General features: G+C 35.3%; 16 protein-coding genes and 2 long non-coding RNA genes across 49 annotated transcripts; 11 read left to right on the top strand and 7 right to left on the bottom strand.

Moving 5' to 3' along the window:
- Window positions 1–53,192: 53,192 nt before the first annotated feature.
- On the top strand, window positions 53,193–54,635 carry LOC117601620 (uncharacterized). The gene is made up of 2 exons (XM_034318619.2): window positions 53,193–53,357; window positions 53,752–54,635. Exons 1-2 carry the CDS (start codon window positions 53,205–53,207, stop codon window positions 54,451–54,453), a joined length of 855 nt encoding a protein of 284 aa, XP_034174510.1. The 5' UTR covers window positions 53,193–53,204; the 3' UTR covers window positions 54,454–54,635.
- Window positions 54,636–197,737: 143,102 nt separating this feature from the next.
- Window positions 197,738–225,728, top strand: LOC117601617 (uncharacterized). Its single transcript, XM_034318616.2, has 4 exons — window positions 197,738–197,857; window positions 219,250–220,255; window positions 220,787–220,879; window positions 224,113–225,728. The coding sequence occupies exons 2-4, from the start codon at window positions 219,275–219,277 to the stop codon at window positions 224,704–224,706; spliced, it is 1,668 nt and encodes a 555-aa protein (XP_034174507.2). The 5' UTR covers window positions 197,738–197,857; window positions 219,250–219,274; the 3' UTR covers window positions 224,707–225,728.
- A 1,987-nt stretch (window positions 225,729–227,715) lies between these two features.
- LOC143305405 (uncharacterized) lies at window positions 227,716–268,882 on the top strand. The gene is made up of 2 exons (XM_076688882.1): window positions 227,716–227,858; window positions 261,781–268,882. Exon 2 carries the CDS (start codon window positions 262,126–262,128, stop codon window positions 262,837–262,839), a length of 714 nt encoding a protein of 237 aa, XP_076544997.1. The 5' UTR covers window positions 227,716–227,858; window positions 261,781–262,125; the 3' UTR covers window positions 262,840–268,882.
- A 16,358-nt stretch (window positions 268,883–285,240) lies between these two features.
- Window positions 285,241–290,760, bottom strand: Rassf (Ras association family member). The gene is made up of 10 exons (XM_034318618.2): window positions 290,581–290,760; window positions 290,098–290,192; window positions 289,811–289,941; window positions 289,662–289,737; window positions 289,451–289,591; window positions 289,200–289,373; window positions 288,253–288,738; window positions 287,908–288,190; window positions 287,624–287,843; window positions 285,241–287,543 (listed from the first exon to the last, which is right to left on the bottom strand). Exons 1-10 carry the CDS (start codon window positions 290,618–290,620, stop codon window positions 287,483–287,485), a joined length of 1,707 nt encoding a protein of 568 aa, XP_034174509.1. The 5' UTR covers window positions 290,621–290,760; the 3' UTR covers window positions 285,241–287,482.
- A 119-nt stretch (window positions 290,761–290,879) lies between these two features.
- Ndc1 (Nuclear division cycle 1) lies at window positions 290,880–293,031 on the top strand. The gene has a single exon (XM_034318617.2). It carries the CDS (start codon window positions 291,298–291,300, stop codon window positions 293,029–293,031), a length of 1,734 nt encoding a protein of 577 aa, XP_034174508.2. The 5' UTR covers window positions 290,880–291,297.
- Window positions 293,032–293,433: 402 nt separating this feature from the next.
- On the bottom strand, window positions 293,434–296,379 carry LOC117601615 (WD repeat-containing protein 36). The gene is made up of 3 exons (XM_034318607.2): window positions 294,708–296,379; window positions 294,369–294,646; window positions 293,434–294,288 (listed from the first exon to the last, which is right to left on the bottom strand). Exons 1-3 carry the CDS (start codon window positions 296,239–296,241, stop codon window positions 293,434–293,436), a joined length of 2,667 nt encoding a protein of 888 aa, XP_034174498.1. The 5' UTR covers window positions 296,242–296,379.
- A 1,802-nt stretch (window positions 296,380–298,181) lies between these two features.
- LOC117601307 (protein dissatisfaction) lies at window positions 298,182–313,365 on the bottom strand. The gene is made up of 8 exons (XM_034317918.2): window positions 313,261–313,365; window positions 312,856–313,017; window positions 300,837–300,963; window positions 300,417–300,621; window positions 299,798–299,917; window positions 299,181–299,423; window positions 298,993–299,074; window positions 298,182–298,852 (listed from the first exon to the last, which is right to left on the bottom strand). The coding sequence occupies exons 2-8, from the start codon at window positions 312,947–312,949 to the stop codon at window positions 298,599–298,601; spliced, it is 1,125 nt and encodes a 374-aa protein (XP_034173809.1). The 5' UTR covers window positions 312,950–313,017; window positions 313,261–313,365; the 3' UTR covers window positions 298,182–298,598.
- Window positions 313,366–317,722: 4,357 nt separating this feature from the next.
- LOC117601746 (cytochrome c oxidase assembly protein COX18, mitochondrial) lies at window positions 317,723–319,694 on the top strand. Of its 2 annotated transcripts, XM_076688811.1 has the most exons (7): window positions 317,723–318,357; window positions 318,440–318,577; window positions 318,642–318,789; window positions 318,869–318,993; window positions 319,069–319,179; window positions 319,259–319,441; window positions 319,561–319,694. In XM_076688811.1, exons 1-6 carry the CDS (start codon window positions 317,854–317,856, stop codon window positions 319,427–319,429), a joined length of 1,197 nt encoding a protein of 398 aa, XP_076544926.1. In that variant the 5' UTR covers window positions 317,723–317,853; the 3' UTR covers window positions 319,430–319,441; window positions 319,561–319,694. The 2 variants fall into 2 exon arrangements, with proteins under 2 accessions (XP_076544926.1, XP_034174801.1); XM_034318910.2 differs by having other exon boundaries at window positions 319,259–319,570.
- Window positions 319,695–319,750: 56 nt separating this feature from the next.
- Window positions 319,751–320,402, top strand: LOC117601747 (uncharacterized). Its single transcript, XM_034318912.2, has 2 exons — window positions 319,751–319,892; window positions 320,096–320,402. Exons 1-2 carry the CDS (start codon window positions 319,821–319,823, stop codon window positions 320,255–320,257), a joined length of 234 nt encoding a protein of 77 aa, XP_034174803.1. The 5' UTR covers window positions 319,751–319,820; the 3' UTR covers window positions 320,258–320,402.
- Window positions 320,403–322,199: 1,797 nt separating this feature from the next.
- On the top strand, window positions 322,200–337,612 carry LOC117601744 (uncharacterized). 3 transcript variants are annotated; one of them, XM_076688809.1, is made up of 28 exons: window positions 322,200–322,335; window positions 323,330–323,800; window positions 324,148–324,501; window positions 324,631–324,802; window positions 324,972–325,250; window positions 325,328–326,488; window positions 327,246–327,386; window positions 327,698–328,054; window positions 328,243–328,992; window positions 329,300–329,391; window positions 329,454–329,602; window positions 329,692–329,802; window positions 330,320–330,664; window positions 330,778–330,992; window positions 331,111–331,223; window positions 331,311–331,455; window positions 331,586–331,686; window positions 331,766–331,941; window positions 332,098–332,384; window positions 332,449–332,656; window positions 332,727–332,910; window positions 333,788–334,000; window positions 334,213–334,338; window positions 334,940–335,101; window positions 335,446–335,595; window positions 335,707–335,938; window positions 336,068–336,247; window positions 336,491–337,612. In XM_076688809.1, exons 1-28 carry the CDS (start codon window positions 322,264–322,266, stop codon window positions 336,625–336,627), a joined length of 7,083 nt encoding a protein of 2,360 aa, XP_076544924.1. In that variant the 5' UTR covers window positions 322,200–322,263; the 3' UTR covers window positions 336,628–337,612. The 3 variants fall into 3 exon arrangements, with proteins under 3 accessions (XP_076544924.1, XP_034174800.2, XP_034174799.2); XM_034318909.2 differs by lacking the exons at window positions 327,246–327,386; window positions 327,698–328,054; window positions 328,243–328,992; XM_034318908.2 differs by lacking the exons at window positions 335,446–335,595; window positions 335,707–335,938; window positions 336,068–336,247; window positions 336,491–337,612 and having other exon boundaries at window positions 334,925–335,062.
- A 5,974-nt stretch (window positions 337,613–343,586) lies between these two features.
- On the bottom strand, window positions 343,587–732,101 carry LOC117601723 (uncharacterized). Its single transcript, XM_034318866.2, has 14 exons — window positions 730,757–732,101; window positions 675,243–679,435; window positions 661,295–661,345; window positions 543,971–544,030; window positions 379,725–379,859; window positions 366,764–366,973; window positions 365,866–366,126; window positions 358,467–358,583; window positions 358,171–358,284; window positions 357,835–357,978; window positions 349,266–349,468; window positions 345,127–345,278; window positions 344,931–345,003; window positions 343,587–344,770 (listed from the first exon to the last, which is right to left on the bottom strand). The coding sequence occupies exons 2-14, from the start codon at window positions 678,336–678,338 to the stop codon at window positions 344,749–344,751; spliced, it is 4,638 nt and encodes a 1,545-aa protein (XP_034174757.1). The 5' UTR covers window positions 678,339–679,435; window positions 730,757–732,101; the 3' UTR covers window positions 343,587–344,748.
- On the top strand, window positions 663,433–815,878 carry LOC143305396 (uncharacterized). 2 transcript variants are annotated; one of them, XR_013062296.1, is made up of 7 exons: window positions 663,433–663,555; window positions 664,125–664,187; window positions 701,067–701,119; window positions 726,403–726,454; window positions 759,770–759,980; window positions 798,841–798,908; window positions 815,032–815,876. It is a non-coding gene; the product is annotated as an uncharacterized LOC143305396 (long non-coding RNA). The 2 variants fall into 2 exon arrangements; XR_013062295.1 differs by lacking the exon at window positions 759,770–759,980 and having other exon boundaries at window positions 815,032–815,878.
- Melt (melittin) lies at window positions 743,627–744,768 on the bottom strand. Its single transcript, XM_076688801.1, has 2 exons — window positions 744,378–744,768; window positions 743,627–744,101 (listed from the first exon to the last, which is right to left on the bottom strand). Exons 1-2 carry the CDS (start codon window positions 744,468–744,470, stop codon window positions 744,033–744,035), a joined length of 162 nt encoding a protein of 53 aa, XP_076544916.1. The 5' UTR covers window positions 744,471–744,768; the 3' UTR covers window positions 743,627–744,032.
- An 8,347-nt stretch (window positions 815,879–824,225) lies between the features above and the next one.
- Window positions 824,226–984,205, bottom strand: LOC117601648 (rap guanine nucleotide exchange factor 2). 26 transcript variants are annotated; one of them, XM_034318673.2, is made up of 22 exons: window positions 983,913–984,205; window positions 948,511–948,941; window positions 941,061–941,188; window positions 939,774–939,857; window positions 869,180–869,255; window positions 843,676–843,774; window positions 839,848–840,060; window positions 839,410–839,762; window positions 838,874–839,335; window positions 838,498–838,790; window positions 838,128–838,422; window positions 837,813–838,044; window positions 837,432–837,736; window positions 837,168–837,352; window positions 836,877–837,088; window positions 836,566–836,797; window positions 836,188–836,502; window positions 835,792–836,109; window positions 834,723–834,839; window positions 833,534–833,701; window positions 831,817–832,059; window positions 824,226–829,417 (listed from the first exon to the last, which is right to left on the bottom strand). In XM_034318673.2, exons 2-22 carry the CDS (start codon window positions 948,577–948,579, stop codon window positions 829,386–829,388), a joined length of 4,431 nt encoding a protein of 1,476 aa, XP_034174564.1. In that variant the 5' UTR covers window positions 948,580–948,941; window positions 983,913–984,205; the 3' UTR covers window positions 824,226–829,385. The 26 variants fall into 26 exon arrangements, 23 of the variants coding, with proteins under 23 accessions (XP_034174564.1, XP_034174565.1, XP_076544999.1 ...); XM_034318674.2 differs by having other exon boundaries at window positions 836,188–836,487; XM_076688884.1 differs by lacking the exon at window positions 833,534–833,701 and having other exon boundaries at window positions 836,188–836,487.
- LOC117601651 (uncharacterized) lies at window positions 850,838–851,720 on the top strand. The gene is made up of 2 exons (XR_004580762.2): window positions 850,838–851,177; window positions 851,522–851,720. It is a non-coding gene; the product is annotated as an uncharacterized LOC117601651 (long non-coding RNA).
- Window positions 984,206–984,638: 433 nt separating the features above from the next.
- Usp39 (ubiquitin specific protease 39) lies at window positions 984,639–987,086 on the bottom strand. Its single transcript, XM_034318694.2, has 9 exons — window positions 986,933–987,086; window positions 986,345–986,623; window positions 986,088–986,263; window positions 985,793–986,018; window positions 985,434–985,720; window positions 985,246–985,374; window positions 985,118–985,179; window positions 984,814–985,036; window positions 984,639–984,743 (listed from the first exon to the last, which is right to left on the bottom strand). The coding sequence occupies exons 1-9, from the start codon at window positions 987,009–987,011 to the stop codon at window positions 984,675–984,677; spliced, it is 1,530 nt and encodes a 509-aa protein (XP_034174585.1). The 5' UTR covers window positions 987,012–987,086; the 3' UTR covers window positions 984,639–984,674.
- A 475-nt stretch (window positions 987,087–987,561) lies between these two features.
- Window positions 987,562–991,829, top strand: LOC117601370 (uncharacterized). Of its 3 annotated transcripts, none has more exons than XM_034318041.2 (4): window positions 987,562–988,009; window positions 988,241–988,675; window positions 988,817–989,068; window positions 989,144–991,829. In XM_034318041.2, the coding sequence occupies exons 1-4, from the start codon at window positions 987,845–987,847 to the stop codon at window positions 990,599–990,601; spliced, it is 2,310 nt and encodes a 769-aa protein (XP_034173932.1). In that variant the 5' UTR covers window positions 987,562–987,844; the 3' UTR covers window positions 990,602–991,829. The 3 variants fall into 3 exon arrangements, with proteins under 3 accessions (XP_034173932.1, XP_034173933.1, XP_034173934.1); XM_034318042.2 differs by having other exon boundaries at window positions 987,563–987,985; XM_034318043.2 differs by lacking the exon at window positions 987,562–988,009 and adding an exon at window positions 988,039–988,181.
- Window positions 991,830–994,763: 2,934 nt separating this feature from the next.
- Window positions 994,764–1,096,686, top strand: Task6 (TWIK-related acid-sensitive K[+] channel 6). Its single transcript, XM_034318244.2, has 7 exons — window positions 994,764–995,311; window positions 1,089,915–1,090,045; window positions 1,090,806–1,091,141; window positions 1,092,259–1,092,414; window positions 1,092,615–1,092,790; window positions 1,093,520–1,093,849; window positions 1,094,706–1,096,686. The coding sequence occupies exons 3-7, from the start codon at window positions 1,091,015–1,091,017 to the stop codon at window positions 1,095,018–1,095,020; spliced, it is 1,104 nt and encodes a 367-aa protein (XP_034174135.1). The 5' UTR covers window positions 994,764–995,311; window positions 1,089,915–1,090,045; window positions 1,090,806–1,091,014; the 3' UTR covers window positions 1,095,021–1,096,686.
- The last annotated feature ends 2,319 nt before the right edge of the window (window positions 1,096,687–1,099,005 follow it).

Below are 1,099,005 nucleotides of genomic sequence, written 5' to 3'. Positions count from 1 at the left end.
GAGGAAGTGGAGAATCATGGGTTTGTGTTGGTAGTCGAGCATACATGTGCCGATGCACGCCTCCCATTTGTGGAACTGCATTTCCTATAATCTGCGAGCAATCACTTGATAATTGGCTGGCTCCACTACACACACGTATGATCCTCTGTCGGCGTGCACGTCCTCAGATGGCCATTCGATTCGAAGGATGAAAATTACTCAGTCGTTGAACATCTTGTTATTTCCGTTTCGTTTATTTTCTTGCTGCGTCGGCCGATTGAAATTTTAGGGCTTAATATGCTCTACATTCGGCTCAGGAATATTTGCTATGTAAGATAGAAATTTAATAACAAATATTTAAAGACAATTATTGTCATTATTTTTCACATATTCTTAGCAAGAAAATTAAATTATAATTATTTGTTACGGCAAATTTTTAATTTTTCTCAACTAGAAATAGTTACAAAATTACAAAGAGTTACATGGCAAATTTTAAAACAAAATATTACAAAAACATCTGTTAGTATTAAAACTTTATCGAAGGCTTTCTATTCTAAATTTTTATTCAAATTTTAAAAATATGACCACCTACTAAACACTGGGTATTCTAAATTACACCAACAATAATTACTCCTCTAAAAACAGAGGGTTAAACCAGAGGAAAAAAAAGTGGTTGAAGCGGCAAGTAATCAGACAGGTCTTTACAAATTTATTCTCGTCCACTTATCAAAGGACAAACTCGGTCTCTGTTTCTGGGCGCAATAAAGAGGAAATCTTTCAGGAACAATAAAACGGACGCTTGTTGCGCCGTTCTTGCTTCTCCTCCTCGTAACTATCGTCGACTGCTGGGTGCACTAGGTCGGGGCAGTTCTAGCGGTCGTATTATACACCGAATTTATTGCACTTTCTTTCAGTTCTGATGCCAACCGAAAGGGAATTCTCCGAGTGTCGGGCCGCACTGTAACTCGTATGTACATTTACACGCGCACCGAATAGAAGTTTCACGCGGGTGCATGCACACGGTCTCGCGTAGGCGAAGCTAGCTCCGCGCGACTCGTGCGCGTCGTTAAATTGCTTTTGCGTCGGCCAGAGTTTATTCTAGTAACACAGTTTCGGATGTTCGTGAACGAGTTTGTTTGGGTCCATCTCGCTTAAGAGTGGGTGGTCCTGCGAAGGATGCAAGGGTAGAACCACGGGGTTGGACGATCCACTGGCGCGCAGCACCCCTTTCTCATATTTTCGCCATATTTATGGAGGGTGCTGTAACTCTTCCTCGATAGAGCGCAACGATTCTTTCGAAACTCGCTTACGGATCGCGTTCCATTCATTTTTACGAGCTACGACTGGCTACCTTAGGTGGCTTCAACTTCTTATTTACATTTTAATTGTCGGCTGTGGTTTATTCGGCAGATTTCGTGGAAATATGTCCTTCGCGATAGCAGCGAATAAATTTAAGGACTTTGGATAAAATTGACAGGACATTTTTTTTTATGTCAATTGTGAGATATTGAAAATAGAATAGGAAGACAAAGTTGCTTATGTTTTATTCAAAAATGTAAATTTTTAAGAGAGCTTTGTTAAATTAATCACTTCTGAAATATTCAATACAATATTCATAAATTCATTTTAGTAATATTTTAAGAGTTTTTAAATATTGTAAGAATAATTTTCAGAGAGACTGTAAAATTTATAAATGAAAAATTAAATTAAAAATTAATAACAGCTCAGATGATATGAAGTATGAATAAGGCAGTGGTTGAAATATTTATTAAACCATCAGTTACTTTTCAATTCTCATGTAAGAAATGTGCGTGTAATTGTGTATTCGAGTTGCAGCCGGGAAAGTATTTATCTTTCAAGTTCCCACGAGGCTAGGATTTACAACTATCCATTCTTGCCTCTCCTACATCGCTCTTAATCTTCTTGAATTTTTTAAACTTCTCCTGCCCTCGGTAGCTTCAAAAATAACTTAGTACGCAATTTCACGAGCAATATATATTTCTAGCTATTTCTATCAACTTTCAACTTACGCTTTCAATAATTAGAATTCTAATCATTTGAAAACTTATTTATTTCTCCGTCTATGTTACCCAAGATCATTAAAGCAAATCTTCTTATCTGTAAGCAACGAGAGATGGTATTTCATCAGCTCAAAATACCCAAGAAAAAGAAGTATCCAATCCAATATCAAACAGAGGCAATATCCCCGAGATACTTTAAAGGGACCGTTGAAAGAACAGCATTCGAGTAAAAGTTCCTGAACGACCGAAATCCTAGGTCCTTCTAATTCATCGCAATTCCCTTATCGTCGATTCCGTTGTCGGAGAACGGAGTAGCGTTGGCCGCGTAGCGGCAGGAAACGGGAGAGGGAAAAAGAAAGAAAGAAAGAAAGAAGGGTGGACGAAGGAAAAAAGAGAATAAGAAGAAAAGAGGGTAGCCGAAAGACGAATTTACTTCCCGAGCGTAAGTTACGTTTTCGTAGCGGAGCACCGGCTGATCCTACACCGTTGCTCGCCAAGGGGGTTGTTGGTTCGTCGACAGCTAGGTTAAGGGTTGGAAACGGAAGTGCGGCAAGACGGTGCCGGCGGTGGAAGGCAACGGACGTTGTAGGGGGTGCGGGTGGGCCGAACAGAACAGAACAGAATGGAACGGAACGGAACGGAACGGAACAGAACAGAACGGAACGGAACGGAACGGAACGGCTACGAAGGAAGGCAGAGGCAGGCTCGTCGAGGGGTTGAAACGTAGAGAGCGGCAGGAGGAGGCTGGGATGGTAGGGTGAGTGTGGGTGGAGAGGGTTGAAACCGCCGGTTGAGACGCGGGGGGATGAGAAGGCAAGCAAGACCACCACCGCCTCACCTCGCCTCTTTGCTACGCCACGCCTCGCCTCACAATGCACCGGATTAGCGATTGTATTGATCCGCCCTCGTGCTAGTCCCTAGAACCCCCCTCGTCCTCTTCGTCCTCGTCCTCGTCCTCGTCCTCGTCCTCAGCGTCCTGCGAGAAGGAGCCACATTTTGGACCGCGTTCCACTCACCCTGTCCACCCACTTCTGCTTTGTCACGCCGACACCGACGTTAGGAGAAGAACGTTACGGAACCGGGGGAAGAAAAGGTATGACGCTGACGGTTACACCGCACACCAAAAAGTCCACCAGACCCGTGGAGAAAAGGAGCTTTCCTTTTTTTTTCTTCTTCTTCTTCTTCTCTCTTTCTTTATCGATCCCATCGATCCATTGTTCCGAGTCCTTCCAACTGCTTCTCCTTCTCTGCTCGTCATTATCCTCGTCTTACGTAATTCGATCCAGGATGCGGCATAGGTCTATTGCATTACATCATGCTCTGTTTGAGAAAAAAATAATCCAGAAGTTCCTCTTAAACGTGCTGCCTGAGCAACTGACATGGGGTCAATGATGTTCCCTTTTTCTGGATGTATTATTACTAATGCCAGGCGTTGATGAGATAATTGCATCGAGTTTGATCGAATTGCAGATGCAATCAAACCTTAGGTCGAATCGAATGCAAATCAATTGAATTAAATTATCGTGAATGGTGTAAATATCTTTATAAAGTTTATTTGTTTTCTCAATATTAATCTCGTTTTACATGGTTTCAATTGCAATTACGATTCACAATGTTTCCCGTTGATTCAATTTTAATTATCTACTTATTGTCTTTGCCTTCTATACTAGTTAGTTTAACTAGTGTAAATTATTTGCGTTCGCTGGGTGACAGCAGAATGGGAAGAGAAAAGGGGATAAAGGGCTTATAACATTAAAATGTAGTTGTAGCTGTAGGCAGAGCTTGCTCTAAACCTTAAATCCCTTACCGTCTTTCATCTTTTCGACTTATTGTTCCCGAATTAGATAGAGCTGTTAGGAAAAATTTTGATATTGGTATGACAATGTTTTTCTTCATACGAACAGATATTTGTTTTCTGTTACCAAATGATTCATTAATTGCTTTCTAATCATACAGTTCTCTCTAAATCATTTTGGTATTTTTGGTTTCATATTAAAAAAATAATTCTCTTTATTTTTATCAATTTTTTTCACTTTTTATATTCTTTTTTCCTTCTTTCTTTAAACGCAATTATTACATTATTTCAATAAATGTCTGAGAAGACTTTACACAATAGTGTTACGCGTGCGTTCTTCCGCAAATTATTTACCTTTTTTACAACAGCTGTAGAAAGAAAAATATCTGCTGCGAATATCCAGTTCAGTTTACGCTGCATTTATGCGAACTTCTTCTTTAGACCTTCGTAACGCTGTCTCGAAGAAAACAGCAATACGATAGGAAGAGGAGGAGCTGCGGTTCCTGAAACTGGTACGAAGCGCGAAGAAATATGAAATCTATGAGAATTCTTTTTCTCCACTTGTTTTATTCACTTCGTTCTCTTATGTCTTTACAAACGCCACGGTTCCGGCTGTATTTTATTGGTTATTCAAGCACTCAGGGGGAAGTATGGATCTGTCAGAGGAAACCCTTTTTAAATGTACTACTTCTAAAACGTCACATCTTTAATTCAAATTAAAATATCATCATAATAGGATCTCATTATTCAGACATTTTTATTAAAAGTTTTATAAATTTTTTGATTATTTTTATCGTAGAAGATAACTGGTTCAACTAACAATCTCTATTTTTTATTTCAATTTCTATTTCTATTTCTATTTGTTATTTGATAAAATAATAAGTGTCTTTAAAATATTTCATTATTATTCCTTAATAATTTTTAGATAGACACAACACATAAATTCAAGGTGGTGTCCTCTACTTTATTGTTCTATATAGTTTTTCTTTTCTATGTCACGTAGCATACAAGGACATTACTGGTTCTTTCTTAAAATCATTTTAAAGTAAATTTTACCGTGTTATTTGGTCCGCGACGCGTTCGCGATTTATCCCTTAACGCACCAATTCTTCGGCAAAGATCGAGAGATATAGGAGGGGGAAGGAAGTGGCTGGTGACATTCGTTCGTCGTGCCAAGAAATCCGAAATTCTCCCACAAATTCGTTTTTCACGGCACGTAACCCGCCGCCAGCCCGGCATCCCCATCCAACGGGGCGAAGTCGACGTCGAGGGCGACGATGAGTCGCGAGGAGAATCGAGGTCGCGGGAGAAATCGTCCTCCGCGCGCTTTACAACGCGTTATCCGTGTCGCAAAAGTTCAGCCAAATGGGAAAATCAATTTTTTCGGGCGGGAACGAGCGCGTAAATCCTTCGCTTGATCCATTTCGAAGTTGCGACGAGAGTTCAAGGTTTCTATCGTATTTACAACCCTTAACCCCGATTTATGGCATCGAAAGAAGGATTCTTTTCATGCGCCACGAACCTCAAACTACTTCTATTTTTCATGATTGAAACATTTATAAAAATAACCCCCATAGATCCACCCTTATCTTCCAAATTTCATATCGAAATCCCTTCGTTTAAAAGAAACAAAGAAAAATATCTTTCCGTAGGTTCGAAGGGTTAGAAGAGAAAATTAATGTCACGGTGACGCACGATCAAAGTTAAATGGAGGTAAATTTTTTTCGTTCGTCTTAATCAAGGATTAGATAGATGTAAAGAGGGCAGAAGGTCAGGTGGCCATTTTGCTGCGGAGATACCATGGCAGTATGATTGCCAATGGGGTTCGAGAGAGGGACGACGGAGGCGGTTGAAAGGGTCTAGAAGTAAACGCGGGTGCGGAGCAGGCTGAGAGTGGTAGGGTCCGAGGGGTGGAATCAGAGGAAGAAGGGCTCCTTTGGAGTTGCGAGGCAGTGCCCTTTGAATGTGGGCAGGAGCCTGGAGCAGAGGGTGCAACATGCCTACAGCTGCTGGCGAACCGGTAGGAGAAGTTGAGGGGAAGTTAAAAGGGGGTTGACGTGAGCTCGAAGAGAAGGTAGCTCGTGCAGGTAGTGGAACGGGCTGGGTTGGGTGCTGGTCGATGTACTTACCATCCTTCCTTCGGACGCCATGTCTCCGTGTCTCGTTTAGTCAATGTCGAAAACCGACTTACCGACTCTCCGCCTCTCTTTTGCCACTTCCGTTTGTCCCGCTCTCTTCTTCTCCGTTCAACCTTCCTGGCGCCACCACTTTGGTCCGTGAAACTTTTTGGTCGTGACCGTAGACTCCTGATAAGTTTGCCTCGTTTATCATCTTCCGGGCTGGTATTAACGAGACGCCACTCGACCCACAGAATCCACTGCATTCGCATCCACTGAGACGCTCCAAATATTTTCCGCGAATTTATGCGACGGACTCGGACTGTACATCGCTTTATACGCAAATGAACTTGTTGCCAATGGCTGGATAAAAAAGTGACCTTCGAACGGAATCTTTGATAGAGGGATAATTAAGCGGAACCAGACTGTACGGTTCGTATCGCAGGGGTTCTTTAAATTCCTCTGTTCGTCGAAACTTGTTTTTCCGCGTTCTTCACGCAAATAGCTCTGTTACCCGGTGGCGTACACTTTTTATTAAGAAGTTCCTTTGCCGGTTGCACACTTTTCAAACCATGCACGATGTAATTGAGAGCGTAACTTCTTTTACTTTCATCTCGCGAATGACATTTTTTATAGGAGCGAGGCAAGCGTTGGTAATTAAAAGAATGCCTTTAACGTTCTATTGTTGAGGTTGGACATTCCGCTTCTTTGCTACCATTTCATCCCTTTGTAGTATCCCTTCAGGGCTGGTTCGAGTAACAATAACGTTGCAACTTGATTTATGTTTTATATAAGTAATATCGACCTGAAAGTTACTAGACCTACGGACCTAGAATTTTTTTTTTTATTTAATCATTTACTGTCACCGCTTTTAGCGCGAAGAGCAATCGAAAGACGAAGTTGAACACCGCGAAGAGAATAGCCTTTTGATAAGTTAACTTTAATCTTAAGATGGATAAACGTTACTTAAGGTGGTTAAAACCTTACTTACTTCCGTCTGTCAGCGGACGGCTTTACAGCCGTAACTTTAAGTGCCACGGTAAAACTAAAAATGGGAGCTTAAAAAACGACAGCAGAGAGCCTAGGAAAGTTTTAGTCTTAATGGAGCAGGTCAGCTTCTCTTATCAATTTATAGTTAATTAATGGCCCGCGGCGAGACACCGCTATCCTCGGCCATTTCGCTCGCTTTACTGCCGTCTGGATCTAGTTTATAGCCGCAAAACTAAACTCTGTATTAATTCCATGAAAACACACCTAAAATCCTTTATAAACGTATCTCTCTGTCATTACGAACGAAATTTCGCTCGTTGTTACGTTTTACCGGTAATGAGTTCATTTCGAAGATCAGATATTAAAATCAAAATCCAAAAATAAATGAATATTATAAAGTGGAAAAATTATAATTATTTCTTGTAGATTTTAAGATCAAAACTGCAAGGAACTATTTTTCTTTTTTTAACCTTAATAAAAACTAACGTAAGAATCTTCGGTTTCACCTGAAATCATGGAAAACGAATTTAATCATCATCTAGTTTAGAAAAGCCGCGTTCTTGTTATGGCGTAAAGTTTGCCATCGTTTTCGTAAAACTTCGCGTACCATCCCTCGATGCGAAGGGGACCGTTGGCCAGGAAGTGAGAGGGATTGCCGTTTAACTGGTCGAGCCCCATAATTCTGAACGCGGACTCGAACAATTTCGCCGAAACGAATTCGTGATCCAGCCGCTCACGGGTCTAAAAGCGGCGAAAAGAGAAAGGGGTTCGTTGGTTGGCGCCGTACCACCGCACCTCCCCGGTGTCGATGGAATTACGTCCTTTCCCTCCCCCGTGCCTCTTACGAGAGATCGTATATACACGGGTCGAACACGCGGCACAGGGACACGTTTGTACGGTCTCGCGCACACCTGTGCGATATATATAACACACGTGTGTGATACGTGTCTGTATCCATCGAGCGGTAGCGATGGCGTGCGTGCGTGTCAGACAGACGATGAGAAAGAGCTGGTGTATTCGAGGTATCCGCGCGAGGTTGCAGGGACGCGGGTAGGTAGGGTAGGTGGAGGCAGGCAGGCAGGCAGGCAGGCAGGCAGGCAGGCTGGCAGGCAGGCAGGCAGGCAGGCGAAGCAGGCTCTGGTCGGACGAGAGAAGCGAAGGGTGGAACGAGTCGTGGGACAGAGAGCAAGAGCAAAAGCAAGAGTTGGAGGGAGTTAGATAGGAAGCGAACGAGACAAACAGAGAAGGTAGGCAGTGAGCAGGGTGCAGGTTTACGACTTCGGTGTGTGCTAGTCTGGCCAAAGGGGGTGGAAGGTCGTATAAGCGGGTGGTCCACCCGACGGGAGGATGAAGGGTGGTCGTTGGGTGGGATGGTAGGACCCCGGTACTGCCGGAAAGGAGGTGGATAGCCTGGGGGTGGCTAGACTTCCGAAACAGTAAAACCACGCCGGTGTGTGCGTCCCCGTAACCACCATCCTACTCTAACTCCATCCCATCGTCCACCAACCAACCCCCCCCTTGGCCTCTTCTTTCCTCTTTCCTATCACCGTCTCTCTTTACACCGAACGTTTCTCCTCTTTCGTCGTCTTCCTCTTGCCACTTGTCCGCCCTTTCCTCCTGCCCCTCGTCCCGCCTCTGGCAACCCTATAAACCCTGGTCGTCCGCTGGCGCTAGCTCGTTCACTCGAGCGATGTATCCAGACGTAAGCGAAGGTCGTAATTTCGCGAGTGTCTGCGTGCTTGCTTCTCTCTTCGTCTATCCATCCTACCTTACCACCGCCACCGTCCTTTCCTCTCTCGATTTTCCGTTCTTGCAAGGTCTCGCGGGTGTATGCGCCCGGCTGATGCATGTGCAACGTTACGTGTGTGTTCGGTCCGTGCCACACGTGCGTCGCTCCGTTCCAGCACACGTACGAAGGAAAATTCGGTCTGCCGGGATGTTAGGTGGCTACGTGTCCGAAAGATATCCCTCGATGAAAGTATCCCCCCGATCAATCGAAGCCAACGGATACCTTTTGTCCGTGCTGCAGTGTGAGTTTGTTTGGATTACCGGGCGAGACGGATCGTGCGAAATTCGCTGCTTTCCTTGGCTGTTTTCGCTGTTACGTCTGCGAGACGGAAACGATCTTATGCGTACCCAAGACGATTCTCTTCCGGCTACGGTTTTGTTAGCTTACGTCAGGCTTTTTCAGACGCCAACGTTTCGCAGGAAAATAAAAGAAGGAAATAAAATTCTCTTCTTTACGTTTCGAGCTCTGGCGATAGGTTTATTTTTCAGAAGTTTAAAACTACTTTTATCAAAAATCTTTTATATCCTTTTACATCCTTATTTTTATCTATTTCTTGCAATTGAGAGGTAGTTCTGTAATGTAGGGGGTGAGTTGACGGAATATAAGTAGATGAAAGGGTTTATCGCCGAAATCGCTCGAGCACCCTTTGCCTCATCGAAGCATGAACTGTTTCCCTTCATAGCAGGTATATTCTTTTGTGATTTTATAGCATCGTTCATAGAAGACCAGACGGACACTGTAGACTCGCGATATTTCGCATATCAATAGCGGATGGCAGGCACCGGGCCGCTTCATTTGAATTTCAAAACCTTAAATACAAGGCTGTAGGTATAAGATAAAACAGCCGATATACCGTTTTAATAAAGTCCATAGCTACTGTGTGGATACCGGCTCGATGCGGCAGGAACCACTTCCAGGTGGACGTAAGCAGACTAGCATCGAGGTTGACAATAAAAAATCATTCTCGCCGCCTCGTTTTTTTCCCCCTTCGTTTGCATTAAACTCAGCTCGATGGTTTATCTTCTTTCATAAGCTGTCGTTCGTCCATTAGATAGGATAGTATTTTTGCATAACAGCGAATAAACATTCGTGATTTCAATTTAATAAACCTGCAGCAGGTATTTATCTGTTGAGAGACAATATGTACAATAATTCGAATGCATTCAAATTTTTATGCGCTATTATCTAATAGGTTGATACATTTTAGACAATAAAAATGCAATAAAAATTCAAATAGAAAAAATTCGGATCGAAAGGGTAAAAACAGAATAATTAAATCTTAGCCCTCGGACGACGGACCATGGGGAGAGCCCCGATTTTAATTCCACTTTCGTTTTCTAAACTTTACACTGTTCCCATGGAAATTATTCTTCCAATACGTGAAACCCTTTCACAAATTTAATTTTAAGTCAATATTCTTGAATACGTTTTGCAAGCTTCGATCACGATCGTACATAATTCCGCGAAAGGAAGAATGCAAAAATGGTGAATTTAGTTGGCAAGGTATTTTGAAGAGTTCCATTACTCAGAGACGTACGCGAGGATGGTGTATCATAAACCTGACCCGGGTCAACTCGATAACTCTTGTCGTTATCGCGGTCGCGAGCCGAGCGAACGAAGAAGAAGCAGGTGGAGGAGCGGACCGAAAGTCCGGAAGCCTCTCATCCCCCAATCATCTCGCGTTCTTTCTTGGCCATCCCCGACGAAAGTTTTTAATCTGCTTTTCATTATGCTCGTAGAAGGTATCCTCGGTGGCACTATAGGAGGGTGGTGGTAATCGTTTGGTCGTGTCGGTGAGCAGCTAGCGGGGCGCGCGCACGGTAAAACGCACGTCTTCGCGCTTGTTGGGGTTTACGGGCCGTATCTTTATGCGAGTGTACGTGTTCGAGAGTACGTGGCGCGGCATTAAACGGCGAAAGGAGGGCTGCTGGGGGTGTCAGGGGTACGGGACAGGGCAGTAAATCTTTGGCCGTGTGAGTGAGCCGGAATGACTATGGATGCGTGTCGGTGAGCGCAGACCGAAAGGCTGGCAGAGGGAGAAACAGAGAAAGAGGGAGAGAGAGTGCGTCTAGACTGGGGAGAGACTGCGTCACAACCCGTGGCCCCGTATCGCGGGGGGGGTTCTGTTTAACGACAGACTATCGAGGGATGGGAAATTTACCTGCCTGCACCCTCTACCGCCCCCTTTTACTACGTCTCTTTACGACAGCCACCGTCGACGTCGACGACGCCGTCGTCGCTGTACCGTTAACTGCCTTGTTGCCGCCGATATTTCGCTCCCTTTAAACTCGCCCGGACTCGTGAAAGGGTGGAGGTAAAACCGAAACTGCCCTCCTACCAGAGAGTACCACCCCGAGATTTGACGACCGTCTCTCCTCGGATAATGGCTAACAGTTTACCTGTAACGCTTTTATATCACCTGCCGGGTTAAATGCCTCTGTTTAGCGGAAATTATTCGACCTCGTTCCTGCCCTCCCGCGGATCGACCTTGTCCTATTTTCTCTTTCTTTCCTACCTTCCGGTGTGAGCGGCTGGTTACGCCGTGGCGCGAGAATGGCGGGAAACTTTGACAACGCGTAATAAGGGTGACGAGGCGACGACGTTAGGGCTTCGTTTGACGGTATCGCGATGGCAAACGAAAGTGTACCTGGAGAATTGTTTGCGAGTCCCTTTGTGTCTGCCGGTGGTTTCATTATCTAGGAGATGCACGAGACACTCAGCGCAGCGCCGAGTTAATTGCGAAATAATAACTTTTGATAATTAACGGTTACATTGCATGACAATTCTTCGTTATTATACTTTGAGGTACCACTGATAACTTGAAAAGAAAAATGAATTCAAATTAGAAGAAATATACTATTTCTTAATTTATTTTATTTTATTTTTTTATTTAGATATTTTATTTAGATTTTTTTAATTTACATCATAAGTGTAATGATTCATTCGAGTTAATTTCGTCCCAGAAAATCGCTCGTCCTTTTGATAATACACAATGATTAATAATTTAATATAAACTCCGTTCGAGGCTGAATTATTAACACGAACAACGGAAACAAGGTGATGGGAGGCGCGTGTCTGTACGCGGGATAAAACGGCTGAACAGAGTACAATAGCCATTATATTTGTTCTGCGTCCGCGTAACCGTGCAGTTAAATGCATAACGGTGGCTATAATGTTTGCCCCGCAATTAGCGCGATACTGATTATCTTACATAATGCGGAAAGTGTGTCTAGACCAAGGAGAGTCTGTGTTATGAAGCTGGTCCGGGTATAACGCTGAAAGATACTCATTTAACCGGAGTCTTAAAGGGAGAGATTTATCTGCCCTTCGCTGCTCCCTATTCAGCTCAATTGTCCCTTTTATAATAACCAAATTTAATGTCGGGTATTTTCTCGTCAAAGGCGCATTGTTCCCTCTAATTTTCATCCGAGGACGATCAAGAAAAGAGACGGAAGTTTCAATAAAGCACGATTGCTCTGAATCGTTACGCTTCGACGATTTGCACGTACGTGTCATTACTTGATTGAAATTCGCTTGTAACTATCACGCACCTTGTTATTTGCACGCGCCGAAATGTTTAACCCGGGTCGAAGAGAGCGGTCATTGTTGCTAATGATGTCAATATTTAAATAAAGTTTACGCGCAACTATGATCTACGCTATCATTTGCTTATCGGATGTGCGGCTCTCTGTGACGCGCGTGTCCGCGCAAATGGCCCGGATATTTAATTGCAGGCTGCTTTAGTGACCGCTGCTGATAATATACGGGGTTACAGAGAGCCCAGATATTCGCTAACGATAATTATAGATTCTTTTTATTAATATGTATCTATCACAGGGAAATCACAGATAGTACAAGATTATTTATTCGAATTTTAATACCTTTTTTTTTAAATATACATACGTCAACTAAGGAAATATTTGAATATTTTTATTATAAGTATATTTTTTGGTCAATATCTATTTAAATTATAATTCAATATATCTAATAATTAAAAAATAGATCATTTTGCAAGAAAAGTGATTCTATTTTTGATAATATTTTTTTATTAACATTTGAGTTTTCTCATTATATTTTATAATCAAATATATAACGAAACATGCTTTAGGTCAATGTCCATTTAATTTATAATTCAATACGTCTCACAATTGAAAAGGAAATAATTCTGCAAGAAAAGAATGCGAAGGTTGCAAATTGAATTGCCAGCTCGGTAAATGCTGGAATTAATTCCATTGTGCAAAGATCATCGGAAGAATCATGGCTACCGCGAAACGTTACGGTCTGATAATTTCTGATAGATCGATATCAAGCACGTCGATATTTTCGCACGATGAATACGTAACTGTACGCGAATAGATACACTCGTACACATATGAACGCACTGCTAGTCAGCGTGTAAATACGTTGCGTATGTAAAAGCACGCACCTGTGTGTATGGATCCGCTCGACAACACACGTGTGCAAGTTTCACGTACGCTCTTGATGATACAGTGACGTGCGCACCGTTTCCGGGTATTGTGCAATTATGCAATCAAAACTGACGGCTCAGCAAGATAGAGGTGATTCAGCAAAAAAAAAGAATACGTACGTTGCGAAGAGGAAATTATATCTTGAAACAATGTTATTACTTCTTAACACGTGGGCTGCCGCAGTAAAAACACCGGTTTCTAGGAGAATATACTTTAGTGAGAATTATCGAGGATTATCGTCCTATATTTTTGCTATTTGATATAGTAATTCAATGATTCGTATTGGGAATGAAATGTGAATGAAAGTTAGAAATCTTGTTTATTAATCTAAAGAAAACAAAAATAATATGAAATATCAAATGAAATTAAAATTGGGGCTCTCTCCATCCGCCGTCCGAGGGTTAAATTAAAGCCATTGAGAAATATTTTCAACCCGATACAATTTGGCTAATTATTTAATAACAAAAGATTTATTTTCTCCCACTGTGCAAAACAGATATTCAGTCACAATCAGGAGATTTATTTCGTTTGAAAATGATGTGAATTCGATACAGTTCCTTTTGAATATACCTATAATAATATAATGAGGTTTGATGTAATAATATACATGTAACTGATTATTGATTATTGAGTATTTAAACGAGTTAATTGGCACTGACGGTTCTGATCGGCAACGGTGATTTAGCGCCACCAATTTAATTTAATCGAATAATTTAATAATTAATTTACTCTTCAAAAAGCCATTGACTGAAGAAGCGTATCGCAAGTGTTTACGAAATATTAAATTATTTTAAAATTATCAAACATACATTAGACACTTGATATTTCAGACAAAGTTGAGGAATTTCTTTCTATCCTTCAGACAAAAATTCCAATTACAAAAGTGCAAGGAATGCATCTAAAAAATGATCCAAACTTTCGTTCACCCTGATCACCATCCTCATCAACATACAAAGCACCCTACGTGCACATGTGTGTGGGTGAAACGCTTGTTGAGCGATTTCACATAAGAACGCGTGCAATGCGTTTCTGAGGAAGGTGCGTGAACGGAAGGCAAGACAGTAGAGTGTGGTAGTGGGGCAGCACAGCGGATGGCGGCGGGTGACGATGTGGCGGCGTTAGAGTGTGGCGTGGGGCAGGTCCGGAGCGGTCGATACCACCGTCTGTGCGCGCCTCCTTCCACAGACTTCCACTTCCCTTCCGTTACGCCACCTAGGTCCGGGTCCGGTTCGCGTCATCAGCCTCCCAACCTCCGACCGACGATTCTGTCTTAAACGCGACTCCTAAGACATTCACCGAGTTCTGTCTCTGCTTTCGGACTTTCGGAGATTCAGACTCTTCATCGGGGATGGGAATATGCTGTAGGTTTGCGGGGAGATAAGAAGAGCCGTTTTAACCCTTCACCTTATGAATTTTTCGAGAAATTGATTATGTTAGAAGTGGGTATTTTCTTTTGAAAAATTCTGTAACTTTGATTCTGTAACTTCTGTAGATTGAATAATTTGATAGGATGCAATTTGTTGCGTTTGGATTCTAATTATCATAGGGCAAGGGGTTAAATTACTATTATCTTCTATAGCTAATCAATTCTTCAATTATCACTTCTTCCTCTAATTCTTATGCACAAAGTTAAACATACATTTTTAAATGAAAGGGTTTTATATGTTAGAAAATTAAACGTAAAAGAATAGTATAAAATTTAGAAAATGGAAATAAATTATATTAAAATTGGGACTCTCTCCATGGTCCGCTGTTAGAGAGTCAATTGCTAGGACATTTAAATAATAAATTTTTCAAATTAATGACGTTGAAATTATAATACTTTTTAATATTAGGTTCTAAAATTGTTATTCCTCGAATCTTTTTATAATTAGTTTTCTCAGAATTCTTAATAAATTCTGCAAAGTAAAAACTGTATTACAGTATTATTATCTTGTTGAATAACAAAAGTGTTCTCCGTCCGGTCGTCCATCAAGTTGGTCCTGATGCCATTACACTGATACAGGTTTACCATCTTCCAGTGAAGCGTTCGATCTTTTCTTTTCGATCTTTATGTTTCATCGAACCCTCGCGAACGTGATTTCAGCGAGTAGAGGGGTGATCGAATGTGTGAGACGATTTATCGGGGCGAGCGGTATCTTCTTCGTCTTTTTGAGTTTCTCATGGTTCGACAAGCAGACCGGTACTACGAGGAACGCACAAGATACGCGTGTCGAAATAACCGAACGCACTTGAGCGGATCGGCCGATCACGAGGAGCGCAACCAATCGATTTCTTCATGCAATTCTCGCCGACGTGCAACACGATGTTCTTTATTCGATGGCCTCGAAACGTGCTGAACGATCTCCGGATCCTCCTTTACACCGATCCGTAAGTTTCCATTAGAAAATGCTAATCGATTTTCGATGAACGTTTTACGGACCACATTCACGCGTGAATCATCCGCGTCCGGTAATTAAAACGATAGCAAATTAACAATGTTAAGAGGAGGTTGCTATAATTCTCAATGTCTTAATATTTTCAAAGATAATTGTTAAGGAGCGCATTAATTATAATATGATTACTATTTACACCATCAATCAGGGAGGCTATAATCTTGGGCCCCATTTTCCAAGGAGCCCCCTTCTAAGCCTTCTATTTACAACGTCAAAAAATATTGAATGAAATTTTGTTTACTATTACCTTTTTCTCTTTATGATTAAATGTTATTTTATTTCGAGTGAATTTTAATTTTTAAATTAAATTCATCAACCAAGGGGACTTTCAGAGGTTTAATAGCCCTGTGCTCCAGAAATTTTAATCCAGTCCTGTCATCGCAATAGTGCGAATATATTTATATTTAAAATCATTTTAGAATCATCGAATTCTATTCTCAGCTACTTGCATCGACCAAATAGTAGGATGGTAACAGTTCGCTTTCAGGAAATTGTTCCTTCGGTTTTCGTAAATATTCCCGTTCGTTTCTGAAACACGGTATTCTTAAACCCTCAGCGAGTCGTAGAATGCACAATCGCGGACCATTTATGCGACGAAGACGGTAACTTCTGCTTTTCCACTTTGCGGAACGTGATCCTGCGTGCGTTTCTCGTGCCAGCCGATGTGTAAGTGTGCATCCGCGAACGTGTGCACGCAGACAGTGACGGAAGGAGGAAGGGATAGGGGCGTCCACGGGGGTTGATTGTGGCGTACGAGCAGATTACGCAATTATCTTATGAACGCGGCGCGTACAAGTGCTTACGCTGCTTTACCTAGAAGATGATAGCTCCCGCGCGAGTTATACATAGGTATGTGCCAGACCGTCCACGTACACGCTTGCACAGCTTTGTATCATGCCGTTCACGACACAAAAAGGTTTCTTCAAATTGGCGGCATTACGCAATTATCTCGTCTTGACCAGCCCATGATCTAACCTCCCGTAACCCACGGCCCTTATAAATAGATACCCATTGATTGCGTACCGTACGCATCGATCCCCTTCGATCGTTGAATCGCGATCGACCCTTGTCACGAAATGGAATCGTAATTTTTCCATTCGAAAGGAGCAATTTAATCTATTAGACTCGTCTAATTAAAAAATTATTACCGCTTTACTTAACACTTTTCAAAATCAGAGTCACGTTTTCTTATTTTTAATTTATTTCGAAAATTCAAAGTTGATTATTTTCATAGGTAAATTACAAAAACTCACGAACGTAATTGCAGCACATTTTTTCAACTATGCACCCTAGTTCGCCCAGCTATTTAGATATTCACGCTCCACGCACGGGCTGGACAACAGCCGAGGGGTAGCGCGCGTAGCTGGTAAACATGCCTTCTCCCCTTTTTCGCATTATAATAGAATTGTCTCCATTATTAATGAGGCTAGGCTCGGTTACACTGTCTTTCGCCAACGTTGACACACATACTTATACCCCCGTACGTTTCTGCGTGTACACCGATGGACTGGACACGCAGTCGTGTACCCGCGACGCCGTTGACTTATTCACGTGTGGGAAGAACCGCCAACGACGAAATGGTAGGCGGAAGTTTCCTTCTGTCGCGAGCGAGGTATAAGATACTCGTGTACGGTTCAACGAAATTTTCTTTCAAGTTTCACTGTTTCCTTGCGCGTCCGGGGGTGGAGAGGAAAAATTTATCTCGTTTTTGCGTATTGAATACGCCTTCCAGATACCGCGTGCACGTTCGCGGTTGTAAGAACTGTTTTTCACTTATTCACGGTTGGAACGGTTCCCGCTGTAAAACAGACGAAAATACTCGGGCTCCTTTTTTTTCTCTCTCTCCAGCTGCGTACCGAAAATTGTGTTATACATTCGTAACGTCGTTTTCGCGGGCGAATTTTTCTAGCCAACCTGTGTACGGCTGGTATGGTCCAGTTTAAATTTATAAATACGAAAAGGTATGCCGGTGTCGTTCCGGTAGACCGTGTCCAAAACGCTGTTCATTTATTCACACGCGGAAGAACTTTCAACCTTGAAGTGGCAGATGGAAACGTAGCGACCTAAACGTGGGTGTAGACCGTACGTCTACGACCGTGCTATGCATAATTTTGATCTTCAACCGGCAGAGCTGCGAGACTGTCCATTCCGTTGAATGCTCGCTGTACTTCATCCCGAATAGGTGGGGGAATAGAAAAAAAAAATCCCTTTTGAAACAGTTATTCATAGACGGATACGTAGTTCTAGGAGAATATAAAGTACGATAACTTTCTGCTTATATCTTTCTATCCGTTATCGAGGGCTTTAATAAAACAGGCTCGGTAATTTTCTGGCGACTTTACGTTTTCATGCTATATTAAAGGGTTAAAACTGGGCAATATTTAAATTTTTCATATGTAAAGGCATCCATTTTCAAAATTTCCAAAACAAATTTTTTAATATTATATCTAGAACACAAATGTAAATTTAGAATCTAATTATCAGAACCAAGTACTGAACAGGGATAAAGGAATCTGCGATTTTAGGTTCCAAATTTCAAAAATATAGCCTGAGGAAGAGGAGGGGAGGAGATATAGATTACCTCTGTAGATACCCATAATTGTCTTTAATATCACAGATTGCTTACCCGATATGGTATAATCAAAAATAAACCGACATACCTTGGTGTCTTTTTTCCTTCTTGCTCCGACTCACGGAGGGACATAAACGCGTGCGTGTGTATATACGTTCTTTAGATCTCGAAGAATCGGACGGAAGCGGAATAGAGCGTGTACCTGGTTGCAGCTGTATCCGTCGAGACGGAACAATCGAAGCCGAGACGGTAATGAGAACGACGAACCGGGTTCGCCGACTACCCCTTTGCCCTGCTCGTAATTTCTTCTTCCTCCTTCTTGTTTTCTTTCTTCGAGTTCGAACAGGGCCTCGCCCCTATCGACGAAGATAAAGATGTCCTTTTCGTAAGGAACCGTCGAAAAGTGTAGCCTTACCCTTGTGTAATATACACACCGGCACAATAATCGCTTTTGATTCTGTGTACACTGACGTAACTAGTAGCTGTTTCGCTTTTTCGTGTTTCTGTGTTACACAGTGATGTAACCAGCGGTTGTTTTGGTTATTCGGTGTATGTACTTTGATTTTCAACGCTGGTTCCTTGGAATCATCGTTTGTCATCCGTGAATTTGGAAGACAAAGGGTGAATGTTGCATGCTTGTTTCGATTGAAAATACGCTGTTTTGTTCGCAGGTGTTGTGGGTTGTTAAACGGAAATATATTATGTAAATCAGAGAACATTATGAATGGCAGTTTAGTACTTGTGTTACAATCATTATGAATTCAATATTCGTTGTATAATAGATTATACATGGCTAATTAGAGCAGTCGAGATGAATTTGTCGCCATTTATTTCATCCTAGAATGTTATTTATTTCAATTACAGTAAATTTGCATTGCCATCTCTAGGGTGACATAAAAGTTTTACAGAGAAATTTATAATATCATCTCCAGCATCATATCCGAGTTCAAAAGGTAAAATTATCTTTTTTCCTATTACAACCCTTATTTCTAAAGCAATCTTTCCTTTACAAAATAGTTTCGTCTAAACGAGAGACACCCAAAAATCTAGATACTTGTTACACCACTGGGTAGTTGATGTGACCCGGTGTGCGTACGTGCGTGAGATGGTGTGTGCGCGTAGAGAGCACCGCACAAAACCCTCATCCTCCGTCCCATGAGGTTAGATCCTAGCCACTTCTATGACCCAGCAGTACCGGGTGGCGAGGGCGGAAGAGAGAGCGGGCAAGAGGAAGAATGGTGGACGAAGAAAGATAGAAAGATCGTCAGCCTTCCTCTTCCCTCTTTTCCTTCGTCTCCGCCTCCGTTCTCGGCCCTTTCAACCTCTCTCCTTCCCGCTACCGTCCTACTAGCATCGTCGGCCGCACCACCGAGCAGCAGCTTTGAACTTCCAGCTTTTTGCGGGGGTTCAACCACCTCGCGTCGGAGCGACGCACGCAGAGGCCTCGTCGGCTCTCACGCAACCCTGCCGAAACGCTACCTAACGTGGCCCGCCGTCTCGTCCCCCGCCAACACCCCCACCGCCGGCTTCTATCCTAACCATGCCATTTCAACCCCTTTACCACCCGCCTCTTTCTCTTCGAGTCGACGATAGGACGCGCGGTCGGCACGAAAGACGTTACGAGAGGGCTGCAGCGACCACGCGAGAAAATTGCACCGTTGCGTTTTAAACGTTACGAAAGTAGACGGGAAACGGGCGTAAATCGGCGGATAGTTTTGCCACCGGTTACGTTCCATGCACCGATATGGGTCATGCGATCGAGTTTCGAAACAGCCTACGCGGAAGGGTCGAGCGATCGCGGTAAGGGTGAAACGCGGAGGGTGCGAAGAGGGTGACTGAAAGTATGCGCTCTTTGAACGCGAACAAACGTCAATGGTATTGAATTACCATGTTTTCTGCTTCGGGGGGTTGAATCGAAACGGGTCGGATTCAGAATTTTTCCACAAAGCCTTCAAAATGAAAAATAACAAAAAAAAAATACCCTCGCGACTTAACAACGAACGTTCAACCTTACGAATACAAAAAGAAGGAAAAATATATCTACCCTCCCGTAGATTGTACGTAACATCGGTTACCGGTTTTGCATCGCGACGGGTCATTAACGTACGTTCGTACAAAGTTTGTTTTGGTAAGGTCGATGGAGTAGACGAAGGTGATGGAATCGACACGAAATGAGGGATAATGTGGATGAACCGCAGGCTTGCGGAGGAAGGAAGGGATGTATGCATGGTGCAAACCGGATATGCACACGTGCGTCGGCCCGCTTTCACCGAGAGAGGGTGCCGGTGAAAGAGAAAGAGGAGGAGACAGACAGGGCGGGGGTGGAGGGGAGGGGGAGACAGAGTAAACAGAATTTGCATGGAAACAGTGTGCCAGTGGGTCGCGTCGGGCTGTGGGTATTTAACGCTCTTCTCCCTGCACCTCTTCCCTCGCCTCATCCGCCGTACGTTCTACCCCCATCTTCAACGGCCCTCCTGTACCCTATCTCTCTACTCTCTTCGTCCTTCCCCCGCACTCCCGCCAATGTAGCCAACGGGAGTTGCTCTTTTTTAAACAGTAGCATAATTCTTTCCCACGGCTGACGCGGTAAACGCATTACGGTCCCGGTATTATGCATGTAAACTTGGCATTCACAGGGATGAATGGACGCGTGTCCGACTCGCCCTGCTTTCGAGAATACCGATGCGCGTTCTGAGCTCCCTAAACCTAACCCTTTCTTTTTTTTCGACGAGGGTTCCTGGACTCGTGGAAAGGTTCGGGGGGAGGAAGGAAAGTTTACACAGGAGTACAGTTTCACGGATACCGTCGGTAAGGGAACGCGAAATTGAGACAAATCGACGGCGTGTGTCAGAAATTTCGCGAGAACTCCGCGACGTTCCAACTTTTGCAACATTAATACTGTACACTTAAAACATCTTCTCGCGAGAGACGGCGCGCCGTTCTATCCGTGCTGCGACAGAATGACACAATGGGAGGACGGGTTTACACAGAGATCCACTTTTCCGAATTTAGAAGAAAGGAATGTGGAATTCGGTGTACTATCCTGTCTAAAGATATTCCTGTATATACTGGAATTTTCTGAATTTCCACTGCCAGGATTGCGAAGTAGGTTTCAGTGAATTAAAAAGAATACCGCAGTCTGGGTCAATTGAGACCCGAACTCGCGAAAGATATACAAGGATGTTAACCTAATGTTGAATGTATAATTTTGAAACGAAAGTGTTTCGTATAAAATCTAGAAAATAGAAGTAACACGAAATAGAAGATTCAATTAAAATCGGATCTCTCTCCGTGGTCCGCCGTCCGAAGGTTAACACGCAATCGTCGAAATTGCCTTTGTAAAATGGGGGATGAACGGAACGGAAAGCTTTTACAAGGTAACAGCCGATTACAACGCCTAATAACCTTGCCACTTGACTGATATACACTACTTACTGCAGAGTGGAAAGTTGCGAGTTTGAAAGCTACTTTGACTATAGAGCGCGAGGAGGTAAGGAGAGCAAGTGGCGCTAGGGGTGAAGGGGTGTAACGAAGTTCCTTAACGAGGCTACCCATTTTGTCGACTTAACTTGATCGATAACTACGTGCCTACATCTTGCTTTTCAAGCACGAAGGCCGACACGTCGTTACGTGGATGCGAGGCGTGTATTATTCTCTTCTTCTGTTACGAAACTGCGCTGACAATAAAGATCTCGCATGAAGTGACAGTGAAGGATATGCGCCTTCGCCGGCTTATCCTCCCGGCTAAATTTTTATCGTCCCTTCGAAAATGAAATTGTTAAGAGAAATAATATAAACGACGCATAAATACTTTTGTCAGGTGGTACATTAACCGGGAACTCGTGGCGGTAGAAAATAAGCATTTCGTGTTTATACAAATCTGAAAGTTTTTCGTGATATTACGCGTGCATACATTTCAACCTTCTGAGAAGCAACAGCGTGGAACAAGTGGTGGTTAAGAGGTAACATAGACTAGGAACAGGGAGGGGAAGGCGATCAACTGCACGTGTAATTTGAAGATTCGAATAAATCTTTGTTGCCGGGAACGTTTCCGATGCTAGAACTCGCGTAGCCGGTTAAAAGCTGTACACTGTTGAACGTACGAGGTTGATGTGTTAATCTGAAATAAGTTTGCTCGAGCGGATTTATTAGCAGCTTATCTATCCTGTTTAAGATAGTCTAATAGTTCGAATAAACACACTGCAATACGGTGTTTCGTCTTTAAAGGTATTAAAGTGCATGCGATCATTCACGGTGAGTGCATATCATTGCGTACACGCACCCTGTCTAGCCCCGAGTCTAGACCTTTGTTTCCACTTTCCTAGCCAACCGTGGTGGATTGTTAGCAGGTAACGTCGAAAGGAAACAAGAAAAAATTATGTGTAACATCAAAGCAGCCTTCGATTGCTTCTTTTTTTATCTCTTCTCTCAAAAGAATCCACAGGGATAAACGGGGGATGGAAAAGAATAATATGTAATCGTACGAACAACTCGTTAATAACAAATAAGAAAGGATTAAAAATATGCATCGGAAATGGCCTCCGAACGATTCCATTTTGTAAGCCTTTGATTTTTCCTGTTGGAACGAACAAAAGGTTGGTAAAAGGTAGGCAAACAATTGAATATTCCGGCGCGGAGCTAGGAGCAGAATTTTCAGCGGTTAGTCGCGTGTGTACCGACGAAAAAGTTGTACGCGAAAACGCAACACGCGCCGCGTTATCTCTATTTCCCGCCGGCGCAGTGATTCGCCGCGAAAGCCGCGGCCGGAAATACCAGAAGTTGGTGTGTTTCGCGTGTCGGCGAGGGTGTTGGTGCGTACACATCTATTCAGAGCCGGATGCGTGCACGCACTCTGCCTCGCCCTACGTTCTTCTCCTCCCTCTGTGTAGTACCATCCTGAAGAGCACGTAGGCGGTGGTAGTGGTGGTGGTGGTGGTAGTGGAGGTGGTGGTGGTGGTGGTGGCAGCGACGGCGGCGGACACATCAATAATTACCCATGGCAGCGAGGGGATGGCAAGACGCGAAGCGGGGTTACGTCAGGGGTGGATGAGGCTAGAGGGAAGGAGGGGAGGGAGAGGGAGTTAGGTAGGATGGTGGGAAGAAGAGGAGGTGGAGAAAGAGGAAAGAGGAGTCTCGGGTCAACCGGGGTCAAGTCGCGCTACCAGACGCAACCCGCTCTCCCACCCGCTGCCCCTCTCATCCAGACGACCCTGCCAACCCTCTGCCTCCTCCTCCTCCTCCTCATCCTCTTCCTTCTCCGCGTCCTATCCAAACCTCTGCCCACTTCCACCTTTGCCTCCTTCTAGCCGCAGGGGGTGGCGGTGGTCACCCATCCAGCGAACCTTCCACGCACGCACTGCGAATATGCGTCCCCAACGTCCGTTTCACCGATCAACACTTATCGCCACCTTCTCCTATCCATCTCTTTCGTCTGGTTTTTCGATGATGGTCAGCCAAGATTTATTATTTCGTACTCATCGACGCGGTTAGCCGACCGTGTTATCGATTCGCTTTCGGGGATGAACGGGTTCGATTGCAATCGAAGGATGCGGGGGATGAAGACGCTGTTGCGGTTTGCTATTTTGGAAATGAGATTACAATCTCATTTGTTTATATTACTTTTGGACATTTTTGAAATTCTTTTTATACTAACATTTCTTAAAATTATGTTAGAATCAGATTTAGTCCTGTTAATATTAAAATATTTCTTCTATTTCAAAATAGATAGTAGTGTACACTTATTGCTTTCTATGTTAAAAATATTTTAATAAACATGTGTAAACAGAAAACTATAAAATAGGGCTACTTTGACTCTGCTATGAGCTTATCTAATATTTCCAATTGTAAGTCAAAATGGTTAAGGGTTAAATAAAGAAATTTTGTTCCTCTTCCCTCTATATTAACAGTGAAGTAGCATTTTAAATTTTATTACTACACTCTGTTAAAAAATTTCATTCTACAAATCTTAAAAGAAGAAGTCTAATCCTTTTAAATTTCTTAAGAGATCCAACGCCCTTCTTCTTCCCCAACACCCTTCATTGTGCTAGGTTTTGGAAGGAGCTTAAATATCACGATCTAAATTACATAATTTTTTTTGTTACAATATTCGTTTACTGATTTACATCATTCTTTCTGCACGTGATCGTTCGTTTCATTGCAACCCCGTTACTTCATCATAACAATTATCTCAATAATCGTATTTTCCCAAGAAACAGTTAATGATATTAATTGCTTCCAAGACGTCGTGCCGTAATTTGAAACGCGTTTCCACTACTTTTGATTTTATCAAAATCTTCCCACCCTCGCACCAGTATTCTTTATATTATGGCCGCCGCGTTACCGCTCTTTACACGCGCGCCAAGGGTGCACGACAGACGATTCACGAGTTTTTCATCCCTGTTAACATCGTAGATGACATTTTACCGAAAGGGGTATCATTACGCAAGTAGATTCATTATTTCAATAGTCCATGGTTCTAAACAGTTAGAAAAGATTTAATGTCGTTTTCTTAAATTCTTCTGTCGTTGCAAAGCTTCGAAACTTACCCTCGCGCAAAGTTGAAAACTTACATAAACTGTCGTATAACAGAGTCGAGTATACACTTTTCATTTTACGATAAACGTACATACGTGCCGTTGAGAGATTTTCAATTTTTCCTGGATACCGTGTTTGTTTATGCTCTTCCTCTCCGCCGACTTTTATGCTCCACTTTTATACCGTCTAAATCTCGGTCCATCTCGAGTTCACCGTGTTATTCCCGTCCTTCCTTTCTTTTAACGGGGTGGCTGATAGTCCACCGCCGGGGGTTTGCCGCACGCACCAAGGATACGCGTCCACCAAGGAAGCTCCTCAACTTTGTTCACACGGCACGTTGTCCGTAAACGGAATTTTCTTGGAGCTTTCGCGAAGATCTGAGATCGGACAACACGGTGTGTGCCGGCGGAGAAATAAAACGCGCCACGTTCTTCGGTTTTTATCGTTCGTCCACTATGGCCGCCAGAGCGTGTCCAGAATTCAGTTCCCTAACGTAAGTCTTGAGGCGGTGTCAGGAATCGAGGATGGAATAAGATCGCTCCTCTATTCGAATTATCACCGCGATATTTATCAGATATATGTTTTTATTATTCGATCATTTCGTTAAGATGCGGTGTATCTGATACCGGATAAGATAACCTTACATAACCCAACCTAACTAACCTGTATTTTCTTTAAACTGTTAACCGGGCATTTTTCATTCTAGACATGCAACAAAAACAGAATACAGTTAACTTCTTAATCTGAATATAGTAATGCAATTAAAAACAAAAATGAAGATAAATTTATCTTCTTTAATTAATAGAAAAATTAGTTAATATATTACACACCTCATTTCATAGATCATGTATTAATTCCTAGAATAACACTTTTCTATATTTTTATCTAATTTACTATAATCTTCCGTTTTTTAATTTGGAACTATGTTAACAAATATGTGACTTACTATACATAGCATTCCAAAGAACAAATGCTCCAAAACAGTTATCCTCATACAAGTATTAACAATTATTTTGAACCACTCTGTAAAATAGCACGAAACCCTAAAATGTATCTTTAATAGTTGATTCCAACACTAACACGTTATCAAAGGTATCTTGACGAAAAATATAAAAAGTTGGTTAAAGCAAGGTGAAATGAAATTAGTTGGACGTGTCCGTCGATACTGTTTTCCACTCTCCAGAGGAACGTGCACGTCTCTGGTCAATTACCGTCGGTGGTATCGCGCCGGGTTGAACACAGCATTCGTAGAAGAGAGATGATATAATTACAATAATTAATCCAGAGTGGCCGGCCTTTGTCAGGCTGGTGGAAGAGGTCGAATTCTGTCGACAAACGCAACTCATCCTCGACGACCGTTTCTCTCCTTCCGTCTGTCGTCGTCCCGTCAACCCCTCCTTGGGGACATCGTGCACGCACCAAGCCGAATATCCGTCTGGCTGGCCAACTTTACTACCAGCAGCCGGGGGGATAGCGGTTGCTTTCAAGAGGGACCGGGGAAAAAGGGGCGGAGGGACAAAACCCCCGAACTAGAGTTCGTTCACACCGGCCTCGTCAGACAACGGACGGAGGGACGATAATATTCGGGATCGGGCGTAAAACTTTGCCACAAGAAAAGATATAATTGGCCCCTATGAAATTCTCCTGGACGTTGTCACTGTCGTCGACGTCGTCGTCGTCGTTCTACTATTCGATGTCATACCGGTCGTTGTTTCCGACATCGTCTTCGTGGTTCTTCTTCTTACGTGTCTCACGATCGGACGATTTGCGATTGTCGCTCACGATTCTCTGATGCAACTTTCAGTGTAAGGATAATTCTTTTTGTGGTTTTCACTGTGATGATTCGTTGGAGATTTTATATAATACTTTGGATGATTTTCACGGTTGTGTTGATGCGTTGATTATCTTGGCGAAGTTTCTATATAATAGTTCTGGTAGGTGTAGAATAGTGTAGATGATAGGAGGTTGGGATGAAAGTGGTTCAGTAGGGCATGCGAATTTTGGATTTTCATCTATCTTACTGGTTGGGAAGTGTTTTTTGTATTTTATCGAAGTTGTGAAATTAATTTACAAATATAGAAGGGTTACTCAATGGATGAAACAATTTAAGTACTTTTGACATAACCATCTGCTATAATTACCCAATTGTTATGTTTATTTTCTTATGCAAGTAGCATACAATTTTTTGTTTTCAAGTTTCAGTCAATTTTAGACACTTTCTTTAATTTTTTTAATTATTATATTATGTCATCGTTTTCTTAATTATTAAACAATTTCTATGATTCATAGTATAAAATCTTAATTTGTATATCATAATTTTCAAAATTCATGTCACAAGATAACAAATACATGTAAAAATGTTTACAAGGGCGTGTTTCCCTGAATGCTTAGACGTTCGAGGAATTCTTTAGCTCGATATCTGTCTTGAGATCTTTTATTAGTGTACAAGCTACTGTTATCAGATTTTACACGAGGCGCATGCAAATCCCTCTCATATTATATTTTTAAAAGCGGCACGCGCGAAATAACGGTTTCGGCGTTAATACTTTGACGTTCATCAGAGGGTTGCACCTTAATAAATCACCGGGTGCAACTGCCGATTTTACACCAGTCATGCATATTTTGCCAATGCATTAGCCTGGAAACACGTAACACGCAGAAAGAATGTAGAAGTATTTGCTATCTCGTTGTTCTCGTTTCTTTCAGCCAAAAAATAAAAAATCGTAAAAAAAAGATAGAACTTCGATGCTAGATTAAAAAGCACATAGTTCTTGAATATTCTCATAATAATTTTCATTCCTAATCTATTTTAAATAAACATGCTATTTTTCAATATCCTTCGCTATAATTAGAAATTAACTAAAAATTTCAAAAGTAATAAATTATAATAGTAGATAATATAAATATTTCCACGAGCGTAAGTAAAATGATGGTCTTAATGACTCTAAGGTTCTATTAAATTTTCCCAAATAAAATTAGTCTTTAGAAACTAGGAAACGTTTTGCAATTGGCTCGACGTCAGACAGATAGAAGAGAGTTGCTAAACGAGGAGAGGAAGGGGTAGTTCGAAGGAAAATTAATAATCACGCGACTCTGTCCGTAGATCCTTTCTTAGTCCAGGTTCGTCTGGGGCAAGAATTCGTTAATTTACGTCTTTGTCCCGTTGGTGAGAGGGCCATAATGCCTCGACAAGTGAGGCGTGAGGAGGAAGAACTAAAGAAGAGAAGGAGATGAAGGGGCCAAGGGGTGGATTGCCGGTTGGTTTGGAACACGGAATAAGGGGAGGATGGGAGGTTGAAGGGATGGCGACGGGTCGTTGCCCGAAAACGCGGCTCTGTTATTGTCCCCCTACTACCCTTTTCCGTTGCCCCTAACTCCGACTTCGATACACGCACACCCTTGCATCGGCCAAGAATCACCCATCTACCCCGTACACATAGCCAAACATCGGGCACACGTATACTGGAACGAATTTATGCACGCACGCACGTATGCACGCAAGGGCGCGTATTCACGATTACACGCGAATAGATGTACGTTTTGTCTGACGCAGTGACACGCACACGCAATCTGCACGCAGTCGACGATCGTCGTTTCGACGTACCCCGTTCGGTTGACAACGTATTCGAAATGCCTGGCTGATGGCTTGCTGGATTACCTCGTTAAACCCTTGCGTTCGAATAACATCCCCCAGACGTTGTATTTCTCACGGGACGAGAACATCAAACGTGTCCCACGCACCTGTTCGCTCGACTTTTATTCAATTTTATTGAATTTTATTTTCATATAGTCTTATAGGATTCCAAAGAAAATTACAATACATGCTAGAGCTGTTTAGTTATTTGCTTATCCATTAATGTAAGATCTCAATTTTTAAGTCTTTTAATTTTGGTAATTTTTAACTGTGGCCACTGCATTTTTCACGAAACGAGGGCATCAAACGTGTCCCACGCACCTGTTCGCTCGACTTTTATTCAATTTTTTTGAATTTTATTTTTATATAGTCTTATAGGATTTCAAAGGAAATTACAATACATACTAGAACTGTTGATTTATTATTTGTCTATCCATTAGTCGAGAGCCTGGATTTGGAAGTCTATTAATTTTGATAATTTTCTAATTTTTTCCACATTCCGATGGAACTCAATGCCTTTTCGACACCTCCTCCCTTCGCATTTCCAATGCCTTTTATCGAATCGAAATCTTTTATCTCCCAAAATTGGAGCGACGAACTCGCCTCGAAATAAAACGAAAAATCGAAAACTCGTAAACCAGCCAGCAGACACGACCCGCCGAAGGAAGAGCAATAAACCGTTTCATTAGCCAACATTTCCGCTCGATGCCGTAAAGATAGGGCAAGCGGTTCCAACAGCGTGTGTTGCAGTGTTTCACAGGGTAAAAGGGTGAATAAAGAGGAGACAAGGACCGGTCGTGATAAGATAGAGAAGACGAGTGGAGTGGAAGGGCAAAGGGCGAGTGGTCGGTACCGAAAGGACACGTGGATTCGTCGACGAGAGCAAACCACTGACGGCGGAATTACAGCACGTTGACGTGGCTGGAACCGGCCGATGCAGTTGGTAATGCAGCACTTTGCATTGTTGGCGGGTAGCAAGCGGCAACGTTTACTACCGTCGACGTGTCAATCCGTCCCGGGTTTTACGAGCACTGCGTAAATTCCACGGCTTTGCTACGGGTGCCGTAGTCGCGGACCAACATTGCCCGAGCTCGTGCATCGTCAACGACAACAAATGCATTAGACTTTATGGCGGGCTAGCTCGTTACCTCGTCTCATCCCATTCTGGCAGGCTGGCTGTTACCTATACAAGCCTGAAAACGTCCAGACTTTGGCCAGACGTCCGCACCTGCTTCCAATCGTCCCTACCCCTTCTACTTCTCCACCCTAATTCCCAGCGAGCTTTTCGATGCGACAGAAAGTTGAGGGCTTGAACGTGGATAAATCTGCACCGAAAGCGTTTTACTAACTGGACGCAGTTTTCCTCGTGTTGCATTTACCGGATACTTATTTTAGACTGGTTCAGTAATTAGTTTTTTTTAAATACTATTTTTATATAAAGGTGATGGTATTAATCAGAAATTATGAATTAGATCAATATTGGTATAGTTCTGTTTATTATAAATAAGGGATGGATACTTTAACCCTTTAGGGGCGGAATATTCTTGAGCTTGCATAGAATGTTATTAATTTAAAATAAAAGAAGTAATAATTCCATCCTTCGAAGCATATATTATTAATCTTTACACTTATAGCTGTGTTTAGTATCAAGAATGTAACGCATTATGTTTGGCAATTATGTTTTAAAATTATTTTGGTATTAAATAAAAAATTTCAAAATCATTTTAATATATTTATTCAAGTTTTATTCAAAATATCAATTAATTTCTTATTGCACAAAAGGGTTTAATTTAAAGCTGAAGTGTAGTTTGTTATTGTCGAACAATACCAAATCAGATTCATGCACAATTTAGTATACAATAATTAAAGTATAAAAAATTGTCATCTTCCATTGTGCAACCGTTTGCCTATTAAATCACATCGAGGCGTTTATAGTTTTACGAAGTTCAGATGTTAACCAAAGTCGTTTGCCGGCAATATCGTTTCACTTGTAAACAATATCGCGCAAGAAGATCCAACCTATGGGATCCATAACAGCCGGGTCGTTTGGGCAGCGGGAGCATGTTGAAATCGGCAGGACGGTGGCTTGTAGGAAACTAGCAAAAAGCGTCGCGGCGCCTCAGCCTCTGGCTACGGTCTTAGGAAAAAAGCGAGTCAGAGGAAGGTTCCGTCGCGTCCGGAAATTGTTTGACTCTTTCAAAGTAGAGGAAGCGCCGTGGAAAAACTCGGCAGAAAGAGGGCAGACATAGAGAACACCCTGTGATTAGGCGGCAAGAAAAATGCAGCCGACATTAATAGACCCTCTTTAAGGAGCTTCGAGATACCCGTCGCGTCTCTGTTTTTCCCGGCTTCCTGCCTCCTAACAAATGGCCAGCTATCCCCTTCACTGTTCCCTCTCTGATCGATAGATTATTGTCTCGCTTTTTCTCCACTTTCTAACAATCCTTCGAAAAATCCTTGTCGTTGACTTATCGTTTCTGCTTCGGCCAGCACGTGGAAAACATTGAGAAATGATCGCCAGCGGTTGAATTATTGCGGAGTATCGGGTTTCCGCGGAACTTCTATTATCTCGGACACGTTACCTTTAATTTTACAAGTAATCTTTTTCTTTACTACTTTGTGTAGAGGGTTTCGAAGAAATGATTAAGAGATCTAGAAATTGATTCCATTCGAATGATCTGTAGGATTTCATTTCGGTGAAGAACGGTAGAATTTCTATTATTGGAGGTAATAATGAGATAAATGTACTTTTAGACGTTCATTTAATTATATTAACTCGAATAATTAAATTTAACTCGGTATTTATAATATTTCATCATTTAGGGTTCGAATACTATTTTTACCCTCCAACTCGTCAGGTACTCATTCCGGAAATATAAAGTAAAATTCCCTGATACGAGGCTTTCTTATCAAGAAAATTGATTTTGAAACCATATAATGGAATATAAATTCCACGTTTTTCTGTACCATAGAACATAACATTACTCACGGTACGTAAACACCAGGTACTCGCAACATTGACATCGGAGACATTAAAGTTTCCTATCTCGTCCTCTTCTAAAAGTATCTCTGCACGGCAGAAATTACGGTCAATCAGAGATAACTGTCACACCGCGATATCGACCCGGAAGAAGAGTTCCACATGAGCTGCGTAGCGGGCACATATTTGCCGCAAGTAACTCAGCACCGGTCCGTCTGTATATTTCTTGCAACCATGTACGTAGATGTACGCAGGTAGAGCGTGTGAGATAAGATAGCCCGTGGTAGGAAGGTTGTAAGGGGGTGAAAGGGGGTATATAATTGCAGAGGGCAAATGGAGAGAAAAGCAGAGTATGCGTGTACGTGGACGAACGCAACGTGTGCGAACTCGTTCACGTGGACGCGAGTGTGTGTGTATGTGTGTGTGTGTTGCGAGGGCGAAAGAAAGATGCGCTGAGATGTTCTCGCCAGGTCAGCACGGGGTCACGCTTGGAATCCAGAGCAAACTATCCCCTCCTTCGTTTTCCCTCCCATACCCTCCTTCTCTCTAAGTTCCTCTTGTTTGACCGCCTGCTTGCCTACCTACCCACCTACCTGCTCGCCCTCCACGTCTTTTCCTCTTCTTCTTCTTCTTCTTCTTCTTCTTCGTGATCTTCTTTTTCCTCGATGCCAAGTAAGAAGCCTATATACCATCAGTTCTTCGTATAACCCTTCACCTTCCCTCCCTACCGTTGATCCCTCTCTATCGAAGGATCAGGCAAAACACGTCCATCTCCTTCTGACGATACGGTGGAACATACACGTGAAATTTGCGTCTTCCGCGTCATTGCTAGCCGATCCTTCCGGACGACGAGGATAGGATCGTTCGGACGTAAATTGATCTCTAGGGGGGAGAAACTGATGGTTCTATGGATGTCCTAGGTAAATAGCCGGGTATCGATTCCCTGATTATCCGTTTCGACTCGAGACGGTCCATTCGCTTTTGGAAAATGCTATAGGGGTTGTTAAGATGTTGTTAAACATTGATTAATTGCAAGACTTCAGTGTATTAATTATGTTAAGAGAAAGGAATAGTTTTCTATTTTTAATTAAATTTATACAGATTTTTGTCTTTAACCTTTTATTTTTATCAGGGATGCTTTTTCTGTTCACTAGGTGGCACTTCCACTTAGGGTAGATTTCTTTCCTTATACTTGCCATCATTTTTATTAAATTTTGTGTTCCTTTTATTGTTTTTGGTTTTTAACTTCTCTCGTTAGTTTTTATTTTTTTTTAAATTGTTTTATCACGTGTCCAAAAAACGTAGGATTACTCAATAGAGCATAGGTCAATTTTATTTATTTATGTGTGTTAACAAATTGAGCGTTTAAAATTTTCTAGTTTTAACCTTCCAAAATTAATAATGCTTCCACAAAAATTTATGGTGCCGATCACTGATAACTAACACAATATTAATTAATTGATTATACAAATTTGAGATAGCACTCAATAACCAGCATAGTAGTCAAAGTGCTAAGAATTCCGCTTAATCTTCGTTAACGAACGGTTTAAAATCCTTACGTGAGAATGTCACGGATGCAGGACTAACAAGCGCCATGGGAAAAGGCGAAAGTCCATCCGGGTACGTGCGTCGCAGTTAGTTTTGCGCGCATACGTAATCAGAATTTGCGTGTAGAATCTCAACTTTTGTAGCGTTTAAAGGGGCTGCACGGGACGCACTTAAAAGGTGCCACATTCAGGCACATTCACGTGCTGTCTCTTATAAGGCAAATCGCTTCGTCTCGGCACGAACTTGCCTTTACGGGCGATGCAATTTCTTCGGATGCTCGTCTATGGTACCGAGTAACTAACTATTCCTCCACTCAGACCCGTCGATTCGACGATAATCAGCGAGATAGTTGAACGAATCCGCGAGTCTGTCTCGCGAAGGAATTTCACTCGGTTCGTTTCCGAAAAAGAACTGAATGTTTTACGATCGCGGGGGGTCGAAAGCTGGATCCAGTTTGCAAATATGGTGTTCATTTGCCATTGCAAATTTCCTCATTATTGCATCGTATAAGATTAATTTTCGTGGAAACTGGAGTAGAAATTTTCGAAAAATCCATCTATTTAAAAGTCAAATATTTTTCCTCGACCACTTGAAATTATTGATATTAGAACATATATTATTAAAATTTTGTAATTTTAATTGTATTATTCTTAAATTCAGGACAGGATTAACATTCAAAAATTGAAATTTGTTCTAAATAAAATTAAATAAAATCCAATTCTATAGAAAAAAATTGTATTCAATATTTTTTACATAGTAAATGGAAAAATCAAATACCAGAAACTGTCCCATAAATTATGTATTTTCCCATTCTAAATCCAACCAGAAATTACCATAAAAGCAATGTTGCGTTTCACACCAGCCTCTTTCTTCCCTGTAACAACGATCGAGTACAACATTTGCCTCGTTACGCAGCTAGCACGCCAATTATAAACACAATTACGCGCAAGAGGCGTTCACGGATCAAATTTACTCGTATCGCGTATACAGTGTTACGCGGACGAGGTTTCAAACCCGGTCTCGTTCTCTCCATCGATACAGTTTCTCGTTAATTTCACCTTTCATCTCAAAGAATCTTCTGAAAGTACAGTAACGCTGCAGTCAAAAAAGCAATATCTGCCGTCAGCGAGCCGTTAATTATGCCGTCGGCCGTGTAGTCGTTGCCGGGTTATACGCGTATGAAGTATTTCCATTTCCATGATTGGACCGACGAGGAATTGGCGGCCGGTGTGTACCGCCGCGACAGATGGAGATTCGTGATTCCGCGTGCACTAGAGGAACGCTCGAAAGAAAGAGAAAACACCGAGAGGGATAGAGAAAGAGTGAATAAAAAAAAAAAGGAGAAAAAAAATAGAGGAAGAGAATCACAGTCACCGGATGGGAGGTCGCCGCGTGTTAGGGACGCGCCGCGTGTCAATTAAGTGGCTCAGACCGGTGAGATACGGGAACTCCTTTCCATACGGATATGCATACGCTCGACTCGAATCCGCTTCGGTGAACGTTTACACGTACCTGCACCTATCCTCTTTGCAACAATGTGCATGGACTGATGCTTGACAGAGAACTGTTGATTTGTTTGCGCTGAAAGGATTGTGGACATCTGGGACCACCTACAATTGTACCTGTCTCTCATGTTTGAACGTTACATTTTCGTTATCAAAACGACTCCCAGAACAGGCATTGATAATAATCTGAGCGCAATATATTCGGTAAAAAATTAAATGATAAAGCTCATTTGCAAATGGAAAGGGACAATAATTCAAATTTAATTTGGATGGAAAAATCACACATTTAAAAATGTCAAAAATTCTGTAATATGTATTTGTGAATATGCACAGGACATTTTTTTTAATGCAGTGCAATTTCAGGGGATGGAAAACGCGTTTAAGATTTTAGCCATTTTTGTTCTATAATTAATGATTTTCTTCCTTTTATTTTGCATAATGAATGACATTATATTCGTGAAATCTCCACACTGTTCGTTGATTAAATTATGACAAATTGAGTAATAAGTCACATATACATGGCTCCTTTAATGAAATCCTTTTTTTAGAATAGATAAACTTTTACATTACCAGCGAAATAGATCTTTTTTCTTTTTCTTTGACTTATAAAGTTACAAAGCTAACGCATCTCGTAAACTAAATGTAATACGTATACATTTTGCGTAAATGGGGTCCACTCATTTCGCTGTTCCATCGTTTCCTCATGGGATCCCATTATGAGTTCGTCCTCCTCGACCTCCTTTTATCTTCCTCCTTCTCTTTTCTCTTCGTCCTCAGTCGCTTCTTTTTCACGGTTCCCTTCTCTTTTTCCTTTTTTCCCTGTGTAGTATAGCAAGCGCGTGACACAAGACCTCGTTATGATGACCCCAGCTGGAAATGTTCACGAAGGCCCTATCTATCGCGATCAAGAACCGATCCCTGTTTGCCTTCGGTCTCAATGACCCAGCCATCACGAAAGTATTATCGTTCTTCTTTCCTTTTCTTTTCTTTCCTTTTTGTACTTCGGTTCACCTTTGCCTTTTATTATCCTCTAAATGTAAATTATTTTTATTCAGTAAAAAAAATATATTTGAAAATATATTTTTCAATCAATATTTTAAACCACATTTAGAAGTTTAAAATAATTCTATTTGCAATTTTTTGATTTTTATTCAATACAGTTTTTGATAAAACTGATACAGTTAATGCACACATGGCTTTATCGTAAATCTTGTAATAAAATAAAACAATATTTATTAGACATAATTATGGCTGTACCGCACTATTGCACATGCAACGTTGTTTATATTCTAAGCAGTATGTAAATCTTGCACATTTCTTCATAATATTACTTTCATTACAATCGTTCTACGCTTAATCACGATAATTATGCAAAATTATTTTTAAATGGCTCACGCGATTGTTGTAAAAATATTGTTGTCAACACTTTCTCAGTGGATAATTTCAATCTTTTGAAATTGAAAACCGGATATAATAAACTTAAATCTATACCTCATTATTGTACAATTTGCTCATTAACATAATCAAAGAAAATTACAAAGTTTGCTTTAAAATTTTATGTCTTTAAGGGGGGAAGAAATTTACTTGTTACAAAATAAACATGAAAGTATATTTATAATTACAATTTTGATAAAAATAAAAATTCTTCAAATTTAAATTAAAAAATTGCAAAGGACGTATTTTACATCTTACCTTCGACATCAGTCCAAATACGTTCGTTCACCGGCGAAGGTTCGAACGTACCGGAAGTAGCCACTGTATCGCAGTCGTGTAAACATGGAATCGTACGAGCTAGCAAACCGCTGTCACCGTTCCGCCGCGTTATTACTAAACTTCCAGCTTGAATATTCACGAGGCATTACGGTCCCATGAAAGGAAGAACAAAAGGAAATGAATGAAAGAAAAAAGAGAGAGAAACGAGAAGAGCTCTATGTAATTAAGCACTAATGGAGAGTCCTGTTAGATCCCCGAAAGAAGCTTTACAACGAAGCGTCAAAGTGCAAACATTAAATATGCCACGGACGATTTTTAAGGATGCGTTACGGGCCTGGGCTTACACCGTTAATGGAAGGATAAGAGGGATAGCGGGAGGGACGTCGGTAGGTGGCGAGGGGTGGTGGATTTGAAGGATGCGAGAGGACACGAGTATGAAAAGGGTGAAAGGGTCAAGGACCGGAAGTTCACGAATAGGGTTGATGCGCGGCCAACAGAGAGGATAGGAAGTGGAGGAACAAGGAGCCACAGGGTGAAGAGCGGTTTAACGCGTTTCCGCGGTAGAGCGGTTTAACGCGCACATACCACGTTTTCGTGTGTGCTAACACGAGGGCTCCTCCTCCTATGTCTGTGTGTTAATGCACACGTATGCTGCACATACCGACAGCCACGTGTGTTTCGCCCAGGATGAGCTTCTTAAACACTGCTCTAGCAATTGTGAATTAGATACGTTTCTGTTATCCTTAATCGTTTGGTTGGTTCGTTTATTGTATAATTCATTTCGGTGACTCGAGAAAATATTTAGGTGTGGGATAAATTTCTATTCATTCGATTTTTGAACACAGCTTCGGCTTGCTATGTATTTTTTATTGTTATTTACGGCAATTTTCCACCTATGTAGAAGTTGTATTGTGCCTGTGATGGTTTGTTATTAACACATTGAATTTCCTGTCACTCATATTTGAGTGACACTTGAATTTTCAAAGGAAATCATTATTCATAGGTATTATTAGGAATGATATTTTTATTATGTATTCGAAATGATTTAGTATTCTGAAAATAGTAAATGAGATTTTTTTAAAATAAAAATATTATCTAACGAAATTTTTTAATTGCGTTTGCTTGACTTACATTTTATTGTATTACAACTTGTTCCTTATACAATGAGAATTGGTATGACCCATTATAAGTTTCTTCTCGAAGAACTTCTATCAAACGTTCTACTAAACATTATGAATTAAATACCTTTCTGTTATCTTTCATCGTAGATTAATTAACTCTATTGTATAGGAAGGCAAACTGTTTATGGTACTTGTGAGTGCTATGTATAATTAGTTTGAAGCTTGTCGAGTGAAGTTCCTCATGTAATGGGAATTGGTAAACAGGTGTAATTTATCTAGGAAGTTTTTCATGAATTGCACTTTTAGAAATTACAAGTTAAATGTACATTTATTATCCTCCATAAGAAGATATTAATTGACTAATTACTTGTAGTTCTATTCTGTCGCAATATGAACTTCTTGTTCACTAATTAGGCGAGTGTGTAGGGAAGTTACTTTGGTGTTCTGTTAATATAGTGAAGAAAATATAATATCACTAATTAAACGAAGTACACTCGCGCTTAGATTAGATTTCCTTAATGAAAATGGCGACTTAATTTCGATGATATTAATACTAAAGGTGATTTAAGAATAAAATGATATAATTTTTAATTATTAAATGTTACAAAATTTAGTGTAAACTGAAAAGTACATTCATTCAAATTTACCATAAGTGGTAGTGGGGGGGCACATTCTCCCTCAGGAATGCCTAAAGGGAAAAATGGAAACCCGGAACCATTTTTCCTAAGAAAGCTTGATTTGATCGCAAGTGTACCTATATCCATTATAACATTACAAGTATCCTTTCATAAATTTCATTGTCAATTATTTGGAAACAGTTAATTAATTATGCTCATTATATCCATAAACTTCTATCATAAAATGATAATATCAACTTTTAATTATTAATTAAATATATCTCTGTTACATGCTGTTTGTATAAATCCATCAGTTGCTTTGAAGCTCTATCTTTCTAACTCTACCTAGAGGTGCGTAAGGTGTTCGCTTACTAATTACTCGAATTACGCGTTCATATGCAAACGCGACCGGCGAAGCTCATACGCGTACGTGTGTTCTTGTTTCGTTATCTCTACATTTACCATTACGCTTTTCACGATTGTAAATTCGAATTTCTGGTTTCGTTAATGCGCTGGACACGAGAAGTTTCGAAGCTTTAATTTATCATGCTGTCAAGGGAATTGGAGCCGGGGAATGGAAAATACGGATTCAGCATCGAGTACAAGGAATTAAACAGGACTTACTTCGAGCGATATGAAATTTTCCTTAGATCATCGCGAAAGGATGTACCGGGAAATCGCAAAATTTCATTCGTATTAGTTCGGAATTAAACTGCAGGTGCATGTGCATGGTAAGGATAAAGAGGACGGAACAGCTTTGCCTCTCATAATGAAATGCTAAACGCACGTTCAGGGCAGGGTAAAGAATGGCCGTGTAAAACTTTCGTGACGACTCGTGTCGCGCTGTATTATCAGTGCCATTTGTAATGCTGATTCGACCACCGGTCCGGGAAATTGTCCGTGTTTCAGCCACCATATGAAATTACTTGCAAAGCTATAAAATGCTGCCTCGTATCCTCTGTAAGATCCTCCTTCCGAATCAATTATATAATTTTCCAGCAGTTAGTGTCAATTTTCCAGAAGAATGATTCAATTGAAGAAACACGTATCGTTTAGCACTGATCAAATCAAAAATTAATACTCTTTAGACTTTGCGAATCATGCACTCTGTTCCACAACAAATAGTTATTACTACCGTAATAATCACAGCGTGTCCAATAAAATCAAAGCTAGATGCAATCAGATTCCTCGCATTGACATTTCAAACGACTATCCCCGGCACCGAGTCCACGGTGCATCGTACACATCGGTGAACCTCCGTTTGCCAGCACGCTTCTATCCTTAAGTGATACTCGAGCGGAGCGAAGAAACTTTCGCGGCGCAGAGATCGGGCAACGAATCATTCCCATAATCAGCAGATAAGGAAACGGCAGAGAGGCGTGCAACAAAAGGCTACGTAAACGGTAATCTACATCCTCGTAGAAAAGGTCGGGAACGGGAGAGAAGCAGCAACCGCCCCTGGAGGCGGGTAAGCAAGACGGGGCCGAGGCACACGATCTATCCTCATCCCGTGCGTGTTCGTGACTTGGGTCGGGCCTAGCCGAGTCCACGTTGGGCCCAGCCATCGTCCGTTTCTCTTCATCGTTCTCCCACCGAACGGTAATGCTAACACGGTATACGTATACATCCGATCCTTCTATGCTCCTTCGTCTTCGATCCTGCGGCCCTAAGGAGCAGTCACGGAGCAACCCTTGCTGTAGCGGGCGTTAGAATGCCCAGGGGGGACGGGCGAGGTTGTAAAGGAGGGCTAGGATGGCATCAGAAGGAAAAGGGGAGATGGGGTGAAGGCAAGTGGCGAAGAGGTGGGCAAGAGGGTCGACGGTTTGGTAAGAGGAGGGCCAGGAGGGAGGCAAAGACTCTCCGCAGGTCGATACCATCGCTAAGAGCCACCAGGTTCAGGTCTCCCGCTGCTTCTATGCACCGATAAGAGGGACAGAGTGCACCAGGACGAAAACTAAGAGGGAAAGAGAGAGAGAGAGAGTATGAAGGACATCGAGGTACGTTAGACAGAGATGGTGAAGAAACAGAAAGGTTAAGGTAGTTAGGATGGAAGAGGATGGGAATAGGAGGCTTCCCCGTAATTATTCAGCAAGGAGGACCCGCGGGTCAAGTCGGGTTATCTTAGCGCTAGGATGCAGGGTTATCTACCCTGCCTTACTCTCGTTCCTCCCTGTCGTTGGACCGAGAACCACGCAGCAGGAGCAGGAGGGACCTTCCCTCCTTGCCTCGTAAACATTCCCTGTTTCGCATCTAGTACGCTTTCTGTATGGATATACAGTATGTACATAGGGACGATGCAGGTAGTTGATACTCTTTGATACGGTCGACCGCCGAAGAGACGCGGTTTTCCAGTTAACGGTGACGAAAGCCTGATTGGATCTTCGGGGGATGTTGATTACTGTAAACGAAGATCGTCTTTCGATACAGATCGCTCGTTATAAGGAAATACGGATGCTTTCAGAGTTACGGGGGATGATTAACGTGAGAATTAAACGGAATCGAAAAATTAATCAACATCAATTTTCCTGTATTAATCTTGAAGAATTGAGGAAATAATTTTTTCATGAATCATGAATTAAACACAGTCAAAAAATTAATCAAAATCGCATTTCCAATACTAATCTCGAAGACTTGAATTTTTTAGATATTTGCTAGATGAGAAGAATAACACATTTGCGTAATTTCCAAATGGTAGGCTCCCCTTAATCTTTCCATTTCCAAATCCTATAATCTTAAGATCAGTCCATTTCCACTGGAATGAACTGAACAGCAATGTCAATTAAAACAAAATTAAAATAACATCCCCATTTCTTACAACAAATCCTTGCATTTAAACAAAACTAAATTCAGTTCATTTCTCCCTCCATTCGTCATACAAGAAACATTTGTACGTTTCGGTACGCTCGCTAAATTTGCCATAGGATTGATCAGTCCTCATCCCCTCGAAGGATCTCCAATCCTGTGGTTCCCCAGGATCCTCCCTGTCACGGTGCCTGTCCGCAGAGATACTTTTGCGTGACACGTCCACCACACGCAGAAAACGTGCACGGCCGTGTGTACGTGACGGGCATATGCCGGCAAGTGTGCGAACGCAGTTGGATGCCCGGTACAACCGCGACAATTGCGGGCTACGCGTCCACGAACGTGTCCCATTTGCCCGTTCGGCAGTTCTCGAGGATCCGAAGAGTATTACGTGGCTTTACGACGGGGGTGCGAGGGACAAGGGACGTAAGACGCCGAGGATACCGTGGAACGCATATGCCGGGATAGAAGGCACGTAGAGTCTCTATGCAGAGACTCCAGCTGCGCCGTGTGCGTCGTTTGCCGCAAACGTGACGCTGCTCGTCATACGGCTCAGCTCTGTAGAGATGCAATGCCTTTTTATAAATCCTGCCTTAAGGTGAAACGTCGCGAAACCAGGAGGCAACGCCCTGCATCGACTTCTTCCTTCGTTTCTCGCATGGATCTATGACCACTTGGGTGTCCCTCGTTAGCTGACCACTTTTTTTTATTGGTTCATTTGGAGAACTAGGTCCTTCTTTTCTAATTATGCAGAATAGGGTTCTTATCCTCAATTTCAATGATGACGTATGTTATGAAGACCAATTTATTTGGTGACATGTTTGGTAGTTGGATCATTTAAAAAAATTAAGAGATCAATCATTATTATTGAAAGGTTTATTAATTGGTCCACAATAAAAATCTCTGTTATTCGATTGTAATGAATTTATGAACTTTTTTGCAAACTTATGTTGGATCTTTATTATTTATTAGGGGATTCATAAAGATATATAAAGTACATGAAGAATCCAAAATCTCGCAATTATAAATCAAATTCTCCGAGACAAACGCATTTCTTCGTGCAAGTAAATTTAGCATGGAATTCGGTGTCCCCGAAATTCCTACCATTTGAATGTACAGAATGGCCAGAAGATTTGGCCCCTGAAATACGATTTTCGACCAGGATCACGTTTAGAATCCTCCTTCGTACGGATAATGCCGGTCGTTCTGGGTTTCCAGTGAAAATTAAAGAGGAAGAGAGAGGTAGAAGTCGAGCGAGAAAGAAAGCGAGGCAAAAGAGAAATGGTAGAGAAAGGGTAACGAAGAAGAGAGACGGAGATCACTGGTCTGATTTCACGCTCGGGCTGTTTAGCGATGGACGTAGATACGAGACACCTTCTCGAGCGTGCAACAACAGCGGGATACCAATCCCCTGGTCGGTCGAGATCGTGACCTTCCATCCAGGGCGAGTTTTCTCAAAAAAATGGCTGAGATAGAACCAGCCAAAAAACGTCAAAGACTGTGTATAACTATCCATGTCTGCTTTCAATCAGTGGTTTTCCCAGAAAATTTCCCTATTACAAAAAATATTTGCAAATCATGATATAAATTCTTCTAAATTTTGATAATTTTTTTTCATATTACAGAGGGTGGGAAAGTTACTACATATATTCAGATCAAAAATTTCATATTTAGTATGTTTAAGCGAGTTTATAATATTATTTCTTAATAATAATAAATTTATAAGTATAATTAGACACTTTTACATAGATTGAAGATTATATTTTAGAGAAAAAATGAAATTATCTAATATTTTGTCACTTCGCCTTTAGCTTTTATGAGCTTATTTTCAATTTATATAGAAAGACTCCAAAAGTAAAAAGGACTTTTTGAGTCTTTACATACAGGCCGAAATATACTTACAGGACATACCTTTTTTCAAAAAATGAGATTCATGTATTAATATATTAGTTACAACGCGTAGTTAATAAATATATGGAGTATCAGTAATATTCATACATTGCTAAATTAATTAAAACCACCTCTTTCGCATATATTGCGAACAAATCGTTTGAGTATAATAATTTAGCTACCCCCTGGATTTTTACAAAGTAGCAGATTTCTCCTCGATTCACCGAGTGCATTCTACCGACGAATATATAGGTCAGATCAGTCGTGTGAGGATTTATAACTCGCGTTACGCGACTCACTAAGTTACACCAATTATCCGTCGAATAAATTTCGATCAGCTGCCGGCGTTACCTAGATTCCGCGCGAATCGCAAAGAATAATTCCATCGGATCACGCGCGGCTCTAATCGCATTATCAGAAGTATTCGGTTCCTGGTGCATTGCAAGTGCAATTACTCTCGCAATAACAGAACTTCCTGTTCGGACCAAGTTGTACAATATTTTTGTTATTAAAATAGCTGATGATCTAGCACGCGATATCGCGTGTTCGAGCCTCCAGCAGCTAATGATATTCAATTTTAAAATGACGGAAATGTTGAGAAGGGTTGCTTCTACATAAAAAATAAAATTGATCTGCCGTTTCAGGGCATTTTGCGTTTGAAACTGGGATGCTGTAGATAATTCGCAGCGTCAGTAGAATCAGGACAGAGAAATTACCAGCCGGCCGCGATTTCCCACGCAGCTCGCTTTGCCCGATCGCCGTGGAAGAGTGTTTTTAGAGAACACGAAGGCTCGCGAGGGTGGGAGAGATTTCTGATCGAGATTAAACGGCAATCGTATCGAGGCTCGATACAATGCCACTAACGTGTAAAGTATCTGTAGCAACGGCGATACGAATTACGTTTGATCCCTCCTTTCGTTCCATACCAGATAGCATTGCGATATGTTTTTGATTAGATTGGAGAAAAATATTTGATAAAAGTTGCGGCTATGCAGGTAAAGTTAAGGTAACGCGTTTCAGATTCGACTGTTGCGATACTGTTCTCCAGGCAAATTAAATTAATTTCTGGCAGGGCAGCAGATTGTTAGGTAGATAGGTAACGCTGTCACTTGTGAGTTATTATCACGTGAAAGGAGCGTCTATGCATTCACCGTGAAAGACGTCGCGACGTAACTGCATCTGTGACTGACACCGCGTGTGGAAACCGTGGAAATGCTTCGATGCAGTTAGGCTGATTGCATGACGTTACAGTTATAGGAAAAGGTTACATCGTGTCTAGTAAACTATTTTTCCGTCAATTTATTGCATCGATAATACAACTATTGAATGTAATTATTCAAAAGAATTTTTAAACGTTATTGTTAGTTAAGTCATCGATCTTAAATTTTTATTAATCCTTTTTTAAGCTTGCACAGAGTATTATTAATTTAAAGTAAAAGAAGTAATAATTCCATCATTCAAAGCATATATTATAAATTTTTACCTGTAGCTGTGGTTTGCATCAAGAATATAACGCAATATACATGGAATTATAAATTATTATAACAATTATATTTGATCGTCCGCAAAGGGTTAATATTTAAATTGGTAAATGTTTCAATGATTAAAAATATTGTAAATAATTGAAATAATTAAATATGCTATGTAAGATATCTGAACGATCAAAACCTCGTGTTAAATACAAGTAACTAAGAATTCGTACCTGTTATCTTCGGCCTACTCTGCTTTCTAAGAATCCAAAGGCTTTCGCATTCTCGCCTTACCTGCCGCGTGTGCTGTACACAAACTGTCGACTGCGAAATAATTGAAACAATGAAATCTCGACATCGGAATAATTTAACGAGGACAATATTGTGCCATCGTGTCAGTCGTCAAAAGAATTCACTTTAAAGTACTGTTTATTCATTGTCCATTGCATTCTGTGAATCGCTTGTAAGCAGGATGACCGTTCGGTGAAGACATAGGAATTCAGAGCTTCGAATTTCGTGGACGAGATTAAGTGAATCATAATTGAATACCTTAAATAACTACCTTGTTATTAATATTACAAAAAGAACATTACCGTACTGGCGACAATTGTCACCTGTATTTTATTTTTTCGTGGTGGAAATCTTCAACAAGACACTAAAACCTCCACGGTGGCCTTTAACGAACACGCCGGGACCCTCCACCCCTGGCGCACGGGCGCCCCATCTTAGCTTTGCTGTACCTATAAGAAACCTGATGATAGTAATTACCATAACACGACGTTATGGCACTTATAATCAATATTTTCTATTAAAAGAATTTTACCGAGTATCTAAAAATCCAGAATTAAAAGGGTTAACGGTATCTCTTACATAATATCCAAACAAACGTATCCGTTACATCCAGGGAGCAGATCCGTGCGGTAACGTTTACATTGGCCGCGTTGAAACGTTTAGCAAACAATAAACGCTGAGACTTACGCACTAAAATCGTTCGGTATATCGGTCAGAGTGACAAGTTTTAGCAAACAAACAGCAGGAAGGGTAGCAAGACCAAGGTAGTTCCGTTCGTTCTCTTACCTACGGTGGACACTACAATCGACTATTATTCGCATCAGAGCGAAGGATATCTTCGCGGCGAATCTTCGGTGTAAAAGCGAGGAGTGTTTCAACGGGAAGGGAAGGAAAGGGTCGAGAAGGAGGTCTGGCAGAAGTGTATTTTAATGTGGCAGAAACGGCTGTTTAATCTGTTCACCGAGTACACCGCATACCAGTGATTCACCGTAACCGAAGCCACGCACTTACGGGGGAAACACACGTAGCCGTATACGGATCGACGATTATCGCGATGCGGCTGCGGCCGCGGTCGCGGCTACGGCCACGGCGGCACCGTGTCTCAGTTAAGAAATAAATCAGGCCAACAGTTTGGCATTAATTGAGCTGCATTGTATAACAGCCGCCCCGGTGAAATACGCCGCTCCATCGATTTACGATAGATAAAACGTACTTTATGGGGATGTTTCCGAGGGCGGCCAAGTTGTTTACAGCACTCCTGGCGTGCTGTGATTCCACGAGGATCGAGGTAACGTCGGACGCGCTGAAACGGAGCTAAACGAGGGAGAGAAGGTGGAGGGGAATGGGAAAGAAACGTATCTGTGCCGTGTCAGGGGTTTGATAAAGGTCCTATTCATTTTAAGGCGATTTTGTGATAGTTTCTATTGGTTTTATTAAACATTCTAGTAGGGCCTCTAAAATCATCTATTAGAAAAATTCATCTCATAAGTTTTCAAACAGATATGTATTGGAAATTTTTAGTAAACCCTTATAAACGATGTTTGATCAGAATTTAGAGGTGATATTGTATTATAATAATAGAGGAAGCTTTGGGAGAAATATTTTGAATAATTGATTTATTTTCATTTTGAAATAGATGGTGTAAACTTTCAGATATCTCTAATAAAATGAAATTTGATGAGGATAATGGGATGAAATATACTGAAGTATACTGCACAGCTGACAGTTGTAAATATTTATAAAGTTATAATAATTTAAGTTATAGCCTAGAAAAATGATATAAAGGCAAAGGTTAAATTGCAACGCATTAAATATTAGAGGCAGAAAAGGAAGCAATAAAAAAAGGAAAATAATATGGTAATGTATTCATAGTGTAACGTTGCGTATAATACCACCATTAGAATTTAATATTACATCTTTAAAGAATAATTTAATGTGCAAAAAGCGTTGCAAATAACTATTTATAATCTCCTAATGACATACCATTAGAATAATCTACCATTAAATAATCATTTACTCAAATACTAGTATTTTACAGAAATTTATCTAACATACATTTAGATTTTTTTAAATTTTAAACATATTCTAATTAGATTTGTTCAAACTCATCTATTCAATAAAAACTCGAGAATTATTGTGGCTTCTGAACCTCAGTTCATTTTTCTATCCTCCTTCAAATCATTTGACAAATGATACTCCTGAGTATGTATTTATCATTTGTCTATGATTCGTACTAACACTGTCATCGTTAATGAATTTTCACACCTCGACATTTTTCATCGCGAACAAAAAGGTAGATAATCTGTGTCTGGCTTGTGTTACATACAGATACAAGCAGATATAATGCAAGGCAACGTGTACAAGCAGTTAATGATCAGCACTTTAGGCTTCCTTTTCCCATATGCTAAACTCATATATCACGCAACTAATTAACACCAAGTGTAATTACTGTCTACTACGATTCGAGTAATTTTGCAGGAATACGTGGACACCCTTTGACATGTTGTTACTATTTATTTCAACTCTTACACGTTCAAGTTCATAACACATCTTAAACACAAGAAATTACACTATGCATCGTTTAAACGAGATAGCAAGTACTATAATGATCGATAATCAAACACTGGTAGTTTTGAAACGTGGACGAAATAAATCTTTCAATTTTTATCATATTTATACATCTTTTTAAAATGTGTAGGTAAAATTTATTTAAGATTTGTTGTATTATAGTGTTGTCGTGAGATTTTTAATTGTAACGAGTACTTATTTAAATTAAAAAAAATTGAGGCTGCTGAAGGACTGCAAATGAATAAAATAATAAATAATGAATAAGAATTTTTTTTATAATGAGACACATAAGATGTTTAATATGAATAGAATTGGAAATTCACATGTTCAAAAATTCTTGCTAAAAATTATATTTTTGAACTATGGTATTATGGTACTATAGGAAATTTAAGAAATTTTATTTTGAGCTCATCAATTTTATATTGTGCCATAATAATGAAATTAAAAGATGTCGAAGTTTTTCTAGAAATACAAACCTCGTAATTCTTTTGTAGACATTTCACTTTATCGAATTGTATGAACAGAGACTCGACTTTATCTCATCGCTATTTAGAACTGCTCCTGATAATTTGCAAGCCATCTAGGTACCTCGTAAAGACGGGACTTACGACGTTAGTTCACCGTCGTTACGCCACTCTTATCAATGTTTTATCTTCCCCGCAACGAGTATTCTCAACGTTAAAGATCCATCGTTATCCTGGCCCTTGTCATAGGACCATCGAGAAATTCTCTTAGACGTACCATCACGACAAAGCGATATTCATCCATGTTTTTCTTCTCTTCATACTATTTTACTTGTCGTAAAATTGTAAGCAATATTGGGATTAAATTATAATCCTTTGTGTATTACTCTTACAATTGATTTTAGATGATGAATCATTATGTTAGAATAGATAATTTAGTTAATGTAGGAAAATTAGAATTTTAATTAAGTTAATTTTATTAACTTTGATGCTGAATTTAAATATTATAATAAAAGCTTTAATTTTTATACTAAATTTTATTTTATTCTGATTACAGCATATGGGGTGCCTTGAGATGAAAGTAAAATAATACCTACAGTCTTCATACAATGTAAGTACCACTTAGAAATGATTGTTTTGTAATATTAATATTTTGGAATGCAAGCATTAGAATATTTTTGAGAATAATTGTATATTGAATTTGTGGACATCAATGGCAAGGTAGGTGGCGCCTCCGCAATATTCATAGTGTGAAATGTGCCTTTTTCCAAAAAGAAACAAAAGAATGAAAATTCGATTCAAACTTGACCCAATTTTGGAACAGAACAATACGCACGTGCGTTTCTTGCACGTGCACGTCACAAATGCTTACGGTTTAATGCTTCTCGTCGAGACTCGTTTACGACCCCGTGCAGAGCCGTTGTTCGCCCTCTATTCTGGCGGGTATCAGTTTAAAAGCCGATTCACACTTTGCCACAGCGTAGGGCGGTTTATTGCTTCCATATATCCTTAGGTAACTGTTCATTCATGTTGAGTCGCCGGATTGAAATACAGCCGCTCCTTCTGTCCTAACACGTGCGTTCGCGAGTTGTGAGCTCGAATCAATTTTTCAAATTTATCCTCTCGTTCGCTTTAACTTTCTGTGCAAAGAATCGTTACACAATTGAGATTCTTAAACACGATCTACTATGCGATGACTGAATAACTTTTCGTTATATTTATTGATGATTCATTGTGACTGTCTTATTTATGTGCATGCTGTTAATATACAAAGTGTACCATTAGATTAGAACGCGAATAGAATGGCAAATACTTTGCTTTATTTTCAAATTTTCTACAATGTATTTTTAAGTTATTTGCATTTGGTATTTATTGGTAACTTTGTGTAGAATATTGAAAACAATTTTTACTGAAATGTTCGAAAATTAATATTAAATTTTCTTAGGACTTAATAGAAATAATGTTTATGTAATAATATTTACATCATAAGGCGAAAAAGACTAAGACCCAGTGGCGTAACTAGACAAGAACCTGAGTGGGCCTGACCCCTTCAGAAATTAATAGTGGCCCCCCTCATCATTATAAAACTTAATGTTTTTCAAATTTCAAAATTCTACAGGTCTACAATTTCAAAATTCCAAAATTCTGTAGATTCAGAATTCTACAATTCTGATATTTTACAGTTCTAGAATTTTTAAATTTGCAAAATTTCAAAATTTCTATGGTTCCTATGCTTTCTCTGAAAAAAACCCTAGTTACGCCAATGCCGACACCCTTATCATTTAACATTACAAGATCAACGTGACTGCTATCTGTTTATCTTTCCCGCAGTACCAGACAATTTGTCTGTTTCTTCACCTTCCGTGAGAACATCAAAGATGCTAAGAGAACGAAAAAATCCTTATCGGTCAAACATTTATCCCGTGATCGCATGCCGCGTTAATATTATTCCGGTCCGGCACGCGACCAACTTACAGGAACGGTGAACATCGAATTTTCGATCATAAATTTCAAGCATAAGCGTTTATTCGGTTTCGTATTAGATGTATTCGATAAACGGGAGCTTTTTCGTACCTCTTAATGGATTCTTTAATGCTGTCAAGCCTGAGACTCAAGTTTTCTCGGATCACGAAACCGACTAATGTATTTACTTTAGCCACGCGACACGTTTCACAATCAAATTCGTAATTTGATTTATAACTCTTATCATTTTATGGGCCTCGCATACTGGCCTACCTATTTTCCCTGTTCAAACTCGCGATACCAGCCTCTTACAATATATCCATGTATATACGGAATCTACATAGTATAGTAAGAAAATAAGAGCCACTTATACGTAATACAATTTTGATTTGCGTCTCATTTTTAAGACCACTTTATCGCTGATGCAACTGCACCGTGATTTCTGTACACGTCATTGTTGATGTTCCTTCGTCCATCTCTTATCACCAGGGAATTCCTTCTGATTATTCATATTTTTAGACTTCTATCAGACTAATGATTTCAATAACAAATTACAAATGAATATGATGCTTCGGCTATTTGAGTATCAGAATAAACATTTGAATCTTGAATCAAATAAAATTTACCATTTCATAAATTCATAATTTCTGCTAATAGAAGCTGTACCTATTCTTTATTTTTTATTTTTGCAAAGTTTCATTACCAGTGTTAAATGCACACTGAGTTTTAAATTGAAAATAAATAGTTCTATAATAAATAATTCTTTATTTCAACAAAAGACAACGTACATAAAAAAAAGGAAAATATTTTAATAAATTATATAATTTAAAACAGAAAAGCTGAAACTTATCATTTTGATCCCATTGGTAGTTCCAGTGTTGAGCAATTAATCTATCAGTAGGATCAGAAGAATAAGTTGTAGACGATAGTGAAGGGAGCAGCATCCGTTCTTAAAGGAAGCGCAAACATTTAGACGGCAAATGTGGTCGTTGGAACGCGCGAAACACGCACGAGCAGACTCCTCTTCTGCTTATTCAGTCGCCCTATCTTTGTCCGTCCCGCGTTCCTTCCATCTCCATATCCTCGTCCCCTCGTGCTGCTGGACAACTGTTGCTGCTAGTGCATCCATTATTACAGCATTACGATTTGCCGCCGCACCACGTGCACCCCGCTTATGCATATATGCAGACCTCTCGTATTCTCTTCCGTGCGTGTACAGCATGTTTCAAATGTACATACATATGTTAAAAACTTAAATACAAGCTGAAGAATTTCTCCGACGACGGCGAACGTCGAGGTGGTGGCTCGAGTAGCATGCCTGGTCGTTGGCATCCACAATTTCTGGTTTATCGGTGAGACTGATAAAACCAGCAGGGAGAATATGGTATGTTCGTTCGTAACTCAAGTAATTACGTGCGAACGCGAAATTCATTCTGATAAGGAAATTTTACTCCGTCGATGGATATTCAGAAGTATTTCGAGGGCGTGTCAAGTTCTCTGACGAGTTATCGCCTGTCCGTGTTTCTTTCTTTTAATGTTGACTTTTCTTTTGAATATTTCATAGTCGTTGCGATAAACAGCCATGAGCCGCGAGGCACGCTATAATTGCAATTACACAGAATTAGATCGTTTATTTTTCTTTTTAACATAAGCTCTCTATTTCACGTATTATGTATTAGGTGTGCAAGTTAATTCAGTGCTTTTAGACTTTCTTAATTAATATTTTTAATTTGAATATTTTCCCGCGTTTCTGGAAATTTGATAAGTGGCACGAGAATATATGATTGCGAGAACGATAAATTTAATAATTAGAGTTATTATAACTTCTTAATAAATGAATAAAAATTTTCTTATTTTCATTATATTAAATTGATAGTGCCCGTCGAAAAAGGAGACGCAGCTCCTTATATTTTCAGTTTATCCAAAACCTCTGTTTAACCACCCCTATAAAGTTTCGTAACGTTAAATTCGCGTTTGCTTTCGGTGTTATCCAGAAAGTCTGAGCGTTACGGTAACGTATGGTTAACGCACTTTTACTCCGTTTCGAATCGCTTTGTAGCCCGTCGCTTATCGCGATGTGCATGCCAGATACGTCGCAGCTTTATCGTTCGAGCCTGTTATCATGGTACTCCATCGTTTTATAAGAGTATGCAAACACTTTATTCCCTCGCACGAGAGTGACAAATGCACCGAGGCCGTAGCATCGTCAGGTGGCTTTATTCGGCCGATTACAGCACGATCGAAGAGCAACGCGCTTTATTATTATGTGCCGTGCACACTTTGCATCGGGCTTAATGTCTGTGAAACACGTAGCCTCATATCACGAAAGAGTATCATTCGATATTTCATAGGGTGATGGGAATTTGGTCGATGCCGGACACCCTGTCCAATTCTTTCGGCAATTATACTTCGAACTTTCGAATTGCCATCGCTGTCTTGTTCTGAATAATTCAGAGATAAACGTCTTTCTTGGTTCTTCTTTTTATTGATGCTTCTATAACCACGTCAGAGATTGCTATTCTTAGAAAATCGAGTTTCTGTAATTTCTTTTTTATTTAAAAGTATGAAACCTATAAGGTCATTAGCGATAATTGTAGGAATTAATTATAAATTAAATTCTCGTATTGTCAAATTACAATGCGAACTTATCAGGTTATTTTGCCTCCATATTGGTATCTACCTATAATTCACCCAATGAGAGAAGTCGATATGTTAGGTTAGATTTTTTGACGCCATTGTGGTGCTCGTCTTTGTGGACCAATCAGATTATAAATAGAAATCAATATGGCGTCGAACTAACCTCAAAAGTACACTAAAAACGTTGAATTTTACAGGAGCATAAATCTTGAATTTTCTTTTGTAAAAAAGAATTCCATGCAATAAAAATAGATGCACAATGATCGTCGAACTTTTTGCAATTTATATTTCTGAATTGAAGTGCCATCCAATTAAACTCGAATAGAGAATATTCCATGGTTAAATTTCAAAGAGTTCAATTGAGAAAGGTTTAACGTCAGGGCAAAAAAGTTAATCGACTCCGCCATTATCACCATAAGTCTGAATACTAGCTACTCGATCATCGTTAAACGCAAAATCATACAGTTATTATCCGGAACATTTTAATACGCTTTGCAAGGGTATACCAGGTGACTTAAGGCAATGGGCGTCAAATTGCAGGCATTGCGATCGATTTTGCGTCTGGCGTGCAGAGAAACCGGTTCCCTGCCTCTTACACGACATTAACATCAGTGACACGAGCGGCTAAGAGGGACGAACGAGGAATCCTAATTATTCAATCAGAGTCTCCTTTCGTTCTTGCTGTCTGTCGGTCGTCGAGCGTGAAACTGTTGGAGAAATCGCGTGCGTGGCCCCAATAATCGACGTCTTCGACAACGAGACTGCTTGTTTGTCGGAAAAATTTCTTTACAAGGCAAGCCACAGTCAAAATCTGCACGTGGGCAGGCATTTCGTTATTGCAAATGTTTACGTTGAACATGTCTCATAAGGATGCAATGACGTTCTTGCACTTACATGTGCATACTTGGTGTAGAAAAATAAAAGTATAACTTTTTGAATTTTCATAAGGATCATTGAGCAACTACAAATTTAATTCTATTTAATAATTAACTCTTTGATGATATCACTTTTTAATTTTGCAACTGTAACTTTGCAGTTTATATTCAAAATTATATCAAGAATCATATTTTTATATTGAAAATGTTATTTTGTAATTTATCTTAAATTAAGAATTGTTTATTCTTTTGAATATTTGATGTCTAAAGTGCCAGGCTTTCTTTTTGTACACTCTGTATGTCAGGTCGAGTCGAGTCTGTCCTTTGTCTCGATTCATGTACTTCCCCGTTTAATATTTTCTTTGTCGATGACCGTGACGCTAATGTTGTCGTGAATCGGTATAAAAGGGGAATCTCCAATCGTACGATGATAGTTGCCGCTAAAATTCTGAACAAGATGAGGGACCTCCTCGGGTTTGCGATTTTGGCTACGTGTCTGACTGTCTGTTTGGCGAATTGTAAGCCAGGACTAAATGGGCTTGATAATTGGTATCAATGCGAGGGACTGAACGACTTGAACGTAATTATTTATTCTATTGAATATTTCTCTATATGCACCATGTATGTACATATTTATTTGTTCAAACATTGTATATTGTTACAAATCGAGGTTTTTTCTTTTAAATACTAATATCTTCATCATTTAGAAATATTCATAATTATTCTAATGGACACAAATGCTATTTTCTAGTTTTTAACTTTGCTAATAATTAACTTCCATATCTTTATTTCTAACAATAATTTCCTTACCCTACTTAAATAATCACTCAGTTTTTAAAGTATTCGACTCACTGTACTTAGAACTCATCTAAATTTAAGAAAAACAATTTTAATTCTTTCCTTATAATATTCCACAAAAATGTCTGAACTTGAATACAAACAGAAGAATGAAGAAAAGGAAATATCAAATACAGTTACAGATTCCATCAGGAGCTGCTGGAATCAATATCATCAACTCAAACATCAGTAAAATAAATGCAGATGCTTTTTCCAAATTCTCTGATTCTCTCATAGAGTTAAATATAACCGGATGCGGGGTAGAAGAGATAGAGCCCAATGCATTTAAAGGTCTCTCGAAATTACAAGTGCTCGGTTTGGTCGACAACAAAATTCGAAAAATCGATGCTTCCTGGATCAAGGATCTGCCAAATCTGAGAGAATTGATCCTATGGCGTAATCGCATCACCGATATTGATCCTTCCTTCTACGATCTTCTGCCCGAACTGAAAGTCTGGGATATCGCGTACAATGATTTGAACGCGTGCCTGTCCCCGGATCTGTTGAAGAAGCTGAAGAAACTCCGAAGAATTTTAATCGCCGGCAATCCCTGGTCTTATCGGTGTCGCTCCTCGATGACCTGGTACCTTGGCAGCAACCACATCCGTTTCATCAAGGATTGGAGCATCAGTGATTTATTGATCGAGGAATGCTTGGCTCACGAACCGGGCGCGGACACGAGTGATACAATTTTAAACACATGCGTCGATCGCAAAGTGGGATCCTCCGATACGTTGCCTTATAGCGTAGCTGGATTAAATGAACAAGTTCGTGAATTAACCAAGAAGGTTTCTGATTTGCGAGCTGATGTTGACTTGCTGAAGAAAGCTAAACAGTGATCATACAATTTAATCATTGCTTCTCGCTTTAGCTATTGCAAACTTGCAAATCTATGTATCAGCTTGAGGATGCTATGCTTTTGAAGCTTTACTATACAATTTTGTAATACTTTGAATAATAAACACTATAAACTTATTACCAATTGGGGAAATGGATTATATCAAGGGAGTTATCATTTTATTTTCTATTTTATTTTATAGATTTTTAGAATTTGAAATGTTTTATATTGATTTCTTGTAGCATTCAATTTACCTACATTTTATCTAATATTACTTAATTCAATAACTTTGGTTAACGGACCATGGAGAGAGCTTCAATTTAATTTAATTTTCATTTTCTAAATATTACACTGTGCCTTTAAAAATTATTCTTGCAATATATGAAACCTGTTCTTTTAAAAATTATAGGTACATTTAACTTTAGATTAATATCTTTGTACACGTTTCATAAGTTTGGATCTCGATTGACCCAGTTGCTATTTATAAAAGACCACATTACTATCCCCAAATTAATTAAATTTCAGAAATGTATGATTTAAGCTATCAGAATCCAGTGGTCCGAAAATTTTCCTATCGTTTTCATTCCTGCGCAAACAGCTAGTTTTCTCCTATCAATAAACTGTCTGCGTCACGTGTAAAGATTGTTTCCGCGATACATCGTGGCATCCATTAATATCGCGAATTGACCATGAAGGACACTGCTTGCGACGCACTCTTTCCTCTGATATCAGCTACATATTCCGCTCGGCTAAAAAATCCCCGGCTTCTGGGAAAGCCGGTCGCGTATCGGCGACTGGGACCGTTAATATCTAAACACCTAAATCACAATGGCACGTCATACGCGCTAGCCGCGTTAAATCACGATGCGTCTAGCTGCTTCATCCTCGGGTTCTGGCCGATTCTCGCGCTGGGACAAGAACATTCCGACTCTGGTTAGCCACCATTCATCACGCGGCGGCGGCGGCGGCGGCGGCGTCGTGGTGGTTTAAAAACGCGTATCGTACACGCGGACGGATCACGCTCGCGCACGCTCGTGAGATCTTTGACGCGGTTTCCGCGGTCATTAATAATGCTGCTCGAGGCGGCGAGCAGTGCGAAAAAATAACGGCCCCTTGGGGGTGGGAGGAGAGTAAACGACCGGCTTGAACAGAGAACGTATCGGGGCAACTACGAAACCAGCAGCAGACAGTTCCTCGACACTATGTGTGTGGAACTGTCTGTTGCATCGCTGTTTAACCGTTTACCCTGCACCGCCGACGTGAGCCGATAACCGCCCCGTATCCGATGCGACTCGCTCACCAGACTCGCCACGGGAATCCACTTCAGAATCTTCTCCGAACATTTTATTTTCCCATGTTTCTTAACCATCGTACATGAAAAGTGATCATGTTCTCAATAATTCTTATCGAAGTGGATTACGTATGATTTTCTCTATGACAGTTGATGATCAATTAACTTTAGTTTAATGCAGGATCGAATTAAGATTTCCAGAGCCCGGGGCTATGAAACCTTCGAGAGATCTTTTGGTTGATAAATCCGGTTCAAAAATTGAAATTCGTTCTAAATAGAATTAAATAAAATTGAATCGCAAAGAAAAAGGGTAAGAGAAAAGAAACTCCTATTTAATTTTTTTGTGATATAGTAAATAGAAGGAACCCCCTGCAAAGCTCCTTAGATCTTGTCTTAATTCAGCACTGTAAATTAAAATTAATTTTTTTGTTTTATAATTAAAAGGATTAAAAGATACAACATCAACTTTATAAGTAGGTAATGTGCAACACAATGCTTTTCTTCTTTTTGACAACAGTATCTAATAGTATTACAGCAAAAAACAAAGGTCTCCTTCAGAATTCTAGATCGAAATCAAGACCCAAAGTTAAGTCTAGCAAGCGTTCCCCTTCGTTCTTTCTATTTGTACTTAATCAGACTCTACTCGAGCATCGCGAATCCTTCGCGGATGCTATTGTGGTGGAGGTAGCCGCGTGAGCACGGTAGGCGCACGGTAGGTAAAGACCTTAGGAAAGGATATTGTTCCACCTCCTGCACGGAGAGAAACTGCTCCTCGCTGTGATTTATAGAGAGGATCTCGTGCCTCGTGCTGCACCGCATCGTCCAGGTCCTCCTCTTCGTCGTTGTCTTCGTCGTCTTTAGAGATATGGCGCAGCGAAGCGTTCGCCGTATGCAGAGTGCTCCAGTTCCCACGCGGCGAGGCTATACACTCTCTAAGTGTTCGCCGATGTTAGTCATACGGTGCATTTTGTGTTCTATGCAACGATTCTGTGCCAGATACTTACCACTGCTACGCACTCGTTTCGTTTCGTTGCACTTTAATCCTTGAACAACAGAGCCTGGGCGAATCGTGACTCAAACTTACAAAACATGTACAAGGATATTAACCTTAAGTTAAACGTATCTATAATTTTTAAAGGAAGAAATTTGATATATTGGAAGAATAATTTTTAAAGAAATAGTGTAAAATTAAAAAAATGAAAATGATATGGAAAGAAAGTTAAATTAAAATTAGGGCTCTCTCCATGGTCCGCTGTCTAAGGGTTAAACTGCATGTTACATAAGAAATACCATATTTATTTAAGAAAAATATTTGGAATATGTATTAAAGTGCTCTAGAAACCCTTTCCCATATTTAAAATTAATTGAATAGTAACATAATATATAAAATAGAGTGCACATAAATGAGTACAGTAGACACTAATGAGTTAATGATCGATTGAAAAATAATTCAGTATCATTGTAATCTATATTTCAGTTTTCAATTTCGCAAAATGAAAGCTCATTATTCGAGAAGAATCGTTCCGCAAAGAAATCTTAAATACGGAACAAGGACGTTCGGTGAATCCGACCGAATGTCTTGCACATCCGAGTTGAACGGGGAAAGCGGTCGTATAGAGAAACGGCTGTCGGTATCAGGGAATCGTGGCGGATCCTTTTCCTCGGGCAGCGTTTCGCCGAGCCCTTTATTCCCAGGGCATTCAGCCTTTTCAGCCGTCGGTCCACAATGCACGGACGAAAATGTCAAATCAACGTACGCGGAAAAAATGTAAAATCAAGAGAACAGAACAGAACGGCACGTCATCGATACTCGTCGGCTCACCTGGAGAGAGCACCGTATCCCCCTTTTGTTCAATGTATAAAAAAAAAAAAAAAATTGGAAAGAAAAAAAAAGGAGAAACTATGCCTAAGATGAAAAGCACGAAGTGAGCCTCGCGGCCGGCTGGAGGCCCGCCAAATAATATACCGGCACCCTGTCCAACCCCCGCCCTCCGACGGGTCTTTCCTGACGAGGCAACAGTCGCGTTACTATCAGCTATCCCGCTGGGGTACTTTTATATTTATTACGAAGGCACGAGCGGAGATTACGGGCAGGAACGAGGAGGGGAACAGTATGTAGAAGCAGCCAGAACATTTGGATGATCCAACCCATATTTCGCCTTTTGTCATCGCGTATAGGACGGTCTGTCGTTGTCTCCTCATATGCGGCTACGAATACCGGGAATAGTTTGGAGCTGCAGGCACGAATCTCATGGATACATTCATTGCTACGTCTCGCGTTTTTCTTTGTGGTCCTTCCACCACTTGCCTTGATGGCGGACGCGTGCATATTTCGACTGCCGGATATTCGTGGATTTCTCTGTTAATTGACCGGCTTGGGACTGTCTGGACCGTTGCAAATTTATTGTAGAAATGTAAGATGAATAATACCAGGGTCCAGTTAGAGGTCAATATTAGGGGATACTGTGCATATTTCTGTTAATAACACTAGAACTACCGATGTTCAATGAATATTGACTTATCAATTTAAAATAAAATAAAAAAATATACCGGTATGTACAGTAATTCTTTATGTCAATAAACGCATTTTAATAAATTTTATAATTTAAGGAGATTTGGTATATTTTTCGACTGGTATGCGGTGAGAACTTTTGTATAATACCAACTAATAGAAAATAAATGTTATCATTTTGAAAATTGCAATTCATTCGTAATTCACGAAATTATGAAATTAAACAAATGTCAAGTTCCTGTAACCTTTTTCATTGAAATATCGAACCTCCTTAAAATAAGAAACCTGTGATTTCAAGTGAAACAAGTGATTTCGACCCATTTGAAATATGTGGTATAGAATTTTCAGTTGTTCCTTGGAACAAAAAAACAAAATCCATAAAGTATTGATCGGGTTTGTTTGAAACCCCGTTTCATCGAGAAATCACGTTTCGAAGTCACCGCGAAAACACAGTGACTGCGAGTTTTGCATTTTGACGTTGATCCTCTTCGAGCACGTTGCTCTTCCTTTTCTCCCTTTTTTTCATTTCCGCGTAACCGAGTGTAAAAAAGAAAGTAGATCGGTCGGTGCACGAGCGGGGGCTCTTTTGCGTGTAGCCGAGTTAAACCGACGCGGTAGTGATTGATGATCTTTCGGCGTAACGATCGCCTCTATATCCGTGAACGTGGCGCTTGAGTTAGGGTCTGCCAGCTGACAAAAGGAACGAAAGAAGCGCGGAAAGGTGAGAAAGAGAGACGCGGAACCGACGACGTAGAAACGAACGAAGCTGCTCGTTATCCCTGATTTTACAGGAATTAAAGAGCTGATTACGCGGCTCCGCCACACCCACGATTAAGATGGGTGCGGATTAAAATTCTGCTACCGCTGACTCGCTACCGGATTCCCTTCTTCGGATGAGATTTATTATGCCCGGTGATACCGTTCTCTTGAATTAAACGGTACTTGTAACTTATATAAAAAATGAATTTATCAAAGAAAGTTAAAAATGTTTAAATCATCATAAGACATCGTATCGATGTATAAAAAGAAAAGTAAATTATAATTTATATCGTCTATTAACAAATTTAAAATTCGTGTATTTCGATCAATACGTTCATGACGCACCTGATGAGTCATCAGGGTTTCATATCTCGAACGTCTTAATAGACTTCAGTGAATTATAAAATGAAAATTCAGGAAAGTTGAAAGTTGAAGTTCCTCTAATCCTTTATTAAAGCCATCAAACCTTATACTTTCCCATCCTTAATGGGTCGTTGAAACGCGAAAGAGATATATCCAGAAGAATGATTAAACCACACAGAAAATGAACTGTTAAAATCACGTACCGCGATACGAGACGCGTTACCGAATGGGGCAATAAATTTTCCAGCCACTTTCAGGAACTATTCAAGCAAAACGATCACCGTTCGCGCTATTAACTGGCCGATCGTAATGAGAAACGTCTGGAGACAGTCTAGTAAGGCACGAGAATGACGCGTTCAGAAGGACAGGGCCAGGTCGACAGTAACTAAAGCCATTAATCGCCGGCCATATTGCCTACCTCGTCTAGTCATCCCTTCCTGCCTCTTCCACCATCGCTCTCGCCACCTTGCGTTCGTAGCAACCCCTTCCAAACCTTACCCCCCTTTGCCACCTTCTTTAACGTTCCTCTTTCCGCATCGAGTAGCACGACCATGGGCCTCGAGCTCGTCAAGTCACCAACTTGGAAATTGCTTTCCTCATTTATAACCGGCCCACTGTCTGACCGTCGTTCGTGCTTCCCGTTTTCTGCGATCTCACCCTACCTCTCATCCTCCGATTTCCTTCTTCGATCCTCTACTTCCTACTTTATTCGAGCCTCGAACTCTCTCTCTCTCTCTCTTTCTTTTACCTTCTTTCTTCACCATTGCCTTTCAACGGACGGCTATCGACCCCCGTAATCTATACAGACCCAACCCTCACACCCTTCACGTGAGTCGGCCGATTTTTCCTGACGAATCTCTCCTCTACCTTAAACCCTTCTTCCAAGGTGAGATCGGTGATATATTGCCATAGGTGCAGCGAAATTAGTCGTAGACTTGGTATGCTTTCCAATCACCTACGACAGTCTTTGTTCTTGAAAAGGTGAAATCAAAGATAAATTTAAATCTGGAGGAAAATAGGACGCTTTTTTGTGTATCTTAAAAAATACAAGTGACCCCCTTTCAACAGTTTTGGATTCGAGGGGCAAAAATACATAGAATTTACCTCTTTTCAATTAATTTCTCGTTGGGGCCCTAATTGTAGATATTTATCAAGTGCTTCGATAGTTTTTATGTTTGTATACAACGTCCTAAGGATTTTCCTAAGCATGTGCCTGTTATACCTACCGCTTGTATTTCCTTAATGTTATGTCGCTGAGCCCAAGCATCGCAGTCATTCCATATGAAAACAAATCGAGTCGCACCGAATTCAGCCGAACTTGTTTTGGATTTCAGATTGTAACCGAACGAGCTCAGTTTCGATCCAAGTGCCGGTAAATAAGCAGTGTTCAGTGTTTAACCTCGAAGCCTTATCACTTCAGTGCTCCTCTGTTCTAGTACGTCCTACGTGAAACATCTACGGTGAGTACTATTCCTTCTGTTTTAAACTACATATTGTAACCGCTTTCGAATCTCCATTTTAATTATTTATGTACGACATACGTATAATCTTTAGTCAAAATTGAGTCAATGTTAGTTGGGAGATTACGTCGAGGGTGCTCTATGTGCATCCACGATTATCTAAAACCTCTATGTAATGAACTTAGGTTAACCTGGTAAACAGGATAAGATTCCAGGCGGTACGATATGATCTTTTCTTAAGTACTCAATTACGTCGATCTCTTCTTTCGATAACACCAAGAGTCACAAGATTCTAATTATACGTGACGCAGTATGCAAATTGCGTAGATAGGTATAATATAGGTGAAGAATACCTTCGTCGAATATTATCTACATTTACAGTTCAAAATTGACATTTTGAATTCTGTCATACTAATTTTATTGCATGTTTTGTAAATTATTATTTCGAAGATCATATAAAATTATGGATTTTTTACGCTGCTAATTAACAACGTGTAGAAAATGTTGATTTAATTGAGAAGTAGTTCAGTTTTGTAAATTGTGTGTAATTTAAAACGAAGTTAGTGTAAAGCTACTTGAATCTAAAATAATTTAAATTAGATTAAACAAAAAATAGACATTAGGGATAAAAGTAAGGAGCTTCTGAAATTTCTATAAAAATGAAATCACCTTTCTCAATCTCTAATTTATAATTATTTCAAACCATATTAACTTTAAACAAGAACGACGACAAAATATAAAGTGGCATATAAAATAAAAATAAATCAACCGCAATTAAATCAAACCGACAAATTGTTTGCCTAGCTATTTTTCCAATGAAGTTAAAATGAAAAAAAAGGGAAAAGCGATGTAAAATGAAATGCACAGGTTTGGGGGTAAAGTATAACGAAGCGGAAAAGGCGGAACAGCTTTGGCATGGTCAAATTCTGAAGCATTTCCGCGCGGATCGTAGCACACAGATTAGTCGGATTCACAGAGAAGCTAATTATCCTAGCAGTGGTGTACGAGCTCGGGCTCGCGGGACTTAATTTAGATTTACATGGATTAACTACGGATTTTTGACCCATCCTCCTACCGTTTCCGCCTTACGAGCAGGAATTCCTTTTGCGATGCCTGCTCGTACGCTATTCGCTTTTTCAAGAAGACGATAATTCCGGGGGAATTAATACGCGAAGCGTCGCCGTGATATTAGCGTGGCATGCATTTTCGAGACCTGTGTACCAGGGACACAGAGGCAATCCGCGCACTGACAAGAATGCAGGTTAATCGTGGGTAGCTTGCTTTTCATCCGACCAACTGCGACTATCAAAAATCTTTCTGTGCGTCGTACCAACGGGGTAAAGCCATCGACATGAAAGGTCAGCCGAATGCGAGTGTCAAAGCTGCTTAGAAAATGTCCCCACATGCGAAATACGACCAAGTATATACTGCTGAATGAGTAACGCTGCAAATTCTCAGGGTTGGTTAAATAGAGCGAACCTGGCAAAAGGGTTTTGATAACGTTACGCGGTGGAATTAATAGCTTCTGGGATATTTGATTTTTTAATACCTAAATGGGGTCTTTGAATATGGAACTGTGTCATGGATTATCATTTAGTTGATTACCAGATCTACTTTGTTTTTATTTCGAGTTTTGCTAGGGTTTTATTCTTATACTTTTTTAAAAATTATTTTTAGATGGTAGATCATTTATTTATTTGAATTTTCATATTTTTTTCATAATTAGTTGATTTCAATTAGATTTCAATTTGTTATACTCAAGTCTTCAAATTCCTACCTTACATAATCAATGTTATTATGCTATTCAATGTGCTTCTTCCTTTTCTTTTCTTTGTCATTGTAGTTATTCTGTTAATTTATTAACTTAAAAACCAAGTATGTAGTTATTTTATGAAAACAACAGCTACATTACCTTTCTGTAATTTTGAATGTAGACCATCTCTTAATTAAGTATTAAATATCAAATTATCTAGCTCGAATAGTCATTTAATTTCATTTTCATTAATTTGCAAAGATCCACTACAATAAATTACAATTTTGAACTTTATGTAATTGATACTTCATTAAGAAGAATATTCTGCTGTTTCTATTCATAGATATAGGGAAGATACTTAGATATTAAATTAATTAAAGAAAAGGTAACGATCGAAAGTTATAGTACTTTATCTCCCAATAATTGCAAAGAGTCAATAATTGACTGTACGTACAATGAAATTCTTACTAACGGTACTCGAAACAAAGATCGAAGTCGCGTGAAAAGAAGCGAGCGATGCAAGAAAGGAAGCGTCAAAGTTATCCTGCGTGAACACATGGCTGTGTTGCTCCACGTGTTACGTCTGTACGCGTAAGTGAATGAGAAGGACAGAGAATGTGATTCAGGTAGGTATGAATAGAAATAGAAGAGAAGGCAGTGGAAGATCGAGGAGCGGGCAATTATGCGCGCACCGAGTATTCGCAATTACGCGGATGTTGCACCGCACAGAAATCGGTGATTTGAGCTTGCTCGCTCGATTAAGCGTACCACGATGAAGAAGAAGCGAACACGCGAGCCAGAACGGGAAGATAGATGGGGGAAAGCCTCGTTTTAATTGCAGACCAAAGAGATTGAAGCAAAAGAAGATACCGGAAGCGAGAACATCGGCCGCTGTCCTGCACGCTTGTTCACTGAGTCATGCGGTTCACCGCCATTTTTCACCTCTTAGAGGACTTTCGAAACGCTTTTCTGCCTTCTTTTTCTGCTTACAAAACCTTTCCTGTCGATGATAACAGTAAACATTTTTTAATAAAGAAAACAAGTACATAAATATTTCTATCGTTTTCTTTATATGGTGCTGCAGCTTAAATTAATTAGTTAGGTTAATTTTAATAGCCTGAAATTAAAACTTGTAATAGTCAATGAAAACAGATTTAGAAATTTGATAAATATCAAAAAGAATTTCCTAGCCATTACAAATGATTAATTAAATTATTTATTATTATTTCTTAAGTTTCAATTAGTATAGTCTTTCATTGATTTAATTAATTTAACGTCCTTAATTCTTAATTCAATTAGGTTATTACTTTCATTTCTAACAAATTCCTTCAGAAATCAGTTTGACTATAAAGATAATAGAAAGATAAGTAGATAAATTTAAGAAATATCGAAAGATTGATTGAAGAATCTTGAACGTATTTAAAGAATTTCCTTGTATCATTCTACGGTTCTCTTTGCTTGAAAATCATCCTCCCAGCTCGAAGCTCTTGCAATAAGCAACGAAGGGGAACGGGGACGAGGAATTAATAGAATTGCGCTTTAGCGGTGATTAAAGGAAACAGGGGAAGAAAAGCGAGAAAATCAAGGACCTCGCTATTTAACCTCTTTGGGAATCGCCGATTTAAACCTTGATGGCTTCATTAAGCGTACAGCACAGTCGACGAAAGAAAACGATAAATATGCTGAACGTGTTAGTATAATTAAAAATAAACATCAGATAGAGGAATAAAGACATTTATCCAATTTTTAGAAATTAACTACACTCTCATTTAGCAACTGGTCAATTATTCTAAAAATTCATGCAAATTTCAACCATAGGAGGGGCAAATCTTCTAATACATTCCCTTTTAAATAATATTTTTATCAAACCAAAATCACTACTTCATTGCTGATCTTGAAAGCATAAGCAAAAATAAATAATTTTGTGGAAATTTTTTACTCGAGAAAAATATATTTTCAATATTTCCTAATCGGTGGGCAGATTCTTGGTCTTCTTATGATTAAAAGAACTCTTCAGCAACGATATGAAATCTCCTGCGCCATCTTCTAGAACGCAGCTACCATGAAACCGTTCGATTACTTTAGAAATTTGTTCGATTCAGAACAATTGAAATATCCCCACACGTTCTCCATAAAAAGGCCATTAACACTCGTGGAAAGAAGTGTTCAGCGTGGATATAAAACCTGATGTAACAGCATCGAACGCGAAACAGTTCGATTACTCGGGCGAAGAATGCAGCGAAGAAGCGGCGTCAGAAGAAGACAAGCGGAACCGCAGACTGCCAAAGAACGTGATATCTAACGGGCAAAGTAAGACGACGAGAGGGCGGCGGGGAGGGAGGGACAGAAGGCGAGAAATCGAAGAGTAGCACGCACTCGAGGCTCCTCGATCAGGCTGTGTTGGTTAAGGGAAAAGGAGCAAAAGCTTTGGATGAAACGAAGGAAAAGGGGGGAAGACGGATCAGCAGGATGCGTATACAGGGGAGCGATCAACGTCGCGGACAGAAGTGGAAGCGGTGGAAGCGTGATCGAACGGCGAAGGAGGAAAGACGAAGGAGATTGTGTGCCGGTAACTATCCGCAGGGATACGTAGAGATAGTGGAACGGGCAGCGGTGTGCTGGAAGGCATAGATTGCCGCTTACGGAGAAAGGAAGAAGGGAAAAAAGCAGGGTAGAAGGGTAAAGAAGAAGAGCGATGGAGAATAAGAAGGAAGACAGAGATTCCAGCTGGATAGTACATGCCACGCCGAGGATCTCTTCTCCTCCGCGGTGTACGTTCCCTCGGAATGAACCAGATTATTGGCTGAACCCTGACCGTAGAATTACGTATTCGGTAAAAAATTCCCCTCCTGCTCGTGAGGAAGAGCCCGAGAGCTTTTTTACGAAGGATGCGTGCGGCGTGCACTGCTCGCCTTCCTCCTCGCCACCCTACCATCCTTCGTGAATGTATTCATATAGGTGTGCTCCGCGAGGATCCTGGCGAGTATGTATGCGAAACAGTCGGTACGTTCCTGCTAGCGATGTGGATGTGGGTGAGCGTCCTGAGTTAAGGTGAAACCCGTACTCGGGGTTGGTGAGGTAGGGAGGATCCGGGTCACAGATCAGCGGTCCCGCGTGAGCCGAAGAACCCGCGGCGAGGAGGCCCTGGGTCCCATCGAGAGCGCGTATCGCGAGCAAAACGGGGTACCTGCTTGCTTGCTTGCTTGCTTGCTTGCTTGCTTACTTGCTCACTCGCTCCACTCTGCTTGACCGCCTCGACTCTCGGCTCTTCTCCTTTGCTTCTCTTACCTCTTCTTGCTTTTCTTCTTTTCAACATCTGACCTCCTTTCTTTCGTCATCTATTATACTGATAACTGTTTTCTGATTTGTATTTCACTTGCGAATCGTTCGATGATGATTCTGGTTATTACTTTTGTGTAATCAGGGTGATGTATTAATGAGATTTTAAGTTACGTTGAGTTATATGTTTTGCAGGGAGTGTTTGGGTTATTGAACTGTTCTAAAGATATTTTTATTAATTACTGCATTTAGAATCAGATGATAATTGTTAAATAAATAACTTTCTTATATTTTCTTTTAATGAAATGATTCGTCGTGTTATCGCGTATAGTTTGCATACGTTTAGCATGTTATATGATATGGTCTAGTAATAACTTTACTTTCGTGATAGGGTGTTAATTACGGGAGTAGTCGGACTTGTGATATGGACACAATGCATTTGTTATTCTTGGCATTTAGGATTTCCTTAGTAGTATTGTTTGCGCTGGAAAGCAATTAGATAGTGTAGAGATAATTAGAGAAATTTTAATTACCCCTTATACAGCGGAGCTTAGATCAATGGAGACCTAAATTTACAAAATATTAACCTATAGTTAAATGTATCATTTTTAACGTAAGAGTTTCATATATTAGAAGAATAATTTTTACAGAAACAGTTTAAAATTTGGAAAATGAAAATAAAATGAAACATAAAATTAAATTAAAATTGAGGCTCTCTCCATGGTCCGCTGTCGAAGGATTAAGACCTGAATTTTCTCCTTATCTTTTAACAATATTTCCTAAACCTGAATCCCATAATCCATAAAAAACTATTCTATAACAAGATGAATTTATGTATCTTGCAATTAGATTAACGCAAATCCAATGCTACCATTCGAATCATAATCTTAATTTCTTATCCCCCACCGTTTTCTATTCTTTTACTTTCTACAGCTTCTCCTGTTACATTTTCTCCTAATCCTTTTCTCCTAATCCTTTTCTCCTTTCCATCTGCTTCCCAGCCTGACTACTTGGTTCCTGGTCTCGAGTACCGGGTACTCACACGTACGTTTCACCACCACCATTGCACTAACGCCACCCTGAGGCCACCACGTTAGTTCCTCTTCGTTCCTGTCCGTTGATTCCTTCTCTCTTCCTCCTTCGTCCTCGTCCATCCTCGCGTCTTTTTCTCACCATCGATTCGTCGGGATGCTCGCTGGACCGAGACACGTCGTGAACTCACGCACTCTGATTCTTCCTCGTCCCCTTCCTCCTCCGTCTCATCGTGTAAGCGCTATCGTAGCCTCGTTACGAGAACCCTCCCCTTTGAACTCTCGTGCTCGCGGTCTGCACTTTCGGTTTAGCTCCGTGAAACGGGCACGATTCTTTGTCCGGGTGTCGTGTAATCCTGATCCTTCAATTTCTTTAAGCTAATACCACCTCTTAGACTCACCTGGCAATTTAATGGCGTTAATTTTGCTGCCGGCTAAATTGCCGCGATTATACTTCGCTGTAGAAACCTGAAGTTTCGTGACAGCTAATCCATTGTTTACTTTATTTCAAGAATTTCACCCTGAAATGGGTTTCGAATAGTATATAATCCTAAAATTGTTTCTTTGAAATATTTTGATGAAAAATAAGTGTAAAGTAGATTATTTAAATTATAACATTTTGTATACAATGAAATTTCTATTGACTGTGTAAAGGCTCGGGTTAGAAGGGTTAATTTTAACCCATTGGACATGTGTCGTTGAACACAAGCATGGAATTGAATCACCGGCCACGGTTACGCAACGAATGCATAAATATCCCGTACAAATGCCTGGGAATATTAATTCCTCGGCAAGGCTAGCGCGCGAGTTCCGTTCGCGTACGCTCGCTTCTGAAACGCGAGCGAACCCCTGACCTTTCTTGCTCGGTGCCCGTTATACCATGCCTCCATTACGCATTGCGCTCCTTTTTATTGCCGATCGGTGAACGGTAGTAACGTAAATTCACCGGCTGGCCTGTTGGAAATATGTATAGGAGTCTCGCGTACCAGCATCCGCTTCGACGCTCTATGCCCTGCACCGTGTCTCGGATTCCATCCAGGCCCGTCGTGCATCGATAACGGGAACCCGTCCACCGGCTATCTTCTAACATTGTTCATCGTTTAAATAGCTGATCAAAAAGTTTCAATTAAAGATGCATTTTTTAAATCTTCTATTGAGGGGTTGCTATAGTATGTCTTCTATTTTCAGTTGAGAAGAATTTTTTCAGCTTTGAAATGTTGAAAAACAAAATTTTCTGAGACACTGAAATGATGGTAGGGAATATAGGAAATTGTGGGAATTTAGAGAATTTAGGGAGTATAGGAAATAGAAGGAATATAGAGAGTGTAGGGAGTAAAGGGAGTATAGGGAATATTTTGAAAAAAAAAAATTTCTTATTATAACTATATTTCAATTCTTTTATTTCATAAACTGCTACTTGCATAATTTCAATCTTTCCTCTTGGTCCTTGCAACCCCAAAATATCTAATGTCTGGCCTTTTACAAAAAAGTTTGCCAACCCCTAACATAAGTTATAGGGACTACATAATTTATTTTACACATAAATTTAAAATTAGTAAAAATTTCCATGACTACAGAAAACAACACGCGTTGTCACTGTTTTCATTGAAACAAGGTGATAGATGATCAAAGGGTTTTGAAAATCGGAAGTATATCTCCGTTACAGTGATCGCGATCTAATTATGTGAAATACACGGGAAACAGTTGGGATTCTTACGATAAAGAAGCGGCGATAAAGGAAGATACAGTATACTGCTTCTTGGGGCAAACGCGAGCGTAAATAAATATTTAAATGAAAGCGCCAGGCGAGGCTTCCGGTTGCATTCTTCCAAGCTCGTTGCACTCCGCCATGGTAGCGAGAAAATCTAATTCTTGAAATAAATAACGTTCGAGCAGTGTTCCCCGTTTCTTGGGCTGGCACGAGGTGTACGAGACAAAATAATGGAAACAGTTGTTTGGGGAACAATGTTTGTTTTATTAACAAACAAATGAATGGCTGCGAAACCACGCAATGTGCAAGTTAATTTCTCAAATTGCTAATTTATATTATTTATGTACATAATATTGATAAATTCATGATTTTAATGTATCTCAACGTTATTTCAAAATGCTTTCGCTTTATTTAATTATTATTGTGGATTTATATAAAATTTAGTAAATATCCTAAGATTTTTGAAACGGCACCATATGCATGTATTCACGGAATTATTTCAGCGTGCCAAAATCTCCGGGCCGATATTTCAGTGTTTTATTGACAAAAAGTAGAAGCTTATCAATATTTCAATATCGAGCAACGAAAACAATTTTATTCAATAAAATGGAAATCGCGCGGACCAGGCAGAAGCCTTTGAATATTTACAACGATTAAACAGTTACAACGAACGGTCATTTAAATCTGAAAATCTTTGGCGCGATGTCACGCATCGACGTTACTGATAATATTAAATAATAAATAAGATAAAAGTAGTTTTGATGAAAAGTAGTGAAAGACAATGCAAGAGACGATGTGCATGGAATACACAAAGGTATTTATGTTTTATAAATGTTAGAGATGCAGAAAGTAATTACTTAATGAATTTTTATAAAAATATTACATTTCAATATGTAAAGAAATATTTGTTTAATTAATACGTTTGATAAATCAAGCATGTTCAACACTTGATTCAAAGTTATTTATTATTTTAATCTACGGTGCATCGTTGTAAATTAATTTTTGACGATATTAATTACCATACATCGAGTTACAAATTTATTTATCACCGATGCAATTTATGATTGCTATAAATATAAAGCAATTTCTTATTAAAATTAAGTTAAACCGGTTACATTTTTAGTGTTATTTTTAGGATTCAGTGTAGTTCGGCGCTTGATAGATTCATGTATTTAAATTAAATTCATATATTCATCTGTGAGAAAATAAACGATCTTGAATACCTGTTCTAAATAAAAACTAGCACTTCCTGAAGATAAACATCTAACGCTCACAAAACAGTCTGTTTTCATTTCCTCTAATTAGTTCTGTATAATCAATTACATGATTTATGAATCAAAGTTATCTTCAAGTGTCCGAAGTACACTGATAATGAAAATAATAGAAAATTTGGGGTTGAGTCGACTGAAATAATTTTCGACCCGATCTAATTACATTTCAAGAACCCCATTCGACTCAACGCGATCCAACCCTACTCGATCCGATCAAAGGCCATCCGATCCGAGTATAAGGTACTCAAAATTTTCGAGTTATCACACATTTATACTTTTGAGCACCCCACTCGATTCGACGCGATCCATTTCTACCCGATTCGATCTAAAACAACCCGACTCAAAATTATCGGGATCCTGCACACCTCTAGAAAATAAGGTGTAACCAAGAATTCGCTGTTCGAGATGATACTATAAAACCATCATTAGGTATTACTAAATACAATTTAAAAAGTTTATAAATCAAAATACAAAGCACCTCCTCTAAAAATTTCTTACGGCAATTAAAATAATTTTCATCAGAAGCGACCCGTAGCGAAAGGGTTAAAACTAAAAGCTGTAGAGATTGCCTTAACGGAAGCGATAGGTTGTTAACGCTTCTACATAATATTCATCCACGCAACGCGAATTCCTTACAATGTACATCGACAAGGAGAAGTCGATGGTTATAGGCGTACAAGATCATCGCGAGGGGATCTCGACACGCCCGGAGTTCACGCTCCAGCCAGCGGGGTCATTGGGCAGGCTGCTCGACAACAAATCATGGCTAATGATCTGGCCGTACCTTAGCAGTTACCGTGCCTTATACACTGTCCGGGCTAAGGCATCCGCGAGCTTTCTGTATCCCTCCAGTTAGTCATCCCTATGGTCAGGCCTATGACAAAGCAAAACTCGTCCACTCCCACAGGATAGTCTTTACTCGTTGCTTCTAATTACAACGCGGCACGGTCGGCACGGCAAGGCTCGCTGTTAACCTACTCTCTCGCGTTGGCGATTAACCAGATATATTAGGTGTATACGGAACTCCGCGTACCGAACCGGCCAGATCGCTCCTCATATTAATGGATTCCTCTGGCGGCGAGAGTTGCGTGCGAATTATTTGCAATGCCGGATGATTGATTCGGTCCGCGACTTTTTGATCCCGAGAGATATGTAACTCACAACTGAAGTACCTGCTAACGGAGCTAATGGTCTGTTGCCTCGTGTACTTGATACCCGATACGCTGATTACCATGGAGGTATAGCTAATTTAATATAACGAAATGGGGTAAATGGGACGAAGAAATTAAAGAAAATTTTAAGGGATGAAAATTGTCTAAAGGCAAATGAGAAATGAAAGCTTATTGAATACTAATGTCCTTTAGGCATTTATCTGATGTTACTATAATTAATGCGACAAATTCTGAGATTTGTCACGCGTGTATCGTCCCATTGGTTATTCAACGATCGCAGCAGTTGGACGGAAGTAAACGGTGATGAATTAAGACCTCCAGGAGCCCGGAGCGTATCTGGACGTGCTAAATCTTCGATCCCTCATCTGAATACAATCCTGCATTCGTCCGAGGTTGACGGGACCAGTCGCGTCCCCTTGCGATCGACAGTAAATTTTCACGAGACACCTAATTAAGCAACGACGGATACACTGAGAGAGCGACAATGCGGGGGCGAGGAAGCAGGCAATAATTATGAACGTAGGACGATCTCGTCCAGTTCGTTTCGAGGCGCATCCTGCCATCCTGGGGGCAACAAACAAGCGCGCACAGTCGCTACTATCCTCCACCAGCTTGAAGAGGAAAAGGAGAAGAGGAAGACGACGAGGAGAACGACAACCACCGGCGGTACGACGACGAGCTGGACGCGAACCATAGTGCCGTGTAAATACGTTCGTTTCGATACAGGGTGTTAAGAAAGTTACATATTAAATGGACGAAATTAATTGGAACCCCTTAAATTGAAGATTACATTTATTTTCTTTAATTCTAGGAATTCAGAGGGATTCAGATAATATTCTGATAATTCTGATAATATTAAGTCTGAATTTAAAATTAATTAGAATTCTTTAAATTGAAGACCAAACTTATTTTCTTCAATTCTAAAGGGATTCAGGGGACTTCACAGAATTTTGTTTATACATTATCATCATTTTGTTAATATTAAGTTTAAATTTCTTTATTTTGATTATTCTTAACATTTCTCGAAATTTTTGAAAATATTCCGATGTTTATTAAAGAAAAAAGGAAGGAGATAAACTGACTCTTCTGACACCCCACCTCCAGTTTCGCTATTGGAGAGATTTTCGAATATCTAAAAAAATTAATTTCCTCTTTCGTAATTTGAATATTTGAGCATCTAAAAATGCAACCCTTCTAAATTCCATAGAAGTAGACTAAAAGACGACGAAATAAAAAGCCACGTATAAAGAATTAATTTTATTAGATTCTTTCTTCTAAAAGAAGTCTCGAACACGATGGAAGAAATGATTTCTATAAACTTTGACTATTACTTCCTTAACACCCTGTACACAGAGCGGTCCTCCGGGGTGAACGGAGGTCAAACACAGAACTGTACGGTGTATAAAGGTTGGTTCGCTCTACGTCGTGGGACGCGGTGTTCTCAGGAAAACAGATCGCAAGGGAATCGATGGTGTTCGATTGATGGCAACCAGAACGACTCCGGTTGCCGTGGCGGACAAGAAAACGCTTCGATGCACGGTGGCGGAGGGATGGGTACGAGGGGACACGGCGGTGAAACCACTTAATCGGGAACTTCGCATCGCGTCGATCCGAGATATCGGATCGGCAGCTTCGTTCAGAGGTTACGACAGGTCATGGCGACGTCCGTGCAATTTCCTCCCACGCGCTTACAGATCGTGCTGGAAGCGAAACGGAATCGAAAAATCCCGCTGGTGAACCGTTAATCGCTCGAGAGAGGAGCCGACCGGTCACGCGTGTACGCGTGCACGCGTGGGTGATGGAAACGTATGACTAGAGGATAAGTAATGTCCTTTGTTTGCCGGCGATAACGTTCCTTCTCTTGCCTTTCGTACGCCCGCGTTCAACGAGCTCGCGCTTTCGAATAATTCTGTCGTTCATTAAGCTTACAAAGTTTAGCCTGCTGTTGAGGAACTTCGTTGTTCCAGCACGGCGGTGCAACACTTTTGCTCTTCGCGGTACCAGCCTTGTGGTCGATGCCGGTGGGAATGTAGCTTTTCAGCTGGAACACCAGGGATTGTTGAAATTACAGGATTCTGAGAGGAATTCTCTGTATTCTTTATAGTTATCGAGAGTACGATTCTGAATTTCTTGCAGCCACTGTTCGATCTGTCTTTATTCTCCAGAGATGCACGCGTTCCATGGCTACCTGCTGGTAAATATCAGTCGCGGAATAAGAGATATTTTGTGTTTATCGTGGTATTGTCGGATGGAGGAGTCTCTGACAATATTTGTCGTCAATTTTAACGTCATAATTTCTTCTCTGTTTACACGTTTGGACGATCATGTTATATTTATACATTTACCGAGTTTGTTGTATTAGGTACGATGGTCTGCATTTCTTGTTTACTGATCCAACACGGTGGCTGGTACAGTGAAAACGGTTCTGTGTGGTCAGATGTACTTATATAAGAATTATTAGGAGTACAAATTAATTCAGCGACTTTGTTACCCTTTCTTGATTAGTACTCTAACATGGGTCAATCATAACCCAAACTTGCAAAACATATTACAAGGATATTAATCTAAAGTTAAATTTTTAATTTTTAAATGAAAGGTTTCTTATAATATATTGGAAGAATAGTTCTAAAATAGCAGCAAAAAATTTAGAAAATGAGAATAATGTGATATACAAAATAAAAGTAAAATTGGGGCTCTCTCCATGGTCCGCCGTCTGAGGGTTAAGTTTGAATAATTTCTTCTGCTTCTGTGAATTTTAAAAGTGGCACGAAAATATAATAACAATAAAAATTACTTTGTTAATTGTAGTTACCATGATCTTTTACAAGAAATCTTCAATTAAAAAGAAAAAAGAGGGCATAGAATTAATTTGTACGCCTAATATTAAAGATAGGATTGTTAATGATATTCGAAATGCCTCTTCTTTTTTATATTTTATATTTATTAAATTTAGCTATTTTATTGTACATGGATAAATATCGCATATGAATTTCTTAGCATTTTCAATTACGTTTTCAAGCCTATAGAGCGTTAAATTACGTGCTGTAAGCATTGTTTACATAAATAAATCCCTGGGTGTAAAGGAACAGGAAACCATGCGCGAAGACGATACCACGGAAGCAATTTTGAAGGGAGATGACAAATTATTCGCTATTCTTATCCGACTTCACGCATATGCGTATGCACACAGAGAAGACGAATAATGTAAGTAGTCTTCGAAGAAAGGAAGCGTAGGATGTATTCGATGATTTGATATATGTACGCTTCGTTGTTCCGACTTCTACAGGTATTTCAAGCAATTTACTGTATAAAACAGCTATCTAACGAATAGATATTAAGTAGCATAGTATGCTACGTCATATAATTCATTTAGAAATATACCCTTGAAACGTGTTTCTCGAATACTTCACTCGATTTATAATGAAGCTAGTTAATGATGATGATTCTGCGAATACTTGGTTTTAAACGAAAACAATTGAAAGGATAATGGAATTTCTTAGAAAAGATCCATAATTATATTTTCACAGAAATAAATTTTGGAATATTTTTGAAATCTGAAAAAATATCTATAAGAGTTGCTTGTTTCTTCGAATTTAAGAATATTTATTCGAACCACTTTTATCTTAGAGAAGTAATGTCAAGGAAATTCTATATAACTTAAAGATCAGTTTAGTGGTTGTTTAAAATGCTATTCTTTTATCCACTCTTTCCCTTTGCTATCGCACGATTTTCAGGTACGTAGGCGAAATAGCTCATAAAACGTCTACAAGTATTCATGAACTGTTCGTGAGACAGTCGTTCGTATCAGCATTTATTTCCCTTTGACAAAAGCTGTTTTGTTCCAGCTTTTATCCTCAAGTGAAAACAATTTTTTAATAGATTTCCTTAGGTATGCAAAATATGTGAATACTTCAATTATCTGGCAGGAAAAAATATGTTTGCATAGATATCCATAGTCTATTAATTATAAGGGGTTAAATAACGTTTGTTACATTTCTGAATTTGAGAACATTACCATTATAAAATTTTCTAATATGTATGTAATGATCCAATTTTTTTAATCTCCAAAATTTTAAGTATTTTTACCACAAGGAAGGTTTGGCAACATTTTCATCCCCCATCCCAAAAAACCCCTTAACATTCGACATACTAGAATTATAAATTTTCCCTCAATAATTCAACGAGATTCAACTTTTCTAATCATTTTCTAATTAACTCAAACACGATTATATCACAAGAAACACACCCTGCTCCGATTCAAAGCCGCAATTCCTTGATTGCATTCAAAGGAATAAAAAATCATTGAATCTCGATATATGTAGAATGAAGCAGGGAATCCACTTTCTCTATGCGATCTCCCACACGCGGCTCGGGAAAGGAACACCTATGCGCGCGTTACGTAACGAGATTTCAGGTGACGACGCGGGGGTGTGATAAGCCGTCGAAATGATTTCACTATGCAAGCTCACGCACGTGCGTTCAAAGGTGAGCACAGAAATCTGAGACAAGCTTTAGGTAAAGGACGAGGCGGGAAAAGGGACGAGGGCACAGTGGGCGGTTCGGTGTGCGTGCGTGATCGTGATCAGGATCGCGAAGCAAGATACCTGGGTCGCCATCATAAGCTCCTCGTGTGCTCTACGGGTTGGTCCAAATCTCACGGTCGTTGGTAAAAAAATCAACGATCTCTATACGTCATTGCATTTTGCAATAGATCTAAGAATCGTTCGATGTCTCCACTGGCGTAATTTAGATTTGTTTTGGGGTGGACCCTGGTCTTTTGAAATTTAAGATTCTTAAATTATTTTGAGATTCTGGGATTTAAAGATTCTGAAATTATTCTGAAATTCTGCAATTCTGGAATATTGAAAATTTTAGAATGATCAGAGGGCCAGATCACATTTGGGAAGAGGGGGCAGGTCCACCCTGGCTTCAACCTAGTTATACCTAACTTCCTCTTATGAATCTAATTTGTATTAATTATCAAACTTGAAATCAATTTCACAAAAATTAATATCGTGAAAAGTGCTCAAATGCTGCCATCTCTCAAACAACCAACCCAAATCTGTTGCTGTTGCAATTGGTACCATAGAAAGTAGATAAAATTGAAAAAGAAGGTTACGATATAATTGAGTGCAAACACGATTCAGAATGGAAATGCGATGTGGATTTTTCTCCTCCTTGCCATGAGAAAATCTTGGTAGTACCAAATTAGGACAGACGCAACAGAAGCAACGGAATCCTCTTTACCCAACGTGTATCTATCGTTAATCTCAGAAAAGGACACGGTTAAGCAACGTTCGAAGATTCATAGAACCCTCGTCCGCGTTCCTTTGTTTACGCGTGCATGAATTACGGGTCGTCGCGTAAATCATCGAATAATACCTGACAAATCCACCGGCGATAAATAAAAGGAAACGCGAGCGGGCAAGTAAGCTACCGTGGTCCACGTGAACTCTGTCAGTCGACGTCTGTTAATATCGGCGTGACGGGGAACGTTTTACCCGCCATTTGCCGCCGATTTACAACAGTACGGCCCCGTAGAAATTGGACGTCGCGTTAACAGATTCCGGTTATCCTTGGTTCCTGCCAGGCCGCGAGAAAATGCCTTGGTAAAAGATCAGACCCGCTGGAAGAGAGTAAAGATGGAAGCCGGTATAAGCAACAAGGATGAAGTAGAAAGAACGGATAGAGGTTAAGAGAAGAGGCGGCTGAACGGAAGAGAGAGTCTGCTGACGGTAGAAGAAGAGGAGAAGGAAGAAGCTGTTGGCGAGGGAGAGGAAGAAGCGTGGTTGAAGACGATGGTATTGTTAGGAAGGCGGGCGAAGGGCGGGTTGGTTCTGTCACGTTTCGCATTGCACGCACCAGAACTTTCTGCGGAGGTTGCCGAGGATCTTCTCGTTCGACTCCCTCGCGAACTGATCACAAGCGCGATCTTGCCGTCCCTGGACGCCGCGCCGCGGAAGATCACGACTTCGACGTGATCCGTCGTGACGACTATATCCCCCTCTTCGTCTGCCGATATTATTATTATATCCTCCCCGAGCCACGTACAGAACGAACATTCCACCAACCTATCTGATGCCGCTCTTCTTCTTTTCTTTCCTTCCTTTTTATTTCACCCAGCTCGTGGCGAACACGAGGAAAGCACTCCCCTGCTTTCGATCCGGATCCAATCGCGGATGTTTCGCGCCGTCCAGGTGTCAATATCCGCTGTGCGGGTGACCATGTACGGATATTGGCCAGGATATCGAAATAACAATGACAATCTTTGAATATTAATCTGTTACATTAGAAATGCTAGCCTTCCTTAGGGGATAAGGTGACACAGGAGAAGACTTCACTTACTATCTCTAGGTTAGGTTTAGGTTTGAGGAGGAGTCTTTTTTTCAGAATAGGTTAATTCAGAAATATTGGTAATATTAATAATTGGAAATATCGGAAATCATCATTGCTTCCCCATCACTTTTTCCCCTAGGGAAGATTACCTATCGAACAATTATCTTTCCATAACTTCAAATACTTAAAGCAACGCGAAGAAAAGTTATTTCCCATTGAAGAAACTTTGTCCACAGTGGGGCAAAGTTATATTCGATGCCACGCGTGAGGATCCGGGGCGAGAAAGGGGTGGAGCTCGGTTTACACCGATAATTCAACCTCCTCTCTGTTATTCAGTCTCGATCGGGTTGTTATTAAGAGGACACCAATAACGTTACCGATACAGCTTTATTACTACACTGGCTTAATAGGCCCCCGTAAGTTGAACTATCGATTTGTATCGCTGATTTATGGGGACTCAGTCATTTGCAAGCAGCCAGGCCACATTCGCTGCGTTCGTGTGCGTAAACGGGGATATGTGCGAATCTTCCAAGAAACGTTCTCGTTCTCTCGAACGGCAAAGGGTTAATCAAGGTCAGCCGTTATACGGCTTTAAGGTCGACCATGGCGGATAAAGACGTGACGCGAAACGATCATTCGATCCACTCTGATAATGCACGTGTATTTGCCTGTGTTCCTCCATTATGCAGGCATAGATCAACGAGCTGTCCGTCGATGACTGTACTCCTATTAGAGCCTATAAGTCATCGTATCTTCTGTACGTTCGAATTACTTTGGATACTCGTTTCTTTAACCTTTTACCAGCCACATTCGTTTAATGCATTTGAAATGATCAATAGGATAGGAATATGCAAGAAGTCGAAAATACTGGGTTGGTTCGGATTCTGTATTCTTCGGGTCGATTCAGGGCAGGTCAGCTTGGCTCGGGTGGACCTCTTAAAGTATAGATGAGACGAGAATTAAAAAATTTCGAGTTCCTGACCCGAACATTGTAGACCTGACCCAAATATCGACTACCCAAATTTTTTGAATTCTCCCACACTTCTAATTTTGAAACTAAAAGTGTTTCAATTTAAAGTTTAAGATTTCATCAAATTGATTACATAAAGGTTTTATCAATATTCTTGATACAAAATGGCTGATTCTTGGTTAAGGGAAACAATAAATCAATCAATTTCTATATTTCAAAATGGACCGTCTAGTAATGATACGATCTAACAGCATCGAATCAATGTTTACGATTCAGAATCGCCTATTAGCTGAGCAACAATGAAATAAATTACCAATCCCCCGCTGTGCATCCATTTTCACGCATAATTTCTCACAGACAAGTTTACCGGACCTCCTTCAGCGCGATGGATTTCCGTATTAGAATCATGCCGGTGTTTCGCACGCTGTTACGTACACGTTTTCTTCGAAATGCCGGCACCGAATCGTTCCACAGGCGGAAAGTTCGAATTCCAATGGAACGATCGCGTCGCAGATAATTCGCCTTCAACCCACGCCAATGTGGATCGTGATCGTGAATCAGCTAGCCGTGAGTACGCGTTCGGTTCGCGGGCTCGATCGCGCGGCCGTGGCGCTCAGATCTTCGCTCGATTTTAAATTAACCGACTTTTAATACCGTACCCCATGCTATTGCATGTTCCTTCGGATAAGCTTCGTGCGGGTTTACCTGCCTTTTCTCTTCGGCCTCGATGGCGATTCATTTACCTGCCCTCCCCCTCTTTTTCGCTCGCATTCCCTCCGCGCGGAACTGTACGCCCGTGTGCTCATCTTTACAGGACGATATTTAAACGGGTATTTACCGATCGGCAACAAGCGGGCCGATAATATCGATGGGACGATATTATAAATTCCTTATCGGCCTGGCTACGCTTCGACGCGATGCACGATATCTAACGGCGCTTCGCTTTTTACTGGCCGCAAATTAAATTTCCAATCGATCCGCACCGATCGTCGAACAATCGAATATAGGAAGGTGTATGGAACACAGGATGTCTCAAAAAATATGAACAATTTCGTTCAGGTTGAATTTATCTAGAGGAAAGAATTTATCTAATCCTTTTTTGCATGTAACGAAGGGAGGGTGTACTTACATCAGGTTTTCCCTAGATTCTCCCAAGAACAGAAATAAATGGTGTAAGGCTCCTCCCTTGAGCTTTACTCTCGACCAAAGAAAATCTACGTTGCCCTCGAGTGTACATTAGAGGTGGGTGGCTATGTCGCTGATTACAAATGGCGTAATTTATATTTACTAGCTTTTAGAGTAAATTAGATGTTTAGAAATTATTGTCAGAGTTTAGATTAAATTGGGTATGGGGGATCGACCATTTCTATGAAAGGGGTGGATCAAAGGGGTGAAGTATGTAAAAATATATTTTTAAGTTGTTCTGTGTATGATTTAAATTTAATCATTTTGATCCTAATTCACCACTTAAGATTAAACTTCCAAATTTGCTGATACTTTTAATTATAATATATCCTATTAATAAATGGTATTTTCTATTAGTAATATACATTTTCTCTATTGTCATTAGATAGAAATTCAGGTGAATAAATTTTGGATATTAATTTAATGATTTTCATTTATACGTATATGAAAAGTATTAAGCTCCTTTTCTTTTATTTCATTATTAATTAATTTAAGAATCCAAAAGAGAATTATTGGGATGATTTATTTTTCATTGATCGCTTAATTCATGGTATCATGCGTTGGTTAGATTAGTAAAGCCATCAGCATATTAATGTATAAATATTTACCATGGTATATTGCATCAAAGAGGAAACAGTATCTCAAACACAATTAATTGCAGAATCCACGTTCAACGAAGAATAATCCAATATTTGCTCCATATTATTCTTTGATGATATTCTTACACTCTCAATTAAATTTCAATTTATAATTGAAAAAAGAAATAAGAGTTCCATCCGCAAGAACTCGAGTAAAGCCAATGGTTTCATCGCGGACTCTATTTGCATACTTTCAGTAAATGTAGAATTTCTACGGATGTAACCGGCTGTAAAAAAATTGGGGAGAAGTTTTGCCAATTCGATTCGTCTGCAATTGAGAAATTGAAATGGTAAATGATGTAAGCACCAGAAGTGGAGTTTCTCCATCATTTATCACTTGAAAGTTATGGATTTTTCATATTTACCTTTACAGATTTAAAAGAAACATAATTAATGAAAATATACCGAAGTAAATAGTTCAATTTATTTATTTATATATTATATTCTGAGTATACTATTTGACATCGTTTAGTTTCTTTATATTATTTCCAACATTTTTAATTAAGTGTTTTATTAACTTCTTGGTTGGATGTTAATTTAATTAAATATCAATTTACTTTATTTTCTCCTTTTAAAAAATAAAAAAGGAGAAAATAAAATAAATTGCTTTGTAATTGAACATCTCTTACTCCATAAATCAATCACTATCAATAACTATGCATTAAATTTTTCTTAAAAAAATTGTTTAAATACGTATTTTCCTTATTACATAAAGTACATGTCAAAAGAGTAATTTACTCTTAACACGATGGTAATAACATACCTTTCACATCATCGTTAATGTAACTTATGTATTTCCACTATAACTAGAGGAGTTAAATATCTCATAATGTTTTTATTCAGTTTGTAGGGTTAATGTTTCCTTGAAAAACTAATTCAATTATGCTGAACTAAAATCTCATTCAATCTGAATATTAATGATTCTCGTTCTTTTTTGTTTCAGAATTCCATCAACTTGCAAGAGGAGGTCCAGAAAGTCCAGTTAGCTGCGTTAGCCCGAAGCTGTCGATGAGAAATTAGCATTGCTGCACCGTGACGCATCGTGCATACCTACTAAACAGGTATGAAATAAACATTCTTCGTGTAATGAAGATCTTTACGAGAGTCGCGGAGTAATCAGTCAACCGTGCAATCTCTTCTACTCTTCACTTGTTTGTTCCTTTAACATCAATTTTCTCTGCGCTCTTTCCTTGATTTCATTTTGCAATGAGCGTAGAATTTCGTTTAAATAATTTGCAGTGACTTGATTATTCATCGATATTAATTACTAATCAGTGACGGATCAAGGGGTGGTCTATAGTCGGCTACTATATTCTGTTTACTGTCAAAAAATATTGAATGAAATTTCTTTTTCACTGTCAAAGGGGCCTTCGAAGATTTAATAGCCTCGGGCCTCAGAAATAACCATCTAAAGATGTGATAGTATTTTTAGTAGATTTTTTCTTTTTTATTTCACTTTTTAATTATTTAATAACAGTAGTGACACCAACGGTATAAAATTTCTCAATATAGCATAAATAATTTGTTTTCACAAATAACATAGTTAAATTTAATAAACATCGATCGTGTGATAAAGGAAATTTCGTGTCAATTTCCTGTGCCGATCGAAATCGCGCAATTCGTGTAGCATGCAAATTAATGGTTACGCGTATTTATAATTTCACGTATAAATGGCTGAAAGCTTTCACGCTTTAAACGTTCGTTTAAGCAAAGAGATCGTTGTGCAATCTATTGCCCGACCAAGCGATACACCATCAAGCTTCAACCTTCGATAACACGCATTATCGGTGTTAATTATCACGCTGGTACACGCGAGTTCAGCACAGTTCCCACGATTTATATTTTATATTCCGCAGCATCAGCCACATCTGCGCTTACACACTAGGCAGTTACTTTTTTCAGAAATTCTTAATTGAAAAGTTCAATTAACACGCTAATTGCAATTTTAACGTTAAAAATCCTTGAAATTATTAATCAATTAACTATCTTCAGGATTATTCTTTTTTTTTTATTACAAAATCAAAATTCTATTAATAGGCTACACTATCTTTTAGAAATTTAACACTGGAACTACCGAACCAATCAAAATGACTAGTTTCAAGTATCTTATTTTAATTAATAAATTTTATCGAGGTATTTTTATTGAAATGCATGCTGGCCATTATCGAGATATAAAATGAATGTATATTTGAATTACATTATTTTCAATTAAAAAATCATTGTGCATCAAACATCGGTAGTTCTAATGTTAAACTCGATAATTTTCTAACAAATCCTCCTTTCAATCCAATACACATGGAGTAATGTTTTATTATATTACTGCATTCACCGGGGCAATAAAGCTTTACGTCCAATTATTTCGTACGGGCGATTTAATACGACCAGGCTCGGGGTACATTAACACGTCGACTGGTGTGCTGTAATTGACGTGTCTTACCGCGCCAGTCCTTAACTACTCGAACGTTATGTGACAGGAAATGTGCGTGCCTTAATATAGCATTTTTGCTGTTGATTGGTAAAAAAAGGAAACACGTTTTCAGGTTTCAGTGAAATTGAGCCATATTTTCTGGTTTTTGTAAATTTTATTGGATAGAAACGTTAATCCATTGATTGCCACAGCAAAAATGACAAGGTCCACGTTGAAAAGGATTATTAAAGGTATTAAACATTAATTTTATAATGGGATACTTTAGTTATCTATTTTTTATTATTAATGCAATTCTGCTGTTTTATTTCTTAAAAATTTGACACCCCCATAGCAGTCAAAGTACAATTAAGCTTCAAATTGATGTACAGTGATCTCTAGTTACATCGCCGCAGAGGGGGCTTCCAAGTTCTTATTTAGAAAACGAAAGAGGGGATAGAAGTGTATCAACTTCATAAATTATGATAGTGGGAAGGTGGTATTAGTATGCTTGAAAATTTATGCGAAAATCAAATCGCCTTCGTGGCAATATAACGAGAGTATACCGTACCATAAATACTATTTTGCAATAACAGTCGTCTGATCATTAGAATTTCAATATTCCAAAATAGCCATCTGATATACAAACCCCTAGTATTAGATATTCACCAATTTAATAGAAACATTATTCGCAATAAAATATACCAACGACACCAGTAGCGAATGCCATTCCTCCGCATATAATACATAAAAGTAGCAGTCAGGAAGTGGAAGCCGCTTCGTTTCCGTCCGCGAAAAGGTGGCCGTAAATAAGGAGGCCGGTTAATTCAGGCTTGATAGGGGCCCGGCAGATATAGATACGGCGACAATTTACGGTTTTGAATTACGTTGAAGCGCGGAACATGTCAGAAGGTGCAAGCTAAGAGGACGACACCCACGTATAAATAGTGGATGGGAGCGTGTGGTCCTTTCGAGCGAGCAGAACCGTTGACCTATGACACGTACGCTATAAACAATCCTCTGAAGCAGTAAATGGATATGTGCTGTTATACGGCGTCGAGTTGAAAACTGAGCCCGGCCGGACGAGCCCAGGCCTGCCTGGCCTGCCTGACTGGCTGGTCCCTCGCGAAACGGTTATTGGATGCACGCCATGCTCCTGTGCCAACCCCGGGGCTGTTGGTAAATATTTTTTCTCCTGACGAATAGATTTTCTGCGACAGCGCGCGACAAACGCACACCGATTTCCCCTGACCGCGGACCGGCACAGAAATTCATTCGATACCGCCAGTCATCGATGCTCCTGCGGGACGTCTGATAAATCTTTCCATCGACAATCCAGATCCTGCGAGGATTAATTACCCGTGATCGTTACCCGCTGCGGGCTTTGATCGTTTTTGTTCAATATTTTGGCTGACTGCTAGCCTCGAACCGTCTCTCATTAATGGTTCCGGGTTGGATTTGGATTCGCGGTTACGAGAGGAAAACAAATTTCTTCTTTTCTCTTGAACGTTGTACGGGGGAAATGGAAATTGTTTGATGATTGGAGGGAACGGATGAGGGCTGGTTGTATTGAAATTTTGGGTGATGGAAAATTTTTATTTCTATTTTTATTTTTCGAAGGAATCGGGGATAGTCTACCTCAGAGTTGGGTATTATTTGAAATTATTTTTTGACCCAAATTTCAGCTAAACCATGGATTTTCAAAAATAAGAAATAACCTTTTTATTCGAATAAATTTTCGAATAATTAAAATAATAAATAATTAAAAATTCAATTAGTTATTTGAAAATAACAGGAAAAATCAAATTTCATTTGAAACAAAAGCTTATGTTTAGTTAGAAAATTATTCTCTATATTCAATTCGAGACTTTTATTCAAAGATCTATAAATAAACTTTTATTCAAAGAAAATATTATTTCCGGTTTATAAATATCTTCATTTTATTTACAATATGCATCAGAAGACGTTTGTCTGTATTCTGTTATTTTTGAAAAATATTCGTCGCCTCGACTAATTAACATCCTTCGAAAAATCAAAGTGATCACTTTCGATTCCATCGATCCGCATCAAGATCAACCTTTCGAAATGGGACGGAGTCGGATGAAACGCGTTCGGGTTCCCGCGATCGGAGCGATCCGCTCGCGTTCTCGCGTCGCTGGTATTCACCTTTGGGAAACGAAGAAGAAAGTGCAGAAGTGTACACGGGTTAGCCGGATCGTTGGTAAGGTGGGGGTGGTAGTTGGTTCACAGGAGCGAGTTACAAGCGTTGGATCTTGGCGGGCTGGTAAGATGATACTTCTGGTTGATGAGGCCAGAACGAGGATCGCGGCGGAATGCATCGTGCACGGGGAAACTTTTGTTATTAAGAGTGGTGCTGTTGGATCCCAGCCGGGGAAAAGGAACGAGCACGATCGCGTGTATTAGGAAATGAAGCCACGGGGTTCGTCGTAACTCACTCGCGTGTTATATACCGAGTTAACTAAGCAGTTCGCATTTCAGAAACGTGAAACGATAACGCACGCATAATACAAACCTCGCAGCTCCGCCGCGCCGGAAACGGAACGCCGTAAAATAGTATCTTCGAGCGGGAACACGATAAATTTCCTGCTTTCACGCTTAAATTACTCGCCGCCCGGCCTCGGAGAAGATATCCACCGTTTCGGCTCGATATGCTTGCCCCTCCGCAAATGAGATATCCTCGGATATTAAACGCTTACAGGTTACCTTATCTTCCGAACGGCACACGCACCTTTTTTAAACAGACTTACAACGTATACTCTCCGCTTCGCGCATCGGCATGCCTTTCTACTACGGTTCGCTTCTGGAAAATCATTATTTTTAATTCGAACGACCGCCATGGAACTATCGGCATTCGAACCCGTTGACTTGCAGATTCATCGCCGTGATAAGTATCGTGGAATTGCTTATGTCGGTAATTAAACGAGGGAATTAATTTAACGACAGGGATAACTGTACGTTCGGTTTACACTCGTTCGTTCTGTCTTGTTAAAGGATGCGTTAACGTGTTAATTACTGCAATGAAATTGAGTATGTCTGGTAAGACGTGGGACTATTAAAATGATTAGCCTTTTCAGAAATGGATTTATTAAAGTTGTAAGATAAATTATCATCGATTCTTCAACATTTTACGATTTTGGTTTTGAAACATTTTTGGTTAATTTTTGCTAGAATCTTACAAATTTTTTGATAATAGAAGTATCATCACATCTATTGCCTTTTGACTTCATTTTCAATTTGGAGTAAGTCAACTTTAGCCACTGATTTTGACACAGTTATTATTAACACAATTATAAAAATTAAGCAGAATTTTTAGGAAGCAATTTCATTGAAAATTGCATTTAGTGTAACAAAGTTGGCATCGTTCAATTAAGCTGCGTCCGCAGTCAAACGGTCAATAGCCCAATCAAGACCTACATACACATCATCCACTTGGTTTTCACTCTTTTCTCGAGCACTTAACACACGTCACCGGGAAGATAATTCACGCAAGCGACGCCAATAAACGGGGACGTTCGTGCACGAAACAATGCGACCTCTATTCGAGCTCGTTACTCGCCCTCGTGGTAAGCCGTGTGCCTCAGAAACTTCGGTGGCCCGTTCGTCGTCGTTTTCGCGTCTAATTAGAAAATTGCTTTTCGAAGACGCGACTCGAAGCTCGATAGAATCGTCTCGCTAGTCAGGATCGCGACAAAACTCGTAATCGTATCTGAATCTGCGAGAAGATTACGCGGCGGGTGCCCGCGGAAATCGGCGAGACCGAAAGGAAATTAATAGTTCGTCCCGGATGTTGGTTGTTCCTACCGCAGAGCGTTACCGCAAACGTTAACCCGTTGCCTCTCGCCTTCCCTACAGGAGAATTGAAACGCAACCTGCTGTTTGATGCGCAATCTATGTGTATATAGATTTTATTTTTCAATTTCATTAACTCGGTAATAGCTTCTGTATCTATACAGATTTTTCTATCGATTTCTGTATCTATACAGAATTTTACATTTGGAAGTATTTTAATGATTGAACTTTAGGAATACACAAAGAAAAAAATTTATTTGTCAAAAAAGGCTAATAAATATCGGTTTTAATATACTTTAAAGGTTACTTTGACGCCATATTAATTTTAATTTTTTTGGCATCAAAATAGTGTCAAATAAACTAACCTAAGATAACTTAACACATTCGTATCTGGAAATAAGAATTCTCGATTTTTACCCCGATTTATATAAAAACAAATCTCCCTTATATAATAACAAATAATATTCATTTTTCTATTATAAATCCCATTTTCAAAATTTAATTAAATTTAGTCAATTGTCAGTATTCATTCATGACTTATCATTAATATCCCATAGGAAAGAGGTTTACTCCATTAATAATTGTTAGTTTTATTCATAGAATTTTATTTGCAGTACTTAAGTTATTGTTAGCAAGTGATTGCTGATAGTATCAAGAAATCGTTTCGCTACACGTATTTGTAATCCCATTTAACAGTGGGGCATTCTTTTGTGGTGACTGACCATAACTGTTATTATTCAGAAATCCTGTTACTCCTATTACTTCCATTATTCGAAAATCGTTCCGTTACAAACAACCGGTATCTCTTAGCGTTCAGAAATCGCTTCGCTATGGATGTTCATAGCTGCTCTTGCTAGAATAGAAATTATGGCTGACTTGCTGCTAATATTAGAATCTTTACAGAAATTTTTCAGTTTTCAAGATTTTAAAAATCTTAATAATTTTTCTAAAAAATTACAAATTCACCCGTGTTAAAAACGCGCCAAGAAGAATCTGATCCTGCAAACGTAGATCCTTGGGAACTACCTTCGTCACCTTTCTCCCTTCGTGCGTGGCCGCGTGCGTGCGTGCGTGCGTGCGATGAAGATTTAGTCAGGATGAGTTCTAAGAAATGGCGTGCGGTATCATCCCGTTCCATCCTGCATGCCATCAGTTGCGTAGGTGATGCAGGCACGCACGCTTCCACGCATCCGTTCGCTCACGCATGCTCGCGTGTGCGTGCCCGTCCAGCATTCCCCGAAGAAACGAGCGAACGAACGACGTAAAAAGAAGCTATCGCTAAACCGACGAGAGAGAAGAAGAAGAGGAACAAGTAAAACAGGAAATAAAAATGTGAAACGTAACGAGAAGGAGGAAAAATAGACGAGCCAAAATGGTGACGAGGGAGAGAAGAGTTGGCAACACAGGTAAAGGAGGCCACCAGGTAGGTTCTGCCGTCAGTGGCGATCCAGGCGATGCGAACGAGGAGGGACTCTGGGAACGACGTGGCGAAGGTGGTCGAGGAGGAGGTTGGAGGAAGCGAAGGAAGGAGAACAGTGTGGCAAAGGTGGAGGTGGCGAAGAAGGAAGGCGAGCATCCCGGCTAGGGAGGCCGAGAAGGGGCAGGGGCGAGTAGAAGGGCAGCAATCTCGCGGTAATCTAATTTCAGCGTGCGGAGGGTTCTAGGAACGCGGCGTGACATTAGCGAACCACCTTCAGCATCGTCCGTTCGTACGAGACGTCCTCCTCCCTCTCGCCGCATCCTCTATCTTTCCCTCTAACTCCGACCACTTCTGCCAACCTCTGTCCTCTCTTATTCCACCCACCGCACCGAGCCTCCCACCTCCTCCGACAACTTTGCTGCTCTTACACCGAGGGAGGCTATCTTCTCGTCTAGTTACCGACGCCGAATAAAGTGGTTCGACGTTTACGTCGACCCGGGCTAACGGGTAATCCTTTGCCCACACCCTGCACCCTCTCGTCGTTCTCCTCGTCGTCCTCCACCGTTTCCGGTCGCGACCGCGAGAACTGGAACGCGGACCGGTGGAATTCGTTCTGGCGAACAGGTGCACGCATAGGCGCCGATTTCAGCATCCGTGGATCAGACGGTACGCTCGCCGAGATTAGAGACGGCTCGTTGGCGAACCGTCTACACGCTCGCTGTTTGCCACACGTGATGCTGTCGTCTTTGGGATGAACGATCCCCGCTTTCGAAGCCCGCTACGAAGGATTATGCAACACCGTGGAACTGTACCGTGGGATCACGCCGGAATGGCTATAGAGGTGCTGTTTGCTTGGATTTTAGGATGGTTGATTAGATTCATCTTGAAAATTTGGGGGCTCTGAGGTGGATCTTTTATTTGGAATTTTGTGGATATTTGTTGGTGGACGCAGGTTGATGGAGGCTGTGTATTTATGGGGTTATAGAAGATGATTCAGTTATTATGGATGTTGATGTGTATATTCTTATTTAATCTAATTAGGTACTCTAATTATTTCTAGAAATCCTAACTATAGGTCTCCTACACTTTTTAATAATGTCTTGGATGACCAACTTGGCACCTTATAAAACTTGGAAATAATGTTCTTAAATTCATTATTTTCAGCATTTACGCGAAGTCAATACTTAGTTTACAAACATTCAAAATTTTGCAAAGTAGGCGAAGTTTACGGAGTTCAAGGGTTCCTGAATTCGAAGTTCGAAAGTTAAAGTATTTGAGAGTTAGAAGGTCAAGTTCGTGAAAATTCTAACAAAAATATCTTCTCCTTCTCTTGCGAATCATCTAGAGATAATTGTCTATTAATAAAAAAGTTACTGAATCACCCAAAATCTTTCCATAACTTGAAATTCTCAAAAGAATGTTAAGCTACTCAGCAAATTTGTAAAAATTATTATGCAACAAATTCTTCCTTCTTCTGGTATAAAATAAAAAATTCATGAAACTAGGAAAGCAAATGTACTCATTCCTAACAATCTTTCTTAGCAATCTTAACTATGTACAACAGTTTTGAGAAAAGAATCGTTACATCTAGGATGAATTCCACCGAACTGTTAACACAATCTAATAACGGTTAACGGTTTGCGTTAATGAGCGAAAGCAAAACGGAAGGAAAGACTCGTAAAAGTAGCAAACGATCGCGTAAATCTCTGCCGCGAAGTTAGATAATGCTGATTAGGCGGACACGCTTCGGGACGCTTTGTATGACTCGGTGAAGAGGCGGATTCCGTAAATATAGATACTCTTCGATCCACCGTATCTTTATCTTTAACTACACGTACATTAAAATGTAACATAAATCCAAAGCTCATTTGATTATCAAACAATTTTTAGGTAGAATAATACCCTACATGTATTCAAAGTTTCAAATCGAATATGTGGCAGGATTGAAAAATCAAAGCCTTTTAATTTTATCAATTAGCAGATGAATAATAACCGATTTCAGTAATTTATCTTCAGTTAAGGAATTACACGAAAGGAATTAAATCCTTAATGGAATTACAGGAAGATCCATTAGAAGCCAATTAGAAATATTAGAATTTCTAAGCTGTATGGTAATTTGTCCACCACGTAGAAATGGTAGACACTAGGGCTATTAATTCTGACCGAGTACTCGGAATACCCGGATAGAAAAAATTTCACGGGTACTCGTGATATAGCGACGTAAGCATATTTACCTAGGTACCCGTGAGATACTCGAGAATTCATGAGATACTCGGGTAGGCAAAATTACCCGAATACCCATGATATATCGGTGTAGGCAGTTACCCGGGTACCCTAGATACCCTAGTAGACAAAATTACCCAAGTAAAAAGTATTTTAGCCAGGTATATCATAAATCACTCGAGTACCCGGGTATCTCATAAATTCAAGCCCTAGTAAACACGTCGCGTCGTACGAGCTCCGTTTTCCGTTCTTTTATAACCTTCGAAACATAATAAATTTTTCCATAAAACCGACCGTTTTTTATATTTCTCGAGGCACAGGTGAAAAGTGAACCGATATCGGGCTGGAGGGTTAATACAGAATTAAACGGGTTCGCGACTTATCGTTAGGGACCGCGTGTCTCTTCGGTGGCCGGCCGTTTCTGCCGTACCGGAGGTTCACGATTCTCGCGTGACCCGTGAACTCTCGCACGTAACGAGATCTCTGCCCCGCTCGGCAAGCATCGCCGTCTCGACCACCAACACCATCGTGCACCAACGGCAGCAGGGTTCGTACACGCGAGATCGTACTACGGTGCCATGCAGTGCCGTAACCAGGGAGAATCGGTGCCCGGTACACACGGACTCGTTCCACGCAAGCACGCCTGCGGCCCTAATAAATTACCCCTCTTATATATCTCTCCTTGGACCATAGCCCGACCATTTGAACCGTTGCGCCTCGCGCTACGTGCGACTGACCCTCCGCCTCCGTCTGCCTACCTGACGCGAACCGGCGTATATGCACTATGCACCGACGCCGCCGATTGAATTGCTGCGACGTCCATCGAGCATCCCTTTTCCCCTTGCGACCTTTCGTTTCATCGTTTCCCTGAATTTTTAACCCTTTAAAAGCCATCTACTCGAGCACACGTCTCTCGGTTCAAATTGAAAGCGCCATCTCCATCGGCTTGACAGTAGAAAAGTTATCAGAAGTTTTAATAATTATTCGGTTTTCTTCGAAATTTCCTATTATATCTTAAATCTTTAACTTTCATGGTTTAACATCCTTAACGTCCATATTTAATAAATCCCTGACAGTTGAATAGACTCGGAGATTGAAATACCAAGCGAGAACCTGCCAACTTAAGACTAATACCAGTCTAATCATTAACAACACTCTCATCTCCATCCTTCGCTGAAGGAAGGCAAATGTTTCAATGTAGGTAGGGCCGATCATCCATAACCAGTGTGGCGTGAAAAGTATCGTGTCGATCAGTGATGACTGACAGGACAGAAAATGTGTTAAAATTGCCAGAGGCTCGCAGCCGTAAATCGCGTTCTTTGTGAAAACGCTCGGTAATCTTGCTAGCATTGCGGCTGGCCTCATCAGGAGACTGAAGAGCGTTACTTCTGACAGTACACTCTTCGCTCTTCCCTCCAGCAAGAATATTAAAAACATTTTATACTTTGGAAAAGGAAAACATTCTCCTGTCTGTTTAAAGAGTTAAGAAACACGGGCAATATCAACGTTTTTGATTTCGACCGGTATGAACACACCCGAAGGAAAGTTTCGCTTTGAACTTTCAGTCATGAAAGTCTGAATGAAGCCAAGCTTGATGGTAACAGCGAATATTTGACAACTTTAATCTTGTTTAAGTTGAACGAGTTATGAAATACGTTTGATCGATGATACAGTTCTCTTCTTTGCTATCAGCAAGTTACAAGTTATACCTTTTTAAAGATTTCAAGTTTTTATGCAATTATATGTTTGGGAATAGTTTGAAATTTGTTTAGGGAGTTTAAATTTACTTTCTACAGTTATCCAATGGTGTTATAGTTAGTGAAACTAAATTTATGTTGTTTCCTAGGTATCAGATCACTTTACGATTTGTTGTGTTTTGTGGGAAAAGGGATGCGTATAATTAGCATATAATTAGTTAAAAGTATTAATTGTAAGGGTTATTATAATTAGATTCTTAATTAGTTTAAAGTCTTATATCTTAAAGTCTTTTATTAATAATTTTAATACCAACTGTATTAATATTAAAAATATAAATGAAAGATATGAAAAATATTACTGACATACTTTTGGAAATCATCAATTTTCAGATGTCCTGGAAAATAGTTAAATAAATTCCAAGTTCAAAGTATATATCAAGGAAGTGTCGTCACATTTCCTCGCATAGACGAAGAGTTGTTTGGCTTTCCTGCATTGAAAGCAATTTCTTCTTAAGTATATCTTACGTTTTCATTTTTCTTTCCTTAACGCTCTACTCTCCTCCCTGGTCCTTTTATGCGTGTTGTCTATCTTGAAAGTGGTTTCCCAGCTGTTTATTTCGTTTCTATTCCCGTGCATCCAGCTTACGACTAGTGCGTTTCCCTTAAGACTTATTCACTCGGTGCATTCTCTTTTCTTCCCAAAAAATTTACCCACTCTTCGTATAGCTTTTCTGTCATATTTCTACGGTTCATTTTCCCCGGTTCGTATCCGTTTACTTCTTTTATCTACGCGTCTGGCTTTAGGATCCTCGAGCCAAGTGTATTTCCTTCTGGCAAACGACGCTGATATTTTTGAAATACCCTTGCCAAAAATCGTCGAACGCGTTGGCCGAATTAAACGTCCTCCATAGACAAGCATTTTCAGTTACAGACTTATTCCATTAAATTAAAAAACATCCGGACATAAATTTTTGTCCAAATTAATTTATAATAGACGCAATTACCTACTGAGCAAAGGGATGAAATCTCAAAAGAAGATAAAATTAAATTCACGATCTCCATATTTTTATTCATAGAATTAATTATTAAAATTTAACACATAGGAATTTTACCATATTATAATAATTCTTTTATTACCCTACTGTGGAATTTTTGTGATTCTGAAATAAATGGAATTTATTTTCCTATGTAATAGAATGAAATTTCAGATATTATTAGAAAACAAAATATTTTAATTAAGTAAAAATGAATGAAAATGAATGTTCTATAAATTTTTTAATCTCTGAAATAACCAGTCGATGAAAACTAAATAATTCAACCAGGGAGATCATTGAAATCACGAAAAGGCTAATAAAATTAAGGGATGTTCCCACTTTGATCGTGATCGAGTTTCTAAGAAAAAAAGACCAAGTCAGCCTTTATTAAATCCGAAAGGAGAAGTCCATCGTGAAATCGGTCGGTGCACTGGCTCGTTAACCATCGTGGACGGTTCGGGGAACCGGTAGTTCCTTGCTGGCTGAGTTTACTCAAGAGTCCCTTGTCCCAGAAATGTTCTTAGCAGGGAATTCAAACTTTTCAGTCGCGGCCTTCTTCGGTTGACTTATAATAAGCTGATCGCACGTTCCAGTTTCTCAGCTTGGCGAACAGTTTTTCTCTCCTCCTGTCGGGCCCTCCTCCTCCGCCTCTCGTTTTAAGGAAACTTCTCTATCGAACGAATCAATACGTACTTGTCTAACTTCGCAGGATTGCCTTACTGGGGCTACGCTTATTAAAATTTTAAAGGAAACTGGCGAGTTGCGTTTCCCGGCGACGCGAAAATTAGGACACTCGATGTTGACGAAAGTTTCTTTCAAGGGAAATAGTAAAATGAAATTCATGGATTTAAGAAGAAATATTGTTTTCTTTGATATTTTGCATAATAGTGGAAACATGTGTTAAAAATTGTATCAAAATATTTTATTTTTCAAATTTAAAAAAGAAGAATTATTTCAAAAGCCCCATTTCTCAAATAAAAAAGATGCAATTATTCCATTATTAATCTTGGACGACGAACCACTGAGATAGAAAAATTTAAACTTAATTCTAAACTATCTTTTTGAAATATCAATTTGGCAATATAAGAATATGTTCAAATGAAATTAATTCACTTCTATTTATTATTACTCAACACTTTCCACGCAATGTGTCCATCATAATTCAATAAATTCTTCACTGATTATCCTTCGAACATAAAAATGAAATATAATGTTAGTCGTCCAAGATTAGCCCGATTTACTGATGTATCCAGAGCAAGAAAGACGTTGGAACGAAACAATTGGAAACGTTTGGTGAAGGCGGCGCGTTAAATCATGGATGACCCGGCTCTCGCCGAATTGATTTCCATTCTTGGGATTTTATCGGGCAGAGGGTTCGAGGAAGATCTCTGATCCGTGGTGTTGCGAACGTTCTGCAGCGCAGTACGCCGTATCGAGGAATACGTGTATATAAATGAGACATGTATATCGACGCCATTGTTCTAAAGTCGTGACAGCGTCGGGTCAGGAACGCGTGTTGGTTCTGGCTCCGAGGGACCAGAAGGCTACTCTCGCATTAGCATACCCCCGTCGGCGTACTACCTCCATGATTCTCCTTTCTCTCTATCGGCAACTTAATCTCGCCGCGATAAGATTTCGATAGCCTAACAATGCGAATCTATTATGCGATCGGAAAATCGTTCGACCTTTTTCTTCTTAGGTTTTCATGAAAATTTCATGTTGGAAAGTTTGAGCCGTTCAGAACGTTTGGATCAATTTTCCTTCCCTTAGTACTAGGAATTTTCTTTTTAATCTTTTCTAGAAGCAGTTGACATTAACTTGGACTGAAAATTGTAATTTTTAATTCATATAGCCTTCAAAATTTTAAGAAAATTTTTTATAAAATTCAGTTCCCAAAAGAAGAGAGGAAGGGGTGAAACTCTTTTTCCTTAATTTTCTTGAAAATTTAACTTTCCATTTTCCATATTACCTATGGAACTTTTCTTAATTTTTCAAGAATTTTGATGCTGCATATACTTTGAATTAGAGGTCTAATTTTCACAATGACCAAATTTATCCCTAAAATGGTCCAAAGGAACCCTTTTTCCTAATGGTACCCCTGTTTCACTTCGAAAAGACGATTACTCCGCGTGTTAATGAACGGAGAAGGGACACATCAATTATTCCCAATGCGTTCTGGAATTGGCGCGATGCTGCCATTTCTAAAATGGCGTTTACCAAGGGAAAACCCAAGGGGTGGTTTCTCTGTTGCAACATGCCACATCGGAACTGCCAGTAGAACACGGTGGAAACGAAGGGGAAGCCTTAGACCGCACGGGAGCATTACACTCCGCCTTCCCCTATCGATAATGCGCGCACCACATAAGCCAGGCGTTATACAACTTTTACTTTTGCGTGCCACTTTTCCTGCAACTGCATAAGTTCCCAGCTCTCTGGGAGACGCTGATTCATTTAGAATTTTTCTTTGCGTCTTTCATACCTATATGGAGGTGAAGTACTTAAGATAGAGTTGATTTCTTGAAGACTTTTGTTGATAAATGTAAAAGGAAAAAATGAGGACCATTCGTTTATTTGGATCAATATGCAGCATCTTGATACTTTATTTTTGCAATTTATGAGCTAATTTCAAAATTGATGTACAGTACATACCATGTTGGTAAAAAAATTTATTTCTAAAGAAGATAAAAGAAATGAAAAATATTAAAAATCATTAAAACAATGATTATTCTCTATGATATTCATAGACAAAGAAGAAAAGAATTTTATCAAAGTTTTGCTGGATATCATTATTCTTTATGATCTTATAAAATTATCAACACATTTTTCACATTTCCTTGCACCAAGACCTGAAATTATACAGGAACCTTGTTTTCAACCCTTCCACGTGACGCACCATCAAGAGCGTTTAAACGCGACACCCCTCGACTGGCATGGAAAGTACCCTTCGATCGTTGGCAATTTATCACCGAAAGTTGCCTGGAAAAGTTGGAAATTTGTCGTTGAGCAGCGACTCGGCTGGTGTAGTCTTGGGTTTGAACGCGATCCATCTTCGTCGCGTTAGGGTTGCCACCGAACAAAGAGAGCGGTAAGGGGCGAGATAATGCCCGAATTTCGTGCGACCGCGTCGAAAACGGTGCCGAACAGCCGGCCTACGAAGCGTGTCGGTGTCGTAGATAAGCGGAACCACGGCGGGTTGTATTATCGAGGAGACGGCGCGGTGAAACAGAGGTGGAGAGTGAAAAAGAGGGTCGTCGGAGGGCTAGGATGGAAGTGCAATTTTGCAGCGTAAACCCTGGCGTTGGGCCAGGCCCGTGTATCACTCTGCATCGGAATTCGTTGTTCCACGTCTCGTTACTAGTCGGAGTTTTCTGCCCGCCACGCCAAACTTTTATCCCTCGTCGTCGCCAATTTACCCGTGAAAGCTCGGAAAAGACGTCCGAAAAATTTTTTTTTTCCCTCCTCGCACCAACCGCCACGTTCGTCGACGTTCTTGAAATTCCTCCGGAAGAAACAGGGTCGACAGAGTCGATGCTCGCGCGATTTTTCTTCGTACAAGTTTTGCCCGCGCCGTTAAAGTGGAACACGTCCCGCTGCGGCGACGAAAAGAACGTGATCCACGCACGACGGATTCTTTATGTTTATCTGAAACTGCGAAGACTTTTTCTGCGGTAATTCAAGGAATTAGAGAGTTTAAATCTTTTGCGATGGGATTAGAAATTCTTTGTGTTCGGTTAAAGAAAATACTGGAGCGATGAATCAATCATAGAATCTCAATTTTTAATTAAAAAATATTTTAATAGATTATAGAATATTTTCAATTAATACACTTTGCTATTTCTCGTGTCTTATCAGCTTTTCTTTTCACATGAATTATAAATTATTATTTGTTAATTTTTAGACATATTGGTAGATATTAACATAACATAATTTTACATAGTCGTAATAGAAATTGAGTTTAACAAATTCCCATAATAAAAAGAGGAACCACATTGTAATCGAACTGCTATGCCAATGAAACGAAATCTCTGAACGTCAGCTTGGCCCAATATCCCGATTCCTAAAATCGTATGAAAAATCGTAGGATCGCATCAGCCATAAGCACCGTCATGAGTTCCTCACGGTCTCTCCATTCCTCATGTAATATAATAATGGGGGCAGGAACATGACCTACCCGAATGGAACAGGCGGTGTCGAGGAATAGGGTAGACAGGATGGGGTAGAGGTTTGAGGGGAAAGGGACAAAAGGGTACCCCATCCAGGCCGACGAGTCGAGGGTCGTAAAATCCCCTACACATCGACTGACTCGTCCTACCGCCCTACCAGACAACCCTAACCTGCCTCACGGTCTGGCTGACGTTGGGCGGGTTGAAAGGGGACCGGTGAACGCGAGGCAGCAACAAAACGTCACCCCTCGTGTCACAGAGACACACTTTTAACGGGCCAACCCCTGCGATTCCGCTTCGCCACCCTCCCGCCTTCCGGCTTCGACAACGAGGGCCACATTGCTGCTCATTGTCGACAGACAGAACGGTCAACTCCGCGCTACTCGACCTTTGTGCGTTCCCCTCTCTCATCGTTCCCGCTTACCCACGCTCTGTGTGCGTGCCTTTTCGCTAAGGTGGCCGTACGTACGTCGCCATTAATGGAAACGGCACGAACGCCAGCTTCGTTTCGCTGACACGCGGTGACCTTTCGCCGTGCGGTTCGCGGAAATCGCCTCCGACGGTTCAGTTGCGCCGAAATGGTAATCGCTTCGTTACGTCTGCTTCTTTCGCGAACGGAATCCAATCGATCCATCGCCAAACGACGAGGACCCGCGTTGCAATTTGCGGCATTTTCTTGTTTTCAGGTGGTTGAATAGAAGATGAGTGTCTTTATCAAACATCTAATCTAAAATAACCTTATGTAACCCTCAATGTTAAAGTGGGTAATATGTTGCAAGCTGGGACTTGAAACCGAAATTATGTCGATAAAGTTATACCATAATCGATGTAATACCAAAACCAAGATAATTATCGACATTTTCTGATATACATTGCTCCAAGGATTTAAGCTGATTTACAAAATACTACGAAGTATTACAACAGAATAATTGTAATACTCTCGTCTTAAATAAAAATAATTTATCGAATAATCATAACAGTCCCACCTACGAATATACTCGAATATCTCATAATTGCAATATAAAAAATAACAATTAAATATTTCACCCGTCACTAGCATCAGTTTCTTTACAAATAAACTCACCAGTCCGGATGATAGAATTGTCCTGTAAGGGCAGGCTAGGATCGTTTCGAAAAGCCGTCAGTTCAAACAAAATCCGGGTCCATCCGGTCGAAGTTTCTCTTGCATGGCAGAAACTCTGGCAAGTTGGTCGAACGAGGCACGGGGAAGGAGGTCACGACAGCGCTTTAACCCTTTCGAAGCCATCCGAGGCGATAGGAGCGTCTTGACCCGTTCTATCTCCACTTCGCCGTGCCCTATCCTCCGTGGCACAGCGTGACGTAATTCCAGCACGAACCTAGGAGGTTCGACCTATGAGACCTACGAGACGGATGCACGCGTTCGTGTACGTGTCTCCCTTTGTATGTGTGTGGGTGGGTGTACGCTATCCTCCTTCGTGTCCAACTTCGCCAGCGTAGCGTGTGTATGCGTGTGTTTCTGGAATAGCGCACCCACGTACCCGGACACATGCATGGACCACGCATCCGACGTTCCAAGATTCGAGTGCACAGCCGGTTAGATCGACGGAGAACGATGCATAAGGTAGACGAGAGAGAGAGAGAGAGAGAGAGTGAGTGAGTGAGATGAGGATGGAGGAGAGGACAACCGCTTAGCACAAGCTGGAACGTCGCTCTAGCCGTCAATACACTTTGCCCAAGGTAGAGAAGCGTTCCATCGAGTTGGTTGCTGGGGCTCCTTGCGGAGGATCCTGCGGCCAACGGAGTCTCATATCCTACGGGCCTCTGGGCATTCAGCCCCTCAGGGTGGCTCTACGCTGTCTCTCTCTCCCTCCGTGCTTGCTCATCCAGTAACGTTCGCTAACGACGACGGACATATTGGTATCGCTTGCAGGTATCCTTAAGGAGGATACCGCATTTCACGCTGCCGCACGAATTCGAGGGATCTCTCCCTTACGGGTATAAAGCGTCTCTCTACGACGCGACGGACTCAAAGGTACGGGACGCGGGCTAATGCTGCTGGCCGCCCTCGCACGCGTCTCTGAGCATTTTAATGGCTGCTTGCAAGCGGCTGTATTAAACCGTTTCTCATCCTCTGATACGGTACATTAATTTTCAAGTACTGTGCTTGCTTTTTTATAGTTTCTGGTTAGTTAAATTCTTCGGGGTAATTTAGGTAAATTGATTTATCGTTAATATTATTGAGAAGGTGATAGGAAATTTTTGATTAATTAATTAACTACTCAAGCTAACGACGTGTTTGTCGTTTAAAGCGTTATCCTCTTCTTTACACATTTGACAAGTAGCCAAAAGCTTAGAACGCACTAGTTTACTCGAGTAACTAACTTAAACACAGAACTTATAATTACTTAAATTAACAAGGACGCGAAGTTACGCGAGATAGTAGCAGGTTGAAAATTTCTCTCTGTTCAAACAGATGAACGCAGTAACAAAATATATTTCAGTGAAATTATCCTTTGCCTTGCAGTGATTTGAATAATAAATTTCCGGTTATAAATCAAATTCTATAAACAGCAATTCATCTTCGTGATCGGATCAGATGAGTCTGCTAGTATCGAAAGTGACGACACGCGCGTCAAACTTATCGATTTAATGCCTCTTTTACGGATATTCGATTCAAACTTTCCTCCGCTACTATGTATACCCACGGTGTGCGCCCGTTTCACCCTGTTCATCCCCGCACCCCCGTCGGCCATTGCAGTTACCGGTACACTTGCACCTCAAGAAAGTTTCTTCGGTGTTCTGCATAAACATTACGAGCAAAAGTGAAAGCAGCAGCGTCACTAAAGGAAAGTTTCATCGCGTGGTAGGACAGCAGCACTTGCACCCTCGATATCCTTTCAAATTCTGCCAGAGTTTTGTCGTATATTAATTATCATTTAGTAATTAAACTAAAATTTGTACATTATGATACATTTAGCATTTCAATCAGATATTATTTAATGTTGAATCAATATTCGTATTAATTTGGCAATGTTATATGATTTTTTAATTAAAATTTAACAAATAATTATTTTCATCCATGGTAGATCTTATTTAAATTTTTGAAAATATCTGTGGAAATTTCGAAATTTCTGTGTAATGGAATTCAAGTGGGCTGAAGTTTTTAGTTTAAGATTATGAAATTATCTACTTTTACAGTACGGCCTCTTTAAGTTATGACATGAATAGTACGCGAAGCAGCTTTTAAACTGAAAGTGAAATGGAAACCGGGAACCATTGTATATCTCCTTCAGTCCAACTTTTACTGCTACCACTGACGTTTGACTTATGTATTATAAGTTAAAAATATTTTTATAAATTTCATTATAATTTTGATAGATTGGAGGAATGAAAAAAAGATGTCGTTATAAATTATTATGAAATAACTGGAGATCATTCGAATGGAGTATATAAAGATCGATCGATCGGGATCTACGGTGAAGTTACGGTTTTGTCGGAAAGCCGGCTGCTGGGAGCCGGGCCAGTTGCTCGAGAAGATTTACAACGTTTTTCACCGCGCTCATCTTCCTAATCTTCTTTGAGAGCGTCGCTCGGTCTCGGGAGTCGTCGATACCGTGGTCCGTTGGCGGAATCTGCAATCCGCCATCGGCGATCCAGGCCAGGGTGGTTCGAGTTGGGGCGGGGGGAGGGGGGAGGCGTTCGCAACGGAGCTGACTGCAGTTTTTCCACGGTGAGAAATAGGGTCTTGGGGTGTGTAAACCCGGTTACTTATGGAGGCCATTCCGGTCTGCGGGCTCGCCGGCCTCCGGCTGAGGGGTTTTAAGGACTTAGCTCGACATTAGCGTCCCTGGAGGGTGAGCTAGGAGGTTGGCGGAGGGTGGACGTGGATGCGAAGGTAGCCGGAGACGAAGGTGAAGTTAGTTTGTACCGTGAGAAAGAGAGAGAGAGAGAGAGAGAGAAGGGATAAAGAGAGACGATAGAAAGGGACGAGGATCACGTGTAGGAGATACAGAAAAGAGAGAGAGAGAGACGGTGGAAGGACGTGGTAAAGGGATAGAGGAAGAGTGAGAAAGAGGGAGAGAGTTTCAGGGAGTAAGCTCTGGATAGGGTTGCGAGGACTGAGAGTAAGGGTGGATAGTCGGTGGCCAGGGGATTCTCGGGGGTAGAAGAGAATGAGGGAAGCAGAGGATGGTTCGGAGGCAGGAGGTGGGGGATAGATGTGCGGCGATTTGGTTTCCAATCATGGGACGACGGGACGCGCCTCTATCGAGCGAGCAGAGGCCCGGCCATCCTACCCCATCCTCTCCTTCGCTTGGAGCCATGTCGGTGCTGGTGGTGCTGGTGCAAACCAACCCAACCCAACCCAACCCAACGGACTCTCTCTCCTTCGCCTGCACCTCCGCGTCTCAACCAACCGCCCTCCTCCTTCTACTCCTACTCCGCTTACTACTTCTCCACCTCTTCCTACTTCTCATCCTCTGGCTCCTTTGCCACCCTCCGCTTGCCACCCACTGCTACCTACCGCTCTTCCTCCACCTACTTCTGCCTCCGTCCTTCGGCCCCCTCAAACCACCCTGGTACAACCTTCTCAACCAGCGCAGACACACTTACACGCACTCAGAAACTTGGTCCGCTTGCCATCCTCCTGTTCCATGTCCCCCGTGATTCCAGCAGCCTTTCGCTACCGTAACCTAGCCCAATCCCGAAAAATCTTAATGTTTTCAACCGTCCAACCCCGCAACCGTTCTAAATTGCCTGCCCTTCCCTTTCCCACGACTGTTTGGGAATCTCGCGTTCGCGAATACCCCTATCGTCGATGGGGTGGAATTAGGTTTCAAGTAACCGACTGGTATTACCGCAATTGGCCCAATAATTTACCCTACCGTCCGGATTAATGATCTTCAAATTTTGTTTGCATTGTTCTAATTGCTGCGGATACGATGGCTATAGAAGCTGTTGGATCGATATTCACCCTTCGCGCCGAGCACCTTTTTCTTTTTCTTTTAGCTAGCGTAGTTTTAGAACGCGATGCTGACACGCTGATCGGGCCATTTTAGGTCGACGAACGCGATTCCTTTTCAGGAATTTTTACTTCATTTGTAACACAGTGATTTATGCTATGTTCACCATTACACTAATTATCGACACTCTCAAATTGAATAATATATATTTTCTATCGTGTATTGTAAATTATTGCAACATTGACAAGAAAAACAAATATGCTTTATCCTGTTGTCGTCTACAATGAACAATGTTTCGTATTACCAAAACAAACCAGTTAAATGTCCCGAATTCAACGCGTCGCGTCGCGTATTTCATCGAGGATGTAGCACGGTTGGCGTTTTCCAAAATTGTTAACCGCGTCGCGACGCCTCAGACGCCAAGCATTTTCGCGGGAACATATCGTTGCTAATACCATAACCGTGTTTGCGCTGGGTGACAATGCGATTAGAAGAGGAACGGGAGGTGGGCTGAAGCGCGACAACGAGACGGAGTAGCCTTAGGTCGTCTAGACGTGTTGCGTGGGTGTGACGTATAATGACGTATAACGAGATTAGTAACTTCTAAAACGTCGTAAACATTGTTTGCCAACTTCCGTTTACGGGAAACTTTTAAGACAGTCACACGGTTAAGATAGTGTACCACTCGCGGACGTCTGTGTTCCAACGCCTGACACTACTTGCCGTGCATGAATACTTGAAAACTTTTCGAGCAACTCCTTAACCCCTTGACTGCCAAGGTTAATTCGTTAACACCTCGATAGAAATTTGTATTCAACTGAAACGCTTGCGAAACGAACACGTGGAAAATGTTTTCACCGGAGTTTAACTTACAATGTACACACACTTCTATTCAAAAATTAGAGAATGCCTATTAGAATCTTATAAAGACCTAAGAGAAATATTATAATTATTAAAATTATAATTGTTATAATTAATATTGTGGATGAAAAGCAGAAGGTGCTCCTCAATTCACCTTAGCTCTAATTTTAACTCTCAGACGACGGACCATGAAGAGAGTCCCAATTTTAATTTAATTTTGTGTTTTACATCATTTTCATTTTCTAAATTTTTACACTGTTTGAAAAATTATTCTTCCAATAGATTTAATTTATTTAAATAAAGTTTTGTGTTCACACCTTTGTAACATAATTCATCATTAAAGTTAATTTAGCGAAGTTTAAAGGTGTCCGTTCACCCTTGGAAAATTCACTGATTTACAGTATATCTCTGCCAAACCGAAAGCGTGTAAATTGTAAAACTCGAGTACATTCGGACTGCGGTATTAAAACTCCGTTGTTCGAGGGGGTGGCAAAGGTAGCAGTGGACTCGAAGGGTGGTTTACATCCACCTTTCGCGGTTGAACTCAGGCCAGCCGACTTTCAACCCCTTGTCCTACCTGCTAAGGAATGTTTAATTAACGCACTTTGACCCGTTTCCACTGTTGACATTTTTCTGCAATGAAATGTCGTTTGCAACATCAAAGACTATTCAGTTTCTTTAATAGTCAGGCGAATGACTCTTTAACAGCAAAATTGCAGAAGTGATTTTATTTTCATATAACGAAAGAATTTTAATAATTTCTTTTATGAAAATTGTTAAAATCGAAATAAAATTGCTTTCATTGCATTTCAAAGTGAGAATAGTGACACTTAAGAATTAGTGTAGAACATATTTAATTGTTCATATTTTCTTAATAGAAAATTCAATATTAGAAAAATAGCTACAAAATAATACAATAAAGGTTCACCGTATACATATATATTGTATGTAATATAAGAATGTGGATTGTTTAGAAAATGTTCGAATATTTTTGCCTGTTTTTATGGAAGAATCAAATTGTAGTTAAAATGTGATCAAGGGTACGTTACCTCGGTGCACCGTGTTTCAACCCTCGTCCACTGTCATCGACCTAATGTATTCTCGTATCAAAAGCGATGACCTAAGGAGAAAGCAGGCGTGCATCGTTTCTCCTGGACGAGATGCTCTTAGAAACCTCTCATCCCCTATTGACGTCGTGGTACAACTACCCTGCATTATCGGCAATTCCACTGACCTAAGGAGAAGTCCTCCGCGAGTAAGATGCCCTGAGAACGCGTAGGGCTCGAACAGCTGCTTGAATCACCAATATTGATACTATCGTTACGATGTCACCGAGGTAGACACTTTGTGACATTAAATTCACGATAAAAATGCTTTTCTCTTTAATGATACCCAAACAGGAAGTATAAGAAAGCAAAAGAATTGGTTCACTTTACACCTGTATGTTGTACAAAATTATTATTTTTTATAGCCACTCGTTAATTGTACGTTCAATTTTGTTTAAATCTTTTAAAAATCGGAAGAAAATGGTAGAAAGTTCCACCCAATACTTTCACCCTTAATTAAAGGAGCCTATATTGCAGCCAAACGTATTCCCTGTTCTCACTTCTTGAATCTTAAATGCAAGAAATTATTAAGCTGCTATGCTACGATGAAATCATCGACAAGATAACGTCTACGATTCATTTCTGAAAAGGGTCGAGACCCTTATCCGGGTCGTCATTGTCTTGACCATTCGTCGAAGGAAAGCTGAGAATTCGTTGAACGCATCGGTCTGTCTGAATAGCGTCGCGTCTGGTTCTAGTGGCGGGTATGATCCGGTAGAGTCGTAAAAGCGGAAGCATCGAGGAGGAAGAAGCACGTCGCAGTTGATAGGCAAGACGCCTTTAGAGTGCGTAGGGGTTGAGCACCCGTTTGATGCCCTACATAACGGAGAGTCTCGGTGGCCGTAGAGGGTGGCGGTTGGGATGGTCTGGGCAGGGACGAAAGTGGCGCGAGGGTGGTAGAAAGGGTGGGTGGTTGGGTGGAAGGAGGAAGACGAGGATCGAGGGTGACGGTGAGGAGGAAGGAGGCAGGTAGAAAGAGGTAGAGGACGGTGGGGCTCTTTGGGGCTCTGAAAATGCAGCGTAATTTGTCTTTGTCTGGCGGGGGCGAGCGCGCAGTAACGGTGAGAAGGGTGGCCTCAGGAGAAGAGCGAAGGGTGGCAGAGGGAGTTAGGCGGAGGGTACGGGTGGGTGGGTTGGATGGGTGGCGGAGTTTCGTGGCGAGAAGAGCGGAAAAGGGGTTTCGAGGTAGGAGAGTGATGGGACGAAGGCTGAGGAAGGGGCAAGAGAAAGAGAAAGAGAAAGAAGGAAAGGCAGAGAAGTAGGGAAATAGAAAGAGAGAGAAGGAGACAGATTCCGTGCTTGACCCGCCTGGGATCGATGCGTTCGTCTGCCAGAACGCCGAGACGCCCGCGTCCTTCCTTCCTTCCTTCCTTCCTTCTCTCTACTCTTCTCTTCGACTACCCTCTTCCTACCTATCTTACACGTTCGCCGTCTCTCTTTCTGCCCAGTTTCGTCCTCCGTGCTTTCATTCGTGCTGCTGACGCTGATGCTGATGCTTCTGCTAGCTACCGTCGGAGCTGCCTAACCCGCTCCCCCCTCATCCTCCTCCTCATCCTCTCCTCGCCGAACGTCATCTCCTCCACAGCCACCTCCTCCTATTTCGCTCTTCCCTTTTCGAAAAGCAGCGTCGTTGGCCGTCGGCGCAACGCACACGCCGTTAACCGCACTGCACAACGCGTGCAATCCGCCTCACCACCCATCAACCACCCACCCCCAGCGTCGCCCGCTCTACCTTCCCGCGCCTCTGACTCACGCTTCTCTCGCTGGCCCTCTCTCTCCTCCGGCATGCTCTAGAGCCAGTCTCTCTCACCGCCACCCCGTCGCCTCTTCGACCCTCTTCCACCAGTTACGGCACACGTACACAACCGGGCCAAACACGTGCGTCCGTACGCGAGGGACGTAACCGCACACATTGGCCAGCACGCACGTAGAGTTGCAGTTGCGCTGAGTCACACGCACACACGTGTCCTCTTTCCAACCCGTTGTCTCCTCCTCCTCCTACACCTCCTCCACCTTCGCCTCCTTCCCTTTTCCACGTCCGTCCCTTTTCCGCTTCGACTCACGCTCCTTTGCTCCAACGCTCACGCAAACCCAGGACCTACGGACCTAGGAACCGCACCCCGAATATCGAGCCGCTCTCCCCAACGTCGCCAAATGCTTTTCGGGAATGCGGTCCGTCCCGATATCTCTCTCTCTCTCTCTCCCTCGCTCGTCGCCTGCTTGCTGAGCGAGACCGTCGCATTTTCAGAAGCCAGCACCCGTAACCGAGCCGAGGATCCGTGGCTTTGCCCGGCCGCGAAACACGAATGCCAAATTGAGCGAGCTGCAATTAATTTCCCTTCGCCCCTTTGCTAACGCCGCCTTTTTCTCTCGGTTTCTTCGGATTGTCTGAACCGCGATACGGGAAATTGATAGTTTCGTACGAACCAACGATTAGGGTTATTCCCATCCAGCTTTGACGAAATTGATGATTCCGCGTTGCAGGGACTCCGCTACCTGTTCCCGCAACTGGACGATGCGATGGGTTAATTCGACTTGATTCCACCGATTGATCGGACGGTTATCCGTTTCAAGGGGGAAGTCGATGGAGTGTTATTTTGAACCGCTGGATCGTAGCGAAGAGTAAACGCATTTGCGTAAAGTGTAATCATTGAGATTACTGTTTTTGCGGGGAGGGTGAATGAATAACAGTTTCAAAGAACGAACAGGGAGGATGATTTATTTTCAATGTATTTTCAACATTTTTTAGAAACCTAATTTACTAATTGAGTTACACTCAAGATGGAGTAAATTATATAAATTAGACGCATAAGTCCATTGAACTCACCCCGACCAAATAAGAATTGAAATGTAGAACAAACTGTTCGTAGATAAATGGTATCGACGATCTTAAAATAAAATGGTCATAGGAATCGTCATAGATTCAACGAAACGGAGCCTGTACCGTTGTCAAGATTCCAAAGCGTGTCGTTGAAAAATTCACAGGAATAAACAGTGCTCGACGGGAAAGAGCAGTCGTCGGAAGGGTGGTTGGCTGGAACGTCAGCGTCGTCGTTGACGTAACTTCGCGAAATACGTAATTAAATAGCGAGTCGATCCGTTCCATCGTCGAGTATCCCGCGGGGTACATTCCGATTTCTGCATTCTGTCCGTCCCACACCCCTTATCCGCCGTTTCCACCATTACCCCGGGCCGCGTTGCATATTTCAACCATCCGATTTCCAGCCCTGTCACCGTTTCGCCCGGTTTTATCTCGCCGATAATTGTATTTCCGTTCAGCACCGGTGATCAGACCAGCGACGCGCGGTCAACGTGTGGACCGATATATTTATAATCGAACGTTCCGCCGGGAAACGTAATGCAAAATAATTTGAACCGGACGAAACGATCGTCCTGGCTATATCATCCCCATCCACTGCTCTATCTCCTGGCTTATTTTTAAACGTTGCAAACGTTCGTTTCTCTTCGTGGTTTTCGTGAATTATTTCTTTTCCTTGAAATGTTTACAAGCTGTTTTTATGATTGTAGAAGGGTTAAAAATAGGGGATCGTAATGAAACTTGAAAGGAAGAAAAATTAGCAATAATAAGAGATTTTTTGAAATCATGAATAATAATAAATAAGGAGGGCTGGAATTATGAAATTTAAGTAATAATGAATTAGTGTACAGTACTGATCATAGTAAGCTTACTTAGGGAAATGGCGTCATAGGAAAAAGAGGAGTTCTTAAAATTTTAATTTTTGACGTTATTAATATTAAAGGTGATTTAGAAATAGAATGAAATTATGAATTATGAATAATAATACACGGGACTCTTTCCCCTATATCGTCATTTTTCTCTTACCCCTAATGAGAGAGACTGAAGTCCGGAGAAGGGGTGGCTTACGGCGAGGGCCAGGAACCCGGAACCCCGGAATCTCGGGGCAGCCTAGGGGAGGTAGGGAACCCGGAAATTCGGAACTTGAGGAAGTCTAGGAAAGAGGTCGAGAACCCGGAAATTCGGAAAAGCCTGCTAGAAGGGGACATCGCTATCTTCTCTAAGGAAACCTCCCATGCTCGGTACTGTACATAATAAAAATAAAATAATACTAAATAATAAACTTCGGGGGGCAAAAATAGGAAAAATAGATTTTTTATGTAGAATCACAATAAAAATTAAAATATTTTCATAATTAATTAAAAATAAACCTCTATCATTTAGTAATAATATTAGAAAAGAAGAAACTTTTTTTGTGTTTTATAAATTTACTGTAAAGGAATTCCAATAATTGCAATTTAATCAATTGTATCTTAATAGAACATGTATCGAAACTAAAGATATACTATTTGAAACTGAAACACCGCGTGTTCCATTTCCAACATTCAAGAGTCTATTTAAACGATTAAAGAAAATGCAATTTCCACGGTCAGCCCGCTTCATTATGCGGTTCAGCTTAAATCAAACGTAAAGTGACTGCATCGCAAGTCATCAGGATCAGTTTCCAATATCCATGCATGTCTAAGCGATTCTACGTTTTTCTGTCCGATGATGTGTGCCAGTTGTATCACATCAAATAGTCACGGTTAATAACGAGGTCATTGATTTCTCGTTGAAAAGAGGTTCACACTTTCAATCGATTTTGCGGTGAACAAGATTCTTAAGTATTCTGTATTCTCTCGTTATTCACCCTTCTTTTTCGTTCTGAAAAGAATAACTTTCGAAGGAAAGTTAAGCGACACCATTTAATTCCTGTTACTATTAACTTCCGTAAAGTGTCTTCGACGTACAATTACTTAGGCAAAAGAATTTAACCGATACTATTCCTGTTACTATAAATTTCCATAAAATGTCATTTTCTTATAAACTGCTCTTACTTAAAACTTCTAACGAATGAAATATGAACGTTAGATTACAGTTTCTAATCCAGATTAAGTTTCTATAGTGTTCGGATAGAGGAGGGATTAGACCCGGTATTTGTGAAACGTGTTGTTTTATTAACTCAATGACATCTTAGTAGAAGATAACTTTAAATTAATTGCAAATTAACAAATTAAAATGTATAATATTCGTAGATTTGCACTAATAAGATAAATTTTAAAACTATTTCTTGCGATCAAAGGATCCAAGAGGATAAGCATGGGGTAGCAACTTCCACCCCTAATTTTAGCGTCTATGTATATTAAATAACTCTTTTTACTTATAAAATAACTATGCATAGTTTCAGACCCCTACCCCCTCTGGTAAGAGAAATATGGGGGTTGGGACTCTTAATTTTACCATTTATTTTCTCGAGAACTATTACAGATATTTGAACATGTTAAAATGCAAATAGTAGATGCTCATTAGCTGTACTTCATATACTTTTTTCCAAATTTTTTGCCGATTATTAAGGATGGTTTTTGCAAACAGCCCTTAACTATTAAGGTTGCTGTTTTATAAATTTAAATAATTTTATAGAGAATTAAATATTTTACGATTTATTATGCATAAATTACGTTATTTTGATGCAAGTATTAGGGTAATTTTGTAACGATCCAATTACTGTTAGTCATCCAAGTATCGCGGTAAATCTAACGCGACGAAATATCAGACAGTGCAAACACGATCGCAACAGCCTGTCTCACGTGAAATTCTGCGTTTCAATATTCAATCGAATCGTCGCGATTAATCGACCGCTGATAATTTTCCAATTTCAAGTTGCCGCCGAACGAGCAACGAGATCGCCTTTTTCTACGCTTTTCGAAGTGGAAAAAGGAACGCGGACGGCAGCGTATCACCGACACTCCAATCCTCGATATACGAGCTCGATAACTCTTTCTTTCTTTCCCTCTCTCTCTTCTTTCCTTTTTTCTTCTTCTTCTTTTCATTCCCCTCGAACGAACCACCACGCCGGCCGGAAACGCAATCGAACCGTCTTTCGATTCACTTAACGGACGGTATTAACTCACGTAACGTATTATGCCGGGATGTAAATATACAGTAAAGTATTTTTACGAGCTTTCTCTACAAGTTCGCTCTTATCCGGCCGATAAAATTTACAACGTCTACCTCTACTGTACCTACACGCTGTACGAGTACGTTCGCGTACTTTAGACTCGTGTTTAACATCAACATCATTTCACGTGACGCAGAGGTTATTATTTTTACATTATTTATGTAATTTAATTCAGAGATACTGACGACCTAATCTTTGGCAAGTGTATAATAATTTTAGAATTTTTTTATCAATTATTAAATATTGAACATGTATAATACAAGGATATTAATCTGAAGTTAAATGTACAATTTTTAAACGAAAGATTTTCATATGCTGAAGAAATAATTTTGAAACAACAGTGTAAAATTTAGAAGATTAAAATATGAAGTACAAACTTAAATTAAAATTGGGGCTCTCTCTATGGTCCGCTGTCCAAGGATTAATATTTATTCATATTTTCTAAACTTGAATCGAGGATATAATGATCAGGCATGCTATAAATAAATTAAATTAAAAAATTTTTTAAGCTTAGCTCTCCCCAAGTTCTTTTAAGGCTTTCCCAATTAAAAATAAGTAAAATTTTCAATTTTTTAATGCGCAATACAAAACAGAAAATTTTCATTACAACTTAATTTAAGATGTAATTCTGTTGATACGAAGTTCAGTTGCAGTCGTTTTTTATAACGACCTAACATCTGCGAGATATGCTTACCACCAGACTCACGACATAGGTATTCCCGAGGTAAAGACCTCCACAGTGATCTTATCTCTAGAACAAGCTGCTTCATTTTGCATAGTTTACATCTTCCTTGTTTTATCTTCATAGATGCCTAAACGTTTCCAATTAGATTGGCATCTACCCATCGTGACAGCTGGTTCAAGATATTGAACCATTCGGGACTAATCTTACGTTCATTCAACATTCCATTCGCAATCTTTTTGCAACCGAATTACATTATCAAATCATTCTGCTATCATTTATAAATTTTGCTTAATAATTTTATTATACAAATTTTTGCAATATCTTCTATGATCTAATAATAATAATTAATAATAGGGTAATTACGTGTAACATCATTATGCCAGCGAAGGTGTCAATTACTTGTCCCTAATACACACCTGCAGACACTTTGATACTTTCGGAACTCGTCAGATGTTCTGAAAGTCGTTCAGGGGGCTGGTAAACGGAAACGCGCGTAGAAGGAAGCATCGAAAATCGAGCGTGGCCGTCGTGAGAAAGGATCTGTCGACCAAAGGAACACAGGGTGGACGTTGTCGTGGAAAGAGAAGAGGGGCAGGGATCGCGTTATTAGATACCAGATCTCTGCTCGAGCGTGCTCCCAAGCAAAACGCGCCGCCAGCAGAACGGCGCGGGTTAAGTTCCGGGAAGAGGCGCGAGTTCCGGCTACGCACGGTGTAACAGCACCGCATAACGTGTACAGATACGAGCGCCGTGCATTACCTGAGGATAGGCTCAGGTTGGCCCGCTGACGACAAATGTTCAGTCGCCTTCCTAGAGGCGAATTTATGCTTAGGATTGCTTCGACGTCCGCTTCGTAGAATTCTGCGCGAAGCCGCATGCGAAACAGTCGTGAAAGTTTGTATTAGAAGTTTTTCCGTTTTTTATATGGGATACGAAAATCAGTTCCAAGAATCATGTTGTTCAGTAATTACAAAACTATAATACATTAATAGTAATGAATCAAGAAGTGGTATACATGAAATTCTATGAAACATAACTGCCACGAATTTCAATCATGATACATTAATAATTCTATGGTACAATTACCGACAAGTGTTTATTTCAGCATCATATTCAAATTGTTTCAAGTATTTCCATGCATATAATAATCCGAAGGAATTCATTGCAGAATTGGAATTTGTAATAACAACGTAGGGTTTTGTTTGCAATATCCCTTGACTTGTCAGTCCAAGTATTTGAGCTTGAATTGTACATTTTGTACATCTATTGAAATAGCAAGCATGTCAGATCTAATTGTTAATAACTGGCTATGGTATTTCTATTATTTCTATTATTTCGAAAGAAAAAGTTTCAAAAAAAGCAAACTAATAATTTTTTATATATGTATTTTACTATCCACATGAAAAATTATATTTTTACATAAAAGTTTATAAAAATATATTATTTTTTATTACTATTTCAACATAGATAGAAAGGAAGTGAAATAGAATTATTTTATAATGAAGTATCTTTGAGAAACTTCTAATAGGAAGTTATAGTTTATTAGATCAATAACAATTTAATGTCTTGCTGCACGTGAAAATAATAGTTCAACATTGACGAGTCTTCAATCAATAAGGTATTGTTCGCCTTCATGACCAATTAATACGTTCTTTTGTCTAGGCCGGCTTTCTCCAATTATTATTTTCAGATCTTTACAGCGGTCCCTCGACGGCACCACTTTTCTGCAATTACGCGGAATAAAGATTTTTTCCTTGAAATGATTCACTTTCAAAAGTCGATTTCATCGTTGCAGCGAACGGAGAAAAGTGGATTTTGTTCTATTGAAACCTTTCTTATAGCAATTTCTTTTTTACTTTAAACGTTCCTTTTCCTTTATTACGAATCCCTTTTTCTATCCTTCCTTTTTGAAACTTTTTCGTATGCTGTTACCTTTGAAAGCGTTCAGCTTTGTAGCTGCTTCTTTAATAGCTAAATGCAATTATACGCTTGTACAAGTTAGGTTTCTACTGATTCCTTCTTCAACTTCTTCTTTTCCTTCTTCTTCTTCTTTGCTAGATTGTTACAGTACTTTGAGACTGTTATAATTTAAAAATCGTTAGCATTATCTTTATTATTTTCCTCCAGCAATTTTCTCACTTGACAAATTTTTCTTAAATTAATTTTCCCAATTATTATTAATTAATAACGAATAATGGTATTAAACCGTCAAAGTGCAAAGTAGGCATCAAAGCATCACTACTTAAATTTAATTAATCAAAATCGAAATCATAAAATTATAAATTCTACAAAGAGATAATTTCTAACTTCCAAATGCGTATACAATACCAAACGACGTCTCTTTCAACTGAGATTCGTCCTAATCAAGAAATAAAAAAACTCCTCTGGACCGTTCTCGTTGATTCAGTAACTTCGTCCAAATAGCGTAAAAAGAGGAACGGGGGATGATAGAAAAGAAAGAATCAGGAGGGGTTGTGAAAAAGGAGGAAGAAAGAAATCGTTGGCCGATTAGGTAGCCGAAGGGACGCTGGATGAATTCGCTCTGAAACGGCAATTAAGCCAACCATGCATTTTCTGGAGCGGTTCGTCCAACGGACTTTCAAGAGCCGTGTTCTCCGAAAGCGGGCGTCCGGAGCCACGAGCTGCACAAGCAGAAGGAATTCCTGCAACGTAAGTGGAGACGAGGAATCCGATCGAACCGGTGCGTCTTCGTGGCGCCGTTGCGTCTCTGCGTCTCTGCGTAGTCGAGACGTTAGTCTGGGAACATGCCGTTCCAGGGCGTCCGTTTACTTAACCGGAAAAAAAGGAAGGATAGATGGAACAGATTGATTGCGAGGATGGGGGTATCTTACGAAAATGCGGCTGCGCCCCGTGGGACCAAGATTATCTGCAACGTCACCCTGACGCTTGCTGCACCGCATCGTGGCGGGAAAATCTTCTGGGTCACTTTATACCGATATATACTACTGATTTTCTAGCTTGATTAAAAAAAATTGTAGATTCCTAATCTAAAAATAATTTTTTAATTTTTTTAATGTGATAGAATAATTGCAGAAAAGGAGAAGGAAAAAATTGAGTATCATTACTATTATGTTAATAATATAAGATATTGTTATTTTATAGATGGGAAATATCAGATCGGGTTAAGTTGAGTTAGATCGGCCTGTTTCGGCTCGACTCGGGTCAGGTTTGCATTATTCGGGTATAGTCGGGTCACGTCGCCTCGAGGCGGATCCGGTCGAGTTTGCATTACTCGGGTTAGGTTAAGTCAGATCGGCTTGGTTCGGCTTGACTCGGATCGGGTCTCCATTATTCGGGTCAAATGATTGAAAGTATACATATATAGGGAATTGTTTCGAGATTTCCTAATTAAATTTTCTTAATTTTCATCTATTTTAGCATATCCTAAAACAATTAATCACAGTCTCATATAAAAAATTCCAAACGTCACGTCTATAATTGTCGTTTCCTTACCGTCGAATCAACAAATTCCCTAAACGAATACTAAAATTTCAACCGTTCCAAAGCAATAGAAACGTCTGACACCATAACCGACAGGAGGTATGACAATTTCGCAAGATTCACGAGTTCAGCGGCAAACAAGCGCGGCGAACGAATCAATCCTTTCATTAACGTTTAACCCAGATTCCCGCAAACGAGTAATCAATCCTCATCGATTCCGATCGTCGCGTCGGTAGGAAATCGAACGGGGCACCCCGGCCCCCGGTTCGAAAAGGGGGGTTGCAATTTCGAAATGAATGCGGTCCGCGCGGACGACGCGACGGTTTCAATTCTGCCCGCTCGTAAATCGTGGTGGGTCGAGGCAACGAGAAGTCGAGCTGAAGGCGGATTTGCCGACGAGGCAGGCGACCGTGCAACGCCAGGACCTCGTTGGAAAGGGAGCGGGAAAATCGGGGCTAGGCTCGTTCTTAGAATTCTGCGATGGAGATAATATCGAGCATTCGGGACGCGGATTTCCCGGGAGGAAGGAGCGCGTTCAACGCTAAAAGGTACACGCCGATCGGTCCGTAGATTCGACGTCTTCTCTCCGGGGAATCCGGGAAATCTGGCCAGCAAAACGAGCCAAAGTGAGAGAGAAAGATAGGAAGCGAACGAAGGAGGAACGTACTGTATAAAGGGGATAGGAAACGTGGAGGGAACAATGAAAGGATGATCGGGGAACAAAGAACGGTTGGATAAGTGTAGAAACGAGGGAAAGGAGCAACGGTAGAAGTAGAACGGGTTCGGAAAAACAAAGCGAAACAACGTTGCTGAAGAAAAGAGGCAACCGATCGGTAGCAAGAGTCCGAAAGGAATTAGATTTGCTCGGTGCTAGCCAAGCGCGACGAACAGAATGTAACACGATCCGCCAGTAATTCGAAACGCGTTCCTCGGAAACACGGAGAATTATTCCTTTGCTGCTGTTCCTGCTATTGCCATCGATGCTCTTTTCTACTCCTGCCGTCCCTTTTCGTCCTTGCTTATTCCTTCCTTTATGCCACCAACACGCCGACTTGCATCGTTGAACCTAGACGAGTTTCTTTCTTCGATCTTACGTCCGATCTTGATTTTCGTCCAAGTTACGTGTCTTGGATGTTGATCACTTGGCACCAGGAATTAGTTAACTGTTTCTTTTTTTTTTCGTTAACTCTTTGATATCTATTATTTCTGAAAAATATTTGTAGGGGGTGGTAGAGAAGCTTTGATACTACTAGAAAGTAGAAAGCTTAATTAACCCTATAATTTTAGAAATTTGTTAACATTTGCTTTTATAAAGTTTCTAAATTCCATTGCAAAATTTTTCTGTGTCTGCATTATTTGATTTTATCCTATCCTTCGCACTGATCTAAAAATAAATCCAAAGGGTACAACCCGGTAAGGTAGTCAAAATGGCCCTTAAGTCAAATTAAACTCAAATGGAATCATTCGATACCATATCAAAAGAAAACCTTGCATACCACTTTTCAATCCTTCACCTCAACCAGGGTGAAAAATAAAAATTCCAAGTTTTGCTATATTTTTTCTATTTAATGACATCTGAAAATTCTGACACACTTGGTAGGGCATATTAGGAAATTTTCCCCAATTTTTCCGTTGCAAATGCTAATTATAAAAAATGATAAATATAAAATGGGAAGTGACATTATTTCTTTATTAATTATACATTAATTTTATTAATGATTGCTTCTTTATTGTTACAGATCACTAGGTAGGGAAAGAATGGACTTAAAACGTCATAAACGTCCTCATACGCAACCCTTTGACTTCCAAGACCTTTGGCCTATATCGACAGCTTTATGCTCGATTTTCATGTATATTAGCCACGTGTGTTCAAGGTCTACGCGTGTAATCAGGTACGTTAACGTCTAATTATTCGATGAAATTAAGCTTGACCGTTCGATCGTGAGCTAAACGAGCGAAGCGTGAGATTTATTGTCCGCCTCTATCGTCAGGCTTGAAGAGCTTTTGGGGGCTTGTCCTTTCATCGCTTTGACGGTTTTAATTAATCTCAAAGCCACGTACTCGATTCATTGTCACCCTTACGTGGTGAAGGAACCTTGAAATATTTTGAACATCAACAAATTGACGAATTAATTTAATTAATTAATTAAAATTGAAAGTATACACGATAAGGAATATTATGTTTAAAAAAAAAGTTGCTAAGTTTCATTTAAAGAATTTCAAAGTTTGTTGATGAAAAATTAAAAATTAGTAGTCCTATTAATTAAAAAAATATAATTTGAAAAAATCCTGTCGTTGAATGGCGACAATATCGAAGTTGCAAACATGGAAGATAGCTCGCTCATGTAATCACCGTTAAGAAGGTGAATTTAATTAATTCAAAGAGTAAGTTCGCGCCAGGCTTTATTGCAGTCGTGAACTTGAGAAATACGTAACGGAACAGGCGATTCGAACGATACCAGAGGCTCGTTCACCGAGAAACAGGTTTGACTTGGTTGCCGATCGAAAGACACCCGTGTCGCCTGCTGCACGACGATTAAGTAATTACCGCAAATTGGTCCCGACATTTAGCCGGGCCTAATATTAATCGCTAATTAGCGTCTCTCGAGCTTAATATTAATCGGTAATTAATTGATCGCCAGTATTCGCTCTGTTAATATCTGCCCATTTATCTAAACGATTTCGATCTTTGGCACTGATGGCAACAGCCCACCTCGCTGGATCGTCGATTAAATCTGCAGCAAGAATCTCATGCTCGATTTCTATGAAGATTGTTACACGGCTTGGTAACTGACACCTGCAAGTGATCATTCGAACGTTTAGCTTGTTTCTTGAGTGGTTGCTTCATGGTTCATTCTGTTCGGTATCTTTTATTAATTTCTTTTTTCTGAGGGATGTGTTAATTGTTCTTAGATTGTTAAATGGAGCTTGTGAGTTAATAGAAGGATTGATGAAATTAATTTGATGAAAGGATAACATTCAGTTTAATTGATAAATTTTATTTTATTGATGGAAATAAAATAAATTTACTTGCAATAAAGGTGTAAATAATTTAGTAATTTTTATGTTTCTTCCTCTTAATTTGCATATGAACAAAAGAGAGAGCACTTTATAATTGCTGTAGCATTCATACTAAAATTTACATAAGCGTTACATTTAACACAGAAGAGCAAGCGTGACAAAAAAAATGCGTACACGCCGAAGCAAATGACAAAGTTCTACCATTGCTACGTTGCTTGATTCTCCCTTTTTTTTCTAAAATGCTGGGTAGAATGGAACTTGAAGGGTAGTTTTTCCAAATATTCACGTCACTGAATGTTTCATTTATTTCTTTCCAGACAACTGGTTCCATAGCGTAATCACAAGTTTGGATACACTTTTTTTAGCATGAAATGAAAGAATAGGAACGTTAAAACCACTGTAAAGCTGTATGTTTGCTGTTTCATACCATCCGTGGGAATTGTAATTTTTATTTTTAAGTAAATGTTGCAGTGAGAGTCCACGTGCTATATTTGGGAGACGAGTTCATTTTTAAATAAAAGATTAAATAGTACGCGTTATTATAATAGTAGCAATTTAATTTAATTTTATTATTAAAGAATTGAATACGTAACATAATATATATTTTACATATTTTAATGCTGTTGCAAGTTAATAATAGCAAAGTTAAAAGATTTATAAAAACAACAGAAAATTAATTTAAATTTTCAAAAATTCCATTTTCTCTTTCAAATCATTCCACTTGTTAAAAGAATATTAACCCATGAAATAAAAAGATGATATCTACAATTAATTCAACTACAAAAATTTAGAATTTGCAAATTAATTAAAATTTTAAAAGATCCTAATATTTCTTCTAAATCATTCTACCTTTCAACTCAACGTCAACCCCTCAATTGAGAAACTAGACGTTACAACAACTCCAACCACCCCAAACGATCCAATCAGCCCTTCAAATATCAATCACGAAACGTTTCTCATCCCTCGCACAATACAAATTCAATATCCACCCCATAACATACACTTTAAAACGCAACGAACAATTTGAAAACAACACTGAACCCATCCCAAAGAGCAAAAAGAAAAGAGGAAAAAAAAAAGCAAAAACAGGTTGTCGTAGAATCCTACAGAAGGGTTGTACAGAATAGCGAGTAGTATCCGGTGATCTAGCCTCCCACATTTTGTATATTTTTACACCGTAACCGCGCGTGCTACCGTCCTGTCTCTTCAACCCCCTCGGCTCCCACCCCTCTGGCCAATGTGTGCCAGGTAATTGGGTGTGAAATGAAATCTAACGAAAACCCTTTTAGGCGTGTGCACAGTCGCTCGCTTGTGGACAGAGTAGCCTGGGCCCACCCTCGTACACCTTTTAAACCCCTCCTTCGCTCCCATGGAACGAGCACAACCGCTTTTTCACCTCTATCCTTCTCGTGGTGTCGTGTGTGTATCGCTATCACAGGCAGACGGTAGAAGCGAGCAGGGTGGTTCACGATCAAATAGTTTCCATTTTTTGTCACCGCCATCAGCCGTCCTTTCTCGTCTGCATGGCACAGCGACGGAATATTACGGGACGATGGTTAAACTCCTCGTTCACGCTCTCCACTCTTTTGTTCTTTGTTGCTTCCTTTCCTATCCCCTCTTGTCGCCGTTACGAGTGCCCGAGCTTTTCCTTTTCGCGTGATGGAAAGCATTCCTTTCTCCCTCTTTTATTCCAACGAATTCGGCCGGGACCCCGGAATCGGCCCGTTTACTTCCTTTTATCAGAATGAACCGACTGGATGTAATTTTTCTTTCCTCCTCGTTTACCTCTATTTCGCTTTTCTTCCTTTTGTTTTCGGGATAGTTCGGTGGGGTTCGTCTGTAAATGGGGTGTTGTATCGCAGACTAATGCAGGGTATTTATTATTTATTGATAAGAAATAGATTGTAGATAATTCTGATTATAATGGCTGAGAAAAATTAATTTATAGAAAGGGTGCTAAGAACCGTCAAGCTTAATTATTAAAAAATATTTAAAATAATAATTATTTTTCTCAGCTAGAAAATTTCAGAAAAATTATTTATTTATTACAAATCTTGATTTAGTGAAGATATTATTTTATAAATATATTCCTACACATTTCTGAATTGAATCAAGAAATATGAACAGGTCGAAGTTTATATACTGGCTAAAAATTTGTAAAAATTTCCTCCGAGATACACCGTCGATAAGCTTAACCATTTTTGGCCAGAAGGTAAGCTTCTTAGTAGAGCATGTGTACATAGGGTTCGTGTAAAATGCAAAAAGCTGAGCTCAGCCATACTCTTATTATTATTACGTTATCCAACTGAGGCCGGATTGTGTTTTATGTTCATAAATCGTGCCACCACGTACGGACACGAACGCGAGGACGATTTTCGACGTCGTAGCCGACGCGAAACCAACCCCCGAGATAGCTGCTTTTTCGGAATTCAGCTTCGCTCGATGCCACGCCACTCGTTCCCCGGGTGAAATTATTTCGCGTTCACTCGCCTCGTCTCTCTTGCGGTTATAGAACCGTAAAACATCGGGCAAAATGGAATTAAACGTATTTCGAAGTAAAAAATAAAAAGAAAGAACGAAGAACGTGACGATTCTCTCGTTTTCGCAAACCAAGGATGAAATAGTATAAAACTTTGCCCTTGTCTAAAAAGGTATTAAAATAGTAGCTTGAATGTTTAATTATCGCCCCTAGAGAAAATGACGGTATAAAGAAAGCAGGAATTTTCAAAATCTTAATTTTGATAATATTAATATGATAATATTATTTTTAATTATTATACATTACAGGACATCACCATTTCCTAGGGACATCACCCTAACCTAATATGATCACCAGTGTACAAATTTCTTTTAATTATTCTTTCATATATAATTCTGCTTAGTTCTCGACTTTCATGAATGTCTAAAATTCCACATTTTATCGCAAACGTCGTCTACCTGTTTTTAACGCAGTTGCTTTAAACAGAACCGTAAGAAGACATTCCGGCTAGGTAAAACACGTTTACTTGATTTCACTTTCAGTTTATTTTATTAGCTCGTAAAAGCTAAGCGGAAGTCAGGTGCTCTTCCATCTCTGTGCATCTGCAGGTGTCCTTTCAATTACCTTTCGTTTAAAACATCCAAATGGAAGAAATGGAAATACAGGAGAAGAAAAATAAAAGTTTAATCACCGTGTGTTAACATATTCATGTATGGATAGTATTTTCTTTCGTAGTATAATTAATATATGGTTGATCAAGTTCCTTTAAAGGCGCTTATAAAATATTTGCACCTTAAATATACATTTTAATAACGAAGGTATCCTGTCGGAGATATTAACAGAACCACTTCGTTATCCATCGAGTACTGGCATCAGCTTCTCGATTATCCCAATTATTCCTCGTGTAATTCATTTTTCCCGTTCTCGATTCATCAAAATCTCCTTCGTTCGCTTTTTTTCGGCCCGCGTAACGGGGCAATTAAGAACGAATTAACACATACGCCATTCCAACGTTCCCTTTAATAAACGCGGACTCGGCAGTCTATAAAAGCAAGAAAAATGGCTCTGCGAGAGAATGCGTTTTCTGTGAATAAGACAATGTCTTTTATTGAAATTAACGTTAATAAACTTCGCGATACCTGAACCGTGTTGCTAAAATTGTCGTTAGAAGGTATTTTAGGAAAATTCATGGGTTGTTTTAAAAATTCTTTGGGAACTCTGACTCGTACATTCAACTTATGTTACATACTATTAAAACAGCAAAATGAGTTCACAGTAGCGATTCGAACCATTACAAGTGGTGCGGCGTCGTTATCAGCCGACAGAAACTGCGACTGCCGGTGTATTTAAAACGCATTAAGTAGAATGAGATTCGTTGATTGCTCGGTTTGGCATCGTGGTATTTCGCGTAAGTACGTACGTTGTAAACGACTCCTATGCTGCTCGACGACGAGTGCACGATAAGGGAGAAAGTAGAAACGAACGAGGATGACTGTCAGACCATCGTACTTCAGCATCGAATTTGATGTCTGGCAAAGATGATACGAACAACCATGTTACGTTATTTATTTTGGAAATTGTAGGTAATTGTGACGATCATTAGTGTAATTAGGAATTTGTCCGGAAGGGTCAGGTTCTTTAGTTCAATTTTATTTATACTTTTGCAATTTTGCGAGAAGTACATTTTTTATTTATTTATTTCAAGCACACTTAATCAAAAATAAATCAGAAGGTAATCAAAAATTCAAATAACTTTCCCTTTTCCCTTCACCTCTGCCCTTGTTGCCCTTCCTTCTTGCAAATATGTAAATACCTCGGCTTCCCTTACAAATTCTTTGGCGTATTTGCATAACCCCACCTTTATGTTGCCCTTTATACTTCGAATCAGCTCTTTAATCAACTCTTCTCCCTCATAACTCTTTCACCACTCATCTATTCCTTTGATAATTCTTTATTTTATTACTCCTCTTGCTACCCCACAAACCCAAATAGAGCATTCCTTATTTATTTCAAGATGCAAAGGATCCCAGAATTATTGGGATGATTAGAATTGTAACTCTGAAATTAGGATTTTAACACTGAATAATTTTAAGGAATTGGCAATATAAGGAGAGGAGGCACCAAATTTCTAGAAATTACTAAGATAATAACAAATTATGTAACCTCTTGAATAAAAATTTCTTGAGTAAATGTTTGCTCTAGAGTAATACGGATATCTCTCCCTACATCGCCATTTTGCCTAAGGAAGACTTCGGTGCTCGTTGCTGTACACGTGCTCGACGGGCGGCATATGTGGCCCACTGTACGTAACGTCGTAACGTAATGCCGGGAAACGTTTGTCTTGTAGCAACAGATGCTGCGAGCATGCATAAAGCGTGAGCCTCCTCGCTTACCTCCCAATCGCCACGGCGCCATGTACACAGCGTGTTATATCGCCGGGGTACCGGCGTTCGTACGATGGGCGTGTACGCCCGGCTACCGGTCTTGTCCGCAGGGACGAACAACCGTCTATTACCGGGAATACAGGTGTGAGTCCACCGATCGACGAGCGCCTTTAATCAACCTGATCATTTATCATCGCGATTAAATATTCGCGTTGACCCACCGACGATTGATAACGAATCGGGTCGCGAAGATTTGCGAGCTGCACTTTTCGAATCTGGCACGTGAAAGTACGTAATTGGGTCACAATGCCTTGTGCACCTTGCGTGATGTCGACGATGCTTTCGGGCTACAATGTCCATAATGAATGATTATGGAAATTATAGACTGGTTTTATGTAGGTGGGGTAAATTGCACGTGTGTATCGTTCTTTTGTATCTTATCATTTATGGTACTTGAGATTTTTTTTAATTTATGGGCGATGCGGTGGAGCATGGGTTGTGTACAGGGGCGGAATTCGCCTTTGGGAGTTTAGAAATATTCCTGGCAGGTTAATAGGAATTTGGGACCTAATTAAATAAAATTAATTAAAATTACTCGAGTCACTAACCTTCTTGTGAGAATTTAAGTCACGATTCGTATCTGGTTATGTAGATATAAATTTGTTTTATTTAAAATACATAATTTATTTGGAGAGCCAAGAACATTTTGCTATTTTTTTTATGTAAAAAGTGACATTTTTGTATATGATCATACTTCGATGACCAAGAGTTATAAAAGCGAAGGACTCGTGTGGAAAACCACGCAGCTCGCATTAGTTACGTGATGGGGGATGAAATACACAAATCGGTGGGTAAACATCCCTTTAAATCTGAATCACGACGGCGGCAACAAACAGCGAGCGAGCGAGCGGTATTAACTTTAGCTCGAGTTCGTTTTGTGTCGCGAATCGGTAGATGCGTCTCAACTTTCCCCTTTCCTCTTCACACGGACGCCTTTATCTCTATTCTTCCTGCTCCCGTTCCTCTATTTTTCTCTCCATTTTTGCAACTTCCTTCTGCTGGTGCATTCAACGCGCCTTTGTGAACGTTTATTCTTTCCCTGCCAGGAACGCACTTTCGTGAGCCGAAAATTGGAAATTTTTTATTCATTTTATTAAAAAATTAAACTAATTAAATATGTAAAAAACATATTTGTCCATAAAACAAATTAGAATCAATCTGCAATACTTCCACAATTTCAAGATTCTTGGAAATCAATCAACAATCGTGATAGATTAATCGCACACATAAATATTCATCCCAATGAAAAATTCTGCCAATAGAAAAGCATTTTTATACATCAATAATTGTGACTGTTCTTTACAAGTTGATACAATGCCACTGTTCATTGCAGGTGACAAAGAAATTTTCATTTCATTCATTTTATTCTGAATGCTGCAAGAATTTCATTTTTTTTAAATGAATGAACTGAAATCAGGATTTCATTCGTAGTAATATGGAACGATCGTTTAAGTGGTCACGATGTAATAGTTAAGAAGGGGGCTCGATAGAATTTGTTCCCTTTTGGAATTTCATTTCGCGAACAATAAAAGCTTTCGAAAGAGCAACGCTATTCTTTCTCCGCCGTTTTTTTTTGTTGCTTGTCATTTCACCCCTCGGATATCGATCTCGCCATTCATCCAGCGTGCTGCTTATATGCATATCAATGATAAAAGCTCCAGTCAAACCGATCGTCGAACGAGAAGAATACATTTTCGATTCATCTCGTTTTGACGTGAATTATTGAGAGAAAAAAAAAGTTTAACTACCGTGCGACGAGTTGTCGCGCGACTGCTTGATATTCCTTGGTGAAAAATTTATTTTCCACGGGAATATAGATAATTAACTGGATCAAAGGAGTATATTTAATTTATCTAGATCTTTATTGGAACTTCTTTTGCAAGGTGGAATTAAATAAATTGGTATTAAATAAATTATTGAGTGTCTTTGGATAAATAAAATTGACAAATTACATCTGTGATAATATTTATTAAGGGTGATAGAATTTATTATTATTTTTTATCTTGTGATTTTTCGAAAAAACATTTCCTTCACTTTATTTCATCTTGAAATAAACTTGTCGGTAGACCACAATTTTCAACTCGACAAATTTCACGTTTTCGCTGATCCCTCCCAATCCTTGGTCGAATAGAAGGAACCCTGCTGAAGGAAATAAAAGACAGGCCCGCAATCCCGACGAACCCCATATTTCTGAAATCGCTGTGCCTACGTAATGAGCGCAGACGGTAGCGGGTAAAACGCGTACAGGCGGTGTGCCGTGAAGTTAATACACTGTTCTTCTCTTTCTCTCGCTGTATGAATACAAATCTTGTTTTCTCGCTCACACGTCGCTTACAATAAGGAAGCAGCCGCGCGTCTCGACCTTCGAAGATTGCTGGCGCTGGCCAACGTATGATAATTACTATTGCCAGCGCGTGCACGCTGATGCACTTCGTAATTTCATTCTTTATTCTTCACGATGCAGCGTCTTGGAAGATTGAAGACGAAATTTTGATGAAGTTGGGCTTTCACAAATTCCAACTTATGAGAATATTAGATAAAGCCACTGTCCGTCCGATCCACGCGTGGGGGGAGGCAGGCACGGTAATGCTTACAGTACGTATTAGTGCGCGTCCTATCCTGTCTTGTCGTTTATTGTGACTTATAAACAGTGATAAACTTGCTCCTTTGCTTAAATATTTCACAATTTTCTGATGGTGAGTTATTTAATATTGTACCCTAATACTTTTTAATAATTTAGAATATAATTATATGTAAATGTTCAAACGAAATATGTAATAATACTATTGTGAGGTTATGGTCATGCCACATATTCTGAATGATGTATTACAAAAATACCCGGATTCTAATTTGGATGACATTGAAGAATAGGATAACAGATCAAAGGTTTTTACATTATTCCAGGCTGTAATGCATTTTTAAATGACGTTAAATTTTGTTTTACTGGAAATGGTATAGTCCATTTAGGGCTAGCAATTAGGATTAGGTTAGGTTAGGGTAGAGAACAATACCCTAAATATTAACTGTTTAAGCAGTATATACCTATTACAATTTTTTAATTAGAGTAGGGTAACAGTAATGGTGCTGATCAAAATTACTTTTCTTTGACATTAGTATTTTTTTTTGCTTCTGATAATTTGTGACACTGATTTATCTGATTACTTGCCATTTACTACAATTTAAAATTAAATAAAAAGAGACGAAACGAACGAAAGTTATCGAAATAAAGTGTGCGTGGTTGTTTTGTGTATAAAAAACGGGCCTGTGCATCGAACCTCGTACGAAGAAAGATGGTTACGGTTCGGAACGCATCCGTCCTCGTGTGCAGATGCACGCACGCGTGCATTCGTGGGCGAGATGCAACGGTAGACGGCGTTTGCATCATACTTTTATCGCCTAGGTTCCGTCTTCCTCCAATTTAATAAAAATAACCGGAAGTTGTATCACATCGGTGAACTCGCCGCCGCGAAGCGTCAGCGTTGCCCGTTGCGTCTCCGATTGTTCATCGTGGATATACGAAGCCAGCTTTTGCCACTTTTAATGAAATTACTTCACGTGAGGTTATAAATCGTGTGCTTTTTGAAGAATAAATGAAATATTAACGTTGCGAAGCGAATAATATGTATTTATTTTTATTACAACAGGTACATGATGATTATCTGTTATTATCAGAAACATTCGAAATAATGATATCAATTATGATACGTCAATTCTGATCTTGTTATCAAATTATAGCCGAATAAATTAGGAATTTTTATATGATTTAATCTGAGGTGTATATTATAAATTAATATGTTTTGTGTTAGAGATATGCCTTTTCTATGAAATATGTAAATGTTACAGTTAGAAATTTTCAATACTGTTCAAAAGACTATTTAACTTTATTAATAATTTATTATTTACAAAATATATATTACACGTTTAATACATTCTTTTTCTGTTAGTTATCAATGGTAATAGCATGATTGTTAAAACAGATGAAATACCTCATTTTTTTCAGCTCCAAGTGCTGTTGTAATTAATCATTAACTTGTTTCTATTAAGTACCTGGAGTTCCTAGAAAATTGCAAGCATTGTTGTAACGAAGATAACGTTGTTGGTTTACTAGAAAAATGATACAGCTAACGATAGGAGAAATAAATTTTTCCGCAAATCGTTAGAAAATTAGTTCTTACTTATTGTTAGCCATTTAGCAATGATAGAAGTAATTTTCTTTTACGAGTTAGACAATAGCCTTCAAGTTTCAAGAACCTTTAATAAAATAAATAAAAAAAGGATTATAGGATATTTCAAGTATTATTATATTAATTTCATAAAATAGCAGGTAGAATATTGAAATTTTAAATAATTACAATTACAAGGATTAAATTTGACAAACAGTCAATGAAAAGAAAGAAAAGTATCATTTAAATTAAATGCCACAGAGGAAATGGACATTTCCTCTAATTATTAAAAATACAAATAATTCATTTTCAAATTTCAAGCTTTCTATTTGCTATTTTGCCTTATTTGTACAATAGCAATATTATTGAAAAAAATAATGTTTTTTCTATTGTTTTCTTATAATTGTTCAGAGATGTCAGATTTGCGATGTTAGTCACTGGTGATGGCATTCAACATTAATTACTATTCATAACCAATTCAAAAGTAATCTATACGAACCCTCGACGAAACAAAAGAGAAATTCCCATTAGTTTCGGAATCTTTCATTTCCTGTTCCATCATCCCCAGTAATTCGTCATCAAAGAACATAGAACAATTTGAAAGGTGCCACACGTATCGTCGTAATCTCGAAATTAGAAGGCTCGATACTGGGAAGCTTTAGGCGGGAACCGTGACCAAAATCGAAGTTGAAGTTGGTTCGATTTATCAAGCTGGCTCGATGCTGGCCAGCTGAAAAGCGGAGGCAAACTGGCTAGGTTTCAAGAAGCCCGGCCGAGAGTCCTGGCTGGCAATTTCGTGCGGGATTTACAAGCGGGTCCCGGGAGCTATTGCTTTTCGCGGAGGAAATTCCAGCGAACCTCTCCTAACGCGCGTACCATAATGATCGGGCAAGCTTTTTTGCTCGAGTTCACTCGGAGAAGTATCCGAGTTGTCGATGTTGTACGACAACCACTGAAAGGAGGCCCTCTTTTCCGCTTGTTCCACGCCGCTCGCGATCCTTTGCCAACCGTTAAATCGTTTACAAGCTACCAGGTTGTAAACGAACGTTGGCTGTCGGCTTGGAACGCTCGCTTCTGCCCGCTAATCACGAGGCCTCGCGATTTATGAACCGGAGATCGAAATCCTGACACTCGTGCGAAACGCTTCGCTCATTGTTGCACGATGATCGCTCTGCCTCCGGCTAAGGAACTTTCCTCGGTCTTGCTTGATCGCATTTCCATCTGCTATCTTCGTCGAACGTGAATTTTCCGCTCCTCTTAAGTTGTTACCTTCAAGTTCATGGAAAACTACCCAGACAATGTCTGCTTGATTTTATAAGTGGAATATGTTGCACCACTTTACGCTGTAATTTTCCAGCTGATTTTATTGGTTATTATATTTTCCTTAATTCGCATTGTTTTTAAGAGATTATATGTTAACATAATAATTTTTAAAAATTGCAAAGGATTCTAATTTAACACTTCTGATTATTTTATTCATTATAGAATTCCTGTTCTTTAATTGAAATATTAGCTAATTATAATAACACAATTTTTCAGTAATTGGGGATAGAGATTTTGATAAAAATTTAACAATTTTTAACAATGTCATATTTATTCAATTAAATTCATTACATAAATATTTTATATTTTCAGATGACTGTACTGAGACCATTGCAGCCATGCAGTATGCAGTTGCACCGCGTCCGGTGAGTTTTTACATTATTTCATTTAAATACCATTTTATTAAATTGAAGGGTGCACATGAATATGTTTTGCAACATTTAAAAATCTTGATAAGATAGGTACTAAAAAATTACATAAATTTTCACATAATTGTATCAACACACATCAAAGCATGCTAATTGTTAATTGGAAAATGTTTGAAGTCATTGAGATTTCAGCTTCATCTCTCAGATCTTAGCTTCGAATTAATATGCCATAAATTTTGTTTTATGTCATCAAATCATGTTAGGTTTTCTATATTTCGAGTGACCATCATCCTCCAACGCGTGCATCGCAAATGCAATTTCTAAAACGTTCAACTAATACCCATTAATAACGCGTTCCTGGTGTTCTGTTCCTGGATCGCAAACAGTGTTTCTTACCATCGTTTTCCATCTCTTTCGCCTTTCCTTCGAATGGGAATACTACGTCTGACGCGAGTTTTTACTAACGGTTAAGTCATTTACCGGCTCGTATTCCGTAAACGAAGCCTTCGCTCTGCAACGAGTTTAGAAGCCGCATCGGCCGTTTTCTCGACCCTAATGACAGCGAATGACGGCACGTGTAATCTGTGTCCATTAGGAGGTCGCCAGATGAAAATTGTCCTACGTACGATGTAGTTGTTGCCCTAATGCCGGGTGTTAAGTGATAAATACAACGATCCTACGGTTTCGTGGAACAAGGCGCAATCACGGCACTGACAGCGTGCTTCCCTCGCGTCTGATTATTTCTTCAAACAATCGGGAAATAGGCTACTGGAGGATGTGGAAAGATGTACGGGAAGATCAATTTTCGGTTTAGTTGCAAATTCCTTTAGTTCTTTGTTGTTGCCAGTTGTTACTGACGATTTTCTCTGAAAGAAACTTACAAGAGGTATTTTTGTTACAATACTTTCGTTATGATAGGAGCTTGTATTGATGTCCTTTTGATGCGAAAGGAATCAAATTTGAAACATTTTCAATATTTTCAATTTCTGGCGAATTTTCCTGTTTCTCCATTTTTCTATTTCAATTTTATTAAAATTAAAGAAGATATTCTAAATATTGTTAATATTACACTAATAATACTGACCAGAGATAGGATTTTGCTATCTATTTTTCTACAGCATTATTCTTTATTTTATTTTAATTTATTATACAGTATATTAATTTGTAATTTTGAGGCGTGCATTATAAAAGCTGCCAAACATAATTACATGAGTTATTGATTCCATAAAATATGTAGCAATCAAAATGTTAATAGACGTTGTCAGTAGTTATTGACTGAAAACCAATTAATTAATAATCCACTTATAACTTAATTAAAATATTAAAATTTAAATGCGCTGTAATTTAGAGAATCTTGATAACAATTGTTTCTTCTAATTTTTATTTAACACTAAATTATAAATGATTACTATTTTAAAATCACCTATTATCTATTGACACATTTCTGTTACAATAACAGTTTCTTAATTTTACGTGTAATAAGAAATGGATGAGGAAGAATTTTTAAAGAACGAAGAGAAAATGAATAAAGAATTTACTTCATACGATACATCCTTCCCAATATAAGTGTAACAGTATTATTAACGATAAAAATCTCTCAGTATTTATTAGGTTCCATATCATTCACTTTAATTGACGAGGTAATTTCATTTTTCCGGTTACTACGTTAACTGCCTCGAATATGAGCATTAAATTCTTTAATTTGAATATTAGTGTTTCATTTTTCAATTTAAGTTTCCAATTTGACACCTCGCATTAATAATGCATTTCTGAATTAAAATGTTCTATCTGAAGCATCTAATTGATTACTATATTAATTATACATAAATACGTACGTTTCACAAAATTGTATAAGCTGTTAAGAAATAATGACTGAATTTTTTATCTTCAGTAAAGAAAAATAAATCATAGAAAAAAGTGATACAATATCCTTTTTTAAGGGATATTTTGAAACGTTAATTAGAGCAATTAAACTGAGGAAAGCGGAATAACCTAACATTATTGCTATTCTTTATAAGCAATCTCTACAGAATTCTATTTTTAAATTATTTTCAAACCTTTTTACCTTCACAATACTCTCACAGAAATTAAATATAGTAAAATTACTTGTAGAGCTAATCTATTTCAACTTTTCTACACAATTCAGCCTTCCTCTAAAATAGTTGCTTTCAAATTTGAGTTTTCAGCTCAAAATGACTATAATTCATAATATCCATTTCCTAATGGTCAAAAAATCAAACGATCCTCAAACGATAGAAATTACCTTCAAATATCTATCACCAATCATAGTACCGGAAGTGAGGGCGAGATGTTCGCTTATCGCGTGGAATTAGCCGAAGATGGCAGGACTCGGTTGCTGGGTCGGAGGAATTATGTTCTTCCTGTACTTCGCGAACGATGCGTATCTTCTTCATTCATCTTGTAGTTTCCAGGAAAGATGTTTGCTCACGCACTGTTCGTACCTGTGTGCGCAATTTAAATAGACGAGCAGTCGATTCAAAGAAATAATAAATTTATTCACGGATGCAATATTAATCTTGGTGCAACTTTAAACGTTCCTATAAGACTCGCTCATGCGTTTTAATACTAGAACTACCGACATTTGATGTACATTTATTTTGAAGTTAAAAATAATATAGATTGCGAAATAGATAAAGGATTAATAGATAAGGATAATTTGTAAAATTATGCTTGGCACAAGGGTAAATGCGTGCACAATGTTGCTAATGGGTCTCCCATGCTTGTGTTTCCTACCGTTCTGGGGGTACGATTCGAAGAAACCAAAAATTTATTCACCGATGCAAAATTATACTCGTTGCAACGATGCACCCGAGCACAATGTTCATTGGTATTTTCAAGTAATTAGTAGACGCGTGTACACGTGTATTCTCCGGCTTCGTTAAGAAATGTTGCACCTCTGCACCGTGAGTCTCCGATCGGAAACTTGTTTAATTAGTCTGACGTTGGTGAACGATGTGCGCTTTTTTAACTTCTTGCTGTGGGGTGTAATGTCCATTTATAATTATACCTTTTTCTACAGAGTAGGTAAGTCCGTTTGGTTAAAACATTGTAGGGAATTTACATTAATTTTCTCTGAAGGAAGTACATAGCAGTTCGTTTCATCAATCTTCGTACCTTCAGAAACTTAACCAAATTACATACTTTTTCGAATTTTATAAGGGGAAGTTTCACATACTAATAAGGAATTTTTAATTAAAATAATTACAGTATAAAGTTACTATTTTACATTTATCCAATTAGTACTAGTTTTCAGTTGATTAATTGTGAAAATATGTATTTTATTTCAGAGGAATTCTTTTTCTGAAATACTTCTGCCACATTAATGTTATATATTTACAAATTAAAAAAAAATTATTAAAAAGTATCCAAAGATATTAACAAAATATATAAAATATGAAATTATTCTAGCTGCTTAACAATTTTAAATTTTGAACATAGCAGTGAATAGTACTTTACGTTCTATCGACTAGGTATATTATAATGTACTGTCAATTATTCCATCGTTTGTTAACCATGAAGGCAAGTAATTATCCAAGTATGCCACTAAACGTAGTTTCAAATATTCAAGCGCGTTCAATAACCACACGATTGATTTTCCGCGCCACGTTTCACTATTAGCAAGCTATTAAGAGATTTGTTCTGTCGGGTTTCTGAAGTTCATTGGTTGGTCGATACATTTTAGAACGGTGAGACGTACCACGCCACTTACCCCGTCTTTTATGGAACTTTTACGGTGTGCAAGTTCCACCACATTGAAGTGATTTAACCCTTATGCACCGTTTCAATTTTTACTACTCGTATTCGGTTCAGATGTATTAGAAAAAAGAGGTCAAGTAGTGTTTTTCATTCGATGAATATATTTTTTGAGTACTTTTAATAAAAAGAAATAAAAGTTATTGGATATCCATTTTGGGTCAATTTAACTTGAGTGTTACACTAGAGTTAAGTTTTTCAATTTTTTCATTTTTCATTTTCAAAATATCAATTTCACTGATTTTTTCAGTAAATTACTTTTCAAGTGCCATCTAAATATTTTCTCGAAAATTTTTATTGTATAAAATTTATTGTGTCCTTCTATTTTTATTAATTTTCTGGTACCATTCAACGACAATTTATCCAATTAACAAATTAAGCAGATAATCTTCCGCCATTATTGCCAGTACTATTTTAACGTTACCAGTTTTCCACTCAACCCCATCAGATTTAATTAATTACCTTCCAAATATACAGAAAGAACAATTACGTCAATCAAAGCGTATTAAATGTTTTTCAAAAATGAAGCAGAAATACAACAAGATATTTCGAACGATCCGTGACTCGTCTGAAATTCACCGCTGCTTTACACCTGTGCAATTTATTTTTATACACTTGTGTCAAGTATCCCGTCTACCTTATCCTCGAAGTTAATTTGATCGGTTCCGCTCGAAGGATCGACGTTCTACGATATGAAAACGTCCGACGACCCCGGGTAGAAAAAACGACCGATCGTCGGAGGCAATCGATCGAAAAGCGTTTCATGGCAGATAGAGGCCGAAGCAGAGAAAGAAGAAATAATTATTCCATGACCGAGTACGCGTATCGAACGGGTGGTGAGGTCGCCGAGCGGTTATCAGGCCACAGGTCCAATCAATTACAATGTTGTGCATGTAGCCTACCTGCTGGCGTCCCTGCACATCAGCGCAGCTCCATCGGAAATCAATGAAATCCGCCAAAAACTACTCCGTTATTGATACGTCGCGGTTTAAATAGCACGACCGCCACTTCCCGATCACGGTTACCCGTCGCGACATGCAGCAACACACGTTCTTGCTGTGATCGGTAAGCTCGATGGATTTCCAGTTACTTAGATTGTTCTGTATGAAATAGTGTGCAGATATGAAATAGATGGCTAGTGGATAGAATCTGGGTCTGATTTAAAGAGTAATAGGACCATTTTTTGGAACATAGTTACATAGATAGGGAACATGTAGAAATAAGAACCGGGTACTAGAAATACTCGGGTATCCGAGTGCTCGTGAGATATCGGATAGACAAAATTAGTGGAGTTACCGAGTGTCCCATGAGATAGTTGAGATCATCGATACGAGAACCAAAATAAGAGTTTCAAGTTTCAGTAGATTAGGAAAACCAATCAGAGATGAAAAACGAACGAATTAATTACAATTTCTGAATTTTATTTTACTCTATTCTGATTTATAAGAATTATGTATAATTAATATTTTACATTGAAAAAGGAAATGTCATGTAAAACTGATAATGTAATGACTAAAATTTTAATGTCAGTTGTCTGATGTGTCTCATATATCTCATTAGACAGATGGCTTTTACGAATAACCCGGATACCCGATCACTTATTTTACTTATTTTAGTATTTTTTGAAAATTGTTCTTATTCATACGTGCTCAGTATTTATTCAACTTTGCGTTTCTACATTATATGTTAAGATCAGATCTGCATATCAATTAATGATACCCTGAGTTTGGTATTTAGAAACAAGAATGTGTTTTCACATACGTTCGCAAAGGTTTAAATACAACAGCCATTACTTTAGCATCTACTTAATACGATCCTCAAGTTTCAACAGCCATTTCTAAAACAGCCTGTACAACAGGCTCCTTTTTTTGTCCTCGACGTGGCGAGCCGCAACAAAAATTGCCGGTTACACGCTCTAATACGTTTTTTCGTGTCGTGCTCATTGGAGAACGGCGGTCGCAGCAAAATTTACCAGAAAGCCCCCCGATGCATGCACCGGTCCGCGAGAATTTCCATTTTTTCTTCTTTTTTTCTTTGCTTAGAAAAGGCGCGCACACTCTGGCCACTGAAAATAATCCAAAATAAGTCGCCGGTATCGATCGGTCCGTGCAAAAAGAAGGAAATAGTCGACGCCAGGCACACGCGGCCCGTTTGCCGTGTGTGTTTCAAGCTCACGCTACCACCGCACAGCTTGCCGTACAAGCGTCGGATACACACAAACGTGTTTGCTACCAACCCCCACCACCCCGTTCAACCACCGCCCTTCCGCCCCCCCACAACCCATTCGGCCACCCCCGTGCTGCTTTTATGTTTCGTTTATCAGGCTTAACATGCAACTTTTCCTACCTATTCGACCGGTGTGCCGACGCTGTTCCACGGACCACGATTATCGCGATGGGAATAGACGCCGCGGTGGGCAGCGCTGCGACCACCGCGCCGAGCATCCCAGAAATTAGAGCCGACAGTTAGGAGTTTTGGAGAACGTTAGGTTTTTAGAAGGGGCGGGTCGAAAGGATATACGTAAGGAGTTTGGAAGAATTATATGCTATATTGTAGGTAGTAGATGTAGAGAATGTTAAATTTTTTAATTTTTTAATGGGAAGATTTGAAATTTTATTTTTTATCTTTATTTAGGATTTAATACATTAAGGATCTCTAAAACGGGAAAGTTAAAAAATTAAAAAATTAACGCCTTTTAAAAAGTAGAAATCGTATTCTTCCTTTAGAAGTTTAGTTCGTCGTGGAAGTAATAATAATTGTAATTAGAGCTAAGAAATATGGCTGTTTCGAAAACTGACAAATTTTTAAATCTTGAAGGTGTTGATAATTTTTACATTCTGTGCCTGTTTATTTTCGAATAATTTAATTAATGAACAAATAACACTATCAGATGTCGATTAAAATGCAGGTATAACTTTCTACCTCTAAAAGATAGAAAAAATTCAACAGCTATTCTTTATTTTCAACATTTTTTCGAACGTACCTGGTTCATCATTTTTTAATTCTTCGAAGCATTATAGCCTGGAGCTGTAACCACCGTTTTAGCTCATGATTTCATTTTGCATGCACCGTGGTTTTGCGATTCAACCGCTTACTCGTGATCGCTGGTTACCGTACGTTCACGAGTACGCTCCTTTTTTTGTACGTGGAATTTCAATTCCCCGTTTCGAAGGTGAATGTCTTTTACGTGAAATGTTCATTACGTTTGCTGGAATAACGTTCAAAATTCTAATCCTTTGTGAGTTTCTTTAGGGTCGAAGGTCTGGTTGCTTGGCGGTAAAAATTTATGAATCACCTGCAGATGAATCAGGTTTTCGAAAATGTTAACATTAATAGAACTGGAACAGTTTATTCGTAGGAATTATTTTCTAAAATGTATTTAATTGCTTACGTTATCACCTATTGCTAATGATCAGATTAAATGGTGTAGTCATTAATGATCCACACTTCAAATTTTCTATAATAGAATAATTAATAAAAGAAAAAGGAATATTTTCGAATAGTTTTACTTTCATATTGATATCTAGAAAAAAATTAAATTTAGAAACTGTGCTATTTTAAATAATTGTAATTGCTGCAATATGAATAGGTAATTTTGCAATAATTACAATTATTTAAAATACAATTATTCCATTTTTTTTTTCAGTTTAAGCTCTACTCTTTTTATGTTATGTTAATTAATATGATCTGAAATTATAAACAATTTTCGTAATTATTTTCACTACATATAATGAATTTATGGTACCAACAATCAATAGCATTAATAATTGAAATTTCAATGTATCTTGTTCCATATGTCCTATTTTCAATTCATTAGTCAGTGAACGTGTTAACGATTAATTAGTAAAATTTCAGGGGTTACACGAGCATTAATCTGAACGAACAAACGAAGTTTCGCCAGGAAAATTACCAGTAGCTCTCTGTGTCTTGTAGCCTCGCTTTTGAGGATTTTGTAGAGAAACATGCGCTCGTTAGCATTCTTAATAATACGTTCTAATGATTATCGCGATACAAAGATTTTTTTTTGCGCTTCCAAAGCAAGCGTAAAGGTTTTACAGCTCGTAGATCCGCTTCTCCGACGGGAATCGTTAGTTACTTTCTACTATAAGCATCGTCGGACCTAATCTCATTGCACACGCTACGTTTCATTCGCTGCAACATGGCATTTAACGTAAAAAAAAATGATGTTGCATGCTTTTGGAACGATGGTGTGCTGTTTCTGCTTGAAAAGGTCCGATGAATCTGGATTGAAGATCAAGAGTAACGTGTAATTTCGGTGTGCGTGTAGTTTAAATTAAATTGCGTACCTTTACGCTATTATTTTAATACCACGAGAAGTATTATTAAGATAAGGATGTAAAATAGTTAGCTGTCTTGACCCTTGAACGGTGGAGCCTGGGTCTTCGCTAGCCCTCTATATTTGAATTTCATTTACAATTCTTGTCTATTCTTATATTGCATATTTAATAGGATTTCTTTAGAATGTTTTCCATGGGTCTTTGTTAACCCACTATATACCTTAGAACCTGAACTTCATTTTCAATTCTTTCCTATTCTTTTCCATTCTTATTTTCTAAATTTAACAGTATTCTATTAGAATGTTTTCTATCTAAATATTTAAGTACTTAAAAATTATAGTAACATTTAAAAGAAATTTGTATTTCTGATGGCCAGAAGTTTCAAACACCTTGTATAATAAACAGGAAAGAAAACATCCATAATAGCACAGTAGGTTAGTAACAGATTCTGATCAGGTGTATAATAATTTAATAAGATCGTTTATTCTGCAGAAAGATTAAGTAATACATATGATAATTTGGTGGGAAAAATAGTGGATAAATCGGTAGAAAAATTAGTGTTGTAAATAGAGTAGGTTAATTAGTCATGGATGGTGGTACCATCAAATATCAAGTGTTCAGGAAGTAAAGGCACACGTGCCGGATACCGTTGGTAGCCTTAGAGGAAGCAATGATGGCCGGAAGTGGATCGACCAATAGAGGAAGGAAGAATCTCTGGTTTAACTTGCGGAAGAGGATTTGATTTTATCTGAAGTGTAAAAGAATAAAATGGTACAGTAAACCTGCCAATTAAAAAGTTAATACGACTTTGAATGCTTCATAAGTGTCTTCAGGATTAAATTAAAAAATTTCAAAGATCAGAATAATTGACGTATAATTTTAATTATAATTTTGCTCTAAAAGGAATAGTTGAGAATTTATAAAATAAAAATGAGAAGATTTTAAATTCAATTAAAATTTTCACATATCTTCGTGATCCTTCATTAAAGGGTTAAATTGATACCCAAAGGATTAAGAAACATTTCTGAAAACGTTATTTTTCAACCAAGAGGTTAAAACGTTTTCGGTTACCACTTTACGGGGTTGTTTTTCTTTCCTTCCTCCCCGCAACGAGGAAAACTTTCCCAACGAACGGTCCACGATGCAACGCGTATCTCGCTGACGGGGGGTGCGAAACAGGAAGACGGGAAAGACTGCGTCGACGAAAGAAGGCAAGTTTAAGGGTGAGAGTCGAGGATGTTAGGGTAGGTTGCGGCACGCTGGAATTCGGTCACTATTTTAATATCGATCCGCCCACCACGTTCTCCCACCATCCCTTCGGTCACCCTCGTGTTCCTGCTTTGCAAAGCTGGCGTGCACTGGCTGCGATACACACGTACACTGTGTACCTTTATAGGTGTACACGTGCCCAATGAAATTTGTACGATTAACCCTTGAATGAGCATGGAAGTGCTTGGTTAGGTCATTTCTGATCTATACCGAAATCTTAGATCCTTTTTTGATTAGCTGAATTGCATAGTCAGCTCACAGTCCATTGTTATTTAAATGCAATCTAAAATTTTTATAGTTTGATTGATGATTATGAACTTTTAAATAAATTGATATCCATGCTACTCCGTGCTATATTATTAAGGAACAGCACTCAATTAACTATAATTAATGATAACTTTGGCATAATTTTTATGTGATATAGAAGTAGAAAAAATATTTCGTTTTTATTTATAAATATTCCTGTGAAGATGCAAAGGCAAACTTGAGAGTTAGGGTTAAAAAGGGTATTCTATTTTTTCAATTTTTATATTTAAATATTTTATCATTGAAGTCCTAAAAATATTCGTGAGAAAATTTGGTATCCCTAGGGGGTTGTCTACCCCCTTAGATCTTACGTTTCCAATAACAAAAAATTAAACCGCAACCGAATGGTGCACCATTGGATATGGCAGAAAGGTTACTGTAACAAAATTAATTGTGTCCATTTTAGCAGCAGAATGCTGTTGTAATTGTTACAGTAGCAGGGCTTTGAAACTTCGTTCGATCGGGTTGACGTGGCGGTGACGGTAACAGGAACCGTCGAGAAATACTCAAAACGTGTATTGGGCGCGGAAGTTGCAAATTACATGGCAGTTGCAACATTGTTCTAAGGTGTGCGGGAACTAACGTCCGTTTCAGTTACAAGGGGAGTTACACCCGTGACAATTTGGTATTTTAGTCTTGAGGTCGAGCGAACCGAGCGCCGAAGTTTAAGTCAACTTGACAGGGCATGCTTAAAACCTGAGTCATATTTGTATCGCGGATTGCAACCGTGTTCCTTGATAATGTTGTAAACGTGGTACGAAAGTTTCATACGTTTCGTTACATATGTACAGTTTCGAGCAAAATAGGCTTCCCGGGGGAAAATGGCGTTACAGAGGAAGCAGAAATTCTCAAACTCTTAATTTTAACGATATTAATATTAAAAGTAATTTAGAAACAGAAGAATATAATTTTTAATTATTACGTATTATAAAATTTAGTGTATAATGTACAAGTAACAAAGCAAGTATTAAGTCACATGCCTATATATATGGGGCCTCCTCCCCTATATCGTCAGTCTCCTCTGGAACGCCTAAGGGGAAAGGTGGGAGCTCGGGGAAGGAGAGGCCTACGTAAATTTATAATTACAAATATTTAAGAAATACAAGAATATATTCTTACAGAATTCTTACAGTTAATTATTCACAGAATTGTATTTTAAGTCCATACATGTAATTTTGATATAACTCCATTCATTATAAACAACAATACTTGTCCATCAATTAAAATTCCGCGAATTTCATTCGAAAGAAATTTCTCGAATTCCAATAATTGCCGTACCCTTTTCTATTTTCTATAACGAGTTCGGGATCTTTTGTCCGATAAATTGTAGCGAAAATAAAAGAAAAAAAAAGAGGCAGTAGCGTGCTCGTTATCCCCCGATGAAGGATCCATCGAATTCCATAGCACGGAAGCATTTTTTTCAAAGAATTATTTTTATCGGGTGCTCGCGATGCGTCGATGAATGAAATTTGATAGAAAGGTCGGTGAATGCGTCAAATTCGTTGCACTCGCCCCGATCACGTGTAACTATAAAATATTTTCGCTCTGCTTTTCATGCTTTGCTTTTCGATCGAATTTTCGAATAGCTGTGTGTTTGATATCGAAAAAACGTTCACGCGCGAAAAAAGAGAAAAATATCGAGCCCTCGATTGGCGGTGTTGTTCGTCAGATTTTATTCTTTGTTGATTTTCGTTTCGCGTGCAATATTATTGGAAGTGGGTTGACGTTTACTGAAAGAGAAAAAAGCTTTCCTATACAATTTCTCCTATTACCTTGTAACCAATGAATAAGAGTACTTCGACGAATCTTCGTCATTGATGTAATTAGAACTTTTGTCTAGGATGAATTAGGTTCTCTGACTGCTAAAAATATCAAATGTTTCGAATTGTTCAATTTTAATTATAATTTCACAAATTATTGTATTTTTTCTAATTAATTGGCCGACATTTCTTTTTATAGTAATCCAGATTCTCCCTGTTCTCACCCTAATTGTTCTTTTCTCTAAAAAGCTGTAGCTTGAGAAATACTTTTCTAAAATGTAACTTCACATTCAAGAAACAATTAAAAATGTTGAAACATACAGAGGAATTTAACATTTCGAAAGATAATATTAAGATATTATTCACTGATTCGATATTGTAACTGTTCCTTGTTTCTTTAATTGTAAATAATGGAAATCAGGAAAGTGGATGTTTGGTATTTTCATTTTATTTGGCTCGATGGTAGATAAAGATAAAAAGAAAGCCATACATGGAACGGTTGCGAAAGCAGAGATTAATTAATTTGATGTAGCATGTGCTTTATATCTACTTCGCGAAATTGAATTGATCGCGTTGTGTATTGTTAGTTGAAAACTAAGCTATTGAGAAACTGAAACATTTGAAAGGGGACCATTTCAATTTTAGGAACCAACCTCTGTAAATGAAAGTAGTTTAATGTACAGAAATTACTTGCTGTGAAATAAAATGTAGTTCATTGCAAATTTATTAATTCCAATATATTTGATATATTTTATATAATTTTATGTTGCATTGAGCATAGTATTTCTATTGTGACATTTAATTTGATAAAAAAATTTCAAAAGAAAATATGAAAAAAAACTTAGAAGCTGAGTTAAACTCATACATATGTAAAATTTACAGAAAATTCAGTTTTTCTTTTAAATCAAGCATCCAACAAAGAAATGTTATTCCACATTTTCTTTTCGTCGTAATACAGGGAATTGACCAATGGCTACCGTTTTCATCTCACACAATAGATAAGCTAGATTTTGAATTCCACATCGGAACATCCGTCGCGTGGGAACCGCGAACATGCGACCTGCTTATACCTTGTGAAAGGTTAAACGTCCTGTTTAACGCACACTTGCAATAACCTCCGCCAAAGACCTTTCTATAGACGGGAAAGCACGTCAAACGTTGTCGTTATCGAACGTTTGTGTCCGTTCGATCGATCGATTCGCCAGATATCGCACATTCGCTCTTGTATCGACGTCTTTTCGCGAAAAAAAGAAGGCAAAGATCTGTCGACACTCTTGAAATCAATTATTTTAAGGAAATATAAGAAAAGTGAAAGAAATAAATCAGTTAGTGTACAAATTCTGATCTTGAAACCTGTGTTTTTGATATTGTTAATAAAATTTTATTTGTGAATGGAAAAAAATTTTGTGATTTAAATTTATTTTTATAATTCTTTGATACGTGGGTGGTTTTAGAAAAAATAGTATCGTGTAAGACATCTTTCGTGATATAAAAAAAATTATTGAACAATTAAACGTGAGCAGTATTTAATAACGGGTTATTACAATATTGAATATTGAATTCCAATAAAATATCAGAAAGTCTCATAAAACTGAAGAGAGTAATATACTAAAAGAAAGAATTAATAAAATGCATAGTTAATAGCCTAGTAGATGGCTTACTCAATATATTATTTTAATATTAAAATTCTGCAGCTTATTCGTTTTTATCGTGATTCATGATTATTATATTGCTCAATGATATTATAAAAAATTCAGTATTTCTACTTTGTTAAAGTGGATGCATGGTGGTACCATACTCTGTTGTATCTTTCAACGTGCTCAGTTCTTTCTTGAATAAATTTAACAAACACGCCTGGAAACATGGTGTTATCATTCTTGAATGCAACTAATCAACGTTAAGTGGCTTCATTTGCATACTCAACGAGTAATTTCCTTTGGATACGTGAAAAACAAGAAAAATGAAAAAAATGAGGACAGAGTAAGACATGAGATATGTCTTACACTGTCATCTTGTTAAGAACAGAAAGTAGATAGAGAAGGCAGATTAATGAAAATACTTAGAAAAAAAGGAGCAGAGGAAAGTTTAAGATATCTTTAATAAAAATAGGGCAAGCAGGAATTCGTAGCATCTTTATTTTTACAATATTAATATTAAAAGTAATTAAAAAGACAAAAGATGCAAAATTTCAAAATAAAAAGTTTCTTTTTGTCTTGTCACTACTAATATTGTCCTAATTTTTCAATACCTTTTATTTCTATTTTAAATACTTTTACTCCTCGTGAATTTAATTAACTCTTCGGATTTAAATTGCATAAAGTAATAAAAATAAACCATAGTTGACCATCTTCATATTTCCTTGCATCTTCCATTCCAATAATTAAGATGGTCAACGTCATCGTGTAGCTTCGATGCCATTGAAACGTATACCAGTTAGTGACAGTTAGAGCTAGGAAAATCACGTTTGTCCAGGCAGCAATTAAGACGCCAGTGCAAGACACCCTGTCCCTTCGAGTTCAAAACAGAAACTCTGAGGCGAATTTATGAGCTGACCTGGCCGGAAGTTTGTAAAGTCAGCTACAGTGTTTACGTTTAACTGAAACATTCCAACCTGCGGTCTGTCAATTGAAAATAAAACATAATTGAAATTCGAACAAGATAGAACAGCACTGCTATAGATTTGAGAAGGGCTTCTATGTCGTAAGTCAATTTCGAGAAGAGCATCTTCTTTGTAATTAATTCCAATATTCCATATCATATCTTGCATATAAAATTTTAAAAATTTTCTCTAAAAAATTCAATGTGGATATTGCAAATTTTAATGAATACAAATTATTATTTTAAACTTAGTAGCTATTATTTAAAAATGAAATCAGAGTGCTATGAATGACAAATATTATATGCTTGGATGCACAGGAGTATTATTTATTTTATTTTAAACGCCAAATACTTCATTAGCATAGAGTAATCATCTTCAATAAAAGTGAAAAGCACATACTCACATTCTTTCCTAGGATTTATAGAACATTTTCACGCCTCATTTGTGCTTCTTATCAAGTTTGAAAAAATAGGCATACGTTTCTCCACTCGTTTCATACGCGTCCGACGATATACAGGTAGATAATTGTATCTATTAGTCGCTGTCTTAGTTTGAATAATCGCGAGAGGAAGTGACTGTGTCAAAAGATGAATAGAGATAGTTCGACTTCGAATTGGATGCATCATTTTAACACGCTCTGAAAGTTCTTAATCGCGTGTTTTCGCTAGCTTCTGTACGTTCCTCGGAATCTTTATCTAAGATCTAAAATGGGCAATAATTTTTATATTTTCCTCTTTCGCATATTAACCGCGTGTGTCTAATTATTAATTAACTAGCAATAATAATATATCAAAGTATAATAAATATTTCACTTCAAAAATTATATCCACAAGAATTTGCATAATTTGAAAATTACTTATTATTATTTGATTCTTTTTTACCTTCTTGTTACGTTAGCTCTAAAATTGAGAAAGCCAACATATTGATTTATTTTCAAATTTTATTTTATTTTTTTTAAATTCGTCCCTTGAGTTTTCATCGATTTGACGCAGTAATTAAAAATATAATACCGCATTGTAATGGTGTATTGCATGCTCCGCTTCGTTATTACATGCTTCCCGTTATCACACCTTGAAATTTAATCAATCCACCGGTGGCGAGCTCATTTTGCACTCATTTACATGCACGTGGAACTGGATAGAGCCGCGAACGACAAGTAGAACGAACGAGAGATCCTCGAAGAAAAGGATCCGGTGCGTCTCGTTCAAACGAGCACCTACATATCTTCAGGTTTGATTAATTTCATGCGAGCAACAGAATGGTGTTGGAACTCGTTCGACAAGTCGATCCATTTGTATCCTTGCCGAGGTAAATGACCCCATTATCGGATATACCATGAAAATTGTTCGATACATTATCAAGAATCTATTTATATTAATATAGGTGAAATATTTATTTAAACGTATGAAAGTCGTATCCTGTAAAGTTTTATGTACATCAAATACATTTTGAGGTATTTGAAAAATATAGCTCGCAATTTTAACTTCAAAGGCTGCTTTGACTTGCTGGTGAAAAAGATACATGTCAATATTTTTTTAAAACTTTTTATCATAGAAAAATTGCACAGAAATCGAGGCGTATGGAATTGATGAAAGTTTTACATGTAAAATCGTAAATGGTGTTTCCTTTGACTGATAATAAATAATTTTATTTGAATAAAAACGAAGGCTTTGAATTTAATTGCTTAGCTAATATTTTATTCAATATACTATATTTTGTTTCTTTCAATAATATCAGTAATAGCATTTAACACCAAATTATAAATTATCAATATTTTCGAGGAGGTAGCATGTAATGATCAATACTTCTCGTTTCTTGTAAATAGAAATGAGAAAGTACTGTACCTTCAGAAGTTAGTATCAATGAAGAAATATTATTCCCATCGCAAAGTTCCAGCAAGTTAAGCGCACATAACCATGTACACGTAACATTGACATGGCTAACAAATCGCAAATAGCTAGAAACAGCTATAAAGTCCGCGTTCAAAGTATCCTAAGCTTGCATTTAATTCACGAACATCGTGCCGGCGGAGTTTTTTCGAGGGCGAGAATCGATGCACGATCGAGCACGGGGTCAGATGATAAAGTCGTTGGAAAGGATTTACGATTAATTGATTCCGGACACGCAGAATTATGGAACGGTTATTCGATGATGATCTATGAATGCTGGAAGCATTTCCTGTATGCATTAGCGTCATGATTATCACCTTTTTCATTGAATCACATGGTAAAATAGAGTTTTGATGGTGCTTGAGAGTATGGAGAATAGTGAGACATAATTTTATTTGGAATTTTGAAAAATAAAAGGACTTAGGTAAAATTTGTGGAATGTAAAATTGAAGATTATTGTTAATAGTGATTTTATTTATTCTTAGAGAAATATTTAAAAATTTAAATTAGAAGCAAAAGGATATTTATAAAAATTGTAAATTTATTATTTTTTAAGATTCGTTCTTTTCACAAAAGGAATTAATGATTCAGTTTAAAAGAAACATTTTAAATACTATTTTACATTATTTTCTTTAACAAAATTTTGTAATTATTGCAATGAAAAGCAATTGTAATCTAGAAATTTATTGTTAATTAAGAGAGTATCTACATGTACTAATATTTCAGAACTGATCGACTAAAATTGTTGAAATATCGATGAAAGTAATTAATAATCTAAATTAGTAGAAAATGAGTGTTCTTCAGTGATGCAATATCTCTGGGCACAGACGAAAATTCTGGAAGTACTTGAAAGTAATTTGAAAATTAATTAGCCCATGATTAAACGAGAAATTGATGAAATCTGCACGTTAATTTATTTTTTTGGATGAACTTTGATTTCCTCTAACATGCTAGTGTATAAGAGAATTACTACTTTGCATACATTGCATGCTTGAAAACAGAGAAATTATTCAGCTGAAAGTGCTTCAGCTTCAAAATTTTGGGAATAATGAACATTGAGCATATTACACTTCATCGTACATTACGTACATTAAATTTCAAAGGGTTATAGAGTTATATTACAAAAAAGAAATTTCATCAATCCCTTAAAAATCCGAAATTTATTTTTATTCTTAGAAGCGCGATTATGATCAGTGCCTAAAATAATCCTACCTCTTAAAATATTATGTTTAAGGCGCTATTATGCATATTAATAATTTAAGGTTGCAAATTGAAAGTTTGAAATTTCAATTTTGGAAATTCTGAAATTTAGGAATTGGAAAATCTGGAAATTTACAAACGTGAAAATTTAAGAATTTGGAAATTTTGAAATTTGCAGATTTGAAAATTTAGAAATCTGTAACTTTGGAAATTTTGAAATTTTTTATATTTGCTGTTAATAATAATCACAGTTTCAATATTTGTTATAATAAATGCCCATTTGATTGTAATAGTAAACGTGTTAATTGCACATTTTACGTACATGATCATCATCTAACAATTTTTGTTATCGATGACAATTGTATTAATGGTTACTAAAGAGTGAGGGGTGAATTTTAGATAAAAGCACATCTCAGTCTGTAATCACTTTACTTCGCACGTCACGCAAGAAGTGTTCAGGTCGAATGTAATTTACAGATAGCGCTTATCTATGGAACTTACATAGAAGTGCAGCTGAAAGTTTCGAACCTAGATTCGTTCGTATAGCTACAATCTTGTTCAAACGTCCAAGAAACTCGTCTACGATCACGATCCTCGTGACTATAAGAATAATGCAGAACTCGTGGAACGATCGATAGTTTGATGCTACGCTTTCTTCAACATAGTCGTGTTTCAATTTTATACAACACTACAGATCAGCTTGACTAGAAAATATCTTCCATGTAGCTCGGTTCTGACAAAGTACATAAAACTTTCACAATATCACATTTTTATATTGACTCACATAAAACTAGTCATTTAAAAAAATTTCTTAATTTTATAGAATAATTAATTTACAAAATTTCTATTTCTTGACTATCAATTACGTATACAAATTTACTATATTTTGTATTAATCTCACTTCAAAAATTGGTGATTTTGTGACGTACATTATAAAAGATCCAAAAAATATATTTTTTAACATAGAAAATAGAGAAATCTAAAATTATAATATCTAACGCGTCGAAGTGAAATGATCAACGCAATTTACAAAAGCAAAAATCGAAACAGTCCAGTAATAGAATCACGAGATTCCTGGTACCATCCCCGAAATAGTAAATGGAAGGGGTGGTAACAGTCAGCAAGTTTTCAAAGCTCGCACGGCCGGATTCCTCGCCGCGTATCGGTGATGTGTGCGAAGCGGGCAAAGCCCGGTTGTAAGCGTCGAATCGTCGGCGGGCGCGGGGCCATTATGCACCGACAAAACTGACACCGGTTTCTCGTTAAATTGTAATACGGTTATCAGCCGGAACGTTCGACGCGTTTCGCTTCTATTCCCACGGGATAGGCGCAGGCAGAGGGTCGAGGGTGGGTGAGGGTGGTTAAAGCGGAGGCTCGACGTTTGCAAGTCGTCGTTGCCTGATGGCGGGCGCCATTTTTGTCGAGTGCGTATCATTATCGATTCACTTTTATCCATAGTGAACGAGCGTGTGTATAGCTGGCTCTTTACGCGAACAGGAAGTCGGAGGTTATTACACGGTACGGCACGGATAAAATGGAGTACGCGTACTCGGCTCTTTAAAATATAATATCGCGAGACTGGCCTGTTGTTCCATCGTGTTCTCCTACCTTATCCCTTGTAACGGTGATTAGAGCGGTTTTTATGGTAATGCATTTCACCAACCACCCCGATCGTAAATTGCACCGATGACCCTTTACTTGTTTTGCGGATGATCCCGCGTCGGTTTTACCCTCGACCCAAGAGTAATTAGGAAATTTCCATCGCGGTCCCTTACCGGCCTCTACGGTGTTCCCTCAACTTCGTTATTAATTGCCAGAAAAGTTTTAGACATTCTTTCTTTTTTTGTTTTCTTTTGAAAAACGCTTGTGAGGATATTCTTCTTCTTCTTTGTGGATGAAGAAGGAATGGGCTTTAAGGGTGGATCTGAATTTTTGGTTTATGGGAGGGAATGGGATATTCTTGGAATTGTTGTATTTCACAGATTAATTGGCAGGAAAATTTTCGATTTTTTTTTTTTGGAAAACATTTGAGAGGATATTCTTTTTCTTTGTGAATGAAGGAAGAATAGGCTTTAAGGGGAATTTGGATTTTTTTCATTCATTCTACATTTGTTTCTGATGTTACGAAATATATAATTCAAATTGAGACAAAATTTTTCCACCAGCATTTACAAGCCTTAATTGTACTTCTCGCTAGGTCAGTGCGTGGAGTTGAACATTTGTGTCGCCACGGTCTCTGAAGTGGTTCGGTAATTCTGTTTTCTTGCACGCCGCTTAAGAGGCACGATGAAAAGCCCGATTAGGCACGCGTTTTAGCGAAACGTAACGCAATTATTGTTATTTCAAGCACGCAACCAACGATCGTATCGCTGACGAAAGAAACGTCGGGTTACAACGAGCGTTATCAGTAATTAGAAATTTGCATAACTTTTCGCGCTGCGAAACAAGCAACGATGCTCGTTAAGAGCGTTCTATTCTATCGTTGCCTCGTTGGATTCTGATACGTGCTCCCTCTCTTTTCTCTCTTGTCCGGAAGAAGGGAAAAGTTTGGAGCAATATTTTTACCTTGATTATCGCGCTGGGAAATTGTTACAAAAATGATCAATGACCGCCGATAGCTACATACGATACGCGTGCCGCTTGTTTCGCACGAGACCTTTGTTTCGAGTGCTCTATTTTAGCTTGAAATACGCGGCCGAAACGAAGAAATTGCGTGGAGAAACGATTAAGGTCGTTTTTGAAAAGGTATTTCATTTTGGAACTCTTCGATTTCTTGCTTCAATTTTGACTAACTAATTTGAGAGCTGGTTAGAGTTTGAAAAAATTTTGATTAAATTATTCTATGTACAAGATGTTTTAGAAAAAACAATTAAGAATTTTCAAAATTTATATTCCTCCAAATATCTATTGAAAGAAATTAAGAATTTTCAAAATTTATATTCTTCCAAATATCTATTGAAATATTTAGTGTCAATTGACAATTAAATTTGCAACCTGTATCAATAATATTTTTGCCGTATTTGCAAAAATCTATCGTTCCCCCTGTGATAAAATTCTGACAAGGTTGCTTCTATTAACCACTAAACTAATGTAATAATTTGTAAATATAATATTTAATAATTAAAAATTCTTATTCCTTTTTTTAATTTACTTTTGATATCAATATAGTCGGAATAAAAAGTTTGAGAATTTCTACTTCCTATATATCGCTATTTGCCTTATGTAAGCTTGGTTTGATCGCGAGTGGACGTAAGAAAGCAAAGTCGATCTTGCAACAAATCTATTTCCACGGTATATAAAAACATAAGACACGGCAAGCCGGTAATGAACTAATCTAGCTAGCACGGGTATCCAGGTAGAAGGAAGACGAGCCAGCACGAAGAAAGGACAAGGGACGAAGAAGTACTCTCGTGGTGGCTTAATAACATGAGTTTTTCCCAGCTGGCTCCGGTAAACGTTCCAGAGAAAGGGATGCGCCTGTTAAAAGAGCAAGGAACCATCCTGTGAGTCCGGACCGGCTGAATGTTCCTTTGAATTTTTGCTAATTACCTTCGTTAATCCGCCGTGGTCCCCTTTGCTGCTCCTTTTACGCATGATCAAAGCGTAATTTCGATAAATTATAATGAACGGGGTGTTTATTGAACGGTGACCAACATGGTGGATGAATTGAATTTGATGTTTGTTGGTTGAAGAAATAGCGAAAGTTTCTTTTTAACATTGCAATTTTTTACTGAAGAGTTTAAAATAGCATCCATAATTTTTGTAGTGTATTAGGATTTCAATATTAATTACATTAATTGCATAAAACTATTCAGTACCCCTTTGTTAAGATTGAGATTTCAAAATGACATAATTAAAATTACACGTAATTCCCATTTAAAGCAGTATATCAAAACCATTTTTTAAAATTTTAATTAAAGAAAAGTTTATTTAAATTTTGAATGAGTTATATAAATTAGCTTAGGTGGTGAATTTCAAAAAATCCTGAGATTATTTTTGATAATAATAAAGTGTTTTATCATTCGTATTTAACAATTGAATAAGAAATATAATTAATGTAAAGTGATTATTAAATTCCGATGGTCACGATTTTGGAATCGCTTCATTACTGTTCCGATCCACTGATAGCAGCGTAAATTGTTCCGATGGTATCAATTCGCGTTGCAGTTTCATCATGCTTAATCACTCCTCTGGGTATAACGAATAATAATATGCAAATAAGGTTATCTCGATCTTTATGGATACGATGAAGTTTAATAGCACGAGCTAACGCAAGTGGCAGAGAACGTCAGTAATTAATCAAACTGGTTACGAAAAATCACACTGAACATTTTATTGTAACGTTAATGGAGGATAATGCAGACTACATAATTAATCGGAAATCGTGCCACGAAATGACTGCAATTATCGGATGAATTTCGTTTCTTTATCTTTTCATAATGGCATATTTTATTGCTAGCTACCTGTATTTAACGAATGAAGAACAGAAATCTGGTTTATGATTTACAGTATTTATTCTGTACAAAATCTATTTATCATTCATAATTTTAACTTGTGTTCTTTTAACTTATTTTTTTATAAATTTTTAGAAAATTTGTATTATTTGGAATATAATGATAAGGTATAGAAAATATTGTAGACCTTTATTTTCTTTCTGTATTACTTTATATAAATGTCCAGTAGAAAAAGAATTCTTTTTTTTAAACAATATTGCCATCGAGTATACAGTAACGTTAAATTGTATCCACTAAAACGCAGGAAAAAGCAAATGCAAGCAGACAAAATATCGATCAGTATCGAAAAACGATTCCTTTTAGCCAATTTTCTATAATTTTCTATAATTTTCTTTCCCTCTTTTTCCTCAACTACATTTCAGAAAAAAAACACCTTATTTGATTCAGAAATCAACCTTAATATAAATCAGAGATCTTTTCCTTTTTTCTTTATCTAAAAATTTCTAAAAAAGAATCAATTTCATTAAGTTTTTTTTTCATAGTTTCCAGATAATTTTTCTGAAATAAAATTTAGAAAATGAGAATGAAAACGAATTGAAGATTAAATTTAAATTCCAAATTATACCTTGAGTCAACAAACCCGGCCAAGGGTTAAATAATTGCCAGAGGAAACGCGAATAAGAAAATGATTCGTCCAGTGCCGGCTTCAGAAAGATGACCGCCCTCGCCGTGGAATAAGTTTAATAACAACAGCGAGGCTGTCATTATCCACCATGGAGAATTCGCCCTTTCATAACTTCCTTCTCTTTCGTGTATTTTCCTTCCTTTTCTTGCAATCTTGTCTCTTTGTCCAGGATTTTATCTCAGCTCAAGGTTTATCACTTTTCTCTTTTTTAAGCCTCTCATGTAGCATACAAGTATTTGTTCTAATATCAACCCCTGGCATGTTGACACTTTTTTCTTAAAGATTTGATGAACGTTTTTAAAATTAACTATGAATGACATTTAACCCTTTTGCAAAATTAAGTTATTGAACTTTGCATCCTACTTATTTTCTTATTTTTCCATTTAGCGTTGCATTATACAATGTTTATTTATAAGAATTTCTGACAAGTTTAAATTACATTAGAAAAGTATAATTTAATTTACTAGGCTTTTAAGTTTTGAATGTTATTTTATTCTATGGAAATTAAATGGGTTAGCGATAGATTGTGATATGTATGGCGATCAAACGTTTGACATCTATGACCAGCTAGATTTATGAACAATGGTCGAGGAAGAACTCGGGTTTAGGTGACTACAAAGCTGGCGTTCAGTTTTGTGAGCAGAACCAAAGGGTCATCCAATCAAGCGTAAGCAAAAAAAGCCAGCAATCTCGTTCCAGTCACAGAAAACCTGCACAAAGACGAAATACCAGCAAAAAAGTCGATCAACTTTTTATCTGTTGCGGCAATTTCAAATGTAAAATAATTGAAATTTGGAATATGGACATTAATTGCTTGCTTTTTCTGCTATTACAAGTATCTTTCTATTTAGATGCAAAAAGGACCTCAGTATCAAAAATGTTCAATATTAAATATTACAAAGATCTACAATATTTATACGACAAATTAATTTTAATTTTAGTCTACTCACCTTATTTTTGTAGAATATTGAAATATAAAAAATATTACTTATTATTAATTATTTAAATTTAATTGATAATTTTGTAACGTAAATTACAAAAATTCGCAAACACAATTTTATCAATATAAAGAGGAATGTAAAATTACAAGAGCCATTGTTTTCATGAAATGTCATCAAAGTACAATTTACAAGTGATTTATTTCCTGCTTTTATCAATATATTGTGAAAAGTGTGGAAATGTGATATTGTGGAATTAAGACAGGTTTCATAAAAACTCTAAGGTTTCTTTGTTACCAGGGGCATTTGCGGTAGGATTATCGTTATCTTCTTGGAGAGACCAGCCCTTCATAATTTCTTTTTTCTCTGTTGCCGCTTTTCCTCGGTTTCTTACCGTTCTTTCGTTTCCACCAGAACAACCATTTTACTTTCTCGTTTTTCTCTCTTGCTGATCTTTCTCTTGCCTCGCTTAATGTATCTCCTTGAATAAGACACGAGTAATATATCATTAGTAACTTAATAGTGCTTCTAGTTCAAAACAGAATTATTTTTGGAAACGTGTAACAAAAACAAAATAGTTTTCACGATGATTAAATCCTTCCTAATTAAATAAATAATAATAATTAATAATAATAGAAAAAATATAGTAGGCATAAATGGAATCATAATAAAATTTATATGTACATTATTTGAATTAAACAAAAAGTCTTTTGGGAAATGAAATAGTTTTCTAAAAACTTAATGTTGTTATTGTAAATTAATATTTTTAGCAGTTTATATTAAACAAAATTATTCTAATTATCAAGAAGGAAGCTAATATTAAAATTAAGCAAATATGATGAATTATAACATAAAATAGTGTAATAATAAGTTACACAATTTTGAAGTTGTTTAGAATACCCACAGCCAATTAACAACCCGTTAATTATATCCCTCTTCTATCACAGCCTTCATCAATATCCCTTTATTTTCTTAGCAGAAACCTTTTCCTTACAAACTACCACCGGTAGTCGATCATTAACCGATACCTCAACGTCCAAGGACAATTATTAACTTTCCAGACATTGTACGATCGAAGGAGGCTTAATAACAACCAGGAGACTTCTCGGTTACCAGAAGTGTCCGCACTCAAACTATCATTACCACCCTCTTTCTGCCTCTCCTCTTCTGTTTTTGCTTAATGCTTTGGTATTTTCCATCTTCCTCCGCCATTCTCCTTTTCCCTCCTGCCAGGAGTTTCTACTTCTCTGCCTTATTCCTGGGAATATCTCTGGTACAACGGCAGGATAATGACGGTCGCGAGGGTGGTCAGACAGAAATGCGTACTGCTGCGACTTCCTACGAAGATTGCACGCAATGGAGATTTGTCTGTCACCAGGTCGACAGCCGTGAACAGCCGCGGTGATTGGAGAGTAATCGCGAGAGAGATCGGTGCGAAGACGATCGGTTTCGTAACACCTGGTCTGATGCCGGTTGTCCACCGTCCCAGCCACCAGTGGTAGAGATTACGATCTGAATGAGTGGCACCTTTGTACGGGGTGATTTTAATAACCGAGACGGTGTAAGGCAGGGAAAGAGAAATGTGCGTACTTTTGATGAGCTCTGGCTTCTGGTGTAAATTTCCTTTTCTTTTGCTTTATTTTTTAAAGTGCGTCGATGTATTTATTCTTGAATGACGTAGGGAATTTTTCGGAAGATTGATTGGTTAAATCTGTCCTTTGTATAAAGTGAAATTATTATTTTTTATCGTAATATCGGGGTAGTAAGTAAATCATGGTGTATTTTAATTTATAATATTTTTTTAACTTCATATAATTTCTTTCTTTATTGGCTGTTTATATACTTCGTATCAAGGCCTGATTATTATTAGGTACTACCCCTATTACCCATGCCGTGCAAGTTCCTCATTCAATAATCTCACCTCCAGCACACGACTTCGCGAAAATATTCAAATTACTCCAAATGATTGTTATTTACCAGCAACAATGAACATACTATACTTCACTCTCATTTCTCAAGCTCGAAATAATAAAGGGTCTCGCGAGAACGCTGATTCACGCCGTTGGTAAGAAACATCACGATACCGTAATTAGCTCGCCACGCAGGTGATTTTTTTGCTTATTAACCCTTTTGCCGCGGCAACCGGTGTGCAGAAGTCGCAAATCGATTGCTGAAACTTGATAAGTAATCCATATTATCAAGATCCTCTTAATTGTACTACACCTAAATTTTATCATTATTAGATTCATTGCAAATGAATCATTATTCATATTCATTACTTTAAACTAACGATAAGAATGCTAATTTAAAATCTAAATTAGTATTTCTATGTTTTTATTCATTAACACCTACTAGAACAACTGATGTTAAATGATACTTAAATTAAAACTGAAAATAAATAAATAAAAAACCGGAGATATGGTTACATTAGAAGCAGACGGGTACCTGAAATTATGGGCTCGGAAAGGCTCGGAAAAATTTGGTGGGCCTCGGAAAAATTCGGGTGGGCTCGGACGAACTTTAAAATTTTTAAACTATTCTCGGGCTCGCTCGGAGAAAGTCGGGCACATTCGGTCGAAGGTGTTGAGATGGCGCCTTTTCCAACCCGACTCGACTTCTCGGGTACTTACACACCCCTAGTTAGCACATTTAATTATTAAAATAATAAATAAATTCGAAATTTATTATTCTTGGAGAATTTCTTGTTTTATCGTTAAATGACCTTTGTGTCTGACTACATACTGCCGTTTTCACTGCGTTATTTAACGCGTTAACATATGTTTGATTGTTTTTCCGACCTCGAACGCAGTCCCATCTTAATTGCAAGCGAGTCGCTTGAATATTACAAACACCAGGGGTCTGTAAATCACTCGTATCTCTCGTACCTTCTTTCCGCGACGCGCACTCGTCTTTCTACATTCCTTTTCCACAATCCCTTTCCTTCTGTCCAACGTTTTTTTTCCATCTCCTCTTTTATTTCTTCCCTCGTATTCTCGCGCTGTGGCTACCGTTTAACAGCAGTTACACGATCGTTTAATCGCACACTCGTCGTTTCTTGTTGCACCTTTTCTAATGTTTCTATTCCGGTTCGACACTTCTGCCCGCTCGGTTCCCGCGCGCGGCTGCAAATCGGTCCCGCGCTTTTCTCGCGTACCAGACTCTTACCGAACGTAGCTATACTTAGCTTGCATCGTTTATAAGTAATCGTAGGTTCGCCGCTAATGCTCGCCCTGATACGATTAGAGCTTGAATTATGGATGAATTAGCCGGCTGATTGATGAGGACTTTAAAGAGAATTATACACTTTTACGACTACTCTGTTGCTTGCTTTTCGCGTGTCGAGTAATGGTTCAAGGGTAGGGACAAATGTGTACGCGTGAGCATACGGTTGACAGAAGAAGAAAAACCTTCCTTTTTATCTGATGATAGCTTGATAAATAAGAGTGCCCTGTTCTATCGCGGAGAGAATTAAGAAATGTAGAACGATGCATGTGTATTTTGCAGTGTACAATTGGGTGCATTGTAGTCTAGATTAGGGTCTCTTTGAATTATGAGACATTCCTCCCTCTATACTTACACTTTTAGTTAAAAAAACCTACAATTGCACCCGAGTGTACAGTGCCGTTCATAAATATTAAGACATTTTCAATTTTTTATTAAGTTACCTGAGTTACAAAGTTTTTATATTTCTAGTTATTTATATTATATTAAACACCCCTCCGTTTCATGGTATCAAAATGGCAACAGATCAAATTAAATATCTTTATTTAAACAGCTCTGACACTTTGACCTTTTGTCACAGCTTATACCAGAAGCTTTCCACAATAAATAGCAACGGAAGTAGGTGTCACAGTGAACCGTGAAGATGTCCCTGTATTAAAAGTTATATCTATCAGAGATTATTTTTATGTATCTGTGAGCATTAATGAAATCTTTATTATTTCTTGCTTTAACTTTAGATGAAAGGTCAATTGTCTGAGGATTCGCATAAAATGAAGGTTTCTCTGGTGAGGGAAAATTTTAAGAAATAGAGGAAAAGTAAAAATTTGAAATTTATGAAACGTAAGAGGTGCCTTTATTTAAAGTTATATTTAGCCTCCTCCCCCCTCCCAGGGGCAGGAAGGTTATCAGTGTAGTTTGGGAAAATTCCAGGTGGACTGACAGGGATTTGAAATCTAATTAATTAAATTTAAGAACTGTCATCTCATTAATCTCCCAGTAAAAATTTAAGTCGCACTCCGCTTCTGCCCATATGGGACACTCCTGGGTCCAAAAGACCCAGTTCCACTAATCTCTTAGAATAACTATAACCAAATAAAGCACGAATGAAAAATCGATGGTACTGGGAAGTAGAGAAATGTTTGATATTAAAGATTTAAATAGAGCGTCTCGTGATCGACCATTCATTAATTATTCCCGTTGTTTTCGCGCGGATGAAATAATTTCCTCGCGAAGCACCGGGTAAGATGGAGGGTTACTAATTAATTGATACTCGTTTAAAAGCCGTGCGGCGAAGCGATCGAGGCTGCGATTAAATTTCTACGTGCTACGAGAACAATTAACGCGTCGATGAAAATATTGAGGGGAAATTTATAGGAATTTGATACGCAAAGGTGGATAGGATACGAAATACACGATGTTATGTACATTTTATTAGCTGTTTACTGGGAAAGTTTGCTCGACAGACGAGATATCATGATGTATAATTGTATTAATTAAAATTAATTGACTAAATATCGAGTTGCATCGGTGAACGATGACAGGAAATTCACTGATAAATTGGAGAATCATTTTTAACCGCGTATCGATTCGACTAATTAGATTTCTTGAAATGGTTAATAACATATATTATCTTTTTAATGATAAAATTTAATAATATCAAAAATATCAACCTGTAATTATTAAAATTTAATGAAAATATATTTATTTCTTTGCTATATATCGTTCTACTTCGAAAATTCGTTAAAAATTCTTAAATCTACATTCAAAAATTTACAATAAACTTTATATTTCAATGGCAGGAAACACGTTAACTAAAACATTGTTCACATACAAATGTTTACCTGATAAACATTTGTTCGCATACAAAAACAGGACGACATAAAGAACTAAATATTTGCCCGGAAACGCATCGATACTTGTTTGTTCGTATTCAATACACATGTGTTCCATTCCCAATAAAAAACGAAAAAAAGAAAAAAAGATTCGGAGTCATTTGTTTAAACGTTTTTCGAATGTTCATTAAATAGTTGTATACATCTGTAACTGTAAAATAGGTTTCAGACGTGTCAGTATTATCTTCGACAAACTACCCTCTGTATCAGCATATGGAACAAGATTATGTGCACGAAAGAAAATAGAAAATATCAAGAAAATCCGATTAGAAGGTGCAGATCAACGATTTCTATATAGTCGCTGTTGAATCTCTCACATCGTTCGGATGCAGGCAACGGTTTTATCGAGCCGAATAATCGGCCTGCAAGAGAAGCCGAAATCGGATCAAACTTAATCGAGCATGACGCGTCCATCTCTTAACAAGTTTCCATTGTAACGTTTAATATTTTCCGCCAATATCCAGGGAAATATTTTCTCCCGTCCGCGGCGCTATATTTTATTACCACCGCCCAGCACGGCAATAAACTAGAAACGTAACACCGAATGGACGTCGTTTACAACGGGATGACACATTGCAGGATTTCCCATCTGCTTATTTTGATTTATCCCTTTCAGCCGGTTACGTTAATTCGCCGCGCGCGTGGTTGCCGATCGATCGATCGATGATCCAAGAAATTGATACGATCGAGAACAAGGGTACCGCTTCGTCCATAATTAATAATAACAATACGAAAATTAATATTAGTTAATAATTGTGTTATTAATATTAATAATAATAGTAAAATTATTATTTAATTTATTGGTAGTTATTGATAGTTAATATGGTTAAATTTTACTTTGGGTTAATTAAATTTATCCAGTATTAATTAGAATTTCCAATTTTTACATATAATTCAAATAAAAAATGGATTTGTACAATTTATTCAAATCACATTTCCTTGCAAATTAAAATAGTATCCATAATTGAACACTTTTCAAATGTTTTCATAATTGCAATAGCAATTTCAAATAGTTTCCTTCTTTGTATCCGAGTATTCTTTCATCGTGTTTTCTTGCAAGACATAGTATTACCCAAAATGTGATCAGAATGTGACTGGGATTGGAGGCTGTTGGAAACACGGCTGGTACAAAATTGCCAACTATCCACGGCGGAAGGATCAAACGATCGTTCGTGTTACAAAGGAAAGAAATGAAACGTTAGTAAGGATTCGTGCGTGCACGCGTGAGTGCGTGAGTCGGCCCACTGTCACGCAGCACGCTGAAGAACCGAGGAGAAGCAAAGAAGATCCTATCTGCTCGAACTGGCCTCGCCATTAGTGTCACGAGAATAGGAAGGACTTATGTCCATGATGGAACTACAGTCTTCTTCAAAAGTAACAATTTCTTTATTTCAATCATTTTTGCTCGAGAAATTTTAAAAAATTTGTCATTCACGTGGCTTATAGGGATGATTAAAAATAGGTTGATAAATTAGGAAATTGAATGAGTTAAAATTAATGAGGTACGATTTAGATTATTCCACTTGTGTTAGGTCAAATTTTACAATTTTGGAGGTTTGGAAAAATAGGAAATTTCCATGCATTAAAAATTTTGAATAAAATTTTATTTTGCTAAGTTTCACATCGTTAGTTAATTAGTCGAGGAAAGGGTTTAGGGCGTTGTGAAGGTTTAGTATATTTTCAAGTTAATCACCATTCTTTAAAATTGCAATTTTTAAGAGTTTAATTATTCTTAAATTTAAGAATAATTCATCCGTTAGAATTTTCTCTTCTGTCAAGAGTTAATTAAAACAACGATTTCTAAAATTTACCATTAACTAACATTTCGATGAACTCCTTTAAAATACTAAACACATCGATTGCTGTATTTTCTGAAAATCCTGCGCCTGAAATTCAACGGAGATCTTTGCTCAGACATTAACCTATAAAAATTGCAAACTCGTCCTTGTTTGCTCGACAGACCGGGTAATCAGCATCGATTACGAGAAACACGAGTTCGACATCGGTCTTTCTGAAAATCAAAGATCGTTTCTTAGGAAAATCTAAGAGCCCTCCCATATCCTTAGACATCCTTTATTGGACCATTGGCGCTTTTAAATTGACTTTTATTAATAAATTTCTACGTATCCGTTAATAATTAATAAACAAGAAAATACAAGAGTTAAATGAAAATAAGAAAAGTCTCGCGAAGAACGCATCAGAACACTCGTTGAAATCTCGTAAAGAACGCATCTAGAAGTCGTTAAGACGTTAGAATTCACTGAACTTACAAATGCATTAGAACTGACGGTCAGCTAGGGTGATATAAAGTAAAATACACGTTTGATTTCCAGTCAAATTGGAGAGTACAGCTTTTCTAGTTGCTAAGATGAATAGGTGTAATCTTGTAAATCGACAAGTTTTCTTTTCGAATTAACCACGTGTATACTTACCTTAGTATTCGGTCTAAGTACTATTTCAATTACTCAATTACTTTGATTTAAGTGCTATTTCAATTACCTACTATTAAGTACTATTTCAATCAAAATAACGAATATGCCTACATAAAGAATAATGTATTTAATTTATATCATTTTTTCTATAATTTGGTACAAGTTTTACCGAGTTGTGAAGTTGATTTAATCCTCACAAGACTTTTGCATATCAATCAGGTTACCGTGAGAAATATTCTTAGAATTATTTTATTTTTGAATATGACTACTTATTTTCGAACTTCGTGTGCAGCGCTGCACCGGATAAAAGGGAGGTCTATGGGGGGCTACACCCGCGGGCCCCTTTCTAAATCTTCTATATACTGTGCTAAAAAATATTGCTTTTTTTTTTCTTTATGATTAAATATTACTAGAATAAATTTCCATTTTTGGACCCAGTTTATCAACCAAGGGGGCCCTGAAAGGGGACGATAGCCTCGGGCCCAGAAATCTTAGTCCACTCCTGATGCAGCACTAAACCTGAATTTCGTTTTCAATGCTTTTCATTCATAAAAGGTAACGAGTTTCCAGAAAGGTAGCTTCGAAATACTTTTACAAAGGGGGATCAGTGTCAACGGTACGTCTTTAGCGAACGTAATTAATATCGCAAGAAGATGCAGCCCTCGTTTAAGAACCGCGAGGTGAGCGATGCGAATACCGTCTAGAGAGATATTCGAAAACTGTCCGATTAACGATCCGAAAGTGCCTCGGGCCAAGATTCAAAATACCTCGACGGACGTTATATTCCAGCGTACATTCCTATGGTGTTCGTGTTCGAGGGATAGTCTCTGCGAACGGGCTTCTCACGATAGCCATGGAAAACTTCGGGGCACGTCTGCTGGATTTGCATCATTTATCGAAAATGGTAATTAGGGGACGAAGCGTAAACCTTGATTAGAATTACAATCGTAAACGGGTGTGGACCTCCCCCGAGCAATCAGGGTGCGTGACTACTTAAAAATTTTCAAATCGAGTCGATGAAAACTTTTCAAATTAAAACTTAACGCCGCGATTTGTTGACTCGTGGAGGAATTTCAAATACTTCCGTTGAAGAAAATTGGAAGCGAAAGCTAATATAGTCCCTTCAATCAAATGTAATTTGATGACATAAAAGTATGGTAAAATAATACTTGTGATACATCAATTTGAAGTGTAAGGTTTGAAGAAAATGATCGCATAAAGCCTTCGTTAATATTTTTAGTATAGAATGACTAATTCCAATTATAGTAAACAATTACTGATTTTGAAGTATATTAAATTAAATAGAATTTCATGACAATTCGTATTAGACTTTCTGTGTCGAAATCGACCATTTGATGTTCATTAGTTTCTGCATGCTTTTAATTAAATCGGTGTATTTTCATATTTTCATTAATAATTTTAAAAAATGACACAAGAAACGTTACAATTTTTGTAAATAATCATGACTGACCACGATATTAGAAAAGATTTAGAAAATTTCTAAATCCATAGTCAAATTAGATAGGAATCTAATTTTGAATGTAATTTTGCTTGGGTCACATTTCAAAAGAAAGAAGGTAAATATCGGTCGGTAATTGTCGATTCGAGCGGGTATTTCTGAAGAATTATCCTGCGCTCAGTTTTTCTTCGGCGCTGAATCCGAGTCCATTAAACGCAAAGTCAGCCGGGCAAATTCAATAAGCGAATCGTTTTCGCGCACGGAAATTAATCGTTTCACCCATTAAACACCGCTATTGAGAGTAATTCAACGGCGTTTCTTTTCTTCGCTTACCATTCCACCGTTGGAACGTCGAGGTGACTTGAATTTTCCGACTTTTCGAAATACGCCCGAACGATTGAATAAAACCTGGCCACCGTTGTTTCACGCGTAGTATTTCGAACGCGATATTGAACGCAGATAAAAATGTACTGCCAAACAATTTAATCCCACCTTCACGTCAACCTGAATGATTCGTTTTATTATTGATAGGCTTTTTCTAGACTTCCTTTTTTAAATTCTAATATAATAAAAAGTAATCGTATAAAATTTTTAAATATTTAAAGATTTTATTAGTTAATTACATCTAACGATAAGTTTCTTATGAAAATATGCGTACGTTTCAATTAAATCATCAAAAATCAATATATCAATATACCAATCTATCAAATCAATATATCAGTATACCAATATATCAATATACCAATGCATCAATATATCTATATGTTGACTTTCGCCATGCATCGCAATATTATCAAACAATCCCCCACAGAGCTGTCTGAAATTCAACAAAGCAAATCCAGAAATGCTAAATACCATCGTGATTTAGCTGCCAAAAGAACACAAGATCCACGAACCTTAAAGCAGATCATTTCTCCGTGTTCTCCTTTATTCGAACGACAGATAGTCGTGTGTCACTATTTCCAAAGAAGCACCCATTGTCAACTTGATTCACGTATCAATACGTCTAAATGAAAGATTCATTTTGTCGACTTGTCCAGATACGCGAGTCCCTAATTGTTCCAAGTGGAGATGCGCGGGACATCCAGGTTTCAGAGAAATATTTATCGGGAAGCAGGAACGCCGGTGGCGCGCAATCGTGCGTGTTTCCGATCAATTAACAATCTGTCGGCAAATCCGGCTCGCAGCTGCTGTTAATCCGCTAGAAAATCTAAGCGTGGAAACAATGGAGTCTCAGACTATGAAAATAACCAATGTACCTATACAAAGTAATTTTTACAAAGTGGTTAAATTTTCTACAAAAATAAAACAAAGAATTCGAAGAAATAAAATTGAAGATAGGCCTGGAGGCAAACGTAGAAAAGCTACTATTATTTTTTCTTCTTCCTCCTACAAAACCTACAATTATTTCGAGCGCGGACCTCGCGATTTTTCGCGATGTCGCGAATCGCAATCCGTCCGTTTCGAACGCGTACACGCAGCATGGCGATCGTGTGCAATTCGCTAATCTTGCGTAGACACGCATGTTGCTCGTGCTTGTCGGAAACGCGACATCGACGACGTCGCTCGTCACGGAACGAGAAGGCCTTACGTGGCTGCGCCTCCATGCATCGCGTGCATTTCTCTGTACCCATTGCACCGCACCCTAAGCTAAAACGTATTCAAGGATATTCGGCACTTCTCCGACGATTCTCTAATTAACAATACAATGCTCATTAAGTAGCTCCATAAAATTTACAATTTTCTGCCAGTTTATTATTTCCTTCTTTTTTTACAATATTTCGTTTTATTTCCCGTGTTCCACTATCGAAGGGCAAATAACGAACTCCAGAATTGCTGAAAAAAAATAAAGGGTCAACTGATTGGAATTCAGCAATCGTACGCGTAGAAACGTTCATTGTTTCGATTCGTCGGTGGACAGGCACGTATCCAAGGTTTCTCTGCGCGTTTTAACGAGTCTTGCGAGTAATTTTCTGTAATAACCACGTGCACGCCGATGGAAGTTACGCGGTGCGCGCACAGCAACGACGAGGCGCGTCTTCGAAGATGATACGAACGCAACAGGGACATTTCACTGGAGCATTGCATAATTTTTCGCGCGGTTATGCAATCGGCGAGAGTGTTACGCAATTCTGTCACGCGGACACGCACGCTGAATTCCAAGGATCATTTTTTATTTTTTTAATGTAATTTCATTGTCTATTCGTGATCCTCCATTGTTAGACGCAGAATGGACGATGTATAGTTATTGAAAATTTTGATGAAAATCTGGAATTCTATACGTTCATATATATATACATGCACACAATAGGGGTGGTTACATATATCCGTATTAATAGGATTATGTTGAGAACTATAACGTATACCGCAGAATTACCAATTTCCAAATTATAATTAGTATGTAACGCAGTGGATTACAATTAGAGTGAATGATGGCATCGATGCTTTGAGTATAATTCAATTGAAACAAGAGAAGAAAGAGGATTGTGAATATCATTGGTATTTTACTAATAACATGAGATAGTAACGCGAGTAATTACACTTAATTAAATTGATTTATCAAATTATAGGTTTGTATTTCAATCCAAGGTATTAGGTATACAAATTAATTCGGTGCCTCTGATATTACGCTTTCTTAATTACTATGTTAATTTAAATATTTTCCCGCGCTTCTGGGTATTTAAAAAGGAGCGCGAATTACCATCGTTTTTTAAAAACAAATCTTCAATTAAAAAGATTAAACTATAAACAAAACTATAAATCTTTCAATTCATTAACTTTTAATTAATTCTATAAATATTTTTATCCTTCCTATTATAAATATAAATAAAATCAAAAAAATTTGATTTTAATGAAATACAAAGGAAGGAAACTACCAATTTATTGCCACAAAAAGAGAATAGAATCATTCGAAATTACTGTAGACAAAAGTAATCCAAAGAAATGTTGAGAAAAAATATTCGAGCACAAAAATATGGAACATTTGAATGGTCGAGAACCGAGCAGAGTTCGATCACAAAATCCGCTTCATTCATTTAGAAAGAGGTTACGTTCTATCTGGCCGGGGACTCAATTTACACCGGGCGAGGAATCGAACTTCCCATTACGGCAGGAAATAGAAGCAAATCATTTGACCAAACACAGTTTCCATTCAGCGTTTCATCAATTAAATAAATTCGACAAGAACGAGCCGGAGAGCAGCGGTATTACTTCGAGTTCCCGATTCAATTTTCCTCCCGACACTGCGTCCACGAAATCCCGACGATCGAACGGGAAAAAATTGCGAGCAAAGATTCATCATCGTTTATGGATCCGACGGATCGTCTCTCTCAGACGAGAGCCGCGAGTTATACGACGAAACTCGCTTCCGGCTATGATAAAATCACGATTCGGATGGACGGGAGATCTTGGCAATTAGTAATCACGCATACATTCCGTAACTCGGTTGTGCAACCACGTACACGCGTTTCCTTAGCTCATCTTTTCCGCTCGTCGATGCCGTAGGAAATAAAGAAAACTGAAAAAACGATATTGGTTTTAATTAGAGATCTCTTCAACGAGTTTTTTTTTATTGCTGCTGATTGTTTTTCTAGTGTGGTAATTGAACGTTGATTGGAAAATGTATTGATTAATCATTTTTTAATGAATTTTGTGATTCTGGTGGCAATTTTTCAATTTAATACTATTGAAAATTTGATGGGCTCAATTAAATCGAGACACGTATCACAGTTTTATTATTTTAGAAAAAAGCCAGTTAAAGAACAATTTTTTTTTTCAATTAATAGTACAAAATACAAAAATTTATACTTATGCGGCCTGTTTTCTTCTAATTTCCTCATTTCATTACGTAGTATTTTTATTTTTGACAAATCTGATACATTAATTTTACAAATTATATAATATTTGCTCTCTAATTTATGTTATTTCTAATTATGAAAACCAATAGAATGGGTAATAGATTTCCATGAAAATTCTAGTGTTATTTAAATATAAATGGTGTTAATGAGTTACCAAAATATTTAACTTTTTATAAATGTTAATCCATCAAGTTTATTGAATGAAAAGATTGGTATAAAGAACAATGAGTTAACTAAGATTATTCCTAACAAAAACACGCTAGTATTAGTCACCTGTTTTCATTGAGAAGCGGTAAGATCAAAGGAATTATAGGAACAACAGGTAGCATTCTGTTTTGAAATACATTGTTGTTTGTATCAAGATGTGTTGTCATTTTTATAACTGGAATAAAACTGAAATGTTCTTTAAAATGACTGCTTTTGATGCTGACAAATCGTTTCTACTGATTGCTTTAAATCTTTTCTATCTAACAATAATTGTTAATAAAAAGTTTCTTCATTGTGTTTGAATTTTTGACAGAAACAACATCAAGTTTCAAAATTTAATAATTCTAATATAAAATTTCGATATTAGCTACTTTCCGATTCAATTTTTACTGTGTAATTGTTACTAAATATTTATATTTTTCAATGATTATTTGTTCTTTTTCTTGAAATTAGAATATGAAAAAAATGATACTAAAATAAATTAATAATTTTTGAATAACCTCCTATAAATTTTAAAAACTAGAATGATAATTTACAAAATTATAATTTATGTTCAATGACAGAGCTTAAGCATCTTATCATCATTCATTTATCAAAATCAATATCGTTCCTGCATTTCTTGCAATAGCATGCCATTATTAGTTCTTCGTTTCTACTCTTTCCATTGCTAGTGGTCTACTTCGTGCTTTACACCGTATCACAATCCATCTATCTCTTTCTTCGTTTTTCACCCCCTTTTTTTTCCATGATCGCAACGCCACCGGCACCGACGAATCGTCGAATAAATTTTTTATCGTTCCCACCGACGAACCACCTAACACCACAGCATTTTTTCTTCCTTGTTTTTATCGATTTCTCTATCGAAGCTTCTACTTCCGCCCGCACCCCTTCCTGTTTCACCCCTTTTCAACAGGGCCCGCGATCCTCTTCCGCCGCATTCAACTCGGGCTGATTTTCGAGCGCGTTAAATGCTCCCGTGGGATCTCGCGAATATTAGTGACGATATAGCGAATCGGTGAAATTTTTTTGGTCACTTTTACCCCCTCGTTCTCTGGTTAAAAGTGAAGTGAGAAGGTAGAGGATAACGTTGTTTCGATTTGGACGAATCAAAATTTTTATGGGAGATCGATGGAAGGTACACTCAAATCAGGTTTCCTTAGGGAAAATGGCGATATAGGGAAAGTAGGAGTTCTCAAGATCTTGTAATTATTATATATTATAAAACTTATATATAAGTTTTAAGTATATAACTGAAAAGTGTGAATAACAAATATTAATTCAAATTTTTCCACGCAAGTGGTGGGGCGTGACACACCTAAAATAGAGCATACTCCCCTATATCGTCATTCTTCTCGGAAACGCCTAAAGGAAAAGGCGGGAACCAGGGACACTGTTCACCTAAGTTTAAATGAAACTATTTTTAATACTGAAAATAAATCATATTTGATATTTTATTAATATTCCACCGATAGTTTTATTAGATTTTTGTATTATTGATAAAACGATAGATTGAAAATAAGATTTATAAAGATTAATTAATACATAAGATTGATTTGAATATAACGCAAGAAGAGACGAATGAAAATATATGAAATTGGTCGTAACTGTTTTTTACTGACCAATGCAATTTAATATGCAATGACTCATGTCTATCTTTAAGTCAGACGGTCATTGTTGACAGAAAGTATTTTACGACTATGATGCATCTTCCAAATAAAAAGTAATTTAATATTACAAAGATGAGTAATCGAGTTTACAGTTTAATAAACAATATTTGTAAGCTATATTTTGCTTTATTTATTTAAGTACAAAATATTTCTTAGCTGTGTTATACATTTTTATATCACTAATATCGCTTATTGTTACACATGGTATATACAAATTTACCAGTTGTAACCTTTCATTATTTCACAATTAGGTCTAGAGCACTAAAAATCATTTTTCCAATTATTATTTTATTCCAGGTGTCAAATGAAAATTTAAACTACACTGTGCCATAAAATCTCACAAAATAGATACTTAAAAAAATTATTCAACACACCTAATATTAAGCGTGGCAAAATTGTGTAAGTACACTTGTCTTCTACAATCAAGTAAAGTGATAGTGATTCAATTATTCAAAATTCCGAGCCCCCAGTGACCCCTTCAGCAGTCAGTAGCTCAACAAGTCGCGAACATCAATCCGTTCGAAAGGTACCAGTTACTATACAGTCGAATACAAACTTGCATTAGAACGTATGAGGAGGCCGATGATCGGGAAGAAAATGTTAGCGATCAAGGTGTACCGTGGATTTTGCGGAAGTTGGTGTAGGAATCGGTTCGGGTTCGCACGGTCCACAGGCGCGATAATCTCTGAAAATTGGCTCGACGCGATCGTTGGTCCGCATTCCAGCCGCGTTGGAAGAAAAATGGTGGCGAAGCCGCGTATTACGCCCGCTGCTGGTACATGCATGCACGCGGTGCACACGTAGCCGGATCGGCCCTCCTCCTGGCCGACGTTGTTCCGCAGCCAGGTATTTACAGAGGCGAGCAAATAGTTCCCGGGGCCTCCGCTCGCTCCTCTCGTGACTACTGTTTTCAGTTCGTGGTCGACTTCGATCGACCTTTGATCGATCGTGAATGCACGTTTAATCGAGCGTGCATGAGTCGCGCGGTCATGCACGCCGCTACCTTCTACCCCACGCCTCCTCGCAGCTTTTTCTACCCGCTTCGCTCGCCTACCTTCCGCTCCTTCTTCCACGCTTTTGTCCCTGCGATCGACTTTGTCTCCTTCGTTCAAAACACCGCACCCACGCGATGTGCACGAAGAAATGAAAAATTCGGGAGGGAATCAACCCTCCGTAACTGAAATAACGAAGTTCCTTTTCGGGGGTACTTGTATTTACACAATATTTATTTTATCGCTTTGTATTTTATTTATTAAAGTATGTGTAAATCATGGTGGTATCCAGTGGAAAAAATGAGAAAATTTAATGTACTACTTTGAAGGTAGAGGGGTGTATAGAAGGGGTTAAATGGGGGTGATTTAGGAGAGGGTGTAAGATGATCTTATTTTTTTTTCTAATGACTTGTAATTTTTTCTCTGATCCACTTTAATTTCTTTTATATTAGAAAATAAAAAAAATAAATGGTAGCAAGTATCTCTTTTCCATTTTAAATTATAGCAGGTATTCGTCTGTAAGAAAAAGGAAACCTAGTCAGTTGTAACTCAAATCTATAAAATATAAATATACCACAGTGCTTGGGCGGAAATTAAATTTTCACTGAAGTCTTTAAATGAAGGACAATATCGGATCTAAGTTTAGAGTTTAAATTATAAGTTGGGTTAGCACAGACTCGGGTTAAAATATTTAAATTATGTATATTTTACCCTTTGAGCGCTATATCATTCATATTCGAGCGATGTATAAGTTTTCATAAGAATTTATTATCTAATCTAATGAAGACAATTTTTCTTAATCAGTATTTGTCTTAGATAATTATCTTCCGGCTCTCACACCTTGGGTTATTGTTTTTCTATTAAACAATAATGCTTCTCTAACATTGTAGTTAGCTTTTTCAGATTTAGATTAATTGAGGTAATCAATGAGTCATCTAACCCTGAAGAACATAGCTGTAATGTTAGAAAAATGTAGGTTCCTATTCTAAAAACAGATTATTCACAGTTATTGAGGAAACATTAAGAAATAATTTTTTTCTTAGTGCAGATAACGCAGAGATTTCTTACCTTGAGTGTTCGTATTCTCTTTCCATTTTTTATTTATGTAATCCTTGAATGACTACGTCATTTTCATTTAGATTAGATTTTTCAAAGACCCGAAATATTAATTAGACAATCTCTTCGTCTCGTATATTGACGATTTATTTTTCATCATAACTATATAAATTATTTCATCATAAATATCAAAATGATTCCAGTATATTACTGTACAATTTTCCTTTCAAAGTTATAAAAATTTAAATCAACTTACTTACACTAAACAAAAGTGATCAGATAATCGCTTCAACAATCCATGCCTACTTAAAATCCCATAAAAAATGACCTGTGAAGGTTAAATCAATGATCGACCGCAATTTTGAGACAGTCTGGACATTCAGAATCACCTAAGGGCTCAGGTATATTGGGCCGTATTTTAAAACGAAAAATTCACTTGACTTCGCTCGAAACTGTTCTCGGGGCTGCGTGTGAATAGCTAATGTTGCGTGCGAGATGCAATGGCCCTCCTCATCTCGCTCTTCATGGCCTCTCTTGCAGAAAACAACATGCGTGAATGCGTTTCGTACAGCTTTCTTAAAATGAGATGGACATATTAAATTTCGACTCTGCGAATAAAATATAAAGTTTTAAAACTATGAAATATCAATTCAAAAATTTTAATTGAAAATTTAATAATGTGTAAAGTACCTTTAATGATGTCTCTTTGGAGGTAATTTGTAAGGAGTTTTTTCAGGAATTCTAACTTCTTTTTTAATGAAACTCGAGTTAATTAAAATTAAAATACATCCATTCTAAATAAGTGTAATTCATGTTTTAATTATTATAGAGTGGTAAAAGGAGAATTAATTTAGATCTGATTTTATTGAAACGAAGTCATTATAGAAAATTAATAAATCTGTCAATTTTTAATTACTTTTGCACAAAAGTTATATAATCACAGGAATTTTCTATAAATCAATTCCATATATTAAGAATAAGACTAACAAAATTTATCATTACCGGTACCTTCTTCATCCCAAAGTTTACCTATTTTAACAATAATACAATTACCCAAATTCCTCAGAATAAAATTAATTTTCATACACATTATCTTATTAATCAATTTTATACTTCGAAAATAAGATTTCCCAAAATTTACCTTTCAAGGTGCTTACCTTTTTAATACTAAAATCTACTGACTTTTATAATAACAAACAATTACCTATGAGTTTTTCAAATCATTCTCCTGTAAAATTGAATTTTTCCTTCAAAGGATCATCTTCACGATACTCGTCTCGAAAGTATCAGTAGGAAGGAATCGTGGTGTCCCATACTCGAAAACGTTCGTGTCCTCGCGACGAAAGGGCCACAGCCAGTTGGCTCGTTTTATCCTATCTGCACTGGTTAATACCTAACCTAACGGTCGTGTCCTTCGACCACGCAGGAGCCAGACCGGCTGTTTCGCCCTCGCAGGATCTTGTGTTTGCTCGAACACGCGATCCAATGCAGTCTGCGCCACGCTGATACCCCTTCGAGACCCGCAAATGGGACCCATTCATTTACGTTATTTCGCTGCTTCTACTATCTGGAAAGCCACGATCGATTTTAAACACGGGGGGGTCAAAACGAGAGAGAGCTGTTTTGTTCCAGTTACGAAATGTTCCGCGGAAAAGAGGCGCGCGTTACGCGTCGCGCGTATACGCGTTTATTATAATGTTACAGAGCGTTAGGTGTGTTACGGGCCTGCCGTCGTTATTATACTTATTACCGGTAGACCGTGATCTGGGAGAAATTACCGTCAGGGGAAATCAGTTTCTACCTTTGTTTTTATTGTTATACTTGGCGCGCTTAACGCTCTGGCGTAAAAATTCTAGCAGGAAACAATTTTATTTCTAACTCCTTGACACTCGGATTCTTTCCAAATTTATCTTATGCGACTTTTATAGAGATGGGAAATGATTATATGTACTAATTTATTTACTTTTTCAATTTAGAAGTTAAAATTTTGTTTCTTGATAGTTAAAATTATTGAAAGTTTCAAGGTTTGCATTTGATTTTAAATATTAATATTCATATTATAAGTATTAGGTGTAAAAATTAATTCTGTGCCATTTTTTTTATTAATTGCAGATTTATTTTCAAAAAGTTTAGTAATGTTTATTATCATTCTATTCTCGAAAATATTAAAATTTAAAATAGTAATTAGAAACACTGAATTCATTTCTACACCTAATATTTAAATTTTTAAGTGTAATAGATTGCAAAATTATTTTACAATTATTTTATTGATAGCGTAAATTTGTATAAATACAACATCCTCCCTTTTAACAAAAATATTACATTGAAATTATCTAATTTCTAATTAAAAATATTTTCACCTTCAGCTCCACCCATTAGAATCATCCAAATTAATTACATTCGTTTAAACTTAAACCATACCTTTCTCTTACGTTCACTCGGGTCTTCTGAAAGTTGCCGTTCGAAACTCGTTGAAAATGGAATAAAGAGTAAGAACATGTTCCTACAATGTTCTTCTCTCCGATGCACTGCCCGTGACAAAGTTTTTTTTCCTTCTTCGTTTATGGTGTCGAGGCTTAATTAAAATGTACCGCAACGTGTGTCGTTTTATCTAGATACAAGATAAAAAGTCGTGACAACGGTACCGATGAATTAATTAAGCAATCACTTTGACAGAATACTGATTCAGCTGTATGTTACACGCTGTTACTTGTCTTACAAGTGACAGTCGAATGAAAGGCTGAATCTGTGGTATAGATTAATCTGTAACAGCGTGTTATTAACCCCGTTCGTTGTTAATACAGCCAATTTAATTGATTTTCATTATTCAGGCATCGATCGACCATGGAACTGCGTTAAATTATAATAACCTTGACTGATAATTTAATACCTATACCGAGTATTGTCTTTTATCCTCTTATTTTTTGAGGTATAAATAGTTGTTTTATTAAATGTATGAATCGATAAAAATAGGGAGGAGAAATTGGATATTTTATTAGAAAATTATATCGCCTTTAATGTCAGTTTTTAATAATTATTTATGGAATTCTATAACAAAGTTAAGCTGAAGAATTAATGTGTTGCTAATTTAATTAATTGCAATATTAATTTGTCACTACTGGAAAGCTCAGAAAGATTAACTGTATATTTTCACTAGAATATCTATTTAATTTCTTTTACAAAAATAAAGTTTTATTTATTTTAGTAACCAGTAAATGAAATTGAAGACATAAAATTAATTTCTATGTTACAAAATAACAAGCTAATGTCATATAATTAAAATTGATCAATAAAGTATCCAATTTTAAATCTCTATAAAATTAAATCAGTTTCTATGCTAAATTTTTACTGAAATTTATCGTATGATAAAAATTGTATGTTAAATTAGTGTATAACAACAAATCTAAATTTGTAGAGAGGCATCCAACAAATTTCCCAATATTCTTGGAAGCTGATGGAAAGTTAGAAGTTGAAAATAGCCTTTTAAATAATATCATGAGCATTTCGCGTTGAGAGGAGGGTTTTCTCAAAATTTCCCTGGCTCGAATGAATCTTTTACCGCATTGTTCCACGACGCGTATCGCTTTAACATGCCAGGTCAAACTTCGTGATCGATACCTGGCTGAAAACAGTTGCCAAACTTGTCGAGAATATAACAGCAGATGGGTTTAATGCTCAACGAATGGTTCTATTTAGCGTACCTACAGACACGATATGATTATACTTTCTTCTGATACACGTGTTTTGTTGCTAACCGAATAGGAGAAGAGATTAGGAAAATTTTAATTGATTGATATTCGACAGATTTTCAATTGTTCAATACTTTTCCATAATACAAATTGTATTACATGTTAAAAAAAGATGAAAGGGAATTGATATTGAGAAATTAATTTTTAACGAATTTAAATTAGATAAAAAAATATGTTACAATTTTAAGTATGGATTTTCTTTTTTTAATAAAAATCATACTTCTAACAAATGCATGGAATTAATTTATTTTTATTTATACTTAAATACACAGGTACAAAGATAAAATGGTTATTTTCTAACAGAAAAAAGAATAGTCACTCAATTAATAATTGAACAGTCAATTAAAGAAAATAATGGTAAAAGTTTCGTTCGAAAATGAAATTCTAATAATAAATCATAGCAATCTTAGACCGTTTTTCTAGCAGAACAGTTATTCCGCTGTTCATAATCTTTGTAATGCATCGAATAATTAAGGAAACGAAAAAGCTACGGCCTCTTGTAACAGCCACAATAATTGTTACTTTTGCTCGCGGGAGAACATTTTGCGTGAAGGATTATTAAAGTTTCATACCTGTCGACGAACAGTATTTTCTCGCGAACGAAGAGAAGGCACGGTTCAAGGTTTCACCGACAGCCTTGAACGTAATTCGTGTAATTAACTCAAAGTGCGTCAACATCTTTCGAAAGATTTTTGGTACTTCAAGCTTTCCAAACCCAATCATTTTTGATACGCATTATAAAATAATGTAATTTTGAATATCATGTAATATCTTGTAAAGTAAGACTATAAAACCTAGAATAGTCACACTATTTAAGTAATTAAAATAATTCAATTAGGATAATTTTGATTAAGAATTCTTTATTAAGATTATTTAGATATTTAATGTGTTGAAATTTTTAATTATTAAGAAATTGAAATTTTTGAAATAATCAGGTGCCTCTAGTATTACGCTGTTTTAATTAATATTTTAAATTTGAATATTTTCTCACGCTTTTGTGTATTTAAAAAGTGACGCGAGAATATAATAAAATAAAAATTACTTCAATAATTGGAATTTAGATAATGTAAAAAAAAATAAGTCTTCAATTTGAAAAAAATAGAAAAAGCACCAATAATATACTGTGCCATAAATTAATGAGTGATAGTGATAAACAAATATTAAAAAATACATGTAAGGTTCTTACATGCATTAAGATTGTGAAATATAAAATAATAGAAATTTATGGAAATTATTTTCCAATAAAACTGAAATTTCTGTTTTCATTTATTATACAAATTATGCATTATTTAAGCTAGTTCATTATAAAGTTCCTCCTCCTTATGAATAATGTAACAATTTTCCTAAATTAAGTATTACAAGTATTATTTTAATGGTAGAAAGAAAATGTTCTTTAAAGGGATAATACAAAGTATTCTTTAGTACATTATCGTAAAAGCAAATTTTTTACGCATCAGTAAGACAATTTCCTTTCTTTCTGCATTTATTACGAACACCAATGTTTTGTTACTCTTTGTAAATTACTACAAAAGCAGATTTCTTCGCTCATTCACTGTTCATTGTCCGGTAATTTCAACAAAGCGGCTTACCATTTTGTCTTCTTATGATTTTTTAACAAAGCACCTTTTACGTGCTTTCATCCAAACAATGTAAGTCTTTTTGAAATTTGTTAGAATTTTGAAATTCATACAACGATTATAAACGTAACCTTCAACAAATAATGACAATCTTAATTTGCTCTTTTTCATGGAAAAGATAGATAAATTCCTAAGTGGGTATTAGAAAAAATATAAATGGTAACAAACATTCTATTTATAGATTAAATTAACAAGAAATAGCAGAAATTAATCTTTTCTTTGATATATTATTGAAATTTCAATTACAAAGGATAAGAATAATTAATTTTCATATTTCAGCTTTCAATGATCTCTCTGAGATTATTAATATAATAGCAATATTATTTAAAATAATATATTACTCTAATTATTTGATTAATATTTGATTGTTCAAACTGAACTCTTGCCACAGATAACAAAAATATTTTTATTTATAAATTTTAATAGCTTTCAAAATATTAATAAAGTAAAGAAATCAAATTAACGTTATAAAATGAAAATAATTTAATTGAAATTATTTTTGATCAAAATTGAAATTCCTTCCTGTATTTATTAATAATGCACAGGTGTTCGAGTCGGAAGGGTTAATTTATAATATTACTTGTAATACCAGACATTGAACGTGTTAAATAAATGATTTAATAGTTGAATCTTCTTTTACAGTGGTCTCGGTGAACGAAAGCTGGCATCAAGGATCCCATCTGACGGATACGTTCCGGGCCCCTAAGCGCACCATGAACGATTATAATTATTGCACGCACAAAAAGACCGCGGGCGCTTTCCGTGCATTCTGCGTGCAGGTCAGCGGTAATGGTATTTTTGCGTTCTAAAAGCCGCAAAAACTGGACGCTGTTCGTAGCATGGAAGCTTTCGTCCATTCCGCTTATACTTCGCCTGCTGTTCCTTATTCCTTTTTCTTCCTCTGCTCGTTTCACGCACGCACGACCTTTAATCTGAGAAACGAAAGTCCTTCGACGATGCGGCTCGAATAAATGCCAGCCTGCGTGAATCCAGTGGCACTGATGGTCAGCATACTCATCGAAATTTCACATCAATCGGTAAGTAATTATTCAACATTTATGAAACAGAAGAAATTAATTAAGTAACAATTTATTTTCTTTTCTATTTTCCAATCTTTCGGCCCTTGATGAGGCTCCTCATCATGGTATAATTTTTACGCTTTGTTTAATTTGTAGTGATCCATTGAAATAGTGTCAATTTAAATTTAATTTCAGATTCTTTTCACTATTTGATTTTTTTAATTTTCAATTATCTTCAATTGCGACTCAGATTTTTGAAATGTGTTAACATATTAGGAAAATAATATAAAATACAAAAATATAAAATTTTGGTCAATAGAGACCCGATTCCACCATATTGGGGTTAAATCTCATAACTTTTCTCATAATTAACTGGAAACTTAGAAATTTCTATTATCTTGCAACTATTTCCTTACAAACTCGCGTTACCTTGTAGCAAGTTGATCTCACAATACAGCGTATCCATTATCATAAAATTCGACAGAAAATTCTCTCGGATCGAGGTGTTTCCCGATAAACCGTGACACCCAAGGTGCGTTAAATTCCTCAAGGTTCGCGCAGCAAAAAGCGGAAGCACGGTGAAATCGTTCGTGCAGTTTAGCAGTTGCATAATTCGATTCGTTCGTGGAACACGAACGCGGTGTATCGTGTGTTTCGCAAGAGTTATTCAAAAAGAAACTCTCTGTCTCCGTGCTTTATCCGCGTTTCGATTTTGATTTTATATCCTGTAAATTCTCTTTTAATACCCGTTCATGCTTCCCTCTATTTTATTCCCTCGTTCAAAAGGGTCGCCGCCATTATTCCTCGATCGTTTGAACGTAAAAATTCGACGGTTGGTCGCCCTTTTCCCCCGAGGAATAACAATGTTGCACGAGGGAAAAATTGCAAACGCGAAAGCGAGACAATGGAGATTCAAGAAAACGGGATTACCATCGAAGCCACCGGTTAAAAAACGAACTTATAAATCAGTCTTTTATCTTTAACGTCCGTGTCGAATGAAAAACTGTTGCTGCAACTAAGTAGAAACCGTAGTGAATAACTCACGTCGAGGCTGTGAAAAATATTTAACCGAGTGCCGTGCAACTTGTGTAAATTCTTGAAGCTCGTAAATCCGTTTATTCCTTCGATATTTATCAAATTCGACCAAGAGGAGACAATTTATGGTATTTCCATCGATGCTTTGTCTATTAATTCCGTCCACGGCGTCGGATCCATAGAAACGGAAGGTAAACGGGATAGGTGAAACGAAATTTTGACGAATGGTTGCAATTTTCGACGGCTTCTTTTGTAACCGACTGAGCAGAGATTTTTCCACCCAACAATGTGAAGTTTTATGGCGATGCTACGTTATTCGATTGCACCTCCATGCTTTTCAAGGTGCTGAATTTTAATTTTGGATTAATTATGGCGAGAACAATTTCATGGGTCGTATGTGTAAAATACGAGCTATTGATTTGACTCGAGATAGTATCTCGAGTAATTTTTTCTACCCGGGTATCTCACAGGTAATTCGGGTACTCGGGTAATTTTTATTTACTCGGGAATCTCATAAATTAAAAGCCTAATGTAGAAGTGTCATATTTCTTCTTTTGAATCTTTCTGACTAAACGTTGTTTAGGTCTGCCATTATCAAGTATTAAAATAAATTGATTTTCTTTTTTAAAATAATCATTAATATTTTGTATAGGATTGATTGATAAAAATATATATTTATTCAAGTAATTATAATTACTGATCGAAAAGTATCAGTTGCGAATTACCGCAACCCTTTTGAAAGTGTATCCCACAGTCAAAGACTTATCCCGTTCCTTTAATGAATCGATCCGAACGAGCGGAGCCAAACGAAGAAAAGAAGCGGCAAGGGAAGCTGTCCAAAGGGGGATCCTTTTTTACGCGACAAACAATTTCACGTCGCTGAACCAAAGAGGCGTCTATGACGCGAGGAAGAACCGATTCGAATCGGTTTCCTGGCGTGTCTAGAAAACGGTGCTCCGATCCGTTCAAAGGTTAGTGAATCGTGAACCCGAGACGAATTGATTGCGAAAAACCTGGACGGACTGGTCTCGCGGTTCCGCAAAGTTAAGGAAATTGCAGAACAGATCAGCCACGCGTACGATACCACTACAAAACATGGCTGTCCTTTGCAAATTTTCTTCTCATTGTTAGATTAGGCATTCATTGTATATCACTTCATTTTATACCAGAACAATGGCACAATTATAATCATAGGATCGGGAGGGATCAAGAATTTTTTGCTAACTGTATCTTCAAGTCTAATTTTCTTCATTTTTGTTTCTTCCCAACAATTTTTTTTTTAATTTTCGAAAATATTCCAAGATTCCTAATTTCTTAATTGAGGGTTCAATTTACTCTTCTAATCCCCTCTCCTCTAGTTGCACTTGATATTGGTATTTTTATCCCAAGAAATTATTTACTAAAATTGCAGAAATATAACTTTTTGTTGAAATCAATTTTCCACTATTGATTACAATTTTTCAGTTTTTCTCGAATTGCAACAATTCAAATACGAAATCTTCCATACAAAAATGCAGAATTTGATGCTCCTTCTAAAATTAGTAATATCCCAAATGATGCAGTTATTAATGCACTAACTGAAATTGAGGGACAGCGTAGGAAATAATGTAAAAATAACAAAATTTTATCTAAATTTCACTTGTGTTGTAATTCAATTTTAAAACACAAATTTATGTCCTTATTTTTTTACTTTTTGTGAATATTTTGTCCAATTATTGCCCTAAGTAAGTAACAATGAACCATCTAATGTACAAGTGCACCAGATATGAATCACAAAAGAAATATTGTTGTGGGGTAATTGTGTGAACTACACGATTGTAATTTGCTTCATGATACGTACAAATTGATGTAATTGTTCAATACCTTGAATTGGATCTTATTAACTTCTGATGGACAGTTGTATGTTATCATAGGAAAGAATTAAATCGTTTAATGAGGCTGGAAATAGGTTCAGATTTTAGTCGATGATATAGCTATTTGTATAGTAGAAGCTACGAAACATTTTCAAGTACTCCAGTTTTTTTATTTTCCTCGAGGAGAATTTATTTCCTTATTGATTAAGGATACCTAATCTCAGAGTTTGAATTCCTTACTTAAATAGCTCAATAAACGAATTTTTTTGTATTATAATTAATCAATTTTTATTCTGGAAAATTTTACATTCTTAGTAAACAAAGTTCATCGAGTGGAAGATAGTATAACATTTAAACAGAATGTAACACTTGGACGTTTTTCTGAAGACCTGAAAGTATAATAACAATTCCGATAAAACGTAGCAGTTGAAAAAGAAAAATGAAAAGATTTGAAGTATAATAATAGTATTTCGATCGAGTGTTTTTGTGACCATCGTATACTTCATGTTTACAGTAAACGTGTTATAACTGATGTATGTATCACTTTTCTTCAACTATCGCCAACATTGTCCTGATAGCCGTATCTTATTGTAGCCATAACAATATTCTGACAGTATAACAACATTTATATCACAATTCTTTCTTCATGACTCGGTGTACGCTCGATACCAACCTTTCTCTCCAAATTAATTTTAATCAATCGTCAGCAAAAATAGCAACTGGGGGCAACAAAACTTTTCATTTTCTTTATTAACAATATCCAGAGATTTTCATTCAATTACAATGATAATTATCGCATACGTTAACAGCGGTGAATTAAGGGGATATCTACCATAAGAGGAGCTACAGCCCTCGATTCCTTTGTTCAGGGGGTCCCTTTCTAAACCTTTCAATTATTATGTTAAAAAATATTCACTGAAATCTTTCTTTACTACTTCTCCTTTTCTTTACGGTTAAATGTTATTTAACTTCAGAATAATTTTATTTCAATTTTTGAACTAAGGGGGCCCCCGAAGGTTCGACAGCTCTGAGGCTCTGAAACCTTAATCCGTTCCTATATGTCAATTTATATTGTAGAATTGAAAAAGAAAATTAAATTTTACCTAACATTAGGTAAAATAAGGAAACCTGAAATTTTATAAACAAAAGCAAGATAGTTGTTGGAATTATTCATCCTGTATCAATGAAATAAGGATAAAATTACCTCGTCCGGCAATGTGTACAGAAATGTTTTTGTTATTCATCAGTATCGATCAACTACTGTCGCAAAATAAAGCCAACAAATCGTGTCGCTTATTGTCCATTAAATCGTGTCGTAGTTTACCCGAGAAGCGAAACGCGTAATTAGAAAATGAATTAATTTAATTAACGAAGCGTGCATTAGCGAAATTAACGGTGAACGTATCAGAAATCGATAGAAGCGTGGTCGACTTGCATAACGTCACCAATCAGATAATTGACACTGGGATTATTGTTATCGTGTTCGCTTGTTTATGCGACGGTAATCATTCGGTGACGGTTCAGTGGCGCGGATCGAGGATTTTTACAATGCCCTGCTCGTTTCCCTTCGGCACTTCAAGGACCCACGTTGAAAACCAGGGACGCAATTAAACGCGATTTATTAACACGCCTTCAAATTAACGCGACGTCGAGTACTTAAGTGTTTCTTAATTTCACCCGTGACACGATCGCAATTTCACGATTTCAGATCAAAGTTAACTAAACGGACAGGAAGTACGCTGCGTTAGGGTTTTCGAGTGTATTCTTGGCTTTCAGGTCGATCGTCCTGAAGGGTTGAATTGCAATAATCATGCGAAGAAGAAAGGTTCCATTGGAAATTATGAAAGAGTTTTTATCAAATAGTGCAGTTTAGTAATTAATTAGTTATGTTTTAGCACAGATTTAGTGTTAAATTATAGGTACTTTGAAATGAATCATTAGTAATGATAAATTTTTGCTAGAGTAATATTGCCACCTTTTATTGATCATTCTGCGAAATGATATTTTCGAAACTCCAGAGGATAATGTTTGAAACCTTGCTGATGCAAATTTAATGAACTATTATCCAGGCAAATCCGCGTTTACAAACGTAATTTGAACGAAATGTTACGACCTAATTGACGCTTGAAATTAAACAGGAATTCTGTGGAAAATATAAAATCTCAAAGCTATACTTTTATTAAAAATATTAATAATATCTTTGCATTTTTTATGAATAGGTATCGCGTATCAATTAATGTGCATTTTGCATTTTTATAAATCTTGAATAAAATATCTTCAACGATACTGTATTTTAACCCTTTGATCTTGTATGTTAGGCTGGAGATGACATACGTTTATGTTTTTTTGTATAAAAAAAAAAAACATTAAATTTTACCGTTTTACATTAATTCACTTAATTTGACTTAAAATAAATACAAATTGACGCGCAACAAAATTAAAAACAAATCGAGTTCAAAGGGTTAATGTATTTTGGATAAAGCAATCGTATACATAGTGCAAATTGATATTTACATTTTAATGAATATTTAAAGGACATAAAATTCCAATGAAATATACAACAACCCCTAATATCTGTTACTATTAATAATTACATATTTTGTTGCCATTGATTTTTATAATTAATACTAATTATAGTATTATAATAAAAAAGGGATCAAAACAATATTTATTATAATATAACAATGTGGAAACACGTTAAATACATCATCTAGTTTAATTTATCAACAATATTGAGAAGGCAAACATAAACCAAAAGCGAGCATCAAATCAAGCATAAAATTTCCTTCGTTCAAATGCAAACAAACCCAACCAAATAGTCTTCATCTGCTCCGAGTATTTAACTTTCATTACTCGGTAAGATCATCGTTACAGCTGTTCATATCCTCAAGAAAATTATACATCACACTTTCCAATTTACCAATTAACGTCAGAGAAAAAACTAACGTGTTACTTTGCTGGATCAAGCATCACGGCATTCGACGTCATTTCCAGCGGACGAAGAAATTTCTTCTTCATTTCTCCTCGGTGATTGTATCTCGCGATCTTTCACGCGATGCTGAGCCTTACCCCCGTAACAGGAGCGGTGTAAATCGGTCATTCGAAGAAGTAGTAGTATCACGCAGATGGCAGACAGCGTGACGATGAACCACTTCTTTCCTCTGCGTCAACGAACACCGCCCTGTACCTCTCTTTGTGCCTTTCGTCGTTCGTCCAGGATCACCGTTCTCGCCGGTCGTTCCAATCTTTCCTTTCACTGATTCCATGGAAGTCCGTGAATCGCGTTGTCAGCAGCCGCTGTCGAGCTTTCCTCGAGAAACTTTAGGAAGAACGAAATTCCTGATCCCAGAAAATGTTTGAACCGACTTTGATTATCCTCCGGCAGGAGGGTGAATTTCGGTGATCGATCAGCTCGATGAATCTCAGAAATGTTTGATCAAAAGGAAATTCTAAGAAGAGGTTAATATTTTTTAAATTGTTAAATGTTCCACTCAATTCGTTTTAGAATCTCGTTCATAAAAAATATTATGGTACTTGTAGTTTTTGTTAATTATGTAATAACTGGAGTGAATCATATTTTTATCAATAATTGATAAATTAGTAAATTATGCGGGATTGGTAATTAAGAGTGAACTCGATTTAACGATGATATTGATTTTAATAACAGTATTATGGGATTATTAATTTAACACTGTATTTACGAGTATATTAATGTAATTCCAAATGAGAGATTAACAATGAACAATAAATTAATAAGAGAGAATTAACGAATTAAATGTTAAAAATTGTGGAAATACTTCTATTATACATTCATTTTTCAAGTCATTCTATCATTAATCAATTAAATTACAAACAGAATTAGTTCGAATAAATTAAATTTGTTTGCAATAAATATTATAATAAATCTATTTCACAAATCATTTTAGACTATAACATTTCAAAACTGCAAATCTAACTATAAGTACTTTTCTGTGAAATTTTGAGTTTAGGATGCAAGAATGTTATCTAAAATGAAAGCAAACTAGCAACACTTATCAAACTCATCGAGAAACGAATCACTCCAGCAACGAAAGAAATATTCTTTCACCAAACGGTTTTCCTTTCTCATACTCTACATCCTGATAAACTTTCCTTGAAGCTTTATCATAGCTTCCCCTAGGTGATCTCCATATTCTTCGGATAAATTTTTTCACTAGTCGACAGCGTTTTTCAGCCAAGCCTCGGTACCGTGAAATTCGTTTCGCACGATGATTCACAAGTTTCCTTAACCTACTCATTTACTCTTTTGAGTAACTATACACTATATTGTCTACTTAATTTCCGTGTAAAATCAAAGGCAGAGAATCAATTCCTTTTATGACAAATTCAAAATCTACTAGTTTTACTAATTTCAATTTTATCTCTTTTTTGAATCCAAAAATTATCAATGAAATATTGTTATGCAGTTGTCAAATTCCTATTTCAATTTTGTTAATATGTTTACTGCCATAATTAATAGCGACTGTTATTACGAATTTAACTATTAATTAATAAAATGATGAATTATAATGAAAAAGAAATAAATCAAAGATTAATGAGTATTTCCCAAAAACTTAATTAATTTTCTGCAAAAATAATATTTTTTCAATCTACTTTTAATTATCTCTTTCATCCAATAAATCATTAACCATCATACCTCGAATACAAAAAACGATACAGACTGCAATACTAATTAGAATACTAGAACAATTAATCACGTACAATTTAAAACTCATTAATCCATAAGTCATGCTCCGTATACAATGCACTTCCTCTCTTTGATCCATTTCCCTCTGGGTTCTTAACGATTTATAGAAGCGGAAACTTTAACCGTACAACTTTGTACCTTTACGCAAACTATGCCCGATTACGAGCCTATCTCAAAGAAACAAACCGCCGAACCGATCGATGTTCATTAGTACATTGAACAATTTCACCGGGGCAACGGAATTATTCGCTCGAACGATTTCATTTTCCTCGAAATAAAGAAGCAATTACTTTACAAAATACTTTCAAACTTTCATAAGCCCCCGAGTGAAAAGGTGAATAATTTTCCTAGCTACGAAACACGGGCGTAGAGAAAAGGTGAGGGAGGGGATAGAGGTTTTCGTTTAAACGTGGAAAACACGTGGGTCAAAAGGGGTCTCGTAACTCGAGCACCGTTTTTAACTCGCTAAAACGGATCGCTTTGATCGGTGAACAAAATTGAGCAACAACGCCGATTTAGAAGGATCGCGGGCCCGTAGCGGAGTGAAGCGAGCGAGAAGCGGTGTTACGCGGCGAAAAAGGGCTTGAATTTAAAAAAGGGAAAGAAGAATGTTCATTATATCGGCTTCTAGTCTCAAAGGGAGCACGGTGTTACGGTCTCGCGTGTACGATTATCGACGAGCGCAATCCCTTTTGTGCTTTCTTCCTTCTTTTTTTTTTTTATTCTCTTCTTTCACAAGCCACACGCGTTTACCTTGGCCGTTACGTAGAATCGAGTGCAGATACTGGCTTTTCTTTGTATCTTAGCGGGACATTATTCCGCGAACAATTGCCGTTGCCGGTGGAAGTGTTTGCATTGTAGTCCTCGTCTTTCCACCTCTCGTCGACACGCGTCGATGCAACACTACACGCTCCTTTAATTTTTTAACTCGCAAGGGATGTTACACAAGCTGATATCGATGAAATTTTAGCATGTAACAGACAAGTATGTTCTTTTTCTACAGAGAAAGGATTGAAACAATGATTATTTAATTATTAAGTGATAATAACCAGTGATAAACAAGAATAATTGAAATTTCTGGAATAGTAATAAAGGCAATTCAATTTCAACTAAATGGAACTTCCAATAATAATAATTAATCTTCTACAGATCATTGTTTAAAGGAAGGAAAAACCCTAAGGAAAAAGTCAAACGGGAAATATTTGTAACATCGATTCATTAGAAAGAACTTGCAATGAAAATCTCTGATAATTTCGTTTGTAAATGAACAAACGGAATCGTGAATTTTTTTTCGCCTTCATTCCAGTGTCTTTGTCGGAAGAATATATGATTTTTAATTAAAACCATTCCAAGAAGGAGAGTTAAATGGATTACAATTATTATAAAACATTTAAAAAGATTGGAAATAAATAATACAATTATATACAATTATTGTATATAATTAAACAACATATTAAATTACTGGCAGCTGTATCATACGAATTCGAAGTAAAACTTATACAAAATTAAAGGACAATGGAAGACTATATAAATAACTGCATATAATATTCGAATTTAATTACCTTTTACGTGTTATCGTTTCATTAGGAAAATTATTCTATTAGAAAACGTTTCCTGTCACGTTAACGTCACAGTATTTATAGAAACGAGATTTTTCTCACTTATTCCAGCGACTAATAAATTACATAAGAGATCGTTCACGATATTATCAGATATATTTGCTAAAACCTTCGGGTGATTTCATTAAAAATCCATGCCTGGCTATCCCCGTGAAATGAAATTCCTACCGAAAAAGGGATTCATTTAAAAGGAAAAGGAAAAAAAGTGAAGCAACCAGATATTCAATCAATACCCTCTAATGATGCGCATTAATTGATCCGCTGAAATGTCCACTTAAAACGCACTTCGCTATCCTGATTAACCCTTTTGCTGTGAATGATGAATATACAGGATGGGGATATGAAATACAGGAATAGATTTTTTTATTTAACTTTCAAAATTTGAATTTGATCAATAAAATTTGTAAGGTAGCCCAAGATATTCAAAGCTATTATTTTTATTAATTTGTGTTACTGCATAATTAGAATTATTAGTAACAGTACTTATGAATACATAAAATGGGCCAAAAATTAATATTGCAAAATTTAAAACACAATTTTTCCCAAAATTAAGTCTGAAACAAATATGAATTTTATAAAAAAATTAATTATTAAATTACGAAAACCTCTGTATACACCCACTCACGAAAATGGCAAATTAAGATAATTAAATAAATAGGTTATTTATAAAAATTTAAATAGCACATTTTCTAGAATTATAAAACAAGCGTGGTAAGAGAAGGATTAAGTAAAACACACATACGGCATCCAAGTATAACCAGCCAGGTACATTCTTTCTCACTTCTTTATCCCTCTTCTTTTTTCATACTTTCCTCTGGCTGTTTCTTTTTTCCCCCCTTTTGTTTTAATGACTAAAATTGCACGAGACTCGTGGCGCTTACTATTTAACGGGGCATTTAAAAAAGTAATGTGGAAATATAATGGGAAACAAAGGGAAGAAAGTTTCCGCGCTTGTCGGCCTCCCCAACACCGGGAGCCGCAGTTTTACTCGTCCGCTATTTGGTTTGGATGAAGAGCTACCTGTTTGTTTACGTTTCGCTTTCAGCCGTTTGTACTCTCTCTCGACGGTGCAGCACGCTGCTGCACCGGATGCCCGTGTGTGCATATGCGCCCCCCCCCCTCTCTCTCTCTCCTACGTATACACACGTGTATGCACCGCGAGCGATAAGCAGCCCCGTGTGCATACGACCACCGAAAGCGAATCCGATTCCTAGACCTTGCCACGCGCTCTCTTTTCTCTCCTCTCGATTCTTCGCGATACAATTTGAATGCATTTAATCCGTCGCAAACAGAAAATAAAAATTTCTTCCATTTTTTTTCCTTCCTTCATTTCTTCAATGACTTTTATTAGTGGTTTTATTTTAATTTACCATTTTCATGAGTAGGTGTATACGGAGGTTTTCGTAATTTAACAATTAATTTATTATTATCAAATGGTATCGTGGATTTTCCTGGCCACTGAAAAATACGGTTTTTTGTATAATATTAATGGATTGAAAAAAGGATTTAAATACTTTATAATAAATAGACATTTGTCGTGTAATGTTTTATAGAGTACCTCTTTTGTTTAATCCTCGGATGGCAGACCATGGAGAGAACTCCAATTTTAATCTAATACTGTTTTTCAAATTATCTTCATTTTCTAAGTTTTACATGGTTCCCTTAAAAATGATTCTTTCAGTACATGAAATCGTTCCGTTTAAAAATTGTATATTTAACTTTATGTTAATACCCTTGTATTATATCCTTGTGTATGTTTCAAGGATTAACAAGCTCATTTATCTCTTTTTGCGTCGGTAGCATCAGCAGGGTTAAATCTTTTCAGGCATGTAAAATAATTCAATGCATATTTAATATCTGTTAAGAATTGTGTTTGGTTATATTAATCATACGAAGTTGCATACTGAGTAATCAGACTGAGAAATGAAATGATCGTGTCCTTAACAGTTCTTATAGCATACCGCACTATATACACCTGTTTTTATCGTACCAGTGAACGTGTTCACTCTTTTTACTTCTTTGTTTCAATGAAACATTGCGAGTAAAGAAGGAATTGTAAAGGAATAGATTGCAATATGAATTTTATAGTTTTTGGAAAAATAAGAAAACTCAATCAAAAATTCAATATCACCAAAAGTATCATTTAATCCAATAAAAATGTTAAGTCTATTGGTCAGTTTCATTTTCATCCAACACTAAAGCAAAAAGTTGCTTGCATTTGTATTAGCAAATTGTTTCAAGGTGAAGCTGTCCCGGGATCGTGAAACACGGTGGTTTGAAGAGGTGTAAAATGTTGGATGGAAGAGAAAGAGATATAACCGGAGGATGAAAAGTGGGGAAACCACTGGAGGTTAGAAGGGTTAGGGTAGTCGATGGTGTAAGGTGGTGTGGGTTGACTCCGTTTATCACCAGGAGGCATACATTTTGCAGCATCGCGATATAGAACCCTCCAAGTCTCGACACCGCAACGCAGAACGTCGTTAAGGGACACGACGTCTATCGACGACGACGACGCTGGAACACCGGCGTCGTCGTCCTCGACGCCTAACCACCACTTGAGGCAGAAGCCGCTTGCGTTGTCTCGAAATATCAAGACCATCGTTATCGAAACTAATCGACCGGTATCTGCGGTTCCCCAGGAACGTAAGAAGATACCATGAAAACCTGTGCTTAACCCTTAAATATCATCGTAAGGCCAGACTTACCCTGAGGAAAATTAAACCTCTAATTCTTTTACTCAAAAGTAGATAATGGCATACGTTGTTCAAAGAACTGTTACCAAAGTTCTAAAAATAAAAAAAAGGATTAAGTAATATTACTTAAACATTAAGGATTAACATTATGGGTTAAAGGTAGTTAAGGGTTAATCTTTATCAACCCTTCAATTTCCCAACTTAATTTATCTCTTGATGTCAAATTGACACAATGGTAAAAAATCAATATAGATAGTTAAGATTAAAAATTGTTTTATTGGAAATTGCTAGACATTTCATTTAGGGAAATCCCAAAAGATCTTCCATTTACAAAAAATTATTCCAATAATCTTTTAAATAAAATTTATTCATATTTCTATAAATAACAAAAATATCCAGACGAGTTATTCACAACTCACTCTGTATATTTCTACGAATCTAACAAAAATTTGTAACGCACAGATAAATAAGAAATGATAGGTTCGTCCAAAGGACACCCATTTCTACCGTTGATTTCTTTCGATATTTTTTCCAACCGCGTCTTAGAAAAATGGATCTAAAGGTGGGCCTGAATCGTCGAGCCTGTGAGAGACTGACAAGAATTATTAGTGGGTGAAGGTAGCCAGTAGCTGAGCCGAGGATCAATACTAGGCAGACGTCCGTGCAGTGTGGTGGAGTGCACTTCTCCTACACAGCTCTAGGCTAGGCTAAAGCTAGGAAAGGCTGGGATGGAGGTTGGGTAAGGTTAGATCGTGAGATGTCTACGTAGACTCCGGTCCCCATAAACTAACTCGGCTCGACAATGCAGCCACCATTGGACTCTTGCTTGGAAAAAATGTATACCCTTCCGTTTCACTCTCTTTGAACTACTCTTTATGACTGTAAAATGTCCTTGACATTGCAAATAATCAGAAACATTTCCAATAATTTACTTTTTTTTTTTTTTTTTTAAATATTTTAGATTCATTTTAATAATACTCAACACCTTTGCTGTCAGTCATATTTTAATTGAATCAATGTAAAGAAATATTTGTTATAATTTATCATTTTAATTGGTTATGTTTTTGCATAGCATTTAAATGTCAGTATAATTAGCCTGAATTTTATGGAATATCTAATTCAATTAAAACGAATGAAACTTATTATAAGAATTTTTAGCAAGAAAAACTTTTTAAAGTTACAAAACAAATGCATCTCGATCAGTAATCATCCTTTACGTTAATTCAATTAATCACTGTCACGTAACTCGATACATCTTTGTAAATCTGTAAAAAAGTACGCGTAATCGCGAAACTCAAACGAATGTTTCGCTTTCCAACGACGCTTTCCCCTTTGTTCGGTGTTCTTTCCCAATTAGCGACGCGCGATTTTTTTAATCGTGCCCGGCTAACAAACATGCGCGCAAACTTCGAGCCAGCTCGAAAGCGCAAGCAAATTGGCCTTTCAGCTTTCGACAATACGCCGTGGCACGGCTGGTCGCCCGCATTCAAACATTACGATTTAGCCGTCCGCGTTGCGTCGTCGATCTTCCTTTCAGAATTATATCGTTTATCGTGTCGTGAAAACGTCGATCGATGCGGGGACGAATTGAAAAAGTAAGCAACAAGAGCGACACCGCAAACATGATGAAATCATAGAAAAATTAAGAATATCACTTTTGCTGGTGTCATCATTTTATTAAATCTTCTGTATTCTACATTTATTACATTGAAAGCTATTAAATAGAAAGAATTAAATAAACAAGAGATATGTCGCTTAAAAAGGCATCTTGTAATTCTGAAAAACAAAAGTCTTCTACCCTTGTGCCTTAAGACTCTTTTTAGGTGTTTTAATTTTTCCGAAGTTCAATCGTAACTTTTTTAGAAAATATGTGTTTCTCAGAAGTAAAAATTATTTCAGAATAGTTATTGTAAAGTGCACATTTGAAAATGTAGAATTTAATGATTAAACTGAATAAACCTCAACTCACATGACACACGGAGCTTAAATACGCGGAATACCTTGAAAATGGAAAAAAATGTTGAAAAGGGGTTGGCTTATTTAAACGATCGCGGTCGGATCTACACACGTAGCATGCATACGTACATACATACTTAAAGTAGGAAGTAAAAATAATCTCGCGAAACGTAGCGCAAGAAGTTGTGAAAACTAGTTAAACCGCTCCAAGGTCGAGACCGTGAAACTCGTCCAATTCACGGTGCAATTCTGCGCACACATCCTTCGCTGGTACATGACAGGCCGCGAGAGATACAGCGAGAGTTATGCAATCCACCAACAACTGTATAGAAACTGATATCGAAATCAGCGATATTTTATCGCGATATCGAACTTCTCATTTTCAGATACCAAATGACCTAAACAACGCTTTGGAAAACTATCTGTAAATTACATTTATATTTCTTAAACTATCCTCTCATACGATACAGTCTTGTTCTTACTCGATTATATTTATTTAAAATTCCCCAAAAATACGAATAAATTGAGTTTACAGGAAGAAAAATGTAACTAAATTGCCTGAAACTCTTTAACGATCCAAAATTAAGGATCCTCAAACTTGATTTCTTAAAATATTCGTGGAACATGTTCGAATCCGGTCAGAATCGACGCGGTTCGTTTTCTCCATGCCAGTGGCATAACAAATCGAAAGCAAACGCAAATCGAGCAACTCGAACAATCGATATCCCCGCGAAAGCATGAACGCGCTCGAAACCGTGACATTCCTGTTCCGCTGGATCGGGCTAGGTACACAACAGCTGGCGCGATGAATGTATGCATGTGGAACGGCAGAGAAAAACGCGGGTAAATCAGAAATCATCTGGCGAGCGAGCAGCCGTAGTCGTCGTCGTCGTCGGGTTTTCGCGGACACGCGAGGGTGCGCGTGAAACGGCAAGAGGGTGGAAAGCGGCTGCGTAGTCGGACGCACCTACACGCGCGCAAATACTGATGATCATTCACGCCACTGACCTACTCTGCGCGGCTCGCTTAGCCCTCGAACGTGTGGGAGGGCGAGGGAAGGGGGGAGGGAAGGACGGCGAGAGAATGACAGAGGGTCGAAGGGAGACGGAGGTGGAGAGAAAAGAAGAAAGTACTATGCGGATGAACTCGATGGGGGAAAGAAATGGAAAAGGAAGAAACGAAGAGGTGGAGAGTTGGCGAAGAAAAGAGAAGAGCGAAGAGGGAGAGAGGAGACGAAGAGTCTGTGTCTGGTCGACAGGTCTGGGCCTGCGTAACGACGCGTGCACGTCGGTGCAAGTAGAGGGTTGAGAGTTGCAGCTAGTAGAAGGGTGAAGGGTGGTCGATGGAGTGGGGTTAGGTGGCGGTGAGTTACAGGGGGGGTGCAAGTCGAAGGGGCCAGGGACAGGGACGAGGGGGTGGCAGGGAACACGGAAGGCTACGATTGATCCGTGGTCGCCCTCCGTCCTCCCTATTCCTCTTTCTCCCTTCCACCCTTTCGTCCTCCGGCCCTCTTTGTCTCTGTCGTCGTGGCCTTTCTCTCTTTCTCCTTTGCGTCACGACCTCACGAATTCATTGTGTGCACTTTTGCTCGTCCTTTTTCTCTCGGCAGCCATTAGCTGTCCGTTCGGCTCGCCTCTTATTAGCATAGTTGCAAATTCTGTGCCACGACGCCCGGTGGTCTGCCCTTAACGCTTGATTGGAATCCCGAAGCTTTGTGACGTAACAGGTACATACGTCCCTTCGAAACTACCCCCTTCTGGTACCGTTTAGAAGGTAAACCCTTGCTGCTTTCTATCGGAAACATAAGAGATTTTCTCTTCTACTTGATGAAAGGAAACTAAGGTGGTTCTTTGAATTTATTGAATCTCCAGAACGCGTGTAGGTGGCGGAATTTCTTTTCTTCGATTGGAATAACGCGATACCGGCGAACGTATGCCTATCGTTTATCTGAGAAAAGACCTAACCCAATTAGAACGACCGGGTTCAACTGGTGGAATTCAATGGAAGCGATTGGGCCTGGGCTTAGACCCAACGCATTGTCCTTTTACATTGTTAATTTTAATGGGATAGATAGCTCCACCGTGACTGTCATTTTGGGAGATTTAAAGGGTGAACTGTTGAGAAAGAAAATTATCAGCTTCTTATTTTTTTTATTAACCCATTTAGACCTACCGTTCCATACTCTGTACAGTTTATTAAAAAGAAATATTCAAATTCCAACTAAAGTTTCATTTTGTCTACTGTATCATATATGGGAGAGGTAATTCCTAGCAACTCTTGCATGGATTCTTTTTTCATATTTTTCAGATGATTTTCAAATCTTCTTAATTCGATTAATACTGTAAATTTCATAAAATTTAGACAAAATTAGTTTTAGGCCTGAATGGATTAAAATAGTCAGAGCTGAAATATTGCAAAATTATTATTTTTTGAATATAGTTTGCACAAAGAATTCACTTGTTTTCAAAAGAAACGTGTACTCGTGACACAATTAATCATATTTACTGCAAAAAAAGGAAGCTACTCGTTAAAATTAACACATAACAGAGAAGAGCATTAAACCACTGTAAAAATCTACCCACGCGTGGTGTTACGACACGATAAGCAAGCGTAATTTTACATAATTCAAAGAACCGCTGGGCGAAAAAGAGAAGCCCTGAAAAGAAAGAAATTTCATTTAACGTCATCAACCATCGCGGCTACACGCGTCGGTTCATGCATCTTTGAAATCGTCCGGGAAATTTTAGTATTCCTCCTGGTGTCCCTGATTGATGACATTGCGTTTATCGAGCGGCGTGCAGCAATGCACACAGATTATTCATCATATTAAAAAGCGTTTTCGCCTGTCCCGTATTCATTCGAGTGTTACCGTTCTCCCAATAAATGGAACTTAACAATCAGCCGTAGAAATTGGTGCGCGCATGACGTATGCACCGGGTCGGCCACCACCGTAAACAGAATTATACAATACCGAATCTGCTACCATTAATTAGAGTAACTTTGTTGCCGCGTACAAGAGTTATATTTGTGTGCGTTAGGTGTGTAACCTGGCACGCTTTTATATTAATGACGTGCAAAATGTTTTGACACCTCGCCACATAGACCGTGGATTTTTAATTGAGACGTATCGCGTCGTTCGAACGGACAGTTATAAACTATTTTGTTCTACGATGCGTTAAATTTAACAAGATACTACTCTCGTCTCTATGAGAATTTCATTCTTCTTTGAATTATAGGGCTGCAGTTCCCCTTATAATTTTTAATGCAATGATTGCCACGGAAGACAGTAAATTCAAAGTTAATTTAAATCCAATTAGTAATTTAATAATTATATAGTTCACTATTCTTTTATTAGGATTTTAAATTTTGCACAGGAAATTCGTTTAAACTTAGCCACTTGATAAACTGGCTCCAGTAAACCATTTATAAAACTAAATTTAGAAACTTCGAGACGGTTTAATTGTATCTTTTTTTTCTTCTTTGAATAAGCAATTCGCGCCATTCTATCGAGATTTAGAATAACAAATAGCCACAAGAGGAGCAAGAACGACTCCATGGCTCGAATTTTTGATTATTTATAAAGGTAAGAGCATCGGCTCGGAGAAATTGTGGTAGCAAGTAGTTGAACACCGTCGATATCAGACATAGATCACGCGATACAAGAGGAAAGCGGAGCTAGGGTACTCGCGATAGAATATTAATTGAACGTACCGATAAATGGCCTAGCATAAAAATGAATAATCGACGTAAGGGGTAAAAATACGGGGCAACGATAAAATAATTAGTCTGGGTTCGCACAAATCTCTGAAGACAATTCTAAAGTACCAATTGCTAAGTAATTAACTATAATAAGATAGACGTATACAATTTTCTTAATATTTTCAAATTCTTCACTTATAAGAAATTTATAAACTAAAAATTAGAATCATTAAATAATATTACTTTAGAGAGAAAAATCCTCAGTTCACAGCAATTTAACCAAAAATTGATCAGAATCAGAACTATTCGATAATTTTCTTAATAAAATATATATTTCAATATTAAATTTCAAGGTAAAATTTAGTTACATGTTTGTAGTGAATCTACGTTATTTCAATATTATACAAACGGTGTATGAAAATTTGTTAACGTTTTAGGTATTAATTTATTTTATTCATTAGGTAAGGACTTTTATTATATAAAAAATATGAAAATTTCATTAAATGGATGTAGAGCAAAATGACAGAACGCTGTAAAGATTAACATAGCTAAATTGCAGACATCTACCTTGGAAAAGATCAAACATCAAGTATCAGTCTGATCGACGGAATTAGATTCAATTTAAAAAGATCATCTGTCAGAAGGTTCGAGTTGACAAGAAATTTCCCCGCATCGTCCGGCACAATGGCAACGATGATTGAATTGACCGATGGAAATGTCACGAGGTGGTTATTACACAATCTCGAAATAAGCATTTTGAACAGGTCATCTAAGGTCTGAGATTAACCTTCTTTTCTCCTTTTTATCCGCGTGGTAACTAAATGATTGTGCCTGTCGTGTTCGAAAGTTGTTTATTTGATTCGTCGATAGGGGGGGAAAAAAAGAACAAGCACGCGTAAGTAGATACGTGAACAGATACCTGCTTTAATGAGCATGTAACAGGAATAGGCATGCACATTTTGACCCAAGGATGCTTTCACGAGATTACACTCGACGCTTTACTTGTTTCTGCACTATTTCACGACGCCGACGCCTACCGAGGCATGCTCGCAACCGTGTTACATTGTTCGACAATGTTGCATTCCATTACACGCACATGGCTTTTCACAAGATTTCGTTTTTCGACCTATTATCAAGAATTTTACTGGAAAAATACATCATTTGCGATATCAATGTACGCACGTGCAGGGGGACTGAATTTTATCGTCAACGATGCGAGCAAAACACCGTGTCGAAAGCATTGCAAATGGGTCATCGACGTATCCTTAAGATCTCTTATTAAGATGCAACCACCATTTTTCCGCTGAATCATTATTCTCTTATGCTACCAATGTAGAACACACGCTAAGTATGCCATAAACTAACAACGCCTTTCTATGCAGCTGGGCAGTTTGCTACTTTTTACTTTGTTGCAAGATAACAGCAATTTCAAACTAGAAATGCAGCAAACCAGATTACCTGAAGGAAAATGGCGTTATGAAGAAAGCAGGAATTATCAATATCCTAATAAACTGATTAAGAAAAAACAAAATAATACTATTTGTAATTATTGTATATTATAAAATTCAGTATACAATTGAAAAGTGCGAATGACAAGGTAAATATCAATTCAAATTTTCCCGCGCCAGTATATGTGGAGCATATATATGGAGCCTTCTCCCCTCCATCGTCATTCTCCGCGTGACCGCCTAAGGGAAAGGGTGGAGACCCACGGCACCACCATTTTACCTGGGAAGCGTGACTTGACCGCAAGTGTACTTATTATAAATTTCAGTTTCTATCGTCCCAAACACTCATTAATCAGTTCCAAGTTTTCTATATGGAATCTATCCATTCCTAATTATATCTTCAAACTTTCATGAGAACAATAGATGCAAGTTGAAACGAAAACAAAAATCTTCGAAAGAGTTCAACTTATCCTGTTGAAAATCGAGAGTATGAAACGTTCTTGCGGAAAAACGTAAGCGTTTTATCATCGACGACAGAGCGCAGGAGAGACTTTTGTGCAAGCTCGTCGACACACGAGGGACAATGAAGCGTACTGTAGGCGAGCGTCACGACGGCAAATCCGATTCACGCACTATCGACGCGTTACCTAATAGCGTACTACGTGGACGCAGATACACAAGCAGCGTCACGTGGACGACGACGAAGGCACCTGCGCTCACGCAAAGCAAAAATAAAGCTACGTGAAACGAACTGTGGCAATTGCCACAAGTCGAGGCTGTTGTGTGCCCACACGGACACGAGAGCTTCTGTTCACGCAACGCTCGATGCAATGCGTTCGGTTACCTAAGAACGCGTAGACGCGCAATTTCAGTCGACCGTCCGTGTCTCCTCTGCCCTCCTCTCTCCTTCGTGTACACCGACGCTCTATGAGAAACAACGTGCACGTGGACAAGCATGCAATAACGTTGCATCGAGACAACACGATAGACAATAATCGCTTTTATCGCGTTCGAAAGTGACTAGAGAGCATGCAATGAGAATTGTATCTTGCAAAACTATAGTTATAATTGAATTGAGGAGTTGAAGTAGAGAGCAAGTTGAAAATTGAACATTTTTAAACAATTTTGGAATTAATCATAAAATTTGTGGAATTATAGATTAGGATTAGGAAAAGTACAAAATAAATGCACTATAGTGTTTTAATTAGTCCTTTTATTAAAATAATAAATTCTTCTATAACAAATAATAAAAATAATAATCACAGTATTAAATTATAAATGAAGATTGTTTAGATGGCTTCAAAAATATATCAATTTATGTCACCTATGTAATGAATTAATTAATCGTTGGTGAATAATTGAACCGTAATTGTATAACCGAGTAATGAATTTAGAAATTAATTAAAAGTGGAATTGATCAACGAATCAATTGAAGGAATGAATTTTATTGTTGCACATTATACTGCTCACCTACTTTTGTCGCATACAGTAGATTCTTAGATAATACTAATTGCGCCCGTCTGTCTGCTGGCTGTACATCCGTAAAGTTCGCGATGGTCGCATAGTGTGCGCGCGCGTGTTGGCGCGAGATCACGCGTCCGCGTGTACGCACACGCGGAACTCGCACACAAACGGAACGCCGCGGGGAATAATTTCATTGTAGCTACTTGAATGCGATCGTTGCCGATAAATTATTCCTAGCCTGATAGCTCGTGATCGGGCGGCGTAAGAACCGGAATTTACGAGGAGCCCCGCTAGACTCGAGTCTAAACGCAAATCCATCGTGCAAATTGAATTGCCTCAATGTCAATAGTTTCTTCATCCGACAAAAGAAGGTCGTGCGGTTACACGTTAACGCACGTAATACACCGCCATTCTTAATATGCTCTGTTCCTCGATCGATGTCGAGGAAAATTTTTTTTCTCTTCTTGTCGCTTTTTTTCATTCTCTTCTCTCGTAACGTAAAACCTTTCCAAGGCAATGTCAAACAGGTAATATTTCGTGCTACCGTGTTTTGCGGCTATTGTTGAAGCGTTTAATGAAGTATACACATTGTTTGCGAGCTACGAGGTATGCATGTTTTTCTTGCACTTTTTAATTCATGTTTGAGGAGTTTTTGTGATGCAGATAATGTAAGGTGTTTCTGAAGTATGAATCTTGGAGAGGAATTATTCTAGGTGAAAGAGCTTGTCTGCTTTATGGAATAAGGTTTTATTTTTGAAAATACGATGGCTGTAAAAAATGTGGAATAAAAGCAGATATTATTCTCAAATTATGGTATCAGATAAGAAGTATAATTAAATTTTTAAGAAACATAACATTGTAATTTAATACCTAATGAGATGAACGTAATCTAAATTTAGACCAAATAATAGTTGATACCATAAAGAAAAATTAAATAAAATAGAAAAGAAATAACTTTTTTCATAAAATAAAAGTTTAGATTTTTTTATTGATAATTAATGTAACTGACAATATGAATTTAATTTGGTTCAATAATTAAGAAGTAAAAATGGTCTACTAAGAGTACATTAATAATTTAAGACATTAAATTGAGAAATTATATTAACAAAAAATTAATGTCCAATGACTTGCTAGACGTGGCTAATTCCACTGTGATGGTCAACGTGCAACCGCGTTGGCTGTCGCAGTAGGTAGGGACATCAGTAGTATAAGACGCCTGCCACAGTGAAAATTGGCGTATGAGGTAAGACGTCAATTATACTACAAGTTATTAAGAATATAAATACATAATTATTCAATTTCTTTTAAATATATTATTTCATATTATTGGTCCAATATTAAAAATACTCGAAAGTCTGTCTCTTAGGTATTTTATTTAATTAAATGTGCAGTGCTGGCCACTATGTCTATTTGTGATTCATTTATAATGAATGTCAATTTTTAAATACTACACAAATTTGGTGTATTGATTAGATTATTTTGGGTTTCTAAAATATCACATTGCGTTGTGCGGAACTGTTCGACGTAGCAACGGCATCCGGCGCCACCTGGCCGATCGCGTGTTTACTTTTTCTAATCCAAAAGTCGCGCATGTCGTACTTCCGGAATCTCTAGAACAGTGATAAGTAGACTGCAGATATTTATACATTAAACACTTTGACCCAGTGCACGTTTCATAAAACCCGGCTCCTGTCATTTTACATTCTTTATAAAATGATAAATTATTATTTCCTATAGTATTATTAAATAATGAAGCTATCAAAGTATTAACAACCATATAGTACATCTATAAATCTTTTAATTTTCAATATTTTCAACTTTTATATACTGCTAAAGTATAGAATCGTGAAAATATCTGCAAGTTTTCAAATAAACCATGCTAGGCAGATAATGAATTTATTTGGCAATACGTATCTCTGGCAGCACATGTTTCCAAAAATGAACATTACAAAAAGCGACCAATAAAACTGTCTCGATGACGAATAACTACAAACTTTATGATACGTTATGAGTTGCACTTTCTTCGATAACTGCAAATATTAAATAACTTAGTGGAGAAAAACATCTCATTTGTTATGTATATATGTTATTTTTTATCTTGTCTGTGTACTTAGTGAAAAAGGTTATAAGTCTTCTCCTTTCATACCATGATTCTGTTTTTCTTACTTGCTAATTTATTACTAACAAAATAAAAAGAATTTCACTTTTTCGCTATTAAATAAAAAGGCAATGGAATAATAGATCAGAATTTATTTTAAAATGCAATAGTACAAGAGGATTTTATTGAACAAATACAATTTAAGAGTATCTTCATCTCCACAATAAAAATAAAAAAATGAGCCAGGAAAAGAAAACGAAGAAGGTTTTACATTCACGAAGGCATCGATGTAAACGTGAAAAAAGAAAAGGCAGGATCTAAATTTCAGAAAACCGTCTTGGAAGCGACGTCTCGCAGGCAATGTGACAAAAGGAAGCGTGGAAAGGGAAAATATCAGTGACAAATCGGTGCAGAATTGCACGCGTGTATATCTATTCCGTCGATGCATCCGTGTATCTCCCTCCTCGTCACGCTTAAAACGCTCTCTCTACTCGTCTCTGTCGCGCACGTAAATTCGAGTTACGCCAGTCGTCTCTGTACCGTGTGAAATTTCTAATTTCGAAGTCAGCCGCGCGGCAAAGCACGTCCGAAATAATTACCTTCCGCGCTGCGTAAGACGTCAATGCGTTTGATATTCTTGCACGCTGCTCTCTCTCTCCTCCCACCCTTCTACCGACGAACAAGAGTTTTTTTTTTTTTTTTTTTTTTTTTTTTTTTTTTTTTTTTTTTTGGTCCAACGACGCCTATGGCTCTACGAATCGCGAGATCTGCGAGGGAAACGTGCGCCGTCTCTGTATATGTGCGGCTGTGCGCGTGAGCGTTTCACACCTGACTACTACGCTAGTCAAGCGAGCGACCGTCGCGACATTAGATATTCGTCGAATCGTACGATCGAACTGAGAATCGTACGTAAATTATTTATTGGATCGGATCGGATTTATCGTGGACGAATTGAACCGGTGGGCGGTACCGAATTGATTTATTTTGTCGGTAAAGTGTGCGCGGCGAACACGGTAGGTTAGTTGACCGCGGGGCCGAGCGAGCGCTGAGCTGACAGTAGGCCGGCGACGTCACAGTGGGCCGGTTGAGCCTTCCTTCGTTCGATTCAGGCAGGCTCTCTATTCATTTTACATGTAGCAAGGTAAATATTTCTATGCGAAGTGTCCATTCGAGATTCGTGGCTCCAAGTGCGTGCAATTGTCGACTGGTGATCAATATACATACGTTTTCTTTATTTTTCGTCATCTTCTACTTTTTTTTTCAATTTTTTTTTTTATATCATCATTATTCTTTCTTTGATACATTTCATCACCGGGGGTGTTGAAGAAAGTTTATTTTCTCTCCTCGTTCGTGCCCGTTCCTGTTACGTTTCACGACACTGGCTGCTACTGCTACTGTTGTTGTTGTTGTCGCCGCTGCTGTTTGCTGTCACGACCGATGTCCCGTGGGAAACGGCGAGAATAACCGAGGACCATTACCTGGTACCATGGTCCGAGTCGCGAGAAAATTCGAAGGACGCGGAACACGCACTTTCCATACGTTGACACGATCGAAGATATTTAACCGTCGAGAAAACGTAACCTACGTGTCGGAGGAAGAGCGCGGCCGAGATACACGTGAAATCGCACGGTTTGACAGTTACCGTCCCGCGAGACGTCAGTGGATCGTGAATTCACCGACGATACTCATCGGGACCACGCTCGACGTTGATCGACCTTGTGCTGTTTAACTTTTGGCAAACGCTTTCGTACGCGTGCAGTGTAACCGACGATCGTGTGCAGTTTCTCATCGGATACGATCGTCGTTCGTCGCTGTCATCGTCGCGATACGAAGTGTCAACAATGAAATCTTAATCATCCACGCGTTAGTAGCACGAAAACGCTTCGAAAATCAGCTCGAGAACGTTTTTGGCACGAGCGTTAGCCTGGCGAGGAAAAATTCGATGTACCACGCTCAGCGGTACAGGAAGACACGTGACAAGTGAAAAGTGGCGAACGTAACGAAAATCTTGGTGCAACAATCTGTTGATGATTTATTTATTCGAAAAATAGAAAAATTCTATTCGAAACGTGTAGCCATTACCGCGGATCTGGAAAATCGTATCGCCGTGGAACGCGGAGAAAAGTAAACAAAAGTTAAACGCACTCGTGAAAGCAACGTCGGTCGATCCGTGTCACCGATTAAACCGTCGTTGACGTAAAGGAAGATTCCCGTTGATTTTCGTGCGCTGTCGAATCGATGTGCGAACATCGGGGAAAAACGTGATACACGTTTCAATGGAGCACGCACTTCGAGACTTGGTGACAGACGCGTGTTTGCTATCCCGCATCGACGATTACTAGCGGAGAGAAACGTGCCAGCTGTAACAGTTTCCGAAAAGTTGGCCGAAAGTACGTTAGCGCTAACCAACCTACACGGTAACCTAACCTAACTCAACGGCGCGCTCTGCTTCCTGTCAAGCGCGTGACAAGTGAATCATTCTCTCGTTCGAACGAGCCGAGTGAATAAAAATGAATGAAAAATTTACAAACGAATTTGAATTGAGAAAGAGATAAAAGGGAATGATTTGGTGTCGGATTAGAAACGCGAGGCGAAGAGTGCGTGTTCCGTGAGCCGTCACGGCGGGACGAAAATATCCCATGTGCGTCGAGAGAGTAAGCCGAGATTTTTGGAGGACGACGAGAGTCAAGTGGGCGATCGTTGAGGAGCATTTTCGGTGAGCGAGCAACAATAAAGATTCGATAGCAGTGGAAGAAGTGAAAGGGTGATACAGGAGGATCCTCCTATGATCAGGTAGATCGTTCTACTTTAGACGCGGTTCGTCTCGCGTGTCGCTTTATGTCTCGCGGAGGAAGTTTCGCTTTCGTTGACAGCTAGAAATTCCTCTGACTCGTGCTCGCCCACGATCGTTCAATTTTAACCGACACGCGAGACCGGCCGTCTGCTGATGATAAAGTCGATCAACATCCGTAGCTCGGGCTGTTACTCGGGTACGTGATTTCCTCGACGACACACGACGGACGGATCCGTAGATCGCGAAACACGTATCTCGATGATAGTCTAGTTTCCACGAGGGAGGCGGAGAGGTAATCAGGGCGAGAACGTGGGTAAACCTCTTTCAGTCATACGGCCCTGCATGCTAAACAGCATAGACGTTTGACGTTTCGCGAAGGCCGCGTGGCTCTAGCCTTTTCTCCTTCTCGCGCTCGTCTACCGTACTCTCTATCGGTCTCTCTTCCTGGTACGCGCTCATCTCTGTCGCATATTTTTTTTCTCTTTCCCGTTCCTCTCGTTGCAACTCGGCCCCTCTCTCTTCATCCACGTTTTATACCGTCCCCGTAACTCTTTCGCGCTTCTGTTACCATTTTCTCCTCTCCCCCTACGCACGTTTACGTTGGACACTATTTTAACGATCGTTACGCGTGAAATCCGCGTCACGTCCTTGTTTTTCCGCGAATTTTCCGACAACTTAACGCGGTCGCACGCGCGAATTTTCGCCGCGCTATCGACGCGTACGTGACATTGAAGATCGAAGGAAGCGGATATACAGGGTGACGGAGAATTATTTCATTAAATTTCACCTGTAAAATTAAAAAGGTTCGTTTATTTGAACGATTGTTGCAAGTGAAAAGTTTTCTATGCAATTCAGTAGCACTTGGTGTATTTAATGTCAAGTGTGAAGGTTTACACGTGGACGCGATGCTTTATGTGGAACTGTATTATCGAGCTGAGAAATTTGACGTCGAGGAAGTCGCGTTTCGTATCGGTTCATGGAGTATCGTGGAAACTTATGGCTCGAGGACGCGAGAATCGCGTGAGATCGATTGTATCCTTCTGTAACGTTGCTTTTTTACGAGATAAAGAAGGTAGGAAAATCTGAGTAGTTAGGGATTTACGTGATAGAAAACAGTACGTTTGGTAGAGATTTTGGTGCTAGAAATTCTAGCAATTTTCACATAAAATTCAGGAATGTTTAAGTTTCGCACCTTGATAGATTGCTGACGAAGTTTAACAGAATTATCACTTTTTATTAAAAGTATTACAAAACTAGAAATTTTGTTCTAAAGGATAACTCATTTTGAAGAATGTTACGAATTTGAAACTGTAGCTTTTGAAATTTTACTTTTTACAAAGGAGAGAATGGAATGAAACAGTTTTATATCACATATTTGATAATTATCATAATGCAAACTTAAGGAATTTTTACATTTAGAAAGTTAAAATTTAATACTTCATACCGTACCTTTAATAATAAACCCTAATTATTCGTATTTCTCATTACATAAATTCCGATTGAATTATGGAAGATATTAAAAGCAGTCCTGTCATAAAATTAACGGAAATATTCCTGTGTATCTATATTTCTTTATAAATATATTGCAAAATATATGTTCTTATTTAAACACCAATATTTCATGTTAATTATTTCTATAGGAATAACACTAACAATTTGAAATCAGATTGAAAAACTCTCTATTGGTACTCTTAATACTTCGTATGATTGTGCGCCATGTCAGACATGGCTGTATCTACTGCGGCCGTTGTCTTAACACTTTGGTTGCCATAGTAGAACTCCCCATTTATAATAATTCTCAAATTTAACCCTTTAATTTAGTAGCTTACAATGTTAGAGTAATACTAATCATGTCCAAAGTTTGTCTTCAATGCAATCGCATAATTTAATACTTTATCAGGAGAAAAAATGCAGGGATAATCAACAGAAAATGAAAGTATTAATCTGAAGTACTCACGTGGATAAATAAGATTACCTTTATAAGTACTAAATATCGTAGATAAATGATCAAAAGGAATATTTTTAATATTTGTTAGTAGTTTGATAAAATATGAAATAGAATATCTCAAATATTTTCTTATGTTTATTTTAATTAAGAATTAGAAAAAGTGAAGAAAATAGTGAACATTGTTGACCTACATTAAAAGTTCATTTAAATTAAATATCCAAAAAGAAGGGCAAGAAAAGGAGCTATTATATATTCCTAATATTAAAAAATTAAAAAATAGAACTGTAAAATTTGCTGTATTTTCAATAATTCCTTTTATAATGTGTTTTACTATACAGATTAATTTTCATTGTGGCAGTCACTGTAATAATTAAAAGACTGAATTGCAATTTATAATGAAATTAAATTACATTATAATGCTCTATTTTAAACACAGCCATTTATATTGCAGTAGTCAAAACATTAGATATAACAAACGCTTTGTTCACCTATATTCTTCATATAGCCTTCTATATGCATAAGTAGATACAGACGGATGTCAGACGATCAGCTGTTGGCGTTCCTTTCTAACTTCTCTGAAGAGCACACACGTGGCTTCGGGTTTAGTGGGAACGCAAAAATAACGACGGTTGTACAGTTACGAAAGAGATCGCGGTATTTTGTACATTTACTGAACTGATTAGTCCGTGAAGGCATTCCCTGGCCAGCGGTCAGGTCGTTAACCACTGATAAATCAGAGAAATTAACGGCGAGGTACACTTTTTGAGCGTTCCCCTCGCACGAAATTCATTCTATCACTGTTCTCTCGCTATTTGGCTAGTTACGATGGAAATTGAAAAACGTGAGAGATGCCACAGTTTCGTTGAATATCAGTCGTTTAAATTAAACGCGAAGTCATTGGCGGTAAAAGCAAATGAGTCGATAATTGTTGCTTTTGTTTTTTGTTTTTTTTTTTTTAATGCGGCAATGATATACTCCATTATTTTTTATTTATGTGTGGATCTAGAAAAGGCTGGATATACAAATTTTAGTCATTTGAGATTTGAATACTCAGAGCTTGGTAATTTACTAAGTCAGCAGTTTAGGTTCATTTTCTTATGTTTTTTAATCTCTTAGGTATAAACCATTAGAAATTAGATATTAGTAAAAAGTATCCAATTTTTGTTAAGAATATTTATGAAACGTTTATATAGTCATTTTCATGAAACCTTAAGCTTTAAATTGATTTGCTGTAAGTATCATTTTGTACTACTTTTATCTGATTAAATCGTGTTAGAATTTCTACGTTCCAGAATCACTCATTTGATGAAGAACAATTTTTTAGGATTTATTATTTCGTCCAAAGATTAATAAAAATATAAGTGATCCTTATAGAAATCAAATTAATCAACTTTTCTAACTCATTAGTCGCCACAGTGAAAGTGGTCACCTGTAGTCAGACACACTAAAATACTAATTATTAAGAATAAAGCTATTTCATTTTCAATTTTTAATTTTCAGTTCGATATCTTACATTATTAGTATAATACTAATACTATTCAAAGTTTTTCTTCGTATTTTTACCATTAATTATTACTAATTATTTAATTATAGAAAAATTGTGACACCGACCTCTATATCAGTTTATTAATTTCTTCAGTATTCTTCTTCTATTTCTAATTTTATTAAATCAGTATACCTTAAAATATTCTTCCAAGTAAAATCCATCAATATTCCAAAAAATCATGATTACACACACTTGTATATATCCCACCAATAAACGTTTTTTATTATCGCGATTAAATTCCGTAGAACTATTTTTAGACATTTCTGTTCGATGGATAAGATAAAATCAAAAATTTTCCCGCAACGTGTCCGCAGCGTTCATCGATCAATCGGAAGGAAAAAATTTGCATAGGACACTGAAGCGCCAGCTAGTCTTGTCTTCGAATGAACCTTCGAAAGAAATCATTGCCGGCTGACAAAAAAAAAAAAAAAATCCAGAAGATAAGAGACGTGGAGGGGGTCTGATAAGAATCGTATCACTGTTTCGAGAGTCTGTAGGATCGCGTTCTCACGATTCACATCGCGAGAAATGTATGTACGTACATCTGCTCACATTCTTCCACCGCGGGTTATCGATTTATAATCATCATCGAAAACAGATAAGCGACTCGTCGCGATATCGTTCATTTAAAACGCGGCTATTCGTAATTGAGCGACGTTTCAGCGACGACATGAAACGACGTCTCGACGAGCCGATAGATTATTTAGATGCGAGTACCAGATTGGACGCGACGCTTTGCGACATCCGTCGAACGTAATTATCATTGCAAAATGAAACGAAATCTTCGCTTCCACTGTAAATCGCAAATGACACTCGATGGTATTTCCCGGCTTTTACGAGCGTGATTCGATTAGAGTAGTTTTTTTAACGATAAAACGAACGATGTTGAATGTTTATCTGCTTTTAAATTGAAAATAAATGGAAAAATAAGTAAATGGTAGATTATTTCGATAAAAATCAGTATATTTTGATAGCAATGCGTTAATAATTTCTGTATTTGAAATGAAAGATCTATTTTGACGAATTTAATTGTTCTAATGTTAAAGAAAATTTGATTTTGGTTGTTTGTTTAAAGTGTAAGTCAGTTTTGTTAGGATTAATTGGTAAACTCAAATTAGATTTCTTGGGGAAAGTTGAGTAGTTTGATTATTATCTTTGTTAATGTTGTTTGCGGAACTCCAAGCAAAGTTTCCAAGAGTTTTCGACACTTTAATTGTTACTTATCTTTATTATTATCGTTTGCTTGGCGTAAATAGATTTTCATGAAAAACTAGTTACATCAAATATTTGTGCAAAAATTTTTTAATAAATTCAACAGAAATTATTAAAGAAAACTTATTATATTTGTTAATTTTTTGACAGAAAAGAAAATTTAGAAATACAAAAATTGTGCTTCTCTCCATGGTCCGTCATCCAAACGCATTCTGAACAATTGCAGTTATAGTATTCCTTACTGCATACATCTGTATTTCCTATCACAGTCAACCTAACGAAAAAGACAAACTCCAATCCATCCAACAATCCCCCAAAAAAATATTCCAATAATCATTCTTTTCCATCCAGCAATCTAACAATCGTTTAGACAGACATAAAACAAATCGATGGGTTGTCCATTAGATCGAAAAACTACGGAAACAAAGAAGTTGATCGGAGGTTTACAGGTATTATAACGTGGCTCGCGCGTCTATTGAAATGGTGAAAATAAATCGAGCCGACGGAAGAACAAAACGAAGAGACACGGTAACGGATAGTAGTAGTTCGTCGACGCGGTGGTTGTCGTCGTTTCGCAACGGGGAAGAGACGGGGGCAGGGACTGAAATCAAGTTTCACGTGGAAACGGTTTGATTGGCGGCGTTCCGCGAATGATTTTCGATCCCGAACGCGAGGCGGTTGTCTCTCCCGCTAGGTGCATCGGATACGCGATCATTTTTTTTTTTTCGTTCTTTTTTTTCGTTGCAAATAGAACCGAGACAGACACAGAAGCCTCGACTGCGTGGCAGATAGAGACGTAATGATTGCAATATTCCGTTAGTAATTGCTCCAGTCGGCCGCACTGTTGAAACGTCATTCGCGCGACCCGTAGATTTGTTTTTCCCTCCCCTCGCGACCAGATTTCCCGTCTCCGTCCCTCTGAAATGTCATTCGGTTTGATTTCTCCCCCCTTGTACCTTCTCTGCCCCGAAACGCCACGTCCTCGATGCCATTCATCGTCCTCGAAATCGATACGTGCCATTAAATGTTCGAAACGCGTGCTGCAAGACGAACGTTTAACCCTTATGTAGACACCTATCTTGTATACTTCCTGTCGACAAGTTTTTATATTCTTGTGAAAATGTTATAAAATTGCTCCAGATAACCATTTGAATCTTTTAAATTTTGCAAAATATAATCTTTGGTGTTTCAACCCTTACTGGGCAGTAGGGTAGTCGAGCACCCATTTCTAAGCTTCTAAGCTTAGAAATTCTAAGCTAATTATTTCTAATTATTTTTTACATTCTTGTGAAAGTATCACAAAACTACTTCAGATTCCTATTCTTTACACACTTTCATGTTAATTTACATTGTTAAAATAAGAATTTGAAATATGTTAAGTGTAATGTAGGCAACTGGGTAGTCAGGTATCTATTGAAGCTTTAGCATAGTATTTAAAATTCTTTACATGAGTTAGAAATATTAAATTAGAAAATTCTTACTATTAATACATTTTATAGTATATCGTTTTTTTATTACAGCAGCTGACGTGTTAATTGTATTTAATTTTCGAAATGAAAGAATCAAGATAATATAAATTTGAATTTGCATTATAGTAATTCGAGCTACGATGAATAATCTTGATTTTAACAATGATGTAATCTTACACAAAATATCAAGCGAGTGATACCATCTTCCAAAATAGCATTCACATTGCAACATCTCTTTTAACTAAATTTTTCCTACTTCCTTCTTTGTTTCCAATTCATTATGCATTCTATAGAATTGTGGATAAAAGTCAGGAGACGAGGAAACGTTTACTATATAGAAGAAAAAGAAAAGCTGAAATTGGTCAACAAATAAAAATCTCCTTTATTTAAAAAGAAAATAAAACAATTATTTTACATATATAATTAGTTTGTGAATATTTATACAAATATACCTATGTTGATTATCATAAAATATAAAAAATTATTATTCTGTTTTGTGAATTTTAAATATTTCATGCGTTTCGTTAGATTTCATTATTCGTAGAACACTTGTTGCATATGTTTTCTAGATATATTTCAAAACATCATAAATGCATAAGTATTTGTAGTTTATTTAACCTAACCCAGAGATGCGTGGAATGTCTGATAAAACACTGATTCTTTCCTTATTGATTGAATATTATTTATTGAAAATTAATTGAGTATCTTAAATAGATGCAGTTACATTAGAGATGAGGCTAGAAATCTTATACAAGTATCACTTCACTGATTCATACTTTTATTGAATTACATTTTTAAAATGTCATATAAACTGATAGAAAGTCAAATTTTAAGAAGGTTTATGTCATGAAAAATTTGAGTTAATATAAAATATATTAATCAGCAAATAATCACAGTTTCATATAATGAACTATTCTATTATTTCATTTCAAATTTGACAAAAGTCGTAATTTCAATTTTCAAATTAATTTTTATTGAAAGGGGTGGAAAGGTATCCAAATCTGAAATGGTAATTTGAAATCCTTTAATAATAAAGGCTTCATTTCATTTTATTATATTCATGTCGTAATAAAATTTCATTTTAAAATAAAAAGACAGTAGCATTGCTCAATTGTAATAATAATTACAAAATGAAATAACATGTTATTTCAAATAATATGTGAAAAGTAACCAAGTCCGATCAAAGCAACAAGAAGGCCGAACTAAAAGATCCATTTCTCCGTTCATGGTTTGAGCATGGTTGGAAAAATAATGTTTCCATGGGCATGCTCACGGTGCGGCGTCGCGAGGCTTTTTTCTAGCGTGCAACGGCCGATAAGCACCGGCGATCACGGGCGCGTAAAAGGAAGCCGTTGCAAAAAGCTTACCACGGGGATTAGTCATTGGTAACCGAGCGAGCTTTTTCGCAGCCAGGCGATTCTCGTAGTCGTGACCGTCGCCTTGGCTGATTTATGGCGAGCCATCGTTATTTTCGCCTAGCTTACCCTAGCTCACCCCACTCTACCCTTCTCTTTCACTACCACTGTCTCTGCTATCTCTTTTTCCTTCGCCATCCACCATTTCGTGTTTCGTCTCCTTTCGACCGATTCAGCTTCCTCCTGCTTTCTCTATACGCTCTTCTTTCTTCTTCCATCACCTGGATTTCCTACCTGATTCGCGTTTTAACGTGGGTGGGAGAGAGGCCGGTCGTTACCCACCAGCTAACGACGACCGGGTGCCGGTAGACACCTCTTATCCTCTGGAATCTTATGGTCGTAAGAAAAATATCAAGCGAACCATTAACTGTTCGACCGTCTTGTCAACCGTATCTGGGTGACCCATGAATTTTCACCTGGCTTTTTGTAGATACTTTGAGATGTAGGATCGTAGTTGTTAACAGGTTCATTGAATTGCTGATTACCGACGACGTCTTGTACTTAACCCTTTAACTACATATTAGATTTTTTTAAATTTAGTGGATGAAATATAACAGGTATCATTTGGTATGAAAAATTGAAATTTTATTCATTCAGTTTCTTAAGGAATAATGTTAGAAACTGGCCAAGAAATCAGATTTTTCTAGAGAAAATGGTGATATAGGGAAAGCAGGAATTTTCAAAATTTTAATTTTGACGATGTTAATATTAAAATTAATATAAGTAATTTGTAATCATTAAGTATTATAAAATTTAATGTATAATTACGAAATATGAATGCAAAATTGATTCAAATTTTCCCGCGTAAACGTTTGCACGTAAGAGGTGGGAAGTCATTAGTGAGACCTATATGTGGGGCCTCCTCCCGTCTATCGTCATTCTCCCCGGGGCCGCCCAAGGGGAAGGACGAGAACCCGGGACATCACCATTTTTCCTCGGGGAACCTGATTTGATTGCAAGTGTATCAATTTCTTAGAATTATTATAAGGGGATAATTTATTTGATTAATAATGAAATTAGTGAAAAGAGAGATCTTGAATGATATTAATATTTTAATAATAATGTGAAATAGTACATAATATTAATTATTTTATTATTTTTAATTATTTCAATGAATTATACGATCAATCAGTATTAGGCCAAAATTATTTCGAACGATTTAATAAAATCGATTTAATCTGATTAAATATTATTTGCATTAAATCTAATTTACTTGTTATTCGAAATTCTCAAATGAAAGGGGCTAGTAAATTTTTAGTCATTTATTTTAATAACTTCTTGTTCCTCTTCAGTAATTGTTTAAATAATTAATTTTTAATATCTTTGAAAATTGAAGTATACTTTATCATACTACGACCATAATCAATGTATTAATCATTTGTTTCTGGTTAAGCCATTTGCAAGCCCCACAGATGATAGATCATAAATGTACAAGAACTATAGTTACCATAAATTATATGATCATCAAAGTATTCATAAATCAATACGGCTTCGCAAGATTAAACCGACACCGAGCCCAGTTACACCGAAACAAAGCATAAAATTATTAATGTTACGATTACGAGTCACCAGCACCGCTGTGGTTTTCGATCGTCGCGGATCAGCGACTCGATGATCGCAAGAATTACCATTTAATTATTATTTCCTGCGTTTCGCTATCCCCGTCTCCTCGATATTGCCGTCGTTCGCGCGATTCCATTTTACAATCCGCTTAATCGCTTTTGTTCAGCGACTCGACGTCGCGAATCGAATCGTCATCACATTCGAACGCGTTCTCTAGCGCTCGTATCCGTTTCCGGTCCTCCTCGAATAGTCGACGAAATGCCTAACGATACAACGTAGAAGTTATAACGAAGAAACGTAGTTCAGACGACTGCTCATATTAATTTGAAAGTGTCTTAGCATAGTGAAACGTTAAAGGGTTTTCGAGAGAGTATCATTGGATAACCAAGTGCTTTTATCAATTTCTAAATTCAACTGAATATTTATAATTTTTGTGAATTTTTTATAATAGGACTATTTTTAAAAATAATATTTACCTTCAGTTATAGGGGTGAGAATTCTTAAAAATTCATTATTAGTACCCCCTTTATTCTCTTTTTATTTTAAAACTTTTCTGTAATAGAACTATTTCCAAAAAATATATTTTTTCTTAGTTATTGAGGTGAGAATTTTTCTAAATTCATTACTACCATCCCTTCCATTTTTCTATGACAGTTAGGGACGATTCATTTTAACCCTTTCACTATGAAACTTCGTAAACTGAAAATCTTTTTAAAAAGATTCATATTTTTTTCTGAAAAATTTCTTAAATGAGATAATATGGGTTGTCATAAAATAAATTAATTTATTAGGAAAAATGAATTTTCTGTTATTTATGCATTATAATTACGAAACATGAAATTCTTATTAAAAAACAATAATATGTCTTCCTCCGCTGCACCCTTCATTTGTTATTTTCTAAACAGGCTTTGTGTATGCGATTCGGTTGAACATAAATTGTTGGCAGTTGATGAGATATGTTTTAGAATACGTAGCCAAATCTGCGATTATAACCGCAAGATTTGGAAAGCGCGTGTCGCCAAATTTGAAGACTGACGCTACATAAATTCAAAATGCGTGAAGCTCAAACAAGAAGATATTTTTGGTTACACACAGATTTCATAGCATCTAATACAATTCTTCTTTAGAATGGTACCGAGTCTTCCAGATTCATTAGAAGTATCAGACATCTAACGATGATTAATTCTAACGCTGCTTTCATTTATATCTGCATTAGATTCGAATATTTATTATTCTTAAGATAAAATTTTACAAATTTGTTAATTCAAATTATTTCTAATGGGATGTATAATAAGAGACCAACTTCGCCCTGTTTTCTTTTTAACTACAATGTTGGTAGTTACTGACCCCCATAGCATTCAACACCGCGAAGAATGTGTAGAATTTAATCGTCAAAGTTCTGGTAACGTAACAAGACAACATCCAAGATAAGGTAGACAAATTGAAGTTAAAAGCGAAAGAATTCCGGGAAGTACAGAAACGACGTTGCAGAATATGCCATGCAATCCTTTCCATCAGGCTCTCATTACGTTCGCGAAATCATTTGATTCGCTTCTTGACGCGTTTCGACGAAACGGAATTTCGTGTATCTCACGTCGCGACGTATCCTACTGACATCATCAGAGGATAATTCGAAATGATTGCATCGCAACGGACACGTTACACGTTTTCTTCCACGACAGTTGCATTCTGTCTATCGTTTTATTAATACGCGTCGATGATGGTTTATCGTGGTTCGTTTAAAATAATTGGGAGACGCAATGAATTTGTGTCTATGGATTATCGGTTGAAAGGAACTTTTTTGTTTGATAGAAACACGTAATGTCTGACATAATAGATCACATCTTTTGCATTTCTTTATTTCAGTTAAATATTGTAACAATGAGGTTGGGTGTTGAATTATAATCAGTGGAAAATTTATATTTTTATATTTTTTATAATGGTAGTTTAATTTTTGAATTGTATCGATAAATTAGAATTTGTAAGAGCACTGAAGATTATATGTGCATACTCGAAAATTTAATAATAATATAACCATAATTTTGTTAAAAGTTATTCATCTTACAAAATATGTGGAAAATAAAATTATAGTCATTTATTCTGAGCTACGGGAATTTGAAAATTTAAATCATATTTCGAAGAAAAAAAGGGGGATAATTAAACAAATTCTAATGTTCATTTAGATTATGTTAGACGAAAAAATTATATTTTACTGCACATAATAATTATTATTTCTAACAGCAAAACGATTAATTAGTATTTAATTATAACTAATTAATTATAACTAATAATTTATTATAATTATTTAATTATAACTAGTAATTATTGTTTTTAAGAGCAAAACAAATGAATAAAAACATTTCAACGGACAATTCAGTTAATTAAATGCTAGGCATGGGTGAAACGAAAACATTTTGTAACAGTGATAAAATATGATTAATTGATTTGTAAAATTAGCTTTTAATTGGTTTCTTCTTAATCACAAAAAAATTAGTTATGTGGCTTAAAAACTTGTTAATGATTAATAATTGGCACTCAAATTATATTTTGGCAATCTCTGCTTCATTTTGGTGGTTCCTTTTTATTTCGTACTTTATTTATCTTTTTGCACTGCCATTATCATAGATATGAAACTAATCTTGTTATATCAGAAAAATGTTTTTCTCAGATTCAAATCAGAAACACAAAGTATTAATTGCATTACAGCAAAAACTCGGACTATCATTTAAGAATGAGAAAAAAGACTGTATTACCAAAGAATGACGTAGTCATACATAACAAGTTGATTAATTTATAGTAGAAAGATTTGATGAAAAGATACTCAGGTTCTGTTATCATATTCATTCTTATAAAAATACCTTTATCGTTAAAATAAGAAATTAATGAACACAAAAACAATTGGAAATCACTCTTATCACAATGCACATCTCTTCAAACATGTGCTTTATAATTCACACATTTTTAATTTCAATAGCAACAAAATTTAAGGTATTGAAAATCATTTATATAAAAGATTATTAAAAGAAAAATACTTCAATTTTATTTAAAATATATTATACATTTATATCATTTGATTCTAATTTTTTATTCCAGTGCAATACATTTTAAAAGAGGCTAAATCAATCTTGTCATTAAATGGTTTAATGAAATAAATTTTTTGAGCAAATTCAATATTTTACATCTATCAAACATAACATAAAAATTTTTGTTATCGCCTTCAATGATCAAAGAATAATAAAATTCATTAATCAAAGTGAAAATTTGGAATCAATTAACACGTCTATTCTAAAAAGAATTCTGTAATCATTTCAATACCTTTCCTCTTTTTGTTTGAATTGTCAAACAGCCAAAAAATCGACGGATATCTTTAGTGTTTACTACTGTAAGATTGTGATAGAATATATATATTAAAATTACTCGATTACGTGTTAATCAAGTATAAGGTCATTAAGTAATCACGGCAAACAGCTTACTGTGAAATCAAATTCTCCTGTAACGAATTACACGTGCGAGGAATCTGCCTCGTGCATATAATTTATCGTTATCGTAATTTTATAGTACTGGAAAGCATTAATTCGCCTCATAAATATATTTGCAACCAAATCACCGACACTTTTTCACTTGTCAACGGCAAATTACAAAGTCACGGTAACACTCGATTCGCCAATTAGTATGTTAAATTATGTTGATTTATGTTTCGAGCTACGCGTTAAACGCACTCTTACTAACGCCGTTTCATCGCACGTGCGTTTCCAACAACTTCGATGATTATTAAAAATTTTCAATGATTTTTCTCAAAGCTTATTGCAGTTTCTTGGAAATTTGTTACTCTGTTATTCAAATGTCAATAGCACTTTGAAAGTCCTTTTCTGTAATTAATTGATTAATTCAAATGTTATTTCTATTAACCATCGTGGTAACGAGTTAACAAATTAGAAATTTCGAGTACTATTTTATCATATTTTTAGGGTCAAATGTCGTTTGAAACTCGGGGATTGTTTTTTATGCAATAACAAAATATAATCTTCGTTTTTATTTGCCATTTTCGTATCAATATTATACACGAGCCACGTGTTGTTTATCTCATTGATTATAACCGTAATAACAAATGATGCATGTCGTTTTACATACAATTACTAATGACCAAATGTATTTACGGTTTGTGCATTACTAACCAAAGAGCCAACCAGGCAAAATTTTATATTCAAATGCACGCATAATTGATTATACATGCACCTATGTAATCATGATTTCATATATTCAAAAAGAATAGTACTTTAAAATTTCTTTTTATGATCTTTGACTCTTGTAATCGTAAATGTTTAACAGTTACCAGAAAAAAATATTGTTTAAACTCTCTGCAAAACATTTTCATGAATTTTAACCAATTTCCTTGAACAATCAGTCAACGATAATTTTTTAAGCAATTAATACTTTTATCATTAATCATCTCTTCTTTTTTTTCTCTGGTCCAAAAATAACTTGATAGATTTTAGAAATTGATAAATTTAGTTTCTTGAACGGTGAAGGCATTTTTCATTCTCTTTAATTGAAAAGGGGTAGCAAAAAGAAATTTCACAACTTTATAAACTTCTGGATTTGTAATTTTCTTTTATAAGATTCAAAAGCTTTCCAACCCTTCTTTCGATTAGGGGATGGAGGTAGTAAATCTTCATGAATAGAATAATAGAATAATTGAAAGAAAATTAATTAAAGAAAATTCGAATTAATATGATATTAATTTCGTAAGGTAACGAAGTATCGAAAATTCTGTAAATTTCTTAAACGAAAAGAGTAAGTAAATAAATATTTTTACAGGGTGAAAGTTTCAGCTGGAAAATCGTGGTGAGGGTGCGAATTACATTCGAATGGAAAGTTAAACGGCGTGACGCTTGTAAAAATAACAATGAACTGTAAACGTTTCGATGTTGAGCGAAACATTTTCACAATCGTGCGATATGAAAAGGGGCAATTAAGCTGAGTTTAACTTTCAGTGACGCACAAAAAGCGTGTGCCGAGCAATTTTCCACTGTACATACACTGTCTCGGTCCTTTTCGTTCTGTTGCAAATTTTTGCCATTTTATTTCCTGGAATCTCGCAACCTGTAGGTGTATATTTTTTTTTCAGCTTCAACTGCACACCCTTGCACGGTGTAAATTCCTTCCGGTTGCAATGCGTTGCAACGTATTTTGGGTTAAACATTTATTTGCACGTTAACGTGGTACAGATTTTAAATTAATCACTAGCTGCTTTCATTTACTTCAGCATTATGTCGTTAAACATTTATGGGCTGGTAAAGACTGTAATGTACGCGGTATTTCATTGTTATATGGAGAACTTTCGTGCACGCTATATTTTAAAATTATGGGGATAACCTTTTTATATTCTGAATGTTTTTATATTTAAAAATGTCATAGGTGTTTAAGCATTCATAAGCTGTTCATTTTCATTAATTTGTAAAAATGGAACATTTTTTATTTTATCTGAAGAATTATTAATATTGCACATATGAAGTAACTCTATAATATGAATGGTTTGAAAAGTAGACATTGTCTGATAAAAAAAAATTACTTTAAAGTAATTAATCCTATTGTGAAAATAAAAGAATATTTTATATTATAATAAAAAGAATATTATTTTGATTATTTCAGATATAAAGTTTAATATTTGAAATTTAAATAAGACAAAGCGTTCTTATCCACAAAATCACAATATTTATTTCTTTTTTAAATAAACATTAAGAAACAGTAGATGCTTCTTATCCACAATAATCGATTCAAGGAATATTCTTCTTAGCAATGGTGTATCCAGACGCCATACGTATTGAAAGGGTTAAAAGTGTTCTTTCGTCCCACGTTTTCTCGTTGCTTGGTACCTCTCGTTACATAAGGCGACACGTACACACATGCCTTCGTTATTTATGTCATTTCACAGGTTTTCTTTGGGTCAATCCGTTTAGAACGGTGCACGCACGTGTGTCCCGACGCCGACGCCGACTAAACCGTGGAATCGGTTTAATGTTAAACAGTTCGCCGGCCAGCTACGCAATTAGATTACACTCGTGCAACGATAAACGATCAGGGTACGGTCTTCCTGTTCGCGATCGGCTTGGCTTTCACGAGAAACTCGTGGCTTTTCGTGAAATCGACCACGCGATCGGCTCGTCAACGTTGATTTCTGCTTCAGCCACCAATCAACCGTTTCTACCTCACCCTTTTCCTATCGAATGTGACTGCAGTTTGTTATCGATGAACTTTTTAACGCGCCTCTTTTCTTTCTTTAGACGGAGAATGTAATGTATGTCGTTTTCCTCTTCTTTTTTTATTTTCTCACTAAAAATAGTGTTTCCTATAACAATCGGTGTGGAATATATGTTTATTTCCAAATTGCAAATAAATCAAAATGATTTTTAATACGAGAAATTACTGATTCTGATAGATTTTCAATTACTTTTCACCTGGTGCCATTGCAAGTTGCAATTATGCTTTAATATGTGTGATAAAATGCAGAAAAATGATCTATTTATAATATAAATATCCTCTTTTGTAAGCATTTTTTTTAATCAAAGATGAAAGATTTGCAATCTATCATTTGGTGGGGTTGGTCGTTTAAGTAGTCTATTGATAGGCAAATGCAAATTTCGCCCACGCGCCTAATGGTACGCTTAATTATACGCAGTAATAGATAAGTTGCACCTAACAAACTTTGAGCGATATTTAAACATTACCTCTTGATTTAGCGACATACACATGATATTGTGTATCTCGTTGCTTGAATTGCATCTGTGCACTTTGCACCTGCAAACGCATAATTAAAGTTCGGGAAATTTTGATTAATTCAAATGAAGACAACAATAATAAAAATGCAAGATTAATATAAAATCAGTAATAATATTATGCCAAATTATTAAAAAAATTTAGTTTAATTCTTCTAAAAACTTTTTGCAGACTAATTGAAAACAGTGGTAAATTAATAGCAGAAAAATGTAAATTATTAACTATTATTAACATATTTTCACTCGTGAAACCATATGTGATGGGTTTAAGCATTTCATCGTGAAAAGTTTGTTTGAAATTAGAATGCTACACCTGGGAACCTGTCCCCATAAAATAAGTGTTAGAAGAAGGGAAATGTTTTTGCGGATAAGACAGAAGTGTGCGTTTGAAAGTGCAAAGGGAACGTTACGAAACAAAGCGACCGATGAGAAGCAAAGGTCAGCTGGGCGCATCGTTGCACGCTTAATTTGAAAGAAACTCGTCGCTCCTGTTCTTTTTCTTTCGGATTTTCTTATGCTTCCTTGCTTCACAATTCGCCTATCTTTCATTCGTGGGATGTAACTTTAAATAACTTTTGCAAAGAATAAAAAATAAGGTAGATACTATTTAAAATATTCTTTTAAAAAGATATTCTGAATTTCTTCGTACAGTTAAATTTTGTAAACCTTTTTAAAAATCCTTTCTTTCCTACTTAAATTAGAAAAAATATTGTTTTGAATTTGGTCATTTTTGTCTAATTGAAATGATTCATGTGTTTGTAAAAAATTCCAGATTATAATGCAAAAATGTTTATTTGATTTATATTAATGTTTCATTATTGGTAATGAATTCAAAGATTACGGTAAAAGTGAAAAATGAAATTAGAAAAATAAATTGCTTAGTATCAATTAACTTTTATTCGAATACATACATATGAAGGTACATAACAAAAATCTTTATAATATTTACAGAGTCGTTTATTTTTCTTAATTTGATAGAAAAGATAACATTTTAAATAGAATTCGTGAAGCGCCTTGCTGTGAAAGCTTCGAGTAATTCTGCGATGAATGGGTTGCCATCGATTGGGCGCTGTGTTTCACCGAAATCCAAAATCTGCACTTTTAACAATGAATATCCTACTTTAATTACTTTTTAACGAATAAAACACTGTACAGAACATTTTGGTAATGCATTCGAACAAAGTAATAATTTATTTTTTAATTAGACATTAAAATAAAAGGAACAGTATCAAGAGAATATTAATTGAATCATTAGTAAAAATTTTTACTTCAAATTAACAAATTTATATCAAGCTTTTTTCTGTAAAATTTTATTCAGCTTCTGACGATGAGAAATATATATTAAAAGCGAATTTAATATGCGCAACACGTTTGGAAAAAAACAGAACAAAGTTGGTTGAAACAAAGTTTCTTTTTTTGCTTATTTCCTTGAATGCAAAATTTTTTCAGAATGCAATATTTCTTTAGTGTAAACCGCATCAAATATGATATTCTGTTATAATACAATTTTTGTAGTTCTCTTTATGAGGTATCAGTAGTCTCCGCGTGTTTAATTAATCACTGACTAGATTTTATATGAAATTATAAATTCAAGAGAACTTTCGACTTTCACACATACATGGAGGCACATATGAACACATAAAGTTTACTAAGCATTAGTATCGTGAAATGAACATGACCTAGCTGTAATTTAGAGTTTACAAGTTCTTATGACTGGATAGGTAATTTTTCTTTCTAAATGTGTTTAATAAAGACAGGCTATACTAACAAACTTTTTACGTACAGTTCTATAGACAGCGTTGAAGCTATTTATAGCAGAATAACTTAAATTATTAGAGCGACAATTTTTATTGCTATTCTTCGTATCTAGTTTTTTAAGGAAGAAAACTTATTTTTTTAGAAAAATGGTACTGTTTTAAATTATTCAAAATATCAATCTAATTATCTTTAATTAAATTAAGAAACTTTAATAATTAAGAAACAGTGTCACAAAGTAATTAAAGAGTGTAAAGATTGCACGGTTGATTTTGATATAAACAAATTAATTAATTACATTTTGCTCTAGATGGAATATTGTTTATAATACAGTAGAGAATGTTGCATTTTCTATCAGATATAATACAATTTCATATCAGTTTAAAGGTACTCTAGGAAAATATTGATAAAGTGTTCATTACATTTAAGTAGCGCTAATTATCTACACTTAAGCTTATCCAAAATTAATCAGTATTCATCATAATTACCTATTAGACAGTTAGAGAGTAGAAATTTATCATAGTTAAATAACAAACTCCCTTAAAATGTCCTATACGAAATCCACTACTGTTCTATACAGTATTAATTCATTGAACTTCATAGCCTGAAAATAATCAATGTAATTACAGCTCGTTGCTATATTTAGACGAATAATAGCTACCATAGAAACATGCTTAAAGACATATTCAAGAACATATCGTTTTACAAGGAAATCAATCAGTTCAAATTGTTAAACCCTTTTTTATACTTAAATTTGTAATTTCGTAAATTAATTTATACAATATTATTTTCAATAACGCTCGCAATGTTCAAGGTATCTATTTTATGGCACACCATAAAATTATTTAAACAGCGAGCGACCACTAATAATCTCACGGCAATTTGGTCCACGTGAAAATGTTATTTTCTCTTTATTATTACGATACGTTCCGTGTATTATCACGTACGGTCGCGTTATCACGGAGCCGCAGGTATCACGCGAGCATCGCTTGCCAGCGTCCCTTGTGCACGCCATCGCGCGTATCCGCGAACGTGTCACGCGAACACGCGTCCAAAGCCGCTTCTCGTACGTGGCGTAGATAATTATACGTGTACACGCGTGTGTAATTGTGCGCACATGGCAGCGACACGTGCGCGCGAGAACGCGACGCAATGTTCACGCATTAAACGCGGCAATAAATACGGTATACCCAACGGCAAGGCATAATGGACGATAAGAAAAGGACGTCGGTATCGTCAGCTGATATCGGTCGGGAACCATCGCGGCCACGTGTTCCGTGGCCGGAATTGAACGATGGCCGCGTTAAGAAACGCCGCGAATAAATCGCGCGGAACTGCGCGCGCTTCCGCAGACGCTGATTCGCCGCGCAGGAAGTGCGTCAGCGGTGCTCCAATCTCCGGATCAAAACGGAATGTTAGAAATTATTTTTTTGATCGTCCCTTGAACCATTCTAACTTAATTTTGTAGAATTTTAGAAGTTGGAATTCGAATTTGGAATTTGGAATTTTGCAATTTGAAATTTCGGAATTTGGAGTTTGGAGTTTGGAATTTTTATGTGCTGGAATCTTTGAATTTTGGGGTGATGGGTGGGCCAGTCCACATTTCTGGAGGCAGCTGACATTAGACAAATCTCAGATATCTCAAACTTACGGATGTTGATCGCAACTGAAATAAATCAAGCTCAAAATGATCACCTTCCTCATTGATCGCCCAATCCGCGTTCCCTCCGTGTCTCCGACAATAATCAAGCAAGCCGAGTCTCTGTCTGACGAGTCACAGTTTCTGTCAACAGTCGGAAATTAAAATGTACGGGTGTCGCGGTCGCAACTAACCCCGGGAACTTCAACGGTGAAGCAGTGAGCAGCCGCGACAATAAGCACGAAAGAGTTGTATTAAAAAAAAAAGAGAGAGAGAGAGAGATAAAAAAGAGAGAATGATAAAAAAAGAACGAAAAGAAAAGCAAAAAGAAAAGAAAACAGAGAGACACGTTCGAGATGAACAGGAACCGAGGGAAGATAGTAGCACAGGGACCGGTACAAATGTTTCTTCTGCAGCAGGGTTGCGGGGTGCAGTTCAGACATGGGAAGTGAGCATTACTGCCTGAGGTGGAACAATCATCAGAGCAACTTGCTGGGTGTGTTCAGTCAATTGCTGGAGTCGGAGTCGCTGGTGGACGTGACACTGGCGTGCACGGAGGGACCTTCGATACGTGCCCACAAGGTAGTCCTCTCCGCGTGCTCCAGCTACTTCCAGGCCCTGTTCCTCGACCACCCGAACCGCCACCCCATAGTCATCCTAAAGGACGTACGTTTCGCCGAGCTACGTACCCTCGTCGACTTCATGTACAAAGGCGAGGTAAACGTCGAGTACTGCCAGCTATCGGACCTCCTAAAGACAGCGGAGAGCCTTAAGGTTAAGGGTCTAGCGGATATGACAAACATTAACGCGGCGGTAGCGTCGAGAGACGACCAACAACAACAACAGCACCAACAACAACAGCAGCAACAGCAACAGCAGCAGCAGCAGCAACAACCACAGCAGCAACAGCAGCAACACACGAGCACATCCGAGGGTATACAACGCGGGACATCGCGAGAACATCATCGAGAACGCGAGAGTATAAAGGAATCGAGCAATAAAGAAAGAGACAGGGAAGGAAATACATCCGGTGGCACGGGACTGCCATCCGGCGGGGTGAAAGAATGCGAACAGACCCAACCGAACGTTACCCAACCACCCACCAGCGAGTCCACCGAGGCGGTAGACATGACCGACTGTCCGCCATCGCCTACAGGACCCGGTAGCCCTTGTCCAGGACCTTTAGCCCTTGATCGACCTAGGAGGGACTCCGAAGATGTCGCCAGTCTAGAAGAAACCAGGGGTACCCTTAGTCCGATCTCGGTACACAGTGGACCATCGGATATGAGTCTAAGTAACAATACTGGTGGCACGCCTGGCGTGCTTCCGTTGAACCTACCACAGAGCCGACTTCCGTCCCCGCACAGTACAGAACCTCTCGCGGGCCCGTCGGGGTTACCCCCGGTCCAACAAGTTCCCCTTGTGAGTATAATCTTTAATTTTTATCATTATAAATAATAAATTTAATTAAGTATGTACTGCCCATTGGTCACAAGAAGTCTCGTGGGAGGGCACAGGGGCAAGATGTGATCGCTTTGACCAATCATACGTCACGATCGAAAGTACGCGTGACCTGAGGTGGGGCACGTCCAATCAGATTGCATTATTCTCATGGGACTTCTTCTGATTGGTGGACAGTATATGGTTGCGTGCAACTTAAGTTCTCCCTAGTGCTCCCTAGATTTTCTAGGGTTCCCTAGGATTTTACTTAACCCTTCGTTGCATTGTGTTGTATATATACGTAAAATAATGAAATGCACAAATTTTATTATCAATAAAATTATAAAAAATACAAACTTACATATTTTGCAATATTAAAAATTATTAATTTCTTGTCAAAATTAAGAAAATTATGTAACGGAGGGTTAGTCGTGGGAAGTCTACGTTGCACACTTTTGGCACTACTTTATTATTGTCGATATATGAAGAAAATTTTTTAATGTTCGTTTGCAGTCGTTAAAAAAAGAGATAGACTGGGAAAGGTCGACCGAGGAGCGAAGCGCGAGCAGCGAAATATCCACGGACTACAGACTCCCACCAGAACCGGTGAGTTTTCTCTCTTTCCTCCGCTATATATTCCAATTTATTGACTACTTTTTATTCTCGTACTTTCTCTTTACTCTGCATTTGTATATCGATTACGGTTGTCGTCGTCGTACACGTCGCTCGTCCGCAATCGCGTGTCGCACACGTTGGTGTTCTCGACGGATTGCGAATGAGCCGACGGTGAATCTTGCAAACGAAAATGATAAAAAAAAGAAAAGAAAAGAAACGCCTGCAATTTTGTCGAATTTCAATCGTACTCGTGCAAGATCACGACGAATCGTTCGTTTGCGCGCTGCTCGTTGCGAACGACCGTTGGACAGCGTTAAGATCGTCATCCGGAAGGATGATACGATACTTACGAGGAACATCAACAACACGATCCATTTTATCTATCTATCTATTTATATATCTATCTATTTGTTTGCCTATCTATCCGCGCCGATAGATAGACAGGCATACATATTATATTTCGAGTTCACTTTGCATGTGGGTCTATTGCATGCGTGCCCAAGTGCTTTGCTGTTTGCTGCTCTCCCTGCTAATTTTGAAAGTGATCGTGTCATATATTAACAGTCGTCCTGACAATCGATAGAACAGTGTGATCGGAGGTTCGACGACAGAGATGTGTACTTTACTTAATTCTCAATTTTCGTACACGATGGGAGCTTCATTGATTAACGTTTCGAGAATTAGTCGTTGGACGACCGTCCGCAGACGATGGTCCTTTGAACTCGTGATTTTTTTCACAATACCACGCGATAGGAAGTTGATTTTAAAAATAAAATAAAACGAGGCTCGTCCAAGAGACAAGCGCAATGATCAATTGAACCTAGCCGCTTGCCGATCGTTTTTTAGCTTCAAGCGCCCCGTAAAGAAAAGATCTTCGTCGAGACGCGCTGCGCAGAAGGAGATCGATCAGTGCATGCCGTCTACTTTGACGAACGTATTATCTTCTTTTTTCCAAACTAATTCACTTTTCCGTGCATTAGTCCCGTCTTTTCAATCCTTCGTTCTCCATCATTCTCGCGGGATTATCCAGAGTTTACCATTTTATCCACGTTCCCTTCGCTGTGTCTTCGTGTGTCTATCTGTCTATCAGTTTCCTCGTGCGCTGTTTTTCGTCGATCTGCCCTCCATTTCCTCCGTCCCACTCCGGAAATAGGAAGAAAATTATTCGATTATTCGTCAGTCGATCGGATGGTTCTTCTAAGAATTGTTCTATGCTCACATTACACTTACATATCTTACACCTTGTAATTATTTTCATTCACAGTAGACTCTTGTTATATTGCCACGTGAGCTTGGAAATTTGAAAAATTTTTTTACAGCCCCGTCCACGACAATATAACGAGAGTCTACTGTATAATATCTGCCGATATAAGCGAAAGCCTTGGTGCGGCAGAACAATTATTAACCCTTTGAAGAGGGAAATTCTATTGAAAAAAAAATAAAAATTTGAAGCATAGATATTATATCAAAATTAAAAATACTTCTTCCTCAAAGGGTTAAAGTTCTCAATGCTCATCGACACTCAATGTTCGAAGGTCCCTTGGAAACTACCAATTTCAATATTTTCCCATTTCGGAGCCCAGTATTTCATGGATTCCAAGCAAATAGTATTAAAATCTATGATACTTGAAATATTCATTAATTCTCCACCCTTGCTCCTACAAGGATCGATGGAAAAATCGGCGCGCGACTTCCTGTTCCTCCCATCCTGCCAGCCTGTCTTGCTAGCTCACTGTCAAGAAGTTGACCTTCGTTTTTGGCCATGGTTGTTTTTTACTACATTTTTATATATATATATATGTATATAAATACATAAATATATATATGTATATACATATATATACACATATCATATATATTGTTACATACATGTACTGATATATGCAGTTCACGTTTTTTTACATACATATATATATCGTTATACATATATACAAATTATATTGACATTCATTATTACCATTTGTTACTTACTTTGTAATATTTGTATTTCGATTTGTCGTTTTTTGGTTGAGTGCAATGCCTTTTGCTACGGCGAACAATTTTGCGCCGCGGCGATTTTGGCCGCAGTTTTATTACCTACGTTATGAAAAAAAGAGAAAAGAAAAAAGAAACGAAATTTGAACAAAAAAATAAGAATAAGAAAACAGTGAAAAAAAAAATGGGAGGAGGGACGAGGGGGCGGGTGGGTCGTTGTTGTTGTTGTTGTTCTTGAGCGAGGCTGTGGGGATTTTGCCGTGGGCCCGGTACTACATATGTGTCACTTGTTATCCCAGACCGACACATCTATACACCGTCCGTATATAGGCACGTATAATGACGATCGTTGTTACGTGTGTATATATTGACGCGTTCTATATACACACACTCAGACAGTTCCTTGTCATACATGTTTTAATATAAACCTGGGGGTGCGCGTCGTGCCAAACAAAAATGAGCGTCAACTTCTTGTGCTACCGTCTTACATGCCGTCGAGAGGGATCATTTTCTCGTAAGGCTAGGGACTTCTTTTTCCACAGAGCGATAAACAGCTGATAAATCCGGTGGAGGAAAGATTAAATAAAGATCTATCAAAGAGAGCCTCGTATACTTCCGGTCATGCCAAAAACGCGCTTCTTTACAAGTAGCGGTCTCGAGAAGACGAGCCTTGCCTGTTCTTTCTTTCTTTATTTTAACAAATATTTTTTTTTTTTTATTATTATTATTTCCGCCTACGGTCTAGTGGCGATAGAGAAGTAGTCGAAAGATACGCAAGGCAACGGGAGAAAAGAGAGAAAGAAAGAGAGACGTTATTCGAATGAGCAGCGCGAACGGGCGCCGATTAAAGGCTCGCCGCGACCCGGCTCCTACATACATATTATGTATACATATATGTATATACAAGATATCTGTGAATCGAGTAGTGTCGAAACGAGCGATTTGTCACGGCGAGGTGTAACATCCATGTCATAAGAGACACTACCGAAAGAGAAAGGGAGACGGTATTATATCTTTTCTGCTTGAAACGATCACTTCAAAGTAAAAAAGAAAAACAATAGATAAATAGATAGATAGATAGATGGATAGATAGAAATTTAGATAGATGATAAAAAAGTAAAATGGTGAGAGAAAGGGGGAGTGATAGAGCGAATGAGTGCGAGAGAGAAAGGGAGACGCTACTGTTGGGGGTGTAAGGACGTGCTAAAGAGGAAGACAAGAAGTTGATGTTCTTGTTTGTTTGGTTGCAGGAGTTGATGGGTGTGGATGAGCGGGTGTTTGCGTGCATGTACTGCGGTGCCTCGTTCCTCCACCAGAGCAAGCTGGCGCGGCACATCCTATCGCACAGCCTCGAGTCGCTCAAGTTCCGTGAGCAGGCGGCCCACCTGCAGCTGCAGGCTCAGCTGGGTCTCGAGCCCGGTATGCACCTGCCGCCCGAGGCCCACTACCCCACCGCAGGTACGATCGAGCCGATGGACCTCGAGCTCGCGGCCCACTCGGACCCGACCTCCGGCGTCGTCCTCTGCAAGTTCTGTGGCAAGTCGTTCCCGGACGTTGGCTCGTTGATAGCCCATCTACCTGCCCATACCGGGGACAGACCGTTCAAGTGCGAGTTCTGCGGCAAGGCGTTCAAGTTGCGGCATCACATGAAGGATCATTGTCGGGTACACACCGGGGAACGGCCGTTCCGGTGTACGTTATGCGGCAAGACCTTCTCGAGGTCGACGATACTGAAGGCCCACGAAAAGACACATTATCCGAAGTATGTGCGCAAGTTCCTGTCCCCGAGCCCGGTGGATCCCTCCGAGGAAGAGGCCCCGCCACCGCCGCCGCCGCATCATTGAGTTCGCCTTAGCCACGTTCATCGCCGCCGGAACAACAACAACAACAACAACAACAACAACCGCCGAAGGATGAATCGTCTTCAACGTTTCCGTTCGCCATCCAGCGTGAAGATGAAGACGAGGATAAGGGAAGATACAACGTCGCTTGATCGTAGGATCAACGAGTGTACACGGGGAACACTGTTGGACGAAGAGAAGGGGAACACGGACACGAGAAGTTCTACTAGTGGTGCCTCATTCTCATTCGCTCGTTGTTTCTCGTATTTCTTTCGTTTCTACCGGCTACCGTTTCTCCTGGTCATCATCATCATCATTATCATCATCATTATCATCATCATCATCATCATCATCATCTCTCGTGTCCTTCTTTCGACGCGACTGGTTCCGTTCAGTAGACCGCTGTTTACATTGAAACGTGTTGGTTACTGTTCACCAATGGATGATACTCGACGATCATTCGAGTCTCCTCGGTTTCTCCCTGTTATCGTTCCTGGTCTCTCCTGTCTTTTCGTTCGCCTACGCTGAGGTACGTGTACACCTCGCGTCTAATCGGCTCCCCAATTGAGCGACGAGGCAAAGAAATATACCGGCGGTGTTTCTAGTTAGTCCTGTGATTTTGGTTAGGATGGTTGGTAAACGCGTGTTCAGAGGGAGGGACACGTTAAAAACGAGCTCCCTCGTTTAATCAGTGCTTTAAGACGAAACGTTTAGCTTATATATGTATATATATACACGCATATATATATACATCGATAAATTATTGAAGGTATATATATATACACGTGAGAGAGAAAGATAAAGTGTGATAGAAGAAGCGTAAAAGAAGAAGGGGATGAAAGAAAGGAAAGTGAGAAAGTGATGAGGAGCGAAAGTGTGGGAGAGAAAGGAGACGATGAAGAGAAAGAAGATGAATTAAGAAGAGGACGATGAAGATAATTGAAGAATCGGGTTTTATATCGGGATGATTTACGCGAGATAATTAATTACGAAGAAAAATGATAAAAAAAAAAAAATGAGAAGGGCGAATGGAGAAATTGAGCCGCCACGGTTGGTGCTTTTAAGAGATTTTGATAAAATGCTGTGAATATTATATTGATTACGATTAACTATAAAAACTATTGTAATAATGTAATAACGTTGTACGATGTACGATGTGACTGTTGTTGATACGATTGAGAATATTTTATACAGTTGACAAGGGGGTGGGGAGGGGACGGGGTTGGGGTTCGCGCGCCGATGATTACATGATTACAACCATGAAGCAAAACGAGCGACAGAAGAAGGGTTGTGTGTCGGTTGGGGAGGGTTTAGAGACTGACGACGGGGTGGGAGCACGGGGTTCTAAATGGGAGGGTAGAGAAATGTCCACATGGCAAAATTCGATTCAGTGCGTTCGTGGACGTTCGCGGTTCAAAGACGTAGACGAGAATTATGCGCGACCCGGGGCTGCTAATTAAGTTGTTACGAGTGCGCTGGCATCGGTGGCTTCTCAAACTGTTTCTTTTTCCCCCTCTGTGGATTTCGTTTCCAGTTATATCATGTTTCTAGTTTTCACGAATTTTCGAAAATTATTAGATTCCTCTAGCAAGTTCGTGCGGATTTGCGGTACAACATTGGAATAATTAAAATTTCTTTTTTTCTGAAACAACATAAAATAATTTCATTTCAAACTATGCATATAATTTTATTTTAAATTGTTGCTTCTGTTTTGACAGAAATTATTATAGCTTTTGCAAGCTTAACCCTTGGACAGCGGACCATGAAGAGAGCCCCAATTTCAATTTAATTTTGTGCTTCATATTATTTTCATTTTGTAAGTTTGGATCTCGATTGATCCAGACTCCGCTGGTTCAAGGGTTAATCATAAATTTTCTTTTTCAGATTGAATTTATTTCTAACAGAGAAACCGCACAAACTTTTTCCAAACCCAATGTTCTTCAACAAAATACCTTCTTGTCGTGACGTATGTCCTATTCATTTAAGAGTTACTTGTAACTCTCGTCCGTTCTGTCAAGTACCTTGTTTTAATTGTAGTTATGCTATTGATTATCGAATATTATTCTGAGACGTCTGTCGCGAGAAATATTCCCAGAGCTGCTTCCTGCACGCGTATCTACGATCACCCTCGAGCTTTTACCCAATTTCAGTTTACATAAACATGGTACGGAAAATGCATGTTAACACGTTGACTGCCAAAAGTTAAGGAAAATTTTCATAGGCCATTGGGCAAGGTAGAAAGTGGAAAATTTATTTAAAAAATAAAAAAGAATTATTGCATTTTGCAACCAAAATTACAAGAATTCTATCACAGATATTATTTGTTAAATTTTAATAAGTAATTCTGTGGAGAAAAAATTAGAAGGATTATAAATTTAATTTCCAATCTAATTCAATTCTAAAATGATAATTTTCAAAATCATTAGAATTCTATCATAGTAAAATAAGAAAATTATTATTCGTCAAATTTCAATAAATAATTACATAGGAAAAATGCAAGTGGTAGTGAACATGTTAAATGAATCGTAGAGAAATCGAGTGCAGCATTTGCAATAAATCGAATCGCGACACAATTCCATTCTCCTCTAGCCGAATTCTTCTTTAACCGTTTCCTTTTCGGTAAGGTTCTAAGAGTTCTTCACGATGTTAGTCGATTCCTCGAGGATTCTCCTCTTTATTTATTTCCGTCGTGTATATATGAGCTTGCACACGCAAGAGAGGTAGCCAGTAAAAATAGGAAGTCGATCGATCTTCGCCTTATCGATGCTCGAATTTCCGTTTCCGTTTTCGAAAGGTACACGGGCACTCGTATTCCTGTTTACGAGCTTCATATATTCTTCTTCTAAGTTGAATTTAGTTTCGAATACTCGTACATAATAGGAAACAATTTATCCATACCGAACAAAGTTTGTTTTGGTGTTCGCCCGACCGTGGACCAGAAATGGAACAGGCATTTCGTTTTGTTTACAAGCCGCTTCAGTACGCTACGAACGCTCGTCGGGATATGACGCGTCGTACATTCCTGTAAACGGTCCGCGGAAACAGCTAATTCGAGAAGAGCATACGCGACGTTAAGAATATGGGGTGTGGTGTTGTCCAGTGAACAAGATGTTACGTGTTGTCGTGGACCCACTGGTCGAAGATCTGTCCACCAGGTATGAGATGCAATGATATATAATTATGTAGATTTTTCACCTTTTTTCGTTTGGTAACGTAGAACACCAATTGTTAGAGTTTCTGTGTTAGTAGTTGAAAGCACCTTTTTCACTATACGTGTGTTGAAACAGATAACATATTCATTGGATCGTTAAATTTATCTTTGTTATTGAAAGTTTAATCCTCCAACCATGGAAATTGATACAAATAATTCCTTTCAGTTTTATCGATATTTTGCACTCATTATGTAGGAAGTCTAATTATCATGTTTAACAAACAATGTTTATTAATTATTTATATAATAGTTGTGGGAGGTTCGTGATTCTTATTGGTATTAATGTGTTGAAGTGAACAAGGTGTTAATACTGTACACTTCTTGTAGACATTACGCAATCCATAAACAGGTTTATAATTCGAAACATACAAGATTATCAAGACTCTGAATATTTATAACGGGTAATGTTTAAAAGCAATAATGGAATGAAGCGTTCATGAATTGATAATTTTATTATTTTTATTGAATTTTTGATGTGATAATATTTATAGAATGGAAGTAATTTTCAAATAAATAGTTTCAAAAAATAATGTCACTATTTAATTGAAAATCATTTTCAAACTATAAATTTTGTTATGTAAGAAATTCAACAAAAATAATTATTAAATTCTTCGGTGATTTTTAGTCCACCATGTATTATTATCACTTTAACTGCCATATCATTTAGTATTTATAATTATAAATAATTTCCTCGACCCAAAAGAACTATTACATATGTCACGAAAAATAAAACAACTATATAGAGATTCTTAACTTTACTATGGCAGTCAAATTGTTAATAATAAAAAAATTTTTTAAATCTGCTCAATCTCTGACATTCTACTCAATTTCTAATAATAAGTATTCTCAAAGAAACCATTCAAATTTTTTCTAAAATGAAAAAGAAATTTTCAAATTTCGAACAATATTTTATTCAAATCTTGAGAATAATTATTAATTCGTGATAAAAGGAGAATTTTACCTAATGCAGGAGAATTTTAAACGAAAGTATCTTGATGGCAATATTTCTTTTCTTCTCAATTGAACAAAAAATGTAGAAACTTCAAAATTTATCATAAATTCGTCCACGTATACACGCTCCAACACGTTCCCGCTCGGGTGCACGCGCGTTGCAACGAAGCGAGCGTTGCACATCGTTCGTTGCAACGCACGATGACCTCGCGTTTCTCATGAGCGTTCGGGTGATACGAGAACCAGTATTCGAGCCACACGCTTTTGTTTTCCTATTAGTTTAGATAAGGTAATTAGAGCGTACATGCGTGTTAAAACGCGAGATCGCTAGCAGGACGCGATATTAATTCCGTTAGATTATGAGATCATCGAGGATATTCGCGATGCAACCGGACATCCGCGCGTAAATCGTTGTTTCTGATCGTCTTTACAATTATTCGTTCACTATGTTTCATTTCTTTTTGAAGATATAGAGGAAGCGGTAGTAATATGGAATATCCTGTTTGCGTTGACCTAGAATATCTTGCAATAAGTTTTAGAAAAATAAATAAATAATTTTAGAAAGATTATTTGAAATGTGCTGCAAAAATTTAAGCAATATGAACCTCATCGAAGTTATAAATATTTTACTTTTTCTAAGAAACATTAGGATTAATGATTAGATTAATTTTAATGGTGAATTAGATTACTGATTAATTATGAAATATTACTATGAAATTAACGAATAGTAAAAATGATAAATGTGATACATAAAAGTAATCTTGAATTTCAATTAAATCTTGACTAAAATAAAAAATTGATATTTAGCAATTTTAGACCCATTTCATTTAATTTGTTTTAATTATAAGTATTAATTAACTTGTTTAATCATTCATAATCGTAGCGTTCCATATTACTACCACCTCTTCTATATCATTGGAAAGAAACGCAGACGAGATAACAGGAGTTCCCTGAAAATATCGAAAATATTCAACGCGTTATCTGTCGATTTTACATTTAATTACACTTTACGGGAGGCCACATTATTTCTGTGCCGAGAGAAACCGTTTCCGTGATAAATTTCTGACAGGTTATCGGCTCCGTACTTCACCATTGGTCGAGTGACAGAAATTCAAGATACGAAATGTATTCATGATATTAATTTTTCAACAGTACATAATAGACAATGCAAAAGGAAGAGGTTTTTTCCTTGAAATATATGTCATGCAATCGAAAGGTAAATACAGTTATCTATTCGCAATGTCATTGTTTTTATAAGTATTACAGTGTTACTGCAAAGTGTAAATTATGTATACTTCTTTTTTGCTTCATATAGTTTCTTGATATTTTTTCATTATAAATTAAAATGAGTTTTTTTGGGAAATTAATAGTTTACAGGATATTGTACAAGGTTCAATATCTTGTTATTGATTTAAGCATTATAATTTTTTTTACAAGGTTTCAATTACTCAGTTTCAATTAGACTCATCTCAATGTTCTTCAACTTTAGTAATAAAAAAATACGAAAAACAACATTTTAATAGGGCAAGAAAATATTAAATCAGCTCATGTGTTAGTATAATAAGTTTAATAGAACCAGATTTACTAATTGATCTAAATTAAAGTTTATGTTTCTACTTTTTATCTCTTTATTGTCGACTAGATAGGACACGAAACTTGCCTCCAATCTCATAACTCGTTTCTTATACTGATGCAAAAAGATCTAAATTGTCGTTACTCTTAATTATTACCCTTTTCTAATTTTAAAAGAGATGGAAAAAATTAACCCGTTAGATAAATCTTTAAAGGATAAATCTTCTAATTCCATAAAATAGAAATTATTACAAAAAATTATAATTTTTATTTTACATCCAGCTTATTCAAAACCACCATACAATTTCTCAAATAATAAAAACAGTATCTGCCTCGGTAATTTCACTGCTAGAATTCCAAGTACAATCGCTAGAAAACTTCCAAGACGATCAGAAGGTCTCGAATGAACAGGGTGCCAGTGAAATTCCTCGAAATCGGTATTTCGATCGTTTGACATTTGCAACGCTCAATTGCAGTTGCACGCCTAGCAGGACTAGCTTCTTGTTTTTTTCCTTTCGCGAACATTGTATATTTAGTAGCCGTTCGCTCCCCATCCTCTTCCTCAGAAGGTAGAAAGGGAGGTTCGCGTACCGAGTGGTTGGAAATCGATCGATCCGTGAAATATTCATCGCGTTCCGTGGCTGCAGCGAAGGAATCGGCCTAGGGACCTCCGGTTCGTATCGATTAATCGATACCCGAGCCCATCGTGCACGATTTCGGTCTCGTCTGCGACCAAACACGAATATTAATCTCCCTCTATTCGTCCTTGCCACGACTATTTTTAAAAACTTAATGCATCCCCCTGTTCGTTGCTTCTACACTCTATCCTTCATATATACACCCCCTTTTTTTCGGTTTCTCTACCCCTTTCTGAGCTCTCTTCTTTCGTTTTCTTTCGCGGGCACACTGCCAGCTTGATCCTGGAAAGGATTTCAGAAATTCCAGCCTGTAAACTCCAAGCAATCGTTCCCACTTTTACCGCCACTTTGGCACAGATATTTTCACAGTTTTCGCTTCTTTTTGAAAATCAGCGTTCAAAGTATCAATGATTTTTATTTTGAATATCATTTTGTCGTAGCTGAGATACTTCTTTACTGTCATTCATATGCTCTTCTATAGAGAAATTAAATTTATGATTTTTCCAATGAATAAAATTTTAATTAAAATTGGTATTATAAATCTTGATGAGTTGTAGATACATAATTATTATTCGGGGATCAGTTTGATAATTAAATGTAGTGAGCCAAATTTTAATTAAAATTAGTATTTTTGGGGATCATTTTGAAAATCAACAAGGAAAATTTTAAGAAGTTACAAATTCGTAATTATTTATTGTACAGTGTCAAGAAAAATGTGAGAATCAATTTTAACCAACATTTTGGTCTTTGATTTTTATAGTATTGTCATGGAAACGAGAATGAATGATTTGCTGAATATTTAACTGAAATAACAAGACGATGGATGTCTTTGCAGCTTCATAATTCTTTCAAGCCACCATCGACGTATTCGATTGTACTAAGCGTTCAGAAGGTTGCTTTTCGTATTTGCATCGTCACGTAAGCCTCCGCGTAATAGCGCTGAACGTTTGCTAGCTCTCACCTCGTATTTTCAACGAACTCTGATCGCTCTGATAAGCCGGCTCGACGTTTAAATCGTACGTGATTCTGCGTTTAATCGGGCTTTAATTTTCGTTCCGCTGAAACGAGGAACGCTGCTGAATTCGATCGTTCGGCGAAAAACTAAAGAATTGAAAACAACCCCTTACTTGTTCCATTCCGTTTTTAAGGAGGATCACGTTTCCACGAGTACTTTGTTTTTTATATATAATATAGTATTTCACATTTTTTAGAAATAAATTATTTCAAAATTTGGAAAAAAATAACAAGTTTCAAGTGTCACAAAGGGTTAATAGAAAGGAAAATACTAAAGCAACTAGAAATTTATTTTTCTTTTGAAAATTAGATATTGTAGACAAAGTTTTAACATCTTCCATGCTATACGATATTTCAAATTTTGGAAATTTCGAATTTTTTGAATGACGTATGCATAGTTTATTTTATTATTTGAGCAAAGATTTCTGAAAGTGCATAATATTGAATCACAAGAAGTGCATCATTTGTTCCAAATTTTTTACAAATCTCAAGAGTTAATATTTTGAAAAAGTATGAAAATATAATAGATATTATATTTGTCTTCATTTCTGACGAAAAATTAATCCAACCATACATGCAAGACTATACCACTGAAAGGGTTAAACCACCCCCCTATATCACCCACCCTCCATCACACTAATCTCAAAATATACCAAATCAATCTCTTTTTTCTCATTGAAAAGGACAACCAATTAAATGATCATTTAACGCGAAACAGAAGAAGGTTCCAATTAAACGAGAAACAAGAATAACTCGGTTATTCTTCGAGTGGTTCGATGGGAAACGAAGTCCTCGATTCTTGTACGATGTACGCTTCGTTGATGATCCCCAAGGAATCAGTCGATCTTGCGAAACGAGAGAAAATAAAAAATAGTGAAACGAGATCGATGGGAGGGCGAAACGAACCGAACGATTTCTGCGAGCGGAATCCTTATCCGGTCAGCGGACGATTGCCGCGGAAAAATCGCAATTAACGAGGAGCCGAGCGTTATGAGCGTAACCTTGCAATCGTAAAGGTCTAAAAATATAATGAACGCACGGAAAACTGCATAATGCATCGACCCAACCGCGCTGCGTTATCGTGCTAGCGAGCGAGCACGCATGCATGCATGCATGTATGCAGCGTGTACGTCACGACAGATAAATCGTAAATTGGACAGTGATGCTCAATTTTCCGGAGAACCCGCGAGAATTCTCGACCGTCTGATCGATTTAGTCCATTACGAGTTCTTGATATCACTTTTCATTTAACCCTTTCGCTTCTGATATGATCCTTCAGGTAGCAGATTAGGATTTATGCAACCCTTGGTTACAAATTTTTGATTAAATGTAATAACAGGAAAGTAATTAGGTATGGGACCATCTTATTCAAAATTATATTATTTGACACAGGACGTAATTTATTAAGTTTCTATCAATTTCAAAATTATATTAACAATTTCTCGTTTTTAGTTAATAGTTCATTTTAGTTCAGTTAATAGCTGAAGTGAAAATCTATGATTTCTTTTAAAAGGGCTCGTTTCATTAACTCTGGCGTACATATTCGTGATAAAGAAAAACTTTCATTGCCTCGTGGAAGAGAATATTTGAAACTCGAACGTTGACATAACTTGAGAACTGAAATGAAATTGCTAGCTGGTTTAAACACACGTTGAAACAACTTTTGCTGAGTATAATAGTTGAAATAATGCACGCAATGCCACAATGGTAATTGTTCCGTGCATGTGAATCGCAAGAAACAGGGGAAAAAATTGTGAATTCAAGGGGAAACGGATCGTCTGTGATCAGACGCACTTTACTCGTGAATTTCTATGTGTGTTATTTTAGAAATTAGAGAGTAAAAGTTTCTCGAATGCACCTCGAAAAACCACACAGTCGAACTTTTCTTATTTTCTTGAAGGATCATTCTAATTGCCTATGCTACTAATTTACAATGATATCAATTACTTAATTCTTATCTAGAAATTGGATAATTCAAATTTTCTTCGCCACAATATTTCCATTATTGAAACATCTATCTTATCAATACTTTTACCATATTTCCTAAAACCCAATCACTATATTTTTAATTAACAAATTAGATGAAACACTCAATTTTTAGTCCTATTTAGTGTCAATGAATTATTAGAGTATATAATTCCTCTATCTATAAGAATATAATAACAAAAAAAGAAACGTCAATGACAATGAAAAATTCAAATTTTCCTCGCTAAAAGTCATTACATTTTGAAATTAGTGAAAAAATCTTATGTTCAAGAAGATTATTTTCTCGCCAATCCAAGGGTTGAAGAAGACTAATCCTTATCAAAGTCTCATTAATTGCCCCGTCAGTAAAAAAAGAGATCTTCAGCCCTGTCTGTCAGAAGAAAAACCCTGTTTTTCTTTCTTTTTTCTAACAATTTCAAACGCGTCAGTTGTCATCGACGTTCCATTTACACGCACGCACAAACCAACTGTATTTCCTTTGGTGGGTGCACGGACACGTTCGAGGTCGCAATTACGCCACGAAACGCGGATCAACGATCGCCCAGTAAAGTGCAATCGAGAAGAGAATTAATGAACGGCGTGCACCGCTGACGCAGAGTACAATCAATTAGTAAAGTTCCAATTAACGTAGGTTTTAGGTCATCCCGATGGCTGACTCGCGCAGGCTCCACTGATCACGACATCGACGCGACCATTAAGATCCAAACTTTGAAGGGATTTCGGGTTTTTTACCAGAATTGATTTCTTTTTTTCTTGTTATTCTTTGCTTGGTTATTTTAATAGTCTTAAATTGACTGCCATGAAATGATCGGTGACTCAAATTTTGTCAAATAATTAGTAAAAGAGAAAAGAAGAGAAATTTTGAATAACATTAATTTTGCAAGGTGAAAATTAATCAATTATACCTTTTGTCTACATAGCCTTTTCTACTTTGGCAGTCAATTTGTTAATTATTAAAATTATGAAATTTAAAAATATATTTAACAAGTTGATTGTCATGTTACTGGGTGGGTGATGCTTGAATTAAAAATCTGTTCTTTGAACTTATCGTGGAACATGTTAAAATTTTGTTTGTAAAAGAATTATTGACACTTATTTATTTTATTTTTTATAACTGGAAACCAGTTCTAGCTTCGTCTTTTAAAAATTGGAAAATATGATTTTTCAAATAACACGAAATGGATCAATTAAAAAAATCGTGGCTCCTCTTCCTTTTTCTTATTATTCCTCATATTCTTTTATCTACAATAATAGAAATTAATTTGTTTATGGTAGCTTAGGTAAAAATTATTTTATTATTACATTAAAAAATAAGGGATACTTCCGAAAACTCAGTAATATGTTGAATTATCTACTTATATAATTAACGAGCAGCTTCAGTAATTATTTGAAAAGAAACAGATCTGGGTAGAATAATTAGTGAAACTGATGTTATTCCTTTCGTTGTATTATAAGTTTGTTGGCTATTTATTTTTTAAGAAATTAAACCGAGCTATAATAGTACAAAATCCTTACGAATCCACCAAGAAGTAGGGAAATAAAATATTTAAAAATTGTTTTTTATTTAAAGTATCTAGAAATTAACTCGTTTAAATGTTATCACTATATTGGTTGTATATTTACCTCGAAAACTTCAAAACTTCTTGGTATTTCAGAAAAGTGCAATAATCTGATTCCCAAAATTATTTAATCCATTGTAAATAATTCAGATGAATCTATTGTATGTTAACTTTATTTGAATTTCACTCGTTATCGTGTATATCTAAGTTTCTAACTATTTTTTTTGATGAGATCCTATATTTTTCTTCGTTCTTCTTCTATTTGCCAGCGAATTGTGTTTCTTTTGTCTTTAAGCCACCCCCTCCCAACCCCTGCGTCTTTGAAACTCGCGAACAAAGGTTCGAAATCGATGTGAAATCTCAAGTTTCGTGAGTTTTCATTCGATTTTCGATCTCATTCATCGTCCATCGTGAAAACTGCACGTGCCTCAAACACTATCTCGTTTCTGTATATAGTAAACTATACTGTAGGCATTCTAAGTATTCCTGCTAGGCACTTAGAGCCTCGTGTTAATGTTGTAGCTTGTAATCGTTCGCCAAAAATACTGAGAAAAACTTAACACGTTCGCTACCACGGATCACTATTAATTATTTATTATTTAATCGCCAACTTCTAATTCCTTTGATTAATAGTGTATTACTTAAGGTGTATTACTCGATTGGCTCCAATTTTTTACGTTTATTGAAAGAAATTATAAGAATATCGATAATGTTGTCTAAATTATAAGACAAATTTTAAGTTTTATTTATTTATTACTGTATATTTAAGTTATATATAGATAGAGCTACGAATATAATTTTTATTTAAAGTGAAAAAGGGTATATAGAATGTTAACACTTTGACATCCGCATTTTAGTAGACTGCTCTAACAGATGGAAATTTTTATTTTTAACAAATCTTTTTTGTAGAATCATTTTTACGTAAGATATTACTCCTACAAAAATTCATGTATGTTGACGTGGTCAAGGTGTTAATGCACTGTACGTGAGCATAATCGCACAAATACATTACGTTGAGTGCAAATAATAAGAGTGGTAGTGAACGTGTTAATCGGTGCAATGAATTACGCGATAACCGATTGCATCTTAAAGAACGTTTGATTCATGCAGAGCTAAAACTGTTCTTAAAATTATGATGCATTAGATTGGTACTTAAATTCGCAAAAGGAAGATGGCCATCATAAATATGGCAAATAATTATTTATTCCGATAAAATTTTGATAAATAATTGTAAATTGCGAATTTAATTGCTGATCTAATATTAGGTTGTTGCATATCAAATGACTGGTTTTGAAACGAAATCATCTTGATTTGATTTTATGACAAAACTGTTTTGGAGTAACATTTATGGTATATCAATTTACAGCTTAAGATTTTACAAAAGTTACCGCATAAAGGTTTTATTAACATTTTCAATACAAAATGGCTGATTCTTCGAATGACCCAATTAATTTACAGATATTGATCATTAGTAAATATCTCATTTCCACTTGCTTATACCTCAAAATGTTGCATAAATTTTTTAATCTACAGTTTTCTGTTTATACAAATATTTTTAGAATATTCTATATAAAATGTAAAAATACAAAGTTATGATACCTCACTTACTAAGTTGTGAATTATTTGCTCTATTGAAGGACCAACCATTTTGCATTAAGAGTACTAATAAAACCTTTATATAGTAATTTTTATAAAGCATTAAACTTCAAATTGACATATCAGAAGTGCTATTTTGCAATACTCTTATGTCATGAAATTATATCAGACTGTCTATGATCCAAAATCAATCATTTAATATTCCACAATCTAATAACTCATTGCTTGATTATTTCCAGATTATTTGATTATTGCTTGATTTATTTATAAGTATTTTGTTAAACAAAGAATAATCGGTTCTTTAAGATGCAAAGCTCGAAAGCGATGGTGGAAAGGTTCGATTCAACTGCTGAAGATGTTGGAATCTTTTTTTATTTAAAAAGATCCTATCTTAAGTTAGTTCGACGTTGTAGCTCTCGAGTTTCTGTTCTGAAGTTCCTAAAGATTCGTTTCTAACTCAATTGTATATAATATATAAGCGATAGATTGTACTTACTTAGTATGGTTAATGTTAACGTCCTGTCGTGTGTAGATAGAGCGAGTAAGTAATTGTTCGAGATATCCAAAATCCGACTTGTGTAGCATGAAACGAAATTTATTTATAATTGTGTGCGTTACGTTTCGTTCTCTCGTTTTATTTTTATTTAAACGATTCCCCTCGCGCGTACCCCATTATCTGACCAATGGAATTCTTGCTGGCTGCCTTTTTTACCACGCCTTTTCAAGATAACGTTGCAGCCACAGCGATATTTTATTGACACTATAACGAACGATCCTGCCTTTTCTCGCCGTTCCTCTATGTAATTACCAGTTTATTTATTACAGCTTCTATTTTATTTATATCGCATTGGAATGATTGATATATTGATCATTGAAGTTTGGCGGAAATTTATTCGAGGCACGTCCATCACTAAAGCGTTCGTTCATTTTTCTCGCTTTTTTAGCTTTGGATTTGGTACTTTGAGATCAATGACTAAATTAATATTTTTTATTTTTTAATATTAGAAAATAATATATAAAATTTGGAGAATGCAAATTACATAGAGCTTGAAATCACAGTTAAATTATTTAAATTAATTATTAATTATTATCTCTGCAATTCACTATTCAAGTTTTTACATTTTAAAAGCATACAATGTATTTTGTAACTTTAGATTCATTTTTATACCGAAAAGAGGATATTGAAATAACCATGTTTGAAATTTGTTGTATTGTACTGCACAAAATCGCCAGCTTTCAAATTAAAATTTATTCACTATATTGTTACTATATGTACATCAGATATGTAATATACATTTAATAACAATGTCATTAGAGTTTGTTCTTGGAATGCTTTTAATCTAGAAAATATAAAAACATACCGTGAATACTAACAACACTAAATTATTGAAAAATTTCATTGATTTCAAAGTACTACAAAGAATCAAATAGAAATAATTAAAATTATTCTCACAAGTATAATTCCAATGTATTTATAACTTGTAATTACATTTTCTTATTTTATTCTTCCAAGTGACGCGCGAGGGGGTGCGTCAACCATTTCCGTCCACAAACGTTGTGACACTTTTTATTTAAGTTTACCTCGCTTTAAACAATGATCAGTAAGTTTGGCGAAGGTTTGACTATAGGATAGTCCATTATACTTTTTTTTTTTTTTTTTTTTTTTTTAATTAGTGTCGATTGTAAATAGAACGTACGCGTAGCATATCGTCCGTATCTCTTGCCAGGGGGTATCGCGTTGCAATACACACATATCGGATAGATTTAATTCCTAGTTAGAGTTCCTGTAAGGGCAGTTTATCGTTAATTAACGCCGCGAATTCTCTATCCCCTGTTTTTCCGTGAACCTGCAAGAAGAAAAATGATGGTAGCCGGTGAAAATCCATCTCGCTGGCCACAGTCGAATTCTTTTTTATTATCGATGATCTCATGATGATCAGATATATATATACAAAAATTTTCTTAATTTTCATCGACGATGTTTCCTAATCTCTGATAGGAAATTACAGAAAATGTGACAATTGATACTAGAACAACCAGAATTGAATGTATATCTAATTTTAAATTAAAAATAAATAATTGGAGGGTGGGAAATGAATTAAAATCTTTCTAAATATTTTGATAGCAATATGAAATATCGAAATCCATACATAATTTTAAATTAAAAATAGATAAATAAGTGATGGGAAATAAATTAGAATCATCCCTAATCTTAACAAAAATTTCTCTAATTTAAAATAAAAGATCTAAAATTTATTATTATAACAAATTTGGTTGTACTATTAGTAAATATCGCGACTAATAGCTATCTGGTTTATCTTCAGTACAGGGTGGAAAATTAATATATCTGCAACAAAAATTAAACAGATTTCGAAAAGCACAGTTCCACTTGAATCTTTGAATTGTATTAATTATATACAAGTGTCGCAGAATCATCAGCTCGTATCTACATACGAGTTCTATCACGAGAGATTCTATTTCTCTTGATTATCCTTAACGATTACAGCGGATGGTATTGACAGTATTAAAAGAATTACAAAGAGTTAAGTGATTCTGTCGTAGTTGTTCGATTAAAATGATACACACGACAGTGCGATGAAGAAAACGGATATATTTATAAAACGTATGTGTACACAGATTTATCGCGGGAGGCGCGTAATTGGCAAAAAAAAAGCACTTTTTATGAAGTACAAGACGTTAATAGGATTTTATTAGTAACGACCGGATGTGACGCGAGTGTTTCTTGTATGAAAGATAACCGAGTGTTTGCGTGTGTGTATAAGGAGAAATAACGAAAGAAAAAAGAAAAAAAGAAAAAAAGAAAGAACGTAAAAGATGATTTTATTTAGGGTAAGGGGAGAGACAGGAGTGAGAACAAGGGCGTCGCATGTACAATAATTTTTTTTCTAGGTACCTATACGTATATGTAACGAACCTATGAAACATTATTAGAGCGATTATTAATTTTTTTTTTATTTTTTTTTGTTTTTCTCGGACTAAAGTTCCTTGGGGGTAACGCGTTTGGTACGTGTCTCGAACCGAAACTACCCCGATGTGATGACGGTGCTTTGTTTCTTCTTTTTAATTAGAAACTATTGATTTTTATCATCATCCTTGAGCGGCATAATTATGTTACTTAGGATTTTATTTTGTTATTCTAACAATATTATTATTAATTATTATTATTACTATTATGATTAATTATTATTATTATTAATATTATTATTCACGACATACTATTACGTTTACTTATACATACGTTATTAAAATATACGAATGCCTATTTTCAAACACGATATACCTTCGTATTTATCCTTTCGTTTATTATTTTTTATTTATCAGCTTCCTTCTCCCTTCTGCCTCCTGTTGTCACTAGGGTTGTTGTAAGTTTCTTCTGTGATTGAAATTGAACCACGTTGTTGATCAATAGTTACTTATTGAGTGTTAATAATTGTAGCGATGGTTTAAGAACTTTGTTCATTATTTAATTATCATAAGGGTTGATTAACGATAGGAAAAATGATGGTTTGCAATTAATCGTGGGATTCTAGTTCACAGAATGATTAATAAAAAAGAAAGGAATTCGTGGAATCGATTTTTGTGATTAGAATTGTGTTCTGATGATTCGACAGAAAATGATTCTTGACTTGGTTCTATTCGACTGCGGAGGGTGGTCGCGCAACAGGGGTAAGTCTTGTTTCTTTTATTTTTATAAGAACACATAGGAAAATAATGGAAGTGTAAATGAATTACAAGGTTTTTTTTAATTAAATTGATTACTGTTATTCTTCTATGCATGGAATTATTAAAATATTAAATGATAAATTTGGTGAAAGGGGTTGAAAGAAAATTAATGACTAATTCTGTATCCTATTTTAATTTTCCTATTATTCTAATTTGCTTAATTTTTGAGTATAAAGAAAATAATAAAATCAGATGTATATTTTCAAATATTTTAAATCAAATTCTTAAACAGCTTACTTAACGATTCACCACTTAACTCAGTATCAATGAATCTCGTGAAAAAATTTACAATTGAAATAGGAAAGATCGACGCGATACCGAAAGTGCACATGCGAGCAAAAAATTGATTAAGATATTGTTCGTTGACATAGTAACATATCAAACCAGTCGCGCTATATTGCGTTAGATTTAGCGATTGTGGGTCCTTTCAAACGTTAAAATGATCCATGTCGATGGAATAGAAAAAAAAGAGGAGTGTGAATAAAGAGGGAGAAAAAATCTAACGTGCCGTTCGCGTGCGAAAATGATACGTTCTGATCGAATTAGATAACCGTATAATGATGTCATCAAGCTGATGTTTCTTGCCTCTAGATTATTCGTTCGATGAATAATTAATCAGTAGTCTTGTAAAACTTTACGTACAAAGGTACAAACAAACGATAGACGTTTTTTTTTATCTGTTTTACGACTCCACGTGTTTCCCCCGCATTTGGAAAAAAAAAGAATTTATTACGAGTGTACGATGATGCTTCAGTTATACGTTCATGTATGCTTGTTAAAAATTTTATGACGTCGATAGAGAATAGTTGTTTTATTCATTATAATTTTGAAATGCAAAATACTGGAAAATGAATTTCTGAATAATTTATTGATATATACTTACTGTTATTGTTGGAGTCTTATTTAATTTTTGTTGATCAATTGAATAATTGTAGTATGTGATATGTTAATGAGTGATTAAGTGTTATAATGTTTATATTTATTGTAGTTGTAGAGTAATTGCTTTGAGTATACATTTATCACTTATTAGTGGTTAACGAAGTATTCCTTCGAATTAAATAATTAGTGATTATAGATAGGAGTGATTAGTAATTATCTAACAGACTTTAAATAAATTTTTTATCATTTTATGAAGATTAGGCAATTTACTTAGTATCAGTTAAGTTACTGATTTAAAAAAATGGAATTGGCAAATATTATATTCACTTTATTAAGTAATGATATTTTATTTAATAAAGTGAGAAATTAATTTCATTTATTTCGTTTAAAAACGAATGATATTGTTAATATTCTTAATACGTTTGATAATCTAATATTTGTTAACAAAAATGTGTTTTGAATTCAAAAATACTTTCCTTTGACATCGTTAAGAAATTGAGAAGTTTGGGATACAATTTAGTGAAAATTATAGGATTATCCTAAAAAGGGAACCTTTTAAAAATTTGACACTTAGTTAAGCCATTAATTTATAAAAAAAAGTAGTATAACTTAATTTCGTTTTCAGTATTACAATGTGATCATTATTATTAGTTTACAGACGTATCAGTATTAATATAATTTCGCGTAGAACTTATTCTTAATCTACAATTAACCTAAGTTCGACGTAGATAATTTTTCGATGAAGAAGCTCGTGGAAAATTTTTGGGAAAACTTGGAAGCCTCGGTTGAGAACCACTGATACGCATTGCCGATTAATCGCGTCGTGGCTGGTGCTTGCAGAATTATTGCGAATACGACTTATTACTTTTATTTTCTTGAATGACCGCAAATTTTTATGTAAAACACGCTATGCGTTTTTCTGAATCTTAATGATCTTTCATGATCATTCGTGATAAATATTTATTCAGCGCTGAAAACAGGCTGAAAATTCTGAAAGAACGTCTCACAGTACATTTAAATCTTGAAAATTTGAAAATATCAAATAATTTGTGTTTCAACACTTTGAGTATCTAGAAAATCGTGAAAAGTTTGCCCAATCAGTAATATTACTATTAATCAATTTGATACATTATTTTGGTGATATTCAATTTTCTCTATTGAATACATTTCCAAATATTTAACCCTTCTTTGGATAACTTATAATTTGAATAATAATATAATTATTAAAAAATTTGTATAATTCTCAAATTTATAAATAATGCAAAGAAAATCATTTTGCATTTACAAATTTGATAAAGTGTTACTTAAATCAAATAATATTCCTGAGAAATTAAATTTGGAAAATTTATAAAAATTATAAAAATTTATAAAAATTCATAAGAGATCCACTCAAAGTGTTAACTCAAGAAAGCAAACATTTACTTCTAACAATCATAAACCATCGTTTTCTATTTTACGATCGCCCCAATTCTCCCAGAATCCCCAAAATCGGTCGCAACAATTTCCCAAATCTTGTCCATTATTCGAACGGACAAAGATGGGTCGTTTGGAAGCGGAAAATCCTCGTTTTTCTCGGACTCGATGAAACGTTGAACACGACAACGTGACGAGAGGAAGGGAGGAAAAAAAAAGAGAACACTTTGACGATTGCCGGCGCACTCGACCGACTGTAACATAAAGTAGGCTTTAATGATTAACGGGGAAAACGAGAGGAAGGAAAAAAAGACACGACACGTGCACATACACACACACGCTCACATACACACACACACGCTCACACACACATACGTGCAGACCAAGCGCGTACGGTCGCGCGCATACAGACACAGCCAGGACATAAGTGGCATAAGCATACTTTACGTATAGTACTTTATCGCAAACACATAAGTGAAGCATGTAGTGTTCCGATTACACGTAGGCGAGTTTAGAGAATACACGTGGCCGTGAAAATTTGTGCGCGTCTGCGAGATAGCATGCGCTAAGGGTTTCGCGCCATTTCATTCGAATCGATTTAGACTCCGATTTTCGAAAAATTGATTTTTGCAATATTTTCAAATATTTATTTAGTATTCAATATAGAATATAAGCACGTTTGCTATTAATTTAACGTGGATTTGCATCACACTCAATATTAACCCTCTGATGGTACGGACGGGGTCGAATCTGACCTCAATCATTAAAAATCCACCTTACCATTCAAAAATTAATAATATTATTTTAATTTATTCTGTTCATCCAGCAAACGTCTACGACCGTGTTAATTCATAGCGAACGTGTTAACTAAGAGCAATGATAATTTTTTTTTTTTTTAATTAAGCACTAATCGATGATAATTAGCGAATTGATTTCTTTTGGGTTGTACGAAAATCACGAGCTACAGTTGTATTCAATTCTGAATACCTCTATTTTCGGTTTATTTATTTCATGTTGAATGAAGATGTTACAATTTTTTCTTATGAAAATTGTAATAGAAAGTCGGGGATTAAACGATTCGAGCGACTTCGATCGCGCGAGCAACTCGCGTCACCGTTCCGCGTCTACTCGCCTGGCATTGAATTGCACATTTACACGAAACTGAGATCGACATTTGTGTAAATGGAACATTTCCATATCAGTTCATATCAAATTACGTCAATGGTTGTGACCGTTCGAAGTTGTCATTGAAATTTTGAATTTATTCCCCTGAAAAGTGTCTGTTCTATTTTTCTGTTTCTGATTTTTTGAATTTAATTAATCGTCAAATTGTCCACAGTTTAATTTATCATTTAGAAATACTTCTATATAGTTGAATACTTTCATTTGTCTTTAAAAAAAAATTATCACATTAACGAAGAAAACAAAGATTTCTACCCCTAATTATAATTTAAAAGTCAATCCTATTTCTCCAAACTGTAACATCGATTCTGAAGAACCCAACTCGATTCGCGACCCTTAAACAAGTCAGAGTTCTCTTTGAGCATCGACTTTCAGAATGCTTCTTCTTTTGTTTTCCTTAGTCCTAGCACGATTCCCTTTCTGGGCTTCGGTTCTCGAGGGCTAAGGGCGGTCACGACTCGTTGGCGGCTGCTCCCGCTCTCTTTTGTACGTTTAGAGTGGCACTGCATTGTTCGCGCGAGTACGTACGCAGAGCGGAGACACGAAACCAGGTCAGGGGTTGAGGGTTTGCACGCTTAACGCGTGAAATTGAAATTATCGAACAATTTCGATGGATGATATAATATGCTTCTGCCTGAGAGAGGGCACTTTGTTGTATCAATTGTTGCAATTTCTTAATTAACCCTGAAAAGACCAAAGGGCATCTCGAACTTCCCAGTTACAAAATATTAAAAATATATTATTTATTTCATATGAAAAATTTCCAAGAAACTTTTTATTTTCAAAAATTAATTTGTCTTCAAGATTAGTATTGAAAAAGTGATGTTATTTATTAAAATTTTTAAATTATTCATAAAAGATTCGAACCTGTTTCGTCTAGATTACACTTATATTATAATTGTGTATTTTTATAGTAAATAAAAATATTGCCTTTGTCGAAGTGATCACAGTAATAGCAATGGTTCAATGAATACGAAACTAAAGCAGATATCTGTGTATAATACGATCGACGTTTAAATAACAACTGAAGGGGTTAATGCATTCCGCTATAAATGTCATCTTCGCTGATACATTTTATTACACGTTAATTAATGCTACCTCCGAAATTGAATTGGAAAGCTGCTACAAGAAACTAGGCAGCTAGGAACCGAAAGTGTCCTGGCAACGTTTCAAACTTCTGCCGCAGAGCAGCTCGTTATTCATTAATTACGGAATTGAAAATCTCCATCTCGATACTAATTTTGATAAATTTCACAACGTCACAGTTGACATGTATTTTCACGTTAAAATAACCTCCTGTATTCTGCATTTAATTTCGTTTAATAACTAACCATGATTGTAGTTTAATGATCATTATCAATGTAGCAGTTTCAATTAAAGTTGATTGATGGCATTCATCGATCAATCTGAACCAGTTTAACTTTGCTTTTTAAAAGTGTCCAGATTTAATCTTCGAATTTTTTTTTTTTATTAATTTTAGTAATTATATTATGATTATTTGTAAAAGCTATAAATAATGTTTCAAAATTACAATTATTTTATTATATTAAATTTGAAATATCAGTCATCAATAATCTCCATAGTTAATTAATATATTACCACTATATTAATCAAAAACACCAATTAATGAAAAACACAGCATCCATCATAATTTGCTTTAATATCTCAATTATTAATTTTTGTTAGAAAATTATTTTTAACAATATATTAGGAAATTGTTAATATCTACCCTTTTTATTTTTCTGGTGAACAAGAATTTTCCATTTCACTAACTAATAAAATTCTCGAGGGCAAAGCATACAAGGCGTTCGTCGCATCCTTATTGGCGTGGCAATGTGTTCCTAAGATTAAGCGTCGAGACGAGCGGCGTCTCGCACCCTCAACCCCTTCGGCGGCCAGCAATTATTGCTGTTAAAACGGGGAGAGAAGCGCGTGAGACAGAACAATAGTGAACTAGCGGCTAAGTTTAACGTAATTAAGTTTAAAGGAAGTGAGAAAGTTATGATACACGCTGCTCGACTACAAACGATCGCGATAGAGGGTTGATTCGTCGCGATGAGATGAGTAGTTTGCTCGTCGAAGAGATCAGCTGATCGAATGTACGAAACGATTGATCAGACATCGATGATTCATTTTATCTATTATACTGGCTCGATATATTTTAGACTTTAATAGGAGACTGACTGAGCACAAAGGGGTGGCTGCTCGTATCAGAGTCGTTCGGGGGATGAAATATCGATCGTCGGTGTCTTGATCATCGAACGCTGTCAATTGGCGATTTTTAAACAACTTAGTTGCTCCGTGGTGGATTATCAATGGAAGGGTTAAAATGTTCTCGTGATTTTTTATTTTGGGAATGAAAATGAGTGACATCCTTGATTTCTTAAATTTAAGAAAGAAATACATTATTATTCTATTAAAAAATTTTTTAATAAAAGTTATTAACCCTTTAGCTACTATCTCATTAAGATAATTTATTTAACGCTGTACTTAATGAATCAAATTTGAATATTAATATTTTAATGATTCATGTCACGAATTTTTATATTATTATTTTTTACTCTGTTTAATTTTTAGCTTATCACTATTACTAATAACACAGTGTAAAGCTAAAGGGTTAAAGAATTCATCCCTCAAAAATTATTTAACTACCCAGAATGAATTGTCATTCGAAAAAAAATGTTCTCCATTTAATCGAACCTTTTGAAATTGCAAAGCACTGTTTCGACGCGGAACTTTATTATCGCAAAAGGTAGTCTGCCAATTTCAATTTTGACAGCATTATTTTAGCGTTCGATTAATTATTCTCGAACACACCATGCGTCTATAATAAGGTGATTTACATTAATACCACGAAATCGAACGGCAATCGCGCACAATTTTAAAGCTCAATTCCGTGAAAATTACCAGGACATTTTTAATCCATCAAAGCGAAAGACGGAGCAACAGAATTTTACATATTACATCTCAAAGAAACATTCAAACCGGGGAGTGTAGTTCTTTGAAAGATCCAATGAATGAACGTTCCTGAGATCTTCAAGGAATTACATTCACGAAATGAGATAGCAATACGAGATGAAACGTTAATTGTTACTACTTGGTGCTCAACGGTGTATTATAGATGGTCTGTTTGCTCGCTCAATCCGGAACAACCCTTGCCGCTTTAATTTGACCCTCTTAATGCCATTTCCGTTAATGTTGAATGCATAACGAGACTCGTCACTGAAGAACCCTCGTGTGCCGAACAACTGTTGCTCTCTAATAATTAACCGAAAAGAAAATTTCCATTCTGTCTCTGGGTACCTTAAAAAAAAAAATGAGGGGTTCATCTTTCACGATGATATTTTCGAAAACAGCATTTCCGTGTTGTTTCCAGGGCTTTGAGAGGGTCGAATGTTTCGTTCACGGTCGAATCAGCGATAGAATCCGAAGGAACATCTATTCTATAATAAAAGAGTTGCACTCGCGTACGATCGAAGCGGAGAATGGAAGCGTGGGTGGTTAATCGAGTAAGAGAAGGGGTGGAGAGAAGAGAAAAAAAAAGGCGAGTAATATCAGTTCACACGGGGGAACCTACTATGCAATGAATCCAATAGCAATAAATGTATAAACAAACGGAAAAAAAACAAGCTAATATGAGAGAGAGAGAGATAAAAAGACAGGAAGAAAGAGAGAGACGGGGGTGAAAGAGGGAGGGTGAAGAAGTAAACCTCGCGGAGACGTTGAAATGACATCGCGATGCATATATATCGTTTTGAAGTTAAAAAAAAAAAGAATTGAGAGAATAATAATCCATAAGAAAACTCGAAAACATTTCTTCGGCTCCGCCAATCACGCTACACTATACATATATAAATAAATAAAATAAATAAATGAATAAATTGCATATATATATATGAAAAAAAGTATATATATATATTATATGTCAAGAGATATTTATACTAGTATTTTAATAGTTTAGTATATAATGCATTATATATATATTATAAAGAAAGGAGAGAGCGCGAATGTATTATATTAAACGATAGATAAAAAATGAAAGAAACCGAGGCGCTGTACATACATACACACATAGAAATATTATTCTATGATATATATATATATATATATATATTATATACATACATTGAATATATGAATAGTGATACAGATATTAACATAGAACTATTGTATACACCGGCATATTGATATAGAGAAACATTGTGAATAGAAAAAAACTAATCTAAACTGAAATCTACCTATAGGTAATGAAATATCTAAGTTAAGGAGGAGTTTATTATATTATATATATATGAATCGACATACGTATATATATAATATACATACACAGGTAAAAGATGCATAGGCATTAAACTACGGGGATACCTAATCATAATTAATGACATTATGATAACGTTAGGGCAGAAACGAGAATTAACAAGCTAGCGCAATGGGAAGAACATGTTGACGAAATTTTTAGGTAGATATATTGATATATATTGATATATACGTATATATTGATATATATTGATTGTTTGTATATTGGGCACGAATGCTCTATTATTTTACTGTGATCCGTGTTTTGTACGATTTTCGAAGTCACACCGCACATACAGGGCCGTCGTTAGCTATCATCCGCCAGTTGCATTTTCGTGAATTGATTACATGTTACATTGTTTATTGAATTACTGTGGTAATTTCTTCACATTTTTTTATAATTATTCTTAATGCTTGAAGAACTTGGTAAGCAGAAACTGAAAGAATTTGGCAAGAATTTAATTAGCAGAGGGAAAATTATTTTTGGGAAGAAAGATTATTATCAAAGGAAAAATCTTGATTTTCGCTACTGGAAATTCTTATTTTCCAAGAATTCCTATTTAACCTTAGCAAGACTAGGTAAAAAGTAAAAAGTATTTAAAATATGTTACATTTCCCATCTAGAAAATTTTGAAAAAATCCATGATTCCTTTGATCAGCAATCGATTGGACGGAAATGCAATGCGAAACGGAAATAAAAGATAAGATCCCGAGGTTAACGTCGGCCCTGGGAACACGCGTCTCGACCAAAAATGATCGCATAACCCACATACACGGGAATTCAGAGCTTTTATACTACGCGAATTCCATTACATCGTGTTCATTCTTAAACACCGCGCTTTGCGGGATTATCGTCGCGACGATCGTCAAAATGAAACGATTCGATGATCTGTTTCTCGATCTCGTTGCGACGATAGAACTCGCAAATCGAGCAGCAAAACACGCGAATCGAAAGTGCTGCTTTTCAGGTGCGTGGTAGAAGGAAAAGAAGGAAAAATTGAGAAAAATAAGAGAATACGTATGGAGCAAATCATCTCGCAACGCGACAATGAGAGACGACGTTCGGACACTCGATTAGTGATATCGCGAATTTACGTGTTTCCGCTTTCACGCTTTCGCCCGAAACGCGGCGATAAATGTGCAGGAAAAGAGGCTGGTCGGATATTTAGTCGGAACTTACCCTCGCTTCGAGTATGTTTGCAAGAATCCGTGCGGATCGGTGATCGATATCTCGTGGGAGGATCATTGAGAGATACTTAACTTATTTTCCCTGATCGTACGATACGGGGATGGTTGATCTGATAAGGTGATAAAAGGCGAAAAACCTTCGATCTGATCAGATATTACGTTCTGATTAGACTGTCGAGGTTCGTGCAATTATATATTTTTATAGGATATTTTCTCTCTTGAATTGCTCATTTCATTTTTCATACTTTACACGGGTTACATTAATTATGGGGTTTGCGTGCGTTTTGTGTGATTTTAAACATCATAAATACATCAATATTCGCAGTCTAGTGATAAGAATTGATAAGCTTTCTTTAAAGTACTTTTTTAAATTCTGAAGCAGAGAAATAAATAAGATTTTTCTCTGCGAGTAAATTCAGAATTTCGGATTTTATCTTGCCAGTTGGTTTTATAAATAATTATTTTTTATGACATTAGAGAGTGATTTAATCAGGGTTTTGATAATAACTGCTTTTTCTTGAATTAAGATTTTATGCAGTTTTATATACAATAAAAATTTAATATTTCTGCAACTAAATTAAGTATATAAGCATGAACATTTGTGGACCTATATTATTAGAAATTAGACATTTGAAAAAAATATAAATTAATATATTTAGAAAGAAAGAAGTACAGGGACAAACATATCGTATCATAATGAATAGGCTTCTAAAGTACGTGTCATTCATTTAGAAAATTTTCTGTTATATAGTGATAACATATCAAATTTTATTGAAATATTAATTTTGAGAAATCAGTGCAATTTATGCTTATAGTGTTGAAATAATTTCTCAAGGATCGCAGAGTACTTATTTCATAAACATTATTTAATTAAAATGATTATCTTCAATTTATTTCCCTTTTGATTATCTGAAAATATTTTTTCAAAAGATTGTATAATACAAAATTCAAGCAAAAGGTACAATAATGTTTCCCTTACTAAAATAAAAATTGCAATTAACACTTCGACAGCTATATATTTCATATAATCTTTAATTATTTCTTATACCTAATAAGAAAGTACTAGCCAAATTATATTTCAAATTTTCATTGTTCATTTTCGAAGTTTAATTAGTATTTGTTGGAATAGATGAAGTTGAATCGCAAATACGAAACACCGACTACCAGTGTTAAAGTAAACTCTAAATACCTGCTATTTGTCTCATAGTAAAACAATTCGCATTTGATAACGACTCGAGTAATCGTGAAGTTGCATGAAACAATTTTTTGGTTACGCGAAGAAATAGAATAGTTCCGTGAAAAGGCAAGATTCCGTTGGTAAAGTTGTTGAAGAACTTTGGAAGTATTTCAAACTGGCTTGGTAAAAGTGTATCGGTGAACTGAAAACACCCTTGGAATCGGTGCATAGTTTTCTGTACTTGCTGCGAAAGTGAAACTCCTCGTGCAGTGAGAATCATTGACTTACAAATGATCCATTTATTTCCAAAAAGAAAGGAAAAAATATGACAAAAAATGAAATGAAGATCTATAGTAATAACAGTAATTAACTAAATAAGCATCAAACAGAACTACTTTCACTTATTTTAAATGATGATTCTTACACATTTTACTGATATAATTTGACAGGATTTCAAATTATTTATTTTAATAATTTGCAATGTTCAAAGTAGAATCATATAAAGAATTTCACAGTAGAAAAAGACTGATTTTTACTAATGTGGTGCTGGTAGAATGCAACGCGTAAGAAAAGAAGAGAAATAGAGAGTAAGTGGAAACGGGTTGCCTGTTGTCAGACACACTCGATGACCAATATTGCGGGAATTCAATCTTCTCTTATCCCTTTGTGCACTCTACTTACTTTATTTTAGAAATTTCACAAAACAAAAGTTATTTGAAGTAACAAAAGACTTGTTAAGCCTTTGATTCTTTTGTACAATCAATAAATGAACAAAATAAACTACTTACTTTCAATATCGCTCTTTTATGAACAGTTTCTTTTTTTCTATTTCTAATTAATATTTATGAATTCATAGCAACAATAATCTCTACATATTTAAAAAAATGTGGTTATTTTGTTCTCTTTTTGTTTTAAGCATAAGTGCTCACGTATTTATGTTGTAAAAATTATGTTAGGTCATGAATTTAAGAAAATCGTTAGATTTTAAGGAAAATGTAGTAGTGCACCTTCCCAGGAAAAATTATGATATCCAGATACCCATTCTTTCCCATAGGCTTCCCCAGGGAGAATGACAATGTAGCATAGGAAGTCCCACCACTTAAAAAAGAAAATGGTTACATGGAAAAATTTGAATTAATATTTACTTTGTTATTCGTAATTTTCAATTATAATATATAATAATTAGATATTATATTTTTTCCTTTTAATTATTTTTAATAGTAGTATCATCAGAATTAGAATTTTGATAATTTCTGCTTCTCAAAATCCTAAGTCTGATTTGGTCTCGAATGTACATCTACAATTCCCACACCATATTCGCTTACTCTCATTTTTTCCCAATAATTAATTCAGCCAGTATAATCATAGGTACTAAATACAGTGATTATACTTAATTACTACTTGTACTTACTTCATTCATTTTTCATTTAATTAGTACCAGCTTATTAACTGGTAGCAACAGTACAAAATGTGTGCAAGATTATTATTTAAAAAAAAAGATTGTTTGTTAATAATGTAAAACAGTAGTGTAGAACGGTGATTCTTACCGCACGTTCGGCACAAGGGAATCGGAAGCCGATATATGTTGAAAGACACGCGTGGAGTTGCGGAACCGAGGTCAGGGGTGTATTCACCTGGCGCCGCCCCAAGTCACGCCTACCTGCGCAATTCCAAAGGTAGGCAGGCACGCCTACGCGTACACCGATACACAGTTACGCTCCCACCTACGCGACCTACATACAGTCTCCGACAAAATGCAGTGAAACTTTATTTCCGTCGATCGCTTAACGCTTTGGCTACTGCAGTAAAAACTGACATATGTATAATGATTAATCCTTGAAATATCAAGGGCGAGGGAATATTTTATGCCTGTTTTGGGACTGAAATATGTACTTAAGAAATTTTTAATTTTCATAATTTCTAAAACTCTAGATTTATTATATAAGGGGTTTTTTTAATTTTAGTGCAATATTTTGTTTTAAACCCTTTACTATCCTTTGATAGTTTATATTTTTTTAAACTTGGTATTGTGAGGATTAATATTTTATAATGAATAATATTTTATAGTTGCAGAAAATTTCAATTTCAAGTGTAAGAAGCAATTGAAATTACATGTATTCGATATTTGTAAAATACGCTGATTTTGACATAAATCGGGGATAATTTGGTCATTTCTGTTTACGAGGCTCGCATCATAATTCAATGGCCCTTGAAATGCTAATGAATCGTATCGTATCGATTTCCATGGGGAAAGAATATCTTGATATTCATTTATGCCAAAAATCACGCTCGATGTCTCTTGAATCGAACGATAAAAACGTTTCAATGGAAAGTAATACTAAATCTCTTGGGATGGTGAAGGAATAAAAATCCATCGTGGAAAGCGACAAGTGCACATAATTTATCCAGTGAATCTACTTTTTTCAATTCGCGGAATGAATTTCATATCTAACGATTTATTCGATCCTTATCAGATAGATATGACAATGAATGGATAATAGAACTCTGACGATTTTTCACTATTTTTATTTGATTGATTTCATATTTAAAACATACATAAATCTCATAAGTTACTTTCAAAATTTATCTATTAAAAAATTAGAAAAAAATTAGAAAAATATTTAAAATCTTTTATTACTTTATGTGGTATTTTTACTATTTCTAACCCCCTAAATAATTAACATAAACTAAAATTTTGATTTGAGTTGAACATTTACAGTCGAAGTGTGATGATATAAATTATTTTTTAATATTTTCCACAGGGTACTAAATCACACTGTTAGGAATTAAGAAAATTAATTTAGTTATTAAACCTTTCACTGGATATTTATAATTTAAAGGTGGTGTTACATTTTCGACCAATAGCATATGAATTTTCATAACAAAAAAAATATTTTTCAAATAATTTTTACCATCCCAGTTAGCATCCTTTTCTAAGTTACGTAACTCCAGTTACCTAATAGAACCCTAAAAATTTTGTCGCAGACTGTATCGACAGGTGAACGCTAAGCGTTTCCACCCCACACGTACAGTCCGCTTCAAGGTTGCCTCTGTGTGGGTGGTAGGTGGAAGGCGATAGGCCTACGCCTACCACCCTCTACGACCGATCACGCGGAGACTGCTCCTACTACCCCAGTTAGGGGCGACGCGAGTTCCGCGAGTTTGTCGGAGCGGGTTACCCGGTGACACGTTCCTACGTCTATCCCATACGACGACCCGGTTTATGGACGTATGCAAGCCGCCCTGCTTCGACTTTTACCTAGAGAAAAGTTAGACTAACCTTGAGAAAGTTGCTGAGAAAAGGGGGGGGGGGGATCGCGAGAGCAAGGGGTGGCACGCGGCGCCGCTCTTCAGCATGGGGTTCTTCAAGTATGCGTGCCACTTGGGAGGAAGAGGATACTCGAGTTTGGCCTCTCGGGAATTCGATTATTACGTAACACGCTTAGATGATTGATATTTTAGGAAAAGTTCTTTAAATACTGTTTTTCGTAGTTTAATGATGGGGTGGTTTTTCTTTGGGTTGTATTGATCGGATTGGGATTGTTTAATGTAATATAGCAGTGTTACAAAATTATTTTACATTATTATTTAAAAGTATTTGCCCATTATGAGAAATTTTTCATTAGTATTATTTTTTGCTTCATTAACACTTTGTCTACTTTTTAATTTATGAAATCAATAGTTCTTGTAATTTTATATTAATAATTATACGTGGGAGGTGCAAAGGAAACTATGATTTTTCTTAAATGTTGAAAATAAAAATTTTAAAACCGTTTTTGAAACGCAACTTTTGAAACCGTTTTGAATTAAAAATTTCAATAATTATCATAAAACCCCATGATAGGATTATTTGTTTCTTAAAATGTTCAGTGTGCAAATGTGGTATAATAAATGGGCAAACACTTTATGAAAATTAAACATTTAAACAATACAGAAGGGAAGAAGGATGTAGCTTCTCTGATTTGTTGTTACATGTATGATTTTATTATTAACTGTTAATTGAATTCTGAAACCTATCGGCAGATAAACAGGACAAACTGATTATCAGGACAAACACTAAATCTTTTAATTACAACATCGAAAGCAAGGTACAGTTTATATCTATCCATATAAACTCGTTGAAACGAATCAAATTGCCCTATTAAATGCATCGATTTTCGATATACAAATTAACTGAATTTAAAGCGGGAACAAATGGAAATTAAGTCGGTGAAAAGTTTTCTATTGAATTTGTACCCTTTGCTTGTAATCTACCTTTTTAATTAGTTTTTCGATCGCTAATTCCTGCTAATTATTTCACCAATTGAAACTGTATAGAATTTCACCTCGATTCGCCTTTTCTCTCAATAAACGAGTAACTAATTAGTCAATTATTTCATTGATAAACGATTTCATTTAGAATTTTTCGCGGATGAAGATTTTAATAACTTAATCATGATAGCTGAATAATTAGACAAGGAAATAAGATACTAATTGAATATTAGTTTTCTCGTGTTTCATTGCAATAATTTGTTGCAATTCATTAGATAAATCAATCATAGAAAATAATAAAACAATTGATTAGGTTTATCAAACGATCATTAAACTTAATTAATTTTGCTATGTACTTTTACTTATTTAGTATTAATTATGAATTTTTCGGCTAAACATGTACTTAATAGAAGCACAGAGATATCATAGAAATCAAAACAAATATATTGCTTAATAGGTCCAAACATTAATTTACAATGTAACTCAATTGACATTAAAATTTAACATATCTTTGTTATTTCTAATGATAGAAGAAATAATTTAAAAAGAAAAGTATTTGTTTCAAAGTAGAAAATAGAATGACAAGAACAAATCTCTTACAAGATTATATTTTTTGATATTTCAAAGCCATCAACATTTTTTACAATAGTACAATATATTTTCATTACCACAATGCAATAGCTATACCGCATCATCTTATTTGCTCCTTTGAAACAAATATTTCTTTTTTAAATTATTGTCTTCTGTCATCAGAAAGTACTTGAGATATTCACTTTCTTGCAAAATGCATTAACAAAAAATGATTCCCTATTGAAATATAAAAACGTTTAGCCGTATGGTCTTAAAGTGACATTGATAAACCGGAGTATCTTTTCATTTCCGTAAAAGCGAACGTTGCGAAAAGCTAAGGATACCAAGAATCATCCACGTCGCCGGAAGTCGATCGCTTTTATGCACTCGTCGCACATTTTAGTCATCGGCCATTCGTTTCTGCAATTATCATCGAAAGGAGGTATGCAAGGCCGCACTTTCGAGCACTTAGTAAGCACCTCGTACGAGGTCCACAAATGTTCGTCATAATCATGAATCTCTTTAGAATCCTTTTAAAACGTCTGCCGAATTCATTACCAGACACTTTTATCTACACTTTCCTTGAATAGATTAAAAATATTAAAAGATGTATTACAAATAATTTATGTTGATTATTTCACAATTATATTACGAAATTGTTTAGATAAATGAATAAGTAAGGAAATTATAAAAAGAAACTGATAATTAATTCCCAAATTAATTCCTAATAATTGAAAATATATTATTTTCAACATGACATATTAATATATCAATAATTTATTTGGAATAATATCTCATGAAAATCAAACGCAAAAACACGTATATTAATTTTTCTTTAATTTAATTAACAATCTGAATAAGTATCTTATATCTAAGCCATCTCACCTTATTAGAAAGATACTTATAAAATCTCTTACAAATAGTATATTGAAATAATTGATTAAAAAATTGAATATTCGGACTGATTCCTCCAACGAGACTCAATCTCCTCGTTCACTCCTCAGTTCATTCTTTCTCGTTTGCTCCGGATACCCGCAGAACACAGGTACACGCACTTGTACACTACCACACACACATACACATAAACAATTACACAAGAGACACGAGCAAATGCAGTGTTCAAATACCATGAAAAGCCACCCTGTAGATCGGAATCTCGCATAGTACTAAACAGATTGTAATAACACGTAACTAAAGCTTTCCGTAACGATATTAATAAAAAGAATTGAGCGAAAGGGTAACGAGAGAACAAGAGCGAGAAACCATAGAGAGAGAGAGAGAAAAATCGTGTGCTTGAGAGTGCGAGAAAATGTGAGATAGATAGAAACGAAAAAATATAAAAACGAAAAAAAAAAGAAATGAATTACACACACACAGAAAAGAGAAAGATGAACGAAGAACCTACGAGTTGTTATGTTTTCTACAGTAACGTTTGTACCGACTTACAACAATATTTGTACAATATACGATAAATGAAAATGATACGACGTACCTATACAACATAGGTTACAACCAAATGCAATAACTTTTTTAAACGGTATTACCAAGCCGGGATATTTTTCATACTTGTAACGGGAATCGCGCGGAAGACCGGCGACGACGGTGGACCGTCGCCACGGTCCGCGCCGGATGTCCGCACGATACAACAACGTTTCGTTTTTCTGTGCCAACCAGAGTTTTAGATTTTTTGCTTTGCAGATGTGTGAACTCGACGAGCCGCAACAATCCGTGCGGCTTTATGAAATAAAAAAAGATACCGATTTTACGCCCGTGCCGTTTCCTAAAACTTACATTCCAAGCACACCTCGACACCCAGCACTGACGTCCAATCGCTTGATTATCGAGTTAATTGATAGAGTGTAGAGACGAAAAAGATGAGACATTGTTAACGCTCGTAGCTAGTTTTTGCCTCGATCGCCTTCGTTAGAAATTAATCGAAATCGATCCTGTTTTGGGGTCGCCAGAAGACGAGGCTTCGCGCGGGACGCACTTTCGTTCGCGATTCTTTTTTTCAATTTTGTGATATGTTGGGAAAAGTGGAGGAATCAATGGGAAATTTATTGAGTGTTGTTTTGTATACTGATCAGTAAATTGTGGGTGGTTTTGCAAATATATTTCTTTTTATAGTTTCTCTCTCTCTAAATGATTTAAACCATATTTTGCAAATTTTATATATTCTGAATAATTCAATTTACTTATATATTTTTTATATAATATAAATGCATAAAAATCTGACAATCTACTGATTGGTTATATTATTATGGCAGGTTTTGGATTTTTTTAGAAAATTAACGTGAAGAATTTGGAATATTAGTTTCTTTAATTAATTTTTTTACTTTGGTATTTTTGTAAATTGAAAATTAAGAACTTGTTTTGAACTTAATTGTTGTTGAAGGTATGCAAAAAACTCATCGTTTTGAAGGCAATTTTCTCATTAATATTTTAATTAAAATGTTTTCTATCATTATATATTATTTTTTACCAATTTCCAGATTATTGAAATCATGTTACAATTATTTAATTTTGCATAGATGATTCAAGATTTTGCATACCCTTAATAATAATCTTAAAATTTTTCTCTTATAATTAAACGGCAAAAATATATAACTGAAAGTAATTATATCCTGTATATATAATTTTCTTTAATATCATTCTGTTTTTATGATAACTAAAAAAAGAATTTTGCTTTATTTTATAGTTGAGTGATTAATAGTTCTTAATCATACTTTTCCATCATAACAAGAGTGAGCCTGTAAACTTAGAATCAGTGTAATCTAAGATCATGCAAGTTCTCCGACGCGCACAACGTTTCTCGAAGTAAATTCGAAAAGGTCGCGAAGATGATGGAAGCTAAATGTTTAAAGGATTTATCTGGCTGTACGTGTCCCGGTTCGTTTCTCAGACAGTTGACAAGTTCTTTTCGACGAAACGATTCTCCAGGACGTGAAATGTGATGAGAACAGCATCACGTACGATTTACGTAAATGTTCCGACGGGTCTTATGAATAATCTTCGTTCTGTTAGTCATGATTCAAATTTCATCGAGAAACTTCATTATGATAATGATTTGATTCATTGAAACAAAATTTTTCCATCAAAACATTTCCATTTGAGGATAATTCAGAATTCCTAAAATATTTTGTTTGCATTATGAATGTAACTCAACTAATTTTAATAAGTAGGTAATATTATTCCTTTTTATTTTTTTATTTTTTTAATTAATTAGGATAGGCTAATTTTGCTTAGAAGATAAAAAGAAAATACTAAATTCCAAATATTTTCAAAAGTAGCTTAAAAAATGAAAAATGATAGATATTGAAAAGTAATAGGTAAATACCTATTTTTAAATAGATATTTTTAATATTTTAATATTTTTGGGAAATCCTGTGGGCTCTATCATACTTCCAATGGTACAAAATGACCAGCATACTAATTAAAAATTTATTTTCTCATACTTCGACATAAACGTCAATGACAACCAAGATGAACAAAGATTTTATAATAAAAATTGAATAACAATATCGTCAATTTCACGAACACCCGATGCATACGAAGCATAGGCATGACTCTAGCACGACCTTGCTGATCTTAGATATCACCGGGCTTGATAAGACACGTACATGGATTATCAAGGCACGATCATCATGACACGAATGGGAAACAGTAAACGCGAACGATATTCAGTGCGTCTCGTTTTCGCAATTCGTTCCTGCTGCGAACTGTCGTACCGAAATGACCGATCGATCAATAAGATCGACGGATTCGAGACGGCAGTGTCGACGATGGACGAAAGAAAAATGGTGCTCCGAAAGCTTCTGCGTTATGTCTGTCTGGCGTTCGTTGTATACTCGCGGATTCTATCGTCTCCGGATGTTAAGAACGAGAAGAAAGGAAGCATGGCGAAGGTGAGAAACGTATGTCCACGCGTTGTCAGAAGCGACAGCTCCTCGAGAACAAAGAGGACGTAGGAATATCCCGAAAGCTCTCGTGCACACCAAGTCGCCACTCGAGAACATGTCCCTCGAATACGATTTCTCAAACAACACAAAGAGACAAAAAAATTTGTGCGAGAATGCGTGAATATTTTGCTGTTTGTCGAAGTAAACGAAGTTTCAGAACGTTCGAACAAAACGGTTGGAACACGTTCGATGGAGTGGTTTGGACCTTTCATCGGGATGTTTGTACCATCCGACGTGTTTCAACGTGCAACGGCGTGCGTGTATGAGTGTTTGAGAAGGTTTGTTAAACAATCGTCGTCGGTAGACCGACGATGTTTGAGATGGTTGTACCAGGTGCACGAATACTCCAGGGTCTCGACGCGAAAAATATCCGAGAAAAGACTTTTTGTCCGTAACTGTCACCACGTTGACACGCGTTCTGATCATTATGGGTACTACGCCTTGTTTCGTGTAAAATGACGTTTTTTCTTTCGGTTCTTAGGCGAACGAATGCATATCATAGTTGTAAATTAACGATTTGTGAAATAAAAGCTGCAAACTGTTTGTGTTAACAATAGGTCATTGAACCCTGACGTCTGATTTCTGATGTCTCCTGTCCGATCGTTTGCTGATGGAACTATTATAACGCTTGCTTTTCCAATATTCTGTTAGGTTGTTGCATATCAATCTGATGGTTTAAAATTAAAAAAATTTTAAATGGGTGATTCAGGAAACAAGGATTCACGAATTGTTTTTGAAAAAATTTTCATTAGAATATTGCTCAGCAAATGTGACTGAGAATTTAATAAAAAATTATTAAAATTTTAATCAAATATTATATATTACAGGTCCAATTTAAATAAGCTTTCCTAATAAACTAAAATTGATAATTTTAAATAATTTGTAATTTTATAAAATATAGACCTTTGTAACACGTTTCTATCAATTAATAATATTTTTATAATTATTGAAAATCTTGTGAGTAAGATGCTCATTCCATCTGCAACAACCTAATATTTTGTAATGAATTGCTTTTCTTTCTATAAATTTTTTTTTTTAATATTATTTATTCAACGAAGATGAATTAAAGTTTTTTTTTATTTATACGCTTTTACGTAACATCAGAGTATATTATATCACTATCTCGGTGTTCGTGTTAAGGATGATAAAACGAAGAAATGATTTGCGTACACAATACGCAGAAATATGCGGTAAGTTTTTTCTATTATTGAAACAAAATCTTTTTCTCTATTGTAGCTCTAAAATCGCATGCTGTTTTATAATTTCCCATGCAATTAGAAATTTAAACTATATTTTGAGTATATTTATTCGCTTACTTTTCTATATTTTGTGATTGCCAAAACGGCTATTTATTCAAAGCAGCAATGTTACAAAAAAATTTCACATTATACATATGTTCCTTCAAACATTAAAAAAAAACCACCTTAAAAGTACCTATATTTCCTTGTTCTATAATTCACGTCTAAAACACTTTCAACACATTCGTTGCCATCTAAAAATCATCATGGACGTACTGTATGACACTGATTAACCCTTTGAACTCAATTCGTTTTCAACACTGTCAACATGTATTTATTTTAAATTAAAATAAGTAAATTAATGTACAACGGTAAAGTGTAATACTTTTTATTAAAAAAAGAAAAGAGAAACATTGTAAATTTTGCAACAAAATTTACAATGAGTCATGTTCAATATCGCATACCAATTCAAAGAATTAGACACTAATCAAAATAGTATCAACCTTTCATATTATGACACACAGGATTTTACCCCCATACGTCTGCAATGCTTTGAAGTTGGCAGCAAACGTGTTAAAAACACATCATGAACAAAGTCGATTCGCCCCGTATCTCTCAATCAGATTCCATCTAAGAAACCGCAATCATTTCAGGTGTCCCTGGCCCTCGGTTTGGAGGCAGGTGGTTGGGGTGCCTTGGTGGAGCGTTCCGGTGGTGGCAGCGGCGGAAGCGGTTCGCTGTTAGGTCACGGTGGTTTCGCCGGATTGGCGGGCCTGGCGCGTCGCTGCGGCGTATGTCTGGCTGCGTTTCCTTCCGCCTGGTTGCTGGAACGGCACGCGTTGCTTCAGCATGCCGGCCAAGCGAGCGACGACAAGCCGTTCACCTGCGAGCAGTGCGGCCAGCGTTACCGCTACCGGTCCGCTTACGTGAAGCACCGGGAGCAGAACCATCGGGCACGGCTGCCGGCGGACAAGCTGTTCACCTGCGACGTGTGCGGGATGCAGTTCAGGTATCTCAAGTCCTTCAAGAAGCACAGGTTGAACCACGCTCTGGAGCGACTCCAGCGTGCCCCGGAGCCCCAGAGCAGCGCGATGGTGGTGTCCGCTGCCGCTGAACGGAGCGACCAGGTGTCCAGCACCGGAGAGCCCTCCCAGGTGGAGACGGGCAGCGACACTACCACCAATCCCGGAGAAGAGGAAACTCGTGGACCGTTCGCGGAAAACGCTCGCGAGGAAAGCGTGTCGGAGACAGCCAGCCTGCAGGAGAACCCCGGAGAGGCCGTCGAGGTGCAGATGACCGAGGCGCCAGCTGGACACGGCGGACGTTCGGCCGGCGGTGGTAGCACCAGCGAGGTTGGCGAGGCGGACGACAACGCGATGGACGACGATCGGTCCGAAGCGACCGACCCGGTGATCAGCCTGGCACGCAGCAGCCACGAAGTGGACAGGCGCGAGCGTCGCTTCGCCTGCCCCTTTTGCGGTAAGTGCGTCAGGTCCAAAGAGAACCTGAAGCTTCACGTACGTAAGCACACGGGCGAACGACCGTTCGTCTGTCTCTTCTGCGGCCGCGCTTTCGGCGGTAAAAGCGACCTCACCAGACATCTCCGTATCCACACCGGGGAAAGACCGTACCACTGCGAAATGTGCGGCAAATGCTTCGCCAGGGCGGACTATCTGTCCAAACACCTCACAACTCATATACACCAACGCTAAGTAATGCGGCTCCGTAATGACGTTCTTCGATATTCTTGACGCTTGTTGGCGCGTCCTTCCTCCTCGATGCTCGATTAATTTAGAAGACACAATGCGGTCGGAAATTAGGATAACGTTGAGGCAATAGGCTCTAAAAGGCCAGGGCATTCTTAAACGTGAAAATATGTGTCGTAGTGAATTTATTGAAAGGGCCAAGTCCTTGCCTCCTTGCACGCGATATTCTACCACCGCATTGGTTATTGAAGAAAAGATGTTAATTCTTGAAGAGGATGTTCCAAATTGTTTCCCAGAGCAATGACACAAAGCGAATTAACTTTCTGAAGTATCCTGTCGAAGACACTGCGATTCGTCTTCGAATTAGCTTTACGGAGACACAGATTTTGCAATGTTAACATTTTTAGTTATTATAGGGAGACACCTGATCGTGACCTCTCTTTGACCTGATACTTCAGGATGGTTAACGATGAATTATTTCCATACAACGACGTAGTTATGAATCTTTTCAATCGTTGCTCGATGGAACACTCTTCTGGTGTATCTATGAAAACAAAGTAGACGAAGCATCGCGTGATCGTGATTAAGGGAAGTCATTAAAAGGGACGCGCAAAACAAGTGGAAGAACGTCAATGTATGGAAAGATGACTTTCGAAGACGCATGAATTTTCTCCAGAATCACCAAATTCCTTTTGAAATGATGCTTCGGAAAATCTCAGAATACACTTTGTTCTGGAGAGGATGCAGTCTTCGGATCCATCTTTCCGAGTTTGTTGAACTTTCAATTTCCTGCGAGTTCTTTCCTCTCGTGCAAGAATGAGATGAGAATACATAAAGAGAGGAAGAACGTTCGAAAGGGAAGCTGGAAAGGGGAGAACCGCGTATCCATCCAGCTATTGGCCCACCAAGAAGACGAGTCAATTACGGAGAAAAAGGGAAACGAAGTAATCGTCGACGACGATGCCTGTCGGCGGACCTCGAAGAGAGTCTCACTCGTCTGTTCCCACGAAAACACTCCTGACACACTCGTAAAACGATGAACGAAGAGAAACTATACTAAAGAAAAGAAGATTTCTACATTAGTGAGACTAAGTTGTGATAAGGACTCGATACCAAAGAACGCAACGACGCGATGGACGAAAGTCGCCGGTGACGGCTCCATTTTGTTGTCTTCTTCGTCTTAGTGCGCCGTAGATATACGGTGCATATCGTTAATAGCTGTCAGTGTACTCGATGCGATTTTTATATAGTGCACGCGATAACGATCAGTTTTCTATATGCCATGCAGTCTCGCCGCTTGGGAAGAATGTCTTAGTCGAATTTTAAATTAACACCTTGATTGCCATGGAAGATGATTAAAAAATTCTGAATACTATTAAAATTACGCTAGCAATTCAAAATAACAAGCTGCAGTATTACTATCTTTATTAATCTATATTATCGTGTGCCAAATTAGGCATAGGTGGTTCTCCTATGGCAATCAATGTGTTAATTAATTAATATTTAAATGCCTAATTTATCCCAAATTTATGCAAAATTATTTAGTATTCTGTGAACTGACCAACGATTACCAAATGGTAATTACTATCTTGATTTCGAATTATGAAATTATAAATCAGTTTCTATTATTCCAGCAGGAAATCTTTGCCAGAAGGTGTACAATATGAACACCCCCAGTTACCCAACTTATTTGCATAAATAGAGTTGTGCTATTTTCACCAGTGAAAAACTCAATAGTAAGAAACGTCTGAGAACCCTAATTTCGTGTCAAAAAGACCTTCTCCCAAGCGTTCTAACGACGTGTTGAACGTTGGCATCGAACGAAGGATAGGTTCCTTCCGGGAAGCGTTGCCGGTGCCTTCGAACCCCTCGTATATCCTTTTTAAACGCGACCTAGCAATAAAGCGTATTTCTCGTTCCAATCGTGTGTCCGTCACGTAGAACGAACTAAGGCTCGTCGTTAACCCTTTCGCTCTGAATAATAATAATCGTCCAACATTTGCATTTGAAAATAATATAACAGTTCGAGGTGGAAACGAAATTATTTCATCGAGTTAGATAATTTAATAGGAAAATTATACGAGCACACTCTCCTGAAGGGATGATCGTAGCGAAAGGGTTAAAGAGCCATGAACTAGCGTCTTGTTGCACGGTCCATACAGTCCTTCCAACCTCTTCTTAGCCACTGTCCATTCTGCTATCTACATGTGTATATATTATATATGTATATGTATGTCCCTGATACGTGTACGCATCTTATACATAGATACATCGATAACGATGCACTGTCCAAGTAAATGCGCGAGCGCAAAACGAGAGTGCCGGCTCATTCTCTTCGGTACTGGTCTCCTAAGGAAGGTCCGTTTTCTTTTTCGAGAAATCCAATGTCCATTAGTCGTTTCAAGTATTAGGCTGTTTCTCGTTAGACGTTACACGTTGATCGTGATAGAGCTTGGTCAACAACTTCCGGCCCTCTGGTCAGTGTTCGCGAGCGAACGGCTCTCGTCGTGGTTTAATTATTCGTCGACTGTTAACCCTTTCCCTATTTAACGGTGACTATAGTGATTGGTGTTTAAATACTAAAGGTAATTATAGTCGTTTCAAAAAGTAATAAAGTGATGAATTGAGACATGTAATAGATACATATAATGAATTATTGTCGTTTTGTTAGTTTTTCAAAATTTTATATTTTTTGTGGAAAACAGCAAATAATTACTTTTTTTCTTTTATTTTATGTTTTAATAGAATTCCTTGATTTTGTTATAGAGAAAGGGTTAATTGTTTTCTAACGAAGAATATAGAGATTGATCCCCAGGATCGATGATTAACATTCGACGCGTTATTCCGTCTTTTAAAATAGACATTAAATAAAGATAAGCGATGAGATTTACAGCAACTATTGCAAACGTGCCGTCCCAGTGCCAAGTCTCAAGTTTACTTTCGTGAAAGTTACCGCATAGCTTGCGTCGATTTTTCGTCGCCCTGGTGATCGATCGATCAATTAATTAGATAGCGATCTAAATCTACGAGGAACGATGACACCGTTCGATCACAAACAAATGAATAATTTACTCAACGAAATGTTTTGTGATCGTCGCCGAATTGCGAAAGTTGAGTGAATCAAAGATTATTCTACGTTTTATTTTTGTATACAAACGTTGGTCTCGCTGTGATTTCTTGATCGTTGCTCAAAGTTGAAACCGAGAGTGAGAATTATTGGAAACATTGTTTTTTGCCCTTTGTACTCGATTTGGTGAGGATAGACGTAAAGGAAACAATCTTTCAATTTTCAGTTTAGTATTTTAATATAATATTAATTTGTAACAAAATTTATTTTCATTTTTCTATTAATAATGATTAAATGATACTATGGTAGTTATCATTTTAACATTTGTTTTTCGCATCTTCTATTAATTGCAAAATTATTAATTTATAATATAAATATTAAGGAACATTTTTTTTTACTAAATATTTTATAAATTTATATCATTTTCATTTGGCCTTTAAATTTATATTAATAGAGAATTCTTTGTCAGCTCAGTTATTCAGTAGTATAAAATATAATAAGTCAGACCTCAGAGTCAAGTTAAATATATAATTTTTAAATGAAAAGATTTCATATAATGGAAGAATAATTTTTAAGGGAACAGTGTAAAATGTAGAAGATTATAATAATATGAAACAGAAAATTAAATTAAATTCTTAGTGCAATTATCCTATGGAGTACAAAGGGCCAAAGGTTTCCAATCGTCCATGGTTTCGTGTCGAGTCCGAGTTGACCCATCACCCGCATAAATCCTCAAAGTTCACCGGAACCGTAGCTTCCGGGAACGCGCCACGTTACGTTAGATTGCTCACTTCCGCCAGAAACGAACGATACAAATAACCAAAGAAGAATATCTCCCGAAACGAGAAACAGCAAACGTGACATCGAAACGAGACTAAACCCTTAGGAGTCCAGCTACCCGATGTCCGTCAGAAACGTTTAGTCCTTAGCTAATAATTCGCGATGCACTTGCTGCTCTGTGTACCCGCGTTCGTGAAACGAATTCGAATAACGAAGGTGCTAACTATGAAATTAAGGTTGATTCGCAGTCTGCTGGCCAAAATGAAGAAAAAAAAAAATAATAAAGAAGAAAAGAGGAGAACCGCTCAAGGAAGATAAACGGTGCCAAAGAAAGACTAATTAAAAAAAAATAGAAACTTCCTCGTGATGGTGGTAGCGCAAGAAAAGAAGAAAGGATGAAGAGGATTCACTCAAGCCTGTCAGATGCTGCGATAGGTCAGGTTAGTCTATAATTACTTATATAGTCTTGTCGATTAAAAGTGTAAGTTTTAAACGACGAATGCAGGCGAAATTAAGTTGATTTAAAACAAAGAAAAGAAAAAAAAAAAATTATTAAGCGAACATGTCCAACGAATGTCAACGAGTTTCACACAAGCAAACAAAACGAACAAGCAGACGAAGAGAAATACACACGTAGAGGTGCGTAGTGAAGGAAGGGGTGGGAACAAAAAAAAAAAAAAAGAAAAAAACTATAGAGAAGAGAAGAAACAAACGGCGAGACTTTTAATTTACGCCGGGTTTGTCCAGCGTGTGCTCGAAACGTCGCGTTCGGACAGGATCTCGTTTCGTGTCCGTCTCGCCGTGATCCAGCGCGTGATTAACGATCCAAGGATTAAGGAAAATAGTTCCATGACGCCTGATGCCTCTGTTAGCTTTTATACGGCAACCATGTCCGCCCACTGCCGCTCCATTTCCACTGTACGCCAGATTTACTGCGTTATGGACGGCCAAGGGAAGCTGCAAATCGTTCTGTCACTGAAAGACCGACTGTGCTTGACGTTTCCTGCTACGATGTGTACGCTCGAACGTGCTTCGAGAATCGTTCCACGTTCCCAGAAACAAACCCTGAAACTTGTAGCCGTGATCCTTGCGTTTTTGCCCTCTTCCGTTCACTTATATGTGCCATTGCTCAAAGGTATTTGTCTAGGAATGCTTAGCTTAGAGTCTATATGGGAATTCTTAGAGTGGACTTAAGTTCAAAATTAGTAAGCTTCAAAAAATTTCAAAATTAAATATATAAAATGTGTAGAAATATTTTTTGGAACCAAGAACAGTGTTTTTGTATTTAATATGGAATAGGACTATATAATTTTTTTAAATATCTCAAAATCTGGTTTCTGGACTATTACTTTTATTTAATTTGACGATTTAATTCTAAATAAAGTATTAAAGGTCAAATAAGAAATTTTAGGATGAGGATTTGTTCACTTTAAATAATTTATGGAATCCCACTTCTGGCCTTTGATTTTAAGTCCTAGTTTTCAGTTTTAGATTCTAAGAGGATTCAAGGTCCTCTATAAATTATTTTCTGATACCAGTTTTAACCTGAAAGCCTTAACTTATTAACAGCATCATTGCCACAGTAGAAATATTCGTATTTAGTCAGACACAGTATGGTATGGATTCTTCCAATCCTTCCTTGGATTTGTGAACTTGATTTCGTGGGCGGTTTCCTAAATGGTTCATTATTTAAAGGGTAAAAAATTAATTTATCAAAAGGAAACTAATTTAATAAATTCCATAATGAATTTTCATTAATTTGAAATAAAAGGAGGAAGGCTTAAACTCTAACAATAAGCTTTAAAAAAAGAAATGTTTTTAAAAAGACAAATACTTTTGAGCAATGGTGTACGTCTTGCACCCTATAGATTTTTTAATAAATTTTCTAAGCTTTTTAGTCAAATTTTTAATTGAAGGATTTAGAAGACTAGAAGAAACTATATTCTTCATTGCTAATATAGGAAAGGATAACAGATGTTAAAAATCGCGATCGTTTAAGGATGTTCGTCTGTTTTGCAGTTAACAGTGCTGTGTTAAGAATCTTCATTTTTATCTGTGATATTGATGTTTGAAGGAGGAGGAAGATTCCAATTAATTTGAGTATGACAACTTATGATCGCGATTCTTGTATTCTATCCTTAGTTAGAGTGGTTCAAATGTGATTGTTTCTTGGTTTTAGGAATGGAATAGTTAATAGTTTGCCTAATGATGATTTAATATTAGAATTCTGAAGATTGCAATTAATTGAATAATGCTGTCGGGAATCTTGAATATAATATTAGTGTTTTGAAGGGTGAGGAATGATTCGTTTCTTTTTTAGTAAAATTTTTACTATTCAGTATTAAAAATTTAAATCAATTCATTAGAAATTAATTACTACGCTGTTAGGACTGTAATACGTTTTGGGTTGTGTTGAAAATATTTTATTGTAAAAGGAATAACAAATTTAAAAAATTAGAATTGGTAAATAGAATTCGTTTAATTGTAATTAAATTTCTTTATTTTCTTTTACTTTGTGAGTTTTTAAGCGAGCTCTAGGATCACTCCCAAATACAAAAGCAAAGGAAAAATAGAAAGTTTATTTATCTTTTTTTGAAAATAAGTATTATACTGAGAATCTTTCTTCTATTATTTATGATACTATGAACTACTTATGAGAAAAGAATATTTGATTTAGAATATTCATAATTTTAATTAAAAGAACAACTACTACGGCATAAAACGAAGTTCCTTTATTTACATTTATAACAAAAAAGATACTATAATATTTTTAATCTGTGATATTGCTACTTCGAATAAGAAAGTGTTTTTCAAGATGTCTTAAATTTACATACATCTTACGAATCATAAAACTAACTATTAAGATGGGTAAATGATTTAAAGCAATGTTAAATATCGACTAATTACAATCTTTAATTTGATTAATTACCATTAAAAGAAATTAGTCGTGAAAAATGAGTCGTTAATTGTTAATTACTAATATTCATCGTTAATTATTAATTGTTAGTAGATTTTAGCCAAAATAGTACGGTTTTCTTTTTTTAACATATGATATCAGAAACAGTGTTTGTTTAACGCATTCGTGTATTCTGTTGGAATGATGGATGAATGGTTAGATTCAGCCGTAAAGCTTGAAAAATGAACTTGAAGCTTCTTTTCCAACAGGTATTTATCTTTATTCGTCGTTCGATCATTCCTTGATAGGGAAAGAAAAAGGACACGTTGGTTACGAAAATTGACACGCAAAACGATGTTATATCGGCAAATATTTTCAGGAAACAGTTCGACAAATGTTTGGATAAAGTAGGAATTGACAAGGGGATACACATCGTAATAATAAGCGGAATAAATAAAAGCTCTTCGCGCGTAAAATGGGAAAACAGCTTGAAAATTGTACGATAAAATGAATATCGAGGGAAACGCGTGTTTCTGGTTGCCGGAAACAGGTATTGCGGATCAAATGTTAGCCCGAAAACTGTTCAATCGAAACACTCGATTACCGAGACAAATATAGCTAATAAATATTCAGTGGTCATTGTGTTACTAAATATATACATCATGTGTAATATTATATATTACATCTATCTTCACAGCTGAAAAAGCTTGAAATGAGTATAAAAGCAAATACAACGAATTATTAACTTAATATTTTTTTATTGTAAATTTTAAACGTAACTACAGGGTTTTCCAATAAGGCCTTTAGGTTTGTTTATAATACTTTAATTTAAAGAATTTAAAAATGCTTTTGACTTTTTCTTCATCATTGTAAAATTTTTAAATTTAAAAATTCCAGAATTCCAAAATTTCAGGTTTCAGAATTTCAACTTGTAAAATTCAATTTTTATAAATAGATTTCGTCGACTATAGGATCACATTGTAATGATTTTCTATTATTGTACTATTGGAGAACTCTCTATTTAGTTTACTCTAGAAATACACTGATGTTCCTGAGAAAATGCTTTCTCAGAGACTACTGAAAGCCTCATTCGAATCTCCTGATTATTTCCAAACAGAAAGAAACTGTCTTACCCATTCTCATTCAGCAAATAGTATAATTTTATACAATATACATTTGATGGCCTCGTTAATTTATTACAATAGAAAATGAATAGATTTCTGTAATTAAATTTTTTGGATCAAACGCGAATTGTTGATCTGTACATATATATTTTTTACATACGCAACCAGTGATACTAACAGCCTATAGTGATATTTTATTACAAACACTGACTCGAATATATTAGTTAGACTTCATCACAAGGTGAAAGTTTCATTTACTGTGATAACGCAATAATTAGTACAAGATAGATAATAGAAGAACAAAGGGGTTGTAGTTTCTATAAATTCAATTTATTTCCTTTGCAATAAACAGTAACAATTTTTATTTATTTACCAAGGAAAAAAATATAATTCAAATAGGATAACGTATTTCTATCAGAAAAAAAGCTAGTCCTTTGAACGAGAAAAATATAAAAGACGAGAGTCTGCTCGCACTTTTCCAATTTTCCAAATCACAGAGTTAAAACTACTCTTGTAACCTCTCGAGCTCGCCACGCTCCGAAATCTGGGAAGCAATTTTTTAACCGATCCACACGACCCGGAAAATGAAAACTCACAAAGATTCTTTCGATAACTGCTCTATGATGGTATAGTAAAACCTTCGTATTCGAGAGAGAAATGTATTTTACGATAGCAGGGGTGTGGTAAATAAAAACGTGGGTTTCAAAGATACTGGATGAAAGAGAATCAGTTAAGGTTTTTTAAGGGTGAAAAATTCTAGTTCCTATTGTTAGGCAATTATTATTTTCCTTAATTTTTATTTCTCAATTATTTACACAAAACCATCTGTCACAGATTCTCTTAGTGTGAAGGTTCTCTAAGTATGTTTTTCAAATATTTAACATCAACCTCACCCTTCAACAGTTGATCTCCTCCACTTTTTATTTTATAAAATCAATCAACTTCCAAAGAATTTTCTATAACAATTTCTTCGAATCTTAAGTTCTAGAATGGCTACGAATATCTATAATTTCTATCATAAGAACGGGGAAATAAGGGTGCGTCGATATCGAGAAATAATGCATCGGGTGCTCGTTTTAAGTTCACCCGAATTTACGTCGGATTCCAGGAATCAATTAATTGTGACGAGGCGCACGTATGCACGTGTGCATAAGAGACGATAGAAAGAGAAGGAGGGAGGTAGACAGTGGTAGAGGGGAGAGAAGGAGCGTGTGACTCTGCATCACGTTAGTTCGCGTGATAGCCAGCCGTCTTTCAATCGAAGTCAGTAAAACGTACCTCCGAAATGTGCACGGCATAATATATTCAACGCGATTGTGTCCCGGCACAAAGGGATTACTTTCGCGTTGCACGTGCAACCGGCAAGGGTTTTCCGATCGCGCTCATCGCGGCCTTCGCGAGCGTGTTCAAGAACGTTATTAACACATTGGCTGTCATGGGGTTTACCAATTACGCTATAAAATAAATCTGACACATTTTTTATCCATAAGATTCATTTGGAAATTTAAATCATAAATTTAGGGAAAAGGATTACAGAAAGGGGTGCAATTACAAAGTACAAGTTTCTCAACTTAAATTTATAATGCAATTTGAAAATAGAAAAGAATGAAGCAAGATTGTCAAATATTTAAATTTTGTTTAACACGAGTGATCAAAGCTACGAGTTAAAATTAATCAAAATTGCACCCCTTATTAAAAATTGCAAAGTAATTAAATTAAAATCTTAACACTTGACGCTTTTAATAATTCATATTACAGTGTGGCGCACCAAACATAGGTATTTCTACTGTGACAGTCAACGTATTAAAAGGCTGAAGAAAGGGGTGTAAGCAAATTTTTCCGTCATACGTCCACCAACGAATATATCCGCGTGATATTTTTTTATAGTTTACCTACGAGTGATATATTTATATTTACGGATATATTTATGCCGTGCGATCCGTCTGTTTTATGGCCTAGGAAGAGGAAGGGGTGTAGCCCGGTGAACACGCTCGAGACCGCGAGGCGATTGCATGATGGGCGTTGTTAAGGGTTGAAATTTGGCGTTCGATAAAGGATTTAATATTCAGAGATATATTACTTTATATTCTTTATTATACTAAATTCTAAATAATAACAGTAATAGCAATTTTTTATCTAAAAAGATTATTAAATATCAAAGAGTGCACCCTTTACAAGTAATTATTAAATAAATTAAATTTCATTAAATTTACAGTTATCAAAGTATATTAATAATGAAAATTTCTTTTATTTTGAATATTCTTAATTATTTAAATTAACTGACAAAGGTGAATGCAACCCTCGCCATAAAATCAACCGCCTCGAATCGGCTTCGATGCAAAACGTCAACCCCTAAACGCGAACTCTAATCGTGAGAATTAATTCTAATGCAAAGCGATTCGGAGAATTCTAAGCGGTGGTGGCGGACGATCGTGTTAATCGCATTAGAAACGAGACAGTCTGATTTATCCTCTAAAAGATACCGTACACAGAACTGCAAAAGGATCCTCTTGGCCAGGCGTTATGGAATGGATTGGGCATTTTAAACCACGTTTAAAAAAAATTAGCTACCTATACAACACCAAGTAATATATATAGTATATATAAATATATATATACAGATTCTAATCGTGTATATATATATATGAAAATATATTTAATGAATGTTCCTATATTTATACTATAAGTACATAATAAGTGTATTATATTGATATTCGATGGCGATTTCAGGTTTTTACCAAGCAACAAGGAAAAAAAAAATTAAATGTCTGTTTAGGTAGTAGCCACTATCGGGTTAATTTAATTGAATTCGGAAGAGAGCGAGGAGGGGAGAGAGTGAGATAAAGAGTGATAGATAGAGGAGATAGGAAAAGAATGAGCAAAGTGAATGGCGAAAAGAGAATCAGAGATAAAAGAGTATAAGGTATTACGAAATTAAGGAAATTTCGAAGGATTCGTGAAGGGGTTGAAATTAGGCGAGGGTCGATTCGAAAGGGTTTGCGTGTGTTGGTGACGAGGCGAGGGTCTTCCTATACTGACTGAACGATCAGATGTGATATATGCATAAGGATTAATTAATAATTATTTACTCCAATCGTATATATATATGTAATTAATATTATTAATATGGTTATGATATACAAACATTATATCTATATATATTGTGTATAGGTAGATAGGAACATATACAATGTTTTTAACTGGTTTATCTATGTTCCGAGGATATATGCTAAGTGTATTTAGGTAGAATGTTGTAAGAAGGTCTCTCGCCGTTAATGTTTAATCGATAGAGACCACTGTGAGTGATTTAAGTCGCGATGAAACAGACCCTCGTGACGAAAATGCGATTATCGATCATACATACATTTCTTGTTGGGGTTGTTTTAGCTTCACAAAAAATAGGATCCTTTTGTAGAATATTTCCAATAATTAAAGATCCCTCTTTTCGTTGAAGGCTTTAAATTCGGAATAAAAATGAAGAATACTTATTATGTGGTATTCGTTACTAAGTTTTTAATAAAATTTAGAAAAATAAAATTAATTTTATTCTAATTGAAATGCACTAATGCTAAGTAACATGTTATTCAGTATTAATTGGAAAAATAATTTTCGAAGTTGAAGTTCGAGATTTTAAGCTTAAGAGTAATAAAAGTGATAAGTCTTCATTAATTTCAATATTTTTTTTCACAATAAATGTTTCGAAAAATTTCACAAAATATAAGATTTGTAAAGAAAGGTCTTAGGATGTTTATTGATAATTTACATGTAACAAAACACACTTTAATTTAAAAAATTGAAAATTGTATATAAGCAATTATATTTGAAAAACAATATCAGTTAAATAACCACTACAAATTTTTTAGTAACAAGCTAAAGATGCCATCAGAAAACCTAGTAGTATAAACCAATGATATATGAGACTTATTTGATCTTCAAGCTCCAAATCAATAAAATATAATTGCAGCCTTTCTTCCTTGAAATATAATTTTAATAAAAATAAAAAATGTATAAAATTCAAAGAAGATCAACTCAGAATAGCTTGAAAACATCATAAGCCCTTAAAACGCCGTGTATTAGAAAATCCAGTAGTATAAACCAATAATATATGAAACCTACATGATTTCAATTTTCATTTAGACGTCAAGTGTAACTATGTTCATTTTTCCTAGAATATATTAAACAAATTTCACAGTTTTTTCCCCAAATAAGTTCTGATCCCCAAATTTCAATCACGTTTCCATAAAACTTAAAAAGGATCGGCTCGTTTCAGTTTCGTGACTAGGGTCAGTTGATCGCAGAACCACGACGAAAAACCGTGGTTTTATAGAAAGAGAAGCAGAAACAATTGCGAAGTGTTTCGAGTTTATGCGTTCCGTGCAATAACAGTTTGCTCAATCCTCGGTGTCCGTCGGTCCGTCCGTACGGAACGACTACTCGTAGGTTTAAAAAAAAAATAAAAAAAAAACGAAACACACGTTACACGACACAGATACACTTAAAACGTGCACACAACGATACACACACGTGTGTAGAGAAACAACAGAATTAGTAGTTAACTAAGTAGCCAGAATGTAACTTTCTCGAACATAACTAGCCGAAAGGGAAAAGAAAAATCTTTAATCTCCTATTTCAAAACCTTCCTTCGAGTCTCTCGATGTCTTTTGGTGTCTATTCTTTAAGAAATTTAAGCGAAAAAAAACTATATATACAAAAAAAAAATGCGGACAATTTCAGCGTGTTTAGCTTCGTCTGTGTAATAGCACGATGTTTCCAGCCAAAGATACAAAGAAAAATGTAAAAAAAATTGTGGAACCATACGTGAACATACCTTACAATGCATTCGTACGTGATTGTAAAACATTACCACCTTCACCATTTTTTTTTTTTTCAAGATTTCAGGGTGTTACCTTGAATTATTGAATCGGGTGAAAATTAAAGGGTTTGTACGCGCGATGGTTCCCGAGCTATTTCGGCAAAATTAATCGTAGGTGTGTTTTAGAAATTTTCCTAATCTTCTCTCGACTTCTCTCGTTATCCTAGCAATAATAAACGACAATGGCTAGATCTGTTTTCCCCTCTAAAAAATCTGAAAAAAAAAGAAGAGATCTCTGAAAGAAAATAGAGGGGGCAAACAGATAACCCCAACGAAATTTACTCGCCTCTAACCTTGTACCCACCCCGTTTTCGTCCTGGTAGAAGAAAAGAAAAAACTCACCCCCCTTTTATCGAAGCTTTAAACGAAAGTCGATTTTGCAATCATACTCAGCCGGACATTGAAGAGGGATGAAAGTGATGAATGAAAGGGCGAATAAATTGCACAGATCTCGTTGGTCGTACTATCGTAATTGTTTGTCGTACCTATTGTTAGATATTAATTATTGTAAACGTAAATAATTAGAGTTAATTGAAGAATTAAGGGGGATGGCCGCGCCGGTGCACCACTGTTCCAAATGGCCATTTGATGGAACGATGGTGAACGCGGCGCCGCCTCCGACAACGTGGATGTTAGAGATATTTTTCAACTTATACTAAATGTGATAAACCGATGAATTGACAATGAGCAATCTAATTGTAATATATATATATATACATAAACATTATATTATATATTATATATTATATATATATATTATAAATATATGTCTGTCGTACAAGCCGTGAATAGGTTTTACCGTAACTAGTTACGTGTTAGCTTAATTAATTGTACACGCGATTGTCGCCGTGTACGTACAAGCGAGGGGAGGCTTGGACAAACAAAGAAAATAGGCAAACCAGAAAAACAGTGGTGATAGTATCGCACGCCGTCTCGAAATCTGTCCATGAACTTTTCCATTGACGCTGGTCGCTGATTTTGGGCTAAGCTCGAAAATACGAATTAATTAATTGATTGGTTAATTAATCATCGTCGGGACAGTCTGGCCTTATGGCATTCAAATTTTAGCGCATACTATATTTTTCATTCGCAAGCAGTTTATTATGAATAAAAATATATAAATTTAATTTTGCAAGGGTCGAATCTGACTCTACAATGGTACTCGAGGGTTAAATTTTTAATCACTCGGGATACCCTTTCTTTTAGCAAAATAATATTGTATTTCAGAATTATTTTCTGAAAATACAAATAATATGACTCTTGCAAAATTCTGTATTTTACAATATAATTTTAAAAATTGACAATGATGAAATTTAAATAATTTTCTTCTTGCATATCTACCACTAAACGTAATTTTTCATACGCCGATCAACGTCAAGCAAATATTATAAAAGATAAAGAAAATTGCAAGTTCTTTCTTCCAATATATTGCAATATATTGCTTCCTAAACGAAAACTGCCAGCAAGAATGCCAACAGCCCTGTTCACGACGACCGTGTTCGATCTAGTATAAAATAGCCGTCGATCATTATGGATCGATGATCGATCGATCACCTACGAAGCGGCGTGTAAAAAATTGTAATTCTAACGTCACGGTAACCCGCGTCAATGGCATGCTTTAAAAAGAGAAGAATAAAAAAATTAAAAAAAAAAAAAAAGATACACCACACGAGGGAAAAGTAACGACGGGGATAAAAAAGTACTACTGTGTAAAGAAAGAAAAGTGGTAAGGATACACTATTACCGGTACATTATTATATACATTGTAACCAATTGTTGTCTACGATATAATGTTATTTTTCTAATTCATATTCAATTGTTATCGTTGAGAGCGAGAGGGAGAGAGAGGGTGAGAGAAAGAATGAAAGAGAGACAAAAACACGAGGGCACACACAAGAGAATTTTAGGGACGTGAATTATGTAAGTTGATCTTTCTTTTTATTCTTCTTTCCAACTTTCCTCCTGATGAAACACTTCCGATATGGTCGCCATTTGATTCGATCGTTTGTTCCCTGCACCCTCATGATTCTCATTTTTCTTTATATTAATTATTATATTTTTTTAAATGGGTATTAAGGGGGCTAGTTGATTTAAATTGTAATAATTAGCACAATTGTTATTAACGATTTGAAAATTTCTGAAAAATTCTTTACAAATATAACATAATTTATTAATTTGTTTATCACATCAGATTTTGGTTCAAAATCACATCTTAGATTCGTTAGATTAATTTAGTATTTTTATATTGTGATTGTAATTTATGAAAAATTATAAAGTAGATATACTACAAGTAAAAGTTAATGAGTATTAAATTGAAACATAAATTACTAATTGCTTGGAGGACAACAAATTATTTTAATATGAACTCAATGAATTAAATCCAGCGAGGCAACATATTTATTTAATGCGGAATCGGTGAACATATCATTGACAAATTGACAAGTTATGTTTCGATTGCCACTAATAACTGCAATATCCGTCGTGGAAACGTTCAATAACATCGATAATTATTTCACAGCAAACCGACAAATATGTTATTTTAAAATTGTTTCCACTTCGTTCATGTATTATTAAGCAAAGATAATTTAAAACGTATGTGTATCAAATGTACCATCAAACCTTGGAAGCTCCATAAATTTATTATTTTAAATATGGCTACGATATATTTCAGGACACAAATGCAAAATTAAAGGAAAAGAAATGAAATTAAAAGGACGGCCTGACCAATTATTGATATTACTACTAGCAATCCATATTTATTACAATCACAATACCTGGAAGACTCAAATATCTCATAAATTACTTATAACACACATATTAAATACATATAAAAATACTGATTTGTCTAGTTTTGATATCGAAAGTTTATGAAACTTCGTCTGCTATATTTAATGCTGTACTACTTAAATTCGTGTAACTCAATTCTTTGTATCCAATCTTAAAAGTATAGTACGACTAATTTGGAAATAAATTTATAATAAATTAAGTAATGATTTTGCAACATAATAAATACACATAGGACAAAATATTAGTTTAATATTCTTTATAATACAGCCTGAAGAGGACTAGAATATTGGTCAACACGTTGCTGATATAAAAAGCAGTGTGAAATTGTTTCCAAATTAACTGCACTATATCAGATTGGATACAAAGAATTATAAAATGTAATCAGACACAGGTCATTCAAAATTAGGGCAAGTAGCTTGACATCTGAATATACACTTTGGACCAAAAGTCACAAAACTTTTCATAAAGGCCTAAGAAAATGTTTTTTTGATGGTATTCTATTTTTGTATTTTATAAAATTAGCTACTTGTTGATAACAACCTTTTATCTATCTATCTTAAATACTACTTTTACTATTTTTAGGGATTTTAACAGTTAATTTTGTTATAATTTCATATAAACTAAGTCAAAATAACAAATTATTAAAATTCTTGTGACTTTTAAAAGAAAGTGTTCCATTAAGTCTAAAATTTTAGGGGGTGCAGCGTGAACAACGATCGGCGAATCGATGACCGATCAATACTGATCGATAGATCAGCTCTTTGACCCCTTCTTCTCCCCTAATCCCTCTCCAAACCCTAAGCTTTCGTAGACGGATGACGCATAGCGAAACAAAAGCGTTAGCAACGCGTAATTAGCAGCAAGCGCTAATGTCGGGCGGCGCGCTGGTCTGTGATAAAGAGAAAAAAAAGAAGAAAATGAAAAAAAAAAACATAAAGTCGCGGACGCGTATTGTATTTTTTGTAAGGCTCATTCGTGCCAGATTTGTGATAGCCAAGTCCGCGGCATCCTCGATTAAATGAACGATGATGATGGGCCGGCGTGCCACCTGCGAAGAGAAAATATGAAAATGAACAAAAAATTGACTATGAATGAAGGGTGGCTTGATTTCTTTTAAATGATCTTCGACGATTTTCTATTCCTTAGGAAGAAATCCTTCCATTTTGTGTCCAGGCAATTTTTCTTATTAAAAGTTTTTCGATGTTGAATTCTTTTTTATATATTGAATTTGTTTTTGTAATGTGGATCACAAGAAGCAAGGAATGCAGTAATTATATAGTAATTATCTGAATTACAATGGTTATCAGTGATTAAGTCACTCACTAAGGCAAACTCATTAACTTTGAAAAATGCAAATTACAGAAAATTGATTTTGTTTTTTTAATTTCTTTTTTTACTAATTTTTCTAAAAATGATAATTTGGAAAATTCTATGTAAATTCAAAATTCAATGAAAGTACTAGTATATTCAATATAAAGTTAATTAATTTGGCTACTAAGAGTTTTATTTTTATATACGAAATACAATTCATATTACAAAGGGTGCAGAGTTTGCTTTATATTTTTAAAAATTATTATAATCTTGTTAATTATGTTGATAATCTAAAATTCTTTTATAACAAGTATTTGAATATAATTGATATTAAGGGTCAGTTTAATATTCTGTGACAATAAATATAACGAGTTGAATTATAGTTAATTCAGTAGGGTAAAAGCAAGGAGAATATGAAGTGAATTTGTAAATCTGACACAAACATATTCTTTCTTAATATATCAATTATTATATATTTTAAATATTAGAATATAAAAATTTCTTTTAAAATAATTTGTAATAATTTTGATGCATATTTTAAACTCATCTCACAATTTAGTTGTAATAATTATTTCTAATTAAAAATTTACTGAAATCTGAAAAAGAATAATACTTTTTTTGAAACTATGTTTCATAAATTTTATATTACAAATTATAGAAATGATTTCAGAATTTTATAAATGAAGTGGTAACAAGGGGATAGAGTAATACGAAGTAATGCAATGTAAAGTTGTACAATATAAGCTCAATTTTTACAAAGAATATAAAACAAAGCATAGATTCATTTATATTTATACAATCTACATTTATTGAAAGAATATTTTACACAAATATGTTACAAACACCATATACAATTTTTTCTGTGATATTGCGTTTAGAAGCTAGTCACATTAATTATTATATTAATGATAAAACCAATAATAGGACTGATGCAGATTATCCAAATAAAATAATAAAATGATATTAAGATTTAGGAGTATGTAACATTTGCTGAAAGCCTCACTAGATAACAATTTTATTTTCAATAAAATATCTAAAAGAAATTATTTACACCTAATTAAAATGAATGACAGCTCACTCTAGAAATTAGTAGAGATGATCGTGAAAGTATCTAAACCTTGAAATGTAAATTTTATTTTGTAAAACTTAATTATCACAGTCCATAAATGAAAATACTATGAAAAAATCATAGATAAAGGTACTATTCATATATATAATAAAATACTGAATTGTCCAAAACTCTGCATCTTTCAATACAAAAAGAAATGTCTCTTAAGTTTAATTAACAAAATATTTTTAACGTATCAATTGTATTAGACATAAATGGAAGGAACATTTCTCCATAATAGATAAATAAAGAAAAGAAAATCGTCACAGGTATAATAATTGAAATGTTAATTTCCAGCTAGTGAAACTAGCATGAAGAGGAAGCCTAAGTTTGCTAATTGTAAGTAACACGCCGCGTTTCCGGTTACTTTGAGAAATCCCCGTGAAACGAGATTAAACTAAGAATCGGTGCGGGGGCGTGTACCAACACTCGCTCGCTCGCGTGTGTCTACGTGTGTACGTGAGTGTGTACGAACGTATGTTGTTGTTGAATCTGGTATCCAGGATGCCAAAGATGTATAAGTCATGTAATAAAGTTGTGGCTAAGATATTAATGGTAACGTGAAATGATAACGATGAGCAACGGTGATAATCGTTATTACTATCTTGTAACGTTTAATGTATATCAGTGTCGTGCAAAGAAAAAAGAAAAAAAAAATTTGAGCGGCTGAGCTCCTCGGTGTTGTGGGTATACATACTCGTTCCTAGCAACTCGTATGACAATTACTACTCGATACACTACTCATAACATTGCATTGATCTACTTTACTCTACGTACTTCAAAGATAAATAAATACATTCTGTCCAATCTCATCTGGTGGCATCTTTATTTTCATACACATCCCTGGATACAATCAGGTATGAAATTTAGAACTCTTTTTAATCTTAATTTTTCATACTTAATATTTCATTTTAAGTATTTAGAATTTCTAATACTTAGAACTTTTGATATCTAATTCCTTATATTTAAAATATTTAATATTTAGAATTCTTAATATGTAGAATTTTCAATATTTAATTTTTAATATTTAATTCACAGTATTTAGAACTTTTAATATTTAATTCTTAATATATAGAATGTTAACTGTTAATATTTACTTAGAACTTTTGATACAATTTACTAATGCAATAAATATCAATTCAAATTCTTCTGCGCAACCGTTTATGCGCAAGTGGTGGGGAGCCACAGATCTATATATACGCGGGGCCTCCTTCCCTCAATCGTCATTCTCCTTAGGAACGCCTAAGGAGGAAGGTGGGGAGAGCCCCGAGAGGGGAGCCCTACGATGAGGGCCAGGAACCCCGCAATTCGGGGAATCCTCAAGGGGAGGTTGGTGTCCAGGAACCTGGGAAAGCCTTCCAGGTGAAAGAAAAGCTTTTCCTGAGGAAGCCTACCATGCTCGGTACTGTACAATATAATTGTCTTTATTAATATTTTTATTTTCTTAACTTTTTTTTTTAATTCAAGGGGAAATGAATAACAATCGTACAAAAGAAGCAATCACTTTATTACTTTTTCAACGATTCATACAAATTTCAGTATACCTTCTGTATATTTATTTATCATATTTTTCTTTACAGTTTCACATTTATATTTCGCATTTTGGACTTCGATACGTCTCGATACATCGAGTATCGGTATTCTTGTCAATATTCGCTTCAAATATGTCATGGTACGGAGTATTTTTAAATCTATTTAATCTCTGAACAAACGCTTCCACTTTTATTGTACACACACTCTGTTCCCTTCTCTTTTTATTCTTTTTACTCTCCCTATTTTTGTCAATCTCATATTTATGAAACGCGTTTCTCGTACACGCACTGAATTTTACGTGACATCCGAAAGAACAATAAAAAAATTCAAGAGACAAATGCAATACAACGCTTTCTATATCGAGTACGATTTCTCTTAATTACAATAACTAGCGAAAGCTGCCTAAAAACTAAAGAAAAAGCCTATCGTTACAACTTCTTCGACAGAAGATCAATATTTTTTTATTGTTACGTTGTTAATTGTTGTCTTATGTCGTTAATAAAGTATGCACGATATAGTTTAACGTGGCCCAGTCCACGTTGAATTTTCTTCGTTTTTTTTTCTGTACATATGTATACGTGTATTCTTTTTCTGTTTTAGTTAAAATTTATTTTAAAACGCGATAAAAGTCGATTATTTGTGAGACATATTTTAGACGGACGTTACACGCACTTTTGAAATGTGTTGATTATTATCTTTTCTTAATGGAATGATATGTTTTCTTCTTTTCAAATGTGATAAGAATTTTTTAAGGTGGTACAGAGATTTATTTAACCTATTTACAGAGATCAGTTGTTCATAAAAAAGATTAATTTCTATTGTAAATTAGTGAAATTGATTCAGTTAGTAGTCTGACTATGGAGCAAGTAGTATCGCTCCCTTTATGGTCAGACATCAGCCTGACTGATCATTGTGTCCCTTTTCTCCTTATTAATTCTACATAAACCTTTGAAGATAGAATTGCATCTCAATTTTTAGGAAGTAATTTCTGTGATTCAGTATAAAATACAAAAATACGAAAATCTGTTGTAAATACAAAAATTCTATTCTATATTAAAATGAAACTGCATTCCTATAATTGTAATACTGAACAATTAATCTAAAATTAAAATAATTAAATGTTAATTATATATTTCCCTATTTTTGTTAACACAATAATAATTATTTTGGAAAATTTCAGATCTTTAATAGCATTATCGATCTATTGCACAGGTTCTAGTCCTTAAAATATTATTTCAAAAATAAGCCTCAAAAAAGTGACACCCAGTCTTTGATAAAGACAACAAAGAAGACAGTCAGGATTCTATAGATAGACAAATAACAAAACTGGAAAAAAAAGAATAATATACTTCAATCAACTCATAGATTCACTTGTACCAATTTATTTAAAACTTTGATTACTATACCTCAATCAATTTACAGATTCACTAGTACCAATCTATTGAAAACGTTGATTGCCATAGTAAAAATATCTATATTTGAATAATTTCAAGGATATTAAAGTATATTTTTAAAATCGTGTGCCAGTAAATTTGTTAATAATTCTAAAAATTATTTTTTATTATAAATATGGAAAACTCCATGACAGTCAGTATATTTAAAAAATTAGAAAATAATTTGTTAACCTAATGCTTCTATTTATTATTTAGAATTGTCAGGGTAATTATACTAGTATTCAGATCATTTTAATTAATTTAATTCATAGCACCTTTATATCATTTAGTATTTTAAAATATCTTATTAATTATCGCTGTGTAGCTTTGAAAATCGTACGTGTACCATCCGTCTAAAATACTTACTTGAATCATAAAACTTTACCTCAACCTAGTGTGTGACTATTCAGAAAAGTGACTAGCTTAGAATTATGATTATAGATCAGTATCTATTGTCCTAAACAACGATCTGTACCATTGTATTGCTGTACACCTTTTTTCATTTTTTCAACGAAAGATCAGTTGGAGGGTGAATTATCAAACTCTTTCGTGACTGTACAATCGTAACTGTGTGCGTAAGTACTTCCGGTTGTCTGGACCACGTCTACACACGGAAGTTAAAAAGTCTTTGAGATACATAACAACTGTTCGTAGAAATTCTATGATACACAAAGTGTCCGGAAATAAGAATCGCATGAGAATAAATATGAAACAAATTTCTTCATTGTTTTAGTTTATAAAAGGTTCTTCTACTGTCTTTTAATAATTCTTTCTAATATCTTTTCTAAATTTTTATTAAATTATGAATAAGAAATCAAACGAAAACAATTTTTATTGTGGTAATTAATTTCTTACTATTCCTAAATACCTTCAAATTTTTTAAAATTGATAAAATATTTTTAGTAGTGATATTAAATCAAATTTTACTATAATTGAAATTTATTATACTAGTAAGAAAAAGAAAAAAATGAACTCTGAATAAATTTATCAATATAGATTTTTTTACAATTATCTCATGCAATTCTTATCAAAAAACACTATATAGAAAGGGACCTCTAAAAATTCTTCAAAAAATACATCAGAACAGTTCTTTCTGGGGTAAAATCGGAATGCTGAGAAAATGCCAATGAAATATCGCAAAGTGTATGATTTTTTAAATATCCTTGGAAATTCGTGGAAAATTTATCTTGAAAAATTCTTCATGTAATGTTAGAAAAATTTAGAAAAACTCTCGAGAGTTTGATATCATAGCTCTCCAATGATTTCCTAGAAATTGTAAAATAATGTAAAGCTAAAATATAACTAATAACAGAAAAAGTATCCCTCCAAACAAAGTATGAAAATCAGGCAACAAAAATAAAAAAATTAAAGAATTTTTCAAAATCCATTCCAAGCTCCAAAATTTTCTCTACAATTATTTCTCATCGGCGATATGATATGACGAAACAACTGCCTGACGATAAATCCTTTCTATAAAATTACAATTACTCTTCGATTAAAAAAAAAAAAGAAATTAATAGTAAACTAATTCACGAGTGAATCACGTCAATGAAAATTGTATTTTTTGAAACAAAGCGTGGAAGCCAAGTCATGTTTAAAACAATATTCCTTTCTCTATTTCTATAATTAAAAACCTTCATCGATGGTCTAGTAAATTGCGGCAGTGACACGTGTCGAGTTAATTAACAATGTTATCATCTACGGATACGGAGCTGTCCAACTAAACGACTGTTCTAAGGTACAATTGTTTATAATTATTTTCATCTGGACAGTATATATAATATATATATATACACGTACATATATTTTTAAAACGTTACACTTTCTCTAATATCTCCATTTCAAATTCAACAATTCCATCGTTAAAATTCTATGTTCATTCTTCGTTCAATATACATCTTATTTTTTGGCACCTACGTGAAAAGAAAATTTGAAAGATCCTCACGAGGTATAAAGTTGGACAGCCTTGCGTTTAGATTCTAATGACAGTACATTCTAAACGGGGAATATTATTTTTTTTAATAAAAATTCTGCTCTGTTTCGATCAGAAATTAATTAGAAATTGACTTAATATAGTGACACAGACACCTCAAGCTTAACAATAATTTTGTTCGATTTCGCTGCTTTTATCAATGATACTAATGATACGCTATACTTGCAAAGATAAGCGAATAACAATTTAGAAGACATCATGTTTAATCGATGGCTTGGCTGATCGCGTGACTCTTACTTAATGAACAGTCGACTTAAAAAATATGTATATTAGATAATAGACGAACTTCTAGTTAAATTGCACTAATGTAATTCGATAGTAGCTGCGCGCAAATGACTACGAATAAATGCAACAAAAACATGAAGAAATAATGAATAAAGCTGGATAATGTAACAACTAGACTTTAGGCTATAATGTGTTAGCACGTTATCGCTCGTAGCACGCTCGAACGTAAATCACTTTTCCAATAAAATTAGTGGTTCGGGGTCGAATCGTACGAAATCTCTGCTACAAGTTCTTTCTTTTAAACTTATTGCATTTGTTAGCTTTGAAAAAATAATTCCTGTAACAGATGGTGATAGTTTGTTTCAATTGATTGGAAAAATGAATAACTTATCGAATAATAATAAACTATTCAGTTATTTTGTTTGTAACGTTATATAAAATGTTTTTGATCTAATGGGGTGAATCTACGTGAAAAACTGAATCGAAAGTGTAGAGTAACATCTTTTTGTACAAGGCTGCATTTCTGAATAAACCAATGTTAAATTAATAAAATTTTTAAAAAACCGCCATCGCGGAAAAGATTCAGCGCCATCTACTGTCTGGTGCTAAAAATTAGTTTTTTTATTCTACCAATAGAGAGCGCAAAAAATACACCAATTTATAGTTCTTTTCATCAACACCAGATGGTACTTTTCCCTATAGTGGCGCCACATGTTTTTTCCGCTTTGGTGATTATTTTAAAATATAGAAACATAGAGTCCGCTAACTCTGAAATACCCTGCTGTATATTAAAAATTGTTTAAAACTGAAAAAATGAAAGCTTATAGGAATTAGTTTTCCAATGGTATTGATGAATGCAACAAGTTTGAAAAATATCGACAAAAATAGTAATAAACCTCTAATACGTTCGAACGTTTAGATATATCATAGATTAAAGATTATGTATCGTTATTGCAATACATACCTTTAAGACGATTACAACGATACATTTGGATGAATAATTTATATTGTCGTGCCGGATAGTTTCGAAGAACATAACAAAACACTAATGGATCACAAAAAAAAACTAATGGTTTATTCCCATACGGGTTGTCAGAACTGAACTTGTGGCGCCACTTGCAGTATTTGATGAAGTTTCCCGCCATTTTTATCCGTCGCATAATTATGATATATTAATGATTCACGAGCGCGAGGATGATCAACGCGACTACAAAGCCTAAACCGACAGTTCCAAGAGTGATAAACTCAAACAAGGCCATCTAGACCTGTGGGTTCATGAATAATAATTCTCTTATTGTTGCCCCTATTGACCGCTCAATATTGGGCGAACGACACGACTGTAGGTCAATGACCAATACAATTCCAACGATGCAATAGAACGTTAGAGTTATGGTTATTGAGCCCATGCAATGTGTTAAAGGCGTTCATGATACTAGCCGGCACAACAATATGTATAAACAAAGAAGGAAGGATTTCTCAATAAAAATTAATAAAAAAATAATGATATAGTGGATACTAACTACAATCGAACCTTTAACTCTTCCATTCTTTGCCGTATTCTTCGCCGCATTTCTTTGTATCTGAAAAATAGAAAAAAAACAATACTGTAATATTATAGGATTAATTATTAAAAATTGTATACATTTTTAAGAGGACATACTTTTCTTTTAATAAAAGAATCTGACGCTCTTCCTCGTAATGATAACGCTGCAGAATACCGTGACACTCCGCCAAAGAGAGATTAAGAAACTGCGCAACGTCAGAGCTAATTTCCGGTGTCGAAAGTTTATCTACTAAAAAGAGCCGTGCAACGTTTTCATGTGGACCCAATACGACACGAACCTCCAAAGGATATTCGTCATCTCGCAATCTTCTTTGTTCTATAAAAATAAAACAACCATTTATGAATGGTGCTTCCTGAGTAAAATAATTAATTCAACTCACCGCCGTTATCACGAACTACAAACAAAGCAAAGTTGTCCGGTTTCGCATCCACTTTATATTTATCTAACATTAGATTGATAACTTCTTGAGTATTCACTAAACTGGTAATCCACACGGACATTTGTGACCCATGCGGCGGAGTGAAGAAACTGGTTTCTCGGTTGTAGAAGTGTCCATTGATCGAACAACGACGCCGTAATCGGCTTCGAGATTGTCGTCGACCTCCAGGACGACGTCGGATAGCTGTAGATCCTTGTTTTCGTCGCAAAACAACGCCATCCAACTAAAATATATCACAAATATGTACAATGAAAAGATAAGGTATACAGAATAATTATTGAATACCTCTAAACCACTGTCGGTGGACATCGTCATGTTATCATCTTCCCTGAACTGAAGTGAATTCACAGAATCTGTATCGCTATCAGTTCGATGTCTCTGAAGACAATCAGGCCCGGACATCGAACGATTTAATCCTTTTTCTATCCAACTATCGTCGGTGCTGATAGTTCTATTACCAGACATATTTTTCTCCAGACTATCAAAATATTCTACCCTTCGAAGCGTCCCGTTCCGATTTGGTGTGCCATGGTAAACAGGTGTGTCAGTACTGGATGAGCTACCTATACTATGCGTTGGTGTACTAGTTACGCTGCTGTCGTTGCCACGATGGTTTGGGCTATTCGCCTCTGAATTTTCACGAGAATCAGATCTATCCAAACTGGATTGGGAGGAAAGCGGTGCATCGGAACTAGTCTGTGAACTAATAGATGGTAGATTCTCAGGCATTGTTTGGTATAATTTATTTCCATCTTCAACTTTGCGTTCAACCTGAAAAAATTGAATTTCCAAAATATAAAAAAGTAGCAGACGTGTTTACAGTGGCGGCTTGTAGCTAAAATTAGTAGGGATGCTGCTCCAGAAAATTTGTAGCATTTGTTTTAAAAAATCGGCACTACGGGAGCGACAGTGCTCTCGCTCTCCCGCGCAGCCTCGCGCGCAGCTTCTTATGTGCGCATGCGTACGCAGTCAAACACCACGCCGCTGGAACTGTGAAGCGCACAGTTCCATACAAAGATTTCTGTATCTTTTTCATAAACTGGGGGGATAGCTACTGACATTAAGCTTAAGGATTATATATTGTACAAATATAAAGAAAGAATTAAAGAAAAATGAACTCATTATATTAAATGTTAGCGATAATATCGAGTGGAAATAGGGGGTGCTGCAGTTCCACAGTGCTTATAGGCGAGCCGCCACTGCGTGTTTATGTAAAACAATCGATATACAACCTGAAGAAGCTCATCTAATTCATCCCATTCCATGTTCTTAACATCTAGTTTCATTGGTAAAGTGAGACTCTTAAGATGATCAGGAGAAGTTGGGACAGATTTTGCTTCAGTTTCAACATCTTGCTCAACTGTATCCTTCTCTGAATTCTCCTCTTTTTCTTCATCTTCTATACTCTGTTTTAAGAATTTAGAAAATGTGAGAACTTGCAAAGTTTTTTCAGCAAGTTTGTGAGATAATAATAAATACAAACATCGGAAACACTACGTCTGCATGAATTTCGATTCCGTGCTGTGACTACCGTACGTTGATCATCGTCCTCTTTTAAATGAATTACTCCGCGAACACCCCAATAAATTCGAAGCGCCCCTTCCAGTATCAATCTTCCATTAACCTGTGAAAAATAACTGTCTTATTACTTTGCATTTTCTTTAATACAAACGTGTGATGGAAATTTCATTCACCTCGCGACTTCTTATTCCGCCGCTTTTGCCTTCATAATATTGGTTGAACACTTTCAGTTTGGATTCCAAGTGTGACCTAAATATAATAAAATTCTATTAATGTAAAACATTTAATAAATATTGTTAACATAAAATTTCAAATTTCATACCTAGGTAACGAAGGTCGAGCTTCCTTCTTTCCAAAACTGGTATGTGATTCAACTCTTGTTCCATGACCAAACAATTGTGGTCCAAAAAGAGCTCCATAACATGGTACATGACAGTATGGTACACCTTTGTGCTATGTAATATTATATAAGAAATAACTTAGATTTTGTTATTTAATCAATTAATTATAATAGAAAAACATTTAAAACATATATTGTAACTTTATTTTTAAACATGCTAATGAGCTTTTAATACAGTGTTAATAGTTCTACAAGAAATATTATTGCACCTCTGCATGTTGGCCTGGATTTAAACGTTTCCCACATTCTTCACAGCGTAAACATTCTGGATGCCAATCATATCCCAATGATTGTTTACGTTCAGCTAAAAACACATATTTCTTTAAATGTTTTATTAATAAACAAGTATCTGTATATTTTTACAAATTACATCTGTTCCATCTCTAAAAACTGGTCTAAACTTAAATTTTTTAAAGCATTAGGTACATTAAAGAAACTTTGTTTCAATATAACAAATGCTGATAATAATTGTTTTTTTTTAAATTAGAAAAATAATTTCTCGGTTTGTAATAAACTATTTAATAGATAAATTGAGAAATTGATAACGAAAAAAATAGAGAAATTGATAACGAAATAATATTTGTATGAAAGAAAAACATCACGTAAATGAATAATAAATGAATTTAATTCATAGTAATGACAGGAAACGGTACTTGTCAAAATCAGTACGCCTTTTTAACATTGGAACTAACCGAAGTATACTGGTTTCCCACATTTATGGCACTTCCACATGACGGCGGACACTCGTAAGCTCCATAAAATAATCAGAATTAACTCTTGCAAAATTTTAATCCATTTTGTTTATACTATATAAATAGGCACATTGAAAATGACATGCGGGTTAATTAAAGATGTTAGTAGTAAGGCAACCTTCGCTGAATAATGAATAGTTCCTGTTCGGGTTCGAAAACCTATCAAGCACTTGACTTACATTTTCTTGCTAGAATTATACAGTATATAGTTGAAAGAAAACTATAGAAAACAGTGTACCATTCGTTCATGTCATGTTTTATTAATAACTTTAATAAGATTCAGCACGAAGCAGTAGTTATAATGCCAAACCTGGTTGTTAATGTAATTTATTGAATTCTGTTTCATCAAATATAATACTGGTATTGTGTCCTTTCTGAATATTCGTTCCATGAAAAGAGGCATAAAGGTGCATTTAATAAGTACAACGGAAATTTCGTAGGCAACCGGCTTTTTGAAACTTCAAATGCATGTGCCGACTGTATTTTGATAGTGACAAGTATTTCAAGATTCAAAATGTACAAGATAGATAATCAGTTAGTGTAAATTTTATATTGCCAAAGACACAAGTATTTATGGACTATTTGTAAAATTTTTCAAGGAAGCACATTGTGATACTTTATTAAGAACCTGAAGGTTAACCATTTCAAATAAACAAGATGATGCAGATGAACAAAAAAGGATGCAAAGAATTGTTGATGCAGAGGATGTTCTTAGCTATCATCAGCAGTATAATTATGCAATTCTTCCTCGTGTGTTGTTTACTTTTAATTACAAATATGAACATGGATTATACATCATGGATCCAAAATACATGGGCAACAGTAACCTCATTTAGAATGTGGAGTTATTTTTGTGTTCTTGCCATTGTTACATTTTTTCAAGGAATCATCTGTAGCAAAAATTATTCAAATACTCCACCTTACCTGAAAAGCAGATTTATAAAATTCTATGGAATATTCACATCTCAGAACCTTTTATTAGGTACTCTGTATATTATCATTGGTGGCCTCCTTGTTTGGCTACATTTGTCACTTAAAGGAGGCGCTTACAAATTTTTAACAACAGAATGTAAAATAATCTATGGGACTTGTTTAATAGAAAAACATTACTTTCTCTTTATAAGTGGACTGTGGAGTGGATTATACTTTTTCTTGAAAACTAGTATTTTCCATGTGAAGTACTTAAAATTTCCTATTATATCTCTATCAAAATTCTCTCAGTTTAAGAGAGAAGTATGTTCATTGCTCCCATCATTAATGGCAACCTCTGTATGGCCAACTTTGTATTACTTAATTGGTTATTATTTCTTGGGTCTCTATTGTCGTTCCATGATATTATTCCTGACATCTGCACAATTAGAAAGCGAGCCATTAGATAGCATTCCTGAATTGCTGAATTTATCATTGATTTTTCAGTTGTGGTTGTATCAACTGATATTTGTACTGACAATCGACAGCATGTATCTATTGTTTGAATTATACTTGACAGAATGGGTACCTTTTGAATTTAAACAAAGTAATGCATTTCATAGCGATAACTCTGGTATAACGCTTCCCGAAGCATTGTCTATGGATAAAGTTCCGATAATGCAACATCTAGGCTATTTGGATTTAGTCACTTTGGCGCAAAAAGACAAAATGAGGAGAAGTATATTATTCACTCTGAGCCAACCTGGTGGTCATCCTTACAATTGGAATTGTATTCTTGAAAAATCTATCGGTCTCGTTAAAAAATTTGCCGATGACCTCAGTGCAGCATGCGTGAAAGTTCAGGAACCATTGACCTTCAATGTTTCAAGTACAGCAACAATGACTAGTACTAGTACATTTCAAAAGGAATATGTATATCATATGAGAAGCTTAGTAAGGCAAGAAATGCCAATATCTATGGGAGAAACAGATGTAAAAAAAGATGTTGACAATGAATTGTTTATTCAAAAATTTATAAAAACAAAATGGAACAATTTTCTCACATATTTGCTATCTAAGCCGCTTATTTTTTATGTATTTGGTGAAATAGAAGGCGGTAAAGTGTGTCACATCTTATTCAATGGACAGTCGGCGATTTGGGCTGCAGAAGCAATTTCTTCCTTAGCTGTGTTATCGTTAAGCGAAGATCCTTATGGAATTGTCCAAAAAGATTTACCGCTTATAATACATACTTTATTTGCATTAAAACAAGCTCTTGATAAATTGCAAAAGTCAAATATCATGATTAAAAGACAGGATGAAGATGATCAATTTATTAAACAAATGTTTAATTCATTACGAGCCGCAACGAAACGAAGTATTTACAGAATTATTACAAATTTTGAAGCTTATATCGGAGATCTGTCGCTAGAACCGACAATAAACGATCAACTAAATAGTTTTCTTGCTTATAAAGAATAATTCTTATAGTTAAAAAATGAATTTTTATGTACATAGTACCGTAACTTAAATCGCTTGTTAAGTATATGATATTTCTCGGTATCAAAATATGTTACAAAGATCATAAGATTATTTTTGTAATCACTATATTTATGTACAAACGATACTTGTAATTAATGCAGTGTTTTTGTATATGTATGTTCATATCTCATTAGGAATAATTCTTCATAAAAAAAAAATATACACGTTATAATTGTGATGACTCATTTGAGTTAAAATATGTAAAAAGCAATAAATTTAATATTTTTCAAACATTTGTAACTCTTTTTCACTACGCTGTAACAGATTTCAATGTACATTTGCAGTGGTCGTGTGTAAAAATATGTAAAAGAAAATAATTTATTTTTACTATTATCAAATATATTACATCTTTTTCAAAGCTTGTACAACGCTAAGATTATAAAACAATTTATCTCGTAGCAAGAACCAATTTTTCGATTGTGATTCCTGCAATACACTTAAATAATTTCTTAACGATTCGTTTTCTGTTATTACGTTACCGTGCCACTTTAAGAATACAGCTAAGTAAGCTTGCGACAATTCAAAGTCTACCTTCTTCTCCATCATATAATACATCAATTTCATAAAACGGAGCAATAAAGCATCCGACGCTTTTTCGTCAGCTGAAAGCGACTGAATTTCAAAATCTATAGAACTCGGGCTCATAGATTTTAATTTATCAATTATCTCTTTAAATTCGTTATACTCGACGGCTAACAAAGATCTGCTAAATAATGTAAGATTTTGTAATTCGGGATGTGTAATAAATTTCTGATTCGATTCTGTATTTTGAACATTCGAGAAATCAAATTTCAATTCCAATGATGGGATCGTAGGCAAGAAGAAAGGAGCATTTTCTGGAGCCTTTAGTGCTTCTTTCGGTTTATTCTTCTTTTTTATGATATCTATATTCAATAGATTCTGCCACCTCGAGTGAGCTAAGCCAGACATGGTAATTAGATCGTCATGAAGTTGTTCTGGTGAAACATATTCTGGCTCTGATTCAATAAGTTCATTCTCCTCAACATCATTCAGTTCAATGACCGTACCAGGGAGGCCGATCGTTGGAATCGGATCGTCCTTATGTATTGCTTTTAATGATATATGGGTATAAAGAGTTCGGTTTGACCATAAGTATATGCCAAGATTGCATACGTGTATAGTGGCAAGGAATTCTCCAGTTGGAGAAAAGTCTAATGATGTACATGCTTCTGGAACCTAGGAAACATTTAATTAATTTCTAATTGCGCTAAAATTAATAATAAGGAACATAGAAAGATAATAATAAAGGAACATACTTGAAAGACATCTATTAAATTTGAAGATGGAATATCCCATGTGCGGATTGTACAGTCCATTGATGCTGTTATTAACCATCTAGAGTCAGGATTAAAGCAAGCATCTGTTAATCGTCCTTCGTGTCCTTCGAAACGTCTAATGATTACTCTTGTGTCAAGATCTATTAATACTACGGTAAAATCTTCTAATGCTGCGGCTAAAAGTGAATTTTCATTGTGATGCCGTATCCATTCAATTGGTTCGTCCAATATCATTTTTGCAAGTGGTTCTGTATTTCCTAAAAATTATATTCAAGTGGTTATACCATACAATTCATAAACAAACATATTTCTTTTTACCTTTCATTGGCTTAAAATCCCAGAATTTTATATAAGTATCTTTTCCGGCAGTTACAACAAATTTATTTAAAGAATCCACCATTACTCCTCTTACAGGACCCTGGTGTGCCCCTTTCTCGCTACCATAACTAGCTCTATGAATTGCTGACTGTATATTAAATCTTTCTACATGACCAGTATTGTAACCAATAACAACAAAATTTCCACATTTTGTTAAATACACACTCGTTGCTGTAACATTACGATTGCCCTTAAACTTTTCTGGGAACAGCTTAAATTGGCCCATTTTTGCTTTATCGATAGACCATGCGGTAACTGTTCCTAAACCAGAATGTATTGCTACGACGTTATCCCATTCCTTTTCTCTTGTCGTTTCGGCAGCAAACTGAGTAATTAGTGGCATCAACAGAGGGTCATCAACTGCCCTCCCTTTCTTTTTTGCAGCTTTCCTATTAAACGATGCTCTCCCTAAACTCGAGTTCAATCTTTCAGAAATCATGGAAAATATTCTCAAGGAAGAATCACTTCCAGCTGTTAATATAGTCTTTCCTTCATCTCCATAAAAACGAATGAATGTAGGAGGTTCTGAATGAGCCTCCCTAAGTCTTAATAATCTGCCAGCACCATCAGCCATATCAAATATCCATAATTTCAAAGAATTATCAGGGGATGATGACACCAGCAGTGGTTCATTAGGGAGGTATTTTAAACCTGTTACTGCTCCATAATGAGCTTTATGAAGCTGACTTTCGACTTTACGCTCTTCTAAATTCCAGAATACAATATGACCATTCATGCTTCCTGTTGCCATAATTGGATGCTCATCAGTTCGAAAAGTGATAGATGTTATACAACCCCAGTCTTGCACCAGATCAAATAATGTTTCATCGTATTTCAAATTGTGTAATATAATTCTTCCATCATTCAAGCCTATTGCCACAACATCTACTGCAGGTGCTTGTTCAAGTACAGTTACTGGTTTGTTCCAACCATTAAATGTATAAATTGATTTTACAACTTTTATATTCCATAACTGCAGCTGACCCTGCTCACTTCCAAACAAAATTTTGTTCATGTATGTGTTTGGGTGCATTAATGCTGTTATTTTAAAAAGACTATTGCTGAAGCTAAGCTCTAGTATCAACTCTTCTGATTTAATATCCCATACTTTGACATCACTGTTTTCATCAACAGATATTAAATGTGGCCCGAAAGGTAGCAGGCTGTGTATTGTATGCTCATGACCTTTGTAAATATGCTTCAACTCTGTTCCTCTCCTCCAAGCATAAGCAACATTCTCACATGCAGTATAAATTCGACAAGCATCTGCTGCAAGACATGTAATTTCACCTGGGTGTGTTCCTGACACACTGAGTAATGCAAAATGTGAAGCACTATATGTGAGAAATGCATTACCAATACATGTCACTATAAGATTTTCATGTCGTAAATGAATATATCTTGTTACAAGGGGAATGTGATTACTGACATATCCTACTGCACGGTTTTTTACAAATATTTTACTTTGCACCATGTCTGTATTCTTTATCAAAAGCAGCGTATAAAATTAAAATGTTAGGTTAGTATACACAATCATGCCTTCATCACGGGCCATGGGTGCAGCCATATTAAGAACCATAGATTACTTTTTATTGAATGAAGGCAGTGACTACAGATACAAAAAGACTCATTGTCAGTCTTGTAGCGACCGCCGAGGAGTGCGGATCAATCTGTTAAATATAGATATATCCTTATTTTATTTTCTGCGTTTATTTATTTTGCTGCATTTATCTTCTTAATTTATTGAATAAACTCATAAGGGGGATGACCCCGATGTTTTTATTCCTTCTGTGTGCCTCGCCTATTATTTTTTCCTTTTATTTATTATTTTACCCCCATTTGTGGGTCTTGCAAGGATCAACCCTATATCCCTTATTTCCCTGCATCCCTTACATATCGGTATCCTTTACATTACTGCATTTTTTACATCTCTGCATCCCTTATATCCCTGTACTCCCTACATCCTTGCAACGCTTATATCTTTGCATTCTTTACATCCCTGCATCCCTGTTATCTTTATAATCCTGCAACCTTGCTATCTTTATAATCCTGCATCCCTTACATCTCTACATTCCTCACATTCCTGCTGTCTTTATATACCTGCATCTCTCCCATCCCTGCGTCTTTTCCATCCCGTATGTCTTATGTACCTCAAATAAAGAAAAATCGTGAAAAATGTAGTTCCTTTTTCCACCGCCAGAGGGCGCCGATTCGACATCGAAAATTTAGTTCACATTTTTGCCGCTAGAGGGCCAAAATTCGTGCAAGGTTTAGTTCCTTTTTCCACCGCCAGAGGGCGCTGATTCGACATCGAAAATTTAGTTCCCATTTTTGCCGCTAGAGGGCCAAAATTCGTGCAAGGTTTAGTTCCTTTTTCCACCACCAGAGGGCGCTGATTCGAGATCGAAAATTTACTTCACATTTTTACCGCTAGAGGGCCAAAATTCGTGCAAGGTTTAGTTCCTTTTTCCACCGCCAGAGGGCGCTGATCCGACATCGAAAATTTAGTTCGCATTTTTGCCGCTAGAGGGCCAAAATTTGCGCAAGGTTTAGTTCCTTTTTCCACCGCCAGAGGGCGCTAATTCGACATCGAAAATTTAGTTCACATTTTTGCTGACAGAGGGCGCAGTGATGGGATATCAGGGATTTGGTGTTATGAGGGATGGAGAGATGTAAGGGATGCGGAGATGTAAGGGATGCAGAGATGTAAGGGATGCTGTGATTAATGGGATGCAGAAATGTAAGGGACGCATAGATGTACGGGATCTATAGATGTGAGCGGTGCAGGGATGTTAGGAATGCAGTGATGTAAAGGATGTCGAGATGTAAAGGGTATAGAGGTATAAGGGATGCAGAGATGTTAAGGATGCAAGGATACAATTATCGAAATTATTAAATGCATTTGATGGTTGCGTCAAACGTTACATCATTTAAAAAGTAATTTACTAAATTAAAATATTAATTTTGTACACCGATGAGGGATTAGGTAGAGGAAACACTATTAACACTATGTAATACTTTTTACAATTTTATTTTAGTTATTCGTTATTTTTTACAGTTTCGTATAAATCATTTTCATGCTAACATGTAAAAAATACAGTGTTTTTCATAAAAAGAAAAAGTTTGTAACAAACATATTTAAATCAAATAAACAAATATTCAAATTAATTTATTATAATCAGATATGTTTAAACAAAATCTATATAATGTGCAGTATCGAGCACAGTAGGCTACTAAAAATAGCGTACAACTTTGGAACAATTATACACTCTTATTTATTAGAATTTATAACAAAGGATGTAATTATCAAATTACAATATAATTTTTAAAAATGATCACGTATACTTTTTTGTTTATAAAATCTAGTATTTGATAAAAAATAGAAACTTAAACCTGTAATATTAATCCCTGCATCAATCATTATCTTCTAAACGACGATAACGAACAATATAATAAATAATATATTTACACTTTATAATGGTACAATGTAATTAACAAATAATAACGAAAAATAAATATACTATGTTCACAATTTACAGTTTGCAGAAACTACGAACTCTACTAATTCTTAAATAAACATTTACAAGATACACTGCTGATAAAGCTATGTAACTAAGTGTTTAATACAATCTAATCAAACACGAACCGCAGATATTTCATTATTAAAAAGAATTCTAAAAGCTACTCGTGAAAAGATCAGAAACTTTTCATACAGTCACAGTCTTTGGTTACAGGTCTTTCGAAAACTTTTCTCGTCCCTTGTGATAATTCAAAAGACCTGGAAGAGTTTTGGAAAGCCACGAAGAAATTGTTACCATTTATCAAGAATCTTCAAGTCGTGTGTCCTTCCATTTGGTACATGTTGACGAGCAAACGAGAAATTGGAATTTCACCTACTGTTTCGTGAAAAAACAAACGTTCAACCGTCTTCGACGAGACGGACTTTAAATATCCGACCAGGTACATTAACGTCCCGCTTCTACCTGGTTGTCGTAGATAACGGGATGTTGTGTAATCCCCCAGGATGCACTGTGCTTGATCCTGCAACATTTTGACCGATTCCGTGGCGTGGAGACCCTCCGTTTCTATAAACAAATTCATCGCAACAGCCTTCAATTAATTTCTAAATCAAAATTATTCATTTCTTAAAAATAGTTTCAAATAATTTCAAATATCACTCTTTTATTTATAATATACTTGTCAGAGTTTTGTTAAAAATTTTTACCTGGAGTAAATAATGCTACTGCTTTCATGCATCCACATTCACCGACATCAGGGGAGAGCTGTCTAAAACGGCATACTATAGCCTGGAACAATTTTTTAATAATTTACATTGTATAATCTGTAATAAATCAAACTTGGTTCAATTTATTTTATGTTGAAAAATTGAATGATAATTAATTCTTAATTTACCTGAATGATAATTAATTCTTGATTTATTCCAACTTCATCCTTTGAAAATCTTCCACGTATCTGTTCGTCCTCTAATAGCCCGGTAATGTCCCAGGATATGGACCACTGTGCTAGGTGAAGAAGAAAAAGTTGTGTCCAGGATCCTTCGAGCAATAATAATTGATCGTTTTTTGATAGCGACTGGAAAAGTGGTAGACAACAAACCCATCTTACAGTCATGAACAGTAGACGAGCAGTTGTTTCCTGAAATGTATAATTAAATTCTATCTTCGAGTGAAATCTTATTAACAATTTTTAATATATCAGCACTACGAACTTCATTAAAAGTTATTAAAATATTATTTTTAAAGACATAATTTATATTTGATTCATTTGATTCATAAAAAATGAAATCATTAAAGCTTCAGGTATTTTAATTTAATATTCATGTTAATTATTTTCATTTAAATTAAATTGCAAAATAGTATAATATTAATATTTTTCTAGATAAAGATATATAAAAGCAATTTCATTAGTTATTTCATTTTTATTTATTACACGTTTTAATGAAGTTGAAGTTAGAAGAATTAATAGAAAAATTAATTATATAAACATTGAAACAGACTAACATTTTTTACCTGTAATAGCTCCCGCGTGGGATTGGGATTTTGTGAAGTCCCCGTCGAATTGTGACTAGTTTCCGTCTGTTCCAGGGAATACTCTGTTTCCGGTTGTAGTCGTGCATTCCATACAAGTTCCTTAGAAACAAAAACAAATATGTGAGTGATGTGAAATGAGGAGATTTTAATAATATTAATATGTGACAGACATTGAAGGGAAATATTTTAACAGCCACAGTAGTACAAACAGTATATAGTCAGACACACAATAATATAAATTTTTAAGGACATTAAACAGTCATGTCTTTTTTAATTTCAAAGCTTGTATTTAGTATTTTGCATTATTAGTATAGTGTCAATGACACCAAATTTTTTTCCTTATCTTTTACTTGCTAACCCTAGAATTTTTTAAATAATATCTTTACTAAGTTCCCAATGAGTACTAAGGAAATCTGAATATTGTTTAAAAATGTTCATCCTACAATTATTTTTTCAGAAGCGAACCTCAAACAAAGACACCCAAAGACTGATCACTTTCAGTCGAATGTTTGAAAGAGGGAGGATTTACCGGGTTGCTGTTATAAAGTTTGCAAAAGGGGAAACACCAAGCTCGAGCAAATTGAGCTGAATTACTTACCTGGCACTTCTCGGCGGACATTAGTATCTGAAGAAGGGGTGGTTGTGGTGCCAGGGTGACGGTTGGGGGTGCTGAGTAGAGGGTCGTGGTCGAAGGAGAATGTGGTAGAGCCAATGGTGCAGGGGATGGAGAGTCCTCCGGTGGTTTCTGTACCAGTGCCACTGGTCGTGGATAAGGTGTGAACCTCTGGTCACATCTGAACCTTCTATAAATATTATCAAAAAAATTGTATTGATTTTAATCAAAGAATAAAGTTGTAGAGCATGATTTACAATTAGTCTGTAATTTTGTATTTTATAATAATTTGTATGTATATTTAATTAAGGGATTGTGAGAATTATTTGTATATAGAATGGAAAATATAGAATTATTATATAGTCTAATTTCAAGTATTTTTTTTATTATAAATTTAATATATACCTGTGGGGTGATAGAACGTAAGGGGAGCCAAGACCAGTCCTTAATCGGTCATTGTGTATTGGTGTTGTGATTGGTGACTGTTGTTGGTGTTGTTTTGGCTTCCTTGGTCCACGCTCATGTTGTACTGCTAAACATCAATCATAACGAATTTATATTATCTTTGTGTTCGATTTTAATCTCCCAATGAAATTACATTTTCAATGAAAATTAAAAAAATTTAGAAACCAATAACTATGTCTCTGTGTTTTAATTTATATTACAAAATATTAGTTATAATTAATATTCCATAAATTTGAAGAAATAATTACAAGAATTATTTAATTTTCAATCCAAAGAATTACATTTGTACATGATTTTCTATAAACATCTTTCAAATTAAATCTCCCTTGTTTATCAAGAGCTCGGCAATGATTGATTCCTGAAATACTTTCACAAATGATCTCTTAATGCCAGAATATCTTCTTGAATAACTTCATTGATGTCACTCAAAGTCTTCTCAGGGGGAGAAAATAATCCAATTAAGTCTACTTATTTAGCTTCAAATAAAAAGTACATTCAAGGAAGGAGAACGCGGAATAAAATATTTTTTATACTCTGAGAATTTTATGAATGTCATTAGAATATTTTAATAACCCATTTAGGATCCCAAACTCTTAAGCTTGAGGTATCCAGAACCCCAAGCTGAGTGGTTATAAAATAACCACGAATATTTCAATTATCAATACCAGAAATAATAATAAAAAATTCGAAACAATAAGTACAATATTTTTACCCATTCTCAAGGATTAATCATTTTACCATTAACTCTCCAGATTAATTAATTTCAATATCCTTATATTTTGAAATTAAGCATTGTTTCCTTAATCATTTCATTTATCTCGAAGAATTTCTTTCCTACGATTAAACTATCCACCCTCGTCCCCCTGGAAAGAAAGCGAGAAACTAAAATGAAGAAACCAAATTCATCGAGCAAAGAGCGGGAATCACAAATCATCCCTGTAATAGAAGGTCCCTCGCTCGATCTCTCGGCGGTTTCCTATTAATATCACCTAAGAATTTAACGGTGGGAGCGAAAAAGTCCGCGCAGGTTGCGCGGAATTGAGTTTCGGTGTGGGTAGAAAACGGCCTGTTCGAGATGTACGAGATGTATCTGGGTGGGCAGGAGGCAGAGGAGAGGTGGAACGACGGTAAGGTAGGTAGGTCGACCAGCCTGTAGGAGGGTTGAATCCACCACGAAGAGAAATGGGGAGGGTGAATGCGGTGGCTGGTCGGGCGTCAGCTTCCACGGGGGTCTCCTTGGCGAAGCGGAGCTGAGAGAAAGAGAAGAGGATCCGAATGAGAGGGAGAAAGACCTCCTCTAGACAGAGGCATACACACGTTGAAATATGTAGAGGGTGTGAATGTATGTACATCGAAGAGGGAGAGAGAGATAGAGAGAGGGTGGAACTGCAACTGGATGGCAAGCACATCATCATTAATGAGGCTGAGCGGATAGCAGCCGTGGATTCCCACGTTCGCACTGGCGTCGCAATATCTGCTCTTCATTCTGTTCTACCATTGGCGGAGTAAGTATCTCTTTCTGACGACGGAATCGCGTGATATAATGATTGGTTACGGGTCAGAGTCAGAGGAGAGCTCGTTTTTGTTTTCAGAGCAATTAACCTTCCACCAGAGTAAGTATCTTTTGAAGAATCTCTTACGTTTTGCTTGATGTGATTAGTGAAATTGACGGGGTGAACCTTGAGAGAAACCCTTTGAGAAGGTAGGTCTTCAACTGGCGCAGATAACGTTTGGGAATTCTGACTAATTCATGAATATATGTTGTAAGAAAAAGATATTAGTAGCTATAAAAGGTAATAGTGCTTAGAGTATTATCTATTATTTTGAAATTAAAGTAATCAATATATTAGGGGTGAAAAATGTTTAAATGTTTTATGATCCTAAATATAAAAAAAAGTAGTATTTGTAATATTATTATTATAAAACTGAAATTAGTACAAATGATTCTATATTATAGTAATACATATTTTAATATAATACTATTGGTACTGTTATTATTAATTTTTAAATAACGGAGCGATTGAGCTATGCATGAGTAAAATGTTATTTAAACAAGTATATATTGAATTTAAAAAACAACAGAAGAATAATTAAAAATATTTTTATTATTTTCATACACGTATTATTTTTTTCCTTAATTTTCAGGATTCATTGAAGAGAAATAGAACGGTTTACAAGCACAAATACATGTATGCAATCAGTTCGAAAGTAAGGCGAGGTGAAATCCGCTTCGGGTCTGTTTGTTTTATCGACTAAATTGGCCGTGCATCGGAACAGGTACAAATATTATTATTTTCCGAGAGTAATAATTGTTTTTTCATCGTAGAATTTCCTGCCAGGGGAAAAAACCAGAGAGCTACGTGCTTGTTTGCTTTGTAAGCAAAGCTCCTCGTATGCTGCACGCAGTCGAGATATTAAAATATAAAATTCATTTTTAAAGGCATTCAGTTATCCATTTTTTTGTATCATACACAACATGAATAACTTTTGTGCCAAATTTTTAAATTATCATAATAAAAAGTAGTGAGAAAGTACATGAAGAGGAAAAGACTTCTCTCATTATCAAATTTATATAGAATATTTCAATTTAATTTGTTTATTTATTTTGTTTTAATTATTGTACCATAAAGCATCATATTGAATTTTCTTTTAGAACTAAATTTTAAAAGTATATTGCATAAAATTTTGGAATATTCCTTCTGATATTTCACAGAAGCATTTTAGTTTATTGAATTAACAAAAATTCTTGTTTTTTAATATGCATCGTTGATAAAATATACAAGCTCTTTGATTCTGTAGCTTACGTTTTATTGAAACATAATCGGATATACCTTAAAGAAATATTCCGATAAACAGGAAAGTAAATATTATTGAATAAATTAAATTTGTTAAGCAATTTTATTATTTAAAATATTGTATGGTATTACTGAAATTGTATAATATTATAAATTCAGCGATTATTTGTGAGAAAACGATAATCCATGTTATGAAATGAATAATTCTTACGAATATGAAGGCAAATTTATTTTCATTATTATTGATGGTATAAAATAAATCGTTTTCAATATTTATCATGATTACGATTTTCAAAATGTTTTTTGATTATGTTTATTTAATAACAAACATTCAATTTGCATTTCTGCAAAAGCATTATGAAAGAATAAACGAGAATTATGATTTTTCTTAATAGATTGTGATTATAATTTGAAAATACATTCATCTAATTATTATATTCAATAAAATTCCTATATTCAATAAAAAAAAAAAAGATACACAAAAATTTGCATGTAGAAAGATGTTTTTCGTAGTCTACAAACGAACTCTAAATTTTACCCCGTTCACCCAATGACGACGAATTCCCCGAGTGCACGTTTCTCTTAATTCGTCGAACAATTTTTCGCTCGGTCTAGGGGGGCTTAAGGGGACGATTTTCGAGTACGTGCGTGCTCACGATCCGAACGTCGAATGGACGCGAGGATTAGGATCGCATGCGCTGGAATGGACCGCGCCCTGTTCCCTTTTCATCCACCCACCTATCTCCTTTTCTCTTTCGACTGACTCGAACTTGCTTGCTCGCTCTCTCGCCTCTGTACTACATCCAATGCACACAGAAGCCACGAGCCACCGTAATACTCGCGTGCCACGTGTGATCTACAATACGAGTTCCCACAGTTGAGTGGCATCGGCCTGTGTATTCGCGACATGGCCGGGTTAGGCCTCCTGGGCCACAAGGCTTTGCGTTTTGTCATTCGTCACAGAAAGAAAGAAATTGTTGGTCATAGGCTAATAGAACCCAATAGAAAGCTGGATATTTGTAACGATGATGAAGATAGGGGATGAAGAGGTTGATGAAGAAAAAAGGAGCAACAGGAAGTGTCTTATATATAAGTGAAGAAAAGAAAAAAAGAAAAATATATATATACTGATCGAATTGAGTAACCTCCTCCTTTTTCAAAGTCGGTTAAAAAGAAAGAATTGCACTAATTATTTTGGAAAATAATTAAAAATTTGTGCAAAGAATAAATTGAATAAATGTTATTCTTACAATTGCTAATTATTTCAGGAGTCAAAATAATGAACAGTAACATATTTGAATAAATTATTTTAAAGTAAGTAATTAAAATTGAATCACAGAGAAATCTGAAGCTCTTCGAAGAAATCAATTCCATTTAAGCTCCACTGTGCTCTGAAAAAAAAGAGCTTAACAATAGCTCTAGGAGTAACTAGTAAAGGTAAAATAGCAAAAAAGAGAGCAGTGAAAAATAAAGCGGCACAAGTGTACGATCGTAGAACGTGAACGCGCGATGCACGTATGCGGGAAAGGGAAATTCGAGTGTGTGCCACACTACAGCCATGTGTATGTGACGTTGCATGGGGTCGGTGCTCACACGGGCCATGGATCACGGGGCTCACACTCTCTATCCTGCTAAACGGTAAACCGATCTGTGAACATTTCAGCAGTCAGCGATCTCTAAGGCTAATCCCCGAGTGAGTGGGGTTGATACATCGACTACCACCACCATCAGCCTCGCTTTCATCCACCACCATCAGTATCGCCATCAACGTTTCCGTACCGACGAGTTTAACCGATTGGAGGGGCCAAATTCGCGATTCGTGTGTCGGACTCGGGTGTACGACGCGGCCGAACACGTGTTACCACTCCGGAGAGATTCATATGGAAGTCTATCATGTGTGTGCAAACATGTGATTGTGTGCACGCGTGTTGGACGATGAAAAGGGAGCCGACCCTATGAACCGATTTCCTGTCTTATAGAAAATACTATGACTGTTCCGATACATGTCAAAATAGCGGAAAGTTTGTGGGTGTTTAACGTGTTTCTGTATTGGGTGATTGATGAATGATTTTGCTGTCATTGATGAGTAATTAGTAATTAATTGTTATGATTGTCTGGGTAATTAGTGTTGTGAGATATTGTTTGTAAGATAGTTAGCGGGTAAAGAATTGTAATAATTATTGTGAAATAAATAATAGCGTATAACAATGTAATTGTAAGAGGAATTTATGAGAAATTAATATATATTCAAATTATATGATGAATGGTTACTTCTTTTAAGTAGTAAAAGCAAATTATTGTTCCACGACTGCACTATGATTGACTTATACTACTGCCGTCGGAAAGACAATTTATCATTTATACATTTCCAATAAGAATTGAAATTCAAAGTCATTAAATAGTTAACACCTCTGATCATTATATTATAGCTTTAAAAATTAGTAATTTTAAGTAGTAATAGTCAATCATTACTGTATGTTTCTAAAATAATTTACTTATACTACTGGTTTTTATCCTTTATCCCTTACCAATTAAAAGTACAAGTAGAAATGCAAGATAATTAACTTCCAAATATCTTTAATAATTATAATATAATAAGATGAATATTTGCAAGTAGTAATGGTCAATAATTACTGCATGTTTCTATAATAATTCACTTGTACTACTGCCTCCTGTTGAACATTCCTCATTATTTACATATTTCGACTAAAATTTGAAATCCTACATGATTAATTAGTACTAATACCATTATTTAACCATCATATTAAAGAATCAATGAAATTTGAAAAGGTAACAAAGAATAAGAACTGAAAGTAAAAATTGAATGAAAAATTAGAATTAATTTTTCCTATACGTGATATGGGTCACGTTCAGCACCTGATCCGTTGTCTCTTCCGAAAATGGTCAACTGATTCACGATACAAGTAGGTGTGTATGTTATGCAGATTAACAGGAGGGTTAGCGCGCGACGTTTCACATATGTTTAAATGAGATGACCGACGATTAATGGACTGTCCAACAGGATTATGTGTCCGGCAGGACTATGCACAAGGGATTCACACACAGAGATTCTTAGTTACATTTCACATGCACATTACGTGTAGCTATGTATATTAAAAACAATTATCCACCCTCATTCCAAACATCCTTCACTCAATAATTACCTGATCTATTTTTAGATTTAAATTAAAATTTTCTTATCACAGTAAAATTTTATTCTTCTTCAAATTGCCACTCTCCAGGGGGCCACTTGCTGAACCTTCCATTTACCATACCAAAAAATATTTTTTATTTAAATATAATTTTATTTAGAAGAAATTTCAATTCTTGGACCAAGGGGGTTCTCAAAAGTTTGATAGCCCCAAACCCCAGAATTTTAATCCAGTTCAAATTATAGCCCATGTTAATTACAAAATTCTGAAGAATCTCATCCTCATCAAAACATCCTCATCCTGTAAAAGCTATATTGAATGATTCACAGAACAAAGATTCCTCCCACCCAAATGCATAAACTCACGGATGTATAGCTCGCAGTTATGTGAACCGTGTTCGTGATGCAGCTCCTCGAAGCGTTAGTATGACAGGTGACGATCAAAGCCCAGCTTAGCGCAACGACCCGTTCCGTCCACACACATCGTGTCCTACCGCAAGAGGGAGAGCAACCATCGCGTTGTCTTCCTCTTTTCTCCCGTGTATCGAACCCGTTTCCACGTTTCCGTTTCTATCTGGCTGTCTCCCTTCAGGACCGCTTTACAGTTTACCGTTTATGTGGATGGATTGATGCTGCTGGCCGCGTGTACGGCACGCCTCGCTTCGTTGCGTTACCAGCCGTCCACTCCCACGCAACCCCATTCCATCATTCTCACCGCCCCTCGTTCCATGGTTTTCTCCGCGTCCGTCCGTCTGTCTTTCTTCCCGCCATCGTGACCGAAACGTTTTCGACCAGGATGGACAGCCGATCGGCCAAAACCATGGGCCAGCTTTGTTTCTATCTTTCCCTTTTCGACACTTTTGTTATTCGACGCTCGAGGACATGGGTTTTCTTGTCAGGACTTCTCGGTTTTCGGGGTGTCGTATCATCATGACTTGACGACAGTCTCATTGTCACTGAGCTGATCGTTTCTTGGATTCCGAATTTAGAAAATGAAAATAATATGAAATACAGAATTACATTAAAATTGGGGCTCTCTCCATGGTCCGCTGTCCGAGGGTTAATGGGAAAATTGCTTTTCTTTCACTTCTTGACTGCTCTAAAATAATGAATTTAATCTTTTATAAGTTTCTACTATTTGACATAATTTTAGAAAAAATATAACGCTACAATAGCAACCTAAAACAATGGCGAAAAAGTTAACTCTCGAAGTGAAATTCGAACCGCAGTCTCATCTGACACCGGCGACGAAATGCGAAGTGCGATGAAACGTAAAATCGCGAAGGATTAACGCCGTTCCAATTATTTCCTTCGTCATGAACGCGGAAAGCGTGAAAGTTAGTCGTGGAAACGAAGTATCGGGAAATAATCCCGATTTTCAACCGGCGAAAGTGGCAAACACGGGGTGCCGTCGGTTTAATTCCGGTTCAGAGGATACTTGCTACTTTCAGAAAGGGTGGCGTCGAATTATGAACGGAAACAAAGAGATTTAAACTTCGAACTTGTGAGCCACGATCGATTGGGCATGAAACGAGGCAAAGTTTGCCGATCCAAGGGCCTCCGCCCGATTTCAATGTGTACACTGGAAATGATGTTGACCGTACGGCCAACGAGAACCGAGGCTTTAATTTATTCCATTTTGACAAGTCAAGACTTACTATCTTCTGCTTTATTGTTAATTGAAAAGCTTTGTTTACTATTATCATTGGTCCATATCTTCATGCATTTATAATATTCTTGCAATGAAAGATTTTATACATTGACTGACATAATAGAAATTGACATAAAGAGTGACACAAGTCAAAAAGACAAAGTTATTTAGAAAAAACAATGATTGCATATTTTAAAATGAATCTTTCAATATTAAACACATTAAAAAAGCAATTATTTGCTTCAAACTTTTTAAAAATAACTGACACATTAACCCTTTACATATGAAAACAGAATAAATTAATATGGTAGTCATTCTTATTATCCTGTACTATAGTGTAAGGTCCATAGGATTACACAGAAATATTCAGAAATTCATAAATTATAGAGAAAAGGATTAAAATAGTTCATTTTCTTTGTGGCAATGAATATGTTAAGGACACTGTAATTTTGCAACCTAATAACATTTCTTTTTGCTAATAATTGTTGAATTAAAGTAAATTAACTAGTCACCAATGACTTCTATTATATTTAACATCTTAAATTTAAAGAAAATCAAAATGGTCCTCAGAAACAACCCCTCAACAGAACGAAACCATGGTTCGCTCGAAAAATATCCAATTTACTTGTAAATTTGAAAAAATGTTTAAAATATCTACCTGAGAATAGAAGTGGAGAAAAGGAAATCGTTCACAGGAAGAAACATTCATCGGACCCACCACGAATCCTCTCTTTCCCTTTACAAGTTACAAATCCTACGCGGTAAGCCGCTTGGTAATCTTCTGATATCGTTTAACGCCATATTTCGCAAAATATACGGGCCTGGAACCGCGCAGGGCATTTCGTTGGCAAGGTAGACGGGCAGAGGGAATGACACCGAGAGGGATGAATTTCCAGTGAATGAGGAGGTTGCTGGTACACGATGGTGTGAGGGTTAGAGATCTCCGAGTTGTCAGGCGGCGGATGATTGCATGCCTGCGGCGGCGCTTCGCGAAGAGCCGAGCACCGCATACATAATATATATCACTTACCGAGTGGTCACCTACGTTTTATGGGCTTTTCACAACGTTTCACCACGTTTTTCCATAAAACTAAAGCTATTGACAATAAGTAGATACCACTATTCCATTGAAGATAAAAATGAACCAATACTTATTGCTACTTTTCTCTAACGCTTTTGTGTAGTGCAATTATTATAGATTTTCTATTAGAAATTTGGTTTATGAAATTAATTGAAAAATTTGTGTTAAGTCAAAGACAGTTGAACTTTTGTCCAAGTCCTAAGATACGAACCTTGCCATATTTAACCCTTTAACAGCGGAGTCCAGGTTAATCGAGACCAAAACATTAACTTAATATCAACTTAAAATTAAATATATAATTTTTATCATTTTTAAATGAAAGGGTTTCATAAATTGGAAGAATAATTTTTAGAGCAGTGTGAAATTTAAAATTGGTGCTCTCTCCATGGTCCGCCGTCCGAGGGTTAATAAAATTCATATGTAGATAATAGAATTCAAGTGACTATTGTTTAGTAATTATTAAAAATAAGAAAAATTGAACGAAGATCCCTTACAAACACAACAAAGGGTAAAATGGAGAAGTGTCCTACGACTTCTGAGCAGTAATAATCACCCTCTTCGTGTATAAGGCTCATCTTCGTTGATTACCTTCGTGAACTCCTAATTTCTAAGAAATCAACAGCATCCATGAAGGACGTCCCGCAACAAACACATACTCGCGTCGTTTTCATGGATGATGACCGTGAAGAGGGGAGAACTAGGCTCACCTTAGCCTGTGTGGAGTCTCCTTAACGTTAGGAAGCTCTGCCACTAATTGAATCTCCTCTCTTACTCGCGTCTGGAGCCTCAGCAACCGCTGGGAACCAGAGCACCCGTCCTGCATTAAACGCCCCCGACACCCTGGGCACCCTCATCCCCATCGAGCGGTCTGGTCTGCCCCTGGCTGCCTTTCTCTTTCGATATGTACCTCTATCTCTCTTTGTCATTCTCCTTCACCTTCCTTTGAATATACTACGCCTTTCTTTATCTATTTCGTTGCACCTTTCTCGTTCTTTTCTTATTTTACTTTTGCTCTTCTCTCCATCTCCCTGTGTTTCCTTTTATTTATATGCTTCTACATGATTCTGTGCGCTTTTGAACGAATTTAAAATCTTTTTTTCACGCGTGTAAGATATTGTAACTAAGTTATAAAAAAGAATATTAGGGAGAATCGGAGTTGTAAATTATGTATATTTGAGTAATTGAAAGAAAATAGCAGGGAAATATTACTTTGAACGATATTGCTGTTATATTAGGGGGTGGCAGATGGAAAGCTTGAAATTTGAAATTTGGAAATTAATTATTCCTGTTTTTAATTAAGAATTTAGTATTCTAATATAAATTAGGTCTGCTGGAGTGGCCGCCTTTCTATTCTATAATTTCACAATCCCAAAATTCCAGATTTTCAAAATTCAATAATCCCAGAATTTCAGAATCCCAAAATTCTAAAATTCCAAAATTTCTAAAGAACCTGAACCATCATAAAACAAATCCTAGTTAAGCCAGTGAATATAGACAGGTGTTACTGTTTCATTCCACCTACGAATTTTATTTCCCAGTAAATGCTAAACAAGAATCACCGTGACAGGATATTCAGTTGAAATATCAAACCAGGATTATATAAAGTCGCGCACTTATCGATATGAAATCGGATTTGCCGTAGCACACGAAATACATCTCTGAATCGATACGTGTTCAAATGCTGCTTGAGAGTAACAGAGAAATTGAAAAGCCTCTTAATCTATAGAAATCATCGCCATCGATTACTTTGACCGTAACAAAATTTCATTGAACCATTAAGTGGAACAATGTTCGCGGAATATCGTACAAGAAAAACAATTGAATTTACCAGGAACACACTTGTTAATTGTTGGACAATCTTTCATCAATGACATAATGTAATGCTGCATTGGAAGGAGATTACTCGTTTTCGAGCGATTAATTAATTAAATGGAAATGGTTGACGGTGTTCGTCGAAGAGCATACACATTCGTATCGTGAATTTTGTATATGACAAGGGAAAATATCGAGCTGGATAGTAACGATCAAATGAGAGATCAGGGAAAAGCGAAACGTGGCATGATTCTGCGAAATCAGTATTGAGTCTTCATATTTGTGATACTTCTGTTGAAATCTCTCGTGTCGTCAGTTAATAGAAGCACACATCCTGTTGTGTTACAATAACATTTAATTTAGATTGAAAATGATTCGGATAAATAATTGGAATTTGGCAACAAATTTAGATAATTTGTAATTTTAGAATTGTGATTCTGAATTATTGCATACAGAAAAATTTCAATGGAGTGTAGAATTTTACACAAAAATCCAGATCAATAGAATTTTTATATGAGAAATATTTTAATATACATAATTGTAAGTCTTTTAAAACATTCATTGTAAGTTGTAATTGTAAATTTAAATAATTCTAAGTTAAAAATAAATGCATTAGAAGTTTATACGATTTTTAAATTTCAATAGAACAATAAAAAGCATTTTTAATAAAAATTAAAAATAGATATTATAAATTTTCTGTAAATCACTCAATTAATAATTTAATTTTATAACATAAGATGCAATATTAAATCAAAAGGTGATCACACCTTTTAATAATTTTTATGTGTGATAGAACATACCCTTTGACAAATCAATTGTAACACCACCGACAAATAGATTACTCAGACGTGATTACTGTTTCATTAGGCCCAACGCCACATTTGCTTAGGAGAGTTTGTCTGACCATTCACTGACCAAAGTCACTTTCTTTGCGGTCCGATCTTGATCCGAAAATCTTTGATCCGTGAAATCACATGAGAATCGAAGTGCAAGTGTAATACCCTAATCTACTTTGTTCTTCTCATTCAGAAATTCTTATTTATGTTTAATATTAACATATTTGCTACTAACAATCACATTATATATTTAAAATCAAAATAAAAAACGAACTTGTCATAATCTAAAAAATAGTGTAATATCTAAACGATGTGCATGATTACTATTTTATATTATTTTACAATAAAGAAGAAACATTTTTCATAATGAACGAATTTTCAATTGCAAGTGTTAATAGCTAATGTGTTAATATTTTTAAAAGTATTTAAAAACAAACAATTGTTTTCCTAATGAAGATTCTATTGATAATATTATTTTTAAAAGGCCCTATTTTTGAAAAACAAGCAGATCAATTAATTTTTCCTCTCGCCCTATGACATCATGGAGTATTTTTCTTAATGAAAATCACACCTATGATACTTTATCTTCGATCTCATGCTAATATACACATATACACAAGTTTCATCACTTACCGTCCCTATTCATGTTGGCTTCGAAACACTTAGCAAGACGGCATGCACGGCATTGATTCCTATGCGTCTTGTCAATTGGGCAGCGCCCTTTCATAGAGCCCTCGGCCTTGCAAATGTACTCTCGATTGTGGTGGATGCTCCTCTTGAAGAATCCTGAACAACCTGTTAATCAGACAAGTTCTTATTACGCGATTAGAAGTAAATTGATCGCCTCAAAGTGTACCCGACGGACAGGTCCCGATAAAACGATTGCTTCTCGAAGGAACTAATTGGAAGATTGAATTTATCGAATAACAAAAGCGAACTGTAATCAACGAATCTGTTGTTCATTATTATGGAATGTTTTTTTTTATTTGAAATAATTATTCCGGAAAAGATTAAAGTACAGAAGAGCTTAATAATTACCGTCGCAACTGTAGATGCCGTAGTGTTTTCCAGAGCTACGGTCACCGCATACGTTACACGGTATATCAAGTAATCTGTCCCCTACAACAGAAATTGACTTGATGATTAGTCAATCGAGCAGTGAAAATGAAAAGACTTATGAATTATTGTTTCTGTTTTTTTTAAAAACCAAACATTTCATAAAGTGAGATTTTGTGTGACTAGAAACTCTACTTCTTCTATTTTAATTGAACTATAAGTTTTAGAATTGTGATTTTATAAATTGAATAGCAACTTGGTAATAATATAATATAAATTTGTATAACATCTATGAATATTGTATTTTGTTATGCTATAAAATGAAATTAAAAAATGCTAAATTGAAGAAAAAATCAACGTCATATAATAAATTGCTACTAAATTAATTTATATCTTGTTTCTAAAAAATGGTGGTAATAGGAATTACATTTTCAATAATCAAATAAATAGAGATTTCTCAGTGGGAGAAATTAGAATAACAAAACAGATTCGTTGATTACGTTTGTAGGTAAGATTGCTCTATGCGTCTGACTTTATACGGTTGTTACTACTTAATTACTACGGAATCTTATTAAGGTTCCATTGCGGCCATTTTTAACACGTTAACTGCCACAGTGAAAATGAATATTTGCAATCAGTTTTAACTTATTATTATTTACAGTATGGTGCAATATGGATAATTAAAAATATTAAAAATTAATTTTGCATGTAACATTATTACTCTTTTCACCCTACATTTCCAGTGTAATTCTAATCCTTTTTTATTTGTTAATTGTTACTTGATTTTATAAAATGTGAAGTGCCATTCACCAGTGACCCATATGGCAATTAACGTGTTAATTAATAATGAGTGAAAGAAATTAAAAGTGTCATTGTTCTAACATCATATTCATCATTATTCAAAGTACTCTATTTTTCATAAAACCTAAGGTTCTACTAATTGATGAAATAAAATTTAAATAGAACACTAAATCAGTTATTATAATTACTATAACAAAATTCGTTAAAAATGAAATTTTTAATTTGTCCATAGAACAAAGGGACGAATACCCCATTAATCCACCGTGAAAAGTACCATCGATACGGGAGAATTTAAAACCGTGAAAAGCTGGCGGAAAACGGAGTGCGTTTAAGAAAGCGTGGCGGACCGCAAGGAGAGCTCGGGCGTTAATCTGTTCTCTCCCTTTTCGAAGGAACCCTAATCGTCCTAATGATCCGCGGCAAGAAAAACACGGCCATGCCTAAGCCAACCAAAGCTTCCATTTCTGGCCTGGGGAACCAACCACCTTCTTCTCACACCAGAAACCTACCAAACCTAACCCGATCAGACGAGTTACTTCAACCCCAACAGATTACCTCCTTCGACGTTTACACTTCCACGGTGTCTTATATCTTATACGTCTATTACATATAAATGACTTCAATAGCAAAATCCTTTGAGTTTTATATTTGTGCTTGAAATTAGCCGAATTTGGTCGGATAGGGAGGGTGTAGTTAACCCTTTCATGGTTGAAATTAAATTAAACGATTTTCATTAAGATTTTAAAATAAAGTGGGATATATAGGTAATCTAGATAATTACTAGTATTATAAATACTCTGAATCTAATAATTACTATAACACGAAAAAGTAGATATATTTGCTGAAACAAGAATTATTTCCTCGTTATAATATAATTAAATATAATCATTGCATCAATTAACACTGAAATTTATCCTATTAACCGGAAGCTAAACACTTCGATCATACATAATATCTAATTCCATAAAATTGATCTCACAGGTGGTATCACCAAAAAGAAAAAAATCCATTCCAAACCCGTCACATAACCGACGAACGGATCGCACATAAAAAATAATCAACTTCTTCTAAACATACAAAACGAAAATCCTCTAAAAACAAAGCCATTTAAACGCGCACGGAGAACGAGGCAAGCGTCAACAAGCTAAAACTCGAACCAATAGTGTCACCAGATTTGCAAGCTCCAAAAACCGTCAAAAAACTAAGTCAAATCATGAATACAATTAATAAAAAAAAAAAGAAAAAAAAAAGAAAAGAAAAACAAAAGAAAGATACACGTGTGTCACTGTATACTCAGCACCCCATGCCCAAAGGGGGTTGCAAATCACTCCTATGTACCACTGGCAAGAAAAGCAAGAGGCACGCCTTATCGAACTGACCCATCCTTCGCGACTGACCAAAGTCGACCATCCCCAGATGGGCAACCGGACTGGAGGTCGTTCGGACACAACGCCGAGAGAGTCGCGCGAAGTCTCGAAGCGTTCTCCGTGACGAGGTGGCTTCGAGCCTCGGCGTACCTACTCATCTCGTCGGGAAGGGCGTACCCGCGATCGCATTCGTGTTGGTAGCAATGTCAGTGTTAGCACTGTGCGTCTGCCACCGGTGTACGCACATATACGGGCTGCTGCCCGATTGGCTGTCGGAGTTACCTATCTCCCCCTGACCGTAGCCATACTAGCTGGAATCACGGGTCGTTCTTCAACACGCTCGACGTGCTTCCAAGAGAGGGTGGGTTGACGGGCTGTGGGGGCGATGCCTAACACACGTACAGAACTTCCTAAACGGCCGCGAGTCGGCGTAGATATGACGTCGACCTGTGAATAGTGATGGCTTTGATCCTTTTATGCCACCAGTATTCCTAAACTTATGTAAGATCTAAATTAATTTCAGGAATTATTTTGAAATTTTCTAAGAACCTACTTTTTTTATGGATCATTGAATATGATCTCAAGTTACAGAGGGATAAAAGGGGTACTCTGCTCATTTCACCTGACATGGAACACACTTTCCAAGTATTAATGGTTAATATTTTGAACTAACTTACTTAACCTCCTTTTGTTTTCTTTATCACCCGCTCTCATAATCTGGTGGGCCTAGCGATACCCACATTACTACCCCTAAACAATATTTTATCCCAGCACAGTCTATTTAAAAATGTCAAGACTTCCTTAGAAATAACACTAAATCACTACTATAATGCTTATAAAAATATGTATAAAATGAATAGCCACATAGTAATACCTTGAACAGTCGATTTGTTCCATTTGCTGGATCACGAAGGGAACAGGTTCATAGCCATCGCTAGGTACGGCCTCAGTCAGGCTATTGCACGATGTACACCACTTCTTCGATGTGGCTGGTACGTTGGCCTAAAAGAGTTGGGTAACATAGATGAAGAGGGGTCAGAGGAAGGTGACAGCAGGAGGATAGGTGGGGAATTCCAACGGGCGACTAGACGGCCCGGGGACTTGCTGGCCGAGTGGCTGACGTGACTATAGTGGGGTAGTGCTAGTTAGCCACGGGGGCGGCTCCGAAGGCCACGTTGTCAGATGAACGTTACCACTGTGTCATTGGTCGACTCCACCCCTCAAACGACACAGGGGTGCAGATGTATGTAGCAAGGGGTGATGGGCGTATCCAGCACGCCCATTCGTCGACGGAGAACAGGCAGGATTTCAACGACCAACCGGTGCCTCGAGATTCTGCTGACGTCGTAGGCGGCTACTATGACTGCAATGCTATTTGCCGGTGAGATGTTACGCCGTTTCTTCCCGGAGGTAGGGTGGAAATCGACATGATGGAGCGAGCTGCAGCCTGCAAGAAAGAAGGGATGGTAAATGTCAATGCAAAGATACGAGGCGAGAGACATTCTCTCAATTCCCTGAGCTTTGAGATGAACATTGCTTCGAATTCGGGAAGCAGCTAAGAGAAAGCTGATGTAGACATTTCCATTTTCCCTTTTTCCGTTGTTTCGTAGCTACTCTAAATGTATGACGCTTGGTACATACACCATTTTCACTAATTTTTGTATAATGTAAATGTTAGTAATAAAATTGAACATATTTATCTGATAACTCTGTTTTTATATGGTAGTTAATATTGAAGAGGATGCTTTTGATGTACGTTTTCCCTTATGTATTTCCAAGTTATCCCATTAATTTGATGTACTTAGATAGGATTTTGTTAATTTATTAATAATAAAGATAATAAGTATGGAAGGATATTTATGAACAAGGAGAAAATGTTTAATTAATAATAAATAGTAACTCTGAAGGATACTTTGGTTTCTCATGAAACAACCTTCCTAAGATATAGGAATGTTGTAGATGAGATTATAGCATAAAATTTTGATATTAATTAAATAAATTATTTCAAACTTTAATGAATGCTATAATAATAATTAATTTGCAATAAATGATCATCTGTTGAAAACATTTTATCGTTTTTGTTATCATGGTTACTCTTTTTACACACAGAGGGTGTTAATAGTAAATTCTATTTGTACCGCGATATATTTTACGAAAACTTAATTAATGATATTTGTTTTAATTTAAAATATCAAATAGCAGCAATGTGAAATATTCTAATAAATGTATAAAATTATTTAATTTAAATTGTCTTTATTGCACCCATAAATATTTCCCATTCATTTGAGGTTAGTTCAGAAGCTAACCTTTATGCCACAACAGTTGTATATATTACAAATGTATATTAAAACGTAGAATAAAAATATATTACTTGCAAGTGTTATACTTGTACATCTTTTTCATCAAAATGATTACGCGAATATTTCAAAGAACCATATTAAACATCGAATACAGTAATAGCATTTTCGTTAGATACTTTCATCACTCTCATAATGCCTCAATCCATGAAAGCATTTTTTTGAAAAGTAAAACATTGGGGTATTTTTTAAATGAGGATAATTTTCCCAAAAAACAAAATATTTCTTTACATCAATCTATGTATAACAATGTTTCTAAAGGTCCACTTTTATGTAAAAGCACTCCAATACTAGCCAGTACAATTCCTATGAAACAGAGTTTTATAACAAATAGCGTAAGACATTATTCAAATACAGCCCCTGCAATTATAAATCAAACTATGACATACAACAATGGTATGTGGAAAGCTATTTCTGAAAGTTTACCTGTGGAATGTCTTACCAATGTGTTAAAGATAATGCATGATCAAACTGGTTTACCATGGTGGGCAACTATTGTGCTTACAACAATTATAATGAGAATGTTTATAAATCTACCACTAACTATACATGATGTGAGTATTGCTGTTGCTCTATTAAATTTACTATAATGACCTTAACAAAATACTTATATTTTATAACTGATTATTATTCCAGTATCAAATTAAAGCTAAGATAGAAAACATAAAGAATGAATTAGAAGAAACTGCAAAAAAATTGAAAATGGAAGTACGAATGAATATGATGAATTCTGAATGGACACCAGTACAAGCAAAAGCTGCTTTCATGCGTGCTGTATGTATATTTTGCACATTTATGTTATATTAATAGAAGTACTAAATACTATTTCTTGTAATAGATACATGAGGAGCGTACTTTTTTGTATCAAAGGGACAACTGTCACCCACTTAAGAGTGTTGTGATGATAATACTGCAAGCACCAGTATGGATAAGTTTTTCCTTTGCTTTAAGAAATATATGTTATATGTTACCTGACAGGGATGAAGGTAAGTAAAGTATTTTTTTATTTTGATTCATTTAAATTGAAATCAGTACTACATTAAACTTATCAAATATTTTACATAGCTGCTTATCAGACCTATCTTCAATTTATTAGTGGTGGTTTTGGATGGATAACAGACCTTACGGCCGGAGATCCTACATTTATATTACCTGTAATTTTTGGGATATCTGGTTTAGCCCTTATAGAAGTATGTACAAGAATATTTAATTTTCTCAATTCAAGAGAAGAATATCTTTATGGGAAAATAATATGTATTTTTCAGATGAACCAGATGTTACACAAGGAACATGAGACAAAATTTGCAAGATATTACAGAAACTTCCTAAGGGTACTTACTGTTTTCTTTATGAGTATCGCGGCGTACTTACCATCAGTAAGTTATACATAAATTATAATAAATTTGAAATAATTTATTCATTGTTATTCTCACTTTAATAAAACAAATATTTCAGTGTTTGACTTTGTTCTGGACCACCCACAATTGCCTTGCAGTGCTACAAACTCTTCTTCTAATGTCTCCAAAGATTCGTCGACTAGGAAGAATACCTAAAACCGAATCAGAGTATCCACATCCGTATTCAGAATTGTATAAAAGTCTGAAACTGAAAGTTGGTTTAAAATAAAACTGAATTATGGTAAAATGAAAAATCTATTTCTTATGTTCGATTCAAAAAACAAATAATAACGTTATGAAGAATGATCGATAGAGTAAGCAAATTAATGTACAAAATATCAAATGTGATTTTGTTTTAAGATCTCCTTCCCAGAATTAATATAATGCTGCTTGCACTTTTGATCTTGCTCGTTCTATGGTACTAAGGTCGTAAAAAATGTCACCTTGCACAACATGTCGACGATAAAAACAGGAAGGAGACACCGAAAAAATAATCCGTTTCCAGATAGCAGATTAAATCATGTTCCTTATTTATGCGCAGAACATGCAATATATATTAAATCCATTTCATTAGCAAAGAAGATACTCGAGATACGAGGAACGGATTTGCAGAGGAAGCCATGGCCAGCATGAAGTTCTCTACAATTTTGTTATGTGTGATTATTTGCATCGGTTTCTTCTGTGTAACTCACGTATGTACATTCACCACTCATTTCCATTTAATTTTTCTATAATTTTGATTCATAAAATGTATTATTTTTGAGATAAAATTTTACTTCATTTGGAAAACTATTAGCTGTAATAGTGCTAATGAAAATTGGGCAGGCAATGAAAATTTGATCGAAGCAATCATTATCGAGCGAAGAGATTAAAATTACATTTTTATCATTTTTAGGGAGAGGTCCTTCCTTATCCAGGTGACTGCACGAAGTACCAGCACTGCGACAACAGTGGATGTTTCATTCTAAGTTGTGGCACTGGAACAGAATTTAATCCAAACACCCTCACCTGTGACTATCCCCTGGCAAATCGTGAAAACTGTATGAATCGTGGATAAATCGGCCAATTAAGTCTTCGTACTCTTATAGTGTAAATTTAATCGGTTTTAAGAAGAAAACCATGAACTAAGTACATTTTTTTTCCTTGTACATTTCATTATGGATGATGTGGAGTAATTGAATAAAATTTTTTTTGAACTATTACTCATCTGTTCATTAAGTGTCAAACATTTGTGAAGACTTCTTTTATTAAATTCATATTACGATGAATTTGAAGTCTGCACCATTGCTGTTCCCATAATGATAATTAACAATTAATTTACAATTAATTTACTTAAGCATCACGTCTAATGGTTTAAGTATGCAAAATTCTAAAGACGATCTTTGCCCGGGTGTCAGCCAGATAATCGGTAGCAGTTCATTTGATAGAATTTTAATAAATCGTTTCTGTTCATTCATCGAAGCGTGGCTTCTACGCTGACAATTCGTACCGTGATAATTCGATTACTATTATGGAGCATGATAAAAATACATAAGAACAATGCAAGCCTTTTGTATGCGAGAGGATGAAGAGATTGTTGATCTTTTGCTGTTTGATTGTATTCATTGCTCACAGAGACAAAGTAAGTATAAAGAGATTTTTTTTTTAAATAAGCCCCCAGTTTAATTTATAATTAATTTGGATAAGTTAGAATTTTTGATAATTTACAATTTGTTAAGATATTTAAGAAAATCTATTCATATCTTGTATAATGAGAATCTGTTTAAATTCGAATTATTGTTTAATTATTATTAGAAATTGAATGAAAAAATTTTCATGTCTTTGAATATTTGTATTATTTAACAATGCAACTGCAATCATTAATTAACATTATCTATTCGTTAAGAAGTCAGATCTCAAGGCTCTACGATTTTTCTAATAATCAGAATGAAAATAAAATTATCATTCACAAGAATCCCCTATCGTGTGTGCGTAATATACTGATGCTATTAAGCAATAATCTTCATCTGTTTCCTCTACTATGGACCTTCTGCATCAGCAAGTTTATTTACTTCGTTATAATTCTATTTTCAAAAATGCTATTTTTAAAAGTACTATTTCGAAGAAAATTCCTTTATCGTTGTTTATCTACATTGCATCCTTCAATGTTTACCAAATTAATTTGGAATCGAAGAAAAATTATTTTTCAGCTAATTGCCAAATCCTAATTCCTCCTATACCTAAACAAGGCACAAAAATGCAATAATTACACATTTTATATTATAAACTTATCTTCATAAACCCCAATTCTCCTACCCAGTGCAATCTGTACACCCACCTGGTTCTCACAGGAGTTCCATATCCAGGGGAACCCTCAAAATACCTACTATGGTACCTAATATGGTACCTGAGAAGAAAGAATGTTAAAAAAAGAAACACATATTCCATTATTATTCGATTGCTCCTAAAAAACAAGAAGATTGAAGATGAACCAAACCCAAGGGAACATTAACTGCGATCACCCTTGACCCACCTGTGCACCCACCTGTGCACCCACTTCACGAAAATGTATCCTAACGAGAAAATAAAAATGATTAAATCACCAGTCGGTGTTTGCTTTCCATATTTCCTCTCCTATCCGAAGGCGATGTTTGCAGCCGCGTAGTCGGCCTCTTTATCAGCCCTCGTGCCTCTGATTGTTGTCAACGAGGGCCAATTTGTCCTCCCGGTAGTCAATTGGCAAACAGTTCTGTGTGCACTAGCTCGATTGTTGTGTTGACAAAGCATGCTTCCCTCTCTGTCTTTCTAACGCAATCAAATTCCTACAAGTATCTCGTCATCTTTATTGCACTCATTGAAATACCGATCTTTCAGCTCGCTTCTTCTCGTAATCTTTCTGCTCGACCCTCGACCTCCGCGACTGATAACCCTTTCTTTTCCTCGAAGCAACGCATGTTTTCTTTAAGGAATACCAGCTATCTGGCGTTTCTGGGTAACGTGGAGCCGATCGCGATCGGACTCGGTTTTACAGGGAAAACGAGAACAGTGCGTCGCGATGCTTGCAGTACCGTCGAGGCGTCAAGGATGATGTTGCGACGCGATCGTTTCTTCGTCGTTCTTGCTCTTCTCTGTGCCGTCGCTGGTTTCGTTCACGCGGTACGTGCTCCTATTTGATGTCTGCTTGATCGCTTCATGAATAGGTGGTTCCACGGGTTGGTCCCTGAAATGGATAGAACCTGAATTAGTTATACTATTTCACGAACAAACATTGCTCCAGCAATATTTCCTTTTATTGCTTTTTTTTGACATAAGAATTTTTGTCTATTAAGCTTTTGAAAGGACTGATTTTTTAAAAATTATTTTTAGAAAGGTTGTATTGAAGTTTACTGTTAGAAAAGGTGGTGGAAAAGAAATGCTTTAATTTAAAGTTGTGAATTATATTTTGTGATGCTTAGTTGTTAAATTTTTTCAATTTGAATACAAAGTTTTTAATGTATTACAAATTTGCAAGAAAATAAAATATAATTAACATTTCAACGTTTTATGTAGTTTTTATTTTGACCGAGTGGTACGGTAGGAAAAAAAAATCTTATTAATATGTATCAATGAGATAACAGCTGATAAGATGGATGATAAAGGCGAGGAATGTGTACTGCAACAATTATAAAACATAAGAATGATGTAACGTGGAACGTTTCTAATTGTGCTTTTTAGTGACGATTCAGTTTTAAAATACAGATGTTCGTTTGTTGGTAAATTGTAATAAATTAAATTGAAATATACGTGTAATGAGTTATGTTCTGTAATAATGTTCGATTTCGCGCAATGCTGTTTGCAGTGTCATTGTTCGTTTTAGTATTCGAAATTAGTGTACGAGATGTTTGATACTGTGTTCTTAGAAAATAATAATCAAACCTACCGTACTATTTTATTTAAAGTGCATCTATTTTTAACTACGTGAGATGTAAAATAGTTTAATAATTTAATGACATATGTGTCTGCAGTGAAACATAATTCATAAAAATAGTTAATTCATTCTACCTCAACCATGCATAGCAAATTTTATACCTACTAGAACATTCTAGAAATTGGAATTTAAAATTGATATTTTGTTTTGCTTTTAATTATTTGTTCTTATACTTGCACGTAGATCTACGATCCCAAAGAAGCGACAACAAAGCGACCAAAACGACGAGAACAAGTTCTCCCATGGTATTCTTCAGATAAAGATGACATTGATTCTAACGAAGAATCCGATCCATCGCGTTCTCCAAAATGGCAACTGGATCCAGATGATCCGATACCAAGGGAACCTTTCCTCGTAGATACTGGGACGAAAACCTGGAGTCCCTGGAAAAAGAATCCTGGAAGTGAAATTGAACAGAGAACCGAGCTTAGTAGTGACCGACAAACTCCAACGAATTTCGAACAAAATACAGATTATCCCTTGGAATACAGTCAATTTGAACAACAAGAGAACCAAAGGTTCCCTTCAAAACCGAGTGATTCTCATAAGCAGGAGGAAAAATGGAAAAAGCAGAAAATTCCTGAGGGAAAAGATTCGCAGTCGAAAATAAAGAATGATCAGGAATTTTATGAAGGAATACCTCCAGATAGCACAGTAATATAACTTTCCTTTTTTGTAGAAAATGGAAAATTGTAAAATTTCTTTTTGCTGTAAAGAGTGTAAAAAGTAATATTATTTAATTTAAAATAAGTGTAAATTGAAGCATCGATCATACAAAATTATTAGTTAGAATTTTAAATAAATAAAATAGAAATAGTATCAAAAAAATTATAAGAAAACTTACTTAAATTATTGGGCTCTATCAGTTTTGTATTTTTTCAAAAATAAATTTCTACTATGGAATATTCGTTCACTTGAAATTAGTTGTAGAATATTTAGATTTTTTGTTTATTAAGAAATATGTATTAATATTGCTGTACTTACCACTTTCATTTTTCCAGAAACCTCGAAAAGAAGAAATTCTCCTCGCACCGAAACCAAAATCCATAGTGGCCCGATATGATTCCAAAACTGGTATCCAGTGTCCAGATTTCGACTCGTCTGGCCAATTCGTATATCCTCCAGATTGCAAGTTCTTCGTGAACTGCTGGAAAGGCAGAGCTTTCGTCCAGCCTTGTGCTCCTGGTACCCTTTTCAATCCAGACACTTTGGAATGCGATTTTCCACACAAAGTCAAGTGTTATGGAGGAGAAGTGGCTGATTTTCCATCAAACGACCATTTGGAGTCATCAGGGAAACAGGAACCATTGTCATCAGGTGGTGGACATGGCCATCTGAAAAATGAACGATTACAAGTTAGTTTAAAAATAATTAGGTTTCGTTTCTTTATTTTTCATGTTAGATTATTATAATACGACTTGGTTAATAATAGGTAGATTTAGAGATTTGTATTTTTCTTTAATGATGTTAAGCTTTTATTACAGGAACCACGATGTCCACCTTATTTAACAGGGATGCTTCCCCATCCCTCGAATTGCACGAAATATTTGCAATGTGCCCATGGTGGAACGTATATCAGGGATTGTGGCCCTGGCACTGTCTTTAATCCTGCTATCAGCGTTTGCGATTGGCCTCGCAACGTAAAAGGTTGCGAAGGTAATGAAAATTAAGCATTTAATGAGACTCCATTAATTTAGAATTAAATTATAATAAAAATTTTAATTTATTATTCTATATCATTAACGTAGCATAGGATATAATATCTTAGTATTTCTAAACAGTAAAAAATGTTACATCAGTAATACTAAAATTTCTATTCCACCAGATGCTTTAATACCTAAAGAAGAAAACACAACGCCATGGCATCCTCCCGAATACGAAGATTACGAATATAAAAAACCAGGATACAACCAAAAGTCGCCAATAAATCAGATTAAATGTCCCCCGGGTTATACGGGATATTTGCCTCATCCGGAAACATGCAAGAAGTTCCTCCAATGTGACCATGGAGGAACTTTCATCATGGATTGTGGCCCTGGAACGGCATTCAACCCTGCGATATCCGTTTGTGATTGGCCCTATAATGTACCTAGCTGTAATGAAAGTAATTAACCAACACGTACTTCAATTCAATTAAAATTTATCAAAATATCATAGAAGAACTAATAATATTTTGCATAGATAAACCAATTGGTACAACAACAAATCCACCTTGGGCCTCTCAAAGTCATCCAGGATCAAGACCACCTTGGATGCACCCAGGTACCCCGTCACCTGGACTCCCAACTTATCCCATGTCAACCATAGCTCCTCCAGAAACTGACTGGGAATCATTAAGACCAACCTCGCGACCAAGCTGGAAGCCCAGCACATGGACGACTCCAAAACCTTCAGGAACAGACTGGGATTCTCTGAGACCTACTTGGATACCAAGCTTGAAACCATCTACCTGGACCACTCCCACACCACCTTATTCTCACGGTCGTCATCATGGCACACATGGACACAACGATGGTAGCTTGCACTATGCAGACAATGACGAACATACACACAAGGAACACGATCGTTGGGGTCAATCAACACTTCCAAGTTATCCACAATGGCACCATAATCATGGAACCAATGATCAGAGTGGACACCATCACCATCATCACGAACATCATTATTATTCACACAATCCAACTTATGATCCCAATATAAATACTGAAACTCAGCAACCTTCTCCTCCATATCCCCAAAGACCCAGTCCAGAAACTCCTCAAGGAAACTGGCACCCTACTTCAGGGTATCATCATGATCATCATCATCATCATTATAGACCTTATTACCATGATGGATCTGGAGAAACTGATCAGCAAACTGAAGTTCCTGTTGATTCTAATAGAGGGGATCGAAGAGAAGATTCTGCTTCACAGTATCCCCATGACCATCGTCATCATGGACCTTACTACCATGATGGGTCTGGAGAAACTGATCAGCAGACTCAAGTTCCTTTTGGTCAGAGACAGGATCCTACTGGAAGATTTGATTATTCGAATACTGGAAGTAACGTACCTGGGAATAGGAGAAATGGTCAGGAGTACACTCCTAATAGACAGGAATATGGAAGGACGAATCCTGGGTTCTCGCACCCAGTGCCTCCACCTGGACAGAATATTTATGTGGATAGTAATTACCAGTTGCCTGACAATGAGTCGAATTTAAATACTCAGGTGATGCAAAATGAAACGAATTGGACAAAACCTACTCCGACAGGAAGTAGACTGATTCCTAGCAGCTGGAGCCAGTTGGGTCCAGGACAACCGCAGATGCCTTCGTCATCCAATCGACGATGGGATCAAGGTGATTTTTAACTTTATTTTTCTGTTTATTATATGGATCATAGATTGATTACTAATAATATACATGGTGGTATATTAAAAATGGGTTAATACTTTTAACAAAATTTATTAAAAAAAGGTGGATAGCTTGATAATTGGGTTCAAACCTTTTGTATTAAAAAGAAAAAAAGTTTGAAAACAAAAAATTTTAATTTGATTCCGAAATATTGGAATATTATATTTTTTAAATAATATACACATAGTATTTTTACCATTTTGTAGAATCGTATTTTATTTATTATTATTTCTTTTGTAAGTGAATATATTGAATTTTAGCTATTTTCCTTCCATTTGCATATTTGTTCTGCATTTTGATTTTTGCCTGCAAAGCATGTTGGGTCGATTTAAAATATGTGCTTTGTGCAATTTTTTAAAAAGTGCATGAAGGTTGGTTTGTTGCATTGTGGATTAAAAAGGGACTTTAAATCTTAGAATCGTAAGAAACATCCACAACTATAAGTAAAAGTAATTAGTAAATTGAGTTAATTACTCTAAGAAAAAGCTGATACTTATTTTGGATCAATGAAGATGCAGATATCCTGTTAATTAATTAATTACAAAAAGGTAATACGATTATTTTAATATTTTATAATTTCTGAATGAGACTGTTCAGGTAACATTGTTCTGCTGGATGTTTCCTTAGTTTTTATGAACTTAATAGCTCCAAACTGATAAGTATAATAAATATTAGATATCAGTTATAGTTTGGTCTCTTTTAGGTGTTGCTAACGAAGACGACAAAGGGGGAAATAGAACTAATATTAATCTGAATACGACTGACAGAGCAGTGGATACGAAGTTAAATCTATGGCCTTTAAAACCAAATATGTTGGAACATAATAAGGGACAACACCGACCAGGTGCGTAAACGTGACATACTTTAATAAGTTTAAAGCCTGTGTCAAGCATCTCTTCAATTTCCACTTTTTAAGTGACATTTGTATATATATTTTATAATAACAGTTACTAAAGATACAATTATTTAATATTTCAATTTATTATGTTACCTTATCCAGTCACTAATGACTCTTACGATAATTGACGTGTTAATTACAAAGTGAAATTTTGTAATTTGGTAATCCTGCAGGTACACTGAGTAGCTCAAAATTTAAATCAATTCAATTTGCTTTAAAATATAAACATAACATTTTATTTAATAAATTTTTTGCAGGTGTCAAAGGTGGTACATATAATTCATCAAAGCCTCTGTACCCAAGTAACATATACGTGGATATAAATGGTACAAGAGCTCACTTTATCACAAAAGAAATTGAAGTGAACCAGGGTCACTCAAAAATAAATACCTATAGACCAAACGACATCCCTCGTTCGAATGAATCTCGTAAAATTGATCAGAACATTTATATTGATTCTCAAACACCTATCTTCGATCAGATACCGTCATTGGCTCTTCAACCACCATATTACACGCCTGATAACAAATCGTCAATTTATAGACAGGGTCATAGGACTCCTAAACATTATCCGTTGAATGCATCTTCTGGCTTTGGAGATTTAGATGGTTCTGGTAATATTTATTTTTAATAAATGTTCAGAGAAAAATTTAAGAATTTTAAATTAATATTATTGGAAATCTATTGCTTTTAATTTGTATTGAATTATATAAATAATTTTTGAATATTTATTGATTAGAAAGATAGATTTTCGTTTTCTCTAATTATTTCTTAATTTAATAATTGATAATTAATTTAACAGGTTCTGATTACCACCGTGTGGCCGTACCATCAGTCAATCTTCAGCCTCCACCCTACCCAATCAATCAATCATTAATTTTTCCATTTTTCGCAAATATTTCAAGGGTTGACATTTATTATCCAGCTGTGCCAGCTACAAATTTGCAACCACCGCCCAAGCCTCCTCGTTTAAATTCTACTTTTCCAATTGGATGGCAATATCCAATTTTACCATCGACAGAGTTTCAACCACCCCCTTATTCACCTCCAAGTCGTTCCCTACATTTTCCAAATTTTACCTCACCGAATATTAATCAATACCCATCAATTACTACTTCTAAGCGTCCTGAGCAACCCTTAACAACTCCTGTAACACCAAGCAGGCAATATCCTACAGTTCCAATAAATAATTTCAAACCAACCAGTGGTCGTCCAGATTTGACTGATTCCATCGATAGTACCACTCAGACAAATTTTGAGGATGTAACAGTTCCTCTAAAAAGTGTCTCAAGAACTGGGAATAAAGTTTTTGCAACAATGGATCCAAATGTGCCTACTGTGTCCATCGAAGAGACAACAGATAATCCAAAAGATTTTAATTCTGATTATGATTACGATGTGGATATTTTAGTCGATAAAGAAATATGGAAGCCAGTATTGGTTTTTGATAATAATACTCAGACCACCACTGAATCTTCTGTGATCATGAAGATTAATAAGAAGAAAGTTGACGTAGATTTGTTCAATATCGAAGCTGCTCCATTTGAAAATGGTAAGTCTATGTTAATTATTGTTCGATTTCAGACATTTCTGTGAATTGCTACAATAGGAGGGTAAGTTCATTATTAATTTCTTGCATAATTAATTTGCTTTTGGCATGAAGTGCACTTGGAAGAAAGTATTAACATTGGGCTTGTAAACGATTTAAAAACTGCAATAACATACTCCTTGTTTATAATTTATCTTTTTCTATTAAATTCAATTTATTGTATGTGGAGTTTGATGAAGTGATATGGTATATATATTGAAATAATTTTCATGTGATGGAAATTTGACGAATTATGAATATTGTTTTTCAGAGGAACCACCATTTCCATCTTATTACATACCACCAGTTGAACCATTGGATCACTCGAAAAAAGTTACTATACCAACACCAATTTCCGGTCAGGTGAGGATTGTTTATGATTATTTTTTAAAAATTTTATTTATATCCTGATATTTTATAATTAGGTGGTTCGACTTAGGGGTGGTTCAGGTCCACACGACGGCTATGTCGAAGTTCAAGGGATGAATCCTGGCTGGGGAATTGTTTGTGATTCGAGAAACAGCTGGAGTTTAAAAGAAGCACATGTTGTATGCAAACAACTCGGTTACGTCAGGTATTTCATATTTCTATAATTATACAATTTAAGTAATTTCAGTATTAGTAGAGAAATAAGAAATTAGAAAATATTTTTACTGTTTACAGAGGAGCTGAAATGGCATGGCAAGGAAGGAACAATCGAAATGGTGTGCCAACTTGGATCGCAGCAAACACTGTCTCGTGTCAAGGTGACGAGGCCAAGTTCCAATCATGCAAGTAAGGCACCATGATCATGAACCATGATTGGGATGATTCATAAACATAATAGTTTATTTAATCGATCAATAAAAACTCCTCTGACGTTAACGAGATTCTAAGTAAAGATTTCACATATCAATGATTCCGTTACAAGCTGCGATTCTTGGAAATACAATTCCGAATTAAGAAATTGAATTGCTCTTTAACGAAATGCATCTTTAACTTTGTATTCTATGAATCACAGTGCAATTATTAATTGCAAATGTTAGGTCTTACTGCGTTTACAATTTTCTGTTCGAACTACAATTATTGCAGTAGAAGACAATTAAATTTTGGAGTTTCTGCTAATTATGATTTATCGGACTAAAATTAGATTTATAATTAGGCAAATTATTTACCAGATGATATGATAAATCTACATATAATTATTTTAAGTTACTTTCGGTTATTAAAACTGCTCACGTATTTCTGGAAATATATACTAATTTTTAGCCTACTAATTGTACATAGCTAATATTCCTTTGATAATTACCAGATTCACACACGAACAAGAATGTCGAGTGGAAAGAGACGCAATAGGCGTGAGATGCGCGTTAAATCGTGTAGCTCATTGCCATAAGGACGAGCTACCATACGAAGGGAACTGTTATCACTTGGCGGATCCTGATAGCGGATTAAATCACGCTGAAGCGTTGAGTTACTGCAGCCAGAAACAGTCACGGCTTATCGACATCACCAGCCAGGCAGAAAACGATTTCATCTCCGAGTGGTTGGTGCAACAGCAACCGGAAGTTGGCTCGATTATGACTTCCGGCGTTGGTTTTACTACCCTGAATCGCACCCTCTGGCTGTGGGAGGATTCCTCTCGCGCGAAATTCAGGTGAAACAATTTTATTTTACAGAGATCTTAGTTCCTTCTGTGTTAAAGTATTTAATTTTTTTATGGGATATATTGATTTTTATAAAACATTTACATGAATTTAATGTACGTAGATTTACCAAATGGTGGCCAGGTTGGATGGAAGATAAGAAGGTTCCTCCATTCGTGGGATCTCGTCCTCTCTGCTTGGTAATGAAGCGCAAATTTCCGTGTCACGAGAGGCCAGATTCAATTTGCGTTGCTGATTACTTCTTTTGGGACACAGAAGATTGTGCCTCGTCTTCTAAGGGTCATTCTTACATTTGCAAGAGACCTTACGACGACATTGGTAAGAGCCATTTAATTAACATCATTTTCTTATTAATTCTTAATAAGTATCAATTTCTATATTTCTACCTTTATCATTAGTTACATGGCATTCTTGTATTTTTGAATAATATTTCCAGGCTGCATTTACGGGAAAGGAAGTCAGTATGCAGGAAATGCAAATGTTACAGCAACAGGGAAAGAATGTCTTCCATGGAGTGATCCAAAAGTTGCTTATCCACTTACAGTAAACGTTAGTCTTCATATTATTTTATATTCTTCATTTTCTAGGTTCTTCCAGATTTTATTTAATAATGTTGATGTGATTTTGGTATTGCAGGTAGTCAATCGAGAGATCAGAGAAAAATTGAAAACTCACAATTATTGTAGAAATCCAAATCCGAATAGGGAGTCTAGACCATGGTGTTTCACGGGGCCAGGTGGTGAAAAGGAATATTGTGATATTCCTCCTTGTGGAAATGTTGGTACGGTTTATAACAAATTTTATTATACAATAATAATATTACTTTTATGGTAGAAATTTACAAAGTAATTAGGAGAATTGGTAATTAAGGTGTAGATTGCAAAAGACTAATGATACGATAATTTTGTTAGGTTCTCCAAAGTCTATTTTAACTGGCAAATGCAAACCTAAGCATTTCGAATGCGTGCCAGGAGAATGCATTCCATCACCATGGGTTTGCGATGGAGAAGAGGTACGTTATACTTTATAATTGATTACTTCGAAAATGTTAACAATAAAGAATAGAATAAATATTGATTAATTCATTTAAGGATTGTACAAATGGCGCAGATGAAAAGTCTTGCGTTTCGCACATGGATTTATTCCAAAAATACTCTAAACAGAAACTGGAAGGACACGATGTTCAAAAGTGGTTGAACACACCACTGAAAACTTGTGCACTTAGATGCAAGGAGGCTGATTTCACCTGTCGATCTTTCGCACATAAGTACATAAAATTCTTTTTATAAAAATTAATAAGAATAAAGTTGAGATCTAATTGATATTAAAAAAAATTAAAGCTTGTTAATGTTTCTAATTAAAAAAAATATATAATTATTTTCTTACCTAAGAAATTTAATCCATCCATTTTGTCTCTATTCAGGACGGCAGGAAATGTTTGTTTGTTGAGCGACAGCAACGTAGGAATGACTGGAGCACTGAAACCAAACAAAGAATACGATTACTATGAAATGAAAGAAAGAAGCATAAACTGCGAAGGAATGTTCGTCTGTGAAAATCGTAAATGTATAAACCAAACAAAAGTATGCAACGGGAAGAATGATTGCAACGATCGTAGCGATGAAAGTATTTGTACTGTAGAAAATTTGGATTATGACATTCGATTGGCTGGTTCAGAAAATAATCACGAAGGCAGAATTGAAGTGAAAAGTAAGTTAATTTAAAAATGATGAAAATGAAGAAGAAGTTAATTTTCTAATGTAACAATTTTCAGTCTTGGGCGTATGGGGTCAAGTTTGTGATGATGGTTTTGGAATGATTGATGCTGATGTGATTTGTAAAGAACTTGGCTTCGTTCTTGGTGCTTTGGAAGTTAGACCAGGAGGATTTTATGGCAATCTAGATCCACCGACAAGATTTATGGTTGATCAATTGAGATGTCGAGGAAACGAGACTACTCTACGTGAATGCGACTTTGATGGGTAATTTTAATTTAAAGAAACAATATAATAAAACGTTCAATTATTGATGAATTATCAATTTCTTTTACAGATGGGGTGTACACAATTGTGAACCAGAAGAAGCAGTGGGTGTTATTTGCAAGACAGCAGTGGACAGTTGTCAAGATGGTCATTGGAAATGTGACAATAGTCCAATGTGTATACCAACCGCATTCATATGTGACGAAGTTGTCGACTGTGCAGATGGTTCTGATGAGAATTCTGAACACTGTGACGTGAGTAATATAATGTAGATAATTAAAAGCTTGTACTAACAAAAAAATTATTAACCGAATTTTTATTCAACATAATACCCACTTTAGATTTTTACTTTTATGTCAATTGAAACTTTCTATTTGCTATCTTACAAAATTCTGATAATATTACTTCGAATTTTACTTAATTACGTTTTTTTCAATTATTCGATTATATTAAACTCGTGGTGTAAGTTATCAGCAACCCCAACAACCTCTAACCAAGAATAAAAATTTTGATACATAAAGATTTATCAAAAATAATTATTTCAAAAAATAGAGAAAAATACCCTGATGAAAACGCAATTGATTGCACGTCGATATCTCAATCCGTTCCCGAGATACAGCCTGTCAAAGTTTCCACTTAAGCAGGCCGAATTATGAATGGGAGTTGACCTACATTTTTTCCGCGAAGTGCGTACGCGCGTAGTACTACAAGTAAACAAACCGCGTGCGCCTGCGCGGTGCGAAAGTAGGTCACTGGACCAGGGTGGGAGTGAGAAGGAGATACTCAAACTGCGAAAAATTATGGTCTTCTTTAAACGACGATATCTCAGGAACCGGAAGTCGTATCGACATGAAACCAACGGCATTTTAAACGGGAAGTTCTCCCGCTTCTTATGGTGCGAATATTATATCCATAGCTCTACACACATAGAAGTAACAAGCAATTAAAAATATATCTCTTTTAATAGTAAAAAGCTAAAGTATTGCAGTACTTTCAAATGTAAAATTATTTTACAAAATTAATTTTACAATTATTTATGAATAATATGAGTTTCTAAATCAATATAATATAAAAATAGTCAAAGGTTTTGGTTTACTTGGTCTGCTTTTAATCCAAAGTTGATCATTTTAGGCGCCTTTTGAAATCCGTCTAGTAAACGGAAGTTCCCGTCTCGAGGGAAGGGTGGAGGTTCGTCATCATGGTATTTGGGGCACTGTTTGTGATGACGATTTCTCGAACGCAACAGCAGCAGTGATTTGCAGATCCTTAGGATATGGTGGACGAGCTATTGCTAAGAAAGATGGTTTCTTTGGACCAGGAGAGGGACCAATCTGGCTGGACGAAGTAAGTTTCACAAATATACTTCAATTAATGCTTTTTGCAATTTTAATTTTGTCGTACTTATTTACTTCTGTATTTTATAACTAATTCTTTCAGCATCAACTTTGTCTATGTTAAATTTTCTTACGGTTTTCAATTAATAGCTGAATGATTTGATGTCCAATAGTGTACTATTTAAAATTATTATTTTAAATATAATTTTTCTCCAAAATAAGGTTTACTGTTTGGGAAACGAGACACAGCTGTATCGTTGCGACCACAACCACTGGGGCCAGCATAACTGCAATCACGACGAGGACGCAGGTGTAATTTGTACACCTGGAGACATTGATGATTCCGAGGTAAATCGAAACATTCTTCTTCGACGAAGTGCACGAATTTCAAGACAATAGTCTAGTTCAATCAAATCCTTTCAAACAGATTGTAGTAATGGCTGTGTTACGAACAAATTAAGAATTAGGAAATTTTTTGCTTTAAGATAATAATCCACCTAATTAGTACTCTAATTCACACCTTAGAAAAGAATAGGTATATTTCTCTCTAATTTAAATTTTAAAAAGAGACAACTACAGAAATCTTTCGTTTCTGTAGGTAATACTAAAAGTAGAATTCTATATTTCTTGTTTTTTTAATATAGTGTAATTTTTTATAAGTTCTAACGATGTTCTGTACGAAGCTACTTAATCTTAGTTTTAAGAAATATTTAAAGGCACCAGGGCAGGACAATGAAAGTGCAAATATTATACAAACTACTTAACAGTTTAGTATGTTGTAATAGCAAGTTGTCTAGAGATATTGTAAACGATCGATAGAATACTTATTAGTTCAATAAAAGATCAGATTGCACAACGATTATGAGGCTTGTTTACTTCATTCCTTGACCTCGATCATCCCCTTTACCCATCTAATCTACGAATGCAATTATAGAATCGATAATTGCAGTTATACTGGCAGACAGTGACGGATGTGCCAGAGACGAACATCAACGACATACTTCCTTCGCACTGCGGCAAACGACTGAAAGATTTCAATGAAGATGACGGTTTTATATTCGAAAAGGTGGTGCATGGTTCCATTGCACCTAAAGGCACCTATCCTTGGCAGGTAAACTAAATTTTTCTATACTTAATAGATAAGATAAGATTGTTAGAATATTTTTTGTAACATTTATGACTTCTATAAATTTGGAAATTATTTATCAAGATTTTATAATCTACTCTGTTAAAATTTTTCAATCATTTGTTTCGGCCCTGGATGCAGCATTACTTTAAACATTTTTCCTTAAGAAGAAAAATAACTTTTCTGAATTAATTTTCTAGTTTGTTAAGATCTAAAAGAATTCATATTATAAGGTTGATAGATTTTGCATTGTATTCCTGTAAAATACCACAATTTTTGTTGCATTTAAAATTACCCATCACTTTCTTCAATTTTTGAATAATTGACAGGCAAGTATTCGTGTTCGTGGACACAGCAGATCAAACCATTGGTGTGGTGCAGTGGTTCTCTCACCTTTGCATGTACTTACTGCTGCTCATTGCCTGCAAGGGTACAATAAAGGGACTTACTTCGTTCGAGCTGGGGATTACAACACAGAGGTAATTAAGATTGGAATAATAAATTAAAATAATGTGAATAGAAATTTTGCAAAGAATCTTTTATTATTACAATTAATATTATTAATAATGACGATGATAAATACCTGTTAGATAGATGAAGGGACAGAAGTTGAAGCCAATATCGAGGACTATTACATACACGAAGATTTTCGTAAAGGACATAGAATGAACAACGATATTGCTGTTGTGTTGTTAAAAGGACGAGGAATTCCTCTGGGCAAGAATATTATGCCAATTTGTTTACCATCCGAAAATACTGAGTATCCACCAGGTCTTAATTGCACCATCAGTGGATTTGGTAGCATTGAGACTGGAAAATCAGGTAAACTTTGTAATTTAAATAATTTCCAGCTGTAAAGAAGTATAATCTACCTGATGATTGATTTTAATTTTGTAGTTTTTTGTTTTTCTATTGAAGTCAAAAATATAATACATTGTTCTAATATTACAGCTCATTCCAAAGATCTAAGATATGGTTGGGTACCATTATTGGATCAATCAGTGTGTCGTGCCGAACACATTTATGGTGTTGGTGCAATTAGTGACGGAATGGTGTGTGCTGGATATCTTGAGGAGGGCATTGACACCTGTGATGGAGACTCTGGTGGACCTTTGGCATGTTATCATAATGGTAATGAAATATTAAGAAATTAACAATATGTTAACCCTTGGACCATGGAGACAGCTCTAATTTTAATTTAATTTCGTATTTCATATTATTTTCATTTTCTAAATTTTACACTGTCCTAAAAATTATTCTTCTAACATATGAAACTCATTCGTTTAAAAAAGACTCCACTGTCCAAGGGTTAAATGAATAATATAAAATCGAAACGTAATGAATCGAATTTTTAAAACTCATTTTTCCATATAGGAGCTTTCACGTTATATGGAATTACCAGCTGGGGTCAACATTGTGGAAAAGCCAATAAACCTGGTGTATATGTTCGAGTTTCTCATTATCGTCGATGGATCGATCAGAAGATCAAAGAATCTCTTTCAGGAAGATAAAGCTTTGCAAAATCTCAGTACACTTTTACTGGAAAAATTAATTACTTAGTACATGTTCAGTGATAGCTCAATACTTAATCATCTGAAATCATATTTTTATAGATATATATAAGTTAACATAGAGAATCACCATTTCTATTTTTCTTTGAACTATTATTACGTATTCAAATAATATTAATTTAAAATATATTCTCTAAAATATGTTTGAAATTAGATAGAATATATGTAAATCATAAATACTGGATGCCTATAAAAAAAATACTATTTTACTTATACTTTTAAAAATAAAACTAAAGAATAGAAGAATGTTAGAAGAAATTATTAGAAGACAAGATCATATTCAAATAATAATCTTAATTACCTTAAATTCAATTCTACATGCTTTTGATGTTGTGATGCCACAAAGAACACGCCTTGAAGAAACGTCCATTAATCTGTAGTTTATTTCATAAGACATCATCGTTTCTACAATAATTGTAATTGCTGTCTTGTTGCTGTTACATGTTCGAGCCTATTTATGTACAATAGTCCCAACACATTCGATCGGATAGAAAACAAAAAAGCTGTAAAATGAAAATATTGATTCGCTTTTTATAATAAAATCGACATATGAACAATTAAAACGAAATGTTTCGGCGACCTACGTTATGAGATTGCAAAAATCCTATAACATTATCGTTGAAATCGTTGTATGTTTGTTTAATTAGGTTGATCGATCGACAGCTAAATTGACCCGTAAATAATTTCTCTTATTGACGTTGTTGTAACACTGGCAGTTACTCAGTTACATTTGTTTCTATTTGTTGAAACAAAAATTACAACCATGATTTCAATCTGAATTAAAAAATTCATGATCATGCAATTTTTATATTTACTTTCACACAAAAATTTTCCTTATCATGATTACCACAATAACATTCATTAATATTCTATAAAAAATTAATATTTCAATAGGACATTTTCAAAATTTTATATACTATTAAAACTTTCAAGTAAAAAATTGTATACTGACAAAAAAATTAGTCAGTGATAAAAATTTAATATAAAATGCTCTCAAAGTGCAAAACCAGATCTCAAAAGTGATACTTGATTAACGATGTAAATGGAATAATAATTAAAAAATATTTCCCATTTATTTTTCATTCGATTTGAAAAATTCAGTACCTTCTATAAATTGACAAATCCATGTTTTATTTTAAAAATTGATTAATTATAGAAACACTAATGGTAAAAAAGGAGAATCGAGCTGTCGATAGTTCAATCAGTTACACTGAATCCCTCATTTTTGTGATAAAATCACGATTTTAAAGAAATCATTGTTTATCTATTTCAATGATCATCGCCTCGTGATTTGTCGCAAAAATGAATGACGATCGTCACGAAACTATTCTGGATGGAATCGAATGAAAAAAACGAAATTTCACGCAAGTGAAATTGAACGAAAACACGCAAATCTACGTAACACTGTTCGTGCAATTTATAAACGTCTTACAATTAAGGGAATGTCGACCAAAAATACGCTTAACACAAAACTTAACATTAAGTCTAACTCGAATACTCTTAATTTAGGCATAATACAATCCGTGTTCTGGTCTGATTAAAAAACACGACACCTTCTCTTGTATCCTTATTTGATTAAATTTGAACAAAATATAAAATGAAATTACATTTTTTTATCATTCATTTGAATAAATTGCAACGATATTGCTTGAACATTGATTCATTTTATATGTTCGAATACGTATATCTTGCTTTATTATTTTAATTTAAATATCAGAAGTATGTTTTAAAAATAGTTTATAAATTGTATAGAAAATAAAAGGAATTTTATATTAAATGTATGCTATGCCAGCAATAAAAGTGCCTTAATTAAAGTGAAAAACTATTAAAAATTTAGAAAATTAATAATGGAAAAGTTAAATTATATAATTTACAGTTTCATTTTTGAATGAAAATATTTTCTTTAAAATATTAAAAAAAGAATAGATCGGTCCTGCCGTTTTTTCTTCAAAAATACGTTCAAATTAATTGTTTTGTACGAATCTTTCACTGGTAAAATAATTTTAAAAACAATAATAATCTTGAAAATAAATATTTTTAAAAAGTTTTGAAGATACTTTCTACCTAATGGGCTTGACAAACATCTTTGTCTTTCTAAGGTGAATTGTACCACGATTAGCAATATGATAATTAATAATTACAAAACAGGTGTTTGTGCTTTCGAATCATATCAGGAACACAGATTTCCGACTAACGATCTAGTGACTAGACAGTAAGCAAGTGTGTTCGTGTTCTCTCCCAATCAATCAATCAATCGAAAGTTCGTGTGTACTAGAAGGTATCGTTAGGCGATCTGAAATCGATCGATCGGCGATCAACGTGGCCGGTAATCCTTCTTTAAATTAGATTTACGGCCTATCCAACCTCTTACATCCTAGATAACGCATAGATATACGCAATATGTTTATGTGTCATATAATTATATATATATACACGACTTTCCTTTTTATGTACAGAATCGCAAACAATGCGGTGTGTTCATCTCCTGATGGAAATTTGAACGGGTGAAAAACACATTAAGTGGAATATTATTTCTCGAAATCGATTTCTTGATCGTTCACCTTCATCTTTCTTTTCTTTGCCATCTGTTTCTTTCTCGCTGTCGTGTTAGAAAAATCGTAGAAAAAAGCGATCGGTAGAAAATACAATTACGAAAAACCATCCTTGAGAAATCAATCAAGAAATCGAATGTTTTTTCGAGATTCTCCGACTTTTTGTGACTTTTCCTGTTTCAATTTCCTGTTTAGGGGAACCGTGTCGAACACGGCACTGGCAAGTTGATCATTTTTTTTTCTTTTATACGGTTACAGAACACTCTTATTTTTTTTCATTTTTATTTTCTTGCGACGCTTACACGGTAACACTCGTTTAACTATTACTGCTTACGTTCGTACTGTTAATCGTGTATGCATTATTGATAAACGTGCATGGATAATTGTCAACTTCGATATATTCTAACGTGAAAACATTTTCGGGACGATCGCGTCGCCGGACTTCTTTCCTGAATGATTTTCCTCGGGAGTTTGTGAAATGATGAACGTGCTTGGTGAATATAAGTTGTCGGTAGCGAATATTTACACGCGTGAGATGGTTGTATAAATAAGTTTCCCTAAGAGATGAAGTAGGCGTTAGATATTTATAGATGCACGCGAGCTAATGTATGACATAATGTAAATTTCATTAAATAAAAGTCACTTGGAAAATTATAATAATTGTGTATGGTGAAAGCGATTAATAATTTTAAATTTTTGCATGATCATTTATAACTTTATCTCTTTAATTTTTTTCACAGTTTATTTAAATTTCCATAAGTTTGTATAACAAGTAGAAAATTAAGAATTTAATTCAATTTACAGCTTAGGTGAATTATAAGTTAATTACTATATATTTTAATTTCAGGTATACTTTTTTTAAAGTTATTTCGAGGAATTGATAAAAATTGAAATCAGTTTAAGATAAACCTGAAATAGATCTATTGTATTAATAAAATCAATTATAATTGATTTAAGATTTTTATTTGATTCTTTCATTAAATTTCAATAAGAAATTGTCAAGAGTGACATTAGATTTCAATAAAGAAACTCTAATAACATCCCAATAAAGTATTTACCAATACTTTTGGAAACAGGAAACTTCCATTAAATTCAATAAAAAGAAAAATTGCCAATAGTTCAATAAAAGAAGATATCAAATTGCTTTCCCCATAACACCTATAAGATTCATCCAAATTAACCCAATTGCCAAAATTAAATTAATTTAAGCAAGTAACTAAAAAACGAAAGAATATTTTATCTTTCGTGATTCTTGTTAAAATATATCTTACTATTATAGATACACTATGTCAATTAACGTAGTAAATTAACATAAATTTAATACTGTTGAAGCAGCTCGAAATGTACATCGATGAATGTTTCTTAATGAAAAAATTAGTTTTAAGAAAGAAGTCTGGCTTACAATGGCATCCCGATTTTGGCGGCTCAATCGATGAATTATACTTTCTTTATTTACGCGATCTTCGCGTAGACTCTGGTTCGTCCTCGTACATACGACACTGTCAGTTTGCATATGATACACAATGTTCCTATGTTTCTTGTACTGAGAGAACCAAGTGAAGAACACTCAAATTTTTAACCCTTTCGTTACTGTGAACGATTATAGTAGTCCAGTGCAAAAATTTATATTACGAAATAAGAAGCATGCAATGAAAATTTCGTATGGCAATTAAAAACAAAAATACTTATGCTAAGCAATTCTTCGTTGCAAATAAAATTATTTTTCCTTTTTGATAGAGGTGATCGTAGCGAAAGGGTTAAAATATAACTTTAGCAATAGATTTACCTAAACAACGAACAAACATTCTTTGCAGATTCATGTGCTTAAAAAAGAAACAATTGATTATAAAATAATAGTACGATGGAAATGTAGAAAAATACATACGCGATATTGAAATATCGTGCAACGAATAATCTGATCGTATAAATAATATAGGAACAGTTAGAAAATATATGATATTAAAATGTAAGTTAAAAATTACAGGCAAGAACAGCTGCCTTTGATGTTCTCTTTTGTATTAAATACTTCTCGATAAATGTTTATGATAAAGCAATGAGAGAAAAAGGATTTGTACGTGTCTACGAGAAATCGAATAAACAGAATACTGACCGTTTACTCGAATACAAGCTCAACTTTTTGTTTAAAAGTTGCTACGAAGAATGTTGATAACGTATTGTAACAATACGTTCCTATAAATTAATTAAAATAATATACATAATATAATATGTTTTATCGTGAACTTGTCGTTGCAATTTGAAATGCAATAGACAAATTTTCACCATCGCAAGATTACTATCAATATAGTTATCCTGCAAATAACAAGAAAAAAAAGAATAAAAATAATTGACAATGTTTATGGTTGTATATATAATAAATTATTTGTTTAACACTTTGAAGACCAGCTATCAAAAATTAAATGATATATTGATAGATTTGTATTTCAAAGTTTCTGATTCTGTACAGTGCAAAATTATAATTTGAATATTCTATAATTAACCTTAGAAAGACGGAGCCTAATAGTGTTCCTTTTTTTTAAAATAATAGCTTTGTTAAATCAAAATTAGCATTTTAGGAAATTTAGAAAATTGTTTGGAAATTTTCATCATGAGTAATATTAGAATATATTAGAAAATATTAGAATGTTTATATATTTAACCCTCGATCGGCGGACCATGGAGAGAGCCCCAATTTTAATTTAATTTTGTATTTCTGGAAACTTTTCAACTAATATTTTTTATATATTCTAACATATTATATCTTAGAATATATATTCAATATTTTTTTATTAGCGAGCTTGACCAACCCCATAGTCTTTCTAGGGTTAATATTAAATAAAATAAAAGGAAACAGAGTTACAAATAGGTGACACTGTCCCTCAAAGTGTTAAAATGCCTAACGACAGCAAAAGTATTTCTCTCAGTACGCGAATTTACAAAGTAGCGAGTTCAACAGTCTGCTTCAGCATTTTCTTCTCAAATTGCGATATATCAACCCCTCGGTTTCCATCAAGTGTCACGGAAAAGCAAACTCTTGGTCCCTGTATTTTTTCCAAATTTTTCTCCTCCCGCCTCCTCCCCATTCGTTTACTCTTCTCTTAAACTGTTCATTCAATAAACAAAATAAAATTGTTGCAATTGGATCGCAATTAAATCGATTCGTTTCTTTCAGACTTTAATGGAGATCGTCGAATAAAGAAAATGTAATGGTGACGAGTATGTCTTTGAAAATAATTCCTGAGGTTTTGATCATTTACAGGAAAATTTGTCAGTCTAATGAAGAATTAGAAATCAGATTTTCTTGTTTGAGAAATTATTTGAAACAGGAAATTTTAAGCTTCGGTATTCCAAAATTTGCATGTATTGCAATATTGACTGGCCTGACCTACATTCAAGTAATTATCTTCTTTTTCAAAAATTGGGGCATATTAATTAACGATTTTGGTAAATATGAGGTACAGTTATTTTCACTGTATGTTTATCATAAATAGACTGAAGTGACTGCTGTTATAATCATAATTGTGCAATATTTTCTGAATTATTTTAATTCTTTGTATTAGCAATAATTTACATGAAAAATTAGATTAAAAAAATTCTAGTTTCCAAAATTACGCTTAAGAAAATTAATTTCTCAATTAGAGGACATCTAGAATAAATCAATTATTCTAATTATTTATTCCAACTAAAATTACTACCTTTTACCACTGTTTTCCAAACGATACTGTTTCAAAATTTCAGCCCTGAAAAAGTAACACTGTTTGCCAGTTTCGAGCAGAGTTTCACCGAACACAACAGTGACATTTCAAATCAAACTTTCCAACGAAAAATAGAAAAAGTCGTGTTCAAAATTCCACAACAAAATTCAAAAGAAAGAAAAAAAGGAAAATTCCAATAACACACCGTCACCGTGAAAACGCGAAAAATCAAACGACACCGTCAACGTCGAAATAATGGAAACTTTTGCTTTCCAAACAGTACAAGCGGCAAAATCGTGTCCCTCTTTTCTCTCCTTTCATTCTCCCCATTTTTTTTTATTGATCACGTCAAACATTTCTCTATTCTCGTTCGTTAAGTACGTGCACGACGACCGTCGTCTGTTACTACGTGTATCCTAGAGCCTTAAAACGACAACTTCGAGCTTACTCTACAGGAACGAACCTCTCTATCTCTCTTTCTTCCCTTTCTTTATCATCTCTTCACACCTAGGAGTTTCGTTAGCGTATATCAAAAGGACTATGTACAAAAGGGTCGTCTGGCAGCAGGAAAACGATCTCCTCGACGAAGGAATCGAGTTCGGAGAACGGTTTTCCGCTGTCATTGGGCTTAGGAACTATACTTACTGCTACACGATACTGTTCACTGGATTTTTTTTTTCTTATCTCATGCTCGTTCTAGCAGATCAGCTCGACGGACATCGAGATTCGATCTGCAGACGATATCGACCGGTGCAATCGTTTTTCTATCGATTTTGAAGATCGATCACCTTCCAAATACTGTACAACCCCTTGTCCTGCAATTTGCTGATTTTGAACACTTTGATTGCCACGATAAATTCGTCGAAAATTTCAACAGGCAGTAATTATATTCAATTGGATATACTTTCAAATATTCAGTGATATTATTTGTGAGTGAGAGAGTAAGATTGTTTATGAAAATTTATGGCAGTCAAGGTATTTAATAAATCCTGTTTCTGGAATTTCAATTAACCCTTCATGACGAATATCCTGTGTTCTTGTTATAAATTCATAGTGCATGCTTTGGAATTATTTATTTTAATTTAAATGAATAACATTTCATGCATACACTGTGTCGAGTTTCAGAACACTTCATCAGCAAAGGGTTAATATTTACCCTTGAAGTATAGGTGGTAGATATAATCCCTAGGTAAAAATCGTCTAAATTTATCATCGTATACAAATTTTCTTGCGAAAATTGATTTCTATCAACTGTGGAGAAAATTATTTTTGGATGGTACAAAAATCAGATATTATTCTTTTCCACTTAATACTCCAAGGGTTGAAATAAAAATTTTTCAAAAAATTAATACGTATAATAATTTGCTTCCTATCTCCTGGTATTTGAATGATTTTCCATTGCTAGAAAAAGGCATTAGACAAAGGGTTAAATATTTACCAAAATGAAAAAATAAAAAAAATTATACTTTAGTTCTGTGGAATGTGTCGACGACTGCACCGGTCTGTCTAATGTTCGAACGATGTTCTTAAATGACACGAGATCACTAAAATGAATTCTTCCTTCTTGATTGCGAATGAATCGCTATATCTCGAGGCTCTTCTTCAATCATCTCCGTTTTTACACTTTCTCGCCGTGCAGTTGTCTATCCGACAATTCGAACGCTTCTGCTTTCCGTTTCACTTGTTGATCCTTCTTTTAGCGAAACTATGCATCCCTTGATTAGAAATCTTTTCGTGAACGTGTATTTGTTAATGTTTAAATGAGTGCGTCTGTGTCAGTATCGCTCCCATTCGACGCGATTCACGGTAGCTTGTTTTCACTGGGCATTCAGTTCTGACCTGTGGAATACGAAAGAAGAAAAAAGAACTTAATTTTTCAGAATTTTTCAGCATAGAATATCCCATTATAGAATCATGAGTCGTCAGATTATAAAATAGGATATTTAAAGGCAATTAAAAATCACAAGATTTTGAATCGTTTATTGTGTCAATTACTTACTTTAATGCTTTATAACGTTCTTTTTCTGGATTGTTGTCGGGTGGTTCGCACTCAAAGGATGCCAAAGCTAGAGCTGTATCAAAGAAACAAAGAAGATAAAGAATTAGAGACTTGGAACACAAAATTAGAGTACAATCACTCATTTCAACAATTTTCTTTTTGCTACGGTAAAAAGAAAATTGCAAAGATTTATCACCATTTTCGGTCAGCACCGGGCTCGCCTGAAGAAAAGCAATGACACGTGGATTCTTTTCAAAGGGACAGGCAACTTGTTTCCAGGCGATGAATTCTGTCACTTGCTTTGCTAGCTGCCAGAATTTCTCAAAATTGATGTGTCCATTTGGTAATCTGAAACAGTAATTAATATAGATAGATTAATAATATGCTTTTCGTATCATTACAACTCTGTAGATTTTCAGTTATAAAATGTTTAATAATAATTGATGGATGTTGCGATGGAAAAATGGAAGAACTATGTTTCACGCCATCGAAAGTATATTAAAAGCGATTATACATAAAGTTAGACAGTGGATACACTCGCGACAAGAAACGACCTACTCGTGCCGAGAGCTCTGTTCGACTGACTAGCCGAAAACAAAAACATGACCTAGATTTGGATCCTCGGCTGATATTCAAAATAAGCCATCCTTGTCGCTCACACAGGCGCTCACGCGTAAACAGACGCACAACATAAACATGCGGATTGTAATTTCAAACCGTCTTTTCTAACAGTAATTCTGGTTAAATTCTAAGAATTTGAAAATTTCGGGAATCGCCAGCTGACTGAAATAATTTCTGATCTGATCCGAGTAATCTTCGAGCACCCACGCGATATTTTCGAGAATCCGATTCGATTCGAGCCGAGTTTCGGGTACCCGAAATTTTCAGGTACCCGCACACCTTTAAAAACTACTGTAGATTGATAAATTTTCTAACTTTTCTATTTTCTATACCTATTCAGATTCGTTTAATATCGAAAATAAAAAATATTGCAATATGAAATCAAAGTGAGTTATTAAAAAAAATAATTCTTTTCAGAATACACACTGTTATCGCTCGAAGTTGATATCGAAGCTGAATATTTTACTTGGTAAAAGGAAAGTTCATGCGAAGAGAGGCTTTTGGTGCTTCTTCATTTTGTAATTTCAAGAAATGGATTCAAAGTGGTCAGTCGGCGAGAAAGTCTGAGGAAGTTACTCGGTAGCCTTCTTAAGTTTTATACACTTCACGAAAGCAATGTGATTTTATGTGCAAACAGTCTTGAAACTGGTTGAAATCATTCTTAGGGAATGGTAGAAAGAAGAAGCAAACAGAAAGGATATCAAAGAGAACAAGACTGAACTACTACCTTATTGTTAAATGAATCTTTATAAAATTAAAAGTACACACATATAAAATTGCTGAAATTTAAATAATAATTGCATGAATATTGCACATGGAACAATTTTTTAAATTATAAAAGAAGTTTAATTATAATATAAAAATCAAAATTCATTTTTAGAATACTTGTAAAATTACGAATGTTAAGTAATAGCTTTTTTTAACATTTTTATTATTAGCACTCAATTGAAAGTTTATGTACCATAGACCATTTCTTTTTTAATAAAATATTGTAACTAGATCCTAAATTCAATATAATTATAATTTATTCATTTTGCATCTTAATCTACGACATATTTCCACTTATGAAGTTCTGAAATTCGGAAAAAGGAACACTGCGGTTGTTGTCGCCCGTATTAATCAAAAGGAATTTCGCAACGGTACAACATGCATACGAGGTCATGTATGTTCCATGAAAGCGTGGGAGAAAATTACGAGTCGAACTTGAGCAATTTATCGTCGGTCGGAAGTACGCGAATTCGCGCACCAGCTACGCTCGTTTCCGGATACGCGACGTCCACGGTACAGACGTTCACGTAACAGACATTTACATACGCGAAGCAATTCGTTTTCGTTCGCCGGATGCTTCGATCGATCAGTATCTATCGGTTCAGAGAAACCTATCTTTCCTTACTGACTCCTCCACCCAAACACTCTGCAATTCCCTACCTACAGACCGAATTGAAATTTTATTATGTATTCAAGAATAATTCACAGTTAATCGAGTGCCATTTTTCTCTGCTTCAATATTTTCTTATTTTCAAAAAACGTCAATTTGCAAAATTTTAATTTTAGAAAAGGTCAAAGGGTTAACATATCATCTATTGTTACTTTTTATTAAATAATTTTACATTAAAATATTTATAATTCAGCTTTGTTCCCGTAATAAAGATTTAATAGAGTTACAATTGTCTTCGGCGTATCAACATATTCAGCCTCTCTTTCAGGTCCGTTTCAAAGTTTTCCACCAAACCTTTTCTACTTGTTCCCATTCTCGCTCGACGATCCTAACAATTGCAGGCCATTGTGAACATTTTATACCGTGGCCGTGATTAATCATCACAATGAGTCAGCGCCGTGGAACGCTTTTCATTCGGAAAACTCATTACGCGTACGATTGCGAGGGCGAAATGAAACCGTCGCTCGGGAAAGCTCGGCGCGTGGCTCGGTGAGAAGTTTCATTAGAAAAAAAATTCTACTCCACGAGTGGCTTCCCTCTACTCGACGATATTTACCGGACAACGATACGCGGCGTGTGTGCATTAAACTTGTAACGCCGTATATTATTCGGAAAATGACGAGGGACCAGCAGAAAGCTCCTGGCATCTTCGAAACGACGGGGAGAACGTTTGGCCGAATTGCAAGAACAGATCAGAGCGCAAACACGTGAATACAAATTGCTTCAAGACGCTGGCTGCAGACAAATGTCTGTGCATTAGGTACTTTGAAACGTTCAAGTGGCACGAAGATCGAAAGGTATGGCAGATATTTGACGGGTTGAACTGGGAATATATTGCATATAACCCTTTCGGTCTGTGGAGCATTGTACGTGCATATATATGCACTTGAAAAGGAGGATTGGATAAGAAAAAAATTATACTTAGGTAAAAAATGTAATATTTTCCAATCTTCACTGGCACAATGAGTCACTAAATTTTCATTTTTCAAGGCTTGCCTTTGAATTTTCAGTTTTATTGCAGAACGATTTAAATATTTTACTTAAGTGACACTTGTACAAATTACAGAGTTTAACAAATTCCTCAGGATTTTCTGAGATTTTTTTTTAAGCCTAGGAGGTCCATTATGCCGACCCCATTAGGGGGAAAAACACTCTCTAAGGGAGGGTTAAGAATACCTTAAAATAAATTATGTTACTTTGAAAAAATGATTCAAATTACTTTAGTGAATTTTAACACAAAGTTTTGAAAATGTATTGTATAGATTTTACTTAATATTCCTAAAAATAAATTAAACTATTTGAAAAAATTTAAAATGTAATAATTGTTACAAGCATCAAATTTTCAAATACACAAGAATTTTATTTGAAAATTTTTATTTAAAAAGAAGAAAATTCAGAGGATCTTTTCCTTTACTCTTTTTTCTTTTTCCTTTCCTTAACCTTTCTTCGGTTCTTCTTTTCAACAACTTCTACTCGAACTACGGGGAAACAACTTTTGCTATTACAAGTTTAATAAGTTTACACGTACAGCTTGAGGGTAGGAGCGCGACGGGGGAGGTGTTTCTCGCGTGCAAGAAGGCGAAGGAAATGGCATGGCACATTCGTCGTCGTGATAAATACGCTCGACAAAAAGGGTCGAAAGGTCGAGCACTTTGTGAGGAAACGAGCTTCCCGTCGACGTATCGCCTCCGCGGGAACAGAATTATCGAAGCTTCAAACGAAACTCGATGAAAAAAATAAATTCTTCTTATGGAGTGTTCGATTGCAAAATCACCGTCGATCATGTACGACTTCGTTTAATAATTTAAATTACTTTTCCCTTCAGAATTTCTTGTAATGATATTAACATTTCAGAAATGCAAAAGTAGAATTAATATTTTAATTCTGTGAATTTTATTATCTTTTTATTGTTAAAATTTTATCATTATTTGGGGACACGTGGTTTTGACTGCAATTAACTTAATTTCTTTGATTTTATTTTAATTAAATTATTCAGAAAATCATGCTTGACCTTAATATCAAATATCTCAGCTTAATATAAATTTTATTAAGGTACTAATTAATCGAAATTATTCGGTAACATCTGCTTCAAGTATTCACAGATATCAACAGGAAGATAGAAAGAAGAGATTGAAAGAGCCTGTTGATCTCATATCACGATAAATCGTAATTAATTAGAGGCTGACGGAGGGTTTGGATCAGTGTAATTTTTGTCAACCTTGAAATCTCTCCGAGTATCGTTTCATCATTAATCTGAATGGAAGCATTTTACTCACTTGTTGCTGCATCCCTCGTTCAGAAAGTAGAGATCCTTGACCAGCAAGCTGAAAAAGGGTACGACGATTCTCTGTCGTTCGTCCGTAGCGCCGGCGCTACGCCACATTGCTGCTTTTAAGGTACTGCGATAGCTGCTAAAATTGCTACTTGGATCCATTTGGTGCTCCAGAATCGAGAATTTCGCTAGTTGGACTTTTGACCACTGGAACAAAAAATATTTCATATCTGTTAGTAAAAATTTTTAAAAATCGTTTTATTTTTGAACCACCATAGTTTAAATATTATTACTTAGTTATTCAAATTTTTATTTTCAAATACCCCATAATTATCAAGTCAATCTATAAATTTATTTTTCCATAATTTCGAATTTCATTACACAGAAAAAAATAAAATTTATTTACCAGATAGTAAAACTGTTAATTAATATACAACAGTTTGAATAAATATGTATTTATTCAATTTTATAACTTTCTACATCTTATAAGTTGAGAAGAAACTTATGAACTGACTTGATAAAAATTTCATAGGGTCAAATTTTAATTTTTGAATACTTAAAAATTACAGAATTCAATGAAACAAAATATTCCATGATCAGCTAATCAGATAGATGAAAATCGATCACAGCCTCGCTAGATCCAATTCATGTTGCCGTGTACCATTAAAATGCCACGGGGTTCCCTATAAAACGCGACCAGACACTCTGGATGGTGGACCAATTTAATTTACCGGAAACTATTTCACCGTTCGCTACGTTGTACCACGTTATACGCTAATTCGTATTAATTAAACTGAATTTCGTTTAACCTGGACTTTTTGGGTCGGTCAATTAAATCAGGTTTTAATGTAATAGCAACATCATTGAACAATCGTCAATTTTAACAGTTGCTTGTGAATCGAATAGAATATCATTCAGCTGGATAATTAGAATAATTTTGGTACTGACCAGGAGAATTCTTAAGAAATAAGATTTTTAATTACTTAGAATGCGCACAGTGTCTTATAAAAGAATTTCTTATTAAAGTGATTTCCATAACATATCAATTTCCATCGTTAATTATTTTTGATTTTTATTAAATTTTGTATAATTTTTAGAATAATTATTTTATCAATATACCATCATCCAAAGAAAATTAAACCAACAATTTATAATATACTTAATTGAATTTTTACATAATTTTTCATTGATTTCTTAATAAAATGACTTACAGAATTTTCCGTTTCTGATAAGTACTAAAATTTATCTTTACTGTCGATTTATCAGTGGATGGTCGCCACTCGAGTTAGCAAGCGGAAAAATTGATCTGTTCGAAGCTCGAGACTCGTAGATACGAAAAAGGAAAATGTAAAATCAAGGCGAATAAAATGATGTAATCGATGCTAGCCGGTTTTGACGGAGGAATTAACACTCGAACGATTATGATCATTGATGTGGAAGGAATTGATCTCGACAGGGTCGATTGAAAATTGTACATTATTCGTTCGACGGCACGATTCTCCCTTTTCCTAACGAGTAAACTTCGTAGTCTAAATTGAATTAAATGGAAGTATAATTGGATGCGACAGGAGTTTTTATTTAATTGATTGTAATACGTATAGTGTGATAACGAATCAGGTACCACAAATAATTTACACAACTTCCATATATTGAAATTTAATATAAAAACTAAATAAACCAAAAATCTTTTAATAATCTCAGCCCATTCTATGAATACAAAAAATACCTTGCTTTAACGAAAGACCCGTTATCAGTCAAGAACCTTCCACAATGTTTGAAGAGATCCATTTCACCGACAAGCTGAAGAATTATTAACCGGAATAATACATGGTATCCTTCCCGAATCCCCGCCGCAAATGTTCGTAGATTCGTCTTCCCGGCGGAAGGCTCTATCTCGTGAAAGACTAAATTCGTGGAGGATTGAGGATCCCTGCTCGAACAGACTACATTCTAAGAAGGAAAGAGGGTTCCGTTGCTCGCCGCGGGAGCCATTTTTCTCCACCGCGACTCGATTCGATTTCTCCGGAAATGCTCTCGCCGAGTAAAAAACACTGGGAATCGAGAGACTCCTGGTGGATCCGGTAAATTGAAACTGGATGGGAAACCGAGGGGTAAAGTAAGAGGGAATAGGGTCGCGGAATCTGCTTTCAGCCAGAGATCCCGCGAGACAACGACGAAGAAATGAGAAGCTGTTTCGCTGCTTCTCTGAAATTGAGAATTCTAATTGGTGAAAATTACGAATATTATTTTATCAACAAAATTTTGTGAAAGTTAAATACACGATACTTGATATCAGAAACTACCAAATTTTTGTTTATTGAAAATTTTATATTTTTATCTATATTGTAAGTTAAATTATAAGTTGGAATAAAAAATAAACAATTTTAAGAATTCTTATAAAACTACCAAAAATTATTATTTTAACCCTTGAACAGCGGAGCCTGGGTCAATCGTGACCCAAAATTACAAAATTATGTATGTAAGGATATTAACAGTGTAAAATTTAGAAAATGAAAATAAAATAAAATACGATATTAGGTAAATTAACATTGTGGCTCTCTTCATGGTCCGCCGTTCAAAGGTTAAAGTATTATATGTGAAATGAAATAACTGTGTTTTAACAGAACGTCCAAACAGACATTAACAGAATACTTCCGGATAATGGGGATTCGGAACGAGAGAAGCTTTATCGCGCTCCCCTTGAACATAATCCACTTTTTGCGATCGGGACGAGAATAACAAGCTTTCAGTTTTAAAATACGAAATCGAGTCATTTTTAAATTTTAATCCCACTCTTTTCAGTTGGCGCGTGATTCATGAGCTGCCACTTGTCATCCAATGTTCTCCACACGTTTCCCCTATTTTCGCATTTTCAGTTGATTTGCATATTAAAAACTTCCTCTGAATTGGATTCATAAAGCTTTGTCACATAAAAGAGCCCCGTCGGCCAATGGGATTCCACGACTCGGACGTAAATTATTAGCAATCAAGTGGATGCACCGGTCAAAGGGAGAAGGAAATGCAAATTCAGATTTTGAAACCGATTTCGTGAATGGAAATCGATCGAGAAGAATCATATTTCATTCTGTTTAATTAACAAAGAATTAAGAAAAAATTTTAGAAATTAAGAAACAAATTTGAAGCATACATTTTTTCTTATTTGAACAACAAAAGAATTAATATGGAATTTAATTTTTTTTTAATTTAAGTTAATTAGAATTTTAAATTTCATTCTTAAATTATAAATATAAATGAATATCGTATACAATTGTATGAACTGTTTGATCGGTGGAGTGTCCAATACACCGTCAATAGTTCCAATCCCGTTTCTTTCTCTCAGTACTTTCTGTTATATTCGAATCGCAGGAATTTCTCGTTTCTCGAATTCGATACTTTTTAATTAAAAACTGTGCCTTTAGCGCCGCGAAGCCAATAAATTTCGCGTCGTTCCGATGAAAATTATTCGCGCGGAACGGTAAAAAGAAGTTGCCCGCCGTGGAAAATCGTCGCGATCAAGCGTAATTAACTTTTCAAAGTTCTCGAACTTATGGCAGGCATTAAATATGCATCAGTCAAACTTAAGTCACACGGTAGAGATTTCATATAAAATGTCAAAACAATTTTAGGATCAACCAAGAAGTTCGAAACAAAGTTCTTACACTATAGGAACAATTTAATTTTAAATTGTTTATTGAAAACGATAAAAAAGAAGGCTATTAATATAAGATAAAATTTTTTAGAAATACATAAATTTTATTAGGGATGAAAAATTCATGTAAATGAAAATTGCTGCACTTTTCAACCCCCTCATGAAAATGTCATCCCCGCGTGAAAAGAACTCGTTCAACTCCCTTTTGGAATCTTTACCCCCGTTGATATAAAAGATTTCGAACAGCTGCCAGCACGTGAAACTTACCCATCCCCCTTGATAATGGACAGGACAGAGGGTGAGGGTGGTATCTCCTCGCCGGTGGATCGTAACGACCGAACGTAATTAGCTTTTTGAAGGGGGGCGAAAAGCGAGCCGATGTTCCCTTTCACGACGAAAGAAGAAGACGTCACTCGCAGATTATCTCTGTGGTAAATTAACCCGGCATGGGGCGGTATCGTTCATCGTCCCGGCGGCTTCTCGAACATGAGTCAACCCCCCTTCAGATGCCGACGTCGAGTTTTCGACGCTACGATTCAGGACGAAACTAGCATGGAAGTTGAAAGTTCGTTGGATGAGCAAAGAGAATATTCTCTTGGTGAATAAATGAAGGATGCCGAGGAAGAGGGGGATAGGGGTGGGTTGTCTTCCGTTAGACTTCGACACGTCCTCCTCTTTTCCGGGGATTTCTGCTCGATGCTTTGACAGGAGATCGATTTTTCTAGCAGAAATTGCGAGATGGAGTGATTGGAGCAAAACGAAATTGTGAAAACTAGACGAAAATGTTAGATTTTTTATAAATAGAAATTAGTAAATAATTATTCCTACCTATGAAGTGAAAAATTTAATAACTAAGTTAAAAATAGACAAAAAAATAGAAATTAGAAAATTAGAAAACAAAAATAGAAAATAGAAAAATACAAATTACAAACCAAAAAGATCTCAATACCAAGGAATTAAAATTCAATAATTTAACTTCCTAATGATTCTTCTGCCAACATAATTAATTTTATCTACACCCACATACACCAATATGCTAATACTAAGGGCTCCAACTTGAATCAATCACGAACCAAGAAGAGGGTGGTTCCAGTGTAAAAAGGAACATCAAGAGGAAACGTCAAAACGCATTAAACAATTTTATATCTGGTACTTAACCGAGCCAGTTTCTGACGAACCGGTGAATATGACTTTATCGTGGTACGAGACAAATTGCGGGTCGAAACGAGGAAGCCATTAAACGTTTTTTCTCGTTTTTAATTACGAGGCCGAGCCGGTGTTCTGCGGACATATCCCTCCGGCTCTATTCGACGCGGACTGCTATTCAGGGTTCATTTGGTTCGGCCAGCTGATTTATACAGGCCACGGTTAAAATAATTGCTGGAACTATCAGCGGCCAGGCGGCGCGGCCGGCTTCGTAATTTTCGTTAATGAAAATTTAACGCTTCTGTTCGGTCACGCTCAAGCGTTGTTTTCGCCTCCTCCTCATCGTACTTCGCGCTAATCGTTGTGTACTCGCGGAAACATTCGCCGATTTTTCATGAATACGCTTCAATTTAAACTTTCATATATCTTTGAATAAATATCATTAATATCATAAATTTAATAATAGCTTGATACAAAATTAATTAACGTTTTTATCCATCAATTTAATCTCTTGTAACATGATCACAAATTATTGTTAAATTTTATAACATTTTATTATCCATGATATCTACCAAACTAATTTCCTTCTTTAAACAAAAATTAATTTTTCATAATAATTTTCAAGTTTAAGTTTTTCCAAAAATTATTTTTTAATCCTCCATTTCGTTTTCCATTCTCCAAGTACCATAAAAGTGCGAATTTCGTGAAAATGATAATAACCATTAATTAACATGTTAATTACGCCATAGCAGTGTATAAATTCATTTGAAAGAATGGATACTCGTCACCGGGTTTTTTATTGCAAAACAGAGGAGGCAGCAAGAATATTTATGAACTTTTATATACATTGGCCACGACACGAAATTCAACTGAGAGAGAGAAAAAAAATTCATTTTATTTGTCATAATGGCTGTTCCATTTTCAGCTACCATCATCCCGTTTAATCCAATTCGCGATGAAACCGTGACTCGACCACAGCCGAAATATTTCCATTTAAATCGGATCGTTGATACGATATCTTCGGAATCTGTGTTAATACCTGTGTTACAGCGCTGTCGAGTTATTTCCAGCCAATTTTTTTTTATTCCGTATTGTCTCGAACATTTCGGAAAATTGAACCTCTATTTGCAGCGAATCGTGTGCTTCCAGAATTCACAGTTTTGAAATTTGAACGTTAAAAGTCATACGGTGTAACTTTTATTTTGTGGTGTTGTATTAATTAAAAAATATTATTGATGAGATTGTGGTAGGAAGACAGTTTGATAAATAGTACTATTTTTTAGTGGACGCTTCAGCATTGAATTTTCAATTTTAAATGAAAAATTTTTTTATTCAAGTTATTATCAAAAGCTATTGCTGCTGGATGAAAGAAAAATGGAGAAATAAATTTAAAAAAAATTAGGATATTCAAATTTTCATATGAAGTATTATTTTATTTTCAAATTAAAATCTTAATTATGTGCTTTTCCTTTTTTTTAAATTGAAGATTTACTTTTGAAACCTTCCATACAATTAATATTAAATTATATCAATTTGCATAATTAGTAAAGGAATTTAATAAAGTCGGTCATTTAAAAGAAATAAGTACGTAATAGGATCAATTGTAATAAAATTGTGCAGCTTATAATAAAAGCTGCTTACAATAAAATTTTAAGTACCTTCGTTAACATCGATTATTAATGAATATTCATAATGACAAAGATATCAGTAATAATTATGGCATATTAATTCCTCTCTTCATCCTTTTCTTGATACTGCATTTTTTCCCCAAGTTAGTTGTAAGTAATAAAAGTTTCACTTAGAGTTTAAAACAACAATTTCGAGAATAAAAAAACGAAAAAACTTTTTTCAACGTTAAATTACAAAGTTTTGTGTAATCTTTTTAAAATTCTTGTTAAAGTTGCCTTCGTCATAAAAACTTGCAAGTGGTTATCAGAAATCTTTGATAAACTAATTTCTCATAACCGTGTTTTCTTTTTCAATTATTCATTAACTGTTATGGTTTTAATATCTCAAGAGTGTTCATCTCAGTAAATTTACTTTTTCTAAGGAACGCAGCTCTTTTATCCCCAATGGAGTTTTATTGCAAAATAAAAGAAAAGGGTAAGGCACGAAGATGTCTCTATTCCAGGAAGTAATATCGTGAAAGACTGACAGAAACTCCCCCTTTCTTTCTTTTTTCTTTTTTTCTTTTTTCAAGAGAAATGCAATCGTTTGAAACGATATGCGTTTCGATTATTTTGTCAGTGTCACGAATTGGAATGCAGTGTCCTCGTTTTTCATTCTTCAATAAATTCGCGATACGTTCGGTTTTTGTTTAACACTGAATTCTTTGTTTCATTGGTCCAACCATGAAACAATTGGTTTGTCTTTGATGAAAGCGTATTTTATTTCTTTTCTGTATCACTTTGTTTCGATTGACGAATTTTGTACAGCGTGTCTGATACAGTAAATCCATTTTTATATCACTGGTATTTGATTGTAGTAAAATGTGACAGCATTGATAGTTTGAAAAAATGTGTGACATTGATATTGACACTTTTTTGTATTCATAATTTTAAAATTGATTAAAACGAGTATACGTATTAAGAATTAAAAATAATTTTGATAAATTGAAAAGAGGGGATTTATTTTTGCAACAGCAATTCAGTTCAAAATTTGCAAATTTATAGTGAATTTCGAACTTTGGAATTTTTTTTTTATATAATAAATAGAAGGCTTATAACAGGACTTTATGCAAAATAGAGCTCGAGGCTGTAGCGCCCCTTAGACCACCCCCTAATCCATTGCTGTTCTGGCACATGCAAAAATACAATTATTCAATTAAGTTGCCTTCCTTTCATTTCTTTACATTTTTGTGAAAATATTACAAAACTGCTTCAACACTTTTATAGAGATTTACGTTTTCAAAATAAAAACTTATTCAATTTATCACGCTCCTCACTTTCAATTACACGAAACCGTAATTTTATTAAAAAGTGATACCATGACTTTTCATGTCAAGTTTAAATGAAATTGAAATAATTAAAATCCCATAGATTCTCCACTTCTCCAGTTAACACGGTTTCCTCGTGCATTTCAACTGAACTTGCAAAATAGTAGGTTAAAATTCAATTAAAACAGCACTCCATCCCTTTTTCTCCATCCTGCTCTATCGCGATTTTCTCGCGAAAATGTTCTTCGTATTCGAGCAGCGACGCGAAAATTTGATTTTCAGCGATTCGTCACGGGCGTCGCTGGTCGTCGCGGCGCCACGCTCGATTTACGAGGATTACAGACCGCTTATTGCCGTGCACACCCCCTTGTATGGCAGTGCAAACGAGCGTGGCCCAATTCGACCCGTTGTCGTCGTATTAACGCTTTCCGACTGGACGTCGTCGTCTCGACCAACAGGATAGCCGAAATGTCGTAAAACTGTATCACTCGTTCTATCGTCTGTTCAATTACATTTGTAGCTTCTCGATATACAAGATTTCAGTCGCTTGTAATTATTACATTATCTATTAAGATCATTTTTGTTTAGTATTTTAATACGTTGATTGCCATATCAATCGGATAATTATAAAATAAAATTTGTATTGCGTTTTAAATAAAACTCTTAAGCTTTTCAGAAACTATTTTTCATAACTATTTTCTTTTCTTTTTCCTGAATTTTTCTAAATTTGCTTTCTTTTTTAAACGAGCCAAAATACCTTTTAAATTATTAATAGATTCAAATAATAACTAAATGATAATTTTTTTCTTTGTCTAGAAAAATTGAAATATAATTGAAACTTACCGTTTTCTTCAGACGAGATATAGGGGACATGTTCAGGCCAGCAATGATTGCCATCAAAGAATTGAAATTACCAATGTTGAAGCATTCTCTAGCTGTTTCGATCCAGTATTCAACCACACGAACGCGTTGCTTCTTTTTTGCATGCTGTAAAATAAACAACAAGATTTCTAATCTTTAGTGCTTGTCATTAACACTAGATTCCTTAATAATGAACTATGGAATGAATTCCGATAAAAATTTGCAACATTTTTTTTTTACTAAAGGGATATATATTTTTGTTGAAGGATATATATTTTCATTTTCAAAATGAAAGATATATTCTTCTGTTAAAATTACCTTGCACACTTCGGTTGCTACGAAATAGCTCAGTCTATTAAACCATTGGACGTACGATTCGAGATTACGCGTTTTCTTCATGTCCTTAAAGGATGTTTCTAGGTGTGGAGATTCCTGTGCAAATGAAAAAATAAAAATTTATCATTAGTTTGAAAGTTATAGATATACTTTACTAGGAAACCCTAATTAACAATAGAAACATGAAATTCCTCCATTTCATAGGAAAAGGTCTAAAAGCATAATCACACAGTCAGATGATTAGATCGACTGAAAATAAAAAAAACAGGAACACGTACCTTGGCGAATGCTTGGACGAATTCTTCAGGGCCGATGTAAGAGAGCCTCTCGAGTTCCACGTGGGTCAATTGCTGTGCCAGAACCGTGGCCGAGGGACAGAGCTCGGTGATGTCCACCTGAAAAACGAGGTGACAGTTCCATTCGGTTAAAGCGTCGAAGAAAGCTTCCTCGGGAAATCGTACAAGGAAGAGGCCGTAGGAAAGAGAATGACGAGGGGTTACAAGAAGGGAGGAGGATGGGGGGAGGTGAAAACGATGGAACGAGACGTCAACGGGGAACTCGATTCATGGGAAACGCGTGGAAGACAGAAAACGGAAGTAGAGAACGTGCGGGGCGTCGCGACGCCTCTTCTTTTCCTTTCCAATTTCACGTTCTCGTGCTTCGTCGAGCAAATTCAAGCGGGTTCTTATCTGCGTCGACCGCAGTTTCAAAGTGGTTCGGGCAGCGTCGCGACGCCCTTGGACGCGTCGATAAAGATCTGGTGACTGGCATTATGTACGGTATCGTCTCGTTCATGAATTCACCTCGACATGAAATGGCATACACGCTCGTAACGCCAACGATACCCTGCCATGATTTTCTATGATCTTTATTTCCTTCCTCGAGATTCCCTCCTATTTATTGCTCAGAAAGCCTTTCATGTTTTTTTTTGCAAGATAAAATATGTATTTTGGATTTTTGAATATAATTGGAAATTTCTAAACTTAATTCAGATAAAAATTATTGAAGATAATTAGGAAACGAATAAAAATATTTTTAATATTTCTTAAATTTAAAAAATTGAGAAAAATTAAAGTATCTTAATTATTTTAATTAAATGATTAAAGTTCTGAAATAATTATATACGATAGATTTGAATTCATTCTTGATTGTTTTAATATAACGAGGATGGAATTACAGTTTGATTTTCATCGTAAGGTATATTTTACTGTTCCGAAAGGATCATTAATTATTCTATACAAGAAATTGTGACAACCACTTGGGTACACTGCATTCGATTGCATAACACGAATCGCCGGAGAATCGCGTAATATCCATTCCCAAGTTTCTTTGGACACCGCAAACATTATCATCCGCTAAACTTGAGCAATTTGGAACTTGCGAAATCTTGGTGATCGATGATTTCTTGTTTGCAGAATAGTAGATAATTGTGCGGTTACATTTCATTTAGTGGACAATGTAGAGAATCTGTTTACTCTGAACTTTCTGTATAACTTTACGATTAAGATTTATTTGCAAATTCCTAACATTATCTTCTAAGAAATTGCTTTGAGGAAACTAAGACGTAACTGATAAAATTTATCAACAAATCTAAAATAATAATATATTTGCTGATCGTGTATTTCTATTTAGAAAATATCTTATTTTCTCTTATTTTGTTTTATTTTATATCCAACTGCTACCATTCTTTCATTACAAAAAGAAAAAAAATATAGTCCTATTATTCCATTGTACGGAGTCATTTATGCATCATTGCTCTCCCTTTTTATTTCATCGCGAGAAGAAAACGAAGCGAAAAGGGAGAATTTCCACGTAAATCAAACGTTTGCCACTAGTGGTTCGAGTCAATATTATTCTGGACGAAATCGTGCCGTAACCTCGTATCGACTAGCATTGATAATTTGATCGATGATTTAATTCGAAGAAACGAAGACTACGTACCCTCGTAACTGAATCATACGGCTCGCTGATCTTATTCGAGCTTGACGGTTCTTACTTTCATCGCGTCGAGGAAATGATATGACGGTTTTCACAGAAACCTTCCAAGACGTTGCTCTGTATTTAAGGCCACGACCATCGAATCGAGTAAAACGTCAGATTCTTAATTCGAAATGAACGAGAACTGACCGGAGTCCTTGATTTAATAGAAATGTTCAGTTGAAAATTAATTAAATGGAAAAATAATTATTTATACGAATCACAAAATATTTATATGAAGTATTTTATCGTGATAACATTTAATAATGTATAGAATATTTATTTAAGAAAGATTTTGCTAGATTCATAGAATCTACGAATTCACGATATTTAGAAAACATTTTGCGAAATTAAAAATGAAGTTTGTATAATTAAATAATTTTATAATGAATTGAAACGAGCGGAAACACATTTTTAGTTAAATTTCTTTGGTTCGAAAGGGAATGAATTAGCATCACAGCACTCATCATGGAGATGAAAATTAATTATCTTTTCACCCACGGATTTTGACACTCTTTTTCTCGGCTACATTAAGGAATAGCTAAAAGTGGCAATTAGCACAGTCAGATTACGTAAAAGTAATTGCTCGCGTTACCATAATTAGCCGGCTGTTTTTTACGCTCCAACGAAATATACGGTAAAGTTCAAGTAATTACAAGGTGAACGTTCTTTAACTGTTCTTCTTTAGATTAATCCAATTTTACTAGATTTCTAATTTTAAATAAAAAATATTAAAGTGCTTTTGTCAAAATCTATATTTATTAAATACCTAAAAAAAAGAAAACAATCAAGAATTAGGAAAGAGAATTTTACTTCAAAATTTATGGTTTTTAGTTTATACACTTTTGCCAGTGTGGATGATTTTTTATTAATAAAAGAGTTTTATCGAATGTCAATCGCGAAATCAGTGATTGAAAAGGAGAAACAAGCAAACTGAAGAAGAAACGCGAATAGAAACTTGAATAATAGAGGAGACGTTGTACGACGAAATCTGATCGTTTTTCAAGTTGGTAGCGCACAGTGATATGGGTCAGTGTTTGCTGCGACGCATCGTTCCACCCCTGTTATTTCGAGGGACAAGTTAAGCGAGAGAATATAAATTTTCCGGAGGTAGTTCTATCCAACGAGGAGGCGGGTATGAATGGTCGAACGTTCGATTCAAATTGAAATGTCTGCTGGACTCGTTCCTTTCATTCTCAGCCGTGCTTACAATGGCGACGATGGGCATAAATAATTGCAATGACACCAGACCTATGCACTTATACGTTGGACTGCTTGTTGATGGAACACTGGATATGATTTGAAATCTGTTTTCGACTCACTTTCTTCTACTTTTTCTAATTTTTGTTTCCAAAATTGTAATAACAAAATAAATTTATTTTATGTAAATTATATTTCTAAATATTCTAAAATTTCAATAGTAAAATAAATTTATTTAAGATAAATTTTATTTCTAAAATTTTAGAAACAAATTTTAATTCTCTAAATTTTGTTTCCAATTAAATTGGAAATATTTTTAAATCACTTTTAGACCCAATTTTCATTAATAGAACTTTGGAACCAAAATGTATGCATATAATTGAAAATGATTATTTCCAGCGTTTGAAACAAATTTCAAACATTATCGACAAAATAGCTACAATTAATAATAATAATTGAATTGGCGGAGATTACAGAAAACTGCTAGTGACGCTGCTTTGATCATTTAAAAGCAGCCATTAAATTCGTTCCTGTGTTCGTCGAATACAATAGCTTGTAACGGAGTTAATGCGGATTTTAAAGCGTATTATCGTTATCAATTAAAATCCCGTTATCTCTGGTAACAACGTTAACACCCCCGTACTCAAATATACCCGATGGAAGCTACATTTCGAGGACCTTTGTGTTTGCACCTCGCTTTCTTTTTCTCTCGTTATTACGCGGATGAAAACGTAATTAAAAGCTTTGTCCAGTCGCGAAAAGCAAAAAGATGACTTTTACAACGTTTTGCGAGTTTTCAGTTGACCCTTGCATACTGATCGTAAATTGTAAATTGAAAAATGCACCTATGGCTCTACATAATTTTCATTAAAGAAAAACAGGAAAATTTAAAATGTATTTTCATGATTCTGTTATAAGTGACAAAAATATTTTTATAATTGAAAATTTTTACTTAATAAATTTACCATGTAATTTTCTTTAGTCTCCAATTTTTTACCCGATTCCTTCCACCTGTAAAAAATTAAACTTCTTCCACATAAAATCGCAGCTCGCTATTTTTTTTTTCTTTCAAATACCAAAACTATTGGAGAACGTGCTCCTCAAACGAGCAACTACTCAAACGTAATAAAAGATCTTAGGTGAGTAGCTTGATACTTGTTGGAAACTTTCTTTTCCCGTGAAGGAAAAGATTAAAGGCATGCTATTGGTCCTGCGAGCTTGCTCTTGTTTTCAAGAAACATAAAAAGAGCCAATGAAATTCGATGCAATAAATGGGATGAAAGATCGAGATGAAACTTCGGGTATCAAACAAGAGATTATAGCAGAAAAAAAGTTTTGCAATAAGGAAATCGCAATAGTCATTTTACGATGATTATCATTCATTTTAATTGTCTAATATTGACTAAAGGACAGAAGAACGTTTCTTGAAAAAAATGTATAATTTAATTTTTCCAAAACTGACAAATGATGTTATTTATTAAAATCAGAAAATAATGAATGATAACCATTACTTCACCAAATTTAAAATCGAGCAATTTCTAATCATGTTTGTAAGTTTTCAGGCGATGGTAAGCCTACAAACAATATGGAGGATGATGAGGGAGAAGAGTAGGAAGGGATTAAGGGCGTATTATTGGTTTCGCGAGTTACGTCCCGCTTCTTGAAAAAGTTCAAGCAAAGCTGTCGTCGTGGCACGAAGTAGAAACGAGTTCAAAAAGCGCGGCGAACTTCCGCTTTAATAAGCCGGAGCTTCCTAAGAGCTCGACCTCCCCCCTTTCCTTATCTATTTCCTTTTTTCTCCCTTTCTTTCATCCTATATTTTTATTGCTTTCCTTCGAGCTTTCCACTTCGTCTACACTTCTTGAGGCAATTTCTCTGCAAGGAAGAAAACGTCGTGCAAACATGATTCCTTCAAAATAGATTGTTCACATTTATCATCATTCAGGATTGATTATTTTCTCACATTATCGAAGGCGAAGAAAAATATTTTAAATAGCAATAGTGATACTCGAAAATTTGTCTAAAATAAAATAAAAGAAATGAAAAAAAAAAGAAAAAAATTATACATACCACTTTAGTAATTTTAATACTTTTTACAAAAAGAGAAAAATAATTGCGTAAATATTAATTTTCTCATAGTACATAAAATGAAAGCAGTCTTCAGAAAGAATATATGTTATAGGAATTTTTACTGAATCAAAGAAGCAATTTACAATATTGGAAAAATATTGGAATTACAGTTTGAAGGAAACGCTTTCCACAATTTCCGCAAACTTTTGATAGGCAACGGGGCAATTTCATCCGGGTTTAGATGAGGAAATTATTTATTATGCTACAGGAAATTTATGTTCCTTTGATCATAAAGAACGGTACTATTATTCATTCGTCTGCGATGAAATATGCATTTAACGCTACTTTGTCGGAGAGATGAAAGGTCTTTCAGTTTCTCGAAGTGCTTTCATATGAAATTTTCTATAAATAATTAACCCAAGTAAACGCATCGTTTATGAATATGAGGAAAATTTGAAAATACCTATCTCATGAAATATCAGCACTGAACGTGAAGCAATTTAGTATCTACCTCTGTTTTTAAAAATATTATATTATCAAAATATTGGATGCTAAAATATCGGTGTAAAATGGAGACATACGTATCCGTACGTCGAACGAACGTTAATATAACCGTGTATTTGCGGCAGTGGTATCCGAAACGGGTATCCGACGAAACAATCCTGTGTATGCGGTAATTTCTCCGCGCCGCGCCGCACACGATCATCGATGATGCTTGTAGCGGTCTACGCTCACGCAATTCCGTCCTGATTAGCCGTACCACGATACGCCGACATATTTAACTAACTAATGCAGTTGCAAATTAGCTATTAGTAGGTGTTACACGGGGTGGTAGATAGGCGTGCGCCAGGTAATCAAATTAAATGGAATAGTTACTGTCGCCCGCGTTGGGAAACTGCATTACCCAGTTAGCCTAACTGCACAAAGTGCCACGCGTACGAATGCGCTTGTTTGCATCTGGATCGGTATCGTGCGAAATAACACGTATAAATAGGAACCGGTGCTATAGGTAAAATCCACGTGGATCATTCGGAGGGATGTTATCGGTGTCGCGTCGCAGAAAAATATTGAAATGTCTGTCAAAGGGAAGAACGTGGCCGGAAAATCGAATTCGTACACGGGGGCTGCTTGATACTGGAAAAAGGAAGCTATTTTAGACCCGCGACGTAGTTGGATGCGATGGCGAAACACAGACACGCGGAAAATGTACTCAAGCTGAATCTATAATGTTCGTGTTACGTTAGACGTCTCTGGAGATTATCTGATTTGAATTTTAGTGTTCATATCAAATAAAAATTTTATAAGGTGGAAATTAAGAATTATTAAATAGTTTTTAATTACATTTGTGTTATTTTTCTTGGGATAGGTGGTTGGTTTTTAATTAGATATTATAATTAAACCTTTAACAAAGGAGCGTGGGTCAAATGTGAAATATAAAATTAAATTAAAATTTGCGAGGATTAATTATCGTGTGGAAACACGAATGAAATATTATTGAATTCTGACAATTCTAATTCACGAGTATTTACACTGTTAAAAGTGTTTTTTGAAAATTGCTGAAATATTTGTCAATACCATAAGAATGGACTTCAATTTTCTGCGCGTTTTAAAGCAAATATTTAGCTTTTCGTTTTCTGTTGAACACGCATCGCGCAAATGTTTGTATAAACTAGTAGGTACAGAGAAACGGACGTGTGTATGTTAGAAGGTGTGTACGTATCGGTACAAATACAAAGGATACAAGCGAACCATTCAAACAGAAACAAGAGCATCGTGTTAGGAGGACGGAATTGGTGCACGAAACTAACGGAAGGCGGTCACGGCAAATACCGTAGACAGAATATTATCGGTTCATTATACCGGAAGTTCTCCGATGTTTTAGTCTGTTACACTAAACCGAATGATCGCTATCGACTTCCGCAAATATGATCAAACTTGTTCAATATGTACACCGATGAATTAATGATACCGATCCAATAGAAATAATTAAAGTGACTTGATATAAATTCGAATTTGAATTTAATTTAATTTCATGGAGATAATTTCGAAATTTTACTGAAATGTAGATATACCTACTTATTTAAATTCTTTTGTTAGGTAACCTTAGTTTGTTAAAAATATTATTTAAGAAAAACAATACTGATTTTAGGTTTACCTATAATGCGTTAATAATAAATGAATTTTCTATTATTCTCACCTTAGAATTTTCCATTTTATATTAAATTTTGTAAAGACCGAGTATTTCGAATAACTTACCCCTAAAAAACTCAAGAATTAATTACAGCTTCTCTAGTATTACACGTACCACTGTAATTCAGAGCTGTTTAAAGTTTTATCATCTTCAGGGTCTCAAGACGGGAGCAAACAAGTAGACACGTAAAAGAGGATTAGGTACTAGTTAGACAGTGATAATGCGGAGTATTTACGAACCTGTGTAAGCTGTTCTGTCGCAGCTTCGGTAGCAAGTCTGGCAAGGCCCTCCTCATACCTCTCCAGCGCCGTCAGTCTAAGCAGCAAGTTTTGCAGCAATGCCGAAACTTCCTGCCTGGCCGCAGCGTCGACCGCAGCGACCTTCTGCGTGATGGACCTGACGTGACCCATCACCCTCTCATCCCGGAAGTCGTACGGGAATGTTTCTGTCCATTCGGCTAACAGCTGCACCAGTCGTGGCACAAAACGCTGCAGACGTTCCTGGAACGCGTTAGACAGTTTCTACTAACCGTCTTCTTATCTCTACACCTTCATTGTTATTAAACTGACAATTAAATTAATTGCATTAATGAAACCATGGAACTAATAACCCTTATAACTTTTTCAGATGATGTGTGCTGCTCTACTTCCACTACCAATTTAAAAAAAATGTTAATATTCATAGAAAATTGAAAAATTTAAATTTCAAATTTCAAAACTGCCTAATAATAAATTCTAAAAATTTAAGCCCTTTATCTTAATTAAATTAATTCAAAAATAAAGAAAAGATTCCAAGAAATTCAGAGTATCAGGAGCGATAAAAAGAAACAAGAAGCTCAAAAATGACGCAGGTTTAAATTAAAAAAAAAAAAAAGGGGGCAGAGAAGATATAGAGAGAAGGAGGATAGAAATTCATTTGCGAGCGAGACTTCTGGCCTGGATACGCGTGCTCGTTATTACAACGTGGAACGAGAACGGGCGCGCACGGGGTGATTCCCTTGGAGGGGGGTGAATGCAAAAGGGGGTCGAGACTGCGAGACGATGAAACGATAATACACGAGGTGGTCGTAAAGTGCACACCCGGAAGGATCTCTCCTTCTCTCTCACACGATGGTGCTTTTGTAGATTCGTGGCTCACCTTGCCACCCTCTCCATTCAGGTTTTGCTGATGCTCGCAGAGGGCGCAGACCTCGCCTAGAAGCTCGTGCGGCTTGATGAAGAGTCTGGCACTCAGCAAAAAGGCGAACAGGTATGCCCGATCGGGATAATATTCCTCGGTTGGTACCATGTGTTGCACCAAGGCTTCCAACGAGCCCGAGACCAGGTTCCCGTCTCGATACACCAGTGCCTGAAATGAAACAGGAAATTGGTTAATTGATTGCGACTGGTTTAGAGGGTTACGGAGTATCTCCATAGAATGCGAAAGGGCGCAAGTGTACGTGCTCGTGCATGCTACGCTTCGAGGGTTAAAGTATTCGTTCGTAGCATGTTGAGCGAATAGCTGACTTTGTAAAAAATTTCCTGGGACGGCAATTTGATGTTCTTTACAATTTATGGTAAAATTTGTTGATTTGAAATGTATAGAGTGGTTTATAATTATTGATGGTATAATGGACTTAGTTTTAGCGATTTATTTTATTTCTAAAAATTTTTTGAAATTTATTATTTATTTAGAGTTTGATGACGCAAGAACCAGGCAGCTTCATTTTTATTTTACGATTGAGTAAAATTTTTTCAATTCTTGTAAAATTAATAGAAATGGAGCTGCCTAATTCTTTCATTTAACCCTTTAATTATAAAGTTGAATATTAGTGTGTTTTAATTAATAAGCGAGGCTATTGACATTTTAACACCAATTTTTCCCGGATTGACTTTTGTTTGTGGAAGATAAATAGCAGAATCAAAGATTAATCAGAATCAGTCGATTAGAACAGGGTGACGTTGCAAAACTCGCACGTGATCAGCAAGTTTGGAAAGCTTCCGGGACATCTGCCAAATTCGAACACTGTGAAAGATCAATCTCCTAGTTGCCAGCTATACAATAGTAGACCTTCTGTTTGCTTGAAGTAAACAGAAATCGAAACTAAAAAACAGGTTGAACAAACATGACAATTCTAAAAAATCAACTGTAAAAATTCCTCTGATAACTTAGTTATGATATTTTTATTAGATTTTTATTGATCTGGGAAAATGTAATATGGAATATTAACAGAATTATTATTAAATTCTAAATAATAAAAATTTTCTTATACAAAAATGTTTAATTTGTGATTTAGGTCATTAATTAAGCCTTTAATTACTGACGGACAGTTTTCATTTAACAAAAAATCACGTTTCATGTAATATTTGTCAAGCAATATTTATCAATTAGTTGTTGGACCAATGATACTATGTATCAATTATAACAATTTAAATGTCTCAAATTAGAACACGATAATCACAAAAAAACACACTGTCACTCGATAGGGTCATCAAACTGGTATTTAATTGAAGCAAGATTCAACGTTTTAATTACAGAGTTCCATAAAACTGAATCTCGATAACTCGTTATCTGGTAATAGTCGTTGAAATTGTTGGGGATCGCATTTCACACCAATTCGAAAGGGAAAAATGTTTGTTCTCTGTATTTTGTAACTTTATAGCTGCATAAACATTCAGTTTCAGAGAGCTGGTACGACCACAAATAATCGGCTGTAATACTGTAAATTTTGGAATTTACAAAAACGAAATGTTAATCCTTAATTTGAAATACCTAACTATATTTGATTGTTTAGTATATTTCAAATAAATATGTGTTTACAATAAATAGAACATCGTTGGAAAGATGAACAAACGAGTGACCCTTCTGGTCTCTGGTTAATGTTAGCGATGCTTCATCGGTTCGCAACGACGGAAACTCTTGCAAGTTGGTACGTGTACGAAATCAGAAATTCGTTTCCGGTAGGGCACGGTCGAATGCCTGGAGCTTTTCACTCGTCTCGTAACAAAGTTTCTATCTGTGCCCTGTTAAATCTGCGAGCCATTAAAGTTGCGCCGACCGGTAAGCTCGAACAGCTACTCGTCCAGGATTCAAATGGTTAAACTTATCGCGGGCTAATACAAGTATCGACGGGGATAGAATTCCTGGTCTCGTAAACTTGCCACCCTCCGAAGGGTGCTGAAGCGTTCGCCCTACGAGCTACCTCGAAAAACTTGTCGTCCTCGTTCGAAATTTTGCCCTCTAAGTTTCTTTGAATGCAAACGAACGTTAGTTCACCAGCAAGTTTTGCCAACTCTTTCGGTTCTGCTTGATAATTGCAGCTTGAATCGTTGTAAATGAGTCCCTTGAAATTGGGGGATACAGGAGAAAAGATAAATCCTGCCTCGACTTCAAATTACTGATCATCTACTTCGAAACCTATTTGGAATATTTTTTATAACATGATTTTTTTAATATAAAAAAATTTATTTAATGGAGAATTTAACGGAGATACTTGGAGTGGTGGCTTTGTAAAATGGAACAAAGTATTCTTTAAATAATTAAGAATTTCAAATGATTTGTTTCATAATAGGAGCAATGTCTGAGATATGACTGACCTATACTACTTACTGCACGTTGCGGCTGACTTGTACTACTTGTTACAGTAACTCATCATTTCTAATTGAAGTTTTATCCCCTTCCAATTTTTAATTTAATCCCTTTCCTTTCAAGTTATAATTAGAAATTGAGATTTAAAACATGATATTTGAAAATGGAAAATGGAAAAGGGAAAAGGGAACGCAGACAGTGGGCAATGGAGAGCGAAAAATAGAAAAAGAAAACAGAAGATGGAAGATGGAAAATGAAACATAGAAAGTTAAAAATTAATATTGAAAAATGAAAAAATGGAAAATACAAAATGGAGAAAGTATTTATTGCCTAAGCGTTTTGCTTTGAATTCGCGACATATCTTTTATCATTAGAAACTAAGAATCCTAATAAAAAATAATCAACCACTTCTCTCTTAGTTCAAAGGAAAATACTGAACGTTAAAAATATAAATGTCTTTTGTATAGAAGGGAATTACTGTTAACGACCTCTGAAAACCAAGCCCATTACGTCAGTTTGCAGACATTTATATAGGACCACTAATTTAATTGAAAAAGAAAATACTGAGATACAGATGTTACGACGGTTACAAAGTTTCTACGAGCCATAAAGCACGCCCATTATTCTAGTAGTCTTCTTTGAGACAAGCAGGAGTGACAAAATATAAAACCACATAATGTTCTTTCCTCTTAACGTCTGCCTCAAAATCTAGCGCGAATTTATGCTGCTTTATTACCCTGTTACAGGAATAATGGCGAGGGAAATGTATAGCGTTAAAATAGGATGCAGAAATAAAAGGTAGGATGGAGAAAAGAAATTAAAGTTCCAGGTACAATACGTAGCCGTGGTACAATTAAAATGCTTAAAATATTCTTTTATTCAGTGGAGTCAAATTCAATTCATCGCTATACTTTTCGAACCACCTCCTGTTTTTTCAAGTTAAATTACGTTCCTTTCGTTAAAATATTTTCAAGAACAAACAGTTTTGAAAGTTCTAAAGAGCTGCCAAAACATTTCAAAGAATTGTGTAAATTAAATTTTTCAAATTTATAAAATAATCGTTAAATAAAAATTGTTTAAATATTTAATAATTTATCATAAAAATTGAATAATTATGTCAAATAATTTTCCACCTTCTAATTACCCAAAATACACTGCACTTAGTAGCAGCCTTTTTTGAAAAACGCATCCTTGCACAATAGCAGCATGCATTTAATCACAAGCTAGGAGTAAAGAGAGACGGTAAACAAATCCGCGAGCCGCGTTTCAGCTAAACTTTTGTCGTAGCCGTAACAATTGCGGCCATTCATTGTATTCTTCATCATCTTGGTTTCTGTCCGAAAGAAAAAAGCAGAGGCGTAGTTCGTCGAAGAAAATGTGAGGAGTAAGAAGAAAACTGCCTGGTCCACCCGTTATAAAACATTCCAACGTCACCGAGTTTACTTCAGTTTCCACGAAGCTAGCCGGCTGTTTTTGTTTTCAACATTGATCCTGTCCCAGACACCGCTTCTCCTCTCTTCTTCTTCTGGTTTCCCGCGCTTAAACCGCTTTTGTTGCATGCAAGAATAAGCGATGTTACGTGGGTTTATTTTGACATGTTCAAGATAAGGTTTGTCTTTTTTCTCTTGTCTTTGAATTTGATGTGGTATAAATTCCATGTTGTTAAGATTATTTAAATTAAACAAAAATTGAAAACAATTCTAAATAACTTTAATATTACATTAACTTTCTAATTATGACTACCTATAATATTTAAGAATTGCTATATTAAGCGTTTTGAAAATATAATCAAATAAAAATTCTCAAAATTATTTTAGAAAAAAATATATTTTAATTATTAAATATTATAAATAATAGAATAGTAAAAATGTATATCTTTTTTTTATTGCTCCTGTACAAATAAATGCTGTATCCTTCGATAGAAAAACGACGAAGCATCAATAACACGGAAGTCGTCTTAATTAGCAGAAAACTGTAATTAAGCGGCGACGATTTCTGCCTTAAGGGAGCAATAAAACAAACAACTGGAAACTTTCATTCTGTAACTCGTTCAGTTATTTTCTTTTTTTTCATCGTTTTCTTTCGATTCCTTATTATTTCTTCTTCTCTCTATATTGCTTCTCGCCTGTATTTTCTTTCATTTTAACGGTTCAAGAAATTTCATTATTTTCTTAATTATCGGATGAAATCAAATTCCATAATAAGTGACCCTGCAATATCTAAAAATATTGGAATTCTTTCTCTTGAAATATTTCTATATTTAATTAAATTTTTCTAATTAATTATGAAGAAAATGTATTAGCAGAGATTCTTATTTAGCAAGTTTTCATTTTCTGTAAATCTCAGCTTAAAAAGAAATCTTCAATATACTGTAAATTAATTAAATTTAAAATTAAGCAAATACTTCTTCAAATTTTATCTAATTCACCTGCAATGTATAAAATACTGAACTTTTTAAAATATGCTCCAAGAAGAAGGATGAATCTCTCATAAAACACATTCTATAAAAAAATCCTATCAGTTCTTCGTTGATGAAGATCACAAACCATCCGAGTCAGGAAAATTTCCCTTGTGAAAAACTGTTAGTAAAGATCGACAAGAGCGATAGACTGTCGGCTAGTGCACCTTTCCAAGTACGATAGAGGGTGTTCGTAATAAGTGATTGCAAAATAATGAAGAATCTTCAAGAGCGATGAGGTTCGAGGGAAATTTATCCAGCCTGATGGAATCCATTAGAGTTCGTCCGTTTTTTATTTCACAAACCCTTCGCTAAAAGAAGAACGTACAGCAAGGGTAGTTCGGAAAAAGCTAGTCGAATTAAGCGACGGCTACGTGATTCTGAATGAAATTAATTGATTCAGAAACAGAAATTTGTATGTTAAATTATTTTCGAATTCAAGAAAAAATTCAATTACATATTTTTCCTATTTATATTAAAATAATAAACCTGAAAATTATCTGCTAAACATTAATTTTCTAGAGTGTTGTGTAATGTATGTAAAAATAATAATTTTATTAAAAAACAAAGATAGTATAAAATTGTTTGCATCATAAAAGTCAAATGAAAAGGAAATTTTGAGTCAACTATTCACAAGAAAAACTACAAATTTCTGAAATGACTTAATAAAAGTAACTTCTATATTCGAAGCATTTCCATTACGACAATAATACAAAAACATCAACTAAACAATCAGCACAGCTACGAAAGCAATTTTGCTTTTAAACATCGTTACATGTTCAGCCTTTGAATCAGCGAAAAAATAAAAACGTTACCGGATGTGCTCCGAATTCATGGAAAGCCTCGTCGAAGAGATAAACAATATTCCCAATATTCACCGACCATCGCTGTAAACAATTTCACTGCGGCTAATGAAATTTAATCGATACGAGCGACAAAGCATTCCCCTCTATCGTCGATACTAATCAAACGGACGCAAAATTTACGGATGTTCCCTTATGGAAAGCTCGTTTCGCAAACGTGTCTGTGCTGAGCTTGCAGAAACTCTAAAAGGAAATCGGTATCCGGTGCGTGAGCAGGCGTGTGTGGAGAGATTGTAAAGTTTATTACCTTTACCATTTCTATTAACGGTCGAACCTGTAAGAAAAGAGCCATTTATGTGTATTTCGCCTCCTCTGAAGAGAAAGGTTTAATAAGAAATCTATAGAAAAACATTTTTTTTTATAACAAATTGTGTATTCATGATACAGCATTGTTGAAAATTTGATTAAAATGGCTACAGTGATTTCCGGGAAAATGGTTCGTGAATTTCAATAATTTTCGATGAGAATAGAGCTTAATTTTGGATTACATTAAGGGAATGATTTACACATGGAAGAAGCACGCAACCGCATTTAACCAAAACCCAATTATTATGAAATCTAATTATCCTTTGAAAGTGTGATTTTCACGTCGGACTATGCGATGGTTTCGTTTCAAGAAAGGCGAGCACGCCTTCCATCCCGGGAAAATTGGATGGAACGAGGGGTCGAAGCGATCACGATAACAAATTTTCCAACGGTGGCCAGGAAAATACGAAACGACGCTGGTCAGAGATTGCAGTTTACGAGCCGTCGAGTAAAGGCACGACACGGGAAATTTTACCGGCTAACAGGCTCGCGTGCCCTTTTGTCCAGTAATCTTATCGTTCTTTCTTTTCCGGTGACTTAATGGAATTTTAAATGTTCCTGCCTTATCGTACGACCAGGGATTCCATCGACTAACGAATGCGTCGTAAGAGTGCTGATAAAGAGTATTCAAGAGATTTTCATCCATCTTCTGTAATTTTGTTGTAATTTAATGAAATAGTGGGAAAAGGTCAAATTTCATTTTCAATCTACAGTAAACTCTCGTTATATTACCGCAGACAGTAAGGGTTGAAAATTTTCCAAGCTTCTGAGCTCCCCTTTGCACAGGAAAACAAAAGATAGAAGTGTATTATTTTTATAGGCAATGTTACTGGGAGATCACCTGGCAATATAACGAAAGTTTACTGTATTTTTATCCATATTCTACACATGTTGCAGTCATTTGGCAACAAGTCCCTTAAAATTATTTTTCTATAACTCTTTTGCCAAAAAATGAGCAATTTTGCTATATTTTATTATGTAAAGAAACATTATTCAAACAGACTAACAAAAATTCAAAATCACCAAGTCCTTTTATTCCCACCCAATCTTCCATTGAATAAAATTCTTGTTATATTTAATTGAAGAATTTCGTCGTAACCTGAAGCACATCTCAGCCAAGTCACCTCTTAATACCCGGTTTTAACGCTTTAATAAAGCGAGCTGGTGATCGCCTTTGAATTCGCGCGAGGAAAACGGACACGAAAGTGGCGAGCATTTTCCGACGCTTTCCATATTCCACAGCCTCGAAGAAGAGGGAAGGAAAAAAAAAAATATAGCGAGCAATGCGCTAGAGAAAATAGAGGGGTTGGTAGGGATTCGAAAAGAGGATGAATTCAAAGCCGCGCGCCACCAGGATCCCCTTTTGTTACACCGCGTTGAATCTTCCTTTCTTTTCTATTCATTTCGCTCGAGCGCGCCAGCATGTTCTTCTCCTTCTTTCGTGGTTTTTGTACATCCGGCTTAATAAAACGTTCAACACTCTTTCGTCGGCGCACGGTGCACGCCCAGGAACCCTTGTGTGTTCCCGGACCATGTCGGATGTCGCGAGATGCGATTAAAATGCATGGAAAGCGGGCTGGAGAAGCGTAAAGCTGTTTCCTTTCATGTGGCAGAGACACTCGATCACAAAGCTTTGTTCGCGAAAAAAAAGCTTTATATCATTTCGATTAATTATAACTCGTTTTTCATTAAAGCTATTGGAACTCTTTTAGTTGTTAATTACTTTGGTATAACTGATTGGTTCTGTTTTTAATCAAAATGATACAAATTGTATTATTATACTTATAAAAATGTGATATTTTAATATAATAATATAAGTTTTTAAAATATTGATTGGCTCTTAGGTTATAAGTTTTTTTCTATCTATTTTAATTTTGAAAAAATCTGGATTGCAATTTTTTGTATAATTATAATTATTCAAAATACAATCATTTCAACTTTTTAAATTTAATTTTTTCACCTGTTATCCTGCATTGAAAATTTTCTCTAATTATTCAATTATAATTCCTGATTTGGGTCACCAATGATTCTCCCAGCATTCATTCGAATGTGTCGCAAAACTCTCGATAAAAGAAAAACAAGAGAACACGGTTAGGAGAAAATAACAAAAGAAAATGTACGACAGAAACGTACCAGCCCAGGAATGGAACAAAAGTGAGCGACCTGAAGCAACAAGAACAGAGTGAAATAAACAAGAAAAACCCTCCTACAAAAACAACCCGAAAGGCAAAACGTAGTGAAAGAAACGAGTAAAAAACAAGGGAGTAAGATAGAAGTTCGTTGAAAGAAATAAGATGAAACGAACGCGAGGAGAAGTGCAGCTTCCGTTGTGCCAAAAAAAAAAAAAAAGAAGAGGAAGTAGGTGAACAAAGGTTTGTGGAAAGACGAAGGAAATGTGGAAAGTCGAAAGAAAGAATAACGCGCGGTGGATGCCTACCACGGATGCAAAGAAATTTGAATCGCAATTACGGAATTAGTTTTTTCCTCGCGGTGTTCAACCAGTGGCGCACGACCAGCGAAATAAAACGTCGACGGATGTGTACGTGCTCCGCCAAGCGGAGCCACGTTGGCCGTCGTTTGGTACTTCCGGTCCCCCGTGAATGTCGTCGACTAATTTTCCGGCTGCTCGCTGTTCAAACTACTTTCGAGACGGACGGCTTTTAGGACGTAAATGTTCCCGCTTAAAAATCTGCCCGCGTTCGTGGATAATTGTCCGGAAGACAACTCGCTGGATATTCGTTAAATGCGATAGCTTTTGGAATTTCAGTCATTTTCGTGGCAGCCTATGAAAATCAATTCAATATATTCTGGTTTGTTGAATATCATTCCAAACTCTAAGTTGTTCTGTTAAATACTATTTTTTGTTAATATATAAAAGACTTTTGTGTTGAAAATTTTAATGCCTAATTTTAGTTTAAATATTTCTGTATATGTTCCGTAGGTCTGGGTAATAATTGAATCAGAAAAATTGAATTTTATTTAGTTTCAAGTTTGTAGAATATTATGACTACGCGATGTATCAATATCTGATAATATTGTAATATTATTACTTGCTAATAAGTGGAATAGAATGTTAAAAGTTGTGTGTACAGTACCGAGCACGGTACGTCTCTCACCTGAGCTCACGTCCTTCCCCCTCGGCGGTTCTGAAGAGAATGGCAATACAGGAGTAGAGACGCTGTATATAAACATAGGTCTGCTGCTCCCCACCACTTACGTACAAACATTTACGCAGGAAAATTTGAATTAATATTTATTTTATTACTCCTATTTCTTAATTGTATATTAAATTTGGTAACATCTAATGATACAAAATTATGTAATTTTTTTTTTAAATAACTTTTAATATTTATATCGCCAAAATTAACGTTTTCAGAATTTCTATTTCTCCTATATCACCATTTTTGGCAGGAAAGCGTACTGTGCTCAATACTGTGTAATATATGTATATTCTATGAAATTACTTATGAAATTACTTATGAAAAACATTCTAAAAATTAATCAATTTTAATTAATGATCCTAACGAATTCGTTTCTTTTATATATTTGTTTAGAATGAATTTTGAATGCAGCTCATAGGTGACCTATATAAGAAGTTAACGCGTTAAAATTTGCCTTCAGCAGTTAATTTTCAATCTAAAACGTAGCCTAAGCAACTGCACCGAGACTTAATCGCGTCTTCGTAGGAGTTTCCTAGGTTTCAGCTTATCTGAGTAGGGCAGTTAGCCGGAAACCACGCTGACTGTGAAGTTGCATCGTACTTCCCCCCTGTTAAGCACGCTCACTAATTCCTTAATAGGAGAATTCCTGAGAATACTCAGATCTCACGAACTGACGATTGTGCAAGCAATTTCTGTCCTCTCGAGTACACTGCTGTCGATATACGTCTGTCAAGTAATTTTCGTGACTGTTGGAATGTAATCTCTCTTAGATAACGAAGAAAATATTTTAATACTGTTTAATGACATGACTTCATCCAGCTTAATACTAGAATTATCGAGCAGTCAAAATAACTACCTTTAGGTTTTGTTGATTATTATTGAAATAAAGAATTCATTTTTTTGTTATATATTCTAAAAATAGAATAAATTATTGAACTTTGTGAAATTGGAAATATGGTTAAAAACATTTTTGAACAACAACGATATAACTTGCATACTGATGTAAAAGTATGTGAAGTATTCATAATATTTTCCCTATCCTTAGTCACCGGATTTTATAACAATTTTTCTCGAGAAATCAAGGAATTCGTCATACAGAAATATTACCTCAGTGGTACAATGACTTGCTAAAACTTCTCGTCTCTCGACGTAGATGAAATATTCGACTTCATCCCCTCTCATTTTCCTCCGCCTCTATCTCGGTTTTCGATTATAGAATCCATATAACCAACCTGGGAATTGACGAAGGAGAGCTCTTTTTCTGCCATCTCATGTAAATCGATAGCTCTTCGTTGAAAATCCAAAATACTTTCATCGTTACGAAAGAAAATAGTCAAAAACGAAAAGATGGAATGAAAGAGTCAAGTGATAGGAGAAATGAGAATATGACAAAAAGATATAATAGTCTGCTTCTAAAATATGAAACAGAAAAATATAAAAAACGTAAAAAATTATGTATTTATGACGTGTGAAAATATTGTACCCAATCTTTATGTGAAATGTGAAAAATTAATATATGAAAAATGGAATGATATTTTCGATTGATTTTAAATAATCAATTTGCATGAACACCTGCAGCCTTGTAATAAACAATGAGAAAAAAAAATTGTTGTCGTGTTTTTACATGATTTGATGACATAAAAATACTGTATAATAACCCTCGTGATATGTTAAATTAAAGCTTAAGAATTCTTGGACAACGGACCATGGAGAGAGTCCTAAGAATAAATAAAAATGCCTACATAAATATTCCACCAATAACTCTACCATAAACTGAATAACAATAAAAAAAGAGATCAAAGAAGATATAGTATCATCCGAAAGCAAGCAATAAATGAAACCGAGAGATCCTTCTAATCTTCTCCGGGAAAGGTAAACGGAAACGGAAATGCACGCAAACGAGAGGGACGAGGGAAGAGAATCGAAGGTAACGAAAGCAGATGAAAAAGGCAGAGCTGGTATTATCGGGAAGCCCCGGTAAAGGGAAGGGCTGTACAAGCAGACGATGCAAAAATTGACGTGGCTTATCGGACAGACTGCGAACGGATTCCGAAACAAACGGATCGATGAGTATTCCATGAGCATCGTAGCGAAACCGGTCCAGCATTTTTCTGGCCAAGCCGTTTCGAGTCTCGTTACCGTTGCTGGAAGTTCGACGAAGCAGGCGGAGAAACGCAGATAAAGGTTTTAATTCCGTGCGAATGGATCAACGCGTGAAAATCAAACGAGAAGAGAGAACTCGCGATAGGAGGAGGAGACTCGATTGATCGACCGTTTGAAACAATGGTTAACTTCGGAAGTAATCGCTTAATTCCTGGATTTCCCGGCTACGTCCAGATCGATTTCCGATTCAACTGTCTTCCGGACTTTTTTAAATCCTGTTCATCGAATCGATGGACAGCTTTGCTCGCCACGATCAAATTCAAATCGCCATATTGCTACGCAAACAAGCGAGTCGCGTTTCTATATATCCTATGGGAAATATGTATCTGATCGATTCAATTCAATTTATTTATTTTTTAATTCTATATTGTCTCTGATTTTTACTGTATTACTTATTGTATCATTGCTGAAGCTTGATAGGTAGGTTGTATATGTTTATGCATTTATAAATTATGGTATCGTTTTAACATAGATAATTGAATAATTGGAAGAATAAAGAATCTAAGCAAAATTCTAAGTAGTTCTACTTTTCTGAACTTTCTATCAAATATTCATTTTTCCTCATTAATCCTTTAAGCATTTGGCTCAAGAAACAATTATGTATTTCGGTAGAGCCTTTTCTAATTATCTCAGAATCTTTTCACTTTTTGAAAGCCAACAATAGTAAAAAAAATTAGTCGTGAACATAAACGACCCAGGTTGCCCATAGAAATTGAAAAAATGTTATAATAATTTTACAAGGAAATAATTGGAAAATTAAGATTAAAATGGTTGCAAAATTAAAAAAGCAAAATAAAAATTTTTCTATCAAATAGAAAGCTGACGAAGATGAATGATCCAAATGAGAATCATTATGAGTTACCCTCTCAGTTGGTGAGTAATTGCAAGAATTTTCCTCAGGCATTTTCTGGTACATCGATGGCTCTTTCTTTCTATTTTCCCATAGAAGCTGATATCCGGCGACATGAAGCTGGTGGCCGCGAAATAAGATGAAAGAAAGCAAACAATGCCCGCTGGCACAGTGAATGACTCACTTTGTTGCTTTCACTGGGAAACTTTCCTCGTGAAGGCGCTTTCAAGGAAGTTTCGAAGAACAGTAACGGCAATCATCGACGAAGGAACAGCAACGATTTGTTCTTGCTCGGCCAGTTGAGAACTTGGTCGCTTTTTTCGCTTTTTCGAAGCTATCACCTTTCGTAGTACCGCTTGAAAGCACTATGAAATTTCTTTAAGACCGATTTTCTGAACGGTTCTGATCAACGAGATATCTTTTTCATCAATTAATCCTTTCATGTAGAAATTTATACTATAAATTTTTTTAATTTGATTAATAGTTTCGGTCTTAATATTGGGTCTTCTTCGAGCATTAACTTTTTAAATATTTTAAACATTCTTTTAAGGGAATAAAAATTAGTTGAGACTGGATTAAATTATTAATATTTTAAATATTTTAGAGATTAGTGCAGATTATTAGATTAGATTATTAATATTTTACATACTTGTTACGCCTTGATGATAACGAAAAGTTAAAATTTGTGCCAACAAGACCGAATTAAGTGAAAATTAGATTATACACTTACGTGTTCTGGGTTTATAGCAGCACCGTCACGAATATCCTGATGATCGGCACCAGAACCATTGACCATACCAGAACCGGCGCCAGCACTTCCGCTTCCTTTTCCACCGACTCCGCCAGCTGGTGTTTGTGGCAAACCCTGGAAAAAAGAAAAAGACGATGTTAGAACAACAAACAAATTTTTTTGATTTATTTGCATTAAACTAAATCCTATAAATTTGATTTTTATTTAATGACTCGAACCTTCGGACAGCAGAACAGTTCGTTCATTAAATTAAAATAAGAATGATGACGAATGATAAGTATGTTTAAAAATTCATGGTACATATTTCAGTTTATCTGGCTGTTAACACCCTCATTGTCTTCTTAAATAAAATTCTTCTTTTCCCAGGTTTTTTCGCACATTCTATGCTCCCTTTGAGCCTTTTCAACGGATATTCCACATTAATCTCGCTTTCACGCGATTTACGGGGGCAGCCAGAGAACAAAATAAAACGGAATATAAAAATCGCCAAGATTTAGCAGCGTGATTTAACGCTGTAAATTACCAAGGAAAAGAAATACCACCTAAGAAATCCAGCATGGCTATTTGTTCGACGTGTTTCCCCCCCAAGAATCTGCGTTAAAATCCTGCCACGATTTCGTTCGTTTCTTTCATTCACCTCTTCTCCGACTATTTCACCTTCTATTACGTGCTCCCTTCTGTTTCCGGAACAGCTTCAACCAGAAGGATTAGATCGGTGCAAGGATTTTGGAAAAAGGGGAATTTCGTTCAACGTGTTTGCTCTAATCCCTTTGAATCGGGATTAAGTTGATAAGAAACCTTGCAGAAGATTGCGAAATGGGTCATCGAGCTTGCAAATCTAAAATTTGCGAACTTCTGCGATCAGAAATCAAAAAGGTTTGAATTGATCATAGCAATAATTTTTGATTAAATAGAAGAAGGAATTGTACATTTTTTATAGTATGTACATAATTAATTAGTAGCAGTGATTAGTTATCTATTTTGGAAATAAATCTGGGAACAAATTTCAAATTTAAAGAGAAAACAAAATCTTTCTTGCTGAAAATTAAATTATGATTTTCCACTGAATGTTACAGTTAATACAGCATCTGCTGCTTTGCGATCAAAGCAATAACTAAACAAATTTAATTAAAACAAAATTAATTACAATATATTACACTACTTCTGTAGCCTTGTTAATTTTATTACAAAGAACAGTAAACGTAATATGTCCACATTTTTCCAATAATTTTCATCGCTTTTACTTGAAAAGAAAACTTCCCCGGCTTCCTTTTCACGTTAAGAACTTTTTAATCTTTTCCAACTCCTCGAAAGTATTTCAAAATTGAACCACGTAGATAAAAAGTATGGCAAAAGGTACAATATATTTTAAGGGGAATAAAAACTTTCGAATTACTCTTGTATACTCGAGGAAACACCAAGAACGTCTGGTGAGTTAGAATAAAAAAGAGGAAAGGATTATTCGCGTCTGGTGCAGGTTTTAATCAATGATTTTCAAGGAACCACGAAATGGGCTGTAATTACGAGGGTGGTTCTGAAATTCCGTAAAATTCTGCATGCAATATCGCGGCTTAATGATGGCCGCCATTTAACGAAGGATTATGATACGCTCGTTAAATCGCTCGTCAGAGGGAACTTCTCCATTTCCCTGTATTAGGATCCATCGATCGCTTTGCTTCAAAAATTGGATGGAAACATCCGTGAAGTGTTATCGATTACAAAAGTCTGATATTTTAATTACACCTCGTATTCTTTTTTCCTTCCGTGCTGCTTTGAAACTGAATATCGTTTCGTAACTAAGACCGATCGTGTTTTAAACGATGGAAAACTGGGAGCTGCTATTATCGTTGTGAAATAATCCATCGATCAAAGTAAAAAAAGAAATAGAGTATTTTATATTTTATATAATTTTGAATAATTTGAGTAATACTGACTAATAATAACTTTTAAATAAAATTTGAAAAATGAAAATAATATGAAATAAGTTATGTTAAAATTGTGGCTCTCTCCATGGTCCGTCAACCGAGAGTTAATTACATTACATTCGTTCTTAATTTGGACAGACAAATTAATGTTAATAATAATTTATTTCATCCAAACATTGCTGAATTTGAACATTAATTACAGCACTCTTAATTTACTCTTGATATACAAACTGTATTTCCGTATCTATTAATTGGAAAAAAATTGTTGATTTTCTGGAATTCATTCAACGAAATTTTAGATCCGCGAATAGAACATATTGTGTATAAATTTGATACAATATACAGTAAAAGTTTAGCTTTCAGTCAGGAAATTCTTCAATTAAAACAAATACATATAGGAAGGGTACAAGTGAAAATTAAATCGCGAAGTTGATATTCAATTTCGATCGAAGCTAAATTCTCTGTCGATCGAAAACCGAAGCGATATAAATGTTCAATCCAAGATACGTTTTATTCGTTCTCGGTACGGATGAAATTACTCCTATATTTTCCCTGTTAAATTCAAATATTGAGTATCAAAGTAAAAGACGCGATGGATTTCCGTTTTAATCCGGTGACTATGTATGTGGTGGAAAAAGTAACAAGACCTGCATTAAAAATTGAATATCAAACCTGTCTTTCTGTATCAATTTATCTAGGAACAAAATAATTAGTAATTACTTTTTTTAAATTTTTAATTGACGTTCTGCGCAAATCTTATTAAATCCAAATTATTAATTAGAGCTCAAATATGAATTTCTTTTTACAGAAATCTAAATTTTATGAAAGTAAGCTCAAAGTGTTGGGGAGTAGTGTTTCAACTTAATCTTTTGATGGGCGATTGAAAATAAATTTTATATTGAAAAAAATTAGCAATTTTCAAACTGTAATTAGCAGCTAATACAATAGACAAAAAATAAAGAATACTGGAGTTTAAAATTATGTCAAGATATTAACAATTTCTTTAATAAATTAATTGCAGTAACCAACCTCGAAATCGATAGATCCACCCCTAAATCATAAAATCAATAAAGCCGAAAGATGAAGGCGAAAACTCAGGTTTCTAGTAGAGGAAAAGCGAAGATGTCGCGTTGTGGCAACGATGAAGAGGATCCGTTCCATTAAAAACGCTTTCAAGAATGGAGGTCGCGAGTCGATAAAGCGATATTTGGCCTTCCTTAATGGATCGCGGCCGATCGAATGGCACTTTGTAGGTGGGAAACGAGCCGCCAGCCCGATAGACGACGATCGAGCATCGAACAAGTGGAAGAAAACGAAACAGAAGAAGAGAATCAGCGACAGTAACGAAAGTAAGGCCGAGTGCGAGCCCGTGACCTGCCGTGCAACGCTTTTATTTCGTGTATTGGTAATAGCATAGAGTGCTGCTTCTCTCAAAGTAATAGAACCTCGAAGACCCTTTAAGTGACGTTCGCCACTTTACGATCGCTCTTTATAGACGATCGCACCCGTTTCCTTTATTCTACCCCTCGGTCCCACCTTCGCTATCATTTAACGACCATCAGAAAAAGAAGATGAAGGAAGATACCTGCTGGATATTTCCCTTCCTTTGTTTCTCTTAGGGAAAACGATCATTCGTTCTCTTATCGATGAGAGTAAAATACGTTATCAGTGTGGTTATTGAAATAAAATGATAAATGATATTTGAAATCGTAATTTGAAGATTGAAAAATTAACCCTTGAACAGAGGAACCCGGGTCAATTTTGACCCAAATTTACAAAAGATATACAAGAACATTAGGTTTAGATAAAATTTAGAAAATGAAAGCAATATGAAATGTAAGATTAAATTAAAATTGAGCCTTCGCATTATCGTCGTTTTAGGATTTTTGACAGAATTGCTTATATTGCCGATGAAACATTCATTTTACATTCTGAACGAAGTAGAAATTGCATATATGCGTAATAGGAGAGGGCAGAGAAGATACAACCGCATCGTCTGACGTTTCTTTGAGGCTGTTCGCGAGTTTCTTATTTTGCGGGAGATCGGAAACCAGGGACTAGGATGAGTTTCCTTTCGCGTCAGAATTTTTCCGTGAATTTTTCGCCTCGTAACTCGCACGTTTCCACATGCTGTATACCAGGATGCGTGCTTTTTCCGCATCCGCGGCTGGCTTTGCCTTAATTATTTCGCTGACTTTGCTGCCGGAAAAATTCGCTTCGTTTGCTGCATCCGTACTCGATACTCCGACATATACCGGTCATAGAGAAAAAAGAATTTCCACGGTCTTTGATGTTACTTTCAAGTTGTATAGACTGGCTAATTGTACGGCGAAATACTAGAACACTAGGAATCTTAGCTTTCTAGAGCAATTTTGAATTTGATGCTTTCAAAATTCTGATTTTTAAATATAAAAACATTGAAAATTTTATTTTTTTCGAATACGAGATATATTTTATTACTTATTGCATGGTGTATCGAGTATTAGCCTTCAAATTTCTTAAATTTCATACATTAATAATTTGAAGTTAATCAAATGGAATAACCAGTTCAGAAATTTTAAGGTATAATTTTCATAAATAATTTCCAAACATTTCAGAAATTAACACACCATCAGTCTATAAATTGATGCATTGATTTGATCAAGGTTTTACCATGCAAATATGATTTCCAAAGTTTGCGCTGACGAAGATCCATTATTTTCCCGGACTACATTTTCGTACAGCTTTCTGTACACGATTATATACGGTCGCAGATTGGATCTTGGTGGTACGATCGTTCCCGAGTTATGGCTTTTCGATAAGTAGAGAACACACACGGTGGAGAGCCTTACTAGATTACATTTCGGATCATCGAGAATCCTGCATCAAGCATACGAGAACGTATATAGATGCACAGGTAATGCGTTCCAGAGAGTACAATGGACAAGCTCCGTCTTCTCTCCGCCTTGTATTAGAAGCTCTCCATTTTCTGATCCAGTTTCTAGATGCAAGACGTACTACGCGGATCTTTGATCGAAACCATAACAAGCACGATGTTCAACGTGTTCTATAAACAAACTGGGGTTTCTGTAACGTTTTGTAGAAAATAAGTGCTTTGGAATGATCATCAGATACTTCAAATAGTGGGTTTTTGAATATTGAAGTTTGACATGATTTCATGACATAAAAGTATCGCAAAATAGCACTTATGGTACATCGATTTTAGGCTTAAGACTCGATGAAAATTATTGGATAAACGGTTTATCAATGTTTTAAATATAAAATAGCTGGTTATTAATCAGAAGAAGATATTAAGCTATTGAGTATTAAATGTCAATGAGTATCAATTAAATTCGATATAACGTGCAATATCTTATTTAGTAAAAAAAATTATATGGTACATGTCACTTAAAAAAGAAAATAAATTTTTAGCTGCAATTCGTAATCAATTAAAAATGAATGAATTTTTGTTCAGCTAAGAAATTTTTAATATACCTACTTACAATTATCCTTTAATCAAATTTCAAAACACCATCGAAATCAAGTATTCAAAAAATTGACAAGCAAGTATAACTTTAAAATTACATTCACAAGGTGAGCAGTCAAACTATTCACCGATTCTCTGTTTCAAAGCAGTCAACGAGTTCTTTTCGTCCCAATAGACCTGACGATAACTTTTGTCCAGCCTCGTCCTTTTCATCCCCCTTAACCTTCCCCCTTTTTCCTAGACCTCTCCCTATGTTTCTCGCTCGACGATTCGTCTTTATCAAACGCAGTAAAAGCACAGAGTGACATAGTCGAAGGACGGTGGACGATAGGCAACCGAGAATTCCCAGTGAAACTGAATTTTCTTCGATGAACAGTGCACAGTGCAAAGTAAAAGAGCAGGTAACTCGCTTTCACGAAACTTCCGGTCTGCTTAGAGGAACGACAAAGAAGTTTCGTGTAGGTGTGTGTAAAAAGCCGTGACGAAAGATTGAATCCTCGTGAATATATTTATTCGAGCTTTCAAGGAGGGCCATGGATACCATATTTCTTTGAATAGAATTCTATGGAGCGTGTCACATCGTGGCTTGGTGATCGATGGACCCATAGAAGCTGCGATTTCATGCTTCATTTACCTTGATCGTTAAATTTTATATGAATTAAGGAGTTTAACCTTTTTGTCACGATAAATATTACAAACAGGGTCAGAATTTATTTATTAATACTTTGAATCAATGTAAATTAGGTACACTCAAATAATTAAATTTGATAATTAACTATTTTTAATAATAACGTGGCAAATCGAAAATTTGAAATTTGATAATTACCTATTTATGATAATAATGTAAAGTGGCAAATGGTTAACTTGAAATTAGAAATTTGATAATTAACTATTTATAATAATAATGTAAGGTACTACATAAATAATTTGAAATTTGAAAATTAATTTTTCTTAATAATAACGTAAGGTGGCAATGAAAAGCTTACAATTTAAACTTTGAAAATAAACTCTGGCAAATCCACCTTTGGAGGGTTGGACTGTCCGAGGATTAAAAATTTCTCGGGACCAAAATCGACCCGACAGTAGAACTGATCGCGATACCCGGTCACTAAACCCCTAGCTTCTCGATACTGTCTGAGAGTTTGGACTTTCGAAACGGAAATCCAACTCGATCGAAGCTCGAGAAAAAGGTAGAGAACGAAGAAATCCTCTTTAATCCGTCTGCTCGGGCTTCCCGTGCACCAGCTAAGTCGTAGATTTTCGAAGCTGCAACCTAACTCGACAAGGCGTTGCCTTCGGAACTAACCCTTCTTGTCGATCGATAATCGAACGTCGGTCAAAAGAACTACTAATACGTGTAATCTAACCTCGTATAGGTTCATCGGTAAACATTGTGTGTAGGTTTCGGTAAAGGATCTTTGTTAGTGGAATAACAGTGTGATATGGTCATTTAGCACAATAATGAAAGTTTAATTACAGTAGAATAATTATTGCAGGAAGAGTATTTATAATTCAATAACCCAATAATTTTTGTATATTTTTATAATAGAACCTCTGCTTGAATAAAGTAATAGTTGAGGAGAAAAATACTTGTTTACAAATATTTATTTTTATCTTCAAAGAACAGTAACTCAATGAACTAATACGTGACACAATTTTTAAAAAAACAATAGAGGGAAAAAATAATGTAAACATAGTTAAATAATAAATGTATTTTTTCCATTAATTTAACGTATTGAATGAATAATAATATGGATTACTAATATTTTCCAGTCTACAATTTAAAAACTCTTCAGGAATTTGTGTAAATAATTTAATTTATTTTTGTATTATCATTGAATTTATTTTGAATCTGCTTTAACAGAAGATAATAAAAAATAATATTGAGTTCGAACTGAATGGGTTTGAAAATATTAATTACAAATTTTTTAATCCCAAAACTCTGCTTTCTTATTTTGAGATTTATTTTCAGAATGATTTGGCAAATAGTAAATTAAATTAAACACCAATTCAAACACGTTTTAATAATGTTACTAAAACATTAACAGTGTTCAAAATACTCGTTGACTATCCGATTAAATTAAGCAGCACTCTATCGAAATACGAGAGAATACGTTTCAATAATAATGATCCAGAAGTTTCGGAAAACAACTTTCTGAAACATGAGCGTAACAAACCGCAGCTACCGATTATTTCCCACGAGTATCTAAAAGTGCCCCTAACGAAGATACAATTCACACCTACGTATCAACACCGGGAGAAAATCATCCAGGGTGTCTAGCGTCGAGCATCGTTGCTCTCTATAGCCATAATTTTCCTCCTTCAGTTGCCAGTCGTCGTGGAATCGCAATTTCCAAGCGACGCGCTATTTCCATCACGCATTTCGTCGCCGTCCCACCCACCCACCCCCCTCTACACCTTCGTTCCTCGTAGTCTGTTTTCAACCCCTTGGCGAGCAGCCGCTGTGTCGCAGGCTAAAGTGAACTTCCTGACTGAACTGAAATATCCGTTATGATCCGCATCCTCGTTGGGGAGCGTGAGAGCAGAAAACGGGAAAGGGGAAATAACGAATAAAGTGTAGAGAGGCGAAGGCATTTGTGCGAGAGGCTGTTGTATACGTTTACTCTTTGCACGGCTCGGAGGGTTGGTAAAGGAACGTGGCGACAGCGCGTTGAATGCTTCAGTCAGTCGGTACGCGTAAAATTTTCCTGCTTGATATCGTAATAAATATTAGGTTTTCCTAGTTTTCCGTACAAGGGTGGAACTTTGCTGTCGCACCATGGAGGAGATGAGGAAGGGGTTGCGAAGATCGAGTATACACAGTATATTCGAAGGGGTTGCTCGCTGATAATGGTCGATGAATATATTGGAGAAAATATTGAATATTTTCAAAAATAAAATAAAGATCAATAATTAAAATTGGGAATGTGAATTTATAATGATGATCGAAATTGGAGCATTTAGAACCAAAGGGATGCAAGTGATACTTTTTGAAATTTTTGAATTCAGAACAGATATAAAAAATTAATAATAATTTCATTTGCATCCCTTTGGTTTTAAATGCCTCAATTCTAAATTGATTCTTTTTATCAGTATTTTGGACTATAATTAACTAAATATATTCATTTTATTGAATGACTATATTGAAGAATAATTGTAATTAATGCATTTCATTTGTAATGTAAGGAAAATTAAAATAAAATAAAACCACCAACTCCTCAAATTTTTACATTTCAAATTAGTATACCTAAAATGAAAATAAAATGATGAATTGCAATTTAAACCATTCTATCTCCACTCATCTTGTTCAGAAACATAACATCTTTCCTAGATTGAGGTTGATACCCTAATCTTCTAGTAACCAAACAACTAACATCCTCACCACCTTCCAGGGACAAGAAATTCACCTTAATTAACATATTACACAAGTTGAATTGGTAAACTTCAGAAGATTCATAGTGGCAACTAACCCTAATCACGAACGTACCAGCAGGAAATATGAAAGTCGACATAAGGTGGTGCGAGTAAGTATATTAAGTATATATAGGCTAGCTTGAACGTGAAACTCTGTCCAGGAGCTTCGAAGGAAAGACTATAACGATTTTCACGGCAAACATTTGCTCGTAGCTTACGCTTGCTGCTGCGGTTCAAGTTAAATTGCCTTCAAAATTGCAAGCTACCCATTATAACTGGTAACCCGGCCACTGACTCGCATTGCTCGCATAAATTTCCGCTTCTGTCCTTTGCCAAAACTAGCGGCAGATCGCGCGTGCTGGTAATTGAACGACGATAATGGTGAACAGCAAGTTTTATATTGATCCGTGGGACAATGACGATGACACGGATGAAATTTTGCGTTCAAACCCCTCCATTCATTTTATGTTATTCATCGTATATTTAAAATAAAATAAATTAAACAGATTTAAAAAAAAAAAAATGTTGCTGATTTTGGAATGATATATTGCATTGCAGTTTAAGCTATGTTGGATAATCAAGAATTTGTTTATATTTATAAACGAGATATATTGAATTAAATTTGAATAGGTTTCTAGAAGAATCAATTGTTGTTTATTGATACAATTTTAGGATGGTACAAATTTGATATGTTCATGTTGAAATTCCCTTCAGGGAGGAATTTCCTAGTTTATCGTGTTGATTTTGGTATGCTGTGAATTTCATATATTCTGATGAATTTTTATTTAATTATCGAAGAATTTTGTGAAGTTGTAGCAATTTTGAAATGGTATGAATTTCATATTTAATATTAAATTTTATCGTTTAATAGGATTAATTAAATTTCTCTTTTCCTAATTATTGTACATATTTAATGTAAAGTTTAATTAATAAAAATACCAAAATAATTTCAATTTTAATTAAAAATTGATATCAATTAAGTTCTGATTAATTTAATACAAGGTTACTTATTTCTTTCTTAAAGGTCAACATAAATTCAATGTTCCTTAATTATTTTAAGCAATAGATTCAAATTCCAATGATAGCATAATAGCATGTAAAACTATTAAGAAAAAAAGAAAAATAAATCAGATTTATCATATGGTAGAAATTCCTGTATAGATCACTGTTTATCCTCATCACTTCTAAATCCGTAAATATGGCATCGATATTTCTCAGATTCTCACTGAGACAAATATCCTTAAGTTTCTTCGGCAAATAGAAGTCTAGCGATTTATTTGCATTAACCGGAAGGTAAAGGAGCATCGATACGCGTTACTGTCAACGTTGTTCAAAGTATAAAATATTTTTCTAAGAAGAACGAAGCTTTTCCTTTCTCTGATTTTTCTGTATCACGAAACAGGACTGAGAAATTGAAAGAGACTTCAGATAAGCTTACATTTCCTGAGAATAATGGAATATTTTCCATTTTTTGTTCCATATATCGACTTGTCATGGATAAGATTTTGATTGATAAATGTCTTTTGATAGGTTTTAAAAGAAACGAGATGGAGAATTTTATAGAATAATATAAGGCAAAGCAAATAGAAAATTATTCTTCAATATTTTTAAGATAACTGTGACATCAGTGACTCGTCTGGTCTGATTCCTCGTCTTCGAAACAGAAATAATTCGTTGCTTAAGAATTAACGCTCAACCGCGAGATTCGAGTCTTTGTTCGAGATTTCCCACGCCACTCTCGTCTTATTACGAGCAATCCCCGGGGCTCTCGGATTCCGGTCCGTCCCTGTTCCCGAGACGAGTATCCCGGTTGGCGCCGGCTTCGACAGAAGTGCCTTTGTTCACCGGCAGAACATCCATTGTCCACTCGAGTCGCGCCCTACGTGCTCATCCTCCCTTCGACTTCTTCCACCTCATCCTCGCGGCCCTACTTCGACTCACAGCCCGTTGTCTCGAGTATCTCGAGGGATACCGACGGACACCAGACCCGGACCAGACGCTAAATATAAGCCACCACCCACTTTTACCACGGGATCTGACACTCTGTCATGGGCCAAAACGAATTCGTCCGACCTCCTTTGTATTAAACGGATTTTCGTCTTCTAATTGGACACCGGGAACTCTCCTTCCGGCTACTTGGCCCGGTTTCTTTGGGGAATTTTTTCTAGGCTTCCCTGAAGCCTTTGTAAGTTTTCAATTTGGTAGTTTTGTTGGATAGTATTGTACAAAATATTATTCAAAAAATTGGCTGAACTTTACTATCGGGTATACAAAATGATATATTCTAAAAATGCAGAAAAATATAAATATAAATATAATGAAAAAGAAAATTAATAATTTTAATTAATAACTTTATGTCGAATCACTGGGTTTGCGGTTCGACAGATAATGTTTTACTCTTAGCACGTACATCAGGGCGCAAAGCGTGCTTAGCTGCCTTAACGACTATACCGAATCGAACTATCCACGTGAACAAGTTGGACGGCGTTCAACGGGAATTAAGTCACGCGGTGGCGAGCTGGCGGAACACGGCGGGCGTAAATCGCGAACAGAGAGCGCCGTTTCGCGCATAATGGCTTTCCAATGTACCGCGTGCATACGGTCGAAACACTCGCGCGAAATATTTATCGGCAACCGGGCCGGATAATGCACGCCCAAACTGGAATTTACTCAACACGCCTGAATATCCGTCGAAAGGACGAAGGATCGCTCGATTCACCCTCGCGTTCTCCACTTTCCGTGCATTAATCTTTCATGGAACACGGAGAGTGTATCAACGAATCATCTGATGATCTTAAACGAGAAAAACAAATTTTTCCTTTTTAACCAGTGGCTTTGGAATGTAGCTTTGATACTTTAAAAAGAATGCTGGAACATAAATGACATTTTTATGGTTTTTTCAGATCCATATTAGTTTTCCAGTTTTTAAATGGTTTAGAAAAAAGTTGAATGATATAAGAAGGTTTATTTTTATTACTTTATAAGTGCAACAATGCACATGTACGTGCAGATGCACTTTCCTGAAAAATGGAACTGCACATTTTTTCTTATGTAAATCAATTCTTTAGAATATTCTGTATAAAAAGTATTGAGATATAATACAAAAGATATTAACGATTTTTTAAATATTTTAAATTCAATATGAAAAATTTCATACATAATACGTATATCTCATGAATTGTTAATTTTTTTTGTTGTACCTACTCTAAACATTTTTCACACAGAATTCTCCAAAGAATAATAAAAGAAAATAACATAAACACGATAAAATTATCAAATGGTAGATATTGTATTAATAAATATTGGAACTTTGTATTGAGAATATACTCTGGCTAAAGGGTTAAAAGATTTGGGAATCATTGATCCTTAGTTTGAGGGATATTGGTCAATGTGCCGTCATTTACATTTATGTATGGTTACAGTCAGCGGAATAATGTCTGTTCAATGATGTGGCAGCAGCCGGTGCAGCTCGTGTAACGCTACGTCGAAGAGACGAGCCGCCTAATTAGCCCAGTCATCGACGTAGCCTCATTCAGGAGTAATCATCCGTATCGACTAATTCGACGGACAGGCAATCGGCCGTTATCGTGCATCTACCTCAATGTCCACGCTTCATTAATTGGCGCCTATCGGTCGATGCTCGATTTTTAATTGTTTCCTAAGTGTGCTCTATCACGCCCGTTTTATAGAAGCTGCTTTCAAATGCATTTTGCGACCAGATTTCGTTTTAATTGTTGTGTTTAGAATCGAGTTATTCATAACGTTTGCACATTATATAATAATATCAATTAATGATACTATAATTTGATATTATGCGGATAATTAGTTTCTAGCCACCTATAAACTGCAATAATTTTTTATGGGACATAAAAATCATTTCTTTTTAACACTAAAACATTCAAATTAAAAATAATTTATATTTTTGCATGAATTTAAATTTACATATTAATTCAGCGCTTTGTAAATTTGCCCCTTTTCTCGAGTTCTTAATTAAATTTTAAATTGTACTTTGTAAATTGCCTGATGTAATTTCAGCGAATTATTAATTTGTTAATTTACATTTCTCGTAATCCTAGAAGCTTTTGTCAGTATTTAATAAACCGTTCATTTCTTTTGCTAATTAAGAGTTCTTGACAGTGAAAAGGTGAAAAGAGAACGACCATGCTTTCCAATATTATACATTCGAATTTTAGACGAGGCTAATTTCTGAAAAGCGACCGTAACCTATTAACCTTCAGTAATTAAGAGCGACGTTCTGCATTCAGTTTGTAATTTACAAACATACCAAGCAAAATATTTCTCACTCTTCCGGTGTTTAATTCAGAATTACAATTACCCTGGGAACTGGTGTAAACTCATTTATCCGCGAAATCCTTAAAGCCCAATGTAAATAATTAAATCGTAGCAAAATTACGAAATGAAAAACTGCTTAATCAGGATACGATATTAATGAGAAAAAAAATTAACACGCTGATTGCTTTATTTACATAATTAAAAATTTTTCTTCTGAATAATTACATTTTCAATTTTTTGAAATCTTCTGATACATAGGTGCACAAACACATATTTAGAGTTTCAGAATTTCCCAATTTTTCTCCATTTTCCAGGTTTCCAATTTTCTAATATTCTAATTTGAGAATTATAGAAAAACCTAATCAAACCATCGATTCTTATGTTTACTGTAAAAATTGATAAAAGTTGCAAATAATATAATCATTAACATTTCGTCTTCAGTGTTAAATTAAAATTTCCAATAAAGAAGCTTCTCACAATAACACCTTCAAAATATCTACATAAAATTTTTAATAAACCCCATAAAAATAACAAAATCCATTATAAAATCCACTATATCCACTATAAAATTAATTTTTTTTTCCCAGCAAACTCGCCGAGTAAACCGCTTAAACGAACTAACTGCTGCAATTTCTCCGCTTCAAAGGAAGCTGATCGCAGACCGTTTCAAGGGTCCCGCTTGTTCAAAGACCGACGAATAAATACATCTTGGTGACGCGAGCTCACGGCGACCAGAAACGAGGAGGCGGCTCAAACATTTTCTCTTCTTTCTCGTTCTCGTCTGAGAGACGAGATTGTTACGCCAGTGAGAAATGAAAAATGGTCGTCCATAACCGCACGTCTTACGCGGGAAAGCCTGTTGTCTTGTAACCCAAGATACAGAAGCTGGCAAAGCCTCAGCGACGCAGTCTCATCCGTGACATTAATAATTACAGTTTGTGTACCCACGAAAATTACTCTCTTTATCTATCCTCGTTGTCCTCCGCCATCTTGGCCTCACCATTCTCCACCGTGTTCCCCCCCCCCATTTTTTTTTCTTCTCCTTCTTTCGCCAACCGCAACGTTTCTTTGCCAGCCTCTTTTTCACCGAGCCGGTTATATTTACGAAGCTTTAATCCCTGGCCAGCCAGAAAAGCTTGACTTCAACCGTGGAAAAAAGTGTGACCCCTTAGAAATTTCGTAAACGCTTGTATCGCCAAGCTTTTTCATCCGGTCAGAGGTAGTACGTACAATGGAGAATTTTGATGGACGTTCTCGTTGAAAAGTGATTTTATGCTTGGATAAATATTTCGTTAAGTATTTCATGCAACTGTTATTGAGAAATATTTATGGAAGAGGTTTTAAATATTCAAAGTTACATATTTGCAATATGTTACTGTGATCTTTGTAAGTAAAACTTATTTTAATATTTGGATTTTGCAAAATAAAATTATTTTGAAAAAAGCACAAATTTTGAGTAGCATTATTATTATATTAATAATGTAAGGTTGCAAGTTGAAAGCTTCAACTTGAAAATTAGCTGTTCATAACTTCAGTAGTATAAGTTCCCTATACGTCTGACTAAGCACGCATATTACTACTGCGGCGTGTATTACTACTAGCTAAGCTGAAAATTCCATTAGGTATGTAACACTTTTATTATCTATTATTCTGCAATATTTAATTACATTTATTAACGATGGATTTCTATGGAAATTTAAAATTTCTAGAAGTGTAATTAAACACCTCGAAAGTTATTTTTTAATACAATTATTGGTTAATTATTAAATAAAAATAATTTTATACGATTCATCGTCAAAGGGTAAACTAATATAATTTTCGTAAAATACTCGAAACTCTGAACGAGAAAATTTATGGTGTTTGCACAGGAAATGGTAACAGTGGAAAATCGGTGAATTTGAGTGCACGTTTCCGGAAATATAGATCCGGAGAGAGCTATGTTCGGCGGAATCGCGCGAGATTCTATTAACGTTGCGAGGCTCCTGACAAAGTTGTAGAATGCGTTTGCTCGAACAAGTGCTGTGCACGGCGAGCTGCAATTACCAAGCGTTTCGAAACTTTCCTACAGTTTGCATAACGGGATTCGACATTCCACTTATTAATAATACAACACCAGTTACAATACCGCTTGGTTTTGCTGGCCGATCGTTCAATGGATTGATTGGCACAATTCATGATTGGCGTTTGATTTCCTTGTTTTCATCACGTAACAAAGATTTTTCTCAATTTTCTGTTCTTTGATCCAGAAACTCTGTGTCCACCATTACAAAAGGTAATAACATGAAGGGTACTGTAAGTAACAATATAAAAGGACTTTGTAAATGTAACAAATTTTACATATTTTTCAATATAAATTTTGTTGCCAAAATAAATGTATCTTGAATGATTTCTGTGGATTTTAATTTAATAAATTTTTTAATCCACTACATTCTAGTAATAGATTTATGTATGCTTATTGTTTCAAAAGTGTTAATTTCAAGGAGGTATTGATATTTGTTCAAAGAAGATTTATTTTACTAAATCATTTCATTTGACATTTTATTTATTCTTTTTTACGAAAATTGGATAATTTATTCGATTCATTGCATTGCACGATGTAAAGCTCAGTTTAAATGAAACTTCGTTTCCATTCAAGCTTCAATTTCTTTGCTCACATCAATTTGAGCTTACGTCGTGGCAAGATTTAAATGTGAACTGGAGCTTGAATCTCTTTGAACGATGGCTTACGTGGATTAGAAAGATCCAATGAAACTCTTTCTCTTCTTCGATGAAGAAGTACGATAAGCCTTTCATTGATTGCAGCTTATGAAGCTTGAACAAGTCACAGTGATGAATATCATTACTATAGAATTATATTAACCCTTGGACGACGAATCATGGGCTTTCATACTATTTGCATTCTAAGGTTACTATCCTTGTAGATATTTTGCAAGATTGGGTCTTGATTGACTCGGAATTCGTTATTTAAGGGTTAAAAATATTCCAAATAAATAATAAACACTTTTCTTTTGGTTCAACAACCTGACATTTTCAAATTTCTTTATAATAATTATATTTATTTTACAGTTCATTCACTTTGAAATAAATGAATTTTTCTGGATTTCATTTTCGAATATAAAATGATTGATTTCAAATTAAATCTGAAGCAATGAATGATGGAATTCCATTCACACCAACGAATAAGAGAAGAAAAGAAAGAAAGAACGATAAAATATGCAAACGATTTTCAAGCAGAATCAAAAGTATAAATTTGAATAACTCTTTCTATAACAAGAACATTCCTTTTACCTAAAAAATAGCACGTTCACTATAGATCACTGTAAATGTGCTCGAAAATACATTTTCTCTTCTCTGCGCCTCGTTTCACGTTTCCCAACGATAAATGACCCAGTGGGACCATCGTATATACTTCAATTACAATTGCAGATCGTAAAATTCATTACACTACCGAAATTAGTAATTACACTTTTCATGATGAGTGATATTTCACCATGGAAGGAAATTGCATTCATTTGTTTTCTAACATACATAATTCGTTAATTTGATGATAAATTATTAATGAATTGCACTAATTATTCGCATTTGCTCATCAATTTTATTCTTCACAAAAATTAATATTATCATCCTTAATTTTGGTGACATAATAAAGTGTTAATTTTATGGTAATTTTAATCAAATTAGCTTTTTTTTAAAATTTAATAAAAATTTATGAAGTTGCATTATTATAAATTTCCTTCTGAGGACAATAATTTCAGTTTTTTTAGTGAAATATGCAAATAAAATAAGAAACGGAGATAAAAAGGTATTAAATACGTAAAATAAAGAATATAAATGGAGAAGCAGGCTTCACGGAATAAAATTTACGATCGCATTAAACTTCAAATTAAATCCTCCTGACCGATAATCTAATGAAATTACTTAACCACAACTGCGAAACGTTCACCCACTTCATAGAACAATAATCACAGTTCAACTCGCGGGTTCGTTTATAAAACTTTCAATAAATTATTCCACGAAAATTTCGTTCAATTGAATTAATCAATTGAAATATTGAAAATACAAGGAAATAAATCGAACGAATATAAAAAAACAAACTGTATTAAAACAGCAAGTGCACGTCACTGAAGTATTGGATTTTGTGCTATTAATTAAAGATTTCTTTTTTAAAAGTTATAATTATCGATATTAATATTAAAAGTAATTTAAAAACAAAATAATATAATTTTCAGTTATTAAATATAAAATTTATAAATGAGAAATATGGGACATTATCATTTTTTCTGAGGAAGTCTGATGGTGAGTGTAGACCTAAAATAAAAAATATTTATAAAAAATAATAAATAACATTAACCGATGATCAATAAGATAACACAAGAAAATAAAATAAAATTAGAAAATACCAAGAAGTTTCTTATTTTTCTTCCCAAGTAAAAAACAACATTGTTCTGAAAATAATGTTGCAAGATGGCAAGGACGAAAACAGGGAGCAGAAAGGCGAACAAAACGGTGGCGGATGGGATTGTTGAAAAACGATTGCGAGCGTAAACATAACTGTAAACACATTCGAATTCTGTCCACCGTGATGGTGGCTTGCTGCCAGCTGCGAAAGTTTCGTTTTGGAACCGGTGCACCGTTGGGGGTTTGCTAGCTTGTATAAGGGAGCGGACTTGGGTCGGGGGTGAACTCGTTCCGCGCGTTGTGTATGTGTACAAACGGATTGATACGGCTTTTCTAACAAAATGCCACACGCCGTGGGATTCCTGGCTCGACTGCGCTGCTACCAACGGAAGTGAATGGACCTCCATGGGGCAGCTTCTAGTCGCCGTAATAATCAGTGCTTCCGCCAGGAATTTAAAATAGACCCGACTCGCTCCTGTTTCGATGTTTAATGCTCGAATGTACCGACAGACATCTGAAAATTCCCTCGACTTACGTAGTTACTGATTATTTGAATAATGCCGAATCGATGGATCAATGGTTTCGCGAACATAGAATTTTTCGTATCTTGATTTCAATTTAAATTTTTTAGAATTTTATAGTAGAATATTTAATAATTTTAATAGTATCTCTGACAAATTTAATTACGGTAAAAATTTTAATAATAATTTCATATCGTTATTTCCATCACTATCAGGATACAGTACATTTACCGGATATCAATTGAGTGTAATCGAACGACGTGGAAAATATTTGACGATATAATCGAGACGAAGGTGAAGTGACACTCAATGGAGGAATAAGGAACATCTTCGTCGGTCTAGACTTTAATTTGCTACGGGTTAGATTCAGTTTCGCTCGGGTAGCAACGATCTTCATCAAAGTGGAAACTATTTCCAGCTACGGCTTAAAGTGGGCGCAATTTTCTCAACGTTCGCGAAAATTTGCATTCCGTCGAGAGTGCAGTTCTTCTTTATAAGCTTCTTAAATTGGTGCCGAGCCGAGACGGAAGCCGCCACCGGCCGTACAAACGGAGTGATTTCGCTGGAACGAACGTTCGAGAGGCCGAAATTCGTCTCGCGGAAAAAAGTCCTGCAAGGCTGACACACTCGAAACGACGGATTTAAGGAAAAGTTTCGCGGCCTCCTCCTTAAACCTCATGATGAGAAATAAAACAGAAAAAAAAAATGGAAACTAGATGGATTATGCTAAAAGTACTTTAATAACGGACAAAGATGAAATGATTGAATTTCTTAGAAAAGGCAATCGTGATTAAATTATTGCAATAAAAATAAAGAGAGGTGTGCGAGATTCTGACCTTACCCGACCCGATTCGAGGGAAGCCGAACCGAACAATGATGTCCCGACCCGACTCTACCCGATTCGAGCCGAATACTGCAGTCTCGACTCTACCCGAACCGAGCCGAAGAACGTAGTCCCGAGCTGAACCAATGCGAACTGACCCGATTTTATCCGAGTCGATTCGAGCTGACCCGATTTTACCCGAGCCTAGCCGAACAATCCAGTCCCAACTCAAACTGACCCGACCCTTTGTATCGGGTACCCGAAATCTTCGGATTCTCGGTCATTTCTAAAAATAAGATCTTTTTATTAAAAATCAAATTACTAATTGAAAAATTTTCCAACAATTCTAATATGATACCAAATAATAATAAATTACTTTAAATGAACATTCTATGGTGCCTTTCTTCATATTTTATGCTGATTCTGTGGATCGCAGCAAATCGCAAAATAATCCATGTTATTCACAGCAAGTCAAATATGAACACGGAAATAAGGGTGGCGAGAGAATCGATTGCTACAGCATAAACGCGAATTTAAGGCGACACGTGACCAGGAATAATCGAGTATTCATGAGCGAACGCATCCACGAATTCTGATTGTGTAAATAATCACAGGGTTGAAAGGGTGGGATCCAACAGAGGTTCGTTCCACTGGTAATTCATCAGACCGTCTGATCAGTGGCCGAATTGACAGGTTTCACTGGAATTAAGTGCGTTGTGAGCGATGGAAACTGTCGTATAGTGAATAACCATGTTAACCCTCGATCGTATTCAATTTCAAAATTTCATTCCCACCTCATTGTATTTATAAATTTATTCTCATTATTATATTTTCGATATAGAAAATGACATACCTATATGGGGTTATAATTTTCTATCAAAACTGTTTACATTATTCCATGAATCATTAATTTTAACCGATCTACATTATCAATAATGTACTGAATGATAATTACTATGAATTTATAATGCAGTCGTTTATCATTTGAATTAGTGTTATGCTGATTATATTTCATTGAATTGGATAATGATATTTCACTGAATTAAATATATTGTATAATTCTTTGAAATTTATATACATAATTAATTATATAAAAACGAACCTGTTTTTCAAATTATAGGTTGCAATATTGCAATTTTATCTTCATCCCTCAGAAATTTTATAATTAGAAGGAGCATTATTTTCATCATATCACTTTGTAATTAATTTACTAATTTTAAACATAGTTTAAAATTTCATAATTGCATCGATAATTAAAATCAATATCACGTACAAGTGATTGAATTTAACTTTAGATGCAGAAGGATCTCATCGTTGAGTTTTGGTTGTGCAAGGGTTAAGATCTCAAGGTGGCATATACACGACGAGCGAATATACTCAGGTGATAAAGGGATGCTCGTTGACAAGGGTGTGCGTAAATAATTGAGTGCTTGAATAAGTGAAGGCACATGCCTGTGGGGAAATCTTCGAGCGTGTTGGGAGAACAGATTGAGAACTGAAGAGGGTATACAGGACAAGCAACATACGCGTTGTGTGAACGTGGCATGATAGGAAACGGGGGATGAGGAAAGAGCGATGGAATATTATCGGACGTGTTGCTGGAAAAAAGATGCGAGAATGAAATGAGAACAGACTGGAAGAATGAAAGGTAGGAATGAAGATTGAAGGATGGACAGGTGAAAATAAATAAAGATGAAGAAATAGAAGAATGTATTATTCAAAGATTCACTTATATCGAATTGATTAGTAAGTTAGATCATTTCCTTTTTTTTTGGTATTTGGATTAAAATTAAACGTATCAATTTTTAAATATAGGTACCGAAAAATAATATTTATTTAAAGGAATAGTATAACATTTGGAAAATTAAAATTTAAAACCATCAAACTATTAAATATATCAAAATGAAGTTATAAAATAAAATAAAAAACAATATGGAAAGCAAAGGGAAGAATATAGAAATATTGGAATCACTAGAAATAGAAGTATCAGAGGTGGATTTATAAAATAGAATTTCTTTTCCTAAGCACGAGATTAAGTTAAATTGCTACAAGACAGATCATAAATATCCTCCAACAGCCTCACACCCACATAAGCACACGATATATGGAGGAAAACCGACGCATTCAAGGAGAATTGACGCTGCCTCCATATTGTTCTCCAACGTAACATGATGCATTCAGAATGATGCAGTGTTCAGCTGCAACCAGCTGTCGCACCTTTACAATACACTCTTGCAGCATAAATAATTTGATGCACTTAAGGTTACACCAGCTTTATCGCTGAAGCAATTAACAAGACCTTACTAACGAACAAGAGCTGGTTGTACCTTATATCTTGAAATTAATAATCAGCTTTTTAATTAAAACTCCTTTCTTGAAACTTAATTTAAGTAATAAAGGAAATTTTATATTGGGTTACTGGAGAAGTTCTGAAATTATTATTTTTTCCAATGGAAATTACTGAATTATTAACAACTGAAAATTAATTATTTGCTGATTCAGGTGTAAATTGATCTAATTGTGGCATTAATTTCTATGGACGGTTGTTGAGATACCAAACCATAGAATGGTTCAAATTTTCTGGAGAATATGGACTTCTTTTCATTTCAATTATTTATATTTTAAAGTAATTTTTTTCTAATTGCCTAAGTTTGAAATTTTGTAGCATTAGCAATAGGACTGTGCGGGTGTCTGAAAATTTGGGTATGGCTCAGATCGAGAATTTTTTTCGAATTCAGACGAGACCCCGAAAGCTTATCCAACACTTTATTCGGGCACTCGTAATTTCGGGATCCGAATTTCAACTCGGGACCCGGGAATTTCAGACTCGGGTACATGACCACCCCCTACTTAACAAGATTTTAAAACAGATAAATCCCCTTTAAAAATCCTAACAAACACCAAGAATATCCAAACAAAAAATAAATAAACAAGAGTGTCCTATTTAGTCGTCATCGTGAAACCAGTCAAGTATCCTAGACACTCTTTGGCCTCGGTAGGACTCGTCATTGTTCGCGGTATCGTTTCAACGAGCTGGAGAGGCGTACTCGAGGTCGGCTAAATTGCACCATTAATTGCACCCTATCCACGGTATGCAACCGTGTTGAGTGCAACGGGCTTCGTCCTTGGCCCAGATACCGATCCTTTCGAGCACCTTAGTTGAGTTTCTCAATTGCTCCCTGTGTCTGCTATCAGATTAGGTGATCCTGGTGATTTTCCCTAATTGGATGGTTTCGTCTCGTTCGCCTAACCTTGCACCGTAGGTTTTCCTCATAACATCAGACAATCTGTCTGAAGAGGGATGCTAGTTTCGCGGTTGGCAAAATCGCGCTGGATGATACTTGCAAGGATTGCGAGGCGAATTTCTTGGGTTTCCAGTCTCGGAAACGATGCTTTGATGTTTGTTTGCCGTTATTTGTGGTTGTTTGCACTGCGCCAGGTATTATTACGTGATCCGCGTATCTATCAAGACGAAGGGGGTTGAAGGAACGATCCCGAAGATTTAAAGACGTTGAACTTTAACGTGTTTGTTACCATCACTCAATTTGAAATTTCTTCCTTTTTATAAAAAAAGAAAATAATATTGCTTCAGAGAGTACACGTCGTTTTTATATTACATAAGAGAGTTTGAAAAAATGATAATCAAAATTCTTCAAAATATTCTGATTAGACTTATATTTTCTTAAATAAAATCAGAATGTAAATTTTCATTTAATCAGTATTGCAAGATTAACCACTATTGTTATAGAAGATTCCCCAAAAAGAGGATGAATAATAAAGATGGAGGATGACAGAGGGGTGAAAGTGGGGGAAAAAATAATTTCACCGTGATAGAAACGAGGCCGACGTTACATAGAGACCTCGTGACCGGAACGATGCCTTCTCGAGAGTAAACCATCCCCGCCGACCCCTTTAACCCCTACATGCTCGCGTTTCTTCTTCTGCATCGCTTGCAGAACTCGATTCTTACACTCTTGTCCCGTACACTTTTTCCGCGCAGCTTCAGGCGCGTTTATCTTTTCAGCCTGTCTTCACGGTTCGCGCGGTGCGTTTCTACCCTGCTAACATTTCCCTCTATTTCCCTAGAGTCGCGTATTTGCGCTAAGTCACTGACAGACGACCTTCTCAGAGAACTCGTACTCTTAAAAGAGATGCATTTCGGTCATAATTAATTGACGTGACACTATTTGAATCATGATGTCAAATAGGGGGATTAATCGAATTTTACAAGTTTATGGGTCAATTTGTATTTCGTTGAAAAGTAAAATTTAATTTTTATTTAAAAATTAAAAATTATTAATTAATGATTGAGAATTATTCTTGATTTTCCAACTAAAAAAAATTCGGATAAATCAATAATAAAGATTTATTAGCTGCACAAATTAATTTGGTGCCTTTGGTATTACGCTTTCTTAATTATTATTTTTAATTTGAATATTTTCTCACGCTTTTGTATATTTGAAAAGTGGCGAGAGAATTTAATAAAGATAGAAATTTCTGTTTAAAAATAAATCTCTACCTAATATTTGACTAATTCCTCTTCACACTTATTTTACTTGATCAACACAATTCCTCTTTAAAACAACACGAGGAGAGCGTATTCCAGGTTCCCGATTTCGATAAGGATAATTTGTGATGTTCCACGGGAAACGCGAAGCCAGATAACCAGAGATTTGAAACCGTCAGCGTTGCTCCATCCACAGATAAAGGGACGAATTTGACCGGCGCAGAGAGCTAAACATTGCTTCGCTGTTTAACACCCTTTTCGTGCGGTTGAATCGTGGGCGCGCACCCTCGGGTCGTCTTCGGTGTTGCGAACGAGCTTCTGCATTATTCAACGTGTCGGGTCGACGAATGAAATTTCTCTGCTCGCATCTGACGCCAGTGAAACTTTCTGCCCGAGCTTTCGGTACCGAAATCCGCGATAAGTTGAATAATATTCCTGAATACCGGTGGATCCTTTTATCATCCATTCATTTACCATCAATAATGCGGTAAATCCCCAAATAGTTTAACCTTTCGATGTCGGACCACGGAGAGAGTCTCAATTTTGATTTAATTTTGCATCTCACTGTTCGTCTGAAAATTATTCTTCCAGTTATATAAAACTGTTTTGTTTAAAAATTATACATTTAATCTTAGGCTAATATCCTTATATATGTTTCGTAAATTTTGATCTCGATTAACAATGGTTAATACTGAATTTAAATATTTATAATTAAGATTTTTTGCTATGCTTGTAATGAACATTTCGTTTCATTCTTTTTCTGCAGTGATTTCCACCTGGTTAATGAGATTTCCTTCTGACGTAAATTCCACTTCCTCCTTTCAATTATTTCTTCATCGCAAAAAATAGAATTTTCACTTTATCTTATTTCTTTACAATTTTCCCAGTTCTCACAGAAATTTAAATTACAGATCTAAGTTAATCCCATCTTCGTCCCTTTGACCTTTTCTATTAAATTTCTTGCTCATTCTTTTGGATACTGCTTATTCCTTTCCCATGTAAAATTTCCATTTAACATCCCTAAAATTTTCCTGAGTAAATCGCGAATTGTAAGGAGCACCGTTTCGTATATTTATGATAGATGTTGCTTATAATTCTTCCATTAGCAATTCATACCCCATTTTCTCACAGTCCCAGCGTCCGTTTCAGAATACAAATCAAGAATATTCCCTTTATTTCTCATCCGTCAGTTTCTGGTTTATTGTACGATATTCATGCAATTGTCGTTTTCTCGGCGCAGCTCTTCATCTCGTCGTTTTTCCACGTCCATTAGAAATATTCTCGTCGAAATACCCACGGTGCAGAAGCTCGTTTACTACCGCTTTTGCCGCATTCGTAATCACCGTATTACTTTCGTCTTAATTACGCTTGTCGCATTACTTTGATCGTAATCGCGAGCAACGCGTTCAAATTACCCACCTACACGTTACCGTTACCTGACTACCGTCACTTTTGTCTTAATTATCTTCCGTTACTTAGCTGCGAGTACCGCACCTTCGAATAACTCGCCTCGCTAGCTACCCTTTGAACGTGACTCCGGGATAACTTCGAATTTATTCACTTTGAATTCGTTCGGGTTTAGCAGATCCCAGGAGAAATTCAGGATTACTGATCTTTTCAAAGTTCTCGTCAAAGGAACACCAGTCTCGGTGGAAATCGTGATTTTAGTAAAAAGAACTGATAACTTGAAAACTTTAAATTTTCAAAATTTTAAAATTTACAGATGGCCCAGCCCATCCCTGAAGAAGGTCCAAGATACGCCAGTGGTGTTACAAATGGTCTACCATAATTTGATTTTATAATTCCAAAGAAATTTAAAAATATTAAAATTCTGAAATTAGAACCTCAAGAATTCAGTGTGTTCTTATGTTTCTCCTGCGTTTCGTATCCTCGTATTTCTCGATTCCCTTGCAACCGGAAACCGGTGTTTCATCCGAAACGTTTTGCGATTTTCTTGTAATTGGAACGGCGAGATCCGTTTCGAAGAGAAAACGCGAAACTGTCAGCTATCCGCTGTCTTCTCTACTTCTCAATTTCTTTCACTGGTATTGTGAGAAGCTTTCGTAGACTTTCCAGTTTCCAGTGAAACATCCTTTGTCCCCCTTCCTGTTCCGGGAACCATCCCCCTCGCATCGGGTATTTTTCGCTCCCCTTTGATACGCGATTCCACTTCTGAGAATTAAATAGTTGCGCGTCCCGTCGACGATTGTCCGTTACAAAGGATTTAAATTGTTTGCAGAGGAATTCGATGATTATATTGCAGAGCTTTCTTTTATTTCTTATTTTTAATCGATCGGACGTTATTGGCAGCTTATATTAATGGAATAAAATAATACAATAAATATTAATCCATTTAACTATTAGAAGGTGGGCCACTGAGAGAAAAATTTCAATTTAATTGTAAACTTCTTTTTATTTTTATTTACAAAAATTTGAATTATTTCGTTAGAAAGAATTTATTTTTAATTGAAAAATTGGACTGTCTAATTAAAAGCAAAACCAAATTAATTTACTGAATTCAGAATAAAAGTGCATCGAAAGCTTTCCTTTTCTCAACGAAAAGCTTTCATTTCTCGTCTTTATTTATTTTCATCAACGCGTCGGTTGTTTTTGTTAATTACAATCGCGAAGAACAAAGGGCATCCGAATGATAGTAACTGCGAGATCACTTTCAGTGACTGGCATGGATTTACGTTCTACAGAATCGGGACAAAGAAACTGCCCCAATTGCAACTTACCGAACAAGTTTTTATACCTGTACGAACTGCAACGGTGCAACGGTGCAACGGTGCAACGATGCATCGAGGCAACGGTGAACGTAGCCCGTTGCCTGCATTATGCAAAAGAAATGGAACGAGTCGACTGAGATAGCGTGGGTGCAGCATAGTATTTTGTGGTCGTTTTTACTTATCTCTTCGTTTCTTGCTCGTGCCAGTTGTTTCTGTTTCTACTGTCTGCCCCGAACTACCACTTTGAAACACTCTTATCAATTCTGTTCTCTCACGCGTGCAGATATTACCGACTGAATAATTAATATTTCTCATCAGGATGTAGAGGAATTAAATTTCTACCGTAGCTCAGATATCAATAGTCACCCGCTTTAATTATGAAAAGTTTTTCATAAAGGTAGGATATTTTTTACTTTTATGGAAAGAAGCAAATTTATCATAAAATTCTACGGTTTATGTATCATACATTAAATTCAAAGAGATGGAAATTGAAAAGCAGAGAATATATTTGATACATGCTTTTCAAGAATTTTTTTATAGAAAATCATTTTCTTATGCAAATTTTTTATATTAAAACTGAAGAAGTTATAGAATTTTACACTTTAAATAATTTATAGTAACATTTGATAAGTTTAAAATTTTTTATTATTTTTCTTTAGCTTGTTACGCATTTAAAGAACTCATCTCTTTTCCAGCTATATTATAATTAAAACTTCAATTGGTCTGTAAATTAGAAGAATTTCTTATCCACTCTCAGAATTGTAATTTTTGTTTTTTAATATGATCATTGAAAAACTTTCGAAAATCCAACTTGAAGCAACATGAATCTCGAATTCTGATTAGTGAATAAGAGTAACCAACTACCAATTCAAAGTGGAAATTCTACTATCGGCAGAACTTTGAAGGGTTCTTTAAAACCACTAGAAAATTGGTGGCCTTTAATTATGAGGCCAGAATATCGGATAAAGGAAGCGCCATGGCTAATTGACTCGTGGTTCAACAGAAATAAAAAGGTTCAGAAGGATTACTAATAAAATTAGATGAAAGATAGAAGATAGACACGAAAACCTGACTCGTACAGATTCTATCAATTATTAATTAAACGTTTTAATTATAAATAAATTGAAAGAAAATAATTAAGTATTATTCTGGGTATTTTAAATAAAAAATGATTAAAATTTACACTTAATATTGTCACATATAATATTGTATATCAGAATTTACACCAAAAATCTCAAATAATTTTTCACGAAGAAATAAAATAACTTTACCAGAAAAATGATTGAGGAATAAATCACAAAGTTATAAAAAATATTTTAAATTATAATTAAAAAATGGTAAAGACTCGTGGATCACACAAACTCTTTACATAAAAGACATCAAAAACATAGATATAATGATATGGAGTTATCAAGAACCCAGGTCGCGGGGGAAATACCTAATCGTGTGATCAAAGATCACGAAGAAATGGTTTTAAAGGCTTGACAAACGATGCCCGAACGACAAGCTGAAATCCGCGGAGAAATCAGTGAAACCGGAAAAGGAACACGTGCTACGTCAAATCATGCTGGCCAAGCATCATTTGTCTCTCCAGGGATACGAAGGTAAAGAGAAGGTCAAAGGAAAAGTTTCGCGCGTTGTCTTTGTAAAGAAGAAAAAGGGAATACGGGACGAAAGACGAATGGATCTTTCTAATAGAATGAAACCGCTTTGAAAATGTTGCAAGAACGACGTGCCACTTTGTGGTGCCCAATTTTCCGAACGATTTTCCCAAGAAAAATTAACCACCATGCAATTTCTCACATCGAGTTCCGTTAATAAAACTTTCATGATTTCGTTTTAGAGCAGAGCCCAATTTTAAATTCGTTCGCGAGAAAGGTAAAATTTTTGGAATCTATATGTGGCATTATTGATCGAAATATCAATTTGATAACGCACATTTATTAAAAGGTTTCCCTCCAGTTTACAGAGATTTATTGGCAGTAATGAAATTGAAATGAATATCAAGGGTTGTAAAAAGGAAATTATAATTTGGAGACAAAATACAGAATTTTGTATCTTTGATAATTATTCCAGTAATTGGAATGATAAGTATTATAATGGATATTGAAAATTTTAGTATAATGAAAATGAATTTTTTATCACTTGTAGATTTTATTTCTAATTTATTATTGAACAATGAATTTTATTATTGAACAATGAATTTTATTATTTGAACAAAGATTATTGTGATAGATATTTCGAAATATTCACAATTAAAAATAATTTAATATGAGTGCACTTTGCAAAATTTTTAATAAAAATTATTGACGATACCGTTGCAAATTTAACATTACTCTATATCGTTAATAAAATATCAACTCTTTGAACAAAAATTTTAATCATACATCGCGATGTACATTAAGGGATGAGAAAAAAGGAATTTTTTTATTCCTTTCAATAGTTTCAAAGTTTCTATTCGGTCCCCCCAGAAATTCTGCCAAACCATTTAAAATTCCCAGTCAGCGCCACGCACAAATTAATAAAAAACGAGCCAAGTCACTTTTCAAATTGCTTATTTGAAAAAAGCGTACACTGAAAAGAGGATTACTCGAAAGCGAACCGAGCCAGCAGTAGAGTAGCGTTTTAACGATACTTTATAACCGCACTCGGTTCTCAGCTCTTCATAATTTGTACTCCAAACACTTTCCTCGTGCATTTAATTATATTCCAGCACTTCGTTAGCTCTCCCTTTATCATCGCGTACCGTTTTATCCCGATTAATCTCCTGGCCAGCCATTTGCACATTGAGTTCTCGGCGATGAAAGAGAGTCGTGCGTCGTATTTTGCTTCTGAAAATGGCAAACGAAAATTTTCACCAGCACGGTTTTCGATATCAATTCATTATGCCATCGATCGGTCTTGATATCCTGCCATTCTTCACCTCTCCCCCACGGTCCCTCTCCATGGTCCGCGCCACTGACAACAATGCCGATGGCCAATCGATAAGCACCCACCGCCCATCGTCACCCTTTGCTCGACTATCGAGAACTTTCGGGTCATTTTTCATCCTCTTGTCGTGCTAGCGTTATTGCGCGAAGAGTGACGTTCCCGTGGACAATGGGAGCGTGGTTGGCTGGCTACGCATTACTGCTTTCATTCCTCGAATTAGCGGGACAAAAGCAAAAGCGATGGAAACACACGGACACGCGTGGCTACGATGGAAACGAGATTGAATGTACATATTTAACCGGGACAAATGGCGATACCGACCGACTGTGTTTACCCTGATAAAAGATTCAATGAGATTTTTTCCCTGTACATCTATGAGATCCGATGACACGCATCCGATTCATGGCAGATGGGAAAGTTTAAGGGACGAGAGAATGCCGCGGTGATATAATGAGAATCTGCTTTCGTGTATGCCCACTGTTTCGGGATTATTTGGAGCACAATGGAACGGATGAATGGAAGATATTGCTTCATTTCGAGCTTTCGCTTTGTATTGTATTTTCTGGTTTTCTTGGCCAGTTATTTCTATTATGTGGGTGTAAAAATAATTACACCCTCAATCATCAGCTAAGAAAATTTTTATACAAAGTAACAATTTTTAGAATTTCACGGATTTTGATTTATCCTTTCAGAAATTATAAAATTTTCCAATTTTCTACTCTCATAATTTGATCATTTTTAAACTTGATTTTTCATTAAATTTTTAATCTTTCAAAAGTAATCCCATTTTTTTCAAATTGAGTCTTCGTGGACTTTGCATAATACCTGTGGTTGCAACCGCGTTATTCAAGGTTTCCGGCGAAGTCAGCCTTAGATGAATCGAAAGCATCGATCAGGTTAAACGTCGTCGGTTCGCCGGTAACCCTCTAGACTTCCGGTCGTCGATTTTTGCACGGTGAATGAAAAATCACGCGGCTTTCGACTTGAATACCAACCGGAAGGGATCGCGCCGCGTAACAAACAGTTGCGTTCGATTTTGCATATTGCATTGTCAACGCTCGTTGTATACATACATGTATGCATAAAGGATACTCGATTTCATCTCTGCCTGAAGGAAAATCGCATTTCATGCCTCGGAGGTGTGATAACGGGGTTGAACGGATTTCTTCTTCGCACGATTGCGTCGATATTTTAGATTCTAACAAACACGCTATGTCGCTATTTTTTTTTTTGACTGTCTATAGTCTATAGTGAATGCAAGAATAGTTATTATAGCCTTTTTTCAAGAACAATTGTTAATAGGCAACTATGTATGCAAATTGTGCAAATAATTTCTATCTAATTAACTAAGTAATTTAATTTTTGGCTTGGAACAAAGTGGCCCTTGTAGTATACCTTTTTATTTTTAAAATTGGAAATAATAATTTTACGAAAAATTGAAATTTCAATTCCTCATTTTTATTAAAAAGAAATAATTAGAGTTTTAAAATATTCTGCTAAGGGAATGGAAAATTCAATGAATAATTAAATATTTTAAGCACTTAACACCGACGTTTAAGTTTTCATAATGAAATCCTAGTGGATCCAATGTCGCAGTTTGCATCTCGCTGAAATCCCGTCTCAGCTACGGGATTCGCTCTTACCCACGCTTAAACGTTGCAATTATTCATTATCAAAGAATAGAAACACCATGTTCGGTGTAGAACCCCCTAGTCTCCCATAAATTCCGGCTCCCTCGAATATTCCAGGAGAACCTTACGGTACCCGTTGAACGTCGAGACGAGGGTAGTCAGCCACTCTCGGATGCATAATGCAGTCCCTCGAGTCTCCCATCTGCCTCGACGTAGGGGTGAAAACCACTCCCCCCCCAGACGGGTACCCACCTACTCGCATCGTGACCAGGCTGCGAACTAACACCCATGGCTTACGTGTCCTTACTCTTTCTTGCATGGACCACCGTCTCTACCTTGCAACCCCTTAATACTGTCTCGTGTCGGCTCCATAAGTCACGGGATATAGGATTGGAAAGAGTTTAAGGTTATCTTCGACGAACAGGTGGAGACGTCGCTCGTTTTGCACGAGTGCCGTCGCGCGTGGAATATTTCCCTTAGTTTCGACCCTTTCACCATTAATTTTAACCGCCTTCCGACATTCAGCTCTAACGTGTTTTCCTTTTTTATTTATGTTCCTTTCACTTTACTTTAATTTTATCGATCGATGCTGCATGTGTTGCGTTTAAATTTAAAAAGTTTTGTAGAGTAGACTCTCGTTATATTGCCACATGGCAATATACTTCCCTCTCCTTTAAAAGTTGAAATATTTTCCACCCCTACTATTCAGTCCTTGGCAATATAACGAGAGTCTACTGTATGGTATTTTTATTTTTTAAATATTTCAAAATATTCTTTTGAAGAGTTTAAAAAATTTAAATTATTTTCCAAATGAAAATGCAATATACCTTACTTTACTGCACTTAATAATTCGTGTTTCCAAATTTTGCGAACTTTGCATTGGACTTGTGTGTACATTTACGTCCGATCTCAGCTTGCTTTCAAAGTGAGTTTATTGTCTATCGACAGCACGTCAAAGGAGACGAAATCGTGGGCGTTACACAAGGTACAAGGAGAGGACGGAGAACTGTGTTCAGTCGTGCGAAACTACTCAAGGACATGTACGGGAACCGTCACAACACCGTCGACGGATCCTGTCGATGCCACCTCTCGACAGGCTTACCGCTAAAGCCCTGTGATTCGATTCGAGCCACCGAACCGGATCGTTCCTGACATTTGCCAGACGATCCATGACAGATCCACCTTTGCCCGTGCCGACACACTGACTTCCGGCCTGTTCCATTTTTACGCCCTATCCGATGCAGTATAAATATAGATGAAATTTTTCTTGGTTACGATAAAGCACTTGTCGGTTTAGCTACTGTTTGCTGTCTCAAAGACATTCCGCTTTGATCCAGCATAAAATTATGTACCTTTGAAATAGTTGATATTTTTTGTTGAAAATATTAAAAATTTGTTATAAGAATAACTTTTGCAATGATTTTTAGCAAGACTTATTTGTTTGTACACATAATTTTTTCAAATTTTAAAGCATCGTTTGAAAAATAATTTATGTGCTGGAAATATTAAAATATTTATTGGGAAGTTTATTATAAAAATAATTTTTCATCTATTTCTACTTTCTAATAATCCTCTGCGATATTTATTTATCGTCACCCATAGCTTTTTTCAAAATTCTAACGCACCATTAGAGGAACAATTGATCCAGCAGTGATGTGCCTCCATCATCATTCAAAAGGAACATCGATTTTATCGCACATTTTTTCCCTTCCGCCGTTCGAGGCAAAGGAGAAAAAAGGAAGGCTGCGTAACACGGGGAATCGTTCGTTTATCGGCGAAACTGCGCTTTTCGCACGAAGTGCAGCCGCTATAAAAATAGCTGGACCGCACGCCCAGTGATTTGTCTCCCGCACGGTTCGCCACTTTTCACCTGCCATCGATTTCGTTCGCTCCTGCCCGAACCGTACCTTCTCCTCTTATTTTTAGTTTTATAGTCGGTCGACCGCAGTTGCAGCTGCGCATCGTTGCAACGCTCGGTGCATCCTCGCGAGAGCACGACTCGCGAGGGAAACGCATACCGCATTACTTTGATTTATATTTTATTTATTACTGGCCAAGTTACGCTATCTCTTTGCGATTACCCTTTGATAAACCGAAACTTTTTAATTTAATATTCTGTCAGGAATACTTAACTCTATACCAAACGACTGATTGAATGAATAAATTTAAATAAAATAATAATTCTGTGCCTTTGATTTGTAATTTAAAATTTAAAAAATAAAAATTAAATAGAGTTTGAAATTTATTTTAAATAAATGATTGTTCACCTTGGAGAGTGGCTATAAATATCAGAAAAGTGTTTGAATTTGAAATAAAATATTTCATATTTTAAGTATCGGACATTGTTATAAAATAAAATCTGGTGGACATAAAATTTCCATGCGCGTAAAATAGATCTTTCCAAAATCGAATAATAAAAAGTAACGTCAGTCTTCTTGCCCCCATTGCTCGTTTCATTTTTCGTTAAATCCCATTATCCGTGTCATATATTTTTCATCCTCGATTGTATTTTCTAGCGGGCGTTGCGTTAGGGAAATTCTTGTTCCCGTAGATTTTCAACGATCATCTCCCGAATTAATTGTCGTCCAATGGGGTGACTGATTGGCAGCTGTCGTAGAAAAGAGCACCGTCACATGGAACCCTTGAACAAATGTTCCCTAACGTGACGTGCACGGATTTAAGTCATTGGTGTCAAATCGGACAATATGATCGACCGTCAATTAATCTGATTCCTTGATCGCTGGCAAATTTCGTTGGAACTTTATACTCGGCCATTTCGATAAATAATTGATAAAGTTTCAATGAGCATCAATTATTGAATTATAAACATTTGATTTACGCTTTAAAACTTTGCGTCTGATTAATAATTGACTTTACTACTTACTGTAGATTTCAGTGGCAACACCGCACTATAATTTATAATAACGAAACTGTTATAAGAAATAAAATATTCTAAGTAAAATTTATACTATATAGTGGCATTTATGTTTTCAAAACCATCTAAACACTCATCGGTAATAATTCAGTATCAATGATATATGGAAAAACATTTTTCAACTTGAAAAACATATCTCTCTGAATTCCATTCTACCGTTCTTAAACAAATCGTCCGAGGGACGTAGGATCTTAAATTTCCAGCGTCATCGAGGATTCGTGGGTGGTCTGTAAATCATTCGCTCGTAACCGGCTGCGAAGGAAGTAGAGAAAAATTTCTAGATTCTACCGGTGTTCCAAAGGATGCATTTTACCAGCGCCCAGGACCCTTTGCATGGCCCTTCTTCTCTCTCTATGTCGCGAGCATTTTCGCTGGTAGAACCGCAGGGATCATATATCAACGGATCTGTCCTGACAGGCGTGTTTCGGATTTTCTCAGCGGCGGAAAACTGCAGGAAACCCGACAGCTACCGATGCGATGAATTTCTGATGTTGCGAAAGAAAGGATCGAAAGTATCGGGAGAATATTCGTGACGGATCGTGGTCCCTGTGACGAAGGGTTGAGGAAATAATTACTTTGGAATGCATAGAATTTACAAAGAAAACGAAGGAAATTTTTTAAAAAAGGGTATCTCTTTCATTTTACAAATTTGAGTTAACTTGGATAATTTTTAGAGATCTGCAGGAATTCGAAAATTTCGGGTACCCGATACTCGGATGGGGTCGTACCGACCCCACCTTCCAATCCTACCTAATCCGAATAATTCCGATCCGATCCGACCTAATCCGAACAATTCCGACACGATCCGACTCGACCCAATATATTCGGGTTCTCGCACATCCCTAATAATTTAATCCATTTGAATCATTCACAATTAAAAATTTTAATTTTTCAATTTTACATTTAACGCCAACGAATCTTAATTTCCTAAATTTTTGAAAAATGTGTAAAAATTCAGTGAAATTACTCAAATTTTCCCTTTTTTCTTCACTTAATTTTTCTCCACTCTGGTACGCCACGGTACATTATGCCCGAGTTTATTGCGGCACGATGTAATTCAACGCGTAGCTTAAACTTAATTCTCAAAATTGAATTCCACAACTACTTTAAGGGGCTACAAGCCTTCTGCTGTGTTTCGCTAAGGGCCGCGTAAGGTTAAAGCTCGACGTACGACGCTGTAAATCTCGTAGCGGGGAAAGCTCGGGACAATGTCGTTGGAAAATTAGCGCCGCTTTCCTTCCCGACTAACGGAGCTTTTCCAGCAACAAACCAGCCAATGGATGCTGCGGTCCGACATCCTCTTTCGCGGACTAAGCTTGAGACGAAAAATATTTACCGGCTACGTCGTTCGTTGTTTAGAAAGAACCTTTTAGGACGAGAATATACGCGAAAAGGGAGGCCATTTATTGTTTACCTCGTGGACGTTTAATTAGGGAAAAAAATGCAGATTAAGAGGGGATGAAAGCAGTTTATTTACTTCGAGCTACCTACGGTTTTTAAATAATAAGCATTTTTAACTAGACATTTGATCCATTTATTGATGATTTTAATTTCAGGTAAATCTTCCGGTAAATCAGAAGAGGGATGGTTTCAACAGATTTTTTATCTGATCTGATAGTTTTCGCATTAAATTTGCAAATTATGATTTGTAAATAATAAGATTTTTTATCAATTAAGAGATAAAACTTCTAATAGAAATGATAATGAGTTACCGGGGTAAGTAGTACAAGTCAACGACCTGTCAACGATCTGTAGGAAGTAGTATAAGTCAACCATATATCAGACATCGGTGTTTTATTTAAACAGATTACCCTAAATATTTAATCATTTAAAAGACACCTCTGTATTTTAATAAATAATGTTATTAAAAATCTCTTTATATACAGTTTTATATATAACAAAATTTTTGAAAAATTTTATGGAAATGTTTCTCATTTTATGAATGACTGTTCATGTAATATTGATAAAGTGCAAAAGCATTTAATAATTTTTACCAAAATAAATTTTGCCAACTTCTGCTTTAGAATTAAATTACACCCTATATCTCATTCTTTATACAAACTTCATTCTCACAATTGACCATGATAAAATTAGCTGCTCCTCCAAGACTTCTTTAAATCTTTAATATATCACTTCCATTGTCCAAACTTCCTGGGCTCATTGAATCAGAACGTTTCAGAACACGTAAATCACCGTCGGTTAGCCAGACACTTGGCCGTTTCCACGAAAACCGACCACAAAGCTCTCTGTAATTCTTGAATGGTATGCCGTAATCCAGTCGGCCGATGCAAAAGCTTCGGTTGAGTTACTTTCAGCGGCCGCGTAATGTCAAATTTGTTTTTGTTAATGAGCATTACGTTACATTATAACGGACAGAGGTGCGGTCGTTCCGTGAACCGGCCGGAAGTTAAACCGATTTGCAGAAGGGAAAATTCGTCGGGTATTATATGTTCGTTTAGCCCGACGTTGGTTGCTAATCCATTTAGAGTCGACATTAGCCAAGAATTAGACACCGGAACTAACTCTGTATCGCATTAAACTAGGGATCAGACTATTGTCTGACGTTTCCTTAAACGATTCACGTCATTCTGATCTCTGCTTTGATGATGATACAGTAGAAGCATAATTATACGCAACAGCATAAATATTGTTCAATAATAATTATTCTAATAATTGAATTTTAACATACATACAGGGATAGAATCAGTATTTAATTAACACGTGGATTGTTACAGTAGAAGACGTTTTGATTCAGTAGAAACAGCCATATATAGTCAGACATATAATTAAAATTAATGGAATACCTTTGTTTGCAATTTTTTAATGTAATTTTAAAAAATTTGTTTAAGTATTTAGAGTGATCTGTTTCGTTAAAACACAAATGATTGATTTATGGTTGACTCATACTACTTGGCGCAGGTTGCTGGCAAATGACTGATTTGTACTACCAGCTACAATAAGAGATTACCATTGTGTATTATCTTAATAATTGTATTACAAATGAAATTATTGGTAGTAAGGTATATATTTAAAACTAAATGGTAAATGGCAGAATCTTAAATAATGAAGAATATATTAATTTAATTTTGTGTAGGTATATCAATGCTTCAAAATTATACTATTATACTATGTGTTACACTATTTTAATTCCATATAAATTATTAATTCTCTGAAGATTCTATATTTCATAAGAATCTTCACGTAATGAATAATTCCTTCAACTCTAATATTAATAGAATGTTCTACTGCTCTTCTAATAGTAGATATACTATTCTAATTTTATATTCCACGTCCATGTTTTAAAGATTCCGCTTTTCATAGCAATTTTCCCTTATGGACTATTTTCTTTAATATTAACCTACTGAAAGTACGAAATTTTTCCTTTAAATTGAAGTTCCAGTACCTTCAAAAGTGTTTAAAAGTTTCTAATTGTTCAAACAACAACGCTCGCCACTCGTTTCTTCATCGATCGTTTCCCCCACGGTGCAAATTGGTTACAACGAGATTAGAAGTAGCTCGAATCGGTTTGTTTCATTAAACTGAGAGCAACGTGGCAATTCGTGGCACGCAGGCGGCTCAATTAAAAGAAACGTAGGCAGTTTACCAACGAAAAACGTTCCAGTTAAGCAACCGGCGGCTGGAGTTTCATTTCGAACGAGGCATTTCGGAGGCGAGCTAGGTCGATCTACAACCCGAGGTATTTTGAGCTTTTTAATGTTTCAAAACTGCCACGAGCCCGAGAAAAGGTTGCACCAGGTTGATTTTTCACGCGAATGTGACGAAAACGAAGTTGTTTCGCTCGTTTGAATTTCACTTCTATTCTTTGTTTTCGGACGGAAGGTCAAAAAATATGTAACTCTAGTCCATTTATTTATTTTAGTAAAAAAAAGATATTAAAAAATGCAACGAATATTCTGTAACAATATGTTAAAAAAATTCTATTTTCTAATTTTTCTAATTCAGTTTCTAATTTTTCTAATTCAGTATCTAATCTTTCTAATTTCTAACTAAAAATTTCCAAAATATAGCATTCTCCACGTTTGCAAGCGAGAACACCCCTTTAACTGGTCACGCTAATTATTTACACACATAAATTACCAATTCAAATGATTCGTTCGTTGTACGATAAAGTGGGGGATCAATAACATTCGTCGGAACATCTGGGTATTGGTGAATTCACGGGCTCGTTACATCCACACGTATAGCTCGTTTATCCTCGTTCCATGAGCCGACGCGAGCCGTAAAATCCGATTCCAGGGTAAATTAAAACAACGGGAATCGTTTCGTCTCCGTGGCGCGTTCCCTCGCAATGTTAAGCAACAACGAGGGAAAGGGAAGAGATACGGGACCGGTTGGTGTTTCGTGAACTTTTAATAAAGCCAGCGCGAAATTGTTCGCGCGATGGTTACGGTCGTATTGTGTACTTCCGGTTGGAAACGACTGATGCAACGAGCGTTTCGTTGAAACTCGCCGCGAATACGCGACAAGGAACGTCGCGATGAATAGTGACAGGCTGTAAACAATCTTTGGTCCGCTTGCTTAATTGCGAAGCCCACTGTTTGATACTCATTAAAAAAGCGAACGAAAGTCATCGGTTTAATGAAAACTTAAAATTTTTTCACTGGTCATCAGGAGGATTGTTAATCATGTTGTTTATTGAGGAAAAAAAATGTAGATTCTGAAATTTTTGAAACACAAAATAATTTATCATTAGATTTAACCCTTGATTTATAAAATTAAAGAAATTTAAAAAATGTTCATTTCAAAAATTATCAGAATAAAACAAAAGCGAGCTGCTTTTTATTAATAAGTCAAGAAAATGTGGAGTAAAATTTTTTCTAAGAATAAATACGTGTTTAAATTTTAAAGATTTATATTTAAAAATCACAATTTTTTAAATATCTATGGTTTCAAAGGGATAATGTTGAAGGAATTGTACGAATAATTAGCATTCTAAAACCAGTAGTACAATCTTGAAATATCTGCTGTCATTACTAGCTGCAGACGGAGTCACTTGAAAGATAATCACAAATTTCGACCAATCAAAATTATCCCGAATATTCAAACGGCATTCGATTCAGACCGGATTCAGCCAGAGCGATATTAATTCTACGCCCATTTCGAATAGTTCCGCCGGTTTATCTTTGATTGGATTCCAGCTATCGAGATCTCCAATCCAACCCCTATGTACAATCGACGCCCGTATTAATTTATCGCTTTCGCCTACATCGCTTTTCGCTACAAAGACATTTCGGAATACTCGGGGAAAAATGTAACTTTTATTCGTTATAGAAATTCCCTTTTGAAATAATCCAAAATCAGAAAAATAATTGAAAGCGACTTTCTGTATTCCAATTTCTTTTTTATAATTTCCCCAAAATATAAATTATAATGCATCAAATACTATAAATAAATATTATAATAACACTTGTACTAGGAATAGTTAAAATTGCATTTAAAAAAATCTAATTGGTTCATAAATTTTGTTAAAAAGCTAAAATTCTACATTATATTTGTGAAAAGATTTTTATTTAAATAATTTTTGCCATAATTTATTATCTTTTCTATCATACTACTACACACAAAGATTTTTTTCTAAATGTCTAAAATTGGAAATATGAAAGATTATTAATTTTCACACTCTTGATACAGATATATTGAGAGCATCGTTGGTACAACAAAGAGAAGTTTATTCCCTTAACCATTGTCCTCCTTCATCGTTTCCAAAACTTTGCCCTCGAAAGCTTCTGGGCCTTTAACATCCCAGTCACACTTAACCAACCATTAATTAGATTTACGATCCAAATCACGAGTTTCGAATCACGCCAAGTTCCTGCCTAGATCGTTAATACCTCCCCCAAAATTAATTACGCGAATTAACAAGTTAACGACGAAACTTGCAAACCGAAACACACAACTAGGTTTAAGTTTAGTAAGCAATTGCGTTAACTTTCATCATAGACAAGATTTTTTAGCACTTGGAGCATAGAACTATAAACTATTAATAATGGAAAAATTTATGAACACATTTTGCATAATTATCATGTCTTTTATACTAAATGTAAGAATGTTTAGAATACAATAATAATTTCATTCGAAATCTAAAATTAATTAATAACATCTTAAATAAGATTAAAAGCACTGATTTCACTTTAATTCACCAGAATTAATTAGGTCTTAAATCTTATCTGTTCGCGAAATAAAATCAAATGCCTCTGGACGATACGAAAATAACAAACACCGCGGAAAAAGATACGTTTACCTTTTTTTCTCCGTCAATCTTTCCACAACGAAAGGCGTGTTTTTGTCCGAGCCATTATCGTTGAGCGTCGGATTTAGAAATTCCGGCGACAACGTTCCGGAGATGCTTTCGAAAGAAAATGGTCCAACAGAGGGACGCAACACGACGTCAACCCGTTCGAGATCGCTATTTTTGCGTCCGTCGTGAAAACGCGCGCGAGCTTTATTTCCGGGACGCGCACTTCCGTCGTCCAGTCACGTTTCTGGGACGCACTTGTCTCGACGAAACGGCGACACGGGGTGTAACAGCATCGAATCAACCGAAAATAAGAAAATTCGCGGCAAAATGTGACACTATTTCCACGGAGAAAGAGGGAAAAAGTAAAGAATAGTCAGGGAAAATTGATCATTTCGAATCGAAAGGTATTTCAAGAATCATAAAATTTCTGTTCTTTTTTTTCAATTCTAATCAAGTTTCGTTTGTATTTCATGGATTTCTCTCGGTTGTTTTGATAAAATTGGTTCGTTTGCATGACACACTTCTAAAAAAGCCTACAGAATAAATGGTTGCATTTTTTAATACTTGTTGAAATAATGAAGTTTAACTAATCACCCCAAAATTAATTGAAATAATAATTAGAAATATTCGTATCTCATAATTATTGACTCACCAATAACTAGGATCAGGTTTCAATAAAATGTATCACTTACCTGAAACAAGAAAAAGGAACAAAAATTAGAATTAGTCCTTAATAACAATAAAAAATTAAGTGATAACATAATTAGATGTACAGTAGAAACAAAATAGTATAATTTTTAGTTAGTAAATATTATCGTATTTAGTATATAATAAAGAAATACTTTCGAAAGAAAATGGTCCAACAGTGAGACGCCGGGGAAGGGAAAGTTTTCGGGAAGGACCGGGAACCTTGGAACCTGGGAATCCGGATAGCCTACGGGAGGGGCTGGAAATCTGGGGAAGGAAAAGCTTCCAGGAAAGGCCAGGAACCCCGGAAAGGGGAGGCCTACGGTGAGGCCCCAGAACCCAGAACCAGAACACCTCATTAAAGCCTACCATGCTCAGTACTGTACATAACTATTTTTATCACCAATATCAGAGTTATAAATGTTATTACGTTAAGCAACGATTTCTGTATTCGAATAAAATAAGCTGATATGCTGAAAAACAACAGCATTGTTTATGACATATTAATTATGTGTCAATTAATAACAGTTGACTTGAAATTTATCGTGTCGCACAGGGGTCTGGTCGGTCCGATAACCAACGAATTGTGAGAAATTGATAGGCGATTCCCGATCGAAAGCTCGTGAATAATTATATATTTGTCGCTGAACAATTTACTAGCTGCATAATAATTCATCAACGCGTTGTGATTCTCGTAATTCCTCTAATAACGATGACGACGATGATGATGCTCATTGAATAATTCATGTAACGACAACGTTAAAGGAAATCGATGATTAGTTTGAACGGTAGTTAATCGTTTCTGAAATCACATAATCACCCTGTTACGATCCGGTAACGAGTGGATAAGGGATAACTAGACGAGGCGATTGCCGAGCAGCACGAATTAATGTAACTTTGATTAGATTAGAGAATTTCCATTTGTACATGTTTAACAGCTGATCAACGGGATAGCAGATTGATTAGTATTTTAATGCATTTCATGATTTACATAGCAAATTTAATTACCTGCTAGGTTCAACAGAAATTAGATTTGCAATAATTAATTAGAATATTTATATTATAGCTGTTAAAAAATATTATCTTTCGAAAATTCCAAATTACCATAACAGTGGAAAAAAATAAAAATGGATTGTTGAAACAATGTTATATTAGCAAAAGGCAGAAATATTGATTAATTATTGCGTTTTTGCTTGAAATATTAATTAAATTCAACGATAGCGAATGTAAATTATGTTAATGACCAATTTTCCTCTAAAGGAATTAATAATGAATTTTCCAAAATGTATTACATTTTTATCCAGCCTCGAGTATGTTACACGAGCACAGCCGATATTTCAAACAAACCAGTACATTCTTAATCTGGCAAACAGCGAGAAGTCACGTCCGTCTCGTAAAGTCAGTTCATAGAGCAAGCACAAGGAAAAATGTACCCATAAACACGCCATGCATGGAAGTGGTTTCATCAAACGTGATTTCTTCTTTCCATTCCATTCTCGGGAATGACACGAACACGCGTTTCCAAAGGAAAATACACGTCAGCGGCGAATGTTCCTGGCTTTTCCTGGATAACGTGCGTGAATGTCGATTGCAAATGGGAAAATCGCGTATGCACGTAAGACTACGCGCACGTAATACGTATATATTGGGTCATAAAGCGTCATTAGGTATTCGTTCGTTATTCCTTACCGATAAGGCATCGTGTCGTCTCCCAGCGGACTCGTTTCGTTGATCTTTTAACGTCGTTCAAAGGGCAAGAACGACCCATAAAGAATCGTTTCGTGGCCAGCACGTAGAAAATATTTCTTTTCTAGTCTTCAGAATTTTTAAGGACTTTCAATCTTATCAGTTTAAAAGGCGCTAAAAGCACTTTACATCGACTACGAATTTAATTCTTTTAAGAAAAATTACAGAATTATAAATTAATTACTTTCGCTTTATAGATAAGATAATTTAGAAAAAGTTCTAGTTATTATTCGGGTACCCGCACACCTGAACTACCAAAATTCCATAATAATAATTTTCTAATCCCCTAATTAAAATCCCTAATTTTCCATTATTTTGTAGCCCTAATTAAAATTTAGATAAATTTTAAATTTTCTTTATCTAAATTGACAGATCATCTCCAATTAATATGGTACAATATTTGTTTAACCATCTTAATAAGAGGCGATCGAAACGTAATATCAGTTAACGAGAAAGATGAGCAGAGGTACAGAGAGAATTCTGTTAATAAGGATCCTATTTCAATTTGCCAATTGAACACAGTCCCGTTTCTTTTGTCCGGCATACAATTTGCCACGTAACTCCAGTTTTAATTCAACCCTTCCCACACCGCCTCCTATCCGGTGTGTACCGCGTTCATTTTTGCCGCTCTATTTTCGTTACTAATTAACGAACGCTCCTTTCAACGGACACCTGTCGTTTCGAGTTGCAAAGTTTCATTTACGAAACGGCCATTCGAAAACGTTTCTATCAGTTGTTGTTGCATAGCCGAACAAATGGTGGAACGTTCCGCGTTTCCATTCAACGACGGCCCGTGAATTGAAATCGTTCTAATTAAGAGCTCTCTAATCGTTAAAACTACCGACAGCAAATATTATGGCAATTCTGATGGACTCGTACCACCTGTGCTCGTTTTCTACCATTTTTGTTAGGTGAAAACTATTTAATAACGAATTAGTTATTCAATGAAAATATGAAAGATGAGGGGAAGGGGGGTGTATTTTAGGAGGGTGTGAAAGCTGGTATCTCTTCTCCATTATGAAACTTTCAGGCTTTTTGTTAAATTTGCAAAATTTAAAATCGATAATTTGATTATGGAAATATTTATTTGTTAACGTAATGTATGTATATTAATTCTCGTTGGTTCCAATTAATATTCCAAACGAAAACTCATTAATTCAATCATCACACTTATATATATTCCTATACGTGAAATTAATTAATTACTTATTTCGCTGTTCAAGAAATAAAAAATTTACTTGCTAATTTTAATATTAATTGCGAAATACATTATATGTTCCATTGATTTTGTTCTTTTTATGAAAGAATGTAAATATAATTGATAAATTAATTTAAATATCATTTCTACTAGTTTACAGACATTTTTGAAATTTCTGGTGTTTTAATGAAATTTTTACAGAAGTCTTGTTTATGGAAGATAAACTACATTCGTCTTCCCTGAGGAATATTTATCATAAAATGACGTAGGAGTTCTGTAGTTAAGGACGATGCATAATGAAAATACATTTTTCACAGTTCGTAAAGTCACTGCAGTTATTTTGAACATTGGCTATGCCTGAAAGCGTTTTACTGCTTTCTAAAGAGGAATTATCGCTCAGTCTTTGACAAACTTGAAGATTCATCCTGTATACTGAATCCTCGGACAAGTTTACGAGCGAATTTATGAAAAGATAATGTCTGTTCATTTTATGATTCTTTTCGAATAAGAATGTTTTAATGCGTACTATTAATTTTTTAAGAGACTTTAGAAAATTTTGAAGTTTTAACAGATCTGCGGCTAATTATACTAATAATATCAAGATGATAATACGTTTACTTATTATTATGTATAATTTAATATTTAACATATCAAATATACATATCAAATATAAAATTATTAATCATTTTCTTTTAGGTAGTAAACGTCATCATTTTGCAAAATTCTAATCAAACTTCTCAAATAATAAATAATTTTCAAATTCAATTGGAACAGGAAACTTAAAAATTATCCATCATAAATTTCATAGAACAGTAGATAAATTTTTTGAAATATATAGCATGAATGTCATCTTTTTTTTAAAGAGGCAGATCAATATTTTGAAGAATCACATCACAAACAGTAGAAATGAATATAACGGTTTTTGTTCAGAAACTCCCCCGATAGTGATAATATTTTTCCCTTGATCAGCTCGACCGATCGAAGAGAAACGATAATGTTCCCGCAGCCAGTTGAGGAGAAAAGTTTCTCTATAAATCTGCGATTCTAAGGCTATTGTCCACTGAAAAGTAACCCGCTGCCTTGCATGAAACGTAGCGGGTTCCCCCTTTTATGTTCGATGAAATACGCGTGAAATCAAGAAGTCTACCGAGAAATCAACGAAGAAATCTTTTTCATGTGATCGCTTTCCATTGCGATGATTCTTTACCAGTGATGATTTATCGATAACCATAAACACGTGAGACATTTTTCTATTCCAAGTAAATTAAAATAGAAAAATTTCTCTAGTCATTTAAAACTATTATAATTTGTTATCGTTATTTAAATATTATTAGTTAATAGCAGAGGTTTGTAATATTTAGAATTTATTTTATGTATGATGAAATATGCCTTTCAACAGAAAAGAAATTACTCAGAAGTACTTAAGGGTATGCGGATACCCAAAAGTTTGAGTACCCGAGCCTGCAGTGATCGGGTACAGTCGGGTAATAATTAGGTCGGGTAATGATAGGCTCGAGTCAGGTAATGATCCTCGTAACGCATGCAAAAGAATTTACGCTTGAATCAATCGAGTAAAATCTCGTCAGCGTAAAATCATCTGTTCACCAATTATTTCTCCAAACAACAACAACTTGGTAGGGATGAAAATCCCGCGGGAAAAGCGTCTGTCGCGCAACGAACGATAACCCGGATGAATTGATTCCATTGGAAACGTGCAGGAATCTTAAATACGAGCTCTCATCGTACACGAGGTGCAGCCTAGTGTCGAGGCAGTATCGAGACGATAAAACCAGATAAAGCTGACGTTCATCCGCGTGAACCAAATTCAGCCACGATAAACAAAACGAGGGGTGGAATCGTTTCGAAACGAAACGACGGCCGATAAATCGAATCGCCAACACCGACACTTTCAACGACCGATAAAATATTTATGCTCGATACGCCAATAATAAGCAAGAACACGTTACCGTGAAACGTTTCGCGATCAACCCTTTTATTCTCCTGCGGTTTCAACATTGGAAATTTTTCATTGCTTCTATTGTCTCGCGTAACTCTTCGATATTTGCGAGAAAACCATGTTGGATTTCAACAGATTCCGCAGGGGATTCGATATACTTTCAGTCAGATTATAAAATGAAGAAAGAGCAATCAAATTATAGAATCTAGTAATTTGAAATAACACACTGCAATATTAGATTAAAAGAAAATTAATCTTTATTGAATTTAACGAGATAAGGGGATGGAAATTACCAATAGCTGCATTTAAAAATGTAAGATATTTTAAATTGCATAGCTATCATACTAGTATTACAAGATAAGAGTTTAATTTAAAGAAAATTAAATAATCCTGTATTTACCTTAATCTATATTGATTTTCAAAAATAAAAATGTAGGAATTCTTAAAAATGGAGTAGGTGATATAATTCTTAATTAAAATTTTACTTGAAAGAACGATAAACTTCATCCCCCTTTTCTTTGCGTTTCTGTATCACGAAACGTCTCTGGGTGTACACAGGCACACGTGCAGGTAAAACTTCCAGCAGTGCGCATAGAAGCAGGAGCGTAGGGAGCGGCTGCTTGAAAACTATAAGCGAGTTAAACAAAACTCCTTAACTAGATTCCACGTTAAATACCGACTTTCAGCCTAACCCTCGACTGCGATGTTCCTAATCGAATCGAAATTTCCGTAGACGTTCTGACGGAGTTTGGTATCGTGATAGGATTAAGTATTGGCGGAGGGTGCTTTCCGCAACGAATTCCCAGTGTGGTACAGTCAAGCGGAAAAATTACCACTGTTTTTTTGTCAACAAATTTTTCTTTAAACTACCCACAGATAACAGTTGGACAGTAAGTTCCATTGGAGGTTTAATTAATCGATAAGATCTTAGGTCGAGAAAGGTTTATCATTTGTGAAATTACATATATGTATGCATGTGATCTTGTCACACATCCGTTCGTATCGCCTGGGTAAATTGAGTTCGTGACCTTATGTGAGAGGAATTCAAATGCTGGAGAAGTAGACTCTCCTGTTCGATAAGTGGCTGTAAGATAATAGGGGAGTTTGCTCGTAAAGAGACGAGGACTTGCAATTCAGAAATAGATTAAGTTCTAGCCGCTTGATTATGGTACTTCAAACAAGAGAATTATTTATATCTCATCTGAATTTAGTAATTAAGATAGTTAATGAATTATTCGTTGGTTAATGCATTGATCGATATGGTGATTGATTTATTAAGTGGTCTAGGTCAATGTACAAGTGGAAATTTATCAAGTAGTATAGTTCAAGGTATAAGTTTATTAAGAAATTTATTAAGTAGTGTATTAAATAGCTCAATGAATAACCGCAAGTTATTAAATACTTCTGACTAGCAAATAGTCAAGGGGTTAATTATTCATAAAATATTTCTATTAAAGGACAATAAATGCAAAAATAAACAAATTGTTGAATTGACACTTGAATAGTGAAATAAGAACACTGTATTGAAACAATAATTTCAAATTTTGTAATTATTTGCTCCTCTAATTCGTTTAATACTAACGTTTTAATTTTTATATAAAAGATATTCTTTTATAACTGATTTCTAAGCTCATCTGTATAGCGCCAGTTTCAAAAATATCAAGGGAGCATATGAATTCAGTGTAGTTCCACAGTGTATCGAGCATACGTCGAGCAATCATTAACGTTTTCAATGACTGCTCCAAACTTTGATGAATAACTTCGTTAGTAAACTAACTTGTGCATGTACTCAAGGGATCAACCGCAGTTTCGTAATTACAGTACATGAATACTTGTAATGTAACATCGGGGGAAACAACATACAAAATACAGAACAACATCAGCTTTTAGCTAAGAAGCTTGCCAATAGTAATAGTGTAATTTAGTCCGAACTAATTATACAATTTAAAAAGATTTTCTTATTAACATTAAATTCAAAACCAAAATGTATCAAAAGAAGTACTGAAAAACCTGGATTCTTCAGCAGAAAGGAAATATTCCAAAAGATTCGTTCACAGTGAAATGCAGACGGTACATTCGTTCAGCATCAACTGGAACGTGTCTTTTGCATCCACACACGGTTAACTACGAACACGCACGGAAATAGATACAACGAGAGAGGCAGGTACTTTCTCTTAGACGATGGATACGAGTGAAGGGGGATGAAGGAAGGCAGAAGAAAAGTGGAGAGACGCGAGGAAAAGCTACCAAGCAACGGTTGAGTGTCTGAAAATGCGGACGACTAGCTCTCTTACCCTTTCAAGGAGTATCTTTCCTGGGTAACGAGCAGGGAGTCTTGAAAGGGGATCGAGGCAAAAGAGTCACGAAATGAAATCCTACCTTGGAAATCTACGATAGAATCCACCTGCGGGTTTACCTGTTCGCGTAATTGCAATCGCCTACTATGCTAACGAGTTCAGTGCCGTAAAATAGTATGCGTTTATAAGCGCGTCGATCCGTAAGTAGCTCAAACCGAGCTACTTAGAATAGACCAAAACCATCTCAAGCAATTAGAAATAAAACACCGTATTATAATTCCAAGGAATTACATTTTACATTATGGCTTTGAAATTACATTTGTGCATTTACAGAGCACCTGGACTTGTAAGTAGAACAACTCAATAAATAGTCAGACATGAGCAGAGACGAGGCACAACGGGACAAAATTATTTTAATTCTAATTATTTAAATATCTAAAATCGTTAATCTAAGTGTAAGATTTATACGAAATTTGGGAAATTATATTAGCAGGTCTTTGTATGTAATTACACCCTAAGATCGTTTACATGTACACGTTCTAGGAATAATATTCTAATTACGCTTTCTAAGGGGGCAAGAAATAATTTACGAAGCTCACGGATCAGCGAAGCCGAATGGAAACTGTCGCTTATGCCGTGCTACAGTTTCCTTTAATCATACACATAAATGCACAAACAGTACACGCATTGAAAACGCTCTAAACTCGAAGCAAATAGGAACATTTGCTCTACTTGACATAGTCGCTAGATTAAGAGATTAGGATTGCTTCTGTTCTCTTAGTGGCATTCTCTAATCTTGTATTTGCTATTTAACTGATATATTTATAACAAGAAACAGTCCTTCAGTTTCTAATTAATTATGAATTAAACATAGTATCTAAAATTAAATAAATAATACTAATAAAAATGCATTAAAAGAAATTAGAGAAATTGTTGCATTTTAGTTCCGACACAACTTTGATGAGTCAAGTAAAAACAGATCAATTAATCATTTAACACTATTAAACATTAAAGATCGAGCAAAGCAATTTCCCTGAAGTTTGTGGATAAAATATTGCTTTCACAACTTTGCAAACTTACACAACTGAATATAATTAAAGTAATCCAACTTCGTGAAATTCTTAGAAAGAATGAAGAATATTTCGAAGAAATTCCCTAAAGTCGCTGGTATATATCTTCAGAAATATTCCTACTTCGTAAAGTTTCCATCGAGAAGAATCTCTTGCATGGCCAGATATTTATACAAATTCAAAAAATAAATTCTGCTTCTTTTATTCCCTCAGTTTCCTACCTCCAACTACAAATATATCTTTGAAGGTATGTAAAATATCTATTTTCCTAACTGCCAAAATATTTCTTAATTTTCTAGCAAACTATTAGGAGCTTTCTAAATAAAAGCAATCGTAGAATAACCCTTGGAAGCAATTTTCTCCAGCTCACTCGCCATTTTCTTAGTCGAGTCAACTTCCGTCCATCTTGTTGTTTCCGCCCCGAAATAAATCGTTCGAGCAATAATTCAAGCTATTTGTTTCTACGAATTCGCAAGCGTAGCCAAATTACGAGTGTCGCAATAAAATTCATCTTCCTGCCACTCACAACCCCACCCAAGACTCTTCCTTTGCATCCCACGTTCAATCCCCCCTTCGCTTCCTCCTCTCCTTACAAAACTTTCTCCTCCTCGTACTTTTACCTGTGCCTGGTTTTCTTCAACTCCGTTCTCTTTTTCTCTCCGCTAGTTTGCCAATAGAAGTAAGAAAATTAATTGTTTTTCACCGTGCAACGTCCACCCACTCCTGCAGTTTCTGTATTTCTCCGCCCACCCTTACCCTCCAGTCACTCTCGACGTTGTTTTGTCTCGTCGGGTTGAAATTAATCGTGGCTGGACGTGAAACTTATTTGTTTAGGTCAGTTCGATTTGTCCGAGATGGAAAAACTGCTCGGAGGAGATGTGCAGAGGATGCAAAAGCTTGGACGCGTTTGAAGAAGAAACTGTACAACTTCTGGGGATATCATTTATTTTCTAAATTGCATGTCCTCGATCGCTGGCGAAGAAGGTGGTAATGAGACTTCGTCACGGCCTTAACAGAAGGTCTTTTGTGAGCGAAATAAAGCTCGAGTCGATTCTTCTTTGCCAGCGTCGCGCCACGTTCCATCACGTCCGCGCTTCGAAGAACGCAGGAACGGTAATGGCCCTCCCTGTCCTCCACCACTTTCCTTCTGTTCCTCGTTACTTGCGAAGTCACGATGTTACGGGACAACTGGAAGAAAAGGAGGCCAGGAAGCGACCGATGAAGTCGTATCGATACAATAGATCCTTCTAACTCGATTCTGGATAATTTGCTTCAGAATTTCGAAACTGTATCGCTCGAACAACTTCCGGTTCACTAATCGTCGAGGAGAAACCAGTAGACACAGAGCAGCGAAAGAATTTAAATTGAAGGAATTAACGAATTCTTAAAGTAAAAATACAGCTTGCTTATTATTTAACCCACCATTGTATAATTCTTACGAATGGCAGTTATAAAAAAATAGCAATAATAAAAGTCTTTGCCTATTTTAGAAATTTATTTAATATTACAAATTTGCAATTTGATATTACATATTAATAATTAAATATGCAGTTCGTTTATTCTAACAGTAGAACAATTAAACTGCACAAATTAGCTGGTGGCATAAAACAGATGAACGATCACAGACAAACGTATCTCATTTTATAGTAGAATATCTTTGACCGTTCTACGCAACTCGTTCTCCACGAGCTAACAGCCTGATACGTCAACATAACCACGTAAACTTCTGCCGGAACAACCACCCTCGGCACCCTCATTTATGGGACCCTTTCGCAAGGAATGGGTTTGTTAACGCCAAGTGGCCTCTAACTTTGAATGCTTATGGATGCGCGACAAGAAGAGTGGAATCCCGAGTTGAGCATATATCGCGAAACCTGTGGTCGCAGGTGGTTACGAAAGTGAGAACGAGGGTGCTGGAGAATCGAAGGGTAGTATAGGGAAATTGCTCTCCGGCAATGGGGTGACCCTTGTTTGTAACACAACCGTGTAAATTTCGCAACACGTTGAAAACTTGTATTGCACGTTATTATTTATTGTTTATATAAGTTGGTGAGATTTATATTATAGATGTTTGAGGGTAATTTTCATGTTGACCCTTGGGTTTTAACCCCTGTGCGGGAAATTGGAAACTTGCTATTTAAGATTTAATATTTCAAATTAAAATTTTAAGGAAACTTTAAAATTCTTAATATTAATATTATTATTTTTTTTAATTTGACTCTTAAGCGAGAAATGAGAGTTTTAATATTTACAATTTTAAAGAAGCTTTTACACTCATCAAATTGATATTCCAAATATTTTTTAATTTCCCTCTTGATATTTAAACTATATCTAATATTAAAAATTTTAATTTTAAGGGATGCTTTCAAATGTTACCTATACATTAATATTCTAATTTTAAAAATTGCTATTGAAATATTTTAAACATGCAAAATATTAAAAATGTTAATATTGTCCTTTTTCCACATAAATAGTGGAACATGGTACGAAACGTCAGAATAAAATGAATCGTGCACCTGGAACCGCGCAAACCATAAATAAGAACAGGGAAGAAAGAATCCATCGAGTGGTGGAAAGAAATCAATGCATGAATATAAACAGATATGCAAATATGGATTCAATATGGAACCATTGAATGTGGGAATACATTTAGATCTGCAGATGCCAAATACAGATAAAATTCAGTAAAATTATTCAGCAAAGAGAGGCGCGTAGAGGGAAGGCGTGAATGTAAAGAATACAAACTCAGAAGGTAAACGGGAATACGTCACCGGATATCAGCGTGACAGAAGGAAATCCTGTTCGAGCTTATGGATACCGACCGATTCTATCAAAGTGTTTGTACTTGCAGATCGAATAAACTGTAAGAACACAGACAACTTTGAGAAATCAATTTTTAGTCAACCGGGACTGTTGATCTTGGAACGAAGTGAAAATCAATATATGATCTATGGATATGAAATTTATTATCTGTCAAATCTAGAGCAGCGGTCCTCGAGCTTTTTCATAAATGCGTACTTCTTGAACCGAAATTCAAGAATTCCAGTACCAAAGTAAGCTTTTCTAGAAAAAATAATGATATAGGGGTAGTAGGAATTCTCAAAATCTTTTTCAGAAGGGAGTGGATAATTTACAAATTTAATTACTTTTTTATCTTCACAGTAATATCTCAACGCATCACCTTTAATATTTCTATATTTTATAACCCAATAATAAATTTCAGCAAATCTAAAAAAGAATATCCTATCGTTATTGATTGCTTTTTGCAAAAATATTCGAACAAAGTCGAAACAGTTCCATAATTTTGAAATAATTATAACTGAACAACCGCGACAAGCGAATAAATCTCGACGAAACCTGTTTCCCGCGTCAAATCTCGAAGAAAGCTTCGTTGCCGGAAGCTTTTCCCTCGGCTCGGCGGAATACAAAAAGACAAAAACTATAGAAGCCCGAGGGTTCTCGCCCAACTAGCACATAGAAGCAGAGCGAAATGCAAAAGCGAATGCAGGTATAATCGAGAGTCCTTTCAGAAAATCCGAGGTAGAGAAAGAGAGAGGGAGAGAGAGAGAAAAAAATAAAAAAGACAGAGACCGGCGCCAGTGAGTTGAACTTTTTAATAGAAGGGATTAAAGAGATAAAAGAAAAGTGGACAACGAAGAGAAGAAGGAGGGTGGAAAGAAGAAGAGCAACGAGGTACAGGGTGTATCGCGTATACAAGGGTAATTCGGGTTAATTTCGAGTGTAAATTATGAGAAGCATTTCAGCCTGGTCAGAGGAAAAATTCTCTCTATCGTGTGCTTAAGCTTCCGGTAATGTTTAGAATTTCCCACCGAGGAGCTGGATAAAATGTTACTTTGCCAGATTAAAAGAGCTTCTTTGAAGCTTATGCGGCTTCCCTTTGTCGAGATTAGGTTTTAAAAAAGAGAGAGAGTAAAAAACTGTACTGTTACTTGCGAGTGTAATAATCTCTTCTTGAAAATGATTTAAACCTACGTTTCACAGTTTTGCAGCATTTTTCTGCATCAAAGAATCGTGGATATGATTCGAGGGTGGACATTGATAAGATAAAAGGATTAACGACGTGGGCGATCAACGGAAGTCAGGATTTCATTGAAAATGTTGAAAAGCATGAATTAATCAAGGATTTAATCTCTTTTTCCTCATTGTGAAAGAAGAAGCATAAGAAAAGAATATATACTCTGGTATCTAGAATTACGAGTTCATTATAATAAAGAGTTAGGTTTAATTTAAGATAAGAAAGTTTAATATTTTACTATTATTAATTATGCTAATTATTAACACCTTCGTTGTCACGTTCATTCTTCGTTTAATATTGTTGAATATTATATTATTTATGTAAAGTAGCGAATAAAAAATATAATTTAAAAAATAAAGAATAATATTAAATTTTTTGATTATGGACTTCAATTTGCTATTCTACATATTTAGCACAATAATAGTGTTATTCATAATACTTCATTACCTTCTAATTTTAAACGAAATAAAAAAAGGAAAAATTACAAGACATTCCTGCTTACGAGTAAAATAATATTTTCTTTCAAACGACAGCCACTCTTCTTCGTCGATCTTTCATATATTTTTTTTTTCTATTTCAACGTCTCTAGCACGGAAACGCCGGGGAAGCGCAATATTAATCAGGCCTCAATGGGTCGAACGTCTGAACCTGCATTAGGAAACGTTCGTCCAATCGGGCTGAAAGCATTCTCGTTGCACGAGATGCTTTCCAACAGTCCTCGTCGTCCTGCTGATGCAACGCTGAACTGGCCATCAAGGCTTGCTGCACACGAATTTGCATAAGGCATTCGTTGGATGAACGCCGGTGAACTCTGCGATTATGCTTGATCGCGTCTTCTTCGATGACTATTAGTCATTAAAATTCATAATTTGATTTATATGTAAGTACAGTATCAAGCAATGTAGACTTCTTGAGAGAAAATGGCTGCATAGGGGAAGCAGGAATTCTCAAAATCTTAATTTTGACGATATTAATGTATAAAATCGCTTAGAAAAAAATTAACATAATTTTTTATTACTGGATATTATATTAGTCCGGAACTTCGCCATTTTGCCCGGGGAAGCCTACTTTACTTGATTTTGTACATGCCATTCGAAAGTTTGGAGCATTCCTTGTTTTTTGGATGAAACAAATTTTTTTCTATGTATGCTGCAATTTCATTATGAATATTCCACTTGTATATTTAAAAAAAAATTACAAGAGAATATTTTTAAATTGAAATTAACTGAAATTACTGAAATTAATTATGCGCTCTTAATTATAATTAAGTATAATTTCGATTACCACGGGAGTATATAATAAAGGTGTAAAATATTTAGAAATAATGCAATTTTGCAACGAATTTTAACATTTCTTAGAATTACAATTAAAAACTAACAAACCCTCAAAGGTAACCTAAAGAAGTTTAATTACATTCCAACCTGTAACCGCAAAAACAAGGTAGAATGCTTTGTAAGTGCTTTCAATAGATTTCCTTGTCTTTTATCAGGTTTTGCAGCAACTAGTTCAAGAAAGGATATTCATTGTTCTGTTTCACAAAGCAAAGTTGTACAGTGGATCTCATCAACTATTCCACAATTTCGTTGTGTAACTACTTTTTCGAGAAAATTATTTCTCTTTGAAAGTTGAAATAATTGTTTCAGGAATTTATCTCAAAGTCCTTCAAGTTTTAAAATTAATCAACATAACTCTAACACATATCAATGATGCAATTTATATTTTGAATGACAAGACTAACAAATTTTACAATTTTGATTTTATCGTGGTGTCCTCCTTGCAAATAATCTTTTTAAAACTCTCAGAATAAAATATCAATCACGTACAACACGTAACTTATAAATAATTCCCTACTTTCCTCTACATCCAGCAGCAACCCCAAAATTATTGCCTGTGCTCAACCTATTTTATACTTTCTTGAACTCGTAAATTTTTAGTACTCTCAGATCACGAATTCCTTCTGGACGGAAACATCGTTTGGTTCCAGGACTTCGTATCAAACCAAACACTTTTTCTTCTTCACTATCATTGATGCAAAGATACAATTTAACAACTTGCGTATATCAAGAATAAGAGCTAATTTTTCATACCAAAGAAATCAAGCACAATATAAACTATTAGGTGTACAAATTAATTCGGTGCCTTTAGCATTACCCTTTTTTAATTACTATTTTAAATTTAAATATTCCCCGTGCTTGTGTACTTGAAAAATGGTGCAAAAATATGATAACAATAAAGATTACTTTAATAATTGGAATCATAATGACTTTTAAAAATAAATCTTCAGTTAAAAAGAAAGAAAAGGCAGAAAATTAATTTGTACACTTAATTAAATTTTTCAAAATAAAAATACTGTGGAAAATGAATTTTAGAACTGAAGACAATTTTATATTGAATATCATAATATTGATTACTGTCCTATGTTATGGATTATAAATCTTATTCTTTTGAATAAAAATTTCCAAAATCAGAATACCTATACAGAATTAAGAATAATGGAAAGAATTACAAAGATTTCATCGGTGTTCTTGTTCAAGGGATAGAAACAACGTTAACATTAATTAAACGTCAGGCAGGTGCGCGAATCGCGAAAGGAAATCATGATATTGCGTTCTATATTGAATAATAAATCAACCGTGACAAGTACCTAACAGTTTAATATCGCTATATCAGCAGTTTATACGGGAACGATTAAAGCATCCCCTCTTAGCTATGAAACAGATTTATTTCCCCCTGAACATTACCCTTATATGTAGACTGTTAAATTTAATAATTATATAAAGCTAATTTCCTGAATTAAACAATAATTCAACCAATCATCCTTTCATCGTTCCCTTATTCATCCCTGGCCTAAGCGAAGACTTCTTCCTTTTATAATAAACCGTTGTTTCTTCTTAATAAGAGCTTTCCTCCGTCAGTTTCTCTTTTTTATTCGATCCCCTTTTTTAATAAACTCTATTCCCAGTTTTGACGTGAACCTCTGCTGCTGATTTCCCACACGATTCGAGCGTTAAACGATCAGGGCGCTTGGGAAATTGCTCGTTCGTGCAATTTTCGTTCAACGTTGGAAGGCTGATTTAACACGAGATGCTTTGTTTCATTTTTAACGAAAACAAGACTCTGTTAAAGTGCTCGATGTAAATATAATAACTCAGCATCGAGGAAACGTCAAAATGGAGAAATTTATTATTTCTTTCATCCCTTTCCTACTGCCGTTAATGATGAAAAATGTTTTCATTGTAATCGTTGGGGGTTGAAATTAATTTTCATTAAAACCTTATGTTTTATAACATTTGTCATATTTTGTATCATCATTTTTCAAATAATGGTCTAAACATTTTTCTGCTCTTTAGCAGACAATTTAGAATTTTTCAATAATGATAATTTGAATTCCATAAATTATTTTTAGAAAATTTATTATATAGCAAAATACTATGTTAATATGATAAGAATTTTTCTTTCAAAAATATACAAAAATATTCGACTAAATTAGGGTAGTATATAGCGCGATACGATCAATGGTTCAGCTTCACAAGTCGACCCATAAAATTCAGGCAAAGTAGGTTGCAGAGGAATAAACAATTTAAAAGCTGTCGAGTAGCGTGCTATTTTAACCTGTACATTCACGGTACAAAAGTAGACGTGTAATACAATGGTTCCCGAAGGAGAGAGCCACCTCCCTTTCGCAGGCGTTCCAGAAATTTATGGTAACATTTGGAATTGTAATGCTTAAAACGGTGACATGGGACGAACAATTTCATTCGAGAACTTCTCAAATAACTGTAACTGTGCACACCTTTGTGCTTGATAACACCGAAACCGTGTGACGTACCCGATGAAACATTTGTACTTTTCCGCTGAAAATGAAGTTTACTTCAACAAATGAAAAATATAAAATTTGCAATATTTTTCGTAAATTTTACATTCAAATGAATATTATTTCAGACGAAACGAGAAAATTTCTGTATTTCTAAAAAAATACAAGGTTCAATATTCGAACGTTGGAATATGCGATTATAGATAAACAAAATAAACGGGTTGAACTCACATTGCAAAAATAATATTGCTAGATAAAAAAGATTCTACGTATACGAAATTTATTTGTTTAATAATTTGAAATGTAAATTCATTAAATCTAAAATCAACTCATCGCGCAAATCCATAGATTTCCAAAATTCAAATAAATAGCAATATTATTAAAAAAAAAACATCTATAGAACTCTAAACGAGCTAGAAACCATCGATCGAGCGAATAGTTTTCATAGAAAAAAGGGATAGGAGCGAAGAAGAAGAACAATGAAAGGAAGAGGGAAAAACAAAAGTTCCGGTGCACTTTGATCTATTTCGATTTTCACCGTGGATGATTTCTTTTCTTCTTGAAACTGAAAATTTGCTCTTCGATCCGACGATGTAGGACGTAGGAGGCTTTGATCGACGATGCTTGATTTCCAGAGATCAGAACTCCTCTTCTCCATCAAAAAAAAATTCTCGCGGGTCACTCGACTTTCGATGAAAAACTGAAATCGTTCGTAGCAAGGGGTCGATGTTGCTGACCGAACGAAAAAATATGGACATTCGAAGGCATCCGCGAAGCCGAAATATCCGTTCGGCCAGTTTTTTCCTGCCCCAACGAGTTCCATCTCTCTTCCTACGCCGGCTTTTTTCCGACCATCTATCTATTTGTCGTCGTGATTAACCGAAGCTGGAGATCGATCGATAGGAATGGTAGGAAAGTACCAGCCGCTAGATGAAGTTTTCAAGAGATTTTGACGTGAATACGCAGTCAGATTACGATTCCCTTTCCTTCCCGCGAGACTGATAAGAACGAGCACAAACGAAAGAAGTAGAACTAGTAATGGAAATAGAAGAGTTTCATTTTGAATGGTTAAATGTATGCGCGTCTGGAATAGTGATTGAAAATTAATTTCGAATTGGAATTAGACGTCTAGACGTTTATATACTGGGTCAGAGAACAAAATTAACTTTCAGGGGATGGAAAGCCTATTTTTAGGGTATAAAGTGGTTTTCTAATCCCCGAATTTAAATTTGATGTTTAATTAAAAGTAGAAATATCTATTTTATTCAAAGCTAAATATAAATGATGAATTTTTTGATATTTGCAATCATACTATTTTATATTAAAAACATTGATGAATCTTTTATTTAATTATTTTCACCAAAGTTTAAGCTACAAATTATTCTGCTACAAGTCTTATTTTATGTTATAAAATCATTTCAAAATCGTCTATTTAATTCTCAGAGAGATTTATACAAAATATCAAAGAGAACCACAGTAATGAATCGAAGCATCCATTTATCTGTCGGTAAATGTGATACATAAGTGCAAGAGGGCGGAAAAAAAGAAGTCACGTAGCACGATAAAGCCGATCAGAACATTAATATTCAGTTTTTCAATCGATCCAAACGATCCGACTGAATGCGATCCAATACGGTTTGTTCGCTCGTTCTATTCAATCGTTCCATATTAATCTCGACGTTGCGTTTCTCGGCAGTCTGCTTCGAACGAACCCCCGTAATTTACGACGTCGTAAATAATATTCTTACGTAGGTGAGCACAAATCACGGAATTATTTGTTGCTAGAAGAACCCTCTTCCATCGTACTCCCGAGATGTCGTATAGAGTGGTCCGCGTTTTTGCTGTAAGCAACCATGTTCGATCGTGTATTCGTGGTTGAAAAATAGCTCGGCAGTTTCGTTCGTCCATTTCTCTATTTTTAACCAATAGAATTCACCACTGTTTCATTACAAAAATTCTGACAAATTTCTCTTTGCAACGTATGTAACGATAAATTATTTTTGTAATTTCTGCCGTAAGTTTCGTGATATATATAATCACTTAGAAAATTGTACTAATAATAGAGGGATCTTTTTCATTTGGTAAAATCAATTAATTTAGAAAATCGAAGAAAAAAATTTGGAGAAAGAGAAGATAAGAAAATGTTAAGAAGACAGGAAAATTTTCTTATTCGGAATAATTAATTGATATAATGGAATAAAAGCATACATTTGAGAAATTTAAGATGCTACAGGACATCTGTGGAATGGAAATCGTCGTTTGCAATTTGCAGGGTAAACCTCCTTAGAACCAAGAGAAACCTCAGGGCATACCAATGGACAATCCGTATACCTTCAATGTCGAATCTTTAATTAGTTGACATTGTTTGCTTAGTTCGTGGCACGGAATAGGTGGATAGTAACAGGAATGAAGATTGCCTGTCGTCGACAATTTACTGACGAGAATCAGCAAGACTGTACACCGAGCTAAACGGAAGATATTGACCGGTAAAGCAAATCCTTTGATCCTGGACAGTTACACGAACGCACGTATTGTTAGTAGAACAAATATCGTTAGATATCTGAGACGCTTGTATATTTTGTTTACTTACATACTTTATTTTAGTATGCTTATTTGTTCATTTTATTTTGTATACACGTTACGTTCTCGTTAATAAACGAAAATTAATTAGCACTTCATACTATTTTATTTATACACCTTCAACTATTTTTTCTCGTAATGAATATTTACATAGACCATTCGCATGCATGTGTTAATATTTCACCCCAAGAGGAAAAGCAGAGTTCGCGTATTGAAAACACGACGAAAGAGTTTCTGTGCTGGAATCAATCTACGAAAGACACGGTGCCGTGCAATTTTGTTGTTGTTGCTTTTTTCAAAGCATTGTTACAGCAGGGTATAGATTACGGGGTCGTCAGAAAATTGCGGCCCACGGTTGCTAAGGCGGCCATTATTCGGAATCATCGTGACGAACCATCGGGATGCTTTGAAAGATGAATGCGAAAGTACACGCAGCCTTCCATCGCGATTCGCAACAAATGCATTGCGAATTTCAGTTCCACAATACGGATTTCCTCGAGGAAAGCTGAATACACGCAACCATGAAATTTCTTACACTGCTTTTCATGTAATTGTGAATCTTCAATGTTATCATTCTTTTCACGTTCACTACTCACCGTTTAAGTATGATTAAAATTTAAAATATTTTACCAAAAATGCACGTATTGATCAATGGATTTAAAACGATTTTTGTTAACTTCTTCTTTTCAAATGTAAAAAGATATAAATATCTTTTACTAAATAATTTTATGTTTTATTATGGATTTAAATTCTAATTTTTTTCAATTTTCTGCTTACCTAACTAAATAATATACCCTTAAAAATTTGCTATTCAACTTTCAAATTAATAAAATTTTGAAATCCACACCACAATCACCACTACACCTTTCCAACCCTTTAGCAATAAAAATGTAACTAATCAAGTAATTTTGTAGACACGTTAAGGAGCATAAATATTTGCTAAGAACATATTTCTAAGGGCCGACACCACGTTTAAGTAACACCATGTATACCGATAACGATAGCAGCCCCTGGTTCCCAGAGGAGGACAAAGTTTCGTCATTACACGGGGCAAAGTATCCAGCAAAAGCGTCTGTTGAAAGTTCCACGGTCTCGATTTTCGCCACGATCGATCCTTCTAATGCTCGTTTCAGTGATTTATTCTGCTCCTACACTTCCGTTACACTTATAACGATCGTCCTCTGCATTGATGACCATGGAAAGCAGAACGCTAACGACCGTTAACCGTGTTGATAAGTTTTTGACACGGATGATAAGGTGACTTGATGATAGCGTTTCGTGATGTATTGTGGACGAGGCAAGCGTGAACACGACATGATTTCAAGGTAAGTTTGATAAATGAGATCATTACCTTCGAGGGAATTATCGAATGTACCCTTAACCCATTAAAAATCAAATTTTTATAAGTTTTTCCTAATTGACACGTACTGAATTTCAATTAGGTATCTAAATTATTTTATAATTTATATTAAAACACACCTAGTTTCAATTAACTAAATTGTTAGATTAAATTTCAATTTGCTTACATTTTGAATAATTCATAGCATTATTAAATTTTAATTATTTGAATCTAAATTTTGAAATAATCCATACTATTAATTTTCAACTAATTACTAATTAAGCGACAGTTGGACCACTAACAATGAAAAATTTAGATTAATTTTTAATTAATAACCTCTAGGCTTCCGAAAGGGGCATCTGATACAAGATATAGCAATCTCGTGATTTCTCACTTCATCATGATCGGGCTAACCCCGATCTGACGTGACATCTCAAGTGTGTCCAACAGTCGCACTTCGACACTGGAGTTTGATGTCGTTAACCAAGTTACACTCGACTTGATTATAATGACCCAGCTTCAAAGCAGCACCCAAGAGGCATCATGACACCAGCCTCGGTGCTGTTGAACCAGTGAACTCAAAGGAACACCCCTTTATGGCATCTCGCCACCTTCTGACACTATTGCATAGGTATACGAGTGTGGGTGGCAAAAGGTGATGAGACACCTAGGTATGGCACCGCGAATATGTTATTAAACTATGATCAAGTGTATTCTGTTATGTCACACGTGAGAGGCAGAATTTACTGCTTTGAATATGGTTGGTTCCAAGAAAATTATGGCGTAAGTGTTTGCAACATAATCATAAAATAATGATCCAGAATCTTATATATAATTAAATTATCACTCACGTTCAGAATATCTTGTATAACAAAGAAGAGAGATAATTCATATTCAGGATTCAGAATAAGGCACTTACCCGAAACAGAAAAGAAAAATTAAAAATTAGTATGATTAGAATTTTCATATAATGTTCTTCAATTTTTAATAAAATGTTTTTAACAAATTTATACTAATAATTTAAACATATATAAATATGCATGTAAAACGTTAATTGGCTAGGTGTTACCAAAAAATGAGAATCTATATTAGAATATCTTAAGTTTCAGTGGTAAAGATAAACGGATATTCAGACATACTTGTGAGTGCCTCTTTATAACTTCCATAATTTTCAACAAATTGTCCAATAAATTTTCTTATAAATATTTTATAATTTTCTTTAATTTAATTTCCAAAAATCACATCGCAAACGTATGTATATTAGAGTACCCTTTTAAGTTTCAGTAGTAGAGGCAAAGGGATACTCTGACATATCCGTTCTCAAAGTACACAATTTCAATCAATTGCCTGCAATCAAGTTACATCGCTACTTTTGCCGAGACCCCATGAATTTTGCTTCGAGGAAATCGAAGAAAGGAAGAAGGTTAGAATCCACTCACAGAAGATGACCCATACACGTTGAGAAAAATTCAGTGATCCACTTAGATTCATGATCCCCGGTGGTCAAAATGTAGGTTGAAACGTGGTTTCTTTCGAAGATGCATTCAAAGATCAAAGGACGAGCATTGCTTCTATAATCCCTTTTCCAGCAAGTAGTATCGAGTCCTGAATCGACCCTCTTCGAACAAGCACTTCTTATTCAATAATCCATTCAACCCTGATCCGTAGCCGCAAGAACTAGCTTGCACTCTAATGACACTCAAGTGGATCTGATTCTATTTTGTAGTACACTTGTGAAATCTAATAAGGGATTAGAGCAATAGTTGCAAGAAGGTTGCTCGAAGTAAATATTGTCAATTGGTAATTTCTGGCAATCGAAGAAATTAAATGAAATTATTTATTAATGAAACACGTCTATTCCAGAGAGCTAAAGAAATCTTTGTATGCAAAAATGATGAAAAATAAAGAAGATATTAGTTTTTGAAGCTGGATTATTGGAAATAAAAAAATTTAAGAATTCTTAGATAATATATTAAATTACATAGAGTGTTTAAAGAAGGTTCTATGAACAAATAACAAAATTTTGCCTAAATCATTAACCGGGAGCGAGGTAATAAAGAAAGCCTTAATGGAGTATCCGCCATTAAATTACTGGAGCTTAATTACCGGTTGCTAAGAAACGACCAGCGAATCGATATTTTTAATTAACAACGTGGAACATCCTCGATTAAAAACCGTCGAGAGGATCAAAAAAGTTCATTTCGAGTCAAGAATCGAGGAATCTTGATACTCTTTTGTCTTGAAAATTAACTTCGACGTAGCAGATTAATTATTTTTTCAACGGAATCAGTCGGGTGAATCTTGAATCAGCCAACATTATCCCTTGTCCTTAATTAACGAGCAGATAATTACCCAGTTTGACTTATGTAAGATGGAAAAAGAAAAGGAACGGATTATACTGTCAGAGTAAAAATTAATATTTAATTGTCAGTATTGCCTTCCTACTAATAGAAATTAATAAAAGCTTCAACAATCAAAATATTCAAAATTAATAAATAATTTACTAGTAAAATAAAAATTTATCAAAGAAAGAAGGAACTAAGCTATCGATGATACAATACTGATAATTCATTCGAAATTAATTACGAAACGCTTCTTCAGTAAAGTACACAAGAACACAAAGACCCTTCAGTTCTCGAGTGGATTCTTAATTCGGCAACGAGCATTAAATGCAACCATTTTCAAGAATAATTCACCGTTGAAGGCGCATAATTTCGAACGGGACTCGGTTTCGCTCATTATGCCTTCTCATTGTTCACTTGCGGGAACAATTAAAGCGAACCATTCGATGGAAAAAAATAGGTGAAACTACTTGTAAACGGTATTCCCGGCGTTCAATTAGAAAACAAAAAAAAAATAACCCAGCAAGAAGCAGGAGAAAATAAATTAATTTAAAAAACGAGACAATGAACTGCCACTGCTGTTGAATGAAAATTAGAAAAATTTTAATGAGTTTTATTATTCTACAATCAAAGAAGTATATATACACAGCATTTATTTTTAAGTCTATTTCTTTTAATAACTGTTAATTCTTACAAATTAATTTGTAACTACAGTTCTGGAATATTTAAAAAAAAAAAGAAACAAGGAGGTAACTGAAATAGTTATCGCGATCGTTAAAGCACGTTTCAATGGCAACCATCGGAAAGGGAAAAGTTTCGATTAGAATTTTAACGAACTCACAACGATTAAAATACCAGAGCTACGGGGAAAAAATCGTCTGTACTTTTTAATCGTCCAAGCGTTACTGAAGCGACTCTGAATTTTTCATTACGCTTCTAACTACCTATACCGAACGGTAATTTTTTAATTATTTCCCAGTTTTTAGGAGAATAGCATGTTCTAAAACTGATGTAATTAACAAGTTGGAAACAGAATTTTAAAATAAACCAAACAAATGAAAGAAAGAAATTAAAATTAAAATTTTTCATGTAATTTAATTAGTATTTATCGTCAAATTTGTTAACGGTTATGCAAGAATGATTACAAACATGCCTTAAACGTAATCAACCTTGCGTATTCAACAGTTCAATCGGTTATTAATTCTCGAACAGGTAATTTAATCCGAAATAAATAATTCATGATACGCGTTCACATTAGCTCTGTTTGAAACAATTATCGTACGACCGTAATCCGGATTTTATTGTATTTTATCTTATTACTCTTGTTATGGAATAAAGATTTTAGCATTATTAAGGTGTTATTATTATAAAACATTAATGAACCATATTCACAGGACAATGAGATAAATACTGTTTTCAATAATTTGCATGCCACATTAGACTTGTAGAAAATTGCAATAAATTATTATTCGAATCAAAAAATTATTCATTATTTATAATTAACGTACTGTTCATTATAATAAATATGCTAATTAACAAAATTAAGGAAAATTTTCCTTCCATCAGAGATTTAAAAAATTCGTCAGCTTCGAAAATTCTATTTTAATAAAATAAATATTTCTGTCAAAATGCAACTAAATACAAAATATAAAATGATATTTTTATTACGCAAAATTATGAATAAGAACAATGTTAATATTCAAACGAATATGCTCAACTCTACAATAAATATATCATAAATTCAATCACTGTTACAAAATTATACAGTAAAGCTCCGATAGAAGAATTTCTCGTTTCCACCCTAGTAATCAAACAATCGGAATATTAGTTTAGCGGTGCAAGAGAACGCATTCGAAACATTTTCACCATGTTGAAATCCCTTTCAGTGGAATAAAAAAAAAGCAGAGGTGCTATTATTCTGTTTGCAGTAGAACGTAATCCGGTTATGGTTGGTAGTTTTCGTATTAACCGGTAAAAAGCAAGAGTCCAGTAAACGTCCGTATTATTCCGACCGCGGTGTTTTCAACTTCGGCTAGAAGTTTCCGGCTAAATAAATTCGAATACGTTTGCCACGACCGAACGAGCCGGATGAAACGAATTCGCAAACTATCTCCAAACTATACCGGCCTCGATTAATTCCGACGATTCTCGATCTTCTGGTCGCACAATGCCTTTGAGTATCGATTAAAAGTTTCGAAGTTTCCTCGCGGAGATTCGAATGTCTAAGCATAACGCTGTCATCAGAAATTACATAAAGATATAAGTCTGAGCCGAGGACGAAATAAATTATTTTTCCTTTTTTTTGAATAAATACATTTTTTAAATGATTTTTGTTATAATGTGGAATATATATATGTACATGGTCATGTTCATTATGGTACCACATAGGTATCTAATGGCACTCATTGCTAGTAGTTTCAGTATTAATGGTACCACCATGAAACAGATGATTCTATAATTTATACATGTAAAACGAAATCGAAAATATAGAATAACTTTTTTTATCAGAAAAAATTGAAAATTGAAGATTAAAAATCGACAGTTAAATTTAATTGAAATTCGAGAAAAATGAATTTAACTGAAATTTAAGAGAAATTGAATTAAAAAATTTTTCAGTATATTTACTAAGGACAAGAAAGATGACAATTTTAATAATTAATTAATTCAAAAATTAATGTACATTAGTACCAAAGAACTAAAATGGTACTTCCATATCACAAACCTATATAAAAAGTTCAATGCTCAGAGCAGTACAACTATATTTAATATATCTACAACTTTACCAATCTTTATCTAACCTTTAACCTACAACTTTATCATTTAAACCCTTCGAATGTATAAACACCAGAAAAATTTGCAAAAATCTCCATCATTGCTTCAATAAATAATTGAAGATTTCCAATAGAATTTTCAAAAGTAAATACAATTTTAAATAAAAAATAGACGATTGAAAAAATATTCACTTACCTTGTGTTTGGTACGGTGTCGGTGATAATGGTTTGATCTCGGATGCTCGACGACGACGTGTTCGGAGGTGGTGGGTCCGGGGGTGGGGGTGTTCACTCGTGATGTTCGCGAATGATGACGAGAGGTCTGAGGTGGTTGTTGTTGACCCCTCTTTGGCGATTGTTGTTGTTGCTGTTCTCGGTGTACCTCGTGGCATCGACACACTGGCCCTCCACCACCCCCCGTACTCCCGCCACCCCCGCCGAAGGAGCCACCTCCGCTTAGAGCCGCCGCAGTCAGCTTGCTGGCGTAATAATACATCGCGCACATTTATCCGGCGAAAGCTTAACACCACGGCCTACACGCCACCTCACTGCTGTCATCACTGACGTTAGCGATGACGGTCGATCCTTCTTAGCGCGTCGCTTTAAGGCTTTTATCTCCGCGAAGCGATTTCGCGCGGACAAATAAAACTCCGCTTGAAATTCACTCAACTCCGCCGGCAAATTTCAATATCGTTTATTCTTAAACTTTCTCGTTCTTCTATCTAATAGATTTAACCTTCAGAATATTTCTATGCTTCTTTCTTTTCTAATAATGGACAGTTGAATATATTCTGAAGGATTTATTTATCTTTCCTTTCGATGAAGAGTTTGTAGAGGATCGAAGAGAGGCAGCACTGCTTAGCTGCTAACCTAATCTCTTCTAGAGTTGCTGCTCTGACACTTTGAACTGGTTTTCGACAATGTTCCTAATACACAGTAATTGCATTGTATTATGCTTTGGAGTAGCTTTCTTTTATTTGTTTTATATCACAGGTACACTGAACTTGAAAAAGGCACTGAGTTTCTTATTTCACATTTTATTCCATCAATGCTGCGTTTCAGACTCTTACCGGTTGATCTAATTGTATGAAGATATGCAGTGTTTGTAATTGATCTTGAGGTTTAGGAGATGCTGTTCGTTTGATGGGCAATGGCAGAAATATTCTTGTTGCTGATACGGTTTTTAAAAGTTGAAGAATGTAGAGTAAAATTTAAAACGTAACACGGAACGCTCGGAATGTTACGGACACGACTTTACTCCGACGCGGTAGGAGCGAGACTGAATAACTTCGCATTGGAAACAGGTCGGATGATGTTTACATTGCGGATTAGCGACGAGGATTGTTATTGAAATTCTTGCTATAAGATACGTGTATACAGATTTATAAAATTTTCCGTTACACGTGTATCGTAATTCTTACATATTATACATCCTGACATATAATATTTTTATTAATAATACCTAAATATTTTGTATATGATTTGTCTGATATATAACATTTATTTATTTTTACTGTATATATATGTATTATAATATTTTGATGAATCAATAATTAATTTGTATAATTGTATACCATTTCATGTATTTTGCAGTAAATAAAATTATACTAATTATTGTAACAATCATTTATCATTAGTAACTCCTGTTTCCCATTTCTCATTTCTTAAATTGTTTAACTAACATATGTTTTTAATAAAACTAAAATTTATAGGAAAACGTTTGCTAATAAGATATAAATTTTCATTAAAAATTTCCATTATCCATAAGAAAAGGTATAATTTTCTTCAAAAATACAAACTAACTCATTTCACTTTGTCAATAAGTCAATCTTTGAAGTTAATTTTAACTATGTACAAAGGTAATAATCGTGCAGAATTTACTACAAAGAGAAACAATTATTTCATCCATTTCTGTCGCGAATGCGATCAAGTTGTTCGTAGGATTATTGACATCGACAAGCGCGATCGGGAATTACTGACGTGAACTTTCATCCCAAGAATAATTTAAACCATTTTCAAAATACTCCGTCCGCATCAACCACAATGTTACAGTACACCGTGAATTGACGTTGAAATTGTTTGTTGGACGCCGAATGACATACACGAATACTAAATTATACCGAAACAATAAAATATACAGGATGATCCAAAAACGTGCTCCCTGAATAATTTCGATGTGATTGACATCGCAAGTACAGCTGCAATTAATTTTTTTCTTTCTCCATAAAACTGAATTTGAAGAACCAGATTCTGTGATAATAATAAATTAATAATAATTGTAGCAATATTTTAATAATTTAAAATACATAATCACGTAATTTAAATTGAAGCATCAACATAAGCAATTAACTATAATTAATCCTAATTACAAATTAATTATCAAAATAATCTTCCCCAAAATCAAAACGATTAGAATTTTTTTAAATAAAATACACAGCAAATACGATAATATAAAATGAATTTCTTCCACTAATAATTGCATCCTCAAAATAAATATTTTTGTATTTGTATAATAATCTATTGCATTTGAGATACTTTATAGACCACCCTCTATTTTGATTAATATCACTGTTCACAATAACATGGACAATGGTATTTAAGTGTTAAATCGATGTGATGAATTTGTGATGGTAAATGTCAGAAATGAATGCACCTGACGTGAAATTATAATTACGAGTATGCAGCTCTCAGAGGTGTAAAATATCATTAAAGCATTAAAATAATTGATGATCAAAGAAATTTTCAGACCGAAGTTAAATAAATGAATATAAAATTTTAGAAAATGGTATTTTAGAACTTTTTTGGACAAATTCGGTATTGATTTACAACTGACAAAAGACAGATCATTCGACAGCTGACAGGTTGATGGTTTTGAAGTTTCACGAAATGTCGATACTCGATTTTTTGGAATATATGTTCCGACAAACACGGTGGCAGATATTTCATTTTGTTTTCTAAACTCACTGCTCCATCGTTCATCATTACTTCAAAAATATTGAAATGTTGTTCAGGAAACATTTCTACGTTTAAAAATTTACCAAGCTTTTACGACTCGTTCGCAGAGAATTAACAAACAATACAATCTCTTCGCACCTATCTTTTTTTTGTTTATTTTAACTAAACCGAATCACTTCTTAGTAGACTCCTGATAACTGCCCGCTCGATTTTCATTAATTCTGAGGTGTTTTGCTAGTGCGGGCATTTGTTAAGTTTCTGATCCACAGAAATTTCCTCTCCTTCAGTTCTAAATGTGAAAAGATATCAAAAGACAATGATAAATGGATATAAATAAATCAATAATTGCTTGAAAATTTTCTAAATCGAAAAAGTAATAAATTTTGAATATTTTTCAACTAATGAACTTTTCAGCGTTAATACACGTGAAATAATAAATGAATACTTCTATGTTATAAATTATATCGATTGAAATATGGATACGTTTAATACATGTCAAAAACCACGACCATTATAATGAAAGTTCGTAACAGGGAAGCAAACTCTGTTGATATTGATCGCAGAAAAAAGAGTGTTATTTATGACAAACGTCCACTACATACTACTTATAAAGTACGTATCGAACAGCGGCGTAGTTCACTGTTAAAATCGTCGTAAATCTTCTTCTCCATAAAAGTCGAATGAACTGTGAGAGCACAAAGCGGCCGCCATTAAAACGTCCCTGGAAATTCAAGGGATGCTCTACGACCGACCCTTTCGTAACTACTGCGAGGGACAGGCGAAGGGTTGGAAAAAATACTCTTGTTCCAAGGTGTTGGCGAGGTTTACTGTCAATTAGGGATTCGGAAATAAATTTCATATTGTGTTAACGATGATCTTGTTGAAATTAAAAAAATTTGGTAAATAAAAAGTGCTAATAGTTTTAAAGTCCTTTTTAAGGAGAATAAAATTAAAATTAAATATATTTATAAGTAATTTAAGAGAATGATTGTGTTGGAATTCTTAAGATACAAGAAACCAAAATTAAAAATTTATATAATTTGGCACGTTCATTTTTAATTTAATACTTTAATGAAATTGTAAAATTGGATGGGCTCAAACATAATGTTATTTTTCAAAAGATGAATTTTTGATATTAATAGAAGCCTTATATAATTCAAATAGAAGGAAATTTGAATTCATAATTAAAAAAGTTTCATAAAAATATTTGTTATTACAAAGTTTTGTATTAATCTTAACGTCTGAACTTTTTACGAAATTTTAATTATTCTGGGATAATTATGCAGTGAAAAGGCTTATAGAAGGATTAGTTATCTCTGCGAAGGAAGAACAGAGCGCTCTGTGCACGCTAATTTGATGGTAATTAATAGTAACCCCTCGATAACTCGATGAACCCTCAAACTCCCTCGGAGAGGGTTGGCCAACCCTTGTATCCTCTCAAGGCTATCCAACAAAGCCACACCGATACTGAACTCTGTATCGTTACTCGCTTTGATCTTCCACACTATCCTGATAAACGTAGCTTATGCTTAACTTACAATTAAACACGGAATATTTTAATTACTTCCATACAACGATAAAACCTCTTTTATAATTAAGAACAAAATTAAGTAACTAAATTTTTTTAGAAATTTTATATTCCAGAGAAATGAAATTACTTTTTTTAAATATAAAAAAAAAGTAGATCGTTCATTATGATTTTAAAATTAATAAATCAATAATTTAATTTCCAGAAGGTATTAAAATGAATCTTGCACATATTTAACTCCAACGTTTACCTTTTCATTTACAAATTGATGCTTAATTGAAAATTATGCAAAGATTAAAATTGAATTGAACTATTTCCTGTTGCCATATACTCGCAATAAAATCAGGGTTCCCAAGGGAAAATGATGATATCCCAGAGTCTCAGCCCTTCACCCAGGTGGCTGGAGGAAGAATATCAATGTAGAGGAGAAGGCTCCTGTATATAGGTCTATGGACCCCCACCACTTCTATATAAATGTTTTACGCGAGAAAATTTGAATTAATATTTATTTTTTTATTCGCACTTTTCAGTTACACAATTAAAAATCATATTATTTATTTTTTTCTAAATCACTTTTAATATTAATATCGTAAAAATTAAAATTCTGAAAATTTCCACTTCCCCTATATCGCTATTTTCCCAAGGGAAGCCTGATTTGATCGCGAGTGTACACCTCGGCATAAGTAATTCTATCAAGTCGGTATCTATCTACCCGTAACGAGCCAATGAATAAATTATATTGTCACGGAAGCTCCGCTTGTGTTTCCATGAATGACAAACCGTGACGAGATAGTATAACAGGGTCCCGAAGGATATGGAGGAGCCGGGTAATAATATCTTTTCGCGTGTCAATCGCACGCGAGAGCTATTAGTCATGAGTTACTGCCTCAGTCGAGGGAACGTTCAACTTCTGGCAACCGATCGCAGGGGCAATTAATTATTCGGCTGCTCGAGGGGCGAACAGATGATGGAAATTTACACGAATTATCTCGAGGACCCAATATATAAGCGACAAAGAACATTTTGCATACGCAATACTTTAATCGCATTAATCGCTGAACGATGCGAACCGTGGAACCAGATAGAAGCAAGTTACAATTTGACTTTAATACGCTTCGACGAGCATTTATTTGTTTAAGGATTATTATAAGCTACTTGTTATTCAATCGAACAAGATACCAGTTAACGCGTGGTACAAATAGCGTGTGCTTCGTTGAAGTGGATTTATGGAGATCTGTTTGACTACGTTTCGGCGATTATCGATAATAAGCCTCGTTAAATGAAACGAAAAATTCAATTTTTAAATATTTTTATATTTAAAAAGAATAAAGATTACTTCATTAATTGGAATTGCCATGACTTTGAGAAAATAAATCTTTGATTTAAAAAAAAAGAAAAGGCGCAAAATTAATTTGTACACTAATGACATAAGTAATTAATAAAATGGAATTCCTTCGTCCTGTTAGAATTGCAATGATCTCAAGCGAATCATCGTCAAAGGGCCTACCCTTGTTTCAGTAGATGTTAGACAATCACGAGGAACACCGATGTCCTCTCTGGAGACACGTTCTGCACGATACCATTACAAGATAATGCTAATATGTTATCAGGTGTTGCGATTGTCTATATTTGGGCCTACTCAAACGTCACATCATGATGAATTAGTTGAAACCAGGAACCAAAACTAGTTTAATCTCTTTCATTCACTATGCATTTGATCTTGGTAAATTATTTTATAATAGACTGTAAAAATCATCCTCATGCATTTTGAAGATGCACCGATGCACTTGTGAAAAAATCGCAACGTGATGCAGTTATCATGTGTCATAATAAAAGTATTTATTCCTCTAATGATTGAAATAATAATTACAAATTTGTAATATGAAATGAATATTTAATTAACAAATATATCACAGTTTCACCTAGATATACATACACAAATTTCATGATAACGATAATCTATCATTTCCGATCTGAAAATTCGATTATTTGATCAATTGTATAAAATACAAAGGAGGGAAACAATGGAGGATCCTCCCTAAGGACCCAACGAAATGGTCAACGATTGACAATATCCCTTCGCGGGGTCAAAACCCGTACAGAGGGCTGTAACCGAGTTTATCGGTGGATCTCGATCGGAGCATCAATTAATTATCGAAACAGTGAGCAAGCGGTCATAATTATCCATTCAGTCGCCTCCATATCCGTATTTATGGTGGCGCGTGCACCGAATGCTCCGGCTATTTGCGGCCGTCCAATCGCAAACACGCCGACCGACTGGACGCTCAATTTTACTAATTAGCTCGACACGTCGAAAACGAACCCTGTGTGCTTCGTCTAAAAGGGTACGAAGTGATTTATAGTTCTAAAATTTCCATGGCATTCAGATACCTATATACCTTGGATCTTTTTCAAAGGTGGACCAGGTTCCTAAAAAATTTTGAAATTATAGCATTTTGGTAACCTGGAATTTTGGAATTAAAAAGTTTTGAAATTTTTAGGATCTAGAATTTTGGAATTTTGATAATCTGGAATTTCGGAATTATGAAATTTTGAAACGTAGAAAATCAGAAATTTTGAAATTTTTGAATTCTGAATTTCTGAAATCTTAGAATTTAATTAGTCCAATTTTTATAGTATTTTAAGAAAAAATCACTTTCTCAACGAAAAATAATATTTCCACGTTGAAACATTGAAACGTGTAAACGCTATTTCGCATGGTACTCGCAAAAATGCATTCGATTTACGGTACAAACACAGCACCGTGTGATTGTCGTTTTCAGTTACGCTGCAACTATACGTGACTCGTTTCTCATCTGCGTAATCTCTTTTTTTTCTCCTTTCATATACACTTCCATTTTGAAAAACGTAAAAAGAGCAAAGAAGACTGTTTGACGTGTTTTCAACCGAAGCTGTATGCTTCAAATGTTTCGCGAATTTTGAATCGTTCGTTCAATGATTATTTGATCAACTGCATTAAGCGTGCTCGAAGCTGCACAAAGGATACGCCCTGTTAGTTAGCTGTTAATATCGATAGATCGATATCGAGGTTGTTCTACAGGAAAAGCACAACGTTCATTCTGCTCGACGATTTTTATGAATAAAACAGCACAACAGTAGCACTGAACAGAAAAATTTCATTGTTCATTTTGTACGCATTGATTTTTAATAGCAATCCATGTTTGCTCCCGCTTTCGACTTCTGTTTTACATCGGATGTCATTGTGTAAACGATTGATTCGCGATATAAGGGGTTGTTGAATAAATAAACAGACCAACAGTGGTTGGTCAAAAACAATTTAAATAAAACATGATATTTTTGAGTATCAATTGACATTTGTACTATCAGTTAAAAATATATAACTGACAAATTAAAAGGATTTCGTCGATTTTGAAAAATGTAATTGAAAATCACTTATAATATGTTTAGAAAGGGTTCCCAAAATCTTAATTTCGACGATAATAATATTGAAAGTGATTTAAAAATAAAATAACATAATTTTCAATTACTGAATATTAAAAAATGTAGTATAGAAATAACAACAAAATTGATTCAACTTTTTGGTGATGGGAGGTCACAGACCCCTTCCCTACATCGTCATTCGAGAATGGGGTGACCTATGGTCAGAGTTAGAAACCCTAAAATCCCTGAATCCGTGAATCCGTCGAAATCAACGAGAAACTAATAGGGGCAGGAAGGTGCCATTTTTCTTAGAGAAGCCTACCACGCTCGGTAAAGTACATTTTTCTTACGGTGAGTCGTAATTAATCAGCTTACCACGTTTCAAGAGTTGAATTCCTTCCAAAAAAATAAAGAAATCATACAAGTATAATACATAAAACCACCCCTACCTCACTGCGTCAACTCTTCAGCCATGCAAAACCCTTTCGAGAAGTAAAGGAACACTGCAACCGAACGTTTCCGTGGTAAGAGGTAGTCAAAGGGGTTAGAAGGAGTAATCATCGAGGGGTTGGGAAACAAGTGCGACAATGTTCCTCGTGTCACAATGTCGGTATGGATCGAAAAATCGAGGTATCAGCGAAAAGAAAGGGAGAGAGGGATGGAAAAAAAAGTGATGCGACCTTTAGCACGCAGGTGTGCGAATCGACTGATCGAGCCGGGTGGAGGAAGTTTCATTTAGGTCGCGACGAGTGCCGGGAATGAGAACTGTAGAGGGTGGAGCACGCCCGTAGAGGGTGTATTTGAGTGCAGTGCACTCGAAACGGCGTACAGGGTAACACACTGCTCTTATTCCCATCGCAGGTCGTCCGTAATTTTTCGCGATTCCTCCTTTGCTCCCTGTCCCGCTTTTACATCCTCCTACCACCCACCCTCCCCGTGGCCGCTTTATGCAGCCGGCTCTTTTTTCCCTCGAACGAGCTGGCTGGCTTCGTTTCGTGCCTCGTGAACGAGAAAATGTAAACGGAATCGCGGATTAACCTCATTAGCGATTGTGGCGGTACGCGTTCACCAGCTGGATTTCCAGCTGGAATTCTCGATTGGCGGCTGTTTCAAACCACCGAACCATCACCGCTTTGACCTTCTGTCCTATTTCCTATCCCTACTGGACGTCGGGCAAGTTATGCTCATTGTACAATTTGGATATTTTTAATTATTATAAACCCTATTGGATGTGGTGTGGCACTTTTTCGTTATTGGCAGAGATGAGTCTAGGTCTGAGTCTATTTACAAAATATTATTTATATTTATATTTTTTAATATCGCATTTCTGGTATATCATACATTTTCTGTTTTTCTCTAAATCGTAATAATATTTTTGCTAAATCGTAAAAATTATATATGAAACTCTTTTGTTAAAAAGATTAATATCCTCGTATATGTTTTGTAAGTTTGGATTACGATTGATCCAGGCATCGTAGTTCAAAGGTTAAACGACCATGTCGAACTAGTAAAAAGGTAAAATTGGTATCAAGTATTAAATGTCAAGAACAAGAAGAACATTTGTTATTCTTGGTCGAAGGAAAGCGAGTTATACAATTTTCGTTTGATGTGAAAATACCGAAAGGTTGTGTAAAGGTAACACGGTGTTCCCGTTCCCATCGTCCGTTTTCCCACTTCTGTTTCCACTCCGCTCTCCCCATAACCACCCCATTTTCCCTCCCACGCTCGTTTTGCCCTCGTTTTACGTCCGCGCCCTTTTTCGACGAGCTGTTTCCTGTCTGTATCGTAAACAGCAATGCGTAAACGAAATCACGAATTAACCTCGTTAGGAATTGTTGAACGATATTTGGAAAAGTATTGCACTTTACCTTTTATTCGACCATATAAACAGGCAAATTTCATTTTATTACTTTTCTGGAATAGACTCGTTTCAGCTTGAATCGACAACGGAATAAATTGGCAGTTTCAAGAATCTTATCACGGGAAATTTTTTACAAGCACAAATCCTTACTGTCGCTTGTCTTCGAGACAGGAAACACTGAAGTTGACGGTGATCGATTGCACCCCATGTTTGCCTGGCTTCATCAACTTTCAACAGGGTTTAACCCTCGTTCTACTCCCTTTGACACACCACTCATTGGTGAAAAAGGTTTACAATATTATTCCACATTTCTTTTTTAAAGAAAAGTTTTTTAAATTTTCCGGAAAATACAATCAACGTTAATGTAGAATTCTTAATAATCCATTACTGTACTTCAAATTAAACTTTAACTTACTTTTTCGGTATATTTAATCCTTGAATTAAAGGTTTTTTAAATTACAAGACATCCGGTGATTAGAGTTCCCCCTTAATTACCATTTTCATTGAGTTCGTCGTTATCTGATTCACAAGAACATCTTAGACTGGTTACGGCAAATCCATTGGGAGATAACTAGAGGAAAGAGGGAGTTTGAGGGTGAGCACATTGTGCAGCGATTTCCGATTATTGGATAAGACGGAGGAAAAATCTTGCTGGGGATTCCAAGATAATACCGAGAGAACTCGAGGTCCCAAGAGTGAAGGAAAAGGTGGCGAGAACAAACAGAGAACGGTTGTCTCAGTTAATATTGAAATTTGCTGCATTCTTTCTATCTCATCCCTCTTACTTAACCCACCCTAAGTTTTAACGTTAACAAATTATTGTCGATGATTATATAAAACAAAATATGTTTTTTATTATAATTTTACATTTTGTAGTTGACCCCTTTCCTAAAAAAGTGTAATGTATTTCTTAATTCTCGGACGACGGACCATGGAGAAAGCCCTAATTTTATTTTCTACATTTTACACTGTTCCTTTTGAAAATTACTGTTTCAATCTATGAAACTTTTTCGTTTAAAAATGATACATTTAACTTTTCAATTTTTCAATTCTCCTGCATTAATAATTAATTTTGCTTATTAATTTCACAGCTCAGAAGATCAAATCAACAAAAAAGGCTAAGTTCTATTTAGTCTTCTTCAAATAAAAATTTTGTTGAAAGCAGATCTCCATATTCTGCTCGTGACCATATTTCAGCCAGCCAATGAAAGTTCGCATTTGCGGGCTTGGAAATGAATGGCACTCGAGTTCCACATTAAGTAAATTAGTGGGGCGATAAACAAGCTTCCGCGATAGACAGAATTACGAATAAGAGGAGAACGTTGCAAACATAATGACCGCGAAATTGCGAAACTGAGCAGGTATCGTGAAGTTGGTCGAAACTTAACGAGCTGCTTAAACAGATCCGACATTTCCTTACCTCTCCCTCGCTTTTCAAACTCTATATTTTGTCTATAAATGGAGAATCATCCCTTCTGTGAATATATTATACATAAATGCAGTAAATTCTCATTGAATGTTTACTGATCGATTGATTCACAGGTTGGAAGATGAAGTCTGAGATGATTTTATGACATAAAAGTATCATAAAATAGCACTTATGGCACATCAATTTAAAGCTTAAAATTTAATAAAAATGACTGCATAATGGTTTCAATAATATTCTTAATACAAAATGAAAAATTACATTTAGAAGATATAAACGTTTCCCCAAAACAAAATTCACATTTTTTTTTTAAATTGCAAATTTTTTAATTTAATATTTCAAAAGAAATACCTAATAACTTTTTATTATTTTTCAATTATTATATTTATCAAATGGAAAATTCATATTTTTTGAAATTCCTGAAATTTCAAAATTCTTCTCACACACCTTAATTCCTGATCATTTTATTACTTCAACGAATTGTAATTCATCTCAAGTACCAAAAGACAGGAAATCTTTAAATAATCACACAGAGGTGTACTTTCAAAAAGAGGACGAGCACCGTCTAAGGGACGATTAAACAGAATTTCGATGCACGACACGAACAGATTCGTCCCAGACTCCAACCCTGTCCGCCCTTCCTTATGGCGGGGATACGCTTCTGTGCTTGGCGTCTAACCGTCTAAACAGTTGCTTCTTCCTACTACTGTACACCGGAAGTCACGACGAGTTGCCTGAATGTGTGTCTTGGATGTGCGTTGAAATTTGCTCGACGGAGCTCTCTGCATTCGAAAGGGTTGAAGCGAACAGATATATTTGCAACACAATGCGACGAAGGATTAAATATTTGCTAATTGAAAAATACTTCAAGCACCTTCGTTAGTTTCACAAGACAATTGAAATTTTCTCTTTTAATTCTATTACTTCAGAACTTTTGTCCAGACGTCTGGTTCGCAAACGATTAAACCTGAAGAATGGAAGAGGAGTCCAGTCAAGGGAGCAGGGAGCAGCAATTTCGTTCTCTAAAATTCAAGATCCTTGGCTCTCGAACGAGTTCGTATCTCGATTCGTAGGAAAATCCCAGTGGCACAGAACACGTACGCGAAACCCTGCATTTACGTGCTGCCGTCCGACAGACAGAGAAAGAGAATAAGGGATCCGGGTAGGTATAATTCTGCAGGTTGTTCCGGCTCGACATAACTAACATCCCTCTCCGACTTCGCCTGAATATAGGCGTTTGCACTGGGAAAGCCATTAGCGTCCAAACCAGTTCACCCAACGCCGTTTCTCGTTCCACCATTTTCCAGGATCCATCTCTTTCTGCTTCTATCATGGATCTGAGACAACGTCTGGGATCTTTTGCATAACGAACAGCCGCAATGTTTCCCGGAATTCTCCATCTTAAAGTGAAATCCCATTGAATCGTTGGATTTAGAAGACTTCTTAACATTCATTCAATTGCATCGAAGGATATTTGTTATAAAAAATATATTATAAAAAATAATTGTATCTTTTAGCAATGGGATCGTTGAAGTAATTTAGGGATCAGGGTGGGCTTAGCTCTCCACCCCCAAAATATGGGCTGATAATCTCATTATTCTAAAACTAGTATTTCAGGATTTCAGAATACAAACATTTCAAATTTTCAACGTATTAGAATTCTAAATCTTTCAAATTGCAATAATAATTGCAAAACTCCAATTTCTAAATTGCAAAATTGCAAAATTCCAATTCCAAAATTTGGAAGTAGATTAAAATTCTCCCCCTCTGTAATCATATAACAATAAATATAAAAAATCCTTCACCCTCTCAAAATCAAAACAAACCATTAGAAACGAATTAACCCTGAAGTATCATCGCCACCCTAGGTGTCAAAATAACAGAGTATATCTTCAAGTACCGATCTTCGAGTTCCGCATCATGAACGGAAACGATGCAACTGTGAACTCGACGCGCCGACAGAGGAAACGCCAAGCTAGCATCGTGATTTCGGGTTTGGAAGCATCGGTCGAGTAGTTCCGGAACGGAAGTGAAAGTCCAGCGACTCCATCCTCCCACCGATAGACTTCATTACACACCCCTGGCATATTGCTATCCCCGCAACTCTACCACGAGGACTCCAGTATCCACCACTATTATTTGTTGTCCTCCAAGTTCCAGCTCCACCAGCATCGTCCATCTCTTCTATTTTCGCCTCGCGACCATGTTTCACTGGCTTTTGTTAACGTACCTCGTCCATCTCCTGGTTCATGAGCAAACCCTTGTTGCACGCAACGTTTCAGAATTATTTTAGAATTTCTTTTTACTCTTCCTCTCATGGTGCACATTGCACAATGGGTTATTCTTATATATAGCAGGCTATGATAATTAAATTTTTATTTATTGGATTCAATATAGCGATGGAAAAATAAATATTCTAACACTGTATACTGTGCTCGTGACTTTTATTTTTCTGTTTCACCGCAGTTTTGTTTTGGTAATGTAAACAAATATTGAAGATTCATGATTATTTATGAAATATTCAACAGTAAATCAATATTCGAACTTCTGTTTAACAAAACGGATTCCATGTAACTGAATATTCATAACAGGAAATCGGAAAGTCAGTGCTGTTCGAGAATGCAAAATTATAGTCAGCTGTTTTATGAACATCAAATAACTTTTAGTGTTATTTCTTAACTGCTCTTAATTGCTTTTTTTAATTTGATATTATCAAAACACATCTCGTATTTTCTCAAAAGCACTGAAATTAGAAATTCTCAAAACGCACATAATTTTTAATTATTCCATAACTTCATCGATTCTGGCTCCATGACTTCCTTTATCAATTAACATGATTTTTTCTAGGTGAACAGAGCTAGCAGTCGATCCCAACTGTCGGAATTGCATCAGCAGTTGCCGGCATCTTCCCACGGTGGCCACGTTCGCAGAATTCAAGCTGTTCCGGGTCAGAACCGACTCTCCGATTAATTTCCACCAACGGCGTCGAAATAGCCTCGCGCGCCGATTAACCTAACCGAGTCGGTAATTGAAACATGAACTGCACGCGATGAATCATCGATATAGGAAACGTTTACATGGCAAGTGATTTTACATCAATCTTTACATTTTTTCAGCAATCTGTACAATTTCAAAAAATATTTTTCAACACTAGTACAGAGAAGTCAATGAATATGTCAACAAAAACATTTTTATAAATTTTATAATTTAAAATAATAAGGATTGAAGGGAAGAATCGTTGGCTGTTTTTAGCACGATAACAGCATTTCTGCTCGTGTGCATTTAATCATTCGCTGCATGGTTCGGAAATATTGAATTTACAGCAGCCATGAGGCGATCGATATCACTGCGAGAGGCATTCCACTGTTTAGTTATCGAGAGTTAATGATTATCAATTGGATAATGGCTAATAAAGGTGATCGCGACACAGCACGGATACGAGAGAATGATTTTAACGAAACTGAATCATATCCTTATCGCCTTTCAAACTTTTTGCATTGATGATAAAACGTTTATAATAGCTCTTATAATAGCTCTCATGGTTAAAAATAAAATAATTTTAATTTCAAAAAATTTTTTAAATCATTTGCTTTTATCCCATAATAATTTATCTTTCTATAAATTTTTAATTTTTCAGACTGGAAAAATATATAAAAATATTTACAAAAATATTCCACAATTTTCTTGCAACTAGTAATAAGGTGTTGATTTTTAATTATAAATCCCGCACTTCATTGACCTATTTTCTAATACTGTACACTTTAATCAACATTTTCATGTTACTAATTAAATTCCTATACTTGAGTAGCCACGAAGATAAATAAAGGGCAGTTGACAGACCATGGAACCAACAGTGATAAATTAAATCAATGATTTTTAATATCCGTATTCGAACCACGAAACCGAAATCTCGATTTCAATTCCTGCCGTGCCATCGTCATCATATAAATTGTATTCCGATACGATCGACCCGATTCGAGAGATTTCAGGGGATAAAGAGGTATTCGGGTCGACGTCGTAAAGTACCAGGCATCCGAGTTTTCCAGATTATGGCGGATTAATGCACCTGTACGCCATTTGCTCGGCTTTAATTGTAGATTACATGTGCATTAACTCCGACCTTTTTTCTGTTATTCCACGTTTGATCCAATAGAAAAAGAGGAATCCAAGTGGATTTGATACTGAGACTTTCAATTAGAAGTAAAAGATAGAAGTAGCACTTTAGTACTTTCATCAATGTTCCCAATTAAAATAAATATAATTGATAATCTAACTAGGTTCTTCTATGGAAACGTTTGTAATTAATATTTAAAACTTACAATGATCTTCTTAAGGTTCCATTAAATATTCACGTTGAATTTCCAGATAATAAACCGCGAATCCATCTCGATAATTTATTCATGTGATTTCGTGGGACAGAAATCTACTTGGAAAGAGGGAACCGTGAAATCTTTGGAATTATAAGAAATTAACAATCCGTGGAAATTGAAGTATTGCATGGAAATACGTTCGAATTATTTGTTCGCAGAATTCGTAATAAACATCGGAAATTGGATTGAATCGTGATTGAGTTTGTTCATTTTATCATCTATCTTTTGTTGATTTCTAATTGAAGAAATAAAATGAATTATTTGAGTAAAACTATATTGCTATAAAATTCTTGAATTTTTTTAATATTTGTAATTGTAAATTACAAATTAAATTTTTAAATAGACAAATATTTTTTAAACTAAAGCTCTATTTTTTCAAAATTAAGAACAAAGTCCTGCAATGAAAGTCATAAAAATATTAAAATTCAGTTAACAATATATTTAACCCGTTCTCTCAGTTAGTTTAGTTCTTCCTCGAACGGACAAACACGCATGAAATAGCGATAGCAACAGTTTCGATAACACTGAAGGGAAGAATTAGTGCCAAGGAAGTTTTATTAAACTGTTTCCCGAGGTTCCGTTCGTAACTTATTTCGAACAGCGTAGAAACTCACTTTTTCGGGTCGTTCGAAGTTCGAAACTAACTTGTGCAGTGCAGCAGTCATGCAAAAACGACAGATGGCTCCAAGTTCCGAGTAAAACATCGAACTTTCTATAATGTATTCGCTTTTTCCAGCTGTCAGGCCACACGTTTCGTCCAAGGGATCCGACTGCCAACCCCTAAATCATTTTCGACGTAAATAATTTCCAGAAATCGCTCAATCTGTGTTCGAGTAAATTACACATATCAATTATGCAGAAAAACCAATCAGTATATCAAGAAAAAGAGAAGTCCAAATATAAAAAGTAAAAATACGTCAAATATAATTGAATAATTAAGAAAAGAAACCTAAAAAATGGAACAGAAAGCTTACTAAATTATCTCAAAAATTCACATAAAATTATATTATTATTTTTCCTCAGAATTTTATATATAAAATCACCTACATATCAAAAACGAAAGAGATTTCCAAAGAGAAAAAAGGTTCAGAGTCGAAAAAAGAGAAGGATGAGCAATCAAACGCAACCCGGTCGCTATATTTATGCAAACGGCTCCATTTGAATCGGCATCACGATGGAACGGTGCCATCGCATTAAATTCAAAACCGATTCCGATTCTACCGCGCGAATCACCCAACAGGGAGCTGGCTAGATTTATTTCGAAATCGTGAACGAACTTCGACCGATACCGTGTTACCACCCACGTCGTTTCGGTCCAACTTTTCCCTGTCGCCGGTAGAAAAAAAGGAAGAACGACAGATGGTCACGTTGAGAGTTTCCTATCAAACAACAGTACCTTTTATAATGTATTCAACCCTGAGAATGTCGGACCACGTGTTGCTGCGAGACGCGACAGCTGGATTTATCGCGAATTTCAAAGCAGCCCCAGAAGCTTGCATTTCCAACTTCTTTACTTCTACCTCGACGTATGCGAAATACACGTTAGTGAATCGAAGCCAACGGCACCGTACACGAAACGTTTCTCGCCAACGCCGGAAATTTGCAAATCTTATGAGACTCTTTCACTGGACGCTGTTACAACTGTCCTCTGTTAAAAGGACACCGGAAAGAGGACCAACCTCCGGCTACGTTCAAGGATGGAAAATGAAGACCGAGTGAAGTGGATCTGAACAAAGTGGTCGTTAAAATGCATGTTTAAAGGATCCACGGAAGTTGCGTCGTTTAGTCGAAACGACACTACGCTTCTGTACCGTGCTGGTTTTAAGGGTTGGACAGAGATGGAAGTTGAATCGTTTACTTGAAACGAAATGGGCGTTTACTGTTTTATTTTTTATTTAACTGCTTTTTTAGAGTTATACACGTGGTAATGGGTTTGATTGAAAATCGATGGAAGGGTGTAATTGATCTGAGAATACATTTTTTTACATTTATTATTTAGCCTTTTGACGTTCTCAAATTTTTAATCTCACAACTGAGATTTATGTTTGAAGTCATCATCAAAAAGCATCATGAAAAAGCAACATCATCGTAAAATCAAACGGGACATTAACACGTTTCGCAGGAAGCTTTTAAGGGATATTTAAAATGCAAATCGTTCAGGAGCACGAAATAATTATGATGGAGTGAACAATTTCTATGCTTCAACGCCTAACGCTAAAAGGGCTTCTACGAAACTGAACTTCCGTCGGTGGCCGATTAAGAATAAGAAGAGCAAAGTAGCCGCAAGTTTCACCCTTCCTGCCCCCCGCCACCATCTCTAAAGGCAAACTTTCATCCCTGTGTTCGCTTAACGATTATCCTTTATTTGTACGAGCTTCTTGGAAATTCTAACGTCTCGTAACTTCGATAGATCTTTTAATACCTGTTTTACATACTCCTGCCAATAGAGTAGCCTCTGCAGTAATTAATAGAACATTAAATTCTTTCTTGCATTAATTTACAATATTTCAAATACTTGCATTTTAATAAGTGGGGCACTTATTTATTTTATTGGCAGAAAGTTTCTCTGAAGGATTTAACTAGAATGGAAAATAATTGATGCAGAATTAAGTTAACGAAAAGCGATACCGTTAATTGGTTTAATTTACTGTTATGATACTTGAGCGTTTAGAGAGGATATCTTTACGTCAGACTTGTTGCGTATATCTCGTACCGAATGGCTTCTAGATGCGTTGGAACTGTTCCAAATCCTATAGCTTCTAGTTAAATTCGGTAGAAGATTTTAACGTTACCACTCGTGATCGTTTAGAGTTAGAGCCAGCTCGTAAAATAAAACACCGCTAGCCAATTTACTGCACGCAGTTAACTTACTGTTGACAAAATTATCCATCTTGCTTAGTAATCAGGAATAAAGTACTCTAACAATAATAGCACATTTTCTAGAAATATTGGGCTGCTGCAAACATGATTTTATGAAATAAAATTATAAAAAAATAGCACTTCTGGTATATCAATTTAAAGATTGAAATTTTGTAAAAATGACTGTATAATCAGTTCATTAATATTCTTAATACAAAATGACTAATTGTAAGTTACAAGAGACGTATAAAGTTTAACATAATTTCATGACATAAAATTACTGCAGTGTCAAATCCGGAGCCACAGTATAAAAATCAGTGTTAAAAAAATAAAATAAAAATTATGAATGAATAATGAGAGTGCTCATAACCAGATCGGAATTATATTTCCAAAAGCAAGTGTAGTGTAAATATCATGGAAACATTAACCACTTCGTTGCCTTTTGCACAGAAGGTTATTTTACTTTAAAGAATATCTGTACCAGAAAATTAGCTTTCATTCGTGAACATATCAAGTTCATTAGCAGTGCGTCGAGAAAAGCGATTTGCTATGTGTTAAATAATTCACAAGCTGGCTCTTGCTCTCGCCGTTACCTTTGATAACATCCACCCTCATCGTTAGTTAATTTTGTATTTCAAATAACATTGAAGTTACGTCGCAACAGTCTAGTGCTCATTTGAGCAGGTTGGGTTCATGAATTATAATTAAACGCGAAATAAAGTGTGATTCACTACAGTAATAACAGCCCTCTCTTTGATTTAAATTGTTAAAAGGTATAAGGACGTGAAGGTAATTATTCCACTTCTCAATGGAAAAATTCTGTTTGAAGGTAAAATTAAAAGCAAATAAAAGATTTTCGTAATAACGCTTATTAAAGCATGTCATTCGATGTATGAGAATTCCACTGTGGCAATAAAAGTGCGATAGATATTAAAAATTATTCTTGCTACTCTGCAGCTAATCCTAAAAAGGAGTTTTAGGTACTTTGCGATATTTAAAAATTCCATGAGGTAATACAGGGTCACTCAAATTTTCAAATAATTATATTGGTAATGATTTACTCTTGAACAGCGGAGTCTGAGTTAAGGGCTCTCTTCATGGTCCGCCGTCCGAGGGTTGATGCGCGCTTAATTTATATATTTTAGGATTACTGGTGTCTCCATGTATTTTCATATAATTATCGAAATTCTACTGCATTTAAAAAGAAAAAATTCATACAGAAAGTATTGAAAGACTTTAAAAAGGATCTATTATGTTCAATATTCCCGAATAAAATTGGCAAGAATGGGTTCACTGTTTCCTTGGTTGTTTCTTCGGCTAACGTACCATACCATTGTCATTCCAGCTAATTCTTTTCAGGGAAACAAGCAGGAGGGTCAGATTGACGTTTTGGCAAATGGTTCTTCTGCGGTTCTGCTGAATACGCCGCTGCAAGATGACTCGACTGCCGCTCTGTTGGCTCGACTGGCTCGGTTCTGCGGTTTCTGCTGTCAATGCCTTTCCCTGTGTACCGCCGTCGTATTACTCCCCATTTGTAGTGACCCAATATCGTGTTGCGTCAGCCATCTCTCGCTTTCCGAGCATAAATTCCAATGAGGGGTTCGAGCCACCCCTACGCTTTTTACGCTCTCGTTTCCGCTACGTTCAACCTTCGCCACCATAACACGCGACAAATTCCTCTCGTTTCTTTAGCTTTCGCTCGATTGCTATAAGATGAAAGGAAGCTCAAATAAACGATCTGTTAAATGATATTTTTGGATCATCGAGGATGTTCTTGGACTGGATCAATTTATTTGAGGACCCGAAATAATCACTGTATTTCGTATCTTTTCCATTACATTATGGAAATATAATTGCCAGTATCACATTTCTTCAAATATTAAAAATAATTTGTTAATGGTATCCATTTCGTATCCACAGTTCATGATTTATTAAAATAAAATGGAATTCGTGGTGTTACGTGATTTATTTTATATTTTTATACACCTTCTACCAGTTACATTTGAATATTACTCTTCGATTCACTCTCTGTTTATAGTTTATTTTAATTAAAATAAGTAATATTTGTAATGGTACACGGAGTGATGAAGAATATGTATGAGCAGACGGTTGACAGTAGAACGGCACCGTGTTTGGTCAGACATCCTTTGTCAGGTAAATCAGGCGAACTCGACTAACATTCTTTATCATTCAAATCAATGTTAATCTAATGTTAGTCTAATGATAAAAAGTAGTGAAGTTGTATATATCTTCTATAAAATTGTACTTAATAAGTAAATGTCAATAAAAATATTTATATTACTTAGAAATAAATATTTCTTCTAGCTCATAATTTTCATTACTTTGTTAATTGCATTGAAACTTTTAACTAAATACAGGAAATGCTTATAAATCAACGAGGAACATTTATTTTTGCAAATAAAATTGTATCGTAAATCTTGGAGGAAAATTTAAAATATGTCACACCACTGAATTATTAATCCATAACACCGAAGGTTACGTGCAAATAGATTATGTAACCCGAGATAGCTAACTGAAATACGAGCTAAGATAATATCATGAAACATGAAATTCCACGATATGTGGTACACTATCGGTCGAACGTAATTGATCTATCAATTTTCCTGATAGAAAATTTGATTTTATCACTATTGAGAAAACGAATTACTAAATTGATTGAAATTGTATTAAAGCTCAAGTTCCTCAATAATAACTATTTTAAATTCAAATTTAAAGCGCCTATTTTATAAAGATATATTGAAAATATTTTTAACTTCTCTCAAAAATTAAATATGCTCCTTAATAACACGTAAACGTAATTAATTTCTAGGTCGATGGACGACACGATCGCCCATTAATTCATTACGTCGATCGTTCTAATGGAGTTTTATTGAAGCTTCTGAGCAACAAAAACACCGGAAGTCTGCTGGTGTATCGTTGCACAGTAGCGTAAAAGCACAGGCAACCATGTTTTTAATTAAGAGGTTACAAGCAGGAAGCCTTAACGATCGATTTCCGTGGCTAACGTTACACTTTTTTAACGTCTTCCCTTCGCGAAAGTCCACTCTGAAAGCTGTAATCTTAAAGTCGATAACAGGCTACTTGAACGACTTTGAAAGAGGAAGCTTCTTAGCGAAACACATGCACGAAATCTCTATTTGTTATACGAGAAACCCTTTACTAAATTGGCACTGCAAGTTAACGAGCAATATGTGCGCTTTTGTGAGGGAAAGTCGATTTGATCCGATTCCAAAATCGTACTGTGGAAGGAATATGAAATTTTTGGATCTCAAAATTAAAATTAGAGATTTTTATTTATTTATTTATCTCTAATTTGTGAAACTAAGAGAACGATGAATTTCATAATTTCAAATTCTTGAAATGGTTTTTAAAAATATTTGGTACAGATTTTTTATCTAAGAGTATTTATTATTCAAAATTTATACAGAAACTTATTTTGAATTTAATATTTTTATCAACTTCCATCGAATCGAACTCTACAAAAAATTGTTAAATTAAGTAAGAAATTTAAAATATGAAATTAATAAAATAATAATATTTAAAAAATTACGTCTTTACACCTAGTATTTGTCATCCCCCGCATAATCCTAAATTGCTAACAAACGAGAACGCATTAATGAAAGGAGTAGTACAACTGACACATTGGTACCATTGCATTAAAACAGGGTGGTTCTTCGGGTGAAAACAAATGGCCAGCTGGTAATTTATGAACTTCACCTGTAATACTGTTTCGAGGTAACTTTAACGAAAATATTGATTCAGAGCATTAATCAATTTACCAGGTGATTATGAGTTGCTAATAACATTGTCGCGTATATTGGTATACATAGTCTTCAAAGGAGTTTAATTGAAATTAAATATTCATTAAGATTAGGTAATAATACGGATTAATAGGTATTATAATCAGTAAATATAAAATAATTCTGTTACAATTTGTAACTTTTTAATAATCTTGTCAATTAATTTTAAAACTAAATGTAAATTTGTAAATTTATTTTGAATATTTTTTAAAATTTAGAATGCACATTAATAAGAAGATTCAGTGACAAAGATTGCTACTTAAAAGAGTTTTTAAATTAAATCATGATTGATCGTGCAAACGAGATTCTAATTATAATTGTAATTAAAATACCCCAGACTTTAATAAAACAGGATATAAAGATACTTTAAATAATTGAAGGTAATATAATAACTTAAACGAGCGGAGAATCCATGTTTACAGGATGATGGTGAATGAAGTGTACTTTTGAGGGTACCTTCCCTAAGGGCACAATGTAACCATTTCTAAAATAATATGCCATTAGTGAGTTTATTTTTCAGTTTAAATGACAGAGAAGCTAACTTTATCTAGAAATGAAGTTAACTGAAGTGTGACGTTAATAATAATTAGTATAAGTTTTGTTTAAAAAAAAAATGGCTCTCGTTCCATTTTTAATTCTATTGAAATAATTTCTTTAAATAAGGAGGTTCTTTCATATTAATTTCTTTAATCCATTAAAATTAGACTGCCAAATCATTTCATAGCGTGACAAATGAGTCTTTAAAAATTGTACACAAAATTCAATCCACGTATAATATATAAACCCCAGCAATTCAGATAACAAATATATATAAGTTACCGACATTCTAAAACTTTTATTGAAGTTGTAGGAAACAAACATCTTCCAGCAGACCCTTCAAGAAAAATGTAAAAACTTTTCCTCTTACCTCCACATAAAATCATCAATCCACCTGTTATTGCGACCACCAACTGAGCCTTTAAGAAACCAACAAACAATTCTATCCCCTCCACAAATCTCCTAACACATTAAACGTTTTAATTTACTACAGCCATTTTAACAATAACTTTAATACAATCTCTTCCTTCCTTAAAGGGAATATTCCTTTTCCTGCATAATACAAAATCCCCTTGACAATTTCTCACTGCCCGAGGTTTCCTTTCAAAATTCACTTCAACTGATGCTTAGTTTATTGACGGTCAAAACTCGTTACAAGTTCGGTTAGTTCGCTTGTTGACCAATTTCTGGCAATATTAATTAACAGCCGAAACTTGCAATAAGGCGTCACGTACACTGTTTGCATCTAGAACAGCAAGGATATTTTGGAAATTTGCCTATACCCATAGTCCTTTCAATATCCTTTTATCTTTTTAAGAAGCAAATATTTCTTTACTCATCATAAACTTTTGGCATTTTAATTATAATTTTAAATTGTGGGTAGAGGTGTGTGAAAATCCAAAAATAGCGGGTCTGGTCAAAACGGGTCTGCATTGTTCGGGTCGGGTAGAGTATGATCAGATTTGGATTATTCGGGTCGGGTCGGACTAAAACAATTCCCAATCCGATCCGAGTATCGGACACCCGCGATTTTTGGGTTTTCGCATACCTGTAATAATAAGTCTTTAATTACACTTCTAATCAAAGGAATTATAAATTATTCATACCTATCTTCATTAGGTCATAAAATAATATATTTATCAGCCAATTCTGTACAAATTTTCTAGACTCTAACATCCTAAAGAAAAATGTTAAATATAATGCTAAGAAGCTTCCTTTCTCCATGAAAATCTAAATAAATAAATAAATTAAATTTCTGTAAGAATCTGGTGTACATGCATCACGATCAGCATCTGTGAACCCAACAATCGTGAACTACAGTTGAATTGGTACGATAGTAATTCCTTATCCGGATTTACAAGTCGACTGATTCGTTTGGAATCGCGATGTTACGATACACTTACTTCATACGGTCGATCAGGTATTCGATCTCGATACATTTCGCACGTATCCTCATTCGAGTACGAACCATTTCCGGAGCAGAGTTGCGCGTATAAATTCGCATGTGTCAACGTTTTCGCGCGCGGATGCGCGTTGGTATCGGTGTCAAGGAAGAGTACAGTGCAAATCGCTCTCTTTGAAAGTTGTTGCACGCGCGAGTGCTCGTCAACCTTTATTGGGATTCTGGGAGGGAATTTTTGCACCTCAAAGAACGCGAGTACCGACGCCGAGTTGCATCGAAAATTATTCGCTTATTTTCACACGCCGCGTCGGCACAACTTTCCGCGAACTTGTTCCTCCTGCAACTTGTATCCGGGGAGCGTTATTCAAATTTTCACGAAACGCCGAAGAATATCGACGAAAATCGAGTTCGGCGAACATCTGAAGAAATTTTTAACTTCCAGTCACTGGCCACACATTTTCTTTCCATTTTGCAAAAATTACAATATTTTATTTTAAATGCGAGTTAATTTTAGTCATACGTTCAGGATTATTAAATAATAAGCAGCCTATAAGATAAGAAAATTAAATTATTTTATTTGTCAAGAATAAAAATTTGTTTTATTCCTTAAAATTTGTTTTAATTTCCTTAAAATTCAATAACTAGTATTTAAAATATTTGTTTTCTACATTTTACTCAAGACTACTTGGTACCATTTGATTTCAGAAGATTATTAATTGAATAATATACAAGAACTTTAATCTGTTCAAAATTGTATGAAAAAGGAAGACAGTCAGAAATTTTGATTTCTCATTTGCATTTTGAAATACTTTTCTAATATTCTGATATAATACAGAAACTGAAACAAAGTAGATCAGCAATGCAGTTTGATTTCACACGTTCATAGGGCGAATAAGATATTTGCATGATAAGAAAATCTCTAGGCATTTTGACGCTAATTTATTCAAAATCACGTCAGGATCAGTCGTTGAACGTTTAAACGAGATCGTAAAGTCACGTTGATTTTATACGTCCTCGTTGACACGCGTGCATCGCTGAGAGCTAGCTGCTTCTTCACTGGCATGCAAATTTCTGACGGCATCTCCGAGCTCTGCCACGTAAATCGGGAACAAATCGTCATTTCAACCCCCTCGTGGCTTCCACGACCCCTCAAATAGATTCACGTCGCTTCTTTTTCACTGAACGAAATCGTGTCACCTCGAGCTTTCACCGCGACGTCGAGCTGGGAAATCATTCCGGTATCGTATGAATCACTTAATGGATTAACCCTTTCCCTCTATACTAAAAGTGCATTTCACGGATTTATGTATTACTTATAGTTTATACTTCTAATAATAATTTTAATAATTTTAATATTAATATTGTTAAAATTAGAATTTTTGAAATTTCTGCCTTTCATATACTGTCACTTTCACTTGAGAAGCCTACTTTGCTCGATACTGTACTAAATTTAAGTTATCTATATGCTAATACTTTTATTTCTAGTAGTATTTTATTATTTGGAATTTATGCAATTAAAATTTCCACGAAATTACTGAATTACTAAATTAACTGTTACATTGGTAAACAAGTTTTGGAACAAATTCAAGTATTTTCTGGTATTTTATAATATTGTTAAAATGTTTTGTTAATGATATAGTAAGAAGAAAAGAAACGATTATCGATTGTATAAGAGCATCTTTAATTTGTAAGATAGCGAGCAATTAGAAACTCTGGCTGTTTCTCACGATTGATCTAGCACGAGCACACGAAATCCCAATGTACCATTATTTCCTCGAGTGGCAATCGATACTCGTTAAGGTCGAACGAGCGCGTTAAACAAATCTCACCGGTCGTGATTCTCGTTCAAGAAGCAACTGCGAACTATTTAGCTACCTTTACACAGCGTGCATTAACGTGTATCGAGGTGTAAATTAGAATTCTAATTCAAAGGGGTTAATGGTCTCTCTAATAGCACCAAGTGTTTTATGCACGAAAAAACTCTGACAATTTAATTACTTTGTATTCAAAGATATATTCTTGACGATAAATTTTATACATTTAATTAAAAATAATAGAAGCTTAATTTAACAGTAATTTTTTTTCATGATCTGAATTTTTATTGTATATTTATAATGATCCGAATTTTTAAATACTATTATTCATAGATTTATGATCTCTTTTAAATTAATATTTTGGAATTAGAATTATTCATCTGAAATCTAATAAATTTTAAATAATTATATCTTTTAGAATAAATTCCAATTTTAACCAGAAAACCTCTTTAAATTTATGTCCTTACGCATAGTAAAAATTTCAACCAGTTAGAAGATAGAGAAAAAGGGATTTAGGTATAAGCCACCACGTGTTTTTCGCAGGTTCAGTAATATACCTGTCTGTAAAATCCAGGTATTTAGAGTGCATTTACCTTTAAATTCTACCAATATCGACAATTAAATTCGGAAATTCAACAACAGGAAAATCCCTTCTTGAATACAGATTGATACTCGTTAAAGTCGACAGGTAACTGGTAGTGTTACTTTGCTTAAGAAATGTCCTAGTCACTCGTAAAACTATACAAATATTGAAATACGAGGTAATTTCACGGAATTGCATAAAACCGCCACCCGCCAGTATTTAAGTCGACGGACAGAGCAATTAAGGATTATTTAGTGGCGGTAATTAACTCGCCCTTAAATCCAAGCTACCTTCGTAACACAGTTAATCCCAGGGATTGTTCTTTCTTTCTGTTTCTTGATAGCCGAAACTTTTCCACTCGTTACGAGATTAATTGACTATGGTAACCTGTTCGTAACGAGAAACTTCCCGATGATTCCGAGGACGTTGAACCTCTCAGAGGAGAAAAAAAATTATTAGGAGACATAATTTTTTATGATCACTGTTTACAGTTAGAGGGTACGGTATATTTTCTTGCCGATAAAATATGGACGATCCAGGAAGTAGTAAAATAAAACTGAGGATGAAATAAAATAAAAGGAAGATTTATGTTTTATGTAACCTAGGTTCTGGTTAGGATTCTTAGTAAAAGAGAAAAAATTAATTAGCGGGTAATGCTAAAAGTGGGGATGAAAAAGGGTGATATTGACCCTTCAGAAGATCCTATATGAGGTGCACTTTAAAAATAAATTTTATATTTTCATTTACTAAAATGAAGACAATTTTCCTTGTTGGTATTCAGGAAATATTTATATTAATTATAAAATTTTTAATAAGTGTAATGAATGAAATTTATTTTCCACAATAAATGTACATTCATCATCTTTAATCTAAAAATTCTATTGTGTCATTATAATAAATTAATCGTGATTGTAGGGATTATGTATTACTATAATAAATTAAACTAATAATGCATATCGTGTTTGGGTTTCTATGATTTTCCATGACTTTATGAGAAATATAGAACCTGATTGCCTCATATAATATTGATATTAATTAGAAGTTAATTATTTCTCCAATCCAGTACTAATCAAATAAAGAACCCTTATGCAAATGCATTTAACAAAGCAATATAAGAAGAAATTTTTATATTCGACCCAAATATGAATTCTCTAAAGAGAAAGACTTTTACATTTTCCTTTCAATTTCAGTAAAAAGCTTTTTTACAACATTCCAAACAAGCATGTTAGTACCGATAAAAGGGTAAAAATTCTTTTTTACAATTTACTCTTAATCAAGTTAAAAAAAGCCTTCCACTAAATCACTCTAACGAAGGGATAAAAGCAAGAGGAGCTTTCATGTTTGACCCAAATCTTCAAAATCTACAGAATGAAACTTCGATATAAATCTTCAAAGGTGGCAAAGGAAAAGACAGACTGCTACCTTTCGATTTCAATGAAATCCTTTTTAGAACGTTCGAAATCGTCACCATAAATAAAAAAGAGGGTGAATCAAGCGTCGAGTGTCAGAACGCAGCCCGGCCATTTACGATTTAAACCAGTGAGGGAAGCATCGAAGGGTGACGAATGTCATTCAAGAGAAAGGGACGTAGCTGAAGACGAGAAAAAGAAAGGTGTAAAGAACGAAGGTGATAAATAAGATTCTAGAAGAGGAAAGCAGTTTCCCGTTCAAACTGCACCCCATGTTTCTTGCTGCGGGGCTTGCTCGCGGGGACAGGGTGAAAAGGGGGTGGGACCCGAGTGAAACACAGGGGCGGACGGGGGGTTTGTTCTGCGACGGGCGCAGCCTGCATTTCAAACAGGGCTAACTCCTTGCCCCTCGAGGTCCTTGCTAGAGTATTAAGTCGATGCTAGTCTCACCCTTTACTCGCGGATTCCACCCCTTCAAACTATTTCATTTTCTCTTCGTCATTTATTATCATTGTTATCTCGCCAGAACGATCTTCGATATCGTCACTGTCGTTCCCGACCTGAAAGCATGGAGACTCGGCTTAATAGAATCCTCGAAACGTTCACTTCCGAAAAATGAAGAGAGTTGACGAAACGATGTTAACCTTTTCATTGTGGAGTTAACTAAAAGGAAATCATCAGTGTTTCTAAAATTATAATTTTACATTGTTCAAAATAAAAATATATTAGGGTAATTTTTCATATTCATCTGTTTAATGAAATTTAATATTAATTGGATTAATTTTGGGTTAAAGGGCTAAGTTATCTCAATAAATTATTTTTAAATTTAGAAACAATATATAATACGTTTCAAGTGTCACAAAATATTCCTGGAGAACAGGAGGGTAAAATAAACATTCCTTAAACTAGGTTGTTCTTTAAAATATAGGATGAAAGGATTAAACTGCACCTTTCGTCGGAAAGAAACAATTGTACAAGAAATAACAAGTGTCACATCTGCAGTAGTTTCAACAGTTAAGAAAATAAAGAAGAAACTGAGGACAGTATCAATATTTTCTTTCCCCAAGCAGAATCATCGTCTTTAAAACCTTCTACAATTGTTCAATCTATTTTTTAACGGATCATTATATGTACTTTTCACCTGTACAAAGAACGCATTAAGAAATGTATTTGAACCTTTCGTGGTCCACATTTTTTTAAATTTTATTAATGATACATTTCTTAACCTTCGAATGGCGGACCATGGAGAGAGGCCCAATTAAAATTTTTATTTCTAATTTCTATTTAATAGTTTGGAAAAGCGAAATGATAGGATAATTATGATAATCTAATTTAGCAATTTTCCAACTTCTAAGCCCTAGAATTCAGGAGGTATGAAAAAGGTTAAGATATAATGTTTGTAATAGAGAGTTAATGGTACGTACTTTTGAATTATGCAAATTTTACAGTTTCATTGAATCTTTAATACCCATTGGCCTCGTTTTATTCTCAAACGATGAAAGATGACAAGTTTCATTGAATGATTCTTTAGAAAATGGTGTCGACAATGGGATCGAGTGGACGAATTACGTGATAAATGGAGTACGGTTACATTTACAGGTGCAAGTGGTAGTACACCGTCGCAATTTCAACGTAATCAACAGAATTTCTGCATAGAAAACGGGCAAAGGAAAGGAAGTTAAGAGCTCGTGAATCTCTAACGAAGAACGGCACTTTCAAGGGATGAAGAGATGCGGTATTAAAAATAATATCTGGAACAGTTCGTCGGACTGAATTATGCGCTTTCCTCTTTCTTATTATTCTTCTCTTTTTTCTTTTCGAAATGTAGGTTCACCTTGATCTCATCCTCGTTTCCCGCTATTATTACAGCAACCTTCGCCTTTTCGAATCGCTTAAAAAAAGCCCGGAAATAGAGTGTATAGGTGAAAAGAATTCTAGAGAAAGCAAACAGCTTTTGTGAATGAAAATACAAGAGACTTTAATATAACACGATATATAAAAGACGGCCTTGTGCATATATAATATAAATTCTGTTTTAATAATGTTAACAAAAAATTATTTCTTTCTATGATAGATGTGGACAGTTATCAAGAGTCTACTAAACAGAATTTTTTAATTAACAAAAATCCTTCATGTACGAAAAAAATACATGTATCACTGTTACATTATGGCTCCTACGATATTCGTATAATAGAGATAACTAAGATGAATCATTTAATACATTCAGTTCCATGCATTCTGATTTAAGGCAGCCGATAAAACATTGTTTTATTATACTCTCCACAGAGAGACAATTTCGCTAACTGCATCTAATTGTCGTTCGTCTGCTTATGTTGTGCAATTTAATGCTTAATGAGACCCTTCTGCAATATTGTTGAAATTAATTGAAGTAATTAATTCTGCTACTTCTCTTTCGACGAGTTTCCATGGGAATGTTTCTTCACCAGAACACAACAAGCAATATATTTGTTAACCTGATAGAGTTGTAACTATTCAGAAATTACATTATATTATTCCTATTCAAACGTATGGCAAACATGTTTCATTCATTCATTTAAGCTTGCTGCCCTCGTTTCAGAATGCTGAATTTGAAACCCTTTTTGTTAGATTAATTTATTGTTACACAAAGGGATGAGAATAAAATGAAATGTGTATTATAGATAAGCAGATTAATTAAAAAATTTCAAATTAAGTATTCTCAGATGGATTAGGTGAAGTTAATAAAATATATTGGGAATTTGAGTTTATTAAATTTAGTAAAAATTCTTCTGTTAAAATTGTCATTGACCTATTTTAATTTTCACTCAGATAAAAGACATAGAAATTAAAGGCCCTCCCCTCTTGCATTTAATCTTCAATTTACTAATGCCCTTTGCTACAGAATTTTATTACGAATTTATGCAATTCAATATAAGAGAGCGAATACTAGAATTTTCAGAAATGGAAGTAGAAATTCTAGCTTTAGAATGAGAAATATTTCCTCTAAAAATTTGCAAATAACGTCACCAATTTATTTTAATTTTCCACTAAAAGAAACGCGAAGACATCAAAGAATTTCCATCGCGCTCCAACGTCACACGTATATTAATATTTCTCGAGACAGAATTTGAACAGAATTTGAACACGACAAAGTCGGAGTAGTTTGTCAGAAAATGAATTTCCCGACGGTAACGATGAACCGAGAAAAGAAATCAAAAGATACCGAATGTCTGCACAGAAGTTCGCTCGACAAAGCGAAAACGTTTGATTTTCATCGAAAGAAATTCACCGAGCGTTGCACGCTCTGGAGAAGAATGATTTTTCTCACACCTTTAATTAACCCCTAAGGGTGAGTCGAATAGCATGAAAACTTACTGATTCGATCAGGTGTAATTATGACACTCGATCGGACAGAAGATGATTTTAAGCGATCGCGATCGCCACTGAAACACGATATCAACAAACGAATAGATCACCGTTTTTCACACAGAACGAACGCTGCATACCTCTTCATTTTCGTTTACTCTTTCATGAGAGAATACTGTTGAAAGAAAATTGTTGATGGATCGGTCAGAGATCTCATCCGTTTCACTTTGCCTCGTAAAACCTTCGATCTATCCTTCATCTGCACGCTCATCCTTTTGTATGTAGTAAGGTTGAAAAATTTCTGGCTTGATCCTGATACACAAAGGGAAGATTAAAGAAATTTCTTTCGATATACCGCTTTCTTTATCTCTCTTGGATATCGAAAAGATACGCCTTTTATTGTTCATCTCAACAGTTTCGAACTCGATGATTTTTACTTTAGGGTTTATTAACCGGAAGCCTATTAGCAGAATTTTCGACGTCGGTGATTATTGATTGAAAACTCATTAACACGCTTTCCGTTCTTCATAATTCAGTCGTTGCTCGTTGAAATATTAAAATTAAAAATTGATACAAATATAATTCAAACACCAGATTAGAAAATGGGTTATTTGGTACTTTTCAACTCATATTTATATTATTAAGAAATTGTGGAAACTCAATCATTTTCTTAAATTGATATACGTGTTTATTATTATCACTTTCATAAATCACATTTTCAGTTTTGATATCATTGAATATTAGATAAATTGCTATTTAATATTTTAGATCCATAATACCCAAAAAATGCTAGGCAATGCTGTTAATATTAACACTTAAAATCTTCCTTTACATTGTAAGTTTCTATAATTTTTGTTGAACTCATAAAAGGGGTCATTCCCACCAAAGAATCAGGACCCTTTTAACCCGTGAACAGCGGAGTCCGGGTCAATCGAGACCCAAACTTACAGATTTTCATATAAGAGAAAAATAATTCTTAGAGGAACAATGTAAAATTTAGAAAATGAAAATACCATATAAAGTTAAATTAAAATTGGGTCTCTCTCCATGGTCCGCCGTCCGAGGGTTAAACGAAGCCGCCTTCCATAAGGAACATTGCAACACTCCACCTGTTGTTCAATAATTCAGCTACATAAGTTTCCAACAACAACATAAAAAGCGGAAGAAAAAACTAATCCTTCGATAATGAACGATCACAAGTCCTCATCGGTCACCTCTTACCAGGCATTAAAAACCTGATATCTTAAATACAACCGAACCAAAAATTTTGTAATCTCCCCATGTACACTACAAATCATTTGGCGTTCCTTTCACGGAAAGGAAAAACACGATGCACAATTTCGCCCAAGAATATTTCTGCGAGATCCTGTCTCAACTTACCGCGCCACTCAGCGAATTAAAAATCGTGCAGGCGCGTAATCAATTCTGATCTCCATCGACACAATTCTCTTCCTCGATGATTTTCCTCTCGTTAGTTAACAGAGAACTCAGCCACGATGATCGTACACCACTCGGTACACTCGCGAACGAAAGATCTATCTCTGGATCCGAGTATCTTCTCGATTCCACTTCACTGTTCGAATGAAAGCTCACCGGAACAACTCGAATCGTCGAGTATCCACCACTCACTTGGACAAACTGATACACCACTCCTACCTCGAAGACAAAACACGCGCGAAACAATGATCGCAGGTAAACTTTCGGATAGATTCAACGAACGAGTGGAATCATCGGATATAATCGATCGCGTAACGATGAAATCGAAACGAACGCGAGTTTCCCGCCAGTACGTGCGAGCTTTTTACTATTTCCGGTTTCCTCGGGAGGAGAACGAGACGGAACTGAGCGTCTCTTGGCCGGCAGGCCTCACTCGGCGGGGTGGCACCCTCGGTAACGGGGCTGTGGCCCAGCGCGCTTGCGTTACGCTCCTGCGCGCGTACAACCACCCTTCTATCACCCTCTCTCTCTCTCTCTCTCTCCGTCATGTTCACCATTACTATCTCACGGGGACCATCCTCGTTCCACGAGATTCTTTTCGTCGTTGGAAACGCAGGAAATTCCGAAAAATCAGAGACTCTATGTAAATCGTCGGAGATTTGATGATCGGAGAAGATATCTGGTTGGATTTTTTCGTACCCTTTTGAATTCAGGGATCTTTCCCTGTGGTTGTGAATCCGTGACCGGTTTAATTAAAGCGCGGTAACACGAGTGACAATGAATCCTAGGACAAAGCATGCGGACGGTTTTACACTTGTTAACGATTCGACACCGGGCTTTTTGAGTCTGCGAAAATGGAATTGGTTTTGAAAAAAGGATTTTGAGTTAATATGTTTGGAAGATGATGAAAATGATGGGTTTATATTTACAGGCTCATAGCACTCTAATAGAGAAGTGTAAGGTTATTGTATAGAAACACATTCATGATACATCAATTTGTTGTTGAAAGCTTCAGGAAAATAATTATATAAAGCTCTGATTAACATTCTTAATATAAACTAACTAATTATCAATTAGAGTAAATAATGATTGATTTCAAAACATTTCATGACATAAAAGTATTATAAAATAATACTTATCTTATACTAATTTAAAGCTTAAAGTTTAATCCATCAATAATATTTTTAATTTTTAATGGCTGGTGAATAGTTAAAGCAAATAACGACTTGAATACTAAGCTGCAAATTGATTGATCCATTGTTTATTAAAAATTTAATTTAATTTAATATTATACTAACAAAAATGTCACAAATTGAATGTTGTAACAGAGTGATACGTACGATGACATTTTTCTACGTCAAGATCATACATAGAATAGAGTATTACCTATCTCATAAAGCCCCGGATCTCCGACCTCTTCAGCTTCGCGTTTAAAATCAAAATCAGAAAAATATCCAGCGTCGGATTTAAAAACTAGAAAACATTTTCTCGAGATACTTTCTTCTGGAACATGAAAATACGAGCGGATGAAACTGAGTTATTTATTTCCTGCCTCGAGATAGTTCGCGGTATATTAAATGCTTACGGTTATCTTTCTTTTAGTTTTGCAGAGAAAACGATCAACGAGAGTGCTGAATTTCTACACAACAGATGCTCCGGGCAGATGTTGCGCTATGTTCCTGTAAAGTGGTGTAAATTTGTAAAAATGTAATTTCAACAGTTGCAGTGATATGTGAATTCCTTCATTCGGTTTAACAAATTTTAGCTGCAAATCATAAGATATTAACTTTTTTCGAGAGTAATTTTTAAAATAAATTTCTGCAGCTTCATCCATAGAAATGATTAATTAAGAAATGTTAATACATAGAGATTGCAAATTTTATTTATAATGTATTATTCAAAAACTAATTATTTATTTACGTTAATTTTATCTAAGAAAATCAATAAATTAGGAACAATTACTACATTTTAAATAAAAAATAATACTCTACAAGATGCATCTACTTTACTTTAAACTGCATCATAATGTTTTAAATGCACAAATTTCTTTTTTTCATAAATCAATAAAAACTTTTCTTAAAAACTGATATTACAAATAATCTTTAGTCATACATATTCGAATAAAAATTAATATTGTTGTAATGATTGTTTTAATAGGTAATTACAATAATTCACAGAGATTTTCTACTAATTCAACAACCATTTAAAAGCTAAAAAGAAATATTCTATTTTTAGTTAATCTGTTCCTTTTTTAGTTGTCATCATAGCACAAACTGCAGATGTCATTACAGACATTTCTGTGTGCAGAAATTCGTGTTTGTAATAGCGTTATGAGCATTCTCTGTCGAGAGTTAGCATAATAGTCGCGTTGCATACCGTTTCGTAGCTGTCAGAACAGTGATTAAGATAACAAACGCATAATAACGCGACTCTCCGTGTGTCCCTCCAGAAGAATCGACCAACTTTCGGATGAACGTATGGGAAGAATTCCGAGAATTTCCTCAATATTTTAACAAAGGTTGCAATTCTATCAAAGACAAGGGTCAGTTTGTACATATACATTCTTTAGGAAATTAAATAATTCTAGAATCCTTTGTATTAGCAAAAGGACTGATTTTCAAAAATTATTTATTAAATTATCAAAAAATTTGTTAAATAACAAAAAGGGTAAATAGTTTTCAATAAAGAAGAATATTTAAATCTTGCGTTAATATAAATGGTTACTAATTTGAATGAAACACCTAAGCTAAAAAAATAACTTTCAATAATTTAATTTGCAATTGAAGAAACCTTGTCACTATTATGTAACAGAATTTATTAATACCGTGAACTTGCAACTCGTTCACCATAAATTGTCACTAATAATATCAGTTCATTTGTGTAAAAGGATCCTGGGCACGATTCCATGTCAAAAACAAAACAGGATTCTGTGTACAACTCGGTTGACAAGAATTTCGGGTACATACAGAAATTTTGGTTGAATTTTCGCAAAGGGAAAGAAACAGTGCAGTGCGCGTTTCGTGGACGACGCGATTTCGTTGGCGAAGAGAGAGGAAGAGTATGTAATTAGATTCCATCGCTTGAACGTTAGCACACGCTAACTTCATTGTGAGTTACGTCTGTTTTCACGTAGCGCGCCTTTTAGTATAATCGTATCCGCTGCCAGCCAAATGGTTTAGATTTGAACGAAGCGCAGTTAAGAAAGGTGGTTTCATACCGAGCTCCAGAGACAATGTCCTACGCTGGCTACAACCTTAACAGTTCCTCGCGAAATATTTTAATAGCCCCGAGCAAGACGAAATTTTCCCTTTGTCGTGTACCACGGGAAGAACGAGTGACTCGGTGTAATTAACACGAGCCAGCCTGTTTTCACCATTGCTTCGTAATTTACATTGAACCGTAATACAGAACTACTTGTCGGTAATTGAATTAAAAATGAACCGAGCTGAATCTGAATACTCTGTATTCGAATATTTTACACGACAACGGTTCTCTTGGTAATGATAAAGAACAATAGTTATCACGTTACTACGTTGCGATAATTAAACTAAAAGCAGGGAATATAAAATTACACGAGTTTTGAGATTACCGAAGCTCCGAGTATAGCACGAGAGAGTTCTATGGACTTTTGGAACTGGGGAAATTGTAGAAGCCTTTCTGCTGTTTTGGATGATTACTAGGATTTTAGAAATTCAGCTCAATGACTGAGAGAAATATAGTTAAACCTTGGAAGTTAGAAATTACATTTGGATATTTGCGAGAGCAGGATTTCACTGAGGTAAAATATAATGCATTGAAATTAAGGGTGTACAGGTATTTGAAATTACAGGCTCGAATGGACTCGAAATAATTCAGACGGATTCAACTGGGTTCTTGAACTATATGCTTTAAACTGAATCTACCTGGCTTCACAAAGTTCGCTAAAAGACCGCCCGCCTTTTGGAATCCGACCCGATTTCCCGGGTACCCGCGCACCCCTAATTGAAATGAATACGTTTCAAACCTCAATAACAATATTAAACCTCTAAGGAACTCAATTTAAAAAAATAAAAAGTTACTTTAACAAAGTCTAATTTTATAATAAATCAAACTAATATTTTTTAATATCAATTATCTCTTTTTAAACATTAAATCATTTTCTCCCATCCCTGAACACTTTACGAATACCAAAGATGTTTTCAGGCACTTTGAAGCTCGCATCAAAGTTCTCCTTGTTGATGGATACACGTACAACGAGGTACAGCCGTATTAGTTAACTGATACTCTGTTAACGTAACGATAGATTAAGACGTAGCTTGTACGCACCTCGAAGTAGCAGGATTATTCGAAGCTTGCACTCAGGGCAAGCAATTTCGAAACTTGCAGGAGTTCGCAGTTTGAAAGACATCGCGAATGCTCATTTCTCAGGGTTGCTTTCATTCCCGGCCACCTGCAACTTTACGACGTTAACGTTGCTCTATATTTCTTTGCCGTCTGTAAACGATGCGTCTTAATTATTGCGTTAGTATTCTACGAACGATAAACGCGTATAACTATTATATGTAACGCAGCTTCATTAGAGAAGATGTTTGCCCGCGTGCACCTGGATCTTGTATCGTAATTATAACTTTGGCTACGAAGGAGAATTATAAAATATTATAGAATGAAAGGATTAGAAGAAAGTTAATTACGATAATCCTGAATAACTTTTAATTGAAATAATTAATTTGATAGCAATCGCTTTTATAAATGTTTGATTATTTGTATTCAAATTGAAATTGCAATAATTATTAAATTAACAGTTTTAATATTTTTTTTGCTGACAGTAGAAAACTGCATTGATTAATGCATCCAAAAATGCATTAGAGCGTTTCATAAAGGAAGAGAAATGCAATTGCACTTTTCCGATGCACCGATGCACAAAATTGCACAAAAATCCATTAACAACAGAAAAATTCCCTGTGTTTATACTCCTTTTATAAATAACCATTTTCTTTCTTCGAGTAACGAACGGGTTAAAAGAACTTGTTACATGTAACTCCCCAAAGAATTCCTAAATCTGCACCCAATAGTGCACTTCATTACACCCATACTTCAAAGCACATGTGCTGATAATTTTTCAAAATGGCCCCTGGTCACTGTGAAAGTCGAACTATTACAAGTGCCATAATACAACTCTCGTAGGAACGTTCAGTGAATGGAAGTTAAAATGTCGGACAAGGGAAGGAGCTGATGGCATCGTCGACGATTCCGTTTCTTCTAAAGAGCCCTATATTCGCTCGTTTCTCGTGCACCTCATTCCCTTCTATCGTCTCGAACCGTTTGCCCCTCGCAGAATCAGATATTTCCTGATTCTCCGATCCACTTACACCTTCTATACCGTACCACGAGGCCGGAAACGTTGCCGTACGTTATTATCCCTGTAACCATATGTGTACAGGGCTCGAGGGCCTCGATGGAAACTCGAAGTAAACTCTGCTGGACGTTAGAACGCAACTCAGCACGCTGAAACTACTCGAAATCCGCTTGTGTACGCTTGTAACGCTATGTAGAACGATAGTCGGAACAAGGGATTCATTTATGCTTCTGATTCTGTTGATGGATACGATGAAAGCTTTATTTTGGTAAACGAATTATAACTCAAAATATTCCGAGAAGAAAATGCTTTATGTCTTGATAATATCTTTTTAATCATTTGTGTTATAAGAAGAAATTAAATTGATATATGCAGTTTTATTAATTAGTACTCAATAAAGAAGACTAAAAATTCAAATAATAAAAAAGAGAATATTAAAATTTACTAATATTAAACAATATAATATTGTTTCTATTGATAATTTAGTAAATACTATTATTTTGATATATAATCATATAATAAATTAAGATTTTTAATATTTCAGAATAAAAAATTCGTGCAGTCTCGGTCACCGTAGATTTCCCAAGGGGAACTGGTGATGCAGGGAAGAGGATCCCATATATGTATACATACATATAGAGGTCTGCAGCTTCCCACCACTTGCGTATAAACGTTTACGTGGGAGAATTTGAATTCATATTTCTGTTATTATTCATATTTCTTATTTTTATAATTTTCTAAATTTTCTAATATTCAGTGGCCAAAATTTGTATTATTTTATTTTCTAAATTACTCTTGGTATTATTATCTTCACAATTAAGTCTTTGAGAATTCCTATCTCGCCTTTTTCCATAAAGAAGCCTGTCTTACGTAATAGTAATTACGCTATTTTTATGATATAATTACAGTTATAGTTAAAAGTTAATTATGGTAATCTGAAGCAATTTCAGATTTAAATTATTCATTGATTTGAAAGGTATTTGATATCAATCACTTTTCCAGACGCCTGACTATACCTCAGCGTATTCTACTTACCGGATGTCTGCTCATGCATTGATCTATACTACTTACTGCGTGTCTCCGTACATACTGATTTATTCTACTTGCAATATACAATTTAAAGAAAATTAAAGTTTTAATCACAAAATTACTTCTTACAAAAATATTTTTAAAAATAATCAACCTATTGCATTATATTTTTTATACGAATATTATTACTAATTTCCTGTTAAATATATAAACAAAAAAATCCACAAAATTGCAATTTAATTATTTCGAATTTATCATTTAATTTTCATTTGTTTACTTTTTGCAGCTGTTCATATCTACAAACATCCAGTGCAAACAAAATTTCGGGTAAATTATTAAAACGAATAAATACAGCTCTCATTTGCGAGAAGATGCATTCACGTAACGTCAACGTTGAAAGCAGTAAATTAATTTGTACAAACAAGCAGCACGGCCGAAAGAAACATGCGAACTGCATTTCGCATTATGTTATACAGTAATTTCGACACACTCAGTGTGCCGTGTGTACATGTATACGCCTTGTGTATGAACAGGTGCGCAAATATACGGCAACGTTGACGAAAAGGATGTTGCAGCTGCAGCTGCATTTCGAGATGTTGTAGGCAGTAATGGAAAGGAAGGTCTAAGAAACTTTTGCTTAGAAATGGATACGGTTACTTAAGAATATTTCTCAAGTTTCTGAACTTTGAATAGAATATGAAAAAACGTTTTCCTTCCGTGTATTCTATTTCTATCCAATACATTTTTTATCGCTGCAACATGATATTTTCATTAAACGACATTTTCATGAAAAATTAAAGAAACCACGGGCTACCATCTTCCCATAAAATCATGGACAGTTAATTTTGATCCTGCGCGACGAGACTACCGGACGCCATGTGATTGGTCTGCCCGCGCGACCGCGAAATCGCATTAACTTCGGGTTAATATCCGCGGAAATCGCGGGTTCGGATCACCGGACAATTATCGTGGCAGGACAGCAAAAGCCGACCAATCGCGGCCCTGATGCCTAGGATTTTCAACCTAGCCACACGAAACTCCCTCGTAATTTCTCGCCAACCGAAACCCGAAACACCCTGCGTACTCCGCTATGATTTCCGGCTCACCCTCCAACCCCTAACTCCACCGAGTCCGACCCCCTCGTTCCTCCGCTCCATAGAACGTCCGCAATATTCGGCGGCGCAACGCGAAACAATACTCCATTTCAGAGCCCCTATTTTTGTACCTTAATGAGCGCCATTTTGGTAGATGGCGTTGTTGTTGAGGTTTTTAACAAAATTGATGCAACAAATTTGTTTTGTTTTTTTTTTTGTTGCATCTTTGTATAAAGAAATATTTTACTTCTGTTAGCGAGAAAAGAAAGAAACAGGCTCTCTTTTGTCGTTTTAATATTAAATATCAAAAGCTTCTGTTTCAAATGACAAGAAATGGAGAAGAAACAGTAAATCAAATCCTAGACTTATGAATATTTGAAGATTTATTAACAAGAGGAACCGGATCCACGCGTTCAGAAGGAACACATAAATCGTAAAATATGATTCAATGTTGCGAGCAGAGAGTAACGCATTATTGATTGCATAGTTTCTTGCAATCTTCAGCAGAAGTGAAACGTTCAGGGTTCGTTTCCTAAACACAAGTATCCCCTGAAAAATCCTGAAAAATATGTTGCTTAAACTGACGTAAGATATGTTGGAAATTATTTTCCACGAATGCCGTGTACACTTTGTGTCAGCTTCAAAATTTTTCATTCAAACATGCTTCTTCCTTTTAAGGGAAGTGAAAACCTGTGCAATGTAGCAGCGGTGACCAGAAAAATTGTTGCATAACTTTTATTAATGCAGCAGGTAAATAAGATCTTCTTATTAAAATATTACATGCATTAATTCTCAACCCTTTTCATTTCTTTACTGCTTTAGAATTTTTGTACCAAATAATTATTTAAAAATGGCCAGAATTTGTATTAATCTATGCAAAAATATTAAAATATTTTTAAGGTCAAAATATAGCAAAGCTATAAAGCTTTTTAAAGAAAAATTAAAAATCGCTGCATTAAAATTATTTCTGTGACTATACGTAATATTATAATTTTTAATTAGATATGTCTTTTTTTTTAATTAGAAAAGCAATAAAGATTACCCAGAACAAAACGCAGCATTTCCTGAAACCCATTACCAAGAAGTACCATTAAATTCCCAAGAATCCTTCGAGTAGTGCAATTAAACACCCCATTGGTAGCGAAAGCCTGACTGCTAATGGTTCCTAGAACGAAGTTACAGCGAAATCGTCACCTTAAATTCTACGTCTCTCTCGAAGCGAAAGGAGAAATTCTTGGAACGTGGATTATGGAAGTTAGCAGGATCAGTGAGAGGAAGCTGAGCTTTCCGGACACCAAGGGAGCAATGATATTGCATCGTTGACAAAGTCGCAAGATCAAAGAAGTTGTAAGATGACAGTCGATTCAAACTTACTAACTCCGATTTGCTGAATGCGGAAACGTTATCCTTGCATCGACGGGATTAAGAAACCTAGTTCCCTGATAATCCCAGGAGATGCAATCAACTAAATGAGCCACGAATAGATTCAGACATAATTCCATAGAATTATTATAATTAAATAGAATCTGATAGTATTGCAATTTCATAAATAAACCAACATTAGGTGTTAAATCATATTTTCCCAAGAAAAGTGGCAGCTCCCCCCTCGCCCCTTAGGCGCTCTCGAAATAAGTGACAAAGTAGGGGAAAGCGGCCCATATATAAGTGTATAGGATAGCCGCCCCCCACCACTTGCATCTAAATGTTTACGCGGGACAATTTGAATTAACACTTATTTTATTATTCGTACTTTTCAATTATCGGTATGCTAAATGTTATAATAAAAAATTATACTATTTTTATTCTAAATTACTTTGAATATTAATATCGTATTTTATCGATTCCTATTTTTCCTAAAAAAGCTTGTTTTGATCGCGAGTGTACAACATTCACAAACATGTTTGCTAGCAACATTAGAAACGTTTCGGACCAAAAAAAAAGTAGTTTTTTTCAATACATCATGATACTCTTTTGTGTGGAGTCTTGTTGGACGGTAGCCAGGATGGAGATGAAATCTAAGCAAAGGGAGCTGCCATCGAATTTTTGTCCCTTGAATATTTCCGCGTTGCATTAACCGCTCCGCAGACTAACTTCGTCCGCGAAAACTTCCGTTTCCGGCGGGATCGAAAAAGTTACCAGTTACCGGATTTCTCGTGCCATTCTTGCAGAAATATGGGGGATCTGTTGCTGGTCACGGTGTCTATTACTATTTAAATTATCTTCTTTTCTTTAAAACACCAAAGTTTATTTCTATCCTCAGAAGGATGAAGATAATTTGCAATCATTTATTTCTGAAACAGGAATTATTCGTACAAAGGATCGTGAAGAGAATGCAGTTGCAGAAACACGAAAAATGCATGAATTGCATGCAACCCATGTTGCATTTGGTTGCAAGTAAAGTCAGGCATCTCGAGCACGGCGTAACTCACGCGAACTGTTAATTAGAGGGTCAACACATATATATATATATATATATATATATATATACACAATTTATAAACTAACTGAACCGCGTTCTATTCTAATTACCATTACAAGCGATATTCCGGTGCCGTGAATTTCGACATAAATTCAAGTAAATTCCTAGGTGATTACCTAGCGTTATTAATTAAACCGGCACAGCGGTCGATGTGTTTGCTGGTTCAATCGTAAAGCGATTGGTCGAAGAACACAGTAACAATGGTCACCGATTCATTATAAATGTAATTCATTCGGTATTAATCCGCATAATCTGTCGATGACACGATGACCTAGTTACCAAACCACTGAATCTCAAACAAAGAATTGTTTGCGATGTTAATTGGAGTACGTAATCATCAAAATTCAATCTATAAATTTTAAAATTAGATATATTAAGTGTACAAATTAATTTTGTGTCTTTCCTTTTCTCCCACCATTTTTCAAATATACAATGATAATTATTAATTAACACAATGATAATAATTAAAAAGATGTGATACTAAAAGCATCGAATTAATTTATACCTAATAATTTGTAATAAAAACGACGAAGTCTAAAAAACTAATACAGAAAAATACTGCAATGAATAAACAAAAATTGCAAAATGCATTCAATACTTTGAGCACGGAACAAATTGCACGATTTAATCTTCCATATGCGGATTTTTATTACAAAGAAAAACTCAGCTTTTGAAAAATGTTTTCAAAAAATTATAGTCCTCGCAATTACGCGAATATCTGAAGAGCTGCAGTTGCATTTTGAACGAAAAACGCATATATTCGTTCAATAACGTGGCAAAGAAGATTAAACGAAATCGGTGTGCACGTAAATACAAGTAAAGCGTTTAACCCGAAAATCCAGGGTTGCTTTTCCCTGTTCAGATTTAATTCCCACCCTGGCAACCGGCCAAAGAATCATGCCGTTCAAACGTATCATGGTCGAAAGTGTGACATTCATTATATCTACGCGACTGTGACGATCATAACGATCTGTCCTATCATCCGAAACCGTGTCACCGGAATTCCTGTTGGCTGAATTTTATTTTTCATCCATCCAGAATATTTGTGAACAGAGAAATGTTTGGTAACCTCGGCTGACATGTTTGTTTTACTTGTCAGTGAGTTTACATTTTGCGAATTTGTGCTTCAGAAATATTTTCTTTTATATATAAATAATAAAAAATATTGAGAAACTACAAATAAAATCATTGTCTAACAAAATTTTTAAGAGCTTCACCGTTGCAATCAACGCGTTCATTTGTCATGATTTTATAAAAATGAATTAAAAAGTTAATTGACAATATTTTTCAAACGACACGTTGCTTCGCAATAAAATGTTCGTTGAATTAGTCTGGGGACGAAAGCGTAAAGACGCCAAAGACGTCGGGCTTCTCATTTCCCGTGGATTCTTTCGCCGCAGGGCGACAATGAAGAAAGACATAAAACCCTTAACGATACGAGGCGGGAAGAAGAAGGTCGTGAAGCGCGACGACGATTGAGATAGTAAGCTGTAATTAACTTTCGATGTTCACAGACGCTTTCGGTGCCGCCCACGTCATCATCCATTTCATGTTTCGCTCTTCTTTTCTCACGCCGAATCTTTATCTTTATTTCCTTTCTTCTCCCTTCAGAATGATTAAGCAACCTGGACCAAACTTTTCCATCAGGAGTATCATTATAATATTTTTTTTGTAATATCGAGACAAATATTGTTGACCTACTTGAATAATTGCAAGAATAATTTATAACTATTGTAATTTTTATAAATGATTAAGTACATGTGGAAAATCTATATCTTTATTATTAAAATGTCATTATCAAACAAATATTTAATTTCTTTTTTAATACCTACTTACTTTATGTTAATATTTATATTTTCGACTTTTGAAAATGAGTGTGGTAAATAAAATATTAGTGATAAAATTTGAATTTTTGATCTTTTTTTTAATTTTAGACAAATATTTCAGATTTATCATAGCTCTATAATAATTTCTCAGTCAAATCTTCTTCCATTTATTTATCTCTTTAAATGTTTGTTGTTAATATCATCTTTTTTTCTTTTTTAATCTCACAATTCATTTTGATCTGAACGCTTCAGATCACTGACTGTTTATCGGGACGCGAAATTCGGCTTAAAGCATTGCTCAAACTTATCTCTGTTCGTGGTTCGTTTAACAAATGAAGTAATCATACATTTCCACGACGTGTACCACCATCTCACCCGTATAACGCGGCCATACGTTATATCCATTTACATTGCTTTTACGAGGCTTTGAAATTTTAACAGACAGTGACAAATCTCGATGCAATGCATCTTGAAAAACGACGAATTATTTTTCTTTTGTAACACTAGCGATGGCAACCGGATTTTCTGCTTTTTCCACGTGCAATTTATTACCATTTATCATTACCGCAATGAACGTCAAAAATTGAAATTGTGCTATTTTGTAAAAATTTTTTTATTTCAAAATTCATTATTGCAGCAACCTAATATCTTTTTTTCTTTCAAACAGCATATTTTCTTTCATTCTATTCGAGCCACTGCATATGGTAGCTTTGTTAGATAAAGATCAAGGTAGCTTAAAAAAGAGGAGTTATCCGGTGCTTTCTGGCTAATTAAATTTGCATTTGTTTCGCTTTGGCGACGTGCCAGGATCATCCGACTATATCCTCGTTCGTCGATGCCTGACAGACCGTAAGTATGGCCAAGAGTAACCTACCAGAGTAGTTGGTAGAAGATCTGTCAGGAGAGGGAAAGAGGAAATCCTTTAATCCCAAAGGAGCGTTGTCCATGGGAACATGGACCACTTTGTCAACTTGCTGTGAGACAACTTTCAACGGACTACAACGTGCAGCCACACCTTCGTCTTGTCGCGGATGTCTCGGTGGATATCGAAGGTAGAAGACTATGAAAAATTAAATATTTACCGAGGAACGAATCGCTCGCTTCTTGTTCCCTATGCGAGAACAGAATGCTCTTTTTTGAAGAAGAAGCAGGTAAGTATACTTTGTCGACGAGTTCGATGATGATCAAGGACTCTCTGAATTGTTTTGATGTAAATTTGGACATTACCAAATGATTTACATAATTAACTATGCACATAATTAATTAATTTCAAAATCACTTTTTTATTTATTATAAATGTATGATTCAATTACTTAAAATTAAATTTGAAAACTAAATATTCAATTTCATTTCTGGTAAATAAAGCATAAATTTATAATAAATAAAAATTTCAAAATTCAAGAAAGGATTAAAAAATTGAATTTATCTTAATTTAAAATTAAATTTTAAGCTTTAATCTAATTTTTGATAACAATTACCTAATTAAATTCATTTATAATGACAGTCACTATTAAAAGTATCATTTATCTTAAAAAGGCATCAACATCGAACTGCATAGAATCTCATATCTATCCAAATGTCAGTGATCATGAAGTCGAAGACAAACGACAAATCCATAGAAGCAAGCCATATTTCTATTATTTCCAGACGGCCCCGAAATTCGATCGGAAAGACCCATCTCGCGATTTCCCTTCCGTTTCATAAATCCGCCACGGATTCGTTCCATACAGAACGCGTATACATTATCGGCAGTGCGAGCAGGAACAACGTGAACGCGTCTATACGGTGTCGGATAAGTTATGGGTCCCATAGCGAGCCGTAGATCCCATGGACGCAGACGTACTGCGATCATTATCTGCGAATTTATGGGTCCAGTCACGACGCCATGCTTTCGTGTGGCTAGCGCACCTGTTAAAAGGCCCCGTGAAATCTATCGGATCCAGCAGTTTAATCAACGGAACAATTGCGACTTGTGAAATCTCGTAAATTGCTTGGATACCGCAATCTGATGTATTCGATTCTCCGTTGACATGCGGATATTCGTTTGCATTTCGCATATCAATCAGAACAAACCAAACTGGAAACTGAATGTTTATTTCTGTTATTTGCTGTTTTAACCCCTTATTTCATGATTTTAAATGGAATACTTGAACTACTGTCATATAATTCTTTTTTATTTTTAAGAAATTATAGAAGAATTTGAAATAAGACAGAAAATAATTAATATAGAAATTTAAAAAAAAAATATAATCATATAATTATAAAATTTGCTAATTTATTCGCTTATATGCACAGTACCAATATTATTTTTTTAGTTAGAAAAAAACACACTGTGGCAAATATGCAAAAATTAATTGGCAAAACAGTGGTATTTATACATATAAAAAGCGAAGAATTAAATTCTAAAAAAATTGCAATATTATTTTAATTAAGAAATAAGTCCTATATATATTAAAAAAATAAATCTTACTATCATATTTAAAATCAGGTTTTAACGAATAAATTTAGTAATTATTGTAGTATTTCTTTGAATATCTGGCATTGCAAAATCAGAATCGTGTACCGAGAAAATGTTAACACAGAAGCCGAAAAACAGGAGATACACGCGGCCACCTGTGAACCGTTAACCGTGCGAAAATTAACACGTGAAACGGTAGACACTTTTGTCGCTTTTCTTTTGCAGCCAACCACCAACGAAGGGGTGTGAGGAAGGAAGGGTCGAAAGCTCGGTCGTTGAAGTGACCGAAAGCAGGAGTAAGAGGGCAAACATTTGGACCACGATGAGAATTCACAATGCGGCCTGGCACTCGGTGCAACTCGACGACTCGCCACAACATTATGTAACACCGCGTGTTGCGTTCCTACGTGTGAAAAACCTAGTCTTTCCTCCTCCCCTGAACACTTCCGCATCCGTCATGAAATGAAACACCCCTCTTTACCACGCCTTTTTTGCCTTATTTTCGCGCTTGAATTATACCAATTTCTGTTTCTGTCCAAATCCTTGTTTGGATTACGAGAAAACTGTATTAACTACTACAAGTTATTTTTCTTGTTGTAATTTAGATTAGACCTGGTATAAATTAAATTTAATAAATAAAAGGAGGTTTCTTTTTTAATTTGATAATTGGCAGAAATATAGAAATTGTAATTTGTAATTTTTCCTAAAATTATAAAAATTAATTTTTCTTTTAAATATCTAACAGTAACTTATCAAATGCTTCGAGTCCCTAGCGGTTTGTTTTTCTGGGAAATTTTCTTCTTTTTTCTTTGAGATGTTCGGAAAAAGAGTTTCGAGAGCATTAGAAAATTTTGAAAGTGAAACGGCTCATATTTCGAAGAAAATGGATAAACGAACAGAGGATTGAATTTCAAAGGCGAAGGGTGAACGATGGAAATTGAGACGGCATGACTCTCGACTTTACGGTAACCTGAAAAATTTCACCCCGTGGATTCGAAGGGAGGGACGACGAGGGGTAGTTGAAAATCGTTGAAAAGAATTTTCCTGTTGACTCCCTTCAAATACCTATCTCGACCGGCAGTGATTCCTAATCCCTTTTCAGATCGATATATACATGATCGCAGGAAAATTTTGAAGAGGAAAATCATATTTTCCATGAAAGAATTATTGCTGGAGAACGTTTCATGCGAAACGATTCCGGTAAAGGGAGCAGAATCAATAAATTCTTTCAATTCTATTTTTAAACAATTTGAACATTTTCAAGCAATATTTTATAAACAATCAATTTTCGTGCAGTTAAATTTAAAAGCAATATTTAATTTCAAATGTTAGTTTTTCAACAGAATTTTGCACAGTTAACTATTTTAATTTTTTTGACAATAATGCATCTGGAAAAAAATTTTAAATAAATTCAAAGCACTTATAAAAAAAATATGAACTACTATCAAATGACCCATACCCTTTGTAAAGAAAATAAAAAGTAATTTTTGGATTGAATTACTCGTCGCTTTCAATTTCCCCGCAATCTTTCACATAGAAAGTCCACCAATCAGTGTCCAAAGTTAGCTTCAAATTCGCAAATTCCAGCCTTATCTGGTTCAAACTTTTCACCAATAACTGCATACCAGTAACAACATCCTTCGTGCAACTTAAATCAACTACCATCAAAATGCTTCCTCCACTTAATTCCATCGGTCCAACTAAGGCAGAAGAAGGGACAGTTTACTCTCCGTAAAGTTCTCTTTTACAGGCAAAGTGTTAGCTGCCTTCGGTTGACACGCGCGACACCTAGAAGGATCCTGAGCCGCAACAAAGCCGATAATCGGGGTTGAAAAACACAGATCGACAGCAAATCCCTGGACTCTGAAAATCCGCCGGGTCGAGCGGGAAGTTGGCGCAAGAAAAGCAGAAGAGGATCTCGAAGGGGATGAAATCGAACGTGACGCGAGAGAAAGGGAGAACCGTGACGAGCGGAGGGTTGCTGAAAATTGTAGGTAACTCTCGAAGGTATCTAGCGAAGAGGAGTATGTGATTGCTCCAACGACCCGGACATCCGTCGCTTTGGAACTTGGTCCAGCGTTAAATGTGGCAACCGATGGGCCAAGCGACTAATGTGATTGCTGGCAGACTGTTAGAGGACGCTAAAAGCACCGTGTCGTAAACTCTACGTTCTGCATGCATCGAGAGAGATAGAGGTAAAGGGGTGGGTTCGTGCTACACATAGATACAGGTGACCATCGGTTCCCGGTTACCAAACTTCCAAAACCGTCCAACGATCGCGTGCCCGTCGTAATTTTGACCGTGGATAAATTTTGTATGAAATAGTTGCTGGGAGAAGGAAGAAGTTTTGTTGAAAAGAGACTGTCATTTTGAGGACGATTTTGGGTCTTTGCAATCTGGTACAAAGTATTAAGAAATAGCACTTATGATATATCAATTTAAAACTTACAGTTTGATGAAGATAAATATACAACCGACTCCGCTGTTCAAGGGTTAAATATATTATTGACTATAATACTGAATTATTAATTGTGTAATTTTGTATCAACTTTCTTTGTACTTACATACAATTGATGACCTGATGCATAAACCATAATAAATTGTGAATAAAATTTGGTGCTTACCTGGAACAGAAACGAAAAGAAATAATTAGTTATGAATTTTTGTAATAAATGAAAAGGTTATTAATTATTAATAAATTTTCAATTAATAAGGCATTAATTCATGTAATGAGTCAAAGTATCAATAAATTACACCTAAACTCAGTAAATTAAAATCGTTTTCAATAACTTCTTTGAAACCCATCTGAAATGGACACTATCCCGGAAGCGAATCCGAAACCATCCCTAATCCCCTTCGAATGAAATTCATACTCCCCACTAAACGCATCCGCGATCCATACGGATCTTGCGTTTACGGTGTGGATACAATTCCTCGCTGAATTTCAATTCCGACCTCGCGAATCTTCGTTTACTGGGTCAGCCGTAACAGGAATAATTGCGGTATCGTTAATGGATTCCAGTACGAATCCACGGTAAGTCCATAAAGCCGCGTTACCATAACACCTTAATTGGCCATCCCAAGAGTGGCCGAGATGCTTCTAACCGTATGTCGATAGTAAATTTATGGAACCCCAAGGTACGGGGTAATTCAATTACAGTTCCCATTAGGGCAAACTCTTCATGTCCCGGTTCTGTGTCGTTCATGGAAGGTTTTCTTGAGAGCAGACCATGGGAACGCTGCCGGGACTTATGCTCTTACAATATTCACGAGCACATCCTCGTTGAGCTACCCTCCAACCACGGTTTCATACCTTTTGTTACTCGCTACTTTCAAAAGTGACGATTTTAATATTTGATTAATTGATACCACTGTTTAACTCTTACAATTAACACTCAGGTTATACAATTAACTATTCCAATTTTCGCAATAATTGTACTATGATGTTAAATAATTATATTAATTATTTTTTTAAGTATGTACCTTCAATTAAGATAATAGATATACAAATTAATTAGGTGTCTGTAGCAATACGTCTTCTTAATTACTATTTTAATTTAAAATATTTTCCCATGTTCTTGTGTATTTGAAAAGTGGCGTGAAAATATAAACAATAATAAAGATTAGGTACTTCAATAATTGCAGTTGCCATGACTTTTTAAAAATAAATCTTTAATTTAAAAAAAATGATTGATTTTCTATTTCCATAAATCAATTTTTAAAATGTAAAATCTAAACTTGCTAAATACGTTTGATTTTTTAAATATCAAATTTGAATCAAGTTAAATTATTGAAAAATTAATTAAATTAACCATTCATTTTTACAACAGCGTGCTCAAAGGGATGGTGAGTTCCATGAAATTATGCGGGCACATTTCGAAATCCATACGGGTTCCTTCGCATAATAGAGGTCGAACCCGCGGGGAACTCCTCGCAGATTACGCCCCATCGTTCCGGAAGCTGGGTACGTAAAAGTCTTTTACGATCCTCCTGTTCGGCACGCGCGCACGAGAAGTCGTTCAACGTGCAACTCCTCTCCACTTCCCTCGACTTTTTTCCGATGCGATCGCGGCTTTAGGTAATGACAATATCAATCATAAAGCGATATTACGCCGCCACTAAACCGTACCGGAAACTTACTTTCATGGCTTGGCTTACGATGAAAATAATCCGCGCAGCTCGTGTCCGAGACTTTTACAGGCCTTTGATAAAACACTTCCGCTACGAGGATCATTGATGGCTATACACCGGCCATTTTGATTGCTAGTTAACGGAAGGTAAGATTGTTATTGACATTCATATTGATTTACGATCCTCATTTTCTGAAAAATGATTAGGATATGATTTTAGAAAATTACACAAAATTTTAATAATTTTTTAGGAGATTTTACGGTGAGGTGCAAAATTCATATTAAAATTTAATTAATTTTCAATATTTTATATTCAATATGATTTTATTAAATAATATAGGTAGGTACTATTTTTACTAATTACACAAACATACTTCATTGATTTTTTAAATTATTATGAGCTGTTAATGATTTTAATCTTTTATAATTCAAAATAATGTAATTATACAAACAATTGTGTCATACAAATTGTATTAGTTGCTATTAAATTCGAAATTAATAATATTTCATTGGTTTTCATAAAATCACAATCCTTTTATATTTTCCTCTCATTTTCATTGATTACTTAACAATGCGAATTAGCAATAGCCATGTACAGTTATTATCTGAGGAATAACATTTTCCAGAATAAATGTCAGAAATTGCATTCTATGGAATTCCATTTAACCATTCGATTTCCAATAATTGTTATAAGCACCCTTAAATGCCAATCTGGCTCATAAAATCATTATTACCCATTCGCGTAACCTATCAAAAACGAGGAGTGTTCTTTGGCAAATTGAGAATGTGTAGAATTCTATAGATTTCTTCGAAAGGGACGAAGGCAAGCAATTAAAGGAGGATAAATACGTCTTAAATGAGGAGGGTGAATCGACTAGGGGTGGGAAAGAGCTAAGGTGCTTCGTCTTCGTAGTACGGCTCTAATGATTTCTCTCATTAGGCAACGTTATTTAACGCAGCAATGTGCAATCGAGCTTAATTAATTGCGCTTGTCGCCTTCGATTATCCTGATTCGTGGCGATCCTTGCCTCTTCCTGCTTCGTGAGATAAACACCTTGCTGAGCAACCGGATTCCTCGGGTGTTTTCTTGAATCTTGAATCGATTCAACTCGTTTCAATTTGATTGCATTTATTCACGTTAAACAAAGTTTCAAAATAAAGAGTATTAATATCTTAGCAAACAGGTTTTATGCTTTTTGAAAAAACTGAGGGAAACTTTGGACATCCCTTAACATTAGATTAAGGAATAATATGAAAGAGATACAGTACATTTTTAATATTTTTTAAAAGAAGGGAAAATTTATTTTTATTAACAGAATCCTTGAGTAAAGGACACAAGTCAATCTTTACCCCCTTATGTTCCCCTCTATTTGAAATGCATATAATGATACTTTGATTAAATTTTGACGTTTTAACTTATAAATAAAACAATCTTACATATTTAAAAATAATGTCTAAAGAAATATTCTAAAATTTCGAAAATGAAAATGAAATAGATAAATTATTATCTACTGTTTCAATAGCCCATCTTGCAAGGGTCAAAGGTAATCCATAGTTAATGAAATAATTAGAGAATATCGGGTACCCCAAATTTAGAGATTCCCATACACCTCTAAAAATAATTAAATAATTAGACAATTATCCAACCTCCTTAAAGTATTTGAAAATGTCTAAAATTGTCAATTCGTCCTAAATATCAAATTGATTCAAAATGAGCATCGAATGCTTATAAATGTACAGACCGCACTCTAAACGTTAAAATCATGTTACGAATTAAAGTAATCCATCGGAACATGAAATTATGATGACAGGGTGACGAGGCTAGGGAAAGTTTAATGGGAAACGTCAGTTCCAACGGGTCTCAGCATAAAAGGTCGCGTCTACCAGGCTCGAAACAGTTCAGGCAACGAGTTAATTCAGCTGCTTGAATGGCCACTATCTCTTCCACCTTCGAGGATGGTTAAGTCGTCGATGAGGTCGGGGATTTAACGATCGTACCCACTCGAACCAGTCGACTTTTCCTGCTGCGATAGGTGTGCCTGAATCGATGGTATTAAACGGAAGGATCAGTTTCGCCGGTATCTTCTCTGTATATAGCATATATCCGGGTTCCTGAAAGACTCCGGACCATTCGCAATTAAGGCTCAGCTTTTTTCTCTCCTCTTTACCCAGATGAATCCCCGTCGAACCTTTCACCTAGCCGACTCAATTTATTATCCAGGCACACGATCGTGTAATAAATTCGTTATGAACTGTTCATGGATCGACACCATGGGACTTTTCCCTGCTTCTTTGTTCTAGTATGCAATTTCATTTTCAAATTTTCGATCATGTCTGATGGGACATGGGACTTCCAGGTATTTGAATTGAATGTTTCGTTTTTTTTAAATGTTTTAAAAATAAAAATTCTTGAATCCTTGGATTGGGCATGGCTTGCACTAATTTATGCAGCATCCATTATCCCTATCGGAGACTGGCCACGTATCAGGCTCGACGTAAAAATTTAATTAACCGTAAGAATGGAATCGAAAGTTGACCGTAACGGCACAAGCGTCTCGAATCCTTGGCAAGGATCCAGGGAGGAAAATCGCCTTAGCTGTTGGCTGGCCTAGGAGAAGTGGCAGGAAAAGACAGCAAGAAGGAGGGTAGAACAAGAGGGGGTAGCCTACGGTCTTTGACGTTGAGGTAGGACAGGTCTAAGCTTTCCACGACCAAGTCCTCCTCTATCCTCCTCCTCCTCGTTCCTCTGGAATTTCACGGCGAACGACGCGAGGTTCCAGACTTCTACCATGGAATGGTAGGGGCAACAAGAAGCACTCGGTGATTTAGTGCATGATCACAGTCTACTTCTTACGAAAACGCTGGGGAAAAGCTAAGATAGCGGTGAGATGGTAAAGGGAGCGACGATTTTTAAGGAAGATGACAGCTATTACATATTTCTTCTTGCGTTAGGCGAAAGGTGAATATATTGAGAGAAAGTCTTTTCTTTTTTAAATAAGGAAAATTTGAGATTGCTGTTATGTTCAGATTTGTCATAGTACACTCGCGATCAAGTCAGGCTTCCTTAGGGGAAGAAATATTAATATTTTTTATTATGTTCAATATATACCAATTTTTCATTTATTAGAATAATATTCATGTATGTGTTGCAAACTGCTAAATTATTTGCTAAATCTATCAAAATAAACTCAAGTATATTATATTAACCCTTTTGAGAACGGAGCATTTTTAAGCTTGCACAGAGTATTATTAATTTAAAATAAAACATGTAATAATTTCATCCTTTAAACCATGTATTATAAATTTTTACTATTTACACTTATAGGTGTTTTGCATCAAGAATATAATGCAACATGTATAGAATTATAAATTACTACGACAATTATTTTTTAAAGGGTTAAACTGATCAGCTTATGATTCCAGTAAATTAAAAATTTGCCAGATCAAAAGATCCAAATTGCAACAACAATTTTCCCAGAATTCACTAGCTGACTATCCATTTTCCTATCCTTTTCAGGAACTATTTCTCGTGCGGAAAACAGATACGAAGTGCCAGGTTGAAAGCTGGCTGGATCGTTAAAAGTCTCCAATTACCGGGTAGAGTCGTGAACCATTCTGAGGAAGTCCGTCTGCAACTATAGCCTCCACGGCAATCGCGCCACATTTTGTACCTTCGAACGACGCAACCCTCTAAACTTCTACTTACTTGTCTCTTATCCACCGTGCCTTCTTTCGTTTCCCTTGTTCTTCTTCATCTACGATCGAGCCTTGTAATTGGCGGCAACATCCACGCCTTTCGAGAGAAAACTATTCTATTCGAGAAATTCCATCGAAAACACTTCCAAATCATACTATCTTAAAATAAATTGGAATAAGTGTAAAACCTAATTTTTCAGTATTTTCTTCATCGATAATTAATAATAGAATCAATTATTAAAAATGACAAATTGAATTGAATGAAATTATTCACTTTCATAGAGAACTGAAAAGAAAAACGAAAATGGGAAAGACGGTAGGAATTTTGGAAATAAAGCGATAATCTATTTTCCTTTGGGAATTATTCATTTGTCGAGAATATTTCACGGGAACATGAAGTGCAGATGTATAGGAGGCCGCTAACGTAGCTAGTAGACAAGCAGATATGTAGTCCAAACTGAAGTAGTAATATAGGCCGTGCAATATATCCGTGTCAGGTTGACCAATGCCCTGTCCAACCCGCCATACATCAACTGCTGTATTGTGGCCACTTCGGATTATCCTGGCTTCGAAACGGCTACGATTTCAAATTTCCATGCCGACTTTTGCCGCGCTTCAACGCTTCGAACGCACCGCACCTTTCACGAGCTGCCGACATTTTTCATTCCGATCAGGTTTCAACTTTTTTTTCCGACCAGCACAAATGGACTCTGATGATTCGCTTATTGCACAGGGAATTTCTAGATTGAATCATGCCGTAGGAATGTCGGATCGTCGAGCTTTTCAACACCTTGTCTGTTTGCTCTGTTCTCGGTGAAAAATGAAGGGAAAATGATGAAGCGGGAAAAATAAAAGTAGTCAATGTTTTTTTACCTGAATCTTTTTGTTTCTGACTGGGAAAAGGGATAAAGAAAAATTGTTCCGTAAAATGCTCCATTTCATTCGACAAAATGTTTGATAATTCAATATTTTGTACTATTCAGAATCAAAGTTCCTTATTAAGAACGCAGAAAAATGAAAAGTGTTAAAATTGTTAAAAAATAATCCTACAAGAGTTTGAAATTTTTTGGCAATTTGTAAGAATTCTCAACAAAATCAAAATTTCTCAAAACGGGTGGGTGGGCACTTCTCAGAAAAAAGCACCAATTTTTTATTTTAACTTCCAATCCAACTTCTTCAGAGCAGTCATTAAAACAGTAAGCGAAGACTTTCGATCAAGATTTTCAGCAGAGGATGTAATAATTCAGTCGGATCACGCGCTACGAGTTCATTTTCCCTCACGAAAGAAACGCGAGCGAATTGGAGCAGCGGTTTCGACTCATCTGCAGCAAACCCGGCAGCTTATTGGTACGAGGAAAATCCAGCGAGGGAAACAATTAAGGTGACTAGAATCGTGATACATGGTCTCGTTACCGATGGTACGGTATCGAAGTGTTGGAGCACGTGTGCGAAACTTTCGTCAATTAACCGACGAATCGAGCCACAAAAGGAACAATTTCTGGCTGATGCGTGACCAATTAGAAAGGCCAATATAACGACGGGATGAGCAAGTTCACGGCGCGGAATTGATTAATACCGAATCGTTAAAATTTATGGCGACAGAGAATCGAATTTCGACATAGATATCTCTTGTTACCATCTGTATTAGGTTGTTGAATACCAAATGGCCAATTTCGAAACAGGAATTCTGACAAAATTTCATAACATAAAAGTAATATGAAATTAGACTCATTATACATCTTAAAGCTCAAAGTCTGAAGGAAATTACTGTATAAATCATTTGTTAATATCATTGACACGAAATGACTTATCGTCAATTATATTAAATTACAACTGATTTTGAAGTGTGTAATTCATCACATAAAATTATCGCCAAGTGAAGAAAGTTCTTTAACGTCATTATAGATGTTTCCAATTAAAAGTCAGGGAAACTATTCCCAGCTTCCTAATCCAACTAACGATTTTGAATCCGTATTAGTGTTTCAACTTTAGAATCTGTCGGCTTCTAATTAACACCAGGAACTTGTTACCCAAATAAATCTCTTGAGATAAATTTTGGGAAAGAGTACAGCGATAATCATAATTCTTAATAATTTCCAATTCTTTAATTTTGGAAATTTATAAATTTGCAGAAATAAATTAGACAAGATAAGTGAAATACGAAGCTAGTCAAATATTAATGCAAACAGAAGTTAAAGTATTCAAAGGAAGAAATGATTAAGTCAAGAAGGTAAGTTTCACAAAGTTGAAGTAGCAGGACCGTAGTTCTCTTGTCAGTTCGCTTAGCGAAAAGCAAGAAACTTTAGTATATGTTGCGATTAATTTACGACTTTCTAAAACTTGTACTGAGGATTAACGTAGCAAGCAGAACTGTTTAGAAATGCAAAGGTAGAACACTCCTTCCGGAATAAGCTCTTTAAAACGACTTTATTAAGTCGCCAGCTTGTATGAACGTGTATTAAGTTTTCGACACGTATTTATGAAAGCTTCACTCTCGTTGCAATATGAACTTATGAAAAGTAAATGAAAAGGATAAGGTTGAGAAAAGTTGAATTTTATGTCAACTACTTTCTTCTTGTCATCAAATTTTGATAAACTAAGGGGCAATAACTGGCAAAAATATTCAGCAATTTTAAAATTTTACAATTTTCAATTTTCTTTTAAAATGGTATACAAATTTTTATACCATTCGATACTATTCATTTTTAAAAATTAAAAATTTTATGTAAAATGTTATATAGTTTGGAAATACAGCAATTTTCCATTTTCTAGATTCTTAAAATCCTAAAAAAAAATTATTAATTAATTATTACTTTTTAAATACATGTGTCCTATATAATTTCATTTTTAATCCAACCGTGAAATAAAAAGAGATTTACCTATGTTTAGTATTAATGAAAGATTAAATTATTAGTAAAATACGAATTAAAAAAATAATTAATTTGATCATGAAAGGGTTAAAACGAATTCCATCAATCGTTGGTGGAATCCGAAATTGTGATGCTGCTATTTTCTGCAACTTTTTCCGGAAACACGCGCGGAAGACGTCGATCCGAGTACTCGATACTCAAATTGAATTTCACCCAATATGTGCTAGCGACACGATGCCACAGAAGAAGAAGGCGTCGATTGAAATGCTGATCGATCGAAACGTCGCGATCCAACAAGATTTAAGGACCTCTTTGCGTCTACGTGGCAGGCTTAGATCGAGTTCCAGCCAACTCCGGAAACTTTCGAATTTTATTTTCCTCGTAAGGAGTTTCCTGGATCGAATAATAATTACCGTGATCCGTTGCCCGAGACGACTTCTGTCAACGTTTACGGATGTACTTTCTTTTTTCCTACTTTCCATCTGAACTAGGATGATGTATCGAGAAACTACTGCGAATTTTTCACTTGAAATTTAATTTAAGTTTATTCTAACAGCATCATTCATTGCCGGATTAATGGTTATTGTTGGTGACTTTTATTTAATCCTCGAACGGCGGACCATGAAGAGAGCCACAATGACATAAGCAGCTCAAAGGGAAAAATATTGGATAAAAATATAGAGGTACATATTTTTATAAAAAATATAAGCTACTTTTTACTAAATGGTTTGCAAAAATTATTTCAACCGGATAAAATTTCAAAATTTAATATACCTACATTTTTGTATTTTTACATTTTATAATAATTGTCAAAGAAACAAAATGTAAGTTAAACCAGGTTTGAATATTAAATTGTCCTTAGAGTAATTACGAAACTAATCCCAGAAAGAATGATAATTGCTTTATATATGCGGTTTAATATTAAAAGTTACCTAACTAGTATCACCGGAGGCGATCTTTTTAACTGCAACCAAACTAATAGTCAGTTTTAAAGTCCATTTGCTGAACTCGATCCTCCTCCAGTTCCACTAATTACTTGGCAAATAGTAACAAAATGCAGTTAAACGTTGACCCAAGAAACACAACCAGAGCATTTACTGCTCTTCGTGAAAATTTAATTCGAATGATGTTTAGCTAAAGAAGAGACGATTTAAACGTTCTTTAATCATTAATATTATCACGGCATATTTAAATAATTCATTAACATTTAAAATATACGAACTTGACTTTACATTTGCAATATTGTATTTAACAATTTAACTAACCGCTTTTGTTCTCAATTTGAAAATTTCATATATGAATTTAGAAAAATATGAATTTTCATGTTTAATAGAAATTTTCATATTTAAAAATGCAAAAACTTAATCATTGAGAAAAATCAATTTTTGTAAATTTCAATGGCGTATCATCATTCGTGTATGAAATTCCCAGGAATTTTGAAATTGAAATTCGAGTTCGTTAACTAATTCCTAGTAGCTGAATATTGCACGGACGAATCGTTTATTCAGTAGTAACATCAGACCGTGTACATTAAACCTAAACGATGCTAAGTAATTGCAATTGATCATGGTGGATCATGTGTGAGATAGGGCTAATTGTAGACCAGTTTTGCAAACGAACTAGCAAGTCAACCCGTGGCAATCGAAATCGTCGCTCGTGAATCATTCTGTCGCGGTTGTAATTCGCTAAATGTGTCCGCGTGTCGATCTGCCAGCTCTTGATGGATTCGCAAAGGGAATTTCATAGAGTACCGACAATTATCGCGAAATCTCTCGCAACGGTGTCGATATTGAATTCGAAACGACTTCGAGAAAGAAAACTCATATTTCACCATTTCGGATGGCTTTTATCAGAGAAATATTAAATAAAATAGAACGAAATGAAATGAATAAAATATTAAATGCAATTAGCTGTGAAACAAAGCTGCAAACAAGATTCGTTTATTACAAAATATCACGGAGTGCTAAATAATTATTTTGTGTTGTATATTGATGTTTGCCACGATTTAAGCTTTGGTAAATATAAAATTGAAATTTTCATTATGAAATCGGAAATAAGAGTTTTAATTAAATCAGGAAGAATATTTGTTGATTTAACAATGAAATGAAATTGGAGAAATGCGATGCGAAGGAATGAGGATTTGAATGCACTCAAAAAAATTTTAATTAAATTTTCCTGTTAAGTAAGATTACACAGTAATTATTGGATTGAATTTATAGTATTTACGTAAATTTCATATTTCACGCTCTAGTGTGTTCTTTAATACTGTATTATCATTCCAACCTCAACGAGCAGCATTTTTATTATTAATAAAGCCAATAGTAATATATTCTGTTATATCTTCTTTTTTTTTCTTAATATTAGTCGGCGGACCACGGAGAGAGCCCCAGTTGTATTTCATATTATTTTTACTTTCTAAATTTTACACTGTTTCTTTATATGAAAATCAATATCCCTGTACATATTTTTTGACATAGCAAATGAAAGGTTTAGGATAGAGCCCCCTTCAAAGTTGGGACCGAGGCTGTAGTCCCCCTTAGACCTTTTCCTAATCCGATGCTAATTACATTCCATCTAACTATACCATTTAGATAATGGTTAATTAAATAAAATTTCCTATTCTACAGCTGCAACTTTTTAATTTTGACCTAGAAAAATAGTAATTCCAAGGAATGCTACCTAACACACAAACTTTATCTGCAACCTCTGCACTGTCAAAGGGTCCCTGAGGTTTATAGGCGTGAAAACGAGCAGCGTTTAACATCCAAACTCTGTCACGATGAAATATGTCTCCGAAAGATTTATAGTCAGCAGCTCGCGAAGAAGTAGTTATCGAAGGTCCGCGAGTTCCTTCCACAAATCGATCAGGCAGACTCTAATCGGGCCGCAGACACGGTTAGTGAATTGTGGCCTACCGATAGCATGAATCACGAACGGTAATTTCACAGCCACATAGACGAGACGGTGCCATCGGGTGTCGTAATTCAAAATTATAAGCGGCGAGTAGCATCGAAATCTGGAACGAGATCCGCAGGCGTCGTCGCGTTCCTCCTGATCGAACGAAAACCACATCACGAGACATCCCCACGGGAACCCTTTCGACGTGTTCGCGTTAATCACCCAAGTTTCCTAATTAACAACAACCCACCCTTTGATGCATACCTTTCGTTTTTCCCATGATACCAATCCTCAATGGCATCGTTCTTTAACTAAACTATGAACTGCTTTTTGTTCAATGAACCAGGGAAAATTAACTAATAAATGATAGAATATTCTATCACTATTATACTAATTATATTATATTAATATTACAAAATAGTAAACTAAATAGATTTAATTTTTATTGTAATCGTGTGACTTTGACAGGACCAGATTAAGATTTCTGGGACCTGGGGCTGTCAAACTTTCGAGAAGCTCCTTGGTTAAAAAATTGCAATTTATTCTAAACAAAATTTGAAAATCTCATTCAATATTTGTTTGATATATCGTAGTTTTATTATTCTTATCATAATATATATAATTGCCTTCTCTGTAACAATCAATGTGTAAATTATTATATAAAAGCTACGAAATAATAAATTTTTTAATTAATTTTAGATTGCAATTTCTACTCTAAATTACATTTCTTCAGACCCTAGCTTTCCTGTAAAGCAAATATTTTTCCCAACTTTACACCATTCCTGCCTTATTACTCATAGACGTTAACCAATTTTCACTGGAATTTTCAATAAAGAAAAAGATTCGAAAGAGAAGAAAAGCGAGAGCTCACGGTGAAAGAATATAGGCTTGAGGTGAACGCCAATACATGTCAGAAAGATTAATGACACTCGGCTAATAAATATATTATTAAATTCCAGAGCTTCCGAGATTGTGCGAAAGCTCTTGTTGGGTGGCAAAGGACAAGGGTTCTTTGAGAAATAATTAATTTCGCAATTTTTTCTTCGACTACTCGCAAGGATCGCCCGTTTAGTTTTATTTCGTTGAAAGTTTCGGTGGAAGAGGAGACAAGTTTCATATTCATTACAGGATGAAATTCCCAGGAAGGATTAAACTTTCGAATTTATTACTGACAATGAGAAAGAAATGTTTTTTTCAAAGTAGACGAAGAATAAAAAAGAACTATGGGTGTTTATGAAATTGTACATTTTTGTAGAAAAATGAAATGAAATGAAAATTAATATCCAGTATCATATTTCTCTCTATAGAGCTGACAGATTTTAAATAAACAATTTGCTGCAATTGATACTTGCATTTTTCTCCCAATTTATTACCCTCGGTAATAATTATTAATTAATAAGTACAATACTTAGATTGTAATACACCCAAATTGCAGAAATTATAAACAAGATTGTATATAAAATATATGTTATTCAGATCATTAGTTATCGAATCTACATAATTAACAAATATAAGGAATCGATATTTAATTAAATACTGCAGTTCTCTTTGCTAATTGAACTTCATGTTACAACGACAGTGTAATTTATTGTACCTTGCAACACCTGCGTTCGAATAAACTTTTCAAACACAAACACGTACGCAAATTATCGAATATAGAGAAGCCACGAAATGCACAGAATTTCTTGTCGAAATAATTCAAACAGCATACACGAATCAATCAATTAAACTCCATCAATGTTTCTGGCGTGCATTAGCATCGACCTTAGAACCGAAGATGGATTATTGCGTTTCTCCTTTGAAGAAGTTCACAGCTACATCGAGTATATTCTACTCATTAACAAGTAATCTCATCATTCACGCCTCTTCGATCAATTCGAGGGCAATTTACGAAGGCAACCACATTAATCATCCCCCGTGAAACGCTTACCTTGTAAAATACGAATATAAAGTATAGTTTCCGAATTGTCCGAGTAACGAAATATAAATTCACGGAACGTAATGTTTCTTCCTCTCTCGTGAGAAATTTAAACTTACAGAAAACAGAATGGGTCACTTTGGAACAACTGAAATAGAGTTTCTCTATTTATTATGCTTCCCCTGCAAATGACTCTATACTTCCTTCAAGTTTCCCTGTTAACGACCACCTACTCCCTTGAAATTTACCGTCGTCACGAGATTCAATTTCCCTTTTTGATAATACGACTGGAATTGGCCGAGTAATTTCAGTTCGTTCCACTTTTCTTAATATTTTACGTGCAGTGTACACTCGCGATCAAATCAGGTTTCTTTAGGGAAAATGGCAATACAGGGGAAGCAGGAATTCTCCAAAATTTAATTTTGATAATACTGATATTAAAATTAATTTTAAACAAAAGGTATAATTTTTCATTATTACATATTATAAAATTTAGTATGTAATTGACAAGTAGGGGAGGGTGGGTAAGATGGTAAATTGATTAAGATGATCGAAACACTTACAAATTAGTTTTCCACCTTGTAAAATACTATTAATTTCAATAAAAAGTAAATATAGAGCTCACTGTTATTATTTACAAGGAGGCCTATGGGGAAGGGTGGGAAACCAGGATATCAACAATTTATCCGGGGAAGTATTAATCATTTTTTTCAAAATGAAATAATTTTAATGCCATCGTAAAAAAGGAAAAATCACGCGAAGATAGGACGAAAGAAGTGTAATTTAGGTCGTATGCGAAAAAGGATCTAAGAACCACCAAAAAGAGAAATAGTTTGCCAGGTGTTGCAGCAGCTCAACGAGGAAACGATTTTTAAGGAGACGGCACGAATGGGAAAAAGATTTAATAAAAGGAGAAACGAGAACCATAGCTGGACGAAAATAAAAAGAATTTATTGCATTGCATCTGCGCGTGAGAAGTTCCAAAGTGGTGGTGATATTTTGCAAAGTCGGACTTCCTGTATATTCGCTGAAAATTCTTGCAGATTCAGAAACAGAAGGGCGTAAAGAAAAAAACCGGGACCAATTTACAGGGTAAGAGGATGAAAAGTGAGAATTATTATATAGAAAAAAACCATGGAAGGGAGAAAAAGTTTCAAGAATACTCAGGAAATGAAAACACACTGGAATAGGGAAATATGTATACGTTGCACTTTTACAAAAGCTTTTATGCTGTTTTGTAGTGTTTACACTGAACTAGAAAATATTTTAAAATGGAAAATGCTAAATGGATTTGTACAAAAAAGATTAGAAATTGGGTATTCGCTAATGGATGATATTGAATTGTGGGCTAGTTGATTTATTTGTTGTTTGCAATAAGAATATTGATGGAGTGTTTATCTATTAATTTTAAAATTAATAGACTTTTAGAAAATCTTCATTTCTAAATCTTAAATTTCTAAATTCTAAAATTCTAACTAAAATAAAACCACCTAATATTTTCTCCTCAAATAACATTCCTCCAGCAATTGCTAAAACCTTATTCCGTCTAAAAGAATAGATCAAGGCTAAAAAACAGTACAAAGAACAGTTCTTTCTCTCTTTCGAAATCGAACAATTCCAGGACGAATGCTCAAGTGGTCGGATTCTCAGAGACGTGTGATCTAGAAAGACACGGAAAAGCGGTTTGAAAGTGGTTGAAAGGATGGAACAACAACAGGAAGAAAAGGTTTGCAGACAGTGGAGGGTGGAGACTTTCTTCGGAAGTTTATCATTACTTCGCACCCGTGTATCGAAAGCAAGACCTGCGTCCCGATACCCACCGGCTAATATCATTTTAAAACCAAAGTTTCCACGCAAACTTTTGCTTATTATTTCTCCTTGTAGCCACAGGCGGAGGCCAGCAATTCAGCCTCCGGATGGATAAGAATGTTCAATCGAACTTCTTTTATCCCATACTGGCGTTACTCTGTCCCTTGTTGTTCCGAAGTTATCGGGCAAGTATCGAAAACACCGGAATGGAAATCAGAAACCAGATAGAGGACAATGCTCTAGCTGATAGAAGATCAGCCCAGAAATGGTACTATTTCTTGCGTTTATATTACGCTTGTTGATCTCATTTGCTAGCCCTATTATTTGGAAATAACACAGGGAAAGTTTAAACAGATGATGGTGTTCTATTTTTCTACGGGTGGCCCTGTATTCTTCAATTCTACTTAATAATAAATCTACAAAAATCGTTTTCCATTCGTTTTCATTTTCGAAGATTTCGATATTTATGACCTAGAAACTATTGATGCTGAAATATTTGTATAAAATATTCATTCCTATCCTATCACCTGTCTACAAATATGCAAGAATCTATTTCCAATTTTTCCATTTTCAAAAAATTCCAATATTTATGATATATGAACTATTGATGCTGAAATCTATTTTGACTATTAACTCTCGAGATACAATCCCACTTATCAATAAATCCCCAAAAATCTATTTCCATTTTTCTTTCATTTCTAAAATATTCCAATATTTATTGTATCGAAACTGTTGATGCCGAAATATTTGGTTAAAATATTCATTTCTCGAATACAATACCACCTATCAACAATTCTATAAAAATTTATTTTTAATTTTTTCATTCTCAAAAAGTCTCAATATTTATATTACAGAAACCAGTGGTGCCGACATTTTTCTTCCTATCTATAAAATCATCAGATAATAAATCTACAGGAATCTATTTTCGTTCTCAAAAAAATGCTGAAAAAAATATTCTCCTCAAAAGTCACTTGAAAAGCTTTCACAATTCTTGAATTTATTACAAAAAAGATAGTTCTATTTGCGAGGCTATTTCCAGCCGACAGGTCGCAGCGGGACGCTGGAATCCCATCGACGACGCGTCGCGCAAGTGAATAAAGTCGGTCGAAGGCCAGACACGGCCGAGCCAAGAGCGAGCTGTACTACTTGAGCGTAAACAGAGGGGAAGAACAAAGGAGCAGGTAGATAGGTGGATTTCTATCGGAGATACGCTGTACGTCAGGGCCAAACGTTGGATTCCCCGTGCCCCCCGAATGATAGGTTCATTTCCGATCGTAGCCCGCAATCAACAATACACCGTTGGACATTCCAGATTCCAGATCTGTCGGCATAGCCGGCCCCGTAAGCGTTTATCCGCAAGCGTGCGCGGAAGAACCTATATCTCTGTACAAGCTTCTATGTTTGCATCCTCGGTGTGTATGTACGTGTGCAGGTGCATCGTAACCGGGATTCAGCTTCTCCCTACCCCACGGGTTGCAATAGAGCTTGTTATCTGCTGTACCGGCACGGCTGATGCACCGTTTATTGCTGGCGCAGCAACTGCGACAACACTCGCGGCCCATTGTGACCGGTCCCGGCTTTTTGAAGCGGACAAGAGCACCCGGAGAAAGGATAGCGCGCTATCGGGACTCTTTTTATCTCCTCGCCACGCTGCTTCGTTTTCGAGGATAATTTGCGACACCAGCTGCTTCTTGCGTCTACCTCGGACAGATTTCAGTATACTTTCTGATTACCTCGATTTTTCTAGTATGCAATACAATGCCTTCAGTGTGTTAAGATTGAAATAACGAGGAATTGTACTTTTTAATAATAATAAGTTGATAACGACCGCAAATTTTTCACATTTTCTTTAGGTTGTCGCTCGGTGCTTGTCACGCACGTTTTACTGTCGTTCGTAGTCTAATAAGTAATTACAGTATATTTATTGACGAAAGAAGGGTTAAATCTACTATTCCTTTTTTTTCTATTGTACAGCCTTATAATTTTAATAAATTACTTATATATTTGTGACGCCAGCCAATTAGATTATTGTCCAGAAAATTGTCCAGAGATTCTTCGTAATTTTGTATACTGTTAAAATTATAAAGGCCATCAGTGTCGCTGAAATAAATCACGATTTAACGTTTCTTAACAGCTCACAAATTATTCTCCTAAACGTGGAGCTAAGAAAGACAATAAATCTGAAGGAATTAGAAAACCAACACGCCCGAATAGAAGCTGTGTATCTTGAAACGAATCCTCTTATCCTATCAACCCCCATAAAACATCCACCACTACAAAACGCTGCAGGCACTAAGTTTGTGTACTCTACACCTTTCGCCTCGGCGAAACAGACGAATCAGCGTTTTCCCGGCTGACTGTCAGCGCTCGGTGTCGTTATCGGGAGGGATATCGATTTAATTTCCCGGTGACTTTATTTTCGCGATAAATTTGTGATAGTCTCGCACCAAGCTGCGAATACCTTCAAGACTTCCTCACGTGTATGTTCATTTATCTCGATCCTGTGTCATGCTTTATTGGTACAGGGTGTCTAATATTTTAACGTTATATTCCATGAATTACAGTAGAGCAGGTTTTAATATAGATACTTCCTCCGATAAAGTCTGTTTTTGTAGTAAATTTGAGAATTTTAACACTTTTTATCCATGGAATGATTAGGATAGGCATGATCCACATTAAGGCTTCAAAAATGTCAATTGATTAATAATTAATATGGTAATTAAATGGTATCTTTACATAAAATAAGAAAATTAAAGTAATATAAATGTAAATTATAAATAAATATTTACTGCTCTATAATGTTTTTTTTTCTGAATTTTCAATGATAAAAGAATCTTAATCGCCATCTAATTTTCAACTGTAGTTGATTAATATTTAAATTGCAATAAAGAAACTTGATATTTTCTAAATTACAAAAAAAAAATGAAAGCCTTACTTTGAAAAAATCTTTCAATCTATAATATAATACAAAAATTCTTAAATTATTGAAAATATCATTACAACCTTTCCAACAAAAATCTGCATATGTTTATTAGAACATTTTATAAGAAGACACCCTGTATAATTGCACCTACCAAGACTGCGACTGAGTACAACTGATCCGGATGACGATATTCGGCTAACACGGTAACTATTATCGATATTCTGTCAAAATGAGGAAATTAAAAATGTAACCTATCGACGTCGGGATCTAAGGGCACTTGACGATTCTCGAAGCTGGTGGCCATTTTTTAGCCGATCCTGACCATCCTTTTGAAAATCGACTACCAGCTATTTCTTGCGGTAAAGGAAGATCCATCTGGCTGGAAGAACGATGCCCACCACGAAAATTGATAAATCAGAGTGGACTGTGAATAAGATGGACTTGGATAAAGCCGACAGGAAGGAGATGTCCAAATTTGTTTTAGTAGACGTAGCAATTTGTTTTATCTCGAAATAACACAGTGATGCTCGTCCAATTTTGATTCTTATCAGTAATAGAAGTTTTAATTTGAATTTCTTAGATTCAAATTAACCTTAGATGGTTTACATCTTTTTAGTAATATTTTAATAATTATAATAGAATTCCAGTTAATAAATTGAAAGCAAAGTATAATATATAATAATTGAAATTCAAATACAGGACAAATTGTTAGTCTATATTTCATAATAGTACTAAAAAAACGAAAAATAAAATGGAAACAAGTAAAGTTTTTACCAATAATGATTCGAACGTAAAATACTGTTCACAATCAGGAAGATTGTTTTGAGCCTACAATTTCAAAGGAGTTTAAATAGCAGATGTTCTTTTGAAAATAAAAACACGGTGGTTTTTTGCGCAAACATTTCCATTCTGTTTAACTTTCTAATTATTCCATCCACATAACGCTGAGTAGTTCCCTCTTTTTAAATTGAAATTTGAACGCGAACAACGCATGAAACAAGTATAAAAAATCAGAGTATTAAAATGCGAGAAGAAAGTGCACCGTTTCTGGGAAATTTTCGGCATTAATTCTGCAAAACACTTTTAAATAATTACTTTGCAGAACTGGATCAATGGTAACCCAAGCGAACTTAAACTAAAATTAATTATTCAAATTTTTGAATGAAGCATTATCATATATTGGAAAAATATTAAAAAATTCTACAATTAAATTTCAATCGTTATTTCAATGGCCCAATATTACAAATAATAAATTATAATATTTGGTTGTTTAACAACGCTTGCAAATACAATTTTCTAAATTTATGTCAGATCAAAATTTAAATAAAAGTTTTCAGAGCTAACTTTTAGAAGTTCAAGTTATCTCAAACTTTGTAATAAAATGTGTTAAAGAAACTAATTAATCCTTCTTCAAGAGTGAAATTAAAATGCTCCAAAAATGTAAAGCATCGTTAAAAGGTAGAAGCAAAAATCTATGGGAATATTTGAAACCATCCTTAACCTTCTGCGAAAGTCAAAGACACAGAAGATTAAGCTATTCTTTCCCGCGTTCCCTATACTTCCATGACGACTTTTGTTCCAGCTGGCAGCCACGACCATCCCTTTTTTCGCCTATAAAAACTAACGGCCGTTAAAGCGCCCTACTAAAAAGAGAAAAGACGGTTTCGTGCAATTAATTAAATCGCCAGGGAGACGAATCATGACACAGCAATGTTTCGCATGTCAAATAAATCATTCTCCCGTTTGAATTTACCTGCATGGTCGATCAAAATACCATCAGAACAATTTATAAATAGGGTAAATTCGGGTAAACTTAAAATTTCATTTTAGAAATTAAATAAAAATATAATGACAGATCAGAGATTATATAGATAAATAATTGAGATTAATCTGCTCTAAAGGTACCAAATCGAATTTTTATAATTTAATTTTTATTCTTTCACCCGTTTTCATTACACATCACCACCTTTCTCCAATTTTCCAATTTTCTCCCAATTTGCCATAGAACCTCTTCACCATCAAATTCAGCGTCGACCTCAAAAAAGACAGCAAATATTACGTGGTGGCTTGACAAATTATCGCCCAGTTTCGGGGTGTCGCGGCGGCCCGGACAGTACCTACCCTAAAATTAGCCGAATTACGGAATCGTTAACAGTCGATTACGTTCCTTTGGCCGGACCAATTGTCGCCGGTTTCGATACAAATGTGGACTAAACCGAACGTAAGTTAACGAGAGGATTTCGTGGTAGTCAATTGTTCCCGAGAGATAGGCAGAGAAAAAGAAGATGGAAGAGAAATTGTGCCGAAGGAAAGCCGTAGTTTTCTCGGGGATGGCCAGACAATTCGAGACGCGAATTAAAAGGAAATTCGGCCGCAACGTGGAAAATGTTCCTGCGAAACGAGCTCGTCGAATTGCTCTCTAATTAGAAGGATTCGAACACCATGGTCCAAAGGATAACACACGACTAGGGGTTGGCCTCCTTATCGTCTAGCTAACTTTATTCCAGAGTAAACTGAGAGGATAATAGTCATAGTAGTTTAAGTCAAATTTTTTTAAATACTGCAATTTATTCAAAGATATTGAAATTATATTATTTTTTAAATAATAAAAGAGTAAATAAAAATATTTGTAAAAAATTATAATAGCAGACGTATTTATGCGAGGTAAATAGATAGTAAAGAAAATTACTATTATACAGTGATACTAATTTAATGATGAACAGTAATAGTGTTAATCCACTGACACTAATGCGAAAGGCTCAACACAAATCTAAAATCCACAGAAAGCATCGGAGCAGCACGTTCAAATTTACCCGACTAGATTATTATTTATCTTCCCAATTTCCCATCTCCGGCGATTCGAAAACCCATCCATGGACCGTATGAAATTAAACACCTCCCGTTCGACTTTTCAACAAAAGCTTCAAAGGGCATTGGAAAGGAAAGGGCCGCGGAAACCTTTCGAACGTGAAGCTACGAAGACAGAGTATGTCCCGGCAGAACAAACAAACGGAAAAGCTTAAAATCGATGCTCGGTCGGATGAAGACCCATCCTTTAGCTTGACGAGCCAATTGAGAGAAAGAGAGATTCGAAGGGAACCAGCCAATAGGTCCACAAAGAGCGGTACTTTTATTCCTAGGCGGCCGGTATAAATATTTTAGCATTTGTTGTCTGACATCTTGTTAGCAGACCGGTAAAACTTTCGACCGTGGAATGAAAACGGCCCGTCTCGGACGTGTCCAAGGATCCACGGTCAAAAGTTCCTCGGTCGGTCGTGAAAAAAGGATTGACAAGAACAGGCACACCATCGTTCTCATCGCGAATTACCGGGATATATTTGTCGACCTAATGGACCGACGAAAGGAACTGCTATATCAAACAAATATTCCTGGAAATTCCGCGAGATGACCGCCTTTTGTTCTTCACCATTCCTTCGATGGAATTTTCAAGAAGTATTGATACTATCGGATTTTTTGGTACACATGCTATACTTGTAAGGAGAGATATTTATAAGTCTTTTTTAGATTTTAACCTGTTTTTTTAGATTAAAAAAATCCAGAGGAAAAAACGATAATGTTTTTACCTATAAGCCCAATTTCTTTGGTGTCTTAGGACTACAAACTGATCCAACTAAAAGAAGGAGTGGCTAAGCATCGAGACAGCTCAAAGGAGTTTAAAGTTAAATAAATAACATGAAGAAACTGGAATCAGAGAAACAAAGTTTTTTAATGAATTAAATTCTCAAAGAATAGTATAATTTCACTGAAGAAATAAAAATAAATGCTATTATAACGCAAGAAATTTGTGTAATAATTTAAAAATATTTGATCATGTTTTTTGTTTAAAGAATCCAAAATGAAGATTGTTCGAATTAATTAAGAAAAGTAGATCCTCGCGTCGGTAAAGGAACCAGCCACGGTAGTTTTATTAATTTTAATCCTGCTGAAAGAACAGACTTCAGTTACCTTAAATCTACCGATCCGAGGTTGCTTCCTGCCGTTTGCTCAAGGAAACGAAACTTTTCAACAGGACTCTGTGACAGTTAATCTAGATGTAATCAGTCCTCTGTAAAATCATGGACTCGATTTACTTTGATCCAACCAACTTTCTATAACTTTCCATCTACCAGCTTCGGTAATTGTTCTTTAATTTCCTTCTTTAGAAATTCATATTTTCATGAAAAATATTTACTTTGAGAAAAATTCCAGATATAAAAATCTAGAGGAATGGATGCATACAGAATAAATTGAAAAATTCTGCAAATATGATAAACTTGCAACGTCCAGAAAAAGTTGCAATTTTAATTGCAAAAATTCTAGGAACGTGGTAATTATAAATTTAAAAATACCCTGGCTATTATATCCTGGCTGGTAATTATCATAATAATAATAATGTGTATTCAAAATTCCACAATGAACAGTACAACCATTTCGATAAGCTACCGTCCAGGAAGAGCATAAACACAAAACATCTTCCATTCCGGTATGTAACATCATATTAATTAAAAGCTTCATAGTATTACAGGAAACAGCAGCAATTAACAACGGAAATACACCGTAGCGTGTAGTACAATGTGTCTGTAAACGAAGGTGAAACAAGCATCCTTGAAAATTCACGGTTTCTCTAACAAGGAAATTTATAACGAACCGTGCTTAAACCGATTTCCAGCGAATACATTCTCGAATTCTCGCTAGATTTATTATTGTACCAACGCGGGAAATAACGAGGTAGAATTGTAGAAAAAAGAAAAAAGAATTCGAAAAAATATGGTCAATATACAGCGATGTAACAAATTCTTGGGTTTATTGTTTCAATTCCAAGCAAAATATAGCGTTGGATTCATGGATGTTAATTTCAGTCAATTTTAAAATTAACAGTACTTTTTAATATTTGTAGAAATTATTAGAGACTAAAGAATTAACATTTCAAATTTTAAGGTCGTAAGGAAATTATACATATTACTTTTCTATTTGCTTTTTTCATATAATATTCTAAATTTTTCGAAAGAAAAATAATCAAAATTGTGGGTGATACTAACTTAAAAAAAAATCTTAAGGAAGGGCTTCTCATGTTCAAATAAACAGCCAGGTTGGATTTTCGAATTTACAATCGGAAAATCGACGAGGTTTAATAACGACGAGTCGCTGCTATCGGAATCGAAACGGGCGGGAATTGAGCGCAAGTAATCCGAAGAAATTCTCGAAGAAAGTTTTAATTAACCGCCGTTCGATCCACTTTCGAAGGTACATCTGAATTTTCTGACCTACGAACGTCGATAAGATAACTTCCAGTTTTATAAATATAGACGGTGCTTCTTTCCTATTATAAGCTGCGAATTAAAATCAGAGAAATTTTCGTATAAATAGAAAATGAGATTTCATTCTTGATAAATAGACTCCAATTACTGGGTACAATTCGGTGCCTTTTACACTATACTTTTTTAATTACTATTTAAAATTTGAATATTTTCCCACGCCTCTGTGTATTCGAAAAGTGGTGCAAGAATATAAAAACCATAAATCTTCAATTATAAAAAAGAAAATCCATAGAATTAATTTGTACACCTACTAAATAATTTTGAACATATATTAAAAATATTTAATATAAAGCTTAAATAATTTAATATACCATTCCGGAATATTATTTCTAAAAAAGTATCAGTTACGTAAAATTAAAAATTAAAGATTAAAATTGCTGAAACGAGAAATTGTACTGTTCCATTAATTCCATACTGATTGGAATTATAAACCGTACGATAAGAATCTTATATTTACCTCTGAATTTTATTTTTCCCTGAAAAATCAAAAGGACGAATAAAAACAGTATCGAGCGTGATGCGATTACATAAGGAAAGCTATAAAATCACCATGAACCTATTGCAATATCCCGTATAACGCAACATCCCTGCTACAACAGATAAGATGACTCTATCTCGCGGAAGATGCAAGGGTGCCTTTCACCAACCCCGTCTCCTCTACGCTATACTTAAGTGCTTGAAAAGCACAAACCTCATATCGTAGGTCGGCAAATATTCATAAGTTAAATATCGTCTGCATCGTAGGAGGCTCAGGATGAGGATTCGTGATATAACACCAGCACGGTATTACGTTCTACGTGAAAATCCACCCTCTTTCGACTTGTGTCGGAACTCATCTTTCGCTACAACTTTTCCAACCATCTTTCATTTCCTCCTGTTCTTGCATTTTTTTTTAAATGTTCCTTTTTATTGATACTCATATTTTTACTTTAACTGAATGCTATAATATTTCTTTTATGAGCCCTTGGGTTAAAATGACTCCTTTCATTTTTTAAGTAAAGTTAGAGATACTTTTCTAATTAGAAATTAAAATCTTGATTGCAGAAGGGGCTATTGGTGATTATCACCTTAAATTGAATACTATTGAAAAATTTTTTTTAATTAGAGAATTTTTAACGGTGTCATTATTGCATTAATTACCTAAGGTACTTAATTTAAAAATTAAATTGAAAAAACTGAAGCTTCATATTCTCAATTATTCTAAAATTTCCATCGATACCTCTAATAAGAAAAGTTTACCTAAAAAAGGAAATCAGAAAAAAATAAGAAAAGATATTTTTCGACTTTTTCACGTGTCAGGAAAAATTCTACAGAAGTGGTTGCACGTTGTTCGCGCGAATATGTCGCCTTCGAAACAACGTCAGCATTTTATCGAAGGTGTTTTCGTAAGGGTTTTCACCTCGTGAAATGACTTCACCCCTGACGATTCCATGGAATTGCAGGGGGGCAAACTGGTATTCTTCGAGTTTCTCGAGGTCTTGAAATTACTGGATGAATGGTCGCGGTGAAATCAGCATTGAAATATTTCTTTGAATAGCGGATTTAAGGGAGAAAAATGGTTTTACTGATTACCTACGTTTCTTATTTCGTATTCAATCAGATATTTTGAGTGGAACAAAGATTAAACAATATTGAGATGAAGACTGAAAGAGATTTAGAAAAATCTTCCTTTTTTTAATTATTCATATTCTTATTAGGTACCATTAATTATGATTGAAATAAAAATTCATAAATTATATAAATTTTTACACGTATAAAGACCCAAATCATTTTTTAGACTAAATGGATAATCCTTATTTAAAATAAAAAATCAAATTAAAACAATCATAAAGTAGTAATACCTAAATTTTTAAAATCAGAAAATGGAATTTAATTTAAATTATGGTGTATAAATAAGTTTTCAATTTTCTATCAATAAAAATATTTTTTAGTACAGAAAAATGTAAATAGTACTTTTTCTTTCTACGTTTGCTTATTATTAATATTAATAAATATTGATTGAGATGGACCGTTCCGTAACAATAACAGTTGATTTACCTTTTATAAATTTGCAAATTTTCACATATCATAACAGATTGCAAGTAAATTAGAGCGCCGTAAAACAAATATTCGATTCATTTTTATTGATTTTAAATCGCAATAACGTCGACCATTGCAATACGGTATCCTTGTGTAAATAAAAACACCGTGTTCCATGTTATTGGAAAGGAATATCATATCTTTTGGAAAAATGCCAGTTACCAACCATGATGTAGTTTCGAGGATAAAGGTTCAATATGTTTCCGAACATGTTGGTTACCTCATAGTACAGCCAACACAACTTTTCCATTCCTTTTGCATAGATTCAAAGTACAAAGACAACGGATTGCATAACTTATCAGTGGATAAAAATTATAATAATAATATCAAACAAAAAAGATTATAATACAAAAATTTATATGGCAAACCCCAAATTTCATATTTACTATATCTAAAAAAAATTATTTTATCAAAAAACTGATTGGATCAAATGCACCAAATCAATCTATGTCATACCAAATCAATAACATGACTCTTTTTGTAAGTTTCAAGATATTTTTTATTCGCTGTCACGATAAAGCAATAAAGTTTCATATTTGTATCCTCTTCGGGCGACAGCACAATATCCTTAAACACAATGAAGCATTTTCACTGAAGTATTTTCCTTGTAGAAGCGTGAAACATACAGGGTGAATATTGTCAATTTTCCAAATGCTTGGAAGAAAATAGCGAAACACGAGCTCGAGTATAACAACAGCGTATCTACGGTGTTTTCAGAAGCGCGTCTAACTGGTTCTATCGAAAATGAAATTACGTTTTTGATCAAACCGTGCATCGAGGACGATCTAAATTTCGATCAGCGTAACGCGATCGAGGAAAACTGTTATTCCACTCGCGGAGAGGTTCGAAGGAAAAACTTCTCTCTGATCAGGATGTCGGCAGTCCGGTCGTCATTTCCCGAAGAAAACGGACGTCAGAATCGTTCTCAGACAATCCAAGTTTCAGAAATTACATGAGATGGTGCGCCATAGAGAAGACAAAAAGTGGGTATCCGCGAAGTATTGCGAAACTTTCGCGAACTCTTGCTAGAATGAACTAAGTTTCGAGACCCTGGAACGAGTTCACTTGCCAAGATCAGGCTGGATTAGGTAATACCTGTGCACCAACGACTTATGGTTGCGGAGACCAGGCTTCATTAAACTGGAAACGATTTTCCAAATTACCCTTTATTTGCACATGCAAATTGAACTATTAGGGGCCATGCAGACGATCAATATATACACTGTCAATATTATTGAATGAATGAAGGAATATATTAATGAATTAATATTTAAAATATTGATGAAATGATTTCAGCGTCTAATTAAGAGAAGTTTTAAGAGAAACCCCTTACTAAGCCTTTCATTCACTATGTATATATACTGTTGCCTTTTTTTATGATTAAATCTTATTCAATTTTATTTAGAATAAATTTTTTGAATGAAGGAGCTTTCAAAGGTTTGATAGCCCCGGGCCCCAGAATACTCAATCCTCTCCTGAATGGTGTAACCGAAAATAAAATATTGTTTTTTGATCATACATTGTTGAATGTCAACTCGCAGCTCATATAAAAGCGTTATAAATATTGAATGTTAGATGTAAATAAATATTTGCGAATAAATATCGACGGTATCGACAATACTGTATTGATAATATACAATATCGATCTCTTTTGAAACTCAAATAAATGCCTGTCAATGGAAATTGAAATAAAGAGGAAGATAAATATATATTTCTTCTAATTAATATTAAAATAATTGTTACTTATTTTGAAATTTTATTTTATAAAACACAGATAGGGATAGTATCCTAAATACTTGGAATTCGTAAAATGGTGAAAGTTGAAAAAGTGAAACTTGAAAAAAGAAATGCAACAGTGTGGTTGACAAGGGCGCGGTAGGCGAACTGCTGCACAGGCAATGCACAATGACCCAGGTAAACGCGGGCGAAATCGCGAGTGTGGGGCGCGTCGACAGTGAAGAAACGAGACTCGTAATTGCACTTCAACCGCAGCAAACGTATTCACGTTACAAAAAACCTGGTAACCGCGAAACGAGCCAACAGCAACTGTGGAAACCGGGCGAATATTACAAACTGTCATGAACCGAAGGAAAACTTGCCACGGCTGTTGCTAAAGTGGACGAAGTTATTCATCCTCTCACCGGGACGAGATTATTTCTCGAGATCAGGCTCGGTCTCGTGGAATTGCCGGCGTACAATACGTTGCCTAGGCTTGCGGTCATGCCCCAAGCACTCGACTAAAATGAAAAGACAGAGTATCCACGAGCAATATAGAACATACGCCACTGGTCAAAAGTATTTGGATTTTATAGGAGAAATATGAAATATATTTTGAGTAAAAATTTCCAATATAACTTTGATTCAACGTATTATTGATATAATTGAAGGATTGGGTGCAAGAACCAGGAAGCTCCATTTTTTGTAGAAATTGAAATTTTATTATGTATTCAAGTATCTTGTTAGTTCCTGTAAAACTGGTAAAAATAGAGCTGCGTGTATCTTGCATCCAACCCTCCAATTAAAAAAAGCAAAAGAAGATAGATAAAAAAAATATTAATTGCCAGATTACCTAATAAATGCTGTTATTGACCAATTAACAATTTCTGGCTATTTGTTGATAGGACCTTTAGCACAAAATTCATATTAGCTCTTTCATGTAGGTACATATCAATTAGCAGTAATTAGGAGAATTTTTCATTAAAATAAAAATAGAAATATTTGAATCAAGTTCTGCCAAGTATCGAAATTCTTATAAATGCAAAACCTTTCATAATATTTAAGGTGATCTTCTTCAATATAATATTCCCAATCAAAATATTTTAAAATACTTAAAAAGGAGCTGTTTTAAAGTCATTGATGAATTCTATAATTGAACCGCATAATTCACCTTTGATACCTTAACCCCTTATCGTTTTACATTAAGTAGATATTCTTGATTGCTTAAACCGTTCCTGCTTGCTCGAAGAGACATCCTTCCGATTGTAAGACACGCTTCCAACTGACGACAGTTAATGGAAAGTTCATCCCTGAGCTGAGTTTCAGGAACAGGAATCTTGACATAAGTCGGTGCCAATTAAAATTTCACCGACTTCGTGCCCTCGACTGTTAGATGTTAATAAAGACATTTGCATATGGCTTGATGTTCGTGATATTTGCATAGTTGTACGAGGAGATGAATGCTATATGGAGACACGTATCAAGCTTTCGTTAAATATACATATGTACATGAGTTACAATTAGTGTTTTACTTTATGTCTTTTATGTATTCAGCTGAAGGAACTTTGTGTATTACTGTGTAATGAATAAGTAGGAGGGAGTTAGTTTGACATGGGAACGAGAATAATGACAAAATTCAGAAGAATTAGAATTTTTAAGAAATTAAAACTCTGCTGTATTTAAAATTTTTTAAATTTACAAAACAATGTGCAAATTTTTACTTTAGCAAAATTCCATAATTTTAAATAATTTTGTTACAATAAAAAAAAAATACGGAATGAAATAAAAATTCCCAAGACCTTCCCATTTTCAATTTTTTGTTGTTTCTTTAAACGTCAATAAAATCTTAAAGATTCCTCTAAAACTTGAATGATCCACGCAGTGAGTATCGAATAATCATTATCCCGGCGATAGTATCGATTGGTTACGATCAAAAGTCGAGGCTGGATAATAATACTGGCAACGTTAACCGCACAATGGATGAAACTCTCGCGTCAGCCACGCCATTGTTCAACGAATCTCGATCGTAGACGTCGTCGACGACGTCGTCCGCACGGTCGTCGTCCTCCTGACTGTTCGGAATCGAACAAAGGCCTGAAATCGAATAGCGAAACGATCGTTGCTTCATACATCCGGCCGACCGGAAGAGCGGGTCACCACGGCATTCAGTCGAAAGACAATCGGTTGAATCGTTCGAGTTTAGGAAAACGCGGGCTTTGGCCACATGCTTGCAACCTACCAGCTGATTCGATCAATCGACCTAAATCGCGTCTGAACCTCGTTTTCCTTCGGAACGTTGGTCACCGATGTTGCTTTATCCCTTGGATAATCGCTAAGACACGCTTCCTACCTTTCTCGCTCGCTTCCATAAAGCTTCTTGTTCCAGAAAATCCGAAGATAATCTTTGGAATCCTTTTTTTCAAAAATCTAAGACAGGATTTATTCGCTGATCTTTACTTTTAACTCCGTGTTACAAAATTTTATTCCGAACGTTAAGAATGATGGGACTAGAAAAATTGCAATCATTTAAATTATGAAATATTAATCAAGACCTCTTTCCTCCAATCATATTTCAGGTGCCACGTAGACACTTCGAAAGCATAGGAATATTCAAGTCGAACGTGGTTGAAAAACGAAAAGTAAAAGTAAGAAGAAAGGAGTAAAAAAAGATAGAAGAGCCAGGTCACTATCAGATCCTCGACGAGTAGCACGTAATCCTTCATTCCCTTTTTGCCTCATTTCCACGCCCTCATCCGGGTTTTTGCAAGTCAGGAAGACCTTCGATCCGAAACTAAAAGTCGTGCTTACGAAGGGAAGCGTTTTCAATTAAAGCGGCACATTCATTAAGGGTAATTAGGCTACCCTCGCGAAGGGTAGACTCCATCCGCTCTTTCCATCCATTCGTCTCTATCACGATGCATCACGTGATAAGAGACTCGACGATGGAGTTCTAAGGAAAGCTCTTATCGCGAAAGAAGACCGCTTTCGAGGTCCTGTAGTCTTCGGCAGAGAGAAAGAGAGGGTAACTTCTTCGGGGCTGAAAGCATTCTTGCTTCTGCTACACCAAGTGTTTTACCGTCACGGACTTTCCTTCGACTTGCGAACAGTCGCCATCAAGATCGACACCGTTATGCTTGAAAACTAGCCATTATGAGAATACGCCGCGAAGTGTATCCTCAGGAAACATTGGGGCGGATCGACGAAGAGAAACGCGAGACCCATTCAAATTCGTTTTGTCGCTGAAAACTATAGAAGATGCTCTACCAGTCTTCGTGAAACAGTGGAGAATATTAATTCAAATGTTTAATTTAATTTCGAATTTATGAAGATTCTTTGGATTCGTTATTAGGAGGACGATCTATGACACCTAGGAATACACAATCGTACATTTGACAGATTTATGTTGATTTGAATTAGTTATCATGACCTTTTGAGCCTATAAAATTCCAGTTTTCTATAAATTTATTATTTATTGAATTTTAATTAATAATTTTGTAGAAAAAAAATTTTGAATGTTGCGGGACTCGAACCTACGCCCAAAAAAAACACTGGTTACGAAGGAGTACACGTTACCACCTTCACCATGCTATTGCTGTGTTATAATTAGAGCATTTAACTATATCAATGTCAAACAAAAATTATTTGGTTTACTGTCGTTGTCGAAATATAAAACATGAAACACTGAAATACAATTTTATATCATTATTAAGAAAGTAATAATTAAAAAACAACTTTTCAGAATCTGCATAATGAAACTCATAATAAACATTCAAAAATTCTTTGTTTCTTTTTTAATTCAATTACAACAGCAAATATCTTGCTTGTCCATATTCCACAATAGCCGATCTCTTGAGACGCGAGCGACTCATCTGTTGCCACAAAAGACAGAGCAGAAGCGTAAAGAGCAATAAAGGAGATTCGAAAAGACAGGGAAGAGGAAAAGGAGAGAAGTCGAGGAAACTCTGAGTGGTAGCTCCCGGAGAAATTGCAGCGAAGACAGTGTTGCTAACTTCTACAGTAAAGTTTCACTCGCTTATTTTAATACCCAGTGCGGTTACGCCACTAGAGATAGACAAATAAGAGCAGATAGATAAACACAACGGTGTACAAGTAGCGAAACCCCTTCCATCGTGTTTACGATCCTTTCGAATTTCGTCCAGCCCGATTCAAGATTCCTTAATCAAACACGAATGTGCTGAGACATCGAAGTCTTTATTGCTCGAAGATCAACCCCTGAGTATCAAGCAGAAAACCTGTTTCCGTTTGTTACGTGTTCGATAAAATATAACAAGGAAACCACCCTAAATGACTCTTTAGATTAAAAAGTTTCTAACAAAAATTTGACAATTTCTTGGCAAAATTTTCCTCATCCCTTAAATTTACTACCGAATGTATCATCACGCTTAGTTTAAAATTCACCACTGTAAAAACCCATTTAACTTCCACCCTTTCAAGGCGCTTTATTTTTCAACGCTATGATTAATCGTTTGGCGAATTTGAACGCAACTTATCGCGATAAATCGTTCGAATATGTTGAGATGGGCGGAGGACAGGATAAACGTGTTAAAAAATTAAGCATCGAAAAACTCATGTGGTTTCGCACAGTTAAGGGTGTCGTCGTGATGAATTTCACAGGGAGTAGGAATTTTGGATACGTCGGACACGATTAACAAGCCGTGAATGTAATTTCGCTAAAAGCTGGAATAACGAGGCACAGGATCGAGCTGCGACGATCACCAAATTTTACATCAGCCCCGACACGTACGACGAGGATGTTCGCAATTTTCGTTATAATTAGTTGCCGCCCGGCGCCTAGCTCGACCGTGTAACTCGATACGCGGGATCGATCACTGCAAATCTCGTCGGCTAATCGTTGATACCACGCTTTTCCCGAATTTTCGTCAAATCAAATATTTACCCAGTCTACGAAATCGATAGTGATCTGTTGTTAAGCAATTTCAACATTTTTTCTTCATTCTTAGAATCAATTTATAAAATAAAATAGGTATTTAAACGAAGAAGGATTTATTGAATTTTGTTCGAGATTAGATGGAAATTGAATTATCATCAAATATTGATAATGATTGTATGTATCTAATATGGCTTCCTAGCATTAATAGCCTGGTTAATTAAAACTATTATATATCAATACGGTTAGATGAAATTTCAGTTTAGTGAGGCATCAAGTATTCGTATATAATTTATGAAATCAATCGCAATGCGAGTTACATAATTCCGACACTTTTAATTACGATGAAAATTGAATCATCATTAAATATTAATAATAATTGTCCGGATATGCCATGTTAATAATTTGGACAACTGAAATTAATTATATTAATTCAGTTTAAATTATCATAATACACGAAAATTTCACTGGTAATAATGTATGAAGTATTCGTACGTAATTCATGAAATTTGGTTATTCTAAAATTTTATTTGTCAATATTTGAAAAGATATTATAATCCAAGATATTATGATTTGATTATTTTCACTACGTGGAACTAATTTCAAAGTCGGGTTTATTACAAGTTAAAGAAAGATCTAATTATTATGAGATATCAACTCCCTACATTATTAAATAGATATCTACCGTAAAATTGTTTTTATTGTACTTCATGAAATCCTACCGCGAAAACTAATTACGAAACAAGTTGGTTAAAGTACTACGATTTCACAGTTTTCATTAAAAAGAAGAAAAATACGTAAAAAAAATATTTATACTATAAAACTGACTTTAATTTAGAAAACGGTATTTTAAGACATTGGTCCTCGTTAAAAGTAAAAGAAACGAACTTCGATCATTTATTCCTGGAATAACTTTGCAATCAATAATATCGTCCAATTAATTCTATACAATCTACAGCTTACAGAAAATTTACTTAGTGGAATAAATTAGAGATTCAAGAGGTACTTTTATTGTTTCAACACCTTTGCGATTGATTCGATCGAACAATCTATTTCTCGTTTCCTTCCACTGCAGTCTAGAGACTGCAAACAAAAGAAAAGCATTCTTTAAAGCAGAAGGCATTAGAAACGAGTCGTGAGAATGAAGAAAAAGAACAAATTTTTTTCTTTATAAAAAGAGGACTGAATTCCAGCAGAGAACCTTTTAATGCAACTTCGATTCTTGAATTAAAAAACGTTTCCAGAATGCTTGAGTAATTAAGTAAAAGCTTAAAAGTCACACGAGATGAAGTTCAGAAAAGAGAATTTTAATCGGATTTGTCAACACATCGAGTGAAGTTGGATGTCTTTAATTAATTAATTGTAAAACAAAGAAAGAAAGAATACTCTCAATTATTACAAGTGTTACTAAAATTTGATTAATAACAATAAATAGCAAGATGAATAATTAAATTGAAAAATAAAATAATTTCACTTTTAATATGTTGATATGTTAAAAAATAAGAAAGAAAGTGTAAATTTGGATAATATTATTGTTATTATACTAATAATGTAAAATGATAAATTAAACTTTCAGTTGAAGAATTAACAACATTTTTAGAAAAAGCTATAAGTAAATCCGAGAGAAAACTTAGGGTAACAACCTCTCTGAATATCATACATACATTATCTGGGCACGACATTACCAGAGTATATTAAATATTATCTCTCATTACTTAATTACTATTTCATTTAATTAAATTCTGTTAGTAAAATTATTTAATCTGGACTCTTTCATTAATTAAGAATGATGAAATGACACAAATGTCTAATAAATTAATTATATTATTTAATGTGACCATTCCCAGATGGCGGATTATACGTTAGTGTACTTCACTTATTGGACGACGACGCATGCATAAACCTATGCTACTTACTGCCTGTCTGCGTAAGCATTGATCTATTTTACTTACACCGTCCCTACTTTCACCCTCGGACGACGGACCATGGAGAGATTGACTTTAATCTTGTATTTGATATTTTGCTTTCTAAATTTTATAGCATTCTTTTAAAAACTATTCTTTCAATATATGAAACTCTTTTGTTTAAAAATTGAACAATTAATTTCAGGTTAATTTCCTTGGGTATGTTTTGTAAGTTTAGGTTACGATTGACCCAGGCCCCGCCGTTCAAGGGTTAAATTTCTGAGAAATTTCTAACTATAACATACCCTATCAATTAAAATAAAAAGTTATTACAATTCAACTGTAATTTATAATATAATACAAGTTTCCCTTAACACTATAAGTTAACAACTTTCTTACGATCCTTTCTCCAATGATCCTTTTTATAGCAACATAAAAATTAAAAGAAGCTAGCGAGACAACAATAAAGATTCCTTCAGAAGCTCTCGAAAGAATGTACATTGAGTTCTTCCCTGATATTGAAAGTTCTACCCGTGGTTGAACCGCGGTAGAATCTACGAGTCTCCTGGTATTCCGTAACGGTTGGCGTTGGATATTGGTTTTCAATTTGCATTCTCCCAATAGCCACCCATGCATCATTCCAAGTTACAAACCAGCGAACCAAGCGACCAACTCCCCTTTAGCCACTCCCTGCGAGTTTCCAGGATGTGTCCTGGTAGAAGGAAACAGAAAAAAGAGGAACACACCAACGGGAAACAAAGTCTCAACTGGCGAGGTACGAGCCACAGATGACGTTCGATCGATAAATATTTGATGCCGACTGAAAGCAGCTTAATCTCGTCGACATCCGTCCTGATCTCGGCATGTTTTCGGTCTCTCCGTAGCCATTTGTGTATTCTATCCTCCTCTTTCGCAGGACAATGAATAAATAAGCGGGCAAATGGAAATCCAAGCTCGTTCGCGAAAGGAATACCGAAAGATTGGCGAATGTGGAGAGAAGCGAGGAAATAGGAAATTACCATGAATCATGAAGGAACGTCGTTTTTGATGAAATTAGAGATATGAACCCTTTATCTTGTAACAATCGACTAAATTTTATTTATGGAATAATGAAATTTTTATTTGATTTCCAAACAGAATCTCTGAAATTAGGAAAACTAGATATTGTACATCATAAGCGTCGTGATCTATTATTGTTAAATAAATTGAAAATTGATACATAAGCAAAAAACCAAGTTTACGATATTCTTGTTAAAGGTATGCAGATTCAAAGTACAAAAGCAAATGGAAATTCATCTTTGTTTCGTAGACTGAACGAAGCAAGAAAGAAACGTCAAAGTAACGTCAGTAGTAAAGATCAAGCAAGTTCACTTTGTGCTGAGCACAGTTAATAATGAACCGAGATCCGCTCGTTCTCGCGATTTGCGAAACTTTCAAGGATTCCGAAACTTTCGTCCTTTCGAATTACGCCTCGATGTCGTTCGAGAGAACAAGAAAACTTTTTAATCGGTTGCTTTAGATCGCTGTATTTTTCTTGGCCGAACGTTTATTTGGCGCGGTGTAGCGCCGCCATCGAATTTTACGCGCGATAGAATTACTTACGGAAAACTGGCATTAATTGGGAAGATGCCTCAGATACTATAAATGTAATACTTTTTCTTTGTTCATCATTTTATAAACGTATTTGGTATTCGGTGCTTACTTTAGCATTATACCTTCTTAATCACTCTCGCGTTTTTATGTATTTGAAAAGTGGATAATGACTATTTTAATAACTGTAGTAACCATGACTTATTAGTAACCATGATTCATAATATTATCTGTAATTATTTCATAACTTTGAAAAAAAATTTACAATTATAACTTAGTTAAATTAACAGTTAAGTTAAACTAAAATTTTAATATTTAATGACGTTAATGTTCTATAATTAAATTATTGGATCTCTCTTAATTATTTTGCACCAATTTAGAAGTAAAACTTTCTTGCAAGGAAGCATTACTTCCAGCTTCACCAAATTATTTTTAAATGAGTTTAATCAATACAATTTTCCCAGTTTAAGATAAATAAAACTCTTATCATTATCTGACATACTTATAAAATATTTAATGTTGAGAAGTTAAGAATTTCATTCTACTATTTTATTCAATCTTTAATTTTCAGTTTTTAGAAATTCGCCAACTGAAGTGATCAATGATATCAATTAGCAAATAATTATCGCTGAAATATTACTTGAAAATTAACATTGATTTCTGTGAATGGTAAAGATAGAAAGTTCAAAGACAAATCAGTGATCGAACATCACGAGAAACAATTGTTTCGAACCGCGAACAGTTTGGATGCACGAGTAAATTTCAGCTTGGAAACCGGAAGTTCACTGGACCGTTTCCAGCGGCGTGCTACCGGTCTCCCTCGGCCACTGGTTAAACACAATCTAATTTAATCCTTTTAAACCGTCTAATCCCCGGGAAACCATTCAAATAAATACACAATTGCGCGTTGCAAGCCTCTGTGCGCCGTTCCTTTACCTCCTTCTCTATTGTCCTCCTTTTTGTCGATCGTTTCCCTCCCCTTCCACTTTTTAACCGATAATTCTACTATTCCCTCTTGTTCAACATACCTGATTCCACGTGGTTTCATCCTCTACTTTTTTCCAATTTTCTACACTTTTCTGAATTAATAAAATTCAATCGTTTCTATTATATTGCAAAACATCTTCAAATAAATTATATAATAAAAATTTTTTAAATTATTCTTTAAATATTCTTTAATTATAAATTAGAGTTGAATATAATATTCCTTTATTCAAAATTAAAATGTATCAATATATTTGGAATAATCAAAATATTCCATTACAATGATGCATTGTATTCACTGGTATTGTATCGTGTCTGCCCATGTACCGATTTATCTACTTAATTCGAAACCTGACAATCAAGATATTGACATCTCAATGCTCAATTCATTTCCTTTTTCATTTCCATCTGACTGCAATTAGTTTTATAAAATTCATTACAGTACATCGAACACAAAGCTGTCATTTTAAATTGACAATATATTGGAACTTCTATAACATTTCGTTAGATAAAACAAAATTTGTTTGTTCAGTGATACAGAAGGACGTATAAATTACAGTGTCAGAAAAATTTATACGTTATACTAATGAAAAAATTTATTCAAATAAAAAAAAGTTACGAGTATGACGATGGTAATAATTACAAATAATACTATTCATAAAGCTTCTTGTCTACATAATTAATAGAGGTGTACCAGAATCTGAAAATATTCAATTTAAGTCGGGTCGAATCGGGTCGGTTTAGTTCAATTTGGCTCGGTTTAAATGGGGTCGAGCCGAATCGGTTCGATTCGATTTAAGTCGAATCGAATTATCAAAAGTATAAATGTTCAAGAATCGAACAATACATACCCACCTCTAGTATCGGGTACCCGAAATTTTCGAATTCTCGCTCACCTCCAAAAATTAATATTCCACTAATTGGGTCATGAAATATTCCTAATTAAATTTTGTATCGTTCAAATTTGTAATAAATTCTTTTATCCACATATTTTTCAAAAATCAACGAAATCTCTTCAATAGTCAATCACCATTCAAATATCGACATTAGCAACAAAAATGAGAGTTATCATGAATCTCAACACTGATTAAGAGCAGTATTCATCACCTGCATCGTTTACAAGGTTACCTGTCTGGTTATTTCATGTCCCAGCTGAGGATAGAATACCTCTAACGAGTATTTGTTCCCCCGGCAAGAATCTCGAAAGAAAAACGGTTTTCAACTTCCTGACTGGTCAGTTTGCGTAGCAGCTTCGCGCAAAGACTACAACGTCTCGTTAGCGAGGGCCGTTAGCAAGTTTCGAAAGTTTTGCAGTTTTTTCGCACGAGCATCATTCAGCTCGTGTTCGCCAAGCTCAGACCCGTAATACGTGACTCGATCCACCTTTTCCACGCTTCCCCGTTCCACGTGTGTATCACCTCTGCTACGTCTGTATTGATGCCGACGGGAATTGGCCGATCTAATTTCCTGGGAAACGAACGGCCAATCGAAAGCCTCTCGACCAGCCAGACGCGAGAACGATTTTCCACTCGGCCAGAATAGAACGCGATACGACGTGTGTTTGCTTAACCCGCTCGCTAAGCGGCCGTGAAACCGTTTTTAAGCCGAAACTCAACGCGTTCTATGGCGATCCTTCTACTAGGTTACTTTGATCCTCGCGCAAACAATCTGAAGCCTATTGCGCGGTCAATTTCCAAGGAATTTTGGATCGTTTAATAGTTATAAATTACCATCTCTCGGAGATGGTAAATGTTGTTTTAGAGGACAACCGATTTCATAGAGAAAATGGAATATTTAATTAGAGGTTAATCAGAGTTCAAGCCCCTTGAATTTACCAGAGCCCCTCGATTTTATCTAAGGCCACACGCAATTTTCCGAGTCGATCAGAATTTTTCCGAATTCGCCTGAGTTCGTAATTTCGGGTACCCGCACACCCCTATTTGGAAACTTTGGAAAAATAAAGTTATTTGATAATTTGAAATTGGAGGAATCAACTACCCCTACGACAGGCAATTTTTTAAAAATCGAGGAAATACATAAAATTTAAAGTACCATTTGAATCAGAAAATCTGCATGTCATCTAGATTACTTAGTTTTACATAAATGATCGATGAAGATATTGATCACTGATGTTCCTTTCAGTTATTACAATTTCAGACTCCATCGAATCTTTCATCTCCTGGCGGTATTCCAAGAAATAATTTGGCGTGCACGAGAAGCTGTTATTCGTTTTAAGATCACCAGCGGAAAACGTGAAACAACTATCGCATTTTCCGTTCGTTTATCTTCCAGGGCAAATATCACAATCATCTCCTATCGTTATGAATGCTATGATCGTTACTATTATCATTGCTATTACGTAAAGCCTCGGGGCAATAATCACTGGACTACAGCAAGTTTGTTAGGAAACTCCAATTCCAGGAAATAATAGTTACAATACTGTTACAGGATATCACGTGTAACAATACATTTGCAAACATTCAATTCCTCTGTTATAACAATATTGGGTATTGTGATTAAATCTGGTCAGATAATTCAGTAAAATATTATGATATCCTGTTTCAATGAAAAATGTTTCAAACAATTAGTATTTTTTAATATTAAACTTTCTTTGTTTTCTTTTTCATTCTAGGATTTTGTTAATGAAATATAACAAATTTCGTAATTGAAACGTAATTTTGTATTAGTAAATAACTCCCTGATTTATGCGGTAATAAATATTAAGTGGCTAATTAATTTATTATTACTCCGTTAATTGCCGAAACTGTGCAATGAATTACACGGGAAACGTTGAATGCTTGTCATAATTTGTCATCTCTCTCGTAGTTGTAGTAATTCACGAGCACAGCACACGTTCAACTTGGAGTGCATCAATCTAAAGGTGATTAACGAGCAAGATGCTTCTCATTTCAGTGTCCACTGTACAATCACAAATATCACATCCGTGACCAACAGTCGTATACGAGCACATAAATTAAAGGTGAAATCACCTAAACAGCCTATTCCTTGTTCTGTTGCAACAACGAACTGGGAGAATTATTTGGACACTGCTGAAAATTGGACTAATACAACTGATTTCTAGGAATTTATTTACTAATTTATTTTTCTATATGAATCTAAAGGATATAAAATAATTGTGAACAAGTATTCTAACCAGGAAATTGCAGAAATGCATTTGATGCATGGGCTTGGCGAATGCAATTCAGTCAAAGAGATGCATTTATCTGCATTTCATTTCCTTGATAGACGTTTGTTAGATAAGAAAACATTTGAAAAATTATATACGGATTCACTCAAAACAGAATGGTCAAATGGGAGTGAAGTGCAATACAAATGTTGCTATAACCTGGAGATAAGATCGATCCTAGATTACCTGACATGAGTAATCTAATGAGTATTCTGACTTTCACTTGAAATAAAATTGACTACTCCTATTTAATTTATAATTAGACGCCCTCATCTATTAAAAATAATACTCAAAAAATTAAAATATAGCATAGAGAGTTAACTATAATACAGTTTATAATTATTTCTAGAGTAGACTCTCGTTATATTGCCAAGTGAGTGGTTTGACATCCACATGGATTTTAAAGCAAACCAGTGCCACCTTTCTACCATCATAGTTTACAAAGATGATACAGTTCTATCTCCTCTCCCATCAAATGGTAGCTTGACAAATTTTTCACTGTTTAGTTCCATCAACGGCAATATAACGCGAGCCTACTGCACTACAATTTATCAATAATAATGAATTCCTATCTGACATATCAATATCTCTAATATATAAAATTGTTTGCATAAATTTTTATTTTAAAAACGTAAATCACCATCAAAGTACCGAAAAATGAAAAACGGAACCTGGAAATATAGAAGTAGGTACTTAATCACCCCCGAGGATTAAATGCAACTCAATCACTTAGCCTCTTCCAGATTCCTGGAATCCCCTTTTCTGCAATTACACGACCGATGATGAAGTTCGCGAGTATCAAACGCGACATGGCGGCCATGTGCGCATCCTGGGCAAAGGCAATTAATCCAAGGGGCATCAAACGTACAGGGCAGCTAGCCGTCGCCGGACATGACAAATTGCCCGGACGAGCAGCGAACCCTTGGTCGACGGTGCAGTTGCAACCGTACGGTTGCAGTTGGTACACTACGTTGCAACGTGCATGGGATCTCACGGCGTTTTGCGGCCGCGGCAACCGGAACTTCGATACGCGAAACGAAACGCGAGCTGACAACCTTTGTTACCGATACGTCCGCGGTTTCGATACCGTTAATTCGACTATAGCCAGGGCAGAAACTCGATTACCGGTCGCGTGGTGACGAAATTTCGACGCGACAGCGGACAACCAGGAAATTAAGTCAAAATTTCTACCGTATATTATAGTTTATTTTCTGCAGAAATAGTATCACCTCCCCGAAAACTATCAAGAAGCAGAAAAATTAAGTCAAAATTTGTTTCGTATGTAGGGTTACTACCTTCCTGAAATTTATGAAATTTATTTAAAAAATTTGAAATATCAATAATTTTATTTAGTCTATAGTTCTTATGTGCATAATAATCGTTTACGCGGAAAATTTGAATTATTACATTACATTATTTTGTCATTAAATTAGTTATTGTACAATATTAATATCATCAATTAAAAATTCTCCTATACTTCTCTTATGTCGTTATTTTCCCTCAAGAAACTTACTTTGCTCGATACTGTACATCTAATAAAAAAATCATTCTGAATAAAAAATCAAGCTCAAAGGTTAAACTGTTTAGACTTTCTCGTGAAACGATCAACGATACGTTTTCATGTTTTACTTTCTTATGCTCGTGGAAGGATCTGGATTTAGTGATATCGAGGGGTTCGAGCGGTCGTCCATTCGTAGTCGATTCGCCAGGACGTTCAGCCAGGTGATCGAGAACAACCATGATCGTAAAATTGGTGCAGCTGTAAAAACTTCAGTTGGACAGATAGAACGCGGATAACGTACACTACTTCGCTGCCCCAAGAAATTCGAGAAATTTATATCACTCCAACCGGAGTCGAGCTCGAGTAAAACGTGGACCGGATCGGTTTGCAAGATTCGTTTACGACATATTTCTTTTACCAAAATATTTCGTCGCGTTGAAAGATTCTTCTAGTGACCCCTTCGTATTTTATTTCAACGATTTAAAAAGAAACGGTGAATCGATGTTCTCAAATAAATATAGCCATTAAAATTAAACATCAAGACTTTGATTACGATTTTATTGAAGAAAAATAAAATGGGACAGTAGGAAATCGTTTCGTTTCAATCCAGATTTGTGAAAATAGTCAAAATGCTCTATAAAATGCTGAAACTGAGCAACCACGAAATAAACAAGATCCTTTCTATGCAAACGGCCATCGAATTTGGCTCGGTATAATTTTCCAGTAGATTCGATGTTTCCTTTCCCCGAACTGTATTCCGGAAATTTCGTAAAAAGAAGAATAAGAATTCACGTTTCGCTCGTTAATAAAGAAAGCTCGGTCTTCTCGCGATAAACTTTCACGTTCGAGGCTCGGAAAATTCAGGCTTTTACGGTAAACTGTACGAATCGCGGTGCAACGATACAAAGAATCGACGATACCACTACGATATCGGCAGAAAGCGACGCTCGTACGACTATGGCCTCTCATATCCTCTGGCTTCGCTCGTATCGTGCACAGATTATGCAAATCTCACCGGAAATCCGGTCGAGTCGAGCGTACACGGCAGAAGGAACTGCTCGAACGAGGATAGCTTTGCCTTTGATAAGATCGTACGTCTGCTTCCTTTTCAGACGACGGGGGTAGCTTGCGTTTCCGGAAATTATGTCGGTTAAGAAATTCGCGTGACGAGCGATCAACAGGGTCTGCCGATTCAATGCCATTTTCAAGAACGTAAGGTGAAAAGTTGTCAATAGGAAATTGAAACGAAAGTGAATGAAAATCTATTTCAACTTCGGCTCTGTATCGGAGAAGTTTCAAGATTTGTCGAAAGAAAATTGGGAATATTTTTTATTTTAAATCTATATAAAAAAAAAGAAAAAAATAGAGGTGTGCAAAAATTCGGTACTTGAGCCTTGGATCAAGTCGGGTTGGGTCGAGTAATGATAGTAACCAAAATTTTGGGATCCGAATAAATTTATGTACTAGACAAACTTTTGGGATCTTGCCTGACTTGACCCGATCATTACTCGACTCGACCCAACTCAAAATTCGCACCCGTAATTTCAGGAACCGATCAAATTTACGTACTGGACAAACTTTCGGAATTCTACCTGAACCCGAAAAAATTCCCAACCAAACCTGTACTGTTGGGTCTGAAACTGATCAGTAAGCTGAGCCTAAGCAAATGTAACAAGTGCCATTTTTAACAGAGTTTCATCGACCCAAAGGGTAACATATTTTGGAAAAAAATGGACGTCCACTAGGTTCACAGGTTCACGCAAGTGGCGCAGGAACGGCGCAATCATACGCAAGCGGTGATGGACATAGGAAAGGTACATGGGAATCGGGAACACCGTGTGACGTGGTCCTGTGACTCGATTTATCACTCGACCATACCATCCAGTCTCGCTACTGCTGCTACAACCGGACTAGTTATTCGTAATCACTCGTGTGTCACGCTGAAAGACCGTTTCTCAAAGTAGACAGATGAACAGCCAAATAGAGAAGTTTATTTGAACGGAAGTTGCCTTTTCGCAAGAACGATCCTGATGAATACCATTTCTAACAAATGATCATGGAGAACACGTTCGCCCTGCGCGATTGTTATTCGGCGAATAAACAATTAAATTAAAAATATTGCATTCTTGTTAATTATGTCCCAATTTTACCTGAGATCTTGTAATATTCAGTCTCGCTTGCGATCAGAGGCAGATTGATCATCGGAAGTCGAGGAAAATTTTTGGAGAACCGGTAAAGATTTGGGGCCTAATTAATGTCATTAATCTCCCGATAAAAATTTAATTCCCAGTCTGCTTCTACTTGCGATAATAATATGAATTTTTTAATTATTTTTTAATTATTCTTTTCTCTCAAATGCGTAATGCAGTATGACACAAATTATAGTTGGTCAGTAAATTATCCAAAACTCGCGTATATTCAACTAACTCCGGCAATATTAAATTATCATCGAGCAGAGGGTGTATCGCAATATTTATCGGTAAATCTACTCCACCAAACGCTTCGATATGCGTGCAATATTCGATATTTATGTCCCCTCTAGGAATTCGCAATTAATCCTGCAGTCTCTGTCCAAAAAGCCCTCTTAAAAAACCTTTCGCAAAAAGAAAGAATTAAAACACCAACGATCTATTATCCCAATCTGTGCATCGCGATATTAATCACATCCGTTGAAATTATCCACGTGGTAATTGCGATTGTAACAGGCTCACGGAGCAATTAAAATTTAATACAGTTCGAATAATTTATCAAAGTAAAATTGGAAGGAAATCGAGAGCAGATGGTAATTAGGGCAGGATGTTCCAATTAATCCTTAAAGTAAACGTTCGCCAAACGGGAACGAAGATGAACGACCAAGCTGGCCATCCGTTAAACGATCGCAATCAACGGTGCAATATATGAAGGGGTCGTAATACGAATATTGCATATGGTGGACCGTAGGATGGAGGGAGCGCGATTGCTCTTCATCCATCTCTTTTCACCCCTTCTAACCTTTTACATCCCTTTTGCTCCTTGATTCTCCGTCGAGGGTACAATACTCTTGGTAGATTAAAAGATGGATGATTTTTGAAAATATAATTTTGTTTATGTTTCTTGCTTGAAATAGTAATCAAGGAAATGAAGAAATATGGTGCCTTTAAAAAGCAATGTGGAAAAATGTGAAATACTTGAAATATTTCATCTTCTGACACAGCTTCAACCCTTTCACTATGAGAAATTCGAAAGAAATTTGTATTATAAATAAATAATTAAGCAAAGCACGTTTCCAAAACGACAGCAAGAGACCTGTTGTCTTGTACAATAGAAACTTGTTTGGTGTTCAAACTAGGTTAGCTACTTTGTTTCTTGAAGATTGAAAACATAATCTGACTTTGCAAGAAGTAGAATTCATCTGATTATCTCGCTGTCAGAATGCAACCCGGTTAATTCATATTTGAAATGTAATTTGTTTGTAAAAACTATTACTAACTGATTTTCTCAGACAAACCGAGATGTCAGAATGTTTCGAGCATATTCTCGTAACAAGTAAACCTGGAACGAACGTACGCTTGTCCGTACGTTCGCCTTCAGCCTTCATTCGGTTAATCCTCCTCAGCACTCCATCGCCGCTACAATATGCGTAACACATTGTAATCTACGAGCTGACCACCGTCTAGGCGGCTGCTGGCAATGATGATATCAAATCTGATTGACGCGTTAGCTGTACACCACAATCCCAATCCCGTTTCGTGCTACGCTACCATCATCATACATTACATACTGTACACCTTGTACGGATAGTACGATACGTGTTTTGCGTGCGATTGACTGAACGTGGAACAGGCAGTGGGCAGAAATGTAAGCTGGGAGTAAATTTCGAAACACGATCTTGGAGAAGAGCATGTAAGTACTTGGAAAATGAAAAAGGGGTCATCTTTGCTTTTTTTAAATTTCATAGGAGAAATAAAAATGTATTGCATTTCATTATACTTCCGAAAAATGATAACAATAAAAGGGATTATACATGATATAGAAATGTACACAGTCATTATTGACCTTACAGGATGCTCAGGAAAATTATATTTAACTGAGGGGTAGAATTTGAAAGATCGGAGATGATCTCTCTTCAAAAAGATTCATTCAATTATAAGTATTATCAATACTACGTTAATTTCATAAGATAGCAGAGAGTAAGTGGGAAAATTTGAATTAATATTTAATTTGTTATTCGTACTTTTCAATTATATACTCAATTTTATAATTATTAATAAATCAAAGTCACTTTCAATATTAATATTATCAAAATTAGAATTTTGAGATTTCCTACTTCCTCTATATTGCTATCTTCCCTGGGGAAGTCTGATTCGATTACAAGTCTACTACACAGCAGGTAGGTAGATTAAATCTTCTATCCTTCAATTTTCATTTCACTTAAAATCAAAAAATTATTAATTGTTCAACATAAGAGCATAGTATACAGTGTCAAACGAACTTTGTCGAGCACTTGCATATCAAGTTATCTCACCGGAACAAGGTGTTCGATGGAAAGGGAATCGATCAAGGATATCGATGGTACGATACTTGGAACGATCGACATCGTCATCATGTATTACATTCGTTGCTCACGCAACGACGTGGTAGCCGGATTACCTTCAGGTAGCGGCGCTGAAACGAATTGCAACCACTCCTCTAATTTCCCTAACACACACACACAGATATACATATCCACATTTCCACGGGTTTTACGTGAATAGACACAAGGACGAGGATGCAAAGCATCGATTCCACCGATAGCCGGCCAAAAACTGATTCATACTGTTTGCCCATATTCCGGCTGTTTACCAACCTGTTCCTGATTCTGGGTCAATCTCGTTCGACGAGGATTTCGTGCTTTTGCGGTTATTAGTGGCAGCGGTCGCTATTAAGGATTCAGGCCATCCTATTGGCTCGCTGATTCGCTCATGGATTGTGAATGAGGACGGATCGGGGCTTTTGGCCATGATAAAGATTGAATTGATTGAATAATACGATGACGATTTTCGCAAATCTGATGTCAGTATGTGTAAAAGTTTTGGAGAATTTTGGAAATTGTAAGGAAAGTTACTGATCAATATTACTCCTATTCTACTACGTATATGTAGCACTGATGACTTTATTGATTTCAATTAGCATTCAAAGTTTCCTAATAATGTTTCAATAATTATTAAACTTGCTTTCAATTTCAAAAATTTGATATCTGAACCTTGTTCCTGTCAGCAAACTGCAAGAGGATTTATGGCTGACCAATATCACACCTATTCTACTGCGTACATCACTGAGGAATATATTGATTTTAATTGTTATTCAAAGTTTTAATGAAAACTGAACTCTGAGTGTGTACAACACTATTTTAATGGATATTGAACTTATTTTAAATTTCGAAAAAGTTCTCGTGTGTAGAATGCAAAAATGTATGGCTGACCAATATTACACCTATTCTACTGCGTATACCACTGACGAATATATTGATTTTAATTGGTAGTCAAAGTTTTAATAAAAAAATATAAACTCTGGATGTGGATAACACTAGATAGATATTTTTTTTAATAGATATTGAACCTATTTTCAATTTCGAAAAAATTCCTTTTAATAAAACGTAAAAGGTTTGATCTACTGTATGCGATATTGACGAATACATTGAGTTTAATGAACATTCAAACTTTTAGTAAAAACTAAACTTTGAAAGTGTGTAATATTATTGTAATAATTATTACACCGATGTCAAATTTTAGAAATTTTGTATCCAAGCCCTGTTTCTGTCAATAAACTTAAGAAAGATTATGGCTGACCAATATTAAACCTATTCTACTGCGAACAGTATCCACAAATCTATTCAATAAATATCTAATTCCTCAGAATTTTCTTTAAAGGAAGCAAATTCTACACATTAATATTTTTGAAATAATAATAAAACCATAGCAAAATAGATTAATATTCATTATTTCTCTTAATGGATCATAAAAGCGATCCTAATAATTAAATTCGTGTTACTGCTGTCGCGATATCAATTAGTAGAAATGTATCTCGTTAACCTTTTTTTTCTCCATTCGTACCACACGTTGCCATTAAACAGAATCAATAATTTTTATTTTACACACGTATTTCAATAAAACCACCATTATTCGTAAATGGCTGTCAAGAGATTCATATGACGTTGCATCCTTTTCCATAATAGATTAAGCTTCTCTCTTTTCGATATCAAACTTTTCCCGTCTCGTTATCTGTGTCCCTTTACCCTGGCTACGTATTAGGAAAGACGTCGATCGAGTCATTTTATTTTATCAATTTATAGATGTTGAAAAGAAGAAGAGCCTCGGAAACGTGCTCCTTGGAGATTTCCAGTAGATGCTCGAGTGGCGTTGAAACTGGCGATCATTTCCTTTTAGAGTTTTGATGAAGTTAATTTTCTATGAACCACTTCGACTCTTGAAGGTTCGCGACGCGAAAGATTTCATCTGTACCCTTGCACGATACTATAATGGCTCAATAAATAAGTTTCACCGTAAAACTTGCCATTTTAGAAAAATGATTCGTGTCAAATTTAACACTAGAACAATTACAGCTATCAAAAGGACTATTTAGAAATTTTTTGCTTTACAATTATTTAAAATTATAAAAATTATTAACGAGTTTCGTTAACTTTTGATAATTAGTTCAATGCTCCATTTGCAAAATAATCGAATTTAATTCGATTCCATTTCGAAGTAAAGTTAAGAATTGGAGACAATGAAACTTCACTGAAATAGAAATCATCCCCCTCGTATATGAACTCTTCCGGAAGCAGCAGTTTTACGATATCCCCACGAAACGAGGTTCGATCAGGGCAACGTAATTATTCGCGTCTCGTTAATCCGCGTCACGTCGCGTCATTCCGACGGATATTTCATAAATCACGGCAACGTATGCTTCGCGAGAGAGAGAAAGAGAAAAAAAAAAGTGATCGACAAAATGATGCGCTCGCGAAGTTGCTCGTCAAACGGCAGCCGCATTGTTTTACGATCTCAACGCCACGGCGAAATTAATCGGTCATACTGTAGCCAGAGCCCGAACATCGACGATTAATTTCTCATTTTATCGCCTGCTAATGTAGATTAATTAACTCTGCGTAACGATGTGATATTCGCCTTCCAGATCGGCTCGATCGAGCATGAAATTTGGACCGGGAAGTACTTCGAAATTATAGGACAATACGATTAATTTCCATTGATAATGTTCAATAAAATAAAGGAGAATAAAATAAAATTGGATCTGATCTTTTTAACAAACAGAAATAGAAGAAAAAGAATGAGAATATTAAAGTATTACACTTCGATACACCTTTCTTATGCGATACCAACTAGGTATACTCTGCATGATTTCGCAATTACGAAAAATTTATGCAAGGTATAAAAGCGGGCACAGTCTTGGCGACTTTGCACGTTAAGGTTCCCGCAGAAAGGGTTTCAAGGCTGAATGACTTGCTTGGTACGGCAGTTACTTTTAATTAGAGCTCCAGAACGCTGCTCTATCTTCGAGCGTTTAAAGGGAGCACAGAACAGCGACTTAGCAGCAATTTTTACCCATTAAGACACGAGCAAGGGTCTCGTGAGACCCGAACCATGAAGAAGACTAAGATCCTCTGCTGCAAGCCTTTACCGTCGTATCTTTCGCGATATTGTTCAAGCATTCCCTGTTCCTTCTTAATCTTTGCACGCTGAGCTTATTTCCATGAAAGCTGGCTGAATATTTTTCTGCAGTAACGATGATTTAAAGCGATCAAAAACTTTCATGCTATTTTTATGAAATTTTACCTTCTTTGCACTTCGTGTATTTTATGATTTTGCATGAAATGAATGTACTTAATATCAATTTCAATTCTAATTACTGTGTTTGCTAATTTTTATATAAAAAAAATTTCAAAATTAAATTGACAGCTTAATTGTTGAATTTTATATGAAAACAACAAACTAACAAATGAATTATTTTGAAAATTTGATAAATTAAAATGTTTCCATTTGCTGTTCGTGTAACAAAAAATTGTAAGCATTTGATAAACGTGTAAAAATAGAATTTACTTAAAATCCCTGTTCAACAATCCATTTAGGGATTACTAACGAAACCTTAAAATTTAGTCTAAGAAGATTTTACAAAACTCACCCTTCGACTGTTGCCATCCTTTGGATTGAGGTCCGAGGCCACAGTGCCGAAAATGGTTGGCTGCAACAAAAAATACAATACTATTAATAAATCAATTGAAATTAATTGGAGTCAATAATTAATAACTTTCTTGATAACTGACCATTTCAACTCTAACTCAAAAATTAAATTTGAATAAAAAAAATGAATTTCAAATTTCTAATCAACAATCATTGTATGTCACAAAACATAAAAAAAAGTTACAATTCACTGAATAAATTTTTAAATAAAAGACTATAACCGAGGTGGAACCATTAGAAACCAGCAATTACATATGGAAGCTTTTAGACGGCTCGATGGATACTGTTCTTCGATATCCATCGAAGGGTTGTCGTTTCGAAATAGAGGCATGATTTTCCTGCATGAAATCGTCCGGATATTACGGGTGAAACTGCGAATCCCGAAGCGCGGTTGTAAAAGCTGTCGCCTCGTAAATCTACGAAATGCCGTCTAGTTCGGTGGCTGCAGCCCGGCCATTAACTGGCTCTGAGCGAAAAAAATGCATTCGTCGAACAAGGAGGGGAAGTTTCGATGTGAAATATTGAAAGAAAAAAAGAGGAGCCAATGGAGCTTAGAATTATAGTCTCTATGTGGCGTAGAGAAAGTAGAAAAAGGGGTGATTTAACGACGCAATCCCACTTAATTCAACCCTTCCTCGTTGGCGTGCGGTTACCGAAGCTCCTGCAAAAATGGTTTATACTTTTGCAGTGGTCACAATAAATAATGAGACATTTTGAAATGATTTTCAAAAGAACAATTTCTAAATAATATCCAAAGTTCAACCAAACATATTATTCATCAATTTTGTCACCTCCCAACTATGTTTATCTATTTATGTAATGGTATATTTTAAAAAAGTAATTCTTCGAAACGTAAATTCTCAGTTTTAATTAAAACCATGGCAATCGGCGCGTACAACGAAAATGACAATATAATTTTTAGAGGCGGCCGTAACGCGTGCACCAACAGCACAATGTCAAGCAAACAATCGTAGCTTGTTCCGGCGAATCAATATTGCATTTCAGATAGATAAATGCGCCTGGTCGCTGAACGTTCCACATTCTGCACGGTGAATCGAGTTTTCAGTTATTGCGTCCACGTTATAGCAAACCATGAAAATTAATTAAATCTCCGCCGCGGGCTTAGTATTATTTATCCGTTGTTTGTACGAATTTCGAAACCTGTAACTCTTCGGTTGAATGAACAAACCAGTGCCGGAGAAACATACACGATATACACGGTTAGACATCAAATCGTTTTTCACGTTGAACACGTTCAGCGTGATAGTAGATATTGATAGAATTACAAAGGAGAACTTTTCAGTCAGAAACTACGAGTAATTGACCAGTCTACGATCTCTTATTGAATGTAACAGAGCAAGCTGGATAAACTTGAAAACTTCTATTGTTGTTTATAAAAGCTGGTGAATATAATTGCTGACAATAGGTCTCCAGAGAAATCGATCAAACAGCTTCTGGGAGCAGAAAAAACCACTCAAAGTAATTGTTATCAATGTGGATAATGGATCTGAGATGAAGAAGACGGCTGGATAGGAGAATTTATAGTTATTAAAAAATAGTGGAACATTAAGTGGTATATAAGAAATTTTTGTAGAAAATTGAATTTGAATTTTTAATTAATATTTATTCAATCTTTATTGTATATTAGAAATACAGCTCGGAGTGTACCAGATTCTTTAGAAATTTTGAAATTTTAGAATCTTGGAATTTTACAATTTTTAGGATCTGGACTTTTGCAATTCTAAAATCTAGAAATTCAGAAATTTTTATATTTTAAAAATTAAGAATTTTTGTAATACTAAAATTTTGAAGAGTTGTAATTTTGTAATTTTGAGATGTAGCAAATCTGATACTGTGAAATTTTGAACCCTTGAATTTAGAAAATCTAAATCTTAAAATTGTACAGATGTAGAATCACAGAATTTTGAAATACGTGAAATCTGAAATGTTGAAATGTTGGAAACTTAAATATTTCAAGTACTATTTCTCGATAATTAAATTTTCCTCAGTTCTGAATTTTCACCCGATATGAGACAGAAATTCTGATAACTGGAAGCTCATAATTTATGACGTAACAGTCAGAGCGAACAAGAAAAGCAAGTAGAATCGATTCGAACATCCGCAACGCGAACTCCAGCAGCGAAGCGTCTTCTTATCTTTATACGGTTCGACGGATCGGTCAACAATCGCGTTGGTGATTTAAAAAAAAAAGGAAAAAAAAAGGAAGAAAAAACTAGAAAAGAATCGTCAGGTGCTCGAGCAGCTTGCTCGCGGAAACTTCTTCCAGGACTTCCTGTTCGAATCTAACCATTTCTTTTATTTTCCTTTTTTTTCCGCCGTTGATTCAACCACGATCCTTTCGATTTCTGAGCTACGCTTTGGACAATTAAGCTTCCTTCTTTATTCGAGAACCGGACTGCTTTTGTTGGAGAACACGAGCTTCCGGATGGATCGCGATGAGTTTCAAAGTTAACGCGATGAAGTTCCTTCAAGTTCGTTCGCGTGTTGGGAAAGTTCTCCTACCTCTTAGAATTTCTTTTCCGAAGCTCTTGCAAATTTCTCATTTTCTTTTGATGCATAATAAATACGTGTTCAAAGTACGGAATATTAAAGGAGTTCTGCGGGTGTGTTTAGGAGAAATAGGGAATTATTTGGTTAATTGAAACGATAAACAGTTGAAATATTAGAAAATTGAAAAGTTAGCTTTTCTTATATTTTTATTTAATTCCATTGTTGTGAGATGAATTTATGTAAAATAAAAAATTGTAGGTATTATTTTCAAAATATTTAAAAGATTAAATAAAATTAGAAGTCTAATTCGTCTGGGTGTATGATATTGTATTATTATTCAATTTTCTTTAAGTGCAATTAAATAAATAATTGAGCTACTTATTATAACGTTTAAAATATGAAATCGGTAAAAAATTTGAGCTAACATTCTACATATGTCCGACAGACATTTATTATTGATATTTCAGGTGCAAGATTGGAAAATATCGATGCCTTTTTCCCTAAAATTTACACCGAAATTCAGTGACGTAAAACAAGTAAGAGATAGCCTCGTTATCAGTATCGAACCAATCTCGCGAAATTCTCTTTGTTCTATGTTGAAAACTGTACACAATGGGAAACCTATTCAGCGATGAAACCCAGGAAACAAATGAAAACAAATAATCGAAAATCCGTGGTGGAATGTTATTCAGGAAAAAGAGATATGTTTTACGAGTGGAAGAACCATTTATTTTAGATACAAAAGTTAACCAGCTGAACGTTTCTCGGGAAAGAAACTATGGAAACTAATCTTTCCGTTTCTACTTTTCTTTTTTTTTTGAGAGAGAGATATATAATCTTCTAAATCCAGATGGTAATTATTTTTCAAATAACAACTTAAATTGCATCTTGCAAAATATATTGTTTCCATAAATTAATAAAATTATTAAAATTAGTTAAAAAAATTTGAAGTTAATCAGAGAAATAATTTTAAATATATCATTACGAATCTTAACGAATTCATTCTACAATTATTCTATTAGAAACAAAAAAAGAAATATACGGCAACAATATAATTAATTATATAATTTCTCTTCAATTTTTAAGTATAGAACACACTTTTCTTGATAGTACTTGAATTCTTGAATTTTGGTTTCAGCGTTACGTATTTATGAAAAGATCAAAAATCACTGATCTAAATTAATCACCAGCTGTGTTATAAATTTTGTCAATGCTTAATTACCGGCTCGATTTCTCTAATTACCTCAAGACCACCCTAATTAGTTGTGTAGCGACGTACATATTCGAAAAAAGAAACTAGGAAAAACAACAGCGGGTAGCCTATATTTCCGGAAATGATCCAGCATCCTTTGGGTGGTTCTTTGAAACGTGTGTTCACAGTTGGCTGTAAATCTTTCAGCTCGTTAAATTATTCCGTGTTCCACGTTGCAGAATGCTCTCGAGTGGGTGATTAACAGACTCCTTTGCGAATCGAGTAACTGATGTCCGTCTTATTTACCCAACGCTTCAGAGGCGGAGGCAGTCGCCTCTGGGAAAAACTATGCCAGTGACATCCGGGGCGACGGTTAAATCGGACCAAGAGTTTTTCGCGTGCAGAAAAATTCGCTGATAAAATTTTCAAGCAAATTTATGGGGGACAGTTTAATGGAAAACGTGACGTACGTTTACAAGTGCACCCTTCTACGTTTACTTTTCCATTACGCCCAAAGCGAATTTCGAATCCCCGTGTGTTCCCTTTTCCACCGTTTGCCGCGTTTCCATTTTCCAAAGTTACAACCTTCGTTGTTTCAGTCTGTGAAATCCGAGATAACGAGAAAACTGACGATCAAGAGTAATCTTTCGAAAGTTGTAACGCTATGGGAAGGAATCATACGACGAGTTAACGAGCGAAGAAAATAAAGGGGGATCGTAAAGGATGTTTGAAACGTGACCATCATTTCGATCATTTGATAGTCTTGAAAACATTCTTGGGAAAAATAATATTTCCTGATGCAATGTAATAAAATAGAAAATTATGTAGAACTACGATTTTGAATAGTAAGTGATGGCATTCATAGAAAATAATAAGGGGATTTATTATTTCATTTCTGAACAGCGGAAACTGGGTCAATCGTAAGCCAAACTTACAAAACATATAAAAGAATGATTATTAACACTGATATAGATAAAAAGGGCGATTTATTTGTAAGAAAAATTTATAAAAAAATAATAAATCTGCAAACTTATTTATTTCATTATATTTGAGATAAAATGTAATAGGTAATATTCACAAAATAAGGGTACTTAATTTTAGTCTTAAAAATAGTAAGATGATAGTTTATTAGAAATCTTCCAAATCCAACGACTAAAGACAATTAACTAAATAATAACAGTGAAAATATTTTGTAAATACTTCATTTTTAAATAAGTGATAATTTTCTATCGCAAAAAATTTAATTATGTATAAAGTTATTTACATTACAAATTGTAAACAAATGAAATACACGCGGTCCCAAAGTGTTACTGCAACTTTGCGAATATAAAAATAAAAAAATGGACCAAGTAAAAGTAATTTTAGAGCACAAACTCTTAACATCCGAACTAGCGATTTGATCGCACCACCGTTCAATTAAACGAACCTGAACGAGATCGATAAGGTGGAAGCGTGAAAAATCCGTCTCCAAAGTTCGCGCAGTAAAGCTGGAGACGGTATGGAAACGGGGTCGGGGGGAGGTAAAAAGTTTGAAGGCGATCGATGGGCCACAAGCGTGAAGAATCCACCCCTGAAATTCCTTCAAGAAACATGCAGAACGTCGATCAGGCGTGGTTGCGAGAAGAACGAGTTTCTTCAGTGGAAAAAGAAGAAGGAGGAACAGGGAAGAGCAAATAAGTGGATGAAGGAAAAAGAGAGAAAATCCAGAGACAAACACTGGTCCGTTTAGAGTGGTTCGCCACCAGAATTTCTCAAATCGAAACAACGAAACTATCGAGAATAACGATGATCCCAACATGGTTAGAGAACGATTTTGTAGGCATCCTTGAAAAGGTCCTCATTACGATCCGTTACAGGCTGTTGGAGAACAATTGTACGACGATCAAGACGTGATCCATTCGAAAATAATAAAAATCAACGAATGAAAAATGTTTTAGTTTTTAGTAACACTGACTGAACAATATTTTAATACTTTATGACCGAACATTGTTAAATTTGACAAAAAAAGAATATAATAATTTATTGAGAAAATATAACACCGACGCGTCGGTTTATTAGAAAAATGACACCTTTAACAAAAGAAAAATATTTAAATTTTTCAGAAAATCTGTTTATAATTTTTTGTGATAGAAAATTACTCAAAAATTTAGTATTCACAAAATTTGTTTTCTGTTATAATTAGGGTAATAGTAGTAGTGTACGAGAATCTGAAAATATGAGATCGAGTCTAATGAAGCAAAGCAAAATGAAATATAAATATGGGACCTAACACTTGTCAACAAAGTGATGTTTCTCTCAATATACATAAATCGCAATGGTGTACCGTAAAAGCAAGGCGAGAAAAAGAGCTATGAATTTAAAACAGAAAGTTGACATGTTCTCTTAAAGTTACATGGGTCCATAAAGGCTTAAGTAGATATAACAAGAAACTTGGCGTTTACAGTGCAATATACTTCAGTTTTACGGTGTAATGGAAATAAGCGTTGAGAAAATATGAGAAAGTGTGGATAATTTCTACGTGATTCTTTATTCGAAACATAGAAATGCATAGAAAAATATTTTCCTTACCTAATAAATAATTTTATTTCATTCACACTACATATTTATAAGATCCAGACTTTCAAAGATAGCAAAATCCGAATTTTGAAAAAAGAACTTAATAAATTTCAGTTTTTTCTATTTAAAAGAAAAAAGGAAAACAAACACAATGCTAATGACTTCCACGTTGTATCACATTTCGTGCAAAAGTTACAAGAAAATAAAATACCTGTAAAAAAAATTTATGCAATGCAATATTTTTGAAATATTACACTATACAGTAAAAAAACTAGGAACCTAACGAAGGGAATACACCGTGCCCCATTAAAAAAATTCATCTTCCTATTGTAGAAATGTGTTACAGCACAGTAATAAAAACAAGCGAGATAATAAATTTAGAAAATAAATTTCAACCATTCAAAAGAGAAACAAATTTTTCGCGTTTACAACCGATGACAACTGAGAATAAATCATCCATTCCGACTGGATTTTTCTACGGTATCGGAAAAACATTTTCTACCAAGCGAAAAGAAAACTGAAAATATAAACAAAATGAGTTTAATGGAGTAACGATGTTGTTGTGCATTTACACACATGGTAGCTCGTAATTCTAAATGAGAATGAAACAAACCAGATTTACAAGTAATTGGATGATAGTATTATGCATTTTATACGACAATGTTAGAGCTTAATAAATTTATGAACAGGCTATTCACATGTATAGTAAAATAATAATTAGTTAAAATGAAAACGAATGTAACTTTACAATTGCTGTTTATTTATTTGTATACGGTATGTGCTATGTAATTGCACAAATTGCACTTTAAAAGTTAAAAAAAAGCCACGGTTATAATTCTCTTTTAAACAAAAATTAAAATACTCTTTTTTATTTTATACGTTATAACTTGCATGGGTAAAAGCCATAAATATTTTTTAAGTGATATAAATCATAACAGGAGCAGAAATTTTATTTACAATAAACTTTTATTTTTATTTCATTGTTTATTAATTTATACGAATTAAGTCACTAATTGCAGAGTTCAAATTTTAATTTAAACACAATATATCTAAGCCACTAAAAATTAAAAAAGAAAGTAATTAAAAAAATAAACCCGTCTTAATTTATTCCAAAATTTGAATTCTCTGAAGCTAATTCTCTAAAGAAAATTATAAAACTCTCTAATAAACAACGTTTAAAAAGATACTGCCTCTTCCACTTTATACTCGCTTTAATTTCTCCTCATAAAATTTTAGAAAATTTTATTTTGCTTAACAATTCTCTATTAAAAGTCAGCCGGAAGTTACGCGACGAAAGCGCACCGCTTATCTTCTCTTTACGAGTTTAATTATTGCTTTTTCAAACCTAACGTCTACACGGTACTAATATTCTCTTTACGCTCCTTCGTTTTCTGCCTCTTTTTTTCTTTTTTACGAGCACCATTGTTCCTCTTGCTAGGCGGCGCGGACTATTTCAGGAAGAAGACGTAAAAACAGACGGCTGTCAAGGAAAAACCGCGCTGAAAATAAAACGTTGTCCTGGCAGGATAAGCCGCGAAAAGAATCGTCTCTAAAGTGGAAATCCCTGGACACGACCATAAATCCCGGTGAAGTACCTAAAATTTGTTGCGAATATGTACGATTCGCTTTTATTTTTACTATGACCAATGAAAGAAAAACGTTCAGTCTTAAATGAAAAAATACAATTAGGTACACTTGAATACTATACACAATCCAAAATCTTCTTTTTTTAGAATATTAAATAAAATATTATTTAGTAAAATTGTGATAAAATCTAGAATTTGGCTAAATCCGAAAATTCAAGAATATTGTAGCTTTTATTATTCAGGATCTTCTGCCAAGAATTTTCGAAACTGTCATCGTTCTTTCGCGACAACGTACTTAAACTACAATAGTTTCGTTAGATCTACCCAATAGAGCCCTTTGTCCATCCGAATCTCCGTTTTTTCGATTTACCAAAGTCGCGACGGAATTTCGTTCACTCCCAAAAACTCCATCAAACGAAATTTCCGTCTACAATAACCACAAAGAGAGGCGGTTTCGGAGAGTGAAAAACTCTCGTTCGATGAACACGTCCCCGTTCGAACCGGTCGATTTACCAGAAGGGGGGAGATGCGAAAAAGCCGTAGAAAAATCGTTCTAAAGCCGCGTAATGGAGAAACCCGGATGACGGTATTTACTGCTGAGGGATTTCGAACATCATGCCTGGATTTACATTGTATTCCCCTGCCACTCGAACCACGTGATTCCATTCTCGACATTAGAATTATTATTTTACAAAATTATTAGTCTATCTTTTGTTTGTGATTTGTAAATTATCTTATTTGTAACAGGAAACCTTATTCTTATAGAAAATTTTCTTTTTGGCAGTTTGATTAATGTAGACGAATTTCATAGGGATGTTCGTGTACCCGAGTCTAGGGTGAAATCGGGTAATGATCGAATCGGATCGGTCAAAGTCAAATCGGGTTAAGTTGAATAATGATCAGGTCGAACCCTCGTTTCATAACTTTTACTAACTTTTTTTTATTAAAAAAAGCGATCAATTCCTAGTCGGAGCACAATTTTACGGTGTCCAGCACCGTTTCCACAGTGCAACCCACATTTCGTGGCTCGTTTGATTCGCAAACCCCATGCTCGTCGCGGAACAACGCGATAAATCACCATGAGCCGGACGGATGTCCATTGTCACGGTGATCGTGACGAGGTTTTGGCGTCGACGCTGATATTTCAGGCAAACATTGTTCGACGCATCGTCTATTAATTATCAAAGTGATTACACTGATGCAGTGACTCGTTGCTCTCTGTCATGATACATTTCAACAACTAGGTTCTTTGGGATGCAAGAATTTTCAGCTAATTCAGGAAATTGCTCGTATATGTTATTCTAAATGAATTCACCCAGTTTAATGTATCAATTGTTACCGGTGGAAATAGCTTTGTTATAGCAACTACATTACGAATTTTGAAATTTAGACAGACTGAGATGATTTCATGAAATAGCACTTATGATACATCAATTTAAACCCTAAAGCATACCAAAAATATCTATATAAATACCTCATTAATACTTCATCAATTAATCATACTATAACAAAAAATAAAACTATGTATATTTTCAACATTTTTTAATAATTTTTAATTAACGATTCACGTTTGAAAACACAAAATATTTTAGAAGTTCTACTTCATTTCGCAGCATTTTGCCAGAATTTATTTGACAAATAAACTTCAATTTGTTTAAAGAGCAGAATTCTACGTTTCCAATAAATCTGAACGGATCGCAGCTATTATTGTGAAATTTTTTTTTTCACAATGACGTGCTTCTGAATAGAAATCAATCTTCCGTAAGATGAACATTTCCCGTTGTATCTCGGATTTATTTATTCCCCGACGCAACAAGGGCTTCGATCTCGAATTCTATTCCAGTCTGTAGTCACCGTAAATGTACACATAATATCGTGCGTAGCTTTGCACAGCGATCCTGAGAGATTCAGCCAGCTTCCTTTCGAGATTCTCGTTTTACGAGCAGCAATATGTCACCGAAAATATAATACGATCGTATTGTGAGATTCCAGTTTGTACACGCGATATATTAGTCAACACACTCGATACGATTCAATCTCATCCTCGAACAGCGTACAAGAAATAATAAATGAACTGTCATCGTTTTTTAAAAAGGAAGCTCTTCTATATCACAAGTTAATTAAGAGGAAAATATTCCAACCAGAGAAAATTTATTTTCAACTGCGAGCAACAAACAGAGTCCAATTATCCAAATAACTGGTCGTATGGATTCCATTTCGAAACTAAACTCGAGGAACTTCATTAAAAAAATACCACGCGCTATGCAAATGGTGTGGGAAAAAAGCAGAGTGCTTTAATTTAGAAATGTAGAACGAAACAAGGTTTCAACGTAACGTTCATCAGAAAACAGAGCTCCCGGCAGCGATCTAACGTTTCACAAATCTCCTCAATTTTCACTTGCATCTCGTTAACACGCTACCGAGCAAAAGTGTCTCTAATTTCTTCGTTGCTTCATCCTCGTTCACAGTTGAAACGTGGGACGTCGGCTAAGACCCGTGGCCGAAATAACAAAGGAACGAAATGGCCAGTATTAGAGAGACCACGGCGCGGAGTCATTAGCTACTTCGACATGTAAATTGGTTAATTGCTCGTGTTCGCGACAGGGGATGACATTTTACCGTGAGTACGCGTTGCCAGCACCGCAGGCGTCAAGTCACCGAGCAGGTAAAGAGGAAAAACAATGTTTCCTCGGGCGTGAATAAAACTGAAAGGAGAAGGTATGGTTCTGTGGTTAGGAAGAATTTAATGTTGAGAATTTTCCTTGAAAATTAATATCGCATTTAAACAGGATCGACTTAAAATTTCTGGGTCCCTGGGATTATCGAATTTTGATCATGAGTGTACTCAAATGAAAAAAAAATAATAATAATTTGGAGTTTAAGAAAATAAATTTAAAATGTAGCATATCTCAGTAAGCTGTCGTATTCTCGATCATCCGACTACGTATGTTATACTTTTTATAATATCTAACGATTATCCCTTTTTATGATAAAATTGTCGAGAGAAAAAGCAAAAACAAAAATCCCATCCCAAGTACTCTGTTCCATGTCCGTTTAATTCCATCAGGTTCGCAAGCTGCATCAGCTTATGCGCTCCAGCTGTCGCATTGCTGTTTGCTTCAAGATTTCCCGTTACATCGTTGGAAAAATAGTAAAACTAGTCACGGTCCGTCAAAGGCGATTAAAACTGGTCTATTTGAAAGCGTGCGAGCGGAACGATGAATCGATCGAGCGTCGACTTTGCAGCTGAATTTAGTCGACCGTGCTCGACATCACGGCACACGGAATGAATTCTAAATTGCACCCCCGTGTACACACGTACCTATGCGCGAAGCTTATTTGTCCGGCGCAAGAAATAAATCGAGCACGGGAGGTAAGAAACTAGTAATTTATGGATAGGAGAGACTGCCAGCGAATATGGCCACCGAGTGTTCTTAATTAATTAACAACAGGTAATAACGATGGACGAACGTTCAATTTCGGAAGAAAATGTTATATTGAAAATTAATCGACTGATTATTAATTAAGAGGAAAGATGCTCAGTCGAGAATTAATTAAAACCTTTTATCGTTTAGGAGTTCTAATTTATTAAGGGATGAAAAAAGTAGAGTTTAAAAGGAGGATAATCTGTATAAAATATATGCAGAATGAGCTGCTTTAAAGAAAATATTGCATAAAAATGTACGATACATTTGCATAAGTATCCTCGGTCTCATCATTATTAAATAAATTTCCATTTTCAAAAAGAAGCATCATCATTTCCCTTGAAAAATTTGACGCATTTCACTTACGGAAAATATCACATTCGCATAGAAAAATAACGATGCCGTTCCATCAAGTTTTCCACGAGGAAAAATTCAAGAAGATTGTCAAGGATCCTCGCGAAATCCGGAATTTCAAAATTCTCCTGGAAGATTCCTGACGGTACGGATTCTTCTGTGGAACCGCGAGGACGGAGGGAAGTCCTTTAAATCATAGGAAACGTGGAAAAATCGTTAGCTCGTATCCACGCTGGAAACTCGAAGGATCCATTGAGCAAACAGAGGTTCAGCAGTTGTATTATTCGTGGAGAACCAACGGGAAACGGATACGCCGCCGACAATGGCGGAAGGCATTGAACAAATCGACGATTTATGCCGTTCAACGATATAAATAAAACACATTCGCGATCGCTAGCAGAGTTCTGTCGTAAAGATATCCCTTCGCGAATACACTGGGTGATACTAAATCGATCAACAACGATGATGATGATGGTAAATGCTTTCAAATGACGTCAGAGACTGTTTTATAGGTCAGGATGTGAAGAAGATACAGATGTTAACTTTATTAGTTTTTTTTCTATGAAAGTACATATAGATTTTTTAAAGCAATCATAATAGGATATTTTGATGAATAATTAATATTTTAATTGAAAGACAGTTAGTGACAATTAAAATATAATTCAGGGATATTTTTAAAATTCAGGGATTATTTTTTTACCGAAATTGAAAATATATAATTGACTTAGCAATTCGAGAATAAATTTGATAAAATGATATTATTGAAATTTCGTGGTTAATTACATAGACAAGGATGGAAATGTAAGAATTTCTCGAGTGGAGTGAAGTTATGCATTGGAACTGTGTTAGTATTCTTAGACGGCCTAAAAATACGTAAGTAGACTTCTGTACTAGCCTATGTAACGAGCTTCAACCATTTCTGCGAGTATTCTATTTGGAGTGGAGCAATCCAGACAAGACCAACTGAGAAATAGAACGAACGACCCTGAACGATTGACGGAATATCGAGCCAGATGAAAATATCGTGTAAACTGTTACATAAAATATACTCTCAGAGAATTTGAAGTTATATGCATGCTGTTTAAGAAAGTTAGGTTTATTTTAATTACTAGGAAATTTGAGGTGGTGTAAGAAATATCCCACTATGCATGTTTAGGTATTAAAAAGATGGAACAATTTTAACTCTATCATATTTTAAAGAATTAATAACGTGATTTCCATACTAAAGCCATTCGAAATCTAATGAGAAAATATTTTTATTTAAAAGGAATTTCATGTATTATTTTCACAATATTTTATTATTTATATTATCTGTATTCCTTATAATTAAGTTATGGATTTCTATGAAAATTCAAACGTTACTCATGTATGATATTTAACGAAAAATTTACATAAAGCGTTTGATGTACAGCGAGAATTTTCCTTTTGATCATTTAATAATTAGTTGCAATGGGAATGATTAAAAACACGTTAACAAAATTCAAATGTAAAACGAAGACTTTGCATAAAATGTTTGATGTATAGCAAGAAATTTTCCTTTGATCATTTAATAATCAGTTACAAAGGAAATGATTAAAAACATGTTAACAAAATCCATAGCAACATCGAACGCATGAAATTCCCAAGGGGCCAATATTCTAAGACGTTACACGGTATCGTGCACCTATCGATTCCTCGTGAAAGTCAAATTTCAATCCATAAATAATTCCCTGCCGTACCATATGATCGTACGCCCGTAGGATGCATTATGGTGCGCGTACGGTTACACCATAAGCGCGAACCGGCGATAATAATCATATTCTAACAATACGCGTGGCATTGCTTTAGCCTGTAATTACAGCCAGCAAACGATCGATGCCCATAATGTAGCCCATAATATCGTGTCATTATGTCATTACGATAATGGCCAAGACATCGCGCATAACCGGCTGATGCGCCCATCAGCCAGCCCCCCCTATCCGCTGGAATTTCAACGCCTTCAGAAACACCCTACAAGTTTTCGAGTTTCTGTCAGACATTTGCATCCGATTCAACATCTTCCCAACTTGGATGCTTAAAGTCAGAGTTTAGTGAAATTAATCACGTTTGCCTCCCTTCTTCAACGATCAAATATTAATTGAATTCCGAAATGAGAACACGCGTAAACAATTATTGTCAATACAAAACAGAAGCAACAAAATATTAGGTGTACAAATTAATACCCCCTCCTCCCGAAATCGTTTCCCATTTTTAAAAATATTTATCTGATTTAGAAATGTGAAACTTAAATAGACTTACTTAATTATCGTTTGTGTCAAAAAGTTTTACCAATGCAGAATTACTGGAAGAGCAAAATATAATTTTATATATCTTCTCATCAATATATGAACATGTATTCCATAAATTATTGAAATAAATTTTCATTTCGAAATGTCGAAGTGCCATTCTTCCACAACATTCTCTATTATTATCCCCCGTCGTATTATGTCATTTTTGTTAGCACATGGTATTACGCGTGTTTAATAATGTTTAACCTAGCTCGCGTTCCGTGTACGCATTAATTAAAGCGTAAATTAAATATGCTTCATTAAGGATCGCGCTGATTTTGCCTAATTATCCGTGAACATTTGCAGCCTCCTGCCAGCAACCGGTCTTCCTACCATATCCTCTAACTAATGCGTTACAACGTTATTATGGTAACGACTTGGCTAACATGCATAATATTGTAATCCGTTAGAGCTGTTGTATCGTTATCACCTAATGATTCAAACAACACGGGAAACGAGAATAATTGTTGTTTGTCCTGCTCGCTTTGCGTCACGAAACACTTCAAATATTCAATGTTTTATTACCATCAACGTGTTAATATTTGCGGAAGAAATTAAACGCCTTCGAATCTGTATCCAGTATTTTCTGATGAATATTGCAAAAATTGATATATTTTTTTTTTTTAAAGTGAACTTTTAATATCGATTTCCTGAAACACTAAATACTATTTTAATTACTTTTTGTAACAAGTTACAATTGAAATGCAAAGAAATAGAATAAAAATAGATATTTTAAATTGCTTTATAATGAGAGACCCATGTTTCTGGGTTCTAAAGGAAGACTGATGCGCAAGGAAAATTTCCTAATAACCTTTCGTAACCTCATCTTGAAAATTAATTTCCTGACTAAGCGTCATGTACCTTTCGAAACTTATGAAACTGGAAGAAGGAAAATAAATGATGAAAAGTTTCGTAGCAATGTCTGAAAAGTTTACATAAATTCTTAATTCTATTCACTTTTAAGTTGTGAAAAATTTTGATCACTTCGATCTTCGAAAGGATCCGGTACAAAAGAACCTAACGTAATTCACAATTGAGAATCGCATACCGAGAATGGTTATCAAAGTGTTTGGCCAGCGGACAATTTGCGTGTTGGAGACGGAGAGACAATTTCCGGTTGGTGTCGAGCGATTCAGGGACTTCCTGCAGCCCAGTGAAACAATATCGGCGATGTAACAGCGGGTGAGGAACGGTCGGTCGGTTTTCAATCACGATGAAACGATTCGACGATCGTCGAAAAAAACATAACGATCCTCTTTTGCGGGCCGACGAAACGACGGATTTCCTTTTGCCACCCGCCAGGGGTTAATCGCTCTTTGATGCGCCACTGCTTTTCCCTGGCGTGCAATCTGCACTTTATCTCTTCCGTTTTTCCTCTGCTCATCTGAACCGACCGCAGAGCATGGCCTGATTGCTGGCATAGCGTTCTGGTAACGCGTAAACGCAGCCCGTGCACGGAGCGCAGTGTCGAATGCACTCCCCGTGCCACGATCCAATGGACTTTCCCTGTCCTCTTGGGATCTAACAGCGGGATCGTTAACCAAACGATTCGTTTCGTCGATCCACTCTTATTCCGCTCGGTTAAAGCGGCATCCGAGGCTGTAAATCTCTACACCAGATTGTTTTTCGCGGTTTTTTTATTCATTGTGTTGGTTGGTGTCTGATGGAAGTGGTCGCGTGATGCGGTGTCTTGAAAAATTGATCAGTTAAAGTGATAAATGATTTAAGAGTAAAAGAAATAAGGAATGATATTTTTTATGAAACAGGATGTACATTCCATGCAGATTGCTTTTTAACTGGCGGAACCATATTTTTAAATATGTACATGTATATTTTAACTCTCGAACGGCGGACCATGGAGAGAGCCTCATTTTAATTTAATTCTGTATTTCATGTTATTTTCAAGTTTTAAATTGTACATTATTTATTTAGAAATTATTCTTCTAACATATGAAACTCTTTTGATTAATTCTTCCATTTTGTATATTTGGGTCACGACTGACCCAGGCTCTGTTATTTAAGGGTTATAAAAATTGATAATGATTGAAATTGACCACACATTTTTGTAGACTTGATTACCAGCTTCAGCCACTTGTGTATTAATCCGATTATATTTTCAGCGTCAATGAACTCATCAAGCAAGTAGGCTGTAATAAACCTACGGTCATTAATCTATGGCGATGAATTAATTACGTAGAATCATAGACGTTGTACCCTTAGAATAATCGGATCATCCACACTCATCGATACCATTCAATGAAACTTACGATTATTACACAGTTTTAATAAATGTCAATCTTTCAGTTAAGTTAATAACTGAATACTCTTTAAGTTAATAAAAAAACTTATTTTTTATCTTCAGGTATTACACCTTGACAATTTGACATTTTTAATATAAACTGACTAATTTTTTTAAAATCAACAACAGCTCATGTTACATAAAATTATGCATTTGCAAGAGATATGCCATTGCATACCAGATAATTCAGTTGATCTAGTTTCAAGAAGGAATTACTCCGAACAAAAGAGCATCGAAATCCATAGAATTACATTCGACTCAACCAAGCAGTGTCCTCAACAATCGTTAGGTATGTAAGTTAACCCGGTTGCCGGACCAGACGAAACAATCGGCTCGCATCTTAATTACGCGGCCATAATTTAACAGGTACCGCGTCCCCTAGCAAGCATTCGCGAAATGCATGCAAGCCTGCAGATTATAGTTGATGCCGCGAATACGAGCAACGATTACCGCAAACAATGCCGACGATATTGAGTGGCCCGGCCAAACAAGAGCCACCCTTAAGTGAACGCGTCGAATGGCGCTTTGACTTCAAACGCGGAAATAATTTCTGGTTAATGTTCCATAGAGTTCGACCTAGATTCGTTCTAATTTCGGGTCTCGTGATTGCTTGCTCGACCGTATGCTCCATGTACCAAGAGCAATCGAATTTTCACAAAAATCTGATATATTTTGCAAAATTTAAGATCAAGGTATTTTAATCTTAATTCGAAATTTTAATTATAATCTGAACAAAAATCGAAAAATGATCATAAACAATAGCGAAAATTTCTACTTGTTAAATTTTAATTCTAGGAACTTGCAAATCTGCCAAATTAAGTAATTAATCCTTAAATTAACAAAATGAAGTTATTTAGATGGAGATGAGGTAGATAAATCAGTTCGCGCGTTGAAAATCATTAAAATTCTACTTATTACGATAACAATTTGCTGTAACAGCACTTACCCACAGAACGTAGCCAACCACGCAAGTGAGAAACGCAATCATAATTCCATAAATTGTCGGCAAAGTTTCCTCGCTGGACTCCCCTTTCTCCATATTATTGTTTCCACCGCGAACTTTAAAATCACAACGATTCACTCCCGGTCCGTAACAAAATTATCCAGGACAGTTCATTTACAAACGATGGAAGTTGTGTGATTTCAATTAGACAGACAGAATTTGTATTGATCAGAAAATTTCATCAATTCTTTGTCAATAAATTATTCGATGATACATTAAAGATGAATTACATTTCATGTTTTTTTCTTTACTGATCCACATATGTTTGGCTGCTTTTAGCAGTATGTTACAATTTATTTGCATGTCACAGAGGAATTTATTTATGGTGATACACTCGTGGTAATTTACCACGATAACATGAGAAGATATGTTATTGTATTGTTTATGACACATTGTTTTACACATTTCAAACACGTGATACGTGTTCCCTTTTTTATCACGTATTTTGTAGCCTCAACATATTGCACCATATTTTTTAGGTTTGCAATTACAGTTTCCAATTAATTTCATTTTTATCTGGAGTTGTATTATTTACACAGGATTATACCGAATGGAGTTACAAGAAAGACATCCTCTTATCTTACGATCCAAATGAAATAATAAAACACCTATATTTATAAGACACAAAGACATCTAACGATATGCAGCCGAAGATAGAATCTTTTGTGAGGCGGCTTTAGAGTAATCGTAAAAGCGAGAAGGCGAACGGATTTTCAGTAAAAATCCCATAGTGCTCAACGCAAATCCTCCTTATCGAGAGGAAACTTTCATCTCCAACAAATAGCGACACCGATTCCCGTTGTCCGGCAACAGTAAATCGATAAATCTGGCTTCGCGTAGCTATTTGCTGGAAAATCGTTCGACACGAAGATGCGAAACGTAGAGGAAAAAGGAAGGGAACGATTCTGCTTGACTTCCGAGAAAGAGGGCGAAATTTACGTTGCTCGCTTATCTAGATCGACCCTCTACTCGATCATCTACGAGCTCCAGAAATGGTCATTTTTTTTCCAAGGAAATTGCGTCGTCGAAGCGTTTCCCTTTCCGAAAGTGACCTAGCATAAACGCGACCTTGGTGTTCCTCTCGATAAACTCGTATCGATGGTGGTTGAAACGAGGGTTGAAAAACCTCGACGGGTATTAATGATTCTCCAATCATGTGTAAAATTTCATTCCCTGCGATGGACAGTTGTGTCTTGAGATTTGAAATACTATTAAAAAGGGAATCGATTTTGGAGAAATTTTGTAATCTCAAAAAATATTTATTTAATTATTATATGAAAGCTTTCTCTTCTTTTTTTTTAAATATTCATTTGACTTAAAAATTTAAAGTTTAAACAGACATGTAGTTTTTGTATCATGAAATTGCAAATACATTGCTAGGAAACCTAATTGATTAATCTAATTGTAAATTAATTTTTAACCTGTGCAATAAATTTTGTCAATGCAAAATTATTTCATCTTTGCGAAAAATATGAAAATTGTCAAAATCGTGATAATCGTGAAAATTAAAAAGGGCTTCTAATTAATTTATAATTAACATTTACAATATATTGATCCAACAACTGATCAATACATTTGAATAGCAATTATTCCAAAGTAAAATAATTTACAAACAATAAATGAATCTTTCCCTATCAATTTACATCCCATCACTGCCCAAATTTTCTAAATCACAATAAATTGATCATTTAGAAATCACCAATTACCACAAAATTCTTATCACTTTCCCAATAACAACACCAATACCCTGCATCTTCAAGTACACCACAGAAAATCCACGAAATCAGAAGAAACAACAAAACCAGCATGTAAATCACAAGCCACTGGTTCGAGAAAGAACGTTCACGGTCAGGCTGAAGACACAAGTGACGAGGGATCGACACTGACCGATCGACGAGAAAAGCTCTGTCTATTTTTAACGGTAGGGTCAAAGCGAGCCAAAGTTGATCGCTATCGAAACGATAGAGACGCGGAAGGGTGAAAAAGAATTCCTTTGGTCGACGGAATTACTGGTGGTACGAGGCTCGAGTAGCCACTGGTTTCTGGTTTTCGAGCCGTATGTCTGCCTTCTTCCTCGCAGACCAATGGACCCGGAAACGCGTATTAATAGTCCGGTGGAAATGGAATCTAGGCGAGCAACAACGACGAACAGGCTGTTACGTGCGAGTACCGATCGAGGGTGAGACGAATTCGCACACCATTCGACTCGATGTCCGACAATTTATTGGCCTTGCTACTCGATCGATCCCGTCGCCGTTCGAACGAATACCTTTGCTACGGTCCGTGGCAGAATCCGACATGTTCTCGCTGGTATTTATCGGCTTGGTGAATTAAGTTGTTAGCGCGTAACGTTGTTTCGAACTCGTGCAATTTGGATACGAACGTGTTGATCGTCCTACGAGTTATCTGTGACAAATTCACTCTGGTTAAATGTTTTACCAAGAGATATCTACGGGTGTAATGTACCCCTATTTTCATGGAATTTCACACGATGATTGAGTGTAGAATATTGACAAATTTTAAATATTATCAACAAGAAAGCAATCAGTGTTAATATAGAAAAATATTAAATAGATCATAGAAACAGGTAAAATTAATTTTGAATCCACGTCTTCTGTATTACATATTATGGATTACCATGTATAAAAAAGGTCAATAAATTGTATTGATTTCAATCAGCAAGTTCCCAATACAGTACACGTAAATCGTCAATTCTCGAAATCCGGCTCGTTAAACGCGGGGAAAACACGGTAAAAGCTCGATGCATTTTTCTGCACGCGATTTGCAAAGCAAGCACAAGTTTCGCAAACCGGACTCGCTATAAATCTGCCCCCATTTGCGGAAGGTACCCCGGGGAATTTAATAGATCAGCCAAATGGTCTCGCTAGAAACAAATCGATTCAATGAAATCGTGGAAAAACAGGGAATCCTCGGAAACTCGCGTTTACAAGTCCTTTTTTTTCTTCTCACCTTTCAACTATAAGTATATATTTAATAAACTCTGAATTCAAACTCTGTTTCACCTTCGAACCGTTAATACACCTATTGAACTGTATTTCCGGAACGAAGCAATAAAATCTACTCGATTCGAAACTTCTCCAGAAAGGTACCGTTTACGAGTTCCCATTTTCAAGAAAAAAGAAAATATTACTCAATCATTAAATAAATTTCTATCACAGCAAATTTAAAATTGATTTTCTCTAAAATTTAATTATCTCATAATTAATTGTATCAGTTTTCAAAATTGAGAATTCCTAATTAAGTTGAATTAATATTTCTATAATACTTCTCCAGAGTATTATTATATAATATTTAAAAATTGCAAAGGAATTCAAATATTTTAAAATAAAAGTGTCAGATAGATTATATCAATATTCCAACTACCAAAACCAGTTGAAGTTAAATTAAATAAAACACTTGTATTCCCTTCGTCTCAAAGATTCCTCGATCCAATCATGAATATGTTAATTTCGAGAATCTGCGGCATAGTAGACGGACAAAGTGGCATCATCGTAAGCGAACTTGTGTCATTTATGCCCTGTATAAGTATTCAAATGCAAATTGAAATCTCCCTTGGATCTCTGTGAACGAAGAAACTGCTGAAACGAATCGGCTCTAATTCCGATGCTTTCCGTGTCTAAATCAACGGGAAATAATTCTTGTCCTTTTCGATGTAGATACGCGAATTGAATTCAAACGAACGAAAGAGAAAGCTTTGAAGAAACGAGCTTCAACGTCACGAAACAAAGGAGAAAAATGTGTTTCGTTTTAAATACAAATTAACTTTCATCCCTCTTTTCATTCGACGCTGCCCGGTGATTGAAAGTAATCCAATATTGATTTTCAGCTCGAATAAAGTGTTATTAGAGATAGTTATCGATACTTTCTGAAGAATGGCTTCTGTGATTGTCTATTGAGAGAATGATGGAGATGACGAGCACGGATAATGTCACTTACAAATTCGATTAATTACAATTAGCCCGCAGCACGGAGATGTGGGCGAAATTAGAGACGATTGTAACGTTAATTCGTATCGTTTCACTGATCTGTTCGTATGTGAAATAATTAGGGATGTGCGGGTACCCGAGATTTAGGGGTCGGGTCGGGGTGGGAAAAATCGAACGAGTTCGGCCGAGATCGGATGAGGTTGGATGGTCGTATTTTGTTATTATTGTATAAGTATTATATTATATTAATTTCTCTTAGCTATTACTGACTGTAATGAAATCTATTGAAATTATGAATAATTAATTTTCGAATTTAAGCTTCTAATAATAGCAGTATTATTTTACTAGTCCAGTAATCAACACATATTCCACCGAATAAAATTAGAAACGAAATGACTATCGGATCAACGTTGTATCTTCATCTAGCCGGATTCAAGCGCGATATCGATGAGATAACCGGCTGATTGTTGTTGAAAAAGCCATCGACGCGTTAAATTCAATCGCGAATTCAATTACGATGGCGGCTTTATTTCCCAGGGTATGAGTTTGAATTTCTCTTTTTATTTGTTGATACAATACAGAAAACCGAATAACGAATCATTAACTTGTCCGTCGTGCTTCGAAAGGTTCTGAAATCCAGCCTTTTCAAATTTTTACAACTCCCAACAACATCGGTACGATTTTAATAATTAAAAAAATGAAAATTATTGCAATCAAAATCCTGATTTTATGTACAAAAAAATTAATAAAAAAATAAAATCATTATGGAATAAAGAATTCTCGACGGAAGAGCATTGCACACCATAAATCGACGAATATTTTATCGGCTATCAGACGAGTTAATTTCACGGACCAACGAATTTGAACTACATTTATTTAAATGCGCTGCGCTTTTATCCAGTTCAGGCTTGTTTTCAACGAACAACGCTATTTTTACGCAGCCAATGATCCGATTCGCGAAACTGTTCGACGCGCCGGCACATTATGATAAGCTGTACGAGAATTTATTTGGAAAATCCTTGAAACTGCTTCAGGAAAGCGTAATATGTTGCAACAACTTTTCATAAATTGTTGACGGTGCGGCGGGCAGATTTACAATTCCATGAATTCATGTGAATGGCCCCCAGTGACGTTGTAACTGTTGTTCATGGTTCGCTATCAATCAAAGGAATGTGTTCAAGCATCGTTCGTTCAACTTTTCTGTAAAATTAGTTGCTTTCCCAGGAAAATACGCGTTAACATCGAAAGCATTCAACGACAGCTTTAAAATGAAATTTACATGTTATGCAACAATTTGTACAGATTTCTGTTTTGATGAGATCAAAAGTAAAGATATTATTTAGGAGGAAATGAAATTTCAACGATGGCGGATATTTTTAACAATTTGGAAATTGATGACGGACGCTTCGAATTTAATATAATTGAGTAATTAAAAGGGAGAAAAAGGGGAGGGAAATTTTGAATAGAAATGCAGGAAAATAGAAGCTTCTGCAGATAAGGTGGAAAATTGGCAATTAAAGCGTATTTGGTAAAGGGGTAGAAATTGGACAGTGTAAATCGCGAAAAATCCGAAAATCGTCGAAACGCAAGCTTAGCAAATTACAAAAACAAGCAGCCCGTGTCGCAACGAACAGGAAGATGGCCTAGTGAACGCATCAGAGTCCTTCGGTCGCGCATAAAATGCAATTTGGTGGGTGTCAGACGACCGTTACCGTTACCGTAACCCGCTCTGCTTCCGCATGCGAACACGTTACGAAATTTAATTGGATTTATCGATCGGTTTTCTGATTCCCATTTCCCGTCCAACCTGCTATCCGGTAAACTATCTGAAAATACAGCTCTCCACGCCACTGTGTAATCGACGTCCTGTAACAGCCGATTGCTGATACCCTTTTCACTTTGCCGAAAAATTTTATCCAATTTCGACAATTGATCAATAGAGCTCTTCATACTTTAATCGCAGTACTATAGATAAATGTCTATATTGTATTGCGGATAAATGTGACTGTCCTAGTGGAAATGGCACAATGCCACAGTAACTATTGCTATAGTATTAACTTTAGAGAGATGGAAGTGAAAATAAATAATTATTTGGAAATTTTCTTTAGAAGTAAAATAACATTTTCAATGTTTTCTAATCGATAGGGATCCTTCTCCGCCCTTTAGCTATTTAATAGAATTTGTGATACCATCGGTGAATCCAATGGTAACTAATAAATGTACTAGCAGGAGGTATACCTGATATTTAAAAAAATTGAGTCACTAAAAGTATTTGAAATTGAATTAAATATAATTGAAATATTATTGAATAATATGTTAATAGAAAGTCAATTGACAATATCATTAGCATAGGATTCCTAACATGTATCAATTAGCAAAGGGTAATATTTGTGTCCCTTTCAAAATTATCAACGAAGATAAAAAGATCCCGTTCTTACCCTCAAATATGGGACGTCCTTTCTTACCGACTACTGAAAGAGTAAATATCTTCTTATCTCTTACTGATAACAGGTTATCAGCTATGGGCAACTTATCATAGAGCAAATGCAGTGGGTAAGGTAGGATGTGACCAGAAAATCTATCAAATTGAATTTGGCTAAAACTTTGCAGATAGCTTCATTATTTGCAAGAAGAATTTTTATAGAACCCAAAAATGTCGCCGTCTCTCTTCCGGCGGTCAGTTTAAAACAATTTAAACCTAACCTAACTTACAAAAAAGTCGATAATACAGAGAATGACATTACTGTAATAAAACGTTTTACGCGAAATTTTGGGTCCTAACTTCCGAATCACCAGAAATCTATTTCGCTCATATTATTTTTATGTAAATTGAAGCTATTTGCAAAATTTCAGCTAAATCGGATTTGACAGGTTTTAGGAAGTATAGCCCACAAATTCTGAACAAAATGTTAACCAAATTATGAAATAAATTTCCTAAAATTCTATGTTGAAACATTATATGAATTACTAATTATGCATCAATAAATTTTTACAAATTACCAAAACAATTATGTCAAGATGATCGCGATTGTATTCGAGGAAGATCACCAGGAGATAAAGAATAAAACCGGGAAGAAACTAATTCCATGCAAATGAAGGGGGCGTGGCGAAGAATTCTTGGATGTATCATTATCATCGAGCCGATATGTTACGTCCTACGTGTAGTCATCGAATCACAGGTGTACGTGTATTCCTCGAGCGTATCTAAGAATATATTTATCGGCGATATTTCCCGCTGGTGCATTTAATTGTGACGGAACAATGCGATACACACGAGAGGGCTGTCATTCAAACCGTATGCCATTGGCACGATTATGCAAATGCTTCTCTGATTTTATAAATCGTTCTTGGATAACGCGGCTAATGAAAGCGCTACTGAACCGCGTAATAATTTCCTCGACACTTCAAACGTAAGAATGCAATTAAATGGAGTATTTCCGGTACGCGTGTAGGTATACAGGGTGTTTCATAACGTGTGGGAAAACAATGAGAAAAGTTCCTACGAACATGGGTCATGTTTAACCTTGCACCCTAGACATATCCATCTTTGTGTTTCGGTAATTCATGAACGTTTAATCGCTGTTATTCTAACGATTTAGATTACTTCTTCTTTGTTAATTAGTATGGAAATAATTAACACAAAAACAGTGGCACAATTGTAATTATTTTATGAAAAGGGGGGCTGTCAAAATGTTTTTGTTTTACATTTTGTTCATTTTCTTTTCTTCCTAACAATTTTATCTAAAATTTCCAAAAATATTCTGGTAGTTGTTAACAAAAAGTTTTTAATTACTTAAAAGGAGGTCAACTGACCGTACTGACCCATTTTGCTAAGTTACTGTATAAACATTTTATTTTAATTGAATTACATTTCCAGAAAAATATCACGTCCTACACGGTTTCAGTTTTACAAATCGGATGAAGGCTGTTGGTTTATTGAAATTGCACTGAAACTACATAACGCGTACCTGAAATATGTATAACCCGGCAATTTTTCAATTTACACCGCGGAAAAAGGTGATTTCAGGGCAAGAAAGTTTCTCGCATCTGCTCTTCCGAGACCGCGAAAAGGGAAGTTTATGTTGCGAAACTTCCCTGCGCTGCACGCGCACGGCTATGCAAATAATATAATTTTCCTTAACTTTCCTACCGTAAATTTTCCTGTTGCAAAAGCAGCAATGAATTCGCGCTTGTCGTGGATGCTGGTGGGTGGAAGTTTACTAGAGCGTTAAAATCTAAGATTACTTTTTACAGAAGAAAACTAAAGACTGTAAACCACGTATTTAACGTCTTAACTATTCATGACTGGAATATCAATAGAAGTAAAGAAAATTAACACTCATCCACAATTTGACCCGAGTTAATAATTTTTAAACGAAAGGGTTTCATATCCTGGAGGAATAATTTTTGAAGGAACAATGTAAAATTTAGAAAATGAAAGTAATATGAAATACAAAATTAAATTAAAATTGGAGCTCTCTCCATGGTCCGCTGTCTGAGGGTTAATTCCACAAAACAAAAAATACACAAATTGCAATTAAATCCTTTGGCACTAAAATTGTTAAAAAATTTTGAAGATGATATAATATTTATGTCCATAATCAATTATCAATTTGCCGATTTATTTGCCAGCTAATAACCATGAAAGAACAAATGTATCGCTACCGGTATTCTAGATTTCCGTAGGAGGAAAACGAGCAAGCTATTATTCAGTCTGACAAACAGGAACGTCTATGATAATCATGAGGTTTTCTTGCGATAATAACAAGCTAGCTAGTCCTTTTCACAAACTACCTACCTACCTGTTCGCCATTGGTTCAACTGTACTACGGAACAAGGAAAAACACGAATCGTTAAGATCCCCTTGCACGTATCTCGAGTAACGAGCATACGCCACTACTCTTTAGATTGGATTAACTTCATCGCCTTAAAATGGGAGGCTTGCAGTGGGTCAAGAAGTTCATGAAATCTGACGGGCGAGCTCGTGAAATTAGCACGTTAAGCGAAGCGCGGGTATATTGTTATTGTCGCGATAAGAATACGAAACGAGTCGACTTTTTATATTCTTAATGATATGGAGGGCTAAATTGTTACAGTTGGATTTAGTTTTAACAGCTACGGTAGGAAATAAATATTTATGAGTGAAAGGCACTCTGTTTGAATAGTAGAGCATTTGGATAATGAATCTTTTGATATAACAGATATTATTCTAATAATTTAATAATTTTTTAGCACTAAGGGTTGAAAAAATTTGGAAAATAATTATTAAAGAAATTGCTGGTAGAAGTAATTAAAAGCAATTACTAAGAATATTTTTCTCTCTCCTAATTTTGAAATAATTATTTTTTAATTTTTCCTATTTACTATTTGTCATCGTCCATGCCTAACAAAATTGTCGCTGGCGCGCTTTCCAGCGTAAAACGAAATTTTTAATCGCCTCGGCGATGTTAACGCGAGGGGAGAGTGACAAGCGATCGTCTCGAAGAAACGATGGAGTGACCTAAAGCCAGCTAGCAAGAGTGATAACTTTCTGCACGAAGGAGCCGACAAAGCAGCTTATATGGCAAGTTACGCGGCAACTCGCTTCGCCAAAGCGGTTTTCTATCTCGCGCTATTCGCTCCCATAGAATGCAGGACAGCCGACGGCCTGTCGGCTATATTAGTATACCGCTTGTACAAACAGGCTCGACATAGAAAAGAACCAGACACCCAAACGGAGTATCCGTGCGTGAGAAACGTACGCTGAATCTGGTTGTGTTGAATCTATCAAATTTCTAATTAATGGCGCGAAGAGCCAATTTCATTAACGAATTTCCAGCTACTCGATTTGGTTGACTGATTGGAATGCAACAAGTAACATTCGAACACGAGTTGTTTCGTAAATTAATCGTGTTTAGCACTTGAAATTGTTTCACGCAGAAATAAAATTATTATCCGATAGATGCTATACTTTCCGGAGCGCGATTAATCTCGCTCGATTTTGTCCGATTTCTCCCGGTTTCGATTGATCTTGTCCGATTTCTCCCGATCTCGCTCAATCTTGTCCGAATTCTACCGATCTCGATCGATCTTGTCCGATTTCTCCCGATCTCGTCCGACTTTTCCCCACCGTCACTTTCGGGAACCTGAACATCCCTACTTTGCGCTCCTGAGAGATGTCTGACCACTGACAGTCACATTCTACTTTCTCTGTTTGTTTCTCTGTTTTAGAGTGAAAGTTTCGAAAACAATAAAATACAATTAAATTCTTATTATCCAAATTCAACAGATTGACTACTATTTAATGTAATTGGATAATTAAAAATAAAGAAACAAAATGACATTAGTGTTATACTAATGACATAAAGTAGAAAAAATGAAAGTTATTCATGTCTCGAATAACTAGAGCTTCGACGTGTTTATTTTTACTAAAGTGATCAACATAAACAGAAATTCAAGTGAATTAATTGAATCATATTAAACAATAGCGAAGTTACTTGAAGTGTAAATAACAATTTACGCTGCATCTAATTAATAATTAACGCTATTTGATGTTTCGAATTCATTGAGCTACTTGATTTCGAAGTTTAATTGCACAACGAGTTAAAGCGTTACGTTAATAATTGCCTTAATTAGTTATTTTTATCGCGATTTCTGTCTCATTGAAATTCCGATTAAACGTTGTAATTACTATTACTATTATAACAGCTGAGGAAAAACATGAGATAATAATCAGTTTAGTAAATTAACATTCTGTGGAATTAAAATAAATCAAATAGAATAATTATCTCCAGTGTAGAAAAAATAAAATCTAAAAGGTTTTAATGAGAAAAGCAAATAATAATAGAGTTGATACAGTGAACAACTGAGCTATTCAGAGTAAGAGGATCACTTATTCAAACAAAGACTTTGTTCAATAACATTTCCAAGGCTCCAGCAGCTACTTATTCTATACAAAGTAGATATTTCATGAACAAATTTCTAACATACTTATCGATATCTTGAATTAGTTCCTTTAATAAGATACTTAAGGTGACAGTAACTTTACTAAGAACTTATGGTGCTTGTAGTAACTACTTTATCAGCTGCTTCGAAACAAACCCATATTTCTTGCCAATATTCAGAACAATTATTAATAAACTATACCTTCTCAGATATAAAAAAATGAAAATAAATAAAATAATTAACCCTAATTTGAAAATTTTTTAAAATTCATATTTATATCTAATTTTAAAAAATATTAAGAACCCTCAAGAATTTATTTATTACATTACCTATAGTTAAAATTAAATAAACTAAATTATAAGTTAACCCTTTTTTTCAAGATTTCATTGAGACATTATTATTCATTCAGAAATTAAAATATAAAAATTCTAATTAAAAAAAGGGGGATTAATGACACACATATTAAACAAACCTGTCAAGAACCGATTAGCAAAATTAATTGGAAGTACTCAAAGAACACAACAACATGCTCCACTCATAACCATCTGTTTTTAAAGAACTTATGCATTAAAGGGTTACACGGCTTGAACAGCGTGAAAGAGAATTGAGAGTCGCTTACCGCGGAGCTGGTCGTCTGAACCGGTACCTTTGTTCCCAGTCCCGTGAGTCCTCCGAGACACCTACGCGCACAATCGGGATCGTTATCTTCGCAAATCGGACAGCCTACCGTGGTCGAGCCGCTTGCTTCTCTGAGCACGTGATTGCTGCTGGTGTTGGTGGTGTAACCCTGATCCGAGCTAGCGTTCGAATTGGGCCTGGACTCGTCGGAACTGTCGAAAGGTTTGATGTTCCTCGGCCGATGAACGATTCCCACAGGTTCCCATATTTCGCTGGTCGACGAGGCGTAATAATTATTCTCCTTCGTTTCGCGACTCCTCTCGTCGACGACCTTTCCGCCTCGTGCCACGGTGACCTCCTCCTTCGTCACGATGGACGACTTTACGCTCAAGGATGTCTCGAGTCGTACCGGGGCCCTTTTTGCAAGCATTCCCAGTTAAACAGGTATCATCGTAGATCTACCCTCGCAGGCTTTATCCAGCTCGTTATTCGTTTAGATGGATTTCAGATACGTACATGTACATATACCTTTTTGGTAGTTTCGTTTGGAACTCTTTTAGATGGGTGATAAAGGGATTGGGGATTTCGATGAAAATTCAAATTTTTCGAATTTAAATGTACTGATGTGAATTTTATACAAGAGGGATAATTTAAGACACTTTATTGAGAGCTGGAGCAAGGCAAGGGTTTGATAAGAGAAAGAAAGTTAGTGTGAATTTGATAGGGGTGGGTTTGTTGGAACTCCTTTTGGGAACTTCTAAATATGTAGATTGAGCTAAGTGGAAGATTAGAATGAAAGAATACCGTGGGAAATTATACTCTGATATGAGGACTGATAATTTCATTGTTATGCAAAGGAGATGATATGGTTCCTGTTTACATGGGAGATTTTGATAAAAGGTAATAAAAATATGGAAAGATTTTGAAGGAATGTTTCTGTTGAAAAATTTTGTATCAGCTTGATAAATTTTATAGAAAGGAATGTAACGTTAAAAGTATTTTGTAGAGAAATTTGATAAAAATTAATTAATATAATTTGTAGATACTAATTATCTCTTCTTTTTTATCTATTCCTTTGAACTGGTATTCAATTTTGAAAGTAAATATCTAAAAAATGTATAAATATTTTTAAACTATAATATGTGTCATTCTATTTAGAAATCGTTCTATTTAATTATCAATAATTAATTATCCGGGTCACGATTGACCCATTAATCGTTTCAATACATTTTTAACGTTAATTGACTTTGAACTAAGACCACCATGACAGGAGATACGCGAAATGACAGGATTCGAAGGGGAAAAAAACAAGCAGACAGCTGCAATTTATTTCGAATTAGAGCTAATGTGGAAGGATCCACGATGATACCTTAGTATTCCAGCCTTAACGAGGATCTGATTGAGCAGATCGCACGGTGGCACCTGGCCAGTTATCATGGCCTCACGAATGGCTACACCATCTGGCCCTTCGAGAGGAATCGGTACACCGTTTATCAGCAACACTTCCTCCTCTCTCATGCTGGATTTCTTTTCGCAATCGACCACCTTTACCCCGGGCCCGAGGATCGACTCCACCGTCGACTGGATCTCGTGATCGTCCATCCCTGAGAACGCAAGCAACACGTTGGGTAAACCTCGTGTTGCTGATTTAATGGAACCTCCTGCGAAATTGATGTGGACGTAGCTGGCGGTTTCTTTTATGTTTCTACACTGATCGTTTCATACATTTTCCACGGCTGATTCTGTTTTAGATTAGCTGATTTAATGTTTCGTGTCCCAACGACGATTTAATGCATTAGTTGAAGCTGAATTCTTTATGATAATCAAGTTTAGTTACGTCGATTTGTGTAATCTTTTGATGGTTCATTTGGGAAAAAAATTTAACAACTTAAAAAGCAGAAGATGAAATCGTGATTTTAAGAAATTTATCACATTCTATTTCTAAGTTTATTACGTGTATAAATTAATTTTTTCCCTTTTCTTGTTTTCAATTAGAAATTTATTTTTAAAAAGTCATAGTAACTCCAATTATTGAAGTAATTGTTACTACTATTGTTTTAAAAGGATAAATATAAATTACTTCACCATAACACCGAATAACCTGTCTTCCATTAAAATTATAAATAAATCCTTCAACATTATTACCTCGATTCGCAACAAATACACTGAATAAATTAACCGGTTGAAGCAATAACCATACAAATTTTGCAACAAAGGAGCTTCTCAAATGAATCTCCGGCTCTCGAGTTTAAAATCTCTTGAAATTCTTTCGACAACGTTCGAGGAAACTAAATACGCGATGAAAGAAATATCCGTCTTCGTGTTCTAAACTGCCTTCAGAGCGATTTTCATTTCAATGATGAGGAGAAGAATCTTAGTCGACAAACACCGTATTAATTACTACAAATTTCAACGAAAAGGAATCCTCGACATATAAAAATAATATCGTTATCAAGGATATCAACTTTTCACAGACTTTTCAGACTTTTCAGGCTTTTCAGATTTTCTTAGTTTTTAATGATATTTGCATAATCCAGTAAAACTTTAGCAATTTTAGCAATTTCCTTAGAGGATCAAAATTCGAAATTTTAATTGCTTCGGACTAAAATTTTCGATTTTCGCAAAATCCCAAAATCGATTTGTGAAAGTACATTTCAGGTAAAATGAAAAATTAATGACATCTTATGGAATAACTGATGGCAAACTGTCTTAAACGCTATTTTTGCATCATGTATGACTTAATATATCACTATTAAAAGAAGTCACGCATTGAACGGGTTTCGACACGTAGGAGTATTGAATCATATGTTATCCCTCATTCAAGTCAATCGCGAAACGTTTACCTTCGATCGAAGGTAACTTTTTGCCAACGCAGCTGTTTATATAATCTGCTACAGAATCATTCCACATGTGATGAAATTAATAATATACAATATCCGTGAACATTGTTGATTTCATCACTTCCAGAGTTCACTGACACGGAACGACCGGCAATGCTTTAATTATTCAATATTTTCTTATGTACTTATAAAAAAATGTGTAATATTAATGCATTCGCAATATTGACGTATTATTACATTTTCTTTCACACTACTCACATTTCCATATTAGAAATTTATGTTTCTGAAGGATATTCATTATTAAATTAGTTTACTCCTAATTTTCAATTTTCAAATCAATTTATTCCTAATTTCCAATTTTCAAATTAATGTACTCCCAATTTTCAATTGCTACTTTTTGTAAATTTTAGTTTGATAATTGCAACAAAATGAACCTATGGAACTGTGAATCTTGGCAACATTCCAATTTTCCTACTGGTCAAAAAGAGAAAAATACCTGAAGTATATATTCTCAGTATCGAAAAGAAAATTAACACACTTCAGTGAAAGACTACCGAATTAAATCATCAGACGTCGTTAAGACGATAAAATGAGTTCGAAGAAATACTAGTATAATAATTTGCACCTGCTCGGACAGTGGAAGGTAAGTTACGTCGAAATAAAATCGAAAGGAAACCTCGGGGGATCAGCTGCACACTGAATTGCAAATGTGGTTGTAAGAAAAAGAAAATCAAAACGATGCAAGAAACAGATCATAAAATTTCTGTCTTCGAGCATTGATTTAATGAGATCAAATTTATTGCGACACAGGATCTGCATTTCAGAAGAAATATTTATTAAACATAGGTATCGAAATAAATGTTCATTAATAAAGACAGGCACTTATTTGATAAATTTAATGACATTCATTTGCAAACTGTATCATGTACAGCACCGAGCATAGTAGGCTTCCTCATGGGCAATGTCGATATCCCAGCCTGCTAACTTTCCCCATGGAATTCCATGGGTTCCTGGGTTCCAAGCTCTCCCCGTGGGCTCCCATAGGTTCTTGGGTTCCAAGCTCTCCCCGTGGGCTCCCATGGGTTCTGGGGTTCCAAGCTCTTACTGTAGGCTTCCACGGGTTCCTCGGTTATAGAATTTCTGTCCCTCACAGTAAGCCACCCCTTTCACAAGTTCCCGTACCTCCCCTTCGGTGGCCCCGGGGAAAATGACAATGTAAGGGAGAAGGCCTCATATATATATATAGGTCTGTGGCTCCCCATCACTCGCGTATATTATTTTGTTTCTAAATTAGTTTTAACATTAATATGTATTGTCAAAATTAAGATTCTGAGAGTTCCTGCTTCTCCTATCACACCATTTTCTTCAAGAAAACCTATTTTGCTCGATGCTGTACGTATAAAATTACCAATATGTATATGATTATTGAGTCAGTGGATCTGGAAGGTTGATGACTTCATTGTTTAATAAACTATCATTTTGCAAATTAAAAAGACGGATCAATCAACTGTATAACGTCATAAGTCAACGTTCTTTGAGCCTGTCGAGCAAAGTATAAATAACGAAGGAATTTATAAAACAGAAACCAGACAATCTGAGTTTACACAAGTTCAGTTATGCTAGCTGGCGGTTAAACAAGTCAGGTCTGTTACGCCTTCGCATGAGCCAAATTGCTTATGGCTGTAATTATGTTTCTTCTACAAATATACATATTAGAGCAATAAAAGAATTTCTGTAGGTATTAAAGCAATTTTCTTTGATATGACTTTAATAATAAAATTACATCAATAATTAAAATAATATTAATGTTCTAATAATTTCTCAATGTAGTGATATTCAGTGTCGTAATTAGGATTTTAGGATGGGGTTGGCCTTCCCTTAGAATTTTATAATAATAGAATTTGAGAATTCGAAAATTTTGGAATGTTAGAATCTTAGAATTTGAGTCTTTGAAAATTTGAAAATTTAAAAATTTTGAAACGTTAGGATTTTGGAATTTTAGAATTTGAAAATCTTGATCAGGGGCCAATCCATATTTTTTAAGGGGCCAGGGTGAATCTGGTCCCTACCTAGTTACGCCAATGGTGATATTTCGACCAAATATTCATGCATTCAGAAAACGATTCATAAATCTGATATTATGAAACAGAGAAAATATGGAAATGATTTCCGATGGAAGGAAGATCGATAAACGATATTCGATAAACGTGCAGCTTGTGCACGAATTTGAAATAATCCTGGACGAAGTCACGAGAATCACGAAGGGGCCTCTCGGCAATTCGCGAAGGCACAGGTAATATCGGGTGAACACCTGCACACGTGGGTCCCTCCACCTGAGCCAACTGAACTAACCTAACCTAACGCTACCTGCCTGGAACCAGACACGCCAAACACCTGCGTTTTAGAATCGACGCTCAAACATACCATTCGTGGTCCGATCAAGATTTTTCTATAATGATTTTGTTACTGGCTTAATATTTGAAACCGGAAAATAAATTTATTTTATACTTATAAGAGTGTTATTTGATGTCTTAATTTAATAATAAAAATTAGTGATCTTTACATTGTATCGATGCTATTGGCATAATTAGGACCTTCTAGGGTGGGTCAAGTTCACTAAATTTAAAAATTTTAGATTTTTCAGGATTTTGAAATTCTGGAATTTGAGAATTTTATGATTTTATAAATAAGAGGGGGTGAATCCACTTTGGGAGGCAGGGGTTCACCCTGATCCCTATCTAATTATGTCTCTAGTCGACACATAAACTTTGACTCACACAAGGGTTGAAGAAAATTAATTGTTGAATTAATGCATGTACTGCAAAATTCGTTTTCTCAGAAAAAATGAATGAAATTCAAAAGATTATCAAAGTCATGAATTTTTCAAGAATACAACGTTGAGGTCAACACGCGAGCTAACACGAATTTTTTCTAAAAAACAACTTTCAACGATTCATCAAGCGATTAAAGTGGCTCGTTACGCCGTCACGTAAATCATATTTCTTTTCAAACGCTTCAATCGCTATGGCGATTGAACTTCAACGTTCTCGCGTAACTAATGAAGATCTTGATAGCATTCATCGTGCAATTTCCCATGGAGAAAGGAACGGGGAATCATCGGGCGACAAGCGTGACAATCTGCTATAACGCCACTTACGCTCCGAATTAGCTACGTGACCAGTAAATTACTCTTCCCTGAAGCGACCGGTAAGGATTCTTACTTAGAACCGGTCATTATTGCATTTTCATATCTTTTGATTCTCATTTGCTCCGTACGATAAGGTTACCTGATAAATCTACGGTTAGCACTAGTAATAAGCGTACCATTCGCGTGCTGCGCTTTTAGATCAGGTACACCGATAGGGGCATAATTTCACACCGATGAAATTGCGTTTCGATCATGACCCTTATCTTTCAGCTTTTAAAATGCATCGTGAATAAAACTTCCTTGCGTTCTATATGAAGAAACATATGAGTTCGAACAGGTTTCGAATCTTGATTACATTTTGGAGCAACTCAGTCCATTAAGATGTAGACTGGTTCAGTAAAATTGGACTTGTGTAGTCAGACATGTTGCAATTTTAATTAACAAGCATATGATTAATTAATTTTTTAATTTAAGTTTTCTATTTGGTGCTTTAAATCATTAACTTCTTATTTTCTGATAACTCAATTATGTAAAATTGTGCCACAAACAAAATGTTAATTTTCATTTGAATTTATTTTACTGTCTATTCAATCACACATAATTTTTAATAATTCAAATATTAACCATGAAAAGTTTTCTAAAATTTGTTGAATCATCCTCAAAGTTAGCCTTTAAAAATTCCCTGAAGGGAATGAAAATTCCTGGGCAAACGGGAATCAAACAGCATCTCTTCCAGTAGTCGAGTATCGTAACAAATTCAATTGACTCCGTTACACCCTCCTAACCACATCATCGGCCCTTCCTCTAGCTGCTACGATTTTCTGTGCTATCTCAACCTCGTTTCATCGCCAATTAAACATCTCGACCTCCCCGAACGTTGAAAAGTTGCCCGCGTACATCCACGATGATGAGGCGTCTCGATCCTGACGTATGGGTTGCTCTATTTTTAGCCGAGCGTAACAAGAACCACGGACGAGGAAGAATATATACGAAGAAGAAGAAGAAGAAGTGGCGTGGAAGTCGTTGGAAAGGCGAAGTGCGTCTGCCCTGAAGGGCACAAGGGCTAATTAATTGCCAGCGTGCTAATTAAGGGCGCGAAACGTGGCGCTCTATTTGCTCAGACCTCGCCACCGAAGGAATACAGGCACAGAAGGCGAGCTGTTCGAAACTGTTTGCAACCTTCCAAGTTCAGACGGCTTCCATCGACTCTCATTAGTTCTAATCGTATAGCCTTTAACGGTTACAAACGGAGCTCGCCTGTTTGAACGTGGAATCGTGTGAAACTCTGACACGATCGTCCGGATGTTGGAGCAACTCGAGAAGAAGAACCATTCGCGTTCGTGAATCACTGTCCCGTGGATGGAGATAGATTCACCGAGAGAAATTTTGACGAATGGCTCCTCGAACACGAACAAGCGACTTCAAGTCGAGTTATTGCCGATTAGAAGACAGTTTCGGAAGATTTAACTCATACAAATGGGCTTTGAGATTAAGCCACTTTGTATTATAGGCTGCATTTCGAAAATTATTCAGCTGAGAATGTAAATTACTATTATGTATTAGAGGTGTGTGAGAACCCGAAAATATTGGGTCGGAAAATGGGTCGGAAAATGGGTCAATTCGCGTTGACTCGGATCGATTCGGTTCGTCTTTGTGAATTCGAGTCGCATCGATTCGAGTCGGGTCTGGTCGTGTCGGATCGTCGGGGTTCGGGTCGCACCGATTCGGGTCGGGTCAGGTCGTGTCAGATCGTCGGGGTTCTCTACTTCAAAACACATGCTATTCCATACAGATGACAATTATTGAATGCAATTTGCACACAATCACCGCTCGCGCTTTCTTTATCCGGTATGATCTCACTTCAATTTTCATCCTCAACTTTCATTTCATTCACGTGTCGGAAACGACACGATTACGAGCGCATAACATGCTTCGCTAAATTGTCCCATATTCCAAACCACAGGCTTTGGCAATAGCTGCGGCGACGAAGAAAAAGTTTACGGTCTTAACGTTCCGTTCTCTGTCTTAATTAGTTCCCGAGAATTTAATTAATTCTCAAGAAGAGTTGGTTACGCTCGCGATAGCAATTCGCGCGGATTCAAGGTGTTCCCCTAAGGAGAAAAAGTGCGAACACTTGGTGTACAGTTTTAATTAAGTCATTTATCGGAACACGCAAATTAGCGTTCGCTTTATTTGCAAGGAAATTACCGTCGATCTACTGGATCTCTGCTACCGTTGCGATCTTTATGGGATTTCTAGATTTGTTTCTTAAATGATGAACTTAAATAAATTTTCCATCGAAAGGCGTTAAGAATTATTATAAAAGCTTTCATGTCATCAGCGAAAGGTGCAACGCACAGGGGTGTAATTAACGATGAAGTAGTGCGATTAATGTTGATCGCGGCGATTAACGCACCTTTATTTTTCCTCGCAATATTTTCCCCTTTTCAAATGTCACAATCCTGGACTAAGTTCTCACGAGTCACGATTCAGGAACACGCGATCGGTGTCCTCCGTCGGGAATAATAAAGACGACGCCATTCCTCTATTATATTATCGTGTGTCCGGTATGTAAAGGGGGGAAACGAGACTGGTAGCAGACAGGAAGACAATGAAGCGAAAACCGGGTCCCCCACTTGTTGATGTGCGCACTTTAATTAGTAACCCAGATAACAGACACTGTGGCTAAACGATTGAGAAACATGAGACATAAAAATGTTAATATGTATAATTGCGTCTCATTTAATGAAATTACAATTCATCGAAAAAAAATCTTCCGAGAAATCAATATCAATCCATAGAAATTTCAAAGCAATTAAAAATCCTTAATTTTAAATTAAAATACCTCAAATGAACTCTTATACGAGAACAGAAGTCCACGACTAAACTCCTTGAGAAATTGCGCGATAAACGGAAACACAAACGTCAAGTCACTTTTCCTTTCGCGGAAAAACATTCGCAAGACCGGTGAATTAATACATTCACTGGTGTAGCAGCGTGTTTTGTGTTCAACCGGTAACCAGATATGCAGAAACTGCATTTAAAATGTTTTGCTTCATTAAATGTTTTAGGAAACTAAGCTACAACATTTAATTGGATCACTTTCTTGAATACTGGAAACACGTGATGATCAGACGAACAACATTGAATTAAACATGAACTTCATTAGTAATTTAAATGCGTGATAGATAACGAGGTGTTAATGAAGTGTGGAAACTGCTTTCAGTTGATTTTATTTTTATTTCATTTGTAATTTCTTCAAATTGCATGTGTCACCTAAAATTTAAATGATAATTTAATTTTTATTTGCTTTACATTGCATTTTCTATTCGAAATACGAATATTTTCAGAGATAATATTTTTGGATAATTAGTTTTTGATGACACGATGCATATTGCAACAGTCTGCTTCACTTAGCAAGGAGAGGCAGAGTTGTTTGAATAGTGTTCTAAATACTTTCAAAATTGTGCTTGAAGCTTGTGCAAGTCGCTTCGTTTGGAAACACGCCAGAAATACTCGGTTAAAGCAATTTGAAATTGAAATTCTATCCAGCTTCATTGTACTGTCACCTTATAACCGAGGAATGCTAGGAAGAGGTGCCGTTTCTTACGTAAAATTATTCAGAGTCATGCTGGTTAACATCAATGACTGTCAATATCGTTTATAACATGTACTAATTTAAACATGAAGTCATTCAACGAAGCATATCACTTTTCATCTTATAAGCAGATAAGTGCATTGGGATGATAGCTATTTACATAATCGTTAAAATGAAAAAATAAATATATTTAACTGTATAGAATTAAAAAAAAATGATATTACAATAATTAAATTAGTAAATAAATTGATTCAATTTATCCAATTACTCGATCACAAAAAAAATCACAAATATTTTACATCAAAAGCAAAGAATGGACTTCATTAATGCAACAATCACTTAGAGGATATTCAAATACAATTTCGATCAATTGCCAATAAACAAAGTTGAGTATCGAACAACGACACGGTTAGTGATCCAATGTTTAGACATCCGAATGGAGGGAAACAAGCAGGGAACAATATTAAAGGGGGCCCTTTTTCCCTGTGTTTATCTCGGAATAACGCAATTGTTTCTCCTGGCGCCAGTCGCGAACGCGTCCGCAATTAAGAAACCAATTTGCCAGCGATTCGAGCTGCCTAAAGCCAGCTAAATGCTCGTTCCTTAAGCACCGAGCACCGATGAAAATCTTTTTCCCTCTATTTTTACGCGAGCCCGATGTTGGAGTCTGGCCAGAAAGCGTAATACTGTGAAATTGACGACGCGAAGGGAAATAAAGGGTGGAAACATGTTCGCAGACAGGGTATGAGTTATCCAAAGGCATCGTCGACGATGCGTTTTCCTTGCGAACGAACCCACGATCCGGTAGCCGGAGTCTATCGGGAGGGGTGGTCGAAATTTGCATTGCAGAGTGAAATTAACTTGGTAAAAAATCCCCTCCCCTACTGCCCCCCTTAGGAATTTGCAATGTTAACGAGACTGATCGCGACGTTTTCGATGCACAGGGAAGCCTCGTTTACACGTTAATTCGCTTTGCTTCAAGTTTACTTTCCAAATTTCATTCTCTCGTCAATTTTTCCAGTCTCTGGAAACTGTATTTTAAGAGGGCAGAATTGGACAGGGGTATATAAAATGTTAACGCTTGGATGGTCAGTGGCATTCTAATTTTTTTAAGTGTTAGTTTCCAGTGTATGTTTTAACTGTAGCCCAAATATCCTTAACGATTAGAGTATTAGAATATATTAGAAATTTTGAAATAAAATTTTGGAATGTTGGAATTCTATATTTAAAAAAAACTAAAATTTTAGAATTTGGCAATTCTAAAATGTTTAAATTCTGAAATTCTAGTATTTTGAAATTCTAGAGTACGACATTCATTCTCCACAAATGAAAATATTTCAGGCGTACGGCATCTTTAATAATAGCCGCTTGCATATTTAATTACAACTTCAATATTCGTCTGGAATGAGATAATGTTAGAGAGAATTTGTCGAGAGAGACTGGCGCTATGAATTTCGTGCATTCACCTACTTTCTTGAAATAGCCATGTGGCGACGAACCGAGAAAATGTTAAACGTTTAAACGTATTTTCATCGGTCAAGCAAGTTTGATGTTAATGCCTTTCAACGCGGAATTATCGACTTTCAAGCAGACGGTGAAGAACGCTGAATGAGCTTTATTTAGGTTACTAGAACTGCTGAAAAAATTCTTCCCAAGGAACTGTCTGCGTTCAGAAATATTCCTTTGAAGTCGCCCGATTTGAAACCCGCAGTTGAAATACTGTAGGACGAAGAAAAATATAGGAATTTTTTAAAATTGCACAGAATATGGTGAATTGTAAACCATAATTCCATTAGACATTCATAAAAAGAGGTAAAAGAATTTCAATCGATTTTCTATTTCTACTAAAATACGAATTTTTCTGTCACGAATCAATCAAGCTCTATTCTCTGGCGAGATAATAGAAAAGGGAGAGATAGTAATTAAATAAGCATCGATAATAGACAATCACAGAATCGAGCACAAAGATTAGCCAAAAAATAGAAGAATTAAAGAATTGTTGAATCAGAAAATCAATACAGAAATTCTAAAAATGTATTATCTCTGTATTAAATAATCTTTAGTAACTTTGTATTTTTAATTTTCCATAGGGAAGCCTACTATGCTCCACACTGTACATATTAATTCGATGCCTTTAACATTACTTTTTCCCAATTACTGTTTCAAGTTTGAATATTTAAACACACAAAAACTATACAAATTAAATGACCAAAAATGCAATAAAAATGGAAGTTAAAAAATTGTAAATTGATTTGTTAATGCCGAAGGCTATAAGCAAAATCTACGGAAGTGCATCGAAGAGGATGAGCGAAAAATGAGTCATATAACAAATTGTTATCGTTGCACGATAATCAAGAGGCGAGTCACAGTCGGATAATCGCGATGGCATTTGATCCGGCTCCGTAACGACTGCGAAACGTGTCAAGTAATTGGTGTCAAGAACGGAGAGACAGGAATCGTCGGAGAAACGCGTTTAAGCAATCGTCTTACGGGATGTAATGCATTTGAGGCAGTTAAGATAATCGCGGTAAGAAAGGGATCCTGCCTACCCGAAGATACCACCGGCAAATGAAGATATTCCTCTGCAAAGAACGCTCAGGTTGACTCACAAATCTCACCATAGTAACACTTGGAACGTTGGATAATTACGTTCACTTCCTTTCATGGTCATACGACCATCGTTGGCAAACACTTACCGAAACATAATGATACACTCGATATTCGATCAATACCAGTGAATTCATTACAGAACATGATTGAATTGATCGTGAGTGCTTTATTTGCTTCAACTTGAGAAAATAATTGCTCGATGATGAATTGGAAAACCGTGCATACATATGTGAATAAATGCATTCTAAACACATTGGCGTAAGTAAGAACTTCTTTAGGGGTAGGTTTGGTCCACCAATATTAGAAATTTTGAAATTAAAAATTTTGGAATTCTGGAATCTTGAAACTTTCAAATTTCAAAATTCTGAAATTTTGAAATTTTAGAATAGTAAGGGAAGCAGTTCACATTTTGAGAAGGGATCGGTGTACATTTGGGGGGCAGGTCCACCCTAAAAATTTAAAAATTTTAGAAATTTGAAACTTTTGAACTTTAAAATTCTGAAATTTTGAAATTTTATAATAGTGAAGGAACCAATTCATATTTGTGGGAAGAGGTCAGTCTATATGGATGGGGGCACCCTGGCCCACACCTCGTTACGCTGATATCTGAACACTTCATTGGCAGACAATTTATAAAGATAACCATGCATGCTTTTAAGATGACTAATGTATTGGCTTTCTTTTTGTCATGCTTCTTTACTTAGCTTTGATAATAGAGGAAGGTAGACAGAATAATATTAAAGAGGAAAATTCTGTTACATGCAAATGAAATAATAAAACGTTATTCACTTTTCTCTTTACCCCTCCTTCTGCACCACTGAATTATAAGAATTAGGAATTCGAAGTGAAAATATCAGAAATTTCTATTCAATTCGTAAAGTACCTAATACTTTTTTCACAACTTATAGACATTTTCCAAACTGAAGTAAAAAAATCTCATTGGAAATAATTAATGCCTGAAATTATTTCAGTACTGTAATAACGAGTGCTCATATTTTGAGCAGGAAGAGAATAATATAACCCACGATATTTCGTGTGTCTGTACCTTTCGCGACCAGAAAATTTCAGATCGATATGCCGAAAACGTGGACTCATTGGACCGATCCCTACTTCTGTATAAACAGTGACCAGGAACCCCCGAAATATGCACCCTACTCGAATCATACGCGTGCACTAAAAAACACCCTTCCCTGTGCACGTCCGCGTACAAGGGGATGAACCGTGTTCACCCTCCAACTCGAGGATCGTGAAATACAAAATGTACAAGTGGAACGAAATCCCCTTTAATGTGAAAGAGGATTACACAATAGAACGTTCGACGATGTAAGGGAGGAATTTCAGCTTCCACAATTGCACCGATTTACCCACAAATTGGTTTGTCGTGTTTTTAGTGGCTCAAAGGAAAGGAAATAAAATATCTGCTCTTTGAGGAAAGCTTAGTGCTTGAATTAGTCTTGATTTATAGCACTGCAATTAAAGGTAATTAGCGGCCAATACAGGTCAATGGTTCATTTAACCCTTCAGTGGGGCATCCTGGGTCATTCAAGACCTAGCAACACATTCTGTTTCTTTTTTTTTTTAAATTAAATTCAAATTGCAATATTGTAATAATTATATAATGATTCAAAAAATAAATCAATGCGTTATTTAGTGCAACAAGTGTATAAACTGTTAATTAGTTTTAAATTATTTAGAACATCGATTACATAAAGTGATTCATAATGAAAATCCTCCATTACATTTTTTTTTTTTTTTTTTAAATATTCGACAAAATTTAATTTCTTTTTTCATATAAAAGGAAGCAATGGTACGCATAAAATATTAAAATTTATAATTTTCATATAATTCAATTTTCGACCAAAATTAAATCAATAAACGTGGTGAATTTTCATTGCGAGCCACTGTACGTGTACTATCTTGGACAAAAGAAACTTCAATTGCTCATAAAACGGCACGAGAAATGGCGAAACGTGGAGTTCCGGTCGAACCAGTACCGCTTAGAAGAAACAAGAGAGGAAGAAACATTCCGGACCAAATATGGCACGTCCAGTTTTGACGAGACCACTTTCCTCGCGATCCCTTCGTCCTTTTTGTCATCCCCGAGCCCTGTGTATATTTATAGTCACGAGCGAGTCTCGTCGGGTGGCCGAAAACCAGCTTGAAAGGGTGGGGGTTGTATTTACGTTCCGTTTAACTGCATAATGCATGGGCATCAACCGCGTTGCTCCATTTTAATCCCCTGTCTACTGGAGAGGGGTAGTTCACCCCTTCGAGGGAAGGGTTTCCCGTATGCGCATAAAACGAAGGAATAGGCAGCTGTCTGGTGGGATAAAAAGGCCTGCGAATTGGTCCCTCGAAAAAAGGAAACGAGGACGACCTTCGACCATGCCTCCGTCAAAATAGAGTGTGACGTCCATTACGTACTTGTTGCCGGAACTTGGTTATTCGAGTGTATATTTTCGATAAAATTCACCCTCGAACGGGGATGATGGGTCAATTGAGACCCAAATTTACAAAATGGTATTCCAATTTAAGTTGGGTGCTCGAAATTTTAAATTATAGCGTTTGAATAAAAAAAATGTCATTAAATATAAAATGTAATATCTGCACTGTAGTGTCAATTCCTCATCCAATTACTTGAAAACTCGTTTTTCACTCTTTTCTTCGCGATTTTTCTGTTAACGAGTTACTCAAACTTTGTTCCCTTCTTTTCCTAACTTTTTATTTCAAACTTCAACGAAAGCCACCAGCGATTTTTCTTTTTTCCCCTGTTTTCACGTTTCGTTCGGTTAATTTATACGTGGTTTAATCTTGTTGAAAGGGTTCAACTTTTCACCAGAAGAAATTATTAATAAATCTATGAAGGTAGCGGTCTTTCCTCGTTCCAATTTAGTCGGTGGCTTAATCTATTCGAACCGTTAAATCGATGTCCCCTTTGCAGTCAACCCACGCGCGGCTCGAATTAATTTTATGCAAGTCGTCGGACCGCTGAAATTGCATAAAAATTCAAGGGGGAAGCGAAGCGGATCCGATATTATCGAGGGAACTGGGACAACGGAATTATCATATCCCAGCGCGAAATCCCGATTCCACTTGAAGCGAAGCGGCTCGTCGCGAAAATAGACAAGGGCGAGCTTAAATTCACAAATGGTGCTTAATTGTTCCACCATGTTCAATTACACGGATCGAGGCAACCATAGCACAGTGAGATAAAAATCCCAAGTAATCAAAGAAAAATCCAACGTGCTATATTTTCCATAAAAAATTAAGAATTTCATTAACGTATTGATTACCATCATGATCACGTTAGATTTTATGTAACTGAATCATTACGAAAGGAGAAGAAAAAACAAACCTTGAATATTATTAATATTATACCAATGATGTAAAATTCCAAATTGAAATTAAAATTTGAAAATTAACCGTATATATGCTTGATAATTAGTAATTAGTGTTTTAATATGTCTGACTATACGCGTTAATTAATTCTTCAGAAAGCACGTGTTATTTATTGTATACTTTTAAAGTGTTGTCAGATAATTTTCAAACTGTTACTTCCAGCTGATATTTTTGACGTACAAATTAATTTAGCACTTTTAGTATTACGCTTTCTTAATTGCTATTATAAATTTGAATATTTTACCGCGCTTCTATGTATTTGAAAAAAAGACGCGAGAATATAATGATAGTAAAAATTATTTCATTAATTGGAGTTACTATGACTTCTAAAAAAATATTTTAATTAAAAAGAAGGAAAGGCACAAAATTAATTTGTACGCTCAGTATTTTACAAACAATACCTATATAAAAAAACAACTTTTAAATTTTAATCTTTACTCTATTTTTTAATATCCTTCCTCGTTGTATGACGTGGAAGCAACTTTGAAATTTTAATTTCCAATTATCCCGTGCCATATTGAGATATTCTGGAACAAAGGATAAAATATTTTTCGAAATGTTGCCAGTTTACGAGTAAACAGGTGAATTTAATTACAGCCTGTATTCACATGAATTTTTTTCGTCTCTATATCGTTTCACGCTGGCTACCATTAATTTCGTTTATTAAATGAACGCATACAGCCGGTTTATAAGGAAATGCATCGTTCGCGATGAATGGCGAGCCAGACTGAAAAGCAGGAATATTAATTACGGTTTAGATTGTAGCGGTCTAAAGCGATGTTACGCTGAATGAAAACGCTCGTTGACCGATATTCTCGTTTTATTGCAGGAATTCAATTGTGCAACCGTGAAAGAATATGTCGGTCTTCTTTGTTGCATCATGAAAACGTGATGTGTGTGATTCACCAGATCAGGAGTATAATTTTAACGACGGATGAACCGATAACGATGGAAGCTATTAATATTAATGATAGCACATGTTTTATATTATTTTGTAAGATACAGTGTTTTAATTGTTTAGAATTCTTTATTATATTGGAGCTTGATCTTTTTTCTTTTCAATGCCTGCAAGATATTTATTGACCACTTACTAACAAAGTATACCCGTTACCTTTAAATTTACAACCAAGAAACAACTACATATTACATTCCACTTCTTACAAGAATTTTATCCGACCATTATCAAGATCTAAAAGCATCATTAAATATTACCCAACCACTAAAAGCCAGAGGCGATGTATTCGAACAAAAAGTGTCTTTCAAGAGCATTGTAATCCATTTTTCATGGAACGAAAAAGAACTGTGCATCTAAAAACCATCGTTGGGGACGATAAATATATGATCACAATTCACGAGATTCTAACCCTTTCGAGGATACCTGGAAATTTTAGGGGATGACAAAAATTGAGTTTAAAAATTTTAGTAGAGGTTTTATCCTTGGGGAGATTGATGCAGCTATTTTAAGCTGAAGAAGAGTTAATTTTAAAAGGAATTAAAAGTACATTTGTTATAAATTTCTGCTACGAAAGATTTTGGAATATTGATAGGTAGAGGTGTGTAAGAACCTTAAAATTTCGGGTACCCGATACTCAACCCAAACCGACCCGAAAATTTCAGAATCGACTCGAATAATTCCGACTGGATCCGATCTGAGTCGATATTTTCGGAATCTTCCACACCACTATTAATACTAATGACCATCTTGCCCATGAAAACTATCGCCACTGTCTTTTAATTATCAAAAGGGCTAACAACAATCGAAAACGACCGACACGTAATTTAATTTGCAGACATCTCGCGAGTTTCAATCGCGAATTGAACTGTCCACGCGCGAGCAACCGTACAGATGAATCGAGAGCAATTACCGTCCGTCAAATTGAATCACGCGTCACGGCCAGATGGAACTCAGATTTCTCCCTTATCATTCTCCCAAGCCAGCTCATTATTTGTCTAACGAGACCATTTCTCTCATTCTCCTTTTCAAAAGAACGGACCAAAAAAAAAATAAGTAAGGAAAATACAGGAGGAAAGTGAAGAGTACAAAGTAGAGAAGGAGAGAAATTTCAGGTTCCAACAGGCGCGAGGAGCAAATACTTTTAATTACTGCCGACGAGGGTTCTTCCTAATTGCATCTCGAGGATCCTTTCGCATTCGCGGATGAGCAGCGAATAATTAAAAAGAATAACTAACTGTTTATTATTCGGAGAATGCACGTGGCCAATATATAATTTCTTTCTGCGAAGGGGCGATAGCCAGGTGTGATGCACTGTGTATATTTATTAATACCATAATTATTCAATATCTAGATTGGATCGATAGCTTATATATCAATATAATATTTAAAAAAAAATATTTTCAAATCATGGAATAATTAAATTAAAATTTTCTTCATAGAGTATCTATGAATTAATTTATACTGTAAAATAAAATTGCTTTTGCTAGTATATTAATTTTATTTGATTTTAATGATTTTTTTTTTAATAGAATAAATTATTTAATCATAGATAAAAGATTGAAAAAGTTTATCAGCTCTTGGCATACTTTTACTGTTACAATAGTCAGAGTGTGTATAATTGTCACATTGCGTAGATCAACCAAAGCTCTTAACGAAGCTTTCTCTCCGTAACGTTTCCGGTTTGACCACGGAAGATCGTCATTTTCTCAGCCATATCTTGATACTATCCAAGCGAGTGGAGTGGACTCGAAACGAGCTCAAGATTTAGAAAGTGCGACGGGTCAGCCTTTGATCTTCAACAACTACCGGCAGCCTCGTTAAATCCACTCTCGTGTGCGATCATTGTCGCGATTATTACTCGTCAGCTATGCTGATCTAACCCTTTCGTCGCTACAATAATTAATTAAAAGATGATCATACTATATGAACACATTTGTACAATAAAATCTTTCCAAATTCTAATTTATATAAATAAATATATTTTGAAAAGAAAAAAATGTTGTTTAATTTAATTTTAATAAAAAGTACATGCACATAAAGCCAAGCTTAGAAGTGCTTTGTCCGCAAAGGGTTAATAGCAGGTGACTATAGCAACCCTTACTAGCGAAAGGGTTAATGCAACTGCGATTAAGTTTATTACGGCCGTTGTTTTATCGCGTGATGATACCCGTTCAGGATTATGCGGAACTCGTTTCCCTAATCTGGCTATTGTTTCGACGATAAGTCTCCCAACTATTCTCTAATTAAAACTTCCTCTATTGTGACGATGTTCGAAATAGGGTTGTAATATATCAAATAGTTAAATTAATAATTCTAATAATTTCAAATACAAATTTGTTATTCGGTTAATACTAAAATTTGAAAAATATAACAAAATATTCGGTGCGATCCTAAATTCCAAATTATTCGAATAGTTCAATCATTCCAAGTTAAAATTCAAATTCTAATATTCGAAAACACCGAATATTCAAATCTTCCTACTAGTTCCGATTCAAAACTTCATCCAAGCTATCCTGCAATTGCTTATCGATCGCAAAACGGGGCGCACAATCGTGAATTCGCGTCTGTTCCCTTCATTCTGGGATGTATCTTTGGAAACAATGCTTCTAAAGAAACGGTCAGTCCAATGGATACCGGAAGAATGGAAAAGTTTACGGGACGAGTAGCCAGAAGAAATAAACTTTTCAACTAAGAAGATGCAAAATAGCAGCAATGAATTGTAGAGCGGAGTCGCAGGAGGAAGATTGGAAAATACAAAAGATCGAGTGTATGAATGGTTGGATAGGGAAAGAAGAGAGTGAAAATGATAGTAGCACGTGCCCTGACGACTGGTCGAAATCGGTTGAACGATTCCAGACAGGAAACAGGGCCGGCTTTACGGTCGACGATCAGATCGTATCGATGAAAATTGCAATGGCCTCGTCGCGGTGAAACGTTCCAATTTCGCGAGAGAACGACACGTTGCATATACACGCTGACGTTCACTCGAAAGGGAATTGAAACACGTTCGATTCCCGTCCATCCTTCTCTGTTTTGAATATCACCGATGCTTGTAATCCCCAAGAGACTGATTTGCCTTTCCCGTTAATTGTAGGGGTAAAATGACCCCCTGCGAATTATAATTACTATATACTTGCTCATTTGGCACGATAAAAGGTTCCAGCTTTTTGTCTTGTGATGATAAAAAGTAAATGTTTATTTCTATTTATAAATGAAATTGAAAATACAGTTTCAGATAAAAGCTATTCACAATTGATTTAATGTGTTTAAATTTTGATCATTTTAAGAAAGGGTTAATGGAAACTTAAGGCGATAAGGAATGCATAAGATAAATGACAATAGAAACAAGTAGGTACTGTTAGAAAACAAGAAGAGAAAAGAAAAGAGAAAGTCAGGTAACAGCAATTCTAATCAAACATCAATTACGTTCTAATGGTAATCTTAAAATTGAAATAACAAACGCGGTAGACATTTTTCTCTGGTACGAAAATTTTTCATTGACTTATACCGTCTTGAGATTCCTTTATGCGGGGCCAATATTGGCTGAATGTCATTTCACTGAGAAAAATTGCTCTCGCATAACGTAGAACCCAATTTCCTCGCGACTAACGTCGGCTTTATCCTTCGGTTCGATTCAATATCATGTAAATGATAGCGCAAAGGGGTAGAATTTTCAGACTACGGAAGTAACTTATAATTAAATTAAGGAATGCACGATTACACTTTGAGTGGATAAAAATTTTAATAAAAAACTTCAATTTTTCTTGATTCAAAGATTTTTATAAAAATTAATATTTCAGTATGTTCAGATTTATTTCTATAAAAATAATTTCAAATATTCTCTCTTTTGTTAATCAGCTTTGTTTTTATGCATAACTTTAGAAAATGAGTGAAACTTCTTACTCAACTTAATCATGCTTCAGTCACCGAAAGTTCATTAATCAATTGTACAGGATAAGGGGGACACAATAGTGACAGTTTCCTGTGGCACTCCTATATCGTCCTTCACTGTGGTTGTTCAAGCCTAAATCCGTGTTAAAATGAATTTATACAAAAAAAAGTGTCAGAAGAACAAAGGATGTAATTCAATTTAATTTGCAGAGGTCTGCGAGGACCAGAAAATATCGGGTCAATATTTAATCTATTTCTATTAATTTAATAATTAAGTTATAGATCTTAGAAATTTATTTTTAAGTGAAATTCAAAATCCTATAAAAACGATCCTATAAATTCTAATTATAATTAATCATTATTGAATTATACAATTCCTCTTTGGTTCAATATATATTTAATGCAATAAAATGTAGCCATTCGAAAGACTGACTTTCCTTTTTGCGGTATGGAGATTGAGGTCTGTAAAACGATACGAATTGATCGCAGTAATGACATTCGAATATCCTAGTGGCACGAACTCGAAGGGAAACCGAGATATTAACCTCGAAGAGGTTAAAATTTTCGTAGCTTATACGTAAGAGGAAAAGGGGACACTTCTTTAACGTGTCACGCTATCGACTCCATATAATACCAGTTCTATCTTACCCTGTACGTGACTTAATTTACTCGCGTGATTGCGCTTAAGATTATCAAGCGAGTGAACGCGTTCCATACAAGTTTCTCTGTCTCTTAAACTAAATTCTAAGGAAAATTCGTACGTGAAATAATTACAATTTCTGCAAGATATCACTTCTAAATTTTACTTACAACATATCAAGAAAAATTAAGAATATTAGAAAATTAATTTTAATTATTCTTGATCTCATTTATTCTTCGCTGAACACTTCTATGTGAAAAATATGAATATTTATCACATCATTTATTTACAACTGGTTTGAGCAATTATAACGGATCTTCAAACAGAAAGTCTGCCTGCTGCATCGCTCATAGATGCATTTATTCAAGCAATAAATTAAATTGGCATCTTAATGCCCGGTGCATTTCGCACCAATCGAGAGTCCTCGTCGGTTGCTTAAAATTACCGTGTTTACTTAAATGATCCTTGGCCATTTGCATTTTCATCGAGCGCTACGTGTCGATTGGTATTTATCACGTTCAGAGATCAATTTGCGCCAACGATTGCATTTACGGTCAAACGAACGCGTTGGAAACGGTAAACTAGACGGGGCACAGAGGACTCGCAAAGCAATCTCGACCTCGGCTTTCCGAACGAAACAGACTGCATTGCAAGCGCCGATCGCTAATTCAAATTCGAATCACGACTCCGTGGACTGGCTGAGACTACGCGCCGCGATTAAGTCGTGTGTGTCGGCGCTCAAACGAATCGAAACACCGTGTTCAAGAACTTCGAAAGAAGTTTCATCGGTTCAACTTGCCAAAGAGAGAATAATTTTACATTAGAAATGGTCCGTTTAACACGCTGATCGGCATAGTGGAAACAGATACGGGTAATTAGACACGTCGAAGCTTTTAATTATTAAGGGTAATAATTTCGGTTCCTAAACGAGCGCATCTAATAAGGTAAGCTGTAATTGTAATAACTCTATTTTTCATTTGCACCTTATAGGAAATAAAATATTCCTGGTTTAATTAGAGGAAGAGAATAGTTAATTTTCAAATTATTCGTCTACTATATCGTACAGATAAAATTTCTTTAGACTTATATTACTTACAGAAGAGTGAATTTATAAATCCATCTTTTTTTTAATTTAATGATTATTTTATGGACCTTTCTCCAACAAAATAAAGATCAGATATTCTTAGAAATTTAATAATGGCTAAAGTCTTGGGGGAATAGTAAGTCCCGACCCGAACAATTCTAACCCGAGCCGACTTGACCCGAATAATTCCGAATTGACCTACTTGCGACTTGCAAATTTTAAAGGAATGAAAATAGTATTGGTATTCTGAATTTATAGATCTAATTCTTTTAGAAATTCGACAAGATGATATTTCTATTCCAAATTTTATTAGAAACTCAATAATATCTCCAATATATTAAAAATTAAAAAATTTTTACAATTGAATAATCTATTGCTGAGGATCGCGCTAACAGCAGAACAATGATCCATTTTGCCATGGTGTTACCTGTGGTTTTGTCTCGCAGGTAAATCGTGAAAGAGTTTCGTGATAAGATCTCGCGATAAAAGTGGCGTTTAACGAAAAACGAAAGGTGCCGTTATCGGTGACAACGTTATCATATTACCGGGCGTTGTTCACCCACATAATCACGAAATACGTGACTGTACATTTATACATATCGAGCGTTACAAAATACAACGAGGCTTAAACAAGATTCCAAGAATCGATAGCTGGTAATGGGGTTTTAGATTACTCGAATAGAAGGCGAAATAAAATGGAAATCGAAAGAGGAAATTGAAAAAGACACGAAACACAACCGAGCTTCATTAATTCATCGATCTTTCCTTTTACTTCCGGTACAATCAAAAAATTGATTTTCCAATTGCTCCATAGAATAATCGTTTTCAAAATGAAACATACATGAAGAACGTAAAACGTTTATGACATCGTAAAATAGACGGCTAAATTTCGCGCCATAAAGCTGACCGAGTTTTTCCTAACAATCAATATTCTTCAACGTCAGGGAATTTTAAATATTCCATCAAGAGTGACGTTTCGAGCAGAATTTTAATTCGTTGCTCATAAAAATATCTAGCATTTGAATTTTACTTTAATTGTACATTCACAATTCCAGGTCAAAGTAATTGCAATGAATATTTCATTTTTCTATGCATTACAACGAGACGATAAATCTGCCTTTCAGAATTTCAAAGCAAATTTGACAAATACGGACTCCAACCACAATCCAGGTGATTACGTCAGCATAACAATAAAATAATGATTTCTGGAACAAAAATAAGTCCAAAACGTGGAATAATATTTTTCCATACATGGATTTGTTTTTCAGGGTATCAAATTTTATTATCCCACAACAGAGTGTATTGAAAAAATAAATAAAAATTCTGCGAAGTTAATTGCAATTTATTGATTCCCATGATGAAGCTAGCTAGAGCTCACCTAGATTTAAGAGCGCAGTCGAGAGGATAATTTGTCCAGTTTCGAGGCACTCTTCGTGAACCGACTACTTAGCTATCCGTGGGAAAAACTTACTCGAGAAACGACGTAACACGACTAGCAAGACTTGTTATACATTGTAGGCACTTAACGAGCATCTTAACAACCGACTTAACGGCTGTCATTAACAGGCTTGTGCCTCTTTTGCCAAACATGGAAGTTCATCCTGTAAGGTGAGAACAACTAGCTGGCTTATCGATTGTTCCAGTTGTTGCAATTTAAAAAGGGAAATAGTGGAGAAGTTAATTATTTAATACGAGAGCTTCAAAGAAATCGGAAGCATCTAATGAAGTAATCCATAATTGTAATGATTTTTTATTTGCATCTTATAGAAGATAAAATATTTCTGGTTAAATTTGAGGAAGAGAATTCACCTAATTTGCAAAGTTTTGCATATATTTACCTTCCAGGAATTGTATAATATTAATAGTAATTTTGTTTAAAGTATTCTGATGTTTTATTAATAGTGTAGAATAGAAAATTTGAAAATTTAGATATACTATGGGCTCTAGTTATAATACCACTTGAGGAATTTGAATTTTACAGATTTTCCACCATCATAATCTAAGATATTTATACAATTTTTCCCCTTTCCCCCTCCAAATAAGAGCTTGGAAGATTGACAAATTTTTCACACCGATAGCTCACTTTATGGCGATATAGCGAGAGTACCTATTTTGTACCGGAAATCATTATCTCATTTACTTTTCTTAGGAACTAATTATTTATAGAATAAGGAAGTATGAAAATTTTTAATTTTTGATTTTTAAATTCTATGCAAATCTGAATTGACAATATTACAATTAAAACAAATTGGGATCCTTTAATTAGCAAAATTAATGATCAAATATACATAAATAATTATTAATATTATATATCCAGTAATTTTAACAAAAAAATTGCTTTAGTTGGTGGTGCAACATTCAGTCAGCATCACTAATGAGTTTTGTTTCCACTTTGGTCACGGGCAAAGGGCAAGTGCCCAAGGGTTCCCTTGGTTTTCAATTTCCTCGGGAATCTCGCGCCTCCAGTTGGGACGAGCCTGGAGTGCTAGGAGTATCGATCCCGCAGGAATCGCGTATGCGCGCATCAGGTCTTCCCGAGCCAGATAAACATACTATATAATAAATAAATATCTGATCGTAGCTTCCTATCAATCACCGACAATTTCAATTGCAATTTTGCTAAACTGTTAACTGCGTTCCCTGACATTTACCATGAACGATTAATTAAAAATCGCTATTAATTGAAAATTATTGAATTTCAATTATTTCAATGAATAACATTTATCATTTTGTGTAATTGATTAATATTTTATCCATTTTTGTAATCTTTTAAACAATGAAACAAATAAATTTAAATCTTACAATTGTGAAATTTTAACTGTTTATTACAACAAAATTTGTCCATATAAAACAATAAATGGGAATTGAAGCAGAAATTAAATTTAATTCGATTTTAACCAACAACAGAAAATATTGTGCAATTGATAACAAAGGAAACTAAAGAAGCTAATTATATAATTAGCTGACGATAGGATCTCTGGAAAGTTATAATTGACCTTTGATAACGATTTCATGAAAACAAATTCTATGGAGGAATATAGGTCACAAGTAAAAGGAGTCCTGACTTGAAAGCATTTGAAAGCGTTTCCATATTTGTTCCTACTTTTTAACGAGCAAGGATAAAAGAACTTCCCTGAATGTATGCACTCGAATCTGGTTGATACAGTAAATAGTATAAAACGAAATATAAATAAGAGTACTTCCCTTTTAATTTTAATAACAAGTAGAGATAAATTTCCTGCTAAATTATGAATGTAATTATTAGCTGAAATCTTTGTAATGGTTGGAGTAGTTAGACAAAAATTACACGAATAATTAATTAAAAAGCAATTTTAAAGGGAAAAATGTGGTCTTTTGTATTTATAGAGGTACGAGTTGTATGAAGGGAGACGGTTTTAATTAAGGAGCAATTTCTGGAAATAATGAGTCAAGAAAGGTATCTGCCACAGATATAAGCTAAAATATCTTCCTTAAGGGGTTTTTATCCAACGTCGCTTGCCAAGTTTCGTGGAAATACAATGAAAACAACCGGCTCATTTCGTGGCCCATTTATTTTTCATAAAACGTTGAAAATCCTACTCTCATTAACATTAATATTCCATATTTATTCCCCTTTTTTACGTAAAAAAATTTATATCTACTACTTATTAATTTCCACGTTAACTCTAGAAAGACTAGAATGGGGTGCTTTGTATTTTAATTTTTATTTAAATTAAAGAATTTTTAATAAAATAAGATGACGGATTCTTGTGAAAATTCAAGTGTAATCTACACCTGAGTCTGTTTCAAAAAATGGAAAATAGTTTCAAGAACAAAATTCACTTAATCAAACTATCACAGACATCCTCAAACATCCTCAAACACCGTCAAACCGAGTTCAATCGAATAGTGCAATGCTGAAGAACGATCAGAACAACGCATCGAACCAATGTACACAGGTTTTCCATGCCTTCACGGTTTAATCGAAGGAAAAGGGGGAGGGTTGGATTGCAACGTACAAAGCTGGTCGAACTTTTTCTCTTGGTCCGGCAAATAACGCGGACTACGTCGTCGTGGAGGACGGCGACGACGAATAAACTGGGAAGAGCAAGAGGAAGAGGACGAAATGGCTACCAGCCAGTCTGCTAAGAGGAAACTAATTCCGCACGCACAAAAGGATGGTTCTTCCACGTGGAAAGCGACGGTGGTACAGAGCGAAAGAGGGAAAGGGATGAGGGAAGAAGTATAGAGGGATGAAGAGTGCAGATTGAACTAGATGAAGTCAAAGGGACAAGTTCTCTCTCTTTCTTTTTTCCTTTCTACCTGGCAACAATTTACAACTACGTGAAACGATCGAAAGTGTTTTCCATTGGTTTGTAAGCATCCAGGAATTCTTTGGAAAGAGTCGAGGAAAGATTAATCGGTTATGGAGATACGTTATGAAATATGCATACTAGGCTCCCTTGACGTTCTGCTGCGAATCTCCATGAAAGAGGACCCTGATGATGGAAAAAAATTTTTACTGTTATCCCCTGATCGTGACTCAATATATTCTGCATTATAATTGATCGTTATTAAAAATATTCTCTCCATGAAAGATTCAAGATTTAGAAGTATTAGACAAGGGGGTTGATTGAAAATTTATTTTTGATTTATAATATTGAATTATTGCTGACATAAGCGACAATAAATAATTGTTTAGAAATTTTCTAAGAGACAAAAATATATTTTTATTTTTTAATAATTTATAAATACTAATTCCCGACTTTCCAAAAAATTGGAAAGCAAGAACGAGTGTTTATAAATTTATTAAAAATATTATTATCTGCGATGATAAAAACATTGATTTCTCACGTGTATCATAGGATTTGCCTCTGTTTTATACACTTTTATACATCGTATATTCATAAATACCTGTGGTATAGTGATGAGTAATGAATACGAGAAACCGTAGGGATGATAATAAATGTTGAGTATTCGACGGTCGAGTAATTCCAAGCGATCACTCAGATGATGGTTCAAATGCTGTTGTAGAAATCATTTTACATGAAGGAAGTAACTTTGAAACATCGTAATATGCTGAGACTTGACAGGATGCGGATATGACCAATGGGACATTATTTCCTCCACAACGTGAGAAAAAGGAAGATGAAAATAACATTGATTACACTTAGGAAGAAATGCATGATGAATATCTTTTTGCTGTGAGATAAAGTGATTATAATTTGTAATCTCAAGTTTCATCAAAATCTTTAATTTTTTTTTAATTTTCTTATTTAATATTTTTAATCTATTTTTTATTTAGAATTACTATCAACCTCTATTATTATATGTTTCAATAAAACTAAAGAATGCCAAGTAATTTCAATAAAAATTGTATGGTATTAGAATGTTAATTTAATTTAAATGATAGAAATATTAATAAGTGAGTATGTTTCGTTTCCAGAGGAAATTGATTGAAAACTTCAAGAATTCCTGCACATCATGCAACAAATGCATTTCCTGCACCAGGCTGCATTGCGGTTCCCATTCATTTTTTTTTTTTTGGTTCCCAGACATTGGCTAGATATTGAACAATGTGCAAACGTGTGTAAGGCAATCGTAGGTAGCCATAAACAGTCATTGGCAGTGCGTACACGTGTGGTCGTTTGCTAAATCGTTTTCTACCACCATGACCGCAAAAGTGGTTCGAGTTAACCCATTGTTTCTCAAATACATTCCATGTATCCTGAATAATCAATGCGATTCTCTATGAGGCTTTTCCGTTGCCGCAGAACAGAGATTTTCAAAATACATATATTTTCAATCCTGGAACAGCTAAGCTTGGGTTAATCGTATCCCAAACAAGGATATACAAAATTAAATTAAAACTGTGGCTCTCTCCATGGTCCGCCATCCAAAGATTATTTCATTTTAGACTTTCTATATTTTGAAATCCATCAATCTAATATTTAATTAAATATAAAACCACCAATTTTTAAATATAAAATTTTAAAATAAAAGAATAATATACAATATAAAATTAAATTACATTTATCACTGTCTCAGTGTCCAAGGGTCGTATTAAAATTTAACAAATACAATTGGAACTCCCTCCAAAATGCCTGAATTGCTCCGAAGCACGCAACCCCATGCCTCCCCTATCAAATTTTTATCATTTCGATCATTACGTTAGTTTGTGCATCCCCTCGTGCTTAAGAATGCCCCTCGACTCTTTTTCAAGTCCCTGAAAGAAGGGTTCTTCGTTAAGCCATCCTCTCCCACGAACCTCTTCACTCGCAGCCACTCTAACCGCAGGATTTCTTTTCGAAGCCCACAGAAATTAAACCGGTGACACCAGGAATTTTTCCTTCTATCATTTCACGATTGATAATTCGTCGATAGAGTAACGCTTGGAAGCCCCGCGCGTACCGACCAGCTAATGGAAAACGCTAATTGGCTGGTTAATAATAATAGGCAGAGTATCGATGTCGGTCAGAGAGCAGGGTACAGAGAGAAATCGACGGGATATCGTGCTCTGTCGACGATATTTCGAGCTGCAAAACGGAGATGGCCGTAACGTAGCGGCGTATTTAAGCGTGATTAAGCTCATCAATATTGGGCTTTCGGTCACAAAGGGAATTTCACTTGCCATCACTGGCTCCCCTGTGCCGTACAGAGTGCTGCGACCATAACGTTAATTAACGTTTGGTAAAAGAGATCCGGCAGACACTCTTTTCCGCGACTTTCGAATCTATCAATTTTATTATTGCACGAATATTATTGCACGATACGATCGGGAGGAAAGTTCTGTTCGCGAAATAAAATGAAATTCAGATGGAAATCCGGTAGCACTAATTAAACCAACGAACGAATATGCGCGTGTTTGTGTTCGCCGCTAAATTGCAATCTCTGTTCTGTCTTTGATTCAAAGCGACACTCGGCCAATATGCGTATCGTTTTAACGTCCCTCGTAAACATTTTCGAGGGCCGCCAACACGCGTATCCGTGCACGCATTTATTAATGAACGTGTAAACACTCGTGCCACCGCGTGTAGCCACTCGAGTTTGGCTTTCGAGCATCGACAATATGATCAGGATAACAAACATTGTGAAACACCAGCAGATTTACGCTAGATACAGATCAATACCCCGACGAGATTTTTACTTTAATGGTGATTAATCAATGGTCCGTTAATTTGTAAATTTTGTACTCTATTTACTTCTTTTAATAATAATCTGCGTCGATAGAAGAATGAAAGAAAGAAGAAGAAAGACTGATGAAATCATTCGCATCAACTAAAGATATTTTATTTATAAAAATGATATCCAAGTCGTAAACTACTGGAAAATAATTGCTACTTATACGAGCCAGTTCCTTTCGATTGAGCGTAACTAGAAGTTCACGCGGCCAGCAAGCTCAATAAAACTAACGACAACCAATCGTTCGACAAAGAATATTCTAGGTTTGATGTCGAGCTACCATATTAAGTAGACTTTTACGACGACACATTTTCACGAACTTCCGCCAACGGCGTCATTCTACCAGCAACATCTTTTATGATACCGGACCATAAATCGTGTTCGCGTCAACGAGAATAGGAAGGAAGGAGGACACCGTTGTCCAAGCAGAGGGAGAGCCAAATTTGTCGGTGACATAAGTGCAATCATGTTGATTAAACGAATTCGCGCCGGGGTTCGTCATTTAGGACGTTCCTAGATTGACGGTTCACCGGTTGTTTTTATGCCTCGAAACTCTCTTGACGAAGAAACTTTTGTGAAATAATAAAGTAACTGGCAAATTTCTACGTAGAAGTGATGAATTTTGCAATCACTACATTTGAGAGTGATCAAGTCCCATTCGAAATACTTATTTGAAATATTGAATTATTACTCATATTTTGTGCAATTAAATTTGAGATAAGTTTATAAATTAACTCTTTCTACATTAATCGTCGAATGGAGAGAGTTCCAATTTTAATTTAATTTAATTTAATTTTGTATTTTACTTTTCATCTTATACAATTTACAATATTCTTTTAAAATTATTCTTCAAATATATTTTCTGAAATCTAATTATTTTCAAATTAATCATTAGAAAGAAAGAAATGATAAATTGTTCAAGGTAGTCTGTCGCAACTCCATCTATTCTGGTATTACATTTAGAAATACCAACATAATCTGAAAATGAAATCGAGTTGTGTGACGAATTTAAAAGCTGTCATTCTTAGAATGATCATCAAATAGTGAAATAGAATCAAAGTAGCTGGTTTTCATTCAAAGAACATACGTTTCAAGATCAGTGATATCATTGTCCATAGTGAAAGGATCAAGCACCGCTCGTATCGTATGCTAGTGTGAGCAGACAAATATTCAAATCGTATTGCTTTCATTCCGTTCTACTAATAGCATATTAAATTGAGCTTGTCAACAATTTTAACCTGATGAAAGGATATACCTGATTTTAATCCTACTAGTAACTATTTGAAAGTGACACTTGCCAGATGAAACGAGACGAAATAACAATTATGTTGCAACGAAAATAAAATTAATATTATATATTTCGAATTTTTTTTACTTTTGTCTTTCAGTTATTCAATTATTTTTAATTTCTGGCACGAGTCATTGACGATGCTCCCTAACCCCCCATACCGATAATCAACATGGTTAATTTTCTAATATTTTATAATAATTAATCAAATCAAACAATACCGTGGTGATAACAATACCAATCCACAATTTACTAATATAAGAATCTGTTTATTTGGGAAATAATTATTTGTGAAATGAATCATTGTAATACTAAAAAAAGAGAACATTATTTTCTGTCTTTACTTATTCACTTATTACCATGACACAAATGAAAACATTCGGTAGCAACTAATTGTTATTCGTTGCAGCTCAATACTGAACAAGCCATTAGCGTAATAAATACACCAGCTAACGTTCCTGATTTTCTTTGCATCTTTTATTTCGAAAGGTGCTTGTATCGCTCTGCATTCATTTCTAATTACACAACACACTTCAGTATTGATTTAGCAATTAGTTCGGTATGGTACCTCGTTAGGCGAACGCGTGTCACAGCAGGAGGTTGCTTTTATTTCCATTTTTATTGCTTTCTCGAAATCGTATAACCCTATGATTACCTGAATTAATGTTCCTTTCATGGGACCACTCTGGAATCGAATAAAAATTTCAAAACTCGCAGAACATTTCATGAAAATAAATAAAGTATTAGAAACCAGTTAGATGTTAGCACGAAGCTGTGCTCACGACTGGTGGTAAACAAACAGTAGCACGCTTACGAATCCGCAGGAAGCAGTGAAAACAAACAGAACTATGCTGCTTGGACTTTCTAACAACTCAATGAAAGCTAATTGGAAGAAAGTCATTAGTTTTAGAGTAATTAGATTAATAGCAATCAGATCTCTTTAGATCCACACTTTATGATTCTAATATTTATTAGAATTTAATATTTCAAACATTTAGATTTTAGCATTTAATTTTTCGTAAATAAACTGAGTCGTTTGTATCCGAAGCGAATTTAAACTTTTCCCAGACTTCCTTCCAAATATTTATTTTTCCCAATTAATCCTTTAAACATTTGACTCAAGGGACGATTACATTTTAAAGTAGAAACTCGCAATGAATATCCCAGAATTTTTTCAGATTTTTTTAAAGCCAAGAAGAGTAAACAAACGACCCAGTTTATCAAGGGTTAATTAGAATAAATATTAAAATTAAATTATTTAAAAAAATTTTTTAAAATATATAAATGAAGGAAAATTGAATTCTGGGTTTAAAACGCCCCATCGACATACGAGAATTAAAACCGTCTAGATCAATTACAAACACTTGCACACATCTGCCAAGCGATATTAATCGTGTATCAATCAATCGATCCCGTATATTCGATGCAAATAAACCACTAAGTCTGGTTTTCCCTGTGGCCTAACGACCGATCCGTGGAGGCCAATGCAACACGTTGATTTTGGCCCAGAAATTGACCGATTCGTCGAAATGCCATGGTTTATGGTGAGTCTCGAAGGTCTCTACGCAATCATGACTCACCAAACGACTCATCCATTGTGCACGGAGTCGTATTCGCAGTCACGATTCACGGTGTTCGTAATTGTGACCCGAGCATACTTGAGGACACGCGACTTTGCACGCCCACGCTGATCACAGTTGGGTCAAATTGAAATTCCAACGTGGGAACGGGTCGAGCGAGTCAAGGATGACCCAGATTACTTCTCTGAATTCACCAAGAATGATTATATTGAATTATTTTAATGAAAATTTGCGAGACTGGTTTGTGTATGATTTTCGGTTCCTACTTGAATGACTAGTTTCGATATTAGTCGTGTCAGATGATCATAATTAGAGCGATACGTCTGAATGGTTCTAATTGGAACATTACGAGCCCCTATATTTCAATTAGCGATAGCCATGGTGCCTATGATCCCCCCGAGGGTTAATTATTACTTGAGGAATCTGTAACTAATACCTGATGGGAATCGATAGCTTTCATCATGATACAATATTACCTGGTTCTATGGGTGTTCGGTATTCTTAAAAATTCATAATTAATGATAAATAGATACGTGAAGTTCGTATTTGACAAACTAGAATTTATGTTATTTTTGAAAGAAGTAGGTACAAATTCAATTTAAGGGGAGGGACCTTAAAAATCCAAAAACTAAACAAAAGTATACATTCTATCATTGTTAAATGAATTCTAGGGATATGTGGGTACCCGAAAATTTGGGTATCCAAGTCTAATTTACACCCCGAATAATTTTTTCTCCATGAAAAATTCATTTTTCCCAATTTTCTCATTCTTCTATCAAAATGACAATATAATATGTTCCTGATATTCCTAACTCTATTTACTGATTATTTTCATATGATCGTCGAACGAATGTGGCCCATAATCGCGAAGAAAACAACTTCCCCTCTGATTTCTCGTTTTATGGTCGAAAGATAGGTCTCCAGAACATTTTCGAGGGCTTTCCATGGTCGATGAGTCATGCCTGGAAAAAGGGGTGGAAAAGTATTCGCAGGCGAGTGAAGAAGGGTAGGCGTTCTTACGCGTATGTCATCACAGGGTCGTGAACCCTAGTCTACTTAAGAAAAGGGCGAAGTAGCAACCCCTCGTCGTACCATATTATCCATCGAGCTTAAGCATCACAAAAGCTGCCTCTGTTCATGAAATTTCAGCAGAGAAATCGCGTCGACGGGGACAAAAAAAAGCGGCTACGACGCCTGCCAGCCACTTTGCGATTGAGCTTTAAAACGAGGATGATAAAGGGACTGGCTACCCCCTTCCTTCTATTCCTTCACGATGTAACTTTATAAAGGAAGTTACGCTCGATTTGCCAGCCATTTCTGCGCCGATGGATTAACTTTTATCAAGAACTCTTCTTCATACGGAAATTTGTATTTTCAACGTAATTGTTCGTATGAAAATTATTTTTTTATTATAAATTTTGTATCATAAAATATTCTTAGAGTAACATGAGAATGAAAAATGAAAATTTATTCACTAAAATCAAATTCTTCAAATCTAATAAATTACTATATATTAGATTATAAATTATTTGCAAACAACTGTCGTACAATTGCAGTAGAAACAACGATTTCGTTGAATATATGCCACATGTCTGGCCATACATCAGTACGATAAATATTGCAATCTCCTAGGGGAAAGACTAATGGACAGATTTCCAATAAAGTCTGCCGATGCATTGTGATTTGTCACGTGCTGGAAGAATCCATATCCAATCGGAAGGCTCGTATTTACACGGGAAAGACACGAGAGCACTTCCTTCCTGTCATACGTACAGCGCATCGCATAAATCGATACACTCACTTTTAGATAGCCTTCGGAAACATTGCTTTACATAGAGTCGTAAAACACTATAACCCATAATCGAACTTCACGTATCTCTAAATACACGCGACCATGAAAAACTTAACCCTTGGTTCCTTGAATATAAGTACCTAATTATTCTATCAATTTATGTATGAAAAGTTCGTGCAACAGATCAACTAAAAAAGAAAGTCTGCAAATGATTTCTAAAGAGATGCAGAAATTTGAAAATACCGGTCGGGAGAAAGTTATTCGAATTGGATCGGATCGGGTCGAATAGGAATTGTTTGGGTCAAGTCGGGTGGGGTAGAAATTGTTCGGATCAAGTCGGATGGGGTAGAAATTATTCGGGTCAAGTCGAGTGGGGTAGAAATTGTTCGGGTCAAGTCGGACCGGGTAGAAATAGTTCGGGTCGGGTCAGGTTCTCGAAACTATCGAATATTCGAAATTTGGGATTCTCATACATATCTTTAACTACCCAATTAAATTTAAAATGAATGATTCTAATTTTTTGGTTAGTGTAAGAATTAATATAGAATCTAAGTTTTACAAATTCCTTCAGATTACTATTACAAGTTAATTATAATCATATTTAAACGAAATAATGGCCTGAGAAAAGCGTCTACGGTACTAAATTTGGAAATTCAAAGAAGACTTAAGAAAGCAGATTCAACGACAAAGAAAAGTACTCGAACACGATGCGTACAGACGGGAGGAATGCAGAAGAACGCAAAGAAAAGCAAACGAGCTTGTTCAAGGATAGAAATTGAATTTCTCAGCTTCTACCTCGATCTCACGCCGATCGTTTCTTCCGCTTCTATTTGCATCACACTGCTCTACTTCAACCGCTTTTATGGACCACGTACACAAAAGTGGAGGAACGCGTACGGAAAGAGGAAGAAAAGAATCGATGTAGAAGCGGATAAGGGTGGAGAAATGCACGGAATTCCCACTTGTTTCGATACTTGGAATACGAATCGACCGTGCTGCGCTCGAGACTGCACCCTTCCGGTGGATGGCCCTATTATTTTGCCCCATTTTCAATTCTGAACAACGAGACACACCTTGGACGATCGTTGAGCTGGTGCCATTTGAAAAAATGGTGCAACGATGAGTAACTTCATGGAGAAATGAGAAATCAATATGTCTACCCTATATATTAATATTTTATATTTACTGTACTATTTATTAATCATATTTTGAAAATTTGTAATCTTAGTAATCTCTTTTTCCATATAAAAAGAAAATGTTAATTTCAGGAGGCATTGAAATATTATAGTAGCATGAATACCTATAGTTAGATTTATTTAGACCCACCCTTTATTATTCTAATATTTATTAAAATATTTAGAATTTATTAACAGTCATATGAATGAAAATTAAAAAATACCTAGGTATTGTGTATTTTCTAGGTATGATGGTTTCCAATAAGTGTAATGGTATGTTGAATTGTGTGGACAGACCACAAGGTAGCATAAGGTAATCGATAAAGGTAATAATGGATGCCTGTAACCGAAGATTACGGTAAACCTCTTTGAATAATGTACATGCGTGTAGCTGGTTTAGGGAGATTGATGAACACGTAAATTGTTCCCGGTAGACATCGTGTACGTTCTATGTTACGTGTCTAGTTCAATGAGATGATTAAATTTTAGTTATCTGATGACAAAATTTCGATTTGATGTGTAAAATATAAAATTCTGGATGAAATATTACATCCTGAAGAATAGGTATTGAAAATTGAAATTTCAGTACTTTCAATAATTTCTATGGGGGGTGATCCATTAACCAGGAATTTATAGAAATTATTATTAAAATGAATTTATATTTGATATTTTTAACACTTCGTGTTTCTTAACTTTTAAAATATCTATTATTTATTATAAATAATTCCCTACAAATCATTTCTATAAATAATACCTATTGTCTATTAATCTTTAACGTTTCGAAACCCATCGCGTTCCACCATATTTTCCCCAGTTTATCGATTCAATAATGGGTTATCTAGCAAGCGATAAAGAGATCGTGGAATTTTGTAGGGGAGGCGAACATATGGGTCCATACGTTTCCGTAGCAACCTCCGACACTTCCTATGCGGAAGCGTAAAAAATGGCCAGCGACGCCACGTGTTTCCGCGGTGTAACCTTTTTATGCCTCATCGGCCTGAATCACCATAGGCGAACGTGTGTGAAATGAACACGCGAGTAACACTATGCGTGAACCGGGTTCACGCGCCCTAGCTCGTGACACGAGCCTACGCGTATAATTTTTTGCACCCCTGTCTGAATCTGTTCCTCATCAGGGGATATGTATCATCTTTCATTCAGCTAAGTCGTGTTTCATTCATCGATCCTTTGAATTGCACAATTTTCAGAATAACTGAACAGCAGTTAAATATTTTAATTGGTTAGCTAATTAATTAAAAATAAAAGAAGGGTGCTCCAGTTAGGTCTGCAGAATTTTTCTACATTTTCAAAATTTTGAATATTTCACCATTTAACTCTTTAAAGCACGATTGTTGGAATAAAAAAGACCCATGTTGCAGGGAGAATTTATGCTCATAAAAGTTGAAAACCTGTGCTTCGAGTAACTTTAATTTTTCAAAATTACACGAAAAATATTCCACCGAGCATATTTAAATATTCAAAAAAACGAGAGCGTGCAGCAAAGAGTTACAGAGAGTCAGTTTTTCCGTCTTGTTCCCCGAGTACTAATTTATCAACGAAAGTCCCTTGTTCCCTGACGAACATGACTCAACTGCAGCTGGATAAGCTATCAGAAGGTAGAGAACATCGGTGTAATCGTCAGTAACAACACGCCATTAACGAATCGAAAGGAGCGATTCGATCGACAGGCAGCGAGAGCTGTTCGTCGATTAAATTGCAGGTTCGACAAATGGGCGAACGTTTCGGGATCATTAGACAAACGTTCAGGGACGTTATTAATGTCGACGTCGGTACGTCGTGGAATGAATCGTCCATCTCGTTCATCCGGAATCCTCCCTCCTCGTTTTTCCTCCGTGAAAAACGTTCCCGAGCGTGGCTCTAGCTATCGATCGCGAAAACCCTCGCTCCAATTTCAACGTTACACCACTCCTCGATCTGCATTTTAGCCACGATAAATCTTGCTTAAACCGATCGTTACCTACTGCTCCAACTATTAACGAATATGAAAAGAAAGGAAAGCAAACTTTTTGATGAAAGACGTTTGTTAATTGCGATCGATTGAAAATCAATCATTTCTTTTGTATCGCGAATGCAATGTCGAAGTTATCAAATTCGAAGCGAAAATATCGGGCCGAGTCATTTCAGTTCGGTTCGAGTCGGGTTCGGTCGGTTTAGTTCGAGTCGAGTCGAGACAGGTTCGGGTCGATTCGGGTTTTTAAAAAGTACAGATATGCGTAAACTCGACCCGAGTTTCACCAGGTACCCAAAATTTTCGGGTCCTACTAATTAACAAACTTAACGAAAATGTCGATAATTAACAAATTTCACGAGTAATAAAAGAACGATTAAATCGCGAATTTAATTGCGCTCATAATTGCGATGATAGATCTCATTGCCCGACTTCTTCCCTCTCTTTCTTCATGGAAAGAAAGCGCTCGTTAAAGCACCGTGAAATTCGCCAAGTATGGATCTCATAGCTGAAAGAGAATTCAAGAAAGGAAAAAAAGAAAGAGCTCTTCTGGAGACCTTGCGAGTAATACCGAAAGAGAGGCGTGCCTCTGAAACGAGGTCTTGAAATGAATGGTGTCGTTTCCCTCGGGATTAAGATCGTGTCCTACTCCTGGATTCGGGAGAAATTCTTAACAGTAGTTCGGCCTCTTGAAAATATTCCCCGGTGAATATTAAAGTCCTCCCCTATGCATTTATTCACCGATGTCTTCGGCAATGTCTTCCCCGCGGCGAACGTAGCTCGCATTGAAATAAGGAACAAAACGAAAGCTTAACTCGAAAATCCAGAGATGAAACCATGATTATAAATACTTTGCCATTTTCCAGCGAGAAACACGTTTTCATATTGTTGAGAATTTTGGGAAATTCATATATTTCATAACATTAAATAAGGGGCAATACTTTTTTAAATACAAATTATACTGCTTTTGTTCACCTTCTATTGAATCTTGATAAAATATTATTGCAGTTATTGGAAACCGATGAATCCATGATTTCAATTATTCTATCTTTACTTTTTATTGCAATCAGAAATTTGCAATAACTGATGCTGAAATAGCATACATTTTCTTTAATTACAACCCAAGTTTTGTTACCCCTTTTGATTTTAGTACCAGAAAAATTGATTTCAAATTTTCAATACTCCATATCCAATCTCTGAAATATAACTACCACTGTAATATAACAGTCTAAACGAATAAAATTTCAAAAAAATTAGGTTGGCACTACTGCCACTTCAATTTATTACTACTGATTCGTCAGCAACCCCTATCTTTTCAATTCCAGAAAATCTTCCAAATCATATTTCTTGTCCTTTGGACGATGAGTTTGGAATGGGTCAATCGTGATACGGTGCGAATGAAATGAAATGTACCGGGTTAAATTCGTCCACAAATTCAAAGGTACCTTTCCCACGACGTTTCCCGATAATCAGATACCAGCCGCGAGTTCCGCTCTGCCGAAACTACGTGACCCACCAACGAGTATCTGTCAGGGTGGTTCTGAAGAGATTCATGAATTATGTAGATAGATCAGTGTGTGCGAGGAGTCTCTACACGCCGGTTGCACGATCAACCGGCAAACGCTTCTGGACTGTCGGCAGAATGTTGTTTACCGGCTATGGATTTGATGGATGAATCTACGTGGCTCCGAGGGGGATGACACTTTATCCACTTTATCAAACGGACATAGTCGTCATGTCGTCGTCGCTCAACGGAATTTCCGTATTATTCGCGATTTCGTTCCTGTATTTGCATACGTCCTCTTCGAAGGAGACCATTAGGAACCATCGAACGTCTTGACAAGTGAGTTCGATGGACTGAATTGGATGGAAGTCGTGTTAACTTCAAGAAAATATACTGCCATAGAATAGAGGGTCTTGTGATAAAATTTGTAGAATAAATTTACTATGTTCTGAAATTTTAAACAGAGCTTTTTGGAAATTTTGAATAACACTGCATAGAAAATAATTGGACGACTTCAATATTTGCTAAATTTTTGTATTAAAAATTTTGAAAAATTATTTATAGCTATTTAAAAATACCTATTTTAAAGAATATTAAATTTTGAAACTTGGAATAATATTGTATAGAAAATATAGTGGGTCTTTTGCCAAATTCTATATAATATATTTTGAAAAATATGTTCCAAAGTGTCAAATAACATGAATATTAAGTCTCAGTTGCATTCAAAATAATTCTAAATTCTAAAGTTTGGAGTAACCATTTCAAAATAATGGGTCTTCTGCCAAATTAATAAATTTTGAAGAATATTGTACTGTAAAATTGAAACGTGTTTCAACCACTGAAAACAAGCGTTACAAAGCCCTGATAAATGAAACACCGAATAACAAGATCAATCCTATAAACTGAGTATGATTAATGCAGTAATTATTTGATGACAGATCAAAGCAGCTCACTGTGTAAAATCGCACTGGTTATGATTAACATTGTTACCTATCAGCTGAATAAGCACACAGTCGATATAATTTATACAACTACTGTGCCAAATCGTTCATACTCAACGATTATAAATCGCAGAGAAGAGCACGGGTAAAGCACGAAGCATGAAACGATCCGAATAAATCAATGTCGTATCGAAATCTATCAAAAAGAATTATTATCATCGCATTACGATATTTAATATTTTATTTCTTTGACTTTTCACGATAAAATAACGTGGGACAAAAATAATATCAATTACAGTAAGCTCTTGATAACTTTCCGCACTCGAGGCTGTAGGGGAGGAAATTTTTGGGAAACTTAACAAATTTCCCCACAATAGAGCTAGCGTGTAACACTGACCTGAACAAATAGCTAGAGGGAAGGCACAAAGGCAAGGGATGAAAACAAGCATAACAGAATCATTCTTACGTGCAGAGAGCAAAAGGTCTCGGGTCCCGAGTTGATATTCGGGTACCCGAACAAAATGTGCTGGACGAATTTTCGAGATCCCGTCTTCCGACTCGGCCCGGGGTTCGGATACACGAAAATTCGGGTACCCGAACAAAATGTGCTGGACGAATTTTCGAGATCCTGTCTTCCGACTCGACCCGGGGCTCGGATACACGAAAATTCGGATACCCGCGCACCCTTAAATCGACGGAATTCAAAATCGTTCCAGTGTTTTTTGATATTTAAGCTACGACATTCTCCGGAGGATATTGGATTTGGATAGATTTAGTAATATGCCAGGCGTTACGAAACCATCCCAGAAATCCAATATCCTGCTTGTCGTCGATCGCGAGCGATTTGGAAGCGAAGACGGAAATAACCGAACGTCCCCGAGTAAAGGAATAAACTGACTCGAATGTCACTTCCATGACAAGCGGCTCTGTTTAAACAACGATCGGAAATGCAGGTCTTCCTTTTTTTTTTTCTTTTATACGATAAAGACTGAATTTTTCAATTCCCATTCGAAGCGATACGCTTGTTGCTCCTAACAGAGATTCACGGAGCTCGTTCGACACAAAGCAGCAATGGTAAAAGTTTCATTGAATACGAACCACTCCGGTTTAATTAAATCGTTTGCAGCGAAACGAGAAATATGCAGAGGGGAATAAAACCAACGGAACGCGAAAACGAAAATCCTTTCTATAATATGGAAAAACGAAGCAACGATACTTTTATCAGTGAAATAAAACCATAACCATGCCAAACGCGTACGAGCTGCACGGAATTGGAGAATTGTATGAAAAGTAGATAGTATTCAAGTATTTACTTGAATGAGATCAAATGAATCAACGATCCTAGTGTACCGATTTTTTTTATCCTACAGAGTACACGTGAACTTTTGACATATGAATGTCCACGTGGGATGTTTATGGAACCTATATAAAGAGTAATTTTTATTGACAACGATATATAAAAATCTACAGATTTTTATAACTCTGTAATAGAGATAAAATTATACTAAACTTTGTTTAGAAATATTGTAAAATATCAAAGTTGGGAAAGGAATTGTGCAGCGTTGCTGATGACTTCCGGTTTCGAAACAACATTAAATTACGTATAAAAAGAAGGTTAAATTACCCGCAAAATTTAATATGAAAAATGATTAATTAAATTAGGAACAAGTTTAAAATTGTCAAAATAATTAAAGAAGCTCGTATAAAAAATTTGATTTAAAATATTTAACAAAATTCTAAAAATTCTAGCTGTAATTCGAAGAAGAAAATTTGTCAAATGACACGTCGAAGGAATAGCTAGAGAGGAATCTCCTACGTTCGGATGAAATGGCGGGAATCGCTAAACTCTCGTCGACTCTGGTATCGATCTCACTTCCGTCCCTTCGCTTCTCTTCCCTGCTCTTTTGTGCGAGCTCTCTTTACTCGGCAAATCCTCGAGAGGAGTCTTGGCAGCGAGAGAAAACGCTTTCCACGATTTTCCACGCTCGGTCTGACGTCACATCCGCTGGCTGGTCGTCCACCGAAAACAACATCGTGTGTTGATCTGCTGTGTTTTTGAAAAGCACACGTATCAGCCGGCTGACAGGAACTGAAATTGCTCGGCTTCCGACTAGAATCGCTATGCTACAACGCTAGAACAAAATAATTGCAGCCGGAAGAATATTTTCCACCGCAACTATTTCCTTTTTATTCGTATTCTGATCACTTTCCACGGGTGGAAAATAAAAAAATATGAGTACCTCAAGTTTTTCAAATATTTTATACATTTTTATTACTCTTTCATATTTTCTTTTTTTAAATAAAATTGCAAATTTAAAAACTTCTGTGGAAATTACTAATTATTTTGATGTATTTCTTTTGTAAAAGTTCTACGACAGAAATTTAAAAATATAGACGTCTGACACGTCTAATTTTACTAAAATATGAAATGTTTTTAATAGTATCTGTTTAATTTGATAATATTAATTTGTAATTTATTCGAGTGATCTAAAGTGGCTATTTCGTATAGAAAAGTTATCCAATTCCCTTCGCTCCAGAAATGATAATAAATTAATTAACTCCATTAATTATGTTCAACGATTTCAATTAACGGTAATAATTGAATTACCTACAATTAAAATCAAATATCGTAAAGCTAAAACAAATTTTACCAATTTCTCTTTCTATTGTTTACATATCTCAATTAAAATTGTCGAATAATTTTAAAAGTTTTAATGTTTAATTGATGCTATGCAAATATTCACTTCTTCCATCATTCAAAAAGATGCATCGAAACAATCTCTTGCCTAGTCAGCAATAATATCACACTTATTCATGATTCGTCATTCAAGAAAATGATTAAATCATTTGTTTCCTTTCTTTACACCTCATAAATATTCAGAAACTGAAAAAAAAGGAACGTTCCCGTCCACAGAGATACATCATCTTCAAATCATTTTTCATAAAATTCTAGGAGTGGTTCAGGGTATTCTCAATGATTTTCTTCTTTAGTAACAATATAGGAGGGAGATGATGCAAGGGATAAAATCTACTGTCCTGCCGCATCCAGACACAGGAATAATCGATCGCAGAGATGAGTCATCTCTCCTGCGAGAATTTTCGAAGGGATGCCATTGATGTGGGTTGCTACAACAGGAAGAGAGGAAGAGAGGGAGAAAACGAGGATGAGAACAAGTGACGCGGAACACCCTAAACTTGACTCCAACCGAAGAGCATATTCTGAGGACAATTTTCCACCCCTCGAACAATTATTTTTATTTAATGCTCTTGTAATATTTTTCTTGCCTTTTGACAGGTGCTACCCTTTCCTCTAGACTATTAAAATTTAGTGGATTAGGGGTTGGGGCTACAAAATTAAAAGAATTGCAAGAATTACAAGAATTCTAAGAATTGCAAAATAATAATTTCCAAGCTCTCACTGTCGATCGTTGTAAAATGAAATATGAGGAATACACAAATGACTGACGAAAATGTTGAATGCAACTGACTCGACAACGATTTCCGGAAATAGCTCGAGGCAGCCGGTAGCCGGAAGGCTACTTCGATTGCTCTCGCTCGTTTCCCGGCGCATTTTCATTCCTTCGCCATTAGCCGTAGCTTACTACTCGTTTTCGACCCAATTATAACTCCCTTCGGCCCACTGCCGTACGTTTCATGGTAACTTCCTCTTCGAGTGATATTCGAGTGTCTGTTCGATTTCCCGTAAATGAAGCTACGCCGCGCCGGGGCTCGGATAATTCCGCTACTCGTCCTACGCAACCTCCATTAACAGGCTTCCAACATTCCGTGATTATGCGCGCCAGTCCAACAAGGAATTAACAATTTATTTCCAGCTCATAAATTGAGCTGTCCCAGCAATAACGAGCGTCGCTGAATCCTTGCTCGTACGTGGCGTTTCATTTTATCCGATTTATCCAACGAAGTTGATGTTTTGCCAGATCTTGATGGCTTTTCTCGCGTCTGACACCGTGTAATTCCAATTGCAATACACCCTTACATGATCAGATAATTAATTCCTATTCGAACATGATAGTATTGCTTTGTAAATCTTATTTTATTTTCGACAACTGATGCGAGATTTGCATCCTTCTGAATGAAACAAGTGGAACTTTTTTTCTGATAATTGAAAGAAAAATCTAGTACAAGACTGATTTAATTATCTGCAAGATCTCAATTCAAATTGTAAAAGTGTTTTACATGTTAAAATGATCAAATCCTTCTTCTAATGTAATATTCTGTTGGAAATTTTAGTGTAAAAATATTTCAAAGTTTCAGTGTTAGTAATGTCAGACTTGCATCTTCAAACTAGAAGCTAACTTCCCTGAGATGTTCATAAGAAAATAAATAATCTGCATACTAATTATAGAAGGTGAGTGTTGTAACATAACAAGATGTACACCCGCGATGAAATCAGGCTTCCTCAGGAAAAATACTGATCCCCTTCATAGGCTTCGTGGAGTTCCCAGCTTTCCTTGTAAGTTTCTTCGGGTTTCCGGATTACAGGGGGTTCCTGGCCCTCTTCATAAACCTCTCCTTCCCCGTAGGTATCCACGGGGAGAATAAAACATAGAAAAAAGGCCCCATATATATAGATTTGTGGTCCCCCCAGCACTTGCTTCTAAACATTTACTATATCATTCGTACTTTGCAGCTATACACTAAAATTTTTCAATATTCAATAATTAAAAAGTACATAACTTTTATATTAAATTACTTTCAATATAAATACCATATTTTGAGAATTCTTACTATATTGCTATTTTTCTTAAGGAAGCCTGATTTAATCGCAAGTGTACTTCCTAGAATAACCCTAAAAAGTGAGTGCTCTTACTATTACTTCTTAACATCGTTAACAAGGTAAGCATAGAAACGAGCGTGAAAATGAACTTTTACGTGCTAATGAATGCCATAACATTTGCATTGAATGAAACCTGTTCATCTGTGCAGCTGAATATCGAAATATTTCCCTCATGCATAAAATCCTGCTATTATATAACAAATTCTAGATAAAATAACGATACGAGGAATTGATTGGTAATTTCATCAGACATGTGCACAATTTTCGAATCTATCTATCCGAATAATAAATGGAATTTTGAGTCGAAAATTTCTCTGACAGAATGAAAAGCTTGATTCGAAATGTTGACGTTCAACTTTTGACCGTCTGATAAGAGAGGCGCCGAGATTGTTCCTTTTGCATGAACGTCTCTAGCGCTGCATCTAACGGCTTTTGTAAAGACATTCACAATGCACGTCGCTTCTCTCCACACTCTCCTTCGGACCGTTTACATACGAGCATAGATATTACTCTATAGTATCTAGGTCCGCCATTGTCGCGTATGTGCACTATGGCACAATAACTTTGGCGAACAGGAACAGAAACGTGCTCTAGAACCGGAGATAGCGTCTTCGACGCGACAATCGGAGAAACAAGAAGGAATCGAAAATGAACTCGGTGTGGAAATGGACGATACCGATGATTTTGCATGAAATTCAATGATTATTATTCCTCGAATAATATTAGTCCTTTTAGCAAAGTGATCGTAGATATATTATCATAAAATAAATAATTTTTGATAAACATGAATAAAAATAAATAGACTTCCCTAGAGAAAATGGCAAAATAAGAGAAGCAGAAATTTTCAAAATTTCAATTTTAACAATATCAATATTAAAAATAATTTAGAAAAGAAATTTATATAATTTTTATTTATTAAATTATTACGGGGAAGGGTAAGAGTCGGAAACTCAGGATATTGCCATTTTCCTTGGGGAAGCCTACCATCCTTGGCACTGTACATGTACGTAGTACAAATGGTATTACGTTTTGTAGTACAAACAAAGGAAAGAAAGAGTTAAACGAAGAGCGGCCTTTGCGTCAGATAAGCTCAATTGACTCATAAATTTTATTAGTCACTCTATGTAACTTCTTAGGGCCATACAGCACGAATTAAGCAACGCTTTATGACGTGGATGAGATTAAATTAACTTTGTACGTTCCAACACGTGCTCTGATCAAACTATCAGAAGTACAAACAGAAGGAAACCTTTGAAACGGAATTTAAGATATAATCATCTATTTCTTTTAGTAATCATCTCTACACTGGATATTAATAAATATTCAAATTATATTCATTAGCTTAATAAACAAACTTTGTCTTCCAATATCATAATTTGACTATATATGTAATACAATAAAAAAAATGGCCTAAATGGTAAGTTTCCAAGTCCTATGAGAGTTAATTCTTTTTCTCATGGAAAAATAATTTCATCATCAGTGCAATGCTTAACACTCTGGAAAAAGCAACATTTCGCAAAGATACCACATTAAAAATCTCCCTATTCTTTTAAATATCGATGCAGTGAGCCGATATTTCAGAATAGAATAGTGCCGCGTTATCATTACAGGCTTCAGTCTAAACAAGAACATCTGTAACATACATATGTCTGGCGATTCAAGAGTGATCGTCGGGAAAAACTCGATCGCAGGCGAAACGAATCTCGCGATACCAGAAAAATAGTAAAAAGGAAGAGGAGCACTCGGGTGAGAAGCAAGATATATGCACAGTAATCCGACCGCAACACGTTCTCTTTGTTGCCGATCTCGTGTCGAATGGCTCCTGCCTCTCCATTCTGCCGGCCTGTACACTTTCAGTTCTCTTTTTTTTTCTTTTCTTTTTTTACTTTGCTCTTCTACCTTTTGTACCTGGCTGCACTCCAGATACATTGTGAGGACCCAAGTATGGCGGCCTCTTCGAGAAGGACGAAAGAATCGCTTTCCACTATGCGCGAGAACGAACGTGTGCGCAACGCCAGGTAAAGATAGATTCCACACATAGATGGAACGTTGCACACGGACACGAGCCACCTCGACCTGGCGCACCCAGGAAGTGCTTTTATCCGATCCGTGTATCTTACAGTCGATGATTCTCGGTAGAGTCGGAAACACCAACTTATCTCACCTTTATCGTGAACCAGCGCCGATGTTACTTTGCAACACGTGCAAGTGTTGTGTTATTTAACCCCTTCTTGCTCAATAAAAGATAAAATGAAGATGCTCGAAGGTGAGAACTTTTTATCGATGGAAAATTGTTTTTTTGGAGATGAGAGTTGAAATATAATAATTTGAAAAATAAATTATGAGGAAGAGGAAGGTTCCTTGAATTATCGTAGATTAGGACATTAACGTATTAACTAGTGGTATGCGAGAGCCAAAAAATGGTAGGTACCCAAAATTTAGGCAGGGTCGAGTCGTGTGTTTTCATTATTCGGGTCGCGTAGGGTCGGGTCTGTATGTTCTGGTTGGATCGAGTCGGGTCTATATTATTCGTGATGGGTCAGGTCTGCATTATTCGGGTCGGGTAAGAATAGTTCGGGTCGAATCGAATCAGCATTGTTTGGGTTGAGTCGAACAGGGTTTTCGAAAGTATAGATATACAAATTGAAAATTTCGGGTACCCGATAAACCATCTCATCCGCGAAATGATTCAAACCCACAAAATTATTTCTTCGCAAACCAAGAAATATCCAAAAGTAGAAAAGTGGGAAATTCAAAGAAAATGAACGAAAGGTGACCCACAATCGTTCCATTTCCCTGCTCGATCCAAGATCGAGCGTCGTGTCTAGAAACTGGTTCGATCGTTGGATTCGAAACCAGTTTCCAATGGATCTAGACGATCCGTCTTGTTCACCTGCACCCAGACACAGGTCCTCGCGTATGGACACGCTCGTTAGCAGGCGCGTGTACACGCGAATCTTCGATCCGATTATTCGCACATGAGAGGAAAGGAAGCTGCGAGAGAACAGACGAGATCAAACTGTGGTTTAAACCGGTAGTTTCCCGCGTCGTTTACTTCGTGTACGCGTAACGTGACGCCAAACAGTCGGTCGTCGAGAAGAAACCATTGGACGGCAAGGAACTATCGAGGATGTGCGAGCTTACATCGAAGCCACCTATTTTCGGCCACTTTTCGGTACCTTTTCGAGATAAACGAGAGGAAAAACACGGAAAAATGGCATAGAATTTTCATCGGTAAAATTAAAACGAACACCTGTGCTATATCGGTGATACTAACAATGGTACACAATTGAACAGGGACATAGTTTTGAAATTTTTTGTGAAAAGATAAATGGAATACTTAATAACCGAGACAGGTATTCATTATTTCCTCTCGTTTCTGTAGTTACTTCAGCATCTCTTCATCCGCGTTCTTAAACGGCGGAACTAATCGCTACGTACGAGATTTCCGTAAAGAGAAAAAAAATCGAAGAACAATGCCCAACGGTAAACAATCATGGTGGTATCTAGAAAGGTAGAAGACAGAGAAGTAGGCGGTGCGGTTACGATCGATGCAACACGTGCACGTACGATACAACGGATGTTGAGAAGAATTGCGACTACCGTTTCTTCGTTTACGCGTAGGAGAGTCGATATCCTTTCCTCCTGTGCGAGAGGAAAAAGAGAATGATGGTACCGGTGGTCCTTGACAATGAACTGGTTTTCGGGTTTTGGCGCCGAACCAGTTGAACGACAAACAAGAAAGGGGAAGCTCCCCGACCAACAGGTATTAAATAAGTGCTTCTCTATTGCTTTTTTGATAAAAGATGAAGAAGACATATCAATTAAAAAATAAGGTATAACACTTCAGTAAAAATGAAAGGATATTGTTGGTATAGAAAAATTTCTATAATAATTGTTTAAAGAGTATTGAAACTCGTTTGGGTAAAAATTACAGAGGAGAAATTTTAGCAAAATTGAGTTTTTCAATAAGATGACGAAAATAAATTTTTACAAAATATCAAGTGTAATTAATATTGTATAATTATAATATCGATACTTTTTTTATAAGCAGACGATTTATGAAGGGAATATTAATGTTATCAAACTTGAAGCTTCAAATTGATATACCGTAAGTGCCATTTTTATATCAGAATTTATATGGTTTGAAATTACTAGTTTTATAAAATTTTGGGATCTCGACCCAATATGACACTGTTCAAAGTTACCCGACACTACTCGACGCTAGCCATCGATACCTCATGCTACCCGACCCCAAAATCGGGTACCCGTACACCCCTACAAATTAATCACTGATCTGACTTTTTTTTGCTAAAAATCGAGCAACCTCAACACAATCCTTACCTTAATTACACTAGACTTCAAATTAACATTTTTCCGACCAAAAATGCACCATTTAACAAAAGTAATTATAAGAAACACGCATAACTCGTCATTTTCCATTCACGAAATTTTCTATAAGCAGACGAATAGATAAAAGGAGCATAGAATTTCCACGGATCCCCCGAAGCGCCAACTTTTAATGGGGATAGCGTATTTAGACACCTGTCAGGGAATTCTCGACGGAATGTCGTGGCGGAAGTGAACGCGGCGGAGGAAACACGAGTGCACACAGACGAACGGAATATGCGAACGAACATGGAGAAATGGGCGAAGAAGACGCGAGGCATTACATAATAGTTGGCAGTTGGCATAGTTCTCGAGCACGGCGGTCGCTTATTCACGCATGAAACTCGCACGGGAGTCACCAGGCGACAAGGCTAAGGGCGCGTTCACACGCTTCCGTTCCAGTACACGTAACTCCGAAACGAACGAGTTTCTCTACAAGGGAAATGAATTTCTGCTTGGTGAACTTTCAGCGACGAAAAATTCAGTCAACCGTAGGCTCGATATCTGTCGATATTTCAATTGTACCATTGTACGAAATCATGAAGCGTAACAACAATTACAGATATTATTTTTGAGGATGTATTTTAGCATGTCATTTAATTTGTACGAAATAACTGGATTGAAATAAAATAATTACTACATAAGTATGAATCCCAGAAATTGAATTCTGTAATTTACCATTTTTTTTTTAATTCATAAAATTATCTAACAATAAATAAATATTTTGTAATTTTGTAATTTTTAAATTTTACTATTTTACAATGCTTGCAATTTTATAAAATTACATTTCAGAATTGTTAAAGGAAAAACATTGGGCAACGAATTTGCCAGCAAACAATGTAAGTATTTGAGTGTCTAATAATTGAAAAAAATTTTTACCTATCAAAAATCTGTCTGTTTCTAATTTATATCTACTTATTTCATCCACTTCAATGAATCGTATTTGCCGTCTACTTGGATCACGCACTAAAAGGCCATTTGCACGAGCAAAGCTTTAAACGCGTACACACGAGACACGTAACACGCGAGTACACGCTGCAAACCGCACAAGAACAAACGAACGGACGCTAGATGAAAGGAGCGAATGCATTTAGACGCGTGGGATCCGTCTGAGACTGCACCTCCGATATCTGCTCAGCAAAAGTACACGTGTGCGGTCAATAACAAAACGAACGTACGACCACGATGTCTGACCTCATTTCTATCACCTAGTTTTGCGATACCAGACTAATCCTTAATTGTCGTACGGATAATCTGATCGGAATCATTATAATTTTATCAGTAGGCTAACTAGTCGAGACTCAATCACTTTGATTGTGGGAGCCGGAGATTTTATCTTCGAAACCGGTGCTGGTAATACAGTACAAGGATAATAAATCCTGGGAAAATTAATTATCATTTATCAATTAAGCATTAGATGAGTGATAGAGGTGTGAGAACCCGAAATTTTTTAGTTCTAAAAGATCTATACTTTCAAAAAGACGACACAAGCCGACTGGATCCGAACCAACCCGATCCAATTCAATTCAACCCGAATCGATCTGATTCGACCCGAACTGAATCGAAGCGAACCGATCCAATTCGATTCGATTCGTTTCGGCCCTGCCTGACCCAAACCGAACTAATCCGATGCAAGTCTATCCGAACTGAAACGACCGAATTCGACCAGAATCGATTCGATATTTTTGAATCCTCCCACGCCTCTACTGATTATCCTTTTTCGTGCAACTGAGGAGCACTATTCTTTACAAAAGTATATTGGTCTATCTCTATCTCTATAACTCTATCAGATGAAATTAATTATTTTAGTCTTAGTCACATCCTTTTCTCTTGAACCAATTATTTCTTCTATTCTTGTGACTTACATCGTTTGTCATTTCAATACGGTTCAATAATTTCATTACTGGAGACTAAATTTCGTTATTCGCAAATGTATCGCGAAAGCGCTCGTTTCGCCCAACGTGCTCTTCAACGGAATGGAATTTAACAAATTAACGCTCTGTACCCTGAACTCGCATAGACGTGATCGTCGACCGATTTTCATACAGAAAATAATTTGCTAATGGCTTCGCGACACAGTGAACGAGTATTTGAAACTAAAATGATTGCCGCGTATTTCGTTAAACTTGCATCAACTGTTTTTTCAAATGTTATTACTCCAAGCAAAATTCTTGCAAGCGTTATCAAATTTATTTTCCATTTACTTTAAATGTGGCAAATCATTTATTTCTCTTCATTTTACATTTTTTTTGCTGAAAATTACTATTTTTATTAAATTGCAAACGGATGTCCTTAAATCCTTATGAAACCCGCATATCGCTTGATTATAAAATATTACAACGTAATAAAACTGAAGAAGGGGAAAAGTGAAACGAAAAGAAAGAAGCGTGATCGTAATTCCGCCATCGAGCGCAAAAACAGGAACGAAAGGAAGAAATGGAGTCGATGGTCGTGCAAGAAAAAGCAAAGGAGAAAGTGGTTCCAATTTTACGAACCTACCGCGACGTAAACACGTCGAAACGAGTATCGGCTAATAGCGCGTAATCGATAATAATCGAATATCGGAGCAGGGTTTGAAACGAGCCGGCGCGCCAAAGTGGCCGGTATAAATAATTTAATCTCTTTGGTCTGCTCGTCCGAGGTTACCGATCCCTCTGACTTCGGTAAAGCGGATCGCCTGGAGAGGAAACGCGCAAACGTTTCGTCTACCTACTTGTACATACAACTTCTACACATCGGAGAATAAGCGTACCGAAAATAGATCTGTATCTTGTACCGAGCGTCTCAAAGTGCAATACAGCTCGAAAGGGGGTGTGTTTTCAAATGGCAAATTTCAGAAAGACCGCGCTCCATATGTATCAATTTTTCTCTAACACTTTTAATTTTAATATTACTTCTAATAAACGTCTTCAGTACTAATTTTGAAGGCATAAATGAAAATAAATAAATTTTTGGAAATTTTTCAGATAAGCAAAATAACATGTTTTTAATATTTTCTGAGATCTAAAGAAATCAATACAAAAAAAAAGAAAATGGAATAGTTAATGAATATTTTTATAACATGCGTGATTTATTTTTGCATAAAATAAAAAAAGATGCATATGAAGCAAGTGTACAAAAAAATCTAGCACTAGAACATACAAATATCACTCATTCACATCTCATTAAAAAACAGTAACTACTGCAGTACCAACGTCATCATAAAATATAGATATATGTCCTTGCTGCCCTACATATGGAAGCATAGAAAAAATGTTAAGGAAACCTAACAACGTTCAGGTACTTCTAAACAACGAAATGTAGAGTGGAAAAATTTTTAAATTTTTTGAAAGACTTCACCTCTTACAGTAAATGTAAAAGCATAATATTACTACCAACAGAACTGTAAGTTGCATGCAAACTATGTCACTGATATCTTAAATCAACAAAAAAAAAAACAATTGTTGATTCCACATTGTTAAAAGTCCAATTATTGCAATTAGTAATTATAAGAATTTATTCCTCGAGGTGTATTATTTATTTTGAAACACTCTGTATTCCTTCTATCCACGTTTTGTCTTTTACATTAGAATTCTCCTTACGTTCCATTTTCCCTGGATCCTCTATATCTCGAAAGACACTTTCGTGTTACGTTAAATAACGTATTCGGTGTAAGGAACTTCGAAGCAGAAGTTAATCCAGCTAATACCAGCTGATCGTGGATTTCGTCTGAATATTCTTGTACCTTCCAGAAGATTTAATTGAATAATTAACGAGTATCTCTGTAGTCAATTACTACTATATGAATTTTATGAACAATAAAGTTACTGATTACTTAACAATACTCTCTTTTTTTAAATGATATTTCCAAAACAATAGCAAGAATTCCCTAATAAATACTTGTAAAATGCACACCAAAAAAAAAAAAATTAAAATAGCGAAAAGAAAATAATTTATCATCTTTAATGTCTCCTAATTTAAATATCTTTGATAAATTTGAAATTCTGAAGGTACAAAAAGAATTCGTCGAAGGTTGATGAAAGCGCACAGTACAATGAGGCGATATAAAGCGAGAATTTCATGCAAATTTATGGTATCACGGAAAGTATCAGAGGAAGGAGGTTGATTTATATGCGGCTTCACTTTCCCGGAAACTGCTAAGCATGATCTCGGCGTTCGACGCGCGATTATACGCGACTGATCATCGATACTTGATATTCACAAGTGAATCGTACAGTTTCTACATCGTAATTTGCATTTCGCTGGCGTAACTCGAGATCATTTGTAAGTATCTCGCGACGTCGAACACATCTGACTATGCAGTTCTACTGAATAACCATAGAAAACGTAACGATTTGTTCGCAAACAAATGATACTTTGAATAAATCATATTTCATACGTTCTATTGATTTTCAGAACTAAACTACAATTTATCATAATAATATTTTAATCACTAGGGAATCCATGTATCTGCAACCCTTCTATTAGTTTGAGGATAAGATAAAAAATTAAATTTATTATTTGAAATATGGCAAATCATTATCAAGTAAAGGGATGCTTATTTTTTTTCTAAATATGAAGTGATACTGGGGAAACGAATAAGGTCGCAGACTACGAATAGAATCCCAGGTTCGTATCTCAACTTTTAACTCTTGAACAATGAAGCCTGGATCAATCGTGACCCAAATTATTATTCTAAAGTTAAATGTATAACTTTTAAACAAAAGAGTTTCATATATTAAGAGAATAACTTTTAAAGCAACAATGTAAAATTTAGAAAATTAAACTGAAATTAAAATTGGGTCTCTCTCCATGGTCCGCCGTTCGAGAGTTAATAAATAACTTTGCGAAGTAAAATAACACCGAGGATTTAGTTCTCGACATTTTACTACAAACACACCTAAAAATATCAAGAAAATGTTGCACCAGAATTCCTCCCTTATGTCAAATAGCAACAAGCTATGATTCTACAGAATTATTACTATAATTATGCAAAATTCATGCACAATTTGCTCGGCTGGTAAGATAATACAAAACGAGAGGCATCGAGCCAAGGAATCACTTAATATCACTAACCGTATCATAAATCAAGCAGAGAGGAGAAGATCAAAGAGTATGATTTACTAATACTTGGACAAGCTAGAAACTGGCGAAGATTATCTAGACGTTTTGCGTTGGAACAGAGTATATGTACGGGTAGGCTTCGATGGTACGTGTTCCAGGGGTGTATATAGGCGACCGCTCGGTACTTCCTATAAAGCGAGGAAGGAATATCGTGCCGGCACGGGCATTAATTCTGGATAGAGGCCAGAAGCTCGGCAAAAGCTGCTGGGAACCTGGTACACGGCCAACCACCGACCGATTAATTAAATTTTACGATTTAACCGGCAATCCGCGCTTCCTACGATCGCGTGAAAAGAACGTGGCCGGATAAATGGGATGTTATATAGGGGTACGTTCTAAGCAGGACATATCGATAGAAATGTACATCCTTTAGGATTATTCTTGAGTTATCCTTACGCTTCTAAACTCGTTATACTTCTCCAAAAATGACGATACAGGGAATTGGATTCCGGCTATATAATCTGCGGTCGCTTTTAATTATTTATGATTAATTAAAGCGTCGCCATTTAATTTAATAGAAGGATCGAATTTAATTATATTTTATTAGAATTTCGAGGCCTTTGGCTGTGTGCTTGGTCCAACAGAAAATTAATTTGCTTTAGGGGTGAGAAATGTATTGATAGGGTGTACGTCGGAAAATACACTCTTTTTATGGTATCTACGTTTTATAGTGCCTATCCAAGGAAATTTTTATGGGTACTATAAAAAGTGTATTTTCCGATGCACATCAGTGTCGGTGTCTCCTTCGTCCTCTGATAAAAATAATTCTAATGCTAACGCCACATTGGAAATACTTTTCTATTGAAAATAGTATTAACTATCTTTTTATAAAAAATGAAAGTAACGGTTGATAGACACATCAAAGGCAAGTAGGCACAAAGGAGTAGATAAAGTATCTAGTATCCGTATTCTGATGTTTGATCAATGGCAAGTAAAAGGAGGTCCAAATTCGAGAACACGTCCGTGAATGTGAGAGGAAAGAAGCTGGAATTTTGTAGGTCAAAGAGAAAATAGGAAGAGAAAAAGAGAAGAAAACATGGACGTCGTAAAACAAAGGATCTGGTCTGACCTGACTAGCTTAGTAATTGCCTAGATTCTTGCTCTTCTCTCTTGATCTTTGTATTTGATCCATTTGCAGCATCCTTCTCAATTAACCTTTGTGTCATTAATGAGCTCAAGTGTCGTGTAACAACTTAGTTCCTTTGATAAAAGACCACACCAATTTATAGAATAATGATATTTTTTAAACCAGAAAAATTATATGTTAGTATCGTAACCTTGTATTATAATTTTACTGGGCAAATAAAATTTCTGTGAAAGATATACCCAGCTTAATAAAAGAAAAATATGAAATTTTCATTTCACATCTGTTCAGTAATGTTTTAATATTTTAAGTCTGTTATATTATAATTGGTCTGAACAAATGGAATTTCTCTGAAAAACACCTACTTTAATGAAATGAAAATATGAAGCTTTCATTTCATTACAAGATACATCAAGTTTTTGATGTAAGTAAAACATACCTCCTACATTAACATTTCAACACTGTTATGTCAAAAGTTCTCTGAATAAATGAAATTCTTGTGAAAGACGCTTGGTTTAATAAAACGAAATGGAATAATATTCGACGAAAAATATATAAGAATGTAAGATCTTAGATCTTTAATAATTAAAGTTTTAATAGTCGATTTTCCATTTCCTAGTTTCCATTTTTCATTTACACTATGGCGAACAATGCATTAATTCTCGGAGGAAATCTCTTCAAAAAAATTATTCATTGCAAGCGATGTAGGTTGCATGCATTCAGGGATGGAAATCGCCCGTTCCAACTGCTTTTTAAGGAAAAAGTCACCGACCGCTTAACGACTAGCAAACGGAAGGATTTTACGCCAGTCCTGCTCGTCGAATAATTCTCACACAGGCTGTTCCACCTTCGTCCCAGTAAACTGTACGATGCACACCGTTCAGCATCCACCGGCATTATATCGTGCATAGAGGAGGTTCCCTCATTGTGAACGGGTGTTTATGTCTAGCTTTTATGTTCGTCGACCGCGAACGTGTTCAAAGCAGATTATTGTTGAGCATTGATGCGTTTAGACTTTCTTTTTCTACCTCATAGAAACCTAACATTACATTTAACAGCCGTTTAGAAATCACCGCTCTGGTACTCTTCAGATCCATCTATTTATCGACTTTTTATTTCGAACGAGAAATGGATAATACATAGATGATTTTGTAGAAATGATTTCAAACTGTTAATCATTGGCGTAAGTTGGACTTTCTTTAGGGGTGGGTCAGGTCCCTTAAAAATTTTGGAATTTTAGAATTCTGATATTTTAAGATTTGTTAATTTTAGGATCTTAGAATTATTAAATTTGAAAGATTTGGAATTTTGGAACTTTAAAAAATGTGGGAAATTTGAAATTTTTAATTTTCTGAATTTTAGAATTTTTGAATCTTCCATATTTTTATAAAGGAGCCAATTTAAATTTTTTAAATTTGGAAAAGGGAGGCTTACTTTAATAGAATATGAAAAGAGCCTTGGTTGTTTTAAATTATTAATACTATTGAGTGTAAACAGCAGAATTAATTAACCCAAAAATGTTAAATGATGAAACTACATTATTCCTAATATCAACGTCTCTGTTTCCATTTCATTAAGGCTCAAACCTGACCCGTGTCAGAACTGTAGAGTCAAGTTGAAGCATCCCTTTATGTGCTCACATGCACTACCGTTTACACAACGTGCACACACGTGTCTTCTCATTGGTATTTTTTTCGTTGCACACAATGCACGTATTAACGAGTTACGCAACTAGTACGAACATCTGGGTTATGTGGGTCGTACTGGTTTATGCCGTTGCAGACGTAACGAAATGAGATTTTAGACTTGTATAATGGCAGACAATGGGAAATAGGATTCGTTCGACTGCTAATTAATCGAAACTCGATCGCACACGTAACACTCGAGTAATTGTATTTGACCGGTGTTAGGACTTCGTTCAAAATGGAAAAACGGGTGGAAAAAATGACATGAATTTTTCTTTCGAAATTTTACGACACCGATTCTATTGCTACGATAAATCTTTATAACCGCGCTTTACGACACTTTGCGCAAACTCGTACGGGTGAAATTACTTTTATGAAAATCGCGAAACGATGAACGAGTGTCGGCGGAGCTTTGATAGATTGCGCTAATGTTTGCTACACGGTGCATATTATGGGAGGAATGGCAAAGAGTCCTATGTCAATACGGAAGATGAAGCGTATACACACACGTGCTAAAAAAATCATTGGACACCTACTCAAATTTCATAAAGACTTGAGAAAAATAATTAAATAGCTTAAAATATTTTTAAGAAAGCTGTCTTTTATCAATAATAATAATTTAAATATTTTTTAGTTTTCATATCCTTCGCACGCTTTAACCCTTTAGATGACAGAACCACGGAGAGAGGCTCTGCTGTTCAAGGGTTAAGTAATGCTAATATAATAAAAAAATTTTATCACTTCACATATTATAATAAAATTACCATAACTGGAAACAAGCTGCAACTTCAATGCATCCCAGTGCATTAATGCATTTAATCGTAATGCAAGTTCTGAAGTGCACTTTAACCCTTTCACAGTAATTACCACATTTGCAAAATTTTAACATAATGCACCGCAAAAAAAGCATATAAATTCTATTTTGCATTTGAAAGGTATGAAATTATTGAAAAGCTATCTGCTAATAATTAATGAAATATTACGTGTCTTAATTCATGATATTGCGCTTTATTTTATCACGAAAGAAATTAATGCGTTCAACGGTATAATAACGAATGCCCTTACTTTTGTACAAATAATTTTATTGTTCCCTCAAAGATTTATGACCGGTATACGATCGTGTTTTATTTTTTGTCGAAGCTTGTACCACCGGTTAGGTCGGTTAGTCCACTGAATGAACGAATGGCAATCCTTTGCGAGCCGAGATCGACGATAGTGACGAATTAGTACTACATAACGTATCCGAGAAACAATTTATTTACTGCGAAAAGGGACAATAATAATTTATTTCACAATCAATTTTTACAAAATTTTTATACGTCAGTAGCTAGTACTAATAATAAAAAAACCAATATAAAAGTTATTAAAATTCAATCAAACTAAAATACCAGCAATATCTATTTTATTTTACAATATAAATAATTTTCTTTTTAATTTCATAATTCTTTCAAACTACCAGTGGTATATTGTTTTAAAATATGAAATATTTAAAATATCGTGTACTTCGGACTCAAGAATTCGATGTTGGTAATGGAAAAATCTAAATAAAACCGACACGACAGGTGTTGAAATTTATTAACACATTTTGGGAACAATTCGACGATTTCATCACCTTCGAAAAATTTTCTAAAAGCTGTTCACCGCGTGGTAATCACTTTCTTAGCTATTTTCAGCAACGATATGCGTTCGAAAGAATCGAGACCAGCTGCTAAACGAGTTTCACAACTGGTGCGATAAAAAGTACAGGTAAACGACTTACGAACTGATGATTATACCAGAAGCAAATATTAACCACGTATCTTAGAAACATAGAAACGTTTACCGCGAATTAAAGTGGCGTAAAAGTGTACCGTAAACAAGGAATTTGTAGATCGCTGGAATAAATCAAAATATATGGTCGTCGACACGAAAGCGTTGGAAAACGCGCTACTAATTTATCGAACAAGTGCAATGCGTTAAAGTAAACGAGCGTTGCATAAATCAAATCACCACGGATGAACGTAACGACGTTGGAATGTCCATTAAAAAAGGATTTCAAGCTTAATAACCAGCCTGTTCGATCGGCAATGAAATCGACCTTCATCTCGTGTGCATACGCGTGAGATATTCATAGACAATCTCGATTATTAAGGCCGTTTTCTATGAACGCGTAGTAATTATACCGTTGAATAGAAGAAGGGTGTCAGTGTCATAGATCAGCTTCGAGAAAAGTATTTCTAAGAATTAGAAAGTTAAATATCTATTATTTTATAATTATGTTGTTTAAAAATTTTATTTCATTAATTCAATTAAAATTGTGTAACAAATTAATTACGGTGTAAAATTTAGAAAATGAAAGTAATTAGAAATACAAAATTAAATTTAAATTGGGTCTCTCTTTATGGTCCGCCACCCGAGGGTTATGCTTTTGGATATTGAATAATAGCACATCATGATTACTAATACAATTGATTGTATTTTCATGAAGAATTCTATTAAATTTTTCACTTGCAGTAATCTATAATACACGACCAGAAAGAGTACAGACTATTTTTGGCTCGACACCATAAAATGGAACATAATGAAGGAAATCATCAGCATCAGTTGGCTAACCAGCTAAAATACATAACCGTGACTCGTAAATATTTAGCTTACTTGCGTGCAAGCTTGCTACCTTTGCTATGCAAACAAATATTAAAACTGCTGACGTGTTTTAAAATTTGTTTCAGAAAATCCTACTCTAGCGTGAAACGCGATGCGTGTAAATTTCGTAAGTTCATTTCTGATGTTATATATCACATCACAATACTATATTGAGTATTTATTGTTTTATACTATTATAGTAGATTCCTCTATTATAAATTTTAAACTAAACCATACTTTAAGCCATAATTTCCCAATTTCTATTATCAAAATTTCTAAGTACAAAAATTCAAACTTTAAAACTGTATATTTAAGAAAAGCAACAAGAATGGAATTATGTATTCCTAAGACCAGCAATGGTCGCCAGAGCTCTTCAGTATTCATCTTGAAAAATTATGTTTTTAAATATGTACAATTATTATTAACTTTTTCAGTTAAAAATATGACGAACATTGACCTGCCTATTGTGATTATCACAAAACTGAGGGCAAATTAACATCCGGTTAAACCGGTAGGTAGTCAACCTAACTTCCATACGGCAGCTAATCACAGAACTCGTATGACGTGTAAAAACATGTCACGTAACATAAGGGCGATACTAACAGCAGTAAAAAAAAAGGCTACGAATAAACAGTAGATATGAGAGACGGAGTCAGGTTAGAAGGGAACCTTGGCGGTTCCAGGTAACGCTATATAAAGCACTGATAGAAGATACGATCGTGAAACCTTACTACACAGCATTTTTTATTGAAAAATTTCTTGTATCAAGGTTTTAGCTGCTACTTACGATCTTGGAATCAAATTTTTATGTAATTACAATTTCTGAAATTTTGTTAACCGAACTGCAATCAACATTTGCTCAAAATATTAGTTATTTTTACAGAAGGCTTTTTTTTAATGATTGCTTTTTATAATTTTTCAACACGTAATATTAATTTAAGAAATAATAATAAAATAAACTCATGGAGGTTGTAGTTAGGCATTAGAGGAGACTTTTGAACGGATTCGAGTACAGTTTCATTCTTTCGCTATCGTTCAACGAACAGACTTGCCTCGTGGGCATTTGAGAGGGGTATCGGGAGGGCGGCTTAACTAATTTTTAGCCCCCTTCCTGCTGACCAGTTCCCTCAACACGAAGCCGGCATCGACGTTTGCTGTGCCCAGGTAAATTCGACTGCACACGTCTGTCACGTGGAAGAGAAACAGTGCGGAATAAAAATGATCACAGAAATGCTGGTATCATTTGTATTGTTATTGAAAGTAATATTTTGAAATCAGGCAAGAAAGATGAAGAACTGTTACTAGAAATCTTGACAAATCTGGGTTACTTTCAAGAATAGAATTTTTCAGAATTTCATTCGTTAATACTTTGCGTACACTGTAGTTTTACTTGGCATACATAAAACAGAGCAAATACCTAAGATGATTCAGGTAAACTGATTTTCTACTTTTAAAGTCAATAGGAAAGCTAATATTCGAAGAACGTGATTCGAATGTCAAACATGAAACGACTTTCTTTCATTAAAAACCAAAAGAATTCTAATTCTAAGAAGCAGACAGAAAAGAAGCATGCTTTCACACAAAATATAACAAAAGGACCTTATCAATTCTGTGTTCTTTCATGAAAAAATGAATTGGAGTGATTTGGAGTCTAAAATAAAAAATAAAAACATTTCAAGATGGTTGAATCCACTTTTAAAATTTGTAAAATTCTATTCCCAAATCACTTGATTGATCTATATTTCACCCATTTCTCCATTTTTTGTTTTATACTATCAATCAATTTGAGAACGTATAATTTAACAAAATTTTTAAAAATTGAATATTTGAAACAGCTCAAAATTCGTCCGAAAAATCAACACCACTGTTCATCCAGTACACAACGCGCATCAAATATAAATTAAATCCATACATAATATCTTGTATTTTTTTCGTCTGCTCCATAGAGCTCGTACAAATTTAATTCTAATCCCGTGCACGTTTTGTACAACACTGCGGAGGAACCAGTTTTCAAAGAGAGATCCGAGCAGCTGTACATCGCCGAGTGGGTTATCTAATTTTCAACCCCACGTACCACGTGAATGGGCGTAAGTTACGTACAATACTTCGCTCCAGGTGAATGGAAAAGACACGTTGGCGCCGAACCAAGCATATTGTTCGAAAGAACAGACTGCAAGGGGCGAAAAAATTGTATAGGGTGGATCGACAACCACCGTATTAAAAGGGAACGGGGGATCTTGCCGAAATTATTAATTAAACTTGCCGTGCACGGATATCCTCGTGCACCCGGATATCCGTGACTCGCGTGCTCTTCGTGCCGCTTAAAATGCGTGAACACGATGCACGTATCGTTTACGCATCTGTTTCATAGATCGTAAGATATTTTTACCGACCTACGTTCACCTACGGTGAGCGGAAAAAGTAACCTCTACCTTCTCAATTAACACTTGAAAATTGTGGAGCTCATGGATAATTCCATGAACGAGCATGGTATTCATGAATTTTCATAGGGATTGTATAATATTTTTACGTTTCAAGATATGTTACGCTTTCGATTGAATGGGGGTTTGTCACAGAAATTCTCACAATTACACAAATTAATGTGTATCATCATCTGACGCAAATTTAATTGTACAGATAGCGATAATTTAAGAATTATGAGTGTAATATCATCGACCCTGAAACTGAATTCGTCATTTTTCTACAGATTTATATATTTAAATTTAATAAACAGCAATTTTTTTGAGAGTAAGCACCATTTCAATCAATAATATTTTGCTATATTTGTGGTAATTGTTCGATTTTTTTATGAATAGAATTGAAGAGGTTTTAGATTGCAAATCTACTACGACATTTCTTAAGCAAAGAAACTTATCATCGTGATAGTAGAAAGTATATTGATAGTTTTATCGACATTATCAGTTTATCACCGATTGGAGCAATGCACTTGACTGTGAAAGCTTATCAGAGTTCAATCACATTACAACTATTATTACAATAAATTCTGGTACACATTACGTTTAAAATTAGTGTAAATGTATACTCGCGATCAAATCAGGCTTTCCCAGAAAAAATGGTAATATATCGAGTTGTCGCCTTTCGAAAACAAAAAAAAATGGAAAAAATTCCGAGATATTTATTAAATTTCTACTTTAATATACAAGTGACATTGAAGTGAAATGTATAAACCTTCTTGCAATAAAAATAGAAACTCGAAGGTAAGTTTTGAAAAAAGAAAATATCGTCTGGAACTCAGCAACCCAATATGCCAGCGAAGGGTTAATAGTTAAAAATTATATTATTTTATTGCCAAATCACTTTTAATATTAATATCGTCAAAATTAAAATTTTAAAAATTTCTATTTTCCCTTATCGTCATTTTGCCGTAAGGAAGTCTGATTTAATCGTGAGTGTCCTACCATTTGCCTCAGTATTAAGAAAATTTTTACCAAAATTCACTACACGATTTAAAACATTAAATCAGCTAAGATTTTATCACGATAACGTGAAGATTACACATGAGATTTTGAAAATAGCACGTCCACTTATCAATATTCGCGGAGAGGTTCTTAAAAATAAAACTTAGTTGAAGCAGACAGAAAATTCTTTTTAAAAAATTCAATATTTACAATAATAATAAAATTGCACGTGGTGAATATCTTTATTTTGAATTATCTATCTACTTCATTCTTATATATTGCAAACATAATGTATCAACACTTTAGTATAAACCTACTGTTCCTTGGCAAACATAATTGCAACAAATTTTTGCATCAAAACCATTTAAAGGTGCAAATTGCGTTACGGGTAGTAAAGTTATTATCGCATAAAAGAAGAGTCGGATTTTCATCGCTTTCACAAACCATATTCCGTTTTCGTAACGAAATAAACGCACACCACGTGACCTAAATTTCGATGCGAACAAAAAGGAACCGTCGAAAACGTTTTCGTAATGTGATGAAAAAGTTCGTGCAAAATCGCATTCTACTTTCTTCGCGGCAATCATTAACCTCACCGATTTCTAGAAATATATCTCGTTTTAATTAACAATTACGAGACGAATAAATAAATTTTTTTATACATTTAACGTGCTTAAAACAGCAGGCCAGTTTTACATTTTAATTAACTGCAAATGACTTTGTAACGATGTAAAAGGTTTCAGCTGTCTTTAATTAACCGCGTCCATTGAAACAAAATCATTGAATGTAGCCATCGTACATTTTCCAGTAATTTTAATTATAAAGCTTTTTGAAGTTATCTCCATCGCGAAGCGAAAATTGTTCAAAAAAAAACAGGTTATTAAAAATCATATTTTGAATGAAATATTATCATGATATCAAAGGAAATTGCTAAAATATTATAAAATGTAAAAAGATATGAATTTCTTTTTTAAAAATGGAAGTATTATTACATTTCCTGAATCTCAATGTAATTGATGATCAAGATCGTTACAAGTGAGAGATTTGCAAAAAGGTTGCAATCGTATCTTGAAGAACAAAGTTGGACGTTTTAGACAGCTTTTATGTAACTTCCTAATTACTTTTCAAGATTCCGCGGATAATAATCCGTTTTGTAACTGTAAATGTCTATTATAGAATATTTTGAATAAAAAGTAAATTCGTTTAGCTATATAACAAGAATGATTACAATACCACTGACTAATATACTGGGTGTTGAAGAAATTTGTAATAAATATTTTTCAAACTAGAATAATCATTTGTATCATTTAGTAATGCACTTTATGTCAATGTTCATTCTTATAACTTTTTCTAACTTCATAATGGAATTGAACAACACTAAATTCTAATTGTACTGAAATTCATTAGCGAAACTAAATAAGGGTGAGGCCTTTGAACCTTCACCGTTCTAGAATTTTAATATTCTAACACTCTAGAATTTCATAATTTTAGATTTCCTATGTTTCGGGATTTCAAAACTGCAAAATTCTAACATTTCAAAATATCAAAATTTCAAAATTCTAAAGTTGCAAAGTTACAAAATTTCAACATTCCAAAATTCAAGGTTCTAAAAGTCTTAAAATTCGAAATTTCCAAAGGACCTAGCCCAGCCTAGAAGAAGATCCGCGTTACGTCAGTGATGAAACTCCATTTCACCTTGCACTAATCACGGCATAAAACTCTGCCTGCTACAATTCTCTAAATCGTTATTACATACCGGCTACAATTCGCTCGGATTGTCCCTAATTGCTTGAAAACTTTGATAATTTCATCGTCACGTTGGTGGTCGAGCAACGAATCAAATTATATAGGCCTCTTCATGGTCGTTCTCGTCTGCTCGCATTTAGGTCATCGCGACGTTTGTTCGCGATGAACTCCGTCTCTTCTCCGTTCAGAATATCAAAGAGGACCTAACCGTGGTTACGTACATTAGTTATATGAAAGTATTTCAACGACGGTATGTTCATAAGTTAAATAAATATACTTTTCTCATTGGATAATGAACAATTTATATAACGTACACTTTAAATTAGCTTGGCACAGACTGACTGAGTCAAGTGTGTTTACATTCTGAAATCGTCGAGAAATTCCTGTTATGGTAATAGTAAACAGAGTTGGAATGCTTTCATTGTATACTTGTCTTATGGTTCGTCAGAATGAAACATGTACAGCATTGAGTACAGTAGGCTTATTATTTTCCTATGGAAAATGACATTACAGGGGAAGCAGGATATTTTGAAGATATTAATATTAAAAGTAATTGTGAAAACAAAATAATATAATTTTTCGTTATTAAATATTATAGAATTTAGCATAGAAGAATTATGAGATAGGAAACTTAAGAGGAGATGGTATTGCCATTTTCATTAGGAAAGCTACCATGCTCGGTACTGTATTTTTGTGTATTTAATTTTGATAATATTTCTAAATAATTGACACTTAATCAACCATCATTAAGGTGATGCCCAAAAAGAATGAATGAATAAGAACTTGACTTTCTTCAAAATTGCACTGACGATAAATTATAAAATTTTCGAATGTGTTTAATACATTAATACACCACACACAAAATATAATATTCTATATTTATACAATTTCTCATCAGCGAACTATTTTGTATTTCTCAAACTAGTTTTGATATTTTCACTATTCAAGAAACTAAACAAAATCCCAAAAGAAGCTTCATAAAAATGCCTCCAAAAATTGTATAACCACCACAATTCTATTTACAATTATCAATAACATTGCAATCATTCTTGTTACAAACACATAAACGAATTTAACCAAATAACAAGCTTATTTTAAATTAACAGAAAGGACAAAGTAGACAAGTCTCGTTTCTCTTATTTACAATTTGATTGGTCATATTGAAACTCGAACAAACTGTATATGTATACATTTATAAACCCGTATAAGCATGCAAAACACGATTTCGTGCATTGCTGTCGCGAAAGCAGCCACCCAGTTGAGGCGTGTGTACGCGGTTCAACTCGCGTGAAACTCGAACAACAGGTGTGCACCTCCAACTCGTGTATCAATACCAGATACCCTACCACGTTTGCCAAGGAAACTGGGTTAGAAAAATGGTCGAGACTCACTGGGACGACCTGGGCGCAGACTGGTGAACTTGAAAATGTGTAATGCAATTCGTTGCACTGCTGCATCAAAACGATGCAGCTTTCAAAATTCTAATTCAATAGGAATCATCTCAAGATTCTGAACACTCGTCATAAACCACGAAGAAACTAACAATATTTCAATTAAAATTTGGAAAATTCTACCAAGTAACAAAAATTAGAAATAATGACTGAAATTGTGTAATTACTAAATAATAATATCTACTATCTTGAAATTTAATTAAAAGCATCGTCAAACCTTCTAAAACTTATTTTAATAGTTGGAAATAACAAATTGAATCGAAAGCTAATAATTTCCAATTACTTGTTAAAAATCCTTCATTTAAACTTTCTTCGGCTCAGCATCATAAAATCGAACGATCAGAGAGAGGAGCGTGGAAAAGTAACCAAGCATTGCAAGAAAAACGACGATTATTAATTGCGTACTTCAAATGTCGTTCCACGCAAGACCAATCAGAAACAATGGTCATTAAAAAATCCATTGTACTCTCGAATCAGCGTGACGGTAGTATAATTGAAGTAATTGGAGCGACGCGATGTTGATTCGCATCAACAGGCAGCCGAGTGTTCGCATCTCGTCTGGACGAAACGTGTCCTATGTTTTGATTTTTTTTTTTTCATTTCATTTCGAATTTAGCGCCGTCTTTAAGATCGTCTCGACATTTGGAGTCTCGACTCTGTACTGAGTTATACGAGTGACACGTCTTGACCGTGGGACGAACGGCAACCCACGTTTCTTCCAGTGATTTATCGACGATAAAAAATACGGATTTACACCGTCGTGACAAGGAAGGCTGCAATAATGATCGAATGCGTGGGAGGAAAACGATAATCGACTTCGATTCCCTATCTGATCGATATTAACTTCTATTGAGAAAGATATTCAAACTTCCCGTCAGAAAATATTTCATTATTCCTGTTCTATTTATATGAAATTTGAATCAATTGATTTCGCGATAAAATGTGATTTTAAAATATTTTTTATTATTTTATTTAAATTCATAAAATGTAATTATCCTTTCAAATTAAATTCAATTTTTGTTTAAAGGTGTTTATAAAATAAAATTTTCCCACCAAAATAAATTCGTGAAAGAAGAATTAAATTACTCTAATTCATTCATAGCGTATTTTGTTGCAAAAGAAAATGAGTTTATATAGTTGAAATTGTAAAATATAATTCAATCAAATCAAAAAGAAATTTTCATTCGAGACTTCATTCTATAACATTACGATAAATAAATAAATAATTGATTTGTAAATTGTATATAATCACTTTTTCGCTATTTTGTTCAAATAAATCAATTGAAATAATAAAATACTGAAAATTACGTAACGTCAATAATGATGTAAACTGCAAAGCATTCGAAATACAATTGCGCGCGCTTTATTTGTCCAAATATGGCGGCCACCGGTCAGTAACGGTAAATACAATTAAACGTATCAACGATTCGACTGAAAATGGAATGTATCGACCGTCGATCGGACCCACGTTCGCGTTCGACTGGCTATTTAAATTGGATGCGCGCTAAGTTCAGAGCGTACATTTGCATGACAAAAATATGAGGCATTCTACTCAAAATACAATTTGTCATACGTCCCACGGTCATTGCACGCGATGTTTCTTACACAACACAAGTCCAACAAGTTTCATAGCGTTCGTGGAAAACACCATGAAAACACAATTAAACCATTTTTTTCTCTAACTACCTATGGAAATATTTCCCGACATTATTGTTCTACGTTAGATGGTACACAAGCAATTTTCACGCCATAGGTTGATCGTTGTGCAAGAAACGTTAGACATGTTGTATAGTAATAATAAATATATATTATAGAATATCATTTACTCACTCGTTGTCGTTTCTCCGTGCTCGCGGTTCGAATGGTAAACAGCAAACTTCGCAGTAATCCAATGGGCACACAACACACGAACGTTTTCACAGAATCACAACACGATCAACGGAATCTCATCAGACACAAGCGAGCAATGCGTCGTTTCTTTCCTCGATAAAGAATGTAACCGGCGTATGCGAAAACGCGGGAATTAAACAGCGAACAAGTTCGTGTTCGAACAATTAAGATGGAAATATTGTCTCGATGTGAACACCGCGACGGTACGCGGTGACACGTATTTCGGTACACCCTTCGACGATGACATTAATGTTTATTTACACCGGTCACCCACTCGCGGCCTCGAAAGAAACGACACAACTGTAAATCGCGACGTACACGATCCACACCGTTCGAGCGTTCGCGATAGACTGACAAGTGACATTCGTAAGCCGGCGGAACCTCACGCGCCACGCTATCCCTACTCGTGCGCACATGGCTCACGCATGTCCGACGTACCTGCATATTCGAAACCTTCCTTCCTCCCGTATTTTCAATAATTCACCGATTTTTCGATTCAAAAACTTTGTTTGTTAACAATTTGTTGCTTTTAGACGGAATTACACACGACGCGACGTACACGACCCGCCATACTTCCCGGATAAAGTACACGAGCACGCCGCCAGGTGGTCAATTTTGAAATCTACTTAAACGGAGAAAATGTTCTAAATTTAAATTAAATGAAAGTAATATTGTTATATTGTTTTGTATTGTGGTGTGTCTTTATATATGTTCCGTTACTTATTTCTGTTTCTCGTGTTAATTAAAATGAGACACGCAGAAAATTTAAAGTTACTGTATATACTTGATGTCACGAGAGTCCATAACTAAGCGCGCAGGTTGGAAGATGGTGGGGGAAAGCGATCCGCCAATCGCTTTCCACTTCCGCTGGAAGTATCGCCAATCAGAGCGACAATGCGCAGAAAAGAACGAAAACTGGTCTTTTCGCAGTTATGGACTCTCGTGACATCAAGTACACATATGAAATGTGTGCCCAAAAATTGGCGAGAACAGTAGTTGAATTCAAAAATTGAATTCTCACACATTACATATAGCTTTAATTAAAAATATGAAATATTCAACAAAATTAAAACGCAGGCGCAAAATTATTTGATAATGCTAGGTTTTACAACAGCCAAAGGAACCCAAGCAGTGTTAAGGATAGTTTGAGGTAATAATAACCGTGCAAATGAGTTTATGTTTCAAAGTAGGGTGAGCACGATGAAAGAAATTCAAATATATGCGCATAATAGATCTCACATTAGATAATAGATGCCCATGTAGATTGCACTTACGTGAATACTTTCCAACGTTTATTTCTTTACGGTTGGAGAGCTGATTAAGAATAGAACACACAAGTAACATTTCTACAAATATGTAGAAATGATATATTCTTTATAAAAAGGGTAACATTTTAATGTACAATGGGTATAGCACCGAGCATAATAAATTTTCCCAAGGGAAATGGTGACCCCCCCCCCCCCCTCTACCTGCTATTAGGAATTCCGGGTTCTCAACCCCCTTCAAAGGCTTTCCCGCGTTTGCCAACTCCCGTCCCTCTCCATAGGTAACTCCCAAATTTCATAATATTTGACAATTAAACATGATAAATGTAAAGTAACAAAACCGGTCTGGACAATTTATTAGTGTAATTAATTTAGCGAGCAGAAACAACTATGCATAATTCATTTCTACGTGATTTTTAATTTAAAATCAATATGACCTTCCACAACAGTATCATCTGCGCCATCTAGTGGTCAGCAGTTAGAATACAGAAACATAAAATTGCCTTTCTATGTAAAATAAGCGATGGCAGTTATTAAATGATATAACCAGAATATTGTACGAACCTAACAGAATATAAAAAAAAATAGTTTTGCAGTTCGCAAATTGCGATATATTCGAAGATAAAAAAGATTTCTTCCGACGAGGCCATAAATAGTATAGCCATCTAGCAGCGAAACCCTGGTACTAGAAATTTCACACCTGTCTTGCAATGATTGACAATTTCCATTTGTTATGGAATAAAATGCCTCACATAACGAAAATAAATGTATATTGTTGAAATTGTTAAAAGTGAACATACGTACTTGCAACAAATATTGAAACAATACTGTTATTACAGACTCTAAAACCTAAAAACTGTGATAATTAATTGTACCAATAAAAAACTGTAATAATAAAAACATCAATAATTAAAGCATACTATTGATTCAAAGATCCCTAAAAAAATTTTAACAATTTAAAAATGTGCGGGGGTGGTATGTAAAATTTAGTTCCAGTATTCTGTTGCTAGATGGCTGAGCTTTCGTGTGCCCGTGGAAAGACATTTCTTGAATTTACGAATGTAACGTATTTTAAGGGCAGTAAAGACATTATATGAATTCCGTTTGATCCTTAGAACGATTTTTCTTTACCAATAATGCACGAAAATCGATTATTTCGTTAAAAAAGAACAATTTTCTGTTTGAATAATACCAGTACCTGTCGTTAGATGGCAGAAGTGGTATTATTTTAAAGTAGGGGTTGGTACAAAATTTAAAAATGCTCAAAATTCGAACTTGCATTATATTATCAATTCATTAAATCAAATATTTTTCAATAACAAGATTTCCCGTCCTTTTATTGTAGAAATGAATTTACAATTTGTTAAAAAAGAAATACAATTTTTAAGGGATGATGGAGCCAGATAAATTATAAAATGAAAATAAAATTTAAAACGCTTCAATTCTCTTATTGTGTTATTTTTACATTGTAGTCCTTCAATTTCATTTTTGAAGCAAATATAAATTTTTCATGCGAATGTATTTAAATTTTCCACGAAAATATATGAAAATTTATCAAACAAGGTCTACCATTAATTATCTCGTAATCTGGGAACCGTCTACTGCTAAAATCATACATCAGTGTCGTGTATATCTCAATATCTTCGAGTATGTAAGAGTTCACCGATTAACTCGTGCTGCACCGATAGACCTATCCTTGTTAGCAAGTCTTTCGATAGCGGGCAACACGCCGGGGAGTGCACTTCCGGCAAAATTCGATACGAGGAGTAAACTCGATTTAAGCATTGGTCTCTTGACTCTGCTATCCTCAACTATCATAACCAAGTGACTCCTGTTTCCTCTTACTTACTGGAAAGATAGTACCGTATTTCTCTTCTAATGTTTCTGGCCATTGGGAATTTCTTGCAGCAACAATTACATTTTTCAACCTTTCTATGAACTAATCAATAGAGGTTGTTGAACCGATAACCTAAGATCAATACAAGAAAAGTAATTCATATACTTCAGTGAAATATGCTTTAATAAATTTTAACGTTAAATTAAACTGATTAAATATAACTTAGGAGTTAAAATTTCTACCAGCATTCAGCTTCTTATATTATAAATCATGGAAATAACGAAATTTCAGTTAACAGAACCGTAAAATAAAACCAAGTGAAAAATCTGGAAAGCTTAAATCCTCATTACCTCAACTAATTCTTTCCCTCCGAGTTGTCACTGTTCCATCACACGGTGGAAATGAATTAAAGTACGAAACTAGCCTTAGGTCGAGTAATTAAGACCAGAAACAAACGAGACAGAACAAAGTGAACGTTCGTGTTACGACCACTCGAGGAAGAAAAATGAATCTGAGAGAAAATCTTGAAGGCATGAAAACCGTGGAACAGAAACTGATAGAAAAATTGCGAAATTACAGCAATCTGAGAATCGTGGTCAAGCTTGGAAATCTGACGAAAATAGAATTCTTTGAACAAAGAAACTCCAGAAAGATCGAACGTTCCAGGAAGGGTGAAAAGGTGGGAACCGTGTAGAAGAGAAAAGGTAGAAAAATAGGAGTGTTTACGAAAAGAAAAGAGGAACGTTGTAAAGGGTCGGGTTGGAAACAAAGGAAACGACGGAAGAAATAGAATAGGAAGGTGTAGGAAAAGAAGAAAAAGATGAAGAAGAAGAAGAAGAAGAGGCCAGCACTTATATAAAAGTTGGAAGAAAACACAGAAGCTGTTGGTGGCGGTTGAAGAAGGCGGGAATGATGGCGAGCTTGGCAGTGGTATTAAGTGCTCTTCCGCCGAGCACAGACATCTAGAACGATGATGAAAGCTCTCCTTTATTACTTTCTCGCAGTAGGTGCGATTTGAATTTCAACTGATACCCTCGTTGTCCAACCAGCTGATTTCTTCAAAATGAAACGTTTAACCGATCGTCGTTTATTTACGCGCTTGACAAATAGAATCGTGTACGACGACGATCAACTTCCGTGATCGTAATTGAGCGACGCTGTTAGTGTGTTACTTTAAACGTTACCTGGTTGAGGCACTGAAGTGATTAATTATCTTTATTAAGCCCAGTCTGTTTAAAACGAATTCAGGAGCTTTATGATGCACAATTTCTCTGAATTTTTAGTACCGTTAATTACCACTGCCATTGTAGGTGGCTGAAAATTTATATCTCTGTATAAAATTTGTTAATTTTTTACTTTGAAATTCAAATCAGCATAGCTGTGACGTTTAATTAAAGATATTGTGTATCGATATACTGAAGACTTCTTTTTACATGGAATTTATCATACATATTAAAATTTTAACGGTTTTTCATTATGAAATGCAAGCACGAGCACCAGAAAGAAAGAGTAAAGTGATGAGAAATTGGCCTTTATACAAATTGAACTGATTCTCAATAATTTTAAAGGACGCTCTGAAAACAAATTTTCAAAGAGCAGTTGTCTTTCATTTATTCTTATACTAAATAATTTCCTTTTATGCTATCTGCAATTTCGTCCCTCCGAATGATTCTTATAATTATATTCCCGCTGGGAAACAGTCGTTTATACAAAATTGTTGACATTCCAGTTGAAACATTATTCATGCTTTAATAGAATTGCTATGAATAAAGCTTCTCGTCCAGTTAAATCTACAGCAGCTGCTGCATTTTGTCATTTAATGCATTGAATAAATTACTCTATGCTAAATATTTCTTTTGTAATTATAATAATTAAAGTGAATTATTTCATACATAAAAAAATTCTATAATTATAATAATAATAAAATAATGTAATTGTTACAATTACAATTGTAAATGATGGAAGGACGAACATTAATAACATTACAATTAAAATTGTAAATTAGGAAATTGTAATTGTAATTCTACATGATTTCATTAATAATTTCTTTTATTATCAATATATTTGTTTCGCTGAATGTAATCAATACGTTTACATTAATTTATCACATTTCTGTCAGAAATATCTGCATTGATGCTGATAAATATAAATATAAATCATACTACATCAATAGTGTCATAGTATATTAATTCGTTATTTTATAGCACTAAACCTTCTTGAAGGGTATCAAATCAATATTCATTTGTCACTTCCCTAAATTATTGATACCCGTTTGATGTCTAACAAAATTGTCGATCATTAACTTATACTTCGCCAAAGTATTGTTTGCTGCTACTCAAATGAAAAAATTAAGAACCCATAATTTTAGAAGGTACTAAATGAATTGGCTACGAAACCTGACTCTTTATTATCTCTAGTTAATCTTCTCTTAAACGAAGCAAGAAACATAACTACCCTGCAAACTGAAGAGAACCGTAAAATTGCAATAGCATATGCTTACAACATCCCTGCAATAAGAATCAAGGTCCCAGGCTATTTACCCGGGAATTTAGCCGAGCTGAAAACTCTTCCGGGTGCAGGATTTCGATTCCCGATCCAGAAGCTCGTACCGAGAGCCAGTAAAAAAATAAAAAGCGTTTTTCAGGCTGTCTTTAGCCTCACCCGTCTCTCTTTCACCCGTTCTTCCTCGATTTCTTTACTCTCCCCGAGTTGGGTCTTCGTTTCCAGCAGAAACTGTCGATATCCCTTGGCTTCTTCCTCGTCCTCTCGTCGATGAAAGAGCCGGAATATTGAAGTTTTCGGTCAGTGCCCGATTTTAACTATACCAGCGTATCTCTCGGCGAGCACCGAATTCAGACTCGACGCGACTCTACTCGACTCCACGGAGAAAGAGATCGACTCCAGCGTGAAAACGGGGGTGGTTCGAGTTGGGAGTCGAGTGAAACAGATAGGCTTTGGAGAAAAGCCGGAAGAGAGACGGACAAACAGACGGATCCGAGAGGGAATAGAGAATGGCGAAAAGGGAGAGGCACGGTGATTTGAGAGAAAAGGATGGACGACACGGGGTATAAGAATCAAAGCGGCGCGAGAGAGACGGGGATGAAGGAAGTTCGAGGGTTGGAGAGAAAGATGGCAAGTAAACGAAGCCCTTTTGACTTTCTGGGTCAGGAAAGTCGATTACTCGGCACCCCAGCGCCTGGCAGAAGCTCTTAACTCTTCGCCAAAGTGTAAACAAGCCTTGATACCGGGCGTGCATAAATCTAACGGGTGTTGCGCTCGTTAATCCACTCGACGGATATTCGATTGAGTGACTGATGATTATTTGCCGACGCCGAATTCGAAATGATCTATTTCCGAATTTGTCAAATTTTTTTATCCGATGGGTTTCTTATATCATTTTATAAGGGGTGGTTTCCAAATCTACAAAGTACATTTGCAAGTATTTCACTTCTATAATTAAAATATTTTTGTTTTTTAATATTGTACTTTGATCATTTTTAATACAAAATATTTCAAAGAATATAAAAGGTATCGCATGCATTTGCATTTTGCAAGTGCATCGATACACTTGTGAGAAAAACTCATACAGTCGGATTATAGAGCATGTTAAACAGTACAAAATTTTCCTCCACAATTTTTACAACTTTACTTGGAATACAGCTATAGCCTGACCCAGTTGCCAAAATCACCCTCTATATAGGGTATGTTATCGTGTGTTAATTGCGACTTTTAATGCAGTGACACAAAATGGCATAATTTTTCTCATCGTCGCTGATATTAAAATAAATTTTCCAGTTTTCATTGTTTGATTGCCTGATTCCAAACAGAAACTGAAAGATAATTTCAATTTTTTTAATGGACCTTTTCATACAGTCATAAAATTAAGTAACTTTTGTTTAAAACATTTTTCAAAGGGTATGACAATTTGAATTGCCTGCACAATGGTTTTAATTTAGGTATAAAAATTATTAAATTATCTGCGTCATTTTCGTCATTTTCAAATCATAAATCATAAATAAAACGAATATCCTTTCACGACTGACATAAAATGATCCATCATATCACACATTACTTCTAATTAAATGGTAATCTATTTTGAGATTTTTAACACCCGGTAGATATGGAAGCAGCGACGTAACGAGGGGCGAAAATGCGAACGAAGCTCGCGGTAGAAATCGTAATAATTACTAATTAAGCAACAGGCGTACTTGAATTCGTAATTACTGCTCGCGTGGCACACTTTATGCGGCAATGTTTTAATTATTACGACCTCCGCGACTCGAAACAATTCGAATGTCGGCTTCTTTTCGGATAAAACGCGGGGGTGCGAATCTCTTCTGTCGCATCCCCACGAGACTCTTTCAATTTTTTCGCGTTGGAAATACGCAGAAAATCCGATGATTTACACTGCAATTGTCGCGATTACTTGATCGTGAATTTGAGATATCGAGTCGCTTTCTGTTAAACGAAGCTATGGCAAATAATTGAATTAGTTCCGGCTGACACTTGCCCGTTATGCAGGCGAAATGACTGACGTATCGCCACATCAAAACGACTATCGTTTATTCTACTTGTTTGTTATATCGCACCGATAATTTCATCCGATGAAACGAGCTGTTATCATTAAAATTTCGTCGTTGTCCGCGAAGTTTCGCGTAACAAAATGCAAGCCGTGAATTCGCGTCGAGATGGGTTCGTTAAAAATTTACATGTTGCATACGAACGAAAGATTGTTCATTGTTGCCTTTATTTATGCAATGTATTTTAATTAGCATTTACGAGGGAACGCATACAGCATCGCATGTATAATTTATGAGAATTTTAAGGACTGACATTCATCGTACGAGGCTGGCTGATATATAAAAACGGTGTAAACGACGATGGAGCTTTTAGCTGGAAGATATAGAAGGTATTAAAAAGTTTGAAACGTTTTCAGCTGAGGTCAGCTACCACTAAGATTCCCATAAAGTAATAAAGTATGTAGCAGAGTGAGTTATTATTCTAGTTTGAATTTTCATTACCTACTTCCTGCTGCCAGTACACTTTATGAAATTTTTTAATTACCTATTCCCTTGTGATTGAAGTATTAAAGTTACCTCGACGTTGGATTAATTGGACAGTTTAGAATAAAATTTAGTTAATTACTAGCTGAACCTCCTTTCGTTTTTTATTACACCAGTAATATTTTAATATAATGGTCTACAATTTTTCTTTACGATGGCTTTCAGATTTCAACAGTATATTCAAAAATTAGATCAACGATCTAACGAGGCGAGTTATGAGCAGAGATAATACGAACAATTAGCCTCCAAAGCTAGTGTATCACCGGCTGCATCAGGCTATTTGTATCTCTTGACTGCAATGAGCAATTCGAAACTCACTGCGTAAATACATATGCATGCAGGTAAACTCCTCGCTATGAATACTATAATTTTCCTCAGAATGAACAGTTTCTTGTCGTACACTCGTTATCTTTCGAGCAATGCTAACTGTAAACAATGTAACAAATGTTTACAGTAAGCTGAGTCTATTATTCATCGACAATTCTCCGACAGGAAACTTCACTTACCGCTAGAATAGAATAGAATTTCTAGTAGTTTCCTGTTCATTAACGTCTTCACAGATAATTATAACTATTAAGCGCAATTTCTACGGCAAACTTTGTTGTGGAGGAAAGTAAGTAAATTCAAACGTTCCACTTGAGTTTGCGCCTATTCGTCATTTCATTGTACAAACTATTATTTCTGTGACAGTTTTTTACATTTATTCTCTTTAGAATGCTGTTAGAAACGTTAGAATTAAAAGTGAAGGTAATCAAGGGAAAAATTTCTTTCGGGTACTTCTCGAATTGATTGCTAATTAGATATATCTAGTATCCTATTAACTTATTAAATATTAAGAAATTAGAAATAGTGCTAAATATTAGAAAATATTAGAAAATTAGAAATAGAACAACCAGTGCTAAACGCATATCTATTTCTAAATATAAATATTTTGAAAATAATTGGAAATCTTGAAAAACCCTGTCTTAAGCAACTTCCAGCGTATAATTCATTAAATTGCCGAATAATTGTGATATCGTGCGCAAATTCTAAGCTCGATCAACTACAAGCAGAGGAAGTGACAGAGTCATCGGGAGCGGATACCAGCCTTCATCGAGCCATTTTTTCCTTTATTGTTCGCCCGTCCGTTTCTTTACGATATTCGTTTCGACTTTTCTTTATTTTCATTTGCCTAACGGTGCACCGCCCGCGAAACAAAGAGGATGGACGCCGGGGGCTCGGCTGACGTGCAGCGCTCTTTTGTGTTTGCCCTCTTCCTCTGGGCTCATCATCCAACCACCCCCTTCGCCCTTCGCAGTTTTCCATCCACCGTAACTTTCCATTCCTCTGCACGGTGCTCGCTACTTCATCTAATCACTGGGTACCCCGGCGAAATAAAAAGGAAACGGAACGAACGGACGGGGGTGACGATACGCAAAAAGAGATGCAGATAGGGAAAAGTCATGACCCTTGCGTAAACAGTGGAAAGTTTTCTGATTGTGATAGAAATATAGTTTTCGATCGTGTTTTTATTCCAATGGAAAATTAATTTTGTTAATACGTTGGCTGTCATGGGAGTAAGACTCATGGCACTAAAGATATTGAAAATTAATTTTTTGATATAATGATTCAATTTACTTTGACAAATTATTTACATCTCAATCTAATTTTTATTTTAAATCTAATCAAAACTGTGTTTGTTATTTATTAGAGTACTTGGTGCATAATTAATTTAAAACATTCAGATATAATATAAAATTATCAAGATGCCAGTTTGTCATTAATGCAGAATGGATGAAGACTTTCTTTCTTCTTCGATAGACGATTAAAACTGCACATCGAGAACTTTAATCAGAAACTTCAGTTTCTATAACTACTTGGAACAGTCTACCCATCTTAATGAACTTGAAGCTGCGAGCCCAGTTTATGTGAGTATAGAAAGAAAGATAGAGGTATTTCAGAAATTGTAGCAGGATCCATTACTCAGGGAAATTACGTCCAAGAATTCTATTTACGAACAATTTAATCAGAATCTTGATTTAAATTTAGTTTAATTAAAGTTTATCACCTGCTCCGTTTATTAATTTTCTTCGCTTCAGTTACAATTTCCGTCTGAATAATTACTATTATCCTTTAGTTGTCACAAATATAAATTAAAGTAACGAAATATCATGAAGAGATTCAATGAAACCAAGCAATAAGCCTTTAAAATAGCATATACATTTCTCTCAAAAACAATCTTAAATAACTTTGCCACATATCAACCCAGAAAAATATTATTAATATCAGTGGAAAGAGGGAACCTTCCTCTTTAAAATGGCTTTCAGTTTGTGTCGATCCGTCTTCTGGTTGCTGAGATATCGCTGTTTAAAGTAGACCCTAATTCTCAGGATTTTGTTGTTCCTTTCTCACTCGCACTCATTCGCTGACCTACCTTAGGCTTATCTCTTACGCACTGGTCAGTGAAAGGAGCGGAGTCGCCGTCTTTTTACTATTACTACTAGCGTAGTACGCACTTCCACGAAAAAATGTAGGTCACGGCGATCCCGCCTTTTCGACCCCCATTCATAACCCGCGCATTTTGAGCGCTGCGCTTCAAACCCCAATATCTCGGGAACTAATTAAGATATCGGCACAAATCCAAGTGCATCTTCAAGAGCAAGCTTCCTTCTATTTTCTCAGCTAATTATTTATTTAAATTTTCAGCGGCTACCAAGTGTTTCCTGTTGTAGAATCATTACTATAGATGATTTACGGCAATTAATTGGTAATTTTTTTAAATTAATATTAAAGAACAAGTGATAATATCTATGATAGTATTTTTACGTGATGTATATAATACAAAATAGTAAAGTGACATTTTTGAAATATCTAACAAATGATGTTAGAAAGTAAACTTATCTTCTTTTTTTAAGGAGTAACAATTTCCTTCTGTAAATAATTTTTATAAAAAAAACCCTGATTAATTATTAAGTATTAAAGGTGAATTATCTTCACCGATATATAAGTAATAACAAATTTGAAACCATTTTCAAACTTTGAAAATACAGGTCAAATACAGGTTCCCCTCGAAATGAACGAAGGATAAAATATTTATCTAATTGTAGGAATCAATAAATCGTCATAGATCTTTACGTTATCTAACTAACTTTGTAGAATTGAAGCTACGAAACGGCACAATCCCATTAAATGTGCCTGATCATTTTTCTTTTCCGTAACTCCATTTCCGGAAATGGCTGCACAATCGTTTCTCCAGCGCTTTTTCCACCCCTTTTCGGCGTTATTCGTCTATCAGAGGACATTCGCGAAGTTGTAGGTGAAACAATTCGATTATACGGCCATATCACTACGAACCAGCTGGAATCTCTCTCGTGCGAGAATTGCTCGTATAGGAGACTAACCTTTCAAATAAAATTCTTGATATTTGTTTTTACTCGAAATGAAAGGTGAGAAATATGTAGGTATTATTCTCCGTGGGTTCTTTTAAATTATTCCTTATTGCGGTATAATTATACATAAAATTTGATTAATTAAGATAAATTACTCAATCCTGTATAATTTTACATTCTGAATAATAACTTTCTAACTTTATGAAGCTTATCAAACATTATTAATTATTTGAGCGTTTGAAGCTTATTAACAAACTTCTTGATGTCGAAGACTTTGTACTGAAAATCAATAAAACAAGCCTTTAATAATTAATTATTCAGCAACTCGATCAAAGTACATAATACAACGGGATATTATAAATTACTGCTATCAATTTCTAATTATAATACATCGCTAACACGCACTCGTGAATTTTACTCTTTTGTCTAAAGTCTAGAGAACCAATTAAAGAGAATGAACGCAAATTATTGGCATTCAATAATTCCTCGTTTTTTAGTAATATCCACCCTCCCATCCCCAAATTACCAAGCGTATACTAAACTATTATATTACAAAGTGATGTCATAGTTATTCATCAATTTAATCCGTAGGTAAAATATTCACTGTACCCTGAAAAATATTAAAGCAATTCTTTAAAATGACAACACAAGAGTGTAGTTGTCGCAATGCAATCGACAAGGAAAAAAATTTGAAGGTACATCGTACACCATAGTCGTTTGACATCGATCCTTGGAAAAAGTGTGATGAATCGAGCGGGAAAGCCGAGTAGATGCTTTCGAGGCTGGTTATCGGTTAAACGAAAGCGGCCGAGCTGGCTGTCTCTGAAGGGAAGCCAGAAGAAAGCGTAGCTAGCATCACACGAGCCTTCTTGCCGCGTTTCCTGTCTGTTTTTTCTTCTCGTTGAAAAGGGAAAAAGTGCCGCGGGAAGTCGCAACGAGGTAAAGATGGAAGCCGGTGAGTAAAAGCTGGCGAAACGTTTGCCAGACGGAGGGTGTGACGGGGCGGAGGGCACAAAAGGCGAGAACGAAGACGTTTGGTTCGAGCTCGAGACGGACAAAACAAAAGGCACGAGATGTCGAGAACGAGAAAATGCTTCGTCTATGAACGGTGCAGATCACGGAGAAAAAAAGCGGACGGATCTTTTGCTGAAAGGAAAATATTAAATCCATTCGAACGCCGGTCTTTCTCGCTGATCTATGAGCCGGAGTAAAAGAGAAGAGTTCTATATTTTAAACAGATTTATCGGGATAAGAGTTGTTTCATCGCTAATCCTTGTGCTAAGATTCCGGAAGAAAATTACGTTTCTTGCTTTCGAAGAAAACTCAATTTCAAATTCCCCATACAATCAGAAGAATCCATAACTTCACACCGTGTCGCATCGTAAAATTTCAACCCAAAGCGATTCAGATTCATCGACAGTTGAACCAAACACACACACACACGTTCACACACAGATGCTTACGTTATTTGTCATCAAATAAGGCCAGGAGTTTTCATCAGTCCGTAGGAAAGGGAGCGTCGAGATATGGGAAAATTGGAATCCCTTTTTCCATGGCCCGTTTTTTTCCAGAGGCAGACGATGAGACTTGGCACGAAGAACGAGCGTTGGCTCGAGTACAGGGCAGACAGGTCGCGGGGGTTAGCACGGGGGTGGAGGGTTGAAAACTAGCGAAATGTCGATTCGCGGCGACGGTATCGAGCGGGGGTCGCGTTTATTTGTTCGTGGAAAACAAAGGTCGAGCAACAGGCCCTCCACCCTTCGCCGTCCTTTCGTGGCTGCATTCCACTCGTCGCTTCCGGCACCTTTACCCTCGATTCGACGGTCGCCAATTGGAAACTAGCATGGTACGATAGCATCGTGGAAGAAATCTCGGGGTAGAAACGAAGTTACCACGAAGACTACTTTCCAAAGGGAATGGAAGAAGTGGAAAGGTTCGTGCAAGATTTCAACTTCCTTCGAATTCCAAATGAAAGTCCATACGATAAGATGATCACGAAGGATATAAAAAAAAAAAACGATCTCGTAATCACGTACGAGAACTCTTCCGTCGAGTACTATGTAATACTTTTTGTTCTCTATCCATCATCGATTGCACTGAAAATATTCGTACTGAATTGCGTGCTTGAAAAACGATCAGATATTTTTGAACGATAGGGTGGATTCAATGAATTTGTTGGGGTTACAGTTTTTTTTTTTTCAGTTTCAAGTTTACGAGGAAAACGTAGCATGGAGTTGAAGAGGTGCTCGAAATTTATGGGATTGTATCTTTTTACGAGTCACACTTTCGTTGCAATAAATATTCCATTTATGCAGCTAGTTTTATTTTTACGGTTCGATGACTGCTTACGCGATTTTCAATTATTGAAGGAAAAATTGATTGATGAAAAGTTGTATAAATTTATATTATTGCATAATTTATAGTATAATCTAAATGTAAATTGAATAATATTTAACAGTAGAACTATTAAATTGACTAAAATGACAAGTGTCAGTTTGTTATTTTAATTCTCGGGTGGTAGGCCAAGAAGAAAGTCATTCTTCCGTTTATTTATCTACTTTATTTTCAATTTAAAAGCCAGTGTGCATTTAACGCTGGTAGATCCAATTTTCAGTCAGTATTTTAATAAATTTTTTAAAATGTAGTTATCAATGTCATTATGTATCAAATACAATATTCCGATACAAATTAACACGAGGAAAGTCTAAAATAATCATTACTTCCACTTTTGACAAACTTCAAAATTCACTTTTCTAAAATTCCTAAAACATAAACCATTTTTCCGCAGAATTGTCTCTAGTCGTTGGTCAAATGTAAATTGCGAAGCACAAAGGAGGTACACCGGTGTTAGAACGTTAATCGTATACGCGTACAACGAAAGCGTAATTTCGAGGTTCACCTAAGCAGATATTCTAAAGCTAGGCCGGTTTTCATGCTCCGCTCTCAAGGATTTGCATATCTATGAGTGCAGTACAGCGTGGAACGTGTAAGAGGGCATGCAGAGAATAGGAAGCCTGGGTCGCGACAGAGGGATAAAGATGGAAATACGGGGGTGTAATTTGAGAGGAGGTCCAGGAGAGGATGGAAACAGCGGAGGCCGACGTGCTGCGATACTCGACAAACTTCGGACCAAGTCATACACCTATTTGTGATTGTAATTAGCAATTCAATTCATTATGCTGTCCAGAAATGCACTGTTAACTCGTTAAGTACAATTATAGACCGTTTAAGAATAGTGGGCAATTTTTAGGGTTAAAAAATCGAATTTTTTTAGCTTTCTTCTTGATAATAAACAATATTTAAAATTTTCAAGTAAATTTATTAAACAAGGATTATTAGCTTAATTTGTATAAGCATTTTTATTGAAAATTTATGGCATAAATATTTTTAAAGCGAATTTTTTCCATTGCTAATTTATGTAAATAGAAGGAAATTTTGTGTTTATTGATACCAATGTAATAAAACTGTAGTGAGAGCTTGTTTAAAATAAACCTGAATATTAGGGATTGAAGAAGGTGTGATGGATTGAAGATTAAATGAAACTGCAGCTGACGAAGATTAAGTGTTACACGGTGAAAGAGAATTTCATCGTGCTTGGCTGAGAAAAGGGTGCTGAACGTCTCATCTCAAGCGTTATGCTACGTTTCTATAAAATCCTTTCATAAAATGCTTGGGTGTCGGGAATTTCCCATCAAAAAGATACATGAGGAACGTTTGTACAGATGTAATCATTTAGGAGAAACGAAAGAATTGTAAGGATTAATCTATCTAAAAACTTGGTTAATAATAGTCAGTTTCTTAAAGCGATGGGGTACGAATTAAATTTTCATTTTTTAAATATTTTTTCTATTTGTTTACTAAATATTCCATAGTACCTTTAAAATTTAAAGTTTCATGTCAATTTTCTCCACTAGTGTAAGTAACAATAAGTAGGGCATAAGTAATATAAACTAAAATATAAACAGACCCCTCACTATTCCCCAATAACAAAATTCTAAAATTCCAACATTCCAAAACTTTGAAGTTTCAGATTTTCAAAATCCCAAAATTGGAAAATCTCAGATTTCCAAAATTCCAAAATTTGGGACTTTATGAATCACAGAATTCCAATATTCCACATCCTAACAATTTCCAAATTGCAAAATTTGTAAAGAAACTAACTTATTCCAGAAAAATGTTCTAGCTATGTCAATGATTTTTCTTCTATCAAAATTACTACCACACTCACAGCCGGACGCAACTTCAACGTAACGGTGAACGAAAAAGATAAGGAAAATATAGTGCAATTTCTTGCAACGAGAGTGCAAGTAACATCAAGAGTAAATTTGCATCAGATGCAAATAAAAGGCGAAAGTCGTACGTGAGTCTCGCGAAACAAAGGGTCACGTTTGTGATTCTAAAGTCGAGTACCCATGTGTTACGGAGGGCAGACAGTAGGGTCAAAGAACAAGTAGAAACAAGTAAAACGACCATTGTGTTTCGGGAAATTCGAAGGCGCTCGCTGGAAAAGAGAAAAATGAAATCTTTTGTCACCTCGTTTCCGGTCAGAAGGTTTCAAATGTAACGAGATGAACTGACTTGGAAGTCACGACTAACGCTGCGAAAAACGAGATAATTTTATGAAATTGCAAGACTTGCTTGTCTGAAGGAGTTGCTGACAGAAATAATGCGACAGCTTGTGCATAACGACGAGAATTTAGCGAAGATGGACGAATTTCCTGCAAAGATGCACGTTTACCAATTTTAGGCAGAAACTGTCTTATGTTCTGCTTGCAAGTTTATGAAATCCATCTAATTACTCAAATTTCACTCAAATTATGTTATATCATGATTTCAAATTAATTCGGCACGTTTAGCATTACAATTTCTTAATTATTGTTTTAACTGAATTAATTTGTACACCTGATAATAATACTCCACTTATTTAAAAATTTTGTTTTACACTGCTATTATTTATTAATTACAAACACACACAGCTATGACGTTAAATATTCTGAAAATTATAAAAAATGGGAAAATAATTAACAAATTAATTACAAACTATTTTTCTAACGCTTCAAAATACTTATTTAGCTTTTCTCTAAATGTAAATTTAATGCTATACAACAGAAGTGCATCTAAATATGTCAGAAATGCAACTTCAATCGTTATGCGCTCAAAGAGAGTAATTAGCATAGAAATAGGTATTAGAAATGTTCATGGTTTGCCGTAGACGTCTGTTTTCTCATGGTATGTGTGTTCTAACGATGGTTACTGCGAGCTCCAAGGTACAATCTCACCTCATCGACGAGTTAAATTCGAGTTGGTAGTAGTTATCATTCAAAGACGGTTCTATCTCTATAGGTCTGAATTAGGGGCAGTGGAGTGTAATGAGGTATAAAACGAAGCTTTCTAATGTGCCATAAATTTACTCCTTCAGGAATAATATTGAATTCGCGTAACAATTGAAATTAGGAAATTGAAGTGGAAAACCAAAAATTATAGGTACCTAATTACACGATATTGAAACAAAAGTGTATTATTTTTATCACTGAAGAAAATTGTCAAACTTCTTTAATTCGAATAATTAATTTTTAATCAAATTTAATTATCAATTACTCATATCTGAAAAATAAAGTAAAAAAATTTTCAATTTATTTTGGGATGGTGAATTTGCAGTTTTTAGATTGTATGTTGTTTTTTGGAACACCCTACATTGTATTTGAAAATTATTGTATTTTTCGTGTACATGTTTGTGACATTAAATTCAAAGGATCTGAAAGAACAGGATGATTCAAGCGAATGGCATATTAAAAAAGTAATGCATAGAGGGCATGGGTCCAGATTGCATCTGACAGATCATCATGGAACCGGGGCTGCGCGTTTCCTTCCCGAAAGGAAGGTCGCATTTCCTTTCCACGGAACGGGGGAAAAAATACGAGCACTCTCGTACCTCCAAGAAGCTCTTTTCCACGAGGATGGTCCTCGCGACGCGACGAATCGCCCTGGCAAGCAATCTCACGAAATTGCACCGCGCGATTTCACGTCGTTTCACAGACGTTACCGTTCGTATTTCCGTTTTTCTCCCCCTTCCGGGTTCTTCGAAGGAAACGTAAAACAAAGCAACAATCAGAACGGTATCCAAACACCAGAAATTTGATCCATTTAATTTGAAGCTGAATTAACGAAAAAGAAATTTAATAACAAGGAAATAATTCAGAGCTTAAATTTTTTAATTAGCTACTATTATATTCGGTGTATAATGTAATAAAAAATTTCCTTTTAATTAAACAGTAATGGCATAATTAAATTGGAACATTTTTTAACGAGACTTTCATTTGAACGACAGATTAACTCGCCTCTCTCAATTAACGAGGCAGTTAATTACAATGAATTATTAGAGAAAATTTAATGTTCGTCGAAAGAAAATTGGAGGAAATATTTCATGGTAGAGGATGATTTCATTGGGTGGCGAGAGTCTATCAGCTTCGAAAGGTCCATCGATTTTTGTCCAGTCTTCTAAATATATGGTACCCCAGGAACGTTATCGTCCAAGTGGAATTTATGCTCGTTGAATGTAAAACGAAGCAACCTAGTTCCGCTGTCGAACTTGCAGTTTTCGAATGATCAATTTTTTCCAATTTTCATCATAATACAGAGTTTCACGTATATCCGAATAGTAGAATGGAAGACATATTGCATTCTGAAAGGTACAATTTCCAATTCATCGGTCTTACAAAATACGGAATACTTCATCAAATTTTTATGGAAACTTTTGAAATATAAGAATTGTAGTATTATAAGGAAATATAGAGGTGATCTGTTTGAAAATAAACAGGTGTACACTCACGCTGTCCCCTCCCCCTGCAGGCTTTCCATAGGTTTCCGGATTCTACGTTCCCTTCGAAGGCTTTCCCGGGTTCCCAGGTTTCCAGGTTCCTGGTTCTACCCGTAGACTTTCCCTTCCCTGTATTCCTGCTCTACCTTATAGGTGGCCGAAGGGTGAGTGACGATCTAGGGAAGAGGGTCCCATATGTCTGTGAGCCCCCCCCCCCCCCCCCCCCCCCCCCACTTATTATTCATATTTCTTAAGTTTTATAATTAATAATTAAAAATCATATTATTTTGTTTAGTATATTATTTTTAATATTAATAAAGTTAAAATTAAAATTTTGAAATGTCATGTTTTTTCTACTATATTGCCAATTTCCCAGAGAAGCCCTATCAATAGATCATGCCTTTTTAGGAACCCAAAGACAATTTATAAAATTTATTATTTTTCAGAAGGATATATATTTCCTCCCATGGCTGCTCGATAATCACGATCATCGATCAAGCACAGAATTAATAACTGATCTTCGATATTAGAACACTGCACCTACAGCGCGCGATTGTAACAAATAGCTATTGATCGTTCCAGCAGGATCTAGTTTTCCTGGCAATTTTTCCAACGACAGAGAAAGATGTCCAGCCTTTAACCCATTGTTCTCCTTCGTTCTTTTTCGAAAAAAAAGTAGGCCCAGTGGGGATTAAAACCGAGCGTTCGCGATATATGCACTGGGTTAGATTACGAGTAAGTATGCTATTTACTGACTTCATTTGCTCCCATGCATTCTTGTGGCTTATACAAACAGAATTCTGTATAATTTTCCTCCTGTAAATACATTTATAAACTTTGAATTTGAATTAGTTTTAATTTTAAACCATGCCGCTGAATTTTAATAAAGTTTCATTTCTGACAAGAGATAATATGTTCGTTATTTTATAAATATTTGATTTTTTGAATTACCACCGTGTTCCACATTCATTTTTACTGGAAATAAAATTGGCACTTCCAGGGGTTGATAACACATGACACGAATATTATCGCGGATTCAGTGGAATGAAACTTTTACATCATTAACATTTATAAACGCAATTTTGACACGGCATTGAAAAGCCGATAACAAATTTTTGAATGTTTCGCTTGTGTCATGTTCAACCATGAACATGGATTTTGGTTTAATTTGAAACGCTCTGCTCATATTGCTGTGTCCTGAATTTGACGCAATGTCGATTCGTCAATATTTATTATTATTTATTAAACATAGTTTTAAAGACGCAGGAAAAATCAATAATATTTTTTCATAGAACGCAGGTGTACTCGCAATATCCCTTCGATCAATATTCACCCTAGAAAGTTCTTAATTACCCTTCTAATTATATACAATTCTGTACATTTTCAAAATACCGATACAAAAACAGTAGGTATTGATTTAGTAGAGGAAATAAAAAAGAGCTAATAAATTTTATGTTCACGAATAAAAATAAAAGCAAGAAGAAGTCGAATAATATACTTTAACGTTGATATCGGTGATAATTAACATAATTTCAAGATTATCAATTAGAAATAAACACACGTCTCAATGGCCATATCGTTTTCCTAGCGTGTTTCCGCGGGTAAATATCACAAACACGGGGATACGACCTCGTGAAAACTAAAGTCGTAAAATTATACGAATCCACCCCTCCGCCTCTTTCTGGTCCATTTCGCGGTTCGTTGCTTCGCAGAGATGTACACCATCGCTCAAAAGTACCTGCCCATTGTTCAGCGTATATAATGGTATGAAAATATTAAGTAGACGTGGGATCATTTATTATAATATAGCAATGCAGGTATCGTAAAACTAACCGACAGCACTCATATTCATTTCTAACTTGAAAAATCATCAACATTTGTTAAATAAGTTCGATTAGTATAAAAACATAATCGTTTAGAAGATGTTATTTCAAATATTCAACCTGATTAATTACGAAGGCGAAGGAGTGCCAAAATCTTATGATATAATTAGTTTTGAAATCTTCTTTCAAACTTTAGCAGGCTTCTGCACTAGCCATTATGCAACCAATATAATGCGACCTGGTGTGCCGATACATCTCTTGAATAAGATAAGGAGTAAATGGGCAAATATTTTCGAGCCTCAGTGTACGTATATGTACCCATCAAATAAGAGAGAAAGGGGCACGTTCACCAATTTCAACTTCCCTGGAGGAAACCGAAGATGCAGAAGGGGTAGCGTGTTCGAACGGCTCGGTAAAGTTGTTTGGCCGAAAGTATGGGGAACTCGGTCGTGTGCATCGATCGGGCCTCTAACGAGCTCCTACTAACTACTTCCAAAGCAAGATCGTTGCCATGGACGGCCCTGTTTGAATTTTGGTTTTTACCGTGCAAAAACCGACGGCAACACGGTGCAGGATGGGGTGTGGTGAAAATTTATGAAATAAACTTACCCTTGCCTTCGGCGTCTGCTTCAGTCCGATAGCTGGCTGGCTTCTGTTGCTCTGAAACAATAATTGAGGACATTCAGGTTAAATTGTTAAATTAATTAACACGGTCGACGACATTAGGATAAATGGGTAATATTAATATTTTGTGGCTGTGGCTTCAAGGAAGATATTCTATGATGGAGTAACTTAAAACTTAATTACACATCAAGTAATTTGGTATTTTCGTTAATTAGATAAAGCCGTATTTATTGATGTCTGTAAAAACATGTTATCTAGTATTATAAATAAAAAATTGATACATATCTAGAAATTAGCAGTGCTATGAGAAAATGAGAACATAAAATCATAAATTGTGTTCGACGTTGATAGGAAACTAAAAGGCGCCTTTGAGACATGCGGTTGATAACTTTGGTAGTAAAAGCCCGATGTCATAAAGTCGGATTTAGCCGAGAAAGAGGAAGGCCCGGCATAAAATCTTCTACGAGATTTTCTTGAGATTAGCATCATGTACCCGTGGGCGATGGTCTGATTTTATGGTAAACTAAAACCGCTTCGGTGGTTTCGATAAATTAGCACCTGGTCTTACGACCAATCCATTTGCAACTTTTATAGTAAATACGATATACGCTTCAACGTAATGAATACGAAATCGAAATCACCTTTGAAGCATCACTGGATACTCTTTGCGAGAGGTTTTATAGATGAAAGTTAAATAATTCTGCTAGCGTGTAAAAACGTTTTGAGAGCGATATTTAGATGGTAAAAAAAAATATTTCTCATGCATCCATGGAGAAATGCATCGCTATCGCATCATTTTATGGCATTCAGAATGTTATTTGCCTGCAGCGAATAAATCCGTTCCAGAAGGGCATCCGTTCGATGCGATATCGGCTGGCCATAGGAACAAACGATAAAACGATAAATTTACGGAAACTGTCCAACCATGCTGTATCGCAGTGTCGGGCCGTCATTGCTAGGAGCGCGTAAATCTTAATTGGCCAATCGTAACGAAGTAGAACCCCATAGAGTTAACTAACAACTATGAAAAACTGAATGGGAAAACTTGTATCCGTCTGATGAAGTACGAACTTAAGCATCGTTGGAAATCGAAGGCTGATTTTAATACGGTGTTCGTTCAATGTACAGGTTAATTAAAATAATTTCACGACGATTTTAATTAACGCAGGAATTGATTATTCAACAACTTTTTATCATTCCTTTTTGTCACAATTCAGTTTTTCAATAGGCGTATTGGTGTTTAAGAGACGTTTACTATTACGATATTCGTTTCTGTTAATCTGCAGCGATTAGAGATAAGGTTACCTGTTATTCTATTTGAATTTCAATTGATTCCCAAACTAACACCAAACAGAATATCGGTTAGAATGTGATAGAAACGTAACAGCGAAGATTGACAGGTAGCTTGACATGCTTTAGGGTAGTTCAAAGTCGCTAACGAGTACTATGTTCAGAAACAACGAATGTAGTGCAATGGTGCTAATTAAGCGGTTTATCTCGATTAATTCCGGATAATTGCGTCTGGTAATTAGTTCAATTACTCTGATGGTTCAGCATAGTGCGAGGAACACTTGTCCTCGACACGTTCCCATTGGTCGAATTGTTGCAAATTCAACCACAACAATTGTTATCTTCAAAGCTCGACTCTGCATTTTCCATTCTCATTTAGTAAATTACTTTAAACGGGATTTATAATTGTTATAAGCACGGCATACGCTTTTTAAAAACGCATACTAGATGCACCATGTAATTTTTACTTCATATTTTGGTGTCTATTATAATGTAGAATTTTATTAGAGATGGGGATAAGATAATTAACACATAGATTATTTATTGTGCATATAGCAACATTTGTTAAGGAATATTATTTACCAACTTAGGTACATGAAAATTTATATTCATTAATGTAAAGAGAATTGTGATAGAATTATAATTTATAATCCTTTAATTATTATTTAGTTATTATATTATATAACATTCCAATTATTTTTCATATTCATTTTATTGTATTTACATTTCAAATACGTGAAAATAGCGCGCGCCTAGCAGTTATTTCAACGAACGCCTCTGATTGGCCAGCGACTTATTCGTGCTTTTATAGTCGCGTGGTAGCGTCATTAATATCAAGCCGGCGAAAGTGCTCTTCGTTTCCGTATATTTTCTGGTGTCTTTCAAGTATTTTACAAGGAAATAATGTCGTAGTTTGTGTTGTGACACTGTATTAAACGCTGCTTCTTATCGGACAGGTGAGTTTCGATGCTATCAAAATATTTTGAACGTTTAATGAGCTCGTTCAGTCTCGCACGAACTCCCCGGTGTGTAGTACACTACATAATGTTTATGGTGTTCTTCGTTGAGGTTAAAAGTATATTTCACTTTCCATTATTAATAATTTTGTCATGAGAATTGTTTAACTTATAATGTTGCACATTTTTCGTGACAAATATTCTTCTAAGAAGGTTATAATACTATTGCGTCGTATTCGTGAAGGTCGTTGACCTTCGTATGAAGGTCGTCATACATTTGAGTATGTTCTTCAATAATTTGATCATTAGTCAATAATGTGAACATTATTATTTAAGTTGATTCATAGTATTAAATTGTCATAATAAATACTATATTAATAGTAAATATTATATTATCTGAAGGAAATGTTCAAATTAGGTTTTTACGAATCCTTAATAACAACGCCATCTGGTAACCCTTTTTTGAGGTTATACATATTGCTCACTGTAATACCTAATATAGCTTGTTTAATTGTGATTCAAATTCTTTTTGTATTGACAGTGATAAATGATACTGATTTTGTTTATAGATTTTAATTGTGACCACTGCAATTTGTGTCATGGATGTGGGGCCTCGACTACATCAGTATTAGGTAAGTACTCATTGAATTAACTGATTATTATTATGCAATCATTAAAGCTACAATTACTCAGAAAGAATATTTTCTTAAAAGTAAAAGTGAGCATAATATTATCAAGATTTTGTTTCAATAATTAATAATTTAACTTCTATTTATGTTAAATAATATATATCAAATCTTATAACCAATTTTTTAATTAAAATAGTGGAAGGTCCCCTCAAATCAAGTTTAACCTATTTGGCTACACTTGGTTTTTGAACCAAAAATTTGTGGTCCCCTAAAACTAAGTGCAGCCAAATATAATTATGTTAAAGAATTATTTAGTATTTAATTAATTTCCATGATAAAATGGAAAATATTCTTTACAGATGCATGTTGAAAGAAATTCTTTTTTAAGCATCAAATAATTCGTTTATCATGAAAGATATCGCTGTAGTCAGGAATCATTAAACACTAATGAATCCTTCGACTTCGTCGTCTTAATAGCGATAGGGAGTGCTCGGCACATTATGATAGTACATTAAGGGATAGATAAGCTGTAACTTAAGTTCGGTGTATTCGCGAAATGATTATCGTCGGTCGTCGTAAAGGGAAGAAACTATAGGCACATATAATTCTAATGATCGATAGAGGGAAGACTAGTTAATATTAGGTAGCTCTAGGATCAATAGATACCTCTATTGATTAATTAAACGAGTATTTTTTAATTGATTTTCTAACAAACTATTTTTATGCTTCTCCAAATAACATGTCATTTAATTACGATATTACTGTTTTTAATAATTTATTTTTAAACGAAATCCAGAACCTTATAGAAGTGATCAGAATTCAAATCCATAAATCAAAAGAATGGTTATAAACAATTTTAATAACATTCTATAAGTTAGGAAAGCATCTTCCAGAATTTATTAGTTTATTTTCATTATTTCCATTCACGGAAGTTTGTCCGCGAGCGAAATTCACAGAGGCACGGAATTAATTTAAACTACTGATCGTCAAAATTGCACTAAAACGTAGGAAAACAATTTCAATTTTAATTTCCACGAGCGAACCGCTCGAAATTCGTAATCCCTTCCGAAATATCAACCGTCCGTGTCTCGATTCTCGTTAAACAACACAACAATCATACGCTTTTGCTGAAACAAATCCAATAAAATCTCGTTTGCGAACGTAATCTCGCAAAGATTCGCAGAATTCGTTAGAGAGGAAGAGAAGACCAGAGGACAAAAATTTCCGCGGTATAAAAAACGCGTGCAATCCAGCGGCATCGGGCTCGCAGGGTGCAATCGTTCCGGAAGTTTAATCAAACTTTGCTGTTTCTTGCTCGAACGCTTCGCGTCGAATTTGGCAGCGACACCAGCCCTTTGGTCACTGTATTCGTAACTACTCGAAGTTTTCTATCGGATTGTCTCGGTGCTCGGCCAAACGGATGATATTCGGGGAACGACTCGACCCAGTTTCGATAATTGCACACCGTTCCGATCCCTTTAAATCGCTCCGATTCTTCGTCTGTTTTGCTCTGGTTCCCTCCTCCTTTGGCGTTTTATCAGCCGCTTAATCGGCGAAATCCGGGCCGCATCCACGGATCGCAAGAACAAACAATTACCGTTGGGATTTCGACGAAAAAATACGATCTCCGCGAGAATTCGATGCTCTTAGAGGTCCGTTTCTTTTCCTCCACCTCTCGATCAACGGACACATTTGGCGAAAGTTTCTCAACGAACGGTGCAGTCAATTTTTTGGAGTACGAGTTTCATTAGTATCTGACGAGTAATTTAGATTTCTTTTTAAGATAGAAAATTACTAACAAACTGGAATATGATTTTAATTCCAGGAAATTTGAAATATGTAATATTTATTTTGCATATTTAAAATTGTAAAATTCAGTAGTAGAAAAAAATTAATTTAGAAAAATAAGGCAGTGTTATCCAAATTATTTGTAATAATCATTCAAATACAATTTTATTCAAAAATTATTCTTTCATTACATAATTGTAATTGAATTACTCTGCCTAATTTCTTTATGAAATTTGTGACTACTGCTCTTTGTAATTTCTATGGTTACTTAGGCGAGAGTTAATTATCTATCCCTGAAACTTCATTTCGATAATGTAATCAAGTTCCTTTCGATAACAGAGGAAATTGTAATAATTAGAATTACGCTCGAAAATAAGGATTCTTCGTTAATTAACCGTCATTGATAATCAAGTAGAACAGATGGCATTGGTAGGGATGAATTTGAATGTTGAACTGGTACGGGAAGAAAGAGGATTGAAAACAAATCAATTTAGCGGAATGAAGCGTGGCGCGGGCGTAGATAGTATCAGGAATAGGTGAAAAATCCATTGGTAGGTCACGTACAAAGGAAATGAGAATTCCGCTTCGAGGAGGAAGCCCTGAGCTACCTTCTGCAACGTGCCATCCGGATAATTATACAATCATCGCGGTCACTTTGTGCGATCGAGACTCGAGCACCAAAGTGATATTTAATTCTGTGAGAAAGCGATTGAGAGCATTCCATTCGACGTTGCGAGGGGAAAATTGCGGATACCCTCGGGTTTTTCTTTTTGAATCTCATTAGCAGCGCGAACGTTTGAATTCTACTTTAATTCAGAACGTGATGCACCAATGAATTCATTCAGTAATAGAATCCTTGGGATTTCGAATGATAATATTGATGCAGCTATTTACTTACATCATTAATCATCGTGGTAAAGTGGCGAAGGTTTGGGAGCCATAGTTGCACTTTTTTAAAGATAATTTCGAGAAAATTTAATTATGAAACAACAAAGTTCTCTCATTATGCAGTCAGCACGGAATATATTAAAAAACTAGTCATTGGTGTCTCTCTCCTGAAAGTTCATTATAATTCAGACGATAATTAGAAAAGTATGAAGAAGGTAGGCCGTAATGAGTGAATTTGCTAGTCTTGAATCAGTCGTGGTGAATTTAATAAGATATGCTTTTACTTCATTTAAGGAATTAATTCTCGTTAATTTCATTAACAATAACCTAGAGAAAATTACATTCATTAATTGTGCTTGTATATTTATTAATTATGATGTAGTGGTCGGGTGTAATGATATCGCGTCATTTTTTTCTGGGTATTGATTTGTGTATTCTGTGTATTCTGAGCATTGATTTATTTTATTTTTTTTTTTTTTGAAGATTCTGTGAACACAACAAATAAAATCAGTGTTTAAAACTGCAGTGCCTTTGGTTCCAAGCAGTAACATTAATTGCACGCGAGTTCCATTAGTTTTAATTATTTTCTTTCGCCGTAATAGAATTTCACAAAGTTTCACAGGGCACAGGAAAATCATATTGATTTACTGCCAACACCATGTATTTTTTATCCACGTATGTAGCTATTTGAATCGAACACGAAAAACAGAAAAAGATAAGGAACGGCACCACATTTAATCCCTTTTCAGTCGACCTTGTCTACATGAAAGGAATTGTTTTTCCCACGTAAAAAATCAATTGTTAGCTTGAACGAAATCTATGATAATCCGTGGCGTTGATTCATTGAATCGCATGTTGCCCGTCGGACAAACTATTCCACTAGACATTAACTACTAACTGCATACTATCTCGTGGCTGGTTCGATGAAATCGCAACACTTTATCGCGTGCACGTACCACGGCAACGAAATTGATTTTCCTATACATATAAATCGAGATTGTTATCCATTTTGAATATTACGAGGGTCCTGAAAATTGCTGACAGACTGTTGAAAGTTAAGAAGTTGATTATTCCGTAAAACTCTTGAACTTATTGTTAGAAAATTATTAGACTGTTACATTTGCTAAAATTATTATTAAATTTTTTTAAATGTTTTCAAGATTTTTCAAAATTTTTTTATTTGGAACTTGGAGTATTATAGTTATTAAATTTCTCGAGATTATCAAAGATTTCTGAAATTTTTTTATTTCAAACCAGCATAGATTCTATCGAATCGTTATATTCATTAAAACAGTGAAATTATTGGAAATTTTGAAGCCCGTCAAATTTTTGGATCCAAACTATGAAAATGGTACAAAATTGTACGACGGTTTGAATGGATTGAAAACGAACCAGAGTTTGAAACGAAATTCTATGAAATTGATGCGTCGAAACGGCACGGGAGATGTCGAAGATAAACAACGTCGATGAAGAACGGTTCTGAATGGTAGAAATCGGCAACGTTCGATATTCAAAAACGGAAAAAGCTGTAACGACGCGAGGTATCAACGTCCCTGATATTTGCGCCAGTTGGGCTGATAATGAAAACTCAATTAATACCTTCCGACCGATCGGAACGATGCTGCAAGTTAGCCGAGATGATTCAATGGTAACGAGCAGTGACGTGACGTTTTTCCATTTTTGGTACGGTCCATTCGGATCGATCGTGCGAGCCGAAATGTTCGCTCGACTCGAAGAAACGAACGTTGAATTCCCATGGGAAAACGTTTCTGTTTCGTGTACCTTTCGATTCGACTGTTTTCTTCTTCATTTTATTCACGACATCCGGCGTTCGCAATTTCCCGTTGCCTCGCGTTCCGCGTAAATTTTTTAACCGCCCCGCCGTTCGTGTATCGAGGATAATTGCATCGGTCGCGAAGAAAATGAGATTTCCAATGTTTCCTCGAGGAATTCCATTTCGACGATTATTGTTGTCGATATGTCGCTCCTGAGATGCGAGTACGTTTTTGCAACCAGCCTGTTCAATAACCCCATCCCCGGTGGTTTTGTTTAAACGTTACAGGAAAGCTTGAAATGATAGACGAAATTGTTGTATCATGGAAATATTTATGGAAGAAGCGTTTGTGGATTTGTAAATAATTTTTGTATGTAACTTGATTGAAATTAATTGGACGAGTATGATACTTTCTTTATAATTCGTGTTCTGGTTAAAATTAAAAAAATTAATTAAAATGAAACTGTGTGAAATGCAATAAATAAATTACAGCAGTGGTTCTCAACTAGTGGTTCACATCAAATTTCTGTTTCCTCTACATTGCTATTTTTCTGAAGAAAGCCTACTTTTCTCGATACTGTACATGTTAATTTATTTTCTTTTAGTACAATTATTCTATTAAAATAAAAAAATAGATATATGGTAGGGATTTAATTAGTCTTGATGGTACTGCAATTTTTGAATTTTGGTTTCGATGGTAATTTATGAAAAGGTTGAAAATCGCTGAATTATAGTATTTCTTAGTCCCTAAGAAACATGTGGGTTATTCTAACTTTACTTAAAATATAAAAAATATATCAAACTCAAAATATTTCAAAATATCTTGAAAAATGAAAAATATATCAGATAGGATATTTTTTATAAAGGAGAAGGTATCGTAATGGGGCCATTCCACGTCAAATCAATCATTTTTTTATATGGATACGAGGGATTTTATTTTATAGATAGAATTTCAAGGGATATGGTCATATTTTCTTGATGAAATTTCCCACATTATATAATGAACCTCTATCATAATTCATAACATAGATTAAAGTATCGTAATAGAAACAGAGTATCTTCAATTTTCATCAATTTATTTCCTTTGTAAACAACAGAATGCAATAACACTGAGGATAATTAAATGCTCACGTGTTAGGCGTTCGTTTACACCTATCAGATTCTGAGAATGTTCAGAAATTGTATCCTATACCCGAATCGAATCATGCAGTTTATCGATTTCCCGTTCGCCGCTGTACGTGCCTGGATTTTTATTAAAGGTATCTCGTTCCTTAAGTGAAACGCTCTGTTATGAATCCCCAGGGAACAGCAACGTTTCCTCTTTGAATAAAAGCGGAGGTATAATAGATATTGATAAAATTTCGTTATTTAATATTCAGCGTCGTCTTCGTTCTTCTTGGATGTTTGAAGTAATTGACAAATTTTTAAATTTACAAGCGAACATGTTAAAATTGTACAATCTTCTCTCAGACAATGATATTAATGGAAAATCTGTCGGAAGTAGGTAAAAATTCGTGTTTAGTTGAATTTCAAAAGTAGCCGAAATTTAATGTTGATTTATGTCTTCGTTGAGGAAGGAATTTTATAATGAAAGAAGATTCGTCGGGCAGGAACTTGTTAAATTAATCGAGCGTGTTAAAGGAAATACCTGTTGCAAGGAGGAACGTTTACTACGGAATATAAAAGAAGTTGCTTCAGGAATTTACAGGCTCCTAGTGGTGTATCATGAACCAAACGGAACAAAGTTTAATCGATGGAAATCAACAAATCAGTTGAAAGAAGCAGTCGATTCGAAGTAAATTGTGATTCTTAATTTTATCATTTATTTCTTAGTATTTCGTAGAATTCAGTAACACGATATTATAATTAAAATTGAAATGAAGGAATAACGAATGAGAAATTTTTACAATAAATTAAAATATCAGTTTCCGTTTTCAAAATCTTCCTCGTTTCAACTTAACGCCATTCAACGTCACTTCATTAATCGAAATTACTGTCAAATTAAAATCAATGAAATTCCACGATTTTTATTGAAATCGAATGAAATATCTTTCGAAAATAATTGCATGATGAACGAAACGAAAAGGGATTAAACGCGATTCAACCACTCGATTATTGTCGTAATTCAACGAAATTTATTCGACGAGAAGAAAGATTGCCATTCATTCGGTAATTGCCACAGTGGTTTGGAATCGGAAAGGCTGGACATACCATCCGGACATTATTCTTATTTTTTGTCCTGGTGACTGCAGATTCAACCAGCTGTTTTATCCGCAGTTATAGAAGCGGTACGGGCGTGCCAAATCTGATTAACTCGCGGTTGCTCTTCGTTTCGTGCGGCACGATTTTTACTGGGACATGCAAACACACGGTCCTGTCGCGTTCAAAGACATCCGAATCTAGCTAGAGGCTCTCTCGTCCATTGTTACCTCGGACTTTTGTGGACCGTAGAACGGATTGTTTTCGGCCTCGCCGGCGACAGTTTTCATTTCGCCATTCAGAAAACTGCTGCAAGTTTTCGTTACGCCTTGCCCCGAAGTGTTTGCTAGCGAATCGGCGTGACTTAAAAACGGAACAGGAAGCACTTTCTGCGGAACTAACAAGGAATCCTTTGCGTGTTGATTATCGTTAGCAAATTTTTGATAGACTGATCTTTATATTAATTAGGGATGTGTAAAAATTTGGGTACTCGAACCTTCGATCGGGTCGGGTCGGATTGGGTCGGGCGGAACCCCGAAAATTCGTCCAAAATTTCCGACCTGAATTTTGGAGTACCCGTCCACCTCTAATAGCTATTAACCCTTCGCGGGTAATCTGGGTCGTTTATGTCTGAAGCGAATTCCAACTTTTTCCGAATATTTATTTTTCCCAGTTAATCCTTTAAACATTTGATTCGAAAAAGTGGGGCTTTAATAAAATTTTCTCAAATCCTTTAGAAGCTAAGAACAGTAAAAAATTAGTGGTGGATATAAATCACCCGAGTTGCCCATGGTTGGTTAAAAATGAAAGGAAGATACACGAGGACAATAGATGAAAGCAACATTTAAGGAACTCATTACTTTTGTCTCAAGGAATTTATACACATGGTTCAGAACAATAGTGAACGTAACAGATGGTCATTAATTTCAATTTACTAGAATAATTCTGAAGGATGCGAGCAAGTTTTGTTACAGTTTCAATTAAGTACATAATTATTTATATGCAAAATTTAGAAATCGTATTGTAACCTTTTGATTAATTAAACCATGGATTTTAAATTGTTGAAATAATCTTCGAACAAAAATTACAAATGGAATAATTTCATTTTATTCCCGATTTTTATTCAAAGATTATCGAAGAAAAAAGTCATTCAGGGATAAATATACTCGAAGATCCTCTAGGATATTCGTTGTAAATTCTGCTTCGATATTCGCGATAGGGGCCAATTAATTTTTTCTTTCCCTTCGAATCGTTCCACGATTCAGAATGTTCCACATTGTACACGTTATATCGATGACCGTTATTCACTTTGCCCATTTTATTTTACATTTATTCCTCGGTATTGAATCTCAGCTAAATTTCTCCTACGTTCGACGTACTGTGACTGCGTTCGCCGTGAAACTGTATTACGAGAATTCCTGTTTCGTAGAATTACGTTCCTTTCTGAATTTGCGTTACCGAAGCTATCGTGTCTCGGGTTGCCTAACTCGTCGTTGTCTCAGCTTTTGAAACTCAAACCAGCCAATTTCCTGCAATCTTTGATGACGCCCCACGTTCGCCTGATTTAATAGATGTACACTGGTTGCATAGATATTTTGAAACAAAGTTATCAACGCGTGTATAAAATTAATTTCAATTAATTATTTTCACTGTCAGTTATAAATGAAATTGCTTTGAAATTATCAAGCAGTTTTAATTAGTGGTGTGAGGGTACTAGAAATTTCAGGTTGGGCTTGGATCAAAAATTTTTTTCGAATTTGGACGGGATCCAGAAAGTTTGTCCAGGACATCAATTTGTTCGAGTATTTACGACCCAAATATTAACTCGAGACCCGAAACTCAATTATATCCAATTATACTTATAAATATATAAAAATTTAAGGGTACCCGCACGCTCTTATTTTTAACTAATTTTTTTTCAACACAGTAATCAACTCTTTCATAGCGAAAGGGTTAATTGCATTGAAAATGGAAATCAGTGCAACGGGTAGAGAAGATATATGCACTTTGTACATATCCCGAGGAATCCCTTTTGTGACGAAAAGATTGCAACACGTCTCGAAATGCGGGATCCTTTTACGTCGTTTCTTCGCTCGACTGACGCGAGAATAAAATATTCTCTTTCCGACATGAAATCCCTTATACGTTCCGCTTAGGTACTTATCTCTCGTGTACCTCGCGTTGCCAAAAGGAACTGAAGATATCAGAATTGTATCAGGGCTAAGTCAAAGAAAGAAGTAGTTCTTATAGGCGGTCGAACTGTTCAATGTTGGAGAGGATAGATGACGTACCGCGGTCGGAAATAGGAATTTCTCTTTACTTCTCCATTGTCCACCGTATTGCAAACGGAAGAGAACGGTGAGAGGGATGTTTGCTCTTCTGGGAAAGTAAACCCCGGAGCTTTTCATACGCGCACGGCTCGCAGCGCTAACCCAATTTTACCGGAACGACGCCAGCCAAGGTTCGGCAGCTACACTCTCCTCCATAAGTCATGGGCACTTATCATTTTCAGTTTTTTCAAAAATGAATTTTGCGTTGATTCGTTTGTTTAAGTTAATATAATCTTTTAGATTTTAGAGATTTGAAAATTTGAGATTTTGAGATTTTGAGATTTTGAGATTTTGAGATTCCGAGATTTGGGGATTTGAGATTTGGGATTTGAGGTTCTCTTCCGTCACCAAAATATTATTAATTGATTCCTTACACTAAATTACATTTTTTGATTTATGAACGGGAGTGTACGTACATGTATTCTTCGAGGAGCAGATTATTTACATTCCTATGTGGCTCTACGTAGAGCTATCTATGTGAAATATTGGGTAAGAATGAAAGTGTATGTGCCAACGACGGTTAAGATAATATCGAAAGCTAACGTTAGATGGTTGAGAATATTTGACTGTGGTACAGTGGTTGGAGATATTTCTTGAAACATTGAGGTTGAAAGACGTAAAAGTGGAAGGCAAATATTTCCTTTAATAAGAAGTGATTGTAGTTTCTTTAAAATCTTTGAGGTCAGATTTTATGTAAGAATTTCTAACAACTTTTGGAAAATACGTGAATTTATAGAAATATTATTTTTTTACTTTTTTAATTCGTTTACTTGAGATCATCTTTTCCAAAAAATCATAGTCTAAAGGCAACAATGATCTGAATAAAATTCTAGAAAATTATTTTAATCTTAATTATTCAAATTAGAATTTCGATACTTTCACAAATTAGTTAATACTGTTTGAGACTTTTCGGTGTACTCTGTCAGTTCAGAGTAATCAAATGTTATTTTGATAATTGAGGAAGAGCAAACAATATACATTCCACGAAGCACATTATTTCGAAAGCAACTTAAATAAGAAGCAGTTTTATAGCCAGGAAATCTGGGAATTGAACATTCGAAACACAGGCACGTAGGATCGAGGTGATGTCGTACCGAGGACGGTCGTGGTAGTTTTCTAGCAGGAACAAAGTTGCCCGAACGAAAAGACCGAGCATGGAAGTAGAGTGAAAGGTACACAGGCTTCGTAACGAAGTTTTCAAAGACAACATCGAGTCTGATATCTAACGAGTTCATTCCACTCAGCTGCCACGGCAAAAACTGCAAGTGGAGATCTCTATCTGCCACCCTTTCTGCCCGAGTCACCCTTCTATCTTCGCCTCTCACCCTTCATCCATTCCAGTGAGCAGTCTAGAAAACACGAAACAGCCTCATCCATGCATTTTCTCCTGCAAGCTTCATGGATTATAATTTTATAAAGAATTATTGGAAAACAGTACTGCGCTTTGACCGTTCGACTGTTTCTTTTCGCGGATCTTGCGTTTGTTTTATACCAGTTGACTCAGTTTTCTCTTTATCCACAACTGGGTGTATATTCCATGATGAAACTTACTTTCGAGTTGAAATTACTTCGTTTGAAGTTTTCTATTCTCTGTATTTCAAAGATTTGTTGAACGATGAAAGTGGAGATGTGCGAGGACCCGAAAATATAAGGTCGGGTCAGATAGGAATTGTTTGGGTCAGGTCGGGACGAAATTGTTCGGGCTAGATCGAGTAGGACTTATTGGGGTCGGATTCGATCGAGTTCTCAAAAGTATAGACGTGCGAAAACGCGAAAATTTCGAGTACCCTATACTCGGAATGGGTTGGAAATTTTTCTCATCGACTCAGAATGAATCAGATACACTTCTTTTTTCTATACTCTGGAGAACCCAAGTATCGAGTACCCAAAATTTTCAAGATTTCACACTCCTCCAGATAAAAACTCAACGAAAATAAAATTATTATAAAGAATCTAAACATCCTTTAATCGATTCCAAAATGAACACACATGCCATTATGGTTATGCAAACGAAAAGACAGAAAAGACATAAAAAATCTCTACCAGAAACGTGCACGTGATCATCATTGAGTATCTTACCTCCGATTCGGGCGACTGTACGATCAGCGAAGTTCTCGGCGGTTTTTCCGGAGGAACTTTCTTCAAGGTTCCGGTGAAAGAAGTCGCGGGAACGGCCTCGTGTCCTTCGATCTGACACTGAAGTCGATGAAACTGCGAGAACGAGGCACGCGACGTGTCTGTACGTTCGAATTGCGGGAGACACGGCAATGGCATCTGTGACATGTTCGGTATCTGAATAGAATTCGGCTCGCTGGTGTCGTGTTGAAGCCTAGGCGATAGCTTCTCGCAGACAGACGATTGGCAGGATTGATGATTAGAGTTCTGTGCATAGGCGGCGGTCAATAACGTTTGATGATGTCCATGGGACGCGTGCTGGCTTTGCGACGACGGGCAGGTCTTATCGCACGGTTGTTCCTGGTGGTTCGACAGGGAATTCGATTGCATCTGATGGATCTCGTTGCCGACTGAATGTTGTTGGAAATCCGTGGATCTTTGCAGTTTATCGCACAATTGATTCTGCGTTTGCAGGCTCTGCAGACGGGCCTGCAAGTCGCTCTGTTGATGCTGAAACTGGGCTACCTTATCGAGGATCTGGTTTTGATTATGGAGACAGTGTAGCTTCGCTTGAAGATCGCTCTGTTGACGTTCGAATTGACTAAGCTTCTCCGAAATCAAATCCAGGCTTTGTTGATTCTGCATTTGTTGTTGCTGTTGTATTTGATGCACGTCAGATTTCTCGTTTTGTGCCTCGAGTTGACCCTGAAGATTATCCGTTTGACTCTTGCTGTGGGTTAGTAAATTGTTAGATACATTGTGGCTCTTACGATGACTATGAATTATATGATCCACTTGATCGATAGGTTTGTTCAAGCTCGATTCACCGAAATCCGTCACCACTGTTAGAACAGTTTTGGTGTCTAACTTCGCCTCGCTGAGAGCTGGGTATTGGTGACATATATTAGGGCTAGCTCTCTGCGACGGAACGGTGCTAACTGGTGGGCCAAGATTGGCCACAGATCCGCTGATAGGTTGATCATCGAACTCCTTTCTGGACAACTCCATGTGTTTAGTTAAATCGGCACTGACGTGTCTCAAATGACGTCTCTGTTCCATTATGGTGCTTTGACTGATATTAGGCATCGGTTGGAAGGCCGATTGGGTCATTCTAGTTTCCTTACGCTCCTCCTGCTGGTGCATGGGTCTTGGATCTCTTCTCTCCTCCGAATGATTGCGGGAACGTGGACTGGTCGAGAGCAACTGACTCTGCATCATGTTTCTCTCGTGTTCCTGACGCTGCTTCTGCTCGGCCCACATGGCCAGCTCCTGTCTGGTCTTCTCGAAATTTTGATTCACAAACGACGGACTTTTTTGTCCGGCGCGATCCACGGAACCTTCTCTGATCGGCATGAACGGCATCGGTGATCTTCTAACGTCCTCCATTCTTTTCCCCTCTATGGTCATCGGTGATCTCCTATGCTCTTCGAAGTAATCGGATCGTCTGTTTTCTTGCGGCATCGCGACTCTTTGATTAGGGCTCACGTTACCCCATTCGGCCTTTCTATCAGTCCCCATACTCTTCCTATTTTCCTGTCTCGTATCGAAAGCCATCGGCGATACTCTCAGGCTCGTATCCAACCGCCTTTGATCAGGCGGGTACACTTGATTGGCTTCCACTCGTTTCGGATCCACCATAGTCCCGGCCTTTCTCACTGGCACCAATATCTCTTGACCGGTATCGCCGGGAAACGTGAAGGTAATGGTGTCGTTTCGCCGTGGAAAGCTCGACGTTACGTCCACGGATATAGACTTTCTGTGCTCAGGCCTGGACATATAGAGGCCGCAGTCGGCGGCAACCGCCTCGCACATCTTCTCTCGTCCGGCTGGATCACCGTTCGTGTCCACGTATAAACCGTCCTGTCTGGTTCTGGGATTTTGATTAATGGCCGTCAGGTATCTGCGATCCTGGCCATCGGAGACAATCTGCGTCCCTTGCACGATGATTGCTCCGTCGCTGCGATGAATCTGTTCCTGCGGCAGGTTCTGATTAGGATCGTACTTGGGCTTCTGCATGCCAGGCACGTCCACGCTCGCCGATTTTCGGTGACCCGTGTCGTGGGTGATTTTCGAGTTGCCACGTGGAGGTACCATGGGTTTCGGCCCTCGGCTTGGTCGTTCAGTGGTCGCCATCGCGATTCCGTGACCCACGTTCTGAGCGATCGGCTGAATGATCGGCTGAGTTTGGTACTGGCCCAGTTCCTGGGAGAATCTCTGCGGATTAGGCGATTGCTGACCAAACTGTTGAGTTTGGTAGATCCCCGCATGAGGGTTGTAGGGAACTGCGTTCATCACTGTTTGAGGGTACTGGCTGTAGGAATACTGGGGTTGCGCGCTGAACTGGACGTACCCGGATCCTTGAGGCACCACTACCCCTGAGAAATAAGGCGGCTGCGGACTAGCCGACTGAGATGGTATCTGCGTTCCATGTTGCACTGTTACGTACTGGCCTTGACCAGCGAACACGGGATTCGCTGTTCCTCCTTGATACAACGCTGGGTCTCTGTACGTGACGTCTCTGGTCACGTAACCAGCCCTCTCGGCGTACGACGTCTGTTGAGGATACATCTGCGGTCTAACCTCAAACTGACTTCGTATCTGCGCGTACTGGGTCTGATCGTAATCGGGCACGAACTGTGGTTGCGCTTGCACAGGTAAAGTTTGAGTGCTCGTTTGCGAGACGTGTTGCATCCTCTCGAGAGCAGCTTTTTCTTGAGCGTACTGCTGAGGCGGAAGTTGTCCAGTCGGGGGATGTCTATCTTCGGGCACTCCGACCACGGATTGCTTCCTTCCAGTCGGATATTGACCTGCCTGCTGTTGCTGTTGTTGCTGCTGTTCTTGGTTCTGACCGGCTGCCGGATTCTGTTGCGATCTGTCCTGAGAGAATCTCTCGTACTCGATCGTCCGATTCTCAAAGCCATTCGACAAATCTTGTTTAGCATTATCGGCCGGTGGTTCGGCCCGACCGTTCTGACACGTTGTCTGTTGGTTCTCCATCGTTTGACCGACTTGATTTTGCTCCTGATTACCGTCTACCCCTCCTGACCCGGACTGAGACATGCTGGCGGCCCCCACCGACGGTCGTCCGCCGATGTAGCCGAGGATTCGCCCCAATCCGCACACCGTGACGACTTGCCAACCAACTATCCTTGGAAATTTAGACTCTCCTTTGAACGCAATCGCCTAGGATCGCGTTTATCCGCTTGATGGATTTCGCTAACATAAGTCGACTCGAGGCATGGAAACGTTGACGCTGATGTCCTTTTCCTTTAGGCCGTTCTTTTTCTTTATTTCTTATTTTTTATTTTAACAGTTCTAAGCGTTACATGGATTACTTCAGCGATTACTTCTTCAAATGGCTAGCGTTTCCTTTGGGAATATGTTTTACTGGACGCTCGGTGTTCGTTGATAAATTGCAGTTTTACGTGAAAACTTTATACATTTAACGTAGACGTAAGGTTTTCTCAAGCTCAACTCTCGTCTTTCTCATTTCTACGCACTCTCGAAAGGGAATGCGTGATGGCGAATGTAATCTTTTTAATTGCGTCTCTTTGTCGCGATCTCCGTTCTGCTTTATAAATCTTCGTTGGAAAACAAACCGCCAGAAATATCTTGATTTCACTGTGATGCTATTTTCAGTCGGTACTTTCCTTGTCATGAGACAACGCAGCAGGATTGCCGGGAAGAAGATTGTTTTCCTATTGCCTTTCTTTTTTCCTGTAATTCTTGGTTGCTTGTTGCATCGAAATGGCGTGTTTGTACAAGAGATTTCTATCGTGTTTCTGTATTTCTTTCGTTTATCATTGAAGTTATCTCAAGAATCTACTTTTATTTCTCTTAAAATACTATTTCTTCTTATGTATAATTCGTTTTAGTCGTTTAGATATAGAGTGTAAATATTGACTCGAAACAGCACAGTTAATCGGTGTAAATTCTTCGAAACGTTAAAAAGCTCGTTACTTTGTCGTTTGATTCATTATTTCTTTCTTCGTTCCTCGAAGATTTTTGATTCTGGTTGGCAGTTTCGATTACTTTCTTAACTTTCAGTTTACTTTAATTTTACGATACATTGATTCAAGCTGAAAGACAGTATTTGATTTTCTATTTATGATTCCATTTAATTCTTTTTCTATTCTCGTGTTTAAGCTGCGCAGAATCTGAAAAAGAAATTTAGCAAATGTTTGCAAAAAACAATTGCAATTTTCTGAAATATTCCTCATAATATTCGACGCATTTTATAAAATCAGACGATGTAATATTGAGAGTATCTTGGAGAGCAATCTTGTTTATTAGAATCTTTCAATTCTAATTCACTAAAAATTCATCGAATTTCCATTTTAACATAGCCGTTGATTCTTCTCTTTTTTACTTTCCGAGCTCGCCCAAATTTTTTCGAGCCCGTAATTTCGGGTGCTGGTACACCTTTAACTATGTATAAGTATGAATACACGCCCAGAGATTGAAACAGTCTAAACACCATGAGCATACGAACGTACAATTGCTAAATTAATAACCCAATTGTATTATTCCAACGTTTATTAACGAAAGGGTCGAAGCAGAAAAGTCTGATTAACATGAAGAGAAATGAAGCGGGGAGGGATAAAAAAAAAGTCGAGAGAGGGGCTGGAACAAACGTGGGTGTTCTCGTTTATCGGGAAATTTCGCGAGTGATTTCTGGCAAGAGGCGTCTCTCGTTGAAAGCGGTTATTTACGAACAATAAAGTCGCCCTTTCTACGAGAGATTTTCGGAACCGTCGACAATCCACGTTTCAACTTATCGTACAATGACAACGAGATACAAAGCGTTCGTTCCTTGCCTAGACGATCCATTTTACTCCGAGTAGCGCGAATTGTTTTCGTGATTTCCCAAGCGCCTCGTGATCACTTCAGTTCCTAAGAGCGGGGCCATCTTTCATTGCTCGAAAGTTACTTGCTAGAAAACAGAAACGTTGAAAATTTCTCACTGTTCCGGTGGCTGGTCGTAAATTATCGGTGGACGTTTGCGCCGTTTGCTTTCATAATTTTCGCCTCCCGCGAAATTTGTTTGATCGAGCAAAAAGGCGAGGAAGTATATCGTATATCTTGCGGCAATTAAAGAAGACCAGTCAGAGTTTTGCGGTATACCTTCTACACGATCGTTTGCAATGTTTCATTATACAGATATATATGTTTCGAAGAAATGTTCTCCGGACCGGAAACTACGACGAAAAGTAGGACGTAAGAGAAGAAGAAGCACAGCTCGTTTGTCTGTGATAAGCGGCAGCTATAAGCTCGTTTATGAGCTACAATTTTCGAACGAACAGCTTCGAATTTTCTCGAACGAACGTTGAAACGCTTTAATTATCGGGGATAAATGTGAAATTAATAAGTCGGTATTTATTTATTACCATTACGTTAGAAATCGCTAAATTGATTGTGTAAAGTTCAACTAATTGCTTCTACTAATTGTTTTGAATTGCTCTATATGCGTAGTATTAGATTATTTTATTAATGTTGGAACTCAGTTTCTAGGAATGATTGTGAAAGCATTGTACACAGTGCAATTATAGCAATGAATTTGCATACATATAGGTAATTAAGTTGAAATGAAATGTACAGCACTGGGCATATGTGTTTGAGCAAATGAATATAATTCATTCATTCTTTCATAATAAATAGAAATGCTGTCATTTGTATAGAAAAGCATCATTTATGATATAAATAATTCTCTTGGTTACGTAATTAGAAATATTTGTATTCGTGCACTTGCTAAATTTTATAATGTTTACTAATTAACAATGATATCATTTTTATTCTAAATTACTTTTAATATTAATGTCGTCAAAATTAAGATTTTGAGAATTCCTATTTCCCTTATGTCATCATTTTCCCTAAATAAACCTGACTTGGTCGCGAATGTACCTCAAAATATTTGGTAAATGATCGGGAAAAAAATAAATCAATTTTTCTACAAGATAGCAAGTACCAATATAATGTCAGTATTTTTTATGCTTAGAAATTTATTAAGCTGCTTATATAAGTATAGGATTTTAGCTTCAATAGTATATAACAGCTTAGTTAATCGTACATTAACAGCTTAGTTGTCAATGTCTCTGAAGTAGCCATGTTACTTCGAAACCAACACCACGTTTAGGTCTACCCGGGGGTTCAGGACTAACAGCCGAAACTTTGATCTAGAGCCAGAGATGTGCGTTCGACAGGTGCGTGTAAAGTGACCATCTTGTTTCGCAAACAAGAGAGTTTCAATTCATCATCCCCCAGACTTCCCATTCCATGGTACATACAGGCTAACGATCGACCTTAAATTGGTAGGTCTGTCTAGTAGTACCCCTGACAGTCTTTGAATTAAACATTCAGTAATTGGTATTGTTATTATTTAAAAATTTATGTGATTTTTTATTATTTTATAATTTAAGTACTAATTTAATAAAATGGTGCTTAAATGAAATAATGGTCCTAAAAAATCATCTTTATTTAAAGAAGAATTAAATGCTGGTCTTAGTAGCATAGGACATCCTATATACTTCTAAATATTATTTTATTTTATTCTTCCTTAAAATATTAATGATTACATCAATTTGCCCCAAATTAATAATAAACGACGACAACTTTCCGACATCTTTTAGCCACTATTTCCGCAGAATCGACAGTTTGAATCGCGTTACCAATTCGCTGATTCGCAATCAGTTGTCCATTGTGTATCGTGTCAGTCTCTGTGCATCATTCTAATTACACAACGGGGCATCGTATTTCTCTGTTACCATTTTTCCTTCTAATTTCGTCCACGTGAAATCGAAACAAGGGACGAAGGGATGATACTATATAATCTCGTCCAAAGTGGATGACAAACAATTTAAAAAGTATTCCCTTGGAAATGTCTGAGGGAAATTTGCCAGTCGCTCGGAGAAACAAGTAAATTGCTTTTTGTCGTGTACCAATACACGGATATACATATATCCGTTTGTGTATTCAACAGATTTCTGTGTATAGGTAATTTCTGTTTCAAGCATTTGAAGTATTTTCTTGTTATTTGCGGGAATGAAACGATTGCCTCGGAGAAACATATCTCGTTGAAAAAAAAAGGTCAAGCATATTTCACTGAATCTTTGTTCGACGATGAACCGCTTGCATATATCGACCCTAATTAACCGTTATGCTAATTAAACGAGACTTGCGTTTCATTTTATTGTTCGATGTTTGAATTCGTTTGAAATATACACCGGAAGAAACGTGTAATTAAATGTTTCATGACCATCGAGCTCTGCTCGGGTAAAACCTTCTTTTGCTTCGGATAAAGTGGTTTTGTTAGTGGCGTGGTACGTACATGCTAATTTGTCGGTAATTAATACGTTAGATTGGCAATTAAATTCTGACTTTTTTTGCGTATTTTATTTTCAAACTATCCGAATTTTACCGGAGAGGGGTCGACAAATTATAACAAATATGATTTAAACGATCAATTATGCTGCTATTTAAATTTGTGAGCTTTTTATATATTTTATTTTAAAATTGCTTAAATTCTGCTGCAAAAGAATTAAAAGATTTTCATAAGAATGGCAAAAATTGTTATGCATTTTATAGAAATAGAATTTTGCGAATTTAGTTTCTGGACCTGGCTCATATCTCTAAAAAATAACACAATATTATTTACTGTTAAAATTTCTAATCACAAAAAAGAAGGGTACGTTTGTTCATTAGAATTCGTACAATTCAGTATCAGAACTGTCTATTTTGGTAATTTGGAACGGAATGAAATGTAGTCATGTGCACGTATTAGGGAAACTGTTTAGATTGTCTACAACATATACGTTAACACTGTTCGAATATTTACGTTACATTTAGTTGCACACATGCGGGTGTGTATCCTACATGTACCATTCGTGTTTGCTAAATGTATTTTGATGAGCTTTGATGTGTTCGGAATTCGTGTAGATTGAATTAATTACTTAGTGATGATTCGATAAAATGTATATTAACATGGATGAAATTCTGTTGCATAATAATTCTATATCATAATAAAAATTAAATTGCTTTTGCAAGTTAAAACGAAATCCATTTTTAGGAATTAATTTCTAAATAACGAAAGCATCTTTTTTTATAAAAATTTTTTTTAAAAACAAATATAATAGCAATGGAGAGTGTATTATAGTATAGGTGAAAGTTTGAACAACGAAATATTAAATAAATCTATGTTGTCTATTATTTGATACAGGATTTTTTTTATATTTTTATTTTTATCTGACAATACGTAAATAAGAGACTTTATTTACTGTGAAAAAAAGGCTTTTTTCAAAGTATCGTCCGTTTGTTATTTTTCAACCAAATGGAAAGGACAATTAAAATTTATTTAATATTTCGTTATTCAGGTTTTTATATTCCATCAGAATATTTACTAGACGTGTAGACGTATTTGGGTTAGTTTGATCGAGTGCAGGCAAGGGATAAACACTCTTGAGCACAATCTTAAAGAGTACGTGCTTGAAAATATGAAAATAATGGAAGGTCTTTACTTTTGCGAATAATTTTTCTTCGATAGAGATAGGTAACCTATCTCTCTTGAAATTGACGAAGAATTTTATCGTCAACAAAGATAATCTTCGTGGAGTTTGATGTGATTTCGTCGTACCGAGGAATATTGATTGGTTATTCTGTTAAAAGGTCTGTCAACGATGATATTTCGAGAGGTATTCGAAGAGAAATCAATAGACGTTATTAAAAACTCAATCGTTTACTTTTAATTCAGTTCTGAAGCTTCGTTTCTGTTCCCAGCACTTTTTATCTCTTGATGAAGTTTATTAAGTACTTACTAAATAGGTTTTTCAGTGAAAATATGTTGCTCGCAGATGAACAAAGTACCTTTACCTGTGCTTTGCATTGAGAACCGTTTTTATTACATTTCTCCAATTTTATCATTTTTTAGTGCAAATAAAAATGATATTTTAAATTACGTAAAGAGACAAGAAATATATTGTAAAAATTATATTTGTTTGAATATTCATACTTTAATTATAATATAGGCACATTTAATGAAGTTACAAGATAAGTTGTTAATTTGATGATATGGGAAAGTTGATTAATTTTCATTAAATTTATGATCTTATATAACGTGGTACAATTTACAAATAATTTATATCAGTTTATAAACTTTCTATGCTATAATGAAATAAAACCTGCTGAGTTTAATTGAATACTTCATAGATTTTCTGTCTCGTGAAATTGATTTGCACGATGATATTGCGTTCAGCTAATTTACTTTATTGATCGACACTAATGGGTCAGCTCTGATACTAATGCTGGATTAGAATGAAACTTGTCTTGATTGAATCTAACTGTAATTGGTTATATCATGTAAATCGATACTTTTCAAAGTGTATTTTAATAAATAATAATTTAGTAAGATTAAAAATTTTTTATGAAAGTTTTCATGAAAAATGTTAACTGTTTTTGAAATGTGATCCTAGTAAATGACAATATTAACACATGGAAGGCAGACTGCTGGGACAGTGATAATATAAATTTAATTTTCCATTCTATTTTATTCTTATTTTCAAAATTTTTAACTTTCATTTTAGATATTATTTTCCAGTTCAAATTTTTGATATTAATTTTAGTTGAAATACCATTGTAAGTACGTTTCGCAGGTTGTGGGTCACAATTGATCGAATATAAGTCATTTGATGGTTAATATTAATAATAAGAATAATACCTTTCGGTACTGATTTAATATAATCGTATATTGAAAAATTTCAATTTTCCAGACATTCTAAATTATTTTTGAATTTTCGGTAGATGCATATCCTAAACTGCGTTAAATATTTCGTATAGTAAGTGATCGTTTAGAATTGAGAATTTCTGCTGTCATTCCACGTCGGTAGTAAAAGCTGGTCCATTTTCCGAAGATTTTGCTTCACTCCATGTAAGTCAGCTTTACGCAGCACGTGTCTTGTGTACGAAATCTTCGGTCGAATCACCTGGTTTCACGTGATTTATTTTCCATTCGAAAGATACGTGACAATTACTGTTTTCCTATTTTCTTAAACATTACCACAAAAATAATTAATAGAAAATTAGTCATGATATTTCGTGGTAAAATATATTTATTATAAATAACTAGAAAATTTATCCCAAATACGTTTTTCTAGTATGCGTATTTGTAAAATACGTAAAAAATTTGTAAAAATTAATTCGCAAAAATAATTACTTCGAGTACAGCTTGCGTAGTGAGTTTAATGAAAGACTTTCAAGAGTTCGCCTTTTTACTTACAATAATATCTAATAAAAAATTGCCATATATCAAAAGAATTAAATGTGTGTTTTTACACAAATAATTGTCTACATCTTAATTGCATCAGATTAAAATATATTATTCGGACAATTTTTTATTCCGATGATTTTTGGACGAAGAAGATTATCGAGTTGTCATTTCTGAAGAGAGTTCACCGGAAACTGACGATAAAGCTAGGTCGTCGAATGGGCCACGGCCGAATTACACCAATTTCCTCAGCTTTGGTGCACTCGTCTGGTTATCGGGAGTGCGATCGACTGTCGCGATGCATCAGGATCAATTGAAATCGGCTTGAAATCCTATTACTTGCCAATACCAAAAACCAAATAACTCGGTCACTTTGGCATTTATTTCGAGAAGTTTGCAATTTTCCAGCCATTCTCGATAACAATAAGATGCCATTTCCCAGCCGTGCAACACGAAAATGTTTCCGCATTAACAAATCCGAAAATAAAATTACACGAATGAAAACCACTACGCAACCCAAAATTCATTCAGCTCGAATTGATCGAATTTTCTTCCAATATCTGGCGTGGAACCAAATTTTCCCAATTATCGTAACTAGTTCTGCGGTCAATCTGGATCGATTAAAATTATTTATGGGTCAATTATTTCACAGAGACTAAATAAAACACAGAAAATGTTCGGAATAAAAAATCTACTCTACTGCTCTATTGTTTGAAATCTAATTTTAAAAAGAAAACATTTTTTTTTTTTTTTGATAATATTCTTTGGCAATTTTAATTTTTTTTTTCTTAGCTTATACTTGTCCAAGTTTTGTACTTCTAAAACAAAAATTCTGACCTTTTCATTTTCAAAAGAGGAATATGTCGTGAACAGCTGAACGAATTTCTGATTTACTGTATTCGTTTCTGAATGCAGACTTGTAGAGACCCAGAGAAAGGGTTAGAGAGGTAATATCTGTGCATCATCTCTCACGAACGGCTGCTAGGCAGACGGATGCAAGAGATCGTGCAATTTTCGTTGGAATGAAAATTCCAAGCTTCCTGGGCATCACTTCTATAGACTGAATCGCGAACGATAATGATGTCGATGTTGCCACAACCCTTGGAACGTTCTTCGATTTTGTCCTTGTTAATTTACGACTCGTCGGGAAACCTCAGACGTTATTAGAATTAAGGGAATTGTAGTAGATACGTTGATGTTGTAGGAAATTTTTCTTATTTATGTGATGGAGTCGTAGTCATTACGGCGAGCTTGTTTGCATAATGTTTGGATGGTTGTTATGAGACTTTTGTAGAATAGAATAAATGATGTATTCGTTCAGCCTTGCTGTACATGGGGTCTGTTTAACAATAGGGATGAAAGCTGTTCGGTATGTAGATATTTCTATTGTAATATTTTTATAAAAATAAATGATTTAAGTTTTTGCAAAATTTTCAGTGCCTATCATAGGCGCAAATTGGATTTTCTTCTGGAATGGAGCAAGTCTTTTAGAAATTTTAGAATGTTATGTTAATTTCATGAACATATACAAAAGTTCTGGCTTTCATTCGTGATACGTCGCTTCAACGGATTTTAGAAGTTGGGTTTTTGAATTTCTTTTAGAAAATGAGAAGACTTTTCCACTAACTCAATAACTCTTCCCTGTTTGTTTTGCTTAGTAACTTTAACATCATGCAAACGAGTATAAGATACTCCCTGTTTTCCTGTTACGAAATAAAGTTTCCTCTGTAGCGAAGATAACATTTTTATCGAAGTTTCGTAGCACATGATCTGAATTCTACCATGAAATTAATTCGTTGTCAAATGGACAATTTATAACTAATTTTGATTAAATCTGATTGTAGCTCCTAATTTTTCAATTTTTTTCATTATATAGTTACGTTAGGATTTTCATATTTGTTATATTTTACGAAACTTTCCTGTGTTAACTTGGTATCAGGCTGGAGAACTTACTTGGAAGGGGGCATCAACGCACTTAGAAACTCTATTCCATTTCGTGATGACTAGACAATATGCAGAGAGTATGTTTCAGATGGTTACACGTGAATTTTAATGAAGAATCGTCATGAAACTTTACACTCAAACAACGAAGAATAATATCTGCAGCGAATTCGCAGAACTCGTTGAACTATTCCAAAGAACACTTATTTCTATGTAATAATTACTTTATAAATTATGTAATTTTTCATTGGATGTTTTGAGTGCATGTAATTATAGCGGAGACACTTTGTCGCGTGATTCAGAATACAATTAGGGAAACTTGGAAGGAACGATGGCAGAGATTTAGTTTCAAGAAAGTTTGTTACTTTATTCTAATTATAAGAAGTTTCGAATAAGACTTCTGTCGCTGGTTAATGTGATGATTTAGAATGTTGAATCAAGTTTTCACTGATATATCAGTGACTCTACTTTATTACTGAAAACTTGAGATGTTAGTTTTATACTATTCAGTTTTATTATACTATGCTTTATTATAAATGCTTTTTTATACTAATATTAAAAATACAAGTTGTATAATAGTATAAAAATAATATAAAAAAATATTTTATAATATTACTATTTTATACTGTTTTAAATATTCTTAATAGTTGCACTGATTTAAATATGATTATTTTCGAAATTTCGTACAAATAAGCAATACCAGTTACAATAGGTACTAATCAATTATTAAATTACGAAGTGATATTATTTAGTAAGTAAGAAAATAGCAGTGAACATCCCATAAAACAGTCACAAACGACTTTAATAAAAAAAAAGGTACACAAACACATACGAAAACCTTTCATCGCAATCATTATTCGCAGAACAAAAATCTATTGTACTAAATGAAAGAACTACAGTTCCAGAGCGTGTTGAGAAAAAAGCATGTGTTGTCGAAGCGAAACTGGAATAACACACAATGGGAAATTGTAGATAGGGAAGTTTACGCGTAGTTCGATTCGTACACTAGATTTTACCATGATTAAATCAGTCGTTCGTTACTGACCACTCACTTTCATGTTCTCCGATCATTGATGATACTCGTCGGTCACACTTGACCCATTTATTCTACCGCAATAATTCACTCTCTATCGAAGAAGAAAATCGAGAAAATTGTAATTAAAATTACAATGTCAAATGGAAAACTTTTCTAGACGAAAATTGGGTCACCGTTCTAACGAAAGAGAAGTTAAAAAAATGTAAGAGAAAAGGCAAACATTTGCCTAAGTTGATTGTGCTCTTGCTGAATGAATAAAATAAACAATCGTTTCCTTTTTCTGCCCGTGTATGCATAATTGTTTTAAAAAACTATGTTTTGATTAAAGTGTTGAATAAAAGCAAATAAAAGAGTTTCAGTGATTTTGATGGTGAAAAGAATGCGAATAGAATTCTAGTAGCTTAGAGTTTTACATGCAAAGTTATGCAGAGTACTTCTATTCATAATACAAAAATGAGAAAATGAGAGTATTTAACAACTTTTGCATTAAAACATAAACAATATGATATATCTAAGTACTAATAATATAATATGTGTACTGGTGATTATCACATATTTCCACAATTTTTAAATAATATTACAATTTATAACATAATTCAGATATTATTATTACCTAATACTATTAATTAATAATACTATTATTAATATTATTATTATTGCCTATAAGTATTAACTGCCTATGGAGCTTATAGAATTAATTGCTTTTAATTCTATAATAGGTTGCATTTTAATGATTGCCCCGGTCCGAGTATCGGGTATCCGAAATTCTCGTTTTATCTTACACTTTTACTGATATATTTCATCCATCTAATTACCCCAACATTTCATTCCATTCACCACTTTGTATCTGTTTCGAACAATCAATTTCCACGATTAAATTCCATGGGACTTTCTCCGTGATTCTCAGACATTTCTTACATTCTTCATCACTTCTGCCGTCATTAGAAGATGAAATCAGGTTCTCGCATAATTCAACGACATCCCAGCGCTTCTCGTTTCACCTTTCATCCGGATAAGAAATTCGTCGTTGAAAGCATCGTGGCTTTTATTATCCTTCAAGTGAAAGGTGGTGAGAGATGGTTGTCAAAGCGACCGGTGGTTTAACAATTTCCTACGGATTTAATCTCTGGCAGGATCGGCTAGACGAGCGTGTAACGAGGCAAACTGCTTCGTCGCATCGATATGCCGTCAATGAAAAATCGGCATTTTCTTTTTTTTTCTTTTCTTTTTTTGCTCAGCCTCATTTCTGCGATGGAACGGCGGCGAGTCGTTTCATAGAAAAGGGGGAATCGATATTAGGGGCTGATTCTGGCCGAGCACGGCCAATCGACCTTCGTTATCGCTCGCTCTTCGACGTTTCTAATAAGCGTCCATTTACTACGTGGCCTCCTGAACTCGACGCTACTGAATATGAAAAAAAGGCTCGATACGTGCTAGACTGGACCACTGTCGTTCCAGTAATTTTTCGCTCGATTTCATGGTAATCGGTTCGCATTTGACATCGATCGAGCATTCTGTAGCAGCCCTGGTTCTAAAAGATCCAGTCTTTTTTTTTTTTTTTATTATTAAGGGAAAGAGAATTTCTGTCGCATTTCGGTGTCGGATTTCGTTTAGAGTACTTGCCAGAAGGAGGTTATACGTTTGAAGAATTTAAATTAAAAGATGTAAGAATCTCATATGCTGGTTATCTCGACGACTTTCTTCTTCTGCGTTCCCACCCCCGCGTCCCTGGAAGAGTTGCGGAAATTCCAAAGTATTCTACCCTTGCCAGGAACGCGTTGGAATTTCCTTTGCCTTTCCCGGCTTCTTTTATGTCGAACGCTTGTTCATAAAGAATCCCTTCGGTTTCCTTCCAATATACACGATGCTTTCGGAATAAGAGGTCAAACTTTAAAAGCACTCGCCATGTGAATAATAGAAAAGGCTTATAGCGAATTGTCAAGTGGAGAGTAAAGAGAATTTTATAATTTAGTGTTAGGAAGCAAAAGTATTATATAATAAAATATTTACAGTGAAATGAACTTAATAAACCGGAATGTATACTGAAATAATTCTGTATAGTAAGCCATAGAAATTTTCTCGTATTACACGTTGGTACAGCATCGTTTAATTAAACATTGCCGTAGGGAAAGGATTAAATCGGATTAATAATCTGATTTGCTTTCGTTGTTTCAGTAGTTGAAAGCTAGAATACCCAACGAAACTAATTACATCCGACTATTTACATTCATACTTTTGAATAATTTGTGTCAGATGTACAGTATCGGGCAGAGTAGGTTCCCCAAGGGAAAATGGCGATATAGGAGAAACAGGAATTCTCAGAACCTTAATTTCGACGATATTAATATTAAAAGTGATTTAGAAAAAAATAACATAATTTTAATATAAATATCCTTACTATTCTAAATGAGAATAATAAACAGAAGCTCTTATCTGATTCCATTACATAACATTTAATTTCAACAGTATATCATCATTAAGTAACGATTGAAAATAAATAAATAAATAACAACAAAAACATGTATAATAATAAGAAAGTAAGAGATTATAAATAGTGTTCCATATTTCCACTTGAAAATCTGAATATCACAGTTCTATTTTAAAATAAACTCTTTCCCGAAGAAATCTGTATTTAAACGTTCTCCATCATCTACCAGCACAGTTTTATGTTTCTCATTCAAAATCGTAATGGTTATCGTCGGTTGCAACGTGTCTGTTAAAAGTTCGCCGAAAGATTAACATTATATCGCGTGGGCGTCTGAATAGAACAACCGAGAGAACGTATAGTCGAGGCACAGAATGTCAAGGAACGAGGGAAATGATAAACGGGGAATAAAGATAGCGAAGGGGTTGGTGGACGAAGATACAGTACAAAGAAAGTGAAATGAAAAGGGGTGAAAGGGACACGAGAAGGGGGGAGGATCAAATGGAAACATACACAGAGACGAGAGACAGATCTTTGCTCGGTCTTGTTCGCGTTTCGCGCGTTGCTACAGCGATGAAAAACTCGTGACAAGATAAAACGTTTTTCCCTTGGTTGCCTGAAATTTCTCGGTTGGATGCATTTGAAATTTTCCCGACGCAATAGCCGATGGAAATCAACGCGAAATTCGCCGGAATTAATTTTCCAAAGTGCTACTTGTACGGTAACGTTGCTTCCTGAATAAATTTCACCTTTTTTTGTTTATTTCGCGTTGATTCAAAGGTTTCCTTCAAATTTCACCTTTCTGTCTCTCAGCATTTTTAAAAATACAAATTTTATTAAATTTCACAGTAACAACCGCAGTGTGTAAACGCGATTCAATGGCATTAATGTTGCCTTAATGAAAACACTTTGTCTTCTTCTTCTTTTTTTTTTTATGAATAAAAAATATAATGTCAATATTTAATCCGTTCAGAAATCCTTTCATCAGCTTCAATCGCTTGCTTCGTCTCGTTATTCGATTGTGATGCACATCACGTCGTACTTTAATGGCATCGCTGCCCATATATGTATATACACACGTGTACACGTGTATGCGCGTTAAATGCAGGGTTAAAGCCGCGTAACCGTTTGCAATGGAAAGCACCGATCGATACCAACGACGGAAATAAGTTAGTGTGACACATCCGCGGGAGCGACGGTAATGTCGAGAGTTAAACTGTATGTAAATGATTTCAGGCCGAATGTGTATTAAAATCGTCGCTTTTCCATCGAGTATTCGTCATATATATATATAGCATCCTTTCAAACGATTGCAACACAGAAAATAGAGAAGCTTTCCTTTTAATTAACCCTCGGACGGCGGACCATGCAGAGAGCCCCAATTTTAATTTAATTATATATGAAACTCTTTCGTTTAAAATTTACATATTTAATGTCATGTTTGAATCTCGATTCACCCTGACTTCGCTGTTCAATGATCAATGACTCTATAGAAGGAAATATATTAATTTCTGGTTAATTAAAATATTTACCTAATCAAGAACCAGAGTTATAAGAGACCGAATGGTATTCTTGAATGTTGGTCTAAGAAGTTGAGTTTATAATTAAATTGATAAATTTATGGGGTCAGTAATTAAACAGAAACAGCTCCGGGCTGAACAATAGAGGGAAGTTTTGATGAATGAAAATTTCCTGAATAATGGAATCGTGGCAAATTAATTGAACCGACTCTCTAATATCTCGATATTATTGCGCGGCCTGAAACCTCGAGAGTGGTTTGGTTCGCCGAGGTGTAGAGATGGTGTCAGCTGTAAAGATAAAGAGATTGCGAACTTGCGAACGAATGACGCGGAGTTTCACCGTTTATGTGCAATCTGTTAATGTTCTCGCGAAAACATTTCGGCGGTAAGTTAAACTTACCGACATTCACAGATGCGCGTGAATACGCAGGATGCCTCGGGAATAAGAATTTCCGAGTGAAGCGAGAAGCTTGTACGAAAACACGCGAACTTCCCAAGACAAATGGACCGATCAATCGGGAAGAAAAACGTTGCACCTCAACCGCAAACTCTGCTAGATTTATGAACTGCTAGTAAACAGAGAAAATTTAGGTCATAGATGGTTATTTTAAGACGAGATTTTTCTGTGGAAATGAAAAAAGATGATGGTTTCTTTTACCAATTTTCTATTTCTTAATATTTTAACTGAGAAGTTAATTTACCAAAAAGCGTATTTTGTTAAATGTTGTATGAAGAGATAACTCGTCATACGGGCTGCAGACGCATTTTACAACGAAAGAGTTAATTCGTCATGGTCAGTCAAAAGATTAAAAATATTCCATATTCCAAAAATTTCATATTTTTTAAATTTCATTTTAAAATTGCTTTCCTGAGATGAAATAGAAGCCTGCAATTGTTTGCAATTTATTCGACAGTGATAGAAAGAAATATTATAACAGCGATTGTTTGAAAAGTTTATGAAATCAAGGGTTGACAAGTTCCGATTCAATTAAGGTAGTTGGAAGGTTAGCACGGTCCAGATTCTGTTCCAATTAAGCACGTTCAATTAATTTGAACTTCTAACTCTTGTTCAAGTAATGCTAATATCAAAGTTAATCTCGCTAAAAGCGAATTCTAACTTTCCTCTTTCCTCTCCAGAAGCTATAAATTTAATAAGAGCTGTTGGTATTAGATTAAGATTTGACAGGAATTACAAGTGTCAGTAACAAAAATTTGCAGCAATATTTTATTAATTTTCTACTGTACCTGATAATAACAAGGTTAATTTGATTTTAACAATATCAAAATTTATAAACTGAAGTTATAAACATTTTCAATTATCAAGATTGTTCAATATCTTGAAATATTGATTGGAATTTAATGACAAGAACAGAGATAATCACGCGAACAGGTTGTCTTAAGAATCATCGCGTAATTAGTCAAAGCGAGGACACAGGCAGTAAATCGAGTTACACGGTCGATCGTATATTATATTACATCGATGTAGATACATTAAATTGACGTTTCGCATCTTGTCGAAGCACTAATGAAATTTCTACTTGTACATGGTGTGCAAGCGCCTCGTTCGTCCTCTCGAACGTCTCGATCACTTGCAAACAACGTTACGTAATATTACATTCAGTTGCTGTTCGTAGTCATTGCGTAATTGCGAAACTAACGTCGTATCCTAACACTCAGAAGTAACGAAGCAATAGATATGCAAAGTTGCAATTTCACCGAGGGAATAGTCGTTTAAGGCAACGACGGTGAAAACATTTCGCGTCAGTTTCAATGGAATTGAAGAATTTATTTATTTTAGTCCTTGCAAAGCGAAGTCTGGGTCAATGTAGACCTTATACAACATATACAAGGATATTAACCTAAATTTAAATATATAATTTTAAAAAAGAAAAGTTTCATATGAAAATTAAATTGAAATTGGGGCTCTCTCCATGGTCCGCCGTCCGAGAGTCAAAATGTAAAAGCTTTATGTTGCACAACGCAATGATTCTTTCACGCCCAGCTATAATTGCTCATAGGAGCGGAAAAGTTAAGAAGAAGAGATCAGAAGCGAACGCGGAATTTATTCCGCGCGACGTGCGTCGCGTGCAACGATCGAGCGGATCGCGCGAGTCCGCTTATCGAAGAAAGTCGGGCGGTGATAATAGAAAACCGATGTCTGGTCGCAAAGGTCGTGAAAGAGGGAGACGGTAACGGCAATTTTCCAAGGGAAAGGATCATTAGTCGTGTAGCACCGCGTGTGCGCCACGAAACACGGCTAACAAACGGCCGACCACGTATTCCTCGGCGCCTGGAATAATTTTCCGCGCGAGCGTGTACCCGCGCGGAAAGCGTACTTTGTACACGCTGAACGCAGAGCGGCAGAGCTCGCAGATGTAACGTACAATTTACCAAAGCGAGCACGGCAAATGGCTTCGAGCGACTTTCATCCTTCAGCATGGTTTCACGGCCATGGAAAAAGAGCTCAGAGAGAAAGAGAGAAGGGAGAAAAAAAAATGAAGAAGAGGAGGAAACGGTATTTTCAGAGGGTGAACATGGGTAAAGGGGTCGCAACCTTTACGTTGCGATTTCGATAGAAAAATATGAAACCCATTTCCCACGTCAAATACGCGGAACCGTCGACCGAAAGCCGATCTGCCTGAATATCGTGTTCGAGATAAAAGGTATCGAATACTTCTTAGCTATTGTACGAGGAACGGAGCGCAACCGCCCGGCAACGATTTGGCCAATCACGGATGAAACGATTTCTCTTTCTTAAGCGAGGGAAAAGTTCGAAGTGGAATCGAGTTATTCGAGCTTGTCGAGTTCTAATAGCTGATGCTTTTCTTTATCTCGCTTTCCTGTGTTCCATTACCATTTGTTGTCTTCTGATATCGTTCAATAGAAGGGGATGAACAGGTTCATAATTCTTTAGACGAGTGAAAGGGTCTAGCAGAGTAAGCATGGGATAGCGAAATCCACCCCTAATTTCAGTGTTTATAAAAATTTCAATTTAGTTCAATTTTGTATACTACAGATTTTATGAATATTTTTGAAATTCACTACATTGTTAATTTGCATATTTTTATTGGCATTCAATATTAATCTAATCGACCATACAATTTTAATTACTATATATGGTCATTATAAACATAAAATTCTAATTATGTATTCATCTTCATTGCACTATAACGAACGTGTAAATTAAATTGAATGAAAAAGTGACTTTTTAAAATGAACGAAAATATACAACCGAAACATTGAAACGCATTCACAACAACACAAAAGAAGTTGAGGGTCCTGGCAACTGGATGAAATTGAAAAGGTGTCGGGGGCTTTGGCCGCGAAAATCAAGTTTCCCGGGAGTAATTATGTCGTCGCTCTGGTCAAAAATCAGGGAGCGTCAAAAGTCGGCTCTGCCGCAGGACTTCCTGTGAAACTGTTATCAAAGGTGCGCGGCAACGCGACAAATTTATTAGAGGCACGTGTATCGTCGCCGGTGTCGAAAGCTTTTGTAGCGTTTGTGGCAAACGACGGAGGTGAAACGTAAACATGTTGCCGAGCTTTCGCGACACAAGGTGTAAACGTATCAAGAGGAGTCGGACAGACGTTTATGGTGAAACGGGGTGGATTCTAGGAGATATACGAACAACTAACGGAGACTTGGTCGAATTCAGCTTTGATTTTCTTTGCCAACTTTTTTATTTTGTTACCAAGTTTTCGTATTGAACAAACTGTTGTATTCTTAAGTTCGTGATGTGATGAGTTTTTGTAGGGGTATGTTATTCATTTTGTTTTTATTTTTTTAATATTGGAAAATATGTTCAATAAACAAATTAGATATTATACAAAATGATAGGTTACATTTATTGACAATGAAATTATTAGTTGAAAAATTTTTCAGTCAATTGAGTATGGTAGTTAAAGTGCTGAGCTGCATGTTATGATGTACTACTGTGCAAGTAGAACAACTCGAAATTGGTCAGACATATACATAGAGTATCGAGCACAGTGGGTTTCTCTCGAGAGAAATTCCCAAAACCTTAATTTTATCGATATTAATATTAAAAGTAAATTGAGAAAAGAATTATTTATTAATAATTTTATATTTTTATTAACTATTTTTTTATTTCTTTATTACGAGTGAAGGATTATTCAGCTACTATAGAAATTGAAATATAGGGCATCGTTCTAGACAATCATTGCGAGGCACGTGTTTTGTTTTTCCAAGGATGAAAAATATTTTTGTTAAAAATATGGAATTCCGTTAAAACACATAGACAACGGAATAACAAGAGTGATCTTTGAATCTTCGTGTTATCGGAGTTGTTGAAAGCAACACGCGACTATTGTGTGGTTACGAAGGGAGGAAGCTGCAGAACAAACATTCTGGATAGTTTATGTGTAACGTGTGTAGGCGATCGTAACAGTAGAAGCAGATCCTTGTAGTCAGACCGTGATGTTCACTCGTAAATGGTGGTTTTCAGTTGCTCACCAGAGAGATTCCAGATTTGTAACTGTCTATTGTTACTTTGTCTGGAAATTTAGACACGTGTGTTCTTTATGCTTTATACTAGCAGTTTCTTAGCAATATATTTATATTTTGATGGGTACATATTTTGTACAATTTTTAGCTGTTGCTGTACTTAATCAAATTTAATTAATATTAATAAAATTAAGTCTGAGAGTTTTATGCTAAATTTCAATTTACACTGAAATTTATTAAAAATATTAATAACAGTTGGCCACAGTTCATTTTAATAGTGACTTCGCAATAGTTTGTATAGAAAATTATGCAATATTTCGTTGATGTATTCTGTTTTCCTTTTTTTATATTCTTCTTCTTATTTCCATCTCATTTTCTATGCTAGAATGCACCGAAAGCATATCATAGTAACGACGTTGAGAGCTTATCGAAATTCTAAAATGGTAATTTTAAGTAAACCGGTTTCAAAGCCTAAAAGGAATACAGTATTGGAATAAAAGTCAACGTTGATAGACTTACAAAAATCTGCTGTGTTTACCTGTTAAATATATTATCAGGAGAATTATTTGAAATTAATTTCGATGCACGGTATACTGAGGTACATGCTTTGAATTATTGATGCAGGAATTATTAGTATGTTTATTAATGAGAAGCTGCTCCCTTATTAAACTTCATCCATCATCAGTTTATGTTTCTAAAATTAAACACCATTTAAATTGCTTTTATTATGTATTCAGTTTTTCTCTGTGTAATATGCTCAAATAAATGGTGGAAATAATTACAATAAAATATTTATTTATTAATTCTTTATATTAATAATTGTCGAATATCAACTTTTAATATAACACAAATTGCAATTAAACAAAAGAACGTAAGATTGTCTTTATCAATTAAAAAAATTATTAATGTTAGTAAGAGGTATTAAATTAAATGAATCTCTGAGAAATTCAAAGGATTTTAATGTCATAATTTGAAAGCCGAGCGGTCCAGCGAAAACGATTCCGGGTTCTCAGAATTAATCGTTTTCTTTAGAATTTCAGCCATCCATGAAAGAAGAACAACAGGATATTTCTCTCGTCTGCTTTTCTTTCACAATTCTAATGCGTCTTTGTTCGGTTCCTTTGGAATTCAATAAAGTACTTTGAACCGGACACTACTTTCCTGTAGATTAAATTTTACCTACAAACTCCTTCTTCCATTACTGGAGGGCATATTCTTAATACACTTGGAATAATTTTAATTAATTTAAAACACATTGAAATTAATATTTATGAATTAAAAATTCTTCATTAATTAGTATACACTATATCACTCTATTGAATCGTTATTCTTTTTTTATAAAAAGTTAGAAAATGTAATTTTCCCAGCTAATGGAAGAACTTTTCTACAATTGAAAATACCTTAAGAGTTATTTACCGTGTCACGCGTTAGTGGAACTGCTATTGATTTTCCCATCAGTGACTGCTTGCAAAGATTCTTTTCAGGATAACAAATATCTAAATTTAAAATCGTATAAATTAAACTCTTCCAGTCTATTTCAATTCATTTTTGCACGAAGATCTATTTTTTACCAGCAAACGTTTACTTTTTTTCCTATTCTCTAAGAAGAGATACTTTTCACCCCAATGAAGTTGTTGTTGCATAATCATTCGACGTTTTATGTTTTTTCCAACAATAACTGGGAAACAGGTATCCGTAACAGAGACCGTTACGCAATACTTTGAATCCAAATGTTCCCAATATCGATCCAACGGTTGTTTACCTATCCAAAAGTCTCGCAATGTCGATAGCGGCGGTATCGGAACCGGCGCAGAAGATGCAAATTCGTAGAGGAGATATTTAACGGTTCAGACGATCCATTATACGCGCTGAACTCGTAACAATAGTTATTAATATTCACGAGACCGACATCGTTGCAAAGCTTTTTCGTAGTTTCAAGTACGAAAGGAACTGTTTCCGTGCTTCGCGAGGGCTCGTAGCGACGAAAGTTGTCGGAACGTAAGCTTCTCAGTTTTCACCCTTCTTTTCCTCTCTTTCCCGAATTTTCCTCTCTCCTTTTCACCGTTGCTCGGTGTCACCTACTTCTAACTGCATTATAATCTCCTCGAAAAATCCTCCGACCTGAAATTCGTTGGCAGAATGCCGGGCCAGGATGCAGTCTGGATACCGGGTCAAGGAGGACGTAATGTCGCGCATGAAGGCCCCATGAGAAATTTGTCATCCTCCATCAAATCTCGCGTTAATCAAGCACGAAATGGACCGTGACTCTGAAGAGCTACGAATTAATGAGCTGTACAGGAATGTGGTTTGTTTTTAACACGGTGTATGTCGTTGTGGAAATTATCTCGTTTAGTATGGTGCATTTTGATAAGAATTATTACAACACTTTCATTTCTCGATGTTGGTTATTAATGGTATTAGAAATTTTATTTAATTCATTTTTTAGTAGAAGAATATTTGAGAATTTAATACTAAGAAAAATTGAAGAAAAGATTCACTATTTAATAATATTGATGAAACGACGGACCATGGAGAGAGCCACAACGATTGACTTGTACTACTGCGGAGCAAGTAGAAACAGTCTATCTATAGTCAGACGCGGTCTGTATCCACGCGTTTGCCATTTTCTTACTGTTTAGTGTTTCATAAAGAATTTTAATGAAAACCTTGTATTACTACTATAAAAAAATATGGCTTTTCTGAAAGGAAAGGGTTTACCTTGTATAAGAGTTTTACGGTTAGTTATAAGAATAATAGTTTATATTTATCAATCTTTCTATTATATTTCTCAGTACAGTTTATATTAAATTTCCAATCATATTTTTTGATCTATATAATTTTTGTTACTTTGTACTTTATTAATATCAGATTTTTTAATTCAATGTTTTTGGGTGCATAAAAGAATTTTTTATTATATTCGTTAAAAAGATACATCATACTATAATGAGAAGGTTAGTCTGCTCATGTGAATTAGATTTCTTTGCATATAATTATGGAGTAAAATTTTCTATTATCTTCGAAGAAACTCGTTTCGAAACAGTTCTGCTATGCAAGCATATCCGGGTGATGAGAACACACTAGCTTGTAAGGTTCATCCACGAGGGATTTGCCAGTCCTGAACTAATTTCACATTCATCTCCGTTCAGTTTCTTGGACACGAGATTTCAACTTCTCGCTGCGACGAGTTTTAACCTTTTTGCAATGCTGTGTCATCGTTCTAGAGTAGCCAATTAAAGTAGAACATATGAAATTTCCAGCACAATTAATAACTTCTCTTTACTCGAATTATTTTCTGTAATATAAAGTAATATTTAAAAGAGTAATTTTTAATTTAATGCTTCAAGTGAACCACTGTTCAGATATTTTATCTCAATTTTTAAAAATATTTTTCAGTTCTAATAATTTTGGTACTTAAAGAGCCATTTGCAATTAAAGCCTTTTCGAAGTGCCTTTCGTTCAATTAATTTAATTACCAACTACATTCGCGTTGCTTTTTTTAACGTTCCATTACAACGATCGTGTTATCTGAATGCGTAGTTTTCCCATTAAGCGGCATAGTCGAATCGTGGAAATAAAAATAAATCGGTCCGTTTGTACACGCTGCTTGAGCAAAATACGGGCCACCATTTGTCCAAATTATACGCTTGATGCCTTATAATGTGAGAGACAGTACAACGTGGACTTTTAAATCTTCTAAAGCGCAAACATCCTGTTATATCACGCTACTTTTATGCTCATCTTTCAGGTAACACAGTCTTTATCATATTTGTTCGGACGAGTAGATATCCTTTATATATTCATAAAGTGTGACAACGAGAAACGTTTTCCTCTTTTAAGATATATCCTTTTAAATAATTTCATGTCTCTGTCGTCGTGGCTGCTGTGCTTTTTGTTGCTCAGCTCTAGTATTAAGGAAACAATTTTTCTCTTAGTTATTCGTTTCGTGTTTTATGTACATTCCAGATATTAAATTAATATCTATCTTCCTACAATATTTAAAAAGAAAGATTGTGTGATTTCAAATTTAACCTTCGAATGGGGATGGATGGATTAATTGTTATCTAAATCAATAGCGCAATGACAATAATTAAAATTTATATATTCGTAGCACATAGATTATTTATTAACTATTTTCTATTTGTATTTCAGGGGTTTTCAGTGCAATACTAATGGTTCATATTTCTTCACTTTCGTCATCAAAGGTCAGTGACATATTCTATTTTAATATTCTTGTTACAGTAATTATTAATTGACATGCAGAGTGAAAATTTAAATAAAAAATTATGCTTTTCGCTTGCTACTTTGCATAAATGAATTTCTTTTTTAAATTCGTAGTGAATTGAATATGACAGCGAACATGTTAATTCTGCTATCAATAATTTTAATTAAATATAAGCACTTGATATCAGAATTAATCTTTAAGTGATTAAGTAATTTTCTAGAAGATAAAAAATGCAAGAAAATTGATGATGCATATTGTATTGAAAAAAGCAACCGGAAACTCGATGTAGACGCGCGCCTATTTCCTCTTGAATTCCCTTAAGCTCTCAGGTAACTTTCTCTCCAAGCGGGATAGAGGTTGGTCGGTAAACTTCGCGTTAATTTCATGCAGATTCGAAAGGGTTAGCAGGGCAGGCTTGTGAACGGAATTTAATCCTCGGCGGTGCTGTATACCGAGCAGTGACGGCTCTATGGAAACCGTCCCAGACCCTCTAGCATCCAACCCTCTTGTGTTTTCTCAGATTGAACGTTCTCTGCTCGGATTATTCATTTACAGATTCTAATTGCAATTTTTCTTACTTTTCATTGTTTATGTAAGCTGACCTTACTGATTAACTTTTCTTTAATAAACGTAGAAATATTATCCTCTTCATTCTTGTTCACTCGAGTAGGTTTAAAAGATTATAGGATATTTAATTCTTTTGCTGAGAAAAAATTTCTTTATTACTTGCTTTACTGGTTTCAAGGAGAATCTTTATTTTACGCTTACATAATTATTCTATACACACCCTTTGTTTTAGTCATCAAAATTCTCCAATGACTTCTCAATATAATTGTTATTTTTTGAAATTTATTAATATTCAAATATTCTTAGTTACAATACTTTTAATTTGAATATTTTTCCGTGCTTTTGTGTATTTGAAAAGTCGCTTGAAAATTGAATAACAGTAAAATGTATTGTACTTTATTTGTGCTCTTAATAATATAATTTTCATTTTGGGCCATATAAATCTAAGGAGAACAGAGTTTGCCCAAAAATTTTATATAGAATATATCAGAACGTTAACAGAATATTCGACCAGTAATATTGATTGATGATATTGGTTCAATACAATATACTGGCGATCCTTAATCGTGAATACTGTAACTATGTTGGCGTTGCCCTGTATTTATCACAGGCAGTCGCGATGATAATCAGGCAAAATGAAAGACCGATCGAACTCGAAATTATTTGCGTTATCCTGTAATAAGTAATTAGACTCGGCTAATTAGACAACGGTGCCCGTTCGAAATTACTATACGCTAATTATAATCTATTGTTTAGTCATGGCATGAAATGCAGCGATTCTATTTCTAATCCATAATTACATTACGATTAATTTACAATTCACTTGCGTTTGCTAAATTAAAATTAGTTAATTATAAAGAAATGTTAATTTGAAATTTTTCCACGATTCCAAGTGATAATTTTAATCTTAGCTTATTTACTAATATTTTGTTTAAAATTTTCAAATATTTTCAAATTGATTTAATTAGTTAATTACGCTATTTTGTGATTTTTGCTTGATCTATTTTGGATTTAGTGCAATTTCAACTTTAAGTTCTTCAAAAATAAAGTCAAAGAATTTTCTACTTTAACTTTTTCCTGAACCTTCAAAATTTATGTTAGTGCCTTCTATCGTCCGATACCTTCATGTAATTTATATTTATTACTTCAATACCGTGAGCGGTTTAAACCTACCCTGTGATAAATCCATAAATCAATAGATATATGCACTTTTAGTTTGAACCAGGCTCGTTCATCTTGCTTGATACAATTTGACGTAAAATCGAACATAACATTCTGTCGATTAATTCTGAATCAATTCATTAGCTTCTCATTTAAAGTTCCATTTATCTCTTCATTTTTATTTAATCATCGAAAACATGCACTGGAATTTCGTTGGAGTTCATACGCGTTTTGATGCAACTGCAGTCGATGTGAAATTCGATACTCAAAAATCTCCCAAAATTCCGATGTTTTTACGCGACCCATATTTTCTTTTCACTACTCCTAAAAATATATCGTCCAGAAGTGAGTACAAGGACAGGAGTTAAAAAACAACACGGTGAAACGCGTAGCTTTAAATTAATCCAGTGGGACACGTTTTTGGAACCAAACTTTCTGTCTGGAAGGGAAAAAATTCCGGTTATTCTCGGGATAAATGTTTAATACTGCTCGTGCACTCAAATTTATCGAGTTCTTGTTTTGTACAACGTTATAACGTGCAGACTGTATCTGTCAACTACGAATTATTTAACACATGTTTTATTGTCTTTAACTTGAAAATTTAAATTTTAAATTAATAACACTGTATTCTTGTATTCCATAAATTTAATTTCATGAAATTTTTATGCAAAATAGTTTTCAATGCAATTTCTAATTCCCAGAGGGCTGTAATTAAAAGTTAAAAAATTCTAGGCTTCAATTAATATTATGATTATACTTTAATTTTAATGGGTATCAATTTTAATTCATTTTTATCTAGACCCATCTCAAAAATTCTTCCTTAATAAAAGATAAAAGCAATTGCTACGCTGCGAAGCAATCCAAATTTTCGTTGAAATATTTCACGAGTTCTAAAAAAACAAATATTAGCTCTACTATTGGGTTTAGGTATTTTCTAATTGTAGACTCGATATCAACCACGAACTGCCAATAGTACGTGGAACTTTCAGAAGCAGAAGGCAAATAAAAATTCTCAAATATCCAACATCCACACAAAATAAAAGCATACCATTCGAAGCAGTTAAAATATTTGTTTAAACGTTATGAAAATTCGGAAACATTTAGTCGTTGCTTTGTTGGTTTGATTTTTTAACCCAAGATTTTTTTTGTACCGACAGTTTTTATTTTTTACGAAAACAAAAATATAATAAAATAACTTCAGGCTATAGATGTTTTCATTTTATATTATTGTTTAGATTACGTGACAAAGTTTGATTATTTAAAAAAATTATTTCACGAAATGAAATAACACAATTGTGTATAGAAAACGAAGTAATATTTTAAATAATATTATTTTGAGAGTGCCCATGTCTGAACGAGACTGTGATTCTCAACGAACAAGCAGCATAGACCGGTGAGAAAGGAAATCGGCGAAAAGACAGGGAAATATGAAGGGAAGAGTAACAACGCGAAAAGTGCATCACGCTTTGATATGCGAAAGCCATGCAACGATCAACACATAAGACATGTGTGTGTTTCCATGGAGCGAAATGCTGGCCACGCCCGATCGACGATGCAGAGAGAAAGAAAATACAGTTTGGAAAAATACCAAGAGAATGAAAAAGAGCAAGAAAGCTAAAGTGTCGGGAACTCGCCTTTTCCTCTCTCTGTTGTTTCCACGTTTCTTCTCTACGATACGAAGTAAATACGTTATCGACGAGTCAGACACAGTGTAAAATCGAACGTCAATGCGACCTGAGAAGCTTCTACTAAAAAGGAACGTTTTTTTTGCAAAATAATCTGTACAAAAGATAGAAATATCCTTATGAGAAGCGATGTAACCTTTTAAAATCAGACTAAAAGTAGGTTGGCTGTGATTATAAAATTGCATAAATGCAACTGCATTTGTGCGTCAAAAGGACCTAAATAAATAGTGCTTGAAAATCGAAATGAAATCTACACAAGTATTTATAACACCCTCGATGAATAAAAAAAATGGTAAATTTACAATAATTGCACCTACATGCTGGAGAGACCTCAATGTATAAATAAATACTTCCATATTTCATGAAAAATATCCTTAGAGAAAATATACGATGCGTCCATATGCATCGATGAATCGCTCGAAAATCAAAGTAGAAATAGATTGATATCATACAAATATTCACAGTTGCATACAGGTATAAAATTCCAAATTACAACCTCTGCGTCTGTACGCTGAAAAAATCTCAATAAATAAATAAATAATTTCGTATTTCATCAAAAATATCCGATGAGAAGGTAAGGATACATTCATGAACGAGCTTTATATTTATCCTATAGAATTATTTGTTGAAGTTTCATAAAAAATAATTCTCAACCAAAATAAATTGTATGCCAGTGGAATATAATGATATTGGGGTGGAAGGGTTAAAATATTAAGAAAGATATTATTGTGGATTATATTTATTACTTTATTCAAAAAATGATTATGTTATATTTAAAGCAAAATAAAAAAATAAAAGTCGCTTTATCACTAATAATAAAAGTGCATCGGTGCATTATGAGTTTTACTTATTCAACGATTGAATAAATAATTATTCCTCATATTTTATGAAAAATACCCTTAAAAATCTAGATTAAAAATTCAAGATCGTAGCAAAAAATGTCCTCTGAACATGAAAATTTTTGGTCGTCACAGAAAGTAACAAAATATAGAATAGGGAAACGTAAAAAAGAATACAAAAGAACGGAACAGAATAGCAGCAGCAGTTTCATGGAATAATCGATGAATACGTTAATGGATGGAAACGCGGTTCATCGAGTAAAAAGGCAACTAAACGAAGTCGTTCGATGTAGCCAGTCCCTGAAAATCGAGGACTCGCATTCGATGACGAGCAGTCGCGGAATTCCGTTGGAATTCACGACAGAGTCGTGGAATTTACAGCGAATGCGCGCGGACATTCGTCTTCGAGCGTTTCGCAGCAAAAGCCGGTGACTGTTTGGTATTCATGCCGGGTCTGCCCGACCCTGCAGACAGAATTTGACGCATGGACAACTTAATGCCGACTTCGAGCGAGTCCTCGACGTCGCGATGCGCATCCCGACGCTTGGATTCTGCACGTCGAAACCGTTTGGAAAGTTTGCCACCTCTCTCGATGAACAGTCACCCGTCAAAGCGATGAAAAATTACGCTACTGACCGACTTTTACGAGCGATTCGTACACGATTGAATGTTTGACTGATTGACGACACTTTAACCGGATTTCACAGAGTGAGAAAACACGAAATGGGTGTTTGTGTAGATTACGTAATGAGAGAGGGTGTCAGTTAGTGTGTTTGAATAGCAGTGGTTTATTTTGGAAATTTGGAAAATTGGGAAGTGGAAATTAGAGATTTGAAAATTTATAATGTCGGAATTTGGATTTTTAGAAATTTACAAATTTACAAAGGCGGAATTTAGATATTTGGAAATCTGGAAACCTAGAAATTGAAAATTGAAAATTTGGATAATTAGGAATTTATGAGATTAGAAAATTAGGAATTTAGAAATTTTCTGATCCGCTTTTAAAAGTATTTGTAATAATTTTTATATAGTCTATGAATTTCTTAAACGTTTAAAATATTAAGTTAGAATGATGAAATATTAACTTAGAAAATTATCAACGACGATAATGTATTAACAATTTACAATTCTCCGCGTAAACTTCCTCACAATTTCCGGCTCTTCATGCAAATGCGACTTCGCGAAGATCAATATTACCGATACCGAAAAACGTCTCTCCGCAGGAGATTTCCTTTCCCAACTCGAAACTTGAGATTAATATTCATCAACGTTCTGCGAACTTTCCGAGAGCATCTTCGAAAGTTGTAAAAGGTTGGCTGGATCGGGAATCTGTTGGAGTATCTCGATGTTTCTCGTTGGTGGTTCTTTATAAAAGTGCACGAACGTGTAAGGAGTTTCAACTGTAGGTAGAAAAAGAGGTAAATGCGGCGGAGTGTAATGCAAGATTCCACAACAATGCGTGAGCTTTTCATCCACCTGAGGCAGTCAAGAATGCAATCCTTTTCAAGAACAACGTAGCGGAAACGTATGCATTCTGAAAAAATCGACCATCATTCTTTCGTTCTCGTGACCAGTTGCGTGAAACAACGATGCAATTTCTTGACATTTATGTACCTGGCTACTTTTTGAAATCTGCATATGTACATCATTTATATTAAATTCAATTATACTGTAATTAACGAGTAATAATTCCGGGAACCTGAAATTTTCGAGTTCTTGCATATCTATACTTTCGGGTACCCGATCCGTTCCGATTTAAGCCGATCCAAGTCCCGAACCAAACCGAGTCGACCCGAGCCGACCCGACATTTTCGGGTTAAAGCACACTTTTAGTAATTTTATAAGCTACATCATAGAAGCTTCCAAAAATAATTTTCTGATTTAAAGGCCAATAATTTTACAAAATATGCAATTCTGTAAGAATTGAAATGGTACCTTTCAAATTTCATTTACAAGAAAGGATCAAATTTTCATTTTCTCTACTAATTCATTTAACAGCTACTTAGAAAAGGATCAATTTGCTTAAAAAGTTTCTTTTTCAAGAGTCTGCAGAAACAAATGAATAAGTTTGCCTTTTAATTGTATGAAAGTTATACATATTCTCTTTCTACGGAACCTAATTACACCGAATGAAAAGCTTGGAAATGTTCCTTTCTCTGCGACTGAATGGTACCGGATGAAATAAGCCCGGAAGTTTAAATTTCACGTTCGGTCAAAGAAATTTCTAATTAACGATCGTCGAGTACCAAAGAAACTCTTCGATCAAGATACCTTCTCTTCGTTCTTCTAATTTGCTAAAGATCTGAGAGTTAATTTACAAAGCAAGTAATTAAAATGCGTTTCCGTTTTCAAGAAAGCATCATCGAGAACTATCTTATAAATCATTAGATAGCTTTTGGATCTAGCTAGAATTTTAAAAGCAAAATTGCTTTCTTCGATGATATAATTCTTGGCAGAAAAATGTCAGTACACTGAGCCTGTCATGAGCTAAATGTTGTTAATTTACATTCGAAAGGAACGAATCTGTCAACCGAAAATTCCATTTTTCACCGACGCATAACACAATGTGTCAGTAGAAAATTCTGTGATTTACACGTCGTTCGTCGCGTCTCCCATCGTTCGTCTGCTCGTCCGTTTGGTCGACAAAACAAATATTTTCCATGCGAAGTCGCGCCAGCTGCGCACAAATCTCGACCACCGTTTAGCGAAATCAACCACGCTCGCGTTGTCTATCACCCCTTTCTCTCGGTCACCACCCTGTCCGTTTCACAACGATGCTACCCGATCGACTTTTTTCCCCGCTATACCTCCATCGGGGAACATTCGGTTTGGCAAGCCGCAGGGAAACGCATCTGGATTTCATGCACGTTTGATTTTTATTCGACAGATTTGCTCGGGACCTGTGTTTCGTCACGTTAAAGAATCATCTGTATCCGGCCATATCCGAAACATTGATTTTTTGATACCTTTTTCCGATATTCTCCCATTACCTGAGTTCAAATCGATTCTGTTGTTATTTTGTCTTAATATTTTTCTTTCTCTTATTTATAATTGAAAAGTAGACAAAATTGTATATGTTGAACGTTTGCTACATCAGATGATTTCATTTTGCTTTAACTGAAACGGTTACACTTTTTAGCTGGCTAACAAAGTAATTGGATCATAAAAATACGATTGACTCTTTTGTTCCGCTGAAACTCTTTGGTCAGTTTTGTTTCCGCTATACAGAATTATATGGGCGAAAAGGTCACCCATTGTAAAAACCATTTTCAGTGTTTTTCAAAATTATTTTATGGTATATTATTTTTTTACATTGTTAGGTTTTTGAAATTGTTTCGCTATATGTTAATCAATCATTGACAAAGACAAAGATCGATGAAAATCTGACTGTCTGACAAATATCGGTTTCTTCTACTTACTTTTTTCATGTTTTCCCTGAAATTTTTGACATTTTCCATGGGGAAAGCCTACCATGCTCGGTAATGTACACAACCAAACCCGATTAATGTCCCATCCAATTAATATCCATATTATCCATATCATTAGGTATCAATAAGATATCAATAGCCTCTCAATAATCAATATCAATAAACGACTCATTCACGCGAAATAAACGCTTCCCCGTATTCCGTATTCTGCGATGCGAATCATTCGTGTTCATAAACAAATCCGTTTAGTCGGTGCATATTTTTAGCCATTGATTTTCCGATCCGCGTTAAACATCGAATCGAACAGTGCCGACGTACGAATTAACGAACAGCCGGACAACTAGAACGTTTTTCACGAATGATGTACAACAGATTTATCGCAGAAGGGACGGTAAGTCCCTGTAGATTGTTCGGCAAATTGAATTGGGTCAGATTGGAAATGTCGGAGGATCCGTATGCGCTCGGTTCGCGTAATCGTGGCCGCTTATCCGATCAAACGAAGCGCAAAATCCGCCGATACCGTTTCCGTATCTGCAGAAAATTTATCGTGCTAACGCAGCGACACGACACTCCCGTTTCCAGCGCAAGGCGTCCCGCGAAAGATTGAGGGAATACGAGCTGCGGCTAGTAAATAACTGGGATAAGCTACGGTGGATCAATTTACGTCGCTCAGATTGAAATTAAGACATTTTTATTGAACGAGCAGAAACAATTTTCCGAAGTTTTAAAATCGTCTTCAGTTCGCTTCGAAGATCGTATCAATTTAAAGTTTCAAGCGCAGGAAATATCACCTTACTCATCGGATCTAGCTGCGAGTTTCACAGGCAGTTTATTTTTATTATTTATTTTTATTGCACTTTATCTGAACTCTGAACGTTAATACTACGTTTCAAAGTGTAAAAGTAGGGTTGCACGAGGATACACTTTTTATTGCATCTCATCGGTTGCCATTGTATTTTCTGTACTAATTATAAAATAATTTGTAACCTGTCTGTTGGGGATGATAGTTTTCATTGATTCGAGTGCATTCGCGAAGTAGGACATTCCATGAAGTAAAATACGGCTGTGAAAGGATCGATGGTTTGATAGGTTGATTGGATGGGGATGCGATAAAAGTCTCCATTACTTTTTAAAACAATGTTTTAAAGTGATTTTTATCGACGAGCGGCGTTAGTTTTACGAGCACCGAAAGCACCGGAAGAACGCGCAACTCGTCCGGAGCACAATCACGAATTATTTCCGTTTAACTTCGATAAACAAGTTGAAACGGCCGGGTTTTATAGCCTTAATTCTTCTCGGCCCCGTAAGAAACTTGGCTATTCATTCGCGGCAAATTGAAATGGGACAAACTGTCGCTACAGCCGGTTTATGAGCTGAAAACTAGATTCTAGCGACCTATATATTCGCCAAGTTTTCTTAGAAGTCTCTTCCTCCGTTGCGTTGTTTTTCCAATCCGTTTTTCAACGTAACAGGCGAATTTATCACCACCGGCAAGTTTACAAATCAAAGTTCCATCGAAATGGTCTCGCGAACATGATGCTTCCTGCGCGTGCCCTTTCCGCTCTGCCAGACTGCTATCTGTTTTTCGATTCCGTGTGCATTCGGTGATGCAACAGGGAATCGGTGAAAACCTATTGAATTCTCAAGCATTGTTTCCATCAAAATACTCTGTTTATCTATACGGTGTCTAGTTTACTTGTATACGAGTTCTGGAAATGGTCAGGAAAGGCCTGTATTATGGGAAATGGATAGTACAAGTATTGCAAGGATTTTAATAAGTGGAGGCGTGTGAAAATCTCAAAAATATCAGATTGGGTGTGGTCGAGCAGGAATTATTTGGGAAAGCTTGAAATTTTTTGAGTCGGATAGGGTAAGAATTTTTCGGGTTAGGTCAGGCCGGGTCAAGTTTGGGTTAGATAGAAGTAGTTCAGGTCGGGTTGGATGGACTGCATCCTAATAACGTAGGATACTAAATTGAAGATTTAAATAAAAAAATTTATCACAATTGTTAAAGCTGAATATCGTTGAATCAATCAGGTATCATTGATCATGAAAATGAGCCCAGCTACTAATCCGAAAATTAGCAAGAACGATAAATTAGAGGACAAGGAATTAACAAGAGCAATCATCGGTCGCTTACCCTGAAATGCTTGAGGTCAGGTATGAGGAATACGAAACGCTGCAACTTGAGGGTAAAGTATAGTGGAATAGCAGTCCTCGTAACCGGTGCGTGACGTTAATTTATCGCATTCGTGACACCAGCGAAACCATAGATTGCCGTTGCCGGTTTACACACCGCGTGACTCGCTATTATACACGGGCGCGTTATGGCGATAATATTCTAATCGGGTCGCTCGTTCACGGGGCAAGTTGCCGCGACAAGGCGTATTACGCGCCCTACGTTCAGACAGATACACGGTAGGGATGTTGCCGATTGTTCAAAGCCCCGTCTCATTGAAATATTGTGGCGAAGGCATTGATGTCGCCGCGCATTGACTTAATCATGATATACGTGTCTTTCTGTTGGGAACGTGAACACGAGTGCAAATACCGTACTACGGACACTAGCTAGTAAGTGATACTCTTATTGAGACTGATGGATAGTGCTTACTGATTCTGTTTGCTTGGAACGTTGAGGTGTTGTAAAATGGACAATCTTTTATCTTTCGTTTTATATTGAGTCCTTTTTTTATTCCAAATTTAGAAAACAAATTTCTTCAAGGATGCGTCATTTTGGGGTGTCTTGAAGTTAATAAAATTTGAGATTTCCTTATTATAGATTCCTTTATTAAGCGAAGAATTTAGAATTTTTCAGAAGGTATATTTCAATTTTTGCAACATTTTTTCAATTCTAAAATAGCTGCAGTAATAGGAAATTTTAAATGTAAATGATGTAGTTGCAGATAATTTGCATTGGATAATTTATTAATGCTATTCTCCAGATTACCTGACGAGAACATAAAATCAGGGTGAAAAGTATGAATTGAAATGGTCGTAATTTAAAAAGCATAATAGATGCAAATGCGTGGTAAGCGGTAAGAAAGGACGGCATAAAAGTACAAAAACGTCATTCCGTGGAAATCGTAATATCAGAATATTGTAATCAGGCTATTGATATTCCTATAAATTCACTTAATCAGAATGCATGCGCATTGAGCCGGTGGTGGCGCGTTTAAGCGAAACTCATAGGCAAGATATTTTCTGTCGTTCTACAGCTATTTATAAGCAAATATTGCGATAGATAAAGTAGAAAGAACGTTAAGTTGAAACGTATCGGTAAAATATCGATGTTACGGGTTGTCTCGCGTAAATTCAGAGGATTGTAATTCAAATGTATGCAGTTGCACTCGAATGCACGTAAAGTGTCGATATTAATGGATATTCGGTTTACAGTGATTCAGTTACACATTGTGCGATTACATCAAGTGTAATTTTAAGCAAAATTACAATTTACTCAGTCCAACATCAGCAAATATTTGATGTGTGTATTGAAAATATCTGTTGACAAGGAAAAAGTAGTAAATTTCAATTGTACAATTTTAATGCAGCTTTGGAAATAATATTTAACAACCATTTATTTTATTTGTCAATTTATGTTTCTGGTAAAAATTTAATTTTTAACAAAATTTTAAATATATCTGTCTTTTTTATTTCAGCAATTTATTAGTACCATTGTTAATTAACTTAGTTTAATAGGATCTTTGGATTTATTTGGAAGCAAAAATATTCTAGTGTATTTTAGTTTTTTTTTATTATACAAAAGGAACATTTGCTTCGTGCTCTATTTTATAATAAAATCGTATACAATTTCCTAATGCATGTGCATAGAAAATGCATTATATTCGATGCACTTATTTCAAGCCATTAAACGTTATGCATTTAACGATTCCATTTCGTCCAGCGTGCATATTGCCATCAGAATGTTTCGTCCCAGAAAATCATATAATAATAAATTTACCACAAATGAAATAGCTATAGATTTTGATACTCCTCTAGTGCCACATATTTAGAGTATTTATTTATTAAATTATTGCCGCATGGCACTTTGTCGAATTAACAAGCAATCGTAAAAAATATGTAAAATAAGTTGTATGGGGAAAATTGTAAAAAATATATCGACTGAGGCAATTCATAAACATTCAGACCTTTTAGCAAGAGCATTCGCGCGATACTTCGCCGTCGAAACTAATATCTTCGTCTGAATTTATCGGTGGCAATAGAGGACTGTAAAAATTACAGACGGAGCTAGTTTGATTCATGAGAAATCGATATTAATACTGTTCATAAATATGGAAACGGCGGCTAGCTAAGAATCATTAATATCACGGAGCAATTCTCGTTTCAGTGGCGCGGCAATATTCGTTTACCGTTAATTAATAGGACGCCGATAATTAAGAGGAAGGCTGGTTGGGTTGGTTTGCCACTGTTCCGTGTCTCGATAGAACTCTTTTCTCGTGCAAATATTTGTTCGAGCCGAGGGATTTCTAGCCGAAAAATACGATCGAGCAGGAAATTAAAATGATAAAATCCGTCTGTACAATTTTTAACGTCGTTGTAACAAGAGTCGCGTGCTCGTTAAAAGTCGAAATTTCATTCGATGTGTAATCATGTAACATTCATGGATTTGTATCTATGCGTAAAATTAATTGTCCGTCCAATGAAAACTGTATTACGGGTTATCGGGACGAGTTAAAATGCATTTCATTGCAATATTGTTGCATTTGTTACGGATATGAGAAATTCAAATATATCAAAGGCTCTTCTACCATCGAGGCAATATTGTTAGTGAAATTTTACAAATTATCAGTATCATTAAACTCTCATAACAAGGTTTTTAATAAAATCAGTAGATTTTGCAAATCGTAAATAAGCTGATTTGACATTTTGAAATTACATGGAGCTCGATGAGAACAGAACAGCAGTTCATAATTATTGATTAATTAAAGTAACTGTTTTATGCTTATTAATGAAATATGGATTTTAAAATACTCGATGAAATACATATTTTTGCACTTTATACATTTTGTGTACGTGGCATATTTTATTTCATTTCCCTACACATGATGCATTTTCGTGCATTCGTGTACAGTATCGAGTAAAATCTTTATTTCGACAGTATTAATATTAAAAGCAATTTAGAAACGAAATAATATAATTTTTCATTATTAGTTATTGTGAAATATTAATTCAAATATATAAATTTCAGGAATCCGTACATGAAATATTCTGCGGAGATTTTCATATTTTTCTAGCATTCTTTCGAATTTTCAGGAAAACAAAAAAAAATAATAAAGATTTACGAGGTCCAATATCAAAACACGTAGCCACAAAAAGCAAGAACCGAGAAGTTGAAATATTGAAGTATTATTTTTCATTTTTTTATGACCAACGCGTTCCGCTCATACTGATGTAAAATCTCGCATAAAATATCTTGAAATCATTTCTCGATATATTCATGATCAGGGTGTCATCTCGGGGTTCATACATCAATGATAACGTCCTTATTGGATAGTTCGACGACACAAGGATTTCATGTATCAGGGGATTAAAGGATCGTGACGCTCGAGGATGCTTTGATGGAAGGGTAAATTCTTAAAGGCAGTTCGCTACTCATCACGAATTTCGCGCAATTTTCTAGAAAATTGCTTTCATAAAGATTTTATGATCTCAAAAACCAGAGATGGAGGAAATTCGTCTATTCGAAGGTGCCTGAGAGATTAAGAACCTCGTCTTCTACCATAAATAATTTTCAAAGAGTCAAGCTCAATTGGTAATTCCACTGATTCTCATGATTATATTAGGGACGAGGTTTAATCTTCTCCGTTGGTTTTTTAAACGCAACAGTTTTACCTGAAAGTAGAGTGGATAAACGTCGAGGACATTTTGTGGAAAGAGATTTTAATAGCCGTGATTTTGTATCAGCTTAACTATTGAAATTATTATGATAAATTTTGGGAAATATATTATAAATTATTGTGAACGATACGAGTATTTATTGCTATGATATTATAAAATTTAATTACACTTATTGTTAGTCATTAGTAGAGGTGTGCGAGGACCTAAAAATATCGAGGTGAGTCAGGTGGGACCGGGTACCCGAAATTTTCATTAATTCGTAATTAATATTAATAAAAATACAAATAAGAAATAATTATTACAATTCCATTACCAAACAATAATTTCCAAATGTTCCAAAATTTTCAAGTAATAATTTCTCAAACTTCAAGTATTAAGCAGTTGTTGAATAGGGAATGTGATATCCTATCTTTACATAAATTACTTGAATTTCTTCGAACTCATCGATAAAACTGAATTATAACTTCATGGAAACTTGTGCGAATGCGTAATGAATATCGGTACCGCGACAAGCACTCTTTTTCTCGGGATCTTTATCCTGGCTCGACGGCTCTCTTTTTCCGCGCCGATGGGGGAGTGTTAAGCGATATCTACGATAATGGCAAGTACAAGCGGGCTGAAGCAGTGTCGCGCGATTTATCCGTCTCGGTTCGCTGGATTGGGAGATTTCTTTCTAAAAACGGGTACACGAAATACAAGGAAATAATTGCTAATGAATTGTCGTGAATTTTCATTTGTTTAACGATGTTTGAACATTTAATTAAATGTAGCAGAAATTGTTAGCAAAACTTCATGACAAGGTAGAAGATGAAAATTTCTTGTTAAATTGATAATTGTTATTTTACTATTAGCAATATATATATTTTTTTATAAAAGACAAGGTGTAATACACCTATCGGAAGTCATTGACCAGACAAAAGTTTCACCTCAACGAATGGGTCAGACGTCTCGCCATTCATTCATGAAACTTTGATCGTATCGCAAATATGTAAATCTTGGGAAGAAGTAAAAGGAAGGAGAGAAGTACATTGAGTTAGTGTAAGAACGTGGCAAGAAACGAAGTTACCTTACTATATTCAAGAAAATGTTAATACACTTAGTACCTGGAAGTCTTTTAAATCTACTTATAATTAAAAACCTTCATTATTTTGCAGAACCTCATTTATACAAATTATAATTGAGTTCTGCAGTTACTTAAGTTTCTTTGTAAAAGTTTGAACGTTGTTTCATGAATATTATAAATTGAAAAATTGTAACATTGTTTCGAGGATATTATGGATTGAATAAATTGAAAAGTTTCGAGAATAATGAAACTATTTTCGTTTTGAATAGACGGTGTATCTTTCAGTCACGATAAATGATTATTTTCTAACTTATCCGGTTGCTGAAACTTCCTAATCAATTTTTTTTTTATTCGCGGTTTTATGGTCGCGCCGTAGGAACGCAAAACTAGCGAAGCATAATCCTGATAAAGGAGTTATTAGTTTATAGACTTCGTAAAACTCGGCGTATAAAACGCGTTAGAAAAGTTCGCGTAACAATGTGAAGTGAAGGGTTATCGTGATAAAAAGTGTTTTGTGGAGATATTTTTTTCCGCATTAATATAGCTGGGACTGGCATCACAGATTTAGTATTAAAATGAAAATTAATAAAAATTCCAAGCAGCATTGATATTGTATTAATTTCGTAAAGTGGTAAATTGGAAAATTGAAACGATTATGTTCTGGATAAATATAATTTTAGCGCGCCGCATTTTATCGCGTGTCTGACCATATATTGATATTTCTACTGCGCCGGTCAATGAGTTAAGGTTTCAGTGCAAACGTTCTTAATAGTGGTGTGTGGGTATCCGTAATTTCGGATACTCGCACACTCCTAGTCCTTAACTCTTGTGTAGATAATCGAGTACCTAAATTCCCATTAAAACTTTAACAATTACATTTTTATTTTAGAAACACAAAATAATTAAATATAACTTCCAAGAAATAAATACTCAATTTTTTACCCAAGAATTAATCATTCAATCATATTGAATTTCTTAACGTATTAAAATACTATAAATTGTCATAAACTTGGGCCAGTAAAAACAGCACAAAACTCACAAACCTCGAGAATCCCTGGATGCTTAAAATTATTCCAATATATTATGTTTGAATGAAAATTGTTGTGGTTGGAAACTTTCTCTGCGTAGAAATTTATTAATTAATTCACAGTAGGTCCGTTGAAATACAACAAAGTTTCTGGTAAAAAAAGGTGAGCGGAACGAATTGGTCGTTCTCGTGCGTATTCCAAAATTGGAGTGCGAGTTTGCACGTGTAACATAGGATTATAACTTGACTTTCGTAAAATCTGCTGTCACCGAAGTTATCTCGACGACAGCGCAGCGTAAACACGATGGGAACTGCGTGTTTTAAATGTCGAAACGCAACCTGTGTGTGTTTAATTTAAACTCTGGTGCTGACAGGCGAAATGGTTCGTTACAGAAACACCGAGAAACATGTTAATGATGTGCAAATATAACCCGCTATGGTATTTGTATCTGTACTTGTATCTGTGCCATAGAATCATCGGACGAAGATTTATCGTCGTTCAAGACAATCTGAATTTTATCATTCTTTCTCTGTATCAATAATAAATTAATAATTAGATATTTTTTAAATTAATTTTGCAATTTTAACAACTTCAATTGTTAGTTCTTATTTTGAATTTTTTAAACGACTAAAGGAACTAAAGCTACTAAGAACTTAGATTTTCAATCTATTCGATTGGGAAGAGCCAGCAGAAAAGAACGATGCACTAGGGTGGCTAAGAGCTTAGGAGGGCCTAATCAATGAAACAGCTGCACGTGATAAGCGATCAAAGCGATAGGGTAGTTCGTGTCCATCGTTTAAGCAGAACAGATATGGGTTTCATTGGAGGATGGCGTTGTTACAAGCTGTGGCAGATGCCTCTTAACGATGGAAGTGCATCAAGTGCATCAAGTTATTGCCCTCTAAAGTGAAATACGTGTAAGATGAATGTTCATTTCGTTCTGGTAACAGGTGAGGCTGACACCTGTGTTTCCTTGAAAGTTTCGTAAATTACTTGCAATATTCAGAAAATATTGTTTAGGGTCATGGAATTTAAAGATAAGTTGAAAGATTGATAGTAAAAATATTTTGAGGGTACATCAACTGTGTATTTAAAAAAATATATAATTTTTCGGAATAGAAATTTACTATTTTTTGTTAGATGATTAGATAAAAATTAAATGAATACCATAGTGAAATCATTTATAATAAGACACTCTATAATTTTTATTATTTATAATACAATTATTCCATTTTGTTTACTCCTTGATACTATGCAAAAACAATGCATGCCTTAAAATTTAAAAATGATTTTTTTTTTTTTTAATTATGGTGTCTTGTATGACGTTCAGCGTGTTAAAGTGGAGACTTCTAAGAGCCATCCGCAAATAACCATCTAAGCTGTACGCGTTGAATTAATTAGTACCCCCTATAAAGAAGCTCGAATCCTTCCGCTCTAGACGTAACACTGCCACCTCACTATCTCGTCTAATTGGATCCTAGTTTAAGTATACGTCAGGAAGCTTTTGAGGCGACGTCATCCTCTTTGAAGGGCCAGGAACAAAGGGTTTGCAGATGCAGAGAAAGGATTGAAGCTAAATGGAGGGATAGTCGCGTTTCCTCCTTCGAGATAGTCGGATGCGATAAGCTAGTGAGCCTTATGCCTGTGAGTTTCATTGAGAAACGTATGTACCTACAATTACGTGCATGGGTAGAGAAAAGAAAGTGCAATATAAGTGAAAAAAATTAAATCGTTTAATTGATATCAAGCAGTTTTAAGAAAAGCAGATCATAATTATATATTATATTAATTACTTAACGAAAATGATCAGTATTTGAGATGTGAGAGAATCCTAAGATTTCGGGTACCCGATACTCGGATTGGGTCGGGTCGGGAATATTTGATAAAATAAATTAGTATTTATCTATTCGGTACACTTTCTGTTTTTATACATGATGGAATCATTTACAGGAAATGAAAAATGTATTCAGAATAAAAACGTTATCATAATAAAAGAAGTGATATCATAAAATTACCACAATGCATTTACATTACAAAGATAAAATGCACCCTTAAAAAGGATTATAGCATTTTACATTATATGAGACATAAAAAGTTCAGCTGATATGAAACATAAGCTATACATATAAAACTATATAAATAAATGCAATTTCAGTTGAATTTTATATGTAACAAATTACAGTAATTTTTTTCTCCGACGCCTGTAAATATAAATGACTTAAATTTTAATGGAATATCCAAATCTTTAGGGATATTATGAGACAAAGATTTAAGTAATCCTGAGTTCTTTAACATGTTCCATTAAATCCTTTAGGGTTCCTCCATACGAGTCACGTTTCACAAACGTAATTACGTTTCCCTGGCAAAGTCCGCGTCTCGCTATCAGTAAAGAAAATTACACAAAATTTCCTGGAACACGTAAACGAATCGGTGTATTCGTGCTTTACGACAGGCTCATGAATATTTTATACGTCCCATTATTTACGAACATTGAATATTAAACAAGATATTATATCTGTACCAAAAACCATGCACGAATGTCCAACGGCCATAATTTCACTCATTACTATTGATAGAAGATCTTGCAATTATGGTTCCATTTTCCCAGTTAATTGTATATAATAATACATGTAATTGTTTGCTTCCTGCAACGATAGGGAATATATCGAAATTAATAACGAAACGATATAGCACAACGAGTGATTGAAATTTCCAATCATTTGCTAATTTAATAATTTCGTATTCGATTTGATTAAATGATAGGTCCAAGGAAATCAAATATTTTGCGAAATGAAATTTCAGAAATAACAGAACAATAAATTTTTATATGTATATAACTCTCGGATGGCGGGCCATGAAGAGAACTATGATTTTAATTCAATTTCGTATGGCAAATACTCAAATACAGAATAGTTCTAATGTTCTTTAAGTAATTGAGCTCAACAAATCCCAGCTTTAATTTTTCTAAGACCAAAGTTCATTGGACTTACCGAGCAAGTTTTAAAATGAAATTTAAACTTCAAACCAAAGATCCAGTTCCAGCGACCAAGGGTTAATCGAAACTTGCAAGGTAGTTCAATATTCGCGGCGAAACTTTTTTAACGATGTGTCTCCGGATGTGAAAAGACACGAAACTCAAGCAACAAAAGTTCACCGTGAAAACAAGGGGGGGAAAGCAGTGTTTCTGAATGTTCGAAAGTTGCGCGGTAGACGGATACTGGTTCTTTATGCATGCTTTATCGGACAAAGACGTACGAGGAAAACGGAGAGTGCAGGAAACTTGTATTCTACCCAAGGTAACCTGAGTGCATGCACGAAAGATACGGCTTAGAGGTTCGAACACAAAAAAGCTGATTCTCTGAAACCATTTCTCTAGGTAATTTTATACGTCGAATCGATCGTGTACACTACATATACGAGGTTTCAGAGATTACGGAACTATGAATCGATTGGAAAAAGGATTGAATTTTTCACCATGGTAAACTACGTAACCTTGTAAAAAGAATTGATACGAAGGATCGTTTTAAAAATGCTCTTTTATGTTTGGAAAGTATATTCTATGAAAGTGAAATCCGTGGTATACACTCGCGATCAAATCAGACTTCCATAGGAAAAATTTTGATATAAGAGAAGCAGGAATTTTCAAAATTCAAATTTTGATCATAATGATTATAAAAATTATTTAAAAATAAAATACATAATAAAATTTTTAATTATTATGCGTTATAAAATTTAGTACAATAATATTGAAAAGTGCGAATTGCAAAGTAAATGTTAATTCAAATTTTCCCGCGTAAACGTTTATACGCAAGTGGTGGGAGGATACAGACCTATATAGAGTCATTTATATATTGTCATTTTCCCCGGGGAAGTCTACAGGGAAGGGTGAATCTACGCGGAAAGCGAGCCATCACCATTTTCCCCATGAAAACTTGATTTGATCGCGAATATATACATATACATTGTACACTGGTAGCGTGTAGAGTAGTTTATTGGACCTGCTTTTCGAAAATAATAGCTACCTTGGGCAATTTGGAAATTTCGATTTTCCTCAGGATATATTTTCTGGGTTTTGTATACACGTTGACGTTTAACAAGAAGAGTACTTACATGAACTAAAATCAAATGATTTAAATAAGAAATGAAATACTTTTTAATTTTGTAATTTTTGAAATAGTAATTGAACTAATTTGTAATTTTGTAATTTTTCAAACAGTAATTGCATTAATTTGTACCTTTATAATTTTTGAAATAGGAATTGAATTAATTTGTAATTTTTCAAAAAGCAACTTAATTGCTTTAATGAATCTCTTGTAGTTGAAGTATTTCTGTATCGAAAACACAAGAGTGTTGAGAATTTCAGATATCCCAGTGTTACGCACGAATTTGTCCACTAATTGATACTATTTGTTTTTCTGTTAATAAAAACATTCCGGAACATCGTAGACAATAGAAGTGTACTTACGAGTTCCACGGAAAGAAAGATTATACAACAGAGTTTCTCAAAGTAGAAATAAAGGTAGAAGTTTAACAAGCAATTAAAAAGAAAGATGTTTTAACTTGTCACTTCTACTTATAATCGTGCTCTGAATCTGCGATGGTTAATATTCGTACATTCTTTTTAGTTTTGAACAAAAATAACGTAGTTCAGTGTTAAATCCATTTTAAATGAATATGAATAGCAAGAAAGAAGAAGGTTATTAGAATTTCTATTCATTCGTAATCTTTTAGTTAAAGTTTACTTTATTTTTAAAGACTATTCAGGAATATTTCTCTTACATGTGGTTTCAGAATCTACCATTGACTAGATAGAGCTTAGGGTTGGCCTGGCCCCTTCGACGTTCTAAAATTTTAGCATTCCAAAATTTCAGATTTCCTACATTTCAAAATTTCAAAATTCTAAAATTCTAAAATTTCGAAGTATCGGAATTCTATAATCTAAAAGTTTCAGAATTACAAAATTTCAGATCACTAATACTCCAGAATCTTAAAATTCTAAAATTCCAGAATTAAAAAATTTCAAATTACCCTATGTTTTTACGAAAAAAGAAACTTGGCACAACTATAATTTTATTTGAACCATTGAAAAAGAGAAAGATTATCAAACGTTCCATATATAATGAAAAGCTCGTAATCTGTTAAAAACCTAGTATATTTTTGAAGTTTCTCATTATCCTTCATCCGTTCTGAATAATGAGTCTCCATTCACAAATCTCTCTCTGAATCTGTGTTTTAGCATCCACAGGAAAGCGTGTATTTATCTGTAATACCCGTGAAGCATTTTCTCCTTGTCCAACGCATAAAATGAAATAATCGTAGACCCAATGGTCTGGCGAATAATAAAATAATCCAAGCAACAAACGCTGATCGTTATTTGCATCGGTATCGAGGGGTGGGAGGGAGACGGAGGGTACACGGTATGGAACAATGCAAAAGGAAAACACAATGGCACCAGGGAATGGTGGAAATGCATTTTCTCCTTGTAGATGCTCGACAACTGTGTCCTACGGCGCTCGAGAGCTTTTAAAGAGATATACGCTCGTAGCTAATTCCCGAGATGATCCTTTCTAACCTACCGGCTGAATTCTCGCGGAAAATTCAATGCTACGTCTATGAAATTTTCGAAAGGAAATCTGCAGGAAGGGGGGCTGGATTTATTGGGCACCGATTAATGGAACCTTTAACGCGCGATCTTAAGCATCGTTGGAGATTTTGGAATTGTAAGGAGTGAAATTGAACAATGAAGATCTTATTATGGAGTTTTAAAATAATGCTAGTTTTTGGATAAATATTTTGGTAGAGAATGTTAGTAGTAATATGATGCCGTTCATTTTCAAGGATAGGTTTTTTCGTGGGACCCTCTTTGAAAAATAAAATTGCGCTGATAATATCAATGAATTTGTAAAATTAATTAACATTTGGGAATAAAGAGGATATTTTATAATACTATTCAGCTCTGAATTCAGTCATTTTGTATTAAAAATATTCATAAAACATTTTCATCACACTTAAATCTTGAAATTGATGTGCCATAAGTGCCATTTCGTGATACTGTTATGTCACGAAATAATGTCAGTCACTCTACGTCTCCCAAGCACTTTCATAGTTCATCAAATTGAAATTACTCGGAAGTACCACTGTCTTCTCATTAACTGTTGAAATAGGTTGGCAGATTTTCTGTAATCTCGAGCTTCGAATTATCTCTTCACGATTCGCTGATCAAAGGTGAAGCATGGCGCACACATGACCCGGAATTTCCTGAGACTGGAGCGAATGTAAACGGAAGGGAATCCTTCTTACTGGAAATGGTGGTCTGCAATGGGAGGTACGGTCTTGATCCTTCTCGTTGTGTACACCACGAAATTTGCCAACCACCTGTAATGGTGGTAAGCCATAAGAACCGCAGACACCTACAATTATGATGTTCATTTTCGACCAATACACCGTGCCAAAATCAAACTGACCAATATATATCTTTTGTACTTGCATCTATTGATTTTTTATCGGTTAATTCTTTTCACCATGGTACAATAAAAATACCACGAATTTGATAGAAATTAATAGCAGTATGATTTTCATATATTTGCAACTCGCCCATACTCGTCCAACATTTTCCGAATTGGTCTGATTGTGTCGGGCTCCCCCAGTGCCCCACACTGAGCCCGGTTCAATTTTACCCAACCCCCGAGCCTGAAATTTCGGGTACCCTTACACCTCCGGTAGGTCTTAGATTTAATATTATAATCCAATGGATGTCTGTGTTTGACAACCCCTGATAAAGTCCTGACCAGACTTTATCGAGCAAATCTTCTGCCTCCGGAATTAATTACTTGCTGTATCATCGGTTTTGTTCCCTTTTGTCTGCCTGTTTCTTTGAACAGTATTGTTTTGGTACGTTCCATTTACTCTATGTGGAAAAATGAAATAAACCGACGCTATTGAAAGCGTTGTCAAATGTTGACTGAATGGTCCAGGGGTCGGAAGCTGAATCCTTTTTTTTAATCAAAATGTGGATAAAAGAAATTTGTTATATTACTGAAAACTATCACTATTAATTCAAAAAAGTATAAATGGTAATTTGTTTAAAATAATGGATGATGAGTAGTAAACATTCATGATGAATGTATGGAATGAAAAAAATGGATCAGTAGCACCCCAAAAAAATTCTTACTTTAACCACCCTAACAATGAGATAAGCCTTAAATATATGAAATAGCATATTTGAAATTTTGGAATAAGTTGAGTGGTTAAAGTTTCATGTAGAAATATTTTACATAAAATTGTAACCTGAATTCCATTCCATTTCATTCCATTCAAGAGGTGTTGTAGCCTCGAGCCTTGCAGTCGGAAACAAAAAGCATTGTTCTAAGCTTTCCATTTATTAAGTCAAAAAATATTGAATGAGATATTTTAAAACATTAATTAATTTTATTTAGAATAAATTCCAATTGTTGAACCTAGTTTATAAAATAATTAAAATCGATCACCACGCTATTCGGAAAGTTTCTATCTAACCATCGAATTCGATGTAGAGTTCGGTGACACTAATTGCAAGGAATGTGTTGCAGTCTAAGACGTTTAATGTTGTATCCGTCGTCTGAATGCTCTTACGAGTTACACGACCCCAAGCAAAGTAGATTTTATCTTCGCAAAGTTAAACGCGTAAATCGAAATCGGTTTGAAACACCGTATTTCGTGAATATTATTTTGTTAGCTGATGTGGAAACGACGGTTTTTATTAAACCGATGGAATCCTCGGAAAAATTGTATCGAAGGGAAGGTTACGATTGAACAAGCCTTCCTTGGGAACCGAGAAAACTATTAATTTAAGTGATTGATTTGATCGGGAAATCGATAACAAGGTGGTGAACAGAAGTTCCGCGGAACTTTGTTGATTCCTGAAATAAACCTCTAACTATGGAGCCCGGGAATTCTCCTGTCGATCATTGTTCATTGTTTATTGATCGTCCCTGGAAATTGTTCTCGTGGCTTTCGTCGATTAAAATTAATTGCTCATGCCCCTGGAAAAGGGGACAAAGCAGCAAGGGGGAACGAAATATGTTCACCTTTCTACTATTTGACAATGGTGGAATGTTTATCTTTTATTAATTGAAATATTCCAATATATTATTATTAAACAGTTTTTTTTATTTTGAACATAATTTGGATCATCTATGTTGTAAAGTGTTTTCATTTATTTTAAAAATGAAAATTATTTTATTAAGTATTTGGAGTTACTTATATAAATAATATTTAAGATTCTTCTAAATTATCAACATTTATCGTCTCCTGTAGTGTAATCCCTGTTCAAAAACAAAACAGATCTCGGAATTAAAGCCATTGGAACACGGACAGGTTCTTACATGTTTGTGTAAACATCGGGCAATTGACTTGCTATACACGATCCGTGTAAACATCCTTGTAACGTGACCCCCAGTCAGTATCCATCAACGCGCCATACACGTTTCACACCGCTTCCAAATCGAAACTGTCTAACTAATTGCGAAGCAATCCTTGTCACGAGGACATTTGTCAAATCAGTCTATCGCGTTCTTTCTATAGAACACCAGGTGTTTCGTTCGATTAGCAGGTGTGAATTAATTGAAGTTTGTTATGGAATCAGAGTGAACAGTGTCATCATGATATTCCTTCTATGAATAAGATTTTAATATCGTGAGATGTGCTTCTTTTAACATAGTGCAAAAAGTGATGGATTCTTTGTGTATTTTTGTGTACTTGAAGTGAGATTGGTGCTTGTTATTACAGAAATTACGAAAGTGAGTCTCATAATAATTATTTTATCAGATTGTACCCTAGAAAATTTACATTTTTTTATATTTTCAATATTAAAATAATGCCACGAATAAAATAAAATAATAACATGAATTACTTTTCTAAAGCTGTGTTTCGCATGCGTAAGGGTTGTACGAATTTTAGTTAAAGTCACTTTATTTCATTGCTGTCTCGAAATTCGGTATGATTCTCTAGAAATCGCTTTCAGTAATGCATTTGACGATCGCATTGCGTGCAACGCTTCATTCACTATTATGCTCGGTGTTGCCCGATTATACGTTGATAACGCCATACGGCAAACTGTGTCAGTGTTAATGCATCTCCATTAAACTTCAAACCCAGTGAATTAACTATTTAAATCGACGTAACTATAAAAAGATTCGTTCTTTTTCATGAACACACTGAAGAATTATACTTTCGTTCGTTATGCAGGTAGATAGGTTGCCGAGTGCACCGCAATAAACCTTTCTTTCTCGTGTTTGTACTTTTAGATAGTAATGTTTCATATGAATTTTATATGCTGCAAAAAGGTTCGTGAAGTACGTACGCGAGCTTTTCTTCCAGTTTCGTGCTCAAGATATGAAGATTACTTTACTTTCTTCGAGCAGTTTACTTTTCTTTACTGAACATAATTAAAAGATTCCAATGTTGCTTTTGGAAGATTTAATTTTTCAGTATATTGGATTTTGAACGTTTACTAATTATGAATTTTCCTGGTTTTTAATTTATAAACAGATAGAGTAAATATGTATTTCTTGAAAGAAAAAAAAAACATTGTAGGTACAATAGTGTACAAATTATATAAACGAGGATGATTCCATAGAACGGTTTGTATTTTTTCAGATGGATGATCCACTTTCGATAGCAATGGGCAAACATATGCTGTTCAACAAGGGTGAGTGAATTAATCAATCTTCTTATTATTTTAAATACTATTTTCCCGAAACTATTTTGTCAGATATTTTTATCGCAGAAAGTAGGTCAAAATATTATCGAATAATCCTGAAAATTGATGTGGAAATTTAATCTCCACTTCCGTGACAATGTATTGCACGCGATTTCCTTTTATTACATTCGATGCGTATTTGTGATTTCATGATTGCACTCGAACGTGTAATTTTAAGTTTCACGATTGTTCACTGAACTTTCTCATTATTGACTCGCTATTCATTATTTCGCTCGTTACGTTTCGTTGTCGAAGTTGCGCGATGCAGCTGCTTTGATTAAACGTCAAATTACCTTGATTGCGACATAAATTGGAACATTAGAATCGTCGATTAATCAGGATGCCGAGGCCGGCATGGTTCTCATCGTCTCTCTACTACTGAACTTTGATTTTCTACCTGCTACATTAAACAGCACATTCCAGAGAATGTCTTCTAATTTACCAATGAAACTCTTTTTTTAAACATGTTTATATTCGTTTATTATAGACAGATTACATTTATTTAGTAATTTCTTATTTACATTTTTATGTAAAGAATTAAATTGTTGAAACGCTGTGCTGATAGTGTAGCAAAATCAAAGTTAATTTCATAATTTCTATTTGAGAAATTGTTTTTTAATTGTTATTAATACCGTTAATAATTTATTTTCAAAAGTGGTATTAAAGATAAATTAATTTATTTTTGAAGTTAAATCATCAGTTAAGTATTTAAGTATTTCTTAATTAATATCTAATATCTATAGTTTATCAAATTAAGAACTTTATTAATTAAAAAAAGGAAAATAATGCATTTTTATTTTATTTTTTGTTTAAATGGTATCAATTCGCTTTTGGCCCAATATTGATATCACCTATGAGAAATATTATCCCATCCCAAGAGATTATTCCGAAATGATGAATTTATATAAATCATATTTCAATTTATCCTATATTCAGCGTTATCTAATTTCTAGTTACACATTGACCCAATGAGGAGATCTCTAAAAATCAATAGAACGCGTCGATCTATTGCCTTTAACCTGCCATTAAAGTCGAGCATGATTTCCATTTCGATGCAAATCGCGTAATTACAGCGGATGATGAATGACGACGACGTTATCGAATTGCGTTCGAAACCGCTTAATTTTCAAAAGAAGCTATAACGAGCCTCGATTCGCTTCAACACACTTTGAGAGACAGTTTTTTAATTTATTCCTGCGTGCCTCCTCGAGCCGAGCTGAACTCAGCTTCTTCACCTTTAAGTTTTCCATTAATCTTCCCTCGCCGTTTCATCATCCTCGATCCACCACTGATCCACATACATATTTCCTGGTTAGGTCGATGGGTTTTCTTTTGCCATGAACTGTTTCGTTTTACAAACCTTCATCTTGTTTTCGCACTGATATACAGTGATGGATTAATCAATTAATGGCAATAAGTAGTCATTTAGAAAATTAACATTTTTGTTATCAGCATCCAATTTTATCTGTATTCTCAGTTAGCAATTTTATAAATTTTTCAAAATTTTTTACATAAATATGTAGTGTTCATAAATTAATAGTGTTAATTATCATTTTAGAAAATTAAGCCAATTTTCAAATTCCTACAAACCTCATTTCATTTTTCATAATATTTAATTATAATTTAAAAAACATAGGATTTTCTATATTTTCAAAATTCTTTAAATTGATTTCATCTTCCACCACGAACACACATTACAGAGATAAGTTCATGAATTAATAATTTTCCCAAGGAATGATTGTTCTCTATTTTTTTTTAATTCTTAAAACTCCCTAATTATATCTTATCCGTTCTAAACGTTTGATCCTCTCTGTCGAATAAAACAACAAGCGAAACTGAAAACACCAACAGCTGACGACATTGTGCTCGGTCATTTGTTGCAAGCTCACGTAGAATTTCGAATTAGAAGTTCAAAGTCCGTGCACGATCTATGAGAAAGGGGGAGGGAAATGGAAAACAATGAAAAAGAAGAAGAGACGGTAGAGTAGGTGCGCGATAGGTGAAATTTGCCGGCCAGCATAATCCGAGAACGTTTCGATCCAGTGAATTTCAATTCTCCGCTTTTATCAGCGCATTTCACGTACGATGCAAGGGTAATCCGACGACCACCTGTGTACGTTGCCGGTGTATGCACCAGCGGGTCATCCGATGTCGACTTCCGATACGTACTGTCAAAACAGGCCCATGCGCTTCGGGGCTTCGTCGAGCTCCAATTACGGCTAATCAGTTTCGTCGATGACATATCTTTGAACGTGTCCCTGGTTTTAATCAGAAGCGTGTTTCGTCCTCGATTAACCCTTCGAAGGTGAGCCGTGAAAGGTGACTGTTGGGTCATTTCTGACCTATGCTTCGATTCCATGGCGGACTTAAAGAGGGTCGTTCATGATCCATTAGAATCCGTCCCGTCGAGCAATATCAGAATTAATATAAAAGAATCGATAATCTTGTGTGCCCCAAAGTAAAGTACAACCTTAATTTTAGTAAATTTTAATACCTTTCTCACTGCTTTTTAATCTCCCAATATTATATTCAAATTCATATAGTTAAAATGAAATACATCTTTGTGGTTGAATTGGAATAATTCAACTTTAGTTATGCAAGAATTAATGTATCGAATAGAACTGACTCGCTGAATCTGTTGAATTCAAAGTGGTCGAAAGCTTTCTGAATACACGCTTCTCGATCGTCTAATTCGGTAATAATTGTCTCTGGTGTTCGACATGGATTTCCCATGCAAATGAACCGTTTCTCGATGGTCATTTTGAGGGCCACTTTGCGGTACAAGCGTTCACGAGTTTGTTATAAACCCATCGTATTGTTTGCGTAGGGTCTGATTTTGGGGTAGGTTTGATTATCTGAATAACGATTATGGTGGGATTTCTGTGAAATTGTAGTTGACACTTCTGGTGTATATATTGCTGATTAGAAATTATCTTAGACAATCATGATGAGAATAATTAATTTTTATGTTAATTTTTCGATCACGTTATACTTGAGACGTAGATTACTAATAATTTGAAAAACTAATTTTCATTGTTTTGAATTATTGGTGTAATTTTCATTAACATTTAGAATTACACTTTTTGTTTTATTTTGCGATTTTTTGATTCGTGAGACTAATCAGGATATTCTTGCGTTTAAAAATTATACATTTAACTTTAGATTAATATCCTTGCATAAGTTTTGTAAGTTTGAGTCACAATTGATCTAAGCTTCGTTGTTGAAGGGTTAATAAAACCAAACTCTCACTACCTAACATGAACTTTAGTATCTCCGTGATGGTACAGCTGAAGTTTCATCAGGGAATCGATTATATCGACCAATATTATCCGATGCAATTCGGATCGAACATTCCTGGACAAATATCTCCGTCCATCCTCATGGACGTTGCCAAATGAAACGTGAAATCGTGGTGATTGAGGCATCGATTAATCAAACGTAGTCAAGAAAAGTACCCTGTTAGTTGATACGGTTAAACCTTGGGGTAGTTAATCGAACGCGTCAATGCTTGCTAGGGTGATTTCGTGGCCGCGTAAACAAGAGCTTTCTCACCCTCGTTCGAGCATACGCGAGTACGACATCGAAAGCCAGGCTCGAGTGGCAGACGCGGAAACTTTGTTAAGGTTAAAATCACGATAAACTTTTCGTTAACGTGAAACTCCATCGGGAGCTGTTTCGATATTAAATTACGTTGGTTACGTTGCGTTCGTTTTGTCGATGTTAAATTTTTCGTACAGATCCCGCCGACGTAAATACACATTTAATATCTAAGCTTTGCATTTCAAAACGCTAATTGTTGCACCCTTTTTTCCATAAGAAATAAAACAATTCAAATAAACGTGAAAATAATTTTCTAAGAGAAAGTTTATGCAACTCACGAAGGGCTTCCGAAGGTTAAACAATAAACAATTTGATAACGTTGAAAAGAGAAGAAGCTCAAGTTAAATTTCCTTATTGTTCTCTCGAAAGCAACCCTCTGAAGAAAGTGGATGCAACCGAAAGATCCAACTTTCTTCAGAGACTCGGCAACTGCTGGCAACTCGTATAAATTCTGATGCCTCCCTCAAATGGTCCGAACTATTCTTCGAGCTTTTACCATCGAATTCTTTCTCTCTCCGTCCCAAGATTACTCTCATTTCTATCGTTGTTTCCCGACACGGCTCGACGTTCGTTGCGGCAACGAAACGAAAGGTTGCGTCGAAATATTACGAGGAATATCGTACGAGTTGGAGAGTCTGTCGTGGAACTTACCAGGCCACGTTTCCTACGCTCGCGGGTCGATCGATTTTTCTTATGGGGGTTGATTCACGTGTTCGCCCTAACGACGCAGGGCGGGAATCCACGACGTTTAAAGCCGAACAACGGTGTAATCCAAAACGGGGTTGTGCCGTGATCACAGAGCGGACTGAAATTCTTTCACAGTCGGGGCCCTTTTTTTCGACCGTGCGATATCTGGGTACCTGTTGGATTTACACCTGAACAACGTTGTTTCACTGGCACTGAGCTACTGCCACCGTGGCAACACTTCACTGTGAAACTGTCGACAACCGAGCTTTTATTTCACTGAAACACACTAGACTTATTCGGGCTGAACCATATTACATCCACTTCGGAGAGCGCGACGGAAAAGGCTTTCACTTGCTTCTACGACGAACGCCAACACGCGTTACACCTTTTCACGAAATCCCTGTCATCGATCGGCCGCTAATTAGCCGGTCGGTTCAGCGAGCTCGTTACCTATAAATACACCGGTTAATTAATCGCCGTGTCTCGCGGATCCGTCCATTCATCTCCCGTCGCTTATTCCTCGCTTCGATCGACGTTTCGAGCCAAGCTGAACGACGTTTTCCACGATAGAGACGGGTATCGCGGGAACAGACGGAAAGCGCACCGCTCGTTCACTCCGACGAGAACGAGCCACGTGACAATGTTTTTCCGCCGACCGGGTGCGGAAGAAAACGATGGACGAGATGGAAGTAGGTTCGCGACGCTCGGACGTTCCCAGTGGACATTTACCTTGCACCGCCCAAGCCGAGATTCACTTTAGACCTAGCTCTCATCGGCCAACACCTCCCTCGTCCCGTTTACACCCCACTCCGAAGGTCCGCGCCCGTAGCAACCCCTAGAACGATGCCAGCCGGCGTCCTCCTCGACGTGTCCTTAAACCAGCGTCGATCGACGCTGCCACATGGACGCCTAACCTCGAATTTCGACGCCAACTACCGTGTTGCTCCGTGTCACGTCACCGCGCTCCGCCACGTGTTCCGACAGAACACACCCACACAGACACACTTCCGCGCACGTTCCTTAAAGATTTCTTATCAGTCGCGGAGCGTGCTCGATCCGCGTACACGCGTCACTTTCGTCCGAGTTTTGTACTGGACGCCCAACAGCCAGAGCACGATACTCCACTTTAGGATGCGAGCACTTTGGAATGCAATCGGCCACCGGTACAGACGCGATAACACGGAGGATCGGTTTCGATAGTAGAGTTCGCGAAGCGGGCCCCCTAGCGAACTCGACGCATCGTCGCTCGTTCCGGAACGAACGACGCCCTGTTGTCGTCGCGGCACGGGGTGAACGCACGACTTTGCGGATGACGATCCGCGCCCTCCACCACCCAGAAACTACCTTCCGTCGCTACCACCGCCACCGCTACCACCACCACCATCGCCATCCTCCTCCTCGCCCACCTCCACCGCTTCCACCACCACCTCCACTTTTCTCCACCAACACCGACAACCGGTCCAACACTAGTATCGCCTGGATGTGCGCTACGAACATTACCAATAGCGAGATGCTCTCTGGGAAATCCTGTTCTACTAGTACTACCACTACCGTCGTCTACTACTAGCACGACCGTGCCGCTAGTAGTCGATTGGCTCGTAGCAACACGGCTATCGTCATATTAATACTAATGTTGCGTGCTGACGGTTACAAGGTAACAGAGTTGCCAGTTTATGTAGCGAAACGTTGTCTACAACTGGCCACGAGGCGGGTGGAATTTGTCACCCAGGGGAGTTTCGTGTTCTCGCCAGTTGACCAGCTGACGGATGGATCTGGATAAAAAATGATCGTTTCCTGAAATTTCGGTAGAAAATCTACGTAGGAAGAAGCATTTTTCTACCGCGTTAGGTATCTGGTCTTAAACTCAACCACCCCTGTAGGACTGTGTACGAAAGTTCGCGCTCTATCGCCGGTGCACTCACCAACACCATGCCCCGTTTCAATGTGGTTAACACGCACACCGGTGGCCAACTTTCCGTACGCCCTTGCAACCGATATCGACACCTACAACCACGAGGATAGGACGAGACACAGACGAAGAGGTACCTCGTGGGTACACGATCGTATCCTGCCGCACGATTCTCAGCCAGTGGTTCTCCTCGCGCAGGTCAGAATCTCCGTGACGGTTGACACGAATAGAGGGAGAAGGTGAAGGTGGAGAGGACGAATAGAGCCGTCCCTACCCCTCTCTATCTTTCTCGTCCTTAAGCAGTTCTGCTGGCGTGTTTACGGGGCGTCTCGACGCAGGCGCCACCACGGGGTTGGGTGGTCACGCTTGGAAATACCGACGTCGATCGAATCCCCAATTGGGTGGGAGATGTGGGCAGCCGAGGGACGGAGGGGGGCGCGGGTGGCGCGACTCGAGGTTAGGGGAGAATTCTGAACCCTCCATACTGGCAGACCACCCTCCACGGGCTTCCGATAACAGCGCTACCGTGGCTACGCGCGCGTCTTTGTGAATGGAGACAAAGCGGAGACTGCCGATCCGTCGCCTGAGAAGGTCGACGCGACGTCTTTTCCAACGACTTGATCCGCGACTCGACGGTTTAATGACCATCGCGATGACCCAATTTCTGCCCGGTACGGTTAAGTGATTCATTCGTTAATCCCCTTCCGTCGCTCGGAATTGGTCATTTCAACGAGCAACATGGAATTCAGAAACGATCGGGTTTCTGGCTTCAATAGGATTTTGATTAACTCTTTTTTTCGACTCAATTTCCCTCCACGCAGGATGTATAGACGACTTATAGAATTCGTTCGGTGTGATCTGTTTTTCTTTTTTGGAAGAGGCTGTATTGGCTTGTTACAGGTTCGGGTTGAAAGAACCTTGACGGATTGCTTTGGAAGCTTGTTTCAGTGAAACATGCATGGACGTAGGGTAAATTTTCAGGTATACAGACACTATTGATCGATGTTTTATCGCTGAAATTTTGTTGCACCTCATTATACTACCGATAGGAATTTTATTTCATTTAAACACCGTGCTGTTTCATGCAACTAAAACCAAAGAATACAGTAAGCCATAAAATCTTTTTTACTTAACATTTTGATTGTCAGTGTTATATGTTCATCTGACTGTAAAAAAATTAACGTAACTTCAGATAATTATTGCTATAAAATACAGAAATTTTAAATATTCTTGAACGATCTTGAGAACAGAACATTATAATTAATTTTCTTGTGCGTTTAAAGTAATTAACTTCATTAAAAATATTAAAAGTCCTTTATCCGGTTAATTTCTATCAACGTTAATGAATTGTATTGGTCTAATGGTACTCTGAGTCTCATTAAATTGAGAATGTATGAAGGTGATATTCCCTTTAAGTGTTTATCCGCTTTAATGATAATTCCGAGCGTTGTATAGAATATCAGTGCATAGAATGCAGAGATAAGACACAATGGAGCTGGTTCGGCTTTTGTATAATGCATGTGAAAATAAAGGCGGTATCGCATTAATAGAGATAGTCTTCTTGTTAGCTATCTTTAAAGAAAAAAAAAGTATAATAAAATAGCAAAAAATAAATGATACAAATTTTTGTACATATATTTTTCACTGTACATGGTAGATTTAAACAAAGTTGCTCAAAAAAGAATAAAGGTAGTGTATTGTAACGTAAATCCAAAGTAAATGCAGGATATTCCCAATTTTTACACAGTTTCTATAATATTAATAATCAGCTTAAAGCTGGCTTCAATTTCATAGTTTAAACAAAAATGAAAAAGAGCCCTAGGGGCAACGAAAAAAATGAACATCGACAGATCGATGCAATAATAAAAAAAAAAAAAAAAGACGATACAACAGAATGACTTGTGACAGAATGAATCACGCTCTGAGATCGCGTTTCCCTTTGTTTATTCGTTGTTTGTTTATTCATTCAGTCGCTCTTTTCACGTTTGCCTTCTAATAGAAGAGCATTTCAGAGTGTGTCAGTGGAACGGGTCGATGCTCTGTCGGCCGGATCTGAATTGAATCCGTAGTTCGTAGCAATAATAAAACAAAAAAAAAAAGGAACGCAGTTTCATTTACTTGGCAACTCATACGACTAGCAGGAGAAATCATTTCAACCTGCATGCCAAGTTTCGCGTGTTTGGCCGAACCGTGGCCACGATCCATCATTTTCTGCGCCCTGGTTTATCTTTCCTCCAGCCCCATTATACCATCATGATCGAGTTCCTAACATATTTTCACAGGGATAAGAATGGTCCAGGCGATCGTCGAGCCCTTGAAAATGTTCGGCGTTTGATAACCGTATCTATCAAACCTCCACGTCAATAACATTTAGAATCTTTTTATTTTGGGCGAATTTAGACCGTTTTATTAGTGAAAGGGTTAGATCTCGAGAATTCTATTTATTCTATGGATAATTTGAAATGTTATCACTAGGGATGTGCGGATACCTGAATTCATTCATCAATTTTTTTTGTTATAAAATAATATAAAATTAGATGATGCATATAATTTGTACGTTATTTTATCATTTTTCTAAGTCGATTTTTATCTATGCACCTATTGCACTGTTTTGATTGAATATTATACAGGTTATTGATACAGCCTCGTTGCCACTACATGCCTGTCAATTAGAACACAATGAACTCGAGTAGAACACTTGCGTATAATAAATCATCGGTACTTGATCGCAGCATTCGCTGAAGCGTACCTCCATTAAAGTGCAATCAGCTGTGTACGGTGTGCGGAGCACTGAATAACTTACTTTGGTTATAAATTGCATTGTCACCGATCGAAAAGTACAGAGTATAATTTGAATAACGTTTTAAATAAATGGGACATTATTTAATATTTAATAATATTTCCAAGCGGTTTGCTTCGTCAACAAATAATCTCAGAAATGATAGTGATCTTACTATCACATTTCAGGCTTCATAAAAATGGAGCTCATCTCGAACACCATTGTCCTAAATTATCGCCTACGATCGCAATATCTGTCACCATAACATGATTGTCGAATTGATCGTCATCACATCAAACTTGCCACAAGAACTTGACGATCATGACCCTAAGGTAACAGATAGCGTCAAATAGGAACCAGTTATTGCTTCTCGATTTACCAACCCCTTCTAGATGACAAGTGCAGGAGGGTGACGATTCTGAATCGCCAGCTTCCACGTTGCCACGAGTGCAGCTCTTAGCTGGAGGGCTAAAAGGGCTAGGAATCCTTGAGTATCAGCAGGAAGAAGGGGATATACACAGTGTCCCGTAACGCAAAGGATATAAATTGGAAGAATAGAGTGCAAATTTTTCACTCGATATTCGTGCCACTATACCTCTAGTCATGTTTATAAATATTGCTAATGGATGCATACGATGGATTGAATGTCCAAAGAAGTTTTTTAATTTAGAAATTGTTGAAAATAATATCTATGTTGTATACAAAATTCTTATGAACGTTTTTAAGTACAATATTCATTAATAATAATTTTTGTTTAATTGTTTTACACTTATTATCTTGCCACTATATCAATGCAATATTAATATTTTTTATTTAAAATGTTCCTTTTTCAAAAATAATATTTATTTCAATTTCTAAAGGAAAATTTATCAATAATTCAGGTATCTAATATATTGTATGACAATTGTAAAATATTTTAAGATAATTTTATTTTATTTTTTAAATTTATTATTTCATACTTTTTTTATGTTTTGTTAAAGAGAACATGAATTTTTGTAGTTGTTCAAGTAGTTAACTGACACCCAGTAGAAATGTATATACATTGACTTGCCCTAGACCTTCGTCGGCGACGCTTTACTTAGCCTGAGCTTGCAATTCTGCTCTCCCATTACGAGACCTCGGATCACCTAGCCCTTCGGCTAGTTGAGCACCAGTGACCCACCCTTTTCCGCTTCTTCGAGTGTCTCTCCTCTTTCTTTCCTCTTGCCTTTCGAATGTACGATTCCTCCCTCGTATGCTCTCTCGTACGTCGCTCCCTCTTGCCGACACCCCTCTTTACACCCTACCGCGATAAGGGCTCGAACAATGTGGGTTATTACAGAGGGAACGAAGCGACCCTGAGCGACAACTGTTTTCCAAGCTATTCGCTGTTTCATGCAAACTTTGTCTTTTTCAGCTGTTTCGTTTTTTATCTTTGATTCTGAATTGATTTCCCTCTCGATTGGAAACAGCGAAATGGGTATCGATACCAATTGATTTGAACACTTTCAGTCAAGTGGAAATTTATACAACCTGAACTATTTGTTTTTTTATAAAATAATTTAAATAATGCAAGTCGTTTCTGGATTATATTATTTTTTGGATTAAATAGTAGAGTTTGATTTCTATTTATATTGAAATTACAAAAAAAAATTATAATTTCATATGGGAAATTGAAGACGTCAAATTAATTTCTGTTGCTGGTAATATCAAATTAATTTTTATAATAATCTTTTTTTGTCTAGTGAGAAAATTTCTTATTCAGATCCTAGATAGATGTACAAATTAATTCGGCGCATTTAATATTGCCCTTTCTTAATTACTATTTTAAGTTTAAATATTTTCCTTTGCTTCTGTGTATTTGAACAGTGGCACGAGAATATGATAACAATAAAATTCACTTCAATAATTGGCTTCTAACTGTTAAAAATAGAACTTTAATTAGAAATTAATTTGTACATCTAATATTTTCTAGAAAAGTATGTATTTCCATAAAATCGTGCAGTCTTGTAATAGAATGAAAAGATCCTTTGATAGAAATAATATTTGATAAATGAGAAGTAAGATATGTAAAATAGAGAGTGATAGGATGACAAGGTTATAAATTGAAACATGTTTCTCACCAGAATGAGGGCTTTAAATAACTATGATATCGTGAATCAGCTATAAAGTTTTCTAGCTAGTTGAACAGTGAATTGCTTCAGTGTATGCTCGAGCATCCCTTTCCATTTCTCTTTATCTTCCTCTATCCCGGCTGCCTTCGTGCGCCCGCTTATAGCATTTCCTTGTATTGCAGTTTGCACTTTTATATTGTACAGGACAATCGAGACGTTTCTTTGCTCGATTTAAAGTCGAAGATTCGATGGACTGGGATATTGTTTCAATTCCTATAAACGTTTCTTTTCGTTCTCGAAGAGACAGCTCTTCTCTCTTTGGGGTTTCCAATCGATTTACAATTAATTTATAGATACGCCACTCCTTTATATATTTTCACTTCTCATCGAAAATTATCTTTTCCTATTTCAAACGTAGAGTTGAAACTCTAGTATTTTAGTGACATTTTAATTTTTATTATTTTTGTTATTGAATTATATTCGACTTTATATTTATTATGCAAATGATCATTACCGAATTAATAATTTATCAAATTATTATTTAAATTATTCAAATTTGTGCAATGTTTGCGAAAACCATGATGTAAATTTAATCGGGTTAATCGCAAGCAATCGTCACATCGAAGTAGGTAAAACAAGATCGATCGAAGAACAGCTAATAGGAATTCCAGGTAACAGGAATCTCAAATGAAACGAGGATTTGCATAAATCCAACATCCGTGACGATCGGACAGCGGAAAGTGTCTTGAAGTGTTAAATCCAGTGTCGATATTAATACATACCTTCGAAATCCGTATTGGAAAAGGGACCGACCTCGTTTCCGAGACTTACAGAAATCATGACACAATGGGCTGGATCATAAGAATCTATCAGAATCTTTGTGAAATCAAGAGAAATTGTACGGCTCGGAGGAATAACGCCTTATAGGCAGAGAAAACTTATTAGGATAGCATTCTTTCATTTTGAGGATTTACTTAATATTTGTTATGTCTTAAAATCTTGCCTTCTTTTACTTTTACATTGATTTTAAAATGATGTGACACTTTATTATTATTATTAATTTAAAAGAAAAAAAAGTATAATAATATTTTTGTAATATTTATTTAAAATTATTCTTAAGGGTTTAAAAATTATTTTTCACTTTAACAAATTTTTTTATACCTTAACAAATTCTGCTCCAATAATTATTTTAAATTACTTAAAATTTTGAAAAGAGAAATTACTCTTCCCTCTGCCATATCTCATTAGCCACCATAAACTATTCACTCCAAAACACAAAAACAGTCGAAAGAAACCTCCAAATTCACTGATCAATCAATTAATCAATCAATCAATCAATCTCATTAGTTAAAATTACCCTGTCTCAAGCAACGAAGGAAAAACCTACTAGCTAGTAGCAACGGTTTCTCCTGAACCACCGTTACCGGAAGTGAATTTTCCGGATGGAAGCTCCGGGAAAGGGGTTAGCGAATACGTAGAGGATGTTTCGGGTGCGAAGCATCCCGAGTGTACTGTGTCTGAGGAAAAAAAACGGGTTTCAGAAGGGGTAGCTTCGCGGAGAAAGGCGAGCCAACCCTCTCTAACCACCCCCGAGCGTTAAGTTCTCCTGCATTGCGGAGACTACGCGATACGACTCGGTGAAAACCCATCTTCTAATAAACTTGCCTCGCAAAACGACGAGAACGATGCAAAACGGGGATTCGTTGGCCCTCGTCTTCTTCCTTCTGCTTATGTTACACCCCGATCCCCTGGCTCAACGTGTCTGTGTGCGAATCACCGACGTTCCCTCTCCACCAGTGGCGTGAAAGTCTAGGAAATTTTCCGAACAAAAGGAACTGGGAAAATGAAGTCGTTGGGATCGGTTTTATAGCGGACCTGTAAGAAGTTCAAAATTAGGAGAGAGTTCAGGTTGAAGCGATAACGCTGATAATACTGCAATGTGAAAGGATGCTGACTATTCAGAGATATGGCGTGTCGATTCAAAGGCTTTCTCCAAGGGGAACTTTGCTTTTCAACTTAGAGATGAAATAAATGCGTTTAATTTTTTTATTCGCTTTTCTTGGTGGACAGAAATTTATTGGACGTTGAATTGATAATAAGCAGACTACAGATTTGTTTCTTTCTTTGTATCTTTGTAAATTTTTATTTCTAAACTAATTGATTTATGAAAAAATTTATAATTAAAATTAATTTCCTCTTAACAAAAGATTTATCATTTTCGCTATTAATTTTCATAAAAATTAGTATCATACCAAACAAGAAATGATGCTATTGGCAATTTTCTCCTACTTTCATCAATTCCAAGCCTTTTCACTGTTGCATTCTTAAGTTGCAATTACTTTCAGTGAATTAATCATCATAAACTTGCAATCTCCGTAAAGTACAGTTTAAATGTTCGCAGCAAACGAGTATACCATCAGAATGAATTAAATCCGCCTTGAAATCAACGAGCTAGTTAAGTACACTCCCTTCTCGTTTGCAGTCTTCGTTACCTCGCTACACCATTGCATTTTCCTCTTTGTCTGTGTGCACACACACACACATTTTTGCACATGTTTGAGGTTAGTGGGTGGTTTTCAACAATGTACTATTGCGTCTGTGTACGTTCACTTTCCCCGTTTTTCCACCGTATCCTGATGAAACTTTCTCTTGATCAGGGTGTTAATGCAACTGGCTGAATATGCATCCCTCTACTTGACTAACGATTCAATTAAGACTGTTGTTTTGTTTGGCTTGATTTAATGTACCAGATAAGAGTGCAACGTGAAAAGATGTAAATTGTTTCTGAAATTTATACAGTTTTAACAATGCATCCTATTAAGTTTCTCTGTTTCTTTAATTTCGTTAGAAATTCTGTTGAATTATTGTTATGTAATTTTAAGGATGCATTGCTGTTCTTGCTTGTTAAGAAATAGTTTTAAACAGAATTTCTCTTCATATTTGAACTACGTTTCAATGACAGACTTTTCGTCTAGACACAATCCATGAATTCCATCGTTCCCTCGTCTTGCTCGCCTAATCGCTTAATTACCGAATAATCACCGTGCCTGTGGGACGACAGTCATGCAGAAATTTCTGTATCGTGTCTAAACATTTGCTTTAGATGGAACGTCGCGTCGTATTGAATATCTTCCGGCTATGATAGTTCATTGCAAAATCTATGATACACATTCTTAAACAAAACCATTAATATAATTTTTATGATAGTGATACTAAATTTTGCATTTGCATGGCCAATACTCTCTTGCCATCCATAACCTTCTAATTTGCATAATCTTCATATTTTTAAGATAAATTCCACCTTTACACCATTGTATCTCTATCACCTTCTAGCTTATATAATTTATATAATTTATTTCATCTGATAACACTAATAAACTTAATCTGTATATAACACACCTCAGCCACCCCCTGCCTTTATTTCTCCCATTATTTTCATTTTACGATGCATTCGTTTTTGATCGCAGTCTCCCTAAATATGCACCCATTTATGATCCTCGTAAACTTTTACACCCTCCAGCATGGTCAGCTTCTCCCCAAAGCCACAAATTAGCCTTACCAACCCACGAAATAGTAGAGAGACAGAAATCGAGGGTAGCTGGTGTTTCTTTGGTCAGAAAGACGAGAAGGAGACTCGGAATGAAAGAAACTGGTGAAAACAGTGGGGAGGGCATGGTACAAGGGGTGAAAGGGGCGATGAGATACGCCATAGTTCTTTCTTTACGGGCTCCCCGGAACACCGGGTCCCTGGTGAAATACGGTACTCTGTCCGAGATACTTTCGAGATAATAATTATTCCCATGGAAGGTGGGGTGTTGTAGACCTTCATGAAGCAGGAATTCCTGTCATCTCGAGGAGTCTATTTAGAAAGGATCGTTTGGATGGTTTGGATGCTCCAAGTTTTGGCGTTGGTATTTGGTTTGTTCTATTCGGTGCTCGTTGTCGTGATGAATAGACTGCGGATGTTTATGCAGTTGCAAAATATTTTATCTTTCTCCAGATGATTCTATTATTATTCTAATTAGCATATTAAAAAATGTCTTTCATTTTCTTAGAGGTATTGAAAAAATTTGAATAATTACTCAAATAATGAGTAATATTTTGGTATTCCTTTGTATCATCAAATTTAAATTTTATATATTTTTATATGCAACAATTTAACAGTTGTTAACGCAATATTTACGCCCGTAAATATTCATTCTCTTCAAAATTGTATAGTAAGAGGATTGAATAAAATCGATCAAGTAAACGATTGAAGAGAATCGAAGGGAACAGCGGCTAGAAAAAGCCAAATCGTGTTTCAGATCGAAACGAATAAAGGCGATGCTCATGGACACGAGCCCTAGCAATCTGTTCGGTGAGCTTAAGCCGCTTGTGTCTATTTGCCCGACGACGAGATTCGTTTGCGAAGAAGTCTTACAATCTCGCTTCGAGAGCTAAACTATCAACTTGTTTGAACGAAACGATTTGACTCGAGGCTGACAGAACTGTCCGTTGCATCGTATTCAGAGGCGTTCGCCACAGCTTTTAATCGGTGAACGAAACCGTCGAATGGAAACACTTACAAATCATAACACCTGTTTCATTGACCTTTTGAATATGAATTTTCGTACCAATGTTATTTGCACCTTCTATAGATTTTTATAGATAACATAAATTTAGTCGAAGATTTGATTAGGTTTCTCTAAAATTCTAAAATTAAGAAATTGGAAAATTGGGAAAAGTTAATGAATTTGGAAAGTAGAAAATTGGGACTTGGAAAGTTGACAATTTGGGAATTGGGAATTAAGCAATTCTAAAACTGTAAGATCCTACACATATGTACCAGAATGTTTCAAAAGGTTAATAGATCATTTCATTCTTTCATAGCCAGATCGTTTCAAAATAATTCAAAACAATTTGCAACTATTAATTTATTAATTCTTTTACAAAATGAGATAAATCCAAGTACGGATTACAATTCAAATGCAACATTATTAAAGGAATAATACAAATAATAATATTTACAAATTGTTGCAAACTGAATCATAAACAGCATAATTACCTCCAAAACAAAACAGACATCCTGTAATATCTCCTAATAAACGTCATGTTCGCCTTAATTAAACATTTAATCGTAGCAATATTTCAATCGAAAACGCAGCGAACTCGACCTACATTTTAACTGGAACGGGTTTCTCCGTACGACACGTGAAAAATCGACCTAGAGAAACGAAAAAAAAAAAAGATTCCATCGCGCTAGTCCATGCGTGTTTGCAAAAAAAAAACTAAAAAAATGGGGAAAAAAGCAAACGGACTACCGTTGTCGAATTTCGTTTCTCTTTTAGTGGTGTTTCCCTAGGAAAGAAGGGGGAAAAAATAAAAAAAAGTAGGGAAACGTCGCTCGAGGATTCAAACGACGAAGCAAGTATCGCGCAGCAAAGCCTCGGCTGCAGACGTGAGCGACTCATTTTCGAAAGTGGTCCATTTTTTATTATTCCCTTTCCACCGGTCTGACTTGTGAAATGTCGTTCAGGAGCGTATCCTAGCGATGGAAAAATGTTTCCCTGAAACTCCTGGTCGCTTTCACGTTTGAAATGACTGCATCGAATCACAGAAAAGACGATATGCTGCTTGCTTACCGTTCAACGGAGAGAATAAAGGAGGAATGGTATAAAGGTAGTGCATTTTAATTCGAGCAACAATCGGCCGGAGGTAATACACGTAATAAGGGGGCGCGGTTCGAATCTAAATAGAAAAACGGAAATGCGTTATTTGCATGTTCTCTCTTTTCACTTTGAAACGCACGGAAACCGGGAGCGCAAGATTTGCTTTTTAATTGATGTTCTACTCCGCCGCAAGAAAACATCAAAGAGATTCAAAAAACAAACGAAGAAAAATATGATACTTCGAGTAAATTGAACGGTACTCTTCTTCCTTTTTTTCTTTTCATCGTTTTTGGATTTGATGAACTTTCATGAAAAATATCATGCTCAAAGCCATAGAACAGATTGGTGAACATGAATTTAGTTTTTTGAAAGAGAAATAAATAATTTTTTGAAATATGTGGAAAATATTGGTGTCTCTAATATTGCGCTTTCTTAATTAGTGATTCAAATTTGAATATTTGTCCGTGTTTCTAAGAAACTAAAGTTAAATATATAATTTTCAAACGAAATAGTTTCATATAGTGGAAGAATAATTTCTAAGGTAACAGTGTAAAATTTTAAAAATGAAAATGATATGAAACATGGAATTAAATTAAAATTGGGGCTTTTTCCATGGTCCGCGCTCTGAGTGTTGAGGGATACGTAAAAAAAAGAGCAAGTAGATTTACTAGAAACTTAATTAGTCGATAAAACGAAGGAAACAGAGATTACAACAAGCGTTTAATTTATAACATCAATTTTAATGTATTTCAAGTTATACAATTTTACGATTCACAAGTAACTTGAACATTTTCGTCGAGTTGTGAATCGTTTATCCCACATGCTTCATAACAATAGGCAAGTATTTTTTCAAAGCTGAGAGGAATCCTGCCTCGGCTTCCTAAGAAACGAAAATAGCCTCCTATTAGTTTAATACAAGCTCTCGTACGAAGGTACAAAATAACAGTCAAAATGTATCGAGATGAAAATTTATAAAGAAAAAAAAAATTATACTAAATTGAAAACTAACAATTTTTTCGATAACTCTTACCGTTTGGTCTGTACAAAAGTGACAAAAAGTCTAAATGCTATAACCCCCTTATCAAGATTTTCAATCTTAGAAACGGGTTGGCTGATAAAGTGTAAAAGTAAAAGTAAAATTATTAAAATAAATTACCGCTTCAGGCGAAGGATTAGCTTCCGGGTCAGCATTGCTCAGAGAAACGTAGAGAACCATAAAGATGAGTGTAATAGCAAGTAAAAATTTCATGATTGGAGTAGTTTTTTCGAGCTTCTTCTTACTTTGCTTTCGTGATTCGTTTTGTATGATTCAACTACTCGATTTGTGCTATTTATACAGGAAAAAAGGCCATCAAAATTATTCGTGAAACAGTACTATACTTATCGTATCTGCTAAAAGCACTTAGAAAAGACACGAATGTTGCTTAAATTTAAGCAAAATATCTATATATGAAATAATTTTTTATAGTTTGTAATCTGAAATGGTAACACAATCTTCAAAGCTGTTCAGTTGGTCGAAAACCTATTACTTTTAATCGTATCTCAGAATTAATGGTTCGTTTTATCGCGTGATAATGAAAATTGCTTCGTTTACGGTCAAGATAACGGAAAAACAAACATTCGAAAATCGTCGAATACTGTTGAGGAAATGACGAAATAATGTTATTTTGCACGGATCAGTACTTTCTCGAACGACCAAGTAGACAAGCTTAAATTACGAAACAAATTTCCGAGGAATAGCTGACTAAAGATGAACGCAACTCATTCTCGAAAGTGCTACGTTTCTCTGGCTTTCTTTCCGCTTCCAGTCAGGGCACGCAATTTAAAATGCATTTCTGTAATTCAAAACGCAAGAAACCCTTTATAATTTAAAAAAGGTGGCATCAGAGAGAGCTGCCAGCGAATACGCGAAGACATGTTCCGCTTTGATACGGAACTTTCTTCTGACGTTTACTTTAAATTACTATACGTACAAATATTTTCATTTTATTTAATTATTACTTGAATAAATATTGACAATTAAGATTTTCTTAAAGGAAAGGACAAATTATAACCATCTAGTGGCGCTTTGGATTTTTTAGATTTAAAGAAGAGTAAATATTAATTAAGATAATGAACGATAATTAAGAGACTTGCAATTAGTGAAATTAATTTGTAATGGAAATTAAATTTTAATTCACTAATAAGATATTTTAAATATTCAAAATAGGTGACTTGAAAATTTGTAGTTACTGAACTAATCAAACATAATTGTTTTAAATTGGGAAATACTTTTCTGAAATATAAACAAAAATTGCATAATTCCCATAAAAAATTACATTTTGGTATTCATCTAAATTTCAAACTTGGATCTATAATTATTAAAACAGAACAATTTAAAATTTGTAAAATCTAAAGAAAACGAATCCAAAATATTGATAACTCGTATCACAATAATGTACAGACGTAAAAGAATATCCATCAAGAAACCAACTCTCAGCTGGAAACCTCGGTTCATCCCTAGATAGAACCTTACAAAATTCATTCCTACATGTGCACACGTAATCTACATACGTCAGTTCAAAAAATGTTGCTCTTTGTTGGCCGTCAGAGAGGAACGAGGAGAAGAATCGGATCAAAAACCAAGAAGCAGCGATAGCCGACGTGAAGCACAAAAAAATAGAGGGAGAAAAGGGGAGGTAGTGAGAAAGAAAAGCGCCGGGGGAAAAAACGTACTGGCACCGGGGAGACGCATAATGGCGAAGGACTCAAACGAGGAGACAAGTGTTGTGCGACAAAGGGCCCACCGACAGGGGTTGCGCACGACTCATTTTCGGAAGTGGTTCATTTTTTATTATTTACAACCTCCCATGCTCGGACCGGCTTCCACCCCGTGTAATGTGACCAAGGGAAAAAAAGGGGAAGGGTGTGCAGGAAGTTGGAAAGGATAGAGAGTAGGAGGAAGTGAAAGAGGACGAAGGGTATATGGGAGTCGATCGAGTAACAAACGAGACATTTCATGTTGCAATAGAACATGTAAAAGCATCTTGATGCCTTCGTATATAGAACTATAAAGGGTCATTCTGGATCAGGAACGAACATTAAGACTATTTCTAGGAATAATGGGTACATTGTAACTTTGTATAGGCATCCGGGCAAAAACATATTTTACACAGTAGAAATATCCATAATTAGGTCGGTAAACTGTAAAATGAATTATTGGAAGTATACAAAATTAATTTTTACTAAAAATGTCTTAGTTTGTTATTTTATATTATTAGTATAATTTGAATGGTATTTATAAATCTTCTTATGACAGGTATTAGGGCAAAGCATATTTGGCATATTAACCGCCACAGTAGAAACACTTACAATTGATCAGACATAATACAAACTGGATTACTGAAAGCATAAAAAATTAATTTTTTTTTATTAATAGTGCCTCAGTTTGTGATTTTAGTTTATGAGTGTAATTTTAATAACACATAGAACTATCCTAGTACTTTCATCGTTGATTTCTTAATAAATTTATTAATTCCGTAATATAGCCATAATTTTGCACCATTAATAGGAATTTTAAACGCGGTTTAATGAAAACGTAAATGCAAGAATAAGTTTAATAATCATTCCTCCTTAAGATGTTTAATAACTCGAACTAGGAGTCTTTTAATATACACTCGGAAACTGATCTTTTAAGTAGTTTAAATCAGCCATAAATGCGCCTGGTATCCTTTACTACTGGAGTTTATTTGAACCTTTTAAAACGTCTTATTGAAATAATCAGTATACATAAATGGGTGAAACCATTTTTACTTTATTTAATATAAACATATAATTATTGCATTTTCTTTATTAATATTCATCACAAATCTAATCACTGACGATCAATATTAGGTAAAATTTAAATTTTCTTTTTTAACCAATCAATTGAAAATTTTTATTTTGTGAAAAATTTTATTAATAATTGTTTTTATATTGAATATTTCTTTTTAATTAAATTTTCAGTTCAAACTTAATTATTAAAATCAAACGTGTATAAAGTTACGAGCATATATTTATCTTATATTAAGTAATTAGTAAAATCAATCAAAATTGGATGTCAAAGCAAATAAATCTAATAAATTTCAGCGTATACCAATTTTCATGTCAATCTTGACTAAACAAATAATCTGTCCATTATAATGCTTTAATCCCGGTCCAATTAAATTTTAATCAGAATCATCGACGAAAAACTGTATCAATGGGATCGCTTTAGGTCGCTACTCAGTGTCCCAGTTACAGCTCCCAATAATTACCACGGTGAAAGTTAGTGAAATTGGCCACTTTAGCCCTTCGACGGGTGCCAATCGAAGGCCAGATGAAAAGTCATTCACGAGATCCTACGGAACGGGAACTTTTCAAACTTTTCATCCTGAATGGAGAAGCTTTTCTCGCACGGAGTGCCTCGACCCGTTCGAAAGTCGTCAACGCTTAAACGCGACAGAAGCCAGATCTGAAATTGCCTACCCTTTCTCTGCCAACACCGAATCGTTATCTTATCCTTTCCCAGTCACGCCCAGCATCGACGTTTCCAGTTCTTTTCATTCGATGGCACACGTAAAGATCCTTTCACGTAGAGTGCTCGAATAAACTCTTCGCGAGAATCTTTATTCGAAAGATATATTTGTCGAATGATTCCAAGAGAACAGATCAGTTCGTTTTCAATCGGGATTAACGCAATTACGATTGATCCGGAAACGAGGCACCGGACACGAAAGAATGATCGTCGAAATTATAGTTCCTCTATAAAAGTAGCCATAAAGTCTCACGGAGGTTTCGTAATTCATCTTAACGCCTCCACGACGTCCGCTGTCGCGAGGATCCACCTTAAAACATCTGCGGGATCGTAAGCATCAAGTTTAAAGAGTTGGCCAGTAGTTGGCCGGAAGTTTCGGTTATGACATCGGCATTGTTACGCGAGGCCGTATTGCCTGTACATTAGCGGGCTGCTGGAAAGTTGGCCAGAAGTTTTCCACGAATCCTTAAGGGAGTGGATGCTTCCTCAAACATACTTTACTGTCCATTATGCGGCTAGTTTTGTTCGATGCTAATGTCTCCTTTTTGGATTTACTAAGTTTTTAATTGAGGACTGTGTTCTTATATTTTCTTTCCATCTTTGAGAAGTTTCATGTACACTCGCGAGTTAAGTATGCTTTCTTAGAGAAAATGGCGATGTAGTGGAAGCAGGAATTTTCAGATTTGTAATTTTAACGATATTGATATTTAAGCAATTTTGAGTGACCCTTTTTTGGAAATGAAGTTACCTACAGAAAAGAATTTACTACGTAATTTTAACTTAATTATTCGTGACGAATTAAATTATCTCTTGTGAGACACCCTATACATTGTGCCAATTGTTTATCGTGGCTTTTGTAAAATAATTATTATTCTGTCGATACGAAAAATTGATGTATAGTCATATCATTTATAAATGGGATAGAAATAACGAGCTTCAATTCACGAAAGCTAATGAACAATAATAATCTGCCCAATCAATAAACGGTTCCTTAATTAACACAAATGTGCAGCATAATATGGGACTCATTAATTTCCGCAGATGTTTCTATTTCATTTAAATATCATTTTTCGTAACCTCAAATTCAACCATTGAGAAATTCATTATTTTGAAGCTTACCTAATTAGTTCTTTGCAATTGAAAAATTTTATTTGAATTTTGAAAAAATTATTTCATTCTTTTGCTAACATCTTGTGTTATGAACTGTAGAGCTATTACTATTGACTATTGACAACTTGTACCACATTTTATGTTCAGTCGTCACTCTGGTTTTGTAATATATTTTCTCTTCGCTGGAGAAAAAGGATTTATGACTCGACCATCTTCCTCTGATACTTTGAATACGGTTCTGACTTCAATAGGAATAATATTTTGCAAATGCATCGATGCAGTTAGAAGGGAATCAATTTTACAAAATACAGATTTTACAATGCACTAAATTTTCCCATTTACGTAGGGTTATTTATTTTGAATGAAAAACTATATCTACCATTTCAATTGCATAAATTTATATATATAAATTTTATATAATATATTAAAATATCAGATATTGCATTTTTTTTATTTATGGTAAACTATCATTTATTTGGGTACCTCTTTATTCGGAATTTTTATAAAAATTTTACTATGATAATTATATTATTTTTCAAATAATATTTTACAACAAGAGGGAAATACCTTTATCTATATTGAATAATGATGTATTAATATTCATATATTATTTATATGATTCACAGTATGTACCTCATAAGCTCCGCAAAACCGGCTATAAATAATGAATCGCAGTTTAATTACAACCAAATTTTCCTTTTTACTCCATATGTTTCAATATCCTCATTATTTTTTTTTTTAAATGACTTGGATAAAACTTCCGTTTCATCTCGTCGTATTTCCCTTCATATAACTGCAGTTTCATGTTTTGCTCATCTGCGGTGCTTGGTTCGATGGGAGGAAAATTTTACAAAATTTCTCGAGTTGCACGTTTCCCTTCGGATGCTAAAAACAGATAGAACTGGTGGGTCGAGGGAAGCATTCGTAAGAAGCATCGCAAAAAAGGAAATTAATGGGCATGGTGTGAAACGAATCACATATCCATCTTCGTTCCCCCTGAAGTATAGACGGTTCATTTATTATTTCAACAATTTTTATGAAGTCAGAATTACAAGTGTAACATTAATTAACGTTCTGTCATACGATATTACAGAAATCTGCCATTCTCAATGATAATGTTTCATTTTTAAATATTTGTAGTTTTAATTTTTCTTTTTTATATAATATCAAAATTTCAGTATTATTCAAATTTTTTAAAAACAAAATTTCTAAAAGAAAATACCTTTTATTGTTTAATGCCGTATTTCTTATCAAAATTGAAACATAAATCATAGTTTTTATATTTTTATATCTTCACGTCACGTTTTAGTTGTCAAGTTACTGAATTAATTTCTACACCAATAGATTTTATTCGCTCTATAATTAATACATCCGAAATTAATTTCATATTCTTAAGGATGAAAATGTCTCAACTGACCCAAATGTCCTCATCTAAAGTGATCTCGAGTCAGTATGTTAATTAAGTGCCAATCATACGACACATACTCCAAAGTAAACGAGATGGTTTAATAAGGGTCGATGGGTTCCAGTGGACGTTCTATCGCCAATCGCCTCTAACTTCACTCATAAACGAAACTTTCAACACTAATAAACAAGTTTAATCAATGTCAGAAGTATCCTGGGGTGTTGTACAACATTGAGCATAGTAGACTCCCCAGGAAAAAGGGTGATGCACTTTTACGCGAGAGAATTTGAATTGACATTATATTTTGTAATATTTAATAGTTAAAAATAATATTAGTATCAATTATATTAGAATTAAAATCTTAAGAATTCCTACTTTCCCTGCAACACCATTTTCCCAAGGGAAGTCTACTTTGCTCGATACTGTACATCAGGGCCGTACTTTAAATCCAGCAAGGCTCGGCTAGGCAATTACAGGATTATACCTATTGAATTTCCCAAGAGGGAAAAGAGGCCGGAAAAAGCTCGAACGGTTTACCAGTTTTTTCTTTGATTCCTTTTTTCCTTTTACTCGACTCCTTGTTCCCGTTTAACGTTTTGTTTAAATCATGCCCGCTGTTACGGCGATGCGTGACGATTTTATTACCGGAAAATATGGTTTCATGGTTTTTACCAACGTCAGCGATTTACGTTGAAACTGGGTCGAAACGTTTGTCGCACTTTACAAGTGAAATTGTTATATGATAACTGTTTTTTAATTTTTACATCGATTCTGGGATCAAAAAAATAAATTAAAGATAGGATTATGGAGGAAGTGGAAGATGAGGATGGTAATAAGCGATAACACCTCTGTCATCAGTATTTTTAACCGATGTTTTATTAAGGAAACACTTTACAAGCACTTTAGCAGGGTTCAGTTCTGCTTTGCTAAATTATTCAACGAACCTAGAGTGTTCAACTAACTTGCACATTTGCTAATGATACTATAGCTCATTCAAAATGCAAATCCTTTACAGTTTGGACGTCCTGTTAGATGTTAAGTAGCTTCATGTCATGTGAGCTTCATGTATACATAGAACATTATTCATTTCACGACCATATACACTTATATACAACTTTGATGATTTTTTTCTGTAATATACAATTTTCTTTCTTTCTTACAAAAAAAAGAATCAAATGAATTTTAATTAAAAATTTTAAAAATTATGCAATGAAAGGTTAAAATGTTAGAAAACAATGATTTGAATTTTTTGATACGATTTGACCCACAAAGTTTCTTTCAATCCCTCTTCAACAACATAGCCTCGCCTGATAGAATCATATTCAGCCCCTTGACTGCATCTTTCATTCCATCATTATAATATATCGCCAAAATTTCTGTGGATCACCAAGTTTGTAATTGGCACCGCCAAAGCTCTCACACTATCTATCTCTGTCATTTTTCAAGGGTTCTGCAAGGGTTAAGACAGGTCAGAATAATTTTGAATTCGGTTAAACTAGCTGCAAGATTCGTGGTTCCATCTCTTGCACCTCTGCTGGTATCGTTGGGAGTGCAAACTGGTGCTGTATGCTGAGATAACCGCAATAAATCATCAGCCAGATAAGCAAACACGTTTGTCCCTGAACGCTAATGCAATGGTAGTAAGCCAATCGTATCGCTGTACGATCCGATTTCCATGAACGCTGCTGTACGGAGTCTCAGACGACCGAAAGGGGTGGACATGAAACGAGAAGTTGGTATTAAGATTTGTTTGAGATACTCGGTTTGGTTTCAACGGGAATTTGATGTTACTAAGGTAAGGGAAATTCGAGATTTTGAAATTTGGGATTTGGGAATTTGGAAGCTTGGACATTTGGGAATTTAGGAATTAAAAAATGTGAAAATTTGGGAATTTGCAATTTGGAATTTGAAGATTTGAGAACTTAGGAATTTGCTAATTTGCAAATTTTAGAATTTGAACACCTTAGAACCTTAGAATCTTACATTTGTTGAATTTAAAAATTCATCAGAAAATGAACAGTATCATTTAATAATAAAAAATCATATGATATGATACAATTAACAATATTTAGAAGAAACTTTGTAGAAAAATTTCCTACCCGGAAAACACATGCCTGGGATTTTAGCCACGACAGCGTTAACCACGTAAGACATAGGATTCCCTTAGACAAGAATTATTATAATAAACACTGGACAAATGAGGGAATGGTGTTGAAATAAATTCTTCCTTGAAGCCCGAACGTAACGCGACATAAATCAACAGGGGAGTTGTGAAACTGCTATGAGACTTGGTACGATAAAACTTCTCCGACTAGCTCCTCTGCTTTTTCTACCGGATTAATAACACGCGTAGTGAACGCGACTTAAGCGTTCATGTTTTAATTAAATCGACATCCGCAATGGAGGCTATTAGACTCTATTAAGGAAGCCTGGACACGACAAAAAAGCATTATTAATGTATGATATGGAAAAAGTAGACGTAAGTAATTGGAAAAGATTTAATAAAAGTGGAAGTTACTACACAACTTGTCAAAACTATGATTCCAAAAAAATGAAAAATTTTCAAATAATTCGAATAATTATTTAAATTTCCCTTAAAATTTATTATAAATTAGATGAATAAATATTTTGTATTCAAATTGTGTTACTATTGAGTCTATATAATGTGCAATTTCTATTTCTAAATAAAAATTTGACTTTTATTCATCATAAGGCTAAAATAATACAATTTTAATAATTTTGTTGTATATAACAAGTAACTTCTTTTTTTTAATCTGACAATTTTTCCTCCATCTCATTAATTTTAAAAAATTGATCGAGGCTCTTCATATTTCTTACAAAAGGAACGATGAAATATTTTTTCTCTCTCATTTCTTTTACACCAATCGGTTATAGAAAAAACAAATTGCTAGTAATAATAGCACGATTACTCTGTGTAATGAATGTTTCCGTTCGGAGTTTCATGCATACGATATCGTCGCGCGAGTTCGTACAATTTCAAACATGAAACAATATTCCTTTCAACGGTCCCTAGTGAAACAGAATTTCATCGGTTTCGATAATCCTGTAGTGAAACGAATTAACCACCGCGAAGCAACGAATCAACGAACGACATTTGAATTCCCTTGCCAGTGAAATCGATTTCGAAATCTTGCACACTGCAATACCGGCCAATTTCGATAGAGTAGAATTTATTCAAACTTGCTGGAATTTGAATAACCTGGATGGCCTAATAACAAGCTCTTGCTGTAGTATTAAAATTAATAAACAGCCAATAGAACCATTGATAACTGAAAAGGAAAAGAAGTTAATTTATTTTTCTCCGTTTTTTCAAGCATAGGCAAATTTAACATGCTTAAAATATTTCCATAATCGTGTTCGCGATAACTCAAAGAGCAACCGAGTTGAAGAGCTGCAAAGCGTAATAAATTCATTTTGAATTTACATATGTATACCAAGAACCATGATTTAAAAAAGGAGAGAAAAAGAGATTAAATACCTTCATCGAGCTCAGTTTCAGAAATGTTAATGGTATAAATAAATATTCGTAGTAAATTCTTATTCAGAATTAGCACTACTTCCAACAGTTGTTAACATATTACTGCTTGGTTTTGATTCTGAAAACTTTATTGGAAACTGAGTGACCTATTAAAACTGTCCCCAGGGCGCTCGCAATAATCACAGCCGTCCAATAAATTTCGTACACGGTTAAAAGCAAGTAAATAAAGTAAGTTTCGTGTGGATAAACGAAGTTGCCCGGTAAATTCGTAAACGTTGTCGCCTCTTCACTGGAAGCTCATCGGTCCGATTAATTTTCGAGTTAGCTCGCAATTGCACGAAATTAAAGCGACCGTTTCGGTCTCCTCTCGTTCCCTCGATCGCCGTTAATTCTCCACACGATTTCCAGCGTGTTGCTTTATCCCCGCCGCCTCATAATCGCGATTTAACGAATCTACCCCGTCCGTTCGGCAACTTTTTCAATTCTGTCCACCAGCCAGTCAGAAGTAACCGCTTTTGTAAATTTTAATGCGATTGTACCGCGACCCGGGTAGCGAGGCAAACAGCAACGTTGAATTCAACATCGACTCGCGAACTTCGACTTCGTAATAAGAAGCCACTCCATTTTAGCGACGTTTTCCAACGGGAATCTGATTTCAAATATGATGAAGAAGTTTGGAAAATTTTAAGTAGAATGGATCACTCTTGCAGAAACTTTTATCAGAGAGGAACTTGTTGCGATTTTTCGAATTTTTTGTGTATTTATTGATTATTGTGATTCCATTGAAACGTACAGTATCGAGCAAAGTAGACTTTTCAAGAGAAAATAGCGATATTGTCAAACTGTTCGCGCGAATTAACACAGCCGTCCATTTATGTTCGCATCATTCATCGAAAACATTTCAGCAAATCTTTTTGTACCGTTGTCGCATTAAACAATCGCTTTGCTCGAGCGGATCGTTGCGCGCAGAGAAACGAGCATGAGGAAAGGAAACGCAAGGAACGGATGTGGAAACGTTGGAAAAATGTAACAGCGTCGAGGGAGACGTGTTTCCGTCTCGCGTTATTATCATAGAAACGCGAGGATGCTTCCTGTACTACAATGACACCTAATGGAAAGAAATGTAATGTAATATCCGGTGAGGTTTGTACGCGAGGAAGAAGAGAATTGGAGAAAAAAGATGTTCGGAATATGTTAAGCATACCATCTGCAGTAAAAGCATACCGTGTAACAGACTTCTCTAGAGACAGTCTCAACAAACTGATTTCCTACGCTCTGTGGATCTTGTATTCGTTGTAGATGAAAATTAGAAGCTACATAATTTTTATTTAAATACAAATTTAATTCAACTGCAAAATTCTAAAATTTCAAAATATCAAAATTCCAGGATTTCAAAATTTTAAGCTTCCTAGTAGATTTTATATTCACATTGGAACAATTTTATTTTAAAATCTTTCATTTTTTAGAGTTGCAATTAATTAGCATCTTTAAATTTCAGGTGTCATTAATTAGATTAATTCTGAAAGATCATATTCATTCATGGAGTTGAGTTTTAATTAAAAAGTCTAGTCGTTTCTAGAAAGTTATTTGAATTCATAGGTGGTTAGCATTGTCTCTGACAGAAGGTTTTTCAAAGACGCTCGCCAGGAACCTAGCAAGAAGACTCAGACACGAACGACGATCACGATAATTATCCCTCGCTTTCAACGGCAGTTTCTCTTCGACAATTTTTCCATGCAACAGCTTCGTATGCTGAGCTTTTTTGCGTGTTGGTCGCGTAACACGCCTCTTACTTCCTCTTTCGTGGTCGTCTGCACTTTCGTCCAGACAAGGGCTGAACCTTGCTAATTTTGTGGCGAATCGAGAAAAAGCATTCTACATATTCAGATTCTAGCGATCTATCTCAAGTGTCTGAAGTAGAAAATAAAATTAACCTTTTCTTTTACCTATATCAGTCACAAAAATAAATAAATAAAGTCAGTAGAAAGAGTCAATATATGTTTCGATAAAAATGCTCTAATAAATAGTTGAACTTTGCTTTAGGGCACGCACAACTATTCTTATAATTAAAACTTGTGTTTTTGAATTTTTTAATATTATTAGAATATATAAGAAGAGTCAATAACTTTGTGTATCCTTAAATAAAGTTCAATCTAATAAATTTCTCTAATTCAAAATAAGAAATCTGGAGACCATCGCAGTTGTTCTAGCGTTAAAGATTAAAGCATCACAGTATATTGTTGGCATAAAAATTGTATGGTAAATGTCACGCTGCATGGCAGCCATAAAATCGTCCAGGACAATATACCACTGATAAAATGTACGAAGGTAGAGACGACAGGGTTTACCTCCTTTTCTGAAGTGATATTTTTCTGTCCGAGCCCCGAAGTAATTCCTGGAAATTTGTTTGCTCGTACGAAGAACATACTCGGATTTACGAGTACGATCACACCGGGGTGTGTTTAGTTGTACGGCAGACATTGTCCTGGAAACACGTCCGAAATGAGCGAAGTATTCAACTGTGACACGTGAAACAGAACAGCGACAGAAGATAGCATCGTTGCTTGCGGCATTTTACTTCGAACGCTCGACAACAGGTTAGTGTACACAACTTTGCCAGCTTTTAACGCAATTAACACGTTCACTGCCACTGTGAATGTCAGTTATGCCACGTTATAGAGTGAATCATGAAAGATATTAAATGTTAATTTTGTTGATTAAACCCTTTCCCTTGCAATACCGAGTTACATTCATACTAGAATTTCCAGTTCAAGTATGACAAACCTGGAAAGTAAATTTTTTATAACAATTTTTGTTTCTAACTTCAATATACAAATTTTATGTATTTAAAATTGTGGAATGCAAACGCTTTGTATTGGACAACTATAGAGGACGAAAATTAAATTTTATAAATAACTCAAGTGCAAAGTTAGAATATTACAATATGCATATTGTACATAATAATGTTTAAACTTTTGTTACTTGAGTTGAAGAGTTGAAATTAATTTCAAACTGTTTCAATTTTCTATTTTATATCGTTGATGCAGTTTTATTATTATGTAGAGTTTTCTGTCCCTCTTGGATTTTTAATTGTTTTACTAAATTAAATTCCTCAGACACAGGAGACCCTTATAACAATCAATGTACTGACGTAACTAATTACACGCGACGATTGGACGTACTTTAATAAAAAATTAAAATTAGAAAAAATGAAAGAAATAATTACACTATGTATCTCGTTGACGTAAAATTTCATGGAACAATTCGTGGGAAACGCTTTATTGATACTCAATATAGAATATGAATGCAGCAAATTGAAAAATACTTTGTGCCATGTAAAATCTGTACGAATATTTTATTGATACAGGGAAATCATTTTCTGGTTTCATTGTTTGTTAATGATATTTTGAAAAGCAAAGTAAAGTTTTAAAGTTGAAAATTAACTTAAAATCTCTAAATACATGTATTACTTAATTTTCTACAAAATTAAATATAAACTAGTTAGAACGTTTAATCCTCGGACGGCGAACCATGGAGAGAGTCACATTTTAAATTTAATTTTGTATTTCATATGACTTTCATTTTCTATATTTTATACTGTTCCTTTGAAAATTATTCCTGTAATATATGAAACTCTATGTGTCGTAAGTTTAGGTCACGATTGACCCAGGCTCCGCTCTTCAAGGATTAAAACGCAAAAACTTTTAAAACATTTGAAATTATTTGAAAAAAAAAAAAAGAAAAAAAAACGATGATCCTGGGACCTGTACAGGTTTTAAATAGTTGAACATTTTTGTTAAGGAAATCAAAATTTATGAAGTATGGTTAAGCCATTGCAAAATGTTAACGTTGTTCGAAGCAGCTCGCGTTCTCTCATCTCAGCACCCTTTGCGTTTCCGTCGAAATAATGTGTCTGAACCAGGGTGCATTGCGGTTCCGTAATTGGACACCGCTAATGCACCCCAACCTCGTTTGTCGAACGTGAAGGGAATGAAAAGCGAAAGAAAGAGGTAGGGAAGATCAAGAAGCGAGGAGCTAAGGCTCAAGAACAAGTGAAAAGTAAAACCGATAGGAAAGAAGGACGAAGGAAACGAAATGGAAAAACTGTAAGTCGATACGAAAGGCGTTTGTTATTTGCTTTATACGTTCATCCGATCCTTTTTTCTTTAGGTAGATACTTTTTCTACATCATTTCGTGTATTAAATTTAATAAGTTAGATATTAAATTTTAAATATTAAATTTCACTAAAAAATAATAGTTGTACTATGTGGTTGTTCAATAGTTCAATTGTGGTTGCCAAATTGTTTGGTTTGCCAAACCACTGAATTTTAAAACAATCATCATTAAATATTGTATTTCAATTGTGACAAAATGCAAAAAATAAAATAATGTCCTTTACATGAAACTATTGGAATTAAACAAAACTAAGAGACTTAAAATTTCTATGAATTTTTGTTATTTGCTTTCATTCTTCAGATTTGGAGATTTTATTAAATCCTAAGTGATCCACTTCATTACATTTAAGTATGATACTTAAAACCCTTAGTATCCCTCTTCTCAATTTTTTGAATTTCAAGGTTTTATTCTCTATCATTATTTAAATTCCAAGCGATTAACTTTTCATAGTTTTAAGAGGAGGATAAAAATTTCTCTTTTTTTCAATTTTTAAACCTCTGCCAATCATTATGAAATCTATTATATTTTATATTTTTCTTAAACACAACTTAAAAATTAATTTCATTCGTCCCTCTTAACTCTCAAGGAGGACCAACCCTCCTCTTCAAGATAATTTTTCCTGCAACGATAATACCGAAATTGCGTACACTCCTAATCCAGAGTTAATCTCAGAAGGATTCTCCCTTAACACGATTCATGTTGCGTAAAATTCATGGATTACGGTAAACGTCAGATGCTAACAAAAATTATACCATGATGCCTAATTATAGAAAATTATATTTCTTACAATTTCGTATCCCCCAAAAATATCTCGCCGAACTTAATGAAAATTATACAGTGCTTCTGAGAAATGACTTGGGTTGCCAATGACCCTGGCTCCGAGGTCGCTGAAGGATTCAGCATGGAAAATGAGAATAAGGGAGAATTACACGCGGAAGGAACGACTGGGACAGGGATAATGGGACGCGAGGGAGAAATAGAGAAGCGCCACCATGGAAATAATATGAAATCCAGGAGTGTTTCGAATTAAGAACGTCGGAAGTAGAAGATACAGGTCTGCCTAGATGGCGAGACGTAAAAACGGAAGAAAAGAAAGCGAATGATAAAGCAACGGGAGAGAAGTCATGAATGACAATGTTGGAAGAACCGGCCCGCCAGAAGGAATGAAACATGAGAGAAGCTGAAGAGTATCGACTAACGCGAGCCAAGGCGTAGCCAATGTTTCGTCCAGGCTGAAGCGATGCGGAAAGGTGTGCGAAGATGGATGGGAAACGGGGATGGGATGATATGAAACGGAAGGAAATGTGGTGATCAAAAACAAAATTGTCAAGTCTGGGAATTAAAAAGAAAATAAAGAAGCGTGAGATGTAAGGGTTTGTGGTTCAAGAATGGGGTTTTGTAGAGAAAGGGACGAGTATAGGAAATTCAGCTTATAGATATATATTGATCAAAATTCCTTGTAAAAGCTGCAGAGAATTAATCTACATAAGAAAGGAAATATACAGTTGCATTACAAAAAATTGCATTTGCATTTTTTGAGGACATCCTTGCATTTATTCAAAATTGAAACTATAAAAAAATAGGCCTATGCTATTCAATTATTTTTTTCTATATAATATTTCTATTACACAAATTCAAACTTTAAACAAAACATTTATTAGTGTCTGTAAATAATAAATAACTATCCATACCAAACATTGCAAAATCATAAAAGTAATAATTATTGTATATACAGTAATTTTTGTTCTACTTTCTGAAATGTTATTGTCGTTCCACTCGACCAAGACCAAACACTAATTCCTCGAGAATTTGTTTACTTCCAGAACGGGCACATCTGGGTGTACAAGTACGGATCCGTCGACCCCTGTTCAGTTGTTCATCAAACCGTGCGCGAGAAACACGTTCGAAATGTTCGCTGAAACACTGTTTCGTTTGTGTGCAACAGTACACGTTTATGCAACGTAACAGCAGCAGGGATGAAGGCTAGCGTCGTTACTTCCGGCGTTTTACTACGGACACGACTTGCAGGGGTGGGTAAGTACACAAGTTTCTTGTATCTCAATGTAATTAACGCAATTAAACGTCACGATTTAAGATAGAAAGTTTTCACTGCTAATTCTCTAATTCTCGTATTAAAACTTTCATCGTTACGACAGAAAAATATTGACTGTATGTATTTTTGTATCGATTTTATATGTGATTATTGTTTTCTTTATTGATATATGATTTTGATGAATTATTTTATTAAGTATACTTAAAGATACCGTGACACTCTTTATCTCCATGATCTTTCTTTTATCGGTTCAAACTAATAATTTTTTAATTAACGTAGAGACAGAAATTGAAACGTAACTTTTTTCTTGTTAGAATTTAATATTCTATCTGCGAATCAATTCCAGCTTGCAGATAGCAATCTCAATTTCTAAAATGAATTTAGGTATATTCAAGATTAAATTCTACCTTTGTGAATTAATTTTCTTTACATTTCGTGAATATTACTAGTCAGATAAGTCGCTTTAAAGCAGAATAATAAAACTTTTATTCGTCGCAATTGAATCCATTTAATTTGCTTAAAATTAAAAATTTTTATTAAAAGACTCAAAATAAAGGATATAACAATTTCGCTTCGTTTCAATGTTGTATCAAATAATATTTTCTTTCAATTAATACGGAATTTCGTTTTACATCTGAAAGTAAATATTTTACTTCGTCGATGTACAAGTGGAGGATAATATTGGATGTGTAATTAGTTAGAACATGTGGAACGATTGATTAAAAACTGATGTCAGAGGTGTTTTAATCGTTACCCCCCGGGTAAGATCGATTGATCGAATTTATTTGAACGAACAGTCGAGTCACGGGGAAAATATTGAAGTACGAGCTGCTGGAGTTTCTTCGTCTAACGAATAATAGATCGCGATGATCGAGAGGACCATTTATCTTCCATGAATCACGGAAGGAAAGAAAGGAATAATGACAAAATGCTTACCTTCCCGGAGCCCCTTGAGTTGCATAAGAGAACACCGGCAGCATGGATTCTGTATTCCTTGTCGAGTTGCTCGTGTTGTCCTTGAATTTTCCTGTCGGCAAAATGAGAGGACAATTACGTCTTAGTGTATAGAGAAAAATCTCTCTTATATAGAATAAAGTAATTAGAAAATGATACCCTTCAATGAAAGTTTTTGTTACGATGATATATATCAAATGACAGTTTTTGATACGTGAAAAGTCTGTGATTTCATAACACAAAAGTATCTGAAAATACTATCTATGGTAGATCAAATTAAAATTTAAAATTTACTTAAATAACGGGATAAAGCGTTTATTAATATTTTCTTACTTCTTCTCAGTTAATTAATAACCTGCACAAGAAGGTGTTAATTAACACCTTAACACGGTGAATATATTCTACGGCGTTTTAAAAATGTTTTTCATATTAATTTTCCACTTTTCACACGTATCTTCAGTTTTTTCATTTCTAAACATTTTCACGAACACCTTTCAAACAGCTTCATCCTTTGAAGTCCATTTGTACCAAATTCACTAGTTCATTCGTTACGCCTCCATATCCAGATTCTATTTAACGCTTTAATTCGTATGCAGCTTGCTAGATCACGCTAGAGACTGCACTTAATTCGCACCTTTTGCGAACCTGTTAAACGCCTAAAGAGGGCAAACAGGAACAGGATGAAGTCACGTTCGACTCTCATTGCGCGTTTTTTCCTCTCCCGTGGAAAAAAATTAAGCGTTAAAGGGAGAAAGATGTTGAGGAACGAGGACAAAACTCTCGGAATAGTGAATTGCCGTCCAGTGATTTAGCAATCGAAAAAGTTCCACGGTTGAGCGCGAACGTCTCCGCGAAAACTTCGGCAATTACGTGAAAACAAACAATCTTACAAATTCATGGCACGAGGCTGCGTTCTATCCACGAACGTGAATCATGAGGCAACAGAGTTTCGAAAGGGGATCCTCGAAATTGAGTACTTTAACTTGCCTCTATTTTCTTATTAATGACTTTTCGATAGCCCTGTTTGTCTATTTGTTCGATATATTGTTAGCTAGAGATTTTGAATCTCTTTTTGATCAAGATTTAAAATGGGGTTTTTAAAAGGAGTTCTGAAATAATTTCATTTTTTTTTTTTTTAATTTCTATTTATTTTATTTTGCTATTTTACAGAAATATTGGTATTTTGCATAGTTTATTATGTTATAAAGTAATTTTAGATGTAGATAGTAAAGTGAAATTTTCTCGTATTTTTAAAATTAATTTCCGTGTTATTTGCAAAATAATATTCGGGAATGACCTAAAAATTCGTTATATTACTTTTTGAAATCAAAATTTCGAGTCCCTTGATCGTCAAATAAATAATAAAAAAATAGTTGCATTTTATTTAAAAAAAAAAATCTAAATTTATTTATGAATGTGCGTAATTGCAGAAAATGAAGAACAATAATCAAGTATTTTATTTTGACTTTGGTTAAAGAAATAATTTTTGATAGCGTTCTTTTTTAAATTGAGAGGTAGTGGATAGATCATAAATTTTCTTATTAAATCAAGCTATCTATTTTACACTATAATAGCGTGGTCAGAAATGTGACGCATATCCTGTTACTGTGGATACCCGCGGGGGATGAACCAGATGAAACTAAATTGTTTAGGGATTTCAAGATAACCATATTGGATGAGCCATGTGACGACAGTGATATATGAGCGTTCTGGGAGGTACATTTACTCAGTCTTTGCTGAATAATGATACTGTCGTAACAATTATTAAATTCATTAGAAAATACTGATTTTTTAATAGCGCTAACATAGAGAATTAAACAATATTAATTATATAATACTTAAAAAATTTTTAGAAAATTAAATTAAATTGAAAATTTATTCTTTGAGGTGTATAGTATATAGGTTAAATACTGTAAAATTAATAAATAATAACAAAATGATTCTGGGAAATATGTATATGGAGCTGCAAATAGTAATACTATGTGAATTTCACTAGGATCCCTTGTAAAATTTTCATTCTCAAGGTAATAAAACAGAAGTCGAGTGAAACAGGAATTCAGCCCTTGTCTCCCTCAACGAATTTCCCTCTTATTCAATTTCGTCTGGCAATTCGAGGAAAGACTTCTTCAATTATTCCATTGTTCCCCACATGTGGCTCTCTATATCTGAGCTATGTCTGAAAACGACCTTCTTTGATACATAGTACAGCATCGAGCAAAGTAGGCTTCTCTATGAAAAATGGCGACAGAGCAAGCAGGCATTTTTAAATAGTTTTACAAGTTGTATCAAAATTACGAGTACATACATGACAGCAATCGTCAGAATCTTAAATTATATCATAAAATTTAATTTTCATCTGTAAAACAGACAAAACTTGATAGTGTTACATACATATGTCTAACGATGGTCGCAAATGTGATAATTTCTAAACACAAAATTTGTCATTGTTGTAACGAACGAGACGTGTCGCGATGATGCGCAAACATGGCCGAAAATGCCGGAAGCTATCGAGGAGAAGGAGTTGTGCAAACAGCATAGAGGCGCGAAAAAACGTCGCAAAGCTTTACATATCGCTGACTCGAAGCGTTTTTCCGAGAGGACACTTGGAGTTCCGCGCGACGCCGCGAGCGTCTCGAGAACGACGCCGAGCTTCCTAATTTTCGGGATTCCGGAAATCCCTGCGCACCTGTTAACTTGATCCCAAGACGCTGGATTTATCGGTGAGAACAGGAAATTGGCTGGGTATGATAATAATCGCGATGATAGCGCGCTGAGTGAGATACGGATGGTGTTAATTGGACGGGAATTAATTAATTATTTGATACAGTGTTGAATTGATATCTGAATTTAATTGAAAAGGGATTTTTTTATTTGTGTATTTAATAAAGGTATTAGCCTATATTTATTACAATGATAATTTTAAGTAATATAAGCATTATAGGCACTGATGCAATTTTTTAAATAATTTTTTAAAGAACAATTTCTTTCGTATGGGAATACAATAAAATACAATTTTTCTATTTTTATCAAATTTTAAAAAATCAGGTGTTCCGTGCTAATTACAGTTATTCTGTAATTTAATTAAAAATAAAAAACTTTCAAAACAATTCTGACAATTGTCGACCAATTAGGGAATAAAGCAAACATTATCAAGGCAAAACGAGAGAATATATTAATCGCGACACGTTTCACGCACGACGAAACAACTGAAACTTGCTAGATTTGAGCTTCGACTTCGGACGAGCCGGAAGCTACACGAAACTGCATAATTCCACGGTAGTTTGATCAAATTGTTAGTCCGCCGGAGGACAAGCGCTAATAAATCTTGAACGAGTTAATCCTCCCTCCCTTTTCCAGGGGGATGGAAAGGGAACACACCGGGGCAGAGCTCGTGTTACGAGGGTCCGTTGCCAACTTGCAAAATATATTATTCGAAAGCCACCGCTGGGAAATAGATGTTTCCTTACCCCCCCTGAGTTTTTCCTTCTGACGACCATTTTGGTATTGCTACGTAAGCAAAAATTTCTAATTTTTCGAGACACAACCAAGAAAAGCTTTCATTATAATTTTCACGATAATGCATTTTTTCTTTTAATTTCTCTGCAACCATGGAATATGAATCATCCATCTAGTAGGAACCATGTGTGATGCTCTTTTCATTTTTTATTTTTTTTTTTATTGGATTATTGGAAAAGTCAATTTCTGGGGTTTAATAGCATCCAGCTATAAATAAAAGTGACGTTTAATTGTTAATCGAATAGAGATTGATGAGTAGTATCCTGTTATTCGGTGTTTTCATAGTGAAGGGAACGATTTTGTCCATAAATGCATTGGTGAATAGGTGTTATTCAATTTTATGGACATTCGATAGGGTGCTGAAAATGATGGAAACCTTTGAAAGAAAAGTTGGAAGGTGTAACAAATTTTATTTCTGTGTTCGGTTTTTTGTTGAATTTTTTTAAATTGCTCGCTTTTTTGTATGAAGCAATTTGATTGAATGCTCAACAAATATTTGAAAACATTTTTACAATGATGATAAAGTGTTTGAACATCTTTTGTAAAAAAATATTGAGTATACGATACTCTGCTGCATTAGTTAGAAAAGATATTTAACTACAAAGTCAATAGTTTTCAATTTTTAATTTGTAATAAATTTGTTTAAAAATAATGTGTATAATATGATCAGTTGAACCAATTGATGCAATAAAAAATTATGTGCAAACCACGTTGCATTTAGAAAAAGTGCAGTTGCATCTTTCTAGTGCATCGCATGCAGTTTTGAAAAGAAACGAATACATAAAAGAATTGAACTTGTGCAATTCATTTTTTTCAGAACGGTGGTTATCGACTACTCCAATTAAATCTGAAAAGTATAATTCATTGTACAATTCCATTGAAGTTGTTACGTCATCAGGAAACTAAAGTGTTTAATCATTCAGTTAGCGCGTCTGACTAAATACGTTCCTATACTACTTACGATATGGCATGCAGCAACTCCTGCCTCTGTTTCTCCTTAACTTTCACACTTCCTCCTTCCTCGAGTGCAACTTGCAGTTCTCGTTGAAGAACTGCTAATTTACGGCGTTCACCTTCCAGTAGTAAGGAAGTTACCTGTACAAAAAAATTCAAAAAACAAATTGAAGGGAAATAAATCAATTTATTGATTTCTGGCTACTTAAAAAGAAGCATTTACTTTTACTTTTTGCAAAATTACAAATTTAAAGAAATTATAATACCGTGTTGGTAAGCTATGAATATTGTCCCAAGATTCATTTCATATTTTTTTTATTTGATATTATGTACAGTGAAACTGCAATTTGGCGCCATCTAGTGGTAGATACCTAGATGAATGAAACGTAATATCGTTTTGAATGGTTTCTAAAATGTTATAACCATCTAAAGATACATCAGTTTATTAACAAAAATAATTTCTCTTATTTCTCTTGGCAAAAATTTTATTTCTGTTTTTCTAGAATATGTAGAATGTTTTTTAGAATCTTTATTCGTGAATATATTTCATATAATTACCTGCAAAAATAATATATATTACCAATTTTGAAATTTTTTCATAAATTTGAAATTGAGAATGGTACTACCTTTTGATAGTGAAATGTGTGACTATAGTTAATATTTAATGTTATTACACTTTCTTCTTTTTATCTTCATTAATTTTAACACGCAAAATACATTATCCTACATCATTTAAAAAATTTTAGAAATTTTGAGCAATTTAACTATTTTCAACTAGTAGGAAATTATAGGATTATAGGATAAATAGTATTCTGTTAGTACCATTGTCAGATCACTAGATGGCTATAGCATTTATGTCCATATTATCTATCGATTTTGACAAATTATAATATTATTAAAATTTTATTCTGACCATAGAATATTCAGTTTGTGCTAAAAGCACTAAAATTTCTCGTTAAATGAAAATTTTCTGTTTCATCGGTTACACTATTTTCCATTAGATGACGCTGGCAGTACTGTTTTCTACTCGCTCATTAACGTCAAATATGAAAAATAGAACTTATATAATATTTAAAATGTTTTTAATTAGTTACTTTGCAAGAGTACAGTGTTATCTTTTACTGCTATCAAAATTGAGTTATTATAAAACTTTAACTATGAATGTTAATCTGGGAATAGGTCAAGGTAGTCGAAAGCGCAACTAAATTATAAGAAAGCACGAATTTAGATTGCCTTAAATGTACAGAAAAATTAAATTAAATTGTAATGAATGAAAAATTATTTTTTTTTAATTTTTGCTTTTCAATGTAAGAATTATTAGATATACAAAGATTAAACTTTTCATATCTCTATAAAACAGTCCCTTTAATGACACAAAAGTTAAAACAATTCGTAAAGAATTCCAAATCAATATCTCTATTATATTTAAATCTGAAAATATAATAATTCTTACAAGAAAAACGAGTAACAGAAGCTTCTCGCATTTTGTCGAGCACGAAGCAAGGATCAGCGAGCGTGGCCGGTGCAAAATTTGCTTTCCTGATTAGACACGATAACGATCTCTCTCGTTCCTCGCTCGTGCTTCTATAGTGCAGCAACGAACGGGCGTAGGTGCATCTACGCTTATAAGTTAGTGTGCAGCGTTGCACTTGGAAATACGTGGAGCCTGCATAGATATATTTCACAAGATAGGAGAACATAAGACTCGAACGTAAAACTGCATGCGAATGCGTCCCGTAATTGGTCGAAGCCACTGAACTTCCTACGATTATGTGAGTTATTATCACGGGATTATGCAAATTCGTTAGTGGATTGAGATTGGCCGAGTTCATGATTTTTTTGCAATTATATGTGCAATCATTTCTTGGGAAATCTCTTAATAAATTTTATTTGTGATTAACGACAAATTTTCTTCCGCGTTCAGTTTGAACTTAAATAATATTAATTAACAAATTGGCTGGTACATTTGAATATTATTAATTTTTTCAATGACAGAAATATTGCAACTTATTTTTAAAATGTTAACACTAATTTCTGTTATTTCTACCCGGTAAAAATTATATTCTAATTATGCGTCAATTTAATCTCAATTTATGGGTTCATCTTGCTATATAAAATTTGATATAAAATATGCAAATAAGGTAGATGTACCGTTGTGATTACTCGAAGGATTTCCGCACCATTTACTAATACATAAGTGATGTAGTCTGTAATTTTGAGTTAGCAACAAAGTATGATATCGTATCATTTGTTACACTTGCTTTAGTTGATAATTCGAGGGTCTTTATCATGATAGAAATTTCCACATTGAGTGGATTATAGAGCTACTATCAGCTGCACCATCGCCTCGATAGCTTGAATATCAACTCGGTTGGTTATTGAAGGTCAATGGTCGCTTTTGATTACCACCATTTTATTATTAATTTTTTAAATTTTTATTCTTGTATGGAACACTGAAGATTAATTTGAAATTCAATAGATAATTAGAAATGTATACATTTTTATAAACCGATTAAATTAATATTAATGGATTATCTTACAAAAATTAATGATAATCTATAACATTTAAAATTCAAGATTTTCTAATTACTTGTAATAATAAATAGCACTAAATATTAATAGGCTTCTCAGTGTCAGTGGTTATTGACTGGAAAGGAATTAATGAGGCATTGATTTTTAATGATTCAATCGTAACATTCAAATTTAAGCGTGCTATGATAAAGAGAAAGTTAGCAGAACGAATAAATCTTTCCGGTTTTAATTTGTCATAAACGTGTTAAATACCGTAGTGAAAACGAAGGTATGCTAATTATTTTACATTGCAATTTAAACTTTCCACTTGCTGTCTTTTCAAATTAGTATAATATTAATACCACTTAGAATTTTCTTATATTTTTAATATTCAAGTCCAACTGTTTCTAAATTTAAAAAACAAAGAATTTACAATCATTAATAGAAAATCAAGAATTTGAATTTGTAGAGCAATCTTGAAGTTTCCAAGCGTGGGCTCGAGGCGAGAATAAAGGAACAGCTAAAAATAGAGAAATAATTCTCAGTAGGGACGTTATTACGATTACCTGACAGTTGATTGACGTTACGCAGGTACGCAATATTATCAAAGGTATAATTCGCCACGTATAAGCATGGCCAGCTTCTTTTTCTCTGACTAACAAGGATGTCCGATTACGACAGACAGGATAATAACGCAGCGCTTCGTAATCGGCTGTGTATCGTGGCTGTCTTTAATAAGCAGGGCTAAATCGAAATTACACAAACTTGAGTTTCAACAGACATCCTGTCGAATCATCCGATGGCTGTTTCGTGTTTGCTTTTCCTATTGCGGAAAAATTGCGACAATCTTTATTCGAAAATTTCTTATGTTTCTTCCTCACAATTTCCCTTCTTTTCCTGAGACTTATCACAGGCTTCTCTTTATTAATTATGCGTAGAAAGAGGAATTTTTTTATTTAGATACCTAAAGCTGATAAATTTTATAAGTGGGACAAGTTTAAATTAATGAGAATATAGACTTTTGGATACAAAGATAAATTTAATTTTTTTATTTCATTGGCGTCTAAAACTGATAAATTGTGTATTCTTCAATTTCCAAGCAATATTGGGAATTGGAATAACAAATCTCAAAAGCAAACATTAATTTAATAGAATCTCCATATTCACTGAATAAAGTGCCAAAAAGTCATCATTAATCTCTCGTCACGAGAAAAACTATTACCGGACGTGACGGAACGATGGATTTCAGATAATTGCATTCCGTACAAAAACAACTCGGCCTTGTTCGCGATTCGAACGGGTTTCGATGGCTGTCGCGGATGGACAAAAAAAAAAAAGAATCCTGACAAGAAAAATTGATTTGTTATTGCCGCGATTAAAGTATCCCTGGAAGCTTGGTTTCATCCCGTTCGAATTAACGACAAAGTCTCGATGCGGTCAACAGGAGTACAGGGTACAAGCGAAACGAATGAAATTATCCGCGATTGAAAGAACTAAACCGTGAAACGACAATGCCAGCCTCCTCGAAACGAGCAAAATACTTTCTGCACCGAGGAAGACGATAAAAAAATATTATTTCCGCACCACTTTTACGATCGTTTGCGATTTTATCTACCGAGTATCTTTAGCTGGTCATTTTAAAGGGACAAGAAAAAGTAATGGTTGTATAACAGCGAAGAAAAGACACTGTGTAATTTAGATGTACATTCACAATGAGTAATTTTAGTGGTGAAATAGCAATGTTAAATAGCAATAATTAAATGAATCATTATTACAAACACTAGCCTACAGGATACTCATTCACTTTTTCCTAAACAATCTCTAATCTTTTTACTTAAACTAAGTCCCTCAATCATACAGGACTTCAATCTACTCCCCTTCACAACTAGAACCTGAAATAAATATCTTACTCTAGGAGGAAGTTTCTCCCATGGCTAAATCATATCTCAATATCTTTTATTTTATTCTGATAATCGACTTACGCATCTCGAGCAACGAACGCTTATAATGAACTAGAGACTCGATATTACAGCCGGTTTACATCGACGCGATTAAAACGGGCAGGTTCTATCGAACGCGACACGCTGTTCGTTCGTTGAACATTAAGCCACCTCGTTTATAATGAACCGTGCCGTCGATTAATTAGGCTCGCGCCATATTGCCGGAACAATTAATAAACCCTCATCGGTAATTACGATGGAAGGGTGGTGAAGGAAGGGCGAAGGGGTGAGGGATGATTTTATACGCGAACTCGTATCGTCTCGACCGATCAAATTACATTAGAACAGGCCCTGCCATCATAACATCTGTTTGTTCGATAATTCATGAAGCTAGCTAGGAAACATTCTGTTACCCGCTAACGGTGTTATTTTGTTTCCTTTAAGGCTCGTTTACATTGTCTGTATTACCAGACACCCTCGTGTCTGTCTTCTGGATGCTTTGCATCATTTATCAGCAGCCAACTCGAAACCACTGTTTGGTTTCAGGCTTTTATAGGATGAGTTTAGTGTACCTGGCTGGTTTAATTAATTCTGCGATGAGAATTGTGAGATCTTGCAATTAATCAAATTGAACGACAGTCTAGTTGTTGGGAGGAAATGAGTTTTGTTGGACATCTAGTTATAATAATAAACTTTATATGGTGAGTGTCGTGTGAAATTTAAGTTTATAGGTAGTGAAACTGGGTCGAGAAATTATATCATGGTATTTAATATTCCAGTATTCTAGTATTTCGGTACTCTGGTATTTAATTTTCCAATATTTCAATATTTAAATATTCTAATATTTCTAGGATTCTAGTATTTTAGTATATTATTATTTAGTAATTTGATTTTTCCCAATAATATTATAACTAACCCATGATCGTAAGTTTTCCAATTAATAGAGTAAAAAATAAATGATACGATCATAAGCTTATTTTTATTTACAATTACATATAAAAATTCTTTTGTAATAAATACCTTGGTGATTAAGTAATTACAATTTACCTGATTGAAGAAATGCAATTAAACATACTCACAAGCACAAGAAACAAATTACTGGCTATATCGAGCTATAAGAAATTGCTTTAATGAAACCGAGAACAAACATGATCACTTTTACTTGAACAGAAACGTTAACATTATGAAACAAACGAAAAACGGCTATAAAAAGTATCATAGATCCGACGTTAAGATCAAGCATTAGTCAACTAATTGGTTCCGTTTCATGGTAGTTAATTATTAAGAAATCAGAGGAGAGAGTTTAGGTTGTGTCAAAAATAACATTGTTTCAATTCAATTACCCATGATTACGTCATAGATGGGAAATACATAATATACAATATTTCTTTCACGAAGAATAACAAAAGGATCGTGCATTTAGCATAGAAAAGATTATACGTAAACGTCAGTTGTATACTTTCTCTTCTTTCTCATTCAAATATGCATCCATTCATAGACTAACACGTTTTGTACCGTATGAATCATTCACACTTTACAATAGTTTTTTAGAGGCTTTGTTTGTTTTAATTTGGGTCAGTAAAGTGGGACGTTAGGTTGGAAAAGTAAATATTTAATACTTGTAATATTAGATATCAATATTTCTAATATTATGAAGTAATATAATATTTCTTAACTCCCTAAGTGGACGATATTTTGCTCAAGAGAAAGTTATTTCTTTTCCATACATGTAACCAAGAAAAAAATTAATATAAATAGTTTCATGTCTGCAACAAATGCAAATACTACGAATTTCCCCCTTAATAGAAATATACCATTATATTGAAATTACAAGTTAATTCGTCATATCCAGTTAACAAGTTAATAATTCATACTATTATGCCCCATCCTAAGCATGGTTATTTCTACTGTGGTTTAACCATGGCATTACCATGAACTACACTTTACTCAAGATTAAAACCATAGCTGTTGCTCAGCACAGAATCCCTCCATAATCTCATGATTATTTTACCTTATAATCGGTTTCACTTCCAACTAAATCGAAAGTAATCATCAAATGAATAATCAACTTCATTTACCAACAAAATAAAATCATTTTTTGCTTGCTACATGAAAAATAATATTCAACAATATTACGCAATTTGAAGGAAGTTGAAGTTATTGTAAGACAATTTTTCTGTGCATTCGAGCGTGCAAGTGAGCGTGCAAACATTCACGGAAGAATCGATCGCAGGTGTTCGAAATAATCAAAATAAAATCGAAAAATCACGTTCCATTGACTGATTACCTATAATGATCAAAGCTTCGAAGTTTGTGGCTCAATTTCGATCTTCTAAAGTTGTTCGATGAAAATTGATCTTAAGAAACAGGAAGTGAAAATGCAGCGGTGCCACTGCTATGCACTTTTTGCCATCGTGTCCTGCTACCTTTCTCCGTTGATTGCCCCGGTAATAATATTAGAAAAAGAGAAATTTTATCGGATAAATATATGAGACGGGACAAACTTGTAGCGAAATGCGAAGGAGTAGAGGTATTGATGTTTTAAACAGCTTGGAAAGCGGATAACTTTTCAAAGCAGGCGTGAAACTTTTCTCTGGGTTAATTGAAGAAAATTGGGACAGTAGGAATGTGAAATGCATAAAACTAGGAAATCTTAGGTCAATAAATTTAATTAAACAAAAAATATCTTCATCGTCGGTCTTTAGTTATTTTCAAATTCAGGCTATCTTGAAATATATCTATATTTATTAATATAATCAATATTTTTGAAATAAGAAAAATTAAAATTAATCTAGATAAGAAAGATTAATTTTTTCAAAATTATTTCAGGAATTTCAGAAATATTTTCAAAAAAATATTTTAGGAATTTGATAATTCCATATTATCAATATTAATAATTCTTGTTAAAAACAAAAATTGTAAAATTTTACAATTAATTCAGCTAACATGCATTTAACCTAGAAATCCAATAGGATGTGGATAATCCTCGATTTAACCATGATCTAGATTAGGATCGACGACAGAGAAAGGCAGGATCGATGAATCAATCAATCGAAGAGGGAGGAGAATGCAATGGACAGACTTTCCTTGGACGTTTCGATTTCAGATAGTCGTTTGTTCTAGCAAAACCGACACCGGTTTTCTGGGTCGCACCTCTCACTGGCCTATACTTGCACTCTTGGCAAAACTGCTTATTGAATTTGCAACCAGCACTTGTCTGGTGAACGGGCTTATCGATTCCGGATCGAATTTGTTTCTGACCTCGACAAGGATACTGGATGTCGATGTCCTTAATAAAACGTTGGCTTTTACCTTCGCTGTCTATACTTCAAGATTAAATTTCATTCATTTTTAATCATTGTATTTAGTCTCATTTATTTAGATTATAAAGATTTATAGGTTTGTAAATTATTCCATTCTGATCTATATTGAAATTGGTGTAGCATTAAAAAAACATAAGGAATAATTACCTCTAGTTGAACACCAAAGAGATCTCGCGATCTACCGGGTCTTGATGTTTCTAACTCCTGCATTTCGGCTTCTCTCTCGGCCAGTCCCATTTCTCTTAAATATCTGTAACATCAAACACAAAATCTATCAGATATATTACCAACCTTCTTTTATTTAAATAAAACAAACAACAGTATCCTTGTTGACCTGAATATCCCCATTGTTCTTTTAAAACACTATTTTCTTTTTTAAATGTATACCGAAAAGTAATATGATTTCTTATCAAATATCACAAAGAATTTAAAATAAAATAATATTATGAATAAAGGTATACCTTAAAAAAACGAAATAAATGGTTTTAGACATATCAGGTTTTAATGAGCTGCCTAAACAATACATGATTTCATCGTTGGTTGATTACAAAAGAATGACATATAACACAAGGTTACTATAATAAAAAATAGATGTATTTATGAAGGTTCTTTGACTCATTTCCTGTAAATCAGAATCAAATTAAAAGTCCTTTGAATCATAAACTTTCTACTATGTTCATATAATAGGTACACATATTTCAAAGAGCAAAGAGACAGAAAATGATTTAAAAAATATGACGTAGAACGAACTGGAAAGTAAGTTATCCTAGGAAAAACACGTTACGAAATGTACTCAGTTGTGACTAAACTCGTACTGACTAAAAACTTGCAAACTGGAAACTCATGCATAGATAAAATCGATGTAGCCTTCAACAGTGCGTAGCAGAAACATCCACTTCTACTTTGTCATTCACTCTAAAAGCGTTATACAAATACATATTTAACTGTTATATCTTATGGAACATGGGTCACATCTGACCCCATCATAGACTTCTTCAATTCCCCCCTTCCTGCCATAGTTCATAATCTTTAAATAACTTGACTATTAGAAGAGAAGGAAATGGTAATTCAACCCCCTGCTAATAATTTGGCCCCCTCGATAATATTATATTATAATAAAGGCACCTGGTCATCTATTATCGCAGATAACGTTATTTATTTATATTCATTTAAGGAAAAATTTCAAGACTTCAAAATTTTAATGTTTCCAATATTTCAATATTTTAAATATTCCAATATTCAATACATCAGACTTTCAAAATTTCAAGATTTCAAAAAGAAATATGAAATCGGGGGGTTGGGGTCCATATTGGCACTTCTAAGTACTTGACTAAGGATCTATGAATTTAATCACGAAAGAAATCGACAGAACTGGTATTAGAAACTCTAGCGGAGTTCAAGGAAGGTTCAGGAAGGCTGTTGCAGCTGTGTAGAAATAACGTGGGTTACAGGCGGAAGCAAAGGTGCTCCGGAGGTGGTAACGCTAACGGGATCACCGATACGGATTATTAGCGTTCCCCCTATGTGTACGCGTGTAAGAGGTCGGTCAAACGCGACCACGAAATCGGTCAGAACGTGGCTAATCTCGAAATCGAATGCTACATCACCATAAGGGAATTTTCTTGTTTCGTTTTCCACACTGCGGACGCGTGAGTCACCATGACTATTGCAAGATCAGCCAGCGTGGTTCTGCAGGAATTGCGAGCGACCGCGTTAAACCGATTTAGCGAAATTCCCGCTGGCTTCTCTCCTTTCTCCTTGTCCCCCTTTCTCCTCGTCTATTTTCTGATAAATATCGTATAAATGAAAGTTTGCAGAGATAATTGGCGAAGTGGCTTTTTGTGTCAAAGTTTCTTTGCCTTCCCTTTCTTTCTAATTTAAATCGTGACTGAATTTAGTGGTAATTTTGGAAACTGCAATTTTGGTAATTTGAGATTTTTGTAAAGCTCGCTCTAATACAGTAACATAAAGTTTGTACAGTCGCATTTGCTTTGACTTTGAAGAGTATTGGATTTTTGCTAATGAAAAAGGCAGCTGTAATAGTAATACAAAAATATTTTTCTATAGAAATATTTATTAAAGTCCCCAAAATAATAATTTTCAATACAAAGTAATAAAATTAATATTTCTATCCCTCTGTAGTAAAATTTGGATTTTATATTTGCTAAATAATAATTAATAAGGGCCCAAATAATGAAAATGAATAGTAATTAATTTTTCGATATAATCACCCTTTTCGCATTAGTAATAATTCAAAATTCCACATAATTAATGTTGCCAATCGGACAAACATCAATGGTTTTCAATAGCAGAAACCATCGATATTTCTCCTCCTCCAGCGGCAGTAATTAAGCTCTCAGTAGCTCGTTGAAAGCCCTCAAAGCATTAAGCCTCCTTCGCGTACAATTGCACACACGATCAACGAGCGACGATCGAAGCAAAAGGGGTTGGAGTCGACGAGGAAGGCTCGAGCTCAAAACACGCGTTGCTACGACGATTAGGAAGCTCGCGAGCCCTATTATCGATTATAGCCATGGAAATTCTTTGTCAGCCTTTCCGTTATCAGAAGCCCGTACACCTTTCCCTTATCACAGGGCCACGTGTCAACGAAACGTGGACGATCGATCGAGCTCGCGAAAGGAATAATAATTAAAATTCCAACGAATAGGCGATGCCGTTCTATCTTCGTGTAAACAGACGGGCAATGCGTTTCAAACGGACCACGATGGATAAATAATAAACGGCAATAACAACCTGCCAGGTAGACCGCGAGGGTTATTACGAGTTGTTCTATCTGTCGGCAAGATCTCGACGAGTTGTATCGTGCAAACACCCACCCACCCTTTTTTTCATTGCATTTAACCCATCAATATTTACCACGTGCTATAACGACTGCCATTACTGTTTTTTTTATGACAGAGATTCAAGAAAGTATTCTTATTTTTTAAATTAAAAATAAGTGGAAAGAAAATTGTGAAATTTAATTTATTATAATTGTCTTCATTTTAGCTTAGATAAACAAAACTGGATTATGATTTTTGGGGCTCGAGGCTATTAGTAGTTTTAGATAAATTAGAAGGTAACTAATTTTTAGAGAAATAATTTTCTTTCCAATTAGTTTTTTATTAATTTTCCGAGTATTGAACTCCGATATTAAACTCTTTGATATTATACCAAAATTTCCTCCTGTTGTCCCCCCTTCAATCAAAAAATTTTTTAATTTAAAATCCAGAAGACTGATTAAATGCACCCCTATTCACATCATATTTTCACATATCACAAATTGCAAATTTTTCAAATATTGAACTCCCAAATTAAAAACTTCAATGTTATATCACAGTTCACTCCGTTTATTCTTCTTTTAATCAACAGAATTTTTTAGCTTTAAAATTGTTCACAAAACGGAAGAAATCTGAATAGAGATCTCATATTGATCGTTGAAACTTACCGAATTTACAGGGGTGTTAGGTCGGCTTATCGCGATCCAACGTCAAAGCGGAACTTCTCAGAAAATGTAGGAAGGTTAGTAGTAACAGTAAGGAATATTTATTCCGGGAATTACGGGAGCTGTATTAGCGTGTGCTCGTCCAGACAGGTTCCGCGAAGGTGCATAAGCGGCTTGTATGCACGCGATGCAGTTCGTTACGTTAAAGCGGAGGATGTAAATGAGTCTAGGCGCGTGTATGTTTTTTTTCCCTATAAAGAACCTACAAGGGAAAAAAATTATCGGCGTAGGAATTGTTTTTATCCAGTTTACTTTATATGATCCCTTTTGATACATTTCAATAGATCTTATCATTTAATTGCTTGAATACTTAATTTTATTTAAAAGAAATTAATTTTAACAGAACTTTATTTTGGGACACACAATTATTGATTCTTTTGTATGCATTCTAATGTATCGTGGTAGAATTATACGATAAGAGTATAGAAGTGAAAATGATTTTGAATTCCAAGGAATCTTGACACAGTATTTTGATATCTGTTTCTCTACGAGTGAAAATGAAAGAGCGTTTCACTCGAGGATGCACAGTGAGTGTAAAATAAAAGGGAAACGACAGTATCGTCCGACTTCTTGAACGAATCGAATCTGTTTCTGTGTCATCGAGCTCGATTCCACTGAGCTAGATACCTAATCCTCTCACCTGGTTGCATCTGTTCCATGGGTCAGATTTCGTCGAACAACGTTTGCATGTTTAGTAGTTCCGCGTTAGACTATACGTATCACTTTTCACGTCTCTCTTATTTTATTTTTCAACGTTGCCCAGTTCCTGCAGTGAATAAATATTCTATTTATCTTTAACTTGTCTTAAATTTAAATTCGAATTTGTCAGAGTAAAAATAATTTAAAATTTTATCTATTTGTGATATCACTATCACTATTCTCATTAAAATTTACATCCACAAATTAACAATTTGCGTCATTTGACTAATTACTAATTATTAAGTATACAAATTAAATCGGTACCTTCAGTATTAGGCCTTTTTAATAACTAGTTTTAATTTCAATATTTTCCAACTCTTTTGTGTATTTGAAAGATGGCAAAAAGAACACAATAACACTAAAAATTACTTTAATAATTGGAATTACGGTGACTTATAAAAAAGAAATGTCACATTTTAAGTTTATGACTTAAGGATCAAGTAGAAGGAAATGAATTGTTAAATCGACCAATGAACTTTGAAACTGCGTTGATGTTTGCCATAAACTCTATCGCTTTTATCACGTTCCGCATATCCCACCGCTTAATGCTTCTACTTTTGTTCGTAATTAAGAGTAATTAAACGACGTGCCACTGATGTAACTCAGTAAGTGCGAACGTATAATTACCTGCAAAAAGGCAGCACGGTATGCCCGGGCTTAATAAACCATCTCATTATATTCTTCTTTCTCTTTGTCTCATTTTCGCCCTCTCTGACCTTTTTCTTTCACGTGAACTGTTTTATTTCCAACTGTAGAAGCGCCTTAAAATCCCGCATCCTTTGACGTTTCTTCTTTTAATTGTTGAATTCATTCGCGACATTAATTATTATATTTTTGAAAAATTACGTTGAAATTATTTCTTAATATTAAAAAGTCATGGTAATAATGACCTTTACTGTTATATTTTCGTACCACTTTTCAAATGCACAGAAGCGTGGAAAAATATTTAAATATTATACTAAAGGCACTGAATTAATTTGTACTTACATCTTGTATTTCAGCAATAAAATAAAAATAAAAAGGTGAAAACGACTCTTCAAACAATAAAGAATTCATACATAATGAAATTCATACGTGTGGAACATTTTTTTATAAAATGTGTATAAAATTTATACAAAATTAAATAACATAAGATAGATGATGGACAAGCATGAGAATGGTTTATCATAAACATTAATTGATTCGTATCTTTTTGTAATCTTCTCTTCTTCTAGTGTTTTAATTAACAACGTTAGTGATTAGACACTTCCCTTGTTTTGTTCTCAACTCAATCATGAACACGTAGAAGAAGCAAATTTGCTGATGGTATCGCGACAAGTTTCTAACAGTTTTAATGAAATTACGCGTAGAAAGGGAACAACGCATCAAAAGTGAAAATTGATGAATATTAAATTTCGTTATGAATTTACAAACCAAATCCACTTCAACTCTGCAACTGTACACTCGCGATCAAATCATGCTCCCCTCGGGAAAATGACTATATAAGGGAACCAGGAATTCTCAGAATTCTATTTTAACGATATTAATGTTAAAAGTAATTTAGCAAAGAAGATAATATTATTTTCAAAAATATTAATAACTTTAAATTTCTGAATTAATCTTAACACAGATATAAATTCTTTATAAAAAATTGTTAAATTTCAAATTTTTGTTGTTAAATTCATGAAATATTTTTGTTTCCTTTAGAAAAGTGTATAAAAAGCTTTCTCTCTGCTTTAAAAGTTAATTCAGCAACTCTCCAGTAAAAGGTAACAAAATCCACAGGTTGAAAGTTTAAAAACCTGGAATCTTTCCAACTCAGTATATTAACCTACTTTATACATAGTAGATGGAATAAAAATTGCTATGAAAAAGAAATACTAAATCATTTATAAATAGTAAGAGACAATATCATCAAAATCATTTTCTTCATAGTTAATTAAATTTTGGCCTAAATTCTCTGTTTTAAATTACTAAAATGAAATTCGAGGAACACGACCATTTATCCAGGTCAAAAATTCTCAAAGAATTTCTTTATTCCCCGGCCAACAATAAGTGCATGAACTCTTGTTGTAAACGCGATTCCAAGGTTTCTGAGTAAACTGCAGTATAAACAAAAAGTGAATAACTGTGCAGCGCACGTGCTAGTCGGGAAGGACGATTAACATTACCGGTAGCAAGTGGGTCACTGTGCTCGGATAAACGACCGATCAAGAACACCGACCGATCCGTGACCTAGACGGCTTGACATTAACCTGACTCTGCCTATTCTTCTTTCCGCTCTTTCTGAAACCGTCGGCTAATGACCGATTTAACCCATTACCTTATAATTCTCTCAGCAGTCGCGTTTGTCAGATCTAACTATTCACAGCTGCAATATTAATATTAGTATAACAAAAAGGAAAATTATTTACCGTGCTTTAATTATTGTTCAGATAAACAATGATTCTATAGGTATGCTAGTTTTATTTATTAGGTGTACAAATTAATTCTGTCCTAATAATTTTTTCCGTTTTTTTAATTGAAGATTTATTTTTTTAAAGTTATGGTAATATCAATTACCATTGGTATGTCCGAGCTAATTATTTATTTCTTGCTGCAAATTACTTTAAATAGAAAATAGGAACTCAAATCTCTTGAAGGAGACGGAACACGAAAGCAGTAGTAAATCTCATTAGGAAGAACTAACTGAAATAGAACCTACGGCGCAGAATAATGGTGGTCGAAAGAAAAGAAAACGAAGATTAAAAGTCACGTCATGTCGTTGGTTCTCCGTAATGGTGGTTCCATGGTGAACAACCTCGATTTCTTTGTCGTCGCGTTTCGTTAGTTTGGTACGGGCCGTAGATTGGCCCGTCATTTAAATGTCAACGAACCCTCGAGACTATTTCCAGCACCCCCTGAAAACAACCCCGTTTGGTTAAAGGTAGAAAGGGTAACTTCTGACGGAATTCAGGGAAATGTCAGAGACGAAATTCATCACTCCTGCCCTATTATTGAAGAGTTATCGTTAAAATAATTTCTGTAGGAAATTATAAACGTAACGATTATGAAAATTAAAATAGTTTATTATTATATTTTAATAATTTAAAAATTTCATGTAAACGTAAAAATAATAACTTGAATTCTACAATTCATATTTTTAACCTTTAGTTCAAATATTTATAATAGGTGGAATATTCCATAAATTTTGTATTTGCATGAAGTACCTACGATAAATTTTTCCACCGCAAGAAAACGAAAATAATCTTCAAAAATGAAATATAAAATAGCTGGAAAACCGGAAATTCTCGAGGAGAGGTCTCGTTGCCAATTTCCAGGACATAAATCTTTTTCTAAGTTCCCGGTGACCTCCAGGAGATTTTATTCCTCGGTATTGCTTCTTCTTGTTAAAAAGTATACAACGAATACTTATTTGGATTTTCGCTGGATACACGTTATCTTGGCTAGGCAGTGTGCCAAAGTTTTAAATCTTCAATGAATCACTGTCTGACAATAATACCCGCGCAAGGATGATAGAAAACGGAAATTGAATATTTAATAGGAACTTGGAAAACAATTCATTCTTTAAGAATTATTCCTTGGAAACAGAGAAAATTTCATATTAGATGAATGAAACAATGCTATTAATTATTTTCTTATAATTAAGACACACTATGATTGCAATTTATTTTATTTTTCAATTTGTGTTTTATTTTTAATATTCTGTTATTAATTATAACAAATATTACAAAAAATTAACACCTTCAAAACTTCCTTATTGCAAATGAAATTTTATAAACAAAATTATTAAATTTTCGTTTAGTTATTGTATTATATAATTTGACAAGAATCATACGAGTAAGACCAAAGCAAAAGGGTTAAATAAAGCCTAGAACGTTCGTAGCAAAAAAAAGAAAAATGATTCTCCTTTCATTTTCCCGGTCACAGTTCACCAGGACTTTGGATCGTGACAGAATCGCGATTACAGGCTCGGGGGAGTGCAAAGTACGCGAGGCAATGGTAAACTCACTTTTATATACGTTTACATGGGGGCGCGGTATCGACACCTCGTAAAACAAGAGGAAGTCGTACCTTTCTCGTGTGTACACGCCGTAATAAAACGAGCGTACACGCACTAGTGTCACCATACGCGAGCATAAAGCAATATTGATCCGACGTAGTTTCTAGATGGATTTTTCTTCGTTAGAAAATTCTCGGAGTTTGCCATAATATTTTCTTATGTTCATTTTCCACGAGAGTCACTGTCTCTGAGAAAATTGTGCAATGAAGCTTTCCTATGGATTTGATGTATTTTTTTGTTTTTAAATGCTTTCGCACTGAGTTTATCAAGTATCTAGTATGAAACGAAAGCCAGGCAGCGTGTGCAAGAAAAATTAACTCGAACTTTATTATAATGCCTTTTCCGTTGCCGTGTAACCAACTCGCACGAAATGCGATTGCAACGATGTGGAAAATCACCGCGTAGAATAATTACGCTGATTAAGCCGATAAAACAAAGGTCATCGCGTAACATTCGAAAGAGGAACGCTCTTTCTGCAATTTCTGTATATTGCCACCTTACAGATGATGTAGAGGACGAAGTCATTGATCTTTGTATGCATCGGTTGCAATAAATGCACCTTGCATCGGTGTCATTTCTTTCATGTTTGAAATGTTATCAACTCTTACGTTAGTTAGGATTTTTTCTGTGGTGCACCAAGAATCTTACGTTTTTGAAATTTGGAATTTTGGAAATTCTGGAATTTGGGATTTTAGGAATTTAAAAATTGTATAATTTAGAATTTCTTATATTTGGAATTCTAGAATTCCGAAGTTCTGAAATTTTGAAACCTTAAAATCTCAGAATCTCAAAATCCTAAAATTTAAAAAGCGTAAGGGGGAAAGGAGACAGCCCATATTTTTAAAAGGTGCCAGTCTATAAAAATTAATTGAAATGAAAATGAAGCTTCTCATGTGTCTTAGAAAAAATAAAAATTACTCATAGCTTGGAATTTTAGATTAGAATCTAAACTAGAACTTGAAAATGAGAGTGATGATTCACAGGAACATGAAGCAACAATGGTATTAGTAATCATTTTTTATACCATGATTAAGGGTATTAAGATGAGAATATACAATGCTATAAACAGGCTCATAAAAGTTAATTGGGCACTGCAAATTAATAATGTCCATGATTCGCATATGAGAGGAACCGTGATATAGAAGATGATGTATTAAATTACATGGCGTTTCCTGGCCTTCCAAACAGAGCTGTTAATTTGCACTAAATTAACGTCACTGGTGTATTTTAATGAGCTTCATTTAGATGACACGATTAATTGACACTGTATGGAAATGAAATTTTCGGTTTGAACATGTTACATCATTTGGAAATATAATTATCATGAATGAAACAAAAGGAACATGTGATACTAAGTGATCGATAAGGAATTGGAATAATATTAATTTAATTTACATATTTAATTTACATATTCCCATTCGTGTAACTAGGACTTTTCTTCTGGGGTGGGCTCAGTCCCACCCACCCAGATTTGAAATTTTGGAATATTGCAATTTCGGAATTTTGAAATTTTAGAATCTGAAAATTTTTGAATAAACCAAAGCTAGCTCATAAACTCTAACATCAAGTACACATTTCCTACACCCTGTAGCATGCTAGGGGTTAAATCGTGTCGAAGGACTATTCGACCTATGGAACCGTTCTATCGAAAGCTCGTAAAGCAGCAGGAAGTCGTAGTCGCGATAAACTCTGTTGCTCTTCCTCGGTCCGTGTATCCTGGCAGGCCAGCGTGACCCACGCGAGCGGCTGGCTCGCCTCGAAAAACGTGGAGACTGTGTTTAGATAGCGGGCTTAGCAGCTCGTTTAACAAGCGAAAGATGGAAGAAAAATCACGGTTCGTTTAGCGACACACCGTTGGTGGTTCGCGTTTTCAAGAGAATCCTCTCGACTCGGAGGACCGTGAGAAATTCGAGCGAAGTGCTGGCTCGATGATCCTCGAGGAACTCCTCGACGACCTTGAATCGAGAAAAGAGATCTGCCAGTGTTGATGATACACTGCCACCGGAAGTTGCGCTCACAGTTGCTTTTTCTAAGCTGAAACGAGAAATGATTAGTACGAATCATTGTTTTTGTTACCCTGAGGAATAGAAGACTCTTCCTTCTTCTAGTTGAGCTAAACTATGATTGCTATGATTTTAGAGCGTTAGGCTTGAAAATGAGTGAGTAGCTTGGAGAAAATTGTAGTGTTCGAGCGTAACCCTTTCTGAATCATATTTTGCTCGTTAACTTACGGTCAATTGATATTTTACGCTTTGCTTTTTATAAATTATAATAATCAGTCCTGTTAAACACTGTTATACCAATTAAATATACATTAAATAGCATCTCGTCTTCTTAATTACTACTTTAAATTTGAATATTTTCCCGCGCTTTTATATATTTGAAAAATGGCGCGAGAATATAAGACAATAAAGATTATAATTCATTAATTAGAATTACCATAATTTTTTGAGAAAATCTTTAATTAAAAAAAAGAAAAGGTATTAATAATCTACCAATATGTAAAAATTCATTTAAATCCGAAGAGGTTTATTGAATTCCCTTGGTCAGACAAGCTTGAAAAATATTTTGCAATTAGAAAAATATTTATCTTCTTGCGGTATTTCTCAACCTGTCGCGAAGTCCGGTTGGCGAACGCAACAGAAAGGGTAGGAAGGAAGTTTTCTATCGATCCATGACGATGTTTTGAGGTCAGGGCGCTGCGCCAGCACTGCGGCGACGGGGTACCCCGATGCCTACGTCGAAGTCATCAGCGGCTACCGAAATCCTGAATAATTATTCCAACAATGATCCTCGTTTATAACCGTCGAAAATGGGGACATTATTCTTCATCAAGTTTTACGATTCGCTAACATGATACTTTTTAGCTTAATTACTTATCTCGATTCTCTTCGGGGAACCGCAATGCAGAGAGGTAGAGTTACAGTCCTCGCTACATAGGAATCGCTGTAATTCTTTATTGTGGTATCCTAATGGGTTTGGTATACCGTCATGGGAATTGTTTGCAAAGTTTCTTGAAATTACATGAAAACTTTGTTGAATACATTTAGAATTCTTGTAAGAAATTAATTTTGAATATCCAAGTGTTTAAATGGAAATTGGAAATGGAAATGGGTCTTCTTCAAAGGCTAAATAAGGGATGATGCTCATATCTAAATTCAAAGTTTTCTTTTCTTTTTTTTAAACTTAATTTTGTTTTGTTTGTAAATTAATTTTTTTTAATAGAAAGACATTATTTTTGAAATAGAAAATATTGAAAAAGATACTATTACAATTTTAATAATAAATGGAAGAGAATTTTTATGTTGAAAAATTTAAAAATGTTTTCTGGTCTAAAAGTTTTCTAATTAAAATACAGTTGCATACAACTTTCACAATGAACAAGTTTCTCCAAAAATGATCAACTCCTTTAGCCCATTAATTCTTAATTCTAAACATCACTTAAAAATGACCCCTTCAAAGAGAAATACTATCTTCAGCTTCAAAGAAACTCCCTACTGAAGCCATCGTTAATTTACTGGAACTCAAAGAAAGAAGATCGACAATTTGACATGAAATCGAAGGGAAAGAAGGCAAGTTTCGGTGTCCCTTGCTATCAGCTGTCCCTGGAACGAGGTCATGGCAGGTGAGCGTCACGCACCGTAGAATTCTTCAACGTTCCCGACGCAAATATCACGAAAGCAGTGGAAGATAAAGAATAAAAGGGAAGGCAGGCAGAATAACACGGGACCGCAACGAAATTATCCGAGCCGCAGACGTTCTTAATGCCACTCGTAACTGCACGCCAGAAACTGAAAGCCACCATCGGGGGTGAAACGACCATTATGCGCCAGCTGTTTCTGCTCCCTGTATTCTTTCCACAAGATACACACCATCGTTTTGGCGGGTGTGCAGCGATTAGACTTGCTCTTCTAGATTACTTTTCCCTTTCAACAGGAAGATACAACCAAAATCGAGAGTCTCGACATTCATTCCTGCGACCACTACGAGGAAGGTCGTAGGTCTTAAGCATTGATTTTAATCAAGAGTTTTTGGGAAATTGACTATTAAAGAAAAAATATATTATAGTTTATGAAATATTTGAAAAAAATATTATATAATATGGGGTGTCTCATTGGTAGTTCATTGGTAATACAAATCTATTTTTTTTTTTTTTAATTAAAAATCTTCCATCCTGTGTTTATTTAAATTTTTAAACTTAAATTGCTAAGGCAGTGGCTTAAGTTTTAATATAAAGTCATAAGTGACGTCAGTTTAGTAATTAGTTTTAGGTAAAGTCTTCATTCCCTAAAACCCCAAAATTTTTAATTTCTATTTTACCACGATTTAACAATGTGAAAACCCATCATGATTATAAACCAAATTACGTAAAAAAAAAGAAAAGGAAAATGGCATACAGTATAATATTCAGATTCCCCTAACCATTTATCCAAAGTTATAGCCACGACATGACTCTTCAGGATACCTTTTAGCATTAAACGCATGTTCATCACGATTTACGCGATTCACTGTTTATAGTCGATGAGAAGCGATCGGTAACACATATAAACGATCATGCACGTGTACACGTGCGGACACGTTAACATGAATGACCATATGGCGTCCATGAGCATCCCATACGGCGGACACTCTATTATTTCGCTTTTCCTTACCGCTTATGTGGTTGCTGCCTTCTTGCGGAGAATTGTGGTTAAGTAACGAGTTACTTTAAAGCGAGATCCTTCTTCGTTTTGCATTAGGAAACGCGTTGTGGTAGCATCCACTGCTTGCGGCGGCTCTTTAAATATCACGGGAAGATTGAAAGGGATTCGAGGGTTCATGATGCTTTTTGTTCTCTTGTATCATTTCTCTTTTTTTCTTTCGTTTTGCATTTTAGACACGCTGTGAAATGGTGATGAGGATTGTAAAGATAAATTTACGGTGATACGAAGATGGCGGAGTGCTTTGGTAGCTATTCAAATTTATTTTTAAAAGATTGAATTTCATTGTTTCTTGAAAAATATTCAAGACCAAATAGGAATATTACAATATGTTTTTGTTTATTAACACAAAGTTAGGTATAATTTGGTAAAAGTAAGATATCGTATAGTTTAGGTATTTTCATAAAATTGGAATAGGAACATTTTCTATTGGGTAAAAGTAATACTTTTATATTAATAAGGAAGATTATTTTTGAAATTATTTAAAATTAATTATATAAAATATGGGTAAATTATTTAATTAAATATTGGTGTTGCAACAATTTATAATAAAAAATGTCTGATCCCTTTCTCTTCCGTATTATTATAAAAAGAATTACATTAAAAGCTAAAAGGTGAAGGCAACTATGAAATGTAAAATTCTAAAGCTTGATAATATTTTACCTTCAAATACTTGATATGCTTCATAAAACAGAGAATTTCGTGATGTATTATACATACTTTAGTACCATTATCGTCAGGCGATAAGAAATTTCCTTTTACAGACGTGCTTGACATGTTTGAAATATTTTTATTTTCTATTATCAAAACGAAAGATAGTACACGTTTACGGGTAAAAATTTAGGTGAACTTTCCTTGTTACGGTAAAAGAAAACATCAACGAGTCGATTTAGCGAGAAAGTAAGTCATAAAGGAGTCTTTTCTATATGACGAATCATCACGCAACACGGAAGAAAGTGCCAATAGAAAAATGAGTCGATTTTACATAAGCAAACTTAATGATAGCCGCGGTTGAAACGATTTTCATGACGTATTTCATTGACTATATTTCTACCCACCAATTACCTTCTGACCGCAATAAACTGTTTTTTCGTTGACATGCAATCTGATATTACGTAAGATATGATCATAGAGGACAGACGTAACGAGGATAACACCATTTTTAATAGATTTGGTATATAACTGAAAAGTATAAAGAACGAAATAAAATGTTAATTCAAATTCTCCCGCGTAAGCGTTTATACGCAAGTGGTGGGGAGGTACAGATCAATATATATCGGGCCTCCTCCCCTCCATTGTCATCCTCCTCGTGACCGCCTACGGGGAAAGGTGGAAGCCAGGGGAAGGGGCGACTTACGGCAAGGGCCAGGTACTGGTGAAGTCTATGGAAGGGGGGACATTTTCCTTGGAAAAGCCTACTATGCCCTGTGCTGTACAATATATTGTATGCCTTTTATTAACCCTTTTTCTATCCTAATGTAATATTTTCTAATAACTTAATAATATCATTTTTTCTAATTTCAAGTACTCAAAACGAATATTTTTAATTACATAAATGAAAGAATTCTTAATAATATACATAATTGATTTCTGTAGATACTAAAATGTCACCCAAATATGTATGACTGACGGAACAAAAGAGCAACAGACTTACGTTCCCCTATTTTTTATTGTCATTAAGAGGAAGCAAGCAGCCGATAGAAGTCGAGCAGCCCGGATCCGTTTGCTCGGTCGGAAAAGCACCGGCATGCTTAATAATATTCTCGTGACCCGAGGCTGGTTAACGGAGAGCCCTACGGTTGCTTATCGATCCGTGAACCGAGTCACGCAAACCGACCAACCACCCTGAAGACTCTTTCGAAGCAACGTTAACTCGAAAACTTGTTTCACCCTTACCGAACCACCCCCCGCGGTGAACAAGACTTTGATTTCGACCAAAGGATACTTACTTAAGTCCTATGGACCAAATCTAGAAATCTGTGAGCCTCTTGGATATCTTCTTTGCAACTTGTTTCCTTGCGAGTTAATGAAGTTGGGGAAGATAAGTTTAATATGGGAACTGAGGGATGAAAGATGGGGTTTGTTTTGGATAAATTTGATGGTCTCTTAATAGAAACAATTTTAGAAGGATGTAGGGGGTTAACTACTGAATACACACCTATGAAATTTGCATTATTTTTGGGGGGGCGGGTGGAAATTTTGAAAGATTACAAAGATTTATAATATTTCAAGTAATATATTAGCTCACAGAAATAGAATTTCAATAAATTTTCGATTTTATTAATTTACTTGGCGACTGAACGTGCGTCGCAAAATATTCTATCCCTCCCCAAATAACTCGCAATGTCACCTTCTTTTACGTCTTGAAATTTTCCTGTCCTCGAAAACAATCCAGCTGGTGTGTTCAGTTTCACCGAAAAGAATCCGAGGCTTTCCCGCGATGACCACCTCGTCCACCCTGCTGACTTTAGCCTCGAAGACTGAGCGAGGGGGTGGCAGGAGTTGAAGAGGTAGGTCACGCGAAGAATGGGCGGAGATTCCAAAAATAGGACCATTACCGATAAGACCTAGCCGAGGCGCTCCCCGTCGTAGGTGGTTCGAGGTAGCCGATGGCAGGTGATAAAGCAGGGGGGGAGGGATGGGGTGAGTTAAGGGTGTCGGTAGGTGATGATGGCGTCGGGTAAATCGGTGAAATCGACGGAATCGAGGCGCTTTTTTTTCGTTAAATGAAACAGGCGAGGCTTGCCAACGTTCATGACGAAATGAAACAATAGGGCGAGGTTTTATGCTTCTCACTCGATATTGCCCTATGTCCACACCTCGGGCTGCTTCCTGTTTGAGAAGCTTAATTGAATAGAACGTACCTAACGTCCATGAAAATTCTAGTTACCGTTAGAATCACAATGTTGGGAGTTTTGGACGTGATTTTGGAACGGAGTTCTAAAAATGAGTTATACTTGGAAAAATCATGAGGTAGTTTGGGGAGGTTTTGCAAAAATAGATGATAGAGCAGTATAATTATGTTTAATATGTAAAATTGTTGAACAATTAATTAGTAATTAAAAGAAATGTACAATGGTAATTAAAATACAATTTGATGACATAAAAGTATCACTAAATGCCTCTTATGGCACATCAATTTAAAGCTTAAAATTTTAAGAAAATTACCACCCAAATATTTCATCAATATTTTAAATACCACATATAATTTTCAATTAAAATCCTAAGATTATACAAATCGTACAAATCATGAATACATTCAAAGAGCATCAATTTCTTTCGCCAATAGTCTGAAGAAGTTCGCTGAAGTTCCGTCGTGATTTCACGGTGGCCAAGAAAGGGCAGAGAGTCGAGGTTCGCCAAGAAAAGCAAGTTGGGTCGGGGCGTTCGACTTCGTATGCACAAAACAAGAAGGTTTCTAGTAGGGGTGCGTTGAGGGTGGTACCGTCGAGGGGGTGGTAGGAAAAAGGCACAAGAAAGGCTTGAGTGGCGTTCTATGAGGGAATCGCGTGACTACTCACGGATCAATAGTTTGCTCCTATACGTATGTATGTACAGGAGTCGGTTTGCACGGGACTCGATTTAGGCGCTGCCGTTTGTACCGAAGGGGTTGCGGAGAATGAAAATCGGTGCTCGCTTCCGGTGAACGTCTGCGAACGCGGTTACACAACCTCCTTGATTTACACGTGGACTATGTTCCATGTATTTTTTTTACACCATTTTCTGCCGTGTAAATCCAGTCTAAAAGGTGTAAAAGGAAAACCAGGAGGGTGAATATTTTTATTTTATTTTTCGTCTGCGTAGAAATAAAAATGTGTAATGGTAAAATTTCGAAATAATTGAATAACGTATTTTAATTTATTGCTATCAAAGTTTTTTACACAATTTTACAATATAATTTTATTAGATTGCGAATAATTCTTGTACAGGTGATTTAAAGCGTTATCTTAACCCTAGAACGACGGACCATGGAGAAAGTCCTAATTTAATTTTTTATATTGTTTTTATTCTCTAAATTTTACACTCTTCCTTTAAAAATTATTCTTCCAACATATGAAACATTTAAAAATTCTACATTTAATTATCTGAAATATTTAATATTTGAAAAAATGTTATAAGAAAAATAATGTCAAAAGTGATGTATGGAATGAGTGATGATAATAAGGGTTATCATAGAAACACTTCAGTCGTTGAATATCAATGAATTATTTCCCTTTACACAAGAAAAATAGGTCTGCGATGAATCTACTGTGTTGTATTCAAATCGATTTTACAATTACTGTACAGTTGCATTGGTACAAAATATTCAGTGACATTATTCTTCATGATAATTGCACTTGATCCTTTATCTTCTTTTTTCATATAAGCACCCTCGTACATACACGTTTATTAAATTTCATGCTTTCGCTATAAAATTGAATCAGTCTCGAGTCTCCAAACCACCCGTTCATAAAATATTTCCAAGATTTCACTCAGGATCCATCTATAAATTCATTGCTATTCTAACTCCCAATAATTCTCTCCAAAGATTCCCAAGATAAGGAAAAAAACAGCGCAAGTATAACTCGCGGGTTCAAAAATTTATTGCCTCTCGCGAAAGGGGTGTTCACGAGTAGTCCGCGACTCTATGGTCGAGAAAACCGTTATAAAACTGTAAAATTATAAACTATAAATCCAAAGTGGAAAGAGGAACCTGGTCCGCGGTGTAATTCAAGGACTGCCGGGCCGGAAACGAGGGCGAAAATCGTTCTCCTTGTGATTTCAACGTCTGCCGCGCGTTACATCGCGGAACAACCCTTATTATCGTGCGGCTCGCAACGTGACGGAGAGGGTTTAAACGGAAGTGCCGTGGCACGAAGAGAGAAAGGGAACACGGTAGTAGAGCCTATCCACCGGCAGTAATGGCAGGTCGTATCGATCGTAACGAAATGTTCCTGGAAACGTGACGAGCTTCGGGCTGCTTTTGCTCGTCCATTTAACGGCCGCGTGACGTGCGTACGAGCTTACGAGCTTGCGAGCACACCACCCGCCCACCGGACTCCTATGACCCCTGTTTCTAACCTTTTCCTCTTTCTCTTGCTGAATTCTATAATTGGATATTTATGCATTTATGATATATGAAAATACATAGGCAAACACTTTATAATAGAATGTGTACAATATGGAAAATATGTAGTTTCATCCAATTTTTTTTTATTTCTACATTTGCATAGGCTTCTAGATCATTAATGAGTCTGGTATTGTTTTTGAATTAAGGCTAGATTCTGTGGAATAAATCAGAATTCTTGAAGAATTTCCATATGGTCCTCCAAATTACCAATCTGACTAATAAAGAATTTCAAATCGATGGGATAATAAATTCTCAGTGATTAAAAATATATTTTCAAGATAAATTAATATTCAAGGTTATATAAATAAAAATACTTGCTAATAAGTAATTATTAAGATAAATAAGTATTAAAATATATTTTGTAGTAAAATGTCTAATATGATAAACACCATTAATCAAAATTCATTTTCGAGAACAAATTACTCGATATCTAATCGTCGTGTCATATACATCGCTTACGGTTCGATGATTCATTCGTTTAATGAGGTTCATAGGAAACGAGAAGACCTCGCACTTCCTTCATTTGCATTGTCATCCACCCCCATCGAGTCAATCGATTCCCGTCGCGAGTCATAAATAAATTGCCTTCCAGTGAGTTTACCTCTTTCATGCCCTGTCTCTGTCTCTCTCCCTCCCGTATGTACAGGTAGACGGTCGGAGTCTCTTCTTGGTACGCGCTTCACGGTTCCGGCGGCTCGCAAAATGATTGATGGACTTTTTGGCGTTTTCTTCGCAAACTCCTATCGATTCCCCACTCATCCTTATGTATTTATTCGCGTGCGTACACGCGAACGCGTGGACACGCATGCAAACCGAGCCGTATTTCCATAAGCGTATGTATCTGGCTGCACGAGCGAAACGCCATAACGTACTTTCACGTTGGCAGCGTAAATGAAATGTGTTGTTACAACTAAGCTCTTTAGATTCTTTCAAGTATTGAACACTTTGAAATCAGAGAGCAGCTGTGGAATATATTTGGCTGCTTTAAAATACAATTTTAAAGGTGACGATATTTTATGATTCCTAAAGATCAAAATGAATAACTTTTTGAGATCAGAATTAATTGAGGGTTTATATCGAATTATTGAAAAAATGATAACTCATTTGTTCTTGTTTTATGAAAATATCTTTTTTAATATATTTTATTTTAGAAATTATCATATTATACATTAAGTTTCTTTAGGGAAAATGGCGATATGTCGCGTTTTCGGGTTTTGGAAGTTTGGGATTCTTGGCACTCGCCGTAAACTTCCCTTTCGGGGGGTTCCTGGTCCGCCCTACATAGAGGCTTCCCCGCATTTCCGGTTTCTCAGATTTTGGGGTTCTTGACCCTTGCCGCAGGCCTCCCCTTCTCAGAGTGCCCGATCCTACCCAGAAACCCCGAATCATTTTTGAAACATCATATACCTATACTTGATCCGCAAGGAACGAATGAAATCCTTCTCAAGTGAGAAACGCAAACGACCAGGATGAAAGCGGACAGAAACACCCAAGAGAAGAACAAGAAGCGAATAAACCGGAAGTACGGCCGCATGGTCGCGTACTTCATTCAGACTCCGCTTCCAGAGGTTCAGTCTCTCCTCGCCGTTTCGCGTTGTCCTTTTCTCTTCTGTTCTTTTTTCCCTCTCCAGTCGGTGTTCCGTTGCTCGAACAATAGAGCCGCGATGCCATAATACACGCCAGAAGATGATTAATAATTCCAGGAGCAGGCTGAGGCACGAAATTCGAAACATTTCCGGCAAACGCGATCGTGACGATTAGATGAAACGCGTGGCCCTCGAAGGACTTGTCGTGTCGGTGTTCAACGTCGTGCGGTTAAATAGGAATTTTAACTTAGGTTGCATTCTTTGAATATGTAAAGGGAATAGAGCTTTAGTTTAAAATTCTAGATGGTGGCTAAATTTTTCTAATGAAAGTTTGTCTGTGATTTATCCTATGTTTTGATGTAATTAAATTGAATTAATTTGGTATAATTAATTATAGGTATTTATTTTTTCGTTAATAGATGGTAAAACAATGAAAAAATAACTTGGGTATAATTAAAATAATATAAGGTATAATAATATAAGGTATAATAATTAAAATTCTTGAAATTCGTTCTGTATTGTTCCTCCTAACCAGGATCAAGGGTAAACAGTAATGACAGTAATTATTTTTAATTGCTCGTAGCTATCAGTACGTTTCACAAATAGACATTTCGAGCAGTCTGTCACGCCCCAGACGAACAGACAGAATCGTAAATTTACGGTTGGTGTGCCACGAGACGGAAGCATGGGGAGCATCAGGTGCAAACGGTATTATGGACCCACCTGCCTTTGTACGGTCGGTCCCCTGTGTTATTTCTATTCCGATTCTAGCTTGTTACTCGTTCACGGAAATTTTCGAAAAATTTACACTTTTCTACGTGACTAGATATCTTAAACAGCTCATTGCATAAAGTTACAAAAGGAAAAATTGTATTATTTTATATTAACAATATCGATGAAACTTCAAGCTTCAAATTGATGTAGCATAAGTGTCATTTTGTTATACTTTTCTGTCATAAAATTTAAAAAATTCGCAAAGATTCAAATTTTTGCTCAGCTTATTCTCTGGATTTGAAGTTCAAAATTTCATCAAAAATTCAAATCATAAATTATAATATTCATATAACTCAACTTAAAAGTATTGAGAAATATCTTCTTGCCTCCTATTTTCCGCGTTTCTCATCGATTGATCTACGTGCACCAGATAAGCGTTCCAAGAACACTTCACGCGGTACTATCAGATCCTGAAGGTAAGGTCATAAATTAAAAGGCAAAGGAACGGTGGAAAGGAGCTTACGGTCATAATTCATAGGTGGTTATCAAAAAGTCGCGGATAGAGCAGCCTCGTCGCGTGTCCGTGCACGTGGGAGGAGGTTAAGGACAGTCACGCGGGACATGGAACAGTTAAAAATATTGCAGTTCGTGTAGAACGATCGATTCGAGGAGGAAAAACACTCCATAAGTTAGTAGTTAACTCCGAGAAGAAAAAATTCTTGTCTTTGACAAATTCGATAATTAACAGGTTGATTACCACCGTCATTCATATTCTGGCGGTCTGTTAATTTTTACAGGATAATTTAAAATCTATATTTTCATCGAAAATCAAATTAGCTTCTTTTGATTGCAAGTGGGATAATTAAATTAAATATTTGTTCACAAGTACTATTATTTAATAAAATTTCTTTTGAGAGTTGAATGGTTCATAGATATAAAAGATTTTTTAAAAACAGATATTAGGTAGGTGAGAATAAATTGATCTCGTGTCGACGATGACACATAGTAAAAGAGACAATTTGAAATTACCATAGCGCCATAGTATAAGATAATGTCTATACCTACTGACGTCATTTCCTACATCCGGACATGAATTAAACGTGGATAGCTTCCCGAGTTTTTTGCCCGCATCGGCTTAGAATATTTGCAGGTTTGCGTTGCAAATTCTGTTTTCCTCAAATGAGTGAAAAATATATACTTCTTTAACCCTCGAACAACGGACCATGGAGAAAGACTTATTTTAATGTAATTTTGTATTTCATATTATTTTCATTTTCCAAATTTTACACTGATCCTTTAAAAATTATGGATACACTCTTTCATTTAAAAGTTGTACGAAACGATACATGTACAAAACGGTACCTCGATTAAAATTAAGTTCTGAAATTTTTAAACGAAAGGTCTTAACGTGATAGTTAATTTAAAGTTTAGAAAATGAAAATAAGAAGGAGTTTGAAATTAACTTTAAATTGTTTTTATCTCAGGAACCGCCGTCTGGGTTAATTAAAATTGAATTTTCCAATTTTTTCAATTTACAAAAAATTAAAAATCCATTTTTTTAAATATCACGAAGCACTTGAGCCAGATATTACAATTTCCAACTATGCTCCCATAGTTAAAGAGTCGGATCACGGTTATCATTATAATAACGACTGGGCATTAAAGTTTCAAAGCAATTTTGCCTGATTTCGTGAAAAGAAGTAAAGTTTCTTAGGAAGAACTTGTCTAGCAGTGTCCGTCATTTGCCGGATATCAAAGTTTCTTTTTTTCCTTCATAAAATGTAACATTATACGGAACGAAAGACGGGACATTTCTTGCCGTTTCCTTCGCGAAAGGGTAATCACGGTGGCAATAAAGCGAGCCTACAGGGCAATGAAATTAATCATCCATCGCGTGACATCCTCGGAAGGTTTTAATTTTGCGAATTACGCGAAATAACCGCGTATAGAAAATAATCGAATCGCGAAAAAACACGCGTTTCCCAGTGTTCGTCAAATCGAATAAACTTTTTTAGTCGGTTTTAATCACGATATTACACGGTTACAGCTTCATGTCAAAGCGAAAACTCGACGTTTGTCTGTTGATTTTAGATCGCGAAGATCATTTAGATAATGTTAAGTGGTGGCCTCGAATAATTAGCAGGTTTAAATACTAATTCTTTAAGATACTAGATAAAAGTGGCGCGTTTAAATCCGATCTTAATTCGACCCTTTTTACAGAATAGATTCGTATCAACGTCCATAGGGAAATGATAGATGACGACAATACACGAAAGCAGTCATACTGTGCAATTACAACGCCTTACAACTCACAATGTACTTTTCCCATTTTTCTTCTTTTTTACATCGAAGTGTTATGATTTTTTACAGAAAATAGGACTGCGTCTCTTTCTTTTTTCAGTAATTAATTTTGAATATGAATAGTGTCTTTTATTCAAAAAGAATTATTTTGACTATTAATGAGGTCACTTTTCAGAGTATTTTTTCAAGAACTCCCATTAAGAAAATATATAATAGTCAATTAAAATAAAATTTAAATTTTTAGCCATATTAGAAATGCTAATTGATAATATTTTTTACATAAAGGGATAGTATAAAATTTAGAAAATGAAAATAATACAGATATAATGTACCTAAAATTAAATTTAAATAGGTCATCCAAAGGTTGAATACATTACTCCTGCTTGAGGGTGAAAGATTTTTATCATCACCTTAGAATATTCCTAATAAAACTTTATTACGCACAGATGTTTCAAACGACCTAATAAACCCCTGTATAATAAAATAAATTATTCGTTGCAAAAATTTATTATCCACGTGAAGTAAGATCGACGAAGATCGTAGGGAATGCCAGAGCAGGCGATACCAGCGTGGCACGGCAACCAGCATCGACGATGAAATCGGAAGTCGGTGCCGTGCCGGGCTATTTATCGACCCCGTTGCCATGCCAGCCCCACGTGTACACAAGACCACCACCCGCCACCATTATGGATCACGCCGATAGCTGCACGCCACCACCACCTGCCCTTCCCCTCTCTCCGTCGCCCTTTCCTGGCTCTACGCTTTTCTCTTTGGGTGCGTGCACCCACGAAATTACGCGGGCAACGTATGCACGCCGGTGATCTACGGATCGATCCAAAGGGAGACACGGTCCCTTACGATGCGCCATCGTTGGTCACGCCAACCCCTTCGGATGCGATTCTTCTAATTCCCTCTTCACGGTCTCGTTTTCGATGCCTCCTTGATCCTTCCTGACTTTCACTCCACTTTAATTATACATTGCGATGGATTCGTGGGATTTGAACATTGTTTAAACTTAATGTTTTTAAGACGTTGAATTTTTATAGAGAAATTTTTATTGATATTAAGAATACTAATTGGAAATAATTTTATTAAGTTTACTGGCGGTAGGGATTAATTTAAGATCGTGTAGAACTGAAAGCGCGGACCTTTTTGGGGAGAAATTGAAAAGTATTAAAAAGACGTACTACTACGTCAACCGCTTTTAGCTTTTACTTTTGAAAAGACGTATTACTACGTCAACTGCTTTTAGCTTTTACTTTTGAAAAGATGTACCACTCCGTTATCCAACAACAAAGTGTTAAATACTTTGAGTAGGTAGGTGATAGATGAGATTTTCGTGAGATTTTAAGAACCTTGGAATTTGTATTATAAGAAATTCTCTGATTTCTTTAATTAGAAATATTCTTATAGAATTCGTAGCATTGTATATTCGCGATCAAATCAGGCTTTCACAGTGAAAATGGCGATATCCCCACACTGTTGACTGTTAATGAAAAACTAATTAATAATCTTTTGATTGTTACAAATTTACATCAGTTGCAATAATAAAAGTTAGATGTACTTTAATTAAGAAGAAATTGAAAAGGAAGATTTCACCTTCCAATCTTTAGTTGATGTCAATTATAAGGTAACAATGCTTATCCATTTTATTTATGCCTGATGGCTAATGTGTCAATAATTAAAAATTATGTTATTTGTACTAATAATATTAATATCGTCAAAATTAGAATTTTGAGAATTCCTGCTTTCACTATATCACCATTTTCCTTGGAGAAACCTGGTTTGATCGTGAATGTACAATATTAATTTTAATTTTAAATTTCTTATATTTATGAAATAAGAAATAGTAAAATGTTTTATTTATGTATGAAAAATCAGTAAATCGTTAATTTTTCATTAAAGAAGAAGGAAGAATCCTTCATTAACTCCTTAAGATCTCGATGCACTCGCAGCTGTCGTTTCCTTATCCTCTTAACTTTTCTCCGGGAGTCGCGTGACGTTTAATCCATAGCAGCAAAAGACAAGGACAAAAAAGATACGTTAATTTTTACGGGTAGCCCCCGCATTAGCAACCTGTCTTCTTATCTAAAGCAGGTGCGCGTCTCTGAGAAAATGTGGGCGCCTGTGCATAATGAAGTTGCATGTTGAAAGGTGCACGAGCCATCGCTTTTTCTTTTCTAGTCACGTTGAACGCGTCACCTATGGAATTAATTATCTTTAAACGTAAAGGTCGGAAAAATAGTTGTTCGTTCTAACACTTAGAAAAGAGCTATCTGTTCTCTGATATTTTATGGGAATAGGAATCAAGAATTTTATTCCCGTCTTGTTTCTCTAATTAAGAATTAGAGATACATAAGAAATGTTTATTTAATCATTTTTATCAAACTCTGTGCTGTAAGTGTCATTTTATGGTACTTTTATGTCATCAAATTATGGCAGACTTTTCATATTGATATGCAGCAATTAGATACTTTTGTTTTTTAATGGGGCACTGAAATAAAGACAATTCCTTCTTCTTTTTATTTTCATTTTTTAAATTTTGGACAGTTATCTACTTTCAATATTATTTTTCAAAAATACATGTATGAATACCATTTTTGTTTTTAATTGCAGTTAACTTTAGTGAAAGTACTGTTATTATTAATATTAATGATTAGTTTTCAATTAAGTATATATATAATTAAATTGTGTAACATTTCGTTGAATTAAAAATTGAGACAGGGCGAAGATAAATAAAAATAACACAGTTTCAGTCATGTTAAAAATCCTTTATTTACTTTGTTTTATAATTACACAATTTTCTTAATTATTAATACTGCTTATATATGTATAATTTGTAACTTATTATATTTCATTTCATACCTGAAAATTTTCAATTCTTCATGCTTTCGCCGTCATTTTCTGCAATTCTATAAAACACATTTCAATTTGTTAAATAAACATTCATTCCTTTTTTTAATTTTTGTCCTTTTTTAATTTTCAGATTTCTCTGTTGAACGAGAAATTTCAAAACTACAGGGACCAGGAACGTACAACTGCACAGCCATTTGGGTAAGTTCAAACTTTAAATTTGTTAACCTATTATAGATTAGAAACAAAATGGAAATGTTGCATGTTGCAAAAATCAAGCCTAATTTGCGCAATTACTCCCGGTTCTTTCATAAATCCTATTCGATCACGAACCAACGATTAATGCCATTATCCCGTTTACTATGCACTTGCTGTTGCAGTAATCGATTGGATGCATCGGGCAAATCAATCTGAATTATCGATAATCCTTTCGTGAAAGTAGTCGAAGATTGGCATGCAATTAGTCGATCGTTAACACTGAAGGCTCATAAACCTTTTCAGTTTTCTTATTAATACTACAAACGATGTTCTTATCGTCCTAACTAATATTTATCTTTAATATCCTGATGCTAAATCAATTACCAGATCCATCAAGATTCGCGTCATTCCACCTATTACATAACTTTTTGTTTCTCTTTGGTAATTAAATACAAAGTACGTAAAAAACTTATTAATTATAAATCAAATTAAATTGTTGTATTTCTCGTTTAATTTTCATAGGAGCTCAGAAACTCATATTAGAAATGCTAATTGGGAATATTTGTATTAAGTACTTTGAATAATAGGTGATAGAAATATTATGAAAATAAAGAATCATAAAATTTATGATTGGAATTTAAATAAAAAGATAAGTAGCATAAGAATTATGATTAAACAATTCTGAATCATTGAAATTAAATTTAATTTAATTAAAAAGAACAAGTAAAATAAAAAATAAAAAGAATACTCCATTCTGTTGGTGATTGAAACAGTAATCCGCTCTTTTCTCTTTCCTTTGCAAAGATATCTACGGATATGTAAAACGCTTTTTTTTACTAGAAAATGAAAGGATTCGAACCGTAGGAAGAAACGGTTAATCTTTGATCGCGAACAGAAACGACACGCTGCACGTTGCAAGCGTGGATGCACCAAATGCATCTCCTGCATTGCATCTGAATCTACTTTCACCGATCGTTCCAGCAACGATCGTTCGAACAACGATCTAATTCGATATTCCTCGGTGAATCAATATTCAATTAAGTGAAGGTTCAACTGTCTATATTTTCGTGTCGCAAGATAATTGTTTTCGTGATTGCCGCGATCATTAGAAGATCATTAGAAATCGATACAGCAGAACGATTTAGCTTCTTCAAACATTAGGTGTACAAATTAATTCAGTGTCTTTAACATTACGGCTTCTCAATTATTAATTTGAATTTGAATACTTTCTCGCGCTTACAATTAATTACAATTTGAGAGTTAGTAATTTTGTGTTACAAAAAAGGAATACATTAAGAAATTTTCTATAAATTATTATAGAAAAGGAAAACTATTAATCTAATAAAATATAGACCCTCAAAGTGTTAAAATAGAAAATCTAAAAATTTGTAATTTCGTCGAGTTTAGTTTATGTAGTAATTTTTGAACTTTGAAAAGTAAATTTGAAATTTAGTAATGTTGTTGAAGTTCATGGTGAATCGGTATCCAGCAAGTGATGGCATTGCAAGATCCACGATTATACACTGCACATCTGTGAATTCTTCCAGTGCCAAGACCCGCCAGAACCTTTCTGATGCCCTTGATCTTCGTTTCTTCCACTTTTTCCTCCTTCGAACGACAATACTTATGCGATACATTTTCCTTTCTCTTTCCTCTGATTTCTCGGAACGTGGAACACGTGATTCCAGGTACCAAGCTGTTACCTGTACATCGTTGAACATTTTGTTGGAATACATTTATTCCAAATTTTATTCCATAATTTCATTACTATTCTGATGAAGAGATCAGTGTGTCACAATTGCATTTAAAAACAGAAATACACTTTCGCTCAAAAGACAGAAAACTTCCACAAAAATAAAAAGTAATTGAAATTTTTTAAATATTTAACCTTCTAAGTCCCAAGAGTTAATTTAAATTCATAAGAAAAATTACATAGCAATTTTTAAAAAATTAGAAAACTATAAAAATTGATAATTGGTACAAATTCTTCACTTTTCTATAATGTTCGATGATTTCGATTTCCCTTATTTGAAAAGAAGGAAATGATTTGTTTATCGATCGCAAAATAAATTCCGAGAGGAAAAATTGTGGAGCTTTTGGTGGGATGCTTGCTACGGGGGCGACAATGTTTCGCAAGTGATTTGCGAATCGCATTGACATGGCTGCTGAATCGATCTCGAATTGAAAGTCAATGATGCGATTCTGTCACGGTTTCAAGGAATCGATCATTATCGTATCGAAACCAGTGGCATAATACTGAATCAAATTTTATTATACATACGATGAATCAAACCTTTGGAAATAAATGTTGTTTTATTTTGGTGTCGAACAAACTGGAAGATTGGCGAAAATTTTCTCTTAACTTGGAACACTTCTAATTCGAATGATTGCAGAAACTATATTTTGGAAAGAAGATAAATTTTTGGAATAGATGTTAATGAGGTGAGACATTATATTATTTTTTTATTCTAAGTGGAATCTTACACAGTAGACTCTCGTTATATTGCCACGTAAGCATACTAGTACCATGCTTCCATCAACATAGTCTAAAAAAATGATACATTTCTATCTCCTCTCCCCCCTTCAAAGGGGGTGTTATATAATAATTTTTAATTTTTGCAATTTAACTTTCAATCTGTTATATAATGATGTTCCGGTAATGGGTTCAGATGACCCTGCATTCATCTACTGTTCCAAGAATCGAAAGAAATTATTTTTCCTCTTCCTTATTTAAACCTGATTGAATTTTAATCATAACTTCAGTATTGGTAGCCATTAATGAGTTGAATAAAAATTTCAAAACAAACTCCATTTAAGCCAAGTTAACAAGCTTTTAACCTTACAATCGGAGAAGCAAGATCGACAGAGAATTGGTGAATCCAGGAACAAAATTAAGGATTGTTATCTCGGGGCAATTACTAAGATCATTATCAACGTGAATCTTTTCTGTGCAATTAAATAGTAAACTAGCGTTTGGTAGTAAAATCTGCTTAAACACAATCTGAAGTTTTAGCAATTCAGTTCTTCAGATTTATGCAAAATTTACTTTACTCGTCTACTTTAAATCAGTAAAAATTATTCTCGAATAATGTTGTATTTACATAAATTAGTGTTTGCATAAAATTAATTACTATCTTAATATCAATTTAAATTTGTTCAAAGTTAATCTTGTCTCTTTACTAAATAAGAAAAACGAACTTATTGAAATAATACTTAATAAAATTATAAAAATATGAAAAATATAAATTTTTTATGATTGAGTTAAAAGAAAAATTAAAATTACTTTCAATACATTGGTTAGAAAATAATTAACAAAGCATTTTCCTGTTTTCATGTATCAGAACCACTCAGACTCGGTTAAAACACAAATTAATAAATTAACAAGGTACCAAATTGAACTTTAAAACCCACCAAAATCGAATTAAAAATATCCCAATTAAACAGGAAATTCAACCTGGCACACAGTAATAAGATGGGATGTCACATGTCCCAGTGAAATTAATTCTTCTTTGAACTGCCAAATTCACTTTCCATAGACGGTTCCTTTGTACCATTATTTATTTGAAGTATCATTTTATCAAGTGAGAATTAATTTGCTTTGCAACATTCAAAAAACATTCCATAAATTTTCAACTTTATTGTACCAACATGCATTAAAGCATACTTAATTAAACATTTTTAATTAAAGGGTTAAAATCAAAGAATCTTTCTTCGCGAAACAGAACGATATCGTAATTGTAATAAATCCTAAAAATTTGTATTTCTGTCGAATGAAAATTGATGTTGAATTATACAGAACCGATTGTTCCTCTCGATCGAAGGAAAATTACACCCGTCCCCGATTTGTGTTCTCTGGCGAGGTGTGTATCGCGATCGGGCCACAATCGATGCAATTATCACGACTGCGCAAAAAGCAGCCGGATAGTCGAGGTCGTATATAGTGCATGACGAACGACAATTACGATTCTGCCATGATAGAGTCGACAAAAGTTTTACTGGCAGGCTATAAACTCCGTTTCCTTCCTGTTCAACGTCCATTCGAACTATCACGAGGCAGACCCTTCGCTTTTTTTTCGACCAGGACTGCCTCTCCTGCCGTCTTGTCCGAGCCTTTCGTCCCGATTCAGGGAACGATAAAACGGAATAAAACGGTTGGTTTCTCGTGAAAAAATGTAAAAAAAATTGTTGAGGTAAAAATTTCCAGAAGTAATACTAAAATAAGAATTGTTGAACTTGAAAATTGAAAATAAATTGGAAAAATAAATAACCGACGATTAGTACCAATGAAACGTTCACTGCAGTCTAAAACAACCGTGGATATTCATTTGTATGAATAAAATAAGGAAAAATAATATTAATATTGATTCGTTGATGACTGCTGTCTTCTATTAATAATTATGACATTTAATGCTTTTGGTATGTTTATTACTCTATGTAATATTAATTAGAATTTAAAAATTAATCATTTTTAGAAACTCTCAAATATTATATTTTTAATATTATAATTAATATTTGATTGTCAGTTAACAGATTAAAAAAATTGTAATTAATATTGAATTGCAAACGAAGGAAATTAATCGCCTCTCAGATGTTTGCGTTCAAAAATTCGTAGCGTCAGCTATTTGAAAAGAAGTAACACGAGCCTTTAATAAAGTAAGATAAGATTGCGAACAGGTTGAATTGGTTTTCAACGTACAATTAGCACGTAGGAAATTAAAAATGATTTTCCACTTACAGGATCAGCTAATCGCAACGCGTTTTCACTTAGAATTAATTAAATGTTAGATAACGGGAGTATAAAAATTTTGAAATTACTGATAACAGTTTAGTTTTGAATTGCCATTTATGATGAATTGAAACTGTGGTGTATAAAATAAATTTTCTACTATTATTAATACGAATAGTAATATTTAACGTAACACGTGTAAATTAAGAATAACAAACTTTATGTTTAATTAAAAGATTTCACTTTTTAGAATTTTGATAATAATTTAGATAAAAAATGAAAACAGGAAATCTGTATTTAATGTTGTATAATGTAGAAACTTTGCACCACGTGTCTGCATTCCACACGTTCTTCATCACTCCGCTTTACTGAATTATGTTTTTCAAATGTTTGTATTTTAATATTTAAATTGAAGTTTATCGTGGGAAATGAGATAAGAAACGTTCTCATTAAAATTTCTAATGGGTAATAATCGTCTATTAGTTAAAACGTTGACTGCCACAGTGGAAATAGACATGTATGGTCAGACACATTCATATTCTAATTATTAAAGAATTTTTAAATTACTGTATCTAATACTGTAATAGTAATGCCACCTACTTTTCTTTCTTTTCTTTTTCAACTAATGATATGGAAATCAACGTATTAACGTTTTCTAAATAGCAATTTTTTAAATTCTAAATTTAGATTCAGATAACTAATTTTAGTTTCAGATTGCAATTTTACATTTCTTTTAAAAGGAACTTCTCAGTGAAATAAAAATTTATCAATTTTCATTAAAACCTACCTGAATGTATCAGTCTACACCTACAAACTCAAACTCAATTCAATTCAGTTCAACTCAACTCCTTAAAACAAAACCAAAAAACAGTATATTAAAATTCCAAAAAGTGCACCCATAAACCCAATTTTAACCCGTCCAAACTAAAAACATCCTCCCAATCGTGTTCAAACCCTTTTCAGTAGAAGATATCAATTATTGACCTTACACTGATCAAAATCAATCTAAAAATTCATAACTCAACTCTTTATCCAACCCCACGAATACAATTAAAAAAAAAAAAGAAAGGAGACTCAAAGTGGTTCTCACAAAGAATTGAAAGTAGTCGAGTTCGATTCGACTTTCTGTCGCGTGCATCGAGCGCTTCCGGTTCGGGCGTCGAGGCTCGAGAGCAACGATACGACATATCGAGAGTGCAATGAGATAATATATCCGGAAAAAAACAACATTCACGGAACGAAATAAGAAACGGTGCACGGACCGAGCGCAGCACACGAACTGAACACGAAAAACCGGCCGAACCTTCTCGTGAAACTTCGGTACCGGTCGCCTGCTATCGTTCCGGCGTGTGCGGCGTTCCGTTCCGTTCCGCTCGGTTCCGTTCAGTTCCACGGAAACCACGATACTGACGGGTCCCGTCTGTCCTCTCCCTCTTTACCGCCCTGTCGAGCTGTTCGCTCTTCCTTGCCCACGTTCCTCCCCTCGATTCGACCACGTCTTCTTTGACCCTGTTTTTCTTTTTTATTCTTACTGTATAACCAGCCTTATTTTCGAGGGTGTACAAAGTTTTTCTTCAGGTGGGTGGTTCTTTTCTTGTTTTCATCTCAAACTATGGTACGTTTGATGAATTATTATACTGGTTCTTCTTTTTTGTTTATTGCGAGGGTGAATTTTTTCTTGATGTGTTTTTGCTTCAGGTTGTAAGACGTTTGATGAGGGACTATTCATTTCTAACGCGTCGATTGTTATGCCGATTAATTGAATAATTATAAAACAAAAATATAAAAAATTCAAATCCTTAATGATTAGAATTTCAAAGTGTCTAATTATACATGTTCATCTTCACTATGGTAATTAATGTATTCATTTATTTTAAGATGTATTTTTTTATATTATTTGTTTTTCTTAATTATTATTTTCAATTTTCGAAATAAGTAAAAATAAGGCTTATACCTTCAAATTTTTATTTCTTTTAATTCTTGCATCACCCTGATACTAATTTCTATATTTCCAGGAATATATCATATTTTCTATTAAATATAATTATTTCTACTGTGCAAATTCCCAAAAAGCACCACCAATTGATCCTATACCCAAAACCATTTCAATACATTGACACTCTACTAAATCTCGCCAAACTTCCATGTCCTTATCTCCCCTATACTGTTACTTCGTCCATCAAATTTAATGTACTTTAGCTTCTGAAGAATTTTAAGACTTCACTGTGTTACGACGGAGATTATACCTTTAACTTTTAGTGCGCCACAGTTTGCCCTTAAGATAAGCCTGTGGACAATAACGACAGGAGCGGTAACATGAGCAGAGGAAGCCACCTTTCCACTTCTCATTTTTTTTTCCTTCACATTCTTTGTTAAATGTATCGCTTTTTTATCAGTTTGCTCAGCTTGTTGCCAGGGGCGATAAAGCCGCTGCCACGAGGGCAAATTCTTGAACAGCCCTTGTTCTATTTCCTTTTTTTTTTCTTCTTCGAGTTTCCATCGTTCCTTCTCCCTGGATATTGACCTTTTACCTCATTAACCGTTGGATCGACCGTGTCGCGACTTTTACTTTCTCTAATCAACCACTTTCTCCTTACCCCATCTTCAATTATTCTTCTTACGATTGCTTCTTTGCTCCAATTTTTCCAGGTTACTTACTCTCGTCGATTCCTCTTCTCTCACCTGGCATCCCGTTCTCCCTCTCACTCTCCCTTTTTTCTCCTCCCTCGCACGACTTTCGGCCAGCAACGACTGACCGAGACTGACGAGCCGCCGCGCTCGCAAGCGTGTCGCGGGGGTGGTCGCTCGCCGCGGCTGCGCCCCTTTTTTCCTACCGACCACCCCCTCCATTTATCCCTCGGGCATCCACGCTCGTATACACCCTGCCTCCTTCTGCGAACAGGACTAATTTCCTAGTTTTTTCCTTACACGACGCCCTCCTGGTAATTTGTCGCGTCGTCGTGTTGTGAAATTGTTTGCGATCGGCCACCCTTCGAGGACACCTCGCGGCTCCTCTCCGCCCGGGGCTGATATCGTTTCGATGACCCAACACCTGTACGCGTGGAAAGTTTTGTTGTTGCTCGTGATTGGTATTTAGGGTGGTGTTTGGGTGGTTGAGATTTATATATAACATCGTGGGAAGATGAAATCGAACCTTTGAACAGCGCAGTCTGGGTCAATATAGACCTAAACTTTAGGTTTAAAATTTAAAAAATGGAAATAATATGAAATACAAAATTGAATTTTGGGGGGTCTCTTCATGGTCCGCCATCCGTTCATACTTTAGCTACCACAGAAGAAAGGGCCGTCTGTAGTCAGACATTTTACAATTTATTTTTCAAATTGAGCTTCCTAAATGATATAATTTTAATATTATATAAAATCATTAATTTAACCCTTTATCAGGGCAGCGTTAGAGCTTTCTGGGTCTTGGGCATATAAGTGTAAAGTAAATCCCTTCTTATACATATTTTTAAATTGAATTTAGAAGTCAAAGTTAGGGGCTTTATTTATTTTCTGTGCGGGCCTCTCTTTTCACGGGGCCCTGAGTATTTACATGCCTATTTTGCTTAAGAGTAAACGTGACCCTGTCCTTGGTTGCATTATATGTACTGCAGATCTGTACGAAATTCTTGTATTTTTTAAACATTTGTAATCATCTACTTTCTTTGGGTACTATGAAACTTTTCTTTAAATAAGTAGAAATGTGTAATAACACAGTGCACAGAAAGTTATAAATTCATTAAAAACTTTGGAGTTTTAATATTAGAGGGTGAACGTAAAGTTCAGCAAGCATTTCCATGTTTTACATTCGCATACAAATTCCAAGGGAAATTCAGGAACAAGCGCGGAGGTGCGAAACACTTGAAATTGTAATTCATGTACATAAATAGTGCTCGCGTGTTTTATAGTGTGTTTTATTAAGAGGACATTTGATTAACGCGATTTTTGTGGAAATGACGTTGACAAATTAATCCACAGAGGTGGAGAAGTCACGCAGAATGCTGGTCATTATGAAGAAACATTAATCGTTCCGTAGATTGTAGGAAATTATGTTCTTTAACAACGATTTGAATACACATGATTGAATATAAGGTAGAAATATGGAAAATATTACATCTTCCAAAAATAAACAGTTAAGAAACAATAAAAATCAAATTAACAGAAACAAAGAAAATTATTTAATATAATATGGAATACATTTTATTTAAATAAAATCATTTCAGATATAGAGATCTAGGCCACTGTAATGTAAACATTAATTTTTTATTAAAAATGAACATTTTATTATTTTTTAAATGTATTATTCCTGAAATAGTAACTATAGTTGCACTTTAAACAAACAAATGAAATATTTCAATATTTTTACTTCCAATAGATTTTCAATCTATTTTTCTATTTTTATTTATCAATCTCTCACTGTCCACTTCAAACATAATTTCCAATTCCATTAACCAACCGCGGTCAATATTTAATCAACAACCAGCTGCAAAGGTGTATGCAATTTTCAAAAGCGACAGGTTAACTCTATAATTAAATTTTTCAACGGTCCTTTTGTAAAGTATTAAAATGCCCCGCGTTGCAAACAAACAACCCGATGAAAATTTAACGAACGCGATCCACGAAAATTCAATTCGATCTCGAATTCACCGGAAATGATTCGAGGGGATGGTAATTCGTGGAGCGAGTGGTAAGAAATTCAAATGAGCAAAAGAAACGGGCGATTCGGGTCGAGAAAAGTGGAACGTCCACGTTCCACCCACTCATCTATCCGCGATCGATAGTAACACACGTTGCTGGGACTATACGTCGCTCGCATAATCAATACGGACTGATATATCTGTAATAGGAGCGAAAGACAGCCGGTTGGAAAGTGGTAAAAAAAGGGGAAGAGGAGATACCGATGATAGATCGTTGACATACAAAGTGCACGATGCACTTTGTCACAAATACCGCTTCCTTTTTGAGGAAACTTTTCGCACCTTGACAAAATGATACTACTATAATTGATCTTTTATAACGAATTTTTTATTTCGATCGGTGCTCTTGAATATTTAAGTTTCATTTTCATTTTGTTTTGGTTTCTTACTGTCATCAACTCTCGCGGTTTTTACTGTTTGACTGTCAGCCCATTTATTAAATGAAAAGTTTTATTTTTCTATGTGGATTTGCAGTTATGGAAGGGTATTGTTTATGTATGCTTTTTATTAGCGGTTTTATCGCAGTTTCTTTTTCTTTATAGTTTTATTTACCATTGAGTCTCATGGCCATTTATTTAATGAAAAGTTTTATTTTTCCCAGCAATGGAACGGCAATGGAATTGTTTATGTATTTTGTTCATTAGCGATTTTATTACCATTACCATGGTGAGTCTCATGATCGTATTTTTCTCATTTTTTATTAATTATAGTGGTATTATTATTCAGCAGTAACCTTCATCAAAGACATTAGTTTTTTTACACTTCATTTATTAAATAAAATACCAGATCCATTATTAAAATAAAAAAGGGTAATATATTATCTGCATTCTTTTCATAGAAATTACGAAATTGGAATGGAGATTGAAATTTATTTTCCTTCTGTCTGGGTATTCAGTGCTATAATTTTTCATTTTCTTGATCTTCCTCTTCTTTTTCTTATTCTTCGTACTAACACAATAAAGAATCACAGAACAGCTATATTACACATCCAGGATTTCTTTTCTAAGAACTTCACAATGCATGCATGCAACAATTACATGACCGTTAATTTACCCTTGCTTAAAGTGCATCCGGAAAAATGCAGCTGTATCGTATCGTGTACAAATACACACGATACAATTAATTGCATTATCATCTAACAAGTACATAGTTTTACAGTGTAACCATATGCGTTTACGTGATACATTAATTATTCATACTACGTAGTTGAATAGGTATAGGAGAGAAATGATAAATCTTCTCGGTTTCTCAGCCTTTGCCACGTTTATGGAAATGATAGGAAACATTAACACGTGCTGTGGTGTTGGTAAAATTGTGCGTAATTGTTTGCGATTAGAAATACCATTTTAATGTTGGATTGAATAGGGGGTGCGTTTCAAAGAAATAACGGAGAATAATAAAGGAAAGTAATAAATACACATAGATTTTATCGATTCAAAGTGTTGAGGAAAATCGTTGGAAAAATATTTTTTTTATTTATAAGAAAGATTTGATGAAGGATAAAAATTTAAAACACATATAAATTTCGATATTATAACTTTGATAACGTTCAATTTAAGCCGCTATAATTTATAAATATAGAAGGAAAAAGAAGAAAGTTTTGAAGGAAACAGTAAATTTAAGAATTATTTTTCGCGCTAATTAGAAACTGGAAAAAGAAAGTTTAGTAAATTTTCACTGGATTATTAACCCTGTACAGGAAGACCAAATCTCGAATGTAACGATTTATTTCTAACGCTTTCCTTTTTTTTATTATTTAGAACATCGTTAGTAAATCAATATCACTTCTTTAGTACTAATCTTAAAGGCATAAGTGAAAGTAAATAATTTTTTAGAAATTTCTTAAATAATCATGTCCAGAAAGCACTCTTAACTTTTAGACCGCTTATATTATTTTTATTTTCTCAATTTTACACTGATCCTTTAAAAATTACCCTTCGAATATATGAAACTCTTTTGTTTAAACATCATATATTCAACTTTAGATTAATATTCTTGTATATGTTTTGTAAGTTTGAGTCAGTATTGAGCCAGCTCCGCTGATTAAGGGTTAAACGTAGAATGTATAAGAACGACGTTGGTTTCGATTTATTTCAAGATAGATACTCTTAGAAAAAAGGCGGCCTTTATATCTTCACCGTCCATGTTCGCACGGTCTCTAACGGTGCTGAAATTCCCGGAGGATCGGTCGCGTTAAGCGGCTAGGATGCAAATTCGCTCGACGTACCCTCGGAATTCGACGGTGCTTCCGGCGTGTTCGTCGCGGTTCACCTCGTGAGTTCAAGCATTTGCATCTGAATAAGAGCGAAAGAACGAGCCGAGAAGAGCAGATTCAGAGTGCTCTTCGACGAGAGAAAAAGTTCACGCGTAAATGAATAGACCGTTGATTGATGCAACGTGGATGAGGAGAATTACATTTCACAGGAATGAAAAGAAACTTGGACATTATAAATAATATTCAAAAATATAATTAACTTCTTATTTTGCAATTTTATTCTCGATTTCAATTGGTCAAAAATTGTTACAAAAATATATACTCCTAGAGGGATAGACAAATTTTAATTGAAATTTGTTTTAAAAAATGATTTTTTAAATACTTTTATTATTCAGATATAATGTTTGGTAGAAAACAATTTTGTTTAAATATTGATTACATAATTATAGCTATGAATAATATTTTCGCAGCTACGAAATTGAATACAGGTGGTTTAATATTTCGACCACCGCCCCAGAAAGAATTCAATATATTCGATAAACTGTCCAAAGCAAAATGTGTTTCGAAAGAAATAAGAATGATTGGATCACGGTTGATCGGCTGTGTTCCATATTGGAACCCAGAAATTGCGAAACACTTTGCACAGAATCGCAACCATCAAAGTGGCGCACTTGAAACTTTTGTGCGCATAAGACTTGGTTGAAAGTAACGAGACAGGATGACTTAACGAATCTTTTGTACGTACATGTTTCAATGAAAATTGCAGGTGCAATTTATTTTAAATATTTCTCTATGTAATTAAAAAAATCTAAAAATTATATTAACCCTTTAATATTATTTAGATATTAACCTAAGGTTAAACAAAGTTAATCACGCCATTATTAAATTATAAATGACAAGAAATTTTCAATCTTGTAAGAAAGATTAACTCCTTGAACTGCAACTACACCTATGTTAAAAAATTATTAAAACGAATGACCTATGACTTTTGAGCAATAGTTAATTTAAAAATACTTTTCTCTATTAAAATTTTAAATGCAACAGGTTTACTAAATCCAACCGGCAATTTGTGTAGCATGCACGATTGACGTGTCCCACATTTAAATACGAGCAGGTATCAGTTCGATTACGAAACAATCGCACGCGGAATCAGTGTGATCCAAGAGGAGAGAAGGGTAGACGTGATTTGCATAACGAGCTGTCGATAAATCAATCCATCCACGAAGAAGGGCATCGATGCGAAGCTACGGAACGTTCGTGATTTCATTTCTGTCATTTTTGCGGGGGAATCGTGTTAATTCGCGACGTGATCGCTGGATGAATATTCAGTACTTAAAAGGGGAGAAAAGCGAAGCACCGACTGAAGTGAAACTGTTACGTCTACGGGTAGGTACCGTTAAATAGATTATTCGTATCAGTAGATTGATATCTGATTCATGGCAGGTGCAATAATATTTATAATGGATTATTATTACTGCTGTTAAAATTAATTTAAATTAATAAAATTGCAATTTTTTAATTTTATATTACAAAATACTTAACAAAGTTAAAGTTTCATTAAAAATAAACATTATTTTAAAATTATTGAAGCTGAAAATTTGAGTTTTGCAATTTTGTAAATTTTTACAGAATATTTAATCTATCATTGATAAATTCGCTGCCCCTAGCATCACGCCTTTCTAATTACTATATTAAATTTGAATATTTTCCCATGCTTTTGTGCATTTATAAAGTGGCGCGAGAATGTAATAAGGAGTTACTATGATTTTGAAAAAATTAATTCTCTATGGTATCTATGGTTCCTATGGTCTCTATGGTTTAATATTCGTTTAAATATTTCCTTATTGTTGAACGAAATGAGAGCAATTTGGGTGCTTTGCAAAAAGGAACTGAAAGTGAGATTCGTATTTAAAAAATAACAAGCTTCTTGAGATTCCTCTGGTTGATTCTTGGCGAACGGTGAACGATCTTCGCTGTAAAAGCAAAGCGTTTCCGCGTTGCGAGCTTCTCCACGGCAGATGCGTGCGAAAGGAACAACCGAATGCGAAAGTTCGCGTTTTATGACCGTGGCATTACGCCGTGAGTTTGAAACGCTAACGATTGAAACGTTTTCCCGCCTAAACGATGATGATTCGTCGGATTTCGTAATCGCTGAGTGAAATGCTCGAACTTTCTTTCCAGCTTCGAATTATCCACGATGAAAGTCGAATAGAATCCATTGAAATTTCTGATATTGCGTATACCCCGTTGATTTTCATTTTCTGGACACGATAGTGTTATTAGAATAATATTTTTATTAGATCTAAATTACATGTACATTCAAACACAACTTTATCATTTTAAAATTCGTCATTTTTTAAATTTTGTATTTTAATTAATTATATTGGAATGATATTTTTAATGTATCTAAATTGCACAATTATTTGAGCATAGTTTCAGCACGAAATTTTGTACTTTTTCTATTTCAAATTCTGATTTATATTTACAGCTATATTCTATAAATAATAAATTCAGACTTCGTTTTAAAGAGAAATAGATATCCATCAAATCTCTCGATGATCCACTGATCATTGATCATCCAATACTATCATTTCCAAGCCAACCAGCATTTAACCATCAAATGATGAATCGAACATCCTCGATTACACCTTCCAAAATATTTATTGCTCTAATTATCTGCAAGCAATTATCCATTGTACTTTTCTGTCTCAGAATGATTCACATAATAATCCGATCAAGGTTATCATCGTCGAAAAGAAAAAAAAAAGGAAAGATATTTGAAAGGTAATGGAGCTTCGGAAATAAAATAAATAACTTGAATTCGATTAATTATCGAGTTAATCTTTTAACTAAATGGCTCAACACGTATACTGCAGTCAATCAACGACAAGCTGTTCCTTATCTTCATGGTTACGGATAATGTTGCAATTTCTATAGCAACTATTTGTTCGTTTTTATTCGCCTCCACCTTCGAACGATCTATCGTGATCCTCTCGATCCTTGAATTATATCTCGATCGACCGGCGGCGTGCTTATTAACCTCCTTAATCGTCGATCATTCATTAAGCATCGACCAGACGCGTAACTCTTCTTTAATAGGTCCTCGTGGCGGCTTCTCTTCCCATAAAAGGGATCTTTAACGATTTTTATTTTCCTTTTTTTTTTCAAGAAGGACAATTTTCATTGTGCAGCGAGGACGTGGCGTATTGAGGTGCAATATGCAGTCGGGGATGAGACGGGGGTCAATTTCTTGATTTTAAAATTTATAATTTCTAGATATCTATACTAATAAATTTTCCGATTTCCAAGTGTTCAAATTTCCAATTTACCAAATTACTAAATTTCTAAATTGCCAAATTACCAAATTTCTAAGTTTTCAAATTACTAAATTACCAAATTAAAATATTTCCACGTTTCTGAATTCCCAAATTACTAAATTTTTAAAGTACCAAATGTCCAAATTTGAAAATAGGAAACTTTCTAAATTTGATATGGAATTCTGAAATAATAATTTCCATTATGTACTTGCAAAAATTTTCAGTTTTGAAGTGATATTACATATTTAGTCGTCATAAACAATGTTTAATATCGAAGCAGTACAAGTGTGGACATTTTTGTAGCTAAAATAGGATTATCTACTTCATATTGATGTTGCAGTAAGTACACCGTAAAGTAATGGGAATTTAGAGCAATCCGGTTTTAAACGACGTTCACTGCTCCACGGTTGGATGCAGTCGGAGGACAACGCTCTTAATAGACTTTGTTTATTTCCGAGTAAGGTCCTTACACCTGATCGAAGTCTCGTATAAAATTATAAATTAATACAAATAATTGTTAACATTTCTAAACATGTATTATCAGCCATAATTTTTCATTATATAGAAAATATTTATAATTACATCTATTAATTTATAACATTCATTATATATTGAATTAATTAATCTTTTTCACAAGGAATAAACTGTCTTAAAAATTGTTTTCAGAAATTTACCAATACAATTTTCTCAAAAATGCAGCTGGATATAAAACCAAATATTGTTTTTCATTTTGCAGTAATTTTTGCATTTTATAAATAAATAACAATTTTCCATAAAAATAGTTTCATTCCTCGCTGTATTTTACTGTATAAAAATGAAAATACCTTAATTATGATAGTTTAAATCATCTGATGTGCAATTAAATTAATTTTTCATATTTCATAACATTTTTATATAAATCACATTTTCACTGTTGGTATCATTGAATATTAAGATAAATTAACATTACTTTAATTATTTTCTCGTACCCAAGCAACGCTGTGTAACTCCTTTAATATGAAATGTACAATTAATCAACCCCTATCTAAATCCTCCTATTAAATCTAGAAGATCATCAGAAGATCTACTCACCACTTCACTTCCTCTTCCCCTGCTGGTTTCCGCTTCACCAGAGCATCCAATTCACATCAGAAGCCACGATGTATCACTGTTCTCACTTTCTTCACAGCACACAACCTCGACGTCCGCTTCACCGGCTCGTCCTAACGAGCCGAGAATCGCTCGATAAGCAGGCGGGGATTAATCAACCAGAACCCGTCTCTTATCGTCTCCGGCGAGGAACTGTATCGTCACGTTCGTCTGCTGGCCGGCGAAGCCCACGACGACGCGTTAAATCGTGCAGAAATCCAGGTTGAACGTGCACCGACCTGAAGCCACAGAACCTGCGTCCCTGACCCGCTCAACCTGTGGCCTCGATGAATCACGCGACCAGCACCAGCAGCACCAGCAGCACCAGCAACAGATCTTCTCCGAGACAATCGACGAAAGTTCTCAGACCGATGGACAGGCACACGGTGCACCTCCAACGACCTGGAACCCCTTTGTTTAATCCTTTGATTTCCACGATTTTAATACCAGACAGTTATCTTTACTTTTGATAGATTTCATTTATTTTGCTGATATTCTCTTTTATTTTATTGATACCTTTAGAATTGTTTAGAAGTTATGGCAGAGATTATTTATAACTAAGGAAGAGTATTTCTTGTAAGGGGTAGTATCACTGTAGATAAGCACAAGTTTAATTTATTATTTTCAGCAAATTTCACTTCTTTGTTATAAATATTATTTTAATTTTTTAGAAATTATGATAGGACTTGTTTATAATTAGAAAAGATTATTCCTTGCAAAGGGGGCAAGGGGTCCTCCTCTAAATAACTAGATTTAATCTCTTCTTTTGATGATATATCCCACTTCTTCCACTTCTTACAAATTTTATTGCAATTGTTTAAAGATTATGGTAAAAATTATTTATAATCAGAAAAGTAAGATTGTTCCTTATAAAAAGGGTGATATAAATCCCTACAGACAAGTCTTATCACTTTATAGTAAAATAATAAAATATCCTTATTTTATTATTTCAATTTAATTATTGATAAATTATTAACAATCAAAGATTTAATAACTGATTTGCAGAAAGAAAGAATCATATTTTCTGCCACATTTAGAATTTTATGCTAAATGGTAAAATCCATATCACACTTTTTGCATTTTACTTTTTTAACCTGCTGCAATGTTTTTTATTCAACACTTTTTCACTGTAAAATCAACAATTCCTTTTTCTTCGTCACAAAATTTCCAATGGTTCTTCAACGACGCACTTCACCAAGGAAATCCACACCAAGTGTTTCCTAACGAGCAATCCTCTCGATTAACCGATCAAAAGGAGAAACTCTCGCACTCGAGACGATAGGATCCTCGATCAAAGATCGAACTTCAAATTCTCGGACATCTGTCTGCCGAGATAAGAGACCTCGATCTCGAAGAGCTCTAGGAATACTCGGCAACCTGTTGATTCTTCGACGACTCTCGACCAAGCTGAGAATTCATCCAGCAACGATTCTCATCAGAATTCAGCTAATTTCTTCGCGAACGAATTCACCGTCGAACGTTGTTACGTGTCCCTTTGATACTATCGGCGATTTATTCGCGGTGAGAGTGTTACCACGAAACGGGATTAGTCAATAGCCGTTCAAATTACACTTTCGAAGCGGATTTGTCGCGGTCGCCAAACTTGGCCATCCAACCTCTCGATGTCCAAGTTGGATTCTGTTGCAAAGATCTTCCTGGAATGCTGCTCGGAAAGATCAAATCTATTTCTGCTTTGAAACTACGTCGATGTTTAATTCTTCAGCATTAATTAATCAAATTCTTCATTAATTTATATAGAAAAATTCAGATACCCCAGAAATCTTATAAAGCAGGAGATCTAATTTGCAGACATTTTCAAAATTCATAGCAGGAAATCTAAAAATTCCTCAACAAATAATCTCAAAAGCCTCCATAAATATTCTTCAGGATTTGAAATAGTTCACAGGGTTAATTCTTTAATTGTCACTTTTCCAACTTCTTCAAACACCACTCAAACCTTGAAAAATTCAAATATTTCTGAAGAGTTTTAATGGATTATTTTTGTTAACACTGCTTTATCATCCAGCATCCCCGAATTGAAAGGTTCTTCAGGAATTAGATCACTAGTTTGCGAAGACGACTGATTACTCGCGAGCGCGCTCGCCGCGCGTATTCGAACATGCTTCCGGCAGTTTGATCGATCCGGTCCCGCGAAATCTGTCTCGACCGGTGAAGACGCCCGCGGGCGGGGCACGCGAGTGACCGGAAGCGGCCGCTACCAAAATGGCGGCGAGATTTCGTTGAACGGAAGACCGGGAGGCCGAAAACGTCCGAATGTAAAATGCGTGTCGAAGGATGGAAACGAGCGCACAGCGCAGGTAAGAGAGGTTTTCGAGCAACTACGAGCCGGTCAGAAGGCGGCGTGTCTTTCTCCCCTGCATCGTGCATCAGCCTCGCGGAGAGAGGGAAATGGCGAAACGATGGTAGGAGGTATAGTGCAAAAACCGGCGAGAGGGGAGCAGGTGAACGCCGATAGATTCGCGATCCTTGGGAATCGAGATCGGGGATCCTTGCATTCGGAACTTGATACCAGCTTGCCAGATTAAGAGTCGAGTCTTTAGCGGTGTTGCGGATGGTCGAGGTGCAGGAGGATCCTTATCGAACCCTTGGTGAGAGAATGATTTTTTTCTTTGCATCATAGTATTGTAAATGATGAACATAAGAAATTTATTTTATCTTTTCCTTCTTTTTATTATTTTCCAATGCTTGTCATTAAGTGTTAGTCTCAATTTTACCTAGCCCATTAGTTACCCATTAGAATGAATTTCTAATTGAAGTATGTTTCATGTTTTTTATTTTTTTTATTTAATTGAATATTAATTTAATTCGAATACACCTTTTAACATTAATTTAATTAAATATCACTCTTTTATTTTTCAATCTTTGTCATTGATTGTTAGCCATAATGCTACCATCACATTACCACCATACTGTTAACCAATGGATAACACATAATGTCAAAAATTGAAAAATAAAAAAGGAAAAATTGTTAACATCCAATCCAATTGTTATTTTTGCTATTCCAATCTGATAGTATATTCTTCACCCTATGCAATTTCAAATTTATTATAAATATATCAAAATGGGTCCAGAAATAATATTATAGTATTTAAACATAGAAAATTACAAATATAATTAAAATTTATCAATGTTATATCAACTTTCGAGTCATAAGCATGTTGATTTTCTTTAATTCCAGTTCTTAATCAGTAACTTTCATTAACAAACTATTTAATTATTTAATGTATATACTTTTCGATATTTATGTAAGATCTTATTTTGATATAATTACTGATAAAAATATTCAATTAGTGACACTTAAGAAATAATATAACTGGATGTATAAAAATCCATTTGTCGTTTGACTAATCAATATCAATAGTTATTTAACTAAACGATGCGGTTTTACACCTAACAGTGCAAAACCGGAGATAGATGTAACGGAAATGTATGGTTTTTAAAATACTCATACACGCTCTATTTCCGTAGAGACCAGTTACCATTCTGAAAACGGCGATAGCTAATTATTTTTACGCCATTAAAATAATTCATGAAGATTACGAAATGAGACCTTGACTTAGAGGCCGGTTTTCACAGTTACGTTTTATGAAAACACCGTCCAGAGAAGTGCAAACTGTGAAACGTGAACACGCGATGGAATTTTGATAACGTGAATGAACCTGCAGTTGCCTGAAAACATTTACTGTTATTGCATTTAAAATTGAAAAACAAGGGGTAAAAACAAACATGCGATTGTGATTATCATAAAGAACTTGTATATTTTTGCATTTATGTGGAGAGATTACTGTTTGACTACAATTATGTCATAAAAGTACTACATAACTGTTTAAACGCCTCTCTTTTCTATGAACAAATCAATTTTTTCTTTTCTTTTTTATTGTGCAATTTAAATTTATTATATCAACATGATATTCAATTTTCTATTTAATGCTCAGGGATTTAATTACCCAGAAATTGCTTTATTATATTGCAGTTATTATATTAATTCATTCATTCATTTTGTTTGCACAATGCAATACAACAGATTTAATTATGCAGAAAGTAATTGAAAAATTCTTCTGAGTTTACAACTAAGTTTTTTGTTATGTTTACAGGTACTAGAGGGGGAAGAAACGTGTTGCAAAGAAAGACACGTTTCAGAGCCACTCCACACGAGTCACAATTTTACGCACAGCTGACTTCGTTAACCCCTTACTGTCAGTTGGTTCCTGCCTAAAGCAACAGGTGGTCGTCGATGTTGCGTGTCGATTATGAAAATGGTGAATAAGGTTGCATTTTGCGGCTGCATTTCACAAACAGCGGCACATTTCGTAGAGTTTACGACTTCTGTAATTTTATATTCTTTTTTCAATGTAAAATTAGCTTACAAATATGTTACTATTCGACAGCTTCTGTTGAATCACCATTTTTTAAAATATGATTTATGTATGATATAGTTCTTATAAATAAAGTAAAGAATAATAATGTAAAACCTCATGTACTGAAGTCACAATTAAAGTAACTTTAACAAATTCATAAATTTATTAATTAACATGTCTGCACGTACTCACGGGTAATTAACATGCACTAATTCACAGTAGACATTTTTGTATTCGAAAAAAAACAAAATTTTCTCAATTAAATAATTAATCACTAAAGTCGAAAGTCGATTGTCAAATTAATTAATTGTGCTTAGTTGCTATCGATATCAAAAGCGAATGACGTCAGGAGTGGGGGCTCCAGACGCTCTTCTAAGCAGCCCGAAGAGAGGGTGCGATCCCCGGTGTCAGTCACATGCTAGGCACCCGAGATGGGCACCAGTGTGCCAGGCGTGGAAAGCTCCGAGGATACGTAAGGTCCCAGGGCCCTCCTTTAGCGTCAGTGTCGGTCGCCGTATGGTTTTAATCAGTAGGAATCTGATACTCCCTCGCCGCCCTCCCCCAGGGGACGGTGAAGGGTCTTATGTAAGATTTCCTCACGTTAAAAAAAAAAAAAACTAATCTGTAGACACCGATCCCATTTTATTCACCATCTCCTTTATTTATCATTTTATCCCCCTTCGTGGGACATCACTTTATCACTTACATCTCTTTATCCCTTACATCCAGACATTCCATTATCCCTACATTCTTTTCATCCCTACACTCTTTTCATCCCTACATTGTTTTCATCCCTACATTCCTTACATTGCTTCATCCCTTACATCCCTACATTCCTTATATCTCTTCATCCCTTAACTCCCTACATTCTTTTCATCCCTACACATTCTTCACCCCTACATTGTATTCATCCCTACATTCCTTACATCGCTTCATCCCTACATTCTTTCCATCCCTACATTCCTTACAACTCTTCATCCCTTACATCTCTGCTTCCCTTACATCCCTGCATTCCTCACATCTCTACATCCCTTACATCTCTGCATTCCCCACATTCCTGCCTTCTTTATATCTCAACATCCCTTACGTCCCTGCATCCCTTACAAACCTGTATCCTTTACATCCTTGTATCACTTATATTCCTGCATTCCATACATCCCAGTACCTCCCTGAAATAGAGTTGAAATTTTTGCGGCTATAAGGCCTGCGATTTTATACAGATTTAGTTCCTTTTTTCACCACCAGAGGGCGCTGATTCGACATCGAAATTTTAGTTCGCATTTTTGCCGCCAGAGGGCCAAAATTGGTGCATGGTTTAGTTCCTTTTTCCGAAACCAGATGGCGCTGATTCGACATCGAGATTTTAGTTCACATTTTTGCCGCCAGAGGGCCGAAATTGGTGCCTGGTTTAGTTCCTTTTTCCGAAACCAGATGGCGCTGATTCGACATCGAGATTTTAGTTCACATTTTTGCCGCCAGAGGGCCAAAATTGGTGCCTGGTTTAGTTCCTTTTTCCGAAACCAGATGGCGCTGATTCGACATCGAGATTTTAGTTCACATTTTTGCCGCCAGAGGGCCAAAATTGGTGCCTGGTTTAGTTCCTTTTTCCGAAACCAGAGGGCGCTGATTCGACATCGAATCAGCGCCCTCTGGCGGCGGAAAAAGTTACTAACTTACCTTTACTTACCTTTACTTACCTTTACTCGAAGCAGTCTATATAATATATTTATTATAAGGGATGCAGGGATGAAAAGAATGTAGGGATGTAAGGGATGAAGCGATGTAAGGAATGTAAGGATGAAATCAATGTAGGGGTGAAAAGAGTGTAGGGATGAAAAGAATGTAGGGATGAAAAGAATGTAGGGATGAAAAGAATGTAGGGATGAAAAGACTGTAGGGGATGAAAAGAATGTAGGGATGAAAACAATGTTGGCGTGAAAAGAGTGTAGGGATGAAAAGAATGTAGGGATGAAAACAATGTAGGGGTGAAAAGAGTGTAGGGATGAAAAGAATGTAGGGATGAAAACAGTGTAGGGATGAAAAGAATGTAGGGATTTAAGGGATGAAGAGATGTAAGGAATGTATGGGTGAAAAGAATATAGGGATGAAAAGAATGTAGGGATGTAAGGGATGAAGCGATGTAAGGAATGTAGGGATGAAAACAATGTAGGGGTGAAAAGAGTGTAGGGATGAAAAGAATGTAGGGATGAAAAGACTGTAGGGGATGAAAACAATGTAGGGGTGAAAAGAGTGTAGGGATGAAAAGACTGTAGGGGATGAAAACAATGTAGGGGTGAAAAGAGTGTCGGGATGAAAAGAATGTAGGGATGAAAAGAATGTAGGGATGAAAACAGTGTAGGGATGAAAAGAATGTAGGGATTTAAGGGATGAAGAGATGTAAGGAATGTATGGGTGAAAAGAATATAGGGATGAAAAGAATGTAGGGATTTAAGGGATGAAGAGATGTAAGGAATGTAGGGGTGAAAAGAGTGTAGGGATGAGAAGAATGTAGAGATGAAAGGAATGTAGGGATAAAATGAATGCAGGGATGTAAGGGATGCAACGATGTAGCGGAACTAGAGATGTAAAGGAACCCCGAAGGAGTCCGGGGTTGGGGCCCCGGTCTCCACTGCACGCGGCCCGAGGAATGCCGGCACCGGGGTGGCCCCCGATGTCGGTGGAGATTGGCACAAGGCGGAGGGTGAAAGGACCCTCCCTACCGCCCTAGTGCAGGCCACCGTGGTGGTTTTAGTGGGTAAAAATCCCACACTACCTACGGCCCCTCCCCAGGGGGATTGAAGGTGTCTTTCTGAAGATTTCCACCACGTTAATCAAAAAAAAAAAAAAAAAAAGGGTATTTAAGGGTTGCAGGAATGTAAGGAATGCAGGGATGTAGGGGATACTGAGACGGCCTTGGCCTATAATGAGGGATAAAATTATAAAAATAAATGGAGTCCTCGGCTGACACCCAGAAGAGGGATGTAATCATAAATGTTATTCCCCTTCGATGAGCTTATTTAATAAGCAAAAAAAAATAAATGAAGTAAATTAAATAAACTCTAGAAAAAAATTATGTTGACTGTGCCCTCTTCATACGGACCTGATATTATATTCGGGTGTTAAAGACTCCGCTACGCCAATGACGCCCTTTGCGTACCGATCGGATATCATATCGGGGTATTCAGGACCCCGAAATGCCGGTACCTATCTTTGCATAATAATATTATAGTATCCGGGGTGCCAGGGACCCCGAAGCACCTGTGACTATCTCTGCATACCGACATGATATCATCTTGGGGTGTCAGGAACCCCGATGCACCGGTGACGCTGCATACTGAGATTTTGGTATCCGGGGTATCAGGAACCCCGAAGCACCGGCGACACTGTTTGCGTACCGACATTTTAGCATCCGGGATGTCAGGGACCCCGAAGCACCAATAACACTCTTAGATTACCGACCCTACGGTATTCGGGGTATCTGAGACCCCGAGGTACCGGTGACTGCATACTAATATTATGGCACCGGGGTGTCGAGGACCCCGAAGCAAATAGCGAAATATAAGACCTAAAAACGAACAAATCGCGAAACTCACTTGTTCGAGGTAGTGATGGGTACGACCGGATCTGTAGCGCATGCGCACTACAATTATTTATTATAAAACAAACTTGTAAATAATTAAGAAATTATTCACCCACAAACAATGAAAATGATATATTTGTAAATCACAAACAATTTCTAATCAATTACAGTTATCAGTTATCACAAAATCTGTTTATTATAAAAAATTACTAAAAAGTTTCGGCTCACATCATGATTGAAATAAAATTGCTAATTACAACAGAACTAATTTAGCACAAACGTTAAAAATAGATTCACAATCAATCACAAACGATTTACAAACGAAATACACTAAGGAAAATAAAAAATAATCATATTTTATTATTCCTCCCGGCTAGCTTGATATAGGTTCGTTGGGGTCCCTGACACCCCAAGATGTTATTAGATCGGTGCGCAGGAGTCGCAGGGGTCTCTGACACCCCAAGATGATATTAGGGCGGCGCGCATAGAGTCCTCGGGGTCTTTGATGCCCCGAGATATCAGGTCTGTATGCAGAAAGCACCAGCGTTGCATCGGGGTCCCTGATACCCCAAGCCATCGACCTGGAACTGCCGAAGATTTGATTACCGACTGTCGGAAGTTCAGTCGATAAGTCGGTAATTTGTTGAGTAGTTTCCGCCGTTTTTGTATAGATGGCGCTTTTATATAATGGTCGAACTATAAAAATACTTAATTCTATGCGGTCTTTTCAAAATATAAGTTTGTTAAATAATTATTTTACCGCTAAATACCGTTAAATAATTATTTTTACTGGCACCGCTACTTTAGTGATGAAGTCACATCTGGTGTTCAATCACTTTCTCCTTGCCTAATTTGATGGAAAATAAAGTATATGTGGTATATGTGAATAAAGTACAAGAAACTCTTTACCAATCCTTTAATAGTTCATATATTGTTTGACAGGGATTTTACAGGTGTACATTAAATGGGAACAACATCTATGTGTGACTCGACGTAAATACAACCGGTACTTTCTCTTCGTCACGCTACAAATCGTTTAATACGTGTTCGATACAATTTCAACCATCTAATTATGATCGGTAGACTTCGTTCCTATACATACGGTAGACAGATATACAAAAACATCGTATCGTACAAAATAGTAGCAGTAGTATTACCACCAGTTTCGTTCCCACGGATTCTTCTCTTATGTACGGTACCTCTCATTGACCTCTGAACTCTTCAAGCTTATCGTTAATTCGTAGCAAACCTTATAAAAATACCATTCTTCTAACCCTTTACTTGGCTATCTTCTTCACTTTTCATTTTATTTCTTTTTTCTTTTTTTTCTTACATCTTCCTCCCTTTTGATAAACAAAGAAATTTAATCTTTTAATTTAAATATTTGAGGACTTAAATTTCTAAAAAGGATATTAAGTACCTTACAATATTTGCATTAATTTATTGCAAAATTATCTAATAAATATGAATTTATTTATTACTGACCAAATTAATTGTAATTAGTAATCTTATAACACTACTATTATTTTCAATCTTAAATGAATCAATTTAATCCATTAATGCCCAAAGTTAATGGTCACAAATTTTTTCCCCATCGTTGTGTGCTACGACATTTACACTCTTATGAGTGAGCACGCGATATCGAGTGAGTGGCACCTAACGTGTTAACTACCTATAATAAAATTATTATCTTGGAAATACATAATATATCCATGTTTAAATTCTGGAAATTAATGGATTAAAACATAGAAGAAATGAAATTCTTCCCAATTGTTCCCCTGAGTCGCCAAATAAAGGGTTAAAATGCTATCCCCACCCCCAGAGCAAAGAATCGAAATGACAATCATTTTTCACGTGTGCCCTAATGTTCCATTAGCGTCTGAAAAAAAATACCGTACGCAGAGATATCTTCGCAAAGAATGAAAAAATAAACGAAAAACCGTGGACGATAGCCTTGTATGTACAAAAAAGAAAACTGAACGTGTTTCCTCGCGTTTCCTTTCAATATTTTCTTTTTGTACTGTTTCATCCCATTTTGTTCGTCACGAAAGGGTTTAAGGAACGAATGGGACGCGTCTTTGTGTGAGTAAAAGAAAAAAAGAAGAAATAAAAATTTGTGCTCCGGAACTGAAACGGTCGGGAATGTTGTACTATGATCCAAGATTTTATTAAACAAATTAAATACAAAAGGTTGCTTTCCTCTGTTCCGTATTCTTGGTGCCGACCACGACCCGCAGTCGTCTCGTTTCGAGTTAATATAAATAATTAAAAGAATAGAAGAGAATGAAGGGATTAAGGGGCATTAAATAAAAACGAAAGAGTTGGTCAAAGGGTAATAGGGTGGAAGATTCGAAGAATTGTCTATAATTTTCTGACTCGCGCTATCTGCACTTCGATAAACACTCACACATACTCGCACAGACCTCTACGACAAGGTAGTTTTGTAAAATTAAGGGAAGAAGGAGGATTCGAGGCTTCAGCAATTCAAGACTATATCGTCTTTCAACGTTTTCTATTTCTATGGGATTCCATTTTCTTTCAAAAACATTTTTGATTGATTTAAAAAATGTAATTCAATTTAAAATCAAATGATTACTTTTCATTAATTTTTGGTTAAACAAGAAATCATTTTTGATTAGAAAATAATTAGTTCATTAATATGGTTGTTACATATGACATAAAAGTATCATGAAATAGCATTTATCCTACATCAATTTGAAGCTTAAAGTTTGATCAAAATGACTACATAAGATCTTCATTAAATAAGGAATTTATAATTATTAAGTATACAAATTAATTCTGTGCCTTTGCTTTTTTTAAACTGAAGATTTATTTTTAAAATCCATAACAGTTTCAATTATTGAAATAAATGTTATTGTTATATTTTCACGTCACTTTTAAAAAGCTCGGGAAAACATTCAAATTTAAAATAGTAAATAAGAAGGCGTAATACTAAAGGCACCAAATTAATATTTACACCTAATAAATTATTCTTTATGGATTAAAGATATCAAAGATATTAAAAACATAAAAGAACTGTTAGAAACAATTCTTGATAGAAATGGAATCTTGAAATATCAATGCATAAATGCTCTCTGGAATGGATCGTGTGTTCTTGAACCGCCAAAGGCACAGAAGCAAGAAAGAAACAAGAAAGAAAAGAATAGCAAGAAGAAAGATCCCTAAGAAACGTTGAAAAGAAAGGCAAAAGGGAGAGGATGTTGGCCTTACAAACGTTCGAAGAAACGGAAATAGCGTCGCTATGTACTGCCCGTCTCTATTTCCTTCGACGCTCACGAACAACCTTTGCGATCTATGAATCCTAGACATTACAATATCACCTCTCTAAATGACTAATCTTCCCACCTTATCTATTTCATAATTTAACACTACTGTTTCCAAGTTCTTCACTATCGATTATATATTACATTGTCACCCTTATAAAATAACGAAGATGACAATTTACCACTTAGAAAAAAAAAAAGAAAATAGAAATAGAAAATGTGCCATTTAAAGAGGTATCATTGTAAATTGTCCGCTTAAGACCCTCTTTGAGAACGTTCGATTAATAATAATAATAATAATATTTAAAAGTCATTCAAGGATATGTACAAAGAGATATCATAATATGAATACGCAGTAAATGTCGCTGCTGCTATAGCTAGATCCGCGATGAAACCGAGCCGAACTGATCATCCTCGGCTCGGTTAGTCGACGCGGATCGGCCTGGCGAGGATCAGCACGGTGTTCGACCAGCGTTTCACGTATTTTACTAAAAGATACACCTGGTTGTAAAGTAGACCTTCTTTAGTTAAGGGAAGTGAAGGAGGCTCTTCCTAGGCTCCCTTAAACAGCCCTAGGCTCTATTTGAATTTCTCCAAAACCAAAAGCAAGAAATGGAAGATTCCTCCTCCTATACATACACTGGGATCACACAAGCATTTAAAACAACAGCTATTGATCAAAATCTTTCTACAGGAGTTAAATAACACTCATGTGTCCTCCACAGGTTCCCCCTAGATTCTCCCAAAATTGAAACCCAGTGATGCCTTCACACCACTTGCTTTTAATTTTGGGAAAATCAAGGAAGAACCCAGAGTAGAATAAAGGAACTGGTTACATACTTCCTTTATATTTTTCATTATTTAAGAAGAGCCTAGGTGACTATACATCAGTTTCCATTTCGATAAGTGTCATTTTAAACGCTTATATGATTTTAGCTTAATTGTTAATTAAAGAAAATCTATATTACATCCGAATGTATATGCGAGTAAGGATTGAAAAGCAGTCGTTCGCGCTCGAGACGGTAATCAGTCGGCCGAGTGGAAGCATTTTGGCGACGATTCACGACTGGACGCAACCACGTGGAATGTCGAGAGTGCGCTCGATTATCGAGCGTGTAGGCGACGGAGAGAGGAGAATAGGAAGCACCGTGTTAATCCTCGAGACTTTTAGCTCGCTTTCCGCGCGCGTTTCCCGCCAGATCGTTCATCGCGAATTGGAGATTGCCTCGGAAGTTAGGCCCCCTCTGACCCCACCGTCGTGATCGAACGACGACGATCCTAGCCGTGAACGCGGGAAAAACCATACGTTTTATTCGGTATCGATAATTATAAATAGCGAAACCGGGTTGATTCTTGTCGTCCGGTCTCGCGATGACTCGCGATCATCTCGCCTTTAAGAATCAATTTCGTCTCTCCTTGATAGAAGGCTCGAAGAAAGATTCTCGTTCTCTTGTTTAATACGCTCTTCTCGCACGGCGCGGATTATACATACAGATATATATTTCTATATATATATATATATTTTGTTTCTTTGTATATAAAATTAAGAGTACCGTGATACTGATAAAATTTCGGAAAATATTAGTTACCGATGATCCATCACCTTCGACAACGACAGATCGAATTCGAGACGACATTCTCTAATAAGTTACAGCAGATCTAAAAATTCGTTTCGATTAATAATTACTCGGTAAAAATAAGTTGAGCATACGCGATGCGAATCGAATCACTAATATTATATCCGAGTTTAATACCTTGTTGCATCCTTCGTTTCTCTTCTGTCGCTCTTGGAACGATCGCGCGCTATTAATTATTTTCATTTCCGCGCACGCAAAAAGCAATAAAAAAAAAAGAATTTCAAAAGCCCAGCGTATACTTTTCTACGCGATTTCTGCAAAAATACTTTGTACTTGTGATCGCGTCAATGATAAAATAATAGTACACCCGCGATCAAATCAGGATTTCCTAAAGAAAATAACGATGTAGAGAAAATATGAATTTTTAAAATACGATATTAATATTAAAAGTGATTTCGAGAAGAAAATATAACTTTTAGTTATTAAATATAATAAAATTTAGCATTTAAATTCAGCAAATTTATCATTTCTCCTGGGGAAGCCTGATCTGACCGCGAGTGTACACGCGCGTCAAAGACATAATTAGCGAGAAGTAAAATTCATCTCAAAGCCTGTCGATAACATAATTAAAAAATCTCGCCGCGTGTACAGAAGAAAAAGAACGAAGAAAAGAAACGTCGCTCAATGATGATGGACAACACGATCCGTGTTCGTTTTGCACTAAATTCCCTCTCTCTCATTCTCTCTTACATACACGCACGATGCACTCTCTCTTTCTCTCTCTCTCTCTCATTACAGGCTACATTAAACGCTACACGCTATGTACACCAAAAAAAAAAAAAAGAAACGTATACTTAAACTACTCTGGGCGTTCGGGGGTTAGCCTAAAAAGTAATTATAATACAAGACACGCCTTCGTTCGTACTCCCTGCGACGATTACGCGGTATATATAACATCTTTGGACTCGATTTTTTTTTTTTATTACACATTTATAGAGAATATTACTTATGACCGTAAATTCACGCGCCTAGTCTCTCTTTCTCTCTCTGGAGTAGCCGCTACGTGTGAAACTCGTGGCACCTCTTTCTAAAGAGAAATTCTTTTACATATTTTTCTCAGTCTATCTTCTTCCTTTTGTCTTTTCTGCGCTTCCCGAATCGTATCGACGTTCGTTTTTTCTTCTTTCTCTTTTATGTATCTTCAGTGGCTATCCTCTGCTACTTTCGCGTGCAATCCTGGAAGACGAGCGCTTCGTTCGCTTATCCAAGGATCCTCCTTGGAACAGGTATTATTGTTTCGACTTCCGATGCGGCGAACATCGAAAGAAACTGTGCGTTTGACGATTTGTTTTCTCGCATTCCTTCGTGTACCCTTCTGTATACTTTTCCCCTATTGGGTTTCTTTATTGGAGATACGGTACACACGAGCTTTGTTCGTTACTTCAGTAACGTTCCTGTTTTCACGTGGCACATGATAACGAAAGTTTGTGTTCCTCTTGGTCGCGTGAAGAAACAGTGCGATGAGCAGGTGAAACAAAAGGATGACCGGAAACCCCTTGGAGACGTGGACCGTTTTAAACCGCTGATACCTGGGCGTCCTCGTCGTCTGAAAATAGGTACAATGTTTCGTTTAATGACGATTTGTAAAGTGGTTATTTGGAGTGTAGCTTGTCTTGATGACTGGTATCTACTTTGGCAGAATCTTAACTCATGCCTATGCACTTGGGTCTTTTAATAAGGAACATTTTTTATGATCTCGATTAATCTAAAATTGTTACTTCTGAGTTTAAACAAAACTATTTAAATTATTTACCATAGTTATGATTATAATTATACAGGACTTCTCAAAATCTTAACTCTGAGGATATCAGAAATGATCTAATTTTTAATTATTGAATATTATAAAATTTAGTATAAAATTGAAACGTACGAATAACAAAGCAAATATTAATTCAAATTTTCCCACGTAAGCGTTTATACGCAAGTGGTGGGGGACCTCCGTCGCTACAATGCCACGGGAGGGGGGATGCTTATGGGGAAAGGCGGGAACCGCGCTTTGATCGCGAATGTACACCGAATACAAACCAAAGAATGAATATGTAATCCTTTAAATGAACCAAACACACAGAGGTATTCGCCAAAGTAGATTCCAATCTATTCAATAAAAAGGAAACAGGCTACTATTCAATTATCATTAAGTTCCTGAAAGAAACTAGCTGCAAAAGATGACGAACTCCATTCACAGAAATCAAAACGATCCAAACGGATAAAGGATCATGGAGCGTGACGTGCAATTAAAAAAAAAAAAATAGTAAGCAAGCTCGACATGCCTGACACGAGGCTACGAACAACGAATATATGCGGGGGTAATTGGAACGTGTAATATCGCCACTGCAATCTCAAAAAATCGCACTATCCAATTGCAAAACAAGCCTGCAGCGAGTGCACGAAACATGAATACATAATCGTAGCTCACTTAAGATGCAAAAGAAAATTTAATTGCTATTCAAGATGCGTAAAAAACGAGTGCATTGACGGTACGAAAATTAAAATAAATGAAATGATACAAAACACGAAGTTAACGATGATGCACACAGAACACGCGTGTTATACAGGCAAAATGTACAAGTGAAAAAAAAAAAATGCGTGAACGTGTGTCGTTATTTACAGTTTGCTGCGAGATTATTCGGGAAACATGTACATCGAATAACAAACAACGATCCCACCCGCAGGAATCGTTTATTAAATGGTACGTGTGTGTGTGTCCATACATACATTGTAGCTAGAAATATATATAGTGTCATTTGCATAACTCATCCATCGTAGGAAAGATTCCACGGTGACGTTTGAAATGTTTCGTTTGGAGGAACTAAAATCCTGTTCTACGTAGTTTCGAATATTCGATCGCAGAAAGGTAAAAAAAAAACAAATCGAGCATCGCGACATTCGTCACGGTGAAAAATGTTATCGAAAAAAGTGTGAGAGTTTGAAGAATTTTTGGAAACTTGCGCTACGCTTGGAACGAAAAGAAATTAAAATTGGAATACATTTATACCTTTCCAGACGTAGTACGATTTGGAATGAAATTATGATATCAATTTGTAATTCGAATGGTTTTGCAGTTATTTAATATTTAATTAAAATTTGCGATCAGGTACATGCCTGAAAGGGTAAAGCGAAAAAACACCAAGAAAAATCCATTGATATTGCGCGGCGGAGAAGCGAAATGTTGGAAAAATAAACAAATTGTACTTAACATTTTTCTCCGTGCAGTATCGATAATTAGTGATGGGATTGATAGAATAGAATTATAAAATTTAAATAGCTGATATCGATGTTTCATATTAATATCAAAGATTAATAATAAAAAAAGTCAGTATCGATACTATTAACAATATTTAAAATATTTTATACAGCTGAAAAACTATTTATTAATAGCAAGGTACGCTCGCAATCGAATCAGGCTTCCCTAGGTAAAATAGCGATATAAATAGGGGAAATAGGAATTTTCAAAATACGATATTAATATTAAAAGTAATTAAAAAAAAGATAGTATAACTATTAGTTATTAAATATTATAAAATGTAGTATTTTTCCTGGGGAAACCTGATTTGATCAGAAATGTACATCCACTTCAAATTTCTAAAATTTCAACAAAATTAATCAAACTAACATTCTTCTAAATTATATACAAGCTTCAACCTGTCTTAAATAAATTACTAATTTAAAATCAACTATTTACATCCTACCTCTATTTTCTCAGTAATAAAAGAATATTAATTCTACAATAGCATCGATATTATACCCTAAAGAAAGAAAGTCAAAATTGATTGAACTAATTTTTCTTCAATAATCACTCCCATCACGATCGACAGTGTTAAGGAGCGCAAGCTTCGAGTATCATAAAATTGTCGAAAAAATATAAGAATAAATGTATATACGTCTATGTATAAACGTGAGGTAGAGTAGATTGTATTGTACGTAGCGAGTTTGTTTTCTTTGTACCATCTTCATGGTCGGTCCTGTAGGTAACACCCTCGTGGCTGTGAGCACGGCCAAGCCTGTGCAACCTTGCCATCTGTGCCGCAACTTTGTATGCAGGTGGTTGACGACACTGTGTACTACCCACTCCTGGACGCATCGTTGTCATCGATGTCGACATCGTGGTCATAATCGTCGTGCCAGCTCCTGGAGGAGGATGCGCCGTCTGTACTCCAAGACCCACGCCTACTCCTAATCCCGTAGTACCTGAAAACCCTCGACTCTCTTTCTCTCGATTCTCTCACACCCTACTATTTTTCTCCTCTTCCTCGACAACTACTCTCACCCTTATCTTCCGTCAAGTCATTCACCAGCTGTGACCATTCCAAACGAGTATCACGATTTTCGCAAAGATAAAATGTTCATTAGACACTTCAACAATTTTTTCATTTCCAATGTTTTCGAAATTAGGTAAAATTTTATTTGAAATTAATTTTAAGATATTTTTGGTATAGAGTTTGGTTATTAATAGTACAATACTGGGCAAAGTATTACTTTAATGGCGACATCTACATTATTTTCAACATAAAAATAAGTTTGCATTGAACGTCAGGAGCTCTAATGTTAATATTAAAAGTAATTTGTAAAAAAGTAATATAATTTTTACTAATATGTATACCGCAGTTCACCAGAGTCCATAACTGCGACGCGCAGGTTGGAAGATGGTGGGGGAACGCAGCGAGCTCTCTGCTAATCGCTTTCCACTTCGTTTGGGAGTATCGCCAATCAGAGCGAAGATGCGCACTGGAGAAGCGCGAAGAACGAAAATTGGTCTTTTCGCAGTTATGGACTCTGGTGAACTACGGTATATATATGGAGTCTTCCCCCTCCATCGCCTACCGGAGGAGGGGCCAAGCGATGGGAGGGGGCCAAGCGATCTTCCCTAGAGAAGCCTACTATGCTCAGTACTGTATAAGTGTACAAAATTTTAGTAATAAGCTTAAATTAAAAAATAGAATTGTATCTGATTCTAAGAAAATAAATGCTTTGAATTTTATTGAATTTTCAATTTTCTTCCATCCACTTAACCCTTTCAATAGTGCTATCGTTATCACACTATTAACATAAATATAAAAAATAATAGGACTCGTTGTACTCGTTCAGAAGGCCCGTTCGAGAGACGAACGGGTTTAAATAGAGAACTCTATACACCGGCATAGTCCAGCCCAAGAAAAAAGGAAAGCACAGAGAACCAGTTAATAAACCCTGAAAAGAAGCCTTCGTTTTTCCGTTAATCCTAAGAAAACGCGATACACGGTGAACAAGATCGATGCAACACACTTCCTAACACACACACGACATACGTAGCAAGCAAGGAGATACCAATACTCACGTGGTTATTAGCGTGCACACGTCAACTCTTCGAGCAAGCGATTAATACAGATTAAAGCTAACGCATCGCTGTACACATGAACGAATACACCTCAAACCTGACACGTTGTTTCCAGTAAAAAAAGAACACCGTATGCAAATACCCAAAATTAGTTAAGATTACATCTATACACAATTTTACATCTCTTACGTTCCATTACCAAAGATACTCCTTTTTATATATCATGCAAAAATAAAAAAATTTCTATTTTTACCAGAAACAACGTAAAAGTAGTTCTACGAAAATATAGATCACACAGGCGAATTGCAGGTGAGAAACTCAAGACAGGCAAGACAATCGCGGACTCACCTTGAGGATTTTGGGGTTGGTGATGGTGATGATCGTAATAATGTTGGTGGTGATGGTGGTGGTGGTGATGATGATTGTGGTTTTGATTCTGGTTGTGGTTGGCAGGAAGCGGAGGTAACACTGCTACCGCGTGAGGGAACGGAGGTGCACCACCTCTCATAACAGACCCTGCACCACACACAGGCCACATACGATATGTTTCTTTACAAAATGTACAATTTCGCACCGTTTCATTATTTTTTCTTCTTTTTTTTTTTTGTAAATGAATAATAATAAAAAATCTAGAATTCCTGAACGCGAAGGAATAAATGTCTTACAGTGAGTACCGCGAGTGCAAAGATCGCGATAATTGGGTCGAAGTGTCTGTATAAATATATCCCCGGGTTATGCGTATAATATGCATGAAATGCCCCTTGCTGCGTAAAGAAGCGAGTCTCTGTGAAAAGCTTCAAGCGATAAATGTACTGAAAAGCAATCGGAAGTCCGAGATAAAAGCGGCTATAAAGCACGTTTACCTACGTTATCGGGCGCAACGCTCGGCTAAACGATTAAATAAATAAAGTAACCGGGGAGGATGATAAAAAAGAACAGAGGACGATATGTATAACGGCTCAAGTTCCATCGGAGTTTTCTCGGCTAACCATAGACAAGAGAGAATGAAGATGAGTGGCCATGGGACATACGTGTTTTTATCTTCACACTCGATTCTAGAGGAACGACCGGTAGTGTGAACAGACATTAAAAACAATAGGAATAAAAAAAAAAAAAAATTTAATCAAGGATTAATCATGTGTGTATATACGTACAACAAATAATGTCACACCGTTCCATTCTCATTTACTAACTACTAATAAATAATATCACACACTACTTGGGTACTCTTTCTTTTTAAAATAAATAAATAAATGACTAAAAACAGAGACTCAATCTGTAACACCCAATCGTATTCACGGGAAATGTCACGTGGTCACGTGGTCTTCAAAAGGATAAATCAAAAGCAAACTTTATGAATCGGACCACTCCAGATTCTTATTCTTTGCTTCTACCTTCTAGTCTACGGTTTTACGGGTAAATGGGAAAGAAGACAAGGTTATGAGCACGAGCTTGTGAATGTTTCTTTTTTTTTTTTTTCTTTTTTTTTTTTTCATATCTTTTGCTGATGTTTTGCTCTGGTTCTCGTTTTACGTACCTTGCATGGCGGAATGACGTCTTTGAGGTGGAGGTGGACTACCACCAGCTTCCACGCTGCTTCCACTGTGGCTGTCCAGCTGTGTACTGTGACCACTGTCACTGCTCGTCACCGAACCTACGCACACGTCCCCAAGACACTTCTATCACTACACATTCTAGCCGAGTTCTCGCCCTGCTGCTCTCTCCCGCTAACTGCTAATCATCTAACAAATGTTAGTCGTATTCATTGGACACGTGACATCTGTAACTCACTTTCACAATTTCTCACTCTTTCTCTCTCTCTCTCTCATGCTTAAGAACGTCGATTGTTGATTTGATCAAGATTAACAATCTCGCTCGCACAGCGTTTGTTTTTCGATGCACGCCTACTAAGGATCATTCTTCTGTAAGCGACTATAACAGCTACTTCGAGCAAAGAAGCGTTTAAAATTGTATTTTAAAAAAAGTACCGTTTCCTGAAAAAAGTAAACTTTTGTTCAATCTTATAGTCATCGATCCGAAGATTTGACAGCTTAGAAAAAAAATTTTGAGATTAAGTTAATTCGACGAGGCTAGAATCTGTAATGCTCTCTGAAAGTGGAATCGTACGAGGATGTGATTCACGCATCCGTATGTCCCATGGTGAGTGATCTAACATAGACGCTCTTCGCCCTGGGTAATTCAGTACCATGGCATGTATAAAAAAACACGGAACGATAATATTGATCGAAAAGAAGCGCGAGCTACGATAATCGGCGTACAAGATGCGTGTAAAATGGATAGAAGCTAAATATAAACATGGAACATTTATGAATTGCGTAAACGGCTGTGCAGCGTGCATATAAAATGAAAGTTTCTTAGATTTGCGAAACCTGACCAGTGTGTATGGTCACGAGCAATGAAGGGTGCACTCGATGGTACTTCACGAGATCTGTCCATTATAATCTATCACCGTCAAAGAATATTTAAAAATCAACAATCAGAAAAGAAGCACCGTTGTGGTCGAATGCTTTAAAGAATAACACGGTCGCTTCGATTGACAGCATCTCGTTTCGAACCATTTTAAGTGTCGAAATTGATCAACTTACCGCTGGTCAACGTTTTTCTTAACGGCTGAAGATTGCTCAGGCTGGTTACGCTACTACTTTCGGCACTTAGATCAACAGGCGGTGGTAAACTGGAAGGAGTATCGCTATGGGATCGCTCATGCATAGGAACTCGGCTACCAGATCCTACTCTCCTAGGTGCACCAGGACTAGGCTCCAGTCCGCTGGAATGCAGGGCTAATCCTGGTACTGGAAGCGGTGGTGGACAATGTTTAGGTTGGTATGGACGAGTTTTGTGAGGGTCGGAGAGAGCCAACATTTTTCGTACAGCCTGTGGCGATGCTGCTCCGAACTTTGTACCTGAACGTATTACATAACAATTAGTTTCAAAGAAAATCTTATGGAAATAATGTTCGAATTAAAATGAAATAAATTTACCTTGTATACTCTTTCTACCTTCGCTGGTGCTACTGGCACTACTCGTGGTTGATAAAGTAGGAGAAGGATGCCTTCTTCCTCTGCTTGTACTAAGGGGTACCGCAGCAGCCACTGCAACAGCTCCTGCATGAGGTTCGCACTCGACGGAAAGAGAGTGTAACCGCTCCTCGTCCGTGATGACTTTCATATTGGCGAGATACGCTTTCACTCGTCGAACCATCTGCGCCTCCTCGAACATTTTCTTCGGGTTTGGCGCGGCTGTCGACTTTTTCCGCCTTTTCACCGTCGCCGTCTGTCCTCCTGGACATTGTAACACTGTTTAGTAAAAACGAAACGTCACAATTTTTGCCCTGTTTCTACAAACTTCAATTGCATTACCTTGATTCCCTGTCGTCATTTGATTTAACGCGACCATTGCTGAACTGGGTGGTTGGCCGCCTCTTTCTAACATTATTGATAAGTCGTAAGGCGAAGAGCACATGTTTGTTAACGTTCTCACTTCCTTCGCGATCATTCGCAATTTTTCAAAGTTCACCAAACCCTCCACCCTCGAGTCGTTACCCAGATGTATGAACGTCAGGTCTTTCTTCACCACTGGATAAAACGGAATCTAAACATAAAATGAAACGCAATGTTATTATCATATTATTTAATGATGGGAGAATTTTTATGAAAGAGATGTAACTTACTATAGGAGGTTGTGTTTGCTCGGATGCCACCAATTGCCGGTATTTACTCATATTGCGACTGGGGTCCATTAATTCTTGCAAGTCGCTAAAGAGCCTCTGATATTTACTTGGCAGTTTTTCCCAAGAAGCTCGTAGTCTTGAGACAGCCCCATGACCCAGACCGGACACGATCGCAAACATGGAATTGAAATTTTTACACTCCTTACATTGTCCTGTTGATTAAAAGGGACATGAGAAACCGCGTATCGTAAACCGTGCACGTTTTAATGGTTGACGAATAAGGGAACTCACGTGCTATTTTTATGAATTGTTTTATTATTTTACTACGTCGAACGAGATTGTGCTCGGAACAAACTTCCGTCACAACCCAAAACATTTCTCTGTTGACTAGTTCCGCAAACTGCCTAAGCATAGGTACTCCGTATCTGCTTTTCAGCTCGAACAAATCATCCACGTATTCCGTAGATTCAATTTGTCTAATAATAATATTTAAATAAATATATATATATAAAAATAACAGTATGAACAATGGAGTGTGAAAGTTATTCCATTTACCTGAATATACTAAAATCTTGCAAAGTTAACTGAATGGCAACTTCAACGGCATTTAATTGCAAGAAATGAACCTGAGATTCGCGAATCAATTCAGGTGCCTGTTCGTCAGCTACCAATGTCTCCGAAATACCATTGGTCTTTAAATAATACCGAGAACTCAGGCCGATTCGTTCTGCGAGATTTTGTAATTGATCGGGTAACCTGCGCTGTTTGATCATACCCCCTTCTCCGACGCTGACTTCGGCTAAAGAAAAATTCGAACTGCTCTCGGTTATACCAAATTCTTGCAGAGCAAGCATTACCACCTGGAAGTGATGCATTAGCATATAAATAAGATTCTTTAGTCCTATACATATTTTTTCATATTAAATATATATTCACCTCGTGCGCTGTTGTTTCTTTGTGAATAAGAAGATATTTACAAGTTTGATCGGCTTTATAAACTTTCAAAACGTGTTCAGGATAATCGGGCGCCCTTAAGTCGTCGTAGCAATACAACGACGTAAGATCGGGATTACTTTTGGAGTGATAAAGATTAGTAGTCTGTGCGAGTCCTGTTGTTCCCGGTGGTGTGTGAGGAGGTGCGAGGGGATCATCTACATGTACACCATCGCTGTAAAAAAGAATTACGATGTTTAATGTACAGTATTCATTTATATGAAGACTCGATAATAGAAATGTATTTGTGGAACTCACTTAATAGTATTCTTTGGCAGTATATTCATTTTCATTAGAGCTTTCTGTAATCTCCTTTTCGGTCCAAGTGTCATGAATCCTTTATGCTCCTTTTTAGCATCTTTACACGGAGAAACATTCGAATCGGGAATTAATAATGGAACACCGCCCACCAGAGGATTAACTGGAGTTATCGGATCCACATGGGTGGACAACCTTGCGCGCGGATCGGTTTGTAGTCTTGAAATCTCAGGCTTATTCGCTCTTCCCCGCGGCCTCGGCGAATCGTCTGGCATCTGAAGCATTTCTTTAAACGCTACAACAATAATTTATATTGCTCGTATAGAAATAGTATTATACAGGATTGTTAGTTTCAAAAGGCTGCACATACCAAGTAAATTGGATTTAACAGTTATACTGAGATGAGTGGATCCTCTTAAAATTTCAAGAGCCCTGGCGTGACTCACGTGCTCAAAGCTCTGTCCGTTCACTTCTAAAATCTGATCGCCTCGTTTCAAACCAACGTCCTCGGCCTTCGATTTCTTATCGACTTTTGAAATAAAAATACCAAAACCCCTTTCGTATCCCCCTAAAATACTAAAATGCAGGATCTCATCCCTGGAAGGCCTTGCTAACGTTACGTTTCGCGTTCTTGCTTTTGCCGCGCACGCGATATTTAATAATCTGTAATTTTAAATGATATTTAAATTACAGTACTCTGTAGTAGTTACAACATTCGTATAATATCAACTGAAAATAAAACATACCTTTGTTGACCTTGCATCTTTTCTCTTTCCAATCCAGTTTCAAACGCTTCTAAAAACTCCATCATCGATGGATCAGTTTCAAAATCCGTGAAATGATTATTTACCCAAAGAAGTACTACGCGAGCAACTCTGTCCCTGACTTGTGATTGATCAAACCACTCTAACAATTGACTTGCAACTAATAAAGGACTATCAATAAATGTTCGATGAGTTAATAAGAAATCTTCTATATAAGTTGGGTCGGTAATACTGTTTTCTTCGATAAGTTGTAACATTAAACGTTCGGGAGTTCCACGAATCACTACATGACCTCTTCGTGCTCCACCATCTAAAGCACCCCTCAATTCAGTGACTAAAATCACCCTTCCGTTTTCTTCGTGCCTCCTCGTATTCTCTTCTCCTTGATGCTGAATTCTAAAGTAATCCGCTTGTGTGACACATACAAATTGGCAGTCGTCGCATCTGTGAAAGAGAAATTGTTTATTTAATAACGAGAGTTCTAATAAAATGAGGAACCTCCTTCGTGCAATGCTTACTTTGTTCTCATGACACCTCTATGCAAAAGCCTTTCCATAGTGGGCAAGATTCCAAAACTGTCACCAAGGTGTAACTGTTCAATTTCTCCATTACTATGCTCAATTTCCACTGCACCATTAATGAGCACACTCCAACTATCCAGTTCTTCTCCATCATTTAAAACTATCATACCAGCACGTTCCACCACAGCAAACACCATCACAGCGCACAGCGCTCTTCTCACTGCCAAAGTCATATTTGTAAAGGCCTTCAATTGTTGCGTGAATTCTAACAGTGTCTCTATATCATCCTCAGTTCTTTCCATGGGATCTTTCTCTAAACATTCTCTGACTGGATCACGGACAGTCAAACTCTGAAACAATAATGATAATGACTGTTAATTCTACCCTCTTAAATTATGCAGTTTAGATTTCTATGGAATTTAAATATCCGCTTACATCCATACTCTCTGCAAGATCTTCTTCCTCATCACTGTCCACTATGGATTCAACAAGCCCTGACAGATCAACATCATCTGCATCAGCATCTAATGAACTTTGTACAGATGTCATTGTGTCTGATCCACTGTACGCTGAACTTGTGTCACTCGAATGGCTGCTTCTGTTGGATTTTTGGTACAGCTCTGGCCTGCCTGTCAGGCCTTGAGAAAACTGTAAAGAAAATAAATATTTCAGTTAGTTATATACATTGTAATAAATATATTTTACTGTATATATTGTTTGTAAATTGTACTCAAATAGCTTAATATTGAATGTAACATACACTGTAATACTTCTGCATTAATTAAAGATGATCAACATTCGTTTTATTACTTCAGTATGTAAATTACAATGTGTTTACATTAATGTTTATCTCAAATGATTTTAATACAAAGCAATTCATTTTTTGCCGCGATATATCGATGTAATAGGGAATATAAACAAAAACACGGTGCAATGCCAAGAGAAAATATTAATGCACCCTTCGATCAAAGATTTTTTCTTTAAATCCTACAACAACGCGGAACGATCTATCATCCATGGATCGACATCGATCTGTCAATCGTGAAGAGGAAGCTGCAAGGAACGGGATCAAGAAACATGTAGGACAAAAACATGGGTTCTACGAGCGGTGCTCGTTTACGGAATAGTACCAGGAATGGGCGTGATGGAGACAGCTCTACTCGTAAGTTAGGTTAGGTTGCCAGACATGACATCACGCACGCAACATTGAGCGACCAGAAAACACGCACGGAGGGAAAGAGACAGAAATATGTATCATGTATTGTCTAAACAAAAACATCGTGACATCTGTCATCCGACGATAATAAGAGGCGATCGTTCATGGTAACGAAACGTTTGTAGAAAATCACGGGAACGTGAAAAGTATGACGGTAAACCAAGGCCATTTTGAGACCGCGGGAGATCGTCAGACTCACTTGGTATATGCCGAAGGCGTCCATCCTATCCTTACTAATGGCACTTGCTCGGTACGCTCTCTCCTCTTCCGCGTTCGATCATGAGACTAAATGTGAGAAAGAAACACCGTCCGACCACATTTTCTTCTCGTTGTCTCCCCGAGGAATTTCGATCGAACTCGGCCAACTCGTAGCACCCGTTCGCGAGTGCATATGCGAGCGTATATAATACACGGAACGCGAGACGTGATCTTCTTTGTGTGCGTTTACGAAGCTCGTGGCGCGTCTGGTGTGCCCCCGTGCCGTGGGCCGTCAGCTTAGCGGAGTAGCGGACATGGGACTGCCTCTTGTCCCTCCCCCACCCTTCGTCCAGCCACCGGCATTCCCTTCGAAAGCATAGGGTCACGTGACCGAACCGAGAGGCAAGCTTCAGGTCCGTCGCAACAGGGGGGCGCACGTTGGGGGGCCCACCTGTAGCTTCTGACCGTGCTACTAACAAAACACTTCTCTCGATGACGCGACGAAAATGTCTGTCGAAATTTTTCGCTTCACCCAGCTTCCAGCTCGTTAATAGTCAATTATCGACCACATATTGCTTCTGGATCTAATTTTCTATAATGCCCTTATGTATTTCACTATGTACGCCTTTAAATATCGAGCACGTTTACGGAGCTATTTCTGACACCCTTTTAAATGTCAAATGAATTCGTACCTTTACTGAATTATCAACCCATCCTCTCATTAAGAAAAAAAGGAAATGGAATGAGAATTATCGAAAGGAAACGTCGTAGTTCGATGAAACTTCGTAGATAAAACAATTTTCCATGAATATTAATCGCGTATCGACAAGGACAACCAGTTGATTGCATCGAGTAGCAATTCATCAGTTACAATTGCGAAGATCTGTTATATAAAAATTCTTCGAGTGTATTGGAGACGATATACTGTTAGCGGTGCCGAAGCGATGGGGCTTAAAGGACGATCTTGTGAAACGAGCTTAAGGAGTCGACGGTCGGTCAATCGTCAGTCGGTAAACGATCGAGAGAGACGGAGGATACACGGGAGAAAAGAGTACCGGTCTGCTCAAAGCATCCAAAGCAGCGGATAGTAACTGCTCAAAGGCCACTGGCCGACCCGACGGATGATTTATACGACCCGTTATGTCGTGCTCATGTCTCACTTTTCCTTTTGTCCCTGCGTCCACAGACTTTCCAAATTGCTTCTCCCATTCAGTTTCTTCCTACTCGAGCGGGAAAGACACTGGCATACCAGTGCATACCGCCAATGTGCATTCCGGAGACTCTTTGGGGAGAGACACTCTAATGTAGATCATCTTACTGGCGCGCTGGCTGCGCCTTAACGAACTTTCGATCCGGAGAAAGGCGTTTTAAAACTTTTTCCAACCGGGAAAATGGAAGAGAAGTTGTATTTAAGATCTAAATCTTAACGTTGTACTTCTTTAATCATGCTGATAACTGTTGCTTGATAATACAGTAAGTTGAGTGTTATAGTGGGTCATTAATGACAGGCGTTTAAAAACTAATATTATTAAGTAATTAACATAAAAAGACTTTTAACACGTGAAATTTAATTTTACAATTCAAAAATTAACCCAAAATTTCAAATATTATTATTATTGCTATATTTTCGCGCCACTTTTCAAATATACAGAAACGCGGGAAATTATTCAAATATAAAATAGTCATTATTTTTTCAGCTATGTTCGAAAGATAATAAAATAAGAAAAAGAATGTTCGTAACAGAAGAAAAAATGATCTACTTCGACTATAACACCCAAGTAAATCGTATCTCGTATTATGTTCCATTTTCTCCGGTAGGAAAAGCTTTTTCTCGCTTTACGACGATCGCTATTTACTCTTCCAGCCAGGAAATTCTCCGTCTGTACGCGTCGAGGCAAATAAGAATATTCACGGACTGATAAAACTTCGCTTCACGGGGGACGGGTGTGCATTTGAAATGCATGAGAAAGCGTGCAGCGAGAGAAAAAGCTGCCTCAAAACTTTGCCACTCGTTGCATTCAACGCGGTTCTCTATCTCTCTTTTTTTTTTCTCCCTACTCTTTTGACGTCCTTTCTGATCAACGGAAACACGTGGATATCCCGTCCACACCTAGCGAATCGATGGCTACGAAACTTTCTATCAATGACGCGCACGATGACGCAAGATGAATGATCGTGAACCGTAACGAACAAGATGATAAGCAAAAGTGCATATGCTTCGATCTAGCGATAGATAACGGCTATAAATCTCTGTCATATTACCGCTGATGTATACACTACCAGCTATTGATTCTGATCGATAGAAACAAAACGTACGAGCATGTTACCTTGCAATTGAACAAGTAATTTCAACGTGGAGATAATTTTATGGAAAAAAAAATATTATTTATGGTGTTTGAGTTTTTTATATGGATATTTTTCTCAAATTCAGGGATTTATCGAGCGCTCGGGTACTCGATACTCGGATCGGGTTTGCGATAATATAGATATGCAAGGATCCGAAAATTTCGGGTACGCGATACTCGAGTCGGGTCGAAAATTATTTCGATTGATTCGAGTACCCGAAATTTTCGAGTTCTCGCACATTTATATTTTTGAGTATCCGACCCGAGCTGACCGGAATCGATATTTTCGGGTACTCGTACACCTCTAAAAACTACCAGTAATAAATTGATAGTTGCCTGAATCAGGACCGAAATCAATAAATTCCTATATGAATTTTTAAATATTTAAATTGAATATATTTGCAATACTGTTTGCAACTTCAGGTCGAGAGGCCAACTAAGCGTTGAAAATATACCTTCGTTTCTATTTGTAGAAAAGAGAATAGTTTGAAAATAAACATTTACCGTATCATCGAAGACCAGGTTGACCTGTCGATGGTCGGTTATGGGATGGGGGTGCGGTGGTCGATGCATCCTTCCTCCATGCACTTCCGGATAGTCGATCTGCAAAAAGAATGAAAATAAAATTTAATTACACCGACTAACTATTTTATGACAACGGCGCTCGCACGCGTAAATCGTATTTTATTGATAATCTGATTCGTGCAATATACGCCCCAGGTGTTCCGGTTCTGTATTAACCTTTCACCTTTCCTGACACACGGAACACTGCAGTCGACTGGAAGCTTAAAAATATAGGAATTGTTTAATATGCATTGGCTCGATTAAGATACTCGAATAAAACTTTCAGGAATTTATTCAGAAAACTTTCTTCGACTTTGAGTAGAAAGGTGCTGATTCCCACGGTGATCGAAGATGATTAGTTTAATTAGGTTATTTCAAACCGGTCGAAGAATCGGTATCGGTGACCTGAATGGTGATGGTATTACTTTTAATTCCTTTCAAGCAATTCTAAATAAAATGTATATAGAGTATTTTAAAAAATTAAATGACCTGATCATAATTGTGCCATGGGGGATCAACAAGATTTTTTTCATACTCTATTAGTATGTTAATAATATACGTCTAATATTTTTCCATTTCTATTTAGTCCCAATAGCACCGGATCGAAGGAGTTCTCGATCTTACTTTTCCCCTTTTTAACCCTTTCAATTCTAACGACTAAACCTTATTGACCACGAGGGGCTTCGAAGGTGTAATAGCCCCGAGTCTCAGAAATCCTAATCCGGTTCTGATTCTCGACAATATTCTTTGAAATTTTCGAAAATGTTCAGGCAGATATTTATTTAAAAAAAGAGAATTTTTGATATCTGAATAAAAGGGTTAACTGGTCCTTCTGATTTCATGGTTGCACTACTGTCTAACATTAAACAAAGGAGGAGGAGAATTTAAGACGAGCCTCAACAAAGAAACATGCCACGAATTTCTTTACCAATACACACCACCTCCACAAACAACCATGCAACGGTGTGTTTCAACAAGGAAGCACATCGTGTTGATAATCTAATCCGCTTGCACCTGCAGATGCGCTCGACATTCCGCAGCTGCGTCAACTCCTGGTTGCCTGTTCTTTTTTCGGTCAACAGGCAATGGAGCTCGTTGTCGGGACAATGTGGACGAAAAAAAAAAAACAAAAAAATAAAAGGAAAAAAAACGCGTAAGAGACAACGAGATGAGCGTGCTCGCCTCGGGCCGGAACCCGTAGGCCGGACTTCCGGTAGATACACCGATTATACTCGCCATTCACAGAACCGCTCCCTCGCGACTCGATTGTCAGAGAACGAGTATTTAGCCAATTTTCGTGACGAAAGCTGAATTTCCATCGGTCGATGATACGCTGATTCGATTCGGGACAACCGATGCGAAACGCGGCGCATGTCGCGAAAAATATTGTGCCCGACACGCCGGAAATTAGCGAAACACCTTTCGTTAGCGGCGCTACATTGTTCGGACACGAAATTTTTGCCTGTTCGTTGAAAACAATGACACGCAAAACTCCATAGACTGGATCCACTGATTTTTGTATTTTTAATTGGTTTCTTAGTGTGGATATTGTATTGTATTAGATTAGAAAATAAAATCCGAAACCATTTTGCAAAGTTTTTTCCAAAATTGTTAGTTCTACTACAAAAAAAAAATTATTAGAAAAATCATTAGAAGTGTGATTGTAAGTGTGGTAAGAAATTTGTATTTTTTAAATCTATTGTTATCTATTCTAGCTGAAATGTAACAGAATACAAAATAAAGTTAATTTCTTTGAGCAACCAAATACAAATAAATATAATTGAACAATTTAAATTACTGTTTGAAACTCTGCAATTTCTAACTTTTACAATGCTGAATATGCATTTAAATTCAATGTAGGTGAAGAGCATACTATAATACATTGGTTTAATTAACTCATTTTTTAATTAAATTGAAATACAAGATTAAAAATGTATAAAGATTATTGAACACATTTTTTTCATATGAAATATCATTTGGAAAAGTCGGTCAGGTTTGTTTAATTAATGTTCAACTTAGCAAATTTAACCAGCTGCGTGCATTGCGTTCGCATGGGATTGAATGCTGCTCTTTTGAAAGGGAATACTAAAATCCTTGACCAATTAAAAGCAGTTGTTGCATCACATTATCAAACCTTACTCATCCTTAAATCAGTGCTATTTTATTCACAATATTTTAAGCAGTCAACAATTCTATTTTCCTTGGAATTGAAACTTTCTTAAAATCATAAACCTTATTATTTTTAAATTTTCAACTTTTACATCTTTTTATCTTTCTTTTCGTTTTTATTGATTATTTCCTTGTGATTTATATAATGTGAAGATTTATTTATACGTTCTATCATTCAACAGTGTAATAAATGGATAATCAAACGAGTATTCTAATTATCGATCACTTGCTACAACTTGTCTAAACCAGCTAATTAATATTCTCTTTTATATCTACCTCATTCATATCCTTAGCTACAGCTTAACATTAAAATCTGGTTCAGGTGAAAGTATGTTACACGTATCATTCCAGCTCTGTTAATTAAAACAGCTGATTCTATCATTATCAATTATTCAAAGAATTAGACTACTTTAATCAATTTAAAAAATGTCACTTTAGTTCTAATGTAACTAATTTCTTTTTTGCAAAGAAATAGTTCTTTATTTGAAAAATATTTTAAAGATCTTGTGTTAGACAATAGATTCATTTAATATTTTACTTCAGAAATCATTTATTTTCAAAGAAAAGAAATTGAAAATAAAATTTCTAAATATTTTTATTAGGTATACGAATTAATTTATTGCCCTTGGTATTACGTTTTCTTAATTACTATTTTAAATTTTAATATTTTCTCGCGTTTCTTGTATCTGAAAAATAGCACGAGAATAGAATTATAATAACAATTATTTCAATAACTGGAATTACTACGACTTTTTAAAAATAAATCTTCAATTAAGAAAAAAGAAATGGCATCTAATAGAAATAAATTCCCCAAAATGGGATACTTTACGAATTATGGTCAAAGTAATTTAACCCTTCAAGTAACAAAAGAGAAAAAAAAAATCATTTTTTAATACTATTTGAATGGCGACCATTTGAGCGAGTAAACAAACGCGCAAAAGGGAAATAAAATGGATCACGCGCTACGCTCTGTTTGCCGATATGCGAATTATAATCGCGAATGGTTCGCAAACTAAGAGCTGGACAGTCGCGAAATGCAGCACCAGCTCCACTGACGCAACTCACCAACAGCCAATGCAGAAAATGTGCATTCTCTTACGTAATGCACAAATTATAAACAATCGTTCGAAGTTAAATTGCTAACGCAGCATGTTTTTACATTCCACTCTGCGAATAATAAGTGTTCGATGTCTTCTTAGTTTACGGTTTGGCAATTTGATGCCCGTGACACTGTAAAACAATTTCTTACTGTGTCAGGTCAATGCTTGTAATTGAATCATTTTGCAACAGGCTTACATGCTGATATGGGTAATTGATTTTTTTTCTTTATATTAGTTTATAGGAGGAAATTGTTGTATAATTTATACAATGTTAAAAAATTGAAAAAATATTGTATAACTATTTAAGTATCTATATCTTACTTTTTGCTTTTGATTCACAAAGTTCAAGAATATTTAAACCTTCCTTGATTAATTAATATGTTTCATTGTTTCAAAAAGAGGTGTTAATTAAATTCCATATCCTCTGAAAAAATCTAAATTTTTCATTTAATAATTCCTAGGAAATAAATTTCCAAATTTTATCTACTTTCCTTAATTAATCGGTAAATCCCATCCAAATTCAAAAGAAGAGATAACTAAATTCTGCTATGTGATATTTTACATGAAGTCAAGTTCATTTGGCGAGAATAAATGAGTCGAAAAAGCTCATAAGTCGTAATAATAGTGATTAAGCACGCGTGAATGCAGGATCCGTGCGAAAAGCTCGGCTCTCTCGTGACAATAACGAACGGATCCTTCGATAATAAACGATTGTCTTCTTGCATTCCTTCCTCCTTTATCTTCCGTTCGTCCTCGTTATGTATTCACGTTTTGCGTGGGTTCCTCGACTACGCGTGGGCGAGCGCATACACGCGCGCGACCGTGTGCAACCAACACGCGCCTTGCTTTTTCCTGTGAACGGGATGCTGACCCGTTCCATTTCGTTTTCAATAAACTTTTTACGACCGAATGATGAGATTATCGGAAGAGTATTAATTATTCATTTTGACAAGCAATGGGAAACTAAGCGTAACTACAAGCGTCTAACGTTCAACCGAAGATTTAATCCAATCAATTTTAACAAAAAGTAAAAAATGCCTAAAAATTTTAAATTTTTATAAAAATAAATGTATCACCTATTAGCCATGTCACGTATAAATTTTTGGATTTTTTTTTGGTACTTACAAAATAAAATGTTAAATATTAGGTATACAAATGAATTTTGTACTTTCCTTTTTGGGTTTTCATTTAAAAATTTATTTTTTAAAAGCCATAGTAATTTCAATTATTATTGAAAGAATTTTTATTGCTGTTTGTATTTTCGCGTCACTTTGCAAATACACAGAAGCGCGAGAACAATATTCAAATTTAAATAACGCTAAAGGCATCGGATAAATTTGTATACCTAATAGATATTTATTGAATTATTTTTCAATAAAATAACTGAATAATACTTTCATTTTTTCTAACGAAGGCCACTGTTAATCTATTTTTATGTATAGTATGAAATCGAAATGATAAAAAACTGAATGAATGGAAGATTACCACAATTGGCGAATAATCAATAAAATTATTTGACCAAGGATATCTTTTGATACCCTTCAATCAATAATCAATACAAACCATTTTTAAAATCGTGAATATCTTATGAATATTAACATCTATCTATTTTCAGCACCGTCTATTCTTATGACTGTTTTATGCAAATTGAATAAGCATGTGCAACACTGTTTTTGCCGTATAATTTATTAACAGGCATCTAAAGAATGTTGCCAAAAATAAAACTAAAATTTGTTGAAAATAACACAAAATTATTACTTAGATACCTAGGTGTTATTACGTTCCATTCAACCCTAAAAGTGTTAACGAAAGAAAATTTCACTGATTTATCATTCGATTGAAGCATGAAAATAATTCAAAATAATATTTGCACCGGCATATGTATTAGCCTGTTGATTTCGAAAGGTAAAGAGTCTGACAAGATTTGACAACAGAAAAATATCAGAAAATAGCATTTAAGATATGCAAACTTCAAGTTTAAAATTTGATAAAAATGTCTACAGAAATATTTAATCAATTTACTTTTAGATTGAGTGACGAATTTTAACTCTTCCTGGGCAGTTTGGGCAGAATTTGAAAAAATTCTCAGATTCTTATCGAGGATTCTACTTTAATATATAATTGTTCCTTGAGTCAAATATTTAAGCAATTAAGCCTTGAAAGCTTGAAGAGTTTGGGTTAATCATGATCCTTTATTAAATATATACAAGGATATTAAACTCAATTAAAATTTTGTAATTTAAAATACTTAATTTTCTTTTGGCTATTAAATTTCTCCGTTTTAGACCAAACTACTTAGACAGTTGCAAATAAATTAGCTATTTTATCTAAAACAGCCTGATAAATGCACCGTGCCTTTCGTACATCTCTGATAGTGATTATTTATTGATTACAGTGCTTATTGAGAAACAGAGTGGCTCCGTTAAGATAGGAGAGCAGACGAATACCCATCGACTTCCTTAATTACGAAACAAGTCTTTTTACCTCGTTCGAGACGACCGATAAGGGCCTCGGTGTACCGGGCCAGCTTCTGGATAACGAACGACCTTTTCTCTTCCTCACGACCACCCGAGGTCGTCCGGTTCGATTCATGTGTTTCAACATCTTCGTGGATCAAGATTCTTCGTTTCTTGTTGCCCCGCTGTTTTCCCTCTCCATCTCACTGTGTACCTTTCAGCACACTTTTGCCCCTCATTCTCGTCTCTTTGTTCCTCACTTTCTCTCAAACTTGTATTAACCACTGAATCACTTCTTTGGAAAAAAAACTACACCAGAAAAATCACGAAATAGTTACAATTTCTCTTCGAGGCTCACTTTTTCCAATAACCACGAGAATGCACCGAACGGAACTATCAATTGCACTTAATTATCCTCTGGCTTTCACCTTTCTTTAGGTACAAGAAAGAATTTGAGTTTCAATAGAAAAAATTGCCAAAAGATACACTTAATCTACTGAAGATAAAATTTTTATTTAATTCCAGTTGTAAATTTATTTAATTGTATGAAGTATACAGTGGATTGAAGACATATTGGCACTCTTAGAAGTTAGAATGAAAATGGTATTTTAAAATAGAAACTGCGCTAGAAATTAATAAATTAAGTAAAATAAAATTATTTCAAGTAAATGCCAATATTCTTTTATCCACTGTGAATTATTTTTAGAAAATTCCATTACTTCGATGCTCGAATGGAACTAATGGTAAAAATGGCACACTTCAAAATGTCACTACTAAATTACTGTCTATGATCAAATAATCTATCTAATCATGAATATATGAAAAGTGGGATATCTTTGGATGATTTTTTAAAGTAACCAACTCGTTCAAAATGGCCTATGTCCGAGAACGAACGCACCGTCCCGAGCACATCGCGGGTCACGATAAACTGAATCGTTCACGATTCTTCAGGGCCAAAGAGTGACTCGACTGGTCGTCACGTGACTACGCACACAGTGACGTAGAGGAACACGACCACGATATCTGGATGTTAGATCGCATGGGACACGTAAAATGGAACGGCTGTGATAGTGTTATCATAGTCTAATGGAGAACGTTCAGCGATCGTCAACGTGAGTTTCGACGACACTTGACGAACCAGCGATCAAACGATCGAAATTGTTATCGATAATTAAAGACAATTTGATTGAAAATAATTAAAAAATTATTTTTTGGTTGTGGTTATAATGCAGAAATTAATTCTGACTTCCTTTTTTTTTTTAAGTCATTATTATTGTTATTATATTCTCGCGCCATTTTTCAAATATACAGAAATTTTAATCGAAACAGTGAAATACAAAATTTAAATTAAACTATAGGATAATAAAGAATATTAATTCCTTTTATTTTTGGAGAAGTCAAATAAATGATCAATACTTGAACTTCGAATTGCAAATAGAATTCATTTAAACAAATTGCAATCGATAGAATCAGAGAACAAACGTCAATATTTTTGATTAATGTTTTGAAAATAAACAGTATACAATAGATGAGAGTTAAGTTGCTAATTAATTTCATCTACGGAGATTATGTTGGAATTGTAATCTGAAGAGTACAAACCAGAGAGAATAAACAGGAAAATGAACAGTGAAATATGGTAAAATAACGTAATAATTCACAACTCTCGACATTATGAAGAGAACGAAGAATGTAAAGGGTGAACGTTGAACTTTCCGAGGTAAATTTATTTATACAGACTACGTCATTTAATATTGTAATTAATGAAATTGAGGTAAAAGAGGTAGTAAATAATAAAATTCACTGGAAAGCGCGGAAACTAATTTTAAGCGTTGATCTTTCAGTCGGATTAATTATAAACATTATTTCAAAATTGTGAAATGTCAAAATGGTAATGTGAGAAGATAGTAAAAATAGAGTTTCTGTTGTTATTTCGAAAATGAAAAACAGTATTGTGGGTTAAATGTCAAAGTTTCATCGCGCGATTCACTTTTGCTTATGTAAGCTACGTTTCGCCAAGAAAAATCGCTTTTTTAAAATAACAGCCGGACTTTTTATTTGCAGCATTTTAAATTTAAAAATCCAACTTCTCTGTAACATGAATGAACGCTCCGAGGGACAATAATAATTCGCTTATTTAGAAGCTTGAATTGTAAAACAACTGTGACGTAAATTTGTTATTTTCAAAAAAAGAAAAGGTACATTCAGTCGAGCTGGCATAGTTCTTCTTAAAAGGAACGAGACATAAAGAAAACCAAGGAAGGTGATAAATTATTCATACAACAAAACAGTTGAATAAACGTGCGTCATATGTTACGTTATACCTACTTGATATCATTTATGATTTTAAGGAAAGAATCGACTCAATAGTACACGTTACACATTGTACTGTAATTAATATTAATGCGAAACATTACAGTCCAACAAAATTCTAAAAAACTATTTATAAAAATATTTATTATATATTTTATCAGATGCATAAATTAATATTGAGCCTTTCCTTTTTTTAATTGAAGATTTATTTTTAAAAAGTCGAGGTAATTGGCACCATTTTTCAAATGTACAGGCCCAGGGAAATATTCAAATTTAAAAATATGCGTAATACTAAAGGCAATTAATTAATTTGTACAATATCGAGCATAATAGGATTTCCAAGAGAAAATGGTATTATATGGGAAGGAGAAATTTTTAAAATCTTAATTTTTCAGAAATAAATAAAAATATATATAAGACAATGCAAAAATGGAAATCACGATTCTAGAATTATTCTAATTGATCGGAGTGGATGTTTCAAAAGTCTTAAAAGAAAACAGTGATTTAAAATCCAATTTACTACAAATTCTGGAGAAGGTTAAAAGTCTGAATAGCCTTCGAATAAACAGCAAAACACATTCACTTTTCGAGACATTGAAAAAGTACCAAACACGAGTTGAATTTACAACAAAACCATTACATATTCCAAGAACATCGCAAAATTCGACTGAGGAAGGTATTTTTTGTTAAAAAAGAAAGTATGTCGTCTAACGCTCTCGTTCTTGGACACGTTCTTACAAAATTCAGGCTGTCCGTGATTTTTATATACGAAACCTGAGGACGTTGTAACACATGGTTGAAACACGTGTTGTAGAAAGCGACCGCGTATATTTGGGGAAAAATTTCGGGCCGCTAGTGGAGTCTAGACCTCTTCTTGGGACAAAATTTCTATAAAGGACCGACTCAGGTGGTCTACGCAGAAGGAAAACAATCACTGCCAACCGGAAGAGAAAAATAAATGAATCCACTTGCCATCTGAAGTGCAAACTACCGTAAGGATAAGAGGATTTTCTGCCACTCCAAAGGACAATATAAACGTAGAGATAGGAGTGTGTTTAGGCTCCAAACTTAAGTGAAGAATAATTCCTAAAAACGATAAATGTGAAATAGAAGTGAAAAGTTATATAATCAATAATTTCTAATGCCTCAAAATAAATTTCAGTCAAAAAATCAAAAAGAAAAAAAATTCATGGGAACAATTAAAGACAGTTTCTTCTTAATTAAAGGATACATAACAATGTAGAAAATTTCTGTAGCAGATTTCAATCTCATTAATAATGAATAAAATATTTGAATGTAACAACCAACCTCATAGACATTTATCAAAATTACTGTGCATTTACAGATGCAATCTTAGGGATGCAACTGAATGCAATGAATGCAACACGTCAACACTGACATATGCAAATTTGTCAGCAAACAAAAATTTAAACCAAATGCATAATAAAATTGTGTCTATTATGGACTCTACTCAAATTTTCCAAAGTCACATGGTGGATCTTTAAGGAGCAGTTAGAAGAGGGAGGTAGCAATTTTGGGACGAAAGGAAACGCTTTTCAGTGACGACAGGGACAGGCGACGTCGAGGCGGAATTTCACGGGTGTGTTTCTCGCGACGAGTTTTTCGGGGTCTGTGTGACGCCAATGGTGTCGAGACGAGAGGAGTCCGCAGGAAGAACCGAAAATAAAGTAGACAGCCGGCGTGAACGCGTATGAATATGCTCGCCAGCCCTCCTCCGGCTTAACTCGCGGAGGTCCGAGGCGGAGAAGAAATTTTTAGCTCGTACATCCGTGTAGCGAGCGTACGAATCCTCGCGATGCAGCCCCTCGAGGCAGTTTTCTCGGCGACTGCATCCGTCACTACATTTTTTTCCTCTTTATCCTGTCTCTCCTTCCCTCTTATCCGTCTTAATAATTCTACACTCGCGACGGGCGCACTCGAGATCGCCGTGTAAATATTTTAGGGAGATTTTTCACGAGAACCTGCCTACTCTTTTATGTACCGGCTAACTTTGGGAAACGACGAATAATTTTTCCTTTTACACTCGGTCCCCTACAAATTTTTCAAGACATTGTTCTATCACAATCTGAGACAATTTTAATTAATTTTAATTTTTTCTTTTTTTTCATTTTATTAGCCTGATCTGTATTTTGGGTAATTGTTATTTAAAAAATGGATGAGTGTTCTTAAATTTTAGTACTTTAGAGTTCTAGTTGATCATTTGAAAAATTATTAGATGTATAAATTAATTTTGTACTTTTTTAATTAAAAAAATGCACAGTGAATTCCATATGAATTATTACTGGAGAACATATAAGAATTTTAGATAATTTAAAGGAATGTGTGTCAAGTTAATTTATATCCGAATTTATGTAACACTGTTACGTATATGAAATGTGGAAAAATAAAGATTAAGCGGTTAATTAGTACAAATTCCACGACCCATGAAATGTTTCACTAAGATACCAAATATCTCTCTGTTCCAGAAGATTATGTATCAAATAATTAAATTGAAACAAGGAAAAAAAATTACAATCGACTTCAATAATATCTATTCAAATAAGTATGAAAAATTTGAAATTATTCATTTAAGATACAGCTAATCAAACAACCTAAAGAACAAAAATACATATGAGACAATAATGCAGATAAGTACAAGCGATTAAGCAGATAATAAAATTACAAGATAACAAAAACCATTTCGAAAATCAAAAACCTTATTATCAAAGTCACTTTTACAGAGAATTCAAAATTTAATAGAATCACTTTTTCGGCCCAATCTCTAAACCTTTTCGATATTTTCAGAAAATGCTTCGTTGCACAAAAGAAGAAACTACCAGTCCAAAAAGATCAACAAAAATTCCTATTCCACGGTTCAATCCAATCCAAAGATATTCCAAAATATAGCACAGACTTTCGAAATCACCTTTCTTCTTTTTTAAATTACAGAACCCTTGTTTATTCAGCTAAAAATCCTCGGAAACGAACGATATCACAAGAGAGCACGAACCGTTCACTGTTTCATGTTCTTCGAACGCGTTGATTCGCGGAAAATTCCTAGATTTCATTCACTGTAACGTAACACAATGTTTTTTAGAGTGAAATTAGAGCACGATGAGGATCGATCGAGGATTAAGGATAAAACTTGAACGGATCCCGAGACGATTTCGTCTAAGCCGATCGAGGTACGAAACTCGACTGGTGCCGGTTGTCTGGCATACGGACGATAAGCCCGCTATCTTCTCCGCGGATGTTAATTTTTCTTTTTTTTTCTTCTTCTTCTTCTCTTCTCTCTCCTCTCGTTCCCGACTCGTGTGTGCACAACACACAGCCACTATCTCGAAGTGTCAACCGCAAGCGAGCTCGAAGACGACTTAAAATACCAACCCTTTTCGAGACTCGGCAAAAGTTCGAATTCGATTTCGGTAATTCGAAAGTCGGAACAGGGATGTTCCATTTGCGGAAATTGTTTCCTGTTTAAACGAGAAATTCTTAGGAATTGTAGAAACTAATATATATTTTTCTATAGTTCTGTGGACTCCGCCATAATTTGAAATTTTTTCTTTTCCTTTTTTTAATTATATTATACTCTAATTATTGGAATAATCGTTTGGATTATTATATTTTCGCGACACTTTTCAAAAGCACGGGAAAATAGAATCTGGGTCAATCGAGACCCAAACTTACAAAACATAATTTTTAAACGAAAGGATTTCATATATTGAAAGAATAATTTTCAAAAGAATAGTGTATAATTTAAAAAATGAAGCTAATTTAAAAACTTGGAGCTCTCTCCATGGTCCGAGGGTTAAGATAGTCTGCTATAGGCACCGAATTAATTTGTAAAGCTAATATTAATTTTGTTGTACAATATTTTATCATATTTGTTATTAATTATAATTTCAGTGAAATTTAAAAAATTTCTAATTGAAAGGTTCTTTACAATAAATATTAAATATAAAAACTATTTAAAGTTTTTATAAAAAATAGATTTACTTCGTAATCGAAATAAATTCACCATAAATATTAATCGTAATTGAAGGATATTTCCAAAGAATTCTTTGAAAAGCAAAATCCTTCTGGCAGAAATGGAAGTAGATTCTCTGAATAATCGCTGGAATCTTCGATAAAAATTTGCGGTATATACCGAGCGAGATTGCAATATACTTTAAAGAAATCCTTAGAGAGACGTCGAGGTAGATTTTCCAAAGGTTTGAAGAAATTTTCGATAAAGACCCAGCAAATATTGATCAAGATTTCGATGCACTTCGCAGGAATTCTCTAAGGTGAAGTCGACGTACATCTTCTGAATACCCAATGAGGTTTTTTGACAAAGACTTTCACTGTACTAAAATGATTGGTAATTATAACGGATTTTTGAAGAAATATTTGGTGTGAAATCGACGTAAATTTTGTTTGCAATAAATGTCAGAAAACATAGTGATCGAGTGAGAAGTGATATGGGTATTTTAGGAATTGGTTCATTAACATTCTTGCTCTGTTTTCACTCTATCTATTTGTGAAGCTTAATGGAGCCATCGAAAACAGAACACCTATTTCCTGTTATAATAATCGAAAATATTCGAAGAAGATCATTTGATAGTCTCATTTAATAATCAATCAAGAATCAAATATATTAAGTTTACAAATTAATTCGGTGCCTTTAGTATTACGTCTTCTTAATTAAATTTCAAATTTAAATATGTTCCCGCACTTCTGGGTACTTGAAAAGTGGCGCGAAAATATGATAACAATAATGATTACTTCAATTTTACAAAAATTTATAATAATAATCATTAAGTGGCCTAAATTATCTATGCATCATTTGTACATATCAATATTTTCCATCTTCAAACATCTATGATTTATGCAATTTTTTAATATAATTCCAATCAGGAATGGTAAATGCAACATACCTTAATAATTCACTCAACTTGCACTTAATAACTGCACATTTTTTGTACCCTATGCACCACTTCCTATCATTTTACTATAACCACATTCACCATGGCAAATATAATTACTACACGTTTCATAAATTCTTCCACAAAACACACCAATTTTCTGTTAACAAGAAAAACCAACAGTTTACCCATGTTTGTTTGATGATTATTGACTGTGACACGAAAAGACACGAATACTGTCGTGCAACCAAGGAAAGAGAAATTACATTTTGTTTCCCTTGTTTTTACAACCTGTATAATTTCCTGTCCTCAATTACTGTTAATAAAACGTGAACTATTACCCGGCCTCTCGTTCACATACGCGTTCCGAGGTATGAATGGAAAGTTGAGAATTTGACTCACACTACACCACGTACACGTCACTACATGCCTTCGTAGAATTGATAGAGGGTCAGTTCACAGATACATATACCACTGTACGGTTATTCTACACACCTGTAGAATTACAACATAGTTGTGCGTTCGTTTACCTTCTTTTTTGTTATCGTATAAGTACTTTGAATTTTACCTATGATTAGAAATGGGAAACGCAACACTGAACAGGTTGATTATCATAGAAGTTATGAATAAGTAATTTTTTAGAATTTTTCTAAAATTCAAAGTCCATGTTTTAGGTAATTCAAAAAATTTTCAATTTTTATTTTCATTTTGATAGTAAAAATGAACTATTTTTCATATAAAACACAAATACATTTTTAATAATTATACCCATCACAATTTCCACCAATAATCAATATAAAGTCATTAAAATCCTTATGATCTCATATAATCCTCTCCTACACCTCTAAATTTACACCCCCGTTTTCAAAAAATAATAAATCCTATTTCAAAGAAACCCGTCGATATCATTAGAATTTTTATGCAAACCCTGGTATCTTGTGGCGAGTGCTAAGAAATTCGCGATAAAATGGGACAGTGACCCGAAACTCGTGCAAACGCCAACACGCCCACATCCACATCCACACAGAGTACACCATATACATATAACCATGCATCATCCCAACTTGCACACAAAACGATGCAGCTGGGATAGGATAGGATGCACAGACGATACTAAACGTGTATTGTGTGCCAGCCAAAGCGTAGCCTATAATCAGTGGAGCGTGTTGAGATAGTATTGGTCGATGTGGTGTACACAGTGTGGGCAGGAGGTTCTCTGCAAGCTGCAGGTGCATCGAGAGAGTGCAGCGAGGAAAAAGATCTGGGTCGAGCGTACGCTTCAACGACGTTCCCGTTGCCGCGATGGAATGTTAAATACGATGTTTTTATTGTTAACGTTGCTTGCGAAACAACGTTGTTCTATGGTTATTCGTCCCTTTGGTTGTTGGTTTACACGGCGGGAAAATCAAATAATATGTGTTTTACAAATGTTGATGGATATATTTTTTAAATTGAATACTTTCAGAGCATTTTCTTTCCTTTGAATTAAGTAATTTCGATGATCAAGACACGTTTAATTAAAGACATTTGATTTCTCCCGCCAAAATGGCAACTCACGTGATTTGTCCGCAGCCATTTCCTTCGTTAGAGGAATTATGGGTAGAAATCAATATGGCGTCAAACTAACCTCTTGAAACATGCTAAAAATATTCAACTTTATATTCGAATAACTTTTGAATGCGTTGATTCCTGAGCTTGAAACTGATAATTTTGGATTCTACTCGTAAAATACTATTGTACTGTCAAAATAAGAGTTAACGATTTTGTGTCCCCCAAGGTGAAGTTCGACTTTTTATTTTATCTTTTGGATGGTATCTTGAGTGGTTCAAAAATTATATTTATTTTCTATTAAATTGATTATGACATTTGGACGAAATTATAGTAATTTTAATCTGTTTTTAACAGTAATAATTAATTATGTGAGTCATTAATTCCAAAATATATGAATGATAGCATTCGTTTCTTTGAATGGTCACAGAGTTCCGGTGCTTCCGGTGAATAACGTGGAATCTTGTGGCACATGTTCCGGACTAAACACGCTAACAACTTGAGTAATTCGTTAATTAATTTCACCATCACTGACATAACTATTCCTCCAGGGATTCCAAGTATTCGGGTAACGTTAATAAAGAGACGCATAGCTGTTCGATAAAAAGTTGCTCCTCTTTCAGCTATGAGAGTACCCGATCCATCAGATATAAAAATTATAATTATATTTAGAAAATCCTTTAAATTTATTATTAATTTATATTTTTTCCAGAACGAAGTTTCTTGAAAACTTGTTATGATTTTTGTGCAAATGGTCAATTTCGAAACTTAGAAAGTTTGACATGATTCGATGACAGAAAAGTATTTCAAACTAGCACTTGTGACCCGCCAATTTAAAGTTTAATATTTAATAAAAATTACTAAATAGACGTTTCATTAATATTTTTACTGAATGAAAAAAAATGTTGGAAACTTCATTCTCCATTCTATTTCAATTTGCTTCTAAAATTCCTCAAGTGTCTTACACATGAATGAAATTGGAAATTACTCTAGCGTAATAATTACTCGTCCCAAGTTTCTAACATTCATACATTTCCTCACACTAATATTATATTAACCCATCAAACGTTTAAATGAATTACAAGTTCAATCGCACCAGCACTCTGCCACATTTCAATTACAATCTAACTTCTATTGAAACCACATTCGACCCACGTTCAAACATCATTCATCCAATCTCGCAGTTCGCGGAGCTCGTCGCGAGACTGACTCGATAAACACGCGTAACTCGATCGCAAGTTATTCAAGCAACGTCCACGTTCGTGTTCCTGCACGTCATTTTAATTGGATTCCAACGCGCAAAAGACTGCAGCGAGTTTCAAACAGAGGCTGGTTGAGGTAAAAATGACTCGGGTTAAAGAATCCACCTCCGTCTGGGTGCTTTTTTCGCGAAAGGAAACGGAGGATGCGTTCGAGCCATGAATTCGAATGGTCTTCGGTTGAGCGGCGGAAGTTGATCGTCTTGGAACGTGGATTTAAAAAGAAAGGGAAACAGGACACCGTGGCACGCTCCGATTTAACAGCCGTAAGTAAACCGGGTCGCAAATTTGATACCAGAGCCATGTTCGTCATAGTTGACTCTCTTTCAATAGAGACATTGTGTTTTTCAGCTGACCAAGACCATTTTTATTTTCAAACCATTAACCAGAGGAAGAAGAGCTCAATTGTTAAATTGAGGTATACGGAGATTTATTAAAAACTTTTTTATTTTTGTATACTTGGTGCTATTTAGAAAATATAATAAAAATTAGGAGTGTGTGAGTACCCGAGAATTTGGGTCGGGTCGGAAACGAAGAGCTTCCTGACTACACTCTGGACCGAATCTACCCGACTTCTTCCGAATGAGACCCCTTTTTAAATCCGAGCCCGCTCGAACCCACCGAGCCTGCCCGAATTTTTTCCGAGTCTACCCGACCCTGCCCAAATTTTTTCCGAGCCCGTCCGAGCTCGCCCAAATCTGCCCGAATCCACCCGAATTTTTCCGAGCCGCCCTGAGTTCGTAATTTCGGGTACCCTCATACCCTAATAAAAATATATCAGCCCGAAAGAATTCGATTTCCAAGGGTTATAAAAAATATAATTTCTTCCTTTTAACTTGTTGCAACAGAATTCATTAGGAAATTACTTTCTCTATAAAGGTAGTCGGATCAAAGAAGTTAAAAGAGTATCAGAAGGTGCAAACTACATCTAAAAAAAGAGGATCCGGTGAAATACCTAAGCCAGAAGCTACGTATAGACCAACGACATTTTTGTCTCGGCGACGATTTATTTTAAGAGCTCTTTAAACTTTCTTTTCCCCCTTTTCCACGCGGCCAGAGGTCGCGCACGCACGTGTTTTCGCGTGCAAATCTAAGCAAAGGAGCCCGTCACCCTCTCAGGGGCCATTAACCATAAGGAACTATAAAACCGTATTTTACGTTTCGAGTAATAAGTCTCTTTGTGCAACCGTGGCACGTTAAATCAACCGAGATACGCTTCGCATAATCGACGCGTGACAGAGATCCGCTGTGTTACTCGGCTTTCCTTTTACTTTCGGCCATTTGCTCGTCTCTGACTCGCGAAGAATGCGATTCCTTACTTTTTTAATGGCGTATAACGAAACTGTCGTAAGAACGAACGTTTTATTCCTTGATGAAACAGAATTCTAGACGCGCTCCATTGACTTCCTTGATTAACTCTCTTTAAATTCTATGGCAATTTTACAATGTTGATTTCTCCATTACATACTTTGTTTAGGTGACATTTATATTTAGCAATTCTAAGTGTATAAAATCACTCATAAGCAGCGCCAAATTAAGGGGAGATCTAAAGGAGATCCTCCAGAGCAGAGGCCCCATTATAAGCCTTCCATTTAAATTTTTTTACTGATGCCCCCTTTCTTTACGATTAAATGTCACTTAATTTTATTTAGATTAAATATTAATTTTTGAACCAAGTCTATCAACCAAGAACCCACCCTCCGAAGGGGTGATAAAAATAAACAATTTAAAAAAAATACTAAAATTGTATAACCCGGAGGAACAAAAATGTGAAATCACCAACAAGATGTTAAAAGGTGTTAAATTCATGATATTTTAATTATTCTGATCAGTGTATGAAATCGCTTAAAATACTGTCAAAAATAAATAATTCAAATGAGGTACCAAAATTATATGAAGCAGATGAAATATAAAATCAGCAAAATTAGCTAAATAATGAAATTAAATTAAAACCAAAGAAGAGAATATTGAAATGGCGTTTGCTAGAAAGAAGCAATTAAATTTGCTCGCAATTTCCATCAGACATGGTGCGTGTTCTGTATCATCGAGCGATACGGTACGATTTGAATAATTCCGGGGATCCGAGGCAGACGGTGACGTTACAGCGACGGCGCCCGACGTCGATTCATCAGTGTCGATAAGCTTCTTGAAAAATATATCTGTCGTCGCGGATGGCTCGTATCGAAGGATGAAGCGAGCATGCCCGTTACGTAATTAACGCCCGCATCCTGCACAACAATCAACTTAAATCGTACGACAAAGCTTTCTCGTCTTATTAGAGAAACCACGACATAGACATGAATGATTGAATGGCTGGAACGTGAAATTTTAACCATTATTTGCGTTATTTGTTATACCGTTAGCACTTTATTTAAAATAAAATACTGAATACTAAAATACTCAAATCTGAAAGTCCTAATATCCTAATGTTCTAATATTCTAAAATTCTGTGAACCTAATTTTCTAATATCCAAAACTTCTAAAATTCTAAAAATCTAAAACTTCAAATTTCTAATATTCTGAAAATTTAATATTCTAAAATTCTGTGGAGGTAGCCCAAAAAAATTCTAATTGTACCAATGTTTCGGGTCCCAGAAACACCGACAAAGCAAGAACTATAATAAGAACTGATACGACAAAAAATTTCTTGCATTTCATGACACTTTCAAATGGTTCAATACAGTATCTATGAATCCACAAATCATCCTGCAATTTCACGATGATTTCGTCGCATACTCGACGTACTGAACGGTCGTTTCCTGTTCGATTTACTTTCCCCACAATGGAAAAACGCGTTCTGTTCTCGCATTCAGACGAGAAAGGTTTCCCCTTTAAATATGCATGTTCGAGCGAGTTTAACTCCCTCACGAGGGAAGCTTTGATATTTCCGCTTTGAAATTTTCATTAACCCCCGCAGTTTTCCGATCAACAAGTCCAATTAAACGCACTGTTTGACCGCTTGCTTCCTGATAATCCGCTGAATTGGTCGATTTTTTTTCATTTAAACAGAGTGGCGAAATAGAATTCCTATTTTATTTATTTAAAAATTATTAATCTTTTTAATTAATTACAGAATTCTGTAAGTAATTAAGGAATTTTTTTTTTCTAAATCACTTTTAATAATAAGCATTTTAATAATTAGTATTTTGAAAATTCTTACTTCTCTTATATTATAATATTTCCGAGAAAAGCCTGATTTGATCGCGATTGGACCATAATTATACAAGTAATACTTTTACCTGGAATTGGAAGAATATCCAAGTAGTTTGTACGCGTTTCTTTTTTTTATCTTATTGAAAAGAAAGAACATGGTTTTCGCATGAATCAGTGGTTTCGACAAAGCACGCAGACGTAAACTGTAACGATTTTTTTCATGAATCAACACTGCTGATGCAGTGCAATGTGTTAAATATCCGGCGGATATGCACGACTTAACAAACCGTATTATTATTTACGTAATAGCAAAAAGGGTCAGTCGGATTTTTTTCAAAGGAAATTTGGATGTCCTCTGACTCATCCTATATAGATATATCTTATGAGGCATCCAGCTAAATAATATCGCTATCAAGGACTCACGATTATCAAGAGGAATTAAGACTTTATTACTTGATCAAATTTCGTCGCTCAAGACGAGTCACTTTTGATAAACCTCGGAGGATCATAAAAATTTTATTTTATACGCTGTGGACACGTTGATTACCAAGCAAACACTACGTGGGGTAATTAGGACTAAGGCGGGACTAGCGTTTTTATCATTTTAAGATTTTAAAATTTCAAAATTCCAAAATTCCCAAGCTCCTGCATTCTAAAATCCTAAAATTCCAGAATTCCAGAATTCCAAAATTCTAAAATTACAATCCCCAAAAATTCTAAAAATTGCAAAGTTCTAAAATTCACCGGTCATGGAAGGAGAATGACGGGTCATTTTTGTATATAAGAACGATTTTTCCTGAAATTCCTTGAGAAGAAACCGAAAGTGAACTCTCAACTTCCCTCAAGTTGAGCCTCCAAAGGGGCAATTCATTATTCAGGATCGATATTAATTAAAAATCTGTTCTCACCAGCAACGTTTCTCCGTCTGTGTCACAGTCAGTAGAAAAAGAGCTCGGTTCATTTGCATCGGAGGCACATCTCTGGGCGGAACGTCGAAATTAAATCAACAGCTTGTTATAAACACTTCAGAGGTGAAGTGCTTTTGACGTCACGATATTAATGAGGAATAATTATAAGCGGATCTTCGTTGTGTCAAGCAGTTTACATAGATTTATTCGACCGCGAATTTTCCGTGCCCAGCAGTTTTCAAATACCAAATGAATTTCGATGCTTTTTAGAAAATGTAAAAATTATGAAATATTTCTTCGACCAAGATCGAAAAATCAAACATGCTTCTTATTAAAATAAACACTTTTTATTACCGAAAAGTGGGAAAGTAAATCGTGTAGGAAGATTAGCGAGAGCTCGTTGCATTTTTCATTCCAGCTCATTTCGACGTCCTGCGAACACTGTAGCATTATTATTCCCAGGTGGACTTCACGGGAATAATTCATTCTCGTTTAAAGCTCGGCACAATAAGCCGGGATAACGCGTGTTGGAAGGGAAAATTGACTTCCTGCACCTCTGATATTGCCTGGACGACTTTTATCTACCTAACTTCGAAAATACGGTACGATTGATAAATGTTCGTTTAAACATCGCGCTGTTCAATGTTTAGTCTCGTTACGCTGAATGTTGAAGATTTCAAGACCTCTTACCAGGTTCGGTGTCTGAAATAATAGACTGCAACATTGAACTTTGGTAAATCGTTTAAATGGTGGAGATGGATCTTTAGTGACTCAAAGGTTATATTTTACACTCATTGATTTCCTAAATATTATCTTTGCATCTTTTTTTATTAAGCACTAATTTGTAGTGATTAGAAATTAGAATTTATTAGAATTGATTAGAACCATAAAAATTAAAAATCAGAAAATTAGAATTTAAATTGAAAATAAAAATTGATTAGAATTATTAAAATTAGAATAAATTAAAATTTACAAAAATTGCAACTGCAGGGAAATTATAAAATTTATGAATAAAAATAACAAAAAAATGCAGTTAAGTAAAAAAATTATTTCAACCCTTGCGCAGAATTATTTAAAGCAACGTACGTCACAAGATCGCCGATAAATCAATGAATTCCCTTTAAAAAGGCTGCAGCCACTGAATTCTTCAAAATCTCCCAAAAATCACAACGAAATGGTTACACTAAACACTGTGCTCAGAATAAACTGGGACAATGTTCATACAACAAATTGAAGGATAAGAGAGAAGAGAGATGAACATAGAAAGACTGCAAGGTAGGAGAGGAAGAGACGAGAAGGTTAAAGGTCAGCCGTTCAATTTGTATTAGGTCACAGCCGGGGTCGTACGTGAACCCACGATATTGCAAGGTGTCACCATCGACAACTGTCCTGCCAATATTTCTCTCTCGACATCGTGGCAGCAAGATTCTTTGAGCAATGTCTGAACAATTTCAGCGACTGTCGCATCGATAGAAAATGTTGGAATAACGTGAAGAAATCTTAAGACATCCGGAATATTTCCAATCTCATGGATTGATCGTTACATCTTTTTCTTTCAATCTGAAGATTCTCAGCAAAATACTTTTTGAAGATGAACATCGATTACTAGGGCGCTAAAAAATTACCAGGGTGCTATGTTGAAAATATCAAAAGTCTGAGAAATATTTTCATTTCCAAAGGGAGATATTTTATTTATAAAATTTGAAATATCTCAAGAAATAATCATTTTTTTGAGATAGTACCTTAATAACTTTTTGAGCAGAATGTTCTAAAGAATAGATCTATGCAGCGAAAAGTATGCAATTCCATTTTTGGAAAAAATGCAGTTGCACTGCGCAAGTGCATCGATGCACTTTATTAAAATGTTATTATCTCCTAAACTACTTAAGATAGAAACAAACTTTAAAAAACAAAATTGTATTGTTTTTTATGTACAATAATGTCAATGAGATGATTTTAAAGAATATTTGATTTTTTGAATACTTCTAATTGAATTAATAACAGAAATTATTATTATCGTGAATTCCGTCGTTGGCCACGAAAAAATAAGATAGGGGAAAGAAGGAAATCAAAGTAAAACGAAGGTAACACCTCGCTCTACAATTAATTGCTATTCGAAAATGAATTATCGGAAAATTCTCACGTGCTTCGCCAGCTGTGCACAATTGATATTTATTTATTACCCACGCTTTTTTCCATCGACGTCGCTGGGTTCGATAATCGTCATTCAGAATTACACAGTTTGTTGGGCAGCATGAGTAGGAAGTTTCAATTAAAATATTGAAGAGATCAAATAGATTTCTCAGAATTAAAATTCTTTTCAAAATTGCACTTTAATTAAGAAAAAATTGGAAGTAAAAGTTACACCTTTTAATCTTTGATTAGTGTTATATTATAAAGTGATAATGTTTATCTATTTTATTTGTAGACAGTGGATAATATGTTCACATATCCAATTTTTGTTCAATTTTCTATGGAAATAAATGCATTGCTACACGATTGCACTTTTGTTCGAATTCCCCTATAAATCTTTAATTCGCCAACTGACACACATCTTGTGCTTCGAATAGAAGCACCAAGAGTATCAGCCATGGTGGATGGGGAATATTATACTGGATTTACGGCTTTGCTCGCAGTGATTCGTCCGCTCGATGTCTCTTAGATTTAGCTTCCAGTGACGGATTACGCGGAAATCCAATTCAGTCTGCACATTAGAGCTGTCTGTCGAGCTGTGTAATTCACTATGACGATTACCAGGCCCAGAATCTAGTTCGACCGCGTTGACGAAAAGAAGGTTTGTTAATAAGAACATCATCGACCAGACTGGGTGTATCGAGATCAATGAAAATATTTCTAACTCTTAAATCTTGAAAAACCTGCTGAGAACAGTGAATAGGTAGGACGTGAGTCATATCTCTAATTAATAACAATGATAACACTGATATTCATAATCATTGAAACCACGACTATTAAAATAAAAAAAAATGGACTAATTACATTATAACTGTACATAGTAGTGTAATTAAAACATTTCTCAATTAATTTGGACAGAACAGTAATTAAAACAATGATGTGGTAAAATAAAACGTTGTCATGCGAAGAGTCGAGGTACTGTTAGAAAAAAGAGATTGAGGTAGACAAGAACAGGAAGTTATATGCAGGCGTACACGGTGCAGTAACAAAGCATTGCGTAACCTAAAGTGCATTCCCCAGTTGCATGTCTTTTTCAATTCCGAAAAATTTTGCTCAAAGTTGCGTATTCGCAATACTTCAGAAATTTTTAATTATTTATATTAAAAATTTCTGTGCTTAATTTTAGGCGGACCACCGTTGTAGACGTTTCGTAGGTCAGGTCACGATTGACCCGGCTCCACCGTGCCGCACTTAATATTCAGTGCCTAGTTTCGTGTTACACGAAGAAAATTTCTAATAAATCAAGTTATTCCCCTGAAAAGTGTCACTCGAACGTTTTCATTGATCGAATTCGGGACGTCTTATCGTGTCTGGCTTGTCAGCTGATAACGAATTTCCGTGAGTTTTAGACTGCATCCAGATGATTCATAGTCAAAGTTACTGTGTTTTCGATAAAATTTAAAAGTACCACTAAAAGGTATTCTCTTTAATTTTTAAATTCTAATTTTTAATTATAATACAAGATTCGAAGATCTATAGATCAAATACAACTATTCCATAAGAATAAATTCACAAAAAATAAAAAAAATAAAATAAAGTTCCACTTTTTTAATTAGAAAAATTCTACATTTGTTATCTAAGATTTTTATATAAATTTTGCTATCGTATTTTTCAATTACTAAATTTAAAGATCCATAGATCCTGCAGATCCTAACTGTCGGTAAAACAGAAATTGGCATCGCAGATGGCAGCACAAATCGCTTAATCGTACTCATCCTAGGTTTAATTTAATTAGCAACGAGAAAGAAAATTTAGCGACAAATTATCGATTTTTCTGAGAAAAGCTCGGATAAATTTTAGACATAGAATACTTAGAAATATCCGGAGACACAGAGTCGGATTAACCCGAGTGAATCTCAGGAAATTATCAGAGGGATCAATTTTCCTTCGTCTTATTAGCAGAACTTTAATCAAGTAAGTGAGACGCTGTTTATAATCTTAGGAACTGCAAATCCATTTAAAGTTTGCTAACGAACAACTCCTATGCTGGTAGCTCAACGAATTTCGTTCCTTAATGATACGATGAGTTTGAAATACAAATACCGAGTTTCTTGAATATACAAAATGTGCCTATAAACATATCATTACCACCAGTATAATTTATATTTTAAAAAGGTGAATGAATTAATATCATCAAGAAAAATTAAGCTAAGATAAGAAAATCATTATTGCAGTACAATTTCACGTTTCTGCAGTGGGATACATCTAACCAGCTTAATTTTACACATTGCATATTTCATCGTGCTTCATTTCCCAAAGGGTCGTTTATCCGAACAATTCGTTTCTCTCGTTTCCCCTAATCTTTCGAATAATTCGGGTAGAACGGTTCCGATGGAATCGAGAAGTGCAACGATGCAGACTCGAAAACTCGACGTCGAGCATAACACGAGAGAGGAACGCTATTGATTAACTGTCTAGCACGTTGCGTCTCGAGCCTGGACAGCATTGTCTTTCATTATGCGATATCGCCACTATGGAATAGTTTGCGAGCAGCGTGGCGGTAACAGAGTTTCAAGGGACCATACCTTCTATACCTATTTCTCGTCTGTGTATCCACGAATGTGGGGCAAAACGGGTACGAAAAAGAAAAATACCTGTCGTTTCTCCGTGTCAATTCTCTGCTTTATACGCGTCGTTTCCATAATGGACGCCTATTTCCTCGATTTTCACCAACCGACGGAGAAGAATGGAAAAGAACGCGGAAGCTACGTGACGACACAGAGCTGATAGACGATTCCTTTTATTTGCTCGAATAAAAGATTTGTTGTAGGTGATAAGATAACTTAAAGGAAGTCCCGTATGGGAGCTATTGTATTTTCATGCAAAGAAAAATTGATTTATGAATTTTTTATTTAAGGTTACTGCTGTGGTGCATCTTTCATTCTAGCAATTTAATTTCTTCACGAAATGAAAGTAAATAGAATAAATTTTTCATAACTAAAAATATTTTTTAAAAATACGATAAAAAAAAGAATTAAAATTTTACTGTTCTAAAAAATTATCAGTGTCTATTTGTATTATTTTAATTCACGAATTTTTTGCCACTGCAAATTATTAGATAATAAAATTTGTACAGTACTGAGCATGGTAGGCTTTTCTAGGGAAAATGACGATGTCCTCCCCTCTTCCGTAGGATACCCCATCGCTGAGCTCCCGATTCACTCTGTAGGTGGCCCAGGAGAGAATGACGATGTAGGGGAGACGATCCCATATATATAGCCCAGTGGCCTCCCACCACATGTTTATGTAATTATCTATATTCCTTAATTTTATACTAAATTTTATAATATTTAATAATTAAAAATAGTATTATTTTGTTCCTAAATCACTTTTAATATTAATATCGTCAAAATTAAAATTTTGAAAATTTTTGCTTCCCTTGTGACGTCATTTTCTCTAAAGATATCTACTTTGCTCGATACTTAAAATATTGATTCTACTTACGACGATCATCTCGGAGGGCTCGAGGACGAAGCATTCGTTGGGTCTTCTGGCGCTGCCACCCGTCCGCTTCCCGAAGCTGCAACAGAAAACGGAAGTGATATTATTAACACCTGTTCTAACGTGATTTCACACTCATTCTCTATGAGAAAAATAAGATTACTTCACATAACTTTCAAATACTTCATATTTGTATAAATTACACGTTTTAATTGTATTGTTTGTATTATTAATAACGAAATTTTTGAAACTTTTTCTGATGCTTATGTCTAGCGATACACGACACACCAGGTGCGTCTTATACTGTCTACTGTATGCAAGTGATGGCACACCAGGTGTGTCATATACTATCTAATGCAATCAATGTGATGCATCTGGTGCAACCTCCACTATCCAATGCAACAAATAACGCAATCTGCGCGTCTATAATGTTTAATGCAATAGATGGTGCACCTTGTGCCTCCCATATCGCACAATGCAACCAACGATGCACCTTTTGCATTCTATGTTATCCAATGCAATTTAGGTAACACATATGCATCCTAGCGAAAAAATTGGTATGAATCAATATTAAATCAATAAATTTAAAAGCTATGTTGGAGAAAATTTTAACAAAACAGAAATGCATAAATATCTTTTTTCTGTTTTAACAAAAAGAGAAAGTAAAGGATTATTAAATATTTGATATAAATTTATAATTACAATGTAGAATTAAGTACTTTGATATAATAAATAAAAATTTCTCCAAAATCATACCTAGAACTTAAAAAAAAAAGAAGAATCAGTAAATACCGTAATTGTTTATTGAACGTTGACAAAGATCATTATACTTGATCATAAATTCAAACAATAGATATAAACTAATTCAAACTAATCCCCTAACAAAATATTGACCTAAATAACAAGATTTACCTGAACGTTCGGTATAATCCAAGAAAGCTACCGTTTCCAAACAACCCTTTATAATTTCAACATCCCCATAACACAGCCATCTCTTGGTAGCCAATTTTCCCCTGTTAATAATCCAGGTATATACGCGTATCGACATGCCACGGTTAAAACCACTTTCGATTTTATTCGTACACGAGTTACGTTAAAGGGTTGAAAACGGTAAAGCGGAGCATCGATTAAACCGTAAATTTCTTCCAAACAATAACGGTCGATGTGAGTGGCACAACGAACACGGAAGTGATCGTCCAAGTGCAATTTATCACTGAAAACATACCCCCTCGAACGTAATATCACGACCAAGGGGTGCGTTCACGCGTTCGTGTAAATATATCTATTGTTGCGGTATCCGGTCTTTAAATGTTTACGATCGCGTTCGACGTACGAGCCATCGACAGATGTTTCTCTCCCTTTTGCTTCCGCCACTCCTCGAATTAGCCGGCAATTTCTGGCTACCCGTGACGGCACTAGAAAAATCTCCCGCGGCTACCAGGGAATCGAGGGTCGTACATGTTCCTTAACATAACTGCCGCTATAATTTTTCTTTTGTTCATGAAATTCATCATACAGGACGATTCAGATAATTCGGACTAGGCTACAGCTCTATTTAAAACGAATTTATTATGATTTTCTTAGAAGTGCATAAGAATGCAGATGCACTTTTCTTTTTAACAGATTTATGTATTTCTGTTTATTTAGATCAATTCTTTGGAACATTTTGAGTAAAAAATTGTAAGGGAGTAATGTTGAAAATATTAAACGTTTGAGAGATATTTTAATTTCAAGAGAGAGATATTTTATTTATAAAATTTGAAATATCTTAGGAATTGTTCATTTTTTGACATAGCACCCTAATACTTTTTTATGAAGAATTGCCTAAAGAATAGATCTGTGCAGAGAAAAGTATGAAGTTTCATTTTTAGAAAAAGTGCATCTGCATTATGCAAGTGCATCGATGCACTTTACTAAAATGTTATTATCTCGTAAACTACTTAGGATAGAAACAAACTTTAAATTGCAAAATTGTATTGTTTTGTATGTACAATAATATCATTCAAGATGATTTTTCAAAAAATGTAGAAATTTTAGAAAAACATAAGGGTAGCTCATTTTTTATTATAATGTTGAACCCAATGCACTCTACCATCGATTACTGAATAAACCATCCACTAAATGGTCAGAAGTGGGTCCAATATTTATCGATCTTTTACCTGCCTATGGGATGCTTACCATCTGATACATGGAACCCTTGTGATGGTTAATAGACGAGTTTGGGGTTCGAAACGATCGAGGGTGCTAGCCACCATTTTCGCAGACGTTAATCCATTTGCTTTAATAAATTATGATTTCCTAGAGGTGCACGGCTCCCGTTGAATCTTGCCTCCAATTACGGTAATTAATGCACGACGAACACGCAACGTTGGAAAAGATCGCTCCGGAAGAAACCTCTCGTTATTGGATCATCTTCGCGTTGCCTTGCGTTTAATTTCGATGAAAATGGAACGAAATGGCGACAGCGGGGAATTATCGAGAGTAGAAAAATTCGTATAAAACTACGTCATTTTTGCATTGAAAAATGACCAGACAATTAATGGAAACTTTTATTAAACCAATTTAAAATTGCTATGTGGCCATTATATGGTACCTCGTCAAAATGTCATTAAACTCAGTGAATTTTTTAACGACACCCAATATTCGCCACTCCCACCCATCTATCATCCTCGTCTCCCTAAATATTCCTGAATAATTTCTGGAGTCGTGGTAATTTCTCCGAGAAAATGTCCCTCCATCTGCGAAATGTACCGTTAAAACGTTTCAGTGTTGAACGTTCGCATGCCAGAACGCTTTTCCGCGGTTACCTCGTGATATTATGTACACCATTTAACCGGACTTGTTTTCAAACCTAATGAAATATTTCAACCAGCACCAGTTACCATTATTACCTTCCTTTTTCCCTTCGCCTTCGTGCATTAGCCTTCTAACTGTTCCTATACCATGAAAACGACCAAAACGACGAAACTTGTTCCGTCTTCCCATGACCTCGTGGGACAAAGTTGCTTGCGTCATTTCAACCAGGATGCACTTTCACGTCATTTCAAGGGAAATTTTTTATTTCATCAAAGTATATTCAAAAAACAATTTCTTAATCATTCTATAAAGATTTTTAGATAAAATAAAAATGAAAAGTTTCTAAGCCTCGGATAGAAAATAACTTTTTAAATACAGTAGACTCTCGTTATATTGCCGCGAAGGGGCTGTAAAAGTGGACAATTTTCAAGCTTCCAAGCTCTCGAGATAGAAATGTACCATCTTCGTAAGCTATGATGATGAAAGAGCGGCATTATGTAGTTTGAAAATCTCTGTTTAGGATAAATCCCTCACGCGGCAATATAACGAGAGTCCACTACTATATTGCAAATAAATATTGTAAAATTATATCTTACAAATTAAAAAGGGTATTCAATCAATAAAGTGCTTAAAAATTGCCAGAGCTTAATTTTGATTCATTTTTAAAACCCTTTCATTGCATCTATATTTATTTTATCATAATATCAAAATACCCTGTGCAGTCGTATAATTTATTCCTATTCAGTAAATTTCAATCAATTCCAGCATCCATGCTTGCAGAAATGAAAATTAAAACCAATGGAAAAAAGGGTATCAAGAAGATACGTACACGCAGCAGCTGTCCAGCTTTTATGGAGATTAATTGAAATATATTTAGATTGTAACGCACGTCCGTCCGGGAACGTGTTACGCTGATTTATAAGTCGGATAAATTTTCGTTAGGATGTTGTATCGATAAAAGATGCGACGTCACTATGCAACAATTTCGTATTGCGTACAAGGGATGAATAGAATGATTTATGTTCACACGTCGCTGACATGACGTGTGTTGTGTCAAAACTGCGGTTACAGTATTCTGACAAATCATATAGGACAATGTGGTAGCAGGTGTTCCTTTTTGAAAATTAGAGATGAATAAAAGATTGCTGAATAGAAAATTATATAATCATAGACAATATATTTTAAATAAATTCAAAGTAATTATTTTTTACTGGACAGCAGAAAATGATGAAACAATTCATACAGGATCTGTGTTAATTTAAAGTCAAATATTTTAGAATTACATGGCTATTCATTTGAACAATCAATTACCAGGAGTAATTAATTACTGTTGGATAAAATTAAGTAAAATTTATTGAAGCAATATTAAATTCAAAATATGAATTCTTGAAAGCTCCGTATTTTTGTATACTCAAAAAAATCTCTTCTGGCAGAAAATATTGTTTATAATTGCCATAAAAACCCTCTTGAAAAATTTAAACAAATTTTTATCATAGAAGTAGAAATCAGGACATCATGGCAATTGCCACCACTAGATCTATTAAGATACAGCAGAGCTCTATATATGACGGTGGCAATTACCACCAGCAGGGCCGAAAGGGTTAATCTTCTGTAGGTTACAGAATTAAATAAAAATTAAAAAATTGCCCATAGAAATTCACCCATTATGGGTGACACAAAATACACTTATCCGACATACAAACTGCTATTAAAATCTGAGGGTATATATTCATACCTCTCCTCGTTGAAAAAGGGGGTCGAAATACATCGATAAAAAAAAAATGAAATTTCATCGAAGGATTAGACTCACCAGACGGAGAATCGTCTTCTAGGGAAGGCAGGGGGTGGCGGTGGTTGTACACGATGACTTCTATCGACTGATTCGCTTCTCAGGGCCTGGACAGCCTTAGGTACGGCCCTGAACGGCTCCTGGGAAGCTTTGCCGATCATACCAGAGGGCAGATTGCCATTTCCGACGGTGTCGTTGAAATTACTCGCGCCTCCGCCGACGCTTCCACCACCGTGGAAACTGTTCCATCTTCTGACAGGACCTCTATTAGCAACATGGTGTCCGCTTCCGGTGCCGCTGGGGCCACGTAGTTGGCTCGTATGCTTGTGCATCCTGTCTCTCTCTCTCTCTTTTAGCCCTCGGTGATCCTCCAGGACTCGGACGACTCCTCTTTCGACTCCATTCTCCTTTTATTTTATCATACGTCACCGATGCTCGAGACTACATCCTCTTCAGGACTTCCCGTTGCCAGCGACTACCCCTTCCACCTTCTCCCTTTTTTTTCCGCTTCTATGGAAAAAAGGGGGTTGATACGCGTTCAATTGGAGACTGTTACGCTCGTTCGAGAATTTTCAAGCTGACGTTCGCGCAGAGGGAAAAGCTTGTCTGTTGAAAGGAATTCGAATTGTCGAATTAGGATTTCATTCACCATTTTTCGTGGCACGTCCGTGAACCTGTTTTCCATCGATCGTCGTTTCAAAAGTTTCTTCGGCTGTTTAATTGTATTATTTTTTTTTTCAAGAGAATACTCTTCCTTTCTGGTTTGTACGACGATAAGGATTACGAAATTGTTACAATACATCTTTGGATTGTTTAATAAATGATTGTACTTTCAAACGTACGCATTGAAGGATCTTCCAGTAAATAAAGTATGTGAGATAGTAAGTACTAGTTACCCTATTGTGCAAAGTTACCATGGAATAATTGGGTAGTTATTTATTTTCAGATTAATTAGGCGTGGTAATTCTGTGATTATGAAAATTTACCTCGTTCGCTTTATCTTTTTTTTATTCGGAACATGATGTTTAAAATGAATAATCTTGAATCTTAAATATTAATGTTTTATCTATTAAACAGTAATTCACAACACGAAGGGCAATTGTGCAGTACGTGCGTAATTTGTGCAATATACAATATAACAATTTTAATATGGTCTTTATAATCGTACAGTATCGAGCATGGTAAGCTTCCTGGCTCCCATCGTAGACCACCCCTTCCCAGTTCATCAGTCCCGAGGAGATATCTTCATATTTCTTACTTCTGTATTAAATTTTATAATATTTGATAATTAAAAATTACACTATTTTTATATTAATCATTTTTAATATTAATATTATCAAAATTAGGACTGAGAATTCCTGCTTCCTCTACATATATTACCATTTTTCATGCTCGATACTGTACATTTTTGGAATTATTATTAAAACGATTTCCAACTATAATATATTTTCTACTAACTCAAAACTTTTCACCAAAAGTACAATTACCTTCAATTTCTTCTTAATTAACAATACCTAATACTCCGTTTTATTAAAAAATCGACTCTATATTCCCTTTGTTCCCACTTGGAGCACAAGTATCAGGTCCCTTCTCCCATGTCGTTAAGGAGAATCATTTACTCGAAACAGTATCTGATTCACAGCACGAGATTCTCACCCGGAGCTCGATCGTAATTAAAACGAGACCATTTTTTCAACTTCCGTGTGGATACCCGTGTAACGGAAGTCGTGGCAAATAAGAAGGAGGCATCCTTTTGCGGCAAGAACGAATCTTGAGAACAAAAGTCGAAGACGAAAAATCACGTCGACGCGACGATATTCTTATTACGTGACTAATCTGTTTCTTCGCCGGGTATCGCACAGCGTCGCGACGTCGCCTGCGTTTCGTTCACCGGGACTCGACTTCTGTTATCAATTTCGACCGTTTGCACCAACCGTCTGATAACAACGGGGGAGGCAAAGCGACGATAAAATCCGAGACAGTCATAAAGGAATCGAGTGTCGGGATGGTGAAAGCCTCGTATCGCGTCGTTACGATAAGTCCTTTGATCCGTCTTACGATTTTCAGAGCGGCGTCGGTAAGGATGATGCTTCTCTGATAATAGGGGATCATGGTGTAGGGAACGGAGCGATAGCTGATTCGATTTTTATGATACAACGTGGATGACGAAACTACCTGAACAGCGTTTGATTTCGAAACACGAAGAGTCTGATATGATTTCATGACAGAAAAGTATTGGAAAGTAGCATTCATGGTATGTCAGTTTGAAACTTGAAATTCGGAGAATACAACTGCATAAGCGTTTCGTTTATATTCTTAATATAAAATGGCTGATTGCTAATTATAACGAGCGATTTCGAAACGTATTAAGTCTGACGTGATTTCATGACAGAAAATTATCATGAAATAGCACGTATGGTATATCAATTTGAAGCTTAAAGTTTAAGGAAAATTAATATATAAAGGATACAATAATATTTTTATATAATTTTATATAATTTCTAGTGTTTAATGCAAGTTTATAATAGACTGATTAGTATCCAAAGGATTAATCTGTAATATAATTATTCTACAAATTTTTACAGTTTATGCTATCTCACCTATCTACTGTTTTCAATTTAATTTTAATTAATTGAATCTTATAATTAGAGGCGTGATCTAATTAAAATTTCAATAAAAGTTCATACTACAGTTTAGAAAGATTTAGATCATTATCAAATATTATTCTACACAAATTCTCACTTTCACTTTGATTATTATAATTGAGCAAGTAAACAATCTAATAAAATTTAAAAAGAAATTGAATCAATAGATGTTATACATTTTTCATTTCATTTACTTCATTTATTATATGAATGCAACAAATTACCTATTGAAATTTATTAATGAGTCAAAAATTTATAACTTTGTAGATAAGAAAATTAAGAAGCACATATTAATTCAATTAAAATTATCAAAGTAGCTACATCTAATGTTTTAATATAAAGGAACACGTTTTTCACTCAATTCCCAACATCAACTTACACAATTATTTTATCCAACGTGTGAATTGATTACTGTGAATTGAGTCATTTTGTTGGAAATGTTTTTCTAACGGCAGTTTCGTTAAAAAAAACAAATGAATAATGAATCATTTTCATCTAACAGTCACCTGATATATTTCATCTTTTCTTTGATACACAATAAATTTATCTTTTTTGATTGTCTGTTGGAATACAAAAAATTCTTGATATTGCTAAAAGGGAACGAGCAGTCCGATCGTTTTGTCGAGCAATGAAATAGCAGCAAAAAAGGATACCCCAAAAAATCCTCGAAACTTCCAGCTAACACGAACACCAATTTTTTACGGCCCGTCCTTTCCATCGTTCCATTTGAAACGAGTCCTTTATGTTTTATAACTGGATTCGAACCAAGGCTATCAGAAATATTTCGAACCAAGGTTTGCGTACAAAAATAATTTATCCCAAGTATTTACTTAGGATTCATGAAAGATTTAATTATACTCGAGTAACATCTAAATAATTTTCTATTTACATATTTTAATATAAATCAAGAATAAATACTGAAATTCTACAAGTTATTGCTTGCAAAAAGTATGTATGCAAATGGCAAGAGAATCCTAACGGTTCTTTGTATAAATTATTTCTGCTCTCTAGTTCAATGTAACGATAGCTTTTCTATGCAAAGTGTAACGGTTCATCTTTATTTGTCAGACACACCCCATAAAAGGAAGTCTTTTTTCTCACGAAAAAATTAAGATTTCTAAAGTTCCTGCTCCCTCTATATCGTCATTTTCCCTAGGGAGTACTGTTGTTCTCGATGCTGCACAACAATGAAGTTTCAAATTTTCTAAAAATTCTATTTGTAAAAATTCAAGTTTCAATCTTAGCCAAACTTCAACAAAAGAAATCAATTTTAATATTATCAGAAATTTTTATCTAAAATTTTGTTTTTAACACCCAGTCTAGGTGTAAATTCCAAAAGATCTAACAGAAGAGCAGAAATTTCATAGGTGAACAGAATTTCGTGAAAATGTCCCGACGGTGTAGTTTGTGCCAGTGACGAGGTTGAAATCCGAAAGACACAAAGATTACCTGGGGATACACCCGTGGGAAAGTCTTAGCAACGGTGCACGTTGAAGTGCATAAGAGGTCCCCGAGGAGGAATAGGTTTAAGGAGAAGGGTAGGAGTAGGTAGACCTTCTCTCGAGCAGTGTATAGAAATTCAGCGAGCTTGCAAAACCTCTTGAGCACGCGCTCGGGAAGCAGCTCGTCTTCCTCTCGTCGCAGCACGTCGAAACGTACGAAAGAAGAGGTGAATTCCTTTGTAATACGCGAACGAGCGTCGACAAATTGACCGAGGATGAAATAAAAATGCCTTGATTTTCTTCTCTGCTTCGCCAATCGACTGGCTCGTTCATTTTTTTTCTTTTTTTCATCTTCAAACTCGACAAGAACGTGTATAGATAAGTATGTATTATAAGATGAAAAGTGACAAAATTTTATAATAAATTGACAAAAAAAAGATATGAGTTATGTAAATTTAAATAATTCATTGTTGAATCAGAAACTAATAAATTATGATTATTATGAACAAAAATATTTATTATCTCATCCTAAAAAGTAATTTTAACTCTTGAAAAATAAAATCTATTTATCTATAAATTTATGAATCAATGAATCTATCAATTTACAAATCTATAATTCTATAAATCTATAAACCTAGTCTAATAAACTCTAAATAAAATCTATTAATATTTGTGAGAAATAATTAATGTATCGCCTGAAAATTAAAAATTTGAATATAGAAAGAAAGAAAATAAAATTATTACCATAAATTACTTTTTTCCCAATCCTCTCCCAAAAACGATCAGTTCTCATTCGTCTAAATGGAAAAATTCGTGTAATCCATTTGCTTTTAACCACCTAGCCCAACAAAAGCGAACAAGAAGCAAAGTGCATCTAAAATCTTTCGCCAACTTTCAACGATCCTCTCGAGACATACTTGCGGTGAAATTTTCCCCAAAAACTGGCCTGGAAGCCGAGTTGCCAAACTATTCGCGAAACTTTCGCGACCCTGTTAGTAGTCAGTTTTTATCCAGTCCCATTAGCAAGAGTTTAAACCTACTCCGACGTCGGTGAAGTATTTGCAAACGCGTCTACGTAAACGTCACTGCGAGATCGTTGTCAGAGTTTGAAATTAGAGACGTTGCTAGACAACCTGCGGAAAACATTCTACCTACCAGACGCTACCTGGAAAACGATTCAAATTCAAATGCACAGGTGCAAGTCGGCAAACAGCATCCAGGTAAATCGACGATCCTTTGACCTGTTTCCTTCAAGGTACAAAGAATTCTTTGGGGAAAGTTTCTGAAAAAGGTTCCAGAGTAAACTAGATTTCTTTAAGACTGGAATAACCTGCAGCCAAAATAGTTCATTTTGGATTCCTTATTTATTTGAAATTATAGAAATTCCATTTATAATTTTCTAATTTTATCTCTAGCTTTCAATTTTCAGTTTCTTTTTTTTTACTGTCGTATATAGTATTATTAATTTATAATAGTTGAAAAGTTACTGTACAATATAAAGTCATGAGTTACTTATCAATGGCGACTTCATTTCACAGTAAAACACAATAGTGTTCTCCCAAAGTTCTCGAGAGTGTATGGTTCGCCGTAGCCCTTATTGTCGCGTACTTCATAGACAAAAGGGATCATCAAGATAATGAAAACTCTGTGGCGTTATGCGTTAACAAGCTCGGCATCGTTTAACAAACGCAACGAGCAAGATAATTCGAGAATCTACATGTAAAGTAAATGAACGCTTGGAGGAATAATAAGTTGGAAGAACCGAGAAGAAACTTCAATTTCTAGCTGGATTATACGAACCGTGTCTTCCGGTATATGGCGAACCCGTTGAATTATTAATTATAATTGTGTCGGGCTCTTTCTTGGCTATTTCAAAATATTTCATTGTTCTTGGAGAAATTATACATTTCAGAATTTAGCAAAAGATTTGGGATATGGACGAGAAGATCTATGGTTAATTAATCATTTTAATTAAACTACTAATTAAACTTCTCTTTGTGTGGAAGGATGTAAACACACCCCATCTTAATTTCTAATTCTTTTTTATATTTATCTTTTTGAAAATATATAAAATTTCATAATTACTTAACAACCAACACTTTAATCATTTAAGACAGTCAGATGAATAAATTATTTTAAATAAGATTTTTTGATTCAAATGATTATGGAGATTGGATTATTGGAACAGATGTTCCGATCAGCTTCAATAGAGACTAATTAGACGACAGTATTAGCAGAGTAATCCACAAAAGCAAATGAGCAGATTAGTTCGATCGAGAATTTCAAGCAAGCTAGTCATAACTAATATACAAGGTGCCCTATTGCCAATCTACGAATACACATTTCACATTTTTGTTAGACATTTAATTTTAGAAAACAGTCTACAAAAATCAATAGTTTGTAAAATATTTTTAATTAAAAATATGAATATTTCATACAAAAATTTGTAATTCTTTTGAACTGCAATACTTGAATTCGAATTATACTCTAATAATTTTTCTATCCGAAGAAAAAGTGAGATTCTATTTAAAAAATAGATTCGTTTTTTATTTTCTATTTCCATCACTTAGCATTAAGATCAGGTTTCATCGAAAGTATGAAAACACAAATTTTCACCGAACTTTCACGTGTTACATGAAATCTATCGAAGTGGTAATGTAGTCTAAATACTTCGCAACTGGATACTTTTCATCGTTGAAACAGATCCAATCCACTACGTTACGTTTACAGTTCTCAAACTCCGTGGCGTTTGCATGAATTTCAAGCTTGCCCAGTGAAATCTCTCGTGACCGAAACAGAGTCACGCGACCAGGTTGGATCGATTATCAGAGACTGGTAAATTTTAACGACTCCACTGAAATATGTACTGGGAATTGCATTCGTACAATCGAGCAGCTAGAATGTCGCTTCGAGTTGAATAAGAGAGAATAGTATTTCAGAAATTGCTTCAGAACTTGGAGAACATTCTCCTTGTTCTTTTCAAGTTTCTTCAGTGGACAGTTATACAAATAAATTACTAATGAGATTTTATAGAAGTGACGTGAAGAAATGAAAAAGTACATTTTACGAGAAGGGAAAAGTAGTTGAATAAATTATTTCAAACATCGTATTGGAAGACAGTATAAGATTTCAAAAATGAAAATAATATGAAATACAGAATTAATAACTTGGGGGGTATCTCCATGGTCCGCCATCCGAGGATGAAGAAATGCATTATATTTTTTACTTTTTTATTATTTAGAAAAAGAATCAATCATTATAAAGGGTTCAACAAGGGTATGCGTTGCCCTATTGATGATGGAAATAATCCAAACCAACAGCATAATATAATAACTGAAATTTCAATAATAATTCTCTTCCATTGAGAAAAGTGAACAGGGGTTTGTATGCTCTCATTACTATTATTAATTGATATGAAAAATTGAATGATTTTTTTATTATAGATATCTCCAAAAATGTGCACAAATTTATTTTCCAAATACTATTTAATAAACTGCAATTTTACAACATATCACTTCAAATTGAATATGTGTAATCCATCTATTTGATCCTCTACCACATGAACCAACAACTTCGGTAACAGTTCTCTTTCATTCGGAAAATCAAATAAAAGTTTAACATTGATCCGATCGAAACATCAACGACCAGCTGAAAAGCAAACTTCAAAATAAAAACAACCTTTGCAAAATGTATTATCAAAGACGATCCCTGTGAACCGTGTAACGATTGACAACTATCCACCCACGCAAACACCATATTGTTTCATAACGATACAAAGGATCGTTGACGTTCGATTCATCGCGAAATGTTCAACGAGGAGGCAATTTGTTCCGTGGAGATGAATGAAGAGATAACGTGGTATACCGTGAAAAGATAGCTTTTACACTGGAACGTATAAATCTCTGTACGGGTACCCAGTGATACGTATGAACCAATATTTGATCAAACCAACGAGACATTTGTTTTGCTCTATAAAAATCATTCGGTTTACTTTTCATCCGTGCAAACTGTTTACGCCTCTTCCACCCACCGTGTATCTAATACTTTTTTGTTTCGTGCATCGAACTCGTGTTTGTTTGAGTTCGTTCACGTTCCTCGATCTGAACGAACATTTCCCGTTGAATTATTCTGGTAATACAAAAGCAAACGAATTGTTTCATTTGTTTTATTTCATTGATTGATGTGATGTTGCTGCTGGGAGATGTTTTGGAGGGTTTGAGGGGGCGTTCCCATTTGGAAAGGATTAATTTTGCGATTAATGAATTCTGTGAAATCATAGAACCATAGATTCATAGAATCATAAAATTATAGAATTATATACTCAGAATTATAGATTATAGAATCATAGAATCATAAAATCCTAGATTATAGAATCATAGATTAAAGAAATTAAAAAATTTTCAATCCAGAAAATGAACAGTCCTCCTACCTTCTAACAATAATCAAATAAATCTCTTAACTATAATCTCCAATTCTGAAACAATGAATTAATTTTTTTCTATCAGGGTCAACCTAGACCCACTTAGATTAGGACGAACTAGAGCAAGGTATTTCGAAAACGTGACATTTTTCAGGCGCATTTGTTTAACAGTCGTGACGAATGCATTCGTCAGGTGTTGTATCCTCAACGAAACAGAGCGTATCAGAGACTCATAAAATTCTTATATTTTTGACTTAACATCCACGATAGCCTGACTACGAATTTTCCCATAAAAGCAGCAAATATCCCCACGGAAATGACCAATTACCTTGGCAATTATCCTTCAACAATGTAGTTTCATATTATACAGCGGAGTAACAAGGAAGCGATAAGAGCACAGTTTCCTCGGCAAGGAAATGAGAAAAATCTTGATCAGAAACCTTCAAACTTAAGCTCGCTTTATTGCCTCACCTTCATCTTTCGAGTATTCACAGATTCTTCTCCAAAGAATGAGGATTAAAAAGAAATTTTAGAGCAGCTAAAATAATAATTCATTATTATTAATTTTACAATCTAAAATCTCTTTATCAAAAATGCAGCACACCTGACGAGAGTAAAAAATGTCTTAAAAAGATACACTCTAACAGAACACCATTAATTATCAAAAAAGTAACTAATTAATTCTTTCACCCTCTAGCAGACTAGCAGACATTATTCACAGGATGACCTAATATTTTCAGGGAGAAACAAAGAACCAAAGAGCACCGCCTCTTCCTCTCTCTATTGTTGCTAACAATACCTAACTGACAGCTAATGACAATACGAGAGCGTAACAAAGAAACCGCGGGCAAGATCGAAGAGAACGGTAAAAGTTACGAACAAAAAGAGAGTAAAAATATGAAAAGCTGCTAAGTAGACGGAAAAAAGGCCAGTCAAGAGAGAATCTTTACCATACAAGGAGATGGCTATTGTTACTGCCTGCCCTAATGCTGACGATCCTGCGACATTCTCACCGACTCCTGCTAACGAGCGCCATTCCCATAAGTCTTTTCTGCCATCAGAAGAGAGGACAAGTCTCTCGATTCGTTATTGTTTCCATAGGGCGCGACTTTCGACGCGGTTGAAACGAACGGGGTTGCAAATAAACGTGCTACCAGGGTCGTCCTCGGGCTTCGGAGAAGTGGAATCCGTGTAGTCTTAAGCGACCGCTCCATGGGGCTTCTTTCTCTCTTAATTTCAACGGATTATTGTTCGTTCGCGTTGGTAAATGCTTATGGTGCAACTAGGAGCTACATTGTTCTTTCGATTTTCAGCGGAATGCTTTTCATGAATACATAGAGTAATTAGGGTCAGTGGCGGAACTGGGGGGAGGGATAGGGTGCCCCTTCTCCCCCGAAAAATGTGAACTTACCCCCTCGTTATTCTAAAATTTTAAGTCTTGATTCCAGGGAACTGAAATTCTAAAATTTGAAAATTGGAAAATTCGCAAATTTGAAAGTCCTAAAGCTCGAAAATTCAAAGATTTCGAAACTCTGGAATTCTGTAATTCTAAAACTTTGAAACTCTAAAACTTCAGAATTCTAAAATTCTGAAGCTCTGAAATCTTTCACTATTCTACATAAAATTTACAATTTTGAAACACTTTATATATTCGAAGCGATTACTATGCCAGCCTCTAGTTGCGCCTAAACGTCGAGTTTCGAGGTCTCGATTGCGAATCGAACGGCGCGGCGCGTCAGAGTCGATTTCACGGTCGAGGCTGCATCAAACGAACCCACGGAATTATTCGCGTTGTTGCACCGTTTCGACTAGAAATTCAAGTGATAGCACCGCGATGCGTTTCCATCCAGTCCCGTATACTCGTATTTATGGTCCCGTTCTGAATTACGATACGTGCGTTTCCGTTAACAAGAACGAACCGTTCCAGGAGACAAACAGAGAGAGAGATAGAGAGGACGAAGGGAGATATACAGATTTGCAGCCGACAAAGGCTCGCTTCATACGCTTAGCACGGCGGAAAGCTGGTTAAACGAGGGTGGTAACCAGCTTTATGGCTTTACATGATGGCCACTGTGGTGTATGCACTTCCTGTACACCTCTGAATCGCTCGATCCCAGTCTATGCTCTGACTCTTGTCTGCATCGACCAATTATGTGGCCGAATGGATCCTGAAGTGGCCAGGAAAACAGATCGATCAACCGTTCTGCACCTCTATTCGTCCGTGAAGATCTTGTTGGCAAAATATGCTTAAAGGTGTGATGAACTTTTGACAAAGACTTCGGACTATTATATTTTAATAGTTTCAATCAAATCCATGTGAAACTGGATTGGCATTGCCATTGCTAGACTGCAGAATAGATCTAATAATCTAATACAGTACATTAGTGTAGATCAGTACATTACATAATACCTACAGTACATTAGTGCTACGAAGGGTCCATTAATTAGAAAATATTAGAAATATATTATTTTTCCACAAAATTATTAATGAGGAAAGCATTAGAAATGAATCACTACATATGAGAGTATATCTTTGCAGAATGAATGTACTATTACATTATGCTAATTATAAAGTGTACCAGAGTACCTATCTCTCGTACAGGAGTACAGTAAACAAATTTTCCCTAACTAGTTTTACTAAATTACCAAACATTACCTACCCACGGAACGCTAAATAACAATCAAAATGAATGAGCTTGAAGGGAGCGTGCATCAAAAAGCAAAGAACCAGCCCAGCCAGGTTGTAGAGGCTCTCGAGAATCGATTACACCGGCGTACACGTGCATGCGCCACGAGATATTTCATTTTCACGATTCTTCCGCGAAGGAAACTAACACATCCTGACCCTTCAGCGTATGCAGAACACCGCAACCCGTCGCGTCGATGCGATCCGCTGTTTTCAGCCTGCGTTTCTATCGTCACGTTTCTAAAGGCACGATCATCAGAGGTTGTAGCAAGGGCTGTACGTACAGCGAAAAGGGATGAGATAATGTTTCACGTCGAGACCCTCCGCGAGGAGGATCTGGCGGTCTGCTGCTCTAATATTAGACCCTTCTGTCTAATGCGTTTCTTGCTCTATCGCGCTTACTACCTCGGATGATTTATTTCTCGACACCGAGGGCTCATCTCGTGTCACGGTTACCAACCGTTTCGATCGACCAACCGTGGCTCGTCGCTTTGGAATACGAGAATCGGCAGGCAATCAGGGTTTTCAGAAAGTTATTCGGTATTGATCGTCGATTGGAATAGATTTGAGGAAGTTTGATCAATCTGAAATAATAATTATTATTCATTGGTGTGATAGTAAGATTTTAGTTTGGATTTTATTATAAGTAGAATTTACAAATTTTAAAAGGGAACTTATATAGAATAACAATTTCCGAAGGGGAAATTGGAAATTTGGAATTTTGATAAACTATAAATTTTTGCATCAAAGAAACTACAGCCTTGGAATTTTGAAAATATTTCAAAGTGTAGAAAGTAAATTCTAGCTTATTCAATTATTGTATGAAATTTGGAATTTTAAAAAGTTGAACATTTTTGCAGCACCAAAAGCTTCGAAATTTTAAAAATAATAAAATTGAAGATAAAATGAAGAAGAATAAAATTCTTCTCTACTTTTTACCCACGATATAAAGTAACACATAACATAATGCTTATCAATAATAAATTGTGCGTTATATCGTGCCCGACATAATACCTTACTGATATAACATACAAACCCTGCTCTGATATAATATATACGGTATCTCCTACGGTAAATACGGTCTCTATAATAAGATAAAACGCGATGATATTTTTAGTCGTGATATTAATATAATCCGTGTAAACTAGTACAATCTTCCCATGGCAGCTTTATTATGCACGATATCAACGAGAAATACGAACAACAAGTTATTACAACAAAAATCAAGGACTTTGAGCAATGAAACAGAACGAACACGTCTATTGATTACGTTTCCCTTCATTAAACAATTCAATACACTTATATACTTGTTTACAGTTTACACAAACTTATCCTACAATCAATAATCACTTTTTTTTTATAAGTGAAAAATTGTAAGAAAATTACAAACTTTGCTCTAATTTTTAAATCAATATTTTCTACAAACATTTCCATGATTTTGAATTTGAAAATCATTTGTAATAATTTAAAGGATTAAATTCATTAATTTTTAATTATTAGATATTATAAAAGTTTGAATAATAAAATTAATATTAATTCAAATTTTTACTCAGAACCGCCTGCAGTGAGGGGGTATAATTATTAAACAATGTTAAAATTGTTATATTGTATATTGCATAAATTATCAGCATACCACTAATTTTGTCTAAAAAACCAATAATAAATTTAACCCAACTAAAAATGTCCATTATATAAAAAAGACTCATTCTATGTTGATTCTTGATTTAATATTCCCACCATCAACTTCCAGAAAAAGGAAAAACGGTTTATCCTGTTTATCCCGTTTAAACTTTCCCCTGTTTCTTAACTCGATCATCCATTCCCGGCGCGGTTCATTCAAATGATTTTCCACGATCAAGAAAAATACTCCCGCGGGTGCCATCAAACGCCTCGAATTACGAGAGTAGGAAAAATTGACTGAAAAGCAAGCCGGTTGAAAAGCGTGAAAGCTTTTCTCGGAAGATCGTTTTTCCCGGGTAATCGTCGCGGCGAAAATTTCGCTCGACATTGACAGAAGAAAATGTGTACATAATGGGGGAAGAAGAAAAGATAGGGGTGGGAAAGGGAAAAAAAATAAACGTCGGAGAAGAGGAGGGAAACGAATCGATGGAGGGAAAAGAGTCGAGTAACGGTGAAATCCAGCAACTTTATCTTTCCCGTTAAGCCGGCTCGCGCGGTCGAGCTAAGAAGAAAAACGGGATTACCTTTTCCTTTCTCGATTATGAACCGCTGAAAATCTCTATTCGAAACTTCAACGGTCTTCCCAGATGCTATAAAACTCTCGTTCTCGACGCGGACCGACCGTATTTCACCTTCTTTTCTATTTGCCTTTTCACGTCGTCAACCCGTTTCCACCGCCGACAGCTTTCTTTCCTTTTTACCTGTTTCTAGCTGCCATTATTTTTATGCACAGCTTCGGGCGAAGAAAAAGAGATCGAAGAACTTGCAAGCGAGTGGAATGTTAAGTATACCTAACCCTTCGTTTTATACGGTAGATCGGCTATGTTGAAGTACCGTGTAAATCCAGAATCATTTTTGTACATAAATGATACATTAAGGGATGAACTGTATAGATGAAATGTTAATAGAATAATAAAAATTTTTTTACATGAATTAGAAAATTTATTTTTTAATAAGTTGTTATTTCGTTTTTAATATAGATTTCTATTAAAAGAGAAAAGAAAATATAGAAATATTTTCTCTAATAGAAAATTTTCTATTTTATTTAATTATGATTCGAATGTGATGGAAATAAATTTTAGATATTTATGAGACTGTCAATTTTTTTTATTTTATTTAATTAGCGATTGGAGCCTTTGTGAAATTAATTTCTGTAATGAAATGAAATGAAATTATTTAATTTTAGACTATGAATATCTAGACTATAAGCACACTATGTAACTAAATGCAAATCAAGATAATTATTACTATCTTTAAATTCAAACTTATGCAGATATCAACATGAAAATTATTATCGAGTTAGGAAATTCTCTTTTCAAACTTGTAATCGGCTATTACAAATTTCTCTAGTTGGATAAGAATTTCAAGGTATTTACATAGAGAAACCTTGTACGTTCATGCTGCAATTTTGCTGTGTTTCAATAAGGAACTGAAACTTTGTGAAAGATGATTTTAACTTCGGATTACAGTCTTATCAAATCAAACAGACAGAATTTTAGTTGTGCAATTAAAAAAGAATTTCGAGAGCCTCGAAAAAATCCTACGCAAAAATTGAATCTTGAAAATGGAATTTTTATTTCAATGAAATATTTGAAGAAACGAAGAACAAAGAAGAAATAACGACAAAGGATACCAAAAGAATGAAACCTTTTTTTAAGGGACACGGAACGTCAGTAGCGTTATTGAAGAAGTGGAAAGAGACAATTGAATGTACAGTATCGGCACTCGTTTCTAATGGTATTGCCACTCGATTTCAATTTCGTCTCAACAACGATTTCCATCTGTCACCGGATCCACCCGGCTAAAACTTTCCCCGATGGAAATGGAATACAGCACGAGAGAGTATCAACGAATTCAATAAAGATTTATCCCTGATAGGCTTCTAAATTCTGCAAAGAGTAAAATCACCGACGCAAGAAACGATCGCTGCTTGTAATCTTCGGCAAGATATCTTGAAAAAGGTTCTCGACAGTAAATGAATCGGAAATCATTTTAATGTTTTATGTAACATTGATTCTACTTTTTTTTTTTTTTTTCGAAGTTTATTATATTTTGAGGGGTATGTGAGAAGCCGGGAATTTCGGGTACCCGATACTGGGGTCGGATTTGCATTATTGGGGTCAATTCGAATTCCGAAATTTTCGAGTACTTTCACACATTTAAAAAATTATTTTGTTTAAAATAATAATTTGCTATATTAGAATAAAATAAACATTTTTTTTAAATCCTATCACAAACAATACTGATTCAAAACCTAACACAACCACGAATACACTCAATTTCCTCTACCATTTCGTTTCCCTCTCGAAAGATCAGAAATATCAAATTTCCGATACTTCAATTAAACTCCAAACAAAAAAACACACTTTTTTTATTCTTGCAGTTATTAAACTGACACGAATAACAACGTGGGTAAACCATTGAAATTCGTGATGCTCGATTTCGTGAATCGACGAAAACATGGTAAAACTAGATTGCTTGATAATTTCTTCGAAACAGGGAACGAATCGCTACGAAAATCGATTTCCATCGAACCGATCCATAGTTCGAATTCAATTTCATTTCGCTGGGAAGTTTGAGCACGGAACGGCGCGGATATCAACGGTTGTTCCAGCCAATGGCAATCGGTTTAATGAGAATCGATCACACTTTCCGCGCGAGTTGCCCTACTGTTATCTTTACCAGCGGGACGTTTTTTTCAATTGGAATTGCGCCAATGATGCTAGAGAAGAAAGTTCTTCACCCCCTTTCGATCCGCGTCAGCTATACAGCCATTAACGTCTTCGCGAGTTGGCAAAATTCGCGGCGAAAATCATTGATCGTCTCGGCGATGAAGACGTAAAAACGTGAACGGTGTTTCTGACCCAATTCTGTTGATACACGGCTTACGCTGTTTAGTGCTTCCTGCCTCCTCAACTTAACGCTTTGTGATCTTATGATTTACAAACTTGATAAATTTCCAAGTGAAAACTTGTATTTTCTACGTTGCCGCGTTGCTCGGATACATATTAAACTGTTAAGGTGAAATGGGAGATTAATTTAGGGAAGTTTTAATAGCTTCATGCTTGTTAACAATAACATTCATTAAGCTTTGTGTACCAAAGAAATTAAAGGTAGAAACGTTACAGAAAATTGTATCAAAAGTTTTGCGAATGAAAGTTTAGGCAAGTTCCAAAAGAATATTTTACAAAGTATTCTTTTACGAAATAATTTTTATATTTATATTCTCGTGCCACTTTTCAAATACAGAATAGCAGGAAAATATTAAAATTCAAATTGAGATAATCTAATACTAATGGCACCGAATTAATTAGTACGCCTAATAAATCAATTTTTATTATTAAATTTGAAATGATTTATTTAGGAAGCAAGGGTAAGTCATTATGTCCAATTTATAACAAATTAATTAAAGCCAGAAAAGTCAGAAAAAATATTAAGAATTGAACGAATGAAAATTTGCATATCTAATTACTAAGAATATTAAGAATATTAATGTTTAAGTAACTCACTGTATTTGATAAAAACAAAAAATATAAATAAATGTTTAAAATTGAAATTTCTTTGCAATAAAAATGCTGGTTATCTATGAAGAGGAAGCAAAGTACTGTGGTAGGGTCAGGTAGGCCAGAGAACTATCAATCAGGCGCGGAAAGAAGGAAAGATGACTAACGCAGATGGCATTCCTACCCCTTCAGAATGGTAGGAGAGGATTTCACGGTTCCCTACACGAATTCCATCTCTATCTAGACCCGATCTCGGCTTTTCCATCGGTTTTCAGCCTGCGGGCGAATCCATTTGAAATTAAACCACCTCCTAACAACGAAACGACCTATCACTAGCTACCGTGTATGTATTCCTGCTGCATCGCATGCATTTCTGTGCACCGTGCATCGCTGATAAATGAGGTCTGTGATCAATGCGTTCGCGACACCGTTAAGCGAGATCGAGTAATTTCGAACGTATATCGAGGGGTGCCTTGCAAATTTCCTTCAATCGACTGTATTGCGTTTGATACGCGACCAGAAATTGCATACCGATTGCATCGCTCGCGTGAATAAATTTTTATGAGCATTGTAAACCGTTCTTGTTGTCTGAATTGGTGCTTTGATGTTTAGTGGTAATAAAATAAGGGAAATGGAATTGGTGCAGTAAAGAGGAAGAAAATTATTTTATTGTTCATATAAACTTGGGAATAAGTAATTTTTAAACTTTAAAATAAATTAATATAATAATATTTGAAAATGAATAAAATATAAAAAGGATTTAAACGAATGATAAAAAAATTGCAAAATTAAGCACTGTAATAATTTTCTTTTTAATTAGCAAGTTCAAAAAAATAATAAAAAATAAAAAACTTTTGAATTTAACTGAGACGATGAGAAGCTATTAATTTTGCTACCAATTCTGTTTTCTTTATAAATTATTTTCAAATAATTTTTGAACATACAACTCCCACCTCTTTTCAAAGAATGAAAAATATTATCGCATTCCAACTCATTCCACTCAATCCGCAAAAAATGCTCTCAAATACCAGTACCCAAAATCCACCTCTATAAAGTGACCCGAAGCAAACAAGAACCTCTCCAATAATCAAACAACTCACAATTGACGTTCCCCAAAAAGCACCGACCCATCCGGTATCTGATCGTACCCTCGGAAATTAGCCTTTGAGAAAGTAATGCGAAAGCACCAACATGTCCATTGAAAAGACCTGACCACCCCATCTCCGAATTGATTCGCAATTAAATCGCCTCTTAATATAACGAGAGAGTACACGGTTGAAGAAGGCTACGCGTGTGTTGCACGGTGTTAGTGAGGTCTCCGGACGCGTGCAGCCAGTTAATCAACGGATGAACGAAAAGCCAAGCTAACCAGTCAAACTGGGAGGGTGTGTCGTTCGTGCTTGCAGCCATCAATCTCTATGTGTGTGCGTGCTCGGTGGATTGGGGTCTGCCTCGCACTGGGACTACGTGCATGCTTTCCAAGACCCAGCTGCTGTTTGGACCAATCTGGAGGCCATAAATTGCGGCTGGAATATTGGAAGAAGCCGCAGCCTTCACCCGGGACTTAACCTACGTGGCTACGCGAATGATGAATTTCTTTAATAATTGCAATACGTACCGGAGATTGTTGAAGCTTCGAAGGTGCTGAGGGTTGATAAAGGTGGGAGAATTAATGATTGCGATATTAGGGGTGAGATAGAGTTGGAATTCGAATCGAAATTGCGAATATAGTAGACTCTCGTTATATTGCCACCGATGGAAGAGAAAAATTTGTTGAGCTTTCAAGCTTACATTTAATGAAGTGGAAGATGGTGGAAGGGTGATACTAGTATGCTTTAAAATCCATGTAAATGTCAAATCGCTCACGTGGCAATATAACGAGAGGCTACTGTCTCAGGTGTACAAATCAATATGGCTTTTTTTCCTAATTGAAAATCTACTTTCAAAAAGTCATTGTAATTCTAATTATTAAACTAATTGTTACTGTTATTATATTGTCGCGTCATTTTTCAAAAGCGTGGGAAAATATTAAAATTTAGGATAGTAATACTAGAGACACTGAATTTATTTGTACACGTAACAAAACAGTAAAAAATATTCGCGAATAACAAATAGTAATAATATTTTATTCGAATAACAAATTGTTTGTTATTTGTTAATTTACGTCACAAATTTTTTTACGTCAAAACGACACGTTTCTATTTATAAAAAAAATGTGAATGTTCAGTTTGTAAATAATATGATGGCAAGAAAACTTTGCAAAATATCTCTTCAATATTTTTCTACACTTCCATCTATATTTAGATGCTCCAAGCCTAGGATTAATTAGCACACTTCGTAATTGCTTAGCAGGGCAGCAGCATAGCTGAACGGACATGCAAGGGGGCCGAAACTTTTATTGAATAAAAAATAGATAACATTTTTATTACAACGGATAAAGCAGCGTTCGGATAAAATGTAAATAAAAGTGTACAGCTCGCAGTTGTACCAATTTGTTCTTGGTACTCATTCATTTGGAAATGAGAAAAGTTCTAACACGAAATTGTATTTGCACACACAGAAACAATCGTATAATAATTGGAAACAATGTTACCTTTAATTATGGAAATAAAATTAATCAAATAAAAGTAATTTATTGATTAGATGGAGGTAAATAATTTCACTTTCCTAACACTTCTCCGTATAATTTTTTAATTTTGAAAAGAAATATAGTTTTAAATAAAGAAAATTATTTTTCTATTTTAGAAATTTATTTCTTTTCTTAAATGTTACAAATGTTTTAAAAAATCCAGGAATCTCATAACAAGAAAATTTGCAATATAATGTAACAAAGAGTTAATTTACGGTAGGTTGGGCTTCGTAAAAAACTACCAGCAACAAAATTGAATAGAGAAATTGAATTGAGAAAAAAAAGTCTTTCTATGGAACAGTTGCAAAAGTTCGCGACTATACGCGAGGACCATCGAATCGAAGGGGTTGGAGATAAATCACAAAAGGGCATCTGGCTGGCACGGTACTTGGACGAAAATCCTTTCGACCCGGGTCGATATAGCCTAATATTTACGTAACGCGCGTAACGTTGCGATTTTTACGCTTCTGCGTTCCTGAAAAGCTGACGAGCGAACAGCCAGTTGCAAATATTTACGGAGAGCATCGGCGAATTGATGGTGTATCCGCCTTCATGCTCGAACGCAGATCCTCTCCCTTGACAGGCCACTGACCCAGCAGGGTAAGAGGGGAAAAAATAGGTGCAAAAATCGATAATGCGAACGTTTCGTATGCCGTCACTGCTCGTTAGAATATTTATCCATTATCATGGTTTTTTGATTGAAAAGAAAACTATGGAAAATTCTTCGCACGTCAACTAAAGTTTAACTTATGGTTCTGACATTCTACTTGCAGTTTCTTGTCGATTTATTATCAAATCTTCATTTTTTATGCACCTGACTAAACCTGGATTTAAGATTCCATATTTTGTTTATTTGTATGTACATCAATTTATTAAGAAATTTTCTGGCAAACACTTGATTCATTTTCTTCTTTTTCTTTTTTGAGATTATAAAGTCTTTTAAAGTAATATAATTTTTTTAAATTCTTTTATGTTTCAGAAAAATTCCAGTATGAATTGGAAAAAATAAATAAATTGGAAATTCTTTTTCCAAGTTCCTGGTGTTATCTCCTTTTTTATTATTTATTTAAAAATTCATTTTCCAGGGGCTTTAAGAATTCTTTAATAAGAATGTACAAAGGAAAAAACGAGGAATCTGCAGCGGAACTTTCGCAAAATAAATGAGAATAATTCCGTAAGAACTTTCAGATAAGATGAACTTCAATTATCAAGTTCGCAATTTCAACAATACAACAACAACAATATTCATCCCGAAACGAGTTTCCTCATTAAAGTTGAAATAAAATGTCCTCGTCTCCTATTACAATAAAGTACTGAGGCAGTAAAATGAGAAACCAGAAAACATCGAATCACCGGTCGATCGTAAAGTCTCGTTATTCGAGACAATTCGAAGAAAGAATCCCACCTAAACAATCGTTTTCATTTCTATCAATTAACGAAACGGCAATCCAATAACTAGAGAATGAAAATAAACGAGGGATTCAAAATGAAACGTACAGGAATTTAAATATTTCCTTAAAAATCTGGACTGGCCCCTGCTTAAAAATATGGACCTCCATTATTCTAAAATTTCAGAATTCCAAAACTTCAAAAATCTGAGATTTTTAAATCCTAAAATTTTTAAATATCAGGATTCTAGAATTCCAACATTCAAAAATTTCAAAATATCAGAATTCCAGAATTCGAAAATTCCTGATCCATCCCAGAGGAGGGTCTAATTTACGCCAATGAACTTAAGTAACTTCGAATAATAATCACATTGAATCTTGGTGAAAACGCAAGCAACCGATTAATTAATTCCATTAATTCGACGTTAATTAATTATTGACATTCGAGCCACGTAATGAATTCAACGCTGATCGATTCTGCTCGTCAAACGTTTAATTAACGAGTAAAATACGCGTGAAATAGCTTGCTAGACTTGTTTCGGTTTCGAAAACTCGATTTTATAACGCGCGATCGTGGATCCTCGATCGAGACAATGGATCCGATAGGTTCGATCGTTTGTCCTCGAATCGCGACAAAAGCGAGTGGATCGTTTGTTAGATGGACCGAGACATAAATCGAACGTGAAAATTCTCTATCGCACCACCCAGAGCGCTTGAAATTCCCTGGATGAAAACAAAAGCAACTAATGTTTGAGCAGACGAGAAAACACAGCTTTGGAATTCTTTGATTGAAATCTGCCGCGTTTGACGAAACACGATATCGACATATACACTGTGATTTTAATCGATTAATGAAAAACTGATCGATAAATCGTTGCTATTTTTTATGCATCTCATGATAGTAAAATCAATTTCGAAATATTTTGTATAACGTTTTAATTTTATCAAAAAATTTTCTTTTCAGGCATTTATTGCAGTATTTTTAAAAAATTACCTACACCTGTGTTCAAATGATTGAATAATCAACATATGTATGTTTCTCCATGTTTTCTTTTTTTTAAATTATTTTCCAGGTATTAATAAAAATTGTTCTATTTGAAATTACAATGATAAAGCGAGCATTGAGTACCGCAATAATTATTGCACTTTCGCTTTCACGTTCAAATCATGAATCATGCAATCGTAGAAATGTGTGCACATTTTTACGCATATTTCGACACGAATTCTAACGCAGAAACTGTGGGGGTTATTTTCACTCTTAAATATCGAAAAAATATTCAGCTACACGTTTCGCGTAAACTGTAAACTGTAAAATACCAGTTGCATAGTCAGAAATTCAAAGCGAAAAATCGGACTACCGTTTAGACACTTTAGGATGCATTCATGTTGTATTTTATTTTATTTTTTCCCTTTGTATCCTTTTGTTTTTTAAAAAGAAGTTTTATGACAATTATGAATACCTTTTTTACTGAGCTTTTAATTTTTTAAAATAAAAAATACGAATTTTGTTCAATTTGAATGATATTCATTTTTAAATGTTTAATTGAATATCATTTAATTCAACTTAATATTAATATTGAACAACAAAGGATTATTAAAATTATAATTTTGATGTTATAATATTACAATGTTTATCAGGACCGAATTAAGATTTCTGAGGCCATGGGAGCCCTCTAGTTCAAAGAATTAGTCAGGTCTGGCATACCTAAATCACCCAAACGGTAAATGAAATTACAAGAAAAGTATATTTTACGAGCTGGCTCGTAGAACGGTAGCCATTTCTAAACAGTACCGTAAAGTAGTAAACATTCTAAGCAAAACGGGCTAGGAAAAAAGAGAAAGCAGGGTGCACTCATAGTCTGCCTTGTATAACTTTGCTACTCGAAGCTGTCAGGAAAGAAAGGATAGCTTGGACATGTCGAAATGTTTCCTGGAAACTTGTCGCACGTGTTGGTCCTTCGACAGGAAACAGCAAGATAACCCTACTGGCCACTGTGTAAGCTTAATTGCCAGTCTCGTGTAGAAAAGCCTCTCGTGACGGATTCTACACACGTGTAGGAAGTATACGTTTTCTCGTTTCGGGGAAAACAGATGATCCGAGAGAAATTTGATGAAAATTGCTCCGGTCACTTGGATTTTCAGAGAACTTATTAACTTCTCTCAATGTGATCAAGAAAAATATAATTTTAAGAAAACTACTCATATATAAAATTTGGAATAATTTTAAAATATCTTTAGTGCTCTAAGTTCCTTTTTAAGAGAATAATTCATTATTTGAAAATTCATTATACTGCAACAAGAAATTATTTTATGATGCTAAGATAATTAAAATAATTTTTGCAGCAATTTTCTTCAATAATTTCAGATATTTGTAGTCTTTTTGTATGGGGATAACAACTCTAAATTTTACAAATCCCTTTTCTTAATAATTATTAATTATTATAAAAGTAAACAGTAAATAAATATCAGCTGATTTCTTATATTTTTTCAGAATTGTAGACCAATCATTAAGGGTAGAAAAAAATTAATTATTTAAAAAAAATACCTACTACTCCTTTAGGAAAAAGAAAACAAATTGATTTCATATAAAATCTATCCATTCAAAAATTTGCTCGTCTAATTTTAAGGAAAGGCTCATTGTATCCGACAATACTTTGGACCGGATCTGTCCAATTTTTTCCGAACGATCCCTAAAATATCGAACGACTCGAACGTTCATATAAGTTCGGGAACCCACTTGAATCTACCCGAATTTTTTCCGAGCCAACAGAAGCCCGTAATTTCAGGAACCCTCACACTGTAACTTCGTATCACGATTGATCTGTTTCTGCTCTTCAAAAATGATTCCAACAAAAAGAACTTTGAAAGAGACACAATCTCCCAAGTATAATCGACAATTTACGTCAACGATTCTGGTCTCTTGACGCGTTCTATGACCGAGTTAATTTTATCAGCCTTCGAACTCGATTAATTTCGTCGCTGCTCGAATCATCCAATTGCGGGGGCACCGTCTCAGCTTCGACGATCCCTAATATTCGTAATTGCGCGATCGTTGGAAATTGGTGTAACGAGAGAAATATTCACGTGGCATTTCCGACCCGTCGCAAATTGCCTCTGCCTCGAAATGATACGCGTGTTACGCAACCAGCTTCTCAGCCCACGTAATTAAGCTGGTGCAGTATCGACCTGGATACGTACATATATACTAAAGCCTCAAAAATTCGTTTCTTCATAATCTGGGGAATTATACGAAATCGATGCTGGCTTTAACGAAGCCAAGAGAAGGTACTGTGAAGTAGACATACTAGTCTTTCTTAAGAAAAAGACAATTTCAAGGAAAGAGACTCTAACATTAAAAAATTATGATAAATATGATATGATTCCAATCCGAATTTTATTTTACTTTTATATATTTTATTGTTTAAATAAATATTATTCAAATTGCAAATTACTATGTTGTTTATTTTCAATAGTTGCCAATTAAAAATGATAATGTGTAGTCAAATAAACTAAAAAAAGATATAATGGACACATGTGACACATTGCTCCACAGAGAATGAAAAACATTCACTGTGATGTATGCGTCCCACAAGGGTTGAAAGGGTTATTGTTTTGATAAATGAGTACTGCATCGAACCCATCACTCGTTGCATTTGTAACTACATAAATAACTCAACTCGCTTTGAAATGAATATTCCTCTCGTGCAAACCAGGTATAATAATTCTCGAGTAGTGGGATTTCCTTTGCCTATGTTACCTTTTACCTTATGGCTCTCGAAAAGGCAATGCGTTTTGGAAAAACCGTGTCATAAATTATTCTAGGCTAAACATCTGAATCGTCATAGTAAATTTTCCCTCGAGACTATTACGCCAATAGGTAAATAGCAATGTTTATTTTGCAGAATAAGTAAGTACGTTAACAGTTTGCATTTCATACTGGTATTAAATGTATTTTTGGTTCATTTCAATGATAGAAACGAATAGAAGTTTTATCTACAAAAGTAAAATTAGTAGTTGGAAACTAAGGATTACGCGTCACGAGATAGTTTCGTGCGCTCATTGTTTCGCGAAATAATTCCTTATTTGCATATTAACGCGCGTGGTATTGTTTTCTAGTTAATTTCTATTTCACTTGTTTTCTTGTTTTCGAATTTTGCAGTGAACATTACACTTGGAATATAATTCGGAAATTTATATTCAGGGTCAAATGTTCCCTATGAATTAATGAGAAATAGATATTACAGAAAATTTTAACAGTAAGATAAGAAATGGAAATTTTATTAATACATTAATTTGCTAAGTTAATTATATTTGAATGGCATCTATATTTCCACTTTCAATATGACTACCACATTCATATTATTAGAAATGATACTTGACCCGAATAATTCCGATCCGATATTTTCGGATTCTCAAATGCCTTTAGTAACAGATCAAATCTATTCAAAATAGAAATCTTATGCAACAATATTTCCAACAGCTGCTGCGTGACAATCAACAGGATAAATAAATCTGAATATTGCATACTACAAAGTTAATTTGCAAGAATGGAGAATTGATGAATAAGAGGAACTGTACAGAAGATACAAAAACACGAATATCTCATCAGCGTTCTTGACGAGGCCACTGGTGTTTACCTTCCACGGAAATAATTGCGACAATAATCGTGATCGCTCGACCGGTGTATACCAACCATTAGAATACACCGGTTGCAATTAATTATTGCATCCTGACACGAGGTATTGTTTCTGGCTGGCTGTCCAAGCCGCGTTTCTCCGACGTGTGCTCCACTTGAGAGAAATAAGAGGCCGTGTATTCGCTGGTACGAGGCGAAAAAGCGAGAGAAACGAGGAAGCGAGTCAACGACGTGTAACAAAACGCGCGAGACTAGACAACGCGTTGGAAAACGAACAAACGCATCGACGAGCGTGCTCAGAGGACGAATCGTTTGTTCGCGGACTCGTTTCTATACACGTAACCCTCTTATAACACCTGCTTTACGAATACAATTTTCATATGGCATGATTTAAAAAGTGGAGAAGCATTCGTGTAATTATAATAGGAAACTTTAGACGAAATTAAGTAGCGCTTTCGGTTATTAGTCAGACATTAGAATAGTTAAGTAGTTACTGCAATTTGGTTTAAAAAGAGGTTGAATTATTAATTATTAATTCTTAATTAAAACTTGTATTTTTGAACTTTTCTCATTAAATATTAGTAGAATACGTACAAAAGAATCAATAATTTCGTGTGGCACAAAGTAAAGTTCAGCCAAAAAAAATAAACTCTCAGATTTTGAATTCTAAAATTTTATGGATTTTCTATTTAAATTAGTTTACTTTCAATATCAAAAATTTTTAAAGCATGAATTTTGCTACAATATTCATTTTGTTTTTAGAATAACTTTTCAGCTGCTACACATTTTCAATAGAACTCTGAAGGTCTGCAATTCTTTTTTTTTATCCAGACTTGATGTTAACTTTCTAACCTGTTGATCGTTCACGCGTTCACGAACAAACTGAAAAGCACGTGCAACCAGACAATTTCGATCTCTGCCAGGCATTATCGATATGCAAGACTGCGTTTAAAACGTTACATCCGTTCAACTTGCTAATCAAAGTTTCTATGCATCCTGAACTCCATTCTTGCGAGTCGACTCTCCTAGATAACGGTTCTCTAGCCGTCGCGTTTATTGCATTTCTATCTGCCTATATAACTTTTTATTTGTCCCATCATGTATTCTGAATCATATTCTATCTCATATTTCAATTAAGGAAAATTTCTCAAATTTCTCTCACGATTGTTGATTTAATAAAATATTGTAACAGTAAGATGAACACACGTGAAATTTATCTTACTCGAATAATTTTATTCTAACTTTTAATGAGAAAAGTAAACGCGAAAATGAGAAATTTAATATGTTACAGTCTGTACATTTGATTCTTATTATAGCAAAATACGTAAATTTTATTATTAGAATATCACACTGAGGATTCAAAATAAACTATCTAATCTATATTTATTTATGCAATCTATGCAATACGTTTTATTGCATATCAAGTAGCTATTCTGGGATATAAAAAGTTTGACACAGTTGCATCACACAAAAGTATCGTAAAATCACACCTATGCTATGTTCGTTTCGATTTTATAGTTTGATGAAGATTATTACTCGAATATCTCAAATCATAATGCACAGCTATGAATTATTTTTAGCTCTAACAAATACATATATTGATTTCAGGAATAAATTGACCATTTGATTTACAACAATCTAAAAATTGTATACCCTGCTTGAACCAGAAAAGAAAATTGTGAAAATTCGTAATTTTAGAAATCACAATTATTAATAATTCGTTTGTTATTAAAATTCAGGTATGATACACTAAAGAAGACCTTGATAATATATTTTTTCCAATTCTAATAAGGTGTTAAGAAAACGAACTGTCTCACGAAAATTCGCGTTCTGATCTCACGAAGATTCGCGTTCTGTTGTCAGATTCAAATTTGAACGAATCACTGCAGCAAGCTCGCGTGGCAGAACAATGTCAATTGGGTCAAGGACCAGAAACGAGTGCTTAAAAGTGCAAGTGCACTGTGCACAGCGAAAAGTTCCTGTTGACACACATATTTCTCCGTTAGAGCAAACGAAAAAAACACGGCTAGAAATTGTAATTTAAATTCAAATTTCCATCAGAAAAGAGAATTTAAATTAAAATAGGAGACCGTCTATATGTTATACGTTCGAACATTTTCTATTGTGTTTCTTGTGAGAAAAAAGAAAATGAATAAGACGAGGATACAATGCATTTTTATCGGTGAGTAATAAACTAAGACGTGACTGGGAGGCTCGACTTTGGCTTACGAACATTTTTGTTATGAAAAGAATTATTGAAATGTAGAACTAAATGTATCCCTTTAAATTTATTAGCACGTGGAACAGAATAGAGGAAACAGTATAAAGGGATGTTTTTTGGAGCATTCATAATTTCTCTCTCTTTTTTTTTGAATTCAGATTTTAAGCTGCGGTTTACGTACTGAATTTTGATGACATGGATTATCCATATCTATTCATATTTATATTCAATATACCGCCTACCAATTATAATCTGAAACACGGTAACTTTGCAACAGGGAATTAAAAAAGATATTACATAAGTGTGAAACGTAGTGTTTTTTTTTCATCATGATTAAAATTGGTATTGTTTTCCAGAACCGTTCATCTAAGTGTCCTCCAATTATTCCAGGCAGTGAATACTAATACTTTTAGTAGATTTAACGCGTTAAGTACTATAATTAAAGCAACTATGCCTGGTACATTTAATAATAACGCTTATCAAGGATGCAATTAATTATCAGATAATAATGGTACTTCTCGGTTTTTCATTATGTGCTTAACGTAGTAAAATAATTTTGTGAAAATTACCAAGATGTAGACAACTACGCAATAAGTAGATAATTTAAATTGTATTATATTAATCAAGTAACATGAAAAACTTTTTATAGAAATATTTTAATAGCAAGAAATTTAATTAAAATTGATTCAAATTTAGATAATAAGAAAGTATTAATATTTCATATTTAATGAAAGTTATATGTAATTAAAGTAATAAAAAATTCTATTTCTTGCTAAGCAATTTTCTTTATTAATATCTTCTCAAAAAATCGTGTTCTTAGAATCAATAAATCTATCATAAAAGTAATTTATGAAAACCCTTTATGCATACCCCTAAGATTAACCCCTTGCTTCGTAAACTTTCTTAGCTATCTAGTATTCAAGAATTAATTATTTATACCTAAATTACAAGGGCAGGCAAAAATGCTGAAAGCCCTTTTACGAGGATTTCAATCTCACCAGCTATATATTTGAAACTTTAATTAACCCGAGCATATTTGAGCAGTTATAACATCGCTCAGTTTCACTCTGATTCGAAAATTTGTTATCGAAAAATCAGAAACAAACTCGATACGTACTCTCTGTTTTCACAGTTTAATCCGAGATTCGTTTTCAAATACGGTGCGCAGCTTGGTGCTGGGTCTGGTATCAGGCTATTAATTACGAAGCGATTGATACGCGAACGAAGCGTGCATCTCTTCAATTTAGATTATTTCATCGAGTGTATGCGCATTCAGCGTTTCGATAAAATCACACGGGATCAAAGGATTTCATTCCAGAAATCTATCAGTGATTTGGAAACGAGGTGAAATAATATTCATCCCTTGCTTTTGTTTATGTCTTTCAGTTCTCGAATTACCAGCAAAAATAACACGTCAAAACTATCAGCTTTCTCAAAAGTGAAAACTGTCATGGAATATAAAATGAATTTTTGAGAACCTAACTCAGGAATGCAAACAAGAACTGTATTGTTTATGTAGATAAAAATGTTGCAATTAGACAGTCTGAGACACCTTCAAGAGAAAGTTAAAAGACACTCTTAACCCTTTCACTAGGATTTTTGTTAAGAAAAAATATTTTGAAAATTTTTGGTTTTGATTTTAAAGCATTAATTTTACATATTACTAAATTTGAAATAGTTAATAATTTTTAATCTAATGATAAAATAAATAATATTTGAAAGAATATTGCAAAATTACTGTAGAAACCTTGGGATTCTATTATTAACAAAAATTAGATTCCTATTTATGAAATTTTTAATTTTGTATTGAGAGAATTTATTTTTAATTTATTTACAAGAAACTAAGATCATAATCCTCGAATATAATTCCTATTTACATATTTATTTACTGGCGATCCTTCAATATGAAATTATCAATCAAATTCTAATTTCATAAATATCAATTAAAAATCGAAAAGTAACCACAAGAAATTATGTCGGACTCACCAAAGATGTCTGTCAAGAGAAACCTCTGTTGAAAATAATATAATCTCATGATCACGCCGATTAACCCTCTGCACACAACGATTCAAGTGTAAACAAACAATGACCCCGTTTCGCGTCTCCTTTTAATCGCAGCACCGTTCGAGGCCTCAATTACCGCGGAAAGCATTTGCACGATACCGCAACGCCCTCTATAAGCAGGCGCATAATCAAGCGGATTCAAAGTCGAAGCGCGTCTTGATGCGCAGAAATACTCTCGCGTAAGGGTTAATCATCGTAAAATCATCCTGACACGATGCCGTCGTAGCCGTGGTAAATATAATCTGCAACGACGATCGATCAACCTGGTTCACGGATCGTCAATGCATCAGATGCGTCCAACCGGTCAAATAACCTCTTCGTCGCAGCTGCTCCGGGTAATCCACAGATGATTGCACTTCGACACGGGAAAAACAAACACACCGCGGATCGAATCGAGTCAACAAACCGCGAGGACTGACGATTCGCCGCGCGATCACCGTGAAATTCGTTGGTTAAACACGTGGGGGAACGTGTATGTGGCACGCACAACGAGACACATCGACCGGGAAGATCCACAAACGTCACACAATTCTCACCCCGAACCACGCGCCGCGACGACCGAAACTATACTGCCACTCCCGCGCTGCCGCTTATTACTCGACCCTCGCCGCGCATGCGCACTCTGCCGGCTGACGCGCGTACCAATCACCGAATTCTTCGTGGGCCTCAATTTTGAATTTCCTTTTCGATATTGCCGCTTTTTTTTATAATATTAATTTTAAATATAAAAATTTACAATATTTCATGTTTTATTTATTATTTAGGTCGATACCTTTTTATGAGTGTTATAATAATGATTATCTTCTGTAAATGGAAAATCAGAACTATTTTTTAATTAATAAGAATTTTTGAATAATTTTTAATTTATTTCTGAATGATATTGTTTTTGTAATATCAAATATCTTTTTTTGTTATAATGTAGGTAACTGTTAATCAATTTTCAAAGATCAATTTTCCTTTATTTTATATGATATATCTTGAATATATTTAATGATATTTAAAACACAGAATATATTAAACTATTCTTAACTTTTTTAAACAATAACGGCCTCAGTAAAATAGTTTATAACTCTTTAGAACAAAAATCGTACAATAATTATAAAAACTTTGGAAAATGTTCAAAATTCAATATTAAATGATTGCTGTTTCCTTTTTAATTTCTAACAAATCCATTTGAAGAGTAATTATACAATACACGATCAAGGTAATGTTACTTATGACCTCGTACAACAATACATTGAACTCGTTCAAAAAAACGAAATTGACCGATTAACAAGACCTTGATGCCACTATCACCCCCATAATGTTCAAAGCACATTAACCCAGACGACACGATAGAAGACAATCGTTAGTTCCTCATCCCAAAAACGACCTACAATTTGAAACGACTGAAATATTAATTTCGAATAGCAAATCCAGCGTCTCTTTTCAATATCCAACAAAATTTAATAACTCACTGTAACATAAAAGTAAGTTCGAGTGGAGGTAGTTCGATGCAGTTAGGAAATTAAAAAAAGGATAGAAGACAAGGGAAAACGGTGATTCTGCTGTCGGTGGGGGAAGGTAGGGCCACGTTCCGCCTTGCTACGGAAACGAGTAAATTTTCCAGTGCAAATAAAACTTCCAGCAAAAGGGTCCGCGCGTCGATTAAACCCGGCGGAGGGGAAAAATGAAACACGTAAAAGCCTTCCGCGACGCTGTTTGCTTTTCCCGTTTCGACCTTTCCTCCCTGGCGTGCGAACGAAAAACAGAGGAAAACGTACGTTTCCAGCGGCTCGCACCGATACACCGTTGCTCTTAGGCAAGGTGCAATTAAAAAAGTGATTAACCGCGAGGATGCGCCATCGCGTTAAGAAGTTCTATCCAAGGCCGTTCTAACGTTACCGCTTTCAATTCCCTAACAAAGAAACTCGATTGCACTCCCATGCTGTATACCATTCGAACAGACTTTTAAAATAAAGTTCTTATGCTTATAATTGTACTCTTGAAGTAATTGAAACACCCTCTTTCTTTTTTGGAATAATTAAGTGACACTAGGGTGCTTGAGGGTAGAGGAAAATACTCGTATTCTTTTTTTTCTTACTTTTCGAGCAGAATATTGTTAATTTTGGATATAATAATTAGTAAAATTATAATTTGGACAGTCAGAAGCGGATTAAAACTTCTGGGACCCCGGTTCTAACAAACCTTTAAAATTTATTTTAAATAAAATTAAATAATATTTAATCGTTAAGAAAGAGGGCAATAGTGAAAAAAAATTTCATTCAATATTTTTTAATTTTAAATGGGAGACTTAGAAGAGGGCTCAGGGTTGTACTCCCCCATAGACTCTCCCTCTCTTTAATTCTACACGGTGGGCAGTGAAATATTTTAAAAAATAAATTGAATAATTCTTGAAATGATTAGATAAGAAATGATATAATAGATGGATCAATATAACCATAAGGCGAAGAATGAATTGAAGTGAAGCGATGGGTGAAGTTGCCCTTGCTATTCTGAACGGCTCAATTATTTCGAGTCTCACGGTTTCCTCAAGGCCGTGAATACGAACGAAATGAAATTCTTTCGAGCCACATTTCATTAAAAGGCATCAAGAATGCTCTGTGCTGTGCAAATGAAATTGCAATTATGCATGCACCGTAACTTACAAACGCGGGAAAGCAGCCGGTGGCTTACCCGCTTTTAAATCACTCGCGTTTCATTCAAATGTTTCATATATCTTTGTTTACTTTGTCGTAACTTTTCAACTACTTTCACGAAAGGACAAATAAACTTCCTTCTTCTATGCATTATCGGATGAAATGAAAAAAAATTTCATTTAATATCGTTGGAAAAATGATGCTCCTGGATTTCATTTAGAAACGAAATATCATCCGCAGAAATCCACGAATATTAGAAAGAAGTTTATAATAATGACAGCAATTTATTAATGCATTCCAATAAAATAAAAATATTTAATAAATGTTGCATTATATCGTAAAGTAAAAAGCTTCGTTAATTAAGTACAAAATTTGCATCCTTTAATAAAAAAAGCTCATTTCTAAAAAAATGAACAACAACACGGATTATAATGTAACCAACAGGAAGTCATATTTCCAACACCTACAAAGGAGACGCCCAGAGCTACAAGGAGTCTTGGAAAAGTCAAAGGTAATGCTTTTCAACGAAGATGATGCATAGATAATATTACAGATTAAAGTGCATCGTAAATCCTGTTCCAGGATTAAAGCTGCTTCTTTATCAACAATAAACAATATTATACCTTCTTTCAAAACAAATAATAAAACACCTTCGTGATCGTGACTATAATATTTCTATACCTTAGAGCAGTGATTTTCAACTAATATGTACTACAAAATATGTAAATATTCTGATTTTTCTAGCAGCCAAAATTAAACCCAAAATTCCACCAAATCCTCATTTTCTTTTAAATAAAATGGAAATTTTAAAGATGAGGATTTCGTGGAATATTATATATATTTTATTTAAAAGAAAATATATATAAAATTAATTGATGTTTAAGAAAAGTGTTTCAAGATTCTTATGGTATAAATTGTAAATCTGAGTGCATTCACGATGCATCCACGGTGCACACGAGTGCATAACAAAACTACCAAACACGTTCCTGTTAGAATATCTCACAGAGCAAATATTATCGCAATCACGCCTCTGATTGTTCGGTGCCGAGGCAATCAAACAACCGCGTGTGTTGTCTCGCGAAATTTGCGTTAAGCAATTCATTTTTTTTTTCTTTTTCGCTTTCGGTGGGTCTGAGAAAGCGGGAACAATCTGATCTGAACGGGTGGAAACCAATGAGTTGTCGAAAGATAAGGACGATCGTGAGAAGAAGGAAATTAATTAAGTTCGTCGCGGGTATACGAGCAGTAGGAGAACGGTTTCGATGACCCCATAAAAAAGTTTAACGTAATCTCTACACATGATCATCCAGGAAACTATTAATACTGATTCTTTTTCACGTATCTTATGGTCTGCAGCGGTCATTAAATACTTTCTCCTCTAAATTTCTTTTTATTTAATTACATACTTGAGAGTCTTCGAAACTCCGAGAAAGTTGATAATTTTGATAAATATAAATTAAATTCTCGTACTCTAAAACTCCAGAATTACATCTACGATTCTAATAATATAACAGCATGGCAACAATCGGTAACTCGAGCAGTCTCATTTACTGAGTTTTCACCAGATTTCATAAATCATTGGAGTCTTTGTTCGCGCTACCTTCAACTTGAATTTTTTATTGAATTTTACCGTACTCTCTTTCTCGTATTCTCCCAGCTACAGAACCGTTGCTTTAATTAACGCATAAAATTCAAGTAACATCCGCAATATTAAAGAGAAGAATAAAAATGACGATCAACAAGGAAATGGTATGTTGTTGAATAAAAAGTATCTCGTATTCTGGTATTGTCTGTAACTGTGGCTTGGATGCTATTAAAAATTAACATTTTTAAGTGGAGCAACTAATTTTAAGTGGAAAATTAAAAAAAACGTGAAGATAAAGAATAAGAATTCTATTCTAAAATTTTTATGTGAATCTTTCATTACCATTTCTAGCACAAAATATTTTAGAAAATATTTAAAGCTGCTTAAAATTGCAATCTAATAAAATTCTATTATACCTTAAGTTTGCTTTTTTATATTTTGTAATTTGTATTTTAAATACTAAATTTAATTTTGAGAATTCAACAAAATTATAATAAACTAAAGTGTACTAAAGTAAACAAAATTATTTGCTCTCATCTCATTTATTTACCTATGATAACTTTACTTTTTAAATTTCTTCTCTTAAAATAATATTTTAAGTTATTCTATCCCAACCAATGTGTTTCAATATTAAAAATTGTTCTATATAATATCAGACAATCAGGCTTTCCTGTACCTTCGACAGCCTATTCCTTAGAAAACGTCCTCGGTACCCGCACCGGGTTCCCTCATTAATGAAGGCTTAATTAGCGTGCTTCGCCTTTTTATCCGAACGATAGCCGCTTCCGGTTCCGCTTCCTTGGTCTTCCGCGTCGGGTAAACGAGCGAAGTTGAATCGCTTGGCTATCGTTACTGCCGAGCATTATCCTAGCCAGCTGTAATCACCGCAGGAACTATCGAATCGATTCGACCATCTTAAATGCTGCGCCATTAATGAATTCTACAGTTAAAGACGAAACAGGTGAAACACCATTTAACCATAATACGATTCTAGCAGTTTTTTCATTCATAAGCTTTTATGGAGAGAAATCCTGCTTCTTGTTTCTTCTATTTATTCTCTAATTGAAATCGTCCCTGTTCAATATTTTACCAATTCATTGAATTATTTATATTATGATGGTGAACTGATTAATTTCGAATCCTTTGGTAATTTTCATCCTTTTTGTTCAATTGAAGATTTTTAAAAAATTATTGTAATTCCAATTATTGAAACTTTTTAAATACATACACAGAAGCGCGAGAAAATATTCAAATTTAAAATAGTATAATAGTATAAGTAATAATACTTTGAAATTTTTAGATAATTAAAAAGAAAAATTGTAATAAAACGCATTATTCTAATTTTATTTGCATATTTTATGGATTTCTGTATTTTATATGATATAGTAAAATAAAATAAGAATTAACAATTCTAGATGTTCCATTGTTCTGAAAATTATTTGAAATTTACTCGGAGCAAAGTTTATCTTGTTTTAGAAAAAGTAGAGAATGAGAAAGGAAAGAAAACAAACGGTTGATCGAAATGAATACTGCAATCGCGAAATCTAGTTCCAGATCCAGCGAAAGCTTAAAAGAGATTTTTTTTTTCCTCTAGGGATGTTCTCTCTTTTTGCTTAAGAAAGCCGGTTCTCTTGAACCTACCGATAACAAAAGTTCCATTAGCGGATCCATCTTTACTTTGGCGAAACCACCTCTGCAATCCTTCTTCTCTTCCGTCCGGATAAAAAAGTCACTCGCTCTGAATCCCGTGTAAAAGATCGTGTTTGAACATCTAGAAGATTAATAAAAGCGAAAAAGACACTCGCTCTGATCCTACAAAGACCTTTTCGCTTATCTATTAAGCGAACAACACACGTATATATCTATGTCGTTTTAAAGCAATGCAATTTACTCTGAGGTGGGCCAAGTCTCTTAACTTTGTCAACAATGTCAAGTGTTAGAATTTTAGAATTTTAGAATTTTAGAATTTTAGAAACTTACACCTTTCACATATTGAAATTTTGGAATTTTACTACTATGGTAAATATGTTAATTGGAAATTGTTTCATATAAAAGGAAAAAAGGAAAATTACCTACATTGTCTAAAGAGATTTATGTTGCAAAATTTGTTGGTTTGTTTGGCAATGGAATGTTAAGAATGAAACAAGCAATTACCCGGTTAATGGACACAATGAAGAATTGTGTGTACGTTATGGTGTTCCTTTCACGCCATACTGTTAGTCTGGTAATTTATATGGTATCTGCCTATACGGGCGGATAAGATGATACAAGCAGGTGCGAACAGAAGCTATGCTTGTGAAGTAAAAATCATGCAGGTACCTACAGTGTTATTCAAGTAGACCGTAATTCATAGCATAAAACGATTATACTTTGCAAAATATGTTATAGAATACTATTAAAAATTTTCAAAATATTATCAAAAAATAACAAGAAATTAAATTTAAATCGTTTTGAAAATGAAATTTGAACAAATTCCAAAAGAATTAGTCAAGAAATCTAATATTAAAATATTTAAAATATTTAGAAAGCAATGAATAATAAAAATTTTTTACATATTCTAACCACTTCTATTATTGTATATTATTTCTTTCTATCTTTCAATATGTTCTTTCTCTCTCTGTTCGCTTTTCTATTAACTCGTTTCGTATTGCACAATTCACCGTCTCTGTTTTCTTACTATTTCGCTCTCTTGTTACAAAAGGAATAGCGTCAAGTGTAGTTCCAGGTACGATCATTTCAAGCTGCGGTTAAGAATGCAAAGTGGTAAACCTCAGAAAACAGTAGCAATTGCTGTGGCCAATAAAACTAATGCAATTTGAAACAGTCAAACTTGTCTATCTACTATAAATACTTTGTGTTCCCTAATTTCTAATATTGAAATTTCATTATTTTAGTTCTATCATTTTATCAAGTAGGATATAAATTAATTTGATGCTTCTAGTATTACTCCTTACTTAATTTCTATTTTACATTTGAATATTTTCCTATGGTTCTGTGTATTTGAAAAGTAGCAGGAAAATATAATTTACCAGTTTTGTATAAAAATTTGCTATCATATAATTAGAATCTTTCCATAATTAAAATGTTAAGGGAAATGGAATTAATTGAAATTAAACGATTCGTGGGATCTGAAAGGAACAGCTGTGATTAATAGGAGCTTATGGGTTTGCATGAGCACTGGCAACAGTACCTTAATCACAAGGAAATATTTTTGTTCGATAATTGAATTACTAACGTCCACAGGTTTTCTCGAAGAAATTGAAATCACGAGAACAGCATCCCTATAAATTTCGTCGCTTCGTTTACTTAACCGTAAAATCTATTATTTTTCTGTAACTACGAGAAATGTGATGTCGTTCTGGGAAAAGTATTAAAAATTATTGGTCAGTTCTTTTATTGTTCAATCAATACTCTGTTCCGTTTTCTTTTCCTCCTTTTTACACTATAAATCGGTTTCCTCTTGTATTTACAGTGAATTATAAAACTATTTGTACCTCTTCAGTTTTTAATTTTTCGCAATTTAAAAAAATATAAGTATTTTTAATATTATAATAATAATAACCAAGGTATATTCCTCTGCATATTCCTCTGCAAACTATTAATTATTAAAATTATTATTTTTCTAGTTCAGTATCCTAGGATTTCAGATTAATTTATTCAGACAAAAAATAGTTTAAATTTTCTACAATATTACATAATTAAATTTCACGATAAAAATTTAAAAAAAGAGCAAACGTACTTGTTTATCAGTAAATTTTATAACAGAGAATACAAAAATGGAATATACTGCAGAGAGGATTTTGCGTTTCATTTTAGATAAAAAAAGGTGCTTTTTATATCAAGACCAATTCGTCTCTGTCCAGTTGAATTTTTACTCATCATTCTGAAGTACCCCATACCCGTCTCTACTTCCCATTACATATGATTTTCACATTCTCTGCCTCTTCCACCAGATTCGTCTCTTTTCGAGGCAGAGAAAGCGGTTGGATCGTGGAGAGAAAATTGTCTGCAATTTGTGTCAGCCTCACGAAACACCATACTCGTTGAGCACCATGTTCATGCAAACCCATAAGCTCGTAATGCGTATGGGTACAAGGTAACCGAGCTACGGGGACATTGTATATCAACTTTTGAGAATTTGATATCAGTACCGACGTTTTATCTTTCGTGTGTTCTTTGTCTCGTTAATTTATAGCGATGAGAAAATTTTTATACATATATTTTTTGGTCAAGGGAATGTGAATAATTTTGTCTCGAAGATACAATGGGTTTTGAAATTTTTAACTTTAATTGGGAATTATTTGGAACTTGAGATTGTAAACAATTAAACATTTGGAATTTGGAATTATTTAGAATTTAAAATTATTTGCAATTTTGAATTTAGGATTATTTGGAATTCTGAACTTTTTTTGAACATAGAATTATGTGAAATTCTGAATTTTTTTATGTCAAAAAAAAAATTACTAAGAGGATTATTTTTAGCAGCTCTAATAAGGTACAGTATATAATTAATAATTTTCAAATTGGAATTAGCAAAAAATACCATAAACGAAAATAAACTAGAATGCTAAAGTAAAATATTACAAATCAAGGTCATGATTACATGAAAATATTTCAATTTAATTAATAATGAAGACTGCGCTTTTAATTGTTACTTGATATCATATAAATGACAAAATATGAAGTTACTGAAAGTACAACGCATAATATTTATAACGAAAGGCATTGCATAATTCACGTATTTTTCGCAATTATCATTGTATCGATCGCACCCCATGAGAAAGGGTTCCAAACGGATTTTCTCGCTCGTTGTGTCCCTGCCAATTAGTCCCCTCGAAGCCGTGAACGTTAATTGTCTCAGGCTTTGTTAAACGAAACGTCAAAGTAGTAATTGCCGATCGACCTTGCGTTGAATTTCTGCGAGACGAGTTCCCTCGAATTAAGGTGCTACGCGATTAACTGAATGCTATTTTCCTCGTATACGACACACTTTTGAAATCAACCATGGTATTAATTTTAAAATAGTTTAATTATCACCTTCGGCTGATGAATCACTGAGACAAGGACAATTTAAATTTAAGTTTATTTTATTTTCCAATGTACGAAATTCTTTAATAATTTAAAAATTGGTAATTTTGTACCCTACATTATTTAAACTCCCACACATAATTTCCACAACAACCGCATTTCCGATATAAAAAAAAATACAAAATTGCAAGAGTCATCGATTCCATAAAATAAGCGACCATCAAACCACTAAGTCTGTGCGGGTACCCGAAGTTATAGGGTCAGGCGAACTCGGAAAAATTCGGGCAAGCTCGGATCTAATTAAATCGAATCTATTCGATTTCTTCTGATCGAGACCAAAGATATCGAGCTACTCGAATATTCATACGATTCGGAAACCAACCTAAGTTTTTCCAACTTTTTCCGACTCTACTCGAGATCTCGGGTACCCGTACACCTCTATAGACCGTCTTAGTTTCATCGCTCGAATAAATTTGAAATAAATTATTTCCCGACTAATTTCAAAGAAGCCTCATTTAAGAAGGATCCATTGAATAACCGAATTTAACGAGCAAGATTTAATTGGCAGGTCCTCGTTTCGCAGGAAAACAACTAATTTCTCAGTTCGTTAGACTAACGACGTGTATATACGCATTTACTAGAGATGACGACGGAGATTATGAAACGCGGTTGTTTCTCGATTATGACATCGAGTCAGCGCGAAAGAAAAGCACGGGTGAACGGGTGCAACCTGACCAAGTGCACCGGTGCATTGCAACCAGACCGGTGTATAAATTATCAGTCTTTCCTAACCGCGAACTGAATGCATCCTCTTATCAACGACAGAACACGATATTTCTTCGCCGCGTAACAACGTCACCGTGAGAGAATTCTTTCTAAAGAAATTTCAACATTAACTCATTTTAATTACTTTCAATTTCGTATGATCAATAAAAATTTCCTTAGATATAAATTCCCATAACTTTCAAGATATTTACAATATTGAATTATGGGGTTCTCTACTACCAGGGTCGGGTTTGGCGCGACTGTCACCCGAGGCGAAATCCCCCTTCACCCTAATGCATTACTCAATAATAGCATATGCATATGCAAATTTTCTAGCTCGAAGATGCTGCATTTTTCATTACGCATTTTTAAAAGTTAAATTTCAGATGTCCTTGGGTGTTCAATCCCCCGGAGCAGTAGTCCAACCCTTACCCCCCAAACCAAAACCAATACTGCCTATTACTTAAATTTCGTACCAAAAGGTTTTAAATAACTTAATTACTCGAAGTTTATATAGCTCATAAAAAAATCGGTGATTAAATACACCATTTTACAATTTTTTCCATTTTTTAAAATACAAACATTTTACTATAATTGTTTTCCATGAGCCTGTGAAAAATATAGACCTGAACTTCCCTCCAGTTTTATCCCCTTATACGTTGAAAAATTGTTGAATGGTCTGTGGTCTTCAAATAAATATCTTAGACGTCGTAAAATCAATTTTTATCCGGTTATTAATGGTTTGTTGCGTTACTTCTTCAGCAGATGTTTCTCGCATAGAACGTTTCGATTTTTTTGTCACACGAAGAAATAAGTGGCTCGCTGACAGTTATAAATGATCAATCGGTGACGAAAACGACAAAATTTTCAGACGGTGGCAAAAAATTTTTGCGTCTGTTATTCGGTGATTTTACAGATAGAAATTTTCCATTTGTCTGCGATATCTTAAAAGATATTTTCCTGCTTATTTTTTTCTTATAGTATCTCTACTTATAAAATCACATAACATCCTACATATTCAAAATGACTGAAAGTAAACATCAGACGTGTCTTAAAGCATCATCGCGAATGTTCAGCTTATTTTTGGTCTATCTTTCTTCTGGGTGTATACAAGTGTTCCCTGTGTCGGTGGTCGTTCCACGACCATGTGTTGCAGCTTCCTCGATGGTGGAGGTGGCAGATATCGACCTGCCTACTGTCTAGACCAGACCTTAGCCAGATCAGGCCAACCAAGCCGTGTTACCAGTGACAGTACCGTTACGAAAGTCAGCTTTTTCGTCCCCGATATGCAGAGATCAACGTACAATCGAAGAAACGCGATCGTTCGATCGAATCGAGTGTTGGGTTAACTTGAAATCGGATGACGATCGCAGGATTTTTTTGCAAACAGTTTCAAGGGTTCGCGAAACAGAGATTCGCTGCTGGTTGCTGGCAATCCCGACGTAGGGTCAAAGGATAATAGAATTCGAAGCGGACGCGAGTAATGCTAATTCGGTAAGCGTGAAAGGGGGATGCAAATGTCCGGAGGGGTGTGTTCTGCTGTCTTGCCATTTCGAATCGAAAATGAGTTTAAATAAGGAATAATAAGGGATTTTATATTGTATTTAAATATTTTAAACAATACTAATTTGGGAATTTGAAAATTGAAATTGAGAATATTTATGCATTTATGTATGTGTATAAAGGGTCAAGTTATGCAAAAATATGCAAATTGGATATCATGAAATTTAGGTATTTTAAGTACTTTTAAAACTACATGAAATAAATGTAAATGGTATTGAATGAAATACGTACACTCTTGAATTAATTGAATGCACTTTTGTGCATCAATGCATCTACAAAGTAAAAGTGCAATTGCATTTCTTTTTATAATGAAGTCATACACTTTTGACTGCACTAATCGATGCAATTTTTTAATTTTTACAAAAAGTATGTGATACAGCCAAAAGTAATACAGAGCAATACAGAGAAAGTGTAGTTGCACTTTTAGATGCACCAATGAATAGAAATGCATCTTAAATTTTCCTTAATAAACACATATTGTCATAAAATTTGCAATATACAAAAGATTTTTATCTTCATTAACATAATAATTGAATGTATTTTTACTCACGTTAATGATGTACAAAGAGATAGACGTTTTGTACTGCTCACTTACCTGAAACAAAAAAAATTATACAATTATTATAATTATAAAATTTTCTCTCTGTTTAATAAATTTCTTTATATGCAAGTATAAACGGGTATCAGAAAAGCTACAGTCGAACGGAATCGAACTTCATTCAGTTACGATTATACTATTTCCAACAAAGTTTCTGGATTATTCGCTTCTTGATTTCGGTATAACAAACCTGTCGATAACAGAGCTGCGAAATAGCCGCGAAACAGAACTAGGAGAAAAAGAAATCGGCCGATGATTTATCGAATTTCAGAAACTTTCGCGACTTGGACGTGTAAGCGAGAAAAGGAATTATGGGTTTCGAATAAAATTGACGTCCACGGAAATCTGTAGAGAAATGATCGTGGATATTAATTTATGGTGAAATTTTCACCTAATTTATTTGAAAATCGGAAAACTCCGAGGTGTCAATAACAGACATCCACAGACTCGGTCAAAAAACGAAAACCGTGGTATAAAATATCCATTCAATAGAATAAAATACCTTCATATTTGAAATTCTCTTAAAAACTACAACAAATATTGATCTGTTATAAAATAAATAAAATACTTTGATATTTGAAATTCTCTTGAAACTAGAAGCAACGAAAATTGATTTTTGGTAGAATAAATGTCATACAATATTATTTATATTTTTTAAATATGTGACTGTATAAAATAAAAAACTTTTCTGAACCATTTTATTCTAGAAGAAAAAAAGTTTCAATCGAACCATTAATAATAAAATAATTTGAAGTAATTATGGTAGGGAGGTTCTTTATGGTGTTCACTTCTTATTTCTATAATTCCGTCTGTGGCAGATGGAAAGCAGCGTTGCTTTGTGACATTTGAAAAGAAAATTTGTTCGTCGAGAATGTTCGTATCGCTGGATTATCGACTGAATTTTTTCTTTCATCTTTCGCAGCAACTGTTTTCGATCAACTGATTGGGTAGGGCGAATCGTAGGGTGCTGAATGTGAGCTTGAAAAGGAAATTGGTTCTTTTGGGTTGGTTAAAGATTGATGACTTGCAGATTGGGTGGTATCTCTTATATACTTTGGAAAAATATAAAACTATAACGTAATTCCAAGATTCAATAATTTCAAAATATTTAAAATTCCAAAAACTTTAGAATCTCAAATTTTTCAAATTATAGAATTCCAAAATAGAAAATTTTGGAATTCTAAAAGATCAGAAATTTCAAAATTTCTAAAGGATCTGGCCAACCCCAGAAAAAATCATTCTTATGGAAATGATAATAAAATTTAACATTCTCTAAAGAGTATATTCCACAGCGACCATTTGTCATTTTTTGAAAAAACGTTCCAGGTCCCTCTGAATATGACACATCGAACAGCAAACCAGAACAAGCCCCGTGAAAAGGTGAAAAGGAATCCATCGGATCGATAAACGGCGTACGAAAAGACTCTTTCATCGAAGAAAGTTAATAAGCCTCCTACCTATTTGACCTTCCCGAGAAAAATGTCCAACGACCAGCAAATTTCCACCGCAGGCTTTTCCGCTAGAAGACCGGATATAACGTCGTATTACGACCTACGCAATCCCAGATATATGTATATCGTCCCCAAGGGTTGCAGGAGTGTAGTCAGCGACTAGAAGGGCGATTCCTCTGGATGCAGATGGCTAACACGTGCCTTGCCTACGATATTACGACTTTCGAATCGCCATGGATTTTCGTCTACGGATCATCCTTCTTTTTTACAGTTTTACCGAGTTTATCCATAATGGGATCGAGAGATAAGTGTACTCTACGTCGTACTTCATGATCCCTCGTTTATGAATAAGATAGATGGTTTATGAAGTCATCTCGTTATAAAAGTTAAGAGTTATGAACTGATGTTCATAAGTGTATTTTTACACGTTGGAGGTACTGAAAATTCCATTAGAAGTTATTCTTATTTACAGAACAATATTTTCTTATTTTTATTTTCTATTATTTCAAGTGTTTAATATTAGATATTAGATACTTCATCAAGTATCTAATTAGATAAATAGATAATGAATTTATGATGACATGGCAAGGGAATTAATTTCGTAATAGTGATTATAATAATTCATAATTAAGAGGAATAATTCATATTATATTATATCATATCATTTAATTATAACATTCCTATATTTGATCATTTCTATTTGATTATAAATGAACTGTTAAGCATATTGATCGATTATCAGTAAATAGCTACTAGCTACAACAAAATACTGATGAATTTTGACAATTAATATTCTCAAATATGAAATCTAGTCTGAGAAAGTTTCATTCTATAATTTCAGTTAACTTTTGCATTGAGAATCACCAGCCTCCTGCTTGTGCAACCAGGTACATGACACTCTATATAAATGTAGGGTTTCTATGGGGAAACGTTTATTGGAAATTATGTAGTGAGGTACAGTAGAACTCCATTTACTTGAACATGGTATTGAACTATGTACACACATAGTTTGGATAACTAGGATATTCAGATAATAGAAGCTCACTGATAGCCTCCTCGCAAATCCAAAAATATAAAAATATTTCAATATTAAAATATATTTTATAGATAAATATGTACATCCTGCTGAAAGTAATTTCCACGTCGAAGTGAAAAATATTCGAAAAATCTGAATACGGAGAAAAGAAAATGGAAGAAAAATACACCGGAGGCCAATAAATCGCAAACTTTCCGAGCAACGCCTCTCTCGTCTCACGCATTGAATTTTGAAATTGAGAGACTTCGAGGGGGTCTCGAGTAGCCGTGAAACACACGGTGACTACGCGCGGTCCAAGAATGTATTTTTTTTTCTTTTATTGAGGGAACCCGAAGGCAAAAGTGACGTCGTGAAAAGCGGCTTTGTGAGATCGTCTCGGCTAGAGGGGTTCCAAGCTTTCTAAAGGTACTCGACGAGCACTCGATGCTGGCATGACTACGCCAAGAAGCGTCTCGTTCCAAGATAAGCTGTGTGCCTTTTCTTTTTTCCTTTTTTTTTTTTAATACATAACTCGAGATGCAGTTATTAATTCAAAAAACATTTTTGTTTATAGAGAATACAGAAAAAACGCAATGGTTTAAGAAAAGAAATTTTTAGATCAATAAATTTTGAAATAATGTTTCAGTTTCAAATGCATAATGCATCCTTATGCTGACGCCTATGATTGCATTCGTCAATTATGCAACGCACCAGGTGTAGCTCTCTACCTTATCGAGACCAGGTAAGTGTGTTTCACCGATCGTAGGTTATATTCCTGTTTCTCTTACCGACGGATACCCATTTCCGGTTTACTCTGAGAGTAAAAAAGGAATTTCGAAAATATTAGGTGTACAAATTAATTAAGTATTTGAAATATTGCAAATTCTTAATTACTATTTTAAATTTGAATATTTTCCCGCGCTTCTATGTATTTGAAAAGAAGCGCGAAAATATAATAATAATAATAACAACGAGATACTTTAATAATTTGAGTTATCACGATGAAATTAACATTTTGATAATCAAAGTTTAATTTCTTAAACCATTATTTTTTATATTACTTTATCAAATACTAATTATAATTTAAAAATGAATAATTTTACAGCATTTCTGGATTGAAATACTATTGTTAAATGTAAAAAATGATCTAAAATAGCAAAAATCAAAGATTCTACGAAATATACAATCCTGAAAGTGTTCATCACAATGAAATACACCATAACAAATAGAAAAAGAAATTCCTTACCCTGAATCACCCAAACAGCACAAAAGAATGAAAACCATGAATCTTCCAGTTAACCGGAAGCAAAAAGAAGGAGAAGACGAAGAAGGATTTCGTGCGAAACGTGTTCACGGTTAACCGAGTGAGTCATTCGATCATATTTCTGGGGAGTCGAGGGCAAAGCGGTTTCTTAAATCGATTTCGATCGCTATTTCCGGGACGAGGGAGGCAACACGGGTAAAATCGGAAGGAGAAGGAACCGAGAACCGTCCCATCGAACGACACCAGTTCTAGTTCCACTTCCAGTTCCAGTTTCAGTTTCACCGTTGGGTGTCCAAGGCTCTGGCATTCCAAGCTCGATACACCTCTCGAACGAGGAAACCTCGTCGAGTTAGATTACAAAACCGAGTTTGCGTGCAAAACACGATCCCCAGAGTCGGCGATCCACGGTAACATAGGAACAAGGAAACGCTCGTAGCATTGAATTTCAAGTTTCAGAGACCGTGTTAATGTTGTTGGGTATTTTATTGAGGATCTACCGACAAGTTGCTATAATTCATGAATAATGTCCTTTGCAAATGGAGAGATTTGAAATTGAATGTTCTATGGAAAGCTGAGTGAAAATTGAAATCGTCAGCTCATTAATAAAATCATTAATAAAGAATCTGTATAGGCATTTAAGCTTTAAATTAATTCATCATGAGTGCAATTTTGTGATTCTTTTATGTCATGAAATTGTATCAGGCTTGCTTCTATAAGCACACTTGGTCAGTTGAATTATGAAAAAATTTCTAAATTTTACAAATCTTCTGAAAATTTGCAGATACTTATTGCAATCTTCATTGCATTATACATTGATTCGTAGTGTTAAATGTTTAAAACTTTTGTCAATAGAAATAAAAATTCAAAGAAAAATTAAATTTCATTAAAAAAAAATTTCAAAAAAACGATTTCTTTTCGTTTATATCTTCAAAATTAGTCCTCCAGGTGTGATTTAAATTTAATAAAGACATTAGAAATGAGCATCAGAAATTAGAAATATCAAATATTAGAAATAAGCATTAATAAAGATATCGAGAAATAAACGTTAGAAACGAATTGTTACGTGTGAGACTCGGTGTTTCTGGTGTTAATTAATTCTGGCATCATCATTTGATCGCACTGAATCAACAAGCATGACGGATCGTGGCTGATAAGAATTCATCAAATTCCAAGGATGTCAATGTTAACAGCACTTCGAACCGCGGTGGGATTCTGTTTGCGGTAAATGCCGTTGCAGTCGACTTAAAGTTGTTCCAACGAGATATGCAGGAGGCAAGCAACCGCAATAAGTTGCTGGCTACTTTCTAGCCCGCGGCCTCCTGCCACGGTACAACACTCGTCCCTTCTCACACGCCTCGGCTGTCGAGGAAACTTTCTTGCATAGGTACAGTTAGCAACAACAATGCAGTGCAATCGTAAATCAAAGACTAGTTACTTCCTATGGTTTGATCTATATAAGATTGTATCCAATATTAAACACCAGAAGCAGTGGCGTAACTAGGAGCTGGTCATAGGGTCAGTTGAGCCCTTAAATTTTGTTTTTTTAAATAAATATTGAAATATTTTGAATAATGTAAAAAAAATAATATTAGATTTAATATTATCATAATACTAGCATGAGTTATGAAAAAATTTAATCCTCCCCCCCATATTTGATAATTATGGTTTATGGTAATTTTTACTCCATGATATTCTGAAATATCTATAAATTTTAATAGGTTCACATTCCAGCAATAAAGTCATTTGATAATTATTGATTCTTTTATATTCCAATGGTTAGATATTAGTTTGGAACGCAGAGTACCGTCCATAGATGTCTGAATATCAATGACCTTAACTGTACACTGAAATCATCCGAAAGACCTACCATAACATAGGGGTCAGAGTTGACCCACGACATTTACCGGAAGCACACCTTTCACTGAATCTTAATAATATTAAACATCTTTTTAATGCAGAAGTGAGCCGAGGCAAAACGGAAATAAACCATACATAAATTTAGTGTAACCATTTTCCTATAATTAAATGATGTAGAGGTAATTTTTGAACATGAGTAATTAAAAAAGAAATAATGATTTTAATTAATATCAAGGCACAAAATATGTTAGGAATTTTAAATTATGTATTTTTTCTATAAGAAGAAAATCATCCGAGGTGATGCTCTGATTATTTCAAGCATCGCATTATTTTATAATCTTCACAGCTAATAATAAAACATTTCAAAGTAAAATGAGACCGGCCTTTGTTTATCATTTCCATAGTAGAAAGCTGAATTTTTCCTCGAGATAGCTAATGAAAAAGGGAACGAGGCGATTTAAAACTCGATTTGCAACAGACCGGGTAAAGGGTTAATGCATCTTTTATGATTTAAACAAAAGCCATCGAGGATCTGAGGAGCGAATGAGTTCTCGTGAGAACTCAAAAAGGAGTTAAAGGGCCTTGGTAAAGTGGAGCAAGCGAATGTCACTTCCAGTTCTAGAAACTTGACACACATCTTGGCAACCAACACGAAGATTTTCTGAATTTATCCCAGTCTCATGCTGCTCGTTTCCATCCTCAACCGATAATATAATTTAATAATAAATAAAAGAAAGGTGATATTAATCAAAATTAAATTGAATACTAAAAATATTAAATATGAAGTTTATTATAATAAAATAATGAAGAAAATCTAATTAAAGGGGTTCATAGTCCAATAAGGTGTTTGATAATTAAAAATTTGAATAACTATATTACTTTAATTGGAAAATGAAAATTTCGTAGAAAATAAAGTTTTGTAAAACTAATAAAAAATTAAACTAAATTAATTTTACTTTCTGTTGATGTTTTAATTTATATTTATTTTTAATTTTATATATTCTTCATTTTATAATATTAAATTGAATGTTTCAAAAATATTTATTTCATCAAATCCCTGCTATCGAGTAAAATATAGTTCATTCTTATTAATTCTATTAACAATGTGAATTTCTAATTATATCATACAAAGTATTGATTCAGCAGAAAATGACTGAACTAATAGTCTCTTCAGTATTATACAATCCATCCATGATTTTCAATAATTTTAATTATGAAAAATGGTAATAAAGAAAGACCTTGTGGCACCATCGTTCTCCTATAATTTTAGCAGGAGAATAATTTTACCTTGTTATTAACGTCTTTCCACACTTCCGCCTTTCAACCTATCGATACCACCGAACTCCCACGCATTTTCGTCACGTTTTCACACCAGACAATTATTTTCCCAAGACCACGAACATAATCGTGCGTAGTAAAATAACTTCCAAACTGCCTTTCAAAATTCACTGCCCTGATTAGTACTTCTAATATTACCTATTCTTCTTTTTATTATTTGATAAAAGTAAGTTTTCAACACCTACAGATAATTTGTTAATTAATTCTCAAAATAAACATTTTACTATTATTAATAGCATTTTCAATTATTTTTCTTTCACCAATTATTTGATAAAATAACATTTTCACCATATTATAAACCAGATTATAAAAATGACAAAATTTAAATTCCAAATGACCAAATATTTTGATTCATCAAAATTTGTTTCATAAATAAAAAAAAGGCTCTATTGTGGCAATGTTAAAGCTTTTCCAAGAACTTTTATCCACGACCGCACAAGTGGAACACCGAGCCGCCAAGAATTAATGCATACATTCCTCTGCAACGTGGTTTCAGCGACCGAAACCATAGCCACAGAGTCGACCTATGGAAAAGTTAATTAAAAGCCTCGATGTCACGAGACCAACCGCAAAATATTCGCCCCTGGACATTGTAATTACATTTCCGTTTTCTTTTTTACGGTAAATCGTCGGAATGAAGGCAAAAAAGGGTGAACGAAAAGTTGTTTGAAAGGATTGCGACTTCCAAAAGCAACGTGGCAAACGAGGCAAAGAAAAATACAGGTTATCACCGCCACTTTCTTCCGCTTTTCAAGTAATTATTCTCCATGACGCGTAATTTCTTCAATTTCCTGGCGAGGATATTCATAAAGCCCGATACCATTGGCGTAATTAGGGCCTTCCTCTGGGGTGGACAAAGTCCACAGAACTTTAGAGTATTCGGATATTAGAAAATTAGGACATTAGGATATTAGAATACTAGGACATTAAAATGATAGAGTGCACGAATACTAGAATAGTAAAATACTAGACCACTAGAATATTTGAGAATTACTGGAATACTGGAATACTGAAGTACTAGAATACTGGAATACTAGAATGCGAGGATATTAGAATATTAGTATTAGAATTTAAAAAATCTTATTCGAACGTTCGAATTTGAAAGCGTTAGACTTGGAATTTTAGAATTTTTAAATTGTGAGGGGTAGCAATCTGCAGTTTTAGGGGACCAGGCCCACCCTAGTCCCTTCTAAGTTACGCCAATGCTTAATACTGTTATTTTCAACTTCAGTAACTGTAATCTTTCCATCGATCATTGATCGTTCAAATTACTTTATTTTTTTGAAAACCTTTGAATTAATAAATAAAAAATTGTATCAAAAAAGTATTGATCACTGAATGTTCATTTTGGGTCAATTTACAGGACAAAGTGAATTAAACCAAAAAAAAGTTTTTATTCTATTTGCAAAAAATTTTAAATAGATTGATCTAGAATCACTATATCGTATACCGTTAATTTTAACAAGAAAGTACATTCCCTCTGCTTCGCCCACAATCTCCTAGAACTTTTTCCTTATAAACTGCCTATAAAAGTAAATCAACTTCTAGCAACAAAAGCAGCCGGAGCAACAAATCACTACGATAAATCAAGGAACAACGGCTATTATTCTTCAGCCTCAAACTTCTGGTTAATTTAATGCAATTAACTGGCACTCAGCTTCGACGTAACTCCATTAACAAAGACTATTCATCAGAAGAAGACGAGGTACAGTCTCGCCTGTCGATAGCGAGACCGGAAATGGGAAACTATTTCCATAAATCAGAAAGACATTATCAGGTGTACTGTCAACTTATTTCCAATTACCTGGTATTATGCACCAGGACACAGGTGCATTTTATAGGAGTAGAAATTACTACCTGTGATAAAAATTTATAATCGTCTTAAATATTAATTAAAATTTCAAATTTGAGAATTTTTAGAATATTAGGAGCTACAAATTTTCTTGAAGATTATGAAAATTGTTAAGATTATAAAAAATTTGGAATTTTTAGAATTTTGAAAATTATACTAATTCTTGAAAGTTTTTTCAATATTCAATTAATGTACTAGATAGATATTGAAATGATTCGAAGTTCTACTTTGATGCCTGAATTTCCGGAAAATTTTCAAAAGATAGAATTGGATAACCATCATAGGCCACAAAGGTGGTTTACAAAAGCATAGGAGACGAGGTGGAACGAAATTAAGGGACGTTATTCATCCTACTTTCGGTGGGCTGCGACGACAACGTGCCGAGAAAAATCGAGAGAAAAGAACGGTAGTTGTTCAAGACGTGACTGTTCGCTGCGAGCTCGAATGCATATTTGATGCCTCCTACCTTTGGTCACGATAAAACGCCTAATACGATTACATCATTGTATTCGGGGCCATGTTAAAGTAATGGGAACTTTTCCAGCCAGACGAGAACGATAGAACGTGAAACGTGTACCGTTCATTCGATCAATAGAATGTGCAGTTGAACTTGCATACAGCTGCATTAGTGGGATATGTGCAACAAATGCAATAAATCATATTTTAGCAATAATTGGACCTTGATCTGGTAACTGAGAAGACCAGTTAAATTCAATTTTCTGATTTGCAAAGAAGGTATTTAAATTTTCTAATTTCCAATGTATTTAATTATAATTATTCTGATTTCCAAAATATATGAATTTCCCAATTTTCCAATTTTTAGAATATGTAAATTTTCTAATTTTCATGGTAATTAAATTTTCTAATATCCAAAGTATCTACTTGTGAAGTTTCTAATTTCCAAAGAATCTATTCCGAATATCCAGAATATCTAATTTTCCAAATTTCGAAAAAATCATTTTCTCAATTTATCAAAATGCGTACAATGCTCAGAAGCAGAGAAGATTGAATTCTCAGTGTTATTTAGAGCAACCCTTACACCAGACACGAGGATCGATCTTGAAGCAGATGTGACCCCGACTTTCCTCGGTATTCTCCCTGAACCGAGCAATTTTCCAGTCCCATTCACGGTACTCGTTCTCGCGCGAACAAAACCATCGGGATAGTAAAAAGAAGCGAACCGGGATCGTTCGAGGCGTGACACTGTTCCACGATGGAACAGGCCGCAGGTTTTCATGCTAATGGCGCGCGGCTCGCGCAGCTAAGTAAAAGGCTACCTTCGCGAACCATGGACACGAGGGACCATCGAAGGCGAGCATAGTTGTAAGATAGAACATAATACACTATAAAACGTTCACGATGCCTCCGCAGCCAATCGGCCGTTTCGCTGCACCTCGATGCACTTTTGCTTTGTCCCGTATGCCGCTGCGCAACGCTCCCGTTCTCCTCTAACAATAAGCCTTAAACTCGTAGCTTTCAGAATTTTCTTTATAGTTTAAGGAAATTCTTTCGAGAATCAACATGTAAAATGGTTCTGGATAATTACAGTTTTAATGAGAATGTGAAATATTTAAGAGCGAAGGGTAAGTAGAGGTGCGTTAGAATCTAAGAGAAAATGAAGAACTCTAAGCAAATCTTTTTGATGAGTGATATGTCAGTACCATTTTACTGAAAAGTAAAACGTAAAGAAAACTATCACTTCTTCAGGGTCTAGGAAGATTTCTTTGAGAACTGACACGTGAGAATATTTTTGCTTTCTTACTTATTTTGTAAATGAAATATTTTACAAGTAACTTCTATCTCATTAAAGTCTAAGAAAGCATGGGTTATTCAGTATTTGATAGGTATAATGGCCACTGAATTACGCAGCTCCTGAATCGAAATAAATCACGTCTTGCTTTATTATGCGATTGAATGGTTTGATGAACGATGAAATCGTATGAATAGGTGATCTGTTTTAAACAGCGTATTAACCCATTCGCTATAAAGAGGATATAATACGTCCTTAGAACGTGGATGATCATATGAGATCATCAAATATATATACTTGTAAATATGCTTTCAAGTAGTGAAGTCTCTAAGGAAGAAACTTACTAGAAAATATTACATTCAGAAAATTTTAATAATTATTACAATTATTACTAGTAAATGAAAATTCATTTTGCAAAGATTACCATAAACAGTGAATAAAATTTAATTTTGGTCTCTAAACACTATTAATTCTGTTTTCTTTTTTTAAATATTTGCTGAGAAAATTAGATAAACTAATAATAGCAAGTGATATAAAAATTAGGAATTCAAAATTGAATTTCTAAGGTAAATATTAGTGAACAAAAATTGAAACTAAATTAAATCAGAAACTAAATTAGTAAAATTGTAATATAATTTTTTTTTGTATTGTAATATTTATATTCCTTTAAAAAAACTTTATTTTTATTCTAGTTCTTCTAATACTAGTTCCAAAGTTATTCTCAATCACAATACTCAATCCATGAATGAACCGTATCGTCGTGTTTGATACTCCCTTTTCAGAATCCAGAAATTACGTTTATAATGCACCTGTGACTGCAGTAATGTGTGCCATTCAAAGAATTATACCTTTTCTTTACTTCCGTCACTGAAGTATCCGTTAGCTTCAAGACGTGCTTTGCTTCTACTTTATTACACGTCAATGCACTTCTCGTAGGTTGAATTACAATAGAAAAATTACGTGATTCATGACACAAAAGTAATACTCCATTCATTTGTTGAAGCATTACAATCTAATGAAGCATAATTATATCCACTACAATGGGTTGTTTTATGACCTACATTTTGCATAACAACATGCATAATGTTATTTGATCCTCTTTACATTTTTTTTAAATTTAACCCATTTTAATTCATGACAAACTTGAAAAATTCTTATAAATCACTTGAAAAAACATTAAAAACTTAAAGTCAAAAAAGATAGAATTTTATAAATTAAAAAAGAAATTAAAAAATTAAAACAAATTAAAAATTACAATTTTTTTAAATTAAAGGGCTAAATTGAATTATTTTGAGATTTTAAATTTAAAACATTCAATTGATTAAAATTGCAATACTATTTAAAGAAATAAAGAAACCTGAAATACCTTTCTAGGACGAAAGGGTTAACTTAAATTCGTATATTTTTGTAATTTTCAGGTATTTTCATTCATAGAAAATGTGAAGCATCCAATTGCAACCAATTCTTTTTTTTTTAATTTCTAGATTTCCTAGCTAGGTAATTGATTCAACCATGAAAATTCTTGAAAAAATATATCACTTTGATCGATCGACGATTCCATTTCGTTAATACTCCCCCGAAAAAGATCCCGCAAACCGCAGCCAATTAACTAAAACGCAAACCTTCGTGGTATTCGCATTCCTGTCAAAGGTAAAACGTACGACCGTGGAAAGGCTGTCACGACAAAGAGCTCTTTGAATACGAAATTTTTTCATTTTCCAGCCCCTGAAACGCGTGCTGGTTCTCTCTCAATTAAAAGCAATGAACGAGACACGCTCGACGAGCAACAAACCCATGAAAAAAACCCATGAATAGTGTACAGATTGTTTCTAAAGGGATGTCCTAAATTTTCAGCTGCTTTTTGGACCTTAAAACCAGGCAACATTCAGAAATCATATGTAACAATTAATAATTTAAATGAATTCATTAAATTTCATTAGATTGAAATTTCATAAAAACAAAAACTTCCGGGTTACAGATCTGGGCCCCACTTTTTAAAGGGCACCCTTCTGTTGTTATTGATTAAATGATTAAAAATTGTATTTATTCTGTTTCTAAATCACTTTTAGGAAAATTTTTCCTAGGGAAACCTGATTTGCTCGTAATTTGGTTCCAACTAACGCGAGTCCCAAAAGGAATAACTCGTTAAGTGGTCATTGAAAACTTGCTCGACTTCAGCGTTATGCCATCGACTTCCCAAAGGTAGCCACAGCCTTCTGTGAACGACTGAAGTTTCTCTCGAATGCAAAATAATCAGACGGATGGTTGGCGGAAACGACGAAAAGACAGAGTTTTCCGGAGGAAGGGGGAGAAACGCTTAGGTACCGGGAGAGAAGCCTGAATCCTTATATTAAAAAAGTTTTTGCCCGGTACAACCCTCGCGAAACTTGCTTCACGGCTCGTTTTCCATCCTCCGAGCAAATTGTCGGGAAAACTTTTCGTACCAACGTGAAAATCTGGTTGCACGAGAATCTACCTTTTTCAAACCGCATGTGTCACTCGGTTCGCCTCAAAGTTTGCTGGATTTAAGGAAATTTCCCTATTTTGTACCGCAAAAATATAACGATACTTACTGATAATCCTAAAAAGTATTTCAAATATTAATTATATATTTTAAATACTTTTTAATAATAAAAGTAAACTAGAATTATAACTCAGGAAACTACAATATTTGTTGAAGTAACCTAATTTTTAATTGTAATTTTGAAATATTATTATAAGCAATATTGCAATAATATTTGAACGACACAAATAGTTTGAAAAAGTGAACTATTTATTATTTAATATTTTACCCAGCTGTACCGATGCTTCACAAAGCCAACAGATATTTTATTATACAAACACTTACATTTTTTCATTTTAAATGAAAACTATATTTCAAGATTAAAAACTCAATGAAACTCGATTCCCATCTTTCCCAAATGAAGAATCATAGCCTCAAAATACACGTTCTCCTTAAACCCACAAACACGCCATTCAGCAGTATTCCATTCATAATTACACAGTTTACCAATTAATTATTCATGAGTGAAAGTATCTTGTCCCATTTCTGTAAGGCATTCCAAAATCACGAATAGGAATTAAAATAAACTTAAGGAGTTACTCTGCTTTCACAGTACCGTAATTGATAATTTTTATTCAAAAACAACAAAATGGCAACGATTTGAGGAAAAAGTTTAACAAAACATCCTCTCCTTTTGATTACTTTATACCTTATACATACATATGTTGTAGTGGCTCAGAAAAAAAGAAGAATTGTTTAAAATAACTTAATTTTCTCTGCCATCAAAGTGGAATGACCTCAAGAAAGTAGCCCTACGTCGTCCAGCGTGAAATCCCGCAGGAATCAACGGAAGACGCGAAAAGCCCTCGAGAACAATATAATTCTTCCGGTGTTGGATCCACGAATGTTTGCGATCGTTTGCAGGCCACTCGAGCAACGAACAAAAGATGTCGGATCGGTGAAAGGGTGCTCGAGTAATTGTAAGTGGTTGCAAACATTTCATCGAATTTGCCATGCTCCCAAGGGCCCGCTGCAACTCTCCTCGAAAAGGGCACAAAGGATAATAAGCAGAAACACAGCGCCCGCGCAAACTGTACCAGAGACAATGGGTTAAAAAGACCCTTCCAACAACTTTTTATTCCCTTCCCTATTTTATAACCGACCTTTTATCCCTATTATCTGACCGCGAGAGGAAGCGAGGACGAATCAAGCGAGTTCGCGCGTTTGTTAATCGTGGCACGTGCGTGCCGTGGCAACAAACCACTAAGAGGACACTCGGCCACGTGGCACTGTGTTCCATGGACACCGTGAATTACGATGGTTATTCAGTCCCTGATAAATTGCCAGGACATTCAATTATTGCATAATTTTGAATCGCTCTGATGCTTGATTTAATTGGAACTGTTTTGAAATTCTTGGAAAATTGGAGGAAATTTATAACTTTTATTTTTGAAAACGTTAAATAATTGTATTTATGCTTGAAATTTAAATTAATGTTATTTAATGTGGAATTTAATTATATTGAATACTTAAAAAAATTTGTTAAGAAATTAGGGTTAAACTTTACTTTGAGTCGCATTAAATTATTGAATCTTTTTTTATATACAAATATAAATTTTTACTTTAGAAATCCATTAGTTGAAAAGTGGTGCATATGTAAAGATTAACCGAAATTTATAGTATCTGAATATTAACATCAAAATGTAGATTCTTTAAATAAAATCTTAGAAATAAAAAATATGTAATCACTCCTATGTTTCAAATCTAAATTAATATTTCTTTCTACATAATTTAATCGTATTGAATATTTCAAACAATAAAAAATAAACTTTTTCAATAAACAATTGTTTGAAGTGTATTGCCAAAGAAAACCCTTGTAACTTATTTCATATTTTAATATCTTTTCCTTGAATACCATAGTAAAAATAACTACAGATTATTATAATTCACCTTCAATTGGATTTTCACGTACAAAGAGTATACCCGTTACCATATAGAAATCCTTGTTTTCACCTAAAAGGGAAAGAGAATATCAATATTCTCTGACTTCTCCAATTTCACCGTGAAAGCATTAACTCGTCCACGAAATCGTAGCCTACCAATCAGCCAGGAGATCACGAAGTTAAATCTTGACTTTCTCGACGGAACGGGTATAGCTGGAAACGCGGAAAACATCGTTGCCAGGAAACGAAAGAAACGACGGTGATTCCGCGAAGCGACCTCGTAAAACGATCGAATCTGGAAAATTAGAACCTTAGAAGAAATCGTTCGGCGGGCGAGGAGCACACCTACGGAATGCACTCGATAGCCTTGGCTTGTAAGACGGGTTTTAAGCTGTATGCGCCGACTGCATTTCGCTGGATATACGCGGCTAACGTGCTACGTGTAGTGCAATCTTGATCGAGATGCAGGATCGAGCAAAGACGTTCCTTGAATAATTCCATCCTCCCCTCTCCACTTTTGCGACCGTGAACAATACGTATATTGTCAATAGGGAAATTATAAAATGACCCGTTCGTTGCATACGACACCACGGGCCAAAAAGCTTGGAATTACTATGGAAGACGTGTTCTGGAGATTTTTATTTTACATTGTTCCATGGTTCCTTTGCAATGATTGTCAAAAGAGTCATGCGTATGGAAAGAATCGAATAATATAGAAATATTTATTTCCTTGTAAGCCTAATTTTAGAACCTTTCAGATTTTGACTTATAAAATTGTCTCAAAAGTTATTATTCAAAGCAATTGAAGAATCGAAATAAAAAATATTGACAGTCATGAAAAGTAAAATTTGCAGTATTTGAATCACTAAAATAAATTATAATCTCTTTCGCTTGGACTATTCAATTATTCTCAATAAAATTTATATATAATAAAATTTCTATTGTCTCTAGGAAGCATAGAATGCAAGGTGTTGATAAGTGCAACGATGCACCTACAGAATGCAACTGCACTATTACTACAGAATGCAAAAGTATTAAATTGCAATATCAGAAATAAAGTTGAATTCTATTTTTATCCCCCAATGAATCCAAAATAAAATACTCAGAATTACCAATAGAATATACAAAAATTATTATGTAAAAATAAATCAATTGGAAAAACGAACGATGGCAAGAAATCACAGGACACTTAAGACGATTAACAGGATAGAATGCTGAGGAAGATTCAATTGCATCGAACAGTGGTAGGTTCTCGTTCGGTGTCTAAGCAATAGTACACCGGCCATTTAATTTAGTTAGAGATCGATAGGGTGTGGAACAGCACGTGCTGACGGCAAACAAGCTTTTCTCGACAACCCTCCTTCGCATTTACGCGGCACTTCGTATCCACGAACCCTCTTATACAGGGTGATCAACAACGCGAGCAACTATTATTAGAGAAAGAATCCAGCGAACCCTATCGTGTTATCAATATAATGCCCGAAGATCAGAATCTAAATTGGCGAGCGGAAAGTTTCTGCTGCGTCGCCGTCAACTTTGCTTCTGATTTAAAAATTCACCTCCGATGGGACACATCGAATGTAATTACGAGAAAAAGAAGGAAACGAGGGTTCGCGATAATTGAGGGTTCGAGTGTCTTTCAGGAAATCAATGGATCGTTCTATACAGACGTCTCTACGATCTTGGAATTTTAATTTTGCTTTGATTATAGTAATTGAATTTGAAGAAAATTGAAAATAAATTTGTGACTGAAAATGATAATGAAGGAATAATAAATTAAGATAATCAAAAGTTTGGATAGGTCTACTGGATTTGTATTCTATACTTAATATTTTGAATAGAGGATTTGTTTAGTTAGTAATTTTATTTTCAATAAATTTAGTGTATCATTTTTTGCATTTCTAATTGGACAAATTTTCAAGCTCTTAATAAAATTATTTTTTATTAGCTAATTCAGATTATTTTTAATATGATAGATCCTTAAATAAAATGAAAAATAAAATTTGTCAAAGTTATAAATTTTATAAAATATGAAACTATGAAAGCATTAATTATTGGAATATCGCAGAAAGAAAAAATTAAAAGGACGGAAGTGCTCATGCAAGAATAAGATTTTTATTAATCATTTTTCCGGTTAAATTTATTTGCATCTCCTCTGAGAAAAAAGCCTCTACTCGGGTAATTAAGTTCATTTATTACTTTTTTTTAATACATTTTTTTTTCTAAGTCGCTACGAAACGTTGATGTAAAGCGAAACAAGCTAGCTCCAGCGACCAATAGGAAATCGATAAGTGATTCTATAAACGTTATCAAAGGAATAGTCGATAGATTGGTGCCATTAAAATACAGTCAAAAGCAACGTGGATTCTGATGTAAAAAACACAGAAGGGTATCTTCCACGGTCAACTTTCCCTCCTGGTTGAAATTTAATTATAACAAAAAAAAAAAAAAAAAACTGGTAGGAACCCTCGGATAGGGTGCTGGCACCCTTTATCGAAATAGGAAATCGAGGATGCCACGTGGAAATAATGAAAATAGAATTGGCCCCACCCTTTTCAATTTCTTGATGCAATTTACCAACACCGTTCACTCGGAACCTTCTCCTTTTCAGATTTATTTGCACAATTGCATATTGGTTCCTTTTTACGTAACGAACGCGTGATAAAAGAAAACACAAAATTTTACAGTTAAAATAATTATCATTATTTCTTTCATTGTATAGAATATCATAATTTCAAAATTTTATTTTTAAATATTTAAGACGTTTGTCATTTTTAATACTTCATCTACTGAAGGAATTAGATTACAAAAATTAATTCCGATTAAGAAATTAAGAAAAAATTCCCTGAGGAAGCCAGACTTGGTCGTGGTTGTACATCACAAACAGCAACAAAAACAACGTGCTCGATTCCTAAGCAGCAAACCACGACATTGGACTGGATTTTCATTAAATCTTCGTCATAACACTCACGTGTTTATCAAGCATGGTTTGAAACATGACATGTCCTATCGACAGTCCAAGTGTCACGTGCACGCACGCGTGACAGCTACGAAACAACAATACCCGCCGAAAACCTGGGACAATCAATAATTCTGCCAAAACACGCGGAGGTCAATTGTGTTCGATTCTACATGGATCAATCGATATTCATCGCGTCTGAATATTTATGAAAGCATTCTGCTGTTGCAGGTACATTGTTTTCAGCGATTTAAACCTTTCGACGTACACGTGTACGTGTGTGCGTGTTCTTCTGCATTGCGTCTAGATGAGCTTGATGTATGAATGCAAGGGCGTGGGTGTCTTAAGAGCGCAGTATTATTTTGCATATCTCTGACTTTTTTCTCTTTTGTTCTGGACCTCTTTTAATCTGGACTACGCTCTTAAGGGATTTTAATTTGCGTTATATAATGACTTGGAACTGAATAAAAAATATTTCCTTGGAACAATTAAAATTAATTAGGCAATTTGTAAGACGCTGAAAATAGAAAATTAAATTATTAGAAAAATAGCAAACTGTGTAATTTATTTTTCTATTCCTATTTTACTTGAATATTGAATTGCAAAGTATTTCTATTCACTATGGAAAAATTAAATAGGAAATTAAATTATTGGAAAAATAGCAATGCAAATAATTTTCCTATTTCTATTTCGCTTGCATATTGAACTGAAAGATATTTCTATTTATTTAGAGCAAGTTAACCAGGAAATTAAATTATTAGAGAAATACCAATGCAATTAATTTTTCTATCTCTATTTCGGTTGAATATTGAGTTGAGAAATGTTTCTGTTTCCCTAGGAAAAGTGATGCTTCGTAAAATATTTGCAAATCATAAAACATGCGAAGAAAAATAATTTAATGAACGTTTATCGAATTCTGATGAAATATACTGGTTTTAAGTGGAATTTTACTTCGAATCCTATGAAATAAGAACTTCAATTAATAACAGATTTCGTTACAAACGTATCAGCAAGGATTCCTTGCAAGAAAATGATTCAGATACTTTTTACTTTCTTTTCATTACGCACCAGTTCTTGCATGAAGAGTTTTTGCTGGTATACCTGTTCCGACGTTTCTTTCTAAATTAAAATCTACACTTGACACGATTATTACTTTTCACTTTAATAATCTACTCGTCGATGTATCTGTAACCGCGTTTGGCAATCTGATTTCCTTGGAAGGGTAAATTGCAACTGTGCAGGCCCTTATTAAAATAATTACTCGCTCGATTCCCAAAGGAAGTAGATTATTAATTAAATATCGAAATAAATGAAGTAGGAAATATGATTCTTAATGAATTTTCTATCTATAGGTAACTTTAATTATTTTGCAAGGAATGTTGTTCGAATATTGTGATACGTTCAAAAATATTGATACATTATAATACTTGATTAATATAAAAATATCAATTATTAATTTCATATTTTTATAGAGAAATTTCTTTACGTCGAGAAACTCTTGCGTACAGAATGATATTAAAATATAATCACCGATAAAATTTATGCAAAATCAATAAAGATGTGCGAGTATCCGAGAATATCGGGTCGGCTCGGGGTTTTGAAGGTATAAATGTACGAAAACTCGAAAATTTCGGATACCCGATATACAGATAGGGTTGGAAATTATTTCGGTCGATTCGGGTACCCGAAATTTGGACAACTGTGTTTCAAGACGAACTTTGTTGAACATGACCGTGAATTGAAAGTATTCGATCCGGGTATCAGGTACCCGAAATTTTCGAGTTGTCGCTCACTTATACCTTCGAAAACCCAATTTGACCCAAATATCGGGTACTCGAAATTTTCAGATTCTTGTACATCGTATAAATTTTTAGGAGATCACTGTGGGAATCCTGCTGAATTTCTTGCAGTGTCTTTGTTTCTGACAATAAATAATGAGCTTTTAATTCCTTCCACAAAAAGCAGCCTACTATCGAGTAATATTTCATTCAAGAACTTGTCAAAGTTTAAAATATAACTTACGAGGGAACGAATGTAGAAGATCCTTTAAGCCTACATCTGAATTTTAATTATCATTGAAGATAAATGATATTCAAAATGAATTATTGCATAAATAATTTGTAATATGTAACATGGAATTTATAACAAGACAATGCAAAAAATTGTGACCACTGGAATTGATCCACATCCTTGAATTTAATCAAACAGAAATCAAATACCCTTTACGCAATACAGTTGACATAAATCTTTCAAAATAGCTAGAAATAATAAAAGAAAGAGAGTAATAATAATTAATCAAAATATTAGTAATTCTGAATATCGAATGTTTTTAATATCAATACTGGATCACAGTTAATCTTCTTATGAAATTTCCAAAATTTAGTTATTGTTCCCTAATAGCCTATACAATTTCAATGGAGTTATGTGTTTTCAAACAAAACGGTTTGAAGCTGTGAAAACTTTCAGAATGATCTAAAACATAGGGGAACAGTTTATAACAGAGGCGACCATGAAGTGAAACTTTTCTATGGGGATTAACTCATTGTCAGAATCATGACTGAACTTATCCTCGTTTATAAATATTATTCCAGTATCCAGGACTACAAATGATTTTCTAATAAAATTATTTCAACCACGTCCCAAATGTAATAATTAAATAATTAATTACTACACTAATAATATAAGGTGCAAAATTACAAAATTCAGAGGTTTAAAATGTCAATTTTTACAGTGATGTCTAACGGCCAGGGGCGGTAGGTATATGGGGCCTGATTTCAGTAAACTTTCGTTATATTGCCACGAGGCGGTAGGGTCGGAAAATTTCTCAAGTTTCCAATCTTTCAATTGAAGGAAAGAAGGAAAATAAAATTATATGATTTTTGTAAACTATGATCGTAGAAGAATAGCACCAAGTGAAAGTCAAATCTCTAGCTCGGCAATATAACGAGAGCCCACCCTATTTCAAATCCCAGTCCATGTTTTACAAGGCCCTTTATGTCACCAAATGTAAGTCTCAACCCTCCCCTGTTGAACGCATGGAACAACATACATAGAAGGTCGAAGCATCAACGAAAGGTTGTTAAAAGAAAAAAGCCACGAGACCGTCTGCCGTGGTAGCCCATCAACGTCGCGCATTGTGGCGCGATAAAGAGGATGGTTAAAGTTAAATTAAAGTCTGCTCACCGGTCATCTTGGGTGACAGTAATGTCAGGCGGGGGCGCGGAAGGCGAGGCACCGTCTGGAGCATCCAGTTTGCCGGCTTTTTTCCTCCCTGTTCCCTTGTCTTTAAATTGGTCCAACGAAACGCTGGAGTATCAGGCGAGAACCACTTTAAACCGAATCCTCACACCGACATCGCCAAGTCCTCTCGATTCTACCTTCTTCTTCGAACCTCCGATAAAACTATATCCAAACACGATTCAAATATATTTCCACCTAAACGTCTGTGATCTTGAAATCACAATGGAGTATACTTTCGATCACTCGCGTACCACTTTCACCATCAAAATCCTCTCTTTAATTAGCCAAACTCTCTAACTCTGAATCGTGTCTCTTTATCAAACGATTCTTCTTCCACTCGACTGTTGATCACGAAATTATTCGATTGATCACGGAACGAACCGTTCCCTCGAATAGTCGGCTCGGTTCTTAGGTGAAAGCGAACGGCAATTATCGTGGTAGCGTAGGCAAGGCAAGACTGTAGTCCGGACGTGTGCTCGATCGTGCGCTCTCGTAAACACTAAGAGGTGGCCTGCTCTTGCAGCGTGGATCGGAAAGCAATCATCGATGGGCGATGCAGAGGCTCGGAGTACGATTTCCTGCACGGGTCACTGGTCCCAGGATTTCGATATGCGTGGCCTGCGCTCGGCCTCGAAACGAGTTCCTTGCACCACAGGCTCTGCTACTTTTTGGCGACCAACGAGTACTCGTTAAGATCGACCGAGATGATAATCCTCCTTTTGCTTTGGAGAACGTTTCGCACAGAAGTATCCATGAAATTATGTATTTCCTTTTTTTTTTCTCTCTTCTTTTTTTTTATATGGAAAATTTGGAGAGTTTCTTATAAGTGATAATCAGGCTGACGTCAGTGGAGCGGTGGGAAGAAACTGCATCGGGCCAGGTCCAAGGGTACGCGCTCACCCTGTTGTTTTACTCGCGCCTCTCGGCAAGTGGTGCGAAAACGGATCTGCACCGCGAGAGGGAAAGAGAGGTGAGGGTGGCGCGCACGTGCAGTGTCGGAAAAGGCCACGCTCTTTTCTTTCTTATCCCGAAAATCGATCGTTCAAACACGCTGCATCGGATGACAGACACCGTGGTGAACGCGTTCACCAAAAGCTCGTTAACAAACCGTCCACCCCAATTCGATTATTGACCGTGAAATGTTTCCCTCTGTTGTTCGAGGATGTATTCGTAGGTGAGTTGGTACGATACACGGGTTACATGTTTAATGAGCGGCACGTTGGACGCGGATGGGAATTTCGTGAGATTGGAATGCGATTCGCGGGTGCAGTCGGTATTAATCGCAACACTCGCCAGCCACCACGATATACTCGAGAAGACTGGAGTCTCTCGGTAGGTGAGGCCCCCCCTACTATTCGCTCTTGTACGATTTCAGGGTTGTACCCAGCCGTTCGTCACCCTCGATCCCGTGGATTTTCAGAAATTTTAGTTGAAATTTAGGTGAATGATAGATATTTGGAATAACAGAAATTTTAATTAAAAAATAATAATAATAAAATAGTAAAATAACATACTATTTATTATTTCATTGCAAAAGTCAGGTCTGCACGTGTCAAATAGTACAGTTCGAGAGTAAACATTAATTTTGAATTTAATTAATTCGCATATGAAATCAGGCGTAAGATGGATCGATCGGAAAAATTGTTTATCAAACTGCGGTTATTGAAAGATAGCACGATTTCAATGAAAATTAATTCCATATTAAATAGAGTGAAATTAACGAGGAGAAAGATCTAGCGGTTCATAAATTAGATGCAAATTATTTTTGATATTTAATCTCTTTGATCACTTCCTATTTAGAAAAGAATGTATTCTTTATTTTATCTCTTTTACATCAATCTTTGAAAGGAATCTTCACAGTCATTAAAAGAGATAATTTTACTTATAAAAATAATAATAATTATTTCTATTTTTTTTCAGCAAAATTCCTCAGAACTCGGAAATTAAAATTTTTATATGTTTAAAAAATTTATTTTAGCCTGTTCAATTATTTCTAATTAAATTTTTATAATTTTCTATATTTATATATCTATAAATTTAAAAAAAAATAACAATAAAGCTATAAGTTTCATTTTCATAATACGGCCCTGTAATCGAAACCTTTCTCTCACTCCCTCTACTATACTCTACGTTACACTCTATTTCGTTCCTCGTCGCTCCAGAGAAACTATCTCCCTTTACTACCACCTCTATACATCCCTCTCATTCTTGCATTTCCTTTCAATGATTCTATCCTCTTTCGTTGCACCGTTCACCGCGGCTTGGTTCGTAAATTCACGGCACGATTACGGGGCACGGGGGACGGTTGAGTGAAACGAGAGAGGTAGATAATCGTATAAGTTGGAAAGAGATATATTTACCGTATGAAAGAAACGGAGCGAGCGAGTAAGCGTACGAGAAAGAATGCGGAGTGAGTAAGCGTAAGACGTGCTGCACTTGCACGAAAGAGATGAATAGATCGATGGAAAGTGAGAAAATGAGCTAGACAGAGTAAGATGAAGAGCGTAAAAATGAGGAAAAATGAACGGCTGATAGACAGAGAAATGGTAGAAAGGAGTGAAAGAATCAAAAGGAAAGCAGTATAAAGTTGAGTTCACATGTTTGTGCAATTTGCACAAAGTAGTTTGTAGTACACATGGGTGCAATATAGACATTTTTAAACTAACAATAAGAGAGGAGCCACCCACCACTTGCTTTTAGTTTGGAAGCTTGAAAAACTTTTACCCTCACCGCGACAATATAACGAGAGACTACTGTAATATTAATATTAGCTGTGATTTTGAAGAGGGCATTTGACTTCCAGTATAATAATAAATGTAGAAATTTTAAATTTACTATAATTAATGCAAAGGCCATACTTGGTGTTCTTTAACGCTTTTTCCTATTTCTATGTGAACTGAGAAACCGCAGTACATATAAGCACACGTGGGTCCCATAATGTTTTGCAGAAGTACGTCAACAAGAAATAGTCAATGCTCATAAGAATTCTACGTATAAATGAAAATATAGGTGATCTTAGGAGAAAAAAATATACGAAGTGATTTGTAACGGAAGTGGAGTGGAATCCCAATGAAATTACAACACACAATAACTGTACTTCGTGGGCGAATGTTGTGCAAATTTATTACACATCGAGAGTAACGTGTTGCATTTGAAATGTAAATCGCGTATGAAAGATTGAACTCGGAAAACAATGATGTAAATGTGATCAGGTGGCCTTTTGTTTCGAGAACGGTGATGTTTTTCATTGATCACGTGCGATAAAGTGATAAAATATTTTGTTATATTTATTATGATTTAGAAAACATTAGAGTGATAATAAGTTAAGAAAGATGAAAATTATCCTACCTTGAACGGGGCAGGAACATGGAACCATCGATGAACACAGAACCGGAAAGCAGTATGTACCAGCTCGTGGCCAATTCACCGGTGCTGCAATATTTTGCATAAAAAATAATAAAATTTATCTATATCTATAGATTAATAAATTACATTATTTTAAAACAGCACAAATATTTCAGTTTTTTCGTATACATACAACATGTAAGTTTAAGAACTAAATATGTGAATCTTATCTTTATATATTTTTTAAATTTTACGTCAGCACCTAATTTAAAAACGGTCCTGTTGGCGACATCTAGTAGTGAACGCAAAAACTAATTCAATAAAAAATTTGGTTTTCTTACAAAATAAGCACCTCTATAGAACTTTATAGATAACTGCATTATAGTTTACTAGAAGTGCAAGAATCGGTAATACAGAAAATGGCATTTTATGGACATTGAAATGTGTAGCCATCTAGCGGCAGTACCTTTTAATGGTACTAAATTTGAAACGGTAGTTGACTTTTCCGATCAAAGTGATCTGTATCGAATATCCGCCCCTCATAATGTCATTAGAAAATCCTGATTTCCTTATTTGAAGCATTTTATCGATTTGAAACCTACCACAAGCTCAAAAAAGGGGAAAAAGGCAGAGTAAACTTAGTTCCATTAGTACTGCCATCCTACCGCTAGATGGGTATAGCGTTTCTGTTCCCACAATGCGCTATTTTTTAATAATTGATTCTAACACTTTTATCAAACTGTAATGCTATTAGTACACCTAGATAATGATCATAGAATGTTATATTATCGTTATTAAAGCATAAAAGTGAATTATTTTATGAAAAAATACAATTTTCAATTTAAATCATTTTGGCGGGAACTATCAGATGGCGCCAAGGGTGTTGTTTTTAAAACGCGCGTGATTTGAATTTAAGGAACGTAATATGTTATTTTGTAATAACACAATATATTTTTTTGCTGCAACTCAAGCTAAGATGTTGTAACCTTTAAGTACTGGTCAAGATTTTTATTCAAAATAAAAAATAATTTATGTAAAAGGGCAGTAATATACACGCAACTAAAATGAATTCTTGAAATTGAATCTAGCTAAAATAAATATTTCCTAAAATATTATAACTCAACACAATAAGAAATCAAAAATATTAGAATACTTTCACGGACATTAAACATGCCTGTAAGATTGGAATAAAATGTGTTGAGAATTCTCAGAAATATCTTTTCACGAAATGAACAGAATTTTGTACTTATAAGCTTTAAAAATCGATTATGCAAATAAAAAAGCACTCACTAGTAAAGTACATGGTTCGCATGATGCCTTTCATATCGTACAATCTTGCAAAGCCCACGGAGAATGGAATCTCTGCACGGACGTAGTGCTTCTAGACCTAGTAGACCATAATATATGATCTGTAGATCCTGCAACAAAAAACCATAACTGTAAATAAATAACTGTAACATGAGACATAGAAGTGTTATGATTTTATCAATTACTATTATTAATTTTTAATAAATGTAATCAATTTATATCCCTGTTTTTATAAGTTTTCACATTGACCATGAAAAATTATTTTTGCAAAATTGATTACACTTAAGAATGATAAAGTAGCCAAAATATTTGTACAATAAAAGAATAGCAAAACCCTGTTTAATTTTGTAAGTGGTAATTTGCTACTATGATCCTTGTCATACGAAACTTTGAAGTGTCTGGAGGCAAATGAGCGCGAAAGGTGCTTCCAAGGTAGATTACCGTGTTTGCAAAGTTCTCGCACAAGTGTTCTTGTCAGAAGTGTACTATTTGAATCTGGTGCAGAGTATCGACATATCGGTGTCGGTGAAGCAATCTATCCTACAAACACGAACGAGGCGCGCGCCAACGCAATTGTCTCTAATGCGACCCTAATGTGCCCTGTTATCCTCTACAGTGATCTCTGCATCATCGTTATCCAAATTGGTTAAAACAATCACCCTTTTATCTTATTAATTTTTCGGGTGCGATACCTTATAAGTGAATTATTAATTTATCAATTTTATTTTAATTTTTGCATAGACTTAATTTGTACAACTAACATTTTTTATTTTTTTCAAAACATAAATTACAAATCCTGTAATATTTATAATTTTATTTTCCTAAATGTTATTACCAAATTTTAAATAACATGAAATAATATTTATTTTAACAATAAATTTTGTAATAATTACAATACAATCAGAATTAATTTATCATCGAACTTTAAATACTTCTGAAATGAAAATAAAAAATCAATTTAAAATTTGCTGCTTCGTTTCCCTCAAGATTTAATTGAAAATTCTAAATTACATTCTGTACAAGGATCAATTGAATACTAGACTCGCTTCAGAAAGTTAACAGAACTTCAGGTGCTTTCGCGATAAAGTAATAGTAGAACATTGTGTTAGCAAATTGCAACACGAACCCACCCAGGCTAGGAATCGTGTTGTACGAATAATCAGAAAAAGAACACTCGTGACAACGCTACGTTTAATCCTTGTTTGGTACATGAACCAGTAACAAGACAACGAGAATCGGTGATGCAAGGGATCGAGAGGAGTAAGAATTCAATTTCCACGCTTGATTTGCCACATGAACAAGCTGCTCGGTTGAGTTCCATAGAAAGAGCAAATTTTCATCAGCGTAATTCCAAGTTCAGTTAGATGAATTAGTAGCGTCGTCCTAACGATAATTAAATCCTACGTACGCCCGACGTACGTTATAATGTGCGATGACTATAACTTGGAGAGAATTAATGCAACTTTCTTATGATGTGAATGCAATGAAAAGGGGGTGACAAGCAAGTGAACCGAGACAGGTGGTTAAATTAGGTCAGGGAAAATTGTCAAATAGTATTAAAATTCATCCATTAGGAATGAGATTTTTAACCCTGGTTTGGAATTTAATTAATTAAAGTAGATTATTTTCTTCTAATTTTATGATCGTTGTTAATTTATTTAAACTTTGAAATTTGTCAATTATAATTTATAATTATTATCTATAATAGAAATTTTATTTTATTTACTTTGTGTAACGATAAATGAACCTTTATTTGAATTTTAATTTCCTACTTTATTAAAATTGAGAAAATTAAATAGTGGTGTTCCAATTACACGAAACACGATGAAAATTAATTTTTGAATATTAATTTTAATATGACATTTTTCTATTTTCCCATTATATCAAAATTCAAACCCTAAATAAATTATTTTCTAAAGAAATTTGTCCTTTAATATTCTCCACCATCCTTTCAAATTAATGTATTTTAAAATTATTTTCCAAAAGAACTGGATATCCTCCATAAAGCCAATCCTTATTACAAGAACAATCACATCAACTGAACCAACACGTTTGACCAGTATTGCACCAACACGTAGAAAATTTATAGTAATAGTCGGAATTATCCTCCAAAAACGACACAAGATCAGACCTCCCTAATGTGGCGTAATGCTACGTTGACCATGGTGCCAGCCGCGATAAGACACCCCATAAGAGGGTTTCCACTATCGCCCTAGCAATGCATAAGGGCTTTTTTGCTACGATCTAAAGAAAGATATATGTATATTCCAGGAAAATCCGAAACTAAATTCCCATCCTGATACCCGGACCATTCAAAATGAGAAAGAGCGCCAGAAAACATAAGACACTTCTCTTCTGAGCTATCTTTCTCAAGATAATCGTAGGCAAACCGAGTAGAAAGAAAAGGAAAGCTTCTTTATCACGTTTGGCTTCTTGTAGTAGCTTGGATCATTTGAATTTAAAAAGAAGCTGCTTCCTGTTTCCCTTTCTTTGAATGCACATATGTTTATAATATTGCTTGAGTTTCACTGTGAAAGTGTTGCTAACGACCAGAGAGATTTGGTTGAAGAAGAAATTGGAGAAATCAATTGTAAGTATAAAAGATTATGTAAAAATGACTAATCATGATTTTCAATTTAGGGATGGGGTACACTAAATCGTTTGGAATAATTTGTAAATTATTAAAAACGGAAAGGGGGAGGGAGGGTCTGGGAAAGTATAATTAAATTTAGTACTAAACAGAAATCAGTAGACTGATATATTAAACAGCTGTACAAAACTCAAATATCAAAATGAAACTTAAGATCCTAAGGAAGAAATTTGATTAGTATTTTACAACTTTTGACACCATGCTTCTTAATTTCTTCGCAAACAAGTTAGATTAATCGTAATGAAACAACGGAGGAGTAATAAATAAATTGGTCGAATTAATTTAAAGGCTCACTCGGTTAAATTACTTTATCGTTCGCTAAGGCGAGCAATATTTTAAAAGCGTCAATGTTATATACCACTTGACCCATTTTAATCTATAAATGAATTTCATGGATCCATTTATCCCAAAAAGTACATTAATTAAAAAATGAAGAGAGAACGAACACGTACTCTATATTTAATACTTTATTCAGAGTATTTAAATGTATGCGAATTTTAAATTCATCTACAGAGAACAGGAATACAAGTCTCATTAAATGAAAAAAAGTGAATGAAATGTGTTAAATAAATATAAAAATATTTTGTACTCTTTGAAACTAATATTTCTTTTCAAAATTAAACAGTAAATCATACAATAAAGGATTAAGTTGGTTCTGAAGAATCTAAAGCATAAAATACCAAAATTCTCAAAAGGAATTCTTTTCTTTTTCTGTTCTGTTCCAAAATTAACCCTTTTCAGCCATCACCCTATTCGAGTCTCGACTCGCAAAATACCAGAGACAAGCAGATTTCAGACTCGAGTTTCTTTATTTGTCACCGTGTAAAATAACCCTGACAACACAAAGCACACCGATCAAGCTCCTCCGCGGCGCCGTTCGGTCTCGAAACCGTTGTGGCGAGCATTTTCGAGAGGAAAAAGGGTGCGTTCGACTTGCTTGACTCTCGATCTCCTGGTCGTTCTTTTTGCTCGTCTTTCATACGAAAAGTGGAGCGAGCACTGGACGACCTTCGCGTATGGATCGTATGAACCAAAGTTACGAGCACGTCACATAAGATTTTGAAGGGGAACCATGTTGAGGCGCGTAAATATCAATTATCGAGACCCTCCAGAGCGTCGTAACTGAGAAACTAAACTTTTATCCACCACGGTGCAATGCGTTTCGTTGTATGAAGATGGATTAGGGTTGCTCTGGCTGCCAATAAAGAGTTTTTATAGTGTACAGTTAACATATCGGTTGCCATGGGAGTTACCGGTGATTGGTACCATAAATCTGTATCTACAGGGTGTCATGTGATATAAGAGAAAGGGAGATCATTTGTTTATTTTGTAAGCGGGTAAAATAATTCATTTTGCAAGGTAAAAGTAAAATAAGAGGCCAAAATTAAATTTTAATTGCACAGAAAATTATGGAATTTTGTTATGAAATTATTTAAAAAAATTCTGATGAAAATTATAATAATTGGTAATATTTTGTTTTTGGAAAAATTGATACTTGAATTTTAATATTTGTAAATATTATTATGAATTGATTTATATTGATATTTGAGTTATTACTCATATTTGTTACTTCTACACTACATTTTATAATATTTAATAATTGAAAACTATATTAAGTATTTTGCTTCTAAATCACTTTTAATATTACGCCATTTTTCCTAAGTATACCTTGCTCGATATTGTGCAAATTAAAAATTGACTTTCTTTTTCTTAATCAAGATAGAATGTAAAGGCTATTTCGAAGGAACGATAAAGGAAATGGATTTTGGTAAAGTCAAGCTCGTAGAAGACAAAGTTTAAACGCGTTTAACAGGAAGTTTAGGTGGACAAATTTATCTGGCGGCAAGAATGGGTGTTCGGGTTAAAATAGAAACGCATTGTCTTCCTAGAGAAATAGTCCACACAAGTTTTAAACGAAACTATATATTCGTAACTTGGGTTCTGCGAATTCTAAAATATTGGGTTGGCAAGAAAGTAATTTCGGTTTTCACAGACAGATAACACTATGTTTTTTTTTTTAATGACGTCTGTCGATCTTCTGATTTTTCCGTTTGTCATTCGATAGCTGCTGCTTTTAGGTTATTTTAGAAGCCAATTGCACGTAATTTTGTTTATAAGTAGATGTTTAATATTAATTTTAACATGGAGCGTAAAAACGAATATTTTCGACATATTTGCTTTTTTATTTTCGTAAAGGAAAGAAAACTGCTGAGGCTCACAAAGAGATATGTGAAGTTATGGCGTTGATTACTTAACAGAACGTACGTGTCAGAATTGGTTTCGAAAATTCCGTTCTGGAGATTTTTCACTGAAAGATGACCAACGTTCTGGTCGACCTATCGAAGTTGATGATGACCAGATCAAAGCCATAATTGCATCAAATCGTCATGTAACTGTACGAGAGATTGCAGAGAGATTAAATGTATCACACACAACTATTGAAAATCACTTAAAATATTTCATACTTAAAAACCGAAATTACTTTCTTGCCAACCCAATACTATATATCAATTTAACATGACCTTAAAACAATTTTAATTACGATTAATATAACATAAATCTTTTTGAAATTGCAAAAGTTGCTAAAAATTTTGGCAATTTTTGTCCTTTTTGAAATTCTGAAAGCTTTACATTAAATTAAGCCATGATTGTATATTAAATTCATTGAAATTTTAATAATTACTCAAAATAAAAATTGCAAATTTAGAATACAATTCTATTAAAAATCGTGTTAACCATAAAAAAAATGAAATTGAAAAGATTTTCAAATTCCTTTCACAATCAAAAGAAATTACGCATGCTGCCTGATTCTTTTCACCGCAACAACGGACGGAATTGCGAAAAGAGAAAAAAAAAGATTCTTCGATAACGTTGATAGATCACGCCATGGGAAAAAGAGACACGTCGATCGAACAAAGCTGGCCAATTTTTCCGCTGGCAATCAACCGGTCCGCGTCCGGATTAGAAACGTACCGCTGCCAGTTAGTCGAAATTCCGTTGGAAACAAAGGCAGTTAACAGCGCAAAGAGAGCTTTCATAGAACGTCGAACCAGAAAAACAATTTTCCCTCTATCCCGACGAAGAACGACTCTGTTAGCTTGTAATTACCGCGAGTTATTTATCAAAAAATCTCGACCTAAAATGTTCCTCCGCATTTCAGACACTCCTCATCCGTTTCCGATAACTTCGGACATCCGATGAAAAAAAAAAAAAAGAAAAAATCCATTGGAAGGATTCCAAAGGAAACTTTTTAACGATACGATTGAAATTGTTTAAAATTGTCCAGCTTCGTAGTGACAAGACCGAATCTCTCATCGCGAAACTTTCTCCGGTAACTGAAAGATTCACTTCCTTCGACAGGAAAATTTAAGATTTATAGTTATTTGAAAGTTTCTACTGCATTCATTTAGATGGAACAAAAAAACAAAGTGCAAATAAGATTATTTTCGAAGAGACTGCGACAGGACTGGATTAAGAATAAAATTTAATTTTAAAGAGAAAGGGCAATAGTAAAAAACTTTCATTTCATATCTTTTGACGTGGTATTGGGTTGTAACATAAATTAATGGCAACAAGAAATTTTGTACTCCATTTTTTTTAACTTGAAAATCCGTAATTTAAACTAAAATAATAAATATTGCAAAGAAAAAAATCAATAAAAATTCCAATAAATGGAAGGTTTTGGAGGGTGTCCCCTGGCCGTAGCCCCCCTTAGATCTCCCATTGATCCGGTACTGATGAACAATTTTAAATACTTTTAATTGCATATTAAAATTATACCTAAACCTAATTTAAAACACCGTTAAAATTTATCATTTCATTTTTTACGAGACTACGTTTCATTGAATTAACATGATTGAAAATTTGCAACCCCTTTTAACCTTTCACCTCGTGATTGGTTTTAAAGATGGTATTTTGTATCGAAATTCAACACTGTGTGCAGAAGTCCAACACGATTATATGAAGATAAGATGAGGCAGATTATTCGATTGGAAAGTTCAAGCCTCTCTGATGGAGGATATTGACGATGCCCTTTAACCTTTTGGCCACCGTCAACGCAGTCACCAATGTACCTCAAAATTCGTGATTATGGGGATAACAAGGGAGTTTAATTATAAATTTTTAATTTTTGTAATCTATGCAGGCTGACTTCATACATAGCCGGTTCATTAATTAACCGTATTTTTTCTCATTAAAATATTTTTGGACAAACTATGTCTTGGCAACTGAATACAATAATTGTACTAATCTAAATAAAGTAAAAATTGAATTAAATTGAAATCAGAAAAAGAAAATTAAGGAATATTGAAAATTTATATCATATTGACAGTTATTGTAAATGGAATTATTAATCAAAATTCAATAAATAATTTCTTTATTCGAGTCAAAATTATTCGAATTTCTAGATTTCTAAAGACATTTCATGCATGTATGTTCAACACGGTGAAAGTTACGCGTGACCAGAGACGATTTACTTTCATACTGTAATCATCCGTTGAAGAGTAACCATCTTTGTTCGGATCCGATCCGATCCGACTCAACATGATATTTTCGGATTCTCGTACACCTCTGATAACTTCTAGTTAATTTACTAATTAAACTTAAATTAAAAGAAATCTTGATCTTAAAAAAATAATTAAAACATCCCACGAAATTTAACAAATTCCTCCAATGTGCATATTGTCAAAGGAAATCAATGTTCTCCGAATTTTCCTTAATGGATCTCTCTCGATAAACAAGATACACCGGTTGACTCATGAATATGCAATTTAATCAACTTACTTGAAGCGTGCGTCGTTCTGGATCACGGCATAGAGCCCTGACGAAATGTGGATCCAAATAGTCCGTCATAGTAGCCTGTCTCGAGACTACTCAGCGATCCTTTTACCAGCGTGGTCCTCTGTCCTTTCGAAGAACTTCTTCCAGGACATCGCCGCCGAATGATCGCTACTTTCTGATTATTTATCAGTCATTTAAAAGGCCGATCGTCTTACACCATCGGTCTTCGCGAAACGTTTCATTCTCATTTTCATTCTCATTCTTCGTTTCGCGAATCCTTCGTCGATCAGAAAATAGGATCTAAGGAAGTCTGCTTCTTCTCTTTCAGGCGATGTATAACAGAAGACATCTCGTCAGAGATCGGATCACGCGTTTTCCAATTTCCATGGCAATGAACTTTTCCTCGCTTTTCTCACTCTCGATGGCGATCAATTCTGCAACAAAAATGGCAAAAATCTGTTGGAATTTTTTTTTTTTTAAAAAGGTAAATGTCTAGGAGCTTCTTTAATCTTTATTCCTTGGATTTATGGGACAATCTGATACATATAAGGCGAGGGGTTAACGCACGCGCGAGGGATCAAAAGGAGATCTAGAACGGAACTCGGGAGTTTCGGTGTAATCTGGAAGCCTTATAGACTGTAGAGGCAGAGTGAGAGTTCTCTCGAACAATCTATATGTATATATCGAGTGTGGCAAGAATGATAGTTCGGAGGACGTAAATAAGTACCGTTACGAATTATGAATGAATCGCGAAACAACGCTGGATGAATTACAAGCGGGGACGGAAGTCGCTCGTTAAGGCGTGCTGCACCTGCGAAATAGATGCGAGGGAATGATAGCAAACCAACTGGAAATAGGCTCGTCGACCTTTTTCGCGATCGGATCGTAATGCATAGACAGGTTGGATCGATCTCAGCGTGAAATCAGATGAAAAGGAGCGTTCAGGAAGAAGAGAATCATCGATTCTTTCGCTGGTTTTACAACTACATTAGGTATACACATGATCCACGTGTGGCCAGGGACCATTATTAACTCATTAATTTTGACATTGTCAAAAATACATTATTTTTAAAATATAACTAAAATTAATTTTGTTTATATTTTATTTTATTTGCCATATATAATTTTTATATTATTTTCCTAATACTTTTTTTTATAAACAAAAATACGTGCAAGCACATCAAGGTAAATAACATATCTATATATACTACGATAGGTATTAATATTATTAAGATTTATTTAAAATAATCAGACGGCAATGAAAATTCACACCCAAATATTGCATTTTTTTATGGGATACTAATGAGTTAATAGCATATTTTTTATTTAAAATTAGTAATAATTTTTTTTTTTCAAAATGTAAATTTAGATAAGTATTCCATTTTAGAATTTATATCTATGAATATTTAAATGAAAAGCAAGTCTTTGCATAGACTTGAAAATTGAAGATCGAGTTTATTTTCAAAGATACAATCATTTCATCAAGTTCACTTTGTGTATTACATATTCGTCTTTGACGTCAGTGGAACATAGTCTTAGAGAAATCTAACAGTTCTTTCCATAATTAAAGACCGTATCTACAATGAGAAGGTACAAAAATAAATTCCTCCAGTCGGAAACGAAGATCGATCGTGTTCTAAGACGAGTTCTGCCTTCGGGGATTCTTGTTCGTTTTTTTTCTAGAAAAAATCTTACATTTCCTGCATATTTTATGACAAATGCTTTAGATACCCAGTATAACTTCAACAGATATGCAATAAATATTTCTTGGTAATACTACTGAAATTATTGAATTAATGAAATAATTAATATATTGTTCATTTCTATAATAATGTTTTAGTGGATTATATCAAATGATCAAATAATATAAAATTATTTTAAAAGATCAATAACCTACTTGCACGATAGAAAAATAAATAGCAATCCTTTTTTCAAGTATCAGAGCTAAAAATGTCGCTTATCTGTTCATTTTCCATCTAAAACCAAGGAAATGTAAAAATGGATATCACGTGTACGATCAGCAAGAATTTTAATTTTTCGAGAATGCAATTTTGCAAGATTTCGAATGGTGAATCGAGTATACAACAGAGGTCTATGGGTTTCTATCGGTGCAGAATACGGAGATAGAAAGCAGAGGCAGATAATAAGCACCAGAACCGACTTTCGTGACAAAGGTTTTACCGTGAGACACTTTTAATCTCCGATCTGTTGTACGCTGAACTTTTCTGCAACTTCTAGCCAGCATTCGTCGTGTAATTAAGCTTGCCAATTACAAATTTCTCTTATTATTCGAATAGTCTATTTATGTAGGATAGATAGAGTCTATTATAATATATTCTGATTTCTATAAAAAGGGGTATTATTAAAATAATACCTTATTAAAATAATGAGAATTACTAAAATTTCTAAGATTATTAAAATTATTAAAATTACTAAAATGACTAATATTACCGAAATTACTAAATTACGAAAACAGTAAAATAAATAACTAAAACTTAATTAACCGTGTTGAGGGCCTTCGTCAAGGGTTGAAACGTTGGTTTTTATTAATTAGTACACAACTTTCACATCTAAGATTAATTAATGAAACAAAAAGTCTCAATATTCATAACTATTTGAAGATTCACTTATTAGATTATACTTAAAATTAAATCAATAATTAAAACAAGAAGTATAATTAAATAATTCTAAAGTACACTAATCACCTGCATCTGAAATGGAATCTGTAATAAATGATTAATAGAATAACTTTGTTTGATCTTAATAATCTCATTAGATACATATTCAAAAAATTTATAACAATGTAACCACGTGTATTCGAGTAATTAAGAAAATTCATATCCCTTAAACGCAGTTAATTAATTAATTAATTAGGTGACCTTTATCTGATTCTTTGAACACGATATCTCGTATTAACTTTATTACGATAACATCTTATAACCCTGAAGAGAAACCTTCTTGCGTGCATTACTACTTAATACACATCCTCAATGTACTAGATTAAATAAATGTATTTTCAAATAACATTAATAAAGCCGTGATAATAAATGTACACAATTAAAAAGACTCAATTTATTTTCTATTTCGTTCACCTGGTATTCTGTCCAATTTATACGGTTACGCCAAATAATTTAAAAAAAAGAGAACAGATTGTTATTAACCACTTAGCATCCAAATACGTAATTGCAGAGCCGCCCCTAGCACCGGGCAATCGGAGCACTTCTGTCTGGCCCTGCGCTTAAATACTTTCAAAACACTATGCACACAGTACAATAAAATTATCATTAAATTTTGCAATAAATAACAAATACAAAATATGCTTGTTATATTATAGAAATGAAATTCTCGAACGGCGGACCATGGAGAGAACTCGAATTTTAATAATAGCATATTTCATATTATTTTCATTTTCTAAATTTTACACTGTTTCTTTAAAAATTATTTTTCCAATATATGAAACTCATTCGTTAAAAAATCATACGTTCAACTTTAAGGTAATATCGTTGTACATATTTGATACATTTGGGTCCCAATTGACCCAGGTTTCGCTATTCAAGGGTCCATAATAAAAATTAAGGGAATAAAGAAAATTGCCTGAAAAAGATTGTAGATTTTTACATGTCTTCGAGTAAATTGACAATAAGCAACAAAAGATTGACCACAGTTGTTTTCTTGCCTTCTGTATGAACGATTTTCTTTCCTGACATTCCATTTCACGCAACTCGTAGTGCATATAAGCCACGAACGAGTTGCGAACGAGACGCCGTCTCAGCAAGTTTCTTTTCGAAAGGAAGAAAGAGCCGGGAGAACTACGAGAAGATGAAGAAGCAGAGAAAGGGTAAAACGAGTAATAGGAATTCAAACAGAAACGATCCGCAAGGTCGGTGGAGCTGTTCCTCTACTTTGGCTCTGCTTGTTTCTTCTCTTCGCGACGTTTCTTGCGAGCCAATCGCAATTTCATTTTTATCCATCGCGCGATTTCATTTTCTACCTCGACTGGAAATCATTCTGATATAACACGTTCGACGACTAATGGAGAAAAGTGACCTTGCGAATTATATTAATATTGCATGATTAAGGCACTTTGGAAAACTTGTACAGTTGCGGTTTGAAAGTAATTATGTTAATTAACATTCTTTAGCCAGACATACAGAGTCAATATAAAATCTGTAACTAATAAGTCATCTTTTGCGCGATGTCATCATTAATCTTGAATGAAGGATGATTCATCTTAAATTTTTAAATAAAAATTTTAAATGACCATTTTTGGGCACAGAAACTTAAAGCTTTTAATTTTAACTTTAAAGTTAATCAGAAATGGAAATTTTGGGTTCTTTGCCCAAAAATGAATATTTTAAATTTAAGAAATTAATGAGTTAAATATAATGGGGGTGATTAATTAGCACCACGTATTCATAAGATATCAAGTGCAAAATGATACAATTGTATTGTAATTAATTACCGTGTGTTTAACGTGTTAATGAGTTGTGTAATGGGATAAAGATAGAACTTGTTCCTGAATTTTCTGCTCGTAAATTCGTTTCGATGATATCAGACTAAACAAACGAGCCACATTAGGAGGGCCGAAAATGTTACGACCAGTGATTTCTCGTGTTTCCTCTTCGCGTTGGTCCAACACGCGGTGTCTTTTAACGACAGCACCGAGTTAACGAGTCACTGATAAAAATATCCCTGTATATAGGGCAGTTTCTAAAGATCCTACCGCGTATGCTGAAAACGTGAACACTGCAGGCTAGACACTGCATTTTAGCCCTTGGATGGGTAATCAGGTATCTATTCAACTTTTAATACAAAAAATTGTTTATTTTGACGTATAGCGAGGCACATGGTATTATTGAGCAGTGCATTAAATATATTTAATAAAGAAATATGATAATTGATTGTACAGTTATCCCGATTCTATAATCAATGTATTATTCAAATTAATCATAATTGAATAATAATCTTATTAATAATTAATAAAATTATAACGCTCAATAATAATCTTAACCCATTTTAATTATTAACAATTTAAATCATTGATTTTAAGTGAGTTCTTTTAAATTTTTATATTTAACTGGGTGATATAGAAAACTTAATAATATCTAATGGATTATTTGTAATAATTCTTGTAGTCAGCTTGAAATGAAATTCAGTGTTCGTGGTATAAGAATTAATCACGAATCGACGTTTAATGTAAAGATAGCCGTACCCAAAAATAATATCAGTCGTTACCCTAAGCTTTATGAGTTTCATGAACCTACATCTGTGTCGAAGCCAGTTAAACAGCACAGTGTTGAAGGAAGAAATTCCAAAATGGTTAAACAAGCTAATAAATCTCGCTGAAATGTAATTTAACACGAGAATGATTTACGGGACGTGTTCAATGCCGCTTTAATTAGGCACCTTTGGAATGTATTGTTGTTTTGGTTCGTTAATAAATGGATATTTATTAATCCCTTAACACATACTTTTCATACTGTAATTATTGAATTTTGTTAAAATTAACTGAGCAAGTGATTATCTAATAGCATTAATTAAACTTCAATAATATCACCATTAATCATATTCCACAAAAAAGTTCAATGGATCATTGTAGATAGTCCACAAAAAATTCCTTACGTCATTCTCCAAGGAAACTTTTATAGCGATTACATCAACGAAAATTGAGCACAACACTCTACATTCGCGAAGCAATATTAAAAATCACATTTGCATACGTATATGTTTTCTCACATCACACTTTTATTACAAAGTACCTGGAGCTGAAAAAAGAAGTTAAAAAAGTATCGATCAATAGAATCCAATTCCACGGAAAAGCCAGACAATAGACATTTCGAGACATTCGATTATCTCGGCAAATTTTTCGGAGCATATCGATAACATTTGACATCGCGAGTTCAATAAAGGAGAATGTTACGTATACTTGATTTAATTCTTGGTAGGTTTTTGTTCCATTTACTTCGATATTATGTTTCGTCATTTTATGAATCATCGATCGACTTGAATGTATAAGATGTCTGGATGCAATAAAATATACGACTAGTATGGATTATGATAATAAAATTAGGTTGTCATATCGAGTGACCGATTTCGTAACATTGAAAGTCTGTGATGATTTCATGAAATAAAGGTACCGCCATGTGGTATCTACGATATATCAATTTAAAGGTAATAGTTCAATAAAAATGGCTATATAAATCGAACGTTAATATTCTTGGTATAAAATGATTAACTGTTAATTGAAATGAACAATGATTGATTTTGAAACATACTGATATCATTTCATGACATAAAAGTATTACCAAATTGCACTTACGATATATCAATTTAAAGCTAAAATTTTATTAAAAATGACTATATAAACTCTTCATTAATATCTTTTATACAAAATAGGTAATTTTCAATTAAAGTAAATAATAACTGATTTTGCAGCATATAAAATCTGACATAATTTCATGACATAAAAGTACTACAAAATGACACTTATAATGCATCAGTTTATAGCTTAAAGTTTAATGAAACTTTTTATCTAAATTCTTCGTCAATATTTTTAATACAAAATGAATGATTACCATTTATAGCAAAGGGTGACCAATTTCGAAATGAAATCGTTACAACGAAGAATCAGCCATTTTATATTAAAAATATTGACGAAACGCTTATGCAGTTATTTTCGTCAGACTTTAAGCTTTAAATTGATGTGGCATAAGTGCTATTTTGCGACACTTTTATGTCATCAAATTATGCTAAACTTTCTATGTTTTAAAATCGATCGTTCAATATACATAATCAGAACGTCATTTTAGATTTTTATTGCATGATAAAGTGCACGTTTAAAATAATTTCTTTATGAACTAAACTCACATAAATTAATACTTAAGTGGTCTCATTAAACATCAATTATCTGAATAATAAATAGAAAGTCTTGATTTTATTACATTTTCTCATGCAAAGAGCTTTCTATTCGTATGACTTCACATTTGTCAGAGTACAATTCGTTACGGAAGTTCGTTCTTTTAATAGCTTCGGTATGATGAATATTCGTCGAGATACGATGGAACAAATTGCTGTCAGACAACTGGTAAACACAGATGATGTAGTTCGCGTCATATAAAGGATTGATGCATTAGTTGCTTAAATAAATAATTTCTGATATATTTGAAAAGCACAATCCTAGGAGCAATCCTTTTTTACATAAGATTCTTTTCAATCATTGATTTGCATATTTCAAAACTGCAAAAATTTTCTTTAAAAAAATGAAGAGAACTCTGACATCAATACCATAAACTGTAAAAATTTTTCAAATATCAAATAACACCACACTTCATTATGAAAAGATTTTATCTTCAAATTATCATTGTATTTTAATAATTTAAATTTAAGAAATTTTTAAAAATTAAAAGCTTTTAATGTAAGTAATTTAAAAAAATGTTAATGGAAGTGATTTTATAAAATTTGGAAAATTTAAACAATTTCTCACATATTCCAACAATTTAAGGATAACTCTAACAGTGAAGAGCAGAAAATACGAAATAAAATTCTGATACAAATATATTATAATCGCATCATAAATATCGATAATGAATGAAAAGAGCAGTTGGAAGAGCAATTTTTACAAAATACAGTTCGTTTAAGGAATAATAAACTCGAAAATAACACGCACGAAGCAACCGAATCGTTTCGACGATCTACGAATTATCGTACGTAGCGTGACCGTCACGGGAAAGAACGGGTTGAACCGCGTTCAACGTGAAACAGACACGAAAGAACGACTAAAGAACGAATTATTACGCTTATCGTAATCACGCAAAGATACGTCACCGTTTGCACATGAACCATAAAACATTAAAAACAATTTACAATTCTGTAAGATTAATTGCTGATATAAATTTCGACACACCAGACTGGACATGATCGAATATGTTAAATAATGAATATTTAATGTGCGAATAAATTTAAATGTATTTATCTGAAAAAAGAAATTATTGAATTTTACGTGAGTGATTTTGGACATTTTTATAATGCAATAAAATAGAATGCTTTTCAACGCCTCTTTGCATTATTCAATTTCTACGTAATGTAGATTAATTATAATAAACTGTTCATTATCAAGCTGAACATTTCCGGATTAAACTATCATTTTCAACGGTAGACGCATTAATTACTCGCCCTGATATTATATCAGTTGTAATTTTCTGTAACTGATACCACCATAATTCATGTTTCCCTATTATCATTTAGCAAACGTTGTATCAGATAATTTTGGTGTGTATTCATGAAATATGTGATTGGCAACTAATTCGCTAATTCCGTTGAAAACTATTCCACCGCAGATGGAGATCAGAATTACCGCAAACGTGAGAGAAAATTATTTAATCCAACGGTGCTTATTTTGATTAAAAATTCTTATTTATTGAATTTTAATATGTACTTTAATTATTATGGTGAGTAATTTTGTCTACCTAAGTATCTCACCAGGGTACCTGGTCTGAATTAATAGCCCCAGTCCATATCTTTTTGGAAAAGGGTAGACCCACCCTGGATCTTACATAGTTACGTCAATAATTCTAAATAATTATAATTTAAAATAACTTTGTTTCTTTAATAGTTTCATCATCAGAGATTTAAATATTTTGCAAACATCACCTGCGTCAATTTCTACTTCTATAACGCCTCTTCGGTAATTGTTAATGAATTTATTCACGATTTCTCAAAGTCTCCTATATAAATTTATCAAAGTAGAAGAATGAAGAAGTAGTATGTCATCGTAACGGACATTTCGCGTTTCGATCGCATTACACGAAAATATCAAGGGAAAAACGGGATTATAAAACTCAATGCGGATTGCAACGATGCACGAAACGATGAACGTTAGGTTTCATGGTGTGCAGTAACACACAAACGGTTCTTTGTGACACCAAACGGTGCCCGCAATATCGTTGACAGCATCTCTGGATCCAATCTAGATAGTTCGTTCAGCTCCCTACGGTACCAGAAGTGGCGACAAACTGCTGACAAACACGGGACTATCCCGTTTCGCACTATCAATCATTTATGAAACCCTATGTAGACAGTAGCCGCCGTGCAATTTCATTATCTAACCCCAATTGAAGGGTTGAATAGGTCAGTACCTACTCTGAAATAATTCAAAACGCGGTCCAGCCCCGTCATCATTCTAAGATTCTAATTTTCTAAGACCATAAGATTTGAAGATTTAAAAAATTATGAATTCTAATATTTTAAGATTAAGGTTCTAAAATTCTAATATACTAAAAATTTTTTATTCTAAAGTCTTCAAATACTAAAATTCCAAAATTCTTATATCCTAGTACCTAATCTAAAATTTTCAAATTCTAATATCCTAATATTCTAATTGTAAGATTTTAATGTTCTAATATGCTAATATTCTAAAATTTAAAAATCTCAAAGTTCTAAAATTTTAATATTGTAATGTTAGAATCTTCTAACCATCTAATCTCCTAATATTTTAAAATTCCAAAAACCTCTTATAAAACCGTACTAATTGCCCACTGTTAACCCAACTAAGGGACCTTAGCCCACCCCAAAAGGAAATCTAAATTACACCAACGGCTATCATTCGCAGCTTCTCACGAAACATCCTCCGTATTCTACAAATCTCTGTTTGCTTATTCTACTACGAAACACTCTTGTTACATGAATTATCCTAGATTTCTAGGACGCTGTTTCTCAAACTCTTAATCGCCTGCACAGTATTCAAACACGGCTATCGAACGTCTTTGATAGCGCAACGACGAGGCCTGGCCTCTAAAGAGATCCTTGGCCTACTACCACGGCTCTGCATCACCGTCAACGTAATAAGTCGACGCTACCGTTACCATTTAGCACCGCTAACACACCCCACACACTTGCGATTAGAAACGCAACGAACGACCTACGCCATCATAATACGCGTACATCCTCATTAAAAGGCCGATTCGTCCCTCGTTCCTTTTTTTTTCTATAACATTTTATTAATTCGACTTTGCCCGCCCTCGTTGCGATAAACTATTAAGTCTACCGGAAAGTTCTCTCCGTTTTATAACCGCGTATCATAAACACACCAACGAATCGTATCACAAAGAAAAAAAAAGAAAAAAATAATTCTAAAACTCTTTATCGACCGTGTTTTCGCGATATTCGAATACTAAAGCTTCGTGGCAACCCAATTGTTTGGGGTTTATTTCCGTCCCGTTTGTTACATTATCGTGTTAATTGCATCGAAAGGTCGATTATACCGCGCGGTACCAGCGAAATAAACGGATCCGATGAAAATTGTTAACCAGCTTATAATTAGATCGTTGTTGTGCCGTTTTCGAGGAAGGACTTTATTTCGTTAGTCGCGCGTGCGAACCGAGGAAAAGCGAGTTTCATACGCGTGGAAAACGTGTAATCGGTAGATCTACAGTTGGGAAAATTTGAGGGAAGCTCGTTGCCATACTTCTCAGTGAATCCTGTGCAATTCCATGGATGGTAAGAAACTCTTCACAATGGACAATGCGTAACCGAGTAACGTGAAACTTATTCCCTATGTTTCCTTGCATTGCGATACAGTTAGGTGAAATTTTCCTTTATAAACAATCGGGTTTATAGAATTTTTAATTGCGCAACGTACGAAGGTATGCGATTTCTAATTGGTTAATTTGAGAAGAAATTGACGAATTGTTTATTTGAAATGATTTTGTGGCAAATCGGATAATAACTCGTATTGTCTGGCACAATATACGGCACTGGCGCCGACTTTAAAGTGTACACGAAGTGGTGTTCTCCATGCGAACGAAGTACCTGTCGCAGGTGCCATTCCGGCTGGAGGACTCGACGCAGCTTCAAGAGGAAAGGGAACAAAGTAGGTTGAAGATCAGAGGGTCGCCACCCTTGTTCACCCTTTGCGCACGCTCTCCACTCGCTTTCCATGGTTTTCGTCCTCCGAGTCCGACGACGCTCGAAAAAGTTGCGCATACCTCCGGGTTGTTTTCGTTCCTGGGTCTATTAAAAATCTCTGACGCCCGTAGAATAGTTTCTCTGATCCGATACAAATATTGAATGTTGTATTTCGGCTATTTTTCTTTCTATTCGAAACTGGAAATTTCCGATATTTCGCATAACAAAAGCATGAATTTTTGAAAATAAAACATCCTGTGATGAGGATCGGGTATGGTTTCTGAGGCCCGAGGCTATCGAAAAACCTGGTTCAAAAATTGAAATTTATTCTGAATAAAATTAAATTACATTTAATAGTAAAGGAAAAAGGCAACCGGGATCCTATCAGATCTCTCCTTCGTTCGGCACTGAATTAGTAATTTTACGCTTTTTTTTTCAAAACCCCTATTTTCTACCACAGAGAAATGGGAATATTACCCTGAATATGGAGATAAATTTTTCAGTGGAATAATACTTATTTCAAAAATTAAAATTTTATCTAAATAAAATTAAATTGCTTCAAATTGAAAAGGGTACTGTAGAAAGATTTAATGGAAGATTTAGAATAGGGCACCCTGGGGAAAAAGGACCAAAGACTATAGCCCCCCTTGGTCCATTTCTTGATCCGGCGCTGTCTAGGATATTTAAACTAATTTTTCCAGATCGAACGCAAGAAAAGTAAATAGCCTTTCCAGACTGGAAAGCAATATTTCCAGCGAGAGATTCATACCTCGGTCAGAAGAAGACCGTATTTGCACGCGGATCACAGGACGATGATCAAAAGGAGACGACGGAATATCCACGATCATCTCCTGCCATCGAACCTGTCGTAATAACTATTTCTTAGTGGACGGTGTGCTCTCTAAAGAAGCAAGGTACACTCGCGATCAAATCAGGCTTTTCCAAGAAAAATACTGATGTCACGAGTAGGGATGTTCAATTCACATTCGATCCTTCAGAAAATCAATTCTTCAAATTAGAAAATCTATTCTCTGAAAATTCGAATCAATAAGAGAGTTAATGAGTTGATGAATTCTGGATTAACAATGAACGTTAATTAGTCGCTGTCCAATTTATCTTCATTTGGTTGGTGGGGTTGTTTACATATTTCTCAGTTATATACGAAATTTCATAATATTTAATAAGTAAAAATCATATCAATTTCTTTCTAAATTACTTTGAATATTAATATCGTTAAAATTAAGATTTGGAAAATTCTTGTTTCTCCTATATCGTCATTTTTCCTAGGGTAACCTGATTTGACCACGAGTGTACGGCAGGAAAATCGAGTTGCAAACGGGTCTCGAACTAGAAAACGACTGACTATTCTACCCGCGTGTACACCTAACCACGATGCGTGGGATAATTCTCATCGTGTTATTAACGTCGTCCATGGTGTACGCACGCATTCCGCACGCAGCCCGTCGATGGATGCTTGCTCGCTCGCGCGTACACACCGAATGTATATAGGGTATGCGTGTTTTTATTTTCTACACAATGAATGAAGCGTTTTGTTTCTCGAAATATAGCACGCCCGAAAATCGTGGGAATTCGTGGCACTCTGGTTAATTCACCATTCAGACAACATACGGGGTGGTTTGTTGAATACTGATCTTAATTTAATTTATTCGTGCTTTCATTTATACCGAGGACTAATATTATGTATTTTTAATTATTGAAATATCTACTGTAATAATCATTTTTTATTTTAATTTTAAAGAAATACAGGTTCTCAGTTTTGGGTAGTTGTATTTTCAATTTGAAGCTAATATCGGTTTTCATTCTCATTTTCAAAGATTAGACAATTTTATTTTTAATTCTGAGCAAATATTAGTTTTTATTCTTCCATAATTTCATTTTCAATTTTAAAGAAATTTCAGTTTCATTTTCACATAATTTCATTTTTAATTTAATTTAACTTCCAAATTCTCTTTGCTCGAAGAGTTTGCACTCTCCACAATTTCCCATCATTTCTACGTGAACGTAACGCGTTGCTTTTATATCTAGCGAAACATGATTTTATAACGAGACGATCGGGACTTCCGGGGAGCTGTCTTGTACTCTTTACTCTTTATACAATCAGCTGGTTCGGTACACGTAGCAACTATCATACTCGCAATTTTGCTATAATTGAATTCACCGTTGCCGCTGTTGTTGCAGTAATACTATTCACACGAATATAAATTTACTCAATAACGTCGAGTTACCAATTTCCTTGTACTTAAATATTTACGTAACATTAGAACAATATCATCTTGCTATATTACACGAAAGCTTCAACTGTTCAAATACATTAGACATGGAATATGATCCTGCACGACCCTAGGGAATGAAATTGGACAAATGATACTAGACTAGAGACAATTTCTGCATAAAAATACAATTGCTTCATAATATAATTAATGTTTTAAATCATTGAGATTAAAAATTCAAAAATTTTCATTTCATTCTATAATACATTAACATTGTATGTCAACATATTAAATATTAATAAATATAACAAGTATAATTAGCAGTTATTATAATAAATATAATTAATAATAATTTTAGTAAATATAATTAATTATCATAATTAAAACATACTTTTTAATGTTTCTAATCGCCTATCAAAGTTAATTAAGAAACTTAATAATTAATAATTCTACCTTCTAACATACCAATAGATTTTTCAATGTCAAAATTAATTTTCTCTTAAAATGAACACTCCTATTCCACACTTTTCACTTATTTTTATAAGTATACTCAATTTATACAACTTTCCCCAAAAATTCAATTTAAAAAAAATGTCTACTTAACCAATGGAAAGAAGCAAAAGTAAAAATAGGACACCCTTTGTACACTCACGCACCAGTCGGCACCAAGTGCCGAGGTAAAAAGTCGTTTCCGTTTGACCATCTGCCGATTTCAGGAGGAAAACGTTCCCGTCTCGGGACCCTTCACAGGAGGTCGCATAATTCATTTTTACCATGGAAATTCACGCAATCCATGTTGGATTGCCAGCATTCCTCAAACATTACTTTTTCCGAGCCTTCTTGAAACCTACACTCTCATCCCGCAAATTATATTTCTTTCAAACTCTAAGATATCGTTCGAGAAATTATATGCGACACCGTATATCATCCGATGACTTATACAGGAAATTCGCCGCCGCTAAGTCGTAGTTTGAATAAATTACAGCTTGATCATCCTGCGAACAGCTCATCGTCTTGCGGTTTTTTCTGCATAGCGACCGCTGCACTACGCTTGAATTTTAAAGAGAAAATCATCGGTTGTTCGAAAGAATATTCTATCCAAAGGAAAGTCAACAATGATGGCCATGAATTCAAGAAGAATGGTGGAAAAATGAAGAAGAAAAGCGACATAGTTGATTCATGACAAAAAGGTACTTTGTTATTTGAAAAATTGTTTTCTGGTATTTTATATGAGATTTCAATTTTCTAATAATAGATAAATATACTAGTTCAGAAATACTAAATTTTAAAAAGTGTGCGAAAACTCCAAAATATCGGGTTGGATCGAATCAGATTGATTCGAAATTTTCGGGTTGAATTGGATTTAGTTGAAATTGTTCGGATCGGGTTGGATCTAGTTGGAATTTTTGGAGTCGGGTTAGGTCCAATTGGAATTTTTTGAGTGGGATTGGTCGAGTCAAAATTGTTCGGATCGAATCGGGTTAATTCGAAATTATTCGGGTCGGGTTGGGTTTATTTAGAATTGTTCGGGTCGAATCGGAATTATTCGAGTCGGGTCGAAAATGTCCGGAATGAATTAATTTTCTGTGAACACTTTCCATCCCCAGTCATGTTCAATAAAGCTCATCTCGAAACACAGTTCTTCAATTTTCAGAAATCCTATGCCGATATCAAATACCCGAAATTTTCAGGTTCTTGCAGATCTCTAGAAATTTTCATTGAAAATTGAAACGCAAGTTAGAGAAAATGATACCTGGGATACGCAGGTAGGAATACAATTTCCTACCTGGGGTAAATAAAAAAAATAGAGGGAATATTAGTGCCATTTCCTGAGAGAAGCCATGCATCATATAGTCACGGTTCTGCATTCGTCGTAAATGCACCACGTAAACCACCTCATGGGCACAACTGAAACGTGAAACTTAGCCACGAAGCTTTAGTCATGCTCGTCGATTAGAGGGATGGAATATTGATTGTGTGACTGTGTACTATGCTTGACTATTGCTTTGCCGTGTGTTTCTAACCATCCTTCTTGTCGTCCTTTTTTGTGTGCTAAGAATGATGAATTTGTCTGCTTTATCAATTTGTTCAATTAAATAATTTCTTTTAGCGTAAACGATCTAGCAGGATTATAACATTTGTATTGGAACTTTTTGATTAAAATATTTCTATTTTTAATTTTGAAATGGATAGGTTACTATCTGATTTTAAACAGTTAAATTTTTAAAAGCTATCATTTTACCATTTACTATCAAAATAGTACCATTTAATTTTCAAACTGATACCCTATCATCAAGAGTGAGTCATCAAAATTTAATTGAAGTTTTAATCAAATTGCTGAGAATAGAATGCTGATTCATTTTGAATAATACAAATATATATTTAATTTAATTAAACGGATCTTTCACCTGATCTCTTAATTAAGGTCAAAATTGCTTCACTTTGGTAGTTGCATAACGAGTATTTCATCCTATTAGCTAGATTAATGTTACCTCGATCGAAGCTATTCGATTAAAATTGAGTTCACTGTTTGCATTGCGTTTTCATTCTTTTTTTTCTACATTTCCTTTCAACGTTCAAGGAAAGAATACGGTTTCCTCTAGGTTGCGAAAAAATTTATTATAATCCCATTAGCATTCAACAGTGATGTCATTAAAGATAAGTGTTCCAATTCTATCATTTATTTTTTTACAAATTCTTAAAAATATGAATTAATTAAAGTTAATTGAAAATCAAGCAAGCTGATCATTTTTTTAATATTAAACTGAGCTTTATCTTTTTTTGTACAACCTAAATATTTTTTAATGAAACGCTTATTTATCATCGTTACACAACTTTGAAATTTCTTACGCTGTTCAGCTAATTTGCTATCAAGATTATTATCGTGAGTTTACACAGCAGCTTTTCAACCGCACGCATTACGTCCTTTCATTAGAAGACCAAGCTACACTGAGAAAGAATTAATAAGCCCCTGTGCACGAAGGCGTACGATGAAAAATATTGGGGATGCAACCAAAGGGAAAATGTAAATACCTAAACAGAAGCGTAATGAGTTGGCGTCGGGCATGGAATCGCAGATGCCTGACGGACGTTTTCCGTTCGAAGATGACAAACAAATTATTTACTTCTCGATTCTTTTTCCCTTTGGAAGTATTAAAAATTGCTGATATCCATATAAAAGAAATTCGATATTAAATAAAAAATAGTTCCATTAAAAATCTACAGTTTTTGGAATGAATAACCCTTTTTTATTTATTGTTAGTTTCAACGAAGAATCCACCCATTTTATATTAAAAATATGGACTAAATGTATTAGCAGTCATTTTTATTAAACCTTAAGCTTTAAATTGATGTACCACAAGTGCCATTTTGTGATAAATTTCTGTCATCAAATCACATTAGAACACCTATGTTTCTAAATCCGTCATTTGATATGCAACAAATCTAATATTTGCCCTCTGCAAACATCACTTTCACGAAATTGCTATTAATATTGACTGTAGCATCAATTTCAAATGACACGACACGTAATCAAGTCAATCAATCGACAATATATTTACCAGCTTTCACAGTTAAAACCAATATAGTTTTCACCATATTATATTCACCGTTCTCTTTACATTTTCACTGTCATCGTCATTTATCATTCTACGTTTATATTAATCATACGTCAGAAGAACACTGGTAGAATTTCAATGCTACCGATTTGATATCGTGTACGTATCGAAATGTCTGCATTAACGTTCTGAAACAAGCTATCCAGCTAATTCATATTCCATCTACGATTTCATTATCAGACAGTGGTACAAGGAAGTTAGTTATGCTTAATTATTTACTCGTAAAATTAATCGTAAATACATTCGTTGATGTACTATGATCAATTATAATAATTAATGTAAATATTCATTATTATAAAACAAATGAATTAATGTTATAATTTATATAAAAATTGATTTTGTACCTCTAATTATTTGCACCTAATTTTTTAAGCTCTTGAAAATATAAAACAATTATTTTTATTCAAAATGAAATTTAAAAATTGTAATTATTTTATATTAATAATTAGAGGCCAATATATTAGAATAATATTTTAATTCAAAACAATTGAAAGTATGTGGTGACTATTCATGATAAAAGAATGTCACGTTTCTCTTCGCGTTGTAGTTAATTAAAAATGCAGGGATTGTCACTTTTCCATCGTCAAAGAGTTTCATATTTTCGATAGGTAACTATATCTAACCAATGGGGTACTTAAAATTCTACGCGACGATTAATGAAATTGCTTTCTCTATTTATTCGTACGCTTCCCTTTCCTTCATGAGGTAATAGATATGAAAATATTTATTATAAAATATTACAATTTCTTTTGATTCAAAGTAAATGAAAGTACATATTGATATTTTTTCCCTCGGATTGCAATATAGATATTGAAATATAAAAGACAAAATTAAATTAAAACTGAGGCTCTCTAAAATTGAGGGTTAAATTATCATTAGAATTTTATTGTCTGCTTATATGTTCAAAATATTAATAAAGACTGAAAGATAAAGAAAATTAATATTGAAGTTATCAACAGAATCCAGGTGATCAAAACCGATCGATCACTGAATAACTTTTAATCAAACTTCTTTGAAAGCTCATTGTCAGTCACAGAAGCGTGGTTCAGAAATAACAAAAAACACTTGAGAATGCACGAGTGTAAGTACAAAGGCGATTGAAGTAAAACAAATCCTCGGAACAACATCGTTCAATAATCGCAGAATATTATCCGGCAAATCGATAAATTGAAATTGACGATCGCATGTATCGGTGCATCAATTGATACAAATTACGAACACTTCGTCTGGCTGTTTCGACGCTTAAAAATTTACAATCCTGCTCGTGTCGAACGTCTATAACGCGATATTAATACCTAAAGCCAATCGATATCGGGAAACAGAGGAAGACGATAACTCTCTTTTATTCATTTCATTTATTTGAAATCTGCAAGGAAAGTAAACTTTAAGTGATTTCCATTTTTTAAAAACTGTGGTAATACTTTGGTCACCGTGAGGGTCATCAAAGACCCCTTAAAAGAAAAGGTAATTCTATGTAGCATTAATATTTTCTAAAATGTAGAAAATTAAAATAAAAAGTCTGTAATTAAATGTAAAAAGTAATTACTCTAAACTAAGGGTAACGTAAGTCTTAAGCTTAGTTCCCTAAGGGTCAAAAATACAAAATGAAGTCGAACAAAAACTTGATGGAAAAATATTTACAGAAATGTAGAAGATGAAAATAAATAGGAGTAAAAAATTAAATTTGCAGTCTTGGTGGCCGGTCGTTTGAAGGCTAACGTAAGTTTTAGAACGCAGTTCTCTTAGGGTTAAAAAGGAAAAGAAAAGGGCCCCGGTTCGTCTGGCAATGGTCAGTAAACCTCCCCTAACACGAATCGATAGCGAGTCGCTTTCAATAGAAGCACGCGAGGTCGTCAAAGAGTAGCACGCGAGCAAACTATTCACCTGCTCTGCGATCGAATTCCAGGTCCGCGCACCTGGCACCGTAGCAAACTTAATTGTCTCGTGTTGGCTAAAGAGGGTGGAAAAAACAAAAAGAAAGAAGGAACAACGACGAAGAACGGGTGTCGAGCGCGAAAGTCTTCGACGATACAAGCCTACCCCTTCGAGCCGGAAGTAATTAAAGGAAGAGGTTGGTGCGCCTACACTGCATTCGAATGCTTTTTTGGCAGACGTCGCAGGAGAACGTTTTTCGCAAAATTCGCACAAAGCTCGCTTCTTCCGTCTGTGTCAACACCGCGAAAAAGCTTTCGCTTCTTTCCTGAGAAATTTCATTACCATCAGTACACTTCAAATGTTTACGCAAATACATTCTGTGTTTCTACTTTCTGCTTGCTCATTTTGTTCCCCATATAACACGAAACTAAAATGTCGTACTAAATTATTTTTTAATTAATTTTTTGCCAGCCTGCTGAAATGTTAATACTAATAACCCAAACATTAAAATTTCTAATACCTAAATATTTTATCTTTATTAACATTTCAATTATTAAAATTTCAAATTCTCAAATATTTTGTTGCTAAGATAAATGGTTAAAGATAAAAGCGAGACTGATTAGAGGATAATTTTAACTATTTAGAATTAGAGGCAATAATTCTAAGAAAGGAATAATTTAATTGGGGCGTCAATGGAGTACTTCTAAAAATAATTGCTTCCCATGGAAGTTTAATGGAAATACAAAAAAAAAAAATGGCGCAACAAGTAACTCCACTTTTTAAGAAAATATATTGTATGTAAGAGATCGCATCAAATCAATTAAAAATTTCAAAATGACCTAAATCTTTCTTTTTATATTAATAGGACACTAATATTGTATCAGTGAAATACGCACGCCTTTTTTAAAATAAGCCTGTAGCATTCGTTCAATTATATTGTCCAATTAATTAATTGTATGAAACAAATATCAGTTTCCATTAAGATAATTAAAATGAAAAATTCACCACATTAGTGAGTTTGATTAGTATCGCAATTATCATATAGGAAATTCTTTTTCATTGAAAATACATATTACTAATAATGCACAAAGCACATAGTAAACTATAAGATTGTAAGAGAAATTGAAAGTATCTAAAAATGTAAATAAAATCCTATTTCACACATAACTGAAACAATTCTTCGATTATTAACCAAAAATATGAACAATTCATGAAGTCGATGTGCAACGTTACGCGCGGAGATTAGAACTACTGACATGATCGACGATTGAAATGATAATAATCGTGCAATTTGAAAATCATTCAGAAATTTATGCGAACCAAATCGTACGCTCAATTTCCTAAAGCTTCTCATGTAATGCAAAAAAGATGTTCTATGTCAGAGAATCCAATTAGTCTCTGTTGTACACAAATAATTGACAAAGCTATTACCGTTGTGATTCAACTTCCTTTGAAACAATAATTGCAATTAATATATTTTACGTTAACAATTCAAAGAATTTAATTAATTTCCATTGAATTTTTTTTTTTCTAATTAGCACCGTGATAGTGATAAGTAATTACTTCCAGAAGCAAATGAACGCAACGTGGTGTGTTCCAAAATTTATGGAAACATTCTTCACGAAAGAGAATGATAAATTACCTTTTGGAAATTAACCCTGTTGCTTCCTGAAATATTAACATTCTGTTTCTAGAAATGATTAACTTTGCGAATAAGTTATAAGGTTCAAATCTCAGAATTCTGAAAATGTTATTATTAAAATTGTAACACAAAAGAATAAGAGTGATTCAATTAATTTATATCTACAAATTATTCAAAACGTAAATTTATGGAAAATCTCAGATAAAACAAATTATAAGAAAAGGAAAAACGAAATTGATAAGTTGTCAGAAATCAATGACGGGAAAAGCAATCGCGAGATAATGAGATTTCGAATCGTCGAATGGTTCGATTTTTCGTATTGCACCTGTGCCAACGTTCTACGCGCATTCCCGTGTCCTTTGAAGAATTTCATCAGCGATGACATTTTCCCTCTGGAAATACTGCCGATGATTACATTGAAGCCCAATGCTGCTCACGATCGATCTCTCGACGATCGATCGCACCTGAATGTCGCGTACGAACCATGCGATTTAATGCCACTTCACAAACTCTTCGACGGTCGTTGTTCCAACGACAATGAACCGTACCTATACGTGGCCCTGCATATTTAGCCGACCACTTCCGGTTCCTCGTGTCTCGACAGACGTCCCTCGAAAAAGCGTTGGCTCGGTGAACAAGTGTTATGCGGGTAAATGTGGTTTTTCTGCGTGTATTCGATCACGTGCACAAAATTGAAAAAATATTTTTACAAATTTTTTATTCTGTAGCAAAAATATTAATATTTAATAAAGTTTTATACAGTCATTTTTGACATTTTGACAAGTTCTAAATTGATATGTCATAAGTGCTATTTTGAAATACTTTCACGTCATAAAATAGTGTGTTGAAGTTTACAAAAATCTAATAAATTTATAGAAAAAAAAATACAAAGTGTAAGAGTTTTTTTGATCTTAAGATGGTACTCAAAGTGTCAATGATGTTAAAGAAATAGAATAGCTGAAAATGATTAATTATATGAAATTAATATCTACTCTATTATGTTACATTTTCCATGAATTAATATTGCAAACTGACACTATAAAACTGAAACGTTAAATGAGTGAATAAATATTTAAAAGATGTTTTAACTTTGTTTGTGTATAATTAATTATATGGAAATTGAAAATTTAATTATCTATTCCTAACTAATGAAAGAGAAAATCCAATAGCATGATATGACAATTAATTCATAATTAAATGTGAATGGAAATGGATAGAAAAGGTGATACCATTCACTACTATAATATGAACAAAAAATTAGATAAAAATCAATTTCAGAATGACATTCTGTTTGAAATATATTCATTAGACGAAAGCAAGGTAGGGGTAGAAAAAGCGTAATGCGACGAATCTACCATAAAGTGAATTTGAAAGGAGGCACACTTCTACGAACACGATAGGTAATACAGGGGAAACGAGACACACGTATGGTGTATTATGCAGCCTCGTAATTAAGGTTCACCTCTTTCTACGTCAAAGCTTTCGTATGACAGAAGTACAGGGGTGTAATTAAGATTTTCCTCCCTTGCACCTACAACTTTCTACTTATGCGAGAACGAGAGTTAAATCAACTGCGAATTCTATACCGCGGAAATTGTAGATTTTAGTAAACAGATTTCATTCAACCAATCTGTTGAATCTGTTTCTCAATTGAGACTTGAAGTAATCAAAAGGAAAGACTTCACAGTGAACATTCCCTTAACCCTTTGCTAATAATCAACAGTGGTATAACTAGATAGAGGTGAAAGTGAACTTGCTTTGAAAAAAAAAAATAGGGGTTGATTTCTTTATCACTGTGAGTAAGATTTGAGGATTATAACATTTTTTAATTTTTTAATTTTAAGATTTTAACCTTCTAGCATTCTAGACTCTAAATTTTCCTAACTTACAAATTCCAAAATTCTCAAATTCTCATATTTCCCAATTTCCACATTCTTAAATTCCCAAATTCTCGATAAAAAATCAGCTCCAAAATCGTTTAAAAATTCGCCCCATAGAAACGGATACACTTTTTTCTGGTATCAAGCTAAGAACCCTTCCTAACAAGGGGTAAACGCAAATTCGAAGATGCAAACTCCCCTAGAGTCTTTTCCCTTGACAAGATTTAGGAAGGGACCAGGAAATTGCCATGAAATTACTCGAAAATTGATGCAACACACCGTCAAATGTGTGAACGCGTAACCACATCCGCCCCAACGAGGGATCACCAGTTTTTATCTGTTTTCTGATACGATATGACCATCCGGAATTTTCATTTCCAACGTAATTCGAGCATAGAAGTGCGTCTAACGTTCTGGCTACGTGATGAAAGTCTCGATTGAATTTCTTCGGTCCCAATTGAAATTTCTTCCCTCGTTGAGTGGAAAATTGAATGAAAGAATAACGAGTAATTTTCGTGATGCTGGTGCGTGTGGGGTCGAAGGATCAACGAGAGAAAATTCAATTGGAGATTATCGATTGGAGTTTTCTTGCAGTAATTAAAAATTAATATACATAAAACCACTATAATTAGTCGTGTGAAAACATAATCTCTAAATCGTCTACGTTCGTGGGACCGTTGAAAAGTCCCGTAGGAATTCCACGGGGCCATTTCGATGGAACCAAAAAGCTTCGCGAGAAATTCCGTGCAATCTGCGAGCGATTTAATGGCGACAGTAAGAAACGAAGGGCGATGACGCGACTGACGAGAAGTTATGCGAAGCGTGAGACCGGAAGCGATCGGACGGTACAATTGGCCGGAAGCAAGGACCCCTCGAAGGTGATGCGCAGCCCGAAGGTTGGACTCGTTTCGACGTTTTTCTTGATAATATCAAGGAAAAAAAAAAATATCTCGTGCCGAGGACAGAATTAAGGATTTATCTTTGAATTTCTTTCTGCTACCAGTTCCAGAGACTGCTCAACGACAGTGGATTCTAAGGTTGTGCAATTTCGTTGCCATTGTACTCTGTGGTGCACGACTCTCCGGCTACTTTCGCAGGGATTTAGCACGACTATACACAACATTTTTACTCCCTGCCATCGTATTGTAAATAAAATTCAAATAAAAAGGAAATTCTTTTATTTTCTTCATTTAGCTTGAGCGTTTCTTTAATTTTCTATGAAAATGATTTTTTAATAACTTATTTTGAAATATTCATTTCAAATAATTTTTCGTTTAAGAAACAAGATTCAAATATTGCAGAAAGTTATGGAATATAGTCGCTGTATAATGTATGTACATATTTTAATTAAAAATCGTTACGTTAATTAGAAGTATAATTTGATGTAACGCCTCAGAAGAAACTACTTAAAAAGCAACGAGGACAATCGAAAACAGTCTGAGCCTAAACACACAATGCGATCTAAAGCGTAAACGTTACCCAAGAACAATTTAATCACGAATGTACACGCGAATTAGCATACTCGTATATTTATTACACGAACGTCTGATGATTAGAATGCCTCTTTAACAGGTGATTAATGCGAACAAGATTCTGACACGTAGCACGCGTAGGATTCGTCTCGTTTTCGTAATGGGATTCTTTCTGGTGGGTGTAAAAATTCGAAGGTTGAATTTCTAAAAACTGTCCTTAGAGAACATGGAAACTTTCCACGTGTAATTATGAGAACTAACCTAATTATAATATAAAGTTACATGGATATCTCAGAAAACACTGCAGAATCGTCAACGTTGGATTAAAGGAAGTTCTAAGGGGGGCTACAACTCTGGGTTCCATTTTTCAGAGGTATTATAAGCATTCCACTTATTATGTCAAAAAATATTAAATGAATCTTTTTGCGATTAAATGTTATTTAGTTTTATTTAATTTTAAAGTTTAGCAACCAAGGGGGCCCTTGAAATTTTTATATCCCCATCCGGTTCTGTCCATTAAAAATGTACAATATTTTTCTGTTCTCTAAATTGAATCTTTTTGCGATTAAATGTTATTTAATTTTATTTAATTTTAAAGTTTAGCAACCAAGGGGGCCCTTGAAATTTTTATATCCCCATCCGGTTCTGTCCATTAAAAATGTACAATATTTTTCTGTTCTCTAAATTTGGTTCATACTTCACGCTAGAAATCCTCTAATTATCGTGCTATCTAAAATAGAACTACAATAATGAATAATTCAATTTTGTTTCCAAACTGCAACAAAGCAGCAAAACTATCCTAATTAAAGTGAACATTCGGTAGAAGTTATAAAACTCAAACGCACAAATATTCTATTATTTTGTCTATCAATTTTTCATATTCGCATTTCTATTTCATTTTTATTTTATAGAAATAGATAGGATCGGATGAAGGTTTATGAAGCCCAGGGCTATCAAACCTTCAAGGGTCTCCTTGGTTAATAAACAAGAATCTCAAAAATTGAAATTTATTCTAAATGAAATTCGGTAAGAATTAATCATCAAGAAAAAAAGCAAAGGGGCAGAGCTATAGCCCCCATTAGCCCCCTTGCTTACAAATATTCTATTACAGAGAAATGGAAAATCATCCAAAATATAAGGAAAAATTTTGTACTCAAATGATGCGATAAAACTTAATATGAAATTTTTTGCCAATCAGCAATATAAAATCATAATTTTTAATTATAAATATTTTGAAACAGACGAAATTCTATCATATAATATAATTCAAAACGTGCAAAGACTGTTCTCCTGAAAGGAAGCCTCAGCAAATTCAACCAAATTAACAGAAAACTCCAACATTTACATCCACTGACGAGGTTGCATCGACGTTTCTAACGATCGAAACTCATCAGAGTAGGCAAACAGCGCAGCCGATTTTGGTCAGGTAGCCAGCTGACGGTCGTCCGTCAGGCTGCAATTTAAATAAAACAGTTCAGCGAGCCTTTAAAGTCGCAGGTGTAACAACGCAGACGAATATGGTAGCCGCTAGAACGACAGAGGAAGGAAGATAGGAAGGAAGGAAGCGGTCTTCTAGACGACGCTGAAGAGAGAAGGGAAAACGAGGACGCTCGAATACGGGCGCGAACAGCGTAAAGGAGAGTGTCTTGATACAAGAGGAAAGATAACGGAGGAAGGGGAAGAGCACATACGTTAAGACAGGTGGTGCGGATAATAATGTCTAACGGAAAACGTTCACTCTGGGTCACAATAGTTGCTTATGCAGCCGCAGTTTGTCATTCTAACTTTCTACCGGATCGTACAAAAGTTGGGAACCTGCCACTAGCGAAACTAGGGCGAGAGGGTTAAAAAAGTCAGTTGACTCCCCTATTCAAAAACTAAAAATTGCAAAATTGCAATTTATCTATGTACCTTGTATGCAATTTACAGTGCTTCGAGACTTCTATAGGCTGATACAAAAATTAGGATCAAACTTGAGCATTTAGGTCAGAAAACGGAAACTGTCAGCTCTAACATTCGCTTGTGCAGCTGCAGTTTATCATCGTGACACGTAACATCTACCAACTCGAGAGTTTGTTCTGGGGAAGAATATTTGGGTCGAAAAACAGAAAAATCGTAACAAGCAGGAATTTTGAAAATCCTGATTTTGACAATATTAATGGTAAAAGTAATTTAGCAAAAAAAAATAATGACAAATAATTTAGGAAAAAATAGCCGTCAAAGGGGAGAAGTAAGTGTTCGGGGAAGGGGAGGCAAATGGCGAAGGCCAGGAACCCCAAAACCCTGAAACTCAAAGGGGAATGGTAAAGAGGAGTTCGAGAACCCTGGATATCATCATTTTTTATGGGGAAACCTGATTTGATCGCAAATCTACACATAGTCTTCTTTTTTAAATAAAATTTTAGATTCACCTGTACAATTCTACAAGGCATCATAATTTATGACACAATAATTCTGTATATTCACCTACTGATAGTAATTACAGAATCCCTCAAAAATAGGAATCACGTTTTGAGGACACGTGCTTAAACGAATATGTAGGTTGGAAAACATAAACTGTGGCTCACAATGGTTCACGTAAATACAATTTGCCATTGTCTTTACAAATTTCACAATGTCACTCACGTCAGAAACAAATGAGTAACCCGCTTCACTTTATCTTCTTTTGCACTTAAAAAATTTTCTAAGACCTCAGAATCATATCTATTAGATAGAAATTTAAAGTGAACATTTTTCTTCTAAACTGTTCATTATTTTAAATACTGAAAAAATTAAAAATTTTACAGAATCTATTTGTATAATTCTGTTGAATAAAAACTTGCTTTGAAATCATTCGTCAAATCATTACTCCAGTTCCAAACTCACGTTACATCGTCTCGGAAAGTTTAACTGTAATTCGAAGAATGTTACACAGCTCGACAACTGGAAATTTGCGTAATCATCACGATGTGTACACGCTTAAAAAAGTTAAAGGCTGAGCGTTTTATTACCTGACGAAAGAAGTCGTTGCTTCTGTAAACAGTTCCCTATCGCTGTGTAACTTCAGATTAGATTAGAATGTAGTAAATTTCTGAATTAACTTAAACCATTATAATTAGTGTCCAAACGATAAGCCACTTCCTGTAGTACAAAATCATTAACCTCGAATTTCCTATTTGAAATAATTCAGACTAAAGAGAATCGATACGACTGAATTTATAGCAGTGATCTAGTTACGATACTACCGTAACCCGGAGACAGTATATTGAAATGTTACTTAATACACTGCAACGTGAACGAACCATGAAGACTGAGGGTATTAAGCCATTTGACGAGCACAGTATGCTTGAATGAACCGCAATACAAATTTAATGACATACTTCATTAATTTAAGAAACAAAAAAAAAGGAAATAGAATTATTCAAAATGTATCTTTTTATTTTTCAATTTAACAAAAAATTGTATAGAGTTTTGAGAAGAATAAATTTGTCATCCCCAGCATTGAATTAAAGAGGGATACAACCCTAGGCCCCTCTTTGCAGAGGACTCTGTTATAAGCCTTCCATTTATTAAGTCATAAAATATTGAATGACATTTTTTGACTATTTTTATATGGTATTTAATTTTATCCAAAATAAATTTCAATTTTTGAAGCAAAAATTAAAAGCCCCAAGCCTCAGAAATCTCAATCCGGCCTTGGTCACTCTCGATTTTGCAAATCAACTTGAAAATTTGAAAAAATATTTTCAGAATATATGTAAATGAAAAATTTAGAAGATTCACCCCTGTGAATGCACCCCTGTTGAGGATTCAAAAATTGTTAATCTTCTAGCAGAGAGAAACTTGAATTTGCATAGGCGGTTAGAATGATCGTCTAAGAAACGCAGGAAACGAGAGAACGAAGCAATAGAAAGTGGGCCCCGATCGCAATCTTTCCTTCACGGACAAAAGAGCGTGGGTCCCAAGGGTTTGAAACACATTAAGTCTCTAATTACCTGGCTAGAATATTTCAAGTTCCCCTATTTTCCGTAAGAAATTACTGAAACGCGACTGCAGTAAAGAGAAAAAAAAAATCCACTTCCGTTAGCCTGTCCTTCTAGCCGCGATCTTGCTTCGAGGTAACCCATATGACGAACCACCCATACATGTACTAGTTGCTTCCTTGCACGAATTATACCTGCATACACGTGCGAAACAGGAGCTTTCATATCGGATTCACGAGAACAATGCAAAGGGCAATATTTTATTATAAAATTAGCAAAACTTTAACAGTCTAAGGGTTAGTATCACATACACTGTCATTTAGAAGTATTTGGACTACTTTGCATAATTGGAAAAATTCTGCTAATATTAGGCCGGCAACTAAATTTATGCAAAACTAAATTAAGATTTGCTGGGGACCGGGACTATCAAATTTATGAGGGCACCCTTGGTTGATAGACTTATTATTAGTTCGAAAATTGTAATTTATTCTGAATAAAATTAAATAACATTTAATCGTAGAGAAAAAAGGCAACAGTAAAAAGAATTTTATTTAATATTTTATGACCTAGACTTCCCATTGATCCGGCGTTGAATTCGTGACTTTTCACAAATTTCCTGTTTTCTACCACAGAAAGATGGAAAAATTACCCCAAAATACAGGGAAAAATTTTTGATATAATATTCTAACATTTAAATTTATAATGATTTAAATTATCTGCTAAATTTTTCTTCTGAGAAAAAGAATACACGTAACAAATATATTCGTGACAGTTTTGGTCTTCAGATTTGCAGCTCAGACCTTTCGTCCGTAATCTCTCATTCAGAGCATCTTCTGTCACGAAAGACGAGCGCAATCTTCTGCCTTTATTCTTCAAGGAAGCATCTCTTCTTCGTCTTCTTCTTCTTCTTCGTGTCATTTATCGATCGTACAGGTGCAGCAATCTTAGAGAAAACGATGCATGTGCAACTGTCTGAGACATCATTTATAGAGCAACGTTATTACCACTTACCGCAAATGTACAAAGCGAGCGACTTAATGCGATTGCGTTCGATCATTAATCTCGGATTACCTGTTACGGTAAATGCTCAACTATTACGAGCTACAAGTGAAATTATTCATTTTGCACCATTTATAGAACAGTGGAACGAAACTGAATGGCAGGTTTCTCTTTATTTTAATAAATAATGATGAGTTTATTTATGAAGGATACAAAGCTACTTGAATTAATCTTCATTAAAAAATATAGGTGTAATAATTCAGGTAAAATTGTTTTATAATACTTGTATGGTGAATAATTCAACTAAAAGTGTAACGAAATCGGGTATCGGGTTCCCAACAACATTTTGGACCGAATCTACCCGACCCGTACACCCCTACTTTCAAATCAGGTACTCGATTGAAAACCAATCAAACACCAATTATCAGGTGATAAACGAATAATTCTTACAAAGATACTAAAATTCATAATCCCGACATACGTGCTCATTAAAGAAAGAAAAAGAGGAAATTGCCGTGGAGGTGCAGGAAGTAGCGAACGAGGTACCATCGAGCCCATTTAACTTTTCAATTAATTGCAATTTCACCGACGAGATTTCCGTCTCTCGGGGGCGTAGCAATGCATCAGACAGTGGTCCATGAGAAAAAGCAACTAAAAAAAAGAAAGGAAAAGAAACAGTCTCCAGAGAAATCGAGTCATCGACGCGTCGTTGCACCCACGTACTTATTCCACGACGAGGACGTACTTAACTCTCTCTTTCTCTATTCCGAGCAAATATATACGCGTTATCGTGCATTGAGAAAGAAAGAAAAGAGAGCAAGTGAATGAGAGGAACTCTTGAGATTTCACGTTCGAAAGGCGGTAACGACACGGCAACGAACCACCCTGTAATTTTTCTTTTCGTGTCTCCCGGGCAACGAATCATAAACGAGAGAAGCGCCAGACGGCATTGTCTTTTTCTCCTAGTGCATTACGTAAATGAGGGTACACACCGTGGCCATTGTATTCAATCTGCGCGAGTGACGACGGTGTCCTTCCGCTTCTAATCATCGCGTAAAGAAGAGCACCGAAAGTGTACGTCACAACGCCGACAGGGCTAACTTGTTCCCCGACTAAGGAGTTTTTATTCCCCCCGGACTTGTGTACGTTTTTATTAACCCTTTCGGTGAGAACAACGTGTACAGGTGGCTTTGAAGACCGACTGTTAACGCCCTACCAACTGGAAGACTGTTTACCTGTTGACTGGGCAATATTAGGTGTAATTAATATTAACTCTTTCGGGACCCGAACTCGAGTTTAAACTTACAAATTTGAGGTAAGTTTAAAAAATCATGCCGCGAATGCAGAGTCGATTTTCTAGTTGATATTCGAGTCTCAAAATTACGGGTACCCGAACAAATTTTCGGAATTCTGCCCGACCCGATCTGATGATTACCCGGTTTAACCTAATCTTTTTAACATAGATATTTTTTTCTTCCATACATTATAAGCACTATTACATAATATTTTATATTGAAAATCTAGATATGTTAATTGATATTTTATTTTAAATAATTTTGAACGTTAATCTCAATATTTTAATGAAAAGCTAGGTATTCTATGTAAATTATTTTTTGAATGATTCTATCTATAATTGCGATTTAATTTTAATGAATGTTGCATCTAAAGACAAGAAGGTACATCAACCTCTACACATTACTACACGTGATTACACCATTGTCGTAATGAGGTTAATCAATGACAATTGTTCGAACTGAATGAATCACTGTAGTATGTATTCTTGTACTAATGAACACGGAAAAAATGCAATTTCGATACAAAGAAAATTACTTCCATGTCTAACAAGCGACGAAACGATGAAGTGATCGACATTTTTGCTATTAAAACACGTTTCGACTCTTTGTGAGAAATTATTTGTGTTAATTGTTTCATCTTTTCTTTCAACTGGTTCGTAATACATACTACCTATATGATTTTCCAAATTCTACTCTCTATGTATTAAAAGAAAATTTGTTTGATTTTTTGAAATAAATATTTTATAGTTTCTTGTTTATCTCATTTGAAAAATAATCATTTGAGGGGACTGTTTGTTAAAATCTTGAACATTAACTCGTTTTTTTGGATTATCATGTAACTATTTAAAAATTTATGTAATTTTGCAGCAATCTAGTAAAATATTAAAGGGAGCCTGAAATACAAAAATATTATATTAAATTAGTAATATTATCACTGCTTATTACTATTTATTAATTGGTAATATTATTAATTTTATGTTGTATTAAAATTCACAATATTTTTATAAATTTTAATAAGATACTCTCATTGTTCTTTAAGAAAGATTATTCAAGCTGGTGTGCCCTAGTTTTGGGACGATTTTAGATCTCCTTTTTGGTGATTGAAGTGTCATGCAAGTAAAATACGCGAATTCGAAGTGAAACGTATTCCCAATCGTAATCTGACGAGAGAGAATCCCTGCCTTCCAGTGACATTCTTTCATTCTAAAGCCATCCATGGTATTCCAAAATTCTGGCCGTATTTCCTCCTCCCTTTTTCTCACTATGTAACAAACTTTGATCTTGATTGCTCCAAGTGAAATAGAACCCTTCAGTCGAAAGACGACAAACTACCTGACTATCTGAAATCTTCAAATACTCTTTCACTGTCAGCATACATAAATTCTTGGATCTTTAATCGAATTCTACGAATCTGTAATTGTATACACTATTTTTAAGTGGAACACGACATTCATCCTGAGGAGCTTAGAATTTGTATAAAATAGAAGAGATAGACAGATTATTTTATGAATTTATTGTTATTGAATAATAAAATTCAATTTGAATATTTGCAGCTTGATTAAGTAAATTTATCTCAAAAATTACAAAAGTTAATATTATAATACAATAATTGTAATATTATTACAGAATAATATTAATTTTTGTAGAAGACTTGAAGAGATAGATAAATAAAATAATTCACTTGTGGCTAATGTCTTCTTATTCATTTTTACTCTTTCCAACAATAAACGTGTTTTATAATATAAAAGATCTATAATCATAACGATGCCATAAACCATTGGAATTAGAAATGTTATGATGAATATAAAATCGATTATAAAGCTGTACTAGGTTCGCAGAATCGAAAGCATCGCCTATCATTAAATTTATAGATTTCAAACTGGCAGAACCAGTCTCAAAGAAGATGATAATAATAAACGACCTAACATAGCGGTTATTTGTGATGAGATTCTTGCATTCCTAAGAAGATAGAAAGAAACATGTATTTCAATCCGAGGAACTACTAAAAGCTTCTTTTAATTTCTTTTCAAATCACCAACACGAGCTAATTCTTCTTCATAAATTGAAACTGAAATTCTTGGAATTTTCATTTAAGTACCATGGTGAGGAGAAATTTGACCCCGTCAAAATTAAATCCACAGTTACTCTATTTATAATTAAAAGTGGGTACGAAATAGATAAAAATAAAATTGATAAAACACTAAAATATTTAAAACTTTTTTTAACAGTTTGTTTCTACATTTTTAATTTTCCCTAAATACCCAATTGAGTGCAAACTCAATTTTTGCAAAAATATAACATTACTATTTCTTGCACCAAGTCCCAAAATTATTCTACATCTCACCCTAATCAAATTAATTAACCAGCAATAAAATAGTAGAATCTAAACTGAACACGTGAACAGGGTAATGAATTCAGTTTATTTGGGTAAATTTGCATGTGCAAATTGGAGGAACGTGCAAAGCCAGCTTGAAGTCGTGTAACAGCTGGTAACCTGCTATTCTTCAGACTATTATCTCTAGGAAACCGCATCTTCTTTCTACCTGCATGGAATACGAGACTCGATTCCTCTTCTTTGTGTCACCCTATACTCGCTCGCATACACGCGTGTGCAACGACAAAACTCGCGACTTTCTCCTTTGCGGATTTATTTCGCGTACGAGACGACTTCCTGCTACGGGGAAAACAATAATGTCTTACCTTCCTGTGGAGAATCCTCCGTGAATGGAAAAAAAAAAAGGAAAAAAGAATCGGAACGAAAACTTTCTTCCACGCGGCGTCGGTTAATTACGCGGATTCGTGTCTGACAACGGTAACGAGCGTTTTTTCGCTAATCAGTTTCGACGAACGATCGATTATTACCTTTCCTTCTTTCTTCCTTTTTTCAGACAAGAAAGTACTTCAGAAACGGCGCGAATTAATTAACAAGCTACCATTGTGCTGGATAAATTCAACGACAGTCGGGGAAAGTGTTTAATCTGTTCAGATTAATATCTTCTTTCGATGATACTTTCCGTTTTAATTACAGACAATTAAAGCGGAGATCAGATTATTTCGAATTTTAGAATAATTTATTTTAACGAATTTCATTCGCTCAATTTATGTTTCAATCAGAGATTATATTACTATTTTCTGGCATTTAATGTTTTAAGCATGGAAAATTAATTTATAACCTTGATTAATAAAATTTTTAGTAGAGGTATCAAGTTTCTTGGAAGTTCTTTAACGCCTTGATAATCGCAAACTTTGTTGAATTTACGACCCGTGTAATTTTATTTACTATCCTATAACTAAAGTTTACTGATGGAATTTTCTTCGAAAAGTTCTGTTAATGCACCCTATCAAATTATTAATTTCCAAATCGCGGTTGAGAAATACTACTACGCTACCTAAGATATCTTTTGAACTAATCAATTTTCGAACCCAGTATCCTAACATTTTTTTATAATGAGTAACACGATACATCCATTAACATTAAAATAAATATATGATCCCGTTTGATATAAACGAAATTGATTTTAAAATCTTTGGAACGACTTTACTTCCATAACCAATACTCCTATCAAGTGATACTCTATTCGATGTTATTTAATTCTACCTAGCAACATTTTTTTCTATCATGCACCTTTTTAGAGCATTAGGCCCACTTGCCCGGGGCACCCTGTGTAAGTAGTGCAACTGGAGGAACGGGTCAGAAGAATCAATTAACCCCTTTATTAAGAAGCTAAAAATCTGGTCCTTAATAAACACCGGAATATTTATGAAAATTTTAAATAATAACGTTAATATTATCATACGATGCTAATAAGGTATAGAAAAAATTGTTTTTAGATCCCCTATCGGGGAATTATGGTTGTGCCACTGTAAGATGTAATACTTGAACGACTGTAAATAAAGTCCGACAACGAAAACAAAGTAAGAAGACTCTAAGCAAGAATCAAAACAATGATCTAGGCGTGTTATGTTCAAATTACACCGGATACGCTCCCGTATCCTCGATCGATACTGAAATGCCTCAAGGATGTGTACCACGTAGATGAATACAACCATGATCTCCATCCTTGACACGTTTATACCCGCCAACTGACCGTTGCCCGAGATGTATATTTGAAAAGCAACTCATAAAAGAAGCAAAAGGTTCCCTCGCTATTTTCTACGCGTTTCTGAAACGCGGCTGGACGATGAGATATTAGGTCTGGCGAGGGACGACCGTCAGAGGATCTCGAAACGAAACAGTGCATCATACGGTGCATTTCTGCTTAATATACCACCCACGTTAAAAACATTCCATAAGAATGTCAGTAACGTCCTCCGCGGCCCGGGAATCCCATCTATTCCTTCGGTTTACGAACGGCTCCCAAGAAAAACCATGCAATTACTTGCCAGGGTTCTCTTTCGTTTCCACGTTCCTTCCAATGGGTTCTGTTAACAATTTGACGAGCGTACTCCTCGCCAATCCTCTAGTTTTGCGCTTTTTTTTATATTTAGTCAAGATTTGATTATATTGCTATTACAGTAGACGCTTGATAATTTCCTGTTGGGACTGCTTAAATACCAAATGAATATGTATTTGTGTCGCAAAAATAAATAAATTCTGAAGAATTCTTGATAATTTCCAAATGCAGGCAATTATCGAGCTGCATTTAATTATTTCGCTATTATAGTAGATGCTCGATAATTTCCTGTTAGAAATGCTCAGATAACCAATAAACATATAGTTGTTTCACAAAAATAAATGAATTCCAAAGAATACTCAATAATTCCCCAATGCAGGGAATTATCAAGCACTTACTGTTTTATATGTAGTGACCCAACGCAAGACGTTCATATTTCAAAATAACAGCCGTTGGAAATATTCATAAAATTAAAATGAATCGTAAAAAACGAGTTTGAGCTAGCAAAATATCGAGTTGAAAATATATCGATCTTGGTCGATGACGTAGTTTCGATATGTCATCGAGCGTCGTTTCGCACGCGGAAACTGGTTTACACGATGCAACGATTACAAGCAAGATACTAGGAATCCGAAACTCGCAGCTTCTTCGAGAGTCAATGTACCTCCCCACTTTTTAACCGGAGAACGTTGCGACTCCACTACGGGGACCACGCAATCAGATGGTTTTTTTTCAGATTCGCATAAGAAACAGGTATTTGGAGCGGTTAGTGGAAGGTAGCACGTAATGCCAAGATGCCGACGCAAATCCGAATTAACATGAGCCATGTGTACGGGAATAACCAAACCGCTAGGGAATTAGCATTAAATGGCGGATCTCGTTTTATTTTTTCTAGTCTCTTAAACGTTTCAAGGATTTTGCAAATAGCAAGCTTGCGCACGATGTCGGACAATGTTACGCGGGAAAGCTTTAAAGGAAATGGAGATTCTCCGTCAGGTGCCGTTTGCACGAGATAGAACCGTTACCGCCAGCAGGCTGCCACGATTTTTCGAAAAATTCTTACGCACGCATTGAATCCTTTCACTCGTGAATCAAAGGATTCTATAGTTTTTGTTGAAACAAAAAGAAACACTCACCGTGTGTAGACAGCGTCACTCCGAACCGGTGATAATCCACGTGCTGAGAACACACTGGACAACACAAGGTATATACACACAGCCAAAGCACTCGCGACAATGAACTACGATGGCGGAGAGGTATGGTCAGTATCACTAAAACGCGTAAATGAACGATACACGTAACGCGTTGTCCCGATACACACACCGAAAACAAAAAGCACGACAGAAATAAAGACAGAAAAAGCGCGAAGCATACAAAAGGACGTTCGCTCGTGACCGTATCGCGTGCCGGTTGTAACTCTACTCCGGTTCGCTTCGGCTTCGGCGCGACACTCTACCCCCCACCCTACAAACATTCCCCACCAGCGACGCGACTTCCACTTCCAGTTCGTGTACACTTCCGATCTTTTCGGAAGAGCTCGGCTACTTTCGGCACGATCGGCGGCCCGCAGGGTCAGACGCGTATAAAATGGAGCAGCATTTCTAATTTTATTTTCATTATAAGTAAATTTACGGTTAAATTTTTGAATATTAATTTCGACTTGCGTACATACATCCAACTTTCCGCGTGCGAAACGATGTTCAATGACATATCGAAACTACGTCATCGACCAAGATCGATATATTTATATTTCGAATGTTTCTTAATCTGAATGTTAAAATTGACGGATAATTTCCTAATGAAATATTCTATTGAGATTGGATTTATTATAGAGTGTGGGAAGTAAACAGTAAAGAAAAATGGAAAATTTAAATATTTTATTTAGAAAATTACATTTATCACGTTACTGTCTTCTCGCTCTTATTGTCACCATTTTCTGAGAGTGTATCTTTCTTTAATTCATAAATCTGAAAATGCAAAAACATAAAAGATACTTATTCAAACTATAAGAAGAAAAATTATGGTATAAATACGTACTTGTATGTATGCTTCGGTCAAGGTTATCATCTGGGGTAGAATTTGAGTCACATGTAAATCTTGCATTTCATACCACTGACCAGTAGCTCTGTGTAAAATGTGTACCCTATATGTTCCCTGACCAGGCTCGCCATCGTGAACTATATTTGCAACTAGGTCATATGTTGTATATGGATGTCTTTGTTTCACTTCAGGTGTTAAAATATCACCAAAATCTACATTTCTGTAACGTGTAGATATTGGAAAATCAATTGATCATATCTTTTCTTGAGATATAAAAAGCAATGTTATAAGAATGACTTACTTAACCGGAAAGTTAACTATGGTGGGATTTTTTTCTACGAAGAACGTATTTTTTGTAAACCTCTGAACAAAAAAAAGTTTATTATACTGAGTAACTCATAAGAGTTAGATATATTAAATAAAACTTACCTTTATATAAAGTATAAGATAAGGTGGAAGTTCTGTTATTTCAAATCTTTTCATAAAATTCTCCTTATAAGTTTTGTATTCTTTCTCGGTTACAGCATTAAATTTATTCAACAATGTATACAAGTTAACCTAGAGAAATAAAAAATATCTTATTGCGTTCATGATATTTATATTAAATGAATACTAACTTGAGGGATAATATTTTCAGTAAACTGGTCCTTAAAAAGAGGTGGTGGAGGAAGATCACATGTTAGGTACAAAAATGGACTTTCTGTTACAGTTTCGCCGTATTCTACAGTATGAAGCAGTTCACTTCTTTGACTTTCGTCTAATTCAAGAGGTGGTATTTTTCGTGTGTATATACGCATATGACCCAAGAATGTTTTGTACACTATACTAGAATCACGCTTTTTGGTACCATTTAATGCTAAATGAAGAGCATTCATAAACCATGACAAAAAGTCAATTGGATCACCTAAAAAACATATCCTTTATATGCATTAAACTTAACATCATAAGTGTTTTCTTGTAATAATATATTATATACCCTGTTCTGTAAATTGAAATCTCTTTTTGCTCCATAATACAACAGCTTGCAACATTTCGTGTGGACTAACATGAGCTTTAAAATTACGTGGATTCCATAGTTTCCTCATTAATTCTCCAAAACGTTGAACTAATAGATAAGAAGAATCACCTGGTGGTCTTTTTACATGGGAATAATTAGATTCTCTTAAGAAAAAGTCTCTTAAAGGTGTGACATGAGAAAGTGCCTGTAAAAATTAATTATTATGATCCTGATAAAATAAACAAGCAACTATAAGTATCTGGAATTAACTTACTTGTAAAATAACATTACAGTAATCATTTGCTTTGATATTATTCATTCCCACAATACCTGGAGAATACAATGAACCATCAATGGCTCTAGATAATTTATCACTTTTATCCAATTGGCCAATTTGTGCTTTATCAAATGTGGGATTTAAAACATACTTTATGTCATCCAATGATGAATCTAAATATTAATTATTTATTATTGAATACAAATACATTTTAATAAACACAAAATGAGAAAATGATAATGATGATCGATTACCAATTATCTCATAATTGTCAGGTAGACAATAAAATTTCAATGTGTGAAGATTAAGGAATACATGATGACTTTCTGCTACACTATGTGTATATGCATGAGTATTAGTACCTCTGCCTTGGAAATACTTTCCACATACAAGGCAGGCATATACATTAATCCTTGACAATGATACTGAACACAATTTTTCAAAATCAAAGTCCAGAAATTGACGATTTATTGTATCCAAGTAGGGACACAGTCTTGGTGCGTCCAAATTTGTTTTGGCGATCTTAACATTTCCTGTAAACAAAGTAACGACATTGAATCTTAACCTACGTTTAGGTTAAGAACTTTATTGAAATATAACATATACAGTTGTGAAAATTTATATTCATCTGATTTAGTATAAGCTTCATTAAAGCTGAAAGAAACAGTGTTCCACGAAAAAACAACGATAAATCAATGTTTAATGATTAAAATAAGAAAGAAAATATCTAACCTTAAAATTCATGTATGTAAACAAACTTCAAACCTTTCATTACCTTTGTAACTAATATTTAAACCTATAAACAATAAAAATTTTAAGGAAGTGTGATTAAAAGTACTCACTGTCATTTTCTTCATCTAAATTATTCTTTTGTTGCAATAATTTTCGTTTTTGTTGATTTCCCTGTTTATTCGTCGCCATTTTTATTAGAAATCAGTATAATTCACTTTTATGAAGAAATATTTGTTAAATAAAAGTTAATACTGCTAAACTGTATACTTCTTTATTAAATTACATACATTTAATTAACATATAAGTAAAAATAACATTGATGATTTCTAGTTTCCCTATATTAAAACGGAATATATAATGTTAATTTGCAATTGTATTAATTTATTTCAATATAATTTATTATAGATCTTTGATTCAGAAAATATTGATTTTAATTTTAAGTGAAGTATTAGAAAATACTTTACATATTTGTCTAAAATACTTGTATAGTCTCTTAATATACAAGTTCTATCATTAATTCTTTGTATTCATCGGCGCATCATTTAAAAATGTTGGATGAAATTTTAATAAGAAATTGATTCTGTCATCTCAACAAATACTTTTTGGAAAAATATATTTTTCAAAAGTATAGTTCCAAAAACTTGTCGATCTGCGATAACTCGCAAATTGATCGAAAAAATGTTTGCCACGCCATCTACAAAGCAAAATTCTTTAAAGATGAAAAGAGAGCAACCTAAAGCAATTCCCCCCCGCTGCGGGTGCCACGACTGATTGCAGGAGGTTTCGCGATGGTGTGAACACAGATTTATTTGACAAATATCCCCGGATAATGCATATCTTTAAAGTAGAACAGTTTTGAACTGAAGATCTACAGTAGGCACATTAAAGAAATATCGTAATGCGTGACACAAGTTTACTAATTCACGTAAAAGACATTTGTCATTGGATCTTTTAAATTAAAACCGGATCGGGCCTTGAGTCGCTCTTTAGTCTGGCAACAAGACGATCTCTGTTCGGTTGATATGGCCGTCGTTGAGGAATTTGATTATTTATGTCGTCTATGTGCGACTAAAACGGGCATTCTAATGGGATTACCGATTTTCGAAGCCGGCGATCAAATGCGCAACATTGACAAGAAAATAGCCGCGTGTTTGCCAGTACAGGTAAAATCATGCGTAAAGATAGAGGTACAATTTCATTGCAATCTTCACTGCTCTGGTCTTCACCCCCTCTTTCTAATTTAACTATAAATAGAGGAAGAAAATTAGTGCAAGGTTTCACGTTCTTATAACAAAAGACCAGGGTATATGCTAGGCATTTAACTACATACGCGATTGAAAGAAGGCTAATGATTATGATGTTAGTTAATATTGTCTTTCAACAGATATCAGTGTTATCAATTGATTAATTATTTTTAGGTATCTATGACTGATCAATTACCAAAAGTAGTGTGCGAGGAATGTGCTTATAAATTGGACCAATTATTTGATTTTCGTGAAAAATGTTTACACACTGAAGGGATGTTTATGGAAATGCTAAAAGAAATTGCCAAGGGAGAAGTTGTTCGTATATCGAAGCAGGATTTAGAAGAAGTAGAAGAAATGAATAGAATTCAAAGGAATATCGATAGAATACAGAATAATATTGAAAATGTACAAAATCATGTAAATTCTCAAGAAACAGAAGAAACTGCTATACATACCATGCAAGTCATGGATGAAATAGACTTAGCAGGTGGTGAACAGGTTGTCACGCAAGAAGAAATTGGACAACAGGATACCGATATTGAAGTCACAGGTATCGACTGTTTAGATGGAGATACTGTCAGAATGGTGGATGAACATATACGAGAAGTAAATGAACAACCTTCTTTTTGGCTCAAATATGGTTACTGAAATAAATTGTACTATATTTATTACAGTAATATTTTGAACAGAAATATTTGTCAAATATGTTTCTCATTGAATTTACTCATTCATATTTTTATGTTGCAGGTTTCTAATCACCAGATAGCAATGCATCTGGAGGGAGATATGACTGTAGTTGGAAACTTAACAGTTAGTGGTCACTTGAGTCAGTTAGGAATAAATTATGTAACTTCAATAAATCCTGAGGATCAAAGTCGTGAACAAATAGTACATTATTGTGATAATGTAAAATACGAATCTGTACCAATTAAACAAGAGTATCATAGGTTGCACGATAGATTGACTACAGAAAATCCTACGAATATACTTGAAAATAATGTGAGTTATTTCAAATTATGATATTAATTTCATTCAAAAATAAAGTTTTTATAAAAATAATTTTATGGTCTGTAGGTACCACATGAAAGTTTTTCTTCTGCTCAACAAGAGACTACAAATGATCTGGAAGAATCGCGTATAGTTGAAAGTGAAACTCCCGTACATACAGCTTCTCAAACAAATACTTTGGCATCAACAAGTCAAGTAACAGCGGGAAATCCCGAAATTTTAGTTGAATATACAAAAGAAGCGAAAAATGCATTATTAGAAACGACATTAAATAATCCTACCGTTGACGAAACAGGTTCACACTGGTACGTGTGCCCATTTTGTAACGAAGCAACGTTAGGATCGAGTAATATGATAGCACATTTTGAACAGTACTTTTGTTACTGTCCCTGTGAATTGTATTTTACAAGTGTGGATGCGCTAAATGTACATAAAGAGGGATGTGATGTACATAAAAATAAGGTAGTTAGTAATGGAAAAGAGGTCACAGAACCAGAATTAACGCCTTCACAAAACGATACGAGTATAGAGGAGAAAAAGCAAGCAACAATGAGACAAAAGTGGACTCCAAAAGTTTGTACCCACTGTGGCAAACAATATAGGACGAATTATAAATTGCAAGAGCACATGAGAAAACATACTGGTGAAAAACCTTTTCAGTGCGTCACTTGTGAAAAAGCATTTCGTAGTAAAATAGGGCTTGCACAACATACGGCCACGCATACAGGACAATTTGATTACAATTGTTCCACGTGTGGCAAAGGTTTCCAGTCTAAAAGCTATCTTGTCCTTCACCAAAGAGTACATTCAGATTTAAAACCCTTTCCGTGTAATACATGCGGACAACATTTTAAAACGAAACAATCCTTGTTAGATCATCAGAACAGGCATCTCGGTGTTAAACCTTATGTCTGTGAGATATGTGGTAGAGGTTTTATAACTAAAGGACTCTGTAAAAGTCATCAAAAAATACATTCAGGCATGGATAACCGGCAGTATCCATGCGTGGTATGTAATAAAATGTTTGTTAGTAAAAGTTACCTTAACACGCATCTACGTATTCATACTGGTGAGAAACCTTATTTATGTGAAGTTTGTGGTAAAGGATTTTTAACTCGAGTTGATCTCAAAATTCATTCAACCATGCACACTGGAGAGAAAAGTTTTAAATGCGACATGTGTGGAAAAGTGTTCGCCAGAAGAGCTGCGTTGAGGTGTCACAGAAGGTTGCATACAGGAGAACGACCTTATAGATGTGACGTGTGTGGTAAAACGTTTACACAATTCACTCCTATGGCTATCCATAAAAGATTACACACCGGGGAACGACCTTACGAATGCGATGCCTGTTCTAAGACCTTCGTGTCGAGATCAACAATGATGTGTCACAAAAAGAAACATCATAATACACCAACCGTGCAAAAGGACGATACGGTTCCTCGTCAAAATGAAATAAAAAATATCCTACCAGCTGAAATTGTACTTCGAGATTCCCAAGAGGGAATTCAGATTACCGCCGATTGAAATTTACGAAAACAAAGAACGCACGACAGGAACTAAGATATCGAGTCTGCATTTTATAAAGCGGCATTAGTCACCACGATGTATTCCTTTATTGTAGCGTATATGTTGAAATTATATACAAAGAATATATTTTGGAAAATTCTTTGCAAAAATTAATGTTTTTTAAAGTCACTTATACATAGAGTCTAAAACAAATTGTACAATCATTTACATTATCATTTCTTTTTTTTTACATCGGTATAGGTAAATATTTTACCGAATTATATGAAGTATTTTTAAACAATTTATTTTATTTTATTTATAGTCTTACGTATTTTGGAGATAAATGATTTCTATTGATCAAGATATAAGATAATTGTCAACTTTATGTTAACAGAATGGTGAATAATATTATTCATAACCTATTTCAGTCCATATATTATAGGAACTGGTTTCTGGCTTGTAATAATATATTTATCTAATGACGCGTATTAAAATGGATTCTGAAAATCCTTAACATATTGTAAAAACTTAAAAAAGATGCTATACGCAAGTTATTCAAATTTACGATCACACCATATATTTATACATATGTAATTTTAATGAAGTGCTCGTATTAATCAACAATGATATATTTAAAAAAAATCGAAACGAATAATTTATAACTTATTTTTTAACGTGTTTGTAAAAAATCAATGCATATTGTTAATAAAATAACATGGACGTTATTTATTTAAAAACATGTTGAAATATGTTGTGAAATATTCTTTTTATTATGTGGACATATGAGAATTCATATTTTGCATTCTGTGTGCACTAAAAATTGTTATGAAAACCTCTGATAAAAAAGAAGATGCAACATTTATTATCTATAATACAAAATATGATTATTATAATCAAAAAAGTGAAAATATTTTCATATCAATCCTAGCAAATCATTGAAAAATTATTTGATAAGTAAAAGGCTGATAGCTACTTCTATTGCAAGGGAGTGCTACGAAATGGTGATTGTATTTCATTAATGACATAATTTTTTTAAATAAACAGAAGAATAGAATTACATATGATCACTGCTATCACAGTGTATATTTCTGTGGCATCTCATTGGCAATGCTCTTTCAAACAGCTTTCAGCACTATACACAGTAGAAATTGTGATATATTATATTAATAAAGTGATTACATCATTTATAAAATTTTGATGATTGTAATATTATTACTGATAAACCCTCTGGATAAAAAATATAAAAAATTTTCAACCACGTTTAGAATTATTTTAAATTTTATTTACCTATTTTATTAAGACTTATTTGTTTATTTAATAAATGTACACTTTGAATCTCTAGACTGTAGACAAAATATTTTCTTAAAAAGACCGCCACTGGGGTTTATAAATTAGTCAAATTTAGGAATCAGATAAAATACCGTTTTGTAACATTAATTTTCACATTTGGATAATCAAATAATTAAATTATTGATTTAAAACCATCGCTCCACATAATTTTTGCATATAATTTTTCCTAAACGATAATTATATTACATACTTCTTTTTTTCGCGCTTTTTTTTATAGCGACACCTCTGGACTATCGGCGAAATAAAACAACTCATTTTTAGCACTTGACAGTAGATGGCGTCACATGTTTTATCGCTATGGCGGTCATATTAAAATATAGAAATCTCGATCAATTGTCAATATCGATTTATTCAGAAATGAAGCTTTGTACGATAAAATGTTACTCTACAATTTTTCATATAGATTTACCTCCTTACTTCCGACTAGCTGAAAGCATTCCGTATATAATCGAGTATGAACAAAATTAAACAATGGATAGGTAGTTTTAGCATATACATACATATTTAATAATCAAAGGTAGTGGAGGAAGTTTAGAAAGGATAAAATTCGACCATATACGTATTTTTAGCAATGTTAAAGAATATTCTGATCAAAAAGAGAGAACGAGAATGAGGGAAAAATCGCATAATAGATTTGAGATGGAAAATATAAAAAAATTTGAAAAAGGTATGAAAGACTGCGACAAACAGCGAATTCCGAAAATAATGTCTAGCCGTATCAGAAGAATTCCATAAAATGACGAAAATTCATAGAAATTGAGGAAACTGCTAATACCTACAAAGTGAATGAAAAAAAAAAATTGCGAGTTCCAATAATTTACAAAATACCACGAAACCTTGTACCATTTTCCTTACCATTATACTTTTTTAACATTTTTTACAAACTATCCTGTGAATAATTTTTCAATTTTTTATATATTTTATCGCATTGTCCTCCACAGTTTTATTGGTATTGTTAGCTTTTAAATTCTAAGAATTTTGTCGATTTAAGAAATTACGTTAAATATCATCTGCATAATTGTTCGAATTTGACGTCATTTTTTAAATCGACGAAATTCTCAGAATTTTATAAGCTGACAGTACCACTAAAACTGGAGAACAATGCCATTCGCAAGCCTCTCGTTTTCCCTGAAAGAAAAATTTACCGTCGTACATAAATAATGACACAGGACGAAAGAACGAGTCAAAGAGGGGACAAAGAAGAGAAATAAAACTTGAACCCTTGTTATCACTTTCGAATTGAACGATTCTCTTGTCGATGGTAATCGAATCCACCTAACTTATACGACGAACTACGCGTAATGCAGATATTTATCGATATCCGTCGCATAATTACCATGGTAACGCAATGATAAAACGCTATCTGTGTTTGATTTGCTATTCAGCCTCGACTACCGGTACTCCTGAGGGAATCCTCCATACTTGGTGTATGTTTGGTAATATTCACACGTGGCAAACTGCACATTGCATGTGTACATATACCGATCGATTAGATTTCTAGTAGGATTCTCTATTTCCATCAAATCGGAGGAGAATCGTCGTCCTGTTATAGATTTCTATCGATCACTCGAGATTGAGAAGGAACACAACAAACATAGGCTAATCGGTCTGCTAATTGGGATCGAATAGGATTTCTCGGAAATCGGATGATTTAGCTTGTCTGATTTACTGGTACATTCTAGGGGAAAAAAATCGGTTTGCACGGAGGTTGTTTGATGTTGTGATGGAGGACTCATGTTGTGGCTAGGAACTTACATGATTTGTATTAAAATTTTGGTAAATGTATAACGAAAAATATATAAGAATCTGATAATGATATATTTAAGTGCAATGTGGGCTTTTTTGATTAGGAGAAAAGGTAAGGGTAGAAATCTTGCACCATTTGTTTTTACCTTGAGAGAGCCTAAGGAGAACTTCCTATCTCCCTAGATAAAGTATATGTAAAAATAATACAAATAATAAGAAATTATTTTTCTTACACTTTTCCTTAACAAAGAAAAGCCTACATTACTCGAGAATGTACAATCAGCGCAGGTGCGTAAAGCTGTACAACACTGTGCTTCGTGTCGTACGAAGCTCTGTGGCGGATCAAATAATAGTCAAAATTTACTGATTCTATCTACCAAACGCTTTTCTTGCCAAATATTTACATTGTACACAGAAAATCTAGGAGAACGTGTTGCGTATTTCGATTTGCCGGTATTTCCCGATGGATCAACAAAGTAGCGATCTCGAGAAAGGTTTACTATTTGCTCCAAACCCTACGTGTTTATCAATTTCAAAATGAGAAGCATGTGTAAATACAGTAATTTAGAAGAAATGTCAAGGACGGAGTGTAGAGCACTGGACGGTCCGTTAAGCAGAATGTTCCGTTGTGATTAGACCCTTTTTCGCGTCTAGTGGAAGGTATTGATCATTGACGTGCCATATGACAGAATTTTTACAATTCTAATATAACAAAATCAAATCTGTATTAAGATATAATTTTGAAGTTTTAGATCTAGGTCTATAAGCTTTAAATACAAATTACAAAATATTTCCAGTATTGGTGGCCCCCTTAAGATAGAGGCATAATTATATTTTCTGGTATTTTAGATACACGTTATAAATTTATTTATAAAAAATTGTATTTGTTAATGATTACCGACGTTACGAATGTTGGAATGTTCGTATTGGATGGGGGGAGGGGGGGTAACCAGGGTTAGCTCCGGATGGCCATCTCTGAAGCGTCAAACGAAAAGGGATAACTACAGTGGCGCCGCGATCGGTCAAAATTCGAACGAAAGCTTGCGCCGGACCGCGCAGATCGTCCTCAGTAGTTGCCCAGACGCTGTCACGGGCGTAGCTGGATGCTGGGTTGTCTCTCTCTCTCGTGCGCGCGCGTGTCGCAGGGAGGTGCTTCCTTTTCTTCTTCCTCTTCCTCCTAACCTCGTCCTGCGTCGTTTTTTGTAATCGTTCACGGACGCCGGTGGCTACGGATATCGTTACATCCGGAAAACGAGAAGAAGAAAAGGTGCCGGAGAAAAGGGAGGCCGAACGTGAAAGCTTTCCTGCCGGTTGGTGAGAGAGGGAGAGACAGAGCGAGAGAGAGAGAGTGTGTGATTGGGGGGATGAAATAGAGAAGGGTTGAGAAGGAAAGTCAGAGAGAAAGAGAAAGGGGTAACCGGTAAAACGAGAAACAGAGAGATGGGTGAGAGAGAAATAGACAAGTAACGAGGAATAACGAGGAGCACAGATACGGAAGGAAGCTGTACGGGAGGGGAGGAGGAGATGTGTTGAAGTGTGTTCTGTGTATATATGGTGCAGTGCGGTGCTGTGCTCGAGAGAGAGAGAATGGCGTGGTCGGATTTCGCGTGCACCTTGCCGTGACGTCGAAAGGTAAGAATTCTCTTTAATTATTGAATTATTTTCAAGCTCGTTGAACGCCGGTAGTAAACGGGATCTTGTTTCTTATTCGATTGCCCGCCGACAAAGATAATTGGCTTCGATTCGAACGATGATCTGACGGGTCGTTCGCCGGTGCCGCGTGCGCCTCTCTCGTCTGACTTTATCTCCTTGGTGACAATTACGGAGCTCTTTAACGTGTTTCACAAAATGGAATATCGTTTGCCGAATCATTATTCTCGCGTTAGTCTTGTTCATCGATGACTCGTATTATTCGTTGCTTACGGAGTTTTCGTATCGAGTGGATAAACGTGTTCAGATAAATAAATATGGCGGCGTTTAGGGGGTATCAGTCGCGAGGAATTTAGCGCGATTGTACGTTAGAAATGCTGCGTTCTGATTGGTCCAATCGATTCTATCGGATATGGAAACCTGTGACGTTGTACGTGATAAACAATTATTTTTAAATAAGGTTAATTTTAATATATTTATAATTAAATATTCGAAACTTGAAGAATTATTTTGTTTTTATTATTAATATTATTAATATTTAACTTTTGAGCCCAACGAATCGTTTTCTTTTCGTATTTGTTGGAGAATGAAAATAAACTGCTAGTTTATAATTTAGTTTTATGTATTTTAAACATAAAATCATCAGGTATAAATAAGTTTATAGTATAGCTAAGAAAATCAGGTTAGAAAGGAGAAAACTAATATAAGACCCTACATTTTTTTTTTAATCTTATGAAAGTTTTAATTTTGATGAACGTTATTAATACGTTCAGTATTTAATATTCTCATGGTAATTTTGTCGAAGCTGCACTGAATCTTATTAAGTCCGTCTTAGTATTAATTAAATTTTCAAGTGTCAGAAATAATATTAATAATACGTATTTAAAAGATTTCAAGTGATAAGTAACTAGTAGTTGATTCTTTCTACGGTTTAAAAATTATAACACAAACATTCTTTTGCAATTGATTCTCCATGTCGTAGCACAGTTTAAGCAGTGAATGAAACATTGAATGAATTTCGTGACCACCTTCAATGATTTCACACAGTAAACACAACTCGCAACAAGCGAATTAGGTAAACATTGTCGACCTGTTTCCGTATCGTGAAGTATCAACAGCAAGCTCTATTACTGCTTTCTCTGTTTCCAAAAATATTGCCAGATTTAAATGTAGTTAAAAGCAGAGCTATTTGTTTAGAAAATTTTAAAACATATATTCACGTGAATTTTGTAATTTATTGTCAGCGAATTTAATGAGCCTTGCTAATTGATTTTCTGTATTTTGTACATTTTGTTTATGTAGCTTGGTCAAAATGATCCATCCGCTACTAAAATGTTAATCTCCTTAATGTTACCTGTTACAGCTGAAAGTTCCCTACATATTCAGATATGTTATAATTGCAATTACTCGACATACGAGCTTCTGTAAATAGCATAATTTTAATCTCTTAAAAATCTTTATCATTCGAGGGCAACGGAGAGCTTGTTAATCCTCGGACGCGGACCATGGAGAGAGTCCCAATTTTAATTTAATTTTGTATTCCATACCATTTTTTGTAATTTTCGCACTGTTTCTTTAAAAATTACATTTTCAACTTTGAGTCAATATTCTTGTATGTTTTGAAATTTTGGGTCAAAATTGGCCCAGGCTTCGCTGTTCGAGGGTTAATTGTTTATATTAGTACATACCGTACCATGCATGACTGTATCTACTTATTGTGTCCAACAGTGTGCTCGACTTACAAACGAAGAGATGAAAGCGTTCGGTGATTAATATCGACGTTTTTCCACTTAAACTGTAACGTTGAATTTTCATTTTAATTGGACGGAACAAGGTGTAGGTGGAAAATTGTTTTGACGAGCACGTGCGGTGTAACGCGATCCCATACGAGTTACCTGAAATGCATCCTGATATCGAAGCTATTGTAATGTTTATATCATCTGCAAACAAATGTAGCAACCATATGTAGTTAGAGAAATTTTTCATTTGCTTTGGGATTAAATTTCTGCAATCTGATAAAAGTTGTCCAATCGTTAAAATGAATAGATTTTGTTACCTGATATATTTAGTGAAACAGAATGTAGTATCGAGATTTAAACTTTCAGTATTTCATACAATTTTTCTGAATATTGAAGCATTATTAGTATTTATACATTCATATATGAAACTACATACTATTAATACACCGGTTGTCGCAGTAGAACAAGCCATATCTAGTCAGTCATACCAAAACTGCAATTATTAAGGATATGGTTAGTTAATTTCCAAATATATGCTTATAAATGGACGAGTTAACTCGTTATCCTTGCTGCAGAAGCATTGTGCAATGACGAGTTAATTGGTCAGGTCCAGTTAAAAGGTTAAAGAATATACTACTTATTTTTCTATGATGGCATAATTAGAAACTAAAGTTCTGTGTAAAATTTAGTTCTTTGTCTAGTAAACAGCTAATTGATCGATGATAATTATAACGCGGTTATAGATACTGTTCCGAGGACAAAATCTAAAACGTTTCAACAGCTGTCTCCGTTAATTCCATTACAGACGTCTACGAGACGATATTAGGACGTATTCCCGTATGTTGTAAACTATACCCTGGCTGCAACCTAACTACGTTATCACCGTACGTTAGGTGGCCGTTTGTGACGTTGATAAGCATGTGTCAAGCATACGTTGTGGCAGCAAAATGGGAAGCTTGTTAGACAGCTTCATGTGAACGTTTCAAAGCGTCTCATCGTCGATGCTTTTAGTTGGTCAGGACGAAATTGCTTGTGTCCTTTCCATCAGGAACAACGTGTTCTGTTTAATTCTCATAGGATTGCGATCTCAAACTTGAGTTAAAGACTGCAGGAAATACATAATTACTGTATTATTTTTGTGTGTATTACCTACCTGTATTTCACTGGAATATTTTTTGTATTTCACTGAAAATTATCGCGAAATATTTTGGCCCTTTTTGTTTTTATTTCAATTATACATTAAACTTTATGTCTCTATTTGGAATTTTCATGTGGTCTTCGACTAATTAATTTGCAGATATTTTATAACTCACATGGACATTTGCCTTTCATTTATTTATTTCTCAAAATTTCATTTCTAATATATTTGTATATAATATATTATCCTACTTTTTTATTTCATTGATCATCAGGTTCAGTGATAATGGAGCTAACCTTGTTCCCTTTAGAGAAGTTATTTCATTATTATTCATTCAAAACTTCGAAGCTAAAGCTTCAACGTCAATCATGGAAAATGTCAATGTCAACGTAGAAAAAGTTTTCTTCGTCGTATTTGCGATATAGGGATTTCGTTGAACCATGTTCAAAAGGCAACTTTCAGCCCTTGTGAAAACTGTGAACCGAAGGGGTGAAAGTTAACACGTTGTTTGCCGTGGAGGTCACTGATGATCTGGTTAGGTTCATTGCTGATTAGTAAATTCCCTAATAAATAATAAGTTTCTTGTTTTCCATTATGGTCAAATGTTTATCAGGAATTATTGGAATGAAGTATGGCTCGATCAATCTTACCTAAGAGAGAAAGAGAGAAATGTATCTACTTCCCAGGCTGTTTCCATTTCTCTCTTTCAATTCGATCGAAAGCCATGTTTCGCCGGATGTTCATCCGTTTAAGTGACCCGCCGTCGCTTTCGAACCGTTTCAAGTTTGTCGTTGCACTCGGTAAGAGAAGTTCAAGGATTGGAACCCTGGTGTCTCGGGCTTTAAGAGATCGATACGGCGGGGCATGTAAGCCATTCCAATAAATTATCGGAGAAGCGTCGGTATGTCAGCCAGAATGATGAAAGATCTCGAAAATCGTCTCGAAATTAGCTCATAGATCACTGCTCTATCACGCGCCGCATTGGATTCCCACTAATGCGCGCCTAAAACATGGAATTTTGCTCTTTAATAGAATCCTGTTTCCAGCAGGAAGTGTTACCAAATATCAATCTTATACCGAAATTTATTGGTTGCTTTTAATATTAGGTCGAATGGTACAACGAAATACATGATTTTTTCTTTAATTTTCTGAGGCAACATGAAAATGAACAATCTGCAATAATTTTAATTGAAAGAATAATAATAATAGAAAAATTTATATAATCAATCAGGGGTGAACCAAGATATAATTTATTAGCCGAAAATTAGTTATGTGGTGCTGCCCTATTGTGGAATATAGACCCTAATTTAATACAGGGTCTAATATAAGCATCCCCCGAAATTATCACAAATTTCCAAAGGCCAGTTCGCCCTTGAAATCATTGGATTTTGTTATTATAAATTTTTTTACTGAGAGAATTACATTTGGGAGCTATTATAGTGAAAATTGTCAGTTTCCAAATTGGAATTAGTACGTACATAATAAAGTGAATGGAAATAAGCTAAAGAATATTAACTGGAAAAAGTATTTGCATGGAAGTCGCTGGTGAAATCACGTAGTTTAGAGGGAATATCTTTTTAAAGAACAGATTTTCTTTGAACGTTCAACAAAGAAATCCGCTTAAGGTAGTCCTTTAATATCCTTTAAAATAGAAAATAACTGAATCTTGTCTTTTTGGTGTATGTAAGCTTCATGGATTTAGTCTTCCAGAATTTTATATGAACAATTTTAACAAGTTAGTGTGTCTTCTTATTTAGTAAAAATATCTAGAAATCCAATATTTAATATCTTAATAAAAAGTTCCCGTTATATGAAATTTATCGATTTTTATTAAAAATATTTGAATGGTGCATAAGGGATGAAGGCATAAATACGTACCACAATTTTGTTTTTATCCCCGATTTATTTTTATATTATTATTGAATGTTAGGATTGTAATAACTTGGAAGTTTTGAATCTTAGAATTTTAGAATTTTCTAATTTCTCAGTTTTCCAGTTTTCCAATTTTCCGGATTTCTAATTTTTAGTTTTCACATTTTCAGTTTTCCAATTTCTCGATTTTTCAGGTTTCCAATTTTTTATATCATTTAAGTTTTCCAATTTTCTAGTCTTTTATGTTTTTGACTTTTCAATTTCGCAGTTTTCCAAAAGATTTTAAATTTTTCGAAAAATCTAGTCAGACCTCCGACTACATTCATATTAATTGCAAAACGTTATAAAAGTTACAAATAACATGAATATTAAAAATTCGTCGTCAAAGGGTTGAAAATATTATTATAATTGTATGGAAGAAGAGGGAGGAAGAAGAGTGCAAGGATATTATTCGATCAGTTCCATCTTCCTTTATATAATTTTCTGTGGACATCGTTGGGAAGTTGAAATTAATTTTTAAATCCTTCGCGCGACGTCTAACACGTCGCCGGGTTTATCGAGGAAACTTGTGCACTTTGGAAAATAATCGGGTAGTCTGTCTGTAGAGATCATTGAATGTTGTAAAACTTTACTTTCGTTATCAAACTTTCCTCAACAGCGTTGAATTTCTAACGCCTGCGACGCTTTGACCGCTATTTGCGTTTCGAAAGTTTCGTTATTGTTGGTTAGTTCCTTCAGACGTTGAGTTTTCCACCTAGTATACTCTATTTAAAGTTCTCCTCGTTAATGTTTTACAAATACTTTCATTATATATCATACTTTATGACACAAATACTTTATTATACTATATGATGCTTTTGTTAATTTTGAAAATATTGTATGTGGATGTACTAAATATACTTGTTCTTGTTTTCGGTTCCCCATAAAAAAATAGAGTGCCTGTTAAGCACAGAACCATTGAATACAACCACAAAGTACTTGAACCTCTTTGCCTTCATTTTGTGGACATTAATGCGCTTAGGTCTCAGCTAATGAGATTATTCATCTTTGCTTGTATGAGTAGCAAGAAGATGCTTAAATTTTTTCTTAGGGATCAAAATTTCTTTCTTTTATTCCATTATCACACTCATTACTACAGAAAATACAATCCTATTTAAGGAAGTGATACTATAGAAAAGTAGTAAATAATTAAAGATATTTAATATGTATCCAGTGGCGTAAGTAGAAAGGGACTGGGTCTTTTAAAAATTCCAGAATTTCAAAATTTTTTAATTTCAAAATTCCAAAGTTCCATAATTTCTAGATTTAAAAATTCTAAGTTCCTAGACCTTTTAAATTTTAGATTCTCAAAACTAAAGAATTGCAGAGTTTTCAAATTTCAAGTTTCCAAAATTTCAGTATTGAAAATTTTTTAAAGGACCTGGTCTACTCTAGAAAAAATCCTGAGTACGCCAGTGTCTGTATCCACAAGTACATTGAATATGTTTCGTTTCTTTGATTTTGGCTTGCAATATGCTGGTTAAACGTTATCATTTAGTGATTTATAAATTGTGATGGAGGAATTCGGGGTTTGATGTTACAACTGATAAGCTATCAGTTGCAGTATTGCTGTTCTTTTATTGGCTAAATTTTATCGTTACGATATTACACAATTCATATAAAGATATATATTGCATATTTGTTTGCTCCGTATACACCATTAATTACATCAATAATTCTAATATTAGTCGAGCGGTGGGTGCTTGGTCAAATATGTCCAAAAATTACACAAAAATGGTTCGACTAAAATTAGGTATTCAAATTTCTAAATGAAAGAATTAAAGGAATATTTTCCTGTTTAGAAAATGAAATTGATAAAATATAAAATTTACTTTACTTTAACATTACTTTATTTTTTTTAATTAAATGTGCCCAAAAATTCCAAATAAATAACTCAATGCAAAGGTTGAAAGCGAGAAGAACTTTTTAAATTAAAAATAAACTATCAATGGTGGCAAATACATAAATTTGGCCAAAGAATGGTATGCTTAAAAATAGCTATTAATGGATCTATTCGCTAGGTACTTTTTCCTCTGAATAAAGCCATTTTTTACGCTACAATTTTCAAGCTATCCTGCGTTTATTCTTGGCCATTTCCTACGGCCTAATGTCTGTTCTTTTTTGAGGGTCGTCAGGTGCATTCGTTGTGTCGTTCCGATGATTTGTCGTTCAATCGTTTCACGATCAAGAGGGTCACTGGCTCGATTTAGAACTGGCTTGATTAATGAACGTTTCTCGATCAATTTAGAATATAAATGCCCCTTTTGCTATCCTGCTGAATGTATTAAGTCGCCACATTTTCACCTTTATATTTTTGTTTTCTGAAATTGTTTGTTGTTTTCAATCGCTTTTTGATTATGGTTTTGATGATTAATATATTGATTATTACACTGAGAATGAACATTTATAATCAAACATAATGAAACTTCAATTATTATACCGGTGATCAGCGCTTCAAATTTTGAATAATTGAATAATTAAGAAAACAGAAGAGAATGCAAATTTTGAATACTACATAGTATACAAAAATGTATTGATTTTATTAGGGGGATGAAATTTGATTAGGTTGAGTAGTTTCAGTAAAATAAGTCAGTGAATAAGGCGACTGACTGAAGGATGGCTGACAAATGGTTGACCAGCACCACTTGCACGCTTTCATTGAAAGATGCCTGACCGTTCGTTGACCACTATCACTTAGATACTCTGTTCCATTTATTGGGTTACTTATTTTAATTTCTCTGTAATTATAATTTATAATCTTTTCTTTTTTTATAAGTTTTCTTTTTTATAAATATTGCACCAATGATCTTTGAAACGTTGCTTTGGTCATATTTTTTTCTGAAAGTTTCTGGTCTGTCCCATGAAACATGTTTCATTTTAAAGGTACGTTTACACAAAGGACAAATGTATAAAGGCGACATTCACGCTTCTAATAATGGCGCAAAAACGTTTTATGCAGCGGCATGGCACGTTGATTCTGTTTGGTCCATTAAGGCCGTTTCACGCAATAAATTCATTCGCTACCGTCTGAATTATCTTTTGGCAACTCTTTGTACATCCATGTAAGAAAAGTGTTATCGCGGTTGAGAGGTTGCCAAACACACCGTTCAGCCGATTCTGTAACAGCGACGAAATGGAATCCAGTGTAATATTTTGCTAGATATCGCAGCCAGAAGGGGTAAATTTGCATTAGGTAATGAAACACTGGCATTGGCGCGGTTCGATTAACTCTATACACCCTCGTCCCTTTTGGATCGTAAAAGAGCTTTCCTGGCCCTTCACTTTCACTTAATTAGAAAGCTCCATTGTTCTAAATCGCCTTTCTAAATTACAGCTATGATAAATGGTTTATTATTTACCCGGAAATTTTTACTTTGCACCGTCATAAATTATTAAACAATTTCGGTAATTGTTTGCTATTTGACCGATGTTTTCGATTTTTTTCAAATTTCAGTATATTGAAAAAGAATATTTAAGCTTGAAAAATTTTCCACTTCTACATCTCCGTCCACGGCAATACATATAACGACCAAATAGTAAACAATTACTAAAATTCCCTTTATCCGCCTCTGAATAGTACCCTTTTTTATCACTTACACTGGCCACAAAGGAACGTGGAAATTTTTCAAACGGTATTCTATCGAAACTCTGGTTGATGTTTATAAAAAACTCTGATACCCGGGCTTTGGTTTGTACACTTTTTGCCCGGCTAGCTGCAGTTTGCATTCTTTGACCACGTCGAAGGGTGGAAAACAGAAATCGAGAAAATAAAAGGTGACCGCGAGAGCTTTACCGGATTACGTTAAGCTGACCCTGTGAAACCGTGTCCCGAATAAAATTTATTCCCCGGAGGAATTGAATGTTTGTCATGGTTTAATCGACTGTAAAAATCCTCGTGCTGGCCGGCTCCGCGGAAAAATCATTGCCAAATTGTCTGCGATTCATGCGTTATGCGATTGCAATTCCGTGCCAGCTTTTCCTGTTTCCACGTTTAAGGTATCGTTACATATGGGACGGTTACTCGTCGTTCTAGCATCGACCACGTGCTCGTAACTCTAACTAAATCACCTTAACTGCATCAGATTTATTTGGAAATTTTATGTTGTTTCGGAGTGGAAATTAGAAATGAAGATTATTCAATGCCTTCGCACGAGGGTAAAATAAAGACCGAATTTCAAATAACTGCGAGGTTACCAGCTGTACCTAAATAGACTACCGATAGGTCTCCACGGACAATTACATCCTGTCGTAAATCGGAACAGTTTAAGCACTTGGGTCGTTAACCTTGTCCTTGGTAATTGTCCCTGTTTAAACATTTTCAGAACAGTTTCTTCTCTATCGCTACATTTGGATAAGACTAACGTTATTTTATAATTGATTAGGAAAATGGGGTGATTAGTAGATGAGAAAATTATTTATCTGTTACATGATGTGCATAGAGATGTGTGAGAATCCGAAAATTTCAGGTACTCGATACTCGGATCGGGTCGGGAATTATTTTGCTCGACTCCGGTAGCCGAAAGTTGGAAAAACAATTCCCGATATCAGGTACCCGAAATTTTTAAGTTCATTAATATAAATAATTCTCATCATGTATTTACGAACTCCACAAAATTAAAAAATAGAGAATCGGATGAAATATTAAAAAATTCAAAAGGTGGAGTTAGTCACTTTGGTCTCCAAAGACTCAATTATGCTATACGACAATTTCAGCACTTCAAATGGAATTTTAGAGTAGATTACTAAATTCTAAAGGCATAATTTATAGTCCCTGCGAATAATAGCAACGCGACATATTCTACGGATGATAAATAATTTTCTGAACGATTAATCAGCAAAATACTGGAATTGGGATTTTAAAGTAGAACGTTGGATTCTAGAGACCGGTATTATCATACGTTTGGAATGGGAATATTTGCAATCCATGAAATACGGGGAACCAGGGCCTGTAGACATACATTCATGATGCTTCTACGAGCAAATCGAGGGTATTCTGTTGAAAGATCGGGGGAAGTAATGCGAACCAAGGATTTGTTTCTTCCGTTGCACGTGCATTTGGCATACGTATGCATCGTTATCGATGCATTCAACTTTCTGTATTATCGGAAGACCGAGGTCTACCAATCGTTGGCTTACGGCTTCCATTTGTTATATTTTCACCGTACTCGTGCAGATATTCGTTTGCTTTATTGAAGACGAATATATATAACGTGTATTGCTTATTCGATCGTCGATCCTGTTTTATCCTCTATTATTCGAACTCACTGTATCATGTCTTTAGATTCTTCTTTTGAAACTTGGAATTCAGATTGCTAGATATCATTCTAATCTTGCGTTGAGATATTCGGAATAATTTATTACAAATATTTTAATCCATATTAAGTTTAATTACGGCTTTTATTTGTTACATTTAGTTAAAAAAAAAGGAAACATTTTCATATTTAAAATGTATAATTTTATTTAATCAGGTTTATTTTATTTAAGTTTATTTTATTAATCAATTTTATTTTAATTAAATATTAAAATAATATAATTTCAAGCAAACGTATCGATTAATATACCCTACTAGTTATCTTCTACTTATTCAGCAGGAAAGTTTCCCTCGATTTATCACGAAATTTCTCGCATCGAAGAAAGAATTAACTTTTTTGCCACGAAAAAGTGTTTCACGTGTAACCATCAGTGAGTTAACCGCGAATTTCCTGGGCGAATGGAGCGTAGCTGGGATTCTCTGGTCACTGAGATAATATTGGCAATATATCGAGGGAGATCTATTTCTAGGTTGAAAGGGAAAGAAAAAGCGAGGCGAATAGAGTTAAGTTGAATTTCCAACGACACAGTGAGATAGACAAATTGTTCGCGGTTTTCCATCCACTACTTTCTTGTTTCACTGAATCTGTCTCCTCGTGTCTGTCGGCCTGTTTCTTCTTTTTCCGATCAATTTATCGAACCAAACGAATCTCACTGCTTTTTTCGCCAATGAAATTGTTCTTTTCACAGCTTGTTTCCGGTACCTTTCAAACAGAACAATATTACGATAGCTTTGTCATCTACTAAATAGTGTATCGTTCTTCTTCAAACAGGCATTTAAACAGAAATCGAAAAGATTGTAGCGAGCCAAGTTTCGTTGTTTCCATTCTGGAGAAAATTAGAAACCGTTTGAACAGTGGGAAATGGCTTCTCTTTGTTGTAACGAAAGTCGTTTCGGATAATCCAAAACGTGAACAGAAAGTACATTTGTGTGAACAAATAGAACATTTCAGTACTGTATTTTAAATGTACTCCTGGATATTTCAATAGTCTGATTTGATTTTCTACTTTCAGAAAATTCAGAAAATAAGATTTGGAAATTCTTAGATTATTTGATAATTAAAATTGAGCAGATTGAAATTGTCTTGTTCTAATTAATATTATTTATAGAAATTTTAAATATCGTAATATATTAAAATTTAGCAATAATAATATTTTTTTAAATAAATAGATCATCATGCCTTATAAGAGTTTAATTCAAGCATCTAATTATATATTTAATTTTTTCTTTTTTAATGAAACAACAATTGTTTGAATATATTAGATAATCATCTTGTATTCGATAAATGCAGGTATTTAATCTCAATCTACAAGTTCTTTGTTTTTAGGTACAAAGTATTTGGAAGGTCTTATAATAAATGATGCACCGATGAATTTATTTTCTTCCTCAAAGAAACTTCCTAGTTTCTTCGCACTTTCTCAGATGCTACGGAAACTTGGGATTCTCGTCTGTTTAGTTTAATGAGTGATTCTGAACTTCCTAATTATGCGAAACTTGCACGACACAATAATATTCGCTTCGAGTAATAAGTCGTGTACTAGGAACATAACAATCAGTAATATTTCTGAGACAAAAGAATGCTTGTTGCGGTCAAAAATTTTTTAAGGTGATTAGGATTTAACGATTTTATTTATTAGAAAACTATACTGTTATTTTGTATACTAATTAATAACGTTAGAATATTGTTAGAATATTGGCATATTAGAATGTTAGAATGTTAGAGCATTAGAATATTAAAATATTAGAATATCATAATATTAGAATGTTAAAATATTAGAATATTAGAATCTTAGAGCATTAAAAAATTAGAATATTAGGATATTAGAACATTAGAATATTCGAATACTAAAGTATTAGAGTGCTAGAATATTGTAATATTTAAATATTAGTAATACAGTATAACTAATATTTCTATTTTGTTATCAAAAATGTAATTTGAACATTACTATTATTAGTAACATTCATTCCCACTCACTCATAACACAACAGATATTAAAATTTGCAATCAATAAGCAATTATAGAACGATATTCCGTACGTATTTTACGGGATACCTACAGCTCTTAAAATAATCAAACGTTCCCTTGTCACTTACACATTACCACTCGTCTAATTCGACCAATTTGGTCCCATCAGTTGCTCAACATCCTGCTATCCATAATTAGCATCGTTAATTTCAACCAGAACGCTCTATCACGAACAATTTCCCAGAACAAGGCGGACGAAGGTAGCTTTACCATGGTCGAGTGGTTCAGCTGCCTCTTAAAGGGAACAAGTGGAAGGAAATCGATTGGTAATGTCGATACCTGGATGACGTTTCAAATGAAACCGTTCGCAAATTTCATGCGAAAATCTCGAATCTCGATTGAGTGGAAGGGAAGAGAATAGTGCCAGTCAAAGATATTCGTCCGAGAAGAGTGTACATTTGCATAATGTATACGGGATGCAAATTTAACTGCATCCTTCGTAGTCTCGTGAGATCAGGATAACTGTCGAACCGTATCCTACCCATCTTGGTTATGGGAAAAATTTTCTCTGGAAATTTCCAAATAATGCCTGATATACCTTGCTAATGAATTACAAAGCCATTGAAATAACGAACCATTTCATTTAATTGCATCTAGGTAAATTATTATAGTTTTCTTAGAACGTTTAGAACGTTTTACGGTCGCAAGTAAAACACGAAGGATTGGTACAAAGCTAAATGTAGCATCCATTAGTTGCATAAATGATAGTGGTTCAAAGACCATCGTTCCATGAACGTCAGAAGCAATAGTAATTGTCTTATGCAAAATACAAGCGTCCGTCAGGCTTGGTCCACAGCCACAAAGGACGTAATGGGATCAATTTTAATCACTCTATATGGGCTGTACGCTCTAATTGTCGTCGACAATTCGAAATTATTAATCGTCCGACGATACGACCGCCTACGTGTGTTGCGAACACGTTTATATTATTCATTTTAATGATCTCCCAGCTCGCTCGATTCATTTCAGCCCTCTGTTCGGTTCAAACGTTTCAACGTTGGGTAGTTATTTAGGATCATCGTGTATTTCATTTTTAGATATTGACGTAGATTGTTATTCCTGTTACGTTACCAATGGATCGGGATTTTATAAAGATAGTCTCTGAATTGAACACAGGGAATGGATGGTACGTGTACCAGCTTGCTGGGGGGGGGGGTAACTAAATTTTCTACTACAGTGGAGAACCTTAAACTGAGGGAATTGGTCAATAGGATTTAGGAATCTTGTGCAACTACAATAGTCGGATGTTTCCAAAACTTGAGCTAACTTGATTTGTACCGTACAACGGTTTAGTTTCTGTTACTGGTTTAATCTGTGAAATTGTCAACATATGGGATTAGAACATCCTGAAAGTTCTTCATATTCAATTCCCATTATTTCTCAGTATTTGGATGATAGTCTGGTAATCTATAATAATACCTATAATACGAAAGCCGTTTTATATCATCCGTTTAATAAGGGTTAATTATGCAGCAGCTGGGTGGTAATGAAGGGTTCAATTACCCTTCAGTGAACGGTTTCATTAAAGGTATTTCACTCTTTGCACTCCAAGTGGCAACCTGACTCTCGAGAGTTTAGAACTTTCGTTGCAGAGTGCAAGGTGCCAATGCAATTAATAGAGTCTCCATTGTTTGAGCCGAAATTTCAATTTTCACTTTCCGAAGGGGTATAAAACAAAGTAGGTGGATTAAAGGGTAATCATATACCAAAAGTCCCATGAATCAAGAGGGAAATATTCAGTTGATGGACTTTTCTAAGGAAATGAAAATTCATTAAAACAAAGAAAAAAGAATGAATAAAAATAAATTCAATTAAATGGAAGGGCTTCTAAAAAGGCCAGGTACGAAGTACCAGTAATAAGCTGGTAATAAATAATTCCATATAAAAACGAACACGAGGATCGCCAATTGAATTAGAATATTAATACCGAATAAAAGGAATATATTAAATGGTGAAATTGCAAAGGGTTAATGATGCTGGATCATTCAGAAAGCGACTAAAGTCCGCGTTCCTTTAGCCCGGAAAGCGTAGAAGATGGGTAACGATCAACACGTAAGCATCTTTAAGCGCTTGCGCGTCTTCCGTGACGTCACGAGCGCAACCCCTATGCCGAAGAGAGGGGTGGCTTTCGATATCATTTTATAGCGGCAGACTCGCGTCACACTCTCTTGGTTGGAACATCGGCCACGATATGCATTGACACGCGCCTCGTTGCTTCGGGCCACTTTACAGCAGAGTTTAATTCGCTGTTGCATGTCCTAGCTAGAGATTTTATTATGCAAAATCTCTCGCTCGCAAAACATTGCATAAATTTGCCACGATGCCGAGTGTGAATCTTCATTTCGACCAGTCGCGATCAATGCATTTGAAATAACGGATGAAAAATCTGCATGCATAGTTAATGACCGTGTGTTTAAACCTGCGATCGTTCACAAATTTTATTGTTTAACGAAGGGTTTAATCGTAAAAAAGTGGTGACGATAAAAGAAAATTTTATTCAATGTATTTTGACATGAAAAATGGAACGGGGCCCCTGGGAAATGAGGCCCGAGGCTGTATCCCTCCTTAATCCGGCACTGATCTCTGATGGATCAATTTTTCTCGACTTACGGCAATCTTTACAGCAAAGTTTCGGAAATTGTATTCCAAGTCAACTGTTTATGTGAAATAAGTTGCTGATATCAAGAATCGTTAGATTTTATTCCTATTGTTCGGAAGGTTGTTGTAATCGATTTATACGGTTCAGAGATCTTTCTGATCGAGTTACAAAACTCGGGACCGATGTAATCTGCTTGTTATACGGCTGAGGGATCGTTGTAGCGGGATCGTGCGATTCAAATGGTCGTATTAGTTGGCTCGAACAACTTCGAGGAAAGCATAATCCGTTTGGCACAAATTGGGGAATCGTGGGTATTCGGGGATTTTAACAAGTCAGGGATCGTTTCAGTTTATTCTGACCATACATTCAGGGATTTACTTTACAATTTTCAAATAAGAGTTCACACTTTGTTTCTGGTAGAGGTTAAGCGGGTATTGAAGAATTCGGGTACTCGAGCCTCGGGTCGGATCGGGTAATGATTGAGTAAGGTCGGGTAATGATTCGGTCATGATTAGGTCGGGTCGGGTCGGGTAAGGGTCGGGTAATGATCGGGTCGTTTCAGATAACGATCGAGTCGGGTTCGATTCAAGTGGGATCTCGAAAATTGGTCCAGCAAATAAATTTGTTCGGGTACTCGTAATATCGTGACCAGAACTCTAATCGTGTTGAATAATTTTTCAGACCTCCCTTAAATTTTTGAGCTTGAAAGCATTTTCATATATTATCGTGTTTAAATGGAAGTAATTAAGTTTCAGGTCCCGAGTTGGTACTCGAGTCCTGAAATTACGGAGACCCGAACCAATTTATGTGCTAAGCAAACTTTCGGAATTCCACCTGAACCTGAAAAAATTTTCGATCCGAACTCGACCCAAATTTTTGGGTACCCGTACATCCCTAGTCTCTAGATTTAAAAAATGATGTTATATAGCTTCTAAATTGGAAAATTCTTTTTTCTTTTTTTTTTTTTTCATATCGTGCGTGAACAGTAGACGAAATGTTTAGATGCGGAAGTGGTATGTAATTAAGCTGAGAGCACTTGGAGGGGAAAAAAAGAGATCCGAAAAGAAAGGAGACTCTTGGGCTCGCTGATATTAGTAATGAATACCGTCGTGCGGTTGCCAGAATTCACCCCCATCGTTTACCTTCACGTTTCTCCGCACTTTTCCCCTGAATTATAGCACCACTTTCTCATACATCATCGCTATTCCTTTGGGAGTTGTGTATATTAGAAGCTGCCGACTAGAAGTCGCTTGAATATCTTTTTGTTCCCTTCGGATGTTGTTGTAGTAAATGTGTTATGAATATGTCGAAATATTTCGGTCTTCAATTCTTTTTCTTAATTTTTCAATATCAACAGAAACAGAAAATTTTCTGTTTTATTTAGGATAATTTCAAACAGAAACTTTATGTATTTACCTGTTAACCCTTCCTTGCATTTTATTGCAAATATGCTACATAAAATAATACATGAATTGTATATTTTGTTGTCAATGAAATTATAAAAAACAAAAGCAGTGCTAGATTAAGGGCAGATCTAAGAGGAGCTACAGTCCTGGATTGATTTATTACGTCAAAAAATATTGAATGGAAATTTTTTCTATTGTCACCCTATGTTATTTAATTTTATTCAGTGTAGATTTCAATTTTTCAATTTTTAGGCTAACCAACTTTAGGACTACTAAATTTATTTTTAAATAAGTTTTTGAAATATGCAAAAATTCAATTATTGTCGAAATTAAGAAAATTATGCAACGAAGGGTTAATAAACACCTTTGAATTTAATTTAATTTAATTTAGTTGCAAATATTTGCAAATTATTGATAAACACGTGTTCAAGTTGGCGTTAAAAGGAAGTTTAACAATCGGTTGTCCAAACAACCGGTGGATGTAGTAAAACAGCAGCACAAACATTGCAAACGTATTATCCTGGATGCTGCATTATGCAGCGTCACGAATTTCTGTCGATAATACGTTCCGTTCCCATGAGCGCATTCGCGACGATGCTAGCACGGTCAGCAATTAAAAGTTGTCAATTAATTGCAAACGCGATATCGTAACGGGAAATTGATACTTGCTAGAAACACGACCACCCTCGAAGACGTTGTATACAATGAGAGGAAGGTCGTAAAGCTGGTCGGGATTTTGTTACTCGTATTTTCGAAAGTGGATCTCTCTCGTTTATAGCTGGACGCCCGCGAAGACGCTTTATCAGCGTGCAATTTCGAGCTTCACCCGCGTGTTTGGTAGATTTATGTGCTCCACGGGTTTACTGGCTTCGGATACTTCGTAGAAGCACGTTTTTGTATTATTGCTTCACGCTGGATACCAATAAGGAAATATTGTGAATTTTCAACCGGTATACCGAGTAATTTTCGTAGAGGGAGGAAATTATATGAAAAGATAAATATGAAGTTATTAATTCTAATTCTTTTTTTTATTTGCAATATTCATTTGACTTGTATTTAGAAATTTGAAGTTCAACTTTCGAAGGGGCATGACGAGTTGGTTCGTCATCGTTACCGAACTTAATAAATTCATTTAAGTTAATTACCCTATGTGCAATAAATTTTGCTAATGTAAAATTTTGTAAAATGAATAGAAAATTAAGTTAATTAGAATATTAATAATCACCCTTCTATATGATTTTAATTAAGAAGATAAATTGAAAGTTTCAAATTAATATTTTTTTATTTATGTTTATCAGAATTGTAGAATTACTGATTTTCCCTGTATATGGTACTTTAATCTGTTTCCCAGGTAGCATAGAAATCTATATTAACACTGTTTATTGATTTTTACATATTCTGCATGAGAATTATTATTACCTTGTTAAAATAACTGATCTACTTAACGCGTGCATTATGGGCCAAAAATAAGATGGGGATGGAAAAATTGTATCACAGGGGATTGAAAATGCCTGCGTATTTCAATAAATTGTATTCATATTCTTCTAATAATAGCATCAATATTATATTATTATAACTAGGGGGATACTTGAGAAATCGGGTCGAGGTCGGGAATTTTTTCAGGTTCAAATGGAATTCTCAGCAGATGGAAAGTTTGCTCAGCACATTCGAGTATCCCTAATTTTGGGACTCGAATTCGTCTCGAGATAAGAATCTTAATTATATCTAATTATACACGATAACATGAAAACACTTAAAAACTTAAAAATTTAAGGTAGGCCTGAAAAATTATATTCCGAATGCAGTGTCGGCTCTCGAATTGAGTTTCGAGTCTCGGGTTGATTTTGGGTCTCGATACGAGTTCATGGGTACCCGAACAAATTCACCTGATGAACAAACTTTCGAGTCTCGCCCGATTCGACCTGGTCATTACCCTATCCAATCCCATCATTATCTTATCCGATCCCATCATTACCCTCTGCACCCTTAATTATTTTTTATTCAACCTTTCTTATTTCACTCCTTTCAATTGCATATTTAATTACAATTTTATTAACGAATAAAAGTAGAGCTGACCTGGAAATCTTCAAAGATTCTCCACTTGCAAATAAATTATTACTACGTTATATGTCTCCCTTGATACCACATTACTTTTACATGAAACATTTTTTTTATGTAGCCAGTAATTTACGAAAATTTAAAGTCGCCACGTGTATAATTTTTCTTTGAAATATTTTTTTAATTTATGAGAAATACGAGGTACTTTTCCTTCATATCATAATTCGCATTTTGCCACTCAACAGATATTGGCTATTAAAAGAAAATTAAATGATTTCGGAAGGTAATTATTCAGGATATTTTTAATGCATAACAGATGGTAGGGTGGAAAGTGCCAAAACACAACGGGGTAATCAAGGACGATGAGCCGTGGAAAATGTGCAATTATCTCGCTACTTTCTCCCTTTACTGCAGCAAAACAAATTTACGACCGGCTGTTGGTGGCCGTTAAAGTATTCCACAGCGAATAGTAGCAGCTGTAATATTAATTACAGGTTTACCGGCCCTCCCGATACGCTTTTATCGCATGCTTGGAAGCACGAAATAAGAAACTTGATCTTACGTAATGAACGGTTGTTACATCCATGATAAATCTCGGTTTGTTGAAGTTATCCGACCGATACCAGGGATGCTCCTCTATTTTTTCCCTTTCTTTTCTCCTCGTTTGCAGTTAATTAATAACGCAATAGGACGACGTTGCATCACGATGATTTATGCCATGTTGTAAACACGTTCTGGTTCAACCTTTTCGGTTTTCGCAAAGGATTTTTAAGAAAATTGCAAACTTCGCTGATGTGCTAGGTAATTTGTGTGGAGATTTAGTTCTGATACTGACTAAAGAAATTTAAAACAAATGGCAAATTTTAGTTATCCAAAGTTAAGTGATTGCAAATTTTAATAATGGCAAACTTTGATAACCGCAAAGTTTTAATAATTGTAAATTTGAGTAATTGTAAATTTTAGTAATTCAAATTTTCGTGCTTGCGAATTTAAATAATGGCAAACTTTAATAACTCTAAAGTTTCAATAATTACAAATTTTAGGATTTGCGAACTTTAATAATGGTAAATTTTAATAATCCTGCAAATTCTTTTAGTTTTTCTTGCACCTTTATCTTCGTTATTTTGTTTTTAAATAATTGAAAAAATAATCGAGTAACTTAATGTTTACTTTGTTTTTTATTTTTCACAGATATATCGGTTTGTTTTCTTTTACTAAATTCTTGTTTACTGAATACCACCTTAACAGAACGAAAACAGCGTCGAAAGTTTACAAACTGACCAGAACTTGGTGGAATCGCGATATTCGATGAAGAATCGCAAAAGTGAATCGCGAGCACAAGCAAATGGTGATATATATTCTGGAAAGTTGGCCGCAGTTGATAAACTCGCGTTAAACGCAGTCCGGTGTAGATTATTTCGCAACAATTAAGAAGTTTCTCTTGCCTGAAACGAAACTCTCGTTCTACCAAGTCGAGGGTGTCGGCTGAAGAAGATTATGATACAAAATGTGTTGAGAAAGAGTAAACTCATTTTGCAAACATAAACAAATTGACGTTGTATCTGTTGTGCTCATTTTATTAAATCAAGGACTAATATTTACATAACAATTTTATGTATTTTTTATCTTTTAATTAGGAGAAATTATTCAGTACAGTAATTCTTATTAATTTTTATTCTTAATAAAACATCTTATTTCTCTTATTTTTCTCCAGAAAAATACATAGCTCAATTTTCAGCTGCACATTGAATATACGAAATACTTTACTTCTGGTTACGTGTTTCGTAGCCTCAGGACGGCTAACATAAGGAATTCGCAAATGGTGAAATATGAAATCTTAATTCCGTCGACGAAAAAGAACGATTCCTTGATCGTGATTTCTCGTTTCATCCAAGCATCGCACAGCTGTCCTGAAATTGCTCAGAGTTGAATCTCGTCTCGCAGTAAACACCCTCTTCCGCTGAGCCCTCTATTTCCGTCTCGGTACTCCTGATGTTAATATTTTTCTCATTTCCGTTAACTCGCTACGGAGCTGTGGTGCACCTTATCGTTTGCAATCTGCGCTCACCGGATAGATCACTAGTTTCTATTTTTTCTATTTTTTACTTTTCATTCCCTGGTATCGTTTTGTGTTTTTTTTTTCTGCTCGTATTTTCGCTCAGTTCGTCTGACCTGAAATTTTTCAGTGAAACAGGAATGATTTAAAAACACCCTGGAAATTTATTAAATTTTTGCCTCTTCCATATACAGTTGTTTCTGAAAATATTCGAAAGTCGAAGATATCTTAAATTGTTAATAAATGAAATGAAATGATAATATTAGAAGTAATGTAAAATGTTGATAAAGTATCATTCAGCATGAAATCCACCACTGAAGATCATATAAATTAATATACTATAATTTTCTAATATTTAATGATTCTCCTTCTAATTTCACCTACACATTTTCAAGAACTATAATTTACTTTGGTTGCAATATTATATTCGAAATTTGAGTTCAGCGTATTTCATTTATTAATAGTTTCAAATGCAAACTTTCAAACCTTTTTATTTTCGTGAATGGCTGTACGCAGAATTTCGATAGGGGATTGTATACTGGAGTAGGTTATTTTTCATCTATTTTTAAATGCGATTGAATTTCGATTGCTTTTTAAAAAGCAATCGCGGAAAGCTAGTACCTGTTTGATCTAACTATGAATTTTGATATTTTTCTGATGGAAAGTAGTGGATCTGATCAATATTAACATTGAAATTTAAATCGACAATGAATATCATTATCGACCGCTAGTATAACCATGTTTCTGAAATTCTACAATATTTAAATTAACTTAAAGGTATCTATCTTACTCGTAAACGCTAACGAAATTCAAATGGAATCGACCAAGCAAGAAGCTTGCCGAGCATTGAAAGCAGTGATTACTTAACACAGCATATTTTACATAAAACAGAAGAAAGAAAACGAACCACAATCCCATCCACTCCCATCAAACACGGTCGGTGTAAAAGGACGCTTTTCAACGGTGCTTTTTTTATTTTCCCTAAGGCAACAGGTGCCTTCGCAAATTCCCTTTTTCTTCGGTTCCTCTGCCACGTATCCGTACATGCAGCCACATAATCGGTAGAGTAGTTTCGTTTAACCCATTCCAACTTAAACCTCCATTATATATTCGAAAGGAACAATTTTGACTTACTCATATTCATTAGATTTATTCAATTTAATCGTTATTGGGTCAAGGTTAATTCAGTACCTAATTTTCATTCATTTATTCCTTGGTCGGCGGACCATGGAGAGAGACCCAGTTAGTATGGGATAAGTATAGGTCATTATTGACCCAGGCTCCATTATTCAAAGGTTAATTACAAATATAATACTCTGAGTATTTTTGAAAATTGTGGAAACAGAAACAAAATTGCGAATTAACCCTTCGTTACATGATTTTTGTTTTGAATTTGAGAAAAAATACATTATTAAGCGAAGATTATTTTTTTATTTTAGAAAAATTGTATGTAAAACAAAATTAAAAATTACAAGAATTTTATAGCAAATTATTTCATGTAATATAATGCAATCAGTGCGGGATTAAGGAAAAGTTTAAGGGGGTTGCAGGGACCTTTCTTACAAGCCATATATTTATGTACTACGTCAAAAAATATTCAATGTAATTTTTTTCATGATCAAATGTTATTTAATATTACTTAGAACAAATTTCAGTTTGTAAACTAAGAATAAGTTTATCAATCAAGGGGCCCCTTGAAGGTTTGATAAACAAGGGTCTAAGAAACTTAATTAGGTTCTGAATGCAATTAAGGGTTAATTACAAAATGATATACTGAACGTTAGATAAAATATTCTTAGATATTCCTTTTAAATAAAATGTTTGAATAATTGGTTCCCTCATCCACATTGGTTCCTAAATGAAGATTCTATAATATCCAAACAAGGATTACGTTTTTATGATTTCGACAATTCTCATGCGGATTGACACGTGTTTGTTTGCGTTTCGTTGAAGAAATTTCAATTCATTGGCAAGTAGACATTCCATTTGACAAGTTGGCTAGTTCAGAGTGCCCTTTACCTACCTATCAATGAGCTGGGAGGGTACGAGTGTCAACAGGCCTCTCCCAACGAGACAAACAGCGTTTCAAGGCTTTGGCTTGCTTTGCCTTGTTCCAGCTTCTGAGCTTCTAGTCGAGCTTATTTGATTAGAGACCTGTTAACACTATTGTCTGACGCCAGGTATGCTTTTGTCTTTCTTCCCTCTCTCTATCTCGGCCATTTGCAGTTTTGTTTGATTAGCTTTGGAGTTCGAATAGCGAACCATCTTGTATTCCATCCTTATATTCGAAATTGATGCATGGTTCGCCAGTAGAATTGTAGATTATATATTAGATATACAAATTAGTTTTGTACATTTTTTAATTTCAAATTGAAAATGTTCTATTGTCCTTTTCTTTTTTTTCATTGCGTTTTCCTGCCATTTTTAAAATACACAAAAGCACGGAAAAATATTCAAAAAATAGTAACCAAAGAAGCGACCTAAATTTACATTTAATAAATTTTCAAATAATTGTGTCAACATTGATTAAAGTACATTTACAATTGATTGAAATTTTTGATGGACCACTACAATTTACTCCTTAATTTAATAAAGGTTAAATAAGAAAGAAAATTTGTTCATATTTTTGAATAAAATACTAAAAAAGTAGTGCACAGTTGGTTGCACGGATTCGAATGCATTTCAACGCGACAGTTTCCGTGTTCGGAGCGTGGAAAAATATTCTTGCATTTTCTGTACGTCATCATTCTGGCTGGTATTAACATACGTTTGCATAATGATCCCAGCCGATGGTGTCTCGTCTCCATATGCCCCCGTTATACCCGTATCACGGAATGTTACGCACATGCGAACGAGGACGAGCGAATTTTCAATGCCAAAAGCAATAAAACGCGAGAAAAGACAAGGTTCAAGAAAGGATGGAAAATATAAAAAGATTCTCTTAAATATTTTTGATGATATTGAAAATGGGAAAATATTTTCAGACAAGAAATTAAAATTTAAAAAAAATTTTCTTCGATATTTAATAATTATTCAAGCATTTTTATTAATGATATTTATGTTTTCTTTTAATGCAAATAAGAAGGTTCATTGAGACAGAATATACATTATTCATATGGGAATATTTTAATGGAAGAATTTGTAATTGAAATGTGAATATGGATTTACAAGGGTTTCCTGTAGGGTTTCTAGAGAGCTATTTTAAAGTTGATATGTTTGACCTATTCCTATCAATCTAGAACAGAGTTTTGATTCTAATTGTATGTTTGAGTTTCAAAATGTCCAATGAATTTTTGGGATATTTGCTATTATAAGCATAAGTTAATTAAAAGTAAGAATGGAAAAATAATTAATTTTTGGAGTGGATCAAGTCCTTCAGAAATTTTATAATTTTGGAATTCTGGAATTTTAGCATTTTAGAGTTCTAGATTTTAAAAATTTGGGAATTGTCGATTTTTGGAATTGTGAGATTTTAGAATTTTTATATTTTGGAACTTTAGCATTTTGGAATTCTAGAATTTCAAAACTTCGAAATCGTGGAATTGTGGAATTTATATTTTTGAAATTCTACAATTTTCGAATTTCAAAATTTTCAGATTTCAGAATTTTTAAATCTTAGAATGGAAAGAGGACCGAGCCACCCTAGCCCCTGCCTAACGATTCCACCATTGTCTATTCTAAATAATTACAATAATAGCATGCTACATTCCCTCCGTCCATTTTCACTTCGGCATTTAAGGTGTTAATATCGCAGGCATAGTAGTAGTCTAGCCAGCCTTTCAATCTCCTTGCCTGACCATTCATCGTTCGCTCTACTTACGCGACCACTTCCCGTTAATCTACATGTCCGTCTAACCACCTCTCATCCTACCCCTTTTTAAAAATAAACTCTTCCATAGCATACAAATAATTCAGTATCTAACGAGACAGAAATTCCATCAAAGAAGCGCACTTTCTTTTCACGCAAAACGCAACAATAAAAATGAAACGTTCTCTTTCACGAGACTCGTCTGGCGAACTCATGAAAATTCCGAATTCATAACGACGATTTTTCCGTTGGAAATAAGCGAGGCGTATGGTGTTACCGAACACATTCGCAAATATCGGTTCCTTTTCAAAAGTGTATCGATGAACTTTAGCCGACGAGGGATACTCGACTTTCGTCGAGCCTTTTCTCTCTCGACACTGCTGCTTTTCCGTGAAATAAAGATAGCTATCGAGCTTCAGAGTATTGTGTTATCAAGGAGCATCCTCTCGAGCAGAGTTGATCAACTACTTTTTTTTTTTTTAATGATACGTAATATACTCACGAGGTAGGAGAGAAGGGAGCCGTTTTGCAGACACTTTAACCCTTTACCGGGCAATTTACCGCTCGTGTGTGTGTGTGTACGGATACGTCGAACAATCGACCCGTTGCTGTTGCCACGATATTTAATCCTTATACGCGATAATTGATCGTCGCAGCGTGGACTGGTTGTTTTATTTTTTTAACTTGCAGTCGTGATAGGAGACGTTAGAAATTAAACGTGAAACGAATGAAACTGCGCTCTTTCGATTCCTTTTTCAAGATCGCAGATATCTAGAAATAGGTCTCGAGACTTTTTCCAATGATATTAATATTCTTGTTTGAAAAAAGTCGGATATACCGATTAAATAATAAACAATTACCTTTATTTATAATAAAAAATCTAGATATTTAATTTTTACAATTTGAAAGAAAAATTAAGAATATCATACTATTGCAAATTACACCATTTATCAGAAATGCTAAATTTGAATATTCTATCAAATTACCCACACTTAAACGTGAAATGTTAAGTGCACATCGATAATTCCTATGAACGTTGCACGAAATTCCGTTGAAACGCGGAATATTCCCATTTGACTTTCACCAAACGTCGATTCAATATTGAATCACGGACCGTGCAATTAAAACCGAATAAAATAACGCGGTGAAAACAGTTTGGTGTTTAACGTCGAAGTGTTATAAGTATTTCATTTAACTACAGAAAAGCATGGTATCAGAGTTCAGTGGAAAAGTCAATAATATAGATCTGACCTAGATGATTCCATCGAAAAATATACCTTTATTTTTCCTCTCCAACGTTTTACAGGAATAACGACCGGAGAAAATACACGAAAAACATTCGCCAGAATCGGGAATCCGTTGTGTTCGTTCGATTTTCGTGAATTGTTAAAATTGCCCAAAAGAAGTATGGAGGGGGTATCACGATGATCTCGACTATTATACATTTCGTGCGATGACCGTGCGGAAAATATTTATTGTTCCGCACTCTGGACCCCCGTTGGGGGTCTCCTTTGTTCGGTTTATTTATTACATTGCCAGCTACGGCGCGTCGAAAGCCGATAAGGATTTATCGTTAGCCCTGGCAGACCGCAGGAACCTTCGTCAGTTCCTTATTCTCCTTACAGTTTCCAATATTTATCAGTGAAAGTCAATTGTTACGTACAGTACAGTGAAAGCATAATGCGGTAATTAACCCTTGGAAAACGGACATTTTCGGTTATGGTCGTTTCAACCCTTAACTTTTTAATTGGGGAACTAATTTAACGATGTTTTCTAATTTTCTCTATTTTCTATCATTTTTGCTTACCCTTAATAAGTAATTCAATAAAAATAATAAAATTTGAGATCTTTATTGAATGGTAAAGTGACAATGCTTATTCATTTTCAACTCGTGCAAAGAATTTAAACATTAGAAAAGAGAAAGGAATGATGAAGTGTAGATACTTTTTGTTCGACAGATATTAATGAAAAGTTGTTACTCTGTAACTGAATGTTGGTCTACAAAATTCTTCAGGTTATTCGTAAATAGCGGAGCATTAAAAAGTGCTTAATAATATGAATTCTGATGACTAATTGATATCAGATTCCTGCGGTTGATCATAATTAATTATCTTCGTTGATGAACTTGCTGTTTCAGTGTTATCATTAATATTAATGTATTCAATCTGCGCACTACGAGTCAAGTATCTGTTTCCACAAAATTGACCACTCATTTGAAACTAATTAGGAGAGTGTTTAATTCAAACCGGTACTTTGTTGCTCTAATTAGTGCCAGCTACTTTTTCCCTTTCATGGGTACCAAATTCTGATAACTAGATTAAATTTCTGCCAATATGCTACTGGCAATGCAAAAATTTTATTAATAATTATTTTGCAAGGTATTTATATTAAATAATATTCTACAAGAGAACACTCATATTTCAATATACAAAGTTTCTCATAATAATAATTCTTTCTTCATAATGATTTTTCAACATTTTTTAGAATTTTCAATATTACTTATTATTTAATCAAACGATATTTGGAAGTTACATGTAGATTGTCTGTGATTGCCTCTTGCTTTAAATTTTTCAAATTAATTACCCTGAATTCAATGCCTTTAACAGTACGCCTTCTTAATTACTATTTTAAATTTTAATATTTTCCAGCGCTTTATTTAAAAAGTGGCAAGAAAATATAATAAAAATTCCTTCAATAATTGAAATCACCGTGGTTTCTTAAAAATTAATCTCTAATTAGAAAAAAGGAAATACACGTAATAAATGTTATTTCTTTATTGGTAAAACGCAATAAAGTTTAAAGGTTCTATATAATTTCGGTCGTGGTTGACCGTCGTAAGAGAAGATCAGTAGGATGTATCAGTCGGCGAGCGACTCGTCGTTTGAGAACGACGCTTTTCAACTAAAAGCTTTGCTTTACAGCCGCGTGCACGGCAGAAAATGCTTTTATCTAAAAAACTGTACAAATGCGGTGCATGAATAGAAGTCGATACTTCTGTCACCAGTGAAACGGACCGTTCGTTGTTGCTTTTCACGCTACCCGTTGTAAATGCAAAGACGAACGAGAATAGAAGGTAAACGGGGAGTTTGTCGTGTGTTGCGGGTGCATCGGGATCGATTGGAAAATTTTGACGAGAGGAATTCTCAATAAAATAAAGATACTCTTTGATGTCACTTCAATCGATCCTCCACAGAAATTATTCGATCAAATTTTAATCTAACATAAGAAACTCCTTCCAAACGAAACGTAATCTTTCTCTTATGTGCTTGTACATTTACAATTGGGAAAATTTTATTATTTTCGAAAATAATATAAATAAATTGAAATAGAATATTACTGAGTTCTACCATTAATTTGTTTTTAATAAGATTTTGAATTTTTCTATATGTCAAGGTATTTATTGTTAATATCATCTTAAATGTTACAATTTATATATAACTTTCAAGGAACGATTGACCTTTCACCAGGCGTTCATAGTTTATCTCCGCTTCATTAATCAAAATCATTTTACGAGTCACCACACATATGATAATAAAAGTCCTCGTATCATTAAAATAATTTTATCATTTTTTTGAAATGCCCATTCCATTAAAATCCATCATATTATCCGATGCATCATTTCGATGTTCGTTTTATCGGACGTTTATATTCGTGAATGACGTTAAAACGGAGTGTACCAATTGACACGGATCAATGGACACTTCTCGCTAAATATCGCAAATATTTATCACGTTGCACACATAAACGAGAAAAAAAAAGGTGGTCGATGAATATTCAGTTATGTTAAACCGTTTATACTTGATGCTATTCGTTTCCAATATTCATGATTTCTCTTAAAATAAATATTCCTTTCTATGAACTATTTTTTGGAAAGTATTAAATAAAATTATTAGAAGCACTTTTATTAGATATTTTTTAACCCCTCGAATTTGAAGCTTCAATCGGGTAACAGAAATTGTTTTAAATAAAAATTATTGTAACTTCTAAAATACTCAATTGCAATATTGGGTTATGATTTTCCCAATTATAGTCAAAATACTCATTTATTGTATTTCAATATTTAAGTTTCATAAAATAATATTTCCATCTCATTTAAATAAACAAGTAAATAGCAGAAGTATTCGAAAATTCGGATACCAGTGCCTCAAGTTGGGTCGAATCGGATCGGGTCAGGTCGGATAATGATAGTATCGGGTCGGGTAATTATAGGGTCAAGTTGGATAATGATAGTGTCAAGTCCGGTAATTATAGAAAAAATTATTTTCTATATACAAGCATCGATGGTATATCGCAGATTTTTCACGAAACAAAAATATCTTGCTAGACAGTTTCCGACGAGAAAAGGATTCAAGTGTTCGGCCAGTTTGAAGCGATTGATTAACAAGGAATGACAGTTTCGTGTCAAAATATATGGCGCGAGGAGGTGAAATAAATCAATGCCCTTGTAAGTGGAGCGGTGTATATCTCCCCGTTCCAGCACGATTGACAAAGCGTTTTTTGTCGTAAAACATCAAACGACTCGACGATGATAAATTAAAGTCCCGAAATAGTGATGAAACTGGAGATGGTGGGTCCGGTAACCTCGAGTGTTACTTAATCGTCGAGACATTAATTACCGAAGTAGGGGGAATGCTTTGATCGAACACCCTTTCTTTGTTAGTCGGATCGTCGTAAAAAAGTTAATGCGATACGAATGCTGTTAAAGTAGATTATGAAAATGGGGTGGATTAATGTTCTTTAAATTTCTTCTGGGGTATAGACCTTGAGTCGCCCTCTCGCAATTTTAAGATTCTGGGATTCTAAGGATATCAAATACCTAAAATATTAAAGTCCCAAAATTCCAAAGCTAAAAATTTCAAAAATTCGAAAGTTTCAACTTTCAAAAGTTCTATAACTCCAAAGTTTGATGAATCTGGCCTACTCCAAAATTCAGAATTGCATTCCAATTCTAATACAATAACATTTCAATTATAGCTCAAAATAACTCATTTCTTTTCCAAAAGTTAATAACAGTCAGCTCAATCTCCTGGCAAGCATGATCCGAGTTTCAATTTTTCTTCAGCGTCCCAATATTTCGAATATTTTTTCCTCTATAAATATAATGAAACGAAGCGAAACGAATCGAAAATTCAATTTTGAAAAGAATATTCATTTTTTTATAAAACAAGAAAAAAAACTGAAAAAACTAACGCACACACGTGTGTCTCGAACAACCAAGCTATTTAACCTGTCATACGCAAAGAAAACGAAAATTTAATTAAACAGTGTCACTCTGAAAGAAGTCAAAAAAAAAAGAAGTCACAAACTTTCGTTCAGTTCTCGGAACAGAACTGGAGGGGTCGTTTTTCATTAGCTGCCCGTTGAAAACTCGTCCATTTTTCTCGTTCCGCACCGCGAAACGCCTTTTGACTGTTTTATTCCGTTCGTGCTCGTTTTGTCAACATACTTCTTCGTCCTCAGTTCTGGGTGTATGAAAAATGCAAAGTAGATTTTCTTGTTTCACGGTGCGCGCCGCACGATGCCGGAATACTGATCGATCTCTTTTCATCCCTTCGTACGTTCTTCGACCGGAAGGAGAGACGCGTGGGCGAGCGACGTGTATTGTCGCCACAGGTTGCCTTTAAAAATGCAGAATGACGGTGTACAGTTTCGAGGAATCGCGTAATACCATCTGTCGAACACAGAAGTTCGAGAAGCAAAAGTAGAATGAAGAAAATCGAGACACGCTCTTCTGTATCTCTACTCATCAAGATTTCGATATCTGTGTATCTCCGGTCGCGCAGATTTCGTCCTGGAACCTCGCTCCGATTTTTCGACACAGACTGAAAAGCTAGATTGCATTCACGATTGGAATATCATTTTCTTTTTTTTCGGTTTTGTAGATTCGAGATGGAAAAATTTGATTTTATTTTGTTATTTTGGTACAGTTGGAATTAGAAATGATATTTGATATGTTTAATTATTTATTTATTAATTAAAATTATATTCTAATAATTTTAGATCTACTGTAAAATTAGAATTCTAACATTTTTTATAGAATTTTCCTTAAATTAGAATTATAGAATTTTTCATTAGAACTTTTCGAAAATTGCAATTCCAAAATTTTTCCATCGAACTTTTTTGAAATTAGAATTCTAAAATTCTGTAAATTATTTCCATGAATTAATTTAATTACAAAATTAATGATTTATTATCTTTGTTAATAAGGAATTTCTTGCTCGTGATCAAGAGTCAAATGAAGAATTAAATCCCCTATAAATGTAACTTTGCCGAAAAAAGTATGTGCTCCAAATATTCATAATTATTTTAATTAGACTCTAGGTGAATCTAAAGCGTTCCTTTGAAATTTCCTGAAAGAACTAAAGTAACATGTAGTCAGCAGTGAATGAAATAAATGAGTCGGCTGAGCGTCTAATTAAGTGATACACTTCAGCACGCTAATTGGTCACTGTTAATTGGTCGCACGTGACGTTCCTAGGATTCTTGCATATTAGTCGTACAATGTTCTCAGCGTGTGTACGGAAATGATTAAACACTATCCTAGTCTCTTAGCATTTAACATTTGTCTTCAAGGAGTAGTCTCTTAAGAGGAAAGATTTTCCGAGCTGGATCAAAGGAAACATTTTTTTTTTTAGAATTTCAAATATCGTTTTATGTCTGCAAGCATCTGTTCCTTTTATAACCATAAAAATTTACAACCTGGAAGTCAAGGAAAGAAAATATTCTATGGAATTTTTATTGCAAGAAGACATCAAAATTTTATTGTAACTTAATTCAGCTACCTTCCTTTTCTTATATAAAATTTGAAAATAATGTCATATAAAAATATGTACACTACTTTTAGTGTATTATACCATGTATTATACCATTTTTATTTTATTACCTGATACTTGGTCTTGATTTTTTTTACGGCTCACAGTTGTCACACATAAGGAATGGTATCAAACGTGTTAACATATTCGTCTACAAGATAAATTAACTCATCCTTCTCGAACATAGTTGTTGAATTTCGGGTGTAAGCCGTGTTCATATTTCTTTCCGGTAAGAAAAGCCAGGGGGTATGCTCCAAACAGTAATCCAAGCTACGAAAACCTGGAAACAATCATAACTCTTCTTCATTCATTTTTCATTACACCTAAAAGGGGAGGAAAATTCTTTCCTGGCTAGAAAATACACCCTCGGCGAAAATTACATTTTAAGATACAAGTTGGATATATGAAATAATTTCTAGGTACAAAATTTTTTCTACTTTTCGTGATTTCTATATTTTCATGATTTCCCAAGTTTCCCATAATTTCCCACTTTCCCAAGATTTTTCATTTCTCACAATTTCCTAATTTTCTAGTTTTCTATAATATTTCCTATTTTCCATCATTTTCTCCGTTTTCTTATTTTTCATATTTGCCCTCATTTCTCTATTTCCCGTAATTTTTTCCTAATTCCCCCTATTTTATATAATTTTCCCTAAATCCTGAATTTTGTTAGTGTATCGTTTCCATTTTCCTAATTATCTAAGCTAAACTAACTCAAAATGAATTCATCAAACCAATTAAAAAGTACATAAAAATAATAAAACAAATCTCTCGATTGGTTATTAACCAAAATATTTGAAAAGTCACTAATTATTCCTTGAAATGGATTTCTTTAAGTCCCCTGTTTACATACTGTCTTTCATTGAATTATTTCTGAAACGGTGCTTCAATTATTTCATCAGCGACACAGATTCAGGACGTAACATGATCCTCCTAGTGCAAAAGTATCGATGTCGTAACCCGAAGGGTTAAATGAAAATCATGGAAGGGTGAATCGGCTGGATGGCAAGCGTGTTCGTTCCGACTGAACGCAAGTTCATGGAGCTTCCTGTCGTCGCAAATGTCAGATGACCACGTTACGAGCCATACTCGTGTTCTTTTCTCTCAAAGAGGAACACTCGAGCGAGAGAGAGAGAGAGAGAGAGAGAGAAAGGGAGCCCTCTTTTCCTGGGAGCTTTCAAGCCCGCGGGAAAAGAGGGACGACGAAACGACGGAGCAAGGGGGTACAGCGAAAGCGTAGGAGGCCGAATGGCGCTCGTGTGGATACTGCCTCTTGCCTACGGCCCGATATCGACCCGGGCACAACCGACCAATACTTTGAAGGAAAGCTAAGGTCGCGGTTACGACCCTGTACGAACGAGAGGATAGCGAAGCCAACCTCGTAACTTGGCTCGCTCCCTTCGTTTCGTCGCGATCGTGAAACGAACCACCATCAGCCTGGACAATTTTCACGTTACTTCATCTTCCACCCCCTTTCTCTTCTCTGCCTCGAATTGATACGACCCCACTGATGGTTGTATAACCCGGTGACGCAGGGGGCAATGAATTCGAAAGTTTGGGAAGATGTTTGGAATTTAGGTGCTGTTAACCCTTCGCTCCATTATGTTACAACAGTAGAGTAACTGAGGGGGTTCGGAGGGTCAGTTGATCCCCTAGTAAGAAATTGGAATTCTTTCCTTTTAATATTTTAGAAAATTTTAGATAACATTCTGAGGAATAAAAATGAAGAAAATTGAACTCAATTATATCGTAATACTATAACAATAATAGTATTTGAAAAAAAATTTATTTTGACCCCTCTTCTGCCTCTATAATTTTAGTTACGTCATTGTGTTACAAACTGACTGCATAAAATAATATCCCAACAATTTTTGCTTTATCTGTTCGAATGGAAATTAAATTAGAATTGGTGCTAGATTTATTAGAATTACCATAGAAATGGTCACAGATAAATTATAATAGGGGGTACTATAGTGGTGTCCAATTAATTCATTGAAGAAGGTGAAGTTTCTTTACGGTTAAATTCAAGGGAAAAAAATGAGAAGGAGAAAGCGTGAAAAACGCGAAACCAGAAGAATGTAACTATTCTACAAGGAAAAAGGAGGTCAGAGCCGCATTTATACAAAGATACGGTGCAAGGTGAAATTCTTGGCTTGAAAAAAGAACCTTAACCAAGACGTTGAGATTGCGATATTTTCATACCACCTTTGAGATTGTTTCGAAATTGTAGAACACTAAGGCAGTCAGACGATTTTAAGAAGGAAAACATTCTACATTCTTTTTCGTTTGTTGACTTTAGCTTATTATTTCATTTACTCGTATCTTCTTGTTTTATCCAGTTTCAGACAAGACAATTTAATGCAAAAATCCCCAAAAATTATTTGTTACAAATTTACATATTTTATTTCCAAATTTCAAAAAATTTCAAAAGATTTTTTTACAGCGTCTAAAATTTTTCAAACGTTTATAGTTATTTTACCATAATTTTTCATCTCATTTCAAAAAGCCTTTAGAATTTTATCTGAAATTATTTTTTTGTCAAGAGACAAAATTTTTAACAAAAGTCACTGAGCAAGACTGTCGATCACAATTTAAAATTCTCGTCGAATCAAAGGAAGCGTTCTGGTAGAACGCGACAAACGAAAAAAGGTCGAGAAAACGATATCCTGGAAGATCTGTTTCCACCCTTGTTTCGTTTACATCGAAACAGGGGTATCCTATTCGTCGAATCGATTCCTCTTTCCCTAGTTGGCCAGAGGAGACAAGAACGCGATGCCATAAAGATTTTTCACGACAGTCTCGTTTGTTTCACGGTCACCGGGACTTTGTCCCGAGGAAGTTGACAAATTCGATCCACCCCCGTTGGCTATGAGGACCCGTTCGGATGGGTAACTCGACGATTTCTGCAATTTGTTATGGACATCGTTTTCGTCGGACCTAAATAGCCTCTTCTAGGAGTGGACATTCGAATTTGTATACGTAAATACATTATCCCGGAAATAAGGTAGATAATAAGAAACTTGTTGATAAATTAAAAAATTTAAATAATAATTTATTCATTCAGTAAAGTTTCGTGTAATTCAAAAGGGTAGAAAATTAGAAAAATTAATTTATTATTTTTAAAATTTGAACTCTGTAGAAATTTGTTATATTAAATTAAAATTGATAGTAAATTAGAGGATTGAAATAATAATAATTTTTCATAATTACTTCAACAATTTGAATTCATTAAATATGATTAAGGAATCAATGAAGGGAAAGGGGGCAGAAGGACCAATTGACCCTCCAATTAGAAAATTAGAGATAAATAAAGATAAATAAAATTAGACTTAATATTATCATGATAAGGTATGAAAAAAAATTTGTTGGTCCTTCTATTAGAGAATTATAATTACGTCACTGGAATCAATCAAAAGTCAACTGAATTTTATATAAAAATATCTCAGAAAAATAACAGTAAATTTAAAAAAAATATTTCCTTATACAATATCTTTCAATTCCATCTGAAACATTTCCACCCCTATAATTATTGGGACCATCGAAAATAAACCTCCTCAGTTCTCCAGTGCATCAGAAATATTCCACCCAAAATTAACGAATAACCGGAGAATTGATGTTTGTAACAAAGAGTGATCGACGAAGAAAATTTCGTTGCCGGGTGAACCGCGAACAGCGTTCCAAGAATAACTCACCCCAAGTTCGTCGTAGAATTCAACCCCTCGAAGCGACTAAGAAACTGTGGCTAAACTTGTTCGACTTCCACTCCCGTTTCGAGTAATCCCCTTCCGTCGATGTACTTATGAAAAACAGAACTCGATGGATAGTTTGCCATTCTCGAAGCGACCCCCGAATTTTGATTCGCTGAAGGGTGTACGAAAAAGGAATATGATAGGTCGACCTAGTGGCCATTGTCGCCAAGGTACTCGGTGTTTGTGTCGCCGAGCACTGTTCTCTTTTTCTTTGTCCGATATTCGTCGAGCCTGTCCATCCACCCTTCTCGATGGTGTTCATATTCCGGGGTAACTTCTCTCCCTCTTCGCGTCTCGATGCTTGGTGGTCGATGGTGAAGAACCGAGACGCATGGCTGATGTACGCACGCGTCAAAACCGGCCTTTTCCAGTGTCAAATAGACGTATAAACACAATTAAGGGGTGATACGATGGCCATGGGGCGCGATATTAAATATGGAAACAGATTTTTCAAGAACAAGGTACGAGGGGTTGCTCGCTGTTCTGCCTGGTCGTGATTCGAATTGAATTATCTTTTGATTTGAAGAGGATCGTTTTGGAGGAGGGAGGGTTTGAATATTGTTTTCTGAGATGTGTGGATTGGAAATTTAAGGGGCGAAGATGCGATTAAAAATGGGGGAGAAAGGAACAAGGGTGGAAAGAAAAAATACAAATTATGTAATTATTGTTTTATATTGAAGTAAACTTGATTTTTGATGGTAAGGAAAGAAATAATAATTTAATAATTTAGCAATAAAAATAATAATTTCACGATTAAGTTTAGATTTCAAGAGCTCAAAAAAATAATAAAAACAAACTTTTCCCTATATTTCTTTCCATCTTAACGGGGAATAAATGAAGCTAAGATTTTACAAGAGTCCTGTGAAGATAAATTATTAATCATTCCCTGGGATGAAGATTTGATAAATGAAGGTGTAAGAAGGGATCTGTGACTGTACTTTGCGGTGGCTAATCGTTTCTTAATTAGAAAGGGAGTTTTAGCTTCAAATTAATCGATTGAGGATGAAAGAGCAGGATTATTATTTATCATTTATCAGTGGCTGTTTGTTAAAATTAATAACACGGGTTAATTATTAAAGAATAGAAAATTTGTAGAAATTTTTATAATTTATGTTTGAGTAGTTTATTGATGGAATAAAAATAAAATTGATCAAAGAATTAGTTAGAAATTAAAAGTGATCAACTGAAATTTAACTGCAGTTTTAATTTAATTTAATTCAATTTTAATGGGACGGTGTTTAAATTCACATTATATTTAATTACCTAGTAATCATCGTATACAGTAGCAGAAAAATATATTTATAAAACGATTGATTAACAATAATTTCCAGCGAATGAAATGACACACGCATGCATTTTAATAATGGCCAATCAGTACTGTGAATATTCATCGTTACAGAAGCACCGATTAAATGAAATTTAATCATATTATCCCATCTATTGTTTCGAATATCTAGCGATGATTAAATGGTTATCGTGATTGATCGAATTCATTTCATTTTTTATTTCATTATTTTCTTTTCCTATTTTTTAAATAATTATTCAATTAAATCACATTTTTATTAAAATCAAAAATTAAATTATTCTTTCATTTGCCACACAATGTTTTCATAAATAATAATTTACAAATTAAAGTTCAAAAAAGTAACCTGATCACCGAATGTTCTAATTGTTGTATTGTTGCTTTATTATCAACAGATCTCCAGAAACTCTCGAGAAATTGCTCGCAAAGTGGCGAGAATCTGGAGATTCTCATTACGATAAATTTCTAAGTCAATTTAAATAATCCGACAGGAAGTAAGGAAAGTGTATATCGCGCCGTAGAGAATTAACGTTTCAAACATACTGAGGGATAAACCCCTCCGGAATATAAATGTGGCCTGCATAGAGAAACGTTGCATTGCCAATGATAACGCGCGCATAAATATTAATGTCATAATTGTATCGATGTCCGGAGCAACAATAGAAACACGTCCGCAAGAATTCGTCTCCCGTCGAACAATTATTCCTAGCCGATCGATAACGATTAAATCTCGTTGAATTTTCGTCGATGAAGTAGTAGAAATAAAACGTTCCAGCAAACTTCTCAAAATGAACTGGCACTCTTAATGAAAATGAATTAGTCCTGTAACTTCATTAGCATCTGTAGTCAATTGAAACGAGTTTTTATGCAATTCAACGAATTTCTTCTTAACTTCTTTGCTGATTGGCCAATGAGAGATGGAATTTCAGTTTTAAAAATCACTTCAAATGAAACTTACTATGTTTTAGTATACGCGTGGAATTTTTACAATGAAATTTGTTCTTTTTTTTCTAAATAAAATTACATATTTTTATGAAAATTTTACATAGAATAATTTTTACAACAGGGAGCTATAATACTGTAAAAATAAAAAATTATTGGCACACCAAGTTTTATTATAATAATTGTAAATTAACAATTATTAGATATTATTAAAATATGTATTCAGAACTAAATTAAGGATTCTTAGGTCCGAATCGGGCGGCCCCTCGATTAATTTTGGTTTAAAAATTGAAATTTATTTTAAATAAAATTAAATAGCATTTAATCGTAAAAAAAGGCACAAATTCATTATTTTTTTGATATATTAAATTAACAGCTTAGAAGTGGCTCCAAGGGCTGTAGTCCTAATTAGACTTCCCTTTGACCCGACAGTGTGTGTATTCTGTGATGCCTTAATAAGTAGTATAATATACTAATTATGAGAAAGTAAAGTGTGCTAGAACTTTTTTAACTCGCTGTACTTGGTTGACGAAAACGCAAGTATCACAGAGAATTTTCCGAGAATAACTGGCTTTAAAAGAAAAATAACCAGGGTGAACTGGAGCCAATTAAGCAACAACCAGGTTCTGAGCAGCGTTGAACCTTGTAAATTCTCAAAGTGCAATTCCTCATGGTCTACCTAGTCAGAAATCTTAGCCGGAGAAACGGTACAGTGGAGAATTATCTCCAGGTTGCTTGGAGAAATGCCCGTGGGTCACGTATTCGAGCAGGCCAATTTCTTCCGGTATGCTATCTCTCGAAAATGTTGCCTGTCTTACGAAAATAGTCATCACATTCAGCCTATAACACCCTCGTTCCTCTTCTTCCGTCACTGAATCAGCAGATCCTCGATATTTCTCACGACATTATTCTCAGAGATATCCCTTACTCGTACACTTCATTTTATCGTTTTCTCATCTTTATGGGGATAAGTTTGTCTATTGATCTATTACGAAGGCGTCACAGTTTGCTGAGAATATTTTTAGAACATCCGACATTTATCAAAAAAAAAATTGGGGGAATTTAGATATGAAGTATAGTAATTTTGTTAGAAAAGAGGTGTCATAGTTTACTGGCATTTGAGAAATATCCGACATTTATCATGAAAAATTGTTGCTTACTCAATCATTTAGCAATGACAACCATAATTCAGTTATTGGTCTTTGGATTTTGAAGGTTTTCACAGGGGTGTGCGAGTATCCGAAAAATTCGGATAAGGTTAAGGTCGGGAGATACCGAAAGTTTGTTCAGAATTTTTTTTTGAGGTTTCGATCTTTACCTGTTCCGACCAGCTCATTACCTGATTCAAACCGACCATTACGCTTCAACTCAATTATTGCTTGACCTAAGTCGACTCGTTCGTTAATCGACTCGACTTGACCCAATTATTACTCAACCGGATCCGACCCACTCGCTGCTTGACTCGACTTAATCATTACCTGCCTCGGCCCAATTATTACCTGATCCGACCAGACTCAGTTATTACCCGATCCGATCCGAAACTCGTGCATCCAAATTTTCGGGTATCCGGCCATCCCTGATTTTTGAGCTACGCTAAATATTAAATTATAATTTTTCTGTAATACTTACTCTAATTTTTAGAAGAATTTGTAAGATTTGAAATTGCAGAATTATCTCTGAAAATAAATAAATCCTCTAAAAGCAGTGCTTATCAGAGTCTAGCCAAAGTTACTTCAACCCTCTATTAGAAACAAATATAAGTTGCTCCATCATTCTAAAGCTGTTTAAACTATTATTTGAGTATCCTAGTATACTCTATTCTAACGTATAGAACAAGTTTCAGTTGGCTAGAATTTCAAGCCCCTCGAATGTTTCAAGCAACTGAACAGCTTTAGTGGACACTTTAAGCTATAGAGGCGAACACACGGAATTCCTTTTCTAAAGTAATATGTTGGATCAGCTTGCACAAAGCTATACTATTACATTCAGAAAATATCATAGGTGTTTGACGATATCAATTAAGATATCGGTAATTTATACACTTGCAATTTCATGTTTCTTATTATACCTTATGATAGATCATCTAATAGTTGAAATACTAAAATTATTAATTTTTACATTTAAATTATTTTCTGGCAGAGTAGATAAAATTAAGCATCATAATTAATTAATAATACTGGCCATCAGAGGGTTAATTATCTTCTGAATAATTTTCATTTTTTAAATAAAAAATCCATTCATATTCAACGCATTTAACGATTAAATTTTCTAAATTAAAATTACTTCTAAATTGAGGTTTGAATTAAAAATTTCTTCGAAATATAAATAAAAGAATTGCATAAAACTAATGAAAAGATAAATCTCAGGGAAAATAGGAATCGGTTAGGAGACGAATGAATTAATGGATGATTTCATCGACATTAGAGAGGGGGATGGTAGGGAGGATAGTCGTCATAACAATGGCGGGTAGCGAGGAGATATCGGAAGCAACCGATAATGGGGTAGAACTTAAATTTCCGTTGGCTCGACGATCGAGAATGACTGCTGGCAAAGGAAACCGATCCTTCGTGACTATTTGCAAATGAAAAGGAAACGTTTAGACGAAGTCAGAAGCGTGAGGAGCGGATTATTAGAACGGCATCGAGTAACGTCTGCAGAAAACGTCTGCACGTTCGAGGTAACTGGGCACCGGCTAATTGGAAAGCTCCATTAACATCATAAACAAACGAGGCTAACGTTTCTGGAGGCCGGCAAGTGTGTTTCCGACTTATTAGTGCACGGTTAATTAACTGACTGACTGCCTGAATGAAAATGTTAATCTATTCGATTGGCAACTTGATTCGTGATATTCATTATATTCCTTTTAATACTTCATTGAAAGGAATCGCTATTCAAATTAACACATTGAATACGTAATCGCAATATTTATGCTTTCGATAAACCGATCCGATCTATGTTGTTAATAATTTTGTTTAGTACACGTTTTGTTGCTTTGAACATTGTGGTAAAATAATTCATTAGTGATCATATTCAGGAAGATAACACCGATCAGGCTTGGTGATTGAATGAAGAGTCAGGATAAAAATAGCGCCATCATCGCTGCTTTCTTCCTTGATGCAATTTCGAGGGTGAATCATATTCGCCAAGGGTGTAGCACTGATCACTTTAGATTGTCATTCACGATCAAATACAATTCACATCGAATAAATTTAAAATCGGAAATAAATCAATTTAAAATAACATCATATTAAATTTAATGAAATTGGTACACAATTCGCAATATAAATTCACACAAGTATTTCTGTAGAATACGTATTAATATGACAGGGTATCAATGATACGGTACAATCCATTTGAATGCGCAATAAATTAAAATAACAATTTGCATAAACATAATTCAATACATAACATTCACCAACGGTTCTCTCTCATCTTTTATTTTATTTTTATATTTTAATTCAATATTATCATATTCACTCATTTTGCATTATAAATTCATACTTGTCCACCCTGATATTAATAGCTTTTATAAAATAAATGATTTATAACATTATCGCACGCTCGTGATCAAATCAGGCTTGCTTAGGGAAAATGGCGATATAAGAAGAGGATATAAGAATTCTAATTTTTAACATTGAAAGTAATTTAGAAACAAAATAACATTATTTTTAATTATTTAATATCATAAAATTTAGTATATAAGTGAGAAATATGAATAATGTATGAATATCAATTCAAATGTTTATGTGCAAGTGGTGGGGAGCCTCAGATCTATATATATGGGGCCTCCTCCCTTACAACGTCATTCTCCTCGGGACCGTCTACGGTGACGGGTGGGAATTTGAAGAAAGGGAGGGGGTCGTATTATAATTTTAATGTATTATAATTGCATAAATGTTTTTATGAAATAAATAAATAGTATTTCTCACACGATCAAAAGAAACGAGCACAAAGGAGCAATGGAACCGGATATAAATTGTGTAGAAAATATTGCTTCGCTTTTTCTTGCACACCATTAAAAAGTCTTCAGCTCGGTGTTCTTCTTTGATGCACCATGGTTTCGTCTTTCCTTGTTCGTTCGCCTAATGAGTGCTTTTCCACCCTCTACCCTACGCGTCTTTGCCACCGGAAAGTCATCATGTGCAGGCATAATAAACTTTTCTTACCCTCGCGTACCCTCGTTTCCAGGCCTGTCGGACTATTTTCGGCGCTCCACTTTCTTTGTACCGCGAAAAAAGTAGAAAGTCGCTGGCCGAGAAAACTGGGGGGTCAAAAAGACCGGAAGTTGAAAGGGAAAAGATAAGTGGATAAATATGAAGACTAAAAAACAAAAAATAATAAATGTTAAAAAATTAGGTGATTAGGTTACAGTTATGATTAATTATTTATCAAAAATTTCATTTGTTTTTTGTTATTAAAAATAATTTTCAAATTATTTTATGACGAAGTATTTTTAATAGCATTTCTAAGATATAATAAAGTCTAATAGTAAGAAATTAACGGTAAAAAATATTAGAAATAAATAGGGAGAAATTTGTAATTTTTCATTGTAAAAGTTTTATTGCCAAATTTGATTGCAAAAATAATTAATGTAAAGTTATTTAAAAAATTTTGCGATCGTTAAATTTTACTTTCATAATATCTAGTTAACATTAACTTTAGATTGGATCATTTCTCACAAATATCATAGTATAAAATTTACAGATATTCTATAGGAGTTTTCATGCAACATAAATTAATTTCCAGTTGGTATATAATGGTATTTCATAATTAATTCATGTCAATAAATGTTTTATGCTATTTTGGAAATTGTTATTAATATCAATTTTACAGTAATTTCGCAACATCAGCACTCAGTAAGAAGTTTAATTAGTTTTTCCATTCTGCATACCGTATGATGTCTGCAAGTAGTATAGGTCAACGAATAGTCCGGCAAAGAGCAAATCTATGATTTACTCTATTTCTTATCGAACATAACGAATGTTAGTGATATAAATTTTGCAAAAATTTCACATCAGCAATTAGTAAGAAATTTCATTAGCTTTTCTATTCCACTTTATGATGGTTTCCAAGTAGCATAGGTCAACGAATAGTCAGATGGAGAACGAATCTATTACTTACTGTACTTTCTATAAAAATTAACGAATGGTCACAAAGAATATGAAACATATTAATAGAAAAAAAAATACAATTCCCATGTAGAAAATTCAATATAAATAGGACAAATATAAAATATTAAGTAAATACTGTTTTTTAAAAAGACCTAAGATATAGAGTTAATTATTGATAAAATCACAATAAATATCAATGATCGATAAAATCTCAATGTATATATTTGCTAATTGAATGCTCTTTTAATAATGTACCAGAAAATTATGTTTCCCTTTGCAAGGAAGCAAAATTACAAAAGCAGGATACCCTTTGACGTTTCGCAGTTGAGTAACCTAGTTCAAATACATCGCCTTATTCAAATATATTCGCCGTATCTGGTCCAATTTATTATCATATGTAATTTATAGCTACAGGTTACACGGTTCCTGCATTCCTCTTCGAATTTACTATGATCCCCCTCGTCAAAGCAATTTCCTACACCCCGAATGGTATCCAGTTCTGTACCAGTAAATTGTCATCAATTTTAATTACACTATTATTTAGAATGCCATTGTAAATATTACATTATATTAAATAATTATTAAAATAAAATTTTCTAATTAATCAAGAAGAAATAATTTGAACAATCAATTTCTGATTTTTGATATTTTTAGAATTCTGATTCTAGATTCAATCTTAATTGATTATTGATCGATTCATTGACAATAATTGACAATATGTTAATGTATATACTGTATATTACGTAAAATATCAGATTATCAGATATCATGGCGAAAAGATAACAATAATTTTATAATAAAATTAAAATAAAATAAGATCGAATTGTCGAACCGTCAGTAGTTAATCATGATCTTAACTGACATGTGTCACATTTATCACTATGACTATACATTTTCCATGAAAGTATTCAGACTTGAAAATAAAACGTGGTTTTGAAGGGAAGAGAAAATACGAGCAAAATAAACGAAACAGACTTTCTATCATGGCAAATTTATGTATGACGATGGAAAAGCCGTGATCTTTTTTTCTGTCTGTTTTTCTAAAATCTGACTGGAACGTTCCGGTACAGTTTTACGTATGCGCATTTGCATTATTTAAGTAGACTTGGCCAATGAGAGGATCAGCATCGCTTTTTGCGACGATTTAAAATCTGAAAATAGATCGCTTTGAGGAGACGTTCATGAGTTATGAATGGAAAGTGGAAACTGTGTAAAAATCGCAGTCATTGGCTTCGTATAAATTTTTTATTCAAATGCTGCATAGACGACGATGCTCAGGAACAGATTTAGATTTCTGAGACCCCGGGGCTATTAAATCTTCAAAGGTTCCTTTGGTCGATAAACTTGATTTAAAAATTAACATTAATTCTAAACGTAATAAAAGGACATTTAATTATGAAAAAAGTTGACTTTATTAGTAGCTTAGTTGTGAAAAGAATGGTTTCTAAAAATTTCTTGATTGATACTTTATCAATAGGCAAAAGTAGTTTCTTATCAGTACAAGTATAATTGTTTTAATTAGCATTTACCCCATCGATTCTTGTACGAGACATCTCGAATTAGGCCAAAGCTATTTAGGTCAATGAATTAGCTACTCCAAGATCACGTCAAACTAAATTTCATCCTATTCCATCTAGCTTAATAGTTTGCTCTGTATATTAGTCATCCATTGCAAACTACCTTTCATAAAACAATTTTGAATATTAATCCATGGTGAATGGCATATAGAAAAGGTTTATGATAGTATTATATATGAACATTTCTGTGAAATCATATTTTTCTAGTTTTGTTTTCATTAACATGCCTTAATTGCCGCGTTACTCGTACGTGGATGGACTCTCTCCATGGTCCGCCATTCGGGAATTAAGACACAACTGACAATGATAATTGATTCTATTCCTCTCTACTTTTGCAACCAGACTACAAATCATCCAACTTTTATGCTTTTATCTGGAAATTCAATCGGAATCGACAGAATCTCATAATTTATCAGCGGAAAACGGCTGAACTTCTCTGGAAAGTTTCCTTCGCTAATCTATTACATTCTCGGCGGCCAAACTTTTATGCAACCGACACGAAAAACGTGAAACTATGGTAGTGAAATGCGCGTTCGCCGGTAGAAACTGAAAGGAAAATCAAGAGAATAAAAAAAAAACAAGAGACTGCGTAGTCGAGTTTATACCCGAGAGAAGAGTTTCCTTTGGGTCTGCTGTTTTCCATGCTCTTCGTTCTTCCTCCATTCTCGAATTTTACAACGTTAATTTCATCCTCCTTTCTTCTCGTCCACTTTTTTTCTCCACTCTTTTTCGGGCAGTAATTAAGCTCGTAGAAAGGATTAATTAATTTGCCTCTCTAAAGAGTTCGTACTAGCGACGAGAAAAATTATTTGCCAACAATTGCTTCGATTTCCTAAAGAAATTATTCTAACGATGAGAAGGTTCGTTCAAAAATTATTTGCAAGATTCTTTTTTTGCAAAGAGACATTTAATGTCCTTCTCTAACCGAGACACCCTATACATTTCCCCAGCTAATTTCCATAAAACCAAATATTACACTAAACACTATCAGTCTCAGGAAGCTTTGAATCTTCAGCTGGAGGAAGCCAAAATACGGAAGAAGCTGGAAAACAAAAGGGCTCCAAAAATCGGTGAAAACTAGCGTGAAAACAAAGTAGCAAGGTTGGAAGCGTCGAGCGGGCCAAGCAAATTTTCGTGGCTCTCTTTTCCAGCATTGTTCGCCGCCTTAACTGGACGCCTTTTGGCGCTGTTCGGCCTCCTCTTTCTTCGAATATTCCATGGTGGATAAGGACTTCCTTTTTACGTGGCTATTCTCATTTCTGCGCCACCTACACGCGCTGACACGCGTTACCCTCGAATAGACGTTCCGGGAATAATGGTTCCATGTTTGTTTGCCTTCTGGGAATTCGGATTATTCTTGCTAGCCACCCTGTGCTCTCTTTGTTTCGTCATCAATCGAGAAGAGAATAGGGTAAGGGTAGAACGACACCGATCCCAGGAAATAAGAATAATGTACAGGTTGAATTGAAAGGGAAACTTTGATACTCGATCCTCCCATTGTTATCCACTGACGTTGACTGACGTGGAATTAACTTCTTGCCTCGTGTTTTAGGGATGTACAGGATGTCTCAATTTATATAAAAATAGGTCGTTTATAACAACGCTACAACGAACTTATAATTATTGTAATGTAAAGTAGGAATAAATCAGCGACATTTATGTCAGGTCTGTTTATTCGAACTGTGTTTCCTATCTGATATCGTGGAAAGCGTTGAATGTAAATTCTCTCAGTAGCATTTGTAAGTTGTTATTATTGAGGTTCGTTTCGAAGTGCTGGGTTTGTTTTCGAGCGAAGCATGTACAGATGTTCGTTTCGTTTAGGTCTGTTTGTTTGGAAGTAACAAGAATGATTCATTCATTGACATGAAAGAAAATTAAAATCTTTCGTGAATGTAACTGGGAATGCACTTTTTACATGTAAATTGAGTATTCAGAAGTTTTCTAAAAATAAATTATGTTTAGGTTATGGGAGTTTGAAAAGGGATGTAATAATTATAGTTTCATAAATTCTTCAATTAAATGGCGAAAATTGCTGTGAGCTTATAAAGATGACCTAACTTGGTCTGAAATTCAATTTGGGATAATTAGTACGAATTTGTACCAATTACTCAGCTGAATTTATTTCTAATTATGAGAAACTTCTGTTCTTAAAAGTTCATAAAAATTAAAAATTTCTGTATTTACGATTAGTTTTTCCATAGGAGAAATCATGACTTGAATTGATTTTTAATATTTGATTACTCTGGTGGCCATCAATGATCAGTATTAAAAGTTCAATTAAATTAAATATTCCAAAACGTCCTTTTGATATTAAATTAACGATATAGAGTTATAAAGAATAAAATTAGAAAATCAAGTGTCTGTATAATTAAGAAATTGTATATTGATGAGGTGTCTGACCATCTACACTGAATTTCACTGTGACAGTAGTACTAGTCAATCATAAGTAAGACACAGTGTCAACTGTTACTAAATATGAATTATTCATTTAATTTTTCAGTCTGATATTATTAACAATTCAGTGAGGTAATATTCAAATTTAAGCTTTTAATGAGCTATCTTACACAGGACCGGATTAAGATTTCTGGAGCCCGGGACAACAACCGCCCTTAGACTTTTCCTTAATCAAGCGCTGATTTTACATTAATAGTATAATACTAACTTCTGTTCAATTAATTATTAAATTATACAACATTTGAGGTGTGGGCTATCGATGACCCCCAGTTAATTAATTTAGAATTTCTGACGTGATAATAAGGATATTCAAAATTTCCATATTTGAATTATTCCAAATTTTCTCTCAATCATTCCAATATATTAAATTCATATTAGAAGTTGGTTTCTACGAGCAGCAACTCCCACGGAAATCAGCTTGTTAAGTATTCAAGAAACGATCGAGAAATCGTTGAAATTGGTGTTCTTGGAGCAATCTGCGATTTCCTTATCGGTATCGACTCACGACGGAATCGTTGAAATCGAAGGAAAATCGCAGCACGTCGATTCGATTCTTCGAGCGTGAACGCCACGTCCGCCGCTCGGTTTAACCGAGCGGAACAGCAAGATAAGTCGTTCGTCTTTTCGCTCGTCTCTTCAGTGTCCCTGGGGTGAACGTGGAGAAGTCCCTTAAGTAACACGGCTCGGCCAGGAAGCGGAGTAAACAGGAAATAGGGGATAGATTCTCCTCTCTTCGACCACTGAATACCGCAAACCGACCTCCCAGAGCAATGACGTTTGAAAAATAATACTTGGATCTGGTCGTATTCTAAATTGAATCCTTTATTCTGCTACCCGGTTTTCTTGATCCAGATAAGTAGATTGAGGTCATTTTGAGATTGATGATCCGTTTGCAGACAGTTAATCGTAATTATTAATTATAATAATCTTTAAAGTTGGACATATTAATTTTTAATAAAAGCTTACATTCAGTGATAAAGAAAAAGACAAAATTCGGTGTATCATTCTTTTTATTTTAAAAAATTATGATAATTTTAATTACTGAAGTAATTGTTACTGTTATATTTTCGCGCCACGTTTTGAATAGACTGAAGTACAGGAATATAATTAAATGCAAAGTAATAATTAAGAAAGCGTAATACTAGGGGCACCGAGTTAATTTATACGTCTAATATTGATAAAATAAAAATTTCTATTGTTTCAAAATTTAAATTTCAGGTTAAATATTTATCAAATTAGAATTTCTATCTTCAAATAATTAATGACTTGAAATATTTGCAAAATTAAAATTTCTAGTTGGTACTCGAAGAATTAAAAAGAACTAAAGTATGTCTGACCAGTTTTGATCGCTATCACTTTCACAGGTTTGAGAAATTTCGTTTCTCCAGTGTCGAGCGGTGAATCTTCACCCTCTGAATCGATAGATTGGAGATAAAGGGTGCCCTATTCATATTCGCGGAGATAAGGTCGTGCTGCAAACTTGTAAGCTTCCGGGAACGATGCGGGAAAATGAGCGATGATTGGTCTCGTTAGGGAGCAATCGGCCGTGAAGAAAAGCAGCCAAAGACTTCCTTTCTTCGCTGAATTTCGTGCCAGCCAGCTATCGAACGACCAAGAAATAACAACCTTTGCTAAGTTGTGCTCGAGTTTACTTTATGAACGTTTCAGCGAGTTTTGCTTTCGTCCACCCTCTCCCCTGTTCAAACGTTTCTTTCGATCAACGAATTCCCCCCTACCCCCTCGATTTTTCTTTTTTTTCCTATTCGTTTCACGTGGGTAAAATGTAGAGCAGCACTGCGAGTTGAGATTTCAATTATCGGTAAAATTTGTGACGGAAATAACTCAGAAACTTTTAGAAAAATTGATATACCATTTTGATATCAAAGTATTTTTTATTATATTAATTTTCTGTTTCAAAAAGGATATGAAATAGTAGTTGAAAAAAAGCATTTCTAGTGTTAATATAATTTCTTTTTCAAAGCATTCTAAGTCGTCCACTTATTATGTCAAATGAGATTAAATATTATTTAATTTTATTTAGAATAAATTCGAAGTTGTGAACAAAGTTTATCAACCGAGGGAAAAAATCTTCAACGACTCCTGGTGTTATATTAACTTATTCTTAAGAATAATAACTTATTCCCAAATTCAGAACTTGTTGTATAATTTATAAACGAAAGAAAGACAAATAATTGCGAAACGAAAGGTGTTAAGAAGCCGCAAGAAGGATAAGTGTGAAAGAAGTAAGGCTGTTGGCTAATGAGTCATTAAGCAGGAGTTTCTTTCTCTGGGTAAGATTGGCAAAGAATGGTAATTAATCGGGAAAGATTTGCATCTCTTTGTACCACCGTTCCCTTCAATTAAACTCAAACTGTCAATGTAATTTAATAAAGAGAATTTATTCTCAGCATCAAAAAGCTAATATAAAAAACAAATGAATTTTACAAAAAAAAGTTTTTCAAAGAATATTGAAAGAATATTCAGTGAATATTCAATCTTCGATCTTGAAAGTAATAAAAGTATAATTTGAACGAAGTCAGTGGGTTACCTTTGTATTTGTTTCTTCTTCTTTTTCAATCAGTCATTGTCGTGAGAGACTAATTTTCAATTGTGCACTAGTAAGTTTCTATGACACTAGTATCGATCAATCAACCGCACAGATATCCCTCAAGCGACATGATTAAAATGTAAATGAAAGCTGCTGTCGGTCAGAATAATAACGAACCGGTGAATAGAAGGATTATTTCGATAGTCGTGGAATTACGCGCTAAATAGTACTCGCAAATTTTCGGTTAACCGACAATTATTTAGCACCGTTCAAGTGAGAATTATAACTTCATGGTCGCAATGTGATTAACATATGTTCAATGGAACATGCTAAAAGCAGTGACGGATATAGGAACCTTTCTGAAGGGAGCAGGACGGGATATGTAAAAGTACATAAATATGTACACTTTTTTTCCTAGCCAGCCTAATAGCATTTTTGCACGCGTTCAAACGATTCGTGTCAACTAAATAACTTCGTTGCACGTAGTTGGTGCAATTCATCAAATAGGCTATTTCTGTGAAAATAAAGCGGGTTAATCACCGAACGGAATAAATTATACTTCTTCGAGGCACGATTATTTCTTCAGTGCATCAACTTCGAGCAATCTTTTTATAGTAGTATAATTAGTAATTAATTAAAAGGATTTAAGATTTTAAATTTATTTTATTTTTTTAAGAGTGAACGACGTACTACTTTTAAAAGTAAATATTTAGCGTAGGTGGCAGGAGCCTTCTTTACCAAGTGCTAATGCGACCATGTTAATAAAAATTTCAAATTAATTAAAAATATGTACCAGGGAGATCAATTACATTAAGATCAAATATCTATTTCGAAGAAAGTCAACCTCTTTAAACTTTTACAATTTTTCAATTCGGAAACTTTCTCTGATATCCATTTAGTTCGCAATTAAAATTCTTAATTAAAAATAGTTTGAAAAAGTCAGCCTCAAAGAGGTTCTAATTCACTTGCCTTGGTTCTAATTCACTTTCGCCACAGCCAGGTCGTTATTTCCCTTCGTCGAGAATGTCGTTCATGCGCGTTGCACTTTGACAAGAAAGATCGTGCAGAATCGAAGGCAACGAGTCGAATCTCGCAGGGAAATCTCGATTCTTTTCTCGGCAAGTGCTCTTCTCTCGATGCACGATTTCACAAAGCCCACACGCCACCCCATGGGACACCCTTTCACTTTTACTTCGTCGATCGATCCAACCTACGCCCCCTTGCAAACAGCCTATTCACAGACCTCGTTGAAGACGAAATAAAAAAAAGTGAAAAAAATAAGTAAAGGTGACTCTTCTGACATTTGCAAGTTAATAGAGCCTCGATGGATTTGATCGAATCGAATAAAAAAGAATTAAATGTTAAACAAATTTGAATAGCTTTTAGGGATAGGTGTGGGATTGCTGTTGAATTGATTCGAATCTTTGTTTGAAACTGTTTTATTTTCTGGAATCATGTTATGGAAGTAGTGATCGAGTGAAACAAAGAGGGTCTTTTATTCATGAAGGTGGGTGGTATCCAGGGTGAGATGCAAATATTTCTTTTTCTGAATTAGAATATCAATTTCATTCATATTGTAGTGGGGGTCTCAGATTTATTTCACAGAGGGAAAAGCAATGGAATCAAGATAAATTTAACACATTCTATTATATTTCTTCAACGTTTTCTTCGTTGGCGTAATTTGGATTTTTTTCTGAAATGAGTCTTAGAAGTTTTATAATTTTTGTATTTTGAAATTATCAACTGTAAGAAAACCGAAATATTGAAATTATAATATGTAGGAAATCTAAAATTTTGGAATTCTGGAATTCTGAATTTTAAGAAATCAAAAATTTAAAAATTCTGGAATTCAAATATTTTGAAATTCTGAATCTTAAAAGATTTGTAATTTTTTAATTCTGCAATTTTGAAGAATTGCACTTCTGTAAATGTGAAATATATATCATTTTTTTCCACTTCTAAATTAATTTCTCATAAAAAAGTAAATCCATTTATCAACCCCTATAAGAAAAATCAAAGCTATAAATTATGATTATTGATACAGTAAAATGAATTTTATTACATGTCTCAATTTTCCAATCATAACGATGTTACGTATTCGATAGAATTCCCATCCATTGTAAAAACGCCGTTACTTTTCCGTCGTTTGTTAGTCCTTTGTGCAGGAGAGCCGATAAAGAACGATTCAATTAAAATGCGAAATAGTTACCACCGATAGCGCGTCCAGCCGGTTTCGGCTTTCCATTAATCTAGGTATTTTCCAAATTCAACGATAGACCCAGAAATGGTAGAACGATAAATAGGGAAAATTATCTATCGATGGCTTTAAACAGCTCGAACCGTATTAGTTGGAAAACGCGGATAATCTTTTGCCATTGATTTCAAACCTCCAATTAATTCTCCACAAAAAGGCTCGTTTTAACTCTATCACGGTATACTGGTCGATGCGTTCTTTTTCATGAAATACATTTAACGAAACTCGACCAGTTGAATTTCAAAGCTGTGTTTAACGTTTTTTTATGGTTCACGTACTCCTTCGTTGTATATGTAATAGCGAGCGATTTTTAGCTTTTGTTTGTTCGTACGCATTAAACTGAAAAATCTGTTCATTATTCAGGAATAGATTTTTTGCGTTGGTAATTAAAACATCGAGATATAACGATCAGAATATAACATATGAAAAAGAATTTTATTCAGTCAATTATTCATTGCTTCTCGAATTTTATTTACAGATTTTTTAAGGTGTATTCAGGAAGTATGATTAATTTGATAATTTGCAGTCTGTGCTTCTACTATCTTATAAATTTCAAACTCTATTGCACTTCGTTCCACTTGTTAGGCTAAAATTTCTCCGTAAACATAATAGCAGCATGAATTATTAATCCCCGCGAGGAATACTCTCCTGTTTTCTGTTGCATTTTGAGATTGTCTCGTTCAACCTGCATGAATATCAAGAAACTTTCAGAGTTGATTAACAGTAGTAGAAATTTATAAGTTACTCCAGCTATACGGATTCGTGGTTTTAAAGGATTAACTTAAGTAATGCGGTGCACAGCGCTTTCTTTAAAAGTATTTTCAAAAATACATAGGAAATTTAAAAATTTTCCAACGAATATTAAGAAAATAGAATTTTAAATTCACTCATAAAATTTTCTATGAATAATTTATCTAATTTTCGTAATTAACCCTCTAATGATGAAACAGAAATTTTAGGCGATTTCATGTATAATTTAAAATTCTAATTTAATTTTCAAAATTTTCTGAGTCTTATACTTTTTTATGTATAGAAATTTGAATACTTATAACTCTAGTGAATATTTAATGTCCTTAGAATTTAATTAGTCATCAATAACTTCCATGATAAGTAACGTATACAGAAAATAGAAAACTCGAATCGACCGAAATGATTCCTGGTATAATCCGAGTATCGGGTACCCGAGATTTTCGGGTTCTCACACATCTATACTTTCGAGAACCGAATCCCACTCGACCCGACCTACTTCGACCCCAATAATGCAAATCCGACCCGAGTATACGGTACCCGAATTTTTCTGGTTCTCGCGTACTTCTAACAGAAAACAATGACTAATAATGATAAAGAAACCGTGGAACAAGGTAGATAATGGAGAAGAAACAACGTCAGTTGGTTTCCATGAGCGTATCCGGCAAAAGAAGAGGTCGGAGGAGAAAAAGCCTATTTATAAAGCATTAACGGAGAGTGAAGTTTAATCAGGCTTCCTCCCGTTGCCTCTATTTATTGCTCCTTCGTTGATCAATACGTTAAATGTTGGGATACAAGCGGAGCCATCCATTTACGCGAGCGGGAATTTCGGGTCGAGTGTCGATAAAAGTACACTCTTCGAACGGTCGATGTTATTGACGGCACTCGAGTGTCTCCCTACCGTCCTGAAAGCAAAGATACAACTTACACATTCGACCCTTCGAAATCTTATTTTAAGGGTGAATGATTAAGACATGGTTCGTGGTTCGTTGTACCATGTAGGAAGAATAAAGTTTGCTTTGTTCCAATAGCGTAACTAAGAGGAGTCAGATAGGTCAATTGACCACCATATTAAGAAAATAAAATCCTTTTTTAAATAGATAAATTTTTTTTAAATATAGAATAAAAATTATCTATGATAAGAAAGTTCAGAATTTAGATTTTAAAGGTGTCTTTCAGTTATTTTGGAAATGATGACTATTTGCATTTTTCTAATTTCAATCAAAAGATTCTATTCTATCAAAATTTGAATAATCTAACTAAAATAATTTTCATTTTTGTTTCAGGTACGATTGATTGTCTAGTGTTCCTCCTATCTACTGGCTTTACGTAAGTTGTATGTTAGATAAAAACGTTATTCAAGATGAAACTTAGGAAATTAAAAAAAATCAACATATTTTGTTTTAATCAAACTTTAATTAGAAATGCAAATTTTTTAAGAAGATTCGCTTTCAATTAAACTGAAAAATGGTATTCACAAATCCATACCTCGTTAATTGGTAGAATTTTTCATTAATTAATTATTCAATTGAAATACGTCGTGTCAAATGATTTTTGTATCTTTTTTTAACAAATATTTTAATTAACAATTCTTTTTGAAACATGTCATTGCATATCAAAACCTTGTTTAATTTTTCATTTAAAGACTGATATCCATAATAACAGCATATCTATTCAAATTATTAATTACTTATTTGAATTCCATTTGCAGCTTTAATACATATTTTCACGTATAGCTACCGTAAAGTTTCCAGCATTATGCTCTCGTAAAATTTCAGCCAGTGCACCATGTGCATTTAGCACATTATTATACACGATATACGTTGAATGCACGCAAAATTTTAGTCACATTGTTGGATGTATATAGCATCGCATGTTTCACTCGTATTCGAAATAGCTTTTGTCTAATTATAACATTACAAGAGATCGTAATTTACCCTGAATCTCTAAATAAAACATTAAACAGAGAATCTTTTAAGAAAAGAATTTCAGGTAACCTCTGTAAAGTTATGCAAATTTGCACGAACAAAGAGGCCGTCAAAAAGTCAAGTGTCTTGTGTTTCGCTTTAGTATTTTTATGAAAATGTCAATAACGTCACTTTCGTGTTGCCTTTACACTTCACAAGATGAAAGATTTTTCATTGGTACTTTGTACCAGATATTTGTCAAAGACAGATATTTTGCAAAATTTTATGTCATTTTTCTGGAAGAATATTTCCAAGTTACTTTAGAGATACTAAATATGGTTATCTATTTCTCCCTTCAATCTCAAAAGTTGACTAAACAGATTCAGTGATATGCAAATCGAAAGATTTGAACATTCATAAAATTCATAGCTGTTTCCATTATTTTCTCCACTCTCTGTATAAAATTTTCTGCTAGCTTATCACATGTATTCTATAAATTTCTCGGATCATAAATTTCCTCAAACAAAACAGATCTTTTATTTATTCTGTCTGGAGTGATTTGCAAGCATATATTACATTTCTGTCACCCCATAGCAGCGGTTCTCAATCTTTTCATAAATATGTACCACCAAAATCAAAATATAAATTTTCTCAATTTCTCTACTTTTTGTTTTTTGAAGTTAATAAATGAAGAGGCGTGGTATCTGATAATTACGGATCCCTTGAAATTACTTTTATCTTACAGAATAAATTCGCACAGTTTGTCAATTAATAATCCAAAACAATATCTAATGAACGTTACCATAGAAATTGAATTGCTTATTCTTGTTGGCCGATTTCCTAGAAGATGCTTTTACTCAGAACAACTTCGCCAATCGTCGCATTCGAGCGATTAATTAATTTCATTATACGAAGGGCTCGTCCGGAAGCGATTCGAGTCGAAGCTGGCTCAATGCAACGCGCTCGCGATGCATTTATTTCTCGAGATTCAATTATCTGCTGCGAGATTGTTCAACGTGGCAAACGCATCCCATCGAAACCTGTTCGAACAGCTGCACCGCGTCTGCTTTTGCGAATTAATTAGTTTCTTCGCGCGATGCCGTGCAATCAACGTTCCGCGCGTTCCTGTATTGTTTTCGGGAAATCGGAACACAGTCGCGGAGCCAAAATATCATCCAACCATGACCAACCGTGACCAGCCGAAATTCCTCCCTCGTTTCTTTCTTTGGCGGACCATGGAGAGAATCCCAATTTAGTCTCTGCTGTTCAAAGGTTAACTCTGTTTAGTGCAATCAAATAATTAGAATCAGAAAGAAATTGAAAAAAATTTTAAATAATATTAACACGTTGATTGTTATAATAAAATTCCATTCGAGGGGTAATTTTTTTAATACTATATTTGCAAAAAATTGGGAAGGATAGCAATTTTCTAATTTTATAAAATTTTAATCGATGATGAAAATTTTTCTAACGCTGCCATGTAACCGTTTGAATGATTAGAATTCTTTCTAACGTACACGAGAATATCACGGCGAGATTCTAATCATCCGTGAAAGAAATCCGAGGCAAAAGTTCCGGCAACCTTCGCGGTGGCAGCGCGGTCGCGCGCGTTTCCTTTCAAGAGGTCCATTATCACTGAAAGGACGACATGTATTCACGCGAAAAGGGAGCGTGGCTCAAACGGGTTGCCACACAGATAGAACTAAGTGCTCCCGAAAAAAACACGACGGAAACAAAGCGAAGCCTAAAAACCCAATACGCGAGTATCGCGAAACGAACGCGTGGCACAGAAGTGGGAGGCATAGTAGTGGAAACTCGCGGCACCCTATTTTTTTCCAAGTCAAACCATTAACCGAGGAGGATCCGCTTTGTAAATCTAAACAAAATAGATATTTTTCAGAAATTCTAACTAAATAAAAATATTTTTGCAATATACTTCTCAAAGATAATATTGATTAGAGGGATGAAATTTTATTATAATAGCATTAGTGTCATTTATTTGGCAATAACTTTAAAAAAATTATATAATATATTTTTTTTTATCAACTATTATTTAGGATCAGAACATTGCAAAAGGGTGAATCAAAAAACTATTAACACACCCCATTTCATTGAAATAATTATAATTAATTATAGATTGAAATATTATAATAATATATATGCTGCGATACATAAATAAGCAACATGATTATAATGTATAACAAAGGTAATGGAGTATAATAATTGTTTCATTTAAACAAAGCAAAGTGTCCATTATATCAATGTATAACTTATTCATTTTTGAACTAAAAATTTTCCTACCTAAATAGATTTCCAACGAGTTAATTTTCTTTAAAGAAAGTTCATAATAAAAAGTATCAGATTGTTAGTGGCGAGAGGGTTAATACGCAAGTCTAAACGAGTAAAAAGTATTTCGCAGCGCAACGAAGTCGATCCGCAGCGTGTAGGGAACGGCAGACCATGCTGATGACGAAGCAGAGCAAAGAGGGGTGAGACTGGGTGGAAAAAAAAAGTGTGTGGGAGGAAGGTGGGTGTATATTTAGCCGTAAAGTTTCAGCAGCAACCCTCGTGGTCGCGGCGACTCGTGGCCCTCTTTACTTTCCGTCTTCGTCGAGTTTCGCCGGCAAAATTTCCGCGCCACGTTTTCCCCGGAAATTCACCATCATGCTCGTTTTTTTTTTTTGCCTGCCCTTTCTTGCTTGTACTCCACCCTTTGTCCCTCTCTGTACTCGTAGCTCGTAGCTCGCCGCCTCTTTCACCCTCCTTCCGCTCCGTTTTTATTCCTCCCCCACCCGACGCGCTCGGTGTTTCCCTCTCGGGGCGTCGTTGGGTAGGGGCGGTCTGAGTTCTATTTATAGAAAGCACGACCTATATATAGCCGTCGCGGGCTATGCATAGCCTCACCCCCGGCCACTCCCCCTCTCGCCGACCACCGACCTCACTGCACCGCGAACGTCGACGGGGGTGAGGGGTTGCGGCCGGTCGAGGTGTACGCGGTGCAGGTTCAATGAAACCAGGCCACCATCCCCTCCATCCGACCTCCCTCTTACGTGAAAATACAGCACCCATTCAGCCGCTTTTAAGGTACGTTCACACACGACCCGGACGATGACGCACGCCTGCTGCGGGGGTTGCTGCTACCGTTCCTCCGCTTTCCACTCGCGTCATACCAGCTCCCTGATTTTTCGTACACTATTTATTGATAAGGGATACCATGATTCATTAATGCAATTTGGATTGGAGAAAAATATTTAACATTCGTTCTTTTGGTAAATGTATAAGAAAAGGACTTTAATACTGATTTTCATGCTTTTTTAATGTGTTGTAGAGAGAAGAGCTTTGAGTAAAATGCACTTTACTCGAGGCCACGGACGAGTACAGTTTAAAATTTATGAGGGAAAGAATTTTCAATGTATTTATATTATATTTAATGTAACGATCAATTGTTTATCCTCACAAGAGATTTAGATATTTTTCTTATGCAGAATAATTAAATTACTGACATCGCGATTAAATATTTCGCTTTCAAGCATTGGTGAATTTACCACATATTGAAAATGGATTAGATTAGATTAGGTTAGAAAATTGAATATATTACGTTTAATGTGATATAAATTGTTTCTCTTGTATCATACTGATCTCATTTCCAGGAGTAATTCAATGTTTAAAATTTACTATAACCTAACCACTTACTGAACATAGATTAGGCTAGGTTAGATTCCATTTAATTCCCTTTTGTTTTTGTAATTTTGCCGTTCTTTCATTGGTGATATTGGGGTTCATATTGAGAGGATAAAAATAATGAAATATTGAAAAATTGAAACTTTGCTATTTAATACTTTTATTATATCAGATATGGAAATATATTCTTCTGTGTATCGAAAGCGATTCGTTTCGGTATCGCTGAAATTTAAAATGAATATTTGCTCAATGCCCGATTAGCGGTTTCGAATTGATCGCTCGTGCCGGAATGTGACGAAGCTTTGCAAATACTCCTGCGAATATTAAATTGAACGATGGTCGTCAATCACACTTTGCAACTATACGCCACGATGAATTGCGTAATTCTCTGGTTGTTTATTCGTTACTCGATTTATATGTATGGAATCCCATTCGCAATTGTTAGATAGAGTTACGTCACGGAATGTTATTTTTCCGAGGTAGAATCATTCGTCTGATTTTATTTTTGATGTTCTCCCTTCTCTTTTACACTAATTAATAATACAGATTAATAATTTGAAACAAATTTTCATGTGATACATTACAAATTCTTGTAAATTGAATTGAATTGAAATATTAATTTTATTTATATCAGATAAATTTTTTGACTTGTTGCAAGAAGTATCCATATGGCTACTTATAAAATAATTTATAAAATTTTTTAAATATTTTTTTTTGTTTTTTAAAAAGTATTAAATGAAACTTTTTTGAAACATTGCCTTTCCACTTTACGATTAAATATTATTTAATTTTTGAACCAAACTCATCAAGTAAAGGGGATCTCAAAATTCTTAATTTGATCCTGCTGCTATTTCAAATTTTTTTCTAATACAAAAGAAAGGAATTAAAGCTTATACTATTTATGTTTTTTACAAAAAACAAAAATTTATTTAGTATTTATTTTATGAAAAATGTTGACATACAGGTGTCATAATTATTTCTAGATAAAATTGGAAATTAAAACTTTTATATAGGATGTATAATTATACGAGTATAAGTCATTTTTTCAAAATATGACTTTGGTACTTCTAGCAGCAGGCCACAGAATTTTAATATATACATAGTCTCCTATGCATACATAGTATCCTTAGTCATATGCGCAAGTTTCAAAATCACGTACTCCATATAGGATAAAGTGTACGTCTAAGATGAAACTCGTGGATGAAGTTAGAAGACGTTCAGCGATGTTGTTAAGACGATCGGGAAAGTTTAATATCCGCCAAGAGGTTCCAGTGATCATGCCGAGTCAATGAGCCAGAGAAGTGTAAGGCATAAATTTAACAGTCCGTTTCGCGTGAGCAGCATTGGTGCCTTAACTTTCGCGTTTAATACACGATTTATCGAGAAATCGTCCTGGGAGATGAATCTTCATTAACTTCATAAATTTTGTATACGTTATCAGCTATGTACACCTATATTTATGCATTAGTGAAACTGTATCCACCCTAGGATTTTCTTAAAGCATAAATGAGCCATTTTGAATTATGTTTTATTCAGCACCATTATTCTTATGGACCATTACTATTTTTTGCCTGTGAATAACTTTATTTTATATCAAATTTCTATTCTAAGGTTATTTGGGACATTTATGTTCCAATATTGTCCAATTTTTGTCATATTTAAGTTTCACCCCTTTAAATAGAAATAAGGAATTCCACCCCCAAGAATTTTTCTCATTAATTTGCAAATGAAAAATCATTCTTTGCTTGTAAATAACTTAATTTTATTTCTAATTTTTATTTTAGAATGTTGCCCAATTTTCGCCATATCGTAGTTTCAACCCTTTATATGAAAATGACAAATTAAACTCAACTTTAATGATTTATATCCTCCCCAGTATTCCAAGTGTTAGATCATATTTCCAATATAATATAATTTTGAATAAATTGATACTTTTGATCGGCCATGCATTTAACCCATAAAGTGAAGGCTGATCATTTATACTGTATCATGTCGATACTACACGTTCGATCAAATACGTAGCACTTTCCATCGAGCCACGGCTCGTCTTCGAAACGCGGAGGAGGGCATCTTTTAAAAAACCATCAAGTGCATGTTTGCACCGATCAATCACTCCTCGTTGTTCGAGCATCGACCGAAAAACATCTTACCCGTATCGACTATGCAACAAGTACGTTGATTATACTACCAGATTGTGTAAGTGATTCATAGCGAACAGAGGAGTGCCGTTGAACTTCAATTACGAAACAGACTTGCTTTCGTAGCAATCAATTTTCGGGCGAAAGCCGAACAAGCGAAAGCAGCTGTGACGATGCAAAAATTATGAGAAATGATTACATCGATTAAATTCCGAGAGAATTTCATTGGGACGTTATTTTATTTTTAACAAATCAGTAAAATCAGAAGCCCACTACGACTTTTGTCATCGGATAATTAGTGACATTAGGGGCTCCCTTGTAGAATCCGTACCCTAATTTTCATTAATTACGTTGAAAGTATCGTTACAATTCTGAAGGAATTGACGTGAAAAAATGATAGGTGTATTGTTGTAATCGTGTATAGGTATCTCCGGAACCCTTCTCGGTTTCTGGAAATGAACTTATTGTGTACAGTCACGTAGAGCTTCAATTGCGCACTGACGAATCGAATACAAAGGGTAGTTTCGTCTTATTGTCCAAAAAGACAATCTATTTGGGTAGAATGGAAATACGAGTTTCCTTAACAAGAAGAGCTAGTTTTACTCGGCAACCAGTGCTAATTCTCCTTCCGGTGGTTTTAGTCTCATTGTGTTTTCAATTCACTTAATCGTTCGGGGAGAAAAGCAACAATTTGACAGTAATTAATTAATCTCATTAATTATTAACTTTTTAGCTTTATACTGTAGTGGTTTTTAAATTAGTAATCTTGATGAGTCCAATTACACATATTGGCATTGTGACATACAATATGTTTCAATTCCTCAAAAATAGTTATTAGGGGTGGGAGAGAGCTCAAGAGTAAGGGGTTGGGTCGGGTCGGAATTATTTGATTCGAAGCGGGTCGAATCGGAATTGTTCGGTTCGTTTCGGGTCGGGTCGGATCGGAATTATTCGGTTCGGGTCGGGTCGGAATTGCTCGATTTAGATCGAATAGAATCGAAATTATTCGAGTCGGGATTGTTCAATTAGATCGGAATTAGATCGGAATTGTTCGGGTTAGGTTGGGTCGGATCGAAAATCCTCGATTCGGGTTAATTCGGAATTGTCCGGATTAGGTCGGATCGGCTCAGATTATCGAAAAGAGAATCTGAGATCTACCCTGATCAAGACATCGAGTACACGAAATTTTCGGGTTCTGGCACACCTTTAATAAATATTAAAGTGGAAAAAATAATAGAACGAAATAGCCAGTATCAAAATCCCCTGACTGTAATGAAAAATCTACAAAAATGAAAAGGTTTCCAAAAACCTATAGGGAAACGAGTGATGTACGATAGATACAAATAGTACCTTTCAATTTCATTGAATTGAAACATCTTTTTGATGCAGTCGAATTGAATTTTCATCGATGATTCACGTGTACGTACGTCGGTAATGGTTTTCAACCGTGTGGTCCATATTTGGATATTGTGGACTGTGGCTGGTGGGCGACAGGACGAAAGAGGAATGCAGATAAACGTAATAAAGCGTCATCCGGTTTCCGATAAGCCTTATCTCACGTTCGCCGAGTTTGTCGATATAAATTGAATTAGTCTCAGATTGTTCCGTATTAGATTACCGATATACCTAACCGCAGCTGAACCACGCGAGCCCTAATCACTTTTGGAAGCATTTCCCAATCCCGTTCTAGCCCTAAGTCTACGTGATGTGGTTAATCAGGATCACGCGTTGCTGCACGCGCATAATTAGTAGATAATTAATACACGGACGAATGCATGCTGTACAGTAGAGAGTCGTGAAATCGGTGACGAGTTCTGATGTGTTACCATGCCTCCCTCTGGAGAAGAGAGATGCTAGGGAGTCGACGATCCGTGGTGTTAAGATGAAATTTACCGGATAATTTAACAGAGTATTAATTTGGAAGACGTAGGCGGAAATAAATAATTTTTTGTAAATTTTGTAAATAGGGCAAATCGTATTTCTAATATTTTCTAATTGGGGGTTTGAAAAAGGTCCTCCTTAGCCTCCTTAAGGGTCTTCCTAGGATTAGATAATCTTTAGCAGTACTCTTTAGTTAAGTGGAGAGAAAGAAATATCCTCTCACTAAGCTCTCCTTAGGCTGTAGGTCCTAGACTTTCCTCAGAATTTCTTTAAATCCTGGGCTCAAGGCTTTTTTCAGCATCTTCTTAGGCATGAAGCCCTTGGTTCTTTTTAAAATTTCCTTGGACCCCAGGCCCTGGGCTCTTCTTACAATCCCCTTGGGCCCTACATCCTAGGTTCACCTAAGAATCTCCTTAGGTCACTAGGTCCTAGACTCTCTTCAGAATCTTTTTAGACCCTAAGTCTTAAACCTTGACTCACCCTTAACGAAAGAAGGTCCCCACTGCACCTGAGTCCTCTCAGTTTTATTTTAATTGCCGTACCTTAATTAACACTCCATGCGATAAATAATTTAGTAAAAAGAAAAAGCTTCGCCTCATTATCTTTCAAATTACCCAAAGAACGGTCAGTGGACTTTTAGTTCTGAAATACTCCAACGTAAAATCAAATCGTACTCGGTTGACCTGCATAACAGTGGAACAATTTGAAACCAGATTAGGCAGCAAACTGTTCGTTAGCAAGATTTCGTTAACGAAGGTGCTGACGCGCATTCAGGCGATACACGCGACACCAGGAACGAAAAAAAAAAAAAAAAAGGTACGCAGACGAGAGTTTCAGTAACACGCGACATACGCGTCGAGTTAATTCGTCGAGGTAGGATCGATAGATAGCCTGGAGACCGTTTAATTACCAGAGATAACATTGTCGGCCCATTCGCATCCCGTTTCCGTGGAACGTTCACCGACCGTGTCTCTTCCACAAGTACCAGCTTCTCTTTCCGACTCGAGCGAGCAAAAGGTGATTCGATCCATCATAGATCCAATTGGTTGTGTTTCACGAATTGGATCTGTGCGATTGTTGACGGACCATGAATCTTCGCTGTGAACTCGCTGTTCCGCAAACGGTGATTTATCGGCCTCCATATCTCTTCTACATGAATTTTAATTTGCTTGTCAAACTTTCATGATTGTTGTTGAACATTTGTAAAAAAATGCGGGGGTGTAGTGATAACAGAAGGAACTCTTTAATGTATAATCATTAATTTCTGATATTTTTTTACATGAGAAAATAACAGTTTTAATATCTGCTGAAAAAGTCTTTTAATCCAATGTAAACCGATTGTACTCGACAGCTTTTGTAATGTACATTGAGAAATTGTCGATTTTTAAATTGCATATCTGTGCGTGAAAATCGAAAATTCAATTAAGGATCAATTCACGAAAACGATTGTAACAGATTTTTCGAATATATCTTTTAACAGGTTTGCTCTGATACAATTAAACAGTTTTATTCCGCATTTAAATAAAAACAAGCGAAGCGTTCAGATTGTTCATAAAAATTCAAATTTATTCGACTGTATTCGCATGAGGTAATTAAAATTGAATTTGAAAATGATGTAAAAATTGCAGGATGTTTATGAAAATGTTTTCACAATGATATTAGACTGTTAGTGATAAATCATACTGCTGTCATTTATCACGTCAACACGTCCCCTAATTAGCTGTTGGTTCAGCGTTAAGGCAATTAATATTAATCTTGCTCGTTACATGTTGCACATCGATTTTGGGGATTTACCTAGTCCCTCTTGCACAATTGAACTTATGTTATTAGGGAAATTTGACAAGCTACAAGCTTCAAGTTTTCAGTACTAACACATTCACTATCACATCACCCATGTATATGTGAGTCATACTTTAATTTTTATAGAAACCCATCGACCATGTCATAAGAAATTCCCTAAATTATCTAATTAGAAATATGTAGTGCTGAACATATTAGCACCAAGTCGTGGTGCTAAATTTCCAAAAAATATTTTGCAAAAATTGAATATTTTTACTATGTATACAAAATCCTTTCTAAAACATGTAAAAAAAGAATGACAATTCCACAAGATTCATAAAAATTTCAAAATAAATACTTGCCAGCTAATCGCCTCTTATTTCTATTTAAATATTCATAATCCGTTCTACTTCCGTTTTTCTTTCTTTTTATGTATTTCAAGGGAAAAAGAAATAAATACTCCAGAGTAGAATAAGCATCAAAAATGAATATCCTTTCTCGTCTGTTTTTGTTCTTGTTTAATGTTTCATATTTCCGCTCGTCACGGTATATTTTAACGTGGAAAAATAAACAGTCGATCACCAGCGTCGACAGTTAATTAGCCAACGTTCAAACAATAAATCGATTTTAATTATTATGCTTGGTCGAACCGAAGTTACCTGGGTACGCATGATTATTAGCACGATGAATTATTAGCGCGAGAGAATAGTCCACAGTGGGAAAAAGGAATATTTGCACGTTTTCGTCGCATGCAAAAATCATAATGAGGTTTCGTGTCGCGGTTTCGCAATTTAAACTCATGCTTATACCCGACCATTATTCTTTAATTAGGAGCCAACGAAACGGTGAAATAATTATATCTAATGTCAACCACATTCGTTCTCCCCCGAACGTTCAACTTTGATTTTAACAAAATATTCAAAACATTTGAATTAATTCCGTAAACTCACACATCTAATTGGGTAAATTAAAGAATTCCTTATAATATGGACGATGTGACATCACAGACGACACTAATTGTAAGTTTTACACGTAAATGACTTACGTCACCCCTGCGACCACCCCAGGATTAGAAACCCAGACATCAATCTGTTCTCCTCAGAATTGATTCTAAAATGGAACAGAAGTATCCGTCTGCTCTGAACCACATACTAACCGAAATTATAACAGTCATTTAATCCCTTTTATTGATAAATGATGCATGGTCTACTGCGTCACGTGTGTCGTTCAATTTACCAGCGTCGCATCGGAGCCGCTCTTTTAACAGACTCGTTTCGCAGGCACAGCCCCATGGGAGGCACGATATCGCGGAAAAAGTGGCTCGAATGTGGAGCATCGTTACACGGATGGGCTGATGCTCGCTCGTGGAAACTCTTTCATGGTTCAAGCGCGTATTCGTTGTTTTCCAACGGAATCCTACGCTCCACGGTTGCTTCGTACAAGCGTAACACCGACCACCAAAGCACGCTCGTTAATTGCTTGAAACTGCGGCGAGCCGGTCTCCTCGAGTGCTCATTAAACGAGACGACGATCGTACGCGAGCGTAAACCGCGTAGACGACCAACTATCAGACCAACCACCCTTGCCAAGCATTTTGAATCCGATGGGTCACGCTCGATTCATCGTTACAGAATTACACATCTGTCCTCTCTTCAACTGCAAAAGTCGCGTGAATGCTTACCAGTACACGTGGTTCGATGAAATACATGGTATTTTCAGATGAGTGGTAGAAATCAGGTTGATGGTAGGGAATATTAATATTTTATTTATTTTATTGATACATTTACTGTCATGATGGTTATCTTAAATATAATACAGGGAATAGGATGGTAATGAAAAAAAGTGCACGAGATATGATATTAATAATATAAAGTCGAATATTGAGAGCTCAAATTTGGAAATTTACTACCTGTATCATTCATAATTAGAAACCTAATCTAATCTATATGTGAATTTCTGTAGGAATCTCTCTTTCCCATATTATTAAGAATCCTTTAATTCACTTAATTAGAACTGCTTTTATTAAATACCTAAAATTTTGAATAATAGAAATAAGAAAATAAATGAAAGCACGAGATAAAATTTAATATGAATTAAATTTTAATATGACCCCTATATGAATTTCCATAGAAATCCCCCCTCTCCCATATTATTAGGAATTCTTTAATTTCCCCAATTGGAACTATTCTTATTAAATACTTGAAATTTTGAATAATGAATGTAAATTAATATTGCCAAAACAATAGATAAAATTTGTTAATGATATTAATCTAATCTAATCGAACTTATATGTGAATTTCCAAAGAAATTCTCCTCTCCCCATATTATTAGGAATTCTTTGATTTACCTCATTAAAGCTAATCCTATCAAACGCTTGAAATTTGGAACAATGGAAAGAAGGAAAAAGATAGGTAAAACTGTTTAAGAAGAAAAGTACAATTTAACGAAACCTTCAACGGCTTTAACGTTTGTTTTCATGAGAGCCAGGAAAGTGGAGTCATAGAGGGTTAATACAGTGGAGATCAAAAGGTGGTAGCAGTTTAAATACTGTAACTGCGTAAGCTATCCAGAGTAATCGAGAATTTCCTTGCAGGGTAGGAATGAAGTGGTGCTATGTCGAAAGTGAGGGGTGTTAGGGGGATTTTGTACAGCCGCTTTGGGCAACGCTGTGTGCTTCAGGCATGGTGGTCGTGTGCCGCAATGCGGCTGTGTTATCACACCATCGAGCTCGATGTTCCACGTGCCTCTTCCCTTCTTCTTTTTTTTTTTTATTTCGTTTTTCCTTTTTTCAACCCGTGATCTCGTTTCGGGATAATTGAACCAAAGAAACGTTGTTTTCGTCTGATATTGTTGTTCATTACTGGAATACAACGCTCAGATAAAAGGAATAAAAGTACGTATAAGGATATCGCTGATGGTTATTGGAAATGGTCATTTAATACAGTCCACTTTTAACCCTTTCATTATAGGAATCCAATCTATAACCCGAAATAAATGAATCACATTTTGAAAGATTTAATCCCGAATGTCTGATGCGATGTCGGAGAAATAATTAATGAACCCCCGGCAAGAGATAAATGAAATTCTTAAAATTCAATGCTGAACATTGAATCGAAATGTTTAATAGGAAATTTTTTAATAAGTCAACTAAAGTTCTCGTGATAGGAGCTTATATTTAACGCACGTTTAAATGAATTTGTCACGATCTACGAGGGTGCTGTTCATTTAACGATATTATCATTCGTAAGTGCCGCTTTTATTCGGGCTTAAACCGCTATCGATAACGGGTTGGCTCGCGTGAACGATCTGATAAGCCGTGCAAACCAACGATAATTTTTTCAGAGATAGCACTACGCTAACAATAAGTGTGTTGAACAAGTTAAGCTTTCGTTTGAATACCTAAACACATTTCGCTCTGATTGAATTCCTATCTGCTATATATTTAAACATCGATCATACGGTGGATCGCGCGATGCGAACCTAATATGTAAAATAGTTGTTCGAGAAATCATTTGATATTAAACGCTGTGTAAAAAGGTACGCGAAATAATTCAGTTTTCTGAACACTGCCGTCTCGTACACGATTCCAATTTTTTTCCACCGTGAAAAAGAAGATACCGGGAAAGATACAAGGGAAATAAAGAGCAGAAAACACGCGCTTCGCTCGGGGCATCGTAAATTCGGCCCTTGTGACGATAAAATTTTATTTCACTCCGCGTTGTCGCGATTTTTCTCCGCTGACGTTCTATTTCACGATTTTCCCAGTTTCAACCGGTCGCGCGTGCAAGATTTTCAATGCTTGCGCTCTGTATTGTTGTACAATTCGTTAAACTGTTTTCCAATCGTCAATTATGACGAGCGCGCGTCAAATTCGATTGTCGCACCTGGCGAGAGTTTTTTCGAAAAAGGAAATTTCGCTGAGTTTTTGAGCGCGTTGCGATTGATATCACGCATTTTTTTTCAACAATCCGTTCATTCGATTTGATAATTTTATCAACGACAACGTGGATCGCATCAAGATTGATGTAGCTTTGAATAAACACGAGGAGCATTGTTATTTATTCGAATTTTTGGATGGATAAATGACAGAAATAAAATGGAAGGCAGTGAGAATTTTTTTTTATTAATGCATTAATTGTCAATAAAAATGTTTTTATCTGAAATATGCAGATGTACAGCATAGTGCATCAGAAAGAAAAAGTGCATAGGTATGCAACCAGAAATTGAAAATATTATCAATGTCTAAGACCGTATAGATGCCTAAGAATCTTGTTAAATAATAGTAATTCAAGATAAAATCATCTTCCATCAAGAATAATACTTAATTCTGTCCAAAGGGCCGCGTGTTGGTAACAAACGGCATCGTGGACGGTAATTGTGCCGAAAAGACAATGATCGGTTCATTGAATGAACTGTTCGCAAGGATTCGATTAAAATCAGAGGCGGTAGCGGTGTTTGTTGTTTCGTGAGCTGTATTCCATTGGTGACGCGTTGACAGGTGTTTCCTGGTGTGTGGACACGAGGTTTCAATCGTTTTCCCTCCCCCGTCTACCTGCAGCTGCACCTGTCCACTTGCAAGGGACTCGTATCGTATTCGCGATCGGTCGCACGATCGATCGAGCTGTTGATTTTACGCGTCAACTACGTTATTCGATTATCCCGGCTCCGTGTTCCGTCGAGATGAAGCTCGTTTTCGATACGCGACCGGTAAATTAAAATTTTGACCGCGGTTACTGCATTCAATATGCCCGGTACTTGTATTGATTTCAGATTTAGCCTTCAAAGAAATTGCGATAAATTGTTAAAACGAGTTGAAATTATAAACAAATTATTCCGCTTTGAAATTAGAGTGATTACTAATAGTTAAAAGGAAAAGAAATTGAAAAAGAATTCCGTATTTTAGTTAGTTTTATTTTATAAAAATTTTCCCATTTAATTCTAAAAGTCTTCTATTTAAAAGAAATTCCCTATTAAATTCTAAAAATGTCCTATTTTTAAGAAATTCTAATTATATTTTAAAGCAATTCGCCATTTAATTCTAAAGACCCCAAATTTTCTATTGAAACTCCCATTTATAGATGCAAGTGATTGAAATAAAATAATAAAAATAATTATGTGCCTCTAATGACTGCTGAACGAATCAACCGGGCACAGACTGTTCGATCAGTTAATTAGATTATCCGACGTGGATGAATTGAATAATTTATTTGCATCTGCTTGCGGCATTAACACGTTCAGATAACCTTTCAACCCGAAAATTTCTAGGGCACTTGTCGAATATTACACCTGCCTTCGATTCCAGGAAATTCCTGTGCACGGGCTATTGTACCTAGAGTGTATTCCTGCTGAATATTCTATACGCGATCAGGGACAACCGGCAGATGCGAACCGATCGCATTTACATAGAGACGATAATCTCTAACGGAGGTATAGAATCCTCTAGTTAAATTCACAATTAGGTCATTCCCCGAGTGATGTGATGGTAATGTTGTCTGGTATTAATTGTCAATTGAAAATAGAACCTCTACAATCGTTAAGATTCCTCTCTTTACCTTCATTTTTAGAATTTTTTGAATTTTAAAATGATCATAGATCTACCAGAACCGATCTTATTCCATTAACCATAGCGTTCGTACATAAGGGTGATCCGCACGAACGGTCACTGTACTCTCCTTCCATAACCGAAAGGGTTAAATTTGACTCGTCTGAGGCCCGCATAAACCGCGGCTCACCGCAATGCCCAGCCGACCAACGACGGTCAGGAAACGAGAGGATCACATATAGAGCCACGTAGATTTTCCGCAGACACACGTGGAGGTGCTCCTTTCTGACGGTTCGGAACGAACCCGATCGCGCAGAGCAGGATCCCCCATGGTGGGTAAAACTTAACACATTTACCGGATCCGGTGACGTATCCGGGGATACGGGTTGACGTCACTGCGTGGAAATGGGCCACGGCCTCGTAAGCTACCACCCATCGACCACCCGTCAAGCCACCTATCCTCCTCGTCCTCATGCTCGACCCCTCGATACCTCGTCATCCTTCGTCCTGTTATTCGCTGCGGGATCCTGGAACGCCGCGACGGGAAACGAAGTACCGGATGCGCGTACCATTGTATCTTTCGACGAGAGGATCGACCGGATTGGTTCTAACTCCGCCGGCGTGGAAATGAATGGTTTTATGGGGGGGAGGGGGGAGAAGCTGCTGAATTACCACCGCAGCGGGATGAGGCGGTGAGGATGTTTTTGGGTACCACAGAAACGTGATTGGGAAAACAGTGATAATGAATTAGATTATTGGGTAAATATTTTTTTTTTTTTTTCTTTTTGATTGCATTAGGTAATGATGAATTTTGGAATTAGTAGAATATACATTAAGAAAATATTTTTAGAAATTCGCGTTAAAACGAACCTTTAACTAATGCATCCAGATTTATGAACCACGCTACGTAATCAGTATCCTTCCACCGAAATGATTAATTAAATTTCGTCTATGACGCATACAGCGGTCGATAAATGGAGCAGATGGTATTGCGCACCGGAGAAAACCGATGACATTAAAGAATTAACTGATTAATCTCGTTTAACCACAGGAGAATGAACCGAATTCGAGATGAAGCGAAAATGTATACGGAGCTTGCGTAGAAATTGATGAAGTTACCAATCAATGAACGAATCAAAGAATCTTTTATAAACGAAAGCATTGCGTAATGGAATCATGACGTTTTAAAGTAACGGGTGATTGAAATATTAATTAGGATTTCAATTACAGCAAGCAACGAACCAGTGTTTATGGAATAAAGGAAATGAATAATTGAAGAAATTAAAAAAGAAAGGAAATTTTTAGTGACGTATAAATAGGGGTGGATGCAGACATTGGCATAACTACTTAGGGGTAACAATGGACCCTATTTTCCATAAAAAATGTCCAAAAACCCAAAATTTTCAAATTAAAGTTTGAAGATTCTAACACTTTTTAATTAAAAAACTGAAAAATTGCAAAGTTTCAAAGTTTCAACATTCTAAAATTGCAAAATTTCGAAATTCCAAGATCTCAAAATAGTAAAATTCTAAAATTGCAAAATTTCAAAAATCCAAAGTTCCAAAATTCTAATATTCTAATATCCTAAAATTCTAAGGTTGGAAAATTTTGTGAACTCGACGATCCTAGAAAAAAGTTCCAGTTACGCCACTGAACACCCAACTCTTTTTGTTAAAGCGTTAAATATTGTCTTTATTTATAATCAACTACCAGGGCGAAATATTCACAGTTCCTTCTAACCGTGTACTTAATAAATTTTCAACAACTTCCAACAGAATTCGCTGAATTTCGAAAGGGAATCGCGAGACACGTTAGGTGGATCGTTCGAGTAGCCAAATAAATTCTGTTGAGAATCAACGTTGAAATTCAACGTACAATGCAAGCCAGAAATACGATCGTATTGATTCCAGCTCTAATAATAAATATTACTTCTACGTGCAGCGGAGAATTTTGCAGAACAATGTAGCTCGAACGTCAGCTATTATTCGCTTTTGCAAAGTAGAGAGAAATTGGGAGGTTTCATTTCTGTTATGCACGTCTCTTCCATAAATATATTATTTTTCATACGTAACACTAGCAGAATTCGTAACTGTGGTAATTGTAATTTTGTGTAAACATAAATTCACCTTCCTGGCAAACTAAATTTAAATTAATTATCAAATTATATGGTGGGTAGAAATTTACATATGTACATATATGTATTTTGCTTGTGCTTGGTACAAGAAGTAATAATGTCATATTTTTGCAAGAATTTGTTAAACATGGTATTGAGTTTATGAACAATTATATATTTTATATAAATAACGAAAATTTCTAATTCTACCTAAGAATGACTATAATGGCATTTGTACATATCAATGTCTACATTTTTCATAAAATAAACCTATTTAATAAATTTTTGTTTAAGAAAAATATACACAAGATTGTATAGATTGTACCTGGAAAATGTTTAAAAAATCAACTTTTACATTATATTCGTATAGTAATTATACTTATTCATCGCTTTAATTTATTTATAATACAAATAACAGTTCTTCATACAAGATCACTAATTAATTCATCTTGTATAAATGCAAAAACATTTCCAATCAATTAATAACATAATCGGTTATATTTTGCCCGAAATGAATTATTAATTTTTCCATCATGTACAAATAATTTAATCAGAAGATTTGCAATGTTTTTACCGGTAAAGCATCATCGATGGTGCAGCGGCAGGATAATTCTCCGACTTCGAATATTGATTGAACACGGTAATCCGTTTACCATTAATTTACACGCGTTCTAATTAAAGTCACCGTTCCGCGAATATATTTCAAGTTCGTTCAGCTTTAACATCGTTTACATAGATACATCATGATTACACGTTCCTAACGCAAATTCCCTGAAGTAATCGTACATGGACATTAACACGGGTCTAACGGGATATCTTCGGGCTTAATGTAATCATTACAGGAATCACGAATAATTCGGCTTTTCGTCGGTCTGATTGAATTACAAGCGAGTCGAGGCGAAAGTACAATGGCCAATTCGCGAGAAGATTTCGACTATAAATAAATTGGATAAAGATTTCTGAAATTAAAGTAATTTTTTACAAGCTTAATTAGGAGGAGCCACTGAAACTTACATTAGAAAATTAGAAAACAATTTTATTTCTTTTCATTTTTTAAGTCGGTCTAAATAATTTACTTATAGTTAGAATAATTTTCTAATCATTCATTTTGCAATTAGTTATTTTAGAAATCCTTAAATTAAAAATAAGTTTCTTGGGTTCAAGCAATTCGCTTAAAATCAATATAATTTTCTATTAATTCATTTTACAATTAATAATTTTAGCAATTCTCAAATTAAGTAAAGCAATTTTATCTGTTGAAAAACAGTTGATAGATAAAGGGAAAAATAATTCTGAAAATAAATTTTACCATTCTTTGATACATTTTGATGAAAATTAGAAGATTGCCTGGTAGCAATTTTTTGGTGTAATCGAGCGAGATTCCCCGCAAACAAAGGCTATACATATATCCGACCGACGAAGTATCGAGAAAACATTCCAAGGGGTTTCCAAAAACGAGATACGAATTTCGCGGTTCTTTCACGCAAAAGGGAATTAAGGCGATCAAAGTGTAATTAGTTGAACTTTGTGGTAGAGGACTGCGAGAGGTTCCCAGCCAGTATTTTCCAACGCGGCTACAGCAAATGTTTCTCATCGTTCCCTTAGGTCTGTTACTCACTTGATGCCGTTTATTCACCGTGAAAGCAATTCTAGCAAATTTGCAGAAGCAATTTTATGCGCTTTAATATTTTCGCGAAAAGTATTCTCCACCAAGCTTACAATTTATCAACGCAAATATCAATTTTGCAAAAGTCATTGCAAAAATGACTTTTATTTATACTATTACCTTTCTACAATAATATAAGATTAACATAGGGGTCACCGGAGACCAGCAGCGCACATTCTTGAATAATTAAATGAAAACAATAGAGAAACATTATTTTAAACAATATTGCTATTGCACAAATAATGTAAAATAGCAAATAGAAAATTTGATATCTGAAATTTAAATTCTTATTCTTAATAATTAATTAATTCTCAAATTCAGAAATTCAAAATCTAGTCTTGTTGGATCTGTGGTCACTGTAACGGTGAATCAGATCCAAACATTTCGTACAAAGTAATTCGCGTTTGCAGCGGACATTACCGATAATGCTATCCTTTTTGTCAAGCTTTGTGGCGTAAGCAGGTCCGGTGAAGCAAGACAACTATAGGTTGCCGGAACAAAGGGCCATTGTTATCGCTGCCAAGTCGCTGGATATGCCAGCTAATGTATACGGAATCGGTCTCGGTGAACATTAAATACCTAGAGACCACTCTTTATGAAGCCTCTGATTTCAATGGTGTCGATATTTTTAAAAATCGAAAAATCCCTGTTAAAACCGTCTCGACACCATTTTCTTGCTCGATATTAAAGAATAAGAAAAAAAGAAGATTTTTGACCCAAGTGCTTTTTGACCCCCTTATCTAATATTTTTCTGATTTGAGTGAAATTTGTTTAAATTTAAAATAATAATAGTACAATAAAATAGTTTACTAAAAATAATTAAGAATTAATTGTAAGGCAATGTAAGTGCTAATTAGTGAAAAGGTATTGTTTTTTGTCTAAATTTAAATCTTCCTAATTTAATGAAATCCTTGTGCATCATTAAAAATTTCATTTGAATCCATTCTTCTCTTTATTGGCTCGAGAATAAAACTACCCCTTTTTGGAATTCGCCTGGCACGTCGGGGTCTTTTCCGCCACGAGCGTGCTAATTAAATCTGCGACGCAACGGAGCACGAATCCGACAAAAAAGAAAGGTAATGGAACTCTTTTGCCCGTGAAAATGAGCGATTTTCGTATCAAGTCGAACGGAGTTCCTATCCCGGTAGCTAATTATCGTGCGCCTTTAAAGGATCTCGCTTCCTTAAACAGCTCAATTTCGAGTGCCGTTTCACGGACGACGAATCGTTTCTTTGCCTCAGCTTAGCCTAATTTGCGTGAATCCTTCGACTTCTTTTATTAGTCCACCTCTTTACTAGCTCTATTTACGCTTCTGACCAAACGAACGAGATTCTTCTTAAAAGTTCATTGAGATTTAATCTTTTATTTGAGGTATTGTGTATTAGTTGTATGCAAATAGAATAACCATTTTTACGTTGTAAAATGGATGGAATTGTTAAATTTTATTGAAAATTAATAACAGCGTTAATTTAAATATAATCCTTTATCTCAATAAAAATCGACGTATATTCCAACAGAAACACTAATAAATTTTATTACTTAAATTATGAAACTTGAAACCCTTTGTTAAATTTGTGTATAATAATTTTAATTTTTTAAATTCTTTTAAATTTCTGATATAAATTAATTGCTTGTTTTAACTTTAAATTATAAATTTTTAATTTTAAAAATAGTGTAATGATGATATTATCTGCACCCTTCTTTGAACTATTCGTCACACTCAACCTGTGAAAAACATTCTGCAAGTTCACCAAAACGTGTTACATAAGAGAAGAAGGATCCCGTCGGATTACTCGAAAAATTTCCACCCGTATTTCTTCTGAAACGTCAGCATCTGCTGCTGGAAAGCTGGACCGATGAATAACAGAGAAATCGTGTCCGTATTGAATCGAAGAGCTCTCGGTACGGATGCACCGCGAAGCCGATTAAGTGCAGAACAGTAGCCATAATTGAGGGTATTATTTGAATGACGAAGGTCCTTGAAGGAACCAAGAAAACCGAGACAGTCGTTCCTCGAAGGCGGCGGCCCTATTACGCGTAATTGGTTCATTAGCTCCCATATCGGCTGAGCTATATTCGGTCGTTGTTGTCTGGAGGGGTTAGAAGGAGGGCGCCGTGGCGCCCGGCGTCCCTTCACCCTGTGGTCCAATCGATATACATGTACACATCTATATAGGGTGACCTATGTAACAGGAGGATCTACCATCTTTGAAAAAAATAATTACTGAAAACTTTGATTCAGAATTTTCTAATTACAAGCAGGATCGGATTGAAATTTCTGGGGACTGGGGACTGTCAAACCTTGGAGGACCCTTTTGATTGATAAATTTGTAAATTAATTCCATCATTATTATAATATAATATTAGTGCTACCCAAATTAGGTATTCTTTTAATAATTATTAATCAATTATACAAAAATTAAAGACGTTTATAATTGATGATCACCTCAGTAATTAATGTGATAAACGAGAGTTAAAAAATGAAGAAATAAGGTAAACTGAAGGAATTCTGCGTTTGATTTAACAAGGTCCTAGAAATGGCCCACTATGGCCCTCACAGATCACCCTGTAGACGTGCCCGAAGCGTTCATATACTAACGTTTGTTTTATCGGGCACCAACACGGGCTCAAGGACAACACACCAGTGTGTCTTGTAATTACATCGACGCCGAGTATCTGTGACGAGGGTGACAAGGACACGTTCGCAGGATCGTTTGGATCCTCGGAGATAGACGTAAGTCGCTCGAGGCTTCTATGAAAATTTGTGATTTTGAATCCCCGTACTTTGCCTCGAGATACAAGATCGTGGGAGCTGGAAAATTAACAAGGAAACTCCTCGGTGACTTCTCACAAATTAAATATAATTAAACAAATTTTAACAATAGATAGGCTACTATGCTGGGGCTACTGAAAGATTATAATTTATTATTTTCAGAATATTAAATTGTTTTATTATTTACAATTTCAAGCAATTAGTATGAGTATTTCTAATTAGGTAAATAAAGACATTTCTTATTAAGCTTTGAACAGAGGAGCCTGGGTCAATCGTGACCCAAACTTATAAAATATATACAAAGATATTATCCTAAAGTTAAATGTATCATTTTTAAACAAAAGAATTTCATATATCGAAGGAATAATTATTAAAGGAACGATGTAAAATTTCGAAAATAAAAATAATATGAAAATTGGGGATAAAAATCTGAACGCACGAGTGACATGAACATGGTAGTAAATCGGTTAAAAATTGCCAGGTTTCTCCAGTGAACTTCCTTTAAAGAGTACAGGAAAAGTACATTATTGACGAGTTAAACTGCAACGACGTTTTTCTCGAATGTTACATTAAAGTTGCCGAAAATAGCCTGGAAACTTCGTGACTCGGTGGTTGTAACAAAGAAAACACAAATCGATTGTGCGCGACGGGATTGCTTCTTGGCGAGTGTTCAGTATCGATATTGCGACAATAAACAGCAACATATGCGCCCCACTGTTACACATTTCTCAAGTGTTTGACTTGGATATAGATATTGAACGCGTTGAGAGCTCTTTCAAGGGATATATTAAAATCGTTATATCGTTGGAAGCAGTGGACGTTTCTTTCGTAACTGTTTCCTCTGACAAAATTCGACATTTATGGTAGTTCAAAGTTACAGCTGCTTAAATACAAGTCGATCTACTTTAAATTTATTCTCAAGATTAGAATTGCAATTTTTATCAATTGCATATGAAAAAATATATTAATTCTATAATATTTATTTAAGAATTTGTTTTACATTGAAAATGGTTCAAATTAATATCTATTTGAATAGAGATTTATCTAAATTTCAAATTGAAATTTTAAATATTAATTTAACTTAAAATTGAAATTTTTATACTTTAAATTTATTCTAAACATTAAAATTGCAATTTTCATCAATTGCATGCAGAAAAATTTTTTGACACATATATTTCCTGCTACAACAATTCTCTTTTATTAAAATCTACTAAATATTTGTTCCCTTCCACGGTTGATAAATTTCAGTGACAGAAAATTCGACAAAGTGACGTGAATTATTCTTCGACTGAAAAATATATATATCGGATATTTGGTTTCTATTTACTGTCAGTTCTGCGATACCATGGTTTCACTGCATGAAAAATACGTTCGCCATGAAAAATACATTCCGTATCGCGACAACTGACACGTGGAAAGTGCGAGCGAAAGCAGACAAGCGTTTCAGCTGGAAAAGAGATCTCCGGAAAAGTCGAGCTCAGTATACACAGTGCATGTGTACGGAATTTGTTGTCGTTCGAGAAAACACGGGAAAGCTGAAAGAAAAATTAGATTTACCGGAAACCTTTCAATTCTAATATCCTCAAAATTTATCGAATTTCGATCATTGGTCGTATTATTAATCTTAGACGATAAAAATGTCGATGGTTTTATAAAAATTATAAACTACAATTGTTAAATTTTTATATCAACGTTTGGTATTTCAGAAATAACGTAATCCAAAATTGTTGTAAATGTGAAATATTAACTATGGAATTTTGAGGAAACTGCTCTTTGTAATTTAAATATATTACATTTGGAAATTTGAAAAATAGCCCCCTGTAATTTAAATATATTACATTTGGAAATTTGAAATATCATCCCTTTGTCATTCAAATATTATCACATTTGGAAATACGAAGAGTTTCACAATAGCTTCTTTGATAAATGAAATTTTCACAATTGTGAAATTGACCGAAACCTTGCCGCTCCATTCACACTCGCTGAATAAGATTGTTTGAAATCTCATTGCTTTCAGGGTTGATTTTTAAAGTCTCTTTGAATAGGCTCAAAACATTTTGCGGTATGATTGATCACTGACTGGCTGGTTGCTAACTTTTTCGAGGGCAACGTAATTTTCCATTCTTCGCGTTTTTAGGCTGTTTTCCTCCCACACGATTCTTTGTCCGAAGATGGATGAGAGCCGGACTATGATGCAGTGTTTTTCGGGACCTGAATCTATTGTTAAATTTCTGGTACAGAAAAGTAAGTTATGAAACACCCTCTGGTTTTTCACTGTAATTGCAATAAGCTTTTGGTTACATGTTGTAAAAAATTATTTATATTAATTTGTTAAAATTGAATTAAAATCTTAGTAATAAAAATAGTTATATAATTATAAATTGATAATTAATTCAAAAATAATTATAAAACTTTTATTCTTAATAGTAAGATTGTAAATGAATGATTTAAAGTTTAATTAAAATCCTATTAATTAATATTATTTCTATGATATAATAAAAATAATAATTGCAAATTAATAATTAATTTGAAAGTAATTAAAAAACAAATAGTAATTTAACAACTATTTTTGAAACTTTTATTCTGAATTCATCACTCTTCTTAAACTTTTGATTAATAATAAGAACCTTAATTAACTGTTTATAAATAAACACGAACATTGTATTGTTTGAGATTAATATACAGGCGAAACTTGTTCACAGTATACGAAGAAAGGAAATTTTAAATTGAAAGATTTATAAACTCCTTTAATTTCCTATCTACAAGAAAAACGGTCTCTGAAACAAAGCGTTCTGGTGGTTTCGCAAGGTTGACCAAGTTATTAAAACAAAAGGCGTATCTTGCATTGAGTTCTTTCACTTGTTAGAGCTGTTTCAATCTTAAAATCTCTATTTAACTTGAAGCAGTTTACCATTACCTGTACTGTATTGGGCAGGAACGAAATTGCTGGAAAGAAAAAAAAAAGTGCAACTGAGAATTGCTTTTGTTCCAAACCTACCCGCACTGGTGAAGACGAAATATCTTATTGTACCCACCGTCTCGGTGTTGTGTTATTAAAACGAAATGCATTTTCTGCACTGCATTTATTTTGCAGTCAGCACCGTATCTAGAAGCTAATACAGGGTGGAAAAATAATACCATACATTTTTAATAATATGAAAAAGTGTTGCACTTTATGATACAATCAATCATTTGTAAAATAATTGTTTTAAAAAAGAAATATTTAAAATACAAAGAAAATTGTACAGTTTGATTTGATAAAGTGGAAATGAGATTGTAAGGCTTTAACCTTTGAACAGCGGAGCTTATAAAAATTTATAAAATATGAAAACTTATGAAATATTGAATTTTTTATCTGCATTCTAAAATAATAATTAATTTAAAATTAATTAAAAAATTTTTATTCCGGATAGTAAAATTATAAAACGAATGACACGAACATTTTCCTGAACATACGAACTTCAGCCACAAATTCAGCCCGCATTCAAAATAATCGAATCCCCGGTGTTTGAACCGTTCGAATCATCTCGCATCGCGCTCAACGTTCATCGCACCCTTCTGTAACTAATAACATCCGACTAATCCTAGCGGGAATTCGAGCGAGGATAGAATTCGATAGAATGTCAGGATGCGAAGCGGCGATGCGCGAGTGCAACAAGTCTTCCCATTAATAAGCAGCCACGTTGCACCGGTCGACGACGTGCGAGTGAAGTTGGTCACGCCAGCCGGCAACCAGTCGGCAATAGGGGATGAAAGGGTGGAAGGGGCGCGGGAATGTACGAAGGGTGAGAAGGGTAGAGTGAGACCGGTGGCGCGAGTGACTGGACGTCGAAGTGGGGCAGGAATTACGACGAGTTGTTTGCTTGAAATGAGAATGAGCGATGCAACAGGGATGTTTTAAGAGATACCCGTTGTCTTCGCGTGCCGTACGACGAACAAGCTTGAATCATCGCAACAGTCCACTCTTTGAGACGCTACTTTTCTTACCTTCACTTTCGACGCCCGTGTATTCTTCACGCTGACAGATAGTCAACGATTACCTTTGCATACCACCCCCGTTTCTAGATGGAGTTCAGTTTATGGGATTATTTCTCTCAAGATTATATTGTTGTTTCTGATGAAAGAGAAATTTCTTCGTAGATAAAGAATATTTTGGTGGAGAGAAAATATTTTTGGAAATTTTATTTTTGTTTGCGTTATAGATCTTGAACCATCAAGAGAGCTACAATTTTAATTTAATTTTGTAAATATTCTTCCAGTATTATACGTTTAACCTTAAGTTAACATTCTCGTATATGTTTTGTAAATTTGGGTCACGATTAACCACAGTCTCTGGCGTTCAAGGGTTAATTAAATTTTGTTGTTTTATAAACTCATATTTTTTCTATAAAATTTAAAATTCTTATTGTAAGTAAAATGTACTTTACCGGGAAATTACACCATGTACAGTACTGAGCATGATAGACTTCCCCATAGAAAATGGCTATGTACCTCCACCCCTAGCTTTCTAGGTACCCACTCAACCCCGTAGGCTATTATAATAATATACATAATATCTATTATGTATTATGGATAGAAATAAACTCATAACTGTTATATTTAAACTAGATCCGTTACCGTCCTCGTTAAGCTTATTCCCGTTCTCCATTAATTAATTGCTCGTCTCGGAGGCGAGAGGGTTGGTCGTCGAGCCTTGGCACCGATTGTATTCTTTCGGGGATTAAGGCGGTGTTTTCGAATGCAAGCCAAGTAATTAACAAGTGGCTGCTGCTGATTCCCCTGTTGTTATATGCACTGGGTAATATCCATTGTCTTGGAATCATTCCAAAGATCCAACTCTCTTTTTGCAGCTAACAATAATTCTACCCTTATCTTTGGCCTGATTTTACTAAGCATCTTTCAAATGGCAGGGGAAATACCTGAACCTCAACGACCTCTAACTCGATAATCCCTTATTTGACTTACAATTTGATTTTTCTTTACTTCATTAATTTTGTTGTGAAAGTTATCAGTTTTGGAAAGTAGCGTCCAAGATTTTATCAGAAACACGATATTTCTTGTTGAAATAAATTTCTCGTATCTTCATCAAACAAATATTCTAATTAACGAATGTATAATTCATTGAATTAATAATTTTGGCCTTATGGCCTTATGGCAATCCAAGATATGTTCTCGACCATAATATTAATAAAAAAATTGTAGTTACCAAATTGCGTTTCAACAGGCTGAATCACCGATCAAACTTTCACTCGTTTGTTATTCGTTGGCGAGCGTATCGTCGATACAGGTTTATAAGAAAAAACTATAAAAGAACGAAACACTAAACGAACAGCAAACAGACGAGTAGACACAGGGAGCAGGGAAAAAGTAACAGGACCTAAAAACTCGAAAGCTTTTTTTGGTGTCTGACCATTAATCGTTAGAGCGGTCGTTCGTGAGGGGTCGAAGTGCTTTCGACCAGCTGGACATGGTTACTTACCTTCTTCGTCTCTTCTTTTAAGTTTCGTTTTCACGGCAAAAAACTCCTTCGTCACATGATTGATACCTTATATATCAATCTTCACGTGAAACAATTAAAATGAAGACAATTATCAGAAACGCTATAAATTAATTTTAAAATAGTCCAATGTAATTAATAATGTTTTAATTGTTACAATGAAATTTTTGATCTACTTTATATTAAATTTCAAAACGTTCAGTCAGACATGCTTAGTCCAGAGGGATTTTTATAACGATTCAAACTAGAGAGCAATTTTACTTCGGTCAGGCTGCTCGAGTCATTAACGTACCCCTCTGTTCACGAGCATCCTCGATAGGAACATTCTTTTTTCTCCTGCTGTTCAGTGAACAACCAGAGAAAAAAATAGGAAAAAATTTCAACGAATATTTACTCGATCCCTATCTCTCAGTCTGTGCCAACATTGACGCTTCTAATGGGATATCATATTTATTCTGCGAAGAGATAGAAGTAAATACTTTTCTTCTCTTGTGGAACATTTTTTTATTTTAAGAAATAAAGTGTTATTATCAGCACAGAAATTCTTGGTAATTTGGAAATAAATTAATTATGAAACGTTTCACTTATATCTTTCTTCTTAATTACTGAAAGTTAGGAAAGTTATACTAAGAAGATTAAAATGTTAAAATTCTAATTTCTACTGACAAAATCATTTGTCCTCGCATTCAATAAATAAACCCGCTAAGAAATTAAATTATTATACGTGTGATAAAAGGCTCTTACTAAGCTTCATTTCCACCGTTGTCAAAGTACGAAAGAGAAAGAATCAGAATGGTAAGATACCACCATGTAAGATTGTATGTGTCTGTAAGAAACGACACTGTCCTAGGATCCTGATCTAAAGAAAGATCCTTGGCATCCTCTAATGTAATTGAATCGAAAAGAGGAACAGAGAAGCAACCGGCTTATTCTCTATTTCTACACCTAAGAGATGTGTCAACGTGTACCTAGGAAAGGGTGTAAAGGAAAATCCATGGTGGAGCACGAATTTCATTTTGTTCGGTCCATTTACGGTAACCCCTTGTCGTATAATTTCATTCGAATTACTTTTGCATATCAATATTATTAAACTTCTCCATTCTAACCATACGATTATGTATTTTAAATTAAAAAATGAAATTTTGAAAGCTACTCAGTAAAATAATTTTATTATATCGTAAGATTAAAGGAAAATTTATTATTGTATTTTTATTTTCGATAAATTATTTCACAATATTTCATTATTTTAGTATTTCTAATTAAAGCAGTGCCGGATTAAAGGGGATTCTGGAGGGGGGGGGCTACAGCCTTGGACCCCACTGAAATGAAATTTAGTTTTCTATTGTCCTATGTTATTTAATTTTATTCAGAATTAATTTAAGGGTGGGCCACGAAACTTTGATAGCCCCAGACCCCATAAATCTTTACTCAGCCCTGTTTCTAATATCAAATGACAAAATAAAAAATTTCCCAACGATGGATACCTGAAATTCTACCAAAGAAATGGATAAAAAGTAAACGTACAGCGAATATCATAAGTACTTGGAATAGAGGATGGTGCAATTAGAAGTGTACGGAAACAGCTTGTTCAAAGTCGTCAGATTCACGCGACAGTTACGATTACGAGTAGGAACGAACGATTCCTCTCTGTTACCTTCCCTCCCATTGCAATTCAGCAAACGGGACGTGCGCATAAAATACGGTCGACCCTCATAATCCACCATCTATCTCGATCGTCTCGCATATCAGTTGGCGCGACTGCGTTCGTATAATGCCAGCCTGTTCATCAACGGTATCTACGACCATTCAGCTCGACGGTGCACGCTTCAAGCAGCTGAAATTGGTTTCGGCGAAAGTTATTTCTCTTTCGTTAGCTTGATTGAGTACGAGCCGAGATGGTTTATCGAGATACGGCTTGAAACACCGTTGATTTCACGGGCCCATTACTGAACCGTGCGACTACGTCGAAGAAATTTGATTCATCGAGGTAATTGAATTGATGGCTTGCGAGATTGTCGGTTCATCGGTTCTACGGGGATATAGAGAGCTAACTTTATTTTCAATGAAGAATTGTACTTGTGATTTTGTTTCAGCCGTGCGTCGTATTTTTCATGAATGAGAAATGGGAAAATATTTAACCGTGGGCTTTTCTTTTCTTAAATAAAAAATAACTTACATTATTTACATATCAGAAAAAAAATATTAATTTTATTATATTATAGACGATTAATATCTTAATTACACTTTGACAAATATAGCTCGACATTCAGTAAAAAATGTTAATCCCTGGCTTGTAAAATTTAATAAATAATGATAATAATATTACTAAAATTTATTTGTAAAATAAACGATGATTGTATTATCAAAAATTAGAGGGTGAAGCCTACTTTACTCGATACTGTACTTCACTTATACCGGGAGTAAGTAGTATAAATCAATTATAGTCAGACATGGCAGTCGAAAGAAATTCATGATATTCCAGTGCCCTGTCGAAGGTAAACCGATAAAATTGCTCTCTAAATCTTTATATATACATTGCATCTGTAAGATTAATGCAGCTGGAGTGGATTAAATATGTTTACTTATGCGGAGGAAGTGGTATAGGTCGATTATATGGCAGACACCGATGGTCGAAGGAAATTCACGATACTCCAGTGTATGCTCACAGTAAACGATAAAATTACTTTTGCAATTTTTCTACGTGTATCTATACTTTATTTGTAACGTTAATACAAATATAGTAAGTTAATAATACAAATATTAATATGAATTTTACTCATTGAAGAGCAGAGTCTGGACCAATGTTTGGATTGTAATCAAGAAATTTGCATTTCTATTAATCATCTTTTTCTTCAATTAATTACCTGGTATATTAACATTCAATTAACAATGATTTCTTCATAAATTCATTTTTTCCTAATTACTCTATCTAACGTTCTAAAAATAAATAATACGGAATGTCCATCTCGAATGAAAGATCGTCTTATCCTTCGATTCGCGGTGGAAGCTCGTTGTTATCTTTAATTCAGCGGAAATAATAGGTACCGACCGGGAAGAAACAAGTTCTCGGAAGGCGCAATCAAAGAAATAATAACCAATATTATTGAATGATGCGGCCAAGTAATAATTGGCCCCATTAAACTAGCTACCTGACCAGGGTTGGGACATTGGGTGAAACGATACGAGAAAACAATAACTCCATCGCTGCTTCTAAATTCATATCATTTCTTTTTACTATTATATTTGTCAAAATTAATTTATGATAAATTAATTCCCATAAATTTATCATAATTTATGATGAATTAATTCTGTGCCTTCTTTTTTCTTTTAATTAAAGATTTATTATTAAAAAATCATAGCAACCTCAATTATTAAATTAATTTTTCTTGTTATTATACTCTGGTGTCATTTTTCAAATATACGAAAACTCGGGAAAATATTTAAATTAAAAAAAGTAATTATGGAAGTGTAATATTAACGGCACCTAATATATTTACATTTAAACCATTTCCAATGGAATTCGAAGTGGTTCAAATGAAAGAGGGTAAAGAACTAATATGATTAAAAAAACAAGTTTCAAATTGAATCTGAAGTGGGTTAAAGTGAAAGAGCGTAAAGAATCTTGTGCTCTTATACGAATTCAAAGGAGAACGAACAACGTTACGTACAAATATACGAAACACTTTTCGTGCATGCAGCTGAATTTTCGTGCTCGTGGAAACGTGTTGCACGCGATACTGTGCATGCATTTGGGGAGAGCACACTTTTACGAGGGAAAAGTTCGACGGTGCGCAATGCAGCGTGTGCACACTGCAGTACCCTCGTTCGATTTTATGAAACGTTCGGGGCTGTCTACGTATTGCTTTCCATTGCTCAAAACAGCATCGGTGAAACCGATCAGCGAGTAACTGTAGTCTTTAGTAGCTTTCCATCGTTCATTAAGCCGAACAAATACGGCGCGTACACCCACGCTTTGCCATACAAATGTATTAGGTTGTTAAATGGCCAATTTCGAAATGAAGAAATTTTGCCATAATTTGATGACATAAAAGTATTATGAAACGGTACTTATGCTATGTCAAATTAAAGCTTAGAATTTAAGGAAAATAACCATATAAACGCTTCATCGATATTCCGAGCATGAAATAAATAGTTGCTAATTATAATAAACAATGTCTGATTTTAAAGAATGTCCAGTTCAGTGAAGAACCAGCCATTTTCTTTTAGGAATATTAATGAATCTCGTATGTAAATATTTTCTTCAGACTTTAAGCTTTAATTCGATGTACCATAAGCGTCATTTCACAATACTTTTATGTCATGAAATTCCGTCTTTTTGGATGCGCGACAATCTAATCTCGCGAAGCTCACCCTTCCGTATCTATACATCTTCATTATTTACGGTACAAATCTGATGCACCGACGTGTCGAGATTTCCGTTTTCCTCGTGACAAAGGTGAAAAATCGTTTCCGCGATTCTGATCGCAATCGTCGGATTGATTTAGGTTACCGCGGGAATTTCCATGGCAATTCACTCGAAGGAACCACTGCTCCTTCCACCGGATGCGGAAACACGACAGAGATGGATTCGCCGTTGATAAAAATGGAGAAACGGACGTGGATGAGCGACATAGAAGCAATTTAACGTAAACTCAATAAGACAAGGCAGAGGCCAATCTAGACCGACGGTATGAAACATTAATTTAAAATGACTAAAATGATTTGATTTCAAACTACGAGACTTAAATTTGTCTTATGCGATTGTCTGATGTCGCATCGATCGTCTGTTTTTCTTTTTGTACTCTTTCCATTCAATGGAAAAGTGCATTTTCATTATCTTGAACGATCGTAAAAGGTGGTTAGGTTAAAAGTTAAGGTAGATTCTTCGACCAAGAGGAAATTGTGAAATGGTGTAACAAATGGAAGTCGAAAAGTCAATGGGAATTGAGGATATTTTCTGTGTTGTCTATTTCTTTACCTTAAATTTTTTAACTGTACTGTTCTCTCTGAAAGTAATCAGATGAAATAGTTTGGAAGGTGTTGTGTACAGCACCGAGCATGGTTGGTTTCTTTAGAGAAAGAGGAGATGCATCCCCTCCACTGTAGATTTCCGCTGGTTTTGTGCAGAATTGCCAGAGGTAGGGGTAACAGAGACGCATATGACGTAGGAGGGAGTAGTAGAGGGGGAAAGTTTCCCGAAGTGGGGATATGACGTAGGTGGCAGAAGGGACGAGATACCAAGTCGTGTAGTGTATATAGAGGGTGTCTCATGTTGGGTAGTATAACCGAGTAGGGGATGATTATATAATCAGAAATAAGGCGAAAAAAAGAATAGATTTTTTTAGTTTGAGCTTTCGTTTTCGAGAAAATTGAATTCGAAAATTCGTCGAGTACATATGCACTCACAAGGAAAGTACTTGAGGTGTAATTTATTCAATTAAGGGTATGTAAATTCAATAGGCTATGTAAAAGTAGGAGGGATAATTATAACGTTATACGTTCCCTGTTTGTGTCCTTACCTTTGGCACTCCTGGGTTTCTGGGTCCTGGTCCTTGTTATAGACCTCCCCTACCCCATGCACTGCCCCTTCCAGTCGTAGGATTTTTTCTACTAGAGGACTGCCATAGATGACATCATCAAATTGACACGACCCATAAATTGAGTGTCAATATTAATATCGAAAAAATTAAAATGGAAAAGTCTACTTTACTCAAATAAATAATTAATTAATTTTACAATTCCTTCACGATGGAATTTGAATAATTTAAAAATCTTGAGTTTAATCCGATATAAGAAATGCAAACATGATAGTGATAATGATAATCAGGATAATAAAACGATTCAACGTGAAACGAAGTGGACTTAAAAATAAGAAGCTCTTGATAATAAATCCGTTTAATTGCGACTAAGTATCGCGTTTAAGAATATGAAAAAGGACAATAATACAGTTACAGGGGAGGGAGGGATGGAAGAAAGTAGACGCTAAGACGAAGATCCTAATCTTAAGTCCCACGATCACTTACCATTGCAAATTCTCTTGGCAACGGATTTCCAAAGCTCCTGCGTTTATCCGGGGCCAAGGTAATTTCGACGGGACGAGAGACGAAAAATCGGACAAGTGGGATAAAGAGGGAATGGAAACGAGAAGACGAAGAAGCATGAAACTGTTGGAAAGCGGAGAAACAGAGTGACGGAAACGAGGCGGAAAAAAAAAGATGACGATGGAAACAAAACGATTCGACGGAAAGAGGAATAGTTGAGCGTGTTTATTGGCACAGGAAATGCAAAACGAGCGGAAAATAAAGGATATTTAAAAAAAACAGCTTGCTATTGGTTAAGGAAACTGTTCTCGTCGCTTGAACGAGCGAAAATAAACGATTGATTTGAATTATCAGTGGAAAATGGTAATTGAGATAGCCTTTGGATGTTTTATTAAAGTTGTATTTATAGACCTCGTTGTGTACTTTAATTTAATAGAGGAAAATATACCAGTAGAATTATCCAGTACTACTTGGGTATTTCAAATTTATATTTGCAAATATTTAAATATTTAATATCTTTAATTGTAATGCAGGCTTCATAATTTCAAGCTCATATTATAAAATAACAAACTAAAGTATTACATTAAAAAAATTTTTCAATTTTAAAAATGAATTATTGTATTAAAAATTTATAATATCTGTAATGATTCTTTCTATTATATGTCTGACTATATCTGACTTATTCTACTGTGGCGCTGGACGTGTTAACCCTTTCTTCTTTGAGGAGACATACACGTCTTATTATTAATGAATATTGCTATCATCTTCTGGGACTTTGAACCACATATGTGCATTGTTATTTAGGCAATAAAACAGGGGAGAAGAAAATCCAAATGGAAAATACCCTTAGCAATGCAAAGGGTTAAGTGATGCTCGATGGCAGAAAAATTATGTTTGCTGAATGGTTCAATTTATGAGTCCAATTTCAGGAGAATCTCAAGCATTCCATTTTCCAGAAGCTCGAAGTGCAAGAATCGAAATTAGTTGTAAACTCGAACTTACGATTGAAATGTCAAGAAATAAGTGCATGATGCAGCGTCTGAAACTCAGGTCACGCAGCCTCTACACATCCCTCGGGAAACATGCTTTCTTATATAGTAACAGGAACAGCGAGCTAATGCTGTCGTAATTTTCACTAAATTTTTAGAAAAGGAGGAGCCAGAAGGTATTTGCTGGAAATTTATAGAGGCAGTGAGATGTAATAAAAAATACAATTCTCTTCATAAAATAAAAATTATAATTTATTAATTAAAGTCTATTTAAAATAATTAAAGATAAATAATTTTACTTGATTATTTTTTAAATAATAAAATAACCTTGTATCGTTCAACACTTTGAGGACGAAGAAGGCAATTATTTCAAATTACCTTCGTTTCTTTAATTAACCTGCCTTTTGTGTTAATGAACAATTTAAATGGTGTAATAACGAGAACTCGTAATGAATTTGTGCCACGGTATTCTACTAAAATTTTAGATTTTTAAATTTTTATATTCTATAATTTTTACTGTTAATTAGGCGAGTATGAATTTCATGGAAAATCACGTTTCATATTACAGCTAATTAAACTATAATTAATAAAATAGTCCAAATTCTAAATATTCCAATGATCTAAAATTTTTTGATATAAAATATTTGATATATTTGAAATAAAATTTTGATTAAAATATTGGATATTGTTATTGCAATTCTTCATTTCATTTATATTTGAAAAGTGAATGAAAACTTTTGCACGCACCTAATAATTTCCACCAATATTGCACGATATAAGTTGTTAGTAACTTTCAAAGTAAATGGGCAAGTTTTCAACGAAATAACGAAGAAATTTCAGGAAAGTTTTTGTCGAGTTTCTGTCATCCATTCGGTGGATCCCAGGTGGTTAGAATCGAAAGCTCGTTAATGCTAATTAGTTGAATTTCTCGTAATTAAAAATCAGTGTGTTCTTGTTTGAGATAGGCGGGTTAGAAATGAAACCGTTTGATTTTGAACTCTCTTTTCATTTCAAGCGCTTCGACACGGCTGTCCCCGCTTGCCGTTAATCCGAATGTTTAGGCTAAGGGATTATCCCTGTCTCGAGCGTGATACCAACTCTGCCGGCTTCTGTTTTTGTGCACGCATTTATTTTCATAAACTCAGGAGCCTGCTCCAGTCGAGGTCGGAAACGGCCTCAGTTCGACACCAGCGTCGATCCTAGCTGGGCTACACCGTTGATAGTTGGCATGCTTCATCTTCTATGCATCGATTCATCCAATAAATGATTAATCACTCGTGTCTCCAGCTGTCATTGAATCATTCTCATCTAATTCCACAAGGTAACTCAAACGAAGTTAAATCGCAGATAGAAAAATGGCACACTGTAATAGTATTCCACATTTCACGACTCGTAACACTATCTTACACTAAGTCACATAAGTGAATCGAAATAAACCTTTTTCGTATCCGGTCTCGACAAATGAAATTGCGTTCACGCGTTGCACAGCGCAGCGGCTACCATTTGCGAGCGTGCTGATCGTTTTGCGATACTGTCCCCCTATCAAATTTACACAACATTGACAGTAACGTTAATACGAGGCAACCCTGTTCGCGAACTTAGTTTATAATCAGTGCTGCTGGTTCAACGTTAAAAGCGCATTATGTTTGCCTTGATTCCGTGTAACTTTGCAATGAAAGCCGACGTAGACTTAAGAACACCGACGCTACGCCGCACGAAACTTCGTTTCAACTTTAGTTTTCAGAAGAAGAGTTACCATCTTCAGATAAACTTAACGCGATAAGCATCTGAAAACGTAGCCTGATATTAATATTAATTACCCTTTTGTCCTTCATGCTTTATTCATTGTAGCTCCTTTTCAATATTAATGAATAAGTAATACGTTGATTAATAGACTTTAATGAGGAAGGATTAGTAATACAATATGCTTCTATTCTTCATTTCCAATTTTTTTGTTAAATTGAATTCATTTTACTGATTACTGATAATCGCAGTTAAGTATTTTAATTTTACTTTAAAATACATGGAGTAACTAATTTTAATTATTATTTTAATTATTAAAAAATTAATCTTCTGTTCTTAAAATGAAATATAGACGTGTTCAGTTTAATGAGCTTTCTAAAGTGGCGAAGTTTCATTGATAAGTAAATTAAAAATTCATAGAATCTAAAATTTAATTAAAATTATTGCTCTTTTGTCCAAGGATTTGAATAATTGATCATTCAATTATTTAACAATGGGCAAATTGAAAAGGGATGCTCTATACATAGAATATCTTGCATTTGGTCATTCATTATATCCAAGGAACGTTTCTCAAGGAAGCAACGACAGAATTAGAGTTCTGGATCAATAGCCGTGAATACAAAAGTAGGTTTCGCGGAGGACAATTTTAGATCCGTGGACGCGGAAATCAGTATTAATTCGAAGGTTTCGAAATGCAGGGAATAGGTACATTTGCAACGTTCATGTTGCAAATTTTATGAAGCAGCCGGAGATCTCGTGCCACTAACCGGAAACCCGGCAGACTAAATTCTGTCAGGAGAACGAATTAACCAGCAGCCAGATTATACGAGCAATCACGAATCGTCCTTGCAAAATTAACCTGAGAAGTTGCCTGCCTGCCCGGAGTTTAGGTTCCGCGCAACCTCGGATCCGGTTACAAATTTACACTCCTGACTGTCAGTCCAAGAATGCGCTTCACCCTTTGGGATATTTTAAGGACCAACGATTTCCTGTCAATTTATCTGATTGATAAATCAATGTCCTGAACGATAATTTCATGAAGTAATTAAAAAAAGAAATTCTGTCGATTTTTCAAGTGTCACATAATGAGCAGTGAGTAATTAGAACAGTAATTAATACAGTTATTGTACTATTTCAATTTTGGGCTTTTTTTTTTAAATCCCGTGAGTTTTAGAGTAGTCTGAGAAATTCAGTAGTATGGATATATAAAAGAGTATCCAAGATTAGCATTGAAAATTAATTGAAAATTATTTATTAAAAACAAGAATAATAATTTTTGAGATTAAAAATGTTATGAGATGCTAATTAACAGAAATATGTTGTACATGTGACTGGTGTAAAAATACACAGCATAAACAAATATTAAAACATGTGTAAATATTAAATTGTTTCATAACTAATGCAACTTTAATACATTATAAATATTATCATACTCTGTGGATTAAAGGAAAATAAATTGAAAATAACCCTCAGTTCGGATGAAAATATCAGCTTTAATTTCAAACATCAAAGTTGAAACTTTTTAATACCTTAAATGCCTCTCCTAATTAGCCTGCGTATATTTTTAACAGCAACCGTAACGCTAATTCCCTTTTACGAATTTGTACAGCGCACGGTAATAAATGAGCTTCGTTAAAGAGTAATTCAACAATTTTTTTTAAAACCCCAAACGTAACTCAGGGATAATTCTAATTTTGAATTGTTTTGTTAAAATTCAAAGAGAGAAATTTAACAATTTTTATATAATAATTTTGAAAGTGTTGATAAATAATTTTTTTAATTATCAATTTTGTTTATAAATTAAATTATGAAATATCAAAAATTAATCTAATTTAAAAATTGAATATTAATTAAAAATCAATTTAGATTAAATATAGAAATTAATCTAAATTAAAAATTAAATAAAATATCGAATGATATCACTAATTCCAAAACAATAAGAGATAGGAGAGAGATCAATTTAATGGCAGGAGATTGTCACTAATCTCACGTATAGCTTATTTTAACCGAAGTTGCTTCAAGGATCACGGTAATCTTATCCGTGAAATTCCCGTTTAATCTCTCCCCGTGTATAGTAAATACTTTCAGACAGTACAGCTTACCCCAATGAAACCCGATTGGATTTAGACGTTGATGGTCTCAATAGGATCCATCGTCAAGATAATTAAAGACTTTAAACGAACCTCATCAAGACTCGAAGTAAGATCAAACAATCGTCTAGCATCGGAAACTATACGAATTAAAGGGTGTATTTTATCTACCCTCGAGTGACCCTTAACCCTTACCTTGTCCTCTGATTGCTACATTGGAACAGTTGTCCGGCAACCAGCCGCTTAACATGAATGGAGAGTTTCTATAGGTAGTACGTCGGCTTATTGGAAATGCCCCGACCGTATCCTAAGTGGTGTAATCAAGAGCTTGTAGATCTCAAGGGTACTCTTGTGGCACTCTCTTAGAGAGACACTGTGAAAACCAAGATTGAAAACCTTAACTGTGATGACACTCGATTCGCGAAAATAGAAAACCATTCGTCGAGATAGGAATAATTCATAAGAAGAATGGTTCTAGGAAATCTGTGTGACTTTTCACTGAGAGAAGTATTTTTTTTGCATATCCTTAAGTTTCTATGGAAAAACAAACACTTGGTATTTGGAAAGTTTTTCAATTTTATTTGTCAATAGAATTTCTTGAGATCTTGATAAGATTTCGGCTGAACTTTACTTTAGAACAGACAAAATTATTGATTTTTTATAATATGTTCTAATAATATAACAGTTTTAACTTTAAGAATTTATGTTTAGAAGTTGGGTGTATGTAGAGTTTAGCGCTTTAGCCTACTTTTGGTGTTATGATACGCCATATTAGTTTCTACCCATAATTCCTCCAATGAGGGAAGTCGATATAGATATGCTTTGCACGTGTTAGATTAAGTTAGGTTAGTTTATTGCACCAATGAGATTATAGATAGAAATCAATATGGCGTCGAACTAACCTCAATAACTTTTGAGCAAATGGATTCCTAGAGTTAAAACTTGTATTTCTGACTGCTTTTTTGTCGCATATTTTTTAAGTATAAATAAAAGTCAATAATTTTGTATGCCCCAAAGTAAAGTTGAAACAAAATCTCAATTATCATTATAAATTACAATAGTAATCTTTACTGTTAACAAAAAACTTTCTTTGGAAACTTTTTAAATTTTATTTTTAGGCGAATTTTTCAAGATCTTGATAAGATGTTATCGTTATAAATTGGAATAGTAATTTTTATTTCTTAACTCAAAATTATATAGAAGTTTACATGAATTAATTTTCATTTGGTTAATGTTTCTATGTAGAAATGATATTTCACGTGAGTTTTACCTCTGACAAAATTTCCATGCGGAATAATTCAAGTCAGATGATCGGTGTATAGAGGAGGATCATAATTAAACACGTGACAACGACACACGATGCTGCAATCACGATTACGCGAATGTCCGGCGTTGACTTTTCCCGATAAACCCGTCCTCGTCACAAAGCGCCACCCATTACGGTAAATCCAGATTTAATAGGCTGAGGGAACAATAATGAGTACACGTTGGATTGGCGTTACGTTAAGGGATGCATTATTCATGCTTCTATGATAACATAGAAAATCCATTAGCAAATCGGTAATGATTCAATGATCACGAAATTATCTCACTTCATAGAAAATATTTTTCTTTAATATCTATTTCAATGAAATTTCAATTTGTAATTATATACAGAGATCAGAGATTCTGAACTCCTTTTGGGTAACTAACTTGATCTAAAAATTCAAATTTATCTTAATTAAAATTAAATAACGTTTAATTGTATTTGGAAGGCTTATAACGGGGCTCCCTAAAAAATGGAGCTCTATAATTAGATATAAAAAACTAATTGCGCCTGATAAATGAACAACCAGTCATTTCTTAAACCAAATGGGTCTATTGGCTTTCTATGGGTCAATCTTTTAATTTCCCGCACATTGTAATTATTTGATACAATGTTCTCGCACCTTTAATCGATTTCCATCGAGACGGATGTTCTTCGAATCGATGTGGGTAGGAAGCTTATACAGAAAGAAATATCTACGTGAAACAGATTAAAGGTGCACCGACTTGCAATTTTTACTCGATTTCATATCTAGGCCACGGTCTTTGACGTTTAAAGAAATAATCACGGCAGATGTAATGGAATGGTAGGATCAGTGCTGGATTAATCAGTAAGTAAAATGTGCTTAGGGCACCAGGAAAAATAGGGAGACATCACAAAAATTTTCTAAATTTTAAATTTTTTATGTACGTGAATTTGTCTCATATTTTATTTAAAAAAAAAATGTTTTGATAATTTTAGATTTACAATTTAACTGATTGAAAGCTGGCTAACTTTTGTTAAAAGAAGGTATTAAAATCTTCGAAGTGCTTAGGGTTTCTAAGAGTCTTAATCCAGCATTTGGTAGGATAGCATGTTTCTCTGCTTCTCTTTAAGCAATTTCGTTATGCATTTAATAATATTCGATTCCTTTGTACTCGTGCACTGTTCAAGGCAATTAAGGAATCATCTTCGAGGAGTTCTGAGGAATGAATTCAATATTAGAGACAAAAGGAACAGTTTATAATAATCTCTCGATACTACATTAAAAATTAATAAATGTTGTGCTTCTTCACGATTCTATGTCACACAAATTAGATTGACAGGGTAACAATTGTATTATAAAATTCTAAAAATAAAATGCCTTAAATCTTACTGAAACCTTAATATTAAATATTTATTAAAGTATTGATTATCTGTCTTAAAATTCTATAGTATAACGAGATTTGTAACAATTCCATTTTTCAATTACAATCTTTAGGCTTTCCTTTCAGTGCCGGATTAAGGAAAAGTCTAAGGAGGCTAAGGGAGACCCCTTCTAAGCCTTACATTTATTATGTAAAAAAATATTGAATAATTAAATTTTGTTTCATTCTATTTAAAATAAATTTAAATTTTTAACCAAATTTAGCAACCCAGGGGGTTGATGGCCCTGAAGCCCCAGAAGTCTTAATTCGGTCCTGTTTCCCCTTGACTCCTTGCATAAATAATATGAACTACAATTTCCTTTTTTAATTATTCTATCATATTGAATACATATCATTCACCAATGACCTCCTTAACATTCATCACATCTGAAAATTGAAAATCCATAAATCAAAGCACAATCAATGCGATTCGTTTCATAATCAATAAATAATCGAAGGAATAATTAATTAAGCGTTTTATGAAAATTCTACTGTTCCATTCCAGTCGGCACTGAAAGGGTTGGGTGCTAAGCCGAGGAATGGAGGGAACGTGGCAGTGGGAGCAGCGAAAGCACTGCCATATCATTCTGCTCAACCTTTCGTCGCACGTAAAGGAAAACCCGGAACAGGCTGCAGGTGAGTCCTTCGATATCAGCAGATTTTTTGCTCGATCTACCCTCCTCACGGTTATCTCTCGGTTGAATTCACTGGAAGGAGAAAAGAACGATTCTCAAAAGAGAGTCCCGTTTTAGCGACAAGGACGATTATACCTTTTTATATCTTCGTCGAACCCCGTTAACGTTGTACCGTGGCCGGTGCTCGTTCACAGAACGTTTGAAAAAGAGACCCTTTGCTGGCACTCGAACTACAGAACGAATAGGAATATCCGGTGTTCGCTCGAAAAACCACTTTACCGTCACGAGATCTTCCTTTGCGTGACCGCTTACAATTTTCTTCTTTGTTCCATCGTTATAAGTAATATTCAATTATTGTTATCTCGTGGCGAGAGAAATTCTGGCTTGTTTTATCTATCAGTATTATTGGATTTATCGTAGCTAATGATAAGAGAATTTATCAGGTGCATAATTCGAGAGTGCAACACGTGCATTTGCATTCAGAGACAAAATTGGTTTAAGCTGTACGAAATTTAAATATATTAAATCAATTTGAGAAATAATGATTTTTTAACTATTTCTTAGAAGTACCACCAATAAATTATTTTTATTGATAATATTCTAAATTTAAGTAGATTTCTCAAAATATTAAAGAGATTACTATATTGCAATCATTTTCTGTTTTGAAAATTAGAATTTCCACGTTTGATAGATGGATGATATTGGTTAAGGGTTAATTTTCTGACTTATAAATTAATGACAGAGGTGAATAAATTTTTCAGATGAAAGGAAGAGGTTTCAAGAAGACAGCCTGAAGAAGAGGAGTCGCGTGCCGGGTCTGTAGCGCTCGGTAAAGAGAAAAAGGGCCCCCCGAGCATCGTCTGTGAGAAAAAGGGGTCGTAATGGGCCCGGCACACCAAATGGTACCCCACTGAGCGATGCAAGTAGTTAGGGCCGGGGCCCTGCTAGTGAGCATGTGGCTCACTAGAGAATGAAGAAGCAAAACGTCCGGACCATATCGTTGATCGTCTTCACGTTCACTTACCTCCTCGTCGGCGCTGCAATCTTCGACGTTCTCGAGTCCGAGACGGAGAAACGACGCAAGGAAGCATTGGACGGTACATTTTCTCTCGATGAAACTTCAAACATCATGAGGTTCTAGCAGATTCTTCTGCCGCTCTGTTTATTCAATTTGTTTGACATTGTTAGAAGCTTTAATAATACCTGTGATTCGATGTTTTAAAACAATACAACAATAATACCAGTGATTTGATTGATAAAGTTAAACAAATGGTACAGAGGTTTCAAATGTTCACTATGATAAATTGATGATTCGAACAGGAAGGTTGGATTTTCCAGTTGGAAAATTGATCTCGATAATTTTAGAATGAAATTCTTGATTTATTGAAAATTTGATTACTTTTTTAATTAATTTTGTTGGTCATGGTAATTAGAATAGCATCGAGAAAACTTCAGCTGCAAAAATATGAATGCTTTTCAGTTATTATTATTCAGCAATCCATAGTTCCATTTTTCAATTTCCTATCTTACAAAATTATTATAATATTAATGCAGGTTTCATTTTTTTAATTCAAACTTTAAATTAACGTTACCTAGGCGATCTAGCTTAGAATAACTTCCATAACATTTAACATATTAACACTTTAAATCGATAAGAATAGTCACTGAAATAAGTAGAATCGTCCGAGTCTAGATCCTGGAGATATCTGAGCAATGTTTCTAAATCTTCTTAGTTTTTTCTTGTTTAAACGAAAGGATACGATCACGAAGATTTTGCCACTTTCAGGCACTAAGCTAGGATCAGTTCAGGCGGAAACAAGTTGTATGGCTTGAGGTGTAATTTTGTTAAAAGTATCGATTTCCTGTCGCCTCACAGGTGAAACTTTGAATTGCTTCTTTTTCGTTTATGTCAAGTTTTCCGCTTCGAGTCTCACGTGTACCGATTACAGGTACATTTCTGAAATTTCCAAAATTATCTTTGCAACCACAATAGAAATAAATATTTTTGGTAAAATATATAAATTTGAAATGTATTAAAAATTAATCTTTTAATTCAATACTTTAGTCTTCTATTTTGAATGAGTATAGAAAATCTTCTCCTTTGTTAATTATTTGACTAATTACATTTATAATATCGGTCATCATCAACCCTTAAACATATTTGACAGTAGAAAATGTATGGATTAATTGGTTTGGACGTTGCTTTGTTGACAGCCATTGAAAAGATGGTTATACGCAAGTACAATATTAGCGAGGACGACTTCAAGATCATGGAAACAGTGGTGCTGAAGACGGAACCTCATAAAGCCGGTCAACAGTGGAAATTCGCCGGAGCGTTTTATTATGCAACCACGGTCCTCACCACTATTGGTACGTTCCGGATGAATTATTTCCCTGAATTTAATTCACCCATCGAAAATTACCATCACAATATCCAAAAGAAAAAAAAAAAAAAAACATTTCAGAATTCTTAATGAAATAATAATTATTTTTCCTGTTTTAATCACAAATGTACAATGGAAAGGAATTGTCAAAGGGTACTTATACTACAGTTACAATGTAATTTATAGGTTACGGACATTCAACGCCAAACACCATAAGCGGTAAGCTGTTCACGATGTTCTACGCGATCGTCGGCATCCCGTTAGGACTCGTAATGTTCCAGAGCATAGGAGAGCGTTTGAATAAATTCTCATCCGTCGTAATACGGAACGTAAAGAAGCTTCTTAACTGTAAGGATGTCCAGGTAAAACTATAAACTCCATATAAATTATACTTTAAATGCTATGAATGTCGGAGAACCAAGCTCGTTGCATTTACATTCTAAAGTTACTAGTCAAAGTTATTCTTTACAGTTGAATTTCAGATAAAGCTTTTTCAAAATTCAAAACAGGATTAGAACAGTAGAACGTGTATGAAATTTACAGAATACAAAAATAGTTTTGAATAAAATATCGGGAGTTTGGTTACAGAGTAGTGCGTCTGACTATATACTGACCTATTTCACTTATTTCTTAACTTACGAATTATTTCATGTAAGATTAATCATTCTCTTCTTTTCGATGATAGAAATTTTGTTTTAGGCGAAATTAAGGGGAGTTTAAGTCATCATTTTGCTGGTTTCGAATTTGTTTAAAAAATATAGTGGGCTCTCGTTATATTGCCACTTAAGCGATTTCACCTCTAGTTCTTTCACTATTATAGCTTATGAAAATGATCCATTTTTATCTTCCCTATTTTTCTCTAAATGAAAGCTTGAAAGCTTGACAAATTTTCTGCTGCTGCAGTGCTGTCTGCGGCAATATAACGAGAGTCTACTGTACAGATCCTTGAATTTTCCAATTTTCACCCTATTCGTATGAATTTTTTTCCATTTTAATTTAGTCTCTTTCTGTATAGAAAATTTTAATAAAAAATCCAGAATTTTTCCAATATAGTTGACAATAAATAATCGTGAGAATCATGTAATTTCCAGGCCTCAGAAATAAATCTAATCTGCGTGGTGACGACCTTATCTTGCTTAACAATTGCGGGAGGCGCAGCAGCGTTTTCTAGATACGAAGGATGGTCGTATTTCGATTCCATCTACTATTGCTTCATCACACTGACAACCATCGGTTTCGGCGACATGGTCGCGTTGCAAAAGGACAACGCGCTCGACAACAAGCCCGAATACGTGATGTTCGCTCTGATATTCATCCTGTTCGGTTTGGCTATCGTCGCTGCCTCCCTCAATTTATTGGTGCTGAGATTTGTCACAATGAACACCGAGGACGAAAGGCGAGACGAGGCTGAAGCTCTTCAGGTAAGGAATCTCGCTGCTACCAGCCAAGTATTGATCTTTAGAAAAATATTTTCGGCATAGATATGGGTTACCATGAAATTTTAATCGATCGATAAATGATCGTTTGGAACATATATTTCTGATGGAATCGGATTTTTTCATTTTTAACTCGTCCGTTTAACCGATGTTCTTTTTATGAAATTCGCGAATATAGTTTATACCTGAAATATGATGAGGATGAAAATAAAGCAAGAATTATTTTCATCTTTTCGGTCGCAATTTTAAATTCTCTATATTTGTGATTGTAGGATTATGAATCAAGTAATGTCAAAAATAATCGATATTTATATATTTTGCAATTTACGTTTTACTATCAGTAATTTACTATCAGAATTACCAAAATCTTCAATTTTGTTCCTGACTACAATTACTATTAAATTCATCAAAATCTTCGAGTTTGTTCCTCGCTACAATTACTGCAAAAATTATCAGAATCTTCAATTTTGCTCTTCCCTACAATTACTATCAAACTCCTTCTTCAACAATAAAAAAAAAAAAAAAATTCATCCCGACTACTAAAAGTTCCACGGCGAAGCAACACCGCGTCACACGTGACGTTGCGATCGTAAAGGGTTAACGCGCCCCGGGTGCTCGTGTCCCCAGCCTCGTATCCCGCAATCAATACAAGAAAAGTATCCAACGAGTCCCTCTACCCGAACCAGAAAGCGATGATGAGCAAAAAGAAATAAAAAAAGAAAAAAAAAAGAAAAAAGAAAACCCAGCAACATCCTCTTAACAGTTCCTGTAGTATCGCGATCGTACGCGGCGAGTAGCAGCATAACGATTCGAAACAAAAAAGGAAATTGTTATGACGCAGGCTGCGCAAGGAGCGGTGCGCCTGGAGGGCGACGTGATAACGGCGAACGGCTCGATATTATCGGGCCAAGTAGGAAACCACGGTGACACGATATCGTTGGACGACGAGACGTCGGTCTGCAGCTGCCGCTGCAGCGGATTCCAGAAGAAACGACGGAGACCACGGTTCACGGTCCGTCGCTCGCCCGGTAAGATCTCGCACCTGCTGCCGATGCAGCAGCTGCCAACTTTGAATATGCGCAGTGACCTACGCCCGCCCCCGTTGACGCCGTTGCTGCAACTGCCGCCGTTGCATCAACATCGCGCCAGCATCTGACGATCGTCGACCGCCGTCGGAACTCTGCTGATACAACTGCCGCGACGGGTGTCCATCTGAGGCTCCTTTGTTTCAGATGTAGAGACAAACTGATTGATTATGATGAGACTCGAAAGAGAGAGCTTTTTGTCGGCGAACGCTTCAACGAATTTTTAACCCTCTGTACGCTCTCAGGGACGGATTCAGAAGCACCCCTTTGGGGGGTGTAAAATTATATACATTTTTATTTTCATCTACGATTTGAAATTTTAATCGATTGATTAATTTCGTGTTAAAAATGAGACGATTATAAATAATTTAATTTATTTTGTTAGAAGAATAGAAATATGGAAATTGAAATAGTGGGGAAAGTAGTTTTATTTTGCAATGTAAATTAATTTGTTTTTGAAATTTATAGTAGTAAGTTTTTGAAAAGGGTGATTGCACCCCTCTGGATTCGCCCCTGGCGATTCACCGCCTCCCCTTCCAGCAACCGCAGTTAACCGTGCCGTAAATTATCTATGGATTCTACATATGGGAACTGTAAATCTAACCGGTTCTCGTTTCTATTTATCTGAATTAGAGTTTTTGTAGACTGTAGATCGGAGGGTGAGGGTAGTTGAATGATAAATGAGGAAATTGTAAATTCTTGATGATTAACCCTCTGATAGCAGGTACTCGGTCATTTAGGGCCGAGATTTAGAAGGGTATCCTTATTTCCAAATGAAGGAAAGTATTGTTTTAGACATTTTTTTGATACATGGTTATAGGAAGATTTTTTGGAGTTTTAGGAGAAGATTAAATTTTTTTGGTAACAAAAATATCCTCGTGATTATTGTTTCTTTGTAAAAATAAAAAATGGTACGGTTATAGCGGAATGTCGCAGAGGTGACAAGATTCAACTTAAACGCCCTACAATCGTCATAATTTAAACTCGCGTCGAATACACAATTTGATAGAAATCATCAATACCAAAAAATATGTGATCACCAAGTGATAGATTGAATCGAAATGCTATTTTCAAGAAATAATTTGGAAAACTGTAATAGTCTAAGCTAAGCGTATTCCAAAAAGGACGGAATCCAAGTGCTTCCGATTATTTCTACTCGTTCTTACAATATTTTCGACAAATCACATCCCCTTCACTTGACACCATAACATTCCTCAAAAACGGTACAATCTTCCATTTTCATTATTTTGATATAAGAAAATCATGAAATCTTGTCACTGACGCGATCAAGCGGTGAACTGATTCTCAGAAGCAGATGTTATGCATGTACAAAGGAAAAGAAAGGGTGTGCGAGTGATCATGTGTTCCGTAGCCAAGAAGAATTAATAAAAAAAAGCACGAGAGAGAGGGAGAGAAAGAGAATGAGAAACACAGAGAAATACTATATATATGTGCAGAGTATCTCAAGAATGGTTGTATCTCATGAAGAATGTAAATTCTACATGTTAAAACGAATCGAATCATTTTGTAATCTCAAGCTTTGTTTCCAAGATACAAGCGATTAAAGATTAGACGCTGGAAGCACCCCGGAAGTCGAGGATTCCATTCTTAATTTCTTAAATTTCAAAACCTATACTGAAGATTGCAAAAATTTATTAAAATTTTTTTAGTCGTTTTAATATGAAAAATGTAGTGCTTGAAATTTGGGTATTTGACTTCCCAAAGTCATGGCTGGCCATGAGCGCCCCGTAAATTGAAGATTCAACTTTTTTTATAGCTAAAAATTGGCAAACAATAAAAGGGTTTTCAATTTATCAGAACATGTAGAATTTTCAGTTAAATTAAAAATTGGGTATTTGACTTCCGGTCTACCGCGAGCACCCCGGAAGTTGAACCTCTAATCTTCAATCGCTTGTATCTTGAAAACGAAGCTATCGATCGCAAAATGACAAAGGACTTTTCGACTCATTTTAACATAAAGAATCTCCAGTTTTCATGATGTACAATTCTGAGATACTTCGTATATAAAACCAGAGCGAAATCTGCGTTCACACTGCTAAGAAAGAGAGAGAAATATATATATATATAAATATAAATAAAAATATATATAAATATATATACACACCAAAAGACATATACACAAGATGAACACGACTTTTTTCATTAAGAAAGCATTTTACAATTTGTATATATGAACTATAGATATATTACACGTACGAGAAAAATCTAGGTGTACGGAATTAAGGCGTTTCGATCTTAACGATGTGTATAATAATACATAACTTGCGAGATAACATTATACTATTATTATTATTATTATTAATTAATTACGTGAGTGCGCGGGTACGTGACAAATCCCATTCTCGATTTTCCATTTACTACCGTTTAATTAAATAAATCCAGATCGTTTGAGAGATCGTGGCCGTAACTACCGTAGAATTCTAGCTACCGTAGAACTCGTCACGCACGAATGCTCGATCAGGAAGATTAAATTTAAACAAAAAAAAAAAAAAATAATATATATATATATATATATATACACGTATAAATATATATATACACACCACACAAGCATATATGTAACGAAGATAACCAATTCCAAAGAAAAGAAGCCGTAGATTACGAGAAATTCAATTATCGTCCCATGATCTTCTTGGTTACAGTTACCTACGAAAAGTCAATCCATCGAGACACGAAGAAGCACGTAATTTCCGAATAGATTAACGCGTCATACTATAGTCGAACACGAGCGGAACAATTCTCTTGCCTTTTATCGACAAGTAGAACGTATTCGAGTATTTTTAAGACGTACACTGGATTGCACACATGAACACACTGAAACGAAAGGCGTAGAGTAAGTAGTACAACTTTAATTTGCCCGGCCGGCCTTAACTGAGAATTTCAATACGGTCGATGAAATAAAAGCCAACGTGACAAGTTTTTTCTTTTATTCAATTTCTTTTGTTTTGAATTTTCGTTCGTTGCATCGGGTCATTTTCGATACGTGCTTTGAGGCAAGTTGAAATATCAAAATTATAAGCTTTAGAGATCGATAATAGTAAACTTTTGAAAAATATTGTTGGTTGCTACGTAGAAAATTTCAAAGCTACAATTTTCTTGTTAAAAATATTATAACAGTTTATTTTATTTTATTGAAAATGGATAGTGTATAATTTAACACTTTGAGTGCCTTTCTGTTAGCAATTTTATTTTCAATAAACCTAGCAATTTATTTTTAGTATACTTAGATACCACTATTAACCCCCGTGAGAATTGTTTATTTTGCAATTTTACGTTCTTTTTTATAGCCAATAGAAAATTATTTATGGAATTATATCTGATAGTTTCATTTCATTTCATTTCTGTATTACACTACGAAAATGTTAATATTTGAAGCATAATTAATATTAAATAAAATAGATTTGTTTTTAATTGGCTAATTATTATAAAAATTTTTCGTGGCATTCAGAATGTTGAAAAATGATTTTTTTTATAAAAAATAGAAATGACCACGTAATCGAAAATGCTTGCGATTCAACGAACCAGCCACGTTTGCTGCAAGTTTCATTAGTTCGCATAATTCCACGTTATCGGTAACAAAAATTCTGTTAACAAAGGAGACAAGCAAATTCCAAGAACGGATACACCTGTTGTATCTTCGTTAACGAATTCCATTTGTAACATATTAGGGTAGGAACAAACAACGATTGCGTCAATCGGGAATGACAAAAAGGAGCAACACAAAAAAAAGAATCCCATAATTAAACACATTTCACATTCTTTCAACATCGTGAAAGAGGATTTCATTTTGTAACGCTCCTCTTGAACGAACAAGTAATTTTTTAATCGTTTACACTGATTAGCAGTTAAAAAAAAAAAAATGATAGCCTTTTTCAAGATATTAATTATTAACCCAGGTGTCTAAGATTGATCGTTCTTTCCCTAAACCCCCGCCTCAAACTTGCCCTTAAATTAGAGATTCATTATAATTAAAGAAATTTAAACGAACAAATTATTACCCTAAGAGAATAAAATTTTGAATAATCTGATATACAT

The sequence above is a fragment of the Osmia lignaria genome, chromosome 6 (assembly GCF_051020975.1).
Source record: "Osmia lignaria lignaria isolate PbOS001 chromosome 6, iyOsmLign1, whole genome shotgun sequence".
Taxonomy (NCBI): Eukaryota; Metazoa; Arthropoda; class Insecta; order Hymenoptera; family Megachilidae; genus Osmia; species Osmia lignaria.
This window is presented reverse-complemented; position numbering and strand designations above follow the sequence as displayed.

Excerpts from the sequence above, each read along its gene's own strand:
- Melt (XM_076688801.1), bottom strand. The coding sequence starts at position 744,470 with ATGAAATTTTTACTTGCTATTACACTCATCTTTATGGTTCTCTACGTT. Across the intron at positions 744,102-744,377 it reads CTAATCCTTCGCCTGAAGCG|GAAGCCGAGGCAGGATTCCT; the intron begins GTAATTTATTTT and ends TTCGTTTCTTAG.
- LOC117601370 (XM_034318041.2), top strand. The coding sequence starts at position 987,845 with ATGGCCGTCGTTGAGGAATTTGATTATTTATGTCGTCTATGTGCGACT. Across the intron at positions 988,676-988,816 it reads TGGATGAACATATACGAGAA|GTTTCTAATCACCAGATAGC; the intron begins GTAAATGAACAA and ends TTTATGTTGCAG. Across the intron at positions 989,069-989,143 it reads CGAATATACTTGAAAATAAT|GTACCACATGAAAGTTTTTC; the intron begins GTGAGTTATTTC and ends TATGGTCTGTAG.
- LOC117601615 (XM_034318607.2), bottom strand. The coding sequence starts at position 296,241 with ATGGTGCAAAGTAAAATATTTGTAAAAAACCGTGCAGTAGGATATGTC. Across the intron at positions 294,647-294,707 it reads GGATTTTAAGCCAATGAAAG|GAAATACAGAACCACTTGCA; the intron begins GTAAAAAGAAAT and ends TATAATTTTTAG. Across the intron at positions 294,289-294,368 it reads ATTTAATAGATGTCTTTCAA|GTTCCAGAAGCATGTACATC; the intron begins GTATGTTCCTTT and ends AATGTTTCCTAG.
- LOC117601620 (XM_034318619.2), top strand. The coding sequence starts at position 53,205 with ATGATAGTTGCCGCTAAAATTCTGAACAAGATGAGGGACCTCCTCGGG. Across the intron at positions 53,358-53,751 it reads AGGGACTGAACGACTTGAAC|TTACAGATTCCATCAGGAGC; the intron begins GTAATTATTTAT and ends TATCAAATACAG.
- LOC143305405 (XM_076688882.1), top strand. The coding sequence starts at position 262,126 with ATGCAGTTCAGGTATCTCAAGTCCTTCAAGAAGCACAGGTTGAACCAC.
- Usp39 (XM_034318694.2), bottom strand. The coding sequence starts at position 987,011 with ATGGCGACGAATAAACAGGGAAATCAACAAAAACGAAAATTATTGCAA. Across the intron at positions 986,264-986,344 it reads TGACAATTATGAGATAATTG|ATTCATCATTGGATGACATA; the intron begins GTAATCGATCAT and ends ATTAATATTTAG. Across the intron at positions 985,180-985,245 it reads ATCTTATACTTTATATAAAG|AGGTTTACAAAAAATACGTT; the intron begins GTAAGTTTTATT and ends TTTTTTGTTCAG.
- LOC117601746 (XM_076688811.1), top strand. The coding sequence starts at position 317,854 with ATGATTACGCGAATATTTCAAAGAACCATATTAAACATCGAATACAGT. Across the intron at positions 318,578-318,641 it reads AAGCTGCTTTCATGCGTGCT|ATACATGAGGAGCGTACTTT; the intron begins GTATGTATATTT and ends TTCTTGTAATAG. Across the intron at positions 318,994-319,068 it reads CTGGTTTAGCCCTTATAGAA|ATGAACCAGATGTTACACAA; the intron begins GTATGTACAAGA and ends TGTATTTTTCAG.
- LOC117601617 (XM_034318616.2), top strand. The coding sequence starts at position 219,275 with ATGGGAAGTGAGCATTACTGCCTGAGGTGGAACAATCATCAGAGCAAC. Across the intron at positions 220,256-220,786 it reads CGGTCCAACAAGTTCCCCTT|TCGTTAAAAAAAGAGATAGA; the intron begins GTGAGTATAATC and ends GTTCGTTTGCAG. Across the intron at positions 220,880-224,112 it reads ACAGACTCCCACCAGAACCG|GAGTTGATGGGTGTGGATGA; the intron begins GTGAGTTTTCTC and ends GTTTGGTTGCAG.
- LOC117601744 (XM_076688809.1), top strand. The coding sequence starts at position 322,264 with ATGATGTTGCGACGCGATCGTTTCTTCGTCGTTCTTGCTCTTCTCTGT. Across the intron at positions 329,803-330,319 it reads GCCAAGTTCCAATCATGCAA|ATTCACACACGAACAAGAAT; the intron begins GTAAGGCACCAT and ends GATAATTACCAG. Across the intron at positions 331,224-331,310 it reads CTTATCCACTTACAGTAAAC|GTAGTCAATCGAGAGATCAG; the intron begins GTTAGTCTTCAT and ends TTGGTATTGCAG.
- LOC117601747 (XM_034318912.2), top strand. The coding sequence starts at position 319,821 with ATGGCCAGCATGAAGTTCTCTACAATTTTGTTATGTGTGATTATTTGC. Across the intron at positions 319,893-320,095 it reads GTTTCTTCTGTGTAACTCAC|GGAGAGGTCCTTCCTTATCC; the intron begins GTATGTACATTC and ends TATCATTTTTAG.
- LOC117601648 (XM_034318669.2), bottom strand. The coding sequence starts at position 874,093 with ATGCACAAGCATACGAGCCAACTACGTGGCCCCAGCGGCACCGGAAGC. Across the intron at positions 839,763-839,847 it reads ATCTTGCAGAGAGTATGGAT|AGTTTGACTGTCCGTGATCC; the intron begins GTAAGCGGATAT and ends TTATTGTTTCAG. Across the intron at positions 839,336-839,409 it reads AGAGGTGTCATGAGAACAAA|ATGCGACGACTGCCAATTTG; the intron begins GTAAGCATTGCA and ends TCTCTTTCACAG.
- Rassf (XM_034318618.2), bottom strand. The coding sequence starts at position 290,620 with ATGTGGAAGTGCCATAAATGTGGGAAACCAGTATACTTCG. Across the intron at positions 289,738-289,810 it reads GCTCGACCTTCGTTACCTAG|GTCACACTTGGAATCCAAAC; the intron begins GTATGAAATTTG and ends TATTATATTTAG. Across the intron at positions 288,739-289,199 it reads AATTAGATGAGCTTCTTCAG|GTTGAACGCAAAGTTGAAGA; the intron begins GTTGTATATCGA and ends CAATTTTTTCAG.
- Task6 (XM_034318244.2), top strand. The coding sequence starts at position 1,091,015 with ATGAAGAAGCAAAACGTCCGGACCATATCGTTGATCGTCTTCACGTTC. Across the intron at positions 1,092,791-1,093,519 it reads TTAACTGTAAGGATGTCCAG|GCCTCAGAAATAAATCTAAT; the intron begins GTAAAACTATAA and ends TGTAATTTCCAG. Across the intron at positions 1,093,850-1,094,705 it reads ACGAGGCTGAAGCTCTTCAG|GCTGCGCAAGGAGCGGTGCG; the intron begins GTAAGGAATCTC and ends GTTATGACGCAG.
- LOC117601307 (XM_034317918.2), bottom strand. The coding sequence starts at position 312,949 with ATGAAAGGGCGCTGCCCAATTGACAAGACGCATAGGAATCAATGCCGT. Across the intron at positions 299,918-300,416 it reads TGTCCGCCGAGAAGTGCCAG|GAACTTGTATGGAATGCACG; the intron begins GTAAGTAATTCA and ends TTTGTTTCTAAG. Across the intron at positions 299,075-299,180 it reads AAGAATTAATTATCATTCAG|GCTATAGTATGCCGTTTTAG; the intron begins GTAAATTAAGAA and ends AAATTGTTCCAG.
- LOC117601723 (XM_034318866.2), bottom strand. The coding sequence starts at position 678,338 with ATGTCTCAGTCCGGGTCAGGAGGGGTAGACGGTAATCAGGAGCAAAAT. Across the intron at positions 661,346-675,242 it reads TACAGTCGCCCGAATCGGAG|AGCAACAGAAGCCAGCCAGC; the intron begins GTAAGATACTCA and ends TTATTGTTTCAG. Across the intron at positions 379,860-543,970 it reads AGGATGGCAACAGTCGAAGG|GGTTTGCCACAAACACCAGC; the intron begins GTGAGTTTTGTA and ends TCTTTTTTCCAG.
- Ndc1 (XM_034318617.2), top strand. The coding sequence starts at position 291,298 with ATGATGCAGATGAACAAAAAAGGATGCAAAGAATTGTTGATGCAGAGG.